Source organism: Misgurnus anguillicaudatus, chromosome 9 (assembly GCF_027580225.2).
Source record: "Misgurnus anguillicaudatus chromosome 9, ASM2758022v2, whole genome shotgun sequence".
Classification (NCBI taxonomy): Eukaryota; Metazoa; Chordata; class Actinopteri; order Cypriniformes; family Cobitidae; genus Misgurnus; species Misgurnus anguillicaudatus.
Window position 1 is genome coordinate 6,497,345 of NC_073345.2, and position 1,138,824 is coordinate 7,636,168.

At 38.4% G+C, this 1,138,824-nt stretch overlaps 21 protein-coding genes, 8 long non-coding RNA genes, 177 other non-coding genes and 1 pseudogene across 234 annotated transcripts; 16 read left to right on the plus strand and 191 right to left on the minus strand.

Moving 5' to 3' along the window:
- Positions 1-6,049: 6,049 nt before the first annotated feature.
- On the minus strand, positions 6,050-6,166 carry LOC129424562 (5S ribosomal RNA; annotated as a pseudogene).
- Positions 6,167-56,140: 49,974 nt separating this feature from the next.
- Positions 56,141-59,479, minus strand: gpr185a (G protein-coupled receptor 185 a). The gene is made up of 2 exons (XM_055181157.2): positions 59,028-59,479; positions 56,141-57,253 (listed from the first exon to the last, which is right to left on the minus strand). Exon 2 carries the CDS (start codon positions 57,228-57,230, stop codon positions 56,247-56,249), a length of 984 nt encoding a protein of 327 aa, XP_055037132.1. The 5' UTR covers positions 57,231-57,253; positions 59,028-59,479; the 3' UTR covers positions 56,141-56,246.
- An 8,844-nt stretch (positions 59,480-68,323) lies between these two features.
- On the plus strand, positions 68,324-74,387 carry LOC129424475 (NHS-like protein 2). Of its 2 annotated transcripts, none has more exons than XM_055181149.2 (4): positions 68,324-68,471; positions 71,180-73,125; positions 73,214-73,352; positions 73,641-74,387. In XM_055181149.2, the coding sequence occupies exons 2-4, from the start codon at positions 71,268-71,270 to the stop codon at positions 73,906-73,908; spliced, it is 2,265 nt and encodes a 754-aa protein (XP_055037124.2). In that variant the 5' UTR covers positions 68,324-68,471; positions 71,180-71,267; the 3' UTR covers positions 73,909-74,387. The 2 variants fall into 2 exon arrangements, with proteins under 2 accessions (XP_055037124.2, XP_055037125.2); XM_055181150.2 differs by having other exon boundaries at positions 68,460-68,563.
- A 2,678-nt stretch (positions 74,388-77,065) lies between these two features.
- Positions 77,066-77,136, minus strand: trnag-ccc (transfer RNA glycine (anticodon CCC)). Its single transcript has one exon. It is a non-coding gene; the product is annotated as a tRNA-Gly (tRNA).
- Positions 77,137-77,359: 223 nt separating this feature from the next.
- Positions 77,360-77,430, minus strand: trnag-ccc (transfer RNA glycine (anticodon CCC)). The gene has a single exon. It is a non-coding gene; the product is annotated as a tRNA-Gly (tRNA).
- A 510-nt stretch (positions 77,431-77,940) lies between these two features.
- trnag-gcc (transfer RNA glycine (anticodon GCC)) lies at positions 77,941-78,011 on the minus strand. Its single transcript has one exon. It is a non-coding gene; the product is annotated as a tRNA-Gly (tRNA).
- A 1,999-nt stretch (positions 78,012-80,010) lies between these two features.
- Positions 80,011-80,081, minus strand: trnag-ccc (transfer RNA glycine (anticodon CCC)). The gene has a single exon. It is a non-coding gene; the product is annotated as a tRNA-Gly (tRNA).
- Positions 80,082-80,595: 514 nt separating this feature from the next.
- trnag-gcc (transfer RNA glycine (anticodon GCC)) lies at positions 80,596-80,666 on the minus strand. The gene has a single exon. It is a non-coding gene; the product is annotated as a tRNA-Gly (tRNA).
- A 689-nt stretch (positions 80,667-81,355) lies between these two features.
- Positions 81,356-81,426, minus strand: trnag-ccc (transfer RNA glycine (anticodon CCC)). Its single transcript has one exon. It is a non-coding gene; the product is annotated as a tRNA-Gly (tRNA).
- Positions 81,427-82,225: 799 nt separating this feature from the next.
- trnag-ccc (transfer RNA glycine (anticodon CCC)) lies at positions 82,226-82,296 on the minus strand. The gene has a single exon. It is a non-coding gene; the product is annotated as a tRNA-Gly (tRNA).
- Positions 82,297-82,517: 221 nt separating this feature from the next.
- On the minus strand, positions 82,518-82,588 carry trnag-ccc (transfer RNA glycine (anticodon CCC)). The gene has a single exon. It is a non-coding gene; the product is annotated as a tRNA-Gly (tRNA).
- A 397-nt stretch (positions 82,589-82,985) lies between these two features.
- trnag-ccc (transfer RNA glycine (anticodon CCC)) lies at positions 82,986-83,056 on the minus strand. Its single transcript has one exon. It is a non-coding gene; the product is annotated as a tRNA-Gly (tRNA).
- A 514-nt stretch (positions 83,057-83,570) lies between these two features.
- Positions 83,571-83,641, minus strand: trnag-ccc (transfer RNA glycine (anticodon CCC)). Its single transcript has one exon. It is a non-coding gene; the product is annotated as a tRNA-Gly (tRNA).
- A 981-nt stretch (positions 83,642-84,622) lies between these two features.
- Positions 84,623-84,693, minus strand: trnag-ccc (transfer RNA glycine (anticodon CCC)). Its single transcript has one exon. It is a non-coding gene; the product is annotated as a tRNA-Gly (tRNA).
- Positions 84,694-85,203: 510 nt separating this feature from the next.
- trnag-ccc (transfer RNA glycine (anticodon CCC)) lies at positions 85,204-85,274 on the minus strand. The gene has a single exon. It is a non-coding gene; the product is annotated as a tRNA-Gly (tRNA).
- Positions 85,275-85,492: 218 nt separating this feature from the next.
- trnag-ccc (transfer RNA glycine (anticodon CCC)) lies at positions 85,493-85,563 on the minus strand. The gene has a single exon. It is a non-coding gene; the product is annotated as a tRNA-Gly (tRNA).
- A 221-nt stretch (positions 85,564-85,784) lies between these two features.
- On the minus strand, positions 85,785-85,855 carry trnag-ccc (transfer RNA glycine (anticodon CCC)). Its single transcript has one exon. It is a non-coding gene; the product is annotated as a tRNA-Gly (tRNA).
- A 396-nt stretch (positions 85,856-86,251) lies between these two features.
- trnag-ccc (transfer RNA glycine (anticodon CCC)) lies at positions 86,252-86,322 on the minus strand. The gene has a single exon. It is a non-coding gene; the product is annotated as a tRNA-Gly (tRNA).
- Positions 86,323-86,536: 214 nt separating this feature from the next.
- Positions 86,537-86,607, minus strand: trnag-ccc (transfer RNA glycine (anticodon CCC)). Its single transcript has one exon. It is a non-coding gene; the product is annotated as a tRNA-Gly (tRNA).
- A 511-nt stretch (positions 86,608-87,118) lies between these two features.
- Positions 87,119-87,189, minus strand: trnag-ccc (transfer RNA glycine (anticodon CCC)). Its single transcript has one exon. It is a non-coding gene; the product is annotated as a tRNA-Gly (tRNA).
- Positions 87,190-87,407: 218 nt separating this feature from the next.
- Positions 87,408-87,478, minus strand: trnag-ccc (transfer RNA glycine (anticodon CCC)). The gene has a single exon. It is a non-coding gene; the product is annotated as a tRNA-Gly (tRNA).
- Positions 87,479-87,992: 514 nt separating this feature from the next.
- trnag-ccc (transfer RNA glycine (anticodon CCC)) lies at positions 87,993-88,063 on the minus strand. The gene has a single exon. It is a non-coding gene; the product is annotated as a tRNA-Gly (tRNA).
- Positions 88,064-89,044: 981 nt separating this feature from the next.
- trnag-ccc (transfer RNA glycine (anticodon CCC)) lies at positions 89,045-89,115 on the minus strand. Its single transcript has one exon. It is a non-coding gene; the product is annotated as a tRNA-Gly (tRNA).
- A 799-nt stretch (positions 89,116-89,914) lies between these two features.
- trnag-ccc (transfer RNA glycine (anticodon CCC)) lies at positions 89,915-89,985 on the minus strand. The gene has a single exon. It is a non-coding gene; the product is annotated as a tRNA-Gly (tRNA).
- A 221-nt stretch (positions 89,986-90,206) lies between these two features.
- Positions 90,207-90,277, minus strand: trnag-ccc (transfer RNA glycine (anticodon CCC)). The gene has a single exon. It is a non-coding gene; the product is annotated as a tRNA-Gly (tRNA).
- Positions 90,278-90,674: 397 nt separating this feature from the next.
- Positions 90,675-90,745, minus strand: trnag-ccc (transfer RNA glycine (anticodon CCC)). The gene has a single exon. It is a non-coding gene; the product is annotated as a tRNA-Gly (tRNA).
- Positions 90,746-91,259: 514 nt separating this feature from the next.
- trnag-ccc (transfer RNA glycine (anticodon CCC)) lies at positions 91,260-91,330 on the minus strand. The gene has a single exon. It is a non-coding gene; the product is annotated as a tRNA-Gly (tRNA).
- Positions 91,331-92,019: 689 nt separating this feature from the next.
- On the minus strand, positions 92,020-92,090 carry trnag-ccc (transfer RNA glycine (anticodon CCC)). The gene has a single exon. It is a non-coding gene; the product is annotated as a tRNA-Gly (tRNA).
- Positions 92,091-92,600: 510 nt separating this feature from the next.
- On the minus strand, positions 92,601-92,671 carry trnag-ccc (transfer RNA glycine (anticodon CCC)). The gene has a single exon. It is a non-coding gene; the product is annotated as a tRNA-Gly (tRNA).
- Positions 92,672-92,889: 218 nt separating this feature from the next.
- Positions 92,890-92,960, minus strand: trnag-ccc (transfer RNA glycine (anticodon CCC)). The gene has a single exon. It is a non-coding gene; the product is annotated as a tRNA-Gly (tRNA).
- Positions 92,961-93,181: 221 nt separating this feature from the next.
- On the minus strand, positions 93,182-93,252 carry trnag-ccc (transfer RNA glycine (anticodon CCC)). Its single transcript has one exon. It is a non-coding gene; the product is annotated as a tRNA-Gly (tRNA).
- Positions 93,253-93,649: 397 nt separating this feature from the next.
- Positions 93,650-93,720, minus strand: trnag-ccc (transfer RNA glycine (anticodon CCC)). The gene has a single exon. It is a non-coding gene; the product is annotated as a tRNA-Gly (tRNA).
- Positions 93,721-94,701: 981 nt separating this feature from the next.
- On the minus strand, positions 94,702-94,772 carry trnag-ccc (transfer RNA glycine (anticodon CCC)). The gene has a single exon. It is a non-coding gene; the product is annotated as a tRNA-Gly (tRNA).
- A 510-nt stretch (positions 94,773-95,282) lies between these two features.
- Positions 95,283-95,353, minus strand: trnag-ccc (transfer RNA glycine (anticodon CCC)). Its single transcript has one exon. It is a non-coding gene; the product is annotated as a tRNA-Gly (tRNA).
- Positions 95,354-95,571: 218 nt separating this feature from the next.
- Positions 95,572-95,642, minus strand: trnag-ccc (transfer RNA glycine (anticodon CCC)). Its single transcript has one exon. It is a non-coding gene; the product is annotated as a tRNA-Gly (tRNA).
- Positions 95,643-95,863: 221 nt separating this feature from the next.
- On the minus strand, positions 95,864-95,934 carry trnag-ccc (transfer RNA glycine (anticodon CCC)). The gene has a single exon. It is a non-coding gene; the product is annotated as a tRNA-Gly (tRNA).
- A 397-nt stretch (positions 95,935-96,331) lies between these two features.
- trnag-ccc (transfer RNA glycine (anticodon CCC)) lies at positions 96,332-96,402 on the minus strand. The gene has a single exon. It is a non-coding gene; the product is annotated as a tRNA-Gly (tRNA).
- A 514-nt stretch (positions 96,403-96,916) lies between these two features.
- On the minus strand, positions 96,917-96,987 carry trnag-ccc (transfer RNA glycine (anticodon CCC)). The gene has a single exon. It is a non-coding gene; the product is annotated as a tRNA-Gly (tRNA).
- Positions 96,988-97,496: 509 nt separating this feature from the next.
- trnag-ccc (transfer RNA glycine (anticodon CCC)) lies at positions 97,497-97,567 on the minus strand. The gene has a single exon. It is a non-coding gene; the product is annotated as a tRNA-Gly (tRNA).
- Positions 97,568-97,785: 218 nt separating this feature from the next.
- Positions 97,786-97,856, minus strand: trnag-ccc (transfer RNA glycine (anticodon CCC)). Its single transcript has one exon. It is a non-coding gene; the product is annotated as a tRNA-Gly (tRNA).
- Positions 97,857-98,077: 221 nt separating this feature from the next.
- On the minus strand, positions 98,078-98,148 carry trnag-ccc (transfer RNA glycine (anticodon CCC)). Its single transcript has one exon. It is a non-coding gene; the product is annotated as a tRNA-Gly (tRNA).
- Positions 98,149-99,130: 982 nt separating this feature from the next.
- Positions 99,131-99,201, minus strand: trnag-ccc (transfer RNA glycine (anticodon CCC)). The gene has a single exon. It is a non-coding gene; the product is annotated as a tRNA-Gly (tRNA).
- Positions 99,202-100,182: 981 nt separating this feature from the next.
- trnag-ccc (transfer RNA glycine (anticodon CCC)) lies at positions 100,183-100,253 on the minus strand. The gene has a single exon. It is a non-coding gene; the product is annotated as a tRNA-Gly (tRNA).
- Positions 100,254-100,763: 510 nt separating this feature from the next.
- trnag-ccc (transfer RNA glycine (anticodon CCC)) lies at positions 100,764-100,834 on the minus strand. The gene has a single exon. It is a non-coding gene; the product is annotated as a tRNA-Gly (tRNA).
- Positions 100,835-101,052: 218 nt separating this feature from the next.
- trnag-ccc (transfer RNA glycine (anticodon CCC)) lies at positions 101,053-101,123 on the minus strand. The gene has a single exon. It is a non-coding gene; the product is annotated as a tRNA-Gly (tRNA).
- A 221-nt stretch (positions 101,124-101,344) lies between these two features.
- trnag-ccc (transfer RNA glycine (anticodon CCC)) lies at positions 101,345-101,415 on the minus strand. The gene has a single exon. It is a non-coding gene; the product is annotated as a tRNA-Gly (tRNA).
- A 397-nt stretch (positions 101,416-101,812) lies between these two features.
- On the minus strand, positions 101,813-101,883 carry trnag-ccc (transfer RNA glycine (anticodon CCC)). Its single transcript has one exon. It is a non-coding gene; the product is annotated as a tRNA-Gly (tRNA).
- A 514-nt stretch (positions 101,884-102,397) lies between these two features.
- Positions 102,398-102,468, minus strand: trnag-ccc (transfer RNA glycine (anticodon CCC)). Its single transcript has one exon. It is a non-coding gene; the product is annotated as a tRNA-Gly (tRNA).
- A 509-nt stretch (positions 102,469-102,977) lies between these two features.
- On the minus strand, positions 102,978-103,048 carry trnag-ccc (transfer RNA glycine (anticodon CCC)). Its single transcript has one exon. It is a non-coding gene; the product is annotated as a tRNA-Gly (tRNA).
- A 218-nt stretch (positions 103,049-103,266) lies between these two features.
- Positions 103,267-103,337, minus strand: trnag-ccc (transfer RNA glycine (anticodon CCC)). The gene has a single exon. It is a non-coding gene; the product is annotated as a tRNA-Gly (tRNA).
- A 1,274-nt stretch (positions 103,338-104,611) lies between these two features.
- trnag-ccc (transfer RNA glycine (anticodon CCC)) lies at positions 104,612-104,682 on the minus strand. The gene has a single exon. It is a non-coding gene; the product is annotated as a tRNA-Gly (tRNA).
- Positions 104,683-105,663: 981 nt separating this feature from the next.
- trnag-ccc (transfer RNA glycine (anticodon CCC)) lies at positions 105,664-105,734 on the minus strand. Its single transcript has one exon. It is a non-coding gene; the product is annotated as a tRNA-Gly (tRNA).
- Positions 105,735-106,244: 510 nt separating this feature from the next.
- On the minus strand, positions 106,245-106,315 carry trnag-ccc (transfer RNA glycine (anticodon CCC)). The gene has a single exon. It is a non-coding gene; the product is annotated as a tRNA-Gly (tRNA).
- Positions 106,316-106,533: 218 nt separating this feature from the next.
- Positions 106,534-106,604, minus strand: trnag-ccc (transfer RNA glycine (anticodon CCC)). Its single transcript has one exon. It is a non-coding gene; the product is annotated as a tRNA-Gly (tRNA).
- A 220-nt stretch (positions 106,605-106,824) lies between these two features.
- trnag-ccc (transfer RNA glycine (anticodon CCC)) lies at positions 106,825-106,895 on the minus strand. Its single transcript has one exon. It is a non-coding gene; the product is annotated as a tRNA-Gly (tRNA).
- Positions 106,896-107,291: 396 nt separating this feature from the next.
- On the minus strand, positions 107,292-107,362 carry trnag-ccc (transfer RNA glycine (anticodon CCC)). The gene has a single exon. It is a non-coding gene; the product is annotated as a tRNA-Gly (tRNA).
- A 214-nt stretch (positions 107,363-107,576) lies between these two features.
- On the minus strand, positions 107,577-107,647 carry trnag-ccc (transfer RNA glycine (anticodon CCC)). The gene has a single exon. It is a non-coding gene; the product is annotated as a tRNA-Gly (tRNA).
- A 397-nt stretch (positions 107,648-108,044) lies between these two features.
- Positions 108,045-108,115, minus strand: trnag-ccc (transfer RNA glycine (anticodon CCC)). Its single transcript has one exon. It is a non-coding gene; the product is annotated as a tRNA-Gly (tRNA).
- A 214-nt stretch (positions 108,116-108,329) lies between these two features.
- On the minus strand, positions 108,330-108,400 carry trnag-ccc (transfer RNA glycine (anticodon CCC)). The gene has a single exon. It is a non-coding gene; the product is annotated as a tRNA-Gly (tRNA).
- A 511-nt stretch (positions 108,401-108,911) lies between these two features.
- trnag-ccc (transfer RNA glycine (anticodon CCC)) lies at positions 108,912-108,982 on the minus strand. Its single transcript has one exon. It is a non-coding gene; the product is annotated as a tRNA-Gly (tRNA).
- A 223-nt stretch (positions 108,983-109,205) lies between these two features.
- On the minus strand, positions 109,206-109,276 carry trnag-ccc (transfer RNA glycine (anticodon CCC)). Its single transcript has one exon. It is a non-coding gene; the product is annotated as a tRNA-Gly (tRNA).
- Positions 109,277-109,790: 514 nt separating this feature from the next.
- trnag-ccc (transfer RNA glycine (anticodon CCC)) lies at positions 109,791-109,861 on the minus strand. Its single transcript has one exon. It is a non-coding gene; the product is annotated as a tRNA-Gly (tRNA).
- Positions 109,862-110,842: 981 nt separating this feature from the next.
- Positions 110,843-110,913, minus strand: trnag-ccc (transfer RNA glycine (anticodon CCC)). The gene has a single exon. It is a non-coding gene; the product is annotated as a tRNA-Gly (tRNA).
- A 1,659-nt stretch (positions 110,914-112,572) lies between these two features.
- Positions 112,573-112,643, minus strand: trnag-ccc (transfer RNA glycine (anticodon CCC)). Its single transcript has one exon. It is a non-coding gene; the product is annotated as a tRNA-Gly (tRNA).
- Positions 112,644-113,443: 800 nt separating this feature from the next.
- trnag-ccc (transfer RNA glycine (anticodon CCC)) lies at positions 113,444-113,515 on the minus strand. The gene has a single exon. It is a non-coding gene; the product is annotated as a tRNA-Gly (tRNA).
- A 1,385-nt stretch (positions 113,516-114,900) lies between these two features.
- trnag-ccc (transfer RNA glycine (anticodon CCC)) lies at positions 114,901-114,971 on the minus strand. The gene has a single exon. It is a non-coding gene; the product is annotated as a tRNA-Gly (tRNA).
- A 1,090-nt stretch (positions 114,972-116,061) lies between these two features.
- On the minus strand, positions 116,062-116,132 carry trnag-ccc (transfer RNA glycine (anticodon CCC)). Its single transcript has one exon. It is a non-coding gene; the product is annotated as a tRNA-Gly (tRNA).
- A 1,385-nt stretch (positions 116,133-117,517) lies between these two features.
- On the minus strand, positions 117,518-117,588 carry trnag-ccc (transfer RNA glycine (anticodon CCC)). Its single transcript has one exon. It is a non-coding gene; the product is annotated as a tRNA-Gly (tRNA).
- Positions 117,589-117,811: 223 nt separating this feature from the next.
- Positions 117,812-117,882, minus strand: trnag-ccc (transfer RNA glycine (anticodon CCC)). Its single transcript has one exon. It is a non-coding gene; the product is annotated as a tRNA-Gly (tRNA).
- A 214-nt stretch (positions 117,883-118,096) lies between these two features.
- Positions 118,097-118,167, minus strand: trnag-ccc (transfer RNA glycine (anticodon CCC)). Its single transcript has one exon. It is a non-coding gene; the product is annotated as a tRNA-Gly (tRNA).
- A 786-nt stretch (positions 118,168-118,953) lies between these two features.
- On the minus strand, positions 118,954-119,025 carry trnag-ccc (transfer RNA glycine (anticodon CCC)). The gene has a single exon. It is a non-coding gene; the product is annotated as a tRNA-Gly (tRNA).
- Positions 119,026-119,248: 223 nt separating this feature from the next.
- Positions 119,249-119,319, minus strand: trnag-ccc (transfer RNA glycine (anticodon CCC)). The gene has a single exon. It is a non-coding gene; the product is annotated as a tRNA-Gly (tRNA).
- A 507-nt stretch (positions 119,320-119,826) lies between these two features.
- trnag-ccc (transfer RNA glycine (anticodon CCC)) lies at positions 119,827-119,897 on the minus strand. The gene has a single exon. It is a non-coding gene; the product is annotated as a tRNA-Gly (tRNA).
- Positions 119,898-121,282: 1,385 nt separating this feature from the next.
- On the minus strand, positions 121,283-121,353 carry trnag-ccc (transfer RNA glycine (anticodon CCC)). The gene has a single exon. It is a non-coding gene; the product is annotated as a tRNA-Gly (tRNA).
- A 1,650-nt stretch (positions 121,354-123,003) lies between these two features.
- On the minus strand, positions 123,004-123,074 carry trnag-ccc (transfer RNA glycine (anticodon CCC)). The gene has a single exon. It is a non-coding gene; the product is annotated as a tRNA-Gly (tRNA).
- A 223-nt stretch (positions 123,075-123,297) lies between these two features.
- Positions 123,298-123,368, minus strand: trnag-gcc (transfer RNA glycine (anticodon GCC)). Its single transcript has one exon. It is a non-coding gene; the product is annotated as a tRNA-Gly (tRNA).
- Positions 123,369-124,170: 802 nt separating this feature from the next.
- Positions 124,171-124,241, minus strand: trnag-ccc (transfer RNA glycine (anticodon CCC)). Its single transcript has one exon. It is a non-coding gene; the product is annotated as a tRNA-Gly (tRNA).
- A 396-nt stretch (positions 124,242-124,637) lies between these two features.
- On the minus strand, positions 124,638-124,708 carry trnag-ccc (transfer RNA glycine (anticodon CCC)). The gene has a single exon. It is a non-coding gene; the product is annotated as a tRNA-Gly (tRNA).
- A 218-nt stretch (positions 124,709-124,926) lies between these two features.
- Positions 124,927-124,997, minus strand: trnag-gcc (transfer RNA glycine (anticodon GCC)). The gene has a single exon. It is a non-coding gene; the product is annotated as a tRNA-Gly (tRNA).
- A 223-nt stretch (positions 124,998-125,220) lies between these two features.
- On the minus strand, positions 125,221-125,291 carry trnag-ccc (transfer RNA glycine (anticodon CCC)). The gene has a single exon. It is a non-coding gene; the product is annotated as a tRNA-Gly (tRNA).
- A 512-nt stretch (positions 125,292-125,803) lies between these two features.
- Positions 125,804-125,874, minus strand: trnag-ccc (transfer RNA glycine (anticodon CCC)). The gene has a single exon. It is a non-coding gene; the product is annotated as a tRNA-Gly (tRNA).
- A 223-nt stretch (positions 125,875-126,097) lies between these two features.
- On the minus strand, positions 126,098-126,168 carry trnag-gcc (transfer RNA glycine (anticodon GCC)). Its single transcript has one exon. It is a non-coding gene; the product is annotated as a tRNA-Gly (tRNA).
- Positions 126,169-126,971: 803 nt separating this feature from the next.
- Positions 126,972-127,042, minus strand: trnag-gcc (transfer RNA glycine (anticodon GCC)). The gene has a single exon. It is a non-coding gene; the product is annotated as a tRNA-Gly (tRNA).
- Positions 127,043-127,438: 396 nt separating this feature from the next.
- On the minus strand, positions 127,439-127,509 carry trnag-ccc (transfer RNA glycine (anticodon CCC)). Its single transcript has one exon. It is a non-coding gene; the product is annotated as a tRNA-Gly (tRNA).
- A 218-nt stretch (positions 127,510-127,727) lies between these two features.
- On the minus strand, positions 127,728-127,798 carry trnag-ccc (transfer RNA glycine (anticodon CCC)). Its single transcript has one exon. It is a non-coding gene; the product is annotated as a tRNA-Gly (tRNA).
- Positions 127,799-128,021: 223 nt separating this feature from the next.
- On the minus strand, positions 128,022-128,092 carry trnag-ccc (transfer RNA glycine (anticodon CCC)). Its single transcript has one exon. It is a non-coding gene; the product is annotated as a tRNA-Gly (tRNA).
- A 223-nt stretch (positions 128,093-128,315) lies between these two features.
- Positions 128,316-128,386, minus strand: trnag-ccc (transfer RNA glycine (anticodon CCC)). Its single transcript has one exon. It is a non-coding gene; the product is annotated as a tRNA-Gly (tRNA).
- Positions 128,387-128,887: 501 nt separating this feature from the next.
- Positions 128,888-128,958, minus strand: trnag-ccc (transfer RNA glycine (anticodon CCC)). The gene has a single exon. It is a non-coding gene; the product is annotated as a tRNA-Gly (tRNA).
- A 799-nt stretch (positions 128,959-129,757) lies between these two features.
- Positions 129,758-129,828, minus strand: trnag-ccc (transfer RNA glycine (anticodon CCC)). The gene has a single exon. It is a non-coding gene; the product is annotated as a tRNA-Gly (tRNA).
- Positions 129,829-130,049: 221 nt separating this feature from the next.
- trnag-ccc (transfer RNA glycine (anticodon CCC)) lies at positions 130,050-130,120 on the minus strand. Its single transcript has one exon. It is a non-coding gene; the product is annotated as a tRNA-Gly (tRNA).
- A 1,849-nt stretch (positions 130,121-131,969) lies between these two features.
- On the minus strand, positions 131,970-132,041 carry trnag-ccc (transfer RNA glycine (anticodon CCC)). The gene has a single exon. It is a non-coding gene; the product is annotated as a tRNA-Gly (tRNA).
- Positions 132,042-132,555: 514 nt separating this feature from the next.
- On the minus strand, positions 132,556-132,626 carry trnag-ccc (transfer RNA glycine (anticodon CCC)). The gene has a single exon. It is a non-coding gene; the product is annotated as a tRNA-Gly (tRNA).
- Positions 132,627-133,022: 396 nt separating this feature from the next.
- Positions 133,023-133,093, minus strand: trnag-ccc (transfer RNA glycine (anticodon CCC)). Its single transcript has one exon. It is a non-coding gene; the product is annotated as a tRNA-Gly (tRNA).
- A 218-nt stretch (positions 133,094-133,311) lies between these two features.
- On the minus strand, positions 133,312-133,382 carry trnag-ccc (transfer RNA glycine (anticodon CCC)). The gene has a single exon. It is a non-coding gene; the product is annotated as a tRNA-Gly (tRNA).
- A 223-nt stretch (positions 133,383-133,605) lies between these two features.
- Positions 133,606-133,676, minus strand: trnag-ccc (transfer RNA glycine (anticodon CCC)). The gene has a single exon. It is a non-coding gene; the product is annotated as a tRNA-Gly (tRNA).
- Positions 133,677-134,480: 804 nt separating this feature from the next.
- trnag-ccc (transfer RNA glycine (anticodon CCC)) lies at positions 134,481-134,551 on the minus strand. Its single transcript has one exon. It is a non-coding gene; the product is annotated as a tRNA-Gly (tRNA).
- A 396-nt stretch (positions 134,552-134,947) lies between these two features.
- On the minus strand, positions 134,948-135,018 carry trnag-ccc (transfer RNA glycine (anticodon CCC)). Its single transcript has one exon. It is a non-coding gene; the product is annotated as a tRNA-Gly (tRNA).
- Positions 135,019-135,236: 218 nt separating this feature from the next.
- Positions 135,237-135,307, minus strand: trnag-ccc (transfer RNA glycine (anticodon CCC)). Its single transcript has one exon. It is a non-coding gene; the product is annotated as a tRNA-Gly (tRNA).
- Positions 135,308-136,106: 799 nt separating this feature from the next.
- On the minus strand, positions 136,107-136,177 carry trnag-ccc (transfer RNA glycine (anticodon CCC)). The gene has a single exon. It is a non-coding gene; the product is annotated as a tRNA-Gly (tRNA).
- Positions 136,178-136,573: 396 nt separating this feature from the next.
- On the minus strand, positions 136,574-136,644 carry trnag-ccc (transfer RNA glycine (anticodon CCC)). Its single transcript has one exon. It is a non-coding gene; the product is annotated as a tRNA-Gly (tRNA).
- Positions 136,645-136,862: 218 nt separating this feature from the next.
- Positions 136,863-136,933, minus strand: trnag-ccc (transfer RNA glycine (anticodon CCC)). The gene has a single exon. It is a non-coding gene; the product is annotated as a tRNA-Gly (tRNA).
- A 1,077-nt stretch (positions 136,934-138,010) lies between these two features.
- trnag-ccc (transfer RNA glycine (anticodon CCC)) lies at positions 138,011-138,081 on the minus strand. The gene has a single exon. It is a non-coding gene; the product is annotated as a tRNA-Gly (tRNA).
- A 221-nt stretch (positions 138,082-138,302) lies between these two features.
- On the minus strand, positions 138,303-138,373 carry trnag-ccc (transfer RNA glycine (anticodon CCC)). The gene has a single exon. It is a non-coding gene; the product is annotated as a tRNA-Gly (tRNA).
- A 1,849-nt stretch (positions 138,374-140,222) lies between these two features.
- On the minus strand, positions 140,223-140,294 carry trnag-ccc (transfer RNA glycine (anticodon CCC)). The gene has a single exon. It is a non-coding gene; the product is annotated as a tRNA-Gly (tRNA).
- Positions 140,295-141,839: 1,545 nt separating this feature from the next.
- LOC129424311 (uncharacterized) lies at positions 141,840-149,808 on the plus strand. Its single transcript, XM_073871683.1, has 10 exons — positions 141,840-142,533; positions 142,624-142,695; positions 142,793-142,846; positions 143,516-143,584; positions 143,674-143,778; positions 143,864-143,932; positions 144,070-144,404; positions 145,823-146,208; positions 146,338-147,491; positions 148,319-149,808. The coding sequence occupies exons 1-10, from the start codon at positions 141,840-141,842 to the stop codon at positions 149,365-149,367; spliced, it is 3,987 nt and encodes a 1,328-aa protein (XP_073727784.1). The 3' UTR covers positions 149,368-149,808.
- A 1,577-nt stretch (positions 149,809-151,385) lies between these two features.
- Positions 151,386-151,456, minus strand: trnag-ccc (transfer RNA glycine (anticodon CCC)). Its single transcript has one exon. It is a non-coding gene; the product is annotated as a tRNA-Gly (tRNA).
- Positions 151,457-151,679: 223 nt separating this feature from the next.
- Positions 151,680-151,750, minus strand: trnag-ccc (transfer RNA glycine (anticodon CCC)). Its single transcript has one exon. It is a non-coding gene; the product is annotated as a tRNA-Gly (tRNA).
- A 428-nt stretch (positions 151,751-152,178) lies between these two features.
- On the minus strand, positions 152,179-152,249 carry trnag-ccc (transfer RNA glycine (anticodon CCC)). The gene has a single exon. It is a non-coding gene; the product is annotated as a tRNA-Gly (tRNA).
- Positions 152,250-153,935: 1,686 nt separating this feature from the next.
- trnag-ccc (transfer RNA glycine (anticodon CCC)) lies at positions 153,936-154,006 on the minus strand. The gene has a single exon. It is a non-coding gene; the product is annotated as a tRNA-Gly (tRNA).
- A 1,041-nt stretch (positions 154,007-155,047) lies between these two features.
- Positions 155,048-155,118, minus strand: trnag-ccc (transfer RNA glycine (anticodon CCC)). Its single transcript has one exon. It is a non-coding gene; the product is annotated as a tRNA-Gly (tRNA).
- Positions 155,119-155,633: 515 nt separating this feature from the next.
- Positions 155,634-155,704, minus strand: trnag-ccc (transfer RNA glycine (anticodon CCC)). The gene has a single exon. It is a non-coding gene; the product is annotated as a tRNA-Gly (tRNA).
- A 511-nt stretch (positions 155,705-156,215) lies between these two features.
- On the minus strand, positions 156,216-156,286 carry trnag-ccc (transfer RNA glycine (anticodon CCC)). The gene has a single exon. It is a non-coding gene; the product is annotated as a tRNA-Gly (tRNA).
- A 456-nt stretch (positions 156,287-156,742) lies between these two features.
- Positions 156,743-156,813, minus strand: trnag-ccc (transfer RNA glycine (anticodon CCC)). Its single transcript has one exon. It is a non-coding gene; the product is annotated as a tRNA-Gly (tRNA).
- Positions 156,814-157,027: 214 nt separating this feature from the next.
- On the minus strand, positions 157,028-157,098 carry trnag-ccc (transfer RNA glycine (anticodon CCC)). Its single transcript has one exon. It is a non-coding gene; the product is annotated as a tRNA-Gly (tRNA).
- A 1,674-nt stretch (positions 157,099-158,772) lies between these two features.
- On the minus strand, positions 158,773-158,843 carry trnag-ccc (transfer RNA glycine (anticodon CCC)). The gene has a single exon. It is a non-coding gene; the product is annotated as a tRNA-Gly (tRNA).
- A 396-nt stretch (positions 158,844-159,239) lies between these two features.
- On the minus strand, positions 159,240-159,310 carry trnag-ccc (transfer RNA glycine (anticodon CCC)). The gene has a single exon. It is a non-coding gene; the product is annotated as a tRNA-Gly (tRNA).
- Positions 159,311-159,528: 218 nt separating this feature from the next.
- trnag-ccc (transfer RNA glycine (anticodon CCC)) lies at positions 159,529-159,599 on the minus strand. The gene has a single exon. It is a non-coding gene; the product is annotated as a tRNA-Gly (tRNA).
- A 223-nt stretch (positions 159,600-159,822) lies between these two features.
- On the minus strand, positions 159,823-159,893 carry trnag-ccc (transfer RNA glycine (anticodon CCC)). Its single transcript has one exon. It is a non-coding gene; the product is annotated as a tRNA-Gly (tRNA).
- A 515-nt stretch (positions 159,894-160,408) lies between these two features.
- Positions 160,409-160,479, minus strand: trnag-ccc (transfer RNA glycine (anticodon CCC)). Its single transcript has one exon. It is a non-coding gene; the product is annotated as a tRNA-Gly (tRNA).
- A 799-nt stretch (positions 160,480-161,278) lies between these two features.
- Positions 161,279-161,349, minus strand: trnag-ccc (transfer RNA glycine (anticodon CCC)). The gene has a single exon. It is a non-coding gene; the product is annotated as a tRNA-Gly (tRNA).
- A 221-nt stretch (positions 161,350-161,570) lies between these two features.
- trnag-ccc (transfer RNA glycine (anticodon CCC)) lies at positions 161,571-161,641 on the minus strand. Its single transcript has one exon. It is a non-coding gene; the product is annotated as a tRNA-Gly (tRNA).
- Positions 161,642-163,490: 1,849 nt separating this feature from the next.
- On the minus strand, positions 163,491-163,562 carry trnag-ccc (transfer RNA glycine (anticodon CCC)). Its single transcript has one exon. It is a non-coding gene; the product is annotated as a tRNA-Gly (tRNA).
- A 514-nt stretch (positions 163,563-164,076) lies between these two features.
- trnag-ccc (transfer RNA glycine (anticodon CCC)) lies at positions 164,077-164,147 on the minus strand. The gene has a single exon. It is a non-coding gene; the product is annotated as a tRNA-Gly (tRNA).
- A 396-nt stretch (positions 164,148-164,543) lies between these two features.
- On the minus strand, positions 164,544-164,614 carry trnag-ccc (transfer RNA glycine (anticodon CCC)). The gene has a single exon. It is a non-coding gene; the product is annotated as a tRNA-Gly (tRNA).
- A 218-nt stretch (positions 164,615-164,832) lies between these two features.
- Positions 164,833-164,903, minus strand: trnag-ccc (transfer RNA glycine (anticodon CCC)). Its single transcript has one exon. It is a non-coding gene; the product is annotated as a tRNA-Gly (tRNA).
- Positions 164,904-165,126: 223 nt separating this feature from the next.
- On the minus strand, positions 165,127-165,197 carry trnag-ccc (transfer RNA glycine (anticodon CCC)). The gene has a single exon. It is a non-coding gene; the product is annotated as a tRNA-Gly (tRNA).
- An 804-nt stretch (positions 165,198-166,001) lies between these two features.
- On the minus strand, positions 166,002-166,072 carry trnag-ccc (transfer RNA glycine (anticodon CCC)). Its single transcript has one exon. It is a non-coding gene; the product is annotated as a tRNA-Gly (tRNA).
- Positions 166,073-166,757: 685 nt separating this feature from the next.
- Positions 166,758-166,828, minus strand: trnag-ccc (transfer RNA glycine (anticodon CCC)). The gene has a single exon. It is a non-coding gene; the product is annotated as a tRNA-Gly (tRNA).
- Positions 166,829-167,632: 804 nt separating this feature from the next.
- Positions 167,633-167,703, minus strand: trnag-ccc (transfer RNA glycine (anticodon CCC)). Its single transcript has one exon. It is a non-coding gene; the product is annotated as a tRNA-Gly (tRNA).
- A 685-nt stretch (positions 167,704-168,388) lies between these two features.
- Positions 168,389-168,459, minus strand: trnag-ccc (transfer RNA glycine (anticodon CCC)). The gene has a single exon. It is a non-coding gene; the product is annotated as a tRNA-Gly (tRNA).
- Positions 168,460-168,682: 223 nt separating this feature from the next.
- On the minus strand, positions 168,683-168,753 carry trnag-ccc (transfer RNA glycine (anticodon CCC)). Its single transcript has one exon. It is a non-coding gene; the product is annotated as a tRNA-Gly (tRNA).
- Positions 168,754-169,254: 501 nt separating this feature from the next.
- trnag-ccc (transfer RNA glycine (anticodon CCC)) lies at positions 169,255-169,325 on the minus strand. Its single transcript has one exon. It is a non-coding gene; the product is annotated as a tRNA-Gly (tRNA).
- A 799-nt stretch (positions 169,326-170,124) lies between these two features.
- On the minus strand, positions 170,125-170,195 carry trnag-ccc (transfer RNA glycine (anticodon CCC)). The gene has a single exon. It is a non-coding gene; the product is annotated as a tRNA-Gly (tRNA).
- A 221-nt stretch (positions 170,196-170,416) lies between these two features.
- trnag-ccc (transfer RNA glycine (anticodon CCC)) lies at positions 170,417-170,487 on the minus strand. Its single transcript has one exon. It is a non-coding gene; the product is annotated as a tRNA-Gly (tRNA).
- Positions 170,488-172,336: 1,849 nt separating this feature from the next.
- Positions 172,337-172,408, minus strand: trnag-ccc (transfer RNA glycine (anticodon CCC)). Its single transcript has one exon. It is a non-coding gene; the product is annotated as a tRNA-Gly (tRNA).
- Positions 172,409-172,922: 514 nt separating this feature from the next.
- Positions 172,923-172,993, minus strand: trnag-ccc (transfer RNA glycine (anticodon CCC)). Its single transcript has one exon. It is a non-coding gene; the product is annotated as a tRNA-Gly (tRNA).
- A 396-nt stretch (positions 172,994-173,389) lies between these two features.
- trnag-ccc (transfer RNA glycine (anticodon CCC)) lies at positions 173,390-173,460 on the minus strand. The gene has a single exon. It is a non-coding gene; the product is annotated as a tRNA-Gly (tRNA).
- Positions 173,461-173,678: 218 nt separating this feature from the next.
- Positions 173,679-173,749, minus strand: trnag-ccc (transfer RNA glycine (anticodon CCC)). Its single transcript has one exon. It is a non-coding gene; the product is annotated as a tRNA-Gly (tRNA).
- Positions 173,750-173,972: 223 nt separating this feature from the next.
- trnag-ccc (transfer RNA glycine (anticodon CCC)) lies at positions 173,973-174,043 on the minus strand. The gene has a single exon. It is a non-coding gene; the product is annotated as a tRNA-Gly (tRNA).
- Positions 174,044-174,544: 501 nt separating this feature from the next.
- Positions 174,545-174,615, minus strand: trnag-ccc (transfer RNA glycine (anticodon CCC)). Its single transcript has one exon. It is a non-coding gene; the product is annotated as a tRNA-Gly (tRNA).
- Positions 174,616-175,414: 799 nt separating this feature from the next.
- Positions 175,415-175,485, minus strand: trnag-ccc (transfer RNA glycine (anticodon CCC)). The gene has a single exon. It is a non-coding gene; the product is annotated as a tRNA-Gly (tRNA).
- A 220-nt stretch (positions 175,486-175,705) lies between these two features.
- On the minus strand, positions 175,706-175,776 carry trnag-ccc (transfer RNA glycine (anticodon CCC)). Its single transcript has one exon. It is a non-coding gene; the product is annotated as a tRNA-Gly (tRNA).
- Positions 175,777-177,625: 1,849 nt separating this feature from the next.
- trnag-ccc (transfer RNA glycine (anticodon CCC)) lies at positions 177,626-177,697 on the minus strand. The gene has a single exon. It is a non-coding gene; the product is annotated as a tRNA-Gly (tRNA).
- A 514-nt stretch (positions 177,698-178,211) lies between these two features.
- Positions 178,212-178,282, minus strand: trnag-ccc (transfer RNA glycine (anticodon CCC)). Its single transcript has one exon. It is a non-coding gene; the product is annotated as a tRNA-Gly (tRNA).
- Positions 178,283-178,678: 396 nt separating this feature from the next.
- Positions 178,679-178,749, minus strand: trnag-ccc (transfer RNA glycine (anticodon CCC)). The gene has a single exon. It is a non-coding gene; the product is annotated as a tRNA-Gly (tRNA).
- Positions 178,750-178,967: 218 nt separating this feature from the next.
- trnag-ccc (transfer RNA glycine (anticodon CCC)) lies at positions 178,968-179,038 on the minus strand. Its single transcript has one exon. It is a non-coding gene; the product is annotated as a tRNA-Gly (tRNA).
- Positions 179,039-179,261: 223 nt separating this feature from the next.
- Positions 179,262-179,332, minus strand: trnag-ccc (transfer RNA glycine (anticodon CCC)). Its single transcript has one exon. It is a non-coding gene; the product is annotated as a tRNA-Gly (tRNA).
- Positions 179,333-180,136: 804 nt separating this feature from the next.
- trnag-ccc (transfer RNA glycine (anticodon CCC)) lies at positions 180,137-180,207 on the minus strand. Its single transcript has one exon. It is a non-coding gene; the product is annotated as a tRNA-Gly (tRNA).
- Positions 180,208-180,892: 685 nt separating this feature from the next.
- On the minus strand, positions 180,893-180,963 carry trnag-ccc (transfer RNA glycine (anticodon CCC)). The gene has a single exon. It is a non-coding gene; the product is annotated as a tRNA-Gly (tRNA).
- An 804-nt stretch (positions 180,964-181,767) lies between these two features.
- On the minus strand, positions 181,768-181,838 carry trnag-ccc (transfer RNA glycine (anticodon CCC)). Its single transcript has one exon. It is a non-coding gene; the product is annotated as a tRNA-Gly (tRNA).
- A 396-nt stretch (positions 181,839-182,234) lies between these two features.
- trnag-ccc (transfer RNA glycine (anticodon CCC)) lies at positions 182,235-182,305 on the minus strand. Its single transcript has one exon. It is a non-coding gene; the product is annotated as a tRNA-Gly (tRNA).
- A 218-nt stretch (positions 182,306-182,523) lies between these two features.
- trnag-ccc (transfer RNA glycine (anticodon CCC)) lies at positions 182,524-182,594 on the minus strand. Its single transcript has one exon. It is a non-coding gene; the product is annotated as a tRNA-Gly (tRNA).
- Positions 182,595-182,817: 223 nt separating this feature from the next.
- trnag-ccc (transfer RNA glycine (anticodon CCC)) lies at positions 182,818-182,888 on the minus strand. Its single transcript has one exon. It is a non-coding gene; the product is annotated as a tRNA-Gly (tRNA).
- A 501-nt stretch (positions 182,889-183,389) lies between these two features.
- Positions 183,390-183,460, minus strand: trnag-ccc (transfer RNA glycine (anticodon CCC)). Its single transcript has one exon. It is a non-coding gene; the product is annotated as a tRNA-Gly (tRNA).
- A 799-nt stretch (positions 183,461-184,259) lies between these two features.
- trnag-ccc (transfer RNA glycine (anticodon CCC)) lies at positions 184,260-184,330 on the minus strand. Its single transcript has one exon. It is a non-coding gene; the product is annotated as a tRNA-Gly (tRNA).
- Positions 184,331-184,551: 221 nt separating this feature from the next.
- On the minus strand, positions 184,552-184,622 carry trnag-ccc (transfer RNA glycine (anticodon CCC)). The gene has a single exon. It is a non-coding gene; the product is annotated as a tRNA-Gly (tRNA).
- A 1,849-nt stretch (positions 184,623-186,471) lies between these two features.
- trnag-ccc (transfer RNA glycine (anticodon CCC)) lies at positions 186,472-186,543 on the minus strand. The gene has a single exon. It is a non-coding gene; the product is annotated as a tRNA-Gly (tRNA).
- A 514-nt stretch (positions 186,544-187,057) lies between these two features.
- Positions 187,058-187,128, minus strand: trnag-ccc (transfer RNA glycine (anticodon CCC)). The gene has a single exon. It is a non-coding gene; the product is annotated as a tRNA-Gly (tRNA).
- Positions 187,129-187,524: 396 nt separating this feature from the next.
- On the minus strand, positions 187,525-187,595 carry trnag-ccc (transfer RNA glycine (anticodon CCC)). The gene has a single exon. It is a non-coding gene; the product is annotated as a tRNA-Gly (tRNA).
- Positions 187,596-187,813: 218 nt separating this feature from the next.
- Positions 187,814-187,884, minus strand: trnag-ccc (transfer RNA glycine (anticodon CCC)). Its single transcript has one exon. It is a non-coding gene; the product is annotated as a tRNA-Gly (tRNA).
- A 223-nt stretch (positions 187,885-188,107) lies between these two features.
- trnag-ccc (transfer RNA glycine (anticodon CCC)) lies at positions 188,108-188,178 on the minus strand. The gene has a single exon. It is a non-coding gene; the product is annotated as a tRNA-Gly (tRNA).
- Positions 188,179-188,679: 501 nt separating this feature from the next.
- On the minus strand, positions 188,680-188,750 carry trnag-ccc (transfer RNA glycine (anticodon CCC)). The gene has a single exon. It is a non-coding gene; the product is annotated as a tRNA-Gly (tRNA).
- Positions 188,751-189,549: 799 nt separating this feature from the next.
- trnag-ccc (transfer RNA glycine (anticodon CCC)) lies at positions 189,550-189,620 on the minus strand. Its single transcript has one exon. It is a non-coding gene; the product is annotated as a tRNA-Gly (tRNA).
- Positions 189,621-189,841: 221 nt separating this feature from the next.
- Positions 189,842-189,912, minus strand: trnag-ccc (transfer RNA glycine (anticodon CCC)). Its single transcript has one exon. It is a non-coding gene; the product is annotated as a tRNA-Gly (tRNA).
- A 1,849-nt stretch (positions 189,913-191,761) lies between these two features.
- On the minus strand, positions 191,762-191,833 carry trnag-ccc (transfer RNA glycine (anticodon CCC)). Its single transcript has one exon. It is a non-coding gene; the product is annotated as a tRNA-Gly (tRNA).
- Positions 191,834-192,145: 312 nt separating this feature from the next.
- Positions 192,146-200,469, plus strand: LOC129423263 (uncharacterized). The gene is made up of 11 exons (XM_055179517.2): positions 192,146-192,302; positions 193,373-194,071; positions 194,162-194,233; positions 194,331-194,384; positions 195,054-195,122; positions 195,212-195,316; positions 195,402-195,470; positions 195,608-195,942; positions 197,338-198,092; positions 198,221-199,374; positions 200,203-200,469. Exons 1-11 carry the CDS (start codon positions 192,146-192,148, stop codon positions 200,466-200,468), a joined length of 3,735 nt encoding a protein of 1,244 aa, XP_055035492.2. The 3' UTR covers position 200,469.
- A 2,489-nt stretch (positions 200,470-202,958) lies between these two features.
- trnag-gcc (transfer RNA glycine (anticodon GCC)) lies at positions 202,959-203,029 on the minus strand. The gene has a single exon. It is a non-coding gene; the product is annotated as a tRNA-Gly (tRNA).
- A 223-nt stretch (positions 203,030-203,252) lies between these two features.
- On the minus strand, positions 203,253-203,323 carry trnag-ccc (transfer RNA glycine (anticodon CCC)). Its single transcript has one exon. It is a non-coding gene; the product is annotated as a tRNA-Gly (tRNA).
- Positions 203,324-203,546: 223 nt separating this feature from the next.
- trnag-ccc (transfer RNA glycine (anticodon CCC)) lies at positions 203,547-203,617 on the minus strand. The gene has a single exon. It is a non-coding gene; the product is annotated as a tRNA-Gly (tRNA).
- A 428-nt stretch (positions 203,618-204,045) lies between these two features.
- Positions 204,046-204,116, minus strand: trnag-ccc (transfer RNA glycine (anticodon CCC)). Its single transcript has one exon. It is a non-coding gene; the product is annotated as a tRNA-Gly (tRNA).
- A 515-nt stretch (positions 204,117-204,631) lies between these two features.
- On the minus strand, positions 204,632-204,702 carry trnag-ccc (transfer RNA glycine (anticodon CCC)). The gene has a single exon. It is a non-coding gene; the product is annotated as a tRNA-Gly (tRNA).
- Positions 204,703-206,390: 1,688 nt separating this feature from the next.
- Positions 206,391-206,461, minus strand: trnag-ccc (transfer RNA glycine (anticodon CCC)). Its single transcript has one exon. It is a non-coding gene; the product is annotated as a tRNA-Gly (tRNA).
- A 223-nt stretch (positions 206,462-206,684) lies between these two features.
- trnag-ccc (transfer RNA glycine (anticodon CCC)) lies at positions 206,685-206,755 on the minus strand. The gene has a single exon. It is a non-coding gene; the product is annotated as a tRNA-Gly (tRNA).
- A 428-nt stretch (positions 206,756-207,183) lies between these two features.
- Positions 207,184-207,254, minus strand: trnag-ccc (transfer RNA glycine (anticodon CCC)). The gene has a single exon. It is a non-coding gene; the product is annotated as a tRNA-Gly (tRNA).
- A 2,783-nt stretch (positions 207,255-210,037) lies between these two features.
- On the minus strand, positions 210,038-210,108 carry trnag-ccc (transfer RNA glycine (anticodon CCC)). Its single transcript has one exon. It is a non-coding gene; the product is annotated as a tRNA-Gly (tRNA).
- A 1,109-nt stretch (positions 210,109-211,217) lies between these two features.
- Positions 211,218-211,288, minus strand: trnag-ccc (transfer RNA glycine (anticodon CCC)). Its single transcript has one exon. It is a non-coding gene; the product is annotated as a tRNA-Gly (tRNA).
- Positions 211,289-211,511: 223 nt separating this feature from the next.
- Positions 211,512-211,582, minus strand: trnag-ccc (transfer RNA glycine (anticodon CCC)). The gene has a single exon. It is a non-coding gene; the product is annotated as a tRNA-Gly (tRNA).
- A 512-nt stretch (positions 211,583-212,094) lies between these two features.
- trnag-ccc (transfer RNA glycine (anticodon CCC)) lies at positions 212,095-212,165 on the minus strand. Its single transcript has one exon. It is a non-coding gene; the product is annotated as a tRNA-Gly (tRNA).
- Positions 212,166-214,743: 2,578 nt separating this feature from the next.
- On the plus strand, positions 214,744-215,990 carry LOC141366214 (uncharacterized). The gene is made up of 3 exons (XR_012371313.1): positions 214,744-214,905; positions 215,003-215,794; positions 215,884-215,990. It is a non-coding gene; the product is annotated as an uncharacterized lncRNA (long non-coding RNA).
- A 570-nt stretch (positions 215,991-216,560) lies between these two features.
- On the plus strand, positions 216,561-223,199 carry LOC129423264 (uncharacterized). Its single transcript, XM_073871684.1, has 3 exons — positions 216,561-216,591; positions 217,057-217,391; positions 222,567-223,199. The coding sequence occupies exons 1-3, from the start codon at positions 216,561-216,563 to the stop codon at positions 223,197-223,199; spliced, it is 999 nt and encodes a 332-aa protein (XP_073727785.1).
- Positions 223,200-223,213: 14 nt separating this feature from the next.
- Positions 223,214-229,612, plus strand: LOC129423265 (uncharacterized). The gene is made up of 5 exons (XM_073871685.1): positions 223,214-223,320; positions 223,449-224,602; positions 225,432-225,684; positions 227,599-227,659; positions 228,854-229,612. The coding sequence occupies exons 1-5, from the start codon at positions 223,214-223,216 to the stop codon at positions 229,610-229,612; spliced, it is 2,334 nt and encodes a 777-aa protein (XP_073727786.1).
- Positions 229,613-250,922: 21,310 nt separating this feature from the next.
- Positions 250,923-262,973, plus strand: LOC129424483 (uncharacterized). The gene is made up of 6 exons (XR_008638077.2): positions 250,923-251,078; positions 251,408-251,566; positions 253,652-253,751; positions 255,927-256,081; positions 260,284-260,488; positions 262,688-262,973. It is a non-coding gene; the product is annotated as an uncharacterized lncRNA (long non-coding RNA).
- On the minus strand, positions 253,034-260,440 carry LOC129424476 (hydroperoxide isomerase ALOXE3). Its single transcript, XM_055181151.2, has 14 exons — positions 260,282-260,440; positions 259,822-260,032; positions 259,609-259,690; positions 259,437-259,523; positions 259,227-259,342; positions 258,964-259,136; positions 258,746-258,889; positions 255,918-256,121; positions 255,647-255,733; positions 255,397-255,566; positions 254,486-254,607; positions 254,175-254,275; positions 253,847-254,017; positions 253,034-253,729 (listed from the first exon to the last, which is right to left on the minus strand). The coding sequence occupies exons 1-14, from the start codon at positions 260,438-260,440 to the stop codon at positions 253,550-253,552; spliced, it is 2,007 nt and encodes a 668-aa protein (XP_055037126.2). The 3' UTR covers positions 253,034-253,549.
- On the minus strand, positions 261,647-261,718 carry trnae-cuc (transfer RNA glutamic acid (anticodon CUC)). The gene has a single exon. It is a non-coding gene; the product is annotated as a tRNA-Glu (tRNA).
- On the plus strand, positions 262,076-262,147 carry trnaw-cca (transfer RNA tryptophan (anticodon CCA)). Its single transcript has one exon. It is a non-coding gene; the product is annotated as a tRNA-Trp (tRNA).
- On the minus strand, positions 262,595-268,406 carry tpst1l (tyrosylprotein sulfotransferase 1, like). 2 transcript variants are annotated; one of them, XM_055181154.2, is made up of 3 exons: positions 268,139-268,406; positions 263,926-265,081; positions 262,595-263,403 (listed from the first exon to the last, which is right to left on the minus strand). In XM_055181154.2, exons 2-3 carry the CDS (start codon positions 264,759-264,761, stop codon positions 263,190-263,192), a joined length of 1,050 nt encoding a protein of 349 aa, XP_055037129.1. In that variant the 5' UTR covers positions 264,762-265,081; positions 268,139-268,406; the 3' UTR covers positions 262,595-263,189. The 2 variants fall into 2 exon arrangements, with proteins under 2 accessions (XP_055037129.1, XP_055037130.1); XM_055181155.2 differs by having other exon boundaries at positions 268,126-268,406.
- A 1,323-nt stretch (positions 268,407-269,729) lies between these two features.
- On the minus strand, positions 269,730-273,168 carry crcp (calcitonin gene-related peptide-receptor component protein). The gene is made up of 6 exons (XM_055181159.2): positions 273,050-273,168; positions 272,391-272,427; positions 272,117-272,215; positions 271,304-271,398; positions 270,970-271,027; positions 269,730-270,543 (listed from the first exon to the last, which is right to left on the minus strand). Exons 1-6 carry the CDS (start codon positions 273,055-273,057, stop codon positions 270,406-270,408), a joined length of 435 nt encoding a protein of 144 aa, XP_055037134.1. The 5' UTR covers positions 273,058-273,168; the 3' UTR covers positions 269,730-270,405.
- An 857-nt stretch (positions 273,169-274,025) lies between these two features.
- asl (argininosuccinate lyase) lies at positions 274,026-286,607 on the plus strand. Of its 2 annotated transcripts, XM_055181153.2 has the most exons (17): positions 274,040-274,110; positions 274,209-274,277; positions 274,379-274,573; positions 276,009-276,092; positions 276,973-277,029; positions 277,135-277,232; positions 277,335-277,412; positions 278,859-278,936; positions 279,046-279,098; positions 279,281-279,343; positions 279,435-279,549; positions 282,072-282,156; positions 285,215-285,274; positions 285,350-285,433; positions 285,922-286,002; positions 286,075-286,181; positions 286,276-286,607. In XM_055181153.2, the coding sequence occupies exons 2-17, from the start codon at positions 274,263-274,265 to the stop codon at positions 286,418-286,420; spliced, it is 1,398 nt and encodes a 465-aa protein (XP_055037128.1). In that variant the 5' UTR covers positions 274,040-274,110; positions 274,209-274,262; the 3' UTR covers positions 286,421-286,607. The 2 variants fall into 2 exon arrangements, with proteins under 2 accessions (XP_055037127.1, XP_055037128.1); XM_055181152.2 differs by having other exon boundaries at positions 274,026-274,277.
- A 1,283-nt stretch (positions 286,608-287,890) lies between these two features.
- ca4c (carbonic anhydrase IV c) lies at positions 287,891-294,845 on the minus strand. Its single transcript, XM_055181158.2, has 7 exons — positions 294,699-294,845; positions 294,372-294,536; positions 293,891-294,036; positions 293,690-293,782; positions 293,340-293,406; positions 289,430-289,587; positions 287,891-289,312 (listed from the first exon to the last, which is right to left on the minus strand). Exons 2-7 carry the CDS (start codon positions 294,505-294,507, stop codon positions 289,121-289,123), a joined length of 792 nt encoding a protein of 263 aa, XP_055037133.2. The 5' UTR covers positions 294,508-294,536; positions 294,699-294,845; the 3' UTR covers positions 287,891-289,120.
- Positions 294,846-297,809: 2,964 nt separating this feature from the next.
- LOC141366048 (uncharacterized) lies at positions 297,810-299,085 on the plus strand. The gene is made up of 3 exons (XR_012370998.1): positions 297,810-298,309; positions 298,602-298,711; positions 298,963-299,085. It is a non-coding gene; the product is annotated as an uncharacterized lncRNA (long non-coding RNA).
- A 4,050-nt stretch (positions 299,086-303,135) lies between these two features.
- Positions 303,136-306,890, plus strand: LOC141366047 (uncharacterized). Of its 2 annotated transcripts, XR_012370997.1 has the most exons (6): positions 303,136-303,161; positions 303,497-303,625; positions 303,703-304,464; positions 304,549-304,717; positions 304,798-304,880; positions 305,898-306,890. It is a non-coding gene; the product is annotated as an uncharacterized lncRNA (long non-coding RNA). The 2 variants fall into 2 exon arrangements; XR_012370996.1 differs by having other exon boundaries at positions 303,497-304,464; positions 305,898-306,889.
- Positions 306,891-406,704: 99,814 nt separating this feature from the next.
- On the plus strand, positions 406,705-775,437 carry tenm2b (teneurin transmembrane protein 2b). Of its 6 annotated transcripts, XM_055181247.2 has the most exons (29): positions 406,705-407,015; positions 482,521-482,800; positions 520,249-520,524; positions 675,260-675,485; positions 691,164-691,402; positions 708,454-708,576; positions 720,918-721,135; positions 724,288-724,483; positions 727,677-727,778; positions 735,899-736,093; positions 736,579-736,779; positions 737,079-737,264; positions 738,950-739,096; positions 745,439-745,649; positions 745,773-745,892; positions 745,973-746,234; positions 748,571-748,838; positions 749,132-749,275; positions 752,433-752,685; positions 752,874-752,894; positions 753,208-753,440; positions 757,375-757,529; positions 759,737-760,611; positions 764,792-764,967; positions 767,578-767,813; positions 767,888-768,184; positions 768,267-769,887; positions 769,964-770,094; positions 773,761-775,437. In XM_055181247.2, exons 2-29 carry the CDS (start codon positions 482,575-482,577, stop codon positions 774,496-774,498), a joined length of 8,076 nt encoding a protein of 2,691 aa, XP_055037222.2. In that variant the 5' UTR covers positions 406,705-407,015; positions 482,521-482,574; the 3' UTR covers positions 774,499-775,437. The 6 variants fall into 6 exon arrangements, with proteins under 6 accessions (XP_055037222.2, XP_055037223.2, XP_055037224.1 ...); XM_055181248.2 differs by lacking the exon at positions 727,677-727,778; XM_055181249.2 differs by lacking the exons at positions 406,705-407,015; positions 482,521-482,800; positions 520,249-520,524 and adding exons at positions 579,908-580,201; positions 658,830-659,039.
- LOC141366049 (uncharacterized) lies at positions 450,645-455,935 on the plus strand. 2 transcript variants are annotated; one of them, XR_012371000.1, is made up of 6 exons: positions 450,645-453,033; positions 453,848-453,910; positions 454,008-454,094; positions 454,193-454,283; positions 454,380-454,459; positions 454,643-455,935. It is a non-coding gene; the product is annotated as an uncharacterized lncRNA (long non-coding RNA). The 2 variants fall into 2 exon arrangements; XR_012370999.1 differs by having other exon boundaries at positions 451,476-453,033; positions 453,848-453,895; positions 454,006-454,094.
- A 6,040-nt stretch (positions 775,438-781,477) lies between the features above and the next one.
- On the minus strand, positions 781,478-787,994 carry LOC129424219 (cysteine-rich and transmembrane domain-containing protein 1). The gene is made up of 3 exons (XM_073871070.1): positions 787,786-787,994; positions 782,829-783,164; positions 781,478-781,984 (listed from the first exon to the last, which is right to left on the minus strand). Exons 2-3 carry the CDS (start codon positions 783,140-783,142, stop codon positions 781,885-781,887), a joined length of 414 nt encoding a protein of 137 aa, XP_073727171.1. The 5' UTR covers positions 783,143-783,164; positions 787,786-787,994; the 3' UTR covers positions 781,478-781,884.
- A 1,881-nt stretch (positions 787,995-789,875) lies between these two features.
- On the minus strand, positions 789,876-800,232 carry mat2b (methionine adenosyltransferase 2 non-catalytic beta subunit methionine). 3 transcript variants are annotated; one of them, XM_055179321.2, is made up of 7 exons: positions 800,078-800,232; positions 795,717-795,911; positions 795,484-795,598; positions 794,380-794,526; positions 793,949-794,142; positions 793,674-793,787; positions 789,876-790,483 (listed from the first exon to the last, which is right to left on the minus strand). In XM_055179321.2, the coding sequence occupies exons 1-7, from the start codon at positions 800,105-800,107 to the stop codon at positions 790,307-790,309; spliced, it is 972 nt and encodes a 323-aa protein (XP_055035296.1). In that variant the 5' UTR covers positions 800,108-800,232; the 3' UTR covers positions 789,876-790,306. The 3 variants fall into 3 exon arrangements, with proteins under 3 accessions (XP_055035296.1, XP_073727172.1, XP_055035295.2); XM_073871071.1 differs by having other exon boundaries at positions 800,063-800,122; XM_055179320.2 differs by lacking the exon at positions 800,078-800,232 and adding an exon at positions 799,282-799,603.
- Positions 800,233-800,392: 160 nt separating this feature from the next.
- trnav-aac (transfer RNA valine (anticodon AAC)) lies at positions 800,393-800,465 on the minus strand. Its single transcript has one exon. It is a non-coding gene; the product is annotated as a tRNA-Val (tRNA).
- Positions 800,466-800,945: 480 nt separating this feature from the next.
- On the minus strand, positions 800,946-801,018 carry trnav-cac (transfer RNA valine (anticodon CAC)). The gene has a single exon. It is a non-coding gene; the product is annotated as a tRNA-Val (tRNA).
- An 865-nt stretch (positions 801,019-801,883) lies between these two features.
- Positions 801,884-842,108, minus strand: col23a1b (collagen type XXIII alpha 1 chain b). Of its 5 annotated transcripts, none has more exons than XM_055179318.2 (26): positions 842,037-842,107; positions 837,414-837,440; positions 835,757-835,783; positions 831,574-831,600; positions 831,396-831,422; positions 827,557-827,616; positions 823,417-823,533; positions 814,977-815,003; positions 814,823-814,849; positions 814,665-814,718; positions 814,508-814,567; positions 814,253-814,288; positions 814,079-814,153; positions 813,945-813,980; positions 813,808-813,852; positions 812,725-812,814; positions 812,592-812,645; positions 812,452-812,508; positions 812,343-812,369; positions 812,171-812,239; positions 812,001-812,063; positions 811,870-811,896; positions 807,213-807,266; positions 807,021-807,107; positions 803,905-803,943; positions 801,884-802,798 (listed from the first exon to the last, which is right to left on the minus strand). In XM_055179318.2, the coding sequence occupies exons 2-26, from the start codon at positions 837,426-837,428 to the stop codon at positions 802,766-802,768; spliced, it is 1,233 nt and encodes a 410-aa protein (XP_055035293.2). In that variant the 5' UTR covers positions 837,429-837,440; positions 842,037-842,107; the 3' UTR covers positions 801,884-802,765. The 5 variants fall into 5 exon arrangements, with proteins under 5 accessions (XP_055035293.2, XP_055035292.1, XP_073727173.1 ...); XM_055179317.2 differs by having other exon boundaries at positions 801,884-803,212; XM_073871072.1 differs by lacking the exon at positions 827,557-827,616.
- Positions 842,109-851,042: 8,934 nt separating this feature from the next.
- On the minus strand, positions 851,043-957,569 carry LOC141366052 (uncharacterized). The gene is made up of 3 exons (XR_012371004.1): positions 957,059-957,569; positions 956,548-956,617; positions 851,043-851,099 (listed from the first exon to the last, which is right to left on the minus strand). It is a non-coding gene; the product is annotated as an uncharacterized lncRNA (long non-coding RNA).
- A 1,095-nt stretch (positions 957,570-958,664) lies between these two features.
- Positions 958,665-974,586, plus strand: clk4b (CDC-like kinase 4b). Of its 2 annotated transcripts, none has more exons than XM_055180428.2 (13): positions 958,665-958,821; positions 960,107-960,264; positions 968,098-968,296; positions 968,813-968,903; positions 969,169-969,235; positions 969,327-969,443; positions 969,533-969,699; positions 973,333-973,427; positions 973,505-973,634; positions 973,705-973,787; positions 973,877-973,956; positions 974,065-974,155; positions 974,261-974,586. In XM_055180428.2, the coding sequence occupies exons 2-13, from the start codon at positions 960,107-960,109 to the stop codon at positions 974,408-974,410; spliced, it is 1,428 nt and encodes a 475-aa protein (XP_055036403.2). In that variant the 5' UTR covers positions 958,665-958,821; the 3' UTR covers positions 974,411-974,586. The 2 variants fall into 2 exon arrangements, with proteins under 2 accessions (XP_055036403.2, XP_055036404.2); XM_055180429.2 differs by lacking the exon at positions 958,665-958,821 and adding an exon at positions 959,905-960,019.
- A 6,123-nt stretch (positions 974,587-980,709) lies between these two features.
- Positions 980,710-1,011,182, plus strand: LOC129423472 (rho GTPase-activating protein 24). Of its 3 annotated transcripts, none has more exons than XM_055179759.2 (8): positions 980,710-981,195; positions 998,938-999,054; positions 1,006,155-1,006,362; positions 1,007,368-1,007,500; positions 1,007,712-1,007,785; positions 1,007,899-1,008,020; positions 1,008,570-1,009,563; positions 1,009,672-1,011,182. In XM_055179759.2, the coding sequence occupies exons 1-8, from the start codon at positions 981,144-981,146 to the stop codon at positions 1,009,907-1,009,909; spliced, it is 1,938 nt and encodes a 645-aa protein (XP_055035734.2). In that variant the 5' UTR covers positions 980,710-981,143; the 3' UTR covers positions 1,009,910-1,011,182. The 3 variants fall into 3 exon arrangements, with proteins under 3 accessions (XP_055035734.2, XP_055035735.2, XP_055035736.2); XM_055179760.2 differs by having other exon boundaries at positions 1,007,371-1,007,500; XM_055179761.2 differs by lacking the exons at positions 980,710-981,195; positions 998,938-999,054 and adding an exon at positions 1,003,572-1,005,033.
- A 1,803-nt stretch (positions 1,011,183-1,012,985) lies between these two features.
- On the minus strand, positions 1,012,986-1,039,292 carry mapk9 (mitogen-activated protein kinase 9). Of its 2 annotated transcripts, none has more exons than XM_073871075.1 (12): positions 1,039,044-1,039,292; positions 1,031,128-1,031,279; positions 1,026,846-1,026,975; positions 1,026,669-1,026,727; positions 1,026,147-1,026,285; positions 1,025,634-1,025,799; positions 1,022,954-1,023,025; positions 1,021,592-1,021,777; positions 1,021,257-1,021,378; positions 1,021,060-1,021,111; positions 1,019,318-1,019,389; positions 1,012,986-1,015,155 (listed from the first exon to the last, which is right to left on the minus strand). In XM_073871075.1, the coding sequence occupies exons 2-12, from the start codon at positions 1,031,241-1,031,243 to the stop codon at positions 1,015,016-1,015,018; spliced, it is 1,254 nt and encodes a 417-aa protein (XP_073727176.1). In that variant the 5' UTR covers positions 1,031,244-1,031,279; positions 1,039,044-1,039,292; the 3' UTR covers positions 1,012,986-1,015,015. The 2 variants fall into 2 exon arrangements, with proteins under 2 accessions (XP_073727176.1, XP_073727175.1); XM_073871074.1 differs by having other exon boundaries at positions 1,021,060-1,021,123.
- Positions 1,039,293-1,045,840: 6,548 nt separating this feature from the next.
- gfpt2 (glutamine-fructose-6-phosphate transaminase 2) lies at positions 1,045,841-1,072,139 on the minus strand. Its single transcript, XM_073871076.1, has 19 exons — positions 1,071,983-1,072,139; positions 1,070,996-1,071,103; positions 1,070,343-1,070,438; positions 1,070,105-1,070,230; positions 1,067,094-1,067,152; positions 1,066,303-1,066,449; positions 1,064,266-1,064,327; positions 1,060,648-1,060,727; positions 1,058,650-1,058,770; positions 1,056,590-1,056,753; positions 1,056,404-1,056,499; positions 1,056,137-1,056,234; positions 1,053,942-1,054,062; positions 1,053,136-1,053,293; positions 1,050,223-1,050,337; positions 1,049,990-1,050,117; positions 1,049,722-1,049,889; positions 1,049,468-1,049,629; positions 1,045,841-1,046,915 (listed from the first exon to the last, which is right to left on the minus strand). Exons 1-19 carry the CDS (start codon positions 1,071,987-1,071,989, stop codon positions 1,046,871-1,046,873), a joined length of 2,061 nt encoding a protein of 686 aa, XP_073727177.1. The 5' UTR covers positions 1,071,990-1,072,139; the 3' UTR covers positions 1,045,841-1,046,870.
- A 7,670-nt stretch (positions 1,072,140-1,079,809) lies between these two features.
- LOC141366054 (uncharacterized) lies at positions 1,079,810-1,083,294 on the minus strand. 4 transcript variants are annotated; one of them, XR_012371008.1, is made up of 7 exons: positions 1,083,081-1,083,294; positions 1,082,275-1,082,343; positions 1,081,815-1,081,967; positions 1,081,255-1,081,334; positions 1,080,752-1,080,991; positions 1,080,539-1,080,654; positions 1,079,810-1,080,428 (listed from the first exon to the last, which is right to left on the minus strand). It is a non-coding gene; the product is annotated as an uncharacterized lncRNA (long non-coding RNA). The 4 variants fall into 4 exon arrangements; XR_012371009.1 differs by lacking the exon at positions 1,083,081-1,083,294 and adding an exon at positions 1,082,655-1,083,011; XR_012371006.1 differs by lacking the exon at positions 1,083,081-1,083,294 and having other exon boundaries at positions 1,082,275-1,083,011.
- Positions 1,083,295-1,086,667: 3,373 nt separating this feature from the next.
- LOC141366056 (uncharacterized) lies at positions 1,086,668-1,093,153 on the plus strand. Its single transcript, XR_012371010.1, has 3 exons — positions 1,086,668-1,087,381; positions 1,089,656-1,090,004; positions 1,090,110-1,093,153. It is a non-coding gene; the product is annotated as an uncharacterized lncRNA (long non-coding RNA).
- Positions 1,093,154-1,097,377: 4,224 nt separating this feature from the next.
- On the minus strand, positions 1,097,378-1,112,870 carry kiaa1191 (KIAA1191 ortholog). 5 transcript variants are annotated; one of them, XR_008637854.2, is made up of 10 exons: positions 1,112,667-1,112,870; positions 1,111,892-1,111,993; positions 1,108,409-1,108,509; positions 1,107,685-1,107,878; positions 1,107,366-1,107,474; positions 1,107,147-1,107,271; positions 1,104,146-1,104,249; positions 1,103,889-1,104,070; positions 1,097,594-1,098,710; positions 1,097,378-1,097,561 (listed from the first exon to the last, which is right to left on the minus strand). XR_008637854.2 is itself a non-coding variant. In XM_055180211.2 (9 exons), exons 3-9 carry the CDS (start codon positions 1,108,434-1,108,436, stop codon positions 1,098,499-1,098,501), a joined length of 933 nt encoding a protein of 310 aa, XP_055036186.1. In that variant the 5' UTR covers positions 1,108,437-1,108,509; positions 1,111,892-1,111,993; positions 1,112,667-1,112,870; the 3' UTR covers positions 1,097,378-1,098,498. The 5 variants fall into 5 exon arrangements, 4 of the variants coding, with proteins under 4 accessions (XP_055036186.1, XP_055036184.1, XP_055036185.1 ...); XM_055180211.2 differs by having other exon boundaries at positions 1,097,378-1,098,710; positions 1,103,910-1,104,070; XM_055180209.2 differs by having other exon boundaries at positions 1,097,378-1,098,710.
- An 821-nt stretch (positions 1,112,871-1,113,691) lies between these two features.
- LOC129424095 (uncharacterized) lies at positions 1,113,692-1,136,259 on the minus strand. 2 transcript variants are annotated; one of them, XM_055180673.2, is made up of 3 exons: positions 1,136,076-1,136,259; positions 1,132,867-1,132,942; positions 1,113,692-1,115,724 (listed from the first exon to the last, which is right to left on the minus strand). In XM_055180673.2, exon 3 carries the CDS (start codon positions 1,115,720-1,115,722, stop codon positions 1,114,919-1,114,921), a length of 804 nt encoding a protein of 267 aa, XP_055036648.2. In that variant the 5' UTR covers positions 1,115,723-1,115,724; positions 1,132,867-1,132,942; positions 1,136,076-1,136,259; the 3' UTR covers positions 1,113,692-1,114,918. The 2 variants fall into 2 exon arrangements, with proteins under 2 accessions (XP_055036648.2, XP_055036647.2); XM_055180672.2 differs by having other exon boundaries at positions 1,132,867-1,132,945.
- Positions 1,136,260-1,138,824: the final 2,565 nt, after the last annotated feature.

Sequence of the window (1,138,824 nt, forward strand, 5' to 3'; positions counted from 1 at the left end):
GAGCGAGTCCCATGGTCTGCGAGTTTGCAATGTTTCCAGCTCTGAGAATCTCGAGTCGCGTGGATCAGCCGGTTACAAGTGGGTCTGTACTGAGTTTCCTTGGCGATTTAGCAATACTGACTCAAGTGATTCAAGTGACTCACACAACCCGAATCACTTTAGTGAGTGACTCACAATAACCCGGATCCTTAAAAGGAGTCGAGTTTGCCAGGCCTAATTTCAACACAACTTTAGTAAATGACAGATGTTTTAAGGAAAAAATTTTAAGTTTTTTGGGAAGATTTCAGAACTACTAAGCAGTCTTTTAAAACAATTTAACAATGGTGGGATTTTGGAAAGGCACAAATAAAGCAGTTTTTTCAACATACTCGAAACGTCACTAGAGAGGTAACTTTGTTGTTAAATACCTTTGAAACTGATATTGTCTGCTGAAAATCAAAAAGAGAGTGGAGGCTCTCTTAAAAGTTAAAAAGACTCAATCAAACGACCTGATAAATACAAAAACACAGGGTGCTTTGGTCAGGTCACGATTTCAAAGAGTGAATGAGATGGATGTACCTTCAAAAAAATAAATTCAGTTTAGAGAGAAAAAATTGACAAAATAGAACCATCCATGCTTTACGTTCTGAATCTGGGGTTCTGAATCTGGCAAACCCTGTGGACATTTGCAAGAGAGCAGTTACTTTCTATGAATAGCTTTACAAAAATGAATTGGGCTTTGAATACGATGAAAACAGTGAGTTTTTCGAAAATTTCCCTCAGGTGTCAGTGGAAGCTAATAGGAAACTTTCAGGCACATTGACCTTGGGAGAGGTGTATAAAGCTCTCTAGGGCATGGAGCTTGAAAAATCACTGGGCATTGATGGGCTGCCACTTGACTTTTACAAAGCTTTTTGGTCAGTGATGGACTTGTTAGAGGTACTGAATAGCAGTTTAGCCGGAGAGTTACTGCTGTTGAGTTGCCGGAGAGCAGTCCAAATGCTCATACCTAAAAAGGGGGATCTGTCGGATATAAAGTGCTGGCGGCCCAACTCGCTGTTTTGCAACGACTATAAACTGTTCTCTAAAACCCTGGCAAATAGGTTAGTGAGAGTCATGGACCAGGTCATCCATCCTGATCAGAAATACTGTGTTCCTGACAGGCTATTTTTGATAATGTTTCCCTGATTAGAGACTTTTTAGATGTTTCTTAGGTATTAAATTTAGATTGTGTTTTAATTTCACTTGATCAGGGGAAAGCATTTGACTGCGTTGAACGTAAATATTTGTGGAGCGTTTTAGAAGCTTTTGGCTTCTGTGAAGAGTTTGTAGATCAGGTCAAAGTCCTTTATAGGGATGTTGAAAGTATTCTTAAGGTGGTGGTGGTGGTGGTAAGGCAGGGGTGTTCACTTTCTGGCATGCTCTATTCGTTGGCCATAGAACCTTTGCTACAGCAATTAAGAGCTAAACTTCAAGGTGTATTATTGCCAGGTTGTAATAAAAATTTGTTTTATCAGCATATGCTGATAATTTGGTGGTTACAATTAATAAGCAAAGTCATGTACATGTTTTATCAGATTTACTTTTAGAATTTTAAAGTTCTATCCTCTGCAAAAATTAATTGGAGTAAAAGCGAAGCTGGTTAGATGGAAAACCGAAACTTCCTGTTAGTTTACAATGGAAGAAAGAAGGTTTTAAATATTTGGGGGTACTTTTAGGAGATGAGTCAACTGTTTATAAAAATTGGGATGGACGTCTAGAAAAGTTTAAAGGATGTCTAGAAAAATGGAAGCATTTTGTCAGGATCCTGCCTAGGAGTCTTGTTTTGTATTTATATCTAGTCCTGATGGCAGGGTTCTGGCAGTCCCATGCTCTATGTTCATGGCCTTGATTGAAGCATAGATATGGAGCATAGATAGAAACAAAGATTACTGGATGGTTCTGTAACAGGCCTGATACAATGACAAAACGACCGTTGGCATCCTCAATTACTTGTACTTGTTACGACTGTCTAGGGGTCAATCGCAACAGAACGGGCAAATGAGAGTCTTGATACGAAGAGATACAATATACAAAATTTCTTTATTTACTAAAAGACAAGGATTTAGGCTTCAGGGGAGGACAAGGCTAAAATAATAAACAAACAATCTTTTCAAAATACCTCTTACTTACTTAAACCAAAATTAAAGAAAATAAAATACAAGCATTACTTACCTAACTCCCTCTCTCAAATAAACAATATAACAAAGATTCAAAATAAATGGCGTCGATCCCCCTATATACCTTGTCACAATATGTTTTGTATATTGGAGTATATTTGATAAGTGAAAAATGTATCTGGCTAACAAGTCAAAATCAGAATCCGTAATCGTAGTCAAATATCAGGCATGGGTCAAGCACAAACAAATCAATCCAATAATAAACAAAACAAAAATAAAACAAAATCACAGGCTCAACACACTCTGAATATAATCTTACAATACTTTCTCTCTGCTATGACTTTCAACAAATAACAAATTTAAACCAATACTTGGAGGATATAAGAAAGACTAATATACAAGCACAGCACAAGTCAAGTAGTCACAATGGCAGCAAAGGCTTCAATCAGTCATCCAGGAAGTCCTTTTATCTGGAACAGAGGGAGATAATGACCAATCACAGCCTCCATCACATTATCTCCAAGGACCGCCTTTCTGAAAACAAATGTCAAATATAGAGAGAAGACACAAGAGGGCAGCACAGAAATCAAACCAATGACTGAAGGTCATAACATACTGGTTCAAACGGTATATTCCTTTTAATAATAATGACGGCTCCTCTAGCCTTCGCAGAGTATTTGGAATGAAACACATGGCTCATCCAAGCTCTTTTCATACGTTGGACATCTGATGTTTTAAGATGCGTTTCTTGTAAAAATATAATATCCCCTTTCAAATATTGCAGTTGTGTCATTACCTTAACAATTTTAATGGCCTTGTTCATCCCTTTGGTGTTCCATGAAATCAGGCATATACCTTTGCCCATCTTTGAATTATCAGTAGCCATCTACAATGACATATCGATTTGAGAACAATTGAAAATGCATGGCCTTCTGCAATGATAAAAGAGTGTGAAAAAAAACAGATACAAGTAAAGAAAGAGAGATGAAAAAAAACACAAGAGCATGACAATAGTTGTGGCCCCAAAAACATCCCCCAAGATACAAAATTGTATCTGAGCAACACAGCTCAACACTCTAAAGACTTCCTACTTCTTACTCCCACAATTTACATTAAAGTCAGCCCCCTGCTTGAAATGTAAATAGTAATTAGACTAAAGTGTAGCAAAACATCAGCCCAAATAATAATAAATAAATGCACTTTGAAACATGTCTAAATAAACAGCCAAAATTAAATTATGTACATACATGCCTCTATGTGCATTCAGCTGGTATACCATTACGGGAATAAACCAAAAAGTGTCAGTTTAAAATACTACGGCAGCGCATGCCGTGGGCACCCCATCATAGTCCAAAACATTAGTGTGCATAAAGGGCGAGACAACTGGGGTGAACAAAGAAAAATAATAACAATTACCTACGATGCATGATGAACGCAGCATCTCTAACTTGAGGTGTGTATAACAGCCTAAAGGCTTTGAATGAACACACAAGGAAAAAGAATACATAATACACACAGCCCCTCTATAGTGCACATCAAAATGCATTATAAGGCCAAAGTAAACAAAACAGGCATGTTTACGTGTAACATATAAGTTGAGTGGTAACAGTTAAGTCCGCATAGGAATCAACAACGCTTAGTTAGCGTTACAACCTGAGTCACCAACCGGACCAATCTATAGGTAATGCGGCAATCGCTTCAACGGCACGTAGAGATGTAACGTAGTCTTTGGCTTCACCTACAGATGCAAATCTTCTCCTATTTCCCTCCTTCGTCATGATAGTGAGCTTGGCCGGGAACAACAGCGCTGGTTTAAGACCCAAATTGTACAGATCGGACAGCACCTCTCTGTACTTGGAGCGTTGTTCCACTACCTCCGGGGCGTAGTCTTCGTAAATCGCGATAGGAGTGCCGCGGTAGCTTACCTTCCCCCTCCTCGCTCTGGCCTCACGGATGATCTTTTCCTTCAGCTGATATTTGGGAAGTCGGATGATGACAGGCCTAGGCCTCTGCACCGGCCTCAGTTTTTCAGCCAGCGACCGATGCACTCTATCACATTCAGGCGGAGATTCCAGGACTCCATCGCCAAACATTTCTGCGAGTAGTTCAGAGAAAAAAAGAGATGGTCTAGGTCCTTCAATAGATTCAGGTAATCCAACAATTCTTATATTATTACGCCGACTGCGAGATTCCAGATCCACAACTTTGGCAAGCAGTTTAGCATTGCTCTCTGTTAACTTGGCACATGTCATTTCTAAGGTGTGTGTGCGCTCATCTTGTGAATTTGCGTGGGTCTCAAGTGAGACAATCTTTGAGGCGTGCTCTGTCACGGTTGCTTGAATTTGGTCCAACTTTACCTCGAGTGCCAAAATGCTAGTTTTAAGGTCCGCTGAGAGAGCAGCCCGGTGTTTTTCCAGAAGATTAGCAATAGCTGACATGCTAACTAGTGTTGGGCGATATGCCCTATTTTCAGATTGTCCTATCGTCAGCCTGTGAGATCGGCGATACACGATATTATCGGGGGGCGTGGCAGTAGTTTACTCTTTTTTTTATTTGTTAATTTTTACCCATTATAACAAGTCACTTGATGGGTGGACAAAAAAAAAACAAGACCGTAACACCGTCATGACCGTAACCTTCTTAAAACTGATGCCATTAAAGCAAGCGCGTCATTAAAACCCTATCATGATTACTTAATAACTGTAAAAACATGCATCTGCGCACGCACACACACGTGCGCGCACATACAAACAATTCAATGCATTTATTTAGTGCTGTTGCAGAAGACTACACGTGTCAAGCAGTGGTGCTCTCATGAGGTGCCTTTTTAAACGCATCGGTCCGGCGGAACGCCATCATATTTTAAACACAATATTAAACACGAGGGACGTGTTGCTACAACTCATTGAAATGCATATCATAAACAGGATTAATACCTAGTGATCTGACTTCGGACAGAGCGCAGCTCTCTGCATGTACGCGAGAGTGAGAGAGAGGCGCCAATATGCAGCGGGTCATATTTTAAACAAAAAGTAAAGTTTGCATCAGCTCGCATGAAACGCATTAAACTGAACAAATAAGGATTACTACTTTAGTTTATGTTTAGACTGCGGACGGAACCGAGAGAGCGCGTGCACGTGAGACAGAGAGAAGCGCAGCTGCTCATGACGCGGCGCGCTGGATTTAGTGGTAGAAGGAGACCAAGACGCGCGCATTAAGTGCAGGTACGTGCAAGAAGGAATTCTCTCTTTACAAGCTCTCCGCGTAAAGTGAAGCCCACAAACCCTCATGTGAGTAAAAGCATGCATTGTCGGTGTTAATATAAAATTATGATGATAATAATAACAACCATTCGCCAACTATCGTCTTGACTATCGCCATGAAAGCCTGCCATTGGCGATATGTCTGAAGATCGTCGATACACGATACTATTGTCTATCGGCACAACCCTAATGCTAACATCTTTAATAATAATAATAATAATACCTTACATTTATATAGCGCTTTTCTCAGTACTCAAAGCGCTTTACATATGAACGGGGGAATCTCCTCAACCACCACCAATGTGCAGCATCCACCTGGATGATGCGACGGCAGCCATATTGCGCCAGACCGCTCACAACACACCAGCTTATTAGTGGAGAGGAGACCGAGTGATATAGCCAATTAGTATGAGGGATGATTAGTAGGCCAATGGGCAAGTTTGGCCAGGATGCCGGGGCACACCCCTACTCTTTTCGAAGGACATCCTGGGATTTTTAATGACCACAGAGAGTCAGGACCTCGGTTTAACGTCTCATCCGAAGGACGGTGCTTTTTTTGACAGTATAGTGTCCCCATCACTATACTGGGGTGTTAGGACCCACACAGACCACAGGGTGAGCACCCCCTGCTGGTCTCACTAACACCACTACCAGCAGCAACCTGGTTTTCCCAGGTGGTCTCCCATCCAAGTACTGACCAGGCTCAGCCCTGCTTAGCTTCAGTGGGCAAGCTGTCTTGGGCTACAGGGTGATATGGCTGCTGGCTGCTTTACAGTCATCTCCACAGTACTCAACTTTCTGGTCTTTTTTGCTTTGTTTTGTTGACTTAGCTGCCATAATTCGATGCAAATGTATGTAACAATAACACTGTCTAATTAGTAGTGAAATAAAATTGAGTATTGGGGTATTAAGATGGTTATAAATTGGAAAAAAAAATGCGGGAGCAAGACTCAACACGTCTCTACGCCATTTCACCAAACCGGAAGCCTTCTGAACTTGTTACTTTTAAATGGTTGTGGTGTAACAATGAAGCCCTGGTCCTTTTTTGAAGGTGAATTAATTTTTTCTTTGTGAAATGAAATATAAGGTTGTTTTGTGGGTAGGTTTGTTTGTTCTTTGAAATAAAGTTTTGTTAAAATTAAAAAACTCTCCTGTTAATCATGGACCCAGTCACTGCATTCATGCACTTAAACTTTCCCACAAACCTGGCTCTCCCTTCTCTCCTTTAGGTTCAATGGCCCCATCTTTTCCATCTCTACCGTCTCTTCCAGGCAGACCATTTTGTCCAGGTGTGCCTGGTACTTCACCATAAGCTGGACAGTTCAGGTTTTGAGGTTCAGCTCCCTTTAACCCCCAGGGGTCCAAAAACGCGGGGACGCGTTTTGACATGTTTTCTCCTTATCATAGCAGAATCAACTTAAAATACTCCATCATTAATAATCAAACACTTACGTGTTTGACATCATTTGAAACCCTGAAGGGTCCTCTTAAATTAGTGTACATTCACAATAACAACAGATCTTTGTGTTTTTGTCAAATAAAGAAAATAAACAGGGTGCTCATTCAGACATTTCTGTCTCCGCCAGCTGTCTCTCAAATCACGTTACAAAAATTAGTTGAAACTCCGCGAATACTTGTCACACGAACATAATACACATATCCAAAGAAAGCCTGAAATGTCTACTTTTAAACAAGCTAATTGCTATCAAAAACAAATATTTCCTGTTTATATAATCTGCATTGAAGTAAAGAGAGTACCGTTTTTCCTGGCTGAGCTCATTATCTCTAATGCGGTCACGCCCACACGCTGTTGACATGGTAATGAAGAGACGAGCTGTTCAAACCAGCAAAGCGTAATGTTTGATAAGATTTAAAGACTTTACCGCATGTTTGGATTATAAACTTTATACACACACGTGAGGAATATCTTCATTTATGTCTGGACATTGAGGAAGAGAAGCGTTTATCTTTAACGTTACCTAAGAAGAAGAACAATGGAAGGCGCAATGGAGGCGGATATTCCTGAAGAAACTGTAAGTCATTTGTCTTCATTTATATTTGCTATCATGTAATATGTTATGGCTTGTGCAGTTCAGCCTACATAAGCAACCTCAACAGACTGCACGCCTCGGATTGAAAAACGTTCGCATTGTTTACAAACGAGTAACTTACGCGTGATCACGTAATGGCGGATTTCATTGTTTGCTGTAACTTACAGTGTTAGACACAGTTATTCACTTTCGTATCCTTCATGGCAACTTTGAGTAATGCTGCACTGGGGGGGTCTGCTGTGATATGATATTGTTTACATGCAACGCATTCCATACATTGCGTTTTACACGCGACACCGTTTTATTATGAGCTCCGCGTTGTTTACACGGAGACTCGCCTTTTTTTTAAATTATAAATTTACCTTGGCCAGTCTACGTAGGTGTGTGAAAGACACAAATCACGTGACCAAATGGTGGCGCAGCGGTAGTGCGTTAGGCCGCCATGTGGTAGACCCGGGTTCGAAACCCGCCTAGGCCAAGTTTTTTTTATACAGTATATTGAGTTTAGGCGACCACCGTTACAAGTGCTATCATTTACCCATCAGTTATGTATGTAAGGGTATTTTTGTGGACAATTTATGCTAACAGCTGTTCATAACTCTCTTACAGGTTTGCATCCCTCTCATCAGTAAACTATGAAGTGGAAAAACATATTCACACTCTTTGGACATAAAGTTGTATGGTAACATGAGCCACATGAAGTTTACAGCTCTGTTGTTTATCAGTTTCTTATACAAGTTAAGTTTTTGAATAGGGTCCTACTGACCTTTATTTCTATTTTGATTATATTGTTAACTTCTTAATAAACCTCAAACAAACATGTTCATTTGTCCTCACATTCTTTACTGTAGTTCCCTCCTCCCTCATTATGCAGCTCATTATGCGAGCCTTTGTTTGCTAGCTGTCAATCAATTCTTCTCGCATACGGCCCCTCTAAACAAAAAGTGTCTTACAATTTCTAAATCAATATACTGGTTTATTTGAATGAGTAGGCAGGATGATTTTCACATCATTTTAAAGAAAAAACTCTAGACTACTAGATTCTGTTTAGGAAAGTCTTGTTAAAACATGTTTAGTATGGGTTTTGTGGACTTATATCAGTGACTTAAAATTTTAGCTTTTTAAAAAACCACGCATAAACCTTTTTCTCTCAAAAATACAAACATGTACATACATGTAGCTCATATAATATTTTAGCCCAGTTTGTGCTGAACACAGTGGTATGAGACACTTGCCATTATTATGTTTTAAAGCAACTGAAAAAAGACCAAATGTAAGAGCATGTCAGAACCTCTGACAGTGTCCCAAAATGGTCGGACCCCAGAGGGTTAAGAGTCCAGAAAGAAGGAAAATTAAGTACACTGGCGCCATCTGCTGGTGTAAAGTAGGTTTGCAAAAGCATGCAAGCTTAAAGTTTTACCAGCATTTTTATTTACATGAGCTAACTTATAATGATTGATCATCAAAATTAATAAGTCAATGTTTTAATATAGCCATATGTTAAATATTATTGTCTTATGTTATTTGCCTTTTATTAGGTGTTATGAATATTAAAATGTAGGCTATTAGGTGAACACTCAAAAAATGGGTTTTGGCCCCCTGTTTGTTTTACCCAACAATTTTGTCTTAAAATCACACACAAATGTTTCTTCTTCCACCAACTTTAAACTAAAGTAATGGGTTTAATATGCAATTCAAAAACCGGATGTGACGATTAATCACGAGTCTCCAAAGGAAGGCGCAAATTTTCTGATGATGGCGCGAGGGACGTGGTGTATACTAGGTAAGAAATCTAAAGTTTTTCCTAATTAACTTTGTCTCCTTTAACTGGTGTTGGTGATGATATTAGTGTTTTATGTAGCAGCAATGAATTGCGTAATTTTCACATAATTGATGATTTCGTGCGGTGGAACGAGATTCGTTTTATTTGGCATTTTATCAGTTACTTTAATGATGAAGTAACTGAACTTGTTCGGTTTTTGGGGTGATAATGTGCAGGAGAGTGTTGTGTATGTCTTGTGATTCCATGCAGATGAAAATAGGACTCTTTTTTAGCAATTTTTCCATTCGTGTTTTCTCAATATCGAACATCTGTGTTTTGGGGGTGATTTTAATGTGTAACATTAATTTAGAAGCCACGTGTTGTGCATGTTATGTGTTTCACAGTTAACTTAATGGATGATTGCACTGCAAAAATGACTTTCTTACTTAGTATTTTTGTCTTGTTTTCAGTAGAAATATCTAAAAATTCTTAAATTAAGATGCTTTTTCTTGATGAGCAAAATGACCTAAGTAAATAAGTCTAGTTTTAAGACAAATAATATACAATTTAAGTGAAATTGTCCTTAAAACAAGCAAAATTAACTCCCAATGGGGTGAGAAAAAAAAATTGTGAAATAAGATTTCTTTTTTCATAAACACTTAATTCAAGTAAAATTTTCTCACCCCATTGGCAGATAATTTAGCTTGTTTTAAGCAGAAATTCACTTAAATTGTATATTTTTTGTCTAAAAACTAGTATTATTTTCTTAGGTCATTTTGCTCATTAAGAAAATACATCTGAAGAGCTCTTTTCCAAAACGCGATAAACGCCATTTTGAAAAAAAATGAGTTTGTCTTGTCATTTGGCTGTGTACTGAACCTATTCACTGCTGCATGAAAGTTTCATGCCAAATTACTACATTTCCTTGTTAAAATGTAGGTACAAGATGCCGTTCTTTTCCAAAACGCGATAAGTGCCGGAGCCTATTTTAGCCTAAACGCGATTTATCCTCTCGACCCATCAGAATTCGATGAGCGTTTGACGCAATCCAATGGCGGCGCTCTGAACAGATGTTTGTTAGTGTTCATTCATTACTCAAAATGAGGATTAATGTCATGTTTATACATCATCCGGAGAAGGTACCCGTTTGCAAGGTGATTTTCATCAAAGTGTTTGGTATGTACAACTTTCGTTTCAGAACTGGCTCGTTTAATACCGTTTTGTACGTTCGCGATAAAGTTTTTTTCCTGTGAAGAAGCCTGGTAACGTAACATGAAAAGTACTGAATAGTTCGATAGCCTGCTGATAGACAGACTGCCGTTTGATACATTGACCATGATAAGGTGCTATTGAAGATTGTGTGTAGTGCAAAAGTACAAAATGTGGCTAGTGAACGGATATCGTTAAAGTTGTGCTTTTTGGATTGGACATTATGAGTACGTTGTTACATGGTATGTCATTGAGAGCAGATCGAGGGGAGCTCGCTGTGTGTGCGTGTGAGGTTAATACAACTGTGTGTGTGTGTGTGTGAGAGAGAGAGAGATGTGAAATATATAAAGCAAAAGAGGTTCCTAACGCCCTGAGAAGGAGAAAACTGAAATGGTGGAGGGAGTAATAGCAAGTTAGTTATGTGTAATTCTGTTTATTTCATACTAGCTCCAATGTATATCACAATCTGAATAATTTACTCATTCATTTATAGTATGAAGAGTCCCTGAGTATATGTTGCATGTGTCTCTTATGTGTCTTTTGTTTTTTTAAAGAAAAAACATAAATTTATGGAAAAAATGTATGGATTTATAGCGTTTTGAAAAAAAATAAAATTAACTTTGAATTTATAATCAACAATATTGTTGTTTGATTTAATAATCATTATTCAACATGTTCAGACTGAGCAAAAAACAATTTTAACAGAATAAATTGAATATTCACAAAATGTGTGGGTCTAGGTAAAAAATTTACTTTTTCTGAAAACTATTGAAATGGATTTATAGCATTTTGGAAAAGAGCTCTTCATCTTGATTTAAGAATTTTTAGATATTTCTACTGAAAACAAGACAAAAATACTAAGTAAGAAAGTCATTTTTTGCAGTGTGCATGCAGGTAAAAAATAGCAATTTCCATCGTATTTTCTCAACATCGCACTTGTTGTCCCGTTCTAGGGAAACCCCTGAAACTCTTGAAGCACTCAGAGTAATGCTTTTGTCGGAAATTAAAAAGAAAAACAATGCAAAAAACATAAGAATGCTGATGGACAAGAGTTTTTCCATTAGAAGACATGAGGTAGTCAAGGAATCGCCTCTTATAGCAGACTTGATTGCCTGCTCTTAAAAGAGGTAGGTACATTTTAGTTTTTTGTATTTAATGTGTTTTTTATTAAACTATGGATTTCATGATAACTATTCGTGATGTATTGCAGATTTGTCCAGAATTTTAGTCACAACAGTCCCACTAGTGTCTACATTATTTGCCAAGATGGATGGATACTGTTCAAAACTGATGAAGATGTTTGGAAAGAAAGAAGTTGTCCATGGACAAAGAATTAAAAACCTATTGGTTCCCACAACACGGGTATGAACAGTTTAATTTCTGCAATAGCACCACAGCTTGGAATTTGAAAGGTTTCCTGAAATTTAATTGTTCTCGAAAGTCCACTTAATTTAAATACAATTTTGCACAAAATGCTATCATAATCTAGCCTGGTCCATACATTCATTTCATTTGTACAGAGAGTCTGGCCACACTCCATTGCAAAGCGTTACTTCCGTTAAGGAGGGTCCTCTGTTGAAGTTATAAACTATTGGATCTGCCCAGAGTCACTCTGAATCTGCCATAACCAATCGCTAAGGTTTGGTCGTGACGTATGTCATGCGCATAGGCTTAGCACCGCTAGCGTTAGCCATCTCCTTTACCATTAAAGGAGCGAGCTGGAAAATCAAACTTTTCCCGAACCCCGTGGGGAGGAGGGCAATAACGACATGGCCGCAAAACAAAACTTATCAAAGCTTGTTCTTGCTCCGGCTGTAAATTTTGGATATTCGGCAGTGTTGCCACAATGGACCTAATAGCATTGCTCGCATCTTTTCCCGCAGCCATTACTGAACTACAACTCAGTCTGGCGCACGGCCTCAACATCATCGTTCTTAGCCACCCCCCTCTGTTCGCTGATTTGACCTGCAGATTTTTGCCGGAGAAAACGAAACTCTACACAGCAGTCCCAGACGTTGTATTGAAGCGAAATGAAAATTAAGCGGAAGCACGTAGGAGGGCGGAGCCAGGCTAATCATAATCTAGAAGTAAATGTGTGCCATATACACTGAACTAAATTATAAATGCAACACTTTTATTTTTCCACCATTTTTTTGTCCAAAAACAAAACAATCAGTATCTGGTGTGACCACCATTTGCTTCACACAGTGCAACACATACCAGTTTCTTGAATGACCAGCATACTCGCGGGACATGTCACCCATTGAGCATGTTTGGGATGCTCTGGATCTGCGTATATGACAGCGTTCTTCAGTTCCTGCCAATATCCAACAACCTCACACAGCCATTGAAGAGAAGTCGACCAACATTCCACAGGCCACAATCAATAACCTGATCAACTCTATGTGAAGGAGATTTGTTGCACTACGTGAGGCAAATGGTGGTCACAACTAGGGATGTCCCGATCCGATCACGTGATCGGAAATTGGCCCCGATCACGTGGTTTCAGACTCGATCGGAATCGGACGTTACCTCCCAATCAGTACCCGGATACATATGCAGGGTTTAAAATCCATTAAGGTCTCGCTCTGCTCCGCGCCAGTGTACGCGCTGCGCTGGTGCGTGTAAACTGATGAGAAGAGAATAGACTTGTTCGACTTCATGCAGCGCCGCAACAACCGGCAGCCGGATGACATCTAAGTTCCACGAGAGCGATTTAAAAGCAAACTCCTCCGCAGAGATGGGCATAAATACATGGAAATGTATTTCAAATACAAATACAAAATACTGTGTCGAAAAATGTATTTAAATACAAATACAAAATACTGTGAGGAAAAATGTATTTAAATACAAATACAGTATTTTGTATTTTGAAAATACACAAAATACATCTGAAATTGGTGATTCAGTGCAAGTATCCCTATTAGGCTGAAATCTATCTGGGTCTATTTCTGAATGCTAAAAAGCATTTAGATTTGTGCAACTGCTTAAAAAACTTTTATTTTATTTTACGTACCTCTTGATTTCCCCTGCCCTGTAGGAAATAAAAAACTACAAAAAAACTTGGTAACACTTTACTTGAAGGGGTGTGCATAAGACTGACATGACACCTTCATAATCATGACATGAATGTGTCATGAAAATAAAGAAGATTTTATGCACATTTATGACAACTGCCATTAAGTGTCATTTACTCAATTATGTAATTTTTAATGCAAAGATGGCATTGTTTGAGATATCTTTGACAACTTGACACATAAACCAATACAACACAACTTGTTCTAAATCATAAACAATAATTATCAAACTTAAGAAACTACCTATAGCTTTGTAGGTTAACATTACATTAAACTGTGATTTAAATGTCATTAAGTGTTGATACTTTATCAAATATTATTAATACTCGGTCAAATAAACATTATGAACTGAAGAATATTCATGATGCTGTTATAAAACTATTTAACAGAGTATTAACACTTAATGACATTTTAATGACAAATTCAATTTGTATCACTTGTAAAAAGTGGTCAGTTATGTTGTCTTGGTTAATGTCAAGTTGTCTTGACAAGTTATAATGTATTTGTTAATGTCAAGTTGTCATTTCAAAGGCATTTCAAACAAGGTTCCACTTGCCGCTTCACGTGGAAAACACCACAGTTTTTCAATATTTTACTATGTTCTTACCTCAACTTATATGAATGAATACATGCCTATCTTTTTTCAATATGTGCACTTCATCTTTGCACAGTGTGTCATGAATGTGTTAGCATTTAGCCTAGTCCCATTTATTCCTTAGGATCTAAACAGGGAAGAATTTAGAAGCCACCAAACACTTCCATGTTTTCCCCATTCAAAGACTGTTTACATGAGTAAGTTACACGAGTAAGTATGGTGGCACAAAATAAAACATGATTTTTAAGTGAATAAAAAATGAGAACTATATTGTATGGCGGAAGAGCACTTAGTTTGCAGCACTTTGACATCTGGCGCAGTAACATCATTACTCCTGTGAAAATTTTACTGCGCACCGAGGTTGAAATGCTGCAAACTAATGCTGCTCTTCCTCCATGCACTGAAAAAAGATAGTTATGTATTACTTTGTCTAAGTTGAGGTAAGAACATAGTAAAATATTAAAAATGGTAGTTTTCCTTTAAGTCAAAAGTGTAGGTCTCAGTCGTGCAACGTGCAAGTGCAACTGCCTGCCAACGTGCAAGTGTGAATTTGAATTTCCTTTCGCGACAGTTATAACACAAATCACATCACACCCAATAATTCAATCGCCTTTGCTTTATTTCCCACTCCAACATTTCAATTATTGCCCACTAAAAGCTGCACAGATATATTTGCTTACCTGAACTCTGGTGTCTGGTCTGAACTAGTTGATGCATGAAAACAGCACCCTGACTGGTTGACTGGCTCAAAGTATTTTGAGTATTTTAAAAATACAAAAATACTCATCTTAAATGTATTTAAATACAAATTACATTTCATTTTTTTCAAAGGCTTTAAAATACAAAATACAAAATACTATTTTGTATTTGAAATACGTATTTTAAATACATGTATTTGAAATACTGCCCATCCCTGCTCCTCCGTATGATTTCGCGGATCACTCTCGCGTTTTTTTGACGTCACCCGGCTGTCGATTGTTGCGGCGCCGCATGAAGTCGAACAAGCCTATTGACGTGCTTTCAAATTCATTCATAGGCTTCACACTCGTGCGTGCAAGGAACCCACGACAAAACCGGGTTTTTACCGCTCATGGTGATCGTTTTTGTCACCATGTGCTCAGACGCAGATCAGCGTCTCACTCAGAACCTCAAGAACGCGCATTCGCGCAGGATACTGTAGAAATGAGAGATAGAGAGAGAGGTAAGAATGGTGCCCACGTCGAGAAAACTTAATATAAGTCTAGAAACAAAGTATTAAAAGTATGTCTAGCCATGTCACTCATCTCATTACAATATGTTAACAAGATAACTGGATACAACTGATTGTATAGTTTAATAAAATATTGTATTTTGATTATACAGATTAATTACGACCTAACTATAGGTATTTTATAACTAACTGCTGACCAGCTTAGGGAATCTCTATGGCTATTTTATAAGATATATTGCTGAATCAGTATGTTGTTTTTCTTGTTAATTGGGTCTTTTTGGGTAGCCTATCTTATGCCTAGATTTAGTCAAGGAGGTTGATTCTTATAACTTACTTCAAAGTTTGATCAATTGTGCATAATGACATGTGCAACAAATGCATATAGGGTGTCAGACTCATAGATTTGCATAATTTAAAGTTCAGGTTTTAAAGTTTGGGTCAACATGTGGCACAGCTTTAAAACTGAAACTTATAAAATCCTATCAGAGGTCCAAAATTTCATTGAAACACACCAGTGGCTTTGCTGTCATCAGGATTAAACATTTTACCCCTCGAACCCTCCATCCCAACAGAGCATCCCCACAAAACAAATCCTAATTTAACCCCTGTACATATACTATATATTCTCATTATTTTTTAACACATCTGTAGTTATGCGCTGGCACAGAGTTAGACTCTTTTGACTCCACACAGAAACAGCAATGCGTGCGGCATGACATAAGGAACATCCTGGTTCTGTTTTTTCGCTCTTATTTATTCTTTTTTTATGTTTTATAGAAGTATCGGATCGGGACTCGGTATCGGCAGATACTCAAAATCAAATGACTCGGACTCGAGGGCAAAAAAAAAACCTGATCGGGACATCCCTAGTCACAACATATAGTGACTGGTTTTTGGACCCCCCAATACAGTAAAACTGCACATTTTAGAGTGGCAAGTCTAGGCACACCTGTGAAATAATCATGCTGTCTAATCAGCATCTTGCTATGCCACACCTGGATAGATTATCTTGGCAAAGGAGAAGTGGTCACTAATACAGATTTAGACAGATTTGTGGACAATATTTGACCTTTTGTGTAAATTGGCTTTTTGTGTACATAGAAAAAGTCTTGGATTTCAGCTCGTAAAAATATGGGGGCAAAAACAAAAAATTGTTGGTTTATAATTTTGTTCAGTGTAGTTAATAAAAAATGCTATGGTTATAATTCTTTAATAATATTTGTTATTTGCATCTTTAGACCTACAGATGGTAAGAATGGTGATTCTGCCACTAGTCCCTTTCCGTGAATAAAAATAATGAAGCTCTCCCAAAATTTGTTTTAAAAACTCTCTCCTGGTCTACGACAGAGTTGATGTCTTAAATTGCTTTAATGAGGATTTTGTATCAGTTGGTTCTCTGTCCGAGATGACAGAAGTAGTTGCTGTTACTCCATGCACATACTCTCCTCTGTTTCTGGAGAGCAATTTAATTTTGTTCCTTTTACGGTACAGCAAGTGCATGGAGCTCTAAAAACGTTAGATCACAGAAAACCTCCTGGACCAGATTTAATAGAGCCTTAAAAAAAAAAAGGTGGCTGATTATGTTGCACAGCCCCTTACAATTCTTTTTAATTTGTCAATTCAAAATAATGAAATACCATCAGTTTGGAAGTCAGCTTTTGATACTGTCTTGTTTAAAGGAGGTAATCCAGCAGTTTTAACTAACTATCAGCCTATATCTAATTTGTGTGTTTTGTCAAAAAATTTAGAATTTCTAAACTGCAATCAGGCTTTAGAAAAAATCACAGTACCATCACTGCGCTTACAAAAGTAATTAATGACATATTTGTCACTCTTGATAAAAAAGAAATTTTGTGCACCACTTTTTCTTGATTTGTTGAAAGCCTTTGATACAGTGGATCATGCTGTTCTAAAACATAGGCTTCTTTGTTTGGGATTGTCTGATTTTGTAGTTTCATGGTTTATGAATAATCTGAGTGACAGGACACAGTGCATTAAATGTGACGGTCTATGTTCTGCATTAGTGAAGGTTCACAAGGGGTCCCACAAGGCTCAATATTAGGTCCTCTTTTGTTTATTATGTATTATTATAAATTAATTAGGCCAAAATGTGTCGGATGCTATGCATTTTTATGCGGATGACACGATTATTTATTGTTTTGGATCATCCCCAGCTAAAGCGGTTGAGTCTTTGCAGAAGGCTTTTCAACGCACACAATCGCAGCTTAAGCTGGTTCTCAATGCTGATAAACTTATGCTGTTTAGTAATACCAAGAAAGTTTTTTCAAGCCCCTCCTTCTGTGTTCACTTTGACTGGAAATGTTATAGAGGTGGTTCATTCTTATAAGTACCTTGGTATCTGGCTTGATGATGCTCTCACTTTTAAGCCTCATATAAACAACCTTGTGAAGAAACTCAAACTTAAACTGTCCTTTTTTTCTCGAAATAAATTTTGCAACATTTTTATCTGTCTTAGATTATGGAGACCTGGTGGAGAGGACCGCTCCAGTACAATGTTTGCATAAGATTGACACTGTTTATCATGGGTCTCTGAGATTTATTACGAATTGTAAAAACTTGACCCATCATTGTAAATTGTATTCCAGAGTGGGATGGCCATCGTTGTCTAACAGGGGATCAGGGCATTGGCATATTTTTATCTACAAGGCCATGCTGGGTCTGTTGCCATCCTACATCTGTAACTTAATCACATGGAGAAGTGCTGGTTCTTATTCATTGCAATCAAATGATCACTTGCTGCTATTGGTTCCATTTGTCCGTACAGAACTGGGAAAAAGGGCTTTTGTTTACTCCGCTCCTTCTGCATGGAACTCTTTGCAAAAATAATTGAAATTATCTAAACTTATTTTCTTAAATGTTTTTAAGGCCAGATTGAGAGAACATGAAAGGATCTTTATAAATTGTAAATGTTTTTAATGATTTGTATTGTAACAACTTTTATAAATGTAATTGACTGTGTTTTTGCTGCCTCTTGGCCAGGACTCCCTTGAAAAAGAGGTTTTTAACCTCAACAGGACTTTCATGGTTAAATAAAGGTTAAATAAATAAAATTAAATAAACAGCATTGATGTGAAGCGAGAGTGCATACTCAAATATCTGTGTCTACCTGAATAAAGACCCTGTTTGATTAGGGAGTACATGGTAAGTTCATTTATGTTTACATTTTGCTGTTGTCAAGGATGTGAAAAACTGCCAAAAATGTTAAACTTTTACTTACTGTTTCTCTTGCAGAATACATAAGGCATTTTAAAGATCATTGGTACTAAAAAGAAAACAAACTTTGGTCCCAACTACCTTTCCACTGAAGAATGAGTTATGTACAGGTTTTGAACAACATAAGGGGGTGACACCTTTTTGAGGTAACTGTATATTTTGTAATTCCCCTGTAAGATACGGATGAAGCCAGTAATCGGGAGACGATCCAGAAGATGGTGTTGGGAGTTTATGTCACAAAGATTGAAGGTTTGATCATCGAAGATAGCCCAGCAGAGGTTGGAGCGAGTGTCAAAGAGTTCTCAAACACCTCAACAATGTACCGTATGCCACCGGAATTCAGGTACACTTTTGAAGTAATACAGAAGTTGTTTCTGGAGCTAGATGGCAATAAGTTGTCTAACAAAGTACAAACGCTGAAGACCAAGCTGTTCTTAGATGTGTTCGAGTAAGGAGTACTGTTAGGACTGTTTTGTAACAGAAAATGGCAATAGTTACATTTTTACAGACACGTTTCTGTAGCTTTGAAATGATTACAATGTTCCATTTGTATTTATCCTGTTACAAACTTTGCTGGACAAACACAAATGATGTTAAATGCATTGCATTTCTTTTATGCTATATATATATATATAGTTTTATAAAAGGGGTTACAGAATTGCTTAACTGCCAAAATGGTTTTTGAAACCCCACACTTGTTGCAAGCTCCCTGAAGGGTGCTGAGGGCATTTTTATTTTTTTCAGTTTTGTAAAGTGGTTAGAGTTGTTTACTGTATCTGTGTTTGAGAAACTGCAATCTTGTAATGCAGTTTTTAAATATTGCTTGAGTGCTTTCGTTTTATCAGTAAGCATTTCAGTTTGGAAAAATGGTTTCCACATTTTTTCACTGACCTTGCGTTAAAAGTAATTTGATATGCACTTAAGGTGTCTTAAAAAGATCTGGTGTCTGACTACTGTTTAACAAATAGCATTTGATGATGATATTTATTGTATTTTGAAGTCATAATCCATTTAGCAAAGCAATTTTTTGTATATGATTTAACTTTGAATAGAGACTATTGTGTTAAAGTAACTAAAACTAATTGGAACAACTGTCCACAATTTTAATGTGTTGATCAAGTTAAATTTCCTTATGTGGGTTCAGTGAAAAATATTTAAGGAGTTTTGAAAACATTTTCGGGATAACTGCTGAAGTTAAGTTGCATGGAAGTAATTATACAGATTTGATTGGACACTACAAATTCACATTTACTTTTCATAATTCGATTGTGTTGTCACAACACAGGGATTTGGTATAGATTTAAAAAAGATCTTTATGTTGATAAAAACTATCTTGGTTGTGTGGAACCACTGTCCACAATTAAATTGAGTAAGTTTAAAGTATCAATTTTTGAGTGTATGTAGGATTGAGACTTTTGCAGCTAGATTTTTGTTTAATTAAACAATAATTTAATCTCTCTAAATTTTTGTGCAGATCTAATATTGTATTGTATAGAGTTAAATATGTAACGTATTTGGTACACTGTTATTGATGCATTTACCTAAAATGCTGTGAAAAACAATTTCTCTGTCCCAGGACACTATCTTGTATGTTCTTTAACATCACATAAAACTTCAAACATTCAAAGGCAAAAAAAAACATCCTTTTGTATTCAACTGATGGAAAACGACTTATTAAAATGTATGATTTTTTATTAGCAAGCATGTGCTTGCTATGTACAGTGAGGAAAAATATTTGATCCCTGCTGATTTTGTACATTTGCCCACTGACAAAGAAAAAATCAGTGTATAATTTTAATGGTAGGTTTATTTGAACAGTGAGGGACAGAACAACAACAACAACAACAACAACAACAATATCCAGAAAAACACATTTCAAAAAGTTTTAAATTGATATGCATCTTTACGAGTAAAAAAAGTATTTGATCCTTTTGAGTTTCAATGATCATGAGAACAGTCTTTGATCTTGTCAATGATCTTAAGGCATCTGGGACCACAGTCACCAAGAAAACAATTAGGAAAGCCAAGGTCACACTGGACTTCATTAGACTTTTTAGACTCATACGCAAGGGAATGTGTCACACTTGAAACGCAAGCTTGTGCGGTGATTAGCATGTCGCTATGTAGCAAGGTTCAAGTCTGGTGAACTCTGACCTGCGAATTCATATCACAGAGCGTTGTGGCCAGTACAAAACTAGTAAGTCACTGCATAAACTTTCTCTCTACTGAAAAGCACAAATATACAAAGCCAAAGATAATATTGATGAGCTGCTCCCTGCAGCAACGTTCGACAAATACTTGCATGTTCAAAATCTAATGTGATCCCGGCTTTACACACCGAGAAGGTCCGAAATCCTGCAGCACCCGCAAAGTCCCCCTTTACAGGGCATCTAAATTTTCCCAATGAACATCTGAATGATTTTGTAGAAGCCCAAGGCTGAGGGAGATTGATAGTTATTTTGTGTTTCTTTCATTTGCAGTTAATAAAAGGCACCTTTGCTGCCTCGAAAAATTTAGTTGATTGAACTAAAAACTAGTTGTCAGGGTGTGGTGGTGGATAGAACCCATTCGCAGACAGCTCGTAACTTAAAGACGTTTATTAAAACATAAATACCCTCGAGGGGGCAAACAATGACAGAACTAGAAAATAATCATGACAGGACGAACAAGACACACGCGACAGTATCTCACGATACACAATGAACCGGCACAAGACACAATGGCTTTAAATAGGGAAAACTAAACTAGGGAACAATAACAAACAGGTGAAGGGAATAAACCAATCATGAATAATTAACAAGGAAACGAGGGGGCAGGGTCAAGACTTAAGACAGGAGAGCACCATACCTGTCAAGTTTTGTATTTGAAAATAAGGGAAATTTTCCGGCGCCCACCGCGAACAGTCCCACCACCAACCCAAACAAGCTCCAGTATTCCTTACATTTTAAGACTGGCGAGGGCCGCATAATATTTTTTAAACCTTAGTGCTGATAATTGTGTTAAAATTAACTAAACAAACTAATTAATTAGCAAGAAAACTAGTGAAACACACAGCTCTGTGAAAACTACATTTCATAAGTCACACTCATACTGTACATACTATACACACAAATTTGCATCTGTACAAAACCCAATGGCCTTAGGTTGAAAAACCTTATTTTAACTTATTTTGCATTATACCTTAATGCCAAAATTATTTATAAACCATTCACTTTTCTTTGTAATGAGAACAGTCATTTAGAAAATTAAAATGCTAGATGGGGCAGTGGCCCAAACCAAAAAGGGCACTACGGGGGGTGATACTATTAGTATGGTTTTAATAAAGTATTATGAATAAATGATGTGTTACTATATTACTAGCATCAACTTAGACAAGTGATTACAAGTGATTATAATGGGAAAATATAATAACAAGAATTAAAGTGTGACCATAGATATGATTTACCTGCTGGCTTGATGGAGCTTTGAATCCATGTTTGCAATGTTGAACTGCCTTTACCAGCCTCCCTTTCCATTCTCTGTCTTTATTTTGTGAAGGCATTTGTGTTTTTTGTATTTTTTGTCTACAAAGTGTGCCAACAACAGCAAATTTAATGTTTATATTAACCTAACCGGGAACATTTAATTCATTAGAAAAGCATTGTAACGACAATAATGTGGATATTTTGTTGCTGTTTGCTTGCTAACTTGTTAGCACTTTTAGAACACCGACAGCAAATAATTAACCAAAGAAATACATAAACAAACTTCCAAATTAGTAATTCTGCGGTTTAACAACTGATATAATGTAATAAATCTACCTGTTGATGCAACAAACTTCAGACAGAAACTGTCGTCTTCGCTCTCCAGGCAGAGAGTGCACACAGAGATGCTGCGGAGCGGGTGAGAAAACACGAAGTGGATTAGCGGAATCAGTGGACCTTTAGCGATCTGGGATTGGGAATGTTTTTTATTACTCCGACCGGGCATTATTATTTTTGTAATAACGCAGGTTTAAATACGGGAGATTTACGGGAAAATACTAATACGGGAGGACGGCGGGAAAGAAGGGTAAAATACGGGACTATTACTATAACGGGATACTTGACAGGTATGGAGAGCACGTGGTACACAAAACATAAACACAGACCACATGACTCTCCACACAAAACAAGACAACAGTGAGGGCTGCCATGACCCTGTCACATGAAACACATACAGGGCTGACAGGACCATGACAAATTTAGGTAATTTTAACTATTTATTTTGACTGTAGATGAGTTGCTATAACTTATAAAAAAATTTTTTTGAGCAACTCGTACATGTAAACTCATTTCAAGATAAATAATAGTAAGTTAAAATGACTTGTAAATCTGAGTTTATTCAACTTAAAAATTTAAGGCAGCAAAGAATGTTTTGCAATGTTAATTTTTTTTTAAATTTTGGCACATATTTTGCCATTTTTATTTTATCAATAATTTTTAATTTGGGACATACTTTGCAGTTTATAATTTAGTTAATTTAAAATTGGCAGAAAAACTTCAACAGAGAATCAAAATGTATTTAACAAAATTTGTTTTAATGCTAATAGCAATGTTTTTACCAATCGTTGACATGCCCAAGACTGAAAAAGGTTTAAAAAAACTTTTTATATTGAAAATCTGTCATTTTGTATGTGTTTTTTCCCCAAATTTTTTCCTTGGCAATAAAAAGAGTTAAAATCATGGATTTTTTTGTGGAGATTTGGTAGTTTTGATCAGTACTGAGGTTGATTAACAGATTTATGCAAAAATTGGAAAAAATCTTCATCGGATAAATTTTTAGCCGTTTAATTTAGTGGATGTTTTCATCCACTAACAACACGAAAGGGTAGTAAATTTGAACAATGCACAAGGGTTAATGGTCTAGGTAGTGGCTAAACTGAACAAATACCTCGTCAAAACAAATGTTTTGGTTTCCTAAAGAGGAGGAGAGATGGCAAATATGGATCACCGCTATGTGAAAGGAGGTTTGGCAGCCGATCTGTAGTTAGCATACACATTAATTTTACACAGTAATGTTAGCTCAGTGTAGTTTTTATCTATTTTGTTTGTTATCAGAAATAAACTACTTTAAAGGGACTATGTTGTTATTGATTCTTTACGGGTTTAACAGAAGTTACGTTTGTTCCACCAAAGTCGTTTGTTTATGTTGTTACTGCTGTAACCATCTATAAATATACACTGTCACAATAATAACACTTTGAAAAATGAGTTTACTGTGGGGAGATTCAGCATATTAATTTGCACATATTATAAGTTACCTTCATTTCAACTTCAATCTCTCATTTGTTTTTACTGGAGTGAGGGACGGCTGAATTTAAATGCTATATTAAAGGATAATTCCGGTATTTAACACTTTGAGTCTCATTTCTGGTTTGTTTTGGATGAACTACAGTGATGGACACTGACATTTTTACAATGTGTCGTGTTTTGAATTTTTGACTCGTTTAGAAGCATCTCTTGACTGCTTCAGAATGGAAGTTAAGGGCCACGCACAAACATGTCATTAAAACAACACTTCATGTTCATTTTCAAAACTGTGCTACTCACTGAGTGGTTTGTGCTGTGCGTTGATAACAAATATATCGGCGCAATGTATGATTTCAATCCGTGTTATTTGCTATAGTGGAACTATTTTTTAAGGTACCTCACAACCGCATATATACTTCCGCTCTATATCTGAGTCTGAAGCGTTAGCACACTCCCGACCACTTGATGGCGACAGCTACTTTGCCGTACAAGGACGCTGAACGGAACAATCAAGCTCAACTTCAAACCTAAGGCTGGTCACTGAGCCATCAAATATGGGAAAAATCTCTTCTGAGAGAAACCGAATGGAAAAACTACAACCACATGTAAACGGACCCCTTTTCCGTTTCCGGCGACGGAGTGATATATCAGCGAGCAATGAGTCTTCCAAGAGAAGTCAATGGAATTTTACAAAATGCCAAATAAAACACGACAGAAACTGTATTTCGCTACACTACTTGTTTTTAATCATCAACAAACACCACAAACCACTTGGTGAGTACACCCTCATATTGTAGGGGAGAGTGGGGTAAAGTGAGACATTTTGGTAACACTTTATTTTACGACCCGCAAAGTACCGCGCAACCAAACCGAATCTACAGCGCACCCATCCGCAACAACAGAGCACCTCCACAGCACGCACCTGTAGGTACAAGGGAACAACACTTCAAGTTTGAGGTAATAAGGGGGTAAGAATATGGAAAATTATAAATAATTTAATCTCTAAGTATTTTACAATTACAGGGTATCTATTGTAATATTACGTGGGATGTATGACTTACGTCCATGGGTAATATGGTCTATTCATTTTTTTTGTTATATTTTTTTCATATATGCTACTTACCTGATGAAAGTGTATTGTATAGCCTACAGTTGATGTCTGATGTCTACAACCCACGTCGGCAAATAAAATATAACAGCACAATAAAAATAATAGCAACTTCTACCTCTTTGATCTGTATATGTATACAGTAGTTACCAGGTAACTCTTATATTTGCGGGCTGTAAATTAAAGTGGTGTTTATTCCCCGCTTGTTCTGTGTATGTACTAGGTAACTTCTACCTTTGCGGGCTGTAAATTAAAGTGGTACTTCTTACAGCCTTGTTCTGTATATTTACCAGGTAACTCTCATATTTGCGGGCTGTAAACTAAAGTGATGCTTTGTTCACCTCTTGTTATAAATGTTATAGGGTAAATACCATAAACATACAGAATATTGTTATTTTTTATTTTAAAATAGCTTATTTCAAAACATCTTTATTAAGCCAACACTTAATTTTTATTAACACAAAACTTTTATTTCAAATAAAAAGTCATGACAATTTTTCGTTGTTTTTGCGGCTTGGCTTCCTCTGTTGGTGTTCTTGTCCACTCGGATGTTGAGTTGATGTCGTCTCACAAATGCTGTTCTGCATTACATATATTTATTATATGTATTAAAAGCAAGTATAGGGTAGTAAAATAAAAGTGATGTGCTGTTATATTTATTTGCCGATGTGGCTTGTAGACATCGACTGTATACAACATTCAGTTGTCAATATGAAAAATTCACAATAAAATCACAAAAAATAAAACATAATTTCCCCATAGACTTGACTAAGTCATACATACCACTTAATATTACAATAGGTACCCTGTAGTTATAAAATACTTAGAGAATAAATAATTTATAATTCTTCATATTCTTACCCCCTTATTACCCCAAACTTAAAATATTGTTCCCTTATACCTAGAAGTACGTACTGTAGAGGTACCCTGTTGTTACAAATAGGTACGCTGTAAATTCGGTTTAATTACGCGGTACTTTGCGGGTCGTAAAATAAAGTGTTACCGACATTTTTTACATTTGCTCCCCTCTAAGCGAACTAAAATGATATATCAGTCAAATTTACACATTTCCCAATAATTCAGGATGTTTCCTAGCTTTGGAAATTACCAGAATGTATTCAGGACGAAGAGCAGTGAAAATATGATTGTTTTAAAAAAAGTGGTCTTGTGTCTCACTTTACCCCAGCTTAGGGGTAAACTGAGACAAACCAGAAAAATCAAGGGGGTAAAGTGAACCAGCTCGGGGTAAACTGATCCACTTACTTTTTCCACTCTGAAACTACAATAACAGCACATATTGTAACAGATAAAATCCTGACGGCTAGCTTGACAACCACACATTCCAGAACTAATGTTGGACTAGTAAAAGAATCAAGGGGATTGGTCAATTAAGAACATTATTTTTCTAAACACTTGAAAGTACAGTAACTCTGAACCAATATCAAATACAACGTAATATAATTCAAAAGTTATATTTTTTGGCCAGTTTTTGCCTTTATTTAACAGTGAGTTTTGGAGAGGACAGGAAAGGACAGGGAGGAGAGAAGGGTATTGGATCGGCAAATGACCACGAGCCGGGAATCGAACTCGGGTCCCAGAAAGTGTGAAAGCGCCACATGTCGGAGCGCTGCCCACTATACACCATTGGCTCCGACAATTCAATTTTTTTTAATTAACATTCAAATGACATATAGAACCAGTTAGATTAGAACGCAGTCTGGGGGTCAGAACAAAGGACCCTTAAAGCCAGCTAGTGTCTGTGGGTCAGCGCAAAAGACAATCAGAACCATCTATCAATATTTGTATCCCTTGCAGCTGCTCTTACTGTGGGTTCACACCAGATGTGAGTTCAACGATTTGTGCAAGCAGATCACATTCAAAGTCAATGCAAAGACACGATCAGAAGCATCCCCGCCCGGGGCGATGCGAACGACGCCACATGAGCGGAGCATTTGCCGCGAAAACACGCACTATTCACCTCAAACATGTCTTCGCCCAAGTTGAAAATATTTATCTTGAGCGAAAAGTTTGCATGACACAATGTTAAATCCCGTGAGTAATCTAGAGTGAGTAATGCTATGTACACACCAAATGCGGGGCATCGCGTTACTTGATCTAGATGACTCGCAGGATTTAACATTGTGTAATGCAAATTTTTCGCTCGAGTTGAATATTTTCAAATTGGGCGAAGACGTGTTTGCGGCGAATAGCGCGTGTTTTCATGGCAAACGCGCCACCCATATCACGTCATTCGCATCGCCACACGCGAGGACGCGTCCGATCGCATCTTTGCATTGACTTTGTATGTAATCTACTTGCGCAAATTGTTGAACTTGTGTCTGGTGTGAACCCACAGTTCCATGATGCCTTGCGTTTGGTGTGTACGTAGCATTAGAGACTTCTTTCCTTACTTGACCTAAGCAGCTGCACTCTCCATCTCCTCAAGGGGTGTTTTTCCCCAGGCTGCCTTCCTGGTGTATTGACTAGGCATAATGTTTTTTCTGCAATGTTTATAACATTAAAAATAAAACATATGTAATGTAATATTACATTAAAATATGTTTTAGACTAAACTAAACTTGTCTCACTTTACCCCACAGCATTTGTCTCACTTTACCCCACCGTCACATTTTGGAAAAAAACTCTCTCTCTTGGAAATTCAGGCTAATCTTCAGCTAGCATCAACACAAGGTTTTATATGTTGGTAGTTCATAAACATGTGTGATATAAGTTTTTCTACCTGAATCAATTTGCTTTGGCACAACAGTTGATTAAGTTGAAAGCAAGAAAATTTACTTTTACAAGCAAAAAATATATTTTTGTGAAAAAAACATGCTAAACACAGCAGCATGAGGTCCTGTCCTTCATGGCCAAGGGGAAATTTGAGGGGCTTAAAAACATAATAGTCATAGGACCACAAATGTGTTCTGTTGCCTAGATACAGGGGGTGTCTCACTTTACCCGATGTGTCACTTTACCCCACTCTCCCCCTGTGGTCAGTCAGATATCATTACAACATCCTCAGAAATTAGTTATTTTCCCAGAATTGGACAAAATTGTTTTTAAAACAATAAAAAAAATACAGTACAACATCTTAAAGCAACAGCTTGCAGCCTTGACACGCTCCCCACACTGTAAAAAAGAAAGAGTTAGTTCAACTCAAATTTTCAAGGCAACCGACTGCACAGAATTTTTGAGTTGAAGATTTCAACCTAATTTTTTAAGTTTTGAAGAACTAGAATTATTTAGTTGCGTAAGCTACGTTTTTCAAGTTCTGACAACTAAGTTTTTTTTTAATTCAAGTTACTGGAACTTTCAAGTCTGTAAAAGCTTACTATTTTGAGTCTTCCCCATGAAAAATGAATCACTGGTTTAACAGTTTGGTCTTGAAGCTCCGGACACGCTGTGAGCAATTGGTGGACATTTCCATTAAAATGTGCTGGATAGTTTCAAAGGTATACCTAATGTCTTTTGGGAACTCCATGTTGAGGGCATAAAGTAAGCCAAAAAGATACGCAAGCGCAGTCGGGGTGTCTGAGATGTCTTTCAGGACAATGGTTTCCTCCAACACAAGGGCAATATTAATGACTGCGTCGTCGTCATCATCAAGCACTGTGAGGACCGCCATCTTGATGCCTTTTATCTGTTTGTCATCAGCATCAGTTGCCTGACAAAACAAAAACACCACTGAAATAATATTCTGTAGAAAACTAGTAAATAAAGAGTGATGTCTATTTGTGTATGGCCTCTTTGCTATACTAAAAGCTGAAAGTCTTCCAAGCTGCACTCACCAGGCATCTACAGAAAAGCTTCGGTAACACTTTATTTTACGACCCGCAAAGTACCGCGTAATTAAACCGAATTTACAGCGTAACTATTTGTAACAACAGGGTACCTCTACAGTACGTAGGCCTACTTGTAGTTATAAGGGAACAATATTTTAAGTTTGGGGTAATAAGGGGGTAAGAATATATGGAAAATTATTCTGTAAGTATTTCATAACTACAGGGTACCTATTGTAATATTACGTGGTATGTATGACTTACGTCTATGGGTAATATGGTCTACCGGTAGTGTAATATGTTTTTTTTTTCCATATATGCTTACCTGATGAAGTGTATTGTATAGCCTACAGTTGATGTCTACAAGCCACGTCGGCAAATAAAATATAACAGCACAATAAAAATAATAGCAACTTGTACCTCTTTGATCTGTATATGTATACAGGAGTTACCAGGTAACTCTTATATTTGCGGGCTGTAAATTAAAATGGGGCTTATTCCCCGCTTGTTCTGTGTACGTACCAGGTAACTCTTACCTTTGCGGGCTGTAAATTAAAGTGGCGCTTTGTTCACCTCTTGTTATAAATGTTATTGGGCAAATACCATAAACATACAGAATATTGTTATTTTTATTTTAAAACAACTTATTTCAAAACATCTTTAAAACACTATAATTAAGCCAACACTTAATGTTTATTATCACATAACTTTTATTTCAAATAAAAAGTCATGACAATTTTTCGTTGTTTTTGCGGCTGGCTTCCTCTGTTGGTGTTCTTGTCCACTCGGATGTTGAGTTGATGTCGTCTCACAAATGCTGTTCTGCATTACATATTAAAAAACATAAATGAAAGCCTTCAGTAAATGTTTCTTCACTGTGCCTTGAAAGAAACAGAGTTTTCTGAGCCAGTTAATAACTTTAGGCTAATTTATGTGCTAGCTAACCTGCTGCTACCGTTAGCTGGCAACTTTCTTGAAAAAACATTGTTTAAAATGCGTGAGTCATGTATTAACAAAACCAGTCACCTTATCCAGCATTCGGATCCTGCTCACATCACTCGCAGCCGTACTCCACAGTGTAGAAAGTTTTTAAAACCTCTTAAATAAATTTCACTTCAGGATCGCGTTCCAGCAAACCTCCTGCAGACGGGTGCGCGCTCTACACCTGCGCAGTAGCCTACGCATGTAGTCGTTTTTTGCTTTAGCGGGAGCTGATATCTGCTGTTGTTTCATTCTGGTTTGCCATTGCATAAAATACTTGTGTTTACACATGTTGCAAAGTTTTATTCTACCAATGATAACACCTATTAAAAATAAACAAATAGCGTGCTGCTTTGTGGTCATTATTGTGTCATTTGAAATAAAAGTAAATAAATTGCAAAGCACCACTTCAAATAGGTCCGCAAATGTTAGAGTTTCCTGGTAAATAGGCAATAAGTTGCTATTTTTATTGTACTTACCTTAAAAAAAGATAACCACATTAAATCGGCTGGACTTTTGTTATTAAAAGCAAGTATAGGCTACTAAAATTAAAGTGATGTGCTGTTATATTTATTTGCCGACATGGCTTGTAGGCATCGACTGTATACAACATTCAGTAGTCAATATAAAAAATTCACAATAAAAAAAAATAATAATAAAACATATTTTCCCCATAGACTTGACTAAGTCATACATACCACGTAATATTACAATAGGTACCCTGTTGTTATAAAATACTTAGAGTATAAATAATTTATAATTCTTCATATTCTTACCCCCTTTATTACCCATATTATTCCCTTATACCTACAAGTATGTACTGTAGAGGTACCCTGTTGTTACAAATAGGTACGCTGTAAATTCGGTTTAATTACGCGGTACTTTGCGGGTCGTAAAATAAAGTGTTACCTCAGATGTCTGTTTTGGAAGAAAATAAAGACAACAAATACTTTTTTGTTTAGCTCTGTGAAATGTGCATGTGCACTTGTGCTTGTTTTACTTTTGTGCATGTAGTGTTGGACTTTAAGGCGTCCAAAGCATGTTCATAATTTGAGAAAGACACAAATATCTAAATTGAATATTTATTGATCAGATATGAAAAAGTTTACAGCATGCCGGGTCGTCTCACGTCCTAACAGCAGGATTCGACAGACTAACAGCTCAGGACAGAAAAACATGAGTATTTATCGTCGTTCTTTCTTCTTAGAATCTCCACCCACAAAGGCCGTTCCCCTCGTACATCTGACTCCATTACCACACCCAGTTTTAGCCTGCATGAGATAGACACACACAGACAAAGAAAAAACAAACTGTTCTCCACACAACCCTGAGATCCATGCAGCCCGTCACCTTCTCCCCAGTACTCCTCCACTTCACATATGATTGACTTCACATAGAATATAATAATGCTTTCTTAAAAACAAATCATTAATGAAACATTCATTTATTCATAAAAAACATAAGCTGTAAGATGAAAGTGATTATTATGTAAAACACATTTCAATATCATGACATCATTTCATTATTCGTAAAATTGGTTATATGAATAAGGCACACATTAACTTCTTTAGATAGATAAACACATATTACATCTTTTACTGCAATACTACTTCTAAGCAAAACACTTTAATCATTATTAAAAAACATCTGTCAGGGAAGAAAACACACATACAAAGAACAAGCGCAGGAGATTCTGTTCTTCAAGGTTGAGCTGCCATCCCCCCATTAGGTTATTCTGTATGCAACCTTCATTTCATTGGTTAATACACATTTATCAAAGACAACATCATATCTTTATTACATCAATTATTCAATGATTAATACCGATTAAGTAAGAAATATATTGCATATTTTATCCTGTGAATATTAAAGCATTAGTTAATACATGGTTATCTGTTTGCTTTTCCTCTTTAAGCCTCTTTCTTATCTTTGACAATTTCCAGACATACATTCCTAGCTAATCCTTCTTGCAGTTTTACACACACACCCAAGCTGGTAGCTTTCCACTCTCAAACTCAAACACCTAATTTTTACGTAATAGCTCAATGCATATATGAAACACACAGTGTTTGTAGAATAAAATGATTAATTAAAGAAATATAAAATGGAACAAAATCAATTTCCACAGTCCTTATTTGGACATCTTTGTAACTTTAACACTTTTAGCAATGATCATGAAATGTAGGCAGTAAATATGTAAAACATAATTATTCAACAACACAACAATACTCCATTGTTCATGAATTGGTTAAATGCATTCATTAGTTAAACATACTAATTTTCACTTTCTCTAAATATAACATAGTTATAAAGCAAACAACTTGTTTATTGAAACCATCTGTTCTGTGTGTTTTCCCTTCAGGGCTTTTTTCTATAGCCCCCCTGGCTCCCACACACACAGACAACTTTCTTGTGGTCATCACAGAAAACATTGTTGTAACAATACACATTAATTAAGATTATAAACAGCACGATTAATAAAACAAAATCAAATCCCACAGTAGCCAGATAAAATAATTGCAGGCACTGTTAGTTTGTTAGTGTTTTGTCTTTCAAGGATAAGTTCACTATTTTGCACTTTGAGCCCCCCTTTCTGGGTTATCTTGGAAGAAACAGAGTGTTTGACTAACACTCAATGAACAAACAATGAACAAACGTTTAGGGTTAATTTGAAGACATGTTTTTGAATGCATGTAGCTAGCCATTCTGATGCATGGCAGGGTCGATTCTAAATCAGCCAAAAGCTCAAGACTGGGCGAATAGTCAAAATTCTGGTGTCACACACTATTTCATCAACCCAGAAAGGGGGCTCAAAGTGCAAAACCGTAAACGTATCCTTTAAATATTACTGTATTATATTACTGTATTAAATAGTCAATCAAGATGGAACTCGATCACCAATGTAGCTGATGCAAAAAAAGTTATATTATATCAAAAGTGCAGTGTGCTAGCTTGTTAGTTCCTTCTTGATTAATGATTTAAATATTAGTGGACAAACTGAAGAAAAGGCCTTGTAGTCAATATAACAACCTGTTTGTCAAGCATTTCATCCATCTCTCGACTAACGGCGCCCTTCCTGGCACGATACAATTTCAGTAGACGAGGGGTGAACATCTCAAGGGCAGCTTTAAATGTTCCCATAAGGTCCTTGGTGGTCACACGAGTGAACTCTTGACAAATCTGAATGAAACAAATACAATACAAATACAACAAGCTGATAGTGTGATTTCAATATGTCATATGTCACCAGTCACGGAAAGTAGGAACACAAGTCGGATCTGGGACATTTTGAGTTATCCACAGAAAGTGCAGATTCTAAGCTTTCCAACGATGTGTAACACATGGAAATCTGATAAGATTTGGAGAAGTTGTGGGCATATGAAGAGCTTCTGGGTTATACGGGATGACGTTCAACCCAGAAGCTCTATGCACATAGACTACGTGAAAACACCAGCGAAAAACTCAAGAGCAATGCTGAAGTGAATGAATAGTGGAATAAAGTCATTATTTTGTTGATTTTGGCGCAGAAAAAGTATTCTCGTTGCTTGATAAATGTATGGTTCAGCCACCGGTCACTTGGACTATTTTAACAATGTCTTATTACGTTTTCTGATCGAGCAAGTTTCAGCCACCTAGAACCCATTGGAGGAGTGATTCAGCTATAAGATGTCATCATAAAAATCTTAAAGAATTTTACGACAAAGAAAGGAAGACTTGTGGGGTTAGAACACATGCGGGTGAGTAATAACTGACATCATTTTCATTTTTTGGTGAACTTACCCTTTAAGCAAAATTCACATACTGTTGAAGGTTTTTTGATAATATAACCAAACCATGTTATTTTCAATAGCTCAACACAACTGAAACAACAATTGGTTTCCCTAAATGTAACATAATATATCACCAAAATACTGCTGGAAGTGAATACTGCATGGTTGAAAGTATTGTCTTTTGCCGTGATAAAAGCACACTTTTCATTGATAAAATCTAGTGCTAAGGTTATGGGTAGTCAGGCACCAGCTGTGGTAGCACTCCTGAGAAATATCAGCCCATTTTGAATGGACAAAAATCTCCAGTTTATTAACTATACAGTACATCTCTGTTGGTTTATATGGACAGTATGAGGTTTTCCTCAAGTTTTTGATCCTTTAGAAAGGGACTTATACTTCTCAGGAATACTACCACAGCTGACGTCTGACTACCCATAACCTTAGGTGTGGATTTTAACAATGAAAAGTGTGCTTGCATCACTGCAAAAGACAGTTATTTTGAGTGCCAATAGTTTTGACCATGCAGTATTCACTTCCCACAGTATTTTGGTGATATATTCTGTAGAATTTGAGGAAACAAATTTTTGTTGTTTCAGTTCTGTTGAACTATTAAAAATATCTTTGTTTGGTTATTACATAAAAACACCTTCAAAAGTTTGTGAGTATTGCTCAAAAACCAACACATCCGGAGGGGTGCCAATACGTTTGGCCATGACTGTAACTTGTACACTTAAAATCAAGTCATTAACACATGACAAAATTATGCAAACATACAAACAGAAAAGTACTTACCATTTCAATGTACTGCAGTAGCCAAGCCCTTGGGGTCACCATCAAAGTCCTAGCAACTTGGTATGCAGACTATGGATGGTAATCGTTCAAAGTCTCTGGATCAAGGATCTCTAAATCTGAGTGACAGTTATCATTGAGTTGGTAAGACCGATAATGTTCAATGTACCAAGATGATAACCTTGTGGTGATAAAATACACTTTCCACCACTTGTCCACTAATATGTGTAGAATTCTAAAGAATTCTGGCAGTCCACTGCATTCACCCGCAGACACTATTATGTCCCTTACATACCGGGTCCCATACAAATGTACTTCTTTGGCAAGAGACACGTCATCTTCATTTGGGTACTTCTTTTCTAGTACTGTCCTGAGCTTTTCATCTAAAGATGATATTTTCACTCTATCTACACTAGCAACATGCAATTTTGGCTTGAACAATTGCTGTGTGTCAAGAAGATATGCCATGAGCTGTTGATGCTTAGTGGAAAGGGTGAGTAGTACATTCTTAAAACAGTGAGCATCATTAATTGCCTGATTGAAAAAACTATGCTTAGACTCAAATCTAATCGTCCACAGATCCACTAATGGCCCAAAGCACTGTGTGAGATGCACATAGTAATCAATGAGTGATGCTTTGGTTTTAACTTAAATTCAGGAAAGGTGTCAGTGAGTATCTGTCGATGGTCAGACAATTTATTCCCCAAGTAACATAATGTTCCCTCTGATAACGTAGTAGACACCGTAATCTCCACATTCTCTTTGAGGTCCATTAAAATTTCCCATGACGGCTCTTGTTCAGGTATATAACTCCCGATTAAGAGAGGTAGCAAACGTAAAAGTGCCCAGTTTTCATGTCCGTTACCATTTACCTTTCCAGATGCAAGGCTTGACTTTGTAATTGCCTGTGGCTTGTTGACCAAATCAGAGAATTTGTAAGGAAACTGTTTTATGCGATTATTTAGTCCATCGAATGTAATGAAACCTTTTGTAATCAATTCATTCAAACACAAACTTAACTCCACTGCGACAACACCTTCAAATAGATCATGCAAAAGATCAGGGGGAAATCCAGTAACTGGTTGGAAGAAAGACAACTTACTTAAAGCACAGGATGATTTAACACCATTCACAGGCTTATTACTCAACTTGAATTGTTCCACAAAAGAATCGTGTTGCGTCACAGTTCTCAGTGGAAAGTTACTTAGCTCACAATTTCCAATTTGTTCTCGACTGATGCATAAAAATCTGCAGAATTTTTCAACATTAAAAGCTTCCTGAAAACCTGCTAAGCTATGTGCACCAAGGTTATCAGCACAGCACAGTTATCAGCACAGACACAGAACACTGTTCCCTTTACAAACGTATCTACAGCCTCAATGTACACTCCTTTTTTTCAAGAAATCCCAGATCCTTCATCAAAGGATAAAGAAAGGCATCATACCCAAATTGTCTGACATCGACAGTTTTTCCAAGACAAGCCAGTTGAATTAGGGGGAGAGTAGAGCGAAACTTGCTTGGTATATTCAACAAAATCCAGTAGACAGCAGTAATTTTATGGATTTTTTTTGAGGACCCCAAAGGATTACATAGTTCCAGGTCATCTATGTAAAGTCCTATAGATATACTTGCATCATGCACACCCACATGTAATTCAGTTTGCATACGTAGAAAAAATCCAGCAGCCCTGTGTTCAAGAGTCTAAGCATCTACATATTTCTCCTTTTCTTGGACATCTGAATTTCCAGAACTACTTGGAAGTGTATATTCCTCACTACAAATACCTAATGGTTGGTCAGAAAAATCTGTCTCAATGGACACAGGTTCATTTTCTAAATTTGCTCTTAAACAGGTTCTGATATCACCATGCTTGTGTTTCCTACTTTTGTGTGAAGTAAAAGTCTTTAGATTGTTTGTTTTAAAACTACATCTCAAGAAGGGGCAACACATGTTTTTTTAAATGGCGTCCAAGGTATGTGAAGAAAGTCTGTTGCGTGCAGATTCCCCGGAATTCACAGAGATCACAAAAAAGGTGAATTTATCTTGTATTTTTGCTGTCCTACAATGTGATCTGGTAAAATGTGACTTTAAGGCTCCATATATACACAGTCACTGTAAACACACGGCCAGTAAGCTCCTCTTCCGTGCCTGAACCGATGGTGCCTAAGCAGACGCTCTTGACTGGCGCTGGCAAAGCTGCATAAGCGACACTTCATAGAAAACCTAGCACAAAAATAAGAGAAAATGAACACGTGACATACTTTGCAACCGTTCATGTTAATGATGTTGAGCTTCAGGGCTATTCATTCTTTGATGAATAAAAAATTCAAAAGAACAGCATTTATTTAAAAACGAAATATTTTGTAACATTACACATGTTTTAATGTCACCTTTGACAACTTTAATGCATCATTACTGAAAGATAACAAACATTCAGTAGGTTATTATTTATTGCAATTTAAACTGTCAGAGTAATCAACAAGGTATCACTTCATTTACCAGTCGAAGATGGAGAAACTTTCTTCTCTTATGTTTACTCGTGCACTGTCAAGATCTTCATCATATCTGTCGTATCGGTCTTTGCAGCAATTAGCTATTTTACACCAAATAATGTTACTCGGAAATACTGCATCGCGCGCTGTTGGCATCGAGCCTGGAGAAATGTACCGACACTTTTGATCGACTTGTCCACACCGGTTGCATAAAGCACCTTAAGTTTTTCCCTTAAGGATGACACTTGAGGGGTAAATTCCCCTTACCTACTGTAAGAGAATAATTTAAGGGTGTTGCATACAGTATAATCCCTTAAATGGTTCTCTTGGGTAAGGGTAATCGTTAAATGTTTCACGACAGCGACCCAGGTTTGTTGTTATAAAATACTATGGTTGCCATGGAGATGCAACAGAAAAAACATACGTTTTTTTTGCAACACCCTTAAGTTTAAGGGAAACATAAGGGTGAACTTGAGGGAAAATTACACTTACGGTGCTTTATGCAACCGGGCCCTGTTGCTTTATACCGTAGCATTCAGGTAGTGCCTCATGTTTTTGAAACGTAATTAGTAAAGTAACTAGTAAAGTAACTAATTACTTTTGAAAATAAGTAATCAGTGAAGTGACTGGATTACTTTCTTAGGGACGTAATCAGTAATCAGTAACTAATTACTATTTCCAAGTAACTTGACCAACACTGATGGTCACAAGCAGCAATGTGAACTTTAACGTTAACCACCGCCAGTGCTTCGGTTTCATGTCAATGAGCAAAGCAGACGTGCATAAAACAATGCCATCAATCATCGAGAATAAAAAAACATACAACAAAAATCTTTCAAATTATATGTGGACAATAATTAACTTATATTGAGCTTAGCTGTTCAAAATAAGCCAACTTTTAACGGATTAGCTAGCACTAGTGGGGGATTTTGTATTGGCATAAACGCTTCCCCTTGTTATGATTTATCGTTTTGTTTCCTGCAATGAAATGTAATACAAATACCAAATGCCTATACATATTCATACGATTAGTTTACCCTTTAAAGGGAATGTTTCTTGTCAGTCTTAGTTTCCCACTGGCATCGTGACAATGGCGGACGAAAACGTTGGTTCAAACTTTCGAAGGGAGCCCCTGGGAAAGACCTTTAAAACCCCGTTGCACCCGGTTGCCATGACAAATTTCAAATGAGCATGGGCCGATAAATTGACCTCACTGTAATTGCGAGTCAACTACAACTTCAAAATAAAATCAACTACAGTAAGATGAACTTTTCCTCAGAAACGTCTGAAAATGAGTTCAAGTGGCTTACAACAGAAAGTTTTAGTTCCAACTAGCAATCTTATTGTCAGTGAATCCAAAAATCTTAGTAAGGTGAAAAATTTTGAGTTGTCATTTTTACAGTGCACATCCTTTCTCTAAAAAGTACTCAACTGTTAAGAAACTGAACTCCTCTTAAAAATATTAAATACCTCTCTGATCACAGGCACTTTTCCAGAGTCCTTAAAATGGCAGTTGTTAAGCCTCTCCTAAAAAGGAGTAACCTAGACAAAACCATACTTAGCAACTACAGACCAATCTCAAATCTTCCGTTTATAGGCAAGATCATTGAAAAGGTTGTTTTCAATCAGCTGAACAAATTCTTAAACTCAAATGGCTATCTGGAAAATTTTCAATCTTGTTTCCATCAGCCCCACAGCACAGAGACAGTGCTCATAAAGATAATAAATGATATTCGCTTAAACTCTGATTCAGGTAAAATATCAGTGCTTGTGCTACTAGATCTTAGTGCTGCCTTAGTAGATCAGTAGAACAGTAGATCACACCATATTCTTACATTTCTGGGATGGTCCTCAAATGGTTGAAATCATACCTAAAAGGGAGAGGTTACTATGCAAACATGGAAATCCATGACATGTGGAGTCCCACAGGGTTCGATTCTTGCACCGCTTCTGTTTAATTTGTATATGCTCCCACTAGGTCAAATAATGAAAAAGAACCAAATTGCTTACCACAGCTATGCAGATGACACCCAGATATACTTAGCCCTGTCACCCAATGACTACAGCCCCATTGACACTTTATGTAAATGTATTGATGAAATTAACAGTTGGATGCGTTAAAATGTCCTCCAGTTAAACAAAGACAAAACTGAAGTCAGTGTATTTGGAAATAAAGATGAAACTCTCAAGGTTAACACATACCTTGACTCTAGGGGTCTAAATACACAAAATAAAGTCAGAAATCCTAGTGTAATCTGACCTAAATTTTAGTAGTCATGTGAAAGCGATCAAAACAGCTTACTACCATCTCAGAAATATTGCCAGAACTAGATATTTGTCTCAAGACAGGACTTAGAGAAACTTGTTCATGCTTTCATCACAAGCGGGGTGGATTACTGCAATGGACTCCTTACTGGGATCCCCAAAAAAACCATTAGACCGCTTCAACTCAAACAGAACACTGCTGCCAGAATTCTGACCAGAACCAAAAAATCTGAGCATATTACCCCAGTCCTCAGGTCCTTACACTGGCTTCCTGTTACATTTAGAATAGATTTTAAAGTATTGTTACTTGTTTATAAATAACTTCATGGCTTATGACCCAAATACTTGACAGATACCAAGGGTTCACTCAAAACAAGGTGTGCTCGGAGTCAGATTGAGGCCATTTGGCGTCTGGATCGTAAACAGCCCTAAAATTGTGACTTTAGATAACCCTGTGTCCTGATAACACAATCACCCAGATATCTACCACCTATCAAGGCTGTAAAGTGGGCGACAATTAAAACAAATGCAGTCTTCAAAGGAGCTTCAAAGGAAACCCACCAGAGAAACCTGAGAGCCGTTCGTTCGACGATCGCCAGAGACACAGCTGGGGTCACAGACTATACGTCTGTGATGAAACCACATTCAAAGATCACAATGAGCTGTTTAAATATATATATATGTTATATCCCTTTACTGCATGATCATGTATGTGTGATGTAACTGTGTGTTAACACTTTAGTTAGATTTTATTCACTGTAGCATGGTTCATATCTTAGGTATGAAATTATTATTCAACGTGATCTTAAACCCATGTCTTGTCTAGTATCAAATTAATCTACTCTTTATTTCCCAATCATTTCTATGTATCACATTACCATAAGCCGCATCAATGTCATTTAATATCGATTTGAAGAGTTATGGAAAAAACTTTTATCATTATGCAAATGTGATGTCTGAAAGAACAAAGGCTTGTTTCCCCGCGCACACATTGGTCATACACCCAAAATGGGCTGGGCGTGTGAAAGGTCAAAACGGCCTATCGCCCAAGCCATCATTGCTCATTTTGCTCAATTGGTCAGTTCGCTCAATCTCTCAATTCGAACGATTCGCTCAGTATCTCAGTCAGTGGCTTAGTTCACTCATGAGCGCCCAGTCGCCCGGTTACCCAGGTAACCCGTCAGCGCAGTTTGGAAACTCGCTGAGACTCACCCAGAGTCCCTCGGATTCATCATCTTTTCTCTGAGCCCTGTCTTTCTTCGGGACAGTCTTCCTGGCTTGCACTTTGCGCTAGAGTTCGGAAAACCACGCGGACCAATCCGCCCTACGAAACAACTTACGGACTTCCATCTTAAACGAACACACCTGGATTCTCTCTCTCTCTCCTTGCTCGCATCGCGAGCATAAGAAACTTCGCACCGCATCACAAAGAGCCAAAGCAAGTATAAACTCGTTTTACTCGCTCATGTTTAAGCTTTACCCCTTATGAAAATTAAGGCGATCCTTAGAGATTATCCGATGGTTTGTGCAGATGTTAAGCAATAGTGCTTTGCCAATCTTTTACTCTCTCTCTCTAGCTCTTTCAATCTTTTCTTTCTCATCTATGTTTTATGTTATTGTATGTGTGTATGTTTAGTTAGTCGTTATGTGTACTTCATTTTATAGTTAATAAACCGGTTTGCATTTTCACAATTGAATTGTTTCTGTGTTCAATGCTCATGAAAGTAAAGTCACTAATTCTGCCTTTTGATCCAGCTACACGCTGCGAGTAGCACTGTATATCAGTGAGAAGGTTAATTTTAAAGGCCATGAAATGAACATTTCTTAGACGTTAATATACGATTATGGATATATGTCTTCGGTGGACGAACATATTAATTAATTGTTATTATTAATTCTGCTACGCCAGGTAAAGCCTGATAAACTTGTATAATTAATTACAGTTAATTATACATAATATTCCCTTTGAGCTAAAATCTAAGATTCCCTTGGGAATCCCCGTAGTGCTTCGGTCGGAGGTTCATAGTGTTTCAAATAACGTTATTTCCCTCCTCCCGCAAATTCGCTACATATAATGGTGGAGAACGCGCGGGCAGATTTAAACATTATTTTCTGAGCAAACCAGTTACAAATCAAATGTGTTTTTGCATTGTGTGAATGAAAAAGAACTATCAGCTATAACTGATTTCGTTCTTTCTTTGTATGAATGAAAATGTATTTTCCTGTATCATTTTCAGGACGTAACAGACTCGCGCCCCTGTTATGTATAGTTAACTGCAGTCTTTAAGGTAACCGTATTAAAAACCCTTTGATACGCTGCATTACCGTCTGATTCCGCCTAATAAAGAGTAGAATTCCTTTATTTAGAGCGAAGCGGTGGTCGAGTGAGTACTCCCATCTGATAAGGCCTTTTTGTTAAATCTCCAGGAAATTATTTACAATTAAAGAAGCTGTCTATTGTATTTTTCCATTTTATTCACATACGTGGATTTTTAAAATTGTAAGCACCGAGGGTAAGACTTTTCAATTTTAAAGGAGATAAAAACTTGATCAAGTATTTATAGTCACAACGTATGATAAAGCACGTTGGATTCTTGTTTATTTCGTGTCCCGGTAATGTAAGCCAAAAGAGGCACCGGCTGAACACGAGCGAATTACATCCGTCGTCTTAGCAACGCAGCGGCCGCCGATGTAATTACTGTATAGAAGCGAATCTTTGTCAGTTTAAAGCGTACTACCTAGTTCTAACACTAGATGTCAGTCTTGAGTGTCTAACACTTCTTCTTCTCCATTACTCTACGTCTGACTTCCGCTTTCTTTGTTTTTTGGGCGAAATATCGCCATCTAGTGGGAAAAGCTTGTTTGGTCCTCTCATAAACTCTTTTGGGAGTGTATGACAGGAATCCAACTTGGATTTTTGACCTTACTTCAATAACTAGGTTATTCTACTACTTTGTAGTTTTATTTCCTACATATTGAATGTTATGGTCTTAAATTATAAATAATAATTAATATTGCTGTGGCTTTATTAATTTATTATTTCTTTATTTAATTTTTATTTTATTTTGATTTATTTTATTTTTATTTTATTTCATTTTTTTTGCTGGTCTCTCTCACTCCTTACTCTCCTGTTCTCTTTTCTATTGTAGAGATTGTATTTTTAATTAAGTTTAAATTTAAATTCAATGCAGTTTGATTTATTTTAAATTTTAATTGAGTCAATTCTTTACTGTGAATAGAATTCAGCCCCTAAGTCCCATTCTCAGTGAATTCATTTATGTTTTAACTGGTGCAATAGGATAAGCCCCTGTGCATCTCTTGAAAGCTAACACTTGATAGATGAATCAGAGGCTTCGCCAGCGGTGAGTTCTACAAGAGACCAGTCCCGCTGAACTGACTCGAGTGTGTACAGTCGGGGTGCTGCGGTAGCTCCCTCCTTTAGCACCTTAGGCAGCAAGACACAGTGCAACCTCTGCCACCGGGCACTCCAATCGCTAACCTTGCCAGCTGACACACAAAAGCCCTAGCGGCAGTGCCAGTTGGTGGGTGACACCTTTGAGTGCGGCCCGGCGGTGTGAAGGGTGTGACTGTTGAGCGGTCGAGGTGGGGAGGGCAGAAGGCCCGGCACTCTTGGCTGCGTGCTCAGGGAAGCGCCTTGTCTCTGTGTTCCACCCTGGGTTTCCTTAAATAGTCAACGAGTGTTGGTGTAAAAGAGATGCACTTTTCTCCCCTCTATAGCCACTAGAGGCACCAGATCCCTATCAGGTTGGGTCTAGCCCAGCCAATCTAGCTAAGCCACTCCCCTAACTCACATGACTCCATAGTGCCCTCTCCCTGTAAGGCCCTGTCATCAAATTTAGGGTAGAGAACCTGCTAAGCTGAAACAGGAAACCCCTTTTTCCACCTCCTTCCTCTTCATTTTCCCAGCCTTAGGACTTCGTCTGTTGGCTGTCTCAATTCCCATTTTCAGTTTATTTTATTATTATTTTTTTTTTCTATTATTATTTTTATTATTTATTTGTTTTTTCCTCTCTTTTCCCTTTCCTGTTTCATTTCATTTCCAGCAACCTTGCTTTATGTTTTATTTTATTTTTATCATTATAATTAATTAATTTTAATTATTTTGATTCACTTTATTTTGGGTTGAAAGAGCAAAACTGCACAAACCATTAGGAGAATTCATTAGTAATACGCTCGAATAACCAAATGTCCAAGGCGACCTATAGGTTTTAACAAAGCGACAAATTACTAAAATTTTTCCCTTATTTCCCCACACTGATTATCTGTGCCGCCGGAGAAAGGCCCTGATAATAAGCTTATAGCCCATATATATCATATATATATATATATATATATATATATATTTATTGCCATAGCTCGCTGAACTGTGCGGACTCGCATTGGCTCTTTGTGTTTTCTCTTCTATCAGTGCGCCAACATGTCCAGATTACCAAGCCCTGTCGACCACTGGGACCAGCTAGAGGCCTGGCTCAGCGCTGTGACATCTGAACTCCTGCCCAACCTCGCCAATGAACTGCAATACCTGGAAAGAGAGCAACTCGACGGCACCCTGGACAAGTTCATAGCCCACGACCCAACGAGGAGCTACAGTCACAAGGATATAGCCAAGATCACAGGTGCCATCGCTCACAACCTCATCATCCAGCTTAAACTGGGCGAAAGGAACATCGCCCAACTGGAACAGGATGCAGCAGCTCTACAGCTCCAAGCAGCAGAGGCACGGAGGAATCAGGAGGACGCGCAGAATCGTCTAGATCAGATGACACAGGGATTAAAGATTCAACATCCATCGACGGAGGAGGAGCACTGGAGGCTAAAGGACAAGATTGGACAACTCCAAGAGGCCTTGTCAAAACTCTGCACAGACACAGAGCACAAGGAGCAACAGGAAAAGACAGCCAGAGAAGAGCTGTCTGGAAAGCTCCAGCAGGCTGAACATCTTCTGGTGAGAGCAAAGGCAGAACTGAAGGAACGTGATGCCAAGCTGAAGGCCTGTGAGAATCACCTGCGAGCGTCTCGAGATGAAGGTCGAGCTCTGGCTCAGCAACGAGACCAGGCTAGGGACGACCTTGACTCCGCCCAAAGAGAACTCATTTATGCATATAAACTGCAAGCTGAACAAGTAAGGGAAAAAGCAACCTTTCCCTTTCATTCAACCACTGAGCCTGCACCCCCCCACCAAAGCTTTTCTGTTGAAAAGGGGGGTGGGAGCCCACTGTTAAAGACATCAGCCAGCATCCCCGAACCTTTCACTACCACATGGGGGTGGGGACAGACAAATTTCCCAAGGTCACCTGCAGACATGCCCGGCGTGGCACCCAAAGACCTCGACAAGCTGGCTAGAAATATCCCAACATTTACCCCAGAGCCTGCAGGTGGCCATGATGTCCACTCTTACCTGCAGGACATTGACTTTTATTTGCAAACACTGCCAAATGTAACCACAAGAGACAAACTGTATCTGCTACGGGTTACTTCCAGTCGTGAGGTGAGGAGTTTCCTTGACCGGCAGCCAGAAAACGTCAAGATGGATTACGAGCAGCTGCAAAAGGCCTTAATAGAAGAGTTTTCGGATCCAGAGTCAGAACAAGGACTTGTTACGGCGATGGACCTCAAACAGAGCCGAAACGAAACTCCACAGGCCTACTACAACAGACTCAGGCGAGCTTACTTTGGCTCACGGAATGAGCCAGGAATGGAGGAGGACTTCAACTTCAGGACCCTTTTCCTGCGAAATCTTCACTTCACAGTAAGCCAACACTTAGGGGTTATGGCCTGCCCTCACACGATGACAACCAGGCAGCTGCGGGACTTGGCCCAGAAAGCTTATGGTAAACAAAAAGCGGCCTCTGAAAAGACTGTTAAAAACCCTGTCATTCTCCCTGTCTCTGAACTGTACCCTGAACTACCACTGGAGGGCGCACGACAACGCCACAGTGAAAGACCTTTCTACAGAGGGCCAAGAGGGTCAAGAGACTTTACAGCCAGCCAGCAATGGTACGGCCATGAAGGGGCTCGTCCCAAGCACCAAATGGGATGCGCCGAGAGGTCATGGAGCCGGCCAAACTCATCAGACAACCAGAAGGGTGGCGGCTCGTGGGAACCTGGCCGACGACCTAGAGGTAACCGTCCTGCACCTGGCAGATCAAATACTGGTAACAGTCAACAGAGAGATCAGTCTCGATACACACAGAGCAAATCTAAGTCTGAGCTACCCCCGAAACAGTGTGACACAGACACGTCTGAGACAGCAGAGATTCTGAGAATATTGAAGGAGTTAATCCAAAAGAGGCCCCACAAGGAGGACCACGAAGACAAACCCGACTCCTTATTCAAAGACTTTGGCATACAAACAATATCTCAAACACCAACCAACCAATGCCTGCAAGTACCAGAGAGTGCTGTGTTAAGTGTCTCTTTCCCTACAGAGTCACAGGAAACCAGCCTTGACTGCCTTCCCATTAATACACCAGCAGCCCCAGTACCAAGCCTCCTGGGAAACCTGATCGAAAGAGGAGAAGCTAAAAAGCTATATCTATCCATCACCTTGGAAAATGAGGTTGAACTAGAAGCCCTCGTCGACACCGGAGCTGACCTAACGCTGATGTCATCCCAGCTTTTCACCAGACTCCAGAACAGAGCTAAGGCCCAAAATTTGACCCTTAAACCCCAAAGGTGTATGCTGAATGTGCAGTCTTACAGCCAGACTGAAGTTCAACTGCAACAGGTGATTTCCATCCACCTGACAGTCGGTCCTATGAGCATCATACACCCTGTGTACATCTCACCAATGGACTCATACCCTCTCCTCATTGGCAAAGACCTGCTAGACCGCTTTGAACCCTTAATGGACTTTAAACAGCTAAAAATTTGGGCTCAAGTGCGAGAACCTTTACCCTTTCAATCAGCCAGGGCATCTGAGGTAAACTGCCAGGTCACACAGGTCATGGACGACCCCCCAGCTCTGCACTCTGCATCCAGCCAAAGACTCAGAGCCATACCCAGGACTTGACACACAAGTTCAACAAAATTTAAAAGATGCAGATGCCATGCAGGATGATGCAGATCATCAGAAACTACAAGCCTTTAACATCGCTACCCAAGCTATGTTAAACCACCTCTCAGACCCCTCCACCTACCCTATCACAAACTCTGACCTGTCTGCTGCTCCAACCCACAAACGTCTCAACGATGTCAGGCACCTGCTGCGCATACAACACAACATCCTCGGGTATGTCCCTGATGACCGCACTACACCTGCGCTTGTGGTTCCTCAGGCCCATAGGGGGGTCATACTAATGTATGCGCATGACACAGCATGTGCCGCACACCACCGCACAAAAGCCACTTATGAAACACCGAAACAGGTGGCATACTGGCCTGGAATGCAGCACGATGTAGCAGAACACATCAAGAAATGTCTGGTTTGCTGCCAGTTCCAACCGGCTAAGCCAAACCATGGAGCACCACTTCAAAAAAGAGGTGTCAACTTTCCAGTGTCAGACCTCCAGATAGACTGGGTTGGACCATTACCCAGGCCAACGAGGGGCAACAAACACTTTCTCACGGTCATCTGCCAATTCACAAAGTTGGCAGAATGCTTTCCAGCACCCAATGACACCACTCACCAGTATCTGGATGAACTTCATCCGGGAACGACCTTCGCTTTTCGAACAACCAAGATCTGGTCCTACAGTTTCGCCCCGCCAATTCAGACAGCTCACCGTCAGCTGTCAAAGAAATTTCTGCCACACTGGACAGGACCTCATGAGATTGTGGACAAACTCTCCCCCATTGCATACCAGATCAAGATGGGCAGGAGTCAGAAGGAACCAATTTCCAGATGGGTCCACCAGAACCAAGTCAAGAGACACTCAACATTGTGGCATGATAGTAAAGGGGGGACAAGCACTAACCAGGCCAAACTTCCTCCACACTGCCTCATCACTAGAACTCTGCCACCTAGGGAACAGCCACCAATGAAAAGAAAGAGAACTGTCCTGACCAAACAAGGACCTGTAGTGCTCGCCTATTGTTCTTTCTCTCTCTCCCTCTCTGTCACCAGGATGCTGCTGTGGATCACTGTTCTGTACATCAGCCTACAGGGGGGGTGGCCACAACCTGAAATCGTGTCGCCGGGTCCCGTCTCAGGCATTGTCCTTAAAGAGCAACCTGGACTCCTGATCACGAACTGCAGAACACATAGCCAAAAAGTCTATGTCCGACTCAACCCCCGTGATGTCTACAGAGCACACTACACAGCATCAGCACCAGAAACCAGTTGGGCAGGAGAACGATGGGCGCAGAACGCTATGATTCACGCAGAGGCTGACATCAAACACATGCTGTACCAACTTCAGAAGGTGACTGTCACACAGGCAGGTCTTGGCGGACAAACCAAGCGTCCCAAGCGGTTCCTGGGAGCCCTACTCGGAGCTGCCGCAGCAGCCATTCCACCCTGCCTGGTACCCCTAAGCCTGGTACAGACCATTTTATCCTCTGCAGGCCCAACAGACACCCTGCAGGCACATCTGGCCTACTCCCTAGGTAGCGCAATCTCACTAAGCATAGCCCCTGAACAAGACAAACTTGCTTTTCTGATAAACCTGCCAATCATCGAGTCACACAACATCTACAGACTCAAAGACATTGTCAATGTTGGCTTCTGGCAGGGAAACACTCACATCAGAATACGCACCCCCACTGTTGTGGCTTACCATGACAGCAATGAACAGCTGTACCTTGCACCAAACCTTCGCATGTGCAGCCTCACTAAAGACATTCATTATCTCTGCCCCAGCAAACCTTTCCTTCGGGACAACACTGACGGCATCTGTGGGCTGCGGCCCATGAAGATTGACTCTCGTTGTCCTGCCTCAGCTAAACCACGAGCCGAGGTCACTAACACCCAAGCTGAAATCATAGGTGACCGATGGCTGGTCAACACCCCAGCCAGCACGGCCACTTTGACCTACGACCAACACGACACAGCCACCCGCATCAGTCTACCAAACCAGACGATGTGGATCCAAGTTCCCAAAGGTGTGATTCTTCACATCGATGAACTCGCACTCTATCACCTTCCCAGTGAGGAGTACCACACCGAACTGGGATGTTCAACTTTCTTCAGGGACCACAACTTCACTTTAGACCCTGAACTGGAGATGAGGATTGCAGAAGGGGGGACCCAACTAATTGATGTCACGCCCATCGACACTGCCCTCCAGGCACTTGCTCGCATGCCAGCTATGCACAGCCTCCCTGTTTTCCGAGCCTGGACCGCCACTGACACCGTACTGTGCCTCTCCACAGGAGTAGGATACGCCCTTACTCTTGGCCTCACTTTCATCCTGTACCGAAGAGTCAGCGGGATGCAGGAAACAGCGAACAAGTGCACAGCTGCCGTCCCTCAAGTCTTCAAGCGGAACCATGGGAAGCAAGACACACAAGCCGAGCAAGAGCCCAACCTCATTGAAATCACCCCTCTGTCTGCACGCCGAAGCGCTGCAGAAAATTAAGATACACCTGCCATCCAGACCAAATGACCTGTCCAACCATCGCCTATTGAACCATCGCCCACCAAAGTCTCTCAAGACCCTGGTGGCCATGAAGGGGGGATATGTAACAGATGGCTCGGAGTCAGATTGAGGCCATTTGGCGTCTGGATCGTAAACAGCCCTAAAATTGTGACTTTAGATAACCCTGTGTCCTGATAACACAATCACCCAGATATCTACCACCTATCAAGGCTGTAAAGTGGGCGACAATTAAAACAAATGCAGTCTTCAAAGGAGCTTCAAAGGAAACCCACCAGAGAAACCTGAGAGCCGTTCGTTCGACGATCGCCAGAGACACAGCTGGGGTCACAGACTATACGTCTGTGATGAAACCACATTCAAAGATCACAATGAGCTGTTTAAATGTATATATATGTTATATCCCTTTACTGCATGATCATGTATGTGTGATGTAACTGTGTGTTAACACTTTAGTTAGATTTTATTCACTGTAGCATGGTTCATATCTTAGGTATGAAATTATTATTCAACGTGATCTTAAACCCATGTCTTGTCTAGTATCAAATTAATCTACTCTTTATTTCCCAATCATTTCTATGTATCACATTACCATAAGCCGCATCAATGTCATTTAATATCGATTTGAAGAGTTATGGGAACAAACTTGTATCATTATGCAATTACGCAAATGTGATGTCTGAAAGAACAAAGGCTTGTTTCCCCGCGCAATCGAACACTTCACACATTGGTCGGACACCCAAAATGGGCTGGGCGTGTGAAAGGTCAAAACGGCCTATCGCCCAAGCCATCAATGCTCATTTAGCTCGATTGCTCAGTTCGCTCAATAGCTCAATTCGAACGATTCGCTCAGTATCTCAGTCAGTGGCTTAGTTCACTCATGAGCGCCCAGTCGCCCGGTTACCCAGGTAACCCGTCAGCGCAGTTTGGAAACTCGCTGAGACTCACCCAGAGTCCCTCGGATTCATCATCTTTTCTCTGAGCCCTGTCTTTCTTAGGGACAGTCTTCCTGGCTTGCACTTTGCGCTAGAGTTCGGAAAACCACGCGGACCAATCCGCCCTACGAAACAACTTACGGACTTCCATCTTAAACGAACACACCTGGATTCTCTCTCTCTCTCCTTGCTCGCATCGCGAGCATAAGAAACTTCGCACCGCATCACAAAGAGCCAAAGCAAGTATAAACTCGTTTTACTCGCTCATGTTTAAGCTTTACCCCTTATGAAAATTAAGGCGATCCTTAGAGATTATCCGATGGTTTGTGCAGATGTTAAGCAATAGTGCTTTGCCAATCTTTTACTCTCTCTCTCTAGCTCTTTCAATCTTTTCTTTCTCATCTATGTTTTATGTTATTGTATGTGTGTATGTTTAGTTAGTCGTTATGTGTACTTCATTTTATAGTTAATAAACCGGTTTGCATTTTCACAATTGAATTGTTTCTGTGTTCAATGCTCCTGAAAGTAAAGTCACTAATCTCTGCCTTTTGATCCAGCTACACGCTGCGAGTAGCACTGTATATCAGTGAGAAGGTTAATTTTAAAGGCCATGAAATTAACATTTCTTAGACGTTAATATACGATTATGGATATATGTCTTCGGTGGACGAACATATTAATTAATTGTTATTATTAATTCTGCTACGCCAGGTAAAACCTGATAAACTTGTATAATTAATTACAGTTAATTATACATAATATTCCCTTTTGAGCTAAAATCTAAGATTCCCTTGGGAATCCCCGTAGTGTTTCGGTCGGAGGTTCATAGTGTTTCAAATAACGTTATTTCCCTCCTCCCGCAAATTCGCTATCAGCATTTAACTATTATGCCACCAGTAGCTGGAATCAGCTTCCAGAAGAGATCAGATGTGCTGCAACAGTAGACACTTTTAAATCTAGATTAAAACACATCTGTTTAACTTTTGCTTTTAGTCAGAGGTTTTGGAGAAGGCATTGCTTTTAAAATGATCCCACTGTATTTTTTCAACAGCATGATAAATCTGTGTGTGGGGGGGGGTACAAGTGTGTGTGTGTGTGTGTGTAGGGTGTTGTTGTTTATATCTCCAGTTTCCCTCCTAGGTTGTGACGTTGGTATCCCCCTATACATCAGCGAGGCTCCATCTGTCTGTTAGACCTCCGCCAGCTCTCCGCTGACTCACTGTGGAGCAGAGTAAAGCAGAACAGATACTACCTGTTCATCCAGTACAGTGTGGATGAGTCACATAAGGTCATTTAAAAGGCCTTCTCTAGTGTGCCTTGTTTGCAGCAGTAATGTTTTTTTTAAGCGCATAGTGGAGTGGTGAGTGGATAATGTACACATTTTTCACCATACTGTAATAAATTACTTGTTGCACTTCAATTTTAAGTTTACACAACTAGATCAACTTTCTTGACTAGGGAGGAGTTGGTATAAATAAATAAAAATAAAGTTATGGGCTTAAGTTCTTGCAACTTAATTTTTATAATATATAACAACTTCTAACTAGTCAAAAAAGTTAAAATGACTTAATAATTTAAGTCATTCAAACTTGAACAGTTAAGTGCAACAAGGAATTTTTACAGTGCAGTTAGCCTCTACTTTCAAAGACGAACTGTTCAAAGACTAATCACTAGCTGTCACTGGGGCGGTATCCTTTGAAAAAGTACCTAAAAGTGCATCCTCTAAGGTGCATACTAGTACCTACAAATTAGTATTGGTACCAGGGTTCTAAATTAACACCCACCAACCCGCCAAATGCAGGTGTTAATTAAAACTTACAGTTTGGCCGGTGATGCATGAGGCATTGCATGAATGATACATAAAGCTCTGTTCTCGGACATTTATCCCTCTGGCAGTTCTTCCTACATTTCCCATGAACACTGTGCCGTAATGCTATGTGATAATGTTTCAAACACCCATTGGCTGCCCGCAGTTTAAGTGAAACCAGCGCGAGAAACCATGGAAACGAGTGGAGCGCGTCCACCAAAACACAAGGAAGGCGGAACGTGCCCCAGTGTAAATCTCAAGTTTAAATTTTAGCAGTTAACTAGTGTATTAATAGCGGCAAAACGGATCTATATTAAATGTAGTTACCCAACTTATGCTTGTAAAAGCGTTGCAGCAGTCGCACTAACGCATACACGCACAAATCCATGTCCGCGCGCGTCTTTGCGTTCATGCATGCACAAGCGCATTCAAAAGATGATGCCACGCGATTGAGTAACCAGCTTATGAAAACATGCCGAAACTAAAGTAAGTTTCTAAATAATAATGATAATCTTATTTTTACTCGATCACTATTGGCTCCTGTAGATGGACATCTGAAATGTTTTGTGCCAAGCAATAAAAGAGAAGCAGAAAGAAGATGAGTTTAAGGTAGGTAAGACAAAATACATCCTTACTCAGTCAGGTCTCAAACATTAGAGGAAATATCTCAGGGAAACCTCTTGTCAAGTCTATAGGATTGCATTGTTGCTGAGAAAATTAACACATTAACACGAGAGGAGGCAAGGATATAGACAGAGAAACAAAGCAAGCTTGTGTTTGATCACAAAAATGTCATCATGTTTTGTCAGGATTGTCGCATGTACGCAAAAGAAAAAAATGAAACAAACAATTTTGTGGTAGGAACTAATCATTTTAAATTTGAGGCAGTAAAGGACCATGAGAGTGCCCGAAGTCATCACAGAACCTAACGTTAATTAAAACTGCCAAGACAGGTCGTATTGAAGAGAGCCTTGTTGGGAGAAGCCTCACTTTATGTGTGTTTTCATGCCAACAATGTTAATAAAATCATCAATGCATTCAGTGGCACTCATAATTTCACTTATTTTCACCGGAAAAAAATTTGGCTAGTGGTAAGGCTGATTGGCTGGTAACTTTAGAAAGTTAAAATTCAAAAAAGTTAATTTAGAACCCTGATTGGTACCAAATATCTTTTCTTATATGGGTATCTGCTTCAGTGACAGATTGGGACCATTTCTTACAGTGAGTACGTTTACATGCACAGAATAAGCGAAAATCCTGCTTATTATAAAAAACATGCAAATCAATAAACCAGCTATGCAGACAACTGCGTTTACATGGGACTTGGAGATTTGTCAGGTTTCTCGCAGGTAGTGACGTCATCGCCTATAGTACATAATAGTTGATCAAAAAGCCAACAGCATATCTGTCTTAAGCTATATTGTTTTATCTCTTTTCGTATCTCCAGAACCTGTAAATATAACATCAGTTTTTATTTTTGCAGTTTCTCTGCCAACTGCTTAAATAGAGCAGAGACTTTTATGCGTTACTTTGCGCTTCCGCGTCTGACGTTTATCTTTCACACTACCTTTTCAGTAATAAACTGCAAGTAATATCAAACAAAGAATTTAGCAGTCTTTTACTTGTTATTTTATCGGATTGCCAAAACACATTTTAACACAAATGTAGATTAAAAGGAAACTTGGACATGACTTGGTAAATTAAACATGCCATATAATAAGGTAAAGTGACAACAATGTAGTACTCTGTTTATAATTGCATGAATTGTATTGTTTCAAATACTTGCTATACAGTATATACTACAGTAAGCAACAGGTTTGTACTTCATCCTGAACATACATATGACTACTGGTCAAATGTTTAGGGTCACTTACTTATGTATAATTTTTTTCACATTTTAGTAAAAAAGTAAACTCATCAAAAGTACACAAATGTTGATTATATACTTTGTAAATATTTCAAATTTTATTTATATCAATTTTAAAATAATAATAATAATAATACAGGTTTGTAATGGTAAAATGAACATGTTTTTTTTTTAAATATGTTAATTTCAGACATTGAAGTATATGTCTTCTGTTAAAAAGAATATTTCAACTAAGTGACACTAAACTTTTCACCAGTATTATAGCTGTGCCGAATGGTACACAGAGATTGTGGTTGCACTTTATTTTACAGTACGTGTACTTACCTTGTACATATATGGGAAATATGTTGTACTTACGGACAAATGTGTGTTACTTATTTTTGAGTATCTACATTGTAATTAAAGGGTATCATTATTGTATTTACCAGTGGTACATTACCATGTAGATACGCAAAAGTAAGTACCACACATTTGTCTGCAAGAACAACACACTTATCACACATGTACAAGATAAGTACACGCACTGCAAAACAAAGTGCTTTAGCTCTATGGCAATCAAAGATACAGTAAAAATCTATAAATACATCCCAAAAGTCTACTCTTTAAACACATTACTCACGCACAAAGTGTAAAACTTTCTAAGGCAGTACAAAAATAGAGGTCTATATTAACATCAAACAATTGTACTGTATAACCTTATTGTGTATGTGCAGACCAACATTCAATGTTAGTTTGGGTCACTGTTTAACAAAGTTGTTAAAGTCTGAGATGATCACAACTGCTTAAATTAAAATCTATACATTCAAATAAGTTGACATTTTATGCTCACTATAACAAATAATGCAGTATAGCAATAGTAATAGTGATTCATTTAACATTGTTAAAATTGTTTCTTTGGCTGCATCTGCAGTACCAACAATTACTAGCAGATTTTATCTGATACAAACTGATAACATCACACACAGACTTCTCACCAAACTCAAGACTATACAGTATTTTATCCCCGTAGTGGATAATGTAAAGATGTTTACTTAGACTGTACCATTTCCATTGCCACACAAAAGTAGTCTAACAGGCTTCTTAGAAGAGTAACGATAAAAACAAACATCTAATATCTGTTTAGTCCTGTATAATTTACAAAAGATTATGAAACACTGTTTGAAGCTTACATAAAACTGCATAAAAGCCGGTGGAAATAAGGCAAACTGCACCAAATATTCACACAACACCTTTTAGGTCCCTCTACAAGACCATCATTCAATTGCTGATTGCAAAACAAATGATACTGTTACACAGTAAATTACTATCAGTGCCTATACCTTTATGTGTACTGTATGTTAACGTGTGGAAAAACAACACACTTGTGAGATCACCGTCAAAACATTACTATCTCAGAGGTTTCAGTATATTATAAATAATGTACACCTTGAACTGAAACATGATGTATTATTGATTTTATAGTTTGACATGCACCACTGGCAATAGTACAATATACCCTTAAATGCGCCATTTTAGGAATATTTGTAAGGCAGTTGTTGGCTGAAAAAAATTGCTCATTTCGATTAAACATTAGATTTCTAATGTTTGAAAGATACATCATTCAGAAGGTCTGTCTGTGCTGTCCATTGTTTGAGATCTATGTTTAGACATTTATTTGGAAATGTGTATTTGAATATACAAATGTTTTGACTAATTGCCAAACCTAAATTCGTATTCATTTCCTTATGTGTCTCTCATATATGTAAAGGTTAGTGAGTGCAGGTATACCACAGTGCTTACGGGCAATACAATTATTTATATGCTACTGCTGCATTATTATATACTGTATATAGCTTTTGGATGATGATGATGACGATGATGATCGTATTACGTGTATTTGGAAATCTCTACGTTATTCCATTATTAGTTTAAATCCAAGACCCAAATACTGACCATGTGCATAGAGAACATCTATTTGCACTACATATATGCAACCACACAACAATATAGAAAACTTTGCAGTACAGCGCTCGTGTAAATGTTAATTTACATAAATAGTAATGTAAAACTAATGTTGTAAATATGTGAAGTGTAACTCTGTGTGATTTGCTTTGTGTTGGTATTCAAGCTTTTAGTACTGGATAATTGGGCCATTTCTGTAATACAGCATATAACAGCATATATGTTTCAATTTATGGGATATTAAAACAAAATCCAGGTTGGAAAGCAATAGCACAAACATACGTTTTTGATAATGTTTAGATTTTGTGCTTGTTACACTAAAATACCAAACACTGGTATAGTAATGTTAAAATATGGTTATTTATGTTAACAATAAATAACGTAAAGTTAAAAACACCCTTATGTCTTTCCACCATGTTAGGTATTTTGTTAACTTTTGTGCTATAAGTTATAAGGTAAAAGTGCTTGACCAGAGCATATTTCCAAACTTATTATTCACTTCAAAGCAATTTCTTTTTTGAAAGTTGAAAGGTACAGCATAACAGGAATTATCCAATTATCCAGCATTACTCCTAGCTAGAGGTCTTCTCGGGTCCAAAGAAATGTACCCGACCCAAAATGCATAAATCATTTTTTAAAAGAAAGACCTGACCCGAGACAAACCCGAGAAAATTAGACCCCGGTCCGACCCAAACTAGTGCCAATTTTATTTTAACCCGATTGGACCCGAATGTAAACGGCACTGACGTGTGTGCATTCTGCAGACCCACACGCAGTCAGACAGTAAGAAGTGAGTTCTGGTCTTCTTGGGTCCGTACAGCAAAAACACATTCATTTCAATTACCCGAGACCCGATTCCGCTATTATTGTACCCGACCCGTGTCTGAGGCACATGTGAAACTTTTAGACCCAACCTGATCGGGTCTCGGGTCGGACCTTGGGTTTTCGGATCTAAGTGGACCCGTGAAGACTACTCCTAGCAACCTGTGTCTAACATCAATCCTATATAAAAGTGTATACCAAACATACCACATAAAAATGTGTCCTCGCTTCAATGGATTACAATAGGTGGATTATACATGATATGTGCTTTTGGGAGTTACAGACAGGTGACTGCCTAAATTGTGCTGTAATGTAGACGTGCTACACATCGCTGGGTGTCCTGGGTCGCATGGTCAAACTGTAAGGCATGCACCCACAACAAGCAATCCTTAAAGATCTCAGAATATCAGGGTTCCTAAAGGCATATATCATTGGGTTTAATAACGAGTGACAGATAGCTGGAAGAGCTGTGGCGTAGGTGTAGATCGCAGGGGATTGAGCGTCCGCCACCAGCGAGTACATTGCAAGTGGGATCCAGCAGAAGGCGAAGGTGCCTAGTATGGTGGTGAGGGTTGAGACCCCTTTCGTGGTGGAAGACGAGTGTGAGGTAGTCATATACTGACGCTGAAACGCGATCTGCTGGGCGTGCCGGAAGGCGATCTTGCAGATCTGAAGGTACAGCTGCAGAATGAGAGCAAATATTAGTAGGAAGGACACAGCGAGTGCTGCTGCGTTGTTCTTGTTCACGGGTCGACAGATGCTGCAGGTGGTCTCGTCCTCCAAGCAATTCCATCCTAGGACCGGAAGTGAGCCGAGAGTGGCGCTGATGACCCACATAAGTATTAGGGTGATGTAGGTGAAAGCCGCCGTGCGCTCGGTGTGATATGTCAATGCATTGTATAGCGACAAGTATCGGTCCACAGTGATGCCAAGGATGTTGAGCACAGATGCAGAGAATGCCGTAATGAGGAGCCCCGCCGACAGCAAAGTGACAAAATCCGAATCGATTATGTAAGTGACTATAAAATTAAGTATCAGGCCCAGGCCGGCAAGGAGGTCAGCGAATGCCAGGCTCCCAATAAGGACAAACATGGGTGCTCTCAAGGTGGGCGTGTAGACAATCAGGGCGATCACCACTGCGTTTTCGCAGGACATAAGTGTGCCTGTCACGCACAGAAGCACGTTCCACGGGTTGATGCTGGTAACAGGCACCGGCTCTATCTCCCAGGACGGGACAGGCGACATGTTCTTTGCCTCCAGCACATCCAGGTTCAAAAAAGAGGCGTTCTGGAAGAGGTTACTCATTGTTGCGGCAGGAAAGTGAATCACTAGAAGAGAAAGAGAGACAGATGGATAAGGATTAGACCATAGACAGTCAGATACAGACAAAGTCTGTACTCACAATATTATCCAGCCACACTCGCGTACTTTCAGGGTGGGATATGTCCCAAGTTGATTGTGTCCTGGCCATTTTAATGGAAGAATTCTTGCATTAGGGCACATCAACATCTAAAACGCAGGACACGCCCTTTTCAATAGCACTTTATTTTAAAGGAAGTGTACTATGCCTTGTACATTTATGGTAAATATGTTGTACTTACAGACAAATATGTGGTACTTATTTTTAAGAATCTACATGATAATTAAATGGTACTGTATCATTACGGTACCTACCAGTGCTACATATTGGCAGTAATTATGTAACTTTAGATAAGTACTGGGTTATACCAGATATATACTTATAGTGTAGGTATACTGTAACTAACAAGAAACACTACTGTACTTACAAATGAAGGTACAACTTAAGTATTTAGTACTTACATGCAAATGTAATGTAATGACAGGTACTTATAGTGTATGTATACTGTAACTAACAAAAACACTACTGTACTTACAAATTGTATATACATGGTAAATGTGCAGTACTTACAGGCCAGTGTAAATTAATTTCAGGTACTTATAGTGTACGCATATAATAACTAATAACAAACACTACTGTACTTACAAATTTTATATACACAGTAAGCCTGTGGTACATACATGCAGGCAAGTGTAAGTTAATGAAAGGCACTTATAGTGTACATATATTATAACTAATATACAAACAAAGATTTTGTCTTCTTTGTTGTTATTATGGACGTATCAGTGAATTTACCCAGTAGTTAATGCGTCGGATATTCAATGGTTGAGGTTTCCTTACAGGCACAAGGTAGGCCTACCTTACGTTATTTGGCAATATACATGATCTAAGTATTAAAAGTTAAGATATAGATTTTTATTTTCCATCTGTTTACCTTGCATACTTGATAAATCTTGCTTGTGTATTGTTTATCAGGGGTTTACAAACTTTTGCAACCCAATGGGTAATCTCACTATTTTTTAAAAATAGAAATATAGGGAAAAACAAAAACATTTGTTCCTTGTTAGTAGTTTTTTAATAAGTTTAATTGAATAATATTAAAATACCTTATGGTAGGGCTCCACAATTACGGCAAAAATCACAATTATTTAGGCTACTGATCTTTCATTGAATTATTTGAAAAATACAATGAACTGCAAGGCTGCAGAGAACAGTGCACTACTGCAGACTTATATAGGCTACTTAGAATTTAATTATATTATTTTACAGACAGTCATGAACTAAAGTGGGCCGGTCTAAGTAATGAAACTTCAGGGCTGAAAATGAGTCCCACTCCGGCCCTGATCAATAGTTTAAATACACTTAACCTTCTGTTGTATAGTACAAGAACCTGTGCGTACCTAAAGAAAACTTTGTCCCATATGTTTAATTAATATTAGATAAAATATTAAAAATATTAAAAATATGCCAACTTTGAAATCTTCTAATACAAACGCTTTCTAGATATTTCAGTAGGTTCGATTATTTAATGTTAAATATATTTAGTATGCGTATTATAATGAAAAGCGATTGAATGAGCTATTTATAGACTGATTCCATTTTTAGTCCCCTGCTGCATGGAAAAAATGGGCTATACTTCACACATTTACTCTGGGATGATAACTAAGCTCATTATGGTGATAAATCTTACTGTAAGCAATACTCCAATAGAGAAATATTATAAAACAAAGACTGCCACAAACCACAGAATGGGCGAGTGTCTCCATCCCTCTTCCATCAAGTGAAGATGAAGAATACATGAAGCTCAGTAAACCACCCAATACAAGGTGCATTTTTGGTTCATAAATGGAGACGTCTCGAAGACACAAAATACCGGCTTGCTCCTGTTATTTCTTTGCTCTTCTTTATCTTCCTTCTTCCGTTTTTTGGCATCAAGGTTTCCTACCTGGGGAGCGTTCAGCCTTGGGCTGTCATTTCGCTCATAACGCACAACTGACGTCAAGCGCTTGGTCGGGCTGATTCAGAGCCTGAATCATATAAAACTGTCTTTGCTTGCAGAAATACACCCGCGAACGAGTGACGCGACGCAAATAAAAGTATACAAGCCCTTTCTTTATAAACATACATGCTTTCCACACTGTAAGACACGTCTTTCTCCGTTGCGGATGGAATGGTGACGTCGGCACCCGGTCGACCAATCAAAGACTGTGAACACGCGGCGGCAGAGGACGCGACGCGAAAAGGCAAGAACGCTGTCGTCGCGGGGTTGCACGTCAATCAGACGTCCGGAATTTGTTAGAGACGCAATGTCCAAAGATTTTAATTTGACAGCCTATACATAAACACTGTACTACAACGTTTGCTGTGGACAACATCGCTAGTTGTCATTTGTGACGCCCTTACGTAAATTAACCATGGCTTTAAAAATTAGTTTACCTATGGTATTTATAATGACAACAAATTTACTGCAATAACGTATTTTTTTTTAAACTACAGTAAAAACAAATGCCAGTCATTTCGAATAAGTTTTTTTTCTGTATATTTTTTGGGGTATTTTTGCAAAAATAATGTCTGTTTTGATTTATCTGATTATATTCAAAGGTGTGTACGCTGTAAGCGCGTGACGCGATGTTTGGTTAGTATTGGTTCTGGTTCAGTTTTAGGGACAGAGCTGACCATGGTGCTGATATACTGCAGTTATTTTAGCTAACGTCAGATGGCAGCACAATCAGCCACACTCACAACAAAAAACAGTTGATAAAAATCCCTTAGCGTGAATAAAGGAGTCGTCTGTTTAAAAGTACGATTCTTTTTGGTGGGGGCAGACAGTTGGAAGCAGATTCAATATAGTGCTGTATAGCACCATTTCAAAAGCTTTTATTTTAGGCCCATTATATACACATTAGAATACAGTTTAGATTTACATTAAACGTTTTAATACGTTTTAATCCAAAACGACTTATAGTACATTTAAACTATACCCTTTTTCATTGTGTGTGTGTTTTCCTGGGGTTCGTCAGGAACGCATTTACTCCATGCAAACTGTAGAGGGTAGCATAGACTCCACTGTATAGTGTATACTGTATTTTAGCAAGTACAACAGTAGTCGTTAGGAAAGTAGTAGCCAACATCTTGTTGTCACATGACGTCACTACAATGCATGTAAATATGTTGGAAATTCCTATGTGAAAAATAAGTACACTTCCATAGTGTACTTTAAGTGCTTTGTTTATGCCCAATAATTTTGTAATTAATACTACAAAATTATTATTTAGTACTTCTTAAGATAATCTAAAGAATATCTAAGTTTACATGCCATGAATATGAACTAAAAATTTATTTAAATGTGTTCCACTTGAAGTGAACCTGAACCCATCTTTGTATAAAAGTTGAGTTTAAAGGTACAGTATATGTAAGAAATGTATATCAATAAATCAGACATGACAATTGTTTGTCACTTCTCTTTTAAAACAGCTTTTTTTCTTTTGTACACAGACAACAGTGGTCCGGCCAGGATATTGTCATTTAAAAAGTGGAGTTGCAGCCCTCCACTTTGGCAGGTGATTTAAGATTATTCCTCCATACAGAATTTCTCCAGACCCTTCATGTTGCTGCTCTCTACTCTTCAGTCATTTTCTGTATATGGTTCAGGTCAGGAAACTGTGATGAATATGGCAGGACCTTGATTTTGTGTCAGAGGCCCATTTTTTATTTACTTTGATGTCTGTTTTGAACCAATGTCTTGATGAAAGATTTTACCATGACCCATTATAAGATTTCTAGCAGAGCAAGTCAGGTTTTGACGTTTTTATCTGTTGGTATTTGATAAAATCCACGAAGCCATGTGTCTGAATAAGATGTCAAGGACCTCTGGTATAAAGGTAGGTTCAAAACAATGAAGATCCAGCAGTATTTTTAACTGTAGACATGAAGCACTTTTTAATCCATGTGTGCACCAAAACCATATACTGCCAAAAAATACTCTTCTTCATTTTAAATGGCTGCAAAAACCAAGTCCTATTTAAAGTTCCAGTATGCAAATGAAATAGGACTTGGTTTTTGCAGCCATATAAAACGAAGAAGAGTATTTTTGGCAGTAGGAACACAATATGGTTTTGGTGCATAAATCGATTAAAAAGTGCTCCATGTCTACAGTTAAATTTTATTAAGAGGTTAAAGCTTAAAAGAAGAAACATTATAGATTATTTTTTATAGCTTTGTTTGCTCATACTTACCAAGGGTGCCCACACTTTCGAGCCCCACTGTATAGCTCACTCCAAAATAAATATTAAGGGCCCTATTTTAACGATCTAAGCACATTGTCTAAAGCGCACAGCGCAACGTCTAAATGGGCGTGTCCGAATCCACTTTTGCTAATTTAACAACGTGAAAAATGGTTTGTTCGCCGAGCGCATGGACGAAAAGGGTTGGTCCTATTGTAATGGGAGTATTTTGGGCATAACGTTCAATAAACCAATGAGATTCTCAGCTCTCATCCCCTTTAAAAGCCTGTTGCGCTGGCGCTATGTCTAATCCCTATTTAGATGACGGACTTTGTAAACTGAAAAACTAAGCAGAGGAAGAAGATCCCCAGTTTAAGATTAATGTTAAAATTTTTTTTGTTGTTTTTCACTTGTATTGAAATTGTACTTTTTTTATTAAAACCTTTAAAACCCGTTTTCTTTTAGTCATGGAAGTAAAAAAGCAGGCTTTTAATTGCTTTAAATGTATGGCTATCCAATATCATCAAAAAATAATGTAAGATAAGGTTTGTACTCTAACAATACTTTATTTGTAACAAACAGGAGATAAAGAATTTACAAACGGCTCTCCGCACGTTTCAGCACTTTGGACAGCGTTTTTTTTAGCAAAGAGTTTTTTTTAGCATTACTTAAAAATGTTTCTCACCTCATCATATTCACAGGTACAGAGTCATCATATACAATAAATCCGTGAGGTAGCATTAAAAAAAAACATTTAAAAACAGATGCATTTGTTTAAAGCAAAGCACTTATTTACTTACCAGGCTGCAGGTGAAGCAGCTCTTTGCGCCTTCTAACGTCTCATAATTAGTCCTCATTTATGTCCAAGAGACTCAATAATAATCTTTTACATTCAATCCTTTAATCTTCCATATTTAAAAGCATTTTTGTGCTGCGCATTCATGTACTTTGTGATAAGCAAACCCGCGTTGTCCTCCCGTTTATAGGCGCATTTTACTAATGCGCTCTTTAAATAACAAAAGAACATATTGCGCCATTGACTTTAGACTTTAGACCAGGTTTTTGTTGGTCAATGGCGTAGTCTATTTTAGTTGCCTCAAAATAGCAACGTGCCAACAATGTGCCTGAACACACCTCGTTTTTCAGACCAGAACGCCCATGGGCGCAAAGGGGGCGCAAATGCATTTGCTATTTAAACAACGCGGCCCTAAACGTAAAAATTAGGGTGGAAACTAGCGAAAGACACTTGCGACACGCATTGCGCTGCATTGCGCCGGGTGTAAGATAGAGCCCTTAATGTCATACACATTGAAGATTAGCAGATTGGCAGTTTTTCCCACTGATTTCCATTCAGTTAAGTCTCTTGTCTCTCAGGATCCCGCAACTTTTTTAACAACTCTTGGAGACTTTACCAGTTTTTAGCACCATATTAGAAAATGTTATATTTTGTATCCTCAGTGAAGCTGTTGTGCCAAGCAGAGCTAGACAGTAATGGAGTATATTTACTTGAGTACAGTACTTATGTCAGGATCCTGTCAATCATGTCTTGTATTATATCTAGTCTTTGTGGCAGGGTTCTGACAGTACCATGTTTTGTGTGGGAACACGTGGCCTTGGATGTTTCTATGCAGTCACGTGTTTTCCTTGTCTTGTCACTTTTTACCCGATCCCTTACCTGTTATGATTTTCACCTGTTCCCCTCATTAGTTCTCCTATTTAATGTCCATGTGTTTGGTGCTTGTTGCTTGTCCATTGTCTAAACTACCTGTGAGTACCTTGTCCTGTCTTTCAGTCCTAGTCAAGTTATTTGTAGTCTAGTTGGAGTCCTGCTTTGAGTCTAGTCCAGTCAGTGTATAGTGTATCTTGGTTGTTACATTTTGCCCCCTCGTGGGTATTGTTTTTTCTGTTTATTTAATAAAGTTCAGTGTTTTGTTCAACGATTGTCTGCGCCGGGGTTCATGTCCTGCATTTCCTGACAACTTAAGTCAAATTTTGAGGGATCTGTACTTTACTCGAGTATCATTTTTGGGGAGTACTCATGACTTTACTCAAGTACATTTGAGAGGCAAATATTGTACTCTATACTCCACTACATTTCTATCCATAACCGTAATTACTGTTACTTGTTCTAAAAAAAGAAAGGAAAAAGAAAAATTTCAGAAACCCTCAATTTGTTGTTTCCCTTTTCTCAAAAGTGATTGGATTGTGCAGGCGCCACTGATTGGGACAGCCTATCAGCAATCACCTTCAGCTTACCGCCAAAGTCACTATGGTCAGATTTAGATAAGAGATGAAACCATGGACGAAACAATGGATGAAGACGCAGCAGGTCCATCTTGGGAATGTGCCAATTCGTAGTCCCACCTCGCCAGACTATATTAATTATCTGAACAAGTTAATGATAGTTTTCGATTCAAGTGTTTGCTGTGTTTACCAAAACAAAACTTCATCACTGCCTACAAAAATTCAACCCCTTGAGCGGCAGGGATCACTGCTGATCCTGGATTATTGTTGTTCAAAATGAATTACTGGTCAAAACATCACACTCTTACTTGACAAACTCAGCATCACAAGAAAGGTTTAAGACTCCAGCTTTGATATTTGTCCACTGTTTATGATTAAACTGGTTTGCCTTGACATTAATTTCTTAATTTATGTCAGGAGTGCAAAATAATTCATCTGTAACGTTCATTATTTTGTGAATCGAAATCATCACTTATAAAACATTCATTCTCGTCTTCTCTGGTTTATTTGTGTTCAAATATATAAAATATACAGAATCCGCCAGGGCTATTAGTACAACAGTGCACATATTTGGAGAACTAATGATTAATTAATCACATGTTAGTAAAATATTTAGTCATACAGAATAACATTTCTATTCATTTTTCAACCCAGTCTCACGTAGATGCGTATAAATAGCACGAAGTGTAAAAATCGTGCAATACATACGCCAAATTCCACTTTGGCGTGCATATGATACACAAGTCCTTCCCATTCACTTAAACGGTGCATCTTTTTTGTCGTTTTATTTATTGGTTTCTCAATTTTTTCTGTTTTTTAAACCATTTTCGCTTGGGTTAGATTTCTGATTTGCTTAATGAGGTTACTTAATATACAGGTTTCTCCATGTTTTTGTCCATATTTAAGCCATGGTCGCTTGGAGTTGGGGTTAGAGTTGGGGTTTGGGTTAGGATGTCATTTTTATATAACAAAAAGTTGTTCAAAACCAAAGCGAAAATGGTAAAACCAATAAATAAAATGACAAAAAAAGATGCACCGTTTAAGTGAATGGGAAGGACTTGCGTATCAAATGCACGCCAAAGTGGAATTTGGCGTATGTATTGCACGATTTTTACACTTCGTGGTATTTATACGCAACTCCGTGAGACTGGGCTGCATTTTTCACTGAATTATGTGATCTGAAGAGCTCAAAGAGCGAATGGAGCGAGATGTGTGTCCTCGTCCTGATTTGCGTCAGATTTGACCTCAGAGCTCTATCATTTGCTGTACAGCTGTCAATCATCTCACCTGGTTCAATGTGCACTGTGGCAGTAGTAATGCAATATTTAGAAAATGTATTCTTGTACTCTTGATACTCAAGTACTTTTGAAAACAAGTACTTCAGTACTTTTACTTAAGTAGACATCTGACTGTAGTACTTGAGTGAATTTTAGCAAGGGGTATCTGTACTTTTACTCAAGTAACGAAGCTGTGTACTTGGTCCGCCTCTGGTGCCAAGTGTTATGAACCAGGATATTTGAATGAATTGTTAAGTTACTATGGCCAAGGTGATCTGTCAGTGTATCATATTAACATTTTTGTTAAAATGGCATCAGCAAACACAAAATAAAATATATTATTAATAATCTAAAGAATTAGATATGATGTTATCATGTAATCAATGACACACTGCAATAAATGACTTTCTTACTTTGTATTGTTGTCTTGTTTTTGGTAGAAATATCAAAAAATTCCCGAAATGAAGATGCGAAAAGATCTGGTGAGAAATATTACCTAAGAAAAATAAGTCTACTTTAAGTGAATTTGTGCTTAAAACAAGCAAAACAAATCTGCCAGCGGGGGAAATTGAATTAAGAAAAAAGTTCAAGATTTTTTTGCTTACCATATTGCCAGTTTTTTTTTGCTTCTTTTAAGCACAAATTCACTTAAATTTGAAATATATATTTTATTTTCTTAGGTCATTTTGCTCATCAAGAACATATGCAAACAATTACTTTCCTAGTATTTTTTTTTAGTACAAATATCTAAAAATTCTTAAATCATGATACATTTTTCACTGTAAAAAAATCTGTAGAAATTGCAGCTGGGTTGCCTGTAATTTACAGTGGATTTAAATTTATGTTATTTACCGGCAAGAGTTTGTTCAAAGTTAAATACATTTTAAATATTAACAAGTCTTTATCTTTACAGAGTAAAACTATACAAAAACAGCCTCATGCAAACCATTCTAGGAACCAGAAATCATCATCAACCTTTTTCTGTTTTTTGCTTCAGATTGTGTTTTCCAGAATGTTTTGCTTGATGCTGTTTTTTAAGTTTAACTCTGTAAAGACAAAGACTTGTAAATGTTTAATGTTTATTTAACTTTGAACAAAATGTTGCCAGTAAATAACATAAATTTAAATCTACGTTAAGTTACCGGCAACCCAGGTGCAATTTCTACAGATTTTTTACAGTGAAAATGTATCATAATTTAAGAATTTTAAGATATTTGTACTAAAAAAATACTATGAAAGTAATTTTTTGTATAGCTTATTTGCTTATGATTAAAGTAATAAACACGGTTTAATATTTAATAACACCTGTCCATTTAGACACACATGAATAATATCTTGTGTGGTTTACAGAGAAGAAAGATGCTATTACTCATACATACAATTTTCTCTGAGATTACATAACAGGTGAAAAACACATACATTTACATTGAAGAGGCAGCTAAAGTTATATCTACAGTATAAAGACCAGAATAGAGACATGGAGGTGGGCTCTTTGACCAGGTTAAAGTAAAGCACCTACATTTTTATCAGAAATCTAAAATCTGGTTTTGAATTTTTAAATTGTGAAACTTTTTTGTCATTTTTTTCTTTTTTAGGAATTTGATTTTTTTCAATACTGTTGTTGATTTAAATTTAGTAATACACACAGATGATCTAAGCTTAAGGTTTCAATAAAGATACGTCTTTTCCTGGGTGTTGTCTGCATTTCATGCTCTGTGTTTTCCCCACCTTCTAGTACTTCTGCCAACTTTTGCTGGCATTAGTTTAACCATTAAGCAAATAAGTCAAAGCATTGTGTTTCCCATCACTATCTGCTTGACCAAATCAGCTTCCTCTATTTGAAGGGAGTGTCTCACTACTTGTGGTTTGGGTTGTTTAAGAAATGAAAAGGGCGTGGGATGATTCTCACTGAGACACATTCATTTCAACAGCTAATCCTGATGATATATAGATACACTTGCTACTGGCATGTACTGGCTACTGACACCCACACTATCTTTGGCTTTTATCCTGATTTTCGTTGATAATAATGGCATAAAGAAGTGTTATGTTTCTGAGAGAAATTATGCGCAGGATTAGAGTGATTTCTTTTTTACACTACAGTACATTAATTGATTATTGTCTTTTTCAATGTTTAGTGCATTTGCACCGTGAACAATATTGAGCATATCATTGTAAAATAATAATGTGACTGTCAAATGAAATTCACATGTGTAGTGTTTATATTAAGCTTAGGTAAAGAGTAGAATGCATTGAGTAGATTCATAAAAAGCATCTAGCAGTGCCCTACAGTGTATTTAAGTTATAATTTCCTGAGCTTGAACCCATGACCTTGGCATTTGCCAGTTCCATTTTCTACCAGTTGAGCAGCAGAATCTTAATTGTATACATCCATGATTTTACCATTGTGTTTTAATGAATCCTTTTGCATGGTTTTACAATTCAGAATGAATCATCTCTGATCACAGTAGCCATTATTATACATCAGCCATACCACCTCCTTGTACAAGCTCAAACAGGCTGCTGGCCACTTTATAATGCGCTGAATATTCCCATGTTTCCAAGTTTCACTATCAGATGTGTTTGGGTTATGTAACTGAATTGTGTAATACAGAATAATTGTATATTTCACACCTCTTCAAATGTACTAACACCACCTCTGTTGTTAAAATGTGGAAATTGCAGAAGAACAGCAAACGTTTCTCATTGTTTATGAAACTGGGTGGACCTCCAGTAACTTCCATATATCATGCTTGATGAGAACAACATCTGCATGGATACGCATGAGAAGTTTAAATTTAATTGCGCTTTTTTGGTTGTTGTACATCGCTGTGCTCAAACAAAGACTTGTGTTTTAGTCTATTGTTTGTTGGTACATTGATCCTGTTGGTTTTGCTTCACTTTTGATATTATTAAAGAGTATACATTATGAAAATGCATTTCAATGTTGTGTTGATACAGTAATAAATAATCAGATTATCACAAGTGGAAATAATAATCCATATAAATTCATACAATTTACAATAAAGCTACAACAGTGCTCAATTTCGAATTCATCCTGCAGGTTACATCATCTTCTGTATGCATTTCATTGCAGATATCATTTTGTGTCACTTTTTGTGTCAAACTACGCAAGCATTGCAGATTCAGACTTATGAGATGATAGCTGTTTTTGACAAGTGCTACATTGAATTTTCCTGTGTCTCTGAGGATTCTGTGTTTATGTAATATGTCTCTCTCTCTCTCCGCATCCAACGAACTTGAACTCAGAGAGGAAGCAAGCAGCCCACTTCCTATCGTCATGGTAACAGTATGTGAATGCATTGAGCCTGAGTGCTGAGCTAGAGAGAGAGAGAGAAAGAGAGAGAGAGAGAGAGAGAGAGAGAGAGAGAAAGAAAACATCATCAGACTGCATAGCTTATTCTCCAGAGCCGAATGAAAGGTAAGACGTATGAGAGAATCTGGTTTGTTTTGACGTAATACAGATTTGATCATCCTCAGATCTTTGAGAAACGTCCTTTGTCGTATTTAAAGGTTTGTTGATTTCGTGCATCACTGTGTTTGATGTTTGTATTCTGCAGCAATACTGGCTATTTTGACAAAGTGACCTCTGACTTTGGTTGTGCAACTTGTCGCTTCTAATCGAATATTCTGCTTTGCTTACGTTATGATTTTTGTTTCTGCTAGAGTCACAAAATTGCTCAATTTGTTGCTCACTTTGTGTTGCACATTTATTCCAGCATGGCTATTTCTAATACGCAAATCTGTATGGTTACAAAACATCTATTTTATGGCTGAAACGCTGCAATCGAACAACGTCATAAATCTGTGAATGCACACGCAGGTGCACGTGACTGGCAAGATTTGTCCTCCTCTGTTGTTTTGTTGGTCTGAAGAAGACTTATTGGCAAGTTTACATGGCATTCAACTTTCACTCTGACCACTGTTCAGTGACACTGTTAAATATAAAGGTAGACCGACTGGTTGTCTGCAACGGCAAAAGAAAAGCGAGTTAGAACCTAATGTCGGCCTTTTTTTAGAGTTTATTTAGTCGATTGATGGCTGCATATTCAGCAAGAATCTCGGGACACTCAGTTTTATTGCAAAACCTTTATAAACATTGGGTGGAATATAAGGCTTTTTATCGGTTTTAGAATCAATCTTTTCTGCATTCTTTCAGCATCTTGTTTCCCTATTGAGATATTGAAGTTATTCTTCGTACAAAATCTGTGTATTACAGATGTTTGACATGAGATAACATGTGTAGTATAATTAACCACTGCCTGAATCTCAACAAATAATCCATCCATGGATTCATGTAGTTGAATAAAGCTCATTTTTACAGAGCTTGTTCATAAAACCGCAGGGAGAGTTTGAAGAGATCATTCTAGTAAGTGCAGATATTTTGTGCAACCGTTCTTTTTGTTATCTTTGCTGCAATGAGGTGTAACATGACTTCAATATGTTCATTTTACCCGAGGCTGTTGGTTGGATGTTAAACAACAGAGGGTAAAGTGAGGAGGAGAGATATTCAGGAGATAAATATTTTGTGGGAAAATATCTTCTATAGCCAAGACTGTCAGATGTACAGATTTATTAACAGTATACTCCAGAACATGCTTGGTTATTTTCAACCAAGCATTGGGTCAAAAGTGATGAACCCAACCTGTTGAGTTGTAATTTAACCTGTGCTGGGTTGTTTCCCCATATGGCAAAATATATTTTCAAATATAATTTTAAATATGTTTCAAAATTATACAAAAATGGCAAAAAATATATGTGCTGAAATATATTTTGAAATATGATTACAAAAAATTATTTTTCACCAATATATTTTTTTGTATATTTTTTAATCTTAAAAAAATATATATATATTTAAAGCATTAATATTCATGTCGCATTGGAAGATAAACTTTGTATGTTACAAACCTATATACATAACAGGCTAAAATTAAATATATTTTCAACTGCAAAAATATACTTATAATTTTATATTTTATACTTTATACATTTTATATGAACTTTAATATTTTGGCCAGGAAAATATATTTTTTCCTTATGGGTTGTAAAATTAGATATGTATTTGTTGCCCTTGACATACATTTTAAAATATATGTTCATATATGAAGGTTAAAACTAAATATATTTTAAAATTACAAAATATATTTAATTAGTCCCAGATTAAAATGCATGTTTAAGTTACTTCAATTTCAAGACACCTTGTACTGACATATTTTAACATATATCAGTGCCATTGATTTGTCTCAAGATGCACACCAGTATAGTTTTTGTAAGGTATGTTTGTAAAAACTTCTTAAATATCCTAAAATTACTAAGGCCTAGTCCTGGATTAATCTAAACCCTGTCCAGGAAACCGCCCTAAAATGTTTTTAGCAAATATTTAAAAACAATTTCTCTGGCCCAAAATATGTTTTATTTATTTTTTTATTTTTGCCATATTGGTCAGCACAAAATGCTGGGTTGTTTTAACACTGTTGGGTCAAATTGCCAGGGTTAATTTAATCCAACTGTTGGGGTTGTCCCTTTTTGATCCAATGGGGCGTTGAACATAACCCAAAATTTTTTAGAGTGTAGAAAACCATAAAAGCCACAATGTTTCTGATGACGTTAAATAAATGTTTTGTTGAGATAATCAGGATGAGGTTCTCAACTTTCCTTAACATACTACATATTGTTTAGATATTGTTATACAATATTGTTGAGCAAAACCCCATGAGGTAAACCATTATGTATTATACTGAGAACATACTTTAGATCTGGTAATTGTGTAACTTCATTATAGCCGTCATCCTTTCCATTTTGCAACAAATATATTCCTTGAATACATTTAAGAGCATAAATGCACGTGAGATTCCTCTTGAAGTCTGCTTTCTGCCTCTATATAGATGAACAGGTAACTGTTGCCATGACAAACACCCACTCATGTGCCAAACAAAGACCAAGATGGGCCGACTTTCCTTCCTCATGGTGTTTAGACTGCTACATCTAAAGCATTTGGGTAGTGATGTCACCCAGTGATATTCTGAACATTGATCAGTCACTTGAGTGACTCACAATTGATGAAATGTTTGGCTTAATTGTGTAACATCTCAGCACTAAAGTGATTGTTGTTGTCTTTTGTTTCTTCAGATTGTGTATCTACAAGAATAATCTGAAAAATGGAATATCTCCAGAATTTATTTATAAGTAATCCACCTAATTTGAACTAAAATCAAAGATGGAACGTACAACCTTGGTTTGTCCTGCCCAGGGCTGGTGTGGCCCTAGCGTTTCAACCTTTTCAATGGAGTGGGATGATAAGGTAAACTCTTTTCTGACGGAACCTGATGTGATCAAACCCCCTCCACAGTTCCAAGATCCAGAAGAACCGAGCCAGGCGTCACCCACTATCTCTGCTGTCGTAAGGCGGGATAAAGACTGCATGAGCTCCTTGAAGAAAGAGCGTAGGAGTAGACCAACCAGTAATATAGAGTTTCACAGACGCTCCTTGCCCCTTTCCACCAACATCAGTTCCAACCCAGGCGTGGCACGGCGACAGTGTGAAAGCTATGCGCTTTCATATCCCAGCAGCAGCTCAGAGGATAGTGGCAGTGATAGCACATCAGCAAGGAGGGGAGATCGGCTTCCGGATGCAGTTCCACGGTCTAGGTCCCGGAGCATCGTTCTCAGGAAAGCCAAAAGGAAACCAGCCCCACCTGTACGAACAGTGTCACTGCAAAGGCTCACAACTGGAAAGCATTGTGAAGATAAAAAACAGACACTTTTAAAAAAAGATTCCCAGAATACCTTCCTCCTACCAGATCTTATTCCAACAGCTAAGCCTGTTTCTACAGCTGAAGCACTTAATAAGGTGCTACAGAATCCTTCCATCTCTTGCCACAGAGCACTAAATGAACTTCGATCCAGCGAACCATGCAAGTCTACATTGGGTCCCTCTGTGGCTACTCCAACAAATCAAGGCACTCCTGGTAATTCTGATGTACACACTTCCCCATCCTCCTCTCACTCCTCTCCCTCCCAGCCTTCTATTTCTTCTCCATCCAAGCCTCTTGGGTCAAACTCTCCATCAAGTGGTTATGGAAGCCAATGCGAAACACCTACTCAATCAGTTCTGACCTTGACTAACATGGGACCTTTTCAACAACTGGGCTGTAGAATGCGCCACAAGCCTCTTCCTGGCCAGAGAGCAAGGAACCGAAATGCTAGACTATCTCTTCAGCTTCCTGAGATACAACAGTGCACCCCTGATCCAGAACCTACCCCGGTACAACCGAAACCAAATCGACGCTACTCAGACAGCACAGAAGCCACCAGACCTAAGCAAAGGATGAGCAACAGTATGTTCATAATGCCAGTGGTGACTCAGGAGGACCTGAATAAAGTGCACTTACGTTCTGTCAGCAGCTCTGATCTAGAGAATGCAAGAGAAACTACAGAGGTTATTGAGGAAGAGACTGAAAGACATAGAAACTCTTTAAGCCCTTCAAAAAGTCCAAAGGCTAAACCACCAGTGGCTCCAAAGCCTCAGAGAAACAAATGGCCACAAAATGTCATGGTACAGCCACATTTTGAAACACCACCTGATACAGAACCTCCAACAGTCAAAGCAATTAAAAGACAGGATGACATTTATGCAATGATTAACAAAGCAAAGTCCCCAGTGACTGAAGCATCCCCAAATATTGGCAGTATTGCAAAAGAACATCATCAGAAGCAGCAGCAATTTTTTGATGGACATGTCATAAAGCCAGTGCGGGAGCCCCGTCGGCCACAACCCCCATGCACTCTTGAGCCACAAAATCAGAATGTGCTTCCCTTCAACAAAACTAACAGACATGATCTTAAGAAGAAGCGAAGAGCCCCAACACCACCTTTGGCTAAGACTTCAGAGGCAGACAACCCATCTTATAATAATTCAGCTTGGACAATGTCAGGCTCAGATGATGTCCAGTCTCCAACTCAGCTCTGCAAGTCTCCAAAATCTCCAACATCTGCAAGTCAGTATCATGTCACTCTATATGGAGTAATTCCATCTTATCCTATGGACATTGAACAACAACACTCAAGTGGTGTAGGTAAGTGAACTTTAAAGGGCAACAATTTAATTGTATAATTAGCATGGCGTCTCCATGACTTCTAATAAATAATTAATCATTTCAACAGCTCATCCAACATACGAAGTAGATAAAAGGGACCAAATGCCCGACCTTGGAGCTCTTCAGTTAGTGGGAGAGAAAGATGATGTATTTCTTTACAGGTCCAAATCTCAGACAACAGAAGACCTATTCACTATCATCCACAGGTCGGTCAAGATTACACTGTCAAAAAAATGGTCCCTATATGTCACTGGGGTGGTACCCTTTAAAGATTTTATATTTGTACCTCAGAGGTGCATACTGGTACCAAAGAGTGCATATTAGTACCTCAAGGGAACACATTGGTACCAAATGTTTTTGCCTTTTAACGGGTACTGTTTCTGTGACAGCATACTATAAAATGATGCTAAAATGCATAACATTTATACAACTGCAGCTCTTAGCTTGTTTTGAAATTGGCTTCCTAGATTTTATAAAGTTGTTTTGTTTTACAGATCTAAAAGAAAGCTCCTGGGTCGTAAAGACTCATTTGAAAACAAGCAAGGTGACACTGGCACTCAGACTCTTGGTAGTGGATGTTCCAAAATCAGTTCTCAAAATGACAACTTCATGGCTTTTCTCAGAAGGACACGAAGTGCCAAGGCTGGATGCAGTGGACGAATTTCAGCCGCAGAGCTCCTCAAAAACTCCAAACCCACAGCTACCATTGCAGCAAACATGACCCCTTGCAAAAATAGCTACGGACAGTCACATGGTCCATGAAATGTCATTTTATGGATAACCTCTTCCAATCATGATTCAAATCTGAAATCTGTTGTCATGTAATGCAATGTTCAAGCTTTTGAAAGTGTTCAAAGCAATTGTTTAAAAAATTTGCTTGTAAAAACTTGCTTTTGTTTTGAATAGGACTTGAATAGAGCATTTAGGATTTGTTCAGAATGTATCTTCCTGAAACACATATCTTGTTTTGTGGTAAATAAGAACAAAATAATGTCAAATTAAGATTTCTTGGTAATTCAACTATAACTCTGTATGTAAGTATAAATGTTTTTAGAGTTATTAAATTGAATATTATTGAATGTTACATTGAATTTGTGTTTTGGCTATAGCTTTCTGCTATTCAAAATCAGTTCAGCCTTTATGAAGCAGCCTATAGCTGTTGTATATCAATGACTGTTTTAACAATGTACTGCTGTAGATTTGCACACGTTCAGTATATTAATTTTTTTTTATAAAAGCAACTCTTTTGTTTTGTGTTTTTATAATGATTCTACACTGACCATAAAAATAGTTTAATAGTTTAACAGAACTCTATGTGCATGTTTCTGTTGGTATTGTAAGCACAAACTGTAATTTATTTGAAACAATAAGTGCTCAAAATAAAGTACCATTGAATTGTAAATGTTGAATTATTATTCAGGTTGCACGGGCATACATCTGCAGTTCCTCTGCACACCTGCTATAGTTTGATTTTGAAGGGATTATACTGTGTGTTAACCTGTGAAACAATATTAACAACTTATTTAAGGTCTTTGATTTATTTTACTTGATTTACAATGTTAATATTTTATGAAAACCTCCTAAAAAGAAAACAACAAAACAAATTATGTTTTGATGCATTATTGGGAGGCACCACACTTTATTTATTTCTGTTATCTGACATGGTGCATCAAACATACAGTATGCATGTTTTGAAAATGCATCAAAAATAAAAATGTGTTATTCTTAACTTAAAACCTTTAAAAACCCTTGTGGGGAAGAAACAAGTTAAAAGGAAGCCATTTAAATTATTTTAAGTAGTCTTTTTTTAGTTTGTTGAACTCTTTTTGGTAATAGCTAGAGATTTAAAGATCCATTTTTCTTATAACAATAACTATAATGCTAACTGTAACAGTAACTATAATGCTAACTATAACGATAACTATACTAGTGTCCACACTACCGGACAATAATGATAACTTTATGCTACTTCGCTCACGAGGCGCAGTACTCGCGCAAATCATTTACCTTTAATGGTATTAATGAATATTAAATATTTTCTTTAATAAAAATGCTTGTAAATATTTACGTGTCATTAAATGTAAAAATATTCTGTTCTTGTTGCATTTACAGTGGCAATAACCAGCAGATGTCCTCAACATGCTGCGTTTTTTGTATCTTTAAACAGTGAATCTACACTGTAAAAAATACTTTGCTGTCTTTTTTTTGTTGAATCAACTCTGTTTACAAGTCATTTCAACTTACTATTACTTATCTTGACTAGAGCTAAGTTGTTATAACTACAGGTGAGTTGTTATAACTTATAAAATTAAGTTTACCTTCTCAACTATATTTTATAAGTTGTGACAACTCACCCTACTTTTAAAAACAAAGTTTTAACGCGTGTTTATTGGAACCTAAAGTGTTATCTCATATACAGTTTGTTACAACGTAAATAGTCTTCAGATTGTAGGCGATATTATTTTCTATAACAAGACGTTCATGCGAAATCTGATGTAAACAACAGACTATATTTGTGGACAAAAATGGTCATTGGATGTATTCTAGACGGTTTTCATGGATTATTCACACATCTGAAACAGACTGGATTCAATTTGGGATCATTATATCAACAAAAAAGGTAAGAAGTCACGTTTATATTTTGCATGTTGTCATCTTCTGTCACAAAATACTACATTTATAATGCTAGAGCATCTGTATCTCAAAACAGAGACCACATTGATGCTAATCCTGTAAATTATACCTTTTAAATTTATAGTAATGTTAATATCAAATGAAAAAATAAGAGCAAAGCAGCTGACCACACTGTATGCCATACTACTGCCTCATGGAGCATTTATTATGGAAACACATAATGGACCAGCCACACTTGCATTGGCCGGGAATCGGACCCGGGTCTCCCGCGTGGCAGGCGAGAATTCTACCACTGAACCACCAATGCTTGCATCTAAGTGCTCATCTAATAGCCCTAGCTGCCTAACTCACCATACTTGTTTTGTAGATGGATTAAGTACAAACCAAGTTTTGAAATGTTAAGTTTCATGAAATCACGTCCCACATATCAAAACGGAATTAATCAGAGCAGCTGACCACACTGGATCCCATATAACTGCCTCGTGGAGCATTCTTACAAGAAACACATAACGGACAAACAACACTTGGATTGGCCGGGAATTGGACCCGGGTCTCCAGCGTGGGAGGCGAGAATTCTACCACTGAACCATCAATGCTTGCTTTTAAGAATTCATCTAAAAGCGTTAGCTGCCTAACTTTCCATACATGCATTGTACATGGATTAAGGACAAATCAAGTTTTGAAATGTTAAGTTTCATGAAATTACGTCCCACATATCAAAACAAAAAAATCAGAGCAAAGCAGATGACCACACTGCATCCCATATAACTGTGTCATGGAGCATTTTTACAATAGTAGCATAACGGACAAGCCACACTTGCATTGGCCGGGAATCGGACCCGGGTCTCCCGCGTGGCAGGCGAGAATTCTACCACTGAACCACCAATGCTTGCTTCTAAGGGCTCATCTAGTAGCCCTAGCTTCCTAACTCACCATACTTGTTTTGTACATGGATTAAGTGCAAACCAAGTTTTGAAATGTTAAGTTTCATGAAATCACGTCCCACATATCAAAACGGAATAAATCAGAGCAGCTGACCACACTGCATCCCATATAACTGCCTCGTGGAGCATTCTTACAAGAAACACATAACGGACAAACAACACTTGCATTGGCCGGGAATTGGACCCGGGTCAAAATCAAGTTTTGAAATATTAAGTTTCATGAAATCACGTCCCACATATCAAAACGAAAAAATCAGAGCAAAGCAGCTGACCACACTGCATCCCATATAACTGCGTCATGGAGCATTTTTACAATAGTAGCATAACGGACATGCCACACTTGCATTGGCCGGGAATCGGACCCGGGTCTCCCGCGTGGGAGGCGAGAATTCTACCACTGAACCACCAATGCTTGCTTGTAAGAACTCATCTAATAGCCCTAGCTGCCTAACTCACCATACTTGTTTTGTACATGGATTAAGTGCAAACCAAGTTTTGAAATGTTAAGTTTCATGAAATCACGTCCCACATATCAAAACGGAAAAAATCAGAGCAAAGCAGATGACCACACTGCATCCCATATAACTGCGTCATGGAGCATTTTTACAACAGTAGCATAATGGACATGCCACACTTGCATTGGCCGGGAATCGGACCTGGGTCTCCCGCGTGGGAGGCGAGAATTCTACCACTGAACCACCAATGCTTGCATCTAAGTGCTCATCTAATAGCCCTAGCTGCCTAACTCACCATACTTGTTTTGAACATGGATTAAGTGCAAACCAAGTTTTGAAATGTTAAGTTTCATGAAATCACGTCCCACATATCAAATGAAAAAATAAGAGCAAAGCAGCTGACCACAATGTATGCCATACTACTGCCTCATGGAGCATTTATTATGGAAACACATAATGGACCAGCCACACTTGCATTGGCCGGGAATCGGACCCGGGTCTCCCGCGTGGCAGGCGAGAATTCTACCACTGAACCACCAATGCTTGCATCTAACTGCTCATCTAATAGCGCTAGCTGCCTAACTCACCATACTTGTTTTGTAGATGGATTAAGTACAAACCAAGTTTTGAAATGTTAAGTTTCATGAAATCACGTCCCACATATCAAAACGGAATAAATCAGAGCAGCTGACCACACTGCATCCCATACAACTGCCTCGTGGAGCATTCTTACAAGAAACACATAACGGAGAAACAACACCTACATTGGCCGGGAATTGGACCCGGGTCTCCCGCATGGGAGGCGAGAATTCTACCACTGAACCACCAATGCTTGCTTTTAAGAATTCATCTAAAAGCGTTAGCTGCCTAACTTTCCATACATGCATTGTACATGGATTAAGGACAAATCAAGTTTTGAAATGTTAAGTTTCATGAAATTACGTCCCACATATCAAAACGAAAAAACAGAGCAAAGCAGATGACCACACTGCATCCCATATAACTGCGTCATTGAGCATTTTTACAACAGAAGCATAATGGACATGCCACACTTGCATTGGCCGGGAATCGGACCCGGGTCTCGCGGCCGCCGTGAATTCTTTAGCTAAACGGCCCTAAACCGAATCCCATTCATTTTCAATGGTAGTGCTAAAACACTACGGATGCAATATATTTTCGGCCACTGGCGCTCTCGCGGCGCACTTCCGTGTTTTGCATAGCCGGGAAATTTGAGTCATTTTAACTTCCTCGTTGGAAAGACAACTCTGCAATCCTGCTTTACTTCTCAAAGGTAAGTTTATTTACAGTACACATCACATAAACGTTTAATTGCTGCAGCTGTTGAAATGCGTGGATTTTTGTGAACGTGCCAGTGTCGCGTTGTCAGAGATTGTAATCAAATGTCTCTCTAAAACGCATCATTAAGCTGTTTGCAAGGTGAAATATCAATGAACATGACTATAATTCACATTCATTGCAGTAATATTTCGTTTCTGTAAAACGCTGTTTATGTTTACATATATGTTTAGGACTTGAATATTATTTACAGGCTCTCTAAATTTACGTACGTCATGTAGCCTAATGTAGTTTTTATGTTTACTACTCGATACATGTATTGCGTTTTATTAGTAGGTTATGACACTTTAGGTTTCTGTAAACATGCACGTAATGTCCATAGACCGTAAAAACCCTTACGAAAATTAACCATGGTTTTATTGTGATAAAAAGTGTAGTAACTATGTTTTTTTGTGTATGTATTGATTACTATGAGCAAAACCATTGTTTAACTACACCAACCATGATTTAATAATGGGTTTTGAAAACCATGGTTGTCATAACCATGGTTTTACTACAGTAACCACGTTTTTTCTTTCAACTGTAGTAAAAGACATGACTGCTTTTAATGTGAAATGTTTCATTTGTATTGGAAAACAAAATATGCAGTTCAGTGTTGCAGCATAACATTATTTGTATTGCATATCCAAACATACCTGACACTTTACAATGCTTTAATCTAAAAGTCTTTATTTTAAAATCTGTGCTTTTCCTGTTTTACAGGTCATCATGCACAAAAAGGTAGTTTTCTCCCAGAAAGGGCTAAAGTTGCATTCCGTAAGGGACCACTGGGTTATCTTCTTCAGGAACCAACTGACCAGGCCAGGGTTATCAAAAACAACCCGTCTCTGAAGGACAAATCAGCACCAATAAAGGAGGAGCTTGTTAGACAAAATGCTTTGACTGTGGTACTTCAAGGAGGAGGTGATGCATCAGACAAAAAATAAGTATTTGGTGAATACATTCTGCAGTTTGGCAAACGCAACACAGAATTATAAGCTGCAGCAATACCTACTGAGACAGCAGCAACAGTCAGGTGACTGTTCATCTGTGGTTACCCGCGTGGGAGGCGAGAATTCTACCACTGAACCACCAATGCTTGCTTCTAAGGGCTCATCTAGTAGCCCTAGCTTCCTAACTCACCATACTTGTTTTGTACATGGATTAAGTGCAAACCAAGTTTTGAAATGTTAAGTTTCATGAAATCACGTCCCACATATCAAAACGGAATAAATCAGAGCAGCTGACCACACTGCATCCCATATAACTGCCTCGTGGAGCATTCTTACAAGAAACACATAACGGACAAACAAAACTTGCATTGGCCGGGAATTGGACCCGGGTCAAAATCAAGTTTTGAAATGTTAAGTTTCATGAAATCACGTCCCACATATCAAAACGGAAAAAATCAGAGCAAAGCAGATGACCACACTGCATCCCATATAACTGCGTCATGGAGCATTTTTACAACAGTAGCATAATGGACATGCCACACTTGCATTGGCCGGGAATCGGACCTGGGTCTCCCGCGTGGGAGGCGAGAATTCTACCACTGAACCACCAATGCTTGCATCTAAGTGCTCATCTAATAGCCCTAGCTGCCTAACTCACCATACTTGTTTTGAACATGGATTAAGTGCAAACCAAGTTTTGAAATGTTAAGTTTCATGAAATCACGTCCCACATATCAAATGAAAAAATAAGAGCAAAGCAGCTGACCACACTGTATGCCATACTACTGCCTCATGGAGCATTTATTATGGAAACACATAATGGACCAGCCACACTTGCATTGGCCGGGAATCGGACCCGGGTCTCCCGCGTGGCAGGCGAGAATTCTACCACTGAACCACCAATGCTTGCATCTAACTGCTCATCTAATAGCGCTAGCTGCCTAACTCACCATACTTGTTTTGTAGATGGATTAAGTACAAACCAAGTTTTGAAATGTTAAGTTTCATGAAATCACGTCCCACATATCAAAATGGAAAAAATCAGAGCAAAGCAGATGACCACACTGCATCCCATATAACTGCGTCATGGAGCATTTTTACAACAGTAGCATAATGGTCATGCACACTTGCATTGGCCGGGAATCGGACCCGGGTCTCCCGCGTGGGAGGCGAGAATTCTACCACTGAACCACCAATGCTTGCATCTAAGTGCTCATCTAATAGCCCTAGCTGCCTAACTCACCATACTTGTTTTGAACATGGATTAAGTGCAAACCAAGTTTTGAAATGTTAAGTTTCATGAAATCACGTCCCACATATCAAAACAAAAAAATCAGAGCAAAGCAGATGACCACACTGCATCCCATATAACTGTGTCATGGAGCATTTTTACAATAGTTGCATAACGGACAAGCCACACTTGCATTGGCCGGGAATCGGACCCGGGTCTCCCGCGTGGCAGGCGAGAATTCTACCACTGAACCACCAATGCTTGCTTCTAAGGGCTCATCTAGTAGCCCTAGCTGCCTAACTCACCATACTTGTTTTGTACATGGATTAAGTGCAAACCAAGTTTTGAAATGTTAAGTTTCATGAAATCACGTCCCACATATCAAAACGGAATAAATCAGAGCAGCTGACCACACTGCATCCCATATAACTGCCTCGTGGAGCATTCTTACAAGAAACACATAACGGACAAACAACACTTGCATTGGCCGGGAATTGGACCCGGGTCAAAATCAAGTTTTGAAATATTAAGTTTCATGAAATCACGTCCCACATATCAAAACGAAAAAATCAGAGCAAAGCAGCTGACCACACTGCATCCCATATAACTGCGTCATGGAGCATTTTTACAATAGTAGCATAACGGACATGCCACACTTGCATTGGCCGGGAATCGGACCCGGGTCTCCCGCGTGGGAGGCGAGAATTCTACCACTGAACCACCAATGCTTGCTTGTAAGAACTCATCTAATAGCCCTAGCTGCCTAACTCACCATACTTGTTTTGTACATGGATTAATTACAAACCAAGTTTTGAAATGTTAAGTTTCATGAAATCACGTCCCACATATCAAAACGGAATAAATCAGAGCAGCTGACCACACTGCATCCCATATAACTGCCTCGTGGAGCATTCTTACAAGAAACACATAACGGACAAATAACACTTGGATTGGCCGGGAATTGGACCCGGGTCTCCAGCGTGGGAGGCGAGAATTCTACCACTGAACCATCAATGCTTGCTTTTAAGAATTCATCTAAAAGCGTTAGCTGCCTAACTTTCCATACATGCATTGTACATGGATTAAGGACAAATCAAGTTTTGAAATGTTAAGTTTCATGAAATTACGTCCCACATATCAAAACGAAAAAACAGAGCAAAGCAGATGACCACACTGCATCCCATATAACTGCGTCATTGAGCATTTTTACAACAGAAGCATAATGGACCAGACACACTTGAATTGGCCGGGAATCGGAGCCGGGTCTCCCGCGTGGGAGGCGAGAATTCTACCACTGAACCACCAATGCTTGCTTCTAGGGGCTCATCTAGTAGCCCTAGCTTCCTAACTCACCATACTTGTTTTGTACATGGATTAAGTGCAAACCAAGTTTTGAAATGTTAAGTTTCATGAAATCACATCCCACATATCAAAACGGAATAAATCAGAGCAGCTGACCACACTGCATCCCATACAACTGCCTCGTGGAGCATTCTTACAAGAAACACATAACGGAGAAACAACACCTACATTGGCCGGGAATTGGACCCGGGTCTCCCGCATGGGAGGCGAGAATTCTACCACTGAACCACCAATGCTTGCTTTTAAGAATTCATCTAAAAGCGTTAGCTGCCTAACTTTCCATACATGCATTGTACATGGATTAAGGACAAATCAAGTTTTGAAATGTTAAGTTTCATGAAATTACGTCCCACATATCAAAACGAAAAAACAGAGCAAAGCAGATGACCACACTGCATCCCATATAACTGCGTCATTGAGCATTTTTACAACAGAAGCATAATGGACATGCCACACTTGCATTGGCCGGGAATCGGACCCGGGTCTCCCGCGTGGGAGGCGAGAATTCTACCACTGAACCACCAATGCTTGCTTCTAAGGGCTCATCTAGTAGCCCTAGCTTCCTAACTCACCATACTTGTTTTGTACATGGATTAAGTGCAAACCAAGTTTTGAAATGTTAAGTTTCATGAAATCACGTCCCACATATCAAAACGGAATAAATCAGAGCAGCTGACCACACTGCATCCCATATAACTGCCTCGTGGAGCATTCTTACAAGAAACACATAACGGACAAACAAAACTTGCATTGGCCGGGAATTGGACCCGGGTCAAAATCAAGTTTTGAAATGTTAAGTTTCATGAAATCACGTCCCACATATCAAAACGGAAAAAATCAGAGCAAAGCAGATGACCACACTGCATCCCATATAACTGCGTCATGGAGCATTTTTACAACAGTAGCATAATGGACATGCCACACTTGCATTGGCCGGGAATCGGACCTGGGTCTCCCGCGTGGGAGGCGAGAATTCTACCACTGAACCACCAATGCTTGCATCTAAGTGCTCATCTAATAGCCCTAGCTGCCTAACTCACCATACTTGTTTTGAACATGGATTAAGTGCAAACCAAGTTTTGAAATGTTAAGTTTCATGAAATCACGTCCCACATATCAAATGAAAAAATAAGAGCAAAGCAGCTGACCACACTGTATGCCATACTACTGCCTCATGGAGCATTTATTATGGAAACACATAATGGACAAGCCACACTTGCATTGGCCGGGAATCGGACCCGGGTCTCCCGCGTGGCAGGCGAGAATTCTACCACTGAACCACCAATGCTTGCATCTAACTGCTCATCTAATAGCGCTAGCTGCCTAACTCACCATACTTGTTTTGTAGATGGATTAAGTACAAACCAAGTTTTGAAATGTTAAGTTTCATGAAATCACGTCCCACATATCAAAATGGAAAAAATCAGAGCAAAGCAGATGACCACACTGCATCCCATATAACTGCGTCATGGAGCATTTTTACAACAGTAGCATAATGGTCATGCACACTTGCATTGGCCGGGAATCGGACCCGGGTCTCCCGCGTGGGAGGCGAGAATTCTACCACTGAACCACCAATGCTTGCATCTAAGTGCTCATCTAATAGCCCTAGCTGCCTAACTCACCATACTTGTTTTGAACATGGATTAAGTGCAAACCAAGTTTTGAAATGTTAAGTTTCATGAAATCACGTCCCACATATCAAATGAAAAAATAAGAGCAAAGCAGCTGACCACACTGTATGCCATACTACTGCCTCATGGAGCATTTATTATGGAAACACATAATGGACCAGCCACACTTGCATTGGCCGGGAATCGGACCCGGGTCTCCCGCGTGGCAGGCGAGAATTCTACCACTGAACCACCAATGCTTGCATCTAAGTGCTCATCTAATAGCCCTAGCTGCCTAACTCACCATACCTGTTTTGTAGATGGATTAAGTACAAACCAAGTTTTGAAATGTTAAGTTTCATGAAATCACGTCCCACATATCAAAACAAAAAAATCAGAGCAAAGCAGATGACCACACTGCATCCCATATAACTGTGTCATGGAGCATTTTTACAATAGTAGCATAACGGACAAGCCACACTTGCATTGGCCGGGAATCGGACCCGGGTCTCCCGCGTGGCAGGCGAGAATTCTACCACTGAACCACCAATGCTTGCTTGTAAGGGCTCATCTAGTAGCCCTAGCTGCCTAACTCACCATACTTGTTTTGTACATGGATTAAGTGCAAACCAAGTTTTGAAATGTTAAGTTTCATGAAATCACGTCCCACATATCAAAACGGAATAAATCAGAGCAGCTGACCACACTGCATCCCATATAACTGCCTCGTGGAGCATTCTTACAAGAAACACATAACGGACAAACAACACTTGCATTGGCCGGGAATTGGACCCGGGTCAAAATCAAGTTTTGAAATATTAAGTTTCATGAAATCACGTCCCACATATCAAAACGAAAAAATCAGAGCAAAGCAGCTGACCACACTGCATCCCATATAACTGCGTCATGGAGCATTTTTACAATAGTAGCATAACGGACATGCCACACTTGCATTGGCCGGGAATCGGACCCGGGTCTCCCGCGTGGGAGGCGAGAATTCTACCACTGAACCACCAATGCTTGCTTGTAAGAACTCATCTAATAGCCCTAGCTGCCTAACTCACCATACTTGTTTTGTACATGGATTAATTACAAACCAAGTTTTGAAATGTTAAGTTTCATGAAATCACGTCCCACATATCAAAACGGAATAAATCAGAGCAGCTGACCACACTGCATCCCATATAACTGCCTCGTGGAGCATTCTTACAAGAAACACATAACGGACAAATAACACTTGGATTGGCCGGGAATTGGACCCGGGTCACCAGCGTGGGAGGCGAGAATTCTACCACTGAACCATCAATGCTTGCTTTTAAGAATTCATCTAAAAGCGTTAGCTGCCTAACTTTCCATACATGCATTGTACATGGATTAAGGACAAATCAAGTTTTGAAATGTTAAGTTTCATGAAATTACGTCCCACATATCAAAACGAAAAAACAGAGCAAAGCAGATGACCACACTGCATCCCATATAACTGCGTCATTGAGCATTTTTACAACAGAAGCATAATGGACCAGACACACTTGCATTGGCCGGGAATCGGAGCCGGGTCTCCCGCGTGGGAGGCGAGAATTCTACCACTGAACCACCAATGCTTGCTTCTAGGGGCTCATCTAGTAGCCCTAGCTTCCTAACTCACCATACTTGTTTTGTACATGGATTAAGTGCAAACCAAGTTTTGAAATGTTAAGTTTCATGAAATCACATCCCACATATCAAAACGGAATAAATCAGAGCAGCTGACCACACTGCATCCCATACAACTGCCTCGTGGAGCATTCTTACAAGAAACACATAACGGAGAAACAACACCTACATTGGCCGGGAATTGGACCCGGGTCTCCCGCATGGGAGGCGAGAATTCTACCACTGAACCACCAATGCTTGCTTTTAAGAATTCATCTAAAAGCGTTAGCTGCCTAACTTTCCATACATGCATTGTACATGGATTAAGGACAAATCAAGTTTTGAAATGTTAAGTTTCATGAAATTACGTCCCACATATCAAAACGAAAAAACAGAGCAAAGCAGATGACCACACTGCATCCCATATAACTGCGTCATTGAGCATTTTTACAACAGAAGCATAATGGACATGCCACACTTGCATTGGCCGGGAATCGGACCCGGGTCTCCCGCGTGGGAGGCGAGAATTCTACCACTGAACCACCAATGCTTGCTTCTAAGGGCTCATCTAGTAGCCCTAGCTTCCTAACTCACCATACTTGTTTTGTACATGGATTAAGTGCAAACCAAGTTTTGAAATGTTAAGTTTCATGAAATCACGTCCCACATATCAAAACGGAATAAATCAGAGCAGCTGACCACACTGCATCCCATATAACTGCCTCGTGGAGCATTCTTACAAGAAACACATAACGGACAAACAACACTTGCATTGGCCGGGAATTGGACCCGGGTCAAAATCAAGTTTTGAAATATTAAGTTTCATGAAATCACGTCCCACATATCAAAACGAAAAAATCAGAGCAAAGCAGCTGACCACACTGCATCCCATATAACTGCGTCATGGAGCATTTTTACAATAGTAGCATAATGGACATGCCACACTTGCATTGGCCGGTAATCGGACCCGGGTCTCCCGCGTGGGAGGCGAGAATTCTACCACTGAACCACCAATGCTTGCTTGTAAGAACTCATCTAATAGCCCTAGCTGCCTAACTCACCATACTTGTTTTGAACATGGATTAAGTGCAAACCAAGTTTTGAAATGTTAAGTTTCATGAAATCACGTCCCACATATCAAAATCAGAGCAAAGCAGCTGACCACACTGCATCCCATACAACTGCCTCGTGGAGCATTCTTACAAGAAACACATAACGGAGAAACAACACCTACATTGGCCGGGAATTGGACCCGGGTCTCCCGCATGGGAGGCGAGAATTCTACCACTGAACCACCAATGCTTGCATCTAAGGGCTCATCTAGTAGCCCCTAGCTGCCTAACTCACCATACTTGTTTTGCACATGGATTAAGGACAAATCAAGTTTTGAAATGTTAAGTTTCATGAAATCACGTCCCACATATCAAATGAAAAAAGCAGAGCAAAGCAGCTGACCACACTGTATCCCATACAACTGCCTCATGGAGCATTTATTATGGAAACGCATAATGGACCAGCCACACTTGCATTGGCCGGGAATCGGACCCGGGTCTCCCGCGTGGCAGGCGAGAATTCTGCCACTGAACCACCAATGCTTGAATCTAAGTGCTCATCTAATAGCCCTAGCTGCCTAACTCACCATGCTTGTTTTGTACATGGATTAATTACAAACCAAGTTTTGAAATGTTAAGTTTCATGAAATCACGTCCCACATATCAAAACGGAATAAATCAGAGCAGCTGACCACACTGCATCCCATACAACTGCGTCATGGAGCATTTTTACAACAGAAGCATAATGGACATGCCACACTTGCATTGGCCGGGAATCGGACCCGGGTCTCCCGCATGGGAGGCGAGAATTCTAACACTGAACCACCAATGCTTGCATCTAAGGGCTCATCTAGTAGCCCTAGCTGCCTAACTCACCATACTTGTTTTGTACATGGATTAAGTGCAAACCAAGTTTTGAAATGTTAAGTTTCATGAAATCACGTCCCACATATCAAAACGGAAAAAATCAGAGCAGCTGACCACACTGCATCCCATACAACTGCGTCATGGAGCATTTTTACAACAGAAGCATAATGGACATGCCACACTTGCATTGGCCGGGAATCGGACCCGGGTCTCCCGCATGGGAGGCGAGAATTCTAACACTGAACCACCAATGCTTGCATCTAAGTGCTCATCTAATAGCCCTAGCTGCCTAACTCACCATACTTGTTTTGAACATGGATTAAGTGCAAACCAAGTTTTGAAATGTTAAGTTTCATGAAATCACGTCCCACATATCAAATGAAAAATAAGAGCAAAGCAGCTGACCACACTGTATGCCATACTACTGCCTCATGGAGCATTTATTATGGAAACACATAATGGACCAGCCACACTTGCATTGGCCGGGAATCGGACCCGGGTCTCCCGCGTGGCAGGCGAGAATTCTACCACTGAACCACCAATGCTTGCATCTAACTGCTCATCTAATAGCGCTAGCTGCCTAACTCACCATACTTGTTTTGTAGATGGATTAAGTACAAACCAAGTTTTGAAATGTTAAGTTTTATGAAATCACGTCCCACATATCAAAATGGAAAAAATCAGAGCAAAGCAGATGACCACACTGCATCCCATATAACTGCGTCATGGAGCATTTTTACAACAGTAGCATAATGGACATGCCACACTTGCATTGGCCGGGAATCGGACCCGGGTCTCCCGCGTGGGAGGCGAGAATTCTACCACTGAACCACCAATGCTTGCAACTAAGTGCTCATCTAATAGCCCTAGCTGCCTAACTCACCATACTTGTTTTGAACATGGATTAAGTGCAAACCAAGTTTTGAAATGTTAAGTTTCATGAAATCACGTCCCACATATCAAATGAAAAAATAAGAGCAAAGCAGCTGACCACACTGTATGCCATACTACTGCCTCATGGAGCATTTATTATGGAAACACATAATGGACCAGCCACACTTGCATTGGCCGGGAATCGGACCCGGGTCTCCCGCGTGGCAGGCGAGAATTCTACCACTGAACCACCAATGCTTGCATCTAAGTGCTCATCTAATAGCCCTTGCTGCCTAACTCACCATACCTGTTTTGTAGATGGATTAAGTACAAACCAAGTTTTGAAATGTTAAGTTTCATGAAATCACGTCCCACATATCAAAACAAAAAAATCAGAGCAAAGCAGATGACCACACTGCATCCCATATAACTGTGTCATGGAGCATTTTTACAATAGTAGCATAACGGACAAGCCACACTTGCATTGGCCGGGAATCGGACCCGGGTCTCCCGCGTGGCAGGCGAGAATTCTACCACTGAACCACCAATGCTTGCTTCTAAGGGCTCATCTAGTAGCCCTAGCTGCCTAACTCACCATACTTGTTTTGTACATGGATTAAGTGCAAACCAAGTTTTGAAATGTTAAGTTTCATGAAATCACGTCCCACATATCAAAACGGAATAAATCAGAGCAGCTGACCACACTGCATCCCATATAACTGCCTCGTGGAGCATTCTTACAAGAAACACATAACGGACAAACAACACTTGCATTGGCCGGGAATTGGACCCGGGTCAAAATCAAGTTTTGAAATATTAAGTTTCATGAAATCACGTCCCACATATCAAAACGAAAAAATCAGAGCAAAGCAGCTGACCACACTGCATCCCATATAACTGCGTCATGGAGCATTTTTACAATAGTAGCATAACGGACATGCCACACTTGCATTGGCCGGGAATCGGACCCGGGTCTCCCGCGTGGGAGGCGAGAATTCTACCACTGAACCACCAATGCTTGCTTGTAAGAACTCATCTAATAGCCCTAGCTGCCTAACTCACCATACTTGTTTTGTACATGGATTAATTACAAACCAAGTTTTGAAATGTTAAGTTTCATGAAATCACGTCCCACATATCAAAACGGAATAAATCAGAGCAGCTGACCACACTGCATCCCATATAACTGCCTCGTGGAGCATTCTTACAAGAAACACATAACGGACAAATAACACTTGGATTGGCCGGGAATTGGACCCGGGTCTCCAGCGTGGGAGGCGAGAATTCTACCACTGAACCATCAATGCTTGCTTTTAAGAATTCATCTAAAAGCGTTAGCTGCCTAACTTTCCATACATGCATTGTACATGGATTAAGGACAAATCAAGTTTTGAAATGTTAAGTTTCATGAAATTACGTCCCACATATCAAAACGAAAAAACAGAGCAAAGCAGATGACCACACTGCATCCCATATAACTGCGTCATTGAGCATTTTTACAACAGAAGCATAATGGACCAGACACACTTGAATTGGCCGGGAATCGGAGCCGGGTCTCCCGCGTGGGAGGCGAGAATTCTACCACTGAACCACCAATGCTTGCTTCTAGGGGCTCATCTAGTAGCCCTAGCTTCCTAACTCACCATACTTGTTTTGTACATGGATTAAGTGCAAACCAAGTTTTGAAATGTTAAGTTTCATGAAATCACATCCCACATATCAAAACGGAATAAATCAGAGCAGCTGACCACACTGCATCCCATACAACTGCCTCGTGGAGCATTCTTACAAGAAACACATAACGGAGAAACAACACCTACATTGGCCGGGAATTGGACCCGGGTCTCCCGCATGGGAGGCGAGAATTCTACCACTGAACCACCAATGCTTGCTTTTAAGAATTCATCTAAAAGCGTTAGCTGCCTAACTTTCCATACATGCATTGTACATGGATTAAGGACAAATCAAGTTTTGAAATGTTAAGTTTCATGAAATTACGTCCCACATATCAAAACGAAAAAACAGAGCAAAGCAGATGACCACACTGCATCCCATATAACTGCGTCATTGAGCATTTTTACAACAGAAGCATAATGGACATGCCACACTTGCATTGGCCGGGAATCGGACCCGGGTCTCCCGCGTGGGAGGCGAGAATTCTACCACTGAACCACCAATGCTTGCTTCTAAGGGCTCATCTAGTAGCCCTAGCTTCCTAACTCACCATACTTGTTTTGTACATGGATTAAGTGCAAACCAAGTTTTGAAATGTTAAGTTTCATGAAATCACGTCCCACATATCAAAACGGAATAAATCAGAGCAGCTGACCACACTGCATCCCATATAACTGCCTCGTGGAGCATTCTTACAAGAAACACATAACGGACAAACAAAACTTGCATTGGCCGGGAATTGGACCCGGGTCAAAATCAAGTTTTGAAATGTTAAGTTTCATGAAATCACGTCCCACATATCAAAACGGAAAAAATCAGAGCAAAGCAGATGACCACACTGCATCCCATATAACTGCGTCATGGAGCATTTTTACAACAGTAGCATAATGGACATGCCACACTTGCATTGGCCGGGAATCGGACCTGGGTCTCCCGCGTGGGAGGCGAGAATTCTACCACTGAACCACCAATGCTTGCATCTAAGTGCTCATCTAATAGCCCTAGCTGCCTAACTCACCATACTTGTTTTGAACATGGATTAAGTGCAAACCAAGTTTTGAAATGTTAAGTTTCATGAAATCACGTCCCACATATCAAATGAAAAAATAAGAGCAAAGCAGCTGACCACACTGTATGCCATACTACTGCCTCATTGAGCATTTATTATGGAAACACATAATGGACCAGCCACACTTGCATTGGCCGGGAATCGGACCCGGGTCTCCCGCGTGGCAGGCGAGAATTCTACCACTGAACCACCAATGCTTGCATCTAACTGCTCATCTAATAGCGCTAGCTGCCTAACTCACCATACTTGTTTTGTAGATGGATTAAGTACAAACCAAGTTTTGAAATGTTAAGTTTCATGAAATCACGTCCCACATATCAAAATGGAAAAAATCAGAGCAAAGCAGATGACCACACTGCATCCCATATAACTGCGTCATGGAGCATTTTTACAACAGTAGCATAATGGTCATGCACACTTGCATTGGCCGGGAATCGGACCCGGGTCTCCCGCGTGGGAGGCGAGAATTCTACCACTGAACCACCAATGCTTGCATCTAAGTGCTCATCTAATAGCCCTAGCTGCCTAACTCACCATACTTGTTTTGAACATGGATTAAGTGCAAACCAAGTTTTGAAATGTTAAGTTTCATGAAATCACGTCCCACATATCAAAACAAAAAAATCAGAGCAAAGCAGATGACCACACTGCATCCCATATAACTGTGTCATGGAGCATTTTTACAATAGTTGCATAACGGACAAGCCACACTTGCATTGGCCGGGAATCGGACCCGGGTCTCCCGCGTGGCAGGCGAGAATTCTACCACTGAACCACCAATGCTTGCTTCTAAGGGCTCATCTAGTAGCCCTAGCTGCCTAACTCACCATACTTGTTTTGTACATGGATTAAGTGCAAACCAAGTTTTGAAATGTTAAGTTTCATGAAATCACGTCCCACATATCAAAACGGAATAAATCAGAGCAGCTGACCACACTGCATCCCATATAACTGCCTCGTGGAGCATTCTTACAAGAAACACATAACGGACAAACAACACTTGCATTGGCCGGGAATTGGACCCGGGTCAAAATCAAGTTTTGAAATATTAAGTTTCATGAAATCACGTCCCACATATCAAAACGAAAAAATCAGAGCAAAGCAGCTGACCACACTGCATCCCATATAACTGCGTCATGGAGCATTTTTACAATAGTAGCATAACGGACATGCCACACTTGCATTGGCCGGGAATCGGACCCGGGTCTCCCGCGTGGGAGGCGAGAATTCTACCACTGAACCACCAATGCTTGCTTGTAAGAACTCATCTAATAGCCCTAGCTGCCTAACTCACCATACTTGTTTTGTACATGGATTAATTACAAACCAAGTTTTGAAATGTTAAGTTTCATGAAATCACGTCCCACATATCAAAACGGAATAAATCAGAGCAGCTGACCACACTGCATCCCATATAACTGCCTCGTGGAGCATTCTTACAAGAAACACATAACGGACAAATAACACTTGGATTGGCCGGGAATTGGACCCGGGTCTCCAGCGTGGGAGGCGAGAATTCTACCACTGAACCATCAATGCTTGCTTTTAAGAATTCATCTAAAAGCGTTAGCTGCCTAACTTTCCATACATGCATTGTACATGGATTAAGGACAAATCAAGTTTTGAAATGTTAAGTTTCATGAAATTACGTCCCACATATCAAAACGAAAAAACAGAGCAAAGCAGATGACCACACTGCATCCCATATAACTGCGTCATTGAGCATTTTTACAACAGAAGCATAATGGACCAGACACACTTGCATTGGCCGGGAATCGGAGCCGGGTCTCCCGCGTGGGAGGCGAGAATTCTACCACTGAACCACCAATGCTTGCTTCTAGGGGCTCATCTAGTAGCCCTAGCTTCCTAACTCACCATACTTGTTTTGTACATGGATTAAGTGCAAACCAAGTTTTGAAATGTTAAGTTTCATGAAATCACATCCCACATATCAAAACGGAATAAATCAGAGCAGCTGACCACACTGCATCCCATACAACTGCCTCGTGGAGCATTCTTACAAGAAACACATAACGGAGAAACAACACCTACATTGGCCGGGAATTGGACCCGGGTCTCCCGCATGGGAGGCGAGAATTCTACCACTGAACCACCAATGCTTGCTTTTAAGAATTCATCTAAAAGCGTTAGCTGCCTAACTTTCCATACATGCATTGTACATGGATTAAGGACAAATCAAGTTTTGAAATGTTAAGTTTCATGAAATTACGTCCCACATATCAAAACGAAAAAACAGAGCAAAGCAGATGACCACACTGCATCCCATATAACTGCGTCATTGAGCATTTTTACAACAGAAGCATAATGGACATGCCACACTTGCATTGGCCGGGAATCGGACCCGGGTCTCCCGCGTGGGAGGCGAGAATTCTACCACTGAACCACCAATGCTTGCTTCTAAGGGCTCATCTAGTAGCCCTAGCTTCCTAACTCACCATACTTGTTTTGTACATGGATTAAGTGCAAACCAAGTTTTGAAATGTTAAGTTTCATGAAATCACGTCCCACATATCAAAACGGAATAAATCAGAGCAGCTGACCACACTGCATCCCATATAACTGCCTCGTGGAGCATTCTTACAAGAAACACATAACGGACAAACAACACTTGCATTGGCCGGGAATTGGACCCGGGTCAAAATCAAGTTTTGAAATGTTAAGTTTCATGAAATCACGTCCCACATATCAAAACGGAAAAAATCAGAGCAAAGCAGATGACCACACTGCATCCCATATAACTGCGTCATGGAGCATTTTTACAACAGTAGCATAATGGACATGCCACACTTGCATTGGCCGGGAATCGGACCTGGGTCTCCCGCGTGGGAGGCGAGAATTCTACCACTGAACCACCAATGCTTGCATCTAAGTGCTCATCTAATAGCCCTAGCTGCCTAACTCACCATACTTGTTTTGAACATGGATTAAGTGCAAACCAAGTTTTGAAATGTTAAGTTTCATGAAATCACGTCCCACATATCAAATGAAAAAATAAGAGCAAAGCAGCTGACCACACTGTATGCCATACTACTGCCTCATGGAGCATTTATTATGGAAACACATAATGGACCAGCCACACTTGCATTGGCCGGGAATCGGACCCGGGTCTCCCGCGTGGCAGGCGAGAATTCTACCACTGAACCACCAATGCTTGCATCTAAGTGCTCATCTAATAGCCCTTGCTGCCTAACTCACCATACCTGTTTTGTAGATGGATTAAGTACAAACCAAGTTTTGAAATGTTAAGTTTCATGAAATCACGTCCCACATATCAAAACAAAAAAATCAGAGCAAAGCAGATGACCACACTGCATCCCATATAACTGTGTCATGGAGCATTTTTACAATAGTAGCATAACGGACAAGCCACACTTGCATTGGCCGGGAATCGGACCCGGGTCTCCCGCGTGGCAGGCGAGAATTCTACCACTGAACCACCAATGCTTGCTTCTAAGGGCTCATCTAGTAGCCCTAGCTGCCTAACTCACCATACTTGTTTTGTACATGGATTAAGTGCAAACCAAGTTTTGAAATGTTAAGTTTCATGAAATCACGTCCCACATATCAAAACGGAATAAATCAGAGCAGCTGACCACACTGCATCCCATATAACTGCCTCGTGGAGCATTCTTACAAGAAACACATAACGGACAAACAACACTTGCATTGGCCGGGAATTGGACCCGGGTCAAAATCAAGTTTTGAAATATTAAGTTTCATGAAATCACGTCCCACATATCAAAACGAAAAAATCAGAGCAAAGCAGCTGACCACACTGCATCCCATATAACTGCGTCATGGAGCATTTTTACAATAGTAGCATAACGGACATGCCACACTTGCATTGGCCGGGAATCGGACCCGGGTCTCCCGCGTGGGAGGCGAGAATTCTACCACTGAACCACCAATGCTTGCTTGTAAGAACTCATCTAATAGCCCTAGCTGCCTAACTCACCATACTTGTTTTGTACATGGATTAATTACAAACCAAGTTTTGAAATGTTAAGTTTCATGAAATCACGTCCCACATATCAAAACGGAATAAATCAGAGCAGCTGACCACACTGCATCCCATATAACTGCCTCGTGGAGCATTCTTACAAGAAACACATAACGGACAAATAACACTTGGATTGGCCGGGAATTGGACCCGGGTCTCCAGCGTGGGAGGCGAGAATTCTACCACTGAACCATCAATGCTTGCTTTTAAGAATTCATCTAAAAGCGTTAGCTGCCTAACTTTCCATACATGCATTGTACATGGATTAAGGACAAATCAAGTTTTGAAATGTTAAGTTTCATGAAATTACGTCCCACATATCAAAACGAAAAAACAGAGCAAAGCAGATGACCACACTGCATCCCATATAACTGCGTCATTGAGCATTTTTACAACAGAAGCATAATGGACCAGACACACTTGCATTGGCCGGGAATCGGAGCCGGGTCTCCCGCGTGGGAGGCGAGAATTCTACCACTGAACCACCAATGCTTGCTTCTAGGGGCTCATCTAGTAGCCCTAGCTTCCTAACTCACCATACTTGTTTTGTACATGGATTAAGTGCAAACCAAGTTTTGAAATGTTAAGTTTCATGAAATCACATCCCACATATCAAAACGGAATAAATCAGAGCAGCTGACCACACTGCATCCCATACAACTGCCTCGTGGAGCATTCTTACAAGAAACACATAACGGAGAAACAACACCTACATTGGCCGGGAATTGGACCCGGGTCTCCCGCATGGGAGGCGAGAATTCTACCACTGAACCACCAATGCTTGCTTTTAAGAATTCATCTAAAAGCGTTAGCTGCCTAACTTTCCATACATGCATTGTACATGGATTAAGGACAAATCAAGTTTTGAAATGTTAAGTTTCATGAAATTACGTCCCACATATCAAAACGAAAAAACAGAGCAAAGCAGATGACCACACTGCATCCCATATAACTGCGTCATTGAGCATTTTTACAACAGAAGCATAATGGACATGCCACACTTGCATTGGCCGGGAATCGGACCCGGGTCTCCCGCGTGGGAGGCGAGAATTCTACCACTGAACCACCAATGCTTGCTTCTAAGGGCTCATCTAGTAGCCCTAGCTTCCTAACTCACCATACTTGTTTTGTACATGGATTAAGTGCAAACCAAGTTTTGAAATGTTAAGTTTCATGAAATCACGTCCCACATATCAAAACGGAATAAATCAGAGCAGCTGACCACACTGCATCCCATATAACTGCCTCGTGGAGCATTCTTACAAGAAACACATAACGGACAAACAACACTTGCATTGGCCGGGAATTGGACCCGGGTCAAAATCAAGTTTTGAAATGTTAAGTTTCATGAAATCACGTCCCACATATCAAAACGGAAAAAATCAGAGCAAAGCAGATGACCACACTGCATCCCATATAACTGCGTCATGGAGCATTTTTACAACAGTAGCATAATGGACATGCCACACTTGCATTGGCCGGGAATCGGACCTGGGTCTCCCGCGTGGGAGGCGAGAATTCTACCACTGAACCACCAATGCTTGCATCTAAGTGCTCATCTAATAGCCCTAGCTGCCTAACTCACCATACTTGTTTTGAACATGGATTAAGTGCAAACCAAGTTTTGAAATGTTAAGTTTCATGAAATCACGTCCCACATATCAAATGAAAAAATAAGAGCAAAGCAGCTGACCACACTGTATGCCATACTACTGCCTCATGGAGCATTTATTATGGAAACACATAATGGACCAGCCACACTTGCATTGGCCGGGAATCGGACCCGGGTCTCCCGCGTGGCAGGCGAGAATTCTACCACTGAACCACCAATGCTTGCATCTAAGTGCTCATCTAATAGCCCTAGCTGCCTAACTCACCATACCTGTTTTGTAGATGGATTAAGTACAAACCAAGTTTTGAAATGTTAAGTTTCATGAAATCACGTCCCACATATCAAAACAAAAAAATCAGAGCAAAGCAGCTGACCACACTGCATCCCATATAACTGCGTCATGGAGCATTTTTACAATAGTAGCATAACGGACATGCCACACTTGCATTGGCCGGGAATCGGACCCGGGTCTCCCGCGTGGGAGGCGAGAATTCTACCACTGAACCACCAATGCTTGCTTGTAAGAACTCATCTAATAGCCCTAGCTGCCTAACTCACCATACTTGTTTTGTACATGGATTAATTACAAACCAAGTTTTGAAATGTTAAGTTTCATGAAATCACGTCCCACATATCAAAACGGAATAATCAGAGCAGCTGACCACACTGCATCCCATATAACTGCCTCGTGGAGCATTCTTACAACAAACACATAACGGACAAATAACACTTGGATTGGCCGGGAATTGGACCCGGGTCTCCAGCGTGGGAGGCGAGAATTCTACCACTGAACCATCAATGCTTGCTTTTAAGAATTCATCTAAAAGCGTTAGCTGCCTAACTTTCCATACATGCATTGTAGATGGATTAAGGACAAATCAAGTTTTGAAATGTTAAGTTTCATGAAATTACGTCCCACATATCAAAACGAAAAAACAGAGCAAAGCAGATGACCACACTGCATCCCATATAACTGCGTCATTGAGCATTTTTACAACAGAAGCATAATGGACCAGACACACTTGCATTGGCCGGGAATCGGAGCCGGGTCTCCCGCGTGGGAGGCGAGAATTCTACCACTGAACCACCAATGCTTGCTTCTAGGGGCTCATCTAGTAGCCCTAGCTTCCTAACTCACCATACTTGTTTTGTACATGGATTAAGTGCAAACCAAGTTTTGAAATGTTAAGTTTCATGAAATCACATCCCACATATCAAAACGGAATAAATCAGAGCAGCTGACCACACTGCATCCCATACAACTGCCTCGTGGAGCATTCTTACAAGAAACACATAACGGAGAAACAACACCTACATTGGCCGGGAATTGGACCCGGGTCTCCCGCATGGGAGGCGAGAATTCTACCACTGAACCACCAATGCTTGCTTTTAAGAATTCATCTAAAAGCGTTAGCTGCCTAACTTTCCATACATGCATTGTACATGGATTAAGGACAAATCAAGTTTTGAAATGTTAAGTTTCATGAAATTACGTCCCACATATCAAAACGAAAAAACAGAGCAAAGCAGATGACCACACTGCATCCCATATAACTGCGTCATTGAGCATTTTTACAACAGAAGCATAATGGACATGCCACACTTGCATTGGCCGGGAATCGGACCTGGGTCTCCCGCGTGGGAGGCGAGAATTCTACCACTGAACCACCAATGCTTGCTTCTAAGGGCTCATCTAGTAGCCCTAGCTTCCTAACTCACCATACTTGTTTTGTACATGGATTAAGTGCAAACCAAGTTTTGAAATGTTAAGTTTCATGAAATCACGTCCCACATATCAAAACGGAATAAATCAGAGCAGCTGACCACACTGCATCCCATATAACTGCCTCGTGGAGCATTCTTACAAGAAACACATAACGGACAAACAAAACTTGCATTGGCCGGGAATTGGACCCGGGTCAAAATCAAGTTTTGAAATGTTAAGTTTCATGAAATCACGTCCCACATATCAAAACGGAAAAAATCAGAGCAAAGCAGATGACCACACTGCATCCCATATAACTGCGTCATGGAGCATTTTTACAACAGTAGCATAATGGACATGCCACACTTGCATTGGCCGGGAATCGGAACTGGGTCTCCCGCGTGGGAGGCGAGAATTCTACCACTGAACCACCAATGCTTGCATCTAAGTGCTCATCTAATAGCCCTAGCTGCCTAACTCACCATACTTGTTTTGAACATGGATTAAGTGCAAACCAAGTTTTGAAATGTTAAGTTTCATGAAATCACGTCCCACATATCAAATGAAAAAATAAGAGCAAAGCAGCTGACCACACTGTATGCCATACTACTGCCTCATGGAGCATTTATTATGGAAACACATAATGGACCAGCCACACTTGCATTGGCCGGGTATCGGACCCGGGTCTCCCGCGTGGCAGGCGAGAATTCTACCACTGAACCACCAATGCTTGCATCTAACTGCTCATCTAATAGCGCTAGCTGCCTAACTCACCATACTTGTTTTGTAGATGGATTAAGTACAATCCAAGTTTTGAAATGTTAAGTTTCATGAAATCACGTCCCACATATCAAAATGGAAAAAATCAGAGCAAAGCAGATGACCACACTGCATCCCATATAACTGCGTCATGGAGCATTTTTACAACAGTAGCATAATGGTCATGCACACTTGCATTGGCCGGGAATCGGACCTGGGTCTCCCGCGTGGGAGGCGAGAATTCTACCACTGAACCACCAATGCTTGCATCTAAGTGCTCATCTAATAGCCCTAGCTGCCTAACTCACCATACTTGTTTTGAACATGGATTAAGTGCAAACCAAGTTTTGAAATGTTAAGTTTCATGAAATCACGTCCCACATATCAAATGAAAAAATAAGAGCAAAGCAGCTGACCACACTGTATGCCATACTACTGCCTCATGGAGCATTTATTATGGAAACACATAATGGACCAGCCACACTTGCATTGGCCGGGAATCGGACCCGGGTCTCCCGCGTGGCAGGCGAGAATTCTACCACTGAACCACCAATGCTTGCATCTAAGTGCTCATCTAATAGCCCTAGCTGCCTAACTCACCATACCTGTTTTGTAGATGGATTAAGTACAAACCAAGTTTTGAAATGTTAAGTTTCATGAAATCACGTCCCACATATCAAAACAAAAAAATCAGAGCAAAGCAGATGACCACACTGCATCCCATATAACTGTGTCATGGAGCATTTTTACAATAGTAGCATAACGGACAAGCCACACTTGCATTGGCCGGGAATCGGACCCGGGTCTCCCGCGTGGCAGGCGAGAATTCTACCACTGAACCACCAATGCTTGCTTCTAAGGGCTCATCTAGTAGCCCTAGCTGCCTAACTCACCATACTTGTTTTGTACATGGATTAAGTGCAAACCAAGTTTTGAAATGTTAAGTTTCATGAAATCACGTCCCACATATCAAAACGGAATAAATCAGAGCAGCTGACCACACTGCATCCCATATAACTGCCTCGTGGAGCATTCTTACAAGAAACACATAACGGACAAACAACACTTGCATTGGCCGGGAATTGGACCCGGGTCAAAATCAAGTTTTGAAATATTAAGTTTCATGAAATCACGTCCCACATATCAAAACGAAAAAATCAGAGCAAAGCAGCTGACCACACTGCATCCCATATAACTGCGTCATGGAGCATTTTTACAATAGTAGCATAACGGACATGCCACACTTGCATTGGCCGGGAATCGGACCCGGGTCTCCCGCGTGGGAGGCGAGAATTCTACCACTGAACCACCAATGCTTGCTTGTAAGAACTCATCTAATAGCCCTAGCTGCCTAACTCACCATACTTGTTTTGTACATGGATTAATTACAAACCAAGTTTTGAAATGTTAAGTTTCATGAAATCACGTCCCACATATCAAAACGGAATAAATCAGAGCAGCTGACCACACTGCATCCCATATAACTGCCTCGTGGAGCATTCTTACAAGAAACACATAACGGACAAATAACACTTGGATTGGCCGGGAATTGGACCCGGGTCTCCAGCGTGGGAGGCGAGAATTCTACCACTGAACCATCAATGCTTGCTTTTAAGAATTCATCTAAAAGCGTTAGCTGCCTAACTTTCCATACATGCATTGTACATGGATTAAGGACAAATCAAGTTTTGAAATGTTAAGTTTCATGAAATTACGTCCCACATATCAAAACGAAAAAACAGAGCAAAGCAGATGACCACACTGCATCCCATATAACTGCGTCATTGAGCATTTTTACAACAGAAGCATAATGGACCAGACACACTTGCATTGGCCGGGAATCGGAGCCGGGTCTCCCGCGTGGGAGGCGAGAATTCTACCACTGAACCACCAATGCTTGCTTCTAGGGGCTCATCTAGTAGCCCTAGCTTCCTAACTCACCATACTTGTTTTGTACATGGATTAAGTGCAAACCAAGTTTTGAAATGTTAAGTTTCATGAAATCACATCCCACATATCAAAACGGAATAAATCAGAGCAGCTGACCACACTGCATCCCATACAACTGCCTCGTGGAGCATTCTTACAAGAAACACATAACGGAGAAACAACACCTACATTGGCCGGGAATTGGACCCGGGTCTCCCGCATGGGAGGCGAGAATTCTACCACTGAACCACCAATGCTTGCTTTTAAGAATTCATCTAAAAGCGTTAGCTGCCTAACTTTCCATACATGCATTGTACATGGATTAAGGACAAATCAAGTTTTGAAATGTTAAGTTTCATGAAATTACGTCCCACATATCAAAACGAAAAAACAGAGCAAAGCAGATGACCACACTGCATCCCATATAACTGCGTCATTGAGCATTTTTACAACAGAAGCATAATGGACATGCCACACTTGCATTGGCCGGGAATCGGACCCGGGTCTCCCGCGTGGGAGGCGAGAATTCTACCACTGAACCACCAATGCTTGCTTCTAAGGGCTCATCTAGTAGCCCTAGCTTCCTAACTCACCATACTTGTTTTGTACATGGATTAAGTGCAAACCAAGTTTTGAAATGTTAAGTTTCATGAAATCACGTCCCACATATCAAAACGGAATAAATCAGAGCAGCTGACCACACTGCATCCCATATAACTGCCTCGTGGAGCATTCTTACAAGAAACACATAACGGACAAACAACACTTGCATTGGCCGGGAATTGGACCCGGGTCAAAATCAAGTTTTGAAATGTTAAGTTTCATGAAATCACGTCCCACATATCAAAACGGAAAAAATCAGAGCAAAGCAGATGACCACACTGCATCCCATATAACTGCGTCATGGAGCATTTTTACAACAGTAGCATAATGGACATGCCACACTTGCATTGGCCGGGAATCGGACCTGGGTCTCCCGCGTGGGAGGCGAGAATTCTACCACTGAACCACCAATGCTTGCATCTAAGTGCTCATCTAATAGCCCTAGCTGCCTAACTCACCATACTTGTTTTGAACATGGATTAAGTGCAAACCAAGTTTTGAAATGTTAAGTTTCATGAAATCACGTCCCACATATCAAATGAAAAAATAAGAGCAAAGCAGCTGACCACACTGTATGCCATACTACTGCCTCATGGAGCATTTATTATGGAAACACATAATGGACCAGCCACACTTGCATTGGCCGGGAATCGGACCCGGGTCTCCCGCGTGGCAGGCGAGAATTCTACCACTGAACCACCAATGCTTGCATCTAAGTGCTCATCTAATAGCCCTAGCTGCCTAACTCACCATACCTGTTTTGTAGATGGATTAAGTACAAACCAAGTTTTGAAATGTTAAGTTTCATGAAATCACGTCCCACATATCAAAACAAAAAAATCAGAGCAAAGCAGCTGACCACACTGCATCCCATATAACTGCGTCATGGAGCATTTTTACAATAGTAGCATAACGGACATGCCACACTTGCATTGGCCGGGAATCGGACCCGGGTCTCCCGCGTGGGAGGCGAGAATTCTACCACTGAACCACCAATGCTTGCTTGTAAGAACTCATCTAATAGCCCTAGCTGCCTAACTCACCATACTTGTTTTGTACATGGATTAATTACAAACCAAGTTTTGAAATGTTAAGTTTCATGAAATCACGTCCCACATATCAAAACGGAATAATCAGAGCAGCTGACCACACTGCATCCCATATAACTGCCTCGTGGAGCATTCTTACAACAAACACATAACGGACAAATAACACTTGGATTGGCCGGGAATTGGACCCGGGTCTCCAGCGTGGGAGGCGAGAATTCTACCACTGAACCATCAATGCTTGCTTTTAAGAATTCATCTAAAAGCGTTAGCTGCCTAACTTTCCATACATGCATTGTAGATGGATTAAGGACAAATCAAGTTTTGAAATGTTAAGTTTCATGAAATTACGTCCCACATATCAAAACGAAAAAACAGAGCAAAGCAGATGACCACACTGCATCCCATATAACTGCGTCATTGAGCATTTTTACAACAGAAGCATAATGGACCAGACACACTTGCATTGGCCGGGAATCGGAGCCGGGTCTCCCGCGTGGGAGGCGAGAATTCTACCACTGAACCACCAATGCTTGCTTCTAGGGGCTCATCTAGTAGCCCTAGCTTCCTAACTCACCATACTTGTTTTGTACATGGATTAAGTGCAAACCAAGTTTTGAAATGTTAAGTTTCATGAAATCACATCCCACATATCAAAACGGAATAAATCAGAGCAGCTGACCACACTGCATCCCATACAACTGCCTCGTGGAGCATTCTTACAAGAAACACATAACGGAGAAACAACACCTACATTGGCCGGGAATTGGACCCGGGTCTCCCGCATGGGAGGCGAGAATTCTACCACTGAACCACCAATGCTTGCTTTTAAGAATTCATCTAAAAGCGTTAGCTGCCTAACTTTCCATACATGCATTGTACATGGATTAAGGACAAATCAAGTTTTGAAATGTTAAGTTTCATGAAATTACGTCCCACATATCAAAACGAAAAAACAGAGCAAAGCAGATGACCACACTGCATCCCATATAACTGCGTCATTGAGCATTTTTACAACAGAAGCATAATGGACATGCCACACTTGCATTGGCCGGGAATCGGACCTGGGTCTCCCGCGTGGGAGGCGAGAATTCTACCACTGAACCAACAATGCTTGCTTCTAAGGGCTCATCTAGTAGCCCTAGCTTCCTAACTCACCATACTTGTTTTGTACATGGATTAAGTGCAAACCAAGTTTTGAAATGTTAAGTTTCATGAAATCACGTCCCACATATCAAAACGGAATAAATCAGAGCAGCTGACCACACTGCATCCCATATAACTGCCTCGTGGAGCATTCTTACAAGAAACACATAACGGACAAACAAAACTTGCATTGGCCGGGAATTGGACCCGGGTCAAAATCAAGTTTTGAAATGTTAAGTTTCATGAAATCACGTCCCACATATCAAAACGGAAAAAATCAGAGCAAAGCAGATGACCACACTGCATCCCATATAACTGCGTCATGGAGCATTTTTACAACAGTAGCATAATGGACATGCCACACTTGCATTGGCCGGGAATCGGAACTGGGTCTCCCGCGTGGGAGGCGAGAATTCTACCACTGAACCACCAATGCTTGCATCTAAGTGCTCATCTAATAGCCCTAGCTGCCTAACTCACCATACTTGTTTTGAACATGGATTAAGTGCAAACCAAGTTTTGAAATGTTAAGTTTCATGAAATCACGTCCCACATATCAAATGAAAAAATAAGAGCAAAGCAGCTGACCACACTGTATGCCATACTACTGCCTCATGGAGCATTTATTATGGAAACACATAATGGACCAGCCACACTTGCATTGGCCGGGTATCGGACCCGGGTCTCCCGCGTGGCAGGCGAGAATTCTACCACTGAACCACCAATGCTTGCATCTAACTGCTCATCTAATAGCGCTAGCTGCCTAACTCACCATACTTGTTTTGTAGATGGATTAAGTACAATCCAAGTTTTGAAATGTTAAGTTTCATGAAATCACGTCCCACATATCAAAATGGAAAAAATCAGAGCAAAGCAGATGACCACACTGCATCCCATATAACTGCGTCATGGAGCATTTTTACAACAGTAGCATAATGGTCATGCACACTTGCATTGGCCGGGAATCGGACCTGGGTCTCCCGCGTGGGAGGCGAGAATTCTACCACTGAACCACCAATGCTTGCATCTAAGTGCTCATCTAATAGCCCTAGCTGCCTAACTCACCATACTTGTTTTGAACATGGATTAAGTGCAAACCAAGTTTTGAAATGTTAAGTTTCATGAAATCACGTCCCACATATCAAATGAAAAAATAAGAGCAAAGCAGCTGACCACACTGTATGCCATACTACTGCCTCATGGAGCATTTATTATGGAAACACATAATGGACCAGCCACACTTGCATTGGCCGGGAATCGGACCCGGGTCTCCCGCGTGGCAGGCGAGAATTCTACCACTGAACCACCAATGCTTGCATCTAAGTGCTCATCTAATAGCCCTAGCTGTCTAACTCACCATACCTGTTTTGTAGATGGATTAAGTACAAACCAAGTTTTGAAATGTTAAGTTTCATGAAATCACGTCCCACATATCAAAACAAAAAAATCAGAGCAAAGCAGATGACCACACTGCATCCCATATAACTGTGTCATGGAGCATTTTTACAATAGTAGCATAACGGACAAGCCACACTTGCATTGGCCGGGAATCGGACCCGGGTCTCCCGCGTGGCAGGCGAGAATTCTACCACTGAACCACCAATGCTTGCTTCTAAGGGCTCATCTAGTAGCCCTAGCTGCCTAACTCACCATACTTGTTTTGTACATGGATTAAGTGCAAACCAAGTTTTGAAATGTTAAGTTTCATGAAATCACGTCCCACATATCAAAACGGAATAAATCAGAGCAGCTGACCACACTGCATCCCATATAACTGCCTCGTGGAGCATTCTTACAAGAAACACATAACGGACAAACAACACTTGCATTGGCCGGGAATTGGACCCGGGTCAAAATCAAGTTTTGAAATATTAAGTTTCATGAAATCACGTCCCACATATCAAAACGAAAAAATCAGAGCAAAGCAGCTGACCACACTGCATCCCATATAACTGCGTCATGGAGCATTTTTACAATAGTAGCATAACGGACATGCCACACTTGCATTGGCCGGGAATCGGACCCGGGTCTCCCGCGTGGGAGGCGAGAATTCTACCACTGAACCACCAATGCTTGCTTGTAAGAACTCATCTAATAGCCCTAGCTGCCTAACTCACCATACTTGTTTTGTACATGGATTAATTACAAACCAAGTTTTGAAATGTTAAGTTTCATGAAATCACGTCCCACATATCAAAACGGAATAAATCAGAGCAGCTGACCACACTGCATCCCATATAACTGCCTCGTGGAGCATTCTTACAAGAAACACATAACGGACAAATAACACTTGGATTGGCCGGGAATTGGACCCGGGTCTCCAGCGTGGGAGGCGAGAATTCTACCACTGAACCATCAATGCTTGCTTTTAAGAATTCATCTAAAAGCATTAGCTGCCTAACTTTCCATACATGCATTGTACATGGATTAAGGACAAATCAAGTTTTGAAATGTTAAGTTTCATGAAATTACGTCCCACATATCAAAACGAAAAAACAGAGCAAAGCAGATGACCACACTGCATCCCATATAACTGCGTCATTGAGCATTTTTACAACAGAAGCATAATGGACCAGACACACTTGCATTGGCCGGGAATCGGAGCCGGGTCTCCCGCGTGGGAGGCGAGAATTCTACCACTGAACCACCAATGCTTGCTTCTAGGGGCTCATCTAGTAGCCCTAGCTTCCTAACTCACCATACTTGTTTTGTACATGGATTAAGTGCAAACCAAGTTTTGAAATGTTAAGTTTCATGAAATCACATCCCACATATCAAAACGGAATAAATTAGAGCAGCTGACCACACTGCATCCCATACAACTGCCTCGTGGAGCATTCTTACAAGAAACACATAACGGAGAAACAACACCTACATTGGCCGGGAATTGGACCCGGGTCTCCCGCATGGGAGGCGAGAATTCTACCACTGAACCACCAATGCTTGCTTTTAAGAATTCATCTAAAAGCGTTAGCTGCCTAACTTTCCATACATGCATTGTACATGGATTAAGGACAAATCAAGTTTTGAAATGTTAAGTTTCATGAAATTACGTCCCACATATCAAAACGAAAAACAGAGCAAAGCAGATGACCACACTGCATCCCATATAACTGCGTCATTGAGCATTTTTACAACAGAAGCATAATGGACATGCCACACTTGCATTGGCCGGGAATCGGACCCGGGTCTCCCGCGTGGGAGGCGAGAATTCTACCACTGAACCACCAATGCTTGCTTCTAAGGGCTCATCTAGTAGCCCTAGCTTCCTAACTCACCATACTTGTTTTGTACATGGATTAAGTGCAAACCAAGTTTTGAAATGTTAAGTTTCATGAAATCACGTCCCACATATCAAAACGGAATAAATCAGAGCAGCTGACCACACTGCATCCCATATAACTGCCTCGTGGAGCATTCTTACAAGAAACACATAACGGACAAACAACACTTGCATTGGCCGGGAATTGGACCCGGGTCAAAATCAAGTTTTGAAATATTAAGTTTCATGAAATCACGTCCCACATATCAAAACGAAAAAATCAGAGCAAAGCAGCTGACCACACTGCATCCCATATAACTGCGTCATGGAGCATTTTTACAATAGTAGCATAATGGACATGCCACACTTGCATTGGCCGGTAATCGGACCCGGGTCTCCCGCGTGGGAGGCGAGAATTCTACCACTGAACCACCAATGCTTGCTTGTAAGAACTCATCTAATAGCCCTAGCTGCCTAACTCACCATACTTGTTTTGAACATGGATTAAGTGCAAACCAAGTTTTGAAATGTTAAGTTGCATGAAATCACGTCCCACATATCAAAATCAGAGCAAAGCAGCTGACCACACTGCATCCCATACAACTGCCTCGTGGAGCATTCTTACAAGAAACACATAACGGAGAAACAACACCTACATTGGCCGGGAATCGGACCCGGGTCTCCCGCATGGGAGGCGAGAATTCTACCACTGAACCACCAATGCTTGCATCTAAGGGCTCATCTAGTAGCCCCTAGCTGCCTAACTCACCATACTTGTTTTGCACATGGATTAAGGACAAATCAAGTTTTGAAATGTTAAGTTTCATGAAATCACGTCCCACATATCAAAACGGAATAAATCAGAGCAGCTGACCACACTTTATCCCATATAACTGCCTCGTGGAGCATTCTTACAAGAAACACATAACGGACAAACAACACTTGCATTGGCCGGGAATTGGACCCGGGTCAAAATCAAGTTTTGAAATATTAAGTTTCATGAAATCACGTCCCACATATCAAAACGAAAAAATCAGAGCAAAGCAGCTGACCACACTGCATCCCATATAACTGCGTCATGGAGCATTTTTACAATAGTAGCATAATGGACATGCCACACTTGCATTGGCCGGTAATCGGACCCGGGTCTCCCGCGTGGGAGGCGAGAATTCTACCACTGAACCACCAATGCTTGCTTGTAAGAACTCATCTAATAGCCCTAGCTGCCTAACTCACCATACTTGTTTTGAACATGGATTAAGTGCAAACCAAGTTTTGAAATGTTAAGTTGCATGAAATCACGTCCCACATATCAAAATCAGAGCAAAGCAGCTGACCACACTGCATCCCATACAACTGCCTCGTGGAGCATTCTTACAAGAAACACATAACGGAGAAACAACACCTACATTGGCCGGGAATTGGACCCGGGTCTCCCGCATGGGAGGCGAGAATTCTACCACTGAACCACCAATGCTTGCATCTAAGGGCTCATCTAGTAGCCCCTAGCTGCCTAACTCACCATACTTGTTTTGCACATGGATTAAGGACAAATCAAGTTTTGAAATGTTAAGTTTCATGAAATCACGTCCCACATATCAAATGAAAAAAGCAGAGCAAAGCAGCTGACCACACTTTATCCCATACAACTGCCTCATGGAGCATTTATTATGGAAACGCATAATGGACCAGCCACACTTGCATTGGCCGGGAATCGGACCCGGGTCTCCCGCGTGGCAGGCGAGAATTCTGCCACTGAACCACCAATGCTTGAATCTAAGTGCTCATCTAATAGCCCTAGCTTCCTAACTCACCATGCTTGTTTTGTACATGGATTAATTACAAACCAAGTTTTGAAATGTTAAGTTTCATGAAATCACGTCCCACATATCAAAACGGAATAAATCAGAGCAGCTGACCACACTGCATCCCATACAACTGCGTCATGGAGCATTTTTACAACAGAAGCATAATGGACATGCCACACTTGCATTGGCCGGGAATCGGACCCGGGTCTCCCGCATGGGAGGCGAGAATTCTAACACTGAACCACCAATGCTTGCATCTAAGGGCTCATCTAGTAGCCCTAGCTGCCTAACTCACCATACTTGTTTTGTACATGGATTAAGTGCAAACCAAGTTTTGAAATGTTAAGTTTCATGAAATCACGTCCCACATATCAAAACGGAAAAAATCAGAGCAAAGCAGATGACCACACTGCATCCCATATAACTGCGTCATGGAGCATTTTTACAACAGTAGCATAATGGACATGCCACACTTGCATTGGCCGGGAATCGGACCTGGGTCTCCCGCGTGGGAGGCGAGAATTCTACCACTGAACCACCAATGCTTGCATCTAAGTGCTCATCTAATAGCCCTAGCTGCCTAACTCACCATACTTGTTTTGAACATGGATTAAGTGCAAACCAAGTTTTGAAATGTTAAGTTTCATGAAATCACGTCCCACATATCAAATGAAAAATAAGAGCAAAGCATCTGACCACACTGTATGCCATACTACTGCCTCATGGAGCATTTATTATGGAAACACATAATGGACCAGCCACACTTGCATTGGCCGGGAATCGGACCCAGGTCTCCCGCGTGGCAGGCGAGAACTCTACAACTGAACCACCAATGCTTGCATCTAACTGCTCATCTAATAGCGCTAGCTGCCTAACTCACCATACTTGTTTTGTAGATGGATTAAGTACAAACCAAGTTTTGAAATGTTAAGTTTCATGAAATCACGTCCCACATATCAAAATGGAAAAAATCAGAGCAAAGCAGATGACCACACTGCATCCCATATAACTGCGTCATGGAGCATTTTTACAACAGTAGCATAATGGACATGCCACACTTGCATTGGCCAGGAATCGGACCCGGGTCTCCCGCGTGGGAGGCGAGAATTCTACCACTGAACCACCAATGCTTGCAACTAAGTGCTCATCTAATAGCCCTAGCTGCCTAACTCACCATACTTGTTTTGAACATGGATTAAGTGCAAACCAAGTTTTGAAATGTTAAGTTTCATGAAATCACGTCCCACATATCAAATGAAAAAATAAGAGCAAAGCAGCTGACCACACTGTATGCCATACTACTGCCTCATGGAGCATTTATTATGGAAACACATAATGGACCAGCCACACTTGCATTGGCCGGGAATCGGACCCGGGTCTCCCGCGTGGCAGGCGAGAATTCTACCACTGAACCACCAATGCTTGCATCTAAGTGCTCATCTAATAGCCCTAGCTGCCTAACTCACCATACCTGTTTTGTAGATGGATTAAGTACAAACCAAGTTTTGAAATGTTAAGTTTCATGAAATCACGTCCCACATATCAAAACAAAAAAATCAGAGCAAAGCAGATGACCACACTGCATCCCATATAACTGTGTCATGGAGCATTTTTACAATAGTAGCATAACGGACAAGCCACACTTGCATTGGCCGGGAATCGGACCCGGGTCTCCCGCGTGGCAGGCGAGAATTCTACCACTGAACCACCAATGCTTGCTTCTAAGGGCTCATCTAGTAGCCCTAGCTGCCTAACTCACCATACTTGTTTTGTACATGGATTAAGTGCAAACCAAGTTTTGAAATGTTAAGTTTCATGAAATCACGTCCCACATATCAAAACGGAATAAATCAGAGCAGCTGACCACACTGCATCCCATATAACTGCCTCGTGGAGCATTCTTACAAGAAACACATAACGGACAAACAACACTTGCATTGGCCGGGAATTGGACCCGGGTCAAAATCAAGTTTTGAAATATTAAGTTTCATGAAATCACGTCCCACATATCAAAACGAAAAAATCAGAGCAAAGCAGCTGACCACACTGCATCCCATATAACTGCGTCATGGAGCATTTTTACAATAGTAGCATAACGGACATGCCACACTTGCATTGGCCGGGAATCGGACCCGGGTCTCCCGCGTGGGAGGCGAGAATTCTACCACTGAACCACCAATGCTTGCTTGTAAGAACTCATCTAATAGCCCTAGCTGCCTAACTCACCATACTTGTTTTGTACATGGATTAATTACAAACCAAGTTTTGAAATGTTAAGTTTCATGAAATCACATCCCACATATCAAAACGGAATAAATCAGAGCAGCTGACCACACTGCATCCCATACAACTGCGTCATGGAGCATTTTTACAACAGAAGCATAATGGACATGCCACACTTGCATTGGCCGGGAATCGGACCCGGGTATCCCGCGTGGCAGGCGAGAATTCTACCACTGAACCACCAATGCTTGCATCTAAGGGCTCATCTAGTAGCCCTAGCTGCCTAACTCACCATACTTGTTTTGTACATGGATTAAGTGCAAACCAAGTTTTGAAATGTTTAGTTTCATGAAATCACGTCCCACATATCAAAATCGGAGCAAAGCAGCTGACCACACTGTATCCCATACAACTGCCTCATGGAGCATTTATTATGGAAACAAATAATGGACCAGCCACACTTGCATTGGCCGGGAATCGGACCCGGGTCTCCCGCATGGCAGGCGAGAATTCTACCACTGAACCACCAATGCTTGCATCTAAGTGCTCATCTAATAGCCCTAGCTGCCTAACTCACCATACCTGTTTTGTAGATGGATTAAGTACAAACCAAGTTTTGAAATGTTAAGTTTCATGAAATCACGTCACACATATCAACACAAAAAAATCAGAGCAAAGCAGATGACCACACTGCATCCCATATAACTGTGTCATGGAGCATTTTTACAATAGTAGCATAACTGACAAGCCACACTTGCATTGGCCGGGAATCGGACCCGGGTCTCCCGCGTGGCAGGCGAGAATTCTACCACTGAACCACCAATGCTTGCTTTTAAGAATTCATCTAAAAGCGTTAGCTGCCTAACTTTCCATACATGCATTGTACATGGATTAAGGACAAATCAAGTTTTGAAATGTTTAGTTTCATGAAATCACGTCCCACATATCAAAATCAGAGCAAAGCAGCTGACCACACTGTATCCCATATAACTGCCTCGTGGAGCATTCTTACAAGAAACAAATAACGGACAAACAACACTTGGATTGGCCGGGAATTGGACCCGGGTCTCCAGCGTGGGAGGAGAGAATTCTACCACTGAACCACCAATGCTTGCTTTTAAGAATTCATCTAAAAGCGTTAGCTGCCTAACTTTCCATACATGCATTGTACATGGATTAAGGACAAATCAAGTTTTGAAATGTTTAGTTTCATGAAATCACGTCCCACATATCAAAACGAAAAAAACAGAGCAAAGCAGATGACCACACTGCATCCCATATAACTGCGTCATGGAGCATTTTTACAACAGAAGCATAATGGACATGCCACACTTGCATTGGCCGGGAATCGGACACCGGTCTCCCGCGTGGGAGGCGAGAATTCTACCACTAAACCACCAATGCTTGCATCTAAGTGCTCATCTAATAGCCCTAGCTGCCTAACTCACCATAGTTGTTTTGTACATGGATTAAGTGCAAACCAAGTTTTGAAATGTTAAGTTTCATGAAATCACGTCCCACATATCAAAATCAGAGCAAAGCAGTTGACCACACTGCATCCCATACAACTGCCTCGTGGAGCATTCTTACAAGAAACACATAACGGAGAAACAACACCTACATTGGCCGGGAATTGGACCCGGGTCTCCCGCATGGGAGGCGAGAATTCTACCACTGAACCACCAATGCTTGCATCTAAGGGCTCATCTAGTAGCCCCTAGCTGCCTAACTCACCATACTTGTTTTGCACATGGATTAAGGACAAATCAAGTTTTGAAATGTTAAGTTTCATGAAATCACGTCCCACATATCAAATGAAAAAAGCAGAGCAAAGCAGCTGACCACACTGTATCCCATACAACTGCCTCATGGAGCATTTATTATGGAAACGCATAATGGACCAGCCACACTTGCATTGGCCGGGAATCGGACCCGGGTCTCCCGCGTGGCAGGCGAGAATTCTACCACTGAACCACCAATGCTTGCTTTTACGAGCTCATCTAAAAGCGTTAGCTGCCTAACTTTCCATACATGCATTGTACATGGATTAAGGACAAATCAAGTTTTGAAATGTTTAGTTTCATGAAATCAGGTCCCACATATCAAAATCAGAGCAAAGCAGCTGACCACACTGTATCCCATATAACTGCCTCGTGGAGCATTCTTACAAGAAACACATAACGGACAAACAACACTTGGATTGGCTGGGAATTGGACCCGGGTCTCCAGCGTGGGAGGAGAGAATTCTACCACTGAACCACCAATGCTTGCTTTTAAGAATTCATCTAAAAGCGTTAGCTGCCTAACTTTCCATACATGCATTGTACATGGATTAAGGACAAATCAAGTTTTGAAATGTTAAGTTTCATGAAATCACGTCCCACATATCAAAACGAAAAAAACAGAGCAAAGCAGATGACCACACTGCATCCCATATAACTGCGTCATGGAGCATTTTTACAACAGAAGCATAATGGACATGCCACACTTGCATTGGCCGGGAATCGGACCCGGGGTCTCCCGCGTGGGAGGCGAGAATTCTACCACTGAACCACCAATGCTTGCATCTAAGGGCTCATCTAGTAGCCCTAGCTGCCTAACTCACCATACTTGTTTTGTACATGGATTAAGTGCAAACCAAGTTTTGAAATGTTTAGTTTCATGAAATCACGTCCCACATATCAAAACGAAAAAATCAGAGCAAAGCAGCTGACCACACTGCATCCCATATAACTGCGTCATGGAGCATTTTTACAATAGTAGCATAATGGACCAGCCACACTTGCATTGGCCGGGAATCGGACCCGGGTCTCCCGCGTGGCAGGCGAGAATTCTACCACTGAACCACCAATGCTTGCATCTAAGTGCTCATCTAATAGCCCTAGCTGCCTAACTCACCATACTTGTTTTGAACATGGATTAAGTGCAAACCAAGTTTTGAAATGTTAAGTTTCATGAAATCACGTCCCACATATCAAATGAAAAAATAAGAGCAAAGCAGCTGACCACACTGTATGCCATACTACTGCCTCATGGAGCATTTATTATGGAAACACATAATGGACCAGCCACACTTGCATTGGCCGGGAATCGGACCCGGGTCTCCCGCGTGGCAGCCGAGAATTCTACCACTGAACCATCAATGCTTGCATCTAAGTGCTCATCTAATGGCCCTAGCTGCCTAACTCACCATACCTGTTTTGTAGATGGATTAAGTACAAACCAAGTTTTGAAATGTTAAGTTTCATGAAATCACGTCACACATATCAACACGAAAAAATCAGAGCAAAGCAGATGACCACACTGCATCCCATATAACTGTGTCATGGAGCATTTTTACAATAGTAGCATAACTGACAAGCCACACTTGCATTGGCCGGGAATCGGACCCGGGTCTCCCGCGTGGCAGGCGAGAATTCTACCACTGAACCACCAATGTTTGCTTTTAAGAACTCATCTAAAAGCGTTAGCTGCCTAACTTTCCATACATGCATTGTACATGGATTAAGGACAAATCAAGTTTTGAAATGTTTAGTTTCATGAAATCACGTCCCACATATCAAAATCAGAGCAAAGCAGCTGACCACACTGTATCCCATATAACTGCCTCGTGGAGCATTCTTACAAGAAACACATAACGGACAAACAACACTTGGATTGGCCGGGAATCGGACCCGGGTCTCCAGCGTGGGAGGAGAGAGTTCTACCACTGAACCACCAATGCTTGCTTTTAAGAATTCATCTAAAAGCGTTAGCTGCCTAACTTTCCATACATGCATTGTACATGTATTAAGGACAAATCAAGTTTTGAAATGTTTAGTTTCATGAAATCACGTCCCACATATCAAAACGAAAAAAACAGAGCAAAGCAGATGACCACACTGCATCCCATATAACTGCGTCATGGAGCATTTTTACAACAGAAGCATAATGGACATGCCACACTTGCATTGGCCGGGAATCGGACCCGGGTCTCCCGCGTGGGAGGCGAGAATTCTACCACTGAACCACCAATGCTTGCATCTAAGTGCTCATCTAATAGCCCTAGCTGCCTAACTCACCATACTTGTTTTGTACATGGATTAAGTGCAAACCAAGTTTTGAAATGTTAAGTTTCATGAAATCACGTCCCACATATCAAATGAAAAAAGCAGAGCAAAGCAGCTGACCACACTGTATCCCATACAACTGCCTCATGGAGCATTTATTATGGAAACGCATAATGGACCAGCCACACTTGCATTGGCCGGGAATCGGACCCGGGTCTCCCGCGTGGCAGGCGAGAATTCTACCACTGAACCACCAATGCTTGCTTTTAAGAACTCATCTAAAAGCGTTAGCTGCCTAACTTTCCATACATGCATTGTACATGGATTAAGGACAAATCAAGTTTTGAAATGTTTAGTTTCATGAAATCACGTCCCACATATCAAATGAAAAAAGCAGAGCAAAGCAGCTGACCACACTGTATCCCATACAACTGCCTCATGGAGCATTTATTATGGAAACGCATAATGGACCAGCCACACTTGCATTGGCCGGGAATCGGACCCGGGTCTCCCGCGTGGCAGGCGAGAATTCTACCACTGAACCACCAATGCTTGCTTTTAAGAACTCATCTAAAAGCGTTAGCTGCCTAACTTTCCATACATGCATTGTACATGGATTAAGGACAAATCAAGTTTTGAAATGTTAAGTTTCATGAAATCACGTCCCACATATCAAATGAAAAAATAAGAGCAAAGCAGCTGACCACACTGTATGCCATACTACTGCCTCATGGAGCATTTATTATGGAAACACATAATGGACCAGCCACACTTGCATTGGCCGGGAATCGGACCCGGGTCTCCCGCGTGGCAGGCGAGAATTCTACCACTGAACCACCAATGCTTGCATCTAAGTGCTCATCTAATAGCCCTAGCTGCCTAACTCACCATACTTGTTTTGAACATGGATTAAGTGCAAACCAAGTTTTGAAATGTTAAGTTTCATGAAATCACGTCCCACATATCAAAATCAGAGCAAAGCAGTTGACCACACTGCATCCCATACAACTGCCTCGTGGAGCATTCTTACAAGAAACACATAACGGAGAAACAACACCTACATTGGCCGGGAATTGGACCCGGGTCTCCCGCATGGGAGGCGAGAATTCTACCACTGAACCACCAATGCTTGCATCTAAGGGCTCATCTAGTAGCCCCTAGCTGCCTAACTCACCATACTTGTTTTGCACATGGATTAAGGACAAATCAAGTTTTGAAATGTTAAGTTTCATGAAATCACGTCCCACATATCAAATGAAAAAAGCAGAGCAAAGCAGCTGACCACACTGTATCCCATACAACTGCCTCATGGAGCATTTATTATGGAAACGCATAATGGACCAGCCACACTTGCATTGGCCGGGAATCGGACCCGGGTCTCCCGCGTGGCAGGCGAGAATTCTACCACTGAACCACCAATGCTTGCTTTTAAGAACTCATCTAAAAGCGTTAGCTGCCTAACTTTCCATACATGCATTGTACATGGATTAAGGACAAATCAAGTTTTGAAATGTTTAGTTTCATGAAATCACGTCCCACATATCAAATGAAAAAAGCAGAGCAAAGCAGCTGACCACACTGTATCCCATACAACTGCCTCATGGAGCATTTATTATGGAAACGCATAATGGACCAGCCACACTTGCATTGGCCGGGAATCGGACCCGGGTCTCCCGCGTGGCAGGCGAGAATTCTACCACTGAACCACCAATGCTTGCATCTAAGTGCTCATCTAATAGCCCTAGCTGCCTAACTCACCATACCTGTTTTGTAGATGGATTAAGTACAAACCAAGTTTTGAAATGTTAAGTTTCATGAAATCACGTCACACATATCAACACGAAAAAATCAGAGCAAAGCAGATGACCACACTGCATCCCATATAACTGTGTCATGGAGCATTTTTACAATAGTAGCATAACTGACAAGCCACACTTGCATTGGCCGGGAATCGGACCCGGGTCTCCCGCGTGGCAGGCGAGAATTCTACCATTGAACCACCAATGCTTGCTTTTAAGAACTCATCTAAAAGCGTTAGCTGCCTAACTTTCCATACATGCATTGTACATGGATTAAGGACAAATCAAGTTTTGAAATGTTTAGTTTCATGAAATCACGTCCCACATATCAAAATCAGAGCAAAGCAGCTGACCACACTGTATCCCATATAACTGCCTCGTGGAGCATTCTTACAAGAAACACATAACGGACAAACAACACTTGGATTGGCCGGGAATCGGACCCGGGTCTCCAGCGTGGGAGGAGAGAATTCTACCACTGAACCACCAATGCTTGCTTTTAAGAATTCATCTAAAAGCGTTAGCTGCCTAACTTTCCATACATGCATTGTACATGGATTAAGGACAAATCAAGTTTTGAAATGTTTAGTTTCATGAAATCACGTCCCACATATCAAAACAAAAAAAACAGAGCAAAGCAGATGACCACACTGCATCCCATATAACTGCGTCATGGAGCATTTTTACAACAGAAGCATAATGGACATGCCACACTTGCATTGGCCGGGAATCGGACACGGGTCTCCCGCGTGGGAGGCGAGAATTCTACCACTGAACCACCAATGCTTGCATCTAAGTGCTCATCTAATAGCCCTAGCTGCCTAACTCACCATAGTTGTTTTGTACATGGATTAAGTGCAAACCAAGTTTTGAAATGTTAAGTTTCATGAAATCACGTCCCACATATCAAAACGGAAAAAATCAGAGCAAAGCAGATGACCACACTGCATCCCATATAACTGCGTCATGGAGCATTTTTACAACAGTAGCATAATGGACATGCCACACTTGCATTGGCCGGGAATCGGACCCGGGTCTCCCGCGTGGGAGGCGAGAATTCTACCACTGAACCACCAATGCTTGCATCTAAGTGCTCATCTAATAGCCCTAGCTGCCTAACTCACCATACTTGTTTTGAACATGGATTAAGTGCAAACCAAGTTTTGAAATGTTAAGTTTCATGAAATCACGTCCCACATATCAAAATCAGAGCAAAGCAGTTGACCACACTGCATCCCATACATCTGCCTCGTGGAGCATTCTTACAAGAAACACATAACGGAGAAACAACACCTACATTGGCCGGGAATTGGACCCGGGTCTCCCGCATGGGAGGCGAGAATTCTACCACTGAACCACCAATGCTTGCATCTAAGGGCTCATCTAGTAGCCCCTAGCTGCCTAACTCACCATACTTGTTTTGCACATGGATTAAGGACAAATCAAGTTTTGAAATGTTAAGTTTCATGAAATCACGTCCCACATATCAAATGAAAAAAGCAGAGCAAAGCAGCTGACCACACTGTATCCCATACAACTGCCTCATGGAGCATTTATTATGGAAACGCATAATGGACCAGCCACACTTGCATTGGCCGGGAATCGGACCCGGGTCTCCCGCGTGGCAGGCGAGAATTCTACCACTGAACCACCAATGCTTGCTTTTAAGAACTCATCTAAAAGCGTTAGCTGCCTAACTTTCCATGGATTAAGGACAAATCAAGTTTTGAAATGTTTAGTTTCATGAAATCACGTCCCACATATCAAAATCAGAGCAAAGCAGCTGACCACACTGTATCCCATATAACTGCCTCGTGGAGCATTCTTACAAGAAACACATAACGGACAAACAAACCCTTGGATTGGCCGGGAATTGCACCCGGGTCTCCAGCGCGGGAGGAGAGAATTCTACCACTGAACCACCAATGCTTGCTTTTAAGAATTCATCTAAAAGCGTTAGCTGCCTAACTTTCCATACATGCATTGTACATGGATTAAGGACAAATCAAGTTTTGAAATGTTAAGTTTCATGAAATCACGTCCCACATATCAAAACGAAAAAAACAGAGCAAAGCAGATGACCACACTGCATCCCATATAACTGCGTCATGGAGCATTTTTACAACAGAAGCATAATGGACATGCCACACTTGCATTGGCCGGGAATCGGACCCGGGGTCTCCCGCGTGGGAGGCGAGAATTCTACCACTGAACCACCAATGCTTGCATCTAAGTGCTCATCTAATAGCCCTAGCTGCCTAACTCACCATACTTGTTTTGTAGATGGATTAAGTACAAACCAAGTTTTGAAATGTTAAGTTTCATGAAATCACGTCCCACATATCAAAATGGCAAAAATCAGAGCAAAGCAGATGACCACACTGCATCCCATATAACTGCGTCATGGAGCATTTTTACAACAGTAGCATAATGGACATGCCACACTTGCATTGGCCGGGAATCGGACCCGGGTCTCCCGCGTGGGAGGCGAGAATTCTACCACTGAACCACCAATGCTTGCATCTAAGTGCTCATCTAATAGCCCTAGCTGCTTAACTCACCATACTTGTTTTGAACATGGATTAAGTGCAAACCAAGTTTTGAAATGTTAAGTTTCATGAAATCACGTCCCACATATCAAAATCAGAGCAAAGCAGCTGACCACACTGTATCCCATATAACTGCCTCGTGGAGCATTCTTACAAGAAACACATAACGGACAAACAACACTTGGATTGGCCGGGAATTGGACCCGGGTCTCCAGCGTGGGAGGAGAGAATTCTACCACTGAACCACCAATGCTTGCTTTTAAGAATTCATCTAAAAGCGTTAGCTGCCTAACTTTCCATACATGCATTGTACATGGATTAAGGACAAATCAAGTTTTGAAATGTTTAGTTTCATGAAATCACGTCCCACATATCAAAACGAAAAAAACAGAGCAAAGCAGATGACCACACTGCATCCCATATAACTGCGTCATGGAGCATTTTTACAACAGAAGCATAATGGACATGCCACACTTGCATTGGCCGGGAATCGGACCCGGGTCTCCCGCGTGGGAGGCAAGAATTCTACCACTGAACAACCAATGCTTGCATCTAAGTGCTCATCTAATAGCCCTAGCTGCCTAACTCACCATACTTGATTTGTACATGGATTAAGTGCAAACCAAGTTTTGAAATGTTAAGTTTCATGAAATCACGTCCCACATATCAAATGAAAAAATAAGAGCAAAGCAGCTGACCACACTGTATGCCATACTACTGCCTCATGGAGCATTTATTATGGAAACACATAATGGACCAGCCACACTTGCATTGGCCAGGAATCGGACCCGGGTCTCCCGCGTGGCAGGCGAGAATTCTACCACTGAACCACCAATGCTTGCATCTAAGTGCTCATCTAATAGCCCTAGCTGCCTAACTCACCATACCTGTTTTGTAGATGGATTAAGTACAAACCAAGTTTTGAAATGTTAAGTTTCATGAAATCACGTCACACATATCAACACGAAAAAATCAGAGCAAAGAAGATGACCACACTGCATCCCATATAACTGTGTCATGGAGCATTTTTACAATAGTAGCATAACTGACAAGCCACACTTGCATTGGCCGGGAATCGGACCCGGGTCTCCCGCGTGGCAGGCGAGAATTCTACCACTGAACCACCAATGCTTGCTTTTAAGAACTCATCTAAAAGCGTTAGCTGCCTAACTTTCCATACATGCATTGTACATGGATTAAGGACAAATCAAGTTTTGAAATGTTTAGTTTCATGAAATCACGTCCCACATATCAAAATCAGAGCAAAGCAGCTGACCACACTGTATCCCATATAACTGCCTCGTGGAGCATTCTTACAAGAAACACATAACGGACAAACAACACTTGGATTGGCCGGGAATTGGACCCGGGTCTCCAGCGTGGGAGGAGAGAATTCTACCACTGAACCACCAATGCTTGCTTTTAAGAATTCATCTAAAAGCGTTAGCTGCCTAACTTTCCATACATGCATTGTACATGGATTAAGGACAAATCAAGTTTTGAAATGTTTAGTTTCATGAAATCACGTCCCACATATCAAAACGAAAAAAACAGAGCAAAGCAGATGACCACACTGCATCCCATATAACTGCGTCATGGAGCATTTTTACAACAGAAGCATAATGGACATGCCACACTTGCATTGGCCGAAATCGGACCCGGGTCTCCCGCGTGGGAGGCGAGAATTCTACCACTGAACCACCAATGCTTTCATCTAAGTGCTCATCTAATAGCCCTAGCTGCCTAACTCACCATAGTTGTTTTGTACATGGATTAAGTGCAAACCAAGTTTTGAAATGTTAAGTTTCATGAAATCACGTCCCACATATCAAAACGGAAAAAATCAGAGCAAAGCAGATGACCACACTGCATCCCATATAACTGCGTCATGGAGCATTTTTACAACAGTAGCATAATGGACATGCCACACTTGCATTGGCCGGGAATCGGACCCGGGTCTCCCGCGTGGGAGGCGAGAATTCTACCACTGAACCACCAATGCTTGCATCTAAGTGCTCATCTAATAGCCCTAGCTGCCTAACTCACCATACTTGTTTTGAACATGGATTAAGTGCAAACCAAGTTTTGAAATGTTAAGTTTCATGAAATCACGTCCCACATATCAAATGAAAAAATAAGAGCAAAGCAGCTGACCACACTACTGCCCCATGGAGCATTTATTATGGAAACACATAATGGACCAGCCACACTTGCATTGGCCGGGAATCGGACCCGGGTCTCCCGCGTGGCAGGCGAGAATTCTACCACTGAACCACCAATGCTTGCAACTAAGTGCTCAACTAATAGCCCTAGCTGCCTAACTCACGATACTTGTTTTGTACATGGATTAAGTGCAAACCAAGTTTTGAAATGTTAAGTTTCATGAAATCACGTCACACATATCAAAATCAGAGCAAAGCAGATGACCACACTGCATCCCATATAACTGTGTCGTGGAGCATTTTTACAATAGTAGCATAAATGACAAGCCATACTTGCATTGGCCGGGAATCGGACCCGGATCTCCAGCGTGGCAGGCGAGAATTCTACCACTGAACCACCAATGCTTGCTTTTAAGAACTCATCTAATAGCCCTAGCTGCCTAACTCACCATACCTGTTTTGTAGATGGATTAAGTACAAACCAAGTTTTGAAATGTTAAGTTTCATGAAATCACGTCCCACATATCAAAACGAAAAAATCAGAGCAAAGCAGATGACCACACTGCATCCCATATAACTGTGTCATGGAGCATTTTTACAATAGTAGCATAACTGACAAGCCACACTTGCATTGGCCGGGAATCGGACCCGGGTCTCCCGCGTGGCAGGCGAGAATTCTATCACTGAACCACCAATGCTTGCTTTTAAGAACTCATCTAAAAGCTTTAGCTGCCTAATTTTCCATACATGCATTGTACATGGATTAAGGACAAATCAAGTTTTGAAATGTTTAGTTTCATGAAATCACGTCCCACATATCAAAATCAGAGCAAAGCAGCTGACCACACTGTATCCCATACAACTGCCTCATGGAGCATTTATTATGGAAACGCATAATGGACCAGCCACACTTGCATTGGCCGGGAATCGGACCCGGGTCTCCCGCATGGCAGGCGAGAATTCTACCACTGAACCACCAATGCTTGCATCTAAGTGCTCATCTAATAGCCCTAGCTGCCTAACTCACCATACTTGTTTTGTAGATGAATTAAGTACAAACCAAGTTTTGAAATGTTAAGTTTCATGAAATCACGTCCCACATATCAAAACGGAATAAATCAGAGCAGCTGACCACACTGCATCCCAAATAACTGCCTCGTGGAGCATTCTTACAAGAAACACATAACGGACAAACAACACTTGGATTGGCCGGGAATTGGACCCGGGTCTCCAGCGTGGGAGGCGAGAATTCTACCACTGAACCATCAATGCTTGCTTTTAAGAATTCATCTAAAAGCGTTAGCTGCCTAACTTTCCATACATGCATTGTACATGGATTAAGGACAAATCAAGTTTTGAAATGTTAAGTTTCATGAAATCACGTCCCACATATCAAAACGGAATAAATCAGAGCAGCTGACCACACTGCATCCCATACAACTGCGTCATGGAGCATTTTTACAACAGAAGCATAATGGACATGCCACACTTGCATTAGCCGGGAATCGGACCCGGGTCTCCCGCGTGGGAGGCGAGAATTCTAACACTGAACCACCAATGCTTGCATCTAAGGGCTCATCTAGTAGCCCTAGCTGCCTAACTCACCATACTTGTTTTGTACATGGATTAAGTGCAAACCAAGTTTTGAAATGTTAAGTTTCATGAAATCACGTCCCACATATCAAAACGGAAAAAATCAGAGCAAAGCAGATGACCACACTGCATCCCATATAACTGCGTCATGGAGCATTTTTACAACAGTAGCATAATGGACATGCCACACTTGCATTGGCCGGGAATCGGACCCGGGTCTCCCGCGTGGAAGGCGAGAATTCTACCACTGAACCACCAATGCTTGCATCTAAGTGCTCATCTAATAGCCCTAGCTGCCTAACTCACCATACTTGTTTTGAACATGGATTAAGTGCAAACCAAGTTTTGAAACGTTACGTTTCATGAAATCACGTCCCACATATCAAATGAAAAAAGCAGAGCAAAGCAGCTGACCACACTGTATCCCATACAACTGCCTCATGGAGCATTTATTATGGAAACGCATAATGGACCAGCCACACTTGCATGGCCGGGAATCGGACCCGGGTCTCCCGCGTGGCAGGCGAGAATTCTACCACTGAACCACCAATGCTTGCATCTAAGTGCTCATCTAATAGCCCTAGCTGCCTAACTCACCATACTTGTTTTGTAGATGGATTAAGAACAAACCAAGTTTTGAAATGTTAAGTTTCATGAAATCATGTCCCACATATCAAAACGGAATAAATCAGAGCAGCTGACCACACTGCATCCCATATAACTGCCTCGTGGAGCATTCTTACAAGAAACACATAAAAGGACAAACAACACTTGGATTGGCCGGGAATTGGACCCGGGTCTCCAGCGTGGGAGGCGAGAATTCAACCACTGAACCATCAATGCTTGCTTTTAAGAGTTCATCTAAAAGCGTTAGCTGCCTAACTTTCCATACATGCATTGTACATGGATTAAGGACAAATCAAGTTTTGAAATGTTAAGTTTCATGAAATTACGTCCCACATATCAAAACGAAAAAACAGAGCAAAGCAGATGACCACACTGCATCCCATATAACTGCGTCATTGAGCATTTTTACAACAGAAGCATAATGGACATGCCACACTTGCATTGGCCGGGAATCGGACCCGGGTCTCCCGCGTGGGAGGCGAGAATTCTACCACTGAACCACCAATGCTTGCTTTTAAGGGCTCATCTAGTAGCCCTAGCTGCCTAACTCACCATACTTGTTTTGTACATGGATTAAGTGCAAACCAAGTTTTGAAATGTTAAGTTTCATGAAATCACGTCCCACATATCAAAACGGAATAAATCAGAGCAGCTGACCACACTGCATCCCATATAACTGCCTCGTGGAGCATTCTTACAAGAAACACATAACGGACAAACAACACTTGCATTGGCCGGGAATTGGACCCGGGTCAAAATCAAGTTTTGAAATATTAAGTTTCATGAAATCACGTCCCACATATCAAAACGAAAAAATCAGAGCAAAGCAGCTGACCACACTGCATCCCATATAACTGCGTCATGGAGCATTTTTACAATAGTAGCATAATGGACATGCCACACTTGCATTGGCCGGGAATCGGACCCGGGTCTCCCGCGTGGGAGGCTAGAATTCTACCACTGAACCACCAATGCTTGCTTGTAAGAACTCATCTAATAGCCCTAGCTGCCTAACTCACCATACTTGTTTTGTACATGGATTAATTACAAACCAAGTTTTGAAATGTTAAGTTTCATGAAATCACGTCCCACATATCAAAACGGAATAAATCAGAGCAGCTGACCACACTGCATCCCATACAACTGCGTCATGGAGCATTTTTACAACAGAAGCATAATGGACATGCCATACTTGCAATGGCCGGGAATCGGACCCGGGTCTCCCGCGTGGGAGGCGAGAATTCTAACACTGAACCACCAATGCTTGCATCTAAGGGCTCATCTAGTAGCCGTAGCTGCCTAACTCACCATACTTGTTTTGTACATGGATTAATTACAAACCAAGTTTTGAAATGTTAAGTTTCATGAAATCACGTCCCACATATCAAAACGGAAAAAATAAGAGCAAAACAGATGACCACACTGCATCCCATATAACTGCGTCATGGAGCATTTTTACAACAGTAGCATAATGGACATGCCACACTTGCATTGGCCGGGAATCGGACCCGGGTCTCCCGCGTGGGAGGCGAGAATTCTACCACTGAACCACCAATGCTTGCATCTAAGGGCTCATCTAGTAGCCGTAGCTGCCTAACTCACCATACTTGTTTTGTACATGGATTAAGTGCAAACCAAGTTTTGAAATGTTAAGTTTCATGAAATCACGTCCCACATATCAAAACGGAAAAAATAAGAGCAAAGCAGCTGACCACACTGCATCCCATATAACTGCGTCATGGAGCATTTTTACAACAGTAGCATAATGGACATGCCACACTTGCATTGGCCGGGAATCAGACCCGGGTCTCCAGCGTGGGAGGCGAGAATTCTACCACTGAACCATCAATGCTTGCTTTTAAGAATTCATCTAAAAGCGTTAGCTGCCTAACTTTCCATACATGCATTGTACATGGATTAAGGACAAATCAAGTTTTGAAATGTTAAGTTTCATGAAATCACGTCCCACGTATCAAAACGGAATAAATCAGAGCAGCTGACCACACTGCATCCCATACAACTGCGTCATGGAGCATTTTTACAACAGAAGCATAATGGACATGCCACACTTGCATTAGCCGGGAATCGGACCCGGGTCTCCCGCGTGGGAGGCGAGAATTCTAACACTGAACCACCAATGCTTGCATCTAAGGGCTCATCTAGTAGCCCTAGCTGCCTAACTCACCATACTTGTTTTGTACATGGATTAAGTGCAAACCAAGTTTTGAAATGTTAAGTTTCATGAAATCACGTCCCACATATCAAAACGGAAAAAATCAGAGCAAAGCAGATGACCACACTGCATCCCATATAACTGCGTCATGGAGCATTTTTACAACAGTAGCATAATGGACATGCCACACTTGCATTGGCCGGGAATCGGACCCGGGTCTCCCGCGTGGAAGGCGAGAATTCTACCACTGAACCACCAATGCTTGCATCTAAGTGCTCATCTAATAGCCCTAGCTGCCTAACTCACCATACTTGTTTTGAACATGGATTAAGTGCAAACCAAGTTTTGAAACGTTACGTTTCATGAAATCACGTCCCACATATCAAATGAAAAAAGCAGAGCAAAGCAGCTGACCACACTGTATCCCATACAACTGCCTCATGGAGCATTTATTATGGAAACGCATAATGGACCAGCCACACTTGCATTGGCCGGGAATCGGACCCGGGTCTCCCGCGTGGCAGGCGAGAATTCTACCACTGAACCACCAATGCTTGCATCTAAGTGCTCATCTAATAGCCCTAGCTGCCTAACTCACCATACTTGTTTTGTAGATGGATTAAGTACAAACCAAGTTTTGAAATGTTAAGTTTCATGAAATCACGTCCCACATATCAAAACGGAATAAATCAGAGCAGCTGACCACACTGCATCCCATATAACTGCCTCGTGGAGCATTCTTACAAGAAACACATAAAAGGACAAACAACACTTGGATTGGCCGGGAATTGGACCCGGGTCTCCAGCGTGGGAGGCGAGAATTCAACCACTGAACCATCAATGCTTGCTTTTAAGAGTTCATCTAAAAGCGTTAGCTGCCTAACTTTCCATACATGCATTGTACATGGATTAAGGACAAATCAAGTTTTGAAATGTTAAGTTTCATGAAATTACGTCCCACATATCAAAACGAAAAAACAGAGCAAAGCAGATGACCACACTGCATCCCATATAACTGCGTCATTGAGCATTTTTACAACAGAAGCATAATGGACATGCCACACTTGCATTGGCCGGGAATCGGACCCGGGTCTCCCGCGTGGGAGGCGAGAATTCTACCACTGAACCACCAATGCTTGCTTTTAAGGGCTCATCTAGTAGCCCTAGCTGCCTAACTCACCATACTTGTTTTGTACATGGATTAAGTGCAAACCAAGTTTTGAAATGTTAAGTTTCATGAAATCACGTCCCACATATCAAAACGGAATAAATCAGAGCAGCTGACCACACTGCATCCCATATAACTGCCTCGTGGAGCATTCTTACAAGAAACACATAACGGACAAACAACACTTGCATTGGCCGGGAATTGGACCCGGGTCAAAATCAAGTTTTGAAATATTAAGTTTCATGAAATCACGTCCCACATATCAAAACGAAAAAATCAGAGCAAAGCAGCTGACCACACTGCATCCCATATAACTGCGTCATGGAGCATTTTTACAATAGTAGCATAATGGACATGCCACACTTGCATTGGCCGGGAATCGGACCCGGGTCTCCCGCGTGGGAGGCTAGAATTCTACCACTGAACCACCAATGCTTGCTTGTAAGAACTCATCTAATAGCCCTAGCTGCCTAACTCACCATACTTGTTTTGTACATGGATTAATTACAAACCAAGTTTTGAAATGTTAAGTTTCATGAAATCACGTCCCACATATCAAAACGGAATAAATCAGAGCAGCTGACCACACTGCATCCCATACAACTGCGTCATGGAGCATTTTTACAACAGAAGCATAATGGACATGCCATACTTGCAATGGCCGGGAATCGGACCCGGGTCTCCCGCGTGGGAGGCGAGAATTCTAACACTGAACCACCAATGCTTGCATCTAAGGGCTCATCTAGTAGCCGTAGCTGCCTAACTCACCATACTTGTTTTGTACATGGATTAATTACAAACCAAGTTTTGAAATGTTAAGTTTCATGAAATCACGTCCCACATATCAAAACGGAAAAAATAAGAGCAAAACAGATGACCACACTGCATCCCATATAACTGCGTCATGGAGCATTTTTACAACAGTAGCATAATGGACATGCCACACTTGCATTGGCCGGGAATCGGACCCGGGTCTCCCGCGTGGGAGGCGAGAATTCTACCACTGAACCACCAATGCTTGCATCTAAGGGCTCATCTAGTAGCCGTAGCTGCCTAACTCACCATACTTGTTTTGTACATGGATTAAGTGCAAACCAAGTTTTGAAATGTTAAGTTTCATGAAATCACGTCCCACATATCAAAACGGAAAAAATAAGAGCAAAGCAGCTGACCACACTGCATCCCATATAACTGCGTCATGGAGCATTTTTACAACAGTAGCATAATGGACATGCCACACTTGCATTGGCCGGGAATCAGACCCGGGTCTCCCGCGTGGGAGGCGAGAATTCTACCACTGAACCACCAATGCTTGCATCTAAGTGCTCATCTAATAGCCCTAGCTGCCTAACTCACCATACTTGTTTTGAACATGGATTAAGTGCAAACCAAGTTTTGAAACGTTAAGTTTCATGAAATCACGTCCCACATATCAAATGAAAAAATAAGAGCAAAGCAGCTGACCACACTGTATGCCATACTACTGCCTCATGGAAACACATAATGGACCATCCACACTTGCATTGGCCGGGAATCGGACTCGGGTCTCCCGCGTGGCAGGCGAGAATTCTACCACTGAACCACCAATGCTTGCATCTAAGTGCTCATCTAATAGCCCTAGCTGCCTAACTCACCATACTTGTTTTGTAGATGGATTAAGTACAAACCAAGTTTTGAAATGTTAAGTTTCATGAAATCACGTCCCACATATCAAAATGGAAAAAATCAGAGCAAAGCAGATGACCACACTGCATCCCATATAACTGCGTCATGGAGCAGTTTTACAACAGTAGCATAATGGACATGCCACACTTGCATTGGCCGGGAATCGGACCCAGGTCTCCCGCGTGGGAGGCGAGAATTCTACCACTGAACCACCAATGCTTGCATCTAAGTGCTCATCTAATAGCCCTAGCTGCCTAACTCACCATACTTGTTTTGAACATGGATTAAGTGCAAACCAAGTTTTGAAATGTTAAGTTTCATGAAATCACGTCCCACATATCAAATGAAAAAATAAGAGCAAAGCAGCTGACCACACTGTATGCCATACTACTGCCTCATGGAGCATTTATTATGGAAACACATAATGGACCAGCCACACTTGCATTAGCCGGGAATCGGACCCGGGTCTCCCGCGTGGCAGGCGAGAATTCTACCACTGAACCACCAATGCTTGCATCTAAGTGCTCATCTAATAGCCCTAGCTGCCTAACTCACCATACCTGTTTTGTAGATGGATTAAGTACAAACCAAGTTTTGAAATGTTAAGTTTCATGAAATCACGTCCCACATATCAAAACGAAAAAATCAGAGCAAAGCAGATGACCACACTGCATCCCATATAACTGTGTCATGGAGCATTTTTACAATAGTAGCATAACTGACAAGCCACACTTGCATTGGCCGGGAATCGGACCCGGGTCTCCCGCGTGGCAGGCGAGAATTCTACCACTGAACCACCAATGCTTGCTTTTAAGAACTCATCTAAAAGCGTTAGCTGCCTAACTTTCCATACATGCATTGTACATGGATTAAGGACAAATCAAGTTTTGAAATGTTTAGTTTCATGAAATCACGTCCCACATATCAAAATCAGAGCAAAGCAGCTGACCACACTGTATCCCATACAACTGCCTCATGGAGCATTTATTATGGAAACAAATAATGGACCAGACACACTTGCATTGGCCGGGAATCGGACCCGGGTCTCCAGCGTGGGAGGCGAGAATTCTACCACTGAACCATCAATGCTTGCTTTTAAGAATTCATCTAAAAGCCCTAGCTGCCTAACTCACCATACTTGTTTTGAACATGGATTAAGTGCAAACCAAGTTTTGAAATGTTAAGTTTCATGAAATCACGTCCCACATATCAAATGAAAAAAGCAGAGCAAAGCAGCTGACCACACTGCATCCCATACAACTGCCTCGTGGAGCATTCTTACAAGAAACACATAACGGAGAAACAACACCTACATTGGCCGGGAATTGGACACGGGTCTCCCGCATGGGAGGCGAGAATTCTACCACTGAACCACCAATGCTTGCATCTAAGGGCTCATCTAGTAGCCCCTAGCTGCCTAACTCACTATACTTGTTTTGCACATGGATTAAGGACAAATCAAGTTTTGAAATGTTAAGTTTCGTGAAATCACGTCCCACATATCAAATGAAAAAAGCAGAGCAAAGCAGCTGACCACACTGTATCCCATACAACTGCCTCATGGAGCATTTATTTTGGAAACGCATAATGGACCAGCCACACTTGCATTGGCCGGGAATCGGACCCGGGTCTCCCGCGTGGCAGGCGAGAATTCTACCACTGAACCACCAATGCTTGCATCTAAGTGCTCATCTAATAGCCCTAGCTGCCTAACTCACCAGACTTGTTTTGTAGATGGATTAAGTACAAACCAAGTTTTGAAATGTTAAGTTTCATGAAATCACGTCCCACATATAAAAACGGAATAAATCAGAGCAGCTGACCACACTGCATCCCATATAACTGCCTCGTGGAGCATTCTTACAAGAAACACATAACGGACAAACAACACTTGCATTGGCCGGGAATTGGACCCGGGTCAAAATCAAGTTTTGAAATATTAAGTTTCATGAAATCACGTCCCACATATCAAAACGAAAAAATCAGAGCAAAGCAGCTGACCACACTGCATCCCATATAACTGCGTCATGGAGCATTTTTACAATAGTAGCATAATGGACATGCCACACTTGCATTGGCCGGGAATCGGACCCGGGTCTCCCGCGTGGCAGGCGAGAATTCTACCACTGAACCACCAATGCTTGCATCTAAGTGCTCATCTAATAGCCCTAGCTGCCTAACTCACCATACCTGTTTTGTAGATGGATTAAGTACAAACCAAGTTTTGAAATGTTAAGTTTCATGAAATCACGTCCCACATATCAAAACGAAAAAATCAGAGCAAAGCAGATGACCACACTGCATCCCATATAACTGTGTCATGGAGCATTTTTACAATAGTAGCATAACGGACAAGCCACACTTGCATTGGCCGGGAATCGGACCCGGGTCTCCTGCGTGGCAGGCGAGAATTCTACCACTGAACCACCAATGCTTGCTTTTAAGAACTCATCTAAAAGCGTTAGCTCCCTAACTTTCCATACATGCATTGTACATGGATTAAGGACAAATCAAGTTTTGAAATGTTAAGTTTCATGAAATCACGTCCCACATATCAAAATCAGAGCAAAGCAGCTGACCAGACTGTATCCCATACAACTGCCTCATGGAGCGTTTATTATTGAAACACATAATGGACAAACCACACTTGCATTGGCCAGGAATTGGACCCGGGTCTCCCGCGTGGGAGGTGAGAATTCTACCACTAAACCACCAATGCTTGCTTGTAAGAACTCATCTAAAAGCCCTAGCTGCCTAACTCACCATACTTGTTTTGTAGATGGATTAAGTACAAACCAAGTTTTGAAATGTTAAGTTTCATGAAATCACGTCCCACATATCAAAACGGAATAAATATGAGCAGCTGACCACACTGCATCCCATATAACTGCCTCGTGGAGCATTCTTACAAGAAACACATAACGGACAAACAACACTTGGATTGGCCGGGAATTGGACCCGGGTCTCCAGCGTGGGAGGAGAGAATTCTACCACTGAACCACCAATGCTTGCTTTTAAGAATTCATCTAAAAGCGTTAGCTGCCTAACTTTCCATACATGCATTGTACATGGATTAAGGACAAATCAAGTTTTGAAATGTTAAGTTTCATGAAATTACGTCCCACATATCAAAACGAAAAAAACAGAGCAAAGCAGATGACCACACTGCATCCCATATAACTGCGTCATGGAGCATTTTTACAACAGAAGCATAATGGACATGCCACACTTGCATTGGCCGGGAATCGGACCCGGGGTCTCCCGCGTGGGAGGCAAGAATTCTACCACTGAACCACCAATGCTTGCATCTAAGGGCTCATCTAGTAGCCCTAGCTGCCTAACTCACCATACTTGTTTTGTACACGGATAAAGTGCAAACCAAGTTTTGAAATGTTAAGTTTCATGAAATCACGTCCCACATATCAAATGAAAAAATCAGAGCAAAACAGATGACCACACTGCATCCCATATAACTGCGTCATGGAGCATTTTTACAATAGTAGCATAACTGACAAGCCACACTTGCATTGGCCGGGAATCGGACCCGGGTCTCACGCGTGGCAGGCGAGAATTCTACCACTGAACCACCAATGCTTGCTTTTAAGAACTCATCTAAAAGCGTTAGCTGCCTAACTTTCCATACATGCATTGTACATGGATCAAGGACAAATCAAGTTTTGAAATGTTAAGTTTCATGAAATCACGTCCCACATATCAAAACGAAAAAAACAGAGCAAAGCAGATGACCACACTGCATCCCATATAACTGCGTCATGGAGTATTTTTACAACAGAAGCATAATGGACATGCCACACTTGCATTGGCCGAGAATCGGACCCGGGTCTCCCGCGTGGGAGGCGAGAATTCTACCACTGAACCACCAATGCTTGCATTTAAGGGCTCATCTAGTAGCCCTAGCTGCCTAACTCACCATACTTGTTTTGTACATGGATTAAGTGCAAACCAAGTTTTGAAATGTTAAGTTTCATGAAATCACGTCCCACATATCAAAACGGAATAAATCAGAGCAGCTGACCACACTGCATCCCATATAACTGCTTCGTGGAGCATTCTTACAAGAAACACATAACGGACAAACAACACTTGCATTGGCCGGGAATTGGACCCGGGTCAAAATCAAGTTTTGAAATATTAAGTTTCATGAAATCACGTCCCACATATCAAAACGAAAAAATCAGAGCAAAGCAGCTGACCACACTGCATCCCATATAACTGCGTCATGGAGCATTTTTACAATAGTAGCACAACGGACATGCCACACTTGCATTGGCCGGGAATCGGACCCGGGTCTCCCGCGTGGGAGGCGAGAATTCTACCACTGAACCACCAATGCTTGCTTGTAAGAACTCATCTAATAGCCCTAGCTGCCTAACTCACCATACTTGTTTTGTACATGGATTAATTACAAACCAAGTTTTGAAATGTTAAGTTTCATGAAATCATGTCCCACATATCAAAACGGAATAAATCAGAGCAGCTGACCACACTGCATCCCATACAACTGCGTCATGGAGCATTTTTACAACAAAAGCATAATGGACATGCCACACTTGCATAAGCCGGGAATCGGACCCGGGTCTCCCGCGTGGGAGGCGAGAATTCTAACACTGAACCACCAATGCTTGCATCTAAGGGCTCATCTAGTAGCCCTAGCTGCCTAACTCACCATACTTGTTTTGTACATGGATTAAGTGCAAACCAAGTTTTGAAATGTTAAGTTTCATGAAATCACGTCCCACATATCAAAACGGAAAAAATCAGAGCAAAGCAGATGACCACACTGCATCCCATATAACTGCGTCATGGAGCATTTTTACAACAGTAGCATAATGGACAAGCCACACTTGCATTGGCCGGGAATCGGACCCGGGTCTCCCGCGTGGGAGGCGAGAATTCTACCACTGAACCACCAATGCTTGCATCTAAGGGCTCATCTAGTAGCCCCTAGCTGCCTAACTCACCATACTTGTTTTGCACATGGATTAAGGACAAATCAAGTTTTGAAATATTAAGTTTCATGAAATCACGTCCCACATATCAAATGAAAAAAGCAGAGCAAAGCAGCTGACCACACTGTATCCCATACAACTGCCTCATAGAGCATTTATTATGGAAACGCATAATGGACCAGCCACACTTGCATTGGCCGGGAATCGGACCCGGGTCTCCCGCGTGGCAGGTGAGAATTCTACCACTGAACCACCAATGCTTGCATCTAAGTGCTCATCTAATAGCCCTAGCTGCCTAACTCACCATACTTGTTTTGTAGATGGATTAAGTACAAACCAAGTTTTGAAATGTTAAGTTTCATGAAATCACGTCCCACATATCAAAACGGAATAAATCAGAGCAGCTGACCACACTGCATCCCATATAACTGCCTCGTGGAGCATTCTTACAAGAAACACATAAAAGGACAAACAACACTTGGATTGGCCGGGAATTGGACCCGGGTCTCCAGCGTGGGAGGCGAGAATTCTACCACTGAACCATCAATGCTTGCTTTTAAGAGTTCATCTAAAAGCGTTAGCTGCCTAACTTTCCATACATGCATTGTACATGGATTAAGGACAAATCAAGTTTTGAAATGTTAAGTTTCATGAAATTACGTCCCACATATCAAAACAAAAAAACAGAGCAAAGCAGATGACCACACTGCATCCCATATAACTGCGTCATTGAGCATTTTTACAACAGAAGCATAATGGACATGCCACACTTGCATTGGCCGGGAATCGGACCCGGGTCTCCCGCGTGGGAGGCGAGAATTCTACCACTGAACCAACAATGCTTGCTTTTAAGGGCTCATCTAGTAGCCCTAGCTGCCTAACTCACCATACTTGTTTTGTACATGGATTAAGTGCAAACCAAGTTTTGAAATGTTAAGTTTCATGAAATCACGTCCCACATATCAAAACGGAATAAATCAGAGCAGCTGACCACACTGCATCCCATATAACTGCCTCGTGGAGCATTCTTACAAGAAACACATAACGGACAAACAACACTTGCATTGGCCGGGAATTGGACCCGGGTCAAAATCAAGTTTTGAAATATTAAGTTTCATGAAATCACGTCCCACATATCAAAACGAAAAAATCAGAGCAAAGCAGCTGACCACACTGCATCCCATATAACTGCGTCATGGAGCATTTTTACAATAGTAGCATAATGGACATGCCACACTTGCATTGGCCGGGAATCGGACCCGGGTCTCCCGCGTGGGAGGCTAGAATTCTACCACTGAACCACCAATGCTTGCTTGTAAGAACTCATCTAATAGCCCTAGCTGCCTAACTCACCATACTTGTTTTGTACATGGATTAATTACAAACCAAGTTTTGAAATGTTAAGTTTCATGAAATCACGTCCCACATATCAAAACGGAATAAATCAGAGCAGCTGACCACACTGCATCCCATACAACTGCGTCATGGAGCATTTTTACAACAGAAGCATAATGGACATGCCATACTTGCAATGGCCGGGAATCGGACCCGGGTCTCCCGCGTGGGAGGCGAGAATTCTACCACTGAACCACCAATGCTTGCATCTAAGGGCTCATCTAGTAGCCCCTAGCTGCCTAACTCACCATACTTGTTTTGCACATGGATTAAGGACAAATCAAGTTTTGAAATTTTAAGTTTCATGAAATCACGTCCCACATATCAAATGAAAAAAGCAGAGCAAAGCAGCTGACCACACTGTATCCCATACAACTGCCTCATAGAGCATTTATTATGGAAACGCATAATGGACCAGCCACACTTGCATTGGCCGGGAATCGGACCCGGGTCTCCCGCGTGGCAGGTGAGAATTCTACCACTGAACCACCAATGCTTGCATCTAAGTGCTCATCTAATAGCCCTAGCTGCCTAACTCACCATACTTGTTTTGTAGATGGATTAAGTACAAACCAAGTTTTGAAATGTTAAGTTTCATGAAATCACGTCCCACATATCAAAACGGAATAAATCAGAGCAGCTGACCACACTGCATCCCATATAACTGCCTCGTGGAGCATTCTTACAAGAAACACATAAAAGGACAAACAACACTTGGATTGGCCGGGAATTGGACCCGGGTCTCCAGCGTGGGAGGCGAGAATTCTAACACTGAACCATCAATGCTTGCTTTTAAGAGTTCATCTAAAAGCGTTAGCTGCCTAACTTTCCATACATGCATTGTACATGGATTAAGGACAAATCAAGTTTTGAAATGTTAAGTTTCATGAAATTACGTCCCACATATCAAAACAAAAAAACAGAGCAGCTGACCACACTGCATCCCATATAACTGCGTCATTGAGCATTTTTACAACAGAAGCATGATGGACATGCCACACTTGCATTGGCCGGGAATCAGACCCGGGTCTCCCGCGTGGGAGGCGAGAATTCTACCACTGAACCAACAATGCTTGCTTTTAAGGGCTCATCTAGTAGCCCTAGCTGCCTAACTCACCATACTTGTTTTGTACATGGATTAAGTGCAAACCAAGTTTTGAAATGTTAAGTTTCATGAAATCACGTCCCACATATCAAAACGGAATAAATCAGAGCAGCTGACCACACTGCATCCCATATAACTGCCTCGTGGAGCATTCTTACAAGAAACACATAACGGACAAACAACACTTGCATTGGCCGGGAATTGGACCCGGGTCAAAATCAAGTTTTGAAATATTAAGTTTCATGAAATCACGTCCCACATATCAAAACGAAAAAATCAGAGCAAAGCAGCTGACCACACTGCATCCCATATAACTGCGTCATGGAGCATTTTTACAATAGTAGCATAATGGACATGCCACACTTGCATTGGCCGGGAATCGGACCCGGGTCTCCCGCGTGGGAGGCTAGAATTCTACCACTGAACCACCAATGCTTGCTTATAAGAACTCATCTAATAGCCCTAGCTGCCTAACTCACCATACTTGTTTTGTACATGGATTAATTACAAACCAAGTTTTGAAATGTTAAGTTTCATGAAATCACGTCCCACATATCAAAACGGAATAAATCAGAGCAGCTGACCACACTGCATCCCATACAACTGCGTCATGGAGCATTTTTACAACAGAAGCATAATGGACATGCCATACTTGCAATGGCCGGGAATCGGACCCGGGTCTCCCGCGTGGGAGGCGAGAATTCTAACACTGAACCACCAATGCTTGCATCTAAGGGCTCATCTAGTAGCCGTAGCTGCCTAACTCACCATACTTGTTTTGTACATGGATTAAGTGCAAACCAAGTTTTGAAATGTTAAGTTTCATGAAATCACGTCCCACATATCAAATGAAAAAATAATAGCAAAGCAACACCACACTGTATGCCATACTACTGCCTCATGGAAACACATAATGGACCATCCACACTTGCATTGGCCGGGAATCGGACCCGGGTCTCCCGCGTGGCAGGCGAGAATTCTACCACTGAACCACCAATGCTTGCATCTAAGTGCTCATCTAATAGCCCTAGCTGCCTAACTCACCATACTTGTTTTGTAGATGGATTAAGTACAAACCAAGTTTTGAAATGTTAAGTTTCATGAAATCACGTCCCACATATCAAAATGGAAAAAATCAGAGCAAAGCAGATGACCACACTGCATCCCATATAACTGCGTCATGGAGCAGTTTTACAACAGTAGCATAATGGACATGCCACACTTGCATTGGCCGGGAATCGGACCCGGGTCTCCCGCGTGGCAGGCGAGAATTCTACCACTGAACCACCAATGCTTGCATCTAAGTGCTCATCTAATAGCCCTAGCTGCCTAACTCACCATACCTGTTTTGTAGATGGATTAAGTACAAACCAAGTTTTGAAATGTTAAGTTTCATGAAATCACGTCCCACATATCAAAACGAAAAAATCAGAGCAAAGCAGATGACCACACTGCATCCCATATAACTGTGTCATGGAGCATTTTTACAATAGTAGCATAACTGACAAGCCACACTTGCATTGGCCGGGAATCGGACCCGGGTCTCCCGCGTGGCAGGCGAGAATTCTACCACTGAACCACCAATGCTTGCTTTTAAGAACTCATCTAAAAGCGTTAGCTGCCTAACTTTCCATACATGCATTGTACATGGATTAAGGACAAATCAAGTTTTGAAATGTTTAGTTTCATGAAATCACGTCCCACATATCAAAATCAGAGCAAAGCAGCTGACCACACTGTATCCCATACAACTGCCTCATGGAGCATTTATTATGGAAACAAATAATGGACCAGACACACTTGCATTGGCCGGGAATCGGACCCGGGTCTCCAGCGTGGGAGGCGAGAATTCTACCACTGAACCATCAATGCTTGCTTTTAAGAATTCATCTAAAAGCCCTAGCTGCCTAACTCACCATACTTGTTTTGAACATGGATTAAGGACAAATCAAGTTTTGAAATGTTAAGTTTCATGAAATCACGTCCCACATATCAAATGAAAAAATAAGAGCAAAGCAGCTGACCACACTGCATCCCATACAACTGCCTCGTGGAGCATTCTTACAAGAAACACATAACGGACAAACAACACCTACATTGGCCGGGAATTGGACCCGGGTCTCCCGCATGGGAGGCGAGAATTCTACCACTGAACCACCAATGCTTGCATCTAAGGGCTCATCTAGTAGCCCCTAGCTGCCTAACTCACCATACTTGTTTTGCACATGGATTAAGGACAAATCAAGTTTTGAAATGTTAAGTTTCATGAAATCACGTCCCACATATCAAATGAAAAAAGCAGAGCAAAGCAGCTGACCACACTGTATCCCATACAACTGCCTCATGGAGCATTTATTTTGGAAACGCATAATGGACCAGCCACACTTGCATTGGCTGGGAATCGGACCCGGGTCTCCCGCGTGGCAGGCGAGAATTCTACCACTGAACCACCAATGCTTGCATCTAAGTGCTCATCTAATAGCCCTAGCTGCCTAACTCACCAGACTTGTTTTGTAGATGGATTAAGTACAAACCAAGTTTTGAAATGTTAAGTTTCATGAAATCACGTCCCACATATAAAAACGGAATAAATCAGAGCAGCTGACCACACTGCATCCCATATAACTGCCTCGTGGAGCATTCTTACAAGAAACACATAACGGACAAACAACACTTGCATTGGCCGGGAATTGGACCCGGGTCAAAATCAAGTTTTGAAATATTAAGTTTCATGAAATCACGTCCCACATATCAAAACGAAAAAATCAGAGCAAAGCAGCTGACCACACTGCATCCCATATAACTGCGTCATGGAGCATTTTTACAATAGTAGCATAATGGACATGCCACACTTGCATTGGCCGGAAATCGGACCCGGGTCTCCCGCGTGGCAGGCGAGAATTCTACCACTGAACCACCAATGCTTGCATCTAAGTGCTCATTTAATAGCCCTAGCTGCCTAACTCACCATACCTGTTTTGTAGATGGATTAAGTACAAACCAAGTTTTGAAATGTTAAGTTTCATGAAATCACGTCCCACATATCAAAACGAAAAAATCAGAGCAAAGCAGATGACCACACTGCATCCCATATAACTGTGTCATGGAGCATTTTTACAATAGTAGCATAACGGACAAGCCACACTTGCATTGGCCGGGAATCGGACCCGGGTCTCCTGCGTGGCAGGCGAGAATTCTACCACTGAACCACCAATGCTTGCTTTTAAGAACTCATCTAAAAGCGTTAGCTCCCTAACTTTCCATACATGCATTGTACATGGATTAAGGACAAATCAAGTTTTGAAATGTTAAGTTTCATGAAATCACGTCCCACATATCAAAATCAGAGCAAAGCAGCTGACCAGACTGTATCCCATACAACTGCCTCATGGAGCGTTTATTATTGAAACACATAATGGACAAACCACACTTGCATTGGCCAGGAATTGGACCCGGGTCTCCCGCGTGGGAGGTGAGAATTCTACCACTAAACCACCAATGCTTGCTTGTAAGAACTCATCTAAAAGCCCTAGCTGCCTAACTCACCATACTTGTTTTGTAGATGGATTAAGTACAAACCAAGTTTTGAAATGTTAAGTTTCATGAAATCACGTCCCACATATCAAAACGGAATAAATATGAGCAGCTGACCACACTGCATCCCATATAACTGCCTCGTGGAGCATTCTTACAAGAAACACATAACGGACAAACAACACTTGGATTGGCCGGGAATTGGACCCGGGTCTCCAGCGTGGGAGGAGAGAATTCTACCACTGAACCACCAATGCTTGCTTTTAAGAATTCATCTAAAAGCGTTAGCTGCCTAACTTTCCATACATGCATTGTACATGGATTAAGGACAAATCAAGTTTTGAAATGTTAAGTTTCATGAAATTACGTCCCACATATCAAAACGAAAAAAACAGAGCAAAGCAGATGACCACACTGCATCCCATATAACTGCGTCATGGAGCATTTTTACAACAGAAGCATAATGGACATGCCACACTTGCATTGGCCGGGAATCGGACCCGGGGTCTCCCGCGTGGGAGGCAAGAATTCTACCACTGAACCACCAATGCTTGCATCTAAGGGCTCATCTAGTAGCCCTAGCTGCCTAACTCACCATACTTGTTTTGTACACGGATTAAGTGCAAACCAAGTTTTGAAATGTTAAGTTTCATGAAATCACGTCCCACATATCAAATGAAAAAATAAGAGCAAAGCAGCTGACCACACTGTATGCCATACTACTGCCTCATGGAGCATTTATTATGGAAACACATAATGGACCAGCCACACTTGCATTGGCCGGGAATCGGACCCGGGTCTCGCGGGCGGGCACCGAGAATAATTCAGCTAAACGGCCCTAAACGCTTCCCCATTCATTTCCAATGGTAGTGCTAAACCACTACGGATGCAATATACTTTTGGCCGCTACGCATTTTGGCGCTATTGCGCAGTTCTGTTTGGCGGAAATCTCCAAAAAGTTTTTTCTTGGTGAACTCCAGCAGAGACAGCAGATTGCCATCGATTCTTCATTCATTTCAGGTAAGATATTGTTTTATTTCTTTTACATTCCACAACTATTGGATAAAGATATAGCCATATCGCCAGTTGTTAGATTTTAAATGGTAATGTTATTTATCGCTGCTAATGCGTTTCATTGATGACAGTTCAGACCGGCTTTTAACTGTCAGACAAGTTTGGTCTTATAAAGTGCTAACTAATGAATGAGTATCGATATATTTTTTAATTATCTGTCTGATTTTTATGGTTGTAAGTGATAATACCTCGTCAGCGCCGTACTGACATTATTTTGTGATAGCGATTGGACATCAGTTGGCAAGTGATACGCACTAAATAATAAATCAACATCTTGATTTTATATGTTAATGAGTATAGATTTCACGTCATTACGTTAAATAAAGTTGTCAGTCTGTTTCTGTTAGAATATATTGATATTTTGTCAACGTTAGCATCGCTAGCCCTGTATCAATGGATAAATGCATATATGCCCCATTATCATGGCCTATAGGGTTGTAATAATTATTATTTACTTGTACGTAAATGGTGCCCTACTAGTAACATTATATAATCGATATTCAGCATATATTATACCCCTTCATTATGCCCTATAGTCCTTTAATGAATAAATATGAACGTTTTTTTACTTGTATGTGTATAGTGCCCTAGCTGTAACATTAAATAATTGATATTCAGTATATATCTAACATGTAATATGTGCTGATAACTAAAATAGTTGTTGGCAGGTTATTTATAGGCTTGGGGTACTGTCTATTCAAACAATGAAAAAACATTCAAAACAGTGTTATTTCTTTTCAAAATAGTATATTGTTTTCAAATCACACACTCAAACCATCATATGAATAGACATTTATAGACGTGTGTTTTAGAATTGCAATTAGGGTGTATGGTAGAAATTATGCTTATAGTTCAGCAGAATTGGTTCAGGGGGTTGGTGTATGAGTTACATGTTGTGGTCATTGTGTCTCAAGTACCAGTATTTATGTTTAAACAATTGAGAAAAACTGTAATATCTGAAATGAAAGTATTTTTAAGAATAAAGCTTACAATTCTTTTTCTCTTTTATGGTATAGTTCAAGATGCACAAGAACATTGTTTTCTTCCCTGGGAGAATCCGTGTTGTGTTCCGCAAGGGGCCACGTGGATTTCTCCTCCAGGAGCCGTCTGATGAAGCCAGTCGAATAAAAAATAACCCGACTCTTCAGGTGAAGTCTGCGCCCCTGAAAGAGGAGCTTGTGAGGCAGAACGCTCTTGCTGTGGTGCGGCAGAGAGGAGGAGATGCCTCAGACAGGACGGAGGTGCTGGGAGAGTACATTCTTCAATTTGGAAAGTACCAAGGGAAATCTTTTAGGTGGCTTTTGGAGAATGATATAGGGTACACAATGTATCTAATTCAGAACCTCCAGAAGGAGCAGGCCTCGGGTGTTTTTATGGCTGAGGGGCATAAGAAGGACAGCCTACTTTCACTCTACGATTATGCTCTGAGTTTTCAAGAGATCCAATCTCTCATCACCTATGAAGCCAGTGGAGTGGGTTTCGCAGCAGCCTTGTCCGAAGATGACCAGCTGGTTGGGTTTGGTTCTCGACCCAAGAGCACTTGGAGGGAGGTCTGGGATACCAGAGCCGATGGTTACGCGGCTTTCGTCATGGGGCAGAGTTGCTTCCCAGGAACGCGCATGCATAAGCTGCAGCAGTACCTGCAGAAGAGGCAGCAGTCTGACACTGCTTCCACATCAGCTGAGCATGCCTCAAGGGTCCCAGCAAAACCCCTGAGTAAGTTATTTCAGTCGCATTTATTTGATTGTGGCATAATGGTTTTAATTCACACTAAGCTGGGAAAACTAATTCTTGTCTGTACCACAGTGATGGACGAAGATGAGGACCTCGAGAAGGCAATGCTGAGCATCTCCCCTGCAAAGCTGCAAGTGCAGAGCTGTAAGCTTACTGTCAGTATCTGAATGAATGTTGAAACTGATGATATTTCGTATCTGATGTCTCCTCTGTTTATTTTTCTGTGTCTGTGTGTAACCAGTTGCTGTGCCGGTAGTGGCTGCCACACCAGTAGGATCACCAGGAGCAAAGACAGGTTTTTAAATTAAAACAAAAACTGTTTCAGGGATTTTTTTTACATGATGAATTGTCCTCCAAACCTGAACCTTGTCTTAAACTGTTCCTTTGTTTGACTTCTGGCCACGTTCAGGCCCTGTTCCTCTAAAAATATGGTTGTATGGTTGCGTTCTACTAACTAGTCCTAAGGACTATGAATTGATCCCACCCATGATGAATTGATTCCAACCACGATGATGGCAAGTATACATTTTTGGTTCTCCATGCATGCTGCACTAAAAAAATAGAGCAGCGTTTGGTACTAACACTTGAATGCATGCTTGTTCTTCTAGTCATATTGCTTCTCCTGCTTGAACTAGTGAATAGTGACTAGGTGGGCTTTTTGGTGTAGACATGGTGTAGACATTTTAAATGTATGAAAAGTGTGAGCATATTTTAGTATTAATGTATAATATTAATATTAAGAATTAAAATATATTTTGACATTTTTATTTCATTTAAATATAACAACTGTCATATATAACTGTTGAGGGTAAAATAAAATGTGTAAGCTTACTGACTGTATTGGAAAAATGGCATGTGCATAAGAACACAGTGTAGTATGGCTGTTTGCGTTCCTACTAACACCGACGCTTTCTGCTTGCCTATACATTGTGAACTCTGAAATGACTGAGGACTTTCTCTGTAGTTCCATCTGCGGCGCTGTCCACACCCCTTCCTGATGCGACTGCTGAACTGCAGTCATCACCAGTTGATGGTAAAAACACTGAAGTCATGTCAATCAAACATCATACCAATTTCAGGTAAACCAAAAAAGAGATCATTTGTATATGTGCTTCACTGCAGCACCGGTGAAGAGGAAGACGCCTGTTCCCCTTCCTTCAGAGCTGGCGTTTTTTGCAGAGAAGACATCAGGTCCCCCGGTAGGAGAGAGGCCTGAGTCATGTCCAGGTATGTCACATCAGCATCACCTGTTGTCATAATGCCATCATGCTTAATGCTTGTACAAATGCATAACAGAAAGACTCCTTTTTAGGACCCGCCACAAGCACTGCTCGCACCTCTGCGAGTAAAGCGCTCACTTTTGAGGACCAGGGTGAACGTGGTAAGCATAAACAGCATGTACCTTACCTGCCATGAAGATGTTTTAACTCTGCTTTAATTATTTAATTTATTCACAGCATTTTCACACCATAATTGTCAGTGCAGTAATTACTGTGCAGTGCAGTCTCATTTTCCTAGTTCCCTTAGGTCAGCCACCTATACCTGTTGTGCTCTCTGGGAAAGAGGACACAAGCAGCTGGAGCTGCTCTCATCAGCAGAGGCAGTGGATGAGGACAGAGCTCCAGGATCTCGGGCTGTGGCCTGGGTCTCGTCAAGTGCGTAACGTAGGGAACGCAATTTCTCTGTGGCGCCTTCCTCCACAGGCGGAGCTCATTGATGTGCTGACGGAGCTCCCATCCCCCAACTTCTTCCAGCTCCATCCATTTTTCATTTGGAAGCCCGAGAGTCACATCATGGTCAGGTTGAGGAGCAACTACATCCTGCCATGTCTTCATGGCTGTCCTCATCCACAGGTATGGGTTCCAGTGTTTCCCACACATAGACTAATCTGTGGCGCTGCGCCACATATTCAACACCGGCCGCCACATATTGCGTTTTGTTTTTTATTCATTTATTTTTAACGCTATTTAAAACACGTGGCGTACAGCGTATCCCTGTCTCTCTGTCACACACACACACACACAGCCCCTCCGAGCTCTTTCCCTCATGGTGTGGTATGCACACGCATGTTCTGTAATTGTAACTCTGTGTAACAGCAACAGTGTATCGCGACCTGCAATAAAACTATCACTCGCATTTAAAAAAACGCTTATAACACAACACATTGATGAGAAGAGCAACAGTAGAAAAGGCTCTGTGCTGCATGAGACAAACAAGTTATGTTCATATAGCCAAAATCACCTCATACAATGCTATTCAATTTAAATATACCATACTTTTAGGACTATAAACCACACCGGAGTATAAGCCGCATCATTCAAAAAGCGCCATTAAGACAAAATAACATATATAAGTCAGAGTGGCCTATACGTCGCATTTATTTAGAAAATTATTTCACAAAATCCAAGTGAAGAACAAACATTTAATCTGGAAAGGCAAGTTATTCAACTTAACAATAGCAGACAGAACAGCAGGCTGAATAGATGTCTGTACGTTAAAGTAATATTATCAGTTGTTTAAACGATAAACCATAGCATACAGAACTTACCTGGAAGGTTGAATTGGCTAAATTAACTGAACAAGCCAACTAGCGTTAAGTGCTCATACTCATCATTCCATTCCGCATTACAGAACCCATTGAATTACATAAATACAGAAGCAGCATATAGTGGACTCTCGCGGCTGTAGACGGTAATGTTGTCTCTTGCCTCATAAATGTCAAAATTTATTCATACTGACTTACAAGGCGAACCTGACTGTAAGACGCAGCTCCAGCCAAGTTATGAAAAAAACGTGGCTTATAGTCCGAAAAATACGGTAGGCCTATGCTGATTTTGTCAGACATAGCGTTTATAAATCAGGATTTTAGCAGCAGTAACAGCTGGTTTAAGTAAACATGAGGTGTTATTGTGTCATGTTTAGTTATATTTTATACTTGTTTTATGTATGACAACAGAACGGATATGTTAAAATTGCATTCAGTTGTGTTAAATTGCAATATAACGTGATGGTCAGATCAGAGAGTAGAAAAACTTCTCAAGTGCCAACACTAGACCAAATGCAAACATGATGTGATGACGTCACAAATATGCTAATTAGTGTGTGACATCATCAGCGCCACAGTCTCTCGAAATCCTGTAGGAAACACTGGGTACCTCTGAATGCTTATTTTAGATTATTTACTCTTAAGCACATTGAATTGCAACTTATCTATAGCTAAAAATGTTCCTTTGCCTCACCTTTGCCAGGTGGTCTCTGCTGGTGTGGGCAGGCCTCGGGTGATTGTTGGGACCAGTGGACAATATTACATCATGTCCTCCCGACTCTGCTGCAAGGCCTGCCGCAAGACCTGTGTTTTTATCTGACAGACTGTTTGCTTGAGGAGTTCCGGCGACAAGCGCCAGCCATCACCTCTCTACTCCAGGGCACCTTTGGGCAGGTCTTCAGATCAGACCACACCAGGAAGGTTGCGAGGAAGGTCACGTTGGCATCTGGGGTCATGTCCAGTTATGCCATCATGAATGAAAACTGGATGATTGTTTCCTGGGTGATGGTTCAGTCTGAGACTGAGAGGTCCTTGGAGCCGATGTACCAGGGAATGGCCAAGAGGTACATCGCTGCTGGAGTGGAGAAGGCTGGCTACCACTGGATGGACAGGTGAGAACAGCCATGTTCTCTTTTATCTGCCATTAACACTGCTGATACTTTTCCCTGAAAAACAAAAATGAAACAAAATCACTTTCTTTTTTTAATTGTTTTTTATTTTCTTTATCTTTGTGTCCTCAGGGATTGCTGTGCACCATTCAAGATCCCGGACTGCATCCCTGGTGAGGAATTGCACTGGGACGCCTGGAGGACTACCCCTTCCATCATCACTCAGGCCACCTCCGGACCGCTGGAGAACACCTGTGCCTCACGGTGCTTTTACAACAGCAACATCATTGTAAAGCTGGACTTGTTCCACTGCTTAAGGCGTTTTTCACGTGAGTGCACATCTGAGCATCACCCTCTGTACAGCACTTTCTGCCAGCTCCTCTCTGCTGCATTCTTTGTGGTTGATCAGGACGACTTCAAGAGGCTTGAGGCTGCATATGCTTTCTGTGGGATCCATCCAGCCAATCCCACAAAACAACACACCAGAGAGCATTGCAGGACCAAGATCCCTCAACCCACAGAGCTGCTGGTCAGAGTGGAAAAAGTGCTGAGTCATTTTCATCTCGCCACAGACCCTAACAACGTCCCACTCTTCAAATCCTCCATGCTGAAGACGTGGCGCATACAGAGGGTGCACATTCTCCGCGGCTGCCTCAGTGACCCTGAACTCTCTGCAGGCATTATGTACAGGTACGGCGGGACTCTGCAGCTGAACCATGTACCTGGTGAAGGCGCCAAAGTCCCCATATGGATCCCTGTCAGAGGTACCTCACAGCAGGAGGGGTATCATTTCCACCAGGCCCAGTGGATTACCGGGACCCACGTCTCATCCGAATTATTTCAGGCTCAGGGCATGACAGGGGTGGCACGCTGGAACTTCCAACGGCTAGTGGACCTGAAGCAGCCCGGTGTCCTCCTCCCTGCTGTGTTCGATCCAGCTTTAATGGTTGAGCTGAACTCTGTCTCCAGGAAAGTGACGGGTCAAGAAAAGTACCCTGCACTTCATCTCTCTGACAGAGACACTGGAGAGAGGTTTGGTCTGGAGTACACAGAGCCAGGCTGCCGTCCAGTTCCTCTTGACTGGGATAAGCACAGAACCCAGAAGAGAGAGGTATCACCTGCCTCTGTGCCTCCGACCCCTGTGCACACACCGGCTCCAGCCCCGTCTCCAGCTCCAGACACAGCACCCTCCATCAGCTGGGCTCCACCCTCTGGCATGGTATCCACTGGACCAGAACCCTCTGCTGGCCCGTCAGAGGACGACCAGGAGCCTACAGCATCGATGGGTAGGTTCAAATAATGTTTTGGACAGAGATTTTTTTACAATAATGTCATTGAGGCTGTTTACACTTGGCATTAACATGCGTTTTTATTGATCGGATCACAAGTGAACAACGATAATGCCAGATGTACATGGTGTTCAAAACGTTTTGAGCTTGTCCACTTTCGACCACTTTCAATCACATTCAAAGGTAGTCGAAAACACTTTCGATTGGATTGCTTTTCTAGTATAAACGCACATGTGGTTGAATGTGTTCGAACAGCCACAGGACCTTCTCTCTGCCCATTTATCTAATCTGAAGTATTGAACACAATGTTTTACATTTTTTTCTGACTTCTGGCACGAACACACGGTGAACACACTATTTTTAGCCTTTCATAGATAAAACTAAAGCGGCTGATCTCCGCAGTTTCATTTTGCAAGCGTGTGAAAGTTGTGCGGTCCTATTTCATCAATTGCGCTGAAAATTCAGAGAAAGCTCTAACATATACATGTACAAAACACTGTGCAGCATGTTTACTTACTACACAAGCTGCGGACTCTGACATAATATTAGTTTGCGTCCACATAAACTCATCATTACTCCCACTCGTTTTAAATGCAGCAGAGAGACTCGCCCACCGTCTAGACAGACCACCACCTCACAGTATTCAGGACAGAAGCAGTCGAAAGTGGACAAAAGAGACGGATTTAAATACCAGGTGTAAACGTGATGTGTCTCTCTTGTGCACTTGTGATCCGATTGATGAAAACACCTCTTACTACCAAGTGTAAACAGCCCCATTATGTAACAACATGCTCATGAACTGTTATTAATTTATTGTTTTTCAGATATCTCATATGCCCTGCCCCTGCCACTGAGATCGTCACCGAGAAGTGCCCGCACTGGGACCATTAAGACGGGTGGACGGGTATTTGTGTTGGACCACACACGCTGGACACCTCCCATGAAAGTTGCCATCGACAGCTTGCTACAGAAGCACCATGGTGAGAAGGATATGTTGAAGGTTGTGGACAAGGAATATGCAGACATGGTCCATCGGTCTGCTGCAGATCCTAACAGCCTGCTACACCCCACAACCAGGTTGCACATATCCCGCTATGTGAAGCACCTGGCAAAGCTTCTCAACACCAGTTCGGCTTTGAACACCAGCCAGGAAAGGCTTCTGGAGACACAGCAGCTGTGGCATTCTTTGACAGAGGGCGGTGACACGGCCAGCGTCCCTGTGGTCACCTTGGAGCCTGCCATCTTCAATCCTCCTGCACCTGCTCTGTCCACACCTCTGACACAGGACTCCATTGTGAAAATTGTGGAGGCCATTTTGGAGAAGCAGCAGCCACAGCAGCAGCCACAGCCACCACCAGAGCATAAAAGAAGGCAGACCAAGACCTGTCTTGGCTGTGGACAGCCTAAGTATCGTTATGAGACTGATGGCTCTTCAGTCCACTTTTTCTATCAACAAGGTCCTGTGCGCTATTTCTACTGCTTAAAGAAGGTGCATCAGTGTTATGCTTCTGAGGGACTCTCTAACCCCAAAATGCCCTTTGAAGAATTTGCAGGGACAGAATTCTTTCAGAGGGAGCTGGATGCCACCAAGAAACGGGTGTTGGAGAAGATGGAGAAGAAAAGGAAAAGGCCAGACACCCAGCCAGCACGCCGCCTCTGCCGATTCTGCCACCTGGAGCTTAAACAGGGACCAAACAGTCCACACATTCACACAGGCTTCCCTGGGGTGGCAGGTAAGTACATTTACTGCCCATCTAAAGTGTACTCTCTTTACCGTGATAAGGGCATGTCCAAGGAGAAGAACTGGATGGAGTTTAAGCAGTCTCCTTTCTATGAGGCAGAGAGACAAAGATGGGTGGCAGAGAAAAAGTGATGTGTGTATATATATATATATATGTATATATTTGCCTGTTATATAGTTACCTGACTGTATTGTACATATTTATCTATGTATATATTTGTTTGTGTGTTGTATATTTTACATATTATAATGATAACTGGCACTATGGAAGTAGACTATAATCTTCAATATGGAAATACAATTCTTCTTATTATTATTTGTATTATTACATATCCATTGCATACCTGTCCCTGCACTCTCCATAGCATTCCTGATACAGGTTTTTCTTCTCTTTTCATTTAATTGGTTTATTTAAACAGGTTTTAATTTAGTCATACAATGCTGTTCTTGTATTTTCTATAATATTTTGTTACACTTGTTTTTAATTTAGCAACTGTTTTTCTTAATTGTTGTTCATAACTGTTTATTATCTGCAATTTATAACTTGTTCAAAAATAAAATTGAACCTTTCTTCTGAAATACTACACTTTTCCTTCCTTTTTTCTTAAATTAAAATTCAAGCAGAACATGCTCAGCAGAAGACATTAATGATAATTAAATAATAATTAAGAGAATAATTGGAAAAGTGCTCTTCCTCTGCAATGTTGCACTGTATTATTAGTATAGCAGTATTTTACTGTGCTAAATGAGCAGCATTTCTAGCATCAAAAACAAAGTATATAAATATAAAATTATATTTTATGTTTACAGTTGCAAATTTCTTTATAAAATAATTATTTCCAATGCCTTCCACTCATTTTTTCGTATTTCATTATGTTCCTGGCGGGATTCGAACCCGTGCCTTTAAAGTAAATAATAAAATAATAAAATAGATAATGATATGCACAGGGAAGAACAAAGCTTCAATCTGATTGGCTGGTTTTCCGTTACAGCTATTCGCAACCGGCTCCCGCGTGGGAGGCGAGAATTCTACCACTGAACCACCAATGCTTGCATCTAAGGGCTCATCTAGTAGCCCCTAGCTGCCTAACTCACCATACTTGTTTTGCACATGGATTAAGTGCAAACCAAGTTTTGAAATGTTAAGTTTCATGAAATCACGTCCAACATATCAAATGAAAAAAGCAGAGCAAAGCAGCTGACCACACTGTATCCTATACAACTGCCTCATGGAGCATTTATTATGGAAACGCATAATGGACCAGCCACACTTGCATTGGCCGGGAATCGGACCCGGGTCTCCCGCGTGGCAGGCGAGAATTCTACCACTGAACCACCAATGCTTGCATATGGGCTCATCTAGTAGCCCCTAGCTGCCTAACTCACCATACTTGTTTTGCACATGGATTAAGTGCAAACCAAGTTTTGAAATGTTAAGTTTCATGAAATCACGTCCAACATACCAAATGAAAAAAGCAGAGCAAAGCAGCTGACCACACTGTATCCTATACAACTGCCTCATGGAGCATTTATTATGGAAACGCATAATGGACCAGCCACACTTGCATTGGCCGGGAATCGGACCCGGGTCTCCCGTGTGGCAGGCGAGAATTCTACCACTGAACCACCAATGCTTGCATCTAAGGGCTCATCTAGTAGCCCCTAGCTGCCTAACTCACCATACTTGTTTTGCACATGGATTAAGTGCAAACCAAGTTTTGAAATGTTAAGTTTCATGAAATCACGTCCCACATATCAAAAGATAAAAGCAGAGCAAAGCAGCTGACCACACTGTATCCTATACAACTGCCTCATGGAGCATTTATTATGGAAACGCACAATGGACCAGCCACACTTGCATTGGCCGGGAATCGGACCCGGGTCTCCCGCGTGGCAGGCGAGAATTCTACCACTGAACCACCAATGCTTGCATCTAAGTGCTCATCTAATAGCCCTAGCTGCCTAACTCACCATACTTGTTCTGTACATGGATTAAGGACAAATCAAGTTTTGAAATATTAAGTTTCATGAAATCACGTCCCACATATCAAAACGAAAAATATCAGAGCAAAGCAGCTGACCACACTGCATCCCATATAACTGCCTCGTGGAGCATTCTTACAAGAAACACATAACGGACAAACAACACTTGCATTGGCCGGGAATTGGACCCGGGTCTCCAGCGTGGGAGGCGAGAATTCTACCACTGAACCACCAATACTTGCTTTTAAGGACTCATCTAAAAGTGCTAGCTGCCTAACTTTCCATGCATGCATTGTACATGGATTAAGGACAAATCAAGTTTTGAAATGTTAAGTTTCATGAAATCACATCCCACATATCAAAACGGAAAAAATCAGAGCAAAGCAGCTGACCACACTGAATCCCATATAACTGCGTCATGGAGCATTTATACAATAGTAGCATAATAGACCAGCCACACTTGCATTGGCCGGGAATCGGAGCCGGGTCTCCCGCGTGGGAGGCGAGAATTCTACCACTGAACCACCAATGCTTGCATCTAAGTGCTCATCTAATAGCCCTAGCTGCCTAACTCACCATACTTGTTCTGTACATGGATTAAGTACAAACCAAGTTTTGAAATGTTAAGATTCATGAAATCACGTCCCACATATCAAAATGGAATAAATCAGAGCAGTTGACCACACTGCATCCCATATAACTGCCTCGTGGAACATTCTTACAAGAACCACCAATGCTTGCTTTTAAGAACTCATCTAAAAGCGCTAGCTGCCTAACTTTCCATACATGCATTGTACATGGATTAAGGACAAATCAAGTTTTGAAATATTAAGTTTCATGAAATCACGTTCCACATATCAAAACGGAAAAAATCAGAGCAAAGCAGCTGACCACACTGAATCCCATATAACTGCGTCATGGAGCATTTTTACAATAGTAGCATAATGGAGATGCCACACTTGCATTGGCCGGGAATCGGACCCGGGTCTCCCGCGTGGGAGGCGAGAATTCTACCACTGAACCACCAATGCCTGCATCTAAGGGCTCATCTAGTAGCCCCTAGCTGCCTAACTCACCATACTTGTTTTGCACATGGATTAAGTGCAAACCAAGTTTTGAAATGTTAAGTTTCATGAAATCACGTCCAACATATCAAATGAAAAAAGCAGAGCAAAGCAGCTGACCACACTGTATCCTATACAACTGCCTCATGGAGCATTTATTATGGAAACGCATAATGGACCAGCCACACTTGCATTGGCCGGGAATCGGACCCGGGTCTCCCGCGTGGCAGGCGAGAATTCTACCACTGAACCACCAATGCTTGCATCTAAGGGCTCATCTAGTAGCCCCTAGCTGCCTAACTCACCATACTTGTTTTGCACATGGATTAAGTGCAAACCAAGTTTTGAAATGTTAAGTTTCATGAAATCACGTCCAACATATCAAATGAAAAAAGTAGAACAAAGCATCTGACCACACTGTATCCTATACAACTGCCTCATAGAGCATTTATTATGGAAACGCATAACGGACCAGCCACACTTGCATTGGCCGGGAATCGGACCCGGGTCTCCCGCGTGGCAGGCGAGAATTCTACCACTGAACCACCAATGCTTGCATCTAAGGGCTCATCTAGTAGACCCTAGCTGCCTAACTCACCATACTTGTTTTGCACATGGATTAAGTGCAAACCAAGTTTTGAAATGTTAAGTTTCATGAAATCACGTCCAACATATCAAATGAAAAAAGCAGAGCAAAGCAGCTGACCACACTGTATCCTATACAACTGCCTCATGGAGCATTTATTATGGAAACGCATAATGGACCAGCCACACTTGCATTGGCCGGGAATCGGACCCGGGTCTCCCGCGTGGCAGGCGAGAATTCTACCACTGAACCACCAATGCTTGCATCTAAGGGCTCATCTAGTAGCCCCTAGCTGCCTAACTCACCATACTTGTTTTGCACATGGATTAAATGCAAACCAAGTTTTGAAATGTTAAGTTTCATGAAATCACGTCCAACATATCAAATGAAAAAAGCAGAGCAAAGCAGCTGACCACACTGTATCCTATACAACTGCCTCATGGAGCATTTATTATGGAAACGCATAATGGACCAGCCACACTTGCATTGGCCGGGAATCGGACCCGGGTCTCCCGCGTGGCAGGCGAGAATTCTACCACTGAACCACCAATGCTTGCATCTAAGGGCTCATCTAGTAGCCCCTAGCTGCCTAACTCACCATACTTGTTTTGCACATGGATTAAGTGCAAACCAAGTTTTGAAATGTTAAGTTTCATGAAATCACGTCCAACATATCAAATGAAAAAAGCAGAGCAAAGCAGCTGACCACACTGTATCCTATACAACTGCCTCATGGACCATTTATTATGGAAACACATAATGGACCAGCCACACTTGCATTGGCCGGGAATCGGACCCGGGTCTCCCGCGTGGCAGGCGAGAATTCTACCACTGAACCACCAATGCTTGCATCTAAGTGCTCATCTAATAGCCCTAGCTGCCTAACTCACCATACTTGTTCTGTACATGGATTAAGGACAAATCAAGTTTTGAAATATTAAGTTTCATGAAATCACGTCCCACATATCAAAACGAAAAATATCAGAGCAAAGCAGCTGACCACACTGCATCCCATATAACTGCCTCATGGAGCATTCTTACAAGAAACAAAACGGACAAACAACACTTGCATTGGCCGGGAATTGGACCCGGGTCTCCAGCGTGGGAGGCGAGAATTCTACCACTGAACCACCAATACTTGCTTTTAAGGACTCATCTAAAAGTGCTAGCTGCCTAACTTTCCATACATGCATTGTACATGGATTAAGGACAAATCAAGTTTTGAAATGTTAAGTTTCATGAAATCACGTCAAACATATCAAATGAAAAAAGTAGAGCAAAGCAGCTGACCACACTGTATCCTATACAACTGCCTCATGGAGCATTTATTATGGAAACGCATAACGGACCAGCCACACTTGCATTGGCCGGGAATCGGACCCGGGTCTCCCGCGTGGCAGGCGAGAATTCTACCACTGAACCACCAATGCTTGCATCTAAGGGCTCATCTAGTAGCCCCTAGCTGCCTAACTCACCATACTTGTTTTGCACATGGATTAAGTGCAAACCAAGTTTTGAAATGTTAAGTTTCATGAAATCACGTCCAACATATCAAATGAAAAAAGCAGAGCAAAGCAGCTGACCACACTGTATCCTATACAACTGCCTCATGGAGCATTTATTATGGAAACGCATAATGGACATGCCACACTTGCATTGGCCGGGAATCGGACTCGGGTCTCCCGCGTGGGAGGCGAGAATTCTACCACTGAAACACCAATGCTTGCTTCTAAGGGCTCATCTAGTAGCCCTAGCTGCCTAACTCACCATACTTGTTTTGTACATGGATTAAGTGCAAACCAAGTTTTGAAATGTTGGTTTGAGTTAGGCAGCTAGGGCTATGAGATGAGTTTTTACAAGCAAGCATTGGTGGTTCAGTGGTAGAATTCTCGCCTCCCACATATCAAAACGGAATAAATCAGAGCAGCTGACCACACTGCATCCCATATAACTGCCTCGTGGAGCATTCTTACAAGAAACAAATAACGGACAAACAACACTTGCATTGGCCGGGAATTGGACCCGGGTCAAAATCAAGTTTTGAAATATTAAGTTTCATGAAATCACGTCCCACATATCAAAATGAAAAAATCAGAGCAAAGCATCTGACCACACTGCATCCCATATAACTGCGTCATGGAGCATTTTTACAACAGTAGCATAATGGACCAGCCACACTTGCATTGGCCGGGAATCGGACCCGGGTCTCCCGCGTGGGAGGCGAGAATTCTACCACTGAACCACCAATGCTTGCATCTAAGGGCTCATCTAGTAGCCCCTAGCTGCCTAACTCACCATACTTGTTTTGCACATGGATTAAGGACAAATCAAGTTTTGAAATGTTAAGTTTCATGAAATCACGTCCCACATATCAAATGAAAAAAGCAGAGCAAAGCAGCTGACCACACTGTATCCCATACAACTGCCTCATGGAGCATTTATTATGGAAACACATAATGGACCAGCCACACTTGCATTGGCCGGGAATCAGACCCGGGTCTCCCGCGTGGCAGGCGAGAATTCTACCACTGAACCACCAATGCTTGCGTCTAAGTACTCATATAATAGCCCTAGCTGCCTAACTCACCATACCTGTTTTGTAGATGGATTAAGTACAAACCAAGTTTTGAAATGTTAAGTTTCATGAAATCACGTCCCACATATCAAAACGAAAAAATCAGAGCCAAGCAGATGACCACACTGCATCCCATATAACTGTGTCATGGAGCATTTTTACAATAGTAGCATAACTGACAAGCCACACTTGCATTGGCCGGGAATCGGACCCGGGTCTCCCGCGTGGGAGGCAAGAATTCTACCACTGAACCACCAATGCTTGCATCTAAGTGCTCATCTAATATCCCTAGCTGCCTAACTCACCATACTTGTTTTGTAGATGGATTAAGTACAAACCAAGTTTTGAAATGTTAAGTTTCATGAAATCACGTCCCACATATCAAAACGGAATAAATCAGAGCAGCTGACCACACTGCATCCCATATAACTGCCTCGTGGAGCATTCTTACAAGAAACACATAAAAGGACAAACAACACTTGGATTGGCCGGGAATTGGACCAGGATCTCCAGCGTGGGAGGCGAGAATTCTACCACTGAACCATCAATGCTTGCTTTTAAGAATTCATCTAAAAGCGTTAGCTGCCTAACTTTCCATACATGCATTGTACATGGATTAAGGACAAATCAAGTTTTGAAATGTTAAGTTTCATGAAATTACGTCCCACATATCAAAACGAAAAAACAGAGCAAAGCAGATGACCACACTGCATCCCATATAACTGCGTCATTGAGCATTTTTACAACAGAAGCATAATGGACATGCCACACTTGCATTGGCCGGGAATCGGACCCGGGTCTCCCGCGTGGGAGGCGAGAATTCTACCACTGAACCAGCAATGCTTGCTTCTAAGGGCTCATCTAGTAGCCCTAGCTGCCTAACTCACCATACTTGTTTTGTACATGGATTAAGTGCAAACCAAGTTTTGAAATGTTGGTTTGAGTTAGGCAGCTAGGGCTATTAGATGAGTTCTTACAAGCAAGCATTGGTGGTTCAGTGGTAGAATTCTCGCCTCCCACATATCAAAACGGAATAAATCAGAGCAGCTGACCACACTGCATCCCATATAACTGCCTCGTGGAGCATTCTTACAAGAAACACATAACGGACAAACAACACTTGCATTGGCCGGGAATTGGACCCGGGTCAAAATCAAGTTTTGAAATATTAAGTTTCATGAAATCACGTCCCACATATCAAAATGAAAAAATCAGAGCAAAGCAGCTGACCACACTGCATCCCATATAACTGCGTCATGGAGCATTTTTACAACAGTAGCATAATGGACCAGCCACACTTGCATTGGCCGGGAATCGGACCCGGGTCTCCCGCGTGGGAGGCGAGAATTCTACCACTGAACCACCAATGCTTGCATCTAAGTGCTCATCTAATAGCCCTAGCTGCCTAACTCACCATACTTGTTTTGTACATGGATTAAGTGCAAACCAAGTTTTGAAATGTTAAGTTTCATGAAATCACGTCCCACATATCAAAATCGGAGCAAAGCAGCTGACCACACTGCATCCCATACAACTGCCTCGTGGAGCATTCTTACAAGAAACACATAACGGAGAAACAACACCTACATTGGCCGGGAATTGGACCCGAGTCTCCCGCATGGGAGGCGAGAATTCTACCACTGAACCACCAATGCTTGCATCTAAGGGCTCATCTAGTAGCCCCTAGCTGCCTAACTCACCATACTTGTTTTGCACATGGATTAAGGACAAATCAAGTTTTGAAATGTTAAGTTTCATGAAATCACGTCCCACATATCAAATGAAAAAAGCAGAGCAAAGCAGCTGACCACACTGTATCCCATACAACTGCCTCATGGAGCATTTATTATGGAAACGCATAATGGACCAGCCACACTTGCATTGGCCGGGAATCGGACCCGGGTCTCCCGCGTGGCAGGCGAGAATTCTACCACTGAACCACCAATGCTTGCATCTAAGTGCTCATCTAATAGCCCTAGCTGCCTAACTCACCATACTTGTTTTGTAGATGGATTAAGTACAAACCAAGTTTTGAAATGTTAAGTTTCATGAAATCACGTCCCACATATCAAAACGGAATAAATCAGAGCAGCTGACCACACTGCATCCCATATAACTGCGTCATGGAGCATTTTTACAACAGTAGCATAATGGACATGCCACACTTGCATTGGCCGGGAATCGGACCCGGGTCTCCCGCGTGGCAGGCGAGAATTCTACCACTGAACCACCAATGCTTGCATCTAAGTGCTCATCTAATAGCCCTAGCTGCCTAACTCACCATACTTGTTTTGAACATGGATTAAGTGCAAACCAAGTTTTGAAATGTTAAGTTTCATGAAATCACGTCCCACATATCAAATGAAAAAATAAGAGCAAAGCAGCTGACCACACTGTATGCCATACTACTGCCACATGGAGCATTTATTATGGAAACACATAATGGACCAGCCACACTTGCATTGGCCGGGAATCGGACCCGGGTCTCCCGCGTGGCAGGCGAGAATTCTACCACTGAACCACCAATGCTTGCATCTAGGTGCTCATCTAATAGCCCTAGCTGCCTAACTCACCATACCTGTTTTGTAGATGGATTAAGTACAAACCAAGTTTTGAAATGTTAAGTTTCATGAAATCACGTCCCACATATCAAAACGAAAAAATCAGAGCAAAGCAGATGACCACACTGCATCCCATATAACTGTGTCATGGAGCATTTTTACAATAGTAGCATAACTGACAAGCCACACTTGCATTGGCCGGGAATCGGACCCGGGTCTCCCGCGTGGCAGGCGAGAATTCTACCACTGAACCACCAATGCTTGCTTTTAAGAACTCATCTAAAAGCGTTAGCTGCCTAACTTTCCATACATGCATTGTACATGGATTAAGGACAAATCAAGTTTTGAAATGTTTAGTTTCATGAAATCACGTCCCACATATCAAAATCAGAGCAAAGCAGCTGACCACACTGTATCCCATATAACTGCCTCATGGAGCATTCTTACAAGAAACACATAACGGACAAACAACACTTGGATTGGCCGGGAATTGGACCCGGGTCTCCAGCGTGGGAGGAGAGAATTCTACCACTTAACCACCAATGCTTGCTTTTAAGAATTCATCTAAAAGCGTTAGCTGCCTAACTTTCCATACATGCATTGTACATGGATTAAGGACAAATCAAGTTTTGAAATGTTAAGTTTCATGAAATCACGTCCCACATATCAAAACGAAAAAAACAGAGCAAAGCAGATGACCACACTGCATCCCATATAACTGCGTCATGGAGTATTTTTACAACAGAAGCATAATGGACATGCCACACTTGCATTGGCCGGGAATCGGACCCGGGTCTCCCGCGTGGGAGGAGAGAATTCTACCACTGAACCACCAATGCTTGCATTTAAGGGCTCATCTAGTAGCCCTAGCTGCCTAACTCACCATACTTGTTTTGTACATGGATTAAGTGCAAACCAAGTTTTGAAATGTTAAGTTTCATGAAATCACGTCCCACATATCAAAACGGAATAAATCAGAGCAGCTGACCACACTGCATCCCATATAACTGCTTCGTGGAGCATTCTTACAAGAAACACATAACGGACAAACAACACTTGCATTGGCCGGGAATTGGACCCGGGTCAAAATCAAGTTTTGAAATATTAAGTTTCATGAAATCACGTCCCACATATCAAAACGAAAAAATCAGAGCAAAGCAGCTGACCACACTGCATCCCATATAACTGCGTCATGGAGCATTTTTACAATAGTAGCACAATGGACATGCCACACTTGCATTGGCCGGGAATCGGACCCGGGTCTCCCGCGTGGGAGGCGAGAATTCTACCACTGAACCACCAATGCTTGCTTGTAAGAACTCATCTAATAGCCCTAGCTGCCTAACTCACCATACTTGTTTTGTACATGGATTAATTACAAACCAAGTTTTGAAATGTTAAGTTTCATGAAATCACGTCCCACATATCAAAACGGAATAAATCAGAGCAGCTGACCACACTGCATCCCATACAACTGCGTCATGGAGCATTTTTACAACAGAAGCATAATGGACATGCCACACTTGCATTAGCCGGGAATCGGACCCGGGTCTCCCGCGTGGGAGGCGAGAATTCTAACACTGAACCACCAATGCTTGCATCTAAGGGCTCATCTAGTAGCCCTAGCTGCCTAACTCACCATACTTGTTTTGTACATGGATTAAGTGCAAACCAAGTTTTGAAATGTTAAGTTTCATGAAATCACGTCCCACATATCAAAACGGAAAAAATCAGAGCAAAGCAGATGACCACACTGCATCCCATATAACTGCGTCATGGAGCATTTTTACAACAGTAGCATAATGGACATGCCACACTTGCATTGGCCGGGAATCGGACCCGGGTCTCCCGCGTGGAAGGCGAGAATTCTACCACTGAACCACCAATGCTTGCATCTAAGTGCTCATCTAATAGCCCTAGCTGCCTAACTCACCATACTTGTTTTGAACATGGATTAAGTGCAAACCAAGTTTTGAAACGTTACGTTTCATGAAATCACGTCCCACATATCAAATGAAAAAAGCAGAGCAAAGCAGCTGACCACACTGTATCCCATACAACTGCCTCATGGAGCATTTATTATGGAAACGCATAATGGACCAGCCACACTTGCATTGGCCGGGAATCGGACCCGGGTCTCCCGCGTGGCAGGCGAGAATTCTACCACTGAACCACCAATGCTTGCATCTAAGTGCTCATCTAATAGCCCTAGCTGCCTAACTCACCATACTTGTTTTGTAGATGGATTAAGTACAAACCAAGTTTTGAAATGTTAAGTTTCATGAAATCACGTCCCACATATCAAAATGGAAAAAATCAGAGCAAAGCAGATGACCACACTGCATCCCATATAACTGCGTCATGGAGCAGTTTTACAACAGTAGCATAATGGACATGCCACACTTGCATTGGCCGGGAATCGGACCCAGGTCTCCCGCGTGGGAGGCGAGAATTCTACCACTGAACCACCAATGCTTGCATCTAAGTGCTCATCTAATAGCCCTAGCTGCCTAACTCACCATACTTGTTTTGAACATGGATTAAGTGCAAACCAAGTTTTGAAATGTTAAGTTTCATGAAATCACGTCCCACATATCAAATGAAAAAATAAGAGCAAAGCAGCTGACCACACTGTATGCCATACTACTGCCTCATGGAGCATTTATTATGGAAACACATAATGGACCAGCCACACTTGCATTGGCCGGGAATCGGACCCTGGTCTCCCGCGTGGCAGGCGAGAATTCTACCACTGAACCACCAATGCTTGCATCTAAGTGCTCATCTAATAGCCCTAGCTGCCTAACTCACCATACCTGTTTTGTAGATGGATTAAGTACAAACCAAGTTTTGAAATGTTAAGTTTCATGAAATCACGTCCCACATATCAAAACGAAAAAATCAGAGCAAAGCAGATGACCACACTGCATCCCATATAACTGTGTCATGGAGCATTTTTACAATAGTAGCATAACTGACAAGCCACACTTGCATTGGCCGGGAATCGGACCCGGGTCTCCCGCGTGGCAGGCGAGAATTCTACCACTGAACCACCAATGCTTGCTTTTAAGAACTCATCTAAAAGCGTTAGCTGCCTAACTTTCCATACATGCATTGTACATGGATTAAGGACAAATCAAGTTTTGAAATGTTTAGTTTCATGAAATCACGTCCCACATATCAAAATCAGAGCAAAGCAGCTGACCACACTGTATCCCATACAACTGCCTCATGGAGCATTTATTATGGAAACAAATAATGGACCAGACACACTTGCATTGGCCGGGAATCGGACCCGGGTCTCCAGCGTGGGAGGCGAGAATTCTACCACTGAACCATCAATGCTTGCTTTTAAGAATTCATCTAAAAGCCCTAGCTGCCTAACTCACCATACTTGTTTTGAACATGGATTAAGTGCAAACCAAGTTTTGAAATGTTAAATTTCATGAAATCACGTCCCACATATCAAATGAAAAAAGCAGAGCAAAGCAGCTGACCACACTGCATCCCATACAACTGCCTCGTGGAGCATTCTTACAAGAAACACATAACGGAGAAACAACACCTACATTGGCCGGGAATTGGACCCGGGTCTCCCGCATGGGAGGCGAGAATTCTACCACTGAACCACCAATGCTTGCATCTAAGGGCTCATCTAGTAGCCCCTAGCTGCCTAACTCACCATACTTGTTTTGCACATGGATTAAGGACAAATCAAGTTTTGAAATGTTAAGTTTCATGAAATCACGTCCCACATATCAAATGAAAAAAGCAGAGCAAAGCAGCTGACCACACTGTATCCCATACAACTGCCTCATGGAGCATTTATTTTGGAAACGCATAATGGACCAGCCACACTTGCATTGGCCGGGAATCGGACCCGGGTCTCCCGCGTGGCAGGCGAGAATTCTACCACTGAACCACCAATGCTTGCATCTAAGTGCTCATCTAATAGCCCTAGCTGCCTAACTCACCAGACTTGTTTTGTAGATGGATTAAGTACAAACCAAGTTTTGAAATGTTAAGTTTCATGAAATCACGTCCCACATATAAAAACGGAATAAATCAGAGCAGCTGACCACACTGCATCCCATATAACTGCCTCGTGGAGCATTCTTACAAGAAACACATAACGGACAAACAACACTTGCATTGGCCGGGAATTGGACCCGGGTCAAAATCAAGTTTTGAAATATTAAGTTTCATGAAATCACGTCCCACATATCAAAACGAAAAAATCAGAGCAAAGCAGCTGACCACACTGCATCCCATATAACTGCGTCATGGAGCATTTTTACAATAGTAGCATAATGGACATGCCACACTTGCATTGGCCGGGAATCGGACCCGGGTCTCCCGCGTGGCAGGCGAGAATTCTACCACTGAACCACCAATGCTTGCATCTAAGTGCTCATCTAATAGCCCTAGCTGCCTAACTCACCATACCTGTTTTGTAGATGGATTAAGTACAAACCAAGTTTTGAAATGTTAAGTTTCATGAAATCACGTCCCACATATCAAAACGAAAAAATCAGAGCAAAGCAGATGACCACACTGCATCCCATATAACTGTGTCATGGAGCATTTTTACAATAGTAGCATAACGGACAAGCCACACTTGCATTGGCCGGGAATCGGACCCGGGTCTCCTGCGTGGCAGGCGAGAATTCTACCACTGAACCACCAATGCTTGCTTTTAAGAACTCATCTAAAAGCGTTAGCTCCCTAACTTTCCATACATGCATTGTACATGGATTAAGGACAAATCAAGTTTTGAAATGTTAAGTTTCATGAAATCACGTCCCACATATCAAAATCAGAGCAAAGCAGCTGACCAGACTGTATCCCATACAACTGCCTCATGGAGCGTTTATTATTGAAACACATAATGGACAAACCACACTTGCATTGGCCAGGAATTGGACCCGGGTCTCCCGCGTGGGAGGTGAGAATTCTACCACTAAACCACCAATGCTTGCTTGTAAGAACTCATCTAAAAGCCCTAGCTGCCTAACTCACCATACTTGTTTTGTAGATGGATTAAGTACAAACCAAGTTTTGAAATGTTAAGTTTCATGAAATCACGTCCCACATATCAAAACGGAATAAATATGAGCAGCTGACCACACTGCATCCCATATAACTGCCTCGTGGAGCATTCTTACAAGAAACACATAACGGACAAACAACACTTGGATTGGCCGGGAATTGGACCCGGGTCTCCAGCGTGGGAGGAGAGAATTCTACCACTGAACCACCAATGCTTGCTTTTAAGAATTCATCTAAAAGCGTTAGCTGCCTAACTTTCCATACATGCATTGTACATGGATTAAGGACAAATCAAGTTTTGAAATGTTAAGTTTCATGAAATTACGTCCCACATATCAAAACGAAAAAAACAGAGCAAAGCAGATGACCACACTGCATCCCATATAACTGCGTCATGGAGCATTTTTACAACAGAAGCATAATGGACATGCCACACTTGCATTGGCCGGGAATCGGACCCGGGGTCTCCCGCGTGGGAGGCAAGAATTCTACCACTGAACCACCAATGCTTGCATCTAAGGGCTCATCTAGTAGCCCTAGCTGCCTAACTCACCATACTTGTTTTGTACACGGATTAAGTGCAAACCAAGTTTTGAAATGTTAAGTTTCATGAAATCACGTCCCACATATCAAATGAAAAAATCAGAGCAAAACAGATGACCACACTGCATCCCATATAACTGCGTCATGGAGCATTTTTACAATAGTAGCATAACTGACAAGCCACACTTGTATTGGCCGGGAATCGGACCCGGGTCTCCCGCGTGGCAGGCGAGAATTCTACCACTGAACCACCAATGCTTGCTTTTAAGAACTCATCTAAAAGCGTTAGCTGCCTAACTTTCCATACATGCATTGTACATGGATTAAGGACAAATCAAGTTTTGAAATGTTAAGTTTCATGAAATCACGTCCCACATATCAAAACGAAAAAAACAGAGCAAAGCAGATGACCACACTGCATCCCATATAACTGCGTCATGGAGTATTTTTACAACAGAAGCATAATGGACATGCCACACTTGCATTGGCCGGGAATCGGACCCGGGTCTCCCGCGTGGGAGGCGAGAATTCTACCACTGAACCACCAATGCTTGCATTTAAGGGCTCATCTAGTAGCCCTAGCTGCCTAACTCACCATACTTGTTTTGTACATGGATTAAGTGCAAACCAAGTTTTGAAATGTTAAGTTTCATGAAATCACGTCCCACATATCAAAACGGAATAAATCAGAGCAGCTGACCACACTGCATCCCATATAACTGCTTCGTGGAGCATTCTTACAAGAAACACATAACGGACAAACAACACTTGCATTGGCCGGGAATTGGACCCGGGTCAAAATCAAGTTTTGAAATATTAAGTTTCATGAAATCACGTCCCACATATCAAAACGAAAAAATCAGAGCAAAGCAGCTGACCACACTGCATCCCATATAACTGCGTCATGGAGCATTTTTACAATAGTAGCACAATGGACATGCCACACTTGCATTGGCCGGGAATCGGCCCCGGGTCTCCCGCGTGGGAGGCGAGAATTCTACCACTGAACCACCAATGCTTGCTTGTAAGAACTCATCTAATAGCCCTAGCTGCCTATCTCACCATACTTGTTTTGTACATGGATTAATTACAAACCAAGTTTTGAAATGTTAAGTTTCATGAAATCATGTCCCACATATCAAAACGGAATAAATCAGAGCAGCTGACCACACTGCATCCCATACAACTGCGTCATGGAGCATTTTTACAACAGAAGCATAATGGACATGCCACACTTGCATAAGCCGGGAATCGGACCCGGGTCTCCCGCGTGGGAGGCGAGAATTCTAACACTGAACCACCAATGCTTGCATCTAAGGGCTCATCTAGTAGCCCTAGCTGCCTAACTCACCATACTTGTTTTGTACATGGATTAAGTGCAAACCAAGTTTTGAAATGTTAAGTTTCATGAAATCACGTCCCACATATCAAAACGGAAAAAATCAGAGCAAAGCAGATGACCACACTGCATCCCATATAACTGCGTCATGGAGCATTTTTACAACAGTAGCATAATGGACAAGCCACACTTGCATTGGCCGGGAATCGGACCCGGGTCTCCCGCGTGGGAGGCGAGAATTCTACCACTGAACCACCAATGCTTGCATCTAAGGGCTCATCTAGTAGCCCCTAGCTGCCTAACTCACCATACTTGTTTTGCACATGGATTAAGGACAAATCAAGTTTTGAAATATTAAGTTTCATGAAATCACGTCCCACATATCAAATGAAAAAAGCAGAGCAAAGCAGCTGACCACACTGTATCCCATACAACTGCCTCATAGAGCATTTATTATGGAAACGCATAATGGACCAGCCACACTTGCATTGGCCGGGAATCGGACCCGGGTCTCCCGCGTGGCAGGTGAGAATTCTACCACTGAACCACCAATGCTTGCATCTAAGTGCTCATCTAATAGCCCTAGCTGCCTAACTCACCATACTTGTTTTGTAGATGGATTAAGTACAAACCAAGTTTTGAAATGTTAAGTTTCATGAAATCACGTCCCACATATCAAAACGGAATAAATCAGAGCAGCTGACCACACTGCATCCCATATAACTGCCTCGTGGAGCATTCTTACAAGAAACACATAAAAGGACAAACAACACTTGGATTGGCCGGGAATTGGACCCGGGTCTCCAGCGTGGGAGGCGAGAATTCTACCACTGAACCATCAATGCTTGCTTTTAAGAGTTCATCTAAAAGCGTTAGCTGCCTAACTTTCCATACATGCATTGTACATGGATTAAGGACAAATCAAGTTTTGAAATGTTAAGTTTCATGAAATTACGTCCCACATATCAAAACAAAAAAACAGAGCAAAGCAGATGACCACACTGCATCCCATATAACTGCGTCATTGAGCATTTTTACAACAGAAGCATAATGGACATGCCACACTTGCATTGGCCGGGAATCGGACCCGGGTCTCCCGCGTGGGAGGCGAGAATTCTACCACTGAACCAACAATGCTTGCTTTTAAGGGCTCATCTAGTAGCCCTAGCTGCCTAACTCACCATACTTGTTTTGTACATGGATTAAGTGCAAACCAAGTTTTGAAATGTTAAGTTTCATGAAATCACGTCCCACATATCAAAACGGAATAAATCAGAGCAGCTGACCACACTGCATCCCATATAACTGCCTCGTGGAGCATTCTTACAAGAAACACATAACGGACAAACAACACTTGCATTGGCCGGGAATTGGACCCGGGTCAAAATCAAGTTTTGAAATATTAAGTTTCGTGAAATCACGTCCCACATATCAAAACGAAAAAATCAGAGCAAAGCAGCTGACCACACTGCATCCCATATAACTGCGTCATGGAGCATTTTTACAATAGTAGCATAATGGACATGCCACACTTGCACTGGCCGAGAATCGGACCCGGGTCTCCCGCGTGGGAGGCTAGAATTCTACCACTGAACCACCAATGCTTGCTTGTAAGAACTCATCTAATAGCCCTAGCTGCCTAACTCACCATACTTGTTTTGTACATGGATTAATTACAAACCAAGTTTTGAAATGTTAAGTTTCATGAAATCACGTCCCACATATCAAAACGGAATAAATCAGAGCAGCTGACCACACTGCATCCCATACAACTGCGTCATGGAGCATTTTTACAACAGAAGCATAATGGACATGCCATACTTGCAATGGCCGGGAATCGGACCCGGGTCTCCCGCGTGGGAGGCGAGAATTCTACCACTGAACCACCAATGCTTGCATCTAAGGGCTCATCTAGTAGCCCCTAGCTGCCTAACTCACCATACTTGTTTTGCACATGGATTAAGGACAAATCAAGTTTTGAAATTTTAAGTTTCATGAAATCACGTCCCACATATCAAATGAAAAAAGCAGAGCAAAGCAGCTGACCACACTGTATCCCATACAACTGCCTCATAGAGCATTTATTATGGAAACGCATAATGGACCAGCCACACTTGCATTGGCCGGGAATCGGACCCGGGTCTCCCGCGTGGCAGGTGAGAATTCTACCACTGAACCACCAATGCTTGCATCTAAGTGCTCATCTAATAGCCCTAGCTGCCTAACTCACCATACTTGTTTTGTAGATGGATTAAGTACAAACCAAGTTTTGAAATGTTAAGTTTCATGAAATCACGTCCCACATATCAAAACGGAATAAATCAGAGCAGCTGACCACACTGCATCCCATATAACTGCCTCGTGGAGCATTCTTACAAGAAACACATAAAAGGACAAACAACACTTGGATTGGCCGGGAATTGGACCCGGGTCTCCAGCGTGGGAGGCGAGAATTCTAACACTGAACCATCAATGCTTGCTTTTAAGAGTTCATCTAAAAGCGTTAGCTGCCTAACTTTCCATACATGCATTGTACATGGATTAAGGACAAATCAAGTTTTGAAATGTTAAGTTTCATGAAATTACGTCCCACATATCAAAACAAAAAAACAGAGCAAAGCAGATGACCACACTGCATCCCATATAACTGCGTCATTGAGCATTTTTACAACAGAAGCATAATGGACATGCCACACTTGCATTGGCCGGGAATCGGACCCGGGTCTCCCGCGTGGGAGGCGAGAATTCTACCACTGAACCAACAATGCTTGCTTTTAAGGGCTCATCTAGTAGCCCTAGCTGCCTAACTCACCATACTTGTTTTGTACATGGATTAAGTGCAAACCAAGTTTTGAAATGTTAAGTTTCATGAAATCACGTCCCACATATCAAAACGGAATAAATCAGAGCAGCTGACCACACTGCATCCCATATAACTGCCTCGTGGAGCATTCTTACAAGAAACACATAACGGACAAACAACACTTGCATTGGCCGGGAATTGGACCCGGGTCAAAATCAAGTTTTGAAATATTAAGTTTCATGAAATCACGTCCCACATATCAAAACGAAAAAATCAGAGCAAAGCAGCTGACCACACTGCATCCCATATAACTGCGTCATGGAGCATTTTTACAATAGTAGCATAATGGACATGCCACACTTGCATTGGCCGGGAATCGGACCAGGGTCTCCCGCGTGGGAGGCTAGAATTCTACCACTGAACCACCAATGCTTGCTTGTAAGAACTCATCTAATAGCCCTAGCTGCCTAACTCACCATACTTGTTTTGTACATGGATTAATTACAAACCAAGTTTTGAAATGTTAAGTTTCATGAAATCACGTCCCACATATCAAAACGGAATAAATCAGAGCAGCTGACCACACTGCATCCCATACAACTGCGTCATGGAGCATTTTTACAACAGAAGCATAATGTACATGCCATACTTGCAATGGCCGGGAATCGGACCCGGGTCTCCCGCGTGGGAGGCGAGAATTCTAACACTGAACCACCAATGCTTGCATCTAAGGGCTCATCTAGTAGCCGTAGCTGCCTAACTCACCATACTTGTTTTGTACATGGATTAAGTGCAAACCAAGTTTTGAAATGTTAAGTTTCATGAAATCACGTCCCACATATCAAAACGGAAAAAATCAGAGCAAAACAGATGACCACACTGCATCCCATATAACTGCGTCATGGAGCATTTTTACAACAGTAGCATAATGGACATGCCACACTTGCATTGGCCGGGAATCGGACCCGGGTCTCCCGCGTGGGAGGCGAGAATTCTACCACTGAACCACCAATGCTTGCATCTAAGTGCTCATCTAATAGCCCTAGCTGCCTAACTCACCATACTTGTTTTGAACATGGATTAAGTGCAAACCAAGTTTTGAAACGTTAAGTTTCATGAAATCACGTCCCACATATCAAATGAAAAAATAAGAGCAAAGCAGCTGACCACACTGTATGCCATACTACTGCCTCATGGAAACACATAATGGACCATCCACACTTGCATTGGCCGGGAATCGGACCCGGGTCTCCCGCGTGGCAGGCGAGAATTCTACCACTGAACCACCAATGCTTGCATCTAAGTGCTCATCTAATAGCCCTAACTGCCTAACTCACCATACTTGTTTTGTAGATGGATTAAGTACAAACCAAGTTTTGAAATGTTAAGTTTCATGAAATCACGTCCCACATATCAAAATGGAAAAAATCAGAGCAAAGCAGATGACCACACTGCATCCCATATAACTGCGTCATGGAGCAGTTTTACAACAGTAGCATAATGGACATGCCACACTTGCATTGGCCGGGAATCGGACCCAGGTCTCCCGCGTGGGAGGCGAGAATTCTACCACTGAACCACCAATGCTTGCATCTTAGTGCTCATCTAATAGCCCTAGCTGCCTAACTCACCATACTTGTTTTGAACATGGATTAAGTGCAAACCAAGTTTTGAAATGTTAAGTTTCATGAAATCACGTCCCACATATCAAATGAAAAAATAAGAGCAAAGCAGCTGACCACAATGTATGCCATACTACTGCCTCATGGAGCATTTATTATGGAAACACATAATGGACCAGCCACACTTGCATTGGCCGGGAATCGGACCCGGGTCTCCCGCGTGGCAGGCGAGAATTCTACCACTGAACCAACAATGCTTGCATCTAAGTGCTCATCTAATAGCCCTAGCTGCCTAACTCACCATACCTGTTTTGTAGATGGATTAAGTACAAACCAAGTTTTGAAATGTTAAGTTTCATGAAATCACGTCCCACATATCAAAACGAAAAAATCAGAGCAAAGCAGATGACCACACTGCATCCCATATAACTGTGTCATGGAGCATTTTTACAATAGTAGCATAACTGACAAGCCACACTTGCATTGGCCAGGAATCGGACCCGGGTCTCCCGCGTGGCAGGCGAGAATTCTACCACTGAACCACCAATGCTTGCTTTTAAGAACTCATCTAAAAGCGTTAGCTGCCTAACTTTCCATACATGCATTGTACATGGATTAAGGACAAATCAAGTTTTGAAATGTTTAGTTTCATGAAATTACGTCCCACATATCAAAATCAGAGCAAAGCAGCTGACCACACTGTATCCCATACAACTGCCTCATGGAGCATTTATTATGGAAACAAATAATGGACCAGACACACTTGCATTGGCCGGGAATCGGACCCGGGTCTCCAGCGTGGGAGGCGAGAATTCTACCACTGAACCATCAATGCTTGCTTTTAAGAATTCATCTAAAAGCCCTAGCTGCCTAACTCACCATACTTGTTTTGAACATGGATTAAGTGCAAACCAAGTTTTGAAATGTTAAGTTTCATGAAATCACGTCCCACATATCAAATGAAAAAATAAGAGCAAAGCAGCTGACCACACTGCATCCCATACAACTGCCTCGTGGAGCATTCTTACAAGAAACACATAACGGACAAACAACACCTACATTGGCCGGGAATTGGACCCGGGTCTCCCGCATGGGAGGCGAGAATTCTACCACTGAACCACCAATGCTTGCATCTAAGGGCTCATCTAGTAGCCCCTAGCTGCCTAACTCACCATACTTGTTTTGCACATGGATTAAGGACAAATCAAGTTTTGAAATGTTAAGTTTCATGAAATCACGTCCCACATATCAAATGAAAAAAGCAGAGCAAAGCAGCTGACCACACTGTATCCCATACAACTGCCTCATGGAGCATTTATTTTGGAAACGCATAATGGACCAGCCACACTTGCATTGGCTGGGAATCGGACCCGGGTCTCCCGCGTGGCAGGCGAGAATTCTACCACTGAACCACCAATGCTTGCATCTAAGTGCTCATCTAATAGCCCTAGCTGCCTAACTCACCAGACTTGTTTTGTAGATGGATTAAGTACAAACCAAGTTTTGAAATGTTAAGTTTCATGAAATCACGTCCCACATATAAAAACGGAATAAATCAGAGCAGCTGACCACACTGCATCCCATATAACTGCCTCGTGGAGCATTCTTACAAGAAACACATAACGGACAAACAACACTTGCATTGGCCGGGAATTGGACCCGGGTCAAAATCAAGTTTTGAAATATTAAGTTTCATGAAATCACGTCCCACATATCAAAACGAAAAAATCAGAGCAAAGCAGCTGACCACACTGCATCCCATATAACTGCGTCATGGAGCATTTTTACAATAGTAGCATAATGGACATGCCACACTTGCATTGGCCGGGAATCGGACCCGGGTCTCCCGCGTGGCAGGCGAGAATTCTACCACTGAACCACCAATGCTTGCATCTAAGTGCTCATCTAATAGCCCTAGCTGCCTAACTCACCATACCTGTTTTGTAGATGGATTAAGTACAAACCAAGTTTTGAAATGTTAAGTTTCATGAAATCACGTCCCACATATCAAAACGAAAAAATCAGAGCAAAGCAGATGACCACACTGCATCCCATATAACTGTGTCATGGAGCATTTTTACAATAGTAGCATAACGGACAAGCCACACTTGCATTGGCCGGGAATCGGACCCGGGTCTCCTGCGTGGCAGGCGAGAATTCTACCACTGAACCACCAATGCTTGCTTTTAAGAACTCATCTAAAAGCGTTAGCTCCCTAACTTTCCATACATGCATTGTACATGGATTAAGGACAAATCAAGTTTTGAAATGTTAAGTTTCATGAAATCACGTCCCACATATCAAAATCAGAGCAAAGCAGCTGACCAGACTGTATCCCATACAACTGCCTCATGGAGCGTTTATTATTGAAACACATAATGGACAAACCACACTTGCATTGGCCAGGAATTGGACCCGGGTCTCCCGCGTGGGAGGTGAGAATTCTACCACTAAACCACCAATGCTTGCTTGTAAGAACTCATCTAAAAGCCCTAGCTGCCTAACTCACCATACTTGTTTTGTAGATGGATTAAGTACAAACCAAGTTTTGAAATGTTAAGTTTCATGAAATCACGTCCCACATATCAAAACGGAATAAATATGAGCAGCTGACCACACTGCATCCCATATAACTGCCTCGTGGAGCATTCTTACAAGAAACACATAACGGACAAACAACACTTGGATTGGCCGGGAATTGGACCCGGGTCTCCAGCGTGGGAGGAGAGAATTCTACCACTGAACCACCAATGCTTGCTTTTAAGAATTCATCTAAAAGCGTTAGCTGCCTAACTTTCCATACATGCATTGTACATGGATTAAGGACAAATCAAGTTTTGAAATGTTAAGTTTCATGAAATTACGTCCCACATATCAAAACGAAAAAAACAGAGCAAAGCAGATGACCACACTGCATCCCATATAACTGCGTCATGGAGCATTTTTACAACAGAAGCATAATGGACATGCCACACTTGCATTGGCCGGGAATCGGACCCGGGGTCTCCCGCGTGGGAGGCAAGAATTCTACCACTGAACCACCAATGCTTGCATCTAAGGGCTCATCTAGTAGCCCTAGCTGCCTAACTCACCATACTTGTTTTGTACACGGATTAAGTGCAAACCAAGTTTTGAAATGTTAAGTTTCATGAAATCACGTCCCACATATCAAATGAAAAAATCAGAGCAAAACAGATGACCACACTGCATCCCATATAACTGCGTCATGGAGCATTTTTACAATAGTAGCATAACTGACAAGCCACACTTGTATTGGCCGGGAATCGGACCCGGGTCTCCCGCGTGGCAGGCGAGAATTCTACCACTGAACCACCAATGCTTGCTTTTAAGAACTCATCTAAAAGCGTTAGCTGCCTAACTTTCCATACATGCATTGTACATGGATTAAGGACAAATCAAGTTTTGAAATGTTAAGTTTCATGAAATCACGTCCCACATATCAAAACGAAAAAAACAGAGCAAAGCAGATGACCACACTGCATCCCATATAACTGCGTCATGGAGTATTTTTACAACAGAAGCATAATGGACATGCCACACTTGCATTGGCCGGGAATCGGACCCGGGTCTCCCGCGTGGGAGGCGAGAATTCTACCACTGAACCACCAATGCTTGCATTTAAGGGCTCATCTAGTAGCCCTAGCTGCCTAACTCACCATACTTGTTTTGTACATGGATTAAGTGCAAACCAAGTTTTGAAATGTTAAGTTTCATGAAATCACGTCCCACATATCAAAACGGAATAAATCACAGCAGCTGACCACACTGCATCCCATATAACTGCCTCGTGGAGCATTCTTACAAGAAACACATAACGGACAAACAACACTTGCATTGGCCGGGAATTGGACCCGGGTCAAAATCAAGTTTTGAAATATTAAGTTTCATGAAATCACGTCCCACATATCAAAACGAAAAAATCAGAGCAAAGCAGCTGACCACACTGCATCCCATATAACTGCGTCATGGAGCATTTTTACAATAGTAGCATAATGGACATGCCACACTTGCATTGGCCGGGAATCGGACCCGGGTCTCCCGCGTGGGAGGCTAGAATTCTACCACTGAACCACCAATGCTTGCTTGTAAGAACTCATCTAATAGCCCTAGCTGCCTAACTCACCATACTTGTTTTGTACATGGATTAATTACAAACCAAGTTTTGAAATGTTAAGTTTCATGAAATCACGTCCCACATATCAAAACGGAATAAATCAGAGCAGCTGACCACACTGCATCCCATACAACTGCGTCATGGAGCATTTTTACAACAGAAGCATAATGTACATGCCATACTTGCAATGGCCGGGAATCGGACCCGGGTCTCCCGCGTGGGAGGCGAGAATTCTAACACTGAACCACCAATGCTTGCATCTAAGGGCTCATCTAGTAGCCGTAGCTGCCTAACTCACCATACTTGTTTTGTACATGGATTAAGTGCAAACCAAGTTTTGAAATGTTAAGTTTCATGAAATCACGTCCCACATATCAAAACGGAAAAAATCAGAGCAAAACAGATGACCACACTGCATCCCATATAACTGCGTCATGGAGCATTTTTACAACAGTAGCATAATGGACATGCCACACTTGCATTGGCCGGGAATCGGACCCGGGTCTCCCGCGTGGGAGGCGAGAATTCTACCACTGAACCACCAATGCTTGCATCTAAGTGCTCATCTAATAGCCCTAGCTGCCTAACTCACCATACTTGTTTTGAACATGGATTAAGTGCAAACCAAGTTTTGAAACGTTAAGTTTCATGAAATCACGTCCCACATATCAAATGAAAAAATAAGAGCAAAGCAGCTGACCACACTGTATGCCATACTACTGCCTCATGGAAACACATAATGGACCATCCACACTTGCATTGGCCGGGAATCGGACCCGGGTCTCCCGCGTGGCAGGCGAGAATTCTACCACTGAACCACCAATGCTTGCATCTAAGTGCTCATCTAATAGCCCTAACTGCCTAACTCACCATACTTGTTTTGTAGATGGATTAAGTACAAACCAAGTTTTGAAATGTTAAGTTTCATGAAATCACGTCCCACATATCAAAATGGAAAAAATCAGAGCAAAGCAGATGACCACACTGCATCCCATATAACTGCGTCATGGAGCAGTTTTACAACAGTAGCATAATGGACATGCCACACTTGCATTGGCCGGGAATCGGACCCAGGTCTCCCGCGTGGGAGGCGAGAATTCTACCACTGAACCACCAATGCTTGCATCTAAGTGCTCATCTAATAGCCCTAGCTGCCTAACTCACCATACTTGTTTTGAACATGGATTAAGTGCAAACCAAGTTTTGAAATGTTAAGTTTCATGAAATCACGTCCCACATATCAAATGAAAAAATAAGAGCAAAGCAGCTGACCACACTGTATGCCATACTACTGCCTCATGGAGCATTTATTATGGAAACACATAATGGACCAGCCACACTTGCATTGGCCGGGAATCGGACCCGGGTCTCCCGCGTGGCAGGCGAGAATTCTACCACTGAACCAACAATGCTTGCATCTAAGTGCTCATCTAATAGCCCTAGCTGCCTAACTCACCATACCTGTTTTGTAGATGGATTAAGTACAAACCAAGTTTTGAAATGTTAAGTTTCATGAAATCACGTCCCACATATCAAAACGAAAAAATCAGAGCAAAGCAGATGACCACACTGCATCCCATATAACTGTGTCATGGAGCATTTTTACAATAGTAGCATAACTGACAAGCCACACTTGCATTGGCCAGGAATCGGACCCGGGTCTCCCGCGTGGCAGGCGAGAATTCTACCACTGAACCACCAATGCTTGCTTTTAAGAACTCATCTAAAAGCGTTAGCTGCCTAACTTTCCATACATGCATTGTACATGGATTAAGGACAAATCAAGTTTTGAAATGTTTAGTTTCATGAAATTACGTCCCACATATCAAAATCAGAGCAAAGCAGCTGACCACACTGTATCCCATACAACTGCCTCATGGAGCATTTATTATGGAAACAAATAATGGACCAGACACACTTGCATTGGCCGGGAATCGGACCCGGGTCTCCAGCGTGGGAGGCGAGAATTCTACCACTGAACCATCAATGCTTGCTTTTAAGAATTCATCTAAAAGCCCTAGCTGCCTAACTCACCATACTTGTTTTGAACATGGATTAAGTGCAAACCAAGTTTTGAAATGTTAAGTTTCATGAAATCACGTCCCACATACCAAAGGAAAAATAAGAGCAAAGCAGCTGACCACACTGCATCCCATACAACTGCCTCGTGGAGCATTCTTACAAGAAACACATAACGGACAAACAACACCTACATTGGCCGGGAATTGGACCCGGGTCTCCCGCATGGGAGGCGAGAATTCTACCACTGAACCACCAATGCTTGCATCTAAGGGCTCATCTAGTAGCCCCTAGCTGCCTAACTCACCATACTTGTTTTGCACATGGATTAAGGACAAATCAAGTTTTGAAATGTTAAGTTTCATGAAATCACGTCCCACATATCAAATGAAAAAAGCAGAGCAAAGCAGCTGACCACACTGTATCCCATACAACTGCCTCATGGAGCATTTATTTTGGAAACGCATAATGGACCAGCCACACTTGCATTGGCTGGGAATCGGACCCGGGTCTCCCGCGTGGCAGGCGAGAATTCTACCACTGAACCACCAATGCTTGCATCTAAGTGCTCATCTAATAGCCCTAGCTGCCTAACTCACCAGACTTGTTTTGTAGATGGATTAAGTACAAACCAAGTTTTGAAATGTTACGTTTCATGAAATCACGTCCCACATATAAAAACGGAATAAATCAGAGCAGCTGACCACACTGCATCCCATATAACTGCCTCGTGGAGCATTCTTACAAGAAACACATAACGGACAAACAACACTTGCATTGGCCGGGAATTGGACCCGGGTCAAAATCAAGTTTTGAAATATTAAGTTTCATGAAATCACGTCCCACATATCAAAACGAAAAAATCAGAGCAAAGCAGCTGACCACACTGCATCCCATATAACTGCGTCATGGAGCATTTTTACAATAGTAGCATAATGGACATGCCACACTTGCATTGGCCGGGAATCGGACCCGGGTCTCCCGCGTGGCAGGCGAGAATTCTACCACTGAACCACCAATGCTTGCATCTAAGTGCTCATCTAATAGCCCTAGCTGCCTAACTCACCATACCTGTTTTGTAGATGGATTAAGTACAAACCAAGTTTTGAAATGTTAAGTTTCATGAAATCACGTCCCACATATCAAAACGAAAAAATCAGAGCAAAGCAGATGACCACACTGCATCCCATATAACTGTGTCATGGAGCATTTTTACAATAGTAGCATAACGGACAAGCCACACTTGCATTGGCCGGGAATCGGACCCGGGTCTCCTGCGTGGCAGGCGAGAATTCTACCACTGAACCACCAATGCTTGCTTTTAAGAACTCATCTAAAAGCGTTAGCTCCCTAACTTTCCATACATGCATTGTACATGGATTAAGGACAAATCAAGTTTTGAAATGTTAAGTTTCATGAAATCACGTCCCACATATCAAAATCAGAGCAAAGCAGCTGACCAGACTGTATCCCATACAACTGCCTCATGGAGCGTTTATTATTGAAACACATAATGGACAAACCACACTTGCATTGGCCAGGAATTGGACCCGGGTCTCCCGCGTGGGAGGTGAGAATTCTACCACTAAACCACCAATGCTTGCTTGTAAGAACTCATCTAAAAGCCCTAGCTGCCTAACTCACCATACTTGTTTTGTAGATGGATTAAGTACAAACCAAGTTTTGAAATGTTAAGTTTCATGAAATCACGTCCCACATATCAAAACGGAATAAATATGAGCAGCTGACCACACTGCATCCCATATAACTGCCTCGTGGAGCATTCTTACAAGAAACACATAACGGACAAACAACACTTGGATTGGCCGGGAATTGGACCCGGGTCTCCAGCGTGGGAGGAGAGAATTCTACCACTGAACCACCAATGCTTGCTTTTAAGAATTCATCTAAAAGCGTTAGCTGCCTAACTTTCCATACATGCATTGTACATGGATTAAGGACAAATCAAGTTTTGAAATGTTAAGTTTCATGAAATTACGTCCCACATATCAAAACGAAAAAAACAGAGCAAAGCAGATGACCACACTGCATCCCATATAACTGCGTCATGGAGCATTTTTACAACAGAAGCATAATGGACATGCCACACTTGCATTGGCCGGGAATCGGACCCGGGGTCTCCCGCGTGGGAGGCAAGAATTCTACCACTGAACCACCAATGCTTGCATCTAAGGGCTCATCTAGTAGCCCTAGCTGCCTAACTCACCATACTTGTTTTGTACACGGATTAAGTGCAAACCAAGTTTTGAAATGTTAAGTTTCATGAAATCACGTCCCACATATCAAATGAAAAAATCAGAGCAAAACAGATGACCACACTGCATCCCATATAACTGCGTCATGGAGCATTTTTACAATAGTAGCATAACTGACAAGCCACACTTGTATTGGCCGGGAATCGGACCCGGGTCTCCCGCGTGGCAGGCGAGAATTCTACCACTGAACCACCAATGCTTGCTTTTAAGAACTCATCTAAAAGCGTTAGCTGCCTAACTTTCCATACATGCATTGTACATGGATTAAGGACAAATCAAGTTTTGAAATGTTAAGTTTCATGAAATCACGTCCCACATATCAAAACGAAAAAAACAGAGCAAAGCAGATGACCACACTGCATCCCATATAACTGCGTCATGGAGTATTTTTACAACAGAAGCATAATGGACATGCCACACTTGCATTGGCCGGGAATCGGACCCGGGTCTCCCGCGTGGGAGGCGAGAATTCTACCACTGAACCACCAATGCTTGCATTTAAGGGCTCATCTAGTAGCCCTAGCTGCCTAACTCACCATACTTGTTTTGTACATGGATTAAGTGCAAACCAAGTTTTGAAATGTTAAGTTTCATGAAATCACGTCCCACATATCAAAACGGAATAAATCAGAGCAGCTGACCACACTGCATCCCATATAACTGCTTCGTGGAGCATTCTTACAAGAAACACATAACGGACAAACAACACTTGCATTGGCCGGGAATTGGACCCGGGTCAAAATCAAGTTTTGAAATATTAAGTTTCATGAAATCACGTCCCACATATCAAAACGAAAAAATCAGAGCAAAGCAGCTGACCACACTGCATCCCATATAACTGCGTCATGGAGCATTTTTACAATAGTAGCACAATGGACATGCCACACTTGCATTGGCCGGGAATCGGCCCCGGGTCTCCCGCGTGGGAGGCGAGAATTCTACCACTGAACCACCAATGCTTGCTTGTAAGAACTCATCTAATAGCCCTAGCTGCCTATCTCACCATACTTGTTTTGTACATGGATTAATTACAAACCAAGTTTTGAAATGTTAAGTTTCATGAAATCATGTCCCACATATCAAAACGGAATAAATCAGAGCAGCTGACCACACTGCATCCCATACAACTGCGTCATGGAGCATTTTTACAACAGAAGCATAATGGACATGCCACACTTGCATAAGCCGGGAATCGGACCCGGGTCTCCCGCGTGGGAGGCGAGAATTCTAACACTGAACCACCAATGCTTGCATCTAAGGGCTCATCTAGTAGCCCTAGCTGCCTAACTCACCATACTTGTTTTGTACATGGATTAAGTGCAAACCAAGTTTTGAAATGTTAAGTTTCATGAAATCACGTCCCACATATCAAAACGGAAAAAATCAGAGCAAAGCAGATGACCACACTGCATCCCATATAACTGCGTCATGGAGCATTTTTACAACAGTAGCATAATGGACAAGCCACACTTGCATTGGCCGGGAATCGGACCCGGGTCTCCCGCGTGGGAGGCGAGAATTCTACCACTGAACCACCAATGCTTGCATCTAAGGGCTCATCTAGTAGCCCCTAGCTGCCTAACTCACCATACTTGTTTTGCACATGGATTAAGGACAAATCAAGTTTTGAAATATTAAGTTTCATGAAATCACGTCCCACATATCAAATGAAAAAAGCAGAGCAAAGCAGCTGACCACACTGTATCCCATACAACTGCCTCATAGAGCATTTATTATGGAAACGCATAATGGACCAGCCACACTTGCATTGGCCGGGAATCGGACCCGGGTCTCCCGCGTGGCAGGTGAGAATTCTACCACTGAACCACCAATGCTTGCATCTAAGTGCTCATCTAATAGCCCTAGCTGCCTAACTCACCATACTTGTTTTGTAGATGGATTAAGTACAAACCAAGTTTTGAAATGTTAAGTTTCATGAAATCACGTCCCACATATCAAAACGGAATAAATCAGAGCAGCTGACCACACTGCATCCCATATAACTGCCTCGTGGAGCATTCTTACAAGAAACACATAAAAGGACAAACAACACTTGGATTGGCCGGGAATTGGACCCGGGTCTCCAGCGTGGGAGGCGAGAATTCTACCACTGAACCATCAATGCTTGCTTTTAAGAGTTCATCTAAAAGCGTTAGCTGCCTAACTTTCCATACATGCATTGTACATGGATTAAGGACAAATCAAGTTTTGAAATGTTAAGTTTCATGAAATTACGTCCCACATATCAAAACAAAAAAACAGAGCAAAGCAGATGACCACACTGCATCCCATATAACTGCGTCATTGAGCATTTTTACAACAGAAGCATAATGGACATGCCACACTTGCATTGGCCGGGAATCGGACCCGGGTCTCCCGCGTGGGAGGCGAGAATTCTACCACTGAACCAACAATGCTTGCTTTTAAGGGCTCATCTAGTAGCCCTAGCTGCCTAACTCACCATACTTGTTTTGTACATGGATTAAGTGCAAACCAAGTTTTGAAATGTTAAGTTTCATGAAATCACGTCCCACATATCAAAACGGAATAAATCAGAGCAGCTGACCACACTGCATCCCATATAACTGCCTCGTGGAGCATTCTTACAAGAAACACATAACGGACAAACAACACTTGCATTGGCCGGGAATTGGACCCGGGTCAAAATCAAGTTTTGAAATATTAAGTTTCGTGAAATCACGTCCCACATATCAAAACGAAAAAATCAGAGCAAAGCAGCTGACCACACTGCATCCCATATAACTGCGTCATGGAGCATTTTTACAATAGTAGCATAATGGACATGCCACACTTGCATTGGCCGAGAATCGGACCCGGGTCTCCCGCGTGGGAGGCTAGAATTCTACCACTGAACCACCAATGCTTGCTTGTAAGAACTCATCTAATAGCCCTAGCTGCCTAACTCACCATACTTGTTTTGTACATGGATTAATTACAAACCAAGTTTTGAAATGTTAAGTTTCATGAAATCACGTCCCACATATCAAAACGGAATAAATCAGAGCAGCTGACCACACTGCATCCCATACAACTGCGTCATGGAGCATTTTTACAACAGAAGCATAATGGACATGCCATACTTGCAATGGCCGGGAATCGGACCCGGGTCTCCCGCGTGGGAGGCGAGAATTCTACCACTGAACCACCAATGCTTGCATCTAAGGGCTCATCTAGTAGCCCCTAGCTGCCTAACTCACCATACTTGTTTTGCACATGGATTAAGGACAAATCAAGTTTTGAAATTTTAAGTTTCATGAAATCACGTCCCACATATCAAATGAAAAAAGCAGAGCAAAGCAGCTGACCACACTGTATCCCATACAACTGCCTCATAGAGCATTTATTATGGAAACGCATAATGGACCAGCCACACTTGCATTGGCCGGGAATCGGACCCGGGTCTCCCGCGTGGCAGGTGAGAATTCTACCACTGAACCACTAATGCTTGCATCTAAGTGCTCATCTAATAGCCCTAGCTGCCTAACTCACCATACTTGTTTTGTAGATGGATTAAGTACAAACCAAGTTTTGAAATGTTAAGTTTCATGAAATCACGTCCCACATATCAAAACGGAATAAATCAGAGCAGCTGACCACACTGCATCCCATATAACTGCCTCGTGGAGCATTCTTACAAGAAACACATAAAAGGACAAACAACACTTGGATTGGCCGGGAATTGGACCCGGGTCTCCAGCGTGGGAGGCGAGAATTCTAACACTGAACCATCAATGCTTGCTTTTAAGAGTTCATCTAAAAGCGTTAGCTGCCTAACTTTCCATACATGCATTGTACATGGATTAAGGACAAATCAAGTTTTGAAATGTTAAGTTTCATGAAATTACGTCCCACATATCAAAACAAAAAAACAGAGCAAAGCAGATGACCACACTGCATCCCATATAACTGCGTCATTGAGCATTTTTACAACAGAAGCATAATGGACATGCCACACTTGCATTGGCCGGGAATCGGACCCGGGTCTCCCGCGTGGGAGGCGAGAATTCTACCACTGAACCAACAATGCTTGCTTTTAAGGGCTCATCTAGTAGCCCTAGCTGCCTAACTCACCATACTTGTTTTGTACATGGATTAAGTGCAAACCAAGTTTTGAAATGTTAAGTTTCATGAAATCACGTCCCACATATCAAAACGGAATAAATCAGAGCAGCTGACCACACTGCATCCCATATAACTGCCTCGTGGAGCATTCTTACAAGAAACACATAACGGACAAACAACACTTGCATTGGCCGGGAATTGGACCCGGGTCAAAATCAAGTTTTGAAATATTAAGTTTCATGAAATCACGTCCCACATATCAAAACGAAAAAATCAGAGCAAAGCAGCTGACCACACTGCATCCCATATAACTGCGTCATGGAGCATTTTTACAATAGTAGCATAATGGACATGCCACACTTGCATTGGCCGGGAATCGGACCCGGGTCTCCCGCGTGGGAGGCTAGAATTCTACCACTGAACCACCAATGCTTGCTTGTAAGAACTCATCTAATAGCCCTAGCTGCCTAACTCACCATACTTGTTTTGTACATGGATTAATTACAAACCAAGTTTTGAAATGTTAAGTTTCATGAAATCACGTCCCACATATCAAAACGGAATAAATCAGAGCAGCTGACCACACTGCATCCCATACAACTGCGTCATGGAGCATTTTTACAACAGAAGCATAATGTACATGCCATACTTGCAATGGCCGGGAATCGGACCCGGGTCTCCCGCGTGGGAGGCGAGAATTCTAACACTGAACCACCAATGCTTGCATCTAAGGGCTCATCTAGTAGCCGTAGCTGCCTAACTCACCATACTTGTTTTGTACATGGATTAAGTGCAAACCAAGTTTTGAAATGTTAAGTTTCATGAAATCACGTCCCACATATCAAAACGGAAAAAATCAGAGCAAAACAGATGACCACACTGCATCCCATATAACTGCGTCATGGAGCATTTTTACAACAGTAGCATAATGGACATGCCACACTTGCATTGGCCGGGAATCGGACCCGGGTCTCCCGCGTGGGAGGCGAGAATTCTACCACTGAACCACCAATGCTTGCATCTAAGTGCTCATCTAATAGCCCTAGCTGCCTAACTCACCATACTTGTTTTGAACATGGATTAAGTGCAAACCAAGTTTTGAAACGTTAAGTTTCATGAAATCACGTCCCACATATCAAATGAAAAAATAAGAGCAAAGCAGCTGACCACACTGTATGCCATACTACTGCCTCATGGAAACACATAATGGACCATCCACACTTGCATTGGCCGGGAATCGGACCCGGGTCTCCCGCGTGGCAGGCGAGAATTCTACCACTGAACCACCAATGCTTGCATCTAAGTGCTCATCTAATAGCCCTAACTGCCTAACTCACCATACTTGTTTTGTAGATGGATTAAGTACAAACCAAGTTTTGAAATGTTAAGTTTCATGAAATCACGTCCCACATATCAAAATGGAAAAAATCAGAGCAAAGCAGATGACCACACTGCATCCCATATAACTGCGTCATGGAGCAGTTTTACAACAGTAGCATAATGGACATGCCACACTTGCATTGGCCGGGAATCGGACCCAGGTCTCCCGCGTGGGAGGCGAGAATTCTACCACTGAACCACCAATGCTTGCATCTAAGTGCTCATCTAATAGCCCTAGCTGCCTAACTCACCATACTTGTTTTGAACATGGATTAAGTGCAAACCAAGTTTTGAAATGTTAAGTTTCATGAAATCACGTCCCACATATCAAATGAAAAAATAAGAGCAAAGCAGCTGACCACACTGTATGCCATACTACTGCCTCATGGAGCATTTATTATGGAAACACATAATGGACCAGCCACACTTGCATTGGCCGGGAATCGGACCCGGGTCTCCCGCGTGGCAGGCGAGAATTCTACCACTGAACCAACAATGCTTGCATCTAAGTGCTCATCTAATAGCCCTAGCTGCCTAACTCACCATACCTGTTTTGTAGATGGATTAAGTACAAACCAAGTTTTGAAATGTTAAGTTTCATGAAATCACGTCCCACATATCAAAACGAAAAAATCAGAGCAAAGCAGATGACCACACTGCATCCCATATAACTGTGTCATGGAGCATTTTTACAATAGTAGCATAACTGACAAGCCACACTTGCATTGGCCAGGAATCGGACCCGGGTCTCCCGCGTGGCAGGCGAGAATTCTACCACTGAACCACCAATGCTTGCTTTTAAGAACTCATCTAAAAGCGTTAGCTGCCTAACTTTCCATACATGCATTGTACATGGATTAAGGACAAATCAAGTTTTGAAATGTTTAGTTTCATGAAATTACGTCCCACATATCAAAATCAGAGCAAAGCAGCTGACCACACTGTATCCCATACAACTGCCTCATGGAGCATTTATTATGGAAACAAATAATGGACCAGACACACTTGCATTGGCCGGGAATCGGACCCGGGTCTCCAGCGTGGGAGGCGAGAATTCTACCACTGAACCATCAATGCTTGCTTTTAAGAATTCATCTAAAAGCCCTAGCTGCCTAACTCACCATACTTGTTTTGAACATGGATTAAGTGCAAACCAAGTTTTGAAATGTTAAGTTTCATGAAATCACGTCCCACATATCAAATGAAAAAATAAGAGCAAAGCAGCTGACCACACTGCATCCCATACAACTGCCTCGTGGAGCATTCTTACAAGAAACACATAACGGACAAACAACACCTACATTGGCCGGGAATTGGACCCGGGTCTCCCGCATGGGAGGCGAGAATTCTACCACTGAACCACCAATGCTTGCATCTAAGGGCTCATCTAGTAGCCCCTAGCTGCCTAACTCACCATACTTGTTTTGCACATGGATTAAGGACAAATCAAGTTTTGAAATGTTAAGTTTCATGAAATCACGTCCCACATATCAAATGAAAAAAGCAGAGCAAAGCAGCTGACCACACTGTATCCCATACAACTGCCTCATGGAGCATTTATTTTGGAAACGCATAATGGACCAGCCACACTTGCATTGGCTGGGAATCGGACCCGGGTCTCCCGCGTGGCAGGCGAGAATTCTACCACTGAACCACCAATGCTTGCATCAAAGTGCTCATCTAATAGCCCTAGCTGCCTAACTCACCAGACTTGTTTTGTAGATGGATTAAGTACAAACCAAGTTTTGAAATGTTAAGTTTCATGAAATCACGTCCCACATATAAAAACGGAATAAATCAGAGCAGCTGACCACACTGCATCCCATATAACTGCCTCGTGGAGCATTCTTACAAGAAACACATAACGGACAAACAACACTTGCATTGGCCGGGAATTGGACCCGGGTCAAAATCAAGTTTTGAAATATTAAGTTTCATGAAATCACGTCCCACATATCAAAACGAAAAAATCAGAGCAAAGCAGCTGACCACACTGCATCCCATATAACTGCGTCATGGAGCATTTTTACAATAGTAGCATAATGGACATGCCACACTTGCATTGGCCGGGAATCGGACCCGGGTCTCCCGCGTGGCAGGCGAGAATTCTACCACTGAACCACCAATGCTTGCATCTAAGTGCTCATCTAATAGCCCTAGCTGCCTAACTCACCATACCTGTTTTGTAGATGGATTAAGTACAAACCAAGTTTTGAAATGTTAAGTTTCATGAAATCACGTCCCACATATCAAAACGAAAAAATCAGAGCAAAGCAGATGACCACACTGCATCCCATATAACTGTGTCATGGAGCATTTTTACAATAGTAGCATAACGGACAAGCCACACTTGCATTGGCCGGGAATCGGACCCGGGTCTCCTGCGTGGCAGGCGAGAATTCTACCACTAAACCACCAATGCTTGCTTTTAAGAACTCATCTAAAAGCGTTAGCTCCCTAACTTTCCATACATGCATTGTACATGGATTAAGGACAAATCAAGTTTTGAAATGTTAAGTTTCATGAAATCACGTCCCACATATCAAAATCAGAGCAAAGCAGCTGACCAGACTGTATCCCATACAACTGCCTCATGGAGCGTTTATTATTGAAACACATAATGGACAAACCACACTTGCATTGGCCAGGAATTGGACCCGGGTCTCCCGCGTGGGAGGTGAGAATTCTACCACTAAACCACCAATGCTTGCTTGTAAGAACTCATCTAAAAGCCCTAGCTGCCTAACTCACCATACTTGTTTTGTAGATGGATTAAGTACAAACCAAGTTTTGAAATGTTAAGTTTCATGAAATCACGTCCCACATATCAAAACGGAATAAATATGAGCAGCTGACCACACTGCATCCCATATAACTGCCTCGTGGAGCATTCTTACAAGAAACACATAACGGACAAACAACACTTGGATTGGCCGGGAATTGGACCCGGGTCTCCAGCGTGGGAGGAGAGAATTCTACCACTGAACCACCAATGCTTGCTTTTAAGAATTCATCTAAAAGCGTTAGCTGCCTAACTTTCCATACATGCATTGTACATGGATTAAGGACAAATCAAGTTTTGAAATGTTAAGTTTCATGAAATTACGTCCCACATATCAAAACGAAAAAAACAGAGCAAAGCAGATGACCACACTGCATCCCATATAACTGCGTCATGGAGCATTTTTACAACAGAAGCATAATGGACATGCCACACTTGCATTGGCCGGGAATCGGACCCGGGGTCTCCCGCGTGGGAGGCAAGAATTCTACCACTGAACCACCAATGCTTGCATCTAAGGGCTCATCTAGTAGCCCTAGCTGCCTAACTCACCATACTTGTTTTGTACACGGATTAAGTGCAAACCAAGTTTTGAAATGTTAAGTTTCATGAAATCACGTCCCACATATCAAATGAAAAAATCAGAGCAAAACAGATGACCACACTGCATCCCATATAACTGCGTCATGGAGCATTTTTACAATAGTAGCATAACTGACAAGCCACACTTGTATTGGCCGGGAATCGGACCCGGGTCTCCCGCGTGGCAGGCGAGAATTCTACCACTGAACCACCAATGCTTGCTTTTAAGAACTCATCTAAAAGCGTTAGCTGCCTAACTTTCCATACATGCATTGTACATGGATTAAGGACAAATCAAGTTTTGAAATGTTAAGTTTCATGAAATCACGTCCCACATATCAAAACGAAAAAAACAGAGCAAAGCAGATGACCACACTGCATCCCATATAACTGCGTCATGGAGTATTTTTACAACAGAAGCATAATGGACATGCCACACTTGCATTGGCCGGGAATCGGACCCGGGTCTCCCGCGTGGGAGGCGAGAATTCTACCACTGAACCACCAATGCTTGCATTTAAGGGCTCATCTAGTAGCCCTAGCTGCCTAACTCACCATACTTGTTTTGTACATGGATTAAGTGCAAACCAAGTTTTGAAATGTTAAGTTTCATGAAATCACGTCCCACATATCAAAACGGAATAAATCACAGCAGCTGACCACACTGCATCCCATATAACTGCCTCGTGGAGCATTCTTACAAGAAACACATAACGGACAAACAACACTTGCATTGGCCGGGAATTGGACCCGGGTCAAAATCAAGTTTTGAAATATTAAGTTTCATGAAATCACGTCCCACATATCAAAACGAAAAAATCAGAGCAAAGCAGCTGACCACACTGCATCCCATATAACTGCGTCATGGAGCATTTTTACAATAGTAGCATAATGGACATGCCACACTTGCATTGGCCGGGAATCGGACCCGGGTCTCCCGCGTGGGAGGCTAGAATTCTACCACTGAACCACCAATGCTTGCTTGTAAGAACTCATCTAATAGCCCTAGCTGCCTAACTCACCATACTTGTTTTGTACATGGATTAATTACAAACCAAGTTTTGAAATGTTAAGTTTCATGAAATCACGTCCCACATATCAAAACGGAATAAATCAGAGCAGCTGACCACACTGCATCCCATACAACTGCGTCATGGAGCATTTTTACAACAGAAGCATAATGTACATGCCATACTTGCAATGGCCGGGAATCGGACCCGGGTCTCCCGCGTGGGAGGCGAGAATTCTAACACTGAACCACCAATGCTTGCATCTAAGGGCTCATCTAGTAGCCGTAGCTGCCTAACTCACCATACTTGTTTTGTACATGGATTAAGTGCAAACCAAGTTTTGAAATGTTAAGTTTCATGAAATCACGTCCCACATATCAAAACGGAAAAAATCAGAGCAAAACAGATGACCACACTGCATCCCATATAACTGCGTCATGGAGCATTTTTACAACAGTAGCATAATGGACATGCCACACTTGCATTGGCCGGGAATCGGACCCGGGTCTCCCGCGTGGGAGGCGAGAATTCTACCACTGAACCACCAATGCTTGCATCTAAATGCTCATCTAATAGCCCTAGCTGCCTAACTCACCATACTTGTTTTGAACATGGATTAAGTGCAAACCAAGTTTTGAAACGTTAAGTTTCATGAAATCACGTCCCACATATCAAATGAAAAAATAAGAGCAAAGCAGCTGACCACACTGTATGCCATACTACTGCCTCATGGAAACACATAATGGACCATCCACACTTGCATTGGCCGGGAATCGGACCCGGGTCTCCCGCGTGGCAGGCGAGAATTCTACCACTGAACCACCAATGCTTGCATCTAAGTGCTCATCTAATAGCCCTAACTGCCTAACTCACCATACTTGTTTTGTAGATGGATTAAGTACAAACCAAGTTTTGAAATGTTAAGTTTCATGAAATCACGTCCCACATATCAAAATGGAAAAAATCAGAGCAAAGCAGATGACCACACTGCATCCCATATAACTGCGTCATGGAGCAGTTTTACAACAGTAGCATAATGGACATGCCACACTTGCATTGGCCGGGAATCGGACCCAGGTCTCCCGCGTGGGAGGCGAGAATTCTACCACTGAACCACCAATGCTTGCATCTAAGTGCTCATCTAATAGCCCTAGCTGCCTAACTCACCATACTTGTTTTGAACATGGATTAAGTGCAAACCAAGTTTTGAAATGTTAAGTTTCATGAAATCACGTCCCACATATCAAATGAAAAAATAAGAGCAAAGCAGCTGACCACACTGTATGCCATACTACTGCCTCATGGAGCATTTATTATGGAAACACATAATGGACCAGCCACACTTGCATTGGCCGGGAATCGGACCCGGGTCTCCCGCGTGGCAGGCGAGAATTCTACCACTGAACCAACAATGCTTGCATCTAAGTGCTCATCTAATAGCCCTAGCTGCCTAACTCACCATACCTGTTTTGTAGATGGATTAAGTACAAACCAAGTTTTGAAATGTTAAGTTTCATGAAATCACGTCCCACATATCAAAACGAAAAAATCAGAGCAAAGCAGATGACCACACTGCATCCCATATAACTGTGTCATGGAGCATTTTTACAATAGTAGCATAACTGACAAGCCACACTTGCATTGGCCAGGAATCGGACCCGGGTCTCCCGCGTGGCAGGCGAGAATTCTACCACTGAACCACCAATGCTTGCTTTTAAGAACTCATCTAAAAGCGTTAGCTGCCTAACTTTCCATACATGCATTGTACATGGATTAAGGACAAATCAAGTTTTGAAATGTTTAGTTTCATGAAATTACGTCCCACATATCAAAATCAGAGCAAAGCAGCTGACCACACTGTATCCCATACAACTGCCTCATGGAGCATTTATTATGGAAACAAATAATGGACCAGACACACTTGCATTGGCCGGGAATCGGACCCGGGTCTCCAGCGTGGGAGGCGAGAATTCTACCACTGAACCATCAATGCTTGCTTTTAAGAATTCATCTAAAAGCCCTAGCTGCCTAACTCACCATACTTGTTTTGAACATGGATTAAGTGCAAACCAAGTTTTGAAATGTTAAGTTTCATGAAATCACGTCCCACATATCAAATGAAAAAATAAGAGCAAAGCAGCTGACCACACTGCATCCCATACAACTGCCTCGTGGAGCATTCTTACAAGAAACACATAACGGACAAACAACACCTACATTGGCCGGGAATTGGACCCGGGTCTCCCGCATGGGAGGCGAGAATTCTACCACTGAACCACCAATGCTTGCATCTAAGGGCTCATCTAGTAGCCCCTAGCTGCCTAACTCACCATACTTGTTTTGCACATGGATTAAGGACAAATCAAGTTTTGAAATGTTAAGTTTCATGAAATCACGTCCCACATATCAAATGAAAAAAGCAGAGCAAAGCAGCTGACCACACTGTATCCCATACAACTGCCTCATGGAGCATTTATTTTGGAAACGCATAATGGACCAGCCACACTTGCATTGGCTGGGAATCGGACCCGGGTCTCCCGCGTGGCAGGCGAGAATTCTACCACTGAACCACCAATGCTTGCATCTAAGTGCTCATCTAATAGCCCTAGCTGCCTAACTCACCAGACTTGTTTTGTAGATGGATTAAGTACAAACCAAGTTTTGAAATGTTACGTTTCATGAAATCACGTCCCACATATAAAAACGGAATAAATCAGAGCAGCTGACCACACTGCATCCCATATAACTGCCTCGTGGAGCATTCTTACAAGAAACACATAACGGACAAACAACACTTGCATTGGCCGGGAATTGGACCCGGGTCAAAATCAAGTTTTGAAATATTAAGTTTCATGAAATCACGTCCCACATATCAAAACGAAAAAATCAGAGCAAAGCAGCTGACCACACTGCATCCCATATAACTGCGTCATGGAGCATTTTTACAATAGTAGCATAATGGACATGCCACACTTGCATTGGCCGGGAATCGGACCCGGGTCTCCCGCGTGGCAGGCGAGAATTCTACCACTGAACCACCAATGCTTGCATCTAAGTGCTCATTTAATAGCCCTAGCTGCCTAACTCACCATACCTGTTTTGTAGATGGATTAAGTACAAACCAAGTTTTGAAATGTTAAGTTTCATGAAATCACGTCCCACATATCAAAACGAAAAAATCAGAGCAAAGCAGATGACCACACTGCATCCCATATAACTGTGTCATGGAGCATTTTTACAATAGTAGCATAACGGACAAGCCACACTTGCATTGGCCGGGAATCGGACCCGGGTCTCCTGCGTGGCAGGCGAGAATTCTACCACTGAACCACCAATGCTTGCTTTTAAGAACTCATCTAAAAGCGTTAGCTCCCTAACTTTCCATACATGCATTGTACATGGATTAAGGACAAATCAAGTTTTGAAATGTTAAGTTTCATGAAATCACGTCCCACATATCAAAATCAGAGCAAAGCAGCTGACCAGACTGTATCCCATACAACTGCCTCATGGAGCGTTTATTATTGAAACACATAATGGACAAACCACACTTGCATTGGCCAGGAATTGGACCCGGGTCTCCCGCGTGGGAGGTGAGAATTCTACCACTAAACCACCAATGCTTGCTTGTAAGAACTCATCTAAAAGCCCTAGCTGCCTAACTCACCATACTTGTTTTGTAGATGGATTAAGTACAAACCAAGTTTTGAAATGTTAAGTTTCATGAAATCACGTCCCACATATCAAAACGGAATAAATATGAGCAGCTGACCACACTGCATCCCATATAACTGCCTCGTGGAGCATTCTTACAAGAAACACATAACGGACAAACAACACTTGGATTGGCCGGGAATTGGACCCGGGTCTCCAGCGTGGGAGGAGAGAATTCTACCACTGAACCACCAATGCTTGCTTTTAAGAATTCATCTAAAAGCGTTAGCTGCCTAACTTTCCATACATGCATTGTACATGGATTAAGGACAAATCAAGTTTTGAAATGTTAAGTTTCATGAAATTACGTCCCACATATCAAAACGAAAAAAACAGAGCAAAGCAGATGACCACACTGCATCCCATATAACTGCGTCATGGAGCATTTTTACAACAGAAGCATAATGGACATGCCACACTTGCATTGGCCGGGAATCGGACCCGGGGTCTCCCGCGTGGGAGGCAAGAATTCTACCACTGAACCACCAATGCTTGCATCTAAGGGCTCATCTAGTAGCCCTAGCTGCCTAACTCACCATACTTGTTTTGTACACGGATTAAGTGCAAACCAAGTTTTGAAATGTTAAGTTTCATGAAATCACGTCCCACATATCAAATGAAAAAATAAGAGCAAAGCAGCTGACCACACTGTATGCCATACTACTGCCTCATGGAGCATTTATTATGGAAACACATAATGGACCAGCCACACTTGCATTGGCCGGGAATCGGACCCGGGTCTCGCGGGCGGGCACCGAGAATAATTCAGCTAAACGGCCCTAAACGCTTCCCCATTCATTTCCAATGGTAGTGCTAAACCACTACGGATGCAATATACTTTTGGCCGCTACGCATTTTGGCGCTATTGCGCAGTTCTGTTTGGCGGAAATCTCCAAAAAGTGTTTTCTTGGTGAACTCCAGCGGAGACAGAAGATTGCCATCGATTCTTCATTCATTTCAGGTAAGATATTGTTTTATTTCTTTTACATTCCACAACTATTGGATAAAGATATAGCCATATCGCCAGTTGTTAGATTTTAAATGGTAATGTTATTTATCGCTGCTAATGCGTTTCATTGATGACAGTTCAGACCGGCTTTTAACTGTCAGACAAGTTTGGTCTTATAAAGTGCTAACTAATGAATGAGTATCGATATATTTTTTAATTATCTGTCTGATTTTTATGGTTGTAAGTGATAATACCTCGTCAGCGCCGTACTGACATTATTTTGTGATAGCGATTGGACATCAGTTGGCAAGTGATACGCACTAAATAATAAATCAACATCTTGATTTTATATGTTAATGAGTATAGATTTCACGTCATTACGTTAAATAAAGTTGTCAGTCTGTTTCTGTTAGAATATATTGATATTTTGTCAACGTTAGCATCGCTAGCCCTGTATCAATGGATAAATGCATATATGCCCCATTATCATGGCCTATAGGGTTGTAATAATTATTATTTACTTGTACGTAAATGGTGCCCTACTAGTAACATTATATAATCGATATTCAGCATATATTATACCCCTTCATTATGCCCTATAGTCCTTTAATGAATAAATATGAATGTTTTTTTACTTGTATGTGTATAGTTCCCTAGCTGTAACATTAAATAATTGATATTCAGTATATATCTAACATGTAATATGTGCTGATAACTAAAATAGTTGTTGGCAGGTTATTTATAGGCTTGGGGTACTGTCTATTCAAACAATGAAAAAACATTCAAAACAGTGTTATTTCTTTTCAAAATAGTATATTGTTTTCAAATCACACACTCAAACCATCATATGAATAGACATTTATAGACGTGTGTTTTAGAATTGCAATTAGGGTGTATGGTAGAAATTATGCTTATAGTTCAGCAGAATTGGTTCAGGGGGTTGGTGTATGAGTTACATGTTGTGGTCATTGTGTCTCAAGTACCAGTATTTATGTTTAAACAATTGAGAAAAACTGTAATATCTGAAATGAAAGTATTTTTAAGAATAAAGCTTACAATTCTTTTTCTCTTTTATGGTATAGTTCAAGATGCACAAGAACATTGTTTTCTTCCCTGGGAGATCCGTGTTGTGTTCCGCAAGGGGCCACGTGGATTTCTCCTCCAGGAGCCGTCTGATGAAGCCAGTCGAATAAAAAATAACCCGACTCTTCAGGTGAAGTCTGCGCCCCTGAAAGAGGAGCTTGTGCGGCAGAACGCTCTTGCTGTGGTGCGGCAGAGAGGAGGAGATGCCTCAGACAGGACGGAGGTGCTGGGAGAGTACATTCTTCAATTTGGAAAGTACCAAGGGAAATCTTTTAGGTGGCTTTTGGAGAATGATATAGGGTACACAATGTATCTAATTCAGAACCTCCAGAAGGAGCAGGCCTCGGGTGTTTTTATGGCTGAGGGGCATAAGAAGGACAGCCTACTTTCACTCTACGATTATGCTCTGAGTTTTCAAGAGATCCAATCTCTCATCACCTATGAAGCCAGTGGAGTGGGTTTCGCAGCAGCCTTGTCCGAAGATGACCAGCTGGTTGGGTTTGGTTCTCGACCCAAGAGCACTTGGAGGGAGGTCTGGGATGCCAGAGCCGATGGTTACGCGGCTTTCGTCATGGGGCAGAGTTGCTTCCCAGGAACGCGCATGCATAAGCTGCAGCAGTACCTGCAGAAGAGGCAGCAGTCTGACACTGCTTCCACATCAGCTGAGCATGCCTCAAGGGTCCCAGCAAAACCCCTGAGTAAGTTATTTCAGTCGCATTTATTTGATTGTGGCATAATGGTTTTAATTCACACTAAGCTGGGAAAACTAATTCTTGTCTGTACCACAGTGATGGACGAAGATGAGGACCTCGAGAAGGCAATGCTGAGCATCTCCCCTGCAAAGCTGCAAGTGCAGAGCTGTAAGCTTACTGTCAGTATCTGAATGAATGTTGAAACTGATGATATTTCGTATCTGATGTCTCCTCTGTTTATTTTTCTGTGTCTGTGTGTAACCAGTTGCTGTGCCGGTAGTGGCTGCCACACCAGTAGGATCACCAGGAGCAAAGACAGGTTTTTAAATTAAAACAAAAACTGTTTCAGGGATTTTTTTTACATGATGAATTGTCCTCCAAACCTGAACCTTGTCTTAAACTGTTCCTTTGTTTGACTTCTGGCCACGTTCAGGCCATGTTCCTCTAAAAATATGGTTGTATGGTTGCGTTCTACTAACTAGTCCTAAGGACTATGAATTGATCCCACCCATGATGAATTGATTCCAACCACGATGATGGCAAGTATACATTTTTGGTTCTCCATGCATGCTGCACTAAAAAAATAGAGCAGCGTTTGGTACTAACACTTGAATGCATGCTTGTTCTTCTAGTCATATTGCTTCTCCTGCTTGAACTAGTGAATAGTGACTAGGTGGGCTTTTTGGTGTAGACATGGTGTAGACATTTTAAATGTATGAAAAGTGTGAGCATATTTTAGTATTAATGTATAATATTAATATTAAGAATTAAAATATATTTTGACATTTTTATTTCATTTAAATATAACAACTGTCATATATAACTGTTGAGGGTAAAATAAAATGTGTAAGCTTACTGACTGTATTGGAAAAATGGCATGTGCATAAGAACACAGTGTAGTATGGCTGTTTGCGTTCCTACTAACACCGACGCTTTCTGCTTGCCTATACATTGTGAACTCTGAAATGACTGAGGACTTTCTCTGTAGTTCCATCTGCGGCGCTGTCCACACCCCTTCCTGATGCGACTGCTGAACTGCAGTCATCACCAGTTGATGGTAAAAACACTGAAGTCATGTCAATCAAACATCATACCAATTTCAGGTAAACCAAAAAAGAGATCATTTGTATATGTGCTTCACTGCAGCACCGGTGAAGAGGAAGACGCCTGTTCCCCTTCCTTCAGAGCTGGCGTTTTTTGCAGAGAAGACATCAGGTCCCCCGGTAGGAGAGAGGCCTGAGTCATGTCCAGGTATGTCACATCAGCATCACCTGTTGTCATAATGCCATCATGCTTAATGCTTGTACAAATGCATAACAGAAAGACTCCTTTTTAGGACCCGCCACAAGCACTGCTCGCACCTCTGCGAGTAAAGCGCTCACTTTTGAGGACCAGGGTGAACGTGGTAAGCATAAACAGCATGTACCTTACCTGCCATGAAGATGTTTTAACTCTGCTTTAATTATTTAATTTATTCACAGCATTTTCACACCATAATTGTCAGTGCAGTAATTACTGTGCAGTGCAGTCTCATTTTCCTAGTTCCCTTAGGTCAGCCACCTATACCTGTTGTGCTCTCTGGGAAAGAGGACACAAGCAGCTGGAGCTGCTCTCATCAGCAGAGGCAGTGGATGAGGACAGAGCTCCAGGATCTCGGGCTGTGGCCTGGGTCTCGTCAAGTGCGTAACGTAGGGAACGCAATTTCTCTGTGGCGCCTTCCTCCACAGGCGGAGCTCATTGATGTGCTGACGGAGCTCCCATCCCCCAACTTCTTCCAGCTCCATCCATTTTTCATTTGGAAGCCCGAGAGTCACATCATGGTCAGGTTGAGGAGCAACTACATCCTGCCATGTCTTCATGGCTGTCCTCATCCACAGGTATGGGTTCCAGTGTTTCCCACACATAGACTAATCTGTGGCGCTGCGCCACATATTCAACACCGGCCGCCACATATTGCGTTTTGTTTTTTATTCATTTATTTTTAACGCTATTTAAAACACGTGGCGTACAGCGTATCCCTGTCTCTCTGTCACACACACACACACACAGCCCCTCCGAGCTCTTTCCCTCATGGTGTGGTATGCACACGCATGTTCTGTAATTGTAACTCTGTGTAACAGCAACAGTGTATCGCGACCTGCAATAAAACTATCACTCGCATTTAAAAAAACGCTTATAACACAACACATTGATGAGAAGAGCAACAGTAGAAAAGGCTCTGTGCTGCATGAGACAAACAAGTTATGTTCATATAGCCAAAATCACCTCATACAATGCTATTCAATTTAAATATACCATACTTTTAGGACTATAAACCACACCGGAGTATAAGCCGCATCATTCAAAAAGCGCCATTAAGACAAAATAACATATATAAGTCAGAGTGGCCTATACGTCGCATTTATTTAGAAAATTATTTCACAAAATCCAAGTGAAGAACAAACATTTAATCTGGAAAGGCAAGTTATTCAACTTAACAATAGCAGACAGAACAGCAGGCTGAATAGATGTCTGTACGTTAAAGTAATATTATCAGTTGTTTAAACGATAAACCATAGCATACAGAACTTACCTGGAAGGTTGAATTGGCTAAATTAACTGAACAAGCCAACTAGCGTTAAGTGCTCATACTCATCATTCCATTCCGCATTACAGAACCCATTGAATTACATAAATACAGAAGCAGCATATAGTGGACTCTCGCGGCTGTAGACGGTAATGTTGTCTCTTGCCTCATAAATGTCAAAATTTATTCATACTGACTTACAAGGCGAACCTGACTGTAAGACGCAGCTCCAGCCAAGTTATGAAAAAAACGTGGCTTATAGTCCGAAAAATACGGTAGGCCTATGCTGATTTTGTCAGACATAGCGTTTATAAATCAGGATTTTAGCAGCAGTAACAGCTGGTTTAAGTAAACATGAGGTGTTATTGTGTCATGTTTAGTTATATTTTATACTTGTTTTATGTATGACAACAGAACGGATATGTTAAAATTGCATTCAGTTGTGTTAAATTGCAATATAACGTGATGGTCAGATCAGAGAGTAGAAAAACTTCTCAAGTGCCAACACTAGACCAAATGCAAACATGATGTGATGACGTCACAAATATGCTAATTAGTGTGTGACATCATCAGCGCCACAGTCTCTCGAAATCCTGTAGGAAACACTGGGTACCTCTGAATGCTTATTTTAGATTATTTACTCTTAAGCACATTGAATTGCAACTTATCTATAGCTAAAAATGTTCCTTTGCCTCACCTTTGCCAGGTGGTCTCTGCTGGTGTGGGCAGGCCTCGGGTGATTGTTGGGACCAGTGGACAATATTACATCATGTCCTCCCGACTCTGCTGCAAGGCCTGCCGCAAGACCTGGTTTGCAGACAGTCCACGATGGCTCGAGAAGCTGCCCAGGCACTTTACCAACCTTCTGCCTGCATTCCTGACCTACAAGAAGGCCATCTGCAAATCTGTGATGGATGAGCTCAGGCGCACAGGCAAGTCACCAACCGACATGGCCAACCAGGTGAATGAGCTCATGCACCTCAAGTATGAGCGAGCTCACCTGGCATACCTGCAGGCCATTGAGAATGTCAGGGATGCTGAGGCTGGCGTCTATGGGCAGAAGACCATCGGGCAGTTCCTGAGGAAGGACAGCATGGCGCCTCATGCTTTTGGGGCCTACGATGATGCCAATGGCTGGTGTGGAGTCTCCTTGTCAGGTTTTTATCTGACAGACTGTTTGCTTGAAGAGTTCCGGCGACAAGCGCCAGCCATCACCTCTCTACTCCAGGGCACCTTTGGGCAGGTCTTCAGATCAGACCACACCAGGAAGGTTGCGAGGAAGGTCACGTTGGCATCTGGGGTCATGTCCAGTTATGCCATCATGAATGAAAACTGGATGATTGTTTCCTGGGTGATGGTTCAGTCTGAGACTGAGAGGTCCTTGGAGCCGATGTACCAGGGAATGGCCAAGAGGTACATCGCTGCTGGAGTGGAGAAGGCTGGCTACCACTGGATGGACCGGTGAGAACAGCCATGTTCTCTTTTATCTGCCATTAACACTGCTGATACTTTTCCCTGAAAAACAAAAATGAAACAAAATCACTTTCTTTTTTAATTGTTTTTTATTTTCTTTATCTTTGTGTCCTCAGGGATTGCTGTGCACCATTCAAGATCCCGGACTGCATCCCTGGTGAGGAATTGCACTGGGACGCCTGGAGGACTACCCCTTCCATCATCACTCAGGCCACCTCCGGACCGCTGGAGAACACCTGTGCCTCACGGTGCTTTTACAACAGCAACATCATTGTAAAGCTGGACTTGTTCCACTGCTTAAGGCGTTTTTCACGTGAGTGCACATCTGAGCATCACCCTCTGTACAGCACTTTCTGCCAGCTCCTCTCTGCTGCATTCTTTGTGGTTGATCAGGACGACTTCAAGAGGCTTGAGGCTGCATATGCTTTCTGTGGGATCCATCCAGCCAATCCCACAAAACAACACACCAGAGAGCATTGCAGGACCAAGATCCCTCAACCCACAGAGCTGCTGGTCAGAGTGGAAAAAGTGCTGAGTCATTTTCATCTCGCCACAGACCCTAACAACGTCCCACTCTTCAAATCCTCCATGCTGAAGACGTGGCGCATACAGAGGGTGCACATTCTCCGCGGCTGCCTCAGTGACCCTGAACTCTCTGCAGGCATTATGTACAGGTACGGCGGGACTCTGCAGCTGAACCATGTACCTGGTGAAGGCGCCAAAGTCCCCATATGGATCCCTGTCAGAGGTACCTCACAGCAGGAGGGGTATCATTTCCACCAGGCCCAGTGGATTACCGGGACCCACGTCTCATCCGAATTATTTCAGGCTCAGGGCATGACAGGGGTGGCACGCTGGAACTTCCAACGGCTAGTGGACCTGAAGCAGCCCGGTGTCCTCCTCCCTGCTGTGTTCGATCCAGCTTTAATGGTTGAGCTGAACTCTGTCTCCAGGAAAGTGACGGGTCAAGAAAAGTACCCTGCACTTCATCTCTCTGACAGAGACACTGGAGAGAGGTTTGGTCTGGAGTACACAGAGCCAGGCTGCCGTCCAGTTCCTCTTGACTGGGATAAGCACAGAACCCAGAAGAGAGAGGTATCACCTGCCTCTGTGCCTCCGACCCCTGTGCACACACCGGCTCCAGCCCCGTCTCCAGCTCCAGACACAGCACCCTCCATCAGCTGGGCTCCACCCTCTGGCATGGTATCCACTGGACCAGAACCATCTGCTGGCCCGTCAGAGGACGACCAGGAGCCTCCAGCATCGATGGGTAGGTTCAAATAATGTTTTGGACAGAGATTTTTTTTACAATAATGTCATTGAGGCTGTTTACACTTGGCATTAACATGCGTTTTTATTGATCGGATCACAAGTGAACAACGATAATGCCAGATGTACATGGTGTTCAAAACGTTTTGAGCTTGTCCACTTTCGACCACTTTCAATCACATTCAAAGGTAGTCGAAAACACTTTCGATTGGATTGCTTTTCTAGTATAAACGCACATGTGGTTGAATGTGTTCGAACAGCCACAGGACCTTCTCTCTGCCCATTTATCTAATCTGAAGTATTGAACACAATGTTTTACATTTTTTTCTGACTTCTGGCACGAACACACGGTGAACACACTATTTTTAGCCTTTCATAGATAAAACTAAAGCGGCTGATCTCCGCAGTTTCATTTTGCAAGCGTGTGAAAGTTGTGCGGTCCTATTTCATCAATTGCGCTGAAAATTCAGAGAAAGCTCTAACATATACATGTACAAAACACTGTGCAGCATGTTTACTTACTACACAAGCTGCGGACTCTGACATAATATTAGTTTGCGTCCACATAAACTCATCATTACTCCCACTCGTTTTAAATGCAGCAGAGAGACTCGCCCACCGTCTAGACAGACCACCACCTCACAGTATTCAGGACAGAAGCAGTCGAAAGTGGACAAAAGAGACGGATTTAAATACCAGGTGTAAACGTGATGTGTCTCTCTTGTGCACTTGTGATCCGATTGATGAAAACACCTCTTACTACCAAGTGTAAACAGCCCCATTATGTAACAACATGCTCATGAACTGTTATTACTTTATTGTTTTTCAGATATCTCATATGCCCTGCCCCTGCCACTGAGATCGTCACCGAGAAGTGCCCGCACTGGGACCTTTAAGACGGGTGGACGGGTATTTGTGTTGGACCACACACGCTGGACACCTCCCATGAAAGTTGCCATTGACAGCTTGCTACAGAAGCACCATGGTGAGAAGGATATGTTGAAGGTGGTGGACAAGGAATATGCAGACATGGTCCATCGGTCTGCTGCAGATCCTAACAGCCTGCTACACCCCACAACCAGGTTGCACATGTGAAGCACCTGGCAAAGCTTCTCAACACCAGTTCGGCTTTGAACACCAGCCAGGAAAGGCTTCTGGAGACACAGCAGCTGTGGCATTCTTTGACAGAGGGCGGTGACACGGCCAGCGTCCCTGTGGTCACCTTGGAGCCTGCCATCTTCAATCCTCCTGCACCTGCTCTGTCCACACCTCTGACACAGGACTCCATTGTGAAAATTGTGGAGGCCATTTTGGAGAAGCAGCAGCCACAGCAGCAGCCACAGCCACCACCAGAGCATAAAAGAAGGCAGACCAAGACCTGTCTTGGCTGTGGACAGCCTAAGTATCGTTATGAGACTGATGGCTCTTCAGTCCACTTTTTCTATCAACAAGGTCCTGTGCGCTATTTCTACTGCTTAAAGAAGGTGCATCAGTGTTATGCTTCTGAGGGACTCTCTAACCCCAAAATGCCCTTTGAAGAATTTGCAGGGACAGAATTCTTTCAGAGGGAGCTGGATGCCACCAAGAAACGGGTGTTGGAGAAGATGGAGAAGAAGAGGAAAAGGCCAGACACCCAGCCAGCACGCCGCCTCTGCCGATTCTGCCACCTGGAGCTTAAACAGGGACCAAACAGTCCACACATTCACACAGGCTTCCCTGGGGTGGCAGGTAAGTACATTTACTGCCCATCTAAAGTGTACTCTCTTTACCGTGATAAGGGCATGTCCAAGGAGATGAACTGGATGGAGTTTAAGCAGTCTCCTTTCTATGAGGCAGAGAGACAAAGATGGGTGGCAGAGAAAAAGTGATGTGTGTATATATATATGTATATATTTGTCTGTTATATAGTTACCTGACTGTATTGTACATATTTATCTATGTATATATTTGTTTGTGTGTTGTATATTTTACATATTATAATGATAACTGGCACTATGGAAGTAGACTATAATCTTCAATATGGAAATACAATTCTTCTTATTATTATTTGTATTATTACATATCCATTGCATACCTGTCCCTGCACTCTCCATAGCATTCCTGATACAGGTTTTTCTTCTCTTTTCATTTAATTGGTTTATTTAAACAGGTTTTAATTTAGTCATACAATGCTGTTCTTGTATTTTCTATAATATTTTGTTACACTTGTTTTTAATTTAGCAACTGTTTTTCTTAATTGTTGTTCATAACTGTTTATTATCTGCAATTTATAACTTGTTCAAAAATAAAATTGAACCTTTCTTCTGAAATACTACACTTTTCCTTCCTTTTTTCTTAAATTAAAATTCAAGCAGAACATGCTCAGCAGAAGACATTAATGATAATTAAATAATAATTAAGAGAATAATTGGAAAAGTGCTCTTCCTCTGCAATGTTGCACTGTATTATTAGTATAGCAGTATTTTACTGTGCTAAATGAGCAGCATTTCTAGCATCAAAAACAAAGTATATAAATATAAAATTATATTTTATGTTTACAGTTGCAAATTTCTTTATAAAATAATTATTTCCAATGCCTTCCACTCATTTTTTCGTATTTCATTATGTTCCTGGCGGGATTCGAACCCGTGCCTTTAAAGTAAATAATTAAATAATAAAATAGATAATGATATGCACAGGGAAGAACAAAGCTTCAATCTGATTGGCTGGTTTTCCGTTACAGCTATTCGCAACCGGCTCCCGCGTGGGAGGCGAGAATTCTACCACTGAACCACCAATGCTTGCATCTAAGGGCTCATCTAGTAGCCCCTAGCTGCCTAACTCACCATACTTGTTTTGCACATGGATTAAGTGCAAACCAAGTTTTGAAATGTTAAGTTTCATGAAATCACGTCCAACATATCAAATGAAAAAAGAAGAGCAAAGCAGCTGACCACACTGTATCCTATACAACTGCCTCATGGAGCATTTATTATGGAAACGCATAATGGACCAGCCACACTTGCATTGGCCGGGAATCGGACCCGGGCTCCCGCGTGGCAGGCGAGAATTCTACCACTGAACCACCAATGCTTGCATATGGGCTCATCTAGTAGCCCCTAGCTGCCTAACTCACCATACTTGTTTTGCACATGGATTAAGTGCAAACCAAGTTTTGAAATGTTAAGTTTCATGAAATCACGTCCAACATATCAAATGAAAAAAGCAGAGCAAAGCAGCTGACCACACTGTATCCTATACAACTGCCTCATGGAGCATTTATTATGGAAACGCATAATGGACCAGCCACACTTGCATTGGCCGGGAATCGGACCCGGGTCTCCCGTGTGGCAGGCGAGAATTCTACCACTGAACCACCAATGCTTGCATCTAAGAGCTCATCTAGTAGCCCCTAGCTGCCTAACTCACCATACTTGTTTTGCACATGGATTAAGTGCAAACCAAGTTTTGAAATGTTAAGTTTCATGAAATCACGTCCCACATATCAAAAGATAAAAGCAGAGCAAAGCAGCTGACCACACTGTATCCTATACAACTGCCTCATGGAGCATTTATTATGGAAACGCACAATGGACCAGCCACACTTGCATTGGCCGGGATTCGGACCCGGGTCTCCCGCGTGGCAGGCGAGAATTCTACCACTGAACCACCAATGCTTGCATCTAAGTGCTCATCTAATAGCCCTAGCTGCCTAACTCACCATACTTGTTCTGTACATGGATTAAGGACAAATCAAGTTTTGAAATATTAAGTTTCATGAAATCACGTCCCACATATCAAAACGAAAAATATCAGAGCAAAGCAGCTGACCACACTGCATCCCATATAACTGCCTCGTGGAGCATTCTTACAAGAAACACATAACGGACAAACAACACTTGCATTGGCCGGGAATTGGACCCGGGTCTCCAGCGTGGGAGGCGAGAATTCTACCACTGAACCACCAATACTTGCTTTTAAGGACTCATCTAAAAGTGCTAGCTGCCTAACTTTCCATGCATGCATTGTACATGGATTAAGGACAAATCAAGTTTTGAAATGTTAAGTTTCATGAAATCACGTCCCACATATCAAAACGGAATAAATCAGAGCAAAGCAGCTGACCACACTGAATCCCATATAACTGCGTCATGGAGCATTTATACAATAGTAGCATAATGGACCAGCCACACTTGCATTGGCCGGGAATCGGAGCCGGGTCTCCCGCGTGGGAGGCGAGAATTCTACCACTGAACCACCAATGCTTGCATCTAAGTGCTCATCTAATAGCCCTAGCTGCCTAACTCACCATACTTGTTCTGTACATGGATTAAGTACAAACCAAGTTTTGAAATGTTAAGATTCATGAAATCACGTCCCACATATCAAAATGGAATAAATCAGAGCAGTTGACCACACTGCATCCCATATAACTGCCTCGTGGAACATTCTTACAAGAACCACCAATGCTTGCTTTTAAGAACTCATCTAAAAGCGCTAGCTGCCTAACTTTCCATACATGCATTGTACATGGATTAAGGACAAATCAAGTTTTGAAATATTAAGTTTCATGAAATCACGTTCCACATATCAAAACGGAAAAAATCAGAGCAAAGCAGCTGACCACACTGAATCCCATATAACTGCGTCATGGAGCATTTTTACAATAGTAGCATAATGGAGATGCCACACTTGCATTGGCCGGGAATCGGACCCGGGTCTCCCGCGTGGGAGGCGAGAATTCTACCACTGAACCACCAATGCCTGCATCTAAGGGCTCATCTAGTAGCCCCTAGCTGCTTAACTCACCATACTTGTTTTGCACATGGATTAAGTGCAAACCAAGTTTTGAAATGTTAAGTTTCATGAAATCACGTCCAACATATCAAATGAAAAAAGCAGAGCAAAGCAGCTGACCACACTGTATCCTATACAACTGCCTCATGGAGCATTTATTATGGAAACGCATAATGGACCAGCCACACTTGCATTGGCCGGGAATCGGACCCGGGTCTCCCGCGTGGCAGGCGAGAATTCTACCACTGAACCACCAATGCTTGCATCTAAGGGCTCATCTAGTAGACCCTAGCTGCCTAACTCACCATACTTGTTCTGTACATGGATTAAGGACAAATCAAGTTTTGAAATATTAAGTTTCATGAAATCACGTCCCACATATCAAAACGAAAAATATCAGAGCAAAGCAGCTGACCACACTGCATCCCATATAACTGCCTCATGGAGCATTCTTACAAGAAACACAACGGACAAACAACACTTGCATTGGCCGGGAATTGGACCCGGGTCTCCAGCGTGGGAGGCGAGAATTCTACCACTGAACCACCAATACTTGCTTTCAAGGACTCATCTAAAAGTGCTAGCTGCCTAACTTTCCATACATGCATTGTACATGGATTAAGGACAAATCAAGTTTTGAAATGTTAAGTTTCATGAAATCACGTCAAACATATCAAATGAAATAAAGTAGAGCAAAGCAGCTGACCACATTGTATCCTATACAACTGCCTCATGGAGCATTTATTATGGAAACGCATAACGGACCAGCCACACTTGCATTGGCCGGGAATCGGACCCGGGTCTCCCGCGTGGCAGGCGAGAATTCTACCACTGAACCACCAATGCTTGCATCTAAGGGCTCATCTAGTAGCCCCTAGCTGCCTAACTCACCATACTTGTTTTGCACATGGATTAAGTGCAAACCAAGTTTTGAAATGTTAAGTTTCATGAAATCACGTCCAACATATCAAATGAAAAAAGCAGAGCAAAGCAGCTGACCACACTGTATCCTATACAACTGCCTCATGGAGCATTTATTATGGAAACGCATAATGGACCAGCCACACTTGCATTGGCCGGGAATCGGACCCGGGTCTCCCGCGTGGCAGGCGAGAATTCTACCACTGAACCACCAATGCTTGCATCTAAGGGCTCATCTAGTAGCCCCTAGCTGCCTAACTCACCATACTTGTTTTGCACATGGATTAAGTGCAAACCAAGTTTTGAAATGTTAAGTTTCATGAAATCACGTCCCACATATCAAATGATAAAAGCAGAACAAAGCAGGTGACCACACTGTATCCTATACAACTGCCTCATGGAGCATTTATTATGGAAACGCACAATGGACCAGCCACACTTGCATTGGCCGGGAATCGGACCCGGGTCTCCCGCGTGGCAGGCGAGAATTCTACCACTGAACCACCAATGCTTGCATCTAAGGGCTCATCTAGTAGCCCCTAGCTGCCTAACTCACCATACTTGTTTTGCACATGGATTAAGTGCAAACCAAGTTTTGAAATGTTAAGTTTCATGAAATCACGTCCCACATATCAAATGATAAAAGCAGAGCAAAGCAGGTGACCACACTGTATCCTATACAACTGCCTCATGGAGCATTTATTATGGAAACGCACAATGGACCAGCCACACTTGCATTGGCCGGGAATCGGACCCGGGTCTCCCGCGTGGCAGGCGAGAATTCTACCACTGAACCACCAATGCTTGCATCTAAGTGCTCATCTAATAGCCCTAGCTGCCTAACTCACCATACTTGTTCTGTACATGGATTAAGGACAAATCAAGTTTTGAAATATTAAGTTTCATTAAATCACGTCCCACATATCAAAACGAAAAATATCAGAGCAAAGCAGCTGACCACACTGCATCCCATATAACTGCCTCGTGGAGCATTCTTACAAGAAACACATAACGGACAAACAACACTTGCATTGGCCGGGAATTGGACCCGGGTCTCCAGCGCGGGAGGCGAGAATTATACCACTGAACCACCAATGCTTGCTTTTAAGGATTCATCTAAAAGTGCTAGCTGCCTAACTTTCCATACATGCATTGTACATGGATTAAGGACAAATCAAGTTTTGAAATGTTAAGTTTCATGAAATCACGTCCCACATATCAAAACGAAAAGATCAGAGCAAAGCAGCTGACCACACTGCATCCCATATAACTGCCTTGTGGAGCATTCTTACAAGAAACACATAACGGACAAACAACACTTGCATTGGCCGGGTATTGGACCCGGGTCCCCAGCGTGGGAGGCGAGAATTCTACCACTGAACCACCAATGCTTGCTTCTAAGTGCTCATCTAATAGCCCTAGCTGCCTAACTCACCATACTTGTTTTGTACATGGATTAAGTACAAACCAAGTTTTGAAATGTTAAGTTTCATGAAATCACGTCCCACATATCAAAACGGAATAAATCAGAGCAAAGCAGCTGACCACACTGAATCCCATATAACTGCGTCATGGAGCATTTATACAATAGTAGCATAATGAACCAGCCACACTTGCATTGGCCGGGAATCGGACCCGGGTCTCCCGCGTGGGAGGCGAGAATTCTACCACTGAACCACCAATGCTTGCATGTAAGTGCTCATCTAATAGCCCTAGCTGCCTAACTCACCATACTTGTTCTGTACATGGATTAAGTACAAACCAAGTTTTGAAATGTTAAGATTCATGAAATCACGTCCCACATATCAAAACGGAATAAATTAGAGCAGCTGACCACACTGCATCCCATATAACTGCCTCGTGGAGCATTCTTACAAGAACCACCAATGCTTGCTTTTAAGAACTCATCTAAAAGCGCTAGCTGCGTAACTTTCCATACATGCATTGTACATGGATTAAGGACAAATCAAGTTTTGAAATATTAAGTTTCATGAAATCACGTCCCACATATCAAAACGGAAAAAATCAGAGCAAAGCAGCTGACCTCACTGAATCCCATATAACTGCGTCATGGAGCATTTTTACAATAGTAGCATAATGGAGATGCCACACTTGCATTGGCCGGGAATCGGACCCGGGTCTCCCGCGTGGGAGGCGAGAACTCTACCACTGAACCACCAATGCTTGCATCTAAGGGCTCATCTAGTAGCCCCTAGCTGCCTAACTCACCATACTTGTTTTGCACATGGATTAAGTGCAAACCAAGTTTTGAAATGTTAAGTTTCATGAAATCACGTCCAACATATCAAATGAAAAAAGCAGAGCAAAGCAGCTGACCACACTGTATCCTATACAACTGCCTCATGGAGCATTTATTATGGAAACGCATAATGGACCAGCCACACTTGCATTGGCCGGGAATCGGACCCGGGTCTCCCGCGTGGCAGGCGAGAATTCTACAACTGAACCACCAATGCTTGCTTGAAAGAACTCATCTAAAAGCCCTAGCTGCCTAACTTACCATACTTGTTTTGTACATGGATTAAGTACAAACCAAGTTTTGAAATGTTAAGTTTCATGAAATCACGTCCCACATATCAAAACGGAATAAATCAGAGCAGCTGACCACACTGCATCCCATATAACTGCCTCGTGGAGCATTCTTACAAGAAACACATAACGGAAAAACAACACTTGCATTGGCCGGGAATTGGACCCGGGTCTCCAGCGTGGGAGGCGAGAATTCTACCACTGAACCACCAATTCTTGCTTTTAAGGACTCATCTAAAAGTGCTAGCTGCCTAACTTTCCATACATGCATTGTACATGGATTAAGGACAAATCAAGTTTTGAAATGTTAAGTTTCATGAAATCACGTCAAACATATCAAATGAAAAAAGCAGAGCAAAGCAGCTGACCACACTTTATCCTATACAACTGCCTCATGGAGCATTTATTATGGAAACGCACAATGGACCAGCCACACTTGCATTGGCCGGGAATCGGACCAGGGTCTCCCGCGTGGCAGGCGAGAATTCTACCACTGAACCACCAATGCTTGCATATAAGTGCTCATCTAATAGCCCTAGCTGCCTAACTTACCATACTTGTTTTGTACATGGATTAAGGACAAATCAAGTTTTTAAATATTAAGTTTCATGAAATCACGTCCCACATATCAAAACGGAATAAATCAGAGCAGCTGACCACACTGCATCCCATATAACTGCCTCATGGAGCATTCTTACAAGAAACGCATAACGGACAAACCACACTTGCATTGGCCGGGAATTGGACCCGGGTCTCGCGGGTTAGACCAGGGTCCAGTTCCCGGCCAATGCAAGTGTGGTTTTATGGAATGTTATATGTGGTCAGCTGCAGTGTGGTCAGCGGCTCTGATTTTTTCCGTTTTGATATGTGTGACGTGTTTCCATGAAACTTAACATTTCAAAACTTGATTTGTCCTTAATCCATGTACAATGCATGTATGGAAAGTCAGGCAGCTAGGGCTTTTAGATGAGTTCTCAAAAGCAAGCATTGGTGGTTCAGTGGTAGAATTCTCGCCTGAACCACCAATGCTTGCACCTGAGGGCTCATCTAGTAGCCCTAGCTGCTTAACTCACCATACTTGTTTTGTACATGGATTAAGTGCAAAACAAGCTTTGAAATGTTAAGTTTCATGAAATCACGTCCCACATATCAAATGAAAAGAGCAGAGCAAAGCAGCTGACCACACTGTATCCCATACAACTGCCTCATGGAGCATTTATTATGGAAACGCATAATGGACCAGCCACACTTGCATTGGCCGGGAATCGGACCAGGGTCTCCCGCGTGGCAGGCGAAAGTTCTACCACTGAACCACCAATGCTTGCACCTAAGAGCTCATCTAATAGCCCTAGCTGCCTAACTCACCATACTTGCTTTGTACATGGATTAAGTACAAACCAAGTTTTGAAATGTTAAGTTTCATGAAATCACGTCCCACATATCAAAACGGAATAAATCAGAGCAGCTGACCACACTGCATCCTATATATCTGCCTCGTGGAGCATTCTTACAAGAAACACATAACGGACAAACAACACTTGCATTGGCCAGGAATTGGACCCGGGTCTCCAGCGTGGGAGGCGAGAATTCTGAAACTGAACCACCAATGCTTGCTTTTAAGAACTCATCTAATAGCCCTAGCTCCCTAACTCACCATACTTGTTTTGCACATGGATTAAGTGCAAACCAAGTTTTGAAATGTTAAGTTTCATGAAATCACGTCCCACATATCAAATGAAAAAAGCAGAGCAAAGCAGCTGACCACACTGTATCCCATACAACTGCCTCATGAAGCATTTATTATGGAAACGCAAAATGGACCAGCCACACTTGCATTGGCCGGGAATCGGACACGGGTCTCCCGCGTGGCAGGCGAGAATTCTACCACTGAACCACCAATGCTTGCTTGTAAGAACTCATCTAAAAGCCCTAGCTGCCTAACTCACCATACTTGTTCTGTACATGGATTAAGTACAAACCAAGTTTTGAAATGTTAAGTTTCATGAAATCACGTCCCACATATCAAATGAAAAAAGCAGAGCAAAGCAGCTGACCACACTGTATCCTATACAACTGCCTCATGGAGCATTTATTATGGAAAAGCACAATGGACCAGCCACACTTGCATTGGCCGGGAATCGGACCCGGGTCTCCCGCGCGGCAGGCGAGAATTCTACCACTGAACCACCAATGCTTGCATCTAAGTGCTCATCTAATAGCCCTAGCTGCCTAACTCACCATACTTGTTCTGTACATGGATTAAGGACAAATCAAGTTTTGAAATATTAAGTTTCATGAAATCACGTCCCACATATCAAAACGAAAAATATCAGAGCAAAGCAGCTGACCACACTGCATCCCATATAACTGCCTCGTGGAGCATTCTTACAAGAAACACATAACGGACAAACAACACTTGCATTGGCCGGGAATTGGACCCGGGTCTCCAGCGTGGGAGGCGAGAATTCTACCACTGAACCACCAATGCTTGCTTTTAAGGATTCATCTAAAAGTGCTAGCTGCCTAAAGGCCCGGGTATACTTTTTTCCGCGTCCGCGTCCGGCTCGCGCGGGCACGCGTCCGCGCAGCTTTCCGAGTATAGTCCCCGCGGCTACACGCGGATGGCCGCGTTCCACACTATACGCAATACAAATGATTTCTTATTCAAATTATTAGTCTAACAGGCTGTCAGGGCAGCACGGATTTGGCAACATTTACAGTACATTAAAACATTAGGATAGGTGAAGAAAAGTAACTGATCCACCATTGCAAACACAGTTTAGAACAAACAACAAGACAACAAAGAACAGGAATCAAATAAACATGCTCCAGGGCTTTCTGTTCTTGGAAGAAGTAAAAGTTAAAGAAGAAAAACGATTGTGTGTGTGCAAATGCTGTCTATTTCCTTTGTATAATTGTTTATAGTGGAGTGCCCTGTCTAAATATTTTCACGCGCATGCGCTGTTGTACGCGGACTGTACGCGCACTGTCCGCGCGGTCTCAAATTTTGGGCTGTACGCGGACGGTCCGCGCGGCCGGCCGCGGACCCTCTTGATGACGAAAATGACGTCATGCGGACGGCGCGCATACGCGGACGTCCCTAGTATACTTTCGGCTTTACTTTCCATACATGCATTGTACATGGATTAAGGACAAATCAAGTTTTGAAATGTTAAGTTTCATGAAATCACGTCCCACATATCAAAACGAAAAAATCAGAGCAAAGCAGCTGACCACACTGAATCCCATATAACTGCCTCATGGAGCATTTATTATGGAAATGCATAATGGACCAGCAACACTTGCATTGGCCGGGAATCGGACCCTGGTCTCCCGCGTGGCAGGCGAGAATTCTACCACTGAACCACCAATGCTTGCATATAAGTGCTCATCTAATAGCCCTAGCTGCCTAACTCTCCATACTTGTTTTGCACATGGATTAAGTGCAAACCAAGTTTTGAAATGTTAAGTTTCATGAAATCACGTCCCACATATCAAAACGGAATAAATCAGAGCAAAGCAGCTGACCACACTGAATCCCATATAACTGCGTCATGGAGCATTTATACAATAGTAGCATAATGGACCAGCCACACTTGCATTGGCCGGGAATCGGACCCGGGTCTCCCGCGTGGGAGGCGAGAATTCTACCACTGAACCACCAATGCTTGCTTTTAAGAACTCATCTAAAAGCGCTAGCTGCCTAACTTTCCATACATGCATTGTACATGGATTAAGGACAAATCAAGTTTTGAAATATTAAGTTTCATGAAATCACGTCCCACATATCAAAACGGAAAAAATCAGAGCAAAGCAGCTGACCACACTGAATCCCATATAACTGCGTCATGGAGCATTTATACAATAGTAGCATAATGGACCAGCCACAATTGCATTGGCCGGGAATCGGACCCGGGTCTCCCGCGTGGGAGGCGAGAATTCTACCACTGAACCACCAATGCTTGCTTTTAAGAACTCATCTAAAAGCGCTAGCTGCCTAACTTTCCATACATGCATTGTACATGGATTAAGGACAAATCAAGTTTTGAAATATTAAGTTTCATGAAATCACGTCCCACATATCAAAACGGAAAAAATCAGAGCAAAGCAGCTGACCACACTGTATCCCATAGAACTGCCTCATGGAGCATTTATTATGGAAATGCATAATGGACCAGCAACACTTGCATTGGCCGGGAATCGGACCCGGGTCTCCCGCGTGGCAGGCGAGAATTCTACCACTGAACCACCAATGCTTGCATGTAAGTGCTCATCTAATAGCCCTAGCTGCCTAACTTACCATACTTGTTTTGTACATGGATTAAGGACAAATTAAGTTTTGAAATATTAAGTTGCATGAAATCACGTCCCACATATCAAAACGGAATACATCAGAGCAGCTGACCACACTGCATCCCATATAACTGCCTCGTGGAGCATTCTTACAAGAAACACATAACGGACAAACAACACTTGCATTGGCCGGGAATTGGACCCGGGTCTCCAGCGTGGGAGGCGAGAATTCTACCACTGAACCACCAATGCTTGCTTTTAAGGATTCATCTAAAAGTGCTAGCTGCCTAACTTTCCATACATGCATTGTACATGGATTAAGGACAAATCAAGTTTTGAAATGTTAAGTTTCATGAAATCACGTCCCACATATCAAAACGAAAAAATCAGAGCAAAGCAGCTGACCACACTGTATCCCATAGAACTGCCTCATGGAGCATTTATTATGGAAATGCATAATGGACCAGCAACACTTGCATTGGCCGGGAATCGGACCCAGGTCTCCCGCGCGGGCACCGAGAATAATTCAGCTAAACGGCCCTAAACGCTTTCCCATTCATTTCCAATGGTAGTGCTAAACCACTACGGATGCAATATACTTTTGGCCGCTACGCATTTTGGCGCTATTGCGCAGTTCTGTTTGGCGGAAATCTCCAAAAAGTTTTTTCTTGGTGAACTCCAGCAGAGACAGCAGATTGCCATCGATTCTTCATTCATTTCAGGTAAGATATTGTTTTATTTCTTTTACATTCCACAACTATTGGATAAAGATATAGCCATATCGCCAGTTGTTAGATTTTAAATGGTAATGTTATTTATCGCTGCTAATGCGTTTAATTGATGACAGTTCAGACCGGCTTTTAAAGGCGGAGTCCACGATGTTTGAAAAACGGTTTGGAGAAAGAGACGGGCCGACTACCAAAACACACTTATAGCCAATCAAATCAAATCAAATGCCGACTTGCGTATGTGTGGGGCGGGTCTATCAACAGAAGGTCCAGATTCTATTGGGGTAGGGGCGTGTTTGTTTAGGTGATTTCAAATTGCAACATTGGCTTTCAAACATCATGGACTCCGCCTTTAACTGTCAGACAAGTTTGGTCTTATAACGTGCTAACTAATGAATGAGTATCGATATTTTTTTTTTATTATCTGTCTGATTTTTATGGTTGTAAGTGATAATACCTCGTCAGCGCCGTACTGACATTATTTTGTGATAGCTATTGGACATCAGTTGGCAAGTGATTCGCACTAAATAATAAATCAACATCTTGATTTTATATGTTAATGAGTATAGATTTCACGTCATTACGTTAAATAAAGTTGTCAGTCTGTTTCTGTTAGAATATATTGATATTTTGTCAACGTTAGCATCGCTAGCCCTGTATCAATGGATAACTGCATATATGCCCCATTATCATGGCCTATAGGGTTGTAATAATTATTATTTACTTGTACGTAAATGGTGCCCTCCTAGTAACATTAAATAATCGATATTCAGCATATATTATACCCCTTCATTATGCCCTATAGTCCTTTAATGAATAAATATGAATGTTTTTTTACTTGTATGTGTATAGTGCCCTAGCTGTAACATTAAATAATCGATATTCAGCATATATTATACCCATTCATTATGCCCTATAGACCTATAATGAATAAATATGATCGTTTTTTTTTTACTTGTATGTGAATAGTGCCCTAGCTGTGACATTATATAATTGATATTCAGTGTATATCTAACATGTAATATGTGCTGATAACTAAAATAGTTGTTGGCAGGTTATTTATAGGCTTGGGGTACTGTCTATTCAAACAATGAAAAAACATTCAAAACAGTGTTATTTCTTTTCAAAATAGTATATTGTTTTCAAATCACACACTCAAACCATCATATGAATAGACATTTATAGACGTGTGTTTTAGAATTGCAATTAGGGTGTATAGTAGAAATTATGCTTATAGTTCAGCAGAATTGGTTCAGGGGGTTGGTGTATGAGTTACATGTTGTGGTCATTGTGTCTCAAGTACCAGTATTTATGTTTAAACAATTGAGAAAAACTGTAATATCTGAAATGAAAGTATTTTTAAGAATAAAGCTTACAATTCTTTTTCTCTTTTATGGTATAGTTCAAGATGCACAAAAACATTGTTTTCTTCCCTGGGAGAATCCGTGTTGTGTTCCGCAAGGGGCCGCGTGGATTTCTCCTCCAGGAGCCGTCTGATGAAGCCAGTCGAATAAAAAATAACCCGACTCTTCAGGTGAAGTCTGCGCCCCTGAAAGAGGAGCTTGTGCGGCAGAACGCTCTTGCTGTGGTGCGGCAGAGAGGAGGAGATGCCTCAGACAGGACGGAGGTGCTGGGGGAGTACATTCTTCAATTTGGAAAGTACCAGGGGAAATCTTTTAGGTGGCTTTTGGAGAATGATATAGGGTACACAATGTATCTAATTCAGAACCTCCAGAAGGAGCAGGCCTCGGGTGTTTTTATGGCTGAGGGGCATAAGAAGGACAGCCTACTTTCACTCTACGATTATGCTCTGAGTTTTCAAGAGATCCAATCTCTCCTCACCTATGAAGCCAGTGGAGTGGGTGTCGCAGCAGCCTTGTCCGAAGATGACCAGCTGGTTGGGTTTGGTTCTCGACCCAAGAGCACTTGGAGGGAGGTCTGGGATACCAGAGCCGATGGTTATGCGGCTTTCGTCATGGGGCAGAGTTGCTTCCCAGGAACGCGCATGCATAAGCTGCTGCAGTACCTGCAGAAGAGGCAGCAGTCTGACACTGCTTCCACATCAGCTGGGCATGCCTCAAGGGTCCCAGCAAAACCCCTGAGTAAGTTATTTCAGTCGCATTTATTTGATTGTGGCATAATGGTTTTAATTCACACTAAGCTGGGAAAACTAATTCTTGTCTGTACCACAGTGATGGACGAAGATGAGGACCTCGAGAAGGCAATGCTGAGCATCTCCCCTGCAAAGCTGCAAGTGCAGAGCTGTAAGCTTACTGTCAGTATCTGAATGAATGTTGAAACTGATGATATTTCGTATCTGATGTCTCCTCTGTTTATTTTTCTGTGTCTGTGTGTAACCAGTTGCTGTGCCGGTAGTGGCTGCCACACCAGTAGGATCACCAGGAGCAAAGACAGGTTTTTAAATTAAAACAAAAACCGTTTCAGGGATTTTTTTTACATGATGAATTGTCCTCCAAACCTGAACCTTGTCTTAAACTGTTCCTTTGTTTGACTTCTGGCCACGTTCAGGCCATGTTCCTCTAAAAATATGGTTGTATGGTTGCGTTCTACTAACTAGTCCTAAGGACTATGAATTGATCCCACCCATGATGAATTGATTCCAACCACGATGATGGCAAGTATACATTTTTGGTTCTCCATGCATGCTGCACTAAAAAAATAGAGCAGCGTTTGGTACTAACACTTGAATGCATGCTTGTTCTTCAAGTCATATTGCTCCTCCTGCTTGAACTAGTGAATAGTGACTAGGTGGGCTTTTTGGTGTAGACATGGTGTAGACATTTTAAATGTATGAAAAGTGTGAGCATATTTTAGTATTAATGTATAATATTAATATTAAGAATTAAAATATATTTTAACATTTTTATTTCATTTAAATATAACAACTGTCATATATAACTGTTGAGGGTAAAATAAAATGTGTAAGCTTACTGACTGTATTGGAAAAATGGCATGTGCATAAGAACACAGTGTAGTATGGCTGTTTGCGTTCCTACTAACACCGACGCTTTCTGCTTGCCTATACATTGTGAACTCTGAAATGACTGAGGACTTTCTCTGTAGTTCCATCTGCGGCGCTGTCCACACCCCTTCCTGATGCGACTGCTGAACTGCAGTCATCACCAGTTGATGGTAAAAACACTGAAGTCATGTCAATCAAACATCATACCAATTTCAGGTAAACCAAAAAAGAGATCATTTGTATATGTGCTTCACTGCAGCACCGGTGAAGAGGAAGACGCCTGTTCCCCTTCCTTCAGAGCTGGCGTTTTTTTGCAGAGAAGACATCAGGTCCCCCGGTAGGAGAGAGGCCTGAGTCATGTCCAGGTATGTCACATCAGCATCACCTGTTGTCATAATGCCATCATGCTTAATGCTTGTACAAATGCATAACAGAAAGACTCCTCAATGTTGAGAAAACAAAAGAACTGGTCTTCAACGCACCCAGTCTCAGTCAGATCTCCATTCATGGCAACATCATAGAACGGGTGGAGAAATTCAAATACCTTGGACTCACCCTGGACAATAAGCTCACCTTTGACCATCACATAACAGACATCCAAAAACGCTCACAACAACGTCTGCATGTTTTACGAAAACTCAGCTCCCTTTGCATTGCCCCTCGTCTTCTGTTACTTCTGTATATGAGCATCATCCAGCCCATTTTGTTATACTGCTCAACTAGTTTTTACACTATGCTGTCAGTCACTAACAAAAACAAACTCAGTAAAATCACACACATAGCTTCAAAAATAATACATTCCTCTACACCTAACATTTCAGAACTTAATGACAGAGCAATAGCCCGCCTTGCCCACTCCATAACAACAGACCCAGAGCACCCCCTCAACTTCAATTTCACTCTCTTGCCCTCAGGCCGCAGGTATAGGACCCTGACATGGAGAAGGGCTCGTTTCAAAAAGAGCTTTGTACCATCAGCAATCTCAATCCTCAATAAGTTACAAAGCTGAACTTTCACCATCTTGTGTTTTGTTGTTGTTGTTTTTATGTATATATGTTTGTACTAGCTGCGTGTACTGTATGACAGTTTGTGAAAACAAATCTCCTGTTCACAGGACAATAAACTATCTATCTATCTATCTATCTATCTATCTATCTATCTATCTATCTATCTATCTATCTATCTATCTATCTATCTATCTATCTATCTATCTATCTATCTTTTTAGGACCCGCCACAAGCACTGCTCGCACCTCTGCGAGTAAAGCGCTCACTTTTGAGGACCAGGGTGAACGTGGTAAGCATAAACAGCATGTACCTTACCTGCCATGAAGATATTTTAACTCTGCTTTAATTATTTAATTTATTCACAGCATTTTCACACCATAATTGTCAGTGCAGTAATTACTTTTTTGTTCTGTCTCTTTTTCTAGTTCCCTTAGGTCAGCCACCTATACCTGTTGTGCTATCTGGGAAAGAGGACACAAGCAGCTGGAGCTGCTCTCATCAGCAGAGGCAGTGGATGAGGACAGAGCTCCAGGATCTCGGGCTGTGGCCTGGGTCTCGTCCAGTGCGTAACGTAGGGAACGCAATTTCTCTGTGGCGCCTTCCTCCACAGGCGGAGCTCATTGATGTGCTGACGGAGCTCCCATCCCCCAACTTCTTCCAGCTCCATCCATTTTTCATTTGGAAGCCCGAGAGTCACATCATGGTCAGGTTGAGGAGCAACTACATCCTGCCATGTCTTCATGGCTGTCCTCATCCACAGGTATGGGTTCCAGTGTTTCCCACACATAGACTAATCTGTGGCGCTGCGCCACATATTCAACACCGGCCGCCACATATTGCGTTTAGTTTTTTATTCATTTATTTTTAACGCTATTTAAAACACGTGGCGTACAGCGTATCCCTGTCTCTCTGTCACACACACACACACACAGCCCCTCCGAGCTCTTTCCCTCATGGTGTGGTATGCACACGCATGTTCTGTAATTGTAACTCTGTGTAACAGCAACATTGTATCGCGACCTGCAATAAAACTATCACTCGCATTTAAAAAAACGCTTATAACACAACACATTGATGAGAAGAGCAACAGTAGGAAAGGCTCTGTGCTGCATGAGACAAACAAGTTATGTTCATATAGCCAAAATCACCTCATATACCATAATATACCATACTTTTAGGACTATAAACCACACCGGAGTATAAGCCGCATCTTTCAAAAAGCGTCATTAAGACAAAATAACATATATAAGTCAGAGTGGACTATACGTCGCATTTATTTAGAAAATTATTTCACAAAATCCAAGTGAAGAACAAACATTTAATCTGGAAAGGCAAGTTATTCAACTTAACAATAGCAGACAGAACAGCAGGCTGAATAGATGTCTGTACGTTAAAGTAATATTATCAGTTGTTTAAACGATAAACCATAGCATACAGAACTTACCTGGAAGGTTGAATTGGCTAAATTAACTGAACAAGCCAACTAGCGTTAAGTGCTCATACTCATCATTCCATTTCGCATTACAGAACCCATTGAATTACATAAATACAGAAGCAGCATATAGCGGACTCTCGCGGCTGTAGACAGTAATGTTGTCTCTTGCCTCATAAATGTCAAAATTTATTCATACTGACTTACAAGGTGAACCTGACTGTAAGACGCAGCTCCAGCCAAGTTATGAAAAAACGTGGCTTATAGTCCGAAAAATACGGTAGGCCTATGCTGATTTTGTCAGACGATGTTGCGTTTATAAATCAGGATTTTAGCAGCAGTAACAGCTGGTTTAAGTAAACATGAGGTGTTATTGTGTCATATTTAGTTATATTTTATACTTGTTTTATGTATGACAACAGAACGGATATGTTAAAATTGCATTCAGTTGTGTTAAAATGCAATATAACGTGATGGTCAGATCAGAGAGTAGAAAAACTTCTCAAGTGCCAACACTAGACCAAATGCAAACATGATGTGATGACGTCACAAATATGCTAATTAGTGTGTGACATCATCAGCGCCACAGTCTCTCGAAATCAGTGGCGGTTCTAGACAAATTTGACCAGGGGGGCCAAGGAGGGGCCAGTGTTTAACCAGAGGGGCACATAAAAAATTGCAACCAATGATATTTAAAGAATATATACTTTATTTTACTTTACAGTATATAAAGATTTATTTTGTACAAGAGTGCAGGTGCATAGAGGTAGGGCCATATATAAATAAAAAATACATCCAGGGTACAACAAAGGTAACAACAATGTGCCACTTCCTACTTAAGTATTTAAATTGGCATAACCATGCTGGATTTGAACAAAATATGAATACACTACAGCAACAGGATACGGCGGTTGTGCTGTCTTGAAAAACGGTCCACAAATACATCAAGATCCAGCGCCTTGGCCCTTCTAGACTCTATGCTAAGGACACCAAGATCACTGAGTCTCTCATCAGTAGTGGTGGACCGCAGGAAGGTTTTTATCAGTTTCAGTGTGGAGAAACTGCGTTCACAAGAGGCTGAGCTTACAGGAAGGGTTACAGCAATCTTGCACAGTCTAAAGAGCTCAAAGAAAACTTCCCTGTATGGCTCAATAAAACGAACCAGCTCAACTGTACTGCATGGCTTTTTAATTTCACCACCCTGTATTTTTCTGTCTAAAACTCTCTTAAATTGATGGGTCTCATGCCCTAAATCATCAATGTCTGCATTATACAAACGGCCAAATGAAAAAACACCGCTCTCCTTTAAAAAGGTATCACTCTGGGGACTGAGAGACTGTATGCTTCTCATCAGCTCACAGTTGGTATTGGAGAAACGTCTGTTCAACTCATTGAGCATGCTGTCAATTACACGATAGAAAAATGACGTGCGAAACATATCTTTGTCACGTTCTACCTCCCTCTGACCAACAGTGCTTAGTGTGCAGTAGCCACTGAGTCTAAAGCTCAGGATTTTCGGACGTTTTGCCACTGACGTTGTTGCAGAATCACACTGCTCACAAATATTCAATGCTTCATCCCAACATTTGTCAAAGAAAGACTCCTGTCTGTGGTCTTTCAATGTTTGCACTAAAGCATTTACCAAGTCAACAGCTCTTGACAGATCAACAGTTTGTGACTGCAACATGTCAGACAGTAGTTTTGTCTCCCCAAACAACTTACGCAGAGTAACAAGATGCACAACAAATTCTAGGTCAATTTGAGCGAGAAGACCTCAGGGCCTCAACAGTTTTTTCACCATGACGTTCTTGAGCAATCTCTTGCAGTAATCGTTTAATGGCAGGTAGAGTGTCCATAATATTACGTATGGCTAGAAATCGGCATGCCCAACGTGTGTCGCTTAAACGTTGCAGCTCTCTTGTTTTGCCATACATTTCTCTTTGGATAGATAGCCATTTTGGGTGTACATATGAGGCAGAGGTAAAAATATAAAGACTCTGTAACAAAGAAAAAAACTCTTCTGTTTCTGGGACACTTTTGACTACATCCACTAACACCAAGTTGAGACAATGTGCACTACAATGGATGTAGAAGGCAAATTTAGCCTGTTCTTTGATCCTTGCCTGAACCCCTGAATGCTTACCGCTCATAACGGCAGCGCCATCATATGCTTGGCTTACGAGGTTATTTCTGTAGTTCAGGCCATAACGTTCCAGTAAGTGCACTATTTTGCCAGTAAGCCCTGGTGCATCTAACCTCTCTGCAGATTCAAAATGAAGAAAACTCTCCTGAATGGCCCCATTGTAATAGTACCTGAGTGTGAAAGAAATCTGTTCCCTTTTTGAAATGTCCTTTGTCTCATCTGCCATGATGCTAAAAACCTCACTGTTCTTCACCTCATCTATGATTTCAGACCAAACCATTTCTGCCAAACAACCCAAAACCTCATTCTGGATGATCTTGCTTGTGTACTTTGCATTGTGAATTGAGGTTAATCTTCTGTTAACAAGTGGGTCATGGTTAGCAACTGTTTTAAGAATTTCCCTAAAGTTTCCTTTGTTAGTGGACTCTTCAGATTCATCATGTCCTCTTTGAGCTATATTTTGAGTAGCTGTAAGTAACAGCACTTCCCCAACTGTTTTAATGTATGCCCGATTTTCTTGTACTTGTTTAGTGTGTTCTTTGTCAAGAAGACCTGCTAGTGTTGCATCAGTTTTAACAGCTCTTTGATAATCCCTCCATGCTATCATTGCACACTTGTGTCGTTCAGACTTTGCATGTACTGAAAACCCTGCATCTTTCATAGTTGCTTTTTTCCAGTTTCTAAAACCAGGTGTTGAAACAAAAACAGTGTCTGGGGCATTTGGTGTGCTAAAATGTCTACATGCATAGCAATATGTAGAGTCCATCATGACAGAATACTCAAGCCATGGATGAAGATTATACCAGTTTGGCCTGAAGCTCCGTCTTCTGTCCCCCATCAAAGTGGTTGGGAATATATTCACATTGGGCTGTACTGGTACATCATTCTTGGATTTGCTGATATCTGTAGAAAGATGTACAGTAAACACACATTTATTTACTTAAGCATGTATATAGACATGTATTTCAAAATGTAGGCCAAATATTTACTTAAAAAAATTATTAGAGTCATATTGATACAAAAGGGAATTTACAGCAGAAAGCACCATTTTAAAAAGACACAGTAGGCCAACAATGAAATAACAATTGCACTGCTTTGCAAATACGAAGGAACTCTTCATCACAAACCTGATGGTGCAGTAGTTGATCCACATATAACCACTTTCTGTCCTCTGGCTGTTCCTCTCTCTGTCACTGTATGTTTTCTTCCTCCTCACCCTCTTCTTCGTGCTCCTCACCCTCTTCTTTGTGCTCCTCACCCTCTTCTTCATGCTCCTCACCCTCTGGAATTTCCCTCTCTGTGTCAGAGCCCTCTCTTTCATCACATGCCCTCTCTTCAACCTCCACTGACTCATCTTGCTCTCCCTCTTCCTGCTCCTCAACTCTCTCAATACCTTGATTTGTTTCTCTCCCTTTTTTGTTTACTGGGGTAAAAAAGGACGCTATGTCCCTTCCTCGTTTCATGATAACTATTAGAAGAAAAAAAACTTAGGGGCATGCATTACATTTCTTTGCCTATTATGGGAACATGAGTGCAATATGTACACAATAAAGGACACAATAATGTAATGTAATGCTATTTTGTCTTCATTTATAAATATTATATATGTTTTAATATATATATTGATGGTCAATGCTTATTTTGTAGTATATTGAAAAATATTTGCACTAGTTTCCCATACATCTAAATAGATTATGTAATAAATCACATTTTATTTTGAAGTATATTTGCATATATTTTTGTTCTGTAAGGGCATTGTGTAGACTTAGTTGCAAGGATACTGACATTTGGATATTTTCTTCAGCTTCGATAAGTTTTCTTAGAAATACGTTTCTAAACATATCAAAACCAGACATTTACAAACTTGATTTTATTACCAATGTGAGGAACAAAGTAACATGGTTATGTGCAAGAACAACAAGTCACTTATCAAATTATTTATACTTACCTTCAACTCTTGCAACAGGACAAACTGTAGCTCCGTTATCCAAGAGTAGTTTCTGAGCTCTAAATTCACTGGCGAGCGGCACCGCAGTGTTTGGGTGCGCCGCTCTAATGTGCCCGTGTAGAACGTTGTCGTTGCATTGTCGCATTAGTTCCGCTTTTGGCGCTCGCGTGTAAAATCATAATAAATGTATACTTTTTTTATTTGGTCAGCACGGGGTGGCCAAAGGGGTGGCCAGGGACATGTTTACAGAGGCACGGGCCACCCTTGGCCTCCGTGTAGAACCGCCACTGCTCGAAATCCTGTAGGAAACACTGGGTACCTCTGAATGCTTATTTTAGATTATTTACTCTAAAGCACATTGAATTGCAACTTATCTATAGCTAAAAATGTTCCTTTGCCTCACCTTTGCCAGGTGGTCTCTGCTGGTGTGGGCAGGCCTCGGGTGATTGTTGGGACCAGTGGACAATATTACATCATGTCCTCCCGACTCTGCTGCAAGGCCTGCCGCAAGACCTGGTTTGCAGACAGTCCACGATGGCTCGAGAAGCTGCCCAGGCGCTTTACCAACCTTCTGCCTGCATTCCTGACCTACAAGAAGGCCATCTGCAAATCTGTGATGGATGAGCTCAGGCGCACAGGCAAGTCACCAACCGACATGGCCAACCAGGTGAATGAGCTCATGCACCTTAAGTATGAGCGAGCTCACCTGGCATACCTGCAGGCCATTGAGAATGTCAGGGATGCTGAGGCTGGCGTCTATGGGCAGAAGACCATCGGGCAGTTCCTGAGGAAGGACAGCATGGCGCCTCATGCTTTTGGGGCCTACGATGACGCCAATGGCTGGTGTGGAGTCTCCGTGTCAGGTTTTTATCTGACAGACTGTTTGCTTGAGGAGTTCCGGCGACAAGCGCCAGCCATCACCTCTCTACTCCAGGGCACCTTTGGGCAGGTCTTCAGATCAGACCACACCAGGAAGGTTGCGAGGAAGGTCACGTTGGCATCTGGGGTCATGTCCAGTTATGCCATCATGAATGACACTGTATGATTGTTTCCTGGGTGATGGTTCAGTCTGAGACTGAGAGGTCCTTGGAGCCGATGTACCAGGGAATGGCCAAGAGGTACATCGCTGCTGGAGTGGAGAAGGCTGGCTACCACTGGATAGACAGGTGAGAACAGCCATGTTCTCTTTTATCTGCCATTAACACTGCTGATACTTTTCCTGAAAAACAAAAATGAAACAAAATCACTTTCTTTTTTTAATTGTTTTTTATTTTCTTTATCTTTGTGTTCTCAGGGATTGCTGTGCACCATTCAAGATCCTGGACTGCATCCCTGGTGAGGAATTGCACTGGGACGCCTGGAAGACTACCCCTTCCATCATCACTCAGGCCACCTCCGGACCGCTGGAGAACACCTGTGCCTCACGGTGCTTTTACAACAGCAACATCATTGTAAAGCTGGACTTGTTCCACTGCTTGAGGCGTTTTTCACGTGAGTGCACATCTGAGCATCACCCTCTGTATAGCACTTTCTGCCAGCTCCTCTCTGCTGCCTTCTTTGTGGTTGATCAGGACGACATCAAGAGGCTTGAGGCTGCATATGCTTTCTGTGGGATCCATCCAGCCAATCCCACAAAACAACACACCAGAGAGCATTGCAGGACCAAGATCCCTCAACCCACAGAGCTGCTGGTCAGAGTGGAAAAAGTGCTGAGTCATTTTCATCTCGCCACAGACCCTAACAACGTCCCACTCTTCAAATCCTCCATGCTGAAGACGTGGCGCATACAGAGGGTGCACATTCTCCGCGGCTGCCTCAGTGACCCTGAACTCTCTGCAGGCATTATGTACAGGTACGGCGGGACTCTGCAGCTGAACCATGTACCTGATGAAGGCGCCAAAGTCCCCATATGGATCCCTGTCAGAGGTACCTCACAGCAGGAGGGGTATCATTTCCACCAGGCCCAGTGGATTACCGGGACCCACGTCTCATCCGAATTATTTCAGGCTCAGGGCATGACAGGGGTGGCACGCTGGAACTTCCAACGGCTAGTGGACCTGAAGCAGCCCGGTGTCCTCCTCCCTGCTGTGTTCGATCCAGCTTTAATGGTTGAGCTGAACTCTGTCTCCAGGAAAGTGATGGGTCAAGAAAAGTACCCTGCACTTCATCTCTCTGACAGAGACACTGGAGAGAGGTTTGGTCTGGAGTACACAGAGCCAGGCTGCCGTCCAGTTCCTCTTGACTGGGATAAGCACAGAACCCAGAAGAGAGAGGTATCACCTGCCTCTGTGCCTCCGACCCCTGTGCACACACCGGCTCCAGCCCCGTCTCCAGCTCCAAACACAGCACACTCCATCAGCTGGGCTCCACCCTCTGGCATGGTATCCACTGGACCAGAACCATCTGCTGGGCCGTCAGAGGACGACCAGGAGCCTCCAGCATCGATGGGTAGGTTCAAATAATGTTTTGGACAGAGATTTTTTTACAATAATGTCATTGAGGCTGTTTACACTTGGCATTAACATGCGTTTTTATTGATCGGATCACAAGTGAACAACGATAATGCCAGGTGTACATGGTGTTCAAAACGTTTTGAGCTTGTCCACTTTCGACCACTTTCAATCACATTCAGAGGTAGTCGAAAACACTTTCGATTCCATTGCTTTTCTAGTATAAACGCACATGTGGTTGAATGTGTTCGAACAGCCACAGGACCTTCTCTCTGCCCATTTATCTAATCTGAAGTATTGAACACAATGTTTGACATTTTTTTCTGACTTCTGGCACGAACACACGGTGAACAGCGCTATTTTTAGCCTTTCATAGATAAAACTAAAGCGGCTGATCTCCGCAGTTTCATTTTGCAAGCGTGTGAAAGTTGTGCAGTCCTATTTCATCAACTGCGCTGAAAATTCTGAGAAAGCTCTAACATATACATGTACAAAACACTGTGCAGCATGTTTACTTACTACACAAGCTGCGGACTCTGACATAATATTAGTTTGCGTCCACATAAACTCATCATTACTCCCACTCGTGTTTAAATGCAGCAGAGAGACTCGCCCACCGTCTCGACAGACCACCACCTCACAGTATTCAGGACAGAAGCAGTCGAAAGTGGACAAAAGAGACGGATTTAAATACCAGGTGTAAACGTGATGTGTCTCTCTTGTCCACTTGTGATCCGATCGATGAAAACACCTCTTACTACCAAGTGTAAACAGCCCCATTATGTAACAACATGCTCATGAACTGTTATTACTTTATTGTTTTTCAGATATCTCATATGCCCTGCCCCTGCCACTGAGATCGTCACCGAGAAGTGCCCGCACTGGGACCATTAAGACGGGTGGACGGGTATTTGTGTTGGACCACACATGCTGGACACCTCCCATGAAAGTTGCCATCGACAGCTTGCTACAGAAGCACCATGGTGAGAAGGATATGTTGAAGGTTGTGGACAAGGAATATGCAGACATGGTCCATCGGTCTGCTGCAGATCCTATCAGCCTGCTACACCCCACAACCAGGTTGCACATATCCCGCTACAGTGGATATAAAAAGTCTACACACCCCTGTTTAAATTGCATGTTTTTGTGATTTATAAAATGAAACTGTAAGGGGCAAAAATGTGGCCCCATCCATCCGTTTGGCCCAACGACGGAATCCAAACGAAGGGTAATAGCGCGTTAAGTCTTTTCCGGCGCTTGCAAGTGACGTTTAGGCATTTATGCAATTTTGTATTATTATCTGACTCCAAGATAATGTTAATATTAATCGGATTGATGATTACTTTTAACAGTTACAGAATTTGGGTGGATGTTTGGTTATTCTTGTTTAGCCCTACTTGTTATTGCATCCGTTCATTCGGCTACTCATGTCGCTTTGGACTCACGCACCGGCCGTTTATTAATATTTAATAATCATGCGGGCCCACGATCACAACCGAATCAGGCTTGGTCGCTGCTAGAGGTTAGACCATATGTTCAGAAGGCCGCCTTTCATGCGTGCTCATCTCTGAACATACTTTATTTAGTCCCCATAGAGGTGCAACTTAATTATTACAATATTTGTTTCTAACCAGAGGCTCACGACCACTATCATAAAACAAACTGACCGTCTTCTCCAATGATAGCTTTGTATAATCGTGACATAATTTAATATGCAGCTTAGATAGATTAATATTGAAATAACCAGAGGTTGAGGCTCGTCTGATTTAGAGTGGTCAGACAACATTTACATGTTACTCTAAACAGGAAATTAGCCTCCACGCATCTAATTTAACTTAAACTAGCGCCAAGTGCTAGTCGGATCTCTAAAATCCTCCGCTGATGTACTACTATGCCATCTAATCTGGGATTTTAGTCCGTAAAAACTAGCCTGATTTTCAGACGTTGCGGAAACAAGGATACATCGTAATTTACTAATCATGTCAATAACTTTCGTAGCCGCAGAATAAATCCAAACATAACAATTTATTAACCAGGTAGGAAAAACATAATTCAAAGCCAATTAATATATCCAATTCAAATACAAAACAATACAACGAAAAACCATTGCATACCTGGTAAGGAGATGAAGATCTGGTTACAGATTCCTCAAAATAAAATAAAAAGAAACATGATGCTGTATCTAAGATACAGCGTCATGGGGGTGCATTTCTAGATATTGAAAGTCCCGCCTAAATCTTCTACACATCTCCTTAAATAACCAGAGAACAAAGCATATAGGAATTTGGTACTGATTGGTTGTTGTAGAACTAAGGGCTGTCCTTAATCTGTATACAGTGGGTGATTGGTTTATGCTTAGAGTGGGAGGTGTCTATTAACATTGAATGAAGTTTCACATATACTTTAACATTGTATTCTGTTGTTATATGGGTGAGACCATTGTAACCACTTGCAATGAGATATTTCAATGAAAAACAAATAAGATACAGATTTTAGGTTCTTTGTGCATGTAGCATTTCATATACAGTTTGCTTTGAGACAATAAGAATACAAATGTATGACACCCTAAAGATGTGTCTTTGAAACCCAAATGTTTCCCAGTGGGAAGTCCACTGTGAATCGTAGAGAGTTGCTTTCCCGAGCACTCACTTTGCCCCCATGCAGTATTCTTTGGGGAGGTGCTATATTTATTCAGGAAATTGTCTTACAAAACCAAGATGAATCATTTTGGAACCTGTTCCAACTTAATTCCCTACTTCAAACCTATATATTAAAGTAATTAACATTAAGAATAATTTTGTGGTGAAAAAATGGCAAGTAAATTTGTACAATAACCAGGTTGCATAAGTGTGCACACCCTTTTACAATAGTGATTGTGGCAGTGTTCAAAAGCAACCAATCACATTTAGACTTAAGTTAAATATGAAGTAGTACATACCTCTCATCAATTAAAATAAGTTTTTAACTATTAATGAAGTGTGCCTGGCCCTAAAGGATTTTTTCTGAGTATCATCCCACTGAAAAAGCCATTGGCTGTGTAGAGCTTACTCAGCAGGTACATGATCCCATTGTTGAAAAATATCAATCAACAGAGGGCTAAAAACATTTCCAAGACACTGAATATACCATGGAGTACTGTAAAAACAATAATCCACAAGTGGAGAAAATATGGCACAACATTGACATTACTAAGACCAGGCATCCACCTATAATTTATGAGAAAACCAGGAAAAAAAATGGTAAGGAAGGCTGCCGAGAGGCCTACAGCAACCTGAAAAGAATTGTAACAATATCTGGCAAGTACTTTTTGCTCCCTACATGTGACAAAAATCTCCTGAATTCTTCATGTTTGGGCTATTAGCATTATTTAACCAAAAATATCATCAAGTCCATCTAAAGTTTGTAAAAACAAATATTTCTATATCCCAAATCCATGTGGAATAATGTATTATAGTCCATTGAGACCAAAGTTGAACTTGGGCCGTTATACCAAAATATATATTTGGTGCAATAAAACCCACATCACATCACCAAATGAACACCATGCCCAGAGTAAACCATAAAGGTGACAGCATCATACTTTGTGGCTGCTTTTCTTCAGCTGGAACTGGGGTTTTAATCAGGGTGGATAGAATAATGAATAGCTCCAAATACCCGTTAATTTTGGCCCAAAACCTAAAGGCTTCTGCCAAAACACTTAAAATGAAGAGAAATTTCATATCACAGCATGACAATGACAGAAAGCACACATCTAATCAACAAAGGAATTACTTCACCAAAACAAGATCAAGGTTTTGGAATGGCCCAGCAAGAGTCCGGATCTAAATCCCATCCAAAATCTATGGGGTGATCTGAAGAGGGCTGTGCACAGGAGACACCCAACCAATTTGACAGATTTAAAATGCTCTTGCAAGGAGAAATGGCAAAATATTGCAAATTCAAAAAGTGTGAAATTGATTGACACATTCCCATTAAGATTGAATGCTGTGATAAAATCTAAAGGTGCTTAAACTAAGTTTTAGTTTAAGGGTGTGCACACCTATGCAACCTGGTTATTGTACAACTTTACTTGCCATTTTTTCACAACAAAAGTTTTCTTATTGTTATTAACTTTAATATATAGGCTGGAAGTACGGAATCAAGTTGGAATAGGTTCCAAAATGGTTCGTCTTGTTTTCATTTTTTAAATCACAGGAACCTGCAATTTTAGCAGGGGTGTGTAGACTTTTTATATCCACTGTATGTGAAGCACCTGGCAAAGCTTCTCAACACCAGTTCGGCTTTGAACACCAGCCAGGAAAGGCTTCTGGAGACACAGCAGCTGTGGCATTCTTTGACAGAGGGCGGTGACACGGCCAGCGTCCCTGTGGTCACCTTGGAGCCTGCCATCTTCAATCCTCCTGCACCTGCTCTGTCCACACCTCTGACACAGGACTCCATTGTGAAAATTGTGGAGGCCATTGTGGAGAAGCAGCAGCCACAGCCACCACCAGAGCATAAAAGAAGGCAGACCAAGACCTGTCTTGGCTGTGGACAGCCTAAGTCTCGTTATGAGACTGATGGCTCTTCAGTCCACTTTTTCTATCAACAAGGTCCTGTGCGCTATTTCTACTGCTTAAAGAAGGTGCATCAGTGTTATGCTTCTGAGGGACTCTCTAACCCCAAAATGCCCTTTGAAGAATTTGCAGGGACAGAATTCTTTCAGAGGGAGCTGGACGCCACCAAGAAACGGGTGTTGGAGAAGATGGAGAAGAAGAGGAAAAGGCCAGACACCCAGCCAGCACGCCGCCTCTGCCGATTCTGCCACCTGGAGCTTAAACAGGGACCAAACAGTCCACACATTCACACAGGCTTCCCTGGGGTGGCAGGTAAGTACATTTACTGCCCATCTAAAGTGTACTCTCTTTACCGTGATAAGGGCATGTCCAAGGAGAAGAACTGGATGGAGTTTAAGCAGTCTCCTTTCTATGAGGCAGAGAGACAAAGATGGGTGGCAGAGAAAAAGTGATGTGTGTATATATATATGTATATATTTGTCTGTTATATAGTTACCTGACTGTATTGTACATATTTATCTATGTATATATTTGTTTGTGTGTTGTATATTTTACATATTATAATGATAACTGGCACTATGGAAGTAGACTATAATCTTCAATATTGAAATACAATTCTTCTTCTTATTATTTTTATTATTACATATCCATTGCATACCTGTCCCTGCACTCTCCATAGCATTCCTGATACAGGTTTTTCTTCTCTTTTCATTTAATTGGTTTATTTGAACAGGTGTTAATTTAGTCATACAATGCTGTTCTTGTATTTTCTATAATATTTTGTTACACTTGTTTTTAATTTAGCAACTGTTTTTCTTAATTGTTGTTCATAACTTTTTATTATCTGCAATTTATAACTTGTTCAAAAATAAAATTGAACCTTTCTTCTGAAATACTACACTTTTCCTTCCTTTTTTCTTAAATTAAAATTCAAGCAGAACATGCTCAGCAGAAGACATTAATGATAATTAAATAATAATTAAGAGAATAATTGGAAAAGTGCTCTTCCTCTGCAATGTTGCACTGTATTATTATTATAGCAGTATTTTACTGTGCTAAATGAGCAGCATTTCTAGCATCAAAAACAAAGTATATAAATATAAAATTATATTTTATGTTTACAGTTGCAAATTTCTTTATAAAATAATTATTTCCAATGCCTTCCACTCATTTTTTCGTATTTCATTATGTTCCTGGCGGGATTCGAACCCGTGCCTTTAAAGTAAATAATTAAATAGATAATGATATGCACAGGGAAGAACAAAGCTTCAATCTGATTGGCTGGTTTTCCATTACAGCTATTCGCAACCGGCTTCTGCGTGGGAGGCGAGAATTCTACCACTGAACCACCAACGCTTGCTTGCTGGTGGGTTAATCTAGAAACCCTACCTGCCAAACTCACTATACATGCTTTGTACATCATTGATTAAGTGCAAAACAAGTTTTAAAATGTTGAGTTTGATGAAATCAAGTCACACATATCAAAACAAAGATTCTTTGACATGGAGCTGTGGTCATACGTCACTTCCTGTTGTGGCGAAGCGGAACGCCACGCTCTACGAGTGTTTGTGACGGGCTATTTAAGTGACGCTCTTTCATGATGGCGGTGTTGTGAAGGGCGGAAGCGAACTGTGGTGGTGGCAACGGAGCAATGGCGACGCACGAGTCGAGGTGGTACGGTGAAGTGAAAGTAAAGGCAACGGCGACCAGCAGCTATTAAAAGGTGGATTTGGATCATTCTTATTGCACGTAGATGTATCGACGGAGCACGAGTGAAGCAGAGAGTACCCAGAGCTCACGGGTTCAGCTGTTTATAGCGGTATGTGCGTCGGATGGTGTTTGACTGTTCAAATCCACGGAACTGTGAGTAACGTTTCTGTTTGATACTCGCCTGTCTTTGGATATTGCAAGATATTGACTCATTGACTCGGGGTGCGATACCCGTTTCCCGGAAGCTCATAAGCTAACCTGTTCGTCATTCAGATCCCTCACATTTTAATAAACATTATGAAAACAAGCGCAACACTCTGACTGAAGCACACACTGAAACGGAAGAGTGGTAAAGACTTGTGTACCTGGCCGCACCCACATACACAGTCACACCCACACACAATACTGTTTTTTTCCTTTTGAGATGGTGAATATTGCAAACATGGGTAAAATGCATATGCTTTAATAATGAAAGTGTGCCGTTCACTTGTGATGTCCTCTATATATATATATACTCTTTTGAGATGGTGCATATTGCAAACATGGGTAAAATGCATATGCTCTAATAATGAAAGTGTGCCTTTCACTTGTGATGTTCTCTATATATATTTTCTATTGTGATGGTGAATATTGCAAACATGGGTAAAATGCATATGCTCTAATAATGAAAGTGTGTCTTTCACTTGTGATTTCAAATGTTATGGCACAATGCATATGCTTAATGATGAAAATGTGCACCTCAATTGTGATGTTCATTATAAATATATTTGTTTTTCTTTTTCCTTTTGAGAAGCTGCATATTGCAAATGTGAGCATGTGAGATTTAAAATGCCATGAAAAGGGTGTTGATTAAATTTACTTTGTGTTCAAAGGTGATGTAATTTTTCATGATATTGAGAGTGTGTTCAAAGGGAAAACATTTATTGAGTCATTTTGACTCTTAACACTTTTACTTGTTGTCCCTATTAACCTTCAATCATCTTATGTAACTGGTGAGTGGTGCTACTTATTAAAGAACCCTTAATGACAAGACTTAACAAACTTGTCTGGCGCCCAACATTTATCTTGAGAAATATTTTAAGGGCCACCACCGTTACAGAGTGGCGCCCGAACAGGGACATGAACTTAAATGGACTGTGATGGAGTCTATAAGAACTGTTATGGGACATTATGAACTTGAAGGAATGAACTAAATCATGCTAGGCTGTGTATCATTTTTTTCCCCAGGAAACACTGTGAAAATTACCTATTTAATAGTGGGTTATGAGAATGAAATGTGAAAATGGGTTTTGAGCTTTAAGCTTTGGAAAAGATTGATCTGTGTGATGCCTGAGTAAATTGACAGTGAATATTTCCAATTGTATTTTTTTTTCTACATATTTTGCCATTTGTTTGTTGTTTCAACAAAAAAACATAACACTGCATTACACGTTGCATCTTCTACTTCATGAATATAATGACGACTCAATCGCCTTCCTCATTTACTAGTATTATGATGGAAGTACCTGAGGTGAATACTCCGATGTGGCATCCCACAATTCCTAGTATGTCCCAATCTCACCCACCTAGTAATGTTCAAACTGATCAATCTGGAACACACGTGCAGTTTGCCTCCTCTCACGTGTTAGGAAGTACACCAACACAACCTCACTTATGGAATTCCTCAACAGACCAAATGCAATTATGTACAGATTCTGAAATTTCATCATCTGCGGAACAACAGGATCTACCATATGAACTTCAAACCCCAGGCAAAGGATTTCAACATCTTACTCAACAAGTACAAGGGGACATTGATTCTATAAAGCGACATATCCAGCAACAGGAACAGGCAGTAAAAGATCTTGGCCATGAAGTAAAAGTGGAGTTACTTCAGCATTCAGCTAATATTTCAAAGATGGTAGGCAAGCTGGAGGAAAATCAGCAACAACTCTTAAGGTGTATTACGGAGAACAAACAAAGGGGCGAATTGGAGATGGATCAATTTTCCAAAGTCACCAAGTGTTTGATCACTGAGGAATTAATTAAAGTAGAGTCTCATGTTGTGTCTGAGGTACGTTTTTTGGTTCAACAACTTCAAGCAGAAGTTCAGCAAGATCTTAAAGCTACTTTTCAGAGTTTGAAAAATAGTCAAGATGAGTTCAACACCGAGTTTCAACAGCATACAAAGAAAGTGGATGACTTCTGTGCTAATTCTCTTAAGTGGCGGATGGATGTTGATGAACAAATTCAAACACAAACTAAAGAGATGAAAGAGTTGGTTGCTCATCAACAGGAAGTCACTCCAATCTTACCTTCTTTACCCATGGCATCAACTTCCAACTTGAAATTGCTTACTACTCCAGTTTCTTCTGTTCCTTTAGGTAAAGTTGATTACTTAAGACCAGGGGCGTCATGCACCATTTTTTTTAAGGGGGCACAGTGTCAACAGCTCACAGAAATTTGTGTATACACAGTCATCAAACGAAATATTATAGAGCTTTCAGTCTTTTCCATGGCACTTACATTTCTAACAATCTGAAAACCCCTGCTTTCATGCAAAAACCGCCAAAATAAGAGTGATGACTATATCAAATACTATTCAATCGGAATAATGACACATTTGCATCATATTTACATCTGAAACGGCATGTTTTATTTAAGTCTTAATGGCGTGTTTAGTTGTGTCATTAATGCATTTTGCACAACAACTACATTATCATATAAAATTAATGTAATTTTAAATCGATAAAGTATATAAACAACGAAAATGACATAAGCTATAGCCACGTGATTGATTTTAATGTTCAATAATGATTTTAAAAAATATGTTTAGATAAAATTATTAGAGGAACGGATTTTGCATTAAATTTTACCTCATGTGAGCATGTGAGATTCTACGCCCGCGTGAACTCTGGCAAACTTTGGCGTTGTGCCAAGAAGATGAATCTCTACTAATATAACGTTGAGACGGCCCCATTTAAAACCATACATTTTCTACACAGAGGAGGTTAACTGCACATTACCATACTGGGGTTTGGAAATGTTGTGAGCGTTTCTAACACGTTTTAATTCCTCAGATAGCCAAATGCAGCAGCAAGTCAGCAACAGCAGAGAGCTCGTGACGTGAGCGCGCCCAGACGCTGATGACGTCTGCGACTGCGCAGCTGCCGCCAGAATAAAAGTAATGTAACATGATCAAAACACTATCAAAACGGCGAAAATCTCCGAAAAGTGACAAGGATGCAGCACATAATGTATAATATTGTGCATATTAAACAGATTAAAAGTCAAATAACAGATTAATGGACGCTTATTTGATTTTGAGGTTGGATGCAAAATCCATTGGCTCAAAAAAACCAAGGGGGCAGTTGCCCCCTCAGTTTGAATGGGCATGACGCCTCTGCTTAAGACTTACATTTCCTACATTTGGAAAGCCAAATGATGATCCAGATCCGTTGAGCTATTTAACTCGATGTCAGGATTTTTTGGCATTACATCCCCTGACCGATGTGGATCTTTTAGCCACTTTCCGTACAGTTTTTCACGGAACGGCCCGTGATTGGTGGGAGGTCGCACGTACCTCCATACATACCTGGTCTGAATTTGAAGCTGCTTTTCTCTCTGCGTTCTTATCTGAGGATTATGAAGATGAATTGGCCGAGAGAGTCAGACTCTGAACACAAGGAGAGAAGGAATCTATTCGAGATTTTGCTTTCACATATCGAGCATTATGCAAGAGATGGAAGTCAGCTTTGACTGAGAGTGAAATTGTAAAAATGATTTTGAAAAATATTAAACCCCACCTTGCCAGTCAGCTCCGCAGTCGTGTATCTACAGTGGAAGAGTTGGTGAAATTAGGTCATCAATTTGAAAGGGATTATGAGCAACAACTCCAATATGATAAACACGTGCAACATAAACAATCATCTATGGCACCTCGTGCACCTGTAAATCCTCAAATGGACAAGGTCCAAGTTCAGTGCTGGCGGTGTAAAGGTCACCATCCTCCAGGAAATTGTCCAAGTTATTCTTCCACCCCATCCTCAAATCCCTCATCCAATCAGTACTCATTTCAGAATAAGAGAACTCATCCAAATACAAAACAAGGAGGCTTACCAACTAATAATTCGGTATCTGCTAATAAGACTTTACCAACTCCAAGAACCAAATCGAGTATGGGAAGTCCACAATATGTAGTGCCCCAACAATTAGTTGTTCCAATTAAAATCGGTACCTGGAAAGGAAAAGCCATTCTGGACACTGGAGCTAGTTACACCCTTGTACACGAAAGCCTGTTGAAAGAACTTGCACCCCAAGAGAGTTTGCAATCATGGACTTCAGGTCCCCTTTATCTAGCCAATGGTGAGGCAGAAGTTCCGCTGGGATGGATAAATGTACTGATTGAACTTCATAACCAGAAATTTCCTATGCATGCTGTGGCTCTCTCGTCGTCTTCATTGACATATGTGGTAGTCTTGGGGTTGGATTTCATTGCCTTAAGTGGTCTTCAACTCAATGTTGGTGATGGGAAATGCTGCTTTAAATATGCTTCTGAAGTGGACTATTTATTCCAACCAGGTCAAGCAAGTATACCTAACAGTAGATACTTAAGCTCACAGAGAATGAACCACGGTGAAAGTTTACAACAAAATCTTTCTTTGATAAGTGCTGTTCCTCCCCTCAACCTTTAATGATATCGCAAGAGATGGATTCTGCAACAACAGAGGATCAAGCCTTACTAGAGAAAGTAATCAAGCTAGCTTCCTTGTCACCTCTTGAAGAAGCCCCGCTACGTCAGATATTGGAGTCCTATCCAACCGTATGTACAAGTCGACCAGGACGAACCAATGTTCTTCAACACCGGTTGTACATAAGACAACAGATGCCAATAAAACAACGACCATACCGCCTTACCCCTGTCAAGCAAGCTGTTGTTAAGGAACAAATTGAAATCATGTTGGATGCTGGTATCATTGAACCCTCTCATTCTGCCTGGGCTTCACCAGTTGTTTTAGTCCCAAAAAAGGACGGAAGTCTGAGATTCTGTGTGGACTATAGGAAGGTCAATGCCCTCACGGAGAGCGACGCCTATCCTTTACCAAACATTACTGAGATCTTGGAATCGCTTGCTGGAGCAGCTATTTTTTCAACCTTGGATTTGAACTGTGGGTATTGGCAGGTACCAATGGACTTTGAGAGTAGGCTGATGACTGCCTTTGTTACTTCTGGTGGATTATATCATTTTACCTTTATGCCTTTTGGGTTGAAAAATGCACCAGCCACCTTTCAAAGACTCATGGAGCTTGTTCTCAGAGAGTTGATTGGAGTTATGTGTTTTGTCTACATCGACGATATTATTGTCTACTCCTCAACCATGAATCAACACCCTTTTCACCTCCAGATCATTCTGCAGAAGCTAGAGGCGGCTGGATTAACACTGAACTTAAAAAAGTGTAAGTTCGGATTGCGTGAGATCACCTTTCTTGGGCATGTGGTGAACAAAGACGGTATCACTGCAGATCCTGGTAAGGTAGAAGCTATTCAGGCTTACCCCGTTCCTGGTAACCTTAAAGAAGTCCAACGGTTCCTGGGACTCGCTGGTTGGTATCATCGGTTTGTGCCAAACTTTTCTAGAATTGCAGAACCCCTCAATGCCCTGAAGAAAAAAGGTTGTGTGTTTCGATGGTCCCCTCAGTGTCAGCAAGCTTTTGAGTACTTAAAGGAGTGTCTTACAACATCACCCATTTTGGGTCATCCGGATCTTCAACTACCTTTCACAGTGTACACTGATGCCAGTGACACGGGTTTGGGAGCAGTGTTGACTCAACGGAAAGAGCAAGGCATGGAAGAAGTGATTGCCTATGCGAGTCGAACCTTGACTAAGGCTGAAGTCCATTATTCTGCGACAGAGAAAGAGTGCTTGGCAGTTGTGTGGGCACTTGACAAATGGCAGCATTACTTGGAACATCGATTGTTCACAGTGGTGACAGATCATTCCTCCTTGCAGTGGGTAATGCACTCTTCCAAGACATCCAGTCGATTAATTCGATGGGCTCTCCGTCTGCAAAGGTTTGACTTTGTGGTTGAATATCGGAAGGGTAAATTGAATGTAGCTCCAGATGCTCTTTCAAGAGTGCACCATTTACCAGAGCACACACCTGAGTGTAATGTGTATACTAATCATAAAGAAGAACCAGAATTTCCCATCACTCCTGAAAGAATCTGGGTTGAACAACATGGTGATCCTGAAGTCTCAAAAGTTTTCCAAGCCTTGGCCAAGGAGGAACTTCCAGAGAAGGAACAATATGCAGTGGTAGAAGATAAATTGTATCGCATCACCCAGTTGGCGGATGAACAAGTTCAATACCGTGTTGTTGTTCCTCAAAATCTTATACCCACCATTCTTGAATACTACCATGCTAATCCTCTCAGTGGGCACTTGGGTATTTTTAAAACTTATAAAAGAGTGCAGGATGTTTCTTTTTGGCATGGGATGTGGAGGGATGTTAAGAAATGTGTGAAGAGTTGCCCAAAGTGTCAAGTACTGAAGAGTGATAATAGAAAACCAGCAGGAAAATTGCAACCAATTACTACTACTAGATCAAATGAGATGATCGGTGTGGATATAATGGGACCACTACCTAAAAGCCCTAAGCAACATGAATATTTACTTGTCTTTGTGGATTATTTCTCACGATGGGTGGAGCTATATCCCATGCTACTGCATCCACTGTTACAGAAATTCTGAAGAGAGAAGTACTTACTCGATGGGGTGTGCCTGATTATATAGTGTCAGACAGAGGATCACAGTTTGTCTCTGCCTTGTTCTCTGAGCTGTGTGAAAAGTGGAGTATGAGGCATAAGCTAACTACGGCTTACCACCCGCAAACTAATATGACGGAGAGGATAAATCGCACCTTAAAGTCCATGATATCTGCTTATGTGGGAGACAACCATAAGAGTTGGGATCTGTACTTACCAGAATTCCGTTTTGCGCTGAATACAGCAGTTCAGGAATCCATTGGAATGTCACCAGCTGAGCTTCATCTGGGCAGAAAACTTCACAGTCCAGTAGACAAACTGCTGCTTGGAGCTAATCTTTTGCCATCTGGGTCCTCATATAATGTTGTCAATCATTTGACACAGCTTCAAAGGAAGGCTAAAGAAAACTGTAAAAATGCTCAAATAAGACAAATGAGGAGTTATAACAAGAACAGACGAGATGAAAGATTTCAAGAGAAAGATCTCCGAAATTTTCCTCAGTCCAGTGCTCAACGCCATTTCAGTGCCAAGCTAGCACCGAAGTGGAAAGGGCCTTACCGTGTCATACAACAACTGGGACCTCTAAATTATAGAGTTGCACTAGAATCTACAGGAGAAGATGTACGCAGTGTAAATGTGTGCAATTTGAAACTCTGTTTCCCGACAGCAGACGAATTGGAGTTTCGTCAGCAACGAAGATTACAGGAGATCTTTCAGGAGACCTCTGATGAGGAAGATTTTCTGGGTTTTGATGGAATACAACTATGAGTTGTTTTTTTTCTGGGGGGGAAGTGTGGCGAAGCGGAACGCCACGCTCTACGAGTGTTTGTGACGGGCTATTTAAGTGACGCTCTTTCATGATGGCGGTGTTGTGAAGGGCGGAAGCAAACTGTGGTGGTGGCAACGGAGCAATGGCGACGCACGAGTCGAGGTGGTACGGTGAAGTGAAAGTAAAGGCAACGGCGACCAGCAGCTATTAAAAGGTGGATTTGGATCATTCTTATTGCACGTAGATGTATCGACGGAGCACGAGTGAAGCAGAGAGAGCCCAGAGCTCACGGGTTCAGCTGTTTATAGCGGTATGTGCGTCGGATGGTGTTTGACTGTTCAAATCCACGGAACTGTGAGTAACGTTTCTGTTTGATACTCGCCTGTCTTTGGATATTGCAAGATATTGACTCATTGACTCGGGGTGCGATACCCGTTTCCCGGAAGCTCATAAGCTAACCTGTTCGTCATTCAGATCCCTCACATTTTAATAAACATTATGAAAACAAGCGCAACACTCTGATTGAAGCACACACTGAAACGGAAGAGTGGTAAAGACTTGTGTACCTGGCCGCACCCACATACACAGTCACACCCACACACAATACTGTTTTTTTTTCTTTTGAGATGGTGAATATTGCAAACAGGGGTAAAATGCATATGCTTTAATAATGAAAGTGTGCCTTTCTCTTGTGTTGTTCTCTATATATATATTCTTTTGAGATGGTGAATATTGCAAACATGGGTAAAATGCATATGCTCTAATAATGAAAGTGTGCCTTTCACTTGTGATGTTCTCTATATATATTTTCTATTGTGATGGTGAATATTGCAAACATGGGTAAAATGCATATGCTCTAATAATGAAAGTGTGTCTTTCACTTGTGATTTCAAATGTTATGGCACAATGCATATGCTTAATGATGAAAATGTGCACCTCAATTGTGATGTTCATTATAAATATATTTGTTTTTCTTTTTCCTTTTGAGAAGCTGCATATTGCAAATGTGAGCATGTGAGATTTAAAATGCCATGAAAAGGGTGTTGATTAAATTTACTTTGTGTTCAAAGGTGATGTAATTTTTCATGATATTGAGAGTGTGTTCAAAGGGAAAACATTTATTGAGTCATTTTGACTCTTAACACTTTTTCTTGTTGTCCCTATTAACCTTCAATCATCTTATGTAACTGGTGAGTGGTGCTACTTATTAAAGAACCCTTAATGACAAGACTTAACAAACTTGTCTGGCGCCCAACATTTATCTTGAGAAATATTTTAAGGGCCACCACCGTTACACTGTCTCAATGCTGCTGTTTCATCTAAGCTCGGACCTCAGTCCAGTTCATTGTCTAAATCAGGGTTCCCCAAATCTTACTCTGGAGGTCCAGAGCACTGAGACAACAGAGTTTAGCTCCAACCCTGATCAAACACACCTGAGCAAGTTAACCCTCTGGGGTCTAAGGGGTTTTTAGGGCCCTGGGGAAGTTTTGACATGGTTGGCATTAGTATGACTTAGCGATTGAAATTGGGAGATTTTGACCAAGTGACTCGAGTGACTCGCACAACCCGGATCATATTAGTGAGTGACTCAGAATAACCAGAATCCTTAAAAAGATCCGGGTTGACCATCACTACCTTTGACTGCAGGAGGCACGAGTTATGCATATGAATGTCTCTGCTCATTCACTTCAATGGCAAGGGGGTGTGGCGATCTCATCTCATTACAGATAAACAGGTAACAGGAGAAAGACAATTTTTTTACTGTATTGTTCCTCTCTATATAATATAACTTATTAGTTTATCCTAGGAAAACTTTACCTTGACGATTATTGAATAATATTACTAAGCGAAACAATTTATTACTAGTAATACCCAGTGTTAGCGTATAGCCTGCTAGCATCACCAAACAGTGCCAGCTAAAGTTAGCCTTTGCTTACTGTCTGTTTACTGTACATCTGCCGTATGTCCGATGAATGAGATGTATGCTTTTCAGAGCTGTTCTCACCGGCTTACATAGATCCAACGTGCTGTACAGCGCCTAGTTCACCCTGGCTCCAGACGCCCACAGGCGACTGAGGCATGCAGCGAGCGAGTCCCCCATACGATGCAGCTTCACTGACTGTGTTCGGTTGAACAGAGACGCCATCGCCCAGCATGAAAGCGGTAAAACTCTGCTTGTTATTGTAACCTACATTTCATGCAACATGTATAGTTTAGCCTTCCCAGATTTCCTGTCTGAGCTAGTAGTCACTGTAGATAAAGCTCTCATCGTTGGGGACTTTAATATCCACGTTGATAACCCAAAAGATGCATAAGGAATAGCTTATATAGACATTCTAAATTCTCTCGGTATTAAAGAAAATGTGTCAGGGCCCACGCATACCCGTTAACACACATTAGACTTGATTCTGTCACTTGGGCTCAATATTAATGACATCAAAATATCACCGTAAATCGATGCCGTGAAGTTGGCCCCAAACCCAATGCAAAACGTTGGCAAAATATGCTCAATTGTTTGTGCTCCGTTTGTGCTGGTTTGTGCCGCAAAAAATTTCGTTTGTGCTGCTTTAGTTTTTTAGATATTAAAAGAACATTTATAGGTCATACTGAGGTCACGTAGCCCCCGAACATGCTCCAAATTTACCCAAAATAGTCTTAAACGTTTGTGCTTCGTTTGTGCTGGTTTGTGCAGGTAAAATTTTCGTTTGTGCTGCTTTGGTTTTTATAATATTTGACATTGAAATAAGGTGATGACGTCACTCAGCCCCCCACATGCTTCAAGTTCACCCAAAGTATTCTTGTTTGATTGTGCTTAGTTTGTGCTGGTTTGTGCACGTAAAAATTTTGTTTGTGCAGATTTCGTTTTTTAGATATTAAAAGAACATTTATAGGTCATACAGAGGTCACTCAGCCCCCCACATGTTCCAAATTAACCGAAAATAGTCATAAACGTTTGTGCTTCGTTTGTGCTGGTTTGTGCAGGTAAAATTTTCATTTGTGCTGCTTAGGTTTTTATAATATTTGACATTGAAATAAGGCGATGATGTCACTCAGCCCCCCCACATGCTTCAAGTTCAACCAAAAACTATATTTGTTCGATAGTGCTTCGTTTGTGCTGGTTTGTGCAGGTAAAAATTTTGTTTGTGCTGCTTCGGATTTTAAAATATTTGACGTTATATTATGGTGATGAGTCACTCAGCCTCCCGCATGCTTTAAGTTTACCCAAACTATTTTTGTTCGATTGTGCTAAGTTTGTGCTGGTTTGTGCAGGTAAAAAGTTTGTTTGTGCTGCTTCGGTTTTTATAATATTTGACGTTAAATTATGGTGATGAGTCACTCAGCCTCCCGCATGTTTCAAGTTCACCCAAAACTATATTTGTTCGATTGTGCTCCGTTTGTGCTGGTTTGAGCAGGTAAAAATTTCGTTTGTGCTGCACTTTACAATATTAAAATATTAGAAATTAAATTATAAGCGATAACCAGAAATCAGATGCATAGTATTAAGACCTCATAAAAGGTTAAAGTCTTACTCTGTCCATCTTTACACTTGTGTGAACATTGTTAAGCAAAAAAATGAAATTCATTTCTCCAATATGTTTTTGGAAAATACTCAAATTATTGAAATTGAAGCATGCGGGAGGCTGAGTGACGTCATCACCATAATTCAACGTCAAATATTATAAAAACCGAAGCAGCACAAACAAAACTTTTACCTGCACAAACCAGCACAAACGTTTTAGACTATTTTGGGTAAATTTGGAGCATGTTGGGGGGCTGCATTCTGCAGCCCTGAAAAAGGTAGCTAGAAAATGGAACGAAATTATAGAAGCACAAAGTTAGAGGTATGGCGTGCAGCATGGAAAGAGAGTGTTCAACACTACAGACAGGCTATAAAAACTTCCAGATCTACCTATCTCAGCAAGCTCATTAAAGAAAATCATTATAACCCGCATTTCCTCTTTAGAATAGCTTAGTAACATCATCCAAATCATCGTCCTGTATATTAGATCCCGTTCCCACAAAATTACTCAAAGAGGTATTCCCTGTAATGTCAGACCTAGTATTAAATATCTTCAACTTATCGCTTAAACCAGGGTACGTTCCAACAGCCTTCAAACTAGCAGTTATTAGACCGCTCATTAAAGGAATAGTCTACTTATTTTCAATATTAAAATATGTTATTACCTTAATTAAGAATTGTTGATACATCCCTCTATCATCTATGTGCGTGCACGTAAGCGCTGTAATTACCATCATCTGGACTCTGTGTTTGTTCCTGTTCCCTGTCCCTATATCCAGTGTTTTAAATAAACTTGTGTTTATATTCCTGCGACTGCTTCCTGTGAGATATTTACCTTTACAGAAGGATCTGGCCATCGATGGAAGCAGCAGGAAGTCACTCCCCATCTCCTCTCAAAGAGTTCCTCCAGCGGGCGGTGCAGAGAATGGATCTCCTCTCATAGAGGAGATGGGTCGAGACGTCCAAGTAATGGTGACAAAGGTGTCCGAGCTGACCCTGCACGCACAACATCACCAGCCTCTCACACCACCCGCAAAATCTACATCACCAGAGGGCGCTTTCCAGTCGGAACCACGTCTTCCCATCCCAGAGAAATATGCGGGTGAGCCTAGTTTCTGTCGTACATTCCTTTCTCACTGTTCACTCCATTTCGCCTTACAACCCAGGACCTTCACCAGCGAACAGACGAAGGTGACGTTCGTGCTCTCCCTCCTGACTGGAAAGGCTGCCCTCTGGGGGACGGCAGTGTGGGAGAACTATGACGACTGTTAGAGGGCGGACAAGATGGCGCCGTGAACAGACGTGCTGAGTTCTAACGTCAGTCAACAAAGTTGATATTAAGCATTTAAACGGACCTTTTGATATTAATTCCTGCCCTGTTGAGATATTAAGTACTTCTTATGCACTATAGTTTGCTTATTTTCAAGAAATATGTCAACAGATAAGAAAAGGAAGAATTCTGTGAAGAAGAAGAAAGAAACAGCCGCTGACATGGAGACGTCAGCTTGCTCTGCAGTTTGCAACGTCCTTGTCGACAGTTGTCACACTTACTCGAGGCCTGAAGAGAAAATTGAATTTTCTGTGATGACAGAAGATTTCCCCTCGCTTCCTAATACTCCTGTGAAACCTCCTTCAAAGAAAGGCCATGATGAGTCCGCTGAGGATATTGTCACGAAATTGTCTGAACTCATCAACATGAGATCTGATAAGCTGGAGTCGATGGTTGTCAATACTTCTCACATTGCCGGATTGAAAGAACAGTTGAATTCTGTGTGTGCTGAAGTAAATGAGGTAAAGACCAAAATGTCACAAGTCGAATCATCGTTGTTGGAGGCGAGTACTCGAATTACCACACTGCAATCACGCATCTCTGAGCTGGAACGCTACTCTAGGCACTGGAATTTGAAACTACACGGCATGCCAGAAAATGTGGATGAGAAAAAATGTGAGGAAAGAAGTGGTTCGCGTATGTCAGAGATTACTGCCAGAGCACGCTGATCGCCTTCCAGATGTGATTGACACTGTGCATCGTGTTGGTGTAAAAAGAACAAATTCTACTCGCAGGGTGATCATTCATTTCTTCTCGCGTATACACAGAGCTGCATTTTGGGCTGCAGACAAAAATTTGACTTATCTATGGGAAAACGGTTTGCGCTTCAGAGAGAATCTGTGTAAGACCGACAGAGAAAGCAGGATGAAGTTATGGCCACAAGTAGAGCAAGCACGAAAAGCCGGAAAAATTGCCTACTTTGTAGCTGGCCGTGCCTTTGTTGATAAAAAAGAGATCTTGCCAACAGGCTGAATTATCTGAACTATACGCAGATTCTGTTTACACTTTAGTTAAGTCCAATTTAAAAATGATGAACATTCATCCTGTTCTGGACCAGATATATTTTTTGATATTACGTCTGTATTTTGTCCGTTTATGATTATGCGTTCGGTGTTGATATGACGTTGTGCTCTCAGCTCATCGAGTAGCTGTTTCTGAGCTCTTTTTTCGTTCAAGTGACTTATTGTTCTTGATATTGACTTTTTTGTTGTTCTGATGTCTTTATCTATAACTTCACTTAATGCCAGGGTACTTTTTTAAACAGACAATTTAAAGCGGAAAGCAATTTTTTTATTTTCCAAACAGCAGAAGACAGATTTTTGTTTTCTTCAAGAGACTCACAGTATTTCTGAGGATGTGCCTTTTTGGAAATCCCAATGGGGAAATTAAATTTTTTGTTCTCATGCTTCTCAACAGTCTGCAGGTGTTTGTACACTTAAAAACTTATTTACTCGTAAACTTCCCCATACAGACTTCGATTGTAATGGACATTTTGTGTGTCATGTTGCTCAAATTCAGAACTATGATTTCATTGTCATAAATATTTACGGGTATAATACAAAGATACAAAATAATACTTTTTTAGACAAGATAGAAAAAAAAATCATTCACTGGTTATCCAAATTTCCTAATGCACATATACTTTTAGGTGGTGATTTTAATATCACATTAGATAACTTGGTTGATAGATGGCCTCCAGGTTACAATTCTAATTTAAATGTAAAGCTAAAGCTGCTAATGCAAAAATTTGATCTAATCAATGTCTGGAGAGTTAAACACCTTCATGAAACAATTTTTCCCTGTTGTAATAATTCAAGGTCGAAGCAATCAAGAATTGACTTTTGGTTGGTGTCTCAAACACTTAAAGATAATATAAGTACAGATATTTTAGCTACCCCATTAACTGATCACAAAGCAATCCAAATTAATATTGATTTACGTCCAATGTCCTCTGCTAAATTTTGTAACTTTTACTGGAAACTTAACAGTTCAGTACTGAAACATGATATTGTTGTTCTTGAGGTAAAGAAATTAGTTAGTTGTTATTGGACTATAGCCAAAACAGAACGGATTTATGGTAAACATTGGGAGTTACTTAAATTTGAACTGGGCAAGTTTTTCAGAAATTATTGCAGTAAAGTTCAGTGGCGGAGCCAGAGTGCCACCCTGCTGAAACCTTACACTGTTTGATTTGTACGAACATTTCTCAAATCTCCCAGCGGACGTGACTGCATCCTTACGCAGCACACACAAGCGTTCAGCGTGCTGTTGCTGGTACACTTTCATTAGGCTTGTTCGACTTCATGCGGCGCCGCGGGAACCAACAGTCGGATGACGTCAAAGTTCGGCAAGAGCGATTTAAAAGCAAACTCCTCCATATGATTTCGCGAATTGCTCTCGAAGTACTTTGACATAATCCGGCGCCGCATGAAGTCGAACAAGCCTATTGATTAAGCTGACACACAGCTCCTTCGTGCTTCTAACGCGGCAGCACACACAGGATCGACGAAGAGCTTTTTGCTGGTATGTACGCTTAAAATTAAATGAAGTACTTTTTAACGGGAAGTAAGGAGACGTTGCACTGTAGTGCTTTCAATGAGCATTACTAGTCTTGTGAAACTGACTAATACTGTCACGCTTGCGTGAAGATGCTTAAAACAATAAAAAACATGTCATTAGCAAATGTTCAGCAACAATCACAGACATTAGGTAGGCTTATTCATATTGGCACGTGTAATGCACCATATTGAACTTAATAAAACGACCGTGGATATAGAACAGGGATGTAAACAGCGCGCTTTTCGGCGCCTCACACTTTTTTCACGTCAGTTTGGGTGACTTGGGTCTGAGAGGGTTGGATTATAATTTCACAAAGTCATCTGAAGCCATTCCATAGCTTAATGTAAGGGACAGAAGTCTATTTACATCATTACATTAAAGTTTATGAAAACATGTTCCCTCCTCCCTAAACATAACATGTCTAGACATCTTTAAGCAATTTTCCTTGTGTTGTCAAATAGGCTAGACCTCAATATACTCAGATTTTGTCGTAATGTATTACTTTAGTATTTGTATTATTAGTAACAGTGTACTTATGGTAAATAATAACAAGCAAATTGTTTCAAATTTTGGTTTCTTCATGAGTTGTGTAACCAAGTTTTCCTTTGTATAGGGACAGCAGAATGAAGAGAAAAAGTGATATTACCAACTTCTTTCTAAAGAAGCAAAAGTCAGGTGCAGATCAGGGCCAAACAGATCCCAGTCCCAGTTGTTCTATTTTTGCTGTATAGTTAATACATATATAATTGTGTATATTTTGAAAAATAAACAACTTTAACCTATATACATTTTGTGGAAAATAATTTATTTTTAGTGTAATTAAACACTTTGTATCTTGACCCCCCCCCAAAACATACCTTGCCACCCCTTTGCCACCCCTGTTTTAAAAGTCTAGCTCTGCCACTGGTAAAGTTGCCAAATTAAAAAGAGCCCAAGAAGAGGATGTTATTTCTCCTATAACATACCTCTCTTCTAGATGCCCTGATAGCCTTTCTGTGGAAGGAAACAAAACTCTTTTTGAATGTCAGCAAAAATTGGATGAGCTTTATAAAATTAAAGCTGAATGTGCTTTTGTAAGATCCAGAAGACGTTGGCTTAAAAGAAAGGGGACCAAAACTCGGCTTACTTTTTTAGGTTGGAAAAAGCTATGACTACAAACAACATTCATAAGTTACAAATCAATAACTCTATCTCTGATGACCCAAAACAAATAGCCAAACACTGTTCAGAATCTTATAAAAATCTTTCTAGCAGCCATTTTTGTTATAACAGTGTTTCATCTTTTATGTGCTCGGTCAATAACACTAAATGCATTAGCATTCAGGATAAAGATTTTTGTGATCGTCCTTTTACATTAGCTGAGGTTCTTGAAGCAATCAAATATTTGAAGGTTAATAAATCTCCAGGTGTAGACGGCCTTACTTGTGAGTTTTACCAAACATTTACTAAAGATTTAGCCCAATTTTTATTAGAAGTTATTTATGAAAGTATTAATTTGGGTTCTCTTCCCTCTACTCTAACTCAAAGCTTAATAACACTTATCCCTAAGCCTAAAAAAGATTTACTATTCCTTGACAATTGGCGCCCAATTAGTCTTTTAAATTATGATTATAAAATTATTCCTACAATCTTTTCAAAACGTTTAAAAACTATTTTAGAGGACATTATCGATGAGACACAATCAGGCTCTTTAAAAAATAGGCATATCTCGAACAATATATGGTTGGTTTTTGATCTATTAGATTATTCAGAGTTAGTTAAGGATGATGGATATATGCCTTTTCTGGACATTTATACAAAGCCTTTGATCCTATCGAGCATGGCTTCATATTTAAAACTTTGGGAAATTTTTGGTACTCAAACATTGTACCTCCCCTAGATTTGAACTGCATCGAGGAATACGCCAGGGATGCCCCATTTCGCCATATTTGTTCATATTGACTACTCAATTATTAGCCACCTACATCAAAAATAGTGCTCTGCAAGGCATTAGTATCTTGGGAAAAGAGATCATCATTACTCAGTTAGCTGACGATACTACCCTTTTCCTTAAAAATTCAAATCAGATTCCCCTGGCTCTTAATATTATCAAAACATTCTCTAATGCTTCTGGGCTCCATCTTAATGTCCTCAAATGTGACTTAATGCCAATCAAGCAATGCCCTGTTTCCAGTATATGCAACATCCCAGTTAAAGAGACTACGGTGGCCGTCAGGGGTCACTGCCTTGCAATGAAAGAAAACACATGCAAATAGAAAAAACACCAGCAAATCAAGAAAACATCTTCATCAGTTTGACAACACATACGCTGCAGATATCGTTATCAGTACAACAATATTTTATGTCTTAACTACATTAAAACAGATTTTACCAATGATGACTGCTGTTTTTAAATAACGCAATTAGCCTGACAAACCGAAAAGGTAAGTGAAGGCTATACTTTAGCAATACTATCTTACTGTATTGCATATACATTATCATTAATATATTTTATAATTTATATTGCCTGTATATTATCAAGTAGTTGTATTGTTAAATGGTTTGTGACAGTAGGAAACAGTAAATCAAACTATTATAAAAAATACAGTAAACAAAACAAAGAGAGGAGTGACGTGTGCCCTCTTTGGCTCATTGAAGACCACTCTTGCTGTTGCTTTTTGAATCATCAGTAGGGGTTTTGTTGTGCAGGCTGGAAGTCCAGCCAGTAGCTGAATGGAAAGGTTGTGCTGAATCTTTGATTCAGATGATATGACAAGCAGTTCTGTCTTTTCAAGGTTAAGCTGGAGATTGTGATCCTTCATCCAGAGTGAGATGTCCCTCAGGCATGCTGAGACAGAAACCGTGGGATCATCAGGGTAGAACGACAAGTCATTGAAGTTGAGTGTCATCAGCATAGCAGTGGTAGTAAAAGCCATGTTTTCGAATGACAGAACCCAGGGATGTCATGTATATAAAAAAGCAGTGGTCCAAGCACGGTGCCTTGAGGCACCCCGGTTTTGAGACGTTGGTGTTCAAAGACTTCACCTCTCCAGGATACCCTGGATGACCTACCTGAGAGGTACGACTTGGACCATAGAAGCCCTGTGTCAGAGACACCCATAGCCATGAGGGTTGACAGGAGTATGTGGTTATTGACCGTGGCAGATAGTTACAGTAAGATCAGCACAGATGATTTGGAGGCTGCCCTTGCTTGCCTTAGGGGTTCAATGACTGAGAGTCGTGGTCGATCACCACGTGTTCAAGAGGCTTGGCAATAAAAGGAAGAAAAGAAACGGGTCTGTAGTTCTCTAGCATAGCAGGATTGAGTGTGGGTTTCTTCAGCAGCGAGGTTATCTGAGCCTCTTTGAAGGCCATTAATGTGGCTATAATTCTGGATGCTTTAACATGTTTCATGAAAATTATTCATAAGTATCCAGTGTCATAGGTACATATCTGACGTTTATAACAAACCATTTGAAAATCGGTAGAAATTTAAGCAAGTTATAGTCATTTAAAAGTACATGCACCATTAAAACAGAATGCTACAATTGAGCGAGCTGTCTGAGGTAAGATGGCCACCTGGTGCGGAAATCAACCTCCATTAGCCAGCAGCATAGGCGAGAAATCTAGCCTTTATTATATCTATGGTGGTGAGATTGCAAATTGCAGCCAACAGCTGACCCTTCAACTTCAAAACGCATATGGTAGCCGCCAGAGGACAAACATGTCATTATCTGAGACAAGAGCTGTGTCAGAAAACTTAGGCAGCTGACTTGTTGCCTTGCTGCCTTATGAGGCAATGACTTCAGAGGCATGAAGGCAGCTCAGGGAAATTCTTTCGGACACACTTCAAAGGCAGCGTGTTTGAAATATAAACAGAGAGCGCCTTTGTGATAACTAGTAACATATTTGAAAACTACAATACTAATTTCTCACTAGAAATGCAATTAAAAGGTGTACAAAGTGAAAATATACATTTATTTAAACTAAATTTGTGCTCCAGACACTTTCTTGGCTGCCATTTTATTTTTTCAAACTCGACCAGGCTCGGCCAATCACATTACCCATGCGCGCACACGCATAGAATTGTGGGACATTGGGAATTGTGTAAAACAAACATTGCAATTCGGACACTGATGCCTTCCTGCCTTTGAATGCTGCCACAGAATTTAGAGCAATTTAGAGTTTTCGGACACAGCCAACGCAGGGATAATATGCGCTCTGTAGAACAGCTTGTCTGTTTAGGGCTACTGTAGAAACATGACAACAATTTTCATGTAAGGGGACCCGCGGTGTATGAAGATAAAAAACACGTCTCTCAGAGCGATATTGCTTTTATACAACAGTTCGACCTCACAAGTTAAAAAAAAGAAAACTATAAAACAACAACAAGTGATTTAAAAAGCCTCTTTGTTGGGGAACTGCTTTCTTCCACCACAGATTTAAAGCCCAAAATATCTCAGCGACATGTAACCCTGTTAGCTGTTTTGTTTTGAATGTCATAATAACCAAATAGACAGAATAGCTGTTTTATCAACATTACCATTTCTTGGTCACAAAGTGTAGTTTTAGGATTAGTTTATGTGTGAGAATATATATGTGCAATAATCAAATCTGCAGTGGATAGCTAGCTCCTATTTGAACATTTGCTTAAAAAGATTCGGACGTGAAATCCAGACGCGGTCAGCGGGCATCAGTGTTCCCAGTGTTACCCCGTTGACCACAGCCTGATCTAGGACACTTATAATTTCCTGCTGACTCGGATATATCTGTTTTTGATGGTCAAATATGAGATTTTATTTGTTTTGGGTTGATCAAACCAGCAGTATTTGGTCTCATGAATCTATTACTTGTTTCTTTTATTCATATTTAGTCTTTTTGTTATTGTTTTGCACAAGTTAAAAGTTAATATTGATTTTCCACTTAATCTCAACGTGGTATGGGCACTCACTCTATTACTGGAATTTGTTTTTTTTTCAGTACTACATAAAACAGAATAATTAAGTGTTTTATATTGTAATTAGTTTTATTTTATTAAGTCAGAGAGATGTTTCTGCGGCTGCTTATAAATATCAGTGGTGATATCTCACAACGTGTTTTAATAGTCACGTCACATGAAAATCAAGTGTCCCAATGAGCCAGTGTTGTTCTGACTCCTATCAGTGTCAGTGCTTTGTTAATGTTGTGTAGCGACATCTGGTGGTATTTGGAGTCATTGCGCTTGTAATGAGTTCATCAACAGGTGTACATGCAGACTGAATGCTCCTCCACTAATGTTATTTGTCTATCCTTGGAATAGATCCATCAGTGAGTATGGTCTATCACAGTTGTTTAAGTAGTTAAAACATGTGTAGACGTTCTACTACTGTTGTTTAAAAGCATTTATTTTCAGTAAAAATCGAGTGAAAGCTAATTGTGATGCTAACCGCTAGCATGTATTTATCTGGGCTATATATTCAGAGTTAGCAGGCTGTTAAGCCTCATTTATGATTATTAATTTGCCTATATTTGATTTAGCCCATTTATTTATGTTATTTGAGTGAATTATATTGTAATATGGGCTGTGGTTATTATATTTATGTTGATGCTGCACATATTTGACTGTAACATTTTGTTTATTTTATACTGTATTACAGTTTTACAAAAAAGAAAACAACCAAGATTTCAGAAAAGAAAACACTCAACCTGGAGTCAAGCCTACTGAGTCTTATTGTTGATGTTCACTATCTGTCTAACAATACAGAGACGTATCTGCCAGGACAGAATAAGTGTCCTTACCTGCAGTTCCAAACAGTGTAAAGAGAAAATGATGGTTTTCATTGCTTTATTCACCAAGTGTATTTTAATCGTCTACTGACATTATTGCATAGGGATGAGCGAGGACGGCATTATCTGTATCTGTTAACCATATGAATTATCTGTATCTGTACTCGGAGTGGGTGTGGCCTAACCCGGAAGTAGGCGGGGTTTGTCTTGAAATGGGCAGGCTTTAACTGGTAGGCTGTTATTTAAAGCATGCAATTAATATATGGTTTGATCAGAAATTGTTATATTTATTGCGAAAAATATAGAAAAATATTTACAGGACAGCATCAGGATTGAGCTTCAGATCAATGATTTTGATCACAATAGCAAACAAACTATATTACAGAACAAGTTTTGCAACAATGAAATCAAAACAATGCAGTGCTGCAGTATGCAATTATGAAGTAAAATGTAATGAACAAAATAACTTTCTTTTTTAACTTTTAATTTTTTATGATCAGTGTTATTTATTTTTTTAATTCTTGTTTATTTCCACACCAGGTGAGTGTGTGTGTGTAGCTTAATAATTAATTTGTAATATTTATAACACTAGTTTAATACCTTTATTTTTTTATGAAATACAGCAAAAAACGTGTCAGACACTCGGGAGAGAAACAGAGAGCTGTTCTGTGTGTGAGTGAGCGAACAGAGCGGGACACAGCAACACAATACATCTGTATGTGTGTAGGGGAGGGGCGCTGTTACTACTAGCCTATCACGCTGACACAATCAGCTACCCAATGACGATTTTCATTTAATCCGAGCACAGATATTGACTCGTATTACTCGTATAATACTTGGCAGAAGTGCTTTATTCGTACCGGATACTCGTTTCAGCCGAGTATCCGGCTCATCTCTATTATTGCGCTACTTCCTCGAAAGTTTACATCCAAGAGCTCTGATCTTCGAAGGGAATAGGGCATAGGGATGTCATTTCCGATTGGGATTCACAGATTGATTCACGAGCTAGGAAACTTATGGAGACACACGGAAACTGTTTATAAACAGCGTTTTTTGCCCATGTATGTGTGTGTGTGTGTGTGTGTGTGACCATCCGCTCTGGTGGCAGCTTTTTCCAGTCAGAGATGAGCGTATGGCTCAAGTGTTTTAAGAACCCTCCCTCACTAATTGTAAAATGACCAGTAGATGGTGGAATGATACAAATGGTGAAGCATTTACTGTTATATTATCAGTAGAATATTGGAAGGGTGGGAAGAGCTCTCAGCCAATCAAATTCGAGAAACAGAAACTGGGGCACGTTAAAGAAACGGTGTGCACCGTTTTGCTATGGTTTCCAGGTTGAACGACATGTTTCCTGGAAATGATGTGCACCGGTGTATGCAACAGGGTTTGAGATACATTTTCTCTTGTTTGGTGGGTGTGTCAGAACTGCAGTCCAATCAGCAGCAACATGTAAATAAACCATGCCATACTAAAGAGACAGCTTTCACAATAGGTCCAAGTTGAAATATTTTATTTCATTCTGGATGGCAAGGTCGGTGACTTTAACATCGAGCGTATTTTACAGTATTAAACACATATTTATAACAGTTTTATTAGGCTTGAGAAACATTTCAAAAAGAACAAAGAATGGCCTTCTCAGCTACCGTAGTTGCAACTCTTGCGTCATCACTCATCAGAACAGGGTGTTCAACGCATCAATGTTTCTGTTTAACCTTTTTTGTTGCAGCGCTGTTGTATAGTTATGTATAATATATTGCATTTCTGTCAAGAGATCCTTTTGAAAGTTACACAATGCACCGTTAATGTACATAACTGTGAATGTAACAAATAAAAATCTTGAATTTACATGTTGTTTACAACCTACAAAAATCAACAAACCCACATTTTTCAAACATTTAAAAATAGCCTGAAACTGCAATATTAAGTGTGCATTGGTAAATAAACACCAGGCTTTAGTGATGTAACAAGTTACTTAGAAAACCCTTTTGGTACATCTTTAACTAATGAACTCAGATAGTCACACTGTTCTCAATGCGATCTGGTGACAGGTAAACGTAGGGTAACTCCAGCTGGCTGTTTCTTTTTTTAATGTCTTTTGCTATCTTCTTCAGCTCTCTCTGTACCTTCTCCACAAGCCTGAGGGTGGCACCACTGCTAAAGTACCACTCCTTATAGTGGCACAAAGGCACCTGAAGATAAACAAAACGTTTGGTGAGCTTCACATCTGCACCATCATTATACATGTTCCCAAAACATTCGACCCAATTTATAAAGAACACATCCAACAGCCTATACGGTGCACTTACATAGTCAATGGCAAGCTTTGACAGCATGGTCAAGACAGTAAGAATGCTGCAAGTGGTGTTAACCTCAGGAAGGAAAGATAGAAGCTCATCCTCAGATAATAAGCCTTTGGTCTGAGGAGGGGGGCGTAACATGACACCTGGACTGTTAGGTATCCAAAGGTTGTAATCCAGCTAAAAGAGAGGTGATTTTTAAAGGAAGGAAAGACAAAACGCAAAATTACTGAATGGAAATAGGATGCACAAATTGAAGTTGACTGAATAGGATTCCACTGATCACACATGACTGCTTGTTGTAATAAATAGATTAAGTCATTCATACTAAACATGCCTGAGAGAAGTTCACAGCTGAGTGAAGCGCTGAACTGGAGAAGATCATCATCGTGATAAACTTGCACAATTCAGCAGTAGTTTGAAATGACGGTGGGATTTCTGAAGAATAAATCATGAATCATTTTAAATGTACAGTTATGAGGACTAATGTGAGTTCAGTAAGTCTGACTGTCACTATTGGTATGGATAAAATTTTAGTTTACATGAAAGACTTTATCGCTTTAGCACATTTTGGAATATGTTGCTATACATTTTATGCATAGGACTTTTATGTTTTTAACGTGGATGATTTTGGTCGGAGTGTTAAACCTGTGTGAGTGAGGCCGAGGAATCCTTCCATGAAGATCTCTCTGATCCAGTTCTGTACCTCACAGTCCTGTTGGACTTTCTCATCATCACAGTAATACAAATTAATCCAGCCCTCAACAAACCTGTATATGGCGGGTCAGTGACAAAAACGGTTTGGCAAGATGAGAAATTCAAAAATAATTTTAAAAAATTGTTTTAAAAGCATGCATCAGGTTTATTTCAATGCACATAGTGTATTTATGTTCATTTTATGCCATAAAAAATTACATTTGCACCATTTTTATGAAAGTAAGACTGAATGGACCTGAAAACGTCAAATGGTGTAACCGCCAATTGTGCCAAAGAATGAAAAATATTAAATATTTTATCCACTTTGATGGCATCTAGGCGTAATCATCAAAAAAAATCATTTTAAAATATAATTTTATTAGTCATTTCTTTAATGCGTTTTTGTAATATTTGTCCTAACATATGCTGAATACGGCTCTGTTTTCTAAATAATCTTTGACAAATGATGTAAAAATGTATTTTAAAAAATCATATTACACTAAACTAGATGATTATATTTTATTCCACATTTTTATGAATATATTTATATTTTCATTTAAAAAAAATAGTAGTTACACTATTGACATTTTTGCAATTATCCCCCAAATATTATTTCAAAATGAAATAAAACCAGAAATTTAGAGTTGGTCCTCAAAAAAGAGAATGTATGCAAGTAATCTGCAAATTTATTTAGAAATTTTAACCATTTTACATTTAATTGAACCATACGGACACAAAATAATCAACCTCACGTCATTGACACATCTAGCAAATGCAAATCATGCGTTCATTGTAAACATCAAAGCGACATAACAGAATACACATAGGAATTGATTCAACCACACCGTATCTTCTTTACGTACCTATATAAAGCGTCCCAAACCCTGAGAGCATCTTGTGCATAATAGCAGGTTGGGAGAGTATCCAGTCCACGGGATCTCAGGTCATCTGGCACGCACATGGCACTGTAGCGCAGACGCTGCGTTGCTCTTGCAACCAGCAGGGCTACCGCATCCAAACCGCAGGCCATAGCCTATAGAGAAGTGAAACCAGAGTAAATATGTTTCATTTAACTAACAAGTATAAATAACCTGACTTTCTTCAAAGGTCAACCTTGTCAAAAACACCATTTTTGGCCAGAAGAGTTTCTCTAGCCTGAATGTTGATCTGAAGAGTGCTTTGCAAGTGTGGCATCAGAAGCTGAAACACATATAAGCAAAAGAAAAAATGGATTGTTGAGATGTTGAGGCCCATATAAGAAGATAACTCTGAGGCATTTTAATATAATATTATTTGTCTGTGTTCAGCTGAAGAAAGGAAGTCATATGCTTTTGGGAATGCATGACGGTGAGTAAATTATTTCATTTTATTTTTTGTTAAATACCTGGTGCAGTGGATGAATCTCTGGCAGCTGTCGGAGCGTGGCGGTACAGCACATCTCTCCTAAAAGATGAGTGCGCAAGAAGTGAGAAAGCAGCTGATGGACCAGGACATCGGAATTACGCACCCACATCTTTGCTAACAACCAATCTGGTGCAGGATCGGAAGGTAAGAAAACAGGATTTTGTGGACCAGGAGCCTGTTGAAGCTAGAAAATGAAATATTGTAATTTAAACATTGAATATAAGAATTAAAGGGCACATATTTTGCTATTTAAAAGATTAATGTTTGCTTTTGGGAGTCCCCAACAACAGGTTTACATGCATGCAAGGTCAAAAAAACACTTTTGTTTTTTTAATATGCATTTATTTTTTCACATGAATCATCTTGCCCTGCTTTGTATAATGCTACTCTGCCCTGATTGGTCGCAGTTGTGTTTACAGTGAAAAGGAACTACGGTGTTTTTTCTTATTTTTAATAATTAAACTGTTCCACACTGCTTTATAAATAAAACCTTTAAAAGGAAAATGTTGCTTCACACTTACGTTAGCGAACTCACAGCTTGGTAGTAAACACCCAAACAATAACGTTATAAGCGTTAGCCAAGAGGACACAGAGTCTTGCTAAATCACTGCAGTTTGTAAAGCAACGCATTGCTCATCTTTCAACATGACTCCAAGTAATAAGAACGCCAGATATTCTTCATGATTTCTGTTAAATTCACAGCGCAAAGAGTGTGAGAGCACAGCGTCTTGGTTTTATGCACAGGGTTCGTGTATTTACGGTCAGTGGCGTGTTTACCATTTTGGGGGCCCTAAGCAAAGTCCAAGAACCGGGCCCCCCATGCCCCAGCATTGCCCAAGATTTTTCAATTGAATTGCACAACAATAATATTCAGTATATAGAATTAAGTGAGATATATATAAACCAGGTTTATTTTGTTTTATACTGCTTAAAATAACACTAAATTGTTACAGTTTGGTATGACAAAAATTCTTGGTTTAAAAAAAATTTTTCACGCCCCTCTCAGATATATTTTTTGCTCGCAAATGTCTTACAGGATGTATTTCAAACAATGTAATTAATACTGCAACTTCAATGTCTGACATCTTACTAAAAAAACTAAATGAGGGAAAAGAGGAAGCATTAGATTAGGATTCATACTGATCTAATAAACTGAACTAACAAACACCAGCAAACAACATTGTAAGTTGGTTATTGCTTGAATTTATGGATGGGAATCACATAACTCTCATGTTCATATTGTAAAACCAAACTTACTGTGAGATACAACAAGCATATAGACTAGACAAACATTAAAGATGAGATTTGATGACAATAATGAGATACAGAATATGATTTATCTATTTTCGACATGATTAAAACCCCTGCGTGGTGTCTTTATCATGTTTATACCTGTACGAGCGTGGAACACAAAATGCGTGTCACCAATCACAGGTGTGAAGCTTAAAGTCTTTAAAGTAAACTTGACCATAGAGTGAATGTTGTGCAGTTACGAGAGCAGAGAGAGTCGAGGGAGCGCTCATTCCAGCACTTGTGTGGCTGCATTTGTGAGCGCTGAGCAGAGGTGCGTTTTCCCGTAGAGTTTCGCTCATGAAGTAGCCTATATGTGCCCTCACAAGGATGCGCGCAAATATTATTCTGCATACAGACTCGCACATATCTTGCTTGTGCATGCTTTATCCGTACCTTAGATTTGGGTCTGAATAAACGTAACATACTTTCGCACACCTTGTGGCCAGTAGGGGGCCCCCCAAGCCCGTGGGGCCCCATGCAATTGCGTGGTTTGCGTGGTGGGTAAACACGCCACTGTTTACGGTAGCAACTACGTAGAACGCATTTGCAAGGCGTGACGCAGCATTTTCACGTAAAAGGATCGAGTTGACTCTTTCTTTTGAAAGCCAATAGTTTGAGTTATGGTACGTACACAGCGACTTTGTTGTTAGAAAGCATTTCTAATTCTGGTTATCATAAACAAATAAGTGCCGTCCAATCCAGTAACTGACAAGAGATGGATGACATGATATCCGCTGCTTCGCTCTCATTTGCAGTTGCTCTTGAAAGTCAATCAACATTTGCATAACGTTCAATTTTTCGCATTCAGCAAAAAAAAATTCTCTGGCCAAAAATATGCTTAAAATAACTGCTAAATACACATTGTAGAAAGAAAAGCTTAATTAAATATATTTTTGAATTTGAGATATATATTTAGTTTTAACCTTCAAATATTAGCATTATCTTAACTCAATTTTTTTTAAGGTAAGTGGTTGCAATCAATTTATTTAAGCTATATTTAAACAAAAAAATTCGAAAGTTTTGTTTAAATGTACCTTAAATGAATTGATTGCAACCACTTACCTTAAAAAATTTAGTAAATTGAATGAATATTTTTTTCAGTGAGTTTTTTATCCAGTTAAAGGAGGTTTACCCAATATATTCAGATAATGACTGAATTTTTTAGCCTTTTACCTTTATTCAGAAAGGACAGTAAAGACTGCCTGAAAACTTTTTTGGAAGTGGAGATGTTTGCATGTATTGCAGTCAAATAACAATGAACTGTCAAAAATAACATTTGTGAAATAATAACTTTTAATGAAATAATACTTTTTAATTAACATTAAGGTTTTAGGTTACAATTAAGTTACAAATGAAACTTAAACTGTAATTCAGGAAAAAAACTGTGGCTATTGAGAAATTAGAGAAGCTTATTTCGCAATGCAGGAAATGTCATCTTTCAAAAAATGTTTCATATCTAATCTCAAATCTGCCTACATATTCTGATTACCACACGCAGAAACTATAAAATCATACCTGTATGGCAATTGGCTTAAGCTCTCCTTGTTGGTCATAATGTAGAAGACATAAAGGTGCAGTCATGTACGTCTGCTTGCCATTGACAGTATTAGCAGGCAAATGATCCAAAATCTCGAAATCCAGAAGATAAACATGTCCACTCTGTTTTAAACATAAAATGAGAGTTATGTTACAGTCTGACAAATCCAAATGCGTCCTAAATCACACAAACGTACCTCCATCTCGTGCTTCAGGGTCGACCCCTGTGGCAGAAAAGTCTTGACCATCTTTGAAGTGACAGCCAGGTTAGGTGGTAGGCTGTGGATCTGTTTGATATACAGAGGATTGGAACCATTGATGCATTGATATCCAAAGAATGCATCCTCTTTCCAATGGGCCTGAACATATCCTAAGAGAAATACAGGACATGGAATGATAAAACTAATAATACGAAAATAAGGCTTTTGTATTATTGTCATAATGTGTTTGTTTTTCATACTGGCAATTGGGTTATCTCCTCCATTAAACAGGAAGAATGTCTCAAGTTCCTGGAAACTTTTCCAAGATGTTCCATTTGCAGCAAAACCTTTTAGATAGTGCACATTGTTGACTGGTCGTTGACAAAAATGGCAGATATATTAATATTTTAAGTTGTCATATTCAAATGAGCACTTTAAAGAGAAGAACTAGAAAATACAAACAGCCCTACCGTTGACGGACATATCTCATGTTGGGATCTAGGGCAGAACTGGACATGTCCACACAATGAGGGCCCCCTTCAACAAATGTGGCCCACCTACACACAAACACCATCTTTATTATCCATTTACATTTTCAAAAAATAGTGTGATTGGTGAACAAAAATTGATATAATGGTGTACCTGATGTGTTGCTGTTTATTCTGAAGAGCCCTTTCCCTGTGAGCTGTCAGGATTGGCAATGTTTCCTCCTTTTTTAGACACACTAAAGACATTGTAAGAGAAATTGTGATTTTAAAGAAAGTACGAAAGGCTAACCAACTATATAAGGTGGTGATCTGTCTGGAATTATCTGAAAATATACATTTTTTCCCATTGAATAAAGAAATCGCTCACCTTTGTCATTCCGAAGCTCAATGTAACCATCTTCACTCCGAATCCATTTATTGCATGGGAATACTTCTATGTTGGAATCTTCAGAATGCCTGACCTGAATATCCTGGCAGTGCCAATTCAGGTCCGGAAAGCCAGGGTGAGCCTCAAGACGGAGTTTCAGTAAAACCACTTGGCCAACTTCGTCTGTAGGCTTGATGACAATGGTATAGGCCTGTTGTAAAGAAAAAACTCAAAATTTTAGACACATTTGCATGTTAGATTCTGTTCTTATTTTTGAAATACATTCAATGACACTTCCTTTTCATTTGTTTAAGTCACATAAACCCATGACCTCGGAATACCACTATCGTTTACCCGTTGAACCACAGGCAAATTTTCGTAACATTTCCTTTTTATAGTAACTGTATACATCTGTTTTAGGGACCATGTGAAATGTTTTTTATAAAGGTTAATGTTTTACAGAGCCGGGCAGGAGACGGTGTTGATCTGGATTCACGCTGACTGGAGGGGTCTCGCAATGAGTGCCAATCAGAGAGATCCAAACGATGCCATAAGTTCCTGAGAGAGGTGTTGCGGAGGTTCGAATTGTCACATGAAACCCATCCATTTGGCTCATCATAAGGTCTACAAGCATGTAAAACAGAAGCCTATGATTAAAAATCATATTGTGAGTCTAAAAACCAAGCCCAATAAGATAAGAAAACACGTTTTACATGTTAACATTTAGAGAAGTTCAAAAGAATGCTGTTGAAATGAACTGCTGAATTAAATGGATGAATACTGCCAAGCATACAAAGATTACGCAAACATCACAATGTTTAAGATTTTAATACTACTGTATCTAACTATGAATTATATGCATATAAGTATATGCATGCTTTAGTAAACATTTTCCATCCAGTGATATTTTTACCGTGTTAAAAACGTGTTTGAATATTTAAAGTGATGTGTTAGGACCCATGCAAGATTTGCAAAACCCCATGGCCTTAATTTGCAAATATTTGCATATGGAGCTGACAAAAACAGCCTAACATATTTGAATTGGAAATGTTACGCTATATACATCCTTAGGAAGTACATCTTTAAGGCACAATAAACCACAACAAAAATAAATAACTACAATCTCATTGTAAAATACAATTTTAGAAGTCCCCAAGTCAAACTTAGTACACTAATGTAATTTCAGAAAAACATATTTTTTTGATGCCATAAGTTGGTTTTAAAATGATTTTAAAGGCATATTTTGCAAGGCATTACTAGTTCATATAGCGTAGTGTACATGTATGTCTAAAATCAACAGATTTTCATCAGTACATTAAAGTTTAGGTATGAACCTGCTCATGGTCACATATCAGTAACAACAATTCGTCCACGTGACACTAATAGTGCCAGCAAACACAGATAATGAAATAACATCGACTTACCTTTCCTGTAACTCTGAAGATGTGAAGTCAGGTCCTCCGATGCTTTCTGGTTATCTGCATGCACGCGTGCGTGTGTAGCCTTTGCACGAGTTCTTCCTGATAGCTCTTCTCACATCTTTAGTGTGAAAACTGATATGTGACCATGAGCAGTGTGCGAAATTTTATTAACACAATTTTAAGTTACAATTAAACTCATTATATATTACAGCATTGTAGTCTACTTTAACATTTCTTTGTACCTATTATCAGTAATGCTACTGGTTACTATTTAATCTGTTTATTACTACTAAGTGCAATAATGCGCTATCTAAGTTCTAGAGAGAATTAACAATAATTAATAATAAAAGAATCAATAATAGTTTTTGTGTGCGCATTATTTGGATACATAATAACAAAGCTAGTTCCCTGACCGGGAATCGAACCCGGGCCGCGGCGGTGAGAGCGCCGAATCCTAACCACTAGACCACCAGGGATCTGTATGAATTGGCGAATAAATAAATAGTCATAAATCTACTATAACGAGAATAGCAGCGACATGATTAATAGATCATTGAAAGACTTCATAAAATTTGATTTTGTGAATCTCGCAATAACAACGTCTTATAAAATTCTATCAAATCATGGAAAAAAAACGCGTCCAGTTAACATCCAAGTTAACGTTATATTGTCAAGCATTAAATAGTAGTGTCAAGTCCAGCATCTACCTTTAAACAGAAATAGAAAATAAGAATAGTTAACAAAAACGGAAATAATACTAATCTGAAAAATATCACGAAAAACGTCTGTATTGTCACACCGACTTGTAAAGCACCCACCGCCAACGTATCGAAGACCTCGTGGCGCAACGGTAGCGCGTCTGACTCCAGATCAGAAGGTTGCGTGTTCAAATCACGTCGGGGTCAATTCGTATTTTCTTACCCTTTTACACCTCTATTAAACTTAAAGACTACACAGTGTGGACAATTTTTAGGCAAGTTGTATTTTGTTTACTTTTGTTATTGTACAACTACAGTGCTCTTGGTCAGTTCAAAATGTTAACAAACCCTCAAACCTGAACATTTAAGTAGTAAAAGTAAAGTTTTGGCTTTCTTAAGAGAATATTTATGTAACATTACACCGTTATTAGGCAACTATTAGTGTGCAGAATTATTATGCAACTACATAAAAAACAAAGCTTTTCCCATCTCACTTGTTTGTTTTTTTTGAGAATTATAAACAAACTATTTACAAAAAACATTGTGTCCACGCCATGGTGTATAATGTTTAAATAGGCTGTTTAACTTTTGTTGTATTTGATTACACACCAGTAACTATTATCTGGATAGTTGGCACATAACTGCAAACAAATGTTCTTAAAAATGACAAACATTTAATAAATATTTGTTGTCTGTGGAGCAAAAATGTATCTGTAACAACAAGTAACAATGTCATTATTTTGACAGGTTTGAAGCCTTCCCTGTGATGGAGTGGTGAGTAATGAATGAGAATTCATGTAAAGTCCATCACATTTAAAGTGTGCAATTCATAAGGTCAAAATAAAACACCCTACACGGCTTAAAGATTGTTACAACAAACAAACAAGTGGTCATTTTGTGCAACTGTTAACTTCCTCTTTCAACAAACACAATTTCCTGTATTGTAACCAGACATTAACACATACAAAAATAAAAGCCTTACAGTCACCAGTTTGCAAATAACATCACCATTAATGCACAATAAACATCTTGAGTTAAAATAAATTCGAAAATGAATTACAATATAGCACAAAACTAGATGTAAACAACTAGTACTCATATTTTCCATAATACATTTGTTTTTTTAATTGCCACATTGTTTTGTTAATTCAAGTAGAGTCTTTGTGTGTTCATAAAAATGCTAATTTTTATTGCTTCAATGTATTTTTATCCCCAAACAGGAACTAAAACTTGAAATTTGATTTCGATTTTAGTTTAACCTCACAATTCTTGTATTATTTAGAAATAAGAGACCAGGCTTGTTGTAGTTTGGGGGGTTGGCCAGAGGGTCATAACCCAGTCGACTTAGCATCGGAGCAAGACTGGCCATGTCAGCCACCACATCAGCAGGAATCTTGCCCACCCACTTAGACAAAGCGTCTGTATTCACTGGTTTGACTACTTGGTCCGTTGAAAGTTCAACCCTGGAGGAGAAACAAAAAAAAATAAGGAATGATTAAAAAAACAATCGCAGATTTATTTTAGTAAAAGCAAAAGCATCAGTCTAAGCTGTCATGAAAGTAAGCTGGTCTGCCCTCTAGTGAATAACTTGTGAAGTTTTAAGTTGCCACATATAGCCTTGCCCTTTAATTCCTTTTTATAGAGACAGAAAATGCTGATTCAAATGCATGCTTCATACACTGATACTCGAAAGCAGAAGAAACTGGAATAAACAGATGTAAAACATCCTTATTTGCATAGTCGAGAGTTGCTTATTCTGCAACCTTTCACCCTAAGCTGTTCTTTTGCAAAATGTTTAATGTGCAGAACAAAAACAGTTGAGATAAAAGCAAAGTTTGTCATTTATGCATATGCCTTTATCCAAAGTGACTTGCAGTCCATTCAAGCCATACATTTTACCAGCATGTTTCTCGAACCCATGATCTCTACCAACTAAGCAACAGAAGCATCAACTCTTAAAACTCAAAGCCTGGATATTCACTCACTTTGACAGTGAAACTCCACCAGCTTTCCCAATAAGCTGTTCGTGGTGTAGCACAGAGGAGTCCCAAGGCAGATCCAAAAACTGTAGGAGCTCGCCCATCACTTTATCCGGGTACAGGACCAGCTGCTCATAGTGGACAGGAAGACAGTTGCCATGCGCTGCAGCCAGGCACTGGTCATACATCACCTCCACTGCTCGGTTCCACTTCACCAGACAGTCCCTGTAACTTGTCAGGTCAAATCCAGTGATGGTCACCTTGCGGGAAATCATAGAGTGCACGGTGGCCCTGCCGTCCCGGAGCATAAGGATGAATTTAGCCCTTGGAAAGAGCTTGGAGAGGTAGGAGAGGGACTTCAGGGCAAATGGGTCCTTATTGCAGAGCCTTGGGGCGGGTTCCCCATGCCCCACTATGATCTCCAACAGGAAGGCACGAACAGCAGAGTCCAGGACCTCATCGGTGACACCAGCTTCATCGAGTCGGAGCCGCTCGCGTGCCGAGTGACTCCAGGTGGCCTGCATGGCTAACAGCCGGGGGATGACGCGGGTCTCCTCTCCGCAACGCACGAGAGGGTGGGCATCCAACATAGCCCGCATAAGAGTGGTGCCACTACGGGGGACGCCACCGACAAAAATGAGAGGGGTTTCCTCATTGTACTCTTCCGGGAGTTGTGAGGGGTCGCTAAGGTTTCTAACAGCATGTGGATTTGCAGCCCATGCATGCTGTGCGCTTCCAGAACGGGAATTCGGACATTCGATCGTGCTCATGCCGAGATAAAATACTGTGATGGAGCTGATGATCACACAGACGAGAAGAACGTTGCAGGTTTGTTTTCGCATGATTAACAGAGTAGGAGAAGTTTGGGTTTGAGCAGTATTAGTACACAGGGATTGCAAAAAGGCAAGATGACACAAGTGAAAATTTGAGAAAATACAGTTAGCAGTGAGAAGGAAAAATTCTCAGCAGGGATCTTGGAAAAAGCAGATGCTTTCCAGAAAGGGCCAGAGTAAAAGAATGCAAAAAAAGAAGTTTAGGTACGTTTTTGGGGGGAGGGATGGGCAAAAATTCCAGGCAGCAGTCCTTCAAAGTCTTGCTTGAGGCTTTAATAAATTCAGGCTTGGTAATTCAAGCCTTTTACTCTTTGTTTTCACCATTGTGTCTGTAAAAAGAGGAAAGTATAACATTTAGTTTGGATAAGTCTTTTTTTTTAGCTTTGACTATACATTTTATGTTACATAAAATGAAACAACTAAGATCATTATAGTCAGGGGTGCACATAACTTTGTCTGGTATGCTGGTGTGTGTGCGCGATTAAAAATGTGCACAAGACATTGCTCTAAGGCTGCATTTACATTGGCACAAAAAAAACGGATTTAGTGCTCACATCTGATACAGATCAGATATTGTTGCACAAAAAAAACCTTACAGAGATCAGATTTTTTCCTATCCAATCTGAGCCACTTCCAAATGTGAATTTTATTGGATACATATCCGATATCCAGAGATCCGAACTGTGTCTAAACATGCATATCCGATTCAGCTTGATTATGACGTCAGTGTTCCACAAAGGATTGCTCTGATCGTCATCATTTCGCCCCTGAAGTAAGGAGGAGTTACACTCCTATAGCACTAAAGCCAAAAATCAGGAAGTTAAGGATCACAACAACTGCAGTATTCAGGCAGGGCAAAAAAATCGTATATGGTCAAAAGATCGGATCTGTGCATTAAGATTTGAAGTGCAAATGGAGCCTAAAAGGCGCTTTTGCGTACCAACGTTGCTGGAATTTTGTTACATAGTAACCTAATTTACTGCTACCCAAGGGATTTCTCTGTGCATCATTGGTGAGATAATAATTACAAACGTGTTAAAATTAATGTGTTGTTAGCAGCGATGCATCAGTCAGCCCGATTAGCCAATTTAAATATTCAAGCAAAAAAAACAACAGATCTCAATACTTTACTCACGCATTGTTTGATTAATTTTGTTTGCACATACCTCTAATGCTGCGTTCACACCAGCCGCAGTCTAGTTTGCGCGAATGGTCCGAATTGGGCGTTGCCGCGGCAAGCGCACAAGTTGAACAATTTTAACTGGTTAACGTGCCGCGTTAACCAATCAAGAGCTTGTTCTAGTAGTGACGTAATTACAGGAAGCGAGCGGAGTCGCAGAAGCCTATGGAAGGGCCTGTCATGATGCGAATTTCCACATGAATGTCTCGATGACTAGAGTTTCACGCGCGAATGAAGCGAGTAAACTTAAAATGTTCAAGCGGCAAAGTAGACGCGGTAGACGCGATGTTGACGCCTCAAACGCGGCTGGTGTGATCCACATCTTAAGGCTTCGGACAAGCACGCCAGTACAAACAAATAGTAAAGAGAGCACGCAAATGCCAACTAAGTTTATGTTTTCTTGCACTTGAGTGGACATTTTAACACAAAATTTTCTTAGAATGATTCTAGAATTGATTATAGAAGTACACAGTCTTTAACACATTAAATGAATATAAGCAGTTGAGAAATAAAATGCACATGTAACAATATATTGGATCTGTGCACTTAAAGTGACAATACGCTCTAAAAAAAAAATGCTGGGTTGTTGTTACCTAACCGAGTGTTCTGTCCGATACTGACCCATTCATGGGTTAAAAACAACCCATCATCTTCAAGAGTATAAAGCTGATGGTGTTTTTTATGTTAACCAAACCACAGACAAAGAAAATCATAATTTCATTGTCTTGACTAAATAACTTTTGTAACTTTAATAAGGATTAATCTACACAGTAAAGACTATGCTGTATTACAGACCAACCTGAAACATAAACAGCACTATTTATTTCATTTGTATGTTTGTTCTTTTGTATTTATTTGTGCTATTGTTCATAATTTGATTGTTTTATTACTGACCCTTTACTTGTCCTTAACAATATTTTACATGTATATGAATAAGGCTAGTAGTTATTTACAAAGATTATATGTGTTAAAAACAACAACAAAGCATTTTTTATGTACATCAAACCAAAGAAATATGGCCAAAAATGTTATGTGCACCCCTGCTTATAGTACCAGATTACAATAATAGTATTAGGCAATTATAATGTGAGCCTCTAACTTCATTAGCGTTCATTTGGCAAGCCTGAAACGTAAACCTAAAATGTAACAAGAAAACCAACGAAGCACTTTATTGTTGTATGTGCCCTCTGTGTATCTTGAAGGTTAAACGATTTGACATAATTTCCCCTGCATAACCGAGCATGTTATGGTTACATTGCCTTTCTGCATGAAATTTGCAGAAAGTGTTAAGTTCCACTTCCTACCTCAGCTTTTAGTACTGCGTATCTGCAGCACTTTCACAGACTTGTACCTGAACCTCTGGCAAAACATGTACGACTTTACTAGGGAACACCTGTTAGCACCAAAACCTACATCCTGTTGTGGGCTTAAGCTGTGGTTTGCGATGCTTGTGTACGCGAAGATGACACACATTGAGCATATCACACCTCTGTATGTTTACTTCAACGAAGCAGACATGAGTGAAAACTAATTCATTATCGTTCAAATTAATTCACAAGCGCTAAATAAGAAGCAAATAACTATGGCTATATCCGTATTCAATGGGTTGTATGGTCCTTTACATTATGTGATATGTCATAACCTAGTAATATACCTAACCTAGTATGAGTATCACTGGTGCGTTTTAACGACAGGTCTTGATGCTATCTATGTAGGCAGCACGTAAGATTTTAAAACACAGCCTAAATGAATAACGCCTTAAAATAACATATTTACCCGCGTCTTTTCTTCTCAACGTGTAAATTAATGCGCAAACTTGATTGTTTCAGCGTAATTTGTAGCGCACAAAGCAGCAACGCAACAAGTCGACGTGCAGTACGTTAATAGATTCACGAGCTGATTCTGGAACGGATATTTTTCTGATATTGTAAATATGTGGTCGTATTCGATACATACAGAGGACAAATAAACTGAATAGGTCTGACGAAAATATTGAATTAGACGCATTGGCAGTGTAACAAAATGACACGTTTAACATGGTTGCACGAGAAAGGCTCTACCTGAGATCAAAGTTATTTGCCAACACGACTGGCAGCCTGTAATAAGGCAAAGCTAGGTTTACAGGACCCTGACAACATGTAAAATGACAACTGATTAAAGTTTGAACGGTTCAGAAAAATAATTGACACAAACAAGCGTGCTTTACCATGCTGAAAGTGCAACTTCTCCTCAGCTACATTCTCCAGAGGCACGACCGTGTGATGAAATGCAGACGTGAAGATCGTTTAAACAGCGAGCCACGAGAGTCTGACTTTCACAACGGGAAACCTATTCATCTTATCTCGCGAAGACATTTTTATCCAGAACTCAAGTTTAGGCGTAAATCACAGACAAGCGTTACCGACAAAACGCTGATATTACGAGACACATGAGATGCATACTAGTTAGCGCTAAAGAAAAGTGCGACAATCTGATTGGCTACAGCAAACGTCTGTTATATTTCTGAGAGTTTTCATTGGCTCATCGGGTTTCTCTTTATGACATGGCATGCTGTCACAAAAGAGTTACTAGATGACAGTCTCAAAGTAGAGAATTGGGTCGTGTGGTAGAAATTGATGTTATTTTATTGTGAGAGAGATCAATTGGAAAAATAACGAACAATATATTATACAGCTATTTATTGTATTACGAAAGTCACAAACAAAATGTTCACTTTGTTAACCTAATCATTTTATGAATGATTTCAATACAGTACCCCTTTGGAAAAAGTAAAAAACAAAAAGCTGAAAACAAGCAATATTTTAGAAGTACTCAATTTTGTGTCATTTTTTTCTCTTTCTTATTCTTCTCTGGTAACATATGTGACTAATACCTCTTGTTCATTTGGCACTGAGCAAATGTTTTTTATGTATTTTATGTCCTGTGAAAAATCCCTTCAAAATAATTTTAAAATGTATTATAAGGTATTAGAGGATCTTTAAAGACCAACTCTCCACAAAATTCGTAAATAAGTTGTGTTAACTAAAAACAAATAAAATATGATTAACTAACATTCAAAAGTTTATGGTCACTTTATTAAAATGCTTAAGTGAAAAGTTAATGAAAAGTTAATATTCTCATCTGAGGCTGTATGCTTAAATGTTTGAAATAATTGTAGACAAAAATATAACTTTACCAACATATTTCTTTCATTAAAGGGTACTTTTTTAAAGATGTCAAATAAATCTTTGCTGTTTTCAGAGTATATATATGTGAATTTCTAGCTCAAAATTACAAATAATTTATTATTACGTGTTAAAATTGCCAATTTGTAGGTGTGAGCAAAAATGTGCCATTTTAAAATTCAAATGAGCTGCACTATGCAAATGCAAATCTCTGCCCTAAATAGCAATGCCCTGGTTGGATAGTGCAGATCAAGGGGCGGTATTATCCAGTTCTGACATCACAAGGAGCCAAATTTCAATTACCTAATTTTTCCACATGCCTGCAGAGAATCAAAAGTTACAAAGTTACTAGGCTGTTCTTCTTTATGTTTTTTAGGTTAATAAAAGCACTGGGTACCCAATTATAGCACTTAAACATGGAAAAGTCACATTTTCATGATGTCCCCTTTAAAAAACACCAATTATTTAAAAAGCATTTATCTTATGGATGATGTGGACCAAATAATGAAGAAAAAGCCAATACGACCTCAGGATGAATGTGAAGTCACTCACAAAGGTTTAAAACACATCTCACGGTGAGATCTCAAGGAAAAGATTAATAAAATGCATAAGCTAAAATACAACTAAACACATAGTTTTAATTTATTTGGGATAATTCATAATTCCTATTCCTACATTTGTATTATTCTAGTTTTGATGAGTTTACTATTATTATTGATAAGGAAACAAATACTAAATGACCTTAAACGGTAGTGTATGCTTTCCTAATGTGGTGTTTAAATGGTATTGATTCATATTAAGTTACATGAAAAACATAAAAAAGCAACTTTATAGATAAAAGCCTTTCAAAAGCTCAATACAACTTTGCTGTTACACACGACCATGGCAGCATGACAAATTATAAACCGACAAAAAACAAACAAACAGGTTTACTTGATTAACCTCCCTTAATTCACCTATTATGGTCACTGAACTGATTATACAACATAATTGTTTGCAAATTAAAGAGCAACAGTATAGGCAACAGAGAGGATGTAGATACAGATTGAAATCCTTTCCTCAAAAGTTTAGTTTCAATTACAAACAAACAAATGCCATTGCATGACTGCATGTATTTATAATATATACATTAGGGTGAATAAATACAGGTTTTTGTTTAGGTTGGCATTACATTTATTATTTTTTTCTAAATGTATCTTTGGCTGAAGTTTATTCACATTAATATAATGGAAATAGCTGTAGGATTCTTCAACAGCCCAGTCAACAAGTTTTAAGTCCATTTCTTCTGTGTCTGAAAATTAAATAATTGTTACTGGTCTGCCTCCATCTCAGGATCAGCGGATGCACCGTCTTCTTTCTGGGGGTCACCAGGTAGTACATCTGTGACTTTCTGTATGAGTTCATCAATCTGTTCCTCCGTCAGTCTTTCCTCACTCTCTTCTACCATCTGTAAGAGGAAAATATTATAAATTCACAGCAGTGGCCATATTTATAAAACTGTCATGTCTTTCTTGCAGCAGCTTGGAGCAAGGAAACAATAGGGTTTGCCTGGGCTTTGGGGGTTGAGTGTTATTGTCTCTAGCAGTTAACTGATTCCTTTATTCCATTCACTTTTGTTTTCAGCTTACAGGTTTAGGATGGTATACTGATGGAGTTAATAATGAAAAAAAATATACATTTTTAAGTGAACTAATGCTTTAAGGAGAGACAACCAAGTCTACTTAAAGTAAGTTTTACATGAGTCCTGCTTTGTTAATAACATAAATGAGCATGTAAAACAATGTGAAATGATGCATAAAGTTGTGCAAATTGTAGATAAGGAAATAAATAAGGACTAAGAGCACAATAGAGTAGGGTACGCAAAGAGTCTCACCAGTTGTATCTCAACAGCAGTCTGAGGTCTGTGGTTAAGGAGTTGCAACTTCTCGGCTCTTTAAACAGGAACAGAAAGCAACAGCAGCTATTATGATCACTGGCTGAAAACTAGATAGCAAAACTAATCCAAAACTGACAAGAGTAAAACTGCTTTATAAAAGAAAATTTTCTCATACATCATTTCATACAAATCTTAAGTATGGTACATCTCAAAATTACACATTTGATCAAGTGGATGTTTGTCAATAAAAACTTCACAGGTCTTTAAACCTTCCTGTATCTTCAACATATCATTTCACAACTCTTCAGTGCAAATGTGTTTTGAAACTTACTTGGTGAGTTTGTGAGGCAGCATGGCGGTAAGGAAGTTATTCACCGTCTCTGGGTTCTGATGGACACATGGTGTCTTGGAGAGGTACTTCAGAGTCTATTGGGTAAGATACACAAGTACATAAGTGAATGAGTAATCCTGTCTTTAGATGAATAAACATGAGTAACTACAATCTTGCACAGGTAAAAACAGAAATGCTACCTTTAAACTGGTGATGATTAAATGTAATGAAACTGATATTGAATGTGTGGTTTTAGTGAGCACCACTCAACTAAGTTAAATCAAAATTGTAAAGGAAAACGTATTTACCAATGATCTAAAGTGAAGGTAACATAAAATAATCATTAGGGATGGAAATCAAATTCGATTCCGTTTCTGGAATGACAATCGTTTTCCTAGATAAGACACTTATGCCTCATTTGTAATCGTTTAGAGCCATTTGAAGCTGTGTTGAAACTTTAAACCTTAAACCGTTGAGTTCCAATAAAGTTTAAATTGAGAAAAATCCTGGAATGTTTTCCTCAAAAAACGTAAATTCTTCTCGATTGAACAAAGAAAGACATCAACATTTTGCATGACATGGAGGTGAGTAAATTATCGTGTTTTTTTTTTTTAAGAAAGTGGAATATTCCTTTAAGCTGCCTAACTAGCATTTAATCTGGAAGCTTAATTTTCAATTAACTATATTTTCAAATAGAAATGAAACATGAATTTACACAATACAAAAATCAGATGAAGATTGAAGATTTTCCTCCTCATTTTTTGTAGTATCTCTCACATGTCAAGAATTAAAAGTAATATTAAAGATACACACCTCATACATGATGGTGTTGAGATTCTGCTGCCCGGTGCTGTGCTTATTTTTGACAACTTCCTTTCTTTTCTCTTTCAAATCTGCCAGCAGCTGATAGACCTGATGGGGTAAACAACATGTGTACAGGCACACACACATAAACCAACTCATTCGACTCTACAAGATACACTTCTGAAACATATGCATGCATTTCTTACAAACCATTTTGAATGGTAAAACACAAAAAAGTTTGAGTAAAAAAGGTGACTTCTCAGAATTTAAAATGCATACTGACCTCAAAATTGCTTAGCATAGCAGCATTGGCATCCTTTCTACAAAACACATTTTTATATAAAAAGGATCAGGGTTAATAACCTAAAAATTGTTATTTGACAAAAACTATAATAAATTTATGAACTCTCTTTAGGTCTAAGTATAGACTGTAAAAATAAGTATCCAAACTATAGCACTTCAAGATATGAAAACAAACATACATCTAAATCATCATGTTTGCATGCAATAAGATTTTTTTTTGGAAGATAATTTGTCTACGGATTATCTACCGTGGCAGCATCATCTGTAGTAACGCAATTTAATTTAATAAACACAATTTAACACGGAGACTATAAACATGCATAAACACGTAAAATAAGCGTAAATTATAGCCTCATTACTTCAAATAATACTTTCACACATTTTGCATTTACATTTTGTTAGACCAGCTCGTGCTAATTTCTGAGATTTATGTCCGAAATTCCTTTATACACAGAGTTTATCATCGTCATAGGACAGATACAGGTGCAGTATACTACTGTCACATGGTTAACGTTACTGGCCACCAATCGTATTAAAGCAGAACAGTTTTCCCCACCACAGGAGTATTTTAAACAACGAGTTTAACTATACATTTCAGCCAATATTATGTATTTTTAAAAAGCAAATGAGATGGCTTACACTTCCATTCTGATCGCATCGATGGTTCACCACTAACAACGACCCGGTTAGAAAACGTAACCTGCTATAAAACGTTCCTACCAAGTTTCCCGTTATTTTTTCTGTGTTCGACCGAGATGATGTTGTCCAATAATATTGTTGTTTTCAATAACAATTTTTATTAACTCCGTAAAGGAGTTATTGAAATTGGGTTTTTTTTATTGTCAAACATCCCAATATTTCATCACTTTTCGGCTACCATTTACTTTATCAATGTAACTTTCCAGTTACTGAAAATTTAAGGAAATCACTGCTGAGTGCTGACTATCGATATGACATTTGCTGCATCCACTTCAACGCAATTTTCAATATAAGCCTTATATGTCATATTGGTCAGCACAACAATTGCAGCACGTCAATGCAAATTTATGTAAATCTTATCTGAGATTGTAAAACTGTAAACGGTCTCTTTAGTGAACCAAAACCAAGACTGTTTCAAACCGTGGGAAAACTCAAATTTAATGGAGAAAATAATTAGCAATGGTGTTGAATGATAAATTTGCACATGGTTTGTCTTTAAGCATATTAAACACAGACATATAAACAACAATAAAACAGTTTTTTTCACCACGGGGGACTTTAACATATTATACTTATATATGCATTATATTATATTTAAAAAAATTAAATAAAGAAAAAGACAAGAAAAACTAAACATCTAAATTGCACAAAAAATATACATAGTAGGAAATTAACTTGCAAAACAAAAGCAAAAACGCGGGGAGAAAACCAGCGCCTCATTAAAGAGTAACTAAACCCTAAACTTGTTTTACTATTGCCCGGACTAATATGGAGGCGCCGTTGACGTATCGCAGTCTTGGACCAAAGCCAAACAGAGGGCGGTCCTTTAGACCTCGGTACAGATGATGCGCTCCCTAAAATGAATGGCTGCTCCGGGGTAACGTCGCTAAAGCTTTTGGTTGGTTTGCTGGCACTTATTTGAATAATATGGGCAGAGCTTGTGCCTTCCCAAAATAATCGAGGAAGAAACGCTTTTCACATTTTCACCGATCGTTCAAAGCGTATGACATTCATTTTCCCCATTTAATGCTCTAACATTAGAGTTATTGTTTTGCGTAATTATACGTGTTTGTTAGTTTGCTGTTTATTTGCATTTCAGTGCTAGGGTTGCACTCATCGCACATAAAGACTGCACGAGACTTTGACGGTTGCTATGGCAAGTTCAGAGGTAAAAATCGTTCATCTATTTGAAGAAGACAGTCTGAAAATAATGTTCGTCAAACGTTTCAGTTATGTCAGCACCAACTTTTTGTATTCTGTGTCCAACAGGGAAATAAATTATGGGGTGGTCGATTTGTAGGAAACATCGACCCAATAATGGAAAAGTTCAATGCTTCTATAGCGTATGACCAGCGCATGTGGCAGGCTGATATTAAAGGAAGTAAAGCATATGTCAAAGCGTTACAAAAAGCAGGTTTGGTCACTGAAGACGAGATGAAACAGATCCTTACAGGCCTTGACAAGGTGATTATATTTTTATACATCACTCTGTCTAACTTCATTCATGAGCCCGTTTGACAGGCTTCAGTGTGTGCTGCAGTATAAATGATTTCACTGTTAATAGTGTCACATTCCTCAAGTTCACACTGAGCAAAGATGTGGGGTAAATATTTACCACTACACTGTACCATAGTTCATTCCCTCTTAAAAATCCAAAGCTTAGATCACATTCAAATATAATTGCATGACAGAGGGCACCGGTCTTGCAACTGCCTATTGTAAACTTCACTAAAGCAACTTCATGGGTGATTATATACATTTGGTATCCAAAATCATATTTTTTCCTCTTTTTAAAATGGTTATACTTTAAATTATTTATTTTCATAATTTGGTACACATTGTCATGGATCACAAGATGTTATGCCATAACAAAATAATATATTCTGTAAAAGTGTCTCATGTAGCTGAAAATCATGATTTCATGTTGTCCAAATTAGTCAGTGTCAACTCTGTTACAAAGTACACAAACACAAACAGACACAAACATAATGTCTTTGTGGACACCCACCCTCGGTTTCACAGACAAGGCTTAAAGGGATAGTTCACCCAACAAGTTCTGTCAACATATTTTCACTCATGTTGTTACAAACCTGTATAAATGTCTTTGTTCTGATGAACACGAAGGAAGATATTTTGAGAAATGTTTCTAACCAAACTGTTTGTGAGCTGCATTCACTTACATATTAGGAAAAAAGAATACCATGGAAGTGAATGGGGCCCACAATCTGTTTGGTTACAAACATTTCTCAAAATATCTTCCTTTGAGTTCATCAGAACAAATAAATTTATACAGGTATGTAACAATGTGAGAGTAAATGATGACTGAATTTTCATTTTTGGGTGAACTATCCCTTTAAGGCTAGTCCTAGACTAAAACACATGTTTGAGTTGTCTCAATTAAAAATAACTTGCACTAACAGATATTAAAATATATCGGTGCCACTGATTTGTCTTAAGATACACACCAGTAACATGTTTTTCTAAGGCATGTTCATAAAGGATGCTTAACCATCAAGTCCTAGTCCTGGCATTAGCTAAGCCTTGTCCGTGAAACCAGGCCCAAATGTACCTTTAATTATATAGGGGTGGTTTCCTGGACAGGAATTATCTTACGCCAGGACTAGGCCTTAGTTTAATTAGGAAATTTTTAACAAACATGCCTTACTAAAAACATTACCTGTGTGCATTTCGAGGCAAAACTAAGGGCACTGATGTATTTTAAGATATGTCAGTGCAAGTTGTTTTCAGTTTGGACAGCTCTTACATTAATTTTAGTCTAGGACTAGAAACTGCCCCATAATCATTGATATATTAAAAGAACCAAAAAGTTTTGTAATTACATTTTAAATACTTTCACTATATAAACAAATGAAATCTTACAATTGCTCTGATTCATCAGGTTTTCGATGAATGGTCCAAAGGTGATTTTAGAATCAAAGATGGAGATGAGGATATTCACACTGCCAATGAACGCAGACTGAAGGTTAGATGCAAACACTACTCAATGGCTTTGTTTACGTGCACAAAATTGTGTCAGTCTGACTGAATTTTATCTGATTGCAGGTTATGACAATACAATTTACATTGTACCCTAAACATTGCAATCTGATTAAAATGTTTGTTTACATGTACATTCTATATAATCCGATCCAAATGTCTGGGTTGTCAGATTTGCGTAACAAAAACAACCCAATAGACATTCAAAACTAGCCCAAAAGCATCGCCATGAATGACTATTCACAAGAAGTTTTCAGATATAGGTAATGAAAACCCATTTTTTGAAAGGCACAATGCTTTTTTATTGCTTTATGCAATGTTATGAAAGACATGAACCCTGTAGATTGTACAGCGTGTCACCCCATTACCTTAATAATGTGTGTTGCCATCACCTTGTTATTGCATGTTTCTGTGATGAGAAACGTGATACGTAAATAAGAGGTAAATATAAGATGGTAACTAAACACAATTTTTCTGCGCATGTGCGCAAGACATTTTGCATTTGATCGCTAAAATACTACGATTCACGCTTTACATGCATACTTTCTCCTGATGATCGGATCACAGATCGGACTACACCATCCCTTTCAATACGATCGAAATTTGCGGTGTTGAGCCATCAATATGATTACAAACGGATTATTTGGTGGCATGTAAACATACCTAATGATTGTAACATTAGCTTTCAATGCCAAATTCAGCATTGTAGTTAGGATAAAACAGACAAGAATATTTTGACATTATCTATAGGTTATTTCAAGAACACAGCACTGGATTATGAAGTCATTTGGTTACTATTATAAGTACCTTATAATTTTTTATGGAAATACTATAAACTGAAATTTCTAATCAGTTTTCTTTGACAGGAGATTATTGGTGATCCAGCTGGAAAGCTTCACACAGGCAGAAGCAGAAATGATCAGGTTTGACTTGGACTGAATGGCACTTGAATTTAGCAGTTATTATTTCTTAAACAGACTATACTAAACTGTGATTTTTGTTTCCATTTGTTCTCTTTGGTCAAACAGGTTGCAACGGATATGCGTCTATGGCTTCGGGATGCTATTATCACTCTGAAAGAACAAACTTTACAGCTTATCAACACTATGGTGGAAAGAGCTGCTGTGTAAGAATTTACAGAGGTTTAAGAGATCTCAGATACTAACTAGAAACTAATGTGCAGTTACCACACAACCATCCTAAATCATCTTTCATTGTTTTACACCAGAGAAATCGACATCCTGTTTCCTGGATACACTCACACACAGAGAGCCCAGCCGATCAGATGGAGTCACTGGATCCTCAGGTGCTATTTAATTAAAGATGCAAAATGTTATTTTCACCACTAGAGGTCACTAAACAACAACAATGGCGTTGCTTGATGTCGCTGTAAAGATTATGGAATGATGGGAGTTATCTGCGTCTGAAATTGCGTACTGTGACAGTAGGTACTGAATTAGATGGAGTACTTATCGACCATTAAAACAGTAGATAATATATATTATGAATATGGATAGTATGAATTTGGATGTACTACATTTGCGATGTTGATACATCACTTCACGTACAGTATGTCGTCATAACAACAAGTTGTAAACTCATTCCCTGCCAGCCTTTTTTTTTTTAAAGTTTGCCGCCAGCATTTTTTGTGATTTTCACAAAAGTTTTGCAAAATGCCTTTCAGGAAAATTTTCTTCTAAAAGATATAAATATATCATATCAAGAACAGACTCTCTGTTTTTAAACAAACAATAAACAAACAAACAAAACGGGAAAAAAGTTTCATCCTATTTATATTTTTTTCTCTGCTTATAAACTCTTAAATATTTCTTCAAAAATAATTTTTTGTAGCAAAAAGCTTAAATAATTGCATTTTTGTAAAGGAATTTAGTTAGAGATCAGATTCAGAATGATTATCAAAACATACACGGAGTGTAAAATTAATAAAAAAAATTTTGCTTCAGTTTTTTTTATAAATTGGGTAAGTGCGCCATTTAGTGGATAATCGCGGTATTACAGATAACCATTAAAACTCATCAAGAATTTTTTTTTTCATGCAAATGTTTTCTCTTAATTGACGAGATAACTCATCAATGGTGGGGACAGAGTTAAAGTCGCCATGAAGCGAAAGTAGCGATTTTCGTATTTTCCCTGTGGTGACTTGAATTAGTTTGAAGTTGGGTCATGTTGCAATTTGCTAATCACTGCAATCTTTTCCCGGACCCCGCCCACCTGCCATACCATATGACCGGAAATAAAAAAGAGAGATCGTTTCGAGGAGATCATTTCGTTTCTAATTAAAAATTATAATGCTGCGTTCAGACCACCAGCGGTAGAGGCATCCAGCGTGAGTGATTTCAATGTTAAGTCAATCTAAAGACGCGTTGACGCGCGTCTGGAGGTCTCGCGGATGTAGCGAGTAAACTAAAAATGTCCAAGCGGCAAACTAGACGCATAATAACGTGAATTTGACGCCTCAAACGTGGCTGGTGTGAACCCACGGTAAGTGCAATTTTTTTTTAATAATGAAGCTCGCAGATAAGTCATTTGTAAAAAAAATACAACAATATTCCAAAACAATTACAGTTTTTCATTTCAATTGCATTGCAACTTTAATTCTAATAATTATGAAATTATGACAAGGCAATAGGAAATATCTCAAAGATATTGTGATATAGGTGTTCTGACCTCATACATGTTTTGCTACATAACTCTGCTATTGCTTAATTTTTTTGTTTTATATTTGACACAGTCATGCAGTGGCGCTAAGCAGGGATGTGGAGCGTCTGGAGGATATCAGGAAGCGTACTAATGTGATGCCTCTAGGAAGGTTAGTTTTCTGTGTGTACACAACCACTTTAATTGCGTAGAGAAACTCATTAAGTTATATTTACATATGTGAACTAAAGGAAAGTATAAGGACTTGTTCTGCCTTGCAGCGGAGCCATTGCTGGGAATCCATTCAACATTGACAGAGAACTTCTCCGTAAAGGTTCATTACATTTTTGAAATTTGCTTCCCTATTGTTTAGGTTTCACATTAAACATTAATGTGTCCCGTGTTTTGAAACTTCCCAATATAATTAGTGACATATGAAGTCGTACATGTGCTATGTGTTTGTGTATACAAGTCAAAAAGGTCACCTTTTTACATCTGGTTTTTATTGCTTCACAGAACTAGACTTTGATGGGATCAGTATTAACAGCATGGATGCTACTGGACAGAGGGATTTTGTAGGTTTGTACATATAGTCATTTGAAAGTATTATAATTCTGTTTTCAAAAAAATCAGTTTCCCTTTAATGTCATTCAATCCAATAAATGGGCAGCGGAGTTTCTCTTCTGGGGATCAATGTGTCTCACACACCTTAGCAAGATGGCAGAGGATCTGATTTTGTACAATACCAAGGAGTTCTCCTTCATTACACTGTCTGATGCATACAGGTAAGGTTAACACGCTTATCTGTGAGATATAGAGGTGAGATTAACAGAATAAAAGTAAACCATTGTATATTTGTATTAAGTGTAAACCAGGACTATTTTTTATTTGGTATGTGCATGAGTTGGCCATCTTCAGGTTTGACATCACATCTTTAAGGCGGAGTCCACGATGTTTGAAAGCCAATGTTGATATTTGAAATCACCTAAACAAACACGCCCCTACCCCAATAGAATCTGGACCTTCTGTTGATAGACCCGCCCCACACATACGCAACCCGGCAAGGATGTCGGTTAGTAGACACGCTCCTTACTGCTGATTGGCTATAAGTGTGTTTTGGTAGTCGGCCCGTCTCCTTTTCCAAAGCGTTTTTCAAACATTGTGGACTCCGCCTTTAATTGCTTTCAAGTTTAATTGAGGATTTGGCTTTTAGACTGTTTACATAATGGTTCAGTAATTTCTCTTTAAAAAAGGTTATTACCCACTGCGCAAAGTGACGTCCAAATCTTTTTCCACGTCTTCTTTGCATGCTCAATTTTGGTCCCCTGAAGGTGCAGACTGTGACACCAGGCAATGTCTTTTTTCCAACGTCTACTGAATGTCCAATATTGACGTTCATTGGACCTCTGTATATCAACAAATTACAAATCACATCCAGGATTCCCATGCACTGCGGTGTGAATAAATTAACTTTTTACTATTTTCTTTGTCACTATTGTTGCGATTCATACTCTGATACTTGATGTTTGTGTGTCTAAATAGCACAATGTTTTTTTTTTGTGCAAATTGTCATAAAATCTGTCAGAATTGTAAAATGCTATGAAAGTGCTGGATCTCCTACTGTAGTATCACATCATTAACATAAAAAAAAATGCTTTTGGTTGATCAAACAGTGAATGAATAAGGCAACTCACTAATGATGATCTTAAGCATTATTAAAACTTTTTTAAGTTGAATGAACAAATTACGAAATTGCAAGTTGTGTCAACTTAAGAAAAATTAAGTTAAAACCGCAACAACACAAAATCTTTTTTGCAGTGTAGTCCGACATTCAAAACCTCCACTTCTAAAAAAAAAAAACTTTGTACGTATTTTATGAGTTGGCTAATTCATATTAATTTGTACGACCACATTCGTACATTTTTGTATGATTTGCCTTGACCCCTGTGACGTTGGGGTTAGGGTTGGGGTTTCGTTATTGTTTTAATAGTGATTGTATGTTTTAGCACGATTAATGTACGATTTTATATGAATTATCGTAAACGTACAAATTCTTGTGATATAGACGGTTTCAGCACTAACAACATAAACAAGGGGCTGTCGTGGTCCGCACGTAACTTCCGGTAAACTCCGCTAAGAATAAATAACAACAAAGTTCTTTAAACGTAGTTTATTTATATAACAAGCAAAAAAACAACACATAGATTACCTGGTAAACCAAAACATTTGTTATTTTCGACGAGGCATTTGTTCAAGAGATCAGTTTAGCAACTAGTCAGACTATTAAAAAAACGAAACGGGAAGTAAAGTTTGGATCCAGACATGTATCGCGTCAGCTCACGTGTGTCCGATGAAACCGTCTATAGGGTACGATCCGCGGGCATTTTGCATGCCGTCGTTCATCCAGTTTATCTTTCGTGCCCTTAGAGGACTTTGCTGAAAAATTTTAGGTTCAGCAAATTCTGCCAACAGAGCGATATTTATGCGATATTTTTGAATGTCTGAGGCTGGGATTAAGCAGATTTAATTCAAAAGTATTTGATGAACAACATATTATATGTGCTGGGAGAATTCAGTCAATATGTCATTTTTGACGGAGGTGGCGCTTAGGGGTCTTTGCATTGTAGCTCCTCATTTGCTGCCCAATGAACAAGAACAAATCCTGTGTGTACATTATTGTGTCTCTTTAATACTCTGTAACGTCACAGAATATACAGAACATTAGTTTGCAGCCTTTGTGTTGACTACATGCTCTTGGCACCCCGGTCACGTACGCACATTTCCAGCATCAAAGTGCAAGAACTGCTGCCGTTAAGCTTCAGGCATTGCGGCTAATGAACGAGTCCTGATTCAAGTGATTTTATGGTACACTTGGCTTCTCAGTTAAGCCTAACTCTTGGCTTGGATGATTGTAAGTGCATGTCAAAGCTCATGCCATCTGTTGTTAAAGCAAATGGGACTTTCCCCCCATACTCTTATTCTTTAGGACCTGTGAAAGGTTTGGTCTGTGAACGTTAACTGATTTATGTTGATTTTAACTACACCATGCACTGACATCAGTTATTTAGTGAATTAGTAATTACGAATAATTTTCGACTATTTATTAACAATATTATCGTGTTATGGGATGCCACACAGGGCAGGATTCATCACTTTGCCTTTGGCATACAATACTTGATGTAGAGGCCCTGCTCTTCACTTTTAACAGATTGTTATACACAGGCTGTATGTATTGTGCTAGGGGATTTTGTCTGCTCTTTGTATGCGTGTAGTCATTCAGTGCTGTTGTTTGTGTTTGTGCGAGCAGCACAGGAAGCAGTCTGATGCCTCAAAAGAAGAACGCAGACAGCCTGGAGCTCATCCGAAGCAAAGCAGGACGAGTATTTGGCAGAGTAAGACACAATATACGTTAATAAACCCAGGGGGGCCACTAGGAATTTTAGGCACTATGAAATAATATGAGGTTGGGCCCTCTACCACACCCAATAAAAATGAGCCCCAATAGTGAGTGGGCCATTAAAATCAAATATGAGGTGGTAAACAATGGACAAAACACCAAACTTTAAAGGGATTTATTGGACGAAATAATTAGGCAAAACAACAGTTTATTAGGAAATCTGGGTTTTATTTGAATATGCAAAAAATGCATAAAATTACAAAAAGCTCACATGTGTTAAGGCATACACTGACTACAGTTTGGCACATTGATGCTTTACTTTGATTGTTGCCATAATAGTTTTTATTACAGCTATACAGTATGTAAGGGATAATGTATAGGCAGCAGGTTGTTATCACAGAAATAAGCAACAGTGTTATCTTGTATCATACTTATTTTGCGATAACAACCGTCTGCCTGTACATTATCCAGGTTAGTACAAGGCTATTTATCTCATAAGGAAGGTAAGGAACATTAAATATTGATTTAAAATATTTTATTTTTAGTGAATACAGACCTTCTGCGAGGAAAACCTGTTTATTTTCGTTTTAAGATACAGGGTTCCCACGGGTCATTGAAATCCTTGAAAGTTTGTGAATCTGGGGAACTTTTTAAGACTTTTCAAGCACACGTTCTAAACTGTTCGCTTTAAATGCTTATATCTTCTGTATGCGAATGTTGATTCATACCAAAATGCTTTTTTGCATAGTTGTGTTTGACACATGAAAACGTCTCAGGTTACGGATGTAACTGTTGTTCCCTGAGAAGGGAACGAGATGCTGCGTCTCCCTTGCCATACTTCCTGCATCCCTGTAACGCCGTCTTTGGCAATATTTCAGATAGCGATATACTTACTGGCTCGCGTGTCACCCTGTTTTTGTCATGAAACCTCTCCATCTGTTGAATTTGATATACACATTCAGACACACTTTCCCCTGGAAGCGTCCCCAAAGTGTCACCGCAGTGATGCAGCGCGAGTTCCCTCGATAGGGAACTGTAACAATGTATCTTAAAAGTTAACACGATGCAACCTTGCTATCACTTGAAATGTATCCCCACGTTTAGTCCTTGAATTTGAGGATATTGGACCTGGAAAGTCCTTGAAAGGACTCATTTGATGTTAACTAAGGTGTGGAAACCCTGAAGATAAGACAAGACGTTCAAATGTCACAAGCACACTATTTGGTTAAATAATTTGTAAATGTTATATGTTATTAAAAGACATGTTTATATTACATTTTAGTATAATATTAAACTGTACCTGTCAAATTTGTCCATAGCCTTGTGTTGTTAGTTTCAGGCAGTTGTTATCTTGGAATTTTGGAATTTCGTGACTGGCCAATCAGAATCAAGCTTTTTAGAGTGCCGTGTAATAATATATCAAAAGCCCCGCGAAGCAGTAGGTTACCAGTGCATTTTATAACAGCTAAGGGGCTTCACGGAGTGCCTAAACCCCCTTGGCTGTTATGGAATGCACTGTAACCCCGCTGCTTCACGGGGGTTATTGCTTTTATAAAACGGTTACTTCATATGCATAATGTTAGCGGGATTTTATAAAATAAAACACAAATAAGTTGTAATTATATTAGTACAAATATTACTCTTCCGCCAAAAAAAGTAGTTCCTCAGAATCAAGTGTGGCTGCGACAGAGCGCAGTTCCCAACCAACACAGACGCAGCAAAGACACAATGAAAATATGATTTAAGACTGAAGTGTTTATTTTATAAATCAACATTCATCTAATTTATACATTTATATCGTGCAACTGTTGTTGTGATGATCAAATATGCTTGAAAGCATGCTTAACTCTCTCCCCTTCAGCGTTTTTTTTTTTTTTTTAGTTGCCACCCAGTTTTTGTTTAATGCCTTGCAGAAAAATTATCTTCTTTAAATAAACATAAAATATCAAATGAAAGAACAGACCATCTGCTTTCAAAAAAAAGGTTTCATCCTACCTTCATTTGTTCTCTTATCACCTCTTAAATTTTTTAGCTAAAAGAGGAGATCATTCCATTTATGTGAAGAACTTTTGTAAGATATCAGATTCAGAGCCTGATCAAAACACGCTGTTTTTAGTGTTGAGTGAATGCGTCAGTGTTTAAGTTGGGTAAGATCGCCACCCAGTGGATAGCGGAAATATGAATTTGTGGTAGAAACTCCTCAGGGAGAGTTTTTGATGAGATGACTCAACAACATTTATCGAAATTTATCTGGATATCCCCATAATTGTGCAATTGTAGACAAATTAAAAATATGATTAAAGAGTGTGGTGTTTATTTTCATAAATCAGTACGCAGCAACAGTGGCGAAGTGATAATTATGTAATGCTGAACCGTGGGTTTACCGGGGTATTTTATGACGGCTTAGAACGCGTTTCTGATTGGTCAATAGGTGTGCTTTATTCACAATAAAACACTGCTATGACCGCTTCACCCAACGGTGATATTTAATATCACTGCGCCCTTAGCAACACCCTTAGCAACACATAAACATATAATGAGAGACAAAGTCGGAGCACAGTTTGTTGTTTTCATTTGAGCTTTCATGTTGTTGTTCGCAGTCAGGGACTATTTTTTCTAGCGGAAGGAATGCTTTTATTGATTTAACTTCATGAAAGTTGCACTAATATTTTTTTTACTTTAATATTGTGTGGTAACCGTTTTATAAAAGCAATAAGGTACTCGAGGCAAGTGCTGTATCGTGAATAAGTAACGGCTGAAGGGTTGCAGGCACTCCGCTTCGCGTCGTGCCTAACAACGCCCTTCAGCCGTTACTTATTCACGATACAGCACAGCCTCTCGTACCTTATTGCTTACATAAACAATACTGTTATATAAGAAATACGGTCACAGTGTATGACATCTTATTGGTATTTTTTATTGAATATGACCTGGACATTTTCTTGATAGGTTTTGTGATATCCACCCCTTTTGTTTCAGTCAAAAATATAATTTGTATACTTTGTGTGTTATTTTTTATAATCCAATGTAAATCCTCCTTGGCTATACCGCAGTGTGCAGGCTTTCTGATGACTCTTAAAGGTTTACCCAGCTCATACAACAAAGACCTACAGGTATAACACATCACACCAATAGTTTTATTATGTTACTTAAAAACATTTTTTTCATAGTAAGTTTCTTTACTGTAGGAGGATAAAGAGGCCATGTTTGACTGCTTTGACACAGTACATGCTGTGCTGCAGGTGACGACAGGTGTCATTTCAACTCTAGAGGTAAGAGATGGGTTTATACCATTATAACATTCACCAAAGATAATGTTGTGAGTGTGACAAACAAGAACAAAACAGTTGCCACAGTTAAATAGTAAGCAGGTGAAATGTTGAAAAATGATCCAAAACGTGTTCGGGCACATAGTAGTCTATTGTCAGTCTGAAATTTGAGCAATATGAAGGAATTCTTTCTGTTTTATTTTTTTATTTTTATTAATTGCCAAAATGTGACTGGCGTACACTGTACAAAATCCTTGTAGCACTTAAATTTATAAGTTTAATCAACTTGAATTTACAATTCATTATAACTTTCTTGACTAGTGAGGAGTTGCTATAGATTATAATAATAAAGTTGAAAAAACTTAAGCTAATTCAACTTGTCAAGAAACATGAAATTAATTGTAAATTCTAGTTGATTAAACTTAAAAACTTAAGTGCAACAAGGAATTTATTACAGTGTGTTGAGTCTAACCGCAGTGCTATTATTTAAGGTAAACCAAAAGTCAATGGAAGGGGCTCTCAGCCCAGACATGCTGGCCACGGATCTGGCTTACCATCTGGTCAGAAAAGGAGTGAGTATAAATATAGCCACTGGATTTCTCAGCTTAAGTACTTTAGTTATAACTCTTCCATTCATCCATTAGATGCCATTCAGAGAGGCTCACAGCTGTGCTGGAAAAGCCGTCTATATCGCAGAGACTAAAAAGGTCCCCTTGAATCAACTCACTGTGGAGGACCTACAAACAGCCAGGTCAGCAAGCACATTCAAACCCAAAGCACATCTAAAGCCTCTGGGCTGTTTATTTACGTTTGTTTAACCTTCTCCCCTTTATCTCCCTGTTTAGCCCTTTATTTGATGCTGACATTTCTTCAGTGTGGGACTACAGCAGTAGCGTTGAACAGTACAGCGCCCCTGGTGGCACTGCGAAGAATAGCGTCATAGCTCAGATTGAACACTTCAGAGCCTGGATAAAAGCACAAAAACACTAACTACCAGTAGTTTCAAATCACATGTTGAATAGAGTATGTGCTGTTTTATCAAGTATTATTGAGATCATTTGAAACTTCTGTCTTGGACACCATCTTGCACTGACACTAGTCTTGCATTTGTGCACAGTTTGCATTACATGTATTTTTCAGGATTTATAATAAAATTACAGCCATATGAAACTCTCAATTTTCATCTTCATGACTTTAGTCTTTGAATTTAAGTCAAGCAGTATAAAGTTAAATAAATCCCTCTGTGCTATGCATATATGCATTCACTGTAAAAAAGTGCTTTAAATTTATAAAAGTAAGTTACCTGGTTTCCTTCGATTTAATTCAAATTAAAAAAATTAGATGACAATTTTTACACAGCTTTTTTGAGTTAAGTAATATTTTTAAGAGGAATTAACTTTTTTAAGTTAAACCAACAAAACTCAAACCTCATTCACACAGCACTTTGGTCCAAGAAAATACTCAGACAGGCTTCTGTGTGAACGCAAGCACGTCCTGTAAATGTTCTGGGATCGCTTCCGGAAAGAGGACCTAGTAACATTCCCATAACGTTCCCGGAAAGCCCTCTGTGTGAACAAGACGCAGACACAATGCCGTAAGGGGCATGCCGTAGTTAGAATGCGTGTGTCATTGCAACAATTAAGTTATATGGTTCAGCTCTTTAAAATGAGAGATTTACATGCATATCAAGATTCACGATGAGAAATGATGGCAAACTGGGCTGAAGCAGAGATCAGGGAGCTCCTCACTACCTCACTATCCACGCTGAAGCTGAGATCATTCACCAGCATAAAAGAAAAGCGTGTCATACACTTATATGAGCTTTTAATAAACAAAAATGCCTGCGCGTCATCGCAATAAGAAATATTGTTCAGCTCTTTAAAACAGGGTTTTTAAATTCACATTAACATTCACAATGAGAAATGTCTGCAAACTGGACTGAAGCAGAGATCAGGGAGCTCAAATGTCAAATATCCATTCTGAAGCTGCGATCATTCACCAGCATACTAAAACTTTTTAGCCATAACTCATTTGACAAATATAAATCATAATTCTGGGCATAAATACTGTATTACTAGTTAACACTTAAATCTGCAATCACATTCATGCATTTGTCACTTTAATCCAAAGCAATTTACAGTGCATTTCATCTATACATATTTTTCATCTGTATATGTTTTTTGGAAATCATACCCATGATCTTTGCAATGCTCTAGCAATTGAGCTACAAGAACAGAATGGTTTCATTGTCTATATTCTTTTAACCAGAATGCATTAATGCATTGCACTCCAAAAAATATATTTATTGGATACTTGCCATTTTAATCAAAAAAGTAGTGAAAATTCAAAGAAATGTCACAATATGCAAAGAAGCACCTGAAGGTATTAACATCTAAACATATTATTAAATGAAATTAACAATTTGAAGTATCATCTATCAATGACCAAATTAGAAAAAAACGTAAGGTGGAACTTTTACATGACCCGTTGAAAGTTTATTGTAATGAACAAACAAATAACATCTCATTAGAGAACAGAGACAGAACAGATTATATGTAAAATAATGCTTTTTGCAAATGATCAAAGATTACGAAAACAAAATTTTTGTGTTTTAAATTGCAATGTGCAAATTTTAGAAGGATCTCTTGACAGAAATGCAATATAATATAGATAACTATGTGTTTTCAGTTTTGTTTAAATACCTTAAATAATTAACTGTATTGTTTTTATTACCTTAGAATGAGCTGTTTTATCCACATACACCGTGGGTCCCCTTACATGAAAGTCGCAATTTTGCGCCCCCATGTTTGTACAGTAACCCTAAACAGACAAACTGCTCTACAGACCGTGTTTCATTCCTGTGTCCCAATTTGCATACTATCCATCCTAAATAGTATTTGAAATTAGAATTGGTATGTCCCAAATTAAAATAAGTAACTATAAAGTTCCCGAATGGTCTGCTGTTTTAAGTGAAAATTGGATAGATTATGTTGTCAGTGGTGGACTGATGCTAAAATCTACACAGTGCACCTTTAAATATAATGAACACTAATTAATTATTTACAAGACCCAGAACATACATTAAAGGTGCAATGTGGGAGTTTTAGAAGGATTTCTTGACAGAAATGCAATTTAATATACATAACTATATTATCAGTGGTATATAAAGACCTTACATAATGAACTGTACTGTTTTTATTTCCTTATAATGAGACGTTTTTATCTACATACACCACGGGTTCCCTTACATGGAAGTCACCGTCATGTTTCTACAGTAGCCCTAAAGGGACAAACTGCTCTATAGAGCGCATTTTGTCACTACGTTGTCTCAGAAGATGACATGTTTGTCCTGTGATGGACTGAGCCGTTGGTTGCAATTCACAATCTCACCACTAGATGCTGCTAAAAGTCCCACATTACACCTTTAAGAAAGTAAAAATAATTTAGAATTTATGTTGACCTCACTATTTGAGAAGATGAGAAAAATCTCAAATAACTCTAAATTGTGATTTCAAGGTTCATAACAAGTCACAGTTACATTAGACAAACAAAAGCTTCATATCCCCATTCCAACATACTGGTGAGCTGTTGTTTGTTCTTCAGTGTTCTTTCAATAAAATAGTGTTACACAGAACATGTTGTATTAGCACAAACAGATTAAATATACTCATTGTGTTTCTTTAACATTTACTAAAAACACCTTTGTTGTCCAAAAGCACAAAAGAAGCAGAGGAAAAGCGTGATTAGACCTGGCAGGACACACACGTCGTGATTTTTCACAGACGTATACACAATTCGTTTCTTCAGATTCTGCAAGGGACGGAATATTCCAGTCAAGGGTTTATCTGTTTCGTATAACACCTGTTGAGTCATTAATGCCACCTGAAATAGAAAAATAATATCAAATACGTATACATACAACTGTATCATACATTTCAAGTAAACGAATAAAGTAGTAAATACACTATACTTGGTGAATTACATATCAGTCTTGTGTACCTGTTTTTGGCTAATGGGCAGGGTTTGATTGAATACAGTCCACACGACGATCTGGTCACACCCAGGTGTGGTCAAAGAGCCCGAGTATCGATAGTAACGCAAGCTGGCTGCCGGGACGATGTCTGCCAGTCTAAATCCTACTATTGCACTGTGGTTCCCTGTTTATCAGATTGGAAAATAAAACACAGGGTTTCCGCGGGGTTGTAAAAGGTAGTAAAAGGTAGTAAATTAAATTATGCCAAATTAAGGCCAGTAAAAAGTAGTAAAAAGTAGTAAGCGTCATCTGACGAGGTAGTAAATTTTCGATTGCCTTTTGTAATGTTATGATGCCTGGAAATTAGTTCAAATCGCCTGCATATCTGGGCAAATAATCAAAGATCTTTCGTCTCTGGGATGTGATCAAAGCCTGGAGTGGAGCCAAATCACGTTCCTCTCTCCGCTGTAAGCGTACTGTAATCACTACGGACCGGATCCACTCCGTGTTTTCTGACTGTATCACGTTAAGCTGAGGTAAAACTTTTTCAGCTAGCATGGACAAACTTATAATGCAGGAAGGCTCCGATGTTTTGAAGATCGATAAAGGTGTAAAAGACGATTGACTTGGCTTAGCGAAATAATGAAGATTGGCAAGCCTTTCAGTTCGTGGGATAAGAAAACCAAACAGGTAATTGCGTGTCTTTGCACAGTATGACTAACGTAAGGGGTCCTGTATTTTGGGGGTAAATGATTTCTCACGTTACTGATCATCCGCGGCACGCTTTTTAATGCTATGCTGATTTAACCAGTGGCTGATACAACGGGTTTGTTAAACTCGTATGTAAACTTGTGGTGGCATCCAAATCCCGTGAGAGCGATTGACGAGGAATTATAAGAGGAGCCTGCTTCCGAAATGCTCTCGCGGGACTTTGATGTCATCCACCTGTCGGTTCTTGCAGTTGCATTTGCGTGTGGTCACAAAAACGTAACATTTGTAAATATATTTAAGCACAGCAGTTTAAAAACAGGTGATTTTAAGCCATTCAAACACAAACAACAGTGCGTCCGCTGTTTCTGTGTCAGAGGAGCACGCAAGCCGCGCATTCGATTCTCATTGAGCATGTGTTGTACGTATTTTTGCCGCTTAATTGGCCTTAAATAACACACATGCGTCAAAAATCCCGTCTTTGCAAATATCCTCATATAAACACGACCATTCAGGTCTTCAGGAGAACGTAAACAGCAGAAACATTGCGCATAAACTAGCACATCAGCGCTGCCTCTATTGTAACATAATATTTTGTTGATAAATGTAACTTACAGTCATTCAATTAACAACTGTCACTATGGTTACAGACATCCTGTGTGAATTCTACACGAGTTTGACTCGAGTTACTCGTTCAGGGTTTATATTCATACATAACGTTACTGTATTAGAGCTGTGACTTTAAGCTGTTGTGTGAACAGAACAGACCCTGGATTATTTGTTTATGTGTACTGAATAATATGATATGAAAAAGTTGTATTTGTTCACATTAGTAAATGCATTATATAACATAAACAAACAATGAAAAATATTGAGTATATAAGCATTAATTAATTCTTGTTTATGTCATTACAGTAATTGACGGTGGTTCATGGTGCATTCACTAATGTTAACAGTTTCAACTTTGATTAAAAAATTATTAGTAAATGCTAAAATAAATACATTTACAATTAATAAATAATTAATAAAAGATTCATTAAAGGCGGAGTCCACGATGTTTGAAAAACGCTTTGAAAAAGGAGACGGGCCGACTACCAAAACACACTTATAGCCAATCAAATCAAATTCCGGGTTGCGTATGTGTGAGGCGGGTCTTTCAACAGAAGGTCCAGATTCTATTGGGGTAGGGGCGTGTTTGTTTAGGTGATTTCAAATATCAACATTGGCTTTCAAACATCATGGACTCCGCCTTTAAAGGTGGTGATATTCATGTTTTCTTTTTATACAGTATAGTGAGTTATTTAGCTGTTTTGCCTTAATCTGAAATGCCCTGCAAACTACAGCTACCTATATGCCACATGAGACTCCAATATGGAATTTATGGCAAAAAAATCTCCCCTTAAAATGCTATTGGTCTCGCCTACATAAAGTGTAAGGTAAAGGAATATGACTTGGCCTGAAACATATTTCAGTCAGAAGAATTTTTTCACTTTAATTCTTTTTTGTATGTTATATATGTCAAAATCTGTGTAAATAATAGAAAGGTCGCTGATTAACACTTGCAATTCAGTGTCGTGATGGTTTTAAAAAATATTCTGAAGGTAGTAAAAAAGGTAGTAAAAAGTAGTAAATTTAACTTAAGGATTTCTGTATAAACCCTGAAACACAATCACACATGGTTTGTTAAAGAAATAAAGACTTGTCAGCCTAATCTCATGGGAATGTATACATATTTTATGAGTGGGCTAGTATAAAAATGTATGATTATCATAAAAAACAATAATGAAACCCTGCCCCTAACCCCAGCGTCACAGGAGCACTGACCCAGAATTGCTTGCTGGCTAGCCACCTCCTAAAATACGTACGAATTGCCATTGCATTGGACTTCAAAAAAATATATATCACTTAAATTATTTTAAAGGTTCAGTGTGTAAATTTTAGAAGGATCTTTTGACAGCAATGCAATATAATCTACATGGGTGATTCTCACGAAAGCATTGAAACACCACGGCACTAATGATTTTAGCTTTAAAATGTGTAATATAGTAACATTAAAAAGCATCAGAATTAACACAATACTGTGTTCTACTTTGCACAATGTGTGATTTCAACATAAGAATTTATAATTGTAAATTTTATCTCATTTTCTGCTGAAATTCTCATTACCGCAATGTGTCCGGCTGTGTTTGAACATGCGTTATGTTGTAATTTAATCAAATTAACACAAAAATATTAAGAAAAAAAATAAATAGATGTTTTGCTAGACTGCTTTAGATGACAGAAAAAATATTTACTGAATATTCATGTATAATAATAATGAAGAAAAATTAGGAAAATGATGTGTCCATGCCTGATGTTCTCATCCTCCGCAACACTTTTTGAGAACAGTTTAAGCACACATACAGAATTTTAATAAAGTTTGATTTTGAGTGACCAAGCACATGGACCAGTTACTTCAAGATGGCTACCAGGTAAGATCATTTTTTTTACAGTTAATTTGAAATATTGTCTTGTCAGAATGCTTACACGACATTTTGATTATCATTACCGCAACAGATGCTTATTAAATGTTAATTTAATTAATAGAAGCATAATACTTAATTTGATTTTAAATGCATGTGCAGAATCTCCAAATTATGTTCTTTCAGGTTTGTCATGTCATTTTGAAAATATGTCAGTGTTGATGTTTTCTGACTGTTGCGGTAATGAGATTTTTTAGGACTAATTTTTTAAATTATGTTACAAAAAGTGTTAAATGATAAGTAAAAGTTTTTAAATTAATGTTCCCATTTACTCCAGACTTTGTTTTTCAATGTCTGGTGGGAAAAAAAAGTAAATTTAAGCAAATACATTTTCATGCTTGACATTTTTAAAACCAGGTTTTCATGAGAATCACCCACATAACTATATTATCAGCGGTGTATAAAGACCTTACATAATGAACTGTTATTTGTTCATAACCTAAGAATGAGCCATTTTATACATACACCGCGGGTCCCCTTACATGGAAGCCACCATTTTGTGCCACCATGTTTCTACAGAAGCCATAAATGGACAAACTGCTCTACAGAGCACATTTGTCACTATGTTGTCTCAGACGATGAAATGTTTGTCCTGTGACCGCTACTGTAGCTTCTCTATGTGCTTCAAAAGTAAGGGGTGCAATTTGCAACCTCACCACTAGATGCCGCTAAAATCTACACACTGCACCTTTAAAGTAGTGCTCACCTTCATATCGAACTCTTCCTAAAGCCTCTATAATTTTGTCAAGGTTTTTGTTCGGCTCTGAAGACAACTGAAGACAAAATGTTGGTATTATATATGCACTTGTGGTATTTTAGCATCTTCAAAATGTCACCTATTGCCTAAAATTTGCAAAAATGTATTCTTGGCATTCATCAACCAACTTTTGAATACCAACAAGTGTTTGCATATCTTGAAAGCACTTAGCTGCTTTGAATAAAAACGTTTGCTTAAAGTGTCAATTATTATTTGCCTAGTCCATCAAGAGCTTACAAGTTCAACTTATTTCTTTAAAAGTATCACACACAAAAAAAGATGACAGGTGGCAGAGGTACCTCAAAAAAGAAGGCAAGGACTGCAACCCCGGTTGAGTCATTCTTCGCTTCCTTCATGGAGCTGTACTGCTCTTTAATGTGAACAATGTGGAGCTGGGTAAAAAGCACAAAAAAACCCATAATTACTTACATAATAAATATAAAAAACAATATGATTGATGTGTCCATCTCAAGATCTTGATCACAATATGGGCTTCAAACCTCAACAGGATAGCGCTTCCCATCCACGGCGTGCTCTGAACCCGGCTCCTTGTCGTCACCCCAGTGTAGATGAAATTGAACGGCTTTGTATGTGGCTGTAAGACCACCGCCAGTGACCCTCACAGATGAAGGAAGTGAGAAGTGAACTGTGAAGACGTAAACATTGTTATTGATCGACATTCTGTAAATGTGTAAATGTAAAAAATATAAAAAGCTACATTTTGACTTAAAAATTAATGAAAGTTGTCTTCATCTGTGAATATTATGTTGTAGGACAAAATGTGTGTCATAAACTTTTGTTAAACACAGAGGTTATTTTTTGCGATAATCCAAAAGTCTATGGGAAAAATCAATGGGCTTATTGTGTCCCGGGTTAGCTTACATAAATACATCATCCTACGGCACTCTATTTTACAATTAATTTAGAGTTGGATAAAGTAAATTAATTTGAATGGATTAAATTTTAAAAAATCACATCCACCTGAGTTTTCGTGATTTTCCACTGAGATATTGATGGCATCCTTATGACCTTCGAAAATGAAGCTGGTCAGTTTAGACTCATATTTTGCTATGTGTGTGACAATGTTGATGGGTGACTGACTCTGGCCTCCGCACATTGGATAAAGTTGGTACCAGTTAGCAGGCTCTGAACACATTAAACAATAATAGACCAAGTATGAAAAAAGGCAAGTTATTCCAAACCACTTTCTCATCAGATATTTACATTCAGTTAGGAGAAACTTTGCTTCAGTAACACACGTGGATGACTATGCAAATTCCATGTCAAAACCATTCATGGTGTTTTTACCTTTACATGTGTAATTGCTTGAGAACTGGCTCTGGTAGCACCACTCACCTGGAACAGAGAGAAAGAAGTCTGATGAAACTGGAAAGTATTCAGATCCGTGACTCGACTCTAAGGTTCAGAGGGGTCTTAAAGGGATAGTTCAGTTAAAAAAAAAGAAAATTCTGTCGTACTCACCCTCAAGCTGTAACAAACCTTTATACATTTCTTTGTTCTGATAAATACAAACGAAGATATTTTAAAGGATATTTATAACCAAGCAGATGTGGGGCATCAATGACTTCCATAAGAAAAATAAGGGGCTAAATGAATGCACTGAAAAAAAGAAATTATGCGGCTTTCACATAGGACGCGGTGCGCGCTGCGCTATGAAACCCATTCATTTCAATGGCTTGCGCCGCACAAATGCGGTTTGTTGTTGCGTCGAGCAAAGCGGGGGCGCAGCGAGCGCAGCTTGCACTCAAGCCGCGGTCAAAGTTCAAAATAGTTTAACTTTTGCGCTGCGCTCTGTGACGATTACCCGCACGGCCAATAGAAACAGGGCGTCCAAACAAAATGGACGAAGAGCTTATACACTCTTAAAATTAATGTGTTAAATTAACACATCTTGTGTCTAGTTAAGGACAACACATCTAGTGTGTTGTCCCTAACTTAACACATCTCTGTGTTATTTTTGGAATAACACACTTTGTGTTGTTTTAACACATCTTGTGTTGTCCATTTCAATTATTTAAGCTGACATTCTACACGAAATGACACACAATGTGTTAAAACAACACATAATGTGTTAAATAGTTTAACACAAAACAATGTGTTAAAATTAACACATCCTTTCTTAGAGTGTACTCGGGTCTGGCCAGCAGAGCACAAGCGGTGAGCGCAGCGCACACCGCTTCCTATGTGAAAGCCGCATTATGCAAATTCTTACAAGGATTTTGTTAAGTAAGATTTACTGCTTTAATTTCCATTACAACTTACCTACCAAAATCAAATAAAATCTACTTAACAATACACAAAACACTTGTTGAATAATTAAGTAAATGTCACTTAATTATTTTTATTTTAGACATTAGATTTATTTTAATCGTTTAGGTAAAGTCTATAACTTTTTTAAAATACAGAAGCATTGCTGTCCTAAAAAATATTACATAAATCTGATTTACTGTTGTAGGGTTGATTGTATTTACTGTTTGTTATTTTCTTTTACATAATTTTATGGACTTCTTGTATGGTTACTCTAAAGCAGTGTTTCTCAAACTTTTTCAGCCCAAGGACCACTTTATCTTCCAATTTTTTTCTGAGGACCACCTAACAGAATCCCACTCTAACACGCCCCCAAAAAACAACAAAATAGGAAGGATAAGCCAAATATAAGTTTAATATGCAACTGTTTCAAGTCAAAAACTCTTTTTTTAAAACACAAATGCAATGTTATGTTCAGAAATGATTATATGAATTTTATTTAATTTGAAAAAGTAAATGTGAAATAAGTTGCGGCATAATACGAACAACTAACTGCACATGTGAAAAAAAACTGCTATTAAACATACTATAACAGCCTAGGTCCCACTTAATGTCATTCCAAAGAGCCATTAGTTTAAAACTGAGGTGGTGGGTATATGAAGTCTATGGTTGTAACTATGGTAAAGTTTCCCCTTAATGTCCAAAAACACCGAAATTACAGGGATTTTACACATGAATCAAAAACTAGTACACTACAAAACTAATAGATCTGTAGATTTTAGCTGCTTTCAGTTGACGCTTGATCTTTTCTTTTACTCCTCTTTGGATTAGCCAACGATCAAATTTTACGTTACTAAAACAGAATGGCAAGAACTGATATCAGTTTCACAAGTGCATTAAAAATCTACTTAAATAAGTGATATTTTTGTATAAACACTTGCCTAGTTTAGGTCATTTTTTGGTGGACCACTTGGGGGGTTTGGCGGACCACTAGTGGTCCGCGGACCACACTTTAAGAATTACTGTTCTAAAGCAGTAATTCTTAAAGTGTGGTCCGCGGACCACCCCCCAAGTGGTCTGCCAAAAGATGACCTAAACTAGGCAAGTGTTTATACAAAATTATCACTCATTTAAGTAGATTTTTAATGCACTTGCGAAACTGTGATATCAGTTCTTGCCATTCTGTTTTAATAACGTAAAAATTGATCGGTTGGCTAAACCAAAGAGGAGTCAAAAGAAAAGATCAAGCGTCAACTGAAAGCAGCTAAAATCTACAGATCTATTAGTTTTGTAATGTACTAGTTTTTGATTCATGTGTAAAATCCCTGTAATTTCAGTGTTTTTGGACATTAAGGGGAAAATTTACCATAGTTACAACAATAGACTTCATATACCCACCACCTCAGTTTTAAACTAATGGCTCTTTGGAATGACATTAAGTGCTGTTATAGTATGTTCAATTGCAGTTTTTTTCACATGTGCAGTTTGTTGTTTATATTATGCCGCAATTCATTTCACATTTACTTTTTCTAATGAAATAAAATTCCTATAATTATTTCTGAACATAGCATTGCATTTGTGTTTAAAAAAAAAGAGTTTTTGACTTGAAATAGTTAGGCTACATATTAAACTTAAATTTAGCTTATCCTTCCTATTTTGTTGTTTTTTGGGGGCGTGTTAGAGTGGGATTCTGTTAGGTGGTCCTCAGAAAAAAAATGAAAGATAAAGTGGTCCTTGGGCTGAAAAAGTTTGAGAAACACTGCTCTAAAGCCCGAAGACATTGAACCTTTAGAGTTAAAAAAAGAACCCAGAAGTTCAAATATGAACTTGTAGTAATTATAAAGGTTCAAAGTTGAACTTACAGGTTCTATGAATAACCCTTGGTTATTTGGACAGTTCTTTTTAGAACCTTTGTTGTGGCCAAAGAGTTCATTTTAGAACTGACCTTTTGTGAAGGTTCCTTTATGAACCTTTTCGCAAATGGAGTCGGACTGTTAAGATTTTATAATTGTATAGACTAATAATTATAATAATAATAATAATATCCTTAATTAACATTAACAAACATTAACAAAGAGAGAGAGAGAGAGAGAGTGTGTGTGTTTGGGTGTTTGTGTGTGTGTGTGTGTGTGTGTGTGTGTGTGTGTGTGCGTGTGTGTGTGTGTGTGTGTGTGTGTGTGTGTGTGTGGTTGCGTGCGCGCGTGTGTGTGGTTGCGTGCGCGTGTGTGTGCAGTAGCCTACTGTATGTACAATGCATAGACATACTGTATAGCCTAAGCTTCATTTGGGTCTACTCAAATGAACTGATTAGATGGTTTGCGACAGGTACCTATAACACACATTAAAAGAATCTCCAAGTGTCATTCAGAAATTATTTAATGCATGCATAATAAAATAAATAAGATACAGTGCTGGCCAGAACATAATCTTTTAACAACGGCCACATCCAATGAAACAATATGTTTAGCTGGCAGCAAACGTTTGTAAGTGAATGAAACCGAGACCTATCAGCACCATGACGTAATTAATGTTCACGACATAATTCCAGCAGCCGCAGTCGCGCATACACGCGCAAGATTTCACGCGCAAAAACCGTTACAACCGTTGCAGCGCGAGCACAGGGACTGAGAGGAACAGCGCACCTATCTGAGGTAAAACCTAACAATTTTACTATTCACTTTATAAAAAAATTGAAGATAACATTAACGTTATGTAGCCTTATGTTAATATTAAAGCGTGGGCTGCATATTTTGAGTGTTTTTGAAGATCAAAGACCGGATGTCTAGAAATAATGGGAATCTTCAGTTCCGAATCACAAACGTGATGTAACCTATTTTTGAGTACTGTAAATACATTATTAATAGTATATAAATGCATATTTATTTTTGCAAATGAACTGTTATGTGATATCATTCTCCTCTAAACTGCAATTATTTTTTCTAGGGACTGAAACAAATATGAGCACAGAAGTTATTCAATGGACTATTCAAGATGTGACTGGTTGACTGGAAAAAGTTTCCACAAATTTATCCTAATTTCCTAATTATTTCAAGGTTGATCTCACAGAAATGCCTACTCTTTTTAACTGTGTTCAATGCAGCAAACAAACATTTTCTATAAACACACATATTGGCCTTTATCACCAAAATAGCCCAAAATTTGAATTCACACGTGGATTAAATAGTTGTGGCAAAGTAAACAAAATCTTCATTTCCTATAGATTAGGTTAAAATGTATGTTTGCTGCAATATATAATTCAGAATGCAATTTTGTTAAAATTATCGTCTTCTACTCCTTTTTTTAGAGAATGAAATTGATGGGGATACGTTAATTAACCTAACTGACAATATGAGCTAAATGTTTTCCTGAAATAAAGGATCAAGTTAAATTCATTATACTACACAGAAACAAATAAAGACTGAAATACACTGAAAAAAAAAATCCTTTCAATTTACGTAATTTTAATGTGTACATCGGTCCCACATAATCCGATTGTGTAAAACCAAAATAATTTTCCTCATATAATTTTTATGTGTCAGACCAAAACATTTTAATTGTTTTAAGTAGTCTAATATAAATATATTGACTCAAAGTGCTATTTCTCTTTACTATAACACATTTATTTTGTAATGTTTAAGTATTTTTATTATGTAAGGGGACTAGATCTTCATCTGTAATTCCAACATGCTTTTTTAATGCTTATATTATGGGATTATGTAACTCTAAAGCAATTTCATTATGTCTCTGGCACCAGAATAATCACTCATAATTATCCAAATGTTATTTATTTCTTTTTTAAATACAAAATACATTTGCATTGGCATAAAAAGCAAAGAGTTTTGAACAAATGTTTAGTGATATTTAGGCAAACCACTGCTTTCAGATCATCAATTCATTTAAATCACTACACATTAATTCATTAACAGTCAATAACTATTACAACAATCAGCACATGCAGTACATACATAAAGGGGCAATTTCCCAGACAGGTTGTAGATTAATCCATGACTAGGCCCTAGTAGTTATATTAGAATATTTTTTACAAAAAAAGTTTACGAACAAACCTACCTTACAAAAACAACACTGGAATACATCTTGAGACAAAACAATGGCACTGATATATGTCAAGATATGTCAGTGCAATATGTTTTCAAATTAAGGCATTGCAAAAGTCTGGGACTAGGAAAAGCCCCATCTGTAAAACTGACCCAAATGTTTAAAATAGTTACTATCACAGTAGATTTAGAAGTGCTAAAACACAAACACTGCATTCCAAAGAGACATGCAAAAGAGTAAGTACTATTATTTTTTAAATGGATTTACAAACTGGAAAATATCACTCCTTCAGAAAGTCAGAGCTACAGCATTTGTATAAACTGATAATCAAAGATTCAACAAAAACAAAATACAACAACCATTTCAACTCTGAGCAGCAAACTGTTAATGTTTTAATAAGAGAAAACACTTAAAACAGATAAATAAAAAGAACATAAATGAGCAGCACAGTCTTTCTGATCCTTTCACTGAAAGAAACTGTTCGTTAAAGTTACGCTCAATGCAGTTCCATTAAAATCTTTTGGATTTCCTCAAAAATAAAGCGGAGATCAGGATAGGTCAGGTTTAAAGGAATATATCAGCTCAAACAACATGGCACGATGTTGCAACACCTTCATGCCTTCCAGGACTATACAAAGATCCTCTTCTTCAAGAAGCATGTTGTTTGAGAGCACAAATCCCAACAGTGGTGTCTTCAAATGACCTCACTGATGCTGACTTCATCCATGCCCTGTACAAAACAAACAAATGTAGTTAAAGAAACAGAAAAAGTTACTGTTACAATAAAAGTGTCATTGGAAATTAGTACAATGCAAACAAATATAAATGTAAGTATACAGACCCATGTGCATTGCCACAGCATGTTACAATTGGTTACAAATACATGGGTTACAAAGCAAGGCAGCTGCACTGTCCACTGCTCCAGGTGTGTGTGTGTGTGTGTGTGTGTGTGTGTGTGTGTGTGTGTGTGTGTGTGTGTTAAATAAAGAGGCCACATTTCAAGTGTGTGCTACCATACCTGACAATCACAGCAAAAGTTAATTATCTCATTTTCTCACTCTCATGTTGTTACAGACCTGTATAAATGTCTTTGTTCTGATGAACACGAAGGAAGACATTTATTTTGAGGAATGTTTGCAACCAAACTGTTCATGAGCCCCATTCACTTCCATAGTATTATATTTCCCCACTATGGAAGTGAATGGGGCTTATGATTGGTTTGGGTACAAACATTCCTTAAAAAAAATCTTCCTAAGGGCTCAGTCACACCAAAAGCGTTTATGGCAGTTGCAGGCGCCTTTTTTGAATGATATTCTATGGGCAGGGCACGTTTGCGCGCTGTTTATGCGCGCCGAGCGCCTTGCGGTTTTCTGCCGCCTGCCGCGCACGCGTTTTTGAAGGAGCGCTGAGAGTGGAGAAGCGCCTGACGTCATTCGCGTCTTCCATTGTCCAATCGAATGAGGGGAGAGGCAGGCCTTACATTGTGGTGAGGGAAGTTTACAGTTGCTTTGAAGAACCGGACTCCACTCGCTCACTCTCTCCTGCGTGTTTGTGCACCTCTCACCCTCAAACAAGGTCAGAGCAAACGCCCTCTTTTTAAAGTTTCTGCTAATATGACAGTTAACAGCAAAAGAGCACTCACGCTTCAATATTTGATTGACAAGACAGCTGACTCCGTGGTTGCTTAGCAATATGAAAAGCTGCGCCGCACTGCTCTTTTTTAAAAAAAGGCAGTGCGTCGCGCCTTGCGTTTGCAAGCGTTTAAAGCGCTTTTGGTGTGACTGACCCCTTAGTGTTCATCAGAACAAAGACATTTATACAGGTTTGTAACAACATGATAGGGAGTAAGTGATGAGAATTTTTATTTTTGGGTGAACTACCCCTTTAAATCTTCCCAGGTGTTTTAATGACCCTTGTGCCAAAAGATGTAACTAAAACATACTAAATGTTCTGTACTTCCAACAAGGTTTACACATTTTTATGTCTATGAATCTATATTACTTACTTCTGCCATTTGATCATTGATTGTTCCAAGTCTTTTTGCTAGCTGTCCTCCTTTCTGATAGAAGAGTTTCGTCAGGTTTTTGGATTGGAGGTCCAGGTGACACGCAGGAACATTAGACAGTAGTGATTCTTTTAAATTCAGCATTTATCTGAAAACAAATTAACCAACCATTGTTTATTTGAGTACTGCGAGTCAAAAAATAATACATGTAAGTTATATTAGTTACAAAAATAAGATTTTTTTTGATGACTTACCAATGCTTTTGAATGTGTAGCGTACGAAAGGATGATGGACCTATAAGAGGAAATATTCAGATGGGAATCAACACACAATCTCAAATGATGAAGGTCACACATACACAGAGCAATAATGAAATAAGTATTATATCTGTCATAGGACGCAATTTTGGACAAAATTAGATCTTAAAACAACAAGGTTCTCTTCTGAAAATGTCAGCTTTAAGGTGTGGCACTATAAAGCAATTTTTTCAGTTAATATACCAGACGTCACGCGAGACATTTAAAAAAGCTTTTTCTAATAGAATCAAGTGTTGCTCGTGGCGTAGCGAAGTCATGAATAACTGACGCGGGTCTGATAATCTGATTAAGCAGACAGTTTTTTTAATACGCAATGTCATTATTAATGTAGTCAATTGATATCATCTGGTAAATTACTTACATGGATAACGTTACTCTGGACAGAATAACGTTTGGTTAGCGTTTTATTTGTCCTGACACGTTTCCATAGAACAGCTGAGTAAAAAGTGCCTCAAAAGTCAACTCAAAGCTGACAGTTTTCAACTCGGATAAAACTACCAAACAAGAAATAACGTTATACAGCTGACATTTATAAAACGCTGTTTTTCTTTATGAGCCTTACACTTACTGACTGACTGACTGACTGTAACGTTAACTTACTCCACCAACCTCCTCCAAACTAATTTTTACTACAAGTCATTGCAATGACTACATATTGTAAAAAAAAAACTATCTATCTAGTGAAGATGTATCACGTATAAAGTGAACATAAATAAATAATAGAACTTACTTTAATAACGTGGTGTCCGTCTGAGAGAGTTCTTCTGACTGACTGCTGCTGAGTCTTCATTTTGGCGCCCAAAACAAACGATGTTTATTCTTCTTTTATGGCAGTTGACGTCCTTTTCATTGAGCGTTACTGCCACCTTCTGCTCAGGAGGTGCCGTTTTGTTTGCTTACTCAATTTTATTGCTTTAACTATTCAATTCAATCATTTTTAATCAATGTGAGAATAATGTGTTCATTTTACATTCAAACAAAACATTTTCATCCTAATCAATTAAATTATGTTTACACAAGGAATATAAATATTTTGTTTTGCATATACATGTTTATTTTATTTAAATTCAAAGACCCACCAAGTCCATTTTTTTCAGTGTACCTACCAAGACACATCAGTCATGAGTAAGTGTTTTACATCTAATTACTTTATTACTACACTATAAAAAATATGCAGCATTATTGTCGAATTAACATATATATTTTTGTTACTTTAACTTAAAAAAATATAGTACACTTTAATATAAAATTGTATAAGTTATGTCAACTTTTCATCAAATGCTCCAGGCAAGTATTATATGTTCATCAAATACTTCTGCCTCGGGCTATTTAGAAACAACAGTTTGTTGACAGAATCCATTAAGAGTCTGATAAAAAACGCTAATTTACAAGAAAGCATGTACAAGGCACACTTAGAGGGTTTTGCATCTGAACTTATACTGTATATCTTCCATTTTCAGGTATCCAACAAGTTACCAATTAAACATGGTGTGATTATCCCTTGTCACCAAATACCAGTTCTTGAGAGACTGGTAAGAGAATGGAACCACAAGATTTCATCAAAAGTCTAACAGATAACCAGTGCAGAGGTAAAGCATGTCAGACAAAGTGACACCTTAATGGACAATTATAATTTTAAAATGCTTTGTGTTTTTTATTTTATAAGACTGAGGAAAACCAAGACATGTACAGTATAGAAAGAGGTAATTGTCACAAACAGACTGATCTTCAGGATTCAGTAAAAGCAGCAGTGGCGGCTCGTGACTGCTCATCCGAGGGACGCTAAATCCAAATAAGTGTTCGGAGTGTAATGTGTGTTGCTTGCGTTTTCAAAATATGTGTTGGTTGCGTCATGTGAACCATGTGCATCACATGTTTTGTCAAAGCAAGTGCCTGCTGCACACGCGTCAAACCATTTATGATAAAAGAGATGCTCACGTTCACAAAATACACACAAGACACTCCCTTAACAGTACATTCTGATTACGCATGAGATTATGTGAGTATCTGGCAAACGCGAGTGTCTCTTTTATCATAAACCCTTTAGACACGTTTGCAGCAGGCACTTATTTTGACAAGACACGTGATGCACACAGGATCTCTCATAGCGCAGAACACATATTTTGAAAAAAGGAACCACACACATCACGGGCTACATACCTGTACATATTGTGATGAACTTCGCATTGAGCGCTCTCAAAAAAAGAAGTCACCGGCCGCCACTGAAAATCAGTAAAGTTAATAATGCATACATTTGTGGAAAGTCTGAGCAGGGGAAGATGATTACAGCATTGGGGTGCACTTTGAAAAAGTGAAAACAAGAATGCTTGAAAAAAACACCAAATATTAAACTTTTTAGAGGACTGCATGGCATAGACAATGACTGAGAGGACTAAATCCCTATCCAGCCCTTAAAGTCCCTTCAGTTGTCAGTAGAATATTGATTAAATTTAAAAAGCAAAAAAATAAATATTGTATCTGTTAATATTTTCATTATATTGGATTCTGACAGCTTGCATTTGACGTCCAAAGCATACTTGACACAGAAAGAAACATGCTGAAGAATCTAGGCCTGGTGGCACAGAAAGTGATTAATGAGTGCCACAGAAGACATTTTGGAGTGCATATCTGTACCGAACTGGATGAAGCAAAACAAGCCTACATTGATTTGGCACACAGAGGTAATGTAGCATGTTAAACTAAGAATGACAATAAACAACGAAACAATATGTCAGATGCAATTTCATAATTTTTATTAAAGGTCTCTCAATGGCTGCTGCTGCTACCATGTTGCTTCCATTTCTTTTCAAGGAGAGCCCAAGATTCCCTTATGTCATTAATCAGGTAAGCGTATGTGGCTAAGTTTATCTTTTAAGAGTTTAAATCTATAATAATCCTTTTTCAACCCTATCTTTTAATATCAACTTTTTAAAGGGGGTATTGCATTGTGACCAGTGGCGGCTGGTGACTTCTCTTCTGAGGGGCGTTAAGTAATAATATGTGTTCGGAGTGTCATGTGTGTTGCTTGTTATGTCAAAATATGTGTTCAGCCCATCACGCAAACCATGTGCATTATGCGTCTTGTCAAAATAAGTGCCTGCTATCATCGAAATGAAATGATATGATAAAAAAGACACATACTCGCAAGACACTAACTTAAAGGTGCAGTGTGTAAATTTTAGCAGCATCTAGTGGTGATGTTGTGAAATACAACCAACAGCTCAGTCCACTGCTCACCCCTCGCTTTTGAAACACATAGAGAAGCTACGGTAGCCGTCACCAGACAAACATGTCATCGTCGGAGACAACTTAATAAAAAAAGTTTGTCCGTTAAGGGCTTCTGTAGAAACATGGTGGTACAAAATGGCGACTTCCATGTAAGGGGACCATCATGTATGTAGATGAAAATGTCTCATTCTAAGGTAATAAATACATAACTGTTCATTATGAAAGGTCTTTATACAGCCCTGATAATATAGTTTTGTATATTATTTTGCATTTCTGTCAAGAGATCCTTCTAAAAAGTACACACTGCACCTTTAACAGTAAACTCATTACACACTTTTATCATAAACCTCTTAGATGCATGGGCAGCATTAACTTATTTTGACAAGATGCATGATGCACATGGTTCACATGACGCGCCGAACACATATTTTGAAAGGACGAACCACACACATGGCGAGCTTCGCATCGTGCACCCTCAAAAGTCACCGGCCACCACTGATTGTGACAGGTAAAAATTCCTAATAAAGCATCTGAACTGGGAAGTTGGAATGTTTTTAAAGTTAAAAATAATATTTGTTTATAATATTAAATCCAAGTAGGAGCTTTGTATAACATTATCACTTTCTTGTTTAGGTACCAAATACACCCAACCCAGTTCTATATATAAAAGGAAGCCCTTTGGGTGCAGATTCAATCCTGGAGATAATGATGGAAGGTGAGAAAGTCTTTGAGGTAGAAGATGTCACTATAGCGCTTGTACCGTCTACTTCATCTTCAGCATTGAAAAATTAATTTTTAATTTAATGTATGTTTATGTAAATGCATAAAGTGGAAAGTAAATACATGATGTGGATGAATCAACATTATTTTAAAAGATATATTCTAAATATCTATATATATCAATATATTGAATATACTGTAAAAATATGTCTATGTATGTATGTAATGAAACAAAACAAAAATGCCACCTGCAGTTATTAAAATGGCCAATTTCTTGTTTAAATGAATGTATGTTTATGTAATGGCATAGTGTAGAGTGTAAATACATGATGTGGAGGAATCAACATTATTTTTAATTATATTTAAATTATACCACTGGGCTGTTGAATGCTTTATTCTGATTGATTGAGAAATATTCCATGGGTATGCATTATTTTAGATAACTACACACCTTACTTGTCAAATGTCTTAAAAATAGCCACCAGAGCAATGTTTGTGGTAATCGTGATATAAGCAGAATAAATTGACTCTCGAGGTGTAACGGTAACCCGCTTCGCGTCGTGCCACATTACCACCTTGGGTGTGCATTATTTTCTTATAATTCAATGGCCTGATGTCAATTATACCTTACAATGATATATTCAGTTACATTCTGTTAAATGTTGAATGAATTTGTTAATGTTTGTTTAAATTGCTGTCATGTTTGCAAAATAAACATTTAATAAAGTATCATGATGTTGTGTCTGTTATGAAAAAGTGTAATGATAGTAATGAATAATGATAGTCATAATAATAATAATTATTATTATTATTATAGTGTCCAGAAGAAGGTTCAAAAAGGAACTCTGCTGGTTCTTTAAAGCGCCTTTAAAAGAGAGTTCTAATTGGAACCTTTTTAAAAAGGTTCAAAAATGAACCTTAAAGGTTCCCCCACAGTTGCAATCTCCAGGAACTTCAAAAGGTTCATTTTAGAACCTTTTCTTTTTAGAGTGTAGTCGTGCGTAAGATCTACGCCGTAGGTTATCCGTAGCCTGTGCGTAGCTCTGCGTAGCCTGACATTCACAACATTTTTAACAGCGCGTCAGTTCTACACGGACCGCAAGCGCAGTGATTGGTCCACCAGAACCCCTCCTGTCAGGTAAAAAAACTGCGTCATAGGTATTTCTGTTCGCAACGGTGAAAATAAAGATGGGCCAAGATGAGGAGTGATTTAACTCAAACTGCAACAAAAGTTGCTGTTTATTCACTTCCATCATTGCTGGTCTTCTCAAATCATTCACAAGAAGTTGCTGTTTCTTCTTCGTTTGTGGGTTAACTTGCCAAGCTGCTTCTTCCTCATTGACGGTCGCGCTGCTACTGTGGTTACTCGCGTGGATACTGCCTACCAACGGTCTACGGTTGTGTTTGCACGTCGACGACGCAAAAGTATAAATAAAAACCGATGCAGAACCTACGCCTTCGCGCTACGTCGTAGGATCTACGCACAACTATAACAAGCCCTTTAGGGGTGGTTTCACAGACAGGGATTAGCTTAAACCAGGACTAGACCTTAGTTTAATTATTAAATATAGCTAGTTTGAACAAACATGCCTTACTAAAACATTACTTGTGTGCACTTTGAGTAAAAAAAGGCCACTGATGTATTTTAAGATATGTCAGCTCAAGTTGTTTTCAGTTTGGACAGCTCTTACATTTATTTTAGTCTAGGACTAGTCTAATCCCTGTCCGGGAAACCGCCCCTTTGTGTTATAATTAAATGGCATTTCATGATTCACAAAACACATGATTCTTCACATAAACACACACACAATTTTTTTTACATGAATTGTCAGCACTGGGGAGAGAAATACAATAAAATGTGCTGATCAGGCTTACATTTAAGTAAACACTGATCATCTGAATGAAGACTTCACAAAATTATAATTTATAACAAAACAACATCAATAATATAAGAGATTAAACCTATTTGACATTTTATTAACAAATATTTAAGTAGTTCTTATCAGTTCTTATTCTGTGAAAAAGCTTAAATAATCAAAATATTCAGGCACAAAGGATTATGGGTATTCCTCACAACATGTACTGAAAATGTTAAGTTAGTTTCACTTGAATGTTTTAGTTTAATGGATTTTACACTTAAAAGTAAAATTTTAAGCACACTTGAACGGGCTAAAGTTTTTGAGTAAAATTGACTTTTTAGGACTATCTTTTATCTAGACTTCATTTTGTACATAAATTAATTGTTTATTTATTTATAGGAAAATCTAGTTAATGTTAATATGTATAAATGATGAGGGTTAAATCTAATATATTTTATTAAACCAAAAAGTTATTTTTTACAGAATATCTTCATTTGTGTTCAGCAAAACAAAGAAACTTATACAGGACTGAAACAACATGAGAGGAAGTAAATGATGACAAAATTGAAATTCTTCAGTGAAATATCCCTTTAAGGTCCGTTAGTTATGATGTTGGTCATTGACTATCAAATTTGTTTATTTTGCAGTACTGTATGAAGCCACACTTTGATTTGTTAAGTATTTCTTGATAATCGGTAAGCCATCTAACCGGATTCTCCTCCTGATCACCTTCACTGGAAGAGCAGAACATGTGATTCAATGCAAAGCAAAGTCACAGTTTTTCATTTTCCCACTGTCCAAGACCTTTCACGCCATTCATCCTATAGGCTTAAAACTGTGTGATTTTTGATAGTTTTGTTCTGTGAATGTTTTTCCTAGCTAATTATTACTAAGAAAGTCTTCACTATGCAAACAGAGTTACAAAGAAAACTCAATTGTTACACGTGGTATCTGATGCTACCTGAGATGCGTGAGAATGTAAGAACACAATGTAATTAAAAAGCTTAAAAGTTAAAGTACTGTTACGAGCACCTGCAGCGTATGCACGTTTCGACAAACACAAAAATGCAAATTCAGAAGAAGATTGTGAACTTTGAAGTCGTTAGACAATAGAAGCAACGTCCACAAGGTGACCCTTTGTTAAAAAATAACTCCTGTGAATTCAATAACCCAAGATGCACTGCGCTACAGGCAAGATTAACCAGTGACAGAGTCTAAACTGTCAGAGCATATATCTTGCATTATGCACAGCAAAACAATCAAACTCAACCTAAAAATGCAAGCTTGGCAAAAAGTGCACAGCACAGATATTGCATACACTCTAAAAAATATTGCTTGGACTCAACCAAAAAAAGTTAAGACAACTTATAACAAACTACATTGAATTGGATGTACTTAGAACATTGAGTTAAAACTAGAAATTATTAAGAATAATTAAGTTGTTCACATTTTTAGAAATGCATAAAATAACACCTAAAAATAAAATAAATAAAATGAATAAAATTTAAAATAAATTATTTAAAATAAATAAAATAATTCTACATTTACTCTCACTATCAAGGCACGTAAATGCTGGGAACCTGAAACCTGAACTTTACAAAATTACACTGAATTACTACGACTATTAAAGGTGCATTGTGTAAATTTTAGAGAGATCTTTTGACAGCAATGCAATATAATATAGATAACAATGTTTGCAGTGGTGTATAAAGACCTTAAATAATGAACTGTTATGTTTTTATTACCTTAGAATGAGTCGTTTTTTATCTACATACAACGTGGGTCTACTTACATGGAAGTCGCCATTTTGTGCCATCATGTTTCTACAGTATAGCCCTAAATGGACAAACTGCTCTACAGAGCGCATTTGTCACTATGTTGTCTCAAATGATGACATGATTTTCCTGTGACGGCTACCGTAGCTTCTCTACACTGTAAAAATGTCTGTATAAATTACAGTATTACTGCACTGTAAAAAATGTCTGTAGAAATTACAGTATTAATGGGTATTGCTGGCAACTAGCTGTCAGTAACTTACTGTAGATTTTACATTTATGTTATTTACTGGCAACATTTTGTTCAAAGTTAAATGAACATGAAACATTTTTTGACTTTATCTTTTACAGTAAGTTACTGCCAACCAGCTGCAAAATTACAGCTAATTTTTTAGAGTGTGGCAGCTGTTTGCCAGTAACTTACTGTAGATTTTACATTTATGTTATTTACTGGCAATAGTTTGTTCAAAGTGAAATAAACATTAAACATTTTCAGTCTTTATCTTCTACAGTAAGTTACTGGCAACCAGCTACATAATTACAGCTATTTTTTACAGTGTATGTGCTTCAAAAAGGAGGGGTGCAATTCACAACCTCACCACTAGATGCCGCTAAAATCTACACACTGCACCTTTAAATACTATTAAATAATGTTTTTAATAAACAAACAAAGATATTTAATTTAAAAAATGTTTCATTAAATAAATAATTTAGAATATTTAACTTGCACCAATGCATTAAATTAAGTAGTGGCAACAGGTCCCCTGAATTATAATTTTTTTTAGAGTGTATCCCATCACTCGTTAAACACACCACACATTTTTTGGTATCTTATCTTTTTCACTTTTTAAGGATCTAATTTTTACATCATCTCCATTTTTCTCATCTTTGAAATTCCACCTTGTTTTGCATGATTCCACAATCCTGTAGTAGAAGTGTAAAGGTCACAGATTCGATTCCCAGGGAATGCACACAAAATCTCTCCAATGCACTGTAAGTCACTCAGTGAAAAAAGTGTCTGCATACTTACTGTAAGTGTTAATCCACAATGGTATGCAATTTTATAGCACATACGTACATGCTAAAAAGACAGTAACAATAATCTGATACCTGATGCATTCAAATTCAGAACAACCAGTGCGTACAGAAAAGATACAAAAGTAAATGTACTGTTTTCATCAAGTTTAAGAATGCAAAATGCAATTGCATTCCACTGAAAGTACAAGGAGCACATGAATGAAAGACTACGCTTGACTAAAATTATACTAGACAGGCTTTAAAGATGTTTATGCATCTGTACTGCTGATTATTGTGTTGCGCCATAAGCAAAAACATTTACAAACTTACTATGATAAGCTTGTAAATTGGATTTCACCAAACGTTGATGCCACCACAATTATGTGAAATATGATGTTTAAAATACTAGTGGATTTTTTGAAAAAAAAAAATTCAGCATTTTTGTCAAATCAACACATATTTTATCTTACTTTAACTTAAAAAAAATATTTAAACAATTTCAACTTGAATTTTTATGTTTCGTCATCTTTTTAAGCCAAAACTTAGTAGGTTGAATTGATTTGCAAAACCAACAATCATTCTGCATTTTTTTACAGTGTGCAGGTTTGTTTGTAAAATATGCTGCAAAAGTGTCAAAAGAGCTGAAATGACACAAGTGACATAAAACAAACAAAAAGTATAAGACTCAGCCCTATTATTAGACGCGAATGAAATGTAAGTAAATTTATGACCATGTTAACTCCTCGGTACCAGAGGTCAGATTTTCTTTGGATCCATTGAAGCACAAAAGAAAATCAAATCATGCAGGGATAACATTGATCATCAGGTTTTACACAAACTTGCTTGGTTATTAAAGCATACTGATAATATCATTGTGTATTAAATTTGGAAAAGGTCAAATGCATTTAACTGTATATGGACTACTGTATGAATACCTACTCCACGTCTATATACAAAATTATTATATTCTATGTAACATGGCAATTATATTATAAATGAAGTACTATATATAAAGATGTCGAACGATTAATTCGATGCATATATCCAGCTGCCATTTAATAAGATCATGGTCTCTTTCAGTTCTTCTAGATTTTGTTTAGGTTTCTAGGTTGTCTATGTTTCTGTGCTAGGTATGTGTTTAAGTAAAATTATATTTTTTATTCATTCTGCCAACTACCAAAAAATTAATCATTTTTTTGTCACTTCTTTCACGGGTCTTGTCATGCTCTACATTGCTTTACATTTGCTGTTGGGTGATCTATAATGACCTAAAATCCATGTAAGCACATTAATATTTTGTTGTTGAGAAATTAATTTGACCTTTTTTCTTTGCAGTTTTGAAGATCGTAAAATGTGTACATACATATATATTATTTTTTAATTGTAAATTTGCACATTTGGAATAATGCGTAGGGAGAGAGAGGGAGAGAGACAGATCTTACCTGAGCACAGTTTCAAGGTCAACAGAAGTGATGAGAGAAAGAGTACAGACGTCATGTTTACAACACCAACACAACTCTTACTGCCTTGTGTTACAGGAATGATTTTTATACAGTAGTGGAAAAGGAAGGAGGAGAGAGGGAGAGTAAAGGACAGAGAGGGACATTTACAGGTAAAAGGTGAAATTACATGTGTGTAACTAACTTAAGGCAGCAAACTAGGGCAGAGATGCCATGATGAGGTTGTTCCTTGTTTATAATACAACCTTAGGCAAGAGAGGCCAGTTCAAGTTAATGAGGTGTTCACTGTACTCTTGTTAAATGAGTTTGTATCATCATACTGCCTACAGAGGGCGCTACTCTACAAGAGTAAAATCACACAAGACTACAATTATGTGTTATTACAGTTTTTCTCAGTCGCTTTGGTGCATTTCTCACATCACTATTTACATCTGCACAACAGTTAATGCAGTTCTCAAAACAATTAGTACAAACTGCAAAACCTAGTTGATAACCTGCAAAAGTGTGTCACTTGCTCAAAATGAATAGGTCATTCCTCAAAAGCAAGTTTTCATGTCAATGAAAGTCATTACCCCATCGTTTATGAACAACATAGTCAAATGGCTTAGTCATGTTTTCATTATGACAGTTTACTTTATAAATGTTTTACAATGCAAAAAAGTCACATCTTGATGACACTACGTGAAAATGCTCAAGACAGCACTATACTATTTGCACAGCTATTTGAAAGATACAGTAAAGTTACACATTACTGTATTTAGTGAGGTAACTGAGTACAAGACACTGAATATGTATGTTTCAAATTTTTACTGAATATTCTTTTTTCAATTCTAATTTGTTAACAGAATAGTGCAAAAGAAAAAAAATACACCCTTATTTACAACAAACATAAAGTCCCTTTGGGTAGAGCTGTGCACAACTGTAAACAATATTGCAGTACATATTGGAACTGAACATACAACATACATAGTACTGTAATTATTCATGCACATCCAGACGTTCCTCTCTGTCTGGCCACATAATTTCAGAAATTTTTCTATTTAGGAGACATTTTCAGGGGAAAAAAGATTTTAAAAAAAATCTTTTGACAGCTAGTTCAACATTTTTTGTATGTAATGACTCAAGCAATGAAATGAGGACTATTAGTTTTATATGGAATGACTATTCAGCATTCACAAGTATAGTTAATATTGACTGACATGACATAAGCAAATGATAATGTTATAAAACAGCAGATAATTGTATGAAAGCAATTAATGCATGTCCAAAAGCATTTGCAATTTGGAATGAGAAACTGCTACTATGATGTGCGCAAATGACTAAATGTTGTGGAGGTTGAACTAACTGTTGTGCAAATGTAAATAGTGATGTGAGAAATGCACCAAAGCGACTGAGAAAAACTGTAAAGTATTTGGTTAAGGGCCAAACTTTGATAGTTAAATCATTTGACATTTTTACAGTCAAATTAGAAAAATAATATACACAAAAAAATACATTTCTAAGATGATGCTATTTCACGACTCCTCAAAAGAGTTTAAGATGTGTTTAGTACCAAAAGAGGTCGCAAAAAAGTCATTTTGTTCTGATAATTGTGTAATGTTTTTACATTTTGTGTACACACTGCAAAAAAAATATTTTCAAGAAAAAAATTCTTAGTTTTTTTGTCTTGTTTTCAGTAAAAATATCTGAAAATTCTTAAATGAAGATGCTTTTTCTTCATGAGCAAAACAACCCAAGAAATAAGTCTAATTTTTAGACCAAAAATGTCAAATTTAATTGTTGTTTTTTTTTTTTTTGCCTAAAACAAGCAAAAAAATCTGCCAATACAACATTTTTTTTTTGGCTTGTTTTATGCTCAAAATCACTTAAATTTGATATGTTTGGTCTAAAAACTAGACTTATTTCTTGGGTCGTTTTGCTCCTCAAGAAAAAGCATCTTCATTTAAGAATTTTAATATTTTTACTGAATGCAAGACAAAAAACTAAGAATTTTTTCTTGAAAATCATTTTTTGCAGTGCATATCTCTTGTATTTTCTGTTTGTATCTTAACACAAGACTTTTGCACAATATACTGTAGCTTCTATTATTATATGCATACATACATATGAAGCATGAGACTGTTGCAATGCTAATGACATCATTGTGACATCATCAAGGACATGACATCGACTAAATAGTCTGAAGCCGTGAGAAGTTGCTTTGAAAAGCATATTAAAATAGTAGCTCATTTATTTTAAGGCCCCAGCATAAAGTCATTGACCCAACACGGTTAACATGAGAAATGAAGGGTAGTTGTTCATTGAGCTCCATGAAAGAAAACATGTAATTCCCGCTATATAACTCTGAGACTAATTAAGCATGAGATCTCTCGGTATATATTTGTAGGTTTTGAGAGACTTGTACTCGGTCCTGGTCTCTAATGTGACTCTTTTGAGAATGAGGAATGATGTAGAACAAGGCCACCTGCCTTGTTAACCATGTCTTGCCGCTTTGTCACCCAAATCAGTTAATTCGACAAAAGCGTCTAATTAGAGATAAGGGACAACAACAATGCCGCTATCATAAATCACCCCAGCCTTCTGCCAACATAATGAACGCACGTCTCTTACCCTCATCCCTCTCTCGTTGCCTCTTGCGATCCTCTCTTAGGTGCTCTCGTCCTGTGCTGTAAATTAAAGGAATGTCAGCCTTTCTCAATCATTCATCATTCCAATACAATGATTCAAAGTGTTGTAGTACATCATTAATACTAAAAAGTCATTAAAGTCATCTCAGCATGAAGGTCTGCCCTGCTGGATTTTAGCCAGCAAAGATGTTTTATGGACATCATATAGTATGGACATGTAATTAAAGTGAATGAACTGGAAGGTAAACAGTAGGCAACAAAAGGACACTGGAGAATTAGAAACATGAATTAAATACGGAGTAGTGGCCTAGTTTGGTAATAGCACTTTACCCCTCATTACCCATATGATATGTTCAGGGAGTGTAAAGATCTGGACTGCGATGCCTCATAGAGAATCATTAATAAGGTCTACAGCCATCTGCAGTCAAAAAGCAGGAACTCACATTTGTACGTTTTGCAGACGCTTTCATCCAAGGCAACTTACAGAGCATTACGAGTTATACATGTTCACTTGGATTAAATTCACAACCTTTTGTGCCGCTAACACAATGTTTGATCAATGGGAACTTTCTACAGGAAGTGATTTTTTACATTTATGCATTTGGCATTGTTACACATTTTATCAGTATCATTGCATTTCTTGAGAAATTAAACTTACAAGCTTTGCACTGCTTACACAATGCTTTATCAATTGAGCTACATAAACACATTTTCTATATTTATGTGCATTAAAGGTGCATTGTGTAAGTTTTAGAAGGATCTCTTGACAGATACATATTATCAGTGGTTTATAAAGACTTTACATAATGAACTGTATTGTTTTTATTACATTACAATGAGCCGTTTTTATCTTCATACACCGCAGGTCCCCTTACATGGAAGTCGCCATCATGTTTCTACAGTAGCCCTAAAGGGACAAACTGCTCTACAGAGCACATCCCATCACTATGTTGGGTGCATCCCAATTTAGGGGCTGCTACCTTCCAAGGCCATATTTGAAGGCCAATGACATCAACGAGCCGCGACAAAGGCTATCCCAATATAAAGGCTTGTTCAAATACAAGCCTCCAAATGTGGCCTTTTCCCTCTGAAACCATAGATTCTTCACAGCCTTGGCTATCCCAAAATGCAATGGGCGCTCGTGACGTGTGGGTATTTTGATATAAACATTCAAAGCTGTAGTTAAATAAAAGTGTATATTTTGCAAATTACAGGGTCCTTGTGCCTGTTTTACTATTATAAATGATGTTTTTGTGAAGTGAATTAATATTATTGCTGCAATCTGATGTTGCATATTGCTTTTGTATATTTCTAAGGTTCGTGAATTTTACATACTGTTAGGTCAGTGGATCCAGACCCTGATTTGGGATGCACCCGTTGTCTGAGACGATGACATGTTTGTCCTGTGGCGGCTACCGTAGCTTCTCTATGCGTTTCAAAAGGGAGCCATTGGTTGCAATTCACAATCTCACCACTAGATGCCGCTAAAAGTCCCACATTGCACCTTTAAACAAGCAAATGTCTTCATACAGTCATTGTATGTATATCATGATACTACACAATACCATTCCTTTGCACTAATTTAAATAAAATGTTATGTAATTGAATCACTGGCCATACAACAGCAATATTCTCCGAGACCATGATAACCAAATGCTAACCATCTTATGAAATGCTTAATGAGATTTGTTTTTAATCTCAAACTTAACATCAGCTTAAATGCTAAACTGCCATTTCACAACCGGTGGCAGGTCAATTTTAATCAGCAAATGTTATTTTGCATGTACCTTGGCATTTTGCAGCATATCTGACAAACTTTGTGCATAGTTTTGATTTTGTAATTCCTGCCTGAAGGGTTCCTCTTGTTCACATTTATATTCATATTCACTCACTTTATATTGAGGGCTGTAAATTGTCTCTGACTGACTTTTATTTTCTATGAAGATACCGTTACCAACTTCAGAAAATGAAGGTAAAAAATTTAATCTTTTCTGAAATTGTGAAAATCTTGTCAGATGTTTTTTTTAATCGTTTAAAGGGATAGTTTACCCCAAAATATAAATTCTTTCATTACCTAACCTTCATGTTGTTTCAAGCTTGTATCAATTTCTTTTTTGTTCTGCTGAATATGATATTTTCAGCAATGTAACTGTTTTAGAGCACCATTGACTTCCATAGTATTTTTTCCTATAAATTCAGTGGTGTTCCAAAACTTCTTGATTTAAAACATTGCGCAAAATATATACAGGTTTGTATAAAGGTTTGTAACACTTTGATGGTGATCAATTGACAGAATTTCCATTTTTGAGTGAACTATCACATTAACAGTAGTCTTGATCGCAATTGAACAGCAGGGGGTGCTGTGGTCTCTCTTATTTATTACTAACCACAGACAAAAGTCCCTTGATGTTTGGCCCAATCCTTCTTAAAATAGAAATTAATAAAACGTATTATATAAATGCTTTATACATATGCAGCTTCAGTTTCATAGGATTGACATCATTCAGATGACATGACTCAATGCATTTCCTAATTGGAAAAAAGCTTAAGACCGGTACCAGGTTCATTATATGATTCCATCTTAAGTCCTTTAATAAACAATTAACTGTGCAGTAGAGTGGTTAATTTGATAAGAAGACGATAAACATTTTCATTTGTTTGGGTCGCCATTCGGCAGAATCCCAGTGGGGATGGCGGCAGAATGCAGAGCGAGTGATTTTCGAGGGTCCCGAGAGGTCAGACGTCAATCAAACCCAGAACCAAAGGTATACAATAAGATCACCTGAAAGTGCTGCTGGCAACTCATAGCCTTCGTTTTTGAAATAAAAGAGATTTGTATTAATTTCAAGCCCAACTGCACTTTGCAAATGGAATGGTTATTGGTTACACTTCGCCGGGAGTCGTCGGGCACATAGTCTTTCTATTTTGTGTTAGGAGGTCTGATTACCTCCTTAGATGTTTTAATCCACTTTGCGTGAGCCGTGAGATTGGAGTGAATGAGAACAGCCAGAGTCCTGACAAATCGTAATGTGTTGTAAAGAAGCCAGATCTTAATTGAAACTAAATCATATTGTATTATAATCTGTCTTCAATTTAAGTGAATAATCAACGGCTCCTTATAGTTAACTGGATCATTACCATAAATACGTACCTGGCAGATATTATTACAAACAATTAAGCAAAGTACGCTACAACTGAAGCATCTTCCTAAATACTTTATCTAAGGCCGTGTCTGCGCACGAAATAGCACCTGACCAGTTGCTTTGTTTTCCCAACCGCAGCCAGACACAGTCACATCCTATAATAGCTTCCTGGAACTACTCTCAACAAAATAAACAAGCCATCACATGGCCTCTGCCGGGGTCATAATATCATTTCCAATGGGTAAATGTTTTTCATTGCACTAGCGCTGCTGTGAGGTACTTAAATAAAACATTTCTTTCAAAATATAAATGTTTCATTGCTTCCCTTCCTTCCAACGACATCTCTGACCCATCTGAGGATGGAAAGCTTTTTTAGTGGAAGACACAGATACCATGTTTGACAAAGGACCATGCTTCTTTAATGGGTAGATGTTTATTTACATGAACATTTATGCATTTGGCAGATGCTTGTATCTAAAGTGACTTCAGTTGTGCATCACAAGGTGTACATATTTTTATCAGCATGTGTGTTGAACCCACGACTAGTGTTTCTGCATAGCTCAAAAAAGTAAAAACGATTTGTTGGTTCAACTTAAGCAAGTTGCCCGGTTGTCTTAAATTTTTGAGTTAAAGTAACAAAAAAATTACTAATATTTTTAAGTCGAACCAACTTTTTTGGTAGAGCATTCAGGGACGTAGCAAAGCGTTTTGTTTTTTTCAGGACGTTGCCAGGTAAGACCCAGTGATTTTATTGGGGTTGCAAAAAATCACTAGAGACATAATTTCTACACATCTACAGAATTTGTAAATTACAAACATAGCCCACAAACATATACATAAAGCCCCCCCCCCCCCTTTTGAGTGTGGAGGGGGGGAGGGGTGAAAAGGTGATCTGCACGTTCAAATTACTGTAACTCTGGCATTCTTTGGTCTAGAAGCAAAATCGTGGTCTCTTTTTAAAGAAGACAATTTATTGTTTTACACTTAAGTGTTTGAAATTGTGAATATTAAATGAAAAAAATAGTTATACCTGTTTACCACACTTTTAGTGGTTTTACCAACCAAGGCCTCTAGGTGTCAACGGTTAGTTGCATTATCTTGTCACAAGTTAATAGATTACTGTTTCTTCATTGTTTTGAATGCAAAAAAAGGTTTTGAAATATAAAAACTACATTCTTAGAGCTTTCCAACGATATATAGGTTGTCAAGATTTTTGAAGATTCATAGATTCGTTTTGAAGAATATTAGAATTATGAATATATACAAATTCATATGTACTCCTACGGGGTCAGTGACAATTAACAAAATGACTGTCGCTACAAAATTTCCATCATCAAATGGCCTATAAATATGAAAACTACATTCCTAGAGCTTTCCAACAATAGTTTGTCAAGATTATTTCAAGTTTATAGGATATTTACAAATAAATATGTAATAACACCTTGGGCCCACTTGTTGGCTGGCGACATTTTAGAAAATAACTCCTACTACATTATTTTTTTTTCAAAATGGTGAATGGTGTTGAAATATAAAAACTACATTCTTAGACCTTTCCAACGGTATATAGTTTGTCAAGACTGGTGTAGGTTTAGACTATGTAACTATTGTTTTAAATATGTAATGCCAAACATCCCACCTGTGGGACAGTGACAGTTATAGGGGAGTTAAACATTTAAGTGCTCTCTGAATAAAACTGTTGTTACACTATCTTTAACTTTTATGAAAGGTAACTAAGTAAATAAGTGTGTTTTCACACTGGCACTGTTTAGGTTAGTTAGTGTGAACACAACAGTCGCACTCTGGTTTGCTCTAAACAGGTGTCTCGGAGCGGATGTCGCCGAACTCTGGTGCGACCCATGGGTGGTGTGAACGCTGCTCTACCTCAGGCCGAATTAAATACAGGAAGTTCTCCACATGTTTGAGGCACTGGGCTTCCGCCGTCATGTGTACCTGGTGTTATATTGTGGGTAAACAACAAACAGGGCAATCTTGGTCCGTTGCAGAGATTCGCTGTCTCCTGGAGGTATGAGCTGATGATGCACAGGTGTCCCCCACACACAAAAATACGGTGACATTTACACTGTTAGAAATTACCAGCATTTTACAATCATTAACAGTGTTATTTTACCATAACTTGTTGTAATTAAGTTTCCCTGTAATATCCCAATGAATACCTGTGAAAACTATAGTATCCTTGGATTTTACAGCATTTAACTCTTAATTTACAGTAAAATCTTGCAATCTAAAACCTGCTGTTATATCACAAAAAGGTCTGTAATATCACAGCAACACAGTAAAAAAATTAAGGATTTCACAGCATTAAACTGTATTATTACAGTGAAATATTGTATTTAACCTCTTACACCCTGAAGCTATTTTGGGGATTTTAGCCAGGTTTTGGCCAACCCAATTTTAAAAGCTTCCCATACCCGCATGCAGAGGTTTACATACAAAAGTTTGGTATCATTTTACAGGAAACCCTTTAAAATGACATAAAACACTGTTGAAAGTGCTAAACATGGTTGTATGTGTTGTCAGTCTTCTAATAAACACAAAAATAAATAGGCGCTTTTTGAGGTTTTTATTTGAAAGTGTATAACTCTGGACCTGGGTGCTCCAGCTACCTGCAGACAGTTTTGTTTGATTCCAGCAATTGTCAGCTTACAGAGGAAAAAGGATTTTTTTTTCAAAAGTTATTTTACTCCAACTGATTTCTGCCTAAAAACATTTGAAGTGTCCCCATAACCACATACAGTGGAATAAATGCAATATCTTTATATCATTTTAAAGAAAACCCTTTGAAGTTACATAAAAAACTGCTGTTTGTGAAACATTTAGTTATGTTGTTTTTCATATGATGAAACACAAAATTGTCTTTTTTATGTTGTAAACACTGCCTTTGATAGTGTATAACTCTGGTTCTGGGTGCTCTAGCACATGGGTTTTCAAACTGGGGGGCCGCGAGATGGTGCCGGGGGGGCCCAGTTTTATGACATTTTATAAAATACATTAATTTATCATGAATTCTGTGTAATTAAACTTAAAAAAATAAGACTACTAAGCAAAAGCACTACTTTGTATAATTTAATATGTGTTTTAGTAAAATGTTGAATTTAGAACAGTTTTTTGTCACAAATTTTCTTTGGGGGGCCGCGAAGGAATGCACCATACACAAGGGGGGCTGCACGCTGAAAAAGTTTGGGAACCACTGCTCTAGCAGACTGCAGACAGTTCTGGTTGTTAGCAGCAGCAGACAGTAAACAGTGATGCATATCTGGAGAAAGTAGAGAGTCTAAGCTTTCAAACAGTATCTCATATGTGTTACTGGGGTCCATGACAGACCATTAAAAATTAAAAGAATATTTTATATTAAGTCAAAATAAGAAATTTTGGACCCGGGACAGGGTCCTGAAAGTCACATGACATAACCAAACTGTTTTGAACCATAGACTGTATAAAAACATGGACGTAGTCCGACTTATTACAATAAATATGGAATCAGAAAAATATAAAGTTATTTTAAAAAATATGTCACGTTAATGTAGATTAACCCAGCTAACAGAAAAAAGTTCTAAGAACGTTCCCTGAAAGTTCCCAAAAACGTTCTGCCAACGTAAAAAGTGTCCAGTTTTCTTGACGTTCTAAGAACGTTTTTGTGTTGTTTGAACGTTAGAAGAATGTTACATTTTACCATTTTTAAACGTTATGACAATGTCATGTTTTAATGTTGACACAATGTTTAAAACAACAATTGTTTATTATATTGACTTGTTTGATTGTTATGTAAATGATAGAGAAACATTGCATTTTATTATTTTATAAAACATTATTTCTGAGGCTATGTCCACACGAAGCCGGTGCATTCCCTGTCCGATCATTTTTTTCCTTGCTCTAAAAAAATAATCCGTAAACACGAAACCACTGAAACCGACTAAAAGCGGTGTAGTATATATGCCGGACCAGTATGGGGCGCTGTAATTCTGCCACAGATATAAACTATACACGGAGAAGAAGACTTTGAGCATGCGCTTAACCAACGTATGGTGTTGTCCATTATCGCTTGTTGCTCACCACAATTGCATAGAAGCAATAGATTTTGCTGTAATAAAGCTAGTAGGCTTTAGTAGCTTCTGTAGCACGAACACAATCACGTAGTCAGCCGTTATTGTTGTTGCTGTTACGTGTGACGCTTCCGACACGTGATGTGATGACGTTTTCGCTTCACAAAATATACGGATTGGCTGTACAGACGAAACCGCAAGGGTGTCGGTTTCAGATTTATCCACTTTAAGACCCGGTTTCAAAAAATAGCGGATTCAGTCTCCCAAAATGCCGGATCCGTGTGGATGAAACGCCAATACGATAACAAATTTATACGTATGCAGTGATACGCGTCTCCGTGTGGACAGCCCTTGAATGTTCAGTAAATATATTGCTGTAGAAAACACAATTCACTTTTAGGTTTAGATGTTTTGTTTCATTTTAAGTCACCCTTATTGTGATTATTGTTTGTTTTAGTTGGACTCTTGACCCTTGACTCTTTGCTTGCAATTTTTTCCCCTGGTTGTTTTAACTTTGTGTTAATACACCACATTTGTTATGAACATGTAAAGTTAATATTGTAATTCTGTGGTGGTTGGTACATAATGGTAAAAAAAATCATCACTTAATTAATTTACTAATCAAACGTTTCTTTTCACAGTAAATTATTGTCAACATGTACATTACTTTCACAGTACACACTGTAATAGTACATGGCCTTGTTGTAATGATGTACAGCAAAAGATTGTAATTCCCCAGTAATGTATTGTAATATCACAGTAATTGCTTTGTCATTGAAGCTGTGAAGTTACAGTATACAGTTGTGCTTTTACATCAATGCATTGTAATATTACAGATATAACATCACAGTAAATTGCTGTGAGTATTTTCACAGTATATTTCTGTAATCCTTGCTGTGAAAGTCATGCAAAATGTATCCATTTATTAACTGTGAATTCACAACGAAAAATTTTGCAGTGTACGGTATTTTCAGCAAACGGCTCCGTGAGAATAGATCAGTTGTGCAATTTCACGTTAAAGCAAAGAAAATTTGCAAAGACGTGCACTGTTATCTCTGTATCTTGCTAGCTTCGCTCTCCATGTCAGGCTGGTTGTCATGGAAACATGTGGGGGTGGTCATAGGGGTCAGAGCTGTCAGAGACCAATTACAGCGCTGACAGTTGTCACATGGTGTATGGTGCGGTGTTTCGTGTACGGTAAAAATAACCAGTGTTGGGCGTAACGCATCACAAGTAACGTGCATTACATAATAATATTACTTTTCTGAAGTAATGAGTAAAGTAATGCATTACTTTATAAATGTACACATTAATATTTGAGTTACTTTTTCAAAAAAGTAATGCAAGTTACTTTTCAGTTTAATTAATATGCTGTATTTTTCGGTCTATAAGCCGCGATTTTTTCATAACTTGGCTGGTGCTGGGTCTTACAGTCAGGTGCACCTTGTAAGTCAGTATGAATTAATTTTGACATTTATGAGGCAAGAGACAACATTACCGCCTACAGCCGTGAAAGTCCGCTATATGCTGCTTCTGTATTTATGTAATTCAATGGATTCAGTGATGTGGAATGACGAGTATGCGAACTTCACGCTAGTTAGCTTGTTCAGTTAATTTATACTATTCAACCTTCCAGGAAAGTTTTGCATGCTATGATTTATCGTTTAAATAACTGATAATATTACTTTAACGTACAGACATCTACTCAACCTGCTGTTCTGTCTGCTACTGTTTAGTTGAATAACTTGCCTTCCATATTAATTCTTCAGCTTGGATTTTGTGAAATAATTTTCTAAATAAACGCAACGTATAGTCCACTGCGACTTATATATGTTTTTTCGTCTTAATGACGCATTTTTGAACGATGGGGCTTATACTCCAGTGCAGCTTATAGTCCGGAAAATACGATGATTTAACAAAAAATTGTGTACTGAATTAAACTAAACGTAGTCACATTGTACTCTTTACGTACATGCCTGTGTGAGTCAGAAACTGAGATGGCAGGCTAGAGCTCGACATTTTTATAATGAACTATGGAATTTTTGAATGCAGAACTTTTCAGTCATAAAAACACCTGCAAGGTCTGAAAGAGATCAAGCCTCAGCCAAGAAAAAGTAACGTAAGCATTACTTTCCATGAAAAGTAACTAAGTAACGCAATTAGTTACTTTTTTGGGAGTAACTTAATACTGCAATGCATTACTTTTAAAAATAACTTTCCCCAACACTGAAAATAACATATGTGAACACAAACCACACTAACTGAAAAATAATACAACGCAACCACGGTGTGCACCAACATTGGTGAAAACAGACTTTTACTGACCTGATCACTTGATTTGCACTGAACATTCGCTGCTGAAGTAGTTTCAAATTTACTGCCATAGACTAGAAATGCACAGATCAGCTCTAACGTCACAAAACCTGTTATAATAAATTATCCACCTGACACCAAGGCACGCAAACTTCTGATTTACTTTAATTTATTTACATTTTAGTGAATATAGATTATATTCCATTGTCAGTGGTTTAACATATCTACTCGTGACCAATTTTCATGCTATTTTAAATATTTTGACAATTTTTTGACAATTCACACATCTTTAGCTCTTAGATTTCTACACACATGAACGTTTGTCCCATAAAGGCAGTCCGGAGCTGTTTGTCTCAAAGTGCGGCAAAAACTCAATTCAGCGCTGTGCTGCGACTAGTAAATGACATTAAATTAACCTGAGAATCACTCTCGGCAGCACGGTGTAAAACACATTTTACAAACTGCTTTGCCCAATAGGAGTGGCCCTAACATTAGCAATGCAAGAAATCATGGGTTAAACTCGTGTACCCAAGTACTTTCTTTGGTAAAAGTGTCTGCCAAATGCATAAATGTAATGTAAATATCAAAGACTTTTGGCTGTGCTATACAGAAACAAATGAAGAGCTCAAATGCAAAAGGCACTCGACATCACCTCCATCAAAAAAGAGATAATGATATTGACCAAATGCTCTTGGCACGTAATATATGTTCATCATATACTTTCACTTTAAATCTGAATAACCAGCACGCAGCGATCCATCAACCTACTGAAAACACCCATCCCATCATGCCTTACACCCTCTCAATCAGACCTGTTATAGTTTTCCTCATACCTATTCACCCCTGGCTTTATTAATAGAGTGTCGTGCGCAACAGTCAATATTCTTAATATCAATTTTACTGCTTGGCAGTCTGTGACAAAACATGTGCTGAAGGTTTGAGATGCTAATTTAAAAGCTGCCGGTGGATTGATTGTGTGATCACGCATGGTTATTCCGTACTTGTAAGCGCGGTGTGCGGAGACGTGTGGCGTGGAGCCGCGTCTCTTGCGATCGTACATTTCGGAGTGCTGATTAAATGTGCCGTCATCGAGTGGTACATCTCAGCTTCATCACCCTGTGTGGGGAGAGCCGGAGGAGAGTGTGCCGCAGGCTCAGATGATTCAGGATGGCCTGGATGTCTCAAAAAGTGTTCACAGGTTGATATAGAGCAGTGATTCCCAACCAGGGACAAATGGATTTCAGATGATACTTGAAAAAAAACTGTTTTAGTGAGTTAAATATTTAATAAATTAAATATTTAATAGCATATATGACATTATATTTACTAATGATTAAACCAAATAGGGTGTTCTCGTGAAATTAGACTTATGAGGCGTCATGATAATGCAAAATAAGAGTATCAAAATAAGAAGCATACAGTTACAAACATCTCTTCATATACTATTTTGCACATGATTTCAAATGACATCATACAAACCAATTTTGTTGTTTTTTCCACATTTAAAAAGCTAATTTTCATTACCGCAACGTGTCCATGACTGGATTTTGGTTCTTTGACATGGAAATATTTATAATTAAAAAATCTAAAAAATAAAAAGCTTCAGTGCATGTTATACTATAAACATTTACAGTAAAGAACCATGTGGTATTTGGTGATCATTTGTAAATGTAGAGACAATAATAGGGATTATAAAAGTGTCCAAGACTAATTTTCTCATCCTCCACAACAATTTTCAATCATTGTTTAAGCCCTCAAGGAACTAACATTTAAAAAAAAAATATTTGGAAGGGACATAATTGACGGTGACACTTAAGATGGCTACCAGGTAAGCAGTTCTTATTTTTTCTCTCCAGATAAAAGTTTAAATTTTGTTTGTCATAGTACCTAGACAACTTTTTAGTTCTCATTACCGAAACATGAGTTTGTAAATGCATATATTTAATGCAATATCATGTTGCGGTAATGATAATTTTTTATAATGATATTTTTTAATATTGTAAATAATTCTATAGGAAATATTGTTTAAATCCTCTAAAAAAATGGTTATAGTAAGTTCAGACCTTAATCTTATATGTGCAAAAAAAAAATTGGTTTCAATGGCTTTAAAAAAAAATCTGATGCTGGACACCTTTTAAGTCTGGATTTCGTGAGAATCACCCAATAGTGTTTTTATGACATTTGAACGTCTTGTCTCATCTTAAAACCGTAAGTAAAGGTTTTCCTTACGGAAGGTCTGCATTCATTAGAAATGAGCTAATAAAATATTTCAAATCAATATTTAATGTTCCTTACCTTACTTATTAGGTAAATAGTCGTGTAATAAGCAATATAATGTACAGGCAGCCAGCTGTTATCATGAAATAAGCCCCTTAAGTGTGATACACATTGATCACACGGTCTGGGCTTATTTCTGCGATAACAACCAGCTGCCTATACATTATCCATATCATAACACCGATTCCAACATCTATGGCTATATTAGAACTGGCTGATCTAAACAAAAGTTACTCCTATACAAACATTAATATACTAACAAGTTGGGGAAGAACAATTGGGCATTTCCACTTCACCTAACCTGCATGTCTTTGGACTGTAGGAGGAACCTGGAGCACTCAGAGTAAACCCACGCTGACACAAAGAGAACATGACAGAAAGGCTTCTTGATCCAGTTGAGGCTCACATCAGGGACCTTCTTGCTGTGAGGCAACAGTGCTACCCACAAAAGCCCGGGATACATTACACAATTTTTGTACTCCTATAAGATCTTTACCTTGTCACACTGTGCGACATGGACTCGTTTAAACTTGGGTACGACATAGCTGGATAGTAACGGATTACATGTAATCTGGATTACATAATCAGATTCCAAAAATCAAGTACTTTTAATTCAATTAAACTAAATTTTAAAATACTCGTAATCAGACTACCGTTACTCTTTTATGGATTACATGATTACATATTATTTACACTTTGGCAACAATGTTAACAATAGAGGGTTTTCATTGACTTCAATTTTCCACAGGACCACTCCGGAGCCAGAGTTGGACTTGATAGTGACCCTAGTAACTTGTCTACCCACCTGTGGACATTGGCATGGACGATCCATTTACTTCTCCTTTCGGTGTTGTAAAACGATAGCTCCGAATTCTTGTTAATCTGTTAGTACAGTCTATCGCACAACAGCTGTTTCTCATTTAGACACGTTTTCACCGTGTTTTCGCTCATATTCACCGATTTAAAATTGTACACTCATTCTGACGCTCTGTCTTTTGCCACTCATTGGGCGTAACCGCAGTCATTTTCGCAGAAACTGAGTATTACTGACTACAAATTTTGTCATGTAATTCATAATCAGTAAGTGATTACAATTCATATGTAATATACCCAGCTCTGCATGTAGACTGTACATTAATGAAACAGGGACCTTCAATGGCTGCGTCACACGTTAGCGCAACATCATCCTCATGTGCTAGTGGTAAACAAATACTGGTACGCAGGTCGTAGCAGCAAACACACTGTGCGTTGATCATGCTGAATTTTTTGACACTGTTAGAAAACTATCGTAGGCTATCTTTGTGTGTGTGCGTGCTTGCGTGTGTAGGTGAAAAAAGTAATGATAAGGCTAAATGATATCCAGAATAGAGGGTATGCACGTGACGTCACCTTTGACGAAAGTGACTGCGGTAACGCCCACTGAGTGTCAAAAGACAGAGCGGCAGAATTTGAGTACAGTGTGAAATCAGCGGAAACATGGTGAAAACGCGTCTAAATGAGAAACAGCTGTTGTGCGATAGACTGTACTAACAGATTAACAAGAAATCTGAGCTATCATTTTACAGACTGCCAAAAAACACCGAAGGAGAAGTAAATAGATTGTTCATGCCAACGTCCACAGACCACAGGTGGGTTGATAAGTTTCTAGGGTCACTATCAAGCAGAGGTTTTACTTAAAAGTACTTACAAGTATTTTTCAAGTATTTGTATTTTATCCATGTTTTTCTTTGGAAAACACATGCCAAAGCATATTATCATAATTTTTATTCTATTACATTTCATAAATACACGTGTTTGTTTTACATTTAATATTTAAGTACATTAACGTACTTTTACTCAAGCAAAAGTACACAATTTTAATGTAATTAGGTATTAAATACATTTTAATATGCAATATTGAAGAATACACAATATGATTAAATGCTTTAGAATGTAGTAAAGTAACATTTTTCCCAATACAAACATCCTAGTAAAGCACAGATGCTTGAAAAATGTAACTAATGTAACTAAATATTATCCACCTGCTATCAAGTCCAACTTAATTCAATTTAAGCTGATAATAGTCAGTTTTACTGGCATTCTCGCAGCAGCCGCTATGAAAACCAGCCATTTTGTTGAATGTTTGCCACTCAAACAGGGCGAGTTTGGGCATGGTCATGTGAAAAAGTGAAGTCAATGCATACCCTCTATAACATGACTGAATACATAGTGGGCCTGCATATAAAAAACAGACTATGGTAATATAATCTAATTATGAGATTTGGATCTCAATTCACTTTAATATTCACTGAGTAAGACTGAAACTAAAGATATCAAGGTTATATAAATCCTCCTAAAAGTTACACAATGCACCTTTGAGCTGGGTTTTCACAGATTCTGGTCAGGTGTTGATTAAGAGATTCTTATACTGATCTGATTAAAGACTTCATTATGTTTAACAATGAATAACAAAGTTTTGCAAGTGAAGGTGATTGTCGTAAAAGAGTAAATGTGATTAAACTTTAGCTCTGGTATGAACTACACTTCAAAAATGACGTTCTTAATGAGTATTTTTGTCTTGTTTTCAGTTCAAATATCTAAAAAAATTAAATATAAAATTTAAGTGAATATCTGCTTAAAACAAGCAAAACATTCTGCTAATGGGGTAAGAAAAAAATTATCAAATAAGTTGACTTTTTCTAAAACACTTAATTAAAAAAAAATCAAGAGAAATGTTCTTACCCCATCGTCAGATTTTTTTGTCTAAAAACAAGACTTATTTTCTTGTCATTTTGCTCATCATCTTGATTTAAAAAAAAATAGATATTTGTACTAAAAAGAAGACAAAAATACTAAGTAAGAAAGTAATTTTTGCAGTGTGTTATAAGGTGTTACATACTTAGTGTATGTCTTTTAAAGTTTTTGGAAAGGATGCTGATCTATATCTTATCTCAGACTTATCACATTTAAATTTACTTTAATTAAAGCCACACCAACACGTTTAAACAAAAGAATCAACTTACTATTCAGCTTGCGGTTTTTACTTCAGATCTTGTGCGCTACTTCAGGAACTCTTAACTTTCCCAATGATTAAGCACACTTTAATACCCTTAATAAGTCACACTCAAACATATAATTAACTTCAAGATGTAAATAGCGGTTTTAGTCTTGGAAGTAAAGATCAAAGATATTGTGAAACATTGCCTCTCCCGGTAAACCTAATTAGCCTCTAAATTCGCAACAGTTGATGTATTATTTTTTCAGAAGCACAGAATCAAGCACACCGTAGACCGGCACGTACGGCTATAACCATACGTGACAGCTACCCTTGTCTGTCATCTCAACAATATCCTGCTTGCCAAAAAATCTTACAGGAATCCATCACTCCAGCCTGTTTATATATCCGGCGCTGGAGATATCCCGTTGAAGGCTGATACCACCAAGGTCTTTTACCCAAATTGAATTCTGCCCCGGATCAAAGGCCAGCTTTTCGTCTTGCACCCGTCTCTCTGTGAGATTGCTCGCGTGCATTGGCGAGGCAGCCGGTGGCTCTGTACTGTAGCTGATGAGGGCAGAGAAGCAATGGAAGGTCATGGACACAGACTCGGAGTGGCAATCTTGTTTCTCCAGCCTAGTTTACTCGGCCTCCGGTTACCGCGAGGCATGCAGCCTATGCAACTCTCTGTTTGTTTGTCTAAGTGTGTGCGTACATTCAGTCTTTCTGAACGTGAAAATAGCAGTTCCATCAAGGCAATGCGATGTGCAATTCCCCGGGACAGATTAAAGTCAAAGACGTTATTCCCAGTTTGAATGCAGGGGTCTGATAGACAGCTCAGCCCTGAGTGAAAGAAGATTACAACAGTCTTGGAAAATGAAGGTGACCTCAGTTTCATAGATCCGTGGATGTTTACGGTTCAGAGTGACCGGAGAGTCGATACGTTCGTATGAGGGACAGTCGGTGTGGGTGTTCGGATGTAATTAACATCCACGAGGATACGGAGAGGTCAGACTCTAATAGACTCTGGGCAGGAGTCTCATTGCGAGGGATGCCGCCAGCTGGGTTTTAACTAAATACAAGACGGCTCTTAGAGCGGCGACTGATTGGAAATAAATGAGAGAGCTGCATTAAGACAAGGCAAAGGTGGATTAGCCTGAGCTTCTTAATGAACAGTGATAAAATGGATAAAACAACTACGCTTGATTAAAGTTTGAGGCAAGAATCGGAACAGCTGAACCGGGCCTTACCAACTTTACAAGCAGTAATTGGTGGTGTCAAACTGACAAGATCTTGTCAAAAAGTTGCAGACTGGATTTATTCGAGGGATGGATCTTGCCATTTTCACTTTTTTGAAATGCAGCCCACATTCTGGATAAGTGTTTGGTTTGGAGCTGGAGCATTTAGTTTATTTCTAAAGCCTTATTTTGGATACACTCACTATTTGACACCCAGTCATAAGATGCATCCAAATTTTGTACCTGTTTAATAAATATATATCTTTCCATTGTTAAAAAGTCCTTCATCCTGACACTCATATGTAACCAATTTTTTTCTTTACCTACTGTATGATTTGCTGACAACAATCACAAAAATGATTTGATCAGATGTTTTAAGGAAGTACACTGTACCATCTAAATGCACAATATTTAACTAATGCTGCATTCAGACCAGCCGCGGTAGAGGCGTCAAGCGAGAGTGATTTCAATGTTAAGTCAATGTAAAGACGCGTTGATGCGCATCTGGAGGTCTCGAGGCACGAATGAGGCATTTAGCGCGGTGTGGTAAACACGATTCCGCCTCATTCGCTTATCTAGTTCATGCGAATGGCGCGAATTAAGCGTTGCTGTGGGAAACTCGCAAGTAGAAAAATTTGAACTTTGGGGGAAAAAGCGCACCGCGTTAACCAATCAGGATCTTGCTCTAGTAGTGATGTGATTACAGGAAGCGAGCGGAGTCGCAGAAGCCTATGGAAGGCCCTCCCATGACGCGATTTTCCGTGGGAATGTCTCGATGACTAGAATTTTACGTGCAACTTTCACGCGAATGAAGCGAGCAAACTCAAAATGTTTAAGCGGCAAACTAGACGCAGTATATGCAAATTTGATGCCTCAAATGCGGCTGGTGTGAACCCACGGTAAGAGTCTCGCATTAAAATATTCAAACGTTGCAGCGTTTTATATTTTGTTCATTTATGTACTTATATTATGACAAATGTTTTCAACAATGTCAGTGTTTCACGTCATGTGGCACTGTGCAGCTCAAATGGCAGATGAAAGCAGTACAGCGATCCAAAAGCAGTACTGTCATATGCTGTGATCTCATATGCTGATCAAACTGTGTAGCACAGCATACACAATTAGTAGGCTACTTGTAGCTTCTAGCACACCACTCTATTGGTTTATGTTATAATGTAACTGTGCATTCACACCGCCATCGGTAAGAGCGTCAAAGTGGCCGGAAGTCCTTCATTTTCAATGAGAGTCAGCGGTGAGCTTTGGTGGCGCGTCATGTATGGTGTGAGAGTCAAGGAGAGTTGAAATCAGCTCAACTTTATGGTAATGAGCTATGACGCGGTTTGGCAGCAACCAATCAAAAGATGGAAATGTTCGCCGACAACCAATCGGAAGGCCAAAACGCTTGAGAGGATTGCAGAGAGTGCATTAGAGCGCCAGAGCATCCACTACACTTTTTCTATAGCGTCCATGGCAGGGCACCCAGAGCTTTTATTGACGCCCTCGCCGGTGGCGGTGTGAACGCACAGTAACAGATATAAAACTTTCATTCTCATTGATAGTGGTGGTAAGCCTACAACTTACATTCTTCCATAATGCTTCACAGCATCATCAAGCGACCTCTAGTGGCAAAATATACATAGTGTGCCTTAAAGATATACTTCAGCCAGATATCAAAATGACCCAATGATTTTCTCACCCTCAAGCAATCTGAGATACCATAATCTTTTAGACGAACACTTGAAGTTATTTTAGTAAATGTCCTTTCTTTTCCAAGCTTAGAAAACAGGGATCAGGGAACAACAAAGTCCATTTATCTTTTACAAAAGTAATCCACACGACTTCAATGGGTTAATAAAGTTCTTTTGTCGGTTATCAGTGTGATTTTGTAAAAATATCCATATTTTAAACTTAAAGCTGTAGTCTACAATGTTGAAAATTGGTCGAGAAAGCCCGAGACGGTTATTAAGTTTTAAAAAACTCCTCCCGCCCCTCTGTGCTACCTTATCCCTCCCACCGGGAAACGACCTGAACAACGTCACTCAGTCAAGCTGTGATCACCGGTAGTAAACATCGGAATAGAGATTTACCGAGCAGTAAACACACAAAGCCTTGAAGGAATGAACACTTACAATTATGACTGATTGACGTTATTTACTTTCACAACAACGTTTGGCATACAATTCCCCTCCTGAGCCTTGTTTACACTGGTCAAAAGTGCTACCTAGCGCACAATAATTGCACAATAATTATTAGTTAGTATTGCTAAGGTTTTGAGTAATTGTTATAGCAGCACACAGCGCATCTTGTTCAAATTCCGATCGTCTCAAACAGAAACCCGCTCGGCCTATTGAAATTCAAGCACTTTAAGAAATATAATAACTTTGACCCGTGATACGCCATGCTAAACGGCTAACATTCCAATGCCGACCGGCAGCATGAGCATATTGTCAGACTGATATAAAGATATTTATGTAACACCTCACACCATAAAATATAAATAAATGCGTACCTGCTCAACAAAAAGTCCGCCGTGTCAGCGTCGGTTTTCAGTCCCAAATCTCCCTGAGCGCAAGGTGGAGTTTCAAGTAAAGCGAGGATTGGATGAGAGCAGTCGACCAATGTAAGCTGTCCGGCCGGACAGCTTACATTGGTCAACTTCTCTGGCGCTGTACACCCAATAGAGTGAATGGATTTGTTTTCACTCTTTTTTCTCTTCATATTGTTAGGATTTTACTGTAGAACCATAACCAGCATCTAAATGAGGTTATTAATAATGAACAATCTTTGAAATCGTAGACCATAGCTTTAATAAACTGTAATAACTAGCTTACGCTAACGATGTCTTACGCTATCTTGAACTCGTCACTGCGCAACGTACTCATGGCAACCAACGCTCACTATGCTAAAACTGATGGCGTCATTGCTGGAAGCTACTTGTTACAGTTTATAAAGTTTTAAATATGGATATTACTCTTACAAAAATTGCATTTATTACACGCAGAAAACTTTTATTAACCCATTGTGGATTACCTCTGTGATGGATGAATGTACTTTTTTGGGGTCAGAAGTTGTTCCCTGATCCCTGTTTTCTACCGTTATAAAGCTTGGAAGAGCAAGGACATTTACTAAAACTTCAAATGTGTTAGTTTGAAAGGACATATGTATCTCGGATTGGTTGAGGTGAGGAAATCATGGGGTAATTTTGATATCTGGCTTTACCTACAATGTTTAACAATCTTGGTTCTTCAAATCCCACTGCTGCTTATCTTCAGAGGCAACAGGATATTTTTTCTTACTTTTTCATGAATACAAATTAGCATTTTCCATACAGCTTTTGGTATACTATATAGTGAGAAATTAAGCAAATTGGGGTGCGGGACGAAGTGCTTAACTCATCAGCTGATAAATGAATGTGTTAAATAAAGGAGACATTCAAAATGTGTAGTGCCATGGATGATGAAGCCGTCAGAATTGATTTGAAAGCCTGGTTTAGAGTATTCAACCAGCCTTGATTTTATAAACCAATGCTTTTATAAACCACTGCCGTGTTTCATTTTAAAAAAGTTATAGGGAATCAATATTAAGCCACTTATTGAGCAAAAGACCTTCTCTTGTACAATATTTGATTCAGAGAGGAACACTTATTTTCCCCACTTTTTTGGCCTTGGCACCGTCTGAAAATCTTCGGCAGGTAACACAAAACAAGGAACGAGCATAATGGCCTGTCATTATGTGTGAGGAGGAGCTTGAGCATTTTACTGTCTGTGCTATCAATGCTGTAGTGTTTGGACCTGTGCATCATTGCTTGTATATAATTGCCCTTAAGTGCTGTCATTAGGAGAGACAAAATCCTGAACAAAATCATATCATTTTTCATACTGCCGTCAATGCACAAGGACACTTGACTAGAATATTTTTTGGCAGCATATGCTGCAAAACATCTTGGTTTTCGATAAAATGAGAAATGGGCCACTTTAGTAAACATTTTAGAGTACCCTTGACTTGAAAAAGCAATGTTTGCCATATTACAGACCATAGCTCTATTGCTTAGATTGCATTTCTACGAAATTCTAGACACGTTCATATCAAATAGCTAACAATGAGCTAGCTAATAGTGGATGGCACTAATAATTGCAAGTTCATAGATTAACATACATAATGACAACATGGTATAACTGAATGCACTGTTCTTTACTTCTTTACTGAAAAATGACAGTCAGAGCTAATGGAAATTTGTATGTATTTTACGATTTGGCTAATTTGTATTAAGCTTTACGAAGTGAAAAAGCACAGGGGCTTAAGCAAATCTTACAAAGCGTACAAATGTGGTTATGAATTAATACGAATTAGAAACTTAGTAAAATACGTATGAATTGCCACAAGAAATGTGCATCAGTTAATTGTCAAACACACCAGTGAACACTCGCATTTGATGTCAAGATTATATTTTTTGTCTGTAATAGCAGGATACAGCATGTACAGTAAACCTGTCCGGCATGCAGTTTCGCAGCCCTGTCAAAACACAGTTTTCTCTGTTATCACAGCAGAGTCATAATCACATCACCAGCTGAACAGACACCATGGCACACATGTCAGACAGATTGCTAAACTCAGACCTCAATCTCTGCAAGTTAATGAAATTGGCTGGAGCAGTTTGTCTTTAAAGGGCACCTATTTCATTGCTAAAAAACAAGGTTATTTCGTGTATTTTGTATAATACAATGTGTTGACGTAGTTTATGGTTAAAAAACACATTATTTTCCACAAACTGTGACAGATTTGAAAAGCTCTGTATCCCTGATTGGCCAGCTAATTTGTACGTTGTGATTGGTCTGAATACCTCTGACGTCAGACAGAAATCTGACGCTCCTTACCGTGTTTGAAAGATTCGGTTGCTAACAGGAGTTAACTTACAGGCTGAGTCTGAAGTGGGAGGAATTATGATAATGTCGTTCTTGTCTACATCACCAATCCAAGGAAGTAAACTGTTGCTACAATCTGTGTGTTTGTAGTCCAAGGAAAGAGATTTACATTGGGGACGTTAACTTGTGTCATCGTTTACTTTGGGGTTTGTACCGTTTGCATATCATAACATGTACTAATACACACTTACCCACCAAAGAAAATGTAAAAACGTAAATCGGACCGTAGGTGCAGTGGCGCAAAAAGTGAGTATGCGCTATATACAGCACATAAGGGCGCAGCACCATGGGGGCGCCAAAGCGATGGTATAAAAAGGCATTTTTTTGTTTTCTACAAAAAATGTTCTACTGCTGCTGTTGTGCGTTTTTGAACCATTTCTGTATTTCCTCAAAATGATAACATTTTAGATTACAAACAGGCTAGAGTATGGCGGCCTCATAAGATTCCATAATAGAAGCTTGGATAATAATGGAATATCTCCAGCGGGCGCGCCGGCGCCATGAGTGAGCAGGTACGTACAGTTGTCACAGTACACATACTGTTGTCGTCGAATAAAAAAAAGGGGGAAAAGGAGATGGAAGCACGAAGTAAAGCGCTCTCTTGACACTGATACCCATTGTAATGTTAAGTCTGTGTTTTTATTCGGAATCGTTTGGTGCGCAATGAGCAGGGCAAAACGGAATCCGCGCCCGCAGAACTCTGCGGAATTCCGCGGATTTAATGCCCATCATTTACAAGCACACATACCCCTTGCCTAAGCGTGTTCGTGGCCAGTAACCGTCATTGACAACAAGCACTCATACATAGCCTATCTCTCGCGTTGTGAGCGGGATTGACAAACCCTGCATGTGCTGTTTGATGTGATTGTTTTTAATGATAGAGAACACGTTTGCTTAAATAAACAACAGTCCGATTTTCTGTGTGTATATAGTGTGTATTACATTAAAATGTGCATAGCACTGCACATGTGTTTAACTAAATAGGCTATGTTTTCACAGTTTGAGTTTGGATTAAGTGCTGTTTTTACACTGTTAATTGCACAGCAATTTAAAATTAAGAAAAAAATGATTTACATGCAACTGCAAAATATAGCCCTATGCACTGCCATTCTGTGTTTCAGAATTCAGATTCATTAAATTCAAGCAGATATACAGAGAAAAGTTAAACATTTTAAAGTTTTCAAAAGAAGCCATTTTCGGCTTCTGTTTCGTTTTTCAGCCAAGTGAATTCTAAATTTTCGGTTTCGGACCAGATTTTTTATATCGGCGCATCACTATTGTGGCCAAATGGGGGTTTAAATTAAGGCTAGCTAAATATGCAAAACCGAGGTTGCTGAGCTGAAAACTGGAAAATAAAAGGAAGCATGCCATGTACAATAAATGACAATAATTTGGATAACAACTAATGCAATTTCTTTGGTTTACCATGGAATCATGCATAGATTTGCTACCAAACTTGGAGGCTGGCAAATATTAATGTTAACAGACTGGTTAGTGTTTGCTAACTTTATTAATTAATGTTGTGTGTGTGTATTTATGTGTGTGTGCCATATTTGTACTTTTTAAAATCCAAAATGTGAATGTATTTTTTTTGTGGTGGGGGCGCCAAAATTGTCGCTGCATACCCCTCTGGCACTGGGTAGTTGTGCCCCTACATAGGTGCTCTTTAACCACAGCTGTAATGCTTCTTAAAGAAACTGGCAAGTGTAAAGCACCTATTGGCAAAAGACAAACCTGTACTGTTCATTTCTCATGTCTTCCAGATTAACACTTGCTTGTGTGAGCCCCTTGTTACACCTGGTATTAAGATGCAATTTTGTCAATAGGATCACAAGTGGACAACTCATGTAATACCTAACCCAACCAAATCATACCCCAGCGCGATTCTCCCCCCTTCCTACTTCCGCAGAAGCACGTACTCACCCTGTACTTTGAGCAATCCGAGCCCGGGCACGCTTTTGTCATTAGGATGCGATTGTTTTGAAGAATACAGGAAGTAAAGCGCTCTCTTAACACTGGAACCCATCGTGATGATAAGTCTCTGTTTTTTATTCTGAATTGGTTGGTGTGCGATGACACATTATTATTGCACTTAGTGTAGCCTAGACATTTATGTAACCAGTTTTACAAAGGCAGATGTAGGTAAGAAGTCACGCAATTGACTTGTCTCCTTTTTAACAGTGCTTTGCCGTGATTTGCGATCACATTGCGCATTCTGCATCTGCGCCCAAGTGACCACCTCTGTAAGCAGGCCATGGCTCGGTTTGGAAAGTGTAAGAGCACCCTAAATACAGGTGCAAATGGGGTGTAAAAAGTTTGTTTACAGACCACATTCAGAGGTACCGGATCTCATGAATTTCCGTGGTATAGTCACGGAATATTTTGCTCATTTATCCGTGTCATTGTCATGGATCTCCGCATTTTTTCATGTCAGTTTCACGTATTGGTTACACAGTTGTTTTTCCTATTTTTTTACCATTGTCGCATCGGTTTGGGGTTAAGACGACTTTCTGTTACATAAAATGACATCCTAACCTAAACCCAACTTTGACTCTAACGACCGACGACAATTGTTTAAAAATACAGATTTTTTTTGTAAACCAATAGTTAAAGTGACCTCCTAACCCAAACCCCAAATCTAACCCCAAACCCATGTGACAATGGTTTAAAAATAGAAAAAACTATTAACCAATGTGTGAAACTGACACTGAAAAGAAAGTCCGTGGTACAGACACGGAAAAATGCAGAGATCCAAGACAATGACACGGATAAATGAGCAAAATATTCCGTGACTATACCACGGAACTTTGTGAGATCATGTTGTCAAAAACTTATTCAGCTCATGCGGGTCAAATGGGTTCACAAAGCCACAAAAGACAGCCTACTCTCCATAGTGCAGCCGCCTAGATCGAATGCACAGCCTTGCACAGCATAGTTCATTTGACTCATAAAATTGCGCTGAAAATTTGCAATTCCTCTTATGGCCTACATACTCCTGTAGGCACATGCATGACCACAATGTACCCAGGGTATCAAAAATCTGCTGTTGTGCATACAGTATGCATATGGCCCACATATACAGTATGGAGCATACTTCCGCCTTTCTACTTTTTGGAGCCACTGTACTTTTTTACTTGGCCTCTCTCAATCCTCCAATCCCTTTTCCTCCAGGAATTGACCTGAAATGATGAAGCATTTAAAGAGAGTTTCTGTGGTGAACTAAACCATTAGAAGCCACACAATAATCTACATAGAGAGAGGAGCTCCCATAAGACACAGAGTTATAGCACAGAGAGAGAAAGAAAGAGAGAGATTAGCTTTATTAGCTTCAAACACACAAAGACTTGTCAAATGTCCTTGAGTTGCAACTTCACAGAGCGTCTGAAGTGCACAGAATAACAGATACAATGAAACAATAAGAAACAGAAAGAGCGCGCCGTTCTTTCCTTTAGCCTCCCATACTGAGGAGAGGGCGGGCTCCCTAATGGATCCCTGTCAGCATAAGACACTTCAACATCTTTAGCCAAGCACAGTGAGAGACAAGTCCCCTGACTCCACAAAGAGCCTTTCCGTGTCACTCGCCTGCATCGTTTCTAGCCAGATTGTGTTAGGTCAGTTTCGGACAATCTTGCGCTGCTACTTTTGCCGTGCAGTCAGAGATGACATACGCAGTTTGGTTTGTATCAGTTTGTTTTCGTGAACGTGACTGTTTGTCAAGTTAACAGCATTGTCAAAACATCATACCTTGTATACTAATGGTATTGATGGAGACCCACAACATCAATGATTTGAATCTGAACATGTCACTTTGGATAACTACAGTAGATCACTTTCTGACTAAATGTGGTGCACTGGTGATGATAAGAACTGGATGTCATCAAGTGGAAGTAATTACCCAGATTTAAAGCCCTTTATTTCTAAAGAATGCTTCCGAAATCAGCATGATGGAATTTTGCCCTTCCAGACCACTGACAGCCTAAACTTGATATAGAGAGTGTGGTGAATTAATTGGACCATTTTAGCAGGAGTGCCACTGAGCCTAAAGTACCAGCAGAGCAGACACTGACAAGAGGCCAGCGAAGGCTTTTGAAGCACTGATCAAAGCAGTCGTTCTTTGATGATGCTGCATGACTGAGCTGAGGAGGAGCTGCAGTGAAAAACTGGAACCCCCGATCGAATCTAAAGCGAGAGCCATCTTAACCTCGGCTCATCATCCCTTTATCAAATCAACAGGTGCTTTCCCTCAGCCTTCAAAGGAGCTGTGTGCAAAGCAGCTCATTTAAAAGTACTAGCAGTGCATAATTCGAAGGCGAGGTTAGGCGAAAGTCTTTGCGGAAGATCATTTGCTGTATGTCATGTGATTCTGCAGAAATAATATTTGAATTATGGCATGAAAGTTACTGTATACAAAGTCTAATAAATGAAATTTCATGAATAACGTATATTCATTCTGTAACTGTTCGTTTTTAGTGACATATCACTAATGCTCACTGTTGACCTTAAAAACTGACATGAACGTGTTTTTTATTATATAAATATGTTATATTTGCAGGAATATTCATTTATTAAATAAAATAAACTGTTAAAAAACATCCCCGGATGATAAAATGCCAAGAGAACATTTCTGGAAATTCTAGGCAAATAGTAATTACTTTGAAGATGCTAAATTATACACTGTCAGACAAAAATCAATTCAGTTTATATAGCGCTTTTCACAATTGTTAATTGTTTCAAAGCAGCTTTACATGAATAGATGTAGGGGAAAACACAGAATAATCCATAGATAATATAAGAAGTAGAATACAGCGGCTAAGAATAAACCGTACAAGCAAGCGTAGTAAAAATGTAACGTATACAGTAAAGTGCTAAGTTAAGCCAATGTTGGCTGACTCTCCTGGGATGAAAAAACCCTAGGAGAAAACCCCTAGGAGGAGAAAAACCCTTGAGATACATATGTATTTATTAAGGGTGTCACGATTTCGTCGAAATTAAGTCACAACCTCGAACTTCGAATTAAAAAATGGGATCGATGCTGCCACGCCACCATGTCACATCCGGTCAGCTTGCCAAGCGGGGGAAAATAAACCTCTCAGAGGTGCCTTTAAAAACATCGATCCAGTGGAACACGGTTTATATTTTAAACACGAGGGATGTTTTGCTACAATTACTTGAAATGCATCATATCATAAACAGGATTACTACCTAGTTATCTGACTTCGGACAGAGCGAAGCTCTCTACACGTGCGCGAGAGAGCCGCCAAGATGCAGCGGGTTATATTTTAAACAAAAGGGATAGTTTGCCTCAGCTCGCATGAAGCCGTAAAACTGAACAAATACATAAGGATTACTACTTTAGTTTATGTTTAGATTTGGGACAGATGCGAGAGCGCATGCATGTGAGACGGAGAAGCGCAGCTGCTTATGAAGCACCGGTTTTAATTCAGATGCTAGGAGTCCAAGCGCGCATTAAGTCCATGTGCGTGCAAGAAGGAATACTCTCTCTACAAGCTCTCTCGCGTAAAGCCCACAAACCCCCATGTGAGGAAAAGCACGCAATGTGCATGTTGATGTGAAACTATAATAATAATAATAATAAATGCATATCATTTTTTGTCTTTCAAAAAGTAAATCGTCAAAAAAACTGTAGGCTATACAATACACTTTCATCAGGTAAGTAGCAAATATGAAAAAAATTATACCAAAAAAATCTATAGACCATATTTCCCATAGACGTAAGTCATACATACCACGTAATATTACAATAGGTACCCTGTAGTTATGAAATACTTAAATAAGTATATAAATAATTATTTAAGAGAATAAATTATTTATAGTATGCCATATATTCTTACCCCCTTATTACCCCAAACTTAAAATATTATTCCTTTATACCTACAAGTACGTACTGTAGAGGTACTCTGTTGTTACATATAGGTACGCTATAAATTCGGTTTAATTACGCGGCACTTTGCGGGTCGTAAAATAAAGTGTTACCCATACTTTTTAGATAGAGTAAGCACTCTTGCAGCCGCGTTTTGAACTAGCTGAAGCTTGTTTACCTGATTTGCGTGACATCCCCCGAGTAACGAGTTACAATAGTCTATTTTAGATGTCATAAAAGCATGGATAAGCTTCTCTGCGTCAGATGTAGACAGCATATGGCCTATTTTTTAGATATTTCTAAGATGAAAGAATGCTGTGCGGCAGATGTTGGAGATATGACTATCAAAGGATAAATTGCTGTCGAGCACCACACCTAAGTTCTTAACCAAAAGCATGGTCCCAAACTGTCACCAGGCCAGTATTATCTAAAAAGATCCTAATATTTTGTGTATTTGGTATAATACAATGTGTTCACGTGGTGTTTGGTTAAAACACATTATTTTCCACATACCGTACATCTTTGTAGCTCCAGATTTCCCTCTCTTCCTGAAATACACGGATTTGAAAAGCTCTGTGTCCCTGATTGACCAGCTAATCTGTACGTTGTGATTGGCCTGAATACCTCTGACGTCAGACAGAAATGTGACGCTCCTTATCATGTTTGAAAGATTCATTCACAATGCAATGCTAACAGGAGTTAACTTACAGGCTGTTAGTCCGAAGCGGGAGGAATTATAATAATTTCCGTCTTTACTAAATCATAAATCCCAGGAAGTAAACTGTTGCCTACAATCCGTGTGTTTGTTGTAGTCCAAGAAAATAGATTTATGTTGGAGACGATAACTTGGGTCATCGTTTACTTTGGGGTTTGTACCTTTTGCATATCGTTTACATGTAATAATACACACAATAGGGCTTATTCGCAAACACCGGAAGTCGCTAGCCGTGGCCATCTTGTTGACATGACATCTGTCCTGCCCCTATCCGCACGTAGATTTGAGTCGAGGGGAACAGTAGCCTAATGGCTTAATCTCGTCTGTATTAAGAGAAGATGAGCTTGATTATTGTGGAACAATATCAAATAGACCCAATAGCCTTAAGTAAAGATCCGTCCTTATTGCCAGCCGTAACTTATCCGGATATTTATAACTATATTGTTCATACAGTATCCGCATTCATCATACAAGCACTGAAGCGCCGTTCACATTATAACTATAACTATAACGATAACTATATCATCGTCCACATCACCAAACAATACGTTTATGCTAATTCGCTCACGGCACTCGCGCAAATCACTTGCCTTTAATATTGCTTGTAATAAAAACTTTTGCAGATGTCCTCAACACGCTGCGTATCGAGTAACTCTGAACAGTGAATCTAATAGTTTGTGTAATCTCTTACCTTTTGGCATAACAGTTAGTTAATGTAATAGACTAAAAATCATTACGTCAATTTTCACAGCAACTGGAGGTAATCTAATGTTATAGACCTCAGCAATGAGCTTCACTGTCATTTTAAGTGGCCGTGCACTTGACGTTCAAATAGATTTTAATGCAATCAATGGTTTATCCTTCATCAGGTGGGAAAAATCGCTCAGAAAGTGATCCCAATGATGTCGTTCATTGTTTCTGTATCGTTATAGTTTTGGTGTCAGCTCCGCAAATTCTCTTTAATATAAAACGATTTTCAAAACTATGTGAATGTGTCACGGTAATCCGTGTCATGTTTTGTGTCTGTTCTATATTGTCATCACCTGGACACTTGTTAATTATCACATCATTCATTCCACCTGTGTGTCATTAGTCTTTGTGTATTTATACCCTTGTCTCTGCCATACTCCCTGCCGGATCATTGTCTTTGCTACCACGTTTGTACCCTGTTCATCTGTTCCTGTGGTTTACCTACCTGTTGTTATTTTGATTCCCGTGTTTTGTTTGCTATGTTATTTATATTAAATGTTATCCTTTTATGTGAACTCTGCACTTGCGTCCTCACTCCACAAATCCAGCAAACCAGTCGTGACAGAATGATCCGGCCAGACTGGACGTAGCGGGTTCACGGAGGGCGGCTCCCCCAGGAGTTTCGTAGAGGGGGAGTAGTGACATCGGGGTTCATTTTCCACCAGCCCCGATGTCTCTTGGGGACCACCGTGAGCGATCGCTCGCTCCTGCGGGCCTGCGGGAGGAGGATCGGCCCAGGCGGTCCCCCAACGGTTGAGTCGTCGTCGTCGACGGTCCGCTCGTAGGGGGATCCGGAACGGACCACGCCCGATCATTTCCCCGGGGTGGCTACCGAAGTGAGGGTCCCCATTTCCGCGAGGGGACGGGAGATGACTTCCGGGGGGCATCGGATCGTCGGCGATTCCCAGGAGGGGGGTAATTCGTCTGCCTCGGTTCTCGGAGCGATCGCTCCGGTTCTCCTGGCGCAGTCCGGCCCACCGTCCTGTTGGTTTCGTCCCGGCGGCTGCCGGCATCGCCAGGGTTCCCAAGCCCTCCACCCCTCCCTTGGACTCTCGCTACCAGACTTTGTTTTTGTTTTGTGGTTATGTGAGTGTCTGGTAGCCACTCGTAGAGGGAGGGGTTATGTCACGGTAATCCGTGTCATGTTTTGTGTCTGTTCTATATTGTCATCACCTGGACACTTGTTAATTATCACATCATTCATTCCACCTGTGTGTCATTAGTCTTTGTGTATTTATACCCTTGTCTCTGCCATACTCCCTGCCGGATCATTGTCTTTGCTACCACGTTTGTACCCTGTTCATCTGTTCCTGTGGTTTACCTACCTGTTGTTATTTTGATTCCCGTGTTTTGTTTGCTATGTTATTTATATTAAATGTTATCCTTTTATGTGAACTCTGCACTTGCGTCCTCACTCCACAAATCCAGCAAACCAGTCGTGACAGAATGGCCCTTAATTCCCTACCTACTATCAATGCCAGACCTATTATTATGTTCATATAGTTATTAATACTAATACATATTAATACAAATTTAATAAGCTGCCATAAATTGAGACAGTTATTTGAAAGAGCAGTTTCAGCCACTGCTTACAGCTAACCATATGTGATCAAATTATGGGGACAGACTTTGCTGTGAGCATATATCCCTAACGTTACCTGGGGTAAAATGATGGGGACAGACTTTGCTGTTGGGAGTCTCTCCTTCGCTGGTTCAACTCCTCTGTCTCCTTCCTTTCATGTTTTCTGACAGTCGGTATCGCATAAAAATTAATTCCGGGGTCTTTTTGCTGTTGTTAGAACATCCGTGTATTACACCACACACCATCGCGCGGTTTTAAAAAAAAATACACCGATAATACCATGCATAATTCCCACGCTGCCTCGCTTGTCAATTGACAGACTGACAGTTTTATGTCAACAATATGGCCGCCGCGAACATTGATGACGTAGATCGAATAAGCCCTATACCGTGATTGAGACAATAGGTGCTAAATGATGCAAATTTAAGAGTCTGACATCCTATATGCATTTGCTGCAACAGCTAGTAAATACATTTACTATAGTTAGGTTGTAATTGATTTGTTGCTGGTATACATTATTTTAATAAACTATATACAAGAAGTTATGTACAGTGTTATCCAGCTGGCATACTGTAAGGATATGAGTGACATGGCTATATACATACTTTAATCTTTTACACATTCCAAGTCTTCTATCCAGTTTTCCTGACCTGGGCACCTAATTTCTAAGACCTTAATTCTTTCCTAATTTTCTCTCTCTCTCTCTCTCTCTCTCTCTCATCTCTACATAACCCTGCGCCATCTCAAGGTTCTGAGTGAAATGTGCTAAATTGCGTTCAACTTAATTTGCAAGGCTGCATGTATCGGTATATGGATCAAGTACATGGTGACAAAAACAATTGAGCGTGTTTAGGTGCCTCGCACTCACAAGCGTGAAGCCTACCTTCCATAGGAATGAATGAAAGCAGGTTTTTCGCTTCGCGTCATTGCACCAGCACCAGCGGGCATACTGGCGCGGAGCAGAGCAACACCTTCAGCATATGTGCCAGGGCTCAACCCTGGACGTGATCTTACTTAATATCAAAGATATTAAGGTTATGTGTTTTCACAGAATACTCTTTAGATTATGTAGGATAAAGAAAACCCAAAAAATAGTCCAGCAAAGTTTTCCCAGACCCATTTGTGTTATTTTGTAGTTTTGATGAGCTGCTGCTTACTAATCTAAAATGTGAGAAAATGTAATAGGAAAGTGAGTAAGTTCCCCCAAACTTTTGATAGGTACTGCATCTTCAAAGTTGTTTGAAGGGTTTGCGAGTTATTAAAGACGCGTGGACATGTTGAACTGTCCGAGGGCTACAGAAAATATCTCAGTAACCCAGAAACTCCAGCAATCTAGTAAAAATATCTCGGACATGGATTATCAATGCTGTGATTACATTTGCGCAAGGCAAACACATTTTTTCCCTGAAGTCACCTCATCAGTGAGAGAGTGGTCACAGCACATTAACACAACTTGTGCTGTGATCTCATTGGTCACGGAGGGTTCTCCGCCGGTTCCTTGTGTTTAACATTCCCCTCGTGTTTTGTCCGTGTCCCCACCGAGGGCTCTCATCTCCACTCCTGCAGAGAGGAAGGTTAAAGCTAACCTATTCCCTCACAGCTCCTGACCCAGTTTCCTGCGGTACTGTTTGCCACTTCTATCTCTTTGTGCAGCCATGCGTCGACCTTCCCAATGGCAGGTCATTAGTTTTTCCTCAGCGTTCTGTTTCCATTTCAATTCCCTGTGAATGTCCTGGTGGTTTTTCTTCGGATTCCATATAGATAGTTGTTGGAAGCGGTTGAGAGGCCAGGCTTGACGATACATTTCTGCTTTTCTACACTTTACATATTAACAGGCCCGTGTGGGCTGCACGGCCCCGCTCGGTGCTCGCTAACCTGATCCCAATATGCACTCTTAAAAATAAAGGTGCTACAGAGCGATCTTCACATAGAAGAAACATTTTTGATTTATCAAAGAACCTTTCATTTTCTTTCTTACCTTTTTATAATCTAAAGATCCCTTTTCCACTACAAAGATGCTTTTTTAAAATAGTAAGGTTTTTTGGATGTTAAAGGTTATTTATGTAACCATACAGCCAAAAAATGCTCCTCTGTGGCATCATGAAGCACCTTTATTTTTAAAAATGTGTCTGGAGGGTAATTTGTGACCATCCCAGAGCAAGTTGAGACCAGCCAGGACTATCCAGACTAAAGTCTTATAATGTAATTATGAGCATCAAAGTTTGATTTCACGTTTATTTTAATCTTTGTCATGATCTAATAAAGATATCAAGGTTATATTTTCACAGAATATTCTTTACGCAAGATGATTTTATGTAGAATGGCTTAAGCTGGGTTTCTTTACTTTCCTTATATTCAACAAATACCCACATGTTTTCTCCATAAACAACTGATTTGCTTCACCAGTCCTCCAGTGTGCGCCTTTAATGTGGCAGTCTGTAAATTCAACTTCAAAGACATGAAAGAGATTAGCAAATGCTCCTTATTTGTTATAAAGTGAATGTGCATATGCTCTCTGTTTGTGCCGGCCTGTTAAATCTACACACCTGAGACCTATACAACCTTGTTCAACTAATAAAACCACAGCCTTCCAGCCTTTATCTCTTTGCTCCATATTGCATTTCATTGAATGCAGTTTTGTCATTCCCTTCAGAATACATTTCCGACGCACACCGTCCTCTGCATTCACTGTAAAGAATTATATCAAATCAACATATATTTTTATCTTACTTTAACTTAACAAATTAAGTTTAACTATTTCAATTTGTTTTTCTAATGTTGCGTTCACACCAGATGTGAATGAAGCGTTAAGCGCAAGTGATTTACATGTAAAGTCAATGCAAAGACACGACAGACATCCTGTTGCGCGATTCGCGCAAATGAGGCGTCACAAATGAGTCGGGGCGAATGACATGGCACGGCAAGAATTGAGCATTTCTGGGAGTTTGAGAGTTGAAAAATCTAAACTTTGGCGGATATTCAAGCCACGTTAACTCAACGCCTTCCAGGAAAATTTTCTTCTAAAAATATATAAACATACAAATATATCAAATGAAAGAACAGACCCTCTGCTTCCAAACAAACAAACAAACAAAACGGGAAAATTTTTTTAATCCTATCTTTAATTTTTCTCTGTTTATTAACTCTTAAATATCTTTTTTTTAGCAAATTTTGTGAAGGAATTTTGTTAGAGATCAGATTCAGAACGATTATCAAAACATACACGGAAGGTGTAAAATTAATAAATAATTTTTGTTTAATTTTTTTAAATAAATTGAGTAAGAATGCCATCTATTGGATAATCGGTATTGCAGATTACAATAAAAACTCATCAGGGACACGTCTTTTCATACAATTTTTTTCTCTTAATTGACGAGATAACTCGTCAATTGCAGAGAAAGAGTTAATCAATCAGCAGCTTGCTCTAGTAGTGACATGATTACAACATAGCAAGCAGATCCAAAAAATATGAAACAACAATGGAGGACAAAATCATTGTCGCTTTATGTGGACACACGGAGCTGGACGACACCTCTTTGTACTTTTATAGAAACAGGAATAAAAACGATCTTGCATGGAAGAAAGTGAGTGAGGAGGTCAGACTTTCTTGTAAGTTGTTAAAAATGCTCTTTGCACAATTTGAGCTATATTGAGACTACAAGCTAGCTTGTAAATTTCACGCGCGAATGAAGTGAGTTATCTCAAAAAGTTCAAGCATCCAACTACGCGTGAATAGCACAATATATTCGCTTAATTCGCGTCTCGTATGAACGCACAGTAAGTTATTTAAATTTTTAAATTAGGCATTACATTAGATTAGGAAACAATAAAGCGATTTGTCATAGGGAGGCAATAATACAAAAAGTGCTTATACTAAGTTACAAGATTTTTACTATTCCAAAGCAATACCTGTTGAGAGAGAGTTAGTGACGTTTTTATAAGTTACGACAATTTATCACAAACTTAAAGGTATAGTGGAAGATTTTCACGAATTTTAGAAAAGAACCGCCTTCCACTTTTAAAAAAATGCACATGCGCAACATTCTACCTGCTCCCGAGAGGGAATGCCTATTAAATGTGTGCACAAGAGAGAGCCTGCACGAGCCTAGTTATTCTCATGCACGCTCTGTTTACAAGTTGCTCTCATTTTATTAGGGATGCACCGATACCGATACTGGTATCGGCATCGATACCACCTTTTCTAAAGTACTCGTTAAAAGTCCCCCAATACCGGGGATCGATACCACGGTCTGAGAAATGTCTTTGAGCGGCGTGTAAGGGGTTAATGCCTCTTGTGTTGTCCAAGGAGGCAGAGTTTACAACAAACGGAAAAAAATACTTGAGTTGCACTGTCACTGTTTAAATTTTTTGTATAATTATTTATTCTTATTAATATGTTGCATACAACATGCTTTTCATTTTAAATAATTGTTCTTAATTCCAAACTAGTACCTTGTTTTTTTGTTAAATTATATGACTAAAGCTGTTACCTGTCAATTTAAATCATGTTTTTTATTAAGTACTCGGTATCGACAAGTACTGAAATGCAAGTACTCGTACTCGTATTCCAAAAAAGTGGTATCGGTGCATCCCTAATTATTTTACTGATCGATTAAGTGAGGACTCAAGACATGTTCTGCAATGGTGAAGTAGCTTGTTGCATTTGTGTAATAAATAATATGATGAACACACAAGGTTTTTAGAATATATCAGCGTGATACCTTTTACCATTTGGTCATAAGGCTACTTTAGACAAATTGTGCCAGGGCTAGCATCGCTAATTATAGCTTACATCAACGTTTATGAGCAGTGATTTAAAATGGATTTCTCCAAATAGCATGAAAAACTTTACCAGTAGGAAGCCCAACCTGTGCTTTTAGCGCACGCCAGCGTGTGAAATATTCTCCCAAAAACACTCTGGTCTTGTTTCTTTCTTCAGAGGCCTTTCTCTTCTTGTCATACATTGTAGACACATTTTCTTTTGCGACTCTCAGACATTTAGAAAAAAACACGGTGAGAACGGAAACCGTAGCTCACCACACACATACACCTGAAAGTGCGCATGCACAGTAAGGGACGAGCATGTACGACGGCCTACGTAAACATTACCAGAAAGCTTGACAACTAGGTTGGACCACTATTCCTGAGGATCCACCCGGAAAACGAAAATCCTCAGCAATACCTTTAAAATAATATGTTGAATCGAAATTAACAAGTTGTTTTTGCTTTATGCTGCATATTTTACAGTGTTATAAATTTTCAAACAGGAACAGGTATGTTGCAAAAAAAACTAAACTCTCAGGGGCAATTTAAATTTGTCTGTTGATGTCATTCCTGGTTATAGATCTCATGTCAACTTGCTAGAGAAGTGTCATTGTGTCTAATCGAAAGATCTTTCCATGCATGTGTCATGTGTTGGTGCACAGGCATTAACATTGAGGGCTTTGTATTTCAGTGCAGAGAAAATCCATAGCTAAAGGCGTTCCAGTCACTGTAGAGAGGTCTTCAAAGATTAGTTTGTTTGACTTGCTAATGCATTTGACACAGTGCCACGCATTCTCTGTAATTGCTTCGCTCCTATGGGTCCTACAGGTTGACCTTTGAAGTTCAGTTATTGGCATTACGCCTCAGGTGAACATATCTTCGGGTGATACGTCTTTTTGTGGGTTCAAAGGTCCTTGTGATGGCTGGTTTGTGATTTTCATCTTATTTTTTACAATGTATTACATTACATGAATGCATTTGTTAGACGCTTTGATCTAAAGCAACAGTGGATTCAAGATATACATGTTTATCAGCATGTGTGTACACTGGGAACACGACACGTGACCTTTACACAGCTAGTACAATGCGCTACCTATCGAGCTACAGAAACATTTATTAACCGAATGAAATTATACATTTTCACAGATATTAATTGAGTAATGAGGTTAGTTTCCAATTTTTAGACTGGGGATTCCATTTTGCATATGAGCAGCGCGCTACCGTCATCCATAAATTTCCACCATCAATGAATCTCAAAACAATCACACTTCTGCCACATCCAAACAAGTTACGACAGCCTGATGTTTTCCTTAATATTTCAGAGGGTAAACACACAGCCGTCAGTTTCCCAGTTTTTCCAGATTGATTCCACTCATGTTTGTTGATGGATCGGGCCTCGACCCAATTAGAGGTTATTGTGCAAGAAATCAACACCGGAGACAGAGCTGAGATTTAGCATAGCTGTCGCTTTGATCGGCGTAGAATGAAACGCTGTCAAGTTGTGGTCAGAAGGGAATCAGGCTGTGAAAGTACTTAACGTTAATTTCAACCACGCTGCCATTTTAAATACCATTGTCAAGTGCTGTGAAATGGGCTTGCTATTCCAATGAGATCGACTCTCACCGTAGGAGCGCAAGATTACAAATGGATATTTGAGGAAAAGCAATTGAGCTGATTATCTTAAAGTCGTGAGATATCAAATATGTCCTATTTAATAACTGTGGTGTTTTTTCTATCTAACATTCTTACTATAAAATGACTTGGGCAGTTGCTTTATATTAAATATAAATGAATGTATCATGAAAATCGGCGCAGCTCACAATTGTTCTTCATTGTGTTTAACTCTTAACAGTTATTTAGGTGATGTAATTCAACCGAGCACTGACTTCGGGTCGGTAGCGTAGGACTAGGAATGTCATCTAACCGCTTAAAGCCTTATTTTTCATCAGCTGAAACTTCAGGCATGTACGCAGTCGGTGTCAGCTCTGCTTGGCTCACCTATAATCCTACAAATAATGCTGATGTCTGCTTAGCTCCAGGGGAACAGAAGATTTAAAGACTCCATAAAATCTCAAACCGTTGAAAATATACTTTAAGGTGGAAGTTTTTTTAACGCAAATCTGTGGAAACTGTGACGTCATACATATTAAATGTTCAGATTACAGACATGCATGAGCATAATTGACAACAATAACAACAGTGGCGGCCTACAGGATTGTGTTTGTGCTACTCAAGATCCTTAGTTAATTTACACTTCTTCAACAAAGTTTTAAAGGTCACGTTCTTCCTGATCCCATTTTTAAACCCTAGTTAGCCTGCTGAAAAAAACAGCATCAAACCAGCATGGACCAGCATGGGAATTATGCTGGTCTATGTTGGTTTAGCTGGTGGTCACCAGCATACCAGCACCAAAACACAACGTATGCTGGTTTAGCTGGTGCTAATGCTGGTTTGGTGTTGGTTTAGCTGGTGCTAATGCCGGTGCTGATGCTGGTTTGATGCTGGTTTAGCTGGTGTTCACTAGCAAACCAGCACCAAAACCCAACATATGCTGGTCTTGTTGGTATGCTGTTTTTTCAGCAGGGTAGTGTCACGGTGAAATCCGTGTCATGTTTTGTGTCTGTTCCGATTGTCGTCACCTGGACTCTTGTTAATTAATTACCTGCCTCATCACACCTGTGTATCGTTAGTCTGTTTGTATATATACCCCTGCCTGTTGTATGTGCACTTGCCGGATGATTGTCGCTGATGTCATTGTCACAAGCCAAGGGCGGGCCGCTAATGTTTAAGCCACGCCCCTTCTAAACTTCCACCTCGAGGAGGTCCCCAAAACCAACCCAATGACCAGACAACAACGAGGAACAGGTAAGTATAAAAATATTCTTTATTTATTTAAATATTTAAAAAGTACTGGGGATTGGGAAAAAAGGGAAATTAAAACTAAAGTCCGGCTCTGCCTCCCAGGGGGCCACGAGCAAGTGAGTGACGGGGGGTGGGGATAACGTCGGGGAACGGGCTCCCGCCTCTGATTCCCTCTGCCCGTGGCGCGCTCCTCTTCCTTCCTGGAGGCAGAAATATATCAAAGTCAGGGTTGGTGTAGACTTGTTCGTATCCGTGTACCTGTAGCTAGCTCGAGGCGGTTCGCCGCCTGTCTCACACAGCTCCTCGCTGGTCGACTCACTCTCCTTCCCTGTTCTCTCTTTCTCCACAGATGACTGCTGGGACACAAAAGCACAATGAATCGGTCTCCAATGGTTCTCTCACCTCTGCGCTGACTACAGCGTTCGGTAGGTAAGGCTCTCTTCACAGTTCGGTATCTCAGTGCTCACGCTGGTTCTCTCTCTCTCTCCACAGATAACTGCTGGGACACAAAGGCACAATGAATCGGTCTCCAATGGTTCTCTCACCTCTGCGCTGACTACAGCGTTCGGTAGGTAATGCTCTCTTCACAGCTCGGTATCTCAGTGCTCACGCTGGTTCTCTCTCTCTCTCCACAGGTGACTGCTGTGCGCAGAATAGCGCGTTAGCGAGGTGATGCTCTCTTCACAGCTCGGTATCTCAGTGCTCACGCTGGTTCTCTCTCTTTCTCCACAGATGACTGCTGGGACACAAGGGCACAATGAATCGGTCTCCAATGGTTCTCTCACCTCTGCGCTGACTACAGCGTCCGGTAGGTAATGCTCTCTTCACACAGCGGTATCACAGTGCTCACGCTGGTTCTCTCTCTCTCCACAGATGACTGCTGGGACACAAAGGCACAATGAATCGGTCTCCAATGGTTCTCTCACCTCTGCGCTGACTACAGCGTTCGGTAGGTAATGCTCTCTTCACAGCTCGGTATCTCAGTGCTCACGCTGGTTCTCTCTCTCTCCACAGATGACTGCTGGGACACAAAGGCACAATGAATCGGTCTCCAATGGTTCTCTCACCTCTGCGCTGACTACAGCGTTCGGTAGGTAATGCTCTCTTCACAGCTCGGTATCTCAGTGCTCACGCTGTGTCTCTCTCTCTCTCTCCACAGATGACTGCTGGGACACAAGGGCACAATGAATCGGTCTCCAATGGTTCTCTCACCTCTGCGCTGACTACAGCGTTCGGTAGGTAATGCTCTCTTCCAGCTCGGTATCTCAGTGCTCACGCTGGTTCTCTCTCTCTCTCCACAGATGGCTGCTAGCTACCACTTCGAGGTAGGTATGGCTCTCTGCACAGCTCTCACGGCACACTCCTCTTCCCTGTTGAGTTGGCAGGTTCTAACAGGTTATGCTTAATGTAACAGGGTGGCGGACTTACGATGGCTGGCTACGCGATGCGTCAACTGGACAGTGGTTTTTCCTAGGTGGCGCCGGGGGCCGAAACCCTCTCGGCGAGCTCGTTGGTCCACAGAGGGGCGAGAACGTCACGCCGGCACACCGGGTCGAGCGCTGCCCTTTCCTCGAGACCCGTTGGTCGATCGAAAACTGGACCGGGGCGCCCTCTCGTTGAGACCTCGGGGCGGCGGATCTCCTTCGCCTCAAGCTCTGCGATGATGAAAAGAAGGCACAGGTAAGGTAGCAATAATACAGATAATACTCACGCACCGTCAATAGCACAGTTCTTCACCGCCACTCATAAACTCAAGTCCGCCGAGCGCCTAGCTGGGAAAATACTTCGAGATGCCACTTCGTGATTTTTAAGACTGAAACACACTCACAGCATAATCATGTACAGGTCTTACTCTAGGACCATAGTTCCTCTTTACCGTCTCTGAAGCGAGTGACTGGAGGCGGGGGCTACGTCGGACAAGACAACAGCAATCCCACTGCAAGACACAGCATTACACAGCACCACTTCAAGTGAAAATTTCTACATCCAAGACTCACCCACCACTCAGTGCACACAATAGACGCCCGTCTTCCTTTCCTTCGCTCTGGACGGAAATATGGAGATGTTAACTCGGCCTAGTGTTTGTATTTCGTCACTGGAGCTGTTTCACACAAAGGCCCTTCGGCTCACCCACCGCGCTGGCTCAGGGGTAGGGCCGTCCGCTCTCTTTTAGAAACACTCAGAGATATACAGGTCAAATACATACACAATACTTCTGTAAGAAGATTCCGTTACTCACAACTGTTGTATTTTCTTTGTCCTAGATTGTCTTCACGCTGTAATAGTTCCAAATGCACAGACAGGGCGTTTTCCAGCCGCCAACACTACTCTTCCATAAACGTATACTCACAACGGTGCGTCTTTTCTCCCTTCGTTGCTTTCCTCCAAGGTCAGTATTCGTTTACTTCGTTTACTTCGTTTACCTTTAAGGTCTTCGGTATTTTCCTTCACGTAAATCTATAAATCAGAACGAGAGAGAGAGCAATACAGCAGTCCAAAATAGTGTACCAGGTGAGCCCAACTCAGCGCTACGGTCCACACCAACAACAGGAATAATCGACCTCAAACTGTGTTTCCAACTGATCTAAAATACTCCCCTGAGTGTTGTTCTCGCCCAATCACCCGGCGCTCCTCTTGATAACTCTCAGCTGCATGTAATTCGGCTGATTACAGCGTTCGCGGCGCTACCGGATGTCCGGTGTTTTCTTTTACCGGTCCGGGCGGAAACATCCGGGCGGAACCAAACTTGCCCAATTTTTGGTTCCGCCTAAAAGATCGTCACTCCTGTGACATCCTCCCCCGCCAATGCATTCTAGTCCCTGGAATGCCTCGGCGTTGTCCACTCACCGTACCGGGCAGGGGGGCGTCCTCGGCTCTCCCGTTGGGAGCGTCTCACGGGTGAATCGGGTTCGACTGGTTCGGGTACTACCTCGGGTTGCATCTGAGCCGCCGGGGGTTCAACCGGCTCCGGTATCAACTCAGGCGGTATCTGGGCCACTGGGGGTTCAGCTGGCTCGGGTGCTATTTCTGGCTGCCTCTGGGCGGCCGGGGGTAGCGCCGCCACTGGTCGACCTGGTACCACAGCCCATCCTTCCATCCAGGGGGCCATCTGTACTGGCTCTGTGGGCCCTTCTCTCACAGCCTCAGGGTAATTCGGACAAGGGCGGAGCATGTTCCGATGTACTACACGTTCGGGGCCAGGTTTTCCCTCCGGCCGGATGGTGTACACCGGCTGTCCCGGTCTCTGCTGCTTGCAGACCACATACGGGATAGCCTCCCAGCGGTCACTTAACTTTCCCTTTCCTTGCCGCCGGTTATCTCTCGCCAGGACCCTCTCACCTGGTAACAGGGGGGCATCTCGAGCAGTCCGATCATACAGACGTTTGTTCCTTTCTCCTGCCGTCTGTATCTTTCTAGACACTTGCTCGTACGCAAAGTGTAGGCGCTGGTGATGGCGCCCCACCCACTCCGTCACACTCACTTCTTCCCGGCCTGCTGCTACTCCCAGGACCAGGTCAGTGGGCATCCGTACGTGCCTGCCGAACATCAGGTAAGTAGGGGCATACCCCGTCGTACTATGAACACTGTTGTTATATGCTTGCAAAAGGTTTGGTAGCGCACTCACCCAATCGCTCTGCTGTCGTTGATCTAAGGTCCCCAGTAGCCCCAGTAGGGTCTGATTGAACCTCTCACAGCTTCCATTCCCCTGGGGGTGGTACGACGTGGTGTGGGTTTTGGTACATCCATACAACTGGCATAACTCACGGATTACGGTCCTGAGGGCGGCCTAGCGTCAGGAAGTCCATTGCCATTATGTGGAGGGGGGCTTTCGCGTGGATGGGTACCATCGGTGCTCGGGCCTCTCGTCGAGATTTAAACAGCGTGCATCGGGGGCACGCTTGAATTAAGTCGTGCACAGACGCCTCCAATCCCGGCCAGTAGAAGAATCTACGCAGTAGGGATACGGTTCTCTCCTGTCCCTGGTGTCCCAACTGGTCATGATAGGCCGAGACCAATGCGTTTACCTGGTTGGCCGGCACCACGATCTGACACACTTCCTCGCCCACTTTCGGATCGCAGGTCTTCCTGCAGAGCACTCCCTCCTGTAGCTCCAGCTTCTCCCACTGTCCCAACAACTTCTTCTCCGTCTCTGTCTGGGCTAGCCTTTCCGCTGGCGCGGGCCGTCGGCCCCGTTCTACCCACGTCTTAACCTGACACACGTCCCGGTCCTGGGCCTGTCTCTCTATCCAACGGCGGGGGTCCCACCCCCAGTTCCCTGGTGCAGCATCCTGCTGGCCTCCTGGCGCCTCCACGGCCCCTATCATGTAGCCCTCCTCACGGCTATCCTCCCTTCGATACCCCTGGTGTCTGGGGCTCTTTCCCTCTGGCAGTCTTGAGAGGACGTCCGCGTTCGTATGTTCTCGTCCAGGCCGATACTGCAGCTTGTAATCGAAGTTGGCCAGCTGAGCCACCCATCGCTGTTCCACGGCCCCCAGCTGAGCCGTCTGTAAATGTACTAGAGGGTTGTTATCTGTAATGACTGTTACCTTAGCTCCCCAAAGGTAGTCTTTGAACTTTTCGCTCAAGGCCCACTTCAGGGCCAGCAGTTCCAGCTTGAAAGAGCTGTAGTTCGCGTCGTTCCTCTCTGCCGGATGGAGACTCCGGCTCGCATAAGCGATCACCCGCTCTGTACCTTCTTGCCGTTGGGCCAATACTGCCCCCAGTCCCAGGTTGCTCGCGTCTGTATATAAGACAAAAGGTTCAGAAAAATCAGCATACGCCAAGATGGGGGCCTGTAACAACTCCTGCTTCAACCTCTGAAAAGCCATCTCACAATCATTGTCCCAATTGATCGGGGGCGACCCACGGCCCCGGTTTCGTCCCGTGCCAACCAGCAACTGGTTAAGGGGCTTGGCAGTCTTCGAGAAGTCTTTAATGAACCTCCTATAATATCCCACGAACCCCAGAAAGGATCGTACTTGCCTCACAGTCTTAGGCGCGTCCCAATCTTTCACTGCCGAGACTTTCTCGGGGTCCACGGCCACCCCTGCTGCGCTAACCACATGGCCCAGGAACTTCACTTCTCGCCGCAGCAGGTGGCACTTGTCCGGCTGCAGCTTCAGCCCGTACCTTTCCATGGCTCGGAAGACTTCCTCTAGGTGCCGGAGGTGGGAATCGAAATCTGGGGAATACACAATCACATCATCCAAATATACCAATACTGACTCCATCAACTGACCTCCAAGGCAGCGTTGCATCAAGCGTTGAAAGGTGGCCGGAGCGTTGCAGAGCCCGAAAGGCATCCGGTCCCACTCAAACAGTCCAAACGGGGTCGTGAAGGCGGTCTTCTCCCGGTCCGCCTCGGCTACTTGCACCTGCCAGTATCCACTGGCCAGATCTAAGGTGGAATACCAGGCCGATTGCGTGAGGCTAGCAAGGGAGTCTTCAATTCGTGGTAAGGGGAAGGCGTCTTTCTTAGTTACCAGGTTCAGCTTGCGATAGTCCACACAGAACCTCCAGGCTCCCGTCTTCTTTTGTACGAGCACGATGGGGGCCGCCCAGGGACTACTACTCTCTCGGACAATGCCCCGGCCCAACATGCCCTGCAGGAGTGTACGTACTTCCGCATACAAGGTAGGTGGGATCGGTCGATATCTCTCCCGGCTTGGCCCGGCGTCCCCAGTGGGGATGTGATGTTCCACCACCCTGGTGCACCCGTAGTCCTCATCGTGCCTTGCAAACACATGTTGCCACTTCCGAAGGAGTGCCTGCAGTTTCTGTGTCTGTACCTGTCCCAGGTCGTCTCCTTGCAGTGACTCACCCGCTAGGTGTCTTGGCACACCTCTCCCCTGGTTACTCGCCGGGGCATCCATTTGGGTCAGGGCCACCTCGATCACAGTGGGGCACACCTGACGGAAACTGACGTCCCTCTCTTCCCTCACCTGGTGGGGTGTGACCGTCGTCAGCCGGGCCAGTCGTTGATGCCGGTGTAACTGTACTGCATAGGGGTGCTCGTTTCGTACCCTCACTGGAACTCTCCCCCGGCGGACCGCCGCTAGTCCCCGTGCTACCTCCACTTGCGGGCAATCTGTATGTGGTTCTACCAACACCCACTCCTCTGGGCTCGCTTCCCGAAGGGGCACTCTCGCCCATACGATAGCCTCACTCCTAGGGGGAATAGACAAGGCAAAACGACACATTACTCTTCCCACTTCCTCCCGATTTCTACGAACCTGGTTCATTTGGACCCGGCGGCAATCGGCCACTACACGCTCCCACTTGGGTCTCTCAGTAGGTGAGATCCTCGGACCAGGCCTAGCCTGGAATATCTCCTCCCAGCATTCGGAGAGGACATTCATGCCCAATAGGGCTCGGTGGGCGCCTAAACACCTATCTTCGACAATGATCACACCTTTTTGGGGGACGACTACCCCATGTACTTCAAGATCCGTCAGGCGATAGCCAATGTAGGGGATTTCTAGGCCGTTAGCGCCCTTCAACGTCAGCCAGGGGGCCTCCGTTCCTTGTGTTCCTCCCCGTCCGAATATCTCCTTAGAGAGGCTTTCTGCGAACATCGTTACCTGTGAGCCCGTGTCTACCAGGCACTGGATCCATTTACCACACACTCTTACTTCTGCCACCGGGCTATGCCCGACCATCTGTTGCCTAGAGCTGTCCCTTCTTCCCGGGTCTTCTCGAGGGGTCCCGGCCACACGACCCACTGTGGCCGGTCGTCCTAAAAACCCCCTTCCGATGCCCTGCGGGGCCCACACTGGCGGCTGTAATGTCCTGGCTCACCACACCGGTTGCAGATCGGCCGTCCCTGATCATCCCATTCGAAACGGGGCCGAATATATCGGTTTGGGCGTCCAGGTGGCTCTCGGCTCCTCTCCGAGTGTACTCGCTCTCGGGGTGCCGGCCTTGGTTCCTCCCGCGCCCTACCTTGGCGCAGCTCTCCCAACAGAGTTTTAGATAATTCTGACATCTGCTCCCGGACATCCTTCAAAAGTTCGGCTTTCAGAGCCTGCTTCCAATCCGTGCGTTCTGGTTGTGTCGGCACGTTCTCACTTACAGCCGCGCATACTGGGGTCTCACTTACTTCCACCTCATCGCCCTCCAGAGCTAGCGCCTCCTTCCTTAGGTCTTCAAATGTGAGGCCGGGGTCTCTCCGAAACTGGACCCTCAGACTCTGTCTCACGGGGCCCTCTTTCATTCCCAGAAGGAATTGGTCGCGCAGCAAAGTTTCTCCGTCGCCCAGCCCATGGTCGCGACGGGTCTGTAGCCGGGTGAACTGTTCACGCAGTCTCAGGGCAAACGCTCTAATAGGTTGTCGGGGGCCTTGTTTAATATTAAAAAATTGGGAACGGAGGACGGCTACGGGGGTGTGGTCACCATATTGCTCGGTGAGAAACTGGAATATAGTTTGGGCATTGGTTCGGACAGCTTCAGGGGCGGCCTGTACTTCTCGCCGCGCCTCTCCCTCTAAGGAGTTCAACACGAACTGTAGCCGCTGGGCTACACTAAGGCCCTGCAGGTCGGCTAGATACTCTAGCTGGGCCTTCCATTCCGTTAGCCGTACTCCCGACTCTGTCCCTCCATACTTTTGGACCCAAGGGCTGCCCATAAAAACAGGCACGGCACGGGGTTGGGCTGCGGGCCCCGCGTTGTCGGTCATTGGGCTAGTCTGGTTACTCAACTCGAGGTGGAACCCTGCCGACTACGCCAAAATCTGTCACAAGCCAAGGGCGGGCCGCTAATGTTTAAGCCACGCCCCTTCTAAACTTCCACCTCGAGGAGGTCCCCAAAACCAACCCAATGACCAGACAACAACGAGGAACAGGTAAGTATAAAAATATTCTTTATTTATTTAAATATTTAAAAAGTACTGGGGATTGGGAAAAAAGGGAAATTAAAACTAAAGTCCGGCTCTGCCTCCCAGGGGGCCACGAGCAAGTGAGTGACGGGGGGTGGGGATAACGTCGGGGAACGGGCTCCCGCCTCTGATTCCCTCTGCCCGTGGCGCGCTCCTCTTCCTTCCTGGAGGCAGAAATATATCAAAGTCAGGGTTGGTGTAGACTTGTTCGTATCCGTGTACCTGTAGCTAGCTCGAGGCGGTTCGCCGCCTGTCTCACACAGCTCCTCGCTGGTCGACTCACTCTCCTTCCCTGTTCTCTCTTTCTCCACAGATGACTGCTGGGACACAAAGGCACAATGAATCGGTCTCCAATGGTTCTCTCACCTCTGCGCTGACTACAGCGTTCGGTAGGTAAGGCTCTCTTCACAGTTCGGTATCTCAGTGCTCACGCTGGTTCTCTCTCTCTCTCCACAGATAACTGCTGGGACACAAAGGCACAATGAATCGGTCTCCAATGGTTCTCTCACCTCTGCGCTGACTACAGCGTTCGGTAGGTAATGCTCTCTTCACAGCTCGGTATCTCAGTGCTCACGCTGGTTCTCTCTCTCTCTCCACAGGTGACTGCTCTGCGCTGACTACCGCGTTCGGTAGGTAATGCTCTCTTCACAGCTCGGTATCTCAGTGCTCACGCTGGTTCTCTCTCTCTCTCTCCACAGATGACTGCTGGGACACAAGGGCACAATGAATCGGTCTCCAATGGTTCTCTCACCTCTGCGCTGACTACAGCGTTCGGTAGGTAATGCTCTCTTCACAGCTCGGTATCTCAGTGCTCACGCTGGTTCTCTCTCTCTCCACAGATGACTGCTGGGACACAAAGGCACAATGAATCGGTCTCCAATGGTTCTCTCACCTCTGCGCTGACTACAGCGTTCGGTAGGTAATGCTCTCTTCACAGCTCGGTATCTCAGTGCTCACGCTGGCTCTCTCTCTCTCTCCACAGATGACTGCTGGGACACAAGGGCACAATGAATCGGTCTCCAATGGTTCTCTCACCTCTGCGCTGACTACAGCGTTCGGTAGGTAATGCTCTCTTCACAGCTCGGTATCTCAGTGCTCACGCTGGTTCTCTCTCTCTCTCCACAGATGGCTGCTAGCTACCACTTCGAGGTAGGTATGGCTCTCTGCACAGCTCTCACGGCACACTCCTCTTCCCTGTTGAGTTGGCAGGTTCTAACAGGTTATGCTTAATGTAACAGGGTGGCGGGCTTACGACGGCTGGCTACGCGATGCGTCAACTGGACAGTGGTTTTCCTAGGTGGCGCCGGGGGCCGAAACCCTCTCGGCGAGCTCGTTGGTCCACAGAGGGGCGAGAACGTCACGCCGGCACACCGGGTCGAGCGCTGCCCTTTCCTCGAGACCCGTTGGTCGATCGAAAACTGGACCGGGGCGCCCTCTCGTTGAGACCTCGGGGCGGCGGATCTCCTTCGCCTCAAGCTCTGCGATGATGAAAAGAAGGCACAGGTAAGGTAGCAATAATACAGATAATACTCACGCACCGTCAATAGCACAGTTCTTCACCGCCACTCATAAACTCAAGTCCGCCGAGCGCCTAGCTGGGAAAATACTTCGAGATGCCACTTCGTGATTTTTAAGACTGAAACACACTCACAGCATAATCATGTACAGGTCTTACTCTAGGACCATAGTTCCTCTTTACCGTCTCTGAAGCGAGTGACTGGAGGCGGGGGCTACGTCGGACAAGACAACAGCAATCCCACTGCAAGACACAGCATTACACAGCACCACTTCAAGTGAAAATTTCTACATCCAAGACTCACCCACCACTCAGTGCACACAATAGACGCCCGTCTTCCTTTCCTTCGCTCTGGACGGAAATATGGAGATGTTAACTCGGCCTAGTGTTTGTATTTCGTCACTGGAGCTGTTTCACACAAAGGCCCTTCGGCTCACCCACCGCGCTGGCTCAGGGGTAGGGCCGTCCGCTCTCTTTTAGAAACACTCAGAGATATACAGGTCAAATACATACACAATACTTCTGTAAGAAGATTCCGTTACTCACAACTGTTGTATTTTCTTTGTCCTAGATTGTCTTCACGCTGTAATAGTTCCAAATGCACAGACAGGGCGTTTTCCAGCCGCCAACACTACTCTTCCATAAACGTATACTCACAACGGTGCGTCTTTTCTCCCTTCGTTGCTTTCCTCCAAGGTCAGTATTCGTTTACTTCGTTTACTTCGTTTACCTTTAAGGTCTTCGGTATTTTCCTTCACGTAAATCTATAAATCAGAACGAGAGAGAGAGCAATACAGCAGTCCAAAATAGTGTACCAGGTGAGCCCAACTCAGCGCTACGGTCCACACCAACAACAGGAATAATCGACCTCAAACTGTGTTTCCAACTGATCTAAAATACTCCCCTGAGTGTTGTTCTCGCCCAATCACCCGGCGCTCCTCTTGATAACTCTCAGCTGCATGTAATTCGGCTGATTACAGCGTTCGCGGCGCTACCGGATGTCCGGTGTTTTCTTTTACCGGTCCGGGCGGAAACATCCGGGCGGAACCAAACTTGCCCAATTTTTGGTTCCGCCTAAAAGATCGTCACTCCTGTGACATCATGTTTGTTTCCAGTGTTTCAGTCGTTGTTCTTACCTGCCCGTGTTGTTCCTCATGTTTCATTTCATGTTATTTATATTAAATGTTACCCTTTCGTGTGAACCCTGCGTTTGTGTCCTTACTCGTGTTCCCGATCGTGACAGAATCATCCGGCCAGTGAAGGACGCAGCGGGTTCAAGGAGGGAACACCCAGAACTCCAGAGCGGGCTCGAGTTAGCCATCACCACGCCCGATTCATTCCCCGGGGTGGTTGCTGCGAACCATGAGCCGGGTTCTGGGGATCGTATCGGTTCCGGTGATTCCCCTGCTGGTCGAGTCGTCTGGGTCGGTTCCTGGGAGGTCCACCACTATGCTCGATTTGGGGCTCGAGAACGGACGCCACGCTCGATTTTTCCCCGGGGTGGTCGCCACCGTGGAGGAGCCCCTTTCCCCGGGATGGTGGGAGTCGACTCCCAGGACGACCAGATCCCCGTCGGTTCCCAGGAGGGTGGAGTCTTCAGAGTCGGTACCTGGGATTGCCACTCCGGTTCTCCCGGCCATGCCCCGGCTTCCTGCCCTGCCGGTTTCGCCCTGGTTTCCGCCGGCTCCGTCGTGGCCTCCAAGCCCTCCATCCCTCCCCTGGATCCACCCTACCAGACTTCCAGTTTGTTTTGTTTTGAGTGTCTGGTAGCCACTCATTAAGCGGAGGGTAATGTCACGGTGAAATCCGTGTCATGTTTTGTGTCTGTTCCGATTGTCGTCACCTGGACTCTTGTTAATTAATTACCTGCCTCATCACACCTGTGTATCGTTAGTCTGTTTGTATATATACCCCTGCCTGTTGTATGTGCACTTGCCGGATGATTGTCGCTGATGTCATGTTTGTTTCCAGTGTTTCAGTCGTTGTTCTTACCTGCCCGTGTTGTTCCTCATGTTTCATTTCATGTTATTTATATTAAATGTTACCCTTTCGTGTGAACCCTGCGTTTGTGTCCTTACTCGTGTTCCCGATCGTGACAGGTAGTGTGTAATGTTGCTATAATAGTATAAATAATACCTGTAAAATGATAAAGCTCAAAGTTCACTGCCAGGCGATATATTTTCTTTAACAAAATTCAAAGCCTACAGCGAACAGCCGGTTTGGACTATAGCCCTCTACTTCCTGCTTTAATGACATCACTATTTTTTGACTAAACTCCGCCCCCAGGAATATGTCATTTGCCAGCTAAGCTAACGGCAAGCTAAGCTGCTATCGAATCACAACACACTAAACAAACTACACAATCAGATCTCGATACGTTTCTGTTTGAAAAGGGTTTGTTTTGTAATGCTTACGCAATTTTTTTCAAAATCGCCAACAAAACCTTTTCTGTTTTTAGTACAATTGTCATGTAAAGGTGATCTTAAAAGCGTAACTATAGGTCGTAAAAAGACAACCGTGGTCATTTATTTGTAGGATAGACTTGAACTAAAACTTGTCAAGCAATTTTTGGGGGATTTTTAGTAGAGGTCTTCATGGTCTTCACGGGTCCACTTAGATCTGAAATATAACCCCTTTTTGCAGCATTCAAAATGCTTTAAATATGAAAGGGGGATTCTTTTTAACCACCACCAATGTGCAGAATCCACCTGGATGATGCGACAGCAGACGTGTTGTGCCAGAACACCCACCACACACCAGCTTATTAGTGGAGAGGAGACAGAGTGATAAAGCCAATAAATATATATGGGGACGATCAGGGCCTGAAGTTAACTTTTTTGACCACCAGCCACTGTGGCAGGTGGATTTAGAAATCCACCTGCCACAGAGACTTTTTACCAGCCAGTTTTTTTTTTGCCTGAATAGTGAATGATAACGCTGTCTTTATTGTATGAATTAAATTTTTTTTTTTCAGATCTACAAAAGTGAATTTCTCTTTGTCTTAGGTTGTTTGATTAACATTAATGACACAGACTTAAGTAGGTTAATTGAGGTTACTGTCTCTTTAAGACCAGCACTGACTGGTTTTTGAATCTCTATACATACACTTAAGACATAAAGAAATGTTTTATTAGAAAATTAATACTGTTGAGATCATTTTGTTTATATGTGCCCTGTCAAGAGCAGAAACATTTTATGTACGCATGCTTTTAGGAACGCATCTCTCCGATGTGCCCTATTGAGTCCCCTTAAACCCGCGCACGCACACAGAGACAGAGGGGGCACAAACTGCGCACATAAACGCTGCACATACGTTGTTTTTCATTACTATATTCGCAAAATGTATGTTAATGTACAACAGTATAAGGCATAGTAGCGCAACTCTCTCTAAAGTTTACACATCAAGAGTTCTGATCCGTCACAGCAGCACTACACATCTGTGCAACTGCGATTGTACAGTAGCCTATGTCAGCATTGTATTATCATCCCATCTCACCAACAGTTTAATACTTACTCGAACATCCAAACGTAGTCAGAGAAGTGCCTCATCTTCTTTCCAATCGCAATGAACGTTGCGAAACAGAAGGCGCATCCTCTCAATGAATCACTCAATTTGCATCAGTGATATGCGCAGGTTGATAAGTATCCAAAAATATTTTAATGATATTCAGGCCGCGGTCAGTCGGTCGAGTTTAAAAACTATTTTGAACAATTGCGGGCGGGTTATAGTGATGGGTCGTTCGCGAACGAGCCGGCTCTAAGAGCTGATTCTTTGTAGCGAACGAGCAGAGCCGAATCTTCAGATGCAGGCAGGGGTGGGACCGTAGAGGCCAGAAGAGCCGAATCTATGAAAAGAGCCGGACTGCCATCACTAAAATGTAGAGCCGGAGCTGGAGCCGAAAGAGCCGAATCTATGAAAAGTTTAAAATGTCGGTCGGTAGTGGGTTGGTCATACAATGACCCGCGCATCACTGATTCGCATTGGCTACCCGCCAATGTGGCTAGTAGATTGACAGTGTTACCCGCCAATTGCAAAATCCACCCGCATTTGGCGCGTGGTCGGGTGTTAATTTCATGCCCTGGGGACGATTAGTAGGCCAATGGCCAAGTTTGGCCAGGATGCCGGGGCACACCCCTACTCTTTTTTCAAAAGACTTTGTGGGATTTTTAACACCCACAGAGAGTCAGGATCTCGGTTTAACGTCTCATCCAAAGGATGATACTTTTTGACAGCATAGTGTCCCCATCAGGGTGACCACAGGGTGAGCACCCGATGTTGGTCTCACTAACAACCAGGTTTTCTCAAAAGGGCCCTCATCCAACTACTGACCAGGCTCAACCAGCTTCAGTGGGCAACCAGTCTTAGGCTCAGGGTGATATGGCTGCTGGTAAAAATAAATGGAGCAGCGGGCCAAATGGGTTGCAAGGCCAACAGGGTTTCTTTCTGTCTGACTGGTGCGTGCAGAACTGCAGACTGCACACACAATACTGCCGTTTACATTCAGGTCCAGTTGGGTTGGAAAAATTGCCACTGGTTTGGGTCAGACTTGGGTCTAATTTAAAAAATAAAGGTTTATACACGGGTCTAATTTAAAAAATAAAGGTTTATACACGTCGGGTTCGGGTAAAAAGTGATTCAGGTCATTTCGGGTCGGGTACATTTCTTTGGACCTAAGAAGACCTCTACATGGTAGTATTATGTCATTTTCGCCAGCAACTACTTCCTTCTAACATTGTTGCATTTATTGTTTTTATGACTAAAATTTCTGTTATATCTATGTAAAAACCATGAGTTTGTCCATAAACAGAAGAGTTTTCACAAAAAATAAAATGTAATTCTAATACAGAATTTGAACACAACGACCGAAAAGACTGTATGAACCAGAATACATTTTGGTTGGAATACTATTGATGGCTATTGCATTTTGAGGTTCATGGTCTGCGAGTCTTGAAGAATCAGAAGATCCCCTTAATGTGTTTTACATTTCCAGCCTACTGCTTAGTTTAAATTGAAATTCAGGGACCTCAGATGGTTTAGCTGAACCATGAAGAATCCAAGAAAACCAAAGAAGGGTAAATTCTGCCTTCTGATCACCTAAGCACAGCTGCCCAAACTTTTAATCCAAAGGCATTAAATCAGATGAATCTGTGGGCCAACGGCAACGAATTCAATGGACATGAAAGTTTTGTCTACGCTACTGTGACCACGCTTAGGCACAAGGTACATTTACATCTCCAAGTGGTGCTCATAAAAATCAACCATGGATGACAGGGCACAAACAGAGTACATACAGTACATAATTTAGCAAATTCAGCTTTTTATACCATTGCTTTAGCATTTTAGAGCCACATAGTTGTAGTTATAACGTGAAATGGTTTATCAATAATGCAATATCAAAGATGTATGTGATATATCAAAACCAAAGATGAAGAAACAGCCTGTCTTTGGTTTCCAAAAGAGATTGAATCATTAATGGCTTGGAGGGGAACATATTTTCTCCAGAGCCAAACACCATGAGAGAGCCATCATTCCAGCGAGCTGGCAGATGAAGAGGATGGTTCATTTGTATGGCACATCATTTAGCAATTTGCCCTCTGACAACAAACCGAATCGTATTTCATATTTCTCGTCGGTCTCGAAGTTCCTCTGGCAATTTAATTATCTTTGTTGAATTTCTGTTGATGGTTCATTTGTTTCAGAAAAATTAGAGGTGTGAGTAATGAAGCAAAAGTTGCACGCTAAAAATATCCATGCCCGCAATGCTCACACCTGTACAGGTTGTCATCCGGACAGCACGCAGAAATGTTTAACTATGTCTGCGTAGCCAGTTGCAAATTGCTGTAAATTCGGCTTATGGTATCACTGCTTTGTCAGAAAATAAAATGGTGCTAATATATGTAGCATTTTGGTACGTATATGTACCTTTGAGGTACCAATATGCACATTTTAGGTACTAAGGTATACTTTTTGAAAAGGTACTGACAACTTTACCTTTATTTCTTTACTTTTATTTCTGAGAGTGTATGAATGTGAATTACAATACAAAAGGTCTGCCAGGCCATGTGTACCCACAAGTGGCAGGAATATCAGGAGAGCAAAGATAACCAGGGATTTCCAATGAAGCATTAATATAAATGTTCAGCTGGTCAGGTCTGTCTGAATGTGCTTTGCATTGCAAATAATATCTAACAGATCGATAATGCTTATCTGTAAACACACAGCTGGTGAGCTTGCACATATTAGCATTATTTAAACTGGCACATGTGACAAAGTTGTACATCTGTACATGTGTGTGCATATATTTGCCTCTATGTGCTTATATGAATTTAAGCATGTGTACGTTTGGATCTATGAGAGAAGAGTGTAAGAGGTATACAATATATTTTGTGTGTGTGTACCAATACTTTTTGACCTTGTTAGGACTTATAAAGAAATGCAGCAAATGTTTAAATGGTTAGATTAAGGAGATGTGGATAGAATATACAGTTTGTACAGTCATTACATACACGTGTGTGCGTGTGTGTGCGCGTGTGTGTGTGTGTGTGTGTTACCGTTTGCCAGGAACCACAGGGTTATGTCTGGACTGCAGTCACACCACAGAGCTCAGGTAGCACTTAATAACTGAAGGATACTGTGATACTGAGAGAGGAGGTGGCTTACTGTACATATGGAGAGACAGATTCCTGTCAGGTCCATTGCTGTGATGTAATCACAGTACAGGTGTGTGTGGTTTAGTATAACAGTTATTAGGTTTATGTTGGATATTTTTGATAAAATATATGGGTAGCACTTTATTTTACAGTATGTGTACTTACCTTGTACATATGAAGAGTTTCGTTGCAAAACGAGATAACCACCGTTTTCTTAATTGTTCAGAAATCTCGTTTTTTGGTTGTGCATTCTAATTAATTTCAATGCAACTGCAATTGGTTTGTTTTGATTTAAACCTTCATAACTTAAAAATACAGCCAAGTAGCACCATAAAACAAAATAATAACATGATAACATAATAATAAACGTGTTTTGACAAAAATGTTAAAAAATGGATTTATCTCGTTTTGCAACTAAACTCTTCATATATTGTAAATATTTTGTACTTACAGACAAATGTGTGGTACTTACTTTTGAGTATATACATGTAATTAAATGGTATCATTACTGTACTTAGCAGTGGTAAATACTTGGTAGTTATTATGTAACTCTAGATAAGTACTGGGTAATACCAGATACGTACATTGTGTAGGTACGTACATTGTGTAGGTATACTGTAACTTACAAGAAACATTACTGTAGTTGAATCAATGTAAGAATTTATTAAGATATAAGAAATATTAGTACTTACAGGAAAGTGTGGGTGTATGAAAGGCACATATATTGTACGTATTTGATAACTAATAACATACACTACTGTACTTACAAGTGAATGTACAATACAGTATTTAGTACTTACAGGCCAGTGTAATTACTGACTGGTACTTATAGTGTACGTATATGATAACTAATAACACATTTTTACTGATGTGCCATTTTTTACTCAGTATCTTTGTCATTCATTTGACGCTTTAAACCCAACAATGTTTCTTATTTTATGATCTTACTAGTTCATATAACGCACAGTTGCATATGTACTGTATGCTATATCTTAGGTGGTAGGTCCTATATAATAACTGTGTAAAATGCAACACTTTATTTTACAGTCCTGTTTCCATGCAGTTACTATGGATGTACTAGTGAATGTATCCAGTAGTTAATACGTATGCTTGGGTTTAAAGGGTACAATAAAAGACAAAGATACAGAGTACAAAAAGGCACATCAGTAATGTTTGTCATTAGTTATCATATACGTACATTATAAGTACCTGTCATTAACTTACACTGGCCTGTGAGTACAACACACTTACCATGTACAGTATATCCAGTTTATAAGTACAGAAGTGTTTTTCGTTAGTTACAGTATACATGCACTATATGTGCGATCATTAACTTTCACTGACCTGTATGTACTATCCACTTACCATGCACATACAATATGTAAGTACAGTAATGTTTGTTATTAGTTATCATATACTGTATGTGCACTATAAGTGCCTGTCATTAACCCAATAAAAAATCAAGAGAAATGTTTTAATGTTTAGCCAACTTAAATTTGTTTGTTCATGCAATGCTGATTGTTTTTCTTTGCCAAAAAAAACTTGACAAATACATCCTTCTGAAAAGATTAGTTTTTTTGGGTAACTTCATTATATTATATACACACTCTATTTAAGACAGAACAAATTAATGGTCAAGTAACTGCACACACAGTTTGTGTTAAATGCAATTTTACTAGGAGCAACACACAAATCTCAATCATGATGACAATCAACAAACATCATTTATTAAAACCAAACTCTTAATACAATAGATAATTAACAGAGACAACAACAACAGCATAAATAAAGCCTACATACACTAAAACACTCATCCTTTTAATTAAACACATCATTTAACATGCTGCAATGCATGCTGGGAACTTCAAAACCCATTTCAGTAAAAGTGAGGAGGAGTTCAGATGCGTCCAACATGGTTTCTTCTTGTAAATGAGCATTTTAGGCATATCAGGGCCATATGTTTAGGTTCAGTTATTTCACTTTAATATAAATTATAGTTTAAATTATAATAAGAGTCGCAGATTTTGAGAAGAATTTTCCCAGATTATCAAAAGAAAAGTTTGGCATATTATAATGCACATAAACATTAAATTTCTTTTTAGCATAAAAACATCTTGACAAATGTCAGTATTTTCTATCTATTATTTTACCATTTTATTTAGTATTTTGCTTAATTCTAATTGCATTATTCTGATATGCCTACAAATTTGTAAAGAAAAATTGCTGTTGCGTACTACATGAGCAGTGATTGATAACAAGCCCTGTCATTTTGTAGTAGTTTGGCATTTTGTCTGTGCTGAAATACTAAACAAAGACATATCTCGCATGTTTGTATCAGTTTTAAACCCTCTGATGACTTCTATACTATACAGAAAATAACATCTCTCAAAAGCAATTTAGTAGCAGAGCTGTGGGCTTGGTTGGGCCTGGCCCACCCAATTTGATATGTGGCCCACCCAACCAGAAAGCCATTTTCCAGACAAAATTAAGTCATTCAACAACAACAATAAATAATAACACTACGAATAAACATCATATAGGGGAGGTGAGTTCAAACATGTTATATTATAAGTTATTTTATTATTTTGAAGCGTAATTTGGCACACAGTTTATATTTGTGACCCCTGCTCCCAAATTATCAAAAATTAGTTTGTGTTATTTTGACATTCTCTATTTAAAAAAATTCAAAATGATGATGAGCTACACCTGTTTGAAGTTGATAGAGTCAACAAAAGTGAAAAAGTCACTTTTTGACATTTTTGAAGTTTCAAAAACAAAATCACTGCATCCATACCTTAAAATCACGGGAGATTTGCTACACACACAGTCAAAAACAATATCTATAGGAAAAAATATCTATCACGTTTCTTTCTTTCGCGCCTCTGTGTGTGTCCAAACTTCGGATCTGTCAGTGAGCGCGAGAGAGATCGTTTTCGAGTCTTGTTGCTCTTTAAACATCAAATCCCGATCTCTCTTTATAACCAAAATGCAGACAGGCAAGTGCAATTACCTCTCAGAAAACGTACAAACAAAGATCATTTTATATGTTTAATGACCATTAAGAGCATTGGGATTGCTGGATGAGGGGTTAATGTAGCTACTTATTAAAAAAAAAAATTCAATCAAAATCGACATATAGCCTACTTTCTTCTGCCTGTAGCTCAAAATTAGAATGTGCGCATTTGGACACATTTGGACAGCACAGATGACATATGTTGTATGCTTTGCCCACCGTGTTTTATAAAGGCCCACCCACTTGAACATTTCTGAGTGCGCCACTGGCTGTCACACACTTTTGATATCATGTTTGTGATATTACAGTGTTTTGTTGCATGCTGGTTACAGCAACATACAGTACAGCATGTACCCATCAGCACTATACAAAAAATCTCTATAGGTCCTCCACAAGACTCAATGTTTTCCTGAAGCATGCAGGTTTTGTAATTTTGTGTATCTGGTTCGACGCAACATGTGGCCACCCCATATCATCCCAGAGAAGTGAAAGCTGTTCACTGAAAATAATTATTCATTGAATTTGCTCAATTTTGAAGGTAAGTGGTTGCAAGCAATAAAATATCTAAATTTATCTCTTACCGAACTTACTGAACGTTTTAATTATTCTACTATTGTTAAGTATAATTGCTACTATTATCTAATCATATTAGTTCTTCTCAATTTTGAAATGTAAAGTTATTATACTACAGCAACAGCACACATTAGCAAGCTAACCATAAACACCCAATTGAAACAGAAGCTGATTATGGCATAAACATTTCCAATGTAAATGCTTCTGATCAAAACAACACGAAATAACTAAATACATGTCAATGAGACTGTTCTCATCCATCTCATCAAATCACTTAATCATTTTCATTAAAACTAAAAAGATATTGTAAAGAATTAAATAGGCAAATTTTAAATATGTTAAATTTAATTAGGGTCATTTTTTTCAGTGAAAAAACAACTCTGATTGCTAATGGTTTTGTAATTAAACATTTGAGTGTCTAAATATCATAATTTTAATTCAAATATTTTTTTTCTAACCTAATAAGTGAACCTTAACCCCAATTAAACTATTTATCTTCAGGTGACTACTGTAGGCTATGTATAAAGTGGGTGTTTTAATAAAAGAATAAAAAATTACATCTTGTTAATATCCATCTATAATATCTATGAATAGGCAAATGCACAAAAGTGCCTTTTTTCAATGACAGTGTGTGGTGATTTTATCACTTAATACCTTTTAATCCAACATTCATTTACACTTTAAATGTACTTTTATCCAAATCCATTACAGTGGATTTTAATTTATACATTTTTTTATGTGCCCCCGAGAATCAAACCACGGCCTTTACGTTTCTAAAACAATGCTCGGCCAAATGAGCTACAAGACTCTTTCTTTACTATGCACTTAACTTAAACTTTAAAGGTGCAATGAATGGATAATACAATTGTAATTTAACACTCAGTTATCCTGCAATTCATTGTTGTGGACTGTAGCCAATTTAATGAGGGTTGAGTGTGTGCCGTAACATCAATTTACTGTCGTTCTGCCGGGGAGCGAACCTGATAATCACACTTTTGTTTCAGGCCCCAGCTTTTAGTGAAATATTTTAATAAACGCAGTTTTGCATCGCACTGTTTCGCATTTCATTAGCAGTGCCACTGTACTCCCATCTGCCGTCCTTTGCTTCTCAATTTAGCTCTGTGTTGCTTTGAACATTCCTGCATTAGCATAATGGCAGAACTGTTGCGCTTTAAGAACGCCACAAATACCAGCGGGCATGACAAATAGATGGTACGAGCGCAGCGATGATGGGTTAGTAGGAGATTTGATGAACGAACACTGATGTCTTGTTTTTGCAGGGCAGTCATTAACAAGAAAAATGTTAGGCGGCAGAAATATCACGGTGATGGGTGATTTTGAGCAAGGCCCTACAGTATGTTTGTATAAGGTAGTGGATGAGTTGGGATGTGATGAGTTTGGCCTTTAAAGTCCCCATGAAATCAAAACTAACAATTCTTATGTTTTTATGGAATATTGCAGTGTTTATTATAAACAATTCATCCGTTAAAGTCTATATTTTTTAAGAAAATCGTATGCCCTCATAAACTTTAATCAAAATCTGAAGTCTTACTTGCGCCCTCTTGTGGCGATCATTCTCTGATGACGGCTTGGGCGGGCATCCATTAACCCCGCCCCCTGTCAGTCTGCTAAATTTTTTAATAAAATTCCAACTTTTCTAATCAATTCACATCGGAAAACCTCACACACTCACTTTTCTTGTGTGATATTTAATTTTACTCGGAAATGAATCATAATATGGAAGTAAAATCAATCGTGATGCTTCCATAGACATCATCTACCTATCAACTCCTGTAAATCTCTCTACTATTATTTAAATAAGACAAAAAACACCAGATGTCAATTTCACTGTCAGAAAAATATTGACATTAGGGATTTGAACTCAAGTCCCCTAACTTGCTGAATAAAAACGTTAACACTAGACTAAATCTGTCCAACCCCCGCCGACTGGTGTCCTCTCATCGCAGGGAATCACAACTGGTGGTCGACATTAATGACTGTATTCTTTACAATGCTTTTATAGCAAGCAAATATAAAAAAGGCTTTGTTTAGTAAATGTATGCGTCGGATTAAGTTTCCCTTGTGGAATTGCGATCATTTCTAGTAGGATAAGTCTCACAGTGCGATTTTCCCGTTCTTACAGAGCCACGCAGGATTTTAAATTGTTTTGCAGATTATGCGAGCGTAGCCCTAGGAGCACATTTGATTAATATTTATGTGCACATTAATCTGCGGGAGCAGCTGTTTGACCTCATCTCAATGAGTCATACATAATAGATGTTGGATTGGGAGATGCCACTATACGGAGGGAGTCTTGGCTATAGTTTGTTAGGTGAAGATCTGCATGGATGGTGTGAGGTTTTTTATAAAAAGCTGTTAACATAAGAAGAGGATTAAAGACATTTGACTTAAGTGACCAATTTACACCGATTAAATGAGACAATCAAACGCAATTGGACATTTTAAAGGTACAGTGGGGCTGAAAGGTCTGAGACCAAAACTAGAATTTAAAATATTATTTAAATTTAGAAATTAAAGAGTCTGTCCTCAAAAAATAACAATTTTATAGTTTGTTTGTGCAAGCAGCTTATTACGACGTTAAGATACACATTATGGATAAGCGCCCTCTAGCAGCCAGTAGCTTATTACAGTACAACCTGTGTTTAAGTTTTAAGGTTGTTTGCCTTACATTTCATTTTCTGCATTTGTAAAATTAGAAAGGGTTTCTTAAACATTTGTAGTTTTAACAATATTTAAATCTTACCCAACCATATACCCTGTAAAAAGTTAGTTTAACTTAATAAAGCAACACTGAAAAAAATAATTCATATAAATGTACTAATTTATTTAAGGTAGATGCAAACAATGTATTTAAGCTACATTTAAACAAAAGTTTTTTGTTTTGTTTTCTTTTTCTAAATGTTTTTGTTTAAATGTAGCTTAAATAAATTGATTGCAACTACTTACCTTAAAAATTGAGTAAATTGAATGAATAATTTTTTTCAGGTAACTCAGTGAAGTAACCTGGTTGCCTAAAAATTTAGAGTGAATTTAACTTAAAATTATTAGTTGACACATTTTTACAAAACTTTTTTGAGTTTACTAATATTTTTAGGTTGAATTAACTCAAAGGTTTTTTTTACAATGCATTCTTAACAATATAAAACACAATAGCAAGTAAAAGTACACTGAAAAAAATGATTCATTGAATTTAATCAATTTTTTAAGGTAAGTGGTTGCAATCAATTTATTTAAGCTATATTTAAACAAAAAAGATTAGTAAAGTAAAATAAAATATAAAACTTTTGTTTAAATGTAGCTTAAATAAATTGATTGCAACCACTTACCTTAAAAAAATTTCACTGTACATGTATGGGTATTTAACTCTTTCCTCACTAGCGATTTTTTTTAAAGTTGGCCGCCAGCATTTTTTTGTGATTTTTCACAGACCCTCTGCTTTTAAACAAACAAACAAAAAACAATTTCATCCTATCTTCATTTGTTTTCTTTTTATTACCTCTTAAAGGAACAGTATGTAGGATTGTGGCCAAAACTGTTATTGCAATAAAAAAACTAGTGGCTAAAACTGGTACTGCAGTCATACAACTGGTGGCCAATACACAACATGACAACATAAACATCAGTTGAGGGCTGCAACTCCCCTTTTTAAATGACAATATCTTGGCCAAACCACTGTTGTCAGTGATATAAGTATTTGAAATGAAAATTATTTCTTAATGTCTAGTGACATATCAGGGACATTTTATGATTAATTGATATACATTTCTTACATACCGTTCCTTTAAATATGGGTAGGTTTCTTGAAAAATACCAAAAATATAGCATTTTTATAAAGGACTTTTGTCAGAGATCAGATTCAGAAAGATGATCAAAACATACACAGACTTTTCTATGTTTTTAAATTATATGAGGCTGTATAAGTTTTTATAAGTTTGGTAGGAGAGTCATCAAGTGGATAATAGCGGGATTACCGTAAAAACCGAAAAGCGTCATTGGCAGGGAAATGTTTTCTCCTAATTGAAGCGATAACTCGTCAATGGCATAGAAAGAGTTAAAACCAACCAATAAACAACAGTATAAAAGTATTACAAACAACTTACTTGCAATCCTTGCAAACTAAAGCCATACAATCCTTTTATTATAAGAACTCCATGAACGCAACGCACACAGTCAGGTCTCATTCATACATAACATGACATGATCAGTCTCAACAGCCAATAGCGATTCACAATCCAAGCTGACATAATGTTGCAATGCTATTTCACAACCAAAGATGATGTATCACGTTTTTGAAGGAGCGTACACACCGGATCTGAGATGTACAGCAGCTAGTGATCGCGTTTGTGTCTTTAGTAAGTTGTGTCTTAAGTTTTAGTAACTCAAAATAAAAAACTGGGTAACCTATTTCTTATGTTGTTCAGTTGGTGAAGATGCCCACTGTCACAAGTAAACATCAATTAACAGATCTGCCAGATTGTTTCGCATTGCCTTGAAGGCACTTGCTACAGTTTAGCGGTTTCTTAATTACTATTTGTCCTCAGAGGGGAATTGTTTGAAAGGCTTCACATAGTGCGACAAGATCAGTTAATTGTAGTGCGCGGTTGTATTCCCCCGTGGTAAAAGCGAAACAGCAGGGTTTCACTGCAAACGCAAAGGTCACTCTATCAATGCAATTTCACATGACAGTTATTACAGTCTTAAGATGTTCGACAAATACATACAACTAGTATCGCATGAAAATGATGTCAAGTGCAGGTTGGTGCAAATTGACATCAATGCATAGCAGAGATGTTTGTAACATTTTGGGGCGGTTTCCCGGACTAAATTACATGTTTGAGCTATCATAATTTAAAAGACCTTGTACTGAAGTATCTTAACATATCAAGATGCACACCAGTCATGTTTTTCTAAGGTTTGTTTGTAAAAATGTCCTAATAAGGCCCAGACCTGCATTAATCTAAACCCCCCATGGGAAACTGCCCAATTGTAGCATTTATTGAGAAATAAGACACTTGCAATTTGTATTAAAAGTATTAAATATGAGATGGATAAGTGTGTTTTCTTTTTTTATTGTGTGGATGTTATACAGTATTGTACATTTATTTTTCTGTTTTGTACAGCATGTGGTGATGGACAATTGTGTCAAATTTAATCCAGTTCAACATAGTTATTCACATGAAATGTAGGTCTGGTCAGCTAAGTTTAGGTTTAATTTAAAGTTTAAAAAATTGTGTCTGCTTGAACAGCAAAGGCTACCCAGAAGTCAATTTCTTCTTGACATTAAACTTAACATTACATACTGTATATTAGACTTTATTAAAGCAAAACACATTTAGACATAAAAATGATTTGGTTAAAATCAACATCTTACCAATAGCAACATGTAAAAATATTACATCTGTTGCAACGATTTCATCAGCCAACCTTTTCACAGATAAGATGATTATTTATTGTATTTTGCTTTGAATGACGTCTCTCTAGATTAAAAGCATGCTTTTAACAGGAGTGGATTTTGTCGAAAGGAAAGCTTGAAGGAGATGAAAGACATCTGATTGATGATGGATTGTTTTTTCCTTGCAATGAAAGAGTAGAGAAATTGCATGCTTTAAATGCGAACCTCTCTTTTCCACTTCTTAACAAATTTGAGCGTGAATAGAAAATCGAGCATGACGCATCATATAATACACCGATGCATACGGCGCAGAAGATGTTAAGACGGATTATATTATTTATCATGATTGCTTTGGTTAGCATTAAAATACTAAAATGTGCAAAAACTGAAGGATTTCATCTTCATGTAGAGTTGAATTCAAATTTCTATTGTCAACCTTGACATCTGACGTGAGAAAAAGAGCTTTCACAACAGCCATTATAGTGTAAATCATATATAACTGATCTTTTATAAAAATCCCATTCTTTATAGTGACATAGAAATAAGCATAAACTGAGATACTGTGGAGTTTGTGATCTTCTACTTTGACTCTTGACTCAGAGCTGTTGTGTGGTGCTATCTCTCAGAGCAGATGGGGTGCATGAATATGAACTCTGACACATGGAGAACTCTCACAAATGTTCTCATCCAACCCCACACCGTTCCACTCCCAGAATGCTCTGTGTGATGAAGACGATTAAGACCAACTGTTCTCATTACGGAGTCACAGAAAAAAGGGAAAGTGATAATTACTTATAAAATTTTTCTGTGCTGCCTTGGGGGCTGCAAGGCTTACAGTCATTGAGGGACTGATGAAATCCAAGTCATATTACAAAATTCTGCGGCAGAATGTCAGGGCTTCTGTCTGATCCAAAACCCATAGGATTTATGACAATGATCCAAAAGATCTGATAAGAAAAATGAGAAATGACTCCAATGAATTCCACATTTTAATACGGCCAAGTCAAAGCTTTGACCTCAGTATTGTTGATTGATGACTTTATTTGAAAAGAGCTTAATTAACTTAAAAATAAAAAGTGTCGTGAACTAAAATACTTGCCAAGGTCTATTCAGCTTCCAAAAGTTCTTGGTTAAGGGTTTTGGCAAAACATTGAAATAGTTGGAAAGGTCTAAATTCAACATGTCATAACACCTTCATAATCATGAAATGACACGTGTCGATAACATGAAGGAGATTTTATGCACGTTTATGACAACTGTCATTAAGTGACATTTACTCAATTATGTCATTTTTACAACATTTGAGATGTCTTTGTTATGACAACTTGACATTACCAAGACAACATAACTGACCACTTTTTACCAATAATACTAAATTTGCTATTAAAATGTCATTAAGTGTTAATATTCTGTGAAATAGTTTTATAACAGTGTCATTAATATTTTTCTTGACCTCAACTACAGTGGTACAAATATAATTTGTCATTAAAATATCATTAAGTGTTAATACTCTGTTAAATTGTTTTATAACTGCGTCATTAATATTTTTCTTGACCTCAACTACAGTGGTACAAATATAATTTGTCATTAAAATATCATTAAGTGTTAATACTCTGTTAAATTGTTTTATAACTGCGTCATTAATATTTTTCTTGACCTCAACTACAGTGGTACAAATATAATTCGTCATTAAAATGTCATTAAGTGTTAATACTCTGTCTAATAGTTTTATAACAGCATCATGAATATTTTTCTCAACATGATCTTACTAAGTTCCGTGGGATAGTCACGGAATTTTGTGCTCATTTTTCCGTGGCATTCTCACGGATTGGTTACTCAACTGCTTTTTCCTATTTTCAAACCATTTTCGCTTAAGTTTAGGGTTAGATTTGGTGTTTGCGTTAGTATGTCACTTTAACTATTGGTTTATACTATTTTTTCTGATTTATTCGTTTATATTTTCTAAACTTTAATCAATTGTCGCCTGACGTTGGGGTTAGAGTTGGGTTTGGGTAGAGATGTCATTTCATGTAAATCTAACCCTAAACCGAAGCGAAAATGGTAAGAAAATAGGACAAAACAGTTGAGTAACCAATCCGTGAGAATGCCATGGAAAAAGACAGTCCGGAGCAGGGCCATGGAAAAATGCGGAGACCCGTGAGAATGCCACGGAAAAATGAGCACAAAATTCTGTGACTATGCCACGGAAATTCGTGAGATCAGGTTGATTTTTCTTGACCTCAAATACAGTGGTACAAATACAATTTGTCATTAAAATGTCATTTAGTGTTAATATTCTGTCATACAGTTTTATAACAGCATCCAATATTCTTCATAATTTTTTTTAAGTTTCCTCCAAGTTTTAGAGAAATAAAATCATTCATCCAATAATAGTAATAATTCTAATTAAAATTGATAAAATAATTTTTTTGCATTTGGAGACTGATTATTGGGTTAAGCCATGCAGCATTGGGTCCAGATCGCTGAAAAACAGTGCAAAAAAAACATCTCGCGCAAAAAATTAATTTAAATTAATTAACTAAATTAATTAAATGTTTTGTTCAGAAAATTTCAGAACCCTCTGTGTGAGGAAGAACAAGTTGTCAGTTTTTTATGTATAGTGCACGTACATAAAGTTAAGTATAATATTTTCACATATCTGTTGCATTTTCTTAAGGTATTTAAAATTATTTGACATAGTATTAACACTTAATGACATTTTAATGACAAGTTCAATTTGTACCACTGTAGTAGGTCAAGAAAAATATTCATGATGCTGTTATAAAACTATTTGACAGAGTATTAACACTTAATGATATTTTAATGACAGTTTAATGTAATGTTAACCCATAAAGCTAGGTAGTTTCTTAAGTTTGATAATTATTCTGCTATGTCATGTTTATGACAGATTGATTATGATGTTTCAGTTTATGTCAAGTTGTCATAACAAAGACATCTTAAACAATGTCATCTTTGCATTAAAAATTACATAATTGAACAAATGACACTTAATGACAGTTGTCGTAAACATGCATTAAATGTCCTTTGTGTTCAAGACACGTGTCATGTCATGATTATGAAGGTGTCATGTCAGTCTTATGAACACCCCTTCAAGTAAAGTTTTACCCATTATTTAAACAATATGCTTTAAACATACTGTTAACCCTGTGTAATCCAGGTGAAGCACACTTTAAAAAATATTTAGATGTTTCAATTTAATAAAGTAAGATATCTGGTTGCCTCAAAATTTTGAGTTAATTCAACTTAAAAATATAAGTTTACTACATTTTTACAGTGACATGGCTTAAAGGTGTGGTAACACATTTTGAAAAATGCTAACGGTAGCTGCCTAGCAATGAAATCCCGATCCCACCCTCAAGTCAAATCGCCATCCAAAGTCACGCCTCTTTCAAAACACATAAACATGCACAGATCAGACGGTCACATCTCATGTCTCATTCAGCAGTGAGAAAACTTTGCAGTACAAAGTCGAATAACACTTCCAAAATAACCAAACAACTGGTTTACATCAGAATTAGTTTAAGCACGCGTTCGGTTGTGTAGACGTAGTAACTATATCGTTATGCTAATCCGTAAACGAACACAAATTTCATAAGCAACACAATGTTTCATCAAAGTAGAATCTGAATCCATCAAACATATCGCGTACCTACCTTACCAAAATAAACTGTGCAACAACTCTTTCAGACCCTTTGCCTCCTGCAGCTGTTTCATCTCGTGGTAAAGCAGTAAAGTTACCGATGTTCATTTGGGTTTTTGCTCTTGCTGATCCAGGCAGTTTTTGCTGGTGTTGTTATAAAAGATGCCTTTAGTTTTGTGCCTCCTGTGTAGGTTGTCAATTCAGCAGAAAAGTTTGCCATTCTCCCTCTGTTTACAGACGGGAGGTGACGCACGTGAACGTGCCGATGATGTATGGTGTCTGCGTGGACTCGCTGTGCGGTGGGCATTCAAATTACGCTTATGTATGAGGGCAAAAATGGAAACGTCCGTTCGGACCGAAATCTATGATTTGTTGAACTTTTTTTTGGTCCTACGCCTTTCACAGATAACATAAATTTCTACAAATACATTTAAACAACTTAACACAGTGATTGCTATCAGGATGTAAGGAGACTTTTAACCAGCATAACAAAAAATGTTTCAGGATCAAATCTGTTACCCTATCTTTAAATTTGGCATTTTTTGTACATTGTGTAAAAAATTGTCAATTAATATTGTTTAGGTTGAATTAACTCAAAATTTGAAGTTTCCACGCTGGAATGATCTTCCTATTGCAATACGGTCAGCCACATCTATTGCATCATTCAAAAACAATTAAAGTTCCTGACATAGATATTGACAACATTTTTAACTCTTCTATCTTTTATAAAAAAAAATACACTAAAGGTCCCTTCACATTATAATGATAACTATAGTGTTAACTATATCAGCATCCACATCATAACGATAACTTGCTAATTCGTTTACTTGCGCAAAGCACTTGCCTTTAATGGCATTAATATTTCTTCTAATAATAACTAAAGGAGGAAAAATATAAGGTCAATCAGAACACAAGACAGACTGGATTAAAACCTCCTTCACAACCACCCTATAGCTAAATAAACTGTGTAAATACAACACATGAACAAACTATAGTCACAAAACATATAAATGTTTCTACCAAAAGGTACTGATCAGTAGGAAGTGGACTGCATATTAGTAGATTAAATGAAATTTCACATTATTGACTCAATTATGATGATGGCACGTGCTCCGCCAAAATCTATAAAATAATATACTTGTATCATATATTTGACTCTGCTCCCTTGTAAACAACAGCTACTTTGTACAAGCACTTCAGTTACGGTGTATTTCTGTTCAGTAGTTCAATAGTCATCCTCTAACCCTCTCACTTTAATATTCCAAATAGTATTTCTGGCTGTGTAATTTTGCTATGTAAGCACTGTGATTTGTCATCTCGATTGCATATTCATAGATCCGGATATGAGAGTACCCAGTTATCCTTAGTGCATACATCACAGACCACAATTTACTGAAGTAGTCAGATTTTATGCATTACACTCATGGAAATCAGAGCTCATTATCTGCAGCAATGATCCAGCTACTTAAATCTCCTCACACGCGCGGCATCAGAAGAGATATTGTTAGATTACAGATGTGGACACAGTAAAGTCTCTCATGCAGCCGTCTGTATCGCAGGCGGTAGAAGTAGAAACAGTTTTCTAAGCCTTGCACACACTTATGCATGCAAAGACAAGCATGCGCACAAAAACACACACACCTACCTGTACTAGTGCCCTGTCTTTATGGATGACTGGACGACTTGCTGGCATACAGTACTGTACTACAATAAAAAAAATGTGTTGGAGGTCAGAGGTACATACACCAAAGAGAGAGTTATAGATGGAAATATGTATGGACTTGGATAATAAGGAATGTGTGATGTCAGAAGGGGATCCAACTATCCAACCACGGCACTGCCATTTAGTGCTGAGATCAGCTCATTTGCATTTTATAGGACACACCAAAAAAACTTCTCACACCTACAAAGTGGCACTATTTTTAATTTTAACATGCTATAATAAATTATCTACTTTGAGCTAAAACTTCACATATGTACTCTGGGGACACCAAACATTTGTTTGACATCTTAAAAAAGTCTTGTAAATTTCCCCTTTAAATATTTAAATTCAATGTCTTGCGGTAAAAGCTTTGCTGTACTCTTGTATGTCAAACTGGTAACAAAGAAGGGTCCTAAATGGTTCAGCAAAGCCTAAATAAAGATAAAATCACGCCACATTCATCAGATTAAACCATGACAATGCTTTAATCTGATTACTACAAACCGGTGCCCATCACATCTGTTATAATGAATTCAGTCTGCACCAACCTTAAGTAACAGTTACCAAGGACTGATTTACCTATTCTCCCTAGACCTTCATTTCTCACACTTGTGTTTGTATTTATATTTTTCATTTTAGGAATTCAAAGCCCTTAAGCTATTCCAAACCTCAATCCTTGAGAAGCTTACTGTTGGGCCGACATATGAATACAGATACTAGTAAGGTGATTTTAGTCAAGCATGCACTTGAATAAAAGAGAAAACACATTAATATTCCTTTTGTTTAGTGGTTTTTATTTTTTAGCTTTGAAAGGTCCACTGTGTACATTTTTAGCGCCATCTAAGGTGAGATTGTACATTACAATTATTGAAATGCATAGAGAAGCTACGGTAGCGGTCAAATAGCTAAAAGAATAAGGAGAACCATTGGGAAATAAAAACAGAAATGTTAAACAGAAATGCCCTTTTAAATGCCTAATTTAAACCTGTATTTGTAGTTCAAACATTTTGAAATTACATTATTTAAGTAAGAATTTGTAAATGCAATTTAAAATGATGAACTTATTGAGTGTTTTATGTTGTTTTTGTAAATTGTTATATTCATTTGAACTATTTATTAATGGATTAATATTTCATTTCTACATTATTTTTAAAATTGCCTAATATATGTTACATAAATGTTACATAATGATTTTGTTTGTAACTTTGTCTATTTATTTATAGATTAATTAATGAATTTTTAAACAAATCTTTTAATTGCTATTTTTATTGTCAAGGTAGTTATTAAATATTGACGTTTTTTATTATATTTTGCATGACTCTTGTGGTCCTCCATACCTGTGGTGTATGTAGACACTGCTTTAAAAACGTCTCATTGTAATGTAATAAAAACAATAGAGTTCATTATGTGCAGTGCTTTAAAGCTACGCTGTGTACTTTTTTGAGTTAATTCTTAGCAAAAACCATGTTTTCTTTCAAAAGTATATGTGCCCATTCATGTGTAATTACTTCCACCCACTAATCAAAGTATTCTCATAAGTGTAGAATCTGCTATTTAAAATACATATGGTCGAGTCGCTCGACTGGCTGAATCCATGTTGTGCCTCCATCTTTGAAATACATTTGCCGACGAGGGACATTCCTGAAATTCAAGCTCCACCTTTTGCGCTTTCAGACTACACTCACGCTGGCCGCTAGCTGAAGCCTCTGATTTTTAAACAGATGTGCAAGAGCTATATTTGGAAGTGGCGGTACTGAGTACCAGCGCGTACCGGCCCACTTAAAGCACTGATTATGTAACGTCAATACATCACTGAAAATATAGTTGTGTATATTATACTGCATTTCTGTCAAGAGATCCTTCTTAAAGTTACACAATGCACCTTGAAGCGAGACTTAATACATTGTGTATGATTTAAAGATTTCTTGCATACTGCCCCATATTGCTTTGCAATTCACTTTTATGCTACAAACACACTGTAAACTTACCATAAGATACAGTAGAAAAAGCTTTGAAGCCTAAAAATCTTGCATGCGGATTGCTTCCGATCAAACCGAGTGCAAATCTTCAAATAGAAATAAATGAAAGAAACACAATCATTAAATAAGCAAGACATCCAACAGAATAAATGAGGATGAACAGTGTGGAAAGTTTCTTCTCCGTCCTTCTCTTTCCTCTGATATCATGATGAGATTTGAGTAGGGTTGTAACGGTATAAGATTTTCACAGTATGACAATTGTCTCTGAAAATATCACGGTTTCACAGACCACAGTATATGCTATTAAACAATCATTATTAATATAAACATAATGACCCTTAAATTCATGAAAACAGGTAGGGTTTTCGGGTTGGAAATATGGTTAATTACAGTATATCAAACTTTTTTTTATGAGAAAAAAAAACTTTATGGAAGTATGAGTCTACCATTTGAAAAAAAAGATGAAATAAAGCTGCGCATCTCCCATTTGAACAAAATAAGTAATTTCTCTTTAGATAAGACAAGAATAAACCAAACTCTTGAATACCATACCGTATTTTCCGGACTATATAAGTCACATTGGAGTATAAGTTGCACCAATCAAATATGCGTCAGTCAGACGAAATCACATATATATAAGTCGCAGTAGACTATACATGACATTTATTTATAAAATTATTTCACAAAATCCGCGCCGAAGAACACACATTTTATCTGGAGAGGCAAGTTATTTAACTAAACAATAGTACACAGAACAGCAGGCTGAATAGATGTTGTACGTAATCGTAACATTATCAGTTATTTACATGATAAACCATAGCATACAGAACTTACCTGGAAGGGTGAAGAGGATAAATTAACCGGACAAGCCACCGAGCATCAAGTTCGTAGACTCGACATTCCACATCACTGAATCCACTGAATTACATAAATACAGGAGCAGCATATAGTGGACTCTTGTGGCGGTAGATGGTAATGATGACTCTTGCCTCATAAATGTCAAAATTAATTCATACTGAAAAAAAACTGTGACTTATAGTCCGGAAAATACGGAAAATAGTAGAGCATAAAGTGCAGGGGTATTGTCGGATACTCAAGTTTCGGAAGTATTTCCAAAATTCAGATTTTAACTTTTTTTGGCGGGGATAGACATAAAACTTTGTAGCTTCTGGCTCTGACATTTTCTCAGCAGTATATATGTATGTATGAGAGTGTGCTTGCGTCATCTGAGGATGGTTTGTTGTTGGGTCGACCAAAGCGCGAGCGCAGAGTTCAATAGTTTAACTTTTGTGCTGCGCTATGCGACGATTACCCGCGCGGGCAAGAGAAATGTGCATCCAAACAGGACATACATCTTGGCCTCGCTGAACCCAGAGGTGAGCGCAGCAGTCACATGGAAAAAAATGCATATGTGCAGCAGCGCAGGTGAGATCTGCTTTCATTTTTGCCCAAGACCACAGATAAGCAAATGTTCACAGTATGATAACCGCACACAGGGGCGTCGTGCATCCTTTTTTTAAGGGGGCACAGTGTGCACAGCTCACAGAAATTTGTGCATACACAGACATCAAACAAAATATTATAGACAGAGCTTTCAGTCTTTTCCATGGCACTTACATTTCTAACAATCTGAACACTCCTGCTTTCATGCAAAAACCTCCAAAATAAAAGTACTGACTAACTTTTATATCAAATACTATTCTATCGGAATAATGACATATTGGTATCATATTTACATCTGAAACGGCATGTTTATTAATTTAAGTTTTAATAAATGACTTGTTTAATTGTGTCATTAATGCATTTTGCATAACAACTGCATTATCCTATGAAATTAATCTAATTTTAAATCCATAAAGTATATAAACAACGAAAAAGCTATAGCCAAGTAATTGATTTTAATGTTCAATAATGATAAAAAAAAAATTGTAGATAAAATTATTAGAGGAACGCATTATCGCTTCAATTTATGCCTCATATGTAAACGTGTGATTCCGTGCCCCCATGAACTCTGGCGAACTTTGGCATTGTACCAAGAAGATGAATCTAGAAATCTACTAATATAACGTCAAGACGGTCAAATTTTAAACCATACATTTTCTACACAGAGGAGGTTAACTGCACATTAGTGTACTGGGGTTTGGAAATGTTGTGTTTCTTACACGTTTAAAGCAAAATGCAGCAGCAACAGCAAAGAGCCTGTGAGCGCGCTCAGACGCTAATGATGTCTGCGACTGCGCTGTCTGCAGCATCTGCCGCTACAATAAAGTAATGCAACATGATCAAAAAGCCGAAAATCTCAGAAAAGTGACAAGAATGTAGCACAGAATTGATAATATTGTGCATATTAAACAGATTGAAAGTCAAATAACAGATTAATGGACGCTTCTTTGATTTTGTGGTTGCATGCTAAATCCATTTGGCTAAAAAGAAAACAAGGGGGCACGTGCCCCCTCATTTGAATGGGCATGATGCCCCTTAGCGCACATGCCAATATCGTGGTAAACCTTCATATTGTTACAACCCTAGTTTTGAGGTTTAAAGATACGCAAATTCTTGCACTTTCTTTATACCCTGCTTAATGATGTTGCTTGTGTTTTCATGCATCTCACAATACTTGTGTGAACGCAAGGTCTCAAGGTTCCTTTGAAAGCTCACCAAGGATAAAATGTCAGCCTGCAAGACATGTCTTTGTGATAAATAAGGCCTAGCTGCACTTTTTTGTATCACATTGCTTATAAAACATACATATGGCGGTTTAGGTGTAGTGTTTGTGGAAATGGGTCAGGCTAGAAACAGACAAGGATGCCCGTGCATTCGCAGTGGTCTCCTTACTGGTGCGTGTCATGATGTTAGAGCTGTGTCAGGTCATGAAAATTCCCTCTGGCCTGTGAACTTGCCGATCCAGAAACATACTCCCTTGATTTCATCTTCGCATGTTCTACTCGAAATCCAAATCCATTTTGATCTGCTTTAAACACGTATAACTATTGTGTATTTATGGATAATACTGTTTGCCTGAATGATTAGGACTGAATGAAGCGGTCTGTTTATTGAGTGAATTTATTTTTTTTTTTTTTCACAAATTCTGTTTCCTTTGAGCGGCTCACTTCAAAGTCTCTCTTCTAGCCATGCCATCTGGCAGTGCTGTTTATGTAACCCACTGGACACACACACAGTCTTAATGTAGGCCAGCTTTCCATGTCTACAGCGAGGGGATTAACATTTGTCCTGGGCTGTTATATCGCCTCCTTTCACTGGAACCACACTGAGGTGCCAACTGCAGGACTCCACTCTCAGCATAGCATCAGCAATGTCCATGTGATATGTTTTCATGCCTTCATAGCACTGTGAACGTGTAGAAGTTGAGCGCATTGCATTGTGGGATACATTATTCCATATAGTGTGCCCTAGTATACATCACATCTATACAAATGTAGTAATCCGAGTATTCATTGGATACAGAATCCAGGGCACGAAGCTCCCATTCCACCACATCCCAAAGATGCTCTATTGGGTTGAGATCTGGTGATTGTGGGGGCCATTTTAGTACAGTGAACTCATTGTCATTTTCAAGAAACCAATTTGAAATGATTCGAGCTTTGTGACATGATGCATTATCCTGCTGGAAGTAGCCATCAGAGGATGGATACATGGTGGTCATAAAGGGATGGACATGCTCAGAAACAATGCTCAGGTAGGCCGTGGCATTTAAATGATGCCCAATTGGCACTAAGGTGTGCCAAGAAAAGATCCCCCACACCATTGCATTAATTGAACAGGTGTTCCTAATAATCCTTTAGGTGATACTGTACAGGTGATACTGTATACTGTTACAACTGGTCTAGTAGTATAATGAAAGACTATTTAATTCTTATTACAGTCAATCTCCTGAGGGTTAGGAAAGAACTATAAATCAAGCACTTCCCTGTCCATGTAATATTTAACTAAACTAAGCTATGAGCTGTCTGTCACATATGGGAACATAATGTACGTGAAGGTCTGCACATTTGCCAGCAACCCACAGCGTCCTATGATGGTGAGAGTTTTGGAGGAGTTCATTGATAGCTGACTCATACATAGTGAAGTTCAGCCAAATCTTAAGATGCCAGATTCAAATATAGAAGCTGAGTGAAGGAATCAAATGTGTTTTTTATCACGTATCTTCAAACACCTCTGGACCTGCGTGCATTAATGACAGCAGAGGCACATTTGTGTTATGGATACACTTGTATACCTCTGCTATAAAACCATCTTGAAACGGTTTAGTCATATGGTAACTTTATGCACTGAAAAAATTATCACATAAATGTATAAACCTAAACATTGCACTCTTAAAGGGGACATATCATGAAAATCTGACTTTTTCCATGTTTTAGTGCTATAATTGGGTCCCCTGTGCTTGTATCAACGTAGAAAATGTGAAAAAGATCAACCCAGTAACTTAGTTTTGGTAAACCATTCTCTGCAAGCATGTGAAAAAACAGGTAATTGAAATTTGGCTCCTCTTGTGATGTCAGAAGGGGATAATACCGCCCCTTAATCTGCACTATCCAACCACGGCACTGCCAGAGATCAGCTCATTTGCATTTTAAAGGACACACTCAAAACGGCACATTTTCTCAAACCTACAAAGTGGCAATTTTTAACATGTTATAATAAATTATCTATATGATATTTTGAACTAGAACTTCACATATGTACTCTGGAGACACCAAATATTTATTGGACATCTTGTGAAATGTCAGCCTGGTCTCACTGTTAATACATAGTATTTACACATAACTTAAAAAAACATAAAACTTATTTTTTGTACTTTTAAATAGATGCTAAAACGTATAATGTAGACGTATTTACAACATTTAAACATAGCATTATTAAGTTTTTACAGCTAAAAAACGTAAAACATTTACGTATATTTCATTCCATAAAGATTGCTGTATAATTTCCCTTTTACCATTTTAGCGATATGTTACCACCTTAAACCTACCCCAAACCCCTTTTATACAAAATGTTTAAATATGTAATGTATTCTTTTTATATTATGCAACATAACAGACAGATATGTTTAGGAACATTTTAGTAACAATAGTAACAATATAGCATTCAAAAGATATTTTAAGCCACTACAGTTCTATGCAAAACAGTTTATTAAAATTAATAAATTAATTTCAACTGTATACCAACGGAAACGGAAATGAGGCAAATATGTCACCTGGCACACAAAGAGCCAATGAGCTTTTGATATCACTGCCGTAACGCAATGTGTCGTAAAGCTTCTTGAGGCGCGATATTTGAATTCAAATTTATATTAGCCTTTAACGAATGCGCGATCTGACTTTACGGTTGCTGATGAGAACTCTGATCAAGATCACTGGATAAAGGTCTGAATTTGGATCTGTTCCTCGCAATCGTATGCATTTTAAAGATGTGGATTAAAGCAAATGAATAAAAGTAACATCTTTTGTGAATTTATGTTGTTTTTTGGTGTAATTATTGCTTAATATTATTAATAATGTATTGCATAGAAGACAGTATAGGAGAAAACGTGCTTTTGTGTGTCATGGCAAACAAACTAAATATTTAAAAAATAGTTAAATATATACAGAAATGTTATTCATTTTAAAGTTTTTAAATGTTCAATATTGTGAAATTCTCTGAATATCATAATCATTTCATTAGGTAAATGGGTAAACTGTCTTAAATACATAAGTCAGAAAATGTGACTGAAAACATGTCATTAATATGAGTAAGAAACGCCAATGCCCGCGATTTTAATATTTATAAATAGGAATAACTTACGTACAAATTTGTACATTTGTAAAGCTGTAAGTACGTAAATAATTTACGTATTATTCCTGTCAAAACGTACATATTATACGTTATAAGTAAATGTATGTATGGTACAACCACACTGAAACATAAAAATACACACGTATTCTCATAAGATCACGTTGGAAATGTCCCCTTTAAAGCACCACTATGTAAGACGGCTCCCCCGTGTAAGGCGGCTCCCCCTGCTCCCCCGTGTGTTCAAAAAGCGCAATTGTCTGTTATAAGTGTTGTATAGCCTACGGCCTCGTGCCTCTGGCCTAATCACAGCCGTGATGATATAGAGCTATATCACACTCCTACTCGAGCGATATTGCTTAATTATTTGCATTTATTTAAAGTTTATGTTCATTTTTTAATGAGACAAGGTTTTACATGTATTTTAGGAAGAGTTCAAAAGTGAATATTTGATGAAATAACCCTGATTTTTAACCATGTGTCTGCACTCAAATTTTTAAGTATACTCAATCAGTTGCTGTAACTTAAAAAATAAAGCTGATATAAGTTCAACTTTATTTTACAAGTTATAGCAACTCATCACTAGTCAAGATAAAAAATAAAAGATGAAATGCCTTGTAAATCCAAGATTATACTTAAAAAATTAAGTATACATTTGATACAGTGTTGGCATGCTTTTTATGTTTTACATTGCTTTTGGATGACACTATGTCACTCTTGAGGTTGGATTTTGTTGGAATTCAACAGACACTGGACTGAAATGGACAAAATACATTTAAATATGATGATTTAAGGCTATGATAATTGTTTTCCGGTAATTTGTTTGTATATTCTGGGTCACTAAAGACTTAACTATATAATGATTCACAAAATTTCTAAATATTCATTCATTCATTCATTACCTTAACATCATATTATTTTACATTACATTCTAACTTAAAACTATCATACTTTCCTTTTTCATAATTTTTCATGACATTTTTATTAAATCTACTGAATTCATTAATCATATAGACATAAACCTGTATTAGGCTGCATTCAGACTAGCAGTAACAGAGCAATGCGATTTCATTGATTTCAATAAAAGCTTCCGGTGACAATGACCATTGGCGAATGAATGGGTCGTGTACAGTCAGGCGAGAGAGTTGAGAAAATGTAACTTTATGCAACTACCAATGAGATCAAAGCAGTGGAGTTCATGTCATCCGTCTGACCGTCTCTCATCAGTTACTGGAGTGGAGGGTACTCATTTCTTTATGACAACCCGATTTAGAAACAACCTCATTGAAAGAGACGAGCGACACACCACGACAAAATCGCTTATAATGTGAAATTACTTTTAGCCAGAAACCGCACCCTGCTTTTTACACGACTCGAGTGACAGAGAAACCAAATCGATACATAAGAGTCAGCATTAACAGCAGTGACGGTCAACTATAGCTCTCAACCCATACCCAACATCACTCTGTGAGTGTATCACTTTCTAAACTGAAAAATTAAGCCATAACGTCCCGTGCAACATTAATGAGCTTCTCTTCTTACAGCCGTCTCGGAGGAAACGTTGCGGTACTGCGCTCAAAATGTCACGCGCTGCACCTTTGCACAGAGGTCGCTATAAATAACAGTGTTAATGTTGCAGGATGCACTCTTGTGGTCGCAAAGCACTGAACAACCAAATTTCTTTAGGTAACCTTTACGGCAGAGGATTGTCAGGAAATAATCTGCTCTCTGTGCAAAACACGTGGAATAAATCAATTTATTTGTGGAGGATGCACGTGTGGACACGGCTACAGTGTGGTGTGACCTCGGCAAGTGAGATAGACAAGCATACACTGTATGAGAGAGAGAGAGAGAGAGAGAGAGAGAGAGAGAGAGAGAGAGAGAGAGAGAGAGAGAGAGAGAGAGAGAGAGAGAGAGAGAGAGAGATTACAACCAATTGTGTTCACTAAGCACACCTTGCCCCGAATAAAGCTTTTTTGTTGAAAGCATTTGATTAGATTAGTAGTGCAAAATACATACAATTTGAAATTTTATTACAGTTCAAATATGAAAAGTCTGCTTTTAGACATTTTGTAGATCATAAAATAATCTGAAGCATATTTTAATTTCAAAACCTCATTTTTAGACAAACTTTAATGACACAAATGATAATGGTGCATTACGTGTGCCGATGGGAAATTAAATTTGATGAAATTTGTCTAAATATGGTAAGTCTTTGTTCAGCCTCGGTGGATGTCTTTGTAATGATCTATCAGTATTTAATTTATGATCGTATCTGCCATCCTAACTGCTAATATAACGGTTATATTTCACACTGCGCATGAGTATAAACAATGAACGCACGTGGTGTTTTATGGATAACTGAACGTGGTTACACAAACACAGATTAATGTGAAATGCTAATGACTCCAAAGAATGGCTTTTGATGTGCTTGTGTCTGCTTGTCGATCACAGAAGCATTCTGTAAAACCAAATCACGTTCTCTCTAATCTATCATTATAGAGCTTTTAAAACGATGTTGTCATAACAACTGTGCCACTATCAGCTACGGCAAATACGAGGCTGATTGACTTTCTCTTTTTGATCTTTTGTAAAGCTTCATTTCAAAGCTCTTCTCCGGGCTGAGGGAACTGAATTTTACTAATGGAGTCTCTTATGTACATGAACAGTTCATGTTTAAGAAGAAATGCCGTTTTAAGTGTTTGCACTCTATCTTTTGTTGACTTTCCATTTAAAAAAATGAAATTTGCAACTGGTGATAGTTTAAAGAAATAAAAAGGAAACTACCACAGAGTTAAAAAGAGGAACTATATTTTATGGCGTAATAGCACTTTTGGGAGTACTTCGACTCGCCTGAAAAGTCCGCTCCCCTTCTCACTCTCATAATGGGAGAGGGAGGGTGTTACTGCGCCGATTCCAAGTACTCCCAAAAGTGCTATTACGCCATAAAATATAGTTCCTCTTTTAAATCCGCTAAGAAAAGCGCTACGTTTTATTTTGTACCACCAAACTTGCTCGTATAACTACTCGTCTTAAATAGGAAAAACGTTGATGTGTTTGGTCACTTCTAACTTTATCTCTAAATGGTACCATTGAACGAATGGGGCCAAGCCAAACGCCATCGAAGCGCCGCAGCGCGCTCCAGCGCCCACGCGCACGCACACAGACGATAGAGGGATGCATCAACAACTCCTAGCCAAGCCAACAACATATTTCAATATTGAAAATGAGTAGACTATTCCTTTAAGTTTTTCCCTTAAGTATTTGAAACCTATGGGTGCTTTCACACCTGCCTTATTTTGTTTGGGTAAATCGTACCAGAGTTCGATAGCTCACTAGGTGCGGTTCATTTGGGCAGGTGAGAATGCGCAAACTCGGGTGCGCACCAAAAGCGGACCCAGACCTCCCTAAAGAGGTGGTCTAAATACGCTTTCAAATGAACTCAGGAGCATTTTGTTTGTGTTGAGAACGTGATCTGACCTCGAACAGACCTAACTGCAAAAAACTGTGCATTTTTGGACTAACCCGGTTGTCGTAGTAAGATTAGGATGAGAAAGTGTTTGTTGAAAGTTTCTATTAGCAACATTAGCACAATGGCAGGTCGTGGACATACCTGGAGTTGCGAGGAGGTGCGGGCGGAGCCTCAGAAATTTGGTGTCTTCGCCATTTGTAGTGCATTAAAATGTTGTTTTCAAGCCGCATCGGCGATTCATTCTGGAAATGAAAAGTTTGTCTAGAGTGCTGTATACAAGCTATGTAGTATATAACACAACCACGAACATAATTACAGCGTGCAGTCGTATGTCCATGGTGTCTGCTGTATTTTCTCCTTTTTGTTTACTTCCAGGGTTCCGTTGGAATTTCCCGCTCGTTGATTCTTACCAAACGAGAAGCAGTTTAGGAAATACGTTCAAAGACATGTGGCCAATGAGTGATGTGGATGTTATCACATGACTGCATTTTGGTTCGTTTCAACTGGTGCGGATCAGAGCAGTCAGTGTGGTGTGAAAAGGAACCAAAACTGCTAAAAAGCTTCAATGCATCATTTTTTTGCTTTTGTTTCGAAGCAAATTAACTAGGGCTGGGACAAACGATTATTTTTTCCACGATTAATCTAGCGATTATTTTTTCGATGCATCGATTAATCTAACGATTCATTTTTTCAGTCCGATTCGACTTCGATTCGATTCTCGATTATCTCCTTATTAATTAACTTATAGCAATTTATACATGTTGATTTACATATCGGAATGTTAACATTTCAATATATGTTTATTGCTCTTAAAATTTCAAAATAAAAAAGAAGTGCAAAATAATGCATTCTTAGTCAGAGGTAGCATTCAATAAAGCGTTTGCAGCTCATACTGTGTATAAAAATCTCAAGTTCAAATTACTTTATTTTACATGCATTTATGAGCAAAACCTCTTCAATGTGCCTTTTGATGGTCAGTGTAATTTTTATAACTTGATTTGTTTAATCCACATTGTTTTTGTGCTATTCAATACTCCATTTCATGACAGATATAAACAGAATTATAGACTCAAGAAGCACATATATTATTAAACTCTTTCTCTTAAGTTTGTTAAGATAGATTAGGACTCATTTATTGCTGGACAGAGAGTGAATGAAAGTGCAGTCTTCTGGCAACAGTGACATATTTCAATGCTTTCTGTTAAATTGCTCAAATGACTGTTTAATACACACTTGGCATCACATTCATGATTTTATGGTAAAATGACACTTTTTCGCGTCAATCCACGTGCATTTAAACCATAACCAAAGCACTTTCACTTTAGTTGAGCGTGAGCAGCGCAGCAGAACCGACGCAAAAACGATTGCAGCACTGTTGCTACAGAGCCGCAAGCTCGCGCTGCTCATGCGGCGGGGTGCATGATTGTTAACATGGGCGCTGAAAAAAACACGCGCCACGAGGCCGCAGGCACTGCTCACCCTTGCTGTGTGAATTTGTGAAACCGGCGTGGACTGAAGCCACTCGCGTTGCTACTACACTACGGCGCCGCATTTTTGGGTCTGACGAATCGACGCGCATATTTTGCGTCTACGTATTTTTTGCGTCCACGTCATCGATTACGTCGATGCGTTGTCCCAGCCCTAAAATTAACCGAACTACAGATGTGAAAGCGTCCTCTTTTTAAAGTTGCTCCTAATATGACAGTTAACAGCAAAAGAGCGCTTACGGTTCAATATTTGACTGACAGGACAGCTGCGTCTGTAGTTGCCTAGCAATATAAAAAGCCGCGCCGCACTGCTCTTTTTTAAAAGTGTTTAACGTGCGTTTAAAACGCGTTTGGTGTGATTGGCCGCTAATTGGACAGAGGAGGAGAAATGCATTCTACTTGACGAAAATGTTAAAACTATTTCGAAAAGCAAACCACATCCCAATGTAACTGTGGCAAAAAAGCTGAAACAGTGGGGAGAAATAACGGGAAAAAATTAATGCAAGGAATTTTGGTGTGATAGGAAATAGATTTAGCAAGACTACACTTTTAAGATTTTATGCACCGCACCGTGGGAAGAGTTTTGTTGCTGTACAGTGTTAAGACCTAATACTGCGTTTACACCAGACACGGTAGAGGCGTCAAGCGCGAGTGATTTCAATGTTAAGTCAATGTGAAGACGCTTTGACGCGTGTCTGGAGGTCTCGCGGCGAATTGAGCGTCTGACGTGGTACGCGCGAATGGTGCTTTTTGTGTTTGACGTGAATTTGCGGCTTACGCCACAGTTGAAAATTTTGAACTTTGGCGGATTTTCGCGCCGTGTTAACCAATAAGGAGCCTGCTTGCTGCTGTGGCGGGAGCCCCGCCCAAAGTCACTCATTCAACACGAAGGAATGCTTGATATTGTCTGTAAGCACTAAGCAGTCACCCGGAGCTATACGTCACAAGTTCTTATTTCTATAGAGACAGGAATAAAAAGGACCTCGCTTGGAAGAGAGTCAACATGACGTTTATCGACCTGCGGCATTCCCGCCGTTTTTTTTACTATTTCCCCCCTATAGTAAGGTTACCAAATACAAACCGGTAACTCTCTCGATGAATGCAAGATCAGCCATCTTGCAAACAGACAACCGCATTGCACTTGCCCCTACCACAAGAGTGAATTTGGCCTCTGACATGCATCAAATGCTTGCTTTTTCCACGCGTTTACTTTGCTCTAGATGCGCGAATGCATTCAAAATGTTCAAGCGGCAAACTAGACGTGGTAGACACGATTTTGACGCCTCAAATGCGGCTGGTGTAAACACAGCATTAGAATTACAAAACTGACCAACAGCTGGAGAACCCCCACCGGCTGAGTTGTCGGACTGTACTAAAATGGAAAAAAAAATAATTGTATTTATTTAATTGTAATTTATTGCATGAATTTATTGCAAGTGATAAAAATGAAGATCTCATGAAAATATGCACATTAGTACATACATATTTGAAATACATATTTTAATAAACTTATAATTCAGTAAACTAGTGTCCATATTTCTGTAATGCTCACAATTTGATTAACATTTTCCATGCAAATCTTTTAGGCACCTTCATAGGGATATACATACGTATGAATTAATTAATTACATGTCTGTGCAGCATTATGGGGATTTATGAAGTCGTCATGAGCCATGGTTGGCAGGGGTAACCACTGTCCCCGAGCAGGAGACCAGTGTGCACTCCAGCTTCAAAATCTCTCCCTAGTTTGCTCTCTGCCAAAATATTGGAGTCATGTGTACTCCGGGGCCATGATGCAACAATATTTGGAGTTTTGCAGAGATGGTTACATACTAATTGTACATCTATTGAATGGTAGCCTTTTCTGTTTATGTACTGGACTTCATGTGTTTGGAGCGCCTGTTTTCTGATATGTGTGCCGTCAATAACACCACAAATGCGATAAAAACCTGGTTTCCGAAAAAACTTGGTTTGAATAACCTCCCGGTTATAATGGGATGAAAACTTGACCGTTGTGTTTAAATGACAGGAAAGAGCCCCCGCAACCCGGTGAACCACTCTGCTGACAGACGATTTATGGATGTGAAAAATATCTCCCACTATCGTCTGAAGTGCTATAAGCAGTCAGTCTAGTTTGTTAGTGACGTCAAATATTTTTTTACGTCAATCAAATCGGTATTCTTGCAACAATTTTTCATCGCTAGGATGGTCCAAAGGGTTCTCCCTATCGCTAAAAATTCTTCTTGGCACATAAAGATCTTCAGCTGGTTCCATAAATTCAGCCATGTTGTCTTATTTTTGTCCACGTTACTCTTAAAGTTACGATTTCCAAACCTTAAGTGAAGCTTATAGAAATGACCGTTAAGGGGGTTAATGCAACACTTAATGATTTTTAAAACACCATTTAAGGGAAATTATAAGGGTTTACGACGTTTCCCTTAACAGTAATACTTTTTTTCTGCAACACTCTTGAGTTTAAGTGAAACATAAGGGCGAACTTAAAGGCGGGGTACGTGATATCTGAAAAACACTTTGGATAAGTGAGTCAGGCCAAGTACCAAAACACACTTGTAGCAGTAAGGGGCGTGTCTACACTGTCAGAAAAAAAGGTACAAAACTGTACCTTTTATGTCACTGGGGTGGTACCCCAAGGTACTATTTTGTACCTTTACAGGTATATAAACATAATACAATGTTGTATCTTTTGAGGTACATTACTGTTCCTTAAGGATCTATTTTGTAACTTTAAAGGTACATTTAACTGTTTTGTACCCCTAAAATTTAACTGGTACAAAATTGTTCCTTAAGGTACACAATTGGTCCTTGGGGTATAATATTGTACCCCATAAGGTACAACATTTCAATGTGTTGTATACCCTTAAAGGTACATAAAGGTACCGTTTAGGGTACCACCCCAGCGACAGAAAAAAGAACAACTTTGTACCTTTTTTCTGACATTGTACTAACCAACATCGACATGCAAATGTGTGGGGCGGGTCTATCAAAAGAAGGTCCAAATTCTATTGGGGTAAGGGCGTGTTTGTTTAGGTGATTTTAAATATCAACACTGGCTTTCAGAGATCATGCACCCCGCCTTTAAGGGAAAATTACACTTAAAGTGTGTTTTATGCAACCGAGCACAGTATTTTAAGTGATGTGCTGTTGTGTGTTGCATCCAAGCTGGCCAGCTCTATGTTTCACCTTTAGGGTTAAAAACGGCCATTTATTAATTGCTCAGAGCAAGTAAACAAAGTTTTTGCTTTCAAGATAAGTGCAGCATGCGCAAGATGATTTAAGAGTCGATAAAGATGCTACCATAAGGAGAGTATTGATTGTGAAAATTAGCCTAAAACTCTCTTGGGAAAATTTCAAAACATAGTTAACATCTTAAACATAAATGCTTTTTTCTGTTGCTTTGACCCGTCATCGGGGTGGAATCCAAAGCTCTGAACCGATTTCAAAGAGAATGTACGTTTTAAAGAGATCATATCATGAGGAATGAAAATGTCTTTGATCTTTTGAGATAAATTACTGCAAAAATGACTTGATTTGAATGTCCACAGCTTTATACTAGTATCAGAAATGCTGCCGATACAAAAAAAATTCTGCCATCTGTATCAGCAAGTACTTGAACTCATGCACCGATAACATTTTCAGTTTTTTATTTTATATGCTTTTTTTTAAAGTTAACATAATATACAAATAAGATATACAAATATACTATACTCTCATTCTGGCATAATAATCAAGGACTTTGCTTGTAACATGGCTGTTGGAGGCGCAATGATATTACGCACTGCCCGAAAATAGTCCCGTAGCCATGTTAGAGCAGCAAAGTCCTTGATTATTACGCCAGAATGAGAGTATAGTTCCTAGCCATATCTGCCTAGAAAATCACAACTTTTAATTTTCCGTCGGTCTTAGTAAACGATGTAACTACAGAAGAGTCAAGTTTTAAATAGGAAAAATATCCCAACTCTTTAGTTATTTTTGAGCGTGATGCTAATGGTCTAATCAGATTCAATGGATTGTGCTAAGCTATACTAAAAGTGGTAGCGCCAGACCCAGAGATCAGCTGAATGGATTCCAAAACGGTAAAAATCGAGCTGGAAAATTAGCATATTTTCAAAAAAGTGGAATGTCTCTTCAATTTTTGGTGTGAACTAGCAAACGCTCCCCAAGAACAACTGAACGCCCCCCTTTGAAAAATTTAGCTTTCAGCGCCCCAGGCGCACTCAGAATACCCTTTGGGGGGCGGTACCGCCCCTGTTGAGAAATGCTAATTTAACTGCATGTGTAATTGTACCTCCAAAACTTTGTGATCAACAGGCTTCTGATATGAATGACTGCTAGATAACCCATTGTTACAAATGCACAACAATAGAATTAATGCTTTCAGTCTCTGCTTTATCTCACAGACAGAAAGACAGCCGAAGAAATTTTAATAAGCAATTTCAACGATGGCTCAGAGAAACCTGTCCAGTCAACAGATTTGGCCTCAGTACAGCACAAAAGGCTACGACCGAGGAGCGTGCAAGAGATAAAGGTTAGCGCAACATCAAAAACGGCTTTTACAGGCGAGCTGCATCTCAAGGGGAAATATTAATCCATTGGTGGCTGCTCTAATACGTCAACCTGTTAACCCTTTACGTTCTTACATGTTCTTTGCAGTCTTTCTTGCATTGCAATTTAGTGTGTCACTGTGGGTCAGAGCACTCTTAATCTGGCAGAAATGTAATTGCAAACAGATGCTGATTCTTGCTTTCCACCGCAAGCTTTCTCTGTTGTAGCCTTAATTGAAAATTTCAGTCTATCGATGCTCTCGTTGTCAGTATTTCAATTAGATGTGGAATGAGTGAAACTACTCAATATGGCCGGTTAGCCACAAGGCAAGGCAGTAAAATGTTGTCAATACCATTATGAAAACGATTAGGTCTCCTTAGTGTTGGGCCACACCATATGTTCATGTGCCCCACAGATCATATTGGTTTATAGCGAGGAGAAAAGTTGTGAATGTGAATATTATTTTTTTCCAAGTCTATTTATAGAGACATCATATTTCAAGTTCTGTTTTCTTCCACAAACCATGTTCTTGGATTTTTTTATCTCTATTGCAAGCCAACATAAAGCATGAATCTACTGGGTTATAATGACAGTCAATCAATAGCACATGCGAAAGCAAAGTTTTCCTTCTGCTTGTCGTACGGTTGCTTTGGAAACAGTGTTGTGGCATTGTGCCGTAGATCCATGTGCACATATCTCTGCTGGATGCAAAAAACACAGCGATTAGTGACACACTGTGCTTTACTCCCCACACCACCTAACCACACGCTGTTTTTAAATGCTACAAGCACCTCGCAACAGGAGCTAACCACCTCCTGAGGTCAACGCATCCCTCACCGTACTGGGAAGACATTTTTCCCAAAAAAAAAAAAACATTTGGATAGGGACACCTTTAAAAAAACATTAGGAGGTATTTACGGTTTACCGCCCAGTGCTTTGTGTCCTATTAAGATAAGGCTTTGAAGACAGTCATTTTAACCCCTTTATTATCTTGCAATAATATGTGACCCTGTCTGTGAAATTTAGGTTAATGACTCAATCTATTTATGAGATTTGCAGCATCAAAGCTTGATTTTAATCTTTGACATGATCTAACTGAGTTAATATTTATGGTTATATTTTCACAAAATGTGTTCTTTACATTAAAGTATGTATGATATTTTTTAGTAAATTAATAACTGTGTGTTTGTATTGTCTTTCAGATCTCTGGCCTTCATTTCTATTAACTGTATTTTATTGGAGGCTTCCCTGTACAGGACCACAACAGGTCATTATCTAGGATGGCACAGACATTTTTTTCCCGGCGTGTTTTGAAAAAAAAAACATGTTTGTAACATATTGCAGACAGACATTCTGAGTAGAAATGTGTGATTATTTCTCTCCTCCCTAAATCCAGCTTTACAGCACATTCGTGAGCAGTGATTCAGTCGGTTGATTTTCATTAGTTATGTAGACACAGGACAGACAGTTACATAACCAACAGAAAGAGAATTTTAATCATCTGCCCTGGAGGTGATTTCTGTGGATTTGTCACACGAATGCTAAACGCTATAGAAAAATACTTGGAAATAAAGAGAATGCACTTTGGGATAGTTCAACCAAAAATAAAAATTCTGTCATCATTTACTCACCCTTGTGTTGTTCTTAACCTGTATGGGTTGCTTTATTCTGTTAAACACAAAATAAGATATTTGATAAATGATTGGTAAGCACACAATTAAGGGGATCCATTTACTTCCATAGTATTTGTTTTTCCTACTATAGAAGTCAATGGGTATCATCAACGTTGTGCTTATCAAAATATATTCTTTCGTGTTTAACACAAGGGTGAGTAAATGATACATTTTCCTTTTTGGATGTAGCCTGGTAATACCATCCTCTGCTATTTTGCTTCGCTTCATAGACAGAGTCTGGCTGGGCATAATTGACAATCGTTTTCCTTCTCGTGGGTGGGGCTTGTCTGAAGTTTAAAATCATTGGTCTAAACGTAAGCCAATCACACATAACATTTGGATATGATGTGCTTTATGCGCCGGATCAGCCGCATCGAATCTCTGCTGTAAAATACACGTATAAACCCATCGAGCGAAATACCAGAGTTAACATGGCTATGAACGACTTATGTAAAGTAAATCGTGCCAGAGCTAGTTGAACACTATCCTTACGGTGGCTTTCCACTCACGTCTAACGGGAGGAACGCCCCTCTCTCCTCTCAAACTCTTCCACCAGACAACCATAACCATATGTAAATTAAATCTTCCTACCTTATTTTCTGGTTAATCAGGAATGTCACCAAAGAATGCTTGCCCACGCGTCCTCCACCATTAACTGTGAACAATATAATTCCATTCCATGATTTCTCGATCGTTGTGCACGTCAAGCTGTGCTGCACACAGTTTCTCGCTGACGATCGGTAAAGTTGATAAATTAAACTTTTCCAAAAACTTGTCGGGAGTAGGGCAACAACATAATCTCCATTCAAATGTTTAACAAACACTTTTCTTGTTCGGGTTTAAGTTGGCAAGTGCCGGTTCTCCACAACAGAGCAAATAGCTTTCTGTGTCTCCATGTCCACAACAAACTACAACCGTGATTCGGCGTTTAGCGTCTACGTCACGGCTTTCATCCCGCCCTCTGTTCGTTGATTGGACGGTCGTTTTGAGACCGGAGGAAAACGGTTTGAATGGGAGGTATCTCAGACTGAGTACAGAAGCGTAATGAAATTTAGCGGAAGTACGAAGTCTGACGTAGTCAGGCTATTTTGGATGAACTATACCTTTAAACCTAATGAAGAGCTTTGAAATGCGCACCTTTGTTCAAAGCAATAATGTAATTTCCACTAAAACAGGAAGATAAGGCGGGACATATTTTGTGTCCCCTCCCACTTTTTAAACAGCCAGTTGTGTTTCATTTACCTCGCTAGCCTGGTTTCATTAAAGGTTTGCACAAAAATTAGTGATATTTTCCAAATGTTGATACAAAATGTTACAAACTAACCGATGCTAACCGATTAACGTTATGTGACTAAAACGTAATTTGTTTTCTCGTGAAGTCATTCCAAAAACCTTGTCGACATGTGTGTTAGACTTCATACGGCACCACGCATAATTTGAAAGCAAACAGAGCAGTCGACTTTATGTCATGTGCTTGTTGGTTCTTGGATGTCACATGAAGTCGAACACACCTTTTCTGTCTTGTCCTCCAACCAAACATACCATGCCATATTTAATGAACCTGTAAATGCGCAAAAACTGTTCCCTTTGCAGTTTTGCGATATGCTCCTTTATCGAATTGCTTAAAAATCCTAAATCGAATTGCCTGTAAAAATGTGTTGAAAGTAGTAGAAATGCGTGTCTACAGTCAGAAAGTATTGATCTGAATTGATGGAAGTGATGTACAGTTGAATGCTTAAATCTTGAAAAATGCACTTTTCCCCCCAATATTTTGGAGCAAACCAAAAAGGTGTCAAAGAATGCATTGTAATAATCTGTTAAATTGTTCTCTGATATCTACACAGAAGGTTTGTGGCTTTATTAAGTGCACAATATCATATCCATTTACAACCCTAGGACTTTCCTTTAGAATTAAATGCTCTATTATTACCTTATTTGAAAGGGTCATGAATAATAATGTTGAGCTCTGCTCTAATTGGCTGTTTCACAGAGCAGTTCAGTTCAGTAGCTGTGTGTGTGTAAACAGATCTTGGGTCCTATTTTAACAATCTAAGCGTATTGTCTAAAGCTTGAAATACACTGCAGGATTTTTGCACTCCTATCCTATCATTACCTTATCACACTGTGCAACACGGATCGTTTAAAGCGTAACTAAACCCCTGTTCAGAGCCTGACTCCGCCCACTGTTAATATTTGAAAAATGCAAGAAAAGTAGGCAGATCCCAACAGAGATAGAGGGGATGAACTAAGCTCGTACCAAGTGTGTGGTGAGATCGTAACAAGGGCGTGGTGAGCTTGAACCTGCTTACGTCACAAGTTACTTTTTGGACCCAACATCCAATAGGAAAATTCAACTGCAGTAGCCACTGTTCAACCTGAAGAGGGCAGCACTCAGACGTTTTTACACCATATTTTGTAGTATTGAAACACTTTATACCGGTATCCAAATGTCAAAAAACTTACTAAAATCAATGAACAGCACTAATAAAGCATCATTCTTACAGATCAGTAACTAAAAAAAGTTGGTTTAGGGTTTAGTTACTCTTTAAACTTGGGGACGACAAGCATGTAGACTGTACGATGATAACACGGAGGCTTTTTAAAAAATCATGCTGAATTTCTGATACTGTCAGAAAACTATCGTAGGCTTTCTTTGGACGCAAAATCGGGAAAACGGCCGTCTTTGAACTTTTCTCACTGTACGACATAGGACCACCGATGAAGAGCCACGATCACAGAAATGGCGACGATTGTTTCACAATTGCAATCTTTTGTTTGGGACAGCCAAAAATCGTGCAGTGTTCCCGGGCTTTAAGCGCACGATGCACAGTCTTAAAGGGTGTGTCCAAATCCGTTTTTGCTAATTTAATGGGAAAAAATGGTTTGTGCGCCTAGCGCACAGCCTAAAACGGTTGTTCCTAATCTCGTAATGAGTAATGGTTGTATTTTGGGCGAGAGTCTTCTCTCCCATCCCCTTTAAAAGCCAGTTGCGCTCACGCCATGCCGATTCCCTATTAGATGGTGGAATTTATAAACTGAAAAACTAAATGGAGGATAAAAGACCCCCACTTTAAGATAAATGTTAAAAATTGTGTTGTTTTCATTTGTATTAAACTTCTTATTTTTTGTATTAAAACCTTTAAAAGTAATTTTCATTCAGTCATGGAAGTAAAAATAAAAGGTTTTTAATTATTATAAATGGATAGCCTACATGGTCAGTGTAATCTCAAAAAATAATTTACAAATATGCAAGAAAAGGTTTGTACTTTGAAAATACTTTACTTGTAACAAACAAGAAATAAAGAATTTACAAACTTGCGGAGAGCCATTTCAGCACTCGGACAGCGCCATTTTAAAAAAAAGCATTACTTAAAAAGGTTCTCATCTCAGCATATCCAGAGGTACAAAGTCATCATATACAATAAATCCGTGGGGTAGCATTTAAAAATATTTGCATTTGTTTAAAGCAAATCATTTAATGACTTACCAGGGTACAGGTGAAGCAACTTTTTACGCCTTCTAACATCTCATAATTAGTCCTCATTTATGTCCAAGAGACTAAAAAATAATCTTTTACATTTTAATCCTTTCATTTTTCAAATTTAAAAGCGTGCTGCTGCCCATCCATGTGTGTGATAAGCAAATGCACGTTATCATCCCGTTTATAGGCACATAAACAACAAAAACAATATTGCGCCATTGACTTTAGAGCAGGTTTTTGTTGGTCAATGGCGTAGTCTATTTTAGTTGCCTTAAAATAGCAACATGCCAACAATGCGCCTGAACACACCTCGTTTTCAGACCAGAACGCCCATGGGCGCAAAAATGGGCGCAAATGTTGCTATTTAAACAAGTGGCGATGAACATGAAAATGAAAACTGCACCGGGCTTAAATGAGCAAAAAACACTTGCATTGTGCATTGCGCTGGGTGTACAGTATGATAGGGCCCCTTATGTTTGAGTTTGTATCAGACTAAGATACGGAATTTTAATCAATTGTTTGGAGATTATTAATGGATGTTTCTGAGTGGTAAATTTGTGTTGTCAAAACGTAACTGTACCCTCAATAGTAGAACTTCGACGATAGCATTTAGCATTAACTAGCATATAGCGCTAACTCAGACTATAGACGGTTTCAGCAGTAACAACATAAACAAGCGGCTGTCGTGGTCCGCACGTAACTTTCAGTAAACTCTGCTAAGAATAAATAACAACAAAGTTCTTTAAACGTAGTTTATTTATATAACAAGCAAAAAACAACACATAGATTTCCTAGGAAACCAAAACATTTGTTATTTTCTACGAGGCATTTTTTCAAAAGATCAATGTAGCAACTAGTCAGACCATTAAAAAAATGAAACCGGAAGTAAAGTTTGGATACAGACGTGTATCCCATCAGGGCATGTGCGTCCGATGAAACCGTCTATAGCAGTCACTCACAACTTTGTTTTTAGCATCGTAACATTGTGATTAATTTAATGCATAATTTAATGTTGGGGGCGTACATCTTGATTGTGATGTCACAGTTGGTGTTATGTTGAGATTGGCCCTTTTTCCACTGGTCTTTTGCATGCTCAAGGTTTACATAAGAAGGAGAAAAGAAAAGCGTTTGAGGCTCATAATATTACCATGAACTCTTATTATTCATCTATGCCTAGATAAATACAGTTTAACATTGTACGGGACCTTTAAAGATATCTTTAAGGCAAACAAATTTATTACATTGAGTTTTGGCAGATGCTTCCATCCAAAGTGACACTTTCAAAGGAAACGTGTATTCCCTGGGAATCTAACCGACAAGCCTACTAAATTGACCTACAGGAACACTTATTTTTTGCTTTTTAGTATTTATGAGGTCCTCATATGAAATGTAAAAAAATATTTTATATGAATTTAAATAAATATAATTATTTAAAATGGTCTGTATCTTGTATTTATTGATATGGTATTGTCAATATAATTGATTGAGGTTTTTATTATGCAAGTCACAAAACCTCGCTTTTATTCATTCGTTACTTTTAACATACGTGCTAAAAATACCTAAAATGAGGTAAAACCTATTTTCTAGAGATTAACATTTACTTGCCTCCTTATCATCAATGAGCTCCGGTGAAACTGAGCGCGTGTGATTCAGAACGCAATCTCCTCAACCCCCCCGCGGATGTTTGAAGGTCCACGGATGACAACACTACACATGTGCTTCTCTACTATCACAAAAAACAATTGATCCACTGCGAGACGTCGCGGACATTAACAGTGGAAAGGTTCGTTTGGGTTAGTTGTGCACGTGCGTGTTTGATCCACAGCGTCGTAAGACAGAGTGATTTGAAACGGAGAAACCGCGCGGGAACAAACACTCCGAAATGCGCGAGGACTAAAACTTCACAGCAAAGAAAGAGACAGAGAAGATGTGTCTATAATAAAAGCCCTTATCCATCTTAACAGGTAAATATCTTCAGTATAAGTCATTTCTACATGAGTGTCATTTTAAATTCCTGTACACGATCAGCTGTCTCTGGTCTTGTGTTATCTCATCCGCATCGGTCTGTGGTCGCATACTAAAACACTGATGCTGCAGATGGGACACAAAACGCATCTTACAGGTCTTTTTTAAACAACACCAATGCTTATATTTTATTATTTTATGTATGTGCTTAACTGCTGTGTTTTAGAGAGTTTTAAAGAGACAATCAACCTGTAACCAAGTGTTTTCTAAATCTTTCTTTTGTGTTCTTTGGACAGTTCAAAGAACAAACATAATTTGGTGCATGATGCTAATAAATAGTAAGATACAGTTTTACACGTTTTAGATATGGTCATAATGTTCCTGTTGTCATGCGTCATGGTTCTAGTCCCAAACTGATATAAAATCAAATGCAGTGTTGGCTGAGTTATGTGTTTGGTCTGGGTAAAGTGCACTTTATAGATCCACTTCTTTATGGCATTAACAGTGAGGATCAGTGGAGATACACACAGCTGTAGGCTTGATTTTTTCCCATAGAGCTCTATTGGTCAGCTGCCTCAGTAAAAGGTTTAGTAATGGCTTTACAGTGTCTGACAGACTTGCTCATTTATCACCACCTTTGACACATCCATCATGTTAGAGCCTCTCCAGGGAAGGTGCTGTTTCTTTATGGGAAGTGAGAGAGTAACTCGCTGTTATCCTCTCAGCCTTTAAAACAACCCAGTGTCCAGGATCTAAATGGACCTTTGTACTTGCGTCTCTGTTTATGTGATTGTCTCACTCTTTGTTGACAGTTTACCCAATAATAAAAATATTTTGACTTCTTTATTGTTAAAAATTTACAGTAATGATTAAGGAACAGGATTTTCTTCCTCTTATAGAGTGATGTGTTTTAGTGCAAAGGTCATGGGTTCGGGGGAATACAGATAACACATACTGATAACGTACTGTATTCCTTAAATGCAGCGTAAAGCTTTGCTTAACGCAAATTTTGTGGGCTGCATAACAATTAATTGCAACTAACTGTTTGTAGAATCAAAGTTTTGGTTTAGATGATATATGTGTGTGTACTGTGTATAGCAATTATGTATATAGGGCTGTCAATAGATTAAAAAAATTAATCTAGATTAATCGCATGATTTCATGAGTTAACTGCGATTAATCGCAAATTAATCGCACATTTTTATCCATTCTAAATTTACCCTAATTTAACACTTTTCAGGTTTTTAATATTTTAATCATATATACATATATAGATGCTTTATGGAAATGTATGTTAACAACAGCCTGTTTACATTTTAACAGATTCACCAGCCATTGTTTTGTATATGAATTTTCCTTTCAGAAGATTTTTCCTGCAGTCTATTTTATAAGTCATGCATAAAAGCGAAACCAAAATGAATTGAGACGCATTTTTGTATTAGATTAAGCATTAGGAGGACGGTAACGTTACACCTCTCAGACGTATAAATAAAGATCATATCAGATGTCCAACGAGCATTTAGAGCATTGGATTTGGTAGACGATTTGCTTAATGTTCTTATTTCTATGAAAACCTTTTACTCATTTAGAGAGAGTCACATTTGTCTGCGTCTCTGTTCATTAAACTATGGGCTGGACCAAGGGTCAAACAGAAATTGCGCGTTGCGTTAATCTCCGTTAAAAAAATTAGTGGCGTTAAAATGAATTTGCGTTAACGCGTTATTAACGCGTTAATTTTGACAGCCCTAAAATAAATACACACACATGAATGTATAATTTTAAAGAGCACCTATTGTGCGATTCACATTTTAAAATTTCCATTGTTGTGTAAGTGTGTATTAGTAAATGTTAACAATATGCAAAAGGTACAAACCCCAAAGTAAACGATGACGCAAGTTATCTTTAGGGCTGTGCAAAAATAAAGACACAGCTAACTATCGTGATAAAATGTGTAACGATATTTCAATCTCTAGTATTGATATAACAAACCCATCAAATCCTTCTGTGTGCGTCAAATGACCTCCTCCGCCGCTGCTGTAGTTGTCGCTGTCCAGTTGTCTGTCAAATACGGCCATTTCGGCCAATGTCTCAGAAGTTAGCGGGAGTGAGAAAATGGCAGAAAACGTAAAAACGCCTGCAGCTTTCAAAGCCGACATGTGGAAACACATTGGCTTTGAAAAAAAAGGTTTTGAAAAGCTCTATTTTTTTATGTAAAATATATTGCAATATGCAGCATATTGTAGTGTTGGGTGATATGCCCCATTTTGAGATCGTCCTATCGTCAGCCTGTGAGATCGCTGATACACAATAGTGTTCGGGGGCGGGGCAGTAGTTTACTTATTTATTTTTTTATTTTTTACTTATTTATGACAAGTGTCTTGATTGGTGGACAATAAAGAAGCAAGGGCAATACTGTCATGACCGCAACCTTCTTAAAACTGATGGCATTAATCCATCTGTGTCATCAAGTCCAGGTGCTCTAAAATTTTCTGTGTGCCAGGGAGTGGGAGCAACAAACTTGCTGGTTTTAACCCTTTGCGTGTCTAACAACAAGTACCAGGAAATGTCAGAGTCACCCTTATTCCAAATTCAGGTGCTAGAAGGAGTTCATGCCGCTCGCGTTCAGGTCCGAGCAGGAGTCCAAGACGTGCACATTTAGTCCACCTGCGTGCGAGAAGGAATCCGTGCGCATTACAAGCTCTCTCACGCAAAGTAAAGCCCACAAACCCTCTCATGCGAGAAAAAGCATGCAAATGCGCATGTTAATGTGAAACTATGATGATGATAATAATAATAATAATAAATAATAAAATAATAATCGCCAACTATCGTCATGAAAGCCCACTATTAGCGATATGTCTGACGATCCACGATACTATCGTCTATTGGCACAACCCTACTGTATTGTACCGTGTCTCGTTACATTGCATCGCGACACATGCATCGTGATATGTATGTATCGTGAGGCCCTCAAAAATACCCAGCCCTAGTTATCGTCTCCAATGTAAATCTCTTTTTTTTGACCACAACAAACACACGGATTGTAGGCAACAGTTTACTTCCTGGGATTGGTAATGTAGACAAGACCGACATTATCATAATTCCTCCCACTTCGGACTCACAGTCTGTAAGTTCACTCCTGTTAGCATCGCATTGTGAGCAAATCTTTCAAAGTGGTAAGGAGCGTCACATTTTCGGCTGATGTTAGAGGTATTCCGGCCAATCAGAACATTCAGATTAGCTGGCCAATCAGGGACACAGAGCTTTTCAAATCTGTGCGTTTCAAGAGAGTGAAATCTGGAGCTACAAAAATGTACGGTATGTGTAAAATAATGTGTTTTTTAACCATAAACCACGGGAAGAATGTAGTATGTAGCCCAGGAGATGCATTCAATTTTTCGCAATGCACATGCGTTGAACGTCGGTCGGTGTATACCATAGACTGTAAAAAAAGATGGATGTAGTGTCCGTGAAGTCACCCATAGGTTTTTGAAGCCAATAGTAGGTGCTGCCTGCCGTGCCATCTTGGCCGCGCGTCACCCGCAGATATCCGAAAATGGGTAAAAAGGTGAGACGTGGGTGAAGCTGAGGTGACTGCTTGCTGACCACGCCCGCCTAGCTCGAATCTAGAGACAGCAGTGGCAGTTCAACCGTCACACAAGTGGCCACACCCTTAATTTCACAGAACTTAAAGGCTTAATATAAATTAAACGGATGAGTTACAAAAAAATTCACACCCCTCACTAGGGGTGTCACGATTCTCTAAATCCTCGATTCGATTACATTTTTGATCCTAAGGTCACGATTCGATTCTCGATTTTAAAATTTTTTGAAAGACAAAAAAATGCTATGCCATTTATTATTTATAATTATAGTTTCGCATTAACATGCACATTGCGTGCTTTTCCTCGCATGGGGTTTTAGAGCTTGTAGAGCGAGGATTCCTTCTTGCACGCACATGGACTTAATGCGCGCATCTTGGACTCCTAGCATCTGAAATAAATGCAGCGCATCATGCAGCTGCGCTTCTCTCTGTCTCACGTGCATGGGTTCTCGCATCTGTTCGAAGTCTAAACATAAACTAAAGTAGTAATCCTTGCGTATTTGGAGCCAGCCTCTAGTGGCCAGTCGATTTTATGAGTTTCATGCGAGCTGAGGCAAACTATCCCTTTTGTTTAAAATATAATCCGCTGCATCTTGGCGCCTCTCTCACTCTCGTGCAAGTGCAGAGAGCTGTGCTCTGTCCGAAGGCAGATCACTAGGTAGTAATCCTGTTTATGATACGCATTTCAAGGAGTTGTAGCAATACATCCCTCATGTTTAAAATATAAATTGCGTTCCGCTGAACCAATGTTTTTAAAGGTACCTCTGAGAGTTTTTTTCCTACTTGGCAAGCCGACCGGACGTGACATGGGGGCATGGCAGCATCGACGATCCTATTTTTTAATTCGAAGTTCGAGGTTGTGACTTAATTTCGATCAATTTCGATTTAAAATGGAAAACGTTACACCATTACCCCTCACAGTTTTCATGAAGGGTAAAATTAGCTATACAGACCAAAAACGATTTTTGTACCATTTTCTGCTGTGAAGTTGGGCATTTTAACATGGACGTCTATGGGAGTTGACTCCCTTTTGGAGCCAGCCTCTAGTGGCCAGTCGATGGATTGCAGTTTAGGCCACTTCCGTGTTGGCTTCATGATAGAGATCGGATGGTTGCCCCTCGTAATATAATGAATTATTAATTATCATAAGCCCCTCCTTTAAAATCGCTACATTTGATGTCACACAAACAAAGCCCCACCCAGGGCCACTGATTGACTGGTTAATTTTACCCCAAAGCTTTTCTAAATGTGTTTGTTAGCACATTGAAGCTAAAGATACTATTGTCTCAGACTGTAGGAATCAGATAAAAGCGCTCACTCTCTGTTGGTAAGGGAGTGAGGAACAGTATCATATTTGCATCTATAGGTACAGACATAAAAGCTGCGTTTTTGTTTGCTCCCAGCCTCCCACCTAAATAGGGACATTTTGGACATGTTATAATAAATGATCTGTGAGGTATTTTAAGATGAAACTTCACAGATACATTCTAGGCACACCTGAGACTTATATTACATTTTGTAAAAAATAAGCATAATAGGTGTCCTTTAAGAAATCTTGATGTACTCTAATAAATTGAACGAGTTTGTGTAGAAGACAAGCAGCTGCTCATCCACCGTACAGTTTATCCAAAACAGAATATAGATGTGACATCTGTTGCTGAAAATCTATGAAATTCACATGCAGGAGAAAGCGTCTCTATTTTCTCAAAGTCTCAGAGTTGTCACCTTAATGATAGTTCTTTGAAAAGCCTTTACACCTCATAAAAATGTAGGCTTCAAAATGGGACCCGCTATATCTGAATTCATCTCAATACAGCACAGGTGGACACATTATTCACACACACAGTCCTCAATCTACTTCCTGTTTGCACAATTGTGTCTTGACTAATAGCAACTCGGATGTAGTGTCCGATGCATCAGTTCAAATATTGAAGAACTGATAGAGTCGAGTACTTCATTTCCTGGTCTCTGCATGCCATCATCAGCAACTTTTAAAACTTACAACCATGTCTCACAGCAGCGTCCTATCAACAGGACAGCTTACATCAAATTACAATGCATGAGTGTGGGCGACTTGTGGTAACATATCTCTGCCCAAGGAACTGAATATGACATTTTTTATGTTAAGAGCATTGCCCCGGCATTCCAGGGTCTTACAGATGTAGCCAGCTATTCCCTGCGCTCTGCAGATTAGAGGATTAAGAGATATAGCCTAGAGTTTGTGCATTATCCATAATGCCTCAGCAGTACACCGACACTAGTGGGAAAAATATCCAGCTCTGTGTCTCCCAGAGAGATTCGAGACCGGCCGTTTGCCCATGAAGACTGACCTACCTGCCTCTGGCCTTTTTTTTGTTCACCGAATGATCCACATATTTGTCAATGGTAAATCTGCTGTTTGTAAATTTTACAGTGCAAACCCCTGCAGAGTTTTACTGTAAATCTAAACCGTGGTTTAGTTCATGTTTTTTTCAAAGCGACTTTGAGTAGAACAGATTTTTATCCAATGGGAATAAAACCCATGACCCTGATGTTGCAACCAAAATATTTTTTTAAGTTAGATTTATTTTTGAAAGTCATTTGCTATATTGGCCCATACCTGAATAATAGCGAACATTTCCACCATTATATCCTCAATCCTTTGTTGACTATGTTGTCACAATATGTGAATTGAATGGAATCTGCCTTTAAAGAATTGTATGCTTCTCAAAAACATTTACCAGGAAAACAACAATACATTTATTCATAAAACAGCAAAGTGACCCTGTCCCAGGGTGTTTTATTGTGTGCTGTCACAAAAATAATGTATAGCCCTTGTGACAACTTTCCCAGTGTGACGACTAACTCCGGCCAGCCCATAGATTAATTCCTTGCAGAATTTGATTTGATTCTGTTGTGTTGGCTTATAATTGGAGAAATCCATTTGGCTTAATTTGTTAAGCGCTCATTAGAGTTGGGAACAGGTTTTTGAATTAAGTCAGGCTTACTTATAGCCTTGAATGCCAGACTGTAAAGCCGGGTTTTCATTTTTAATGCTGCATTTCATTTGATTTCTCTCTCTTATTGAATCCTTTGAACTAAATGAACCTTTGAACTAAATGAAACGGCCAGTGAGCTTAAAAGTTGAGCCGATTCACTGATTGGTTTTCTCATTTTCGTTGTTTCTAAGGAGAAAGAGTATTAGAGCTCTTCGTACAAAGGACGACATCAAATGCAGCATGTTGCTCAAACAATAGAGAGTTTCACGATGTGCCGTCGGGTCCAGATTGTCATTTTTGGAAGGCGTTTGCATGGCAACAGGGCACCGCTTTCATGCATATTTTCTTAAAAGAGTAATTGAGATTATATCAACGCAGTCCAACTTAAATGATATGGTCCAAGTCATTTATTTGATACAACTATTTGGTGTTAGAATAAATTAACTATAAAAATCCAGTTAATGTGTTTTTACATCACATTTAGCAGTTGATTTTGTTCACAGTTACTAGCTTTACTCTTAGAAAATGGTACAAAAGGTGTTCCCATTTAAAGATCCCCTAATACGAGAAATTCACTTGTTTTATGAACATGATTATGTGTTGCCCCTGTGTGTACACAACCACCCTATAATGATAAAAATCGGTCTAATTATTATTTTTTTAAATCCCTGTAAACTTCAACAGTCTAATAGGACGAGCTGTTGGGGTTTTCTGATGTCACTTTTCACAGGCCCCGCCCACAACCATCCAAAGACCACAGTTTGGTCATAATTTCTATTTAAATCTTGTTTAGATAATCACTGCACGTTCATTATAAACAATGATGTAAGGTGATTGTCTTATTTAAAACGGTGTATGATAACAGTAAGTGGGGAGGGAAGCAAGAGCTCATTTGCATTTAAAGAGACACACACAAAAACAGCACTTTTTCCTGCACACCCAAAAATAATTTATTGGGTATTTAAACTAGGGCCCTATCAAATCCGTTTTATTTTTTCCCAAATTCCATTTTATTTTTTCCCAAATTCCATTTTCTCCGTTTTAAATTTTTGCAAATTTCGTTTTATTCGTTTTAATTCGTTTTAATTAACAGATGCGTGAGCGCGTGCACGTGAGAGAGGTACAGTGAGACAGACGCATGGATTAAAGTTCTCCGTCGTAGCGACGGATTTCCGTCGATTGCAGCGAGTCTACGACGGATTTCCGTCAGTTGCAAAATTATTAAAATATCTTTTCATAAAGACGCCGTGTAGTTACCTTGTTGTTAAGTGGAATGTGATCAAAGCCTGGAGTGGAGCGAAATCACGTTCCTCTCTCCACTGTAAGCGTTCTAATATACGCACCAGATCCACTCCGGGTTTTCTGGCTGTATCTCACGTTAAACTGAGGTAACTTTATTTCTGCAAGCATGGACATACTTGTAATGCAGAAAGGACCCGATGTTTTGGACATCGATAAAGGTGTATAAGACCAATGGAGATTAACTTGGCTTAGCGAAATGAGGAAGATTGGCAGCCTTTCAGTTCGTGGGCTAAGAAATTCAAACAGCCAGGTAATTTACGTGTCTTTGCACAGTTAGCCTAGGGTCCTGTATTTTTGGGGTAATTGATTTGTCTCGTACGTGATCGTTTTTACTGCTACGCTGATCTAACCAGTTGCTGATACAACGAGCTTGTTAAACTCATGGGTAAACTTCACGTGGCGCAAAGATGACATCAAAATCCCGTGAGAGCGAACCGAGAACTCTTGAGACGAGACTGCTTTCGAAATGCTCTCGCAGTACTTTGATGTCACCCACCGTTCAGTTCTTGCAGTTGCATGTGCGCGTGGTCAGGAAATCTTGACGTTTGTACATGTATCCGCATTTAAAAACAAGTGATTTTAAATTGAAACAATAACAACAGTCTTAAATGTGCGCGCTGTTTCTGTATGAGGGGAATAAGCAAGTCGCGCATTCGCTTCTCTTAGAGCTTGTGAGTATTTTTGCCGCTTTATTGGCCTTAAATACACATAAGGTTATGCGTCAAAAATCCCGTCTTTGCAAGTATCCTCAAACACGACCATTTAGGACTTAGGAGAAAGTAAACAGCAGAAAAAAGGGTAAGTTACCTTTTTTGCTTATATCTGTCACTAATGGTAATCAAACAATTAATCTTTCACTGACTAAATCAATTTATACATTTACTAAGATATATACATTATTGTTTATTATCCTTATTTCATCACTGACTGTTTATCCTTAGTGAGCTTGAATTTTGTTCTTGTGTAATATACGCACGTTGGGCACAATGCGTTGTTTTAAGTGCATAACATTGCGAAAATAGCACCTCAGCCCTGCCTCTATTGTAAAATAATAATTTGTTGATAAAGGGTACAGTCATTCAATGTACAACTATGATTACAGGCATCCTGTGCAAATTGTACACGAGTTTTATTTGAGTTGCTCGTTCAGGGTTTATATTCATACATACTGTATTAGAGCTGTGACTGTAAGCTGTTGTGTGAGCAGAACAGACCCTGGATTATTCGTTTATGTGTACTGAATAATATGATATAAACATTTCTGTACCACTTTTAAAAAAGTTGTATCTGTTCACATTATTAAATGCATTATATAACATGAACAAACTATGAAAAATAGAGTATATAAGCATTTATTAAATGAAGTTTGTTTAACTAAGTTCGGGAGGAGCATGGTCATGTGATCCAACCAATCAGTGCAAAGAGGTGCCTATAAATGGCAGTCCCTCACCTCTGTCCCGTGACAGATTTTTTGCAGCATCCCTCCTCCACCCCATCACCTCACTCTCATCTAGATTCATTCATCACAGTTAAAGAGGGGGGAGTACTCTGGGTTCGGGCTAAAATTCCGAGCTCTGAGCCCTCTCCTCGGACAGCACGCCAAATATGCTTTATCTCATTCCCTATCGATTACATGTTAATGCGAACTCGTGAATTCATGTTTATGTCATAAAAGTAATTAATGTTAGTTCATGGTGCATTAACTAATGTTAACAGTTCCAACCTTGATTTAAAAAAAATGTATAAGTAAATGCTAAAATTAATAAGATTTACAATTTATAAATAATTAAGATTCATTAAAGGTGGTGATATTCATATTTCTTTTTATATAGTGAGTTATTTAGCGGTTTCACCTTAATATTAAATGCCCTGCAAACTAAATCTTACAGAATACATTTTTTTAGTCTGTCACAAGTAGATTAACATGACGGGATAACGTTTTTAACTGTTAGTGCAGGAGTCACAAGTGTTTTGTTTTAGACAGATATTAAAGGTAATGGTTTAATTAAAGGACTGTGATAAAAGTAAAGCTTTAAATTAACAAACTATTAATAAACCTATCATATATTGTAATTAAGTGTTAACACTGTTTATTCACAAAAAAACATACTCGCACTGCTGCTGTATTTCATAGTGACAGTTGGCAACCCTATAAATGCCACAGTAGACTTCAATATGGCATTAATGGCAAAAACATCTCTTAGAATGCTACTGGTGTCGCCTATTTACAAGGAATATGACTTGGCCTGAAAAAAATTTCAGTCAGAAGAATTTTTTTCACTTTAATCCATGCAGACGTGGATGAGAGAGTGCATGTATCTTTGCGCTCACCGTGAACAGAGTGTTGACAAAACTTCCTAAATAACAGTTCTCCGGTCACATAAAAGTCATGTGAGACCTGCTCGGAACTAAGTGCTTAGCGTTGAATTTCTTAATTTTTTTGCTGACGAAAGCAGAGTCGTGGAGAGCTGCTTCGCCATGGTTTCAGTGTTTTGGAGGGGGTCTGAAACGACGGGAGGGGGCGTGTCGCCCAGATTTACTTCCCCCGGTCTGCATTTCCCCTAGACATACGTTCGTCTCCCACACAAAAACATCATTTTATTCAAAATATGTACAATTCCGCAAAATTCCGCGTTAATACTAGATTCCGTGTTAATAAGCCAATTCTGCGATTCCGTCCGCGATTCCGTGATCGCGGAAATTATAGGGCCCTATTAAACCTGAAACACATACTAATATTATATATTTTAAAAAATTGCCATATTAGGTGACCTTTGAAAAGGTCCTATAATATGTACCATTGTAGGTACAAATACTTAAACATTTGGTATCAATTTGTACTAATATTCACTTTTTAGGTACAAAAGTGTACTATTTAAAGGGTCCCACCCCAGTCATACCTGTTGTACAATTTTTCTGAGAATGCACACAATGACAAGCAAGTTCAATACTCAGGAAATCAACGATGATATGCCACCATTGAGATGTGATTTGCGGATTCTAGGTTGTCTTAACCAGTCTGTCCCTTACCCTAACTTTTCACTTTTAATTCCCAAACCTTAAGTATAATATATTTTTAACACGCTTTTAGCTAATCTAAAATGCTCCGTCACCTGCAATATATTGCCAGACTTGTTTTATCATTTGTACAATTAGTGCTTCCTTCTCAGGAGACTTCATAAAGATCCTATTAAATCAACTTATCCCAGTGAACAGACAAGGAGCTCTGCCTTAGAGGTAATGGAATATTGTCTAAGTTAATAAAAGCGCGCAATCAATTATTCGTGCCGGCTGCAAGTTGAAAATAACTCCTCAAAAGAACAGCGATTTTCTCTTTTTCTTGCTCTTGGTCATAAAGAAATCATTGAAACCCTATTTAAGATATATATAGTGGCTAAAAATTAGTCTTTGTAATATTTCACTAATGAAAAAGAGATTTAGGTGACAGTTCATAGTGCATCGCATTACTGCACTGCATAGTTTTTTTTTGGTTCATGTCTGTTTGATTGACTTTAGTTCTTAGTTCCTAGTCTCATATTTCTTTTCTGTCATTATCCATTTTTTCAACCTTTCTCCCTCATCTTTTTCAAGCACTGCACAGTTTTAAGTTGGCCAGTTACATTTCTTGGAATAGCACCAGCCATTTAAATGTGCAGTAAAGGTGACAGCATATGCCATGCTTTACCAGTTAAAGGGTTAGTTCACCCCAAAATGTGTATTTGATCATAAATCACTTACCCCTTTGTAGGGCTGGGCGATTATTCGAAATTGAACCGCAAACACGATGTGAAATATTGCGATTGGCAAATCGCGAAAGGATGCAATATGAGAAATATGCAGCAAGGCTTTGTGACAGCCTATCCAATTGAGTGAGCGTGAGTATGGCCGTGCTGTCTTCGTGAGAGGTACGTCAACAAAAACGGCCCTTCTCCTAAACTGATGAGGGGTTTCAACTTGAATGATTTGCTTTTTACAAACGCGTGGTTTCGCATTGCAAAACTTCTCACGCGTCTCCCACAACAGATGAGGTGTTTAAAGTTGGCGCAGCCTGTTTCTCTCAATGCTTGTTAAATACTTGCGCCTGTCTCTGGATCACGCAGCTTAACAATGCTTACAAGCCTGGCTCCTTATTTAAAACAAATTCCATTTAACTGGTTTGCTTATTTCACTTGAATGAAATGACATGACATTGAACGCATTTTCTACTCAATTTAAAAATCCCAGATGTATTTAATATTTTGATAATTATGAAGTTGAGTATTCCAGTTATTTGTTTACAAAAAACAAACATGCATACAAATATTTCCAGTAAAACTCTGTCAGCCATTTAAATTATTTAACTTTTTGTTGAATTCACAGCTATAATGAAATTCATTTATTTAAATACTGTTATTCCAAGCTAAAGACCATTTTACATTTCATAAAATAAAGCAGTGTTATTATATTCTTAATTTCTTTATTTTTGTTTCCTTATTTTAATAAAAAAAATATTAAAACCCAGATAAGAATACAGTTAAATCACAGACTGTCCTTCAAAAATGATGACCTAATAGTTCGTTTATGCATGCACCACAATATGACAGATACAGGGACCTAGTGAAGTCTAGCGGCCAAAGCTTATACGACCGGTGGTTACGTTTTAAGGTTATTTGCCTTATATGTCAGATTAGATGCATTTTATTTTCTACATTTGTAAATGCAGAAATTGTTTCATGGTGTTTGGCGCGACGCGAATGGTGGTTTTTGTGCATTTTGTGTTTTACGCAAATTGCCGGCTGACAACCTGAGTTGAAAATTTTTAACTTTGGCAGAATTTCGCGCCGCGTTAACCAATCAGGAGCCTGCTTGCTGCTGTGGTGGCAGCCCTGCCCGGAATAACTCATTCAACATGAAGGAACACTTGATATTGTCAGAAGCAGTCACCCGGAGCTATACGACCAAAGTCTACTTCGCTCTACACGCGCGAATGCATTCAAACTGTTCAAGCGGCAAACTAGGAGTGGTAGATTTTGACGCCTGAAACGCGGTTTGTGTAAACGCAGCATAATGTGTAATAAAATACAATGAATCCTGGTTTAAACTGAAAATCATATCCAAATGCATGTCATTACAGCAAAATTATACCCCAAAATATAATTTCATACCCTAAAATATAAAGTTTCACCTGTGGCCGGTAGAGGCGCTAATTTAGTAAACGCCTATTGGTCGAATGGGTTGGAGGATATGTTGTTAAATCACCAGACCCATAAGCAGAATCAGTAAGATCTAACCATCTAGGAAGGCAGATTGCACATTGCATCTGCTAAGAAAAGTTAATCCCAAAACGAATTGCAATTTCTGGTAGAAAAATCACAATTAGGTATTTTCCCTAAATCGCACACCCCTACCACTGTGTCGTTCTAAACCACCAAGTCTTTGATTGTCACCAAAACACATTTTTAGATATTTTTTAGTGATGCACCAATGTATCGGCCGCCGATATTTATCGGCCGATTTTTGATGAATTTGAAACCATCGGCATATCGGCAATAGCAAGAGAAAGGCCGATACCGATTTTTATTAATTAACTGCATAAAGAAATCCATTATATCTAAAAAATTAGTTAATGTTGTTAATAAAATAAATGCTGAATAGCAAAAACCACCTTTGAAGGTTGTCATGCTGTCTTATTATATTTGTTTTAGCTTAATTTGTGCCTCTCTTATTATGTTGGTCAGTTGAATGTTAAGTTCAGTAAAAATAATTTGATGCAGAAATAAACTAGCTAATAGACCAACTGTATAGTATTGTATACAAGTGTTTAATATCGGCATCGGTATCGGCCAGAAGTTGTCTGTTTAAATCGGCATCGGTATCGGCCCAAACAAACCCTATCGGTACATCCCTAATATTTTTGATGAACACCGGGAGGCTTGTGTCTATCCAAAACACTGCAGTATTATTTTTTACAATCAAGCCCAGAAAAGAATGAAAGGTCCATCAGTAGTTTAATAATAATATTACAAAGCAACGACAACACTTTTGTGCGCAAAGAAAACAAAACAAATGATTTTATTTAACAATTTCGTTAGTTTTAAACAAAATCATTCATTTTGTTTTCTTTGCGCACAAACGTGTTCTGGTCGCTTCATAATATTATTATTGAACTACTGATTGACCTTTTTGACAAAGTCTTTCATTCTTTTCTGGGCTTGATTGTGAAAATCAAACTGCAGTCTATAGGACAGTCACAAAATATCTAAAAATGTGGTTTAGAACGACACAATGGTAAGTGATTTAGGATCAAATTGTCATTTTGGGGTGAACTAACCCTTTAAGCTAAAGTAACATTATAAAGTGTCATTCAGAGCTTTTATACTGAAATGCCATCAAATGGTATTCACACTACATTGCATTGTATTGCATGTTCCCTTTATTTAATAATAAAAAGTGAAATCAAAGGATTTTCATCTCTGTCATATGCTTTGAAATGTCATTCTTCAAAATTCTGCTCTGCCTTTGATCTGAATGAGGACTGTAAAACTAAAAGAGAAGTTTATTTGTTATTATATATACAGTAAATGTTTTGCATATAGTGTAAAATACAAGGCAAAATGCTTGATATGAATTATTGGTAAATTATAATGGACTGAATTACTGGAGACTGGAGTACATTAGTGTTGAATTAAGAGCCATATGACAGGCATTCATTCCCTCTTATCTGTTCTGTCTTTAGACCTTTAGAAGCTGATTTCAATTGGTGTGCATGATGGATCAGGTCTTGCCCTGCATTCCAATTCACATACTATCAGTACTAAATAGTAGTCGAAATTAGATTTAATATCTCTTTCAATGCACTCAAATGTCTATACTTTCCCATAACAAAAACAGTACACACTTTAGGGCATAGTATAAGTAGGCGAATTGGGATGCAGGCCTGGTTTATGCTGCCGAGTTACCAGTAAGTCCATTACAGTAACCTGTGAAATGGATAATGCCCTTGTCATCTATGTGATCCAGATTGGTTTGTTTAAATAATTCTGAATTCTTATCGAATCAAAGGTGTTTTTGTGAAGGTGGAAATGGGTTAAGGTGCTGACAGGAAAGTCTAATGTGGCAGGTTGTCAGTCATCGTCTGTTGCCTCACGGTTTAACGGTGCGAAAATTACAGTCCGCCGTAAAAAAGGAACGAGGCATAAATCAGCATCAGTCAGTTCTCTGTTCATTATGCATTAATCTCACTGAATACGCCTTAATATTCCAGGCGTTCTCTCACTACTCAAATATTTTTCATTAAAGTCAAACTGTTGCATTTCAAATCAGTCTCGCTCATATTACAATCTTACTAGAAATATACATAAAGTCTGACAGCTTGATTTTGTTGGGCTAATGGATTTGTTTTGGAACAAGCTTGATAATGAACTCTTGAAGTGTTGGTGATTTACATTAATTTTTGTAGCTACACCGTGGCAGTAGGTAGTGATGGTGTATGTTTACAGTTAATATTATTTTGGGGAATTATTGCACTTTTGTGTGGCTGGTCGAGACTTCTAGTGACTAGGTCTGTTCACACTTGCTTCGGTTGCTTGGATCGAATCTAAATTCCAATCCACATCCTGCTTACATTATGGTTTACAGGATGTTGCATGGACACCACTTGTGACTACTTTGTGTGTCACATGTCTCTTTCAAAGAGTTGTTAGAAGGCATTTTAAATTCTAGTTGTCCTAGTTACAATTAAACTAACCAACAGTATATCAAATGAATGAACCTTAGATATACGCAACATACACAGAATAAAATTAATACAAAATATAACTTATAATACTAAAACAGTAACAAGAACTTTTTTCTGCTAAATACACACTTTTATATAACGAAAGTTTAAAAATTTTAATAAAAACAAAACAGCTGTTGCAACTTGCAATCGGTCTTACAGTACATTCACACGGTGCGTCAGCGCTAACGCTTCTCATTTACTTTTAATGGTTGGCATAATGTGTTGCCGAACTAAATTGTGGATCCATTAATGTCACTTCAATGACATTGCTTGTGGCAGAAGTTGAACATTTCTCAGCTTTTCAAGTGCCAACGTAGGCGTCAACCAATCAGATCGTCTTATGAAAATAACCTAGTGCAGATCCAGCCAATTACTTTTATGCAAGATGGAGAACAGAGGTGCATGTGTTGCGGCCATTGTGATTGACTGTTGTCACTATGACGATTGTGTCAGGGCCACGCTTAAGACACGCCCTCCGTCATGCATTACAGCTGATGCCCGTGTGAATTTACCGTTAGAATGCAGCCTTCGAATTGGGACAAAGCTATACTCCCATTGGTAGATGCTCCCAAAAGTCACTCATCATTTGCATTAAGTTGAACTTTTCTCAACTTTGTTACGTAGCCGGACACACCCACTTCCTGTCGCCTACGTCACTGTTGCTCGTGTTACCAAGTTTCCATTGAAATTAATGTGATCGCGTTGTTCTGCCATTGCTAGTTGCTGGCGATGTGCACGCAGCTTTCCTGCTTTTAACACATCAACTACACTTGTCCTCAAAGTTGATGTGTTAGGGCGCACTCACACTATCCAAACCAAACCACGCTCGGGCGCGTTTGACCCCCAAAGCCTGGTTTGTTTGACTAGTGTGATCGCTCTGTTCCGCGCCCGGGCGCGGATTGGTTAATCGCGCCATGGTTGCAGAGGTGGGCCGGAGCGCGGTTCACTTGGGCTCAATTCAAAAGGTGAAGACATCAGTTGCGCGACCACTCACCTTCATCTGCCTCCGTGAAAACCCTTTGATGCGCGCAGCGGGGTTACGTGAATGTCCGAGCTGCACACGTGACAGATCAACTAAGCAATATGATGACATGTGAGAGGGCTGTCTGTAATCGCGCACCAAACGACTCAGAATAAAAAACACAGACTTATCATTACGGTGGGTTCCAGTGTTAAGAGAGAGCTTTACTTCCTGCTTTTTTCAAAACAAACGCATCTTAATGACGAAAGCGCGCCCGGATTTGGATCGATAAAAAGTACAGTGTGAGTGCGTGCTCCATGGGGGAGAAGGGAGGGGTGACAATCGCGCTGGGGCATGGTTTGGTTTGGTTTGGATAATGTGAGTGCGCCCTTAGAAGCAGGAAAAATTAGGATCTAAGTGACTTTGACAAAGGCAAAATTGTGATGGCTAGATGAATGGGTCACAGCATCTCCAAAAATGCGGCTGTTGTGGGATGTTCCCAGTCTGCAGTGGGTCAGTAGTACCTATTAAAAGTTGTCCAATGAACAAAAAGCGGCAAACCGGTGACAGGGTCAAGGCTGGCCCGTGTGGTCCGTTCCAACAGACGAGCTACTGTAGTTGAAATTGCTAAAAAGGTGAATGCTGGTTTTGATAGAAAGGTCTCAGGGTTTCCCGCAGAAAATTTGTTAGTTAAGGTGGTAGGGTTGGGGGGTGTTCGTGGCCAGGGGCGTGGCAATCAAAGGGGCGGGCCGTACACATCATGATGTAAATGAAAGTATTTTTATTTAAAACACTCAAATAAAACTTAATTTTGAAGAAACTATGACAGAAAATGAACACATACTAGATTATTAATGAATTAAATGTTTTTAACTGATACCTCTAACGAAAAAAGCTGCTTGATGAAGTAAAACTAAAGGGTTAATAAACACAAACTGAAGCAGATTTGTAGAACGTCTGGCGAACGATAGACTAATACTATAACAGGCTTAAATAAACCCAAAACATAAGTCCACTTTCAGTTCTCATGAACACACGTTTTGTGATGTGAAGCACGTCCGCGCTATTCTCCGAGATGTTTTATCAACTGGCTAGTTATCCTCCAGACAGTGACGGACCACATCTTTCTCTCATTTGGCCGTGTGGCGCGCGTGCCCGCTCGCGGTGTGAAGCACGTCCGCACTATTCTCCGAGATGCACTTGACGGCCTTTTGTATAGCAAATTATTATTTTTTTGGACGACCTAGTTAAGGCGGTAGGGTTTCCCAGCTTAGGCGGGCCGCCCGAACTGCAAAGTGCTGCAGGAAACCCTGGGTATATTCTATGCCTCGACGAGGCAGGGCTGTTTTGGTGTCAAAGGTGGGACCCACATAATATTAGGCAGGTTGTCATAATGTTATGGCTAATCGGTGTATTTCAATGCAGGTTAAGAAATCTCAAACATGCATTTTAGTCTAGGACTAGATTTAAGGCCAGTCCGGGAAACCACCCCTATAGGTGTTTCGTGGGATCGAACCCATGACCTTTTGTGCTGCTAATGCAATGGCCTACCAGTTGAGCTGCATGAGCACAGGCGACATCATATGCCATCTTTAGGTAACAGCTCAAGGAGAAGATTCTGGCTTCTCTGTTTGGTGCACAAGTTTGTCTCATGCATCCTTGAGTTGAGGGCTCGTATCATCATCAGCATTACACTTTCTGCAAGTAAGTCCACTTTAATACACATGAGCTATAACCCTGACCACCAGCTGGTAAACTTTTTTTTTTTTTGCTTTTTTATCCACAACAAATTAAACTCTAACATCAAATTTAGTCTAGCTCTTTCTTCACCGCAGGAGCTGTAACTGAAAACAACTTGCACTGACATATTTAAAAAAAAACATCAGTGCCCTTTGTTTTGCTTCAAAATGCACAAAAGTAATGTTTTTATTAAGGCATGTTTGTTAAAGGAACGGTATGTAGGATTGTGGCCCAAACTGGTATTGCAATCACAAAACTTGCGGCTAAAACTGGTACTGCAATCACAAACTGGTGGCCAATACACAAAATGACAACATAAACATCAGTTGAGGGCTGCAACTCCACTTTTTAAATGACAATATCCTGACCAGACCACTGTTGTCAGTGATTTTTTTTAAATGAGTGAGTATTTGAAATGAAAATGATTTCTTAATGTCTAGTGACACATCAGGGCCATTTTATGATAAATTTCTTACATACTGTTCCTTTAATACTAGTAACATTTCATAATTAAACTAAGGCCTAGTCCTGGCTTAAGCCAGGGAACCACCCCATAATTGTCTAGATAACCAGGACTACATGACAGCTTGAGAGACATAACCCTGTTACAGCTGTCATATATTTAGACCCATCCTACAAACCTGGCCGGTGGTGTGGAGGTCCTACATGTCCTGTGCTGCATTGGCAATTCTATTAGACCATTACAGCACACATCTGCACGACCTGCAAACCTGATCCCAGAACAGTATTGAACTTCTGGTTTGTATAATGCCCTCCTATTTAATCCCCCACAATGCTCCACAGACTTTGGCAGAGGTCTTGTTTGGCCGCCCCAGTTGCTGTGCTCCAATCCTACGCAAAAAATGTACGACCGCAGTTTACTTGTACCTGCTGAGAGGCGTGCTGGTGTCCGCTACCCTGTTTACTTCTTCCAATGTTTTGTTTAAATAACCACTGTGATCCAACTGTGGGATGCCACCAACTTGTTAGTAGTTCGTCTGGCCTGGCAGGACCGCTGTGCTCCTCACCATAATGACCCTGTCCATTAAGTAGACCTCATCTACACAGTCATTTCCTTGCTTCAAGGCTATTGGGCACGGGTGCTCGTGTGTATTTAGAGTTTTGCTTGTTTTCGTTTTTATGCCACACGCTTTTGGACAGGCTGTTCAGCCGAGGCTCTGGCATGTTAGAGAGGCTTTATGGATTCCTAAGCAGGCAAGTGCTCCATCATCCGGCAAACTATCTAATGGAAAGTGGATGGGTTTACAAAAATAGGCCGGTAGACTTTTACACACACATACAGTTTGAAAGCAAATAGCAAGTGTTCAGCAAGCAATAAATAACAAAAAGCATGTGTGTGTGTGTGTGTGTTCATTTTGTGTTTTCATTTGTATTGGCCTTGACTTTTCTTAGAGTAACCTGGCATGGTTCGCTTCATCAGCCACTAATGGTGCATTATGGGTTTTTCATATTATCACATTATTTATTTACTTATAAGTCACTAAAGCTTACACACTTCACTTGATGTACCACATTTCGGGAACAATTTTAATTAGTATAATTTTACAGGAAAAAACCTTTTTAAAGCTTTTAATTGAAAACTCATTTCCACAACGTGAAACTGTAGGTCATGGGGCCAGCTGGTGGCAAGACCCGATCTCTTGGCATCGTGCTGCCACTAAAATGGTGATTTATTGCAAAACAGACGGGCTGAAGAGACGCATGCCAGAGGGCGCTTTGCTTTTTTCCAAACCGCAGAACCGTCCAAGCTAAAACCCTTTACAAGCAAGACATTAACTGGTCTGACAAACCTTTTACCATCCGCCGAGCGTTTCTTATGTAGCCTATGATAAACTTCAGACCACTGAACTGATTCAAAGAGCTGTTTGTTTTTTATTAGAGATATAGCTGTAGACTTGTAATGAGCCCTTTAGGCTTAACAATTAGACTACTAGCATTTACTTTAAATTGAGTTTTTAGATTACCTCAGTCATTAAAGAGTCCCAGTGTGGTTTTGAGGCTGTGAATGAAGACATGAAGATAAATGCTTGAGGAATCTGGATATGAGATGCTAACGAGGTTGATGAATCTAAAACATTCATTACGTCTCCCTGCAGGTCACGCCAGCATGCCGCGATTTCTCGTCCGATCCCATGGCAGGGTCATGGGGTTGTGCAGACATAGATGTCGAAAAATACTCTAATACGAAGCTTTTAATGTTGTTGTTTTTTTTTTTTGGTGTGACTTGCACGCTCCCTACCCCCACCATGAGACATTTCACATATACCCTGTGGTATTTTAAATGCCCAGCAAGTGTTTCTGCAAGTCTTTACGAGTGTAAAAGATCTTTCATTTAACAGCATGAGGTTAATGTTGCACAGTATAATAGGTTCATAACACAGATGTCTTTTTCTTAAATGAATCTACAATAGATCTTTGTGTGCATTACGGCGTGCTGTGCCAGCTCGCTCTATTGGAGTCTGGAAATCACTGTATTTCTATCTATAGACCGTAAAGAGGTCAGGGCAGATTGAGATATTTCAATATAAATCCTCCTGTAATCTTCTTGACTGGACCTCACATATTAATATTTTGATAAGAGATATTTTTTTATTTTTAGACACTTCAGAGAGGTAAGAGACCAGGGGCCCGTACCATGAAAATGGTTAAACAAACTCAGGGTTACAGGATTAGTTTCAGGTTGACAAAACCAAGCCAATGTGCAGGCCTTGTTGGTAAAAGCTATTTTCATGGTACCCAAAACCCAGGATTTGCACAAACTAATCCTAAACAAAGCTGCTAACCAACTAAACCAGCTTCATGGTATAGGCCCCAGGGCTTTGTTCAAACTGATGTATAATCCAAATTATACATCAAAACTGATCTTTGACCTCTTTGCTTTGTTGTTTTGTAAATGATATTAATCTGTTTGCTCTGACAGTGTTGTCGATATTCAGAATATCAGGCATCATCACCCTGTCAAGTGAGATACAGTAAGAGATACAGAAAATAAAAATCTGGCCTAAAAGATGCTACAAAATGTTCTTTATACAGATGCCATAGAAGAACCATTGCTGGTTCCTCAAAGAACCATTCAGGCAAACGTACTTGAAAGAAATGGTTCATTCAAGTACTTTTTTATAATCTAAAGAACCTTATTCGATACATAAACCCTTTTGTGAAACAGAAAGGTTCTTCAATGTTAAATGGTCTATATAAAACTCTATAGCCACACTGTAAACAAATGTTTAAGTACAATCAATTTGGCTTTATAAGTTATTGCAACTCACTATTTAAATGGTTTTTATGTTTTTAAATTACTTCAACAACTCATTAAAATATCTAAGTTACAGCAAAATAAAAAAATATATATGTTAAAATGACTTACGAAGCATTCCCCCTGTAGTCGATCGTTTTACTTTTGAATTCAATTTTATTTATATAGCACTTTTCCCAATTGTTTAATTGTTCCAAAGCAGCTTTACATTGATAAAAACAATATAAAACAGAAAAATCATAGGCCAACAAAGTAGCAAAGTACAGCTGCAAGATTAATCCATACTAGTTAGCGGAGTAACAATTGGGGTTGTGCCGATAGACGATAGTAACTAGGGCTGTCACGGTTATGAAATTTTGCTGATGGTTAATTGTCTAATAAATTGTGACGATTAAGATGATTAATTGCCTGTTTTAGTGCTTTGACACTTAATTCTCATAATTGTTTTGTTTGTTTATGAAATAATTTTCACACATTGTTGTGATTATTTAAATGAAATATTTTGCAAGGTTTACCTGGCAGCAACTATTAATACACATAACACATATTTAAAAGTAATCTGATTATGTCTCATTTATACCAGCGGTGCAGCTCCCCCTTGTGTTTTTTAGAGAGATGTGCAATCATTGGGGTGATCTGAAATCACAGCAAAGAGGTCAAACAATCGCGATGAGACGATTATTTGATCGTGACAGCCCTAATAGTAATGTGTATTGACAATCGTCAGACATATCCCTAATAGCGGGCTTTATGGCGATAGTTATTATTATTATCATCATAGTTTCACATGAACATGCACATTGCATGCTTTTCCTCGCTAGAGGGTTAGTGGGCTTCACTTTGCACGAGATAGCTTGTAATGTGCACGGATTCCTTCTCGCACTTGGACTTAATGTGCGCAGCATGGACTCCTTCTAGCACTTGAACTTGTAATACGCGCGGCTTTGACATTTCCTTGCAGGTTTTTAGGCGCGCAGAGGTTAAACCAGCGAGTTTGTTGTTCCCACTTTCTTGACAGTGTTGCCCTTGCTTCTTTTTTGTCCACCAATCAAGGGACTTGTCATAAATAAGTGAGCAAACTACTGCCCCATACCCTGATACTATGTTTTCACAAGCTGACGATAGGACAACACTAGTAACAATACAACGTAGGTGTAAAGTAATGTAATGTAACGTGGTTCTAAGTTAAGTTAATGTTAGCTTACTAATGTTAGGTCCACTCGTCTAACTGTGTTAATGTGATTGGTTGCATGCTTTTGCCGTAAAATATCGAGGTGATTTCAAACCAAGGTTTTGAAACCGTCTTTGGAAAATTGCAATTTTTAAACTCAGCAAAGGTGTTGAATGATGAATTTGCATATGATTTGTTTTAAAGGGGTCATATTATGAGATTTTTTAAAGATGTAAAATAAGGCCCAATCCCATTTCTCTGTCTTACTCCTTACCCCTTAGTTTTGCACGTTCATGTGAGAGTAAGGCCCAATTGGGATTACCCTCACGTGAATGTACAAAACTAAGGGGTAAGACAGAGAAATGGGATTGGGCCTTATTTTACATCTTTAAAAAATCTCATAATATGAAGTTTTTGGTGTCCCCAGAGTGCTTGTGTCAAGTTGTAGCTCAAAATACCCCACAGACAATTTATTATACTGTAGTATGTTAAAAATGCCACTTTGACCATGTGCCGTTTTTGGGTGTGTCCTTTGAAATGAAATGATTAAAATGCAAACACTGATTGCAATGATGGTGGTTTGTTGAAATTAGGGATGGGCATTCGATTAAATTTTTTTAGTCGATTGTCGGGAGAATTAACGATCGACTATCGATTAATCATTAATATTATTATAATAAAAAATAATTATTTAACTATTATAATTAAAAAATGTTGAATACAAAAATACAGCGTGGCAAACAGTTACACTACATTTAGTTAGACAAACGGAACATGAAACGGCGCTTGAATATGTGGTGCTGTAAAGCAGTGGAACCTGCAGCTGCGAGCCGCATTCTTAAAAAGAGACCTCATTTGTTCCGAAAAATCATGACCTCTTCATGATTCTTTTTTTGAAATCAAAACGGAAGGTCACAGATAACGGAGTATGGTGTCAAATATTGCACCCTGGTGGTAAAATGTTGAATTGCTGCCACACAGTGAAATTCATTTAATTGCTTCAAGACACACGCTACGCTAGGCAACACAACCTGCATTAGATAGAAAAAGTATTCGATTAATCAACAACAAATTAACGTAATCGACTAAATTCTTAACGATCAATTATCGATCATCGATTAATCATGCCCATCCCTAGTTGAAATTGAAAATCAATTGTGCTGTCAATTATTTTCTCTCCCTCTTCACTAAATGGCAGTACCGTGGTTGGATAGTGCAGATTAAGGGGCATTATTATTGTATTAAGACTCGCTACCTACATCACAAAACAGGCTGAAATCTGAAAGACCTTTTTTCACATGCTTACAGAGAACGGTTAATCACAACTAAGTTACTGGTTTGTTATTTTTCACATTTTCTAGGTTGATAGAAGCACTGGGGAACTAATTATAGCACTTAAACATTGAAAAAGTGAGATTTTTATGATATGTTCCCTTAAAATTATATTAAAAACACCACATAGACATATAAATTGCAATAAATACTTGCTTTTCACCACAGGGGGACTGCAAGGAAGGCAAAGCTGGTTGTTTTGTGGCATTGTGTAGCATCTTTAACGTCTAGCACGTTATACAGCAAGAGTGTACGAGTTGTCACAGCACCATTTACACAATTATACACATGCTGGTTTCAAACCACACACAGATATAATTTAAATCAGGTTTTTTGGCCATTCTGACTACAATGACTGTCGGTGAGATTCACTGTGAACATATTGTGATTGATAATAACACAGAGTCTGTACCTATTGCTTAATCTGAGAGCCAGTCTGGGTAATGGAGAGAGAAAGTAATTTTTCAGCACGGTCAAGTACTGCATTTAAATAGCCATTTTCTCTTCTGTAATTTCCAAGGCATTAAAATGGCTGACTGCTTCATTACTTGGGTAGAATCTGATCACTTCAGTTGGATTAGTAGATCTTACCGGTCTCCAGGGCAGACTTCAACATAATGGTGCTTCTTTTTTTGCTTTTATCTGGTTCTCACTCTCGCTCATTTTAGTAGTATCACTCCACACTTTACCTTTAAGACAAATGTAATCATGACTTTTAAATGAATGATGTTGGCCGGTGTAAGTATTACAGTAATTGCTTGTAAGTGGATAAATCTGAGATGGATTTCACCTCCACTGAGCCGGAGGACATTGGCCTACTTTCCAGATAATGTGAATGAGAAGATATGATGTATATTTGTCAGACTGCTGGAGGCTTTTTTAGTGCGTTCAATTAATAGTTTACTACACAATGAACATTTTCTCATTATTTATTCAACCATCTTTCCAAACACGTCGTTTTTGTTTTTTAGGGAAACATGAAACATTTTATGCCGCTCGATTATCAGTGGCGGCCAATGACTTATTTTTCGAGGGTGCACGATGTGAAGTTCGTCACAACATGTATGTAGCCCATCATGTGTGTGGCTCGTCATTTCAAAATACGTGTTTGGTGCATCATGTGAACCTATGTGCATCACGCGTCTTGTCAAAATACATACTGGCTGCAGGCGCTCAGAAGGGGTTTATCATAAAAGAGACGCTCGTGTTTGCCAGATACTCTCTTAATCTCATGTGTACCCTACTGAAAAATCCAGCTAAAACCAGCATAAGATGATAGCTGTTTTTTGCTGGTTTAAGCTAGTCCTCCCAGCCTGGCAAAGCTGGTAAAAACTAAAATAACTAGCTTCCGATAACGCCGCCATCTTAAACACTTGTTTTAGTGACTTATCACAAATGCGGAGGGCGGGGGCACAGAGGAGCAGCAGAGAAACCTTCGTAAGCTGCGTACACTTTCATCTTGAATGCATACGCGACTAAGATGGTAACGTTACCGGAAGCTAGTTATTTTCATTTATAAAGTTTTAAATGTGGATATTTCTACAACAAAACAGCGTGGATTACCCTCAGAAGGCCTTTGTTTAAAATCGTGGAGCCGTTTAGATTTACTTTGTGAAGGATGGATGCATTTTTTTTTTTGAAGGATGAGGACCCCGTAACTTTACATTTGATTTACTGAAAGATCTAAAACATTTTCTAAAATATCTGAAAATGTGTTCGTCTGAAAAATGATGGACATATGCATGTCGGACGGCTTCGGGGGGGGGGAAATCATGGGTTTAATATCATTTTTGGCAGAACTATCCCTTTAACATTTAATTAAATGGACTTTAATTGACTGGTAGTACACTCTTGACCATCCAATCAAAAGACATGAAAATGTTGCCGTTATGGTAAGCATTCTAGATGGCCTTGGTGTCGCCAACTTGGAAATCTGGTTAAAGCAACCATTTATTTTAGGTATAGGCACCAGCACTGTTGATTCTGAAGGCCTCAAGGCAGATTAACTTAACCCTGGCAACACATGAAGGCTGATATATGATTGGATTAAAGCTCCAACATAAAAATGCACTACTGGCAGCAGCGCAACCATGAGAAAGTGTATGAAATGAGGAGAATAGACTATTGGGAATAATTTAGTACACAATTATGGAAAAATATGTTAAAACACATGGGCCAGCAGAGAAAGCCTTGTGAGCCCACCACTGACTAAATTACAACCCAACAGGTTGGGTTCGTTCCTATTTGACCCAAGGCTGGATTGAAAATAACCCAGCTCCTGTCAGACATTTGTCAAAAAATGTTTCACCTGTGTTTCACAGAAAAACAACAATATTGGTTAGGAAGTGATCACAGATTTTTACATTTTGAGTGAACTGGGATAAGACAAAGATAAGACTTTTTTTTCACAAATTTTTTGGGTGTTGAAGAAACATGTTCATGTGTTTGATGTGTTTATGCATCACTTCTTGCTGTAGGTCTGATTGATTTATGTCTGTCCCAGCAAATGGCATTTACCACTCAAAAATATCCTCGCCTCCCACAACTGCCTTTTCGCAATACGCTTTCTTTTTTTTTTTAAGTCTGTAGCGATTACAATTACGGGCACAGGCTTGTTTTCTCCAGCGCTGAAGCCCAGCGCTCTCACACTCCGGCCATTAGCATGCTGAGAGGGTCTCCGGCCTGATTCAGAAACACTGATTTATAGACCGGGATGAACATTAATCCCTGATTGCTCTGTAAATTGAGTCTTATAAAATGAATTATGTCCCAGCTCTGCGCAGCCGATAATAAGAGTCCCCCTAGTTTGAGATGCAAATGTGAAATGTGCCCTAAGCATGCTCTGTTTATATATGCACTATATAAAAATTGTACATAGTGTACTTCTGAGATTGTTGATTGAGTCATGATGTTTGTATTATGAGTTTTGGTGTTGTTTAAGTCTTCTAGTATTTTCTTTTTCGTGTGTTTTCAGATAATTTTCTATAGATTATTTTCAGAGGATAAAAGCAGGGGCTTAAACGGTCTGTTTGGGCTTCTGTTGAGTTTCAAAGCACATATTGTTGTGTGGTTGAAGCTTGCAATGGCATATTTTAGGGCCAGTAATTTTTAAACGGTTTTAAGCTCAGTTTGAGTTGAAGCCAAATGAGCTTCAAGTACTTACAGCAATCTGTTTTACTCAAGCTGTTCGTTTCGGCCACTTTTGCATGACATTGGCATCCATTAAAGTTTAAGGTCCTTTGAAAAGACATTTTAAGGAGAAAATATGAGATGGTTCACTATTTATAATAGCTGAGGAATAACGCAGAATAAAGTCATTTTTTTGTGAAATATTGGTATACAGTACATATTTTATATTCCTTCTTAAATAAACTTTTTTTAACACTTCTTATTTGTTTTAATATCTTTTAAAGCTATATAGATCTTTTGAAAAATAATGAAATGTCAATCAACTTTGAAGAAAAATTATATTAGTAGTCGTTTTAGAAGTTAAATTTGTTGTATCATTGTTGGTTATCGTTTCTGTATTTTTAGAACAAAACATAATGAAAATGTTAATTAGTTAAGTATAGATGTCTTCATTTCACAAGTGTAAATTAAATCTATTGCAAATGATTAAGACTTGTCATTTAATTTACTCAACTCTGAGTAAGTGTGTCATTTTCTCAGAGCTCTACTGTCAAGGTCTCTGTCAGTGTAATATTTACACAAATACATATTTAGATTTAGGCACAATTTGATATATAAATACATTTTAAATAAGCAACATTAAAAAATAAATGCATCAATAAATACATTATAATTACCAATGCAGCTGAGGTGTACATCTAATGTTGATTGTAGAGATTAGGGCTCCATGATAAATGACACGCGATTGTCACGCGCATGTTTCAGTAAACTTCGGTTTTGTGTAGTAAATGTCGCTCCATCTGAAAGCAGGTGATGGGGATTTACTACTAATCAGTGCAGATGACAATCACGTGCAATTTATTGTGCAGCTCTAATCTCTATATTAGTCCTTTAATAAAGGTCAAAGTCTCAGTGTAGTCAATTTTATCAGTTAAAACTCATCTTTGAGCATCATAATAGCATATATAAGATGTTTACCTGTCACAGTAATTTCTTTAAAGTTGCTTTAAAACAGCTTGATTGTAACTATACACCCTTGCCATTAGTATACGCTAGGGATGGGACGATTACCGGTTTCGCGATTAACCACGATAAAATGTCCTGATGATTAGTATTATTGTTTAAAATTTAATTATCATTACAATTGCGTTTGATTACCGTGATTTTGAAAACTCGCTGTAAATCCTGTCCAGCCAGAATCCGTTTGACGCAGGCGTGCACATGCAGTTTTTTGCACAAAAAGGCATTTAAGGGATAATGTATTGTATTCATTCACAGTAAACTTATTAGACCGATTTATTTATTTTTTACAACAGAAATTATTTCAGGGACATAAAATATTAAATTGTGTTTTCAAAAATAAAACTTAAAAAAAATGTTTTCAGTGTTTGTATCAGTTCTTTTTGAAGATGAAAAGATGAAAACCATGATAATATTGATTACCGTGATAACTTTGGTCACTATAATCATGATATGAAATTTTCATATCATCCCATCCTTATATACGCGGATCTATTAATATGCAAATTAGTTCCCACCTTCACTCTTTTGCACCACCTCAGACAGTAGATGTATGTGACCCGTCCTAGCAAAAACTAGTCGTATGTGCTCTGTCTAATTTGAGCTAGAGGCAAAAGAAAGTATAAATGTTGATTTTGGTCGAAATTTAGGTTTTTATAAGAATAAGTACATTAAGCCCTCGTCTAGTGATCTCAATGCTCTAAATAGTCATTAAACATCTAAAATGATCTTTATTTGTATGTTGAGGTTAGGTGTAACATCTAAATGCTTAATCTAATACAAAGATGCATCTCCATCCACATGCGTGTGACATTTTGGCTTCGATTATAAAACATGCAGGAATTAGAAAATAAAGTGCAGGACTTCCTTGATGTTAAAAGAGTTAGTAACTCTTTTGCTGCCAGCATTTTTTTTAAAAGTTCCCAGCCAGACCTAGAATTTTTCATGATTTTCACAAAAGTTGAATGCCTTCCAGAAAATGTTCTTCTTTAAATATATAAACATACAATATATCAAATGACAGAACAGATTTTCTGCTTTCAAAAAAAAAAAACATTTTATTATACCTTCATTAGTTCTATTGTAATCACCTATCCAAATTTTGAGCAAAAAGCTGAGATAATTCCATTTTTTGATTCAGATCGATCCTCAAAACATACACTGAGTTCTTACTCTTATGGGAGGCGTTCCTTCCGGGTTTCAAAAGTTGAGGAAGAGCGCCACTTGGTGGATAATAGCGGTATTGTGTAAAGCCGGAATTACTCGTCATTGGCAGGGAAGCATTTTCTCATAATTGGCAAGTTAACTGGTCAATGGCAGCGAAAGAGTTAAGAGAGATAAAGCTTGGGACCTGACTGATGTTAAAAAATTATAAAGAACGTGACTAAGTGAGATTAGAAGCATTTTTATGAAAACATATGTATTAAAAGTGTTTATATGAGTTTATATCAGTTAAGGTTTATATCAGTGGTTAAGGCAATTACATCAACCCATTACAGTTGTATTAAGAAATGTTTTAATAAAGCTGAACTTAATTGGCTAAACTGGAGTTTGACTCAAATTTAAAGATTTACGAACTACATTTTTATCGTCCATGCAGATGCATTGATACAAATTGTAATTTTTGTACTTTTTAGGGATAGTAGTTATTATTAGGTCTGCATGAAATCTGCTAAAGCATATTTGCAAAAAAATGCAAATTTTAGCATCCATATAAAATATAAACATTTATCTGGGTTGATTTAACCCTTTTTCACCCAACGCCGAGTTGAAAATAACCCAGCATTTCTTAAGGTGGATGGTAAATTCATCATGAGAACATATAAACAAACTTTTTTCTATAATATTGCTAAAAAGAATAATTTTGTGGTCTTGACATGCACATTATCTTTTGGATTTATGTTAGTTCAGTGCTAAAACGAAATGCTAGGTTATTTTTTACTCAGTGTTGCTTCAAAAAGGATAAATCTGAAATGTTTATATTTGACCTCACAATGCTTTTTGGGTTGGAACAACCCTGCATAACAACCCAACAGGTTGGGGTCATCCTTTTTTGACCCAACGCTGGGTTGAAAATAACCCAGCATTTTTTAGTGTGTGGTTTGGTACTTGTGGTGATTAATACTATCAGATGATACAATAGCTTTGTACTTGTAGCGTTGTAGCTTTTAAATGCTTTTAGGGCAATGAATTTATTCATTATAGCTGCATCCTTATGTGCAAAATAACATTTCGAATATTGCAGTGTTTTACTTTTTAAATACAAACAAAAATATGAAGAAACAATGCATGGTTTGCCTGAAATAGTTGGCACGACTCATTATTGTGACTACACAACAAAAGTGTTTTGAAGAAAAGTAACTGTCAGTTTTTCTGCATGACTGCATGTCAAAGAGAGGCTTTTGTAGCTTTGGCTTTTTGAACTGGATCAGAGGAGTGTGTATAGACAGAGCGCTGTGGCAGCAAGACCTCATATTGGTTAAACACCTGTTGCTATGGTAATGGGATGTCTTCAAGCTGACACAAAACACCTACAAATAACCCGATAGAAAAGGGTACAAATGAGATTTGAATGCTGAGATCCTGTACGGGTGATCATCAGATATTTCAAACACACATTGTAGCTCAAGGACACACTTTTCTTTTGATTTTCTTTTCAGATTACTCAGTATATTGATGAGCTGTTGCATGAGACGGGTGCTCGCGTGTATTTGTGCTATGCGTCATTCTTATCCTTTGGCAAAAAGAGAGTAATGCCACAGACTGTAATGAGAAGACGGATGATGAAATGTGCTAACATGTAAAAGGCAACAGTTTGACAAACTTTGTCTGAAGGAAGTGACCCTGTTAAACCTACACAAATCTATGATTTGTTTCATATCTGAATACTTTATTAAAGTGGATATTAAAATTACGATTCATCTTTATCTAAACACTTCTACTAAACAGTTGTCAAACAGCATTAAAGAGAATGGCGTACAGAATCAAATTATTTAGTAATTTGTAAATGTGGAAAGTCTAATAGACTTAAAGGAACAGTATGTAGGATTGTGGCCAAAACTGGTATTGCAATCACAAAACGTGTGGCTAAAACTGGTACTGCAATCACACAACTGGTGGCCAATAGACAAAATGACAACATAAGCATCAGTTGAGGGCTGCAACTCCACTTTTTAAATGACAATATCCTGGCCGGACCACTGTTGTCAGTGATTTAAGTATTTGAAATGAAAATGATTTCTTAATATCTAGTGACATATCAGGGCCATTTTATGATTAATTGATATCAATTTCTTACATACTGTTCCTTTAAACTTAGGTGTGTGTGTGTGTGTGTGTAAGGGAACATGTGCTTGAAAGTATGCTTCTTAAAATTGTATTAAATAAACTCTTCCATTAATCTTTAACTAATCAAATTGATGGGTAAACTGTATAAACATAATTTACAATAGTATTTGACATTTTCAGCATTTATTTAGGAACAATTGATCAGACTGAAATTTTTATCTGGAAGGCTCTTTAATCTTAGCAGCATCCCTCTCATCTTTTCTTATATCTCACCTTATAAAAGTCTTTGATCTCTCTCTCTCTCTCTCTCTCTCTCTCTCTCTCTCTCTCTCTCTCACTCCAAGTTTGTGATTGTTACTGGTGGTTAAATATGACCCTGTCTGTAAAATACAAGTTAAAGTTTCATAATCTAAATGTGAAATCAGGAGCATCCGTTTGATTTCAGTCATTGATTTCACATTGATTTTAATCTTTGACATGACCTTACTCACCCAACCTTAAAGATATCAAGGTTTTCACAGAATTGTCTTTACATTATGTAGGAGGATTTATTTGTGGAAAACATTAAATCATAAAAAAAAAAGATGTAGCTGGGTTTTCACCGAATCGATCATAAGTGAATGCTTTAAGCAAGCAGGATTTTTAATGACTGTGTTCTTTAAAAGTTAATTGTTGTTAAACTACATTTATGGAGTATAAATGCAGACAAATTGTAAAATCCTCTTATGAAATGTCAGTTAAAAAAATTTTTTATTTTATTTTACAATCATTCAGGCAGTAAAATAATGACCGTAAACAGGGCCGGAGTGGGGCCACTTTTCGGCCCAGGAGTTTCAGGCCCAAGACCGGCCCACTTTTTCCATGGTGTAATTCCAAATTAGCACTTTTTCCAAATTGGATAAATTAAGCAACAGTTCAGCTCTTACTATTGTGTATAGTTTTTATTAAAACCATGGTTCAACCAATAATGTGAAAATGAAATAATAGTTCACTTATTCACTACAAAAAATAATTAGTAAAAAAATAAAGTAATTTTACTGCATATACAGATCAAGCTTGAGTTTTGTTATCAATATTAAATTACATAATATTTGCAAAGTCTATGAATTGCCATGTATTGGTTGATACAAAAAAGGTTTTTAATAAAATGTTATATTTTGCTTGTGAATAGGTTGAAAACGGTATTAGCTGAATAATTACGTTGCTAATGCTAATCATAGGCCTATCTCTCTTTACCTGTTGCCACTTATGTTTGTCCTCTTGAAAATAAATTGTTAAGCTTTGCACATTTGGCAGCATCCTCCTCCAATGCCTTTTTCAGCCCCTCCTGGGCTCTTCCTCCCACCCATCCTCCCTAATGCGTACGGTAATGGTAGGGCCGGCCCAGCTATTGGTAGGCGCCAGCAGTAGCCTACCTGAGAAAAGTTTTGGAAAAGATGGGCTATGGACCCAACCAACTTTATGGGAGGGGAGAACTCCCTTACATGGCACAAAAACGCTGGCGCTGGCTGGCAACTTTTTTTTTAAAACGCTGGCGGGGAAAGAGTTAAGAGAAGATAGACTCACTAAAGTGACAAATGTAAAAAAAAACGGCCCAAAGGTTTTTTTATTGTATTTTCTAAACAAATACAAACAAAATAGGTACAATACAACATCTTGTTACAAATCTAACATGTGTATCTTAAAAATACATACATAAAGAGTATAAGAACATGGGGCATAGATACAAGGCAATGAAGAGAAAAATAAAAAAAAATAATAAATAAAAAAATAAAAAAATAAAAATAAAATATATATTCAAAAGAAACAAAATCAGAAGAGCAATCATTCAATAAGAATGTTTATAAAAGACACCAGTTTCACAGCATTCTTATTATTACACAATATTAAAGACTTCCATTCCTCCAATGCGTTATGTTAGGATTTACTTTGAAGAAACGGCATTTATGTATGAAATATTTACTTATCAAAATGATGTTGTTAATGCCGAAGTCATTGTGATCATTGCGAAAAATTCCAAATTTTATATCACCGGCCCACCAGGAATTCTCCCGATTACCCACCCTGACCGTAAATCACCATTTGCTATCTTTTCTTCTAAAAAAATCCACTTCTTTGACCAAAACAGTAACAGTAAACAGTTGCAAAATCACTAAAGCAACTAGAAACATTGCAAGTGATGAAAGTAAAAATGAAAAAATGAAGAAACTGAAGCACACATTAGAGGGCATGTGCATGTGCATGTGGCTGCCACATTCAGGTTGTATTAAGGTCCAAGTACTCACAAGGTCCCAAAGTTTGAATGTGAAACAGGACTTTGCTGAAAATTTGATGTGGATTCTGCCTACGAAGCGGTATTTCTGAATGACCTGAGATTAGGTGGATTTGATCTTTCAATTTTCAAATACAGTTACAACCAGAATGGATGACCATGATTGTCTTAGGGGCGGAGCCATGCTCTGTGGCTCCAGTGCATCATCGAGCCACTGTATTAGCCCCGCCCAAATAATCCTGAAGACAGAAATTTAAAAAAATTGTTTAGCGGTATAACTCCACAATTCAGTACTACATAGTTCACAGTCTTCGTAACGTGTTTTAACAATACATTTATAATGTGTTTCGAAAAAAAAATTCTGAAATGTCACCACAGTGCAATCATATGGGCAACTTGTAATCTGACATATTTTGTTCAATAATAATAATCTTTGTCTTATTGGAGTTTTTCTCTCTCACGCGAGTCAGACCGATCGCGCAATGCATGCTTAAACTTTTATGTAGCCACGCAACAATAATTTCAGCATGCATTCACTGTATACAGCGGGACGTGATGTTGTGATTTTTCGAACAGATTCTTAACCTAAAATGCACCGCAATGCAAGTGATGCAAACCAAATGCAGCTTTCTATTGAAAATGAATGTATGTATTTCTGCAGGACCAAAATGCAATGAAGCAACTGAACGTCTGACTGGGGTGTCACTCTTCCTCACCCACACACACAAACACAAGTGCACGTGCGCGCATACATTGTTACCATAGCAAATAGGCTCACCCCAGAAATGATATATTATATGTTAGTAGCCTAATGGTAAATGCTGCAACTTAAGTGTAGAAATGTACATAAACCAGATATATACTTTGATGTCAGGGCTAGATTACAGCATGAAACCTGTTGTGCATATTAATAAATTAAAGTGCTTAATTGTTGGCACTGGCACTTATAAACACTAAATTGGTAAAAATAAATAGGCTTATTTTTTGGAGCCAAGTACCTCTGTTTTTTTAGAAATTAAAAGCCAAATGCTTGAACATTTTACAGCCACGTCATTTTCGTTATGCATTATTTGTTTTGGTTGTTTAAAAACACATACAAAATTTTTATCCGATTACTCGATTAATCGATCAATTTAGTGCTAGATTAATCGATTACAAAAATAATCGATAGCTGCAGCCCTAGTTCACACTTATATAGCAACATGAGTTGATTATTGACATGTCAACAAGATTATTAACATGTCAGTTACGCAGCGCCTGAAAATAGCCCCCTGCTATTGAAAGTAACCAAGGGGACTATTTTCAGGCACGTGTAATATCTCTACGCCTGCTGCAGCAATGTTACAGCAGCAAAGTCCTTGATTATTAATCCAGAATGAGAGTATAGTTCCTAGCCATATCGCCTAGAAAATCACAACTTTTAATTTTCTGTCGGTCTTAGTACACGATGTAACTACAGAAGAGTCAAGTTTTAAATAGGAAAAATAGCAAAACTCTTTGGTTATTTTAGTGTGATGCTAATGGTCTAATCAGATTCAATGGATTGTGCTAAGTTATGCTAAAAGTGCTGGTGTCAGAACCGGAGATCAGCTGAATGAATTACAAAACGGTAAAAATCAAATGTTTAACTCTAGAGGGGCTGGAAAATGAGCATATTTTCAAAAAAGTGGAGTGTCCCTTTAAGATACACGTTTAGTCTTGTTGGATGTGCTTGTCTTTATGTGCCATCGTTCCAAACAACTAGTTTTTTCAGTTAGCACTTTTAAATAACCACTTACTAGAGCTTTTCCTCAAGCAATTTAATTATCTTTGCTTACGAATTCTTTTTATTTGTACTTCGTCAATTCATTTTATTTTCTACTATCACCCTCCATTTTTATGCAGTGTAAAGCACTTTGTAAACAGTGTTTATATATAAGAATAAATATGATGTTTATTAATCTTCTTGTGTGACCAAGCTGTAACCTGGCTTTTCATCTTCAATTAAACGAGACGTTTTACTGGAATTTGTTTCTAGTGCGAATCTTCCCACACAAATGAATAATCCATCCGACTCCAGTAGGTGACAAAACCCGCTTTCATTTCCTAATGTCGTACAATATTCCTGACATCCTTGTGAACAATCTATAGTCCTCATTCGATTAAAGACCTAATTGGAGTGAAAAGTGCCGTGGCCCGGGCCGCAGATCGGCCAGGCTTTGTGTCAAGTGCCAGGGCTGGACCACGTCCAGTCAATCATCTGTTGCAGAGCGCGAGAAGAGCTGGACGCTCGCCAGTAGCTTTTACTGAGGGACTCTATCAATATCAGGCCTGGCAGATAGCACTTCTCCTGCAGCTCTAATTCACTTTCTCCCTCTGCCGCAGAACAAGTCTGACCTGTTTAATCAGAGAAGTTGGGCCGGTGTGAATATCTGCATCTGCTCATGGCCGTCTCCTGACGAAACTCTGTCTGGAGAGAGAGGCGTTGACCTTCTCTTATTCTTTATCATGTGTCTGGGGTCTAGAATATAGAATGGGTTCGGTTGGTCTCCTAAGAAAGAAAGATTACAAATGAGATCCTAGACAACAGTAAGAATAACTGCAGAGCAAACGGAGACCTTTTCTCTGCTTCTGAGATTGTACTGTGGAGAATTCAATAGTTTTTTTATGCATTTGGCAGATGCTTTTATCCAAAGCGAATTGCAGTGCGTTCAAGCTATACATTATATCAGTATTTGTGTTACCTTGGAATCAAACCCGTGACCTTTATTCTGCTAATGCAATTCTCTACCAGCTGAGCTACAGTAACGCTACACTACACACCTTTGGAGTTTCAGAAATGGTTCAATTTGATACTTTTATTTGTCTTATTTATCCCCCTAAAACAATTGGATGCTTTTAGGACCAATTTATACAAATATCAAAAAAACCTAAGGCTTTCTTGAACTATGAATGAACAATAATATTTAACCAATTAAATTTCCACCTAGGTTAGATGCTTATGAAATCATTGTGCTTGAATCCACCCGCCTACTGTAATGTTTCATACAGTACTCTCTAAAATTGCATGGACATCCTATGACAAAATTCTAGCAGCATCTCAGGCTGTGTTCAAACAACTTGTGTGGATTCACGTGTGACCACATCTCAATTGATTTCATACCTCCCACTAATCTCATTGATTTCTCTGTTAGCCGTAACTTGGACAGGTTGCACTGCCTGGTGTCAGACTATATACAGAAGCTTGAGCTTGAAAAAGTCTGCAGTTTGCACTATATCCAACATCACTGTCCACTCGCTCACAGCCCAAAACATTTATATTCATTCATTTAGCACACGCTTTTATCCAGAGCAACTTGCAACCAAGAGAGCATTCAACATGCCTAAAACATCTGATATTTTCTTTAACAAGCTTTTTTAAAGGTGTTTATAGTTGGCATATAGGTAAAGGGTTTGTTAATATCTTGAATTGGACTCGGTTACTTGCAAGTCAGTGTGTGTAGGTGGCTGTGCAAGTTTGAGGAAAACCCATACTGCTCATTATCTCCAGGACTTTGAAAGAAATAATAATAGAGTCACATATAGAATGACTGTAAGGACAAGTCTTTATAGCAAACGTATTGTATTAACAGCAGGAGTTGAGCTTTAGGTTTGGCCACATGCTGAGCGTCTCGACCGTTAGTCATACAGCTACTTGGATTACTTAGTAAAATAACTTGAGTACGAAGATTAATCTTAGAAGGTTAGTTCATTCCAGAATGAAAATTTGAGCATAAATCACTTACCCCAATGTCGTTTCAAACCCGCAAGTCATCTTCGGAATACATTCTTTGGTCACTATTCAAGCCCATCGCAAGACATCGCCAAAAAAGTCCATGAGCCATCAGTGGCTGAATCAGAATATTATAAAGCGATGAGAATACTTTTGTGCGCAAAGAAAACAAAACTAGCAACTTAATTCAACCATTTGTTTCCTCGTTGGTGCATTCAGGAGCAGACTACGGCTGCATCCAGAATCTCTAAAATTCAAGTTAATGCCCATTCGAAGGCATCAAGGCACGTCTGAATCCATTGTTTGCTTTACTTCCTGTTTCCTGAGATACCTTCATTGTCCTGTCCAAAAATATTATGCGTGGGCAATGTGATTGGTCCAGCGTGGTTGAGTTCGAAAAATTAAAATGGCGGCCAAGAAAGCGGCTGGATCACAAATTTAGTGTAAACAAATATATTATTATAAATATATTTTTACACCTTTTGATTGCATATCCAGCGAGAAATTAGTATTGTATTATTGTATTCGTATTTTCAAATCTAGGAATTAGTTATGACAAAGGCAATCTCTGTTTATATTTCAAACTGAACTGAATTGTTCCATGTTGGACATGGGGGTGCATGTTGCTCATGACCTGGTTGGGACCGCCCCATTTCATCTAAATCCTCTGCTACCCTGGCTTAATTTACAAGCTTAATTTTCTCTCACAAATACAAACACACTTCCTCTGTGACGTGGATTTCATGTCAGCTCTTTGTTGATGTGTGCATGTGCTATTCCGGTTTAAGTGCCCACTGTACTTCCTGCACTGAAATTGCCCATAAAAGAAATAAAGCAAGATTTGTTGCGTATGAATCTTTCATTTTCTAAAAACATGGAACTTGTACGAAACCCTGGCAAAGTGCATTCGGCAAAGAAATACTCTGTCACACGTCCAACTGCTTTTTGACACTGTGTTTTAAACTTTCGCTGCATCTGCAGGTGTCTACGATTATGAATAAGCTCATATCCACCTTATTTTTGACATAAATGTGGGCACCGCCATCTTTGAGCTCCTTTGTGTAAGACTTCCTTTGAGCCACTACAGCTAATGGTACACTCTAAGAAAAGATGTGTTCATTTTAACACACGTTTTTTGTAATCCTATTTCACACATTATGTGTCATTTCGTGTTGATTTTGAATTGTGGTGCACGTGCACCCATGATCTGTATAATAATAATTAATAATAATTTGTTATATTTATATAGCGCTTTTCTGCAGCACTCAAAGTGCTTTACATATTTACCACCACCAATGTGCAGCATCCACGATGATGCGACGGCCGCCATAATGCGCCAGAACACCTACCACACACCAGCTTATTAGTGGAGAGAAAATAGCCAATTAGGATATGAGGGGATGATTAGTAGGCCACTGCGCAAGTTTGGCCAGGATGCCGGGGCACACCCCTACTCTTTTTCGGGTTTAACGCCTCATCCAAAAGATGGTATCCACACATTCATCCAGTAAAACATGGGTGGACTGGCCATCTGGCATACCGGGCATTTTCCCGGTGGCCGCAGAGCTATTTGGGCCGACAGTCCTGAGTCGGACACTTTTTAAATCTATATATTATTGTTTCTGACCGGCCCATAAATCTAGACAGTTGATCAGCGGCCTGATTGACATTGGGCTGGCCCAATCACATTGTTAAGCACCAACCACTTACTCACTTAGGTCCTGCCAGGGTAATGCATTAAAAAAAAAATAAGTAGTGCAAGAGTAACCAACGGCCCTTGACACACGCTCTGCGGCCCATAAGCTATTTTCTATTTTCAGTGTCCAAATGTTGACAAATCAAAATGAAAGAAGGCGGGAGTTTCTGTTCACAGAACTTATAGTCAGGTGCAACTCATACGTCAAAATTATTTCATATGAACCAAGAGAAACCATTACCATCTACAGCCGCGAGAGTTCGCTCTATGCTGCTCCTGTATTAATGTGATTCAATGGATTCAGTGATGCTGAATGACTTCGGGACCTTTTTGAACTTGATTTGGCTTGTCGTGTTAATTTAGCATATTTTTCCTCTCAGGTATGTTCTGTATGCTATTGTGTATCGTGTAAATAACTGTTTATGTTACTTTAACATGTACGGACACTTATTCAGTAGGGATGCTCCGATCAATGCCGATCTCCACTAATAATACGTGGCCGATCACTATTCTGAATCGGACAGCCGATCTTATTACAGGTATTTCATGTACTACGGCTTTTGATCAGTAAGTCCTTATCGATCTAAAATCACTGTTAGTTTGAGTCGTTTATAACATGCATTTGAAAAAGCAACACTCAAAAGTCAAAAATAATCATTATACATATTCTTTATTATCATTAAAATACCTGAAAATGTTTGAAGAACAGCAATATAAATATATCCTTCAGCCATTTCATGGAGCTGCGTGTCATCACAGCTGCGTGTGTATTGTTCTTCGTCTACAGCGCATTTTGAGTTTCTGCACGAGAGCGCCCCCTGGCTTTTGGATGTAGCGGCATTTCACCGTAATTCATTAAGAAACATAGCAAGCGTTATCGGCCGATCGATCGGAGCATCCCTACTATTCAGCCTGCTGTTCTGTGTGCTATTGTATAGTTGAATAAATTGCTTTTCCAGATTAAATGTCTGTTCTTGGGCTTGGATTTTGTGAAATCATTTTCGCGACGTATAGTCCAGTGTAACTTACATATGTTATTTATAGCAACTTATAGTCCAGAAAATATGTTATGTCTCTGTGCTTTTATATTTTTGCATTGAAGATCCCTCTCACCCCCAAGCAGCAACACGAAATGATTGAATATATCTTCATATGATATATCAGGCCGCTTCTTAATTTCATCCTCACTGGTTCATAAATGGCAGGTTTAGTAAATATTTACCATTAACTGTTTAAATCATGCATGCTCCCACAATATTGTTTTCTGCCGGCTGGCTATTGAAACGGACGTCTCGCCCAAAGAAGGGAAATTGTCATATGACTTACTTCCGCATTCGAAAATAAGGTGGATAGGCCGTGTTGTCCTTGTAATGCCCTCTCATGTTTCCTGTCTCATCTAAAAAATGTACAGTTGCCTTTGTCAGACCTTCTGCCAAACTAAATGTGTGGTTACCGCGCTTTCCTGAGCACAGCTGCTCCCCGTTTCATTAGTGTATTCAGGCAAGTCTTTTTCCTCTCTGATTAAAACTAAAAGCATGCTAACTGCAGTGACTAGCATGCTTACCAAAACAAATCGCCGTCTGCAGAAACCAGCGGAGCGCAGAATTGGCCTCCCCTCGTTTCCGGGACCCGCAGAACTCCGCCCTGCCTCTCTTAAGGCTGCCTCAGTCTGGGGATTTGTTCGGGGTTATTTTTACCATTACAGTCTCCATTACAAACACGAAAAGGTCACAAAGCACATGTGCAGATGTAATTGGGCCCTGACCATTGTTAGCACGCCAGAGCGGAGAGGGCTGCCAGCCACCTCCCTGGTTTGTCCGGGGAGTCTGAGCTTTTAATTATTTAGCCTGAACCTATTTGATCGATGCCGAGGAACCGCACTTCTGTACCTCCTGTGGCACAATACCAGTGTCCCGGTTCCGCGCTTAAATATTTATGAGGAAGGAGTGTAAGGCTTTAGACGGAGAGTTGGGGAACGGTTGAAAAGATGGAAATTGAAAGAGGTTTTCTCACGAGGCCTTTTTTCCTCTTTGACTCTAATGAATTTTTGATTATCAGAAATATGTAGACATTTCCATGGAAATGAATCAAAATGGCAAAGGATTGTTTGAGGATCAGTGGGACAACAGGTATCAAATACTGAAATTCAAGAGATTAAGCAGTTGCCCAGAATAGCATTTATTAATCGTTTTTGTGCATGCAAGCTCTTAATCCACATTACAGTATAATCACTGATCACGGGTTTTCCCCACATCTCACTGTTTTGTTCTTTAGACAGATTGTATAGTAGTCACTGCAATTCCTCATATGAAGCTCTATCTAAATAATTCATCGCTATTCCATCCATCAGTGTCTTGTCTTTGGGTTGCGTCAATACTAAAGGTCTCTCTGCTTAAACTCCCACATCTTTCTGTCTTTCTACACGGCAACAATGAATTTCTTACTTAATATTTTTCGTCTATTTTTGTTTTCCAGTCTAAATAAATCTCAAAACAAGATACATTTCACAAGCAAAATAAAGATATTAAGTCTTGTTGTCTAACAAGGGAATTAAGGGAGTTTATGCATAAAACAAGAAAAACACTCCTGATGGAAAATAAACTTGAATTAATAAAGGAAAATAAACTCGACTATACACACAAAATGGAGAAAAACTTTCATCCTATCTATATTTTTTTTCTTTGCTTAGAAACTCTTAAATATGGGTATTTTTCCTTAAAAATATATTTTTAGCAAAAAGCTGAAATAATTGCATTTTTGTGAAGGAATTTTGTTAGAGATCAGATTCAGAATGATTATCAAAGCATGCACAGATTTTAAAATGAGTAAATAATGTTTTGGCTTCAGTTTTTTCATAAATTGTGTAAGTGGATAATAGTGGATATTGCAGATTAACACAAAAAATAATCAGGAACACGTTTTTAACCCTAATAAGACCCTTGGGGTCAATCATACCCCCAACCCACTTTTCTTTGTAAAAACAGAAATTTCAAAATGCATCAAAAACTACAAAAAATTCTACTATTTGAAATAACATTTATTTTTAATGTCCTTTCTAATGTTTATATAAACACAAATTCACAAAATGTATCACTAAAGTAGTGATGTTGAGCAGTTGGCCACATCCAGTGAAATGAATGGGTCTCTATGAGCATCTGCTGGTCGAAATTATTATTTCCTAAACTGTAATTATTTTATGTTTTTTTCTAAACACCTAATGGTCGAATTCAACACATAACATCTAGATCAATATCTAAAAACAATTTTAATTAAATTTAGATCATAATTTATGGGAATTTTTCATAAAAAAATTTATATTTTACAGGTAAACTAATGGTGTAGTTGAGGAATTGAGTGGTAAACAGGTACAAAAGTACTTCATATCTCCCAAAAACCCAGCATTAATTTATAGATGGGAAGGAAAAAAAAAGATATCTTATTTGTATCATTAAAAATTTATATATTTTTTGTAATCACTCTTTTAATTTCTGGGGTCATTTTTACCCCCAAGGAACTCTAATATTTACAAGAAAATAGGGGCTTATAAAGGTTAAACAATTGTTTTCTCTTAATTGACGAGATAACTCGTCAATGGCGGGGAAAGAGTTAATATAGAAGGGGAAGCGGCCCAAGATCATTTAAAAAATGTACATTATTGGTTGAGCTGGATGTAAATGCACAGCTATTCTAGCGGGACCGCTAGGGCCTGAAAATGGTGCAAAACGTACACATCTGCACCTAAAAAGTTCATATTAGTACCCCAGAGGTACATAGAGCATATTATTACTTTAAAGCAACACTATGTAGCTTCCATGTAAAAATGACTTACAGCTCGCCCTTGTGGTTGGAAAGCGCAACAGTGACTGGTATCAGACACTCTTCTGCAGGCAGGGGGAGGGGCGGGGCTGTGTGCTCTACCCTCCACCGCCACTTTCAGAGTGTGCTTGTAGCAGCTAGGAGGCTGCTCAGGTTGCAGCAACAGTACAATTTGTCCAGTTAAAAGTTGTTCTATCACTGAAATAATTTTAGAGACATTTTTTAAAGGTAAAATACTACAAAGTGTTGCTTTAAACGTACATATTGGTACCAAATGTGACAACCCCAGTGACAGCATGGGTCAATTTTTCTGACAGTGTTTGATAATCATGTGATCATTTGACTTTGTAAACCTCTTCAGAGGCATCTACTCTTCTGGGAAGCTTTCAGGTAGATGTTGTGACATGGCAACAGGGATTTGGTCCCCTTCAGATGGCAGCATCAAAAAGGTCAGGTGGAGTTGTTAGGTGATGAGGCTCGCAGTCAAAGCAAAGATGAAAAGACATTTTAAGTCTTTACACTGCATGAAAAGAGCTGTATACGGACAAATACGGGATGGGAAATCCCTGCTAAACTTTAGGTTTGCCAGATTTTTGAGGCAGAGTGCCTGGAAAGGTAATACACCAAAGTAAACTTGTGAAACATCCAGAAACTTTACGTTTGTGGATGTATATAGGAACTGGTGGAAGTTTCCAGGAATCCTTACAGCTGGTTGTGAGGAGAGTTGGGTGTGAGGTGTGAAGGGCTTTTTATATGTTAATGACCCACAGGTAGAGGTGTCTTCTTTGTTCTCAGAGCTGAGTGTGGTGGGGTGGGGGGTTAACCATGTCTCTTTAAGACAGCACATACAGTATTGTGGTACATAAAAACTGTTTTCTAAATACGTTTATTATTAATATAATTTAATTAGTCTATTTAAGAAACTTAGCATCATTCAAAATAACTAAAATTCAATGGACACAATTACAATTTTAATGTGTGAAAGTTATGTCTCTGACTCAAGAGAAATGCAACAAATGTTATTTCAGAATATTTATTTCCAACACTTTGAAAACATGTCTCCAACTGCCCTAGGTCAGAATATTGTGCACGTTTCCCTCAATGCTGCATACATCGTTTAAAAGAAGCCGTTCAAACGACATCATGTAACACATTTTTGCTAGCTAGGATGTTGATAAATTAGTCAGTGAAATGTAAAGCTGCTTGATTTTGCTGATGTCTCATGATTTGAAGTTCACTGTTTCTATTGTTATTATAATTCTACCCTAACATTTCATTAAATCTTTTAAAATAGAAACAAAAATATTAATAGACAGGCCCATAATCTAAAAGACAGTCTTTCACATGAATGCAAAACATGTTGGGTGATACCGACTGACAAACTCGGGTAAACATATCTGCAGATACCTGTCAGCTACTGTACTTCTAATCCAGAGGTGCCCAAAGTTGGCCCACAATAGATCTTTAATTTGGCCCATCATGCCACATGAGATAAGGAAAAAGAACAAAAGTCATTGACGCAGATGTTCATATTTTTAATTAAACATTTTCTAAAATGTATCATTTTTTTGTTGTATTTTTACATTACAAAAATGTAAATTAATATTAAATGCAAGGGATTAAAGTGAATTTTTTTATGTTTCATGCATACTTGAAGGTGTATAAAATGCATCACAAAACTTAATGAACTCGGGTACTACAGGCTAAAAATGAAGAGGTTTTGGCAGTGGCACACAGAGAAAAGGATATTTTAAATTGGTTGGCAAAATGATTTTTTTTACAAAAAGCCTTGGAAAATAAAACTGCATTAGTTATGCATAAACAGAGTAATGTTTGCTTATTTATTTTTAAAATATTAGAAAATTATAAATTAGGGTTTATCAGAGCAACTTTAATTTTATTATAACACAACAACATTTACTTTTGGGCCACGGCCCTCAGTCAGGTTTGGCCCTTGTAAGGAAAATGTTCGGGCACCAATCAATGTGTAGTTTATCTGAGGAGGTAACTGTTTAGCATATGATAATGCATGCTTGTACAAAGTCAGTCCACATATTATAATGTTTGTCTTCAATCAATCAATTTAAATAAATGAGATGGGGACTTTATAATATAATAAGGGTCCATATATCACAGTGATAAAAGACATACATGTATTTTTACTTTAACATGAACTAATGCTGAGTTAAGGCATATACTATCATAAACTAAGAGTCATCATTAAGATGACATGTTTTTCATTGTTAGTTAATGCATTCATTTACAATGAACTAATTTGAGTTCATGTTGTAATTAAGTAAGTTCAGTAAGTTACATGTCTTAACTCAGCATTAGTTTTGTATTTACTTATATTTAAGTAAGAATTCATTTAGGTATATGTTCAATGTTTCCAATGATGAGCAGTTAATCCACTAAACCCAAAGATAATTCCTGAGGCATGTTTAAAGAGTTTTGTATTTCATCAAAGATTTTATATTTAAGAAAATCTGAGCATCATTCAAAATAACTGTTAACATGTTTGTCAACTAAACATGTTTTGTCAACGTTATAAACTGTATAGAAATATTTTTTATTAATGACCAAGTATAAAGAACCATGCATAGCGTGAAAACGCGGATTATATAAAAGTATATAATAAAGTGCGAGCAGAGGATCAATCAAACTTGGGCTGGAATGATTGTAGTGCATCCAATGCACCTTGGAATTCGTAGTTTACATCTACAGCAGCATATGCTACAGCAGTGACAACGCCAAAGAAAAGGACTACATTTCCCAGAATGCACCTGCACCCACTCATCTGCCCCCACTCTTCAGGTGCGACTGCTTGACCTATGGGCGTGACGGGAAAATTCAAAATCGCGAACCGTTACAGCCTGGACTTCTCGGTGTATTTCTTTGTTTGCTTGCACATCAACAGTAAGGTAAGTTTGATTTAATTAGTTTGTCTGCATCGCGCTGATCGGTTGCCTATTTGTTCATATTATGTTATTTACTATGATTCGTTTTTGTCTTTATACTAGAACTGTTTGAATTTAAAGCACAAACAGTAAAACATTAAGGGTATACAGGTACACAGCGGTAAACATGAGGTTAAAAATACGCGAAGTAACATTCAAACCGGGCTGTTAAAAGAATCAATTCGATGTTTAAGTTTTTAAAACAAAACTTTAAAGAAGCCAAGATGAGAAGTTCTTTGCTTAAAACAAACAAAGCAACAGTAACTTGTGTGTTGGAAATGTTAGCAGCCAGCAAGTGTCTCTCTGCCATTTTAAATGATACACAGACGATCTTTTGTTGTTTAAAAGCTCATTGCTTTAGTGCTGGTAGATGCGGCTTATTTTTCAAGACGGTTTTAATAGCTTTATATTGATTTGTAACAAAGCCAGTGGCCGGTTGCATAAACATAGCCGTGACATTAAGACTGCGTCTTAAGAATGATTCTGACTAACTAGCAATTAGTTAGGGCTAATCAGTCTTATTATTTGGATTTAAATTAGACCAGTCTACCTTTCTATGTAACATACTTAAAACAGTTATGATCAGTCTTGAAGAAAAAAATTCATGACTAACTTCTAAGACTAGTCTAAAAGTTTTATGCAACCGGCCACAGCTTCACTTTGAGAGAACCTAGATGCTAATTGTAAAGAAGCTTGGAGTCATAATATATTTTAATGTTATATGTTTGCTGTTCTTCATCTTTTTAAACATGAAGTCTATCCATGTTTGTGTTTACAGAGGTCATGTACACTGTGGTCAACTTGTGGACGCTGAAGAGGTTTCTGGGTAAAGATGATTTAAGTTTATTCATTCAATTTTAAAAACCAAACAGGTTAAATAGTAAACAGATGTGTTATGATGTATGTGATTTTGATTTTTAATTCTGTGTTTGACAGAGAAATAATGAAGTAACAGTGGAAGCTAAAACATCAGACTGATCCAGACACTGAAGAAATTGATGTCACTGCAATCTGGCCAAAATTATGTAAGTTTAATAATGAAATTATTAAATCAAAGAGGTTAAATAGTAAATAGATGTGTTATGATGTATGTGATTTTGATTTTTAATTCTGTGTTTGACAGAGAAATATAATGAAGTAACAGTGGAAGCTAAAACATCAAACTGATCCAGACACTGAAGAAATGGATGTCACTGCAATCTGGCCAAAATGATGTAAGTTTAATAATGAAATTATTAAATCAAAGAGGTTAAATAGTAAATAGATGTGTTATGATGTATGTGATTCTATTTTTATTCTGTGTTTGATAGACAACTATATTGAAGTAGCCTACTGTAATGAAGCTGCAGAACGTCACAGAGACTCTGAGGACATCAACACAGAATATCAAGTATGAAGATGGACATTATGAAGTTCTTTGATCATATATTGTTGTATCTTTGTATAGTTTAATGTAAACTTTCTAAAATGTACAACTTTATCATTTTGATTTGTCATGTGTGTGTGTATCTGTATATGTATATGTGTAATAGTATTATGCCAAATACTTGTATGTACTTTTATATTTCCAAAGGGCTCCCAAGAGATGTCTGTCCAGATGAGGGTGCATCAACGTTACCTTTGCTGACAAGTATATGCTTTACAATGTAAAACCTAACAGTTAACTTAACTCAAACCATTTAAGGAAATTGGTTGCCTTAAATCATTAAGTTTTAAAAAAACATACATTTGAGTACTGTGAACTTAAGTCTTGTGCAGTTGTGCACTTCTATTTGGGTAGTGTGAACTTAGGTATAAGTGCTTAACTGCATGTGACTCAATTTGTTTAAGTTCACAGTACTCAAATCTATGTGTTTTAAAACTTGAATGGTTTAATGCAACCGGTTTTCTTAAATGTGAGAAATTACAGTGAGAAATGTTTGAGTAATTCCAAGACAGAGCTCTGTGATTAGTTCTACACTGCAAAAAATCACTTTCTAACACTTTTTGTCTTGTTTTCAGTAGAAAAACTAAAAATTCTTGGATCAAGATGTATTTTCTTGATGAGCAGGATTACCTTGGAAAATATTTCTAGTTTTTAGACAAAAATATACAATTTAAGATAATTTGTGCCTAAACAAGAAAAAATATCTAACAATGGGGTGAGAAAATTGTGTTTTGACTAAGTTTTTAAGATAAAAGAAAACTTAAGATTTTTTTCTCACACTATTGGAAGATATTTTTGCTTGTTTTAAGCACAAATTCACTTAATACACAGACACACACACATTATTTATTTGGTCTAAAACTAGACTTATTTTCTTGGGTCATTTTGTTCCTCAAGAAAAAGCATTTTAATTTAAATAATATTTCTACAGAAAACAAGACAAAAATACTATGTAAGAAAGTCATTTTTTGCAGTGTAGGACTAATTTCTTTAGATTATTTAGATATTTACTACATTACAGTGGCAGCTGGTGACTTCTTTTTTTTGTGAGCACTCAATGCGAAGTTTGTCACAACAAGTATATAGCCCGTCATTTGTGTGGTTCCCAATTTCAAAATATGTGTTCTGTGTGTCGAGTGCGTGTATGTGCATCACGTGTTTTGACTAAACACGTGATGCACGTGGTTTACATGAAGCAACAAACACATATTTTAAAAACACAAGCAACACGCATGACACTCTGAACACTTATTTTGAATTTGCAACCCTCGGATGAGCAGTCACGAGCAGCCACTGCTACATTACATTGTACTGCTTTGAATGTAGTTTTCATTGTTGCTTTTATTTTGTTTTATTTTACTCTAATATTGCTTTCTCTGTCTGTATATTTATGAGTTTAAATGGTATTGTTTATGTATGCAACTTTTAATATTTGTGTATTATATTTTTTGTGATTGTGACAATTGTGGATTGTTCAGTTTTTTATTAAATAAACATTTCAAACTCAAGTTTTTTTTTTTTAAGGGTTTTGGGGATGTATAGTAGTATATAGTGGGGGGGTGTAGTCTATCTGCATAGCAGGCAAATAACCAATCAAGTCACTAAGCTATGAGGGCTTGGGTTGGGCTTAAAACAAAGTGTAACCAATCAAATTATCTCAACTGGAAAGTTTCAAAGTTGTGTCCCAATAGTTGTCAGAGTTTTGGGAGGGGGTTTTAAAAGCAACCAATCAGTGTTGAGATTAAACACCAATGGGGACACTAGAATTGTGCAAAGGTGTGAAATTCCAGTACCTCTGTAGGTGTGAAAGTGGCCCCTGCCAAAATCTTCAATGGGATTACTTGCCATGGCAACAAATGGCTGCATATTCCACGGTGATATCCCCTCAGCAAGATACATCCGAATTGGTATCATTACGGGAGTTTCCTAACTTGGTGGAATTAGTAGTTTACCCTCAGTGGAACTAGTAGATACTTCCGAAAATCAGTAGTGTTTACAGGAGTTTCCTAGTACGGATACACCTCTTTTCATGCAGTGTTACTGGAAAACATATTAAAGCATGTCAATTCACAGCAGGTGCCCTCAACATTTTTATCATGAAGTGGATCTTTGTATTATTCTACAAAAGCACCGTTTTACTTTTAAGTTGTTATTTACCACCACATCTCAGCATGTAAATTAAAATAGATTTGAAATAATGTCGAAACGGCCGTCATTTGCATAACAAATTCTCAAGTGAAGAACTTGTCGTATGAAGCCCCCCATTTTCAGTCAATCAAAGCAAATTTAAAGCCGTCGTCGATGGCAAAACAATGTTTGAGCGTAGCGGTTATTAACATTTTAATGAAGTTTTTGCTCAGTGGGTTTTCATTAGACGACTCTGCTTGACTTCTATTGTCGGGGTTGCTGACAGACGATATTTAATGGAAGTGCTTTACCTGCTGTGTCCTCCTCCACTCCAACATCAAACGCACCTGCCTCTCAAAACGACAAAGTGCCTAAACACACAAGCGATCGGCACTTTATTTCCATCTGCGCGTTGAGGCCACTGCGATAACGATCAAGTGGACAGGTCTTGCTCTCTTTCCCTTTCCTGCTTTGTAATTGGTCAAAGTACGGGTAGACTCAGACGCTTTTATCCCCGAGCACTTTTACAGCACAGACAAATGTGATTACTGTCAGCTATGCTCTTCAGATGCCGGGAGACTCCATTAGAATGGACGGAGAGGAGGTATAAAACATATTAAGTGTCTTTGTCAGTGGTGATCGTGTCATTGATCACCTTTCTGACTACCTGATGGGCTGCGTAGTTTAAAGGTCACAGTAACAATATTTCCTAGGATGTTTGCGCTTGTCTGTTTGTTGTTAGTATGTGTTATTTTAGTGTACACAACTAGCAATTTATAACCTTTTAGACTTTAATTTAGTCAGTATTTTTGAGTTTCGGACTGCTATGAAATGTGCTTCCTATTTGATGACTGTGCCACCCGCATACATGTCTGGGCATTTGAGAAATCATGTGATTTTTTTTGTTTTTGTGATGTCATAGTTACACTGGCATTTATGTATTTTTGGGGGACCTACAAACACTAGGCTTTAGGTGTACCACTTTACGACTGTGATGAATTTCACATGCAGTCACTCTGGCATTTGATGTCTGTGTGAACTTGAATCCAATTCATGAATATCAGCTGACATCACTTTGTTTGTGTAGACATGGTTTACTAAAAAGAAAGTTTTGGACAACTGACTTTGGTTGTTTGGTGTCCACTCACCGCCTTCTTGCCAGTCAAGATGTATCGATCTCCGAACGCAACGTAAGGAGAGTAAAGATGGATAGCTCCTAAAGCATAGTTCCATATAACTGCACGGATAATTCGTTGTTTTGTCGCAAGTGAAAAAACATATAGTTGAAAAGTGTCATATGAGATTCATTCATTCGCATTTGGAGATCGATTCTTTATGTCTGGCAAAGATGATGAGCGGACACCATAACAGCCAAAGTCAGTTGTTCAAAACCTTTCTTTTTAGTCAACTCTGTGTACACAAATAATGTTCTCAATGCTCACGTTCATGTGTAGAGATCTAGGTGATACTTCAAGCAAAGTTTCATGTTGTGTCGTGCCTTCTTATGTTGTAAAATAGTGGTAGTTCGGTAGCAGCGGACAGCGGCTGGAAGAACGCATCAGGGATCGAGTAGGCATCAAACCCTAAACAAGATATTTTCTTTTAAAGTAGCGTTTCTTTTCATGACAGTCGAGGTGCGAAATGTTGTCTTTCGTAGCCATTTCCTGTATCCGTAACAATCATAGACAGTAAAAGATAAGAAATCCGTTAATCGTAGCAAGCTAGACAATGCTTGTCAGTAGCCTACTGGTACTCGGTAGGTACTCAAGATGACGGCATGACGTAAATTGATATTCATCAATAGACCCCTTAAAAGTTTGTAAACATTGCAACGTATCCAGGTGGGCGGGGCTTAGCTGGAGGCAAAAAGAGCCGTGGAGGCAGTGTTGACAAGTGTAAGTTAGCACATTTTAGGGGGGATTTATTAAACATGGATGCAGAAAAAGGTTCGTAACTGTCCGAATATGTACAGTCATTGTTTTTGCGGGACGGTGACAGCTATTTTTGTAAATGACTCTCGCGATTTTAACGAGGTTTTGGATATTTCCTAGGCAACGTGAATTACTTTCGGGTGGTTTGGGCAATTTTGTCAAGGCTTATTGTCTAATGTAACCTATTGCTGGGATAACTATGATTAGCAATGTGGATTATTTTAAGAGACCATTTTAAGGATGGCACACACACCTATCGCTGTATCTTTGTTTAACATTTAAGCTAAACAATAGCGCGGTTGGCGACTTTTCACCTATAAAACAGAAACTTGCTGATTTATAGTAGATAAAACCAACACACCAGTACATATGCATAGATTATTTTACATGATATGAAGTGTGCACTGCAAACACGAGCATTATTTATGATCGTATCTGTCCAGTCTGTACGCTGTATTGTATTCAACCACAATTGTCTTCTTGATTTCTGTAAAGGAATGTCTGCCGAGATCCGGAAAAACTTTAATTTTAAACCAAAAGTGCTGTTCCTTCTATTCAGGCAGCCAAAAACACAATATGATGACAATTTAAAGTCAAGACCTCAAACTTTTATCGTGGCTGCTATGGGTTCCTATTTATTTTTGGCCCCAGCTAGATCGGTGACACAGTGAGGTGCGATTAAGGGGTCTATTGACTTCCAATTAAAATCACATTGACACCATTTGTTTAAAAGTAAATGAGAAAATTGTTCAAAAGTGTAAGGAAGCTCTAAAATCTAGTATTTTTTGCATAGATGCCACACATACTTATTTAACCATTTCAGGTCCATATAATTTTTATATGTGACCCTGTGAAAACCAAGCTAAAGTAATTTTTTTGTGTTTTACTTTTTGCTACATAAAATCGCACACATGCAATTGTCTACTGTCTATCCTACATAATGTAAATAACATTCTGTAAAAGAATAATGTAAAAAATAATGTAGCATGAAGTTAAAACAACCTACTATTTTAAGTTTTGACTTGTGATAAATTGACATAACTTATTAAAATAGCTTGAAATTAATTTGTTAAGTTAAAGTAACATAATTTTTTTTTAATTTGATATAATTTTTTTACAGTGTAATCTTGATATCTTTAACATTGACTGAATAAGATCATGTCAAAGATTGAAAACATAGTGAAATTAGAGACTGAAATCAAACTTTGTTGCTCCAATTTTCATAATTACATGATGTGATTTTAGCCTGAATTTCACAGACAGGTTCACAAATATTTAGACTCAATTGACCAACCTGATGTAATCTTAATGTAAAGACACATCCTGCACATTTGAATATTTTCATGCTTATTGCATTTTGTATCAATACACTTACAGACACACGCTTGCTGTGTCTTAAGGGCATTAAAAGCAATATGACTGAATGTAATTGTGTGGCTTAGTTTATCTGCTCCTCAGCAAAGAGCTGTTTGCCCGATACGCACCGCCGAGCGCATCAACAGAGAACATCGGCCTTCCCGAACGAACTCTTGAGAGAGAATCCTCCTGTTCACTATAGCTGGTTAGTTGCTAAATTGTGCAAGTTAACCATGCACCTCCTGTTCACTTATGTGCTTTATTATAGCCACTCTGCTCAGACATCTGCTCACCTGTAAACACCATTTCAAAGACGGAGTCACACCCAGTTTTTGAGCTGTATTTTTGACCCGACCATCTGTTCGACGACACCGTATTGGTTTACCATCTCGCTGTGTGCAAAGAAAAGCAAATCGAGTCTGTGGGACGGATTACATGTTGGGATTTCTCTGCAGGACGTCTCATGGAGTGCTTACTGCTTATTGTATGGTGAAACGGCTCCATTTCAGTACAATGGAGTGATTCTCGGGAAAATAACCCACACGGTGGTATATAGCTGCCAGTGAAACTGTTAAAAGGCTGTTCTTGCCTCCTCTAGCCATCTGCTGAAAGACGCAGCACAAAGACGATGAATCAATCATATGAATATCAGTCGTCTTGAAATTGAATATTTGTTAAATCATCATCCAGTTAAAAGTCTCTGATCTATATGTTCTTATTGTATGTCTAGGCTTAAATTTATAGGGTGATTGTGAACAGAACTGCCACTCAACTGTGATTTAAAGTGCACCTGCTGCTGAATTAGTACACTGTAAAAAAAATGCATGAACTTAAACAACTTAATTATGCAAGTCAATTCAACCTACTTGACATAACTTAGAAAAAACGGTAACACTTTATTTTACTGTGTCTTTGTTACCCATGCTACATGTAATTATTTTTGTAATAACAGTTAATTATGCATAATTACATGCAACTAACACTTAACCAAACCTTAACCACAACTCTATAGTAAGTACATGTTGTTAATGATGATTACTTAGTACTTAAATGTATAATTATACTGTCTGTAACAGTGATGCCGTAAAATAAAGTGTGACCGAAAAACTTTGAAACTGTTTAACTTTATTTGTTGAGGTGAAGTAACAGAAATATTTGTTATTAGGATATAATGTTTTACAGTGTAGAGCATTGTGTTAGCAACGCAAGGGCAATGGGTTCAATCCACAGGGAACACACAGTCGCTTTGGATAAGCCTAATGCGTGAATCATAGGTGTAGCTTGACGTTTGGGGGGACAGACTGGTCTATCATAGTATCTACCGGAACAAGTGCTATGATATTTACTGCAAACTAGAACATTAAAATAAAAAAAATAAAAAAACATATAAACATGATAATGGATTAATTGAATTTTTTGTAACTGTAACACATAGTGTTAAAAGTAAAGAATAAGAAGCAATATTTAAATTTGTATTAATAATCTTAATACTACAATCAGTCAAATTACTTTCACTTTAACCGTTTTTTATGCAAATATAGTGATCAAATATTGAAGCATCCTAATTCCTAAGTCATAATGAAATACAGTTTGATAACAATTTTATTAAAGTTAATTCCATAAAAATTCATATGCAATGAACGGTACATTAGGTCATTCATTTATACAATATATGTGTATATATATCGTCGCTATACAAACATCCACGGAAATATTGTCTTATTAAGTCTCTGATTTAACAGATAATTTTTTAATCAATGCGTATTCATATTGTGGTAGCACGAAGTGTAAAAATCATGCAATACATACGCCAAATTTCACTTTGGCTTGCATGTGATATGCCAGTCCTTCCCATTCACTTAAACGGTGCATCTTTTTTTGTCTTTTTATTTATTGGTTTCTCAATTTTTTTGCTATTTTTTTACCATTTTCGCTTGGGTTTAGGGTTAGAACAACTTTTTGTTATATAAAAATGACATCCTAACTCAAACTCGACCAGGGCTTAAATATAGACAAAAACATGGAGAAACCTGTATATTAAATAACCTCCTTAAGCAAATCTGAAATCTAACCCTAAACCCAAGCGAAAATGATCTAACCCTAAACCCAAGCGAAAACGGTTTAAAAAAAACAGAAAAAAATTGAGAAACCAATAAATAAAATGACAAAAAAAGATGCACCGTTTAAGTGAATGGGAAGGACTGGCGTATCATATGCACGCCAAATTGGAATTTGGCGTATGTATTGCACGATTTTTGCACTTTGTGCTATTCATATGCATCTAGATGAGACTGGGAAGGATTTTCCGGTTGGTCGTTTGGTATTTGTCCCGCCTTTCTTCCATCGTGATTAGACAGATGTATAAAAGAGACTTTACAGAATGTCACGTTTTGATAAATACAGATAATATTAGCAGATAAACAATTATTTTACAAAGTATATTACAAAGTAACGTTTTAAAATGTATAAGAATTTAAATTAAAGTGGACATTTCTCAAGACTTTTTTAAGGTGCCAAATAAATCTTTGGTGTCCCCAGAGTACATTTGTATAAAGTTTTAGCTCAAAATACCCCACAGATAATTTATTATAACATGTTAAAATTGCCACTTTGTAGGTGTGAGCAAAAATGTGTTCTTTAAAATGCAAATAAGCCAATCTCTGCACTAAATGTCAGTGCACCGTGGTTGGAAAGTGCAGATTAAGAGGCGGTATTATTATAATAAGATCCCCTTCTGATATCACTAGGGGAGCCAAATTTCAATGACTTATTTTTTCACGTGTTTGCAAAGAATGGTTTACCAAAACTAATCTTTTTCACATTTTCTAGGTTGATAAAAAACACTGGGACCCAATTATAGCACTTAAACATGGACAAAGTTAGATTTTCATGATATGTCCCATTTAAATATCTCAGGTGTTCAAATATTTATTTGCAGCTGTATCATACAAATAAATAGTTAAAAAATCATACATTGTGATTTCTGGATTTTTCTGTCTCTCACAGTGGACATGCATCTACGATGACAATTTTAGACCCCTCCATGATTTCAAAGTGGGAGAACTTGCAAAATAGCAGGGTGTTCAAATACTTATTTTCCTCACTGTATGTATATTTGTTGTGGAATAGCATTTATTTTATAAAAACCCTTTTAGGCAATGGGGGGCCAGGCCCCTCGCAAGCTATGCCTATGGCGTGAATGTAATATAAATTACATAAAGATTTTTGTTTGGTCAAAAAAGGCAGAAGTAAAATCTCATGGGTTTGATACCCAGAGAGAAAATGTATCAATATATGGTACCATGTCTGTAAAATCCAGGCTTAAGTGCTATAATCTAATTATGAGGAGCATCAAAGTTTGATTTCACATTGATTTTAATCTTTAACATGATCTTACTCAGTCAATATTAAAGATATCAAGTTTATATTTTTACAGAATATTCTTCACATTATGTAGAAAACATTGAATCACAAAAATGACTTCACATTTAGGGTCACAAATGTTAAGGCTGTAAATGGCTTTGGATTTAAGTACCTTCCAGATGCAAATGTAAGTCCATAAACCTGAATTTTAGGTTCTCCGTTTAGCTTATTTGATTGCGGAAAGTCTGTTTGAGCATTTTTTATGTCTCTTTTTAGCATCCCTAAAATTGTGAAAAGAATTTAAATAGCTGTACATTTGTATAATTAGCTCTTTTGTCAATGCCTGACCTCCAGTTCCTCTCTCAGCCATACTGAATCTTACTGAAAACAAGAGGCCCAGCTTCCTTTCCATCTCACAGTGGGAACACGGCAGCAAATTGGCGCTAATTGTTTTGAGATAATTAGGACTCCTGGAAGAGGTAGAGAGAGACCTGACTAAAAGGAGAGGTCAGGAGTGAAGATGTGTGTTTCAGGAGAGAGGGACCATGCTCTTCATCTCACCTTAATGGCTCCCATGGTAAAAGGCCCTTTGATTAAATTTCTTCCTAAAACAGCTCTTTTCTTAAGCACCAGTTTACTGCAGTGCACCTTTAAAATGTCCTGATCCTTGAGGTTATTGTGCTTTGAATACATGTTGTCAGTGTCAGGTATGGTAAGGAATAATGTACAGCCAGCCAAATCTTGACAGGGTGATCAGAACCCAATGCGAAGCTACTTGCCACATGAGTACAATTATAAACACAAAATATTGATTTGATTTATTTTATTGGCTCATTTGTAAGACATTCACAATGTTTCCTATAGTGGCATCAAGACAAGTTCAAAGTTCAAACTCGACGAACATGCATTTGGTTTGAATATTTGTAAATTAATTATTATATATGAATTCTATTTTCTATATTAAGTATATGTAAGATGACTCATAGTACCAGAATTAAGCTATGTTATCAGTTTCAGGAAATAACAAATTTAGAAATGTCAGAATCAACTTTTCCAGAGCGCCATGTAATAATTTAATCCAACACAATTAACAGTTTACATTATTTGGCTATTACTTTAAATCCTAAATCTGTCCATTACTTATATTTGCACAATTATCCGGTTCTTATTTGATGTGCTGTCAAAATAGGCCGTCCCATTGGAGAAAACCATTAGATGAAGTTGTTTGGTCTGTCACCCGTCTTTTATTTTTAATGGCTAACTGTGACAGATCTTAAACAGGAGAGAGGGTGAGATTTCAGCAGTAGGTGAAATCCCCAACCAATATTGAGTTGTTTGGAGTCAGGTAGCTGGACGTCTCCTACAATTGCTTTCTATGAAAAGCATCTGCTAAATGGTAATTTAAACCAATTCCGCCAGATAAATCTTTTAAATCAGGGAAGATAACCGGTTGTTTTGTGTTTGGCTCTCTATTGCTTGGAGGCAGTAATTAGGTCTTATCCACACAAGCAAATCTCTGCGATGCTTTGTGTCTTCTGGTACTGTAGTTGAGAGTGGTTTGCTACAAAAGTATCTTTTATTTTAGCTTCTTTTAAGTAGCCACCTAAGATAGTTTCGTTTTTTAACTATAGTGCACCGGTTTAACCTAACTAGTGAACCCTAAAGAGGGTTCTTTGCAGGGATACCTTAGAAGAATCAGTTTTGGTTCCCCAAAAACATTTTAGTCAAAGGTTTAAAAGAAAAACTTAATCCGTACCTTTTTATATTCTGGAAACACTTTCAAAAAATGGTCTCAAGCTGTGAGGCAGTACCATTTTGAAAGGTCACATGTACCATTTTGTTACAGATTTGTATATATTTGGTTCCAATATGTATCTTTTGAAGTACTAATATGCACTCGTTGGTACCAATACGTTTGTACCTCTGAGGTGGTAATATAAACTGTTTAGGTATAAAGCTGTATTGTAACTTACTTTGACAGTGACAGCTAGGGACCACATTTTGACAATTTTTTCAGACATTGTAGCCTTTATTGATAGCCTGACGTTGTCATACTCAATTCTAGTCAGTATTTGAGTCTGATACCGCTCCATTGAGCTATGATTATGTCTCAACCGAAAAAATGCCCCTGCACTCAATTGGATAGACCTATGACCAATCAGAGCAAATGAAATGTTTGCTGAATCCCGTAGGAAGGACAGCAAAAACATATTTCCGATCAACAAATGCCTTGATCGCGTTTCTCTGTTCCTCTTTTAAAATCAATGCTCTGTCGATATCTTTTAGAACAGACTCAATGTCAGAATCCACACTTTTGAATTCTACAGTGGCAGCCATTTCGTTGTAAACAGATTCAACACACGCGCTCTTTGGTGAAGTGGTTGATTACGTTAATGTTGATCAGTTGTCCATCATCGTATAAAACCCGCCGTGACAATTTGATTGGTCGACCAGCTTTGGGTCTCGCATAGAAGCTCCTCAACAGAAAAACCCCAGACCGATCTTCCCGTTTTTAAAATGTCGTGGGCGGGGCTAAGATCGGCTGGCACCCAGGCTACTTTATTTGACACAGATGCAACAGAAAGGTTATGTGAATGTTAATAGCTCTTTATGAGAACAATACAGAACCTTTGTTTTAAGAAATGTTATGAGTTGCCATGTCTGCTGTGTGCTTGTTGGCTCTTTTTGCTTGACCAGGGTTGCCAGGTCTGCATAAAATCTCTACAAAACATTTCTTTAACCATAATCCATGCACACAAGAACTGCACTCATGATCTGTATTTACAAATCCGTTCAGTAAAACCTTTCATAGAAACTTCCAGTAGACAATAAATACAATAATTGTTTAAAAACAACGGTAACACTTTATTTCGATAGTCCACTTTAGACGTTTTACTAATTATAAGTAACTTTGCAACTACTTATCAACCACCAATCATTAGAGAATTAGTAGAATGTCTGCTTAATATCTACTAACAATTTATTTTGATGATATCTCAACAGACATTCAACTGTCTATAAGTATCTTTGCAGGTGCATGTCAACTTATTCCACTAACCCAAACCTCTTCCCTAACCCTAACCCTTACAGTCTACTAATACTCTAATGACAGTTAGTTGATGTATAGTTGCAAATTATTGAAAGTTAGTTGACATGTAGTTGCAAAGTTATTTATAGTTAGTAGAATGTCTAAAGTGGACTATCAAAATAAAGTGTAGCCAAAACGACTAATATTATGCTGAAAAAATATGCTGATTTAGCTGGTTTATTTATTCTGCTACTATATATTATTACAAAAATGATTACAGTATGGAATATATACGCCATAATTTGCTTAGTTATTTATTTATAATAGTTTGTAATGTGTTTGCATGTACTTTTGTTATGTTTAAAATCAAAAAGCAAATACTTTAAAAAGTAAGCCAATAATTTCATAAGCTCGTGCTCCACCTTATGCGTAAAGTGATGTAATAACATTTTCATTAAACGAAAACAATACTCAATACATGTAGTACTTTAATATGTTTATTATGGTTTGTTCAAATAACTTAAAATGTGTTGAATGAGAAAGAAACTGCTGACTGTGTGAAGCTTGATGTGTCGCCATAAACAAGTCCATTAAAAATTGCCGTTTAAAAAAACTTTACACCAGAGGGACAGTTGTGACATTTTAAACAATCCCCTGAAAAGTTAAAAACACGAAGTCTTGATAAATTCCATGTACAAACTCTCGACTGACTTTCCCATTGTAAAGATACTTGTATGTCTATGTGCTTTTATATTTGTGACCCGTCACCTCCGATCGACAACACGAAATGATTGTATATATCTTTATATATATTATATATATATATAAGCCACTTCTTAATTTCATCCTCACACTGGTTCATACATGGCAGGTGTAGTAAATATTAACTGTTTAAATCATGTTTTATGTGTGCTCCCACTACACTGTTTTCTACCGGCTGGCTATTGAACAGGAAGTCTCGTGCAGGAAGGGAAATACATCACATCACTTACTTCCGCGTTCGAGAAAAAGGTGGATAAGACACTGAAGCATCCACTGATCCAAAAACAGTAAAAACTGTGTATTTTTTGATCATCACTCTCTCTAAATACAATTATCTCAGCTTTTTGCTCAAATTTTTGTATTTTCAGAGGTGATAAAAAGAGAACAAAATAAAGATAGGATGAAACCTTTTTTTTTTTAAAGCGGGCCTGTTATTTCATTTGATATATTGCATGTTTATATATTTAAAGAAGAACATTTTCTGGAAGGCATTAAACTTTGTGAAAATCATAAAAAATGCTGTCGCTTGCTGGCAACTTAAAAAAAAAAAAAACACTGGTGGGGAAGGAGTTAATGCATTTACTAATGTTTACTAATACAACCTTATTGTAAAGTGTTACCAGTATATACATATTTAAAATATATATTTATCAACAAAACAGCTTGTAAACATACTGTAAGCTGACAGGTCAAAATGTTTGTAGGGTCTTGTGTGTCCAGACATTTGTCTGTTAGTGTATAATCTAATGAGAATAGAAATAAGATGTCCCTGGACTGTACTTTGTGTGTTTTGATAAAACAGAAAAAAAATCATTTTAATTTTGGAATGCAAAGCATTTATTGTCATAGAAAGCGAGTTATATCCATATAGAGTGATTTACTTATTTTCTCCTCATGTGAACGAGTGATGGAGTCAGCAGTTTGTTATATGCACATACAGTAATGCTTACAATGCCTGATGTTTATCTTCTCACATGCAGCACCACGGTGAACTGTCACTCGCAGAGCAAAACTTCAGTTTTCTGTCTTCTCTTGCCACACTGACAGCTTCTCTCAGGTGTCATCGTATGAGAAAGTCTCTTGGCACCGTGCTGACGCTTACAGTACATCATTACTATGACAACCTTTATAAATACACCAGACATTGTCTGAACATATGAATCTGGTCTCAACATGCAAAACTAGTCTGGATCGTCCATTTGTAAAATGTGTAACCCAGTCTGTGAACAGGTCATGTTTTGTGTGATTTACTGTTACATCATTCTACATGCGAAGCGGAGGGTCTTGTATCACACTGAAGGGGCTTATTTACCCGATAACTACCTGCTGCCTCTACATTATCCCGCTTATTACACGGCTACTTGTCACATAAAAAAAAAACGGACATGAATATGAATTTGAAACATTTTATAGCATATTTGTTTTAAATTAACATTTTTATCCTTCAGCGAAACTTTGCACTGATGCATAAAATGATCGTAATACCTTATTAAGATCCTCTGCTTCATACTTGTCTGTCTCCATTTTTTTCTCTTTTAGCCAGTCTTTGAGAAGTTTTAATGCCCATTCTGTTTTTTTGTGAGTGTTGGCTTCGTAGTTGTCATGCTCTATTTTGTCAAGTTCAGTCTCAGTAAGCTCTCCGTGTCTTGTCGTTGTTCGTTCTTCTATTCACTGTTTAAATGTTTTGTTTTTTCCGTACATGTTAAAATGAATGTCAAAATGTTCCATTCTTAATTGTGGTTGTCCAGTGTTTGTCACAAGATGGCGCCAAACAGTAATCTTTGTTGCCGCGGAGGGATTTAAAACATACTAGTAGTACCGGCTATGCGTTATTACTTTGGAGCAGTTATTATTTGAAAAGAACGAACCTGCAAATGTCTCAACTGACCAATCAGAATCAAGCATTCCAGAGAGCCGTGTAATAAAATGTAAAGAACATTGCAATGTAAAAAAGATTGAAATCAATTACAGTTTGATGCTCCTAATCTCATAAATACATTGAGACTTCAGCTTAGATTTTACATGCACACTGTAAAAAAATCATATCAACATAATTTTTTATTTTACTTTAAAGGTGCAGTGTGTAAATTTTAGCGGCATCTAGTGGTGAGGTTGCGAATTGGAACCAACGACTTTGTCCACTGCTCACCCCTCGCTTTTGAAACACATAGAGAAGCTACGGTAGCCGCCACCAGACAAACAGGTCATCGTCGGAGACAACTTACTAAAAAAAATTGTCTGTTAATGGCTTCTGTACAGAAATGTCGGCACAAAATGGCGAATTCCATGTAAGGGGACCCCCGGTATGTAGATTAATGCGTAGATAAAAACGTCTCGTCTATATCGGTAATAAACACATAACGGTTCATTATGAAATGTCTTTATAAACACCCCTGATAATATACTTTTGTATATTATTTTGCATTTCTGTCAAGAGATCCTTCTAAAAATTACACACTGCACCTTTAAATGAACAAATTAAGTTAAATAAGTCAAACTTGTTTATAAGTTATGTTAATTAAATACAAACTTAAAACAATAGGTTTAATTGACCAATTTGATTAAACTTGCACACAGCACCGCAGCATTTTTTTTACAGTGCAGGGTAACAATTGAAAACCAAAAATAGCCCTTGAGTCCTGTCTGAACACAGTTTCAGTGTGCCTCAGTCAAATAAGTACTCCAAAATATGTGCTTGTAGTAAAAAGTGAGAGGAACAGAAAAGTATGGGAGACAGATCTGTTGGAGTAATTTTGGATACGGCAGAATACATCATTTTCACGTATGGAGCGAGGCCAATAATGAGATGGTGTAAGAGCGAGAGATGCGTGTGTTGAGCGAAGTGTAGTGTCTGCATTCTAATTTAATGGCACTTGGCAGTGGAGAGTACAGGACTCTCTTGGCACTTGTGTTACCCGCCTGCCACGAAATATAATGTGTTTGGAGAGCGGTCCTATTATCCAGGCCTGGGGAGGCGAGCTGAAGTGGTCAGTGGAGCAACCCTTTAGACCGCCGTGCGAGTCTTTGTGTGTGCGTGCTTGCGAGCCACATCTCCACACTGCTTCTGTCTTTATTAACGGTACTCTGTGTAACAGCCTCTCACGCTGTGGTCGAGTGAGAGCAAACCAGTAAGCAAACACCTCCGAAGAGCTCTCTGCCTCGATCTCTCTCAATCTCTGACTAGATGTATTTAATCCTGTGTCTGCTGTAGAGTAACCATTACTGTGTGTAAGCAGCATACGTGAGCCTATTCCCGCCATACTATTAGGTTCGCTCTTCAGTCAATTATATTGGCATTGTTGAAACGGGACTGAGGTGTCATTGTTGTACATTGTAGAGCTGCAGTAAATAATGATGTGTTATACAGGATAAGCTCATGACTGAAAACCCACTTTGGTGTAATTTTTTGTTTAGTGTGCAAAGATAAATACATGTTATTTATGTTTCGCTTCGAGTTGTGTTTTAAGACCAATAGCGTTCAATTTTATAAATATATTTTTAAAGTCGATTACCTGAGCCATGAATGTCATGTGACCATTTCTGAGCCGCAGTAAAATTATTACATATTTGCATATATAGATGTAAAGTGTACATATACTGTATATGAAGAGTTTGGTTCCAAAACGCAATAAATCCATTTTGACTAATTTCCGTAAAATGAATGTAGCAAGATAAAAACCACTATTTTCTGTTACAATCTTTCACATAGCATCTTTTGGTTGTAATAACATTAAAAATTCAAATCCATAATTTGATTTTAAAAGATTTATTATAAAAACTGATATTTTGCAATGCAATAAATCCATGACAGTTTTCCCCCAAATGCTATAAATTTATTGAATCAATATATAAATGTGAATTCATCTTTGCCACGTTATATTCATTTAGTTGATTAGTGGTATACACAGTTAATCACCTAAAAACTGTGACGATTATGACAATTAATTGTCTGTTTTATTAATTCTCATAATTTTTTTGTTCAATAATTTCTACAAATTGGTGTAATTATTTAAATTAACTATGTTGCCAGGTTTACCTGACAGTAAATATAAATACACATAACACATATTTAAAAGTAATTATTTAATGAATATGTCTTTCAAAAACTGTCTGAAAAATAACTGAAAATAAAAATGCAATCAAAATAAACTGACTATACCAAAACAGGCCTTAAATATTAGCCAATCCTACTAAGGTCATATTAGTACTGGACCACATGTATGTAGTGGCTGCAATAAATCAATTCCTTACAGATCCTTAAGAATAGCATCCATCACTTCTAGCGGTGTGACGGACACAAAATTCAAGGTTTGGATCACATTACGGTTTTTGAGGCATTTTTCGGATCAGCAAGAAAAGTGATGGGAGATTCTAATAACAAATAAAGAAATTACAGACATTTATAAAAAAGAAGAAAGTTGGACATTAAGTAAGGTCTAAAATTAGCAAAAGGTACAGAAATTGAATCAAATGAGTAATAACACTGTCTTTATTGGATAAATGTAATATAATTATTTTTTTTAGAGCTACAGAAGTGATTTTCTCTTTGTCTTGGGTTGTATGATTAACATTAATGACACAGACTTGAGTAGGTTTATTGAGGTTACTGTCTCTTTAAGACCAAATAACCACAGACTGGTTTCTGACTGTAATCTATGCATACACTTAAGACATAAACAAAAGTTTTTATTGGAAAAAGAATACTGTGATCATTTTGTTTGTATTTGCCCTGTCAAGAACAGAAAGATGTTATGTTCGCTTGTTTTTTTTAAAAACGCGCACACACACAAACGGAGGGCGAATTCCAAACAGTCGCCCCACATAGCGTTGTTTTTCATCTTTGAAGGGCATGATATAGCAGCCCAGTCTCACGAAATTTTGTTATATAGTCACATAGTTTTTTTATTCTTTTTCGTGATATTATTAAATTTCTGCGTTTTTTCGTGACCGTATAACAAATTGCTGTTTTCATGTGATTGTCACGTATTGGTTACTCAACTGTTTTGTCCTATTTTCTTACCATTGTTGCTTCGGTTTAGGGTTAGATTTACATCAAATAACATCCCTACACAAAACCCAACTCTAACGCTAACGTCAGGTGACATAATATAACTTTTTAAACAAAAAATAAATTAGAAAAAATAGTATAAACCAATACATAAAGTGACATCCTAATGCAAACACCAAATCTAACCCTAAACCGAAGCAACAATGGTTTGAAAATAGGAAAAAGCAGTTGAGTAACCAATACGTGATAATCACACGAAAACAGGAATTCGTTATACGATCACAAAAACGCGGAAATTCGTAATAAAATCACGAAAAAAGAATCAAAAAATGACGTGACTATATCACAAAACCTTGATGACTGGAGCTGGACCGGACACATTCAACTGCATGTGCGTAAAGAAAAATGCTCACTTTAACCTTTTAGGGCTTAAATTGTTTAAAATCACTTGTGTCGCGTATTATACCGTGAATCACATGCGGGTGAATCGTGGGTCGTACAGATCACGGATCAACTGCGATCCGTCATAGCACTATTCACTTCCCTAAATTTGGAATTGCTGTTTTGGAAATGTATGTTTTAACTGGCACTTCATACTACTTATTAAAGTTTTGCAGCAGGTTTTTTTTCACTGTATTAAATGGCGCCATCAGATACTGTCTCATTTATACATGCATTGCAGATCCCCCTTGTGTGACCTGAAACCATCGCAATGATGGCAAACAATCGCGATGAGACGATTAATTCAATTTATATAGCGCTATTCACAATTGTTGTTTTATTACTTTAGAATGAGCCGTTTCGATACTAAATGGACAAACTGGACAGATGGAAATTAAAAAAAAAACTTTTTAGACACAATTACCATATTAAAGGTGCTGTGTGTAAATTTTAGCGGCATCTAGTGGTGAGTTTGTGAATTGCAACTAATGGCTCAGTCCATCGCTCACCCCTCCTTTTCGAAATGCATAGAGAAGCTACGGTAGCCGCAACAAACGCAGCTGCTAGGCTTTTTACATGTTTTACGGTCTCTACACGTGCGCTATCAATTTTTTTATTGTTCTTTTAGTGTTTAAATCATTAAACGGTCTGGCCCCTACCTACCTTTCTGATTATTGACTGCACATTGACATTGCCACAAGACAGACATGTCATCATCTGAGACAACGTAGGGATGAAGCGCACTCTATAGAGCAGTTTGTCCTTTTAGGGCTACTGTAGAAACATGATGGTGACTTCCATGTAAGGGGACACGCGGTGTATGTAGATAAAAACACTCATTCTAATGTCAAACAAAAACATGACAGTTCATTATGTAAGGTCTTTATACACCACTGGTGATATAGTTATGTATATTATAATGCATTTCTGTCAATAGATCATCCTAAAAGTTACCTTTAGACAAGCTTTTTGTGTTTTTCTTCTGTTTAAATTGCAAAAACAGGGCGATTAGGGACTGGCCAGGGTTTCCAAAATCCGTTCTTTTTCTAGTATGTTTCTTTCTTTTTAAAATAAAAAAAACATCCGCTAGAGATGCTAGTAAAAATAAACTAAGAAAAGCACACAGTCTCTCTTTGGCGCATGCCAGCCCAGGAGACAGACTACATTGCCGCCTCTGGGCTTTAGATAAAGCAAAACTGTTCTGCGCTTGCTTCAGGGGTGTACTTCTCTCTGGGTGCATGCTCTGTACTACGGTACTGTACCTTCAAAGATTTCAGAGCCCTGCGAAAGATCTCTACATTGCCTCTGGTGCCCGCGGAGTGGGAGGAAGTTTTGACATCGACTTTGCCGTGTCAAAAATAGACGCACTTCTTTTGCAAAGTTCTGGAGAGCATGGAGGTGCGAATCCAGCATGGGCAGAACGGTCCTCTCAACTCTGTCTTTAATATAATAACCTACACTTTTGACATTTTTTGCTGAAAGGACCATTTCTAGATCACTCATAGTAGAGCGCATCTCCTGCCGTACTTTGTCCGAGCTGGAGCTGTTGTCCTTCATGTATTATTGCTTTTCAGCACTTTAGAAATAGTTTTGTGTCAGGGTCATCAGTTGTCTTACAGTACAGTGGCCATTTATTATTTTCCATCTGCTCTTGCAATATTGAATGCTGCATGGTGCAAATACATTTCTCTTGAAGTATTTTGGTCTTGTTTTTCAGTATAAATATAAAAAAATTCTTCATTTAAGATTTAAAAAACAAAGAGTCCTGTAAGAAATCTCAAATTTTAATTTTATATTTTATTTTTATTTTTACTTGAAACAAGTTTATTGAATTTAACTGAAACTTGAATTAAATTTATTTTTCTTTCCCCACTGGCAGATGTTTTAATTTGTTTTAAGCTTAAACTTACTTTTATTTTCAGTTGAGAGTTTTTAGATATTTGTACTGGGGAAAACAAGACAGTACACAAGAAATAAATTTTTACAGTGTGGTTTTAAACATTTTATCCCACTTTAACAGGTCAGGGGACCCATTGGGGGTCTGTGGTGATATTACTGGGGGTTCTTCAAATATTGTTTGAATACAAAATGTTTTTTTTTTAAATTAGACACCAAACAAATGCATTAATAGGCCAATAATAAAAAACTAAAGAGCATAATAATAACATTTATTTAGTGAAATTAAACTCTTATATACAATAGTGTGCCAAGAATTATTATTTTAATATCTTAATAAAGTAACCATCTTAATATTGTACATTTTGAATTACTTTTTTATGTATACAGGGGGTCCCTGCTCCTCCTCTTTTCATTAAGGGGTCATTGGGCTGAAAAAGGTTGAAGACCTCAAACTTACTGTGCGTTGACACCAGACGCGGTAGAGGCGTCAAAAACACGCTTTTTGCACGTAGTTTGATGCTTGAACATTTTGAGTTTACTGGATTAATTTGTCCGTGAAAGCCATGCGTGAAATTCTAGTCATTCGAGACTTTCACGTGAAAAATTTGCGTCATGGGAGGGGCTTCTGCAACAACTCCGCTCGCTCCCCGAAATCACGTCACTACTAGAGCAAGCTCCTGATTGGTTAACGAGGCGCGAATAGTCACCAAAGTTCAGATTTTTTAACTTGCACGTTTCCCGCGCCTATTTGCGTCTTTGCATTGACTTAACATGTAAATCACTTGCGCTTGCCACCTGTTCCGCGTCTTGTGTAAACGCACAGTTAAAGCATCAATAAAACATATGTAAAATAAAGGTTGTTTTACTAAACTGTCTGAAAAAAAGGTTAAAATTTGGCCCCTAGCTCTCACTCGGGCTGTTCCCTTTAATGTGTACACATTTCCACCTAAATATTAGTAACAAAGTTTTTATTAGTACTTTGTTGGTACATAAAGTGCATATTAGTACAGGGGTAGGCAACGTCAATCCTGGAGTGCCGATGTCCTGCCAAGTTTAGCTCCAGCTCTAATCAAGCACACCTGAAATAGCCAATCACGGTCTAAAGCAGTGGTTCTCAAATTGGGGGCCCTGAGATGGTGCCAATGGGCCAATTTAATGACATTTTATAAAAAAAGAACATTACCGATAACGATCTGCGGCCGGTACTGTCCCAGTGACAACTTTGGGCCATTTTTGAAAATTGAAGAGATCAAATGCAAAACCCTCTTAATGGAATAGTCTACTCATTTTCAATATTAAAATATGTTATTACCTTAACTAAGAATTGTTGATACATCCCTCTATCATCTGTGTGCGTGCACGTAAGCGCTGAAGCGCGCTGCGACGCTTCGATAGCATTTAGCTTAGCCCCATTCATTCAATGCTGCCATTTAGAGATAAAGTTAGAAGTGACCAAACACATCAACGTTTTTCCTATTTAAGACGAGTCGTTATACGAGCAAGTTTGGTGGTACAAAATAAAACGTAGCGCTTTTCTAAGCGGATTTAAAAGAGGAACTATATTTTATGGCGTAATAGCACTTTTGGGAGTACTTCGACTTGCCTGAAAAGTCCGCTCCCCTTCTCCCTCTCATAATGGGAGAGGGAGGGTGTTACTGCGCCGAGTCGAAGTACAAATTAATATAATTTGATCTTTTTGTTTTTTAACACTCTACAGCAGTGGTTCCCAAACTTTTTCAGCGTGCGACCCCCCTTGTGTATGGTGCATTCCTTCGCGGCCCCCCAAAGAAAATTTGTGACAAAAAACTGTTCTAAACTCAACATTCTACTAAAACACATATTAAATTATACAAATAAAGTAGTGCTTTTGGTTAGTAGCCTTATTTTTTATGTTTAATTACACAGAATTCATGATAAATTAATGTATTTTATAAAATGTCATAAATCTGGGGCCCCCTTGCACCATCTCGCGGCCCCCCTGGGGGCCCCGCCCCCCAGTTTGAAAACCCCTGCTCTACAGTATGTTGAACAACAAATGCAAAAGTCGTTTTTTTACATAAAATCATCCTACATAATGCAAAGAACATTCTGTAAAAATATAACCTTGCAAACTTAAACCTGGATCTCACAGACATTGATATTGTGCACTGTGTTGCAAAGCATGCAAGCAGGCATACAACATAAGTTACCTCTCTAACATCTTATCATTTAACAGTTGCTTTCTTCATCCCTCTTCATTGAAATTTAACCCATAAAGCTCCTACTTCATCTCACACCAATATAAATCTGTCTTCCCTGTCTAGCAGTCTCTCCGTGCTCATTTTCAGCTATAATTATCATTCTCCTCCCTACCGCCTCCATCTAAGCAGTTTTAATTGAACAGTCACAGTTAACAGTTGGTCACTCTGTGCCAGGCGAGAGAGCCCATCAGTCTCAGCGTGGTGTTTTCTGTGGCCTTTTGTTCTAAACTGATTGAGACGCCACTCTGCCCGAGATGGATTTTGGCGGATTAACTTTAACAGAGATGCCCAGTATGATCCACCTCCATGTGCCAGCGCAATTCCTGGTTAGATAGGAAGGCTGTATCAATTGGGTAGCTGTAGATTGCTGTCAGTGTGGTTGCATTATTTACTGCAAACATGACCTGTCCTTGTCTAAGAGCTATACAGGTTATGGTGAGTCATACTTAGACTATACACTTTCAGAGAAAATATTCAACAAAATGGTCCCAAGCTGTACCCTTTAAAAATGTCCTAACATTAGGTACAAATAAATGTATACATTTAGTACCAATATGTACCTTTGATGTATTAAAATGAACTCTGTAGGTGCAAATGTGTACTTTTTGAAAATCATAAGATTGATTTTGTCAGCATTCTTTCGATTATGTAATATACAAAAGAGTTCAGTGGCATCATGGCCTCAGACACATTTATTTGAAAACTGTCTTTTTTCCACAAAATTATTAATTTGGATTGTTTGCATGTTTCGCCCTGTCAGGGTAGCATTTATTGACATAAATATCAGTTGCCTATCAATAAACATAACTAGATTGCCTCTCCATACGTAACCACATTTAGTTTCTCATTGAACGTATTGACTGCGCAGTGGCTGTTGCATGTACAACCAGAACAATATCAGAGTTGCGTCATACTGCCTTGGTCTGATATTGATTTCTCTTTGAAGATGTAAAATATGTTTGAATCAACATTGCTTAATAGTAAAATGAAACTCAGCTACTGACGTTACGTTTGATCTGTTTAGTAGTGCATTCAGGGTCTTGCACATGTGCAACCCTGGACCACAAAACCACTCATAAGAGTCAATTTATTCAGTCAATTGATGAATAAATTAGCTTTTCCATTGATGTATGGTTTTAGATTTTTTTGTACCCTCAGATTCCGGATTTTCAAATAGTTGTATCTCGACCAAATATTAGCCTAATTTGGTCGAGATACAACTATTTGAAAATCCGGAATCTGAGGGTACAAAAATCTAAATTTAGGAAATCGCCTGTAAAGTTGTCAATATGGGGTCCTTAGCACTGCATCCCCTCACAAAAATAAAAGTTGTGATATATTTACCCTAGGAAATCTACAAAATATCTTCATTGAGATCATCTTTTGACATAAAAAATCTTTAATTTTCACCCATGCAATGTATTTTTGGCTATTGCTACAAATACCTGCTACTTAAGACTTTGGTTTTTACTTAAGGTTTGTGGTCCAGGGTCACATTTGATCAATTCATGTGTTCCCTTGGATTCAAACCCATGACCTTCCTTAAAGTCTATTTTTATGTGGGTCAAAGGGCAGTCAAGATCAACTTCTGTATGAATATAGTCATAGATGCTAGAATGGTGTTAGGAATGCATAACAAACAAAGGCCAATAAAACCAAAATGGATGTCTGGCTTAAACACCACATTTTCGAAATTCATCAAATGTCTTTAGCAATACATTCATAATAGGTAGGACACTCTAAAAAATGCTGGGTTATTTTCAACCCAGCATTGGGTCAAAAAAGATGAGCCCAGCCTGCTGGGTTGTAATTTAACCCAATGTTGGGTCAAATACAGTATACATATTTTATGGGTTAATTTTAACCCAGCTGCTGGGCTTGTCCCTTTGTGACTCAACCCTGGGTTGAATATAACTCACAATTTTTTAGAGTGTAGTTAACATTTAGAGGTTTGGATCATAAATTGGTAATACTACCAGAGGAAACTATTGACCGAGGCAATTAACTAATTAGCCAATAGTGTTGTGGGGCTTTTCAATTATGAGTCAAATCATAATCCCGATTATTTTGATAAAAATCATAATCCCGATTATTTTGGTAAAAATCATAATCCCGATTATATTGATAACAATCATAATCCCGGATATTTTAATAAAAATCATTATCCCGGTTATTTTAATAAAAATCATAATCCCGATTATATTTTGATAAAAATCATAATCCTGAATATCGTGGTAAAAATCATTATCCCGATTATTTTGATAAAAATTGTAATCACCATTATTTAAATAAAAGCCATAATCCCGATTATTGTGGTAAAAATCATAATCTCAATTATTGTGGTAAAAATCATAATCCCGATTATTTTGATAAAAATCATAATCCCGAATATTGTGGTAAAAATCATAATCCCGATTATTTTGATAAAAATTATTATCCCGATTATTTTGATTAAAATCATAATACCTATTATTAAATCATAATACCGATTATTTTAATAAAAATCATAATCCCGATTATTGTGGTAAAAATCATAATCCCAATTATTGTGGTAAAAATCATAATCCCGATTATTTTGATAAAAATCATAATCCCGATTATTATGGTAAAAATCATAATCCCAATTATTGTGGTAAAAATCATAATCCCGATTATTTTGATAAAAATCATAATCCCTATTATTTTGGTAAAAATCATAATCCCGATTTTTTTTGGGGGGTAAAAATCATAATCCCAATTTTTTTGGGGTAAAAATCATAATCACGGTTATTTTGGTAAAAATCATAATCCCGATTATTTTGGTAAAAATCATAATCCCGATTATTTTGGTAAAAATCATAATCCCGATTATTGTGGTAAAAAATCATAATCCCAATTATTTTGGTAAAAATCTTAATCCCAATTATTGAACACATTTATACTTAATGACTATAAAACATGCATTCTCATATATATATACACTCACCGGCCACTTTATTAGGTACACCTTACTGGTACGGGGTTGGACCCCCTTTTGCCTTTAGAACTGCCTTTATCCTTCATGACATACATTCAACAAGGTACTGCAAACATTCCTCAGAGATTTAGGTCGATATTGACATGATAACATCTGCAGATTTGTCGGCTGCACGTCCAGGGCAGGCAGCTACCGTTCAACCACATCCCAAAGATGCTCCATTGGGTTGAGATCTGGTGACTGTGGAGGCCATTTTAGTACAGTGAACTCATCGTTATGTTCAAGAAACCAGTCTGAGATGATTTGCGCTTTATGACATTGCGCGTTCCTGCTGGAAGTAGCCATCAGAGGATGAGTACACTGTGGTCATAAAGGAATGAACATGGTCAGAAACAATGCACAATGCTCAATTGGTACTGATGGGCCCAAAGTGTGCCAAGAAAATATCCCCCACACCATTACACCACAACCACAAGCCTGAACCTTTGATTCAAGGCAGGATGGATCCATGCTTTCATGTTGTTGATGCCAAATTCTGACTCTACCATCTGAATTTCGCAGCAGACCAGGCAACGTTTTTCCAACTTCTATTGTCCAATTTTGGTGATCATGTTTAAATTGAATCCTTATTTTCCTGTTCTTAGCTGTCAGGAGTGGCACCTGGTATGGTCTTCTGATGCTGTAGCCCATCTGCCTCAAGGTTCGACGTGTTGTGCATTCAGAGATGCTCTTCTTTATATCTCGGATGTAATGAGTGGTTATTTGAGTTACTGTTGCCTTTCTATCAGCTCAAACCAGGTTGGCCTTTCTCCTCTGACCTTTGGCATCAACAACGCATTTGTGCCCACAGAACTGCCACTTACTGGATATTTTCTTTTATTTTGGCCTATTCTCTGTAAACCCTAGAGATGGTTGTGTGTGAAAATGCCAGTAGATCAGCAGTTTCTGAAATACTCAGACCAGCCCATCTGGCACCAACAACCATGCCACTTTCAAAGTCACTTAAATCACCTTTCTTACCCATTCTGACGCTCGGTTTGAACTGCAGCAGATCGTCTTGACCATATCTACATGCCTAAATGCATTGAGTTGCTGCCATGTGATTGGCTGATTAGTTAATTGCATTAACGCGCAGTTGGACTTTTGAAACCTAATAAAGTGTCCGGTGAGTTTTAACCCATATAATAATGGGTCATTTTAACCCAGAAATGTGTTCTGTCCAATAGGTACCCACCCCTGGGTTAAAAACAACCCAACATTTTTTTGGAGTGTATACATACATACATACAAATATTTTACTAAATTCAATGCATTTATTTAGTGTTGTTGCAGAAGGTTACACATGTCAAGAGACAATTCTGCCAGCAGAATGCGATTTATATTTTAAACACAAGGAATAGTTTTGCTTCAGCTCATTTGGAATACGTATAACTTTACAAACATAAACACTACCTAGTGATCTGACTTTGGACAGATATGAGAGTGCAGCTCTCTGGATGTGCAAAAGAGAGAGAGACAGAGAGAGGCGCCACGATGCAGCTGATTATATTTTAAACAAGATGGAAAGTTTGCCTTAGCTCGCTTGACACGCATAAAACTGAACAAATATATAAGGATTACTACTTTGTGTTCGAATTTCGGACAGATGTGAGAGTGCAGGCACATGCGAGAGAGAGAGAGGCGCAGCTGCTTATGATGCGCTGGGTTTATAACACAAAACCAAATGACAGAAACGGAATACGGCACACTTATAGAAGGACCTGGATTATCTTGTTTTTGCATTCGAAATTTGCAAAAATCTTGATTAAAAAACGATTAATTGCACAGCCCTAGTCTCTTGTGCATTGTAACAGCCACTGATAAGATTCATAAGTCATTCATGCATAAACCTAAATCTAACGCAGAATTTCCTTATGGCCATAGTTGTTTCTTCAAGTACATAATGTGAGGATGTAAGCGATTGGTTTGAGCTCTACTTTAACCATTTTAAGAGAAATCGAACTGCAATTTCCACCAAGTTTTAAAAGCCAACATCTCCCTGAACTTCTGTTTTATAGATTGAAGTAAAAAATAACAGCATGTCTGCACAATTTTTGTAGGGAAGGTAATGCGTTTCGTTATTTTACAGAAGCGCCGTTTCTTTTTTAGTGTTGATGTTTTTTCCACCATCTAACATTAAAGTGCTATTTTTTGTGACCACATGATGTAAATGTCCTAAACAACAGGCTTTCTGCCAAAGACTCTGTGTTTTGATTGGATCTTTGCTAACTTGGCGTTTGGCTAACTCGGCACGGTGACACAGATGTAGTGTGGGAGGGTGTTATCGAGAAGCTCTCGCTCTACCTGATAATAAGGCATTTTGGGGATGCGTCTGTCTTGAGCTCAGCATAGCAGGTTCTGTTTGGGAGCCTTGATACATTGTTGTGATATGTCATTTTTCCTGGAATATGACATTTGTTATTGATCTGTTTCAAAAACAGCTTTCAAGGGTTGTTATCATCTACTGTAGAGCTGAAAAAAATGTGTGGATTTGCTGTTTAGGAATTTGGAAAGTGGCAACTTTCCAAGTGTTGCTTTCAACAGGTACAAACATATTTACTAGTATTTATTTACAAACTGAATGATGCATTTCACACTTTTCTTATCTATACAGAGACAGATAAGCTTGTTAAATCATGACGTCAGGAGTGGGCTGTTAACTCGGCATCAAGTTATTGTAAATTGAATTCCACAACTGGATCAATGGATGTTAAAGTGATGGAAAGTAAATGATCTGGCATTTTACAATGACACCAAAAACTTAGATAAAATAGATAATGTTCAATTTTTTTAAACAACATTTACATCACATGCATGACTTCATATGAAGAGATCTTAATCTGAGCACATATTTACTCCATACTGCTCTCTGCAGGTAATTGATTATAATCGTCCGTTAGCTCCTGTGAGCTGATTGGCTCCCGCAGTGATGGATCTGAAGGACAGACGGCAGCGCTCTTTGACACAGGGACAGCGCAGAAAGGATCTGCAGTATGCTACATCCTCTTTGGACGGTGAAAACTGTCATGTAGTGTCACAGAGATCCTACAGCTCCAGCAAGACGCTAAAGGCCTATCAGCAGGATGGACGTCTGCACTATGGAGGATGTGTCGCAGAGATGGTACATCAGGAAACAGAGCAATACGTCAGACAAGGTGAGATTGACTTCAATTACTATAGTGGTGCAGACCAGGGGCCGGATTCACTAAACTTTCTTAAGAAGAAAATTATTCTTAACTGACACAGTTTTCTTAAATTCAAACTTGAGATAAAAGTTAAGGATATTTTGTATAGAGGGTATTCACGTGACGTCACCTTCGGCGAAAGTGACTGCGGTTACTTCGTCCACTGAGTGGCAAAAGACAGAGCAGCAGAATGAGTGTACAGTGTGAAATCAGCGTAAACACGGGAAAACGCATCTTAATGGGAAAAGCTGAAACAAGAATTCAGAGCTATTGTTTTACAGACTGCCAAAAAACACTGAAAGGAGAAGTAAATAGACCATCCATGTCCACTGACCACAGGTGGGTTGACAAGTTGCTAGGGTCACTATCAAGTGCAACTAAATTAAATTTTCCGCCGCTAAAACAGCCAGCCATTTTGTTGAATGTTTTGCCACTAAACAGGGCGAGCTCTGGCGTGGTCACATGGAAAAGTGACGTCAGTGCATACTTTCTATTCTCAAAAAACTTCATAACTGTGCGTTCATACCAGACACGAATTAAGCAAATAAATTGTACTATTCACGCATAGTTGGACGCGTGAACATTTTGAGTTATCTCGCATCATTCACACATTAAAATTAAGATGCAAATACACTCAATTTAATGGCTTTAGCTAGCTTGTATTCTCAGTGGCAGTTTCTCAATATGTGTTCTTCAGCGATCTTGCGTCCTTGTGTTCTCGCTCTACGTCATCATTGACCGCAAAAGACACTTGCGTTGCGCATTGCGCTGCATTGGGCCAGGTGTATGATAGGGTCCCATGTCTTTAAAAGACCTAAGGCGGAGAAAGTAGTGAAATACACATAATAGCCTTCATGTGTCAAAATAATTTCCTAAAATATTGATATAAATTGTGCAAAATATTTTTACTTAAAAAAAAAAATTCTCCCTCTCGCCAATAGGGGGTGATGCAGCACCCCCTCTTCCCGCGGCCATGCTCACAGTAGTCTTAAAGGGGGGGTTTAATGGTATTTCAAGCATTCTGACTTATTAACACAGTTATAGAGTTGTTTCCTCATGCTAAACGTAGGCAAAGTGTCAAAAAAGCAGTTGGACGTGTTACAGAGTATTTCTGTGCTGAACGCACTTCGCCAGGGTTCCTACAAGTTTTGGAAAGCTTTTATCGATTACAGGTCCAACTGACGTTTAGGGGGTTTTCGATACGTATTACTTCTTTATATGGGCTTCTACCGGAAAACTTCCCCCGGAAAACCCCGCCCAGCCGTCAGTCAGCGGGAGACGCTAGAGCTTGCTAACAGCTTATCACGCCACTCAGCTTTGTTTAATTTCAAAAGTCAACAATTGCACGAAAGAAGAAGTGTGTTTTTGGATGTAAGGAGAAGACATCCAGCCTTATGGAAACAATAGACATAGTTTATTATCCGGATTAGCAGCGGAGTTTTGCGTGTGTGTTTGATTCAGTGGATTTTCCCAGCCGGGTCATGACGAGTTGCACGCAGTAAGTAAGACTTCTGTCTTATGTTGGAAATAGTCGCGTGCATATTATATAAATGACACGAACATGTAGTGAATCATAAGTTAAAACAGTGTTGTATAGTGTTGCATGACTTGTACTTGCTCCTCCTGCGAAAGTAACTCCTCCTTCTTCATTTTTTCGTACGTTATCGGAAAGATTCGGTAAAGCTAATCTTTCTTTTATAAATCTGATTAAACTAAAGACTCTTCAGAGATATAAAGGATGTCATACTACTCTATAGGTACTCCAGATTAACATCAGAAATGCAGAAACAGCGTGTGTTACGTGAGCTTTAAATCTCAAAATGTAAGATGTTTTATAAGTTCATTTGATTTTTTTAAATGTTACATGTATTGTGATAAGAGCTTACATTTTACTTCCTCCATAATGAATTGGTCAGTCATGCGAATCAAGCGTTCTGGAAGCCCGGGTATACTTAACTTTCCATGTCCGTTTTCGTTGTGCGGATGCATGTGGACAGGAGACAGAGCTGGGCACGGAGAGTGAAGTGGGCCCGGAGTGCTCGACCTGCATGATGGAACGATTGTGAGATTAGGGAATGCTGTTTACTCACTGCACTGCCTTCATACACTAGCTGGCCTCTGATACAACAGCGAATAACTATACTCTTAAACATCACTTGTTTGTTTGTAGTATATATCACGTTCATGATCGAGAGGTGGTAAAAGATCAGTGGTCTGATAGATGCATTGTTACCTCATGAACAGGTTAGAATAATTACTTTCAAAGTATGTCATTTAATTCTTAAGAAAAATGTAAGATGTTCTTAAGGAATGTCAGGGGACTTTCTTACGAACTTTTTTATAATTTATTACAATTTATCTTTAGAACGTTCTTATTTTTTGTCTTAATAATGTCTTTATGAATCCGACCCCAGCTTGTTGTTATAATTATTATTATTATTATTTATCAACTTTATTGTAGCTCAACTGGTAGAGCCTTGCACTCGAGACACCAAGGTCATGGTCAAGGTCAAACCCAGAAATCAAACGTACTGAAAAAAAATGTATATACCTTGTGATGCATTATATGTTGGATTGGATGAAAGTATCTGCCAAATGCATGCAATTTAATGTAGTATTATGTGGTACTTGTTTTTGTTTTGTCTTAACTTTTCAGTGTTCGTCATTTTAAATAACACACAGTCTAAAAAATTTTTGAACAAAGAGTGCTGTATCATGCAAATGTACAAGTGACTTGTATATTTGATACGTCCAAAATTTTCTCATTAGCTACGGCTTTAACACAAATGTCATCATGGATGAGTTTTATCCATTTTAACCCCCATAATCCCCTGTAATAAAAACAGAGGATGATTTTCTGTGATAAGTTTCAGTTTGCAGCTATAGAAACAATTGCTACTGAGCTTTGCACATAGAGAGTGCTGCTGAAGTTTTATGACAAACATTTAAAGCTGTTGTTCCTATCAGACTTGGTCTGGTCTGGACTGGACTGCAATACAACAGTATATCAGTTTAGAGGAGATGAGAGATGAAGTTGTTCTTGTTTGAAACATCCAGACATTTGTTGAAGCATTAGAGATGCACCAATGTATTAGACGGCAATATTTATAGATTTTCTTATCATCTAAAATTGGCTATAGCATGAGAAAGGCCTATATAAGACCTATATGTCTGTTGCAACATGTTTCTTTGGGTAAAAATTAAATACTTGGCAAAACAAAATAAAATCTGTATTTTTGTGTCACATAGTCTCTTCATATTTAATGGGTTAGGGGAGAAAATATTTCACCATTGTAAAAATGACACGCATGAGATTTATGAGTGTAATTGTAGATATAATCTCCTTGTCGCAGTTGATTTTCTCCTATGATAATATTCTGCAGGATATTGTTCCTGTAAGAGAAACCTGCATGTTAATTGCGGCTTCTCAGTCTGATAACTTGTTTAATTACCACTTTCAAATTATTTGCAATCAAGGAAGAAATAAACCATTATCATCCATATTATCACTGCACACAGCGATCTGCCTGTTCTGTGTCTGTTTTACCAGAAGATATAAAGTGCTGAACAATGTATTTTGCTGGCAGGTTATGCTGTATTCTCTATTGATCTTGCTATGAAGTGTTAGAGTCTGTGATAATTGCCGTTCGACCAACTGGCCGTATTCAATTACAGCACAGAAAATAGACGACGCGAATAAAAGACTTTGAAAACGTTCCTTCCAAATTGCTTTCAATGTTTAGTCATACTATGCTATTTTTCTTGTTTTTTTATTTTATCTTGTTAAAATGTGTTGTGTATGCGTGCTAAAACAGTGAATATAGTGTAGCCTTGGTATATTTATACTGTCGATGGTTTTATGCATCTCAAGTAAAATGTCAAGCAGTGACAGCAATGTCCTGCAGTATGCCAGGCAATACTTCATCTGAAACAGTTTTATGATTCCTGCATAATTATCTAACATGCAGTGTCTATGGTCTCAAGATATAAATCAAGAGATCTGTATGGTTTCTTATATGGTGTGTTTTGGTGTCATGAGCCTTTTTAAAATGTAGAAATTACATTTGTTTTGCTATTTGAACTTGGATTAAAACCTTTATCTAAACCCAAACAAGTTGAATTAACACAACACAAGATGTGTTAAAACAACACAAAGTGTGTTCTTCCAATAATAACACAGAGATGTGTCTAGAAATTTGTTGTTTTAAAACATTAGTTTTAAGAGTGTAAAAAAATTTAATTTTCTAGCAATTACAATAGAATTTAGCAAGTTCATTAAACTTAATTTTAAGTTGATTTAACTTGAAATTATTTGTAATATCAATTAATCTGTCCATCATCTCCAAGTTAACTGAGTTCAACAATTTTCTATTTTTAATTGATTTATAATTATATATTACTTTAGATAAATACATTTAAGTCAGTCATTGGATTCTCCACAGAAACGCCCAAAACTGTCATGCATGCAGACTTCACAATCATTATCATTTACAACAAAACAACATTATAAATATAATGGCTTAAACCTCTATGACATTTTATTAACAAATATATAAGTAAAGTTCATATCTGTTCTTATTATGGAAATTCCTCACAACATGTACTGAGAATTGTAAGTTTATTTCACTTGAATGTTTTAGTTAAATTAATTTTATATGCTTAAAGGCGGAGTCCACGATGTTTGAAAGCCAATGTTGATATTTGAAATCACCCAAACAAACACACCCCTACCCCAATAGAATCTGGACCTTCTGTTGATAGACCCGCCCCACACATACGCAACCCGGCATTTGATTTGATTTGATTGGCTGTAAGTGTGTTTTGGTAGTCGGCCCGTCTCCTTTTCCAACGCGTTTTTCAAACATCGTGGACTCCGCCTTTAAAAGCTAATTGTACTAAGATTTTTTTAAGTATATGGCCGAAACTCAAAATATTAAGTGATCTTTACGTCATTGTTTAAGTTGTAAAAAAAAAAAGGATTTTGCTACCCAGTCTCTAGATGCGTATAAATAGCACGAAGTGTGAAAATCATGCAATACATACGCCAAATTCCACTTTGGGGTGCATATGACACGCCAGTTCTTTTACATTCACTTAAACGGTGCATCTTTTTTTGTTGTTCTATTTATTGATTTCTCAATTTTTTTCTGTTTTTAAAACCATTTTTGCTTAGGTTTAGGGTTAGATTTTTGATTTGCTTAAAGGTGACATAGAATGATGTGACATGTAGACAAAAATGTTTTTGTTTGGGTCTGTAATGCCTTAGAAGCTTCCTAAAAACCTCTCTCAGATAGCTCTATTAGGGTGGGGGATTTTAAACAAGTGGTTTTGCACCTATTTGGCTCCCCCTACTGGCTTAACTTGCAATCTCATTACTGATTGGCTGACTTTGCTGCCACTCAAAAAATGTATTCAATTATTTTAAAGTGGAGGGGCATTGAGATGCCTTTGATGTCATAAGCATCAGTTTTTCAGATTGGGCCGTTTTCTTGCTGACATTTCTAAAAGAGGAATTTCTGTGAGACTGAGATATTTAGCATGTCTAGCACTTTTTGTATGTTCGTGAATGTGGGTAGACTACCATTATTCAACAAAGACAAGGTAAAAATTGTTTTTTCATTCTCTGTCCCCTCTAAGTAGGTTATTTAATATACAGGTTTCTCCATGTTTTTGTCTATATTTAAGCCCCGGTCACTTGGAGTTGGGGTTAGAATTGGGGTTTGGGTTAGGATATCATTTTTATATAACAAGCGAAAATGGTAAAAAAAGCAAAAAAATTGAGAAAGCAATAAATAAAATGACAAAAAAGATGCGCCGTTTAAGTGAATGGGAAGGACTGGCGTATCATATGGCGTATGTATTGCACGATTTTCACACTTCGTGCTATTTATACGCAACTCCGTGAGACTGGGTTGGATTTTGAGAGCTATTTTAGAAACTGTCTCTTTTTTACTAAATTTATGCACTTGTAAAAATATTTTACTTTTGCTAATTTACTTTAACAGTGCATAAAATGAACTGAAATCAGATGTCCTGTAGCTCCGTTGGTTGCTTATGGTGTTATCAGTGCAAAAATTTGGGGGAACACACATACAGTACTGATAAATTGTATAGTTTGAATGCACTATATGTCGCTTTGGATGAAAGCATCTGCAAAATGCATAAATGTAAATAGAAACATTGCAATAATGCCATGTGTTTTTATATATTTCATAATATTCTGTTTTCCTAATGTCTCTACTGTTTGTATTTAATGTAAAGGTGCTTTGCAACAATGCAAGCTGGAAAAAGCGCCAAGAAATAGAATTGGGTTAATATGAACTATATCCAAAAATTAAAATCATACTGTATAACAGCAATATTACTTGACGAAATCTTTTGATATTTGATGATGAGTGATAGACACAAAATTGAGTAGTGTCAAAACTATTCCCTAGTTTAAACATAAAGACCTGGTTGATTGACATGAGAGCAATCAATCACAAAGTTTAGTTTCATATACACTGTAGGGCTGGTGTGAAAAGTTATTATTGATTAATAACTAAATAAAATGAACAACAAATGTGTTGGGATATGCTCGTATGGCCAGGGGAGAAGTTACAGGATGCTTCAAGCTGGTGGTCTATGGCTACGGTGTGGGCAGGTGACTCTGCCCTGGTGAAGACCATATGGCGGGGGAGAATCGGAGGTACGCGGACTCTCGTTACGGACGTTTTGCAGGAAGAAATGCTCCCGACTCCCGGGCAGCCGAGAACTTTATACGGTCCCTTTAGTGCACTTTCTCCCTGCACAACAGCTGGTACCACGCGCTTATAGTCCTTCATCCGCGCCCATTCAGCTGCTCCAAACATAGCAGAACATTGAGATTACAGTATGGTTAGTTTCAAGTCTAATTTATGCGGAAGAAGCTAAACGGCGTGCAAACTCAAGCGCTGCAGGCGAACAGAAGCTGACGTGATGACATGATGGTGACATGCATGATTGATTGTACATAAAGTGTCACAGATCCAAACCACACCTACCGACTGCTGGTGTTTGCAAACAGTAGTAAACATCATTGCATTTCACTATAATTTTCAAGGGAACAGGCCTGTGTTACCAGCGAGGATGAATTAACCTCGAGAGGGAGGGGTCGTGTGAGAGCGGTGAGCGAATCAAGAGGCAAATCAGTCATCCTGCATTCACGAGATTACTCATAGAAAGCTCTCTATTTCTGTGGATCCATTTACACCTGATATTACCATCCGTCTCATGTGATCTGATTTGAAGTGGTCAGTCAACACAGATTAACATTTGCGCCTGATATTGACATGCACATCGGATGCATCTCTGGTGACCACGGCTCATCAGGTTACGTTGAGTGGAGCGTCTCAGATTTCCAGACTGCACACATCACAAAGATTCGCAGTGCGTTAATGTTGGGAACATGATCCGTGCACGTGGTACACACTAGAGGTCTTCACGGGTCAACTTAGATCTGAAAACCCAAGGTCTGACCCGAGCGGTCGTAGGTCCTACGGCGTAGGTTCCGCATCGGTTTTCATTTATACTTTTGCGTTGTCGTCGACGTGCAAACACGCGCGCAAACCGCTGGTAGGCAGTATCCACGCGTACAATCACAGTAGCAGCGCGACCGTCAGAGAAGAAGAAGGTTGGCAAGTTAACCCACAAACGAAGAAGAAACAGCAACTTGTTGTGTATGATTTGAGAAGACCAGCAATGATGAAGTAAATAAACAACAACTTTTGTTGCAGTTTAAGATAAATCACTCCTCAACTTGGCCCATCTTGGTTTTCATTGTCGCAAACGGAAATACATATGATGCAGTTTTTTACATGATGGGAGGGGTTCTGGTGGACCAATCACAGCATTGCGGTCTGCGTAGAACTGACGCTCTGTTAAAAATTTTGTGAGGTGCACGTCAGACTACGGTCATACCTCCGGATTAATGTTAACTCTTGGATGCTTTGCATTAATGTGGTACTTTAGAGTTGACGAACTGATGTGTGAAATGCAAAATCGTTGCTGCAGACATTGCAGATTACTTTATTTTTTATCACTTTCATCAGGCCGTTGTTCAAAGGCCAATACGGAATGGATTAATCTGTGTTATTTTTTTTACGCGTTTTTCTCAGATTCATTCATTGAAATTACCATGTTTTTTTGACAGCCCTAGTACTTATACTTGTCCAGTTTTGTCTGAAATGCGTCCCACACCACCTACTGTAGTGGTTTGAGCGATCGATTTTAAATTTGTCTCAAAAACGTTTTGGAGGGCATTTACATCTGGTCTTTTTACAATCGGATAGCTATCCGATCAGAGAAAACCCTTGAAGTGACCAGGGGCCTCATTTATAAAATGCTGTGTAAAAACCATCCTACATTTGATCTTACGAGCATTTAACAAAAATGCGTACGTGTGATTCATTAACCGAACGTACACGCAGAAAACGCACATACCCCTTTCAAATCTATAAATCGCAAATGAACTTGAACTTGTCAATGTTTAAACCCAATTTCAAACAGCAAGAATGGCTTATATTTCCAAAAACCTCCAGCAATCAGACAAGCAAAAGTGCGTACGTCCGCTCAGACCCTGATGTGGCACTAAGCACTTTTTTCATCAAAGAATTTTTAGTTTTTATAAATATGGACTTTGCCGTGGATTTTTGCCTATGCACACTTTACGGTCAAATCTGTGTGTACGCACGCTTTAGAAATGAGGCCCTAGGTGTAACAAAAAACTAAAAATTTCATGTGTGCCTCGGGTATAATAATGGAGGCATCGAGTCTCAGGTTATTTAAAATAGGGATGCACCAATATATATAGGCTGCTTGCTATGCTTCTCAATAAATTACGGTCAAATGCCACCAGAGCCGGCGCCAGACCATAACTAACAGGGGGGCACTCGGCTTCCAATGGGGGGCACGCAATAGCAACAATAACTTGCAAAAACAAGACATTAAAACAACAAATACAGCAAGCACATACAATTTCCCGTATAAAGTGCAAAAGACCACAAACTATGCGCAAAACTATTGAACTTTGACCGCGGCGTGAGCGCAAGCTGAGCTCCGCTGCGCTCGCGGCTTGGCTCGACGCAACAACAAACCGCCCTCGTGCAAGCCATTGAAATTAATGTGTTTCATAGCGCAGCGCACACCGCGTCCTAGCTTTAAAAAAGCCGCTTTACCATAATCACGTCGTAATGCTGTTAAAGGTCTATAGCCACACTTCACATTTAAGCTTACGTAATTTAAAACAACGCTAACTTACCTTTAAAATAGCTGAAGACGGCGTGTAAGAACATTAAACTTCCTTAAAACAGTGTCCTGTAGATTTGTAAATTCCACCTCGACCTCTAATCTCTGAGTTTGAGCCAGTCTGTGTTTGCATGAAGATGAAGCAGGCGGTGCTGATTCGTTCTAAATGTTCTAATATCCATATTTTACACGATCCATAAAATGCCGCGAAAAAACACGTTGCTAGTATCAAGTCACAAATATGCTAAAGACGTAAGACGGGTGAGAAGCGGCAATACATCCAATTAGAGAAACTGGTCTTTATTAATTAAAGAAAACATATATCAACTATATTTTCCTCATTTGATTACATTACAAGTCATGAAACATTCAATGTTTAATTTATTTTAATTATTCTTGATATATATTAAAGTAATAAAAAACTTTGTAGGGGGGGCACAACAACCTGTTCGGGGGGGCACTGCCCGCGAATGCCCCCCCTTGACGCCGGCCCTGAATGCCACTACATCCAAAAGCCAGAGCCAACTTAATATGCGCTGCATACTAGTAACTATACACACACAGCTATGTATTATTAATGTACATCGGCATTTATCGGTGCATTTTTGCCGAACGGACCTGAGACAACCCAAACTATCTTGTGTGTGTGCATCAAATTCTTTTCCAACCCCTCCTCTGTTTGCCAAGAGTGCTTCCAACATTGTGTGGCTGGCGGTAGGTTAATTTTCATTGAGACAGACTTGTCAATCAATTTTAAATGCACATTTTAGCAGTTACCTTGGTGTGGTCGTCAGAAAACAAATGAAAATAAACGGAGCAGCGTGCCAAATTGGTTGCGAGGCCACCGGGGTTTCTATTTGTCTGCCTGGTGCATGCGAGGATGCAGACTGCACACATGTCAGTGTTGTTTACATTCAGGACCAGTCTGGTTAAAAAAAACTGCCACTGGTTCGGATTGGACTCGGATCTAATTATCAGGGTTTTTCTTTAACGTGAAATATGAATGCAATGGGTAAAAAGTGAAAAAAAAAGGGTCGGGTACATTTCTTTGTACCTGAGAAGACCTCTAGTATGAATGCCTTCTGTTTCATTTTGAATACACCCCGTTTAGACCTCTATTTATTGCTGATTTGTTCATGTAATGGAATTACAGATGTAAACAGACTTTAAGTGCATTAGTAGCAATGCTTGAAGCCTCATGCTGAAGTTGTCAATAATAAACCCGTACTACTCCCTTTCCTTTACAAATTTCCTCTTCACACGATGGCTAATTTTAGACTCGCATTTTATAGATTTGTCGCTCAAGATCGATATCATTGTGACTGCATCACTTTCAGCTTTCGATTTGTTTCAAGTAAGAGCAGGTAATTTAACAAGCCCTTGATGGGATTTTCACATATTACAGCCGGCGGCCATAAAAGCCGACAGAGCGAAGCTGGGATAGGGTAGCGGCGCTCATGGTCTTTAACTGACAATGAAAAGCAGATTATGTTTTAATGCTGTTCTTCCTCTCTCGTACACCCACCCATCGCCTGTTACTGGAACTGTGAAGTATTGCGGAGGTCCAGGTGAGTCTCCGTTGCAATTACAGATCATTTCCATGTCGAAGAGGGACATTAGGCCTCTGCTATACAGAGTGGTGCGTAATGGGCAATGCTTTGAGATGTAATATTGATGGGAGAGAGCTACGGTGCTCTCGCTGAAGTCTGCAGTGGAATAAGAATGAGCCCGAAGACGAGGAATGACAGGCCGTGAAACGGTGAAGATGAATTAGCAGGTAAAATGAGCTTTCTTGGTGAGATACAGTAGATCGGTGATTCTCCATTTGCGTAAACGCTGACCTTGTGTAGTAAGTGGTACTATGTCTGGGTGCACTGGCTTAAAAATTGAATATTTAATATATGAGCCAAATTTATCTACCTACCTGTGCCCTTGACTTCCTCATGTCATATATCTCCTCCCTAAATTATCTATTTATGTAAAAGGTACAAAGGCTGTCATTGGGGTGGTACTATTTCAAAAGGTACACCTTTGTACCTAAATATTAGTACATTAAAGTTACATATCGGCACCTAAATGGTACATCTTAGGATCTTTTTTAAGGGTACCGTCCCAGTGACAGCTTTTGTACCATATTTTTTTACAGTGTTGGTATCTGGCTCTCTGCATGTGAACACTAGTGAGTTTAAGACCTAATTTAGGACCTGGCTAAAGGCTTGGATATGACTGATGTACGACACCATCCATTGTGAAAGCACATCACTGTGTAGCCTATAGTGGCTAAAGCGGTGGATGGGGAAGGTTGTGCCTCGAACCACAAAAAAGACAATCCTTGAATTTTCAGCGTTGTGCATTTGAGTACATCACTTAACCCCAGGACACTTCAGAAGCACTGTCTTTGCGAGCTAATGTAGACAGTGTGTGTTTGTGTGTTATTTTACTAGCAGCAGTTGTGTGACAATGAAACGAGAGTTTGGTCTATCTTGTTTAGAGTGGACACATTTAATGCTTTTGGATGAAATTTAGTTTAAAACTGTAGCAGTTTGTTTCCTTTGTGATCGTCAGCTCTTCTTTTAAAAGGGGGACACATCATAAAAATCTGACTTTTTCCATTGTTTATGTGCTATAATTGGTTCCCCAGTGCTTCATTAACCTAGAAAATGTGAAAAAGAACAACCCAGTAACTTAGTTTTGGTAAACCATTCTCTGCAAGCATGTGAACAAATAGTTTGTTTGAAATTTGGCTCCCCCTGTGATGTCAGATGGGGATAATAACGCCTTTTTAATTTGCACTATCCAACCACGATACTGCCATTTAGTGCAGATCAGCTCATTTGCATTTGAAAGGACACACCCAAAAACGGCACATTTTTGCTCACACCTACAATTTAACATGCTATTATAAATTATCTGTGGGGTGTTTTGAGCTAAAACTTCACATATGTACTCTCTGGGGACACAAAAGATTTATTTTACATCTTAAAGGTGCAGTGTATAAATTTTAGCGGCATCTAGTGGTGAGGTCACGAATTGCAACCAATGGCTTAGTCCACTGCTCACCCCTCGCTTTTGAAACACATGGAGAAGCTACGGTAGCGACCACCAGACAAACATGTCATCGTTGGAGACAACTTAGTAAAAAAAATTGTCCGTTAAGGGCTTCTGTAGAAAAATGGCGGCACAAAATGGTGACTTCCATGTAAGGGGACCTTGGTGTATGTAGATAAAAAGGTCTCGTTCTAAGGTAATAAACACATAATGGTTCATTATGAAAGGTCTTTATACACCACTGATAATATAGTTTTGTACATCATTTTGCATTCCTTCTAAAAATTACACACTGCACCTTTAAAGTCTTGTGAAATGTCCCCTTTATAAATGATTACAAAGTATTAATCATGTGATTATGCTGATCGTAAATTAACCGCAAGAATTCACACATAGTACGGTACATATTAGTGGAAATTAATGTTTCAGAGTTTTGATTGTACTTTAAAGGGATAGTTCACCAAAAATTTAAAAATTGTCTCTTTATTCACTCACCCCCAAGTTATTTTAAACTTGTATAAATGTCTTTGTTCTGCTAAACACAAAGGAAGATATGAAAAAGTATATAAAAAACAGTATATGAAAAAAGTTTGTTTTACCACTGACTTTAATTATTGAAAGAAAATAATACAATGAAAGTCAATGGTGTCCCAGATCTGGATACAAACCCTTTTCAAAGTATCTTCATTAGGGGTGGGCAATATAGCCTCAAAATTATATCATGACATTTTAAGATTGATCTGTCTAATTAAATATTAAGTAAACGTGCGTCAGTGAACATTATTTGGATTTAAATTCAGTCAGTAAAGTAAGTTACTGTCATCACAGTGGTACGAGTTGGCAGTGCTTTCCCTATTTAACGCAACTCCTTAACACTTTAGTTTAACAGTGACTAAAGTAATTTGCACAGCGATGCTCGGTTGAGTCATTAGTTTACTTTTTGGCCGCACATCACCCGCTGCTGCCTGCTAGTATCTCCTCCTCCTCGTGTACCTTTACAGCTTGGTTGTACTCGCGTTGCTGACAAGCTGCTCTTGCTCTCAGCTGTTGTTGCTGTGCACGTTAGGGAACATAAATGCACCATACTTCAAGTCGCTATATTGTTGATATCACATGACATTTTTATCATGTAAAAAATTAAACCGGTATTATCGTGAACGGTATTATATGGCACACCCCTAATCTTCATTTGTGTTCAGCAGAACCAAGGAGATCTGGGGCACCATTGACTTTCATAGTAGAAGAAAATAATACTAAGGAAGCCAATGGTGCCCCAGATCTATTTGGTTACAAACATTATTCAAAATATCTTCCTTTGTGTTCAGCAGAACAAAGACATTAATACAAGTTTGTAGCAACATAAAGTTTTTTTTATTTTTGGGGTTAAGTATCCCTTTAAGCTTGAATTCCTCTGATTTAGGAACTTTAAGAAATTTAAATTCAGGTCAGATTGCAGGACTTTTATTATACTACTTTATAAAAGTTTTTAGTAATTAACTTTAAAAAAGGAATGGCACATATAAATCACATAAACATTTAATTTGCCCATAGTGGTAATTATATCACGTCTGGTTTCCTTGCTTGCATGTAGTTTTATACACAAGGCTGGAAATGCGGAGGGATGGAGTCCAGGGAGTAAATTTCGAGGGCAACAGAGTTTCAACTCAAACTGCTTTAAATTTTTGAAATGGTGGAATTGAAAAGGAATTATATTTAAACAAATTAATAGCATTTAAAAATGACTGCCCATTATGAGTTTATTGCAACTATTCTGCCCTACAAAGGCTAAGTGCAGTAACCAAACACTGAAATCGAGAAAAATGCCCTTTAAAGTTTTTTTACACCAGCCAGTCAAACATGTTACTGCAATTTTGGCACACAAAATTGGGACAAAATTGAACCAGGAGACTTTGTCACAAGACACAACCGATCTCACAAAGCCCATTTCAACCCTTAACTTAATTTTGATCAAATGCGTAGTTACTGCACTTTGGCTTTGTAGGGCAGTATTGTTTTATAATATACACTGAAAAAAATCATTTAATTTACTCAATAAAAAATAACATAAAAAACTTTTGTTTAAATGTAGCTTAAATAAATTGATTGCAACCACTTACCTTAAAAATTTAGTAAATGGAATTAATTTTTTTTTGTCACAGGACACATCACAGTCACAGTGGTACTGTATGACTAATGTATCGATTTAATTTCAGATTCTTCCTCTTATTTAAAATATACATTTACTAAATATCCAAAATCAGACTTTACAAAACCTTCTTTAACCTGAGAACAAATTTATCGGTAAATTGTTAAAAGTGTATGACTTAAAAAAAATCAGGAAACATAAATAACTGTCATATATGTTATTTTAATCCCATCTAAGAAGTCATCTAAAATTACCCCCCCCCCCCCCCTTTAAATAATAGTCTTCCCTCTGTGAATTTCTGCCATTTCCAGCCCTGGTTACACATAACAAAATTATATAACATCATTCACTTTGTGCATCTATTAGCTATGTTTCTTTTGTTTTTAACAAATCTGTGGTGTAAACACAGCTCTTTAATATTCATACACATTTTGACTATGACTAAAAGAGCTGACATTTATAATGGCACACTGTAAGAAATTAAAATATTATGCAGTCAGCCATATGCTCTCTAAATCTGAGAAAACTAAGATGTTGTTAGCAGCTGTGTCCTGAAGGTGCCCAATTCACAGCCAGGCGAAAACATTTTCCTTTATTATTAATATTGTTGTGGCAGAATGGTGTATGCATTCAACTAAACTATTATCTCAATCCACTAATACTCTTGAAGCTGTGTATATTAACCATCGCTGTTGTCATGACGATCGACTCGTGAAGAGGTGAGCACATTAAGTGGCTGTCACGACTCGCACTTCTGTTAGTACTTATATCACTGAAACATTTACTATCAGAACTTTATCTAGAATGCCAAAATTACTATATTCGCTGTTCTCCAAGTGGCTTCACGTATGTGTCTGTGATTACTCAGTACATCAATGTTTTTACAGTACAGTATATGAGATATTTTTACATAGAGACTGGCTACACTATGTACTGTCTGTCATACAGTACGGCATCTCTGTCTACTATTGAATGCTGATAATTTTTACATTTAAAGGGGATGAAGTGTCGCTTCCTGCAGACACTCCCTCTCTTCTCTACAGGGACAAGAGAAAGGCCGTCTTTTATCTTATTTCAAAGTTCTGCAGTTTATCTCTTCCTTCTCAGACTTTTTCTTTGATATAGTTATCTACTGAAGAAGGGAAGGCCTGGTACAAACTATGGCAGAGAGCATCTCATATCTTCTCAGAGAGATTTAGTGTTTAGTCAATAGTCCCTCCAAGTGCATAGTCTGAATCAGGGTCAGAAAATATGTGGAGCAAAGATCATAGCAAGTGAGCCCCAGTATAAAAAAATGCCATTGAATAATTTCTTATATTTTATGATATAATACTTGAAGTGGGGGGGAAGTTTCGGTATTCTCTTGTGCACCATTGACATAGATATTAGAGAAAATAAAACCCATTTAAATACAGATTGACCACCCAAATTAAGACTACATATGTGACCCGGTACTACAGATCATATCATATATCTACAGTGGGGCAAAAAAGTATTTAGTCAGCCACCAATTGTGCAAGTTTTCCTACGTAAAAAGATGAGAGAGGCCTGTAATTTTCATCATTGGTACACTTCAACTATGAGAGACAAAATTAGAAAAAAATACAGAAAATCAAATTGTCTGATTTTTAAAGAATTTATTTGCAAATTATGGTGGAAATAAGTATTTGGTCACCTACAAAAAAGCAAGATTTCTGGCTCTCACAGACCTATAACTTCTTCTTTAAGAGGCTCATCTGTCCTCCGCTTTGTATTAATGGCACCTCTTTGAACCTCGTTATCAGTATAAAAGACACCTGTCCACAACCTTAAACAGTCAGGCTGTGTCCAAAACCGCACACTGTTCAGTAGGTACTGAATGAGATGAAGCACTTACTTATTGACTGTTAAAGGTGCTCTAAGTGAATTCATGCGTTTCAGACCATAAAACATTTTTTGTTACATACAGCAAACATCTCCTCACTATCTGCCTGCTGCCTGTCCGCTGATCAAACTTAAAAAAAAACGCCATCTCTGTAAACAGCCCAGCCTCCACAAACTGCAATAAAAACAAAGTGGCCAAACCTACCACCAGAAACGATAACTAAGTGTTCCAGCCAATAAATGACAAGAAGGATTTGGGGGTGTGGGTTGGGCGCGTTCATGAAAGCACGGAAGGGAGGGGGAGGAGTTAGCTATGCTCAGGGGCGGATCTACCGGGGTGGCACGGGGTGGCAGTTGCCACCCTAAATAAAAGCATTGCCACCCCATATGCCACCCCAGCGCTGGTATCCTAATATATATAATATATACCCGAGTAGGCTCTTTTAAACAGAAAGGCAATGTAGTTTTTCTCTGCGTGTGTTTAGGGGTGGGAGCCACATATCTGACGATGATTGGTGTGTGTGTGTCTTAGAGGGGGTGGGACAACCACATAGCTGATTGTGATTGGCTTAATTTCCATCGTTAGCCAACCAAAGGCAGCAGAGTTCATATACAAGCACGAACAGTCAGTCAGAGCAGAAAGTCTTTTACAGTGTAAAAAAAGTCCGTGCAGTCTTGTCAACTTGGTCGCTATATTAAGAAACTTTTTAGACCCCTTTAGCGACTTTATTTAAAACGACTAGGACAAATCTAGCGATCTTTTCTGGCGTGGTTGGAAACTTTTGGAAACTGCCGTGAAAGCATGCATCACCCCATCCAAGGCACTCACATGCAGCCCGGTTCTCGCGCTGCAGTCCATCCGTGATCCGAGTCGCACAAACCCGCGACAACAGAGCGATGGAAAGTACAACGAGCTCAAAACAAAGGTAGCAGACGCAAGCACAAAGTATAAAAAGCACAAACGTTACTTTTCCATCGTTGAAGTGAAAGGCAAGAATGTTTATGAATGTGCAACTTATGCCCATGAAGAAAGAGTCTCTTCACGTCTGTAGCGAGTAATTCTGATCTAATAAAGCACCTCACATCATCACATGCTGCCAAAACATTAGTGGTTTCTCTTTAGTGTCTTTAAGTGATTAAGTTGAGCATCACATCAGCAAATCAGAGTACTGAATACGGTCATGTTTTACAGATAAATGTTGCATCAGGATAAAAATACAAAAGTTAAACTGTTGATTGTTTAATATTAATATATAAAAACAACTGAACTGCACGTTTGTGTAAGCAGTAAATATCTTTCAAGCAGTTCTTTCTAGTTAGCCCGTCATGTCTTGTTAGCTAGTGCAGCAATCAAAATATTCCATACGTGCATATATGAAATCACTCGTTATGATATAGTCTTCATTAAGGAGACAAAACTATTCAGTGTTGTGTATGTTTAGAAAGCTTGAAAGACAAAACTTAATGATACTATGAAAAGAAGGCTGATATCCATTTTTTAACCAAAAATAATAGAAAAATCAAATACTATGGGAGTGGAAGGTACAAATAAAACACAAAAGTATGTTGTGGGGAAAGGAGTAGATGAAGTCATGAAAGAATGAAACATATGGATGGCAAATAGCTAAAAGAAGTGAAAAGACAGAAATCCATCATGAAGTGAGTGAAAGGATTAAAGAAGAGGGTTATGAGAGAAAGAGATTTGTGCCTTTTAAATATGTTTTACATTAATATAAACTAGGCAAACCTATTTTATTCATATAACAGTCTTTATACCATTATGTTCAACCTTGCTCATCATGGTTACAGTCAGTGTTTTTAGATATTGGTAAGATGTGTGTATTAAGACAAAGGGTGCTACAGTAGAGATGCTAAAGGTAGCTGCTTGGGTATTATAGGAACATTTGTTGTTGCCTGTTTTTATGTTATAAAAATTTGAGGTCCAGTGTATACACCGCATATAGTATATACAGTATATAATTTTTTGTATCCACGACAACCATGCAAGGATGCTTACTTCATTGCCACCCCTCGTAGTTCTCATGCCACCCCCTTGCCACCCCATAAATAATTTTCTAGATCCGCCCCTGGCTATGCTTCATTTGTTTGAAAACAGTTCAAACATCAACAAAAAGTAACATTCGCTTAGAGCGCCTTTAAAACAATAGGTACTGTATAGTATGAATCCTGATAGTATAAATGCGATTCAAACATACTACATCCACTATGTTGATACATCACGTGACATACGTCGTCGTCATGTCACACCAGCGCAAAAACGGCCGCATCGCTGCTTTTGCCTTTCTTCTTCATTGCATAATTCCGCTCCTGGGGCATCATGGGATAGTGAAGTGTTCATTGTATGCACGCTTCGAAATCTAACTGGATGTAGTAGGTCATCCGGGTACTTTTCACATACTGTTTTTAAAATACTACGTATACAGACATACTTCTCACCTCGCCTACTGCTTTTCGCCTACTATATAGTATGAAAGTAGGCGGTTTCAGCATCAGACTCCAAACTCCAATATGCCAAGACCAAAGAGCTGTCAAAGAACACCAGAAACAAAATTGTAGACCTGCACCAGGCTGGGAAGACTGAATCTGCAATAGGTAAGCAGCTTGGTGTGAAGAAATCAAATGTGGGAGCAATTATTAGAAAATGAAAGACATACAAGACTACTGATATCTCCCTCGATCTGGGGTCCACGCGAGATCTCACCCGTGGGGTCAAAATGATCACAAGAATGGTGAGCAAAAATCCCAGAACCACACGGGGGACCTAGTGAATGATCTGCAGAGAGCTGGGACTAAAGTAACAAAGGCTACGCCGTCAGGGATTCAAATCCTGCAGTGTCAGACGTGTCCCCCTGCTTAAGCCAGTACATGTCCGGGCCCGTCTGAAGTTTGCTAGAGAGTATTTGGATGATCCAGAAGATGATTGGGAGAATGCCATATGGTCAGATGAAACCAAAATAGAAGTTTTTGGTAAAAACTTCCAAACAACACCATACCTACTGTGATGCATGGGGGTGAAAACATCATGCTTTGGGGCTGTGTTTCTGCAAAGGGACCAGGACGACTGATCTGTGTAAAGGAAAGAATGAATGGGGCCATGCATAGGGTGACCATACGTGCCATTCCTCCCAGACGCATCCTGGGCAGGATTTCGTGTGCATCTTCCAGAAGTTGTATTTGTCGACCACACACGTCATCAAGGTTCTCACATTTCAGTTTAAAACATTAGACATACAATCATAGTTTCATTCTTATCTTAAAATATAATGGTTGCTTTTATAGAACTTGAAATAATAAACCTTAATGATGTATGTGGTCGACAAATACGATTTCCGGAAGACGCACCAGCAATCCTGGCCAGGACACGTCCTGGAAGAATGGCATGTATGGTCATCCTAGCCATGTATCGTGAAATTTTTAGTGAAAACCACCTTCCATCAACAAGGGCATTGAAGATGAAACATGGCTGGGTCTTTCAGAATGACAATGATCCAAACAAAGAAGCATTTTAAGGTCCTGGAGTGGCCTAGCCAGTCTCCAGATTTCAACCCCATAGAAAATCTTTGGAGGGAGTTGAAAATCCATGTTGGCCAGCGACAGCCCCAAAACATCACTGCTCTAGAGATCTGCATGGAGGAATGGGCCAAACTACCAGCAACAGTGTGTAAAAACCTTGTGAAGACTTAAGGTTTATTCACATTATAAGCGACTTTGTCGTTGTGTGTCGCTCGTCTCTTTCAAAAGAGGAGTTTCTATATCTGTCAGTCATAAACAAATGAGTAACGTCCACTCCAGTAACTGACGAGAGACGGATGACGTGAACTCCCTTGCTTCGTTCTCATTGGTACAGTAGTCGCCCCCGAATGTCGCTCATAATTTGCATAAAGTTAAACTTTGTTGGCAACTGGACACGCTCCATCCAGCCGGCAACGGTTACTGTTGCTCGTGTAGGCGGAAGTTGCCAATCGTCAATTGTATTTGATAAGCTTGATCATGGTTTCTGTGATTTAAGATTACATTTAAGGTACTGAAAACTGTCAAGAGGGCATTATTGTTGCGCAAAAGTACAAAAGCGGATGATGAGCGTAAACCTCTCTCGCCTCAGTACATCGCCTATTCAGTTTAATTTGTCTTTGCACAAAACTGGACGCCCTGTACTGTACGCCCTGAGCTCTTTATATGCAAGTAGTGTTCATGGGAGTTGTAGTTTCGTAGTGTTGCAACACGTATTGTTTATTCATTCACATGGCTTTTAAGAAAACTACAATTACAAAATTATATGTCTTCACAATGGCCTTCTGACATCACAAGGGGAGCCAATTTTACATGCTTGCAGAGAACGGTTTACCAAAACTAAGTTAATGGGTTGATCTTTTTCCACATTTTCTAGGTTGATAGAAGCACTGGGCACCCAATTATAGCACTTAAATATGGAAAAAGTCAGATTTCCATGATATGTCCCCTTTAAATGTCCACATATATTTTAAAAACAATATGTGGGTAAAACTATGTATTTATGGCTAATTTGGAAAATATCCTACCAGATAAAAAATCCTTGTAGCTGGATCTGAACCACTGAACCATTAACCAACCCTAGACTAAACTACATTAAGCTACTCAGGATTTAATCTTGAACTTTAGTGCTCTGCCAAAGGAAAAAAATACTTTCTATTTAGTGAAACTGGCTTTTGCATTTTATATTCTGTTCTTTGTGCACTCATGGCAGCTTATTAGATTCTAAGTCACACCCAGCACCTGGAGTATCTGGGTTTTTAAGTAGTCGACTCATTTGCACAAGGCAAATGGTAAGCCAGTGGAGTGAACCCTAATTTCTCACCCCCTCCAGACTTTAATGGACTCTAATGCAAGTATCCAGAGGTTTATAAGCCTTGCAAATTAGCCTGCCAATGAAAATTGGCTCTTTTGTGAAAAAGGGTTGTGCCTTATAACTTGTCTAAAATAAGCCTCTGTCGATGGAATCATTATACTCATGCATGTGGGTTGAAAGGGTATTGTTTATTTGCCATTTTTTACATCTTAAATAGTGATGTGGTACTGGAGCTTTGACAGCATTAAGGTACTTTTAAAATAATGTGAAAGTTGGATTTAAGACTAAGGCGGAAACATTTTTAGTAAATGTGACCCTGCAACCCAGCTACAGATTTTATCAAAAATTACAAATAAATTCAACTTACTTAATTCTAGATGTTTTTCTTATATTTAAAAGACTTGGAATATATGGTATTAATTGCATTGATTACTTTAATGTTGTTTTTCTTCTTATTTTGGAACTTGACAGCTTCAGTCCCTATTCACTTTGTTTATGGAAAATGGCAAGGGTATACATAAAAATGTCACAGTTTATTTTACAAAGTGTCAAAAAAATAGTCAATAAATGGTCCCTAGCTGTCACTGGGAAGTTCACTTTTAAAAGTACACCTTTAAACCTAAGGAGTTAATATTAGAACCTCAGAAGTACATATGTACTTAATTATCTCTACCTGAATAGTAGGGGAGAGCGGGGCACAACATAACGCTTTTTGGTTTTGGCTCAATCATTCAAAAATGTTTGAGTTTGATTAATTATATTTCTACACAAGCTACACGCACATCTCTGCTACAAATAATAATAATAATACATTAAATTTAAAAAGAAAAGCGATTTTCTAAGTACTCAAAGACGCTTTACAGAGAAAAAGAAAAAAAAACCATTAAAACCCGTTTTAAAAAGATGCGTTTTTATCATGATTTTGAATTTTGGAAATTCTGTGCAGTCTTGTATTTTTGGGGTAAAGAGTTCCAGAGGGAAGGGGCAGCAACAGAGAAGGCTCTATCACCCCAAGTTCGGCGCTTGGTCCTGGGAGGTAGAGTCAAGAGGTTTGTATCTAAAGAGCGGAGGCAGTGTGATGGATCGAGGCGATGAACTAAGTCGGTAAGGTAGGAAGGGGCTTGGTTATGAAGAGCTTTATGTGTGAGGAGAAGGATTTTGAATTGAATTCGTTGTGGAACCAGGAGCCAATGGAGGTTCTTAAGGACTGGAGTGATGTCGTCAAGGGTGCGGGTGTTGGTGAGTAGACCAGCAGCAGAATTTTGAATGTATTGGAGTTTGTTTAAGCTTTTTGATGTTATGCCGTAGAGGATGCTGTTACAATAGTCGATTCTGGAGGTGATGAAGGCGTAGATGAGGGTTTCAGCAGCGGAGAAGGAAAGAAAAGGACGGAGTCAAGCAATATTTTTTAAGTGAATAAAGGCAGTTTTGGAGATTTGTTTTATGTGCGGCTCAAAGGAGAAGTTGTTGTCAAAGGTGACTCCAAGGTTGTGACTGAGAAGGGATGGAGACAGGGTGAAGTTATCAACAGTGAGGGAATTTTTGATGGATTTGGGAGTGATGATAATCATGTCTGTTTTTTCACAGTTCAGTTGAAGGAAATTGTTGTGCATCCAGGATTTAATGTCAGTGAGGCAGTTGGATATAGTGGAGTGGGTGGCAGAGGTGATGGATTTTGTAGACATGTAAAGCTGAACATCATCGGCATAACAGTGAAAGTTGAGACCATGATGGCGGATGACGTTGCCAAGAGGAAGCAGATATAATATGAAGAGGAGAGGACCAAGCACCGAACCCTGGGGGACACCTTGGGACAGTGGAACAGTAGAGGAGGTGCAATTGTTAATATGGATGAACTGTTGTCTAACTGTGAAATATGATTTTAGCCAGGAGAGGGCAGTGCCAGTGATATTGAGAGAAGTTTTAATGTGTGACAGAAGAATGGAGTGGTTAATAGTGTCAAAAGCTGCTGTGAGATTAAGGAGGATAAGAATGGTAAGATGACCAGCATCAGCAGAGAGGAGGATGTCGTTGGTAACTTTGAGGAGGTCTGTTTCAGTGCTGTGTTTGGAACGGAAGCCAATAAATAAACATTTAAAGTTTGTTTCTAGTACTTATCATTCTTGGACAATTACACCAAACGTGACAGAAGTGCAAACGTTACAACTTACCCCATAGGTGGGTTTAATAACAGGCAGGGGGTTAGTTGTAACACTTGCTAAAAATTAAGTTTGCAGGCAAATATTTCAATACTATTTTGTCTATATACTTGAAGTGGATATTGTTTATATATCTGTCTATAATAGACACACTGTATTCATTCATCCAGCCCTTTTCTAATAATAGTTCAATTATAAATGGTTACAAATCTCTTAATATGTGAGAAAAAGCAGCACAATTATGACAAAAAAAGAAACATTTTTATATGTGACCCAGTCTGTAATAACCATACTACAGTTTTAAAATTTAATTCTGAGATAATGAGCATCAAAGTCTGATTTTAGCCATCCATTTTATTATGATTTCAATCTTTGACGTGACCTTATTCAATCAATATTAAAGATATGAAAAAAATAAATTTTGACAAACAATTTTTGATAAGACAGGCACATGTATTTTGTTGGCAGCCAGCAATCTTTAGTGTGTAGCCTATTTAAAACAACGGCAAGAATTACGTTAACGTTAGCGGTTTTCATATGGTAAGTGCAGACATATTTCAAAATTATGCTATGTTTTAGTCGACAAGACACTGAACTCAGAAACTGACAAAAACATGATGAAAAAATGTACTTACATTCCACCAAAACACTCATTCATCAATAACTCTATGGAAAAACATTATACATTTCCATAAATTTGCGCGAGAGCGTCTTTTGGCAGCATGAAAACAATACCGCTCAACCCTGTCCAACAATGTAAACAGTCCGTGTTACAACTAACTAAAATTTTTTTCAGACAGTGAAGAAGTCAGTAAACCCTTTTCACACAGAGATCACAGAAAATACACTGAAAATACATCCGGGATTTGTCTGTGCGTACATTCACACACATACCTTAAAGATCCCGTAAAGACTTGTGTGACGTATTTAAAGTCCTGCACGGCACAGCGTCTGAAGTTTATTAATTATCTATCATTTCTCTCTAAAGAAACCATGCGCATACATTTTAGTTTATGACAAGATGATAAGGAGCGTAAGATGGGGTGTTTTGTCATGCTGGTGAATGATCTCAGCTTCAGTGCTCAGTGATGAGCTCCTGGATCTTTGCTTTAGTCCAGTTTGCCAACATTTCTTTAAACGTGAATGTTGATCTGCGTTTAAATCCCTGTGTCAAAGAGCTGAACTATAACTTCTGGTTGTGATGGCACGCCCCATACGGCATTGTTTCGGCATTGTTTTCTTGTTCACACTGAATGCTTTCTGTTTATGTTACAGTAGGTCCTCTTTAGGGGAGCGATCCCAGAACATTTACGAAGGTGTAGGTGTTCACACAGAAGCCTCTCTGACAATTTTCTGGGACTAAAGTGTTGTGTGAATGGGGTTTAAGGGATGAGTTTAGAATGCTATGTGAGTTACTAAATGACTATTTTCATTTTAGGGGGTGCTATCCCTTTACATTCTTATTTCAGGGTCTGTAAAACATTAACTTTTCAAGCAAAAATGTCCCACCTGACCTGTTGTCTCATATTAATACTATTGAACACAACAAAAAAGCAAACATTGGGATAAATAATAAAGGTGGTGACATAACAGTATGAGATGCTATGATGTTACCGCATGCGTTTAAAGAAGAGAGCCTTTAGAAGCTGTCATGACACAAATGAGGAACCAGCTGTAAAGCCAGTCAGATTAAACATCAAGCCGTATCACGGCATAATGACCCAAACGGCCTTGCTGGGGCTGCAGGAATCTTTTTTATTTTACAGCAGTTATTTTCTCCAACAGTTCAGTCAAGCGGGCCGACATTATTCAGGGCATGCTGACTGCGTCCTCCCTCTCTATCTGATGGTATTGATCTCTGTAGATGAAAAGCACGACTGCTTGGCCTCACAAAACTGGAAGAAGTGCAAGATAGTACTGCTTGAGAAACAACGCATGTGGTGTGGAATTCAGAAAGGTCGGTGGATTTATTAAAATGCAGGTGATTTGACATTTATGAAGTAATATAGGCTTCGTCGTCTTTTTAGAAGGAATAATTTACACCGCTGCTGTTGCGTTGAATCGCGTTGAATACTTGGTGAGAGAAACTTTGTTCTTCCAGCAGGAAATGAAAAAGTATTTTTAATGACATCTATTCACTAGCATTCAGTTTTTTATGTTGTGTTTTTTTTTCATTTTTCATTTAATGAAATAAATTGTTCACCAAAAAAATGAATATTCTTTCTTTTTGTCATACTACAGTAATTTTAACCCGTATGACATTCACACTTCTGTGGAGGACAAAAGGAAATGTTTTGAAGGCTGTCAAAGCTGTATGGCTTTTGAAGACTTGGAAAGTGACCCTAAGTCAATGAACTATTTTATGTGGCTTTCACAGCCTTTTCAGGCCTGAAAGCTTAAGTCCAAGTTCATTGTAAATGCATAAGAAAAAGTGACCGGCACCGGTTTCAGAACTGTGCATGAATGGGTATACATGAGCAAAGATATTACACTTTCTATATTAAACTTCAAAATTAAACACTTCTATTAATTCTATATGTATAGACCCTTTTACAACCCACGTGATCAAATAGCCTGGTTCTAATGTGTTAGCAAATCAAAAAGTTTATTAAAACGGTTTCCCAGCATCAAAAGGTCTGGTTGTTGCGTTTGGTTGCACTAATACAGTGCTTCTCAATTATTTTCTGTCACGCCCCCCCCTAGGAAGAGGTAAACATTTTGCGCCCCCCAACTCTCCGCCGCGACTGTAAATAGTATAATTTGTTTATAAAATGACACATCTGCAAAACATTGTACACTGTTAAAAATAAACCGTACATTTTACGGTAGAAAACCGGCAGCTGTGGTTGCCAGATCTTTACCGTCAAAAATACGGTAGCAATGTTATTGGTTTTACGGGATTGCACCCATTGTACTGTATATTTTACAAATTTATAAATGTTTTTTTACAGTTTATTACTGTCTATTTAACATGTTTATGTTGCTAAAACAGTTTATATCTGGCAAATTCAAGGGTTAACATTGTAGTATTTATGGTTCATTACCATTTTTACAGCTCAAAACTATTTATTGTAAAGGTTTATGTTGTACAAATGACATTTCGGTACCATCTATTTTACAGCTCAGAACTGTCTAATTTAAATGCTACACTGTAAAAAAATCTGTAAAATAGATTACCAGTACTATTTCCATTATGTTTATAGACATTTCCTTTAATTCCTTTAAAATACTGTAAATTTACAGTACATTCTCCGTAGTCTTTACAGACACTTTAATCCGCCTATGAAACGCAACAATGGTGACATTCAACAACAAAGCTTCATGCTGCAATGCATGCTGGGTACCAGGATTGTAGAAAACTCATTCATAACTCCCATCATGCATTGTGACATGACAAAATTGTGCAACTTTCTTACCATTTACTGTCACCATCGTTGAGATTTGTATCCAAAGTGTTGATGTCTCTCTGAAGCAAAAAAAAGAAACTAACTAAAGCATTACAGCAGTCTTGTTCAAAGCAGTGTCATTTTTTCAACTGAGCATTACTTTTTTGTGCTTTATATCTTTATTGTTCTTTTATCATTTTATGTTCATAAAATATTTATACAATTTTATGCATATAAAATTATATGCATGACATACAAGCAATCAATAGATCACATGATAGTTTTTCCTACTCCCTCTAGCAATAAACAAGTGGTCTTAATAAAGCACTGTTGCAATTGCTAAAAGAGGAGAGTTAGGTCAGTGAAGGTCACAAGGACAAATGCCTAACTAAAGAAAACACTAATTACAATAGTGGTGACTTCAAATGAATCTTAAACAACCACAAACTGGAGATTTAATGGGATAAATTTGGTGGAAAATATCCATTTGACTTGTGATTACATCACGTCAGAAAGAATATTTGTCTACTAAATCACGTGTGTGGATGCTGGAATAGTTGAGGACTTGTATCTTGTTTTGACAGCAGTTGTAAACTTATCGTCCATGTTTAGAAAATAATTGTAATTTTATGTTTAAAAGTAAATTTAGTGTGATAAAAGTAGAAACTTGATGACAAATGCCTGCATGATGACCACTATAGTGCAGACTGATATTATTCAAATTTTTAAACTCTATCAACAAGGATTTAGTAAAATATAAACAGATGGTTCAGTATATTGGTAACAAATATATTCTCTAAAAGTTTTAATGTTACACCAATAACGCATAATGCCATATCTATTACGCTGATATTGCTCAAGAATTTTTTTTTCATTTTTATGGTAATACAGTATCTTGTTAATTTTACTGCAATAAACCATATTTTTATATGTTTTTTACTGTTAAATGTAAGGTCTTAGTCTGTAAAACTAATTAAAGTTTTTCACAGTGAATCCTACGGTTATCACATGTTTTGTGAAATACGGTTTTATTCTGTATCACTTATACGGTATTTTACTGTTTAATTTACAGACATTTTTTACAGTGTATCCTTATTAACATTAAAGAAAACACAAAAAAAAAGAAATATCGATCAACTTACAACAAAGAATAACTTTATTAACATTGTTTTTTAGTCTGTAACAGAAAAGACTTAAAATGCATCAATTGCCTGAAATAAAAAATCAATTCTTATTTAAAGTATAATATTTTTTGACCATTTGATACTGAAAAATTACATTAAATATAATCAATAAATAAAAATAAAAAACACCAGTGGCTTATCAGCGTGATTGGGGTGTAATGTCTATAAGTGACGCTGCAAAAAAAAAAAAACACTTCCTGAAAAAGTATTTTCCCCAGGGTCTCGCGCCCCCCCCCCCCCCCTCCGGTGTTGCTTCGAGCCCCCCCTGGGGGTCCCGCCCCACTATTTGAGAAGCACTGCACTAATATAATATACGTATATACGCATATATGTATCTGGCCGCTTTATATTTGGTCATCTGCTAATGTCTTCTATCCACTCCACTATAGTACACGGATCTGGTAGTTGTGTTGATAAAGTCAACTTTTTAAAATAACTCTGTATTGCTTCACTGCTGATTCTTGCCATACTTCTGTTGCCAAACTGTGCACGCATATGCTGCCACGTCATCATTATGTACAAACAGTAAAAGGGTCTATAGGGACAATGCCACTCTCAATATGGCCGCTCTGGCGACGAAAGTTCCGCCTTCCAGTTAAAAGAACCAATCATTAATCGATAAAGACTGATGACTCTCTGGGGGAGGGGTTTTGTACCGAGTCAACCTGTGCACATGCGCAGTAAATAAAACAACCTTGAAAAAAGATGTTTTAAGTGCAATTTGAGATAACAAATCAAAAGTTATGATAAAGTTGATGTCAGGTTTAATTGTTCGTCAGAAAAATGTTGTTTAAATGTGATTATAAAACGGGCAGTTCTGGTTCTTCATTCTGATTGGTTGAAACGCATTCTAACCCGTGATAAAATACACCGGTAAACCCACGGTTCAGACCACACTACATAAGTATCACTGCGCCACTGTTGCTGCGTACTGATTTATGAAAATAAACACCACATTTTAATCATATTTTTAATTTGTCTACAGTTACACAATTAATGGCGATATCCAGATAAATGTCAATAAATATTGTATCTCGTCGATAAAGAGAAAACGTTGTCTGAGGAGTTTAATGCGTGACTATTTCACGTATTTTGTGAGATCAGGCTGTTTCTAACTCAAGTTCATACGTCCACTATTATCCACTGGGTGGCGATCTTACCAATTTAAACACTGAGACATTCACTCAACACTGAAAACAGCGTGTTTTCATCAGTCTCTGAATCTGATCTCTTAAATAAGTTCTTCACAAAAATGGAATTATCTCCGCTTTTAGCTTAAAAATTTGAGAGGTGATAAGAGAACAAATGAAGGTAGGATGAAACGTTTTTTTTTTTTTTTTGAAAGCCGATGGTCTGTTCTTTCATTTGATATTTTATGTTTATTTAAAGAAGATAAATTTTCTGTAAGGCATTAAACTAAAACTGGGTGGCAACATTTTTAAAAAACGCTGACGGGAAAAGAGTTCAGCATGCTTCCAAGCATATTTGATCATCACTTCAACAGTTGCACAATAGGCTATAAATGTTAATGTATAAATTAGATGAATGTTGATTTATAAAATAAACACCACAGTCTTAAATCATATTTTCATTGTGTCTTTGCTGCATCTCTGTTGGTTGGGAACTGCGCTCTGTTTCAGTCGCACTTGATTCTGAGGAACTACTTTGTTTTGTGGAAGAGTAATATTTGTACTAATATAATTACAACTTATTTGTGTTTTATTTGAAAAAATCCCGCTAATGTTATGCATATGAAGTAACCGTTTTATAAACGCAATAAACCCCTCGAAGCAGTGGGGTTACAGTGCATTTTATAACAGCTAAGGGGGTTTTAAGCACTCCGCTTCGCGTTGTGCCTAACAACGCCCCTTAGCTGTTATCAGGGTTCCCGCGGGGTCTTAAAAAGTCTTAAAAAGTCTGAAATTTAGAAAGTTAAATTTAAGGCCATAAAAAGTCTTAAAAATGGCCAGATTTTCACCCTAGGTCTTAAATTTAATTAACCCAAGTCTTACATTTCTTACCTCCATTTATTCCCAAAAAGGTTGTCTGAAAAAAAATAAAATGGTAAATTAAAATGCCTCAGTGACGGAGGAAGAATGTATTTGATGGGTGGGCCTCTAAAAAGAAAAGTTCTGCACTTTGGGTGTCTCTTCAATCCAGTTTTTAATCATTATTTTTTAAAGAGAATACAAATGTAGGCTATTATAATCCACGCAATTCATGCCATAAGCTATATTTCAGATGTTGTGATCCGACTGTATACTGTAGGTTTGGCGAGAAAAATCTTTTCTGTGTTAATTTAACCAACTAGCCCGTGGCTTACCAGAGCATTTGCAAGGTTCTGAAACAGAGGACCCAGAAACAAAAAAATCAACACTGCTTTATTGAAAATCAACTTAAACAGTCAGGCCGTCAAGTCCCGCGCCATCAACAATGAGTCAACTTTAATGTTCCACAGTTTTCATATGCAGCCTACAAATGCGACCTCTGGAGGCTACAGCCTTCGGATTTAGAAACGGCCTTGTTTGCAACACACCACAAACCACGAACAGCCTTTTAATAGTAAATTTCCTTTTCATTTCATTATTGTGTAATTAGAGAGGGGAATAAATTCGATGGCGGTATAGCGCATATTTATGCACATAACGTATGGGTGGAGAAAGTGTAAAACATGTTAACAAGCCACATATCAGCAGCAGACCATACTGATCTTCCCATATTAGTGGATTTTATTTGTCAAAAAAATAAAATAAACAAAGATATAATAAAAAATATAATGTTTTGAGAATTTCTGAGATCATTGTGCTGCTTTGGTCTTAAATTTCACTCATAATGGTCTTAAAAAGGTCTTAAAAAGTCTTAAATTTGACTTGGTGAAACCTGCAGGAACCCTGTGTTATAAAATGCACTGGTAACCCACTGCTTCTTGGGGTTTATTGCTTTATTTTAGCACTCGATTTTAGAGATATCTGTCTTTCCACATTCAAGTAGATAGAACTAAGACTACGTTCAGAGAGCAAGTATTAATGCTCAATTCGGATTCTTCGCTCAGATCCGTTTTTTTGACGGTTCACATTACGTGGCTAAAATCAGATGAACATCAGACGAGCACATTGTAATACGGAAATGAACGTGCAGACTACTGAGCGGGTGTGGTGGACTTCATACTGAGCTGCGCAGACCGGCAAGTTGTCGAGGTTTATCTCAAACTCCCGGTCGGATCTGGACAACTCCTACACACTTATTTGCGTGTTAGGGGCTTTCATGTATAAGGGGATGTTCAACAAAAGCTTAATATTTAATGTCTTGAATGTTTTTAAGTGGCTTTGCAAATATTTCCGCAATTGTGACGCATATCAATCTAGAGTGATGTAAAAGTCATATGAATTCTGATATGACTGTTCAGACTGATGCAAAACATCTGACCTGTATCTGATTTAGAGCCACATTTAGAAGTTGCTCAAATCAGAATCGAAAAGATCAGATTCAATGTGGTTTGTGCTGTTTATTCTGTCATACAAAGAGACATAGATCACATATGAGCAAAAAATCGGATCTAGGGCTGCACGATATGTTTTTCGTTATTGTGATAACAGTATGCAATATCCATATGGCAGAGAGTTACGATAACTAAATTTATTTCACATGTCTATCATTTGTGTGTTGTATGCTTAGATTGTCCAAATTAGAACAATCAGAAGGGGCCTTACTAAATACCCCACCAAGTAGGTTTTATACTGTTGTACTATTGGCTATACCACAGGCGCAAAGGCTCAAAGAAGAGAGCGGAAAATAAATATGGCAGGAGTCATCGAGTACATCTTTAACAGTACATCTTTTTTACCCTGAATTAGGTTTAATTACACTAGAAGAATATGTATTATCTGTTTATTTCAGTATGATAATTACATGTCTAAATGATAAAAAAATAGTTGATAAAAATAGCATTTGTCTGGGAAATTATATATTGGAAAAATATTGTTATCACAACGGTCAACATCAGAATTAGCCTGACGTTGTCATACTCAATTCTAGTCAGAATTTGAGTCTGATACCGCTCCATTGAGCTATAATTATGAGGCGTGTCTCAACCGAAAATGCCTCTCCACTCAATTGGATAGACCTACGACCAATCAGAGCAACGGAGTGTGTGACGTATGTTGAAATGTTGTCTTTTGCAGCCTGACCGAACTGCTAGCAATTTTGCTACAATGATACTAACATCATTGTGATTATACCAAGTCTGAGTTAGCGAACGTACATCAACACCTACTATGTTTACAACATTTCATTTATATCACAACATTAAGTATTTACTAAGTCATACAGTAAGACTATCTCTTACCATTTGTACGTTAGGTGAACTTCATCCACGACGATAGCTACCCATTATACGTTGGCTTGAAAAATATCGGAGCCTAGCATGTCCCTCCACTTATTCAGCAGTCAAGATTCCGGGCTTCCAAAAAGAAGCTGGCAACAACCGCTAATTATATCCATCTCGTCGTGCACGCCGAGTTGCATCGCCGTGATACCCATTTCAGTTGCTTTTTTAACTTTGTCCTCCATAGGTGCGACCAACTTTTGCCGAATCCCGTAGGAATGACGGCGAAAACATAAACAAATGCCTTGATCGCGTTTCTCTGTTCCTCTTTTTAAATCAATGCTCTGTCGATATCTTTTAGAACAGACTCAATGTCAGAATCCACACATCTGATTTCTACCACGGCAGCCATTTCGTTGTAAACAGATTCAACACTCGCGCTCTTTGGTGACGTGGTTGATACGTTACTGTTGATCATCTGTCCATCATCGGACAAAATGTGGTGGGCGGGGCTAAGATCGTCTGGCACCCAGGCTACATCAGAATAGCATATCGCATAGTTTCGCAATACTGTGCCCGGAAGAGTTTTCAACAGTCATGAAGGTTTGAAACAATATGAGGATAAGTAGCAGTAAATATATGACAAACTTTTATTACAGATTTTTCATATAAAAAACTAGGTAACAGGGTGGTCAGAGGAGAAAAAACACAATGTAACAGGATGGACATCACACCAGTGAACAGCAAAACATTTCTTTAAAGAAAGGCAACTCATTTACTCTCACTCCACCTGGAATAATAAACTGTACTGAAACCATGAAAATTGTTAAACTAATCTTCTTTGAGTAACAGTAACAGGGTGGATGGTAACAGGAGTGACATTTTATGCCAAACTCGGCCATTACTACTCATGTGGTAATCAACAAGCAAACACATATTGACCATAGATGAATATTTTTAACATTTAATATTTCTCAAAGTTACAAAAAATATTGTTTCCTCTATAAATAAGCATAACGGGGGGACGTGTTATGCTTTACCACATCAGTAAACTATTCTAAATTGTTAAAATAAAGAGCTGATAAAAGAGTGATACATACCTTGCTTCTTGTGTAGATGATCAGATTTTCCTCTAAAATTGTAAGCTTCTTCCTGAAGGGGGTCTAGGACAACTCAGGGGTATCATAAACCGGGAAGAGTAATTATTTAAAATTTCATTTAATTCTAGGTACATGTCATTGTGTTTTATGGTGGAGGGGAGTTTATCATATAAGACAAGCTTTAAAGAAGTTGTATAATTGCATTTTTTAATTAAAATATACACTATTATGTCGACACAAATGTAGGAATGACTCTTTTGGTAAATAATACTGTAAAAGCAAGTGTTTGTGATGCTTTCAAATTTGTAGTTAATTAAACTTTTAAAAAAATTATTTAAGTGAAAAAAGTTGAGTCAACTAATATTTTTAAGTTGAATTAACTCAAAATAATTTTAATGCAGCACAAACAATGACTTTTTTAAGTTGAAACAACAAATCTTTTTTACAGATAACAACGAATCTTTTTACAGATAATTAGGCTTTCCTTTGGCTAAACTAAAGCTATCCTTGATGTTCCTTTAAGCAGAAACTGACTCTGCTTTGCCAAATCTCCTGTGCAGTCATTTGAATATTAATGGCTAAATGAGTCCTGCAATAACACTTGATATTTGCTGATAGTTAGCGTCACAGACCTAAGACTTGAAAAGAGCATCATCTATGCTCTTTAAACCTCAGAGAGGCAAACATTTCAAATCTTCGGGGTTTTGCAACAGGGTGTAGCGTGTTTTTCATATTCTGAAATGTTTTGATGGGACTTCACAGTTTTAGCTTGCCAAGCGTGCGGCCGTGTTAACATTTGCATCTTAGTCGCAGCAGGGCTCTTTGTCAATCAGGGTGTGTCGGAGGCCTGAAAAGAGATGATTGAAGCGAAGAGAGATTTTCGTGCATTTTTCGAAACGCTTCGCTGTACCTGACAGCACGTGAAGATGCTACGTTGCCATGGTAACCTCTCCCTCAACAAACGACCTTGCCCGTCTCTCTGATTTTAGCATTGGGTGAAAAGGGATATTCACTTTAATGTCCAGGGTGTCTGAGCAAAGGTGGGGAAATTGTGTCTAAACAGACTAAGGCGCTGAAGGAGGTTTTTGGCCTTTTTAAGGGCTCTTCAGGGGGAGTTTTTTCTGGTTTTCAAAATGCCTTCTGGCGGTTTAGGTAGACACTATCTCAAATTTACACCTTGGAAAAATTTTCCCTTTGGAGTAGACACACAACAGTTGGGGGGCAAAAGATTCACGTGACTTTCCACAGATAAAAACAGCTAGAGAAATTCTGCTATATAGGTCTGTTATACGGCAAATGTTGCATTGTGTAGGAGTTTAGAAGAAAGCAATCAAGAAAAATAAAGAGTAATGTGATGAGATTATGGAGAAGAGTTTTGTTTTTATTCACACAGCTTACGTGGAGCTGGCCCCGGTTGCCATTGGTTACTATGTATCAGGTATGCATTAAATGAGTACGCTCTTAAAAATAAAGGCTGATAAAAGAGAACCTTTAACATCCACACAACCTTTCTGATACAGAAAAATGTCTTTGTAAAAATCCTTTTAGCACCTTAATTTTTAAGAGCGAATGTGCAGAATGAAACTCCACCCCCTCCTATTCCCATTAAAATTCCTGTGTGCCCAGTTCCCTATAACCATACAGTCCCTGATTAACTATTGTGTCGTGGAATCACATTACATTGATGCTTTTTCCCCTACATTTGTGAAAAATGCACAAATTCAATAGGCTGTTTGTGCAAAAATGCTTCTCTGGTGTGCTGAATAGGAGGATGCAAAGCCAATTCAGCACACTGTAATGTTTTAGCCGCATATGAAATCATTATTAAATATTGCTGGTTTCCTTCTTTGCATGGCTGTACAGTAATAGCGAGTCATTATATTTTTCAAGTCATTAATTGCTGTGGTTTTATGCCGTGCACAGATTTATGGATGTTCCTCATTTGGGATTAATCTTGTGCTTTTAATGTTTTTACTTCATTAATGTGCAGTCTTTCCTAATTAATTTAGTTTTATATCAACTGAATTCATATTCTTGGATGACTGTATGATATTCCATTAAGAACCGCTGTTAAATGAATATACACCAGCAGTGAAAAGTTTGGATACACTTAAGTGAATTTATGTTTCACGTGACCTTGAATCCATTTGATTTGAAAGCCAATACCAAAGTGATTAAAAAAAGGCAGACAGATAGATGTAAATTGTGTAAATCTGTAGACAGATGTAAATTGTGCTTACGTAGGATTTTTTTATACTTAAAATGTAATGTAATCGTTTTTGTAAAAGTAATCGTAGCAAAAAGTAGCCAACAATTTTAAAAAGCAGTGAGAGTGACACTTTATGAAGTTAGTTGAGATTGTGAGCCAGATTGTGCAAAGATGAAATCTATTTAAAGAGCTCAGATGTAATAGTTGTTGAAAATGAGATTTGTGTGATGTTTGTTTTTCCTTAAGACCCCTTAAGATCTTTGCACACTGTAGTCTGTATTTTTTCGTATTGGTTATTGTACAAATTCGTCACTCACACAAACCTTGCACACTGTATACAATGCGTATTAAGTCATCCGTTGAGAAAAAATTCACATAACAAAATAAAGTTTTCTTTAGCACTGCGAATAGATGCAACAAGCTATAGTTTGCTTGTACGATGGCCCTGATGTCAAAACATGCGAAAAACACAGATTTTTTTTTACCTGAACCGAATATTTTTAATGACGGATGAGAGTTTCGGAGGCAGTGTGTAAATGTGATTCACACAACATGAGCTTGTATTCATTTTTTAACATTTAACGAAAATTTTGGACGAGTATTTCAGAGTCAATGTGCAAAGATTTTTTCCCCGTATCGATGCTTTAAGTCAGTGGTTTTCAAACAGGGGGCCCCGAGATGGTGCCAGGGGGGCCCCAGTTTTATGACATTTTATAAAATACATTCATTTATCATGAATTCTATGTAATTAAACCTAAAAATAATAAGCCAACTAACCAACAGCACTACTAGGTATAATGTTATATGTTTTGTTTAATTAAAATATTACATTTTAAAACTGTTTTAGTCATACATTTTCTTTCGGGGGGCTGCGAAAAAATGCACTGTACACAAGGGGTCCACACGCTAAAAAAGTTTGGGAACCACTGCTTTAAGTGACCGGAAAGAGGTGCCGGTACTTTATTATTATTATTATTATGCTGACTCGACTCCTCCCCTGAGGTAACAACAACTATATTAAAGGGGTTTTATACAGCAGGCAACAGACAACCTTTTAAAAAAATAATAAATCATTTTATTACTGAGTAAAATTTTCAACATGTTTATGCTAAAACTAGCTTGAAAAAAGCTTTAAAATGACACCAAGACCATGTCTATGGGTTCAAGAATAACAAAATACTGGTCATTTGAAACTCGAAAGTCATCACTTTATTTTGTCTTATTGTTTTCCATTTTGCGGGTGGTCCCCGTCGTTCAAATTCATTGAAATTTTGTTCACTTGTAGTTTAGCAATTAAAACAAACTGACAGCCGCGACAGCGGAGATTGTCACGTACCTACAAAAGGGTATTGGAAAAAGCTTGCGTCTGACCGAGCAGCTATGGTTGTGCGTTTTACACACAAACACACACCTCCAGACCACGTGGGACGAATTAGGAAGCGTGCATTGTGAAGGGCGCACAGCCAAAGGATTAAAACCTCTGATTTAAACAGATGTGCAGATGAGCGCACCGGTATGCTAAAAGCACGTTCTGGGCACACGGAGAGGTGGTGGTACGCTCAAGAGCTATATTTGAAAGTGGCGGTACTGAGTACTGCCGCGTACCGGCCCACTTAAAGCATTGAACGTAATATTATTTACATTAAATCCAAAGCCTTAGGGAATGATGATAGATGTAAAAATTCAGATCTTACCTGTAAATGACATTTGTGAATCTATCATTTTGACCCATACAATGCCATTGCTATACATAAACCTGTGCTACTTATGACTGGTTTTGTTAAGGCTCACATTACTACAATACATGAACACTTTCTACAGTGATACAGAGAAGTGAAAGATTGTGTATTCATTATGCAATGGTTACAATGCCTGTGTTTGCATTTCAGGGACCTTCACATTGGCTGATCTGGGCATGTGTGAACCCACCTCGACATCCACCGCGTATCGCTCCGATATAAGCCTGCTCCAGGATCCATACGCTCTAAACGCCGGGTCGGATGAGGACTCTGACCCCGAGGGTGTCATGACCCCGGAGCGTGCCGTCCAGCTGTGGAGCGGACAGCCTTTGAAGTCCCGCCGCAGCTCGTGTCTCTCCAGTCCCGACCATTCGGTTCTCACCCTCACCGATTCTGAGAACGAGCACAAGACTGATGACGAATCAGGTAGGAAAGAGAAGTGAGAAGAAATAAATCAAACTAAGCTACAATTGATGTTTGAAGATTAATCAGAAGGGTAGTGCATCTAAATTAAGTGGAAAATGTGTAATTTGGTGAAACATTAGTTTCAACAAGGGACTCTAGTGTAATGAGACATCTCAATGAAACATTCGTATTTCCCAAAAGCCTTCAGTCTGTTTTAATGAAATTGAGCATATAATGAATAATTAAATAAGAACGGTTTTAGTAAATCCTAAAAGAGATCAACTGTATGCTTGCAATCTCAAGAGACATTTTTCCAATGTATATGATGTACCAATGTCAAGTACCACGTTATGCATTTTTCTAAGTATTAGCTCATATTTATAAAATGCTCTGAATCTATACAGCTTTAATTTTTTTCATACTGTATAAAAAGTGAGAGATCCACATCAGATGACATCCATACGCAGGAACTATTGTAATTAAGCTGCTTCAATCAGTCTCATCAGAAAGATAATTGAAAAGGCTAATCTCATTAAAAACTTATCTTAAAATATGTAAAGACGATTTTTTTCGTGAACATTTGCTTTGCAAATTTGTTGAGATTAGAAGCGACATCCATCTGAAAGGGTTTAGGGAGAAAATCCGAAACTCATGGGGGTGCTTACAGAAATAGAGCTGCAGTGGGTTTTCATGTTGATGTATAAGTAGATGGAGAGGTTTGGATCCAGGCAGTCATCGTTCAAAGGAAGCCCAGCTATGCTGCTCTTGGACATCAAGGCCACCACATGCACGAATGAAAGCAGATTCTGCAGCGGAGAGACACAATGCGGGATTTATGAACGGGTACCTGCGATGAGATGCAATAAGCAGCAGGTGCACCGCATCACACACTGACAGTAGTGCTGTGTTTTTATTTTTCTTCTTCAAGTGATACACTCCTATAGTGTGCTAGTGGCAGGAGGAAAGAATCGTAGGGTTAGAATTTCAAACTTGGATATAAAGTAGTCAAAAATCCACTTTTACAAGGTATTTGGACATAAACGTGTGTTGGCAGTGTGTGAACACAACAACCCTACAATGAAAAAAAAATCCAACCTCTCCTTCTTTTTAAATCCCTATTAAACCAAAGCAGTCTCATTAGACATGCTGTTTTGATTCTCCTGTTAATGTGATGTCACACTGATAAAGCTCCGCCCACAGGCACTGACTGACTGGTTTATTTTACCCAAAAGCTTTTCTAAATGTGTTTCTTAGCACATTGTAGTGCTATGTGACTAAAGATACTATAGACTGTATTCACAGAAATCAGATCTATTTTTAACCAAAAGCGCTGACTGTTTGTTGGTGAAGGAGTTTGCATTTTTAGGTACATACATTAAAACTGCGTGTTTTTGCTCCCACTCAAATAGGGGCATTTTGAACGTGATATAATAAAATATCTGTGCATTTTGAGCTAAACCTTCACAGACACATTCTAGGCACACCTGAGACTTACATTACATCATGTAAAAATGTAATAATATGTGCCTTTTAATAGATGCATCTGATATTTAAGATAATTCGATTTAATGCTCCTTAAAGTAACACACAGCAAGTTCAATTCCCTAGTCTTATTTTGTACATATTTTAAAAGATGTATTCATTCTACTGTATCCCAATTTATGGTCAGGGTTTTGCGAAGTAAAAATGCAAATGTTGTGTAACATAAATATAAAAAAACTACATAAGAAATTTGATTTATTGGAGCTTTTGATTACATTTTTTTTTGACTGTACTAAATCAAAACAAAATACTAAGTATCTGTTTTTCTGAAAAACAATGCTATACCCAGTTATTCTCCTTTTTAAAATGCGCATTCTGTGTCTGAACGTCTGTTTTTGTTTTGATCTGTGTGATCCTGCCCACTGCCAATTTACCCAACTGTGTATTTCGACAGCTCGGTTGCCAGTTATTAAACGCGACCTCCGGAGGACAGACGCAACCTCTGAAATGAGCCGCAGATTGAGTTATAAAAATCCACACGAGCGGGATTGCAATTTGCAAACAACAAAAACAATGCAAACATAAATATGTGCTAATAAACTTAGTGTAAGGCTCAATGCTTTCCATTATCACTTGGAAAGCAACCCACACTGCAAAAAATTACTTTCTTACATAGTAGTTTTGTCTTGTTTTCAGTAGAAATATATAAAAATTCTTAAATTAAGAGGCTTTTTCTTGATGAGCAAAACGACGGGGGAAAATAAGTCTAGTTTTTAGACCAAAAATGTCAAATCTAGGTGATTTTGTGTATAAAACAAGCAAATAATTCTCCCAATGGGGTAAGGAAATTTTTCTTGAATTTTTCTTGAATTTAGTGTTTAAGAAAAGTGTTGCAAATGTTTTTGCTTACCCCATTGGCAGATGTTTTGCTTGTTTTATGCACAAAATCACTCAAATTTGATATTTTTGGTCTAAAAACTAGACTTATTTTCTTGGGTCATTTTGCTTATCAAGGAAAAGCATCTTCATTTAAGATTTTTTTTGATATTTTTACTGAAAACAATACAAAAATACAAAGAAATTTTGCATGCACTGCAAAAAAATGACTTTCGTACTTAGTATTTTTGTCTTGTTTTTAGTGTAAATTTCTAAACATTCTTAAATTAAGATGCTTCTTCTTGGTGAGCAAAATGACCTAAGAAAATAAATCTAGATTATAGACAACAAACTTTTGCTTAAAACAAGCAAAACTATCTGCCAATGGGTTGAGAAAATAAATCTAAAAGATATTTTTAAGCACAAATTCACTTAAATTGTATATTTGTTGTCTTTAATCTAGATTTATTTTCTAAGGTCGTTTTGCTCATTAAGAAAAAGCATCTTAATTTTTTATATTTATACTAAAAACAAGACAAAAATACTAAGAAAGAAAGTCATTTTTGGAGTGTGTGAGCATTAAGTTTGAGGAGAAGGGAGGAAAAACATCTCCTATATTTTGACTGCAGTACCAAGTTCAATCTTTAGATTTCAATAACACATACTGCTCTTTTAACCTCCTGAGGTTGACACAAACATTTGTTGAAATATAAAAACTATTTTTAAGCCCTGTTTTGCAGCATTGTGCCATTGGCTTTTACGCCCCTGGGTCCTTTCATAGGGTCTTTGGAGTGTCTTTGAAGGAAAGGTCTTTGACTTTTCTGTTGGTTGTTGTTGATGGCCCTCTCAAGACTACACAGCTAGATATGTGCTCTGAAGAGATTAAAAACAGCAGACAATAGCCAAAACAGAAAGCGGTAACACAGAAAGCAGTATTTTGACAGTATGACAGTGATTTTTGCAGTTTTAAAAAGAGGAAAAATACAAAGTGAGAGCGAAATTGACACAAATCTGCTTCAAAGCTTTTCGAATCCTACACATTTACCCAAACACCATTGAAAAGTCAGTCTGGTTAAATAAGATGTCCTAAAAGAATGAATCACTGATTCCCACTCAATTGAATTTCTTTCACTCCAATAATTAAATCTTCACAGCCCACACCCACTCAGATAACTGTTTCTGTGAATATTCTCCATCCACATAAAAGCATCTGCTTTGTGTCCAGCTGTGTTTGTAGTTGGTTTTTTGCAAGAATGACGTGTTTTCTGTTGATTTGAGAAGACCAGCAGTAATGGAGGTAAATAGACAGCGACTTTTGTTGCAGTTAAATCACTTTGATCTCACCGCCACAAACGGAAATACCTATGACACAGTTTTTTTACCTGATGGGAGGGGTTCTAGTTGACCAATAACAGTGCTTGCGGTCCGCGTAGAACTGACGCGCTGTTAAAATTTTGGCGAAGTGCACGTCAGGCTACGCAGAGCCACCCACAGGTTACCGATAACCTACGGCGTAAACCTTACGCACAACTATAACTTGCACTTAAAGGGACCCTCCACTTTTTTATAATTATCTTTTTACTGATTTTTAACATTTTATTAACATAACAGACAGAAAAAAGAAAGAAATATAATGAAAAGAAATAAAAATTAATAAATAATAATAATAAAAAAAGAAAAACATACAGCAAATTAAATCAAGTCAGTCTATGGTCACAGATAAAGTTATATAAACATGCTAAACCCCGTTATGACATAGTAGCGTCAGAGGTCCATAAGCGGTTCCCATATCCTTCGGAAAGGCATTTCCCTTATTTTTTAGGGCGTATGTGCATTGTTCCATTCTTAAAGTTTCTTTTAGGATTCGTTTAAACAGTTTAAATGATGGGGGTCTTTGTTGGTTCCAATTGAGCAGAATGCATTTCTTTGCTATAGGACATTATGATAATCCTTTTCCTGCATGTGGTATCCAGTGTCTTGTCCAATTCCATACCAAATAGGTACCGTGTTGGTGTAATGTCCAGTGGGGTTTTCACAATCTTAACAGTTAAATCATGTACCGCCTTCCAGAAATGTTTCAATTTCCTGCATTCCCAAAAAACATGCATATTTGACCCTTTACACTTTTTACAATGATGGCATATTTTTTTTACATTTTACTTACGCGGGGTGGAGTAAGGTACATCCTGTGCATGAATTAATAATTTTGTTCAATTATTTTATTACAGGACAGTGAGGAAAAAACATTCTGACATATCGTGTCCCACTGATCTTCATCAAAAGTCCTTCTGCCATATGTCCTTAAAGCAACACTATGTAGTTTCCATGTAAAAATGACTTACAGCTCCCCCATGTGGTTGAAAAGCGCAACAGTGCCTGGTATCAGACACTCTTCTGCAGGCAGGGAGAGGGGCGGGGCTGTGTATCCTACCCTCCACCGCCACTTTCAGAGTGTGCTTGTAGCAGCTAGGAGGCTGCTCAGGTTGCAGCAACCGTACAATTTGTCCAGTTAAAAGTTGTCTCTAAATAATTTTAGAGACATTATTTAAATGTAAAAAACTACATAGTGTTGCTTTAAGTGAGGTCAAGGAAGAGCTGCAATGGTCCAACAAAGCACTATACATTTCAGAGATTTTTTCTTTTAATGATGTTGATTTTACCAGAATCTCCTCAAGATTTGTTAGCCCCAAAGACAGGCGGTTTTCCTCTTTTAGGGTGTTTATTAAATGACAAATTTAAGTGCCTTTCGGAATTTTGTATTCTAACATTAGAACGGCAAAGGACTTTAGTGTCACTCCACTTTTTTTGAAAATATGCTCATTTTCCAGCTCCCCTAGAGTTAAACATTTGATTTTTACCTTTTTGGAATCCATTCATCTGATCTCAGGGTCTGGCGCTAGCACTTTTAGCATAGCTTAGCATAATCCCTTGAATCTGATTAGACCATTAGCATCATGCTCAAAAATAACCAGAGTTTCGATATTTTTCCTATTTAAAACTTGACTCTTCTGTAGCTACATCGTGTACTAAGACTGACGGAAAATTAAAAGTTGTGATTTTCTAGGGAGATAATGGCTAGGAACTATACTCTCATTCTGGCGTAATAATCAAGGACTTTGCTGCCGTAACATGGCTGCAGGAGGGGCAAAGATATTACGCAATAGCCGAAAATAGTCCCCTTAGTAACTTTTAATGGCAGGGGATTAATTTTGGGCACTGCTTAATATCATTGCGCCTCCTGCAGCCATGTTACGGCAGCAAAGTCATTGATTACTACGGCAGAATGAGAGTAAGCAGGTTCTTACTCCAGTTCAGTTTTTACACCCATGGTTGCGTTAAAACTATATAGATAAACTTATACTGGGTTGTTGTTTTCCAACCACGGGTTGAAATAACCCAGCCTTTTTATTTATTTATAACCCAGCGATTGGGTTTGTCCATAAAACAACCCAATATATTTTAGTGTGTACTGTCAGTATGAGATTTTGGATGCAGGGGTTGCCTCCAGGCCCGGTACTAGGCTTGCTGGACTGGGGGGGCAGTCAGGATTTTTGGGTGGGCAGCCATTTCTCTACTAAAATGATTCATACACTAAAATTATGGATGTTTCTATCCAATATTATTTTGCATATGTCTTATAATAAAGGGCCATTTATATGTCCTTAGATGCGATTAGATTTATAATGATTTATAATGTATTAATGATTACACTTAATGTAGTTTTACACATTAAGACACAGTTAATGAAATCAGGCAAGCAGGTGATATGAATGCAAAGCTGTACATATAGCTATTTTTTTTTTATTAATGTGTACACTGCATTTAATATATTATTTCACTTTTAGATAAATTAAAGCCATTCTTATACCTACCCAACATATACCTTTATTCTAAATAAACACTTGTTAGGAACTTTATTTCCACTTCTCAAACATTTTCTTCATTTAAAATAATGCATTTTCAATGTGATATGTGATAAGAAATATTTTCATTAATTATTGACCCTATCATGCTGCTGCAGCAACCTCAAATATCACAACAAAGCACAACGCTTTAAATAAAACATCATGAAAGCAATTTGACATGCATGACAAATTCGTCAAAGGTTATCCTGTAGCACCAGACAAAAGCACAAGCCCTAAAATACTGTAAGTGTGATTTGTGACGAGACCAAAGATAAATCACATTGCTTTGTTCATAACACAGCAAATTAGACAACAACTACTAACACAACATTATAAAATACAACGTTTACCTTACGATGACCTTGTGGATTGAAAGGTCCTCCTGAACTTAAAAGTCTGTAGATTTTTGCGTGTGAAGATTTTTTTCAAACGCGAGCTGAATGAGCTGATGAATGACGATGACAAAACCGCTAAAATTTGATTTTAAAACTGCACACGATGCTCAGCTGTTACAATGCTGTATATTTACTGTATAACCATCTTATATAATTTATATATACTACATAGTATGCCACAACCAAACTGCATATTCCAATTTGAATAAACAGAACTACGTCTAAAACACATTAAATGCTGCTGGAGACTTGCCATTGGCTGTTGTATTTGCATGAATAAATAATGAGGTGAGTCTAAGAAAGGATAAGGGGCTATTTTGGGCATGTTTTACTATAAAAAAAAGTTTCATTTTAATATGGTTTGTGTTATTACGTTTATGTAATACTAAATTGCATTGTTTCTGATATATATTTTAAAGATGCGTTTTTTAGTTACCGTCATAGAGAACAGTAGTACTTTTGCTATGAGTTAAATACTGCTGGAAAGACCACTGAAGGTTGAATAAGCTAATCAGATAATAGTGGGTGGAAGCCGTAGACACTAGCGTTTGCCAACTAAAGACGCTTTTTGTTTAAATAGACTCCGTTATTTTATGGGTGGCTGGACATTTTTGGGGGGGCAGAAGGAAAATCTGGGGGGGCAATGCCCCCCCCAGCCCCCCCGTAGACCCGGCCCTGGTTGCCTCTCTCAGAAGAATCGTTTACATTGTTCTCACAACTGCCGAGTACCACGCAATCTTCAAACACCCTTGTGGGGTACATTGATCTTTATTTTTGCTCTGTCGCTCTTGTCTCTGAACTTTTCTTATAGTCCCACTGGCAGATTCTTCTCCGCACATGCACACTTAGTCTAAGGACTTAAATGTATATGGGATACGTTAATGAAGCACAGTTTCTTCATTTGTGTGTTTATGTACATTGAGTTACATGCAAACACAGCAAGACTCCGACCACTAATGGATTTCAATCGTGTGAGATAATAAATAGGGACAGCGAGAGCAGGATCAGAAGAATGCTGGGTGACGAACCATAAAAGTCTTGAGCGCACGGCACATGACAATATGGAGACGGCACCTTGCGGCAACACTTTGGCTCATTATCACTCACTTTCATTGACGGGCCAGCAGGCCTGTGTGCCACCTACTGAATGCAAGAAACATTTACTTGATACCTATCTGTATTCCAAGCCCCCCTCAAATCCTCTTTGCCGGTCTGTTGTTGTACTCTGAGCCTTGGTTTTATTTAAAGAGACTGAGTTCATGTCCCTGGCAGATTACAGTTAAGTGATTAGAGAGAGAACATTCATTAAAATGCCACAGTTTGCTCAGGGCAGCATTCGCACTCTTTTAAGTTCTTGTGCTGAACTGTCAGTTGTACTGCGGCTATATAATAGTCTAAGGTTGCAAACTTTATCTCTCTGGAGTCATTGCACATGTTATGAAGAGGAAAAATCAGCCGTGAAAGTGAAAACTACGGCCTGGGATCATTGCTTTGTGTAAGCATGCAAAGAGAGACTTTAAAAATGTATTAAAGGCATAATACGTAGGATATTGCATTGAAATAATCCAAAATCACTTAACATTTTTGACTTACAATGTGATGGCTATTAAACTTTCATTATGTCATCCATGAACTAGCCTGGGTTTCCCCATGCTGCCTTGCACCCAAATTTATTCATGCTGCAAGTCTAGCATAGAAACTATGGACCAATTTTGCCCCTGAAATAGGGAACCAATCACAGAAAGGATAAGGGCAGCAAGACGATGACGACGTCTACGCGACACACCGAAGCAGTTTTGTTTATCCAACACGGCAGCGGACGCAAAGTTACTTTTCAATGCAGCCTTAGACAGTGTTTTAAGTAGTTTTGAACGCAAGTTTATTTAAAAAAGAGCAACTTTTGGTGTTAAACAATTTCATATCCAAGAAGGATATTTGGATATGGTAAGACATGATAACCACGGACTCTTATAGGACCAACCTGTTAGGCATCATCGAAGTACATTTAACTTATAAATGGTAAGTGGTATTTATTAATATCATATTGTCATTATGACTGTACTGTGGTTGTCACAGTGCCACTAACTTGTGTTGCTTTTCAATATCAATATACAGCTACCGGTTTAGTTGCATAGCTTTCGGCTGTGTGCTCACGTACCAATAAAAGTTGTTTACATTTGAATTGATGTCGCTCTACATACGTAATCTGGTATAATTGAAACGATTGGCTATGAGCTACATACAGACACATTTGATAGACATTCGTAGTGCCCAATAAACGGCTCTGGGCATTCGTAAACCACGCCTCAAATACGAGAAAATGAGCATAGGGTTCCCAGACCACGTCTCATTCTCTATTAGACTGGTCTGGTGTTAGCCAGGCTATACATGAACATTATTTGTGAGTCCTGTCGGATCAATTCCTGGTTTTCTACAGTCATTTGCCATAAAATGTGATGTGATCCTCATCTAGGTCGCAACAATAGACAAACACAATGTGCATAAGCTGACAACACACAAATAATTGTATAATAGTTTCTTGTGGGTTTTTTTGAAAACACACATTAAACATTCATAGTGCTGGAGGAAAATGTAAGTGAACCCATGGACTAATTACTTTACTGAAATTATAGTTTGATAACAATCATGAAACGGGCAGTTCTGGTTCTTCATTCTGATTGGTTGAAATGACGTGATAAAATACCCCGGTAAACCCACGGTTCAGACCGCATTACATAAGTATCACTGTGCCACTGTTGCTGCGTACTGATTTATGAAAATAAACACCACACTCTTTAATCATATTTTTAATTTGTGTACAATTGCACAATCAATGACGATATCCAGATAAATGTCAATAAATATCGTTGAGTCATCTCGTCAATAAAGAGAAATCGTTCCCTGAGGAGTTTCGACTTCAAATTCGTATTTCCGCTGTTATCCACTAGATGGCGATCTTACCCAACTTAAACACTGACGCATTCACTCAACACTAAAAACACAGTGTGTAAGTTTTGATCAGGCTCTGAATTTGATCTCTTACAAAAGTTATTCACAAAAATGGAATGAGAGTGAAACTTTTTTTTCAAATGTTCTTTCATTTGATATTTTATGTTTATTTAAAGAAGATCATTTTTCTGAAAGGCATTAAACTAAAACTGGGGGGCAACTCAAAAAAAAAAAAAAAACAGTGACGGGGAAGGAGTTAAACATGCTTCCACACATATTTGATTATCACTTCAACAGTTGCACGATATAAATGTTAATGTATAAATTACATGAATGTTGATTTATTAAAATATACACTACAGTCTTTAATCATATTTTCATTGTGTCTTTGTCTGTGTTGGTTGGGAACTACGAACTGTTTCAGCCACACTTGATTCTGAGGAACTACTTTGTTTGGCGGAAGAGTAATATTTGTACTGATATAATTACAACTTATTTGTGTTTAATTTTATGAAACCCTACTATGCATATGAAGTAACTGTTTTATAAATGCAATAAGCCCCGCAAAGAAGTGGTGTTACAGTGCATTTTATAACAGCTTAGGGGCTTCGCGTCGTGCCTAACAATGCCCCAGCTGTTATAAAATGCACTGGTAACCCACTGCTTATTGGGGCTTATTGCTTTATTATACCACGGGTCTGTTAAATGCTGTATTCTGAGGGTTGAGAAATGTTCCGTGGGTATGCATTATTTTTTGATAACCGCACACCTACCTTGTCATATGTCATAGGTCCTTTGAATTATTCGCGTCGTGCCGCATTACCACCTTGGGTGTGCATTATTTTCTTATAATACAATGGCCCGTTGTCAATTATTCCTTACTTATATTCGTGTATAATTTATGAAGTGGCTAGTTTGTATGTTTGTACTTTGTATGATCAAATTTGTATGTTTTTGTAGATTGGGACGTTGGGATTATTTTTTTTAATAATTTTAAGTTTTTGTACAATTCATTTGCATAAATTTACATGAATTAGCCGCTTGGTAAAATATGTATGAATTCCGAGGTCATGTACATTGTCAGGCTGGTTATTCCGTTGAATTTGTGTTCATTTTCCTGTTGGAAGAAATAAAACACATTTGGTGTTGACGTCCAGCCTTGTTTCTGAAAGGTAGTGACTCTTTTTAATGAACTCGCTACTCCAAAGACCTCTTGTACAGGTAAAAGGTATGTTGACAACTAGAGGTTTTTGAGGCTTATGAGCTTTGGTTTCCATGGCAACAGGTGGAAGCTAATAAAAGGATGTTTCTATGGTTAGGTCAGTGGTGTGTATATGTATCTGTGATGTTTGTGAAGTGTCTTTGTGTTTTACAATAGAAGAGCTAATAAATAAGAAAAGCTTTTCTTTATTTTATTACTTTTGCTTTGATATGTAAAGGTTTAAGATTTTAAAGTATGATCTGGATAAGTAGACCATTTAGAGTAATGCTTCCAGATATAAAATAGTTGTGAACCATAAAGGTTCACAGCAACACCACCATGTATTGTGACATTGCTGTAGCTATTCAAGCAAATAGCCTACAGAAGAGAGTGTTGTCACTGAATGGGATGTGTAATAATATTTAATCTATCAAGAAAAGATAAATTATAGCTTAAGTGTGGGTCATATACACGAACTACATTCTCCACAAGTTAACACTGGTTAGTCAACTGCCTATAAAGATGTAGATTGGCACCAAACAAATTGCATCCAGCACTAATCGTATAGGCTCATTAGCACCGTTACCTTATTAGCATAATTTCTAGTGAATGGGGTACTAAAACAACACATACCATGCATGCAAATAAACTGAGCTATCAGTGGCCACAATTCAATCTTGAATTCCCTTTAGCATCTGTCCACCTGATGCTCAGCGAATGCAAAATGAATAGCTTTTAAAGGACTGATTCACCAAATTACTTTTAGGCATTAGCAGATGCCTTTATCAAAGGCAATTTACAAAAGTGAGAAAGTGATATGAGAAGTGCTGTCTTTTAGCCTGAAAAGTTACTTATAGTTTTTTATTTCCACCAAAACAATTCGGATACTAAAAGAGTACTTGGAGTTACAATGGATTCTGAAGTGAAGTGCAAGAGGGTGCAAAATGTGTCGATATAGGTAAAAAAAGCACTGGGGTGGAAATTGAGTGCCCTGATGTTTGCAGTTACTGTTGATGGCTAAAGAGATGTTATCCTGTATACTTATTATGTCCAATTGCCTTTTTTTGTGAACTTGTTCACGTCAGGGTTTTGTGGCACACCATGACAAACCGCGCCGTTACTTTTGCCCGACTGTGATAGGCTCCAATCAATTGAACAAATGCCACATGTTCCTCTCGATGCTTATCTGTCCCACTTCCACACCAATGACGTTATTTTACGATTGTTTACAATCCATTAGCATTCGCACAACGCCTGCGCAGCCGTTGCGCTGTCGCCTCACAAGAAGAAATAGCTGTGACAGCGCTGAACGTTTATTTAACGTGTCGATGGCGGCGGCAAAGAGGTAATTGAGAATTGATTTGACCATAATGGCTTTTCATATGTTCCCTACAGAATGCTGATGCCGCCTGATTAAGCCGTGAGACGGCAATTTGCCACTTAATGGGGTCTGCCCTTGTCCTTTATACAAGACGAACTAGCGGTGTGAGAAGTGTTAATAAAGGAACAGTGTTCAGAGGTGCCATCCGCATCAGACTCATTGTATGCCGAGCGTTACCGTGCTTTAATCTGCTCTCGGCTTTGTACCCTCAAAGCATCTGTTGTGTAGAGTTTCTTAGTTCCAGCTTGCTGCACTGTCTCAACTCCTGTGAAAGGAGCTGATGATATTAATACCTCTAGCTCAACTGGTAGAGCATAGTGTTAGCAGCGCAGAGGTCATGGGTTTGAATCCCAGGCAAACGCATACATTGCATTCAATGCACACATTGAGTGAAGTTTATGTTACTTTTCATACCTAAGTATCTTTGTGATTAAAATACAGTAGTGGCCAACATAGATAAACAGATAGATAGACGGATGGATGGATGGACGGATGGATGAAAAGATGGATAGAAAGATATATGGATAGATAGATGGATGGACGGACGTGAGAAAGATAAATAGATAGAGGGATGTCTGGGTGGTTAGAAAGAAAGACATATAGATGAATAGATATATGGATGGTTAGATAGATATATAGAAATAGATATAGATGGATGGATGGGTGGGTGGTTAGAAAGCTAGATAGAAAGATATATAGATAGATTGATGTCAGAAAGATAGAAAGAAAGATAGATGGATGGGTGCATGCATGGATGAATGGATGGATGCTTAGATAGATGGATGGGTGGTTAGAAAGATATATTGATGGATGGATGGATGGATGGATGGATGGATGTTAGAAAGATAAATAAATAGATGGATGGATGGGTGGATGGATGGTTAAAAAGATAGAAAAAAGATATATAGATGGATGGATGGTTAGATGGTTAGATGGATAGATAGAAAGATAGATAGAAAGATAGATGTATGCATAGATGGGTGGATGGATACTTAGATGGATGGATGGTTAGAAAGATAAATAGAAAGATAAATAGATAGATGGAGGATGGATGGATGAATGAATGTTAGAAAGATAGATAGATAGACGGATGGGTGGATGGATACTTAGATGGATGGATGGTTAGAAAGATAAATAGAAAGATAAATAGATAGATGGATGATGGATGGATGAATGAATGTTAGAAAGATAGATAGATAGACGGATGGATGGATGGATGGATTGATGCTTAGATGGATAGATAGAAAGATAGATAGATAGAAAGATAGATGTATGTATGCATAGATGGGTGGATGGATACTTAGATGGATGGATGGTTAGAAAGATAAATAGATAGATGAATGATGTATGGATGTAGGGATGGATGAATGTTAGAAAGACAAATAGACGGACGGATGGATGGATGGATGGATGGATGGATGCTTAGATAGAGAGATGAATGGTTAGATAAATAGATAGATGGATGATGAATGGATGGTTAGAAAGAAAGATGGATGGATGAATTGATGGAGGGATGTTAGATAGATAGATGGATGGATGGATGGATGGATGGATGGATGTTTAGAAAGACAGAAAGAAAGATATATAAATGGATGGATGGATGTTAGAAAGATAGATAGAAAGATAGATAGATGATGGATGGATGGTTAGAAAGATACATTAGATGGATAGATGGATGGATGCTTAGATAGATAGATAGAAAGATAGATAGATGGATGCATGCATAGATGGGTGGATGGATACTTAGATAGATGGATGGATGGTTAGAAAGATAAATAGAAAGATAAATAGATAGATGGATGGATGGTTAGAAAGATAGATAGATGGATGGATAGATGGATGGATGTTAGAAAGATAGATAGATGAATGGATGGTTGAATGGTTAGAAAGATATGTAGATAAATGGATGGATGGATGGTTAAAGAGATAGATAGAAAAATGGATGGATGGTTTGGTACAAAATGGACAAAACACAAAACTTTAAATGTTGGACAAAACAATTGTGAAAAAGACATAAAAACAATAAGCTCATTAATAATAAAGCATAGCCTACATTAACTGCAATGTTATTTGTTATTTTAATATTTGTTGATTCTCTTTTGCAGTAATATTTTCTAGTCTTTGTCTTGGGTTATGTCTTTATAATCTTTGCACATGTGTTGTCTGTAATTTTTTGCCAAGCCTTTTTAAATTCTTCCCAAAGCTGAGCTTTACTTTATGCTCCAAGCACACCAATGCAACATGGATACTACATTTTTAATGCTTTAATAAAATATTTGAATAAAGAACAAATATGTTAATTGTTAAATGTTAAACATAACTTTCAGCCACTGTATGTACCAATCATACTATCTGATGTTAATATATTTCAATTTAAATATGTTTAGAATTAATACAGCCACAGATCACATCAGTTCCACTAGAAGGAGCCTCTAAGGTTAGCAATACAAAGAATAACGCTGCCAAACTCTGGCAAAGAAACAGGCTGTTTATAAATGGATATCATTATTTAGTTTGATGAGTAAACTGCTCGATTTATCACTTCATAAATTTACAGACATTTAGATTCATCATGTTTTCCATTAAATATTTATTTTGATGTCAGACATTTTTGGAGTTTACAATGAAATAGATTGTATGTTTTGAAACTGGTGTAATGAGAGAAATCACAGACAACATTGCAGCAGATAGCTTATGGTCTTTTAATTTTGCATAAATTATATTTCTGGCACAGTTGACATGCTTTGTTTCACAGAAACACATTGTGTGAAATGAACTGAAATAAATCCAACCCGTATTGCCTCCTCTAATGTTAACAGTCTTTAAAATTAAACAAAAAATAATCAACTTTAATTTAAATATCAGCAATTTATTGTAAGTCGTGTTGACAGATTGTTTTTATAAGTTTTAATTGATAGCACAGCTTTAAGAATAGTGAAACAAAACTCTTGGAGTGTTTGGCCCTTTCAAGGTCTGGAGTCTTTCATGTTTCAGTTTGTGTGTTTGCTTTTTTTTGTTTTTATAATTTGCCATCATTTATTTTGATCATATTTTTCATTACAAGCATACTTTGATGATGTGGATGAAGATCTGTTTGGTGATCACTTTTACAGTAAGTTACATGAGTTTAATGTGTTCATTTGTCTTCTGTTTTTCTGTTGTTTGTTTATGTTGTGTTATGTTTATGCAAGTGTTTTCGTGTGTAATGGAGGAATCTCAGTCTGGTGAAATAAAAACATTGTTTGTTCGGCTTACAGAGCTGATAAGAGGCACTTTTTAATATAACAGCCACAGATTTCATATAATGAATTTACGGACTTTTAAGCTATTAGTCAGTGCGCTACAAATTGGAGGCTCACATCTTTTATGAAAGGTTTTGTTAAAAATAACGCTTTTGTGACAGGAGAATTCCCTTCCTCAAATCACCTCTAAACTGTTCATTTATTGTCCCTGTTGAAAACTCCAGGAACCGGTTGACAGATTGCTGCCTTCATCATAAAGCTCTCATTAGAAACTTCATTAATCACAATGCCTTAAACAAACCCAAGGCCAATTAGCTTCAGTTGGCATAAAGCCAGTCTCTTCAGTCTCTTTAGTCCATTTCTCTGACGTGCCACTCAATAATATCACTCTGTATGAAAAGCCATTTTATAGTTACACATTGTTTCATTCAAAACTGATTTTGCAAGTTTTGCAAGTAGAAAAGTCTATTTGACTTTTTGTGTCAAATGACAAACTTGACAAAAACTGTGCAATTTTATTTTTAAAATCACGACACTGTCATGTAAAATTTTGTTATATTGAAACCCAGTTTAAATAAGATTTCAGAGGGTACTTTTTTCCCTTTCTCTCTCAAAATATGTCAATTTACAAAAATAAATGCGTAGGCTAATACAAAGTATTAGAAGATTTTACGGCCAATTTTTTTAAAGACATTTTAAAAAGTTCATTTTAACTAAAATACATACATTTAATTATAGTGATTTGACTGACATTCAAATTTTAGTTACAAAAAAGGAAGCGATCATAATATTTAGTTTGCAAAATTATATCAAATATGTAATTTATTTACCATAATCGTAACCAAAGACATGGAATAACAGGATGTGGGACATTGCAACCCTCAATATGGCCGCTCTGGTGATGGAAGTCCCGCCTTCCAGGTAAAAGAACCAAAGAACCATTAGGTGTGTTCGACTTCATGCAGCGCTGCACAGACCGATCGGCGGCTGACTTGAAGCAGTGCATGCCGGTTAGATATTTTGTCCGACTTGAGCTGGTGCTGAAGGCACGTGACTGTGACGTATGGTTTTAAAGAGCGTTTCGAGAGTAGCCGGCTACCTCAGCCAGCACAGCCTCTCCGGAGCGGTTGCACGGAGTTGTGATGACGACACAGCTCTTCGTGATTGGTCACCTCACTGATGACAATGATCACGTGCGTTTCAAGTTTAATCCAACCTTCAGTTCCATTAATAAACATTATAAATTCATGTTTTTATGACAGGTAAAATATATTATATGGTGTTGTGTAATAAAATAAAAATGAAAATACAAAACTACTGGTATTTTAATAATATAGGCTTGTTTCCTGTTGTTTTCAGGCATACAGTATAAGCAGCAATTAAAATATTCGATATAAAATGTTTCTGGTTGCAACGTTTTATTAAAATGTTTGTTTTTAACAAATTCTCCATCAGTGTTCGGGTAAGTTACTTTTAAAAGTAATGCATTACAATATTAAGTTACTCCCAGTAAAAGGAACTAAATTTGTCCCTAAGTTACTTCGCATAGAAAGTAATGCTTACGTTACTTTTGCGTTACTTTTTCTTGGCTGAGGCTTGATCTCTTTCAGGCCTTGCAGGTGTTTTTATGACTGAAAAGTTCTGCATTCAGAAATTGCATATTTCCTCACAAAAATGTTGAGCTCTGGCCTGCCATCTCAGTTTCAAACTCTTCCCACACAGGCGTGTGTACGCATAGAGTGTGTAATGTGACTATGTTTACTTTAATTCAGTACATAATTTAAAAAAAATCTAATTAATCAAACTAAAAAGTAACTCGCATTACTTTTTTTAAAAAGTAACTCAAATATGAATGTGTACATTTAAAAAGTAATGCGCTACTTTACTCGTACTTCAGAGAAGTAATATTATTACGTAATGCACATAACTTGTAATGTGTTACCCCCAACAGTGTTCACCATCTAATTCACTTCATTTGTGATCAATTTCTTTAGTTTGTATTCATGGTGTCTCAAAATAGCACACTTAGATCATCTTAAGAACATCTTAAGAAGTACTAATGATGAATTTTTAGTATATTAAGTATAAAATTATCATGCGAATATAGAGCACTTTAAGTACACTATGGAAGTGTACTACTTTTTCACCTGGAAATATAGCCATAACATACACGGAAAGCATCAACATTAAGACTGATATTGGCCTTCTTGGGAAATGAAACGTGGTTTCTTCCATAATACTAAGGCAACATTCATAATTAAAGAAATATCAGCATACTGGACTGAAGCAGAGATGTGACGAGTGACAGTGAATTGTATTTCAAGAAAGGTTTCTATTTCTGCAATGTCGCAGCTGGCAGCTCCACCTACCAAGAGATCTCATTCACTGAAAGTTATTTGCATTATAAATATTACTCATCAAACTTGGATGAGGAAAGACTGATTAGACGTTTAAAAGCAGAAATACATAACAAGTCCCTCAAGTTGCACAAGGAAAGCCATAAAAAGCATCTCTGTATGTGTGTGCGCTCCTCAGCTACAGTATGAGAGAGCAAAACTGGGTTTTGTGATTGATTGCCTCGCCCCTTTTTAGGGTTCAGTATGGAAGAATTGCCCATTCCTGGAGTCATATTGTGTCTTAGGACAAACTGTGTGCGTGCGCAGTAGTTAAATAACCGGGAAAATGTATTTTAGCACAATTTGTGTTTGAGAAACAAACTTCAGAAATATGATGTTTAATTGTGATTTTACAGTTACACACGATTTTAGAGATATCTGTATTTCCCCATTCAAGTAGATCGGACTTTAGTCTTGCATGACTGAAATAACTGCCCAGATGTCTTGCAAACATGACCGTCTAGTAGTGTGACGTCCCTAAAGGGACTTTGTCATAACTCTACTTTTAAATACAGTCTGTTTTCCATAAAACTGTGGACCCTTAACCATTAATGATAATAACTGAAAAAATAAGAACTGAATAACACAATGATAGAAAGATGTTTTAAAGGTGACATAGAATGATTGAACGGAGTATTTATCCTTGTTCTGTGATGTGACATGTAAACAAAAATGTTTTTGTTTGGGTCTGTAATGCCTCAGAAGCTTCCTAAAAACCTCTCTCAGATAGCTCTATTAGGGTGGGGGAATTTAAACAAGTCGTTTTGCTCTATTTGGCTCCCCCTAATGGCTTAACTTGCAATCTCATTACTGATTGGCTGACTTTGCTGCCACTCTAAAAATGTAGCCAATTATTTTAAAGTGGAGGGACAGTTAGATGCCTGTGATGTCATAAGCATCAGTTTTTCAGATTGGGCTGTTTTCTGGCTGACATTTATAATAGAGGAATTTCTATGAGACTGAGATGTTTAGCATGTCTAGAACTTTTTGTATGTTTGTAAATGCGGGTAGACTACCATTATTCAACAAAGACAAGGTAAAAATGTTTTTTCATTCTCTGTCCCCTTTAAAGTAAAATATGCCTTTGAATATGGGTTTGATAGATCATAACATGTCCAATATCTAAATACTTAATTATTGAAATTACGTAAACGGCATGACAGTTTATCCAACAAATATATTAATGCGAGTCTAAACCCTAAACTCTCATTTGACCTTTATTATTGCTGTAACTCTTAGGACCAGATTTACTAACAGATTGGCGCCATCGCAAATAGTGACGCTGCATCGCCATAGTGATGCTTTGGGAATGCCTACAGACGTGAGTGCGTCTGAATGTGTATATCAAATTTAACCTATGGTGGGGCGTGACGTCACTGGCGGGGTGACGTGGGAGCCAGGAAGTATAAAAGGCGACCTGAAAATGCCCTTGCTATCTGAATGCACACTGACGGTTAAAGGAGAGGGCCGTATCCAATGACTCAAATGGTGCCCCTGATAAGCCCCTCAGCACCATGGACAGATCCCCACGCAGGGATCCTTGAATGCCTCCAAGTGCCACACAGGACACGCATTACTAGTTGGTCTCTACCTAATGAGGGACCAAACACTAAGGGGTGGAAAGCAGATATAGCTGCCACATAAACCTTAATGGTCAAAGGAGACAGCCCTGTTGCAAACCTTTCCTGTAAAAACTGTAAAAACTGAACCTACTGGGCAGTTTACTGGGTCATATGAGTGCATCTGGCTCCACGCAGTAAAAAGCTTTCTGGAATGCAAAATAGTCTCCACAACTTCACAGGCTTTTCTTCTCAGAGGCCAGACCCAAACTCATTTGTTCTAGGCAGGGGTGAAACACAATGCCCCTCGCCTGAGACCACAGATCCCTCCTGATCGGCACCTGAAATGGGGAGCCGTTTAGAAGGGAGACCATGTTCAAAAACCATGCTCAGGCTGGCCAACATGAGGCTACGAGCAACAGCCTGGCATTCTGCTGGCGGACCCTCTCCAGAACTCCTGGGAGCAGAGCGATTGGGGGAAAAACATACAGAAGGCCCTCAGGCCATTCCTGTGCCATGCCATTCAGCACGAGCTGAATGAGCAACCCTAAAAGGACAGTGTGAGTTTTCCTCAGTCGCAGCCTTTGCTTGGGCGAACCTGAGCAAGATTTGCTCCACTATGTCTGGGTGAAGTCTCTATTTCCCCAAGCTCAACTTCTGTAGATTTTGATCCTATGGTCTTCCATAGCCACTTCCCAGCCCTAAGGGGATGCATCTGTCGCAAGCCTGATGTAATGACCCTGAGCCTCCGATAATGATCTTATTGCAAAAGTAATTGTGGTTTCTTGCATAATACTAAGGCACAAAGCATTTGCGTGTGACCTTGATCATGAGAAACGGGTTGCCCCTCAGGGAACCCCATGGTTAAAAGATGGATTCTATACGAGCAGGAGACAACCATGCCTGCAGTCGTTAAAATTCATACCACGCCCACAAAAAAGGTCCTCTAGACTAGAGAAGCACACTTTCCATGGCGTTTAGCTGATGGGACATTTTTGTCCCTTTGGCCTTCCATAACAGATCCCCAGCCTGAAAGAGATGCGTCTAAAGTTAATGTCATGTGGTGGAGACATTTTACCTCCAGGATTGCTATGATATTAATGAAGAAGTTGCCACCACTAATATGGGGTTGCCGTTGACGATCAAGCAGCCAACACGGTCTAGTTATTTCTATAATGTCTATGCTCTTTGCCTCCACAGTGTGATTGTGCGGTTGCGATTTATTGTGCCGTGTTTTGTCGTTTTTCCCATCGTGTCCGATACCAAAATTAGCGCAACATACTTTGCAAAAAGCATAAGAATTTTCAATGTTGTTTTTTTGGCCATAGCACCACCTGAGCTATCTAATGCCATTTTTAATAGTGATGCTTGATTCAACTTTCCCCATTTACCTTTCAGATATCAACAGTGCAACCAAGTTGTAGGTTGCCAGGTTGAGTTTAAAGATTGTATGACATGTCTATTGTGTGAGTAGGATGTGTTCATACAAGATCTGGCAACTGGACAATCTTGGAATAATATATTTATGTGATTATTCATACAACGAGTTAGGGCTTTACAAATTATGGGAGTTTCCCGAAAGAAAAACCAAGAACAACCTGTGTTGTTTATTTTGCCGTTTAGTAAATATCCCACAGATATTACCACTCCCACCTGCGGTTTTTTTTTTTGGGAATTGCGCTCTCGCGCTAATTTGCTCCATTTAGTAAATTCTGGCCCTTAGTTGTTTTTATTTAAACTGTCAAGCTTTATTTCATTCTACTGTAACATTTACAAATAAATTTGTCTTTAATTTTCTCACATTTGGACAGACTTTGCATTTGAACTGCTCTATCAATAGAACTAACTTTCCCCAAATGAGTGTGAATGCGGTCGTGTGTAATAACACCGTCCCTGGTTAGCACTCATTTAAAAAGTGTTTTTACCTCCAATAATAAGAATGCACATGGACACAGAATTGAGATTTAAAGAGAGAACCGTGATGTTATGTACCATGAGCCATTAAATGAACCATAAAAAGGTGAATGTGGACGATATTGTCACAGTAAACTGATCTACCTGCTGTTTCCACACAGAAAAAGCAGCAATTTCCCTGAAACTATATTAAGTTTACTTACAAGATGCCCTTGTCGGTTGCCAACAGCCATCATCATTTACCTAAAGGAAAGATGCTGTCTAGAACAATGACACCTGCACTATGCAACATGACATGACAAATGGTTGTGCTACGAATTATGGGAATGAGGAGTTGTTGCATGAGCTCCAAGGACTTGAAAATTTGTATTTGAGCGAATAAAACATCACCAGCTAAAGGTTATTTTTAAAACTATTGTAAAACACTGTAAAAATACAAAAACTGATACAATTTAAAGCAGATATAAACAACTGAAGTCACCGACACCCTTGAGTTGGATTACGAAGAGCCGTAGAGATTTGTGTAAGATACCGATGGGAGACAGAAAGCACAACAATGCAGGGTTTGTGAAGACTTATAAAGCACCACGGCTGCCATACACTGGCTAATTTCGTTCACTTTTATATATTCACACACATCACTTCACATATGAAATATATTTCTCTCTGATCGAACCCCCATTCACATTCACTACTGCTCACATGTTCAATAAATTCAAGCCTGAAGGTCAAAAGAAATGATAAGATCCCGTGTGGTGCATTGAGTTCATCCAGCCCCAGTGTTATTGCCCTGGCAGCACATTATAGGCTAGTTTGGATGACTCTGTAGCTGCGCAAGAGCCACAGCTTCACCCATCTGACTCCAAGCCAGATCAAGCATTCATTTAGGGGATTAAACCTGCAGTCTGTTACGTATATCTTAATATCCTATTTTGGCACTTGCTCTATTTCACATTTTCAAAGGATGGGAACACTGAAACGCATCATGAGTGGATTATGACACCTATAGACGCGTCATGAATGAAATGCGAAAGCATTTCTTTCAGCTTACTTTCAGTGTGGTCAAAAGTGTAATGAAGTCAGCTGTCAAGAGAGCTGTTTGTAGCGTTAGCTTATTGGGTTTATTCTGAGAACTTGAGTTGCTGTCTTTTTATTTGCTTGAAGTGCAGCTTATAGAGGAAGACCCACAATAGCTGAAGTGCCGGGCATTTGTGAAAGAAGCTCAGATTTAAATATGATGTGAATAGAAAGCTTTATGAAGCATTGGAGCTGAGTGATTGATGAGAGCAACATTGACCTTAGAATCAATTAAAATATTCTGATTTGTATGTCCTATTTCTAGTAAAAAAAACTTAAAGGCATTTATAAGAGGGTGGATGACAAAAATAGCACACAGCTGAAGCTATATGTGTTAGTAACCTATTTTATCTTTCATTAAAGCAACTTTAGTCTAGCGAAAGGGAAAAAAATGCTTTGTGATGCAAAAAATTACTTATTTCTTACTTAGTATTTTTGTCTTGTTTTCAGTATAAATATCTAAAAAATTCTTAAATTAAGATGCTTTTTCTTGATGAGCAAAATTGGCAGATACTTTTGCTCGTTCTTAGCACAAATTCACTTCAATTGTATATTTTTTGTCTAAAAACTACACTTATCTTCTTAGGTCATTTTGCCATTCAAAAAAATGCATCTTGATTTAAGAATTTTTAGATATTTCTATTTAAACAAGACAAAAATACAAAGAAAGTCATTTTTTGAAGTGGGTAAGCAAAATTATCAAAAAGCAAGAAATATTAAATGTGAAGAAACACAAGAATTATTGATTTGAATTGAATAAAATGTGTTAATTTAAACATTTAAAAGATACACTGTCGAAATATGTGTTCGTTGCGTCATGTGAACCTATGTGCATCATGCATCGTGTCAAAATACGAGCCTGCTGGACACGCTTTTAAAGGGTTTATGATAAAAGAGATGCTCACATTCACAAAATACACATAAGACACTCCCTTAACACTAAACTCTGATTACACATGAGATTATGCGAGTATCTGGCAAACACGAGCGTCACTTTTATCATAAACCCTTTAGACGCGTCTGCACCAGACATGTATTTTGAAATGATACTTTATGCTCATAGGTTCACATGACGTGCCTAACACATATTTTGACACATACATGATGGGCTTAATACATGTTGTGACAAGCTTCGCATCATGCGGGCTCAGAACACTGCAAAAAATGTCTTTCTTAGGGGCCAGTCACACCAAAAGCGTTTATGGCAGTTGCAGGCGCCTTTTTTGAATGATATTCTATGGGCAGGGCGCGTTTGCGCGCTGTTTATGCGCGCCGAGCGCCTTGCGGTTTTCTGCCGCCTGCCGCGCACGCGTTTTTGAAGGAGCGCTGAGAGCGGAGAAGCGCCTGACGTCATTCGCGTCTTCCATTGTCCAATCTAATGAGGGGAGAGGCGGGCCTTACGTTGTGGTGAGGGAAGTTTACAGTTGCTTTGAAGAACCGGACTCCACTCGCTCACTCTCTCCTGCGTGTTTGTGCACCTCTCACCTTTAAACAAGGTCAGAGCAAGCGTCCTCTTTTTAAAGTTTCTGCTAATATGACAGTTAACAGCAAAAGAGCGCTCACGCTTCAATATTTGATTGACAAGACAGCTGACTCGGTGGTTGCTTGGCAATATGAAAAGCCGCGCCGCACTGCTCTTTTTTAAAAAAGGCAGTGCGTCGCGCCTTGCATTTGCAAGCGTTTAAAGCACTTTTGGTGTGACTGCGCCCTTACTTAGTATTTTTGTCTTGTTTTCAGTAAAAATATCTAAAAGTTCTTAAATTAAGATGTATTTTTTTGTTGAGCAAAATTACTTAAAAAAATAAGTCTAGTTTTTAGACAAAAATTGTGCTTAAAACAAGCTAAAAAAGTCTGCCAATGGAATAAGAAAAAACTTCTTCAATTAAGTGTTTATGAAAAAAGTTAACATATTTCAAGAAAACTTTTCTTATTTTATTGGCAGATTTTTGTTGCTTGTTTTAAGCACTAAATTACTTAGCGTTTATATTAGGGATGCACGATATATCGGCCGACATATCGTTATCGGCCGATAACTGCTTATTTTTAATATTATCGGTTATCGGTCTGATAGCCAAATTAGGCCGATAAATGAAAGCCGATAAATGATTGATTATTTTGGTTTGTTGAACCACTTCACTTGCTCATTGCTGGCCACGTAGAGTTTTGATTGGTGCTTTTCTGTGACATATCACGAAGATGATGCGTGTTGCAAGCTTAAGAAGAGTATGCTAGTCTAGCGCAAAGACAAGATGTCCGTGGTCTGGGAGTTTTTCATTGTGAAAATAATATGAATATTTATCGGCCTATATTTATCGGTTATCGCCCCCCAAATATAAAGAGTTATCGGTTATCGGTCTCGGCCAAATTATCTATATCGGTGCATCCCTAGTTTATATTATTTGACTATAAACTAGACTTATTTTCCTAGGTCATTTTGCTCATCAAGAAAATACATCTTAATTTAAGAATATTTAGATATTTTTACTGAAAGAGGAAATACTGAGCAGCAAAAGCAACACAAGTTTTCCAAGAAAGAAGAGTTTATTTTGGAATTAGGATCAAAAGTTGCAAAATAAATTGTATAAAGAAATAAGGATAAAGAAATTCAAATCTGTGCCAAACAAAATCAAACTAAACGGAAAAAAAATTGTGGTTAAGAGCTTATCTTTTCATTTGATGAGATTTGATTACTGTCATCATTATTGAGACGTGTGTGTTAAGTTGAGGTCTCTGTATGAAGTTGAAACCTTTGCTTTACTTGATGTTAACTTTGCTTTTCAGAATAAAGTTTCTCATATTGTTAACTGACCATATAGAAGAGGAAATGTTTAAAGAATCTAACAAGAATATTGCTGGAACGATTTCAGTGAACGAAAAAATTAAACTGCCTGTTACGTAGATTAAAAGTAAAGTTACTTGTTTGTTTAACAAGAAAAAAATATTTTAGGGCAACCTGTATGTTTTTTTAAGTTGAATCAACTTGGCTGGGCTTATGGTGCAATAAATAATAATATTTATTTATACATTTATTTATAACAATAAGATATTTTGATAAGTGATGGTAAGCACACAGTTGATTCTTTTTTGGGGTACCATCCCTTAATTTCAGACATACAAATCTATGCTGCATTCATCTTTTGTAGGTATGATGATCAAAAAATGTTTTTGGAAATAGTTAAAGTGGCATTGATCATTGCAAGCACTTCATGACACTTGTTTTCATTATCTTACATCAAATGCATTGTCTTTTATTTCATTTTAACTACACTATACTGTACCTTTGTTTTACTTGTCACCTCTTACTGGAACTAGAAATGGTCTAGAAATGTACAGTATGTTACATTAGCAGACCTAAAGAGTAAGACTCCATACTCAGTCTCCATCTGTATTTCTGAGCTTTGGGAATTGAATTAATGACTAACCTCTCCCCCACCACCACCATAAAAACAAGGACTACCTGTACGATGAGCATTGTTTTCTGTCTGGTGTCTGACACTGATAAATGGCCGGACACACCTGTAGAGCTGTGGATCGATCGGGTGGATGTCTAAATTGTTATGGTTTTACAGAAGGATCAGTATGACGGCTAATCTGAGTGAATAACTTTACCTCTTCTTTTACTGGTGTCTGCTGAGCTGATACACAAATATGGCAAGAGACCAACAGAACACTTAACCTTTTATATCAAGCTGTTTTAAAAGATACCAATTAGATTTTCTTCTTTAAAGGAAGGGCACAGAAGATGCACATCATCTGTATCACAAACTAACTCTAACATTGCTATATCTGATTTGAATTTAATTTTTTTTTAAATATAAAAATGTTGTTAAATATTGACAGTTGTAAATTAACGACATATTTAATGACTGTTTCCTGCATCATTACAAATATCTTCCTTTGTGTTTCATCAGAACAAAAACAGAGTAAACTCTGAAAATTTCATGACACATGAGCAATTCTGATTGTGAAAATCAAACATATCATTATATTTAGAGGGAATAAAACCTTTTTGACAAGTCTTTAATGTTAGCAGTACAGTATCACAACAATTATGATGACAGAGTACAGTAAGCTCAAGTATCTCCTCTCTGCAACACGTTTCATGTGGAGGTCAAAGTGAAACATTACATTTAATAATTCAGAAGAAACTTCTATCTGAAGTGACTTATAAATGAAGAAAACTGTGAAATTGTGTTTAATGATGCACTAAAACCTTGACAAGGGTCTTGTGAAATGATTAAAATTTCTAAACATATGTATTGGGGTCCAAAAGTCATTTAAAATCTGGGTTTACATAACTTATTTTGGAAAAAAAATAAAACAAAGAAACTTATTTTCTGATATTAATAATTTTAAACCTTGTACAAAGGTCAGATTTTTTGCATCCATTAAAGCACACAAGATGCTCTTTTAAACTTCTCAAATCATGGATTAACAGGCTTTACACATACTGCAGCTCATGTCATTCCCTATAGACGGTTTGATTGGGCACGCAATGCCTGTCAAGATTGGGATTTAAAGGTCCTATTTTTCCTGATCCCATTTTTTAAACTTTAGTTAGTGTGTAAATGTTGCTGTTAGAGCATAAATGATATCTGCAAAAGGATGAAGCTCAAAGTTCACTGCCAGGCAATATATTTTCTTTAATACAGCGAACGGCCAGTTTTGACTAAAGCCCTCTACTTCTCGGTTTTTGACTAAACTCCGCCCACAGGAATACGCACTTACCAATTCATGAAGCCAACTGAAGCCAAAACGTTATTTAATCATTTTAACTGTGTGTATGTTTTGATTACTAAATCTGATCTCTAACAAAATTACTTTACAAAAATGCAATTATTTCAGCTTTTTGCTAAAAAAATACAATATTTAATAGTTAATAAGAGAAAAAAATATAGATAGGATGAAACTCTTTTTTCCCATTTTGTTTGTTTGTTTATTGTGTGTTTGAAAGCAGAGGGTCTGTTCTTTTATTTGATATATTTGTATGTTTATATATTTTTTTAGAAGAAAATTTTCCTGGAAGGCATTTTGTGAAACTTTTGTAAAAATAACAAAAATGCTGGCGGGCAATTTTTTAAAAAATGTCTGTCGGGGAATGAGTTAATAGGACAAAACATTTACTTTAACTCAGTCAGCTTGTTCAGCTTGATTGATTTTACATGACAGTAAAGCTCAATACAGAGAATTCGCTGCACCCGCGCGCTCGTCCAAATGTGAGAGTTTTTGTGTACATGTCGGTGGGCACTGCATTTCGTTAAAATTTTTCTCGTGGCTCTTTTTCTTGAGTTTTTATGGTAGTTGGCAAAAAAAATGTTTAGGTGTTGCGCACAGTTCGGCATCCTCTCTGGTGTCTGAAACAAAAATAAAATGTGTTGGTTTGCTAAAGACGAGGGGAGACGGAGAACATGGATCACAATGTGTGGAGAGGTTTGGCAGCCAGGCAAGAATTTAAGGACCTGTAGTTAACATAATATACATAAATTTTACATAGTAACGTTAGCTCAGTGTAATAGTTGATACGTGTAGATATGATATATGAACAAAGGTTGTCATTTATTTTCCATGTTATCAGAACTACTGTAAAATTACTATTTTGAGTCTATGTTGAAGTCTACAGGAAGTTGCGTTTACGGTACATTTACGCAGGGCGTAAGCATTAACGCTTCTCATTAACTTTTAATGGGTGATATCATGCATTGCCAAACTGAATCGTGGATCCGTCAATGTCGCATCACTGCCTTTGCTTGCGGCAAAAGTTGAAGTGTTCGTCAGCTAATCAGATCGCCTTATGCAAATAACCTAGTGTGGGCCAGCCAATTATGTTTATGGAAGACCTAAGCATGTGTTGCGGCCACTGTCTGTGATTGGCTGTTGACCAAGCTTTAGACACGCCTTCCGTCAAGCAAATAAAAATTCAGCATGATCACCGCACAGTGTGTTTGCTGCTACAACATGTTTACTGGTATTTGTTTACCACTAGCGCATGCTGGTGACGTTGCGCTAACGTGTGACGCAGCTGCCGAAGCCTCAGTGTCATCAAGACATTCAAATTCAGCATCTGCCAAATTTTGTTCAACTCAGTCAGCTACACTAAACAGATAAAGAGTTGACCCCGGGCAGCAGAAGTAGTCTACACCCGGTGATGCCCTGTGGTCAGACGTGACACAGCTGCCAGCGTCCATAAAGATGATGAAGCTCCTATGAGCTCCGTGCTGACAGATTCTGATAATGTGGCCTCTTTATGGAGAAAGCAAAAACTAATGAGAAGTTGAAGGCACTGAATAAATTGGAAAATTAAAGCATAATGATTCTGTCCGCTGGTCTGTTTATGGGGCAGAGAGGGCATCAGAGGAGGTTTAACTGGCCTTCTCCGGGGAAGATATGGCAAGACAAACAAGCGTACGCTTACAAACCCCCTTAGAGAGACATCGTGAGCGACTCGGTCTCCGCCGGCATTGTGCGAGGCGATATAAAGCCTCCCGCAATTTGCCGGCAATTATTATGGAAATGGAGAAGCTTGTGAAAGATTAACTCTTTTTAGAAATGGACTTGGGCACCCAACAGAACAAGTTTGTGGTATAACACGGCTATCGCTTCATGCTAATCTGCACGTGCGTGTCTGCTGTATCATCACACGTGCGAGAATTCAGCGACACCTTCTTGACCTGAGTGATGACTCCATGCGCTGATGTGTACAGCGTTCAGGTTTCAGTTTCACGCAAGCGGTGTCTCAATTGAAATGCCCTGATAAGAGCCGACTAGGCCGGTCTCGTGCTATTTTGAGTGTTGGCAGAGAGATAAGTATTTGCACAGAGAGCATTATAGATATACAGACTGCTTGAACGGCTTTAATGTAAGGTAAAGAGATGTGATTTCACCAGGCGCAATGTTGTATATCAAGTATCTTCTGGTTGACTGCGATTGTGTTTTTAGATTTGTTTTGTATTATGGACAGACAAATGACTTGCTGTTTTTATTGTGCTTGGTTAGAATGATTAAGAAGACAGCAGGAATCATACAGAGTAATGTATACATATTTCAAATAAAATTGGAGCATTCTAGATATATTTACCCCAGCAGCAAGGACAACAAACAAAAATATACTCGGGATTAACCGTGATGCAGAAAAGCTGTAGTTACATAATCAACCTTATTTTCCTGTAAGCACATTTTAAGCGTAAAATCTGTGGGATCATATGTAGATCATTTAGACACTGTTTGCTTCTCTTAACATCTGTCATGAAATCTCTCACACACAAACGCTGAAATATGACACATTTCACATACCAAGAGTAGATTTTTCATTAAAATGGTAGAGTGCAACAGATTTCCAGAACATTTTTTTCAACTTAGTTTCCATTGCATGCAGTCTTAACATGTAAATTTGTATATTTAATCTTTGTTGGGTCTAAATAAATGTAGAATACAGACCAACAGACACACTGGAGGTTAATACAATGGAAATCTTTTTCTTTTATTACAGGTAATACATACACATGGCCGTAACCAGGGTTTAAACAGGGGCGTCATGCACCAATTTTTTTTTAAGGGGGCACAGTGTGCACAGCTCACAGAAATTTGTGCATACACAGACCTCAAACTAAATATTATAGAGCTGTGCACATTAAATAGCGCGAGCTTCGTCAGATAGCGTCTACTTCAAAATGTAAAATATACGTTAGCAGCCAATGTTAATCATTAATGATGTGGGACACATATGATGTTATTTAATGTTAAACTATGTGAGTGGCGCTCTGTGGCGCGACAGGGATTTGAACAACTTCCTGAGTCACAGCTGGGCGGCGCGGACTGGCGCCACCTGGCGGAGCCGGTGTGCGTATACTCATAGAAAACAATGCGTTTAATTTTTTTTTAACCGCGCGGCGCTGCGTGGCGCTGAGCTGCGCGGCCGGTGTGCGATCCCCTTCAGTCTTTTCCATAGCACCTACATTTCTAACAATCTGAACACTCCTGCTTTCATGCAAAAACCTTCAAAATAAAAGTGTTGGCTAACTTTCATATCAAATACTACTGTATTTATTCGGAATATATGCCTTTTCAGATGTAAATATGATACCAATGTTTTATTTATTTAAGTTTTAATAAATGACTTGTTTAATTGTGTCATTAATGCATTTTGCACAACAACTGCATTATCCTATAAACTTTATGATTTTAAATCCATAAAGTATATAAACAACGAAACTGACATAAGCTATAGCCACGTGATTGATTTTAATGTTCAATAATGATTTAAAAAATATGTAGATAAAATTATTAGAGGAACGCATTATTGCATTAAATTTTACCTCATATGTGAGCATCTGTGATTCCGCGCCCCCGTGAACTCTGGCGAACTTTGGCGTTGTACCAAGAAGATGAATCTCGAAATCTCTACTACTAATATAACGTCGAGACGGTCACATTTTAAACCATACATTTTCTACACAGAGGAAGTTACCTGCACGTTACTGTACATGGGTTTGGAAATGTTGTGAGCGTTTCTTACACGTTTTAATTCCTCAGATAGCAAAATGCAGCAGCAACAGCAAAGAGCCCGTGTCTGAAGCGCCTGCCCCCAGAATAAAGTAATGTAACAGGATCAAAACGGCGAAAATCTCTGAAAGGTAACAAGGATGCAGCACAGAATTGATAATATTGTGCATATTAAAAGACAAGTAACAGATTAATGGACGCTTCTTTGATTTTGAGATTGCATGCAAAATCCATTTGGCTCAAAAAAACAAAAAAAACAAGGGGGCACGTGCCCCCTCAGTTTGAATGGGCATGACGCCTCTGGTTTAAACATTGATGAGGTCCAGGGTGGGGCGTTAAGAAATGCAATCTGATGTGTTTAGTTTGAACCTTTTTGCCATTTTACACTTTGGTCTATCTATCACATTTGTGGAAATGGACATTAGACATTGTTTTGTAAAGATGTAAGATGCAAGTATCCTACTTGCACTGAATGATACGCCTTATGTGAGTACTTTTAGTTTAGGTGCTGATCACCCTGTGTTGCCAGATATTGGCACTAAAACAAACAAAAATAATAGTTTAAACTTTGTCTTTTTAAGAAATAATTCAGAGACATCGCTAACATAACCTGCACCTTTGCCTCACTTTGTAAATTTCCTAAAGTGTCACCTTAATTGCTTAAACACAGAAAGGTACGTCTAAAGAGGATTTTAATAACACTGCGAATGCTAACCCCCACCCCAAAATTCTTCGCCAGTGGCTTTATTGTTCTTTTGTAGTAAGGTACTAAATACAAGATGTTTTTATCATTTTGTTAATCAAAGAAGCAATAATTCCAGACATAATTTTGATGCATTTTTCAAAAAAATAATTTAGTATTTATTATTATTATTAATAACAATAATAATGATGCTGATGATAATAATTTGATTTAATAATGTGGCAAGTAAGATTTTACAGAAAATGTTTGTTTGACATCATTTCACTACAACCCAACTAAAGCTAAGTTTTTAGATTGCACCTTAACCTTCCAAAAAAAGTTGTCTTTGTTTTTTTAAGTATAATCAATGTAATATTTTAAAGTTAGTGTGATCAATCAACTCAAATAAAAGCACAGTGACTAAGGGCGCACTTATCCACACCAAACTGTGCCCGACCACGTTGGACCATCCAGGAGCTTGGTTCGTTTGACTACTGTAATCGCTCAATACCAGTGTTGGGCAAGTTACTGAAAATTAGTAATTAGTTACAGTTACTAGTTACTTCTTTTAAAAGTAATTGAATTTCTCTACCAGTTACTGTGTATCAAAAGTAAATAGGTACTAGGGATAGTAACCTTTAAGTTACTTTTACGTCTGCTTTTTAAATGTAAATATGAACAGTACTGAACAGTCAAACAATAAAATGATAGGCTGTAGGCCACAGTGGGCGTCACTCTTTTGTTAGTTCGGTTATGTACTGCATTATTTTAGTAAAGTTTGGGCTATTTTACACGTAAGACTCTAATATATCACATACTGTAGGAGGCTATTTTGCTTTAGATTCAGCCTTTGAATATTTTTGTTAGAAATTATTTTAATATGTAAGCTTAGTTTATTTATGTATATCATTTAGACCATTTATACAAATACTCTGTATGTTTACATTGAAAATATATAATGTGTTAAAATTGTGTACTGTCTCTTTAAGAATTTGGAGACTGTGAAGCTTGCGGTGGGTAGTGGAATATAGTGGAGTTTCACAGTTCTCTTTATCGCATCTGTGATATTTAAGATTTAAGATCATATATTGTTTGTATATTTTGTATGTTTGATTTAAATGATAAACAAGATTAAAGGAAGACGTTTAATCAGAAAATGGAGTACGTGGATTGTTTTGTCGGATACAGAGCGAGTAAACGGAAACTGAAACTAAATGCGCACTCGCGCATACTATAGAGTTTTAACACGTTTTAACAGTTGTACAGCGCAGTGTCAATATTTTACTGGAAACAACAATCGCGGATCGTTCTCTTCTATGAAGGCCGATGTAAACATCTAAGAATATATGAACATTTCTCAGATTTATTACTAAATGAAAGTTGATGTCATACTGGGATTGCTTGGCAAATATAATTTACAAACATGAGACCGGATGGGGACTCACGCACAATTATTAAACAAAGGTCTGTTGTCCCGTTTAGATTTTTCATGTTCATTCTAAATGCACTGTCGGCCATGATGAAGTTTATTGATTTATTGCCCCGCCCACCACGGTCCTGCGATGTTAGATCAGAAATGTCTTGTCTGTAAGTGTTATTTTTTTACAAAATAGAGTAACGTGAGTAACGAACTCATTTAAATTTTTAGTAATTGTAATTGAGTTACTTGATTTTAAAAAATACTTTGTTACATGCTTGTTACTGATAAGAGTAGTGGAATTACAGTAACGCGTTACAAAGTTTCTCCCATCGATGCTCAATACCATCAGACCCGGCGCCAGACACAAATTCACGGATGGACATTTCATTTTTTAGGGGGGGCACAAATGAGAGCAACGTCACTGCAATGCATAATATCATTAGTTATGCATTAAGTGGACAAAAAGCGAGGAAGAACTAACATACCTCTCCATTAACGCAATACGGAGAAGTCGTAAAGATTAGACCTAGCTTAAGCAATCTAAACGCAAATAAAATACGTCGCAGGGCTCGACATCAACGCTTGTCCGGTTAATATCAGAGACAAGTAGATTTTTTAAAAGGCCAAGTGAAAGAGAATTTTACTTGCTCGACCGAACAAGCTGCCTAGTCTGATTAAAAAAACGCCAATAACAATCACCAAAACAGGATGATGATTCTGCATCCTTTAATCAATGGCGACCGAAAGTGCATAATGTAAAAACGCAAAGTTAAACAAATAAGCACAGCAAACACAAAGTGTGTTAACAAGTGGGTTAAACATACTGCGGTAAAAATGTGGATTTTTTAATAACATGATACAGTTAAGCAGCATCACATCACGGTTGAAAATGTGACAGATTTAATGACAGTTCACTACAAGTAATTAATATTAAGCCACTTACATTTTAGACGCAATGTTGACTGTTTTTGTTGTTTCAGCAGAGAAAATAGTGAAAGATAACAGCAGAACCATAACGTGTCAGTCTCACTGCAGGCAGCACTCAATCGTGCCTTAACGTTAAGCGGTGGCGCGCTTAGCAAACAACCAAACATTTCCGCGCTCACTACTGACAAACCAATCAAATTCGTTTAAAATATATATTTTTTAAATCAGACCAAACACATTTTTATTTTTATTCATGAGTTATATATGTACAAAACAATAACTTTTAATTAATTACAGTGGTCTATTGATAAAAACATGGAGCTGGTGAACAGGTGAAGGGAGACCGCAGGTAGTCCAGGGCGGGCACTAGTGACTCACAGGGCGGGCCCGGCCCCCTAAAGCCCGCCCATGGCGCCGGGACTGAATACCATACTGGGCACAGTTCCATTGGGCTTAATATGCACGATTTGATTGCAAAGCGCAGATCGCAGTTTAAAAGGCAAGACATCTGTTGCGCAACAGTCATCAACTTAATCTGCCTTCGTCAAAACATTCTGATGCATGCAGCACTCTTACATGAACATCTGATCGACCAAGTAAAATAATACGCATAGTGAGAGGGCAGCGTGTCATCGCCTTTCAAATGGCTCAAAATAAAAGCCCCAAACTTAACATTATGTTTGGCTCCAGTGTTAAGAGAAAGAGCTGACTTCACATCCTAATGACGAAAGCTTTCTGATAGAAAAATGTACAGTATTAGTGCATGGGAGTGGGGCACGGTTCAGTCTGGATAGGTCTAATTTGAGTGCACACTAAGTTTGAGCTCTTTGTAGGAATTGCCCCGTCAGTAGTCAGTATTGAATCTAGTGTGCATACTGTATAAAAAGGCTTCAATTAATTAAATAAAACATTTTTGATAAACGGAACATTTTGAGCGCAAACAAATTTGTTCAAATCCTCTGTTCGCCTGTAAGACATCAGCAGGACTCTGATCTGTCAGTGAACTCTACCTCACACTCTCTGCATGAAGCACAGCATGCTACGGCCCTACAGTGGCCCAGATCTGCTGTTCAATCAGTCCAGAGAGGAGACACAGAGATCTTAATAAACATCCATAGTCCTATGAGTGCAGTCTCCACAAACCCTTTCTGGCCTGAGAAGCATCAAACCACATTTCCATGTGTATCATTGAAGATAGCCCTGGCACAGCTTCGGTGTTAAAGGGCAGCTACAGTATTTCAAAAGACTAAAGGCATCTGTGTCTTTATCTTTGTCTCCCCATTCATTTTCATTCTCTCTATCTCTATATGCTCTTGCTTTTTGTTTCTTTACCTATTTATGCATTTTTCTCACGCTGTTTGATTCGTCTTCCAAAATGCACAGCCGCATTCTGTCAGAAATCACAGGCATCGCAAGGTAAAAAGGCAGCGGGAGACAGAAAGGTGTGCTGCAAACAACTGCTTCAACAAGCGCAATTAAACTTCGCCAGCCACCTCAAAGTCTCGTCGAGCCCCAGAAAGCCTTTTCTGCTCGACTGATGTTTTTTTGTCTGTCTCAATCTAATTTTAGTCGGTCTTTGAGCAAAGGTTGTTTTCTTCTTCATCGCTCGCGCTGTTTTGCATTCAGATGTAAAACTTAACAGCTGTGACTTTGCCACAGTAAATGATTGTGCTCTTTTTCTTTCGAGTCTTGTGAATATGCATTGGCACGTTAGGCAGGAGACATTACACATTTAGTGATTATTATGCTTGAACATCTTATTGAGGCTTAACAAAAAACTGGCAGCTTTTATTGCTGAGAAAGAAATGGATAATTTCAGCAATTTTATTACAGTGCTTGCACGGCAAATTCCTCTTTCTTCTTTCATTGTTCTTTTTCTTTGCAATTTTCTGACATTCAAATTCTGGTTTTTAGATCGTTTCAGTCTTGGGAGTGTTAGCGGTTTTGTTGTTTTAAACTTTATATGGTATTTAGGATTAAATTTCAGGTGACTTTTTGGAATATATAGAGATGCAAAACCTTTTAAACGCGTCTGACCCTCTGAGCATTTTTATCAGGCTCTAAGGTTTAGGTTCAGTAATTTCACTTCAATTAAACAGTTATAAGTCAGTAACTAAAATGCCTTATTTTTTACAAAATGTCACTTAAGGTGTTATAGTGGTATTTAAATGGGGTGTGCATGCATTCTGACTTATTAACACAGTTAAAGAGTTAGATTTCTTATGCTAAACATGGACAAAAGTCATGAGCCGCAGGCGGTAAGTAAAACTGCATCAAATGTTTGTGTTTTATTGGTAATCGGTGCGTAAGTGCATTTAATGTAACACAAACATGTTGTGAATCATAAGTTATCCAAAGATAGTGGGACAATGTTTTGTGTGTGTTGCTTGCTTGTGACTCGCTCCGCCCATGGTACACCTTTTTTTTTTCAGAAAAATAGCGGTACAGCTGATCTGTCTTTTATAAATCTGATCAAACTAAAGACATTTCAGAGATATGAATAATGCAATACTAGTCTATAGAGATACTTAACATTAAAGCTGACATAACACACGACGTTTTTTTGCCAATCTAATGTTAATCTTGCTTATATATAGAGTAGTATTTCATTATTCATATGTCCAAAGAGTCTTTCGTTTAGTCAGGCTGTTTTTTCTTTTATAAATCTTTCCGATTTTTGGCGTAAAAGTTTGAACACTTGAAGGCGTGCGGTAGGCGGAGCTGAAGAGTTACGAGTACGCGCAGCTTCGGATACTAGTTTTGGATTTACAGTCGACATAGATGGAAATCAAACTTTTAAAAAACTTTTTTTTTAAATAACCAGCCTTATATTATAAATATGATCCAGAATCGGATACTTAGTCAGTAATGGACGAACAGGAACAATAGCAGCAACGATTACAACAGGACGTCTCTAACAGGTAATTCATCCTTGCTTGTTTATCTGCTATTTTAATAAAAAAGCAACATAATCCAGTTTTTAACTGCATTTGCCCGTTTTAAAAGGTGTAAATGTTGTAAATGCAGTACAAAGTTGTCGGTGTTGTTTACATTACATGCACGTATGCGCGATTGCAAACAAAACACGTGAGATTTTGAATTACTTATGCCTGTGGTTGTGACTCCTAAACGGGGTCTTTTTGACAGCTCCAATAGTTGTAAAAATCGGCGTCAAACTGAACCTTGTTTGTAAAGCAGTCCTCTCCGAAATGCAGCCAGGGAACAAACACTCATTCGCAATTACGTTGCTGTCCGGTAAATACGAACTGCATCCACTGTTGTCTTACGACAGGGAAAGTTAAATAAGGTTTTCTTCTCCTTACATCCAAAAACACACTTCTTTTGTCGAACTATCTTGCTAAAACAAAGTTGTCACGTGTTGTGCAATGATACCGGTGACTTCTACTCGACGAAGCAATGCTAATGCGCGTTCTCGCTCTCACTTGACGTGCAGGGCAGGCGTGCTTTTCTGGGGGTAAAGGCCCATATAAGGAATATGGGGTCAATCAGTCGTAACGGATACCTCCATTTGAAAAAAACTTTCCGAAACTTGTAGGAAAAAGGAGGCGTGAGTTTGGCTCAGAAATACTCTGTTACAAGCTCAACTGGTTTTTTGACACTTTGCTTATGTTAAGCATGAGGACTACAACTCTTAAACTGTGTTAATAAGTCAGAATTACTTAGCATTAAACCTCCCCTTTAACATGAGATAAGCAGAAACAGTGTGTGTTATGTGACCTTTAACAAATTTTTTTTGCTGCAAAACCCTCAAAGGACATGCACAAATGACACTTCTCCTGTCACTCTTCACTGTCCTTTCTGAATAATGTGAAAGGAAGTCAATATCCTAATGAAGTAAACTTCTTTTAATTGGGTAAAAAAACACTTGCACCTTTACATACTGTATGTGCGCCTTCATTCATCTGATTTTTCTTCCGTGCACGTAGAGGACTTTGCAAAAAAAATGTGGCGTTCAACAGATTCTGCCAACAAAACTGTATTTCTCTGAGGTGGGGATTAAGCGGATTTGAAGTGAAAATATTTGATGAACATAAAATGCGTGCCGAAAGCTCATTTAGCTGCTTTTGGATTTGAACTCTTCCAATTTTTCTGTTCAAAATTAATGATGTCATATTTGCAAGCTCAATTGTGGTTGGTCTTCTTTTTTGCATTTATTTGCATACTTAATTGTTAGTTTTGTTGCATCTCTTAAACAAAGGGCCGGCAACCTGGATTAATCATTGGCACGTAAGCACGATAAGAGCAAAGGAGATTAAAACCTTATTTGTTAAAATGATAAATATGTATTTATTTTAATTAGTTGTTTATCGTGAGAAGGCCCTGGCTTCTGCATACCAAACTACTTGCTGTAATCTTTCCACCTTGTCCCAAAAGGCTTATTTAGTTAGTATATGCAGTATGGATGCCAAAAACTTATATGTGACCCTGTCTGTGAAATCCAGGCTAAAGTCTTAAAGAGGTTTCCCGGACAGGGTTTCTACTAGTCCCAGACTAAAATGCATTTTAAGGTGTCTAAATTTAAAACAATTTGCATTGACGTGTCTTAACATATATTAGTGCCATTGTTTTGTCTCAAGATGCACAACCTGTAATGTTTTTGTAAGGTATGATTGTAAAAACTACTTAAATGTCCTATTATAACTAAGATTTAGTCCTAGATGAATCTAAACCCTGTCTGGGAAACTGCCCCATAATCTAATAATGAGATTCGGAGAATCAAAGTTTGATTTCTATCATTGACTTTACAATAAAGTCTTTGACATGATCTTACTCACAGTCAATCTTAAAGATATCAAGGTTATATTTTCACAGAATATTCTTTACATTATGTAGTAAATCACAAAAAAGACTTTAGCTGGGTTTTCACAGGCAACAAAATCAATCAGCGTTCATGGTCCATAATGTGCCACTAAGTAATAAAAAACTTCCAGTATAAAGTGCTGCAGGGATGGTGTATTTTTATAGGTTAACCCGGAAGTTTACAGGATACTGGTTTCCTTGCAAAAAGACCATTATAGACTTTATCACAAAAAAATAAGCTCTGGGTTTATTAGGGATGCTCCGATCAGGATTTTTGCAGGCCGATTCCGATCACCGATTTGTTGTCTTCGTGATCGGCCGATACCGATTTTTCAAGCTGATATTTGAGCTCTTTGATGACTGCAACTGTTAACATTTTTTTCTAGATAAAGTAATAGCACAGATGTTGCCTTTGTTATATTACTTGCAGTATTTAGGTATATTATTATTGTTTTAATAGAGAATCAAATATAGTAGCACAACAAATATTTATTCTGCAAAGAGAAATTTAATATGCCTTTAAAAAGTCTTATGTCTCCTAAAAGTACTGAAAATAAAACACTTCATAGTCTTTTCATGAATTACATATACACACATTCGTATGAAGTATAACAGTTATTTAGTGAAGAGCAGAGTATTATTTTATTGAAAGATGAATTAGGTTACTGTAGCTTTAAGACTTGACAGAGATCGCTCTGTTCACGTGCACTGATGACAGGCTTCTGTGTGTGCGCGCGCCGGATGTACACGGACGAGAGCAGCTGTGAGGAAAATGAAACTTTATACGCTCAAAACTTTAAAACGCATGCAAATAATAAACATTCGGCATGAGGATGCATTTGTCCGCGATATGTGTTGTATACACTGTTTGATGGGAATGTGAAGATGCGTCGCACTGTTAGGAACTAACCTCATAGAAAATAAACATATCTCTGTAAAGGCAAAGAGAGAAATACAAATCTGCACATCGCACATGATGCTCGCACTGCGTAAAAATTGTCTCTAACTGCAGCCGCATTCAGGAGCCTTATGATGACATAAGTAAACAGAAAGATCGGTTCATGCGATCGGCAAATTTAGCGAGGACCGATCGAGTCATTTAATGCCGTTATCGGCCGATACCGATCGATCGGAGCATCCCTAGTGTTTATCAAAAGTTTATGACACTTACGTTTTGTCCAACAAGTTAATCTTTACAGATGAACACAACTTTATGACTTTTGAAGTCAAAATTTGGCTCTTTATATTTTCAGTAAACGCCTTTACACTTCAAGTTTGTATTCATATTTGAAGATTATCTTGTTGGACAAAACGTGTAAGTGTCATTATTACATAAGTGTTAGTATCTAATCCAAAAGTCTATGGGAAAAATCTGTGCTTTTTTGCAAGAAAACCAGTGTCCCGCCAACTTCTGGGTTGGCCTTCAAAAATACGTCACTCCTGCGGCACTCTATTAAAATATTTATAGCCATTTTTGCATTACATAACACATAATACAACACTGCATTTGCATTCTCGTGTAAAGCCATATGATCTTACATAAAACTATTGCAAGGACTGGTATTACATTAAAAAAAATGCACATCTACTCTTTTGTTCTCTTTGCCCTCCGTCCTACTTTCTCCATAATGTTCCTGCCACCTCCATATCAGTACTTTGATTGCTGTCTGAGATGAGGAGATCCATTATTGTTGTAGTAGATGGGTTGGATGTTAACCGCTAAATGAAGAGTGATGTGTGGCTTACTGCGAGTAGGTTTGCTGTTTGAACAGGGCTGTGGAAAAGCGTGTCATTATGATTGATTGAAAGCCTGTCTCTTTGTTGTTCTCTGTTTAAAGTTCACTGCGCTGTGGAGGTGTAACAGCCTCTGCTTTGAAATGATTGATGACCGCCACAAGATCTTATACCTGAGCTCTCTGTCACCCGAGTGCCATAGGCCAAAAAAGCCGCCGTTTCCATGGATACCGTTATAAAATTCTGCTCGTTACACCTGATTGGTTGTGGCCCGCGGTGGGTGGGTTGTCCTTGCCACTCAGCCGTCTGGCTGTGGTCCACTGCTTGTGTTTGAAGAGCTGTGGATGCTAGAATGAGTTGAGTTCTCCTTAAAGTCTCCAAGGGGCTTTGTAGCCACCCATCACATTGAATCAAATCTCAGGATCCGATGCCATGCCAGTAGCATGTACGCCCGCTCTCTATCAATCACCGTGATGTGAAGTCAAATGGATACGCTTTAAGAGAAAGAGCCAGAGGTCTCAGTAATGGCCTGCTGGTTTGACTGAGTGGAGTTTTCCTAAAATATTCTGGCTTGGCAGGACTCTTGCTGGATCTCTGACTGTGAATGTTTTTGAAACTTCAGCCCGTGGAGCTCTTAGTGTCATAGCAGGAGCGATGTCCTGTCAGTCAGCTACACTAAGAGGACTCACACACACACACACACACACCATGCATGCAGGCATGCATGCACGCACAAGCACACACAGGCATGCACATCATTACGCAGGCAGGCGTCGATAGCAGGCATTTCCTTCTGTCAAGTCCGCTGTCATTTTCCGGGCCGCTGCCGAAAGCTGGCTCAGCCCGTTGCCTGGCGTGCTCTCACCTTGACGACGGGCAGAGAGGAAATCTGATCGTCACCTATGAATTATTGATTTTCTGCAAGGCTACTTCTCTACTTTATCCGAGATGTTTGCAATCGTCCACTACCAGGAGCAGAAAAGAAGTTACTTGCTCTCAGCAAGTGTCGTTTGAATTCATCGGCTCACTCGCGCGCACACACATACAGTAGTGGGTTCTCCGTGTAGACGCCTGGCAGATGATCTGCTTCACACACTAATAGGCCTTTTGGATATGCAGAGTTAGTTTTTAGATTGGCACATACAACCTGTACCTGAACAGCAGAATATCATCATGTTCGAAGAATAGAGCATGTGTTGAGTCTTACATGTCAGACGTTCTGTTCATTTCGAGGAACGTCATTGTCTGTAGGCAGTACAACATTAAAATCAGATTAGATACGTATTTAATTAGATTTTGCTTAAGTAAGTGCTTGCTTGGTTTAATGTCCAGCAGATATGAATAGTGTGGGTTGCCTGCAAAAGTGTAAAAGAAGTTAAAAGTTTACAGGAAGTCGCAATCGAATTCACTTCTGTATTGTGACGTGTTTCTGAGTGAAGTGAAATATTACTGCGATCATGTAATAACCGTAATTACCACTGCTTCGAGATGACAACACATGACCTTAAACGCAAAGCTGTTCACGTCCTCCGAGTGGGGATTATGAGTTTCTGTAGCAACAGTTGTCATGTGTGGGGAGGACAGAACCCAAATGCAGACAGCTCATGAAAAAATACTTTATTAAATAACAGAAACCCTTGAGGGGGCAAACAAGGACAATAAAATCAAACAATAATTATAGAGGACAAGACATAATACAAACGATGGCGTCATAAGACACACAACAATCCGGCAAAAGACACAATGGCATTAAATAGACCCTTTTACAGCCCACATGATAAAATAGTTGTGCGCACATTTTGGCAACGGAAGTGGTTCTAAAGTGTTAGCAACGCAGAAAGTTTATTAAAACGGTTTGCCAGAATCAAAATTTTTGGTTGTTGCGTTTACAGTTGCACTAATATTTGTATATTTTTATTATATATTTATATTACATATTTGGCCATCTGCTAATGTCTTCTATCCACTCCACTATAGTACACGGATCTGGTAGCCGGATATCATTTGATAAGTCAACTTTTTAAAACAACTTTCTCCGTCTGTGTTACTTAATCCGCTCACGTAGCTTGACACGCTGCTGATTCTCGCCATACTTCCGTTGCCAAGATGCGTGTGGATACGTTGCTACGTCATCTTTGTGTGCAAACAAAAAAAGGGTCTATAGGGGAGAACTAAACTAGGGAACGAGGATACACAGGTGAAGGGCGTAAACTAATAATAAATAATTAACAAGGAACAAGGGGGCAGGGTCAAGAGTTAAGACAGGAGAGCACCAGGTACACACAAACACAGGCCACGTGACTATCCACAAAAACAAGACAACAGTAAGGCTGCCATGATCCTGTCACATGAAACAAGGGAAAATGCATACAAGGCTGTAATAAGAGTAATGAATCAGCAAGAAAGAATATTGTTGGCAGCTGTAAAATACATAATTACAACATTAAATTACATTTGAACGCATCTGCTAAATATTGCAGAACACAGAAAGTGTGTCAAGTAACAGTAATAACATACTAGAATTGCTTCTGTGTGAGGTCGCAGCGGTCACGTGGTACAAGTCGTAGTTTTTAGAAAACTCCCAGTCCACAAGCTGTAATTACGAACTCTACAATGACATGAACGCTGAAAATCTTGAAATTACGATAATTATGTAATTGCAGGAACGAACCTTATCCATAGACTTAAAAAAAAAATGGACGGCCCGTTCGCTCTCTTCCATTGGTGAAAAGTGAAGCCACCAGTGTCCCGATACGGTGCTGACAGTCCTGCGCAGTAGTGAGCAGGAAGTAAAGCTGAGAAATCAAGGCCCCGCCCTCGCTCTCGCAGAATGCGCATATCACAGCTGTCAATCATGACGTGACATCACCATTTTTATAGCATTAAATAACTAACTAAAAACAAACTTATATTAAAAACAAACACTTGAATTTAGATCATTGTGATAAAAACTACAATAAATGACAGAAACCAGCTTTGGAAAAAGGATAATTGAAGTGTAAATAAATTGTATAGTTGGTCTCAAGTCCCATTGAATAACATGGGGAAGCGGGGTTTTTGACCTATACTGGGACCAGTCACTGGGGGGCGACCGAGAGATTTTTTGGCTTTTCAGGGCTTGTGCGGCACGCTTGACCTTATCGCACAAGATTGTGGGCGTGGCTTGTGTTTGATTGGATATAGAAGAGTGGGTTTTTCATTCAGAAATGGAACTCGCAGAGTGATAGTTGGAGGGGGGTGGAGTTAACAGATGCCTAAGCCGTCAAACTGGAAAACATGTGGGTGTTTGGTGGCTTCTGAATTCATCCCTGTTTGAATCCCAAGGAATTAATGGGGCTATGCTAAATGCTAACACATTAATGACATGCTGTACAAAAAGTACGTGCATGCATTGAATAAAGATAGGTATGTATTAATTCATCTAAGTTAAAGGAATAGTCTACTCATTTTCAATATTAAAATATGTTATTACCTTAACTAAGAATTGTTGATACATCCCTCTATCATCTGTGTGCGTGCACGTAAGCGCTGGAGCGCGCTGCGACGCTTTGATAGCATTTACCTTAGCCCCATTCATTCAATGGTACCATTTAGAGATAAAGTTAGAAGTGACCAAACACATCAACGTTTTTCCTATTTAAGACGAGTAGTTATACGAGCAAGTTTGGTGGTACAAAATAAAACGTAGCGCTTTTCTAAGCGGATTTAAAAGAGGAACTATATTTTATGGCGTAATAGCACTTTTGGGAGTACTTCGACTCAGCGCAGTAACACCCTCCCTCTCCCATTATGAGAGTGAGAAGGGGAGCGGACTTTTCAGGCGAGTCGAAGTACTCCCAAAAGTGCTATTACGCCATAAAATATAGTTCCTCTTTTAAATCCGCTTAGAAAAGCGCTACGTTTTATTTTGTACCACCAAACTTGCTCGTATAACTACTCGTCTTAAATAGGAAAAACGTTGATGTGTTTGGTCACTTCTAACTTTATCTCTAAAGCAGGGGTCTCCAACCTTTTTATGAGCAAGGGCTACCACAATGGATAAAACAATCTGGAGGGCTACTTTTTGATATAGTCTACTTAAACTTTTTTTGTTTTACTTGTTATTTTATTTTATTTGACTTGTTTATATGTTTTAGTATTGTTTAAAATTGTAACATACGTAAACCAAGCCAAGCTAATATAAAAAAATATGTCATGAATAAATATTACAGTTGAGACTATTAATAGAATGTGCTTTGGCGGGCACCTCACAGACTCTGTGCGGGCAACCACGTTGGTGACCCCTGCTCTAAATGGTACCATTGAATGAATGGGGCTAAGCTAAATGCTATCGAAGCGTCGCAGCGCGCTCCAGCGCTTACGTGCACGCACACAGATGATAAAGAGGGATGTATCAACAATTCTTAGTTAAGGTAATAACATATTTTAATATTGAAAATGAGTAGACTATTCCTTTAAGGTAAGAACATAATAAAATATTAAAAAACGGTGGTGTTTTCCTTTAACATTAGTTAAAATGCACAATGAACTATAAACAATTGTATTAAAGGCGCTCTAAGCGAATCCGTGAGACGTCACTTTTTGTTGATGTTTGAACTGTTTTCAAAAAAACGGAGCGTACCTAACCCCTTCCCCTTACTTCTGTGCTTTCATGAACGCGCCTAACCCCCACCCCCAAATCCTTCTTGTTGTTTATTGGCTGAAACACTTTGTTTTGTTTCGTGGTGCTATGTTCGGCCACTGTGCAGTTTGTGGAGCCTAGGCTGTCTACAGAGATCGCGTTTTTTTACAGTTTGATCAGCGGATAGGCAGCTAGCAGATAGTGAGATGTTTGCTGTATGTAACAAAAAATGTTTTATGGTCTAAAACGCGTGAATTCGCATAGAACACCTTTAATATTAATTAACAAAGATTAGTAAATGATAAACAACTATATTGCTCATTTTACTTCATAGCCAAAGTTTTTATTAATGTTAACAACTACTGCGTTTTTTAATGCAGTCAATAAGTACAGACGGTTTCATCGGATGCTTGTGCATTGCCATGGTTACGCATCTGGCCCAAAGTTAACTTCAGGTCTGTGTTTGTTTATCAGTCCGACCTCCGGAGCAAATTCCTTGTGAAAAAATAAATGTTTCAGTTTCCAAAAGGAGAGAAGACAGCGAGCATGAATCAACGCTGTGTGGATTTGGCAGCCAGGCAAGAATTTCAAGATCTGTAGCAAACCTGGTATACATTAATTTTACACAGTAATGTTAGCTCAGTGTAATTGTTGATATGCTTTAGCTATGATTTGAACTAAGTTTAATCTTATTGAGTCTATGCGGTAGTCTAACGGAAGTTAAGTTTGGGCCACAAAAGCTGTTTGTTTATGTTGTTGCCGCTGAAACCGTCTATACAACCAAAACATGCTTGCATCTCTTTTGATCTTTAATGTGTGTTTTTTTTTTAAATAACACTTGTGAATTTGATCTCACATGTACTCGAGCTGTAACGACAGTGTCTTCAGCCACTTGACCTTGATGTGTTTCAGAGTGATTGTGAAGAGAGGCAAGAGAAAGCCGGCTGATTATGTTCACAGTTTGAGCTGTAAGCAAAAAACAACGTGCCCTCTGAATAATCTTATTTGGTCAGCAGGAGCTCTTCCTGTTTACAAAACACACAGCAGTGACACATTATGGTATAGCTGGAGTCTGCAAAAGCACGTGCGATAGATGGACGGCCAGACAGACGGACATCCTTCATTGATCCCTGATGGGAAATTCAGATGCAAATTGTGCGTGTGCTGCACAAATAAAACGCACGCAGCACGCATATCGTACAGTACAGTACGCTTGGGGTAATCAAATGAGACAATGCAGGATGGATTATTGCCGTCTGGCCGTGCCACCTTATTGTACACCAAGGGCAGATTTACATTGTGTAGTTTACACTTGTAGTTCTTGTAAAAGCATCAGTTATTGTGACGTGACAACTATCTAATTCATCCAATAGATTTATTACAAATTTTGCATAAGATAAATAGTTTTGTACACAGTTAAATGATTTTGCACATTAGGTCCTAATGAATTTGACAAATCACAGTCAGAACTTCCTCATTTTTTTCTTTGTTTTTTTTTTGACAACAGCTTGTCATTTTCCGTATCTCCATAATGACGTAGAAGTGGGTGCAAATGACATGAAGTTAATGAGACATCTGTGAGCCTGTGAACTCGAATATTTCACAAACTCGCTGCATCCCGAATCCAGCTAACCGCCCCCTTGTGACAGGGGCTTTCTCCTCCTCCACTAGTTAGGGATTTAATTACGCTGCGAAATCTACAGACGCATTTCACGTGGATGGAAATTGTTAGCGGCACGTTGAGAGCCTCTCGAAAACCGCGAATGGCCTGAAGTCCTGTGACAAATAGCTTATCAGAATCTACCTCAATTTTGTAGGCTCACATCACGACATCAGTCACTTTTTTATCGGTTTATCTCACTGATGAGACTGAGATATTGGTATCACGACTTAAGGGATTTCGGATAAATGTCATTGTTTGTTTGATTTCCTTTCCGGTTTATTCAGCCCTGAGTTATTATTTGTTGCATATGCCATTGTAAAGGACAAAGAGAAGTAATTGCTCTTGACGTAACTGCTTTTCAAAAATCGGGCCAAGCCTATAGCGCTCCAAAAGTGATGATTTAGCACTGAAGAGAAGCCAGAGACACCAGATTGTGAGAGAGGCCTTTACCAACTGGATACACTTGTGTGTGTGTGTGTTTCATCGCTGAATATAGATGAAATTTACATCATTTCACTTGTGTTAGTGTTCCTGTTTTGTTAAGGTATGAATGATTCTTATAAGTTTTATCAGGCCAATGTAATATTCAGATCTATTACTGATTTACTGTAGAGAATCAACTGTTTCTCACTCGGCACAGCGTGTCGCAGGGTTAAAGCAATCATTCTTACTGCACTATATAATCTGCAAGTCTGATTATGGTTTGGCTTTATCATTTTCTCAATGTTATCCAGTGACTCACAGGTAGCATTCATCCACCTGCAATGGATCCTTTAACCCTCACGATGAAATGATAATAAGCTGCCATCATTAATTGATGAGTGCGTATGAAATGAGTTGGTTATGGACAGAAGGAGACTGTGTAGGCGAGGACAGAAGACCAAAATCATGCTGATTTTTCCCCACCAGGCTTCCACCTAAATTGGCAATATCCAAATTAATGTCCTTTCAGCTCCAGGTTTCCACCACGATGGTCATTAATATCTACACGGTGCTCATTTGAAAGGAAGGGGGTGTCATTTTTTGGAAATGAATCAAATCTGAGCCCCTGGTCTTTGACATTTTTTATACAGTATTTCTGACATCAGCACTACCTGGTACTCTTACTGTATATTGACGGCACTTTGGAGAGGTTGAGCCTTGCATTTGGCGACTGCAGCCATCCGTATCCTCATGCAAATGTTTTTCTTCCTCCCCTCGTATGTCAGATGCTAATTAGCAAATATCTAATTAGTGTTAGAAGATTAATCACTCTGGGGAGAGATGGCTGGAGGGTTGTGCCAATGAGACGGTGTGATTTTGACAGAGATACTTGGAGAGCTGCTTCTCGCCAAAACAAACCAAATAGATGGAACAAATCAACGCGTCTGCCGATGTTGATCGATCATGTTATTTGCAGGTTCAATTTACTTTCTGTGCATTTTCAATGAAGCTTCAAAGGGCTCTAAACCGAGACATAAGGGTCTTATCTAGTGAAACGACCATCACAATAAAAAAAAAATTTGTTCATCTTGCTCTAGCCGTGTGACACGCATGCGCGACCTTGCGTATTACGTAATCACGTCGAAAGGTTTTGTTTTATGTGAAATGCACATTTGCAGACCATTTAAAACAATAAACTGTCACAAAGACATTGACCGCGTTTACATGCACCCTAAGGGCTCAGTCACACCAAAAGCGTTTATGGCAGTTGCAGGCGCCTTTTTTGAATGGTATTCTATGGGCAGGGCGCGTTTGCGCGCTGTTTATGCGCGCCGAGCGCCTTGCGGTTTTCTGCCGCCTGCCGCGCACGCGTTTTTGAAGGAGCGCTGAGAGCGGAGGAGCGCCTGACGTCATTCGCGTCTTCCATTGTCCAATCGAATGAGGGGAGAGGCGGGCCTTACGTTGTGGCGAGGGAAGTTTACAGTTGCTTTGAAGAACCGGACTCCACTCGCTCACTCTCTCCTGCGTGTTTGTGCTCCTCTTATCCTCAAACAAGGTCAGAGCAAGCGCCCTCTTTTTAAAGTTTCTGCTAATATGACAGTTAACAGCAAAAGAGCGCTCACGCTTCAATATTTGATTGACAAGACAGCTGACTCGGTGGTTGCTTAGCAATATGAAAAGCCGCGCTGCACTGCTCTTTTTTAAAAAAGGCAGTGCGTCGCGCCTTGCGTTTGCAAGCGTTTAAAGCGCTTTTGGTGTGACTGAGCCCTAATAATGTCAAAACTGCGATTATACTTTACCTCATGTAAACGCAATAATTCGATAAAAATAATGCGATTAAGCTCATAATCGCAGTAAGTATAATCGAATTAAAAGAGGTGGCGTACGCCATTTATAATCGCAGTATGCGTCCATGTAAACGCTTTAATCGCATTTATACCACACTAACTGAAGTGCGCGTGTGTTTTAGTCACGCACCTTAACCACAAATTCGTTTTAAACTTGACATTAGGAAGTTTTACATGAACTCTTCCAACACGACTCGCTGTCAGCAGTCTGTCTTCATTCAGAAACAGCTCAAATAACACGACAGCAGTGTATTAAAGCTTTAAGGGACATTAGAACGATAATTATAACGATAAATATATTAGTGACCACATCATAATGATAACTTCATGCTAATTCGCTCAACGAGCGCGGCATTACCTAATATTGGATATTTCTTGTAATAAAAACTTTTTTGAAATTGTTTACATGTCACTGAATGTATGCTGTTCTTGTTGCATTTACACAGCGGGAAACCAGCAGATGTCCTCAACTCGCTGCGTTTCGCGTAACTAAACAATTAATGTAGTAGGTTAATATCTTACCTTTTGGCGTAGTCCGTGTGGTAGAAAAATTTCACGGCAACAACTGCATCAGCTCTCTGGATACCTGAGGTAATTTTATGTTATAACCTCAGCAATAAATGAGCTTTCTACTGCATTTTAAGTGCGCGTGCACTTCAAGTTCAAATAGATTTGATTGGCTGTCAATGGTTTATCGTTCATCATGTGCCAAAGTCACTATCGTTATAGTTGTTGTGTGAGCTCTGCTATTATAAAACGATTTTTAAAACTATATTTTTATATCATGTGAACGCCCTTTACAGGCACTGTCATATTTATATCTTCATCACGGCACCGGATAATGAAATACATCTATAACAACGTGTTTGTCATTTAACGTAAGTAAATTAAAACAGTGGACCATATATGTGAGTTCATCATTTGTGCTCTGCATTGGGCTATGTGTGAATAATCCGAAAATAAAAACTGCATGTAAACCGGAGTGAAGAGGTTAGCTCTAGTCATGTAAACATCTTACTGCGATTAAGACCTTATTCGCATTATTGGAAATAATCGCATTATTGGTGTGCATGTAAACGTGGTCATTGATTAGTGTTATTCCACATACAAAAAGATTGGAACGGTCCTATTTCTTCACACTTGTAAACATTAGATCACATAAAGTTTGGTTATGACGTGTTATGCGCCGGCTCAGCCGCATCAAACTTGCGCTGTAAACACATGTATGTAGGTATGATGACAAATTTTCAAAAACCCTAAATCTCAAAATTTATCAGATTACTAGACAGAGCAAATATTCCCATTTACAAAGATACCGTGATTGTAAGAATCCGTTTAGGATTGAGAAAGTTATGATATTTTTAATATTAGAAATCAGAGGAAAAGTTATATGATTGTCTATGGAAGATGTGTGACCGAAAATGCTGCTTATTTACATGTTTTGGTTATAACTTTCTCATTTTATTAGATATTTGCAGAAGGTAGAATTTTTTTAGTTCTTTCAAATTAAATCATGAACATTTACTGTTTTAGTTGGAATGGGCAGTTTAGTTGGAATGAGTTTGTCATATTCAGACTCAGATCCAGTTTTTAGAACATTGCTAATGTATGAGTCTAAAACAAATCCATCAAGGGAAATAAATGGCTGTGAACGACTATCGCAGATTATGTGAAGTAAATCTAGTAGGGCTACAACATCACCTAAATTCTAAATGTTTAACAAGCACTCTTCTTGTTTGGGCTTCTGTTGGCAAATGCCGGGAATATTCTCCCACACAGATAGCCTGGTTAGCCAGACCTACATCAAGATGTAAGGTCTGGCAACTCTTCACACAAACGGCTCAATGCAAGGGGCGGGATATAAGGTTGTCCCTCAAAATGTCTCTGCACGCAATAGGATAGCGCTATGACCAATCAGAGCAAACAACAATCACAAGCGGATTGTGGCTGAGTCCCATGCGTTTCCCCACCAGTGGAGCTAATTGGTATATCAAACTTTTACCGTAACCAGTCGGCAAAACTCCAAACACATCTTTCTTGCTTAAAAATGACTTCAGTAGGGTTATTTGCTCTTCTCTCAAAGAAAAACATAAGTCTAAGTCCTCCAGAGTCGCGGCCAAAGCCGCTTCAAAAGAAAGCTGTTCGCCAGCAGCAGCAGCCATTCTTTGTTTTCAAGTAGGAACCGTCGCAGGCAGCTCTGTCGTCATCATGTTAAGCCCGCCCCACAGACGCTACACACGATGTGATTGGCCTGACCAAATTTTGGTTTTTGGAGCTGTTAAGTGTATTGTGAGTGCCTAGACTAAACCCTGGCAGCAAATATATTTTGCGGCCGCTAGGGTGCGTCTAGATTTCTAGGCTTCCACACAGAGCGATTAGCATCTCATTTCTCCATGTCCGCTGTCGTTTTTGATTTCCATAACCTGAACTACAATCTTACATTCGGCGCTTAGCGTCTACGTCACGGCTCTCAGCTCGCCTTCTGTTCGTTGATTGGCCGGCTGTTGCGGAGCCGGAGGAAAACTGGGAGCTTGCTATAACAGACTTGCCCTGTGTCTTAATTCGTTCCCTAGCTCCCGAGGTTGTGAATCAGTACATCGTGTACACAGGTTCGGGCACTGGTAAGGACTCCAGCTCACTTGACATTGGGACACTGTCACGTGGCTGCTTAAGTGCGTTGTGATCACTCACAGCTGTTACTCATCAACAACCAGCAAAACCAACATCTCTCGGACTTATTTTTAAACAGTACATTGTAAAAACGTTGTCAATATTATCTTAAATTTCTGTGCATAAAATTGAAGGAATATAATTACATTTTAAATAAATATTATTATTTTAAATATTAAGTAGATTGTGGTCCCCACTGTGTAGCTATGTGTGTTTATATTTAAAACTAAAACAAATGATTGTCGTTATAAAAGTTCTGTCACATTTCGTAAAGTTTATTGAGTTGGATCGTGATTTCCGGTAAGGGAACATAGGGACCATCAATGCTCACTGGTTTCTGCGTTGCATTGTGGAAATTTTAGGGAAGGAACGTTCCAGTGCACTGGAAGAATTTTGCGATTGAGACAGCCCTTAAAATGGCCGACTCCCTGATCAGTGCCCTGACTACTGAACAAGGGAGCTGATTGGGACACACCCTGAGTACAGAAGCGAACTGAAATTGAGCGGAAGTACGAAGTCTGACGTAGTCAGTCTACATCAGGACTGACATAGACGAAAATCGTTCATTTTGTTTTCCAGTGTAGTCACATGGACTATTTTAACAATGTCATTACTGCTGTTTGGGGCCTGAAAGTGGTAGTTGTGTTGCAGTCAAAAAGCTCTTGTATTTTATCAAAAATATCTTAAATTGTGTTCCAATTATTAAACAACGGCCATGCGGGTGTGAAACAACATGAAGGTGAGAGCAGCATTTCCTTTCATAAAACTACTTTATACTGCCATATGATGTTTACAAGATATGCAATAATCATTACAGAGCTTTGTTTTGCTTGGCTGCAGTACCTGGATAAACATAAACATCTTGCATAAACATCAGTGAATGATCTTTAAACCATAATTATAATCTGCCTCATCAACACATGGCTTTTCTGCAAACCAGTTACGATTACTGGGCAAATGTTACGTCATCCAATTAATATTCTTCAGCTGCCCCCCTTCTCCAATTTTCAGAGTTTTCTATACAATGTTTAATAATCCCAAGCTAATTAGAAACCCGGGGCTTTATCGGATTTCCTTTATTTCTTCTGTTCTTTCAGCAGAATGCCCCATGTATGCAGGTGAATGACAGGTTATTCTAATCAAACTGATCTTGCTTTTATCTGCGTAAGAGAGCTGCTTCTCATGTAAAAGAGAATGCGGAAAACTGGACACGGTGCGAGAGAAAAGGGCATAAGTAATCCCCCCACCATTGATAGCCTTTGTTCTTCCTCTACTGAAAGGGAATATTTGATCAGGGCCACCTCTCTGCAGAGAACCACATCAGCCTTATGAAATAGCGACTTGAGTTAGTTTGTTAATGAGTAAAACCTCAATGTGATGTGAATATGAAGAGAGCAATGCATTGCAAGAAACATTGTAATCATTCTTTCAAATCACCATTGAGGTAGAAGTTAAATCAATGTTTTTAAAATTCAGTTTTTGTTTACACTGTTAGACTTAACTGTAGTTTCTACAGTTACTTACCACAAAATGCCCAGTAAAATACCATCATTTTCTTTTGCGGTAGACTGCTGTAAAACAACAGCAGTAGTGCTACTGTAGTTGAATAAAATAGTGTTATAAAAGCATGTAAAATGGAAAAATAAAATATATCTATGAAATGAAATACACTTTATTTGTTATGCTTTTAGCAGTAAAGCAAATTTCAAAATGTGAATTTTTTTTCAGCAGTGTAAATAATTATTGAGAATTGTAGATAGAAACAAGAAAGGATCATGGATAAATGCTTGACCGTCAGATTTAAATTTGACCTCAAGACTTCAAAACACTAGTGACGCCAAGATTTCGCTCCTCGGAGTGTCGGGAGAGTGACAGAAGAGGCTACTTGGGGAGTGTAACGAGTAACTTTTAGTGACTCTGCGGCACTGTGGTAGTGTTACAGACCTACGACACGGATGACCTGGGTTTGATTCCCCTTCAATGCAATATTTTTTTAAACTAGGTTACAGTAAGGGTATTATACTGTAAAATGGAACTGCGGTAAAGGCATCATACTGTAAAAAACATGTACTGTACAGTTATGGTACTGTAATGATGCAGTTACAGTAACTCACTGGCAACGTACCGCATATATACAATAAAAACTCTAACAGTGTAAATAAATGCATGTAATCTAACTATAAGAAAATATAATGCATAAAATAGTAATATTTTTCAGTGATAGAATGTAACACCAGTATTTTTAAGTCACTGATGAATATCCTCCAATTCACTAAAATGGCTTGGGCATGAATTCGACTAAGTATTTAGTTGGTGCCACTTTACTCTTACTGTTAGCATACTGGAAGTGATTTGCACTCTGCAAGGGCTGTCAAGTACATGGCTAGCGGCATTTCAGTGCGACATGGCAAAGAGGAGCTCACGTGTCAGCAGTTTCACAGCCTTCGGCTGCATGGAATGGCAGGGAAGGGGAATATCTGTCTGTTTTAGCTTAACTGGAGACCTACACAGTTCGGCATAGTGCTTGAGGAAATCTAGAAAGACACTCTGTGTATATTAATGGCTGTTGATAAGTATGCCTGTTTAGCTCTCATCTTCAGGTGCGATAGGAAGACTTCTGCAGTTGGCACAAGCCCATTCAAATGACATTGGACTGGATGATTCATCCAACTGTGGCATAACCCGGCCGATGGCATTTATGATCATTTGCATATTGTAGCAAGCTAGATGACTGACAGCCACAGGCAGACACCTGTGCAGTGATTAGACCAAACCCATGACAGCCTGCAATGGAACAACAGATGTGCACTGGGGAATAAACCACTGCATCCCAGGAGAAATCAGATTTTTCCATCGTAATAAAAAATATATTATAAAAATATCATAGATTACATTCCAGATCATTCTGATTTGTACAAATTACATTTATAATTTGTGATTGTTTATATACTCATTATTAAACATTTCCAGGGCCTCATCATTAAATGTATTTTTTACATTACTTATTTATTCTATTCTAAATATTAAATATTCATTATCCTGTAACATGTGCTTGCCCACAGTATAGTGCTTACATAATGCTACATTGTAACATAAAAAAAAATGTATGTGGTGCCTTTCAACCTTTTGTTTTTATACAAAAGTTTGTCTGTAACTCTCCTACTTCTGAAATGTATCCTAGCAAAAAGAAAAGATGAATTGCTGACCCATTTGTGTCTACCTGATCAAATTCTTGCATGCAAGATAAAAACATTCAAATGTGCTTTTGTGGACCTAGTAAATCAAAAAGAGATGCTGTTTACATCATGTACAGTGACTGCTTCATAATCTTGAGGGGTTTTGGGTGCAGTTCATGGTGTACTTAAAAATGTTCCTTTTGTTAGGCTATATTGTTCATAAAGAGCTTTAAAGTCCCCATGAAATTGGCAATTCTTATTTTTTAATGGAATGTTGCAGTGTTTATTATGAACAATTTTTCAGTTTGGGTCATTATTTTTTCTTAATTCATGTGCCCTAATCAACTTTAATCAAAATCTGAAAATGTGACAATCCTTCTCTGATAACGTCAGCCAGAAAACTTGGGTGGGAGCATCCTTTAACACCACCGCTTCAACTGTCAGTCTGCTGCGAGTTCCAATTCATTTCAATTCATGATGGAAAACATAAGCTACATTCGCTATTTTCCTTGTGTGATTTCCGTATTACTCGGAAATATACCGTATTTTCCGGACTATAAGTCGCACTTTTTTCATAGTTTGGCTGTTCATGCGACTTTTAGTGAGGTGCGACTTAAAGGTGTTCTATGCATTATCGGCGTTTTTGTCAAACAGTGACCCCTAGAGTCGCTGGAGAATACTTGCAACTGTCATAATTTCCCACTCCCCCTCTAATACACCTCCAAAGATGCTTTCTTAACTTTTTAAATTGTTTAGCCTCACGTCTCAAATTCGCGCGTGCAGTTGTTGTTATAGGCTTGATCGACTTCATGCAGCGCTGCAAGAACCGACAGCCGGATGACGTCAAAGTGCCATCTCGGATCATTCTCGTGGTACTTTGACGTCATCCGGCGGTCGGTCCTTGCAGCGCCACACAAAGTCGAACAAGCCTAACGTGTGTGACGTCGTTGCCATAAAGCAAGTCGTGATTCTCGCGAGATTTGTCAGGGGCGGTTCTCTCAAGCTTGCATTGCTGGTTTTGCTAGCGGCGTCCTCCCCAAACTTCAACAGGAGGATGATTCGCCCTACTATGACTTTGTTTACCACCGATATAACTGAAGCTATTATATTAAGTTAAAATATCTGCATAGTGTGTCTTTAAATGTCAAAATTAATTTATATGAACCAAGAGAAACCATTACCATCTACAGCCCTGAGAGTCCGCTCTATGCTGCTCCTGTATTAATGTAATTCAAGTGATTCATTGATGTGGAATGACTTCGAGACCTTTTTGAACTTGATTTGGCTTTTCGTGTTGATTTAGCCTATCAGCCTCCCAGGTATGTTCTGTATGCCATTGTGTATCGTGTAAATAACTGTTAATGTTACTTTAACATGTACGGACACCTAATAACATGTACGGACACCTATTTGACTGATGCGACTTATACTCTGGAGCGACTTATAGTCTGGAAAATACGGTAGATAGTAAAGTCGATCACAACTTTCTGTTCATGGGGACTTTAACATCAGCAGAAGCTTTCTGTTGCATAAAAGATTCTTCATGGTCAAAAAAGGTTGAAAATGGTTATTTCAGGAACTTTTGACTACAAGTTTCTTTGGAGAACCAAATATGGTTCTTCTATGGCATTGCTGCAAATATCACCCATATTTTAAAGACCATACTCTATAGGGAACCAACAAATTAGATCAGTTTCACTGTTTTAGTCCATCATTGCCTTACACTACCCGTCAAAAGTTTTGAAACACTCACTTGTTCTTTATTTATATATTTTTGCCTAGAAATTGCAAAACCATACTCGTGCCATTTTAGAAGCTTCTTGAAGTTTCACCTTAGAATGATTTTTAAAGAATATTGAAGGATTTTACATTAACTCTGGACTTCTGTTGGCTACTTTTCCTTCAATATTCAGTCTAAGTCATCTATTTCAAAAATAATATTTTAAAATAAAAATTCAGTTTTCTAATAACTGAAATGATTCTGTTTGGCACAGCTATATTTTTGTCTACGACAGTAATTTCGAACATTTAACTGTACACCTTCAGATGAAAAGATTTTTAGGATCATTGTTAACATTTTAGTGTCAATTTTTGACCAGTAGTGTACATCACATACAAATGCACCTACCCCTGTAACCATCACCACTTGGGTGCATTGAAAAACTACACTACTGAAGAGTAAGTGCTTTTTATTGCTTTGGAGTTTGGATAGCACTCACAGATCCCACGCAAGTTTTTATGAACAGACCCTGCAGTCTAGTTTTAGACCAGGGTAGATAACAACTGCCAGCATTACAATCTGTTGACTCGTATTGTCCAAACTTAAACTCCAGGTACAGGACCAATGCCTGGCTGCTCCTATGGATGTTCATTGGCACGGATCAGAGACCAGCTTCATCATAGTAGCTCAAAGTAAGAATAGGAATTAAGAGGGCAAAACTGCTCATAGGTCAGCATGAAATGTGTTTTGTTGTAGGAGGGGGCTTCATAAGTAGTAGGGTTTGCCCAGCAAGGACAGGAAGCTGACCCATATGGGAGAGGATGGCAACCAGCAGGCCGTGCTTGGCTATGTGAAACTTATTGGGCACGTGGGCAACAATGTAGCAGCTTGGAGCTTTGCAGGAGCACTGGCCATCATACCATAACTAACCATTTGACCACCGTCTGAAAAATAATATGATCCCATGGACCAAATTTAGTAGCTTTAAAAGCTTCACTTCATTTAATAAATGTGACCCGTGTTGACAAAATGAGTCGAAATGCGCTTAGTCTAATTTTGAGCTGGAGGCAAAAGAAAGTATAAATGTTGATTTTGGCCTTAAAAATAAGTACATTTAAGTCCTTGTCTCTTGATCTAAAATGATCTTTGTTTGTACGTTTTCTGACAGGTGTACCATCCTAAATGGTATCCTAAATCTGGTATACTAAATCTAATACAAAAGATGCGTTTCCATTTACATGCGTGTGACATTTTGGTTTTGGTTTTAAAACATGAAGGAATGGGGAAATAAAGTGCAGTGCAAAGAGTTATTAAGAGCGATAAGACATGAAAACTATCTTTCTCACGCTGACTGACAGATGCGAACCGAACGTGCGAGCGCATGACCTCGATATACAGTATACACAAATACACATAATTACAGTTTTAAAAAATATATCTGTTTTGACAAGAATTCATGCAGACATAATCTGTTATGTCTTAAGTAAATGTTTGGTTAACTATATCATTATATGAGATCCTTGCATTACAGTAGATCTTAAAACTGTCTGTTCAGAAAGAAAAAAGTGTAACATATATTGATGTTGTTGTTTTTTTGGTGGGGGCATTTATGCCTTTATTTGATATACAATAAGGAGACGAAAGAAAAGTACAGGGTGGAAAGAGGTGGTATGGGATCGGCAAAGGACCTCGAGCCGGAATTCGAACTCGGGTCACCAGAAGTGCATCGGAGCAATGTCCATGGCCACACCATCGGCTCCGACATTGAAAATGTTTTTGACTTTGCGTGTGCCAAATCTATTAGCTTTATCAGTTATTTTAAGGTATGCAAACATTGTTTTGAAGGTTTTTTTAATAATGTCAAAATATAAAAAAAACTCATTTTTGAAAATTTGTTCCGACTTATTTTGCCAGCACGAGTCACAAATGTTGTGTGGAGTGAAACGATGTCTGTAAGAGAAATCGTAATAGTTTGAGCTTATTTAGTTGCTTATACGCTGTGTAATATTGTAAGTAAATTCATATTTACTTAATCATATAACTTGACGTTCATAACGTCAAATCTCGCATGTCTTGTGACAAAACACGCATATGACAGTTAGTCTCGAGACAAGCAAACACCAGTGAGATTCAATGTTATTTTAACTTATTGTGCCGATCTCTTTTTTGCTATGGATGCACGACTTGATGATTAAATAATCTCAAAATATAAATCGTTTTAACTTACAATAATATTGTTTCTCTTAAGAAAACATATTAGCCCACTGGAGTCATTTGGTTTACTAATGTTGGATGTTTGGAGCTTCATGTTGAACTTGACCCCCATATAAGGAGATAACATGGCTTTTTAATATATTCATGAGGGTGAATAAATTATGCGAGAATTTTTATATTGACATATTCCTTTAAGAAAAGAAAGGGGTTAAAAGGGATATTCGCGGGGTTCTAATGCCATTATAAAAGAACAATTTTTGCTTTCCTAAAGAACCCTAGATTTAAATTCAGACGATTTTCTTACCTTTATAGTCTGAATAACGGTTCTTAATGGACCTAGTCCGACTTTTTATGAACCTTTATTTTTAACAGTGCATCACAGCACTCGTGTTGTCTGTGGATCAATGTGGGTAAAAAGACCTGACTACAAACCTAATTTATAAGCAGCTAGAATAGTAACTGATAATGGTGTGTCTCTATCTCATCCGTGCAGTCTAATATCTCTCATCGGTGTCAAGATATTTCTCACTCTCACTTGTTATTTCCTTCATAAACATTCCCGGCCACATCCCACCCCTCCCTTTCCATCGAAACCGCAAGCATCTGCTGTGTGTGGAGTAAAGAAGGCACAGAGCTCCTCTCTCTAACTCCTCTCTATACTGCCGTTTCATTCTTATAACTTTCCGTAACGAAACGTCAGAGGAAAATAGAGATGAACACTACTGGTGTTTAGAAGTAAACGCTGATTGCGAGATTAAAGATTTCGATTATAGATTACATTTGCGATATTTAGTATCCTACCTTACCAGTTCACAGGAGTTCTGACGGCGTCGGGAAAGCCGGGGAGAGATGCATCACCCGGGCATTCACAGCCATAGGACAAAAGCGATCCAGCACGATGCAGGTAGGAGTCGCTTCACTCACTGACATTGGCGCGTGAACTGACAGGCGCGCGAAAGTGCCTGAGGTAAAGCGCGCGTTTGGGTAAGACCAACGGTCACTTTTATCTGCCATGGATAAATCGATACAATGCTCAGGAAAACAACTGTTTTGTAGGTATGTGTGTGTGTTGAGGTATATTTTGTAACGGAGTAAACACGTACATCTGATTGATTGAGTTTGATATAAAACTGCGTTGGCCAAAACACGCACATTTGTAAACTTCGTAAAGATTTGAGCGCACTGCACATGCTTTACTCAAATATACAACAAGTAAGTTAATTCGTTACAAGGATTTCTTAATTTTGTGTTTATTCTTGATGTATTTTGAGTTATATTTAGGCATCAATCATTAATAAATGGATGGAATAGAAATATCGTAGTTTATTATTAGACAATGTCTTTGTGTTTCAAGCAACTTTAACGTTAAGGATTTGTGGAAAAAAAAGTGATTATACTACATTACCATGCTCTGCTGTACATATCGTCACACTGCAGGTGATTTATGCAAAACTGATGCAAACACTGTCCTGCCACTGATAAAATAGCTAACATTTGTTTATAATCTAATCTTTGATAAGAAGTGTTTTAATTTAGAAGGAGATAAGCGCATTGTAATTGTCTGTATTGTATCAAAGCATTAAAGGAACCGTTCACCCTAAAATTATATTTTTTCATTCTTTCCCCACACTCGCATACAAGACAATATTAGTGCCTGTCTTCCCTGAAATGCAAAATTAGATTTTTCCCTGCTGCTCTTTTCCATACACTGATTGTGATGCTGGAAAGTGGTTTGTGATTTATACTGCCAAGCTCCAAAAAGGACAGTAGCATTATAAAATTAATGCATGAGTTGTGTGTTATATTCCTAGTCTTGGCATAATAAATTGCCACCCACTTGCCTTGTATCCACTTTATTCGTATCGAAAACACAAGCTTGGACGTTCTGCCTAGCGTGTTGTTTTATGTTTCACAGAGGAAAGCCGGTAATAGAGAGTACATTTAAATTCGGGTAAACTGTTCCTTTAAGACAATAAAGTGAATGATTTGCGTAGTAGGCTGTACTTAAGCCTAATTACAATGACTAAGCAATGGAGACTCCAACTCGCTTGTTTTATCAGCATTAGTATGATTCATGCACATGACGTGAATATGACACAATATAGTAAGAGCCATTTTAAACTTTTATTTTGATTAATACAGAAGAGAAGGGCATAATAGCTTTACGTAATATTTTACATGTCATAATGCATCCTATACAAAACACAATTAAATCTCTAGTGCTCATTGATTAACTCATGTAGACCCAAACTCAATGGCTATGAGATGGATTCTCGTCTGTAGCAGTATGATGGAGAGGACACACACGGTGGATAAATTGCCCAGAGGTCCAAACTGAAATTAAATGCTGTCTGCCAAGACAAGTCCAGCAGATGCGATGGTCAGTGTATGTATGTGCGCGTCTGTCTGTGCATGTGTGCGGTAAAAGCATACTCTTTCCTGAAGAGAATGAGATCCTGAAGCTTCATCTCTACACAAGAGCATAGCTGTGCACTTCAGGGAGCCGGGGAGAGAACGTGAAAGAGCTCGGCGTATCTCTGCTTTTACGAGCCTCTTAAAATTAGACTGGCATGAGGCAATTTACCTCAGCCCAGGCCTCTTAGCCCACAGATGCAGGAGACGGGAAGAGAGGAGGGGGTGATCGAAAAGCCTCCTGTCCAGAATGTGTGATCAATGGCAAGCCGTATCAGCCCACCACTGCCTGTCCGTATCATTTCAAAACTCGATGGGCAGTCACCCCGACAGCTTCACCTCCGTCGAAAGACACTGTGGTGTTCAAAGGCCTCATTAAGTGCACACCCCCCGCAAGATAAGGCCGTGGCTTTAGCATCGGCTCTCCTGTTTTACAGAGCCGAACATGTATTCACAAAGCGACCCAAGCAGCTGTGCTTTTAGGCGTGCTTTGGGAGAAGATATATAAGAGTCGGTCGTATTTCACAGGAAAGCCTCAGAAGTGGATGTGGTTGTCTGTTTTACGCAGTCTCTCGAAGCTCTTTTGAGTTTTTGCTGTCTAATTAACGGTACTTCCGCATCGGTTCTTGAACTAGAAGATCCCAGTTTTTAAATTGAAAAATATGGAAACTATTAACCTTGCAGGCAGGGGCCACTTGCTGGCATCTCATTAGACGCAAGGGAAATTGAGCAACACAGGAAAATCTATTATTGTTTTAATAAGCCAACAGTTTGTTAATTTACAAGGCCTTAAGTGTAACAGTAATTTTTCATCAATATCAGCGTAATGGCTAATGGGTTAGGTTGGGTGAAGTGTTTTGTATAGCCTCAATAAACGCTACACTTATAGTTACACTGTGTATGCACAAACTGCACAAATCTCATGTTGCAAAAGCACATCCTTCCGTTTATAAACTGTTAAGTCACTTCAAAAAGTTGTTTTTCATTATCTTTTATTAAAGAGCCCCTATTACATTGCTAAAAACAACTTTATTCTGTGTATTCGGTGTAATACAATATGTTTGCGTGATTTATAGTTCAAAAAACAAATTTTGCACATACCATACATTATTGTTGCTCGCGTTGATTTTGTACAAAGCTCGTTGTTCTGACAAGCGCAGTGTCCTACGATTGGCCAGCTAACCAGAATGTTGTGATTGGCCTAAATACCTCTGACGTCACCCAGAAATGTGATGGTCCAACCGTATTTTGAAGAATAGCTCGCAGTGCAATGCTGACAGGAGTTAATATCATCTTTACTACCTTGATGATATTAATGCTGCATTCACACCAGCCGCGGTAGAGGCGTCAAGCGCAAGTGATTTCAATGTTAAGTCAATGTAAACTTTAAGACACGTTGATGCACGTCTGGAGGTCGAATGACGCGAATCGAGCATTGAAAAATTTGAACTTTGGCAGAAAAACGTGCCATGTTATGCAAGAATTGTAATATTGACATATTATTTGACATAGATTTTCATGGAGTTCCAATGCCATTATACAAGAAAAATTTTTGCTTTCCCAAAGAACCCTTGAGTCAAATACAGACAATTTTCTTAAAAACGCGCAAGTTGAACTTTGGCAGAAAAACGTGCCGTGTTAAACTCAGGAACTTGCTCTAGTGACGTGATTACAGAAAGCGAGTGGAGTCGCAGAAGCCCCTCCCATGACGCAAATTTCCACGTGAATGTCTCGATGACTAGAATTCACGTGCGGCTTTCACACGAAAATGAAGCATGTACACTCAAAATCGTCCAACTAAGCGCGGTGGACGCGAATTTGATGTCTCAAACACGTCTGGTGTGAACCCACAGTAAGAATACTAAAACATAAAAGCATGTCTGCATTTGTGATAATAGAAGCAACAAACAACAAGCGCTACTCTGCACTGCACAAAACTCGCGTTTGAGTCAGTTAATTTTTTAAATATGAAAACATCGACTACTTACAGGCTGTGAGTCAGAAGCGGCAGAATTATGATAATGGTCGTCGTGTCCAGGTCAACAGCCTGAGGAAGTAAACTGTTGCCTCCAATCCGAGTGTTTGTTGTAGACCAAAAAAAGAGATTTAAGTTGGAGACGATAACTCGCGTCATTGTTTACTTTTGGGTATGTACCTTTGCATATCCTCAACATGTACTAATACACACTTACACACCAGAGGATGTGTAAAACTGTAAATCAGAAAAATAAGGGCTCTTAATGCACCTGTGTTTGCATTTACAGTATGTTTGTATGCACGAATGTGCTCACCTGCTGTTTTCAATAGGACTCGAGTGCCAAGTTCATCAGTCTCACAGCACGCTTTTATTAACACTCAGATTAATTGATATTGATTTATGATTGATTATAAAGTCTTTTGGCACACCTTCTTGCTAATCTGAACAATGGAATATATGCAATAGATTATTCAGGGTTTATTGATGGATCTGTTGTCTTACCTCAGCCGTTTTGCCCATCAACATCTTTTGTTCAAATTTGTACTTCTTTTTCAAGTTATGTTGTGCATTTAGAAGTCATGATGTGATGCTTAAAACCTTGCTGAGGGTTTTAACGCAGACTGTAAGAAAAGAAAAAGTCAGATCTGAGGTGGTGCAGATGTTTTGGTGTACAGCTGAATGTGTGTCCAGGTGCTCTGAGCTCTTATGTGTTAAACTCTCCACATTACGGCCTCTGCTCCAGGGTCTCGCAGGAGTAGGTCAAAGATGGTAAGACGAAAAAATACAATTATAAACGTTGGAGAGCTACTTTGATGTGATGAATTGCTGCGACATGATTTGTGTGTACTGTATGTACATGTGTGTGAGCGCTCGCGTCCTCGTAGAGTCTCGGATGGAGATGTAGAAGAGCGGCTGCCATTCCTCTGGGATCTCTCTCCATGTTGAAGGTCACAGCTGCATTGTGACATGAAACATGGCTCATTCTGCCCTACACAATCAATCTCTGCCATCCTAGACGTTTTTCTGTGTAGTGTGAAGGGGCTGGGGAACTTCTGTCCTTGCTTTCTTCAGGTCCAAGGGCTTTCCTGGGAGGTAGATTCACAACAAACATGGTACTTCTGCATGTGGTATTTAAGTCCAAAAACCTGCATCTTATACACTAAGCACCTGCGGCCACCAGGTGCTAAATGCACTGAAATAGTATTTAAATGAAGTCATATAGTCATTTTGTTCGGCGCAAAAGTCTTTTTTATGTAAATTAGGTTCATTATGGATTGTGCCTTAATCGCAAAAGTCAGCGCCATACCGTAGGTAGCAGAAGGTGAACAGCCTTTTTGGTGTGTTTGTATGTTTAGGGTGTATAGTTGATGGAGAAGGGGATTATAACTGTGCAAACGTCAAAATTTGCATCCTCACATTTGCTTTTTATTTTATTTCGTTAATTGCTTGAGTTTTTTTCTTTCCCATTAGCACCTCTCTATCGAACAGGTGAGAGCAGAGGTGAGAATTATGCACGATCATGTCTGTGCTTGCTCTTTTCCTTTACACGATCATGTCCTCACTTGTTGAAACACTGCTCGGTACTGTATTCGCCTCAGGACACAGTTGTACGAGCGGAGGAAAAGTACTGTTTCGAGAGGATGTAAGAGATATTGGTGTATGAAGTGTAATTTCTGGATATCTGAAATAAAAATCACTGGGGCAGAAACATGGATCAAGCCGAAGCTCAATTTGAAGATTTTACAAACAGACAAAGTGGATTCGGTGGCACAACAATATTTTGTGTAGTTTTAGTGGTATTGTCTTGTTTTGGAGGACAGAGATAAAGTGGGGCTTGATCCCCGGGTGAGAGCGCTGGCCCAATGATGGCAATGACAAATAAGCAGTGGTAAACTTTGTTGGGGGAGTGAGGGTTCGGGGAGAGATGATAGCCCACTCATCCATCACTGACCTACACATACACACAGACACACATATGCAGACACACACAACAGCTCAGTTTTTTGAACAAAACAGCTTTGTCACTATTTGGAGGAGGGTTGTTTACCTCACTTTTGTCACTGTCTACTTCATATTTCACAATGATGGAGAGTGACAGTTGACCTTCGTTGCAGTCCTATGCTGGAGGAATTATGACAATAGTGTAGGATGTTTATATATACACTTGCATTATGATTGACTGGATTAGATTAACTAGCTTCTCCCTAATATGCAATTGGGAGGGGGGGTAAAGCTTTCATGCTTTCTGACTCATTAACGCTGTTTAAGAGATTGATTTCTCTTAAAGATCTCTTGAAGATTCATATGTAACAATCTTTAGTTTCAGTTTCAGTGCAGGAAGTACAGTGGAAGTCCTTATGGGCATTTTAACCGCAATAGCGCACGCACACACCCACCAAGAGCTGACGCGAAATCAACGTCACCTAAGAAGTGTGTTTTTGTTTGTGAGGGAAATTTAAGCTTGTTAAAAAAACAACAATATATTATATATAATTAAGTTTTTTTAAAACTTGTTTAGCTTCCCAAAGAATCCAGCATTATGAAAACAATGGATATAGTTTGTTTATCCGTAGTAGCAGGTGTGTTTGTTTAAAGGATTAGTCCAAAAAATCCATATAATTAAATTTACTCACCACCATGTCATCCAAAATGTTGATGTCTGTCTTTGTTCAGTCGAGAAGAAATTATGTTTTTTGAGGAAAACATTCCAGGATTTTTCTCTTTTTAATGGATTTTAATGGACCCCAACACTTAACAGTTTTGATGCGGTTTAAAATTGCAGTTTCAAAGGACTTTAAATGATCTCAAACGAGCCATACGGGTCTTATCTAGCGAGACGATTGTCATTTTTGACACGAAAAATAAAAAATGTACACTTTTAAACCGCAACTTCTCATCTTCCTCTGGCTGTGTGAAGAGCCAGTTCGACCTCATGTAGTTTGCGTAATGGTGTGGAAAGGTCACGTGTTACATATATGAAACGCACATTTGCGGACCATTTTAAACAATAAACTGACACAAAGACATTAATTTGTATCTTTCCACATACAACAACGTCGGAACGGTCCTCTTTCTCCACACTAGAAAGATTTTCGATACATCATCCGTGACCTCTTGACGTGATGACGTATTACGTGAGGTCGCGCTAGGGCGTCACAGGACCGGAGGAAGACAAGAAGTTGTGGTTTAAAAGTACAAACATGAAAATCGTTTCACTAGATAAGACCCTTATTCCTCGTTTAAGATCGTTTAGAGTCCTTTTAAACTGCACTTTTTTAAAACGGCATTAAAACTGTTACGTGTTGGGGTCCATTAAAGTCCATTAAAATGAAAAAAAAATCCTGGAATGTTTTCCTCAAAAAACATAATTTCTTCTCGACTGAACAAAGGTGAGTAAATTATCTGGATTTTTTTTAAGAAAATGGACTTATCCTTTACCGCTTGTGACTCGCTCCACCCGCGGTACACCTCCAGGAGCTCAGGCTAATTTTCAAAGAATCGGTACAGCTGATCTGTCTTTTATAAATCTGATAAAACCAAAGACTCTTTGGATATATGAAGGATGTAATACTACTCTATAGCAAGGTTATTATAGTTTTGCATTTTTCATTAGTTTTTATTTTTATTTCGTTTTGACTTTTTGTTTTCAAATTCAGTTTAGTTTTAATTAGTTTTTGAAGTGGGTTTGGTAGTTTAGTTTAGTTTTTATTTTTTGAAAATGCTTAGTTTTAGTTTAGTTTTTATTAGTTTTAGTGTTAGTTTTAGTCTTTTTTATAATTTGGGTTATTTGTCAGGGCAAGATTCAAAAAGGTCAGAAAAAGAATTGTGTAATATTAACTCAACAAAAACATCATACATTTTTAGAAAATATTAATTCAAAAATAAAACCAGTACATAAAATGTACATATGGGCACAAATATGTAAACAGTCTCAAGTTCAACACTCCACAGTAAGTGCAAAATGTGATATGTGCCAGTAAAAAAGTTAAAGAGCCAACAGACTAAAGAAGACATACATGAACCGCATGTATTCAACCCATTTTTGAGCCACAACAAGACATTTCTGTCAGATTGTCAGAGAGCGCAGTCTGAGACAAGACCATGACAAATAACCAGAGGTGAAAAGAAGTAATCTAAAGAAATAAATACTCAAGTAGCGAGTTAGTAGTTACTCTTGAGAAAAAAAATACACACATACATGCACACACAGTATACAGTGCACAATATAAGTATCAGGACAGTAAAGACAAAAGTTTGCTGTGGAGACCAGAAATTGGAAAAATGAATATCAGTGTGTCAGAAGTACAGAAGTCACATTTTATTAACCTTTGATTATGTTTCAACACATACATGCTTTAACAACAAAGAAAAACAGCCTTTAATGCTGACCCAAATGCAAAACTCAAAAGAAATGGATCAAACTGATACTACACGTGTGAACAATTAATGCATTAGGACACAGTTCACTTGAACACTTCTGAGTTAATGGTCTCAACGTGGCCACATCAGATAGTATTAAAATACAAACGTGTTGTGTTATTGAGTTGGAATAGTGTGCATGTTAAAACAGGTGACATTTCTGTACTTTTGTCTGTTTATCTTTTAATGTTTAGACACTTCTTGACTCCACAGCAAACTGAACTGAGGATTTTTGCCTGTTTGTCTGAAAACGTAATGTTGATGTATACAGCTTATAGCTGAAATATCAGACAAGTAAACCGACAGTGTTTTGCATTCAGTTATGCATATTAAAGTTCACTCAGAGAATATCCTGGTCATCGACAGTTTACACTTACATGAAATACAAACTAATTTTAGAATATAACTCATGTTTTCTTATGTTGTGAATCTCATGTCACGTGTGTGTGTTGTGAGAAGCACTTACAGTACAGTAGACAGCGAATCAGACGTCAATCATCGATGGACTTTCTTCATTCAGTCACGTGTTCACAGTGCTTCTGGAGGTTGTGCGCGTTTAAATGTTTCTGACGACGAACAGGTCGCGAGTATATAATGGCGGGTACACGTGTGAAGTTTAGCTTTTAGTTAAAAGATTAGTAAATTCATATTCAAATAATACAACACTCTTTATGTTCTGCGTGTTTCTAGACACAAGCAAAACCGCATCAAACGATTCAGTTGTTGCACCGATCTAAACAATTCATTTAAACTGATTCGCGAACCAATTCAAAACGTTTGGCCCGTTTGCTTTGTAAAGAATCGACTCAAAAGACTCATTTATTTGCAACACCTTGTAAGGAATCAACTTAAACGAGTCATTAATTCGCGAATGTGTGTATGTGACACTGCGTGAATGAGAGACGCATGGAAAGGAATTTGAAGCGTTATTTGCTCTATAAAAGACAAAGACGAAAACTAAGGACATTTAATCTATATTTTTATTTTATTTTAGTTAGTTTTGCCAGACACACATTACAGTTTTAGTTAGTTATCGTTTTTTTGTGATGACTCGTTTTTATTTTTATTTCAGTTAACGACAATGTTTTTTCCCATCTAGTTTTCGTTTTTTCGTTAGTTTTCGTTAACGATTATAACCTTGCTCTATAGGTACTCAGGATTGAGGTTTAAGTCTTATGTTTGATTCCAAACTAAGGGATTGAGGTTTATAGGTGCAGCATGTTTGTGTGCATGCATGTGTGTACGGTTTAGGAAGTGCTAAGGCTTGTGCAGAAGTCAGGCGGTTTGTTGATGAAAGGTACATGTGGTTTGGATTTCAAACAGATCGATAAGGAGAAAGGAAGAGAGAGGGAGAATCATGTGATTTTGTCCTTACATTTGGATGACAGCTCATGTCTGGGTTTCAGAATCTGTGCTCCGTTTTCTTTTCTTCCCACGTAAGCCCAGAGTGTCTGCTTTCACATCCAGATTTTTAGAGTATCAGTGCTAGAGTGTCATTTCGCAGAAACGTCTGTCTGTGTCTGAGAGTCAGAAGCGTAGACTCTTGGGTCTGTGGGACTGCAGAAGCGTTACTCTCTTTGTGTCACGCTGTGTTCTGTCTGCTCGTGACGCTCACTGGGCATCAAAAAATAGAAGGTTATGCCAGATGATGTGTGTGAGTCATTGCTCATAAATGTCAAAATGGCAAAGTCACTGATGTAATTGAATTGTTCGATTCCCGTTCGCTTTGTGATGTCATGATGGCGTACAGCTGCATGGAAAGGTTACGAAAAGGAATAATTCACCCAAATATAAAAAGTGTCTCTCATCATTTACTCACCCGGATGCCATCCTTGATGTTTATGCAATCAAACAAACTATTTTATGTTAAATGCTACAGATGTTCCAATCGATCTGCTGTAGATCGTATCGGTCGATCATCGCATTAAATGGGCACGCGTAATCGATTGCTCAAATGCTCGAACGTGGCATCGACGATCGATCACAAAAATTATGATCATCTATTTATTTATTTATTTTTTGTGGTTACGGCAGCATTTGGATGTCTGGTTAGCATTACAAGTGCCTGTGGTAGTAAAGACTGGGTGCGTGTTTGACGTTGACGTAAGCAGCCCAGACAGGCGTATGACATCAACCCCATGCATGATTCAAAAGCAAACAAGTGTCAAGAGATATCACAGGGGCCATACGAGCATTACATATTGACTGAGAGGTAAGAGAGGACAACACGGCTAGGCATGGGCCGATATAAGATTCTGGCGGTATGATATCCTCTAGCATAATTACCACGCTTTCACAGTGTTGCGGTATTGCCATTGCAACACTAAAATGTGTTATTTTCAAATGCCAGGTTAAAATAAAGCCATTAAATTATAATATGTTTTCAAAAAATATATAATATTTTCATAATGAACAGTATATTAAATGTAAACATCAAATCAATCACATGACTTAATGATTTAATACATTTTGTATAAACACAGCTCATACCTTGGAAACGATATAACTGTCTGTCCAGCACATAACTTAGTTTAAGTCTTGCATTTTGTGCATATATATGCATGTTGTTTAATACATTTATGTTATATAATGCTTAATCTTATCTAGAGTGTGTTATGTATAGAAAGCTCTGCAAATTGTGTTTAATAACCCTTTAGTTTCACTTCATCACACAGCTATTCCTGTAATAGGTTTCTGTTAAAAACATTGAATTTACTACTAATCTAGCATATGTTCATTGTTCTGTCATAGTTTCTTTAAAATTAAGTTTTGAGGTTTTTTAAATAAAATAATTTATTTATTTTTACCATGGCACGCCCCTTTGATTGCCCCGCCCCCCAGTTAATTGAGTACTAATTTTTCAGACCCATGGATTAATTGAAATGAAAAAATGACATACATGAACATCCCTAATCAGTACTCACGAAATTCGCAGGTCTCATGAACCAATCTTTTTATTCACTTTTGTCAATTTTGTTGTTTTATTTTCAGTATTTTTAACAGGCAAATTATATTAAATTGCTCTTTGTAGAATGAACATTTGTTGTGCTTATTAATTTGATTCTCTAATAAAACAAAAATAACATACCTGAATAAATAATATAACAAAGGCAACATCTGTTGTAATACTTTATCTAGAAAAAGAGTTAACAGTTACAGTCATCAAAGAGCAGGCATATCTGCTTGAAGAATCAGTATTGGCATTGATATCGGCCGATCATGACAACAAGAAATCGGTACTCGGTATCAGCTGCACAAATCCGGATCAGAGCATCCCTTTTAAATGCTGCAATGTCACATGGGCATTAAGGTTATCTTAATTACTCCAGTGGGTAATACAGTTAACCAGAGGTTTGACCTTATTGTATGCCTCAATATTGGGACATATTAAACTAAGGATGTACCGATACCACTTTTTTTCATTACCGATCTGATTTCGATACCGATCCCGGTCTTTACACTTATGTGCAATGGACACTTCACAGCATTAATAAACTCAAAGAGAATATATATTTTGTTTGCTTAGCACATATTGCATCCATCCAATGGTTTATGGAGGTGTTTAAAATACAGTTATTTTGTCTGTGTGAGTGACGCGTTTCATTCAGTCCGCTTTTCCAATCCTTTAACCCAGTAGCGTGTACCTCATCAGATTTTGCTATCAAGCATATTAAGAAGACTTAAGTGCATTAAAACGTCCTTTTATGTCCTTTTAATAGCTTGACAGTAACAACCATAGGTAATGCACAGTATCGGATTTAGATCTGTTCTGTTATTCAGATACCCGATCCCAATATTGAATGCACCTGATGCCACTTTAATATAAAATAATTAATTTGTGTTCAGCTGAAGAAAGAAAGTTATTTACTGGAATGTGGGATTTTATTTTTGGGTGAACTATTCCTTTAATAGGAACAGACTGAACAAATGTCAGTCAAAATGGGTTATAATTGATGAGCGGTGCATAGGCTGTCATTGATGTCGCTTGATAATTGTTCCTGTCATTAACTTAATGATTAGTAGTGACACGCTCCCACACTTTCAACAGGTGTGCTGTCAATACACAAACATGCACAGACACATCTACAGTACAGTATGTCTGTAAGCCCTGCATGATTTAATGAAGGATATTTTTCTTGTCCTCTTTTATCTCGTTTTAGCCTGTTGCTTAGATGATCCAACACGAATGATCGGAGATGCCAGTTCCCGTTGGAGGCTCTTGGTGGTTGAGGGGGGCATGGGCTGTCAGGTTACCATGCCAACATGGCACCAGATCTCATTAGCTGTAATGTAGGGGGTTTCTTTTAATTGTGATTGAACCCTTCCTCTCCGTGTGGTCCTTACAATGCGTCTCCTTTTATTACTCACTATACATTCACAGATAACGCCACGCTTTGTTGATTAAGCTCATGGCTTTGTCTCTGTAAATACCTAAACGTTCTTGATTGGCGTAGAAAAAGCTACCATCGTACACGACGAACAGTGGGCATGCAGTTCGTACCTCTTTGTCTGCGGGCACCCTGCAGCTACGAACACGCTGCCCACGTTGCCCCCTGCCCGGGTCTAGGAACAGGCACATGCAGGGGGCCCGGCCACCGCTTTCTTCTCGCTCTGCCTGTGAAGTGAGGTTAGAACCGCTTAGCCCAGGGGGTAGCGCATGACACAATTGCTGTAATCTGCATTTGACATCCAGGCACAGGTGGATTCTGCCACATGAACGTTAATTTTCCCAGAGTTCCCTTAGCGGAGAAGCCATGTCTGCGGTGGGATCGCTCTGCCTGCTTTAATGGTGGGGTGACTTTTTCGAATATTAAAAAGATAAGATCTGTTTCGTATTGTAAAGTGTCGGCAGTAGTGGGAAGCCAGCAATACGCAGTGTGTGGTTTAACTGGTGTTATTGATCCTGACTAACAGCATGAATGGAGTTTAATTACCTGAGCTGCTTTGTCTGCCCTGCTTTTCCTAACTGCCCTCACGGGGATGAAGGCGTATGTGCTCCTGCCTGTCTGTCTCTATGTATATAAGGGGTTTAACCAGGTCTGGGCACTGCAAATGCTCTTATGCAACAATTCTTACATTATACAGCATGTAATACTACACCAGTTAGTCTCAAGCCTCATGTATTGTACATATCACAGAGTGGACAGGAGGTTTGCAAAACAAAATTTTGGTTTTTAACCTCAGAATGCATGTACGTAATACAGTATGACTTCAGCCCTATTCAGATGGGATTATTTTTACATAGAGAGGTGGAGTAAAAAATTTTTTATCAGAGCTAGTCCCGTCTAAATGCTCCATGTCTATAATCATTACAGACAATGTCAGTAAAGGTTACAGCCACTTTTACCTTCTGTAAAAAGGTTCGGAAAAATTATGTCAGGTGGGTCCCATTCTTTATTTGTGGTGGCAAGTGGTGTCCCTCTACTTTACAACAGTTGAAATAATCTTTAAATACCAATAAATTATAAAATGTTTCCATGTTTGTATTCTGTAGGATAAACACAATTCATGCACTATTAACAATTAAATTTTTTGTTTTAAAATACATATTTAATTGAGTTTGCATTTGTAACAAAATATGCATGGATGAAGGTATCATGGATTGTAATTGCAACAATATAACATTTACACAAATTAAGTGGTTATATTCTGAATATAGATTTTATTTAACATGTACAATTTTTTTTTAAAGTAAGAAAAAAGTAGTGTCCCCAAAATTCATGTCTGTGGTGTTACAACAATGAATGTTGCCCCTTTAAGAAACGGGGAAATCTTTTGGACTACTTCCTGTGTGTTAAGGTCATTGCAGGTGCTGGTTGATCTGAAGGGTGCATGGTGGTTTAATTTTCTGATGCTGCGTTTACACCAACCACGTTTCAGGCGTCAAAATCGCGTCTATCACGCCTAGTTTGCCGCTTGAACAGTTTGAATGCATTTGCGCGTCTAAAGCGAAGTAGACGCTTGGAAAAAGCGAGCATTTGACGCGCGTCAGAGGCAAAATCCACTTCTCGAGAGAATTACTGGTTTGTATTTATTCACCTTACTATAGGGGGAAAATAAACGGCGCGGGTCGATAAACGTCACGTGACTCAAAAGTGAAATGTGTATTTACAACTTACCAGGTTGTCCGATGTCCTCACTGACACTCTTCCAAACGAGTTCCTTTTTATTCCTGTCTCTATAGAAATAAGAACTTGTGTCGTATAGCGACTGCTTACGGACAATATCAGCGTTCCTTCATGTTGAATGAGTGACTCCAGACGGGGCTGCCGCCACAGCAGCAAGCAGGCTCCTGATTGGTTAACGCGGCGCGTCAACTCGGGCGTCAGTCGGCAATTCGCGTCAAATGCAAAATGCACAAAAAGCACCATTCGCGCATACAGCGCCAGTCGCTTAATTAGCACCATTCGCCCGAATTAAACACGCGAATGATACGGAATCACGTCTTCCGCGCCAAACGCTTCATCCGTGCCGCGAGACCTTCAGACGCGCGTCTTCACATTGACTTAACATTGAAATCACTCGCGCTTCACCCTTCTACCGCGCCTGGTGTAAACGCAGCATTAAAGTTAGCTAAATTTTTGACAATTTCATGTGTCACACTTTATTAGTGTCTGTGGTGTTATTATAACTTGCACATTTTAAATATTTTAATCAAAAAATTAATAAATACACTAAAAAATTTGAGGTAATTATGCAGCTGGTTGCCATTAACATACTGCAAAAGATAAAGACTTAAAAAAAAATTATGCTAATTTTACTTTGAACAAACAAACTGTTGCTAGTAAATAACATAAATGTAAAATCTACCAGCTATAAGTAATAAAGTAAATTTTACAGATTTTTTTTACTATGTACATACTTATATTAATATTCCTAAATGTCCCCTGATCTTGAAATCATCATGATGGCAGCCTCCATTTTAGAAAAAACTGGATTTAGGCTAATTTGTCAGTGGTTACTCTCTGTGGTGTTACTGTCCTCGTAACACCACAGACATAAGTAAATGTTTCACCAGTGTTTTATTAAAATTATACCACGGGTCTGTTGAATGCTGTATTCTGATTGGCTGAGAAATGTTCCGTAGGTATGCATTAATTTCTGAGAACCGCACACCTAACTTGTTAAATGTCTTTAAAATAGTCACCAGAGCAATGTTTGTGGTAACTGTGGTATAAGAGGAATAATTCACTCATAATTGAATTATTTGAAACCGCGACCTTGGGTGTGCATTATTTTCTTATAATTCAATGGCCTGTCGTCAATTATTCCTTACTTATTTAAAAAAATAAAATGTTATTAAGCTTCAATTTTAATGGATATATAGCATATTAAACATTAATTTTAAATGCATATTTGCCACCCCAATTGAAGAATGACCCACGTAATACTATTCCTGTGCGAATTTCATTTTTCTAAATTAATTTCCTTTAATTTTGCGTGATTTTTTAAATATGGAAGCACTTGTAGAAGCATTTACTTGCATTCTAGGCTGCGGAACAAGTCAGTCGATTCTCTCTTTCAGTTTTACCCAGTCTCCAAAATCTTCAGCTACTTTTGGAAATTAACTTACAACTATTTGATAAATGTGTTCCCGTATTGAGTGGTTATGCACCATGCTCTCAAACTGTTTCTGAAACTGACGTTTTCCCCAAACCGAAATTAAACAGTGTTTCCAGCCTGTTCCAATTTCGATTTTTTTCTCATCAGAGCCATGTTGCGTGTAGCACATGTGATATCAGGAAGCAACGTAATGTTGACATGATGACGAGGGAGGTGACGGTGCTGTGTAATCGAGTTAGCCCTCCCACTTCTAAATGTTTTACGGAGATTTCTAATCCCGTGCCAATTGGCAATCAATATTACAGACGTCCTGTGGTAAAGTTGAGTTACTCCTTCTACCCCCATAAAACCAATCCTGTCCAAATTTGTGTTAAAGGATGCATGGCTTACATTTGTACTCAATCTCTCACTGAAATGCCTTGCGTTTGTGTCCAGTTTATTTAGTGTTGGAGAAGAAGAACCTCCTTTTTACTACTGAATTAACTACAGATTCAGACTTATAAATGTATGATATGGCATTACACAGCATTAACTTGGACTTGGATATACAGAGAAACAAAGTGGCTGTTATATGCGTGTGAAAAAATATAGTATATGATTTGAGGGCGAGTCACCTGACTCGAAGGCCCTGCTCTGATTAAAAATGCACACTTCTAATTGTAGCACAGAACCCATTTACTGCCTCGCTACAGCATGACTAAGAATGAGGCCTTGAAGGACCTCTTGATATTTGCTAAGCTGACCAGCTGATGCCTGACCAGGGTTAAACCAAATTTTGGCTTAAGGAACAGTATCAAATTATATTTTAGTAATCATCGCAAGTCTAAAAAATTAGGGTAAAATAATTTTACAGACTTTTGTGACTTGAATCATTTTAGTTGATAGAATTCTGACTTATTCACATTTTACCTTTGATGCAGTTTATATAACTACACTGGGAGGAGGCGGTAAGACTAGTCTGGACGTAAAATGCGCTTTACGTCCTATGAAGAAATTACAACTGTTGCACCATCTAGGCATAGCGTACATCCATGACTAAATCTTATCTTACGTCATAGTCAAAGGTAGGCATAGACGAGACAATGGCCCGTCTAATGCATACCCGAGCAGTAGGCTTTCATGCATGCAGAGTGAGAGACCACACCAATAAATATCATATAATACTTAGATACAAGACAGCATATAAACTTTTTAAAAGCTTTGTTTAATTTTGTGTTCATTTAGAATTGTTAGAATTCATCGCCAAATTATTAACTTTTTGTGTAAACGGGAAAGGCTTTTGTTAAGTTAATGTGCAGGTTTGATGGGTCTGCACATGACGCACCCATCTTGATGGACGACAGCACACTTGTATACGTGTGAGAGGAGGGAATGGAAAGCTCTCATTTGTCATCTATTAGCTGGTGGCAGTAAATTTGAGTTTGTAACCATAGCGACGGGAATGATGTATCAACTATCAATGTGGTTAACTGCATACGCAGGGACGTGCATCGTCTACGCTGAGTATTAGATGCGTAATTTTATTCACAAAGCCGGACATAGTTAAGCCCAATGTAGTGCTTACACCCAACATTTTTACATCTAGCTGGTGCAACCACTTCATTTTCCCGACCGACAACTGCAGCTTGTTAACTAAACATCAACCATTAACTAATAAGATTTTAATATTAAATTGTCATTGAGTAAAAATACAGTTGATGGTTGTCTGTAAGCCAGTAAAAACGAATTTTATAATTTTTTTTACGCAACATTACATTTTTTGAGCATGCAATCAGTCCAGAAGATTAATATGCAAAGAAATGCGGATTGTCTCGTTTTCATCTATCACAGTGGCCATTTCTAAAGCAGGATACAATAGTTGCTTTTGTGTCGTCTTTCTCTGTTTGTGCAAAAAGAAAGATGTTTATGGTCAGGGTCTAGGACACTAAGAGGTCTGTCCGGATGCACGTGATGGACTGCGTCATCTTGCGCACACACGCGTGTCTCCGTGCAGCTTTAAACTATACTTAAGCACGGACACATAATGATTTTTCATACAAATGATTACTTTACCAGACCATCTTTTAACAGGCCATTTACAAATTAAGGATAGAAAAGTGGCGAAATGACACAGCATGTCGACACACATATTAATCAGTCATACTATCAACATCCTGTGTACTGTAGGCTACTGTATGTTAGAAAAACTTGTCTGGTTTATAATGAACGACTGGGATAGTTCACCCAAAAAATGAAAATTCTGTCATCATTTACTCACACATACAGTATTTGTAACGAAGCAGAAAACAGGAGCGCCATTGACTTCCATAGTATGAAAATCAAATACTATGGAAGTCAATGGTGCTCAGAAATGGTTTGGTCACAAATATCTTTTGTTGAGCAGAACAAAGACTTTATACAGGTTTGTAACAACTTGAGGGTGAGTAAATGATGATCATTTTTGGGTGAACTATCACATTAAGTTAAAGATTGTTTTATTATGAAAACTACTGTAAATATATACGGCATATTAGACTTTATGCATGTATAGTATATGTGGGAGTGGGAACATTATGCTGCAGTCATAAACAAAACACTTGAAAGGCTCGACGGGTGCTTATCAGAGGAACACACATGAGAAAGACGACATGAGCTTTCTTGTAAATTACTGTTTTGTCTGAAACTTACTGTACAAATGACAAGATAATGGCAATGATAATTAAAGATATCAAAGTTATTAAACTACATTAAAAGTTTCCTAAAGAGGATTTGCTCCTACACTGAAAATCTGTAGAAATTACAGTGTTACTTGTAGCTGGTTGCCGGTGTCATGAGCAATTCGGTCCCCCCTGCCCCCTTAGGACCCCCGCGTGATTCCATTGGGTGAAAAAACTTCTCATGGGTAGTTCTTAGCATCTTATTACAATTCTTACAAAATCGCGTTATGATTTATGCAGTTAGAACGTTGTTAAAATTACAATTGATGTCTTTTAAATGATATGTTTCATATAGTAGTATATAAATGAAGTTATAGGTGGGAGATCTACACATTGCTTGTGCCATTTTATTATTTAGTTTAAGTTAATAAATTACTTATGCAAAACATGATTACTACATAGTTGAATCACACATTAAAATTATAATTTATAAGCCATGATTACTACACATTACTATTTAAAAAATAAATTCTGTAAGGTATGTTAATAATTTACAAAAATAAAAGTATTGTTTTTGTAAAGCAGATGATGACACAAAAGTACTGATGTGTCTGCAACATGAATATTAGTTTATAATATTATTTTTTGTTAACTTTTAATAAAAAAAATAATTAGCTTGCTAGACCGCTAACGCAGACGAGATATCGCAATGACAAATTTTTGACCAGGCATTGGTGCTAGGTACCAATCGGGGTCCTAGGGGAGCCCGAATTGCCAGGGGGACAGAATTGCTCACGACACCAGTAACTTACCGTAGATTTACATTTATGTTATTTACTGGCAACATTTTGCAAAGTTAAATGAACATTAAACGTTTACAAGTCTTTGTCATTATAGAGTAAAACTAAAATAACAGCATCAAGCAAGACATTCTGGGAAACAAAATCTGTAGCAAAAAAACTGAAAATGATGATTTCTGGTTCCCAGAATGGTTTGCATGAGGCTGTTATTGTATAGTTTTATTCTGTAAAGATAAAGACTTGTCAATATTTAAAATGTATTTAACTTTGAACAAACTCTTGCCAGTAAATGACATAAATTTAAATCTACGGTAAATTACCGGCAACCAGCTGCAAGTAACACTGTAATTTCTACAGTGTAAATGTATTTAAAATCAAAGTAATGCAACTAACTTTGTGATGGCTGTATTGTGGTAATCAAGTCGACCCACTTTGCTGTTTTGTGCTTGCTAAAAACTGTGTGAAATGTACACTGTTGCGCAGGATTGATACATGGGAGTTGTAGTGTTTTTTAACTTTGTATTATACACTGCAAAAAAATGAATGTCTACCTTAGTATTTTTGTCTTGTTTTCTAATATAAATATCTGAAAATTCCTAAATTGAGATACATTTAATTGGTAAACAAGCTTTTTATTGAAATAAATTATGAAAGTCAAGAGTTTTTTTTTTACTTAAAACAAGTCAAAATGTTTGCAAGTGCAGTAAAAAAATAAACTTAATTCCAGTTTCAACTTAATACAACAAGCTTAATTTTTCTTACTGCACTGGCAGATATTTTGACTTATAAAAAATATAAAATTCTTGATTTTCATCATTTATTTAAAAAAACAAGACTTATTCAGGGTTCCCACGGGTCCTTGAAAGTTTGTGAATCTGTGGAAAAAATTCAAGGCCCTGAGAAAAATGTTTATTTGAAAATATACATACATAGCTACAGGTCATTGAAAGTGCTTTGATCTATTTTGTGCAAGAAGTTTTCTGTGGAAAAAATCTATTATTCCCTGTGTAGTGTCGGATAACAAAGTAAAAATTCTAGACTTTTTAAGCACACGTGCTAAACTGTTCACTTTAAATGTTTATATCTTCTGTATGTGAATGTTGATTCATACCAAAATGCTATTTTGCATAGTTGTGTTTTGACACATAAAAACGTCTCGGGTTACGTATGTAACTCTTGTTCCCTCAGAAGGGAATGAGACGCTGCGTCTCCCTTGCCATACTTCCTGCGTCCCTGTAACGCCGTCTTTGGCAATATTTCAGATAGCGATATACTTCCTCCCACGTCACCCTGTCTTTGTCGTTAAGCCTCATCATTGATTGAATTTGATATACACATTCAGACGCACTTACCCTTGGAAGCGTCCCCAAAGTGTCACCACAGTGACGCTGTGTGAGTTCCCTCGAAAGGGAACTGTAAAAATGTATCTTAAAAGGTAACACAATGTAACCTTGCTCTCACTTGAAATGTGTCCCCACATTTAGTCCTTGAATTTAAGGGTATTGGATCTGGAAAGTCCTTGAAATGTCCTTGAATTATTTGAAGTTAACTAAGGTGTGGGAACCCTGCTTATTATCTTAAGCAACTTGCTTACCAAGTAAATGTATCTCAATTTAAGATTTTTTTAGATATTTATATTAGAAAACAAGACCAAATACTAAGTAAGACATTAATTTTTTGCAGTGTACAGTTGTGATTGGGTCACACACAGTGTCAGAAAACATTGACGTTTTTTAGTCATAAAGTGGTTTCAGTTGGACCACTTTTATGACTACTTTTATTGTGTTTTATTTTTTGCTTGAAAACCATGCTCTGAACTTATTCCCCTGGTTTTATACAGTGCTTAAGGTCTTAGACTAAGACGGATGTTTGAGCAGTCTCTCAACTAATAATAACTTGCACTGACAGATGTTAAAATATGCCAGTGCCATTGATTTGTCTCAAGATACACACCAGTGACGTCTTTTTCTAAGACATGTTTATAAAACATGCTTAAACATCTTAATTTTACCAAGGCTTTATGAGCAGATCAAAGCATTCAGCTTTTGTGTTTTAGAGATAAAAAAGCTTACCACTTGGAATGACGAATAAATAACAATATTTTCATTTCTGATTATAATTATAGTTTGTTTATCTCAAATAAAACATTTTGTCCACATTACATAGCAAAGAAATATCATAAACATAGTCGAAAAATAACCTTGTAATCAAAATGATAGCACATATGATATTGTAAACCTCCTGAGGCTCCTAAAATAAAGTGGTATGGCCTCCGTACCTCGTCCCGCTGTCCCTCGTTGGTATTTATTGTTTGTAGAAAAGATATGGGGTGAAGATTTAAGAGATTGTAATGTGTGGTTTTCTTCTCTCCTAGTTTGTGTGTCGCTGTGCACAAAGATGGTGTGATATTGATTTCTGTTGCTGAGTCTGTGGCAAATTTAGATAAGTTAGGCTTTGCTTCTGCATTGGATAGAGATAAGATCTGAGTTAGAGATGGTGGTTTGTTGCTGACTAGATTTTAGCACTTACTGGCTTTTACAGTATTGTGCTATTAAATTGTAACTAGTAGTTTTTATCGTACTCTGTGCGTATTTACAACGGCTTTCACTGTGCCCTCTCTTATTTATTGTCACACAGAGCTCTACAGACAAAAGGATTCGGTCCTAAAGTGTACAGGCAGATAGATCTGGAGTGGAACAATAGTACAGTACCATATGTATGAGTCACTCATAAAAGGAGGACATTTCACAAGACTTTTTAAGATGTCCAATAAATGTTTGGTGTCCCTAGAGTACGCATGAGAAGTTCTAGCTAAAATACCATATAGATAATTTATTATAACATGTTAAAATTGACACTTTGTAGGTTTAAGCAAAAATTTGCCGTTATTGGGTGTGTCCTTTAAAATGCAAATGAGTTGTTACTTATTTTTTTTGTCATTTTTGGTAATTTCATGACTTACCAGCTGAGAACAGAACTGTTACGTCCTAGAGAGGTAATTTCATTACCATTACAGTACCAAATCACTACGTTGCGTACGGTCTCCTAACGTCGCGAGGTAACCAAGTACGTTCCAGTTAGGTAATACATTCGTACTATTTTGGTAATTTTATAACTTACTGGCAACGTAACTGTTACATCCAATCGAGGTAATTTCATTACCATTACAATTATATAAGCATTTATTTTATTTATTTACTTTTTTCTTTTAGGTTAGCATGCTACAACTTTTCAGTCTCAAATTTCCCTTAAATAAGTCAAAATAGAATAGATATTTAACCACCATACGAGCTGCTCTTTACATAGGAAACAAAAAACAGCACGCGTCTCCCTCCTTCAGCTGAACTCAATCAGAATGCATCACCGCTCGTGCTTAGCACGGCATCTGACAGGACCGGTCGTTTCCCTGAACTGAGACCCAAACACAAAACTTACCAACACAAAACTTTTAATCCATTACGTTGTCACAACGTGCCCACGACAGGCAGATTACGTTGCGAAGTTACATCGAGGCAACGAATCCAGGAATTTCACTTTTCTGGACCGGTCACCACGACGTAAGTTTGGTCATCATATTACGTTGACGTTATGTAACAGTTATGTATTTGTGTTAGGTGGGATAGTGCAGATTAAGGGGTGGTATTATCCCCTTCTGACATCACAACTGACATCACAAGATGGGGGCCAAATTTCAATGACCTATTTTTTCACATGCTTGCAGAAATCGGTTTACCATAACTAAGCAGTGTTGGGGAAAGTTACTTTTAAAAGTAATGCATTACAATATTAAGTTACTCCCCAAAAAAGTAACTAATTGCGTTACTTAGTTGCTTTTCATGGAAAAAATGCTTACGTTACTTTTGCGTTACTTTTGCGTTACTTTTGCGTTACTTTTGCGTTACTTTTTCTTACTTTGCATTTTTCTTACCTTTTTTTATGACTGAGAGTAGCAGTGCTTCGTCTTCTGAGAATATAGTTCCCAGTATGTTTACTGTTAAAAGATGGCTGTGTCTCATATGACCTTGTTATTTGTACACAGTGTGACTATACAAATCACAACACATAAATAGGAAAATGTTTGCGTCATTTTGTCACTTATTGGGAGCAGTTTGCTAACTGGAGCCATTCACTTCCAGTCTTTGTGCTAAGCTAAGCTAGCGGGGGCTGTGTCAGACAGAGTTACAGCACGCACGGAGATGAGAAAGGTATGTATGGACTTATCTAACTCTGGGGGATACGGTGAATAAGCTAAAATCCCAAAATGTGGGCGTGTGTACATTTATAAAGTAATGCATTACTTTACTCGTTACAAAAAAGTAATATTATTACGTAATGCATGTTACTTGTAATGCGTTACCACGAACACTGAAACTAAGTTACTGTGTGGTTGTTTTTCACACTTTCTAAGTTGAGCACAATTATAGCACTTAAACATGGAAAAGTCAGATTTTCATGATATGTCTCCTTTAAAGGACAAGAGAAGACATGAATATGAGAATGATATGAGTGATTCATTTAAAGTAAATGGTTTGGAGATATTACATAGAGGTCAAAAGAGGACATATGTGAGTGTTTGGTTAAATCTCTCTTCATGTGCTAAACAAAATGTCAGCAAGAAAATGTCACCTCTCTGCAGTCTCTGTTTACCCTTTATCATTGCTGAAAACAAACTCCTAGTAATGTGAACAAATCGTTCTTTCTGTCATTTGATGAATTTCGGTGTTCCTCTGATCTCGAATAACATTAGGTTTTCACTCAACCTAAAACATTACTCCATCCAAACAGGAAAACCATGGTTATGATGACATCCCTCACTCACTATGTGCGATGTGAGCCTCCGACGCCAAAATCCTAACCCTATTTCTATTTTTGACAGTTATTGTCGCTTTGAGTAAAATCTCTCATTTCGGTGGCCTGTCAAGGCAAGATTTACAACGGAGCATCCCGCTGGATAATGCCGGTCGGTTGTCTGAGCTGACTGGATGCCGCGGAAGAGCAAAGTTTGCCATCTTGGCAAACTGGGCCGTTTGTATCTACTGAGCCGTGGGAAGCCATATTGTTTCAGCCACACCCAATTAGCTCTCAGTTTGAGTGAAGAAGGCTTGTTTTACAGTCTGCTGCCCCTGCCACACGCATTAAAGCCATAGCGCATTAAAACCAGGCAGTAGGAGGAGCCGCTCTATCAAATAATACTTATCTGCCGCTTAGCACAACCCACAGATAGATCCATGCGATTTAAATAGATGATACACGGCCACGGGGATTTCATGTGGTTTGAATTCAGGTGATGCAATGTAGGGTTAAAATGTGATGATTGATAGGTAAGGGTTCTAATGAGGTAGATGAGCATGATTGTGACCCAGTCTGCGAAAAACAGCAAGTTACTGTTTGCTACATAAAATCTTCCTACATAATGTAAAGAACAATCTGTGAAAATGATATCTTTAATATTGACTGAATAAGATCATGTCAAAGATTGAAATCAATGTGAAACTGATTGAAAACTTTGATGACCCTAATCTCATAATCTGAATATGAGTCCGGAGTATAGTTTGTTTTTTACGTTTATGCAAACATACGCGCACGGTTGAACGCACAACCTTGCTAAGCATAGCTAATTTGACTCGTACGTATACACAGACGTTCGGCGCATGAACATTGCGACAAAATGCAATGAATCTCCTGGGTTACATAATACATTCTCCTGCAAGCGCATGCCACAATTCTGATGAAGAAAATTGCGTCACACACACTGATCCCACGTTAGAACTGCTCGGTTATGGGCAAAATTATAATCACGGTTATTTTGGTAAAAATTTTCACGATTATTTAACGATTACTATTAATTTATATTTTAATCGCACAAACAATTGTTTTTCCTCGATTATCTTGTTTTTTTATAATTGTTTAAACCAAAAATTAAAATTGAAATCAAAATCAATTAATTGCACAGCCCTACCACGCGTCCGCATAAAAAATGGACCATACTTCGGCCTTTAGTCTGGATTTGACAAACAGGGTCATATTTTATTTTATTATCAGGTAATGTGTGACTATTACAGATCAAATCTTACACCTCCCGATTTGCTCGCAAGCTTCCCCGATCATGTGAAACATGTTTTTAAAGTGATTACATCAGTACTTTCTCAGTAGCCAATGAGAGATAGAGGTGCATGACAGACCTTTTAAAATAGGGACCGCAAAAGAAGCTGCTGCATGTGTCCGTTAGAAAGCAAAGGAGGAAAAATGGCTTGTGGAAGTGTAGGGAAAACATAAATTCCTGAAACATATCACGATCATTTTCTCAAAACAATAAATGAGGAGAATATCCTCTGTTTTAAACACATTTGATTGATGTAAGTGTAGAAAGCTGCTAGCATACTAGCTAACAAATGTTAACATTGAAAATAAAGCGTCACAATCTCCATTCGTTTACAATCTCTTCCCTTAAAGGGGACATATGATGAAAATCTCACTTTTTCCATGTTTAAGTGCTATAATTGGGACCCCAGTGCTTCTATCAACCTATAAAATGTGAAAAAGATCAACCCAGTAACTTAGCTTTGGTAAACCATTCTCTGCAAACACATGAAAAAATAGCTCATTGAAATTTGGCTCAACTTGTGATGTCAGAAGGGGATAATACCGGCCCTTAATCTGCACTATCCAACCACGGCATTGCCAGAGAAAGAGAAAATAATTGAAAGCACAATTGAGTTTCAATTTCAACAAACCACCATTATGGTGATCGGTGTTTGCATTTCATCAGCTCATTTGCATTTTAAAGGACACACCCCAAAACGACACATTTTTGCTCGCACCTACAAAGTGGCGATTTTAACATGCTATAATATATTATCTATATGATATTTTGAGCTAAAACATCACATATGTACTTTGGGGACACCAAAGGTTTATTTTAAAACCTTTTAAAATCTTGTGAAATGTCCCCTTTAATATAAGTTGTAGTATGTGATGCACCATGCTTTCTAAATCTTGTAGCGTGATGATGTTTCAGGTTTTGAAGAAATCTATCAAGATTCTTCTTATGTGTGCACTCCAACCAAATTTTATAATGTGCCTGTAGTGCGAGCCCGGCCTTAAGCGAAGTTCAGACTCGGACCACTGAACTGAGTGGATGTACTGTCCTGTGCCGGAATGACTTCGATGTTTTGTCATACATTCACTGCACCCATTCCATAAGAATCTCATGAAGGAAATCCATAGTTCCCTTGGGCCCTGTGGTCGCCATCGATTTCTTCAACCTGACCACTAGCTTCACCATTGACAAGCATGTTGCCGATGAGTTCAGCGGTCTGGCCTTCTGGCAATCGCTCTGCATCCTCCTCTTGATTAAAGCCTGCGCTTTTCTACCAGCGCAAACACTTTTCTTGCACAAACAGCAAGCCGCGAAGGCTACCAAAGAGACGGCAGGTGTAATTGGAATTCTCCTATGAGGCAGAAGCAGGAAATGAATGTGACAGGATCAGAAGCATGTGGTCTTCTGGAGCAATCTCAATTACAAAGCAGTCCCACGGGGAGAAGCTCCTAGATTGCGATATGACATGGTAAATAAAAGATTTATGAATGGGTGGATGAATAAATGCAATAAAACAAATATTGTATAGAAAAAAGATTCTTTTTGCACCAATCACTGCCATCTCGTCCCGGGCAAAGGTAAGACCTCATTTTCTCCGCCTGCAATTGTCCTCTTTTTGATTAAATGAAAAGGAAAGATTCAATCAGGCCCCATCTGTATTAGGTGAACAATTCTGTCGCATGCAAATTACAAACACAGAGTCACAGGTTGCTCTCGAATATGAAAATAAGAGAGGTCTTTTAGCACACATTAGTGAGCCTCTCATTTGGAAATGTTTGGTTTACCCCAGTTTCCCACCTGGCTGAACCCTGAAATGAAGCATGATGGCAGTATTCAAATGAGCCACCGTAAAGGTTGGGCCAGAGCATTCTTTTGTCGAGCGCTTTGTGTGCCAGTTGCCAAGAGGGAAAAAAGGAGGCGATTCTTTCCTTTGTTAAATAGCATAATAAACCTTTCCATCAGACTTATTGGTAAAAACACTGTTTTGTTCACAAAAGAACGATGAGGGAACTTAAACGCTGTTTTGCTCGTGTGGAAGCCAGCAGGGGTTTTTGGCTGGTGGAACGTGTCACGTCGAGAGCGGAGGGAGAAGGTTTGTTTTGAGTGTCGGCGATGCTAATGTGCGCGTTTGTCGCCCCATTGAACCGCTGAATTTGCATGCTAAACTTTGCATGCTAACCACAACCATCCTTTACATTCACGGGACTCTGTTGTAATGACTGACTCTCCTAATACTCTTAAATCATGTCACGTTAGTTTACACCCACCGTTCGGTTCAGCGAACGCTATAGTAACAATAGCGACAGCGTCTCTGAGCGCCTCATAGCAATCGTGAGCTTACTCGCTACAACAGTTTGTGAATAGCTCCATGTTAATGAAACTTAAGCCGTGTTGTATTGGGCTATTTCCTCTCATATTGGAGATGTCATTTGAATCCCAATGGAAGCACTGTCTTTCAGTCGTCTAGGGCTAGTCTGATGCTATGGTTGAAGGATGCTGGCTGTCAGGTAGTAAAGTCGCCATCACTTTTGACGCCCACTGGAATTCCCGCTTTGAGACTAAGAGTAAGGTGAAGGTCCCTGCAGGGAACGGTCCTGAAGTGCTGGACACACACAGACAGAGATGTAAAGAGAAAATAAAAGAGTGTAGGTGAAACATATCTTGCATATTCATTTAATACAGTGTGTCACAATGTCAGCTTCCTGGTTGGCTGTCGATCTTAGGGATTGATTTATTCAAAGGCCTTGTTGAACCCAAGTCACTGGATCCATCAAAAATCTGGCCACGTCGCAATCCTATCTGACCCAGAAATTTCAAGTCCAAACCTAAAATCTTTCTTTTCTATAAATGCCCCAGAGGGTCTCTTAAATTCGTCTTTGAGGACTTTTTGTCCTGCTGATTGATGCACACTAGCATTCAGCAGCTACTCTTTCACAGTCGTCCCCGCAGCATCCCTTACGTCTCACATGAAGAGTCTCTTCTGAGCTGAAAATCATGGGTTTGAGCAGTGGCCACTGAAGTTATTTATAGTGGATATTTTTCTGCTTTTGATGTGAGTCACAACAGTAAATCTGGTGAGACTGTGGCTTCCCAACCCCAGCTGCTCTATGTACTGTGAAGCATAGCCCTCTCTCCTTTTAAAGAAGCGAGTACTCTTCTTTTTAGTTGGTTTTCTCTTCCCCTGCTAGATTTTTGTGTTTACAGAGTATCATTCAAAGGATCAAGTGCTTTTTAAGAGTTTCCTATTTTTTGTATGACTTTTGTTTTTGATAAATAAGTGTGTTTAAGTGTTAATAAACTGTATTGTGTCAGATCCAGTGGTGTAGTTGGCACTGCTCTGATATTTGGAACAGACATGCTTGAGGTCCTTTGCCAGTCCAGTTCGTTCCCCTCTCTTTAAACGTCTTTCCTTTTCTGTCCTTATAAACTATTGTCTGTCAAATAAAGGCAAAAATCCGGTTTTCTTTAAAACAATCGCATGCTAATGAGTACAGTGTGAGTGCGTGCTTCTGGGGGAGTAGGGAGGGGGGCAATCGCACAGGGGCATGGTTTGGTTGGGTTAGGCCCAGTGTTGTGCAAGTTACTGAAAATTAGTAATTAGTTACAGTTACTAGTTACTTCTTTTAAAAGTAACTGAATTACTCTACCAGTTACTGTACATCAAAAGTAATTAGTTACTTAGAAAAGTAACTTTTAAGTTACTTTTATGTCTGCTTTTTAAATGTAAATATGAACAGTACTGAACAGTCAAACAGTAAAATGATATGGATGGGCTATTTTACACATAAGACTCTAATATATCACATACTGTAGGAGCCTATTTTGCTTTAGATTCAACCTTTGAATATTTTTGTTAGAAATTATCTTAATATGTAAACTTAGTTTATTTATGTATATCATTTAGACCATTTAGACAAATATTCTGCATGTTTACAAAAATATATAATGTGTTGAAATTGTGTAGTGTCTCTTTAAAAATTTGGAGACAATTGTGTCAACATGTCATATTTTCTAAAATAAATTATAATTTTTCTGATTTCATATTTATTTTAATAAGTTAGAAACGTCTCCGCTGTGTCCTGCTGACAGGCGGTGTGCGCGTGCAGCAGGTGACGCAAATTATGGGTCCTCCGAAGGTTAGACCGTCTCATTTCAGTTCTCTTCGCGAACTTCTGAGTGCCTTGAAAGACCGAGTGCTCACCTTTTATCGCATGCTTAGTAGGGTGCTGCCCTTGAATTGGAACACAGCTTGTGAAGCTTGCTGCAGGGACTGCACTCTCGTCATATATTGTTTGTTTTCTGTTGGATTTAAATGATACACAGGATTAAAGGAAGATATTTAATCAGAAAACGGAGTAGGCTATGTGGATTGTTTTGTCGGACGGACACAAAGCGAGTGGATTGTTTTGTCAGACGGACACAGAGCGAGTGGATTGTTTTTTTCGGATACGGAGAGACTGAAACTAAATCTAAAAGCGAGCTCACACATACTATGGAGTTTTAACACGGGTGTACAGCGCAGTGTATAGTGGAACAAACAATCGCGGATCGTTCTCTTCCATGAAGCCGATGTAAACATCTAAGAATATATGAACATTTCTCAGATTTATTACCTTTGTGGACTACAAATGCAAGTTGATGTCATAATGCAATTGCTTGGTGAAGATAATTTACAAACATGAGACCGGATGGATTATGACTTGCGCACAATTTTTAAACAAAGGTATGTTGTCCCATTTAGATTTTTCATGTTTCAAGTGTAATGATTCATTGCGCCGCCAACTACGGTCCTGCGACGTCAGATATGTCTTGTCTATTTTTTACAAAATAGAGTAACGCGAGTAACGAACTCGTTTAAATTTCAGTAATTGTAATTGTGTTACTTGATTTAAAAAAATACTTCGTTACATGCTCGTTACTGCTAAAAGTAGTGGATTTACACAACAGCACACAAACTTTTTTAAATATAAACATTAAAGGATTAAAATTATTGTTATTGAGTCTCTTGGACATAAATGAGAAAAGATTATAAGACGTTAGAAGGCATAAAAAGCTGCTTCACCTGTAGCCTTTAAATGGTCCCACGGGTCCTTGAAATCCTTGAAGGTTTGTGAATCTGGGGGAAAAATTCAAGGCCCTGAGAAGTTTTTTAAAATATACATACATAGATACAGGTCATTGAAAGTGCTTTAATCTATTTAATGCAAGTTTTAAAAATCTGTATAATTCCCTGTGTAGTGTAGGATAATATGATAAAAATTCTAGACTTTTTAACCACACATGCTAAACTGTTTGCTTTAAATGCTTATATCTTCTGTATGCGAATGTTGATTCATACCAAAATGCTTTTTTGCAAAGTTGTGTTTGACACATGAAAACGTCTCTAGCTAGGTATGTAACTGTTGTTCCCTGAGAAGGGAACGAGGTGCTGCGTCTCCCTTGCTATACTTCCTGCGACCCTGTAACGCCGTCTTCGGCAAAATTTCAGATAGCAATATACTTCCATTGGTTGAGTTTGATATACACATTCAGACGCACTTATGCCCACATCACACTCATTACTCATTACGAGAATAGGAACAACCCTTTTAGACTATGTGCTTAGATCTTATGCTTGGGTCAAATATGGATATTTTCTGGGTTCATTTAATCCAACTGTTGGGTTTGTCCCTTTCTAATATCAGAAAAAAAGTATAAAAGTACAAAACTGAACCGTTGTACCTTAAGGATCTATTGTGTACCTATAAAGGTTCAGTAAACTGTTTTGTACCCCTAAAATTTTACTGGTACAAAATTGTTCCTCAATGTACACAATAGGTCTTTGGGGTATAATATTGTACCCCAAATGGTATAACATTTCAATGTGTTCACACATAAAGGTACAAAAATGAATCTTTGAGGGTATCACTAGTTTTGTACCTTCTTGTCTGACAGTGTGGGTTGAAAATAAAAGTGGATTTAATAATAAAATGTATAAAGAGAAGTTAAACAAGGCATCTTCATGATGAAATATCATAAGGCAGGTTTTTTGTGTTAAAAATATCTATATTTAAACATTAAAAGTTGCTATCAGGTTTTCATTGTTCACTCTAATAAATGCTGGGTTATTTTTATTGTTAGGCCAGAAAAAGACAAACCCACCCATTGTGTTAAGTTACCCCATGTTCATATTTGACTTAACAGGGGTTAAAGTGCCCATCTTATGACTGCTTTTCCACAAGTTAAATAGGTGTATGAGTTCCATAAAGCATGTTTCTAAAGTTGTTTGCTCGAAATAGCTTGTAGGAAAAGATTGTTACCCATCTCTAGTAGCCTCTGTTTCAGTGCATTCCAGATTGTGCCGTTTTGAGCTAGTCATTACATATTTATGACCTGCTGCTCCTTTGATCACGCCCCACTACTAACGTCATGTGCGCGTGCATAGTGATATCGTGAGCAGTACAGACCATACTGTGTTATTTTATATATTATTATTTTTAGCGGTTTTAACAGACAAATCATGCAGAAAAGTATCACTAATAAGTACACTACAGGAGAAGAAACTCATGACACACAAAGATTCCAGAGTTAATTGTAGCAATCTCAACAATACACTCGTTTTCCCTGGACAATGCTAACATATTCCCGTTATAAAACATTTTCAAACGCATTATTTTTGCAAATTACAAAAATTAAGACCCGGCGGGGGGTGTATACTGCTTGTGGACCGCATGCTAATTGCTAGAAGCTAACGGGAGGTCCGGACCGGAAAGTTATAAGAGGCTCGGGGGTAAGCCTCGTCAGAAAAGCCGGGGCGGTAAGGCCCGGTCTCGGTTAGTTTGGCAAAACACTTTTAGTTTGGCAAAGCACTATTACTTAGTTCTTGTAGAATTGTAAAATAAAGCCGTTAAATATTTTTTTTAACTTTCGAAACCACGCTGTAAACTATCTAGCCTACAAAAATATCTATATAGCCTACTGTTTACAACCAATTTTAACATCACTATACATTTAAAAGGTATAATTTACGGGATTAGCATCAATGTATGATCTTTGTTTTGAGATACAGATGCTCTAGCATCATAAATGTAGTATTTTGTGACAGAAGATGACAACATGCAAAATATAACGTGACTTCTTACCTTTTGTGTTGATACAACGATCGCGAATCGAATCCAGTCTGTTTCAGATGTGTGAATGATCCATGAAAGTCCAATAAAATACATCCAATGAGCATTTTTGTCCACAAATGCGTATAATCAGTGAAATATAGATACATAGTCTGTTGTTTACATCAGATTTCGCATGAAGGTCTTATCGCCTACAATCTGATGACTATTTGCGTCGTAACACACTGTATATAAGATTACTCCGGGTTCCAATAACCACGCATTAAAACTTTGTTTTTAAAAGTAGGCGGGAGTATAATCCATAATATCCAAATAGCGCTGTTATTTCAGTGAGACATGATAACAGCATAGAGGGTATCAGCGAAGTGACTGACTGCTCTGTGCTCTCTCTAGCTCCTGGTGGGTGAAGACATGCGAGTGGGGTGGTGGGCGGGAAAATTCAAACTGAATGTGTTGAAACGGCTAGTGACGTAACAATGGAGCTGAGTTTGAACTCGTGCAATCTGAGACTCAAGGCAGAATACAATCAGAAACCTGTATCTCACTAAAAACAGCATGGATGGATTTTTTTCCAAGTTTGTATGCGTGTGGGAGCATCAGAGACACAAAATAACACCCCAAAACCCAGAAAAAGTGAGTTTTTCATAATATGGGTACTTTAAACATCCCAGCATTTTGGGTTGTAATCATTTTAGGAATCATTTAAATTGGGATTATCACATACAAATTAAAATTTTAGGCAGCTCATTGAATCATTTAAATAATCTAGAAATGTATATGCAATAAGGTCAGTTGCAAAAATAACTAGACCACACCTGTACAGCGCTAATGATCCACTGCTTATCTTTAGTAAATCCCGGCAGTCATTATTAAACGATAAAATGATGGTTTGCACCAGCGCAAGCTGTTAGTAAATCTGCCCTTAAACCTAATGAAAGAAGGAGAAAGATGAAGCAAATTTTTTAAAGCAGTGTCTTGTTAAGTATTCTGATTACTGTTTTTTATATACTAAATGATATGGCAAAATCAGAAATTTTAATCATGTTAATCAGGGTTTCATTTATATTACGTATTATTTGAACATTTTAAACCCACATTTTCTCAAACTATATTCATTATTAATAAGTGAATAAAAGAGAGAGCGGCTTGCGGTAAGAGAATAGGAGCGAGAGATAGCAAGAGAGAGAGAGAGAGAGAGAGAGAGAGAGAGAGAGAGGTGTAGGGCCTCTCTGTAAGACACTATTATTGTTCGGTGTGTGCCTGGTGAACAGCACTTGTCAGAGGTGAGGTGATTTTCCATTGCAGCTTTTCTCCTCAGTATGTAAGCCTGGTGTGAGCAGAAACGGATGCTGTGACTGAAACACTAATGAGGCAGCTCCGTCTATTCCTCTCCCTTCCGTTTGCGCTCCGTCTTTCTCCCTCGCGTGAGCTTTTCCCTCGCAGAGCAAATGAATTTCAGGAGTTAACATTATCTGGCTGTAGCTCGGCCTCTGTGAAGAGCCGCTCTACCGGGGTCCGCTGGGAGCGGCGTGTGGGGCTGGCGAGCTCCAGCCGATAACCTTGGCGAGGTGTTGAGGAGAGGGAGTGTGGCTCTGGAATCTCATTAGCCCCGGCGCCAGGCTGCCTTTAATTGCCGGGCACGTCTTCACAATGCCTGTCTGTGATGGGGGAGAGGGATAGAAGAGGGGAAAGAACAGCGGAGAGGAGGTCAATGAACTGAAAGGAATGATATGGCTTTCAGTGTGGGTGCAAGCGTCCGGGTGGGTAAGTGCGTGGTTGGGTGTCAGATATTACAGGATACAACCTTACTCTATACATAGCATTAGGACCCTCGATGAGTAATTGGGATGTGGGGTTAAGCACTTTGCACCTCAGGTGTCGGATAGAATCCAGCATTTTTTGCTACATTTTTATTTACGAGCCCAGATCCTTGACCATTGATCGGTTCTTAGTTTTACAAGCAAGCATATTTCTTTAAAAGATTTATTACACAAGCTATTCACAACTTTGTACTTAAAGCTTGAATTTGCAGTCATCGGTTTGTTCTTCAAAGGTGCAATCTGTAACTTTTGCTTGTAGCGCAATCGCAATGAAAGTTTACTGCCCCTGTTACAGCTAAGGACCATTATTTTACCATTTATTCTGACAGTGTAGAAGTTATTTTTACCAGAAATAATTACCGATTGAAGCTTTAAGCAATCAACGTAAGACATTTTAAATAATTAATAACTGTAAATAAATAAATAAATAAAATAATAGTAATGATGTACACAAATCACAACACAATAGTTTTCCTTAATGGGGTCCTAATGTCGCTGTTTGAGCATAAACAACATCTGCAAAGTTACAAAGCTCAAACGTTCAATGCAAAGGAGATTTTAACAGAAATGGCTTCTCATAAAAAATAACGACAAGTGAGCTTCGAACTGGGTTAGTGATATCACAAACCCCAAAATTTACAATACCCTGCACTTGGGAACACGCAAACAAAATGGGCCTTTTTCTGGGTTTTTATGTTGTAGCAAGGATGTAAACAAATTGCGTTGTTTTTGCTCCGCTAGCCAGTTAGCGACATGCTAATTCATACTTATCTCACAAATGCCTACAAACACCTGCAAACGTCTTTTTGATCCCACCAGCGTACTTTGAATGATTGATTTGTGTGATCAGTGTAAATTATTCTTTGTTTAAAGCTTTTATGTAGTGTTTACTCACATTCTCCTATCCACCTGTTTCTTGACGTAAATGTGGGCGCTGCCATTTTTTAGCTTTCCGGTTTATGACTTCCGGTGAGCCACTAAAGCTAATGGTAGTCTATTGCGAAGGTCACATGTGTGGCGTTTTGACTGGCTGTTGTTTATTTTGAAATGCTTAGTTAATGTTTATAATAGTTCGTAATGTGTTTGAGCGTACTTTTGATTACGCTTCTGCGTAAGAAACGATGTAATAATATTTTCATAAAATAAAATACTCAATACATGTAGTAGTTTAATATATTTACTTTGGTTTGTTCAAATAACTTACAGTGTGTTGAATGATACTGCTTTTTCGACTGTGTCGGACCGCGTGAAGCTCGAAGTGTCGCCATAAACAAGTCCATTAAAAATTGGCGTTTAAAAAAACTCACACCAGAGGGACAGTTGTGACATTTTAAACCAGCCCTTAAAAGGGTTAAAAACACTTAAGTCTCGACTCACTCGACTGACTTTCCCATGGTATAGAAACTGGTATGTCTCTGTTCTTTTATATTTGCTTCACTGTAGATCTGCAGTCTGTAATCAAATAATATCTATAAATAACAGTGTATCTAAAAAGTATAAGACAACTACAAACCAAAATAAACATACCATTCTGAAATGTCCTGTAAGATCTGTGCTTGCACAGGATTAGCTTATTTCTGTTCACCAATATACAATATGGGTCTGATTCAGCCTCAAATAAATAAGGCAATATTGACGCCACAGTTAGGGTGACCATAAGTGCCATTTTCCTGTGACACGTCCTGGCCAGGATTTCAGGTACGTCTTCCGGAAGTCGTATTTGTCGACCGCATACGTCATCAAGGTTTTCACATTTCAGTTAAAACATATTCAATCATTGTAGTTTCATTCTTACCTTGAAATGTATCAGTTGCTTTTCTAATATAGAACCTGAAATAATAAACCTCGATGACGTATGCGGTCGACAAATATGACTTCCGGAAGATGCACCCGAAATCCTGGCCGGAAAAATGTCATGTACGCTATGGTCACCGTAGCTACTGCTTACAATACACCGGTGCACATGCAACTACCAGTAATGGTAAGTGATGTGACGTTTCCAGACAACGTGCGGTAGTTGTTTAGGGGATCTCAACACACTGGACCAGTTTACCAATCCAAGCATATAGCATATTTCTGAGAGAGGGGCTTCAACTGCTCATGTTTAGGTGAATGGAAACGGCTGTGTAGAAATAATCTGAAAAATGTTTTTTAAACAAAAATCATGTTCATAATCAAACCTTCAAAAACAGCCGGTTTAAGAAATCAAGTCAGAAATTTTATTTTGCCATCACAATGTTGAAGATAACATTGTTCTTCATTTCAATAATGTAAAACAATAGGGTAATAATCTATAAAACAGTACATATACACTACATGCTAAAGTAGTTATTTTCTTTATTTTGTAAGAATCATGTGACAATACCCACATTGCTCTTTAAGGCATCCCATTCCTTTAAAATCTAGATCGGGCAGCACTGTCGCAGTAGCATCCCTATCAGCTAATCTCTTTCTCTTTGATCTCAGGCTTCAAGTAGTTCACAGGAAATCATAAGGAGAGCACTGAGCTGTACTGTATGCACCGCTATGGTAGTGAGCTAATGGCACACAGTTTAATCAAAGATGCTGAACAGATAAATGAAGGTGAACTAATGTTAAAGCTTTTCCTCATATTGCAAAAAAAGATCAAATGTTGTGTTTAAATGACACTGTACGCTGTACTGTATGATCAAATGTAATTTTAGCAAAAAACCTCTTAAAGCAAATTGCTCTAACTTCCATGGCTTATACGATATTAGGTTCAAAATATACAGTATGCAATGCATTCTCTGAATACAACATTATCTTTTGAGCAAATACTGTAAGTACATGTATACTGTGCAATAGGGCCTACATATAGTCCTTTGTAAGATGTTTGTCAGTAGAGTTCAGCTTTTTTTTACCTGTTATGAAAGTTAAATTCATAATTGATAAGTCCAAGCACACATACGATTCAATTCAGCAGGGAGCACACGGCACTGTCAGAGCGTTCAGCTTTAACCATGTCACTCATCTGCACTCACATAACCAGAAACGGGAAACACGAATGAGTCAGGAACACTGTATCTGTGATTCAGCCAGACTTAAACCTCGGCAAATACATTTACATTTAGTCATTTAGCAGACGCTTTTATCCAAAGCGACTTACAAATTAGGTACACAATAGAAGTAATTTGAACAACACATGAACAGCAATACATAAGTGCACTAGAACTAGTCTTATCCAGCCTAACACAATATACATAGCCAAGGGTTAGTTTTTTGTTTTTTTAAGGACAGAAAAGATAGAACAAGATATAAAAGTCTGTATTAGTAAGTAAGGTTTGGTCGGAAGAGATGTGTTTTAGCCGATTCTTAAAGATGGCAACAGCAGATCATTCCATAAATGTGGAACAGATCCAGAGAAGCTACGTGATAGCGATTTTTCCCTTTTTGGGATGGCACCACAAGCCATCACTCATTGGCAGAGCACAGGGATCTAGACGGTACATAAGTCTGTATAATTGAGTGAAGGTAAGGGGGTGCTGACCCTGGGGTGGTTTTAAAAGCCAGGAGCAGAGCTTTGAATTTGATGCAAGCTACTATAGGAAGCCAGAGTAACCTGACAAAGAGGAGTGACGTGCGCCCTCTTTGGTTCATCGTAGACCTCTCTTGCTGCTGCATTCTGGATCATCTGTTGGGGTTTGGTTGTGTAGGCTGGGAGTCCAGCCAGTAGTACATTGCAATAGTCCAGCCTGGACAGGACAAGAGCTTGGACTAGGACTTTTTTCATATTGCATATCAGCTGGGTGGGGGTGATATTTGAAGTTGTTGTCCAGTTGTCCTTGGTAGACAACTATAAGTCTTTGTAAAGTCATTTCAGAGAATAGCTTCTAAACACATTAGCTTTGTCCCAATTCGAAGGCTGCGGTCTTCTGAGGATATATTCTAAGGCTGATTGCGTCACAGTAGTGCAACGTAAGGCTAGTAAGGCCTCCCTATATGAAGGATGCTTAAAATGAAGCCTCACTGGGCGTTCACACCAGATGCTGTTGAGGCGGCAAGAGCGGGTGATATACATGTTAAGTTAATGCAAAAATGAACTTCGGCGGATTTCCACACCGTGTTAACCAATCAGGACCTTGCTGTAGTAGTGACATGAATACAGGAAGCGAGCGGAGTCTCAGCGGAGTCGCAGAAGCCCCTCCCTTGACGCAAATTTCTGTGTGAATGTCTAGAAAGACTAGAATTTCATGCATGGCTTTCACCCACGAATGACGTGTGCCCTCTTTGGCTCATCGTAGACCTATCTTTCTGCTGCATTCTGGATCATCTGTAAGGGTTTGGTTGTGCAGGCTAAGAGTCCGGCCAGTAATGCCTAAACTAGGACTTGTGTAGCATGCTCAGATAGGAAATGTCTAATTTCCTTGAAGCGAGTAAACTCAAAATGTTCAAGCGTCTAACTACGTGCCAACCGTCGGGTCGCAGTCCTGTAGTTCGAGTGAAAACTACAAAAATTTGCTTTATGGCAGACCTACAATCCAATCAGAGCCAGCTTTGCTGCAGTGTTTACTACAGTTGTAATGGACAATTACGCTTCTAGCCTGTAGGTGGAGCAAAGAGCAAAAACTCTAGTGTTGCTTTAAGGATAAAATGAATGGATCCGTCCCAGCCTAGGCTATCCCAAGATTCATTGCACACTGGTAATGGCTAAATACAGTATAACTGCTGGATATTTTAAAATAAACAATTAAAATCTTTTTTAAATAAAAGTTTGTATTTAGCAGAAAAAATGTTTCTTGTCACTGTTTTAGTATTATAAGTTATGTTTTGTGTTAATATTATTCTTTTTATGTTGCATATATTTTAAAGGTTAATTAATGTAATATACTGTTGGTTTGGTTTACATCAACGTGTCATATTTTCTATATGTTTTCATATTTATTTTAATAAGTCAGAAACGTCTCTGGGCGCGTGCAGCAGGTGACGCAAATTATGGGTCCTCCAAAGGCTAGACTGTCTCATTTCAATTCTCTTCGCGGACTTTAGAGGCTGCTACCTTCAAAGAGTAAGAGCTGGCCTTTTAAGGTTGCGTCCTTAGAAGGTTGCACCCTTGAATTGGGACACAGCTATTATAAATGTTAGAATGTATTGCTGAAACACGTTACAAAGACTGTAAGCTATGTAGTACTGAATTGTGGAGTGACAACGTTAAACAGTTTTTCCACAATTTTGTGTTCAGGATTATTTGGGCGGAGCTAAAATGGTGTCTCAATGAAATACTGGAGCCACGAGCATGGCCCCGCCCCTAAAACAATTGCAAGCATTCATTCAGGTTGCAGCTATTTTAACCATGAAAGAGGCAGCAGCTTTCCATCGAATGGGCGTGGTTTCAGCATTGACAGTGGACACGCCCCCAGCTATGGAGAGCAGAGAATCCTGCCTGTTTATCCAATATTTTGATAACTTATTGTATTTACTTGGTGGTTTTTTGAATCATTCAAATTTGTCTGGATTGTTAATATCACATTTTTCTATGGTTTCACAAACCAAGAAAACATTTAATATCGGACTTTAAAGTTTTACTTATATAGACATTTCAGCAGCAACAACATAAAAAACTTCCGGTAGACTTCCACATAGAATCAATTAACAACAGAGTCCATGTAGAGTAGTTTATTTCGGATAACAAGGGAAATAATTGACAATTTAATTATCTTTAGCTAATTATATTAGCTTCAGATCTTTAAATTCTGGCTGCCAAACCTCACTGCACAGTTGTGATGCTTGAAAGATATCAAGGGGATATTTGCCCTCTCTCTCTTTCTCTGATTGGTCAATAACTGCCATTTTTTTCAAAATTATAGATCTGTGTCTATGTAATGCTGGACTCGCTCCCAAAATAGACACTTCAGATGAGCTGTCAGTGTCCAAAGAAATTGATGCTGTCAGTTCATTAACAACTTGTTTATTACTTTTTTTTCTACAGACATTTGTAAATCCACCTGCCTTCTGTGCTCTGTAAAAGAAAGAAATCATGACATGATGAGGGTTGGTATTAAGGATTAAGCACTCATATTTGGCTACAGTGTGTACATGGCTAATGCGTTTTTCCCTGTCAAGCCTCTGTTTACCTGACTGACATGAAGCTGTATGATTCATAGTGCTGAAATACAAGGAAAGGTTAGCAATTAGTTTTGGATATATGTAAAACAAGCCTGGCCAGTGTTACAGAAAATGTGACTTTGGAATCTGCGGTAACACTTTATTTTACGACCCGCAAAGTACCGCGTAATTAAACCGAATTTACAGCGTACCTATTTGTAACAACAGGGTACCTCTACAGTACGTACTTGTAGTTATAAGGTAATAATATTTTAAGTTTGGGGTAATAAGGGGGTAAGAATGTGAAGAATTATAAATTATTTATACTCTAAGTATTTTATAACTACAGGGTACCTATTGTAATATCACGTGGTATGTATGACTTAGTCAAGTCTATAGGGAAATTATGTTTTATTTTTTTTATGATTTTATTGTGAATTTTTCATATTGACTACTGAATGTTGTATACAGTCGATGTCTACGAGCCACATCGGCAAATAAATATAACAGCACATCACTTTTATTTTAGTAGCCTATATTACTTGCTTTTAATAACAAAAGTCCAGCTGATTTAATGTGGTTATCTTTTTTTAAGGTAAGTACAATAAAAAATAGCAACTTGTTCCCTATTTACCGGGAAACTCTTACATTTGCGGACATATTTGAAGTGGTGCTTTGACTCTGAAACTCTTTTATTTCAAATGACACAATGACCACAAAGCAGCACGCTATTTGTTTATTTTTAATAGGTGTTAGCATTGGTAGAATATAACTTTGTAACATGTGTAAACACAAGTATTTTAGCCAAATATAATTTATACAATGTCAAACCAGAATGAAACAACAGAAGATATCAGCTCCCGCTATAAAGCAAAAGACGACTACATGCGTACTGCGCAGGTGTAGAGCGCGCACCCGTCTGCAGGAGGTTTGCTGGAACGCGATCCTGAGGTGAAATTTCTTTAAGAGGTTTTAAAAACTTTCTACACTGTGGAGTACGGCTGCGAGTATTGTGAGCAGGATCCGCATGCTGAATAAGGTGACTGGTTTTGTTAATACATGACGCACGCATTTCAAACAATGTTTTTTCAAGACAGTTGCCAGCTAACGGTAGCAGCAGGTTAGCTAGCACATAAATTAGCATAAAGTTAACTGGCTCAGAAAACTCAGTTTTTTGTCAAGGCACAGTGAAGAAACATTTACTGAAGGCTTTCATTTATGTTTTTTATATGTAATGCAGAACAGCATTTGTGAGACGACATCAACTCAACATCTGAGTGGACAAGAACACCAACAGGGGAAGCCAAGCCGCAAAAACAACGAAAAATTGTCATAACTTTTTATTTGAAATAAAAGTTTTGTGTTAATAAAAATTAAGTGTTGGCTTAATTATAGTGTTTTAAAGATGTTTTGAAATAAGTTGTTTTAAAATAAAAATAACAATATTCTGTATGTTTATGGTATTTACCCTATAACATTTATAACAAGAGGTGAACAAAGCACCACTTTAGTTTACAGCCCGCAAATATGAGAGTTACCTGGTACATACACAGAACAAGCAGGGAATAAGACCCACTTTAATTTACAGCCCGCAAATATAAGAGTTACCTGGTAACTCCTGTATACATATACAGATCAAAGAGGTACAAGTTGCTATTGTTTTTATTGTGCTGTTATATTTAATTTGCCGACGTGGCTTAAGTTGTAGACATCAACTGTAGGCTATACAATAAACCTCATCAGGTAAGTGGCAAATATGAAAAAAAAAACATATTACCCATCTACGTAAGTCATACATACCACGTAATATTACAATAGGTACTCTGTAGTTATGACATACTTAGAGAATATTATTCCATATATTCTTACCCCCTTATTACCCCAAACTTAAAATATTGTTCCCTTATAACTACAAGTACGTACTGTAGAGGTACTCTGTTGTTACAAATAGGTACGCTGTAAATTCGGTTTAATTACGCGGTACTTTGCGGGTCGTAAAATAAAGTGTTACCGAATCTGCTGTTTAATCCCTCTATCCTTTTAGCATTTATCCCACTGTAGCCGGTAATTAATGTGCACTAGCTGTCTTTCTCCTCTCTGTTGTATTTTTTTTTGTAAGAATTGCCTGTAAATGGTGACCGGGGGCACCGTGTGTAAGGGAGAAACGTTCCAGGCGGATGTTGTCAGATCATAAATCAGAAGCTCTCTCTTTGGGATTATTTCTGACTGCTCTCATTTGAACGGGATCAGGCTTTTGTTATGGTTTCACAGTCTCTTTCCTCTATCTGTCTCACAAAAGTGACTCTCATCTTCTTCCAGCTCTCTGTCATCCTCCTCACCTCCCTTTCAGACAATCAATAGGTCACCTCTCTCATTAAAGTGGGGTTTTATTTCAGGAGCTTTGCTTTTGAGTTTCACAAGTAAGCAATTGTGTGTGTTTCAGCCATCCTTTCTATCATCAGGTTCACTGTTCTGCCGGTTCTTTCATGCTTGTATTAAAATACAAGCATTCATAGTAGGGCTGCACGATTATGACAAAAAAAACATAATTGATCATTATTATTGTCGATTTATAAATTTTACATTGACGTTTGAAACTGTTTTATAAGTTTCGGTTAAGATGCTGCATGGTAAATTCTAAACATTCAAAACTAAATAATATAATGTAAATAACAAATAATTATGGAAAAAAAGTAAAAAAAAAAGTAATGGCTAAAGTGAAAATGATGGATGAAGACACGTCAGCTTATCAGTTTTAAAATCTCTGATTCACCTACTGCTAAATCGCACAGAAATTAGCACAAATGGAGAGCTGTAAGTTGGCTTTTGGTGATTATGTAATTGTTTCACCCGTAATTTTAACCACAATTAGTTTTTTTGAAAAATTGTGCAGCCCTAATTCAAAGTCACCCTATAGACGGTTTCAGCAGTATCAACATAAACAAGCGGCTTTTATGGAAACACGTAACTTCCGGTAAACTCTGCTAAGACGAAATAACAACAAAATCAGTTTAAAGTAGTTTATTTATATAATAAGCAAAATAAACATTACATGGGAAACCAAAACATTTGTTTTTTTCGACAAGATATTTGTTTACGAGTTCAGTTTCAGCAACTAGTTAGACCATTTAAAAAACAGAAACCGGAAGTAAAGTTTGGACCAGACATGTCTGACGTCACCAAACGTGCGTCCAATGAAACGGTCTATAAACACAGCAGGTTTTCAGTTTACAAATTCAGCCATATATATATTGGAATCGGCATGGTGTGAGCGAAACTGGCTTTTAAAGGGAATGAGACTCTCATTGGTTTATTGCACTCCCAGAACACACCCATTACTCATTATGAATATAGGAACAACCCTTTTAGACTGTGCACTATGCACAAAACCATTTTTCCTATTGTTAAATTAGCAAAAGTGGATTTGGACACGCTCTTTAAGATTGTGCGCCATGTGCTTTTGACTATGCACTAAAATAGGGCCCATAGTGTTTGCCATGTCTTATGTATATAGTAAAATGGCATATCAATTAGTTGATAAAATATAATATATATATCGGCGCTCAGTTTATTAAATAGCCTATACGTCTTAGTTAAATACGCTTACTTTATTTAATTTTAATTATAAATGTATTAAATGTCTCTTGCAAGCTATGAAGGGACAATGAATCAACACACTGACATGGTAATGCTAGACAGCAGGGGCGTCAGTTTGTGTTGAAAAGTGGTGGGGACAAAAGATCAGATAAAAAACATTACTGCAGGACGGGGAAAATATTGAATAACGGCGCATCAAAAATGGGCATATAGCGTTGGCCAGTCAACAACAAGAAAATACTCATCATAAAACCCTCAACAATGTCGACTGCACACATGCAACAGTCCCTGCAACACCAGCTCAATCAAACAATGCCAAAGCACCATACTGTAGAAAACAGCAGCGCGTTTAGTCAATGATTGCAATGAATTTCATTACATATGTACAAGAAAACACACCATAAGCATACAACGCAACATATGTGACCCTGGATTACAAAACCAGTCTTAAGCATCGCTTGATTTTTCAGAACATTTTAACCAAACGCCTTCAAAAAGTGGTGGGATGTCCCCAGCGTCCCCAGTGTAAATAACACCTATGCTAGACAGATACTTTGTTTGCACAGTCCTACCGTAATTTAGTCACTCCTAGACGTACGCCTGGCGTCAGGGGGAACGTTTACCTCGATGAAGGAAAGTCATTGTCTCACCAGGCTATGTTTATTCAGCTATATCCAGTGCTGAACTTCGATGAAACTTTACGAGACCGGTGAGACGCTTCACAGGCGGGAGATATGCGGCGTGATTGACAGCTTTGACAACAAATGGATATACGTGAAAATCAGATGACATGATTTCACAACTTTTCATTGGCCATTTAGGTATGTGACGCATACTGTATACGGAAATAAACCTGGACATTCAATCCGCCGAAAAATCTAAAAATCTGCAAAATGGACATACGTGGTTTTCATCGGACAGCGACGATATACTGTATATTAACATATTAACATTTTGATAAACAAAAACCTGACCCTAAAAACCATCTTAAAATATCATAATCTGATGATGAGGTTTGGAGCATCAAAGTTTGATTTCTCATTGATTTCAATCTTGGACATCTTATGCTGTGTATACTCAAAACACGAGCATCACATTTTCCGCTCTAGATTACTCACAGGATTTAACTTCATGTCATGCGAATTTTCCGCTTAAGTTCAATGTTTTCAACGGAGAAGACGCATTTGAAGTGAATAGCGTGTGTTTGCATCGGTCCGATCTATTTGCATCTTTGCATTGACTTGGTATGTAATCTATTCAATAATAGTTAAATAATAGTAAATAGTTAAATTCGTTTCTGCTGTGTATGCTCCATTACATAGTCAAAGATATCAATGTTATATTTTTGTAGGAAATTATATTATATTATGTAGGATGATTTAACAGTAAATCACACAAAATATGACTTTAGCTGGGTTTTCACAGACTGAATCACAAATATACATACATTTAATCTGTAACCAATTTAAACTTTAAACCATGCAAATTTTATAAACATTTTTTTTAAATGAGCTCCTGAATCAATCAATAATTTAGCTACTTTATATAACATACTGGGGTGGTTTCTCTAGTCCCAGACTAAAACGCATCTTTGAGCTGCTTTAATTTAAAAACATCTTTTCCTGTTTAATTTCAACATATTTCATTGACATTGTTTTGTCTTAAGATGCACACCTGTAGTGTTTTTGTAAGGTATGTTTGTAAAAACTTCTTAAATGACCTAATATAAATAAGGCCTAGTCCTGGATTAACCTAAACCCTGTCCGGAAACCGCCCCACTGTGTTATAAATACATTATGCTTTAGAAACTGCTATTCATTTTCCATGGTTCAGAGACTGTTTAATATTGCATTACTTGTAGTGTGTTACAGTAATACATTTATGGCATTCACAATATGAATTAGAATTCTGATAAGCACCATTTAGTTCAGATGTGAATTTGCTTTATTGTCTGTGCAAATATAACTTGTAATATAACAGTTATGTTATAGATGTGGCTGGTTAAGCTTGCATGAGCTAATTAACCTGTTAACAAAGTGCTTACATTTTCTGTGATTCGTTTCTTTGAATGAGCTCTTCTCTAAAACCATTACTTTATCTTCTGTTTCTGTCAATAGGGTGTTTTACTTGAAATCTTTTAATTATTGTCACAAAGTGTCTATTTTACCTCGTCTTCAAAAAGCAATTTCATTCACGAGACCGTTAAACTCAATAACCTTCTATTTTCCTTCAGATGTATTAGTTTTGTTTCCCGTTGTTTTGCAAATGCATTTCCCTTTTCCTCTTTAACACGCTCTCTCTTATTCTTCTGTACCCTCCTCCATGCTGAGAGGAGAAACACAGTAGGAAGGAGATATGTCGCAGAACTAGAGCGACACTGACGGCGACACAGGTAGATTTAGATTTGCTTTGTTTGTGTAAAAGGGCTCCTCATATTCCCTAGATTTACTCTGTATGACAGGATTGTGTGTGACAACAACAGGGACTTATCTGCAGGTAGGGGAGGTTTTTACTGTCCAAGGGACACTCCACTTTTTTTGAAAATATGCTCATTTTCCAGCTCCCATAGAGTTAAACATTTGATTTTGAAATCCATTAAGGAGCTGTCCGGGTTTGGTGCTACCACTTTTTGCATAGCTTAGCACAATCCATTGAATCTAATTAGACCATTAGCATTGCGCTAAAAAAAATAACCAAAGAGTTTCAATATTTTTCCTATTTAAAATTTGACTCTTCTGTAGTTACATTGTGTACTAAGACCGATGGAAAATTAAAAGTTGCGATTTTCTAGGCAGATATGTCTAGGAACTATACTCTCATTCTGGCGTAATAATGATCAAGGACTTTGCTGTTGTAACATGGCTGCAGTAGGCGCAATGATATTACGCACTGCCCGAAAATAATCCCCTTGGTTACTTTCAAAAGCAGGGGACTATTTTCAGGCGCTGCGTAATATCACTACGCCTGCTGCAAAAATCAACCACGGACATAAAGAAAATCGCAACTTTTAATTTTCTGTCAGTCTTACTACACAATATAACACAGTCTCCACAGACCATCCCCTCAAAGTAATCAGGAAAGAAGCGGTCGAAAGTGGACAAAAGAGACGGATTTAAAGTGGTGATATGCACCTGAGATGATGATAGACGTAATTCTATTAATATAATTATATTTAAATTTCGCAGTCGCGCCAGTGCGACCTTTAATGAAAACTAGTCGCATAGGCAGGAAAAATACTCGCAAAAGGCGACTATTTTCGCAGTCTGGGGCCCTTGATAAAGTTATCTTGTTTACAGATTAAGACAATTTATGTGTTAACTAGCAATAAAAAGCTAAGCTTAGGTTACTACATCATCAATTGGATTCAATGTCATCACCACCAAGCTTCTGACAACTTTCAGACTTTATTTAAAACATTTAAAAACATGTTCCCTGTTAAGAAAATAATCCATGTACAGTATGAATTGTTGTTGGGAATTGTGTCCATGTTGTGTTGTTCATCTTCATGCATGATGACATCCAAACAATGTCTGTAGTGCCACTTGTTAGCAACCTTGCATTTAAAGATATGTAAAAGTCACGATTGAGGGTATTGTTTTATGTTGTAGAATAATATGTGAAAATGTCTTGGGCTTGTGTTAACCCAAGATCTTATTTGTGGTGTTTAACCAAAAGCCTTTGAGACGATGGAACCAAAAGTGCTAAAATGCCAACTCGCTTTCGAATTTTGCGTACAAAAATATATCATCCCTGCAGCACTTTATTGTGTCACTATCCATTACTATTAAATTATAAAGAGGCAAAGGTCTCCCTTCCTACCTGTTACATCAGAATTGACACTGAATGTATCTTGAGACAGATTATCAAGACACCAAAAAAACGTTAAAATACTAATCTTAGTCAGCGCGATCCAACAGGAATTCGCACGTATTTTACAAGTTGGCTAATTCATATGAAGTGAATCGTACAAATGAGTATGATTATTATAAAAAGCAATAATTAAACCCCACCCCTAATCCCAAGGTCACGGGGGAAAGTAAATCATACAAACATGCACAAATGTGGTCATGCATATAAATACGAATTGGCCACCTCATATAACACGTATTGTATGAATTGCCATGAGATTGTGTTGATCTTTGTGTCTTAATGACTATAAGCACAGTATACATTTTTTTATTATAAAACTATAATTTAACTAGCAAATTTCACACCCGACTAGCAACTAGACTCAGCCATACAGAAAAATAAAGCAGCATATATCACGCTTGAATTCAAGTGCCTTTACGTGTCTCCCCTCTGTCTTATCTTATTTTAAAGAGTGACATTAGTGCCATGCTTCGTTACCCACTAACAGGACCTTTCACAACCTTCATTAACATCCTCCACTCATGTACCGGGAGCATTTTAAATGATCGTCCCTTCATCTGCAGCATCCATTATGCTGCCTTCCAGGTGCCAGGCCCGTTAAAGTTGTCCTCATATTAACGTGCTTGTTTTGGACAAGGAAACTTTCACGCCCCAACTTCATCCATTCCTCTCCTTCTCACACATACACATACCACCTACAGTGGTGTGTCTGCAGGTTTTATTTAATCTTACACAGCTGGCAAGGACACATCAGACTCTATCTCATCAAACCATCCACTCGACCCCCCGAAGGGCCGTATAGGACGCGTCGGCCTGCTGGATTCTCCACAGAGATGTCCGGAGCTTCACAGCCGTGATTTCATTCCTCACAGTCACATTCCGGCTTTGCGCCCACCAATCTGGGTGGATGGACGTACCGATAAAGAGCCTCAACCGCTCTCTCCCTTGATATAAAGCTTAATGTTTGATGGATGGCATTTGCTGTAAAGTGATGGATCTCTTATGTCTCTGAAGGTTTGTCTTAATTGCAGCAGAGAGAGGACACAGTTCAGTAATGGGATAATGGTGAAGCAGGACCAGGCTCTTGAGTGAGCCTAATCAGATTCCCTTCACCATGCATCTCAGAGCACTCCTGATTGTTTCGCAGATCTGGGCCGAGCCCCTATAGTTCTCAGGGTGTGTACCAACAGAATTAGGATCACTGTGACACCATGTAGCATTACCATCCATTACTAAAGCAGCTCTGTGATTTTCCATTTACCTGGGATGCTCAATCTTGGTCTCGAAGATCTAATTTCCAGCAGAGTTTAGTCAAACACACCTGGCATCAAGTTCAGGCCATGATCGAGATCCTTGGATGGGTTCTGGTAAATGACAGGCAGATGTGTTACTGTATATGTCCACTGGTGCTTTTTAAAATTGTTGCATGGACATCCATATCAACCGAGTTTGTCACATAGCATGAACCACATGACAAATGATATCATATTCAATAATGCATAACCTATACGACGAGGAGAAATGAATGTTGGTGTGCGACGTTGTGTTCCCCAGGTACCACTGTAATTAATTAGGGAGAAGTCAAAGGATCGCCATCAGCATTTCTTTGTTTGTTTGTTAGTCATTTTTCTTTTCAACTTGGAAAGGTGAGCTGACTCGCTGCCCAATTAATGGTCTAATTGAGAGTAAATCTCAATGGGAGGCATTAGATTACATCAGACTAATGACCTACAGCCTTTTTATGTTACACAGGGACTGGGTAACCCTCAGTTGCTGAGAATAAGAGATATTGCTGGTCTGTTTTGTAATTAGGTGCTCTTTAATTTAATAATGTTAATAAAGTTATGGAATTAACATTGAGCATATTTCTTTATACATATGCAAAAAGATCAGTCCGGACCAGTGTGTCCCAAGATTTTTCATTCCTGACCCACTTAGGTACCCACCAAATTTTTTTATAGAAATATGCAGAAAAATACATTTAGAAATACCAAAAGAAGTTAGTAACAGCACTCCAATATATGGTGCTTTTGCACTTTCGGCGACCCAAGTTCGATTCCCGGTTCGTGGACATTTGGTGATCCCATACCCCTGTACTTTTCTGGCCTCTAAACTCACTGTTAATTAAAGGCAAAAATGGCAATGGCAATCCAAAAATATCTAATATCAAAACCATTGTCATTAATTGCCATGCTTCTGTGTCATTCACTACAACAACCAAGTGACTTTAATGGCACTTTTCCCTTGCATAGTACCCCATGGGTCAGGTCAGGTCAGCTCATTTCACTTTGGCTTGGTTCGCTTTTCCATCGAGTTAAGTAACACTCTGGAGTGGGAGGGATTATATACGTGTCATTATATTTGTGCTGCCTACTGTTGTGACATCATACAAGTGAGAACGTTGTTGGAATGCTCATACATCCCCATACATTCATTTATTTCTCAGTCCGTCACAAAATTAAAATTGACCACCACAAATAGATGTTTGCACATCGGGTTTATCACAACCTCTGTCTCACGTGACAGTTTCTGTACAAACACCCGTGGCGTCAGTCGACGCGCTTCGCTGAGCCCCATTTAAGTTGCATTTAAGAATATATGCAGACTTGCGCGTAGCAAATGTGCCACAAACTGCAAGTCTGGAAAAAAACTGTAATGGTGTTACTGATTCTCAACCTGTGGATGTTTTTCATCGCTAAAAGGGAGTTAAGGACCTTACAGTAAAGCACAGATGACAACAGGTTTACTCGAGACAGCACAAGCTAGCATGAAGGTAAAGCTAATCTTTTACATTAGCGATGACGTGTCACGGCTAGTCCGTGTCATGTTTTGTATGTCTCCGCTTACGTCATCTGGACTATTCACAGACTGATTGCTCATCTCAACTGTTCCTTGTTTAGTCTTTGTGTATTTATACTGTTGTCTGTTTCACACTTGTCGCCGGTAGATTGTCATTGCAACCATGTCTGTTCCCTGTTTTGGATGTTCCTGTGTTTTGTTACCTGTACTCCTCGTGTTATGATTTCCAGTTTTATCATTAAATGTTATTTATTTTCCGAGCTCAGCATTTGTGTCCTCACTTCACCTCCGTGTCGTGACATGACGCTGGTAGTGACGTTTCTCTCAGACCTATCAGTGATCTACAGTGTTTTCGCGTCACGTTTTGGTATCAGCTCGGCTTACTTGGAGACCCAACCGAGGTGGTAAAAGTATCAGTTACTACGTACTGCACCCAGTGGAAAAGCCCCCAAAAGTAAAAGTGGGTTCACACCAAAATATTTTTTACATCGTATAAGATTTTCAAAATGTGACAGACCACAAACATGAGGATAAAGAATCCTAGATGTAACCATTTAGCTCCTATAGTGTGTGGTGTGCCATGATGTGTCAAAGACAGCACACCAGTCTCGACTGTGAACGCAGGAAATCTCACAGAGATCTTGCGATGTCTCTCGCGGCCAAACGTGACTTTACAGTAAACAAACATGGCGAACAACGGGTATAAAAATGACATAAAATGTGCTTTTGAACATCGCTGATGTCTATCTCACTTTGGACTGTGCCTGCTGTGCCATGACTGTAGTTGCTAAGGTTTCGTCTTCCATAATCTTGCTTTCTGATTGGATATTGTTTCGCTTCACGTGATAATCTCAAGAGCGTGCACGCGCTTGTCCTTGAGGTTCCCCCCACACATCAGGATTTCTGATTGTGAATATTAAACATGTTTAATATTTACGATTCGCAATCGGGGTGGCTCCGATGTTCTTCTGATCAGGTTTGAACACTCTCTATATCACACAAAGGGAAAATTTGATAAAATAATTTGTAGAACCATCAAGAGAATCGGGACATAGCTAGGATTGTCGGAAGGGTGGAAATCGGCCCAAAATCATCCTGATTATCTTTTGGTGTGTACCCAGCATAAGCTGACCCGACCCAAACTGTGGGGTACTATGCAATGGAAAAGCGCCATAAGTGACCCACCTGATCCCACAGTGCAACACCCTAGGGTCCTGATCCACATTTGGAAAACCCCATGGTCTAGACGACCCAATACTGGACACTTTTTAAAGTTATTTTGGGTGTACAGATTGGGCTAAAGTATAATCGGAAGCATAATTTATTCAAAATGTCATTTTGCTATACAAATACACAGTCCCTTAAAAAACTTTATAATCCTGTCCTCGAGAATTGCCTAGAAATATGGGCTCCGCGTTGCTCAAGACAGCAGAATCTATTTCCTCTTGTGTAAATAGACAACTGCAATTGTAGCGCAAATGGAAAGATACCTATATTTAAAAAGATGATTCAGGTGGATTTTGGTATATGTATACATGTATATTTCTGCTACCTCTCCTGCCATTTGCTAGGCTGGTAAAAATGGTATACAGTAAGTATTTAAGGTCCCCACTGTACCCCCTTCACATTACCTCTACAAAAACTACCCTCTGTTCTTTAATCTCCTCTACAGCCCAGAAGGCACTGCACACACACATCTACAGACTTAATTCTCAGCGGTTCGCTCACACACTTGCCCTTTTTATCTCTGGGGCTTTTTTGTTGGTTTGTTCTGTCCAGCATTTCTCCATCCAGTCTCATTGCCTCCATCGCTCTGTCTCTCTCACCTTTAATAAGCCAGGAGACCGAGCCGCAGAGGCAGCATGGCTCGGGGAAGCTTTTCCCGCTGGGGCCTTCACCCCCCCAACCCCCCCCCCTTCCCTTTTATTTTCAGGTGGGAGACATGACTTGGTGTCTCCGTCCAGGCCCAAGTGAAATTTAATGAGCGGGGACATCCGCTTTATGAGCAGAAATCTGGACTGAATCGAGGGCTCCAGGGGCAAACAACATAGGAGAAATAGAAAAGTGTCTCTTTGACTCAATGTTCTCTTTCCCCGAGGACGAGTGGACGAGGAATGAACGGCATCTTCAGTTATACTTTGCCACCGCTTTCAAACGCTTTCAAGTTGAATGGTTTCAAGCATGTGCACCTTAGGCTTGTAAATAAAGGTTTTGAAGATTTAAAGGTTTTCAAAGGATGTATGAGCATTGTTGAACAGACGAATTGAAAAGCTCAAAGAAGTATCATAAATGCTATTTTGCGGTCTACATTTAATTCAAGGTTTCCTTCACAATGCTCACCTTTGTTGCACGGAGTAACATATAAGCATTCGTCATAACCACAACGTGTCCCAAGTGCTATTTTTAAAAATTTGAGCTTTCATCGCTGCTCTGGAACCTTGCGGAACGCAGTTTAATTGTAAAAAAAAAACAGGAATGAGAGATCTATTTGCATTCAGCGAAAACAAAAGAGAAATGGGTGCGTAGAGAGTAACAACTGCGTTTTATTAGCTTGAATGGCACAAAGACTTGCACAAGTCTATAGCACCTGGCAGTTTGCAAATTCAGTGCAGGCGTGTGGTTTACTCAAACAACGCTGGCGTAATTGCTTTCCGCTCACTGTCATCACAAAAGAACTGTTACACGCGGCAAATCTTGCTGCTCTGAATGAAAAACTGTATGATGTTGCTCGAAAATGTCTCCTGTGGAACACAAGGTATTGGTCTATTGTGTTTTCCTCTATTTGTTTATATCATCAGTAGGCATATCAGCACTAGCGATCAGGCCAAACAGAAGAGCCTGGGTGTGCGTGTGTGTGGCACCGCATTCCTCCATATCTGCTTCTTTCTAAAACATTACTGATAATTGCATTTTGACTTCATTATGGGACGACTAGCAAGAGGCCAAATTGGATCTGTTTATCTGACGCCCAGCAGTGTGGAAAGATTCCATTTAGGAAAAAAATGAGGCTTTCTCGTGCCATTTTTTGATAGGGGAGTGGTTCCCAGCATGGGAGTTTTGACATGGCAGGGGAGGGCAAAAAGGAGAAATTACTTCATATATATTAGCCAAACAGAAACAAACAAATCTTGAAAATAAGTTGGCCTAAATAAAGTGCAGATTGGAATTTGAAAAGAGATTGATGCACCTTCGGGAAAGCCAGAGCCAGTGACACCACGGTGACTTTCTCTCTCCATCTCTTTATTTCTTCTCCGTCTCTTTCGATTATAGGAGGTAATAGAGGCTGAGGTGCTTTCAAAAGCCTTTCTCTGCAGTATTGATGCCATTTTGACAGTGACTGCTTCTGGAATGTGAATGTCTGAGATGAAGAGGAGAGGATGCTGCCACCATACAATAGCCCGACTGCCATGATCAGAAGAAGGAGAAAGCTTGGTGTCCCTGTGGAGCAATGACAGACAGAGACGTGAAGGACAGCCAGACTTAACTTTTATTAGTGTTGATTCTTTCTTCAAAGCCAATCTGATACAATATCAGATGTAGCTTCTTTGTCCAAATAAATGATGAACTTTGGCTGCTCTAGCCATACAGAGCACCAAGAGCATTACTTATGTATTAGTCTTGCATAGTCCAACATTTCACTATTGGCATTATACCACATAAACATAGCTTTGTTTCCAGGTCGACCGGTGCACCCCGACTCCCAGAAGTTGTGTAAAACCAGCCAATCGGATCTGTGCTGAAAATCTGGCATTTTTCATGCTACAGTAAATGCATTAAAAGGTCAGCGAATGGACTGCGAGCCGTCCGTGGACATCAGAGGCCGGGACTTTTTGTGAAAAGCTAATGCATTATTATAATGAAACACCTTATGTTCGTTGGTCTTTACCCAGACGCATGCCAGGAATTGAGGAGAGCTAATTGATGACCATTATCAGAGTTCTCATTTAAGAGGTCAAAGATGGGTTTCTTCCCCTCGGTTTCAGAGCTTCGGACAGACAGCAGGTTATTAGAAAGATGTGTCGTGGGCAGAATGAAGACGGATCTTCCTCAGCATTCTGGTCAGCTCTCTGAACACCTGAGCGGCTCATTAGAGTACTTAATGTTCTGGTTCCACTCTCTGCGTTTCAGCTCGGGAAGATTCTGCCCACGCCGCATTAGATCAGTCTGTGACTTTCGTGCTCGACTTGCGGGTCGCAAACCGAATGTTTGACTTTGAGAGCATCCTTTGTCATACCCGTCGTTGTCAAAACGAACAAATAACTGTAATAATAATGTTGATTTTGAAATGTTGTGGTTGCATTGGATTGTAGATGCATTTTGATTCAGTGGTTTAGCTTGATTCATCTGCCTCAGTGAAACATCTGCTGAACATTTTTGTTAGGGCTGCACGATATTGGAGAAAAATGTGATATGATAATTGTTGAAGTTTGTAAAATCTAATTAAATTATTCATATTTTTTACTTAAAATGATATAACCAACATACATTTTTCACGTTCTTTCCGGGAAAAAGAAAGCATCCCTCTCTTTGACTCGCCAGTCTCTCTTCTACCTGCATCAACCTAAAACTACTTTGACTATACATAACTTTCTGAAGTATTAAAATCATTCAGTTATTGCAAAATATTATGATATGAACATTTGCGGTATTTCGATCATTTTGATATCTCTTGCTGCCCTATTTTCTCTAATAGAGGTTGAGGTTTTGGTCTTGGCTGTAACTCAGTACAAAACTTTGACTATACGTAACTTTTTCAGTGTGTTAAAATCATTTGGTTATTGGAACCCATTGCGATATGAACTGTTGCGATATTCCAATCATTTTATATCTCTTGCTGCCCTATTTTCTGTAATAGAGGTTGAGGTTTTGGTCTTGGCTGTAGCTCAGTACAAAACTTTCACTATACATAACTTTCTGAAGCATTAAAATCATTCAGTTATTGCAAAAATTACTATATGAACATTTGCGATATTTCGATCATTTTGATATCTCTTGCTTTACTATTTTGTGTAATAGAGTTTGATGTTTTTGTCTTGGCTGTAGCTTAGTACAAAACTTTAACTTTATGTAACTTTTTGAAGTATCAAAATTATTCAGTTATTGCAAAACATTGCGGTATAAACAATTGCGGGGGGGTCAACCAGTTTCGATATCTCTTACTGTGTTTTTGGTTTTGGTCTTGGCTGTAGCTCAGAACAAAACTTTTTACTATATGTAACATTTTTATAGAATTAAAATAATTTGGTTATTGAAAACCATTGCGGTATGAACAATTGCGGTATTTCGATAATTTGCTATCTCTTGCTGTCCTATTTTGTGTAAAAGAGGTTGAGGTTTTGGTTTTGGCTGTAGTTCAGTACAAAACTTTTACTATACATAACTTTTTTAAGACTCAAAATCATTCAGTTATTGCAAAACATTTTGCGATATGAACAATTGCGGTATTTCGTTTGTTTCGATATCTCTAATAATGGTTAAGGTTTGGCTCTTGGCTGTAGCTCAGAACAAAACTTTTTCTATACGTAAAACTTCGTCTATACTTTTTGAAGTATCAAAATCATTCAGTTATTGCAAAACATTGTGATATGAACAATTGCAGTATTTCTGTTGTTTCAATATCTCTTGCTACCCTATTTTCTGTAATAAAAGTTGAGGTTTTGGTATTGGCTGCAGCTCAGTACATAACAACATTGTTGAAATGCAACAGGAATGCACTTCTGGTCTACAGCGGTTGTTAAACTGAGACAAGCAATGCATCCAGACATCAATAATATATGAGGGTGATGGACAGTTGTTCATCTATTCATTCGTCTGTAGACAGTGATGTCATTTTAAACTGATGTTGACTGTTTCTACATGGTGTGTGTATTTGTGTGAGGGTGTATTCACTTAACATTGGTGCTCAGACAGCTTATTTGTTTCATTTATTGGGTCGTATATAATAGCACAGTGTGAAACTATGTTATTTGTTTTTGAGTATACATATTTTAGTGATTATTTGAAGATTTTTTTGTGTTTGGCTCTGAACTAAGTTGAGGCTGACTTTCTCACCCCTAATGGAGACTCAGGAGCTTTGAATGTCGATGCACACAGTATCTCAGCGAAACAAGACCACCAAGGGAACTAAGTATTTTCAAGCACTATTTCTTAAAGTGCGTGTCTATCATCAGTACCGTTTTCCTTGTTAGCAAAACTAGGAAATCTCATTTAGTCATAAACTGAACAACACCATCGAACAAAGTTGTCGTGTATAGGACAATTGATGCTGTATTGCTGCTCGGTATTCATCTGCCGCTCTCGATTTCCCTTGTGTTAAATGCTGAATGTTTCTTTGAGGAAGTGTAATGCCTCCAAAACATTACATAGAAATGTACCATTCACAGCTTTAGAGTTTATCCTGCTGTTTAACCGTTTCTGAGGAAAACAGTAGGGCTGCAAGCCATTGCAATGTCTGTCTGTTTCCCATCATATTTTTAAGCGGGTTTATTGTCAAAGAGTTGAGCTTGGCCTCTTTTCTTGCTCTTTTAAATATGTGCACATATTGTACAGTTTTTCTTTATACTTTTTCATAGTCTCTCTCTATTTCTATTGTTCTTCTCTTCCTCCATCTCTCGCTCCTGTTTGTCAAAGTGCTAAAGCAGCAGTAGTTGCGCTGTCTCTGGGCGCTTGGCTTCTTTGTGAGTGCTGGCAGCGGGGCCCGTGCTGGGGTAATGAGGACGGATGCCCACGCGTGGGAAGAGCCGGCTGCTTTGTAGTGTCTCGCCGCACAATGCGAAGGTTCTTGGAAACAGTCGAGGCAAGGCATCGCTACAGAGCAAATAGATCCCCACGCCAAAAGAACGTCAGTTTTAGGCGAGACAGTTTGTCTCTGAATTAAGCTCTAATGAGATCACTACTTGTGTTCACAGCCAGTGTCTCTAAAAGGGAGGGTGTGCCATCGCATTTGTCTTGGAGGCAAGTGACACCACCTGGCAGTGCTAGAGGTGTTGCAAGGGTAACGTTTTGTGCTCCTTAATAATTCCGAACACGCACATAAAATCATATTTTCATAATGTAACCCAGTCTGAAAACCCAGCTAAAGTGTGTTTTACTGTTTTCTACATAAAATCATGTTAGGTTGTGTGAAAATATAACCTTCGTATCTTCAATATTGACTGAGTAAGGTCATGTCAAAGATTTAAATCAATAAGTGAAATCAAACTCTTGATTTCAGAGACAGGATCACGTATGTTTATGTAGCTCATGTGGTAGAAAAAAGGTACAGATTAAATGGGCTGCAAGTCGCTTTAGATAAAACTATCTGCCAAACACACATATAGGCTAAATGTGACCCGTGCGGGCAAAATGAGTGTGAATGTGCATGGTGTAATTTTGAGCTAGAGGCAAAAGAAAGTAATGACAGTTTTGGTCAAAATGTAGGTTTTCATGAAAATAAAGTACATTAAGCTCTAAATAGTCATTAAAGGTGCAGTGTGTAAATTTCAGCAGCATCTAGCAGTGAGATTGTGAATTGCTCAGTCCACTGTTCACCGAAACGCATGGAGAAGCTACAGTAGCTGCCACAGGACAAACATGTCATTGTCAAAGACAACTTTGTCCGTTAAGGGCTTCTGTAGAAACATGGCAGAACAAAATGGCAACTTCTATGTAAGGGGTCCCTCGATGTATGTAGATAAAAAGGTCTCATTCTAATGTAATAAAAACATAACGGTTCATTATGTAAGGTTTTTATACACCACTAATAATATAGTTTTGTATATTATATTGCATTTCTGTCAAGAGATCCTTCCAAAAGTTACACACTGCACCTTTAAACATCTAAAATTATCTTTATTTGTAAGTTTTCTGACAGGTGTACCATAAATGTATTCCTAAATGTTTAAGGGTTTATCATAGTTGTGAGTATGCTCTACGGCGTAGCCGCGACAGCGCAGGATACACGTCGGTTTTCATATATACTTCTGCGTCGTTGTCCGCATCAATGTGCAAACACACGCGCAGACCGCTGGTAGCAGTATCCACGTGTGCAACCACAGTAGCAGCGCGACCGTCAATGAGGAAGAAGCTTGGCAAGTTAACCCACAAACGAAGAAGAAACAGCAACTTGTTTTCTATGTTTTGAGAAGACCAGCAATGATGGAAGTAAATAAACAGCGACTTTTGTTGCAGTTTGAGTTAAATCACTCCTCAACTTGGCTCATATTTGTTTTCATCGTCGCAAACGGAAATACCTATGATGCAGTTTTTTACCTGACTATGGATAACCTATGGTGTAGCTACGGCGTAGAGCTTACGCACTACTATAAATCGGGCTGTAGACCTTACGCATGACTATAAATTGGACTTTAATCTAATACAAAGACCTGTTTTCATTCACATGCACGTGACATTTTGGTTTCGTTTTAAAACATGCAGGAATGAGAAAATAAAGTACAGGCTTGCTTGATGTAAAATAGTTATTAAGAGAGATAAAGTTCGGGACCCGACTAATGTAAAAAAGTTATTAAGAGCAAAAAGACAAGCGCTAACTGACAGATCCAAAGCTTCCACACAGACACGCAAGCGCTCGACCCTTATTTATACTAACATACATGGAATTACAGTTTTAAAAATATCTGTTTTGACAAGAATTCATGCAGATTTAATCTGTAATGTCTTCAGTGAATGTTTGGTTAACTGGAAAAATATCTGATGTGTAACATTATACTAGATCCTTGCATTACAGTAGATTCTAAAACTGTCTGTGTCGATCAGACCATAAAAGAAAGAAAAAAGTGTAACATATGAAGAGTTTGGTTAAAAAATATGAAGATTTTCTAAACATTATTTGGAAACTCTTTATATATTTTCCTTATAGTATTGTTTTTGAGTTTGTGTGTAGCTTTGTCGTTTTTTTTTTTTTGTCATATTCCAACAAGTTTTGAAGTTTTTTACCAGAGAATGTGGCAATGTGCTCATTCCGACTCATTTTACAAGCACGAGTCACAAATTGAATGCAGTGATGATGTCACGGTATCTGTTAAAAGTGCAAACCTCACAATCACAGAACCCGTTACATCTCAGAAATCAAAGGGAATTTTTAATATTTTTATAGTGTGACAACAGAAGTTATGGTCAGTTCCGATTTATTCATTTAATGAGGATTAATCTGCTATTTAATATTTTAAGTAAAGACAGAAAAAAACATTTGCTCTACCAGTAAAAGCACATTAGTTAATACGATTATTATACAGATTTAAATCAAGGACACTCAAAACAGAAAATTATTCAAATGTATCAATAGATAAAAGAAACCATTTCAGCAGGGCATGAACATCCTCAAAATCTTGAAGTGATTTTAACGCAGCAACTGTATTAAATATGAACCTTTCAGCATCTGATTAATGAATATCGATCTTTGGAAACGGTGTTAGTGGAAAAAAACATCGATAAAACAACACCGCGTATCCGATACAATTACTTTTGGTTTCCTGAGGCTCGGATGGTCACAGAGACCACGAGAGCCGCGACACTAGGGCGCGTATATATTTTCAGGAGGAGAAAGACGAATTGGCATGAGGGGCGAGCAGGAGGAGCCCTGATTCAAATCAGCTCAGTGACTGTTACACACTATGAGCTCACCTCACCAACCTATCGCTCAGTCACTCACTCACTCGCTTCTCACGCCTCTCGGTGAACCGCACGCTGCCGCGCGCCTCTCCGTAGACCTCCGTGTTGTCCTCGCGCATCCGACTGACACCTGACACGCAACCGGACTGACGAATACAACGGACGCAAAGATTTAAAATTCGCGCCGTTGAACACTTGTAACGTTAATCGTAACGGCAGTGATGCTGGAAGTATGACTGAGTGAGAGTGTGAGAGGACGCTGTGCTTCCAGTATGGAGAAAAGGAAAGGTAAGAGTCTTATTTGAGAGAATACTCTCTTTTGGTCGGTTTCTTAAATTGAACATTATCAAAGATTTTTTTAAGGGTTATTTTGTTATTTCTGAGGTGAGACTTACTGTAAGTCCAGTCAGAAATAGAGGAGCGCCCGCCGATGCGCTGTCCGCACGCGCCGTCTGGTGATCTGTTTTGGATTGTTGTTGGGGACACTGACAGTTTAAATGAATTTACTTCAACATATATTTATATACGGTCACGTAATGTGAAGACAAACATTGGAGAACAAGTTTCTTAATAAGGTTCATTATTATACCAACACGTCTGAGAGTCAAGCAGTGACAAATTTTGTTAGTGAGTGAAGCAGTAATACGTTTTATAAATCACTTATGTTAAATTGCGCGTGGGCGTTTGTACACGTATGAATCTTTTAGCTTCACAAACATGATTTATGTTAAATATTATAATCAAGGTATAGTTTATGTTCATTAGGAATGAATAATGATCACTGCTTCTGCAATATCAGTGTATTTCTATTCATGCACAGTTGATCTGTTACATGTAATGATTGCTGCCTGATAAGTCTGGGAAACACGCCATGGATAATTTATAGCCTACTCCAGTTTTGATTATGTCAGGAGACACACCCTTATGTAAAGTTTTGGTTGGTGACATCCTGATTGCAATCAAAATTTGCATTTGCATGTTTTTACATTTTTGTATCTGAATATATATGTTGAACCGTACCATAGCCAACAATTTCTTAGGAATTGTGCTACTGCGTTATGTTGTCTGTAATAGCTGAACATATTTCATGATTTATGAGGAGTCGAAGAGCAGTTACCTTTGCGCCCCCTTGTCATCCTATTCCTCTCCTCCCTGGCCTACATTTCAACGCACATATATGACAAGCTTAGAGACAGGGAAACACTCCCTCTCCCATCACACCAGACTCCGTCTTCCAGGGATAATTTTCCTCGCATCCTCCACTCATCCCTGCCTCCCTCACTCCTGCCTCTACTTTGAGTATCATCGCTGGTTTTGTCGAAGAGGAAGTGCATGAGAAATGGTGCACACTCCTTCAGCTTAATGGCCTGTGTCTCAAAGGGCCACTCCATCATCACTAATAGACAGGAGTTTAGTCTGGACTAAGTTTAGTCAGTCTGCCAGTCTTCTCTTGTGCTTTGTTGTGCACGTTTTTATTCGGCTGAAAAATGTTAATGAATAGCATGATTGGAAAGCAAATAGTGTCAGCTGTGTTTGTACTTGCTGCTTGATTTAGTAGTTTGATGGGTCCAGTTATATAAAGCTATATCCAGTGAATGTCAAAAAATCGTGCTTTTTGAATAAGTAGGTCATATGGAATTAGCTTTTTCTGTTAAATCCTCAGTCTGCTCTTTATGTTAATTACAGCAATGTGCTTTCTTTCTCTCTCACTCTCTCTCTCTCTCTCTCTCTCTCTCTCTCTCTCTCTGAATGTATAAAGCTTTATATAGAGAATAAAGAGTACTGGTTTTGTAGCAGTTATCATTGTCATGCTAATGTACAGGATTCCAACAATCATTTTAATTAAACGTCTTGCATAACAAGATTTTCTTCATCCAGAAAAGAAAACATTCCTCCAAATATTAATATTTATAAAGCCCTTTTCATTTACGTTTCAAAGCACACAGTTTCTTTCTAGAGTTTTTTGGCAGGTTTTTCTTAGCAATTGCATATATTGTGCCGTATTTACGGTCTTAATTGTGCACTGGATGTCCTACTGTATCACCATGCTGTTGATCATCATACAATAACCTGTAATAAATGCACGAGCTTCTCAAAAGTACACAGTCAGGATTTTAACATCTATCGGCCATTTGACTTTGTTATTTTGTGTGTGTTTTTCCGCTTTATGTATAAGCAAGTGTGCATGCGTGTGTTTGTGATAGCTCCCTTGCTGTACAGAAGTTGCATCACTCTCAGCTCTGATACTCTATAGGGGGAGCTGTGCTGAACAACAGCCGGCATCTCTTCTCCTCGGGGTGTGATGATGCAAAGCATTGCTGAGTTTGCCTCAGTGTAGCGCTCCTCGCTACTGGACTCGATGGTTAGCCTGGGCCTCGTGTCAAACGTCACGGCCTCACTCTGTCCAGCCTAATTCAGATTCAGACACCTCTACCCCTCTCCTCACTAATGACCGAAGACAGCTGTTCCCCTGGGCCGCTCTCATTGCCTCTGGACACTGACATACACGGCTGTCACATATTTCAGCTCTGACTGACATCTGCCTCCCAGCTCTAGCGCTTGAACAATCGTGAACTCCATTAGATTAGGCACAGCTTATTTCAATAATTCATCACTAGTTATGACAGCACAGAAACTTACATGAAGCCGGTATCTCTCTGTGTTTCTGCTGTTTGTGTGATTTATACAATATGTTTTGAATAACCATTTTGTAGAGAGTATAAAAATAAACGAAGATGCGGGGTCACCGATAATCTCATCATGCGAGGGTGCCGATACGATACATATAAACTCATTACCGCTGAGACCTGCCGTGGGAGAAGTCTGAGCAATATGGTGTGTCTGTGACCAACTTCAAAGGCTTCTGTTAAATTTAGCAATCCCTGCTTATGGATTAGAAGTGCCTTAGCGTGTGCGATGGGAAATAACAACACGTCCATGTTAATATTTGAGACAACGATAGGAGAGACTATTAAATTGTGTCTTGTTATGCAAGTAATTCAGACAGGCGTAGGACAAGGCTGTGAGCTGATTGGATGAGCCAGGCGTCGTCGTGTAGAGAGGCACACTTTCATTGGTTGAAACTCGTCCATCTTTGATCCTTTGCGATGCTGACGAGTTCTTAAGATTCGAGACATGGTGGGAGGATGTTTTTTGGAGATGGGAAGAAGCTTTAGAGAAAGACAGTAAAAATGGAGGAGAGGGTGAAAAAGTAGGCCACTTTTGTTCTGCTTGCGACATCAGTAGAGAATATCATCTCTGTAGCTGCAGTCGACTGGTTGTGGCAGTAATTCATGCCTTCATAGAAGAGCCTTAAGCTGATAATAGAAGATAAGTTTTACTGTAAGTGCTGCTTTATGTTATATGATAGCAGACTCAGCAGTTCACAAGCAGATTCTCTTTTATGATTAACCAGTCCAGATTGACTGATAAGTAGTGATATTACCATACGACTTAATAGCTTGTACCATTTCATCTGAGACATTTTTATTTGCTTGACTAGTGCACACTACTTAGTATGATTACTTAGCTTTTCTCACCTTTTATGTTTTTAGGCTGATATAAAGACAGAAAACAAGCCCATGACTTTGTGCATATGCTTGCCAGATATATTCTCAGTAGTCGAAGACTTGTTTACGATATGATTGACCAGTCTTCAGGTGTTCTCAAACAAACAAGAAAGCAGTAATGAGCAACAGCCAATGAAATTGCAAGCTTAAAAGAGCGTGAGAGGAGGACAAAGCAGTGGCAAATGGAGCCCAAAAAACATCAAAGTGTGTCTCTCCCCGGCAATTTCTCATTCGTAGTTTTATTGTATTCTCATCCGAAATGTTATTCCTTTATCTGTTCTATGCATGTTCGGTTCTAAAACAACCACAAAATTGTCCAAAAAAAAATTATGACGATAATATCTATGATATATTATTTCATTTTATTTCATTATTTTGCAGATTACGATAACAAACTGTATTTTGCATCCTTTAAAAATGTGTCCCCAGAGTACATTTGTGAAGTTTTAGCTTAAATTCCCATGAAGATAATTTATTACAGTGTGTTAAAATTGCCACTTTGTAGGTGTGATCAAAAATGTTTCCTTTTAAATGCAAATTAGATGATGAAATGCAAACACTGATCTGTCTCTCTCTCGCTCTTTCTCTCTCTCTCTCTCTTTTTGCACTAAATGGCAATGCCGTGGTTGGATAGTGCCAATTAAGCAGCAGTATTATTATAATAAGGTCCCCTTCTGACATCACAAGGGGAGCCAAATTTCAATGACATATTTGTTCACATGCCTACAGAGAATGGTTTACCAAAACTAAGTTACTGTGTTTTTTCTTTTTCTCACATTTTCTAGGTTGATAGAAGCACTGGGGACCCAATTATAGCACATAAATATGGAAAATGTCAGATTTTCATGATATGTCCACTTTAAAACTGAAGCACTGAGTTAAAAGATGACGAAACACTGCTTTACTAACCATGCAGCATACAAAACATGTCACTGTAATACAGATCTGCAAATGCAAACTTTTGTAAAACACAGTAGAGCAATAATTAATGACTTATTGCTTTAATATAGTGAGTTCCTCTATCAGCCATTTCAAGTTGTCATGTTTATACTAGTTTATTGTTCATAGTTGGTGATCCAATAGTCCATTTGAAATTATTCTTAAGAACGAGCTGTATTCGTCAGAAAACACTAAATAACTTCTCGCTGTCCTCTGTGTGCGTTTGTGCGTCTGCGAGTGTGCCCCACCTGCGACACAAAGATGACAAAGTATTTGAAATAAATATGACATTGATTTTTTTCAAGTCGTACACACACTGCAATTAAATGTGCTGCTACATCACGCTCTGAATGCACATGCACACGCTGAATTTGTGGGCACTGAATGTAGTAACGTATTTGAAAAGACATACCCATACATTTAAATGTTGTCTCAAAAATGATTATGGTTAAGGTTGCCATTTGTATTAATTCAGTAGATTGTGACACCTAAACTAAGCCGACCGGAATAGACCTGCAACCAACATACAAGAACCCACAAAGTGTTTAACGCCTCTAGACGTGAAGACAGTTGGCGTGTAAGCAGATGACTTGCCCCCAAACTGTTCTACTTTCCCCAAAAATAGAAAGACTCTCCCCTGTAATAAACTGCCCTTTGGGGGTTTAAAGAGAAAGGGTCACATTTTTGACACTCGTGTCATATCACATTATGGCCAATGATAATGTCTTGTAGGGTCAAATTATTTCATTTACTGTAAGAAGCAAACAAATGTGGAGAGACATGGGCTGGTGTGCTGTTTACGTTCAGTAACATAGCTTTGTGGTATATCCACTGAACTACTAAAATCATGATTTATAGCTGTAACATCATCTAACAGAATCACCATATACAGTACGGCACTGCAATGAGCAGCTATGCTGAGATTTTGACTTTCTTACTTCCTTATGTTTTGTATCATGCAGCCTCCATCTGGGTAACAAACTATTTGCATATTTACAGGCAAAACTTTATGTTCATAACTCCAAACAGTCAAATTAAATTGCTTAAATTTTAAAACAGATGAGCAAATAATATACAAATAAGTGACTGGTTCTTGGAAACAGTTTTGTGCTCATTCTTTCACGAGTCAGCTGCTATGGAGTCAGTTGAGTGCTGCTGCTCTCTGCCGCTCCGCTTATTGAACTGAGCAGACACAGAGAGAGGCATTTTTGTCTCGGGAAAGCAACCTTGTGCTTTCGCTAGATTTGTCACTAGGTGTTTTTTGGTAGAAAAGCTTTGCTAAAGGGGCCTTAAAAGTCACTAAGTTGGCAACACTGGTTTGTGCGTAGCCGAAAATGTGATGGCGCAAGTATAGGGTCTGACTGACTGTGAGTTAGGGGTGTGACGGATCACAAGACTCACGGTTCGGATCACATTACGGTTTTTGAGGCACAGATCCGATCATTTTTCTGAAAAAAATGGGTGGGAAAAATCTAATAAGAACAAATAAAGAAATTACAAACATTTATAAAAAAGTACAAATTGTATAAATTAAATATAATTATTATTTTTTTAGAGCTACAGAAGTGATTTTCTCTTTGTCTTGGGTTGTTTGATTAACATTAATGACACAGACTTAATTAAGGTTAATTGAGGTTACTGTCTCTTTAAGAAGCACAGACTGGCCTCTTATCTATACATATACACTTAAGACATAAACAAATGTTTTTATTAGTGGTATATTTCAAGATCATTTTGTTTGTATGTGTCTCTGTGTATGCACTACTGAGTGCACTTAAACCCACGCGCTCACACACAGATGGAGGGCGAATTCCAAATTGCACTTTGGTAAGGAAATGCAGCATAAACACATAAAGTGAAAATTACATTGTTTTTATTGCTCTATTCGCCAAATGTATTTTAATGAACCACAGTATGAGAGACAGTAGCGAACTCTTTCTAAAGTTTACACATCAAGGGCCCTATTTTAACGATCTAAACGCATTGTCTAAAGCGCACAGCGCAACGTCTAAATGGGCGTGTCCGAATCAACTTTTGCTAATTTAACGACGGGAAAAATGGTTTGTGCGCCGAGCGCATGGTCGAAAAGGGTTGGTCCTATTGTAATGGGAGTATTTTGGGCGTAACGTGCAGTAAACCAATGAGAGTCACAGCTCTCATCCCCTTTAAAAGCAAGTTGCGCTGGCGCTATGTCTACGAACTTTGTAAAATGAAAAACTAAGCGGAGGAAGAAGATCCCCAGTTTAAGATTAATGTTAAATAATTGTATTGTTTTTCACTTGTATTGAAATTGTAATTTTTTTATTAAAACCTTTAAAACCCGTTTTCTTTTAGTCATGGAAGTAAAAAAGCAGTCTTTTAATTGCTTTAAATGTATGGCTATCCAATATCATCAAAAAATAATTTACAAGTATGTAAGATAAGGTTTGAGGTCTAAAAATACTTTATTTGTAACAAACAGGAGATAAAGAATTTACAAGCGTCTTTCCGCACGTTCGTTTCAGCACTTGGACAGCGTTTTTTTTAAGCAAAGAGTTTTTTTAAGCATTACTTAAAAATGTTTCTCATCTCACCATATCCACAGGTACAGAGTCATCAAATACAATAAATCCGTGAGGTAGCATTTAAAAAAAACATTTAAAAACAGATGCATTTGTTTAAAGCAAAGCATTTATTTTCTTACCAGGCTACAGGTGAAGCAGCTCTTTGTGCCTTCTAACGTCTTATAATTAGTCCTCATTTATGTCTAAGAGACTCAATAATAATCTTTTACATTCAATCCTTTAATCTTTCATATTTAAAAGCGTTTTTGTGCTGCTGCGCATTCATGTACTTTGTAATAAGAAAACCTGCGTTGTCCTCCCGTTTATAGGCGCATATAACTAATGCGCTCTTTAAATAACAAAAAATATATTGCGCCATTGACTTTAGACTTTAGAGCAGGTTTTTGTTGGTCAATGGCGTAGTCTATTTTAGTTGCCTCAAAATAGCAACGCGCCAACAATGCGCCTGAACACACCTCATTTTCAGACCAGAACTCCCATGGGCGCAAAAGGGGGCGCAAATGCATTTGCTATTTAAACAACACGGCGCTAAACGTGAAAATTAGGGTGGAAACTAGCGAAAGACACTTGCGTCGCGCATTGCGCTGCATTGCGCCAGGTGTAAGATAGAGCCCCAAGAGTTTTTGTCTTTGAAAGGCATAGATGATCACGTCTGACTGGAGCACCGTGGTTGTGATTGTGGTTAAATTGTTTAAAATTACTTGAATGTTAACATTTGCAAGCCTTTGAAACACGTGCAAATGATAAACTTTCCCTATTTAAGTTTGCGTATAACACGCAAATCGCATGCAAGCCGAACTGTGGGTCGTGACACGATCCGCACGGATGAACTGTGATCTGTTACACCACTACTGTGAGTAAACAAAATCTTAGCAATCTTTGTGTAAAAATATTTTTGGTTTTGAAACTATGGCGGATCAAATTATACTGTGGTGGGCCACTGTCGTTTAAGTAAACTATGGATGGCTGTGTGTGTATGTATAAAATATAAAGAGGAGTGTAGTACGAAGCCAGGTCATTTATGGCCATGAATCATGATATCCCATTTCCTTCTTATTGTCAGTCTCACTTCCTCTATTGATAAAATAACAAAAAGCTCAATAAAGCATTTCTGTGTGGGCACTGAGGGTGGTTTTCTTTAAAAGCGACTGTGTGTGGAACATGTGCCTAAATCAATACTCCTAAATCAAAGTACTTTCTGTGGCTTCATTTTATGTCATTCAATTACTGATGTTTCACATTTTAAAACATTCAATGACTTTCAAGATCTGATGAGAATGCAGCTCAATTATTGATAATTCGCTTTTTGTGTACATGCGTTGTGCAACAGTGTCAAGGTTTTCACCCAAACAAGCCAGCCAGCCACACCACTTACTCTGATGTTGTCCAAGGTCGACATATATAGCAGAGAGAGCAGACAATGGGCAGTCGAGAGCAGTAACACATCCCACAACGCTGAAATGAAGATGCTTTTGGGAGACTCAACGTAAGCGAACCGAGTGAGAGACAGAAAGAAAAGAAAACACAGATGGGCTGAGGCAGACGGCGAGATGAAAAGGTAGCTCCCACACCTGTTTTCTGCCAACCTGAAGAAGAAAAGAGAAATCTTTGCGTACACCTGCACAGCTCAAGATATTTTCCTGTAGCCCATGTGATTCGCATAAGGACTTCATTTTTCCCTAGATATTTTTCATGTTAACGACTCCATAATTACACCCACAAAAACTTCACAAAACCATCCAGGAGGCTGAACCAGCATGCTTCTTTGAACTTATCACTTACAGGTGTTATCAAGGAAACGTACCGCGGCCCACTCCATTTTTCTCTGATTTATCTGGAAACCACAGGTGCTCGGTCACCATGGGAACTACTTCGCTTGTGAAGAGGTTACCCAAATATGATTCGGTCCAGCCAAAACCCAGTCAGCTGTGATGCTCCATTTGGCAGTCAACTGTGACTGTCAATGGTATTACTGAAATTCTGACAGTCAATCACACAGATTTTTTTGCTTTTCCTCTTGTTGTAATGCCTATAGTTTTGGACACCTGGTCATTTTTGAATGAAAATTAGCATTTTGTTAATACGTGTATTATTAATCTCTAACTTGATTTGCATAGACAGCAGTGAGATGACATGGAAAGCAAATGGAAACCTGCTTCACATATTTTTGGTTAAAGTGCACCTATTTCATTGCTAAAAAAACTTTATTTTGTGTATTTGGTATAATACAATGTGTTTGTGTGGTTTATGGTTAAAAAACACATTATTTTTCACATACCGTACTAAGGGTGTCACGATTTTGATTTTAAATCGAAATCGATCGAAATTAAGTCACAACCTCGAACTTCGAATAAAAAAATGGGATCGCCGATGCTGCCACGCCCCCATGTCACGTCCAGTCGGCTTGCCAGGCGGGGAAAAAACCTCTCAGATATTTATATTTTAAACACGAGGGATGTATTGCTACAACTCCTTGAAATGCATATCATAAACAGGATAACTACCTACTGATCTGACTTCAAACAGGACGCAGCTCTCTGCACGTGCGCGAGAGTGAGGCGCCAAGATGGGATAGTTTGCCTCAGCTCGCATGAAACGCATAAAACTGAACAAATACGTAATGATTACTACTTTAGTTTATGTTTAGGCTTCGGATAGATGCAAAAGCGCATGCATGTAAGACAGATAGAAGCGCAGCTGTTAATGACGCGCTGGATTTTTTTCAGATGCTAGTCCAAGACGCGTGCATTACGTCCATGTGCGTGCAATAAGGAATCCTCTCTACAAGCTCTCTCACGTAAAGTGAAGCCCGCAAACCCCCATGCAAGGAAAAGCATGCAATGTGCATGCTAATGTGAAACTATAATAATAATAATAAATATTAATGGCATAGCATTTTTTGGTTTTTCAAAAAAAAGTAAAAATCGAGAATTGAATCGAATCGTGACCTTAGAATCGAAAATGTAATCGAATCGACACCCCCTGATTGGACAGTCCCTGATTGGCCAGCTAATCTGTACGTTGTGATTGGCCTGAATACCTCTGACATCAGACGGAAATGTGACACCCCTTACCATGTTTGAAAGATTCAGTCACAATGCAATGTTAACAGGAGTTAACTTACAGGCTGTGAGTCCGAAGCGGGAGGAGTTATAGGGCTCTATCTTACACCCGGCGCAATGCGCGACGCAAGTGTCTTTCGCTAGTTTCCACCCTAATTTTCACGTTTAGCGCCGCGTTGTTTAAATAGCAAATGCATTTGCGCCCCTTTTGCGCCCATGGGCGTTCTGGTCTGAAAAACGAGGTGTGTTCAGGCGCATTGTTGGCGCGTTGCTATTTTGAGGCAACTAAAATAGACTACGCCATTGACCAACCAAAACCTGGTCTAAAGTCTAAAGTCAATGGCGCAATGTGTTTTATGTTATTTAAAGAGCTCATTAGTAATATGCGCCTATAAACGGGAGGACAACGCGGGTTTGCTTATCACAAAGTACATGAATGCGCAGCAGCACAAAAATGCTTTTAAATATGAAAGATTAAAGGATTGAATTTAAGAGATTATTATTGAGTCTCTTGGACATAATTATAAATGAGGACTGATTATGAGACGTTAGAAGGGGCAAAGAGCTGCTTTACCTGCAGCCTGGTAAGTAAATAATGCTTTGCTTTAAACAAATGCGTCTGTTTTTAAATGTTTTTTTTTTAATGCTACCTCACGGATTTATTGTATATGATGTACCTGTGGATATGGCGAGATGAGAAACATTTGTAAGTAATGCTTAAAAAAACTCTTTGCTAAAAAAAACGCTGTCCAAAGTGCTGAAACGTGAGGAGAGCCGTTTGTAATTTCTTTATCTCTTGTTTGTTACAAATAAAGTATTTTTAGAGTACAAACCTTATCTTACATACTTGTAAATTATGGTTTGATGATATTGGATAGCCATACATTTAAAGCAATTACAAGCCTGCTTTTTACTTCCATGACTAAAAGAAAACGGGTTTTAAAGGTTTTAATAAAAAAATAACAATTTAAATATAAGGGAAAAACAATACAATTATTTAACATTAATCTTAAACTGGGGATCTTATACCTCCGCTTAGTTTTTCAGTTTACAAAGTCCGTCATCTAAATAGGGATAAGACATAGCGCCAGCGCAACTTGCTTTTAAAGGGAATGAGAGCTGTGACTCTCATTGGTTTACTGCACGTTACGCCCAAAATACTCCCATTACAATAGGACCTACCCTTTTCGACCATGCGCTCGTCGCAAAAACTATTTTTCCCGTCGTTAAACTAGCAAAAGTGGATTCGGGCACGCCCATTTAGACGTTGCGCGCTTTAGACAATGCGCTTAGATCGTTAAAAGAGGGCCCATAATAATGTTGGTGTTCTTAACATCACCTATCCCAAGAAGTAAACTGTTGTCTACAATCCGTGTGTTTGTTGTAGTCCAAGAAAAGAGATTTACGTTGGAGACGATAACTCATGTCATCGTTTACTTTTGGATTTGTACCTTTTGCATATCATTAACATTTACTAATACACACCTACACACCAAGAGAAATTTGAAAACGTGATTCTGACAATAGGTGCTCTTTAAGATTCTAGCTTAAAATGCTTAATTTTTTTTTTTTTAATATCTCTATGTGATCACTAATTGACAAAGTAGGGGAGAGCGGGGTATGTTGTCACACTTTTCACACTGTCTAACATTTACTGAGCACCATACATCAAAATGGTATAAATCTCATACCAAATGAAAGAAGGAAGTCTTGGGCACATATGTTGTATTCATAACATCTTTATATCTTATCTCATTACAGAGTTGTAGACTGTTGAATAGTGACTGTGCACTTGTGACAATTTGCCCCATCGGAGGGTAAGTTGTCACACTAGGGCGGGTAAGTTGTCACACTAGATTATCTAAAAATAAGAACACAACTACTTAATTTTGAATATTGATTTTAATTTTTAAACTCAAACCAAACTGGAAATATAAACATCCGTGCCTGGAGAATCTGGAAAAACAATTATTTCAATCCAAATAATGCACATTTCAATTAAGTGGCAAGACCACTTTACTTTGAACTTTGGTTCAAATGTTCTATGGCTTTCACATAAAACCAGATAACTGAATGGAACGCTGCAGATAACTTGCTTAACTTAACATGTTTAACCTCTGAACAAAACAGATGCCCTGTATGACTAATAGGACTCATCTCCAGAATCACAATTCTGACACACATAAATTGCCTGGCCTGAGGTGCAAGCATCATGGGCCCAATTGTTGCATTTTACACATTTTACCCAGGTCTCCTTTGGACGACTCTTTGAAAATGGCTCTACACAGACGAGGCAGAAGCACTCTTCATCATCTGATGATGACTCTTGCATGATTTTTCTTCTTTTAGCTGCCTTGTTTTTCATAGGTCCAGATTTCTGCTTCCCTTTCTTTTGAAACAGCTTTTTGCTAGATTGAGGCTTATTCTTTTCTATATCATGTTTTCTGAGCATGTTCGATGTGTTTGTTTGTACAGGGGCAAGTTGTCAGATGTGACGACTTGCCCCAAAGTCATTGAGACAACTTGCCCCATACTTACTTGTGTGCTAATGTTGTCTAAATCTCAAGTTTAGCTCATCATATCACTTTAGCTAAAGTATCAAAAGACACTTTACGGTCTCCTCTATTTTGTGCAAAATAATCATTTTAAACATTCACACCTAACAAAGTTGTATTGCATAAAATGTAAAGTGATTTTTTTTTACTTTTTAAGCAGAAAAATAAGAAAATTGTGCTAACCTCAGATTACAGTGATCTTGACCACATGTGAACAGGAAGTTCACTATAGAAGAAGAAGTCACATAAAGTGGCTATTTGATTTTTGAGATAGAGCCTCTAGTGTTGGAGTTATTAACAGTGTGACAACTTACCCGTGTGACAACTTACCCCGCTCTCCCCTACTTGATAAATTCGTAAGCTGTCAGCATCATTGTTATACAGTATAATGGGTTATTCTGTGTTCCTTTTTCCGAATTTAGTGGCATAATTCAGTTTATTGCTTCTAGTGGGGAAAAAGCAGAACGCATAAATTTGTTTCAGATTGTTTTTGAACTTTCAATTGATATGCATCATACATTTTAATTAACTTTTATATTTTGAAGGCTTTGATTGTGATAATCTTAGCAAAAATGTTTTGTTTCCTGTCCTTATGTACCGCTCGGATGACGCACAACTTTTGAATCCCCCCATTTTGTGTGCTTGACACTGCCACACAATTGCTGTTTTTCCCCCCTCTGCGACCCTCTTTGTCTTTGTTTGTTTTGTTGGCGGACACTGATATGATAAATCTTCGCAAATGTCACTGACCAAGCCATCGTGAACACAGACACGGCAGGACACCAACCGAAAGGATCAAGAGGGAGGAAGACACAGAGAGACTTTAGAAGACCCAATGGATGAGAAGAAAGAGATGCAGAATGAGTGAAAGGGATTGAATGAGGGATTGTGCTGTGTTTGCCTGAGAGGATCAGTCCTGAAGCAAGACCTAACCACTATGCTCCAACTAGAAGCCATGCCAACAAACACACATCCATAGAGGACATTGAGAAGCAACAAAATCGCAGCTCTTTTTCGCGTCTGCTGATCTTTCTTGGCATGCTACAGGTGTCTGCTCTGTATACATGGCAGATAAAAGAGAGGGTGAGTGTGGCGAGTGATAAATTGCACTTGTTACGGTGTGATTTGTCACTCTCTTTCCCACAGTCTGACCGCGTCCCCTCCCGTCCCTCCATCTTTGATGGTGGACACTAAAGTGCTCCTGTAGATTTTCTCTTTTCTCCTTCACTCATCTAAAAAGGACATGAAATCACAATTGCATTACATCTGGATTGTGTGTGCGTGTGAATCTGGTCCACAGCAGAACTGGAAGGTGTTGTAGACACAGGGAGAAATTGATTGAATCAGCCATCGTGTTCGGTGGGGTGGGAATCCTTCAGGTACCTTGTGGTTGGTTTTGATTTTACTACAAGGAATTGCAATGCATTTCTTAAACGATTTTAGGTGCATCTGAATTTTTGTCTTGTATTAGAGGCTCTGATGCTTTCAGTTTGTACAAATGCAAAAACGGATTCGCATGAAAGTTTGTCATGCTCAATGAGGGAGCACACTGTTTTCTGAAAATCAGTTTTGGAGAACGTGCAGTTCTTTATAAATTCTCTATAAAAATAGCGTTTGTGATGGTTGTATAGTATTTGTTTGATGTTTTCTAAAATTATCAGCATGCGCTCGTGTTCGTTTGCACAGCATAAACATACCTTTTCGCTGTACGCTGCTCCAAATACGGCCTCATGCTGTGGTTGCATGCCATATGGCACTTATCTGTATCTGAAATATTATTTCTCGCATATGCTTGTATTAAAGTGAAAAAGTGAAAGTGACATGACTGTCAAGTATTTTCATACTCGAAATGTGACACCTGCATTTAACCCATCCCAGTGAGTAGCGAACACACGCGCACCCAGAGCATTGGGCAGCTATCACTGCAGCGCCTGGGGACCAATTGGGGAAAATGTGACTTGCTCAAGGGCACCTCAGTCGCAACCTGCCGGTTGTGAGATTCAAACAAGGATGTTCAGATTATATCCCTGACTTTCTAATCATAAGGCCATGACAGCCCGATACTTTGCGTATAAAGTTAGCATTAAAGTTGTATACTTTATATAAAAAAATGTAACATTTGGAATAGGAAATTTTGTTGATCAATCTAGAATTGTTTAAGAAAGAATTGCTATGCTTTGGTGTATCAGTTTTCACATTGAGTGAAAACTCTCAGAACACACAATGCTGAAAGCTCAGATGACACAGTCCAACTACACATGAATGCGCTACCCAGTCTCACAAGGTTTTGTGATATAGCCACGTCATTTTTTGATTTTTTTTCGTGATCATATAACGATTTCCTGTTTTCGTGTGATTATCGCGTATTGGTTGCTCAACTGCTTTTTCCTATTTTTAAACCATTGTCGCTTCGGTTTAAGGTTAGATTCGGTGCTTGCATTAGAATGTCACTTTATACATTGGTTTATACAATTTTTTCTGATTTATTTTTTTATATGTCGCCTGGCGTTAGGGTTAGAGTTGGGTTTAGGTATGGATGTCATATTATGTAAATCTATCCCTAAACCGAAGTGACAATGGTAAGAAAATAGGACAAAACAGTTGAGTAACCAATACAGGTAATCACAGGAAAACAGGAATTTGTTATACGATCACGAAAAAACACGGAAATTTGTGATAATATCACGAAAAAAGAATTTAAAAATTATGGACTGGACTAGCTTTTAAATAAAACCCAGTATGCGCTTGATACTCTAGGTTGACCTCGTATATAAATCTCATTGTAACTTGTTGTGTAGGGCCCTATGAAATGCGTTTTATTTTTTCATAAATTCAGTTTTTTTTTTCAAATTCTGTGTTTTCCATTTAAATTTTTCTAGATTCTGCTTTTAATGATTAAATAAAATTTTAGCAATCAAAAAGCAATTCAAAACATTAAATAAATACATTTTAACAACAATTTATTGAACAATTTATTGAACTGTAACCGCAATGTAGGAGAAAACCGGGGCAAAACTAATGTGGGATGAAAGTAACAAAGTGATTTTCTCCGAGCCCTGATAACATTTGCATCCCAAACTACGACAGCATCTTAGGCACACAACCCCTGACAGAGCTGACAAATATTGCGTTATTTTCTCACCGTTTTCCGCGTTAAAGGTGTTTTTAACCATGATAAGTAAATTCCTAAAGGGGTCATTTTTTTCGCGTTGTGTTTCTGGTATAATGTGTTACAGTACTGATCAATCTACAGGTTATTTAGTGATCTAACACATCCTGAAGTTTGACCTAAATGTGAGGAGATCCTGTCGGGTCGAAAGTAACACTTCATGCTCATGGTGTTCAAACTGTTGAAAAGTTTGTACTGTTGGTTGCTTTTATAACATTTGATAAAATGGAAATTTAAAATTAAAATCTAATTTCATTATTTTTTACAAAGATAAATTACAAAATATGTTTGCAGTTACATATTAACGAGGTCATAGTCATGTATATTTAATAAAAACACTTGTAACACAAAAAATCTATTTTGTTTTGTTGTGTTACTTTTGTCCCTGCAGGTGGGGTTGAAAGTAACAATTCACTACTTATGTTTAAAGTGACATTATACTGAAGTCTTTTAACATTTTAACAAAATTCCACCTGGTATTGATAGACCACACTTGTGAGTTATTCACCACAGCAAATATATGAAGAGTTTGGTTCCAAAACGCGATAAACGCCATTTTTGAAAAAAATGAGTTACTGCCAAAATCAGTATTATATCAGGTCAGTAGTTAAAAGTAAATAATTAATTTTACGCAAAATCCAATACCCGCCGTGATATTCTGTCATCTTTTCTCCCTTTTTTCCCAAAATGCGACAAACGCCACAGCTCCTTTTTTACAGACCGCAATAAATCCATTTCTGATATTACAGCGCACCAGTCACGCAATGTAAACAAACATGGCGGCGCGCTGAGTACACGGAGTCCTAGTTTTCCTCATCTACTTTGTACTTCGTGATCAACAAACAAAACAAAATAAAACTTTAATAGCATTGCCAAACCTGTGATGGTTTTCTGTGACGGGAAAGAAACGTAACCCATCAACAGCTAATATTTCCGCGAGAGGCACACGGTTGCTTGTTCTCCCGACAGCATCAAGCTTCTCATGCTAAAACATTGTGTTCTTAATATAACAAAGTAAGTGTTTTGGTTAATGCCATTAATGTTTATTTTTTAATAATTGTATACCACTAGTCAACTAAATAAATATAAAATGGTAAAGATGAATGCACATTTATACATTGATTTAATAGATTTATAGCATTTTGAAATAAAAAACTGTCATGGATTTATTGCATTTTGTGGAAAAAATAATTAGTTTTTATAATAAATCTTTGAAAATCAAGTTATGGATTAGAATTTTTTATGTTTTTATAACCTAAAGACTGTATGTGAAAGTTTGTAACAGAAAATAGTGGTTTTCATCTTGTCACTTTCTTGGTATAGAAAACACGTTTTTACCGAAATTTGTCAAAATGGATTTATTGCGTTTTGGAACCAAACTCTTCATATCTATCTATAACATTATCTTTTAAAAATATATTTTTCTGAAAAATGGTACTTTCGCCCTCGCTCTCCCCTACTACAACAATGCATTGACAACTAAATGTTTATTTATTTATTTTTTTAATCATAAGACTATACTCATCTTGTTTTACCTTTCCAGTATCTGTATTAAATGTAAATCTATTAGTTATGAATTTGTCTGTCAACAATCTGATTTAACATTAGCAATGAATACAAATAAAACACAGCACAGTCCTCACTGCATAAATGTAAATGTACAGCTGCATAAGTTAAGTGAGTGATTTTCATTTTTGGTGTCTAATGAACATTTCTGACACAGAAAGCAGCAGGCTACTGTCACTTTAAGCCCCAAGACAGCATTGCTTCAATATACTGATAAACATCCAGCTGTTAAACAAAAAAGAAAACTTCAGTTCAGTGATCACGCGTGTGTTGATTGCCGGTGCCGATGTTCCCGTGTGCTTTGGATATGAGACCTCATGTTGTCTGAGGAACATACTGTGAACGGGCTATACACACTTTTAAATAGATGTGAACAGCGTCACGTTCCTGTTTTCTTGTTGTTTGTTCTAAACTTTGTTTACAGTTGTAGATCTGCTACTTTTCTTTATCTATCCTGAATTTGTAAATGATCATTTACTTTGTGTGGAGTGCACACAAGGCGGACTCGAGAAGAAAGTATACTGTAGGGCACCTTTTTTGTCTGCTGTGTCCCGGTCTTTGACGAAACCAGCTTGCGCTCTGATGAGGCATCGCTTGTCATTGTTTGTACCTTTCTTTACGTCCAACATTAAACGAATGGAAAATGTTTCCATGCATTTCTGTCATTTTATTTTCCAATTAATGAAACGTCAAAAAAATTTGTCAAATAATTGGGCTTAATGGGTTTTAAAAATAACTGAATCCAAAGTTTACCAAATTCTGTGCTATTCCATTTTTATGCCTGGATTTCATGATTCCGTCCACGTTTTCCGCATCACGAAAATCATAGGTCCCTGCCTCCCACCAATATAACAATATGAAGAGAAAAACTGCACTGCTGCATGAAGACTAAATTCTAGTCTATATGTAGCCTTTTCATTAATTTATAAGAATCATCAAAGCTGTCCTCTTTTCAGTCTGTGGCTTGTAGAATTGTTGTGCGTTTGATGTACTGTATATCCACCTGTCTGTTTGGTGTTTCTGAGGTTTCATTTCTGTTCTCTTTTGTGTGCATATCTTGTTTTTGTTAAGATAATGTCAACGTTAACTGGCAGAAATTCAGTACTAGCAGAAAGAAGAAAGAGTCTTTGGTGACAAGCGTAACTTAGAAAGTGAGGCTCTTAATGTCTGATAATATCTGTTTTGTTGAGTTCAAATTAAATATGAAAGAACGACCGCTGTGATTCACTTAATATTCATGGAATTTCACAAACAACAATTTCACTCCATGAAGTAACACACTTTTCCCACTTGTGTGTTTGTGTGTGTGTATGTCTGTGTGCTTGTCCTTCAGGTCGCCCCCTCCCTCCCACGCCTTCATCCAGCCTGCTTCCCCCAGCCCCTCCTCCCCCCTCCGCCCCCTTGCACCAGGCCGCCACCTCCATCAGGGAGTGTCAGATGCCCCTTTTGGACAGCGGCTCTTCCCATGCCATACTGGACCCCCCTCCCGACGACGAGTTTTTTCCCAACTCCTACCTGCTCCGTGCACATCCCCCCACCACCGGTAAGAGTGTATAGCTGCACCTCCTGCCCTACCATTATCTCTCAGCCCCTCCCACCACCTAAACTCCACAATACTTAAACCATAATGATGGCAGCTAACTCATGGCTGTAAACTAGATATTAGATGGAGGACTAGGTCAGAGTGATTATTAGCTTAATATCAGTTAAACATTAAACAGGATGACATTGAATTCACAAGCATTTTCTGTTCTTCGTAATGTGATTCATTTTGGTATCGGGAAATAAGATATTATAGCAGAAAATAAGATATTATAAACTTTATTTAGAAAAATTCATGTTTAAACAATTTAAAATATATAAGCAACTTAAATGGATTTTCATTGACTTTTTATCAATATATTATAACTGGAAAGCTAGTGATATGCTCATAATGACAAATTAAATAATAATAAATGAATAAATTTTTCAAAATAATTTTTGGGAAATCACAACTAATCATTTACAGAATAAAAGTTTTGTTTACATCATATATGTGTACTGTGTATAATAATTATGTATATATAAATACACACACATGCATGTATAATTTTAGTAAAAAAATGTATGTATTAAGTATATAATATAAATTATATATAAATATAAAATGTATATACACATGTAAATATTTATTTAATATACACATGCATGTGTGTATATTTATATATATAATTATTATACACAATACAGACACATATATGATGTAAACAAAAGCTTTTTTTCTGCAAATGATTGATTAGTTGCGATTAATTGTTATGCAGCTATACTTATTTGTTGTATAATGTAATAGATGTATTTCTAAGATATTTACTGGGCTCAGATTTTACATTGGTTATCATGTGGCAACATTTTTTGATAAATATATATTGTAAAAAAATCAACAAAAATGTATTTAAAATGAATAATTAAAAATTAAAGATGGGTGATTTTGTGCAGATTTATCAATCAATTCAACATTACTTTTTGATGTAATTTTCATTTTATTTAAAATGAATAATTGAGGTTTTGAAAAAAAGTCAAAACAGTGCAGGCGTTGTTGATTAGTACTGATTATTACCTGCGCTGACAATATAACGATATCCGCCCATGCTAAATTACAGACCATCGAAACAAAGTTTTATTATTTTATTCTTACTTTTTTGTAAATACTAAGCAATGGAGAGACGCCCCCACCCCCCCCACACACTGGCTGTCTTCCCCCGTGCTTGCTCTTCTTCACATCTTTTCTTCAATAGCAACAGACACAAGTTCAGATGACTAAAAACATGACCTAAACCTTACGTAGCACTTTGAAGAAAGTGTACCTGAATTATAAGAGTGCAAAACATGGCTGCATCTATTTCAGTGCAAATTCTGTGCCGTGTCTGTATAGATAGTACTGTGATCATGTGAATGAAATGTGACAAAACGCAGTTTGTGATGTTTTTGCTGACAAGGTGAACACACAACTTTACCAGTAATGTACGATTAGCAAAATAATGACTCTATTGAACAGATTTGTTAATAAGTTAAAACAATTTAATTATAGCCTGCATTATCAAAATGAATGTCTCGTTGATAAAGAAAAATCTAATCACATTCAAAACAGAGCATAAGACAAAGCTATAAATAGTTTAAAGTTGAGGGGAACTAATAAAATTAAAACTTTTGTTTAAAAGTGCCACATCGGTTGTGGCTTTTCTCCCAACAGTTTAGTTTGAAATCATCTAATAAAACCTTGTTTGGTCAAGAACAACTGTGCACAACTGTCAGCGTTTGCCACAAAAGTAGAAACAACAAAAATACAGACCATGGAAATAACCCAACACCAAATATCATGGACATTATTAAATTTACCTCGATATTTCTATATAATGTCTATAATTTCTGCACATATATATAAAAAACTGAATTTATTTTACTTTTATAATATGTTGATCATTTTCTTTGTGGTGCACTTGAATAGAACTTTGATTTCATAAAAAAAGGAAAGAAATTGTTGTTATTTTAATAATATTACCACCACAACAATATTAATATGCCAAATGTATTTATATACTGCATTTAACCAGACATTCACGTCTTAAACCATGTTTTTCCATGTTGCACATGTGAATCTATGTTTACTGTTGTTTTGTCAGGTCTGCAGACCTGTGACCTATTTTAGGAACTGTGACCCACCAGTTAAATACTTTCATCACTTCAATATTTTAGCATTTGCGTCATACCCTATTTTACAAGCACAGTGTTTGTAAAATTTTGAATAGGTCTGGCATTTACTGTATTTTATTGGCAGAGACTGTTTTATGAAAAGCATCACCACTGGCATAGGTGTCTGGCTGGGTGATTGTTTTTGAGAAAGATTTTTTTGGGAAAGAAATCTGAGACGATTGCACTGCTCCCACCCTGACACCATCAGTCAGGCTTTGTGTTCTCTCGCTCTATCTCTCTCTCTCTCTCTGTTGTTTTTGCAATGTTATAGTGATCATATATAATTTTTTCACTCTCTTTATTAGAATACAACCAAAAAATACAGGAAATGTGTATAGTCTTAAAAACTGTATAAAAATGTCAACTGATGTGTCAAGGTTTTTGGTAAACTCCCCTTCCACTTGAACAATAGCAGGAAACTGCAGGAATAGTCTTTTAACTTCATTCTGCTCAAAAACGCTCAAGATGTGTTAGTGCCAAGAGAGGTCACATTAAACACATAAAGAAGAAATGTCTAAAGAAGACATTTAGTCCTGAAAAGTATTTTTTTTAATGCATATTTCCTGTATTTTCTTTTTATATCTTAATATAATATATTGAAACATAAATATGGATTGGACATTAAAACTCTGGTGGTGGTGACCTAAGACTTTTGCACAGTATTGTACTTTTAAACAATAATTAAAAAAAAAATATTTTGAATTTAAACAGGTGTAGTTTTTCTATTTGTCAAACAATTATCCTATTATTTGGTATTCTATAAAATCACTTGATACACTACATTATATTAAAAAGTTGAATTTGACTTGGTTTTGATTTATCAGGAGTATACCCTTCAAAAACAAACAAACACAGTGTTTTGGGACAATACACTAAATGTATCGTCACATTTCTGTGTTATTATTGGAAACATTTTCGCATTTTGTGCTACTTTTTTGTGCAACTTGTGTTGTCACTTTTATTTATTTTAACACAAAATCAACACTAAATGACACATAATGTGTTAAAATAGCATAACACAAAAAAAATGTGTAAAAAATTAACACATCCTTGTCTTAAGAAACAACTAATTTGATCATCTTGTACTTATTGTACAGGATGTTTCATGTATAAAGCTATTATTCATTTAAAACTATGTGACCTTCACTGTTTGGAACAAAGCAACAAATTAATAACCATAACTTTAAATTACATTTTAAAAAAAATATTAAAAGTAAAAGCTTTTGCATCGCACCACTGAAAATTAATCTTAGAACTTAAAATTTAGATTGATTGCTATTTATTATAATGTAAAACCACATGTTTGTTATTAAATATAGCCTCAATTTAATTTGATGGTTGATTAATGAGACAAATTTGTTGTGTATCGACTGTAAACGTCTATTTTAATTAATTTCAAAGTGCCATAGTTTTATTTTTTTCATGAGTTTTGTGTGCATTCAAATTAATTTTAAATTTAATTTAACAATACCTAACTCTAATAATAATAATAATAATAAGTATAGAAATGATAATGTATATATAATTTGCATGCAAAAGGTCACCATTGCTTTATAATTAATGCACAGCAAACACACTAAATACCAAGTACAGTCTCAGAAGTTTGTGTGTTTGTCTGCATCTATTTTATTTAATTTGGAGATATAGTATTAATCTATACTTACCTGTACAATGAAAATCAACACATATGGACTTGCAGTGTTTAGCATGAACAAATTCCAGCATTTTGGGTTAAATTATTTTTTTTCTGTAATTTTTATACATTCCAAAATCAAACCTTTTTTATTTTTTATGTAATACTTAACCTTTGTATGATTATCTATTCTAAAGCTCTAAATATATGGTTTATTGTCCCCCAGAGCAGTCATAAAAAATCTGCAAGCTTTAAAATTATTTTTAAATTACTGGACAGTTAATCAAAAAGAGACGATAACAATTAATCACCACATAAATATGATTTGCTGTTTGTTTTATTTCTACCAAGAAAATCAAATAGATTTATTATTAGAAAATTTAGTTCAAACCTAATGCACAATAATCAAGGAGATCTTTTGGCAGACAAGCACATGATTGTTGAGGGTTTGGTGTCTCCAGTTCTGGTATTTTAACATCAAGCACCTTTCCAAGTTAAAAGTGTTAATTAACTGGAAGGCTTTCCACACTCTTTAAAAATGTGCCGAATGAAAAATCCTTTGATGCTTCAATCATATTTTTTATCAATCGACAGAAGAAAAAAGAAAAACAGATCATATTGTATGCACTTTGTGAAATGGGTCATGATTCTATAAAAGTGTAATTAGAGGCCTATTTTTATGGTTAAAAAGCTGCGATTATATTTCACAGATTATATTTGCCTTTTATGTTCAGTAATCTTTCATAATGAAGGTTCATTACATGGCACCAGGCAGTCATCTTATTCCTCTGCAAATGTAAAAACCTGCAGACATTTAATACACAGATGATCATGCAGAATGTTTTATTACACATTTGAAATATAAATCAAAGTCAGCTCTAAGCATGCATGAATTATTACAGTTTATTTGTCATCAGTAAAAGAAACAGCATCATTAATTTGATTTATCTTTGTTTTTAATATGTAGATCTACGCATTATTTACATTTTTTACTGTATAGTAAAATGTTGTTTGTGCTGAAACCTGGTGTGGTGGTGAATAGCATTTATAAAATTTGACAAAATGCAAAAAAACTAAAGCATTCACACTACGGTGCCAGTCTCATGCCTGAATTCAAGTGAAATCAGGCATTAAACATTAAAATGTACAGATGAATACCTTTTAAGTCAGGCAATGAAAAGAAACAAAAACATTTACTTCATTATCAGCTTTCTAAAGTGTTATAATTAGAAAAGTAAAACACACAATGTTGATCAATATTTATATGGCCACTATTTTTACAAATTTGGTCTAAAACTATACAGGAAATATCAGCAAACCTATGATAGGCAAGCTGTTGAACACAGAGAATTGACATCAATGCCGACTGCAGCCCTGTCCTTACAACCCCTGAAGAAAGAGTTATTGGTATGCAATGATGTTGATGTGCATGTATGCGAGTACGCTCTCATGCCTCGCGGTCTCAGAGGTGTCATCCACACGGGCGAGGTGTTCACTGAAACCAGAGCTGAACGCGCGTCTTGTCACCTCGCTTGCTTCTTTACATTCGCTCTCCCTCCTCCTCATGGGTTTCTTTGGAGCTTACGTACTTTCTGTCCTTCCTCTGTCATCCTCTGCCTGTCGAGTCATCCTGTTTTCACCCAGTTCTCTGTGCGGCTCGCGGCTCCTGGAAAGAGCTTCCCTCTTAGCTTGCTAATGCCGCTAATAAATTATTCATATGTAGTTTCTGTGTCGATTCTGTTCGCTATTTCTGGAGCGTCTTGACTGTGGGAAAAAAAGAAGAAAATCTGTGGAATGTTTGATGTTCTTTTCATAAGAGTTGTCAGTGTTTTATGAGCCGGTTTCATTCGTGTCACTCAAGCATCTGAATAAATAATATATATTAAAGGACATAAACATTAGCTGTGTAATGAACGTAATTGTGATGCATTTGAAAATGTGTGGAGGATGCGTTTGGGTCGAATTTGTAATCAGAGTGGGATGTTATTACTGCCTAATTAGTAGAGGCAAGTGTCTGAGACTGACCAAACAATGTGTTTAGACATTGACAGTCTCTCTCTTTCTTTCTCTCTCTCTCTACCCTCCTATAGCATGGCACACGTTTCCTAATAAAGCATTACATTTGGCCTAGTATTTACAGGTGAAATGTGAACTGTATCAGCATCACTTGCCTTATAAAACAGAATTGCAAAAAATGTGACCAATGCTGGTAAAAATGAGTGGTGTAATTTTGAGCTAGAAGCAAAAGTATAAATGTTGATTTTGGTCGAAATTGCGGTTTTCAAAAAAATGTGTACATTAAAGCCCTTTTCTAGCCATCCCAATGCTCCAAATATTCATTAAACATTTAAAATGATCTTTATTTGTACGTTTTCTGATAGTTATACCTTCCTAAATGCTTAACTTATACAAAGATGCGTCTCCATCCACATGCACGTCTGACATTTTGGTTTCGGTTTTAAAACATACAGGAATTAGAAAATAAAGTCCAGGGGCCTCATTTATAAAAGTGTGCGTAGGATCCTTACTAAAAGTCTACATATGCACAAAAGCCAAAAATGACATACGCCAAAATATATTAAGACTTATAAAATAAAGCAATGTTCCCTTTATAAATCACAGATCATCTGGAAGTGTGTGTACATGAATCATCCTCAGATCCCACCCTGCAAGCACATACTCCCGTTAAGTTTGCTTTTATATATCACAACCTTTGCGTGCATGCTTTATAAATGAGACGACTTGATTGATGTTGCGCTGACTGACAGATTCGAAACGTGCACAATGCATGAGCGCCTGACCCCGATATATAGACATCTAGACAGAATTACAGTTTTACAAATATCTATTTTAACAAGAATTCACGCAGATATAATCTGGAAAAATGCTGGAAAAAAATATCTGATGTGTAACATTATATTAAATCATTGCATTGCAGTAGATCTTAAAGCTGCCTGTCAAAATGTCAATCAAACAATAAAAGAAAGAAGTATATATTTTTTCTATAGTATTGTTTTGGGCTTGTGTGTGCCAAATTGTTTACACTGAAAAAATTATTAATTCAATTTACTCAATTTTTTAAGATAAGTGGTTGCAATTTATTTTAGCTACATTTAAACAAAAGTTTTTTGTTTTGTTTTGTTTTGCTTTTCTAGTTTTGTTTGATTAAATGTAGCTTAAATTAATTGATTGCAACACCTTACCTTATAAAAATTGAATAAATTGAATGAATATTTTTTTCAGTGTCGTTTTAGCAGTGATTTCAAGGTCTGGATGCTGTTATTTTGCTTTTGAACCAAAATCTTTAACTCGATTTTTCTCAAAACTGACTTTGATGACTGTTGTAGCTCACCTGTAGTAATTTTTTGTCAGATTCCAACAAAGCATACACAATAAAAAAAAATTTAATAGACAAAGTCAAATATAAATAAAGATTTTTTTAAAATTTGCTCATTTTGACTCATTTTGCCAGCACGGGTCACAAATGATGCTTTTTAGAAATGCACTGATGTTAAATTATTCCACCGATTCCGATAGCCGATTATTCAGGCTGATATCTGCCGATATGGGTAGTTTGGTGATTACATTAACTTGCAATAATTCTGAAGATTTTTTTAAATGTTATTCATTTATATAAAGATTATTAATATTGAAAATTAAACACGTGTATGTTTTCTTATAAACAGCCGAAGTCAGTTGTTCAAAACCTTTCTTTTTTGTAAACTCTGTGTACACAAACAATGTTCTCAATGCTCGCGTCATGTGTAGAGATCCAGGTGATACTTCGAGCAAATTTCATGTTGTGTCACGCCTTCTTAGTGTTGTAAAAATAGTGGTAGTTTGGTAGCAGCGGACAGCGGCTGGAAGAACGCATCAGGGATCGAGTAGGGATCACACCCTAACGATGATTTTTTTTTGAAAGTAGCGTTTCTTTTAATGACAGTCAAGGTGCGAAATGCTGTTTTTCGTAGCCATTTACTGTATCTGTACGAATCATACATTAAAAGAAAAGAAATCTGTAAATCATAGCAAGCTAGCTAATGCTTGACAGTAGCGTACTGGTACTCGGTAGCAGTGTTGGGGAAAGTTACTTTAAAAAATAATGCATTACAATATTAAGTTACTCCCCCAAAAAGTAACTACTTGCGTTACTTAGTTACTTTTCATGGAAAGTAATACTTACGTTACTTTTAAGTTACTTTTGCGTTAGTTTTTCTTACTTGGCTGAGGCTTGATCTCTTTCAGGCATTGCAGGTGTTTTTTATGACTGCATTCAGAAATTGCATATTTCCATCGCAAAAATGTTAAGCTCTCGCGCGCATGCATAGAGTGCGTGATTCAAAGTGACTATGTTTAGTTTAATTCAGTACATCATTTTTTTTTAAATCAAATTAAGTAAACTAAAAAGTAACTTGCATTACTTTTTTATAAAAGTAACTCAGATATAAATGTCTACATTTAAAAAAGTAATGCATTACTTTACTTGTTACTTCAGAAAAGTAATATTATTACGTAATGCACGTTAATTGTAATGCGTTACCCCCAACACTGCTCGGTAGGTACTCAAGATGGCGGCAGTAGGCTGGAAAAAGAGTGGATGACGTAAAAGGTCACATGACTGATATTCATGAAAAGGGGTAGGGGCGTGTTTGTTTAGGTGATTTCAAATGTCAACATTGGCTTTCAGAGATCATGCACCCCGCCTTTAAGTCTGACGTCATGCAACACTTCCGGATCCAACCGATCTCAAACGCCATAGGAAAAAAACAAAAAATCACGCTAATATATACTCGTATCATAATGCAAAACTACCAAAAATACCAGATCCTAATTTTCATCTGCATTATAAAATGACCTCACATTAATATATTGCTGTTCATAATTCTGTGACTCTGGAGACGGCTGTGAACACTGTGAGATTATACAATTTTCGCTTAAATGTGTAATATGAATGTAGTAGTGATCATAAACGGCTGTTTAAATATAATATCCTCTGTTGAAAAGAGTGGAGGCTTGGACCCGGAAACAGTATTCCTTACATCATGACTTAACAAACGGATAGGGCCACTGTGTTATAAATGAGTAAATGGCTTACAGTAGCCATTGCATTTTAAACTAGGGTACCTTTCAAATCTGAGAAAATTTTTATGCTATAGCTTTAAATCCTAGAGCAAAAAAGAAAGAAAGATCAATAAGGACAGACAGATCAACCCAATTCTTAATATTGTTGGAGAGATGTTTCAGTGGGATTACACTACGCAAAATGTAATGTGTTTAAGTATTAATTGCCAATCAATGTCACAACTTTGTAATATTGATATAAGTGGATGTAAATTGTCCATTATAATGCTCTGAATGTGGCTCATCTAATTAGAATTTAGAGAAAGATCTCAGTTCTATGAACTTTAATTAAGTTAAACGATTTCAACTTGTTTTATAAGTTTTGCAAACTCATCACAAGTCAAAATTGAAAATAGTAGGTTAAATTGAACTGCATAACCAACTGCATTCATGTTGTTTTAACTCATTGTGGGGTCAAATATAAACATTGTCTGGGTTAATGTAACCCTACAGCAGGGTTTGTCCGTTTATGACCCTTTGTTGGGATAAAAATAACTCTTTTTGTGTGGGTGTCTCACTTATGAATAATTAAGTACATTTCATTTTTTAAAGAAATAAAAAAATTGTTATTTAATATGAAAACATAGTTGTGACCTACAGCAAAAATGTGCTTGGTTAAACTCTAAAGTCAGTATAAGTCTGTAGTGGCAATGATGCATGAAAAGCACTGTAAAGGCATTTACATGTTCTGTAATTACTTCATTAGATATTTTTGTATTCACATGTGCTCCGCTCATACCTTCGAATGACACTGCGAACATGTCGTTGACAAGGTTCACATACACCCACTCAGCGAAGCACTGAAATATTGCTGGTTGTCACATGCCGTCTAGCCAGATCTGTCGGGCGAGGAAAAAAGCCCGGTTGGTGCGTGGAGAATTAGACCGTGAATGGATGAAAGACAGAAGGTGGTTGCCCACCAATCATGACACCTCATATCTCTCTCTCTCTCTCTCTCTCTCTCTCTCTGTAAACACTCGACTCTGTAGCACGGAGCTCAATTACAGCCGCTCTGTCTCCAGGCTCCTCCTGCCACATTTAGATTGTGTCTTTTATCATTCCAAATTGACATTTATGCTTTTACTCCTATTGTTTTTCCACCATTCCCACCGCTCATGTTGGGCAATTTATTTTAATCCCTGTCACGGCATGGCCTATAGCCTAGCAAAGCTTGGCTGCAGTAATTTCACCATTGCCATGCGCTGGAAACATGAAGAGCCGTTGTCCCGCCTCTCTTTCTTCGTTCCTCCGCCCGCCTCCACCTCACCAGCACCAACACTAACATACTTCTCCCGCGCAAATATTTTTCATTGAGACGTTGATTGGTGGCGACCTGAGAAATGTAATTCAGATGTTGATCATAAATGTTCTGGTACTGTAAAACTGACTGGAACTAGCTAGATGTCATTTGTCTGCGTGTGGTGGGGGGAAGAGGCGGAGCAAGATGTGCAACTTTTATATTACTTGTTTTTCGCCTCATTTCCATATTCCATTAATTGTGCAGCCAGACAGGAAGATGATTTTTTTCTCCACGATATATATTTTCTGCTTCTCGCTGATGTGTTTTAAATGTTAATCTGTGCCTTTGTTTGAAGAAAAGGATAAAGACCGGCAGGCAGAGCGAGGAAGTGTTTAAGGCAGGCGAATAGGCCTTTTTCGGAGCCCGCATAGTGTGTTGCTTTTCCTCTGTCGACTATTTTGTGTGCCTCTGCCACTTGCTCACTGAATCAAAACTCAATTATTCACAAACACTGCTAAATGGTGAAGAACGGAAAGCTCTGAGAAAAAGAAACACAGCCTTGTGAAAAGAGAGAGCGATGGAGGCTGGTGGGAAATAAATGAACGTCGGAGGCAGAGGACAGAATGGCTTCGCAGCTGTTTCGTTTCCCAATAAATCGACTATTATGAAGCTCGTGTTGTAAACGGAAATTTTCAAGAGGGAACGGAGACTGCGAGTCTGTGTGACCTTACAAATGCTGGTGTCGTGAAAGAGTTGATTTCTTTGCACAGAATGAAGGTTTTTAGTTCGAGATACAGTAATAAAGTATGCGTCTGACTGGATTGTTTTACAGATGCATAAACTAGACAAAAGTGAAACCTTTTTATTGTTTTCATTGCAAGGGGGATAACCATCCTTAGCTACTTTTATCTCAGTGTCTTGGGGAGGAATATTGCATTTTTTCATATTCTTTTGTTGATTTTGCCAGTTTTAAAGATGGGCCATTACGTATGAACTATAAATGTTTACCTAATTTAAAGGGCAAGGCTTTATTGCATTCGTCTTTTTCTCTCATCATCACATGTGTTATTTAAAACCTTTAGTTTATACCTCTTACCGAGACCCTCCAACGTCTTGCTTTCTCTTATTTATTTATTTTTTAAATTATAAAAAAAGTTTTTTCAACAAAAAAATTCATGTTAGTTTCACTTTAGGTAAAATTTACAACATCTTATTGTAAATTGATTCACTGTAAAAAGTAAATTAAATTAAAAAATTACTTCAATTGGTAACACTTAAAATATGTCGTTTTTCAACTAAAATGTTCAGACTGATCTCACGGAAAGTCGTGTTATACACTGTAAAAAAAAATCGGTAGAAATTACAGTGTTACTTGCAGCTGGTTGCCGGTAACTTACTGTAAATTTAAATTTATGTTATTTACTGCTCAAAGTTAAATAAATATTACACATTACAAGTCTTTATCTTTACAGAATAAAACTATACAATAACAGCCTCATGCAAAGCATTCTGGGAACCAGAAATCATCATCAACCTTTTACTGTTTTTTGCTTCAATTTTGGTTCCCAGAATGCTTTGCTTGATGCTGTTATTTTAGTTTTACTCTGTAAAGACAAAGACTTGTAAATGTTTAATGTTCATTTAACTTTGAACAAAATGTTGCCAGTAAAAAAACATAAATTTAAATCTACGGTAAGTTACCGGCAACCCAGCTGCAATAACACTGTAATTTCTATGGAATTTTTTTACAGTGTAAAATTTGATTAATCTATTTGTGAAATTCAGTTTTTTTCATGTCTTGAGTACAAATGTCTTTGTCGTCACTCGCACGAATTTCTATAAATAGTTTTTCTTGTCCGTGGCACAACTTTCTTTTTTGTGTCATTTTATGTATTGTTTTCTCATTTTTTTTTTTTTTTTTAAATCGTTGTTTGGGGTTAGATTTGGGGTTTGGGTTAGAATGTACTTTTATGCATTGGTTTCTACATGTTTTTTTTAAAACTAGTCTCGCCTGGAGTTGGGGTTTGGGTTAGGATGTCTAAAAATGTAATAGAAAGTGATTCTTACCCCAACCCCAAGCGACGACAGTAAGAAAATAGGAAAAAACAATTAGAAAACAATACATACAATGAAACAAAAAGAAAGTTGTGCAAAGCACAAAAAAAATGTGCGAGTTTCACAAAAAAGACATTTGTGCTCAAGGCATGAAAAAAGCTGAATTTCGTGCCATGGACACAAATTAATCAAATTTTTCGTGACTATAACACTACATATTTTAAGTGTTACCAATTGAAGTATTTTTTAATGATTCACTTTTTACAGTGCATTGTTTTTGAACTAAAATACTTTTTTCCCTTCATATACCGAATATCCAATAGTGCAAAATGTCAGATGAGCCAGACGTTGTTTCTTTTTTTGTTTGATTAAATTGCCATAGCATTTGTCGGAGAAAGATCCAGACAGCGAATTCCCAGACAGACATTGCTACACACCCTGTACAACAATCAATATCTCTTTGCACAGGCTTCTTAAATGACCCCCTGTCCTCTGCCTTCTGCCCGGGCAAGACCTACACATTACAGTGAAAGATTTTTATTTAAGCTCTCCTGTGTAACTCGCCACTAATAACTGTAGTCTCCTGTAATCTCTGCATTACTGTACTGACTTTAGGCCTCTTCCCTGGCTGTGCACCGCAAGCTCCACATTTTGTATACTGAAGGCACAGGAGCGGCCCATTGTCCCTCTTTGATTCAGCCACTTCACACTGCGGCCCCCGGTGCGCTGTTTTCACATGTGAGAAAAGATTTCGTCCATTGAAAGCCACTGTCACACCAGCCCATTCAGAGCTGCCTTCTTATGCGCCTGTCGCATCAATTTTCGGCCGCCTTGAAAAAAACAAAGGCCGTGGCAGCACATTTAAGGCACAAGTTCCTCCTCGGTTTTTGTTTGAGAATGTGGAGATTGGCCGGGATGGGCACGTCATCGTGTGATAATCCAGCGTTCTGAGCACCATTGTTGGAGCAGACGAGTTCCTCCAGAGTTCCTCTGGCACCGTAAGCTGAGAGAGCAGGGCTTTGTGCCCGGCCGAGGTTTGTTGCGCTCCGTTTTTAGAGCGCTGTAACACACTGCATGTAGAGAGATTACACAGCCCTGGCCCTTAGACCGTAGCCGATCTCCCGTTGGTCTAAAAATCCTCTTTCATCTCAAACCCTCTTCTTAGGGACACAAAGGCACTTTGAATCCTGTGCTTTCCTCTTCTTTTCACAGAACCCTGGAAAAATTAGCTTCCGTTTGACCTTCGGGAGGAGAGGTGGATGGCGTGAAAGGTGTATTATCATATTTGCCGCGTTAGCTTTGCAAGGCCGACTATTTTTCTGAAGTAAACAAATAGAGGTGGAAGATATGACAGCAATAATGCATTTGATGCAGTCGGATAGTGTGGATAATTGAATTTTTACAGTAGCATTTAGCACTATAGGCACATATGTTAAACTTCCAAACAAACTGCTTGGGTGTTATAGGGCAAATATTTCATTTTTTTGTTGTATGAAGAGCTGATTTCTATGTATGTGTCTTTTACTAATAGAATGAAAAAATGTGATAAAAATCATCTTGTTGTGATCAAATTAAATTAACACTTTTATGTACTTAACTAAATTCATAAGAATTGACTAAAATAAACAAATAATTTCTCCTCTTATTGAATTTTTCTAAATGAGATGATGAATTTGTCTTATTGCTAAGACAACTGGTTAACTAAACAATGCATTAGTATTATTATTTTGGACTGTTAGAGATATTGTTTTATTTATTGTGTTGAATATTTAATTGTTTTATTTCTTAGTGCAAGTAACAAAATTATCTTTGACTGTATTGTCAAAGCCTTTTATGTATTATAAATATTAAATTGATGTTTTAGTTTGCACACGTCATTAGCTAGAAGGACATATAAAGAGTTTGGTTCCAAAACACAATAAATCCATTTTGAGTAATTTGGGTAAAAACGTGTTTTCTATACCTAGAAAGTGACAAGATGAAAACCATTATTTTCTGTTACAAACTTTCAGCATCTTTAGGTTATAGAAACATAAAAAATTAAACCCCATAATTTTCAAAGATTTATTATAAAAACTGATATTTTTTCTACAAAATGCAATAAATCCATCACAAGTTTTGTTTTCAAAATGCTATAAATCTATTGAATCAATATATAAATGTGCATTCATCTTTGCCATGATATATTCATTTAGTTGACTAGTGGTATACATGGATTAAAAAATAAACATTAATGAAATTAATGAAAACACTTACTTGGTCATATTAGGAACACTGTCATTGCTGCTGTCATACTTGGGATGTCGTCGCTGAACTTTTTTGACAGCGATCAGTTGTAAAATGTTTTGGTCCTGCTCGATTTCTGTTGACTTCGTGTAAAATAATGTAAAGTTTTTAATAAGATCCTCTGGGGTCAATATGTTAGCATGATGCTGTCGTGTAAGAACAAACAACAGCCAACATTTTTCCTTCGCCCGAGTTCCTCTTGTGTAAAGTATTTGATTTTGATGGCTTATGTTTCTTCCCCACCACAGGTTTATCAATGCCATTAAAGTATTATTTTGTTTTTGTTTGTTTGTTGATCACGAAGTACAAAGTAGATGAGGAAAACTAGGATTCTGTTACTCAACATGCCGCCATTATTGTTTACAATGCGTGGAATGGTGTGCTGTGATTGGTTGAGCGGATTAATTGCATTCTGCAGAGAAGGAGGAGTGGCGTTTTTTGCGTTTCGGGAAAAAAGGGAGAAAAGATGACAGAATAACATGGCGGATATTGGATTTTGCGTAAAATTAGGAATTAACTTTTTAATACTGACCTCATACAATACTGATTTTGGCGGTAACTCTTTTTTTTAATGCCGTTTATCGCATTTTGGAATGAAACTCTTCAAACTCTGTAATATTTATTTTTACTTTGTTCCTTTTCCTTAAACCAAATTTCTTTCCAGATTGTCATACTTACAGATGATTTAGTCTCAGCCTCAGACGTCACGCCCACAAACGGTTGGCTGAATGTCTGATGTTTTTCGTACACTTTTCTGGAAACCCTGTGAGAATGTTAAAGTCGTCTTTGATTGGTTGAAAAAAAAAAACGGATTTCCAGGAGATGCGAGTGTCGCGATTAGTTTCAGTCCCTGGAAAACAAAGCTCTGACGTTCCATTGAGGAAGAGAATCAGTCGTGTTCACGTGGATAATGATGAGCAGTTATCATGATCAGCTAAACATTGGATTCTCAAAAATATGCAAAGTTCGCGGCATCGACTCTCTAAAAGACGTCCAAGAGTTTTGCTTGAGGCAGTTAGTGGAGTCAAAAAGTTTGGTTCTCCTGAATTGCTTGTATGTGTTAAAAAGTGGAGAGATATGCTTCAAACAGACGTTTAACGGGAGCGTCTCATTGATGTGTCTGTTGATGAAGTGCTCAACGTTGTCCTATGGTGAGTAATGTTGTTTATTTAGATGCTATTCGGTTGCGGCTGGTTATTTCAATAACTGACTTGTTGCCAGCCGGCTCGTTATTGTGGGGAGTCCGAAACGTGACGCTAGATGAAACAAACTGTGATTGGTTGTTTGACATGTCGGTCAAACAGCTCGTGGGCAGGCTTTGTCCAGAAAAAGCAGCAAAAAACACCAGACCTTCAGTATTGAAGGTCTGGCTACGCGAGACTACAGATGATTCAACCTAATACAAATCCAAACATGTATTACTTCTCCTCTTAGCAGTAGATTTTATCATCATCTTTCTTTTGTGTTTGCTTAGATCTCATTATCCATAATCAATCTGGTTTCAAATGTGTAGCATTTCAGCTTTTGGTGCTTTCAACTGCAAACGTTTCATGTGTAAACAGATTTACTGCTTGAATCAAAGTAACCTGAACATAGGACTAGACGTTTTGATGGTTCGGTCTGAAAGACATTTTTCAAACAGCGTCCTACAGTATGATTTGACACAAAAGGGTGACATTCGTCTTTCTCCCTCTTTCAGGTGCATCCAGTCATCACAGTCAGTCCTCGCTTCGACCTCCCTTGCCTCCCCCACACAACCACCACCAGTCATCGGCTAATTCTCTCAACCGAAGCACCCAGGCCAGCCGCAGGAACCCCCAGTGCCACGCACCCGCCGCAGCCCCGGTGGATGGACCCTCCACACCCGAATCTGTCCAGCTTCAGGACAGTTGGGCTCTCAACAGCAGTGTTCCACTTGAAACACGGTTCGTTTTTTTTTTAAATTACAGTAGCATTTTTTATTATACAGTTGTTTGCAATACATTTGCATTCCAAACTATGACAGCATCTTTTGCATGCAACTAGGGATGGGACGGTGTGAAAATTTCTAATTTCAAATTGATAATATCAATATTATCATGGTTTTGTTAAAATGAGATGGAAATGTTCAAAAAGAACTGATACACACACTGAAAACATTTGAACTGAAGTTTTATTTTTTTAAATCACAATTTAATATTTCATGTGCCTGAAATTATTATACTGTGGTAAAAAAAAATCTATATAATAAGTTTACCGTGAATGAATACAATACATTATCCCTTATGTTGACTGAACAGGATTTACCGCTAGTTTTCAAAATCAAGGTAACCAAACACGGATGTAATGATAATTAAATGTTAAATGATAATACTAACAGTCAGGACATTTTATCGTGGTTAATCGTGAAACCGGTAATCGTCCCATCCCTACACGCAACCCTTGACAGAGTTTACAAATATCAAAATTTCGACCAAGTAAATTCCTAAAGTGGTCATTTTTTTTCTTATGACGCGTTATGTTTCGGGTTTCATGTGTTACAGTACTGATCAATTTACATTATTTAGTGCTCTAACACATCCTGAAGTTTGACTTCTTAGAGTTTTTCAAAATAAAAGTACATCTGGTTTAAATATCAGGAGTTCCTTTTGAGATGAAAGTAACACTTTACTTTTGCTAAAATTGTTGCATTATGTTGAACATTTGTATTATTATAATTCGATTTAATTTAATTTTCATAGTGTTCATACTGTTACATTTTTTTTATTCTCAAAAATTGAAGTTTGTACTGTCAGATTGCTTTGAAACATTTGAAACATGAAATTTTAAAGTAATTTAATTATTAAAGAATCACTCAGGTGACCCACCTGAGTGATTCTCACGAAATCCAGACTTAAGCATCACATTTTTTAAAAGCCCTTTTAGCCATTTTTTTGCACATATAAGATTAAGGTTTGAACTTAATATAAATATATTTTTAAAGCGTTTAAAAACATATTTCCTATAGAATTATTTACATTTTTTTGATTACCATTATAAAAAAGTATCATTACCGCAACATGATATTACATTAAATATATTCATTTACAAACTCATTTTTCGGTAATGAGAACTAAAAAGTTGTCTAGGTACTATGACAAACAAAAATTCAACTTTTATCTGGAGAGAAAAAATAAGAACTGGTAGCCATCTTGAGTGTCACAGTCAATTATGTCCTTTCCAACTAATTTTTTAAAAATGTTAGTTTCTTGAGGGCTTAAACAATGATTGAAAATTGTTGCTTGAGGATGAGAAAATTTTTCTTGGACACATTTATATTCCTTATTATTGTCTCTACATTTACCAATGATCACCAAATACCACATGTTTCATTACTGTAAATGTTTATAGTATAACATGTACTGAAGCTTTTTATTTTTTAGATTTTTTAATTATAAATATTTCCATGTCAAAGAACCCAAATCCAGTCATGGACACAATGCGGTAATGAAAATTTTCCCCTTAAATGTGGAAAAAACAACAAAATTGTTTTGTAGGATGTCATTTGAAATCATGCGCAAAAGAGTACATGAAGAGATGTTTGTAAATCTTATTTTGATACTTTGCATTTACTTTTTATCAAAATGTTTCATGACACCTCATAAGTCAAATTTCGCGAGAATCACCCACCTGTGTGTTACTTTCATCGCAGCTGTCAGGATCAAAAGTAACAATGCGCTACTTATGTTGAAATTATACTGAAGTCGTTCAAAATTCCACCTGGTATTGATAGACCACACTTGTGCCACATCAAAAATATATCTCTGTCTGAAACATTATCTTTTAAAATAAATTTTCTGAAAAAATTGTACTTTCGCCCCTGTTCTCCCCTAAATAAAATAAAACACATTACAATATAATTGTATTATCAAAAAGCACCTTATCTTTTAAAATCCCTTTTTACAAAAATTATAAAAACATACAAGTATGCAAAGGTAAAACCTTGCAAGTAAACACTTACTTTAAAAATAAATAAATAAATATTGTCAACTGTTTTGTTTAAAGGAAAAAGTTAACATATTAACAATTGACATATACAATAAATACTCACATTTTTACATTCTTTAATGGCCCTTAATAAACTATTTTTTGTTTTGGGTTTGAGCTAAATGTGTGATTACACCCAAGTCTTAAATACACAAAAGATACAACCCCTATCACATATCCACCTAGAGACTCTGCCCACAGAGACCCACACTGAAGACTTTATACACATCCCATCACACATGCACAGTGAATTGTGTCACACTGAGCCATGTCTTTGGGTTGTATTTTGTAGTTGTCTGTTGTGTTAGTGTAGTGTATTTCTTTTGGAGGACTGGATGGTTGCTCCTCTTGACTCAGCTACACTCCTCTCTAATGCCATATGCACTATTTATGAGACACACAGACACATTCTATTCGTTACTATTTCTTGTTCTCTTTCTTCGTTTCCCGTCCTTCCTTCGTTCAGATGTTTTATTCACCCACACCATAACCCAGTTCCTTTAGTATCCCACCCAACACCACACTGTGTGTCCAGTGTCATGTTGACACACACGTGCACACAGCAGAATCCAAGAGCGGCACGCTGCATTGCAAAGCCACACGCATGTAAACATACGCTTGCATGTCCATCACAAACTGTCACCATTTGACTCTACACACAGACTTTCCTAAAATAAAAAAATAAAAAATGACTAGCGCTTTCAAATGAAGCAAGCGCCGGCTGAAAAATAGGTCATGCCATGGCACGCATGCAAAGCAGGGCTGCAACAGCGTGTACGGGATACGAGGAGTTCTGCTTTGAATTCTAGAGCGCTAGCAGAGAACAAGGCCATATGGTGACAGATTGGTTGAGAGTCACAGAAAGTGAGGAATGCGCAGCTGTCACATGAGATGAAGTATCTCGGCAGTTGGGAGTCTGGGACCGAGGGGACCCAGGTGGGGCGGCAGGCAGGAGTTTGGACGAGTACCGGGTAGAATTTTTACCCCAGCGTGCAGCTGCATCTTTGTTCATTACACAGTCCAGTTTTAGGAGACCGCAGGTTTCCCTTTTAAATATTCTACATGCACACAAACACACACACACACACACACAAATAGATCCTTCAAACATCAGGCTGCCTCCAGACATTGGATGGACTACCCACAATCCCCTGATGCTTCAAAGCTCCGCCCTTGGCTGGCAGATTCGAATGACTTCTGTCGGGGCATATGGACGTGACCTCAAACACCCTCTACCTCATATTGCTTTGTCTGTTAGACAGTCCCTTCTGCCGTAAAGTGCAAACCCAGCACTTCTCACATCGTTTTCGTCCATTACTGTCGGGTATTTACAGAGGCAATTTAGAGGTGCTCTCAGCACTGCCATATTTTTATAGTATTTTATAGTGAAGAGTTGGTTGGTGGGATGATTTGACCTACTGTTTGATGTGTGCGCCTTTCAAGCAGCAAGCCCATAACTTAAAGTAGTAAAGATATCCCTTTTTGAAAATAGCTAACTTATACCTGTTGATGCCTATAATTTGTTATTAACAAAAAGATGCTAACTGCATTTTGAGCGAGCAAATGCAATTTTGTATTTTTAATTTGTTTTTTAGAAAAAATCACACACTGTAAAAAGTGAAAAGTCAAGTCAAGCTTGAGAATTGGTACAACTTTAACATTTCACAAGACATTTTTAAGATGTCCAATAAATCTTTGGTGTCTCCAGAGTACGTATGTGAAGTTTTAGCTCAAAATACCAAATAGATAATTTATTATAACATGTTAATTTTGTAAATTTGTAGGTGTGAGCAAAAAATGTGCCGTTTTTGGGCGTGTCCTTTAAAATGCAAATGAGCTGATTTCTGAACTAAATGGCAGTGCCGTGGTTGGATAGTGCAGATTCAGGGGTGGTATTATCCCCTTCTGACATCACACGAGGAGCCAAATTTCTATGATCTTTTTTACATGCACTGTAAAAAATACTTTGCTGCCTTAAACATTTTTGTTGAATCAACTCGGATTTACAAGTCATTTTTAACTTACTATTATTTATCTTGACTAGAGATGAGTTGTTATAACTACAGGTGAGTTGTTATAACTTATAAAATTAAGTTGACTTTTCTCAACTATATTTTATAAGTTGTGAAAACTCTCTGTTAACATGACTTGTAAATCTGAGTTGATTTAACAAAAAAATTAAGGCAGCAAAGTATTTTTTACAGTGTGCAGAGAATGGTTTACAAAAACTACTGGGTTGATCTTTTGATCTTTATAACATTTTGTAGGTTAAGCACTGGGGACCCAATTATAGCACTTAAACATGATATGATATTTTCATGATATGTCCCCTTTAAGTTTTTTCAACTTAACATTTTTCACTTAAAGTATTTTTCACTTAAAAATATGTTTAAAAAAAAACGTACCAATTGTAGGAATTATTTTTAGTTGAGACAACTTTTTACAGTGCATTCAGATTTAGTACACTGTTCATGTTGAAATCAGCTTGAAATGGCATTTAATTTAAAATTTCTTGACTATAAAGCAAATGCAGGATTAAGTCAAATCAACATTACAAATACACAAATCAAGTTAAACAATTTCAACAAAATAAGTTTAACAGGGTTCCCGCGGGGTCTTAAAAAGTCTTAAAAAGTCTGAAATTTAGAAAGTTAAATTTAAGGCCATAAAAAGTCTTAAAAATGGCCAGATTTTCACCCTAGGTCTTAAATTTAATTAACCCAAGTCTTAAATTTCTTACCTCCATTTATTCCCGAAAAGGTTGTCCGAAAAAAATAAAATGGTAAATTAAAATGCTGTAGAACTAATCAGTGACGGAGGAAGAATGTATTTGATGGGTGGGCCTCTAAAAAGAAAAGTTCTGCACTTTGCGTGTCACTGAATGTCTCTTCAATCCAGTTTTTAATCATTATTTTTTAAAGAGAATACAAATGTAGGCTATTATAATCCACGCAATTCATGCCATAAGCTATATTTCAGGTGTTGTGATCCGACTGTATACTGTAGGTTTGGCGAGAAAAATCGTTTCTGTGTTAATTTAACCAACTAGCCCGTGGCTTACCAGAGCATTTGCAAGGTTCTGAAACATAGAGGACCCAGAAGCGAAAAAATCAACACTGCTATATTGAAAATCAACTTAAACAGTCAGGCCGTCAAGTCCCTGAGTTGTATTGAGCAGCTCCACTTTGTGTTATGGACTTATTAAATCCTAATTAAATGGGGTGGAGTTTATAAAATGGCATTATTCAAAAGTTTTGTCATCATTAATTAAATTTTAAATGTTAAATTAAGTTTGTTGAGTTTACTTAAACATCTTTTGTAAAATGAACTAAATTATTGTTTGTTGGAATTACTTAAACAAATTGCATGGAACCTGATGACATAATATTTTTAATTAAACCCAATTAAACCCATTTTTTTGAGTGTTGGGTTAAAAAAGTCCAGGATTGATTAAATTTTAACCCAGCGGTGTGTTCTGTCCAATATTAACCCAAAATGGTTTAAAAATAACCCAGCCATTTTAAGAGTGTGGTTATGGGTTTTGCATGGTTATGGGTTACCACTGTTTTTATTTTATTATTTATTATTAGTTAGACCCTATATATTATTAATATAAAGTCACTTAAAATGGATGAATTATATAAAAAAAGAAAAATAATAGTTAAATAGAACAACGCTGCTACGCTGCTATTTTGGAAAAATTTACTTGGCACAGATAAAGCAACATTATTGAATTATTTGAAACAGCTACTGCAGAAATAATTTGTGAATTGGTCACTACTTTTAAATGATCTTTGTCAGTCTATACAATTCGCTCATTTCACTTCACTCGTCTTTCCAGCATGAGTGGCTAAAATATTTTCCCGTTAATTGAATGACAGATTTTTAAATATACATTTCTTGGATGTACAGTAGATTAAACTTTTATGTGACACTTTTATAAAGCTCATACAGTAGATGGTTCAGTTCATATCAGAATTATCTTGCGAAATGTAATCTTTATTTTATCTCTTGAAAAAGCTGTAAAAAATACTCAACGAAAACTTTTTTTGGCCTATTTTCCACTGGAACATCACCATCGAAATCTCAGAGTAAGGCGACTAAGCCTCCATGGGCACGTGCATGTGTGAATGTGTTAATATCAAAGTATCAGAGTACACAGAACACTTGAGCTCGGAGAACTTTCCTCTGCTCCAGTCTTAAGAATTTTAGCTTGGCGCTCAAAAGAAACGAGTGTTTATCCAGAAAAACCGTTGCCTGACACAAATACGGAGTCCAATTAGAGGCGGTTTGCTTGGGCTAAGACTCCTGCAGTGCCCCCCTGAGCTGGAGCTAATGACGATGTGCTCCATCTTACTGGACGGAAATGGGAGAAAATGCTCTATTAAGCGTCGGGGATAAGGTTGTGTATCTGCCTGCTGTCTTTTTCTTTTCTTTTTCCGTTCTGTCGCACTCCCCTTGGGCTTGTTTGAAACATCAATGTCATTTCTCTCCCTTGTTCTGCACATGACTTGTCATTCCCTTAACAGGCCTCCAAGTTCTGTAGAAAATTAGGTAGAAGATAACTCTCCTCTCCTGCACGGATCCTCGGCTGTGTGTTTTTGTTCTCACGCTCCGTAATGCACAAACCAGGCTTTAATATCTCTGAGCATGTATTAATAGCGTCTTTCTTGGAAGCAGTCTTTTACATTAGGTCGCTGAGCCGGTGGTGTGGTTGGGTTATGTATTCTAAATGAATTTTCGATAAGACTCACTTAAAGCCCTGCTTTTTTCGCTCTCAATGGCCGAAGTGTGGACACTTCAATTCCCAGAAGGAATAAAATGGAGACATGTTGTGCGACATTATTTCCTTAAGTGGTCGGAATGGCTCTTATCTAGACACACTTCACTAGATGGAGACGGATGAGAGTACGGTGGACGAAATGTAACAGCCTCTCGGTTGGAAGTTTTTGACTGGCGACGCATCTGGGGTCTTATATTGTGGAGACAGTGTGCTTTTGTGTCTGTGTTCAATAGTCCCTTTCAATGGAGCTCAACATTAAACTGTATCTGGTTGGCTAGGGTTCCTGAAGTTATTTATCTTTTCATTGTGTGGTAGTAAACAATGCGCTCACATCTACGACGATACATTGTGTTTTTGTCATTTCATGCGAACGGCAAAGGACATTAGCCTTGTAAATGATGTTCAACACCAAAAACAAAAGCATGGTGACCAATTCGGAATTCCAATTAAGCGAAACCTTTTGGACTTTTCTGACTGTTTTTAGTGCAGAATACTAATACACCTTGTCAGGTGCTTGTGTTTGTTTGCATCCTGTTTAATCTTGTTTGTTTGTTAATTGCTCTGGCCCTGTCTGCTTTTCCCACAGGTGAAGAGAAAAGGTGTTTACTGTGAAAGTGAGATTTTTACGGCTTTGTCTTGTTTTTGCTTATTGCCGTGTTTATCGGTCGTGCTCTGTTTGTGCTGGTTGGTGTGGATTGTTGGCTGGTGAGATGTCCCAGTAGGGTGTGCATCCTACGGTTGGCACAGTGCCGTTTATTTGCTAACACGAGTTGCCAAATTTGTTTCTTCCCAGTAACACTGTGCAAATACTTCACCAAACATTGGGAAAAGTTTTAGGGCTGCTTTTTCACAGTGTGCGTCCACACTTGTCTGCATGGACTTTTAAATTATTAAAATGCTCTGTGATCAACAAGATCTTAAAATTCATATTCTTGTTGTACAGTATATGCATCTGAGGAATAAATGTGATATTTATTCATAACTTATATAATGTTAGCTACAGGTCCTTAAATTCTTGTCTGGCTGCCAAACCTCTCCTTACATTTGTGATCCATGCTCTTCATCTCTCCTCGTCTTTAGCAAGCCAAAAAAAAATATTTGACAAGATATTTGTTTCAGAGACAGTAGCGGCTCGTGACTGCTCTTCCGAGGGGATGCAAGTTCAAAATACGTGTTCGGAGTGTCGTGTGTTGCTCTTGTTTTCAAAATATGTGGTTGTTGCGTCATGTGAACCATGTGCGTCATGTGTTTTGTCAAAATAAGTACCTGCTGCACACGTGTCAAACGTTTATGATAAAAGAGACGCTCAAGTTCCCAAAATACACGCAAGACACTCCCTTAACAGTAAACTCTGATTACGCATGAGATTATGCGAGTATCTGGCAAATGCGAGCGTCTTTTTTATTATAAACCCTTTTGACGCGTCTGCAGCAGGCACTTATTTTGACAAGACACGTGATGCACACAGGATCACTCGACGTGCGAACACATATTTTGAAATGATGAACCAAACCCATGACGGCTACATACTGTACATGTTGTGACGAACTTCGCATCGTGCGACCTCAAAAAAGAAGTCACCCGTCGCCACTGTTCAGAGATCAGTTTGATTAAAGGAATAGTCTACCCTTTTGCCATATTAAACTATGTTATTACCTCAACCCAGACGAATCAACACATACCCATCCTTCTTCAATGCGTGCACTGTACAGCGCGCCGTCAATGTGTTAGCATCTAGCCCAGCCCCATTCATTCCTATGGTACCAAAAAAAAAGTTTTATTTAGTGGCACCACACTTACTGGTATAACTCCTCATGTAACATTCTTTAAATAGGGAAAACACGGAAGTGTTTGGTGGCTTCCCTGTTTGGTACCATAGGAATGAATGGGGCTAGGCTAAATGCTAACACATTCACGACGCGCTGTACAGTGCACGCATTGAAAAAAGATAGATATGTATTAATTCGTCTAAGTTGAGGTAATAACATAGTTTAATATGGCAAAAGGGTAGACTATTCCTTTAATTTAGCCACTAGCAAGAACAATAAATAGATACAGAGTGGAAGTTTACTAGTCTGGATGTAAAATGCACTTTACGTCCTACGTAGAATTTACACCTGTTGCACCTTCTAGGCGTAGCGTACATCCAAGACTAAATCTTACGTCTGGTCAAAAGTATGCATAAATTTAAAGTGTTGACTTGTTTCTATGGCAAAATAGAAATAATTAAATTGACGAGACATTGGCGCGTCTAATGCATACGTGAGGACTAGGCTTTCATGCATGCAGAGTGAGAGACCAGACCAATAATTTCTTTATATCATATAATACTTAGATATTTACAAGACAGTGTATAAAACTTATTAAAAGCTTTTGTTTAATTTTGTTTTGATTCAGCATAAACATTTATTTTAGTCTGGGACTAGGATAAGCCCTGTCCAGGAAACCACCCCTATGACAACTGTTTGTATGTACCATCAGCAGGGTTGGGGGTAACGCATTATGTAACGTGCATTACGTAATAATATTACTTTTCTGAAGTAACGAGTAAAGTAACGCATTACTTTATAAATGTACACATTAATATTTGAGTTACACTTTACAAAAATGTAACGCAAGTTACTTTTTTAGTTTAATTTTTTTTATTTAAAAAAAAAAGAATGTACGGAATTAAACTAAACGTAGTGATGTAGAATTACACACTGTATGTGCGCGCGCCAGTTTGTGTCAGAAACGGAGATGGCAGGCCAGAGCTTGACATTTTTGTGATGGAAATATGCAATTTCTGAATGCAGAACTTCTCAGTCATAAAAACACCTGCAATGCCTCAAAGAGATCAAGCCTCAGCCAAGTAAAAAAAATTAATGCAAAAGTAACTAAAAAGTAACGTAAGTATTACTTTCCATGAAAAGTAACTAAGTAATGCAATTAGTTACTTTTTTGGGGAGTAACTTAATATTGTAATGCATTACTTTTAAAAGTAACTTTCCCCAATACTGCCCATCAGCTCTTATTCTTTGACTTAAATAAAAAATTTCAATAATCCCAAAATTTTTAATGCACTTACTAGGGCTGGGCCGGTTGGATTTTTTCTTACCGCGGTCGGTTAACATCAAATTCCCGCGTTTTTCTTAAAAGGATAGTTTACCCAAAAATTCTGTCATCATTTACTGACCTTCAAGTTGTTTCAAACCTGTATGAATTTCTTTGTTCTGTTTGTAACCAAAACGTTTTGGAGCACCATTGACTTCCACAGTATTTTTCTTATTATGGATGCCAATGGTGTTTCAGAACTGCTTGGTTACAAACATTCCTCAAAATATCTTCCGTTGTGTTCAGAAAAAAAAAATGTATAGAGGTTTGTAACAACATGAGAGTGAGTAAATGATGACAACATTTTTGGGTGAACTACCCCTTTAAGTCTGTATCTGTTGTACAGTATTTAGAGGTTCAACGATTGGTGTTTTCTCTATTAAGCAGTTTTAACGTTATTGATTTTGTTAAAGGAATAGTCTACTCATTTTCAATATTAAAATATGTTATTACCTTAACTAAGAATTGTTGATACATCCCTCTATCATCTGTGTGCGTGCACGTAAGCGCTGGAGTGCGCTGCGACGCTTCGATAGCATTTAGCTTAGCCCCATTCATTCAATGGTACCATTTAGAGATAAAGTTAGAAGTGACCAAACACATCAACGTTTTTCCTATTTAAGACGAGTAGTTATACGAGCAAGTTTGGTGGTACAAAATAAAACGTAGCGCTTTTCTAAGCGGATTCAAAAGAGGAACCATATTCCACGGCGCAATAGCACCTTTGGGAGAACTTCGACTCGGCGCAGTAACACCCTCCCTCTCCCATTATGAGAGTGAGAAGGGGAGCGGACTTTTCAGGCGAGTCGAAGTACTCCCAAAAGTGCCACTACGCCACAAAATATAGTTCCTCTTTTAAATCCTCCAGCGCTTACGTGCACGCACACAGACGATAGAGGGATGCACCAAAAATTCTTAGTTAAGGTAATAACATATTTTAATATTGAAAATGAGTAGACTATTCCTTTAACTTAAATTGTTTTGATTTAATAGAAATAAAAAATCAAATGTATCAAGATGTGTTAAAGTTTACTTTACAGTAATGTTTACCTGCAAGGCAGACCTGCACATTACTTTTCAAACAGATTGTACCATTATAGATAACTTTTCTGAATGTCACCTTTGGACCAGCATAGATGTGCTGCTTAAATAATACTTTTCTCACTACAGCTTAGCTGTCTAGTGCTCTCAAGTATGCCAAAACCATTACTGCCAATGTAATGGTCTCACAACTGAAAAAGGAAATCCACGGAGACAACATTAGTAATAGATTATTTTAATTGTTCTTTTTTCTAAGATGAAATCGTGCTATTTCCTAACTACAAAATATACTTTCCGAGTAATTTCAGACACATTGATAAAATCTGCTTCAGAGTGGATCTTAATCGAGCATATTTAATTGCACCTGAATAAAAGCCAAACTCCATTGACCATGAACTCTACGAGCACTTTGTGATGCTCCAACTGTCTTAAGTAGTGCAGTCAATTCCAACATATGCCCAAAGATCCACACAGTTAAAAAATGATCTGTCTCGATACATGTATTTGCTTTACACACACCCTTAAAGCCTGAACATGAACAACACAGAGTATCAATTCATTTAGCTTCTGCTTGCCATTTTGTAATTAGAGTACGTCAGACTCTGAGGGATGAGTCAGACGCAAGATAGCCACAGGGTCTTGCCTATTTCTTTCTCTTTTTTTCTTTCTTTGTACGTGTGCTCATTAATCAGTTTGTGTGTGTGTGTATGTGTGGTAGAGCTAAACCTAAGTGTTGTTTTTATTACCTTGTAGCTGTAGCGCAGGGGTTAATGACTCTGGGTCACTGTATGAATATGTTACTACTCTAATGCTTTTATTGGCCGCTTGCTTCTGCCTCCTTCTCGATCTTTCACCATTTATACATACTCGCCCTTTTACACATCTCTCCTCTTCTCTTCTTCAGCAGCAGTCTAATGTAATTTAGCCCGGAGGGTCGATTATTCACATGGCCCCCAATGTCTGGCTTTAACGCTTCCCTTAAGTTGATTTATCTAACACGTCCGTCAAAGCTTATGATTAAATAATGGCTCGACTTCAGAGGCATTCTGGGATATTTTCTGGCCTTTAAATATATATTTATATTGTACTGCATTATTTATTTGGAGGGGTCTTGTATGTTATTGTTACTTTTGAAGTGTCTGCTATGCAAAGGGGATGTGTCATCATGCTAAAGTAGAATACAGATTATCTACACGCCATAGGCTACGCATCGGTGTTCATTTATACTTCTGCGTCGACGTGCAATTACACATGCAGACCGCTAGTAGGCAGTATATAAGCATGTAACCCAAAGTAGCAGTGCAACAGCCAAAGAAGGAGTTTGGCCAGTAGACCCATAAATAAAGAAGAAAAAGCAGCTTATTGTGTGTGATTTCAGAAGACCAGCAGTGATGGAGGTAAATAGATGGCGACTATTGTTGTAGTTTGAGCGAAATCACTCCTCAACTTAGCCCGACCTTGTTGGTAAACGTGATTTCACCAAGTAAGATGTGATCCTGGATCAACACCATTGTTGGTCCTGTATCTACATTTTTATTAACCAATCAGATTGCAGGATTAAGATTAGTGTGCATGTTAGATTTAGTTTTAGGATTGGGTTAGGGGCTTTTAAGAAATACTCCTTAAACTATTATTTCACACTAATTTGAGGGTTTAAAATGGTTAAGGTTTGAGTTAAAGGTAGGTTGGGGTATCTTTGATTAAAGCGTTGATCCAGGATAAACCAAAAATGTTGATCCAGGATCACATCTTACTTGGTGAAATCATGGCGACCATCTTTGTTTTTACCGTCGCAAGCGGAAATGCCTATAAAGAAATGGGTTGCAGATTTTTTTGACCTAGGGTTCAAGCGGACCAATCACAGCACTATTGTTGAAGTGTGCGAAGTGCTAGCCTACGACATAGCTAGGGCGTACAACCTACGCACGACTATAAATTACACTTAAGAGCACACATACATACACACACACAGACTAAGCTGGGGAAACACCTGAGGATTTTCTAAAATGTTCAATGCTGCATTCACACCAGCCGCAGTAGAGGCGTCAAGTGCGAGTGATTTCAATAAGTCAATGTGAAGACGCGCTTCTGGAGGTCTCGCAACGCGAATGAGGCATTTAGCGTGGCACGTCAAATGCTTGCTTTTCCGAATGCATTCAAAATGTTCAAGCGGCAAACTAGACACGGTAGACGCGGTTTTGACGCCTCAAACGCGGCTGGTGTGAACACACGGTAAGACTAGACACAACACATTTAGGGCCCTATTTTAATGATCTAAGCGCATTGTCTAAAGCACACTGTCTAAACGGGCGTGTCCGATTCCACTTTTGCTAATTTGACGACGGGAAAAATGGTTTGTGTGCCAAGCGCACGGCCTAAAGGGGTTGTTTGTATTCTCATAAAGATAATGGGTGTGTTTTGGGCGTAACGTGCAATAAGCTTATGAAAGTCTCAGCTCTCATCCCCTTTAAAAGCCAGTTGTGCCTGACGCCATGCCTAATCCCTATTTAGAAAGCGGAATTTGTAAACTGAAAAACTAAGTGGAGGAAGAAGAGCACCAGTTTAAAATTAATGTTAAAAAATTGTGTTGTTTTCATTTTTATTAAAATTTTTATTTTTTTAATTAAAACTTTTAAAAGACGTTTTCTTTTAGTCATGGAAGTAAAAATAGCAGGCTTTTAATTGCTGTAAATGTATTGATATCCTACATAATCATTGTAATCTCATTAAATAATTAGCAAATATGCAAGAAAAGGTTTGCACTCTAAAAATATTTTATTTGTAATAAACAGGTGATAAAGAATTTACAAACGTGCAGAGAGCCGAAGCGTTTCAGCACTGGGACAGCACCATGTTTTTTTTAAAAAGCTTTACTTAAAAATGTTTCACTATATCCACAGGTACAGAGTCATCATATACAATAAATCTGTGGGGTTGCGTTAAAAAACATTTAAAATTAGATTAATTTGTTTAAAGCAAAGCATTTATTTACTTACCAGGTTACAGGTGAAGCAGCTCTTTACACCTTCTAACGTCTCATAATTAGTCCTACTTTATGTCCAAAAGACTCAATAATAATCATCAACATTTTAATCCTTTAATTTTTATATTTAAAAGCATTTTTGATGCTGCACGTCCATTTATGTGATAAGCAAACCCGCGTTGTCGTCCCGTTTATACAAAAACTCTTTAAATTACAAAAACATATTGCACCATTGACTTTAGACTTTAGACTAGGTTTTAGTTGGTCAATGGCGTAGTCTACTTTAGTTGCCTCAAAATAGCAACGCGCCAACAATGCGCCGAAACACACGTCGTTTTCAGACCAGAACGCCCATGGGCGCAAAAGAGGGCGCAAATGCATTGGCTATTTAAACAACGTGGCCCTTAACGTGAAAATGATCATTGCGTCGGGTTGAAACTAGCAAAAGACACTTGCGTCGCGCATTGCGCCGCATTGCGCCGGGTGTATCGAGCCCTTAAGGATTGTATAAAATCTACACATTGATCCTTTAAGTGTTATAATTTCTACAAGCTAGTTGGAGGAACTGTAGATCTTTAACCGGGTGTAGTAGTGTTGGCATGCTGGCCTGTGCTCATGGGAGATTCTGGCTGTGGGCAACAGGGAGCTGTTGGATGCTTAGCAGGGGGGTGTCAGAGAGGTCTGTTGGAGTCAAGCTGGACCTCCTGTCCTGAATAAGACACATGGACATAGATCTAAAACTGGTTTAGCATCAGACCTCAGTCTGAGCCAGATCTAGTGCTCATCAAAGCTGCCTGGTCAACTGTTGTCTGCTTTCATCCCCTTCCCATCTGCCGTCTTTCCCAAACACACACACAGCCCCCTCATTCCCACCTTTACAACCAGATCTCGCATCACGGGCAATATCAGAGCGCTTTAAAACACATGCATACAGTACGCACATAAAGAACATCTTTTCTCATCTTATGTCCATGTTACTGTATGTGGTCGGATGCGGATAATCTAAAGCTTTTTAATTGTGCCTGGTTAATGTGGCCCGGGCTGTGTTATTCATAATACTGCTGAGTATTACCAAGCGCAGGGCTTTAATAGCAACAAAACAATCAATTTCGTCCGCTGACCACTCGATTGCAATTGTCTTTATGATGCATTCAGTCGTCACTGGTGGTACACAAGGCAATAGTCTAATGTCTAGTGCTTTTTAAATGACCAGCTTCGTGTTAAATGAGGCTCATTTAAAGCCATTATTGTGCAAATTGAACTCCTGTTAGTTAGGAACACTTCGGCACGGTCAGAACGAAATGAACGACATGAGGTACTGGTGTGTAGTAAATAAGAAAATGTGAATGAAACAAATAGCTTACTACCTGGAGCTAGCCATTGAACAGGGTTTTTAGTCATTCAGATCACTGAAGCAAAGATTTTATGAGATTTATCAAAGCCCAGAACATATGCATCAGCCACCACTACAGTTTAACAGCTGAGTTAAAGAGATGGTTTGCACACAAAAAAAATCAACCTTGGGTTCGCATTCAGTCTCTGTTTTATACAGAATTTCTTTAGGTTTGAATAACTAGTGACTAAATAATAACACGGTACAGAATAATAGGAACATTAGATATTTCAAGGTAACCTCACGCTGCAGAGTATTGAATTATTTTGGTGGATAACTTACCTTTTTCTTTCCTTCTCTTTTAGGCATTTTCTTTTTAAGACCCCATCTGGGAGCACTCCTCTGTTCAGCAGCTCTTCACCTGGTTATCCCCTGACTGGTGGTACCGTCTACTCCCCCCCACCCCGGCTCCTGCCCAGAAACACCTTCTCAAGAAGCTCCTTCAAGCTAAAGAAGCCCTCCAAGTACTGCAGCTGGAAATGTGCTGCCGTGTCTGCTATCGCTGCCGCTGTGCTGCTGGCCGTCCTGCTGTCTTATGTCATAGGTGAGTTCTTCAAGTCATTTTCCATCACTTTATTATATTGTGCATTACAGATAGCTTCTTATTGTAATGATGAGATCTGCCATTGAAATTTTTAAGCTTTTTTTGCAGCTGGTTTAAGTGAAAGATAGCAACAGTTGTCTACCACACACAGCTTTTCTGCACCTTGCAATTATACTTTTTCACACTTAACACATTTTTTTATAAAAACAGTAAAATATCAAAAGTCTCTTTAGGGAAGTCGCACCTCTAGGAGGCCAAGTTTGCAACGCCCACAGGGAGTTATTTCAGTCATGCAAGACTAAGGTCTACTTGAATGTGTAAAGACAGATACTGCATCTTTAAAATCGTGCTAAAATCACATTTAAACAACATATGCTGGCAAACTGAGTCGGAATGAACAAATTCTCAAACATGATATATTTACATTTTGGCATTCTCTATTAAAAACATGCCAAAACAATATACGATTTGTTGAAATCTGACAAAAAAATGACACAACTACACCTGTTGATAAAGTCAACAAAGTCAGTTTTGAGAAAAATCGAGTTAAAGATTTTTGAGGGTTCAAAAGCAAAGTCACCACATCCATTAGGGGTGGGAATCACAGGGTACCTCACGATACGATTAGATACATGGCTCACGGTTACGATAGTATCACGTTGCTATGATTTAGGGATGCACCGAAATTAAAATTCTTGGCCGAAATCGAAAACCGAAAAAGAGGAAACCGAAACACCGAAATAAATTATTATGCCAATTATTAGTAGAAATGCATTTATGGCTATCACTGTGTACAAACTTTACTAGGGGTGTGTGACGGATCACAAAACTCACGGTTCGGATCACATTACAGTTTTTGAGGCACGGATCGGATTATTTTTCAGATCAGTAAAAAGGGGGTGGGGGAAATCTAATAACAAATAAATAAATTTTTTATAAAAAAAAAACATTTATAAAAAAGGAACAAAGTTGCACATTAATAAGGGCTAACATTATCATTATGTACAGAAATCGAATTATATGAGTCATAACACTGTCTTTATATAAATTAAATATATTATTATTTTTAGAGCTACAGAAGTGATTTTCTCTTTGTCTTGGGTTGTTTGATTAACATTAATGACACAGACTTAAGTAGTTTAATTAAGGTAACTGTCTCTTTAAGAGCGAATAAGCAGAGACTGGTTTCTGACTGTAGTCTATACATACACTTAAGACATAAACAAATGTTTTTATTAGAAAAAAGAATACTGTGGAGATAATTTTGTTTATATGTGTCCTGTCAATAACAGAAAGATTTTATGTTCGCTTGTTTGCGTCTCACTCGTGTGTGCACTATTGAGGGCACTTAAACGCGCGCACACACAGAGGCCGATGGCGAATCCCAAACAGCGCAGCATAAAAACGTTACGTTGTTTTTCATTGCTTTATTTGCCAAATGTATGTTAATGGATTACAGTATGAGACACAGTAGCGCAACTCTCTCTAAAGTTTACACATCAAGAGTTCTGATCTTTGAAGGGCGTACTCACTGTGATGATCACGTCTGGACCGGACACATTCAACCGCATGTATGCCTCTTTGCGTACAGAAAACTGCTCACTTAAGCGCCTTTTTGATGTTAACTACATCCACACCGCATACATGTTGCTTCAGACAAGCATGTGCAGGTCGCAGTTTCTGTTTGCATCATCACAACATTTCAGCTGTATTGTTTCAGTGATAAAAGTCTTTTTCGGTGGCCGAATATTCGGTGCATCCCTACTACGATTTTCCAATAATCTGTGTATTTCTTGCTAATCCTATGATGATCCATCACGATATGCGCCATAATGTGTCCAGGAAAAGGTTAAGTGCAACTTTTGTCACTTTATTTAAGTCAACAAAAACTTTTTTACAAGGAGTACTGTATTCCCTGACTGAAAATTGTAAAAGTTTTTAAAATTTAATCCGACGGGGGCGGGTAAAGAAATTGTCACTTTATTGTAGGGCGGGTTGGGGTAGGTCATTAAAAACAAAATAAAAAAACAATTCCCTATAGCCTATATTAAGTATTTGTGAATATATATTTTCATATTTTAATAGGTTCTTTGATTAAGATTAAATCGCGTAGCAATGTAACTTAATATCCTCAAACCTTTGGCATCACGGCACGAAAACCCCAAGCAGCTCGCATTGCCAGCCACAACAGCAAAACAAACGGAGAAATAAAAGATGAAAGTTGAGGTGCTGGAGAAATTAAGGTCGGGGATTTGTGAATAGATGTTACAATGGTGATTTGTACATGTTAAAAAGTCTGCAATGCGGTTATGAGACTCTGAAAAGGATCCAAATACATGAGGTCAAAGACATAAAAACAATATTGATTTGCTTACAACATAAGTGGGAGGGTTTGGGGCGCACAGTTCTGCACCCCAGGGTGGATCCGAAACCAACCAATTAGAGCTCAGCCTCAGGTCACAGGTTTTTACCCTTTTTACTGACCTGCGTAGACACTCATTAGGGGTGCGCCCCAGACACTGTAACATGACACACACACACAACGAACTCAGTTTTGATTTTTTTAAATAAATGATAACATGACTAACAGGGAAATAGTACAACTAAACAATTTTATTTCGTATTAATTTGCATTATATATTTAACTTTATTGTAACATGTTAAAGTTGCTTTCTTCTCTGGCCAACTTTAGGGGGCGGTGCCCCCTATTGACCAGCCGCCACTGCTAGTACAGTTGTCAGGGTTAATTGTTGTAAATTGATTTTTGGAATATTGCTCTTCCACTATTTATGTAGATAGGATTTAGTCTTGGATTTAGCCCAGAAGCATTGTAAACATGAGCGTTGAGTGCGGAAACTTCCCTAAAGTGACTTTGGTAAAAGTTACTTTGTAAGTTACAGCAAGTTATGATGATTTATCAGGATGCAAACTGTGTTATTTAATTCACATTTTGAAATTCAGTCATACATAATTAGGTCCTGAACTCCAAATTCATGCAGCCTTGATAAATCATTTATCGCCGCCTAAACAATAACTCCGCAACCATGAAGCTATGAATCAATTAATTTAATTAGACATTCTTTAAATGTCATCGACACAAGTTAGCGCAGTTAGCATAGGGTTTGCTGGCCAGGGCTCTGTGTCCTGTAGCACACCCTGGCCTTTCAAAGCTCAAAGAATGACGCTGAGATGACTGGCTCTGAAGAATGACATTTATCACAGAGAACCAAGCGCTTCAAAGAGACTTTGGTAAACCATTGATGTGTGTTATTGTTGTGGTACAATTGCAGCAAAGCGTATACCTACGCAGAGGGGCGGAAGGAGCTTCTGCGGACGTTTACTTCAGACGTCAGTATGTGCTTCATCTGCCGTTTGATATGGATGTATTTGGGAAAGGAAGAAGGTCTTATCAAGGCACCTCTCCTTAGGGAGCGTTTCAAGTCTAACATTCCCTTTAATATAGCTTTCAAAAAAATGAGTTAGGTTAAGTTCTTAGCAACAGAGCATGGAAGCTAAAAGTTGTAGAGCTTTCCGTTGTGTCCTCATGCGAATTTGAAAAAAGGCTTTCATCAGATATCCGCCTCCCATGTCTTGGTGTATTTTTGTACTTTTGGAATCGTTCATTGCTGTGTAGATTTGCACTCAAACGGTAAGGAAACTGCGAGAGAGAGCCTGCGTGTGGAGTCCGATAAGCTTCGGATCGTTTCCAACAACACCGTCGACAGTAAATGTCACCAAGCACCTTGAGTCTGTGCCAGTCTGTGAGAGAGAGTTGCACCTTTACAAAGCAGTGAAAAAACCTGTCTGTCTTTTCAGCTCGAATAATCCCTACATTTACAAGTTTAACATTTTCTTCTTTTTTTTGTTTATTTTGTGGTTGTGTTTGGCTTTATTTCTGGATTTTGATTACTACTCTGAGCCCATTTTGCCCATAATACATTTTTGCACCGAAATGCATTTGTTTTTTTGTCTAGGGTTGCAAAATTCTGAGCATTTTTAAGGCTGGAAACTTTCCATGGAAATTAATTGGAATATATTGGAATTAACAGGAATAAATGGGAATGAACTGGGAATTTGAAAAAAAAATCTTTCAGCATAATTTTGTTTAAAACAACAAGATGAAATGCATTTTTAGTTGAATTTCTATCCTGCATATTCCTTATGCACACTGCTTACTGAAGAGACATTGAGGCCACACCCCCTTCCTGTACTTGCATTCTTCCATAACATGCACAGATCATTTCTTGAATCCTGCACACATAATAATGTCAAATTCTAAATATTTGCATGTATTCACATAGATGTAATTTACATACATTTGTTTAAAACTTCCTTGTGCTGTGTGTAAGCTAGTGTGCAACAACATTATACCATTGTAAAGACAAATACACTAACTGTGAAAACATTTACATGAAATAATTAAAAAAGTACTAAAAATTCATTCATATTAGATACATTTTTGAATAAGTTTAATTAAATAAATCCAGGCTTGATGGGCGTAAATACCAGGATTCTTTGTATAACCTTGCATGCATGTCTGCTTATTACCAAACAAAATGTTTATTTATGTTTGTATATGATATTAAATACATTTCCCTAAAATTCCTGTAAATTCCCATAAATACCTGTTAAGTTTCCAGTTTGGAATATTTCCAAAATTCCCCAGATTACAGGCGGGGTGCACGATTTTTGAGAAATGCTTTGGAAAAGGGTGTCGGGCCGAGTACCAAAACACACTTGTAGCCAATTAACAGTAAGGGGCGTGTCTAAGCGGCATCGTTCCCTGGGTTGCGTAGAGGGCCGGCGTCAAGGGGGGGGGCATTCGCGGGCAGTGCCCCCCCGACCAGGTTGTTGTGCCCGCCCTACAAAGTTTTTTATTACTTTAATATATATCAAGAATAATTAAAATAAATTAAACATTGAATGTTTCCTGACTTGTAATGTAATCAAATGAGGAAAATATAGTTGATATATGTTTTCTTTAATTAAAATAGACCAGTTTCTCTGATTGGATGTATTGCCGTGTCTCACCCGTCTCACGTCTTTAGCATATTTGTGACTTGATACTAGCAACGTGTTTTTTCGCGGCATTTTATGGATCGTGTAAAATATGGATATTAGAACATTTAGAACGAACCAGCACCGCCTGCTTCATCTTCATGCAAACACAGACTGGCTCAAACTCAGAGATTAGAGGTTGAGGTGGAATTTACAAATCTACAGGACACTGTTTTAAGGAAGTTTAATGTTCTTACATGCCGTCTTCAGCTATTTTAAAGGTAAGTTAGCGTTGTTTACGTAATTACGTAAGCTTAAATGTGAAGTGTGGCTATAGTTTTGCGCATAGTTTGTGGTCTTTGCACTTTATACGGGAAATGAGCTGACAGTCTGTACTAGTTGTATGAGTGTGTGCTTGCTGTATTTGTTGTTTTAATGTCTTGTTTTTGCAAGTTATTGTTGCTATTGCGTGCCCCCCTGTTGGAAGCTGAGTGCCCCCCTGTTAGTTATGGTCTGGCGCCGGCTCTGGTTGCGTATGTGTTGGGCGGGTCTTTCAAAAGAAGGTCCAGATTAGAGCTGCAACAACTAATCGATAAAATTGCTAAAAAATCAATTATGGCATCCGTTGTCCACAAATTTCATTATCGATTAGTTGGTCTGTGATGTCACATTCTCCGGCATCACCGTTGGCCAACATACACACGCGTCAGGTGCTGTTTCTTCATACAGTGCAAGCTCACTTTTACTTCATACGCGAGCTGCACGTTTATTAAGGTGATCTTTTGACCAGCTGACCAGCTTGGTTAAAAGCACGGAAGCAAAAACACAAACGAACGCTGGCTAATAAAGGTTTAATTTCCTTTAATATAAGTGACTTTATAGTTGTTTAATTGTTGTTGGGTTTTCATAAAATTAGTAATGAAACACAAGCATCTGTTTTAAAGTAAGGGGGAAATCCAGGTTTTTATTACTGTAACTGTGACAATGCATGTATATCACCACTTTCATATCATAATGGCTTATTTATTTCGTTAATAACAAATAATCTCTGAAGATTATTTGAAAAGTTCTGAAGATTAAAAATAGTCAATCTGTGACAAAATTCTCAGCACATCCCTAAAGACTTAATTCATTTTGTTAATTGATATTTTGACATTTAAAGATGTTTTACTATTTAAAAGCTGTACAAACTTTTTTATTTAAGGCTTAAAATATATAAATAAAAAATATTATATTAGTAAAACTCTGTAGTAGTGTGTGGCTTTTGCACTTTTAAAAGTACACTTCTACACGTTAATACTCTAAATTAGTGCCTTATTTAGTTATAATTCGTGAAAACATCTAATTAAGTAAATATTTCTATAAAAAGATTATTTGTATCGAAAAATATAATCGATTATGAAAATAATCGTTAGTTGCAGCCCGAGTCCAGATTCTATTGAGGTAGGGCATGTTTGTTTAGGTGATTTCAAATGTCAACATTGGCCTTCAGAGATCACGCACCCCGCCTTTAAGTTCCCATGAAAAGTTTCCGGGAATTTACCGGACATTTTCCACCCCTTTGCAACCCTATTGTTGTGCCAGGCTCCATTTCTGTTGACTTAAGAACCAAACATTGATAACTAACTAGACTACGTAACCTAAACAAACATCTGGCATTTTATGCAATTACTAAATGTATTGCAACAGTAAGGACATTTATAAATAAATAAATTGATACCAAGATATATAGGAACACAGAATGTTCTTCTTTGTGTAGACTGCTTTGTGTAATGTGAGCAATTTAATTTTGTCCGATATAATCTTGTTTTGCATCGGTCATACTGAGTTGTTTTTAATTCTTAGGCATGTGAAGAATGAATCCATGCTGTTAGTGAAAAGCGGCTCCAGAGATTCTCTCATACGCGTGCTGTTTTCACAGGGTACTTGTTGTGCGAGTGCGTTGTTGCATCAGAGTGCATTTGTGTGCGTATTTGTGTGTATCTTGTGCGCAGTGGCCTGTAAAATGTTCTATGAACTATTCTAAAACCTCAGGGATTTTATTTACGGAGACTTTGGGCTTGTAAATGTGTGTATGTGTGTCCGGTCCACTGAGATGTAACCACCCAGTGAGCTGTTCATTGCCTGAATCACACAGGTACTTAAAATGTTTACACCACACTTCACACAATGTCCTGCGCCTCAACACACACACAGAGACACACACAGAGAGACTAAAAGCCTCAGGTCTTCTGGTTCATAATGTGCAGTACCACAAGTGTGCAGTGCACTGAATGCCGCCAGCCGGGGTTTGTTCCTCTCATATTCTTCTGTCTGTATTTTATGTTAAATATTTGATAGCTGTCATATAAAAACAGCTTCCCATTTGCATCGTAAACACGTCACGCTTTTACTTTTTGTTGGAATTCTTGGAATTTTAAGCAAATTTCACATCTTTTCCCGTTTAACACACAGAAATGTTGTCCTCGGCATCATTAAAGCCTTAAGCTTAACTTCATGTATTTTTCATTTTGGATAGGTGCTCCACAAAACACATTTCTCGTTTCATTTTTGAAGCAGCATCCTTTGCCTGAGATCTGAATGTAGGTTGCTAGGAGACAGGTGTTGTGGTCCTGATGCTGGAGGGATGGGGGTTCTGCATGGAGAGCAGTGAGTCTGTCTACCATAAGGCCACTGTGACTAATCTGGACTAATTGGTAAAAAAGGATAAAAGAGGCAGATGAAAGAAGGGGAGATAAATGATGGATGTCTAAGGGCTAAGTGAAGTATTCCATCTCCAGCCGCTTCAAGAGTGGACACAGCAGTGAGTTGAGTGCGTTGCATTCTGGGCATAAAACGTAACAGTCGTAATGAAGAGTTAAACTGGAGCCAGACTTCAGTGCTGTCTGTGTGATCCAGATTCCCTGAGGAGACAGAGATTTGTTTCTTTTATTAGAAATGGTGTGCAGAAACAACATGAATTGGCATCTATAACATTATTGTTCCATAATGTGCCGCGCATTTCAGAACGAAACTGAATATTTAGAGGAACTCAATTTGATCTATTTGGATTTAATTTGATTAGATTATGAAAGTTGGCAATCATTATGTTAGTGTTTAAAGCTTTAGTTAAGTCCTTTTAGAGGCAGTTAATATAGTGCTCGCATTAAATTCAAATCTCTGCTCCCGGCCTTTAAAACAGCCCCCCTTACCTTCACTCGCTTATACAGACTTAGGTACCGTCTAGATCCCTGCGCTCTGCCAACGAGCGACAGCTTGTGGTGCCATCCCAAAAAGGGAAAATCACTATCACATACCTTTTCTGGATCTGTTTCACATCTGTGAAATGATCTGCTGTAGCCATTCTTAAAAACACATCTAATACAGATCTTTTTTATATATATCTTGGCTACGTATATTGTGTTAGACTTGATGAGACTAGTTCTAGTGCACTTACTGTATGTATTTTCTGTTCTTGTGTTGTTTTAATTGCTTCTATTGTTTACCTCATTTGTCAGCTAAATGACTAAATGAAGTAAATGCAGATTACTTTTCTATGAAAAATGCAAAAATACAATTGTTTTCTTTGAAAGATCATGCTTAAATAAATGGGGTGGGAAGTTAAATGATTTAGTGATGCATCATTATTTTTTCTCAAACGATTCTGGATCAATCCACAAAAATTCGTAACTGATAAAAATAATACTTCTGTTTATAAAACCGTGCAAAATATTTTCTATACACTCTTAAAAATGAAATGCCATGGCATTTAGCATATATGTAATGGATAATCTATCCAGTCTCACGAAATTATGTACCTATATTCACGTATTTTTTTTTATTCTTTTTTGTGATACTGTCACGAATTTCCGTGTTTTTTTCATGATCGTATCACAAATTTCTGTTTATGTGTCACATATTGGTTACTCAACTGCTTTTTCCTATTTTCAAACCATTGTCGCTTCGGTTTAGGATTAGATTTGGTGTTTGCGTTAAGATGTCACTTTAATGCTGCGTTTACACCAGCCGCGTTTGAGGAGTCAAAATCGCGTCTAGTTTGCCGCTTGGACATTTGGAATGCATTCACGCATCTAGAGCGAAGTAGATGCGTGGAAAAAGCAAGCATTTGACGCGCGTCAAAGGCAAAATCAGCTTCTTGTGGGAGGGGCAAGTGCTTTGCAAGATGGCTGATGTTGATTGTGCATTTATTGAGAGAGTTACCGGTTTGTATTTGGTAACCTTACTATAGGTGAAAAAAGTCAAAAAAATGGCAGGATTGCCGTGGGTCGATAAACGTCACGTGACTCAAAAGTGAAATGTGTATTTACAACTTACCAGTTTGCCCAATGTCCTCACTGACACTTCCAAGCGAGGTCCTTTTTATTCCTGTTTCTATAGAAATAAGAACTTGTGTCGTATAGCTCCGGGTGACTGCTTACAGACAATATCAAGCGTTCCTTCATGTTGAATGAGTGACTCCAGGTGGGGCTGGTGCCACACCAGCAAGCAGGCTCCTGATTGATTAACCCGGCACGAAAATCCGGCAAAGTTCAAATTTTTCAACTCGAGCGTCAACCGCAAATTCGCGTCAAACGCGAAATGCACAAAAAACACAATTCGCGTGTACTGCGCCAGATGCTCAATTCGCGGCATTCGCGCGATCTAGATGCGCGAATGAGGCGGAATCATGTCAACCGCTCCACGCTAAACGCCTCATTTGCGCCGCGAGACCTCCAGACGCGCCTCAACGCGTCTTCACATTGACATTGAAATCACTCACGCTTGACGCCTATACCGCGGCTGGTGTAAATGCAGCATAAGTATTGGTTTATAAAAAAAATTCAGATTTTTTTTATAGACCATACTGTTGGGGGTTATATTGCGATTCTGCCTATACATTATCCCGCTTATTATACACTGTAATAAAAATCAGTAGAAATTACAATGTTATTGCAGCTGGGTTGCCGGTAATTTACCGTAGATTTAAATGTATGTTATTTACTGGCAAGAGTTTGTTCAAAGTTAAATAAACTTTCAATATTAACAAGTCTTTATCTTTACAGAATAAAACGATACAATAACAGCCTCATGCAAAGCATTCTGGGAGCCAGAAATCATCATCAACCTTTTTCTTTTTCTTTTTGCTTCAAATTTTGTTTCCCAGCATGTTTTGCTTGATGCTGTTTTTTTAGTTTTACTCTGTAAAGACGAAGACTTGTAAATGTTTAATGTTCACTTAACTTTGAACAAACTCTTGCCAGTAAATAACATAAATTTAAATCTACAGTAAGTTAACGACAACCCAGCTGCAATTTCTACAGAATTTTTTTACAGTGTAAGACAAGACATTCAAATGTCAGAAACACAATATTTGGTTTAATCATTTGTAAATATAATGTCATATATGTACCGAGCCCCTAAGGTGACATTGGAGTAAAAAAACCTAAAGTTTAGTTTCATGTGCTCACGTGAAACGAAACTTTACTTTTTTTTACTCCAATGTCACCTTAGGAGCTCGGTACATATATGACATTATATTTACATTATATTTCACTTTCACGTGTGTGCACAATAATTTCACATGCGCACACGAAACTAAACTATATTTCATTTTTTTCTCCATGTCCTCTTAGGGGCTCCGTATATATGCTAATAAAAGACATTAATATTTATTTTTTTGTGCAAAATGATTTTCAGCCGCGTGTTATTCATTTTAAGCAATAGTTATGTGAAAAGAACGAAACTTGGAATGTTGTGACTGGCCAATCAGAAGCAAGCATTTTAGAGTGCCGTGTAATAAATAATGAGAACATAAATAAATAAAAAAATGTTTGAACATCTTTATGAAACAACAACCTAATATTCTCATAAACTCTATATATAGGGAAAATTTTCATGCACACCAGACCCCAGAATGTACTACACGCGCAAAAATTGATAACACACAGAAAGCGCTGATTGACAATAACAAACTATAAGGTCGCGCTGATGCTGCATTTCATTTACACAAAATGTGTGTCGCAGGGCAAGCTCTAATTCTCTATTATTACTCCTGCTTATTCTGTTTTTGTCGTTGGCTTGGAGCAGATATATTTTAATAAGGATTTAATGCAGAAACTTGTCAATGAGCAACTATAACTGACCAAAGATTTCTCTCTTACTGTAAATTACGATGCATCAAGAATCAGGTTTGTGACTTTTTTACTTAAAGTGAATCAAATCGTAAGGCACCTATGAACATGTAAGATCAGAAAAATGTTTGTTTTCATGCTTACATCACTCAGAACCTGTAATGACTCAACACCCCAGCATCCTGTCAATCATACAGACTCATTTATGGTCCAGACTCTCTCAAGTCTATGGTTGCACACTGTATGCCAGTCAAATGACTCATTATATATCCACTTATTGCCAGCATGCACTTTAACTGTCACCTGTCTATTTTATATACGTACACACACTCAAGCCTCATCACACGCAACCCGTGTGGGTACGCAAACAAACACAACAATCAGTCACACACCTACACCCTCTGAGATGGTGCAGATTCTGTCTCGCTGAGATAATATGTTCACCACCCAATCTCTAACACGCAGCCGTCTGCCTGAACTCAAATCGACACACTCCAGCATACATGCCCGAAGCTGATTAAAATGACACGTTTCATTTTTACTCTCACTTTTATATTTACTTTCCCCCTTTTTCTGACATCTGCTTAATATTAAGCCCACTGAGTGACGGGGAACCAAATAAGGGTTTGATTATATCTGCGGTTTGACGCGTGCACGCGTTTACACGTGGATCGCGGGACAAAGATCATGTGATCCCTCTTGTCACTCTAAATCTGTGATAGAAAATGCTGTCAATCAAAGCGTCGCCCTTGCGTTTGTGTGATTCAGAGCGGGCAAAGAGGCGAGTTTGTGTAGCGCGTGTGCGCGTGGTTATACCGTGGGGAGTGATTGTTGTGCTCAGTGCATTTGACAAGCCAAGTGGAATAGATTGGATCCATCTCGTCATGCCATTCAACACACCCTTGCAGGACGTTCAGGGAGGCGTGTGTGTTTTTAAACTCACAGACCTTGCATGCCTCAAGCAACGTCCTTGATTTTGTGTTTGGGATGACTTTTTTCTAGGAGATTAGAAGTTGGGAGTGAGCTGATGTAATCAGATATAGTCATCAAATTAAAACACATCAAAGTTGTCAATAGGGCAGTATCCTTTACTGGGTACTAAGATGCACTCTTTGGTACCAATATGTACCTCTGAGCTACCAATACTGTTATGCAAAGGTGCTTTTTGAAAAGGTACCGCCCCAGGGACAGATAGGGACCGTTTGTGGCCAATCATAGATTTCTTAGTAGTTCTGTTAGTCAGAGTTAAACAAGCCTTCTGTAACATCAGGTGAATATTGCTGCGAAGTGAGGATGGGTTGCGTCAGGTTGACTGAAGTGCAACGGCGCGTGTGTGTACGTACATGTGAGCTCCACGGGGACATGCTCGCAGGGCTGTTTTCATTCACACAGAAACTGAGAGGAAAAGACGAAGCCTCAGGAAGAGGGCTGACACCCTCCGGTTCGTTCCCTGGTGGGCTTCTCCCTCACTGGGATCACCGGTCATCTCACTGCCTTCTGGCCCTCCCACACTTTGTAGCCGGACTTCAAAGCAGCTTCGGATTGAGCAATTTGTTTGCTTTTTGCTGAAATGGTGCCCATAGGGAACAGCCTGTTTTATCCATACATATCCCTCCTGTGTATAAAGCAACACCAGGCCTAATAAATGATTAAATGGTGAGCGAATACCAGCCGTATGTGATTTTGAGGTTCCAATTTTGAGCTAGACCATCCCATCAACATTTCTGCAGTACGTATTGTATCAGCAATGGTTACCCGTGTATCTGTTTAGGCCCAATCTTAATTTCACAGCATCCCTATCGCTGTCAGAGATGAGTCAGCTCTCTTAAGCAGTCAGTCCACAACCGTGAGCTCATGAAGGAGATCAGCTGACTTGCCCGTAACCTCCACCTCCCCACCCGCACACACACTCCAATGTTCACAGCCGTGCCTGAGGTCAGCGCTTCTCCTACATTAGCACAGCCCTTTTATATGCACACGGCAGAATACTTAAGGACTCCCCGTGCACCGCCAGTGGCTCAAAACTTTGCACGTGCCTTTTAAAGCCGCAGTTCATTCTGAGTATTAGGTACAGAGTCATAGTCCCTATTGGGTGATGAAAGACGGTTGGAAGGATCAGCGCTAAACCGAACCCAGGGAAAGAAACATTACAAGGAAGGCGCATTGCGGTTGTGTTATTAAAATAGATTGACAAAAAGAGTTCACGCCCACTTTTACACTGCTGCTGATACAGCTCAGTGTTAGCAAGCTCGGTACATCAAGTAAAGACACGGACTTCATTTTCTCGGTGAGCTTTTAAAGCCGAGCAGAAAGTGTTTAATCACTCAAGACAAGGGAAATCCTTTGTTGTGTGTTTTTTGTGTAGATAAAGTTTTCCCCTTTAAGAGGTGAATTATACATTGAGATTACATAAGTAGGATATGTCTTCTCATGAATTTCGCATCTAACACATTTCATCTTAATAATTAATGCTTATTGCGCAGACTGAGTTGGTTGAAGGTTTCTCTCTCATTTGATCAGCAAGAAAAGTGCAAAGCAGGACTAATGTTAATGGGGCCAGACATACACCAGTATGTGCCCTTTTAGACATTTAAGGTGACCAGACATCCCTGTTTTTTGGTGTTCTGTCCCCGACTGTTGCTGTCCCCGGAAATGTCCAAATTTTACAACACGTCCAAAAAAAAAAAACCCAGCAAATACACTGAAAAACCCGATCAACATGTAGGCTTTGTAGTACCAGTCTGGAGCAATCATGTAATGATTATTTTCACCTGCAGAGGGGAACGCGAGCTACACTGATTACTTAGTTGCGCGCTACTGATTTAGCAATGAAAAATTTACTATGAGACACATGAGAAAGCGTCATCAAGTTATCATCAAGCAAGTTATCATAAGATATGAAAACAGTCAAAGTTATCGAGGTACTAACTACTCATGTTATATTAAAGGCGGAGTGCACAATGTTTGAAAGCCAATGTTGATATTTGAAATCACCTAAACAAACAAGCCCCTACCCCAATAGAATCTGGACCTTCTTTTAAAAGACCCGCCCCACACATACGCAACCCGGCAAGGATGTCGGTTAGTAGACACGCTCCTTACTGCTGATTGGCTATAAGTGTGTTTTGGTAGTCGGCAAGTCTCCTTTTCCAAAGCGTTTTTCAAACATTGTGCACTCCGCCTTTAAAGTAATAAACCAATGAAGTGAACTGATCACAGCATGGTACTGATCATTTGTTTTTGTGTTACTTCACATTTAAAATGCTATGAAATCAGCTAAAGTAGTATCTTAGAAGTAATTTTTTATGAGGTATGTCATATCTGTGCATTGTATAAAAAAGAAAAAAAAATAGATTTAGGCTACAGAAATTGTTCAATTAACTGAATTATAAACACTACAAAAAATTATTTTTTTACTCCTTTTCCTTTGTTTTCAGTACAAATATCATTATCTTGATGAGCAAAATAAGAAATGAAGTCTAGTTTTTAGACCAAAAATATCAAATTCGTGCTTAAAACAAGCAGAAAAATCTGCTAACACTTAATTTAAGAAACAATTCTTACCCCATTGGCAGATTTTTTGCTTGTTTTAAACAAAAATTCACTTTAATTTAATATTTTTGTGTTAAATTTGAAAATAATTTTTAGATATTTCTACTGAAAACAAGACAAAAATACTACACTGTAAAAAATTTGCTGTAATTATGCAGCTGGTTGCCAGTAACTTACTGTAAAAGATAAAGACTAAAAATGTTTCATGTTCATTTAACTTTAAACAAACTGTTGCAAGTAAATGACATAAATGTAAAATCTACATTAAGTTACTGGCAGCTAGTTGCCAGTAATACCCATTAATACTGTAATTTCTACAGACATTTTTTACAGTGTAAGTAAGCCATTTTTGCAGTGAACCCACAAACAATAAAAAGAAGAAAAGTTTTAAAAAATATTCCCCATTTTTTCATTCATAGATAATAACAAATGAGATTTTAATTATATTTTGACCATTGAACTCAGAAATGTCCCCGGTTTTCATTTAAAAAATCTTGTCACCTTACATTTCAAGAGATGCTGGAATGTCCCTTTAACCCCCTTTATACTATTTTTCTTCTACTTTTGAATGCATTTTATCTTTTTTTAAACCCATTCAAATAGCATTTAATTATTGTAAATGTGTATATTTATAATGCCGTTACTGTTGTTACTGTTAATTGAATATTCTGTGCTCACACATGTATGCCTTGTTAACACATTCGCTGCAAATGAAAAGCTGTAAACATGCTATTGCAATTACTTAGCCTGTTTAAATTCTTTAGATAGTGACGCACTTTGTGTGGATGTATTTAGAAATATCTACTAAGGTACAGTAACCATGTTAAAATATTTAAAAGCGTTTTTGACGCAACTGCTACGTGCATACTTGCACAGCTGTGAAGGACATTGTTCTGAAATCAGACATTAATTTCATTATGTTGACCAATAACACAGTGATGCTAAAATGTTATTCTGTGATATTTAAAGGTTGAGTTATTAATTTATTTATTTTTAAATGCGATTGAATCAACCTCAGCTCACCTACGTCTTCACTGTATACTGCCCCCTACAGTCTCCTAATGAAAACACACCCAAAAACATCACACAGATTGTCTTTCCATCCCGGTCTTTTGCCCAATTGAGTTTGCTGATCTTGCTGATCTGACCTCACAGGCAAAGCTAATCCAAGAATAGCATCACGTTTGTAGTATCAGATTTAAGTTCGGCATGCAGGGGGTGCTTGTGTTTGTCTTGATTCTTCGTGGCACTGTTCAGTGGAACAAGATGTCTCGGGTCATAACAAGGCCATATCTGTCATGATGAGATGGTGGAAGGAAAAGCATAGGAGATGGAGGACACGAGAAAGGACGAGGAAAAGATAAGGCTTGATTAGAGGATGGAGCGATAAGATCCATTGATGAGAAATAGCGCAGGACAATGAAGTTAATGCTTCAGAGCAGCTTGTAGCCTGTGGCAGTCAGCTCTTTCTTTTGACCCCTATACACAAGTAAGACAATGAGGCGCAAATTTTGAGGAGAAAGCAGGAGGTTGAGAAGGACTGAGTTGGCATTGATTTTATGCGGATGAGATTTGAAGTACTAGTAGGGGTGGAGGTGAAGGGAGATTTTTGCAAACGTCTCCGTTTTCCCGCAAGATTTTGTGTGTGTGTGACTGCAAACATTTTTACTCTGGGGATATGCTGGACGCCTCTAACCCTAACACTTACTTTTACCATTATCATATTTTTAAATGCAACTTGACGTATTTGAATATTGCATATCGAGTGATCTCTAATGAAGCTAAGCAGTTTCTACAAAGTGTTGGAAGCAGCGATTATGGTACATATGGGGTGCGGAGAGACACGCAGGCGCTTAGCCAAAATCCCCTGTAGTGAGCGCACACACAAAAACGATGACAAGAAGGTGGTGAGAATTTTTGGCATCTGTCACCGACTTTTAACTGGCTTCAGTATATTATATTTTTTCCCCGAGACAATTTTCCTGTACCTTCGCACCTTGCTTTGCGGTATCAAGATAACTGTCACTTCCTTCGCGACTCTCATTGTGTGGCGTTTGACATTTCATCTTCCGCCTTTTCCACCCGCTCGACGTGACATATTCATATCTACGCCGAGTTTAGCATTCCTAGCGGTTTGGATTAAACCCGGTCCAACTAAACCTGTCTGGGCACGGAGCCCAAACAAAGCACAGACTGTAGTCAAAGTGTCGTTGGCTATAATGAGTGTATTTGTATGCTAAAGTTTCTTCTGTCAGCAAGAGTTATGGTTATATGGGTGTCGCATGCTCTCGGCTGTCGGAATGTGTCATCCGTGTATATATAAAGTGGTCGGAAGGTGTAATATAGTGTCATGTCCTATTTTATAATTCTCCCTTTTTCTCTCTTTCTCAGCTCTTAATCTGCTCGGCTTGAATTGGCGTCTGAAACCCGCTGAAGGGCATCTAGTGAGCACTGGCCTCAGCATGAGTATTCCTGGCATCGGTGACGTGGCAACGGCGCCCTCCGGAGGCAGAGGTAAAAAGTTAAATGGGTGCATTTGATATGTATGTAAATCACCTGATCCAAATCAATCCTATTTACCAGAATGAATATCCACGATTACCACTCACAAGTTTGGTATCATCAAAAGTTCATGTTCCCTAATAATTAAAATCTACCAGATTATTTTGGTAGTATGGATGAGAGCATGGTAGTAAAGGTTTAATAAATGATGGCTACTGGTTTAGGGTCACTGAAGGTTGTCTTGACCTTGCAAACCTTTTGATCTAATGGCATATGCTTTAATTAATCAAATTAGTCAGAGCTGATGGTTTAGTGGACAGTGCTTCAACATATAATGCAGATGCACTTTCGGTAACCCAAGTTTGAAGCCTGGCTCGAGGTCCTTTGCCGATCCCATACACCTCTTTCCACCCTACACTTTCCTCTCCTCTCTTACATTATTTAGGCAAACGTGGCCAAAAAATACTAAAAAAAAGTTTTGTTTAAAGGTGCAGTGTGTAAATTTTAGTGGCATCTAGTGGTGAGGTTGCGAATTGCAACCAACGGCTAAGTCCACTGCTCACCTCTTGCTTTTGAAACACATAGAGAAGCTACGGTAGCCGCCACCAGACAAACATGTCATCGCTGGAGACAACTTAGTAAAAAAAGTTTGTCCATTAGAGGGCTTTTGTAGAAACATGGCGGCAAAAAATGGCGACTTCCATTTAAGGGGACCCTCTGTGTATGTAGATAAAAACATCTCATTCTAAGGTAATAAACACATAATGGTTTATAATGAAAGGTCTTTATACACCCCTGATAATATAGTTTTACATATTATTTTGCATTTTGGTCAAGAGATCCTTCTAAAAATTACACACTGCACCTTTAACCACACAATTTCGCCAACATAATGGTAATCAAGTTGGTTTTAAGTGTAACTGTTGAAATTTATGGTAACACTTTACTTGAAGGGGTGTTCATAAGACTGAGATGACACATTCATAATCATGACATGACACGTGCTATGACTACCCAGTCTCATGTAGATGCGTATAAATAGCACGAAGTGTAAAAATCGTGCAATACATACGGCAAATTCCACTTTGGTGTTCATATGATACGAAAGTCCTTCCCATTCACTTAAACGGCGCATCTTTTTTTGTCGTTTTCTTTATTGGTTTCTCCATTTTTTTCTGTTTTTTAAACCATTTTCGCTTGGGTTTAGGGTTAGATTTCAGATTTGCTTAAGAAGGTTATTTAATATACACGTTTCTCCATGTTTTTGTCCATATTTGAGCCCCGGTCGCTTGGAGTTGGGGTTAGAATTGGGGTTTGGGTTAGGATGTCATTTTTATATAACAAAAAGTTGTTCTAACCCTAAACCCAAGCGAAAATTGTAAAAAAAAATAGCAAAAAAATTGAGAAACCAATAAATAAAACAACAACAAAAAAAGATGCGCCGTTTAAGTACACTACAAAAAATGACTTTCTTACTTAGTATTTTTGTCTTGTTTTCAGTAGAAATATCTAAAAATTCTTAAATCAAGATGTATTTTCTTAATGAGCAAGATGACCTAAGAAAATAATACTAGTTTTTAGACAAAAAATATACAATTTAAGTGAATTCGTGCTTAAAACAAGCTAAATTATCTGCCAATGGGGTGAGAAAATGTTACTTGAATTAAGTGTTTAAGAAAAAAGAAATCTTATTTCACAATTTTTTTCTCACCCCATTGGCAGTTAATTTAGCTTGTTTTAAGGACAATTTCACTTAAATTGTATATTTTTTGTCTTAAAACTAGACTTATTTACTTAGGGCATTTTGCTCATCAAGAAAAAACATCTTAAATTAAGAATTTTTAGATATTTCTACTGAAAACAAGACAAAAAAAATAAGTAAGAAAGTCATTTTTTGCAGTGTAAATGGGAAGGACTGGCGTATCATATTCACACCAAAGTGGAATTTGTCGTATGTATTGCACGATTTTTACACTTTATGCTATAATACGCAACTCTGTGAGACTGCGTTTGCTATGAACATGAAGGAGATTTTATGCACATTTATGAGAACTGTCATTAAGTGTCATTCACTCAATGATGTCATTTTTAATGCAAAGATAACAATGTTTTAGATGTTTTTTTTATAACAACTTAACATAAACCAATACATCATAACTTGTCATGACAATTTGACATTACCAAGACAACATAGGTTGTCATAAATATGTCATAAACATGACAGATATTAATATTAATTATCAAACTTAAGAAACTACCTAGCTTTAGCTTTAATACTTACCACTGTAGTTAAAGTCAAGAAAAATATTCATGACGTTGTTATAAAACAACTTGACAGAAAATTAACACTGACATTTGGCAATGACATTTAAATGACAACTTCAATTTGTATCACTGGTAAAAAGTGGTCAGAAAAATATTCATGACACAATTATAATGGCCTCATGACAGCTAATGTCAAACCAATCACATGACAGTTTAATGTAATGTTAACCCATAAAGCTAAGTCGTTTCTTAAAGGAACCTTAGGTAGGTACCCAAAAACGGTACTGCAATCACTTTCAAATTACTGTAGAGCGGTGTATCCCATTTCCCTCCCCCCTGACTTGAGGTTGCCAGATAGTATTGGCTGCAGGATCCTACTGGTTGCTACAAGAAGCTTCCAATGGCAAGTGACGAGTCCTACACATTAAGTTTTTTTAAGCCGACGAGTCTTTGTTTACAAACTATAAAGTTTACAATGTATCATATTGATGAAGAAGGGTATTTAACTTGTCATGCCATATATCACTACAAACGGTTTAGATGTCATTTCGAAGTGCTGTTTCATGAAATAAATGCTCTAGCAAAATTAATAACACATGTAATGCAACGAGGTCATATCAGAAAGTGTCCATTCATAAAATGATATCATACCTTTATTATGAAACAGCACGTCCATAGTAACTCCAGACTCACGCTGCATGCCAAACGTTCACAATATAACATCCAATATTGTTATTCCATTCCATCTTAATCCATATTGTTTTTTAATAATTCTGCACGCAGCGAGATTCTACTATGGAGAAGGCATAACGTTACGCGATCATGGCAGATTCAAATTCCTCTACCTTTTCAGCCGTCTCCATCTTTCAAAGGCTTCTCCTAATCCCTGTTTTATTTCAGACTTTGTCACAACATATTTCGGATTCATGACATTTTTTATCTAACACGTTCGTAGCTGCAGCTGTAGTAACTAGAACAGAGTTGGCCACCTGTACACCGAAACACTACTGACTTTGTGATTGGTAGATAGAAGGAAGGTGGCGAACACAACATGTCAACATAAACATCAGTTGAGGGCTGCAACTCCACTTTTTAAATGACAATATTCTGGCCATACCACTGTTGTCAGTGATATAAGTATTTGAAATGAAAATGTTTTGTTAATGTCTAGTGACATATCAGGGCCATTTTATGATTAATTGATATACATTTCTTACATACTGTTCCTTTAAGTTTGATCATGAATGTGCTATGTCATTGTTATGACAGATTTATGATTAGTTATAATGTACTGGTTTATGTCAAGTTGTCATAACAAAGTCATCTCAAACAGTGTCATCTTTGCATTGGAAATGACATCACTGAGTGAATGATACTTAATGACAGTTCTCATAACCGTGCATAAAATCTCCTTCATGTTCATGTCATGTCATGATTATGAAGGTCTTATGAACACCCCTTCAAGTAAAGTGTTACCATTTATTCATATCATATTTTAAAGCATTAAACTCTTTCAATAGAGAAAAACATGTGCGAATGTATTATCACTTTGCATGAAATAAGACTTTGTTTAAAAGTAAATAATAATAATAATGGAACTGTCTTTGCACTTTATTTCTGACAAAAGTTATCATACTTTCTCTTCGGCTGGCTTTTTGGTGGATTAGGTCCACTGTCTGTCTTGGTTTTCTCTGCTCGTGCCGAATCCCCAGTTTTCTTTTCATTCTGTGTCACAAACTTATCCATTGTTAACCTTTATAACTGCTACCACCTCTCCACATTAAAGTTTTTGTTCCGCTTCAGTTAACATTCCGACGTTAATTCATTCTTGTAGGTTATAGTTCAGCGTGACATTTTCTTTCCAGTCTGATGTTGTTTTAAGTTAGGCTTATATTTAAATGTGTCGTTTTGAGTGTATGGTCAATAAATAAAGGAATGAATAGAGATGGGCACAAAAATAGTTTGTCATGCCCCACTTGTAATGTTCCTATTCCCCACCAGTGGAGAAACGCCCCACACTTTGAGAAATGCTGAAGTACATCAATGTAATTGGTTAACACCACTTTCAAATGTGTTTGAAAGCAGATAATCTTATGCAGGGTTCACACCAGATGCGGTAGAGGCGACAAGCGCAAGTGATTTACATGTTAAGTCAATGCAAAGACACGATTAGGCATCCATGCGGCATGGTGCAGATGGCGCGTTTCGCGTGAATTGAACGTTGCCGCGTGAAACGCACGAGTTGAAAAATCTGAACTTCGGTGGATTTCTGTGCGTGTTAACCAATCAGGACCTTGCTGTAGTAGTGACATGATTACAGGAAGCGAGCGGAGTCTCAGCGGAGTCGTAGAAGCCCCTCCCATGAATGAGTAGAATTTCACACGCGAATGAAGCGAGTGAACTAAAATGTAAAAAGCGTCCAACTATGCGCGAATAGCACATTTTTGCCACCTCTTCCGTGGCTGGTGGGAATGCACCATTATACAGATTTGGGCTCTGTTTACAATGTTTTACAAATGTTTCAACATTTTCCACTTGTCATTGGATCAGCCAAACTGCATTTCAATTCTCAAAACAATCAGTAAACGGGTGATTCTCACGAAATCTTGGTTTTAAAAATGCCAAGCATGAAAATGTAAAAATTGCTTAAATTTCCTTTTTTTACCACCAGACATTGAAAAACAAAGTCTGGAGTAAATGGGAACATTAATTTAAAAACTTTTACTTATCATTTAACACTTTTTGTAACATAATTTAAAAAATTAGTCCTAAAAAATCTCATTACCGCAATAGTCAGAAAACATCAACACTGACATATTTTCAAAATGACATGACAAACCTGAAAGAACATAATTTGGAGATTTTGCACATGCATTTAAAATCAAAGTATTATGCTTCTATTAATTAAATTAACATTTAATAAGCATCTGTTGCGGTAATGATAATCAAAATGTCGTGTAAGCATTCTGACAAGACAATATTTCAAATTAACTGTAAAAAAATGATCTTACCTGGTAGCCATCTTGAAGTAACTGGTCCATGTGCTTGGTCACTCAAAATCAAACTTTATTAAAATTCTGTATTCTGTGTGCGTAAACTGTTCTCAAAAAGTGTTGTGGAGGATGAGAACATCAGTCATGGACACATCATTTTCCTAATTTTTCTTCATTTTTATTATACATGAATATTCAGTAAATATTTTTTCTGTCATCTAAAGTAGTCTAGCAAAACATCCATTTATTTTTTTTCCTAATATGTTTGTGTTAATTTGATTAAATTACAACATAACGCATGTTCAAACACAGCCGGACACATTGCTGTAATGAGAATTTCAGCAGAAAATGAGATAAAATTTACAATTATAAATTCTTATGTTGAAATCACACATTGTGCTAGGTGGAACACAGTATTGTGTTAATTCTGATGCTTTTTAATGTTACTATATTACACATTTTAAAGCTAAAATCATTAGTGCCGTGGTGTTTCAATGGTTTCGTGAGAATCACCCAAATTGCCTAATCAGTAAATTAAGAGAGGACATTGGTGTTAAATCACAGTCCCGGTTTCTTTATCCAGCAGTGACCTCTGATAAACGGGGGTATTAGGATTAGCTAGATCTCAGTTAGTTAATGGTTCAAAGCACTGGCTAACTCTCAGCGGCTCAGATGCAAAGAATCTCCTCGACTGTTCTCCGTTCACCTCAAATGATTTATCATTATCAGAGTCAACACGTTCAGATGATAACGATTGCCTCTGACCTTTAGAGAGCGCTGGTATTGACACGCAGCACTTCTTCTCCCTTTAGACTTCTCTGAAAGAGTGCTTCTTCACACCGGTGCTAGTCAGGGTTTAACTAGGGAGCGAGTGTGTGTGTGAGTGCATGTTAATTGTTTATGTGCAAAATTGAAAATTGTGGATGAACTGTGTGGGAAATAGAAAGACGTGCAAGTGTGACGATCTCTCTTACTACTTGTGTTTTTCCTGAAGGGTCTTTCGAATTTATTGTGAAGGACTGGCAGTTTTACATAGTTGCGTACATACATACTTGCTCTAAAAATTATGTAATGCTGGACTCACATAATTGTGGAGCATATTTTGTTATGCAAGTCTACAACGGACCTTTTACCTAATCCACATTTCAATCCAAAATCCAAAATGCGCCTCTTTGTGGCAGGAAACAGGAACCCAGATGCAGGTTGGATGGACACAAAGGACTTTTATTTCAACAAACAGAGAAAAAAAACACTGATAAAAACACAACAATGATCAGACTTGGCAAAACAGTAAACTTGACTAAGACAAGTAACAAGAACACTTGACTGGAAGACTTGACTCATTACATAAACCATAGCACAAATATGTAATCACTACTAACTGGCACAAGACAGCAAGCACATGGATATTAAATGAGGGAGCAAATCAAGAGGACAATAGGTGATGATCATGAAATAAAAATAGGATAATAAACGAGGAGAACGAGGGGGCGGGGTCAGGAGACAAGACAGGGAAAGCACATGACCTGAATAAAAACATACCCAAGGCAACATGCTTTCAGACAAAACATGTGGGCCTGTAATGATCCTGTCACAAAGAGCTAAAAAACTGTGACATGAAGACAGGATCATGACACTTTGACTTTCACATAAAAGTAGTGAAGATAACATCACAGATGCCCTGTTTACACCTGGGGCCTCATTTATAAAGCGTGCGTACAGTTTTGATTGTAAAGTGTGCTTAGGCAAAAATCCACGGCAAAGTCTATATTTATAAAAACTGTCTTTGACGTGGATAAGTTCTTAGCGCCACGTCAGGGTCTGAGCAGACGTACGCACTTTTGCTTGTCAGACTGCTGCAGATTTTTGACAATATAAGCCATTCTTGCTGCTCGAAATTGTGTTTAAACATTGACAAGCGCTCTTTTATATGTCTATGACATTAATTAGGCATCGTTTAAAGGCGGAGGTCTGAAACTGCTCAGCTGCGCACAAGTTCAAGATCATTTGCGATTCATAAATTTCACATCTGAAAGAAAGGGGGATACGTGCATTTTCTGCGCGTATGTTCGGTTTATGAATCACACGTATGCATTTTTTGATAAATGATCGTCAGATCAAATGTAGGATGGTTTCTATGAAGCATTTTATAAATGAGGCCCCTGGTGTAAAGATGCGCTTTGGTCGATCGTATCACACTGCTTAATACAGATGTAAACAGGGTGTAAACCGATTTGAGCTTTTCCACTTTCGACCACATTCAGAGGTAGTCAAAAACACATTCGACCGGAATGATTTTTGTGGTGTAGATGCTCGTGTGGTCAAATTTGTTCAAACAGCCACAAAAGAGCGCCTATTCTCCTAAGTTTCTCCATCAGTCTTCTGGTGCCAAGCCGCAGTGTTTGGAATGGTTTTTAGACTATCAATGCCAAAATTAAAGCAGCTGCTCTTCGCCCCTTTCATTTTTTGTTTCATCTTGAAAGGGTGTAAAGTTGTGTGAGTTTATTTTGTCCAGTGGTCTGAAATAGCCCTTACATATAGAAAACAGTGTGCAGCATTTTTACTAACAACACAAGTAGCTGTACTCTGACATACTGTAATATTAGTGCCCATTAACTTTCCCCATCATTTCTTCTGCTCATGTTTTTACAATCTCCTCAAAGTAATCAGAACAGAAGCGGTCAAAAGTCGACAAAAGAGACAGATTAAAACATCATGTGTAAACAGGAATATGTCTCTTTCATCCACTTGTGATTAGATTAAACACATCTTAATATCAGGTGTAAACAGGGCCAGACATCCCACCATGCAAAATCAAATTTCAAGGAGGTAGCTCACTGACCCCCCCTCCCAAAAAACAACTATAATTATTTATATGTAAGGAATAATTGACGACAACTCATTGTATTATTCGAAAAATATTATTTCCAAATTATTGGAATTGTTTTCAAATAATTCAAAGGACCGGAGTCAATTATTCCTCTTCAATTATACCATAGTTACCCAGACATTGCTCTGGTGCCTATTTTAAGACTTTTGACAGGTTAGTAAAAAACAGGGCCGGGTTTCCAGATAACGATTGAACTTAGCACTTAAGAGCGCTTTCTACGAGCTACTTAACGAACATTCGTTGTTCATTTACGTGCGTTTCCCAAATATGCACGTGAAACGATCGCTCGCAGCTGGGTTTTAAGTGCTACTTACGAGTCGCTATCCATTTGTCAAGTGCTGAAATGTCACCAATAGAATGACTCGAATTTGTAGCAGAAGCTTGTTTAGGCTAATGATCTTCAGCCGATGTACACTAATATTTTTTATAATATATTTTCATTATTGTTCAATGACTTTTTAAATGTTTTAAAAATGTATTAAATATTCTGCGAAATGCCTTCTGCGTTTCTATTATAGTTTAGATTACTATTATTATTTGTTGTTTATTATCTATGTTTATTTATTATTATGGATTATTGCATTGTACCGTAAATATTTATTTGGTTTCTTTAATTAGATGCCATTTCCCTTCAAAACAATGTTTAGATGAATTATAGCAGCAATCGGTATGAACCATTTATCAATTTGCTATACCAACTTTTACCAAAATAAAAAAAACTTTTACCAACTTTTACAAAATATGTTTTCCTTCTTTATTAATTTATGTTTAGTCATTTAAATTTGATTTCTCATTTCAATTTTAAATATATTATATTATATATTTAATATAAAATAAACAAAGAAGAACCAAATAAATAAATAAATAAACATTTAAAACATTACATTATCGTCATTGCAGGAGTCCAATTTGCTGGTTGTCCTGCAGGTGACCTTGTAACTTTATTGTCCTACGATGCACTTATGAATGAACGATTACTCCAGAGCACTCGTAGATCTACGATGATTTTCAAGTGCAACTTAAGTTACGAAGCTTTTGGGAAACAGCCCGTAATTCTAAGATGATTCGTACGATCGTTTTTACAATCTACTTAGCCTTACGATGCTTTTGGGAAACCCGGCCCAGGTTAGTTTTACAGAAAAATAATCAACACCTGTGGAACATTTCTCAACCAATCAGAATAAAGCATTTAACAGGCCTGTGGTATAAACTAATATTTATTTATACTATATTGTTTTATGTTATCTAATGGCATAATTAGGGTAGCACTTTTAACGAATAAAACCTACTGTAATTAATGGATGAAACTGTTTGTTTCCTGTTTTTGGTCATTTACACTACAATGTACAGTAATTAAGCTACACTGGTATACTGAACTGAACAGAAAGAGAGAGAGAGAGAAAGAGGTCGATTTTAAGCCCGCCCACAGCAATTGGTCTAGTTGTCAGAAAGAGAGACCCAGTCAGGATACGCTGTCTGTCACTTTCTTACTTTGTCTTGTCGCTTGCTATGTCAGTCTCTTCAAATAATTTGAACCTGACCTCTCTAACTTTTACATTCTCAAATAATTGATTTCTGGGATATTTTATGTCAATTGTGGGCATTAGGGAGTTGCTGTCAATATGCGTGATACTCCTGGAATGTCTGGGAAATGTGGGATATCGGCATCATACATGGGTGATTTTACTTGGAAGCATAAAAGCTAAGTTAATTTATTCAATTTTAATTTTATAACGCTTTTCACAATTGTTTAATTGTTCCTAAGCAGCTTTATATTAATAAAAATCAGAAAAATCATAGGACAACAAAGTAGCAAAGTACAGCAGCTAAGATTAAACCATACTAGTGAGCGGAGCAATAATGTAATGATGTGTAACGTAATGTAATGTAACGTAGTTCTGAGTTAAGCTCATAAACTGTAAAAAAGATGGACGACGCCTGTTCGCTCTCTTCCATTGGTGAAAAGTAAAGCCGCCAGTGTCCCGATATGGCGCTGACATCGTGGGTCTTGAGTCTGCGCAATAGCAATTTCGGGACCAGTCATGCGCAGTAGTGAGCAGGAAGGGAAGACGCGAAGTCAAAACCCCGCCCTCGCTCTAGTAGAATGCGCATATCACACGATATCACAGCTGTCAATCATGACGTGACACCACCGTTTTTATATCATTAAATAACTAACTAAACACAAACCTATTTTAAAAACAAACATTTGAATTTACATCAGCGTGATAAAAACTACAGAAAATGACAGAAACCAGCTTCGGAAAAAAGATAATTGAAGTGTAATCAATTTTTTTAGTTGGTCTCAAGTCCCATTGAATAACATGGGGAGGCGGGCTTCATGACCTATACTGGGACCAGTCACTGGGGGGCGATCGAGACGTTTTGGCTTCACTTTTCAGGGCTTGTGCGGCACGCTTGGTTAAGCTAATGTCAGCTGACTCCCAAGGGGTTGAAAAAACTCCTAGGATAAAAACCCTTATAGGGAAAAAAAGTCCTTGGGAAAAAAAACCTTGAAAGAGAGCCAGACTTAGCTGATATATGCTATATATTGAATACTAATTATAAATATTTTATTGGAATCAACTGTTTTAAAGTAACACCAAAGAGGTTTTTTTTACCTTAAAATAACGTTTCCAAAAAAGTTTCAGTCGTTCATCCACTCGAAATAGGGTGAACGGCACTATTACATTCGCTTTGCAGCCCTCTATTGGCCAAAACCGCACTAAAGAAGTTTCCAACCGTCGGGTCGCGTTCCTGTAGTTCGAGTGAAAACTACAAAAACTTGCTTTACGGCAAGTTACAATCCAATCAGAGCCAGCTTTGCTGCAGTATTTACGACAGTGGTAATGAACAATTCCGCTTCCAACCTTGTGGGGGGAGCAAAGAGCAAAAACTCTTTAGTGTTGCTTTAATAATTAGTAAGATTTTTGAAAATTAAAAAAAAATTGAAACAAAGAGAAGCGGTCGGTGGTCGCTGGTCAGACCTCGACTGGGCATCAGGATGATGGGAGGTCAGTAGCTCAGTGGTATGATGAGCTTCACGGCTGCAGGAACTGTTAGTGTCAGTGTCCTGGGGTTCGAGGATGAGACGGGGAAGCGTAGGGGCCGTTTACATGTAATACGAGTGTCATACAGTATAATGGATGAATGTCTGCTCGGTTCCGGACAAGCTAACTATAAGTCTATGTTCAGTAAACATTGAAAATAGTAAAGAAAGAGATAATAAAAATTCAGTTTAGAGCAGACAAAATGTGTATTTTTGAGGTTAAGACCCTGCTTCATGCGAACAGTTTGGGTTGGCTGAGCTCTTGCAGAGAGCTTTTGGAGAGTGAAGTTCACTTCCAGAGAATGAGACTCTTCCCATGCACACTCCCCAGGGGTCCTTCACTTCCCATTTTTAATATGTTTCTTCATTTTCTCTCTTTCACCGTCTCTCACTCCCTGTCTTTCTCAGTGTGGCGCTCTCCTTCAGAGCAGATCTGTCCATCCATGTTCTGTGTTAATGAGGGAGGTCGGTGCGAGAGCTCCCACTGCTTACCAGACTGTGTTGCTTTAACCGGCCTATCACTCAGACCTGACACTATGTGTGTGTGTGTTCTCCTGCAAACAGACGCCTTGATCCATTAGGTTCTCTCTCTTTTTGTCTCCATCCCTCCCTATTACTTGTTTAAATGTTGCCAGAAGTTTTAGCAGGCAGGATAACAGATTGTCCTGGCTTATCAGGACTCATCAAACATAGAGAACGCAGACTAGACTGACAGTTAACACCAAGCACATTCATGTTGCGCTGGACCTTTAGACACAACGGGGTGTGTTGCCTCTGATACCATCAAGGCCATTGTGCTGTGTAAATCTCGAATTGAAGCTTGCTGCCATCTATCTATGCTGTCAAAATGTATTCTCCCTAGAGATTGAACCAGACTTAGCAGATTTTGGGATGTGTATGTACTGGTTTGTGCATGTATTTATTTGCATGTGTGTGCCCAGTTCTGTCATGCAATGGTAGTATTCCTTCAATGGATATGGTGGGGTTTAATTGACTCATCATTACAACTCAGTTAAATTATATAAGTTGATTTTTCATCTTACACACCGCAAATATTTTCACAAAGAGCTGAGAATATTTCCTGAATAAAGTCTTCTGTCTTTTATCTTCAAACAAATCCCATCTCTTGTTTCTCCTCGCACCTATTCGCTCTCAGGCTCCGTCTCAGGGCCGTGGGTGTTGAAGAACAGCAGTATAAACAGCGGGGAGCTGGTGCTGGGTCAGCGTATCAGTCAGGATGTTCCTCCGGGCGTCTTCTGGAGGTCTTTACTTCATCTGCGCCAGCCACACTTTCTCAAGTTCAACATCTCCCTGGGCAAGGACGCGCTGTTTGGGGTCTACATGCGGAAAGGCTTGCCTCCTTCACATGCTCAGGTAAGCGGATCACCTCATGGCCTGTATCTGCTTTTAAAGGGGCTATAACTAATATAAGATCATGTATAATGTTAGCTTCCACCAAACATTTATATATTAGGTTTTCACATTTTATATGTATTATATTAACTCATTCACCGCCAGCCTTTTTGAGAAAAGTTGCCCCCCTGCATTTTTGTGATTTTAACAAAATTTTCACAAAATTCCTTGCAGGAAAAATTATTTTCTATAAATATATAAACATACAAATTATATCAAATTAAAGAACACACCCTCTGCTTTCAAACAAGCAATAAACAAACAAACAAACAAACAAAATGGGGAAAAAACGTTTCATTATATATTTACTTTTTCTACTTAATTTAACCACTGAAATATGGATATTTCTCTTCAAAAATACAACATTTTGAGCAAAAAGCTTAAAAAATTGCGTTTTTGTAAAGAAATTTATGTTAGAGATCAGACTCAGAATGACTATCCAACATAAAGAGAGTTAAAATAAAACGTTATATTTTTTAAACTTCCGTTTTTGATAAATTTGTTGTGGTGGATAAAAGCGGTATTACACTTTCACTTTGAAATTCGTCCAGAAAGGCATACTTATTAGTTAAATATGAACTCATAAATGACGAGATAACTCGTCAATGGCGGTGAATGAGTTAAAATAAACAAACAAACAAACAAACAAAACAGGAAAACAATTTCATCCCATCTTCATTTTTTCTGTTTATAAACTTTTAAATATGGGTAGGTTGCTTAAAAAATGAAACATTTTGAGCAAAAAGCTAAAAAGATTGAACGATCATCAAAACATACACGGAGTGTAAAATTAATAAATAATTTTTTGCTTCAGTTTTTTATAAATTGTGTAAGAGCGCCATCTAGTGGAAAATCGCAGATTACCATAAAAAATCATCAGGAACACATTTTTTCATGCAAGGGTTTTTTTCTTACTTGACGCGATAACTCGTCAATGACGGGAATGAGTTAAAGCTCGCATAACACACGCTGTTTCTGCATTTCTGATGTTAATCTGGAGTACCTATAGAGTAGTATGGCATTCTTCATATCTCCTGAAGAGTCTTCAGTTTAATCAGATTTATAAAAGAAAGATTAGTTTTACCGATTCTTTCCAGTAACGCATGAAAAAAATAAAAGGAGGAGTTACTACCGCGGGAGGAGCGAGTACGAGTCAGGCAACACTATACAACACTTATGATTAACTACATGTTCATGTAATTTGTATAATATGCACGCGCCTATTTCCAACAGAAGACTGTCTTACCGCATCCAACTCATGACCCGGTTGGGACTTTTCAATGAAATCCAGTGCATCAAACACACACACAAAACTCCTCCGCTACCCCGTATAATAAACTATATTCATTATTTCCATAAGGATGGATTTCTTCTCGTTGCATCCAAAAATACACTTCTTCTTTCGTGCCATTGTTGACTTTTGAAATTAAACAAAGCTGTCGCGTGATGTGAAGTTTGTAAGTTGTAGCGTCTCCCGCTGATTGACGGGTGGGTGGTGTTTTCCGGGGGAAATGCCCATTAAAAGCGTAAAAGAAACGTCAGCTGGACCCGTAATCGAAAACAACTTTCCGAAACTTATACGAACCCTGACGAAGTGCATTCGGCACAGAAATACTCTGTAACACGCCTAACTGCTTTATTGACACTTTGCCTACGTTTAGCATGAAGAAACAACTCTATAACTGTGTTAATAAGTCAGAATGCTTGAAATACCATTGAACCCCCCCTTTAATATCTGAATATGGGAGTCATACTTAATGTGACATCATAGTTTCAAGATGTCAGAGACCGGAGAATAAACTTTACCTTATTAAAGAGTATAGTAGGGTTGTGCCGATAGATTATACTATCGACGATAGTAAGACTATAGGGCCTTCATGACGATAGTTGGCGTGTTTGGCATTATAGTTTTATATTTTATTATTATTATCATCATAATTTACATTAACATTCGCATTGCTTGCTTATCCTCACATGAGAGGATTTGTGGGCTTCACTTTGCGCTACTGAACTTGTAATGCACACGTTTTCGTCCCTTGCTTGGATCTGAACGCGCGTGGCACAGACTCTTCCTCGCACCTAAGCTTATAATATATGTGCAACTTTGACATTTCCTCGTAGTAGAGAGGTTGTTAGACGCGCAGGGGTTTAAACCAGAGAGTGTGTTGATCCCGCTCCCTGGCATGTAGGAAATTTCAGAGCGCCTGGGCTTTGATAATGCGCTCGGATTAATGGCATCAGTTTTAAGAAGGTTGTGGTCATGACAATGTTGCTCTTAGAGTAAGTCAGCTTCTTTTTTGTCCACCAATCAAGTGGCTTGTCATAAATTAGTAAAAAATTAACAAATAAAAAAATGAGTGAGCTATTGCCCCGCCCCCCGATACTATCGTGTATCGGCAAACTCACAGACTGGCGATAGGACGATCTCACAATGGGACATGTAGCTCAACACTAGAATGTAGCTGTGTCTGAAATAGCCCCTTAAATGGTGCACTATTTCAGAGAACATCCATTTTTAGTGGTGTCCGTAAACATTATTTAGTGCACTCATTCAACCCCACAATGCACCGCAATAATGAGTGTACAGCTGATGTGCACTCACAGCTAGCCACCACCCGTCCACTCATACCGAATTTATTCTCGCATCACGATGGAAGATGGCGTCCGCACTGCAGCACTTCTGGCGAGCTCAAGTGTCCGATTTCACTCGCTCGTTTTCATTAACTCATTCAAGTGAACTATTTAAGTGGACTAATGTAGGGAATAGTGAATGAGGGGGCTATTTCCGACACGGCCTAAGTCTATCACAAAACAAGCTTGTAATGTGTGTTTTTCACAATATGCATTAATTACTATGAAACGACCATCTGTCTTGACAGGCTTTTGTGTTTTACTTTTTTAAATTGTTAATTATTTCCAAATTATCACTGCATATATTTCTGCAGTGTTCTTACACTTTTCTTATCACACTCTGAAGCTGTTATAATACACAGATTTTAATTTAGTTTAAGTTATGAGTGTCTTTGCAGTATTTATTGCAGATGATGTGTGTCATCCACTTGTCGTTTTGACTGTTTTCTGCCTCTGTCCACACCTCTTGTCTCTCTCCTCAGTATGACTACATGGAGAGGCTGGATGGAAAGGAGAAGTGGAGCGTGATCGAGTCTCCTCGAGAGCGCCGTAGTATTCAGACAGTCGTGCAGAATGAGGCCATCTTTGTGCAGTATTTGGACCCCGGCACCTGGCATCTGGCTTTCTACAACGATGGCAAAGAGAAGGAGCCCGTCTCATTCAGCACTGTGGCACTAAGTACATACCTCCCGCTTTTATTTACACACTTAAGTTTCAAAGAAACGCGGTAAAATAGAAACTCGGTTATTTGATGACCTGACATTTAGAAATGCTTCTTTTCATTCAGAGCATTTTGCGGTACACCTGCTCACCCTTCACCTAACATTATAGTTTGTAAACAGGTGAACTGAAAGAGGTGCTTTCATTTCTTTCACTGTACCCTGATCTTCAGGGCACACTAAATTGGCTTTTGAAGAATCAAAGCAAACACAGAATCCCAAAAATATGTGCTTTTTAGTGCAAAACATAAAGGATCTCGTCTGATCGGGATGAAATTTAATAAAAGAAATACATTTCATTTTTAACCCTATTTGGGTTGTAGATATTAATCCACTATTTTCTAAGGATCACACAAAAAATGTAAAAGAATGTGCTGCTGGTTGCCCCTTTCATGCAGTTGGCCTCAATTACAGTCAATTGAGACGAGGAGTTGTATGTGAAGCTTCAAAAAAGATCAGTAAATTAAAAACATTATAACTTTGTGTAACATAAAAGAAATTCATACAAGTTTAAGATCACATAAAAGTAAACAAATAGTAATGTACACTGTTACAAAAAATTGTCAAAATATGTACCACTGCTTTATAGGGTCAGTACTTTTATATACAGTATATAGCATTAGGTACGTATATGCATACATTTGGTACCAACATGTATCTTTGAGGTACTAATAAGCTCTCTTTGGTACCAATGTGTATCTCTGAGAACTACTTACAGTATGTGCATAGCTGTGCGTTTAAAAGGGTATAGCCCCAGTCTAATAGGATGAACTTTTAGTTTCAGTGCATTGCTACACATTGAATGCCACGAGGCAGAACAGAGATTTTGAGCTATTTACTTTTACAAGCTTTTTTGATGGTTGTGCTTTTACTAAAAGGAGGACATCAGGCATACATTTTTTTTATTAGCAAGGATACAGTAGCTGCGTTTCCATTACAGATTTTAGCAAAACGTTAGCATTATTTTCTAAATGTCGACCAATGATTATTGCGGAATGGCTTTGTGGCTAATCAATACATAGTTTTCCTCTCACGATAAGTCATTGACTGATGTTGGTAGGTTTACTAATATCACATCCACCGCAATAGGCAATATTTTTTTACTGAAGGAGACATAAGAGTATTATCCAATCATTAATGCCAAGAAAAGCCCTTTATACTGAGGAGAAGCAACGCATAGGTGTTTCTTGGAGGTAATAGTAGATTATTTTAAATCAAAAGAGATGTAGGAGTGTTATCCAAACATTAATGGCATGGAAAGCCTTTTATACTTGGAAGCAGACACGTACTTAGGTGTTTCTGTGAGGTTGTAGTACATAGCGCGCTATCTTTAACTCTTTCCCTGCCAGCATTTTTTTTTAAGTTGCCAGCCAGCGCCAACATTTTTCATGATTTTCACAATGCCTTCCAGAAAAAGTTCTTTAAATATGTAAACATACAATATATCAAATGAAAGAACAGACATTCTACTTTCAAACAAATAAAAACAGTTTCATCCTACCTTATTAGTTCTCTTATTCATCACCTCTCAAATATTTGTAGGTTTCTTCAAAAACACTAAATTTTGAGCAAAAAGTTGAGATAATTACATTTTTGTGAAGGGCTTTTAATAGAGCTCAGATGCAGAGCGATCCCTAAAACTTACACGGACATACAGCTGTTTGCCCTAGGGCGATACTTCCAGGTTTTATAAGTTGCAGAAGTCACATGCTGGATAATAGCGGTATTGCGGAAAGTCAGAAATACTCGTCATTGGCAGGGAATCGCTTTCCCTTAATTAACCTTAGTTAACTTGTCGATTATCAAAACATACACAGAGTTGAAAATTATATAAAATTAGTTTTTGTTTCAGTTTTTTTATAAATTGGGTATCTAGTAGTGGATAATAGCGGATTTACAGATTTCTGTAAAAACTTGTCAGGAAAGCGTCATTGGCAGGGAAATGTTTTTTCTCTCTTAATTGACGAGATAACTCGTCAATGGGGGGGGGATGTTAACATGGTTAGAGTTCACCAAACTTAGAAACACAGCAAAATGCTAAATATTTTAGCACAAGCTTGCATTTTCAATCTGCCAAATTCGCATGCGTATGAATAAAAGTCAATGCAATGAATAGTCACCTGGTGGATAATAGCAGTATTGCGGAAAGCTGGAAATACTCAACATTGGCAGTGAAGCGTTTTCCCTTAATTAACGAGTTAACTCGTCAATGGCGGGGAAAGAGTTAAATTATATTTATGTGACTTACTTACCTGAAGTAACCTGAAAATGTAAATAACTGTTTCCATTGCAGTTTTGCAAAATACACCTTTTCCCAAATTGCCTGAAAAACCACCTCAACCGAGCGCATTTTTTTGCGAAATTGACGTGTTTCCATTGGCCCTATTTTTAATTCGCATTGCCAATTTGCGCAATTTAAAGGGTAATGGAAATACAGAACTGATACAATTTGATGGTATAAAGAATGAAAGGTAATTTGAGTGAGTGACACCCATCATTACGTCTCTCACTTTGGATGTAACAGAGAGAGCAAGTGTTGAACTTTTAAAGTGAGTTGCTTATAGTGGCCCTGAAATGTATTTGGGCTGAATGTCATTGCATTTATAACAAAATATCAATCTAAGACTGCACACAACTTCTTTAAGCAAAACATTTTAGAAAATAGAAATCTGTTGTTTGCAGATGCCATTTGGTTTGATATTTTGGTTTCTAGCACAGTGGCATTCATACATTATTAAGTATGGCTAAAGTGTTCAAACACTTTTTGGGACCATTGAATTCTTTACTTTCTTTAATTCTGTAACTCTGTTTAACTATTCAGTTTGAAGAGAAAAACACACATTATGCTCTGGAGGTATGCTACCATTTCTGTTTATTTGAATAGCATACATAATTTATTGTAGCTTTTATCACTATTGTAATGCTGTATTTCCCATAAGACATTGCTGAAACATGTCAGAAATTCAGACAAAAGTTCAGGCAGTTCCATGCTGTGTAAAGAATGATCTATAAAAACTGGTGACAGTTCACATTATGCTTTGGCTCCTGTTAGCTGACAGTGTTTCAAATGTCTTTGTGAATGTTATGTTCCTCATTAAAAAAAATGAGGGCTGTAAATGTGTGCATCTTTCTTTCGTCATGTCTCATCTTAGACTCGGTTGAAGAGTGTCCTCAGAATTGCCATGGCAACGGAGAGTGCATGTCAGGAGCGTGTCATTGCTTCCCAGGGTTCCACGGCACGGACTGCTCCAAAGGTACATTAATGAAGAAAAGTTGCATATGTTTCCCATGGGGGCTTTTGTAAGTTTTGTACTAACACAGAAAAGCATGAGCAATGATCTAGCACTCACTGCCGTGCTAAATGTATTTTGCAAATAGTCAGAAACATTCAAAAGATTGCGACTAATATGATAAGAGTAATCACACAATATAATTTCACATGTAATGTGTAAATTCATTTGTTATATCAGTAATTTATATTGAAAAACATTGCATTACTGTATCAATTCTGTGTTGCCAGGTTTTACATATGATTTTATTTTAAATGACTTTAAAGTATAATATTAGTTTTTCAGTACATTAAATTTGGTATTAGAGCTTTTAAATCTCAGGCCATTATTGAACTGATGTGAAAACATTTGTCAGAATCTTTCCTCAAGCTAAATATCAGTCATGAAATCATCACAGTTCATCATCACTGTTACTATATGTACTAGGGGTGTAATAATACATCAATATGGATCGATTATATTTCTAACAATTCGATGCCACACATAAAATATTGATTTTATTGTGTCCTCATTCCTTGACGTAACGTACATCTCATCTATCATTTCCACCAAAGCACGCATTTTTGTTTATTTTCATGGGCTAGTGTCAGCAAGCGAACGCAATATTGCAGCAGCAAAGTGGTTGTAGCAGCAAAAGAGGCAGAAGACATTGTGATTGCTATCGGACCCAAATCGTGGGTTTGGAATTATTTTGTATTTGGAAAATGAATTGGACAAAACCAGCACAAGCTGAAATCCTAAAGACTTTGACTGTTGCCATCATAAGCTTGGTTTTATGTGACATTTTTCCTCATTATTTATTTAATAAAAAAAAAAAATTCTATAGTTTGTTGTTATACATGTCTCAAGTTTTAAAGGATTAGTCAATTTCCTAAAAAAAATATACAGATAATTTACTTTGTCATCCAAAATGTTGAAGAAGAAGAAATTATGTTTTTTGAGGAAAACATTCCAGGATTTTTCTCATTTTAGTGGACTTTAATGGACCCCAACACTTAACAGTTTAATGCAGTTTAAAATTGCAGTATCAAAGGACTCTGAACGATCTCAAACGAGGCATAAGGGTCTTATCTAGCAAAACGATTGTCATTTTTGGCAAGAAAAATAAAAAATATGCACTTTTAAAACCACAACTTCTCTTCTTCCTCCAGTCCTGTGACGCGTCAGCGCGACCTCACATAATTGCGTAATGCCGTGGAAAGGTCACGTGTTACAAATATGAAACACACATTTGTGGACCATTTTAAACAATAAACTGACACAAAGACATTAATTAGTATCATTCCACATACAACAACGTTGGAACGGTCCTCTTTCTCCACACTTGTAAAGACTGGGGCATAGTTTCGCGTTCGTCCTCTGTGACCTCTTGACGTGATGACGTATTACGTGAGATCGTGCTGGCACGTCACATGACTGGAGATAGATGAGAAGTTGTGGTTTTAAAAGTGCATATTTTTTTTATTTTTCTTGCCAAAAATTACAATCGTTTCGCTAGATAAGACCCTTATGCCTCGTTTGAGATCGTTTAGAGATCTCTGAAACTGCAATTTTAAACTGCATTAAACTGTTAAGTGTTGGGGTCCATTAAAGTCCACCGAAACGGGAAAAATCCTGGAATGTTTTCCCCAAAACACAATTTCTTCTCAACTGAACAAAGAAAGACACCAACATCCCGGATGCCATGGTGGTGAGCAAACCATCTGGACTTTTTTTAAGAAAATGGACTAATCCTTTAAGAGTATTTAAACGTTCATGTTATATATTTGGTTGCATTCGTAAGTTATTGAAAATGTAACTTTATAATATTATAATAATATATCATGTAATATTATATAAGTATTGATAAATTAATCGAATCGAATCAAATCATAATTGCATTCAAGGGCGTAGGTTTGCTCCTGGCATTGGTGGGGACATAAATAAAATGGTCGCATTGCAAAAACAAGACAAAGACAACTCAGTATGCTCTTTACTCAGTGACATCTGACTCGCCACCCCCGGTGCCATCCCAAATATAATGTACTATAATAAACAATTCGTTATGTCCTAGAGCCTAATAAACAGTAACTGTTTAAGTCTTTGTCAAAAAAGAAAAGAAAATCACTTTGTAACATATATGAATCCATATTTACTTTATAACATTGAAGAATATGCAATTAATATTTAATTCTTAATTTAATTTTGCCAAAAAATCCCAGTGTTAAAGTAGGTATGTATATCATGCTGTTTCCTGAACGACGTTTATTAATGTTTCTGTAGTTCACATTAAATCTTCTTTTCATTAACAGACAGTAAATCAGTGTGAAAAAAATAGTTTAAGTTTAAAATGCAACCTTACATTATGTCTACATCTGTGCAAGTAATGACCACAGTGCAGTAATGTAAAGTATTCAGCAATCATGACATGAATTTATGTTTTTACCATGTTGGGGTTATTTTCTTTCATGGATTAGGGACCCCCTAAATAACCTTGCTACCCCATTTATAAAAGGTTGACACGCGTTTGCAACTCCTTAGGTTAACATGGGATTGTCGTGTATTGGTGAAACGAACACTGTCCTTGAATCATTATGTGACACAACTTGTTCCGCATTTTGTGCATGAAACAGTTACAGTGGGTATAATAATACTTTCTTCCTCACTTACCTGTAGCCCGAATAATCACGCGCGTCTTGTTGAGTGAACTTTGGCGCGTTGTACAAAGTGAAACCATCCTATCACAAGTAGCGAGTCATAAGACAAGAGTTAGAGAGGCGGGACTCAAGAAATGCTAATCCAATCATATTAGCAATGTGAGTTAGAGAGGCGGGACTCAAGAAATGGTAATCCAATCATACAGTATTAGCATTGTGAGTTAGAGAGGCGGGACTAAAGAAATGCAAAGCCAATCATATTAGCGATGTGAGTTACTGAGGCGGGTATTGCAGAGAACGAAAGCTGTTAACCGTTTGTGTACCACAAAGAGCGCTATTTTTACAGAACGGGATTGCAAAAGATTTTTAATCTCATTTAAATGATTCCTGAAAAAAATATAATAAGTAAAAAATAGAAAACACAAGAATAAGACGGACATCAGTGGTTATATATTAATACAGATTAATTTTGTAGAAATTATTGCTAGGGACAATTCAGTCTTCCCTGAATATTGGTAAGGACATGTCCCTAGCGTCCCACCCTAAATCTACGCCCATGATTGCATTGAAGAAACGTTTGATGTACCGGCAAATACCGCATTGGTGGCGCAGATAACCGACAATGTTGTATCGCAATGAACTATGCGAATAATACCCCTAATTTGTACACTGTAAATAAATTAGTTGACTTAACTAAAAAGTAATGGAAACCCAATTAAGCAAGCAAACTCCATACCAATTTAAAAATGTTTGGTTACGTACACTTGAAATGTTTGAGTTTGACAAATAAAAGTTATTAAAACAAAAGGAAATGTATGGTAACTACAAAACTCAAAACAATTGTAAACTCCTTTGAATCTCCAACATAGATGAACATAAAACACTAACAAATCTTTCTCTTTACTGAAAAATACATAACATAATAATTTATTTAAAAACTGTGTAGTCCCATGAAGGGAACTGAAGAAGGCTCTGCCCAGTTTTATTAGTGGTGGTTGAACACAACAAGAATCATTCATGTAGTCCCAACACAAATGATTCAAGTTAGTTGATTTAATTACATTTTTATAAAAGGGGTTAAATTAACTTATGTAACTTAAGTAATTTGAACAAGAAATGCAATACGTTTTTAAGTGCTCAAAACAAAAATAATGTTTGCAACAAATTTTAGTCATGCGAATAATTGCAGGAGCTCCAAATATTTAAGTTAGTAGAATTTTCTTCATTAAATTAAGTTTACACTACTTGATTTGAATCTGAGTTTACAGTGTATGTTCTGACCCTTCGTTGGTTCTGTGACGCACTTTGAGATGAATTACAGCATCACTGATTAATTCCATCACAGTTATGCCAAAATATCTGATGGATTTTTTTTTTTTTTTTTTGCTTTGCCGTGCCAGACGAATCTTTTGAGTGATGGTGTGCTCTCAGCGGAGACTTCATATAGAGATGTGTGAGCCCACCTCAGGCTCTAGACAGCTAGTTTATTACTGTAGAATAACACCTCTGAGAAACAGAGAGCCTCTCAATCTCTTTAGCTTAATTACACATGACATAGATGTCTTAGAACCGTAAGCAGAAGAAATTGCATAACGTTTGTGAAAAGCTTTCTCACTTTGCAACATTCAGTGCTGGCAATGTTTTATCTTAATCTCTGCTTAGCTTCAATGTATGCTGGTATCAAGCAAGATCCTTTCCCTCTGCAAAGCGTTATCACTCCACAAAATTGGATCACAAAGTAATTCCATTGGCTGAAACAACTTGTTGGGTACTCTATTCAGTGCCTATTTAGAAATGATTAATGCTGTGGCCACACCTGGGCAGCAAACGGGTATGATACATTAGGTGCTACATTAAGTGTTGTCTGTTTATTCACACCTCGTAGTTTTCTACGTGCTTGTACCATTTTTGCTGGTTTTGTACACAATGTGATTTTCAGTGTCGATTATCTTTTGGTCACACATCTTAACTCATTCCCTGCCAGACTTTTTTTTAGTTGCCAACAGTGATTTTCACAAAAGTTTCACAAAATGCCTTCCAGGAAAAATGTCTTCTATAAAAATATAAACATACAAATATATCAAATATAAACAAACAAACAAAACAGGAAAAAATCATCCTATCTTCATTTGTTCTCTTTTTATAATCTCTTAAATATGGATATGTGCCTTCAAAAATACAAAAGTTTGAGCAAAAGCTGAAATAATTGCATTTTTGTAAAGAAATTTTGTTAGAGATCCAATTCAGATTAATTATCAAAACATTCACAGAGTTTAAAATGATATAAAATTAGTTTTTGCTTCAGTTTTTTTATAAATTGGGTAACTAGTGGATAATAGCGGATTTACAGATTATCGTAAAAATTTGTCAGGAAAGCGTCATTGGCAGGGAAATGTTTTCTCTTAATTGACGAGATAACTCGTCAATGGCGAGGAAAGTGTTAACATGGTCAGAGTTCACCAAACTTAGAAACACAGCAAAATGCTAAATATTGTATCACAAGCTTGCATTTTCAATCTGCCACATTCACATGCGTATGAATAAAAGTCAATGAAATGAATAGTCCTGTGTCACCATGACTTTATTGGGTTTCAAATTACATATCACATTATAAGACCAAAGCTTAAAATGGTTGAGCATTTCATTGTTAAACATTTCCCTTTCTTTGTGTTTTAACCTTCAGTTAGCAATCAAACTGCTTAGCATTCAAGCTTATACCATGCCAATTTATCCAGCAATCCCAGCATTCCCCACAGACTAACTACTAAGATGATAATGCACTACGTTTTTAATCAGGCATTTCAAACAACTACCTCTTCAGGTCTAAGGCGATAAGTTTAACATAGCTAAACCATTGATTGTGCCCAAAGGTCTGATGCTTTTAATACAGTAGCTGATACTTACCAGAAGCAACCCACTTAGGCATATCTTACGATGATGTGAAGCGATAAGCTGCGTTTCCATTACCACTTCAAATTGCGCGAATTGACATTGCGAAATAAATAATATGGCCAATAGAATCCCGTCAATTTCGCAAAAACTCCCAAAACGTTTTTACGCTTGCATGAGGTGGTTTTCAGGCTATTTGGAAAATGTGTATTTCGCAAAACAGCAATAGAAACAGTTTATTCACATTTTTAGGTCACCTGATGCTAGTAAATCACATAATTATTGTTTGAAGATGATGATGTTTCTACTAAAACCTCCTAGAAACACCTCAATACGTGTCTGCTTCCAAGAGGCTTTCCTTGCCAATAATGTTTGGATAACATTCCTACATCTCTTTGGATTTAAAATAATACTTCCAAGAAACACATATCGCTACTCCTAAGTATAAGGGGCTTTCCTTGGCATTAATGTTTAGATAATACTCTTACGTCTCCTTTAGTAAAAAACATTGTCGAGTGGTGGATGTGCTATTGCCTGGTGGATGTGATATTAGCAGCTAGGGTTGCCAACTTTCTCACTCTAATATACGAGACAAAGGATGGCCTGCCGCAGCAGTGCAGATATGGCTTTGTGTATACAGTGTATTTAAGCCATTAGTCAAAATGATAGCTTATCTCCTAATTAAATATTCATTTATAACTCTTATGCCTTGGCAACAGGTTTATTAATGGTTTGTTAATTTACAGCAGGTACTTTTTTATTTATATAGTTTTTTTTAGCAAAACAACAAAAGCAAAACATACAACAAAAACAAAACAACAATTGTGACGATGGTTTTGTTCTGCGCAATAATAATTAGCGAACTAATAATAAAACTAATCATAAATTAAACTAAATAAAATAAATTAATAATACAGATGATGACATTGTTATGAAGCAATGATAGTAAGCAAAATAATAATAATAAGACAAAATAATAATAATATTAATTGTATATGTAAATATGTCTAAGGTGGTGCATTAAAAGAAAGATGCGGTGCATTAAAATCAGCATGTGGTGCATTAAAATCAAGGGTGGTATGTGTTGGGTAATAGATTTAGTTATATTTATGTATTTTAATTATGCAAATTTAATTTAGTGTTATAATATTCATTTGAATCGTTACTTAAAGGTATTGCGGAGGATTTTCTTTTTACGGGGTGGATCATCACGACTATTGGTCCTCCTAGTTGTCAATCAGGAGTGTTGCGCAATTGCATTTTTTTTAAAAAGTGGATAAGGCGGTTCTTTTCTAAAATTCGAGAAAATCCTCCGCTACACCTTTAAACAAAATAAAATATCATCTCAGCACTATTCTATACCTCTATGTTATCTACAATAGTATCACTATTACTATTAATAATAATAATAAAAATAATATAACAGTAATAATAATAATAATCATAATAATATCAATCATAAGTGAATACATTATAAACTAGGATGGGTGTACAGCAGGTACTTTTAATACAGTCCTTTACCTTTAATATCTGTCTAAAACAAAACGTTATTATAGATTCTTTGAGCTGTAGTTTTTGGGGTTTTTTGAGTCAACATTAAATACTTTAATTAACACAGACTTACAGTCTGTAAATCAGAAGCACAAAAATTTCCTAGCAAAGTTGGAAATGCGTTGGGGCATTTCAGATTTAGGCATTTTAGGTAGGTCTCTGGATCAGCGATCTCTTCAGAATTGAGAACGAACTTTGTAACTATGCAGATCTTATTCATGCACAAACAACTAAATAATGCACTAAATAAAAAATAAAACATGAAATTGTATTATTTTACTATCTTAAACATATACTGATTGTGATTGGATGAAAGGTGTCGGAGATCATTATCAAGTGTCGTGATCAGCATTGCTGCTGTTGCTGCAAGAACTGACAGGTGGATGACATCAAAGTACCGTGAGAGCGTTTCGAAAACAGTCTTCTCTGTATAATTTCTCGAATTCCTCACGATGGATTTTGATGTTATCTGCCGCTCGGTTCTTGTGACGCCGCATGAAGTCGAACAAGCCTGTTGTATCAGTCACTGGTTAGATCAGCATAGCAGTCAAAAAACAGGACGCGAGACGTCCCGTACGGGACAAAAAATTTAGGCTCAAAGTACGAGACATTCCGGCTAATACGGGACAGTTGGCAACCATATTAGCAACCCTACCAACATCATTCGACGTTGTGATGTTTGGAAAGACTACGTTTCATTCGCATATCATCTGTTAATATAAAACGCCGTCATTTCGTAATAGTTTTTAGTTGACATTTAGAAAATAACGCTAAAGTTTTGTGCAAATCTGTAATGGAAACGCAGCTACTGTTACTGTATGTTTTGTTTAACACTGGATTTGTTTTTGTTTTATATAACTGTATCTCATTTTCTCTTAACTAATCTTACATTTCATACCTGAACTTCTCTTAATGAAGCTGATTTTCACTAATTCCTCTCGAACGTCCTCCTTTTCTGTCCTTCCCTCCCTCAACTGTTTTCCCACCTGCATCCTCCGGTCTCTGCAGTGGCTTGTCCCGTGCTGTGCAGCGGGAACGGGCAGTACAGCAAGGGGGTGTGCATGTGCTACAGCGGTTGGAAAGGGCTGGAGTGTGACGTGGCGCAGGGGCAGTGCATCGACCCCAGCTGCGGCGGTCACGGGACCTGCACCCAGGGCAGCTGTGCTTGTGAAGCAGGTTACCGCGGTGAATCCTGCGAGGAAGGTACGGCTCAAAAGAGGTCGACTCACAGTTTCACAAATACATGAAGTCAAAGGAAATTGTAGATTAACAATGGCAGATAACCAAACATAATTGGCTGAGTAAACAACAGTATGTTGTCCTAAAATTTTATTTTCCTAGTGTTTTGTTGAACGCCCTGTTGGTCAATCACCACTACATCATGAGGTCTTTTCAACACAAACACACCCCCACATACTCAAAGATGTTGCACTTTCACAAATGTTTCTTTCTCTGAGAATCTCAGTTTTCAAATCTTTGTGCTGGCCGCTATAAAAGCGTGTCGGTACATGCATAATAAACCTTATTAAAGTACTAAAATCCAGTTTATTGATCAGGCTTTTAAAAATTGTGCAGAAACAAAGTCTTTGAGAACATGTTCATGAAAGCGGAGAGATCCTAGAGGTGATATTACTGTAGGAAAGAGGAGAAGATGCTGCTGAAGTATTTGTCTCTTTCTCTTTCGGCAGTGGATTGCATAGACCCTAGATGCTCTGGACACGGCAGCTGTGTGTCGGGTCAGTGTCACTGTAAGCCGGGCTGGTCGGGGCCTCTGTGTGATGTGTCCAGAGCCCAGTGCCCAGATCAGTGCAATGGCCACGGAGCCTACAGTCCTGACACAGGCCTCTGCAACTGTGAACCCAACTGGATGGGTCCTGACTGCTCCACGGGTGTGTTGTGGTGATCTCATCTGAAACTGTGCTGTGATGTCTTGGAATATATCATTTCCATCCATCTGCTCAACCAGCCATCACATTTTTCATGCTGTGCAACATTACTATACATAATGCAATTTTTATTGGCAAGGAAAAACGTGCAATATGTGTGTTGGCAAAGCATTACAGTTGTTGCGTGTATCAGTGGTAAAGTGAACAATTTTAAGCTAAATTAAGCAAGTTAAAAACAATAATACATGTAGCAGAATGATTGAGAATAATGAATCTCTTTCTCTCTCTCTCTTTCTTTGCAGAGGTATGTTCATCAGATTGTGGAAGTCATGGTTTGTGTGTTGGAGGTGTTTGCCACTGTGAGGAGGGCTGGACAGGCCCAAGCTGTGACCAAAGACTGTGTAGCCCACAGTGTGTAAAACACGGGACCTGCAGAGACGGCAAGTGCCAGTGTGAGCAGGGTTGGAACGGAGAACACTGCACCATCGGTAAATACACACACCTACAGTAAAAAGCTTTTTGTCTAAACTATTATAACAGTGTTTCTTAAATCAATAATTGACTTCATGCACAGCCATGCAGAGCAATCATCATGTGACATCACTTTTTATTCAGTGTTTTATAAGGAGAGACATATAAAACATTCTAGGAGGGGGCGTGAGGACTGCAATTGAGAAACACTGCTTTTTAAAGGGCACATATTATGCAAAATCCACTTAATCGAAATCCACGTTTGGACAAAAATATGTGTTGGCAGTGTGTGAACAATTAAAAAATCCGACCACTCCTCTCATTAAACCAAAGCAGTCTCGTTAGACATGCTGTTTTGATTCGTTTGTTAATGTGATGTCACAATAACAAAGCCCCACCCACAGCCACTGACTGACTGGTTAATTTGACCCAAAAGGGTGATTCTCACGAAATCCAGTGTCCATTCTCACGAAATCTCAGTGTCCAGCATCAGAAAAAAAAATTCACATATAAGATTAAGTTCTGAACTTACTAAAAAAAATGTTAGATATAATTTTTTTAGATTATAAAAATTATCATTACCGCAACACGATATTACATTAAATATATGCATTTACAAACTCATGTTTCGGTAATGAGAACTAAAAAGTTGTCTATGTGCTATGACAAACAAAATTAAATTTTTATCTGGAGATAAAAAATAAGAACTGCTTACCTGGTAGCCATCTTGAGTGTCACGGTCAAATATGTCACTTCCAACATTTTTGAAAATGTTAGTTCCTTGGGGGCCTAAAGGTATTGTGGAGGATTTTCTTTTTCCGGGTGGATCATCAAGACTATTGGTCCTCCTAGTTGTCAATCAGGAGTGTTGCGCAATTGAATTTTTTTTAAAAGTGGAGAAGGCGGTTCTTTTCTAAAATTCAAGAAAATCCTCCGCTACACCTTTAAACTATGATTGAAAATTGTTGCGGAGGATGAGAGAATTTTTCTTGGACACATTTATATTCCTAATTATTGTCTCTACATTTACCAATGATCACCAAATACCACATGATTCCTTACTGTAAATGTTTATGGTATAACATTCACTGAAGCTTGTTATTTTTTAGATTTTTTAATTATAAATATTTTTCATGTCAAAGAACCCAACTCCAGTCATGGACATGTTACTGTAATGAAAATGTTCCCCTTAAATGTGGAAAAAACAACAAAATTGGTTTGTATGATGTCATTTGAAATCATGTGCAAAATAGTACATGAAGAGATGTTTGTAACTGCATGCTTCTTCTTTTGATACTCTTACTTTGCATTTACTTTTTTATCAAAATGTTTCATGACACCTCATAAGTCTAATTTCGCGAGAATCACCCAAAAGCTTTTCTAAATGTGTTTGTTAGCACATTGTAACATTAATGTGACTAAAGATACTATTATCTAAGACTGTATTCACAGGAATCAGATCTATTTTGAACTAAAAGCGCTCATTGTCTGTGATCCGCAGCCATACAAATATTAAATGACTTTGTAGCTCTAGAGTCCAGCTGTAAGAAGAATACTAATGGATTCTGCTCTTGTTGTGTATGTGTTAGTATGCTTGTGTTAATGTTAATGAGTAGGGTTCCTTTCTGCCAATGTGAGTTGATTTCTTCTTGCTGAAACCCTATAATTTTACACAATTGATCTCTCCCTGCCCTTCTACCAGATGGCTGTCCAGGCCTGTGCAATGGGAATGGGCAATGCATCATGGGTCAGAACAGCTGGCACTGTGAGTGTCACACTGGTTGGAGAGGTCCGGGTTGCAATGTTGCCATGGAGACCTCCTGCAATGACAATAAAGACAATGAAGGAGGTAAGGAGGATACACATGCATGCACGTAGAAGGCAGTAATCTTATCGTCTGTCCTCTTTAGACTTATATGCATTATGCCTGTCAAGATTTCAAAAAATAAGCTGATGAGATGCAAATCTTTAAGAAAATTCTCATCCTATTTTTTTCCGTTCTGTTAGTCTAAGCCAACTGCTCTTCGTAAAGGGGCAGATTTAAAAATTGTAAATATGTTGTGGGCCAAACTTTTACCCCTATTTTTACCTTTTATATATTTTTTACTTTTACCTATATTATATATGTTGTAGAGATGTAAGATTAAATCGCGTGTCCCATTAAAAATGTCTGAAGGCTGCGATTCTTTGTTTCATGCACAGCTTGTGCGTGTACTACGGCATTTGGTCAGTAGGAAGTCCTTACCGATTTAAAATCATTATGAGTCAGAGTCGTTTATAACATGCATTTAAAAAAGCAACACTCGTTAAACAAAATCATTCAAAATATTCTTTATAATCATGAAAATACCTGAAACAGTTTGAAGAACAGCGATATAAATATTCCTGTAGATATTTCCTGGAGTAGTGTTTGTAAAGCTACTTCTACTGTGGCACAAAGGGAGTTTCTGCACGAGAGCGCCCCCTGGCATTCGGATGTGCCGGGATTTCATCGTAATTCATTAAAATTCATTCATTGAGAAAACGCGCATTTGCACGATTAATCGTTACAGCCCTAATATGTTGTTTTTGTTACTTTTTGTTTTAGGATATATATTTAAAAATATATTAAATGCATTTTCAAAAAATATACTCTATTTTTTCTTCCTCTATCCAGTATTTTGCCTTTTTATTACTAAATACTCATATTTGCTTTTTTTAATATTGTAAAACAATTGCAGTTTAACATTGCAAGAGTAAAATGCTAATAGTTCAACTATGAACATTGCACAAAAAAGTGCAAGCGTAAATAATCAACACATATATTTTTGTATAGCACTAACTAATGCAGAGCTCTTAAAGTTATTTTGTTTATAACTGTTTAACTTTCATCAATTTTCAAGTATTGAAAACATATAGTCAGTCTTCCCCTAATGACTAAAATTGCAATTAATGTTTTCTTTTTTAATATTTTAAAGGTATATAAGCTAAACCACCTTTCCATTGTACACTACATTCGGATGCGACTGTCAGAATTCGCCCCCTAGTGGCAGTCGTTATAAAATTTCAGTTTAATAGTAAATCTGTATCAACATGGAAGAGAAGGTCATTCTAGCGCCAGAGCCTTTAATCTACGAATATATTTATACTTAATTATTTACTCATCAGTAATCAATAATTTTTAAAGGATTCAAGTGTTACTGATAAAGTTGAATAATTTTCACCTTGCACACAGTGTTTTGATTGTAACGCACTGAAATACATCACTTCTCGTCGGGCGTGTCACATGCGGTGTAGTCGCACAAGTTTTTTTTTTTTAATGAATTCAAATATCAAATTGGATACAAAAATTACGCAGATGGTTGTCACCCCACGCAGCCCCTTTCTAACTCTCCTTCTGCTTTATTGGCCGTCATTTGTCATGTACTGTGGAAAGGTAAAAGTAACCGATGATTCTAAATCAGACAAAGATGACCAGCGGGCCGGATAAAGATGATTGGAGGGCCGCATTTGGCCCGCAGGCTGCCAATTGACTAGCCCTGGTCTAAGCCATGAGTTTTAAAGTGCCTATATATCAGTAGCACTTTATATTTTTTTCTCTGATGTCTGTCTATATAGCGTGCACTCATAATTTAGTGTTACATAAGTTGCTAGCATTACTGTTGCTTGATCAAGCATTACAAACAAATCCTTTAGGACTGAATTGGTCATTTTTCAGTAAACTGTGCCTATGAAGTGGTAGAAATAGATAACTTTTAGATGATCTGAAATACACTGTGCTAAGCATTAAAAAAAAACTAACCACACGGAAATACGTGGCTTACATTATAAAAATCATAGCACAGTAAACATAAAAAGTAGCAGACTTATATTAGAGTTTAAGTGAACAGAACAGTAATTAATGTTTCTACAATAAATTCACTATAGTATTGTACATTTCTTTATTACTACCCTTGGCTCAAATTAATGCGTGAATCAACATTACATGAAATTAGGAATTTGGGTTGTGTGTGTTTATTTGGGAATAAGAGCCAACACACCATTTAATTCATAGCTAAACTTCTCAAGGTTTATTTTAATGGGAAAATATATTTTCCTCATACAATCCCCTGGTTACAAAGTGCCCCAGAATTTTTTTTTATAGTTTAAACTATTCTTCACTTGCAAATAAATGGCAAAGCCTGTTGTGAAAGTATTGCAAATAGTAACAGTTCTCCGTGTTTTCTTCCCTACTTCTCTATCACCACTTTACTTATGATGTTTATCATACTTGGAAACACATTTAATTATAGGCAACCCTATTTTTATAGTTGTTACCATCATAATCTTAATGACCTGGTTTTGCAGGTTTGTTTTTCATATGAACATATGAATCAGATTTATCAGTCATCCTTCTTTAGTAGCAGCCATTATTCGTCTCTCACCGGTTCACTGTCTTCCACTAAATGAATTTATCAGTGCCTTCCTGTTCTCGCCTTACTCATGAAAGAAGATCTTACTATATGAGATTTGTTGATATATGGATATGAAAAAGAGTTACTGTGAGGGTTTATGAGAAGGACACTGTGAACAGATGGATTGAGCTGCTGAAATCATCTGTATAGAAAGGTGATGCTTCTGAAGAGTTGAGGGATGTAAAGCTGTCCCGGGACAGATTGATTATATAAGAGCATCCACCTCCTCGGCTGTTCAGTCTTATGTTGAGCAGCATCTACCCAAAACCAATACAGAATAATTTAGATGTTTTCATACTCATCTTTCATTTTCTTTTCCCTCTCTAATTCATTAGAGCACATCATTCACACTTAAAAAAACTATAATATGCACTCCTTAGCTCCAATGATTTCCAAATGTTTTTTTTTCTTTTTCCTCTCCAATTTGTTTGCGCTTTATTTAGGTGTTACTTTACAAAAACCACAAAGATCAGAGAGCAAAAGTCTAAACAACATGGAGCAAAAGTCTCTTGCAGCGGGCGCTTGTGTGTTTGTTTCCGGATCAGGAAAGACCCATTTAGGGAAAATGGTTGAAAGGTTGTGTATGTACAGGGCACTGTGAGAAATGTAGTGAATGTGAGACAAGGAGAAACAGGGAGAGAGAGAGAGATGAAACAGGATGGGAAGCTCTCAGGGGCGTGTGCAATGCCCTCCGTGACTTTGATGTAAGTTCTTTAAAAGTGAAACCAGGGAAATGAGAGATAAACTGGAGCATCATACGATCTCTCCGTCACTTCTATGAGATGAGCTCATTAGCACAAAAGAGATAAATAATAATAATAATAATAGGCTTGTTCATTTTCATTGCTGTAATGATAAGGACTTATGATGTGTTTTTATTTGACTCTCTGTTTTGACATCAAAGCAGCTCAGGGGTTTAAAGTGAGAAGGGTTCATCAGAAGTACACGCTTTGAGAATAAGATGGCAGTCAAACTGAGAGACTTCAGAAGTTTCCTTAAACCATCTGGTATTTCAAAACCGCTTAGAGAAACTCTGTGTGCTAGTAAGGTGACCAGATTTTTTAATGGGAACATATCATGACTTTTTCCATGTTTAAGTGCTATAATTGGGTCCCCGGTGCTTCTATTAACCTAGAAAATGTGAAAGGAATCAACCCAGTAACTTAGTTTTGGTAAATCATTATCTGCAAGCATGTGAAAAAATAGGTCATTGAAATTTGGCTCCCCTTGTGATGTCAGAAGGGGATAATACTGCCCCTTAATCTGCACTATCCACCCACGGCACTGCCAGAGATCAGCTCATTTGCATGTAAAAGGACACACCGAAAAACACATTTTTGCTCACACCTACAAAGTGTCAATTTTAACATGTTAAAATAAATTATCTATATGGTATTTTGATCTAGAACTTCACATACTTACTCTGGGGACACCAAAGGCTTGTTTAACATCTTAAAAAAGTCTGGTGAAATCTCCCTTTTAAGCCACAAAACAGGACCTTGCATATACAGTATATTGCAGTGTGATGAATCAAGTTTAACATACAAATTCTAGATATTAAATGTACAAGAATGCTGAAACTTTGTAAGCTGTGAGTATCTTTGTATAGCACTTCTCATATTATTGCTTTCCTGTGATGAATCGCTTTGCTGTCACTGTTGTAAGACGAAAAAAGCATTTGCTATATACCTAAATGTAAATATAAATATTTAGACATTCGATTAGGTTTAGATTTTATATAAATGACATTCATGCATGTACATTAATGATACATGGCTGTCGTTGGAAATTTTATGTCAGCTATTGACAAGTATACTGTAAACTGTACACTCACCTAAAGGATTATTAGGAACACCTGTTCAATTTCTCATTAATGCAATTATCTAATCAACCAATCACATGGCAATTGCTTTAATGCATTTAGGGGTGTGGTCCTGGTCAAGACAATCTCCTGAACTCCAAACTGAATGTCAGAATGGGAAAGAAAGGTGATTTAAGCAATTTTTAGCATGGCATGGTTGTTGGTGCTGGTCTGAGAATTTCACAATCTGCTGAGTTACTGGGATTTTAACGCACAACCATTTCTAGGGTTTACAAAGAATGGTGTGAAAAGAGAAGAACATCCAGTATGTGGCAGCCCTGTGGGTGAAAATGCCTTGTTGATGCTAGAGGTCAGAGGAGAATGGGCCGACTGATTCAAGATGATAGAAGAGCAACTTTGACTGAAATAAATACTCGTTACAACCGAGGTATGCAGCAAAGCATTTGTGAATCCACAACACGCACAACCTTGAGGCGGATGGGCTACAACAGCAGAAGACCCCACCGGGTACCACTCATCTCTAATACAAATATGAAAAAGAGGCTACAATTGGAGAGTTGAAGACTGGTCTGATGAGTCTCGATTTCTGTTGAGACATTCAGATGATAGAGTCAGAATTTGGTGTAAACAGAATGAGAACTTGGATCCATCATGCCTTGTTACCACTGTGCCGGCTGGTGGTGGTGGTGTAATGGTTTGGGGGATGTTTTCTTGGCACACTTTAGGCCCCTTAGTGCCAATTGGGCATCGTTCAAATGCCACGGCCTACCTGAGCATTGTTTCTGACCATGTCCATCCCTTTATGACCACCATGTACATATCCTTCTGATGGCTACTTCCAGCAGGATAATGCACCATGTCACAAAGCTTGAATCATTTCAAATTGGTTTCTTGAACATGACAATGAGTTCACTGTACTAAAATGGCTCCCACAGTCACCAGATCTCAACCCAAGAGAGCATCTTTGGGATGTGGTGGAACGGGAGCTTCGTGCCATGGATGTGCATCCCAATATCGGCCAACATTTCTAAAGAATGCTTTTAGCACCTTGTTGAATCAATGCCACGTAGAATTAAGGCAGTTCTGAAGATGAAAGGGGGTCAAACACAGTATTGGTATGGTGTTCCTAATAATTCTTTAGGTTAGTGTACGTGTGACATTGTCGTTACAGCAAGACAGTAGCACGAGGGGCATTGCAGATATATAATCCAGTTATGTGACATTACAAATCAAATATTTTCGCTTCAAATCTTTTTAATCCCATCCTCAGGCCTTTCAAGCAAATACCACTTTGTTGACAGAATCCGTTGGATAAACATGTTGGACGAACAATGGCACTTCAAGGAGGTTTTTTTACCCAGTTAAAGGAAGGTTCACCAAATATATTGGCATATTGATCACATTTTTGAGCCTTTTACCTTTATTCAGAAAGGACAGTAAAGAGTGACTGCATGTACTTAGAGGGTTTTGCTAAAAAAATTTGTCAAAAAACGTTTACATTGTCGGAGTCGATGGTGTAGTGGGTAGCACTCCGACATGTGGTGCTTTTGCACTTTCGGCAACCCGAGTTCGATTCCCAACTCATGGTCATTTGCCGATCCCATACCCCTCTCCCTCCCTGTACTTTCCTGTCCTCTCCTCATTCACTGTTAATATAAGAGTCTGATAAAAATGCTCATTTTCAAGAAAACATATCAGACACCTTAAGGGCTTTTCACAGTGCGTTTAACCCCGGTTTATCTTCATTCTAAACCTCGCTTTTAACCCTAGGTTAAGGAGTTACTGCGTCACTGACGCAGAAGCGCGAGACAAGCGGTTATTTAAAGCAACAGCTATTTTAATTCAGTCGGTTTGACATCACTTTTTATCTAATCATGACTGTTGACACTGCAAATATGCAAATTAAAATGTTAACCCAGGGTGTTTCTCCACTCAGATGGTCTGGTTGACTGCATGGATCCGGACTGCTGCACGCAGAGCTCCTGTCTGACCAATCCTCTGTGCCGTGGATCACGTGACCCAATCCAGGTCATTCAACAGAGCCAATCTGAGGTCCAAAAAGTCCCTTCCTTCTATGACAGAATTAAGATGCTTGTGGGTAAAGACAGCACTCACATCATTCCAGGAATCAACCCTTTCAATGCCAGGTATATCTCATCTTTTTTGTGCTGAGATGTACAAGTACACCACAATTTGTATGTGTAAATTGTTTCTTATGGTTGTGTTTATGTGCTCTTATTTTGCATGTGTCCTTATTTGTGTGTGTAAAGCCTGGCATCACTGATTCGAGGTCAGGTTTTGACATCCGATGGGACTCCTTTGGTAGGCGTCAACATTACGTTTGTGAAGTTCCCTCATTATGGTTACACCATGACCCGGCAAGATGGCACGTGAGTATCACAACTTGAAATTATTCAATTTTTTACAAAGATGTTGCTTTAGTGTTTACAGACATGCTGGTTCTTCCCAGATTTGATCTGGTAGCCAATGGTGGAGGCTCTCTGACTCTGAGGTTCGAGCGTGCTCCGTTTCGGAGTCAGGACCGCACTGTGTGGCTTCCTTGGAATCGCTTTTATGCCATGGACACTGTGGTGCTCCAAACGGAAGAGAAGATAATGGGCAGCTGTGATCTGAGTGGTTTCGTCAGGCCGGATCCAGTCGTACTACCCTCCCCACTGTCGTCCTTTTTCAGCTCCAACCCTTCAGAAAGACATATTCTGCCAGAGAGTCAGGTGTGCCACATACTTGCTCCAAAGTAGCTCTTCTTTTTTTATTGTGCATTCACACCAGGTGAAAATGAAGCATTTAATGGCACACTCATATTATTGTCCCCCCTTCCTACTTCCCCAGATGCACGCACTAACACTGTACTTTTATCGATCCGAGCCCGGGCGCGCTTTCGTCATTAGGATGCGATTGTTTTGAAAAAAGCAGGAAGTAAAGCGCTCTCTGGAACCCATCGCAATGTTAAGTCTGTGTTTTTTATTTGGAGTCGTTTGTTGCGCGATGACATACAGCCCTTTTACATGCCATAATATTGGTTAGTTGATCTGTCACATGTGCAGCTCGGACATTCACGTAAACCTTGCTGCGCGCATCAAAAGGTTTTTACAGAGGCAGATGAAGGTGAGTGATCGCGCAATTGACGTCTCTTCTTTTGAATTGCGCTCAGGCGCGATTGCGATCACACCATAGCCTTCCTTGCCAGAGCCCAAGTGAACCGCACCCGAGCGCGTTTTGGTTTGGATAATGTGAGTACGCCCTAAATCGCACTATTCAAGGATAGTTGGACGCTTGAACATTTTTGCACGTGAAATTCAGACATGAATATGCTCAATTTGCCGGTTAAGCTAGCTTGTAGTCTCAATATGTATATGTATAGCTCAAATTAAAAGTAAACAGCGTTTTTTTACAACTTACCAAATTGTCTGGTTGTACAGCTCTGGGTACAGCAAAGATGACTTTGTCCTTCATTGTTGTTTCGAATTTTTGCCTCAGCTCACTACGTCGTAATCACGTCACAACTAGAGCAAGCTCCTGGTTGGTTAAGGCAGCGCGAATATCCGCCAAAGTTCAGATTTTTCAACTCGTGTGAATGATGCGTTATGCACGTCACACGACCCAAACGTGTTTTTTGCATTTGTGCAAATTGCGTAATTCGCACGAATCGCGCTGCAGGATGTCTAATCTCGTCTTTGTATTGACTTGACGTGTAAATCACTTGCACTTAACGCTTCATCCGCTTTTGGTGTGAACGCACCATTAGTGGACTTAAAGGACAAATTCGGTATTTTACACTTAAAGCCCTGTTTTCATGATTGTTTATGATGAAATAGAACGGTTTTGACTGAAATTTGGACATATGATGCTGGCCTGAGAATTTTCGGGTGTTTGTTATTTCACCTCCCACCTCTACAATGGGTGTATAGGTGCACTGGAACAATCCTTCCTAAAATGCATTAAACTTTCGTTTACAAAGACGTGAAACTCAGCGAGTGGTCAGGGGTGTTCACTGATATGCTCACACAAAAATCGCTGCAAAAGATGCTTTCCAAAAGGTGTTTTAGCATTCGTTGTAAACTTGTGGACCTATTTTTCCAAACGCCTCACACCCGTATATTCTTCCGCTGAGAGCTTGAATAATAGACACTCCAGCCCAGTTGGTGGCGATAATCTGACTTTGCCAATTGCAGGAATAGAAACAACGTTCCCGGCGCGGAGTAATAACGTACCTCACAGCACATCTAATACAAGTCAATGGAGTTGGACAAAAACTACGTTAAAACTTGTTGGAAAGCATCTTTTGCAGCGATTTTTGTGTGAGCATATCAGTGAACACTCCTGACCACTCGGTGAGTTTCACGTCTTTGTAAACGAAAGTTTAATGCATTTTAAGAAGAATTTGTCCTGTGTACCTATACACCCATTGTAGAGGTGGGAGGTGAAACAAGAAACATCCGGAAATTCTCAGGCTAGTATCATATGTCCAAATTTCAGTCAAAACTATTCGAATTTATCATAAACAATCTGAAAACAGGGCTTTAAGTGTAAAATACCGAACTTGTCCTTTAATGGATATTTTCTTATATTTTCTGCAAATGACAACAAGATTGTGAGAGATAGATGTGCTGTCTGTTCGATGGGTTGTATTGTTTTTAATATTATTGTTGATGCATAATGAAAATACATCTTAAAAACAATCCTGATTACAAAAAAATGTGACTTGGGACCTTAATACACTCAAATCCATGTAATGTACATCTATCCTTCACAGAGTCAATATTTATTCACAAACAATCATTATTTGCTGTGTGCACTGACTAAGGTCTATTACTTTGTCTTCTCTCCCAGTTGGTTTCTTGTTTTTAATCTCCATTTTCTCGTTTTCATTCATTTGTGTTCTCATACCGTTTCTCAATCACCGTTTCTCTTCACTGCTCACTTTGCATCTCTCTTATCTTCTCTTCAAGGCCATAACAGCAGCTGCGGAAAGCATTTAGCAAGCGCTTGAATAATAGAGACAAGCCATTAACCCACATTTTTTCTTCTCATTCCTTTTACTGTCCAGGCCCTTCACGAGCAGATTGAGATTCCCGGCACCAGTCTCAAACTTTGCTATCTGAGCTCCAGGACCTCAGGCTACCTCTCGATCCTCAGAGTCATCATGACCCCAGCAGTAGTACCTCTCAACCTGGCCAAAGTGCATCTGATGGTGGCCGTGGAGGGACATCTTCTCCAGAAGTGGTTCCACGCGTCCCCTAACCTCGCATACACCTACATCTGGGATAAGACTGATGCCTACAGACAGAGGGTCTATGGCCTAACCGAGGCTTTAGGTAACTATGACATGGTTAGGTACAATATGTACATTATTGTAGTTTCTCCCGTGCTTTCTGATCATTTGAGCCACAACAAACAGATAGTTTTAGAGTTTAATGAGACTGTCTGTCTCTCATCCATTATGGTCCACGCCAGCGGCATAAAGTTCCTCCTGTGAGCTAATGAATTGTTATGTCCCCGCTCCGTGATGGAGTGTTTAATTAAGATAGCAAAGCTTTGCTTTCCTCCAAGTGTCTCTTTCTCTCTCTGTCATTTGCTCTTTCATTTCACGTTTGTTCTCCTTTTACAGTTTCTGTGGGATACGAGTACGAAACCTGTCCTAGTCAGGTCCTGTGGGAAAAGAGAACGGCTGTGTTGCAGGGGTACGAGCTTAACCCATCAAACTTGGGCGGTTGGTCTCTAGACAAACACCACATGCTGAATGTTCGCAGCGGTAGGTTTATAAAACACACCACAAGGATTCGAAAGTGACACCAATAATCAACCATAAAAACATCAACTTCTAAACTATAGCAACAAAAACTACACAAATAAGCTGAAATAGTTGGCTTTTTTGGATCCATGTTGGGTGTTAATGGCAATCCAAATAGTGGATTACAGTCCGTGCGTTCACACCAGATGCGAATGAAGCGAATAATAGTTAGAAGCAGGGCCGGAGTGGGGCCACTTTTCAGCCCGGGAGTTTCAGGCCCAAGACCGGCCCACTTTTTCCATAGTGTTATTCCAAATTAGCACTTTTTTCAAATTGGATAAATAAAGCAACAGTTCAGCTCTTACTATAGTTTTTATTAATATCATGGTTCAACAAATAAGTTAAAAGTTAAATAATATTTCACTTAAGATAAGAAGTTAACAAAAATATTCCTCTACACTCTGGGTTATTTTTGACCCATAATGGGTAAATATTGGACAGAACAAATGCTGGGTTAAAAATAACCCAATGTTGGGTTGTTGTTATGCAACCATGGATTATAATAACCCAACAGTTGGGTTAAAACAACCCAGCATTGGGTCAATTTTAACCCAACCCGTGTTCTGTCCAATATTTACCCATTATGGGTCAAAAATAATCCAGCCCTGTTTAGAGTCTATTCCACAAGGAAAGGTTGATAAATTATTAGCATTGCTAATGCTATGACGCCTATGATTAATCAGGTGCAAATAGAAATATAAAACCCAGTCCTAATTTAAAAAAGAAAACAATTTGACAAAAATATTGAATCCAATATTGGGTAAATATATAGTATAAAAAGTGATTTATAAGCTTTTTTTAGGCTGCTCATTTTTGACTGGGAACACAAAAGGTGTTATATGGTTCTGAACACAACCTGAGGGTTAAATAACTTTAATTCATATTGTTTACTCATGGCATCCTCGTTTTCAGCGGGGAACTGGCTTATCTGCTGCTCAGAAACTGCTTGCATAATATTTGCAAAGTCTATGAATCGCATGTATACACAAAATGTTAATATTTTAACAAAAAAAAATGTTGGCTTGTAAATAGTTTGAAAACGGTATTAGCCGAATAATTAAGTTGCTAATGCTAATCATTACTAGGCGTATTTCTCTTTAAGTTACCTGTTGTCACTTTTGTTTGTCCTCTTGAAAATAAATCTGTAAGTTTGGCACATTTGGCAGCATCCTCCTACAATGGCTTTTTTCTTCAACCTGTTTTTTTACGCCCTCCTCCTCTCAGACGCGTATTGTTATGGTAGCGCCGGCCCAGCCTACTGGAGAAAAGTTTTGGAATAGACGTGCTATGGACCGAACCAACTCTATAGGAGGGGAGGGGAAAACTCCTTCACATGGTACAACCCATGCAGAGGCTGCGCGCTGCAGTGTCAATGCGAAACGTGTGAAGTGTCATTTAAGAGAAGACAGACTCACTAACGTGACAAATGTAAAAAAAAAAAAACTCGACCGGCCCAAAAGTGAAGCTGCCCACCGGGAATCCTCCCGGTTCTCCCGATTACCCACTCCGGGCCTGGTTAGAAGCATGAACTTTTTGAGTTAACTCGCTTCATTTGTGTGTGAAATTTGCGTCATTTGCATGTGAAATTTAGAAGTGAATATGCTCAATTTGCCGGCTTAAGCTAGCTTGTATTCTCAATATGTATATACACTCACCTAAAGGATTATACTGCCTTAATTCTATGTGGCATTGATTGAACAAGGTGCTGAAAGCATTCTTTAGAAATGTTGGCCCATTTTGATAGGATAGCATTTTGCAGTTGATGGAGATTTGTGGGACATCCAGGGCGTAAAGCTCCCGTTCCATCACATCCCAAAGATGCTGTATTGGGTTGAGATCTGGTAACTGTGGGGGCCATTTTAGTACAGTGAACACATTGTCATGTTCAAGAAACCAATTTGAACTGATTTGAGCTTAATTGTGACATGATGCATTATTCTGCTGGAAGTAGCCATCAGAGGATGGGTACATGGTAGTCATAAAGGGATTGACATGGTCAGAAACAATGTTCAGTTAGGCCATGGCATTTAAACAATGCCCAATTGGCACTAAGGGGTCTATAGTGTGCCACAAAAACATCCCCATTACACCATTGCATTAATGAGAAATTGAACAGGTGTTCCTAATAATCCTTTAGGTGAGTGTGTGTAAGTTCAGATTTTTCAACTTGCGCGAATCACGAGTTATCCGTGTCAATCGCCCGAAATGCTTAATTCACGTGGCATCATTCACGTCGGCTTATTCTCGCGAAATCGCACCGCAGGATGTCTATCGCGACTTTGCATTGACTTAACATGTAAATCACTCATGCTTAACGCTTCATTCGCGTCTGGTGTGAACGCACCATGAGGCTGAACATATTAAAATTGCATTGAAGGAATCTAAAAACATACACATAGGACACATGTTTGTCTTTAAAAATAATCTAACTTGGAACAGAACGCTGTGGGGTTCATGCGCATTGAAAAAAGCTCAACTATTATTAAAGTCTTAATGTGACATCCTAAAATTCAACGTTTATGCTGTGAGCTTCTGAAAAACAGTGAGATATGATGCAACGGCCAAAAGCACGACTGATGCAAGTATATGTACTGTACATTATATAAAATAGCACAAATGAAAGAATGAGCTATCGCTATGCTGTCTTAGAAGCTTGTTCCAGAAAAACATCCATTATTTAATCCTGTTTATCCTTTGGCTTTTACCACAACAAAGTTACTTCCTCCAAAGACTTATTTCCCGTCATTAGGAGATAGGAAGGTAGAGGTCCACGTTAAAAGAAATACTATTTATTGAGCCCGAGAGACTTGTTCAATGAGGGCACGCCAGCAGACAATAAAATAACATCCGCACGTTCACTAATACGGCAGTTATTACTTGTAATTTCATCATTACATTCGGGGGGGGAAAATTCCATGCGTTTAAGAAACCAAAGATTTTTTCTGGTCGTTATTGATGATTATGAGGTCTTTAATGACTGCTGGTTTCAGGCAGTTGATCATGAAATGCAATTAACATGTCAGAGTCTAGAAATTGATGCCGTACATTTGCAAATGCGTATAGAGCATCAGAAACATGCCATATATGAAATTGCAATGTTTTGATTTATTTCCTGCAGGCATCCTACACAAGGGCAGTGGGGAAAACGTCTTCCTGTCCCAGCAGCAGCCCCCCATCATCAATAGCATTATGGGTAACGGACGAAGACGCAGCATCTCTTGCCCAAGCTGCAGCGGGATGGCAGAAGGCAACAAACTGTTGGCACCAGTGGCACTAGCTTGTGACGGAGAGGGCAACCTGTACGTGGGTGACCTTAACTTTGTGAGGAGGGTCTATCCGTCCCTCAATACGACAGCTGTACTGGAGCTCAGGTAGACTGATTGCTTGCATATACTTAAAACAGAATGTTATCTAGCAATATTGGACTTGGATTGTAAAAGTAGGCGATAATATTTTTGTACATAAATGAAATATTTTCTACATGCACTTAATGGTTGTTTGTTTGTTTACATTTAGTAACGCATTCTTTGTTTTGTTCTCTGTCCTGTGCTCCATTAAGGAATAAAGATCTGAGACACAGGTAATGAAAATAAATGCATATGAATGTGAAACTATTCATCCTTTCTTTATATCATGATTGCTTATTTCTTTCCCTTCATGCAATACTTTAAGATCACTGACAGCTAATTTACTTTATTTGTGTCCTGCTTTTCTTTCTACGTGCAAATTCGTTAACTATGTATTTTTGTTTATATCAACATGCCTACTTTTTTGAGTTCCAATTATCTTACCATCAATGAGCTATTCACATTTCATCATGTTCACCACGGTAACCGTGCTGTTTGCCAGAGGATTTTATTAAGAGACAATTTCCCATTTGCTTATTCCCATAGCAACAGTCCAAGCCATAAGTACTACCTGGCGGTGGATCCAGTGTCAGGTACTTTGTTCCTGTCAGACACGAACTCTCGGCAGATCTACCGGGTGCATGCTCTGAACGGGGCACGGCCACTGCTGGATAACGCTGAGGTGGTTGTAGGCACGGGCGAGCAGTGTGTCCCATTTGATGAGGCTCGCTGTGGTGATGGGGGCAAGGCTTTGGAGGCCACACTAATGAGCCCAAGAGGTAAAGAAATAAAGACCAGTTTTTTTCTTGTTGTTTTTGTGTGTAAAATACTTAGACCTACCACTGCCCTACAAAGGCAAAGTGCAGTAACTACACCAACACTAAAACTGAGAAAAATGCCTTAAATTTGTTTACACCAGCCGGGCAAATTCAACACTCTCTAAAATGGTATAAAATTGAACCAGGAGACTTTGTCACAAAGCCCATTTCAAGCCTTAAAGCGATGCTCCAGCCAAATAGCGAAATGACCCCATGGTTTACTCACCCTCAAGCAATCCAAGATACAGATGTCCATCATCTTTCAGAGAAACACATTGAGAGTTATTTTAAGCCCTTTTCACACAGACATTCCGGAAAATACACGGAAAATGCATCCTGGAATTTTCCGAGATCGTTAGATTTTTTTGTTCATTCACACTGCAATGATTTGCCGGCATCTGCAAGGTCCCAGAAAGACGCATGACCTATTGAAAGTCCTGCCCTTTCATCTACGCAGCGTCTGAAGTTTGCATATTATTTATTATTTCTCTCTCCAGAAACCACTTGCGTGCATTTTTGTTTATGATAAGATTATAAAGGAGCGCGTGAACGCAAAGTTCTATGCTGGTGAATGATCTCAGCTTCAAAGTGGATATTTGAGCTCCCTGATCTCTGCTTTAATACAGTTTGCAGACATTTCTTATTGTGATTGTTAATATGCATTTAAAACCCCCCTTTTGAGGAGCTGAACAATATATCTTGTTGGGATGACACGCAGGCATTTTTGTTTATTATAAGCTTAAATGAGCATGTGATGCGATATTCTTTTATGCTGCTGAATGATCTCCGTTTCAACGCAGTAAGTGACGAGCTAACTTACCTGATATCTGCTTCAGTCCAGTGTGCTGACATTTCTTGTCGTGAATGTGTTAATCCCTCATTTTAAAGAGTTGAACTGACTTCATGTTGCCATGACACACGCGTCCTCACTACGGAACGTGCGTTGTATATGTGTCTTATTTATCATTTCCAGATAACTGCTTCAATCTAGTTTGTGACATTTCTCATCGTGAATGTTGATCTCTCGTTTTAAAGAGCTGAACCATAATATAATTTTTGTTGGGATGACACGTGCGTCCTCACTACGATACGCCCATTACGGCATTGTTTCGGCTTCTTGTTCACACAGAGGGTTTTACGTGTATCTTACTAGGTCCTCTTTCCGACAACGATCTCAGAAGATTTACGGGACATGTTTGTGTTCACACAGACGCTTATCTGGCAATTTTACGTGTTTTTTCTGGGACCAAAGGTCTGTGTGAATGGGGTATTAGTAAATGTCTTTGCTCTTCCAAGCTTATGGTTGACAACAGGGATCAGGGAACAACTTCTGACTTTAAACCCAAAAAAAGTACATTTGGTCTTCTGTGGGTAATTTATGTGATTTCGTAAGAAAAATATCCATATTTCAAACTTTATTAACTGTTATAATTAGCTTCCGGTAACAACTCCATCTTGGACATCTTGGACTTCATGAGAGAGTTTTAGCTTAGTGGGCATTCATTGATGTCGAATCCAAGATAGCATCTTTACCAGATGCTAGTTATTATAGTTTCTTAAGTTCAAAAGACCTTTATTAACCCATTGGAGCCATGTGGATCACTTATGTGAAGGATTGATGCACGTTTTTGGGGGTTTAAAGTCAGTTGTTGTTCCCTGATCCCTGTTTTCTATAATTACAAAGCTTGGAAGAGCAAGGACATTTACTAAAACTCCAATGTGTCTGAACATTTATTTTCACATTGCTTTAGGGTGTGAAAACCACGGGGTGATTTTGATATTTGGCTGGAGTATCACTCCACACTTTACAAAGGGGACATATCATGAAAATCTGTCTTTTTCCATGTTTAAGTGCTATAATTGGGTCCCCAGTGCTTTTATCAACCTAAAAAAATGAAAAAGTAACGTCGTTTTGGTGAATCATTCTCTGCATGCATGTGAAAAATAGGTCATTGAAATTTGTCTACCCTTGTGATGTCAGAGGGGGATCTTGTTATAATAATACTGCCCCTTAACCTGCACTATCCAACCACATCACTGCCCTTTAGTGCAGAGAGAGAGGGAAAATAATTGACAGCATAGTTGAGTTCAAATTTCAACAAACCACCATCATGGCGATCAGTGTTTGCATTATCAGCTCATTTGCATTTTAAAGGACACACCCCAAAACAGCACATTTTTGCTCACACATACAAAGTGGCAATTTTAACATTATTTATGAGGTATTTTGAGCTAAAACTTCACATATGTACACAGGAGACACCAAAGATATATTTGACATCTTAAAAAAGTTTTGTGAAATGTCCCCTTTAACTCAGTTTTGACCAAATGTGTATTTACTGCGCTTTGCCTTTAGGGGGCATAACAGTACACCAGCTAAAGTGCAGAGGCAGCTGTAGGATCAGTTTCAATTGGACGTGTTGTTTTTTGGCATCATGAACCAAGTGATATTGGTTAGTTAGGGTTAGGAGAAAGCATTGCAATTAGCTCTGCCTAATAATGCGGAAATAATACTGCACCTTTAAAAATACTAAATACTGAATTTTAACTGAGCTAGCACACACACGAGACAAAACTCAACATCCACACTTCATGATCACATCTAAATCACCTTTTTATTTCCCCTGAACTATCACAGCTTAATCCCACAGGCAATTTTCTGTCATTGCCACTTTCTACGATGTCACAAATTGCAGCTCTGCACTAACCTGTAATTCTCTAAACATCATTCCTGAACCATAGCATGTCCTGATGATGTGAGGAAAATAAATGACACGGAAGTTAAACGGAGATCGTAAGGTTACCATACTGCACTCACAGACCACTCGGCCTTATCTCAGAATCTAAAAAAAACACTCTGACATGATCATCGTGACAGCGTGAATCTTGACTGCTGCAGTCGAGCATCACAGCGTCTGTCTCTTTTCCAGGTCATTGCTCCTACGCCCACCGACTACTAATTATTTGCCTTTTCAAAAAACATCTTTCCACCTGGAACAGCATAGGAGAAAGGCAAAGCAGATCTATGGGGAGCCGTAATCTTCTTTGGGAGAGTCAGGAGTGATATCTGTGACATTGACGAGTTTTACTGTAGTTGAAAAACTCATCTGAACTGCTCTTATGAGAATATCTTTGAGATTTCAGATGAAAGCATTCTGCTATAAAGCGTTTGATAATTCTCATGAATGTTCTAGCAATTCTTGTCGCACTTTACATGAACAGTAAGTTCTTAAGGGCCATCTAAGGCCGCATTTACACTGCATGTTTGAAGTGATTCAATTCTGATTTTTTTTCAAGTGGCACAGAAGTGGCAGAAAAAAATGCATAAAATCCGATATTCTCCAATTGGTTTCAGGCCTCATTCATTTGTGGAAATAAATTGGATATGAATCTGATAAATGGATAAATGTCTGAAATGCGAACAGACCGACTACATATTCCCATGTCAAGACGTGTCGTGTGTCATCAAAAATGCGATGCTGGTAAATGACATCAACTCAGGTGGACACCACCCGCGATCACATGACTCTTTTTAGCAGCGCAATAGAGGACGGCTCCGCTTAGTGGAGTAATGTTGAAGTTTTATGCGTTGGTACAGAAATAAAGCTTTATAATTTTGTATAATTATTTTGTCTGTGTCCATTGCATTTCGCAACATTTTACTTCCTCTGTGATTTAAGCTGTTCCGGGTCAGTATGTCTACCTTGAATTGTTTTGCCAAGTGTTTAGTATAAATGCTAATATCGGATACAAGTCGCTTTTAAGAGATGATGTAAAAAAATTGGATACAGGCAATAAATTGGAATTGGGCTTTAAGATTTGCAGTGTTAATCAAGCCTAAGAAGTTTCTCATGCAAAAGTAATGAGTTTCTTCATTCTTGATTCTCTCATGTAGGTATCGCAGTAGATAAGAACGGCTTAATGTATTTCGTGGATGCCACCATGATTCGAAAAGTGGATCAGAATGGCATTATTTCCACTTTGATAAAGACCAATGACCTGACTGCAGTCAGACCCCTCAGCTGTGACTCCAGCATGGACGTCAGCCAGGTAAAAAACATTTTCCTTACTCTGTGACGTCAGTGGTGGTTCTCAAAAATGTATTCATAATAAAATCTTTATTAAAATGCATTATTTAGATATATGTTATAACCTATAAATATACTCTAGTCTTATAGAAAATGTTTTATAAATACCAGAGACCGACAGTATTTTTATATGAAGTCTCCTATATGTACTCATATACAACTGACCAATCATTAAAGTTTTCAAACTTTATAGCTACAACACAAATGGATCTTTTCATGTGACCTGCGGTCTTTTGGACTCACAATGGCGGCCACGTGCGTATGTCCATTAGCGCGCAAATACGTTATTTTGAATGTAGGCGCACATTGGAAAGAGAGGAAGCAGCACTGTCATGTTTTCTGCACGTTTTTAGATGCGAATTGTGAACCACCCCTATGTCCACAAGAGCATAGGGTGTCCCATTTGCAGGGTTCCCACGGGTCCTTGAAATCCTTGAAAGTTTGTGAATCTGGGGGAAATAAATCAAGGCCCTGGGAAGTTTTTGAACATATACATACATAGATACAGGTCATTGAAAGTGCTTGAATTTATTTTATGCAAGAGTGTAGGATAATTTAATAAAAATTCTAGACTTTTTAAGCACACGTTCTAAACTGTTCGCTTTAAATGCTTACATCTTCTGTTTGCGAATGTTGATTCATACCAAAATGTTTTTTTGCATAGTTGTGTTTGACACATGAAAACGTTTTGGGTTACATATGTAACTCTTGTTCCCTGAGAAGGGAATGAGACGCTGGGTCTCCCATGCCATACTTCCTGCATCCCTGTAACGCCGTCTTTGGCAATATTTCAGATAGAGATATACTTTCTGCCTCCCGCGTCATCCTATCTTTGTCGTTAAGCCTCACCATTGGTTGAATTTGATATACCGTATTTTTCGGACTATAAGTCACTTTTTTCATAGTTTGGCTGGTCCTGCGACTTATAGTCAGATGCGACTTATATGTCAAAATTAATTCATACTGACTAACATGAACCAAAATAAAACATTACCGTCTACAGCCACGAGGGGGCGCTATATGTTGCTCCTGTAGCCTACCCCTGAAAAAAACTGTTACTACTGAAACATTAACTTAAAGACAACGGAGAAAGACTTAACAAACAAAATGCCCCAAAAAAGAATAATAATTTTCTAAATAAATGCGACTTATAGTTCAGTGTGACTTATATATGTTTTTTCCTCTTCATGACGCATTTTTTGACTGATGCGACTTATACTCCGGAGCGACTTTTAGTCCAGAAAATACGGTACACATTCAGACGCACTTACCCCTGGAAAGTCCTCAAAATGTCAACGCAATGGCGTAGCGTAAGTTCCCTCGAAAGGGAACTGTAACAATGTATCTTAAAACAATGTATCGTAACACAATGTAACCTTGCTCTTACTTGAAATGTGTCCCCACATTTAGTCCTTGAATTTGAGAGTTTTGGATCTGGAAAGTCCTTGAAAGGTCCTTGAATTTGAAGTTAACTGCGATGTGGGAACCCTGCATTTGCCATTTTAGGTTTAAAAGGGGTGCTCATGGGCGCCCACTTTTTGGTGGATATACGCCCTTGATGCTCACTTTTCCTGAGCCCGCATCTGCGGGCTTTGCAGCAGACCTCTTCCCGACAGCCAAAGCGGTGTTACGTCACGAAAGTGCAGACTTGTATGAAGATAGGAGTCTTTAGGGTGCCATTGTGGACCGGACCTTTGATGGCTGGGACCCCTACATATGATGAACCTTTAGTGAGGGACCCCTTTCTTAAAATGTATATCCATCTATCCATATTATGTATAAAGAAACATTTTAAATGTGTTAAATAAATATTATAAAGATTTATAAAGAAGAATTTTCTAAACAGTAGACTATTACAGTTTTTGCATTGTTTTTTTTCTTTTGAATTTTTTTAGGGACCCCTTAGTATCCCCAGTTTGAAAACCCCTACTTTAGACAATAATGCTTACTTATGTTAGTGCTATATGAAGTTATCAAGGAAAGATCATCTGAATGCAAAAGCATTACTTATATTCCATTGCATAACTATAAATCATAAAAGTAAAAAAAAGATCAATATTAATTTACTGCCAGAAAAATGACCTCATGGACCTCGACATTTCCATCTGTTGTCCTATGGGTTGTGTCCCATCTTTACATTTAGCATTTATCTAACGCTTGATATTTCAGGTTCGTCTGGAGTGGCCTACAGACCTGGCCATCAATCCTCTGGACAACTCTCTTTACGTACTGGAGAACAACGTCATCCTGCGTATCTCTGAGAACCACCAAGTCAGCATAATCGCAGGGCGGCCCATGCACTGCCAGGTCCCTGGCATTGATTACTCGCTTAGCAAGCTCGCCATCCATTCTGCTTTAGAGAGCGCAACAGCCATAGCCATCTCCCACACAGGTGTGCTCTACATCGCCGAAACTGACGAGAAACGCATCAACCGCATTCGCCAAGTTAGCACCAACGGCGAAATCTCCCTGCTAGCCGGCGCAGCCTCTGAATGCGACTGCAAGAACGACGTCAACTGCAACTGTTTCTCAGGAGACGAGGGCTATGCCGCGGACGCTGGCCTTAACTGTCCCGCTTCGTTGGCGGTGTCGCCGGACGGCACCCTGTACATCGCCGACCTGAACAACATCCGCGTACGTTCGGTTCGTGACAACCGCCCTAACGCCACGGCGAGCGGACAGAACGAAGTGGGCTCGTCTTTGGAGCAGGAGCTGTACGTGTTCAGTCCAGAAGGTCTTCACAAGCAGACGATCAGTCTCATTACAGGCTTGCCCCTGTATAATTTCACTTACGGGCTGGATGGAGAGTTGGCCTCGGTTACGGATGCCTCGAATAATACACTTCGGGTGAGAAGGGAAGCCTCTGGGTCTATCAGGCTTGTGCTGTTGCCAGAGAACCAGGTGGTTACACTTGGAATGGATCCAGCTGGAAGTCTGCGCTCGGTGTCCGCCCTCAGCCAGGAAGTGGCACAGCTCGGTTATGCCGCTAACACAGAACTTTTGGTTTCTAAGTCGGATGAAACTGGATGGACAAACTTTTACGAGTGAGTATGAGACATAAACAAAAGTTTGTGATGAATCTCTAAAATCTGAAATCCAATCGTTCCCCTATGCACATAAAATATATCTTAAAAATATATTATATATTTACATATATAACATTTGTTAATTTAACATGAACTAACAATGAACAATACTTCTACAGTATTTATTTATTCATGTTAATTTCAACATTCACCAATACATTTTTTAAATCTAAATTTACTAATGCACAATGAACTAACATGAACAATTGTATTGGCAATAACTAACATTAACAAAGTTCAAATAAATGCAGAAAACAGTATTGTTTATTCTTTGTTCATGTTAGCTAATGCATTTATTAATCGCTAAGTATTACCGGGATTTCTTTATTAAATGCTTCAAAATACACCACAGGCATATGGTTGCATTTTATGATTGTATTTTTAATGCAGATATTTCTACCAGCAATCAAGCAAATAAATGTTTCGGTCATCATTAAACTGCAAATAGCTACTTCACAGAGCGTGCACATGCAGGTCAATGAAATGAATTGCAAACTGCATAAATTGTCGAATGTCAAATTTAGGATTAAAATAGACCATTATTCATTGAAACCATTTGTAATCCAAACAATTACATTTTATATGAACACTTTAATGAGATTATTAACTAAATAAATAATAGTCCGCTAATTAACCACTTAAATCAGGTTGCAGTAATCTGATTATAGTCATTTGTTATTTTGATGAGAAATGTTACATTTTACCTCTTATCAACTCTTAACATTTATTAGCCTTTAGTTTGTGATTTTAATCCTTAGCCTTGAACCCTGAGCCATGCATATTAAAAAATAATTCCCACAATGTACACTTCAAAAAGCCTTGTTTTCAGTATACATGTCTAAACATTCTTAAATCAAGATGTATTTTCTCGATGAATAAATTATCTAAGAATATACAGCAAAAAATGATTTTCAAGAAAAAAAATTCTTAGTTTATTTTTGTCTTGTTTTCAGTAAAAATATAAAAAATTCTTAAATTAAGATGCTTTTTCTTGATGAGCAAAATGACCAAAGAAAATAAGTATCAAATTTAGGTGATTTTTTTTTTGTTGCATAAAACAAGCAAAAAAGTCTGCCAATGGGGTAAGGAAATTTTTCTTAAATTTAGTGTTTAAGAAAATTGTTCAAGATTTTTTGCTTACCCCATTGGCAGATTGTTTTTGCTTGTTTTATGAACAAAATAACTTAAATTTGATATTTTTGGTCTAAAAACTAGACTTATTTTCTTGGGTCGTTTTGCTCATCAAGAAAAAGCATCTTAATTTAAGAATTTTTTTGTTGATATTTTTACTGAAAACAAGACAAAAATAGTAAGATTTTTTTCTTGAAAATAATTTTTTGCATTGTATAAGTTTAGTTTTCAGAGAAAAATATATAAAATTTAAATGAATTTGTGCTTAAAACAAGCAAAATGTCTGCCAATGGGAATTTTTTGCTTGTTTTAAGCACAAATTCACTTACATGACTTATTTTTTTAGGTCATTTTGCTCATCAAGTTAATCCATCTCAATATAATTATTTATAGATATTTGTACTGAAAACAAGACTAAAATACTAGGTAAGAAAGTCATTTTTGCAGTGTATAGCATACATTAAACATATTGTTTAAAGTAGGGCAGTGGGCAAGATCTAAACGAATAAATTAGTTTGAGCCTCAACAAGTCATTATAAGAAGAAACTTTAGATGCATTTTTGGGATGGTGCTCGTCTTGTCATGGTTTTTCTTAAAGCAGTTGATGTTTTGGCAGCATAGCATAGGTTTGGTCTTGGCGCCATCTAGTGTCGTGTGTTAGAACTGCTTTTATGGATGCGTTCACCTTGTCATACACTGCAAAAAATGACTTTCTTACTTAGTATTTTTGTCTTGTTTTAAGTAGAAATATCTAAAAAAAAAAAACTTCTATCAAGATGTATTTTCTTGATGAGCAAAATGACCTAAGAAAATAAATCTAGTTTTTAGACAAAAAATATAAAATGTAAGTGAAGTTTAAACAAGCAAAATTATCTGTAAATGGGGTGAGAAAAATTTGCTTGAATTAAATGTTTAAGAAAAAAGAAAACTTATTTTTTGGCAGATAGTTTTGCTTGTTTTAAGTTTAAATTCACGTAAAGTTTATATTTTTGTCTATAGGTCATTTTGCTCATCAAAAAAAGCTTCTTAATTTAAGAATTTTTAGATATTTCTACTGAAAACAAGACAAAAATAGTAAGTAAGAAAGTCATTTTTTTGCAGTGTAGATAAAGTATTAGTAAACTTATGTTCAAACTATTCAAACATTAGAAATGAAGAAGATAAAAATCATTCTCATAGAGCAGCGTTTTTCAAACCCCTGGTTTTTCGCGAGGGAATTGCAGGGGGTTTGTGTGCTGATAAAAACAATTTATTACAATTAAATTATAAGACATAAATAAATAATTGTAAAATCAAAAATCAAATTTTTTTAACTTACTGAATAAAATATATATTTTATTTGTTTAATCTGCATTGCATGAGACCATTACACAACACTATATCAGAAAGTGAGTACTACTGCAAAATACACATTTTATTTACCAATAAAATTATTAGATGAAGGTCCAACAAGTAATAATAACAACAACTACAAAAAAATGACTTTCTTACTCAGCATTTTGTCTTGTTTTCAGTACTATCTAAAAATCAGTGGCGGCCGGTGAGGGCACTCGATGCGAAGTTCGTCACAACATGTATGTAGCCCTTCATGTGTGTGGTTCGTAATTTCAAAATATGTGTTCTGCGCATCGAGTGATCCTGTGTGCATCACGTGTCTTGTCATAATAAGTGCCTGCTGCAGATGTGTCTAAAGGGTTTATGATAAAAGAGACACTCGTGTTTGCCACAAGAGACACTTGTATAAGTTCATGCGTAATCAGAGTTTACTGTTAAGGGAGTGTCTTGCGTGTATATTGTGAACGTGAGTGTCCCTTTTATTATAAATGACACTCCGAATGCTTATTTTAAATTAGCGCCCCTCGGATGAGCAGTCATCAGACGCCACTGATAAAAATTCTTTAATCAAGATGCACAAAATGACCTTAGAAAAGAAGTGAAAATATATATACAATTAAATTTAAGTGGTTTTGTGCATAAAACAAGCAAAAAAATGCCAATGGGGTAAGCTAATTTTTCTTAATTTTTTCTTGAATTAAGTGTTTAAGAAAAATTTTCAAGATTTTTTTGCTTACCCCATTGGACGATTTTTTTATGCTTGTTTTATGCACAAAATCACTTAAATTTGATATTTTTGACCTAAAAACTAGACTTTTTTTCTTGGGTCGTTTTGCTAATCAAGAAAAAGCATCTTAATTTAAGAATTTTTTGATATTTTTACTGAAAATGAGACAAAAATACTAAGTTATTATTTGCAGTGAATCTACATCTACACTGCAAAAAATGATTTTCAAGAAAAAAAGTCATATTTTTGTCTTGTTTTCAGTAAAAATATCTAAAAATTCTTAAATGTAGATGCTTTTTCTTGATGAGCAAAACGACCCAAGAAAATAAGTTTAGTTTTAAACCAAAAATATAAAATAAGTGATTTTGTGCATAAAACAAGCAAAAAAATCTGCCAATGGGGTAAGGAAATTTTTCTTGAATTTTCTTTGAATTTAGTGTTTAAGAAAAATGTTCAAGATTTTTTTCTTACCCCATTGGCAGATTTATTTGGCTTGTTTTATGCACAAAATCACTTAAATTTGATATTTTTTGTCAAAAAACGTATTTTCTTGGGTCGTTTTACTCATAAAGAAAACGCATCTTAATTTAAGACTTTTTAGATATTTTTACTGAAAACAAGACAAAAATAATTTGGTTCATTTTTTCTTGAAAATCATTTTTTGCCGTGTACTGCTTAAATCTTTAAAAGTAAAGAAAGGTTAAACGTGCAAATGTGCTATTAAATTATTGAAATATTTACTTAAAATCTCAGGGGGTACTTCATTTAAAGAATTAAAATAGGGGGTAAATAATTTAGGTCAAGGTGTTCGGCTGACAAGTAAAAGTAAAAAAATCCTGTTATAGAGTAAAAAAATATAATTCCTGGTTTTGTCTCAATTCTTGACACTGTTATGTATGATGCAGTTTGTGTATGAAATTCATATGAGTGACTTTTTCTTCTCAGCTATGATGGCGAAGGTCGTCTAACCAACGTGACGTACCCCACTGGTGTAGTAACCAGTTTGCATCGTGAGATGGAGGAGTCCATTAACATTGACATGGAGAGCTCAAACCGAGATGATGAGGTCACTGTCATCACAAATCTTTCTTCTGTAGAGGCCTCATACACCGTGGTTCAAGGTACACACACACACAATTCACATCAACACATGTGCAAGCATAGAGAATACATTTTAAAACAGATCTCATGCTGTTAACCCCCCGTTTCGCCTGTAAATCACTTCCATTAAGAACAAAACACACGTAAGGCAAGTGGACTAATGTTTCTCTTTACTACACACAGTCGGACCGCATTGTTTGAGTGTCTGGAGTCCAACAGAGCAGAGAAATCACTGTTTTACAGTTTACCATTGGCTGCCCTTAGGGGTTTCTAAAGGAAGCTTCAAGGCTTAAACTCTCTCTTTACATCCAGTTTCAATGGGTTGAGTGTTGATAATGGACTCTCTCACTAAGCTTGCTTGTTTCTTCATGTACTGTATGATAGTTCTGTTTACTTAAGACAAATGACATTAAGGAAGCCCTTGGGTGCCGTCTGCTTTTTAGCAACATGCCAAAATCTACTACAAAATGTTTTTACAACTTCATAACTGTACGTGATCGTGTTTCGCAGGTATATATCAGTGGAAAGTAGCATATGATCCAATTACAGCTTGCAAATGGAAGCAAAGACATTTGTGTCTTTATATCTAAAGCCTCACAACTGTATCCCACAGTACTGCATCATTATTACACCCCTGCATTATGTTTATATACAGCTAACTACACGCAGCTGTTTGGGACCATAAAAAAGGACTTGGCAAGATGGGAAATATTGCCTCTATCGATGTTTGGTCGGATAGAAACAGTGAAAATGAATATATTACCACGACTTCTCTTCTTATTTCAGTCCCTTCCTATTTGGGTTCCGGTCTCAGAATTTAATAAACTAGAAAAAATGATTTCAAAATTTATCTGGCAAAATTATAACAATTAATTGCGATTGTAGAGTAATTTATATATACACTTACCTAAAGGATTATTAGGAACACCATACTAATACTGTGTTTGACCCCCTTTTGCCTTCAGAACTGCCTTAATTCTACGTGGCATTGATTCAACAAGGTGCTGAAGCATTCTTTAGAAATGTTGGCTCATATTGATAGGATAGCATTTTGCAGTTGATGGAGATTTGTGGGATGCACATCCAGGGCATGAAAGCTCCCGTTCCACCACATCCCAAAGATGCTCTATTGGGTTGAAATCTGGTGACTGTGGGGGCCATTTTAGTACAGTGAACTCATTGTCATGTTCAAGAAACCAATTTGTAATGATTCAAGCTTTGTGACATGGTGCATTATCCTGCTGGAAGTAGCCATCAGAGGATGAGTACATGGTGGTCATAAAGGGATGGACATGGTTAGAAACAATGCTCAGGTAGGCCATGGCATTTAAACGATGCCCAGTTGGCACTAAGGGGCCTAAAGTGTGCCAAGAAACATCCCCCACACCATTACACCACCACCATCATCCTAGCCAGTGCTAGCAAGGCATGATGGATCCATGTTCTCATTCGGTTTACACCAAATTCTGACTCTGAATATCTCAACAGAAATCGAGACTCATCAGACCAGGCAACATTTTTCCAGTCTTCAACTGTCCAATTTTGGGGAGCTTGTGCAATTGTAGCCTCTTTTTCCTATTTGTAGTGAAGATGAGTGGTACCCGGTGGGGTCTTCTGCCGTTGAAGCCCATCCGCCTCAAGGTTGTGCGTGTTGTGGCTTCACAAATGCTTTGCTGCATACCTCAGTTGTAAGTTATTTTAGTTGCTTTTCTATCAGCTTGAATCAGTCGGCTCATTCTCTTCTGACCTCTAGCATCAACAAGGCATTTTCACCCACAGGACTGCCGCATACTGGATGTTTTTCCCTTTTCACACCATTCTTTGTAAACCCTAGAAATGGTTGTGTGTGAAAATCCCAGTAACTGACCAGATTGTGGAAACTGCCATGTGAATGGTTGATTAGATAATTGCATAAATGAGAAATTGAACAGGTGTTCCTAATAATCCTTTAGGTGAATGTATATGATATATGATAGGCTGCTCTGCTTATTACTGGATGAGGAGGCAGTCTTACCATTCATGGATTTGCATGCACAGAAAAGAGTGGAAAAAAAACAAATATATGGATACAGCATAGACTAGGAGTAATAGCTTTATCACGTGCAATACCAATTAAAAGTATCCCAGATTTCCCCATTTCTATATGGGACAATGCCTTAAGTACATGGGAAAAGCAAGGGGTTAAAGATAATTGATAAACGTTTTCATGGGGAGACCATAAGATCTTTTTCTCAATTAAGTGATGTTTAAATTGAAATCAAATTATTTCTTTAGATACTTACAATTACCACACTATATCACATATAATAAACATTGCAACATTATAAAACAAACTTGATAATATTTTATCAATATAACTGAACAAAGTCTGCCTACTTAAAATCATATAGCACATATTTATATGATGTTAATGCAGGACCATCTGATGACACATTTCATATCAAGAGGTCCGTGTCTGGTCCTGATCACACTGCCGGGGTTTATTTGTGCGATAACAACCAACTGCCTATACATTATCCCTTACATAAAATACTCCTATCTACTCATGTCAAGCTTTGTATCATTTAGTAATGCACTTTATTTAAAGTGTGTTTTATAATCCTTGCTCACCCTCATCTTGCCTTTTCAAGACCAAGTGCGAAATAGCTATCAGCTGTACCACAATGGCACACTGCGAGTATCCTATGCCAATGGAATGGGCATGAGCTTTCACACAGAGCCACATATCCTCGCGGGGTCAGTGAGCCCTACCATCGGGAGACGTAACATCACGCTACCCACCGACAGCGGCCTCAATTCAATCGAGTGGCGTATGAGAAAAGAGCTGACGAAGGGGAAGGTCACAGTGTTTGGCAGGAAGTTGCGCGTAAGTTAATTGCGTTAAAAAAGTTTGCATTGCAATTATGAACTTTTCCTTAAAAAATCCTTTTCATTCCCCAGGCCCACGGCAGGAATCTGCTATCTATCGACTATGACCGGAACACCAGAACAGAGAAGATCTATGATGACCACCGAAAGTTTACTTTACGCATCATCTACGACGCCCAGGGCCGGCCAGCCACTTGGCTTCCCAGCAGTAGCTTGGCCCTGGTCAATGTGTCTTATTCGTCCACAGGCCGGCTGGTGGGGCTGCAGAGAGGCAGCATGAGTGAGAAAAGCGAGTTTGACACCTTTGGACGGATCTTGTCTCGTACATTCGTCGATGGAAAAGTTTGGAGCTTCAGCTACCTAGATAAGGTGAGTTGCAACCCTTGGGTTTAGACAAGATTTTAAAACTTTAATCATATTTTACTGTTTTTTTTTCTGTTTTCGTCCACAGTCTATGGTGTTGCTCCTGCAACAGAGTCAGAAACAGTACGTTTTCGATTATGACACAGCAGGCCGGCTCACAGCGGTCACTATGCCGAGCATGGCCAGACACACTATGTCCACCCACGTGTCTGTCGGTTACATTCGCAACACCTACAACCCTCCTGAAAGCAACGCCACAGTGATCCACGACTTCAGCGAAGATGGGCGTCCACGCGCTACGTTCTACCTCGGAACCGGCCGTCGTGTGCTCTACAAGTACGGGAAGCTGGGAAAGCTCTCGGAGGTCCTGTACGATGCCACCGCGGTCACCTTCGGCTACGATGAGACTACCGGTGTGCTCAAGATGGTCAACCTGCAGAGCGGTGGCTTCTCCTGCACCATTCGCTATCGCAAGCTGGGCCCCCTAGTGGACAAACAGATGTATCGCTTCTCAGAAGAGGGTATGGTCAATGCTCGATTCGACTATACCTATCATGACAACAGCTTTAGGGTGGCCAGCATAAAGCCTGTGATTGGAGAGACCCCACTTCCTGTGGACCTCTACCGTTACGATGAGATATCCGGTAAGGTCGAACACTTTGGCAAGTTTGGCATCATATACTACGACATCAACCAAATCATCACTACAGCCGTGATGACGCTCAGTAAGCATTTCGATGCGCACGGTCGCATCAAAGAGGTGCAGTATGAGATCTTCCGCTCTTTGATGTATTGGATGACAGTGCAGTACGACAGCATGGGTCGCGTTATCAAGCGCGAACTGAAGATCGGCCCCTACGCTAATACCACGCAGTATCGTTACGAATACGATGGTGACGGCCAGCTAGTTGGCGTCAAAGTTGACGACTGGTCTACCTGGCGCTATAGCTATGACCTGAATGGCAATCTACACCTGCTAAACCCGGGTAACAGTGCCCGACTGCTTCCGCTACGCTACGATCTTCGAGACCGACTCACGCGACTCGGCGACATGCAGTATCAGCTCGACGAAGACGGCATGCTTGCGCAAAGGGGCTCGGATATATTCGAGTACAACTCAAAGGGGCTTTTGGAAAGAGCCTACAGTCGCACGTCAGGGGGCTGGAGCGTCCGTTACCGCTACGACGGCCTGGGCCGCCGCGTGTCCCGAAGATCCGGCGATGGAGAGCATCAGCAGTACTTCTACGCTGATCTGAACTACCCCACTCGGGTCACCCACGTCTACAACCACTCCAAGGCCGAAATAACCTCTTTCTATTACGACCTACAGGGCCATCTGTTTGCTATGGAAGTGACTGGTGGAGAGGAATACTACATCGCCTCGGACAACGTAGGCACTCCGCTGGCCATCTTCAGCAGTAACGGACAGATGGTCAAGCAGCTGCAGTACACGGCGTACGGCGAGATCTACCATGACTCCAACCCGGATTTCCAGCTCATATTGGGCTTTCACGGAGGTCTTTATGATCCTCTCACCAAACTGGTCCACTTTGCCCAGAGAGACTACGACGTGCTGGCAGGAAGATGGACTGCACCCGATCATACGTTGTGGACGAAGATAGGCAAAGAGCCGGCACCATTCAACTTATACATGTTCAAGAACAATAATCCACTCAGTGATATGATTGATGTCAAGAATTATGTGACAGGTAACAGTGGTCTACTTTGCATTTGTGGTTTATAAGATATGTAGAGTATCTTATTTCTCTCTGTTTATGGTTTCAGATGTGAAGAGTTGGCTGGTCATGTTTGGCTTTCAGCTCAACAACATCATACCTGGGTTTCCTAGGCACTCGCTTTATTTCGTTGACCCTCCTTATGAGATACTCGCCAGCCAGGACTCAGATAATGCTCAGGTTTGTTTGATTTGGTGCTCCTTTTTTAATTAAAATGATTTGTCAATATTAGCGGACCTGCTAGGCCACTTATGAACCGAATGAACCACAATACGCCTTATTCAGTCTGCCGCCATGCTGATTCCAAATTGAAGCTGTGATGGATGGACGTCCAGAGCAGGCGCTTTAAACATATTGTTTTGTATCAGGATGCTGGTCATACACCCATTAAAACACAGAAAATACATTGTTTTACTAATTTCCACGGGACAAAGAACCTCAGAAAACGTAGATTGTTAAAATTAGAGCAGACATATGACTAGGGTTGGGCATCGTTTCAAATTTATCGATTCCATTTCCAAATTCGATTCTGTTTATTGATTCCGATTTCTAACGATTCTTGGTTTCGATTCAAAAGGTGTGAACAGTCAAGCCTTTATAGTTCACTATAAATGTTGCGATCGATCAGTTTTTTCCTGTGTGAGCCTTCCTTTCGAAGCGAGAGAAAAGTGGTTCTCAAGTGTAGCATGTGCCGGCGCTACAGCCGCAGTACTGTCTGTGGCCGCTAATGAAGTGCCCTCAGCAGAGTCGGCCATCAGGATGCGCAACGCATCAAACAGGGTGCATTCTTTTAATTCGATAAGATGAACCAACCGCAGATGCTTTTTGCTGGTGACACCCATCTTGCAACATAATAGTTTTGGTCACAATAATTCCATTTAGCTTTGTTTATTCTGACACTTCAGAGCAGTCATTCCCAACTGGGGGTACATGAAGTGTTTCAAGGGGGTCCGCGAATAGATTTAGATTTAGCTTTAATCTCATTTACTTTTAATAAAAACGTCTTTTGTTTGTCCAGTCTTTGACTGAAAAGATAGATTTTTGTGAGAAAATGCGCTGCATACTCTAAAATTGTCCAATCTGACTATTTTTAATGCACATGAATTGTTTCTAAAACCAAAAATGTTTTAACTATAAATATTGTTAAAATTATGATATGCATTCCCGCTGCCATAGCAGTTTCAAATTACACAAACAAACATTTGCAGTGTTTTTAAAGTGGCTAACATATTTTGTCCCGTGTGATGTCTTTTGTATTTATAGTGAATGTCTTAACACATTTTGTTTTTCTTTATATTTTGAATAGAATCATTTCAATTCTTTGCACATTTGAATCTTATTATCAGTAACTTCAATTGAGATTTTAGTATATTTAGGGCCAGATTTACTAAACCAGCGGAATTCCAAACAATTGCCGATTGGAGTGGAAAATCTGTGAGTGATTTACTACAAAAGCGCGAATAAAATAACACAGACACAATAATGACACAGAAACATTTCCATAATGACCAACGCAATAAGAGCAGCGCAAATTAGTATTAGTAGCAGAGCTGATGAGGTGCAGGTGATTTACTAACATCTGATGCACTTGAGTTCAGCACCACAGACATCGCAATGAATATACGGAGTGTAAATTCCCAGCTAACAAAGTACACTAAGGAGAACCGGAGGATGAAAGATGAAGGGTTACAAGAAGATTTCAAACACCAGATGTAACTCCTTGTGACTTCTCCTCCTTTTTTCTCCAGGAAATTAAACAGAGCATGGCTTGGCAAATGCTTTCTTTGAAAAATATGTTCCTCTGGTAAACTTAATTTAAATACTCTTTCCATTAATGTTGCTTTTGAAAGGAAAACTTCTACAGGTCAGTCGCAAAAATAACACCTTTTCAGAGCTAATTATCTACTGCATGTTTTTATTAAGTTCAGTCGTTATTTAATGACAAAATGATGGTTTTGGTCATAAAAGGTTTGCTTATTAACAGATCAATGTGTATTAAATGTCTGCATCCACTAATCTTTCCGAATGACTGCATGACAATTCATAATAATGTCAGACTGAGCTCTAACCTAAGCTCGTTTTAAACCTCAAGACAAAGAAACATGCTTTATCAGTCAGTGCTTTTAACTTTAATGTTTACAATTAATTAATATTACCAATTATTTGTCTTTAAAACACACTGTGCACTGATGGTTATAGGTCAGGTGACTCAGGTCTTGGCAGATGACGTGACAATGATGTAACCGTGCAGTCGGGAATCGTTAAGTGGAATCGAAATTGTAATATCATATTTATAACAAGGATCCAATTCCTTTCTTATGGATCCGATTCCAGAACTGGTATTGAAATTCAATTCTTAACCTACATATGACCTAGTTTGAGATAAGAATAGCGCATTGTATACATCAGTGGTTCTCCAACTGGGGGCCGCGAGATGGTGCCAGGGGGGCCCCAGTTTTATGACATTTTATAAAATAAATTAATTTATCATGAATTCTGTGCAATTAAACCTAAAAAAATAAGTATACTAACCAACAGCACTACTTTGTATAATTCAATATGTTTTGTTTAATTAAAATTGTTTTAGAACAGTTTTTTGCCATACATTTTCTTTGGAGGGGCCGCGAAGGAATGTGCCGTACACAAGGGGGGCCGCACGCTGAAAAAGTTTGAGAACCACTGGTCTACATAATATCTGTTTTGGATTTTAGGCTGTTAGCTAATTGCTAATTTCTGTTGATGAAAGCATGTTTACTTTTCTTTGAAACACCAATAAAGTGCAATAAAACAATGTTTAATGACAACTAACAACTACATCTCCAGTTTGTATAGATCATAAGAGTATTGTAGATGTGTTTTCTCTATTATGTTTTTTCAAGACATGAACGCTGACTTAATAACGTGTGATTGACTATTTACATGATAGTTGGTTGTGCAAGTATTGTTAGAGGTCAAATAAATGTTATTGTGTACAAATGTTATTTAGTTCGAAATAAATCCTGCGTCTGTTGATTCCGGATTAATGTGTTTAAAAAAACTTTAAACCGGATAATTTTTTAACGTATTCATTAGGGCTGTGAAAAAATATCGATACAGCTAACTATCGTGATAATTTTTCATGATAGTATGTCAATATTTCAATCTCTACTGTCGATTTATTTATTTATTTAAATCCCTCTGTGTGTCAAACGACCTCCTCCGCCGCTGCTGTAGTTGTCGCTGTCCAGTTGTCTGTCATATACGGCCAATGTCTCAGAAGTTGTGGAAGCACTTTGGCTTTACAAAAAAAGTAAAAAAAAATCTGCTCTATTTTTTTACATTTTTTATTTAAAAAAAGAAAAAGTATTGCAATGTATCGCTATGCAACGTATTGTATCGTATCATGATACATTGTATCATGACCCATGTATCATGATACGAATAGTATTGTGAGGCCCTTGCCAATACCCAGACCTAACATTTACTTAGTTACAGCACTATATCAGTGTTTAAAAGAAAAGTAAGCATGCGCACATTAGAAAGTAGCGATTAGCCAACAGACTAATAACAAAACAGATTTTATGTACACATTGCGTGCTCTTATACCAAAATGAGGTCACATGTCGCTTCTCATTTCAACAATTCATGATTTCTGAGGTTGTCCTGTGGAAATTTGTAAAATTATGTATTTTTTGTGTTTTTTGATGGCTGAATGACCAGCATCTCGGTACAAAACAATAGGTTTAAAGCACACGCTCTGGATGTCCGTCCCTCACAGCCTCGGTTTGTAAGCAATATGGCGGCGGGCTAAATAAGGCATATATGTAATATTTCAACTACTAACTACTGAATCCTTTAATTTCATAGCTTTTCACAGGAGTCCAGCATTCAGTGGAAAGACACAACCAGGCATTCATGGTCCTCGAGGGCAGGCTGCTCAATAAACAGCGACGCACCAAGCGCGACAAGCCCGGATTCTGGTTTGGTACCAGCACACCCATCGTGGGAAAGGGCATGATGTTTGCCATCAGGGACGGGCACGTGTTAACAGACTTATCTAGCGTAGCTAGCGAAGACAGCCGCAAAATTTCGCAGATTCTCAGCAACGCCATATACCTGGAGGGATCGCACTACACCATCGATGGACGTGACTGCCATTTCTTTGTGAAGCTCGGATTAGCCGATGGCGATCTGTTGGCCCTCGGTCTCAGCGCCGGCCACAAAACCCTAGAGAACGGAATCAACGTGACCGTCAGCGGGCGCTCACGACGCGGTCTCACGCTAGAAATTCACTCCTTCAAACTAACATACAGCGTTCGATACGGCCTGTCGGCGGAGGTTCTGGAAAAGGAGAGAAGCCGTGTGCTGGAGCAGGCCCACCAGAGGGCGCTGTCCGGAGCCTGGGCCAGGGAGCAGCAGCAAGCACGTGAAGGCAGAGAAGGAGGTCGCGTATGGGCTGAAAATGAGAAGCAACAGTTGTTAGCCGTGGGGAAGGTGCCAGGCTACGAAGGCTATTACGTTCTGCCGGTGGAGCAATATCCTGAACTGGCTGACAGCAGCACTAACATCCAGTTTCTCAAACAGAATGAGATGGGCAAGAGGTAACAGAGTCGAACCGTTGCCGATGCCACACCATCTCCTACGGAGAGAACCAATGTATAGAGCGCTGGAGAGACGTTTCCATCCAAATGGAGAAATTACAGCCAGCAGCAAAACATTATACCCAAATAAAAAAGCACTTGTAAGTCCTTGTGACACAAGGCAAACGTTTTTGTAGTGACGTTTTGACTTTATAGAAATGGGTACATCTTTTTTAGTCATTTCAAACTGAATCTAACGATAATGTGACGGCTCACTGCTTTTCACTGGGGGTTTTTCTGCGTATGAAAATTGACATCACAAATAGCAGACCGCTCAGGCTACTGAAGAAAAAACCAACAGTAAAATATCCAGCCATCACCGACTCGTCTGTTTGTGAAACTTCACTTCAAGGACATATTCAGAAGGAACGTTCACGTGAATTTATTCAGATGAACCTTTGGATGGATGTCAGCGTCGAGATGCAGATGAAAGAAATTCACTCTTCATTTCACAATATATGACAATCACGGGAGCAGAAACTGATGAATAAACTGTACATGAGCTGACTGTTTTGTATAATATGTAAGAGAGAGAGATTATCAATCGTCTCATTTTAATTTATTTGATTTCAACTTGACGTGATAACTGATAAAATGGGGAATAATATATAACATTTTTGACATATTGTTTAAAACTGTGAAACATACCACACATGTAAAATATTCCTGTTGTTTCCACAGTTTACTGTATTTAAATCAAACCTGTACATTTCAAGGAAGTGGCTTTGTTGTTACATCAAGTAAAATCCATTGCATCACACAGTCATTTTCTTTGACTAAAGTTAAAACTAAAGCAGCCGCAGACTTTTTTATTTGGTTGTAGAATGTCATCAGTAAGGATTTCACACTTGAGAAGAAAGCTCTTTTGTGTAATTGTATAAAAATAAAACGTTTGCATTCGTAAGTTTTGAATGTAAAATCATTTTTTACATTACAGCTTGTGTTTCATTAGTGCCATATGATGCTCTGAAATGAAATGCACTTTCTGGAGAATGTTATTAGATTCATGAATATTAATGAAATATGAGGTGATCATCTATAGACCAGCTGCCAGTTATTCACTAAGATTATCTCAACTAAGGATGCATAACGATAAACCGCAATTAATCTATAGCAGAATAAAAGTGTGCGTGTGCGTGCGTGCGTGAACTGTGTATGATAACTTTGTATAGATAAATGCACACACATGCATGTACATATTTAAGAAATGTTAATATGTGTATATACATTTGTATTTTTTTGTATAATTTAAATTATATATACGTAATATATAAAAAGTTTGGACACACTTGACTAAAATGTTAACTATGATCTTAAAAATCATTTAAGCTGAAGGTGTATGGTTAAATGCTTAAAATTACTAGACAAAATTATACCCGTGCCAAAATGATTAATTTTGTTGTTAGAAAACTAAAATTTTATTTTAAAATATTATTTTTGAAATAGATGACTTACACTGAATATTAAAGAAAAAAACAGTCAGTAAGAGCAAAGATTAAATATGAACTCTGTCTATACTCTTTAAAATTCATCCTAAATTGAAAATTGAAGAAGCTTCTTAAAAAATGACATGCATACGGTTCAACAATTTCTAGGCAAAGGGTGACTGCACTTAATAACTGCACTCAAATAATAAAATATAACAGAGTTTTGGTTTATTTTGGATGCTTTTAGTCACCAACATAATTTCATAAGTTGCATTTGTGTTAGGCCATAGTTTGGATGAGTTTATTATTATTATGTTATATGGAATGTTATATGTATAAATAAAGAACGAGTGAGTGTGTCCAAACTTTTGGCCTGTACTGTATATTTTATTATACAATAATTATAATTGTACATGCATCTGTGCATATTTATATATACATAATTATTATACACAGTTCACACACACATATAATGTAAGCAAAAACTTTTATTCTGCTATATATCAATCGTGATTAATCGTTATGCATCCCTAATCTCAACACTAACACATCTCTGTGCGCAAAATCATTTTGTGGCTTTTCAAAATGTGTGTAAGCATTTTATTTTCTGATCAAAATTGAACCTGATGTAGCAGACCGTTGTATTTTGGTGTAGAATAATGATTTAAAGATGACATCTTTTTTGAAGAAATCTTTATCTCTGAATTTCCAGCCTGATCTTACGAGAATTCGTAAAAAATTTTATGAGTTGGCTAATTCGTATGAATTCATATGAAGTTAATCGTGCAAAAATGTACGATTCTCATGGGGATAAAAACAATGAAACCCAACCCCAACAGGGGTCAAGGCAAATCATACAAAAACTTACCAATGTGGTCGTATGAATAATACGAATTAGCCAACTCGTAAAATATGTACGAATTCTCGTGAAACAGCGTTTCAATTTCCAAGGTCTTTTCCAGACAGCAGATGACTCCAGGCCAGGGGTCTCATTTATAAAACTGTGCGTATGATCCTTAGTAAAAGTCTATGTACGCACAAAAGAATATTAATATTTATAAAACAAAGCAATGTTCCCTTTATAAATCAAAGATTACCTGCTGCAAGTGTGCGTACATAAATCATCCTCAGATCCCACCCTGCAATCCATTTTCATTTTTTATAGATCGCAACCTTTGCGTGGAAACTGGTGTACGCACGTTTCCAGCCACGTTTTGTGCGTAAGCATGCTTTATAAATGAGACTCCAGATCTGCACCAATGTCAGCATCTACTAGGGTTGTGAAATGATTAATCATGAAAAGTTCCATACAAAATAAAAGTTTGTGTTTGCATATGCGTGTGTACTGTGTGTAATTATTATGTATATATAAATACATAAAAATATATAGTTTTCTGAAATTTATACATGCATGTATACACACACACATACATATACATATACATACATGGGTCAAAGACGAGACGTCACCATTTTGGTGTCCGCATCAAATATAATTTACAAAAGTGATTTTACATACAAAAAAAACATATAAAATGCAAGTAAAATGTCTACTTTTATGTTTCAAATAACTTTTGTGAAAAAACAATGACCAAATATGAGTTTAATAATGCTCCAAAGTGTAAAATCGTCATTCAGCGTAATGGTCCGGACTATGATTTTACTAATACATTTTTAAATAAACGTATAAAATACCATGTTAAAAAATTGCTTCCTTGGCATGTTCACATAAGTGTTGGCTGTTTTATATTAATAGGACTATGTGTTATTTTTTTCGTTAAATATTGAAACAACTAGGGGACTTTTGTCCCGAATATGCAGTTTGTCAGAGGTCATTCAGTGCAACGGGATCAGGAAGCCATTTTGAAATTAAATAAACAAACAATAGTCATCAAGCAGTCTGTGACATCATCAAAAGGCCCCCTGAAGACCATCTGGTGATTCAGCAAGGTAAGTTTATTGCCCTTAATTATTTGATAATTTCACCTTTTCATAGTGTGGTATCTCGAGTTACAAAAACGACTGTCATTCAGTGAAATGCAAAAAAACACTTTTATTGTTAGATTTTTTGAAAAAAAAGTAGATGTTGTGAATAATGATGATAAACCTTTCTGGTCAAGTTCACTGTTTGATATAGGTATCTAGTTGTTAACTACTAATATTAGCTTAAGTAAAAGTTTCGTCATTCAGGGTAATGTTTTGTCATTCGGTGTAATGCAAATTGTATGTTACACCACAGTGTCATCCATTACACTGAATGATAGTGTCACTGTTTAGATAACATTTTTTGCATTTTATTTCTATTTCAGATAAATGAGGGATGTTTAGCACAAAAAAAATATATCAAACTTTATCAATATTAATGTTTTAATGCATTTTTGTCGTTTTGGTACTGATTTCTTTTAGATGCCCACAAACAAAAAGTTTCTAGGCACTGGCAGAAAGTTAATGCAGACCCAGTAGCTAGAGCAGCACATTTAGCAAGGAGACGAGAAAGGTATTGAGGAGTGCAATGTAAAAATAATAGGGCTGGGTTTAAAAAGATAGATTTCTCGATTTTAATCAATTCTAATTTTGAAGAAACAATAGTGATTTGTAAATCACAATAATCGATCTTTCAGTCTATGCTGTTTTCAGATGATGTTAATCAATATCAAATTGATTTGAAATTGAATCAAATCGTGAAATTTGTGTCCAAGCCTAGCCCTAAAGAATAATAGTTTACTGCTGTTTTTAGATAGAGACTCCACCCTACCTATACCACAAGTTAAAGGGATAGTTCACCCAAAATGAAAATTTGGTCATTATTCACTCACTCTCATGTTTGTAAAAACCTGTATGAATTTTTTTGTTCTGATAAACACAAAGGAAGATATTTTGAGTAATGTTTGTAACCAAACCGTTCGTGGACCCCATTTACTTCCATATTATTATTTTTAGTATCATAGTATGGGGCCCACAAAAGGTTTGGTTACAAACATTTCTCAAAATATCCTCCTTCCATTCATGCGGGTTTGAAACAACACGAGAGTGAGTAAATGATGACAGAACCTTCATTTTTGGGTGAACTATCCCTTTAAGAGAGGCCACTGAGGGGATTCTCCGCCCATAATACAAATCCTGATAACATGTCATTTATGTTGCCAAACAGAAAGTATTTTTAATTAATAACACGTTTTATATAGATCTATGTCAATAATTTTATGTCAATAATTACATGGAATCTGTATTTCAGCAACCAGAGAAGAAAGCAAGCTGCCTTGGCTGCAAATCCTGATCACCCGTCAATCAGGAATTTATCAGATGCTGCAGCTGAGAAGAGGCAAAAGCAATGGCGGGAAAATCAAAGTAAACAAAGGGCAGAAGATAAACGTATAAGGGCAGTTCTGGATCTTATTATACAGTATTACCACCTGTTCAGTTCATTTTTACGAATATGATATGTATTGTGGAATAAAATGATTATTAATTTCAGCATCTACTTCTGTGATTTGTTTAGGAATAAAATGATACAGAATAATATTCAAAACATTGCAATAATGGAAACAATGACACTATTTTTGTCAAAATGTCATTCAGTGTAACAAACCATGGTCATTCGGTGTAACAGATATATTTATGTAGAAATGAAACAATATACTTATTCTGAGCTGTACTTATTAAAATATGTAAAATAATGTGTGATCCTACAAAAATTTTATTTGATTTGAATTGATTTTCACTTCCTTACAAAAACTTCTTGCTGACAAATGGGTAAAACCTAATGGTTTAAAGGATATTGGCGAAGTAAAATGCTTTAATATGACAAATAGTTAGTATTTGGTGTCTGCACTGTGATCTATAAATAGAGTCTTGTAATGTGTCATCAAATAATAGTTTTTCTAAAAATGTCTGATAATATTTTTTTGCATAAAAATATTGTTACACTGAATGACATTTTAGTTGGTGTCTTCTGTAAAATCCCAGTAAAAATGTATGGTAGTAATTATTTTTTGCTCAGAAAAACATAAAGTTAAACAGGACATATTCTAATGTATGTGAAAAAGACTAAATTTAAAGCTCTTTTACACTTTTATTTTTTTTATGCTTTAAACCCCCTTTTCGTCTTTGACCCACATACATACATATACGTAGACGATTTCATCGGCGCACGTGCAGTCACGCTATTGCACGTCTGGTCAACTTTACTTCCGGTTTCTGTTTGTTTATTGGTTACTTGCTAAACTGAACTTTTAACCGAATACCTCGTCAAAAATAGCAAATATTTTGGTTTCCTACACTGTAAAAAATACTTTGCTGCCTTAAATTTTTTTGTTGAATCAACTCGGATTTACAAGTCTTTCAACTTACTATTATTTATCTTAACTAGAGATGAGTTGTTATAACCACAGGTGAGTTGTTATAACTTATAAAATGAAGTTGACTTTTCTCAACTATATTTTATAAGTTGTGACAACTCTACTTTGTTGACACGACGTGTAAATCTGAGTTAATTTAACAAAAAATTTTAAGCAAAGTATTTTTTACAGTGTAGGTAATCTAAGTGTTGTTTATTTTACTTGTTACATAAATAAACTACTTTAAAAGGACTCTGTTGTTATTTATTCTTAGCGGAGTTTACCGGAAGTTACGTGATGACCACGAAAGCCGCTTGTTTATGTTGTTACTGCTGAAACCGTCTACACACACACACACACATAATAACAGTACACACGCATATATTAATCACGATTAGTCATTTGACAACCCTAGTAGATGCAGACCTTGGCATGAATGCGGCCCAGTTTAATAATTAAAAACAAGTTTCTGCTGTTGAATCTGAACATAAAACAATAATGATTCTTTACTGTCTAAAATAAATGTTCAAAGGGCAAAATTGCTGTGGCTGCTGATACTGACAGTGAGAAAACGGTTGATGCAGCTTTACTTTAAATAGCCTGTTGCAATGCGTGGTGTTACATTTACACTCATGGGAAACCATTTACAGGGAACTGCCGTGAACAGAGGCGCTGGGGGAAGGGAAAACCCAAGAGCGTTGCACTTTTCACATGAGATTTTGTTACGCATACGATGAAAAGACTGAAAACAAGAAACCTATTGACCGATTGCACTTACCATGTTGGTCAACTTGAATTTTAACTACCTTTTTAATTGTCGTGCTGATTGAACATAAACCAACAGCATTTTGCTTGATAACTTTATGGGCGCATTACACATTTGCATACAACAAAGCAGGGTAGAGGATTTCTATACATTACAGTGAAGAGCCAATGTGGTGTGATGACTGAAAACAGGTCTCCTCGTTTGATACTTCCTAATTTAAAATTTCATTATCTTTCAAAAGGGAAAAGGCAGAACAATTTACCCAATAATCAGTTCATTAAACTCAGTTATGTTGCCATATATTGCATTTATAATGTTACACTTGTGTGTCTTCACACTGGAAATGTCATTTCTTTATAGGAAGTGTGATGTGTAATGTGTAAAAATCCCTTTTTAAATAACAAATAAAAGGAATAACTTTGCACATTTCTATTATTTTAATGAATAAGAACAAAACATTTTCCTTTACTCAAATTAAAACAGATCAAACATTCAAAGACTCTGCAAGGCCATATTTGATTCTCAAATCTGGTCCATGTCCAAGCAAAAACTGCATTCATTAATAAAGAGGTGGATTTTGTATTTCATCAATATACATATCATAAAAACATTGAGACTAATGTGCATCTACAAATAATAAGGCGGCAAGTAATCCGACGTAAATGTCTCTCAGTGCGTTACAGGAATATAAAGAGGTGCCCCAAGCTTGAGGTTAAACCAAACATTTCAATTATTTTTCAGTAGTCGTACACAAATAATAATTCAGATGGAGTTAAAGATCTTTACAAACGAAATTGGGGCTCACAGTGGTTTCTTAATCTTTAGGTCAACATGTCCCACAGACAACAGCAACAAAGTGCTGTCCAACATGCAGTTAAACATGCCTGGCCAGAGTCATCTCTTCTTCCCTGCTCCACAACATACACTGCAGAAAAATAAAAACTGTTTACAATCTCAATAGACATCAGTATTTTCAACTTTGGACAAAATGCACACAGTACATAAATAAACGATAAAACAAAATAAAAATTCTGTAAATTATATCATTTAAAGGTGTAATGTGGGACTTTTAGCAGCATCTAGTGGTGAGATTGTGAATTGCAACCAACGGCTCAGTCCACGGCTCACCCCTCCTTTAAGAAGCGCATAGTGAAGCTACTACGGTGGCCGCCACAGGACAAAAATGTCATCATCTGAGATAACGTAAGCTGGGTCCTAATTTCCCCATGTACTATCATTTATTTAATGAGTTTATTTTATGCAAATTGTGTCTGTAGAGCAGTTTGTCGGTTTAGGGCTTATGTACAAACATGGCAGCACAAAATGGCTACTCCCATGTAAGGGGACCCTCGGTTTATTTATATAAAAACGACTCATTCTAAGGTAATAAAAACAAAGTTCATTATGAAAGGTCTTTATACACCCCTGATAATATAGTTATGTAGATTATATTGCATTTCTGTCAAGAGATCCTCCTAAAAGTCCCACATTGCACATTTAAGTGCTAAAACATACTGAAATAATCTGCCCACGCTCTTATTTAACTACTACTCATTTTATCCACATTCAATATACACAACAAATTCAGCAAAATCTGTGACCCCTGACATCAAAAACTAAACACACCCAGTATTTTCATGTTTTTTTTTTTATGTGGTTATTTCCTCTCTCACAGTGTCAACTTGAGGTGTTTTGTTTATGAGGAAGTTAGATTCACACAGCCAATATCTGTGTTAAGAGAATATTATATACGTTTCAAGGATCTTACACAGTGTTTTTAGGAGGTTCTCCATACGCTGGATCTCCATATTGTGGTTGAGGGTAACCCTGGTATGGAGGCTGGACTGGGTAGGGTCCTTGGGGTCCGGGCGGGTAGTTCGGGAAACCAACGTTGGGCTGGTCCGTGTGGACCGGATAACCTTGGTATCCCTGTGCAGGGTATCCCTGGGGTGGGAATCCCTGAGGTGGGTATCCCTGCTGAGGGTATGCTTGAGCAGGATATCCAGCAGCTGATGGAGGAGGGTATCCTGGAGCTGTGGGCCCAGGCCCCGTGTAGGGTGGAGGCTGATCGCAATTCATCTACACACGGGAGGCGAGGACACTGCGTGGGAAGAAGGAATATTGCTCAAATTATCCAAAACAATCTGTTGTGGTTTTGAGGCTTATACTAAGATAATACAAATGTTAAAAGTCAGGGTGCTTTTCTCAGTTCTCTCGATTACCAAAATCCAATGTTTTTTTACTCTGAGAGTTATTACAGAGATCATTTCAGTTATTCTACTTCTCATGTTTTTTAAAACATCACTTTTTAATAAAGAATAAATTATTCCATACTACATATAACAGCGTGTTTTTACAATAAAATCTAGAATATTGAAATTCTACAAGACTTCATTTTACTTGGGTAGGTAACATTGTATTGCATAGGCCTACAGTAAATCTTGCCTTTAACTTTTAATTTTAATCATATGTGACCCTGTCTGTGAAAACCCAGCAAAAGTATTTTTATTACTGTTTTCTACATAAAATCATCTGACATATTGTAAAGAACATTGTGTGAAAATATAAGCTCGATATCTTTAATATTGGTTGAGTAAGATCATGTCAAAGATTAAAATCAATGTGAACTCAAACTGATGCTCCTAATATTATAATTAGATTATGAGATTTTAGTCTGTATTACAATATTTAATATGAATCAAGCACTTTATGATTTTATGAAATAAATGCCTTTTCCTTCACTGGTGATATAATAGATGGCAGCCACACTAATGTGATGAAATAATAACATAAAATCTACCATAAAACACTGTAATGTATATAACTGGTAACAAATATAGGGGAGAGCAGGGCATAACCTAACGCTTTTGACTTTGGCTTTATCATTCAAAGAATATTTAAGTTAAATAGACATCTCTACTACAAATGAACATTTAAAGTTTATTTGTGGGACCTACGGTTATCATACAATTACACCAAAAGTGACAGGAGTGCAAACGTTACAAATTACCCCATGGGGGCGGGGTTCATTTGGGGGGGAAACACGCAAATATTTCGATAAAATTCTGTCTATATACTAAAGGTGGATATTGTTTATATAATAGATAGATATCCACACATTCATCCATTCATGATCCTTCATCTAGTCATTCTTATATTATGCAGCAATGCATATAGATTTGTTTTTAACGGGCTGCACAATAAAGACAAAAAAAATTATAATTGTGAGTTATTTTCTCTGATATTGTATTAACAGTTATCATTTTGATGAATAGTATTTACATTGTTTTCATGTCATTATCATTGTATACATGAGGCTTAATTGTAACACTGTGTGACAACTAACCCCGCTGCGTAAAAATGTTTTCAATTCCAGCTATGATTTTCTTGGAGTTGCTGACATGTTTCAAAATGCTGTTATGTTTTAGGTAACAAGACAGTGATTAAAATTATATAAGGTTGGATTTGGTGACTTACACGCCCAACTCAGAAATAAAAAAACATAAGATGAAGAAATTTACTTTCATGACTCCAAAACACTGAATACACATCCAAACTTTTCACATTCACAGGAGATCATCTGACAGTAAGAGAAAAAGACCGAAAGCACAGATTGCTCGGCCCTGTAGAAATATGTGAAGTAGCTGCGTTACAATTAACCCCACGTTAGTTTGTGCCCCACTCACCCCTACATATATTAATAAATGAAGAGTTTTGTTGCAAAACGAGATAAATCCATTTTTTTTACATTTTTGTCAAAACATGTTTATTATTATGTTATCATGTTATTATTTTGTTTTATTTTGCTGTATTTTTTAAGTTATAAAGGTTTAAATCAAACCAAACCAACTGCAGTTGAATTGATATTAATTGGAATGCACAACCAAAAAAACGAGATTTCTGAACAATAAAAAAAAAACGGTGGTTATCTCGTTTTGCAACGAAACTCTTCAAATATTGAATATCAAATGTGAAGAGTCACATCTTATTTGCGACTTGTATTTTTAACTCACAAATAACAATTTTACTGTTAAAGTACACTTATTATCGTGTTGAATGATCTACAGCTTTTCCCTGTAAAATAATCATTAACCTTTTTTTATTTCAAAATTCTAATATTTTTCATTATTTTTGCAGTAATAAAAAATCTATTACAGTATTTCCCTGTACTACACTGTGCATGATCTCTGAAAGCCAGTGTTGATATTTGAAATCACCCAAACAAACACGCCCCTACCCCAATAGATTCTGGACTCTCTTTTGATAGACCCGCCCCACACATTCGCAACTAGGGCTGGGCCGATACCCCTTTTTCATGTCTGATACCGATGTCGATACCACAACTTTGAGGATCTGTCGATCTCTATCGCCCTTTAAATCAATTAAGCTGCAAATAACACATTTGTTAGCCATACAAATGTAAAGTAAATGTGTAAAGTAAACCATAACTAAAGTATGATAAACATAAAAAGTACCTCCTTTATAAAATGTACACTCACAAATTAGATTTTAAGCATTACATCTAATATCACAGTAAATGCACTAAAACATATATGGTAGACACTGCAGTGTAGTTTCTTCACAGTGTAACATTTGGGGTTGAACTGTAAAACACATGTATAAAACGAACCATTTTAAGTAGATTTAACTCACAGTCTGAATGTTTAACTCTTGAATGAAAAGGTACTCAGAATGTAAACTAAAATATTTGGTTCAAGTGACCCATAAAGAGATTGCAGTGGGTGCCTGACCTTGCCACCACTGACACCTCTCAAAACGTTTACGTTACAAATGTTGCACTCAACTACTATAACACCAAACAGCGGACATGAAAAGGACGGAGAGGTCTCATTTATTGCTTATTCTTTATCTCCGGTTTCCAGTCACTGCGCTTTACGCCAAGTTGCGACAATTAAGATCTGTGTTGGTATCGGATCAAAATGTACTCCCCCACTTCTACAATATTCAATCCGGCCATTTTTGCCAATATCGGACTAATATCGACACAGAATAACGGATCGGCCCACCCCTATACACAACCCAGGCAATGATGTTGTTTAGTAGACACGCACTTTACTGCTGATTGGCTACAAGTGTGTTTTGGTAGCCGGCCCGACTCCCGTTTCCAAAGCGTTTTTCACAAATCATGCACCCCGCCTTTAAAATAGTAGGTTGAATTGACTTGAATAACCAACTTCAGGTTGCATTATTTATTTAGAGTGGTAAAGTATATCTACAGTTAATTTACAGGTTTATAATGTAGCATATTTACATTTCTTTATTTAAATGACTAATATTTATACAGTGCACAATCATTTATGTATTTCAATCCTTACCATGGATCTGTTGAATGCTTTATTCTGATTGGTTGAGAAATGTTCCATGGATGTGGATTATTTTTCTGTAAAACTCACACCTAACCTGTCAAATGTCTTAAAATAACCACCAGAACAATATCTGTGGAAACTGTGGTATAAGAGGAATATTTCACTCACCTCCTTTGAATTATTCGAAAATAATGCACACCTCCGCTTCACATCGTGCCGCATTACCACCTTGGATGTGCATTATTTTCCAATAATTCAACGGTCTTGAGTCAATTATTCCTTACGTATGAACAGAAATATTTGATCAGGAAGGAGGTTACGTCAGGCTTTCATAGGCGATGTGTAAACTAGAGCATGTGCTTTAGAGATCAAATCAAACAGTACTTTCCTCACTCAGTGATGGTTAATTATTAACCTACTGTAATGGCTTTTAACTGAGCTCTTCAAACAACACAGAAACTATATTGACTGGAATGGCTGACATACACATACATTTTAAACAAACCATGCTCTGGTCCTCAGCAACATTGCCAGACAGACATAATTGTATTATATTGTTAAAATACTTCTCTAAAACCTCTTGAAATGTTATCTTTTTATTTGGGAAGTTTATATAAACGGTGTTTTAGTGGTCTGCATAAATAACAGAAGTTACAGTATGCAGCAGTGGGCCAGGGACCAAATACAAAGCAGTATGTTTTTATACAAAAGAAATGTTTGTTTGTTTTATATACATATATCTATTAATCTATTAGGTTTTCACAGTCTTTTCATAGTCACTGGAAACACTTCACCCCCTCTAATAGATGTATAATGACTAATCACTTTATCTGATGCATAATACACCCTCATAAAGAAATGAAAATGAGACGCACCAAACAAAGGCTGCCGAATAAAGCTTTAACAATTTGATGTCTGCTGATGCGAAAGAACTGAAATGAATGCAGCAGTGTTAGAGAAACTGAGTAAGTTAAGTTAAGTAATAATGAGAATCAGGCGATCCGGTCAGGATTCATTCAATACAAGAAGCTGATTGTCCACCTGCTGTCTGTCATACAGAGGCCAGTATCTTATTCACACACACAATAAAGCTGATAAACATATAAGAAACAAAAACGTATTGCTTTGTCTACACCCATGGAGTCATTTTATATTATAGCAAAATAAATGCATGCAATTATATGTGCGCCACAGTTTCTGTTTTGACTCAATAACGGATGGGCGATAGGACCATGAGGACCACTGATCTACCGTTCACAAGTAAATGTTTGACAGCGGAACTGTAATTTATAAAGAAATATATTCGCCACCAAAAAGACATAGTGTGCATGCTAATACTTGATTGATTGAATAAATGAAAATTAAGACAAAAAGCACATAATCGTTTTCTTTTACCTTCTGATGAAGAAACAGGTTCTCACAGCGTTGCGCGAGTTTCAGATATATAATCCTGTTATCTTACAGTTGTGTTTTTCTTATTTCACCGCGACAACCTCTCACCATACAAGCCCGAGCAAAATAACGTTTAGGTCACACAATGGACGTGGTGATGTCACGCAGACTCCCGTTGGAAAGTTACGTGCGCTAATATCAGCTGACTGCTTCAGTGCTGCGCGTGCACACTAACCCCCTCCCCGTTCGGTCATACGTCACCACCGCTGTACTGTACACGCTGTTATTATTTTAGTGTTTTATGACATTAATGCTGACGTTTTATTTGGGCGGTAATCATTTATATCTGAAACTTGACACTCATAACAAAAATATGAAATGCTTCCTATCACGGCAATATATATAAATATTTTCACCAATTGTTTTATATTTTGTATGTATATTGTAAAAATAAATTTATTTTAAAGCAAGGAAATATATTTGGAAGAAACACTTTTTCGGTCACTGTAAACAGGTGTGAAAAGATTAAAAATAAATATATTTTCAACTTCAAAAATATACTTAGATTAGTTATTAGTTATAATTACCCCAAATGAGAAAAAGTTGGGGCACTCCAGAAATTGTGAGTAAAAAAGTAATGGAATAATTTACAAATCTCATAAACTTTTATGTTATTCACAATATGGGTGAAAGATCTGGACTGCAGGCTGGCCATTTCAGTACTCAGATCCTTCTTCTACGCAGTCTTGATGTTGTAATTGATGCAGTATGTGGTCTGGCATTGTCATGTTGGAAAATGCAAGGTCTTGCCTGAAAGAGACAACGTCTGAATGGGATCATATGTATCTAGAACTTGGGTAAACCTTTCAGCATTGATGGTGCCTTTCCAGATGTGTAAGCTGCCCATGCCACACGTACTCATGCAACCCCAAACCATCAGACATGCAGGCTTCTGAACTGAGCACTACTAACAACTTGGGTTGTCATTGTCCTCTTTAGTCCGGATGAAATGGCGTCCCAGTTTTCCAAAAAGAACTTCACATTTTGATTCGTTGGACCACAGAACAGTTTTCCACTTTGCCACAGTCCATTTTAAATTAGCCTTGCCCAGGTAAAACACCTTTGCTTCTGGATCATGTTTAGATATGGCTTCTTTTTTGACCTACAGAGTTTTAGCTGGCAATGACGAATGACATGGTGGATTGTGTTCACTGACAATGTTTTCTGGAAGTATTCCTGGGCCCATGTTATGATTTCCATTACAGTAGCATTCTTGTATGTGATACAGTGCTGTCTTAGGGCCTGAAGATCACGGGCATCAAGTATGGTTTTCCAGTCTTGACCCTTACGCACAGAGATTGCTCCAGATTCTCTAAATCTTTGAATGATATTATGCACTGTAAATGATAATAACTTCAAACTCTTTGCAATTTTTCTCTAAGAAACTCAAAAAACTATTTTTCGCTGCAGCATTGGTGATTCTCTGCCCATCTTGACCTCTGAGAGACACTGCCACTCTGACAGGCTTTTTTATACCCAATCATGTTGCCAATTGATCTAATAAGTTGCAAATCAGTCCTTAAGCTGTTCCTTATATGTATATTTAAATTTTCTGGCCTCTTATTGCTACCTGTCCCAACTTTTTTTGGAATGTGTAGCTCTCATGAAATCGAAAATGAGCCAATTTTTGGCATAACATTTCAAAATATCTCACTTTCAACATTTGATTTGTTATCTATATTCTACTGTGAGTAAAATATAAGTTTATGAGATTAGTAAATTATTCCATTACTTTTTTACTCACAATTTTTAAAGTGTCCCAACTTTTTCTGATTTGGGGTTGTATATATAAAATATATGTCTTGCAATATGAATTGTAAAATTAGAAATGTATTTGCTTGCCCTTAAAATATATGAATATTTATGCTCTTGAAATACATTTTTGAAATACATTTAATCTCAACATATATTTTTACATATATTTAGCATATATTTAAAACATATTTTTTGGCCTTATGGCATATAAAGTATTTTATCTATAAAATAAAGTGTGATTGATCAAATAAACTAGTGCACAAAACCAAGAGAGCCAGTTTGATCTTCCTGATAGTTTATTTTATAGTGCATTCTGTTTTCAGATTCTGAAGTAAACGTTTAACATAAACAGGAACAGAACACATAGAACAGAAATGTTGACTTTGTCATACATTCATACATCACTTTTCAAGTAAATTGTTGTTTACTTGATCAATAAAATAAAAAAGGAATGTACCTTAGAACAGACTAAATACTTTTTACTTAATGGTAAAACACTTTTTGGCTATAATAAATGTATACATCAAACAAAGCTGCTGAACATGTAAAGAGTGTCGCTTGATTTATTTCAGGAGTGCAAAATATGATCATAACCTTTGTGAAAGATGCTAAGCATGATTTATTTCAGAAGTGTGTAATATGATGGTTGGCTAAGCTAAACATAAAAAATGTGGTCTCATGTTTTTTAAGTGTAGGTATACTGGTGGCCTTAGTGAAAGACGGTCTGTCTCCATCGTTTGTCATGCTGGAAGGGCCACAGACTGTCCCTTATGGCGGATTTGAAAGGGGTGGACTCCACACTCAGGCCAAGAAGCTCCAAACGCGAGCACTCTAATTGGGCATTTTGTGGCCTCTGAGCCCCTGCGCCTGCTGGCTGCTCGGTCATCTGCACAAACAAACAGATTCGTGAGCAAAACAGATCATCACAGACCGAAAACAATACATAAAAATATAAAACGTCAGAGAAAGAAGGCATGTTGAGATGTGTCATTTTTTCACCTTTGGCAAAACCAAACAGAGAACTTGTTTTCAAACATTTTCCGTCTGTGACTGGTTGACTACAACATATAGTCCCACCCTAAAAATCACACTAGTGATCAAGGCAGTTTTGCTGAATGGAGCTAGTCAAATTTCCCAAAACAAACAAAGCAGTGTTTTGACAGCACAGTGTTTTCACATTTCATGGAAAAGCATTCAACTCTAGATAAACGTTTTAACGTTCAAAAAATACACTCCAGCTTACATGGAATTTGGTTCTCCGTTTCCAAAACAATTTCTCATAAATTTGTTTACCTTTATTGAAAAACAAAGATTCTAGAAACAGGAAGTGCACGAAAGTCATCTAATGAATGAATTAGTGATGTGCACATCGATGCTGCAGTATCGATAAATTAATTAGAAGCTAATGATTTAATTTCAAATGTTATTATAAAGTATCTATATCTTAATTATATGAATGATTTCATCATAAGTAAGTGTTCATGTGTGTGTCTGTGTGTGTGACAATACACGTCGATCGGTCTGCGACTGCGCAGCGCGAGTCATGGCCATTAAAACACGCACGTGCATACAAACACTTCCAGCAGCATGGTTGAAAGGAAGCACAACATGGTGTTGTGTTACTTCTTGGTCACGGAAAAAAATGATTTAAACATTTACAAATGACACACCCTAAAAGCATAAAGAGGCTGAACAAAAACAAGCCACTAGGTCTCCCTCTGTCCATTACCGGAGAGTTTTCAGGGATGGAAACCCTATCCAGATACAAAGAGCAAATAGTTAACTTAATAACTGTACTCCCTCTCTTGTTACCATTAGATGAATAAGAATAAACATAAAAGGTATTTTTACATTAGGGGCCAAACATCTCCACAAAATAAATGTAGAAATACCAACAAATTATGACCTTCTGTGGACATTTTTTTTATGGCTTTGTGAGGAAAGCTGCATTTAAATCATACACAATGACGCTTTATGAAAATGTAAGTTTTCTGTGATGTGTATGTTATGTATACATAATAAGCAATATTGGTATTGTTAAAGGTGTATTAAAAAAAAGTATCCGTATCACTTGCAAAAAAAAAATTGTTATCGCCCATCCCTACCACAAATCACATTCAAACTTGTGTCTTCTGTGAGTACTTGGACCTGAATACAACCCATATGTGGCAGTAAAATGAATCACAGCGCCCCCTCGTGTGTGCTTCAGTTTTTTTCATTTTTACATTTTAAAGGGATAGTTCGGCCAAAAACGATATTAAACCCATGATTTACTCACCCCCAAGCTGTCCGAGTTGCATATGTCCATCGTTTTTCAGACAAACACATTTTCGGATATTTTTGAATATTTCAGTTAATTAAATGTGAAGTCATGGGGTCCACGACCTTCAAGTCCAAAAATCCAAACGGCTCCAGGATGATAAATAAAGGTCTTCTGAGGGTAATCCGCGCGGTGTTGTTGTAGAAACATCCACATTCAAAACTCCATTAACAAAAACAACCCCCTTCCGGTAGCGCCGCCATCTTGGACTCCTCTGTATTCAGGAGAGAGTATTAGCGTAGTGCAGGGGTTTTCAAACTGGGGGCCGGGGCCCCCAGGGGGGCCGCGAGATGGTGCCAGGGGGGCCCCACTTTTATGACATTTTATGAAGTACATTCATTTATCATGAATTCTGTGTAATTAAACCTAAAAAAAATAAGGCTACTAACCAAAAGCACTACTTTTTTGTATAATTTAATGGTTTTTTATTAAAATGTTGAGTTTTAGAACAGTTTTTTGTCACAAATTTTCTTTGGGGGGCCGCGAAGGAATGCACCGTACACAAGGGGGGCCGGACGCTGAAAAAGTTTGGGAACCACTGGCGCAGTGTACGCACTTTTCTTAGTGACGTATGACAAATTCGGAGGGCGGGGGCACCGAGCAGCAGCAGAGAAACCTCCGTACGCTGCGTAAAGCTATGATCTGAAATGCGGATGCGACTAAGATGGCAGCGTTACCGGAAGGTAGTTATTTTCGCTAATAAAGTTCTAAATATGGACATTTCTACAACAACACCGTGCGGACTACCCTCAGCAGACCTTTGTTTATCATCTTGCAGCCGTTTGGAATTATTTTGTGAAGGATGGACGCACTTTTTTTGGACTTGAAGGTCCTTAGCAGGAACTATACTCTCATTCTGGCGTAATAATCAAGAACTTTGCTGTCGTAAGATGGCTGCAGCAGGCGTAGTGATATTACGCACTGCCCATAAATAGTCCCCTTAGTAATTTTCAATGGCAGGGGACTATTTTCGGGCAGTGCGTAATATTATTGCGCCTGCTGCAGTCATGTTACAGCAGCAAAGTCCTTGATTATTACGCCAGAATGAGATTATAGTTCCTAGCCATATCTGCTTAGAAAATCACAACTTTTAATTTTCTGTCGGTCTTAGTACACGATGTAACTACAGAAGAGTCAAGTTTGAAACAGAAAAATATTGAAACTCTTTGGTTATTTTTGAGTGCGATGCTAATGGTCTAATCAGATTCAATGGATTGTGCTAAAAGTGGTACTGCCAGACCTGGAGATCAGCTGAATGGATTCCAAAACTGTAAAAATTAAATGTTTAACTGGAACATTAGGGGAACTGGAAAATGAGCATATTTTCAAAAAAGTGGAGTGTCCCTTTAACTTTCATCACTTGCAATGTCTAGTTGCATCTATAGTGATTTTGCAACTGTTTACTACGTCTTACGGATTTTTTTAAAAGTGGAAGTTTTTGCCAAATGACAAAAGTGACATTTTTTAATCTAAGGCATTTAAATTACTGACAAATACCCTTTTTATTGCCATCAAAGTGAAATGACTTAACCTAAACACAGGAGACTGATAATAATGCTTGTAAAAAAAAACGTGTCAGATGCATCTAGAAGGTGCTTCATATACTGTTTATATAGACCACATTTCATAAATGGCTACAATCTGTATATGGTTACATTCAGGGGTAAGATAATGTAGAAACTGAACTGAATGTAGCAAGGACAGAAGATTTGATAATGCTTTTAAACCTTTTAACTCAACAGATGTGTTTACTCACTGGTATTAGATGACTGCTAGGCAGGTTAAAAGCATCTGCTATAGCACAGGCCATTTCATATTTGGTCATCTGCTCTTTGCCCGAGTAATGGAAGATTCCACGCAATGATGGGTCCTGAGGGCAACATAAACACTGTCACATACTGAAATCAGTTTAGGCTTATCTGTGCCGGTGGGATTTAGGTGAAGACTCATTTAATACAGCATCATCCCTTAAAAACATCCATTTATACACAGTATAAGTGTATTATGCAGTAAACATCAAAAGAGACTCACCTGAAGAGCTCTCTCGGCCATGTTACGACAAACACGGGCAACATCATTGGTGTAGGTGGGAAAGCGTTGTTGACAGTGCTCTATGGTGCAGCTCTCAACTCCCTCCTGAACACGGTCCCACAGCACCGTTACGGCGCTCTCTTCAACCTTCTCCACCTCTCCAAACAAAATGGGCACTCGGAGTACAGCTGCACCTGTGTTATTTACATTTATGTACATTTATGAATGTCGCAGAGGTTTTTAACCAAAGCAACTTACAGTGCATGGAAATCAAACCCACAATCTTTTGCACATGCAATGCAACATACAGCAACACCCTGAGCTAGATTATCTCAACTGAAGAACAAGGCCATGACCCAAATTTATACGAGGTTAAGTTCTGTCCTGATTTTACATACTGAGATAAAATCAAAACAAAAGATGAAACATACTTGGGCAGTGTCTGAGTATCTCTCGTTCCCCTTCTAGCTTGGACTTCCCATACAGATTCAATGGATTGGGGGCATCATTTTCTCCATACGGAGGATTGCGCCCATCAAAAACATAATCAGTGCTGATGTAGATAAGAAAGATGCCAGCTGTAGAACAAAAGATAAATGGAGAACTTTATCTTTTTTAACTCATTCGTTGCCAGCATTTTTTTTTTTCGAAAGTTGCCCACAAACATTTTTCACAAAAGTTTCCAAAAAAAAAAAACTTCCAGGAAAAATTTCTTCTAAAAATATATAAACATACAAATATATCAAATGAAAGAAAAGAAACTCTGCTTTCAAACAAACAATAAACATACAAACAAACTTATAAACTCTTAAAGCGTAACTAAACCCCTGGTCAGAGCCTGACTCCGCCCACTGTTAATATTTGAAAAATGCAAGAAAAGTGGGCAGATCCAAACGGAGATAGAGGGGACAAACTAAGCTCGTACCAAGCATGTGGTGAGATCGTAACAAGGGCGTGGTGAGCTTGAACCTGCTTACGTCACGAGTTACTTTTTGGACCCACCATCCAATAGGAAAATTCAACTGCAGTAGCCATCGTTCAACCTGAAGAGGGCAGCACTCAGACGTTTTTACACCATATATTGTAGTATTGAAACACTTTATATTCAAATGTCAAAAAACTTACTAAAATCAATGAACAGCACCAATAAAGCATCATTCTTACAGATCAGTAACTAAAAAAAGTTGGTTTAGGGTTTAGTTACTCTTTAAATATTGGTATTTTTCTTCAAAAATATATTTTTTTAGCAAAAAACTGAAATAATTGCATTTTTGTAAAGGAATTTTGTTAGAGATCAGATTCAGAATTATTATCAAAACATAAACGCAGTGTAAAATTAATAAATAATCTTTTGCTTCCGCTTTTTTATAAATTAGGGAAGTGCGCTTATAGTGGATAATTACGGTATTACACATAACCCTAAAACCTCATCAGTAACACGTTTTTATGCAAATGTTTTCTCTTAAATGACGAGATATCTTGTCAATGGCGGGGAAAGAGTTAATAATTTCAACCATATCTAGCACTGACCCTACCTGCTTCTTTGGCCAGGGTAGCACACGCATGTACATTTAAGTTCATGGCTGCTTCGGTGTGACGCTCCACCACGTCTGGCCTTCTCTCAGCAGCGCAGTGCACAATAACGTGAGGCTTGAAAAAAATTGAGAAAAACATTTTTCTATTTTTAATAGATCAGGCTTAAAAATGTGTTCCCAGACAGCTCAGTTTAGTAGCAGGTGATCTTATGGTTGAAAAATGTTATCATTACCTTAAACCCTTGAATGACACTTCGCACTGCATCTTCATCCAGAAGATTGCACTTTAGAAAACAAGGCCGGGCTCGGTTATAACCACAGCCCAAAGCGTCCCAATCATTGTTCTTGAACTCTTTGTAAACAGCACGGCCGAGAAGCCCCGTTGCTCCTGTCACAAGCACACGCCGGTAAGGCGTGTAGATGTCATCCTAAAGGATAGAGCAGTAATTACCAAACATGTTTATAATGGTTAATTCCAGTCTTTGATTCTGATTGGTCAACAGCTGTGTTTTATTTATGATAAAACACAGCTATGACCGTTGCACCCAATGATCCTGTTTATAACTGTAAACACATTCAGTTACTGTTTACAGTCAGTCCGTCCAGCTAGACCAGCTTAAAAGTGCCCAAAACACAACTAGACCAGTTTGCTACACCAGCTAAAACCAGCTCACCGGTTTTTTTTTCAGTAGAGAGGGACTATTTTTCTTTATGAACGTTGTTCATAGATTTTGGCTTTAATATTTGTATTGTATACAGTTTTATAAAAGCATTAAGGTACAAGACGCTGTGCTGTATTCATGAAAGCTGAACTGGTTACACTGACTTGTGCGCCTAACAATGCCCTTCAACCATGACTTATTTAGCACAGCCTCTCGTAGGGGTGGGCAATATATAGGGTGGGATTATAAAGCCGGTTCCTTGATAAGTAGTAAATCGCCATCACCTGCCCCGACTGTCAGTGAACTACGGCATTGCCCGTCCCAAATGGCACACTCCGGAATGGACTTCCTCAGAGTCCACACTTTGATGACATCATGTAGTACAGACCTTAGGGACCCTTGACGCCAGTCTACGAGGAAGCACCGGAGTCGTATTTTGGGACAGGGAAATAGGAAGAGAAGTTGCCCATCAGTGCAAGCTCTTCACTTCCGTCGTCGTCTGATTGCTCTTTCGCAAGGACTTCTGGGTTGGTAAATTACGCAAAGCCTGCTGCAGTGCGGGCTTTGCTGAAGACCGCATCAAGGGCGCAAAGGAGGCGCTGATGAGCACACTTCGAAGCGTAAAAATGACAGTTGGGACACCCTACGGACTCGTAGACTATGTGAGCACGTGCAATTTAAGGCCACGAGACCGAAAGTCCACATGAAGTGCGCCATTTGGGACAGAGCCTTTGGCTGCGTCCAAATACCACTTGTGGTCTGAGCCACTCGAGAGCGCGTGCATGTGACAGGAAGTAAGTAAGTGCGCAAGATTTTCCCATGTCTTAACTGGCAAAGTGCAGTGCCCTTAACGCACACTAAACCCACACTATCTCGAATACCACTTCGAAACGGTATTTAAGGCTAAGCGTATCCCACCATGCATCATGTTCTGGATGTAAATCACGAGGGTTTTGCCCAAACCTCGCGATTTAAAATTTTAAATAGTTAATAAATGGAGATGACATATTTTGGTAGTGAAACAAAAAGTGTTGCACATTTCATTGGGGCAAAAAAATTTACCGTATTTTCCGGACTATAAGCTGCACCAGAGTATAAGCCGCATCATTCAGAAATGCGTCATTAAGACGAAAAAACATATATAATTCACAGTGGACTATACGTTGCGTTTATTTAGAAAATGATTTCACAAAATCCAAGCCGAAGAACAGACATTAAATCTGGAAAGGCAAGTTATTCAACTAAACAATAGCAGACAGAACAGCAGGCTGAATAGATGTCTGTACGTTAAAGTAATATTATCAGTTATTTAAACGATAAACCATAGCATACAGAACTTACATGGAAGTTTGAATAGGCTAAATTAACCCAACAAGCCAACTAGCGTGAAGTTCGCATACTCGTCATTCCACATTACAGAATCCATTGAATTACATAAATACAGAAGAAGCATATAGCTGAATCTCACGGCTGTAGACGGTAATGATGTCTCTTGCCTCATAAATGTCAAAGTTAATTCATACTGACTTACAAGGCGCACCGGACTATAAGACGCAGCCCCAGCCAAGTTATGAAAAAAAACGTGGCTTATAGACCACAAATACGTTATGTATTTTGTGAAACATCTGCAACTACTTTTATCACATAATTAGAAACAACATTAATTGTGTTGTTTATTCAGGGACTGCTGAATTATGCAGAACTTTAAAACTGATGAATTACAGAAAACTACACTCCCTCACAGTTGTCATGAAGAGCAAGATTGGCAATACAGACCAAAAACACTTTTTGTACCAGGCTGTAAACATGGGCATTGTAACATGAGGGTCTATGGGAATTGACTCACTTTTGGAGTCAGCCTCTAGCGGCCGGTCGATGAATTGCAGTCTAAGTCACTTCCGTGTTGGCTCCCGATAGAGATCGGAAGGTTGCCCCATGACTACAATCATTGACAGTATCCAACCCTCCATATCCAGAATATCACTAGGAAGATCGGAAGAAACCGGTTTATCGGCTTATGAGCAAATGCATGTGTGCTGATGTAGGGCATCTCTCCAGGCCAGGGTCAGTGCAAGTTTTGCTTAAAGGTGCAATTTTTTCCTGTTGCCATTTTTTAAACTATGCTTAGTGTTTAATGTTGCTGTTAGAGCATAAATAATAACTTACCTGCAAAATTACAAAGCTCAAAGTTTAATGCCAAGCGATATATTTCGCATACGTCATCAAGCCTGGTTTATTTCAGTTAACCGAGCATTAAGTTACATTCGCAAGTCATAAGCATATCCCAACTAACTTATTTACGATTAGCTTATAGTCAACTTTATAATTGTTAATATTCTGAAATAAGTATTGATGACGTATGCATGAAATTTACCTCAGACTCTGCCACATCGTACCTAAGGAATGTGACGTCATGTGTTGCTTTATTTTTATAGCCAACGTTGAGTTCATGCATCGTTTAAAACATTGCATTAAATGTGTATTAATGCAGTTAAGTTTATAGTAATACAATTTAGTTTTGCATTGTTTTACATCTCTCAAAGACACCATTTTACAGTTACTATTGTGCATGATGTTATAGGGGTCTGTCACTTACTTAATTTGCATACGTTCAACCCAAATGAACTGGCTAAAAGCAGCTAGAGACTAATACTTAAACTGGATTAAACTGCAATGCCATTGAATTCAGATCTCAGCCAGCAGTTTCAAAATATCAGATGAAGTACAGCCTGGATCTCACTTCTTAAGCAATATTTATCATTTTAAGTCTGTCACGAGCACAAGATGTCAGTAGTAATGCTTGATGTGAGGCGTAGCCCTTCTACAGCAATACAATAAATTGTAAACGTAAAAACAAAGTAAGATCAAACTAATGGTTAAAACAAACTGTACATCGCATGTAAGGTATATAGTGCAGTTGCTTATTGTAAAAGGTGGAAATTGTGAATGAAAGTATTCCTTATATTGCCCATTTTATGCATGACTGCGACAGCTAAAAGTAAACTGTTCTAATGTAAACTGATTTGAGAAACAACGGTGTGTCATTGTAACACCAAAGACATCCTTCATTTTCATAAAGTTGCTCTAGCTTGTAAACCATGAAGCTGCTTCCCCATAAATAATCCAACAACCTTACCTGAACAAGCTCAACGTGCCCGGGTTTGAACTGTATTTTAAACTCTTTATCTCTGATACTCATTTCAATACAGCTATAGCTGTTATCATATCAAACAGGAGCAGATAACAGTTATCTATATTTATAATGCGCCACTCAACTCTTAAACCCTATTGAAAATGTCTGGAAGCCTACGTGCTGTCAGTATAGGCCCTTGTTTCATATGAGCTATAAAACATAGGAGTGTAACGCTGTCGATTTAAAGAATCATGCAGGCGTTGTGCAGATCATTGAAGTTGTGCACGGAAGCAAAACAAAAGCAAGTGTTCTTGCGCATCATCATTGCGTGTATTTGCGCAGTCCTTATGCAGCTGTATTTATCTCATGACGTTCGACTGGCGTAGCATTCTTCTGGTATTAAAAGTACTTTGTTGTGTCTTCGCAAGTAGATCGTATTAAATAAAAATTAAAATACTATTATATGCACGTCAAAATAGCGACAGAACGACACTGAGTTTCACAAAATGGATCGAAAGCAGGCAGCAATCAGCAAGCTAACCAAAAAATCTTTCCAAACCTGTAACTAAGAGAGCCAAAAATCACAATTTTACTCGCGAGAGACACTTAATAATTACGTTTATACTTTATTGTATATAGGCTATTTATAAAAAATTGTATGTCTGTAAAATTACACCGATCGGACTTTTAACAGACATGCTAACGTTACTGAACCCTAAGTTTAAAAAAATAAGTACATCATATAAATCGAGGTTATATTCAATCAGATAAACGTAATTTTTACCAATCTTAACTGTACCTGATCATCCCCGTAGTTAAAACCAGGCATATTTGGATTAAATACAGTTTTGGTGTGAAGCCTTCGACATGTAGGCTATGCGAAAATCATCCGCTGTTCTGCCACCACTACAGTTGTGATTTCAATATAAAAGTCCTGCAGCTGGCACGTATAGTAGTCCTACACTGACTTCTTGTTCAACACACGGGGTCAAATAAACAGATTAAAGTTATATCAGTTGTTGTTAATATACTTAACTTGTTGCTTTGGCCATGTGTTTGGTTTGATTTGAATTTAAATAGTTAATATATACATAACCATGAATGAGGAAAAAGTTGTTTCCGCCCGGTTTCGAACCGGGGACCTTTCGCGTGTTAGGCGAACGTGATAACCACTACACTACGGAAACGATATACATCGACGATAATATCGTCGATATATCGTTTCGCAATATGGTTAACAGTATATAGTTTTGATGATTAAATGTTTCTAACTCAACAGGATGTTGATGTTTTTACAAAAAACGTAATTTATAACTTAAAATGTGAATAAATTACAAACAGAAATGATCACACAAAGTTTGTTTGTTTTTGAATAGTTTTTGTTTTGTAAGATTCACCATATTTTGGGTTTCAGTCATCATATACTATTTAGTGAAAAAGACGTGTTATTTTAAATATATTTTTAGAAGAGTATTTAAGATTTAAGTTTCTACATACCCAACCAATCAGATTAAGACGTATCTTACAGGCGAAACGATACGTTTAGTGCTTATGTAAAACATTTTTATATTCTATTATTCATTTGACGTAAGTATAAATTCAACACACAGGAGGGTTAAACCAGACAAATGTATTTAATGTAGTAATATCATGAAAAAATAAACATTTGTTTCCGCCCGGTTTCGAACAGGGGACCTTTCGCGTGTGAGGCGAACGTGATAACCACTACACTACGGAAACGTTGTGTGTGGATGATATAATATTAGACTATAAAAGGGATAGTTCACCCATAGTATGTTTACTCGCATGTTGTTACAAACCTGCACACACTTATCTGTTCTGATGAACATGCAGGAAGACATTTTGAGAAATGTTTGTAACCAAACCGTTTGTAGGCCCTGCTCACTTCCATAGTAGGAAAAAAAATACTATGGAGGTAAATGGGGTCCATGAACGGTTCCTCAAAATATCTTCCTTAGTGTTCATCAAAACAAAGAAATGTATACAGGTTTGCAACAACGTAAGAGTGAGTAAATAATGACAGAATTTTCATTTTTGGGTGAACTATCCCTTTAACCAACATCAGTACATTGTATAATTTAATATGTTTGTTTACTTCAAATTCTATGTTTTATGTAAATTTTTTATGTAAAAAGTTTGAAAACCACTGATTACATAATCGTAATCAATTTAATGTATAACTTACGTATATTTTAGATGATACAGGTAGGCAACATACATAATGAAAATTGTACTTGTATGCAACCAATTTCTACCAACTTTCAAACATTTGAGGAAGACGTTAAAAGGCGTGTTGTTAAGTAGAAATAAAATAGAAACAAAGCCGTTTATCATTTTTCCACATTAATGAAAGATCTTTTCTCATAGGCATTTGTCACACTATACCAAGAAACCATATTTACACTAGCATGCCTGACAACTGACCTCAGTACTGATATGGAGCAGCAAAGATGCATTTAAAGCGGACATTTCACAAGACTTTTTAAAGAAAAAAATAAGTACAATAAATCTTTGGTGTCCCCAAAATACATATTTGAAGTTTTAGCTCAACATATCATATAGATTAAAATTGCCACTTTGTGTCCTTTAAAATGCAAATGAGCTGATATCTGCACTAAATGGCAGCACCGTGGTTGGATAGTTTAGATAAAGGGGCGGTATTATCCCCTTTTGATGTCACAATTTTTACATGCTTGCATAGAATGGTTTACCAAAACTAAGTTAGTGGGTTTCTTTTTCATATTTTCTATGTTGATTGAGGACCCAACTATAGCACTTAAACATGGAAAAAGTCAGATTTTCATGATATGTCCCCTTTAAATCTCAAACCAAACCAGGCTGTTAAAGTAAAAACTTGCATTTCAGTGTGACCTGAAACATGAAAATTAGCTTGCATAGCATTTGATTTGATTGTTTTGGACTGGTATGTATATATAATACTTTTCTTACACGTGCACTGTATTACTGCATAACAAAAGGAAATGCAGGGAAAACAAGAATTGAACATAATACACAATGCATGTTATTCACTCAAAAATTCTTACTAGCTTTTAAAAAAAGTAAATAATTATCATGTTAAAATTATACATTTCATTTACACAAACTTGATATAATGCTCAATAAGAATGCAGACAACCCCTCACAAAAACAATGAATAAAATCAGTTATATTCAATGTGAGGGTTGACAACAAAACACGATTACATGATATCAGTTATTATACAATGTATCACTTCTCCACTATTTGTATTTGTTGAGAAATGGAACCAAAGATAGCATCCTTCCTATTGACCTTGTCCCAAGAGTTTCCTGAGTACAGATTTGTCCATATGTACGCCAGTACAAATCCAGTGCAACGTCCACATTGGTTTCCTCCCTGTAGTTCAGGTGAGCCCCAGCAGACCCTTTGGCAAACTATATTCCCTTCATGTACCCCATTCAGTGTCTTTCAAGGCTGAAATCGGTTCTCATCTCTGCCGCCCCTGCCCGGAAGCCTCTTCCTTTAAAAGCAAGAGTGGATCGGGTTGGTGGTTTGAAATTGTACCCAGAAAAGATAAGACAGCCATTGAAGAATTCATCAGTTCAGTTGTAGACACATCGGTCAGTCTCTGTTAGAAGGTTCAGGGTTATTTTGGTTTATGAGCCATTCATTCCTTAAGGAAAGCAGCAGCAGCATCATTCTCTGTGCATCCGCAAGCATTGAGTTCACATCTCCTGCGACACTCTCTTGATTGCTTTTGAGCTTTCTATACATGTTATTGAGTCAGTGAAGAGCCCTTCTTTTGTTAATGCAGCGATACATACAAATTATTTTGCAAGTTCTCTTTATTAAATAAGAGACGGGAGGATGAAAAGCAGTTACTTGCAAAATATATATCAATATGTACAAACTCCATGCTCCGGGTTAGTCATTACTGCAAGAGAGCAACAGAAGAAGACTGTTAGGAGACACACAGAAAGCCCTCACAGAGCAAATGCAGTATACTTAGTATTACGAAAAAGATGATATGGACACATACAGGACAATTCCCCACAGAATACATTTATGTCAGGGATGCAGCGATACAAATTGTCTACGCTGTTATCGATATTCGGTTATTTAGAATGACATATGCCGCTACAAATTCAAAAATTATTATACAACATGAGTTATGATGCATTTTTATGATATAACGTATTGTCACTGATTATAAGACAAGCCAGTTTGGTTCCCCACATCCTTTAATACTTTTCATATGCCATACAATACCTACAGTCTTTATGGAATTAATAAGCTGTCCAAACATATAGCCTATTCATATTTTATTAACAGTAGATGTCTGCCTTACTGTAAACGGCTGTAGTTTATCAGGTTGCTTCAGTCCATGTTAACTTGTTTATGTGTATTTGGCGCCACCTACAGCATTTTTGCGGGTGTACGGTATGATGTAATAAGACAGCATCATTTACTGAGAGGCATTTCCGTGCCGTCTTATATTCAGGACAATACGGTAATCTTTTAAGACCAATCATGGGAAAATGTGCTTTTATCTGCTGATACCGATTATACTGTAGGCCTTTGCATTGCTGCATGCGTAAATGTATAAATATGTTATGGTTATATTACCTTATGCCAGCATCCAGGTATCGGCAGTCCATCTCGCCCCTGTGAAGAGAGAAGTAGAAGAACTCAATAGTTAGTTAAATAGCTCTTACTGATGAGGTAAGAATTCAGGAGAAGAACTGCACATCAGATCTGCCATCAATGATGTGAGACACACCAACCCACAGAAAAACACTTTTGGCATCACCACAACACAAATCATGCTCAAAATCACAAAACCCAGACGGCTAAAGTTCTTGTTTTATCTCCCATGTGGGATAAAATTAGGGGAAAAAAAGCTAAATATGTAACTACACTGTAAAAAGTCCTTGTTGCACTTACATTTTTAAGTTTAAACAACTTGAATTTGAAGTAATTTAAACTTTTCTGACTATAATAAATTATGAAAATAAAGTTTAAGGGTCAGATTTACTAACAGCTTCCGCCAGCGCAAACCATAATTTTGGCATTAAATAGCGACTGTCGAGATTTACTTAAAATGCGCAGTGGATAATTTGCGCTAAAAAGGTGTGGTTTAGTTTTTTGCGACTGACCTTATTGCATATGCATTTTTAGAAGTTTTCCTTTTAGACAAAAACTTTATGGGAGGAGAGTATTTAAATGATTCACGCAATGCAATTTATTAAAGCAACACTAAAGAGTTTTTGCTCTTTGCTCCCCCTACAGGTTGGAAGCGGAATTGTCCATTAGCACTGTCGTAAATAATTTAGCCTACTGCAGCAAAGCTGGCTCTGATTGGATTGTAGGTCCACCGTAAAGCAAGTTTTTGTAGTTTTCACTCGAACTACAGGACCGCGACCCGCCGGTTGAAAACTTCTTTAGTGCGGTTTTGGCCGATAGAGTGCTGCAAAGCGAATGTGAAAGTGCCATTCACCCTGTTTCGAGTGGATGAACGACTGAAACTTTTTTGGAAACGTTAATTTAAGGTAAAAAAAACTCTTTAGTGTTGCTTTAATGTCTGCGTGTGTGATATTACTGGTATATGTGCCATTATTTAACACCGGAAAAAATATTTTTTAACACATAACAGTTTATTTGGAATGTCGGAGAAACATAGCCTATTATTCAAAAATATTGTTTGCCAAGCCCTGTTATTTTTTTTTGCTGGAGGAAATATAAAAAGGAGTCACTAGAAGTCACACAATAGCAGGTGTTTCTAAACTTAATCTAAACCTTAATTTTTTGTCCTCCAGTTCTTTTCAGTGTCCTATGACTTCATTAGCTGGGGTTTCACACCCCAGATTTTCAGCAGAGATGTCTGTGGTGCTGAATTCAAGAGCATCAGGCATTAGTAGATCACAGCACATGAGGACGGTGTTCAAATTATGTCAAAGATTTTGGGGCTGGTTGAGGGGCGGCCAATCCTAAATCTAACAATTTGTCAATTCCTCCAAAAACAGTGTGAGGCGTACTTGAGAGGTTACATTTATTTCAGACAGAAATCTTTTGAATTAGTTTATTGCGAAATTAGGACAAAAAATAGACAGTATCGCTTTGTTGCAGTGCAGCAAATACATTTTAAATTCATGTAGTATTTTAATTTTAATAAAAACCAGGGGACCCTAATTCATATTTTTGTGCTTTATGTGGGTCCCCCAATTCTTATAGGAGGTCCGGGACTACCCCAGGCACCCCTCAATTCAAACACTGCCCTGAGGATCATCAGCTCTGCTTATTTGCGACCCTGAACTAATTTGCACTGCTCTTAGTAAATTGTGTTGGAGATCAGCTGTTGCGCCTGTATTATTTATTTAATTTATTTGAGTAAATAACCCACAAATATTACCACTCCCTTCTCCAACTTTTGGAATTGTGCTCTCACGCTAATTTGCCCCATTTAGTAAATATGGCCCTTAATAACTTAAGCCAATTCAACTTATTTTTTTTATTTATAGCAATTCGAGTTGTTTAAACATAAACATTTACACTCTTAAAAATAACGTTTCAGAAATGGTCCTTATGCAGGGCTACACTGTAAAAGATAAAAGTTGAATCAACTTAAAAAAAAATAAAAAAATTAAGTTGTTTCAACTTACATGTTTATGTAAAAAACACTTTAACTCACTCCCCGCTAGCCTTTTTTTTTAAAGTTGTTTTTTAAAAGTCATATCTTAATTTTTTCTCTGTTTATAGACTTTCTTTTAAAAATACAAAATTTTGAGCAAAAAGCTGAAAAATTGCATTTCGTTGAAAGAATTTTGTTAGAGATCAGATTCAGAACGATTATCAAAACATACACAGAGTGTAAAATTAACAAATAATTTTTTGCTTCAGTTTTTTTTATAAATTGGCCATCTAGTGGATAATCGTGGTATTACAGATTACCATAAAACTCATCAGGAAGACGTATGTTCAGGCAAATGTTTTCTCTTAATTGATGAGATAACTTGTCAGTGACGGGGAAAGAGTTAAAAATGTAAGTTGAAAAAAATACAAAAAAAATTGATCCAACGTTTCACCTTTTAAAAATAAGGACGATCCGGAGGCATCACTTTAATGGCATCACTGTGAAGAACCCATTTAGCATCTTTATTGTTAAGAGTCTGTATCACCATATCTGCCAAACATGACTCTAAATCCAGCAAATTATACACAGATTAGTCCTTCAGACAATCCACAGAGTAGTCTGTCTTAAAAATGTGTAGTTTTACACATTGCTAGCTAAGATTTATTGTATCCTGTATGTAACCTGTGATTATTGAGATATGGGAAATAGGTGTAACCGTTGCTCAAAAGCACTGATTTATACCAAGCCGTCTGAGTCAGTTTTCAGAGTAGTTGTGTAAAGGAAAACCCACAGCACCAGGATGGAAACATCAAACAGCGTAAGCACACACACACATATACTGTACTAGATAAAAGATACTATACCAAAGGGCAGGGGACTTCTGGGGCCCTTGCCTACCCAACAAGATCTCTACACCCATTGATGCCCTGTTTGTGAAACCCTTCCATATTAAATCCTAGTTGCAGCAAATTCTTTGGATACACACACACACACTTTGGATTTACAAAGCAAATATTTATGCAGTGGTCCACAGATTGCTCATACTGTACAGTATGAGTTTTTTTTCTGAACATTAGATAATACATGAAAAGTGTATGGTTGCATGACGTACCACAGGACAAGGCTGATCAAGCCCTGGAGGTCCCTGTTCTCCCTTCTGTCCTTTCAGACCTTTCTTTCCTATTAAGCCTCTCTCACCCTGTAGAGAAAAAAAGAGAGATAAAGAAAGGATACTACAAACAAGCTAACTTTTAATGTTCCCTGAAAATACACTAAAAATTATTTGAAATGTTTATTTTATAACCTTTTCCCCTTGGTGTCCTCTGTCACCCTTTTCTCCTTGAAGTCCTGGAAAACCCTAAGAAACGAGAGACATGTTTAATATGAGCCAACCTACAGTATAATACTTAAAGGTTCAGTTCACCCAAAAATTAATGTGATAAAATTGACTCACTTTGTTGTAAAGTTTTTGAGTATAGTCGAGTTTAAAATATGACTTTTTTCAATAGAACACACAATGAGATGCTAGGCAGAATGTTGGGGTCTGACTTTCATTGACTTTCATCAAATATCTGCTTTTGTGTTTCACCGAAGAAATAAAATCACATGAGTGTAAATAATAACTGCTTTCACACATACAGTCTTTTACTGGTAAATTACAGTTAAGAGATCATTTTCATTGAAGCCTTATGGTTAGACAGTACTGTCGAATATTTTAGACACAGGTTGTCCCTCTTCTCCCTACAGTTCAATTTGAAGTAATCTAATTAGGGCTGTATATCGGCAAGAATCTTGCGATATGATATGGGTTGCGATACATTGCATTACTGTAACCCGGGACGATATATATTGGGATATTTCATATTATGATGCAACAAACGCATATTTTGACATGACACATAATGCACATAGGTTCACATGACGCAACGAGCGCATATTTTGACATGACACATGATGTGCATAGGTACACGACGCAACGAACACATATTTTGACATGACACATGATGCACATAGGTTCACATGACGCAACGAACACATATTTTGACATGACACATGATGCACATAGGTTCACATGACGCAACGAACACATATTTTGACATGACACATGATGCACATAGGTTCACATGACGCAACAAACACATATTTTGACATGACACATAATGCACATAGGTACACATGACGCAACGAACACATATTTTGACATGACACATGATGTGCATAGGTACACGACGCAACGAACACATATTTTGACATGACACATGATGCACATAGGTTCACATGACGCAACGAACACATATTTTGACATGACACATGATGCACATAGGTTCACATGACGCAACGAACACATATTTTGACATGACACATGATGCACATAGGTACACATGACGCAACGAACACATATTTTGACATGACACATGATGCACATAGGTACACATGACGCAACGAACACATATTTTGACATGACACATGATGTGCATAGGTACACGACGCAACGAACACATATTTTGACATGACACATGATGCACATAGGTACACATGACGCAACGAACACATATTTTGACATGACACATGATGCACATAGGTACACGACGCAACGAACACATATTTTGACATGACACATAATGCACATAGGTACACATGACGCAACGAACACATATTTTGACATGACACATGATGTGCATAGGTACACGACGCAACGAACACATATTTTGACATGACACATGATGCACATAGGTTCACATGACGCAACGAACACATATTTTGACATGACACATGATGCACATAGGTTCACATGACGCAACGAACACATATTTTGACATGACACATAATGCACATAGGTTCACATGACGCAACGAACACATATTTTGACATGACACATAATGCACATAGGTTCACATGACGCAACGAACACATATTTTGACATGACACATGATGCACATAGGTTCACATGACGCAACGAACACATATTTTGACATGACACATAATGCACATGGGTTCACATGACGCAACGAACACATATTTTGACATGACACATGATGCACATAGGTTCACATGACGCAACGAACACATATTTTGACATGACACATGATGCACATAGGTACACATGACGCAACGAGCGCATATTTTGACATGACACATGATGCACATAGGTACACATGACGCAACGAACACATATTTTGACATGACACATAATGCATATAGGTACACATGACGCAACGAACACATATTTTGACATGACACATGATGCACATAGGTTCACATGACGCAACGAACACATATTTTGACATGACACATGATGCACATAGGTACACATGACGCAACGAACACATATTTTGACATGACACATGATGCACATAGGTACACATGACGCAACGAACACATATTTTGACATGACACATGATGTGCATAGGTACACGACGCAACGAACACATATTTTGACATGACACATGATGCACATAGGTTCACATGACGCAACGAACACATATTTTGACATGACACATGATGCACATAGGTTCACATGACGCAACGAACACATATTTTGACATGACACATGATGCACATAGGTTCACATGACGCAACGAACACATATTTTGACATGACACATGATGTGCATAGGTACACGACGCAACGAACACATATTTTGACATGACACATAATGCACATAGGTACACATGACGCAACGAACACATATTTTGACATGACACATGATGTGCATAGGTACACGACGCAACGAACACATATTTTGACATGACACATGATGCACATAGGTTCACATGACGCAACGAACACATATTTTGACATGACACATGATGCACATAGGTTCACATGACGCAACGAACACATATTTTGACATGACACATAATGCACATAGGTTCACATGACGCAACGAACACATATTTTGACATGACACATAATGCACACAGGTTGACATGACGCAACGAACACATATTTTGACATGACACATGATGCACATAGGTTTACATGACGCAACGAACACATATTTTGACATGACACATGATGCACATAGGTTTACATGACGCAACGAGCGCATATTTTGACATGACACATGATGCACATAGGTACACATGACGCAACGAACACATATTTTGACATGACACATGATGCACATAGGTACACATGACGCAACGAACACATATTTTGACATGACACATAATGCATATAGGTTCACATGACGCAACGAACACATATTTTGACATGACACATAATGCACATAGGTACACATGACGCAACGAACACATATTTTGACATGACACATGATGTGCATAGGTACACGACGCAACGAACACATATTTTGACATGACACATGATGCACATAGGTTCACATGACGCAACGAACACATATTTTGACATGACACATGATGCACATAGGTTCACATGACGCAACGAACACATATTTTGACATGACACATGATGCACATAGGTACACATGACGCAACGAACACATATTTTGACATGACACATGATGCACATAGGTTCACATGACGCAACGAACACATATTTTGACATGACACATGATGCACATAGGTACACATGACGCAACGAACACATATTTTGACATGACACATGATGCACATAGGTTCACATGACGCAACGAACACATATTTTGACATGACACATGATGCACATAGGTACACATGACGCAACGAACACATATTTTGACATGACACATGATGTGCATAGGTACACGACGCAACGAACACATATTTTGACATGACACATAATGCACATAGGTACACATGACGCAACGAACACATATTTTGACATGACACATGATGTGCATAGGTACACGACGCAACGAACACATATTTTGACATGACACATAATGCACATAGGTACACATGACGCAACGAACACATATTTTGACATGACACATGATGTGCATAGGTACACGACGCAACGAACACATATTTTGACATGACACATGATGCACATAGGTTCACATGACGCAACGAACACATATTTTGACATGACACATGATGCACATAGGTTCACATGACGCAACGAACACATATTTTGACATGACACATGATGCACATAGGTTCACATGACGCAACGAACACATATTTTGACATGACACATAATGCACATAGGTTCACATGACGCAACGAACACATATTTTGACATGACACATGATGCACACAGGTTGACATGACGCAACGAACACATATTTTGACATGACACATAATGCACATAGGTTCACATGACGCAACGAACACATATTTTGACATGACACATGATGCACATAGGTTCACATGACGCAACGAACACATATTTTGACATGACACATAATGCACATGGGTTCACATGACGCAACGAACACATATTTTGACATGACACATGATGCACATAGGTTTACATGACGCAACGAACACATATTTTGACATGACACATGATGCACATAGGTTTACATGACGCAACGAACACATATTTTGACATGACACATGATGCACATAGGTTTACATGACGCAACGAACACATATTTTGACATGACACATGATGCACATAGGTTCACATGACGCAACGAACACATATTTTGACATGACACATGATGCACATAGGTACACATGACGCAACGAACACATATTTTGACATGACACATGATGCACATAGGTACACATGACGCAACGAACACATATTTTGACATGACACATAATGCATATAGGTTCACATGACGCAACGAACACATATTTTGACATGACACATAATGCACATAGGTTCACATGACGCAACGAACACATATTTTGACATGACACATAATGCACACAGGTTCACACGACGCAACGAACACATATTTTGAATTGCCGCCTCTTGGAAGAGAAGTCACTGAATAGGATATAATTTTAGAAAAGCTTTAATTTACCGTAATTACTGTATAAAAGACAGAATTGCATTTTTTGGGTGAACTCTCTAAGAATTTAATCACAAGCATATTGACTTACATCTAATCCTGGTTCACCTTGTTTTCCCTGTAAATATACAGACCCAGAGTAAAGAAACAATAGTCTTACTGGTTGAATTACAGTAACGGTGAAATAATTTGCACTCTTTTTAATACATATAAAACACTGACCTTTTCACCTTTTGCACCAGGCAAGCCTACTAATCCATTAGATCCTGGAAAACCCTGAAGACCCTAAACCCAACAAGCAGTATAATATCAGCTCAGGCATCTGTTGTAAAACACAGCTCTTTTATGATCAGGGTCTTGATGTCATGCTTTTGCTGCAGTATGAAACTTACCCGCTGCCCAGGTGGACCTTTCTCTCCAATATCCCCCTTTTCACCTTTAACTGCTTCACCGGGCTCTCCCTGCGTTACATTTTTCCCATTTAAAATTTAATTTCTCATCAAATGCATCAGAAGCATCATTTGCCATTAAAGCAGCTGCATTCCAGTGCTTTCACAAACTCACCTTGAGTCCAGGCAATCCATGATATCCCTTCAGGAAATAAATTGGGAAATGTTTTTTAACAAAAGTTGAGAATAATATTAATAAATCAATATTAAACTTGATTTCTTACGGCAGGCCCAGGTGGTCCAGGAGGCCCTGGTGGGCCAGGCAAAGAGATCATCTGGGCCTACAATAGAGAGTTACATCCTAGGATGACTGCATTGTCACATGAATGCAAATTTTCTTTATATGTGGACATTTTTGACTCACCAGATTGTCCTCAAGCCTAGAGTCTCCTTTATTTCCCTTTTGCCCATCTGCTCCCTAAAATGATGGGACCAATCAAAATAATTGATAATACTGCAATAAACACACTTGTATGATGTATGTCTTTAATACTCACCGGAGGACCCATCAGCCCAATATCTCCTTTATCCCCTTTTGCTCCTGGTGCTCCAGGTTCACCTGAATAACCCCTCTCTCCCTTCTCGCCCTGGGTAAGAAAGATCACACAATATAAAGTATGGACATCTGTAGATGTCTTTGTTACTTAGAGTATAAGGACATAATAACTATATATGGCATAAATCACTTTAAAAAATGTGCTTTAGTTATGCAAGCTATTTGCCAGTAACTTACTGTAGATTTACATTATGTTTTTTACAGGTTGTTCAAAGTTAAATGAACATTAACTAGCAAGTCTTTATCTTTACAGAATAAAACTATAAAATAATGGCCTCGTGCAAAGCATTCTGGGAACCAAAAATCCACATCAAAAAGTTTTTTTCCTTCATAATTTGGTACCCAGAATGTTTTGCATGAGACTGTTACTTTATAGATTTACAAAAACTTTCACAAAATGCCTTCCAGAAAAATGTTCCTCTTAAAATATATAAACATACAAATATATCAAATGAAAGAACAGACCCTCTGATTAAAAAAAAACAATAAACAAACAAACAAATGGGAAAAAACTTTCATGCTATCTTTATTTTTTTTCTCTGCTTATAAACTCTTAAACATGGGTATTTTTCTTTAAAAATACATTTTTTTAGCAAAATCTGAAATAATTAAATTTTTGTGAAGGAATTTTGTTAGAGATCAGATTCAGAACGACTATCAAACATACACAGAGTTAATTAGTTAATGACATTTGCTGCAGTTTTTTATAAATTGGGTAAGTGCGCCATCTAGTGGATAATTGCAGATTAAGATACATCAGGAACACGTTTTTTATGCAAATGTTTTATCTTAATTAGCAAGAGAACTTTTCAGTGGTGGGGAAAGAGTTAACAGCTTGTTTCCTTAATTTTATTGAGTAGATATTGCATGATATTTCATGGTGTAGGTTTAACTAACTTAACAATAAGTAATTTAACATAATTAAATCAGAATAATTCCATTAAAAAATATTTTTAAAATATTATGTGTATTATTGTTAGCACTGTTTTTAAGTAGATATAATTTTCACAGTGTATAAACCAACCTGCTTTCCTTCAGGGCCTGGTGCTCCATGTAAGCCCATCTCTCCCTGTTATAAAGACATTTTTTATGTAAGATATATGTACCTTATAGCATTTCCACAATCTTTTAAATGTTTAATAATTATAATATATTACTTACTTTTGGCCCTTGCTGTCCAGGAGGTCCTGGAGGCCCCTATGGGTATGAACAGATCAACACAAACCATTTGATAAGTTCTAGAGATGATAGATGGGTCTCACTTTAATTGTATTGTCTCGAACATATATGTTTACCTGCATAGCTTTAAGTCTTATATCCAGATCTGCATATTCAATGATGCCAGGTGCCCCTTGGTCTCCAGGCAAACCCTGAGAGAGAGACCAATAAACATGGACAGAAATACGCAGTTTAACTATAAGATGTCAACAGATGTTATTTTTCCACGAAAGACTGTGAAAAACACTTACCTGGGGTCCTGGCTCTCCAACATCTCCTTTTTCACCCTAGTGAAAAGGATTGTCATCTTATGATTATTCTATTATATTGTTAAGTATTTATACATGCCATTCCAGCATCTGTGGCTACATATTAACGGGAAGGACCGCTTAATCTATATAAACTGATTCCTACATACATTTAGTCATTGAGTGTTCATAAAAATGACCGTAATACATTTAAACCTCCTGCACATTTTAATGCAAATAGCATTTCAGTAGACTCACCTTGCCAGGATATCCATCAATTCCTCTCTTTCCCTCTGGACCTGGCATGCCTTGATCCCCCTATACGTCAAATAACAAAAAATGTGTGTGAATGAGAAAAAGACGTAGATGTTGAATATCTAAAACAATACTAGTTATAGTCAAGTAATAATCAAACCTTTTGCCCTGGAGGGCCCTGTGGTCCTGGCATGCCATCAGCTCCCTTCAAACCCTTAACAAGTACATTGAGAATGTAATTTCCACACCAATAAAACCTTTTAGATTTTGTAAATATATGTGCTTAGTGTATGTAGATGTAATAAACAGCTCTGCTACCTGAATACCAGGTGGTCCTCTTGGTCCCTGTGGTAAAAACATTATATAAGACGTTGTGTACTTAGGATATTCCCATAAAACTTTCAATTCTGACAAGTGGCAGATTCAGGATTATATAAAAGCTCAATATAAAAACTAAAAAATATAATTTTACCTCATTTCCATCTTTTCCAGGAGAACCCTATTATTAATAAAATAAACATAAGAAATTAATTCATTCTTAAAGAAATAGGCATACAATATATCTGCTCTGTTGACTGTCCACTAGATGTCAGACCTCCATTATAAGTCTATGATGTACTGTAAAAAAATGCAGCACATTATGTTTTTTGAGCTACGGATCGGATAATTTTTCGGATCAGCAAAAAAGGGGGTGGGAAAAATCTAATAAGAAGTAATAAATAAATTAAACATTTATTGAAAAACAACAAAGTTGCACATTAAGTAAGGTCTAAAATTAGCATAACATACAGAAATTGAATCAAATAAATAATAATACTGTCTTTATTGTAAAAATGAAATATAACTATTATTTTTAGAGCTACAGAAGTGATTTTCTCTTTGTCTTGAGTTGTTTAATTAATATTAATGACTTAAGAAGGTTAATTGAGGTTACTGTCTCTTTAAGAGAAGCACATACCTGGTTTCTGACTGTAATCTCTACATACACTTAAAGACATAAACAAATGTTTTTACTTGTAGCATTTCGAGATCATTTTGTTTGTATGTGTCCTGTCAAAAATAGAAAGATTTTATGTTCGCTTGCTTTTTGAAACGCGTCTCTCCGTGTTTGCACTTTTGAGTGCACTTAAACGCGTGCACACACTCAGACGGAGGGGGAATTTCAAAAGGCGCTTCAGGAAGAAGATGCAGCATAAACAGTCACTCCACATAACGTAAAAATTAAGATGTTTTTCATTGCTCTATTTGCCAAATGTATTTTAAAGGGGACATATCACGAAAATCTGACTTTCTCCATGTTTAAGTGCTATAATTTGGTCCCCAGTGCTTCTATCAACCTAGAAAATGTGAAAAAGATCAACCCAGTAATTTCGTTTTGGTAAACCATTCTCTGCAAGCATGTAAAAAAAGGTAATTGAAATTTGGCTCCCCTTGTGATGTCAGAAGGGGATAATACAGCCCCTTAATCTGCACTATCCAACCACGGCACTTACATTTAGTGTAGAGCTTTGCATTTTAAAGGACACACCCAAAATGGCACACTTTTTGCTCACACCTACAAAGTGACAATTCTTACATGCTATAACAAATTATCTGTGGGGTATTTTGAGCTAAAACTTCACATACGTACTATGGCAGGGGTGGGCAATTTTGGTCCTGGAGGGCCACAGTCCTGCAGAGTTTAGCTCCAGCCCTAATCAAGCACAACTGAAAAATCTAATCAAAGTTTTCAGTATCACTTGCAAATGAAGTTCAGGTGTGCTTGATTAGGTTGGAGCTAAACTCTGCAGGACTGTGGCCCTCCAGGACCAGATTTGCCCACCCCTGTACTATGGGGACACCAAAGATTTATTTGACATCTTAAAAACGTTTTGTGAAATGTCCCCTTTAATCAACTACAGTATGAGGCACAGTAGCGAAACTCTCTCTATAGTCTACATATCAAGAGTTTTGATCTTTGAAGGGCATAGTGATGATCATGTCTGACTGGAGCTGGACCGGACACATTCAACCGCATGTGCGTCTGTGCGTACAGAAAGCTGCTCACTTTAGCATCTTTTTGCGGTTAAATTGTTTAAAATCACTTGAATGTTAACATTTGCAAGCCTTTGAAACGTGCAAATTATAAACTTTCCCTATTTAAGTTTGTGTATTAATCCGCAAATCGCATACAAGCCGAACCGTGGGTCGTGATCCGTACGGCGATCTAGCATTAAAACAACTTGGTTAAATTGCCAAAAGTCAATTCAACCTACTATTTTAAGTTTTGTCCTGCGATAAGTTGGCATAACACAACAGAACATGTTGAAAGTGTTTAACTTAATCTTTTAAGTTAAAGTGACACAAAAATATATTTTTAAATTTGATTTGACAAAAATGCTGCATTTAGCTCGAACTAATAATTGCAGAACAAGTGAAAGTGATCCAAGTCTACGCAAATACAGATGGCAGCTCTAAATTCATTTAACAACAAATGTCTAATTGAAAAAGGTTGTTTATAAAACGGGCAGTTCTGGTTCTTGATTCTGATTGGTTGAAACGCGTTCTAAGCCGTGATAAAATACACCGGTAACCTCACGGTTCAGACCACATTACATAAGTACCACTGAGCCACTGTTGCTGCGTACTGATTTATGAAAATAAACACAACAGTCTTTAATCATATTTTTAATTTGTCTACAATTGCACAATTAATGGCGATATCCAGATAAATGTCAATAAATATTGTTGAGTCATCTCGTCGATAAAGAGAAAACGTTGTCTGAGGATTTTATAACTCAAGTTCATACGTCTGCTTTTATCCACTGGGTAGCGATCTTACCCAACTTAAACACTGACGCATTCACTGAAAACACCGTGTACTAGTACTGTTCATGTCTCTGAATTTGATCTCTTACTAAAGTTCTTCACAAAAATGGAATTATCTCCGCTTTTAATACAAAAATTTGAGAGGTGATAAGAGAACAAATAAAGGTAGGATGAAATTTTTTTTTTGTTTGTATTTGTTTTAAAGCGGATGGTCTGTTCTTTCATTTGATATTTTATGTTTTTCTGCAAGGCATTAAACTAAAACTGGGTGGCAACTTAAAAAAAAAAACACTGACGGGGAAAGAGTTCAGCATGTTTCCAGGCATATTTGATCATCACTTCAACACTTGCATCTAATTTGTACATTAATATAAATGTTAATGTATAAATTAGATGAATGTTGATTTATAAAAATAAACACCACAGTCTTAAATCATATTTTCATTGTGTCTTTGCTGCGTTTGTCTTGGTTGGTTGGGAACTGCGCTCTGTTTCAGTCACACTTGATTCTGAGGAACTACTGTGTTTGGCGGAAGAGCAATATTTGTACTAAAATAATTACAACTTATTTGGGTTTTATTTGATAAAATCCCGCTAACGTTATGCATATGAAGTAACCGTTTTATAAACGCAATAAACCACTCGAAGCGTTGGGTTACCAGTGCATTTTATAACAGCTAAGGGGGTTTTAGGCACTCCGCTTCGCGTCGTGCCTAACAACGCCCCTAAGCTGTTATAAAATGCACTGGTAACCCACTGCTTCTCGGGGTTTATTGCTTTAATCTAAACATAGACTGAGATATTTAGCTAATGATCTCAACCTTGGAACACATAAAAACAACATTAAACACAGTTTTTATTCAAAATCTATTTCAGACTCTTTTGGCAGACATCCTGCATGCTTCTGAGCTAACTGTGGATTTGGCATTGAACATTATAGTGCACAAACAAGCTTAAAAAAACAATGAATTTGTAAGACACCATGTGATACTTACATATTTACTGTTTTAACCAAACCCAATTTAAATGTCAAGTATTTAAACACATCTAACACCATGTGTGACTAATAGGGTCGGTATAAAACCCACGACTACTGTCTACTCTCAGTGCCATGTATGTTTGTCTGACAAGGACAAAGGAATGGCACGGCATCAAACCTTTAGAAGCTAATGAGGTGGTTTCACTTAAGCAAATATAAACACAATTTGAGATACAACAACAGGAAATGGCCTTTGAGCTTACTGACCCCAGAACATCTGCTCACAATATGAGGCACGGAGTGGGGTGAAAAGCTCTGTCTGTTTTGCCCTTTATCATTGTACCATGATTCCTTGTTTGGTTTATATGATGGGCTGAAAGTAATCGGTTAAATTGCGGAAACATGCAATATGTCGGGATGAAATGGCTGTATGCATTTCAAGTATATGCTTAGGATATTGTACTCTGTAGTTGTTCAGTCAAGTACTTCACCTCGGACTGTTATATAATTCCTACCGAGAACAGCATGTCAGGGCTGTGGTTTATAAAGACCTGATGAAAGGTCAAAGTAATATAACTCCATCCGTAATGACTGTTATTTCCAAGGCAAGCATCACTGTTATTATTGCTCGGGGATTTTAACCACACTCTGAACATGAATGATACCTCAAATTCAGTGGCATTTTAATCAGTCTCAATGGATGATGGGATGCCAGAATGTTCTGTGAATGTACAGACCAATTATTGGTAAAGAGGAAATGTGATCTGAACACCAATTCAAAAATGGAGATTTTAAAGACGCCACATTTGGAAATAATTTTTATGTTACATTCCTACAGTAAATTGGTGGTGGATCATCATCATGTCTTCTAGTTTTCTGAGGCCTAAAGGAGTCATATTATGAGAAGTTTTTAGGATGTCAAATAAATCTTTGGTGTCCCCAGAGTACATATGTGACGTTTAAGCTCAAAATACCCCACAGATCATTTATTATAGCATGTTATTATAGCATGCAAAAATGCAAATGAGTTGATGATATGCAAACTTAGCACTTAAACATGAAAAAAGTCAGATTTTCACGCTTTGACCCCTTTAACATTTACACTTAACACAGATAGTTTACTCCAAAATGAAAATTGTGTCTTCATTTACTCACTGTCAAGTTGTTACAAAGCATTTACAGTTTCGAAGATATTTTGAACAATGTTTGTTACCAAACCGTTTTTGAGCCCTTTGACTCCCATAGTATTATTCTATCCTACTATGGAGTTCAATGGTGCTCCTGTTTCTTGCTTAATTACAAATATCTTAATTTAGTTTTTTTTTTATAACAAACAAATTCATACAGGTTTGTAACAATTTCAGGGTGAGTAAATGATGACAGAATTTTCATTTTTGGGTTTTATGACATTTTATAAAATACATTAATTTATCGTGAGGCTACTAACCAAAAACACAACATTTTTACTGTAAAATGTATGTTCTTTAATTCATATGCTTTTTAATTAAAATTTTCAGTTTTTTTGTCATAAATTTTCATTGGGGGGCCGCGATGGAATGCCCCATACACAAGGGGGCCGCATGCTGAAAAAGTTTAAGAACCACTGCGCCCAGGTATTATATTTAAGTATCAATATTTTTCTTACAAAAATCGCATGGATTACCCTCAGAAGGCCTGTATTTACCCCCTGGAGCCGCGATGATTACTTTAGTAAAGGATGGATGCACCTTCTTTGGACTTGAAGAAAGTGGACCCCATATCTAATTGTAATAAAGCTTGGAAGAGCAAGAACCTTTTCTAAAATAACTGAAAATGTGTATCTCCAATGGCCTGAGGGTAAGTAAATCATGTGGTAATTTTCATTTTTGGACAAACTATCGCTTTAAAGGCACAATATGTAAGATTTTTTCATAATAATATCCAATAGCTACTAACACCAAGTTCATTTTTACACGTTTTCAACAATGTTTGAATTCAGAGAATTCACAGTTTTAAAAAGCATTCTGCCCATGGTCATTTGTTAATGGTGTCATGTCCGCATTATCCTCAGTTTCGGCATTTACTGCGGTAGAAATCCTAGATGTGTTCGATAGGGCTCTCACAATGATTAACTAATCGTCTCATCGCGATTGTTTGACCTCATCGCAATGATTTCAGATCACCAAAATGATTGCACATCTCTCTAAAAACACAAGGGGGAGCTGCAGCGCCTGTATAAACAAGACCGTATCAGATTTCTTATAAATATGTGTTATGTGTGTTAATATTTACTGCCAGGTAAACTTTGCAAAAGATTTAATTTATATAATCACAACAATGTGTGAAAATTATTTCATGAACAAACAAAAAATATGTATGAGAACCAAATGTCAAAGAAACAAAACAGACAATTAATCGTCATAACCGTCAAAGCCCTAAAACAGGCAATTAACTAGTGCTGCCGCGAATAGTCGACGTAGTCGACGTAATCGACGATGAAAATTTGTCGACGGCAATTTTTTTAGTCGAGGAGTCGCATATTTATTTTTTTCCGTCTCAAACTGCCCACTGTAATTCTGTCTCATGTCTCAAATGGCTCAATGTAATTCACCTCCACACCAGTCTGTGCGCGCCCTGCTGGTTAATCTGCTACGCTATCATCTTTCTTCCCTCTCCCCCTGCCTTCACTGCTTTAATTTTGAAAAATTGGCGGTGGCAGGTGAGTCTATGGAATTATGAGTCGGAAAGCTTCCGAAGTATGAAAGTATTTTAAGCCAAGTTGTGATAAAAGAGTGGTCTGTTACACCGTGCCAAACGTCGCTGGCTTATCACGGGAGCACAACGACAATGCACGAGCATCTCAAACGAAAACACTCGGGAGTTATTGACGATACACCCACAGAGAATAGGACAACGTAAGTAACTGTTATATGATTATTAATGAAACGGCGAGCTAGTCAGTACTGTTTTATTAACTCTTTTGAGAAGTACAATGACTCTGTCTTTGGATGTTAAAGGCTATCAGTGTTTGCTCGTGATTCCGCCACGGAATCAACACTGGACGCAACAAATCGATTTTTCATGATTCCCATTTACATTTTTATTTTACTATTTTAAACGGCTCAATTCATTGTTGCGAGTGTTCAGCGCGTCTCTCTCTCTCTCTCTCTCTCTCTATCACATGTTGCTTGCAGCGCCTCGACCGCGCGCGCCTCTCTCTTACGTGACAGTGAAAAGGTGGCAGTGTTTTAATGTACTTTCTTGTTTGCGTAAACGTCAACATTCACAGATGTCTCTGACAAAGACGACTGATCGAGTTAACATGACTTGAAGAAAGATTAGCAGTAGTGTGAGTCTGTGTGCGAGTTTCTCCCTCCCTATAATGCTGTATGCCGTGTTCTGTAGTCTATGTAACAACTACAGTGTATTCTCTTATATTTCTGAATTTGCACCGAATTGTCTGCGCTATATCACTCGCATTTAAAATCAAGAAATGGCTCAAAACACAACAACAATTATGAGAAGAGCAACAGCAGTAAAGCTACAATGTAAATGTATGGTGATTTTTGCATATCTAAATCAGGATTTTAGCAGCAGTTAAAGGAACAGCTGGTTGGATAAAAACGAGGTGATGGGTCATGTTTAGTCACTATTTTATAGGCTACAACAGAACAGATAATATGTAAAATAGCATTCAGTTGTGTTAAAATGCAATATAAGATCAAAGAGTAGAAGTGAAACATTTCATATTTCTGTTAAGCATCTACTTTGCACTGGAAGTTTTTATTATTATTTATATTGTTTACATTGTAATTTTTTATTTGGTAACATTTAAGTTATTCATATTGTTTATGACACCGGTGGGTTCAAAATAAAATGGACACAATGAAATAACAAACACTTGAGTTTTTTTTAATTAGTCGTTTAGAATAGTCGACTATTCGAAAAATTAGTCGAAAGATTAGTCGTTAGAAAATTAGTCGTTAGTGGCAGCACTACAATTAACCACCATAATCGTCACAATTTATCAGAAAATTAACCGTCAGCCAAATCTCATAATCGTGACATCATAGTATGACATCATAGTATTGCGAGAGTGATCTAAAAGCGCTACTATTAAGTTGCTCTTACAAGATGTCTTATGCAAATCGATCTGCACAGGTCTACATGCATAAGTAGACACTATTGTCTAGCATGCCTATAGGGTTGCAAAATTCCTGTAATTTTCATGGCTGGCAACTTTTAATGCAATTTCAGTCGAATTTCTACCCTGCACATTCCTCAGTCACATGCACACAGCTTACTGAAGGGCCATTGAGGCCACACCACCTGCATGTACTTGCATTTTCCATAACATGCACAGATAATTTCTTGAATCTTGCACACAAAATAACGGCAATAAGGGGCGGCAGTGGCTCATGTAGGTTGTCTACAAATTGGAAGGTTGGTGGTTCAATCCTTGGTTCCACCTGACCAAGTGTCGAGGTGTCCTTGAGCAAGACACCTAACCCCAGCTGCTCCCGACGAGCTGGATGGCGCCTTGCATGGCTGACACTGCGGTCGGTGTATGAATGTGTGAGTGAATGGGTGAATGTGAGTCAAAAATTGTAAAACACTTTGGATGGCCATAGGTCTGTTAAAAGCGCTATATAAATGCAGTCCATTTACCATTTACACAAAATAATGTTAAAATGTAAATTTTTTAAATCAAATAAATCACTTTTGCGATTTCCAATCGGTAGTGGAGGTAAAGACTACAACAAAAAATTACATATTGTGCCTTTAACCCCACTCATGGGGTAAATGATTGAGCCAAAAACAAAACACTTTAGGTTGTGCCCCTCTCTCCCCTATTTCATGTTTACATACTACTTAAAATTTATTATATGTTGATATTATATAAAAGCTGAGGGGGACCAATACATTAGTGTCTGTCACTTTCAAATGCATCGTATGAACCCAACACTGAGCTCAGGGTTCAGCTCTCTTGTGTCACAGTGAGATACAGCACCTGGTCTTCTAAGAAGATGTCCTCAACACAGTGTGACTCATTTATGACTCACAACAGCTGTACAATGAGCTCAGTACAGGCACAGCAGATGGAAAGGCAGAGGACATCATGTGACATAGCAAGCAAGTGTCTTACCGGCTCTCCTGGGTGGCCCTGGGGTCCATCTCTGCCTGTGTTTCCTGGAGGCCCTCTGGGACCAGGTGTTCCTGGAGGTCCTGGGGGACCTGGGGGCCCAGCTTGACCTTGATCACCCTAAAAGAGAAACACAGAAAAGATATAACACGAGGAATAGGATTGGAAGGTAAAACATTTCCTCTCAGAAGTTTTAATAGCTATGATTCCTTCCACCTATGCCATCATTATATTTTAAGATAAAAAATGTGCACTATGCACTCAATTGAGTCTTCTTTAACTCATTTCCCGCCATTGATGAGTTATCTTAATTAAGAGAAAACATTTGCATGAAAAAAACGTGTTCCTGATACGTTTTTATGGTTATATGTAATATGGATTATCCACTAGATGGCAAACTTATCCAATTTATAAAAAAACGAAGCAAAATAAATATTTCTTAATTTTACTCTCTGTGTATGTTTTGATAATCGTTTTGAATCTGATCTCTAACACAATTCCTACACAAAAATTCAATTATTTCAGCTTTTTGCAGAAAAATACCCATATTTAAGAGTTTATAAACAGAGAAAAAGTATAATTAAGATGAAACGTTTTTTTCACGTTTTGTTTATTTGAAAGCAGAGGGTCTGTTCTTACATTTAATATATTTGTATGTTTAAATACTTTTAGAAGAAAATTTTCCTGGAAGGCATTTTGTGAAACTTTTGTGAAAATCACAAAAAATGCTGGCGGGCAACATAAAAAAAAAAAAGGCTGACAGGGAATGAGATGCCTGGGGCGCCGCCCCAAAAAGTTGGCCAAAGAAGAAAGCTACTTTAACTTTAAAAAGAAAGCTACTTTAAGCTACTTTTTTACAAAAAAGTTAAATATATAATGTAAATCGTTTAGTTGTAATATTTTACTGTTAGTCATGTTGTCACTTATTTAAAAAATTTAAAAATCAAAACTGAGATCATTGTGTGTGTGCATAACTGGATTAACCAGTGGACCAATCTCAATGCACGGCATCTGAAATATACTGTTTTGTCCGTTCTGAAATGAACAGGGAATGTCTGTCGTATAAGTGGAAAGCATGAAGTGCAAATACTTAAAATATTATGCACTAAACGGTTTCTATAGATTGGCTTCACCTGCTTTTCTTACAGATATTTAGCACCAGTGTTGTAGGAAGTGATGATTTTGTTCTCTTTAACTCACTTGATGAAAACTGCTTTATATGCATACTGTATGTTTTACAGTATTTGAATGGAAACAGCTATTGTTCCTTCAGATCTCTATTTGTTTTAGTTTCTAGTCTAAATGCCCTATGCGGCAGTTTTTTTTTTTTTGCTAGTTTCAGCCCGAACAGTTATTATTTGATGACGTTGTTTAAAATTGCAAATGCACTTACGCATATCTGTTAGCCCATGGGCATGCTGGTCTAAAAACGCAGGGGCTGATCACACCAAACACGTTTATGGCAGTTGCAAGCGCCTTTTTTTGAATGATTTTCTTTGGGCAGGGAGCGTTATGTGCGCTGTTTATCGCCAGCTGCAGCACATGCTTTTGAAGGAGCGCTGAGAGGGGAAAAGCATCCGACGTCATTTGCATCTTTCCATTCTCCAATCATGAGGGGAGAGGCGGGCCTTACGTTGTGGTGAGGGAAGTTTACAGTTGCTTTGAAGAACTGGACTCCACTCACTCACTCTCTCCTGCGTGTTTGTGCACCTCTCACCCTCAAACAAGGTCAGAGCAGTCATCAAAAGAGTCAGAGTTATCTCATCAATTAAGAGAAAACGCTTCCCTGCCAATGATGAGTTTTTACGGCAGTCCATATTTCCGATATTATCAACTAGGTGGTGCTCTTATCCAACTTATAAGACAGTGAAGCATCCACTGATTCAAAAACAGTAAAAACTTTGTGTATGTTTTCATTATCGCTCTGAATCTGATCTCTAACAAAAGTCCTTTACAAAAATGCAATTATCTCAGCTTTATGCTCAATTTCTTTATTTTTGAGGAAACCTACCCATATCAGAGGGTTTGTTCTTTAGTTTAAAATACTGATTATGGTGAAATGCCACTAAATCCAAAAGCCAGAGGGCGATCTCGGGCAGAAACTCAATATGTGCCGCACCATTTAGATTAACACACTCATATTCTTCAAACCTTTTCAGGTATAAAGAATATGTATAATGATTATGTTTGACGAGTGTTGCTTTTTTAAATGCATGCAATACACGACTCAAACTAACAGTGATTTTAGATTGATAAGGACGTCCTTTCAAAGAGCCATAATACATGAAAGAGCTGTGCATAATTTATTCTAAAACGATATCGGACAGGTATACTAACTAGTCTGTGTTGCGATTTATCGTTACACCCCTTATTTATATATATTTGTTTTTTTATGAATTCATGTTTATATATTTTAAAAAGAACATTTTCAGGAAGGTATTACACTTTTGTGAAAATCTGGCAACTAGAGCTGGGCATAGATTAATCTAGATTAATCTCATACAAAATAAAAGTAATTTTTTGCATAACATATGAGTTTGTGCTCTGTGTAATTATTATGTATATATAAATACACACACATTCATGTATGTATTTAAGAAACATTAACATGTATATATACATATATAACGATATTTAAATAAAACATTTCTTACATATATATGTATGTATGTATGTATGTGTGTTTAAATATACATAATATTTACACACAGCAAAAACTCATATATTATGAATACTTTTATTTTGTATGAGATTAATCTATGCCCAGCCCTACTGGCAATTTAAAAAAAAAAGCCGGCAGGGAAAGAGTTAAAAATAAAACAATTACAATGTAAAAGATGATTATTGTGTACATAAATACAAAAATGCCCATTTCATAAGGGATAGTCACATGCATGTATCAGAATGACCTTACTGACGAATTAAATTGTTTCCTCTCTGGAGAAGCTTTCAGTCTTTCCTCTTGCAAATTCTGCCTAGGTGAAAGTGCAACTGGCTTTTATAGAGAATAGGAGATGAGACTCTGATCTGTTTATTGCATGTTACGCCCTAATTGATACAATCCTCCCTACTGAAAAATCCAGCAAAGACCAGCATAAGCTGGTTGCTGGTTTTAGCTGGTTTAAGGTGGAAGTAGCTGGTCTAAGCTGGTCCTTCCAGCCTGGCAAAGCTGGTAGGTCAGCTGGTCTTTCAGCATGACCAGCTTAAAAAGTGACCAAAACACAGCTAGACCAGCTTGCTACACCAGCAATACCAGCTAAAACCAAGCTGGAAGACCAGCTAAAAAGCTTTTCAGTAGTGCTTTTGGAACATGTGCCTGGCGCACCGACCATGTTTCCGTTGTTAAACTAGCAAAAGTGGATTCGGACACACCCTAAGTGCACCTGCACCATGTGCTTCAGACCAGATCCGTAAAATAGGGCCCTCTGTGTTAGTGAAATAGGTACTTGTCTTTGCCTGCATACTACTTGTGTTGCATTTATATTTACGGCTCATTAGGTTTGGCTTTAGCAACAAGATGCAAAGAATCAGCTGGTGTTGAAAGCTTCAGGACTCAAAGCCCCAGGGAGGACAAAGAAATGGCAATAAAAATACTCTCTATTATCATATTAAGATAATGCAGGACACTTTACGACTAAAAAAGGCCATTTTGGCTCAAAGAATTGCACCAGTTTGAGCAGTGTGTTTTTCATCTTAAATGTCAGTAAACACAGCAATTATCCCTCTTTTTGAAATTCAAAACAGGCATGCAACATAACACGGAAAACTGCCAGGGGAGCTAATTGAGAAGTTTAGAGGCTGAGGACACACACAAGGGAACGATAAAGAGATCTGGAGTGAATTTGAAAGAGAAAATGAGAAAAGCAGTGAGGCATGCACCAATACCACCAGTGAGAAGTGTGGTGGTCACCTGTAGCAGAGAAAAGGCCGTGCTTATGATGTGAGAAGACCATCTGACAGCCGAGCATAGTCGATAATAAAAATAGACAAGTGTGTTTAATAAGAAAGGTACACGGAGGAAGTGATAGCAGTTATTCAAACTACAGCAAAGAGTTTTAACCTGTGCTATCATCTTCGGCATAAAGATTTGTGGAACAGGAAATGAAGACAATGAGATGTTTAGCAATGCAGGAATGGACAAACCTTCACTGTGAGAATCTGGTTACTGAGCAGGCCTGCAGATGAAGCATGGGCTGGTGGTCCCTAAGAAGTCATATAGAAATAAACAGAGACAGGAATTGACAAAGGTGACAGGAGATGAATAGGAAATGACACTGCATATACACTGTAAAAGGTAAAAAGTTTAAGTGTGAACCAACTTTTCACTTTTTACAGTGTAAGAAGGAGTGATAAAGGATGACATCTCAAAAGGTGCAACTTTAAATCGAGCCGTTCTGGATATTCTTCTGTTTTGAGATCCGAAGACACACCTTCTGGATATGATTAACTTTCGATGGGTGCAGATGGCGATGAGGTTTATGTTTAGGGTTGCGGTTAAATGGGCCTGCAAAGGATTCATGAGGAAAAGTACTTTTTCCCACAGATCAGATCAGTGTGTGGTTAAAGGTACATTGAAATATATTCAAATGCTGTATAAGAGTAATATGTGACTTGTGGTATTTCAATTTTTACATTTTTTATAGAAAATGGGTGCTTGACCATGTGAAACTTGCTGTCACAATGCTAAGATTATGGTTACCACAGTACTACATCATAATGGTGTTATGAGTGGTTCTCAGGGCATATGTGCTTTGTTTAGTCCAGATCAAAACAGCCCACCCAAACGTTTATATGGCATTCTGGTCTCTGTATATGGTTCAAAACCTTTAATCATAGCATGATATACTCATGTCACATAAATGAGGTAGAAATCATGTATGCAGCACGAATGTATGCATGTGTGATGAGTTACATGCCAAAGTTGAATACTAAAAGTTAGCTCAAATCCTACTTGGATGAGCCTATAAGATATGATATGACCGTGATATCTTTTATATTGACTGAGTAAGGTCATACTGTATCAAAGATTGAAATAAAAGTACAATCAGTGATTGAAATCAAACTTTGATCGTACTTAGATTATGAGACTTTAGCCAGGATTTTACAGACAGGATCACATTAAGATTTGTTGGTTCAACTTAAAAATCTTGGTTGCCTTAAAATTCAACTTAAAAATATTAGTGGACAATTACTTTTTTTAGTTTTTTAGAGTTAACTAATATTTTTCATTTAAATTAACTCAAAATCTTTAGGCAACTTACTTTTTTAAGTTGAACCAACTTTTATTTTTGGATAGCTTTTATCAAGGAGGATTAGGGCCAAGCTAAAATAAAAACATCTCAAGATTTGTGCCATTATAATGTGAGATTTAACTAGTAGTTTTTAAGAAGAGTCAAAATAAGTAAAATTACAGGAATAATGTCATAATATAAGGAGAATAAAGTCTTTAATATAACAAGAAAAAAGTCATAACATAATGAGAATAAAGTTGTAATATAATGAGAAAAAAGTTGTAATGGAAATAAAGTCATACTATAATGAAAATAAATTCAGAATATTTTGAGAATTAAGTCGTTATATAATGATAATAAAGTCTTAATATAACAAGAATAAAGTCATAATATAATGAGAATTAAGTTATAATATAACGAAAATAAAGTCGTACTATAACAAAAATAAATTCAGAATATTTTAAGAATAAAGTAGTAATACAACGAGAATAAAGTCTTAATATAACAAGAAAAAAGTCATAATATAATAAGAATTAAGTTTTTAATATAACGAAAATAAAGTCGTACTATAACAAAAATAAATTCAGAATATTTTAAAAATAAAGTAGTAATATAACAGGAATAAAGTCTTAATATAACAAGATAAAGTCAGAATATAACGAGAATTACGTTTTTAATATAACGAAAATATAGTCGTACTATAACAAAAATAAATTCTGAATATTTTAAAAATAAAGTAGTAATATAACAGGAATAAAGTCTAAATATAACAAGAAAAGTCATAATATAACGAGAATAAAGTTGTAATATAATGAAAATAAAGTCATAATATTATAATATATTGACAATTAAATTGTAATATAACGAAAATAAAGTCGTACTATAACAAAAATTAATTCTGAATATTTTAAGAATAAAGTCTTTATATAACAAGAAAAAGTCATAAAATAACGAGAATAAAGTTTTATAAAGTTGTAATATAACGAAAATAAAGTTGTACTATAACAAAAATAAATTCATAATATTTTGAGAATAAAGTCGTAATATTTTGAGAATAAAGTCGTAATATTTTAAGAATAAAGTCGTAATATAACAAGAATAAATGCATAATATAACAAGAATAAAGTTGTAATATAAAAAGAATGAAGGCATAATATAATGAGAATAAAAACATAATATAATGAGAAAAACCACGAAAATAAAGTGGTAATATTTTGATAATGTCATATTTTCACATTAACGTATTTGGAGTGATCAAGCAGATCTGCAAGCAGATATCAAATGACATACTTGCCTTATTAATAAAACTGAGGAAGAGCAAAATCGGTACACCTTAATAAAACAGGCATGCAACGAGCAGAATAAAGTTAACTTTTAGGTATGTTCTCATGAAAGCAAGAATATGAAAGCAAGTTTTACATTAAGGACTTTCCCTTATAAAACCATGAAAGAAAACATTGAATGTGGCTTAATGCATTTACACAGCAAAACGCTAAAGGGTGCGTTCATTTCCTTCAGTAAAAACTAGCACATTCTGGGCTTTTCTGCTTGACCGTACATGCTTATTAATAATATATTATTAGTTAATGTAGTGTATTAATATCACTGCTTTGATGCAATAAACAACGTCGAAAATATGCCTAAAGTAAAACTTTATTCTGAAAATATTTATTCTGAAACAGATTCCGAGCGCATCTCCCACGTTTGCCTATTTTATTAATAAGGCAGGTATGTCATGTGGTATCTGCTTTGCAGATCTGCCTGTTCACATCACTCCAAATACTTTAATGTAAAAATATGACATTATTATATGAAATTTTACTAATTTATTCTCGTTATATATTGACTTTATTCTTGAAATATTACGACTCTATTCCCGTAATTTTATTTATTTTGCCTTTTTCTTTGAAAAACTACGTGTTAAATCTAGGATTTGAATGGCATTAATCTTGAGATGGTTTTACTTTTATTTTAGCTTGGCCCTAATCCTACTTGGTAGTCTGAACATGATTTAGCATAAATGTTTATAATTTAGCATAACTAAATACTTTATTATTTAGCATAACGTTGGCTGCTATCTAATGGCTTTGTGAGTCTGACCTGACTAAAGGGCAATGGATTCTGTGTCTGGGCAAAGTGCAAAAGTCAAGACTAAACACAAGGTCAACAATCCACCTGCACTACAAACCAAGTCCTACCATCTGGAAGGAAACTGAGCTTTAATCGACTTCCAGGTCAAAGGGTTAAGGTCCCATGAGATTGTTAATGGATACTAAAGGGCAATTCTTCCCTGTTAAACTGGAGTTTACCAAACATTCATTTGACTCCACACAAACCCATGAGAGAAGCTGTTTTCCTTTTCCTGACTAGTGATGTCACCAATATAAATGAATTGTTTTATGGTCAGACTATGATGGTGCAAAGCAAAAACTGTCTGGTGCCTATAACGCACGTTCTTATCATTTAAAAGAGAAAAACAGGCAAGCATGTGTTTTTAATTGAGTTGAATGGTCATAAGATATGGTGGAAAAGGCCAAATGGTTTAAATGATAGCTGGGGTAGATATAGATAGAGAATAGTATGATCTTTACTAAAGGATTCCTGATTTGTCAAGGATCATGGTTCTTCCATTTGAATGAGGAAAAACCTCTTTCATGACAGGATAGATGGAGCAGTGATGGATCAAAATGTTAAAAACTTTAAATCAGGACTAAACGTCTACAGATCTACAAATTAAAGTGTGACACTCACCCTGGGTCCCATGTCTCCCTGATCACCCTGTAAAAAAGAAATGTATAGCTTTAGGCAGTGAAGACTCTTGTGTGTTGTTCCCTATGAGTCATTTCAATGGGCAAAACTATCACTGCTATGCCTCAATAGACGGGTAAATGATCATGCTGGAATGTGTTCTGATGTTGGGTGAATATACCTTATCTCCTTTTGGTCCCGGCATTCCCTGGCAAAAGAAGAGAAAGATTTAAAATGGTCGATTAAACATTGTTTTCGTCAGTGTGGGCTTTTCCATTGCTACGGCCACAAAAATGACTGGCAGATGTTGCACTGGTTCAATCTGAATGTTTTACAGAATGATCAGATTTAAATAAAAAGGAATATGTTTCAAAATATAAGCAATATAAAATAATATGACAAGTTACGCTATTTGACGGAACAGCCATTTGTAGTGGTGTCCCAAATCCTACCCAGTCTCACAAAATTATATACCTATAGTCACGTAATTTTTTATTTTTTTTCGTGATACTGTCACAAATTTCCTCTGTTTTTCGTGATCGTATCACGAATTTCTATTTATGTGTCATTATCGCGTATTGGTTACTCAACTGCTTTTTCCTATTTTCAAACTATTTTCGCTTCGGTTTAGGGTTAGATTTGGTGTTTGCGTTAGGATGTCACTTTAAGTATTAGTTTATACTATTTTTTCAGATTTATTTTTATATTTTCTAAATTTAAAAAAATTGGTGCCTGGCATTAGGGTTAGAGTTGGGTTTGGGTAAGGATATCATTTTATGTAAATCTAACCCTAAACCGAAGTGAAATACGTAAGAAACAGTGGTGGTAAGTAACGAAGTAAAAATACTTTGTTACTTAAGTATTTTTTCAGGGATCTGTACTTTACTTGAGTATGTTTTATTTGCATCTACTTTTACTCTTACTCCACTACAATATTAAAGAAAAAGTTTACTTTTTACTCCGATACATTTCCCCATGCCCGTTCCAAGTATTTATTACACTTGCTTTACAAACCAATGAAAAACAGTTCGACGTGCATTGCGGAGTTGAAGATGACCGCAGAAACAGGTGAAGGTTCAGCTCTCGCTGCTGTTCCCCTAACCTTTATATTGTGATATGCCTCAATGCAAATAATGAGACTAAAAATCATGTGTTAAACAGTGTTTATTGTTCAGAGAACATGAACTGGAGCTTATTTTTAAAAATAAAAAAACTCAGCATCACATATTGTTTTTAGATTACATTGTATTTTATAAAATATATAAATAATGAGTTCATCACGATATAGAGGACTTAAACGGATATTTATTGACAGATAAATAAACACTTTACAGATCTTACCACTGCAGCTAGTCGCCAATCCGTTTTTAGATAAAATATTCAAAGCTTCTCCTTTACATCATATTCTCTTTATATGACGTGTCAAATTAATTGGCAATTATTAATATATATTTTTCTCCACACATATTTAAGTTAACGTTACTAAATGAAGAAAAAAAATATGAAATAATTAGCTAAAATAATGTATTCTCTGAGATAAAAAGATTTCATACACTTTAACAAATCTTACCACAGTTTATCCGCCTACCGTTAGCTATCTCCGTTTCACATCAATCAAAAGCTTCTTTTAAAAAGTAACTAAACCGTAAACCAACTTTTTTTAGTTAATGATCTGTAAGAATGATGCTTTATTAGTGTAAGTTTTTTGACATTTGGATATAAAGTGTTTCAATACTATAATATATGGTGTAAAAACGTCTGAGTGCTGCCCTCTTCAGGTTGAACGGTGGCTACTGCAGTTGAATTTTCCTATTGGATGTTGGGTCCAAAAAATGACTCGTGACGTAAGCAGGTTCAAGCTCACCACGCCCTTGTTACGATCTCACCACACACTTGGTACGAGCTTGGTTCGTCCCCTCTATCTCCGTTGGGATCTGTCCACTTTTCTTGCATTTTTCAAATATTGCCAGTGGGTGGAGTCAGGCTCTGACCAGGGGTTTAGTTACGCTTTAACATCATATTCTCCTCATATGGACGTTAAAAACAATCGAAAACCACTAAAATATATATTTGTTAATCCATATTTAAATTACAAAATGATGAAAGAAAGAAAAGAAATCAGTAAAATAAAGTTTGTTTCTGAGGTAAAATTAAACTAAGTTCGCAAGCGCGTGCCGGAGGAACAGAGTAGAGAAGCGCGTGCTGGAGTAGTGGAGCAGTTGAGAAACCTATACGTGACAATGACACATAAACACAAATTCGTGATACGATCACGAAAAAAACACGGAAATTCGTGACAGTATCACGAAAAAGAATAAAAAAAATTACGTGACTATAGGTACGGATTTTTGTGTGACTGAGCTGCCCAAATCATGATGGACATTATCAAATGCACTCACTCAATCCCATAATGCACCACAATAATGAGTTTATAATCAATGTACACTTAACGGCTAGCTGCTACCTTTTTAGCTTTTCAGGCGTTCCAAGTTAACTCTCGTATCTCGGCACAAGATGGTTCCCTCAGCGCTTCTCAGTGTCCGAATTAACATACAAGTAATCATTCATTTATTCAAGTGGACTATATTAGTGAACTAATGAAGGGATTAGTGAATGAGGGTATAGACGGTTTCATTGGATGCTTGTGCGTTATCGATTACGCTTCTGGGCGGAGCTTAATTTAAAGTCTCTGTTTGTTAAATGGTCTGGCTAGTGGCTAAACTGAACTCTGGAACAAATAACTCGTAGAAAACAACAATGTTTTGGTTTCCTAAAGACGAGGGGAGATGACGATCATCATCGTTTGGCAGCCGATCTGTAGTTAACATTGTATACATTATATAGTACACATTTTATGTTTTATACGTTAGCACTGGCTGAATCGGAAACCGCCCACTTTCATACTATATAGTTGGCGAAAAGCAGTATACGAGGCGAGTAGTATGTCCAAATTCGTAATTTTCCAAAAACAGTAGGCGAAAAGTACCTAGATAACCCACTACTTCTGGCAAGATCCCAAAGTGTTCATTCGATGGACCCTTTACCATCCCGTGAGCCTCCGGGAGAAGAGTTATCAAAGGAAGAGGGAACAAATGGTATTTTTGGGGTTGGTTTTATTTTCCTCAGCATTCTGCACCGAAGGAACGCTTACCAAACCTTACTTGAGGTTGTAAAACCAATAAAACAAATTCTTATGCTTTCTGGTTTCTTAAGCACTATAATTTTGTGTGTTGGTTCATGCAAACATCACAGTGGTGTAGTGGTATCATTCAAAAAATGTCAAACATGAGACTCTGATCCCAAGGGCACTTAATGTGGAGTTGGAGTCAAACCATTGATTTGCTGTCAGTGCCTGAGGACAACTAAAAAATAACAGCGACTTGGTGTCACCTTTAATTTTTTAGTTTTTGTAGACTGCCAGGATACCGCTGTAAAATATGAGCTGGATTGTATTTGCTGGAGCTATCCCAGATTGATCACTTTCATATTCTGATCGCTTTGATCATGATGCATAGGTCGTATTAGATATTACTGACTTTATACGTGATAATTACAATTGACAGCCTCTCACACGTAGTGCGCAGATGGAGAACATTTACATTAGGTTGAGAAGTTACACATGTCCTTTACGCGGTTCCTTTTGTTTGTGCGTGCCGAACACACCCCTCTTGTGCCTCCTTTACCCTTCGATGGTCCTTCAAGTAAACAGTCTTGACTAAAGAGCCTTTCCACTTTCAGCCAGAGAACACCCAGTTATATCTGACGTAATTGCAGAAAGCTGTTGGACCGGGTTATGTGCAGTTCTGAGCAATTAATGGATCTGATGTTTACCACTGGACGTCTGGGCTTTTTGAAGAGGCTCCTTCTCTTTCGGTCACTTCATTTTCCCACGCCGTGACAGAACCCATCACGGCCTCCATCGTGTAATGGGCACACGAAAAGGACCAGAGAGATCAGGGGTCTCATTTATGTGCGTAGGATCCTTACTAAAAGTCTACGTATGTACAAAAGCCAAAAACGGCAATGTTCCCTTTATAAATCACAGATCACCTGCAAGTGTGCGTACATGAATCATCCTCAGATCCCACCCTGCAAGCCCATACTCCCTTTAAGTTTGTTTTTTATAGATCACAACATTTGTGTGGGAAGTGGCGTATGCACGTTTCCAGCCCTGATTTTTCTCGCCATATTTTATGGATGAAGGGAGTTTACCTGTGTCTCTTTCAAGATGTTGGACTGGTCTGAACCAGATGTCGCTGTTATGGCTTAGTTTTGATATATTGCATGGCTTAAGGGAGCATGACTGCACAATGCTACACCACATTAAACAGACACTTTCAGATTAAAATGATGTAAAATCCTACCTGACTGCCTTTCTGACCTGGTAGTCCCTGTAATGAGAATGAAATCAATTTCCTGTGGCCTTTAAAATATATGCACCTTAATGTGCAAATGTGACCCGTGCTGGCAAAATGAGTCGAAATGAGCACATTTTCAAAAATAAGTTTTTTATTATAAAACGATGTATGATTTGTTGGAATCTGACAAAAATGACAGAGCTACACCTGTTTGAAGTTGACAGAGTCAGCAAAGTCAGTTTTGAGAAAAATCGAGTTAAAGATTTTTGAGGGTTCAAAAGCAAAATCACCACATCCGTATCTTAACTCATTCCTGACAGCCTTTTTTGAAAAGTTGCCCGCCAGCATTTTTTGTGATTTTACAAAAGTTTGACAAAAATGCTTTCCAGAAAAATTTTCTTCTTTAAATATATAAACATACAAACATATCAAATGAAAGAACAGACCCTCTGCTTTAAAAAACAAAACAAAAACGTTTCATACTATCTATATTTTTTTCTCTGCTTATAAACTCTTGAATATGGGTATTTTTCCTTAAAAAAAAGCTGAAATAATTGCACTTTTGTAAAGTCATTTTGTTGAAAAATTCAGAACGATTATCAAAACATACACAGTTTAAAATTAGTAAATAATTTTTTGCTTCAGTTGTCTTATAAATTGGGTAAAAGCGCCCAGTGGATAATCACGGTATTACAGATTAACATAAAAACTCATCAGAAACACGTTTTTTATGCAATTTTTTTCTCTTTATTGACGAGATAACTCGTCAATGGCGGGGGGAAAGAGTTAAAGGTGCAGTGTGTAACTTTTTGAATGATCTCTTGACAGAAATACAATATAATATGCATGACTATATTATCAGTGGTGTATAAAGACCATTCATAATGAAAATTATGTTTTTATTATCTTAAAATGAGACATTTTTATCTACATACACAGAGGGTCCCCTTACATGGAAATCAACATTTTGTGCCCCCATGCTTCTACAGAAGCCCTAAACTTTTTTACTAAGTTGTCTCCGACAATGACATGTTTGTCCTGTGGCGGCTACCGTAGCTTCTCTATGCGTTTCAAAAGCGAGGGGTGAGCAGTGGACTGAGCTGTTGGCTGCAATTTGCAACATCACCTCTAGATGGCGCTAAAATTGACACACTGCACCTTTAAAATCACTGGTAAGTCTAACAGATTTAGCACACACAAAGTCTAAAACAATACTAAAGGAAAAATATATGTTTAACTTTTTTCTTTCTTTTATTGTTTGATTGACATTGAGACGGACAGCTTTAAGATCTACTGTATAGACATATCTTTGTGTTAGATTAAGCATTCAGGATGGTACACGTGTCAGAAAACATACAAATAAAAATCATTTTAGATGTTTAATGACTATTTAGACCATTGGGATCGAGGACTTAATGTACTTATTCTTATGAAAACCTCGACTTTTGACCAAAATCGACATTTAAACTTTCTTTTGCCTCTAGCTTAAAATTAGGCCGAGCACATTACGCCTCACTTTGCCAGCACGGTTCACAAATGTTTATTCTCTCCACGTTAAACAGCTATGTTAACATATATGTTAGCATTCCTACAGCTAAGTGAGGTTAAACTTTGTGTCCTCTATAGAGCATTTGATGAAACATAATCTGACAGAAGTACTTACAGGCTTACCGTCCATACCCAACGGACCCTAAGAGAGATAAAAAAAAGAAATTATTATTATATTAAAACAAGAATGAATTTTAAATGACACTAAAGACAGATTCAGGACAGTACATAAAACTTCTCTGTTATTGTGTGGTAGTGAGAAACAGGCTTTATGCACTGTCCATTTAAACTACAGGCATGGAGATCACTGTCCACAGCATTAAAGGTGCTGAATGCACATGAAAACCCAAAATCATTACATTTTTTCTACATAATGCAAAGATCATTCATTGAAAGTATAACCTTAATATATTTAACATTGTCTGAGTAAGGTCATGTCAAAGATTGAAATCAAACTTTGATGCTTATAATGCGATTATGAGACTTTAGCCTGGATTTCACAGACTGCTTTGGCCTTTGACACGAGGCACTGAATGGCGTACCTACATAACATGTAATTGGGCTTATCATCTTTTTGACTAGAGCATATCTGTTTGTATACCAAAAATCAGAGACAGGTTACAAAAGAGCATGCACATGCTTGCACGTGTGTCAGACTGGTCAAGGGGGGATAAAGTAATGGATGACTTGTGTTGTGATGGTTTTGAGTGCAGCGGGAAATCCAGTAAGGGCCACATGTGGTGGAGTGCTGCACATGGCTCGGTTTGGATCTGTTCTGTTGTTATGCTTGGAGAGGCTTCACACAGGGCTTTACTTCCCAGTTGATCTTTATGCGGCACACAGGCTGCCAACGCATGCAACCGATCGCATCTGGTGTGTGCAGACCTGTCAGTGAGGCGTCAAATACTGATGCCTCTTTAAAACCCAAAGCTATCAGATGGTGGAAAGATCAATAATTTTCTGTTTCGTAAGATTGAAGTAATAACTACACTGTATTTAGAAGATTGGATGTGCTTAGCTGAATTGATACTTCTGCATTTAAAATTCATCTAAATAAATCGACTTACATTTACATTTTAAATGAATGATTTAGGACTCTATAGTACACACAAAAATAAAGTACACACTGAAACAACTTGGTTATGCAAGTCAATTCAACATACTATTTTAAGTTTTTGACCTGTGATAAGTTGAAATTGTTTAACTTGATTTTAAAAAGTAATATAAAAAGATACTGTATGTTGATTTGATATCATGTTTAACAGTCTACTTGAATGTAGGGCTGTAATGATTAACCGTGCAAATGCGTGTTTTCTCAATGAATGAATTTGAATGAATAACGGTGAAGTCCCGGCACATCCGAACGCCAGGGGGCGCTCTCGTGCAGAAACTCCCATTGTGCCACAGAAAAAGAAGCATTTAAAACCCTATAGAGGGTATGCACATGACGTCACCGTTGGCGAAAGGGACTGCGGTTACGCACAATGAGTGGCAAAAAGACAGAGTGGCAGCATTTGTGTACAGCGTGACATCGGCGAAAACACGGGGAAACGCGTCGAAATGGGAAACAGCTGTTGTGTGATAGACTGTACTAACAGATTAACAAGAATTCAGAGCTATCGTTTTACAGACTGCCAAAAAACACAGACAGAAGTAGTAAATTGATCGTCCATGCAAACGTCCACAGATCACAGGTGGGTTGATAAGTTGCTAGGTTTACATCAAGCAAAGGTTTTACTTTCTACTTAAAAGTATTTGTATTTTATCTGTTTTTCTTTGGAAACATACATTCAAAGCACATTATCATAATTTTTACTCTATTACATTTCATAAATCCACGTGTTTGTTTTACATTTAATATTTAAGTACATTAACATACTTTTACCCAAGTAAAAGTACACAATTTTAATGTAATTAGGTATTAAATACATTTTAATATGCAATATTAAAGAATACACAGTATGATTAAATGCTTTACAATGTAGTGAAGTAAAATTTTTCCCAATACAAACATCCTAGTAAAGCACAGATGCTTGAAAAATGTAACTTATGTAACTAAGTATTGTCCATCTCTGCTATCAAGTCCAACTAAATTTAATTTAATCTGATAATAGTCAGTTTTACTGGCATTTTCGGGGCAGCCGCTATGAAAACCAGCCATTTTGTTGCATGTTTTGCCACTCAACCGGGCGTGGTCACGTGGAAAAGTGACGTCAATGCATACCCCCTATTCCAGGAAATGTCTATATGAATATTTATATCACTGTTCTTCAAATTGTTTCAGGTATTTTCATTATAATAAAGAATATTTTTAATGATTTTTATTTAACGAGTGTTGCTTTTATAAATGCACGTTATAAACGACTCCGGCTTATAATGATTTTAGATTGATAAGGACTTCCTACTGACCAAATGCCGTAGTACACGCACAAGCTGTGCATGAAACAAAGAATCATATAGCCTTGCGATTCAGAATAGATTTCAGACAGGCATTTTTAATGGGACACACGATTTAATCGTTACATCTCTACTTGAATGTACTGAAATATACTTTAACGTCAGGCTGTAATAAATAACTTTTCTGGTAAATAAAAGTGTGAAAGTTATACACTACAAATATACTAACTAAAAGTTTAGTTTTAATTCAGTAGTACTTCAGTGCACTCGATAAACTTAATATCAGTAACACAATGGAAAAAGTGAAAAGCTAGATCAAGTTTAAAAATTGCTTCAACTGGTAATCCATAAATTAAAAAAAATAAATAAAATCAACTTGATTTTTCACGGAAAGTAATTTTCACTTAAACATATAAGCTGAAAAAAACTTATTTTTTAGATTTTACCAATTAAAGTAATTTTTAGGTTGATCCAACTTTTCACTTGTTACAGTGTACTTAAATTAATTTTTATTGTATTGTAATTAATAGTGTCTCAAAATAGCACAGTTGTGTACACTTACGTGTTTTTAAATGTAAAGTAGTACAAAAGACTCATTTTTGTATATTAAGTACAACCTGAATGGATTGAAGTACATTTTAAATAAAACGTATTTTAGTGCACTTTATTTTTACCTGGAAGAAATATGAACAAATTGAGGGATAAAGTTAATTTAATAAAAAAAAAATGCTGGGTTATTTTCCAGCCAGCGCTAGGTCAAAAAGGGACGAACCCAACCCACCGGGTTAAATGAACCCAGAAAGTGTTTACATTTGAGACAACAATGGGTTGAAACAACCCAGAATTTTAGTTTAAACAACCCAACATAATTTAAATTACAACCCAATCGGCTGGGTTCATCCCTTTTTGACCCAATGTTGGCCAACTTTCAAAAAAAAAGATACAAGAAGTTGTCACTGGGGTGATACCTTTTCAAAAAGTACAATTTTGTACCTAAAAGGTGATATCTTTATCATACACCTTTTCGAAAGTTAGGGAATAACAGGGGCAAAAGTTACATCGGACGAAAGTAACAAAGTGATTTTATCAGAGCCCAGACTTGCATTCCAGACAGCATCTTTAGCACACAATACTTGACAGAGCTGACAAATATCATGTTATATCATCATCATTTCTCACGTCCAGAAAGATGTTTTCAACCGTGATAAGTCAATTCCAAAAGTGATCAATCTACAGGTTATTTAGTGACCTAACACATCCTGAAGTTTCACTTCTCAGTGTTTTTCAAAATAAAAGTAAATCGGGTCACTTGTTACTTTTGTCCTGCTGCTAATACTGTTGCAATATGTTGAAAATGTATATTATTCTAATTTGATTTAATTTCATTTTCATGCAATTCATATAGTTCAAAAGTTTGTACTGTTTGCAAAGATAAATGACAAAATATGTTTGCAGTGAGAGGTCATAGTCAAGTATATTTAATAAAAACAAGTGTAACACAAATTGTGTTATTTTAAAAAAAATGTTTTTTGCTGCCTTACATTTTTTCAACTTTCTATTATTTATTTTAACTAGAGATCAGTTATTTTAACTTATGCAAAAATAGTTGAAATATGTCAACTTCATTTTAATAAGCAATTGTCAATATAAATAATATCAAGTTGAAATTACTTTTAAATCTGAGTTTATTAAAGAAAAAAATTAAGACAGCAAATTTTTTTACAGTGTGTGTGTTATTTTCGTCCCAGCTGACAGGGTCAAAAGGATCAATTCACTACTTATGTTTAAAGGAAATTAAACTGAAGTAATTTTACATTTGTTCAAAATTTAACCTGGTATTGATATACCACAATTGTGAGTTATTGACCACAGTAAAAATATATCTCTGTCTAAAACATTATCTTTTAAAATTACATTTTACTGAAAAAAATGTACTTTTGCTCCTATTCTCCCCTACAGTACTGCCCCAGTGACAACTTTTATTTCTGAGAGTGTATATAATTATACCACAAGCATCATTTTATGAAAGCATGCTTTAGTATAGCAGTACTGAGACACTTTGTATAAATTCAAACAGGTTGATGTTGCTATTTCTTTTAGTTAAAGGCCTAGACATTTAAATCTGAGTTACTCAATATTGACCTCTTTATAAAACTGGCAACCATTCTGTTTAATGATTCAAGTCCAGCACATATAGCTATGCTTCTCCTAAAGTCTTTGCTTTTCTGTAGTGATCATTTCTAATTTATCCAGTAGGTGGTGCACTATGACACCAGTTGCCTATTAACTAAGGTGTACATGCAACTCCATCAGTATGTATAATTAATAAAGGTGCAATTACCGGGTAACCATCTCGCCCAGGAGTGCCCTGTAATAAAAAACATGTTACAATTCAAAATACAAAAAATAAGCCATTTGAATGAATCATCTAAATTGATAATAATAATAATAGACTGACCCCTGCCAAAATACATGCATAGGACATACAGTAAACAAAATACTCCCGGCTGCAGGGAAAGGTAACACTTTACAATAAGGTTGTATTTGCTCACAAATAGTTAATGCATTAGCTTACATGAACTAACAATAAACAATACTTCTAAAGTATTGCGAGCACATCAGCTATAAACGTCTTGTCCATTTTTTGAGACGCGTGTGCGATCAGCGGAGGCTAAGCACGAGTATAGACGGTTCATCGAATGCACATGCGTTGTCGCGGTTACACCTCTGGATGGAACGTAACTTCTGGTCTTTGTTTGTTTAATGGTGTGACTAGTTGCTAAACTGACCTCTGGAACAAATACCTCGTTGAAATTAACAAATGTTTTGGTTTCTTAAAGACGAGGGGAGATGGCGAACATGGATCGCTTCTATGTGAAGGGACGTTTGGCAGCCGATCTGTAGTTAATATTGTATCAGTGGCGGCTCGTGACTGCTCATCCGAGGGGCGCTAATTCAAAATAAGTGTTCGGAGTGTCATGTGTGTTGCTTGAGTTTTCAAAATATGTGTTTGTTGCATCATGTGAACCATGTGCATCATGTGTCCTGTCACAACAAGTGCCCGCTGCACACGCGTCAAAACCGTTCACGATCTAAGAGACGCTCACGTTCACAAAATACACGCAAAACACTCCCTTAACACTAAACTCTAATTACACATTAGATTATGTGAGTATCTGGCAAACGCAGCAGGCACTTATTTTGACAAGACACCACATGATGCACATAGGATCACTCGACGCGCAGAACACATATTTTGAAATTACGAAGCACATACATGACAGGCTACATACATGTTGTGACAAGCGCCCTCGAAGCGCCCTCGAAAAAAGCAGTCACCGGCCGCCACTGCATTGTATACATTAAGTAACGTTAGCTCGGTGTAGTTTTTGATACTGTTTAGCTATGATATGAACTAAGGTAATCTACTTTTTGTTTATTTTGCTTGTTATAAGAAATAAACGACTCTTAAATGACTCTGTTGTTATTGATTTTTTGCAGAAGTTTACCGGAAGTTACGTTTGTTCCACATAATTTTTTTATGTTGTTACTGCTAAAACAGTCTATAAACAAGCCTTAAAGCATCTTTGTTCATTAAAAAATCAGGCGTTGTAACTGTTAACATTAATTAATAATGCATTAGAACTAACATGAATAGCTGTATTGACACTAACTAATATGAACAAGAATTATACATGCTGTTTATGCATTTACTAATGTTTACTAATACAACCTTATTGTTACCCATGTTAACATATTTACTAGAGAGTTTGCAATACATAAACACTTATTTGTGTGACTAATTGGGGCAACCACATGTTTGTACACACTTTTTCTGCATTCCTGTGACTTTCTGGTCACAACACGAGATATGATGCAACCACAGCAACAAAGTTTGTTGTAGTGTAGTGTTGTTAGTGTGACAGAGTTACAAACATACACATTAGGACAGTGTTTAACTTGCACAATAGGATCTGTGTGTGGCAAAATCCAGAAATTTGTCTCATATGTCATGGCTGCACGAAACACGGCAGGTTATTAGGACTCGATCGCCGGACACCATCGAGTGAAAAGTGGAACGTGATGGATTCAGATTTTTTTCCTGGAGCATTTATACAGTCCACATGACAATTTCCTCTTATCTCACCTCATTTGCTGTCAATATCACGACTGTAAAGCCAGCTCTGATCATGCTGTGTTTTATCTGACCACCTTCAGACCAACTCACATTTGTTCTTTATTAAAGCTTCAGCAATAATAGAGGTACTTACTGGAATGCCTGAAACACAAAAAAACAACAAACAATTAAAGTCATATTATCATAATAATTATTTGTTTCACTAAAGAGTAATTAACATGAAATAGTTTGAGCAGGACATAATGACACAATAATAAATGATACAACGCATCATTAGAAAGAGTGTTTGTACTGATTGTATGAGGCTAAATTTTGTGTTACGTTTAAACACAACACATGCTGTATATGCACGTGTACATCAAATAGCCGTGCATGCACAAAACCTGGTTCTGGTTCATAGCATTTATTAATCATAAAAACTGGCACAGATTTAAACAAAACTACATTTTTTCACTCATTTTTAACAACAACAAATTGGTCAATATGATTAAATGAAGCAGATAGGTTGAAATCATCAAAACATTGCCCATAGGAAAGATATTATCTAATAAATCAATTGTTTCTCATAGACAGCAGTGAAATTACACAGAGGGAAAATAAAGACTTTTGCTTATGTGGATAGTTCATCCAAAAATGTTGTCATCATTTATGGCACTTTTCCATTGCATAGTACCCCATGGGTTGGGTCGGGTCAGCTCACTTTTGGGGGCTTTTCCACCGGGTACAGTGTGTAGTACCCGATACTTTTTAGTACCACCTCGGTTGAGGTTCTAAACGAGCTGAGCTGATACTAAAACGTGACATGAAAACACCGTCGATCACTGAATTCTGAGAAATTTGTCACTACCAGCGTCAATGCGAGCTAACCTGTTGTCATCTGTGCTTTGTGGTACGTTTCCAAACTCCCTTTAAGTGGTGAAAAACATCCATAGGCTGAGAATCAGGAACACCATACCAGTGTTTTTCAGACTTGCAGTATGTGGTGGCACATTCGCAATGTGCACGCACGTACAGTATGTATACACAGCATTTTTGCAACTTAAATGTGCCTCAGTGGAGCGTTTGACTGACGCCACAGGTGTTTGAACAGAAACTGTCATGTGAGACAGAGGTAGTTATAAATGCGATGTGCAAACATCTATTTGTGGTGGTCGATTTTGGACTGACAAATATATGAATGTATGGGAAACACTGCATTCCAACGATGCTCGGTCCCACTTTTTGTATGATGTTACAGTATATAATGACACGCCTATAATCCCTCCCACTCGGAAGTGTTACTAAACTCAATGGAAAAGCTAACCAAGCCAAAGTAAGCTTGACACGACCTGACCCGAGGGGTACGATGTAATGGAAAACTGTTCACCCAAATGCAATGGGAATGCATTTCTGGGGCACAATTGACTTCACAAAATAATACTATGGAAGTAAATGGTGCCCCGATCTGTTGGGTTATTAACATTTTCCTGTTTAGCAGAATAAAGCCGTTCTGCTTTATACAGGTTTGGATCAACTTTTAGGTTGAGTAAATGATGACAGATTTTAATTTTTTTAGGAACTATCCCTTTAAGTTATGTGCATCTCAAATTTTTCTCGTGAGAAAAAGGCCTAGAAATCCTTTTTTTTTTTACTTTCAATAAGGTCTCAAACTATGCGTAGGTTTGCCAATATACCAATATACACTTGCCTAAAGGATTATTAGGAACACCATACTAATACTGTGTTTGACTCCCTTTCACCTTCAGAACTGCCTTAATTCTATCTGGAATTGTTGGCCCATTTTGATAGGATAGCATCTTGCAGTTGATGGAGATTTGTGGGATGCACATCCAGGGCACGAAGCTCCCGTTCCACCACATCCCAAAGATGCTGTATTGGGTTGAGATCTGGTGACTGTTGGGGCCATTTTAGTACAGTGAACTCATTGTCATGTTCAAGAAAACAATTTGAAATGATTATCCTTCTGGAAGTAGCCATCAGAGGATGGGTACATGGTGGTCATTAAGGGATGGACATGGTCAGAAACAATGCTCAGGTAGGCCGTGGCATTGAGATGATGCCCAATTGGCACTAAGGGGCCTAAAGTGTGCCAAGAAAACACCCCACACCATAACACCACCACCAGGCAGACCAGGCAACATTTTTCCAGTCTTCAACTGTCTAATTTTGGTGAGCTTGTGCAAATTGTAGCCTCTTTTTCCTATTTGTAGTGGAGATGAGTGGTACACGGTGGGGTCTTCTGCTGTTGTCCCCATCCGCCTCAAGGTTGTGCGTGTTGTGGCTTCACAAATGCTTTGCTGCATACCTCGGTTGTAAGCTTTAACTACACAGAGCCGTAGTTCACTGACAATCGGGGCAATTTCGCATTAATTATCGCAGACGTATCGCCTGCTATATGTATGCGAAATGGCCCAGCTTGTCAGGGAACTATGGCTCTGTGTAGTTAAAGCTGCTCCATCTAAAAACAGCTGATCGCGATTTACTACTAATCAAGGAACCGGCATTACTGACATGATGCGCGTTACAATCACATGCGATTTATCGTGCAGCCCTACTCAAAATTGCTTAAATGACATTTTTTCCAATTCTGACATTCAGTTTGGAGTTCAGGAGATTGTCTTGACCAGGACCACACCCCTAAATGCATTAAAGCAACTGCCATGTGATTGGTTGATTAAAGAAATTGAACAGGTGTTCCTTATAATCCTTTAGGTGAGTGTAGATTTGAATATAAATTTATATAACATTCTGACAATTTGACCAAATCACTCGTATATCTTTGTACTTTTGTGTATCACTACGGGTGTTTTTAGACCCATTATTTTGAAAAAGGAATTAAAACTGTTGCAATTTTTCTTGGTTCAGTTCGTCCTTCACATGGCAAAGCATTAAAATGGAGCAAAACTTGTAAAAAAAAAAAAAACTCATATGAGAAGTGTCCTCTCATTGATAAGAATGTAATAACGTATGTTTTGAGATACAATACATAAAGGTTTATTGTGGGTTTCTCAGCATAAGTGAACCGCTCCAGAGTTCATTTACCATCGGACTGAGATCACCTTGTTCAGACCGAATGTTCATGACCGAGTGTGAATCCAAGCGCGATTGCCATCTTCATATTTGCCGAACCGAACCAAGAGAAAAATGCACCAGGTTCCGAAACAAACACTCAGGTTTGAAACCACCCTAAAATTTACATTGTGCCCACAATAATAACCTCAAGACCACTGATCTGTTGAAAATTAATGCACACCTGAGGTGTATAAAATCTGTCTTTCTGATGAAACAGAAATAAGTATTCAGAAGCAGTTTTGATCTGATAGATTGCGACAACAAACTGCAAATTTGGAGAATCCTAATAATTTAAATTCAGCCTAAAATGACATCCAAAGCATTCCAGCAGTGTGGGAACGATCTCGGTGTCCAAAAAAGCATTCTTGTGAAACAAGCGCTCCATATTAATGCAGTGGTCTGCAGTTTGCAAAGACCAATTTTGATTTAATGGCAAGTCATTTCAGCCTTACAAAATCATGCGGTCTTAAAAGAGCAAAGCTAAATTATCCCTTGCACTTGAAAATATGCAAAAGTTCAGGGAGAAGTCGGGCAGTTGGAGTGTCAAAAGCATCATAAGAAGACATCTGGATTAACATTTCCTTTGCTGAACATGAGTGTAATGCATAAGACAGTCATCGGCACGTTCTTGCGCTCTAATGCTTGAGAGATGTGACAGCAAAAGTGAAATGTGACACCGAATGGATCTGGAGACACACAAGGGGGGCTTGGAGGAATCAGATCTGCCCCCAGATGAGATCAGAGGAGGAAAATAAACAAGTGATAACTCCTGCAAATGGTCCAGATGATAAGAGCTTTGCAAGCTTACAAGGCCACGCAGGAGATCTGATTCATCACTGTCATGGTGAATAGGAAGAAAATAAAAACGATAGATAGATAGAAAGAGAGAGAATGAGAGAAAGATGATTCCCATTGTGTCAGTACCTGGGTTGCAGGAGATTTATAGAAAGACCAAGCTGTGTGTTTTGAAGGTTTCATTGATCTCATGTCATCAAACACAGAACATAGACAAAGTTCTGCTTCTGTCTTGGATATGTATCTAAGTGTTACATATATTGGATATTAATAATAACTCTTTCCCCGCCATTGACGAGTTATCTCATCAATTAAAGAACAAGTTCGGTATTTTACACTTAAAGCCATGTTTTCAGATTGTTTATGATGAAATAGAACGGTTTTGACTGAAATTTGGACATATGATGCTGCCCCGAGAATTTCCGGGTGTTTGTTGTATCACCTCCCACCTCTACAATGGGTGTATAGGTGCACGGGAACAATCCTTCCTAGAATGCATTAAACTTTCATTTACAAAGACATGAAACTCACCGAGTGGTCAGGGGTGTTCACTGATATGCTCACACAAAAATCGCTGCAAAAGATGCTTTCCAACAGGTTTTATCGTAGTTTTTGTCCAACTCCATTGACTTGTATTAGATGTGCAGTGAGGTACGGTATTACTCCACGCCGGGAACCTTGTTTGTGTTCCTGCAATTGTCAAAGGCGGATTATCGCCACCAACTGGGCTGGAGTGTCTATTATTCAAGCTCTCAGCAGAAGAATGTACGCGTGTGAGGCGTTTAGAAAAATAGGTCCACAAGTGGAAAGCTGTCACGACCGGTTAAACACCGGGAAGTGAAAACAAAAGAAGAACCCAAACGCAGACCAGATGTAAGAAAATATAACTATGTATTTTAATTAAACAGAACAAAACAAACCCACGTGGGGGTAAAACAGAACATGAAATAATAACACTGTGATGGAACACAAAGCAGAACAAGAGAATGACTGAAACATGTAACTGAGCACATCAACACTAATTTACAACAACGCACGCACACCACACAGAGAACACGAGGGCATTATATAGACACGACATCAATGGGGAACAGGTGAACATAATTAATCACTTAAGACACGAGTACATAAGGGAGAAGGGTAAAAGTGACAAGACACTGGGAACACGTGTTACACATACATGATGTGAAACAACACGTATTCCCACATAAACACCATGCTGCCATAATCTTGCCAACATCCGACCTGGACTATAACCAAAGTCAGGCAAGACCATGACAGCCACAAAACACTGGGAACATGTGGAAGCCACACAACTATATGCCTCCACATGCTCCCACACAGAACATAGTACTGTCATGGTCTTGCCAGATACACTCAGACCTGAGTCTAGTACAAAAGATCTGGCAAGCACATGACAGAAAGCATCTTTTGCAGCGATTTTTGTGTGAGTATATCAGTGAACACCCCTGACCATTCGGTGAGTTTCACGTCTTTGTAAACAAAAGTTTAATGCATTTTAGGAAGGATTGTTCCAGTGCACCTATACAGCCATTGTAGAGGTGGGAGGTGAAACAACAAACACCTGAAAATTCTCGGGGCAGGTGCATATGTCCAAATTTCAGTCAAAACCATTCTATTTCATCATAAACAATCTGAAAACAGGGCTTTAAGTGTAAAATACCGAACTTGTCCTTTAAAAGAAAACATTTACATAAAAAAACGTATTCCTGATAAATTTTTGTGTTAAGCTGCAATACCACTTACCCAATTTATGAAAAAAACTGAAGCCAAAACATTATTTACTAATTTTTAACTATGTGTATGTTTTGATAATTGTTCTGAATATGATCTCTAACAAAATTCCTTCACAAAAATGCAATTATTTCAGCTTTTTGCTAAAAAAAAATAATTTTTTAAGAAAAATACCCAGATTTAAGAGTTTATAAGCAGAGAAAAAATATAGATAGGATAAAACGTTTTTTTTTTTTCAAATTTTGTTTGTTTGTTTTTTGTTTGTTTGAAAGCAGATGGTCTGTTCTTTCATTTGAAATATTTGTATGTTTATATAGAAGAAAAGTTTCCTGGAAGGCATTTTGTGAAAATAACAAAAAATGTTGGCGACTTTTCAAAAAATGGCTGGCGGGGAATGAGTTAAATACATGAACATATATTTAGCAATCCACAGCTGTGCTGAATGTGTGTATTTATGTTGTCTTATATAATTAAAACTTCTTAACATATTTTAAGTCCAGTTTAAAGTGCAATGGGTATCACATACAAGGCGTATTTTAGTGCGAAACCTAAGGTCTGACTCTTGGCATTGGGTCATAATAGCTTAGTATAGAAGAATGACCTACTAATACGTAAATGGGCTTTAAAGTCGCCATAAAACGGAAGTAGCGATTGTCTTATTTCCCCTTCGCGGTGACGTATTTGAGTTTAACGCTTCTGAAATGAAAAGAGGTAGAGCTGGACTTGAATTCGTCCATTGATTTGGAATTGATTGGATCGTTTAAAGTTGGGTCATGTTGCTATTTGCTAATCGCTGCAATCTTTTCCCACCTGCCATACCCCATGACCGGAAGTAAAGAGAGATTGTTTTATGGAGATGAGGAGATTTTTGATGAAAGATTATGAGGGGACATGAATTTTTTTTAAATAATAAAGTTCACAAAAAAGTAAATTTCATTGCAACTTTAAAATGCACAGTAAGATTCAATTTGTGTACACAATTTATCTACAGGCTCATTGATGCAAGTGGACAAAGTAAAGAAATGTTCTGCAAAATGACTGACAGGCAGATGTGCGCTTAGGGTTAAGAACTCTATAATGAGCGCACATAGACGGCTGTATCAAAATTACAGTCATTTTTACCTGCTGGCGACGTGTGGATATTTAGCATGGTGTTAAAACTTAGAAGCGCTCTCGGGTTTCTGAGGTCAGAAGAGATCACCGCTAAAACAAACAGCATGCTGGGAAAATGAGTGAAAGACAAGAAGAGCTTTTCTCTTTGACCCCCACTCATGAATGGGATGGCAGTGTCACCATGACAACAAGAGAAAAGTTTTCCATCTGTCCATTGATTCATCAAAAACTACAAATCAAAGGTGAAGAGGAAAACGAATGATCTGGGACACATGAGAGGACGATCAAAGTGTTTCTCTTACACAGGAACACAGCTGAATTTGCTCAACTTACATTTTGGTGTAATTTTGGGGTTTAGGTGCAGGCCCCTTTCAAACAGTGTGATGTATACTTTCTCTCTTAAAAATGTGTGTGTGTTTGGTTCAGCAAGAGAAACAGATCTATTATTAAAATGAAATTCACAGCTGTGCTGCCCCAGCATGATCAGAAACTTACCAGGGTTGCCTTTTCTTCCACGTTTTCCTGGAGGACCTGTGAACAGAGAAGCAAATGCAGATCACTGCCATAAACAATATTATTACAAATATTAATAACATTCATTTGAACCGTAAACAATGAGAGGATCAAACACTAAATGCACCTTTCATTTCGACTGACAAACTACATGACCTGGACAAGAAATGTTTGGCTTCCAGTTGGTACTCATTTCTTATTTCATATTCTTACACTGTATTATTCTTGAATGTAATAACCACAACTGTATAACACTATAATAACATAATAGTTTTGCAGTGTTATGCCAAACAACCGAAGCGATGAAAGCACTGTTCATGAGACAAACTGTCATAAGTTACGCGATTTAAAGTGAATGGAAGGATCAAACATAATCACTGGCTTTGGATCATCTTTGAAGCTCGGATAAAACTGGTAACGGCCCTTGACTGGCTAGGCAGATATCACTGAACCCTTCCTCAATGTCAGAAAACAGCACATCCTTTCCTCTGGCTAAGCTGATAGTTCTGAGTGGAAGACTCTCCAAAAGTGTCCACCCTCCAGATAAGAGATGTGGGAAAAGACGACTTGTGACAAACACAAACATATCCACATTAAAACAAATCTTTGCAGCCTGCTCCATCTGTAGCAGAATGGTGGCCAAGAATGACATCACATGAGTCCAGCCAAACAACCATAACACATTTTTTACAACAAGTGCACTGACAGTAACAAGAGCACAAAGTAGAAACAGAGCTCACTAGGACTAAATATGGCAGATGTACCCCGCAAATCCAGGAAGAAGCTATGGGAGAAATTTGTGAAGGTTAAAGTAAATTTAATTTGTTTAATTGAAATGTTCATGTTAACAAGCTGCTGACCTCCTAAGGGGCAGTTCACATTTCACGCCTAAACCCATGAGGAAAACGCAACCACGACATTTTCCTCCTTTTGCGACTTTCGTTGCAACTCGCTGCAGCGCTACCGCACCTGGATAAAATTCGAGCACACTTGTCGCGTGTCTACTTTCAAAATAACGTATTTGCTTACGCAAAAGATGTGAAATGTGAACCGTCTCACTAATGCTCATTTTTTTAAAGGCGGAGTGCACAATTTTTGAGAAACGCTTTGGAAAAGGGAGTCGGGCCGACTACCAAAACACACTTGTAGCCAATCAGCAGTAAGGGGCGTGTCTAATAACCGACATACTTGCCGGGTTGCGTATGTGTGGGGCGGGTCTTTTAAAAGAAGGTCCAGATTCTATTGGGGTAGGGGCGTGTTTAGGTGATTTCAAATATTAACATTGGCTTTCAAACATTGTACACTCCACCTTTAAGATATAGCATTATAATATAAATATAAATTAGAGTCGATATCAAGTAACAAGACAGACTAAAGCCCCGATCTCTCCACTTTCAATTCCAAAATCTATTTTGTAAAAGGTCCACAGCATACACTGTTACTGGGACATTTTCCTTCAAAAGGGTACCCAGATAAAGTACCCAGCATGCCACAGTCCATAACTTGATTATCATGGCATTCGCAACTGTACACTTCAGCCCAAGTGCACACTTGTTATGCACACAGTTATGCATGTGGCCTGTGTGTCATATGTTTATTTTTCATGCTGTGATAGTCCTTGTTTTGGCCTTTTTAACTCTTTCCCCGCCACGAGATATCTCGTCAATCAAGAGAAAACGCTTCCCCGCCAATGACGAGTATTTCCGTCTTTCCGCAATACCGCTATTATCCACTACCGCAACTTTTTAAAACCGGAAGTATTGCCCTATGGCAAGCTGCTGCATGTCCGTGTCTGTTTTAAAGATCGCTCTGAATGGGAAAAGTCTGTCACAAAAATGGAATTATCTCAGCTTTTTGCTCAAAATGTGGTGTTTTTGCAGAAACCTACCCATATTCAAAAGCTGATTACAAAAGAACTACTCACGTTTTTTTTTTTTTTTTGAAAGCAGAGGGTCTGTTCTTTCATTTGGTATATTGTATGTTTATATATTTGAAGAAGAACATTTTCTGGAAGGCATTAAACTTTTGTGAAAATCATGAAAAACGCTGGCGCTGGGTGGCAACTTTTTTTAAAAAACGCTGGCGGTGAAAGAGTTAAAGATCCTCTGCATCAGAGTCCTTTAGTATGAGAGTCCCGTCATCTCCAAGAGTTTTTTCAAGAGTTCCTGGAAGTTACCGTCAGCTCCATAAAGCTGCAGCAGAAAAGACTAAACGTGATAAACTTGATCAAAATTTTAAGAATTAAGATGTTTAAAAAATAAAGTGGTATATTAGCACTACATGTGAATCAAATCACTTTGTGCATCAATGCGTCTGTAGTGGATTATTTCTCACTAAATTTGTACATTTAGGGGATGTTGGTAGAAAAGGGTCAGGCTAGGACAGGCTGGGGATAACATTAGCAACACATTCAAACCACGAACAACCTTTTTAATAGTAAATTCCGTTTTCTTAATGCAGATTTATCCATTATTGTGTTATTATAGAGGCTGTCAAATGCGATGGCGGTACATAGTGTATATTTATGCATAAAACGTATAGGTGGGGTGTGGCACAGTGATTCTGCTGGTTAATTAAATGAAATGCAATAAATTAATTTATTAATAACTTGCATATATTAATACATTCAGAGATTAATAATTTTTGAAAGTGATGAAGATGGCATCTCCATCAGATGTTTATATTAACAACAAAAAGAAAACAATACTGGGGTATTATTATAATTTACAATAAATTAAATGTGCCTTTGGAATCTTTTTCAAACCTTGTTCTTTGTATATTTATAAATCAAACAGGCACAAGATATATACACAGCACACAGTCAATTGTACATTGTAAACATGCAAAAGCATTATAAACTTACATACTACAAGTGTGATGCATTTTAAAGCTTTAAAGTTGTTGGAGGCAGCATAAAACATATTAACAAGCCACAGCAGCTGACCACACTAATCTTCTCATATTATTGGATTTTATTTGTCAAAAAACATAGAATTACATAAAATACTACCTGCATATACTGGTAGGATATATAAATGAAGAGTTTCATTGCAAAACGAGATAAATCAATTTTTTAACATTTTTGTCAAAACATGTTTATTATTATGTTATTATTTTGTTTTATGGTGCTACTTAGCTGTATTTTTTAAGTTATGAAGGTTAAATCAAAACAAACCAACTGCAGTTGCATTGAAATTAATTGGAATGCACAACGAGATTTGTGAACAATTAAAAAAACGGTGGTTATCTCGTTTTGTAACGAAACTCTTCAAATATTCAACCATACCTCAAGGCATTTCGTGGTATAGTCACAAAATATTTGATTTATTTATTTGTGTCATGGACACATTTTTCCACTTTTTTTCGTGTCATTCAAACACAAGTGTCTTTTTCACTAATTTCTATAAATAGTTTTTCGTGTCCCTAGCACGACTTTCTTTTTCGTGTTATTTTACGCCTTTTTTTATCATTGTCGCTTGGGGTTAGACTTAGGATGTAATTGATGTTTTGGTTTCTACATGTTTTTCTTCCGATTTTTTTACTATTTTCGCTTGGGGTTGGAATTAGAGTTTGGGTTAGGATGTCTGAAATGTAACAAAAAGTCGTTCTAACCCCATCCCGAAGCGACAATGGTAAAAAAAAGAGAAAACAATACATAAAATGACACGAAAAAGAAAGTCATGCTACGGACACGAAAAACTACTTATAGAAACTAGTGTTGAGTGACACAAAAAAGACATTTGTGCTCAATGACACGCAAAAAGCAGAAAATTGTGCCCATGGATACAAAGAAATAAATCAAATATTTTGTGACTATCGCATGACTTGCTTGAGATTGGGTTGAAATTTTTTAAATCAATGGATTTCTTGAAGATTATTTAAGAAAAATCACAGCTCTTTGTATTTTTATGGCTCACTTTGAGCTTCCATGAACTAACTGAAGTCTCCATGAATGTCGTGACAGCCGAGTTTTTTGGACTTTCATTGCCTAAAGGGCTCTGCTGTGCATCTCATCCACAAGGGCAGGACTCATCTGAAATTTTATGATGTGACTTTCAACACTGGGGTGTAATGCATTAAACTGATCAAGTTAGTGCGGTAAGTGAAGTATGGCATTTTTCGGATTTGCCAAACTGTGTGCCATAAACGTATTGCCCCCTGACAATTCTGAACAGACTGTTCCTTTACTTAAATTCAATTATTTTTATGCTTCTCAAGTTGTCATTTAAAAAAGATGATCTGCCATCTCAAAATATTTTGCTCCTTTTGAAGCATCTGAGATTCATCATGATATTTCGTACTTGCTTGAAACTTGATTGTAAGGCTCAGTTTTTATGAAAGCAATCGTGTTGAAGGAAGAAATGGGTTAAGAGTTAATTTGGTGTTAGTTAGTTATCATACAAAAATGGAAATGGCAAAAATGTTGAGAAGGAAAATGATCGACAGCCATATTGTTTGCTTTTGAAGGTATCATATGGAAAACATTTTGCACACTCCCTTGTACGATCAGAGGTATACCAACACCCATATAATGTCTTGCATACATGCCCCGTTCCACAGGGCATGAGTTGGGAAGATTTATCACAAAGAAAACTGGGATAGGCATTTGCATCATATGCTTCTTTAAACAGTTACATGACCAAATACACTTGGAGGAAACGTTCACTTCCTCTTCTCCTAATTGAAAGCACTACAATGCTTATCGCAAGTTTACATTAAAACGTAAAAAGCGCATTAATCCAAAACAGACAAAGCAAATCGTAAACATCCCATCTAAACAATTAAGAATGATTAACAGGGCCCACACAGAATCCACGCCTGAAGAACTTCACATAAATCGCAAAAGTTTTCTTCAGAGATTTTCACAGAATTGTAATGGTTGTCATTCATACATGAATCATCATACGAATATTATTTTCAGTAATTTATTTGTGCTTTCAGCTACAGTGTGGTGTGGCACATTTAACTCAATCCATACAAACCTGCAAATGGTCCACAGATTGTGTGTGAATCTGACGATCACTCAACATGGTCAGTGGGGAATTATGACACTTGCACTCCAATTTAGTACAGCTGTGCTAAACCAGGAATCAATATTAACTCAATTAAATGAGGGTTGAATTGTAAGTTATGGACGTATAAACCTAAGGGAATATATGTAAAACCCCTTTGATATTATGGATAGATCTTGTCAAGAGATGGACAACAAACCTGGTTATCCTAAGTTCTCCAGCCTCAAAAAGCAATGAGACTTCCGAAGTCTCAAGGGCTGTTTACACCAGAGGTTTTCAAACTGTGGGTCAGGACCTACTAGTGGGTCGCACAGTGGGATTGAGTGGGTCACGCAAAGTCACTTGGTTGATCTAGTGAATGACACTGACACTACAGGCATCAATTTAAACCGAGGGGCAACCTTCCGATCTGTCTGATGATGCCAATACGGAAGTGACTTAAATTGGCTGGCTCCAAAAGGCAGTCAATTCACATAGACCCCCATGTTAAAATGCACAACTTCAGAGCAGAAAATAATATATTTACAGCCTGGTACAAAAATAGTTTTTGGTCTGTATAGCTAATTTTGCCCTTTATGACAATTGTGAGGGGGGTGATTTTTTGAACTCATCTGTTTAAATTATATTAAGCCTTAAAGTCAGGGTATCTCATTTGATCCACAAACATTTTTAGTTATGCTGGTTAAAAGTCTCCTCACATCCTGATAGCAATCACTATGTTAAGTTGTTAAATGTATTTGTAGAAATGTATGTCATCTACAAAAAAATGTTCAACCAATCACCAATCATAGATCTCGGTCCGAATTGCCTTTTTTGTCCCTCATCTGTAAGCGTAATTTGAATGCCCACTGCGCAGCCTCTTCACGCAGACACCATACGTCATCGGCGCGTTTACGTGCGCTCACCTCCCGTCTGTAAACAGAGGGAGAATGACAAACTTTTCTGCTGAATTGACAACCTGCACAGGATCCACAAAACGAAAGACATCTTTCAAAGCAAAAACTGCCTGGATCAGCAAATAGCAAAACCCCAACATCAGTAACTTTACTGCTTTACCACGAGATGCAAACAGCTGCAGGAGGCAAAGGATCTGAAAGGGTCGTGCACTGTTTATTTTGGTAAGGTAGGTACGCGATATGTTTCTATTGAGATGGATTTAGGTATTATACTTTGATGAAACATTGTGTTGCTTATGAAATTTGTGTTCGTTTACGGATTAGCGTAACAATATAGTTACTACGTCTACACAACCGAAAGTGTGCCTAAACTAATTCTGATGTAAACCAGTTGTTTATGTTGGTTATTTTGGTAATGTTATTTACTTTGTACTGCAAAGTTTTCTCACAGCTGAATGAGACATGAGATGTGACCGTCTGATCTGTGCGTGTTCATGTGCTTTGAAAGAGACGTGCCTTTGGATGGCGATTTGAATGGAGGAAGGGATCGTGATTTCATTGCTAGTCGGCTACCCTACCTAGGGATACCCTACCTTTAAAGTTCTGCATAATTAAGGCCGTGGCCACTTGAGTGATGGGTGAACTGCCACTGATGTCACTACTGTCGAGCTAGGCAGGCGTGGTTTTAGCAACCAGCCACCTCAGCTTCACCCACATCTTGCTGGCAAGGACAGGCACCGCCTACTATTGGCTTCAAAAAAACTCTTGGGTGAAATCTATTAGTGACGTCACAGACACAACATCCATATTTTTTTATTTAAACGAACAATGTGTTTGGGGGGCCTGAAAACACAAACTTTTAAAACCTGGTTTCAAAGAGCAAGTCTTTGAAAAATAAATTATTTCCGGTATCATCTCCAACAAAATGACATAAATGGTGTTGTCGTGCATGTGTATTAAGTGTTCTGAATTTGTGTGACATTGCCAACTACTGGCCTGGCATGCATAATGCAGCGTTTTAGTTGTTTTCGTGGATATATGTGTAAAGAAAGCAAAGGAGATATGAAGATATATAACAACCCTGGAATGCACTGTACATTAAAGCTAAAAGTCATATAATACTTAGTAACTATTGCAACTGAATGCCACATTCTTTATGTAGACTACACATCCCAACCTAGCGGAGAGCAATGGTTTTAAATCAATTGCATGCAGAAACCAAACAAACATGACAATACTAAAATGCTGACAATAATATCATTAAACATGAAAGTGTCAATGCAAGTATACACAATTTCAATTTCTGATTGACCAGAGCTACATCTATTGAACCTCAAGTAATTTCAAATTGCCTACTGTCCTTTAAACATTAACTAATAACAATAAACCTGTATCAGATCCTTAGTGTTGGAGGAGATTCAATATTACATTGCTTTAATTGCATGTTAAAAAAGTGCTGAAGTTAGTATGCAGGCCTGAATCTGAAATACACAGACGCACGTAAATGAGGTTTTTCACATCCCAGGCCGACAACCAGTCATTTTAAATGCGGCAAGTTAATGAAATCCGGCATGTTCATGGAAGATATTTCCTTTGTGAACGCCTTTAGACCAACATGAGTGTACATGAAAAGGTGCAGGCGCTTGATAACATTTACACCTAGCTTTCAAAAAGACTTAGTGTTAATGAATTCCTTAACACTTTGATTGTCAGATCTTTGGATAAGGGCTTCGGCCCTCCATCAGTCTTGTATTAGGTCTGTGTCTTTTATTTTAAATTGCATGGGCATTGATTCAACAGGTGTTATATGTTAAGACGTTAATTTTTAACACCAGACAACAGGCTCATTTGGCTGTAAGGGTGTGAAAAGAGGGAGGAAAAATGAGTTAATTGCCCCCTTGTTACCCTCCCACCCGGCATCAAATTCAGACCAGACTGCATGAAGACAACATCTTAAGACATCAAGGCTCCGCAGTAGAGTCTGTCGCCAAAACACTGACCAATAGCTTAAATTGCTAAAACAGGGTGCGCTTGTTCTTTTTTGGGCATAGATGTGCTTTTTACACCTAAATATTGAACTAATTATCTTGTTGTACTTCTCAAATAATGAAAATAGTAAGTCTGTCTTAACAGTCATCAGATGTGGAAATAATTTCTATATACAGTAGGGTCAGTTTCCTGGACAGGGTTTAGATTCATCCAGGACTAAGCCTTAGTTATATTGGGACATTTAAGCAGTTTTTACAAACACATCGTACAAAAAACATTTGACAAAACAGTGGCACTGATATATGTTAAAATATGTCAGTACAAAATGTTTTTAAATTAAGGCAGCTCAAACATCTAGTCTGGGACTAGGATAAGCCCTGTCCGGGGAAACCACCCCATAATGTTTTATGCATTAAGCTCACTTTTTCACATGTTGTATATAACCTGCGCATTTTACTTGTACAGAATATGTGACTATTTTGTCGAATATACATATTTTGAACTAAATATGCTGGTGGGCATTAGAGGGCGCTTATCCATATGTTTCTGTGTGTCGAAAGGAGCTGATTGCACAAACGACCATTGGAGTTCTTATTTTTGAATAAAAAAGTGTTGGTTATGCAAATAGGAAACACTAATGGTGCGTTCACAACAGATGCAAACAAATCGTTTAACGCGAGTGATTTACATGTCAAGTCAATGCAAAGACACGATAGACATCCAGTGGCGCGATTTGCGTGAATGAGGTGGTGCTATTTGCACGAATGAGGCGGCACAGATGAAGTGGCGGGGATTGACCTATGGCTAAGCCACGCCCCCAAACACGATGAGCTAGTCACAGTGCGCATAGCAATCCAATACATTCTTTCCCTCCACGTCCATTGAAATGCATTGCAGTTAGTCAGTTTTCATTAATTAACATAAGTTATTTCTTGTCATTTTAAGTTTAAAATGGTCAAACGGTGTGCATGGGGTACATGTAACTCCAACACTAGGTATCCCGAAAGGCTGGGCGACGTTGTGTATTTTTATCCTTTCCCAAGCCACATCTCAACCGAGATAAGTGTCTGCTTAATCCAGATTAAGTTATGCGGTAGACCACAACACCAACTAAACGTGAATAAATTAAACAAAGATGTCTACATCTGTTCTAAGATAAGGCAACAACGTATCTGAACGTTATCTTTACATTAGCCTAACATTAGAAAACTTTTAGCCAAACTTAGCTTCTAGCTGCGTTGTACATCATGTCACTTAGCTTCATTAACGTATCTGTAAATAACCAAGATAACAAATGTTATTTGTAATAGCATGTTGTGCTGAATGATTCATGTAAATACTGTAGCACCAAACTAACGGAGAGGTAACTTACTCTTGGTAAAGATGGTAAATAAAAAGGCTTGTCCTAGAAACGTGTGCTGAAGCTTTTCATCAAACTTCTCAATAATAAAATTATTAATATAACCCTCTAATAGTTAAGGCCCTTTTGGTGACTTCGAGATGATATATAGTCTTTCTGTCTCCAAAAATCATCAATTGCCTCCTGTGAAATGTCTCCTACTGTGACAGCTTTCATAGCGCCTATCACCCAATGTTGATTGTTTGTCCGAGTGAGTGGAGGGGGCGTGGCTTAGCCATAGGTCAATTAAGTGATTCCGGTGTTTGACACGCATGATTCGCACAAATCGCACAAGTTAAAAAATGTGAACTTTTGCAGATATTCACGCCATGTAGTGCTTGATAATTTGATAACAATAATTTTCTCAATGTAATTTTCCTCGATAAAGTGATAATGACGTTGAAGTTCAATAAGTGATCAATAATGTTTGCGCACTGGGCGTAACGTTGCCCAAGCACTCCCAGTTCCCGTCTTGGTTTCCAATCACAGGGGCTGTTTACACTTGGTATTAAGATGTGTTTTCATCGATTGGATCACAAGTGGACGAGAGAGACACATTACGTTTACACCTGGTATTTAAATCCGTCCCTTTTGTCCACTTTCGACCACTTCTATGTTGAATACTATGAGGAGGTGGTCTGTGAGACGGTGGGCGAGTCTCTCTGCTGTCATTCAAACGCGAGCGGGAGTAATGATGAGTTTATATGGACGCAAACTAATATTATGTCGGAATCCACTGCTTGTTTAGCAAGTAAACATGCTGCACAGTGTTTTTACGTGTATATGTAAGAACTTTCTCTTAATTTTCAGCGCAATTGATGAAATAGGATCGCGCAACTTTCACACGCTTTCAAAACGAAACTACGGATATCAGCCGCTTTAGTGTTATCAATGAAACTCTAAAAATAGCTCTGTTCACTGTATATTCACGCCAGAAGTCAAAAAAGACATAAAACATTGTGTTTAATACCTCATATTAGATAAATGGGCGGAGAGAAGGCGGTCGCGTGCGGCTGTTCGAACGCATTCAACCACATGTGCGTTCCGCAACTCCAAAGCGATCCGATCGAAAGTGGTTTCGATTACCTCTGGATGTGGTTGAAAGTGGTCGAAAGTCGACGAGCTCAAAACGTTTTGAACACCGTTTACACCTGGCATTAACGTCGTCCACTTGTGATTCGATCGACGAAAACACATGTTAATGCCAAGTGTAAACAGCCTCACAGTGTCAGTTAGACTTGAAAGAGTGGAGTAAGATGAGGCAAGTTATTCATTTATAGGGACATATGACTTACGCGATGCAGATAATGCGGACGGAATCACAGAATCCAAATGTGCAGAAACATTTTCCTTTTGTGTAATGTTGGACGCACAAACATTGGGTCTTAAAGCGACAGTAGCCTGCCGCTTTCTGTGTCAGAAATGTTCATTTCATAACAAATATATTTACATTTAATACAGATGCCTGAAAATTAAAACAAGATTTTAGTATTTGTCATGTTCTGAATAAAAAAGTAGTTTAAAACCATTATTAACTGTCTGGTTTTTGCAACTTTCATTCAGGAACAAAAATCTGCTTTTAAATTTGACAGGAATAAAGATTTGTTATTTTTCATGATAATTATTGATATCGACTGATATGGAAAACATTTTCGTAATAATGGTTTTGGTCATATCGCCAAGCCCTAATGCCGTGTTAACCAATCAGGAGCTTGCTCTAGTAGTGACGTGATTAGGACGTAGTGAACTAAGGCAGAAATTCAAAACAACAATGGAGGACAAAATCATCATCCTTGCATGTGGACACCCGGAGCTGTATGACACATCTTCGTATTTTTATAGAAACAGGAATAAAAAGGATCTTGCTTGGAAGAAAGTAAGTGAGGAGGTCAGACAATCTGGTAAGTTGTAAAAAACGCTCTTTACTCAATTTGAGCTATATTATATATATATATATATATATATATATCGAATGACGTGAATTTCACACCAAATGAAGTGAGTTAACTCAAAATGTTTAAATTTCCAACTATATGCAATTTACTTGCTTCATTCGCGTCTGGTGTGAACGCACAGGAGGACATCAATCAACAAGATAAAAACATGTGTGTGTCGTGTGTCCCTATCACTGATGTAACTAAATACTAATTTATTCAGTTAGTTAACATTAATGCAGTTATGTGTCTCTCTGTGGCCTTTTTCTGTAACTGTCTACAGATACAGTTCACAATGGCCACAACAGACAAAAAACATTAACTCAAGTCTCTGCATGGACTGTTATTTATGGCAGTTATAAATAGATATCAAGAGCTTGGATTTTTGCTTTTTCCCGAAGGATGTAATTCATGCAATGTAAAAAACAGCCATGGACTTGCATTTGATTTAATGTGATCCATATAAGCTGTTCAGCTATAGTTACATATGCTGCATATTTAAAACCCAACGATTGAACGTAATCAAGCCCAGTTAGGTTCAAAATACAATTAAAAAATGTTTAATACTGATGTTTGGGTCTAATGACAGCCAGTAAAGACAACAAAAGCTACTGTAGCACAACTACAATCCTCACAAACATATCTGAACAAGACTTTATCATTATCAATCTGTACTCTAAAAAAAAATCACTTGATTCCTTCTGAGGCAACGAATCTTGGAAACATTGGATGAGGATCAACTGAAACGGCAATATCATCCTCACAGCTGGCTCACAACAGCTGTCAAAGTTAAACCCAAAAACAAGAGCGATTGCTGGGCAGAGTATCCAACTACTAAAAAACAAGGTCTGGTCTCTCCCTTCACTGGCTTTGAATAATGGCACACTGTACTCGACTCCTTCTTTTAAATAACTGGCGTGGCTGGAAAGAGCTGCTATAATCTTATCATAATCATTAGCGTATGGCCACATGAGGTAAGCTGGACGAGGTTTACAACCTGATCTACAGAGTCACGCTTTCCTAGCAAATTCTTATGACAGACTTAAATACACAGCCATCATATGTCTAAGTTTTGAGATTTGGAGCATCAAAGTTTGATTTCATTTATTAATTTCACATTGAATTCAATCTTTTCACATAACACAAGCTGTTTTTGCTTATCTCATGTTTGAGTGCCTATAGAGTAGTATTGCATCCTTCATATCTTCAAAGAGTCTTTAGTTTTATCAGATTTATAAAAGACAGATCAGCTGTACTCAGGGTTCCCACACCTTAGTTAACTTCAAGACCTTTCAAGGACTTTCCAGGTGCAATACCCTCAAATTCAAGGACTAAATGTGGGGACACATTTCAAGTGAGAGCAATGTTACATCGTGTTACCTTTTAAGATACATTGTTACAGTTCACTTTCGATGGAAGTTTATCGCTATCTAAAATATTGCCAAAAATGACGTTACAGGGACGCAGGAAGTATGGCAAGGGAGACGCAGCGTCGCGTTCCCTTCTCAGGGAACAACCGTTACATACGTAACCCGAGACGTTTTCATGTGTCAAACACAACTATGCAAAAAAGCATTTTGGTATGAATCAATATTCTCATACAGAAAATATAAACATTTAAAGCGAACAGTTTAGCAGCACGTGTGCTTAAAAAGTCTAGAATTTCTATAATATTATCCTACACTACACAGGGAATAACATGGATTTTTTTTCCAGAAAACTTTCAGCACTTTCAATGACCTGTATCTATCTATGTATGTTTAAAAGTCACAAGCATGCAACACACACAAAACTATCTCTGAATAACTTATGATTCACTATGTTTGTGTCGTTTACATTATGTGCACTTATGCGGCGATTGCCAAAACATTTGATGCAGTTTTACTTACCACCTGCAACTCATGACCCGGTTGTTTTATCACTAGGAACGCCTAGGGCTGCACGATTAATCGAAAAAGAATCACGATCTTGATTCATATATATATGCGATCTTCATTTTAAATGATGGCGATTCACTTGCATATACAGTATTTCCCTGTATTCAGATGCTGCGTTCACGTGTTCAGTATTTACATGACAATCCAAGATGCTATAATATCAGTCAAACTTGGTTTCTCTCTGATGCCTCAAAATGTTGACTGTTTAGTCTTTTAAAGGTTTAGTGTTTTTAAAGTTTTAAGGTTGGCCAGATCGATAGTACAAAAAGCACAGGTGCTATTTAACAGGTAATATATTTTAAATTATTTTAAATTTTAAGGGGCCTAAAATAAGGAAAAGAGACTTTTAAAAGAGACATTATTATAACTGAAAGTCCTGTAGCATGTTAAGTGCATAATAAATGTTTTTGTAAAAAAAAAAGAGAATCGGGATCTCAATTACCATGGAAAAAAATAGTGATTCACATTTTTAGCATGAATCGTGCAGCCCTAGGACCGCCCCATTTCAACAAAACCCAATGTTAAACAAACCACTCTGCTTCCACCCCAAATAAACAAACAAAAAAACATTGTTTCCGCCTTCCTTGGGAAGCTGAACAAGCATGAATTTCCCTTACAAACAACAACACACTTCTTTGGTGACATTGATTTAGTGTCAGCTCTTGACTTTAGGTAAAGTGCCCATATAAGGACTTCCACTGTACTTCCTGCACTACTTACACAACAGATTCAGTAGTTCAGAAAAACTTTTTGAAACTTGAACAAACCCCGAAAAAGTGCATTCAGTACAGAAATACTCCTTCATACATCCGAATGGTTCTTTGAATCTTTGCCCATGTTTAGCACAAGAAATCCAACTCTTTAACAGTGTTAATAAGTCAGAATGCATAAAAGATGCCTTAACTCTTTCCTCGCCATTGACAAGTGAACTTGTCAATTAAGAGAAAACGCTTCCCTGCCAATGACGAGTTTTTCCGGCAATCCATATTTCTGCTATTATCCACCTTATAAAACCCGGAAGTATTCCCTTAGGGCAAACGTTTCAAATTCCGTGTATGTTTTGAGGATCGCTCTGAATCTCTATCAAAAGTCCTTCACAAAAACGCAATTATCCCAGCCTTTTGCTCAAAATTTGGTATTTTTTAGAAACCTAATCATATTTGAGAGATGATAAAAAGAAAACAAATGAAGGTGGAAAGCAGAGGGTCTGTTCTTCCCTTTGATATATTGTATGTTTATATATTTAAAGGAATTAAACAATGGTGAAAATTAGAAAAAAATGCTGGCTCTGGCTGGCAATTTTTTAAAAAAAAACGCTGGCAGGGAAAGAGTTAAAGTTATCAAGGTTGTATTTTCACAAAATGTTCTTCATGTAACGTATGATGATTTTATGTAGAAAACAGAAAACCACAAAAAATGTAGTTGGGTTTTCACAGGCAAGATTAAAAGTCAAGATTTTTCAACAAAACTATCTGCTATCCACTATCTGCACTAGGGATCGACCGATATGGATTTTTTTGTGCCGATGCCGATACCGATTTTTTTTCCATCAGCTTTAGCCGATGACCGATACAGGCTGCCGATTTTCTTTAGCCGATATTTGGAGCCGATACTGCTTTTTTTCATTCAGTTTATATCATAAAAATGACACAATGATAAAACCAAATGTTACAGCTCTTAATTTAAAAAAGGAACACTTTTTGAACTACATTTAACAAATAGTAAGGTGAGGTAGAACAAGTAAGAATATTCAGTGCTGCTTAAAATACATAAATAAAATAATAATTACACCATTGCACACAGTAGCAACAACCAAGCAGCATAACAAGGGGAACACATTACTTTATCCATGAAAGTAACCAACTATTTACAACCTATTTAAAGGCGGAGTCCACGATGTTTGAAAAACGCGTTGGAAAAGGAGACGGGCCGACTACCAAAACACACTTATAGCCAATCAAATCAAATAAAATGACGGGTTGCGTATGTGTGGGGCGGGTCTATCAACAGAAGGTCCAGATTCTATTGGGTGTAGGGGCGTGTTTGTTTAGGTGATTTCAAATATCAACATTGGCTTTCAAACATCATGGACTCCGCCTTTAATGCTTGGGTCTAAGTTTTAGTGCACTTAACTTAATCTCTTGTAGAGCAAATTTCTTTAATAAGAAGACAAGGAAAATGTAAACAGCAATACTGATCAAAAAACAACTTAAAAAGAATTCTGAATAACATGCCAATTGCCCCACTCCTGTACCTCACACACCCTCTTGCCCTATAATAAATGCGAGGGATAGTTAGTTTGCCTCAGCTCGCTTAAAACGCATAAAACTGAACAAATACATGAGGATTTGTGTACGGACTTCGGTCAGATAGTAGAGCGCGTGCACGTGGGAGAGGTGCAGTGAGACATGGATGAGAGAGTGCATGTATCTTTGTGCTCCCAGTGAACAGAAATGTTGACAAAACTTACAAAAAAACACTTCTCCGGTCACATAAAAGTCATGTGGGAACTGTTTGGAACTAAGTGCTTTGGGTCATATTTCTTATTTTTTTCGCTGACGAAAATTCCGCGAAACTCCGTGTTAACAACCATAAACGTATGCAACCATGAACTGCGCTCTCCACAATGACGAGAAACTAGTATCAGCAATGGATATTAATTTTTAGCCTTTTACTACTACATATATTTATGGAGATGAAAATTAAAAACCCAGCATGTCCAGCTATGATCAGCTGTTCGGCTGATGACCTGCGTTCGCTTGCGGCATTATGAGCACGCGTCGTGTCCAAACGTCAGACTGGTGGTCGCTGAATAAAACTCCTATAAATACCACAAAATCACGGAACAACGTCAGCATTATTTAATCCTATGATGTTCGTAACAGCTGCCGTATGCATACGGTTAGCCTAAAGGCTATTTGAAGCTCCCTAAATACAATGGCAAGCAGTTTTATAGGCATTCGCGTTTTCCATTATGACCACCAAACTTTCTTAGCTATGATTGCACGCACATATAGAGCAACGTGCTTACACTTTCAAAGTATATGGCAATATTTCAGATTCAGTCAAACAGTTAAAAGATGCTTTGAAGTTTAAAAACTTACCAGAGCAGGCTTGGAGCGCTCCACTCTGCTAGTGGGGGGAGGGGCAATGCACGGGCTGCAGGCAGCCTCAAAGAACACAGAGCTGCCTGTGGGCGCCTGTCTGTAATTAATGCCGGGTAAAAGCTATCGGCGAACGCAAGCCGCGAATCGGCCGATGCCGATACACCTAAAACCTGCTAAAATCGGCCCGATGTATCGGCCGGCCGATATATCGGTCGATCACTAATCTGCACTATCAATTTACTAATAGTGTCACGTTATAGTCTGAATGTTGTAATGCACACACTACCCAAATTGAATTAAATCTGTTTTCTGGCACAAAATCTATTGACTATAAGTTGCCAACATGCAATTTGTATTACGGAATAGGTTTTGTTTAGCCATAATAACGGATTTGGACCTGGGTTCAATTCAAATAAAACTCTGGCATCGGATTCGATTTTAACACCCCAGTGTTTCACTTCAAAGGGCACCAGCTGAGATTGAGGAGGAAGGTATGAGTGACTCTGAGCTTACAGTAAATGGTCTCAATTTAGTGATCATTAAATCGTGATGGGGTGAAAACATCAGTCTGAAATTCAAAGACAGCACAAACAAGCAGCTGAACTGATACGGTATTTGGATTCGAGTCAATCAGGCACACTTGGGCTGCTAAGACTGAAGTATTAAGTTATTATGCCTTTGAACATGCAATGCATATTGAATTTTATTTTTAATCAAAAGGAGGTAATAATTATACTTCTGCAGAAAACTGGCTCTTTGAAAAGTGATTTTCAATATTTTTTATTGAAAAAAATCCATGGCAACATTGTAATACTAGATCTTTTGAATCAAAAGCATATTTCTTGGGGCTTTTAAGGAATGTGCAGGCAGGTTAACAGACATGTACTGGTAAAACTTTACCATTGTATGCTTACGGCAGCTGTTGGGTTTACAATCAGGGATGAAGCCAATCAGCATGTTTATCATGGTCCCGTTTCAGCAAAAGTTACCTTCTGTTTATGCTGGAAGGTTTACGTTCGCAGATCAAAGAAAACATCAAAGGCTTTGTCATAATGCAATACATCATATTTCATAAATTCATTAATGAACTTCAGGTCCAAAGTCATTTGCGTGAAGAAACCAAAGAACTGTTTGGATTTTTGGGTCTTAGTGATTGTACTCAAAACCAGCTGTCAATGAAATGAGAGAGATTTATATAGTGCAGAACACAATTATATCTCTCTTAAAAATCATCTTTTAGTCAGACAGGGGATTACAGATTTCGAAATTATGAATGACAGTTCTTGGGAAAAGGAAAACACAAACCTTTGTTTCATACTTCACGCTTCATATCATGAAAACCGCACTTACACTGAATGATAAGCCAAGCGTGGTCAAATGTTCTCATACAGTACACACACATACGGGAGGCAAATCTATTGAGTTTATATATGAAATGATAATATTTACTTTTAGCCTCTGCCATCACTAATGAGTTCATTATTGTGGGAATAAATGGATGTTGATGTAACAGCGATTAGTCAGCTTACTTTGGTTTGTTTGAATGCGGCAGTATAGAACAATGTAAGAAAACTCAAACTTTATAGTGTCGACCAAACGTTATGGACTAAATATCATGGCACTGCTAATGTAATAAAAACAAACCAATTTACACAAGAACAAATTATGGCTGAAATCTGTAATTTAGCTTATGTTCAGATTACAGTATGTACATTTGAAAGCTGAACATCATTTGGCCTCATTTATAAAACACGAGCAGAATGATTTTGTGTGTAAATCATTCGTAAAGTCGTTCAGTATTCTTTTAGACAAACTGAATACACTGCATTTTGATAAACTATGCATCATAATGATATTTCACAAGTTCCTTTGTCCTGTCTTTATTTTTTTTACTCTTTAACTTTGGAAAAAACGCAGAGCTAATCACTTTCTTTTTTACACAGCGTCCAATTACAGTAGAGAAGGGGCAGGACAAACACTACATTGACCATACTTGTACAACTCAACAATAGAGAAGTTAATATTAATGGGTACTGCATTATTTTATTTTTCAAAATAAGATATGTAACTGTCGTGCATATTCCAAATCACAGCAACGAATGCGTCTCTGAAATAACCATAGACTATAGTCTATATGAACGTAGTGTCTGTGACGTCACCCATAGGTTTCTGAAGATTGTTTTTGAAGCCAATATTAGGCGGTGCCTGTGCATCACTCGCGAATATCTGAACATAGGTAAAGAGGCAGGACGTGGGTTGCTGAAACCTCGCCCGCCTAGCTCGACTCTAGTGACAGCAGTGGCTGTTTAACCTTCACTCAAGTGGTCACGTCCTTAACTCTTTCCCCGCCATTGAAGAGTTATCTCGTCAATTAAGAGAAAACATTTGCATAAAGAAAGTGTGTTACTGATGAATGTTTATGTTAATCTGCAATACCGTACTTACCCAATTTATGAAAAAACTGAACCCAAAACAATACTTACTAATTTTAAACTGTGTATGTTTTGATAATCGTTCTGAATCTGATCTCTAACAATTTTTTTTCACAAAATGCAATTATTTCAGCTTTTTGCTAAAAAATATTTTTAAAGAAAAATACCCATATTTAAGATTTTATAAGCAGAAAAAAAATATAGATAGGATGAAACTTTTTCCCATTTTGTTTGTTTGTTTATTGTTTGTTTGAAAGCAGAGGGTCTGTTATTTCATTTGATATATTTTTAGAAGAAAATTTTCCTGGAAGGCATTTTGTGAAACTTTTGTGAAAATCACAAAAAAATGCTAGCACGCAACTTTTGGAATGAGTTACTTATGCAGAACTTTAAGGGTTAATATAATATAAACGGATGAGTTACAAATTTTTTTTAAAAAATTGTAATGAAGGGAAAAATTAGCTATACAGACCAAAAACAATTTTTGTATCAGGCTGTAATTCAAAAACACAGAAATACTTAGAATTTGCTCAAATATTTACAAAGGTTTCATGAATGAGGCCATGTATGTCAAAAGAGATTTGATTTATTTTTAAAGATATGCTTTGGGGGCTTTTGTGCCTTTATTCAGTCCGTCCAGAAAAGCGCTGAGTTTTTTTTTTTTTTATTGTTGCGAGCAAAAATCCTTGATCTTGCGACCATTTTCTTTAAAAAATGCGGTGGAATATACGGGATATTTATTAAATTTTATGTGATGAAATTGCGGGAATTTAGGGAACTTGCAAATACTGTTTGCAGCTTTTCAATGATGTTTACGTCACATAATCATGTCACTTCGTAATGTTCAGGGGACATGGCTGCGCTTGTGTGAAGTAAATGCAACATTTTTCAACTTTCAGCTAAGATATATGTGATTTTTGCTACGAAAACGCGGAGATTAAGAAATCATGCAAGCCCTGCATATTTTGCGCACGGAAATCTGCAATTTATGCTGTGAAAGTGCGGCACATTTGAAAAAAATGTGGCCCCTGCTTAAATATGCGAACTTTGGCTGATTAAGCGTTAAATCATGCAATCGCATAATCACGTTTTTCTGGAGGGACTGTTTATTTATACAGAATAGTGTTGAGTAGACAGGAAGATCGACAAAGGGATGGGGAAAAAAGATGGGAATCGAACTCAGGTAGCACAATGGTGACCACGGGGCTATCAGCGCCAACACTGTGTACATATTTTGCTAAGCATCTGTTTTGTATTCAAAACAAGTGATAAAAAATATTTGGAACGACGAGAGACAGAAGTTTTTCGTGAACTGTTCCTTTAAGAACAAGCTGCTATTCATCACGGGGCTATCAACCATTTATACATAAAGATGGTTTGTCTATGATACCAGTGGCAACTACATACTGATACCCTAGACTCCCACCTGATTTATCTGTTCATTATCATAAAAAACCCTTTCGGTAACCCTGTAAATCCCCCACAGTTCTCTGCTTTTCCTTTTACCGATACAGATCCCTCAGTCAGCATGAGGCACATGATATTATAGCTTTTATCTTCTTACAGATCTAGTTTTGTAACTCTACGTTTCTGTCTAAAACAAACTTTAAGAGCCAAAGGAAATGCATTTGTGTTTACTAAAGTGCTTCATGAATTTTATAGAGATGGCTTGTTATTCTGAAAATAATGCTTGGCTATTGTATATGAGAAGTCATCTAGTGGGGGTAAAATGAACACCAGTTGTGAAAACATTTCCTCTGTTCATTATGCTGGCCACCAGCCGAAAGCTTCTCTCCTGCGGCCCTGCGGTGGGTACATAGAGAAAGACGGGACAACATCAGGCCTCGATTTTAAGACCTGCTTTCTGACCTCTAGAGAAGACAGACACTGCGCGCATCTACGTGCGGGGGAGATCTGGAGGTTGCGCATGGCTCCAGATGTGGCGACCCGGTGTTTTCACAGGGTGCAAACAGCGCTCCCATTGGACGGCCCTCAGAGTCTGGGAGATTTCTGTCACCCAGCTGAACAGACACGGCTAACTCAGATATGAAAGGTGCCTGGAGGAGATCTCAGCGGGAGGGTGTCATTGTTTAGAGGAGCGGAGATGGTGGAGAATGAGCCGGCGAAGACAGATTTCTGGCCCACAGAGGAAAAGAAAGCTGGATATTTTTGTGGTCTTCTTTGTTACCACTCCACAGAGTTAAACACCGGATGATCCATCTAATGTAAAGCCTCTTTCTTTTGTGGACTGTTTCAAGTGGAGACGTGTAGATGTGTATGTAGATGGCTTGTTGTGCATTTGATGCATGCAGGGCAATGATTGTGCATGTATAAATAATTGCTATGATGTGTACATATGTTTTGTGTTTTGAAAGACAGTCCTTAAGAGGTCAGAAAAGCAAATCTTTTTGAAGTTCTCGTAACTATGAGAATAATTATAATTGACAGCATAATAAGTCTTCCCTTTGCATTTGGACTGAAGCATTGTTAGTGTTATGCCACTATAAAGAGGGTTTACATCGTTATAAATCCTAAAATATCCCTTAATAGGACATTTACATATATGGCAGATGCTTTACCTAAAGTGACTTACAGTGCATTCAAGCTATACATTCAGTGCCGTCCTGTTGCATTGGCGAAATAGTTGCCTGGTGCGCAAAATGACTGACAGGCGCCTCAAAGGGTTTTTTGTCGGAAGTGCACCCTTTCATGAACAATGAACTGTATATATTCTAAATTATTGCCATTGAACCCTGATTTAATGCGTTTGGCTCATGCTGTGTTGCGCAGATCGATTGCCTTATGACATCAAAGTATGCATTTCGAAGGCATTCAGAGCGGTCTGAACTTGAATTGCTCTTGTGTTACTTTGATGTCATACTCAGATCAGTCTGAGCAGTGCTGCACGAGTCAGACACATCAAAACAAATCGGATTTTAATGTGTTTGACTTCCATGGGGCATCTTAAAAAAGTCTTGTGAAATGTTCATTATTAACACACTTACTTTTATAATTATTATCATTATGAGTTAAAGCACCTACAGTATGAACCCCTTCTATTTTCTTTATATAACGCTGGCACAGTACAGAAGCTCTGAAGCACCAAAAAACATTAATATCACAATTAAACTCACATTGCAAGACTGTAAAAATGACTTTTTCATCCAAAATCCAAGTAACCTCAATCCTCTGGCCAAACAACAGGTATTATAACTTTTTTCTGTAGTAGTATTATGAAACCTTAAACCAATGCACATCATTTACACTGTTGGATCTTTAAAGGAAAACACCACCTTTTTTTATATTTAACTATGTTCTTACCTCAACTTAGACAACTAGGCTTTATGCCTAGAACTTCCTGAACTTCAGCCAGCTCCTTGTTTCCTGTCTGCCATTATTGGACAAACTGATGAATCCAGATGTGTCTGATTATTGTTGTTGTCAGGCACACCTGGATTAAACAGGTTGTTTGTGACTACTGAGGTCAGACACACCTGAATTATTCAGTTTGTCCAATAATGGCAGACAGGAAACAAGGAGCTGGCTGAAGTTCAGGAAGTAGTGCAGCTTGGCATAAAGCCTATTAATACATACCTATTTTTATTCAATGCATGCACTTAATCTTTGTACAGCGCCTCGTGAATGTGTTAGCATTTAGCCTAGCCCCATTCATTCCTTAGGATCCAAACAAGGATGAATTTAGAAGCCACCAAACGCGTCTATGTTTTCTCTATTTAAAGACTGTTACACGAGTAGTTACACGAGTAAGTCTGGTGGCACAAAATAAAACGTGGCGATTTTTAAATGGTTAAAAAATTAGATCTATATTGTATAGGGGAAGAGCACTTAGTTTGCAGCACTTCGACCTCTGGGATAGTAACATCAGGGTTTCCTGCAGCCCATTTCAGTTCAGGGGGCCTGCCTAAGCTTGGAAACCCTACCGCCTTAACTAGGTCGCCAAAAAAAAAAAAAATTGCTGCACAAAAGGCCGTCAAGTGCATCTCGGAGAATAGTGCGTACACGCTTCACACCGCGAGCGGGGACGCGTCACACGCCCGAAATGAGAAAGACGTAGTCCGAACCATCACTGTCTGGAGGATAACTAGCCAGTTGATAAAACATCTCGAAGAATAGCGCGGACGCGCTTCACACCGCGAAAGTGCATGCGCGACACACGTCCGAAATGAGATAAAGAAGTGGTCCGTCATGTCTGGAGGATAGCCAGTTGAGAATCGTGTCCGTGAGAATCGTAAGTGGACTTATGTTTTGGGTTTATTTAAGCCTAACTTATTTAAAGTAAGTTAGCTAGTGATTTTTGTTGTTTGAGCTGCTAGCTAGGTTTCACGTGCATGTTGATTAGGTATAATTGTTGAGCGCTCTTGCTCACGTTATTTATGTGCATTATTTACATGCAACAGTAGTTACACTCATTTAAGACAATGTAATTAATAGTGGGAAATAATCAGTTTTTACAATTTTTGCGAAAAATCTATCATCTTTCGCCTGACATTCTACAACATCTGCTTTAGTTTGTGTTTATTAACCCTTTAGTTTAACTTCATCACACAGCTATTCCCATTACAGTTATCTGTTAAAACATTTAATTCATTAATAATCTAGCATGTGTTCATTTTCTGTCATAGTTTCTTCAAAATTAAGTTTTATTTGAGTGTTTTAAATAAAAATATTTTAATTTTCATCATGACGCATACGCCCCGTCCCTTTGATTGACACACCCTCTGCCCCGCCCACTCGCCCAACCCAACCACCTTAACTAACACATTTTCTGCGGGAAACCCTGAACATCATCACTCCATCCCCCTCTCGCTTAAACTTCCGTCAATATTACTGTGCCCGAAGTCAAAGTGCTAAGTGCTCTTCCGCCATACAATATAGTTCTCATTTTTATCCGCCTTAAAAATCGCCATGTTTTATTTTGTGCCATCATACTTACTCGTGTAACTACTCATGTAACAGTCTTTAAATAGGAAAAACATGAATGTGTTTGGTGGTTTTTAAATTCATCCCTGTTTGGATCCAAAGGAATGAATGGGGCTAGGCTAAATGCTAACACATTCACAACGCGCTGCACAATAATTGAGTCCACGCATTGATAAAAGATGTGCATGTATTAATTCGTGTAAGTTGAGGTAAGAACATAGTGAAATATTAAAAAACGGTGGTGTTTTCTTTAATAAGACACTGTTAGTGATTCATTTGTTTAAGTGGCTCTTATAAGAACATTTTGTTCGAGCTCTTCAGCCATCAGAGAGTCACGGCAAACCCTAAGTAAGAGCAGCCATCTATTAGTCAGCCACTTTCAATGGAAATGCTTTAATTCTCTCCTCCTGTGCTTGGTCACATACCACAGTATGTTTCCTTTGGCCGCCCTGAGCACAGTTCACATTTGAAGCTCATCATTATAGTATTACTGAAAAATTTGATCTGTTTGAGTTACTGGGTTAAACAAGGCATGAAGTGTTGGCATCATTCCTGGGGTTGCAGATCTATACTTAAAATAATTCTGGGACTGATGTTTAAGATTGAACTCCACAATTGATCTGGACTGAGGAAGACTTTTAAAGAGAACTGCTGATTGCTAATAAGATGTTTCAAAAAATAACTACACTTTTTATTCATATTAATCACAATAAACTATTCTTTTGTTAAATATTAGTGCATAGTTCATGGTGAGTTTATTGAGGACATCTCTCCATTACATTCATGCATACATTTAAACACAGTGCATGAAGACATCACAACAGATTTACATCAATAATGTCGAACACTATTTACAATAATTTTTAATTCAGTTTAGTGGGGCTGCTGGTGCCAGAGCGATTCAAGATGGCGTCATTACTGGGAGCTAGTCATTATAGTTAATAATGTTTAAAATATGGATATTTTTCTTGCAAAATCACCTTGATTACCCGCAGAAGACCTTTTTAACATATTGGAGCCATGTGGATTCCTTTTGTGAAGAATGGATGCACTTTTTGGGGGTTTAAAGTAGTTGTTGGGTCATCCTACAAAAAAGGTGGAAATGCTTGTCCCTTGCTTTTGCAGACCCCTTAATCATTTAATTTGACCCAATAATCCCATACTGATATATATTTAATTAATATAGACTGTCCTTAAAATGATGAGGTAGTTTATTTATTTAATTTTCTTTTTTTTTTACCTTTTTTAAACTTTTTTTTAAATGTCTGGTCCTGAAAATTGTCCTGTCCCTTTGATCATACATGAAAGTTGAACTGTGTCCTTATTATTAAAAACCATGTTTTTTATAAAACAAATCTAATTTACATTTACCTTTAACCCTGTATGAATTTACTACAACACTGAAAAGGTACAAAATACACTATTAATATGAATAATATCAAATAAATATTTGTCCCCCAAATTTATGTCATTGGTGTTACCCTACACAAAGAACTTTTATTTTGAAACAATGCATCAGCTCTTTGAAGTTTTTAATGGGGGAAGAGGTCAGTGGAAGAAGTGCAGTGGAGGAAGGCAAAAGATTTGTGAGATGTCTTACCTTATTTGTCTAAAATATCATGATATATCTAAGAATTTTGAGATATATTTTTTGGATGTCATTAGTGTTACTCTTATTTTATAGCTGGGAGTGTTCAGATCTTTACATAAAAATACATTATACTGAATAAGTATGTGATTGTTACATATCTGATGAAATAGCACATGGCTAATGGCAGCCATTTTGTTAAAATGTTTGTTTTTTCTGTAAATTGTCATTAGTGTTACCATCATTGGTGTTACCGTCATTGGTGTTACTTCTTTAATGAGTACTTCTTAAGCACTATTCCTTTAACTGACCAACATAAAAGCATAAAAAGAAAGCAAAATGGAAAAATGTTTAAGTTTTTAAGTTTTATCATATTCATTATCTATTATTATATTCTCATTTTGTCAGGTATTGAAGATACAACGTCATGGATTCTTTATTAAAATGTATTAAAAAGTTAAACATAGATTAAGCTCCCCGTTTTGCGAATTCATAGATTTGACAAGTTAATTAATGCTAGAAGTTTTGGGTATGTTGAAAGAAGTTCATTTAAGCAGATTTCCATCACCCGAATTCCACCTTTTCTGTAGAATGACCCTGTTCCCTGTTTTCCACCATTATAAGGCTTGAAATAGCAAGGACATTCACCAAAACAACTCCAAATGTGTTCGTCTGAAAGACGATGGACATGTGTATCTTGGATTGCCTGAGGGTGAGTAAATAATGGGGTAAATTTTATCCCTTAAGTAATAGGACACATCAGACATGCTTCTGTCAACAGGATACATTAGAATGCACTGTCATGTCTTGTGGAGAATATGTTGACATTAATAGTGTGATGCTTTCAGTAAAGTGGATATACATAGGAAATTTGCTCTAGACCACAACAATGTTTTCTCTGGAATAACTATGCGCACACAAATACATCCCCAGTACTGGAAAATATGTCTGACCATATGCAAACTAGATCTGGGATGTGTTCCCTCCAGAATCTAACCAAGCCATCTGATCTTCCCGTCTCATTCAGACACCCCCGCTGTTAAACGACAAGCCTTATAATTCAACAAATAATAATAAATGCACCATAAAACGACAAGCGTGATTCTCTTCATCCTGATTTATTTGCGTCTGTGACATTCAGCAAAACATGAATGAAGCCACATAAAGTAGTTTGGAAAAAAAACATCCAAATGCTGACTGTAATTTTAACGTATGTTTTCGTATGTGCACACATAACCGATTTCAGTCCTCGGTTGTCCCAGATGGAGTCGGGTTGGGATCTATCATAGGGCTGTTGATCTCTAGAGAGATGCTGAGCCGTAAACCGACTCCCTCAACCTTCTTGGATGGATGGTGGAAATGTTTGCACACATAAAGTATACACATCAAAAGAAGACCGACCGATGACAGCAGATTTGGGAAAGGAAAGGTGGGTCCAGTGTGATCTCTTACTGTATAAAAAATACTTTTTACCACATAACAGGCTTTGCTCTGACTTTAGATAGCTTTGACATATTTTTGCAACAGTGCTGCTGTGAAGAGGCTCGAATAAAAGGGAAGTAATTCTGGACTTCAGATGGAGCCAACAAAATCTGTATTCATATTCTCTTCCTTCATCTTTTTCTAATACACACACACACACACACACACACACACATAACTTAGTAATGTCAACACAATCTTTTCGCTACAGTACGCTTTTTAAATCTTATGATCTGGTTTATTTGTAATTGCATAATCGCAGAATCTAAAATAAATAATTATGTGCGGTAGCTGTGTTTGTGTATGTGCGCATGCAAAATGATCTGTACACCTGTTTGGTATGCAAGCATCTGCGGTAGGTATGACAGCTACATAAAGATCCATACAAAGCAAACAAACACACAAACCGTTCAGAGGATCACGGCGCTCAGTACTGCGGATATTCGATCTGTTCTTTCTAAGCAGGGCAAGAAAAAATGTTTTTCTTTTGATTCAAGTAGAAGCGAAAGGAATTTCATTGGTGTTGTGATGGCTGCAAGACCAAATTCTCATGAGGTAGAGATGTTCAAGAAAGCAAAAATTGCCTTTATGTAAGCTTTTTAAGTCTGACATGATTATATCTGTGTTGTAGGCTAAGTGTAAGATTCACACCCGAGATTAAAGTCATATTGAAACCCGCTGATTTAAATACAAACCTGTTGAAAAATTCACTTGCCATTTCGTTTCTGACTATTTTGAAGCTGGATTTTTAAAAACTGCGAAGAAGTTGCAAAAAAAAAAAAATAAACCAGTTCATCTTTTTTAAGTAAATTTGTGCTGTTTGTTACTTATTTATAGTCGTTCAGAGTGTCATGATCTTATTCTTTTAAATGGAAGCTTGCCAACTTCCAGCGACACGAGCGGCAGCAAGCGTGCCGCACAAGCCCTGAAAAGTGAAGCCAAAACTCGGTCTCGATCCCCCCCAATGACTGGTCCTAGTATAGGTCATAAACCCCGCCTTCCCATGTTATTCAATGGGACTTGAGACCAACTAAACAATTTAATTAACCTACAAATATCTTTTTTCCAAAGCTGGTGTCTGTCATTTACTGTAGTTTTTATCACGCTGATGTACATTCAAGTGTTTGTTTTTTAAAATAATTTTGTTTTTAGTTAGTTATTTAATGCTATAAAATCAGTCACTACTGTGCAGGACTGGTCCCGAAATCGCTACTGCGCAAACTCAAGACCCAAGATGTCAGCACCGTATCGGGACACTGGCGGCTTCACTTTTCACCAATGGAAGAGGGCGAACGGGCGTCGTCTATGAGAAACAGTGACCATTGGAGACAGGGAGTGGTTGTGTCCAGCGATGCAATAAACGTTTATCTTTATACAAATAATAAGCCCCTCTCATTAGTGACTACCAATGAGAGCGAAGCAGTGATGTTCACATCATCCGTCTCTCGTCAGTTACTGGAGTGGATACTCATTTCTTTATGACAAACAGATTCAGAAACGCCTCCTAACCAACTCATTAAAAGAGACGGGTGACACACACCATGAAAGTCGCTGGTGGTCTGAACAGAGTGTTACGCTGTCCTTGCGGTTTCATTTAAAAAAAACACAGCCAAGTAAATCACAAATGTATTTTGGCCATTCATTAAGTGCATATTATAGTACTGCGTTGTCCTACCGCGTAGCCTCGACGTGTTGGTTTTCAATTCTGCATCATTGTGCACATCAACGTGCATATACACATGCAAACTGCAGTATCCACACGTGTAACCCACAATAGCAGTGCAACAGCCGAAGAAGAAGCAGTTTGGCATGTAACCCACAAAAGAAGAAGAAGCAGCAGCTTGTTGAATATGATTTGACAAGGCCAGCAGTGATGGAGGTAAATAGACAATTTTTTCCACAAATAAACTTTTATTGCAGTTTGAGTTAAATAAATAAGCAGAAATGCCTACTGTATGAAGAAATACAATTTTTTTTTACCTGACGGGAGGGGTTCTAGCAGACCAATCACAACGCTTGTGGTCCAGACAGAATGGCCTTCAGAGGCAGCATTTCAAGGTATGAAGGCATCATGGCACGTCCAAATCCAATGTTTGGTTTACTTGGTTTACACATCTTATATTAAACTCTTATATCGCATGATTCTCGTCACAAAAAACATCCAATAGCAAGGCAGTGGCATCAGGCATTATTAAGGTAAGGTTACTGGGGTCACGTGATGTACATTCTACCACGTTTATGTGTACTTTTAAAACATTAGGCTACTTAAAGCAATAAAATAGCGTTGTGCATTTTGAAATAGTGTTGTCAAACGTATCGATATTTCGATACATATCGATACTGAAAAATGAAAACGATTCCAATACTCCGAGACGAGCTGCGCGTTGTTTTTTATGTAACTCTGCAAACACCAGCTGCACGTTCTCGTTCTGGCTCTCTCTCTTTTTCTTTTAAACGGCGCCACACACACAGTGCAGGTGAATGCAGTGCTCCGCCTCCTTTCCTCGTCTCTGGTTTAACGGTACAAGAAAGCCAAGCAGTATTGCTGTGTGGAATTTTTTTCGGATGTGAGTCAAATAAACATGCGAACCCGAAGGACACAAGTGAAGTAAGCCAAATATGCGTTGCTACAGAGCTGCGTGCTAACGCCGCTAGCAAAGCACTGAAGGACCGACACGCCGACGAGAGATTGATGATCATCACTAAGTATTAATTCTAGACTTACCAAATTGTTGTTGATAATATGCGTGTTGTCACGTTTTTTTTTTTGGCCTGTAATGATCCAAGTTAATACAATCGCCTCACAGTTGTCAGACTTAGGAAATTTACACTATAATCTGTTTATCATATAAATGTTGATGTATTAACTAACAATAACAAACAAAAAGCAATATATTTGTTTAAGTACTTGTGTCACGATCGGTTAAACACCGGAAAGTAAAAACGAAAGAGAACCCAAACGCAGACGATAAATATAAATAATTGGGAGTTTATTAAAGTAACAAACACAAAAACCCACGAGGGGGTAAAACAGAATATAAATAAACACAGTGACGGGAACGAAACACAGTAACAAAACACTGGAATCAAAGTATAAGTCAGAAACACGAAATACATGAACTCACTGACTTACAACAACTGTAGACAATGAACGCGCACACGACAGACAACGAAAGGGCATTATAAAGACACAACATCAATGGGGAACAGGTGAACATAATTAATCACTTAAGACATGATTACATAAAGGAGTAGGGTAAAAGTGACAAGACACTGGGAACACGTGTTACACATACATGATGTGAAACAACACGTATTCCCACATAAACACAATGCTGCCCTGGTCTTGCCCTCTGGATAATAACCAAGGTCAGGCAAGACCATGACAGCCACAAGACACTGGGAACATGTGGAAGCCACACATATAATATCACTCCACATGTCCCTCACACAGAACATAGTACTGTCATGGTCTTGCCAGATACACTCAGACCTGAGTAAAATACAAAAGATCTGGCAAGCCCATGACAGTACCCCCTTCTTTAATGACGGATACAAGACGTCACAAAACAAAACATTAAACACGAGGAACGAGAGACTGCACAACAGAAGACAACCATGACAACATCACAATAAACAACAACGGTAAACAAACATACGTGACAAACGGGTTGGGGTGATTTAACAAAAACAGAACATCATGAAGGGGTGGTGGGGCAATAACAGGGGGAAACAAATGTCCAGAATGTGGAAAATGAGTCTTAAACCTCTGCTGAAAAGCAGAGGAGTGGAATGTCCTGGATTGCGCGGTTGACTGCGCAGACGGCTGCGCCGGCGGGTGACGTGTCTCCGGCTGCGCCGGCGGGTGACGTGTCTCCGGCTGAGCCGGCGGGTGACGTGTCTCCGGCTGCGCCGGCTCCGAAGCTCTCTTCGTCCTCTTCTTCCTCCGTTTAGAGGCAGGGAGGTCAGGACGGAGACTGGCCGCGGAGTTAATCTCCTGCACCGGGGGAACGAGAGCAGGCTTCCCCAGCTTGATCGCCCCCGTAAGGATACCCCCTAGCTTAGGTGCGGGTGAAAGGGGTCGGGCAGTCTCAGCTGGGCTCTGTCGTTGAGCGAGGCAGTCTACCAAATCCCAGTAGGACAGCTGGAGTAAACTACCTCGCTCCTGAATCGGTGGAGGGTCATCCATTCCCGCCACCAGATAAGCGCTGGCTAAGAACTCCGGGTAGCATCCCTTCCTCTTCTCAACCGCCCGGGCGTAGTCATTAAGGGGAAGCCCCTTCTGCGGTGGGAAGGGACTACTGCCGGAGAGAGTCTGGCTGGCGATCGAGGACCACCATTCCGGGTCCGACACACACTGCATGCTATGTCCGCTGGGTTCAATGTGGCGCGTTCATTCTGTCACGATCGGTTAAACACCGGAAAGTAAAAACGAAAGAGAACCCAAACGCAGACGATAAATATAAATAATTGGGAGTTTATTAAAGTAACAAACACAAAAACCCACGAGGGGGTAAAACAGAATATAAATAAACACAGTGACGGGAACGAAACACAGTAACAAAACACTGGAATCAAAGTATAAGTCAGAAACACGAAATACATGAACTCACTGACTTACAACAACTGTAGACAATGAACGCGCACACGACAGACAACGAAAGGGCATTATAAAGACACAACATCAATGGGGAACAGGTGAACATAATTAATCACTTAAGACATGATTACATAAGGGAGTACGGTAAAAGTGACAAGACACTGGGAACACGTGTTACACATACATGATGTGAAACAACACGTATTCCCACATAAACACAATGCTGCCCTGGTCTTGCCCTCTGGATAATAACCAAGGTCAGGCAAGACCATGACAGCCACAAGACACTGGGAACATGTGGAAGCCACACATATAATATCACTCCACATGTCCCTCACACAGAACATAGTACTGTCATGGTCTTGCCAGATACACTCAGACCTGAGTAAAATACAAAAGATCTGGCAAGCCCATGACAACTTGTTTATCTTTTATTACTATGCTAATGCTCACTAGAGAAAAACTGAGATATTGCTGCTAAAATTATTATTTTTTTACCTTGAATGCCATTGCTCTAATTTATTTTTTATATTTTGATATATTTTATATTTTGCTTAAATGTTTAATATATCTGCTCTTCATATGTTCATTTATTAGTGTGTTATATGATTAGAATGTTGTCCCGTTGTTAATATAAAGCACAGCAATGAGATTTGAGAGTGTTTCTCCCTTTCCAGGAAAAGTATCGAAAAAGTATCGGAATCGAAATCATTGACGTATCGGTATCGAACCAATAATTTTGGTATCGTGACAACACTATTTTGAAAAATGTGTTTTTATTACCTATATCTGAAAACTTCTTAAGAACAACTTTCTCCAACTCCGCTTTGACTCTAATCGAGATGAACTCGACGAGAGATGCTGTCGGCAGCGAGGCGTTGCCAAGTCCTCTGCTTTTTTTCGAGTTTAGATTTGAGCTACTGTTTAAACTGTTTCCACCAGTTGTTTTTTTCTGTGGGTTAAAGATGAAAGGATTTAGTTCATTAGTTATTGATATTTGGGCTGTGAATAGTCATTGGGATGCTTTTGGGCTAGTTTTGAATGTCCATTTGGGATGGTTCCGATGCGCAAATCTGGCAACCTTGGCTGTGCTCTTGCGCAGACGTCCGGTTCGGATTCTAAAGAATGTACATGTAAACGAACATTTTAATCAGATTGCAATGTTTAGGGTGCATGTAAACTGTATCATCGTAACCTTCAATCAGATTAAATTCAATTGGATTGACAAATTTTGTGCATGTAAACATAGCCATTGTGAAGTTGTCCTATCGTCAGCCTGTGAGATCAATGATACACAATAGTATCGGGTGGCGGGGCAGTAATTTACTCATTTATTTATTTGTTAATATTTTACTCATTTTCACTTGATTGGTGGACAAAAAAGAAGCAAGGGCAACACTGTCATGACTGCAACCTACTTAAAACTGATGCCATTAATCCGAGTGCCTCATAAAAACCCAGACGCTCTAAAATTTCCTGCGTGCCAGGGAGCGGGAACAACGCGTTTGCTGGTTTAAACTCGTGCGCACATAACAACCTCTTTAGTGCAAGGAAATGTCAGTGCCGCGCGTATTACAAGCTCATGTTCAATGAAGAGTCCAAATCATGCGCATTACCAGTTCTGGTGCTAGAAGGAGTCCCTGCTGCGCGCATTCAGGTCCGAGAGTCCAAGACGTGCGTATAAGTCCAAGTGCGTGGGGAAAAGGAATCCGCGCAGGTTAAAAGCTCTCCCATGCAAAGTGAAGCCCAAAAAACCTCTAATGCGAGGAAAAGCACGCAATGCGCATAATAATAATAACCATCACCAAAAATTGTCATGAAAGTCTGCTATTGGCGATATCTCTGACGAGCGTCGATACACGATACTATCGTCTATCGGCACAACCCTTCTTAACTGTCCCATTTGTAAGTCGACACTATGTTTGTGTGAACAACATGTCCCTGACATACCTCGGCCAAACATGATCAATCCTGACAGTAACAACATCAGACGTTAATTCGCCACAGTCACACAAGCATAAACTGCAAAAATACTTCAATTTTGTATTGTAACCTTTAATGAACTCGCATTAAAATGGAGAAAAAAACAAGCACCTTCAGTGTGTCAGGTTTATGCAGAAATGTAGGCACATAATTCCAATGAGCCTGTGTAACAACAACATCTGGAATCTAATAACAGATATTCTGACAATCATAACATGCACTGAAGTCAACTTTTAACAACAATACTTCAAGAGAATAATGGACTCGATTCGAAACCTTTGAGATCTGAGACAATAACAACAGATGCAAAGCAAAAAACATCAAGAACAAAAACAAAACACATTTCGTTTCATTGAGTACAAACACTGATGGGTAACAGCTATTAAGCCACATGAAGGCTAACGTTATTGCCCTCCATCAAGATCATTTTTTTAAGCTGATACATTCAGGAAGCTATTAGAAACATAAAGCCTTGTTAATGAATAAGACAAATGACTCCTTATACAAATTAACCTGACAAAGAAACCCTACCTAACGTGAGGAGTAAGAGATTATGGCCAAAACAACAAAGTAAGTGTTTACATTAACATGGATACATGTGAAAAAATCAACATCTTGCCACTGGCAAGTATAGTAGTTCTGCCCTCATCATTAGTGAGCATTTTAAAATGGTCCCTAAGGAGAGAAAATGTGTCAGCAGAAAAACCCAAGACCATCAAGTAGCCTAGCATTCCCATAAGTCAACATATAATCAAATTGTGAGGTAACTCAATAAGCATAGCACAGTCCAAAGTACAAACACACACTGGTTAGGGCTGTCAGTCAATTAAAATGTTTATTCTAGATTAATCGCATGATTGTCATGAGTTAACTCGTGATTAATTCCCAGAATTAGTTCCCTCCCAAAACATTTTAGATGTCTCCATATATAAAACACCTGATTCAGTTCTTCAGCTTGTTAGTGTGTTAATTAAGGAGCCTGATGAGTGAAATCAGGTGTTTCATATAAGGAGTAATCTAAAACATTCTGGGAGGGGGGGCCGAGGACTGTAATTGAGAACCACTGTGCTAAACGAACATTTTAATCAGATTGCAATGTTAAGGGTGCATGTAAACTGTATTGTCGTAATCTTCAATCATATTAAATTCAGTCGGATTGACAAAATTTTGTGCATGTAAACATAGCCAATGAGACAAAGACAGTTTTAAAGATCTACTGTAATGCAAGGAACTAATATAATGTTACAAATCAAATATTATACAAACACTTACTTAAGACATAACAGATTATATCTGCGTGAAATCTTGTCAAAACACATATTTTTATGTGTGCATATATTGGATATGTGGATGCTTCAGATGTGTCAGTCAGCGCGAGGAAGATCGTTTTCAAGTATTGGCGCTCTTAATAACTCTTTAAACAATAATCAGATCCCGAACTTTCTCTCTCTCAATAACTATTTTAACATCAAACAAGTCCTGCATTTTATTTTCTAACTCCTGCATGTTTAAAAACCGAAACCAAAATTTAGATGCACAAGTGGATGGACACGCAATATTTGTATTAGTTAAGCATTTAACCTGATAAGGAACACTGTGCCGTACACGGTACACCCCCTCCCTTGCACGTGAGGCTGCATTACGTCATTGTAACTTTGAAGCATTAAATCGTTAAAATATACGGTCATGCGGCACATCGTTGGAAAGCTTAGACTTTCGGGATTCCATTAAGCACACACAAAAAGCATAATATGATTTTTAGCAGTCATAAAACTGTAATCTAGTTGTTAGTTACCTGAACCGGGCGGCGCCGATTTAGGATATTTACTTACCTTCAAAATCTTCCCTTTATCCGCTTCGGTGAAATTGTCCAAAACAAATTGTTCATAAATCCCCAAAAGTCCAAGGAAATGGAATATTCAATTCAATTCAATTTTATTTATATAGCGCTTTTCACAATAGTTAATTGTTTCAAAGCAGCTTTACATTAATAGAAGCAGTAAAAGCACAGAAAAACGACAGATACCACAACATAATACACGATAGCATAAGCAGTAAAATTTGCTGCGGCTATGACTCGACATTATAAGCGAGCGTATTACTAATGTAACGTCTAGAAGAGGAAGCTAAGTTAAGCCCTAGAAGGCTGCCTCCCCGGGGTAAAAAACCCCCTAGGAGAAAAAAAACCCGGGCTGTTAAATAAAAAAAAGTCATAGGAGGGAAAAACCCTTGGGAGATATATATGTATATACACACATATAAACGGATAAGGAGATTAAGCGGAGATTAAGCGGGTTCTGCCGGTAATCGTTGGTCAGGCATCAGCTGGGCATCACGTTGAAGGACGACCAGTAGATCAGAGATGTGCTGACTTTCACATCTATCGGAACTAGGTCTGTTTGTCCCATTGTCCTCGGGGTCGAATATCCAAGCCTTTTAATCCAAAACGATTTGTTCATCTCACAATCTTGACGTTTCTGACCGAATTACGATACAAATAGTGTATACAATTAGTTCACAAACGAACATTCGTTCGAATCTCACTTTTCATTCACGATTTATAATGAATATATTTGGATGTCATGTTTACTGATCAACGTCTGAGGAACAAATACGCCCCCTTGTGGAATTTCATCCGTTCCATAAGAGGATACGATGGAACACCTCTCAAAAAAAGTACAAATAAAGATAATTTTAGGCGTTTTATGACTATTTACTGCGTCTCAATTTATCAAAGTACGTGCTAGGTCTAGTGTCAGAAATAGTTTAGTGGCGTTAAAATTAATTTACGTTAACACATTATTAACGCATTCATTTTGACGCCCTAATTAATAAGGGTAGATAACACTACCGTTCCACCACATCCCAAAGATGCTCTATTGTGTTGAGATCTGTTGACTGTGGGGGCCATTTTAGTACAGTGAACCAGCCAATCACATGGCAGCAACTCAATGCATTTAGGCAAGTAGACATGGTCAAGATGATCTGCTGCAGTTCAAACGAGCGTCAGAATGGGGATGAAAGGTGATTTAAGTGACTTTGAAAGTGGCATGGATGTGGGTGCCAGACGGGCCAGTCTGAGTATTTCAGAAACTGCTGATCTACTGGGATTTTAACACACAACCATCTCAAGGGTTTACAGAGAATGGTCAGAAAAAGAGAAAATATCCAGTGAGTGGCAGTTCTGTGGGCGCAAATGCCTTGTTGATGCCAAAGGTCAGAGGAGAATGGCCAGACTGGTTCAAGCTGATAGAAATATATATATGAAGAGTTTCGTTGCAAAACGAGATAACCACCGTTTTTTTAATCGTTCAGAAATCTTGTTTTTCTGGTTGTGCATTACAATTAATTTCAATGCAACTGCAGTTTGTTTGTTTTTATTTAAACCTTAATAACTTAAAAAATACAGCTAAGTAGCACCATAAAACAAAATAATAACATGATAACATAATAATAAACATGTTTTGACAAAAATGTTAAGAAATGGATTTATCTCGTTTTGCAACGAAACTCTTCATATACACTCACCGGCCACTTTGTTAGGTACACCTTACTTGGGCCCCCTATATATATAATATAAATGTCCACCACTGTTTATAACAAAACCTATTAACGGACTTTCTAAACACATTTTCTGATCATCACAAACTTCATTACTACAACCCTCACAACAAAATCGCAGGTTGATCTTCTCGGTGACGTTTCTCTTTTCACCTGGCTAACAGACCTTCATTGACTAACAGACCACTCATCACCCCAGTCCACTGAGCCTAGCAATACTTAAGAAGAAACATAGCACAAAGGAAGCCCTCCGTGATTTAACTCTGTAAGGGGTGTGAGCCGTGAGTCCCAGCCGGGCTAACCAGGAACAGCTTTCCAAGCTGACCGTAATGATAACAACATGCTCAGTTAGGTAGTTCACCAGCTCGCATAGGGACGTGTGCAGATTAAGACAATTTAACCATTCACATCAGGTCGAAATAGGTTGGGTAATAATTACCCGTGACAGCTTTCCTGGACTCCCCAAAAACAACAGCTAAATATAAAAGAAAACATTGATGATTCATTTAATGGGCCACATCTGAGATGCTCTTTAATATGGAAATTTCAAAATCGAAACAACGTGCCTACATCTCTCCGCTCACAAAATATCTGTGAAATGCCAAGCAGGTCCCGCCACGGAGGTCATGTGGGAATTTTTTCTGTGATAAAGCTCTCCAGAGCCTCCGCTGCTCAATCCCTGCGAGCGGTGCTCTATGAATACCTCTTTATTCCGCCTCTGATCCATGTAAAATTATATCTGCGCCTCATTATGATAAACTGTTTCAGTGGACGCAGAAGAGAGCAAAGACATGATGCTTGAAGATACTCTCTCTGATAAAGAACAAGAGGAAGGTCAGGGGGTGCAGTCCTTTAGTGAGACCTTCAGTGATCACTTACAAATAAGAGAAACCACATTGATAAAAAATATTCAGTTTAGCATCTAACTAAGAATAAAAGAGTTGTATATCAATGAACAATTATAAATGTACAATTAGTTAATTGTATTTAAAGCTAGTTATTGTAGTTATTCACAACTGTAATCTTTTATATAATGAGTAAGTTGAGCTGTTGGGTCGTGCTTTGTAGGAAATGTCAGTCGTTTCTCAACTAACGTAGTAAGTAACTAGCAATTTTATGACCCTGTACACACTAGACAAAACTTACTCCAAAAATAAGATGAGTTAACCGTTCTGCCATCTCATGTGGTTACCATTCAAATAATATTACAGCATTATATGAGCCAGTTGAGTTTTTGGTGTTATTGAAGTGTGAAGGTGCCGGTCCAAATATTTTGTTCTTTGAGGTAAAGCATTTGGATTTATGTCGATTTATCATAGGACTTTTCTTGTTCATTGTTTTTTATGTGCAAGATCTGACAACACATGTATGGAAACACTTCTACTTGTACCTCTGTCATTTTCTGCACCTCGCATAGCCTACAGAAGACTTTTTTCCTTCTTCTAGGCATTTTTTCAAAAGGGAGACCTGTCATGGTCATAATAAAGCAATAAGCCCCAGGAAGCAGTGTGTTACCAGTGCATTTTATAACAGCTAAGGGGCGTTGTTAGGCACGACGTGAAGCAGAGTTATAAAATGCACTGTAACACCACTGTTTCGCGGGGCTTATTGCTTTTATAAAACGGTTACTTCATATGCATAGCAAGATTTCATAAAATAAAACACAAATAAGTTGTAATTATATTAGTACAAATATTACTCTTCCGCCAAACAAAGTAGTTCCTCAGAATCAAGTGTGGCTGCAACAGAGCATAGTTCCCTGTCTGCGTTTTTTTTTAAAAATTGCCACCCAGTTTTAGTTTAATGCTTTACAGAAAAAATCTTCTTTAAATAAACATTAAATATATCAAATGAAAGAACAGCCTCCACTGTCTCTTTATTGACGAGATGCCTCAACAATATTTATTGACATTTACCTGAATATCGCCATTAATTGTGTAACTGTAGAAAAATTAAAAATATGATTAAAGACTGTGGTGTTTATTTTTTTATAAATCAGTACGCAGCAACAGTGGCGTAGGGATACTTATGTAATGCAGTCTGAACCGTGGGGTTACTGGGGTATTTTATCACGCGTTTCAACCAATGAAAATGAAGAACTTTTAGCAAGAGCACTAAATGAAAGATGTCAGTTAAGAGTAAGTTTATTTTTCCCTGGTCAGGTAGTATTACTCCAAGGCAAACATAATTACTACTTTACTGCTCATGGGGTTATACAATTCAACAAACCTCAGCCAACGGTGTGGTCTCTTTAATAAGCGATCAGACTTACAAATTTCAACAAACTTATATTTTCCTTAGAAGATATAAAAATTTAGTTTGGTTTATTTTTTCGGGAAACGTTTGTGTGAAAGTGTAAAATGATATTTATCTTGTATTCCACTCACAGTGGGAAGACATTAAGACACAGGACTTCATCACAGATGTGTGTAGCACCCAGTGAACTGTATACATTCCAACCTACAGTAATCCAACACTGCTAACTGCAGTGCAACTGAGTAACCAGCACCAGCTTGCACAAATAAATCACTCGAAAACAGCTCTTATGTCCCTTTAATCCACAAAGACTTTACAATTGGGTCAACCACAGGAACACTGCCCGCAGCCTTTACCATCCGACTGCATGTCAACGGCGTCCGCGTTCGGCCCGTTGCAGTCTGATTACGTAACTGGGTGTGTGTAATGCAAAACAATTTTGTTGCTCAAAATGGCCTCTACTGTCATCAAAGCTGTCTGCAACATGTCTGCTCCAGGGGATGTGTCACAAGAAGTCTGGAAATGGGAAAAGTGCTTTCTTAAAATGTGTAATAAAGGGATTAGGTAAGTGGAGGGAGTGCGATGGGTTTTACGAGACTGTCACTCTTTAAGAACAGAGGCGTAAGTGAATGATGAAATAACAAGTGAATTTTGTCAGCTGATGTACATCCCGAAACATCCTGTCCTGGACTATTTTGTCATAACAGCTGGTTTCAGAGTTGTAGAGGTGGTTTCCTGGATAGGGCTTGTCCTTGTCCTAGACTGAAATGCATGTTTGAGCTGCCATAATTTAAAAAACATCTTGCACTGATATATCTTAACATATATCAGTGCCATTGTTTTGTCTCAAGATGCACACCAGTATTTTACCATTGATTTTAAATGTAACTAATCTAAACCCTGTCCTGGGAACTGCCCCATTATTTTAGGCATCTATCAAGACCTACAAAATCAATGGTACAATACAAATGGATGCCCCTCAAAGCCGGTTCTTGCCTGCTATAGAAGGGTGCCCTACTGAAAAATCCAGCTAAGACCAGCATAAGCTGCTGCAAAAACTCTTGCTCAAAGTCTAGTGTGACCACGGCATAATGCGTAATAAGTCATTTGATGCAACGTGAACAGATCTAAAAGTAATGCTGTCATCTACACTTGTCTTCATTCTTTTTCACTTTTCATTTTGATCGTGACAGTCAAAATACATTTTTTGTTTAAAAGGGTCATGTTTGCCCCTTGTCTTGAATTTGGGGGGCATTTTTTCAGTAATTTCCGACCATGAGACACGAACGGACCATCCGACATGAAATGACTGCTAAATAGACTCAAATGACTGGGACTTTGAATTTAAATTTAAGTCAAATCCTGTAATGTGATTTTGGGGAATTGAGGTGAAGACAGATGGATTTATTTCTGAAGCGAAAGCTGTGGAAAGTGGATATTTTTACGGATCATCGGAAACAACAGGCTTACAGCTACATATTACACACAAATATTCTTGTGTCGTGTCAGTCAGATGCTCCGCTTATGAGTCGTGAGTGTAGAGTGACGTTGCTTTTAGCCAATAAAAACAAAAAATCTGACATTTTCTGGTGTCGAATGGTTAGGACCCACCTCAAATTGCTTTTAACCAGTGTATAAATTAGTAAAATAAAATATGAATGATGTCTCTGACTAAATTCTGATCCTGATGCATGTGAATAGTATTAGATAGAAACATTGACATTGCTGGTGGAAATTGGGACAAAAATATTAGATTAATTATCTTTCAGGCACCTAACATGCCTACCTAATATACAGTAACACTAAATAAAAATAGAAATATTATAATTATTATTGGCATATCAAAACTGAGGCAAAATCAATTGCTCACAAACATTCTTGTGCAAATAAGTGGAAATGAGGTTGCATGTGTTATTGAGGATGTAAATGTTTAATTCATTGTTCTTTATAATCATAATCTCATTTTTTTTAAACAATTACAGTTTTCTGTCTCAGTAATGAACATTTCTACACAGACTCGATCAGTATGTACTTAAGATATCATTTTGGATGCAAGTTTACAATATTAATCAATAAAAAATCAAGCTATCTCTGTCAGGTCCCACACGTCCTGCAACAATAGATAAATGATGCAAAACCAGGTCAAAGAGAAACGGAGAAAGAGAGGAAGAGAGAGAGAGATCATGCAGAGAATCTGCCACGAGGAAACATTTAAAAACGTGTTATACATTCCACTGTCTGAACATTAGGGGTCCGAACATCTAAACTGAACCACCTCCATCACACCTGGAGAGACAAGAGACACTTTTGACCCAGAAAGACGAACAGATAAATAAGACAAGCACATTGAAAACAGCAACTGAAAAGTCTGTTTACAACTCTGTCTATAAAAACATTCAGAACTGTAAATTTATTATAAATAAAAAATAATAATAAAATGAGCATATACATATGAAGAGTTTGGTTCCAAAACGCAATAAATCCATTTTGACAAATTTCGGTAAAAAACGTGTTTTCTATACCAAGAAAGTGACAAGATGAAAACCACTATTTTCTGTTACAAACTTTCACACAGCATCTTTAGGTTATAAAAACATAAAAAATTCAAATCCATAACTTGATTTTAAAGATTTATTACAAAAACGGATTATTTTTTCCACAAAATGCAATAAATCCATGACAAATTTTTATTCAAAATGCTATAAATCTATTGAATCAATAGCCTATATATATGTGCATTCATCTTTGTCATGTTATATTCATTTAGTTGACTAGTTGTACACACTGATAAAAAAATAAACATTAATGGCATTAATCAAAACACTTACTTTGTCATATTAAGAACACTGTTATTGCTGCGGTTATACTTGACGTCGTCGCTTAACGTTTTTCACAGCGATCAGCTGTAAAATGTTTTGGTCCAGCTCGATTTTCGTTGACTTTGAGTAAAATTATGGAAAGTTTTTCATTGCGTGAAAAACTTGTTTACATTGCGTGAAATGGTGCGCTGTATTCTGAGGAGCGGATTTATGGCATTCTGTAGAAAAGGAGGAGTGGTGTTTATTGCATTTTGGGAAAAAAGGAAGAAAAGATGACAGAATAACACGGCGGATATTGGATTTTGCGTAAAATTAAGAATTTACTTTTTAATACTGACCCAATATAATACTGATTCTGGCAGTAACTCATTTTTTAAAAAAATTGCGTTCAGGAACTAAACTCTTCATGTACATAGCAATATTTTTATTAGTGGTATTTAAAACACACTTTCAACATACCCGATACGTATACAGTTGTGACATCACTAAAAGAAAAAAGTTTTATAGTTTTATAGAGTGGGATTTTGAACCAATGTGATCTGTGCGGCTATCCAGCACAGGACAACAGAAATGAAAACTTATACGGCAGACAAAATGTAATCTTATCTGAAGCTGAACTGAACAAAAATAGGACAAAAATATTCAATGAAATTGCTTTTAACAGATTTTTGTACTAAGACACTATCAGACAATAAAGATGCAATATTAAATAATATTTACTTTTATGAATTAAATCCAAGGAACACAGTCTTCATCGGTTTGCCCCTTTTTTCTGAAACCAAGATGTTACGGTAGATGTTAACAAGCTGACAGGGGAGAATTTTTGAAGTGTCTATTAAACCCTGGGCAGAGCAATTGAGAGCAGATGGTGTCAAAAGCATGTCTCTATAAAACTGAAATGAACCGATTTCCTCTCAGCATTGACCCACATAGACTAAATTATTCACACTAAGATTGAGATTTTTCTCCTTAAAAACTTTGGAGCACAGATGCTAATATTTCAGTCACAGCTCAAAGTGTGTTGTGTCAATTGAAATTCTCATTCCTCTTAAAAGTAGGAAATCATTTGTGTAAATAAACATCAGGCCACTTGCTTCCTGTTTGTGTTTGTATGTGTCAGAGCTGTTGGAGTCATGGGTAAGTCTATCAATCATCGTCTCTGATACCCTCTCACCTCTGCTGTTACAAAGATCCTTTCCTAACATCCATTCCTGGCAGAGTCATGACCTCTGACCCTCCTGACCAAAGATCTTAGGTTAAATTACAGATTAGAGTTCAGTGATGCTCTGTTAACCAATCACAGCTATCATAGAGCAGCTCAGGTGTGTTAAAAAAAATAGCAGTGCAACATCATTACCCTGTTAAACCACCACTATTAGTAGTAGTAATATTTTTGCATAGCAAATCCAGATGAAGTAGTGTGATAGAAAAACAACAGAGCCATTGGTTATGATATCCACACCACTTGTTTTGAGTTATTGACTCATTAATTGAAAGTGGCGTGATCAAAATAATAGCAGTATGAAGTTTAATTAGAAAATCTGTTTATTTAATGAAAAAAAAACAGCTTCTTTTTGTCATTTATTAAGAGGGGAAGCAAATGTTTGTTATTAAATATATCTGCTGCTGAATTTCTAAGTAAAATGGACAGTTTCATCATTGCTCAGAGGAACAACGCAATTTGATTAAAAAGTTGATTTAAGAGGGGAAAACGTATAAAGAAATGCAGTAAAGTTTTAGGATGCTCAGCTATAATGATCTCAAATACTTTAAAAGGGCAACAAAAACCCAAAGCACATGGAAAAAAACAAGCAATACTATTATTGAAGAATAGTCAGGATGGTAAAGATTCAGCCTTTCATCACCTCTAGAAAGATCAAAGATGATTTAAAATGATGTGTAAGTACTGTGACTGTCTGAAGACGTCTGACTGAAGGAAAGCTGTTTGTAAAAAGCCCCCTTAAAGCACAAATATTGGTGAAGTAAAGATGTGCAGAATCACATCAACTCATCAACTGGCCCAAAGAAACGTGGCATAACATTTTGTGGCTTGGGTCAAGTAGTTATTGACAGAACCTCAGGCGACCCTCAGGTACTGAATTCAAGCCACGGTACTCTGTAAAGACAGTTAAACGTGGTGCAAAAATCATGGTATTAGGATGTTTTTCATACTATCGTGTTGGGCCTATTTATCATATACAAGGGAACATAGATCAGTTTAAATACATCAGAATACTTGAAGAGATTATGTTGCCCTTTGCAAAAGAGGCAATGCTCCTAAAATTGGTGTTTCAACGCGACAACAACCCCAAACACAGAATAAAGATGGGCAAAATCTTGATTCCAGACAGAGAGGATTGAGGTAATGGAGTGGCCAGCTCAATCCCATGAACCATTGAAAACATGTGAGGTGAAATTAAAAATGCAGTTTCTGAAGCAAAACCTAAACATTGACAGGAACTGTGGATCCTGGGCTGAAATATCTGTAATCCAGAAGTTGGTTGACTTGATTTATCAACAAGAATGCGTGAAGTTAAATCTGAAGGCTTTTCTTCAGCATATAAGTGTCTATTGTTTATTGGCAAATTTAGAAATTTGGAAATTCCTAACTAGTAGCCAAGCACACCAACTTAGTAAGGATGTAAAGATAGACCAATGTAAAAAATATAACCTTGACATCTTTAATATTTTTGAGTATGATCATGACAAAGATTGAAATTAAAGTAAATCAAACTTTGATGCTCCTAATTTTATGAAATTGTAGTTTGGATTTCACATTCATTGTCACAAATATACCAATAAACACAGTTAAGGTGGATAAATACTGAAGATAGATAGGCAGGCACCCACCTGTATATCATAGACAGATGTTTTTAGGTCCTCTATAGAGGCACAAATATTAAAGAGCACCTATTTTATTGATAAAAAACAAGGTTGTTTTGTGTATTTGGTGTAATACAATGTATTTGCATGGTTTATAAAAAACACATTATTTTCCACATACAATGTAAAAAATAATATGCCCCATCTACTCAATAAAATTGTGGCAACAGATTACAAGCAATATCATTAATTACATTCAACAAATCAAAATTGATTTAGATTTACTTTATAAAGTCCTTTAATATTAACATATTCAAAAAGCCAATCTGCAATTTGCAATTAAAATTTTTATTAAAATTTAAACAAAAATATTGGGTATACTAGAAAAAGATCTAGCACTATACAATAAAAAATATTATGCCATATCTACTCAATAAAAGTGTGGCAACAGATTACAAGCAATATCATTAATTAAATTCAACAAATAAAAATTGTGTTAGAATCACTCCATAAACTCTTTAATAGTAACCCATTCAAAAAGGTAATCTGCAATTTGCAATTAGAAATTAATTTAAATTTAAACAAAATATTGGGTATACAGGACAAAGACCTAGTACTATACAATAAATACTATTCAATTATACTATTTTAATTTAACATCATCCATTAATATTTTTATTAGTAATGAGTATTATATCTGATTTCAGAATGACAGACAAAGATGAATCAATTCTTATTTTATTGCAGTCAAAAGAACAGAAAAGCATCTCATTTTTATGATGTATTTGTAACAGTGTAAACTTCAAAAAGTATTTTACAGCCTTTAAAGAAAACCGTCCACATTTCCCGACGAAAGGTTCCATGTGTTCTGTTACATTGATTCATACCCAGAAAATCAGACAGCAGTTTAGACTTACTGTACTATAATCAGTTCATAAACTTTGAAGAATCCAGCTCCAAGAAAAGTTTCTGAAACACCTGAAAAGATGCCTGGGATACTGGAGAGTCAATGCATAGATCCAATCCAAGGAGGATAAAGCATGCCCTGGGAACACCTTTAAGGCATCGATAACAATTCCAGCATCCCTTGGGCTGCCACTCCTAGAAGATCCATTCTTTACAATTTCAGCCATCACAAGCTGCTCAAGTCCCGCCTCTTCATCTTTATGTAGCCATACTGTTCGAAGGACCGTGGCGGTGACGCCAATAAACGGAAACGACGAGATGATTTATGGACATTCTTTCAGTATAATACATCAGACAGAAAAACGGACTGCATATTGGGAGACGACGGTTAATGTGGCCACAAACTAGGTGGGAAGAATACCACCAACCTCAAGCTGAAGGCTCATATTTTTTTAAAGGTAACTAACAAGTTACGCTGTTAACATATCATATACATTCAATTTTCCCCGACATTCGGCTTGTGACACATTTCATGGTAAGCTTAAGGTTTTACATGTATCTACTTGTCAAACCTAAGCCCATTTCCAATACTTTTTTGTGGTGTATTTAAATAACAAGGCAAGGCACTTTTTAACCTAAATTAATTTGTTAAAGAATACTTTTTTTTACTAAAATTGACTTAAACTTGGCTAAAACCTTTTTGCATTTTCGTTGACTAAAACTTGACAAAAACCTTTTTGTGTTTTCGTTGACTAAAACTTGACTAAAGCTATCAAGTGACTAAAATGTGACTAAAACTAAAAAGCATTTTCGTCCAAAAGACTAAGACTAAAACTAAAAGGGCTGCCAAAAACAACACTGATTAACATGTACTAATACACACTTACATGTAAAATCGTGATTCGGACAATCGGTGCTCTTTAAGGCAAAATGAAATGTATCATGAATGAAATGTATCAACCTTCCACCAGCTGACCCTCTGCCCCGCCTCTGTGGAGACTGAAAGCAATAGACCTCATGGGTCCTGACACAACCTCAGAAATTCAGCTTAAACTCGCAATCAGTCAAAGTCAGTTTCTTTTCTTAATACTTTTCTAAACCAGCTCGGTCTCTCCATCACAGCACTCCCCTGAGATCGTGTCAGAGGTGAGACCCAGGCCTGTCACTTTAGTAATACTTTCTAGCAAGCCCAGGTGATTTATACAGCCAGTATCTCAGCTGTGCTGGTTATTGTCAGGTCCCTTTATGCCTGACCTCTGCTCTTACCTGCTCTTACCTCCCACCTCCCATCCACACCTCACCACTGGTTTCCTTCACCATCCTGCCAGCAGGCCACACATGAGGCAATGCAGGCGCAACAATCACACGATATGCCATTAACAGAAACTGCAACTTCACACACATTCCCCAGCCATACAGTCTCTGCTGGATCTCAAATATGAGAATGAAAACTCAGCACATTCTGAAATGGTGAATTCAAGAATAAAAATAGATTTGTTTGGTTTCACAAAGCCCATTGAATTGAAGATCGCCATTTAAATGGTTTGTTACCCATATTGCTTATCATAACAGAAAGCAGGGCCCATTTTTCTTTCACAGTGTATCATTATTTCATAAACCCACCGTCAGACTATAAGAGAGAAGATGTTGTGGTGCTTTTGGTCCGTGAAGAATTCTGACATGGTGGTTTGATGGTAAAAAATAACAAAATAATAAGCCTTTGCGACTAAAAGCATGTATTTGTCTTGAAACATGCATCTCTTGGGGATGAATGCATTTGGAAGGAAGGACTTTAAGCAGTTTACCCAATTGAACTCTTTACTGCGTTTTTATGTTGCATTTTAAAAAGGTGAAAGTCTCTGAAAAGCCCACCATGTATGTCACTCTCGGAGGAAGAAAGAGACCATGCAAATACTCCAAATAATAAACAGACAGTGCGGTGTTGTGGTTAAAGCTCGGGGATCAGAGATGCACCCAAGTGCATGATACAAAACAAAAACTTTGCACACATAAAGAGTCACAGTTTTGTAATGTTGATGCGCGTTTAAAGGTGCAGTGTGTAGATTACCGACATCTAGTGGTGAGTTTGTGAATTGCAACCAATGTGGCAATCCCCTCTCTTTCGAAACTCATGAAAAAGCTACGGTACCCACCACAGGGCAAATATGTCATGTCGTCTGAGACAATATAGTGATGTAACATGCTCTGTAAAGCAGTTTGTCCGTTTAGGGCTACCATAGAAACATGGCGGTGCAAAATGGCCACTTCCATGTAAGGGGACCCGCGGTGTACATAGATAAAAAAGGCTCATTCTAAGGTTATAAAAAGATAATGGTTCATTTTGTAAGGTCTTTATATACAACTGGAAACATAGTTATGTAATATTAGATTGCATTTCTGTCAACAAAAATTTACACACTACACCCTTAATGCAACTTACAATAAACTATGCATCAGTTAATGTTCCTCCAGTACTGTAGCTTCCGAAAATAGTGCCCTTGGTTACTTTCAATAGCAGGGGGCACTGCGTAATATCACTACGCCTGCTGCAGCCATGTTACGGCTTTGATTATAACGCCAGAATGAGTATAGTTCCTAACCATATCTACCTAGAAAATCACAACTTTTAATTTTCTGTCGGTCTTAGTACACGATTTAACTACAGAAGAGTCAAGTTTTAAATAGGAAAAATATTGAAACTCTTTGGTTATTTTTTAGCGCAATGCTAATGATCAGATTCAATGGATTGTGCTAAGCTATGCTAAAAGTGCTAGTGCCAGACCCGGAGACCAGCTGAACTTAAACTAGTGATTTTAGATTGATAAGGACTTCCTACTGATCACAGTACAGTAGTACCAGTGTTGGGAACGTTACTTAAAAAAGTAATTAGTTATAATTACTCACTACTTGTTCCAAAAAGTAACTAAGTTAGTAACTGAATTACTCTATAATAAATGTAACTCATTACCAGGGAAAGTAACTATTTGCGTTACCGTTAAAAAAAGTTGCTATATGTCAAAGAATTTGTATTTTTTTGAGTAGTTTTCACAAGTCAGTATAAATGAGTAGAACAGACAGGTGTTCATACATAACTTTCCATTATTGCAAGTCAACAGACAGCAAGAGTTTTATCCTACACTTCAAGTATTTTCTTTGTAAGAAAAGTTAACAGTTACACCGTATAAAGTGCATTTAACTTCAGCAAATTAAATTAAATCAAACTCTCTCAACCTGAGACAACTGGTCAAGTAAACAACCTGAACTTCCAAGTGTTTTGTTCACAACAAAAGTAAACTTTTAAACAACAAAAAGTGTGTTTGCTCAGTAGTCGTATTCTTAATTAAATAAATCAAACTCCCAATGTCAGACAACTGGTCTGGAGATATCTGTATTTTTGGCCGCTAGCTTTGTAGATGCGTGTGTCATTGTGAGATGCTTCATTAAATTAGAGTTGCTTACAACGGATGTCGACAAAGTCTTCGCTCCCGGACATAATGTACATATTACATGCACGTTCTTGCCTTTGACCACAATGAATTTGAAGTAGTGCTTATATCTCCACCTTGAAGATGCCAACTTTTCATCGGATTGCTCCTCCTGAGTCTGACTCGCCATCTCTTCTGCTGCCGCGAATCTCTGTTTAGCTGTTGTGTGTGTGGGGGGGGGTAAATTCCAAATGCAGTTTGTGCGCTCTTGAAGGGCACTTCGCGAAGGTGATGTAAAATCCAAATAAACAGAAAAAGAGGCTGTATTTTATCACCAAGTGTATTTTTAATTAGCCACACTATGAGACTACATTGCACAACTTTCTCTAGAGTTCATACATCAAGAGATTTGATCTTCGAAGGGAATAGGGCATATAGGGATCATCAGTTTCGATTGGAATTCGCCCTGTGTGTGTGGTGCTGCTGGCGCGTGCGCTGCTATGTGTGTAACAACATTGGTTCTGATTGGCTACCATGAAACACATTACTCTGCCTTAGCCAATCATAATCGCTTATCTCGTTATTAACCCACCTCCTCACTAGCTGTGTGAGCCAGGGTTGCGTTTGGATTACACAGTTTATTATTATAAGTCAATGCATAGTAACGCACCGTATTTAACGTCAGGTAACGTTAACGGCGTTGTAATGATGAGAAAAGTCATTTTTACCCAGATTACCCCGTTACTGAAAAATTAACCCCGTTACGTAACAACTTTACAAGCCCGACAGTCTTGTCAAACTGGCCACGGGTTTTAAAAGCATGCACACTAGAATGACTTCTACAACCATCAGATTCTTTGATTTGGATTTTTCATTTCCATAATTATTTTGCCAATTTTCTCACCATTGCACAAGCTACATTTTCAGAATGTCCTTTTTACTATATTTATTTCACATTATTTAACAATTAACTTTTTTAACATTCCAGCAGTCATTATAGGGCCTTTTAACACCTGGTCACATCTCTGATCTGGTAGATATCTAACATGTTAAAACTGTTCCATTTACATTTGACCACATTAAAAGTCTTGGCTAAACGGATATTAATCCGATCTTCTATTCCTGCACTTCTATTCCAACTTACACTGACATATCTTAAAATACGTTTTCGCGTCTTTCTCTGACATTTTAAAATGCTTACCAACATGTTTGCTACATTTGCGCTGCTCTTACTCTGCGCTGGGGACTATTTGATTGAGTCATCAAAAACCTCATATTTTGGTAACATTTATTCAGTCTTTTCACTTGTTTGGCCCAACACAGAAAATGTGAAGAGTTTCGTTGCAAAACGAGATAAATCCGTTTTTTTAATTGTTCAGAAATCTCGTTTTTTGGTTGTGCATTCCAATTAATATCAATTCAACTGCAGTTGGTTTGTTTTGATTTAAACCTATATAACATAATAATAAACATGTTTTGACAAAAATGTAAAAAAAAATGAATTTATCTCGTTTGCAACGAAACTCTTCATTTGTTTTTGCTATTTTCGGTTGAATTATTTTGGTTGCCGAACAATCGGTTTATCCCTAATATTAAATAACATGATGGCTCTTCCCTGCTTTACAATAGCATTGACCAGGGAACAATGTTTCGAAGCTCCAAAAGTGCATCTATCCATCATTAAAGTCTTCTGAAGCAAAAAGTTAGTTTTGTGAGGAAAAAACTTCATATTTTGAGCTTTAAGCAGTAGTTACGACACATGTGAAATGTAAAAAGACAATAACAACTCTAGATTCCAATATGGCGGCAGGTGAAATCGCATTGGTTCTTGCGTACTGTGACGAAACACAGTCATGAGTAGGGCTGTGCAAATAATTGTTTTTCAATTTAGATTTTTGCACATTTCGATGCAAATTCTATTTTTGTCATTTCGTTTTGTGTTATGAATCCACCACGTCATAAGCATCTGCACTGCTGCGCCCCTCTCTCTCTCTCTCTCTCTCTTTCTCTCCCTCCCATGTGCACTCGCATCTGTCCGTAGTCCAAAAACAAAGTAGTAATCCTTATCCATTTGTTACGTCTTTTTGCCTTTTAATCGAGCTGAGGCAAACTATCCCTCTTGTTTAAAATATAATCAGCTGCATCATGGTGCCTCGTTCTCACATCTGTCCAAAGTCAGATCACTAGGTAGTAATCCTTTTTATGTTTGCAAAGTTATGTGCATTTCAAGCGAGCTGAAGGAAAACTATCCCTCGTGTTTAAAATATGAATCACGTTCTGCTGGACCAATGTGTTTATAAGGCACTTCTGAAGGCACCACTGCTTTGACACGTATGTATGTACACGCATGTTAACCTCCTAAGACCAAAGCTTTGTTTTATCTTTTTTTCACATTTCTTGTTAATTAGGGGTTAGGAAGAACCAATAAATATAATAACCAAATATTTTTCATTGAACATGAAGCAGTGTAATTGTCCACGTTTGTGTACAACAGGTTCCAGTTACACAGAATTATGTATTATGGTGCAAATAGGGCTGTCACAAGGATTAAATAATGGTCTTATCGCGATTAATTGACTTCATCGCGATGATTTCAGATCACCACAGTGATTGCACATCTCTCTAAAAAACACAAGGGGGAGCTGGAGAGCCTGTATTAATGAACGTATCAGATGGCGCTCCTTAACTGACAGTGTAACAAGATACACTGCAAAGCCATTCAATACAGTGGAAAACACAGCATTTAAAAAATGCTGCAAAACTTTGATAAGTAGTAGAAAATGCCAGGTAAAACATACATTTCCATAACAGCAATTCCAAATTTAGGGAAGTGAAAGGATGCTATTCTTAAAGATCTGTAAGGAATTGATTTTTGCAGCCACTACAGACATGTTTGGCTACTATTTAAGGCCTCTTCTGGTATAGTCAGTTTTATTTGATTGCATTTTTATTTTTAGTTATTTTTAGACACTTTATTGTGTTTATTTCTTATGAAGAATTTTGAAAGATACATTCATTAAATAATTACTTTAAAATATGTGTTATGTGTATTAATATTTACTGTCAGGTCAACCTTGCAAAAGATTTCATTTAAATAATCACAACAATGTGTGAAAATTATTTAATGGACAAACATTTATGAGAATTAAATGTCAAAGCAATGAAAACCAGACAATTAATCGTCATAACCGTCACAGTTTATTAGGCAATTAACCGTCAGCCAAATTTCATAACCGTGAAAGCCCTTTGTGCAAATAATGTGATGTCCACGTATGTGGGTGTTAAATAATCGTGATTAAGATTTTTACCAGAATATTCATGATTATAATTTTCCTATAATCAAGCTGCCCTAGTCATGAGACAATCGAGAAAAGCAATGTGATTTCACAAAGAATACAGATATTTTATTAGGACATAGAGCTGCAAGATTCTGTATAAAATGAGAATCACGATTCTTTTGCATGAAATTAAGATCACGATTCTCAAGAACTTTGTTAATTTTAAAGATGTACAACCCCTGAACATTTGTTTAACATTAGTTTTTACAGGTGCAAAGAATTATGCTTCTGAAAGTTTCAGATAAGTGTACATAATCTTTAAATTCAGTTAATGTTAATTGTAGAGTTATTGTGTATTCATTTTATTTAAAGAAAAAAATTAAAATAAAATACAAGTAGACATGGATTAACATTATTTTATGGTAATGAGCTATGACGTGGTTCGGCGCCAACCAATTGCAAGGCGGAAACGTTCGGCGCCAACCAATCGGAAGGTGGAAACCTCCGCTTGAGAGATTTCCAGAGAATGCATTCGTGCGTTTTTTTTATGCTCTCGCTGGCGGCGTGAACGTCCATCGGGTGAATAAATCTACATGCACACTTAATCTTCACGCCCACTACACTTGAGCCAAATACAAGTAAACGTAATTTAGGCAGTCAAGTGCAAGAAAGCAAGTGTGGTTATTTGGACGCAGCCAATGTTTCCCCCTGTGCTAAAAACCCTTTCGGAAGGGATAAGATCCGGATTTTTTGGTACTAAAACAACGTCAAGGTTCTTGTCGGACGTACCTGCGCATTGCTCTGCCTCACTCATTCTCTTTAGTTTCTGTTTCTTTCTGTCTAACTTCTCGACGAAAGCATCCGCTGTACCATCTGGCTTGCACAATAATAAACGCGACCGCTGTGATTGCGTGTTGTCGAGAGAACTGACAAAACAGCGTCTTTCCTCCTTAAAAATATAATTACCTGAATCGTCGAAATGCTAAATTAAGATCATTTGGGGGGTCGAATCGAGATCACGATCTTTTACAAATTAATCGTGCAGCTCTATTAGGACAGAAATTCCTGTTTTTCCCAGTATTCTATTCGGAAATACCAACCCTAGTCAAGAACTACATTTACACATGCATTCACTTTGCCAAATATATATCAGTCCATGTATTCCCTGGGAATCAAATCCATGACATTGGCATTGTTAACACTATGCTTTTCCAAATGAGCTACAGGTACACAGCTGATCCAAATGCTCTCTTGAGAAAAGTACTAAACATATGGTTGCTCAGGAGAAATTGTCCCTGTCGTCACTCAGGATGTATTGTCTGGTAAACAACTTTTTTCCTAAATGATCTAGGAGCCTTCAAATAGTTGTGCAGGTTAAGAATTCATGCTCGGGCTATAACCCTTGTATCTCAGTTTCAGTTGGGTTAAGAGACCACAGGGGTTCTGTGTTTGCTCCCCACTGCTTGAGTCACTAAAGAAGACAAGGAGTCAGAAGTCAGCAAAACGGCATTCCCTCCTCTCGACGAGTGGCTTCAGACCAACAACTGTCAACATCATCTCATCCAAGGGCGCACCATGGGCGTCCGTTCTTCTTAAAATGATTCTGCACTATTTTAAAGCAATAACATATGAGCTGCTTTAAGTAATGCCCTCTTGTATCTCCCCTCACTGGAATGAGATCTAAGAGAAAATAAAGACTAAGTAACCCTTTCACTCATCCTCAACAGGCTGCACATAATGAAGAGCCTCGCTCGCTGTGTTGGACATGTAATAAAGGATTGTCATTTTTTATTCTAGATTTGTTGATTTCCTGCTGGACGGAGTGAATGTTGACAGAGACAACAGCCAGGCCAGATGCCACGGGGTCCACAGAGGAAATTGCAGTGAATCCCTGGGAGATTAACTCATAATCGAGCCCCGGGAGTCCTGGAGAGGGACCGTACTGTATCACAACCAACCAATGCAAACCATTAGACAAACAAGAGATATGAAAAATGATCATGACAGTATATAAATGAAGCTTTGCACATCAGTCAGCATAGCTGACACAGGCTCCCTAGGTCACCTGCTTTCTTGTGTGATCTTTGATCAATGGTGCGCTGAGGTCGTGTTACCGTGTAAGCAATGGCGATTGGTGCCGTTTAATCATGTTTGTGCTGCCCTTATTCCCAAAAAAACACATTTTGACACCAAATACAACAGGAAAGGGCCATGAATCCAAAGGATTACTTATTGCTTGGCCCTGCTTTGTGACCTCTGACATATTTTATTGTGCTTTATCTGTTAAGTCTCCCTCGTTTATTCGCTCACACGTTCTCTCCTGTCTCCGTTTAGATCCCAGTAGAAAACACTTCTCTCTTTTGCAATGGGAACCTCAGAGCATGTGGAAAGATGAAGTACAGGACGTTCTCAGTTTCACAAGACCTCCTTATAAAACACATCCACTGCTGAAGAAGTCAGAAAGCTTTTTACACAAAAAGCACAACATCACGCTAATCTAAACCAAGTTTATCCAAACTGTGGTGCACCATTTAAAAGCTTTAGGGTCACGGCGCCTTGTAAAGATTTTAGAGTTATCAAACAATCCTTGGCAATCTCCGAAGGCATGTGTATAAACTCATATCAATCTGCGCTTTAATACGTAAAGTTGAATCTCCTCCATACTGTCACACTAAATTCATTATTGCCCTCTGTTCAGTGTATAATTTCTCATATTTAATGAGCTGTAAGATAAACTGAGCACTAGTTAGATATAAATGATCAACAAATATCATTATGTGTAATGTAGTGTCAAACAGTGTGTTAATGCAGGCACTCTATAGAGATTTCATCACCATAGGAGCCAAGTTTATGATTTGTGATGTTTTTAGAAAGTACTTTGATTCATTATGAATATAACTTGACAATAAGGCTGCACAATTAACCCTTGAATATTGTTGCCCAGGGTATAACAAAGTGTTAATCTGACCCTGGGTGTTCACTAATATGCTCACACAAAAATCCCTGCAAAAGACGCCTTCCAACAGGTGTTTTAGCATTCGTTGTAAACTTGTGGACCTATTTTTCCAAACGCCTCACACCCGTACATTCTTCCGTTGAGAGCTTGAATAATAGACACTCCAGCCCAGGTGGTGGCGATAATCCGCCTTTGCCAATTGCAAGAATACAAACAACGTTCCCCGGGGCGGAGTACATCACAGCACATCTAATACAAGTCAATGGAGTTGGAAAAACCTACGATAAAACCTGTTGGAAAACATCTTTTGCAGCGATTTTTGTGTGAGCATATCAGTGAACACCCCTGACCACTCGGTGAGTTTCACGTCTTTGTAAACGAAAGTTTAATGCATTTTAGGAAGGATTGTTCCAGTGCACCTATGCAGACATTGTGTAGGTGGGGGCTGATACAACAAACACCCAAAAATTCTCAGGCCAGCATCATATGTCCAAATTTCTGTCAAAACCGTTCTATTTCATCATAAACAATCTGAAAACAGAGCTTTAAGTGTAAAATACCAAACTTGTCCTTTAAGGTTAACCCTGCCTTAACTGTCCAGCTCAGCTCGACACAGCAATACTGGCTACATTTATATAGACACCTTTTGCCTCAATCGTTAAGAAAATATTCTGATAGAAAAATCCTATCATAGCGTTTACAGGACTAATAATGTGATCGGATTGATGTGCGTGTTTATATGGCACAAGCTTCAAATCAGATTTGATCATTTGACATGCGCACATTGCCCAAATTTAGTTTTGTGCTGTTTCAAGATATGCATACAAGCCATCCTCTCATTTCTGTGCAGTTATCAATCCGATCAATTGTTTACATGCCCTTTTGAGTGTATTACAAAAGGTATAAACCACCCCTCTCAAACAAATTAGATTTTTTATTAGTTTTGATCTTTTTCATTCCGATTAAGGAGCATTTTCATTCAGATTGAACATTTAAACCGATTACAATTGTCCATGTAAGGGCAGCTTTTGATTGGTTTAAGCTTGGAAAAGGTTGATGTGACTTTACAACTGTTAAGAACAGTTATGGAGAAAGCTAAAGTCCCTGTCGAGGCAAATGACACAACTGAGGACAATAATGAGCGAAGGTTTCCATTTTTACAGTAATAAACATATTTAAGCCAAAAACAAAAGTCCAAAGTCAACAACCTGTAAAGATTATATCATCTGCTGTCATATAGTGCTAATAGTAGTTGTATGGTTCAGTAGAGACTGCTTGAAAAGCTGTCAGTGCATTATAATGTTAGACCTCTCCAAAGTGGACAATTTCCCACAGTGTGCGCTGCCATCGGTTCAAGAGGAACATTAACAGCTGGAGAGCTGCTCTTATTTGGGTATGCCCTTGTTTAGCAGACCGAGCCAAGAAGCCATCTCTTAAATAAAAGCACTGAATGAGTCACAGACGCTGTATGACAGGATTTGTGATTAATTACCGTAACATCAAGGCTGTGTTGTAACATCCCTGCCAAAACTGTTTCTCTAACAGCAAATGAAATATGTTCAGAACGATATGTTTATGCTGACTGTGACAACACTTTCTATTGGATGTGTTTTTAGCATGTTGTGAACTTAGAGACACATGTATGTACAGACTGACTTTCAGATAATTCACATCCTATTAAGGTAAGCTTTGTCACGGAGGCAACAACATGGGAAGCTATTTATATCTGCCCATGAAATAATTTTTATCCGAAGTGAGTTACAAAGACAAGGAAACAATCAAGCGATTTTGTCATAAGAAGGCAATAATACAAGAGGTGCTTATACCAAGTTACAAGTTTTCACAATTCCGAAATTAAAAAGTAGTGGACCAAGCACTGATCCCTGAGGAACCCCAGTGACAATCTGGTGGGCCGTGGACAACGTGCCCCTCCATGACACCTTGAATGATCTATCGGTGAGATAGGATCTAAACCATTGAAGAGAAGTACCAGTGATCCCTAGCGGCAATAGGGTGGCTAGTAGGATCTCATGGTTGACTCTTTCAAAGGCTGCCGACAGGTCTAGCAGAATCAGAACCGAGAATTTGGATTCCGGATTTGCTAGCACTAATGTTTCCGACAGCAATGCTGTTTCGGTGGAGTGGTAAAATTATTTTATTATTAGGGCTGTCAAAATTAATAACACGTTAACGTAAGTTCATTTTAACAACACAATTTCTGACCCTATAGGCCTAGCCAGTTGTTGGATAAATTGAGACGTAGCCTTAGACAGTAAATAGTCATGGGCTAATTTTTTTTTAAAATATGCTTTAAATTAAATCTTTGAATAATTCACATATAAGTTGATTTGAGCTCTCTTAAATCACTAGTACATGATACTGCTTGGTTTTTTATCATGTGCTGATCTGTACCACGTGTCTTTGAGTAAAGAGACAGTGGTAAAGAAATAGGATTAGCATTCATAGGACCTCTTGCCCCACAGTTTTGAACATCTCTATTCACCACGTCAGCCCCATATAAAAGTCTGATCCCCTGCAGGGTTTATTCCTGCAACAGACATTTTAAAAACAAAATGTAAGTCTTATTGGAATATTTTTGCATGCAGATTCGACCTCTGCATTATAGGCTTAACCTCAGAGCTAATTAAAACCTGGCATGGGTCTAAAAAAATGACAAAAAATGAAAAGCAGAATGAATGGTGCCATCATTTTTTAGATTCCTCAAAACACCTCTGTTTACCCTTTTCTCTTATGTAACCTGTCAAGGTCAAAAATTTCGACAAGGATCTAACCACCTCCATCTGGACTAACACTGCCATATCCAGCAATATCTGAATGAGGACTGTAAACTCCACCTGAAGACTACAGTATGGGCAATTCAGTGCAGGAGGCAGGCAAAGCGAGGGGCATGGCATCCGTCTGTCTGCATCTCTGTCCTTTTATTTGTTCTTGTGTGTCTTGTCATCCATCATATCTCTCCTACTGTAGTTCAATGCTTTTCTTCAAAAGTGTGAATGATATTATGATTCAAAGACACAAACCCAGGAAAACACCTTAGCTCATGAGGTTGCTCTTCCATTTGTCAGTAGACTTTGTTAAGGTCTCAGTAATGTTTCATTTAAATATAAGCTTTGTCCCAAACGTTTTCCTTAAAGTAACAGTATGTAGGATTGTGGCCAAAACTGGTATTGCAATCACAAAACTTGTGGCTAAAACTGGTACTGCAATCACACAACTAGTGGCCAATACACAACATGAAAACATAAACATCAGTTGAGGGCTGAAACTCCACTTTTTAAATGACAATATCCTGGCAATACCACTGTTGTCAGTGATATAAGTATTTGAAATGAAAATGATTTCTTAATCTCTAGTGACATATCAGGGCCATTTTATGATTAATTTATATAAATTTCTTACATACTATTCCTTTAAAGTTGCTTTCCTTAAACATTTCTTGAAGACTTTGATGTGTGAAAGAATCTAAGCACAGTTTGGGACAATTTTTGAGATCTCTGATCATATTACTATGATCAATTTCTCAGGAGTCAAATGTAAAAAGCATAGTCTTTCTCTATCCGTGTGTCTCAATCAACTCCCTTGTTCAGTAGTCAGGGCACTGATCAGGGAGTCGGCCATTTTAAGGGCTGTCTCAATCGCAAAATCCGTTCAGTGCACTGGAACGTTCGTTCCCTAAAAATTCCCACAATGCAACGCAAAAACCAGTGAGCATCGATGGTCCCTATGTTCCCTAACCGGATATCACGTGACCTTTTCTGAAGCTCGCCAACCGAACATCACGTGATCCAACTTAATAAACTTTATGAAATGTTACAGAACTTTTATAAAGACAAACATTTGTTTTAGTTGTAAATATAAACACACATTGCTACACAGTAAGGGACCACAATCTACTCAATATTTAAAATAATAATATTTATTTAAAATTGTAAATATATTTATTACATTTAAAATGTAATTATATGCCTCCAATTTTATGCACAGATATGTAAGAGAATAATGACAGCATTTTTCACAATGTACTGTTTTTAAAATTAAGTCAAAGAGATGTTGGTTTTGCCGGATGTTGATGAGTAACAGCTGTGAGTGATTACACGCGCTTAAGCAGCCACGTGACATAAAAATAAGTGAACATTGTCCCAATGTGAAGTGAACTAGAGTCCTTACCAGTGCCCGAACCTGTGTACACGATATACTGATTCACGACCTCGGGAGCTAGGGAACGAATTGAGACACACGGTATGTCTATTATCATTGGCTTTACTTTCCTTCACTGTAAAAAAGTTGGTTCAACTTAAAAAAAGTAACTTACATGGTTGTTAAAATGTTGAGTTAATTCAACTTAAAAATATTAGTTGACAACAATTTTCACAACTTTGTTAACTAATATTTTTAAGTTGAATTAACAGGAAATTAAATATTTTAACCTGAACCAACAAATATTTATTTACAGTGTATCGCCCTTTTTCAACGGTAATTGTTTCTGTGGAAATAAGGTATTTTCATCATTTACAAGGGTAGTCAGTGATTTTATTGCCATCCGAATCTAGAATGTCTGCGTAAAAATTCCCCGCCGAGTTACCTACAGTTTTTTGACAAACACCAAGGTTGTGTGTTAATTTAATTGCCGTCCAAATCCAGATCTCTTAGTTTATTAAAGGGGATCAATGCAAAAGTCATTCTGCACTTCCTTTTAGACCACTGAAAAGCATCACATGGTCACGTGATTCATGTGTTTACTCTGCATAAGTGAAACAGCTTTCTTTACGAGCATTTTCAACATCTTCATAACTGAAATGATAAGAAATATGGACACAATCTTTCATCGCTTTCCTACAGAGAGTGGGAGCTGATATAAAGAGAAGAAAATTATGAAAACCTTTAAAATGTCTATAGCAGCAGCAACAAGTGCTAAATACAATTTCTGATAAGTGTGTGTTAGTACATGTTAACGAAATGCAAAAGATACATAACCCAAAGTAAATGATGACCCGAGTTATTGTCTCCAAAGTAAATCTCTTTTCTTGGACTACAACAAACACACAGATTGTAGGCAACAGTTTACTTCTTGGAATTGGTGATGTAGACAAGATCAAAATTATCATAAATCATCCCGCTTGGACTCACAGCCTGTAAGTTAACTCCTGTTAGTATTGCATTGTGTGCGAATCTTTTAAACACGGTAAGGAGCGTCACATTTCCGGCAGATATTTAGGTATTTAGGCCAATCACAACGTACAGATTAGCTGGCCAATCAGGGACACAGAGCTTTTTAAATCTGTGCGTTATGTACGTTATCTGTTTTTTGAACCATAAACCACGCAAACACATTGTATTATAATAAATACACAAACTAATGTTGTTTTTAGCAATGAAATTGGTGCTCCTTAAAATTTATTAAATTACAAAACAGTAGGCTATTCCATATACATATAATCAAGTATCCAGGTCATGTAAATGATCATGTAGCCTAATTAACCACACCGTGCAGGGCATTTCCAGGTGTAATGAATTATAAACACAGACATTCACCGCAAATTTATCTTCATCCCAATGCATGAGTTTTATCGCGGAGGAGGCATGCAAATATATTTTTACAGACATCCTCATGAGAAACAATTACCGTCCGAATTAGGTTCATGAGATGTATGAAATGCCAATTGAGACAGCACAGCATCGTGAGAACACCACTAAAGATCTCCAATCATGCACACACATACATACAAATACATTCAAATCAAACCTGATAGCCCTGAGGAGAGAGAGATACACTCCTGACCTGTATAATATTCAACTAGAAACACATGCTCCACTGCATCCATAGTCAAGACTCATGACACAAGTCAAATCTAATCTATAACATAATATAAAAATCTGTCCCGCCATCAACACACCATTTTTAGTAGTGAAAGACTGAAAAAAGCATTGTCTTTATTCACAAATTGAAAGGAATGTAGCATAATTAAAAAAAATACAATTTCCTGCTTGCTCATTTGATAAATGATACATGCTTCGGTTTTAATTTGAAGTTATTCACATGACCTATCCTGTTTATATTCATCATCAATATCTTTAGGGTAGATTGACTTTCATTACTCAGTTAAACATTTAACCTCCATGGTTAGGGAACCTTTATGGTGGATATGTGTGGGAAGGGCACATATGGAGATGGTTATTTGTTTGCTCTTTTGCTTCTCTGATGGGCAGAAAGCCAGCGTGTTAGTGTTTACTACTCTGCCTGATTTCTCTTAACAACAAACAAACATTTTGGATATGGCCGCTGTGGGTGTGGACATCCATAATAAAGCGCAAACATATGTGCTATAGCTTTCTCCTTCAACAACACACACACACACACACACACACACACACACACACACACACACACACACACACACACACACACACACACACTCGCATTAACTCCTGGCAACGTCTTGTGTCTGTTGTTTCCTGAAGTGTCATGAACAACTGCTGAAAAACAATTACAGCAAGTAGTCCCGACACATGCATTCCATTAAAAATACAACAACATCCATGTCTATTATTCAGCTCTTTCAATATGAACCGGCGGCCTCCACAGCTTAAAGGGAAAATAAGTAGGATTTTCCCCCATTGTGTGGTGAAAATGTATTTTGCATTTAAACGAATAGTGCTCTCTAGCGCCTCGCTTTTCCAAATATGTGTTGCAACTACGGTAGCCCTTTTGTACTCACTAGAGGTCTACACGGAAGACCTTATTTTAAATGATCAGCCGGGTCCGGGTCGGGTCTCAATCTATTACTTCGGGTCCCGGGTCTGTTTAACATTGTGGGTAATACCCGAGGGCGATCGGACTTGGAGAACACACACTCACATTTAAATAAAATATTTCAAAAACAGCAACAAAAACTTAGATGAACTGTCGCATACATTTTTTCTATGACGCTAAAATTGCATTAAAAAGTTGGTTAAAATTTTTGGTTGGTCCAACCAGGCAGCTAACGCGCATGCGCTCTTTTAATGTTTCTCTGGCTACCAGTCAGGAGCTTCTGCAGTGAGACGCACGTAAGCGCACGTAAGCGCTGGAGCGCGCTGCAACGCTTCGATAGCATTTAGCTTAGCCCCATTTATTCAATGGTACCATTTAGAGATAAATTTAGAAGTGACCAAACACATCAACGTTTTTCCTATTTAAGACGAGTAGTTATACGAGCAAGTTTGGTGGTACAAAATAAAACGTAGCGCTTTTCTAAGCGGATTTAAAAGAGGAACTATATTTTATGGCGTAATAGCACTTTTGGGAGTACTTCGACTCGCCTGAAAAGTCCGCTCCCCTTCTCACTCTCATAATAGGGGAGAGGGAGGGTGTTACTGCGCCGAGTCGAAGTACTCCCAAAAGTGCTATTACGCCATAAAATATAGTTCCTCTTTTAAATCCGCTTAGAAAAGCGCTACGTTTTATTTTGTACCACCAAACTTGCTCCTATAACCACTGTAACATAGCTTTTTAAATACTTGTGTATATTCAGAGTTGATTCTTAACGAGTACATTTTCTAATGATTTCTCAAACGTTTTTATTTTTGAGATGCAAGTTAAGTGATTTTCAGTCCTATTCAGCTATTCGAGGCAGTTCTTTATAGACAAAAGTATTTATTGATTGACACATTATTGAAATAGCTATTAGACAGTTACCTTGTGTTTCATGTGATGCTCAACTATTAACGTTTTCATGATTAAAGATATCACACCTCTTATAATGTGTAAGTATGTTTACATCGCCATAGAACTATAATTACAAACTTAACGTTACATATTTAGACACACGTGCATACCTGTATTTTAAAATACGATAATTTTACATAAATGTAAAACTAGGACTCGTTATATTCTTTAAAATATTGTGTATAATGGCACATTAGGTAAATGAACGTTTTATTTGTAATTATCCTACTTCATAAAGTTTACTATTGCTTATTGATCTGATATTGTCTCGTCGTGAGATCGCTAGTGTGCAGCCAACATAAACTTCAAGAGTAACATCGCGGATGGAGCAAATATCTCTATCTTCTCATCTTGGCTTTCACCGTGCAAACAGCCGCCTCAGTTATGTTCTTTATGTTTTTTGTATGATGATGCGATCTCACTCCCGTCTCCTGTCAGATTGAAGGGACTTCCTCATGGTAAAACAGGTGGAGTTGTGTGACGTTACATCCAGGTAGGCGTATGAAGGGCGGGGTTTTCTGAAGCGCTGCAGCGCTATTGGCTTGACAATGCAAACCCGTCATGATTTTGGCTACACAGCTGGAGGTCTGAGGCTATTGGCTCTGTGAGGCCCGTTTGAAGCCCTGGCTCGCACAGGCCCGATAGTGCAAAAGCGGCTACAATGTGGTGAGTTCGGCAGCTAGGGCTTCTAAACTAGCCCTAACAGACAAGCATTGGTGGTTCAGTGGTAGAATTCTCGCCTGCCACGCGGGAGACCCGGGTCCGATTCCTGGCCAATGCAATCGAGGCTGCTCCTTCGTGAAAATCTTGTAAGAATGCTCCACGAGGTTGTCATTTTGGATGCAGTGTGGTCAACTGCTTTTTATCTGCTTTTTAGTTTTGATACGTGTGACTTGATTTAATCAAACTCAACATTTCAAAACTTGTTTTGTACGGATTCCATGTACGAAACACATATGGTGAGCTTGGCAGGAAGGGCTTCAAGACAACCCCTTGCAGGCAAGCATTGATGTTCAATGGTAGAAATCACTCCTGCCTCACGGAAGACCCGGGTTTGATTCCTGGCAAATGCAATAGAGCCTGCTTTCCTGTTTTGATGTGTTTGACTTGATTTCATGAAACTCAACATTTCAAAACTTGTGTTCTGGCTACGCTTAAAAACATTGTGTGGTGAGTTCGGCAGGTAGGGCTTCTAAATTAGTTCAAACAGACAAGCATTGGTGGTTCAGTGGTAAAATTCTCGCCTGCCATGCGGGAGACCCGGGTCTGATTCCCGGCCAATGCAAGTGAAGCTGCTCCTTCATGGAAACCTTGTAAGAATGCTCCACGAGGTAGTCTTTTTGGATGCAGTGTGGTCAGCTGCTTTTTATCTGCTTTCCTGTTTTGATGTGTTTGACTTGATTTCATGAAACTCAACACTTGTGTTCTGGCTACGCTTAAAAACATTGTGTGGTGAGTTCGGCAGGTAGAGCTTCTAAATTAGTTCTAACAGACAAGCATTGGTGGTTCAGTGGTAGAATTCTCGCCTGCCATGCGGGAGACCCGGGTCCGATTCCCGGCCAATGCAAGTGACGCTGCTCCTTCATGAAAATCTTGTAAGAATGCTCCACGAGGTAGTCATTTTGGATGCAGTGTGGTCAGCTGCTTTTTATCTGCTTTCCTGTTTTGATGTGTTTGACTTGATTTCATGAAACTCAACATTTCAAAACTTGTGTTCTGGCTACGCTTAAAAACATTGTGTGGTGAGTTCGGTAGGTAGGGCTTCTAAATTAGTCCTAACAGACAAGCATTGGTGGTTCAGTGGTAGAATTCTCGCCTGCCACGCGGGAGACCCGGGTCCGATTCCCGGCCAATGCAATTGAGGCTGCTCCTTCATGAAAACCTTGTAAGAATGCTCCACAAGGTAGTCTTTTTGGATGCAGTGTGGTCAGCTGCTTTTTATCTGCTTTCCTGTTTTGACATTTCAAAACTTGTGTTCTGGCTACGCCTAAAAACGTTGTGTGGTGAGGTCGGCAGGTAGGGCTTTTAAACTAGCCGTAGCCGACAAGCATTGGTGGTTCAGTGGTAGAATTCTCGCCTGCCACGCGGGAGACCCTGGTCCGATTCCCGGCCAATGCAAGTGAGGCTGCTCCTTCATGAAAATCTTGTAAGAATGCTCCACGAGGTAGTCTTTTTGGATGCAGTGTGGTCAGCTGCTTTTTATCTGCTTTCCTGTTTTGATGTGTTTGACTTGATTTCATGAAACTCAACATTTCAAAACTTGTGTTCTGGCTACGCTTAAAAACATTGTGTTGTGAGTTCGGCAGGTAGGGCTTCTAAATCAGTTTTAACAGTCAAGCATTGGTGGTTCAGTGGTAGAATTCTCGCCTGCCACGCGGGGGACCCGGGTCCGATTCCTGGCCAATGCAAGTGAGGCTGCTCCTTCATGCAAATCTTGTAAGAATGCTCCACGAGGTAGTCTTTTTGGATGCAGTGTGGTCAGCTGCTTTTTATCTGCTTTCCTGTTTTGATGTGTTTGACTTGATTTCATGAAACTCAACATTTCAAAACTTGTGTTCTGGCTAAGCTTAAAAACATTGTGTGGTGAGTTCGGGAGGTAGGGCTTCTAAATTAGTTTTAACAGACAAGCATTGGTGGTTCAGTGGTAGAATTCTCGCCTGCCACGCGGGAGACCCGGGTCCGATTCCCGGCCAATGCAAGTGAGGCTGCTCCTTCATGAAAACCTTGTAAGAATGCTCCACGAGGTAGTCATTTTGGATGCAGTGTGGTCAGCTGCTTTTTATCTGCTTTCCTGTTTTGACATTTCAAAACTTATGTTCTGGCTACGCCTAAAAACGTTGTGTGGTGAGGTCGGCAGGTAGGGCTTCTAAACTAGCCGTAGCCGACAAGCATTGGTGGATCAGTGGTAGAATTCTCGCCTGCCACGCGGGAGACCCCGGTCCGATTCCCGGCCAATGCAAGTGAAGCTGCTCCTTCATGAAAACCTTGAAAGAATGCTCCACGAGGTAGTCTTTTTGGATGCAGTGTGGTCAGCTGCTTTTTATCTGCTTTCCTGTTTTGATGTGTTTGACTTGATTTCATGAAACTCAACATTTCAAAACTTGTGTTCTGGCTACGCTTAAAAACATTGTGTGGTGAGTTCGGCAGGTAGGGCTTCTAAATTAGTTTTAACAGACAAGCATTGGTGGTTCAGTGGTAGAATTCTCGCCTGCCATGCGGGAGACCCGGGTCCGATTCCCGGCCAATGCAAGTGAGGCTGCTCCTTCATGAAAATCTTGTAAGAATGCTCCACGAGGTAGTCTTTTTGGATGCAGTGTGGTCAGCTGCTTTTTATCTGCTTTCCTGTTTTGATGTGTTTGACTTGATTTCATGAAACTCAACATTTCAAAACTTGTGTTCTGGCTACGCTTAAAAACATTGTGTGGTGAGTTCGGCAGGTAGGGCTTCTAAATTAGTTCTAACAGACAAGCATTGGTGGTTCAGTGGTAGAATTCTCGCCTGCCATGCGGGAGACCCGGGTCCGATTCCCGGCCAATGCAAGTGAAGCTGCTTCTTCATGAAAACCTTGTAAGAATGCTCCACGAGGTAGTCATTTTGGATGCAGTGTGGTCAGCTGCTTTTTATCTGCTTTCCTGTTTTGACATTTCAAAACTTGTGTTCTGGCTACGCCTAAAAACGTTGTGTGGTGAGGTCGGCAGGTAGGGCTTCTAAACTAGCTGTAGCTGACAAGCATTGGTGGTTCAGTGGTAGAATTCTCGCCTGCCACGCGGGAGACCCGGGTCCGATTCCCGGCCAATGCAGTTGAGACTGCTCCTTCATGAAATTCTTGTAAGAATGCTCCACGAGGTAGTCTTTTTGGATGCTTTCCTGTTTTGACATTTCAAAACTTGTGTTCTGGCTACGCCTAAAAACGTTGTGTGGTGAGGTCAGCAGGTAGGGCTTCTAAACTAGCCGTAGCCGACAAGCATTGGTGGTTCAGTGGTAGAATTCTCGCCTGCCACGCGGGAGACCCGGGTCCGATTCCCGGCCAATGCAAGTGAAGCTGCTCCTTCATGAAAACCTTGTAAGAATGCTCCACAAGGTAGTCTTTTTGGATGCAGTGTGGTCAGCTGCTTTTTATCTGCTTTCCTGTTTTGATGTGTTTGACTTGATTTCATGAAACTCAACATTTCAAAACTTGTGTTCCGGCTACGCTTAAAAACGTTGTGTGGTGAGGTCGGCAGGTAGGGCTTCTAAATTAGTTCTAACAGACAAGCATTGGTGGTTCAGTGGTAGAATTCTCGCCTGCCATGCGGGAGACCCGGGTCCGATTCCCGGCCAATGCAAGTGACGCCGCTCCTTCATGAAAATCTTGTAAGAATGCTCCACGAGGTAGTCTTTTTGGATGCAGTGTGGTCAGCTGCTTTTTATCTGCTTTCCTGTTTTGATGTGTTTGACTTGATTTCATGAAACTCAACATTTCAAAACTTGTGTTCTGGCTACGCTTAAAAACATTGTGTGGTGAGTTCGGCAGGTAGGGCTTCTAAATTAGTTTTAACAGACAAGCATTGGTGGTTCAGTGGTAGAATTCTCGCCTGCCACGCGGGAGACCCGGGTCCGATTCCCGGCCAATGCAATTGAGACTGCTCCTGCATGAAAATCTTGTAAGAATGCTCCACGAGGTAGTCTTTTTGGATGCAGTGTGGTCAGCTGCTTTTTATCTGCTTTCCTGTTTTGATGTGTTTGACTTGATTTCATGAAACTCAACATTTCAAAACTTGTGTTCTGGCTACGCTTAAAAACATTGTGTGGTGAGTTCGGTAGGTAGGGCTTGGTTGCCCAATGTCCTCACTGACACTCTTTCAAGCGAGGTCCTTTTAAGCCTTCTGCTGAATGAGTGACTCCAGGCAGGGCTGCCACCACAGCAGCAAGCAGGCTCCTGATTGGTTAATGCTGCGCGAAAATCCGCCAAAGTTCAAATTTGTCAACTTGGGCGTCATCCGCAAATTTGCGTAAAATGCAAAATGCACAAAATGCACCATTCGCGGGTACCGCGCCATATGCTCAATTGAGGCGGAATTGCATCTACCGCGCTGCCCCAAATGCCTCATCCGCGCCGCGAGACCTCCAGACGCGCGTCAACGCGTCTTCACATTGAGTTGAACATTGAAATCACTCGCGCTTGACGCCTCTGCCGCGGCTGGTGTAAACGCAGCATTACATTTTTAGTGGTTTTACCAACAACGGCCACTAGGTGTCAACAGTTTGCTGCATACTCTTGTCACAAATTAATAAATTACTGTCACTGCATTATTATTACTGCTAAAATGTTTTGAAATATAAAAACTACATTCTTAAACCTTTCCAACGATATATAGTTTTTTCGTGATAGATTCAAATTTACATGCAAAATATTGAACTCTGGTGTCCTGCTCACGGGACAGCACCAGTTAAAGGGTTAAAATATTTAATGTTTCTATAAATGGATTTTAGTATACCCAAAAAAATGCTGGGTTATTTTCAACCGAGCATTGGGTCAAAAATGGACGAGCCCAGCCGTTGGGTTAAATTAACTAAAAACATGAAGATATTTGACCCAACAATGGGTTAAAACAACCCAGCATTTTGGGTTAAAACAACCCAGCAGAAGTTAAATTACAATCCAAAGGCTGTTGCCCCAAGTGTAAAGGGCGGCAAATATAAGTATTAAAGTATACTTTCTTATACTAAAGCATTTGGTTTTTCAGAGGAACCAAAAATGGTTCTTCCTTAGCTGTGAGGAACCTTTTATAGCACCTTTATTTTAAAGAGTCTATGTCAAATTCAATGCCTTGTTGTGCACTGCAATCCTAAGCCATCCCTTTCCTGAAACATCATGCAAAAAGCAAGCCCCTCCCACCACCTCAAGGATGACCAATCAGAAATTGCAGACCATTAGGTAACCTCTCGACCGTCTCTTAGTATCGAAATGAGCCCGAAGGCCCATTCAGACATTCCCTTCGAAGGCTATGTTAGAAAACCACTGCAGTTTTAGCAATTCCAAGCTTACGGTAATCCACAGCTATTAAAGACCCATTAGACACGGAGGAAATGCTTCCCATAATTGTACTCCAGTTCCCAACCCGACTCCACCAACCTCATTCCCCTCTGTAATCACGATGAATGAGTGCTAATTAATGAACACTGGTGAGCGTGTGCAGCTGTTAAAAACCCGGCACAGTAATGAAAGTGTGTTTATCCTCCATCCAAACTGTCTTATGTTGATCTTTTGCAACCAAGGACGGAAACTCGACACGTGCTGTGTATAAACACCGGTAAACTTGATGGTCGTAGACCTTAAAGTCTATATGGAGCAATCTGCAGTGGTAATGACTTCAAGTGAGAGTTGCTAAATGGTTTCTCCAATTGGGCATGATGTCCTTCGTCCTCAGGCTACAAGAAAACTGGGGTTATAGGGTTTAGTGCCCTGATCTGAGGCGAGCAAGACAAAAAACTGAACTATGAAGTGGCTTTGATGCATGTAATGACAATGCAGCTCAACCCACCTCACTCAGTCCCAAGGTTTCCTAGAGAGTTTGACTAAACCTCCAGTGGCATCCAATAAGAGAGAAAAATCACAGATGAAATCTCTGTAATATCTCAATTATTTCTGGTAGACATTAATGAGTTTTAAATGAAAACAAATGAGGAGTTTTTCTCCTGCATCAATTTAATATATTTCACCTGAGAAAAGACACAGAAATCTCCATGTCTAAATGTGTCCAATTAGAGTTTCAGCAGAGATCTTATAACAATGTCATAAACTGAGCTGAAATGTGCCAAATCTGCAATCAAAAGTACTTAAGATATATATATATATATATATATATATATATATATATATATATATATATATATATATATATATATATATATATATATATATATATATATATATATATATATATATATATATATATATATATATATTTACTCAAAATTTCTCATCAAAAATACACAAATCAGATGATTTTATCTACACTGAAAAAAGTCCAAAAATGGTCTCAAGCTGCCACCGGGGCACTACCCTTCAAAAAGGTCCTAATATGTAGCATTAAGTACAGATGCAAGTCTTTGGTACCACTGTAAAAAAGTTGGTTCAACTTAAAAAAGTAAGCTACCTTGTTTCCTTAAAATTTTGAGTTAATTAATATTTTTAATTTGAAATAACTCAAAAAGGCAACCGGGTAACTTACTTAAAATTCCCTTAAGGGTATGTGTTACCTTAAAATCCTGAGGTTTTACACAACTTATTTTAGTTACAAGTAGTTTTAGTTATTAGTTTTTTTTATTAAGTTGAATTAACTTTGAGGTACTAATATGAATTCTTTGGTACCAATATGTTCCTCTGAGGTACTAGTATGAACTCTTTTGGGTGAAGTTTTTGAAAGGGTACCACCCCAAGTGATAGTTGAACCATTGTTTGTCCATTTTTTTCTGAAAGTATATAGATGAAAATCAGTCATGTGACCTTTTACGTCATGCTGCCATCTTGAGTACCTTGAGGCTACTGACAAGCATTGGCTAGCTTGCTACGATTTACAGATTTCTAATCTTTTACTGTCTATGATTCTTACAGATACAGGAAGGTGCTACGAAAGACAACATTTCGCACCTCGACTGTCATAAAAAGAAACACTACTTTAAAAAAATATATCTTGGTTAGGGTGTGATGCCGACTTGATCCCTGATGCGTTCTTCCAGCTGCTGTCCGCTGCTACCGAACTACCACTATTTTTACAACACCAAGGCGGCACGACACAACATGAAACTTTGCTCAAAGTATCACCTGGATCTCTACACATGAACACGAGCATTGAGAACATTGTTTGTATACACTGCGTTTACTAAAAAGAAAGGTTTTGAATAACTGACTTTGGCTGTTATGGTGTCCCCTCTGTGTACACAAACAATGTTCCCAATGCTCGAGTTCACATGTAGAGACACAGGTGATACTTCGAGCAAAGTATCATGTTGTGCCTGCTGCACACGCATCGAAAGAGTTTATGATAAAAAAGACGCTCAAATTCACAAAATACTCGCTAGACATGTTGTGACGAGCTTCGCACCGTGCGTCCTCAAAAAAGAAGTAACTGCATTTTCTGATTTGTTTCTATATTTATTTCTCCCAAGCAATTTTAGGAGAAACATCTGAAACTGAGATCTCCATTATATCTCCTGAGCTATTAAAAAGTAAAATCTGAGTAATACATTCACAATCCTCTGGGATGTCAACAGATATGATACAACAAACATAAGCCATTTTCACACAGACATCATGGAAAATACACGGAAAATGCATACGGGATTTTTCCGGAACCATTTGATTTTTGGTTAATTCACACTGCTAGTGATTTTTCTTTGACACTCCTTTCTCATTGACGCGAGGAAAAATATCCCAGGGGCTGTTACACTTGGTATTAAGATGTATTTTCATCGATCGGATCACAAGTGGACGAGAGAGACACATCACGTTTACACTTGGTGTTTAAATCCATCTCTTTGTGTCCATTTTCGACCGCTTCTCTCCAGATTACTGAGGAGATGGTCTGTGGACGAGTCCCTATCCTGTCATTTAAACATGCGCGGGAGTAATGATGGGTTTAAATGGACGCGAACTAATATTATGTCAGAGTCCAATGCTTATGTTTTAAGTAAACGTTACATGTCCGTGTATATGTAAGAACTTTAATCTCTGATATTGGTGAAATAAGATCGCGCAACTTTCACATGCTTGTAAAATGAAACGAAAGACGCGCAGATCAGCCGCTTTAGTTTTATCAATGAAAGGCTAAAAATAGGGCTGTCATCATGTAATTGTGCTAGAGGTCAGAAAAGATGAAAAACATTTATCTCAGTACCTCAGATTACATAAATGGGCGGAGAGACGACGTGTGGCTGTTCGAACACATTAAACCACATGCGTGTTTACACAAACTAGAGTTATGCATAACCATGCTATAGTTAGCCAAGCAACTATAAAACTTCAAGTTTACAACATAGACTGTATAGATGTAAACGAATATGCTGAATTACCTGTGGAGAAGATAGAAAGTAGGCAACTTCTGTGTCCCTTGAGCCTCATGATCTTGGAAAACATTACCCCATTTTTGACTTTGGTCTTGTTGTTTTTCCTGTCGCATTGTTGTTTTAAATCCCCTTTTCGCTTCCTTGGCGACTTGTTTTAATGTCCTTGGGAATAGGTCTTCAACAGGCTTTTAAATCTGCCTCAAATCAAAGCATTAGATCGCGGGATCATCACGGTATGCAGCTGTTGTAAAATCCGAAGGATTCAGTCTGCACAGGTCGCATATGCGGGCTGCATACATCATCAAGCCTGGCTTATTTAAATTAACTGAGCATTACATTCGCAAGTCATAAGCATATAACATCAATTTACAATTACCTAAGAATAATTGTCAGCTTTATAATTGTTAATATTCTGAAATAAGACTGTCTTGATGACGTATACCGCCTACACATGCAACCTCGGGAGGCTTCAGCTAGCGGCCAGCGTGAGTGTAGTCTGAAAGTGCGAAAGGCGGAGCTTGAATTTCAGGAATGTCCCTTGTCGGCGAATGTATTTCAAAGATAGAGGCACAACATGGATGCGCCAGTCGAGCGACTCGACCGTATGTATTTTAAATAGCAGATTCTACACTTACGAGAATACTTTGATTAGTGGGGTGGAAGTAATTACACATGAATGAGCACATACTTTTGAAAGAACACATGAATTTTTGCTAAGAATTAACTCAAAAAAGTACACAGTGGAGCTTTAACTGAAGCTGAATAATGAATCAAACAAAAGACTAACAAACCTGTTGGTTTGAATGAATGTAATGACTTTAAAACATTAAAATGTGTCTACAATTATATATATTTACATACATATATTGGGGATTGTGGGGTAGGCGAGGGGCTTTCCCACTCCAAAAACAGCAATGTGTTTCCAACTGTCTTGTAATTTATGGACCAGAAGAGACCAAAAGCATAAGTCCACATCTCAGCTGTGTGAAGCAGTATTACTTGTGTGTCTGTATTCAGAGGAAACACTGTGTATAATACAAACCAGCCCACAAAGATTGAAAGGCTTAAAGACAAAAGACCCGCAAAACCTCAAAGGCACAAAGAGAAGGAACATTGCGAAAGATGCATATTAAATGCATCACTAAGATGTTATGCAAACTGACATTCTAGATAGGCTGCATCTTCCAATACTGGCAGAGGAATTAAATATAGCAGCTGCGCAACATATCTCGTCTGTTTCATAAACTCCAATTATCACTAGACTGAATAAACCAAAACAGCATTACACTCATAGTCAACGCTACCGAAAATCATGCAAAGAAATTCACTGATTCTGCCTAATGGATAACAGGTGTTTCTCATCTAAAACATGTGCACATTGGAAGAAAAATTAGATTTATTATCAGGAAATGGAAAACAAATAGTTTCTTAAAATGACTTAATAGCATAGTCATGTTTGAAGCTGTTTGGGGACAATTAAAGCAATTAAAACTCTACAATCATTTTTTATTTGTGAAGTTAAGGTCATTTGTTTTGCTCAAAGAAAGACAAAGTCAGTGAGATAATGTGCTGCCTCTAGCAATGCAGTTAGGCTACAGCAGGTGTTACGTTGATCTGCTGCCCATCATACCTGGGATGCCCAGTTGCAGCTGTTCAAAGTAACAAACAATCATCCCAACATTCCAGACATACTGTGCTTGGTTGGTCTATCGCTCTGGCTTTCGTCATGCACATTCTTTCCCAAAACCCAGTTCTTCTTCAGAGGTCATAGACATTCACTCTCTTCTGACACTCACGCAGCATGTACATGACCTCATGGCACGAAGTGATTTACACGCGCATGCACACGCTCCCAAATCAACATCCTTTGTTAGTCCTGAAACATCATTCAGTCATAGCCTAGTGGTTGGAGAATCGGGCTTGTCGAAAGGCTTGTTGTGTGTGTTCACTACTTACTGGCATGGGTTAAATGCAGAGGTCACATTTCAATTAGGTTACCATATTTGACACCATACTCACATACTGTTAGCAAATACAACCTAACTGTAAAGTGTTAACAATGTAATTGACATTAATCCAGCAACTTGAGCCTCCATTGTCCAACAAGTGTCTCACCAGCTCTAAATAACAGCTTTATAAAGTGAGAGTCTGCTTACAAGACAGCTCAACAGCGGTGGTTGTGACTCTGAGCTTTGCATTTGTCACATTAATCGAAATACTGTGTGAAATCGTGTAGCGGTTGCCAGCTTGCTGAGTTGTGTGATATTGTGTTCAATGCAATGCACTTGGAGCTAATTTGAGCATGCTGCCTGTATCCACATTTTCAATGTCAGTGTGGTTACCGGTTCGACCACAAACACAGTCTTTTCTCACCCCCAGTTTGACGCACTCCTGCATCGGGGGTGTCGACACCAGGCCTCCCTCAATCGGCAGGGTGCCGTAACCAGAGCATTCATCTGAGCAATCACACTCAGGGTGACGATTCCCCTCATTCACACCCCATCTCACAACCAAATCAAGCATTTCTGGACTTTACTTACAGCTGTTTGTGCACTATAAATTGGGTTAAATTCTTTACCATGAAACATAAAACCACTGATTTTTTTTTTTTAAAGGGGACATATCATGACTTTTTCCATGTTTAAGTGCTATAATTGGGTCCCCAGTGCTTCTATCAACCTAGAAAATGTGATAAAGAACAAACTTAGTTTCGGTAAACTATTCTCTGCAAGCATGTGGAAAAATAGGTCATTGAAATTTGTCTCCCCTTGTGATGTCGGAAGAGGATACTATAGCCCCTTAATCTGCACTATCCAACCACTTCACTGCCATTTAGTGCAGAAAAAGAGAAAAAAAGTTGACAGCACAACTGAGTTTCAATTTCAACAAACCAACATTATGGCGATCAGTGTTTGCATTTTATCAGCTAATTTGAATTTAAAACGACATTTCTGCTCACACCTACAAAGTGGCAATGCTGTACATGCTGTAATACATTATATGTGAGGTATTTTGAGTTAAAATGTCACATACATACTCTGGGGACACCACAGATTTATTTTATATCTTAAAAAAGTTTTGTGAAATGTCCCCTTTAAATGTTTGAATAACTATGAAACAAAACGTCCTGTTATGAAGAACAGAACTGACTGAAAAGGTGTCTGTGTGGGATTAAAGCTGTGCTCAAAGTTTTCCAAAATGTTGCTATTTTGAACTGCTTTCAATTAGAAACGAAACGATTACCAGTTTCAAGAAACATTTAAACCATGATCTTTTAAAATGTAATTATTATTTAATTGATTTGATCGTGTTTGATTTTCATAATTATAAAAACTCGCAGTAAATCCTGTCCAGCGGGGATCATTCTGACGCAGGTGCAGCATGCAACATGTTATTTTTTGCACAAGAAAACATTGCAAAAGAGATTTTTTAGCCATCTAAGAGGGCCAAATCTGAGGTCTGGACCTATTTTGGCCTTTACAAGAGTCCTGAAAACAATTTATTGGAGGATCTGTCGAGACATCTTCTTGACCACCACCCACTGTTATATAGCGAATGCAGGTAAATAACTTGTTTATTTAATGTTTATGCTTAAAAAAGTGTCTATAGCTGCTAATTGTATTTCTTGTATGTTGATTTTCAAATATAAAACTTGTTTTCAGTCTGTTTCAGTTCCTTTAAAACATTTTCATCTCATTATAACAAAACTGTTAAAATATTGATGATCGTAATAACGTTGGTCACTATAAACATGATATGAAATTTTCATACCTTTCCATCCCTACTATGGAACAAGGAACCTCATACAAGAAACCTTTGAAGAATCTTTATTAGGTATTTTAGGTCCTACAACAATCCAGTCTTTGAACAGAATAAGATATAAGGGGGTTGTTTCCCGGACAGGGATTAGCTTAAGATAGGACTAGGCCTTAGTTTAATTAGGAAATATAACTAGTTTAACAAACATACCTTACTAAAAACATTACTTGTGTGCATTTTGAAGCCAAACAAAGGGCACTGATGTATTTTAAGATATGTCAGTGAAAGTTGTTTTCAGTTTGGACAGTATGTAGGGTTCACACCAGACGCGGCAGAGGTGGCAAGCGTGAGTGATTTACATGTTAAGTCAATGCAAAGACGCGATTAGGCATCCTGCGGCGGGGTGCGCGTGATTTAGCATTGCCGCGGGAAACACACGAGTTGAAAAATCTGAACTTCTGCGGATTTTCCGTGCCGCGTTAACCAATCAGGACCTTGCTGTAGTAGTGACGTGATTGCAGGAAGAGAGCAGAGTCTTCAGAAGCCCCTCCCATGATGCAAAATTACCATTGAATGTCTTGAATGACTAGAATTTCCCACGCGGCTTTCACGCGCGAATTAAGCGATTAAACTCAAATGTTCAAGCATCCAACTACGCACGAATAACGCCTTTTTGCGCCTCTACCGTGACTGGTGTGAATGCACCATTATACTACGTACACACCAAACGTGGGGCACCGCTTTACTCTAGACTACTCGTGGGATTTAACTTTGTGTCATGTGAATTTTTTGCTCGGGTTGAATATTTTCAAATTAGGCGAAGACGCATTTGAGGCAAATAGCGCATGTTTTCACGGCAAACACGCTGCCCATATCGCATCATTCGCATTGCCCCATGCGAGGACGTGTCTGATCGCGTCTTTGCATTGACTTTGTACGTAATCTACTCGCGCAAATCGTGGAACTCACATCTGGTGTGAACCCACAGTTACTTTTAATTTAGTCTAGAGGCGCACTCACACTATCCAAACCAAACCGCGCTCAGGCGTGATTGACTCGGAAGCGGAAGGCTGTAGTGTGAGCGCAATTGCGCTTGAGCGTGATTCAAAAGGAGAGACAACTAAGCAATAGGATGGCATTTGAGAGGGCTGTGTGTCATCGCGCACCAAACGACTTTGAATTAAAAACACAGATTTAACATTACGATGGGTTCCAGTGTTAAGAGGGCACTTTACTTCCTGCTTTATTCAAAACTCAAATCGCATCGTAATGACGAAAGTCACCCGGGCTCGGATCGATAAGGGCGCACTCACACTATCAAAACCAAACCGCGCTTGGGCACATTTGACCCCCAAAGCCTGGTTTGTTTGACAAGTGTGATCGCTCTGTTCCGCCCCCGGGCGCGGATTGGTTAATCGCGCCACGGCCGGGTTGCAGAGGTGGGCCGGAGCACGGTTCACTTGGGCTCAGGCGCGGAAGGCTGCCGCTGTAAAAACCTTTTGATGCGCGCAGCGGGGTTACGTGAATGTCCGAGCTGCGCACGTGACAGATCAACTAAGCAATATGATGACATGAGAGAGGGCTGTCTGTAATCGCGCACCAAACGACTCCGAATAAAAAACACAGACTTATCATTACGGTGGGTTCCAGTGTTAAGAGAGAGCTTTACTTCCTGCTTTTTTTCAAAACAATCGCATCTTAATGACGAAAGCGCGCCCAGACTCGGATCGATAAAAAGTACAGTGTGAGTGCCTGCATCTGGGGGAGTAGGGAGGGGGGACAATCGCGCTGGGGCATGGTTTGGTTTGGTTTGAATAATGTGAGTGCGCCCTAAAAGTACAGTGAGTGTGTGCTTCTGGGAGTAGGGAGGGGGGACAATCACACCGAGGCATGGTTTGGTTTGGATAATGTGAGTGCGCCCTAGGACTAGTCTAACCCCTGTCCGGGAAACCGCCCCAAGGTGTGAGGAGTCAGAAGCGGAATAAGTTATAAAAGGTGTAAAGAGGCCTCTTCCTGTGTGGGACTCACTGTGAAGAGAAACAATAAAACAGTGAGCATCAATGTCCCTGACCTGACCTTCAAAGGTGGCCAGAGGTACTAATGTAGTGTGTCCAGCTGCATCTGATGTCAATGATCCTGCATTAAACACACAGGAAGGATATTGTTCTAGTGGGTTTACTTTTACTACCTGTATTCCCAGTCTGTCCTGTTAACGACCAGAGTAATGACATTAACACGTGTGGGCCCGACGCCCTGTCGGTCTCTTGTGTTTCCTTCAGTATCTCTGCTGTGCCCGGCTCTCACACTCTTTCCATAAGAGTCAAGGGAGAGAAAATACCAATCCAGACTCCTTAAATCAGAACTTGTGATAATGAGAAACACAGATCTGGAGTCTGGACCATATTTCATCAGTGCTGCTGTGCTACTGGTGTACACCTGCATATACTGCTCATGGGCTCTGGGAAAGCTGGGTGCCAGGTATTTGTTTAGATTATTGGTAAATGCAACCACTTAAACAACTTACATACGTCAGTCGTCTTAACAAGAATGAGCAATAAAAATCTCAATGCTGTATTTCTGTAAGCTGAAGTCAGGATTATTCAATAAACTCTGATTATTTTATTTTATCATCACTTTGTCTCCTGCCCACTGTTCTTCTTCTTAATCTCTGTATCTGCTTTGTGTTGAGTGGAAGAGTATTTGAGAAAGTATTTTTCCTGACAAAGACAGATCTGGTGAGATCTACCTTAGGATCTAACATTTTTGGCATAGTCATAGTTGGACTGTTAACCTTAGAGTTTCATGATATACTTTATGCAGATCAGATACGGGTAAATGAATTTTAGAGTCCTCAGAAGTGACGTAAACGGAGTCTCAGTGACCGAGATGAAGATTCACTGGAATTACAATAATCACATCTGCAGATGGCTAAATGAAATGACCCCGATCTTGGATGAGAGTTAATACTAAGCTAAGCCAAACCGGGACAGATGTACTATCTTACTAAATGAGGGAGAGTCATCAAATGTCACGGAACTAAGGTAATGAAGACGATGAGTCGTAAATACAAATAACATATTAAAGCTTTACTTAGTTTTAAACACGAAGACAGCATAAACATGGAGGTAACACATACAATAACTGACAAAGGGATGAACTAAACAGGGAGTATAAATACACAGAGTGATGATGGAGTTAATCAAAGACAGGTGTGAGCAAACTAATCATGACAAATGAGGACAGGTGCAGTCAATACAGGTTAATGTGTGACATCAAATGTATATGTATATATAGTCCCGGGATGTAGAACAAAAAGATATAAAAGTAGCTTGGTGCTGTTAATTTGTTAAACAATTTGTGGAGGTGTTTCAGTATTTTGGTACACTTTAAAGCAGCGTAAAAATAAAACTACTTGGTTTTGCAAGTAAAGTTTTAGTGCTGGGCAAAGAATAATCGCAAATAATTGCATACAAAATAAAAGTGCATTTTTGCCCAATATATGTGTGTGTAGTGTGTGTAATTATTAAACACACACAGATACATATACCATATTTTCCGGACTATAAGTCGCTCCGGAGTATAAGCCGCATCATTCAAAAATGCGTCATTAACACGAAATGACATATATAAGTCGCAGTGGACTATACGTCACGTTTTTTAGAAAATGATTTCACAAAATCCAAGCTGAAGAACAGACATTTAATCTGGAAAGGCGAGTTATTCAACAAAACAATAGCAGACAGAACTGCAGGCTGAATAGATGTCTGTACATTAAAGTAATATTATCAGTTTTTTAAACGAAAACCATAGCATAAAGAACTTACCTGGAAGGTTGAATAGTATAAATTAACCAAAGAAGCCAACTAGCGTGAAGTTTGCATACTCCTCATTCCACATTACTGAATCCATTGAATTACATAAATACAGAAGCAGCATATAGCGGAATCTCACGGCTGTGGGCGTTAAATTAATGTTATCTCTTGCCTCATAAATGTCAAAATTAATTCATACTGACTTACAAGGCGCACCGGACTATAAGACACAGCACCAACTACTTTTTATAAAAAAACGCGGCTTATAGTCCAAAAACTACGGTATACATTTTAGAACATTATCCATTTTTATTGTTAATATATAATATAGAATATATAAAAATATAAACATATATATATATATATATATATATATATACACATATGTAAATGTTTCTTAAATACATACATGAATGTGTGTATTTATATATACATAATAATTACACACATCGCCCTCACATATATTATGCAAAAAAATAACTTTTATTTTGTATGCGATTAATCTTTGCCCAGCACTTGTTTTTGCCTGTGATAAGTTGAAAATATAACTTATACAACAAGTTTAATTTTTTAAACTTAATTTTTAACATATAAATATATATTTTTTTTACAAAAAAGATTATAGTTTTATTGATTTTAAAGTCTTTGCTGCCTTAAATTCTTTTGTTCAATAAACTCAGATTTACAAGTCATTTTAACTTACTATTATTTATATTGACTAGAGATCAACTAAAGATCAATCTGTCAACTTCATTTTTTAAGTTGTAGCAACTCATTTTTTTGTCAAGATAAATAATAGAAAGTCAAATGAAAAAAAAAATGCAGCAAAGACTTTTTACAGTGTTTTATAGAATATTTTTTTATGTAGTGGATTAACAATAAACCTGTATCTGGTGTGTAATGAGACATTATTTGTTTGACATTATTATATTGTTTGTATGTGCTGAGAGCAATACATGCTACTGAGTGCTTTGCCTAGCAATGCAAAGCAGAAATTCATTTCAAGTGAATGAAGACAGAAACAACACTGCTTATCTGTATCTGCTATCTAAGTGTCAAGAGCTGTTGAGTAAATGGCAGCAGATGTGAGCGATGTGACCATAGTGCTTATGTATGCTATTTGTAACACTTAATCATGCACTGATAAAAAGTCCAGACTTAAATTGACATTGAAGTCATATTTCAAACATGCCTGGTCTCACTGTTAAAACGTAGTATTAATACGCAACTTTCAAAAACACAAAATGTATTACATTTAATCATAGCATTATTACGTTTTACAGCTACAAAGCGTAAAACATTAACAAATCTTTCATGTCATAAACATTGCTGTATAATTTCCCTTTGACCATTTAAGCGATAATGTAACCACTCTAACCCTACCCCAAACGTTACCCTAAACCCCTTTTATACCAAAAAAAATTATTATATTTTTATATTATTCAACGTAGTGGAAAGAAATGAGTAGGACATTGTTTTGTAACAATAATAACAATATAGCATTTAAAAGATATTTTAAGTCGCTAATACAGAGCTACCCAAAAGAGTTTATTAAAATGATGTACTGTTAGAAATAAAAGGCATAACAGATGGAGACGTGTAGCACAATAATTATTTACAGTGAAATTACAAAAGCAGTACCAAAAGTAGTTAAAATGATAAGGTGCTGGAGCCGTGGTCCTCTCTGGCGGCGAATATGATGTACAGAGAAGTATTAAAGTTATTAAACCACGAGAACCAGGGCCGGAGTGGGACTCATTTTCAGCCCTGGAGTTTCATGCCTTAGACCGGCCCACTTTAGTTCAAGACTGACTATTAAAATAATATCTTTAAACCCTCAGTAGTATAAGTCTGCAGTAGTGCACTGTTCTCCGCAGCCTTGCAATTCACTGTTTGTATTAAGACGCGGTCAAGTTTATTTAAAATATAATAGACGCGCGGCCGGCGAGCGCACTCAAAAGAGGCGCTCAAGTTTATTTAAAATATAATAGACGTGGGGCCGGCAAGCGCACTCAAAAGACGCGCACAAGTTTATTTAAAATATAATAGACGCGCGGCCGGCAAGCGCACTCAATATAGACGCGTCTGAAACAAAACTCGTGTTCAAGTAAGCGCTTTGAAAACCAGAAGACAGCGGCACGTCCTGGTTTCCCATGCGTTTTAGATGTCAATGAACCCAAATGCAAGAATTCTTCCAATAAGTGGTCGGGACTCGGGACACAATCAACTTGTGCATAAAGCGGCGGAGACATCTCTCACCCGCAAATACGCGTCATCCCGGTGGCATGACAACACCGGCCCTCGTGGCCAAAAAAACAGACCGGCCCACCGGGAATCCTCCCGGTTCTCCCTATGGCCAATCCGGGCCTGACGAGAACGTCAATACAGCGTCTCTCTGTCAAGGTGCGCATTTCAAATTTTAAAAATAGATTGACTTAAAGACAGAAATGCCGCAAATCTGTGACATAGCCCGCAAGACATCAGTGCCGTAAAGCAATGTATCGTAAAGCTTCTTGCGGCGCAATAGTTGAATTCAAATTCGTAGCAAATGCGAGATTTGACATTTACAGTCGACTCGCTGCTGAACACTGGCATTAAGATTGCTGGATAAAGAGCTGAATTTGGATCTGTTCCTCGCAATCGTATGAATTTTAAAAATGTGGACTACAGCGAATGAATAAAATTAACATCAATGTGAATTTATGTTGTTTTTTGGTGTAATTATTGTTGCATAGGAGAAAACATGCTTTTTGTGTGTCATGGCAAACAAACTAAATATTACAAAATGGTAAAATGATTACAAAAATGTTATTCATTTTAAGGTTTTAAAGTGTAATATTGTTTAATATGTGACCCTTGACCACAAAACCAGTCATAAGGGTATATTTGAGGCAATAGCCAAAAATACACTGTATGGGTCACAATTATCGATTTTATTTTTATGCCAAAAATCATTAGGATATTTAGTAAAGATCATGCTCCATAAAGATGTTTTGTAAATTTAATATCGTAAATATATAATAAATGTATTACATTAGTAATATGTGTGCTAAGGACTTCATTTGGACAACTTTAATTGGGATTTCATCAATATTTAGAGTTTTTTGCACCTTCAGATTCCAGATTTTGAAATAGTTGTTTATTGGCCAAATGTTGTTCTATCATCACAAAAAAATCAGCTTTCAGATTATGTATCCAGGGTCACATAAAAAGTAAGTTTAGTTAAAACTTAAGTTATGTCTATAGCATAAACCTTTATTGAGATTTAAAAGTGTTGCTTTTTATACTACAGAAACATTTCATTACTTAAGTAGATTTTCCTGTCCCTATTTCCTAACTATTGACCCAAATATTTACAATTAAACTCTATTTTATATTAAAAACAATTTTCATTATTTTTAGTGAATTTATCAATAAAATGGCAATATTTATCATGCCTACATTCATTTTTTTTAAAACATCTGTTACTTTGACAATTACTTTAAAAGTGTGAAATCTCACCATGCACTGTTGTTGTATGCTTTTTAGTCAACATTTGACCCTTAGTTGACTTTGTGTGGACTGTGTCCAAATTGACAGGGGAGTCGTCAGTCTAGATAAGGCTCGACAGCCTCACTGACATGAGCTTGTCCTGGTTTGTAAAGTTGTATAGGCTACTTTCATCACATTGCATCTTTTGATTTCTATTACTCACTTTAAATGCCCATTCCAGCCCATAAACCAAAACCAGATTCACATTGTTTAGGCAAACCTCTAATCCTGCCTAACGCCTCAGTGACTTTTCAAGCGCAGGATGTTCCTCTTCAAACCAGACTTAACATTTATGCTATTCGACAAAAGCAAAGTGGGAAAAAAATTAGAGTAATTCATTCTGCCTCATTACTCTATTTATCTTAATCGGACTTCTTCTACAACTTCAGAATGATATAAACTAACAGAGGAATACAAAGACCAGGCCTAAGCTTCTTAAGAAGGTGGAGGAAACAGGCCCACTACTGTTTCCTAATACACACACACTCTCAGCAAAACAACATGAACACTAGAGGGACATCCTGAGTGGAAGTTTATTTATCTCAGTGGAGATGAGAATGATGGAGTCAGTCTGTGCTTTGAGTCATTCATGTGTCTGTATAGACACAGCGTCGTCGTTGGGTGGGAGGGTAACGGGAATGTTATCCCAGTGCCTGTGATATCCCAGTTCCCTATACAGCCCAAAAATGAAACTTCAGTGTGAAATGTTGAATATTAGATCTAAAGTGAAACATTTAAGTAAAAAGCTATTGGATAATGTTTAGTTGACATTGGTTAAGCTCACCAGCAGAAGACTGCTTGAATAAATCTGACTTAGGCCCTGTTTACACCTGATATTACAACCCATTCTCACTCCCCAAGGCGTGAAAATCTGAAGCATGTTCAAACGTCTTCAGCGTCAGTATGAAGACGCGAAGGGTGCCCCTATGCGTCACTATATCGACGAAATGGTGATGCCGTCACGTTATGCGACGATAAGCAGGATCATGCCGCTTCTGGACGGTAACTACTCAATTTTTGTTCCAAATTTTTTACTATTGTCGCTTGGGGAATTGGAAAAAAATTTAGCAGTTACCGTCCAGAAGCGGCATGATCCTGCCGATCCTCGCATAATGTGACGGCATCACCTTCCGGGATTCCCTTTCGTCTATATCCGACCCTGAGGGATTAGCATTAAAGCAACGGAGTTCCTATTTCGTCGTTATAGTGACGCATAGTGGCACCCTTTGCGTCTTCATACTGACTAGGGTTGCCGCGGTGACGTAATTTTCCCACCGGTTAATCAGCGCGTCACAAACCCGGTGATACCGGTGTCACCGTGTGGGAGGGGCTTATAAATGCGCATGCAGACGTGCACATTTTACTTTCACTTTTGAAATACGCAACTGTATAAATGCAGTGCTTGCGTACGCTGCGTTAAATTGCGTATGAATTTGCATGCACTGCGAGTGCAACAGCTGGTTTACTTAAGTGCTTGAGTCAATGTGCGCAGGTAATTCTCAAAGAACCAGCCAGTCCCAAGCAGAGCAACCGGCTACTTCTCCATAAAGCGCTGCTTGAATGATGGGTTTATTATTTTTCTTGATGATAAACACAACAACAAAACGATCTCGCTTATATTAAACATCATATATGTATATTATAACAAAAACAAGAAAGCACGCGGCTTCTGCCTTCGTCTGGTCAGTCAGCTCTTCTCGCAAACTCTGACAGGAATAAAAGAAATCTGACACCTGCGGCTCTGTGACGTGACGCGCGTTCAGCTCCGCTGAATTCAGGCACCAGACACATTCAGTTTGCTCTCTCTAACGAAACTAAATGATTAAATTACACGAAAATATCAAAACGACGGTGAAAGTGATCCAGGGTATCTAAATGCACAAGCACGGAGAACTAGAGACTTCATAAATGAGAAGAGTAACAACAAAGAGCGTCAGCAGTATGTAATAAAAACTTCCTAGAACCAGTAAAGTCTTACAATGACAAACAAGCCTAAACAAGAAATAAAACGTTTACTAACAAAAGTTTTTTGTTAGACCCAAGAGCTTTTTCCTCTGTCATTAATATGTCACTAAATATCTGTTTAGCCAAGACTTATTTATCATGTCAGATAGCTGTCTGATCAAGAGAAGTGACCAGGTCTTGAAGGCCCTATAATGACTGCTGGAATGAAAAAAAATCACACAATACGTCACACAATAATTAGCATATATGTGACCTCATCACACAATTGCGTTAGCAGCAGATGGATTTAACACGAGGTGTTACTGGGTCATGTTTAGTAACTTTTTTATAGTCTACTTATTTTATGTCTGACAACAGAACTGATAATATGTAAAAATAGCATTCAGTTGTGTTAAAATGCAATATATTGTGACAGATCAAAGAGTAGAAGTGAAAAGTGTTTAATTCAACTGCTGCTAAAATCCGAGTGTTGGCACCTTAAATATGCTTTACTTCTACTCTTTGATCTGTCACAATATATTGCATTTTAACACAACTGAATGCTATTTTTACATATTATCACTTCTGTTGTCAGACATAAAATGAGTAGACTATAAAAAAGTTACTAAACACAACCCAGTAACACCTCGTGTTTAATCCAACTGCTGCTAAAATCCTGATTTATAAATGCGGCATCGTCTGACAAAATCACCATACATTTACATTGAAGCCTTACTGCTGTTGCTCTTCTCATCAACAGTGTTTCCGCTATGTGGGTCAAAGACGAAAAGGGGGTTTAAAGCATAAAAAAAAATAAAAGTGTAAAAGAGCTTTAAATTTAGTCTTTTTCACATACATTAGAATAAGTCCTGTTTAACTATATGTTTTTCTGAGCAAAAAATAATTACTACCATACATTTTTACTGGAATTGTACAGAAGACACCAACTAAAATGTCATTCAGTGTAACAATATTTTTATGCAAAAAAATATTATCAGACATTTTTAGAAAAACTATTATTTGATGACACATTACAAGACTCTATTTATAGATCACAGTGCAGACACAAAATACTAACTATTTGTCATTTTAAAGCATTTTACTTCGCCAATATCCTTTAAACCATTAGGTTTTACCCATTTGTCAGCAAGAAGTTTTTGTAAGGAAGTGAAAATCAATTCAAATAAAATTAAATTTTTGAAGGATCACACATTATTATACATATTTTAATAAGTACAGCTCAGAATAAGTATATTGTTTCATTTCTACATAAATATATCTGTTACACCGAATGACCATGGTTTGTTACACTGAATGACATTTTTGACAAAAATAGTGTCATTGTTTCCATTATTGCAATGTTTTGAATATTATTCTGTATCATTTTATTCCTAAACAAATCACAGAAGTAGATGCTGAAATTAATAATAATTTTATTCCACAATGCATATCATATTCGTAAAAATTAACTGAACAGGTGGTAATACTGTATAATAAGATCCAGAACTGCCCTTATACGTTTAGCTTCTGCCCTGTGTTTTCTTTGATTTTCTCACCATTGCTTTCGCTTCTTCTCAGCTGCAGCATCTGATAAATTCCTGATTGACGGGTGATCAGGATTTGCAGCCAAGGCAGCTTGCTTTCTTCTCTGGTTGCTGAAATACAGATTCCATGTAATTATTGACATAAAATTATTGACACAGATCTATATAAAACGTGTTATTAATTAAAAAATACTTTCTGTTTGGCAACATAAATGACATGTTATCAGGATTTGTATTATTGGCGGAGAATCCCCTCAGTGGCCTCTCTTAAAGGGATAGTTCACCCAAAAATGAAAATTCTGTCATCATTTACTCACTCTCGTGTTGTTTCAAACCCGCATAAATGGAAGGAGGATATTTTGAGAAATGTTTGTGGCCAAACCTTTTGTGGACCCCATACTATGATACTAAATATAATACTATGGAAGTAAATGGGGTCCATGAACGGTTTGGTTGCAAACATTGCTCAAAGTATCTTCCTTTGTGTTTATCAGAACAAAAAAAATCATACAGGTTTTTACCAACATGAGAGTTAGTGAATAATGACCAAATTTTCATTTTTGGGTGAACTATCCCTTTAACTTGTGGTATAGGTAGGGTGGAGTCTCTATCTAAAAACAGCAGTAAACTATTATTCTGTAGGGCTAGGCTTGGACACAAATTTCATGATTTGATTCAATGTTAAATCAATTTGATATTGATTAACATCATCTGAAAACAGCATAGACTGAAAGATTGATTATTGGGATTTACAAATCACTATTGTTTCTTCAAAATTAGAATTGATTAAAATCGAGAAATCTATCTTTTTAAACCCAGCCCTATTATTTTTACATTGCACTCCTCAATACCTTTCTCGTATCCTTGCTAAATGCATTGCCCAGGCTACTGGGTCTGCATTAACTTTCTGCCAGTGCCTAGAAACTTTTTCTTTGTTTGTGGGCATCTAAAAGAAATCAGTACGACAAAAATACATTAAAACATTAATATTGATAAAGTTTGATATATTTTTTTGTGCTAAACATCCCTCATTTATCTGAAATAGAAATAAAATGCTAAAAATGTTATCTAAACAGTGACACTATCATTCAGTGTAATGGATGACACTGTGGTGTAACATACAGTTTGCATTACACCAAATGACAAAACATTACCCTGAATGACGAAACTTTTACTTAAGCTAATATTAGTAGTTAACAACTAGATACCTATATCAAACAGTGAACTTGACCAGAAAGGTTTATCATCATTACTCACAACATCTACTTATTTTTCAAAAAATATAACAATAAAAGTGTTTTTTTGCATTTCACTGAATGACAGTCGTTTTTGTAACTCAAGATACCACACTATGAAAAGGTGAAATTATCAAATATTTAAGAGCAATAAACTTACCTTGCTGAATCACCACATGGTCTTCAGGGGGCCTTTTGATGATGTCACAGACTGCTTGATGACTATTGTTTGTTTATTTAATTTCAAAATGGTTTCCTGATCCCGTTACACTGAATGACCTCTGACAAATTGCATATTCGGGACAAAAGTCCCCTAGTTGTTTCAATATTTAAAGAAAAAAATAACACATAGTCCTATTAATATAAAACAGCCAACACTTATGTGAACATGCCAAGGAAGAAAATATTTTTTTAACATGGTATTTTATACGTTTATTTAAAAATCTATTAGTAAAATCATAGTCCGGACCATTACGCTGAATGACGATTTTACACTTTGGATCATTATTAAACTCATATTTGGTCATTGTATTTTCACAAAAGTTATTTGAAACATAAAAGTAGACATTTTACTTTCATTTTATATGTGTTTTTTGTATGTAAAATCACTTTTGTAAATTATATTTGATGCGGACACCAAAATGGTGACGTCTCGTCTTTGACCCATATACATTCAACCGTGGCGGGCCACCACGCCTAAAACATCCCCGCCACGCCCGCGGTTGTGGATAGAAGGGATACAGCAAACAAAATCTCGCCGGATGAGCACTGTTTTATCCTAATCCTTCACCCAAACCCAACTCTAAACACAAAATTCCACAGGATTGTAGGATGTATTTGTCTCTCATTTAGCCAGAGCCGCTGTTTTCATCCTAAAAATCCTACCTCCAAATCTAATCCTAAACTTTTCGGCATTTTCTGTATCCCTTCTAGACAAAACCCACGACAAAATAAATAAAGCTACCGAAATGTCCGCCCTGCCAGACTGGCTGTTTTAAAGAAATAAATGCCTTTCTGGATTCGCGTTGTTCACTCATTTATAATAAATAAATCTCCTAAAATATCATCATTTCCCCCATGGGTTTAGTTTCATGCACAAATAGATTTAAATCAACAGATGATGATTAGGCTACGTCTCTGTTTTGAGAAATAATAATAAAATAAATAAGCCTACACGAAATATGTTATAATTATCAGATTAACAAAACGAATAAAAAATAATTTGAGTTGCTGTTCTTTTTTTGTGAGGCGCTGTTAAACCAAAGCAGTGGAAAGCACGTCATGTTTTTAATGATTTTAAATAAGCACAAGGTTTCTCCTTATTGTGAGTTTACACAAATAAAAAAAAAACAATTTTCAGTTTCGAATGTTATTTTACTTTTATCTGTATGGCAATAAATTTAGGGTCATTTAAGTTGCAAGGTCATCACGCGTACGCTTTTCACATGCGCATATACACGGACGCAGCGCTGGACTGCGAGAAAAGACATGATTAAACTTTCGATTTAACATATTACAAGTTTTTTGGACATTCATTTGGAATCACTGTACTCATATTATCAACTTATCTGGCCATTAGTTATTCAGAATATAGACTATAAGCGCAGAGCGCTGCTGACCGCTCAGCTGTCAGTCAATCTTCTGTGCTTTAGATCGACCCTCACAAAGTTTCACATTAAATGATAAGATGTTTGTCCAAAAACAAAAGGCTAAACACTGAATACTACTTATATGGGACTGCAAGACATTAATAGTCAAATCTGTTTGGAAGGAAACTTACATTATTCCCGTGGAAGAGACGGACGTTGGTAATAAAAACTTGAGGCAGACGGTGAGACGGTTTCATATATGTTTTCAGACAGCTGGATCAGGGTACCCGCGGGTGAACCGCATAATATTTGATGTAACGGGTGTAATAATATTAACGTGTCATTTGCGTTGTACATGCAGGTCGGGACTCAATAAGCAAGAGTAGGCTAAACTGCAGGTCATAACATCCAAGATCAAAATTCGACTCGATTCCGATAGGTAGCAGTTTTTAAATGGCTTATTTGTGTTTAAGCTCTGTCTGAAGAACGTTAAAGGTTTATATTTAGCTGCGCGATTTGCGGTGTGACCGGGTCGGGCTCTTTATGTCAAACAGGCCGGGTGTGGAATGCTGGAATAAATTGCTGCTGATGTCGGATAACTGGTCAGGTGTTCTGTCAAATCACAGCGGTGCGGATTATCAAACAGGACTGTGCGTGACTTTGCAACAGCTCTGTAACGCTAAACATGAGCACGAACTTGCACACTACATTAAAACTACAATGAAAGATCCGTATGAAGCTATAAAACTTACGTATTTTTTAAGAAAATACAGTTTAGATTAAACATAGAAAAGCAATATGCTATAAATATAAGGAAATGTAAATGACAGCATGAAAATGATAAAAAAAATACATGTTAGTTTACTGTAGCCTATATTCTACATTAAAAAAATAATGTACATTTATAATCATCATGGGCGCCCCCTGCCGCCAAAGCTGGAAAAAATCCTAGAGGAAACACTGCATCAATGTCTTGTTATGAGCCCTTTTTTATTTTAAATGTGAGGGGTTTTTTTGCGCAGACAATTTTCTGCAAATTCCGAAATATGAGAGAATACACAGTAAGTTAACTGTTACACAAAGTTACTACAAAACACGTGCACAGGCATACCACATTAAAGAAAGGGAGAGAACGGGTGTGTGTGTGAGAAACACTAATGCTAACCTTTCGTCAAGTCATGATAAACTCGATTGGCCATCTTCTCTGTCAGAAAAATCTGTGACTGTTGACGTTTACGCGAAAAAGAAAGTATACAGAGAAACGGACATTGAAAACACCGCCACTGTTATGTGAGAGAGAGGCGCTTGCAACAATGAATTAAAACGTTTTTAAACAGCAAAATATAAATGTAAATGGGAATAATGAAAAATCTATTTGTGCCGGCCAGTGTTGATTTCATGGCGGTGTGCCACGAGTAAATCAATGGGAAACACAATCGTTAAATAATGCAAAATAAATATAGTAAATAGGACAATCTGAAAATGTAACTTGTGCAATGGTGAAAAAATTGGCAAAATAATTTTGGTAAATGAAAAATACATTTGGCTGAGTGTTTCATTTTGTTCAGCTTCTGCCAAAAATTTTATTTTCGGTGCATCCATAGTAAGATGTGTTTTGGTCGATCGGATCACAAGTGAACAACGGTACAGGTATAAACGGGTTATGAAACATTTACAGCTTATCTAGTAGAGCTTATCTACTTTAAACCACATTCAGAGATAGTCAAAAATGCATTCGTCTGGATTGCTTTTGTGGTGTAGTCGCTCATATTTTCTGACTTACTGTATTGTAAAGTTATTTTAGCTTCAAGTACCCTACTGTTTACTACTGTTTACTTGAATGCTGCCGTTTTAAATCATAAAGACCTTTCTGTTTGGTTAATAACACCAACATTAACCTTAATCATATTAATATGTTGTAGGAGGGAGCTAGAACAATATAAGACTTTCCCAAACACATTTTTGAAGGATCCAAAATATCGTATGTTATCGTTATCTGCAAAATCATAGATATGATATGAATTTTTTGCCAATATCGCACACCCCTAATCTTAATACCAGGTGTAAGCAAGCTGTTAGACTATGTGAGGGTTGCCAGACATTCGGTACACAACCCCCAACAACGTGCTGGAGGCCAACACATTCTCTCGGATTTCCAAAATACAAACACACAAAGTCTGCCAAGAGCCAAAACAAACATAAGCAAGCTACATATGCCTAATAAAAAATACAGGATAAACATATAACCAGGAAATTTCTCATCAGCATTCTGTCTAGTGGAGGAATTTTGCCTTAATTTTAACAGGTTAGAACTTGAACTTCCACTGAAAGAAATAAAAATACAATAAAATCTGTTGATTTATTTCTTCATCTGTTGGTGTACAAGACCTCTTCAATGGAGTCTGGTTGACTGAGGAAGGCATCTTATCTCCCAGCCAATCAGAGCTGGTTACAATAGCACATGTAATTACCAGATTGCCATCATCCTGAATCCGACAGATGCACGCAACTCTGACTTAGTCTGAAAAACAGTCTCATTTTTACATGGATCACACTTTTGTGGCTGTTCTGTAAAAGACAACGTTCTCCAGCTGATCCCAGACCAGTTCTTGGTGATGCTTCTTCAATTTGAATAGGACAACATAATACTGTTCCGAATTAATCGAAGTAGCAAATGAGCAATTCCATGCAAATGTCAATCTTAACATAAAAAATTAAGTTTATAAAACGGCTCATTCTGGTTCTTCATTCTGATTGGTTGAAACACGTTCTAAGCCATGATAAAATACCCCGGTAAACCCACGGTTCAGACCGCATCACAAGTATCACTGCGCCACTCTTGCTGCGTACTGATTTATGAAAATAAACACCACAGTCTTTAATCATTTTTTAATTTTTCTACATTTGCACAATTATGTCGATATCCAGATAAATGTCAATAAATATTGTTGAGTCATTTCGTCAATAAAGAGAAAACGTTCTCTGGGTTGTTTATGTCTTAAATTGATATTTCCGCTATTATCCACTAGATGGCAATCTTACCCAATTTAAACACTGACGCATTCACTCGACACAACAGCGTTGTGGTGGATTTAGCGTGACATGTAAGTTTTGATCAGGCTCTGAATCTGATCTTTTACAAAAGTTCTTCACAAAAATGGAATTATCTCCGCTTTTAGCTGAAAATTTGAGAGGTGATAACTGATAAGAGAACAAATGAAGGTAAGATGAATTTTTTTTTTTTGTTGTTGTTGTTGTTGGAAAGCGGAAGGTCTGTTCTTTCATTTGATATTTTATGTTTATTTAAAGAAGATCGTTTTTCTGTAAGGCATTAAACTAAAACTGGGTGGCAACTTTAAAAAAAACGCTGACGGGAAAGAGTTAAGCATGCTTCCAAGCATATTTGATCACTTCAACAGTTGCACGATATAAATGTTAATGCATATTTAAGATGAATGTTGATTTATAAAAATAAACACCACAGTCTTTAATCATATTTTCATTGTGTCTTTGCTGCGTCTGTGTTGCTTGAGAATTGCGCTCTGTTGCAGTCACACTTGATTCTGAGGAACTACTTTGTTTGGCGGAAGAGTAATATTTATACTAATATAATTACAACTTATTTGTGTTTCATTTTGTGAAACCCTGCTATGCATATGAAGTAACCGTTTTATAAACGCAATACACCCTGCGAAGCAGTGGGGTAACAGTGCATTTTATAACAGCTAAGGGGGTTTTAGGCAACAACGCCCCTTAGCTGTTATAAAATGCACTGGTAACCCACTGCTTCTTGGGGCTTATTGCTTTATTTTACCAAATTATTTTAACCATACTGATATCTCAGATGTTAATATTTAGTGGCTTAAATACCAGCCTGATTTCACAAGAATTCATACATATTTTATAAGCTGGCTAATATGAATTCGAAATAAATCATACAAAAACATACGATTGTCATAAAACAAAAACAATAACGAAACCCCACCTCTCACCCCAACGTCACGAGGAGGAAAGCAAATTGCACAAAAATTAATGAATGTTGTCATACAAATTAATACAAACTAGCCACCTCATAATATACGTAAGAATTGCCATGAGATTGCATTGTACATACCAATGCAAGATCTCTGTTTTTTTTTTATTATTCAAATTATTTGCAATACTAGGTAAGTGCACTTTTCAGAATTGTCAAAATTAAATAAAATAAATATTATTGTTCTTTGAAGAGCTATTTCTTCTCCATTTTTGTGCTTTTAAATTCACAAGATTCCTACAAAGTTTGTTGTCTCCCAAAAACTTTTTGTCCTTTTTGTACCTCGATAACACATATTTTCTTTATCTAAAACAGAAAAGATGAGTACAGACTGACATTTTTCTGATGTCTGGAATCAGGGGGTTGGGAAAATATAAACAGATGGTTCAATTTATTGGTAAAAATACATTCTTTGAAAAATTATAGTTTAATTTTCAACTAAAGATGTAACATCCATAAACACTGGAATTGTTAAATATGTAGCGTTAACTATATAATTACTAGTGGTATTTCTTAAGCTACCACTAAAAACCACTGATCACATGTAGGGTTAGAAGTTTTTCCAAAGCCCTAAATGCAAAGTTTCAAACTAAATATTAAACTTAAATTCTGCGGCTTGCTAAGAACAATATAAGACAAATAATTGGATCCAAAATATCGGCTGTTATCGTTATCTGCAAAATCATAGGTATGATAAATTTTTTTGCCAATATAGCACACCCCTAATCTTAATACCAGGTGTAAGCAGGCTGTTAGACTATGAGAGGGTTGCCAGACATTCGGTACACAACCCCCAATAACATGCTGAAGGCCAACACATTTTCTCAGATTTCCAAAATACAAACACACAGAGTCTGCCAAGAGCCAAAACAAACATGCAAGCTACATATTCTTGGAAAAATTATAGTTTAATTTTTGACTAAAGATGTAACATCCATAAACACTGGAATTGTTTAAATATGTAGCGTTAACTATATAATTACTAGTGGTATTTCTTAAGCTACCACTAAAAACCACTGATCACATGTAGGGTTAGAGGTTTTTCCAAAGCCCTAAATGCAAAGTTTCAAACTAAATATTAAACTTAAATTCTGCGGCTTGCTAAGAACAATATAAGACTTTCACAAATAATTGGATCCAAAATATCTTATGTTATCGTTATCTGCAAAATCATAGGTATGATAAATTTTTTTGCCAATATAGCACACCCCTAATCTTAATACCAGGTGTAAGCAGGCTGTTAGACTATGAGAGGGTTGCCAGACATTCGGTACACAACCCCCAATAACATGATGGAGGCCAACACATTTTCTCAGATTTCCAAAATACAAACACACAGAGTCTGCCAAGAGCCAAAACAAACATGCAAGCTACATATTCTTTGACAAATTATAGTTTAATTTTTGACTAAAGATGTAACATCCATAAACACTGGAATTGTTTAAATATGTAGCATTAACTATATAATTACTAGTGGTATTTCTTAAGCTACCACTAAAAACCACTGATCACATGTAGGGTTAGAGGTTTTTCCAAAGCCCTAAATGCAAAGTTTCAAACTAAATATTAAACTTAAATTCTGCGGCTTGCTAAGGGGAAGTGTTTAATACCTAAGATTTTCATTTGGCAGACAATTAAACGGGAAATTTACATTGCAGAGGAAGCCGAGCCATGTCTAGGGGACATTAAAAGATTGATTCATACTGATCTGGAAATGATGAGGAACAGTTACTGTCTTTACATGGTTGGATAGTAAGCACCATATATGTTAAATAGTGCAATACGAAAGTGGTTAAGAAGTCTTATTTTTAAGTTTCCAGAAAACCCCCAGGTGTAAATGATTATTGATTAAATAAACTGTATATAATTAACCTATTGACGGTAAAAGTTAATGGGAAAATAATTGCGGGAAAACAAATGGCAAGATCTCCCAATGTAACTAAGTGTACAATCTCCTTCAACTCCCCAGGAAACGAAAGACTCGACAGCTCCAAAGTTCTGCCATAGACCATGCAACCCAAAAGTAGAGTCAAGGGAGACACAGGCATGAAGTTTAAATGTGAAAAGACTCGGCATGCTGCCTCACAGATGCTGGGATACAACAGAGGGAGAAAATAAATTCTCTGGCTCGCTGAAGGCATTTGGGAGATTTGCAATTAAGATTAGGCCTGACGACGATAGGACAGGGATCAGGCTTCTTCAGTACACACTATGAGACAGCATGATGTCCGCCATGTGATGCTACACCAGCGACCCCACTGTAAGGAATGTAAGGAATGATGGGGAAATGAGGATATGAGTCATCAGTACGCGATTCAATTTGTCTAACGCTTTATCCAAAGTGACTTACAATGCATTCAAGCTACAGTATATATTTTTTCATTATTGGGATCGAACATATGACTCTTGTTCTGCTAATGCAATTCTCTATCAATGCAGCTAAAGGAACAAGATAATAAACAAACATTCAATGGAGAGACTAAAGGTGGATTCCCTACATCTGTAGATTAAAAGACATGGTATAAAAATAAATGAAATCTGTTTCATGTGGAATGTGAGAAGATAATACGTTTGCAAAATATGTTATTGTGTTCCACGGAAAACAGAAAGTCAAAGTTTACAGTAAATGACATGAGGGTGAATAAGTAATTTAAAAAAAAAATGTAAGCACTGTTACAGTATATTTCACAGATGCTGAGAATTGCTCTGCTTTACCAACACCATGTGCTTAACAAGCATTTAACACTTGCTTAACAAATTGGAAAACAAATGAAAACAACAACCCTGCCAACTCTTCAGTGCACGCAAACCAAAAAAAACCAACTGTGCCAAGTCTGTCCGAGCAAGAACAACTCTTAACCAATACAACAAAGATCTTTACGGGTATGAAAACAACACGTTGCCTTCACATGCACAGTGAGAATTGACATCATCATTCAAATTAAATAAAGAAAAAATATTGTAATTGACTGTTTTGGACATCTTTCTTTAATAACGTTGCTTGTATCCTTTGTATTTACGCTCAGAGATGACAAATGTAACATGTAGTTTCATAGTAGCCTATTTGTCAAAGTAGCAGTAAAGCATGGTTTTATTTTACTGTAATCCATTGCTTCTCAAATAGTGGGGCGGGACCCCCAGGGGGGGCTCGAAGCGACACCAGGGGGGGCGCGTGAGACCCCGGGGGAAAATACTTTTTCAGGAAGTGATTTTTTGCACCGTCACTTAAAGACATTACACCCCAAACATGCTGATAAGCCGCTTGAGTTTTTTATTATTATTTATTGATTATATATAATTTATTTTTTCAGTATCAAATGGTCAAAAAATGTACTGTAAATAAGGATTGATTTTTTTATTTCAGGCAAATTGATGCATTTTAAGTCTTTTCTGTTACAGACTAAAAAACAATGTTAATAAAGTTATTCTTTGTTGTAAGTTGATTGATATTTCTTTTTTTGTGTTTTCTTTAATGTTAATAAGGATACAATGCTTTGCAGATGTGTCATTTTTTAGACAAATTATACTATTTACAGTCGCGGCGGAGAGTTGGGGGGGGGCGCGAAATGTTTACTTCTTCCTAGGGGGGGCGTGACAGAAAATAATTGAGAAGCACTGCTGTAATCCAACATCAAAATCACCAAGGATTGAGCAAATGTTCCCCAAATGTAGGTGTGAGAGAACAACCCAATATCACGAAATTATGTACCTATAGGCACGTATGGACCAACGTGAAAATGTCACGTTTTGCCGCGTTTGAACGTGGTCATGTCACGCTTTTCTGTTTGTGTCACTGTCACGTATTGGTTACTTAACTTTTTTGTCCTAATTTCTTACCATTGTCGCTTCGGTTTAGGGTTAGATTTACATAAAATGACATCCCTACCTAAACCCAACTCTAACCCCAACGTCAGGCGACATTTGGTTAAAGTTTTTGAAAATATAAAATAATAAGTCTTGTATCTTTTTTTATAAACCAATACTTAAAGTGACTAACGCAAGCACCAAATCTGGCCCTAAACCGAAGCGACAATGGTTTGAAAATAGGACAAAAAAGTTGAGTAACCAATACGTGACAGTGACACAAACAGAAAAGCACTACATGCTCACGTTCAAACGCGGCGAAACGTGACATTTTGGTTCATACGTGCCTATAGGTACATAATTTCGTGATATACACTGAAAAAAATTATTCATTGAATTTAATCAATTTTTTTAAGGTAAGTGGTTGCAATCAATGTATTTAAGCTACATTTAAACAAAAGTTTTATATTTCATTTTACGTTATAGTCTTTTTGTTTGAATGTAGCTTTAATAAATTGATTGCAACCACTTACCTTTAAAAAATTTATTAAATTCAATGAATCATTTTTTTCAGTGTAGGGTTGGAGAGAAAAAGTCGTGATAAACGATTTTTAAGAAGTCACCTATTTTTTCTGATGATTAAACCTAACATACCATAATGGTTTCCATATCTCCTCTCTATTTTCAGCGGGTACACAGCCTCGCATTTAATTCAAATGAAATTTGGAAATGTTGCAGCCAAACAGGGAGGGAGCTTGTACTGTGATGTTGAGAGTTTGCCAAAATGCCCTCCCAAAAACTACAGACAGATGCTTTTAATAAGCAGAGAGTACAGCACCCTTACCACTATCGCTTTTATTTTTTTATTTAATTTAGCTAGATCCTGATGGAGATACATTTTGACGGTCTATTTCACAAAGCCGCAGCTACAAACACATATCAATTGCAAGTAATAAGAAAAGTTTGTGCATCTAAAATACATGAGCATCTACATTGCTTTTAGCTTATTTTTGAGCTATGGCATGCGAAAGCAACGAAATATGCACGCAGGAGATTCAATTGCTGAAGTAAGACGGTCGGTACTAGAGAAAATATTTATTCAATTTTGCAGAACAGCAACCCCGAGTCCTGTAGGTTATGTGAGAAAGCCATTTAAAAAAACCTTCAAATGCGGCATGGAGAGACACATAAGCACCGCGGTGCTCTGAGTCCGCTTGAATTTCACATTACTCCTGTCCATGTCTGAGTCTGTTAAATCAAAGTGACGGTATAGCATATGACTACACTCACGCAAAGAGACGAACGCTTAACATGGGTCGCATGTGAAAAGTTCACATTCAACACCGAGGTCGAACCCACAGCGAGACCCTTGCGGCCCTACACGGCTTCTGGAGGAAGTATTAAAGCTTACGGTCGTCTCAATGGAAAGTTAATAAAACAGAGGTGGATCACATTTTTATAAAGCACGTTTATTCACTGCTGTTTTCAGAACAACCTTTCAACTTGGGTGAGGAGTCTGGGTGTCCAAATCTAACCCCGAGTCTGGGTTAGATCTGCAGCCGCCCTGAGGCTCGGGGTATTGGGTCACGCACTTATTTGAAACATTCACATCTTTTTTACTGTAGCTCTCTTCACAGTCACGCTCGGCTCTTGCTTTCAGTGTAATGTATTTGTCCGTGCCGACGATAGCTGCAGGCTCCAAAAAGGAAACAAACAACTGACCTCTACTGTGAATGTGGTATCTATCAATAGACATTTGATACGAATGCAAACATCTGTGTTGTGGTGACGGCTATGTCGCAATAGTAGGACATTTATTTGCTAATAACGTACGTACTTTGTGAGAAAACAGGACATATAAACAGTAATAGTAATAATGATGAGGTCAAAAGCTTTTATTGGTAAACCAAACAAGATGAACGTCAACCATTTCCAGCTGTGACAGATCTCTTTGTTGACACGCTACTCAGATATTTCAGTCTCAAACCTTGAAACGTAAGCTAAATAGAGGTAGACAACTTGCATTTTGGTATATAATAAGTGATTAGATCGCCAATACCAAACCATTAAACCAGAAGGGTCTTGTAATGACATGTTTTGAAAATGTTTACATAATTATTAAGAGTTTACTGCTTTCAGTCTTTACCACAAACAGTAGCAAAGCCACGTAAACTTAATGGCATCCATTTAACATTTTTCAGGCTTTAGATATTCAAATCAAAGCACATCTTTCCCTTTGGAATCAGCAACGGAGACATTATTGGAATTGAAAGACCAGCAGCACTTATTTTAACAATTATTTTGGTTTGTGGATCGCATTAGAAGTCATTTTAATCCATTTCTGCTGAAATAACTGGAGTAAATTAAAACGCTGAATGAAAATGCCTGAACAGTTAATTGTTTAAACATCTCAGTCATCTTGTGGTTTGAAAGCACATCTCAGGTTCGGAGGAAGCCAACATCTTAGTGGATTCAGCTTGAGGAGGCCTGAATCAATTAACTGCTTTGTTGAGCTCATTAGTTCACGGGCCACAGATTTCAGCTCTTTTGTGTCTGGGGGTCAAGTGTGTTTTCTGATGTTTGTCTTCAAAAGAAGCCCATTGAAGGCAAAGGAAGGAACAGCAAATAGTACAGACGGATGACAGAGGTTCTCAAGAGAACAAACTCGGTTGACCAAAAGCACCCGAGTCCTTAATTGGAGCCAGGAAGTGCAACATGAATGATGTTGATGAAATGCCTTGTGTTGTCAATAGTCCTAGATGATGTATTCATTTCATTCCAATGACTTTAAAGAAATAGTTTATAAATGAATGATAATAATAAACTACAGTCACTTATAAGCTAAGTATTTAGAGGCTATAAACATTATGTAAGGAATAATTGACTACGGGCCGACGGAAAATAATGCAAACCCAATATGGCTATGCGGCACAAAGTGAAGCGGCAGAGGCGTCATGCCCATTCAAACTGAGGGGGCACGTGCCCCCTTGATTTTTTGAGCCAAATGGATTTTGCATGCAACCTCAAAATCAAACAAGCATCCATCAATCTGTTACTTGTCTGTTAATCTGTTTAATATGCACAATATTATGAATTCTGTACTGCATCCTTGTCACTTATTAGAGATTTTTGCCGTTTTGTTAGTGTTTTGATCGTGTTACATTACTTTCTGGCAGCAGGCACTGCAGTCAGCGCAGCCGCAGACGTCATCAGCTGCTGCATTTGGCTATCTGAGGAATTAAAACGTGCAAGAAATTCTCACAACATTTCCAAACCCCAGTACTGTAATGTGGAGTTAACCTCCTCTGTGTAGAAAATTTATGATTTAAAATCTCTCGACGTTATATTAGTAGAGATTTCTAGATTCATCTTCTTGGTACAATGCCAAAGTTCGCAATAGTTCACGGGGGGGCGGAATCACACATGTTGACATATGAGGTAAAATGTCATTTTCGTTGTTTATATACTTTATGGATTTCAAATTACATTAATTTCATACTTGCAGTTGTTGTGCAAAATGCATTAATAACACAATTAAACAAGTCATTGAACAAAACGTAAATAAACAAAGCATGCCGTTTCAGATGTAAATATGATGCCAATATGTAATTATTTTGATTAAATAGTATTTGATATGAAAGTTAGTCAACACTTTTATTTTTGAGTGCACAAATTTCTGGGAACTGTGCACACTGTCCCCCTTAAAAAAAATTGGTAAATAATATGTTTAAATATGAAGAGTTAAAATGCAAAACCCTGTAAGTGTGTCAGACATGTTTTCTTGTAAATGAGCATTTTTTAGCTGACTCTTAATAGATTACACCAACAAACTGGTATTTCTGAATGACTTGAGGCCACGATTAAGCGTATTTGAAGTGAAAGTATTTCATAAACATATCTGCCGAGAGCATTCGGTTAATATCATTATCTCATTTTTGACAAAGGTGACGTTTAGCCGCTTTTGCATGTGAGCTCCTCATATGTACTGTATGTCCCTGGTAAAACAGCATAGAGCATGAAAAATTACAGACATCCCTTACACAACAGCAAATGCCATTAACTAAAGTTTGTAATATTGCAAATACAAAAAGATTTTGGGGCAGGAATTAAGTTCAGTAAGGGATCATGTCCACTTTGTTTTTTCCGTGAACTGGTTCAAAAATGGATTTAGCAGATTTTGTTTTGTCATTTGAGTCAGGTTTTCATGTACAAGCATTTAAAGAGCACCTATTTCATTGCTAAAAAACAACGTTATTTTGTGTATTTTGTATAATACAATGTGTTTGGGTGGTTTATGGTTAAAACACATGATTTTTAACATACCGTACATTTTTGTTGTTCCCGATATCCATGCCTTCCTCAAACACTCTGGTTTGTTACAAAGCTCATTGATCTGAAAAGCGCTGTGTCCCTGATTGGCCAGCTAATCTGTACGTTGTGATTGGCCTGAATAACTCTGACGTCAGCCAGAAATGTGACGCTCCTTACCATGTTTTGAAGATCAGCTCGCAATTCAATACTGACAGGCGTTAATATCATCTTTACTACCTTTATCAATATGAGCCGAATCTGATCCAGAAAATGCAGATGACCAAATTGATCAATCAACTTTACCATCGTGGCTTGAGCAGAACGTAAGAGACTTGTAAGGTAAGCATACTAAAACCTACACACCAAAGGAAATATAAAATCGTGAATCAGATAATTGGTGCCCTTTAAATAGAGCCATATGAGCATGCATATTGATGATGACCCTGCATGATGAATTTAATAATATGACTGTAAATCAGTGTTTCCGCTATATACATTCTACCGTGGCGGCCCGCCATGCCTAAAACATCCCCGCCACGCCTGCGGTTGTGGATAGAAGGGATACAGCAAACGAAATCTCGCTGGATGAGCACTGTTTTATCCTAATCGTTCAACCAAACCCCACTCTAAACACATAATTTCACACGATTGTAGGATGTATTTGTATCTCATTTAGCCAGAGCCGCTGTTTTCATCCTAATAATCCTACCTCCAAATCTAATCATTAACTTTTCGGCATTTGCTGTATCCCTTCTAGACAAAACCCACGGCGGCAGCTCGCAAAAAAGCTACAGAAATGTCCGCTCTGCCAGACCTTTCTTAGAAATAAATTCCTTTCTGGATTCGCGTTGTTAACTCGTTTATAAATAAATCTCCTAAAGTATCATAATTTCTTCCATGGGTTTAGTTTAATGAACAAATAGATTTAAATCAACAGAGGATGATTTGGCTACGTCTCTGTTTTGAGAAATAATAATAAAATAAATAAGCCTATACGAAATATGTTACACTGAAATAATAATTAAATTGACAAAACGAATAAAAAGTATTTGAGTTTCAGTTTTTTTTTTTTTGTGACGCGCTGACCAAAGCAGCAGAAAGCACGTAATGTTTTTAATGATTTTAAATAAGCACAAAGTTTTCTCCTTATTGTGAGTTTACACAAAAATAAAAATACATAATTTGAAGTTTCGAATATTGTTTTACTTTTATCTTTATGACTATAAATTTAGGGTAATTTAAGGTGCAAGGTCATCACGCATTTGATGTTCACCGGCGCATATACACGGACGCAGCGCAGGGCTGCGAGAAAAGACATTATTAAACTTTCGATTTAACATATTACGAGTTTTTTGGACATTCATTTGGAATCACTGTACTCATATTATCAATTTTCTGGTCATTAGTTATTCAGAATATAGGCTATAAGCGCAGTAGCGCGCTGCTGCAGCTGACCGCTCAGCTGTCAATCAATCTTCTGTGCTTTAGATCGACACTTACAAAGTTTCACATTAAATGATATGATATTTGTCCAAAAACAAAAGGCTAAATACTGAAAACTACTTATATGCGACTGCAAGACATTAATAGTCGAATCTGTTGTAAGGAAACTTACATTATTCCCGTGGAAAAGAAGAACGTTGGTAATAGAAACTTGAGGCAGACGGATAATATTTGATCTAACGGGTGTAATAATAGACTATTCGCGTGTCATTTGTGTTGTAGATGCAGGTCGGGACTCAATAGACAAGAGTAAAATGCGGGTCTAACATCCAAGACCAAAATTCGACTCGTTTTTTAAATGGTCCCGTGCTTTGTGTTTAAGATCTGTCTGAAGACCGTTAAAGGTTTCTATTCAACTGCGCGATTTGCGGTGTGACCGGCTCGGGGTCTTTATGTCAAATGGTCTGGGTGTGAAATAAAATTGCTGCTGATGGATGTTCGGTCAATCAAAGCGGTGCGGATTTTCAAACAGGACTGTGCGTGAGTTTGCAACAGCTCTGTAACGCTAAACACGAGCACAACTTGCAATGCACACTACATTAAAACTACAATGAAATATCCGAACTACGTACGTAGCTATGTAACGTTTTTTAAGAAAATACATTTTAGATCAAATATAGAAAAGCAATATTCTATAAATATAAGGAAAAGTAAATGACAGCATGAAAATGATAAAAAAAAATACATGTTAGTTTACTGTAGCCTATATTCTACTTTTTAAAAAATAATGTACATTTATAATCATCATGGGTGCCCCCTGCCGCCACAGCTGAAAAAAATCCTAGAGGAAACACTGTAAATGTTTAATTAGATCTTGGATAAGTATTCTACATTAACTCGCTGTGTCTCATATGACCTTGTTATTTGAACAGTGTGTGACTATACAAATCACAACACATAAATAGGAAAATGTTCGCGTTATTTTGTCACTTATTGGAGGCAGTTTGCTAGCTGGAGCCATTCACTTCCAGACTTTGTGCTAAGCTAAGCTAGCGGAGGCTGCGTCAGACCGAGTTACAGCACGCACGGAGATGAGAAAGGTATGTATGGACTTATCTAACTCTGGGGGATACGGTGAATGAGCTAAATTCCCCAAATCTGGGCGTGTTCCTTTAAAAGTAGACAGTGGAGATGCTGTTTTTTTGGATATAAAACAAAACAACACATTGGATTTCAGTGGTTAACAATCTATGTGGAGTACAAAAAATGTTCTGTCTCCAATTCTGTCTTAAACTTAAAATAACTTATGTCATGAGGAATTGTGAAAACTCAATGTGTGTCTAGCATAGATTTGGGAATTACTATGCTGTGGTCACAAGAAACCACAAGAAGTCACGATAGCCCACCATCAAACCTCTTTGATTTTCTTTTTCCTATATTCTGCTCTGGTACTGCTCATTGATCTTACAAATTACTTTTGTTTTTGTGATTTCTTTCTGACTCTGAAGCATTTTGTGCTTATTGACGTTGATATGATGGATAAAATACATTTCATTTATGGCCAAAAACACCTAGGAAGGAATTGCGAGGATAAAGAAAACCGAACTTAAACAGTGAGTTGATCTGAATTGAAACTGTAGTGTCCTGTGGGATATGACTGAAGTAAAATTTAACCCACATTTTAGCAACAACATCAGAGGGTATATGGGAGGCCTGCTTCTGGTAAGTGCTGTAACCATGAAATCTTCATAGGATGGTAAATTTCTCCCCACACACAAAACCACAGGGCACTTCGAGGGCACATGCTGGTGTAAACCTGTCATTTACTCGCAGGCAACCGGCAAATTTCCAAAGAGCAACAATGTGTACAAATTCATGCAAGGTTAAGTATCCTTTGCCTATTCCAAACTTTTCTGATAACTATCAAAATGAATTTTAATGTCTCTTTGCTGAGCTTACGCAATAAATATGCGCTAGTCTCTGTGGACAGAAAGGCACTATTTTCATCTTTATAACTTCCACATGTGAGTTATTTAATTCAGCATGGAGACACAAGTTGTGGTTCTACACATGGTCATGCAGATGACATGTCAAAACACATCACTAATTCAGACGAATGAGTGCTGCGTTAAGTCAATCTTTCCAAAAGATCCCTGATCTTAAACCAACCTAAGGTGTGAAACTTGATGAAGTTTGACAGCAGACTGTTTCACAGAAGTCCCTGTTTCACTAAACATTCATATCAACATCACATGCAGTCCACCTGATTCAACTGACTTAATGTACACAGTGCATTATAGTTCAGATGAAAATGCGTAATGTATCAGTTTTGGAGAGAAAGCTATAGTAAAAAATGAACATACCTGGAGGACACGAACAGTCTTGCGTTACCTCTCGCGCAGTGCGAATTTTCGACACTCCTTCCTTGAGTCTCTGTGAAAATGTATTCGCTTTTGGTTACATTTACGCATTTGGAAATGTGCATTTAATTTAATCTATACTACATTTTTATTAGTAACCTTTATGTCTTCCCAGGGCAAACACATCACCTTTATGTTGCTTACACAACTAAGCAACATAAATGTTTACCACTGCCTCCGTACATCAGTCAGTCTTTCCCTTCACGTGTTTACCAAATTATTAGACTAAACATTCTTTAGTTAATATTATATATGATTTTAGATTTTATTTGCTTCATTGTTTGTTTGGTAATTTACCAGGAGCGCGTGTTGGTGACAGTTTATTCTGGAAATGTAAAAAAGATGGATACACCTCAAAACGAAATAAACATGAATTGAAAAGACAAATAAACTGAGACATTTTATATATGGCAATAGCAAAAAAGTTTAAGTTAAAGACTTAGGTGTAACTTACCACTTGTACAAGTTTCTCTATCGCATCCCAAAGCGTCGCGTTCTCATGTAGTGTCGCGCGCACAGGTTGAAGTACAGACATTCTCTCCATCTCCAAAAGATCAATTTTGCGCTCGAGGTGAGACGTTTTGGCATTAATAAAGAGACAAATTGCCACTGAAAACGCTGACAGCATGAAACATAATAAAGTTGTCAGGCAATGAAATGTCTGTGACTTGTGATGTCCGCCGCTATGTGATGTCTTTGACGCGTCTTTTATGTCCCGGTTTGAAACCATTTTTGAAATCATGAATAAAACTATCCTTGCTCTTGAAACTTCTTTTGAGACTAAGGTAGACCTTTATTTCAGCAACGTTGAGTTTGTGAGTGCAGTGTAGTCTGACAAGAGACGCAACGGATGACGCGCAACGGAAGAGCGCGCGTGCTGCTGTGGTGCGCGAGACAAGCTGACGGTCGCGCGCCTCTCTAGTCAAGCATGATGTTTCCCTCTGAAGCGCATCACATACTGTGGAGAGAAAGTACAGTAAACACTTTTCCCGCCAATAGAGCGGAGTAATACACCGTAGTATCAATACACCACCAAGTTATCTTGTACACTACTTTTTGCATGACAGAATTAATTTCCATTTATTGTTTTTTATAGTTAAACATTACTTTTTTAGTTTGTTTTTAATAAAGAGCACAGGACAGTTTAACTATTTAATTTTACATTTCCTCCCACATTATTACTATTTTTTTTTCTTTTGAAAGTAGTAGGCTACTGTGAATCCATGTGCGTTTCTCAATCCGAAGGCTGCAGCCTCCGAGGGTCGCATTTGTAGTCTGCATACGTCATCAAGTCTTATTTCAGAATATTAATTAATTTATACAGTTGACTATTATTCTTAGTTAATCGTAAATTGTTGTAATATGCTTATGTTTGCAAATGTAATGCTCAGTTAACTGAAATAAACCAGGCTTGATGACGTATAGCCTCGGGAGGCTGATTGGGAAACGGCCTGTAAAACCAAGACCGACTACCTCTTTTACTAAAAAGTGAATCTGTATTAACAGGCAATATGGTGCCATCTGCAGGATAAATTGGCACACACGTTTATAGTCGTACTGGGAAATATGAGTGCATTTGCTTTGTTTCTCAACCAGGGGGCATCCACAAACTTCCCAAGGGGCTTCAAGATGACTTTATTTTTTAATTCAATAAGGCAAAACAAGTATTAAAATAAGATCAAACAAATCAAAATATTTTTTTTTGTAAAGCCCGGGATAAACTGCACGATTTTTTCACTCCTGTGCGAGATCGTTTATGACCTGCAGTCCATAACCTTTTTGGTCAAAATAAACAAAAATCAATCATATTTGTTCAAAATCGTCTCCTTACCTAATTTCACAGCGGTAAGCTTAAAATTACGATTTATAAATTGAGCTGTCCCGTCGGACGTCGCAAGATACTTGCTCAACAAATGTCATTACAGTTAAAAAGCTGGCATCTGAATGTATAATTGTTCTGTGTAAATCTAATAATACATAACATCTTTAATATAGATTAAACACCATGTATTCTTCAGTTCAATAAAAAGGAAAACGCAATTAAAAATAAGAGGGGTTATTAGGAGATTTCCAGACTTGTGTTTTGTCGGGTGTCCACCCAGAAATCTTTTTCACCGGAAACGATCTTTGTGAGCAAAGCGGAAGTCAGTAACGTTAACTGTGCTGTGGAGTTCAGTTGTCGTTTAAGGATCCTATTTCACGACCTGAGGGTGAAAGGTGAGGATATTTTAAGTTTAAATATGTAACATAAGACTGTCTTTAACACGTTTATCACACCGAGGCTAATATGTGGTGCGACATTTAAACTTACAGACTTTAGTTAGCCGGTGTTGTGTCGAAGTCTGTTCCCCCTATGTTCCCCCTATTTTTCCCTTCAGTGTAGTGTTTTTATGGCGTTTTTATCACGTTATAGGTTTTATTATTTATATATTTAAAGTTTTAATGGCTACTGAGATGTATATGTGTGCATTTCTGTAATGTTTCTGTATTGTTCTTAATGGTAAGTAAATTATTTTTACAGTATGAATCATATTATATGTATAATATTTATTTAATTATGTATGCAAACATTACATTTTTAAAACATCCAGTAAAGGGAAAAAAAGAAAAAGACAGGCTATATTTTAAAAGAAATACCCTAATAGAAAACTGTCAAATGTATGAAATGTTTAATAAATTGTATTATAAAATACATGATATTATGCCTTTTTAGTATAACCAATTCAAATCTTTAATCTTTCTAAATGTAACGTGATGAAAACGCTATAAAAGCACTACACTAAAGGGAAACATAGGGGGAACTGAGTTCGACACAACACCTGAAAGCTAATTGACTAGCCTGAGCAAAATATAGAATAAAGTGAATATTTCAGCCGTTTCGTTACTTGTCTATGTCTTGGCCACCTTAACTGAAACATTCAGATATCTCATCCAAAAATTCAGTTATTTTTAGGCAAATGAGACAAGTCTGTTTGTTTATACTTAACATAGAAGGGCGGTGGTTAACACGCTAGTCAGATTATCGCAGTGTTACAGGCAACCAGTTCTTACAGAAATGCGCGGCAACTGTAAACCTTTGTTTATCCGCGTGTGACTTTAAAAACATTACATGCGTCTATTAGTACAACAACTGTACGTTTATTTATTGGGGGGGCAATATGTCCAAACTATTGGCGTTCTGAGCCAAGCCTTAAGATAGGTTAATAAATGGAGCTGTTTCATTGCCTCGTAAATAAGAGATTCAATATCCGTTAATGCAAATGCACTACGTGCTAAATTTTCCAACTGTACTCTAGCAAATCAAAACAACAGCAACTACCCGGCAACACCGTTAGAGGGAAATTTAATCTCAATCTGGATTCGACCTGGAGCAGGGTGTTGGCATCCTCAAGACCGTTATAGATTTAACAACTCAGTGGGTGTATGTCATGTACTTGTATACTGTTTCCATGTCCTCAGTTTTTTTGGCACGCACATTTTTCTTCTATTCTGGTGTGATCAGATGCGGCGATCTAAGCGGATGCGCTCGCCGGATGGCTGGATTACGGAGTACAGCTGGGAGGAGAGAGTTGAGGTGCATAAGAGACCGAGACGCAGCTCCCACAGCGCAGAGAGAGACAAGAAGCCTAGCCGACATCATCACTATAAAACCTACGAGAGGTAAATATAACAACAGCTTAATTTCACTTTCAACCTGCATGAAATGAAAATATGCAGTTTGTTTACGATTTGAATGCTGCTTGCTTTTAGATGTTATTAATGGAATAGATGACCGTGTCAACATGTTGTTTGGCTTGTTTGCAATGTTGCGTGACAAACTATTAGGGTGACAGATACTGTAATTGAGCCTTTCAGAGTGACCTGGTGCCAACTGCATAAACATTACCACCAAGTTTTAAGAATTATTTAAACTACCAGCTAATAATTAGAGCTACTCTCTGGAATCAGATTAAACAAATCTACATTTTGTGTAACAGACTTAAAGGGTATCAGCGGTCTTAAAGATTACAATTAGGTAACTGACTTGTGAAACTTGCCAACGCAGTTTATTCAACTAACCAGCAATTAATGAGTGGTGTTGTTCATTCAGAAAGTCTTACTCATTTAAAATTCATCTGACATTAAAAATACTAGCATCACATGTTCCAAAAAGTGTTTTGCTGGATTATAAAACATTACATTTTCAGATTAAGCAGAGGTTCATCTATATTACATTGACAATGTGTTGCAGTACCAGCAACAATACATTTTCTTTTGACCCTGTAGGCATTCTGAAATGAAGATTTAGACCTTGTATATGTCAGTCTATGATTACTGCTGGAAGTTTTATTTCCCATAGGACAAACTACAGTATGTAGAGCAGGGGTGTCAAACATACGGCCCGCAAAGGTGTCCAATCCGGCCCGCATGATGATTTATTAATTATGAAATACATATTTTAAAAACCCTTTCAGGCGGGTGTCTAGTTCGTTTTTAATATGAGAGACTTGCGGAAAGCAGCAAAACGCGGAACATAGACTTAACACGGTGCCCAAAAATCTTGCTGTTGTATTGTTACTGCTCCGCTAAAGATCCACTTATTCCGCTGGTCCACTTCGTGTTTTCCCGACCGCTCCGCAGCATCTCTGTGTCCACTCTCTGCCTGGAGAGCGAAGACGACAGTTTCCGAAGTTCGTTGCATTAACAGGTAGATTAATTACATTAAATCAGTTGTTAAACAACAGAATTAGTAATTTGGAAGTTTGTTTATGTACTTCTTCCGGTAATGAATTGCTGTCAGTGTTTTAAAAGTGCTAACAAGTGCTAGCAAGCAAACAACAACAAAATAGCCACATTCTTATTAACGTTACAAACAGTGTTGGGGAAAGTTACTTTTAAAAGTAATGCATTACAATATTAAGTTACTCCCAAAAAAAGTAACTAATTGCATTACTTAGTTACTTTTCATGGAAAGTAATGCTTACGTTACTTTTAGTTACTTTTGCGTTACTTTTTCTTGGCTAAAGCTTGATCTCTTTCAGGCCTTGCAGGTGTTTTTATGACTGAAAAGTTCTGCATTCAGAAATTGCATATTTCATCACAAAAATGTTTAGCTCTGGCCTGCCATCTCAGTTTCTGACTCAAACTGTTTCCACACAGGCACAGAGAGTGCATACGTTTAGTTTAATTCAGTACATATTTTTTAATCAAATTAATTACCCTAAAAAAGTAAGTAATGCGTTACTTTACTCGTTACTCCAGAAAAGTAATATTATTACGTAACTCAAGTTACTTGTAATGCGTTACCCCCAACACTGGTTACAATACATGTCTAATCGATTTAATGTTCCCGATCAGATCTAAGTTAATATAAACACAAAATTTGCTGTTGTTGGCACACTTTGTAGACAAAAAATGCAAAAAACACCAATGCCTTCACAAAATAACGACAGAGAACGGAAAGAGAGGCTGCTAAAGGCAGTTCAACATTGCAAACATGGATTCAAAGCTCCATCAAGCCAGCAGGTAAATCATATTGAATATTTAGCAGATTGTCACACTTTAATTCTTGTATTATATTTCCCATTATAATCACATGCTAGTAATATAACACATCATAATATTTTATTAAAACCATAATAATAGTACCAACCCCCTTAGTGCCCTTTTTGGATTGGGCCACTGCCCCATCTAGCATTTTCAGAAAAGTGAATGATTTATAAAATAATTTTGGCATTAAGGAATAATGCAAAAGAAGTTAAATTAAGGCTTTTCAACCTAAGGCCAGTGGATTTTGTACAGATGTAAATTTGTGTGTATAACATGTACAGTATGAGTGTGACCTTATGAAATGTAGTTTTCACAGAGCTGTGTGTTTCTCTAGTTTTCTTGCTGAACAAACAAATTTATTGGTTTGTTTAGTTAATATTAACACAATTATCAGCACACTAAAGTTTAAAAAAAATATCCGGCCCTCACATCATGGCGTTATTTACCATCCGGCCCTCAGCCTAAAATGAGTTTGACACCCCTGATGTAGAGTCTATTTAAATCAGGGGTCTCCAACCTTTTTGTGAGCAAGAGCTACCACAATGGATAAAACAATCTGGAGGGCTACTTTTTGATATAGTCTACTCAATTTTTTTGTTTTACTAGTTGATTTTATGTTATTTTACTTGTTGATATATTTTAGTATTGTTTAAAATGTTAACATACATAAACCAAGCAAAGCTAGTATAAAAAATATGTAATACATAAAATATTACAATTGAGACAATTAGTAGAATGTGCTTTGGCGGGCACCTCACAGACTCTGCGGGCACCACGTTGGAGACCCCTGATTTAAATGAGAATTCCACTCTCATAAAACTCGATAATTTACCCACTCCATGTCATCCAGGATGTTTGTGTCTTTCTTTGTTCAGTCGAGATGATCTTAAAGGATTAGTCCATTTTCTAAAAAAAATTCTGATAATTTACTCACCACCATGTCATCCAAAATTGTGATGTCTTTCTTTGTTCAGTCGAGAAGAAATTATGTTTTTTGAGGAAAACATTTCAGGATTTTTCTCATTTTAATGGACTTAAATGGACACCAACACTTAACAGTTTAAAATTGCAATTTCAAAGGACTCTAAACGATCTCAAACGAGGCATAAGGGTCTTATGTAGCAAAACAATTGTCATTTTTGGCAAGAAAAATAAAAAATATGCACTTTTAAACCACAACTTTTCGTCTATCTCCGGTCCTGTGACACGCCAGCGCGACCTCATTTAATACGTCATCACGTCAAGAGGTCACAGATGATCCCGTATGCAAAACTTTCCCCTGTGTTTACAAGTGTGGAGAAAGAGTCGAATAATACTAATTAATGTTTTTGTGTCAGTTTATTGTTTAACTCTTTTCCCGCCAGCGTTTTTTAAAAAGTTGCCCACCAGCATTTTTCATGATTTTCAGAAAAGTTTAATGCCTTCCAGAAAATGTTTTTCTTTAAATATATAAACAAATACTATATCAAATGAAAGAACAGACCTACTGCTTTCAAACAAAAAAAAGTTTCCTCCTACCTTCATCAGTTCTCTTTTTTCACCTCTCAAATATGGGTAGGTTTCTGCAAAAACACAAATTTTTAAGCAAAAAGCTGAGATAATTAGATTTTTGTGAAGGACTTTTGATAGAGATCAGATGCAGAGCGATCTTTAAAACATACACCGAGTTCTTTCTCTTTCACGTGAGGTGCTACTTCCGGGTTTTATACGTTGGGAAAGTGCGCCACCTGGTGGATAATAGCGGTATTGTGGAAAGCGGAAATTCTCGTCATTGGGCCGCAAATGTGCGTTTCGTGTATGTAACACGTGACCTTTCAGCGTCATTGCGCGGTTGCGTGGGGTCGCGCTGGCGCTTCACAGGACCGGAGATAGATGAGAAGTTGTTGTTTAGAAGAACGTGTTTTTTGTTTTTCTTGCCAAGGGTGACGGTTGTTTCGCTGGATGGGACACTTGTGCCTTGTTTGAGATCGTTTGGAGTCCTTTGTGACTGCAGTTTTGAGCTGCATTGGAGCTGTTACGTGTTGGGGTCCTTTAAAGTCCATTAAAGTGAGAAATCCTGGACTGTTTTCCTGAAAAAACATAATTTATTTTCGACTGAACAAAAAAATAAATCAACATTTTGGATGACATGGTGGTGAGTAAATTAGGCATAAAAAAAAATAAGTTTGGTTCTGGTTGGTTGTCAGTTTAGGTGATGGGTCGGTAGGGATTTTTTTTTTTTTTTTTTTTTTTTCAGTTGCAGCAAGGGATAGGTAGGAAATTGTTACATTTTTAAATTGAATAGCGGATATATGAGGTGACTTTGGCTATATTGCGTGTTTGTCTCACGCAGCGCAGCACGTCTCCACGGATTATCTCTTTTGTCATAATCAGGATTTGACTAACTTTTTTGCTCACCAGCCAAAGTGGCTAGTTTTTCAAAGTTACTAGCCGCTCAGCATTTTCACTGGCCAAATTTTTGTTGCTGGTAAAATCAATTTTATATGATTAAACTTGACTTTGGCATCCTAAAATGACTTTAATTCGAGCAAATTTACTTGCTAAATTAGATGCAGACTGAATTTCAAATGCAGTCTGACTACCCAAATTAAGACAACATTTATTAGCTGGTATATAGCTGGTATATCAGTATAGATCATATCATATATTTAGGTGCATGAAAAACATGCTAGTAAGTAAGGCACAAATAGATTAACTTTGAATGAATATATTAAAAGTAGAGCAGGGGTATAGAAGAAACACTAATTCTAAACTGAAAAGATAAACACAAAAACCATCGACAACCACTTTAAATATTTATTAACAACAGCAGTAAATACTGTCAAGAAATGTACATTAATTTTACTGTCAGCTAGTTTATGCATTTGTAGTTTATAAGCTTGATCATGGTTACTGATAAAAGTGATTTAAGACTTTTTAATGACAAATGTTGAAAGGGCATTATTGTAACATTAAAATGATGCGCAAACCTCTCAGCTGGCGGGTTTTCTTTGATTTCGTGTGCATTCAGGTATGCGCTGAATTTCTCTTCGCTCTTGCACTGAGAGTTTGCACGCAATTTATATCTAATCAATCACTTCCATGCAATTGTTTTATCTTTCCCGAAGTGTGTATGCGCTCAGACTGCGTCCTCTTGTGCATTCGCAAATCCATCAGCTCTCGCGCGCTCTCTGGAAGGTGACGCTTTGGTCCGCAGCGCCCCGCTGATCGCGTGCGCGTCTCTCAACAAACGGTCTCTTTGCGTTGCGCTGGGTGCAGAGTGCTCAAGGAAGTTGTCGCATTGCGTATTGTTTATCATTTCGCATAACTTTTAAGAAAACTACAATTAAAAAATTATATTCAACCTGGCAAAGTGGCTAGTGGGATTGGCTGTCTTACCCGCCACGGCCAAAATCTACCCGCATTTGTCGGGTGTTAATGTCAAGCCCTGGTCATAATACCATCAATTCAAATATTATAATTCACTTTCTGACCGCAAAAATGAGCCTTGGTTTGTCCTCTCTGGAAGAGAAAAGCCCACTTGCATATAGTTGTTCAGCTCGTCTTTTTTGGTCTGTAAGTTACAACTTTCGGCGGGCGCAAAAGATTACGTTGCTGTGCACGAAAAAGCATCTCGAATGCACACCAAAAGTTACCAGTGCTTTTGTAAGTGACGACAACGATGTGTGAATGATTGTGTTAACGACCGTATAGCTGCCTTGTTTTTAGCATTGGTAGACGACGTTGCATCGCGTGCTTTACAAAAACGGTGCTGTACTAAAAGGTAAATTATAGTTCGCCTCAAAGTTTTTGTGTATTTATTTAATGTGTATTATTTCTTCCCCAAGCTCATAAAATAAATTTGGGTCGCACATAAATTGGCAGGGTCGGTCGGAAACCGGAACCAAACTAATTTTTTTCTTATGCCTTATCTGGATTTTTTTAAGAAAATGGAGTAATCATTTAAGTTTTTTTTGTTTTTTTGTTTGTTTTTTGAGGAAAACATTCCAGTATTTTTCTCCATATAGTGGACCTCAACAGTTATTATGTTTAAGCTCAGTGAATAAGTCATGAGTGTTGTGTTTGAATTCAGTAAATGGTCAAAAACTTGGTTAATTTATCGGTTATCGGCAGTTAGTGCCAACTTTAGTTATCATTATCGGTAAAATACAATATCGGTCGACCTCTATTTAACGCTTTAACTGCCTCGGTTTCATAGCTGTAAATGATTAGAAATGTATGTTTCTCAGCAAATAATACATTCACACTACAAAAATGTATGATTTGAAAACATTAGCTTAGGTTTTGTACTTTTACCATAAAGTGACAAATCAACCGTTTGGTAAAGCATGTTTTTGAAATATTATTAAAAACATACTAAAGTTTTTTCGTGGCACCAAGTAACATAATTTTGTAAAGATAGGGCTCCTGCAGTGTAATATGTCAAAAATGCTTTCTTGCAAGATTTCTTTGTCTCTGACATTCATCTAAGAAAATTGCTGTTGATTGACATTTTTTGCATAACATACCTGAAGCAAATGGTAGAGAGAGCTCAATCAGCTTAGGTACTCTTCTCAGTAAAATATTTTGACTAAAATGTGCTTAACCATTTGGTTGAGAGGTAGTTAAAGGGTTAAAATGTCTGCAGGGGTGCATTTCACATGTAACGCATGACCTTTCAACATGATTACGTAATATGTAAGGTCATGCTGGCGTGTCACCCAGCTACTGCAAAATGGGACGTTGTGGTTTACAATTCCCTTTTTTGGGTCAGGGTTCCCACGGCTCCTTCAAATCCTTGAAAGTTTGTGAATCTGGGGGAAAAACATTCAAGGACCTGGGACGTTTTTGAGAATATACATGCATAGATACAGGTCATTGAAAGTGCTTGAATCTATTTTATGCAACAAGTTTTCTGGAAAAAAATCCATATTATTCCCTGTGTAGTGTAGGAGAATATCATAAAATTTAAGCACACGTGCTAAACTGTTCACTTTAAATGCTTATATCTTCTGTATGCGAATGTTGATTCATACCAAAATGCTTTTTTGCATAGTTGTGTTTGACACATGAAAACGTCTCGGGTTACGTATGTAACTGTTGTTCCCTGAGAAGGGAACGAGACGCTGCGTCTCCCTTGTCATACTTCCTGCGTCCCTGTAACGCCGTCTTTGGCAATATTTCAGATAGCGATATACTTCCTGGCTCCCGCGTCACCCTGTCTTTGTCGTTAAGCCTCACCATTGGTTGAATTTGATATACACATTTAGATACACTTACCCCTGGAGGCGTCTCCAAAGTGTCACCGCAGTGACGCAGCGCGAGTTCCCTCGAAATAAAACTGTAACAATGTATCTTAAAAGGTAACATGATGTAACTTGCTCTCACTTGAAATGTGTCCCCACATTTAGTCCTTGAATTTGAGGGTATTGGACCTGAAAAGTCCTTGAAAGGTCCTTGAATTTGAAGTTAACTAAGGTGTGGGAACCCTGTATAAGGAGTAAAATCCTGGAATGTTTTCCTCAAAAAATTAATTTCTTCTCGGCTGAACAAAGAGAGACATAGACATCTTGGATGAGATGGGGGTGAGTAAATTATCTGGGTGTTTCTTTGCCTGCTAGGGTTTGGTTTGTCATAATATAAATCACGATGGCTTCCAGTTGCTCTTACACAGTTGTCAACTTATGACATAGCGGCAATCCGTTCTGCAATTGGGAATGCAAGATCTCTCAAACAGATTTACTGACTAACCGCATTGACAGGTTAAAGAATTGCCACTCATCATCTCTCTCTGAACGTGTTTTGTAGCTCTTACTAAGTATAACCTTGCTTTATAGTATAAAGTGTCCTTTGAGAAGACAGCACCGAGTGGATCACCTTACAGCATTCTTCATCTCCCAATGGAGGCGTTAATAAGTTGCACTGAAGTGAAAGGAAAGTTTTAATAAATTTAGTTGTCAGACACCTATTTTGTGTATTTGACAGGTGTCACATTAGTGCCAAGAGGCTGGAGTGCAGAGATCGCAGGGCCAGAGAGGCCAGTCCGGGGCGTGATGACTATGGAAGTCGGGTGGACTCGATCAGAGAGACTGAGAATAACGAGCGCCACTACAGCAAGTCGTCTGCACGCAGTCGGCGCAGCAGCAGAGAGCATCGGCGATCACGCCACCACACTTCAAATTCGGTAAACAATTTCTCCTGCTATATATAACCTTGTTTTGGCATTCCTGCTTTGCCATTTTGACTACATGCTCCTTTCTCTGTCATGACTGTAGAGTCAGTGATGTTTTTGAAATCAGGCTGCAGTAAGGGTGGACAGGGAAGCAATTGTGTTTCTTTCATTTGAACTTCAGTAATAGTTATTTTTATAGGATAAGGGTCATGAACAGAATTAGCTGTAAGCACCATAAGAAAGTTGTTTCTTGTCTGAAAATGTGCTGCCATGTCTTTCTTCTGTAACACACATTATGGTGGCCCTGTGCCGTTGCGTGGCGATGAATTTGAATTTGCTGCTGCCGTGGCCTGGTGCTGGGTTCTGAATGGGTCCGAATCTCTCCCTTCCCTTCATCAACACCCCCCTCGCTGAATGAATGAATGACGCGTACGACCCTGATACTGACTGGTGTTTGATGATGATGATGATGGTGGTGATGATGATGATGATGATGGTGCCCGTGAACGTCACTTCCCCCTCCTCCAGAAAAGTCATCGGAGGAAAAGAACCAAGAGTATTGAGGATGATGAGGAGGGTCACCTGGTCTATCACAATGGAGACATGCTAAGAGCAAGATGTATTGAACACAAATCTTTCTCTATATAACAGTCTGTACTTTCTCTATATAACTGTCTGTTAGTGGGAAAATCAAGCTACACTTGGGGGTTTAAATGGGACATTTGAAAATTTTAACAATCATGTGTGAATATTTCTTTCTTAATGAATAATCTATAAATTAAATGAATTGTACTTGTGCAAGTCCACAAAAGTACCATAAAATCTATTTTGATATGTAGCTGTCACAAAGTTTACATATGACCGTCTCTTTATTCTGTGCATAGATGAGATTTTAGGCACTCTGGGTGAAGGAGCCTTTGGAAAAGTGGTGGAGTGTCTTGACCATTCAAAGTAAGCGTTCCCGAGTCCGTGAATGATAAAGGCTGAAATGTGACGTAATGTATCTGTAACTCATACGGTAATCTTCCTGTGCTGTTTTCAGAGGTCGCACCAGAGTCGCATTGAAGATCATCAAAAATATTGAGCGTTATCGCGAGGCAGCCTTATCAGAAGTCAACACGCTTGAGCGGATAAACTCGCTTGACTGTGAAAATAAATTGTGAGTGCTTATGTTCATGGTGGAAGATTTGTTTGTGAATTGAATCATGTACATTTTTCTTTTTGGCCTAATAATTTGTTCTTTCTCAGCGCCTGTGTTCATATGCTGGATTGGTTTGATCACCATGGACACATCTGCATAGCCTTTGAGCTGCTGGGACTGAGCACATATGACTTCATTAAAGAAAACGGATTTATGCCTTTCTCAGTGGACCAGATCAGACCCATGGCACATCAGATCTTCAGAGCTGTGCACTGTGAGTATAGGCCAGTGTACATTTTTAGAAAAAAATATTACGGATGCACCAAATGTTTAAAAACGAAATGATTCTGCCGAAAATAGCAAAAAACTCATTTTCTGTGTTTGGCCGAACAAGTGAAAAGACCAAATACATTTTACCGAACAATGAGGCCCGAGAATTTTGCGACTGCAGTATATGCGATGGATTGTATTCTAATAGTAATTCTTGAAGCACGGATGTAGCTTTATAGGTGATTAGCAAAATTTCAAATCTATGTGATATTTAACTAGTAGCCAGTGTGAAGATGCCAAAATTTGGCTTATGTGATCATACTTCTTAGTTCAAGTAAGCACTCTAGCAGTGGCGTTTTGCTTGTTTACCTGATTTGCGTGACACCCCCGAGTAATGAGTTACAATAATCTATTCTTGAGGTCATAAAAGTGTGGATAAGCTTCTCTGCATCTGATGTAGACAGCATATGGCATATTTTTGAGTTTTCTAAGATGAAAGTATGCTGTGCGACAGACGTTAGAGATTTGACTATCAAAAGATAGATAGCTGTCAAACATCACACTTAGGTTCTATGGGCATTAGTGTTGGGCGATATGCCTCATTTTGAGATCGTCAGCCTGTGAGATCGGCGATACACGATAGTATCGGGGGGCGGGGCAGTAGTTTACTAATTATTTTATTTCTTAATTTTTTTACTCATTATAACAAGTCACTTGATTGGTGGACAAAAAAAGAACAAGAGCAACACCGTCATGACCGCAACCTTCTTAAAACTGATGCCATTAATGCTAGCGCGTCATTAAAACCCTAATAATGATTAATTGATAACTGTAAAAACGTGGCGCACATACAAACAATTCAATGCATTTGTTTGGTGCTGTTTGGTGCACATTTTAAACAGAATCCTATATTAAACACGAGTGATGGTGTTGCTACAACTACTTGAAATGCATATCATAAACAGGATTAATACCTAGTGATCTGACTTCGGACAGAGCGCAACTTTCTGCACGTACGCGAGTGTGAGAGAAGCGCCAATATGCAGCGGGTCATATTTAAAAAAAAAAAAAAGTATAGTTTGCCTCAGCTCGCATGAAACGTATTAAACTGAACAAATACATAAGGATTACTACTTTAGTTTATGTTTAGACTTCGGACAGAGGTGAGAGCGCGTGCACGTGAGACAGAGAGAAGCGCAGCTGCTCATGACATGATGGATTTAGTGCTAGAAGGAGTCCAAGACGCGCGCATTAAGTGCAGGTAATGAATCCTCTCTCTACAAGCTCTCCGCGTAAAGTGAAGCCCACCAACTCTCATGCGAGGAAAAGCATGCAATGTGGATGTTAATATAAAACTATGATGATGATGATAATAATAACAACCATTCGCCAACTATCGTCATGACTATCGCCATGAAAGCCTACCATTTGCGATATGTCTGGAGATCGTCGATACACGATACTATCGTCTATCGGCACAACCCTAATGGGCATTGGGCAACTTGTAATCTGACATATTTTGTTTGGAGCGAATCGGTTCAATAATAAGTATCTCTGTCTTATCGAAGTTTAGCATAAGGAAGTTATTTGCCATGCAGTCAGTAATACCGTTAATACAGTTACAAAAAAGTGACCCGGTGTAAAAAGGCTTTTAATGTCTGTTGAAATGCTAAAAAAAAGTTAATTGACGTTCTGAAAATGTAACTTATGCAATAGTAATAAAGTTGGCAAAATAATTAGGAAAATTAAAGTAAAACATTTGGGTGATTCTCACGAAATCCTGGGGCCTCATGTATAAAACTGTGCGTAGGATTCTTACTAAAAGTCTACGTACGCACAAAAGCCAAAAATGGCATACACCAAAAATTATGAAGACTTATAACAAAGCAATGTTCCCTTTATAAATAACAGATCACCTGCAAGTGTGAGTATATGAATCATCCTAATATCCCACCTTGCAAGCCCATTCTCCTGTCAAGTTTGTTTTTCTATAAATCACAACCTTTGCGTGGGAACTGGCGTACGCACGTTTCCAGTCCTGTTTTGTGCGTACGCATGCTTTATACATGAGGCCCCTGGTGTCCAGCATCAGATTTTTTTTTTTTAAAGCCCTTGAAGCCAATATTATTATTTTTTTGCACATATGAGATTAAGGTCTGATCTTACTATAACCAATATTTTTAGAGGATTTAAAAAATATTTCATATAGAATTATTTAAATTTTTTTAGATTATTATTATTATAAAAAATTATTATTATATATATTTTATATATATGATATTACATTAAATATATGCAGTTACAAACTCATGTTTTGGTAATGAAAACTAAAAAGTATTGTAGGTACTATGACAAACAAAATTTCAATTTTTATCTTGAGAGAAAAAATAAGAAATGCTAACCTGGTAGCCATCTTGAGTGTCACAGTCAATTATGTCCCTTACAACAATTTTTATTTTAAATGTTAGTTCATTGAGGGCTTAAAGGGGCCATGGCATGAAAATCTGACCTTTTCTATGTTTAAGTGCTATGATTGGGTCCCCAGTGCTTCTATCAACCTAGAAAATGTGAAAAAGATCAACCCAGTAACTTAGTTTTGGTAAACCATTCTCTACAAGCACATGAAAAATAGTTCGATGAAATTTGGCTCTCCTTATGATGTCATAAGGAGCTCTTATTATAATAATACCACCCCTTAATCTGCACTATCCAACCGCAGCACTGCCATTTAGTGCAGAGAGAGAGAGAGAGAGAGAGAGAGAGAGAGAGAAAATAATTGACAGCACAATTGAGTTTTAATTGCAACAAACCACCATAATTGTGATCAGTGTTTGCACTTCATTCGCTCATTTGCATTTTAAAGGACACACCCAAAACGGCACATTTTTGCACACACCTACAAAGTGTCAATTTTAACATGTGATAATAAATTATTTATATGGAATTTTGTGCTAAAACTTCACATTTGTGCTCTGTGGACACTAAAGATTTATTTGACATCTTAAAAAAGTCTTGTGCCATGGCCCCTTTAAACAATGATTGAAAATGTTGCGGAGGATGAGAACATTTTTCTTGGACACATTTATATTCCTTATTATTGTCTCTACATTTACCAATGATCACCAAATACCACATGTTTCTTTACTGTAAATGGGTTTTTTTGTATAACATGCACTGAAGCTTTTTATTTTTTAGATTTTTTAATTATAAATATTTCCATGTCAAATCCAGTCATGGACGCGTTGCGGTAATGAACATTTTCCCCTTAAATGTGGAAAAAACAACAGAACTGGTTTATATGATGTCATTTTGAAATCATGTGCAAAATAGTACATGAAGAGATGTTTGTAACTGTATGCTTCTGTATTGCATTTGTAACTGTATTGCATTTACTTTTTTAATCAAAATGTTTCATGACACCTCATAAGTCTAATTTCGCGAGAATCATTCATGTTTGTTATTCGGCCTTTGGCTGAGTGTTTCATTTTATTCCGCTTTAGTGAAGAATTTTCCTTTTGTTGCATCCCTAAAAAATATAACTAATATAAAGTGAATCTTACACCATAAGTATATAATCAGGAATTACAATCTTGAAATACTCATTACTAATACATAAATCACTGTTTTTTGCTATTAGTTCTGCATCTAAATAAGCTGACACACACTGACCTTAAGCCTGAAAACATTCTTTTCGTGGACTCCACCTATGACATCGAATATAACTCCAAGATGGTGAGTAACAGCATGGACGTCTGAAAGAGACCTATAGCTAAGAATGATGTCTTATTGTAACTACTGTTATGTTATAGAAGCGAGATGAGAGGAACTTGAGAAAGTTGGATGTGAAAGTAGTGGACTTTGGCAATGCTACATATGACCATGAGCATCACACTTCTGTGGTGTCAACTCGCCATTACAGAGCTCCAGAAGTTATATTAGGTAAAATCCTCTTTAAATAGGAGTATGATGTGTGTTATTTCTGTTACTAAACGATGCCATCTGTTGGTAGAGCTGGGCTGGAACCAGTCGTGCGACGTGTGGAGTTTAGGCTGTATCTTGATCGAGTACTATTTGGGATTAACGTTGTTTCAGGTACAACATTATTCTATAAAGCAAACCCTGCTGTGGTGTTAACTAAAATGCCGCATATTTGATGAATCTCTGCTTTTCTTCTTTATCAGACTCATGACAGTAAGGAGCATCTGGCCATGATGGAGAGGGTTCTAGGACCAATACCCAAACATCTTCTCCAGAAAACAAAGTGCGTCTTAAGATGAGATTTGGTTTTGCTTATTCTACATGCATCTTCTGTATATAATTGATGAGTTGAAATAAATGAAGTGAATGATTAACTCTAGTTTGTTGTCAGGAAGCGGCGTTATGTGCATCATGACAAACTGGACTGGGATGAGCACAGCTCGGCTGGGAGATACGTGAGGAAACACTGTAAACCGCTAAGGGTAAGGGTCCATGTTCACTATGATATTGTAACATATGCCTTTTATACACTGAAATGCATATTCCCAGATTAAGTCTTAAAATAAAATGTACTGCTCCTCACACAGCAATACATGTCCTGTAAAACTGCGGATCATGAGCTGCTGTTTGACCTGCTCCAGAAGATGATGGAATATGACGCATCCAAACGGATCACGCTGGAGCAAGCCATTGGACATCCTTTCTTTAACCCACTAGGAAAAAAGTTGAGAAATTAATATTAAGAGGACACCTACTGAACATTACAACTCCCAGGGAGACTGCCGCTGACTGTATCAGTCTGCTTTATGACTGCCTGCTTCATTACCTCTGTCCATATTTATTCTCCGTTTAAAAATACGGGCCAAATTCCTCTATACTTATTTTAAAATAAACTTGAATGATTTGAAAAACACTCTTAGGGTTTTGTTTTTTTTATGCTATGCTTTTAATTAGGGTGAAATTCACATCAGCATCAAGACCAGTACATAACAATACAGTTGATTATTTTCATGCCATATTTGGGGGGGCTTTTATTTATTTGATCACCAATAGCAGATAAGTGGTGTGATAATATAACATTTGTTTCAGGGTTTCTAACTCACAATTTAAACCCAATAAAATATTATAAATATTCTCAATTGGCAGTGTTGGTGGTAATGCATTACAAGTAATGTGCATTACGTAATAATTAAACTTTTCTGAAGTAACGAGTAAAGTAATGCAGTAATGCGAGTTACTTTAGTTTAATTATTTCAATTTAAAAATAAAATAATGCACTGAATTAAACTGAACATATTCGCGTAGAATTACGCGCCTGAGTGGGAACAGTTTGAGTCAGAAATGGAGATGGCAGGCCAGAGCTTGACATTTTTGCGATCATAAAAAACACCTGCAAGGCCTGAAGGAGATCAAGCCTAAGTAACGCAAAAGTAACTTAAAAATAACGCAAGTATTACTTTCCATGAAAAGTAAGTAACGCAATTAGTTACTTTTTGGGGAGTAACTTAATATTGTAATCCATTACTTTTAAAAGTAAGTTTCCCCAACACTGTCAATTGGTATGGCTAAAAATATTTGTTATACTTAAAACAACTTAAAGCCCTGGATTCACTGCACGATTTTGGCTCTGTCGGTCGAAAGATTATCTTGAAACAATCGTGGTGATTTCTGTGGCTCTTAATCAGTGGTCGTACCGTATGAAAGGTTCAAAGACTGTCGTTTTCCCGGTCTTGATTCCAGAGATGGCCTACGATAGTTTTCTGACAGTGTCAGAAATTCAGCATGATCAACGCACAGTGTGTTTCAGTGGCGAGGCTACATAAGGGCCAAGGTGGCACTGGCCCACCCAGTCAAAAGAGACACAAAATAAAAGCAAAAGAAATCATGCATAAATCACTCAAATACGCATTATTTAGAAATAACTATTTATATAGAAAGTTTGTCATTTGAATGTGTTTCTTAACCTTCAAATGTTAAGATTAAAGCAATTTTTTAAACAGTCAGTTATGTCTTAAAGGGAAAGTTCACTACCCGTTAATTGGCGCTGTCCCGTGAGCGGGACACCTACGTTTATTTCAATATTTTCTATGTAAATGTTAATCTATCACGACAAACTATATATTGTTGGAAAGGTCTAAGAATGTAGTTTTCATATTTCAAAACCTTTTAGCAGTAATAATAATGCAGTAACTGTAATATATTCATTTGTGACACAAGTATGCAGCAAACCTCAAAGCAAACCAGCACCAACCTGGCAATTTTATGTATTAAAAATTATACTATATTGCATTTTTATTTATTACAAATAAATGTAAACTGCTTAAAAAAAATAATATTTTCACCTCCAGACACTTCCCTGAAAAACGTTGAAGTGTCTAATTAATTAGGCTTCTAGACCAAAAAAAAAAAATGCCAGAGTTATATTAATTTAAAGGTGTATATCACCTTTTCACCAACCCCCCACTCAAAAAGGGCTGCGCCAGTTAAAGGGTTAAAATGAAAATTCTGTCATCATTAACTCATCTTTGTGTTGTTTTAAACCTGTATGAATTTCTTTTTTCTGACGAACACAAAAGAAGATATTTTATTAAATGATGGTAAGCACACAGCCGATTGTAACCATTGACTTCCATAGTAGGAATAGCAAATTGGGTACAATCAGCTGTGTGCTTACCATCATTTATCAAAATATCTTCTTTGTGTTAATAAAAACACAACATGAGGATGAACAAAATAATGACAGGTGAACTATCACTTTAACCATGTATAAAATGATGGCTTTCCTTGATTTATTGACTTAAGAGATTGCCCCAGCCACTGACCTAAACATCTAGTTATCTGATTATAGGCTACTAAACATCTATAGGGGCGGTTTTCTGGACAGGGTTTAGGTTAGTCAGGATAGGCCTTATTTATATTAGGTCATTTAAGAAGTTTTTACAAACATACCTTACAAAAAAACACTACAGGTGTGCATTTTAAGACAAAACAATATCAATGAAATGTGTTAAAATTAAACAGGGTAAGGTTTTTTTAAATTAAAGCAGATTAAACAAAGAAATCGCCCCATAAAGCGTGGTGATAAAATCTCAAAACCATTCAACCTTGATCACCTTACTTGGTTATAACATTGTGATTTCAGTAAAGCATAAAATAATTAGTTTTTTTAATGTAAAATTTAGGGCTGTGTCAAAAGATTAATCACATCCAAAATAAAAGTTTGTTTACACATGTGTGTGTAAATATTATGTATATATAAATACACACACATTCATGTATATATTTAAGAAATATTTTCATTTAAATACTGTATGAATACTTTCTGAAATAATTTCAAGAACATTAACATTGTTGCGTTAGCCATTTTACATCTGACACATAGCAATCCTGAAAAGCCTAAAAATGACACAAATTGTACCTGTTGTGTTGATTGTATCTTAAAACAGTTTACATCATTAAAATCACAAAATTTACAGCTTTCCAAAGCTATGTGACATGTTTAGGTTTTTGCTTTTGAGTTGTTGTATTTGATGAAGTTTTCTGTCAAATAATGCAGTGTCCCTCACATCTGTTGAGTGTTATTTTGTGCTTCATACTGTAGAGGGCAGAAACTGTTTGCAATGAACAGAAATACATCATGTACAGGGCCATGTATAGAGATACAAAACACAAATAAGAATACAAAAGATGACAATAATTTGGTATAAACAAATACAGCACAATTTTAAGTCGCTGTTTGGTCTCTTCCCGACAAAGTCAGATGAAGCAACTGTCAGATTTATAATAATGAAGCAAGCAAGAGCTTCTATGTAAATTAAAATGAGGGCCATGTCAATCACAATTTAAGTTTCTTACTGCACTCCATTTCATTTTCGGTTAAAAGACAGGCCTGTCGTTTGATGAATTGTGTGGGCGCATGTCAAGATGGAGACGCCGTGGTGTGTAAGTTGTGTGTGTTTGACAAGTTTCATTTTCTGAAGAGCCTTCGGTCAGCACAAAAATGTGTAACGTGTGTATTGACACGAGAGGAGAGGAAAGCTCTTAGTGATAATTGGACTGTGGTCACGAGTGGACAGAAATCTGCCCAGTTACTGTGCTATAGGGGTCACAAAAGTCCACAGCACATCCTAACTTCTTTACAGCAGACAGAAAGTCATTTCTAACAAGATGAGATCTGCAAAAGTGATTTGACACTAGTGCAGATTTGATTTAAACTGGTTCATCATTAGCTAGATAAGACTATAAGTCATAAAGTTCACATAAAAATGAAAACTTTGACATTATTTACTCACCCTCAGTGTCTTTCTATGTTCTTCAGAATCCATATACAGATTTTAAAAGTGTTACTATGGGAGTGGATGATGACTGAGGCGGTCACCATCCACAGCTATGGTAACCAAAAAAAAACTTCAAGCTTCAAAAGGACCCAGAAGCGTTAAAGGTGTTGTTGTAGAACGTTAAACTGTATTTATCTAGGCATAGATGAATAATATGAGTTCTATACATGGTAATGACATATTGTGAGCCCAACATAATCTTACAGCAAAATTGTATTAATTTTTTCGTGTCCATGGCACAAAATTCAGTTTTTTTCGTGCCTTGAGCACGAATGGCTTTTTCGTGTCACTTAAGACAAATTTCTATAAATAGTTTTTTTTTGTGTCTGTGCCACGATTTTCTTTTCATGTCATTTTATGTATTATTTTATCATTTTTTTCCTATTTTTAAATCATTGTCATTTTAAATCATTGGAGTTGGGGTTTGGGTTAGGGTGTCTAAAAATGTAACAGAAAGTGATTCTAACCCCAAGCGACAATGGTAAGATAATAGGAAAAAAACGATGAGAAAACCATACATAAAATGAAATCAAAAAGAAAGTCATGCCACAGACACAGAAAACTATTTATAGAAATTTGTGCGAGTGACATGAAAAAGTGAATTTCGTGCCATGGACACGACTAAATTGATCACATTTTTTGTGACTATAACACGACTTTCCGTAAGATTAGTCTGCGTGAGCCTCAAACGTGATTGTTTCCTCCTCCTTCTCATGCATGCAAAAAACTGCTGTAAAATCGGCCAATCTCAACATAACACCAACTGTGACGTTACAGTCGAGATGTACGCCCCAACATTGAATTACACCTTAAACTAATTACAATGTTGCTGCAATGCTAAAAACTAAGTTGTGACTGCTGAGTTAGCACTATATGCTAGTTAATGCTATATGCTAACGTTTAGGCTGAAGTTTTACTATTGACGTTACAGTTTTGTTAGTTATGTAGAATTATATAAAAATAATAATAATTTCTCAAAATCTTCATCTGATAAAGACTCAAACATAAGATCTGTCTACACACACATAGAGCTACGGAAATGAGCTGCTCTGAGAAACAGCCAATCAGAGTAGAGCTCAACATTATTATTCATGATCCTTTCAAATAAGGTAATAATTTCTGCACTTCTTAAAGGATTAGTAAATTTTCTTTGAAAAAATCCAGATAATTTACTCACCACCATGTCATCCAAAATGTTGATGTCTTTCTTTGTTCAGTCGAGAAGAAATTATGGCTGTTTCTCAATTCCAAAAACGCAAAGAACGGACTTGTGTTCTCGTGGAGACTGGTCTTGCCAGGCGACCTCGGAAGAACGAACTCAGAAGGTCGCGACAACATAGAACGCACTTGTGAGAATTGAGATGTGTGCGATCTTCCTGCTGGTCACGTGACCTTCCCAGATTTCAGCACGCAAGTCTGCACTCGATGCATCCTCGATATCAAGAACTCATCCGGGTATTTTCATGCGTCCTCTGTACTTGTGTTCTTAAGAATTGGAATTGAACTTCGACTGTTAATGATGACGTAGAGCAAGAACACAAGATCGCTGAAGAACGCATATTGAGAAACAGCCTTTGTTTTTTTGAGGAAAACATTCCAGGGTTTTTCTCATTTTAATGGACTTAAATGGACACCAACACATAACAGTCTTAATGCAGTTTAAAATTGCAGTTTCAAAGGACTCCCAAATGAGGCATAAGGGTCTTATCTAGCGAAACGATTGTCATTTTTGGCAAGACAAATAAAAAATATGCACTTTTAAACCACAACCTCTTTTAAACTGCATTAAAACCCTTTAATATACTGTAACACCCCTTGACTTGTATCATATATTTCCAGAAGACATTTACTCCTCTACTTTCTTGTTGTGAATATCGCTGTTGTTCCAATTGTTAGCACATTATTTAAAAGTGAACAAATAATAGATTATATTTTAGTTCAGGACACTTATGCGGAGTCGCCTTGACGATGCGGTCACCATCCACTTCCATAGTAAAATGAAAACCTAAAACAACACTTTTTTTGAAAATCTGCATTTGTGTTCTAACGGACAAAAAAGTAAACAAGTGGTGAGTAAACAATGACAACGTTTTTGGGTGAACTATCCCTTTAAGAGATTTAGAAACATGGATAAGTATTTCTGCTAAATAACATCAGTCGATAAACATTTATTAGAAAAACCAACTAAAGGAATTCAACTTTTCCTCCAACTCTTATGATATCATTTAGTTTTAAAGCTTACATTTGTAAGACGACGCATCTATTGGGTTTGTATTGTGTATTCGGTGTCTGGGAATTCATGACAAGTCAGTGGTCACATCATAAAAGCTACGGCTACTAAACTTGATGGAATGTGTAAAGCCTACTGAAAAAATTCATTCCTCTTGCCAAATGAAGTGAGGCTCTTTCATCAGGATCAATATATGCTTGAGATCCTGCCAGACCGGGAATCATAAATCTGGCTCGCAGAGCAAAAGAAAGAGAGAGAAAAGGAGAGAGAGAGAGAGGGCAGATGGAAGAGAAGAAGAATAAGACAGAAGAGAGAGAGAGAGAGAGAGCGGCTCCTCTTAGCTTAATGGAGGACGGTTCAAAAGTTTAACTTGCCGGCCACACACTTACGTCTTCATAACCTCTTTGAGTCATTGTGTGCGGGCGAGGGCCAATCACATCGATGGCCATTAAACCAAATGCAGGTCTGGTCTGTGGGAAGGAGGGGGGGGGGGTATGTGGGGTAGATGCATTAGGGAAATTGGCCCTGGCTGCCTAAGATGGTATACTGTACTGAAGTAATTACAGTTGCCGGAGGGATGCTGAGGTGTGTGCGTGTATGCATGTGTGTCCACAACACAGTCTGCCGCAGAAGGTCCACGCCCCGCCCATCTCCCCCAGCAAAGCGACTGCCAACGGGATAGGGCTGGGACTTTATTGATGAGATGGATCAGGAGGGAGATATGGGTAGAGAGACAGATGGGGATTTGGTTGGGGCCATGGCAGTGGTCGGGAGCGTGTGCTCAGGGATGCCGCCGGCGTGGCCAGCCCTCACTGATTAGCGGCTGCCTGAGCCCTGGACCCAGCGCTGATGATGCGTGTCAATAGAGGACCTGAGGCATCTTAAGAGAGATCCACCTGCAGGATGGGACTCACCTGCTTCAAGTCTTGGACGTACAACAGTTCTGCACAGAAAGGTGAGCGAGTGCTTTCTTTTACTTCTGGCTCTTCATAGAGCAAATATGGATGATTCTGTATATGGAATCTAAACTTTTTGAAAACTTTGGTGGTGTTGCAGAGATATAAAATGCTGTATAGATGACAAAAGAGAAAAACAATACAATTTTAGATTTGAATAGCTGAAATCTGAAGAGATACCACGAAAAAGATGAAATTTCCTTTCTGTAAATAGCATGTGTCTCAAGATGGGTAACACATGGACCTATTGATCTAGATTTCACATAACCTTATATTGCTTCTGCATAGCTCAGTGGTAGAACATTGCATTAGTAGTGCAAAAGGTCATGGGTTTGAACACAAGTGCGGATAAAAATGTATGTCTTGTGATGCACGTTTTGGATAAAGGTGTTTGCCAAATACATAAATATAAATGATAGAGAGAGTTGGGTATATCAGGCATTCATGGCCGTAGCCAGGGTTTGAAAATTACCGAGGTCCAGGGTGGGGTGTTAAGAGTTAACAAATGCTATCCCAGGTGAAAAAAGTGCACTTAAATAAAATACACTTTTTAAGTACACTTAAATGTACTATTTTCGTGCACTCATTTTGTGGCTTATATATCACATTTGTTTATGATACTTCTTAAAATTAAGTTAAGAACATCTAAGTGTTATTTTGAGACATTTTATTTCAATAAAAATCTAGTTGGTACTGGTTTTCTTACTTTTTCAGGTAAACTGAAGTACTGCTCAAGTAGAACTTTACTTTTAATAAGTATATTTGTAGCATAACTTTACATATCTTACAAATGTACTTGCTAGTATTTAAGTGGTTTAAGTACATTGAAGCATACTTTATTTTTACCCGGGATCTAAAATATTCTGTCTTATCCTTTTTACACTTTGGGTATACACTCTGTTTTGGGGGATGGACTGGGACTGCTAGATTATTTATTACTTTTTCATGCAGCAATGTTTATTTTTGTAATCATTTTAATAACCAATATTATATATAACAAAAACGTTACAAGATTTTAAACAAGAACTTGTTTAGTGCTCTTATTGTTTTCAGCATGACTTTGTTAAATGTTAACTTCTAAATTAAATGACATAACAGAATTCTTAATGCTTATGTTTTGATGAGATTAGCTTTAGCGTTTTACGCTACGTGTTTTAACATATTTGGCATATTTTATTTAAACCCAATTGTTCTACATCTTTGTACCAGAGTTATTTTCTGTTTTCGATAGTGTTGTTGATACTGTTGATACTCTTACAGACACAATTATGATGATTACTGCTTTTATCTTACCGAATGTAGTATCAGCAATAACCTGCTCGCGCTGAATGATGCGTCTTATTTGATAACTATCAGTTTCCATGTTGCCAGATATTAGTACCAAAAACAAGCAAAAATAATTGGCCTTAAAAAAATAAGTTTGTCCAAACATTGTATTTCAGAAATAAATCAGAGAAATCGCTAATACTAACCTACACCTAACAATAACTTTATAAATAATGTCAAAGTGTCACATAAATTGCTAAAACACTACGTCTAAAGAGGATTCTTAACAATAGGATCTGGCAACACAGCAAATTCTGTACCCGCGCTGTCGCAGCTTAAGCCAATCTTTGTCATTTTACACTAAACTATACAGTAAACAGTCCGACTCCAAACTTAATTATATATGCGGATTCGTTTTGAAAAACTAATTAGTCATTCAGAGAACTTCAAATTTTATTTTTTTATATGAAAAAATTACCGAGGTCCGGACCTCTGTGACCTCATAGCTGGCTACAACCATGCAGGCATTCAAATAAACACACAAGAAAAGTATCAGGGAAGATTATCTTTGCTAAACAATGATTTGAAGTGCTTTTTAGTGAGAAAGTTGATAGATTACACTAAAAATTGAATGTTGGATTAAGTGAATATTCCACTTTCATAAAAAATCCTGATAATTTAATCAGCCCCATGTCCTCCAAGATGTTGTTGTCCTTCTTTGTTCAGTCAAGAAGAAATTAAGTTTTTTCAGGAAAACATTCCAGGATTTTTCTCAGTTAAATAGACTTTATTAAACCTTAACAATTTACAGTTGTAATGCAGAGTTTAAAGTTGAAGTTTTAATGCAGCTTCAAAGGGCTCCAAACGATCACAACCAAGGCATTAGGGTCTTATCTAGCAAAACTATCGTCATTTTCACCCATAATATGCACTTTTAAACCACAATGTCTCGTCTTGTAAACTATCGCTCCAGTGTTTACAAGTGTTGAGAAAGAGGAGCGTTCAGACGTTGTTGTATGATATTAATTGTATGGCTGAATCCGAAATCGCATACTTAAGCTGTGTCTGAAACCGCTCCCTATCCACTATATAGTGCACTATATCGGGTGTCGGCCATTTTGTAGTGGTGTCCGAAACCTGAGTGAACTATGAGGGGCCGTGCGGCTAAAAAAACATACTTCACTTATGAATACATATGTAAAAGCATGCATACACATATATAAACACTCGCATATACATGCATACTGTTGGATGTTTAAGCAAATACCTATGAAATACATGTGCATACTAATGTGAAATTCATACCAATACATCTTAAGTTAGTAATGCATACATATACACTTGTGAATAACTTGCATATACATGTAAACTTAATGCACGCATACACCTATAAAAACTGAAATATACATATAAACTTAATACACGCATACACATATAAACACTCGCATACAAATACAAACTTGATGCACGCAAACACATACAAACACTCGCACATACATACAAACTCTGTCCATGCATACACACCCACAAAACACCTGAACATACATGCAAACCCGAAGCACGCATACACACAAAAACACTCGCACATACATACAAAAAAACCCGCACACACACACAAACTTGATGCATGCATACACACAAAAACACTCGCACACACATACAAACCCGATGCACGCATACACACAAAAACACTCGCACATACATACAAACTCGATGCACACATACACCTATTAAACACTCGCATATACATACAAACTTTCAGTATAAAAGGAAGTCATTTCAGTATAAAAGGAAGTCATTTCAGTGTAAAAGGAAGTCATTTCAGTGTAAAAGGAAGTAATTTCAGTGTAAAAGGAAGTCATTTCAGTGTAAAAGGAAGTCATTTCAGAATAAAAGTCTCGATGGAGGGGAGGAGCCAAGGTGACCACAGCTACCATGAAGCAAGCGGGTGCACCGCTATATTTGATGTAACTTGCAGTAATTAACAAAAAACCCGAGCCTTATTTGACAGCAGCACTAATTGAACTATTTGATCGGATGCATTTGATATACAGACCGTGACCGGAATGCACTCACAAATCGCGCTGTTATTAGAAATCTTTAACTGTTTCCAGACTGAGCATGGACACAAACAAGCAGAAGACGTTTATAAAAGCAGCTGCCTATCAGCGTGTACGGAATCGAATCAAAACTTGACTTTTAGACCCGCAGTCTGCCTGTGCCATTCCACCCTAACCCGGACTGCAAATTAAATGTTAATATTATTCTACCCGTTACAATAAATATTAACAGCTCACTCGCTGGATACCCGTATCCGCCCGCCAGCCCGCGTGCGGGACTCTGGCATGGAGTGTGCCTAAGTAAAAAAATCCCTGCCACCCATCTAGCCGACTCTTGTAACTCTTGTAATAGATTTTTGTGAATCTAGAAGGACTTCGATCATAGTCTATCACATTGCGTCCTGTGGGTTCGTTTGGAATGTGTCTGCCGCACAGCCCCAGCCAGGACAGATCAGCCACCAGCGAGATTAAAAGGTGGGCTTTGTTTAATAAAAAAAAAAATGTAATGCATTTCTTTATATTACAATAAATATGATGAACAAGTCACCCATTTATCAAGTATCGATTAATTATTTTTACTTAATCCCTTTTGCCTTTTACAAAAAGTAGATTAGGCACGCATATTCTAAATTTAACCAAAATAATGGCTGTGGCGTTGAAGGAACTTTCCTGTTTTAGTGAAAAAGAAATAAGTTATATTGCTGTTATTATAGCATATATTGGTGATTTTTTTGATAACAAATATGACAGTTTTAAACAAACTAAGTAGCCTATTTATTTATTTATTTATTTATTGGCAAATACAGAACAACGAGGAACAAGTAGAAAAAAAGGTAGGCGACACGTCTTTCTACCTTGCGACAAAAAAGATTAATCATAGCCAACTTAGGCTAAATGTAATTTTAAAATTTCTTTAATTGAACATTTTTTCAAACCGAAAGCCCATTGTTTATGCTTGTCAAATTTATGCTGACTCGGTCACAAAATTTCGTCACGCAGTATTTGATATACAGTATTTGTTATATATTATTATTTTACAGTATACTAGCCTAAACAATTATTTTTGCCATAATCGTGCAGCCCTAGGTATTTTAATATTATTTAAGTAAACTTATTCAAAAATACTAAAAGGGAACAAATTAGTTTTCCCCTATATTTCTATAAAAAATGGTAGGTCTTGTAAAAACATATTTGCAATAGTTTGGAACCCCCTGATATACAAAACACAAGTAAGATTTATCAAGTATGCAGGAGAAACAGATGGAAAAAAAAATCCTTATATTATTTGTTTTACTTATATATATTGCCAAATAACGTAATGTATGCATACCTTGTGTCAAAAAAAGAACAAATATATAATGGACTTTCACATTTTTGTTTTACTTGAGAAAACATCACCTTCATTCATATAAAACGTACTTTTTTCAATAAACTGATGAGTTTTGGATCAAATAGATTTTTGTTCATCTTGCAATAAAATATGAATAATGACTATTTATAGACGATAAAATACGGTTTGTAGATCATTTTCCTTTTAGAGGCCGCTCGTATCGCGCTTAAGTTCATTTTAAATCTAGACGCGCAGCCAGCGCACTCAAATATAGACGCGTCTGAGCGCACTGAAAACCAGAAGAAAGCGACGCGTCCTGCGTTTTCCATTTGTTTTAGATGTTAATGGACCCTAATGCAAGAATTCTTCCAATAAGTGATCGGGACTCGGGACACAATCAACTTGGGCATAAAGCGGTGGGGACATCACCCGCAAATTGGGGGGCTGCTGTGAGTGCTGGCAGCCTAGGGACAGCAACCTTCAACCCGGTGGCATGACAACACCAGCCCTCGAGGCCAGGAATTCTCCCGGCCCTCCCTATGGCCACTCCGGGCCTGCTACAACGAGAGCAAATCGAGAAGAATGCTCCTTTTCTATGCGGACAACGCGCCCAACGCAGTAGCCTATTGCCCGAGCACGAGGGGGAAAAGCCCGCAGGAGAATCTCTATAGCTTTAATGTAAAAACCTTATAGATGAGTCACGACAAACGGTCTAGCGGAAGCCTTTAGTTGAGCAGGATAAAAAGGGGATTAGAAACGTGCCAAGGATACAATGTATAGTATACATAGCAAAATCACCAGTGTTAAATTAACACTGCTGGTGTTTATATAAGTAACACCAGACCTGGTGGTCCCCATATAAACACCAGCAGTGTTGATTTAACACTGGTGATTTTGCTGTGTACATATGCAACATATGCAGTTATGTCATTCATAACTATTGGAAACTTTAAGAAACACTTTTAAGTTATTGATTTTGTTCACTTTCAAAGTTTGATACATTGTGCATAATGACATATGTATTTGGAAAAAGGGATAATTCAACAAAAAAAAAATCATAATTTTATATCTTTCATTAATTTTATGAAATACATTAAACTATATTTCAATGGACATTTACAGGCCCTGAACAAGAACAACTCGCGAGGGGAGGACTAGAAATTAATGCTGCAAATTCAGGGTTTAGTGTGGTTTAGACTTTAGTGTTTTGTGAAACACCAGGAAAAAACAATAAAAAATAAGAATTCTGTGTGCTTTTTGTTTAAAGTGCTTGTTTTTATTTTATATGTATTTATTTATTTACTGGTGGTGGGGTTGGTGGGCACTGAAGGGGGGCAGTTAACATGTCACCTGCAGTCCAGGTTAGGGTGGATTGCAGACTGCGGGTCTAAAAGTCAAGACCGTTTTGACTCGATTTGAGTGTAGCTGGGTGTGCGGTTTTACCGACTTCATTTTTCTTATTTTACACTGTAAAAATGATTTTGTGGCTTAGTAAATTTAACTAAAAAAAGTAAATTCTATAAAAACATTCTTGTTTTTTAACCAAATTTGAGTAAAAAATAACACAGAAATGGTGAGTTATTCTAACTGAACACATTATTTAGTAAATTCAACTAAATATTTATCATGTAATATTTTTAAAAAGGAAATTAAATTAATTTATTTGAATAATTTTAGTTAATATAACTAACTAGGCAGTGGACTTGTATACTGTTAGAAATAATTAGCTGGATAAGATTTACTTAAAGTGCATCATTTAAAGTAAGTTTTACATGTAACTTTAAGCAATTGCTTTAAAAAAAATGTAAGCTTAAATTGCTTAAAAATCATGTAAAACTTACTTACATGGAAAGTAAATGAAAAAAAAATGCACTAGGCCTATATTTAATTTTTTTATTAAACCCAGTGTATAATTTTTTTTCAAAGTACACTGAAAAAATAAAGGTTGGATTTACTTAAAAATATAGTGCATCATTTTTGCATCCATTTTTTAAAGTAAATATTACATGGAATTTTAAGTATGAAATTGGTTAAAATTTCAAGTAAAAATAAAAAAAATAGTGGCTGCAAAAATGATGAAATATTTTTTTAAGTAAATCCAGCGTATTATTTTTTTTACAGTGTAGTAAAAAAAAAAACAAGCTATTTTTATGAAGCATACATTGTTTTTTAAAACAAATGTAACAGTTTTAAACAAACTAAGTATTGATTTATTCATTAGCAAATGCAGAACAATGAAGAGAAAGTAAAGGTAGGCTACACGCCTTTCTCCCTTATATGATTAAAGGATTAAATGTCATTTTTAAAACGAGAGCGCATTGTTTATGATTGTCAAATTTATGCTGGCTAGATGAATGCAGAACCAACAATATCTTAAGGCATTTTGTCATGAAATATTAGATTTATTTATTCGTATTTATTGACAATATTTTCCTCTTTTATTCTCTCGTGTAAATTATCACGATTGTCTTTTTCGTGTCACTCAGCACGAATTTCTATAGCCTATATTGTTTTCCATTAACACAAATAAATACTGTATATCAAATACTGCGTGATGAAATTTTGTGACCAAGTCAGCATAAATTTGACAAGCATAAACAATGGGCTTTCGGTTTACTTTTTTTTTTAATTAACGAAATTTTAAAATTACATTTAGCCTAAGTTGGCTATGATTAATCTTTTTGTCGCAAGGTAGAAAGGCGTGTCGCCTACCTTTTTTTCTACTTGTTCCTCGTTGTTCTGTATTTGCCAATAAATAAATAAATAAATAGGCTACTTAGTATGTTTAAAACTGTCATATTTGTTATCAAAAAATCACCAATATACATAATAACAGCAATAGAACTTATTTCTTTTTCAATAAAACAGGAAAGTTCCTTCAACGCCACAGCCATTATTTTGGTTAAATTTAGAATATGCGTGCCTATTCTACTTTCTGTAAAAAGCAAAAAGGATTAAGTAAAAAAAATGAATCGATACTTGATAAATGGGTGACTTGTTCATCATATTTATTGTAATATAAAGAAATGCATTACATTTTTTTTTATTATTAAACAAAGCCCACCTTTTAATCTCGCTGGTGGCTGATCTGTCCTGACTGGAGCTGTGCGGCAGACATATTCCAAACGAACCTACAGGACGTAATGTGATAGACTATGATCGAAGTCCTTCTAGATTCACAAAAATCTATTACAAGAGTTACAAGAGTCGGCTAGATCAGTGATTCCCAACCGGGGGTACGCGTACCCCAGGGGGTACGTGAAGAGTTTCCAGGCGGTACGCGAAAACATTTACATTTTGCTTTGATCTCATTTACTTTTAATAAAAATGTCTTTCGTTTGTCCAGTCATTGACCTACGATTGATTTTTGTGAGGAAGGCATTGTAAAAAGACAACTTTGTAATTTTAATCTTATCATTAATATAATTAGCCGTCAAGAGTAAATGCGCCGCATGATCCAAAACGCAATAGCGATATCCAACTCAAGAACGATCTGACTATTTTTAATGAACCTGAATAGTTTCTAAAGACACAAAGTTTATTAACTATAATTAATGTTTAAATAATGTTATAATATTCATTCCCGCTGCCATTGCATTTTCAAATTATGCAAAAAAAAACGTTTGCATTGTTTTTGGCTAACATATTTTGTCCCGTATGATGTCTTTTGTATTTATAGAGAAAGCCTTAACACATTTTGTTTTTCTTTATATTTGAACAGAATAATTTAACTTATTTGCACACTTTAATTATCAGTAACTTAAATTGAGATTTTAGTAAATTTAGGGCATTTACTAAAAAGGACGTGAGAGCTCAATTCCAAATAAGCGCCGGAGTTGAACATTTGCGTGTGATTTACTACAAAGGCGCAAATAAAATACACAGGCACAATAATGACATAAGCACATTTCTATAATGACCACTGCAATCTACTAAGAGCAGCGCAACTTAGTACAGGGTCGCAAATAAGAGACCTCGGCAGGACATCGCAATGAAAATGCGGACTGCGGAGTGTGAAATTCCAGCTAAGTAAAAGTACATATATGAACCGGAGGACGAAAGATGAAGGGTAAAATAAGTTTTGAAATACCTGATTTTACTTCTCCTCGTGACTTCTCCTCCTCTTTTCTCCAGCAAATTAAACATAGCATGGCTTGGCAAAGTATATATTTATTTTAAAGTATGTTCCTCTGGCAAAATGTAATAGGCCTACTCTCCTCGCATTAATGTTAACGTAGGAAAACTTCCACAAATGCATATGCAATAAGGTCGCAAAAATAACACCTTTTCAGAGCTAAATATCTATTGCGTGTCTTTACTAAGTCCAGTTGTTATTTAACGCCAAAATGATGGTTTGCGCAAGCTGTTAGTAAATCTGGTCCTTAAAGGGGTCATATGATGATTTTTTTTAATTTGTAAAATAAGTCTTTGGCGTTCCCAGAGTCCATATGTGAAGTTTTATCTCAAAACACCCTACAGATAATTAATTATAGCATGTCAAAATTGCCATTTTGTAGGCCTGAGCAAAATGTGTTGTTTTTGGGTGTCTTTTAAAATGCAAATGAGCTGATAAAATGCAAAAACTAATCGCAATGGTAGTGGTTTGTTGAAATAAACATGCTTCATCAGTCAGTGCTTTTTACTTTAATATTTAAAATTAATTAATTAATTAAAATGACTAATTATTTGTCTTTAAAACACAACTTTGGTTTAGTTTCGATGAAGGGGTACTTGAGCCTTACTGATAGGGCTCTGGGGGTACTTAGGGCTAAAAAGGTTGGGAACCACTGGGCTAGATGGGTGGCAGGGATTTTTTATTTAGGCACACTCCATGTCAGAGTCCTGCACGCGGGCTGGCGGGCGGATACGGGTATCCAGCGAGGGAGCTGTTAATATTTATTGTAACGGGTAGAATAATATTAACATTTAATTTGCAGTCCGGGTTAGGGTGGAATGGCACAGGCAGACTGCGGGTCTAAAAGTCAAGTTTTGATTCGATTCCGTACACGCTGATAGGCAGCTGCTTTTATAAACGTCTTCTGCTTGTTTGTGTCCATGCTCAGTCTGGAAACAGTTAAAGATTTCTAATAACAGCGCGATTTGTGAGTGCATTCCGGTCACGGTCTGTATATCAAATGCATCCGATCAAATAGTTCAATTAGTGCTGCTGTCAAATAAGGCTCGGGTTTTTTGTTAATTACTGCAAGTTACATCAAATATAGCGGTGCACCCGCTTGCTTCATGGTAGCTGCGGTCACCTTCGCTCCTCCCCTCCATCGAGACTTTTATTCTGAAATGACTTCCTTTTATACTGAAATGACTTCCTTTTACACTGAAATGACTTCCTTTTATACTGAAATGACTTCCTTTTATACTGAAAGTTTGTATGTATATGCGAGTGTTAAATAGGTGTATGTGTGCATCAAGTTTATATGTATGTGCGAGTGTTTTTATATGTATGCGTGCATCAAGTTTATATGTATGTGCGAGTGTTTTTATGTGTATGCATGCATCAAGTTTATATGTATGTGCAAGTTTTTTTATATGTATGTGCGAGTATTTTTATGTGTATGCGTGCATCAAGTTTACATATATATGCAAGTGTTTAATGGGTGTATATGCATGGACAGAGTTTATATGTATGTGCGAATGTTTATATATGTTTGCTTGCATCAAGTTTATATTTATATGCGAGTGTTTATGTGTGTATGCGTGTATTAAGTTTATATGTATATTTCAGTTTTTATAGGTGTATGCGTGCATTAAGTTTACATGTATATGCAAGTTATTCACAAGTGTATATGTATGTAATACTAACTTAAGATGTATTGGTATGAATTTCACATTAGTATGCACATGTATTTCATAGGTATTTGCTTAAACATCCAACAGTATGCATGTATATGCGAGTGTTTATATATGTGTATGCATGCTTTTACATATGTATTCATAAGTGAAGTATGTTTTTTTAGCCGCACGGCCCCTCATAATGGACAGCATCCGCCATGTTGACGTTATCATGCGACCTATGACGTAGTCAGGGTGCGATTTGCCGGGGGGGATGCGTGGGATTTCCCCCTTTCTGGTCAATGTATCCCTGCCTCTGCTTAATTATTTTTATCCCCGGTGGGGATAAATTTATCCCTCTCTCAAAGTGATCAGTGCTACTACACTAGTGGCGAGACGGATCACAAAACTTATCACGGATCCGTGTGTGATTAAAGTCAATTTTGTTTTAAAATGCGCTACTTTGGCTGGCTCTGATACAGCTGCCGCGCAGCATCTCTGTATTCACCACTCTGAAGACTTGATCAATGTCCCGCCCACGGCGCTATATGATTGGTTACAGACCACGTTACATCTCACGAGTAATAGCCTATCAACACTTGCGAGATGGTTATGGAGCTGTGTGTCGAAAAGATGAAATGCAGCATATTCAGCCGCATATTAATAAAGCGGGAATAAAGATCACAATCTGATTATCTGTTTATGATGACAAGCAGAGTTAGTGTCCCAGTCACACCATTGAGAATGGCAGAAGTTACACACATGATAAATGCCGATGAGGCGTTTAGCGAGGCGCGGGCGCGTCCAGTTTGCGCAAATGAGGCTAAGTGACTAACACATAATGCATCTGACTTTTCTATAATTTCACTGTAAATCACTGTAAAGCATCGCGGTGTAAAGTTAATGTTATTACTTTAAAAGCAGCATTAAAACGGTTTCTACTGTAATGGTTTAACTTTGCAATCAATACATTGTTCATATTTATGTTTAAGTTGACACTACATTGTGCCATATAGTTTTGCCATTCAAGATTTAATTATTGCGTGTTTTTTCGTTGTGCATGATCACAGTTCATATATGTGGGGGAAAAAAGCTATTACAGTAAAAATATTGCGTTAGGCTGCTTCATGAGTTAATAAGAAAAAAGATTTTACAATTCCTGCAAATGCAGTGATGAGTTCATGTTCTCATGATTTATTTTATGAATTAAAATGTTTTGAAATGTGCTGTGGACAGAGACGCATTATGTCAAGAATTATAAAAAATCGTCAATAAGCTCATAATTTGTGCTAAAATAGTATAAATCTTTAGTTTTAAAACTATTTTGAAAAGCTGGTTATATTTTTTTGTGTTTCTGCGCAAGTTCAGCAGACAGTGAGGTTCGGGTTTGTTCCGATCAGAGCTCGTGAGCGGAGAGCGCATTTCTGAATATTAGAAATATTTAAATTAGAAAAATATTTAAAAAAATAATAATATTATAATGGATTTTTGTTTAGGTCGGACAATAATTACCAAATTTCTCTCTCATATTGCTCTTCATAACCACTGAAAACAATCAAAAAAGTTAAAACTAGTGGTGGGTACAAAATGACGCATGACGAAATATGGTGGGTACCCACCGTCGCCGAAATCGACGCCTATGAAAACATCCCCCCCTCTGTTTTTTTCACAAATCGCACCCTGGACGTAGTAGACTTCCAGTTCATGCGGAACCACAAGAACCGACAGGAGATTGACATCACAATACCGCGAGAGCGACTCGAAATCAGACTTCTCCATATGATTTCGGGAATCGCTCTCACGGTACTTTGATGTCATCCACCTACAGCGGTGCATGAACTCGAACAAACCTATTAAGAGACATGAAAACGTATGCGTGTGTATGAGGGACAGGTGCACTAACACCTGGTTGCATCAGTAACTTGACAACTCTACTACTGTCTGTGCGTGAAGTCAGGGTGCTGAGGAACAGCCCTTTGTAACGAATCGAAATCACCCGATTGGTTGGTCTCCGGTCGATTGCTTTGCTTTCCCGTGGCATCATGGGAAAGCTGGGATAGGAGTGTCCATCTGATGCACGCTTCAGAATGTGGGCGGACTCAGTATGGCATCCGGGGATTTCTCGCCTACTGATTTTATTGATACTGAGGATTCGGACATACTATTCTGTTCAGGTACTGTTTATTGGAGTTTATTGTTTAAAATGGTCCCCAAATGTACTGTTTACATATGCAGCACGTTACCTTTCGACATCATTATGTAATACGCAAGGTTGCCCTGGCGCGTCACACAGATAGTGCGAGACGAGAAGTTGTGGTTAAAATGTAATCTGTGTACACAAACACAGATTAAAGGCAGAGTAGGCAGGTTTAAGTCTAAAAAAGTCTAAAACACTTTTTTTTCCAAATTTGTTTGAACTGTCTTTATATACCAATACATAAGTAAAATGTAAGTACTCTGAAAAAGAGAGTATAAAAATCGAGGGTCTCTCACGACTCAGCTCATTTTTCCATTCACTCCACCCCCTCCCTTCTGGGTTTCTTCTAAAGCCACGCCCCCAAAACACATGAACCACTCTGCTGGGAGAAGCATTTTACCTGAGACGAGCGGAGAGGAAGGGGCGCGGTGCATGTAGTAACATCATGTCAAAATCACATGTAATAATACACCTAACTTTATCACTATTTATATAAACAAATAGGATGGCTTTTAGTACTCACTATAAAGCTAGCATATCGATACTGGTAAAGTTTAAAAAAAAATTTGTTTGATTCGGTAAATGAGCTAGTTATATTTAAAAGACAAAGCTAAAAACAGACTGCATTGATACAAGTTTTTTTATTACCATCAGTTACACTGTGATGAAGGTGAATTTCGTGGAAGATTCATAAAATATACAGTGTTTTGCATGTAAGAGTTTCCGTGATGAAAGCATTGTTGACTCTGATGAGGACGTGAGACAATACCGCTACCGCATCATCGACTCGAGGAAAAGCCACGTGATATTTACTCTCGTTTGATTGCTTCGTTTATTCCTTTTTTGCCTCGTTTGCCTTCGCTGACTGGATATGTACTTTCTGTGAGTTCTGAATGCACTTTCTCTGCCGTACTTTTGCTCTTCCTAGAGTGCCTTGTGCACGTTCAAATCAATCAGGTGTGCGCATGTGTGGGTAGATCCCGTAGCAACAGGGGTGGTAGCCATGGTCGCGAGAGAGAGTGATAGTCGCGCAAGCCAATGATTTGTTTCGTCCGGAATGAAAATAATGAGCTGTGTTTAAAACAGTGGTGAGAGGTCTACAGACACTAGAGTTTTATACTCTCTTTTTCAGAGTACTTACATTTTAATTATGTATTGGTATATAAAGACAGTTTAAACAAATTTGGAAAAAAGTTTTTTGGTTAATTCCTGCCTTTAACGCTTTATAGTCACCTCAGTGCTCGTTTTTTATCGGTTTTCTTCTTTGCAACTATATTAGAATTGCTACTGCTTGTGCCACTGCTGATGCTGTTATTTGAGCCGTTAATACCACCACCCATTATTCCCAAACCTATTTTTTAAGGTTTTGCTATAATACCCTTGTGACTTGGTTGGGATCATTTAGAGCCCTTTGAAGCTGCATTGAAACTGCAATTTTAAACTCCATTAAAGGTGCAGTGTGTAATGTTTAGAAGGATCTCTTGACAGAAATGCAAAATGATATACAAAACTATATTATCAGGGGTGTATAAAGACCTTTTTATAATGAGCAGTTGTGTGTTTATTACCTTAGAATGAGACATTTTTATCTACATACGCAGAGGGTCCCCTTACGTGGAACTCGCCATTTTGTGACGCCATGTTTCTATAGAAGCCCTTAACGGACAAACTTTTTTTTATTAAGTTGTCTCAATGACATGTTTGTCCGGTAGCTTCTCTATGTGATTAAAAAATGAGGGGTGAGCAGTGGACTGAGTCATTGGTTGCAATTCACCAGCACCTCACAACTAGATGGCGCTAAAATTTACACACTGCACCTTTAAAACTGTAAACTGTTGAGGTCCAATAAAGTCTAAAATATTGCGGAAAATCCTGCAATGTTTTCCTTTAAAAAACATATTTTTTCTTGACTAAACAAAGAAAGACATCAAAATCTTGTATGACATTGGGATGAGTAAATTATCACAATTTTTGATGAAAGTGGAAATAATAAAAAAAACTTTAATTGGTAACACCTAAAAAAATATTTTTTCAAAGTTAATTTTCTCACTTTAAGTTTACACAACTTATTTTTTTAAGTTTCACCAATTAAAGTCGTTTGTGTAAATAGATTTAACTTTCATTTTTTACAGTGTAGGACACATTCTGGGTTCTATCTTACACCCGGCGCAATGCAGCGCAATGCGCGACGCAAGTGTCTTTCGCTAGTTTTCACCCTAATTTTAATGTTTAGCGCCGCGTTGTTTAAATAGCAAATGCATTTGCGCCCCCTTTTGCGCCCATGGGCGTTCTGGTCTGAAAACGAGGTGTGTTCAGGCGCATTGTTGGCGCGTTGCTATTTTGAGGCAACTCAAATAGACTACGCCATTGACCAACAAAAACCTGGTCTGAAGTCTAAAGTCAATGGCGCAATGTGTTTTATGTTATTTAAAGAGCGCATTAGTAATATGCGCCTATAAACGGGAGGACAACGCGGGTTTGCTTATCACAAAGTACATGAATGCGCAGCAGCACAAAAATGCTTTTAAATATGAAAGATTAAAGGATTGAATGTAAAAGATTATTATTTAGGACCGATTATGAGACGTTAGAAGGCGCAAAGAGCTGCTTCACCTGCAGCCTGGTAAGTAAATAAATGCTTTGCTTTAAACAAATGCATCTGTTTTTAAATGTTTTTTTTTTAATGCTACCTCACGGATTTATTGTATTGACTCTGTACCTGCGGATATGGTGAGATGAAAAACTCTTTGCTAAAAAAACGCTGTCCAAAGTGCTGAAACGTGAGGAGAGCCGTTTGTAATTTCTTTATCTCCTGTTTGTTACAAATAAAGTATTTTTAGAGTACAAACCTTATCTTACATACGTGTAAATAATTTTTTGATGATATTGGATAGCCATACATTTAAAGCAACTATAAGCCTGCTTTTTTACTTCCATGACTAAAAGAAAACGGGTTTTAAAGGTTTTAATAAAAAAAATAATTTCAATACAAGTGAAAAACGACACAATTATTTAACATTAATCTTAAACTGGGGATCTTCTTCCTCCGCTTAGTTTTTCAGTTTATAAAGTCCGTCATCTAAATAGGGATTAGACATAGCGCCAGCGCAACTTGCTTTTAAAGGGGATGAGAGCTGGTTTACTGCACGTTATGCCCAAAATACTCCCATTACAATAGGACCTACCCTTTTCGACCATGCGCTCTGTGCACAAACCATTTTTTCCGTCGTTAAACTAGCAAAAGTGGATTCGGACACGCCCATTTAGATGGTGCGCTGTGCGCTTTAGACGATGCGCTTAGATCGTTAAAATAGGGCCCTCTCTCTAGCTGAGAAATAAATATAGCAGTTCTGATGTAATGTGATGGTGGGCGACAAAAAAACAAAACAAAAAAAATTGTTCAGACAATCACAAAATCTAAAGATGAAGAGACATGAAATGTACCAGCCAAAGGATAAAATTAAAAGGGAAAACTCTAGTCCAGGTGAGGAACATTAGATGGTACATAGTTAATGCTTCTCAGGGTAGTAGACTAACAACCAACACATTTTGAATACTTTTAGTATTAAAACTACAAGTTGTTAAAGCATTCTAATGCACTGTAAAACATACTTTGCTGCCTTAAATTTTTTTGTTGAATCAACTTGGATTTACAAGTCATTTCAACTTACTGTTATTTATCTTGACTAGAGATGAGTTGTAACTACAGGTGAGTTGTTATAACTTATAAATTTAAGTTGACTTTCCTCAACTGTTGTGACAACTAATTTCTGTTGACATGACTTATAAATCTGAGTTGATTTAACAAAAAATGTTAAGGCAGTAAAGTTTTTTTTAACGGGGGGGCTGCACAGAAAGGGTCTAAAAAATGTGGCTGTTTAATTTGTCTTTAACTTTGCATGAGGCAAGACTACAGTGTTGTTTTTCTGTGTATCACCTTTTATTATTAGTAAAAAAAAGACTTGACTTAAACAATAATGTTCATTTAATTTTCAACAAACCGTTACCAGTAAATACATTTAAATCTACAGCAAACAGTAATACTGTCATTTCTACAGACATTTTAACATTGTATTATACCCTTTTTCTACAAAGCATTCATTTCTATTACACAGATATTGCCTGTGCTTCAACTACGTCTATTTACTATTATTACTATTACTTTTAAGTCCACTGAAACCATGACTTTGTGTAAAGATCATACATGTATTTGAATAATGTCCAAATATCACTGACAATAATTACTTGCTCCCCAAATCTGCTGGAGAGAGTCACATTGTGCTGGGAAATCCGTTAACCATTATGGGATACTCATGTACATGTAAATGCAAGATCAGCATTGGTGCCCATTGTGGCGCTCTGAATCTGTCAAACAGCCCTTCGTGGCATCTCAATGCTCTCCTTTTAATAACATTATTGGAAAGGCCAGCCTTGGCGAGGGCTCGGTATTGATAAACCACTTAGCTGGATTTTACAGCTCTCTTCTTGTTACCGAAAGTGTCCTCTTTAGAATTAATTACAGCACTCCGCCGCTCGCAAATGTGAGTGGAATCTGGGACATACTTTAATTGTGACCAAGACCCATATTGTGATTAATATCGTCTCAGAGAAAAGTATGAAGGAGAAAAACGGCAAGTTTTTAATTAAATTATGAAAATCGATTCTCTCCTTTTGTCTTGCTGAACTCTTGTGGTTGTTAGAGATAAGAAATGGGCATCCAATTCATCTCGGGCTGTCTTCCAGTCTGCTCACTGATGGACTTGAAGGACGCAGGCACCATTAAGGGCCGACAGAGATTTTTCACAAACTAAATAGGAGTATAGTACACTCTTATTAGTATGACTGCCCTCGACAGATACAATTTTGTGTAACGTAAAAACTCAAATTTGATATTCATTTTGTGGGAACAAACAAGAAACCTTGACTGCATGTATGTATTTATGCCTTAAATAAATACAGTATATACATATAGTAAATAAATAAAGTAGATATAAAATAACAGCCTGAAGCAAACAGCTGCCAGTAATACTGTAATTTCTATAGACATGTTTTACAGTGTAACTTTTTTATCTCCATTTATTTTTCCTCATCTCTCCATCAGGAGGAAACAGGGATGTGCTGGTTAGTCCTGGTTCATATTTCTTCTTGTCAAACAGCTGCGGTCAGGGGGAGGAGTGGCTGAAGAGCCTAAACAAAGGCATCTGGATACCTTTCACAGGTACACACACATACTATGACACCATACTTTACGACACCATTATCCAACTGATCTTCGTTCTGTGGTCTCTGGAAAATCCAGCCTTGTGCAAGTTCCCATGATAACACACACTAATAAAATTCAGTGACTGTCTAAGTATGTTGAACCTTGAAGAAGAAGATCTGATTGGTCCTCAGCCAAAGTCAAAACACACACATTCCATTCATTTCCAAATCATGGGCCATGCATTACACACTTAAATGACTAAACTTCTCACAGACCTGGCTTTGTTAGCACAGATCTCTCAAAAAATCCCCAAAACACATGTTGCTAAAACTGATGTCATTTAAAACAGGGCAGTTTTTGCTGGAAAAACACGGTACGCATTTTCCAGCATTACAGCTACGCTCCAAAACATTCTGAGTTGTTTCAGCTCACGATTGAGTAAAATACAGACAAACCCAAAGGTTGGGTTGAATTAACTTTGAAAATGTCTATATTTAAAAACAACCGAGTATAGTTTATTAAGAGTGTACTGTGTCATAGTTGGTATGAATGTTGGATAATAGCCAGAATATCCAGAATATGGATCTTTATCCTAAACCCTCAGTGGTTCATTGCACCCCTCTCTGTCTTACCTGCAGTGAAGGGTTGTGATGAGCAAATGATGTTACACTTTATTATTTTCTGGGGAGCTTTTTACCCCTATAGCTGATACTGTACAGAGACACCATCACAATCTTCTAAATTTGTACATTTATCCATTACAAATAATCAATATTTTTTTTCAGCGCTAATTATCCACTGCGCATCTTTAGTAAATCTTAACAGTCGTTATTTAACAACAAAATGTTGGTTTGCACTGGCACAAGCTAAAACAAGTTAAAACAAGTCGGTAGAGCATTTATAATCTGTGGTAATAGTTGGTGGCACTAAGTGCACTGTTTTGAACAAAACCTCAGTTTCAAACCTCTTTTCACTTTGAAAATATCCCACTGTCATGTTAAAGCCGGCTCTCATGTTATATTTTCTCATTAGTGGCGAAAATGTTTATGGTAGTACTTATTCACTCGTTGTGGGTGTTTGTGTCATGAATAAACATATTCGGTGTAGTTTCCCAGACAGGGTTTAGATTAATCCAGGACTAGGCCTTTTAGTAGTTTTCACAAACAAACCTTACAAATACTGGTGGGCATCAATGGCACTGTCATATGTTAGGATATGTCATTACTAAGTGTTTTTAGATTAAGAGAACTCAAACATGCATTCTAGTCTGGGAATAGTATAAGCCCTGTCTGGGAAACCACCCCGTAATCAGTCCTTCCAGAAAAACACAGTTTTTTTGTGATCGTTGCGGGCAAAAACCCTACATCTTGCGGCACGTTTTCTTAAAAAATGCGTTGAATATGTAGGATATTTATGCAATTTTATGCGATGAAATTGCGGGAACTTGCAAAAACTGTTTGCAGCTTTTCATTGATGTTCACGTCACGTAATTACGTCACTTCTTAACATTCCCATGACAACAGGGGACATGGCTGTGCATGTGTGAAGTAAATCAACTTTCTGCTAAGATATATATGACTTTTTGCTACGAAAATGCGGGGATTATGAAATCATGCAAACCCCGCATATTTTGCAAGCAGAAATCAGCCATTTATTTGGCGGAAGTGCGGTATATTTAAAAAATGCGTCCCCACATAAATATGCAGACTTTGGCTGATTATGCATTGAATCATGTGATCGCATAATCGTGTTTTTCTGAAGGGACTGCATAATGTGCTTAAAAAGAACATTTAAGCAGCTGAAACTCTGCAAACCCTGCAGCTCCATCTTCATGTTATTGTTTACAAGGTTGTTGCTGGTCATTGTCATCTTTCAGTAGTGTAATGGTCATATGATGGGGCTTGACGAATCAGGGAAGGTTACGTAATGATCCAGAACACCCAATAAAGGTACATGCACATTCTAAGCGATTTTGTCGCTGTGTGACGCTCGTCTCTTTTAATGAGATCGTTAGGGGCGTTTCTAAATCTGGCAGTCATAAACAAATGAGTAATGTCCACTCCAGCAACCGGCAAAAGATGGATGATGTGAACTCCACTGCTTTGCTCTCATGGTAGTTGCTCCAAAAAGTCGTTCATAATTTGCATAAAGTTAAACTTTTCTCAACTTTGTCTTGCGACTGGACACGCCCCATCCGGCCGCCAATGGTCACTGTCGCTCCTGTCACCGGAAGTCACCAAGCTTCCATTGAAATCAATGAGATTGTGTTGCTCTGCTACTGCTAGTCTGAATGCAGCTTAAGGGAGCGAATGTGGGCATTCGCACCTTCGTTTCAGACTCCGGTTAGATCCGTCTAGAATACTGCATTTTTACACTAAAACAGGATCTGCAGCATTTACAAATGTCTTTTATCAAAGGTCAAAAACTCAGAAGTAGTCTGGATGACAGGTGTAACCGCAGCAAAAGTAATGCATTTTAAAACGAAAACACATTCATGTAAACGTAGCCTAAGCTAACCTTGAGCTGCAAAGTTCATGTTGAGCTTTATTCTCCAGGAGGGATTAACATTCCCAATGAATTCCCTACGTTACCTCACAGACAGCCCCAGGCTCCAAAAAGGTGAGAGATGGCCCTTGAGATAACTCACAGCCACATTTACATTCACTGCACACTCAAAGCGCTCGGCTCGGTGTCTCAGGAACCGTTTTAGACTGGGATTCTCATCAGGGTTATGTCATGTTACCGGGCACTCATGTATAAAAAGAGTTACAGGGGGTGTGTTCAGTTGTATCCAATGGAACATTTTTGGATGCGTGCCATGTGAAGTGCAAGAAGACCGAGAGAAAGAGACAGACAAAGAAGGCATGAGAGAGAGAGAGAGAGAGAGAAAAAGAGAGTAAAAAGAACAGAAAGACAGACAGATAAATAGATATATAACAGACAGACAGATAGAAAGAAAGAAAGAAAGAAAGAAAGAAAGAAAGAAAGGCGGGCGGACAAAGAAAGACAGATAGAGAAATAGAGAAAGTGACAGAGAGTGCAGACAGACAGACAGAAATGAAGACAAACATATAGAAAGAAAGAAAGACAGATAGAGAGAGTGAGAGAGAGAGAGTACAGACAGACAGAGAGAAAGACAGAAAGATAAACAGATATATAAGGCAGACAGACAGACAGACAGACAGATAGAAAGAAAGAAAGGCGAGCAGACAAAGAAAGACAGATAGAGAAATAGAGAGAGTGAGAGAGAGTACAGACAGAAAGGCAGGCAGGCAGACAGACAGAAAGACAAATAGATATATAAGGCAGGCAGGCAGGCAGGCAGGCAGACAGAAAGACAGACAGACAGACAGACAGGCAGACAGATAGACAGACAGGCAGGCAGACATATAGAAAGACAGACAAATAAATAGATATATAAGGCAGGCAGACAGACAGACAGACAGGCAGACAGACAGTCAGACAGACAAAAAGACAGACAGATAAATAGATATATAAGGCAGACAGACTGATAGATAGAAAGACAGGCAGACAGACAATCAGGCAGGCAGGCAGACAGATAGACAGATAGAAAGACAGGCAGACAGACAGACAGACAGACAGATAGAAAGGCAGACAGACAGACAGGCAGATAAAAAGACAGACAGAAAGACAGACAGATAGAAAGGCAGACAGACAGACAGACAGACAGACAGAAAGGCAGACAGACACACAGGCAGGCAGACAGACACACAGGCAGGCAGGCAGACAGACAGTCAGACAGACAGACAGACAGACAGACAGACAGACAGACAGACACTAAATAGATATATAAGGCAGACAGACAGATAGATAGAAAGACAGGCAGACAGACAAGCAGGCAGGCAGGCAGGCAGACAGACAGACAGACAAACAGATAAAAAGGCAGGCAGACAGACAGACAGATAGAAAGACAGGCAGACAGACAGAAAGACAGACAGATAGAGAAATAGATATATAAGGCAGACAGACAGACAGACAGACAGATAGATAGAAAGACAGGCAGACAGACAAGCAGGCAGGCAGGCAGACAGACAGACAGAAAAAAAGTCAGGCAGACAGACAGACAGACAGATAGATAGATAGAAAGACAGACAGATAAATAGATACATAAGGCAGACAGACAGACAGGCAGGCAGACAAGCAGGCAGGCAGACAGACAGACAGACAGATAGATAGAAAGACAGGCAGACAGACAGACAGATAGATAGAAAACAGACAGATAAATAGACATATAAGGCAGACAGACAGACAGACAGACAGACAGACAAGCAGGCAGGCAGACAGACAGAAAGACAGACAGACAGACAGATAGAAAGACAGGCAGACAGATAGATAGATAGAAAGACAAACAGATAAATAGATACATAAGGCAGACAGACAGAAAGACAGACAGACAGACAGACAGACAGATAGAAAGACAGGCAGACAGACAGACAGACAAGCAGGCAGGCAGACAGACAGACAGATAGAAAGACAGACAGATAAATAGATACATAAGGCAGACAGACAAGCAGGCAGGCAGGCAGACAGACAGACAGACAGACAGATAGAAAGACAGGCAGACAGGCAGGCAGGTAGACAGACAAAAAGAAAGAAAGAAAGAAAAATAGAGAAATAGAGAGAGGTAGAGAGAAAGTACACAGACAGACAGATAAATGGATAGATAGATTGAAAGAAAGAAACAAAGGCAAGCAGACAAACAGAAAAAAAGAAAGAAAGAGATAGGCACAAAACAGAAAAATAGACAGATAGAGAAATAGAGAGAGAGAGTACAGACAGACAGAAAGAAAGAAAGAAAGAAAGAAAGAAAGAAAGAAAAGAGGCAGAAGTTTCCAGCTCATTTGTTTTTAGTCAATCTGTGTTTTGTGGTGTTAATGATTTCTAGCGAGGGTACAAAGATAGGGGTATATAGAGGGTGTTGATGCCATATTGGCCATGCTCCAGTGAACCTTCAGTCAAGTACTCTGATACAGAAGAGGGCTGGGAAAGAAGAGACACGGCAAAATAGGCAAAGACAAAAACAGGAGAGGAAGAGTGTACAAAAGACATTCAAGAGCGAATGAAAGACAGAAGGAAACAAAGTCACATACAGTTAGGGAGGCGAACTTAATTTGACTTTAAACTAAGGAGGTGCTGAGTCATGTCACTGGAAACTTTGGACAATTAAGTCCAGACAAACATAACCTCCTCTTGCAAGCGACGCACTCGTATCCCTTTCGATGTCTCGGTCAACAATGGCAAAAGCCTGAGACACTTCAAAAAGGAGCACCACGTGGAGCATCTACTTTCCGTATAACTTTCTTCTTGCCGGCATTAAGACACATGTCAAACACTGGATGAAAAGCAGCGTGGAGGAAGTGCTTTCATAACCCTGGCATCAAGGACGTCTACTGAACTGGGACAAACTTAATCAGCTGACTTTTATAAATAGGGAAACATTTTGCGAATTCTCCGAATTTCGTTTACGGAATTGCGGTAATTCCGTCAAATTTGTAGAGGTACGCACTTGAACAATGACTCTTGTTTCTGGATGAGGACTGTCATATCAATTGGAATGCTGATATAGCCGATAAGCAGGCATATCTGAGCTGAAGGGCCAGTGTTGCACATCAGCGGGAGAGAGAGAGAGAAAGAGAGCGAGAGAGAGTGCGCTTCTCTTCGGTGCACTAAGCCTTATCATCTTACCTGCAGACAGGAGAGAGGGAGGCAGAAAAGAAAGAAAAATCCAAACAGGAGTTTGATAAACACGAGTAAAGAGGATTTAGGTTCAATGAGGACATCTGTTTAGTGCAAGCAACGAGACAAAAACGGGACACAGAACGGTAGATGTGTGCATGTCTTTAAAAAAGACTGAGGATTAACGAGACAGACAGGAAAAGATGCCAGAAAACAAGCAGACTCTCCAGCGGACTGGAAGCTATCTCTCCCATTCTGCTTACAGGAAGATAAAAAGAGTCCTGAGCTTTAAAAGACGTGAGTACTTAAAGGGACAGTGCTTTCAGAAGTGAAATTTGTGCAATGCAACGGTTGTGGGTTTAGTTTCCAGGGAACACGATATTTATAAATGAAAAATGTATAGCTTGAATGCACTGTCAGTTTGGATAAAAGCATCTGCCAAATGCATAATATAATTTTTTATGTTGTTTCAAACCCGTTGTTAAACACAAAAGATATTAGGCTGGGTTATAGTTACTGACAGCTTCAGTCACCATTTACTTCATCACTGTATTGACAACGATGCACTGAAAGTGAAGAGTGACCGAAGCTCTCAGCACCTAACATTCGGTCTTTTGTGTTGCACAGATGAAAGTCATAGGCGCTTGGAATAACATGAGGGTAATGAAAGATTTTGGGAAAGTGTAATTTATAGTCGTGTGTAAGGTATATGCCATAGTCTTTGCATAGCTCTGTGTAGCCTGGCATGCACCTCACCAAAAATGTAACAACGTGTCCATTCTATGCGGACCATAATGCACTGTGATCTGGTTCACTAGAACCCGTATTGTCAGGTAAAAAACATCGCATTTCTTCATCCTCTTCATAAGCATTTCCGCTTGCGACGGTAAGGCAAAGATGGTCCAAGTTGAGGAGTGATTTAACTCAAACTGCAACAAAAGTTGCTGTCTATTTACCTTCATCACTTCTGGTCTTCTCAAATCATACACAACAAGCTGCTGCTGCTGCTTCTTCGTTTGTGAGTTTACCGCCCAAGCTGCTTCTTCTTTGGCTGCTGTACTGCTACTGGGTTACACGCGTGGATACTGCCTACTAGTGGTCTGCATGTGTAATTGCACGTCGACGCAGAAGTATGGATGCGTAGCCTATGGCATCGTCGTAGGACCTTCACACAACTATAATGAGCACTTATTCCTTTAAAGACAAAATTAGGCTAAGAAAGCACACAGAGGTAAATTTTGGTGCAGTGCAGTAACAGCAGCAGGGTGCATTTATATTATAGGCACTTGGCAATATGTAAATTTTTAGCTTGTGCTTGTGAGTTCAGTTGCTTTGATCTCTGTTGAATTTACATTTTCAGCAAGGCTTCAAACAGGGTTCATCTCTGACAGCTCTGTGCTTTTTGGTTTCTATCACAGGTGTATTTGGTCAAAGGTTGGAGGAGACAGTCCTGTATGAGAGGAGGTACGGGGATCACATGGCCCCTCTGGTGGTGGAGCAGTGTGTAGGTTTCATCCGAGAGCACGGCCTTACAGAGGTGGGACTCTTTAGGCAGCCTGGCCAGGCCACACTGGTTAAAGAACTGCAGGAAGCTTTTGATGCTGGAGAGAAACCATCCTTTGATAGGTGAGAGAGTTACATTAGGTACCGCAAAACATAAAGAGGTTCAAGACCTCCAATAGGCTATACACTCTTATTAATCAGAAAATTAAGCAGTATTCTCTGTGGGCGTGTCCGCTGTCAGAGCTGAAACCATGGCCATTCACGAGAAAGCTGCCATCTCTCTCAACTTTCAGATACTGCTACAAACTAAACAGATGCTTGCAATCATGTTAGGGGCGGGGCCATGATCGGTGGCTCCAGTGCATCATCGAGCCACCGTTTTAGCCCCGCCCAAATAATCCTGATTACAGCAATGTGGAAAGCTGTTTAAAGGTGAAAGTCCACAATTTAGTACCACATACACTATATTGCTAAAGTTTTGGGACATCCCTCCAAATCATTGAATTCAGGTGTTTCAATCACTTCCAAATCTTGTGTCTGTTATTAATTATTCACATTTATATGAAAGTATAAACCGTACCTTCCATGATGACTCGTAGTACCCCGAAGAGGTTTTGTAATTATCTGGGAATAACAAACCTGGGAATATCACCACTGGCCAATAAGAATCAAGCATTTGAGCGCTGTGTAATGAGATTTACTGTAGATAGATCGTAGTGTCTCTGCAGAGTTTGGCTCCAACCCTAATGAAACACCCCTGAAGCACCTTAATTAGCTGCTTCAGGTGTGTTTGATTAGGGTTGGAGCTAAACTCTGCAGAGACACCAGTCCTCCAGGAGCAGGACTGGTGACCCCTGATGTAAGGGGACCTGCGGTGTATGTAGATAAAAACGGCTCATTCTAATGTAACAAAAACAATACAGTTCATTATGTAAGGTCTTTACACACCATTGATATATGGTCATATATATTATATTGCATTTCTGTCAAGAGATCCTTCTAAAAGTTGCACAATGCATCTTTAAAGATTACATTTATCTGTTTAGCAGACACTACATTACTGTACATTCTCTCAGTGCATGTATAGTGACTGTGTCACACAGTGAATCTATGTGTTTTCTCTCTTAGTAGCACAGATGTGCACACAGTGGCGTCTCTGCTGAAGCTATACCTCAGGGAACTGCCTGAACCCCTGGTGCCATATTCCCGCTATGAAGAGTTTCTTGTTTGCGGCAAAAAGATCCCCTTATACAGAGAACAGGTAGAGTTCAATTTGACCTCAAAGAACTTCAAAGAGGTCATGATACATTTTAAAGGGGACATTTCACAAGAATTTAAGATGTAAAATAAGTCTTTGGTGTCGCCAGAGTGCATATGGGAAGTTTTAGTTTTTGACATCACAAGGGGAGCCAAATTCATAGGTCATAGTGTATTTTTTTGTCACTTGTAATCTCATCCTGGTCTGACTTTAGGGTTTGCAAGAGTTGAGGAGTCTCCTTTATGAGCTTCCTGTGGCAAACTTTAACCTGCTGAAATACATCTGCCAGTAAGACTGAAGTTTTTTCATCCAAAGACCTAGAGCTTTGTTTTCTATACCCATGTACCTTTTGACAAAAGTCTCTATTTCTAGTTTTAAAATAACACATTTCTTTCTTCCAGATTTTTAAATGATGTCCAGTCATACTCCAACATTAACAAGATGAGCATCCAGAATCTGGCAACTGTTTTTGGGCCAAATATCCTCCGGCCTAAAGCTGAAAATCCAGAAAGTATCATTGGAGGTGAGCAATATTATGTTCATGTAAAAGGGATTTGAGAAAACCCTTGGTTTTATGTACAGTTGTTATCGCATAATAAATCATGACAGGGTGATCAGTACCCCAATGCGATAACAACCGGCTGGCTGAACATTATCTTGCTTATTACTTCGCTACTTGCTACGAGTACACAAAAATATTGATTTAAATTGTTGTTAGCTTAATAAATGCAATCCGCCTCCCAGTGGCTTTAAGCCAAGACACGTTTAAAAACAAACATGCATTGAAAGACAAACATGCATTGAATCTAATCATTCCTAAGTAAATCTTGTGTCTGTTATTAATTATTCACATTTATATGAAAGTATAAACCGTACCTTCCATGATGACTCGTAGTACCCCGAAGAGGTTTTGTAATTATCTGGGAATAACAAACCTGGGAATATCACCACTGGCCAATAAGAATCAAGCATTTGAGCGCTGTGTAATGAGATTTACTGTAGATAGATCGTAGTTGATGGTGAATATGCACCAAATGACTGTGTACCATGCAATATCAACCTCTCTCACTAGGTGCAGCAGTTGTGCAACATTTGATGTCAGAACTAATTCGAGAGCACACCTTGCTCTTCTCTAGAGACAACTGCAACCTTCCAGAGGCTACTTTACCATCAATCCATCCAATTCACGGACAAAGCAACCTTGTGGAATGGGTTCATGGTGAACTACCTACTCAGAGTGAAAATCACACCCTGCTTTCAGACCAGACTTCAGCTTGTCCACGCAAACTTTCTCTGCCACATATGAAGGAGAAGAGACAGTCTGTTCAAAGCCCTTGTAACAAAAACAATATATCAGAGACAGAGCAACAGCTTACAGAGGGCTCTTCATCTGCCAGCTCTGCCCTGATTTATGACAACTACAATCAACAAAGCTCAGCAAGTGAATTTCTCCATACAAGACATGAACTTTCACCCTCCACTCCACCACCTGCACGCCTGAATAAGGTGCTGGAGGATGGGGTTGAAAGTCGTGTGCAGTCAAGGAGCTGGCCTGATATGGAGGAGCCCATTTGGGGACCAGAGAGAACCCTAGGGGAGAGTGGAGCCCTGGAGAGTACCCTGTCCGTCTATGACAATATGGGTGTTGAAGAGCATCAAGGCGAAGGATATACAGAAGAAGAGAAGCTGAGCATTAGTATTGTGGAGACAAAAGGTGGTACTGCTAGTCCTGCTGAAAGCAGCAACTCTTGGTCCTCCTGTGAGATCACCCCTTTGGATGGGAACAGTGAGAGCAGCGGAGAAGCAACTCCTTGCCAGGATTCCCTTGGACACTTCTCCTCTTTCAGAATGGACTCTTGTGAGGAAGGCCCCCATCCTTACTCCCCTGCCTCTTCTTCTGCTCCCACAGATGCCCCTTTAAGTACGGGTAGCAGCGAGGTATTCTTGCCAAATGCTCCCCATGAACCCCTAGGCTTTCCAGCCTCCCATGCCATGCAATGCCTTGTTGCAGGGCTTCGGCAACAGATGGCCAGGCAAAAGGCTGAATATGAAGCAAAAATCAACAGGTAAGAAAACGTACTACCATAAAGACGCTGCAGCTATCATTACATTACAAATGCAGCAAGTCCTCTATTCATGTCTTTTCACGCCCTAATGCTCTTTTCTGTCTTAAGGTTGGAACAAAGAAACAAGGTACTACAGGGGGAAGTCACAGGGTTGCGTTCCACTCTGGAGCAGCAGCGCCGCTGGGTCAGCGTGGCTGAAATCAAGATGCGAAATGTGGAGCGAGCCCGTGCTGACGCCGACAGGCGGAACGCCACTCTACAACGGGAGATGGAACAATTCTTTGAAACATTTGGCGAGCTGAACGCCGAGGCCCGAAAAACCAGTCGGATTGTTCAAAGTTTTTAAACATTCACATTTTGTGCTACAAACCCGACTTGAGCAAAAAAGGTTTTCATGTTTCCGACAACATTCAAAAACATTATGAATCCGAGTGTCGTCTCAGGCCTATAGAAACAAGGACGCATTCCTGAGAAAACATTGCCCTATTTTGAAGTACAGTTCACTTGCCTGAAGAACTTTCTGGACTAGCATGTGCAAAGGCAATTTCTGCCACGTAAGCAATGAAAGATAATGGAATGACCTAAAAGTAGGATAAAATATAGTGATGACTAGTAAGCATGGATACCATGAGAAAAGAGATACTGATGATCAGCAGACACTATGCTCTTAAAAATAAAGGCTTCTAAAAGGATCTTTTGGGTCCATGATGAACCTTTAACATCCACAGAACCTTTCTGTTGCACAAAGAATTCTTTGTAGTGGAAAAAGGTTCTACAGACAATGAAAAAGTAAGAAACCTTTCTACTTCTATCTTATGGCATCACTGAGAACCTCTTTGAGCAGCTTTATTTTAGGGCATGGTACGGAGTGCTCAAACTAGTCAAACGAACCAGTCTTTTGGAGTGAGACGAGCTTGGGCGTGGTTCGGTTTGAAAAGTGAGTTCCCCCTAAAGAGTTTACCCAGATAGCAATAGACGTCGGCACATTGTCAGAAAAAAGGTGCAAAACTTGACCTTTTCTGTAACTGGGGTGTTATACCCAAAAGGGTATACCTTTGGGGGCACAATACCCTAAGGACCTATTGTGTACCTTTAACGACCACCCCAGTGACAGAAAAAGTAGTTTTGTTCCCTTAAAGGCGGAGTCCATGATGTTTGAAAGCCAATGTTGATATTTGAAATCACCCAAACAAACACGCCCCTACCCCAATAGAATCTGGACCTTCTGTTGATAGACCCGCCCCACACATACGCAACCTGGCATTTGATTTGATTGGCTATAAGTGTGTTTTGGTAGTCGGCCCGTCTTCTTTTCCAAAGCGTTTTTCAAACATCGTGGACTCCGCCTTTAATGTCTGACAGTGCCGCTCCGCAGACCCCAGAGTCTATTGTTATCTGGGTAGGGATGTTTTAAACAGATGTTTCAGATCAGTTTAATGAGAAGACAGAGTTAGAAAGACTTGGTCTCGGTTGTGGAACACTACGTTCCGATTTCTTTTATTCAGTCATGTGTAAATAACGGGACATATTCACACCTTGTACAAAACGCATCAAGTTCGTACACTGAATGTATTTGTACCATATGAAGTGAAATAATAAACAAGAAGCAGTGCTTTAATTTGAGTATTTTATTTGGCCAGTTGTAACAGAGGTTTAACTCTTTCACACAGAAAAAAGAATCTCTATTACTCTAGAGGATCTCATTGAAGTTTTTGCATATGTTTCAGACACATTTGTGAAATGGTGGCTCCCATCATAGCCCACTGACAGGGTACCATATGTAGCACAATACAAAACACAAGAAAGCTAAACAGACGATACTAGCACACTGCAGTTAGATAACTATTCCTATAACAGGATTTCATTGAAGATGACCATGAGAACTTCAGGAAGATAGTCTGCGAATGTTGGAAGTCTATAAAGTAATTACTTTTCAAGTCATTACTGATTCACCTCTGATGAAGGATTGTCAGTGACAAACACGCATTGTTTTTCAGACACACTCTCTCTCTCACCCCCAAGGGAAACAGACATTGAAGGAAGAGAAAGTTAGCCCTTGAGAAAGTGCGAGTCAGGTCCATTGTTAGTGACAATCACTAGTGTTCATAATGAGAATCAATCATGATAGAGACTTAAATACAAAAGATGCGTTACTAAAATACATATCACTGTAAGATGAAGCACCAAATAAGTCAAGGTGATTGAGAAATGTAACTCATCTTTATCTCCATTCATAGAAAACCTTAGCAAAAAATCCGGCCTGTCAAGGCAAAACCCAAACATGATTGTGGTCCATTACCATCATTTGTTTGATCATCTTGCCAAGCTGCAGTGGTGTTAGTGAAGAGATTAAGGCATGAATGTGATGGAAAGTTTATCCGGCTGTCCTGTCCATCAACAAAGGACCAGTCGGACATTTTTTCTTATTCAATCCAAGGCCAGAGCTTGGAGGTATACAAACTCGAAAATACACATCATCCTCCATGTATCTTCTTAAGCCAGAAAGTGGCACAGTTTTCCGAGATGTCATGGGATGAAGGGATTGTGTTTCCAGACATAACAATGAATCCAGACATAACAATGAATAGAAAGACTTATGGGAAACATTTCGAATGACACTAGACAGAATGAAAACTTGATGACAATGTAATTTGTGACTACCTCTCAGTGTTAAAGACTGTAAAATTCATTAACATTGAAAGGCACTCACGTCACATGCTATTGTCTTGTGATAATGAACAAGCCCAGATGGAACCTGCTATTTTTATTTTTTTGTTAAACGGGAGTGTGTTAAAAAACTTTGTTTACAACTACATAATTATTTGAAGCTGAAAGGATAATCGAATAAGTCGTGATAGGCCGATATATATCAGTCCCTTGTATATCGGCCGATATTGGCTTGTTTATTATTATTCATAATGTTTATTTTACTTAATTAATTTTCTGTTTTGTCACTCATTTACTGTAATTACATATGCGTAACAATCGGCTGCATTGCTTCTCAACATTGGCATCGGCCATTAAAAAAGCCTTTTTTACCCTGGACCACAAAACCAGTTATAAGCAGTGTTGGGGAAAGTTACTTTTAAAAGTAATGCATTACAATATTAAGTTACTCCCAAAAAAGGTAAGTAATCGCATTACTTAGTTACTTTTCATGGAAAGTAATGCTTACGTTACTTTTAAGTTACTTTTCCTTACTTTTTCTGATGCTTGATCTCTTTCAGGCCTTGTAGGTGTTTTTATGATCGCAAAAATGTCAAGCTCTGGCCTGCAATCTCCATTTCTGACTCGAACCGTTCCCGCTCAGGTGCATAGAGAGAGCGTAATTCTACGTTAACATGTTCAGTTTAATTCAGTACATTATTTAATTTTTAAATCAAATTAATTAAACTGAAAAGTAACTTGCATTACTTTTAAAAAAAAGTAAACTCAAATATTAATGTGTACATTTATAAAGTAATGCGTTACTTTACTCGTTACTTCAGAAAAGTAATATTATTACGTAGTGCGCGTTACTTGTAATGCGTTACCCCCAACACTGGTTATAAGTATATTTTAAGAGTTTGGTTCCAAAACTGTTTTTAACATTTTTCTCAAAACATGTTTATTATCATGTTAACATGTAATTATTTTGTTTTATGGTGCTACTTAGCCATATTTATTAGTTATGAAGGCTTAAATCCAAAAAAACCAACTGCAGTTTGATTGATATTAATTCGAATGCGCAATCAAAAATGTTTTGAACAATTTTAAAAACGGAGGTTATCTCATTTTGGAACCAAACTCTTCATTTGTAATAATAGTCAATAATACGTTGTATTGGTCAAAATTAAAAAATTATGCCAAAAATCATTAGGATATTAAGTAAAGATCGTGTTACATGAAGATATTTTGTAAATTTCCTATCGTAAAATCTATAAAAAATTATTGTATTATTAGTAATGTGTTTTCATTTGGACAACTTTAAAGGCGATTTTCTCAATATTGAGATTTTTTGCACCCTCATATTCCAAATTTTCAAATAGTTGGATCTCGGCCAAATATTAGCCGGTCCTAACAATCACACAATAATAAAAAGCCTATAATATTTATAATAAGATTTCAGATTATGTATACATCTCAATTTCAATTTCAGTTTTGTGGACGAAGGGTCAACTAATCGGATGACCACTACAAATTAGCCAAATATTTAATAAATGACCGCATGATGTGTACAACATAATGAATGACTAGCTTTTCTGCAGGCACAGGTTCAATGTGGACCTGACGCACATGGTTTGGCTATGGCATGTTGTTGACCAAAAAGTCAAGCACAAGCACGTCACCAAAGGCAAAAACAGATAAAAAAATATGTCCTTGATAATCCACATTAACATTAAAATGAGTCTGAGAGGACATTCATATTTCAAAACAATAAATTCGCTTCGTACAACATTCTTGCGGGCTTTTCAAGTTTGAGGAGGTTATAAAGGCAATGGTTTGCATTAGCTCATGCAATTAAACGTACAATCTTAGGTGATGCGTCGTGAACGTGCCAGCGGCGGTGATTCATTACTTTTGGAATGGTAAGGAGCAGGAATAACATCACATCCGCTGCTCACTCTTACAGATTTGGATTCGTTTTGATATCCGCTCATGTGCAATTTTCCTTAAATCAACATCCATATTCGTACGTGTTACAGTGCATACGCAAAAGCATATTTGTAAAAGACAATAAGAACATTTACACTAAAACTATATACGTATATGTACATATGACTACACACCCTAACCATTTGAAATGCACAGTTGAGTTGTTTAAAGCATTGGATGGCAGACGCTACTGTTGTGTCTAGGTCTAGCGTGGCATACGTCGGTGATCTGTAGTTACACTAGTAAGTGTTCAGCATTAGCATGCAGCAATACTTGTGTGACAAGAACTTGTTCCAGAGGGACTGCCTAGCTATAAATGTCTGTGAATTTATATCTGTGCTTCTTTTGGGTGATGAAATGAAAGGCAATAAAAGCTACATCAAAGAGAGCGAGAGAGTGAAGGAGAAAGAGGACATAAATGACTAAAGGATAAATCTAGATCTGTTGCATGCTCTTGAAATAGGTTACACGACTAAAGACGGCACTGAAATGTGATTGCACTTCCTGTCCATTCAGAAAGGGAGTTATATTTAAAAAAAGATCTAAAAGAATACTGGAGTTAAACGGACAACTAACGAATAGTCTATGATGAACAGATTACCGGTGGTTTGTAACGAAACCTTTCGCTGGGTTTTTGTCAGGTGAGATAAAATGCAATCCCATTAAAAGCAGGAGTAAAGGGTAAAGAGTGTAAACTTGAAGCCACTTGTACATGCACCCCCAGATTATCTTCAGTCAAGACCACGGCATGGCCCACACACATGATCAAGAGGGTTGTGGTGTATGCAAGGAGATGAGTGGAGGAGGACCCTCGCCGTCACTCCTCTAACGCTCCAGTGAGAGTGTCGATGCAGGAGCTGTCTGTGTCCGAGGCCAACGTCTGCTCCGTTGACATGGATGAGAAGTCATTGATGGAGGAGGACTGGGAGGCTGTGGAGCTGCTGTTCATTGTACCGTCTACCATAAAACACAGAGGAATGTGTCAAAACTACAGCTGATGCGCTAGTTTATAAGATTAAATATATGTTTAATCACAACACATTTACATTTATGAATACATTACCTTATTTTGATAGCTATTTTATATCAAATAATTAATTGTATATGACCATGGACCACAAAACTAGTCATTAGTGTAAATAAAGAAATTGAAATTTATGAATAAATAAGCTTGCCAATGATATATGGTTTGTTATGATAGGACAATATTTGCTTGATATACAACTATTTGAAGAGTTTGGTTCCAAAACGCGATAAACGCCATTTTACGCAAAATCCAATATCCGCCGCGTTATTCTGTCATCTTTTCTCCCTTTTTTCTCAAAATGCGATAAACGCCAGTCGCCCTCTGCAGAATGCAATAAATCAGCTTAACCAATCACAGCGCACCATTCCACGCATTGCAATGGCGGCGCACTAAATACACACAGAATCCTAGTTTCGTCATATACTTTGTACTGCGTGATCAACAAACAAACAAAAACAAAATAATACTTTGATGGCATTGATAAACCTGTGGTGGTTTTCTGTGACGGGAAAGAAACGTAAGCCATAAAAATCTAATAATTTATGGGAGAGGCACTCGGGCCAGGGCTTGACATTAAAGGAATCGTCTACTCATTTTCAATATTAAAATATGTTATTACCTTAACTAAGAATTGTTGATACATCCCTCTATCATCTGTGTGCGTGCACGTAAGCGCTGGAGCGCGCTGCGACGCTTCGATAGCATTTAGCTTAGCCCCATTCATTCAATGGTACCAATCAGAGATAAAGTTAGAAGTGACCAAACACATCAACGTTTTTCCTATTTAAGACGAGTAGTTATACGAGCAAGTTTGGTGGTACAAAATAAAACGTAGCGCTTTTTTAAAAGAGGAACTATATTTTATGGTGTAATAGCACTTTTGGGAGTACTTCGACTCGGCGCAGTAACACCCTCCCTCTCCCATTATGAGAGTGAGAAGGGGAACGGACTTTTCAGGCGAGTCGAAGTACTCCCAAAAGTGCTATTACGCCATAAAATATAGTTCCTCTTTTAAATCTGCTTAGAAAAGCGCTGTTTTATTTTGTACCACCAAACTTGCTCATATAACTACTCGTCTTAAATAGGAAAATAATTATGTAGTTGTAAACAAAGTCTTTTAACACACTCCCCGTTTAACAAAAACATAAAAATAGAGGGATGTATCAACAATTCTTAGTTAAGGTAATAACATATTTTAATATTGAAAATGAGTAGACTATTCCTTTAACGTTTTGAGGAACTTGTCCTTTGGACAAGTAAATTTATGTTTCACTTGTCCATGCACAAGAGTCACTTGTCCGGGGAAATATAATATAATTTATTTTTTGTGTTTTGCTAATGCAGAATTCGAACAAACCATTGAAAGCATCCAAACACAAATATTAATACAATTCACTTGAAACAGTAGAAAGGAACATAGAAGTAGAAAGGAACAGTAGAAAGATCTCCGACTCATAGTATAAACAAATTATTATAATGCTTGTTTTCAATACACGGCTGCTGACATCAATTAGCTAACATCACTTTACTTGTCAGCCAGGTTGGGTTGCCGTCTACAGACAACACAGAACATTTCTCCGTCTTTATAAATAACCCAGTCGAATTTATCTTTCCATTTGGTTAAAAATTTTCGTTCCCGTTTTATCTCATATTGTGTTTTTGGTGTAAGGTGATATATTTTTGGAGCTTTTCTTGGCGCTTGGCCGGGCTGCGGAGCCTAAAGAAACATCACTCTCCACTGCTGTCTTTTTTGCCTCGTTTTAATGACTTCCAGTTGCAGCAGCCGAAAAGGCAGAAAATATGCCGTCCCGCCCCTCCGTGTTCGGCGATCAGGTTTCATGCGCGCAGCTTGTTTAGTAACAATAACAGTAAGGTGTAAACGTGTGTGTGTCTGTGTGTTGGCGCGCTGCGCTCTCTGTTCAATATTCCGCTCTGTGTTTGCACTGCGGGTTCTGCTCTGTCGTTAACGGCACATAACGTTAAGTAACATGCCATTTTATTTTGTTTGAAATTTAACTTGTCCAGTCGGACAACTAATTTTCTCTTACACTAGTCCTACAAAAAATCCACTTGTCCCGGACAAGCCTTAATGTCGAGCCCTGCGGGCGATGAAAAAATGTCGTCTGTTGCTTGTTCTCACACAACAGCATCAAGCTCTTTCATTATTTTACTCGAAGACATCGAAAATCAAGCAGGACCAAAACATTTTACAGCTGATCGCTGTCAATAAAATTCAGCGACGAAGTCCCAAGGATGACAGCAGCAATGACAGTGTTCTTAATATGACAAAGTAAGTGTTTGGATTAATGCCATTAATGTTTATTTTTTTTATCAGTGTATACCACTAGTCAACTAAACGAATATAACATGGCAAAGATGAATGCACATTTATATATTCATTCAATAGATTTATAGCATTTTGAAAAAAAAAAACATTGTCATGGATTTATTGCATTTTGCGGAAAAAATAATCGTATTTTATAATACATTTTAGAAAATCACCTTTAAAGTTATCCAAATTAGGTCCTTAGCAACACTAAAGATAAATACATTTTCTATATATTTACTTCTTATATCTTCATTTCACAAAACTTTTTTAAGTTGTAAAATAAAGCAATAAGCCCCAAGAAGCAGTGGGTTACAGTGCATTTTATAACAGCTAAGAGGCACTGTAACACCACTGCTTTGCGGGGCTTATTGCTTTTATAAAATGATTACTTCATATGCATAGCAGGATTTCATAAAATAAAACACAAAAACATTTATATCGTGCAACTGTTGAAGTGATGATTAAATATGCTTGGAAGCATTCCCCGTCAGCGTTTTTTTTTTTTTTTAAGTTGCCACCCAGTTTTAGTTTAATGGCTTCCAAAAAATTATCTTCTTTAAATCAACATAAAATATCAAATGAAAGATATTTTATCTGGGGTCTGCTCCACTTTCAAACAAACAAAAAAACCTGTTTCATCCTACCTTCATTTGTTCTCTTATTACCTCTCAAATTTTCAGCTAAATGCGGAGATAGTTCCATTTTTGTGAATAACTTTCGTAAAAGATCAGATTCAGAGCCTGATCAAAACGTACACAGTGTTTTTAGTGTTGAGTGAATGCGTCAGTGTTTAAGTTGGGAAAGATCGCCATCTAGTGGATAGCGGAAATATGAATTTGAGGTAGAAACTCCACAGGGAACATTTTTTCATTATTGACGAGATGACTCAACAATATTTATAGACATTTATCTGGATATCGCCATTAATTGTGCAATTGTAAACAAATAAAAAATATGATTAAAGAATGTGGTGTTAATTTTCATAAATCAGTACACAGCAACAGTGGCGCAGTGATACTTATGTAATGCGGTCTGAACCGTGGGTTTACCGGAGTATTTTATCACGGCTTAGAACATGTTTCAACCAATCAGAACGAAGAACCATAACTGCCCGTTTTATAATAAATATTTTGTCCCCAGAGTACTTATGTTACTTAGTACCTAAGTAGTACTTAATAGTACTTAAGTTTTAGCTCAAAATACCCCACAGATAATTTATTATAACATGTTAAAATTGCCACTTTGTAGGTGTGAGCCAAAATGTGCCTTTTTTTGGATGTGTCCTTTAATGCAAATGAGTTGATAAAATGCAAACACTGATCACCATAAAGGTGGTTTGTTGAAATTAAAACTCAATTGTGCAGTCAATTATTTTCTCTCTGCACTAAATGGCAGTGTCGTGGTTGTATAGTGCAGATTAAGGGGTGATATTATTATAACAAGATCCCCTTTTGACATCACAAGGGGAGCCAAATTTTATTCACGCACTGTGTGTTAACAAATATTTTTTCTTTTAACTTATAATATTAATCAGCCATAAATTCTTACCTTTGATTCATGGGTCAATATAAGCATCCCTAATAAATACTATACATTTAGACTTGAGACTTTTTAATTTATGAGTCATTCATAAAGAAGGTTTTTTATAATGAAATTAAAATTTAGGCTAACTACACACAACTCACAAACTATTTATAGTCCATTTCCCTACAAGAAAATGTAAATAGATGTTAGTATGATTCGAAATAAGGATTGTAACTTACCTAAACATTCGTCTTTCAACACTCCATTCTTGTTCCTCTCCTCCCAGTCCATCACCTCTTTATAAATCAGCTCTGCAGGGAGGGAGAAGATCGTGTGATTTGACTTACAATATAACAATTCTGACATATTTTTAAGAACCCGTGAAGTCAAAAGTTTTGTGTTTATAGACTTGTGTACACAATTTTGGTTCACTCAGTGCTCTCTAGAATGAAAACATCTGTTCTCCCAATCTGTTCACATGTCACCAACTTGCTAAAGTAAATAGCTCATTTGTCTATGCATCTATGGTTGAGCTGACACTCTTACTTTAACAGCAGGCGGTGCAGGAAATGTATTCAATTTGAAAGTGCCGTCATTGCTTTAGCAACTGTGGGAACTGAAGTGTGGTTAAAAAAATGGTTTGACAAGCGCAGTTCGTCGTGTTGACTTCCGTAAAGACCTTTTTGTTTTTGTTACTTTTTGTTATAGGTCATATATTAAAAAGCATGCATTTTCTTGTATCCAGTAATTTGCCTTTTAATAACTGAATGTTCATTTTTTTATATTTTAAAAACAATTGCATTTTTACATTGCAGAAGCCAAATGTTAATAGTTCAACTATAGTGCAAATTGTAAATAAAGTGTAAAAAATCAACACATGTATTTTTGTAAAGCATTATGTAGAGATCCTAAACTTTTTTTGTTTGTTTATAACTTTCATAAATTGTTACATTTCAAGTATTCACCACATATAGTCAGTCTTCCCTTAATCACTAAAATTGCACTTCATGTTTTCTTTTCAATATTTTTAAGATATATAGGCTAAACTGCCTTTCCACTGTACCCAACATTTGGACACGACTGTCGGAGTTCGCCCCCTAGTGGCAGACGTAATAAAATTTCAGTTTAATCGTAAAATATGTTTTTAAAGGATTCAAGTGTTACTGACAAAGTTAAACAAAAAATGATGAATAATTTTCACCTTGCACACAGTGTTTTGATTGGAACGTACTGAAATGGTCGCCGTGTTTCACCAAGTAAGTTGTGATCCTGGATCAACATTTTTTGTTGATCCTGGATCAACGTTTTAATCAAAGATACCCAAACCTACCCTTAACTCAAACCCTAGCCATTTTTGAACCCTCAAATTAGTGTGAAATAATAGTTTGAGGAGTATTTCTTAAAAGCCCCTAACCCAATTCTAAACCTAAATCTAACATACACACTAATCCTAATCCTGCAATCTGATTGGTTAATGAAAGTGTTGATCCGGGACCAACAATGGTGTTGATCCGGGATCACATCTTGCTTGGCGAAATCACGTTCACCGTACTGAAATACATCACTTCCAGTTGTGGTGTCACATGCGGTGTAGTCGCACAAGTTTTTTTTATGCATCCAAAGCTCAAATTGGATCAGATAATTACACACACAAAGATGGTTGGCTGGCACCCCACGCAGCCCCTTTCCGACTCTCTTTTACGGTTTATCGGACATCATTTGCCATGTACAGTGAAAAGGTGGCTTTAAAGTAACCATGCTGATTTTAAATCAGACACAGATGACCGGCGGGCCGGATAAAGATGACTGGAGGGCCGCCAGTTGACTAGCCCTGAACTAAAGTATTCCTTCCCCCTTTTTTATTTTATTGCCAAAAGTATGTGGTATTAGGGGGAGGAGCATTCTTTAACATACAAATTTAGGCATTAACACTCAAGAATGAAGCATATTTTTAAAGCTTTTAATAGTAGTGGTGAAGTACCTTTCCATTGGTCGATGCTGTGTTCTCTCTCTTCCAACTGCTTATCTGATATCTGTGGAGGAGGCTGAACGCATAAATCAATCATTACAAACTCAAGCCTCGAGAGAGACTATCTCCCCAGCATTAGAAACATGTGTCCTGTAAAACCGTTTTAACTGGAGATTTAAGACAAGGTGACGGGAAAAGGATGCACTAACCGCATCAGCCTCGGCTGGGTCGTACCAAACGTGGATGTAGGGGTGATCGAGGGCCTCCTGCACAGAGATACGACTCTCAGGGTCGATAACTAGCATCTTGGACAACAGGTCCCGTGCTTGACTAGCTACGTGTGAAAAAACGAAAGAAAATCAAAAACTGTTGGTTTTGACCAAATTCTCAAGACAATCCTAAAGTGCATTGCGACAACCTCAGTAAAAAAAAATATTTATATATGCAAGATAATATTATTATGAATACATTTTACTATGCAATACTTGAAATTCTTCATGCAATACCAAAAGTAGCTTGAATCGAGACAAAACCGAAGATGTCTTAGTCTTGATCTTATCGTGCTCTGTCTCTGAAGGAAACGCCCAATCGGGAAACAGCTCATTAAAACAGACTCCGGGAAACTGGGGTTTGTTCATCACATAGTTCCTGACGGTTTCCATCAAACGATTCATAAACTCTGGAGGAGGAGTTCCTAGTATCTCAATGACCTTATTCCACTGGTCAATGTCTGAGATGAGGTCAGTTAAAGGAGGTCACGTTGACAGAGATTGGCTTTGAGAATGATGCATGATATTCGACATTAAATTTCACCTCACATTAAAAACTTCTAATTGTAATGACTTGGGGAGGGAAAAAATACAAGCTGAGAAACAAGCTTAATATTCAAAAATCAATAAAATAACATGGTAAGCTCTGTCGGAACAAGACACAAAGCCAAACAGGAAAACAACAGGTTTCAAAATTTCCATACCAGCAAGAATGTGACCTAATCAAATCAGATGTTTGCTTTCAGTGCATTTTGTGTTCTCACTAGACGTGGCAGAGTGTGTGTGATTTACATGTTAAGTCAATGCAAAGACGCAACTAGGCATCCTGTGGCGCGTTGAAAAATAAAAAAAAAAGTTGAAAAATCTGAACTTTGGCGAATTTTTGCGTCGCGTTAACCAATCAGGTGCTTGCTCTAGCAGTGATGAGATTACAGGAAGCGAGCGGAGGCAGAAAAACAAAACAACAATGGAGGACGACCATCATCGCCAAACGAGACATCTTCGTACTTTTACAAGAATTAAAAGGATCTTGTTCAGAAGAAAGTGAGTGAGGAGGTCAAACAATCTGGTTTTCAATTTGAGCTAAAAGCCCCTCCCATGGTGCGAATGTCCATGTGAATGTCTCACATGACTAGAATTTCACGCGAGTAAACTCAAAATGTTCAAGCGTCCAACTACGCACGAATAGCGCGTTTATGCCGCCTCGTTCACATCTGACCCGTTTCTCAATACCAAGTAGGCCAAACTCGGACTTGTGTCCTTCATAGTTCGAACTTGCAAGTTAAGACTCGGAAGAACGAACTCCTGAAGCGAAATGCATTCTGGGAAACTTCGCTGTCATAAGTCCACACAAGTCTCCTCTGATGCATCCTCGATAAAATGGGCGGATCAAGAACACATCCGGGAATTTTATGTGAACTTGGGCTTGATGCGAACTTTGAATTGGAACAGTACTTGGGCCGCGATTGATGACGTTTCACAAGTCCACATGAACGCAAGTACAGACAAGAACGCATATTGAGAAACGGCTCTGGTGTGAACACACAGTTACTAAGGGGTTGGTGAACCCCTAGTGGTTGCGTGATGGAACTGCAGGCAGCTTGCATTTTATCTTTTGAACTGAATTGGAAGGATACGATCAGTGCCCTGAAATATGACGCTCCCTTTGACCATCTCACCCATTATGCAGCCCACCGACCAGATATCAACTACAAAAAAACAAGTGTTAAAATATACTCAGTATCATATCTTTAAAAGAGATGCACCGATATTCCCAATAATCGGTTTCTCACAATAAAAACAATGTTTCACATTATTATTGGCTATCGCCCGATTGTTTAAAAGAATAGTCTACTCTTTTGCCATATTAAACTATGTTATTACCTCAACCTAGACGAATTATTACATTCCTATCTTTTTTCAATGCGTGCACTGTACAGCACGTTGTGAATGTGTTAGCATTTAGCCTAGCCCCATTCGTTCCTATGGTACCAAAAAAGTTTTATTTTGTGGCACCATACTTACTGGTGTAACTCCTCATGTAACAGTCTTTAAATAGGGAAAACATGGAAGTGTTTGGTGGCTTCCCTGTTTGGTACCATAGGAATGAATGGGGCTAGGCTAAATGCTAACACATTCACGACGCACTGTACAGTGCACGCATTGAAAAAATATAGATATGTATTAATTCGTCTAAGTTGAGGTAGTAACATAGTTTAATATGGCAAACAGGTAGACTATTCCTTTAATAACAGCCGATAGTCATGGCCGATGAATTTAAAAAGAACAGGAAAATGCAATGAATTTAAGCTCTGTATATAGAAAATGTAATGAAACATCACTAGTTTAATGTTCAATATTCATGATCATTATATGAATGAATACCATTCAGAGCATGTAGTCCTCAGAATTTAGTTAGTAATGCAAGTTAATATAACCACTGAACTATCGTATCGGTTGATATCAGTTTCACTGAAAAATGTTAATATCGGTGCATCTCTAATCTTTAGTCATATTTCTATTAGAGCTGTTAATTTACTTAAAGCAACACTAAAGAGTTTTTGCTCTTTGCTCCCCCTACAGGTTGGAAGTTGAATTGTCCATTACCACTGTCGTTAATAATTTAGCCTACTGCAGCAAAGCTGGCTCTGATTGGATTGTAGGTCTGCCGTAAAGCAAGTTTTTGTAGTTTTCACTTGAACTTCAGGACCGCGACCCGACAGCTGGAAACTTCTTTAGTGCGGTTTTGGCCGATAGAGGGCTGCAAAGAGAATGTGAACGTGCTGTTCACCCTGTTTCGAGTGAATGAACGATTTTGGAATCATTATTTTAAGATAAAAAAAACCTCTTTAGTGTTGCTTTAAACCAAATAATTTACATTATGCAAAAACTTGAGATGAAATTGCTCCAATGTTGAGGGATAGTTCACCCAAAAATTAAAATGATGTCATCATTTTCTCATCCTCATGTTCTGCTAAATCTGTATGAATTTTTTTCTAAAGAACATAAATGATGGTAAGCACAAAGCTGGTTGTAACCATTGACTTCCATAGTAGGAAAACAAACACGATGGAATTCAATGGGTACTGTCAACTGTGTGCTCACCATCATTTATCACAATACTTCCATAATATTTGTTTTCCATTTTTTAGACTTTTGCAGAGAGTTATTTTAGAAAATGTCCTAGATATTTCAGCTTCCCAAATACAAGGATACTGTGTCCGCCTCCTCCAAATCCAAAAATGTGCATCCATCCTCCACAAAAGCAACCCAAATGGCTCCAGGGGACAAACAAAAGCCTTCTGAGAGGAATCGGTGCGGTTTTGTCGTAGAAATATCCATATTTAAAGAACACCTATTGTCCGATTCACGTTTTTACATTTCCTTTGGTGTGTAAGTGTTTACAAGTACATGTTAACGATATACAAAAGGTCCAAACCCAAAGTAAACGTTATCATCTCCAACGTAAATCTCTTTTCTTGGACTACAACAAACACACAAATTGTAGGTAACAGTTCACTTCCTGGGATTGGTGATGTAGTAAAGACCGACATTATCATAATTCCTCCCGCTTCAGACTCACAGCCTGTAAATTAGCCCATCAGCATCGCATTGTGACTGAATCTTTCAAACATGGTAAGGAGCGTCACATTTCCGGCTGACGTCGGAGGTATTCAGGCCAATCACAACGTACAGATTAGCTGGCCAATCAGGGACACAGCCCTTTAAAAATCTGTGCGTTTCAGGAAGAGAGTCAAATCTGAAGCTAGAAAAATGTACGGTATGTGGAAAATAATGTTTTTTTTAACTATAAACCATGCGAACACATTGTATTATAACAAATACACAAAAATAACGTTGTTTTTAACAATGAAATAGGTGCTCTTTAAAACTTTATAAATTAAAATAACTAGCTTCCGGTAACGCCGTCATCTAATACGCCTCTGCATTCAGTGAGTCAAGGAGCCGTTTGTATTACCTTTGTGAAGGATGGATGCACATTTTTGGATTTGAAGGAGGTGGACCCCATATCCTTATATTTAAAAAACTGAAATATCTAGGACATTTTCTAAAATAACTAAAAATGTGTTTGTCTGAAAATGATGGACATATGCATCTTAGATTGCTTGAGAGTAAGGAAATCATGGGTTTAATATCATTTTTTGGCCAAGTATCCCTTTAAGCAAATATACAAACATACAGGTCAAATGCATAATTACATTTATGAAAATACATAAAAAATATAATGCATAATATTTGTTTCCAATAAAAAGACATACTTTTATCTACAGAAAGCATTTATCTAAAAAGGATTACCATTCTCCATGTACTTCATGCCCAGGATGACCTCCGGTGCTCTGTAGTATCTGGTCACTACATAGGGAGTCATCATGAAGTTAGTGCAGGCGGTTCTGGCCAAACCAAAGTCTAAGATCTTTAAAGTGCAATCGGACTTCACTACTATGTTACTGGGTTTCAGGTCCTGAGGGGAGAGAGAAGACAGACTCATGCGGTCACTGCTGTAAGCCAATCTCAAGTGTTTGAAGTGTCCTTTGTAGTACACCTCACAGTGGTATACATGGGTCAAAAATGCAGTGGTTAAATGTCAGTGACACTAAGGTCAAATGACTCATGCTGAATGTTGCTCATTAGCTCTTTAAAAAAAGGCAAAAAATTGTGTTCGAACCCCTCAGGAGACAAATTAAACTGTCAGCTCACTACTTTTAAATGCATGAGCAAAATGAATCATTTTCTCCAGACGGTGATCATTTCTAGTCTCCATGGTGATTATTACAATTTCACCAACATCCACGTCTCAGATTAACTCACCCGGTGAATGATACCAGCGGAGTGTAGATGTCTGATGCCGCATAAGATCTGGTAGAGCAGGTAGGACATCCTCTCGTGGTCCAGGTCCATATGGATCACCTGACAAAGACTGGCGTCCATCAGCTCCATCACCAAGTACCTGAGCGAACAACACATTTCCAGCTCATTTCCAGTTTAAATGAATTACTACCTTGCATCCATAATACTGGCTTGCTTATACCAATAATATATGAGTTACATACTGTACCTCTGATCAAACAAATTTTATAAAGCACAGCAGTACAAGAAGCGCTGTTGTCAGGAGCCATAATTAATCTTGATTTAATAACATCATTTTCGATCCGAAAGCTATAATTAGCATACGCAGCAATGGGACAGCATAATTAATCAACTGCATGGCGGTCTCAGCAAAAACTATGGACATTAATAACCACAAAAAGGGTCAAATGTACAGGCAAAGCCTAAAGCCATAAAAAATGCAAGGTAGGCAAAAACGCATTAATGCATTTAATCGAAACGTACAAATCCTCGAACTCTTCCAGTGACTTCTGAGGTGTAAAGACATTGAGCAAACGGATGATCTAAAAGAGAGAGAAAGAGAGAGAGAGAGAGAAAGAGAGATAAAGCTAATCCTGACATAAACTGAAAACAATTAAAGTGTAATTTTGAGCATACGAACAAAAGACAAAGTGGACGTACGTTCTTGTGATTAACACATTTCAGCAAAACCAGCTCTCTGTAGGCCCGTTTGGCATGGGTCTGGTTCTGAAACGGCCGGCTTAGTTTCTTCACGGCAACTGGGATGCCAAAGGCTGTGTCCAGAGCGGAGCTTGACATATAAATGAAATATTTATTATTACAGTCACAGGAGATATTATCAACATTTACATTTTAGCAGGGTTGCCAAATGTTCAGGTAAAATTAAACCTATACATAAATAAAGTCCTATTTGGTAAAATAGGTGGGTAAAAACAGCTAATATTTTACTCCAGGAACAAAAATATAACACACACACCAAATTCACCACCCTCAAGTAAGCAATAGATTAGCAAATTATTTAACAATAAACTCAAATTATAAAAAATAATTAACATTTTAATTAATTAAAAAAATACTGTATTATAGTTGAAAACACCACAAACAAAAAATCAACAAAAGACTTGTCTAAGACTGTCTGCCATTGGTTGACCAAACATAAACTCTTCTTAAACTCAAGCAATTGGTTAAGGCAGGGTTTCGCAAACTGGAGTTCACAAAACCATGGTGGTTTGCGAAGGAAATGCAGGGGGTTTGTGTATTTATAAAAACAATTAATTAAAGGATTGGTCCATTTTCTTTAAAAAAATCCAGATAATTTACTCACCACCATGTCATCCAAAATTTAGATGGCTTTCTTTGTTAAGTCGAGAAGAAATTATGTTTATTCAAGAAAACACTTCCAGGATTTTTCTCATTTTAATGGACTTAAAGGTGCAGTGTGTACATTTTTGTGGCATCTAGTGGTGAGGTTGCAAATTGCAACCAACAACTCAGTTTACAGCTGACCCTTTGTTTTTGAAATGCATAGAGCAGCTACAATAGCCGCCACAGGACAAACATAACACAGTTGAAGATAACTTAGTAAAAAAGTTTGTCCGTTAAGAGCTTCTGTAAAAAAAATGGCGGCATAAAATGGTGACTTCCATGTAAGGGGACCCTCCGTGTATGAGTATAAAAACGTCTCATTCTAAGGTAATAAAAACATAATGGTTCATTATGAAAGGGCTTTATACACCCCTGATAATATAGTTTTGTATATTATTTGGCATTTCTGTCACGAGATCCTTCTAAAAATTACACACTGCACCTTTAATCTCAAACGAGGCATAAGGGTGTTATCTAGTGAAACGATTGTCATTTTTGACAAGAAAATAAAAATATGCACTTTTAAACCACAACTTCTTGTCTTCCTCCGGTCCTGTGACACGCCAGCGCGACCTCACACAATACGTCATCACGTCAAGAGGTCACAGATGACGTATCGCAACTACGCCCCAGTGTTTACAAGTGGAGAAAGAGGACCGTTCCTACGTTGTTGTATGTCGAATGATACTAATTAATGTCTTTGTGTCAGTTTATTGTTTAAAATGGTCCGCAAATGTGCGTTTTAACATGTAATGTGACTTTTCCACGACATTACGCAATTACGTGAGGTCGCGCTGGCGCGTCACACAGCCGGAAATAGATGAGAAGTTGTGGTTTAAAAGTGCATTTTTTTTTCTTGTCAAAAATGACAATCGTTTCGCTAGATAAGACCTTTATGCCTCGTTTGAGATCGTTTATAGTCCTTTGAAACTGCAATTTTAAACTGCATTAAAACTGTTAAGTGTTGTGTTCCATTAAAGTCCATTAAAATGAGAAAAATCCTGGTATTTTTTCCTGAAAAAACAATTTCTTCCTCGACTGAACAAAGAAAGACATCAACATTTTGGATGACATGGTGGTGAGTAAATTATCTGGATTTCTTTTTAAGAAAATTGACTAATTCTTTAAAGGTCCACTGTGTAGATGTTTAGCAACATCTAGTGGTGAGATTGTGAATTGCTCAGTACACAGCTCACCCCTCCATAACAGGGGGTCGCACACCAGACGAAAAGCGTTTAGGACAACTCGAAGGTATCGTACACCGGAAGTGCACATTAAATAGCGAAAGCTTAGGCAGAAAACGTCTACTTCAAAATGCAAAATATACACTAGCAGGCAATGTTAATCGCTAACGATTTGGGACAAATATGATGTTATTTAATGTTAAACTATGTGAGTGGTGCTCTGTGGCGTGACAGGGATTTGAGCAGTGTCCAGAGTCACAGCGGACAGCCGCCGCCGGTGTGCGTACATTCATAGAAAATAATTCTGTTTTTAGATTCATGGCGCTTCTCATCCGGTGTGCGACCCCCTTTACACTACAATATATCATATGTACCAATAAAGGAAAATTACCAGATGAAGGTCAGTACCAATAACAGGTAATAATAATAATATTACTACTACTACTACTACTACTAATAATAATAATAATAATAATAATAATAATACAAAATGACATGCAATACTACAGATAAAAAAATTTTTTTTAGGTTAAACATGCAAGTGTATTATTAAATTATAAAATATAACTTCAAATCTCAGGGGGTACTTCAAGCAAATAATTTAGGCCCAGGGGGTTCGGCTGACAAAAAGTTTGAAAACCCAAGGGTTAAACAAATCTTGCTGGTCTTGAAATGCCTAAAGGTGCAGTGTGTAATTTTTAAAAGGATCTCTTGATATAAATGCAAAATAATATACAAAACTATATTATCAGGGAGGTATAAAGACCTTTCATGTGTTTATTACCTTAGAATGAGTTGTTTTTATCTACATACAACGAGGGTCCCCTTACGTGGAAGTCGCCATTTTGGGCCGCCATGTTTCTACAGAAGCCCTTAAAGGAATAGTCTACTCATTTTCAATATTAAAATATGTTATTACCTTAACTAAGAATTGTTGATACATCCCTCTATCATCTGTGTGCGTGCACGTAAGCGCTGGAGCGCGCTACGACGCTTCGATAGCATTTAGCTTAGCCCCATTCATTCAATGGTACCATTTAGAGATAAAGTTAGAAGTGACCAAACACATCAACGTTTTTCCTATTTAAGACGAGTAGTTATACGAGCAAGTTTGGTGGTACAAAATAAAACGTAGTGCTTTTCTAAGCGGATTTAAAAGAGGAACTATATTTTACGGCTTAATAGCACTTTTGTGAGTACTTCGACTCGCCTGAAAAGTCTGCTCCCCTTCTCACTCTCATCATGGGAGAGGGAGGGTGTTACTGCGCCGAGTCCAAGTACTCCCAAAAGTGCTATTACGCCATAAAATATAGTTCCTCTTTTAAATCCGCTTAGAAAAGCGCTACGTTTTATTTTGTACCACCAAACTTGCTCGTATAACTACTCGTCTTAAATAGGAAAAACGTTGATGTGTTTGGTCACTTCTAACTTTATCTCTAAATGGTACCATTGAATGAATGGGGCTAAGCTTAATGCTATCGAAGCGTCGCAGCGCGCTCCAGCGCTTACGTGCACGCACACAGATGATAGAGGGATGTATCAATCATTCTTAGTTAAGGTAATAACATATTTTAATATTGAAAATGAGTAGACTATTCCTTTAACGGACAAACTTTTATTACTAAGTTGTCTCCGACAATGACCTGTTTGTCCGGTGGTGGCTACAGTAGCTTCTCTATGTGTTTCAAAAGCGAGGGGTGAGCAGTGGACTAAGCCGTTGCTTGCAATTTGCAACCTCACCATTAGATGCCGCTAAAATTTACACACTGCACCTTTAAACAGAGCAAATATTTTTTTTGTGTCACAGCACACCATTGATAACATTCTTCTAGAGAAATTAGCCTAAATACCATTTAGATTTAGTTGTCTCTTCACAATAAGCTGTTATATGAGTATTTTTACATTAAAAATATTTTTTAAAAGTTGCAAGCCAACGCCACCTAGTGAATAATATGGATTGACGTAAAAACTCATAATTTTTTTCTTAATTGACGAGACAACCTGTCAATGGTGTGGAAAGAGTTAATGGTCCTAAAAACAGGCTTTATTTTATTTAAACAAAGCATAGCTCATTTTAAAGGATGAAATATGATCTAAACATGTTTTCATGACATTTACTCTATTGTGTTTATTCACTCAACTGCAAATCGTTTCCCGATGTCATTAAGGTACCAAAGCATTATAGCAAACAGTGTTTAGTGTCTATCTGGGTAAACAATTTAGACATGCAGCAAGCTGCAGATGCTCCTCATTACCACAGCTGTAAACCAGAGATCCAACTCTGTAATGATGTTGGTCAGCAACATCTGCTACACTCAAGACAAATGCAGACATGCAAACAATAATGAGCTATTTTACGACAGCATCATTATAGCTTCCAACTGTCCACTTACCAGACGATACCCTGGGCACCAGATCCGATAGCCCGGAGCTGCTGGTACCTCCTGAGAACCGTAAAGGTGGAGTCGCCCACCTGCACGCTGTAGAACTGGCCCTCCCCCTCAGTCATGGCTCCTCCCACAGAGTGCCTCTAGACGAATCAAACCTAAGAGAAAAAAAGTGCACGATAAACATGAGATACTGAGCAGATGATTGCATGCTGAGTTTACTTGCCTGTGTTTACTGTACGGTGTGTGTGGGGTGACATTGCCGATGACTCACCCAAAGAGAATCAGATATAACACATAAGTCATACTGAGTGACACAGGACACCTGCAGCATAGAATGCCAATAGAGGTTTAGGATCCTCTGACTAAAACAAGCCATTCTTAACTTGGTTTAAAGGAATAGTTCACCCGAAAAAAAAATTATCCACTAATTTTCTTACTTCAAGCCCAAAGTATACTTCATCCATAATTTTCCTCATCAGGTTACACATACAACAACGCATGCACACAAAAAATTGAGATAGAAGAGTCCTATAAGTGGTAATACGCCGCAGTCACACACCATCCTAGGTGTTAATGATTTCATTTCTTCAGCCAAACACAGTTATATTAAATTACTGCGTTTCGTCCAACGGGTCATAAGTAACACGGGTATATTTGTAACAATAGCCAATACACTGTAGAGATGAAATTGTATGAAAACTTTACATCACAGTGATAGTGACCAAAATCACCTTGATTGTCAATATTATCATGGTTTTGTGAACAATTTCTAGAAATTTAAAAAATAAAGTAGGTATGCAAACCAAATTTAAAGTTGATTTTACATGTAAGTGCACTTTTGTTCGCATAAACATCAAATAGATAACAAGTGAGTTAATCAGATTTTCATATTAAGGACAAATCGGAAGTCATCTGTCTGCATATGTTGTAAGAAATAGCGGTGTACTTTAGGACCCAGGAGAGATCTGCATGACACCTGCGCTCACAGCAATTGCAGAAGAAACAAACAGAGCCTTAAACTCATCAGATGACATAATTTTACAGAAAATAAATAGAAAACATGGATCTGTCTAAAGAAATATTAAGTAAACATACGTCAGTGCTGTCACGATTAATCGTGCAAATGTGCGTTTTCTCAATGAATAAATTTTAATGAATTACGGTGAAATCCCGGCACATCCAAAAGCTAGAGGGCGCTCTCGTGCAGAAACTCCATTTGTGCCACAGAAGAGCCGTTTCTCAATGTCAAGGAAGGATCCTCGGAAACCAGAGCCGTTTCTCAATATGCGTTCTTGTCTGTACTTGCGTTCTTGTGAAACGTCATCAGTCGCGGCCCAAGTACTGTTCCAATTCAAAGTTCGCATCAAGCCCAAGTTCACATAAAATCCCCAGATGTGTTCTTGATCCGCCCATTTTATCGAGGATGCATCAGAGGAGACTTCTGTGGACTTATGACAGGGAAGTTTCCCATAATGCATTTCGCGTCCGGAGTTCGTTCTTCCGAGTCTGATCTTGCAAGTTTGAACTACGAAGGACACAAGTCCGAGTTTGGCGTACTTGGTATTGAGAAACGGCTCAGAATTTCGAGGATGCTACATCATCGACGTCCGTCAAAGGACTGTTCCAATGTCGAGGATCCTCGGAGCACCGAAAGCACACCTTTCATTGACGCAATGACGTGCACTTGCTAGCCTGTTCCATTTAACGTGTTCTCCTTGACTTGAGAAACGGCAATAAAGTAGCATTACAAACGCTATTCCAGGAAATGTCTATAGGAATATTTATATCGCTGTTCTTCAAATAGTTTCAGGTATTTTCATGAAGAATATTAAGAATATTTTGAATGATTTCGTTTAACGAGTGTTGCTTTTTTAAATGCACATTATAAACGACTCCGACTCATAATGATCCAAATTGATTCTGAATTAATTTCAGAGGCATTTATAATGGGACACGCGATTAATCGTTGCAGCCACATCCATAAATGTGAAATATTTTTGGCACTGTCATCCCAAACACATGGGAGCAGACGTGAATGAATGTGTTTGTCTCACGTTATTGCTTAAATTGGTTAATGCTGGACAGGAGTTTTTGAGCTGTGACACTGGCATTGTTAAACGGTAATTAAAAAATGCCGGGGTAATACTAACTGTTGGACATTTTTATTACGGTTAACCATTAAACCAGTAATCGTTACATCTCTAATACATTGTATGGTTCAAAAATATAGATTTTCCTTTTATGCCAAAAATCATTAGGATATTAACACTTTCCCCGCCAGCATTTTTTATGATTTTCACAAAAGTTGAATGCCTCCCAGAAAATGTTCCTCTTTAAATATATAAACGTACGATATATCAAATGAAAGAACAGACCCTCTGCTTTCTAAAAAAAAACAAAATGTTTCATCCTACCTTCATCTGTTTTTATCACCTCTCAAATATGGGTAGGTTTCTTCAAAAAACACAAAATTTTGAGCCAAAAGCTGAAATAATTGCATTTTTGTAAAGGACTTTTGATAGAGATCAAATTCAAAGCGATCCTCAAAACTTAGACGGACATACAGATGTTTGCCCTAGGGCGAAACTAGGTTTTATAAGTTGCGGAATAGCGGTATTGCGGATTGACGAGATAACTCGTCAATGGTGGTGAAAGAGTTAAGTAAAGATCATCTTCTTTTGGGATATTTTGTACCGTAAATATCAAAACTTTATTTTTGTGAGTGGATGCAGTTGCTGAGGACTTCATTTGAAAAACTTTAAAGACGTTTTTCTCAATATTTAAATTTTTGGAACCCTCAGATACCAGATTTTCAAATAGTTACATCATGGTCAAATATTGTCCTATCCTTATCCTTAACCTTTCAATATAAATCTTATTTAAAAAATCAACAATCAGATGAGACCATTTTGTTATGGTCTGGACTTAACGTCATGAAACACAGATTCAGGAAACGGTAAGAATGAAAAGTTAAAAAAAGTACATTCCTTTATTGAAAATAATGAAGATAATGGGTTTAATATGCATGCGCACACACACGTTTTTAAATGGCAAGATTTTAAATTGTTGTCACAATACAAAAATAAAAAACTAAATATTTAGAAATGTAATAATAATTAAGTGATTCTAAAAATGCTAATTTTAACATTTTTTACTTTATTTATGTTATAATAAACTGATTAAAAACATAAAAATAAATGAATTAAATCAATAACAACTAGGAAATAACAATCATTATCATCTGATGGTACTAACCATAAATTTATCCTTATGAGTGGTTTTGTGGTCCAGGATCACATATGATGACTAGACTCACTAGATCCAATTCGATTGTCTCACTTACCGACTAAACGTCACTTTGCATGTTTTACAAGTTTACGCTCAAATGCAACGTATCGATCTCTAAATAAATAAGCTCAAAATATAAATCAATTTCTCTCACAAATGTATCGTTTCACTTCAGAAGAAATATAGCAATCCATTGGAGTCATAAGAATGACTTTTTGAAGATGGATGGGCTTCAGAAACCATTCAATGCATTACAAAGCTATAAGTCAGGTTATTATTATTGAATGTAAGTCTGATTGTGTTCGGCTAAAGAAAAGAAGTCATGTATGTGGCATTAAGGTGAGTAAATTATTAAGCAATAAAGCAATAAGCCCCAAGAAGCAGTGGGGGACTAACAACGCCCCTTAGCTGTTATAAAATGCACTGTAACCCCACTGCTTCGCGGGGGTTATTGCTTTTATAAAACGGTTACTTCATATGTTTTTTTATAAACCAACATTTATCTAATTTATACATTAACATTTATATCGTGCAACTGTTGAAGTGATGATCAAATATGCTTGGAAGCATGCTGAACTCTTTCCCCGTCAGCGGTTTTTATTTTTAAGTTGCCACCCAGTTTTAGTTTAATGCCTTTCAGAAAAATGATCTTCTTTAAATAAACATAAAATAAAAGATAAAAGAGGAGATCATTCCATTTTTGTGAAGAACTTTTGTAAGAGATCAGATTCAGAGCCTGATCAAAACACGCTGTTTTTTAGTGTTGAGTGAATGCGTCAGTGTCTAAGTTGGGTAAGATCGCCACCCAGTGGATAATAGCGGAAATATGAATTTGAGTTAGAAACTCCTCAGGGTACGTTTTCTCTTTATTGATTAGATGACATTTATCTGGATATCGCCATTAATTGTGCAATTGTATACAAATTAAAAATATGATTAAAGACTGTGGTGTTTATTTTCATAAAATCAGTACGCAGCAACAGTGGCGCAGTGATACTTATGTAAAGCGATCTAAACTGTGGGGTTACCGGTGTATTTTATCACGGCATAGAACGCGTTTCAACCAATCAGAATCAAGGACCAGAACTGCCCGTTTTATAATTTCCTTTTGGGATGAACTAGTCCTTTATATGCATGAACATACAAAGTACATGCATTTTATCTCCTGTTTAACATCGAAAGACCTTTATGTTAGGGAGACACACTTAAATATAATTTAAGTATATATTATTAAAAAATATATAATATATTTGTAACAGTCTATATATGATCAACAGGTTCTCCCGAAGGATAATCTGTGTTTGTGATGGAACCTCCAGAGGTTTGCAACTTCCATTACATAACATTTAGGAAGGCAAAGCAACATCCTTTGGTGACTCATCAGTAAACCAAACCAAACTAAGGTAAAGCTCTGCAGTCACACCACTTTCGTTTCAGACTAAAACAAAGCAGCATGCACTGATATATAAAGAAAAGATCCAATTTCATGCTGCTGACTAAACATTATCTCTTTAAAGAAAGCCCAATAATCCCACATTGTAATGGAGAAGGCATGTGTTAGGCATAAAAATCAGACTATAGGGATTGACTGTCTATCAAACCTACAACATTGGTTGCACTATGTAAATATACTTTTCCACCACTGTTTGCACTATGTAAATAGACAAATTCTTACGTGCCGAAAATGTCTGTATACTTTTATATACACTTGTATATTATTTATTTTATAATTCTTGAAACTGTTTGTTGCTGTTGTACACTGTAAGAATTGAGGGAACGATATTTCGATACTCTGTATGTCTGGCACATTCAGTAGAATTGACAATAAAGTCGACTTTGACACAGAAATCAGACACATGACTATAATGTTACACGTGTTCAATAACATTTAGCATATTTCTGCATGCGCAACAGGCTTTAAGCCTGGATTTCTTTGAATGTTAAGTCTCTGCCATTACACAGAACGAAGTCGTCCTTGATAACAAATCCACAAGCAGACACAATCTCGGCTGATACATTGTGGCCGTTCTTCTTTCCTCTTTGATGCTGCATGAGGAGAAAAGCTACAACACTTTTTCATCTCTCACCAAACACACCAGAGCCGTGCTGCTCTTACCAGCACATGAGTCAGCTTGTGCCCAGCCCAAATTACAGTCATGCTGCTAGGCCATGCTGTGCTAAACAACAGCCAAAACGGCCTGGCGTGCTGCACCCAATAGGACATTTCACCTGAATTTTGTCTTGGACTGAGAGCCATGTCGGGGCCAGATTTCTCTATACGACTAAACGATATCATGATCAGTGCGGTAAATGAGATTTAGAGAGACAAAATGGTTCGGACGTTGGCACAGTCTTTGTTTCACAAATCTTTAGGAAACAGCACATGGACCTCAAGTGCTGCTTTATGAGATGGTGACTCTGGTTTGTTGTCATCTATGATCAGTAGGGTTGCAAATTACGGGAATTTTCCAGCCTGGAAACTTTCCATGGGAATTAACAGGAATATATTGGAATTAACGGGAATGTGTAGGAATTAATGGGAATAAACTGGGAAAAGATAAAAAGCAGAGTTGCCTTTAACAGGAAACTTAAATGTAGCTAAAAAAATTTAACTTTGTCGTCCTCTAGAATGCATGATGTTAAACGGCAGACCATTTTCTTAAAAATAAATCCAGATAATTTACTCACCACCACCATGTCATCCAAAATGTTGATGTCTTTCTTTGTTTAGTCGAGAAGAAATTATGTTTTTTGAGGAAAACATTCCAGGATTTTTCTCATTTTAATGGACTTTAATGGACACCAACACTGAACAGTTTTAATGCAGTTTAAAATTGGAGTTTTAAAGGACTCCCAAACGAGGCATGGGGGTCTTGTCTGGCGAAACGATTGTCATTTTTGGCTAGAAAAATAAAAAATATGCACTTTTAAACTACAACTTCTCTTCTTCCTCCGGTCGTGTGACGAGCCATTAATTGCGTAATGACGTGAAAAGGTCACGTGTTACATATGTGAAATGCACATTTGTGGACCATTTTAAACAATAAACTGACACAAAGACATTAATTAGTATCATTCAACATACAACAACGTCGAAATGGTCCTCTTTCTCCACACTTGTAAACACTGATGCGTAGTTTCTTATTCGTCATCCGTGACCTCTTGACGTGATGACGTATTACGTGAGGTTGCGCTGGCGCGTCACAGGACCAGAGGAAGACGAGAAGTTGTGGTTTAAAAGTGCACATTTTTTATTTTTCTTGTCAAAAATGACAATTTTGCTAGATAAGACCCTTATGCCTCGTTTGGGATCATTTAGAGTCTTTTGGAACTCTGTTGAAACTGCATCAAAACTGCCAAGTGTTGGGGTCCATTAAAATGAGAAAAATACTGTAATGACCTCCTTTAAAAACATAATTTCTTCTCGACTGAACAAAGAAAGACATCAACATTTTGGATGACATGGTGGTGAGTAAATTATCTGTATTTTTTTTAAGAAAATGGACTAATCCTTTAAACGTTTTAAAATCTCTGTGCTCAGCGCTGAGCGTGGAAAAAACGTTGAGGGACAAAACCTGCAAGCTGCTGGCGTTTTTGAAAAGCACGGCGCCTCCATTGGAAATAACTGAAAGCATACGTTGGCCGCCGGCATAAACAGTAAGATTTGGTAGGAAATTAAATATAGAGTAACTGTCTATATTAAACTATTACACATATTACTAAAAATGACCCTAATGAAGACTCTAATGACAAGCAGTTTATCTACATTAACGCTTTTGAAAGAGAGTGCATTCCAGGTATACATTTTTATCAGTATGTGTGTTTCCTGGGACTCGAACCCACAACCTTTGCATTGCCAATACAATGCTCGATTAGTTAAGCTTTATTCATAAAGGTCTTCCTTACATAAGAGAAAGCCAGCCACTTGTAAGGGTTAAATGAATGATGTTCTGTTGACCTAAAATAAGGAGTTAACAATAGCAATTTTAGCTCAGTTGGTAGAGCATTGTGCAATAGTCATGGGTTCAATCCCAGGACCACACATACTGATAAAATGTATACTTTAAATGCACTGTAAGATGCATTAAATGAACATTTGCCTAACTGTTCAAGCACATCAACACAGATCTCATAGACACATGTGCATCCTTACAGACATCAGACACAGTGCTGTATGACAGACTGTCAACACTAAATACACATCAAGAGCATCTCATTATGTTATAATATGGCAGTTAAATTAGCTGCCAGGTTGTATGAACTCCATCACTTACTGGTTAGTTCTTCTAAGGAGAGCTAGCTACAGCTGAGCAAGATACAAACATATAATTATTTTGCTTGGAAACACCATGTATTTGTGTTAGGTTTAATTATTATTTTACGTTGGTCACACTGTGTCCTAATAGTTTCGGCCTGATCCAGCTCAAGGCCGGAACTCCGTTGCAGATGTGTCGCGCGCTAACTCTCCACGTCAAACTCCCGGCAAACTGCCGCGCCACAACAAACACGCGCTTCCGGTCGCTTGTTTATAAAACACGACAGCACTCGTGCGTGTAGGTCATACGGTAATGTAAACACGCGTTAGCGCTGTTTAAAGTGGATGAAGTTTGGCTAGCATGCCTCGCGCTTACCTCCTCTTTCACTCCTTGCGCTCCCTGCTTCACTCCCATACATACACCAGCAAACAGATCCTGTGAAGCGCGGAAGTGCTGTCGTTTATCGCAACCACATTTACAAACCCCGATGCTCGGATGATATTTCGGCCAGGTATCCTCTGTTTTAAGAGGTTTGGCAGTGAAAGGCACAGTCTGACAGTGGCATGTCTGAGGGGCGGAGGTTGATGGGACAGTATGCTTCGATGGCGCGCTCTCGCTAGCTCGCGCGTTCTGGACATGGGATGACGTAATGGCTCACCAGTCAGGTCAAATTGTAATACTGAATACATATAGTTAATGTAGTAAATTATATAGTTAATACTAGGTATACATTTATATAAAACATTTATAAAGAAGTCATTATAGAATTATGTGTCTGTTAAAGAATGAAGCCGCGTATTAGGAATATTAAACATGTTGGTCTATAATGACTTTTGTGATTTAAATTTATTTATGCCTATTAATTTACTAACAGAACATTTCCAGTCACAATATATCTGTTAATTGTGTAGGTCTGTTAAATGACGTAAGGTCATATGATTATTTGAGTAAAAATTATTGTAAAGGAAGATACTAACAGGGTTAAGATGGAGTCAGGTGAACCCACTGCAGTATTTCAGTATAGATGCACTATAAGGTCATGTACACAGGACCATTTATCCAGCACTCCACCCTTATGACCTCATCAGAGCAAAAACTAAATTCAAAACCAGTGGAGACTGAACAGGTGGCTTGAAAATATAAACATATATCAAAATCAAGTTGCATATTACTGGTACTAAACATTACATATGATAATTTATTGCAGAGCATTTCTGTTTAGTTTCATCCTGTTATGCATATTTTGCCATTGTATACACTGTAAAAAGGGAAAGTTGGACACTTTAAACATTTGTTTTTCAATGTACGTTTTCTCACTTTAAAGGAAAGCTTAATTTTAATTAATTTTATAGGTTTTTTTTTTATGTTTATTCGCCTTAAATCTTTCACTATGGGGTGGCTGGACAGGGTCTTCAACGTGGTGCCCACACAGAGTCTGTGAGGTGCCCCCCAAACGTCTCAATTGTAATATTTATTTATTACATATTTTTTATAATGGCTTGGTTAAGGTTTACGTATGTTAACATTTTAAACAATACTAAAACATATCAACAAGTAAAACAAAAAGTTTTGAGTAGACTATATCAAAAAGTAACCCTCCAGATTGTTTTATCCATTGTGGTAGCCCTTGCTTACAAAAGGTTGGAACCCCCTGGTTTAGATTAATCCAGGACTAGGCTTTAGTTATTTTAGGACATTAAAAGGTGCAGTGTGTACATTTTTGCGGCATTTAGTGGTGAGGTTGCGAATTGCAGCCAATGGCTTAGTCCACTGCTCAAACCCTCGCTTTTGAAATGCATAGAGAAGCTACAGTAGTCACCGCCTTGGTAAAAAAAGTTTGTCCGTTAAGGGCTTTTGAAGAAACATGGCGGCACAAAATGGTGACTTGCACGTAAGGGGACCCGCAGTGTATGTAGATAAAAACGTCTCATTCTAAGGTAATAAACACATAACGGTTCATTATAAAAAGGTCTTTACACACCCCTGATAATATAGTTTTGTATATAATTTTGCATTTCTGTCAAGAGATCCTTCTAAGAATTACACACTGCACCTTTAAATAGTTTTAACAAACAAACCATACAAAACAAACTATACTGGTGTGCATCTGGAGAACAAAACAATGGTTATGTTAAAATATGTTTTAAAATGCAAGGTGTTTTGAAATTAAAGCAGCTCAAACATACATTTTAGTCTGGGACTTGGATAAACCCTGTCTGGAAAACGCCTCTTAAAGTAAGAAAATTTAAGTTTAAAAAGTTTAATTTTTTAAGTAGATCCTACTTTCACTTTTTACAGTGTAATAATTATTGATGTTTAGTTGCTTTAGTCTGGTAAACTCTTTAATAACATGTCTTCATATTTTGTCAACATTTGCATATAAACAAACACAAACAAATAATACGTACTCTGAAAAAAATGATTCATTGAATTTAATAAATTTTTTAAGGTAAGTGGTTGCAATCAATTTATTTAAGCTACATTTAAACAAAAAAGATTAGTATAGTAAAAAGAAATATAACACTTTTGTTTAAATGTAGCTTAAATAAATTGATTGCAACCACCTACCTTAAAAAAATTGATTAAATTCAATGAATCATTTTTTTTCAGTGTATTCAAATAATTTTATATATTTTGCTCTAAAAATAAATATAGTATTTATCTTAGGTGATGATACACTGATCAACAAAACAGCCCTGACCCGTCGAGGCATGAACTCCAATAGACATTTCTATCAAAACCAGCATTCACTTGTTCAGCAATTTCAACTAGCTCGTCTGTTGGATCGGAGCACACAGGTCAGCCTTCACTCTCCACGTGCATCAATGAGCCTGTTTTGGTGGTAAAAGGGAGACCTATACAATATTAGGCAGGTGTTCATAATGTTATGGCTGATAGGTGTATGTATATTAGATTTTTGCAAGCAAAACTGTGTTTTTATGTATAGAGATCTGGAATGTATACACATCACATTAAAAAGTGTAATCCATTGCAGTCGATCCTACTGTACATTCTCCAGCATGCACTGATAGAAATCTGGTAAAAAAAACTGTCACTGGTACCGTACATGGTACCCTTTATAAAGGTCCTATATGTAGCATTTTGGTATCGCTATGCAGGCCAGTCTCAAGAATTTTGTGATATAGTCACGTAACTTTTTATTTTTTTTATTGTCACAAATTGACGCCTTTTTTGTGATCGTATCACAAATTTTTGTTTACTTGTCACTGTCACGTATCGGTTACTTAACTGTTTTGTCCTATTTTCATACCATTGTCAATTCGGTTTAGGGTTAGATTTACATAAAATGACATCCCTACCCAAACCCAACTCTAACCCTAACGCCAAGCGACAGTAGTTTAAAAATCAGGGAAAAAAAACCAGAAAAAATACTATAAACCAATACTTAAAGTGACATTCTAACGCAAACACCAAATCTAAACCTAAACCGAAGTGACAATGGTTTAAAAAATAGGAAAAAGTAGTTGAGTAACCAATACGTGACAGTGACATGTAAACAGAAATTCGTGAGACAATCACGAAAAAACACGGAAATTAGTGACAATATAACGAAAAAAAGAATCAAAAAGTTACGTGACTATATCACGAAATTTCATGAGACTCGGTATGCACTATGCACATGTGATGTACTAAGCACTTTTATTTACAAAGATGTATACTTTTTAAAAGGTTACTGCAGTGACAGCTTTTGTACCTTTTTCTGAGTGTGCAAGTAAGGATTTCAGTCAAATGATCATCTGGGTTTAGTTTTGTTTCCTAACATAATTTTTGTTGTGATGCAGATGTTGACTTTAACAAGCAGTGACCTCAACTGAAAAGCATCACAGTTGTAAATGAATGATCCCTCAGCCCTCACCCTACCCCTGATTTGTTTTACTTCCAAATGATCTTTCAATAGTCAATGTTCTTTTAATAGATGATCATACTGTGGAATTCGATTTTAAAATGGCTATATATGGAGTGGTATGGGAGATAAAAGTAGCCAAAACATGTAATAATATAACCACCATTAATGTGGTTTATCTCTGATGTCATTTGAATAGCTCCAGTCTACCTACAGTCCTTTGAATAGATTGGGCCGTCTCGTGTCAGTCTCATGTCTTTCAAGGCTAAGTAAGTTTTTTTAACAGTCCATGTTTTAAATCTGGACAATTGATTTAAAATATTCAAGCACAATTAAGCAAAAACAGTTTTAACCTGTTCTATAATTTAGTCTGAGTCAGTTTCCAACTCTTCATATGGAGCTATAGCCCAGCAAGCAATAACCAAGAGTAAAATGATGGCTAAACCCATTATAACATATGAGTAACCCACCTCTACCCTAAATATCCTTGAATTTGGTTAAATATCCTTGAATTTGGTTACATGCTTTGGTTAGACGTCTATTAGACTTTTACCAACAGCCCAAATTTGGCTTGTTTTAGCCAGAATTGCTTGCTGGGAGCAACTGATTTGTTCAATAAGTCGTTTAAATATATTAAGATGATTGACAGGACAAAATGATCAGGGTCCCGAACTTATCATAGAATTTAATTATTTATTTAATTGATAATGCTTACGACCAACACTCTTAACCCAGAAATTGTCTATACTTAAACAAGAAGTAAACATCACTTAATATTTTGAGTTATGGACCAATGCTTAAAATGTTTAGTTCATTTAACTATAAGTGTACAAAATCCATTAAAATAAAACATTCAAGTAAACTGAACTTAAAATTATTAGTTCATGTTGTGAGGAATACCCATAATCCTTTGTGCCTGAATATTTTGATTATTTTCTGCCTTTTCACAGAATAAAAACTGATTAAAACTTTCACTACTCAGATATTTGTTAATAAAATGTCATATAGGTTTAAGTTCTTATATTATTGATGTTGTTTTGTTGTAAATTATATAATTTTGTGAAGTCATCGTTCAGGTGATCAGTGTTTCCTTACATGAACCCCGTTTAGCTCATTTTAGTGTATTTCTCTCCACAGTACTGACAATGCATGTCAAAAACACAGTTTTGTGTGTGTTTCTGTGAAGAATCACGTTTATTCAATGACTGACTTAAAGTCAGTCATGAATTTTCTGTTATAATACCATTTATAGCTCCAAAAGTAATATAAAGGAACGTTATTTAGTGCAACGGGTTTCCTTGCAATTTTTTAATAATGTCAACTAATCCAGGTTAAGAATTTGAAATCTATTCAACTTAAAATTGTTGTTAGGATAGCTTATACGTTTAAGTACTTCACTCAAGTTGTTAAGCAATCATTACTTAATTTTTTTTTAGGGCAACAAGTGTTTTTTTAAGTAAACTCAACTTATCTGGGCTTACAGTGAAATACAGAAATAAAAAATGCATACAGTACATAAAGAATATACTAAGAAATAGAAGTAAACCTAAAGTAAAATATGGCAAGAAAATTTAAACGGCTAAATAAATGTATTAGGAAGGTACAAAAAAGTAATAAATGTTTAGGCAATTCTAAGATAGAAATTATACAGTGAATTTATAAAAAAATAATCTGTTTCTATGTATTGCTAAATATTACACAGATGAATGATGCCACTGTAAAAAAAATGCTAAAGTTACAGTAATTTACTGTAGATTAACATTTATGTTATTTACTTGCAACAGTTTGTTTAATGAACAAGTGTTTGTCTTTACAGAATAAAACTATAAAATAACAGCTTCATGCAAAGCATTCTGGGAACCAGAAATCCTCATCAACCATTTTCTGATGTTTCCTTCAGAATTTTGGTTCCCAGAATGCTTTGCATGAGGCTGTTATTTTTGTTTTATTCTGTAAAGATAAAGACTTGTTAATGTTTAATGTTCATTTATCTGTTGCCAGTAAATAACATACATTTAAATCTACAGTAAGTTACTGGCAAACAGCTGCCAGTAATACTGTCATTTCTACAACAAAAAAATAACAGTGTTGGTTTCAAATTTCACACAAAAACAGCTGTACCTATTTTAACAACTAGATGGCAGTATGACATTAACCTGTTCCAGTAGGTGTGCACTATATGGTGTACACTAGGGATGACTATACAGTATACTTTATAAAGTTTTAGCCTTGCCCTATTAATTCCTTAGGATCCAAACAGGGATGAATAGAAGCCACCAAACACTTCCATGTGTTTCCTATTTAAAGACTGTTACATGAGTATTTACACGAGTAAGTATGGTGGCACAAAATAAAATGTGGCGATTTTTGGATAAAAGTGGATAAAGAATTAAAACTATATATATCTTTGGTGTCCCCAGAGCACATATGTGAAGTTTTAGCTCAAAACACCATACAAATAATTTATTTTAGCATGTTAAAATTGCCACTTTGTATAGGTGTGTGCAAAAATGTACCGTTTTGGGTGTGTCCTTTAAAATGCAAATGAGCTGATGAAATTCAAACACTGATCACAATGATGGTGGTTTGTTGCAATTAAAACTCAATTGTGCTTTTCTCTGCACTAAATGGCAGTGCTGTGGTTGGATAGTACAGATTAAGGGGTGGTATTATTATAATAAGAGCTCCTTATGACATCACAAGGGGAGCCACATTTCAACGACCTATTTTTTCACATGCTTGCAGAGAATGGTTTACCAAGACTAAGTTACTGGGTGGATCTTTTTCACATTTTCTAGGTTGATTGAAGCACTGGGGACCCAATCATAGCACTTAAACATGGAAAAAGTCAGATTTTCATGCCATGGCCCCTTTAAATGTTAGTGTTGTCTTGATCCAAAACAACAGTGTTGTGTCTCAAGATGCACACCAGCAGTGTTTATTTATAAATTATGCTTTTAAAAGTGACTTAAATGTCCTAATTTAACTAAGGCCTAGTCCATGTTTAGACTAATCCCTGCCTGGGAAATGAGGAAAAGTGCTACGTTACAGCACAACACAAACTAGTGGAATTTACCCCGCAAACAAATAATGTGTCTGTCCTCAGTTTGTAGCTGCATTGGGTAAGATTAGATCCACGTTCTTTCATACTTGTTTCACTGAATCTCAGTTTTATTTCATGTGGTTTTCTAAGCCTTCCAGCTTTTCCACATGGTCATAACATTTCTGTTATAGTTTTAGGGCAAAGGAATGAACACACAAATATACGACAGACAAGAAATGATTTAAGTAACTGACACGTAAGCCGTTTTTTACAGCATTGCTTTATTTTTATTAATCAACAATGAAGAATATAAAGTATTTCATACCTTCTTTTTTTAGACATGCCCATAAAACCCTTTACCCATTTCCCATTACTTTAAAAATACAAAACCAATTTAAAATGGATATATAAGGAAAATAATGGTTTTAAACTATACAGAGACAATCAAAAGACGTCTATCCCAGCGAAACCGTAAAAAAATAAGTTATGGTTAAGAGTCTGAAATCTCATTCGGCACATCATACATAGATGAAAAATCACTAAAATCATTTTTTAAAAATTAAAATGCATGTCTAATAACACGATAGTTACCACAACGAGTTCTTCACAGTCGACATAAACTCAAACAGTACAGTGAATCTTCCAGTGAAACCCAATAATTTTATGATTTATGTTTTTTTTCTCTGAAGTGTTTGAATGCTATTTGTGAGTTAATGTAATTAACACTTGCTTACTTCAGCTGAACATTAAACATGATGATTCTTAGTACAAAATAAATGCAATGCATGTTATCCTTCAAAAGAACTTTAAAAATTCTGCTTTAATCAGCACTCTTTACTACATATAAAACATTCTCTCATCTCACACTTTTCTACACACACACTTCATAAAAACGTTTTTGGTTGCTGTGATTTAAGACACTTTTCTTAGATACACAAAAAAATTCATTGTGCAGATTTAAGTATTGCACTCTAGTTTGTAAGAGGTAAACATTTGACTTATTTTACGATGCTTCAGGCTCAGTTCAGAGCTCATAGTGTACAAGGCACAGTTTGGGATTCCCTTCATTTGCAATTGGCACATAGGGATGAAAAGGCTACAATGGAATACAACATCCCCTACCGGTTCTCTTTCGGTCTGGACACCTTTAGTGTTTTGGTCACAATTCATAAATACCCACATTCCCACATTCACACGGACGCAGACACTCGTAAACATGCACACTTGGAATTGCACTTTAGTGATTAGTGTTCTCATCTTCTGCATTCATTATTTCACATTTCACGTGAGGAGATTACTCCACTGTCACAGATTTGGCCAGGTTCCTTGGACAGTCCACCTGATGGAAACACAACAATTATAGTGATTATAAGCACAAAAATACACAATAATTAATAATAATACATTGATTCTTAAAAAAGCTGTTTTATAATACACCACAATTGAATAACACATTATGATTTTTAACCCTATAATTTCCACTGTTTTACATTATTTTATTATTAATGTAATAATATTATTTTATCATTAAATAATACTAATAAATGCACAAAATTATTATTATTATTATTATTATTATTAAGCAATTGTTATTGCAAACTATTGTTTTTGCAGTTAGTATTGCGAATGTGCATAGTACATACAATAATACTGTTTTTATTTATTTCATAAGCCTCTTTTTATATATATATCTATACTGTCTGTACAAAAAATATTATTTAAGAAATACTCCAGCCAAATATCAAAATTACCCCATGACTTACCCTCCCCAAAGCAATTCGAGATACACATGTCATTTGGAGTTATTTTAGTAAATGTCCTTGGTTTTCCAAGCTTTATAATGGGAGAAAACAAGGATCAGGGAACAACTGCATTCACCTTTCACAGATGTAATCCACACAGCTCCAAGGGGTTAAAAAAAGGACTTGGTGCGATTTTGTAAGAAAAATATCAAACTTTATCAACTGTAATAACTAACCGGTAACAATGCCATCTTGGACTGACTTTAGCGTTAACCAATCAGGACCTTGCTGTAGTAGTGACGTGATTACAGGAAGCGAGTGGAGTGACGGAGCCTCAGCGGAGTCGCAGAAGCCCCTCCCATGACGTCAATTTCCGCGTGAATTTCTCGAATGACTAGAATTTCACGCGCTTATGAAGTGAGTGAACTCTAATGTTCAAGCGTCCAACTACGCGCGAGTAGCGCGTTTTGCCGCCTCTACGGCGGTTGGTGAAAACGCAACATTATAGTTTCTAAAGTTTAAAATATGGATTTTTTTTATTACATCAATTACCCACAAATGACCTTTATTAACCCTTTGGAGCTGTGTGGATTACTTTTGTGAGGATGGATGCACTTTTTTAAGCTTTAAAGTCAGACGTTCTGATCGGTGTTTTCTCCCATTATAAGCTTGGAAAAGCAAGGACATTTACTAAAAGAACTCATAATGTGTTTGTCTAAAAGATGATGCACATGTGTATCTCGGCCCGCTTGAGGGTGAGAAAATCATGGGATAATTTTGATATTTGACTGGAGCGTCGCTTTAACAAAATAGATAAAATGTGCCTGCAAAATAAGTAAATGTAATCTAGACAGTTTCAGGCGGTTACGTGGTTACACGTCTATGCAGAACGTCTCTGTTGGTTTAATTTCCTATTGAGGTTTAAATATTAAAAGGAGAGTTCACCCAAAAATGAAAATTTTGTCATCATTTACTCACCCTCATGTCGCCACAAACCCGCATAAACTTCTCCGTTTTAATGAACACCAAGGAAGATATTTTGTGTATTGTTTGTAACCAAACCGATCGTGGACCCCATTGACTTTCATAGTAGGAAAAAAGAATAGTATGGAAGTAAATGGGGTCCACGAACGGACATTTCTCATTATCTTCCTTTGTGTTCATCGGAACAAATAAATATATACAGGTTTGTAACAACATGAGGGTGAGTAAATGATGACAGAACTATAATCTTTGGGTGAACTACCCCTTTAAATATCAAAGATCAGTGCCCACAGCTGATTGGTCAGTGGCTAATATTATGTCTTTCATTTAGAGATTTCGCAGACTGATCTCACGGAAAATCATGTTATAGTCACGAAAAATTAATATATTCGTGTCCATGGCACAAAATGCAGCTTCTTTACGTGCCTTGAGCACGAATGTCTTTTTCGTGTCCGTGGCACGACTTTCTCTTTGGTGTCATTGTATGTATTGCTTTCTCGTTGTCTTTTACCATTTTCTTACCATTGTCGCTTGGGTTTGGGGTTAGAATCACTTTCTGTTACATTTTTAGACATCCTAACCCAAACCACAACTCTAACCCCAACTCCAGGCGAGTATAGTTTTAAAAGTGAAAGAAAAACATGTAGAAACCAATACATAAAAATACATCCTAACCAAAACCCCAAATCTAACCCTAAGCGACAATGATTTAAAAATAGGGAAACACAACGAGAAAACAATACATAAAATGACACGAAAAAGAAAGTCGTGCCACGGACACAAAAAAGACATTTGTGCTCAAGGCACGCAAAAAAGCTGAACTTCGTGCCATGGACACAAATTAATCCAATTCTTTGTGACTATATCACCACTTTCCATGAGATCGTGTTGGATTTGGAGGCCTTGGTACTGACCACTAAGTTTATTCTTCTCGGATCTGATCCAAAAGTGCATACCACGGGCATTATCCATGGTGACTACATAACCTAAGATTTTCCATGGTTTCTCCTACACTATAGCAGTGCATGCTCATACAAATTATGGCAAGCCACGAATGGATAAACACTGTAACATTTGAAATCCCAAACTGACTGTTTTGAGTCAGCTAGTGGGAAGCCACCTCAAACCACAGTTTATTTGTTCATGTAAAGAGATGCAAACATACATCATATCCTCTGAGAACAGCCAGGTGGAAGGAGATGAGCTGTAGGGGAATGACACTGAGGATGCCTTGCAGACAGTCCACCGTATGAGGCAGTTCAATGGTCTTATATGCCATCTTACTGATCTCTGGGTCATTCTGGCAACAGATGATTATCGGCCGGCCCTACGACATATATACAAGATGTTAGTTATTACAGAAAGATGAATGACACACAAACTGTAACTTTTTTGTATTCTCTTTTTAATGTTTGTTACCTGTCTGGCCGTGACCTGTTGCAAAGCATTTTGGCACTTTTGGTAACAGGCATCTTTCATGATGATCATAATGACCGGCATGTGCTTGTCAATCAGCGCCAAGGGGCCGTGCTTCAACTCGCCGGCCATAATCCCCTCCGAGTGCATGTATGTGATCTCTTTGATTTTCTGCACAACACACACACACCAGATATGAGCTACAGGATACTTTGCATTATTTATTTGCGTCTGATCATTTCAATTCTAAATTTGTCTTTATTTGACTCACCAGCGCCCCCTCTAGGCACGTGGCATAATTGTAGCCTCGACCCATCACCAGTAGAGACTTCTGATGGTCGAGCTCATCTGCTAAGCTCTTGATCTTATCATCAAGAGACAGCACTTCTTTGATCAGCTCTACACGGAAAACAATGTCAACGTTAATACGATCTCAAATTCTTGCAAATATGGATAGTGTAAATTATAGTATAGTGGACGTGGCACGCATGCACAAATACACACCTGGCAGTTTTTTGAGGCCGTTGATGATCTCCAGTCTCCTTTGCTGCAGTGAAAGCCTGTCTTCGCTCATCATCAGGCCAAACATGATGAGAGACACAAACTGACTGGTGTAGGCCTGCATACAACCATAAAATAGTCAATAAATCAAACAAATGAGTGAAGGTCATAACAGGGGACTTCAAATGACTTTTTTAAAATGTAAGTATTGGTGTCCCCAGAGTACGTATGTAAAGTTTTAGCTCAAAATCCCCCAAAGATGATTTATTATAACATGTTAAAATGGCCACTTTGTAGGGAAGGTGTGAGCAAAAATGTGCCGTTTTTGGTTGTGTACCTTAAAATGCAAATGAGCTGATGAAATGCAAACACTGATCACCATAATGGTGTTTTTTTTTTAATTAAAACTCTATTGTGCTGTCAATTATTTTCTCTCTGCACTACATGGCAGTGCCGTGGTTGGATAGTGCAGATTAAGGGGCGGTATTATAATAATAAGATCCCCTTCTGACATCACAAGGGGAGCCAAATTTAAATGACCTATTTTTTACATGCTTGCAGAGAATGGTTTACCAAAACTAAGTTACTAGGTTGATCTTATTCACATTTTCTAGGTTGATTGAAGCACTGAGGACCCAATTATAGCACTTAAACATAGAAAAAGTCAGATTTTCACGCTATGACCCCTTTAACTCATTCCCCGCCAGCCATTTTTTGAAAAGTTGCCCGCCAGCATTCTTTTGTGAATTTTCACAAAAGTTTCACAAAATTAATTTTCTTCTAAAAATATATAAATATACAAATATATCAAATTAAAGAACAGACCCTCTGCTTTCAAACAAACAAACAAACAAAGAAAACGTGAAAATATTTTTTTCTCTGCTTATAAACTCTTTAATATGGGTATTTTATTTAAAAATGTATATTTTTTTAGCAAAAAGCTGAATAATTGCATTTTTGTAAAGTAATTTTGTTAGAGATCAGATTCAGAACGATTAGCAAAACATAAAGAGAGTTTAAAATGAGTAAATAACATTTTGGCTTTAGTTTTTTCATAAATTGGAACATAAAAATTCATGAGGACTTTTTTTATGCAAATGTTTTCTCTTAATTGAAGAGATAACTCGTCAATGGCGGGGAAAGAGTTAATAAATATACTAATAAAACAATGGCCAAAGGTAGTGAGCCATTTTCAGATATAATCATTATCAGACCCACATTGACTGTGCACCATCTAATGATTTCCACTTTCATTCTTCAAAAAATCCTGTTGTCTTATGCATGATTGTCTTGTTTAGAATACATTTGGTCAATTGGGATACTTATAAGAGTATAAATTAAAGACCTTCCCCTAAAATCAACACTGAAAATTCCATAAATGTTCTTTAAGAATTCCATAAAAGATTACACAAATCACAAAGTAATTAAGGGGCGGTTTCCCAGACAGGGATTAGACTAGTCCCAGACTAAACTAAATGTAAGAGCTCAACGTGCACTGCCATATCTTAAAATACATCAGTGCCCTTTGTTTTGCCTCAAAATGCACACAATTAATGTTTTTAGTAAGGCATGTTTGATAAAACTAGTTATATTTCCTAATTATACTAAGGTCTAGTCTTGGTTTAAGATAATCCCTGTCCAGGAAACCACCTCTAAGTGTTTTACTTAACCGGCAAGATCAGGGGATTAAACTTGGTTAGGCAGTTTTACAAGTTTTGTTAAATATGTTAACCAACTAAAAAATGCAACTGGAAAAACAAGCAAGTTATGCTGTTTAAGGCTGATCTATTCTGCATGATACTCTGCATTCCATTTTTATACAACTACCCCATAAAATAAATGTATCCATTGCCAGTGTTGGGGGTAACGCATTACAAATAACGTGCATTACGTAATAATATTACTTTTCTGAAGTAACGAGTAAAGTAACGCATTCTTTTTAAATGTACACATTCATATTTGAGTTACTTTAAAAAAAAAGTAATTTGATAAAAAAATTAACTGAAAATGTACTGAGTTAAACTAAACGTAGCCACATTATGTACTCTATGCGTACACGCCTGTGTGGGAACAATTTGAGTCAGAAACTGAGATGGCAGGCCAGAGCTCGACATTTTTTTGATGAAATATGCACTTTCTGAATGCAGAACTTTTCAGTCATAAAAACACCTGCAAAACCTGAAAGAGATCAAGAATCAGCCAAGAAAAAGTAACGCAAAAGTAACTAAAAAGTAACGTAAGCATTACTTCCCATGAAAAGTAACACAATTAGTAACTTAACTCATTCACCGCCAGCCTTTTTGAGAAAAGTTGCCCACCTGCATTTGTGTGATTTTAACAATATTTTCACAAAATTCCTTGCAGGAAAAATTATTTTCTATAAATATATAATTTGATATAACATACAAATTATATCAAATTAAAGAACACACCCTCTGCTTTCAAACAAACAATAAACAAACAAACAAACAAACAAAATGGGGAAAAAACGTTTCATTATATATTTACTTTTTCTACTTAATTTAACCACTGAAATATGGATATTTCTTTTCAAAAATACAACATTTTGAGCAAAAAGCTTAAAAAATTGCGTTTTTGTAAAGGAATTTATGTTAGAGATCATACTCAGAATGACTATCAAACATAAAGGCAGTTAAAATAAATCATTAACTCTTTTTAACTTCCATTTTTGATAAATTCGATTTGGCGCCATCTAAAAGCGGTATTACACTTTCACTTTGAAATTCGTCCAAAAAGGCATATTTATTAGTTAAATATGAACTCATAAATGACGAGATAACTCGTCAATGGCGGTGAATGAGTTAATATTGTAATGCATTACTTTTAAAAGTAACTTTCCCCAACACTGTTCATTGCATCCCTAGAGTCCAACATGTATTTGGCACTGTATAGTACCTTTGTACTGGCCACTCCGACCTCAGGCCCAGCATTGATATGAACTCCACAGTCTGTCTCTCTGCAGATGGAGCTGCCCACAGTGTTTGTGATACCAACAGTCAATGCCCCACGCTGCTTACAGTAACGCAATGCCATCAGAGTGTCTGCAGTCTCACCTGATAATACACACAAACAATCAGTTATCATGAGGAAATCATAACCAACAGCATTACATGTGTCACACCTAGACGAATATTGCAAAGTATCGCCTTTTTCCATGTTTAGGAGACTTCCTTGATTGCATCTGACTTAATAACTCATGTTTCATATAAGTATACATTTTCTAATAAAAATAGTTGATATGCAGTTAAACAGCTAATTAAATGTTAACTTCTATAATGGTAACACTTTACAATAAGGTTGTATTAGTAAACATTTGCAAATGCATTAACTAACATGAACAAACAATAGCATGTATTAATTCTTCTTAATGTACTGTAAAAGTAACATTAACTAATTGTTAACAAATACAACCTTTGTCTTTATAAAAAGCACATTATAAAATCTCTTCTAAAATACATGATGAGACACATAAGCCTTAAGCACTCGAGTTGCTCTCTATTTAATCTCACTGGTAACTAGGAGGAACAGTTGAGATATTAAAGATATCTCTTTTCTGTCCTACGGGCATGTACGTGAAATGATATGATCTCACGCACGTACTGTTGTGTAATGCGGTATCATAGGGAATACAAAGGTCATTGTAATTAAGGCCATCCGGAAAAAATGAAACATAAGAATGACGGTAAGGAGCTGTACTTTACCCGACTGACTGATGAAGAAACAGACATCGTCCCTGAAAACAGGCGTGATGCGATCCAGGAAATCACTGGCCAGCTCAACCATAACGGGAAGTTCGGTCAACTCCTCAAGAATCTGACGTGTCTACAGAGAGAGAAAGAGATAATACTGACGGCGTGTGCTATTCATACATACTGATAAAAACTTCTAGAATGCACTGTCAGTCGCTTAACTCTCACCCGTCCCGTAAATGAAAAGAGTGTGCCTCAAAACATTGATAACCCTGCTAGATGTCACTGTCCTGCCAACGGGGTGCCAACGTTTACTTCAGTGTTTTGCATGTAACTTCTTAACTTATTATGATAAACTATATATCGTTTGAAAGCTCTAAGAGTGTCGTTTTAATTTTTTATCCTCATTTTGGAAAAAGATCGACGTAGTAAGATTCATTTACTAAAATGTTATGGGCCCACGGGCGGGCCCACAATGTTTTGACTTATTTATAACATTCTATTCTAACATAAAAAATCTGGACAAACTGTACATCATTGGAAAGTAGTTGTCATACGTATTTCAGCACCATTTTGGGGGAAAAAATATGCAGTGAGAGTCAGTTTCTAAAAGGTCACGGGCCAACAGGTGGGCCCAATTTGTTTTGACGGTAACACTAATACCCTGTTCTAAACCTAGAAAAATTATGACAAACTATATATTGTTGGAAAGCTCTAAGAGTGTAGCCTTTATATATCATCACCAATTTAGGAAAAAAATGATGTGGTGAGAGTCAGTTTTAAAAATGTCACGGGCCCGCCCATTGTTTTTACATATTTATTACACTAAAACCCTATTCTAAACGTAAACAAACCTACATGACAAACTGTATATCACTGAAAAGCTATCAGAATGTAGTTTTCATATTTCAATACTTCTGATGATAGAAATTATATCGTTTTTTTGTTACCTGACCCCCCCCCATAGGAATGCATATTCATTATTATATATTCATAACACTATATGCTGTTATAAATCTTCAAAAATGTTGACAAATAGGACTGGGCAAAAAAAATCGATTTTTCGATTAATAGTTTTTTTTTTAAATGTGGTAGATTCAAAATCGATTCTCAAAGAGCAGAATCGATTTTTTCTTTCATAATTATTTCCGCAAACATTGAACGTAAGATTAACGTTAATCTAATTACTAGTCTTATTCACTGTTCTTTTTTTATTAATATAGTATTTGTATTAAATCCATATTCATTGAGTTGAATTGAGAATCGAGTATAAAAACCGACCCGAGAACCGAAATCAAATCGATTTGATAGCTTGTGAATCGAAATCGAATCGATCTGGAACATCTAAATCGATACCCAGCCCTATTGACAAACTATGTATAATTGGAAAGGTTTAAGAATTTATTTTTTTATATTTCAAAAACATTTAGCAGTAATAATAATGCAGTGACAGTCATTTTTTAAGTTGTGACAAGAGTATGGAGCAAACCTAGTGACACCTAGTGGCTTTTGTTGGTAAAAATACAAAAAAGTGACACACACCTAATTTTTTGTGATTTTAACTCTTTTACTATTTTACAGCATTTCTGTCATGAAACGTTTACATTTTTATTATAAAATTTATTATTTTTATGGTAACACTTTACAATAAGGTTCATTAGTTAACTACATTAGTTAACATGAACTAATAATGAACTGAACTTATACAGCATTCATTAATCTTTGTTAATGTTAATTTCAACAATTACTAATACTTTATTCAAATCTTGTTAACGTTAGTTAATGCACTGTGAACTAACATGAACAAACAATTAAAATCTTTATTCTATTAACCAACATTAACAAATAATAATAAACAAATGTATTGCCCATGGTTTGTTCATGTTAGTTAATACTTTAATAATGTTAACTAATGTACCTTATTGTAAAGTGTTCATATTTTTATTTATTAAAATAAATGTAAACTGCTATAACATATTTTCTGTTTAATTTTTTCACTACCTGACAAACTTTAAAGTGTCTTCATTAAAACAAGACCAAGATTAGGCTTGGATATTAATTTGAAGGTGCACATCAACTTTTCACCCCGACACTGAAGGGGGCGAGAGTGACAGTTAAGGGGCTTATGCATTCATGTAAATGCTAATATACATATAAGATGACTGCATCGGTATAAAAGAAATTGAATTTTTGTTATAAAAACTTACTGCCACTCCTGCATGGAAACTGGTACCACAGCCAATAATGATCAGTCGCCTGCATCTCTTGATCTCCTTCAGATGGTCTTTCAGACCACCAAGTGTAACTGTGCAAACAACATATATGCTCAGAAAACATATTGATGGATAAAAACATCTCTTTGCCAGAAATTGATCACATAACACCTACAGAAATGCAATAAAAACTATACACAGATTCCTAAATTAGGACCCTACAGGCATCCTGTTAGTTATAATGGAAGTGGGTTATGTTACCTTCATTGGTGTCAAAACAGATTCTGCCTCTCATGGTATTGAAGACCGATTCAGGTTGCTCAAAGATCTCCTTCTGCATAAAAGCCTTAAAGTTACCTAAATAAAAAAAGGCAGGTGTTAGTATGGCTGGAATACATTAAACCAGGTTCTTGTACAGTGGAAGGTTGTTTGGATGTGATCTGGGACCTTTCATGATCTGCTGGAGCTCCATCTGTAGGGTTTGAATGACACGGACTGGATCATCCCCTGCTGCACTCTTAACGCGGTGCACATACAACTTTCCCTCATTCACCACAGCCACATCATCATCCTCCAGGTAGATCACCTTGTTGGTGTGCTCGATAATGGCACTGGGAAAGAAAGCCAGAGGTAATCACAAAAATGCACTTCCTTGTCTGTGAAATGCATATCTAGTTTTGAGATGAGGAGCATCAAAGTTTGATTTCAATCTCTGACATCATCTTACTCAATATTAAAACTATCAAGGTTATATTTTCACATAATGTTCTTTACATTGTAGGATGATTTTATGTAAAAAACACAGTAAATAACTTTAGCTTGATTTTTACAGACTGGGTCAGAAAACCAGTCATTTTATTAAATTGAGATTTATACTTAAGGGCGATTTATAGTCGTGCGTAACTTCTACGGCGTAGGCTATCCGTAGCCTGTGCGTAGCTCTGTGTAGCCTGACGTGCACCTCGCAAAAATTTTAACAGCGCGTCAGATCTACGCAGACCGCAAGCGCTGTGATTGGTCCACCAGAACCCCTCCCGTCAGGTAAAAAAACTGCGTCATAGGTATTTCCGTTTGCGACGGTGAAAACAAAGATAAGCCAAGTTGAGGAGTGATTTAACTCAAACTGCAACAAAAGTCGCTGTTTATTTACTTCCATCATTGCTGGTCATCTCAAAACATACACAACAAGTTGCTGTTTCTTCTTCGTTTGTGGGTTAACTTGCCAAGCTTCTTCTTCATTGACGGTCGCGCTGCTACTGTAGTTACACGCATGGTTACTGCCTACCAGATTTTAAAACCAACAAACATTTGTATCGGTATCGGCCTTTAAAATCCTTTATTGGTCGGGCTCTAGTTAAAATAACATAATAATTTGAATAATTTGAGTAATTCTAAATGAACATATAATTGAGTAAATTCATCTTCATTTTATCATGTATAATCCACTTAAATTTGTAAGAAGGAAATTAACTTAATAATTTTGTGTTGAAACTACGTGATTTTATTATTAAACATAACTAACTTGGCAGTGGACTCGTAGTTCCCAGCATGCTTTGCACGGGACTGCATTTGGAGAGTATAATTTGAATTAAAACTTTATTTTATGTGTTTTTAACTAAAAAGAAAGACTTGTTTGTTTTTAATGTTCATTTATCTTCGAGATTTGGAAGAGTTTCTGTTTCTTCTTTTAAGTTTTGTAGTTACCATTGTTCAGAAGACTGGTGCTTGTGCATAGACTACATACTGAAGTATGTCGTGCTTTACAGCAGTGGTTCTCAAACTGGGGTCCAAACTTAATTTTGTTGCATTTGTATTAAGTAATATTACAGTGTTTTTTATACTTAAAAAAGGTTGCAAGTTGACTCAACTTAAAACTTCCCATGCAATCACTTGCCTCACTTTTTATAAGTTAGATTTAGCATAAAAATAAATATTTATGACCAATACAATGTATTGTTTGCTATTGCTAATATACCCATGTGACCCATGCGGTTTGTGGTCCAGGGTCACAAATGCTATGTATGAACAATGGTCAACATCTCAATCAAAATGACTGAAAAGTTAAAAGGTGTAATAAGGTTTTGTGGCCTGCAGAGGACACTTCGCTTCATATTTGAAGAATTTTCTGGAAGTTTGTGTTCACAATAGCCAAGCGTAATCTGAGTTCTCCGACGTGTAAACACTGTGGCGCTTTGAAAACATTTCTCTGTTTGTTTAAGCTTGACATACCGTAGTGACTACAGGGTTATTTTGGGGCGGGACTATGGATTTTGCGCACCAATGGGAGAGAAGGGAATGTGTTGGGGAAACCTATCATGAACAAGGCATGTAAGTGAGACAAAAATGACGCAACTGAGCTTTAAAACTGGTGTTACTAGATGAACCTGAATATATTAATCTAAAATTAGATCAGATATCTATAGATAGGCTTTTGAGGGTGAAACAATGATGTCATTTTTCTTTAGACCCCACAGTGTTATAAATACTGTATGGTATGTTTGAGTTACCTGGCATCAGAGGCGAAGTAAAACTCCACAGCCATGCCATCATGAACCGAGTGTAAAGCATTGATGCTGCCTTGTCGGTTCCGGAAGTTTTTCTCCTCTTCTACCTCTATCGTGGAATCACCTACAGAAATAACATACAATCACATTTATTAACATGAAATATTAACATTAACAAAAGCAAGAAACAAAGGTAAATGTCCTATTACTGTAGCTGTCGTTGCTTCATTTGTCATTGTCTTTAAAGGGATAGTTCCTTCAAAAATTTAAATTCTGTCATCATTTACTCACGCTTATGTTATTGCAAACCTGTATAACTTTCTTTGTTTTAATGAACACAAGGGAAGGTATTTTGAGGACTGTTTGTAAAAAAAGAAATTATAAAAGGCCCCATTGACTTCTATAGTATTCTTTTATCCTATTGTGAAAGTCATTGGGGCCTCTGATCGGTTTGGTTACAAACATTTCTTAAAATATATTCCTCATGTTGTTACAAACCTGTATAAAACAATTTGTTTTGATGTACACAAGGCAAGATATTTTGAGGATTGTTTGTAGCTAAACCAATCAGAGGCCCCATTGACTTCCATAGTATTCTTTTTCCTACTATGGAAGACAATGGGGCCTCTGATCAGTATGGTTACAAACATCTCTTAAAATATTTTCCTACATCAGAACAAAGAAATGTATCCAGGTTTGTAACAACATGAGAGTGAGTAAATGATGACTGAATTTTTATTTTTGGGTGAACTATCCCTTTAAAATGTAAATCAGTATTAATAGGTAAAGCAACCATTATAATAAACAAAACTTCAATAAAATAGAGATGAACCAATCTTAAATTCCACCGATAACTAGGGATGCACCGATATGGAAATTTTGGCCGATACCGATAACTCTTTATATTTGGGGGACGATAACCGATATATAGGCCGATAAATATGCATATATTTATTTTCTAAGCATGATTGCAAAGACAAAAAAAATACAGTGGATAACTGGTTTTATTTTAAACCCTTTAGAATTTTAATTTCCATAACTTTGCATGTGATCGTTTTTGCTTAAGACCGGTAACGATAATATTAAAAATAAGTAGTTATATATCGTGCATCCCTACCGATAACCGATTATTCAGGCTGATATCTGCCGATGCCAATAGTTTAGTGGTTATAATAACTTGCATTAAAGGGATACTCTACTTTTTTGTGGAGTCCATTCAGCCGATCTCCCGGTCTGGCTACCACTTTTAGCATAGTTTAGCATAATCCATTGAATCCAATTAGACCATTAGCATCATGCTCAAAAATAACCAAAGAGTTTCTATAATTTACCTTATGTATTTCAAATTTGACTCTTCTGTAGTTACATTGTGTACTAAGACTGACCGAAAATTAAAAGTAGCGATATTCTAGGCAGATACGTCTCAACCGAAACCAATTATTGACCGATATATCGGTGCATCTCTATTTAAAATACTAAAATTCATTCTCACATATTTAGAAAAAAATCATGATGTTTATAAAGATAAATAAATTGTCAAAAGTATAAATTTTTTTAAGAATGATGCCCTTATAGCAAAGACAACTGGGTATTAGGTCACATTATACAAGTAATTTATTAGGGTTAAAAAGGTTAATACTCCTATTACACAACTACATCAATCTTTTTATAACATGTTGCTCCATTTGTATAAACAGATCATCAGGGAATTACGAATCAGTGACTAACATCCCACTAAATTGGGTTATCGGGAGATGCTATTGAACCATAAATCTTTACAATTTATAACTAAAGACAACTACGCCTCGCATTCAACTTTCCTCCACATGTTCATGCCTTTACGTATCCTCAGGCTTAAAAGGTGTCAGAGTTCATCACTGTATGATTTGCATATGCTCAGATATTTGTATATTTATCTTTTTTAACAATATGACCTCAGGCACATCCTTTCCATACATTCACTTTCAGTGAAGTCGTTTGGGCAGATAAACAGGAACTTACCGCGATTGTATTGGACAGGAATCTGCTCTGTGGACAGCTCGTATTGACTACGCACACCGATGAGCAGCGGACTGCCCCTCCTGTTTCAAAGAGGGAGAGATAGAGGATACATTTGCTTAAGCTATGTATGTACAAATCCAATTGTTGTAAGTGTTTATAAACAGAAGAAAAGATTGAAATACAGGAGAGGACACATGACTTTTTCCTACAGATTGTTCTCACAACACACCTGCAGGACTTTGTCTTGGTGTAGCCCTACTGTAAACAAGACACGTGTGCAGAGGTGACACCTCTCTCTCTCTCTCTCTCTCTTTTATATCCTTGTTTAGATCCGCCCTCCTCTTATCTGGTAATATTTCAGGCCTGTCCTTTGCATACGCTACTTATCTTGCCTGGAACAGTCCACGCTAACCATCCCCTTATGTGTCAAACATAGATCATATGGGCTCTGCTTCTCAGTGCTTGCTTTGTTTGAACTGGTTGGCTCGTTTGATTTCAGTGTGCACAGCAAGCTATGTGTGCACCACCCCGTGAAGTATATATTGAAATCAGCTTTGACGATGAGAAGTACTGACTATAACAAACACTGGTTTTCAGAAAGGAACAGAGCGCTATTGAAATAGCTTAGATTTAGTGTCACTCACAGTTAAATGATAATTAAATGAAGGTCAGATTTGCAGAAATATGAGACGCATGAGAGGGGTGGGATGCAAAATCCAAATTAATAAAAAAAATAAAAATATAAAAACACTGGGACGGATTCTTCAAAGGGCGCATGAAAAGCTTAAGGCTAGAAGGTATACAGCTATGGCCAAAATCTTACCGGGTGAGTGCTGTTTTCATCCACACTTCCGCCGACGAGAGTGTCAACGTTAGCGCGTCTCATTTACTTTGAATGGGTGAAGTCATGCCCTGTCTCGTGGCAAAAGTTGAACATTTCTGCGTCAGCCAATAAGTTCGCCTTATGCAAATAACCTAGTGCAGAGCCAGCCAATTACGTTTATGCAAGACCGGAGAACAAAGAAGCATGTTTTGCGGCCACTGTGGTTGGCTGTTGGCGTCGGAAATCGCATACTGTGACAGTACGTACTAAAATAGATAAGAGGAACCTACTCATCGACCGTTAAAACAGCACGTTCTATATAGTATACATTTGGGTGGTGTGAATGACATTCAAAAAACTTGATCATCATTAACTAGATTGATGTTTAGCAAGCATACTTTAACCACAAGTAACAAATGTTTACCTTATGAATGTCACGTTACCACTTTCAGACATTTTTGAATGTGACAACACCTCTCCATCATCTTCGTTGGGTGACTCCTCTAGCCCCGGGAGAGTTTGTGTCTATTGAATGCACATGTATAGTTTCCCCTACTTTTTTGTTTATATACTATGAACATACAGTCATACTACTCGCCTCGCTTACTGATTTTTGCCTTCTATGTAGTATGGATGTAGGTGATTTCGGACGCAGAGTATGTTTATTTTGGAAGGTTGCAATTGTGTTGCTAATCAGTTGCTATGGTGTTCATTGTGGTTGTTAGGTTGCTACTGCACAAAAACAAACACCTGATATCAAAGATATTGCAGGATTAATATATAACAAGATTAAGTACTCCTATTACTATGAATAGGAGACAGTGCAGTTTAAGTCACTTCCTTGTTGGCTTTATCAGAGAGGTCGGAAGGTTGCTCCTTGTTAATAAACACATCATTTAAATGGGACATTTTTAAGATGAAAAATTAATCTTTGGTGTCCCCAGAGTACATATGTGAAGTTTTAGCTCAAAATACCATATAGATAATTTATTATAACATGTTAAAATTGCCACTACCTGTATATAGGTGTGTGCAAAAATGTGCAAATGCAAATGAGCTGATTTAAATGGCAGTGCCGTGGTTGGATAGTGCAGATTAAGGGGCGGTATTATTGTAATAAGATCCCCTTCTGACATCACAAGGGGAGCCAAATTTCAATGAGCTATTTTTCCACATGCTTGCAGAGAATGGTTTACCAAAACTAAGTTACTCAGTTGATTTTCACATTTTCTAGGTTGATAGAAGCACTGGGGACCCAATTATAGCACTTGGAAAAAGTAATATTTACATTATATGTCCCCTTTAAAGTGCCATTAATGTCTGTAGCACAGTGCAGAATGCTTAGGAATTACTATCAGAATACAATCCATCACGTACACTGCGAGCACAAAATTCTGGCCAATTAATTATCCATAGAGTATCAAAAGTGTCTAAAGGTGGTAGATCCTTTTCATATCTAGCCCCTAAGCTCTGGAATGATTTACCAAATAATGTTCGAGAATCAGACACAGTCGATCACTTTAAGTCTAAACTAAAGCATTCACATAAAATGTCAAGTAAATGTACTTATCCCGTTAGTTTGTCCAGAACAAAGCATTCACATAACTCATCTGGGTAATATACTTATGCCGCAATAGTTAGCCTGTCTGGAACCGAGCAGATTTTAAACCACAATACTGTATGACGCATTAAATGCGAACGGCCCCTACGCTAATAGGATTCTGTTTCTCTCTCCCTGTCTCAAAAACAGACCCAGTTCCTGATGCTGTGAAGGTCATCACACCACTGATCTACTGACCGTCCTTCAACAAGATGCCCAGCCAATGCCTGACCAACGACCACCGGCTGAACCCGTTTCATATCCCTATAGTGTTTATATATATGTATCTCTCTCTCAAGGGTTTTTCTCCTCCTAGGAGTTTTCCCACAGGGTTTTTCTCCTAGGTGGGGTTTCATCCCCTGTAGAGTCAGCCAACATTGGCTTAACTTAGCACTTTACTGTATACGTTACATTATTACTACGCTCACTTGTACAGTTTATTCTTAGCCGCTTTATTCTGCTTCATATATTATCCATCGATTATTCTGTGTTTTCCCCTACATTTATTTAGGTGAATCTGCTTTGAAATAATTAACAATTGTGAAAAGCGATATATAAATAAAATTGAATTAGGGTTTGGTTCCTAACTATAAAATAGTGAGATGGTTGCCTAGCTAAAAAAAAAACCTTCACGAACAACCATCCACAAAGTCTCTCAGATGGTACTAAAACAACAAAGGCGAATCTGTGTGCAGTAACTTACGATGAAATGTTTTGCAACATGACCTGACTTTTGAAGTTTTCTCCACAGCAGGACAGAATCGACCAAAGCCAACAGCACATTCGTTCACAATCAGAGACGGACAGATGGGAACAATTAACATCGGGCCTTGGCTTCAGTCGACTTCAAATTGAATATTCAGGGACGGGGTATCGATTATAGCTATATCCTTTCATATACACCTTTGTTGTTATCTTAATCCCTGGTCATGAACAGGTACAGTATAAAGGTCAGTGCCTAGTTCCTTATGTTTACATGAGGAAAATCGTAACGAAAGCCGTAAATCTTATCTGGCGACTGATCACAGACAGGGGACGGTAACCTTTTGGCTCTTGTTCATTGCCAAGGAAAGAAATAATGCAGCGAACCAGGAAGTTTATGTCAGAAGAATATGAGTGCATTGGAAGGTGAGAACATTAAGTTGAAAAGGAATTTGGAAACTTACGATTTTTACAGTTCAGAGTTTTTACTGACCTTGTGGCCACGGCCTCCCCAGGGAAATGAATGCTTTTGAAAACCAGAGCAAAAGCCCCTTCCTGGTGAAAGATTAAGAAAGAGTAATTAAGAATTATGTTTTTAACATTTTAAAAGATCTACATTTACACTAAAAACCATCCAAGTCAGATATCAGGAGATGATCTCATCATAAACAGAGGGCGTGATATGTCTCTGCAGCATTGTTTCAGCTTCATAAACAGCTGTCTAGTTTGTTTTACGGGATCGCAATGTTGGTACAGCGGCTCAGGCGTGCTCTTGCGCTCCGTTACTGATTATTAAAATCTCTACGGTACAATGGCATCTTTGTGCGTGGGCGTGGTTTGGGAAAAGGGGGCGTGTGTGTAAATCGATGGCTGAAAATCTGGCTACGGTTTCATCGCTGCAGCATCTTAAGGTCTCGTGTTTTTCCTACACCCCCCCTCCGGTACAGCTCAGGATCAGGCCTGGAGCAGAGGCCCAAAGAGGTGGAGGGGCACCAGGGAGAGAAACAGAGACCCACAGTGAGGGTTGAGCTGAGGGGAATAGGGGCCCTTTCTGTGTGCTAAGGGAACTTTTTTGCCCCCCTTCCTCTTCGTTGAGCCTCTCTGGACTTACTGCCCAGAAGACACACACACATGTATACCGTAGACACTTTGCTGGACATATACATTTTATGTCTACGTGCTAAACCGCATACAAATCTGTCCTCAAAAAGCATGTATACTTTAAAAGAAAGGTTGTTTAATGAGAGTTAGGTTAGTAACATGCAATGAAAAAAACTATTTTGCATTATATTACTGCATTATTTGTGCCGATGGTGCATCCAATCTGGGACTTTTTAGTGAAAGGCTTCTTAAGGCATAAAACTTTTGGGGGTACTAAGTGGGACCTTTTTGCCAAGTTAAGCGCACAAGCCTCAGTCTGTTTTCAATTAACTTCAGCTCTAAGACTTCCTTCTCTCCTGGACTCTTCTCTCGCGTCCCTTTAAACGTAGGGCGGTTTTCCCGTTATCATCCTTTTATCTCCTAACCCTCCGATGAAAAGATGGTGGGGGTTGCCGAAGAAGTTTAGATAGCGTAATCAATTTAAAAATGAAGCCATAAAGCCGGCAAAAAGTCTTAAAACGAAAGTCGCTGATAGGAAGGTTGGGCGTTATATAAACTCATGATAAAGATTTTTGTGAGTAATGTGTGACCCCGTCTGTGTAAACCAGGCTTAAGTCTCATAATCTAATTTTGAGATAACCAGTCTTAAAGTTTGATTTGAAGCATTTATTTCGGTCTTTGACGTGGTCTTCCTCAGTTTATATTGAAGATATCAATGTAATATTTTCACAGAATGTCCTTTATATGTTGTTTTGACACAGACATGGTCACATATCATAAAGGCACAGCCCTTGTTCATACAACACCGCTGATGAACCTTGTTTGGTTTCCCAGCAGAGAATCTTATGGCCGTGCGAGCCGTCCAAAGGTGCTACAGTGACTCATAAAACAAGGTCCACCTGTCTTCATTTGAAAATCTAGTTATTATTAATTACCTGGAGACGAGCATGTTTGCCTGTCAGTGATGATAAATGTTTTATAACTCCAAAACGAGAAAGATCTTGGAGATAAGACGTAAACTACTTACCTTAAACATCAACTCTTAAAACTGACAAACTGACTATTTTTAGGTTACCTTACAACATTAATACACTAGTTTCCTTCATAGCTGTGCTAATTTTATCTTTTGCATCACTCCTAGTAGTATCTATTGTATCTACTCACTTCTCTCAAACCCTGTGAACCCATTTTAATTTGGTTTCACACTGATACCGGCGTACCGTACATGAATCCTTTTTTAAATCATCATCAGCGAGAACATTGAGACACATATAACCCGACTGAACAATAGAGAATGTCTTTAAGAAGCCAGAAAATGAGCAACACTTGGTTTTTAACTTTCACAATATGAGGGGTTCCCAGAGGCATGTGAGTAAGACCACCATCACCCCCCCTCCCGAAAAACACAGACACACATGCACGTACACACATCTGATGCTTCCAGCTGCTTAATGACGCGCTCCACCAGGGTGGAGAAGGACACAGAATCGCTCTCGCGGTTGTCATAGAGATACTTGATCAACTTGGGGATGACCTCCGTGTCTGTTTCCGACTCGAATTCGTATCCTTTGGAACCCTATCAATGGGTCGGGATGGAAAAGCCATGGTTACAGACGAGCGCAAAACAAAACATGTTTTTCCATATTGGAAAATGGGCAGAATGATAAAGAGTGAAATAAGGTGGGAGGGAAATTAACAAAAATTGGTTCTGAAGGCTTCTGGAATGCTTGAGACATTGTGTAATGAACTACTGTAATGCTACTTCCAAGAAACTTAAAGCATACAATTCGAACAATTCTGCCACCCTTGTCCTCTCGCTTACACAGTGTCTATTATTATCTTAATTAACTTCTGTGGCCTGAAGTTATTAAACCACATCAGCAATGAGGAAATGCCATTTAGGTCTTCATTCTTAAAAAAAGGTCTCCATATAAAATTAAATATAAGAATAAAAGGTTCTTTGTGGAACCAAAAATGGTTCTTCTACTGCAAGAACCCTTTATACACAAACTATTTTATTCCACAACCACAACTGCCATTGAAACTAGAGTTTAGGGCACAATCTGTGCTGAGTCCACACCCTAATGATTATCATGTATATTATGACATCAGAAGACAAAGCTTGCGACATTCAGTCTCTATGTCCTTAAAGCCCTTTGTAAACTGTATCAATCCCACCTACAATGCATTATAAAGAAGACTGTTTAAAGTATTGCTCACCAAGTACTTTTTCAGCTCCTTGTAATTTGTGATGATCCCGTTGTGGATGACAACAAACTCTAGAAATGAAAGTGAATGAAGAAAGAAATGAATGAAATTTCTTGGAAGTAGGGTTATGACATCTCATTCACTCATTTCATTCTCATTAAAGGGATAGTTCACCCAAAAATTCTGTCATCATTTTCATAAATTTTCACTTTCTTGTTGTTACAAACCTGTAAAAAAGTATCTTTCTGATATACAAGAAGAGAGATAACCGAACTGTTTGTGAGCCCCATTCACTTTCACTGTTGGGATGCATAACGATTAATCGCGATTAATCTATAGCAGAATAAAACTTTTTGTTTACATCAATATCTTTGTATAGATAAATGCACACACATGCATGTGTATATATTTAAGAAATGTTTACATGTGTATACATTTGTATATTTCTGTATAATTTATATTATATATAAATACTTAATATATAAATATATATTTTTTCTTAAAATTATACATGCATGTGTGCATATTTCTACCCATTCTCACCAAAAAACATACAAATGACACGCAGTGTGAATATCGTGCAATTGATACGCCAAATTCCGATTTTGCGTGCATATGATACGCCAGTCCTTCCCATTCACTTATATGGCGAATCGTTTCGTGTCGTTTTATTTATTGTTTTCTCATTTGTTTTCTGTTTTTTAAACCATTTTTGCTTGGGTTTAGGGTTAGATTTCACATTTGTTTAAGCAGGTGGTTTAATATACAGGTTTCTCCATGTTTTTGTCTATATTTAAGCCATGGTAACTTGGAGTTGGGGTTAGAGTTGGGGTTTGGGTTAGGATGTCATTTTTATATAACAAAAAGTTGTTCTAACCCTAAACCAAAGCGACAATGGTAAAAAAACAGAAAACAAATGAGAAAACAATAAATAAAACAACACGAAACGATTCGCCATTAGGGGTGTAATGATTAACCGTGCAAATGCGCGTTTTCTCAATGAATGAATTTGAATTAATAACGGTGAAATCCCGGCACATCCGAACGCCAGGGGGCGCTCTCTTGCAGAAACTTCCTTTGTGCCATAGAAGAAGTAGCATTGCAAACGCTATTCCAGGAAATGTCTACAGGAATATTTATACGCTGTTCTTCAAATTATTTCAGTTATTTTAATGATAATAAGTAATATTTTTAATGATTTTGTTTAACGTGTGTTTCTTTTTTAAATGCACGTTATAAACGACTCCGACTCATAATGATTTTAGATTGATAAAAGCTGTGCATAAAACAAAGAATCGCAGCCTTGCGATTCAGAATCGATTTCAGACAGGCATTTTTAATGAGGACCGCGATTGAATCGTGATTGAATCGTTACATCCCTATTCGCCATATAAGAGAATGGGAAGGACTGGCATATCATATGCACGCAAAATCGGAATTTGGTGTATCTATTGCATGATAATCACTGCGTGTCATTTGTATGCTTTTTGGTGAGAATGGGTCGGCATATTAAATATACACATAATTATTATACACAGTTCACGCGCATTTATGATGTAAACAAAAACTTTAATTCTGCTATAGATTAATCGCGATTAATCGTTATGCATCCCTACATGGAAGTGAATAGGGCTCATGAACGATTTGGTTATTTATACGGTACGGTTTGGAAATTCATACAGGTTTGTAACAACATGAGGGTGAGTAAATGATGAGAGAATTTTCATCTTTGGGTGAACTATCCCTTTGACACATTCTTATGAGCATCCAAAAAACTGTTTGGCAGCAGGTCGGGTGAGATTTCGCCTACTAACTAGTAAAACTTGCTGCATGTCACAGGCGTTAGCCAATCGTTGAACGTCACGCATTCTATGAAACGGGGCATGGTTGTCCTTAGTCTTTGTTTGGTGTTGATATTTCATACCGTCCAGACTTCTCATTAAAAACAACGGCTTTAGGCACACCTATGCATTTCTAAAGATCACAGCTGTCATGAAAATAAATAGTATATTATCACTAGTATTACTATTTAACAGCCTAATGATGTAGTCTTGTACACATGTGGTTAAAGTTTGATTGAATGCCAAAACACCAAGATGTAATCTAGGCCAGGGGTCTCCAACCTTTTGTGACCAAGGGCTACCACAACGGATAAAACAATCTTTTGATATAGTCTACTCAAAACTTTTTTGTTTTACTTGTCAATATGTTTTATCATTGTTTAAAATGTTAACATACATAAAAGAAGCCAAGCTAATATAAACAATATGTAATAAATAAATATTACAATTGAGGCTATGTGCTTTAGCGGCAACTCACAGACTCTGTGCGGGCAAACTGTTGGAAATGTTGGAGACCACTGATCTAGGCAAATGTAAAACATAAGATTGTTTGGATTTGTTTAACATTTTGTGTCATGGCATAATTCCCATACTTCCATAATGGTTCATTCACAATAAGGTATTCTTTGAAAAATTAAAAAGAAGCGCTAGGTGTGTCTAAACTTTTTACTTTCAAAGTAAAAAAAGTCCTAAAGTAAAGACCATGATGAAAACCAGGGGATCTTTTTTTCTGGGAACCCTAACCCATTTTTTTTGCAATTTTAAACAAAGTTATTATGTAAAATGTAGAAAGTGGAAAATCCATGCCAGGTCAAATGCATGGCATTATTAAAGCAATCCCAATACACTCTTTTCAATTAGTTCAGTTTTCCAGAAACTTAATCCGAACAGCTTCTGTTTTACTGCTGCTGTGGGGTGAAAGAAACCAACTTTTTGTTTTCGACCCCTGCTAAGGTGTTTATTTTCAGAGGTGAACTTTCACATCTAAGTAGTCATTCACAGCAATGACACCTTTGAAATGTTTTCACTACCAATCAAAGCCTAATAGTTTTAAAGCCCCCATTAACTTCCCAACCCTGTATTTTCCGGACTCACAAACTGACCACAGCTGGTCTTCTAATGGCCGGATAGAAACCAGATGACCGCAGTAGCGTTTGTGTTTGAAATCGCGTTGTCCTTTACCGTTGTTCTTGTCGGATCGCTGAGGATGACTGTTGACAGCGCTGGGCTCTCCATGTGTGGCCCAACGGGTGTGTGCGATGCCAAAGTGCGTGTCCAGTTGAGCATCCAGATCCACGGATTCATTCTCTAATAAATTAACAGGGAAAAAGCAAAATCTGTATAGACTTGCCATGGACCAAATAAAGAGAGAAGAGAAATAAAGAGGAAAGACAAGAACAGAAGAACTGATTTAACATACTGTAGATCTCTTCGTCGAGTGCCTTCACCTTCCCTTTCTTCTTGAAAAGGGCGATGCTTGTGCCATTATCTTTCCCTGGGCCATCTACTGCGACACCTGCCCAAAAACATCATCAAAACACATGAGAAATAATGAACAGATACATTTTTTTGCATCTATTTATCTTTTCCTGCTACAACACCTTTATAATTCTGTAATATAGCAGGGTATATGCTGTCAGTCAGTATTCCCAACTCATTCCCAAATGTGTTTAATGGGATTCCTGTCTTTTGCTTTTAGAAAGCGTTGACCTAAACAGACTTTGATTTGTGAGCAGGGATATTCAGTCATGGTTTAACTAAGACGACCTTACCCAAAACCTGACAAATTTGCAGCCAAAATTGGTCTTCAGTGGAATTACTGAATTATTATTTGTATTATCTGAATAATACGAAGACATGCACAGGAGGCAGAATGGAGAAAAGTGAAAAGAAAATCAACGGCACAGTAATCCCTTTCACACAAGTATCGACTGACTGCTACGGCACTGGACCGGCTGACACTCCGGGCCCACCGTGCTGCCAAAATACGAGAAACGAGGTCTCGCGAGTCGTATCCGTTACCTGCAGAATACATTGACATTAACCAGACAGAAGTGGGAGTGTCGGTCTTACCTGCAGAGTCGTAACCCCTGTACTCCAGCCTTTGAAGTCCCTTTACGAGTGTCTGTAAGATATCCCTCCTCGACCGTGGGACTCTGTAATTCAGGTACGCAAATATTCCTGCCGGACACAAGGTTTAATGAGATGTCAGATGCTAAGTTATTACATTATAACAAGAAATACGTTTGTATTGTTAATGCGAATACATGTTTTATTTCTAATACAAATCAGGATGTATTACGTAGGCTATTATTACAAATTATGTATTATGAATCTGACTAGTTAACATGCTTGTACATCATTATATAACTATGAATTAGACAGACAGATGGATAAATAGACAATATCATTTTTTCTTTTTTTTTTAAATAGACAATATCCTGACTGAAGATATAGAAAAGACAAAAAGGTAGGCTATATACAACACCTAAAGTATACAAAGACATCAGTGATCAAATTGTATTCGAGCAGGTGAAAAGTCACATTTGGGATCAGCCACGTCGCCTAAAAGTGGTAAAGCAAGTATGTACCTCGGACGTGTCTCGAAACCTAGCGTGCTATCTAACTTATCTAGACACAATTGTAATGCATTATAGATGTGCTATAATCATCACGAAACTACTGCGCTGTCTATCTAGAAAGCATATATGGGCTTTAAAGTGGCGTTATGACATTCGCCAGCGTCACAGCGTCCAAACATGTTGGCTAGGTAGGGAGCTAAGTAGGTTTTGAGACTCTCTCGCTCCAAACCGGATCTGTCACCTGAGCTGTCACTTGAACTCCAGAAAGAGATGACAGAAATCAAATCTTTCTGTTAAATGTTGTCTTATAATCATGTTAATACACACACGTTAATCGTTTAATAGGCAGCAGTGCATTAGAAACGTAACGTTAAGTTAAGCGCACGTACAGTGCGCGCGGATATTACAGTGACGATAAATATGTGTCGTATTTAGATACACTGACTGTATAAAGTCCTAACAAATAGTCTGAACTTACCGCACATCGTTCAAGTATCTTCTCTCGAGCAGAGGGTAAGTTAGTTTGTATGGGCTGGAGGTTGATGCGAAGCAGCGCAATATGATCCAAAGTCTTGGAGGAGGAATTACAAACAGCCGCCTTATAAACCGCTCCACCTCTGGATACCATGGCAACATCCGCCCCGCCTTCTGCCGGACTGTTTGACAAACGAGTGTGGGTCATACAGGTTGATAGGTTAATAATAACTCCTTTTTGATGTTTTTGAACCTGTTTAACGACTTTAATAATTACGGACTTATGACTGGGTCACACGGGAGACACAAATAACGTTTATGTAATTTTTGTAATTTCTTGTTTGAAGCTTTAGTGAAACATTAAGTCACTTTGAGGCATGTATATATTAAAGGATTAAAAAAAAAAAGATGACACATAGCATGCATACTTCAGATCAGTTTATTTTCTTATTTCCTGCTTTGAACAAGCTGCACACGTGAGCATGAGTACACTCCTCACACACCCATGCAAATGAGGACAAGCCCCATATTTTAAATGTTTGTGAATAAGCGTTATAATTATTTTTATTGCAAACAATTCTTTTTTTTTAGAAAATCGTTTTTTGCGTTTTTAGAAATATTTTTGTAGTATTATTCGCCATGTTTCAGATACAAAATAATGCCTTTGATTATTTCCACATTTATTGCTCATTACATAAGATAGCCCAAAGTTTACTGATGTTGTTACATGTTGTCATTGTATGGGTTAACCTATTATTAAGTTTTACATCAAACTTTAAAGAGTTAAACAAAATATTTACGATAAAATAACAGTAAACAACATTTTATAACACTCCTTGAGTTAAATTGCTTCTTAGCAGCCTACTCTTTGCTACTTTACTAAAGGAAAAAATATAAATAAATCTTAGTTTAATGTTATAATTAACAAAGTATAATTTATTATAATATTAAATATACTACTTAAAATAGTGGTAGTTTTGAACTACAGATGCTCTGTCATTTTGGATAAAAGCATCTGCCTAATGAATAAATGTGACGTAAATGAACCAGCACCCAAATCCAATCTGTGTTACTATCAAAGAAATATATAGCTAGAAATATTTTAACTCTGTCAACTTCCCTGTGTCACATTTATTTTATGATGGGGATTCCGTCCAACGTTTGAGCAAAACAGGTATAGGAGGAAGTTGTACTGTTTCCTTCAGATGAACTCTACATCTGATAAACCTTTGTCTAAACAAATCTGCTTTCCATTACATAGTTTTTGAGAATTTATTTTTTCTAAAATATTTTACATATTAATTGCAGAGTAATTTATTACTTTAAAAATAGTGTTCCTGTAGCTCAATTGGTAGCACCGCGTTAGCATTGGAAAAGGTCATGGGTTTGGGAACACCCAGGGAACACATATACACATAGCTTGTAATTAACGCTAAATCTCTTTATATAAAAGCATCTGAAAAAAGTGTAAATGTAAATATAATACATGCATAATTTAGGACCCTACACTGTAAAAGTTGGAGCAACTTCAATTGGTAACACATAAAAAAACTTATTATATATATATATATATATATATATATATATATATATATATATATATATATATATATATATATATATATATATATATATATATATATATATATATATATATATATATATTTTTTTTTTTTTTTTTTTTTTTCAGGTGTTACCAATTGAAGTAATTTTTAAGTTGATCCAACTTAAAAAAACGTTTTTATGTATCGTTTGAATTTACAAAATAATTTTAATAATTTTAATAATTTTTAGTATTAAAGCAATAGTTTACATCAAAATGAAAATTCGGTCATCATTTACTCATCCTCATGTTGTTACAAACCTGTAAAAATGTCCTTGTTCAGATGAACACAAGGAAGATATTTTGAAAAATGTTTGAACCAAACCAATCATGAGACCCATTCACTTTCCTAGTATTGTTTTCCTATCATGGAAGTTAATGGGGATTTCGGTTTGGTTACAAACAAATTTATAGAGGTTTGTAACCAGATAAGAGTGAGCAAAAGATGACAGAATTTTCATTTTTGGGTGAACTATCCCTTTAAGGTACAGTTTTTTTACCCAAATCCTTTTGCAGCTACAACAGTGTGAACTATCTTTTGTGTATACATCTGGGTCATGTTAATCTGAACAAGACATGGACCCTGTGTGGTCCCCCTATGGGGGCTATTGTGAGGATTTGTGAAACCAATCTATCACCCCACTATATATATATATGAAGCGTGCAAAAAAAATTTTGCGTCTGAAATGATTTTTGTTAATTAGCATTTTTCAGCAGACTCTAAATGGATGATAAAACAGGTATTTCTCAGAGGCCTGAGGGTGGGATTAAGTGCATTATTTTTGACATAAAAATATTTGATGCATGTAGTGTGTGTCGAGAGCATTCGGTTACAATCATTATCTCATTTTTGACGTGGCATGTGCATTGTGAAAAAATGAAGAGAGCAACTCCAATTTTGACTTTAATCATCTTTTCAAGATGTATTGTGACCATTTCAGTCCATTAAGTGTCTGTTAAATTCAACAAAAGCAAACCTCGGGAGTGACATGTCACCCAACACCAAATTTAAAAGACTGAGAGCATGACAACACACACTAAAAATCTGGGTTTTCCCAAAACTATTTTTGAATTTTCCTAAAATACATGTAAAAACATTATTGTTGAAGAGAAATAAATTTGAACGTATTAAAGATCAAAAACACTGCGGGCCGGTTTCCCGGACAGGGATTAGACTAGTCCTAGACTTAAACACTTTTAAGAGCTCTCCAAACTGAAAACAACTTTCACTTACAGATCTTAAAATACATCAGGGCCCTTTGTTTTACATCAAGATGCACACAGGTAATGTTTTTAGTAAGGCATGTTGTTTAAAACTAGTTATATTTCCTAATTAAACTAAGGCCTAGTCCTGGATTAAGCTAATCCTGGTCCGGGAAACCGCCCCTGCATCTTTTTTTGTTATTTTGATCATGTTTTCCCCATTTCATTTTCAGTTATGCAAATCAAAACATAATATTTATTAAGAATTTAGCAGAAATGTTATCGGTTTGTTGACAGAATGAAACAAAAATTAATCATTTTACTTAAACACACCTATTAATAGTAGGGGAGAGTCGGGTAAGTTGTCACACTTTTCGTCTAACATATATTGAGCATGATAAAAATCTCATACCAAACGAAAGAAGGAAGTGTTGGGCACATATGTTTTATTCATTACATTTTCATATCTTATCTCTAATCTAATGTTCACTTGTGACAATTTGCCCCATCGGCGGGTACGTTGTCACACTAGATAATCTTAAAGAAGAACACAACTTAATTGTGATTATTGGTTTTAATTTTTTAATTCAAACCAGAACTGGAAATATTAACTCTAGGGCTTTTCACACTGCGCTTAACCCTGGATTATCTTCATTCTAAACACTGCTTTTAACCCTATAGGTTAAGGATCCTTTCACACTTGTAATTTAGAAGTGGGGTTATCCCTGAAATTAACCCAGGGTTATGAAAACCTCCTAGCCCTGCTTTTGTGGGGTTAACCTCGCATTGTGGTGCCAAATGCACTCCATTGTTGTTATCTAGTTTTCTTTTTCAAACTTGTGCCATTGAACTGTTGTATAAAAGCAATAACGCTCTCTGAGTCGTGTGATATATTAATGTCATAATAACTCAATAGACGGAATAGCCGTTTCTCAATATTACCGTTTCTTGGTTACAAAGTCAGTGGTGGTTGGTGACTGCTCATCCGAGGGGCGCGAATTCAAAATAAGTGTTCGTAGGGTCATGTGTGTTGCTTGCGTTTTCAAAATATGTTTGTTGCGTCATGTGAACCATGTGCATCACGTGTTTTGTCAAAATAAGTGCCTGCTGCAGACGCGTCAAAACCATTTATGATAAAAGAGACGCTTACGCTCACAAAATACACGCAAGACACTCCCTTAACAGTAAACTCTGATTACACATGAGATTATGAGAGTATCTGGCAAACGCGAGCGTCTCTTTTATCATAAACCCTTCAATGCGCAGAACTAATATTTTGAAATTACGAACCACACACACGACGGCCTACATACATCGAAGTCACCGGCAGCTACTGCACAAAGTGTAGTTTTGGGATTAGTTTAGCCGAGAATATATATTTATAATATTAAAATCTGCAGTCATTTAGTAAAGATAACGCCTATTTTAACATTTGCTTAAAAAGATTCGTAAGTGAGATCCAGACATGGCCAGCGGGCGTCAGTGTTCGCTCACCCCGCTGACCACAGCCTGATCTAGGACACTTATAATTTCCAGCTGATGTATGTGTGTTTGATGGTCAAAATTTTGATTTTATTTCTTTTGGGTTGATCAAACCAGCAGTATTTGGTCTCATGAATCGTAAACTTGTCACTTTTATTCATATTTAGTGTCTTTTGTGTTGTTATTGTTTTGGCGCAAAGTAAAAGTTAATAAAACTATATTTATATTTATATATACTATTTTCATTTAATCTTAACGAGGTACGAGCGTTTTTGTTTTCTTGTCAGTACTACATAAAACAGAATAATTAAGTGTTTATATTATAACCAGTTTTTTTTATAAGTCAGAAAGGTGTTTCTGTGCTCCTTATAAATATCATTGGTGATGTCGCTCAATGTGTTTTAATAGTCACGTCACACGTAATAAGTTATCAAGTGTCCCAATGTACACTAATAAGAATTATTAGGAACAGCTGTTCAATTTCTCATTAATGCAATTATCTAATCAACCAATCACATGGCAGTAGCTTCAATGCATTTAGGGTTGTGGTCCTGGTCAAGACAATCTCCTGAACTCCAAACTGAATGTCAAAATGGAAATGAAAGGTGATTTAAGCAATTTTGAGCGTGGCATGGTTATTGGTGCCAGGCGGGTTGGTCTGAGTATTTCACAATCTGCTCAGTTACTGGGATTTTCACACACAACCATTTCTAGGGTTTACGAAGAAAGGGAAAAACATCCAGTGTGCGGCAGTCCTGTGGGCGAAAATGCCTTGTTGATGCTAGAGGTCAGAGGTGAATGGACCGACTGATTTAAGCTGATGGAAGAGCAACTTTGACTGAAAATAACCACTCGTTACAACCAAGGTATGCAGCAAAGCATTTGTGAAGCCACAACACGCACAACCTTAAGGCGGATGGTCTACAACAGCAGAAGACCCCACCGGGTACCACTCATCTCCACTACAAATAGGAAAAAGAGGCTACAATTTGAACGAGTTCACCAAAATTGGACAGTTGAAGACTGGAAAAATGTTGCCTGGTCTGACGAGTCTCGATTTCTGTTGAGACATTCAGATGGTAGAGTCAGAATTTGGCGTAAACAGAATGAGAACATGGATCCATCATGCCTTGTTACCACTGTGGAGGCTGATGGTGGTGATATAATGGTGTGGGGGATGTTTTCTTGGCACACTTTAGGCCCACTTATAGTGCCAACTGGGCATCGTTTAAATGCCACGGCTTACCTGAGCATTGTTTCTGACCATGTCCATCCCTTTATGACCACCATGTACCCATCCTCTGATGGCTACTTCCAGCAGGATATTGCACCATGTCATAAAGCTTGAATCATTTCAAATTGGTTTCTTGAACAATAAGTTCACTGTACTAAAATAGTACCCCACAGTCACCAGATCTCAACCCAATAGAGCATCTTTGGGATGTGGTGGAACGGGAGCTTCGTGCCCTGGATGTGCATCCCACAAATCTACATCAAGCACCTTGTTGAATCAATGCAACTTAGAATTAAGGCAGTTCTGAAGGCGAAAGGGGGTCAAACACAGTATTAGTATTGTTTTTCTAATAATCCTTTAGGTGAGTGTATAGTGAGCCTTACCAGTGCCTGTACACAATATATTGGGTGAGTTCCAAACGGTGTTTTTGAGACCTTTTAAGGGCACTTTGGAAGGGTAAACAGACGCTTCAGATAAAGAGAAAATTATTGTTAATTATTGCTTTATTCACCAAATGTATTTTAATCGTGCACATGATGTGAAATTATTGCGCTACCCCCTTTTAAAGTTTACATTCAAGAGCTCTGATCTTCGAAGGGAATAGGGCATAGGGATAATCACTTCTGATTGGGATTAACAGACTGATTCACGAGCTAGGGAACCTATCGAGTGTTTAAAAACAGCTTTTATGCCTGTAGATGTGTGTGTGACCATCCGCTAATCCTTTAAATTCAAGGTTAAAATGGGTCACTTAATTACAATGAAAATAAATCATAATGTAGGAAATGACATGGGATGCCGTATACACAAGGAAATTCTAAGTAATTGTGTGCCATTGTTTGGGGAAGGGCTTTTTTGTATTTTTGTATTTGTGTATAACGCAGGTCTATAAAGAACAATTATACAAAACGTGGTGTGGAAAAACTTGATTGGCCTACACAAAGCCTTTGGAAAGAATTGGAATGAGCCCAAACCATCAGTCCATACCTCACTGATCCGGTCTATGAATGGCATTAAATCACTGCAGCAGTGTTATAAAATACAGAGAAAAGCCATTATAAAAGAGTGGAACCTGTTAGGACCAACTCCCTGTTTAGGTCAATGCATTTGAAACCAAAAGCTCAACAAGCAGCAGATACGACTTTGGTATTTGACTGTAGACATTTAACATCAACTGCTGTATGATTTTAAAAGAAATGTTTTAAAATGATGCCAGCTTTCTAAATTGTCAATGAAAAACAGATGTAAATAACAATAGAGCATTTCTCTCACACATAAGACCATATGGTCCACTATTGCATAATCGTAGCTTTGGCTACAGTATGTCAGATCCCTGCACTCTTAAAAAAAATGGTTCTATATCGAACCAGAAATGGTTCTATCACCCGCTTCATATATGGAACCCCTAAATGGTTCAATATAGAACCACTTTAATGGGTTCATTAAAAAGAACCCCAAATGGTTCTTTGAATCAAAGTTAGATGGTTCTATTTAGAACCATTAAAGGTTCTTTATTATTATGAGTAATTTATTATTGATAAGAAATTATAACCGATCTAGAAAATTATAAAAGTTTACTATTTATTAATTGTATTATACAGAAATATAAATCTATAAAAATTACTTAAAATCACATCTCTTTATTCTGTATTAGACAGCAAAACTTTAGTTTACATTTAAAATGTCTCATTACATTCAACCATTTAGTTATTTAATTATTTCCATTAAGCATTTTCACTTTTTAATAAACATACATACGTTTATATATAAATAATATATATAAATAAATTGCATCTCTGTATTAAACAGCTAAACTCTTAATTACACTATACATTAAAAATTTTGTTTAAGTTATTTCCCTTACGCATAGATACTGTACAGTATATGCAGTATTAATTTTTAGTAACTTTTACATGTGTCTGAAATGATGAAAAGAAATCACGGTAACACTTTACAATAAGGTTCATTAGTTAACATTAGTTAGCTACACTAGTCAACATGAACTAATAATGAACTGCACTTATACAGCCTTTATTAATCTTTGTTAATGTTAATTTCAACAATTACTTTATTAAAATCTTGTTAACATTAGTTAATGCACTCTGAACTAACATGAACAAGCAATTAAAGCTTAAATTTTTATTAACTAACATTAACAAAGATGAATAAATACTGTAAAAAATGTATTGCTTATGGTTTGTTCAAGTTAGTTAATACATTAACTAATGTTAACTAATGAACTTTATTGTAAAGTGTTACCGAAATCACAATGCATTTAAAGACAATTCATGAACAATCTATTAAATAGAATGACAATTTACACAAGTTGATTGTACATTTGTTTTGTACAGGTATTAAAACTTAAGCATATATTTTATAAATTAAAGTCACTGTGTGCTTAATGGCAAAAGGGTATTGAACATTGAGGAGAAAAAAAAACGCAAACAGTTGTCACGGAGTGACTATGCGGGGCGGAACCAAAAGGAGAGTGAAGAGGTTCCGCCCGGACCGGTTTGTACAGACACCGGCACTTCAGGGTTCCCCGGGAATCCCCGCACTCGCTGAAACAAGGCACAGCTGTGTGAGTGACGTGGCGAACGATGGTTGGGCGAGCCACGCCTGGGAGGAGGATATAAAGAGAGAAGGTAGAAGTTACTGGAAGGGACGATTTTCGGGCGAGTCAACTTCCGCCTTGGGCAGCACAACGAAGACCAGCCTCCGAAGAGTCCGCAGGCTCTGCTGATCCGGCGACCGCTAGGTAGCGGGCGGAAAGAGTGCGGGGCTGGTCCGGGCGAAAGGACGGCGTGGTTGTGTATAGGAAGTTACTTGTCAGAGTGAAGTTTGATCGCGTTGGATATACGCTGCAGATGCCGGCTGGGTTGTTAGTCCTTCGGGTGCTGAAATACGTAGTTCTGTTACGGCTAGGAGCTGTGGAGAGAGAAGAAACACTGTTCAACAGTCAAGTAAGAACCTCTTGAAACGGAAATACACAAAGCTTTCTTGAAGTGTTGTGCTGTGTCCTTGTCGTCCGTACTCACCTTAGGAGGGTCTTGGACCCTTGTGTGCCCAACCCACCCAGATACGCTCTGTAGCGGTGTTCCAGCTGGAGTCACGTGGAAACCCCTCCAACGTCCCTGGCCCCGTAATACTCCCCCTGAGGGCGAGAAGCGAGATTTTTAGATTCCCTTTCCCATTCCCCACTTCAGTTTTAAATAATTTAAATAAAGTTTCTATTTCTATATTTTACTTACCTCTGGTTTGTCTGGTCATTGGGGTGCTTTGGGACCTCCTTGAGGTGGAACTAGGAGGAGCGTGATCCGCGACAGGGGCGGTCCGCTTCTCCGACCTGTGACACAGTCATTCCACAGCCTGTGATGTCAATGTCTTCCACATATTAAGTTCACATTGTCCATTATAAAGTTGATACATTCAGATTTGAAAAGATCAGGAGAGCCGTTGAACACTATGGTTGGTGTGGGACCTTTGGGTTCCTGTAAAACAAACATTTCACCTTTTAAGTGCTTTTTACCAATTAACAGAAGCCATCAAATAGACTTAAAATTATCCCATAATAACACAAATAAAGTATGACAACTAGGCAAGCGACACTCACGAACCAACAAGACTCATAATAATTGATGTAGAGCTGTATGCTATTTAAGGGTAAACAGAGTAATAGTTTTATATTTGCATTGAATGTTACTTTAAATAAAGTGCCTCAAATGCTAACTAAATTACAGAAGACTATACTTACACTATTTACACAGTAAAGGAAGCTGGGATTTTCTTGAAATAATGCTTGCAATAACATAAGTGCAGCATTCCTCACCAGACCTACAAAGATACAAATTATTGTACATTAGGTACAGATATCAATTACAGGGACATTTTACTCAAAAAAGAAAACTCATTCACTCACTCGTTATTTCAAACATTCACAGCTTTCTTTCTTCAGCAGAACACTAACACAAAAAGATTTTGAAGAATGTCTGTAACCGAACAACTCTGCTAGCAATTTAATGGACACAAAACCAATGCAGGTCAATGGGCACCATTGTTGTTCGATTCCCATACTTTTTCAAAATTTCTTCTGTTGTGTTCTGCTGAAGAAAGTGACGGCAATTTTAATTTGTGGGTAAACTTTAACTCTTTCTCAGCCAGCATCTCTTAATTAACAAGTTTACTCTTCAATGGCAAGGAAAAAGTTTATACTAACATTATTTTCATATTTTCACTTATACAATTTATAGGTGCTAGAACCTTTACATTGACTATGCAAATAAGGCTACTTTACACTGGACAAAGAACAAGCACTTTCTGTGGTTTCCTCTCCAATGAGATTGGCGTAGAGATGTTTTTACTTCCTTCTTTTGCACTCCTGATGATGTTTGGGGCCATTTTATTAAGAGATGTTTCCATGTTCTTCACCAAGTCTGTTCCAAACCACATTGTCATTCCATGCAGCATCTTAAAACAAAAAATCTTTATATATATCCACTTTCAGACAAACAAGTTCCTTAAAGTCTACATTAACTTGAGGTTGCAATTGACTAGTGATGTATTTTTCAAAACACAATGTTCAATAAAAAAATAGTGTGAAATATACAGAATTTAAATTAAATCCTCAAACACTTTACAGTCTTTAATGCTAAATTCTAAATGAAATACATACAGTAAGAATTATCATTAAAGCTACAAAACACAGATTTATTTTTATTTTCTCTTTAATGAACATTAGTGACAAAGTCTTACAAGGTCCTTTTAAGCACCTTACCTTTTTGCATCAATGGGGTTTATATTTTAAAGCCAGTGACGTGTCTGACCATTTATTAACCATGGTTATCTGTGAGGGAGAGGAAAAAAAATTACACTTCACAAACCAAATACACATAAAAACCTGAACACGTTTGGTTTTTAAAACATTTGAATGTTAAATGTAAGTGTCTTAACAGCTACCATCACATTAATTAATTGTGTGCATCACAGAAAACATGCATGTATAGACTTATTGCGGATACGAAGTCTGCACTGCAATCGTGCATTTATAATACAGACCAGCAGAAAGTTCTTAACTGTGGCCAGCAGTTTCCACTTTCCTTCAAGGTTTAGCTCCAACCCTGATAAAACACTCGTGAACAAGCGAAAAATACTCACGGAATATGTGTAAAACTGCGACAAACATTTACATATAATTTCCCTTCCACCGTCTTCCACCCGGTTCCTTTGACCACGCGCTTCATTGAAATAACACCCCTGTCTCGAATTTCGTCTCCTTACAACACAGCTGTCTTATTGTGCTTGGCAATTTAATTGAAAATGACAAAGAAATAAAGCAGGACTGTAACGTAATTCATTAAAACCAGGAACAAAATGTATTTAACAGAGCTTTTATAACTGACGGTTGACGAAGCCCGTCAGTGCTTTAACGTTACCAGCAGTATTTTTTAACTGAGGTAAATATTATAAATGTAGCTTCTAGTATCACTATTTAGCACAACCCTACTCTAACAAAATAAATATTAACTAATTATACTAAATATTTCAGTAATATCGTTTCAAAAATGTAGAAAGTTTACTTACCTCAGGGTACAAACAAGCAGAAATGACGGTCCGGAGTCCGAACTCCAATTTGAAAAAATAACTGTCAAGCCTCGAGGCTCATCTTCGCGTATGGTGGTGGTCTCTGCCTCTCCACATCATCACCGCTCTGGTTTAATAAACAGAGGAATATAAACACACACACATACATAAATAACATGTTTAATATAATAAAGCTTGACGGTGAAAGATTTTATATCCTAAAATTGCCAAGTTTCCCTCAGACATCACACGTAATTGAATTAAACACTATTGGGCGGTTTTCTCGGACAGGACTTATCACTGACTAAAATACTGACATCTGTTAACATATGAGTGCTATATTGTTTTGTCTCAAAATGCACACTAGTATTGTATTTTATAAGGTTTGTTTGTAAAAATGTCCCAATTATAATTAAGACGGAGTCCTAAACCCTGTCCGGTATTATCTTAACTAAAATAGCTCCACTTTAACTCGGACACATAACGTAACACACACTTTAAGTCTGTCACATAACATAACACACCTTTATATACCTTATATGTTTACAAAAACGTCGAGTATTTGCGTCTTTGCCAATTAATATAGTCTAAAATTAACATTTATTTACAACCACTTACCTGACGTGACCTTGAGGAAACGGCTGATGATGTCGTTGTGGGAAACAGTGAGTGATTCCGGCTGTTACATGCGGAATGATCTCAGATGAAATGACCTGTGATTCAGATCCTTCCGAGTTAAGTTAAGACATTTTAAGTTAAAAACTCACGCACATACTGTACATACACACGCGCGCGTGAGCGGGTCGCGCGCAAGCGCGCGCGCACACGGGTACACACACGGGCATATTTAGAAGTTTTATTTAAGATTGTTATGATATTGGGACTATTTCTCCACCCGCTTCTTCAGCTCTGAAGTTCAAATTCGCATGCAGTCCGGTTATAACAAATGTAAAAGATATGAAACATCACTCAACAGCAATATCAATTAAGTGCAATCCTAAAAGATTATTTAAAACATAACCCTTTCATTGTTAAGTATGAGAAATCAAAATGAATTAAATCACATGTTTAAACTCCACAGAAATATCAGAGCCAGCAGTCTGATCATGGGCTTGCCGAGGAGAGGCTGCGCTGGGCGGGGTGTGAGCGCTTAAGTGTCTGTGATTTTCTGGAGCTCATATGGAGCTCATCTACGTCCGAAAGTGTCCGAGCACATTTTTAAATAGACGCCATCTTTATTAACCGACCTCATATTTAAACTTTAAGCACATACATTCACGCCTGAACAACTCTTACAATTACATTTTGTGACCAAATAACAGTAATATTATGAGCATTTTGTTGTCAGGAAACATAGCTGTCATAAGTCCACATACTTACCTGATTGGTCTTAATTAGTTCAGTCAACACTAGCCATTCTGAATTTTGACTGGATTTGAAAATAACCATTCATTTAATATTTTAAACACAGCTCTTCTCAACTAGCTCAAACAAAAAAATTGGTTTAACTTATATATTTTTGCCCATCCAACATTTCATTAGTTGGATTTTTTACAGTGTACACTAAATATTAGTAGCCTATTTGTTGACTCTCTCTTTATTTGACCACAACCTATTGACACAAAAAGGTTTGTGAATGAGTTGTGTAGGTTTGTAAATGAGTTGTGTAGGTCTGCAATTATTGTGTAATCTTTAGTTTACACTTCAGTCACAAAACGTGAATTATAGAACCATTTTAATAAAAATGGTTCTTTGCCTTCCAAGGGTTCTATATGGAACCCGTTTTTTGGTAAAAGGTTCTACTGGCCAAGTATAGAACCCCACGGTTCTATATAGAACCTCAAGGAACCTTTTTTTTTTAGAGTGTGTAATTAGTTAAAAAAAATAATAATATTGTGTTGACGGTGTGGCATGTGAATCACTGAAAGTTACGGAAAATCTTAACCCAGCCCATTACATAGAAAAAATAAATGACTTAATAATATGGCAACATAATAACGGCAAAAACTGGATTTTCATCTCTGTCTAAAGAGATGATTGCGTACCATGTGGAGTGAATTGCAGTAAATACAGTAAATTTGTCAGGGCTGTGCGGTTTCATGAGTAGGTAGTCGGTGACCATTGAAAGGGTGGTATGAAAGATGAACAGTCACACCCTCAATAATGCTTTTACAGAGTCAAAGTGCAGCTTTGTGTTGCAATGTCTTGTGATTCAGTACCCAGCTCACTGCTATCTGTATTTATCTGTTTAGTGTCTTGCACATTGGCATCAATTCAGTAAAGGCTAATTCACACAAATGCTAATATTCATCAGATCAGCATCAATTTAGCCTTTAGATACAAGGATTTGAACAGTTTATAACAGCCCTGATAAACTTTATATTAATTTTAACATATCAGTAGTTTATAAGACGTTCATAACAACATAAATCAATGATTTGTTTAGCTCTCTATCATCACACCAGTATTTGCTAGATAATAAAGATAGTCATAAAATACACTCTAAACAATGCAGGGTTATTTTCAGACCAGTATCGGGTCAAAAAGGGACAAACCCAGCCCGATAATGTTAATTTGACCCAATGATGGGTTATAACAACCCAGCATAGGTTAAATTACAACCCAACAGCTTGGGTTTGTCCCTTTTTGACCCAACGCTGGGTTGAAAATAATCCAGCATTTTTAGTATGTAATTGACTTCTATTGAAATGTCTCACTTATTATAAAAATACAGTAAATAATAATGACAGTTGTGTTGTCCCTTGAATACAAAATCAACACAAAATGACACACAATGTGTTAAATGGCACAACACAAAATATATGTTAAAACGACCACATCCTTTTTTAAAGTGTATATATAAAGAGAGCAGATGCAGTTGTGTAGTAGCCTACTATAGCTGTAATATTTATAAGCCTGTAATAAAACATTGACCTTCATCACATGTTGGCAATTACTGACTATTTTAGACGTCAGAGGTCATTCCTAAAAGTAACAATTACAGTTCAAGTGCAAATTTTGATATTCAATCCCTATTGAAACTATTACAGTTCTGCATGTTTTGGATCTGAGCCCATAGTTAACAATGTCCTTTATCATGGGAGATTAAATCTTGCAACATCTGCATTTGTCATTTACTTTTTATTACAGGCCTGAGTAAAATATTTAATGTCAGATGCTTTATGATACTACATTTGTTGGATATTATTATGTGAAGAATACAGATTTACCTTGCCTGAAATGCATACTCTGTGAAAAGTAAAAGTTGGATTAATGTACTTCAGTTCGTAACACCTACAAAATTTAAAGGGGGCATTTCACAAGACTTTTTAAGATGTCAAATAAATCTTTCGTGTTCCCAGAGTGTGAAGTTTTAGCTCAAAATACCATACAGATAATTTATTTTAGCATATTAAAATTGACCCTTTGTAGGTGTGAGCAAAATGTGCCGTTTTTGGATGTGTCCCTTTAAATGCAAATGAGCTGATGAAATGCTAACACTGATTGCCATGATGGTGGTTTGTTGAAATTAAAACTCAATTTTTTTCTCTTGCTCTGCACTAAATGGCAGTGCCAGGGATGGATAGTGCAGATTAAGGGGTGGTATTATTAAAATAAAATCCCCTTCTGACATCACAAGGGGAGACAAATTATAATGATCTTCTTTTCACATGCTTGAAGAGAATGGTTTACCAAAACTAAGTTACTGGGTTGATCTTTTTCACATTTTCTAGGTTGATCGAAGCACTGGGAACCCAATTATAGCACTTAAACATGGAAAAAGTCAGATTTTCATGATATGTCCCCTTTAAGTAAGACATTAGATTGAAAAAGCTCACATTTTTAAGTCTTACCCATTTTTAGATCCAACTTTCACTTTTTAGAGTGTAGTCCAGAATTCTCGAACGACTTCACAAATGTGAAAATTAAGATGCAAATAACAATTGATCTATGATCATCAATAACATTTAATTGCAAAAAGTGCAAAGAAGTTCTGGACAAAAAAGCATCAAAACAATACATGCACAAGTTAAACCAAATTCCCTCTTAGATTATTGCATGACTGTAATTTATAATAAATTCCAAAGTGAGCAATATTTCAATTGCTATAAATCTTACACAACCAACATGCTTGCCAAACACCGAATCATGGATTTAATAGTTCACTGGTCAAAAGTGTATTATGTGACTGCTGCGGTGCAAATAATTTAATAAAGATCAGTGGAAGCGGACCATTGGGCTCAAGACTGACTGTTCTTCCTTACAAAGCATCTGCCATGTGACACTGGAATGCATCTCATGTGAGTCGAGTTAACTTCATATACAAGATCCTCTCATTAATTCATATTAATATCTTGATAAGTCCCCTAATTATAACACATCAATCAGCAGATGTGACTGTCAGATGTGACTAGCTTTTTTTAGATTTTTACTTTTACTTTTATTTCGACTTTTATTATCTATGTTGTGTTTTTTATTGCTTGATATTTTACTTTAGTTCTTAAATGTTTTGTGATGTTTATTCTGTATGTACAGCACTTTGGTAAATACTTGTTGTTTTAAAAAAAAGTGCTCTATAAATAAAATTAGATTTGCTTCATCAGTGCTATTTACCATTATAACATAAAAATTATTTTTGCACTTTAATTTTTAAGTTTAGTCAACTTGGATTTACAAGTCATTTCAACTGTATTGACTAGTGATGAGTTGTAACTTTTCAAATAAAGTTGACTAAAGCAAATTCAAATGGACTTAATAAGTTACATCACTTAATTCTTTTAACAGTGTAGGTTGATCAGGTTCACCATCAAAGTGTTTTATTAATGCAGAAATATGAATACATACAGCCAAAAGGTTATAAATATGTAACTAGCCAGACTTATAAAACATGGCAAGTTAAATCAAGCTTAAGAAAAGGAAAGGCCCTTCTGTGGAAAAACCAAATCTACTTCCTTGTATGAAACACTCAAAAAAATCTTATCAGTTGAATGCATTTTAATTACGTGACAAATTCCCACGTAAAAATATTACATTAATATACGCTGTAAAAATGCAGCATGTAGAGGAAACAATTTGGTTATAAAAGTCAATTCGACCTACTATTTTAAGTTTTGACTTGACATATATAAAAACAAGTTGAAATTGTTTAACATAAACATAAAAATATAAAAGGAGTTTGGTTCCAAAACGCAATAAATCCATTTTGACAAATTTGGGTAAAAACGTGTTTTCTATACCAAGAAAGTGACAAGATGAAAACCACTATTTTCTGTTACAAACTTTCACATAGCATCTTTAGGTTATAATAACATAAAAAATTCAAATCCATAATTTCAAAGATTTATTATAAAAACAGATTTTTTTTCATACAAAATGCAATAAATTGACGTGACAAGTTTCATTATTGTTTACAATGCATGGAATGGTGCACTGAGATTGGTTGAGCGGCTTGATTGCATTCTGCAGAGAAGAAGGAGTGCCGTTTGTCGTGGTTTGTGAAAAAAATGGAGAAAAGATGAGAGAATAACACGGCAGATATTGGATTTTGCGTAAAATTAAGAATTAACTTTTTAATACTGACCTGGGCTGCGTTTCCTGATAACGTTGTCTCTTAGCGCACTACGAAGACTCTTAAGTTAAACCTTAATTACAGGTATACCTTTTTTAGGCGTGTTTCCCGAACTGTACCTTAGCGGGATTCTTAAGGTATACTTTCTTACGTATGACGTTACCAGATGCTGTCCATGGCGATGGTGCTGAATAGGTTGATATCGATTGCTCGACAATCAATTATTCACTTTATGTAATAGGTTTTGCTGCTTTATAAGATAGCGGTGTTCTTTATTAAAGAAACATTTCAGAAATAGTTCAAGTTACATTTATGAGGAATATCTTGTAAAAATATTTCAAATTGCAAACAACTAAATTCAACCTTGTATATTTTATTTTATATCAAACCCGTAACTTCATTTCCAAACGTATCCTGCATAAACTGCTCCAATACATCCGCTATGCCTTCACTTTAAAGGATAATTTAGGGGTTCCCAATAAGTGCTGCACAGGGGAAAAAGGTGGGTCGTGAAAGTCACCTGGCTTGGCATTACACTTAAAATATATAAAAACAGATAGTTGTTCATTAGTTCACGCGTTTATTGTGCTTGGACACTGTATGCACAAGCAGCGTTTTTACAATGCGGATAAAGCTTAATGGACTCATTTATGGAGCCTGCCTGTCTACCTCAAATATAACATATAAAATATATATTATGATTGCTTTAGATTTTAGCTTTGATTCGTTTTTCTGTGAAAAATTTGTTGACCTTACGACTATACAAGCAGTAATCAAGTGGAGCAGTTTATTTTGAATGCAGTTGCCTCAAAGTTGACGCAAAGTCGAATTTAATCATAATTAAAAAAATCAACAATTATGATTATGTGATGAATGTGCTCTTGTTGTCACGGTAGGAAATCCACTGTTTCCTCCGTGTCATGTTTTGTGTTTGTGTTTGTACTCACGTAGTCTCCATGTGCTCGTTTGATTAAGTGTTGTCACCTGTTTGTTGATTGTCTCGGAGGTCGGAGGTTCAGCGTCTGCAGTCAGAGGTTGCGGTCAGCCCACCTGGAGATCTTGAACCCATGCAGGTGGGGCGAGCTCGGCTCTCCCGGGAGGAGAGGATCAGGCGGAGATCCCTGGGATTGTGTTTATACTGTGGCAGCCAAGAACATCACATCCAGCGCTGTCCAGTAAAAGTTCAAGCCCGATAGTAAATCTGAGGCTACTATCGGGTGGGATCTCTGCCAGGAAGACCTCATCTACATCGACACTCCTTCCGGTGAGACTACGGTGGTCCACCCACGCACTGGATCAGCACACTTTGGTGGACTCTGGGGCCGAGGGTAGTTTCATGGACGTCAACTTTGCGAGTAAGCTCAACATCCCTCTCACACCTCTCAAACACCCCATTGCACCTTTTGCAGATGGACACAGGTTGCCAGTCATCCCTCAGACCACTATTCCTGTTTCCCTAGTCACATCTGGTAACCATACGGAGGAGATTTCATTTTTCATCACGGACTCACCTCAGACTCCCATTGTTCTCGGTCACACTTGGCTCCATAAACACAACCCCAGGATCGATTGGCGTCTCGGATCTGTGGTTAGCTGGAGCGAGGAGTGTCATTTGTCTTGTCTTTTGTCTGCTGGTGTTAATGTTTCTGAGTCTGTGTTTCAGGGGGAAGCAGTGGATTTGGCTAACGTGCCCGCGGAGTACCACGACCTGAAGGAGGTGTTCAGTAAGTCTCGGTTGATTCTCTTTCTCCTCATCGTCCCTATGACTGTGCGATAGAGTTATTACCAGGTACCTCTCCGCCTAAGGGCAAGTTATATTCCTTGTCTATTCCAGAGACGGCGGCCATGGAGAAATATATATCCAGTTCTCTAGCAACGGGGTTCATCCGCCCTTCCTCTTCTCCAGCGGGGTTCTTTTTTGTGGGAAAGAACGACGGATCCTTGCGACCTTGTATTGACTACCGAGGGTTGAGCAACATAACGGTAAAGAATACCTATCCTTTGCCGCTTATGTCTTCAGCTTTTGAGAGGTTGCAGGGAGCGTCCTTTTTCACCAAATTGTACTTACGTAATGCATATCATTTGGTCCGTATTAGGGAGGGGGACGAATGGAAGACTGCATTTAAAACCCCTAGAGGCCATTTTGAGTACTGCGTGATGCCTTTCGGTCTATCCAACTCGCCGGCAGTCTTCCAAGCACTCGTTAATGACTTGTCGATCAGTTCATATATGTTTACCTGGATGACATATTGATTTTTTCTTCGTCTCTCCAGGAACACGTGCAACACGTACGACGAGTGCTTCTGCGGTTGCTAGAGAATGGATTGTTTGTTAAGGCGGAGAAATGCGTTTTTCATGCACAGTCTGTTTCTTTTCTAGGACACATCATTTCGACTGAGGGTGTTCGCATGGATCCTGAGAAGGTTAAGGCTGTGGTAGATTGGCCATCCCCAGAGTCTCGCAAGGCCCTGCAGAGATTTCTGGGGTTCGCCAATTTTTATCGGCGTTTCATTCGCAATTTCAGCCAACTAGCCGCGCCTCTGACCGCTTTGACCTCCCCTAGTTTGACGTTCAGGTGGTCAGACGCAGCTGAGGCTGCGTTTGCCAAACTGACAATCTGCTTTGTTTCAGCTCCCATTCTTGTCACCCCTGATCGCTCACGTCAATTCGTAGTGGAGGTCGACGCGTCAGAGGTGGGGGTAGGAGCAGTGTTATCCCAGCGTGCATCCTCAGACGGAAAGGTGCATCCTTGCGCGTATTATTCTCACCGTTTATCTCCTGCGGAAGTTAATTATGACATTGGCAATCGAGAGTTGTTGGCCGTCAAACTGGCACTGGAAGAATGGCGTCACTGGCTTGAAGGGTCGGGTGTACCTTTCATTGTATGGACGGACCATAAGAATCTCGAATACATTAGAACCGCCAAAAGACTTAACTCCAGGCAGGCTCGGTGGGCATTGTTTTTCGGTCGTTTCGATTTTACACTGTCTTACGGCCGGGTTCCAAAAACATCAAACCCGATGCTTTATCCCGTCTTTTTGAGCGTTCCGATCGTACTGCTACTCCCGAGCCATTTTACCGGAGACCATCATTATCTCCGCGCTCAGATGGGAGGTCGAATCTAAGGTTTTGACTGCCTTAGAAGGGGTAATCGAAGGCGACTCATTTCATTCCCTTGCCCAAATTGCCATCAGCCAAGGAAACACGTCTTCCGTATACATGGCCTTCCGACAGACGTGGTTTCTGACAGGGGTCCCCAATTTGTGTCCAAATTTTGGCGAGAGTTTTGTAAATTGTTAGGAGCGACTGTTAGTCTTTCGTCCGGGTTCCATCCCCAGAGCAATGGTCAAACCGAGCGAGCCAATCAGGATGTCGAAAGGGTGTTGCGATGCTTGGCTTCCAACAATCCTTCGTCTTGGTGTCAACATCTCTCAATTGTGGAGTACGCACACAATTCCCTGCCAGTGTCATCTACGGGCATGTCTCCATTTAAGTGTAGCTTAGGGTACCAACCACCTAATTTTGTCAGTACTGAATCCGAGGTGTCGGTTCCCTCCGCACACGCACTAGTCCAGAGGTGTCACCGCACCTGGACCAGAGCTCGCAGAGTGTGGCTTTCAACCCAGAATATTCCGATGCGTTCCGTTTCGAATAAGCTTGCTCCCAAATTTATTGGCCTGTTTTCTGTTACCAAAATCATTAATCCGGTAACAGTGCGTCTTAGCCTTCCACCAGCGTACAGGAGGGTTCATCCCGTGTTCCATGTGTCCAAAATTAAACCAGTGATTTTTTCCCGTCTTAATCCGCCTGCTCCGGTTCCCCCCCGCCTTGTATCGTTAATGGGGAGACCACGTATTCGGTTAACCGTATTCTGGACTCTAGACGGAGGGGACGCGGATTTCAGTACTTGGTGGATTGGGAAGGTTGCGGTCCGGAGGAGAGAAGGTGGGTTCCTGCTCGGAACATACTGGATCACCGCCTTATTGATGATTACAATCTACAGGTAAAGCCGGCTGGGAACGTCAGGTGACGTCCTAGGGGAGGGGGTACTGTCAAGGTAGGAAATCCACTGTTTCCTCCGTGTCATGTTTTGTGTTTGTACTCACGTAGTCTCCATGTGCTCGTTTGATTAAGTGTTGTCACCTGTTTGTTGATTGACTCACTCCAGCTGATCCTCATCTTCACTCTGCTACAAATACTCACTCATCTCTCTCCCTGTTGTCAGATCCTCATTCATGTTACTGCCACTCAGTTTGGATTACCGTCTCCCGTGTTCGTGTGTTTGGATTAGTGTTTCGTGTTGTCGTCTTCGTGTGAGTGTTCCGGTCCGTTCCTGGTTTCATCCATTGGCCATCATCACACTCACCACCGACTTCACCATCCAGCACTTCTCACGCCACCGTAGACTTTCGATCACCATTGCCAACATTCTGGACTCAGTCATTATTTCAGTTTATCATTGTATTTACCATCATCTTCAATAAACCTTTTCTGATTGCCTGCACTTGCTTCCTCCTCTCTATCGAGTCGTTACACTTGTGGCATGCGATTTTTACCTGATTTATTTATTTGCAGCTAAAATACTAGCCGGGTAGACTAAAGATTTAACGGATATGAAATGCACATATGAAATAGTGAAATTCGCGGTATAACTGCCATATTTTTACCAACTGCTCCACCCAAAATATTTTTTTAAATAGTTTCTTAAGTCTGTAGCATTAAATAGTTCGAAGCTGATGTTCCTTTGGGAAACAATGAAAAATCTAACAACCATCAGTGTAATGATGTCTAATTATGTGAATGTTTTATTCTTTAAATACAAAAAAAATATTTGCCTAATTGTGTATTGCGACTTTTTTTTTACCAATATTTAGTTTTATAGACTGCAATGTAAGCTTTTATCACAGTGATGGCCCCTAGTGGAGTCATGTGGGATAAGGTATAGCTAAGAGTGCTCCAGACCAACCTTCCGAACGAATGACTTACAGAAGGTATACGTAACTAAGAACGTTTCGGGAAACACGTATTAACGATAAGGTACAGCTTAAGGTACGACTTAAGAACGACGTAGAGCTAAGAAGGTTTCGGGGAACGCAGCCCTGATACAATAATGCAGTGGTTCTCAAACTGGGGCCGCGAGATGGTGCCAGGGGGGCCCCAGTTTTATGACATTTTATAAAATAATTAATTTATCATGAATTCTGTCCAATAAACCTAAAAAAAAAAGTATACTAACCAACAGCACTACTTTGTATAATTCAATACGTTTTGTTTAATTAAAATTGAGTTTTAGAACAGTTTTTTGCCATAAATTTTTTTTGGAGGGGCCACGAAGGAATGTGCCGTACACAAAGGGGGCCGCACGCTGAAAAAGTTTGAGAACCACTGCAATAATGATTTAGGCGGTAACAATTTTTTTAAAATGGCGTTTATCGCGTTTTGAAACCAAAGTCTTCATATGTTAATCTATCAAATATTTGTATCAAATCATGTTTGTTGGATGCAACTAAACACTTTTTTATGTTGAGCAAATGTAATAATTTTATGTGGAAATATACCACATTATACCATATATATATATATATACATTTAACTGATGAGCCTCCTTTTGAGTGAAGGCTACACTGTAAAAATTCCTTGTTGCACTTAAATTTTTAAGTTTAATCAACTTGATATTACAATTAAACTTTCTTGATTAGTGCGGAGTTGCTATAAATTATAAAAATAAAGCAAAAAAACTGAAGCTAATTCAACTTTATTTTTTATAATTCAACTATATTTTATAAGTTATAATAACCCATCTCTAGTCAAGATAAATAATAGTAAGCTAAAACGACTTCTGAAATGATTCACCTGAAAATTTTAAGGCAGCTAAATTTTTTTACAGTGCAGGAATATAAAATAATGCTAAATAAATAGCAAAAAAACATTGCTAATAAAGTGATTTTAACCATCATTTGAAGCAGCACACGAGACGAGTTGTTTTATTATGAGTAACATCAGCAGTACACTCCCCACTGACAAACTTAACACAAACACAACAAACCAATGTGTGAGCCTCCCCGAACCCACGTCTGTATACTGTGGTCAGACTGTGATCTCATAACTATCACAGTGACTCATATACAACAACAGATCCCCTCACGCTCACAGAGCTGGGTGGACCGCCGGGCTACATATTAAATCCAGACATCGCAGTGGGTCCGCCAAACGTAGGAAATGACCTAAAGTGTGTCAGCGTGTTAAAGTACAACGTCATGGAGGGACTTTGGATGAAGGTGTGTGTGTTAGACAGACCAGACACAGAGAGAGAAAGAGGGAGAGAGCTGTTGGGTGGAGGAGGTTGGACTTCCAGGAAAGCATGTTTGCTATGGCAGCATCAGATGTGATGAGACTGCCAAGGAAGGCTGAGGCAAATGCCGTTGCGTAATGTTTCTGTAATGTGCTATGGTGTATGTACGGATGTGTAAGAATTTGTTTTGTTTCTCATGTAGGATGACAAAATATTTAGTACACGGGTAGTCTTGATCATACTGCACCCAAGTTACCCACCAACATTTTAGATCCATGATCATATATTGTATGTGTGGGATGAGTGGTTAAACCTGAAAAACAACTTGGGAAGCCACTGCCTCCATGTGGAAGATTATTATACTACAAGAGGAGGAGAAAGTATCATATGAGCAACTAGAAGGAAAAAGTGTTCTGGGGTCAGAGGAAAAGAAATATAAAACCAAGTAAGAGCTTTATATGGGAACAGATTAAGACTCTTATAAGAAGCATTCTCTCTATCCTTCCTTTTTGTGTTTTCTGTGGAAGAACTACAGCTTCCCGTTACAGAACAGATTTAAGCAGATATGCACCTTAGTTTACATCAACCCTGTTACTTAAGACTTTCCAGAAGAGTTCACATTAAACCTTGATCAAACACACCTGGACCTGTTAATCAAGCTTGTCATGGCTACCTAAGAAGTAGAGGCAGGTGTGCCGAAGCAGGGTTGGGTCTTAAACATGGTGCCCGCGGGCACCAGGTTGCCCATACTAAGTCACCCGCCAAAGCATATTATATTAATAGCCTTAAAGGATTAGTCCATTTTCTTAAAAAAAATGCAGATAATTTACTCACCACCATGTCATTCAAAATGTTGATGTCTTTCTTTGTTCAGTCAAGAAGAAATTATGTTTATTGAGGAAAACATTGCAGAATTTTTCTAATTTTAATGCACTTTAATAGACACCAACAATTAATACTTAACTCAACACTTAACAGTTTTTTTCAACGGAGTTTCAAAGGACTATAAACGATCCCAAACGAGGCATAAGTGTCTTATCTAGCGAAACGATTGTCATTTTTTACAAGAAAAATAAAAATATGCTCTTTTAAACCACAACGTTTCGTCTAGATCCGGTCCAGCGCGACCTAACGTAAATGTGTTGTGACGTAGGGGGGTCACGTGTTACATATATAAAACGCACATTTGCGGACCATTGTAAACAATAAACTGACACAAAGACATTAATTAGTATCACTTGACATACAACAACGTAGGAACGGTCCTCTTTCAAAACACTTGTAAACACTGAGGCGGAGTTTCGCGTTCGTCTTCTGTGACCTCTTGACGTCATGACATATTGAGGTCACGCTGGCGCATCACGACCGGATCTAGACGAGAAGTTGTGCTTTAAAAGAGTATATTTGTTATTTTTATTGTCAAAAATGACAATCGTTTTGCTAGATAAGACCCTTATGCCTCGTTTGGGATCGTTTATAGTCCTTTTAAACTCCGTTGAAAAAACTGTTAAGTGTTGAGTTAAGTATTAATTTTTGGTGTCTATTAAAGTGCATTCAAATGAGAAAAATCCTGCAATGTTTTCCTCAAAAAACATAATTTCTTCTCGACTGAACAAAGAAAGACATCAACATTTTGGATGACACGGTGGTGAGTAAATTATCTGGATTTTTTTTAAGAAAATTGACTAATTCTTTAATTTTAATATTATTACAAAGCTTGGCTTCTTTAATGCATCTTAACATGTTAAAGGTGCAGTGTGTAATTTTCAGAAGGATCTCTTGACACAAATGCAAAATATTATACAAAACCACATGATCAGGGGTGTATAAAGACCTTTCATAATGAACCGTTATGTTTTTATTACCTTATAATGAGATGTTTTTATCTACATATACCGAGGGTCCCCTTACATGGAAGTCACCATTTTGTGCCACCATGTTTCTACAGAAGCCCTTAATGGACACATTTTTTTACTAAGTTGTCTCCGACGATTACATGTTTGTCCGGTGGCGCCTAACGTAGCTTCTCTATGCGTTTCAAAAGCGAGGGGTGACTGAGCCATTGGTTGCAATGCGTAACCTCACCACTAGATGCCGCAAAAATGTACACACTGCACCTTTAAACAATGTTCATTAAATAAATGATGGATAAATGATGAACATTAAATAACATCAACAAAAACAAAAAGGTTTTGAGTAAACTTAAAAAGTAGCCCTTCAGATTATTTTATCCATTGTGCTCGTTGCTCACAAAAATGTTGGAGACCCCTGAGGGTAGATCTTCAGGAATAGGGTTGGTGACCACTGATTTACAGTATGTGTTCCTATATTAATTTTATCAAATTTAAAAATGTATTGTTATATGCCAAAACAAAGGAAAAAGGAAATGCACCACAGGGAATGTATGGGAAAGCAAACCTCAAGAGCAACATGACATTTGTTTATATTTCTTTATTAATGTATTAACAGTTTACAAGACCAAAATGACTACATTCGATCTTCTGAGAAATTGAAACAAAACATTGAACTTGTAACAAAAATATAACATCCTCTCTGGAGAGCTGCTGCATTAAATAAAATCTCAGCCAAAACATGTTTTAGCCTTCAGTCATTTTAGCGCCTCATCATTTGTTAGACCGTCCTTGTCACAACCGCATCAAAATGATGCCTAAAATGTCACAGATCACGATACGTAACAGTAAAGACTTAAAGAATTAAGTTACCACCGAAGCCGCTGTGTACTGATGTTATACAGAAAAATTACAATATCATTTGACAATTGTCCTAGGAAGACAAAAACAAAGTCTCAAGTTTAACCTGTGGCTATATTTGAAATCCTGCACATTAAAACTTTATGCATTTGTTCGGTCAGTGTTAACGTTAAAGCTAATGAATATTTACATCACAGTTACGCACAAACACACACACTCACGTAAAGAGATACTTCACAACAGGAAATTCTGTAATCTTATTTCAAACCCATTGTCTTATCTCTGTGGAAATCAAAAGATTATCTGAAGAATGAGGAAGGTTCAGGTTACTTCTTTATCCAGAAAAATGAAACTTAACACTAAGATTTTGCTTGATAGTATTCCACGAAACACATCAAGTCATATGGGTTTGAAACAATAGGTGTGTTTGATCTCATGTGGCACCGCCTAGACTGACAGGTGTCATTACATCAAAGTACAGTGACAGAAGACCGCTACATATGCTTTTAAAAAGCTCACGCAATACTTTGATGTTTTATTTCTGTCGGTGCTGCATTAAGATGCGCAACTGATCAGAGAATTTACTTTATTGTTGAAATATCTTTAAAGTAACCATTTAATGGATGAATTAAAATGCAAAGCAAAGACTGGCACCGAAAAAGGTGATCATTCACACGAGACATCTTTTGAAAGCTAACACTATCGACATTAGACACCAACACAGCGATGCTGTAAGACATGTGAGCATTAACCGAACAGCAAGACAGCACAGGGGAACACATGGGTAGACCAGCTACAGGTTGGTTCACAATGTGTGCGATCCAAGGAGGTAACAGGAAGTGGTTCTTAGAATCCTGATGGCGTAAGCACGTTCATGTCTCTATGTTTGAGTTTGTGCGGTCGGCTCATCTGTTTCTTTCCCTCCATGGTAGGGATCTCCATCTTGGGGGGAGGTATGAAGCTGGCGGGGTCGTCGGCCATGCGGGTGGCCTGGGCCTTCATCACTTCCATTGGGGTTGGTTTCTGAGCTCCCTTATAAGACTGCAGAGCAAAACCTCCTGTGGAACGCAGAGGGACGACATTCAGGCATGTGATTGGCCAAGGACAAAAAAAGAAGGAAGGAACCCAACATGCAGTAATCTGTACATCAGTGGCGAGACCAGACATTTTAATCTAAGTGGACTTTGGAATAGGGTGGACCTTAATGTATACATGTTATCTAAATTACATAATTTTTCAATATAGTACTGGTTAAATTAATTACATTATGGTTAAGTCACGGGTTAAAAAAAGTAATGGGGAAAAAATTAGAACAAATCAAGCATATAAAAAATAGAAAAGAACAAAGTTACAAATAAAGTAAAATCTTACAGTAGTAATTAGATACAGAAATAAAATAAAATGATACTAACACTGTTTGATTCCATAAATTAAGTATAATTAAAGGCAGGGTGCATGATCTCTGAAAGCCAATGTTGACATTTGAAATCTCCTAAACAAACACGCCCCTACCCCAATAGAATCTGGACCTTCTTTTGACAGACCCGCCCCACACATACGCAACCCAGACAACGATGTTGGTTAGTAGACACGCCCCTTACTGCTGATTGGCTACAAGTGTGTTTTGGTAGTCAGCCTGACTCTCTTTTCCAAAGCGTTTTTCAGATATCGTGCACTCCGCCTTTAATCTTTTTAAAGCTATAGAAGTGATTTTCCTTTTGTCTTCTGTAGTTTGATTAACAGTGACCTAAACATAAGCATTTATTATAAGGGGTACTGTCCCTTTGAGACCGGATAAGCACGGTTCCATACACTGCCACATCTGATTTTTTTCTGAACTGTTCACTTATAATAACCGTTTTTTTATGAGAATACTTGCCAAGACTGGTATTATGAGATAATTTGTGTGTATATGTCAAGCGCAGAGAAATTATGAGTTTGCGTGCTTTTTGAAACATCTCTCTGAGCGTGCTTTGTGAGTTTGTGTCCACTTGAGTGTACTGTATGTGCGCATATTTGGCAGCCATCTTACCACAGGACGCTCGCTCACTCGTAGTTTTAATGGTGCAGGCACTTCCAAATGACCACAACTTGATTCACCTTCCACCGATTTTCAAACGGTTTGGTTTGTTACAAACGTCAAAGATGTATCTATGACACTGCATACTTAAAATAATTTTTTTTCATGAAACATGTTAAAGCATTCAGAATTATAGCCACATTAATAATGTTTGTAAGAAACCAAACTGTTTGAAAATTGGTAAAAATTTGAGCAAGCCACGGTCACTCAAAAGCACCTGCACCATTAAACTCAATGCTATGAGTGAGCGAGCTGCCTGTGGTAAGATGGTCTTAGGTCACCACCACCAGACTTGTTGTTTTAGAAATTTTAATGCCCATCCATATTTATTTTTCAATCTATTTTATTAAGATACAAACAGAAAATATACAGGAAATATGTACAAAAAAAATAATTTTCAGGACTAAATGTCTTCTTTAGGCATCGTCAGTGTTTAGTATGACCTCTCTTGGCACTATACACATCTTGAGCGTTTTTGAGCAGAATGAAGTAAAAAGACTAATTTCTTTAAAATTTGAAATTAGGATTTAACCCGTTTAATCCCACCGGTCACATTTGTGACCGTGTTTTTTTCTTCTTTCTGAAAGCTCTAAAAGTGTTGATGTTGGCTCTGGGCAAGAAATTAAAATGTATTAGGTGTGTTCGACATCGACTGTGGCTGGATGTAACCGATCGGTGAGATTAGTCGCGTGCAGGTGGGGAGGAGCTGAAAACGGAGACGTGAAGTCGGACGCGCTGTGGTTCCCGTAGCTTGCTGCATTTACGTCAGGCATGGCTGATCACGTGCCGTTTGCTTGCTTAATCACATTAAACATGATTTGTAAGATGTAAACTACATAAAAAGTGAATTATACTGTTTTGAATGTCCGTGTATGAGCATGAGTGGAACTGAAGAGGCTTACAGCATCTGTTTTTACAAGAATAAAGTTTAACATAAGCATATATCATTTAAATACCAATGTAGTGGGGTCTACGTTTTTTATCCATTTTATTTTGATGAAGATGATACAATATAACATCGCGACTACATGAAAGAGCTTTAACTGTTATAAAAATACAGATTTGTGAGCATTTGTGGAACTAAGGGCGTAAAAATACACACGAAACACACGTGAGTGTTGTCATGTGGTGAATCCGACCAATCGTGAAACAGCTGTGTCGTCATTACAGCCCGTGCAGCTCCTCTTCGGGAACTGCGCTGGCTAAGTCAGGCGGCTGATCTCGAATCGCTCTCGCGGTACTTAAAAACCATATGACACAGTCACGTGCCTGCAGCGCCAGCTTAAGTCGGACAAAAGTACTAACCAAAATGCACTGCTTCAAGTCAGCCGCCGATCGGTCTGCGCAGCGCCGCATGAAGTCGAACACACCTATTGATTAAAATGTATCAATGTCATGTGACTAGGGTGAAAGGTCACATGATAGGGATGGGCATGATTAATCGACGATCGATAATTGATTGTTAAGAATTTAGTCGATTACGTTAATTTGTTATTGATTAATCGAATACTTTTTTTATCTAATGCATGTTGCGTTGCCTAGCGTAGCGTGTGTCTTGAAGCAATTAAATGAATTTCACTGTGTGGCAGCAATTCAACATTTTACCACCAGGGTGCAATATTTGACACCATACTCCGTTATCTGTGACCTTCTGTTTTGATTTCAAAAAAAGAATCATGAAGAGGTCATGATTTTTTGGAACAAATGAGGTCTCTTTTTAAGAATGCGGCTCGCAGCTGCAGGTTCCACTGCTTAAGAGCACCGCATATTCAAGCGCCGTTTCATGTTCCGTTTGTCTAACTAAATGTAGTTTAACTGTTTGCCACAAGTTGATCTTGTAATAAACGTCTCATGGAGGAAAACACGCTGTATTTTTGTATTCAACATTTTTGAATTATAAAAGTTAAATAATTATTTTTTATTAAAAAATATTAATGATTAATCGATAGTCGATCGTTAATTCTCCCGACAATCGACTAAAAAAATTTAATCGAATGCCCATCCCTATCACATGACCAGATCAGTTTACTTCCTGCTTGCACATCTAGAAGAAGATGTCCACCTCAGACTACTACAAAAAGAAGTAAAACATCTTAATTAACAAATAGAACTATCAATTTTGTAGGTGGGGTCACCTACAGATATATTTTGAGAATTTTTTTAACGGTCACAATTGTGACCGGTAGTATAACACACTTTTTCTAATGTAAATATGTCTAATTGAATTTTAATGAAGTCCGGCTATGATGTTTCCCACTGGTCACTTTTGTAACCGAGTATAAAACCTAATTTTTCACTAACTTAACCAACATAAAATCAAAGAAGGCATAAAGTTTGTGTGTTAGGGAGGTCTAAGGAGTAAATTGCATGTATTCAAATTCCAAGAAAAAATTTGGGATTAAACTTAATAGTGATGCACCGATGTATCGGCCGCCGATATTTATCGGCCGATTTTTGATGAATTTGAACCCATCGGCATATCAGCAATAGCACGAGAAAGGCCGATAACGATTGTTTATTAATTACCCGCATAAAGGCAATGAATTGCATGTTTGTTGTTCAATTAAAATGATTTAATGTTCTGGTGTGCACTATACTTAAACACCGACAGAAAACCTTTGTTGAGCTGGCTCCAATGTCTTGAACAATAAAAGAAACAGACTGGACTTTAGTGGGTGAAAAGAAGTCCAACTTTTTTTGAATTAGCAATCGGTATTGACCAGAAGTTATCTGTTTAAATCGGTATCGGCCCAAAAAATCCTATTGGTGCATCCCTAGGATTTAATTTGATTTAGGTTTAAGAGATCCTGCAGTTTCTCGCTATTGCTCAAGTGGAAGGGGAGTTTACACTGAAAACTTGACGCATCAGTTTACATTTTTATACAGTTTTTAATACTAAATACAAATTTCCAGTATTTTCTGGATGTATTCTAGTAAAGAGACTGAGAAACAATTATATATGATCACTGTAACATTGCAAACACAAATCTAATTCTGGCATGGTGGCTCTAAGACTTTTGCACAGTACTGTATATTTTCATATTTTATTAGGTTCTTTGATAAGGTTAAAATACATAGGCCTTTGTAGCAACGTAACTTGCGTGATGTCCCCAAACTTTTGGCCTCACGTTACGAAAGCGCCAAGCAGCTCCCGCTGCCAGCCACAACAACAAAACAAACAGAGAAATAAAAGACGATAAGGTAAGGAGAAATTAAAGTTGGGAATTTATGAAGTGATAAAGTTTTACTGCGTTTTGTATCTTATACTCGACTGATGACTTTACGTCCCCAATGTAGTCGCTCTGCGCATTCTCAACAAGCATATGCATGACAAAAAACTCAGGCTGATTGACATCAAAGTAGTGTGAGATTCTCGAATCACTCTCTTGGTACTTTGATGTCACCTGCCTGTCGATTTTTGCAGCACTGCATGAAGTCAAAGAAACCTCATGCTACACGCTAGATGACGGAGAAGCGTGTGTCTACAAACAAATCTTATAGCCCCCCATCCTCACAAAAATAAAACTGATTTACGTGATTTAGACAAGTCATCCCACCAAGGTCAGAAAATATGGAAATCCATATACAGAAAAATTACATCCCTGTCAGCTGGAGTGTGTTAGCACTATGATGTTTGGAGAAGGGGGCGGCGCAACATCTGTTGTACTTTCGAAACAACGTTTGAAGAGCTTTATATTGTTACACTGGACCTTGTTTCTGTCAACAGAACAGATCTGGTCTCAGCAATGGTTAGTAAATATAGATAAAAGTCCTAAGATAAACATGAGGAGCTGGCGGGTCCAAATAATGATGTAAAGTGTGAGCTGGTATCTTAAGCGCTTTACTTCTCCAAGGCAAGAGACTGTTTAGCATGGTTTACAAAACAAAACTTAGTTTAAATAGTTGATTAAATTAGTCAACAACACAGGTTTCCTTTCCAAAATGTAGCATTTGTAGGTGGTTTAATGCAATGGTGAGAGGAATGTGTAAAACCATCCATATTAAATACCAAAACTCACTCTCACATACTCATAACAAGAACATGGGCATTATTTGAACAAATCATGCTGCTTACTTTTGCTTCAGTGCTGATAAAATTGATTAAATCAACATTTTTGGGTGATTTAGTTCATTTTGTGGGAAGATGCAGGTTTACCTGTTGGGGCTGGATCTGTACCTGGGTCAGTGGTAGATTTGCCGACTTGAGGTCGAGGTCCAAAAACGCTCCAGCGCTCCACGACTCCCTCACCTGTAGGCAGATCTATACTGGAGCTAGAGCTGGTACTCATCTCAGAGCTTGTGAGGGATGCAGTAGAGCCCTGACTGCTGAACCAGCCTCTGCCAAACACACAAAAATTCATTTTAGATCACACAAATGACACATGGATAACAAATGTCACTGTCACCTCGTACTTGCGTTTCTGTTTGGGTGATGACTGTGGGGTCCCGGCGGGTGTTGACTGACTGGAAGATGGCTGTTTATCCTCCCTGGCATCCACGCTTTGCATCTGAAGTTTCTATAGTATCAGCAAACACGTAATTTATAAGTATGAAAGGGCTATGGTCTTTACAGAGACTATAAACAGCTTGCAAAGAATTGTATTTATTTAAAATTAAATGCATGTAAATATTTAAGACTAACATGAAAACTGTTGACCACAGTAAGTGAATTTTTTTCTACGAGAGCAAGAAAGCTGTCAGTGTGGAGAGAGATGACAGAATACTGAAAACTGATCTATACGGAGTTAAGCAGCTAAACCTATGTTGAAAAAAAGCCATAAATGGTTGCCAACCCGTAGGACGTGTCAAATCCTTTATGATAAAACTGAATTCAGAAGGGATGGTTCTGTATGAAACACATTGCCTAATAGTAGTGATTCACTGATGAAACATTTCTGTGATGATACTAATATTTGATTACTTGAAATTCAGTTTTGCTTTTTACTTGTTTCAAAGTATTATGTCATGAAATCCTATCTATGATGCATTTTTTTGCTCCTTTTTGATTGCCAGGATATACAGTGAGGAAAATAAGTATTTGAACATCTTGCTATTTTGCAAGTTCTCCCACTCAGAAATAATGGAGGGGTCTGAAATTGTCATCGTAGGTGCATGTCCACTGTGAGAGACATAATCTAGAAAGAAACATCCAGAAATCACAATGTATGATTTTTTTATTATTTATTTGTATGATACAGCTGCAAATAAGTATTTGAACACCTGAGAAAATCAATGTTAATATTTGGTACAGTAGCCTTTGTTTGCATTACAGAGGTAAAACCTTTCCTGTAGTTTTTCACCAGGTTTTCACACACTGCAGGAGGGATTTTGGCTCAGTCCTCCACACAGATCTTCTCTAGATCAGTCAGGTTTCTGGCCTGTCGCTGAGAAACACAGAGTTTGAGCTCCCTCCAAAGATTCTCTATTGGGTTTAGGCCTGGAGACTGGCTAGCCCACAACAGAACCTTGATACAGAGCCACTCCTTTGTTATCCTGGCTGTGTGCTTCAGGTCATTGTCATGTTGGAAGACGCAGCCTCAACCCATCTTCAATGCTCTAACTGTGGGAAGGAGGTTGTTACCCAAAATCTCACAAAACATGGCCCCGGTCATCCTCTCTTTAATTCAGTGCAGTCGCACTGTCCCATGTGCTGAAAAACAGTAGGGATGGTGTTCTTGGGATGGTACTCATCATTCTTCTTCCTCCAAAAACGTTTAGTGGAATTATGACCAAAAAGTTCTATTTTGGTCTCATCTGACCACATGACTTTCTCCCATGGATCACCCAAATGGTCATTGGCAAACTTAAGACGGGCCTGGACATGTGCTGGTTTAAGCAGGGGAACCGTCCGTGCCTTGCATGATTTCAAACCATGACGTCTTAGTGTATTACCAACAGTAAACTTGGAAACGGTGGTCCCAGCAAATTTCAGGTCATTGACCAGCTCCTCACGTGTAGTTCTGGGCTGATTTCTCACCTTTCTTAAGATCATTGAGACCCTACGAGGTGAGATCTTGCAAGGAGCCCCAGTCCGAGGGAGATTGACAGTCATGTTTAGCTTCTTCCATTTTCTAATAATTGCTCCAGAAGTGGATCTTTTTTCACCAATCTGCTTGGCAATTTCCCCGTAGCCCTTTCCAGCTGCGTGGAGGTGTACAATTTTGTCTCTAGTGTCTTTGGACAGCTCTTTGGTCTTGGCCATGTTAGTAGTTGGATTCTTACTGATTGTATGGGGTGGACAGGTGTCTTTATGCAGCTAACGACCTCAAACAGGTGCACCTAATTTAGGATAATAAATGGAGTGGAGGTGGACATTTTAAAGGCAAACTAACAGGTCTTTGAAGGTCAGAATTCTAGCTGATAGACAGTAGTGAGTGATGCAAAGTCTGATTCATTTCCGCGAACCGGCTCTTTTCGGACAGTTCGGCTCATTGAACCCGTTCAAAAAGCCAATTCACCGGTTCCTGACGTCATCAAGAAATGACATCACTGCGCATTTACTGTATCAATCAAACATTCAAATAAAGTCGGTTGTGTCAACACATTAAAACATTTTTTTTTTTAAGTTGTTTTTGGGAAGGCATAGCTGATTTATTGCCTTTCATTCACAAGAAGTTAGTAATGTTTGTGGTCACAGTTTCAATCGCGGATCATAAATAATAAATCGTCGGCAATCCTTGCCTCGGCAATCATCGACAAACTTCGTTCGGTTCTTTTTGAGTCCGACGTGCTATTTTGGCTGTGCATACTACCCGTAACCTATGCCCAAAACTAAAGTTTGATTCAGTTCGATTTGTGCACCGGATCAACCAGTTACTTCCTGAGAACCGGCTCAAAAGAACGATTCGTTCAAGAACCTAACAAAGAATCACTAATAGACAGGTGTTCAAATACTTATTTGCAGCTGGATCATACAAATAAATAGTTTTAAAAAATCATATATTGTGATTTCTGATTTTTTTTTAATTATGTCTCTCACAGTGGACATGCACCTATGATGACAATTTCAGACCCCTCCATGACTTCTAAGTGGGAATAGCAGGGTGTTCAAATACTTATTTTCCTCACTGTAATCTGCCCTGATTATCGTCTGTCCGATAATGGATAAAATGTGTATCCCTACTTAAAACTGAACAAATAATTAGGGTTTGGATCAGATCTGTGAAAATTCTGGTTCTATGTGGGCTTTTTGTTGCTGTTCAGAAAATTTCAGACAGTTCAGATTTCTTTTCATAAGATGTATTGCCCCTTCTGCCCGTGTGACATTCTTTTCAAAAACTCTCTCTATTGTAGAACTTGAATTTGATTATGTTTGTGCAATAAATAAAGCTTCAATGTATCAGATGTGAAAAACTTCTTGCTGGAAGAGTTTATAAAGTTTAGGATTTAACATGTACTGAGGGTGTCTGCCTACATGCATGGACTCTGCCAGACGATGATAGCGGGTCTCCTCAGCAGTCAGGCCTTTGTGTGGGGTGTAGCCGGTATCAGTCAGTCCTGCCTGCTTCTCGAACCTGTGCATGTTCTCCTGGGTCTGTTCTGCAACACAAAGCAAAACGTCAAATTACGATAACCATTTCACACAATTTCACAGCAGATTAAGACCGTTAAATACAGTCCGTGAAGCTCTTACTGATGATGAGGGAATTCATGACAGACGAGGCTTTTGCTTTCAGCACAGGATGAGGGGGTTTGGGTTCTAAGGTTGCACTTTGTTTTGCTCCTGCATCAGACTCATCTTCCTAAACATATACAGAAGGAGATAACAGAAGATCCATTAATATTTTCCTACAAAATCAATTTAAAGCATTCTTCACAATTACTAACTACCAATATTACAAAGACATCTACTAAGATGCCTTTATGTGGTCTGGTATAGATGTATTCTTTGCTGTAATCACACTGTTTAAGGTTTGACTGTTTAAAGCAAAAACACGCAATGAAAAACGCACCTCAGCGAGTCGTGCAAACTTCCTCTCAGGAATAACAGGTCGCTTCCAAAGGTTGCTAATATTAATGTCGGATGGAGGCGGAGATATGGGTCGCTCAAGGTTATCATCATAGCTGAGAGCTCGGCGGGTCATCCCGACGGGGATGGACATTCCTCCGAGGAGACCATCAGAGACACCTGAAGCTGCTTCCAGAGCTGAGGAACAAGAGCACAGTGATGCGTCACTTTATCCAAAACAAATCACAAATGAGGGAGCATTTAACATTTTGTCTAAGGGGGGGACAACAATAAGCATAGTCTCCAAAGCTAGATTTAAATGTAGGAAGGGAGTTGAAGCTAAGCAAAGATGAAAAACATAACATTTGCATAAAAGGGGCTTCAAAAACTACTAAAAGTGGCAAGTTGTGATTAAGTTATTCAAAATATAGGTAGGTATGCATGTTTTATGCAATATGTGATGACTTGCTAAATGATGTGATCTATGGTGTGTGATACAGTAAAAATCAATTTGAATAATAATAAAATATATTTTAAAACAGAAAATTATATATGTTTCACATTCTTTCTAACATACCTTTGTCTCACAAGTATTAAAATAAGCTATTGCAAAGCATTGCTATATGTGTATCGCGATATGCACGTTTGCAATATTACGTTGCTTTCAATATACCATGCAGCTCTATTTTATGCATTGCAAAGTGTCAAAATAGGTCTCTTTTCTTTACCTGGAAGCTCTCCAGGTCTGGACACCATGTCTACAGAATGTCTGTTACACCAAAATGTGAAACGCTGGATAAACCCAGTACGACGAGAGACTGGAGCAAATCTATTGGGGGAAACAAAGTGAAATATTAACTAAGCATTATTTGAGGGTAAGGCCAAAGAAATCATCCAACAGTATGAGATTAATCATTAAATAGTTTTGCAATCTCCTGGCACAGTGTGACCATCTGTTCCTGCATTGAGAAAATGATCCCAATATTATCAACGAATGGGTGGACTAGATTTACAGATCCCCTTCATTTTTATCCAAGCAGATTTTCTAAACCATTCCCACATGGTATACATAAGGAATATTTAATGATGGGCCGTTAAACTATTCAAAATAATGCACACCCAAGGTGGTAATGCCGCCACACCGCAGGTGTGCATTTTTATCTTAAGGACCAGTGTCAATTATTTTGCTTATACCACAAACATTGCTCTGGTGGTTATTTTAAGACAGCCTGTTGACGTGGACATGACGGTCATTATCATAATTTCGCCACCTTCTGGCTCACAGCCTGTAAGCAGTTTATGTTTTCATATTTAAAGAATTTGCTACTGACTAAACCATGATTCAAACACAAGTTTTGTGCAGTGCAGAGTAGCGCTTGCTGTTTGTCGTTTCTATTATCACAAATGCAGACATGGTTTTAATGTTGATACATAAAATTAGGTGTTTTTTTACCATAAACCACACAAACCTAGCCTGGATGCCAGCCGATCGTAGCCCCGCCCACAACATTTTGAGAACGGGAAGATCGGTCTGGGGTTTCTGCGTTGAGGAGCTACTATGCTAGACCAAAAGCTGGTCGAACCAATCAAATTGTCAGGGCGGGCTTTATACGATGATGGACAGATGATCAACAGTAACGTAATGAACCATGTCACCAAAGAGCGCGTGTGTTGAATCTGTTTACAACGAAATGGCTGCCGCTGTAGAATTCAGGGGCCTCATTTATCAAGCGTGCGTACGCACAGAAGTGTGCGTAAAGTGTGCGTAGGAACAGTTTTACGCAAAGTGTGGAATTTATCAAATTGCACTTATACTTAGAAATGTGTGTAAATATACGCACACCTCGGAGTATGCGTACGCAGAGCATCTAGTGGTAGAATAGCGATACTACACAGGACCCTGTTCCAGTGAGTATAAAGAAGTGTCTATTTATTATCCACAAGCAGGTGTTAAAAATGATTAATGTCAGTATGGTAACAGCAAATAAGTATAATGATTTATTTGTGATATGTATCTGTATCTGTGAAAGCACATGTGATTTGTATTAATGAAGTCTCCGTCAAATGCTTGACACAGTGCAATGGCTTATCTTGCGTTATTGGAAGACTTGGCAAATAATCCATTCTGCCGGTAGCGCGTTTTCAAAGATCGCGCCAATGATGCTGGTTATATGCTGTTGTCCAAGGTGGAAAGTTGTCTGTCCTCCTCCAGTTGCACTCGTTTCACGTCGGTGTGCTGTGACGCGTTTTTTTTTGCTGATAATTTAATGTCAAACGACTTTTTAATTTCTAAAAGTGTTCTCATACCCAACGGAATTAAACTCACTGTAACATGTTCCCATGCAGATTTGTTTTCTTTTGTTAGTCATTCCTCCCATACTAAGTGAACCAAACAGGATGTGTTATTAGGATTTAACCTCATCCACCAGTAACTCAATTTCTGCGTCTGTAAAGTTTCTCTTTTATGCTCTCTTTGCCATTATTGCGACGAGGGAAAAAGCACAACCACGTGACTTATAACGGGAGGTGTTGTCACCATATATGGTTCATTGGAGGCGTTTCGAAATGCAAATGAACATGAACGTGCACGAGCATGGTGCTTAAGAACAAGTGGGATTTATCATCAAGGATTACTTACTGATGTGCGTACGAACCACGTGCGCACGTTTGATAAATCCCGATTTTTTTGTACTTAGGCACATTCTAAATTTCATTCGTAGGTACAAATATAGAACATTTTCTACGCAATGTTGATAAATGAGGCCCCAGATGTGTGGATTCTGACATTGAGTCTGTTCTAAAAGATATCGACAGAGCATTGATTTTAAAAGAGGGCGAGCAAGGCATTTGTTGATGTTTTTGCCATCCTTCCTACGGGATTCGGCAAAAGTTGGTTGCAACTGAAACTGGTATCAAGGCGATGCAACTCGGCGTGCATGACGAGATGGATATAATTAGCGGTCATTGCCAACTTCTTTTCGGAAGCCCGGAATCGTGGTTGCTGAATAAGTGGAGGGACATGCTAGGCTCCAATATTTTCAAGCCAACGTAATGGGTATCGTCGTGGATGAAGTTCACCTAACGTACAAATGGTAAGAGATAGTCTTACTGTATGACTTAGTAAATACTTAATGTTGTGATATAAACAAAATGTTGTAAACATAGTAGGTGTTGATGTACGTTCTCTAAGACTTAGTATAATCACAATCTTAGTGTCATTGTAGCAAAATAACTAACGGTCGGTCAGGCTGCAAAAGACGTAACGTACGTCACACACTCCGTTGCTCTGATTGGTCGTAGGTCTATCCAATTGAGTGCAGAGGCATTTTTCGGTTGAGACACGCCTCATAATTATAGCTCAATATAGCGGTATCAGACTCAAATTCTGACTAGAATTGAGTATGACAACGTCAGGCTAACACAAACCCATTGTATTACACCAAATAACATAGTTTTTAGCAACGTAATAGGTGCTCTTTAAAAAAAAATTTATCCACTCATGTTGTTTAGAAAGCTGTATGACTTTAACCTTTTTGCAAAATACAAAAGTAGAAACTTTAATGAATATCTACTTATAGAAAAACATAATGGCTTCGAATGACTCAAAGGTGTGTAAACAATGACGGTGCTTTATATATTTTTGGTTAAACTAATCCTTTAATGAGGTTAAAACACCTAATATTTAAAATTTAAATAACTGCACATTTCCAGGTAGGCTGTGCAGACAAATAACAATACGTTTAATTAAGTAAGTACTGCTTGATCGCCCAAGCTGCAATTTATTGTTGCGGCAGCCTCCGGAGGTCACATATGCAGGCTGCATTCATCATCATGTCTGGCTTATTTTAGTTAACTGAGCATTACATTCGCAAGACATATGCATATTGACACAATTTACGATTAGCTAAGATTAATAGACAACTTTATAATTGTTAATATTCTGAAATAAGACTTGATGATGTATGTAGCCTAGAAATGCGACCTCCGGAGGCTGCAGCCTTCGGATTGAGAAATGGCATCCGGGTATCTTGTGGATGCTTACATCATTGCTATAGCAACAGATGTACAACAACACATACTGCCTAAATAAACAAACAGATCAGATTTCACATGAACAATCACGGCTAAAAGTCAGATCTGAGATCAAATGCAGTAATTAAAAGACATGAATTTGGGGCAATGCCCCTATGAAACAAATGAACATCACTTACTGGGAGCTGATGCACCAATGCTAGTGCACAGGGTGATACTTGCAATGCAAGGGCATTGTTTTAAAGCACACGAGAGAGCACAGCCGGGATGGAAATGGAGAACTGGAGAAGAACCAAAAAAGCCATCAAGCCCAAGTAATATTATCAGCTTACAAAGGAGATAAATGTCAGACTTCTATGCACTTTCAACATAACACAACACAGGTCATTAAATGTTGTATTTACATTAAGTTAGGTAAAATAAAGGCTAACCTTTACAATTCAATGCAAAATGACAATGCAATGACTAATAGTGGTATTACTCAACACTGAAACTACTGAGTAACGTTATTGTTGATGGAGCATGTATGTTTCTCAATACCACATATTGGATATAATAATACAAAAAAACTACTAAAACAACAAATCTCAATAGTGTCTAGGAAAACAGCCCACACAGGGATCGCAGCAGCTGTCGAAATGATGTTATTATGTAACGTTAAGTTAATGTTTTTCACTTTCCCAGTAACGTTAGTGCTGTGTGAAATGCTACCACATTAGCGTCTAATATTACCACTCAACATGTTTTGTCTATCATTACAACGCTCGTGATTGAAAACAGAAGAGGAACAATAACCATCTGACTGAATATCATCTCAAATTTGACAAGAAATTGGTTTAAAATGATATGTAAATGAGCAGCATAGCCGTTCAATCCAGTTTTGGCGACCTGAAACCGGTTTGAGGGATGCGCTCGCGAGCTCCTTTGAGGAGCCCACAAATCAGTTGTTTTTACCTGCTGACGTGTTTCTCGCCTTCTCTACAGCACCTAACAGTCCAGCAGAGATATAGAGGGCAGTTGTAACAAAATGGTTAAATAACACATCACAGCCGCTTGAGAAGCGTTAAGCTTTGCATTTGCCATAACTTCCCCACCCAACCACTGATATTAGCAGCCAGCACCGCGCACATACACAGCTGGGGCTTCACTTCCCGCTCATTCTCGCGAGACTTCACTTTGTTATTAGTAACAGCTGTTGTAGTACCTGAATCTGAACACACAGGGCAGTAAAAGACCATCATAGGCCTGCTCGACTGCACAGACGATCGCCGTTTCTCAATCCGAATGCTTATTTCAGAATATTAACAGTTATAAAGTTGACTATTATTCTTAGTTAATCGTAAATTGTTGTGACTTGCGAATGCAATGCTCAACTTAAATAAACCAGGCTTGATGACGTCTGCAGGCTGCAGCTTTTGAATTGAGATTAAGTCCCGCGAGAGCGATATGGAAGTAAAGCCTTTCGAATGGCTCTCGCGGTGCTTTGATGTCATACACTGTCCGGTCTGCGCAGCGTCAGAAGTCGAGCAAATCTAATAGCTTATATTGGCTATTTATTAGCTCTAGTGTATTGATTAGGAGTTGGTTTTACTATTACCGAGACAAAAAGATGAGAAAAATATTAATAAAAGACAAATCCAAAACTGTATCTAAATTCGAAGCAAATCGTGCTTTTAGTTAGGTTACGACCCATTTATGAGGTCTTAATTAATTAACAATACGAGCGAACAGCAGTGTCCATTGAATCATCTTTACTGGAATAAATTGTATGTTGGCATTTATTTTAATGCAACTATTCGAAGTGCATTATATTATATAAATAAATACCATATTATTTAAATATAATACTCATATCAAAATATTATATAACAGTAATGTTATACTATACAATATTACGTAAATATAATGCTTACATAAAAATATGTTTAGTCTCAATTATAAAAGTCTTTAAATGGATGAAGAAAGAAAAAAGTGCAACATCAAAGCACACAGACATTTTATTTATTTAGAAAAGTGTGGGGAAAGTACAAGGCTGTTGAAAATTGTACAAACAACAGATTACCTTTACTCATAGTGTATACAGTTTTCTCTCAGATTATTACATCCATAATAATATTCATTTAAAGATGTTTTATGCATGAATACAAAATAATTTAGAAAGTCACATGCATTATTAATCTTTTTAACAGTAGGTTATCTAAAAAGACCGAAAACAAATTAATGCAGAGAAAGACTTTCAGGTGTGTACAAACAGTCAATTATGGATAACAGTGTAGCTCCACATTGCCTTTTGTCATAAATCTCAATTTCAAAATGAGATATTTTCATTTTTTAAAGTGATCCCTATTTATCCTCCAAATGGACTTCTGTTATTTTTAAAGCGGTTATTTGTGATTAAATTGTTACACCAAGTTTGCAAATCTGGTCAAAAACGGTCTCAGCATAATGGACATTTTCAACATTATCTCTATTATATTGCCATGGCAGTCAGTAGATGGCAGTGAATTTTCATAGCAAAGATTTAAGGCCAGTCCTTCTATATCTATAAGCTCATAATTGTTCCCTTAACCATTCTGTTTGTTTTTTTTTAACTAAAAGGGATTTACTGTTGAAGTATTATATAGACATATAAAATGTAGACATATCTCTGATCTGTATTATGATCTAAACATGTCTGGGTGAGGGAAGGGACTCATCCATCCTAGTCCATAAGTCTCATTGTATAGGCAATGTTTCACAAATTAGAGATTTTAGGAAGCATGGTGAGTTAATTCTTACAGTAGCTGCCCTAATTTGCTAGTAGTGCAATTTACTAACACCTTCGTCTTTAAAGAGTAAGAGCGATACCATTGGACAATCAACCTTTAAACTCTATTTTATTGAGCATCCCATTTAAGAACTGCAATTGTGATGAGACATCTTCTTTACTTTTTAAAATCTCAACTAAACAGAGTTAAATGTATCCAACAATCAATGCATTTATGGATCACGACTGGACATTATTGGTCTGACTCAGTCTTATCATTGACATTCATTGTAACTCTACACTGTGGTGTTATCAACAGGGTCACTGGTTTAGAAATACATCAAAAATGTATATGCATATAAACCTGGAGTGCAAAGTCATAATTCCACAATAATCCACATTACTCTACATGACGTCTGCCTGTTCGGCATCACTGGAAAGGGATTTTTGCGGGCGTACGTTACTTCTCGGCGATGGCGGGCAGCATGCATGCACGAATGCGGGCCTCTTTCCATGCACTGCGACACTCGGCGATCCAGTGCGACACTATGGTCTGTTTGTCCATGCAGCGACTGCTCTTTCCCCGCCAACCAGCAGGGGCACCATCGAGCTTACTGGGAACACTGCTGCGTGTGGCCAAGCTGCAATCATCCAGCTTCTTCCTGTTAAGCGGTGACCGCTGCAGGACTGTGGCTGCAGTGCCCGTCTCCGCTAGACAGAGCTCCGGGCAGCTGCTCTTGCGTTGTGTGTCTGGTGCGGATGAGAGGCATGGGAAGGTGTCGCACCGTGGCCTGTGTAGGGGAATGCTGCCCCTTCTAGGGGTGGATGCTACTGGTGAACCCCTGTGGCTGTAAAGGTATTCCAGTGGATCAGTGGATCCACTGCATGCATTAGTTTCTTCAGGTGCTTGGCACTGCAGCGGTTCTGATGGAGCACATCTTGTGATTTCTTTCTCCTTCTGGGGTTGCTGAGTTGCGCAGTCACTACTTGTGGAGGTGCGCGGTTGTGGAGGTTGCACATGCTGGCGTAGGCGGTGCAGTCGTAGGCAGGGCTTTGGGGAGTTCAAAGGGCCGATGGAGAGAATGTCGTAGTCGGGCTCATGTAAGGGGAAAGTGGGCCGGGCCAGATGGCAGATGGAGAGGAAGTAATCCTGTGTAGTAGTGTGCTGACTGTTGGTTTGGTTCAGATCTTGCACCAGTTCCTCATAGCCCTCCCTGATGGTGGGGAGGCCTCGTTTCGCCAGTAAGCTGGACCTGGGACGCATGACTGTAAAAGAGGGGGTAGTGGGTCATTATATAGGCATGACACATAGAGAAAAATCACAAATAATATGGGACCCAGTCTGTGAAATTTGGGATTAAGTCTTAAAATGAAATTGAGATTATGAACATTAAAGGGGAGGTTCAATGGTATTTCATGCATTCTGACTTATTAACACAGTTATAGAGTTGTTTCCTCATGCTAAATGTAGGCAAAGTGTCAAAAAGCAGTTGGGCATGTAACAGAGTATTTCTGTGCCGTATGCACTTCACCAGTGTTCGTACAAGTTTCGGCAAGTTTTTTTTTCGATTACAGTTCCAGCTGACGTTTCAGGGATTTCTATACATATCACTTTTTTATATGGCACTTCCTTTTATATGGAAAACCCCGCCCACGCGTCAATCAGCGGGAGACGCTAGAACTTACAAACATCATATCACGTAACAGCTTTGTTTAATTTCAAAACTCAACAATGGCACGAAAGAAGAAGTGTGTTTTTGGATGTAAGGAGAAGACATCCAGCCTTATGAAAACAATGGATATAGTTTATTATCCGGGGTAGCAGCGGAGTTTTGCGCGTGTGTTTGATCCGCTGGATTTCATTGAAAAGTCCCAACCGGGTCATGAGTTGCATGCGGTAACTAAGACTTCTGTCTTATGTTGGAAATAGTCGCGTGCATATTATATAAATGACACCAACATGTAGTGAATCATAAGTTATAAGTGTTGTATAGTGTTGCATGACTCGTACTCGCTCCACCCGCGGTAGTACTTTCGTACGTTATCGGAAAGATTCGGTAAAGCAAATTTTTCTTTTTTAAATTTGATAAAACGAAAGACTCTTCAGAGATATAAAGGATTTGATACTACTCTATACTGTAGGTACTCCAGATTAACATCAAAAATGCAGAAACAGCGTGTGTTACGTGAGCTTTAAAGTAAAAACTAATAATTACTTTAGGCTCAGTTTTTAAAGATGGGTCCACAAATGTCTTTTGTTTAAAGACTATTAAACAGAGAGCTTATCTAGACTTCTTTAAAATAGACCCAAGTAATCTCACAGAAATAAATCAGTGTCACAAAATATCTTCAGATTTACCAGAAAGTTTCCAATGAACAATCACAAATTGAAAATGAAATTTAAAATTACTATGAATAAATGGCATATATAATTGTCATGTTACCAGAAAAACAAACAAATACACTGACTTCTGTATTCATTTTTTTGGTCATTCGGCATGAGGGAAAATGTTGCACCCGTAAAAATAAAAAAATTGGATCAACTTAACAAATTACTTCAATTAGTAAAACCTTAAAAATGTAAGAATGCATTACATTTGCACTTCTCCAGGGTTCCTACAAGTTTTGGAAATTCTTTTCAAACATAAAAGACTCATACGTAACAATCTTGCTTTACTGCTTTTATGGGCAATTTCATTACAGGAAGTACAGTGGAAGTCCTTATATGGGCACTTTAACTGGATAAGCGCACGTGCAGACCAATCAAGAGCTGACACGAAATCAACGTCACCAAAGAAGTGTGTTGTTGTTTGTGAGGGAAATTTAAAGGACAAGTTCGGTATTTTACACTTAAAGCCCTGTTTTCAGATTGTTTATGATGAAATAGAACGGTTTTGACTGAAATTTCAACATATGATGCTGGCCCGAGAATTTTGGGGTGTTTCTTGTATCAGTCCCCACCTGGCTGTATAGGTGCACAGGAACAATCCTTCCTAAAATGCATTAAACTTTCATTTACAAAGATGTGAAACTCACCGAGTGGTCAGGGGTGTTCACTGATATGCTCACACAAAAATCGCTGCAAAAGATGCTTCACGTCTTTGTAAACGAAAGTTTAATGCATTTTAGGAAGCATTGTTCCAGTGCACCTATACACCCATTGTTGAGGTGGGAGCTGATACAACAGAAACCGAAAATTCTCGGGCTAGCATCATATGTCGAAATTTCAGTCAAAACCGTTCTATTTCATCATAAACAATCTGAAAACAGGGCTTTAAGTGTAAAATACCGAACTTGTCCTTTAAGCTTGTACAGTTTACCAATGAACCCAGCATTATGGAAACAATGGATATAGTTTGTTTACCCAGGGTAGTAGCAGCAGAGTTGTGCGTGTGTTTGTTTAATGGTGGATTTCGTTGAATTTGGGCGGTCCCAATTAGATCATGAGTCGCAGGTGGGAAGTAAAACTGCAGAGAAATGTCTGTGTTTTGTTGGCAATCATTTTGTAAGTGCATATAATGTAAAAGACATGAACATGTAGTGAATCATAAGTTATGCAATGTTTTGTGCATGTTGCTCGCGACTCGCTCTACCTGTGGTACGCCTCTAGGAACTCAGGTTTATTCAGAAAGAATCAATACAGCTTATCTGTCTTTTATAAATCTGACAAAACTAAAGACTGGTTGGATATATGAAGGATGTAATACTACTCCATAGGTACTCAAGATTAACATGAGATAAGCTAAAACAGCGTACACTCTAAAAAACAATTTGTTGGCTGAACAACCATAACTTATGAAAGTAATTGGATTAAACACAAAAAACTTAGTATTTATAACTTTTCAACCTCTACTTACCATATTTAGTATGTGTAACACAAAAATTTAAGTTACCAGGTGAACTTAAATGTATCCAAAAATAAAATGAAAAAACATAAGTAATGCTAACTACTATAACAATTGCATCAAAATTAAGTAAATCTAGCATAAAATTTTAAGTAACTATAGAGCCACGTGATTTCCCATGATGCCTTTCCAGCCAAAAATTATGACATCTGTCGTAGCCATTTTGTGAAGCACAAGCCCTGTAAAAAATCCAACTTCAAAATGTTCTTTTAACAAAAAACAAAGTTTTTCTTGTTGAAGGGCATCAGTTCATTAATTTGTGTTCACTGAATGAAATAAGCATAATCATCCTGCTAACAAATATCATTTGTTGATTGGAGTTTTAAGTTTTTGTCCAATTTGTTTACCCAACTTGCCAAATTGAGTAATCTGAACAAGCAATTTAAAAAAAAACAATGGTCTGAATAGTTCCCAGCATGCATTGCGACATGTTCACTTCTTTGGTTAATATTTACTAAAAAAGATGACTGTTTTAATGTTTGCTGGGTTTATTTATGTTGATATGTTGTTAATGTTAGTTATATGTTGTATTTAGAGTTATTTTGAAAAAATTATGTTTGTTCATTGTTACCATGATTGAGAAGTGTGTGCTCAGTGTAGAGGGCAACACAGTGGGTTAGCGCGTGTAACCCACAGTTCAAATAGAACCATAAATAATATTAGTGAAATAAATAATATATATAATAATATATAATATAATTAATAAATAGCAATAAATAGATAAATACGTTATTTAGAAACCACACAATATATTAAAATATTGATTTTGTAAAAGTTTTAATTCTTTTAATGATGTTGAACCATCCCTTTAGTTTAATGTCACTCTGCCCCTTTAAACACTTTCACAGTTATGCACGAGCTGTTTTGTTTTGTTTTGTTTTGTTTTTTTAACATTAACGGCAGACGCTAACGGAAAATTGATAAGATACACACGGAATCCAGACACCTTAAACTAAACTCCAAAATTAGGCTTATTTAACACTTCTAATATTTTGTTCATCGAGAATCATCCCTATAACATCTAGCGGTGGTTTTGAGGAGTGTTTTGAAGACGGTTTTGGTGAGTTTCACTGTGTTTTAATGTGTATTGAGTTCAATATATTACAGTGTAACAAATTATTGGTGTGTACAATCAGCTTATGAATGTTTTATGTTAAAAAAGGGAAATGTATTTAATATTAAGATTATTCCCTTATACTTTGACATTGTATATTGATGTATTTGTATTTTGGGAAACGGCAAAGCAAGTTGTTTGATGTTACCATGGTGACAGTCAGTAACGAGAGGAATCGCAGTCCTCCGTTATCAGCGTTAAACATGAGAATAGGCAGTTGTTACTGTTGAGATAATTTATTTTATTTATTTATTTGACATTTTCTTTATGGCCTGCTGTGCAGGCCAGGTTTTTTTTCCCCTACACGGAAAGTTTGTGGACAGCTCGACACCAGATCGGACCTTTGGATAATCAGCGTATTGCGAGACAGCATACGAATGAACAGATATTTCAACTGGATACTAGATGGCGAGCCAACCCAAGGATCTTTAACCTGCAAGAACTGAAACACCGCATTCTGATCGCTTACACGGTTTGACATGAACAAAGTGAACCACTGATTTATATTCTTTTAATCACATTGGACATTGACCTTTGAACACATCGAATTGGACGGATCCTCTGAACTGAAATTCTGAAATTGCAACACAATAATTTAGATTTATTGAATAGAGAAATTGGTGAATAGGTGAATGTATGAATGAAAATTTGTTGATGTATTGTATTTTTTTTTTTCTTTTATGTTTTCTGTTAAAGTGAGACTCCAAAGTGTAGCAATTGCACAAACAAAAGAAACATTTAAATCCTTACATTTTACCTGCAAAGAAAGAGTTAGACCCTATAAAGTGAAACAATCACACTAACATAAGCACACTAAAATACGTACCTGTTCCCTTAAAGAAGAGTTAACTTAAAAGAAAACTAGAAACAAATAGCTTAAAAATAGTTAAAGCAACTGTTCTAAAAGAGCTGATTAAAATTTAATAGACCGGTCTAAGAACAAAACTAACCAGAATAAACCCATACTTAAACCAGTTAAATCCATTTAAACTTATTTAAATAAGAAAAGATTAAATATAAAGGATTTAAAATTATTTATTATACATATCGTACTGTAAATATTTATTGATTATTTATTGACAGACATCTTTTACTGTAAATATTTATTGATTATTTATTGATCTACATTTTGTGGGGTACATATTTATCAATACATTTATTGAATAACTTATATTGATATATTTATTTAATTATTCTATTTATCTTACTAACTTACCTATTCCATTCTTATTCCTGTTCAGTAAACTGCTAATTAATTTATATAAGTTTTCATGTCTCATGTGTCTTTTCTAATATAACATACACCACTCAACGAACCTAGAACTGGTCCAGTAGCATAGTTATTACGATTGCAGTGACATAAGTGCTACATAAAATTTGGCGAGCCAGCAGCCAGGAGTGGTATTAATTCAAATAAAATAGAGTTAAAACTAGAGTCTAACCTTAACGAGACATGGAAGCAGTCCAGCATAACAATGTTAAAGTCCCTAATGCTGTTATCGTTAGTGGCATTACCGATACAGAAACAGATGAAGAACTTTTTGACTTTCTTAAGCAATATGGTTCCATCGAAAGAATAATCCCAATAGTCTACACACACACAGCACACTCAGACAAGCAAGTCATTATAGAATATAGATATGGCACAGCTGTACAGGCACTTGCATCTTTATTGCCCTACACACTTGACACTAGTTCCCCAGCTAAATACAGTTACTGCATTAGAACCCTAGCTAGTGTCTACACACCTGTAGTTAGCAAAACAGCTACACAGACCTACCTCTCTGAGCTGAAGGAGATAGCAAAGCAGACTGGCAAGGACCTTGCAACTCTCCTTAAAGAAGAACTCTCCATCATCAGCAATGCTGTTGACCTCGAGAATCCCGAGACTCAAAGTGACAGCATGGAATTGAAATCACCTGAGCAACATCTTCCACAAAGAGCCACACAGGTTGGCCCTCAGAACACATTTCCAGAGCAGCATGTCCAGCCAGGCGGCGACTGGACGCCACCTCCAGCACCAGCCAAAGAGACACCATCTGTTCTGAAACTCTGTGACATGAATCCACCAGAAATTCAGAAAGTAATCATTGAACACATTGTGCGAAATGAAGACTCTGCTATGCATGTAAACACACCCCTAAGAATCCGACCCTTTTCTGGGCATCTCCCTAGACCCAACAATGAGGCAGATTATGAGACCTGGCGCTCTAATGTGGGACTTCTTCTCAAAGACACTAGGCAATCAGACCTGCACAAATCACGGAAGCTCCTTGAAAGCCTCTTGTCACCTGCCATTGACATTGTGAAGCACCTGACACCCGAAACACCTCCAAGTGTATATCTGGATATCCTGGACTCTGCATTTAGCACCGTTGAAGATGGCGACGACCTATTTGCAAAGTATCTCAATACAATGCAAGACAGTGGTGAGAAACCCTCAACTTACCTCCAACGGCTGCAGGTGATGTTGAATGCCACCCTCAGGAGGGGGGGTGTCTCTGTAAGTGAGTTTGACAGGCAGCTTCTGAGACAATTTGTCAGAGGTTGTTGGGACAACACCTTGATATCTGAGCTGCAACTGGAGCAGAAAAAGCAAAATCCACCTACCTTTGCAGAACTGCTGCTGTTACTCCGCACAGCAGAAGACAGGCGAGCTTCCAAAGCATCTCGGATGAAGCACCATCTCAGTTCCTCAAAACCCAAGGTGTCATCCCATTACCAAGGCATTTGTGTGCAGTATGATGAAGAATGCAGTACATCGCATTTACCTTCTCCTTCACCAGAGATTCAAGATCTGAAAAGGCAAATAGCAGATTTACAAACCCAGCTCGCACGTGTCACGCAGAAAAGTCAAAGAAAGAACCAAGCTAAGCCAGCTCCCAAACTGAAGGTGCCCACACCTGGTTTTATGGGAGTTCAGACTCCCACACCTCACAGCCAAGATGAAAAGACCAACAGCAGCAGGAGACCAAAACCTTGGTACTGCTTCAGGTGCGGAGAGGATGGACACATCAAGCCACAGTGTGATGGTGAACCAAATCCCTCTCTGGTAGCCTCAAAAGGAAAGCTGTTGAAGGAAAAGCAGCAAGCATGGGATGTTGTAAACAGCACTTCAGAGCCTAAGAATTTTTAGAGCCAGTTCCTGCAGAGGGACAAACAGGGACTGGGAGACAGACAAAGTGTCCCAAACAGAAACGACGTGTTTCCAACATGTTCTCTAACTCTACCACCAAGAGACAGTCAGCAACCCTGCCCAAGGGACTGATTGGAGCACGCTGCACTGCACAAGTGACCATATGTGGCAAAGTATGCAGCTGCCTATTAGACACAGGCTCTCAAGTCACAACAATCCCAAACTCCTTCTATCAAGAAACCCTGTCTCATCTTCCCATCCACTCATTAAGTGACTTGCTTGAGGTGGAGGGAGCAAATGGTCAGGAAGTGCCTTACCTTGGCTACATCGAAGTCACCATCAGCTTCCCTAGGAGCACCTTTGGAGTGGACATTGACGTTCCTACACTAGCGTTAATTGTACCTGATATGCGCTCAACTCTGTCATCAGTACTAGTAGGAACCAATGCTTTAGATGTTCTCTATGAGCAGTATGCAGATGTCACTCCTCAGAACTACCAATCCCTTCCATATGGCTACAGAGCAGTCTTAAAAACTCTAGGAGCCAGACAAAGACATACTTTTGATTCAAGCATGGGGAAAGTGAGACTACACAGCAGAGACGCTGAGACCATTGCTGCCGGTCAGACAAGAGTCTTTGAAGGATCAGTGAGCTGCAGAACAACTAACTGCAGTCAGTGGGTGATAGTAGAGTCACCAACAGCAGTTTCGTTACCAGGTGGCATACTGGTAACTGACGGGCTAGCAAACCTGCCATCTAAGCAGCCCCACTGCTTACCAGTCATTCTGAAGAATGAGTCAGACCATGACATAACTCTACCCCCTAAGGCTGTGATAGCAGAGATCCATGCCATCAAGAGTGCCCAGTCTCTTCAAACTCTTGGTTCCAAACACTCAACAGACCTGACCCCCAAGAAAAAAATTGAATTTAACTTCAGTAACTCTCCAATATGTAACAAGTGGAAAGACAGAATATCCGAAAAGTTGAACTCCATGCCTGAGGTGTTCGCGCAGCACGACCTTGACTTTGGCCGTACTGACAAGATCAAACATCACATAAAGCTTAGTGACGAGACACCTTTTAAGCACAGAGCGAGGCCTATACACCCACAGGACATCGAGGCTGTACGAAACCACATCCAGCAACTCCTTCATGCAGAAGTCATCCGCGAATCTGAATCACCCTTCTCCTCGCCGATTGTTGTCGTCAAGAAGAAGAATGGCGATGTCAGACTCTGCGTGGACTATAGAAAGCTGAACTTGCAGACGATCAAAGATTCATACGCCTTACCCAATCTGGAGGAGTCCTTTTCAGCATTGACGGGATCAAAGTGGTTCTCAGTGCTCGATCTCAAATCTGGATTTTACCAGATCGAAATGGAGGAACAAGACAAGCAGAAAACTGCATTTGTCTGTCCACTTGGATTCTATGAATTCAACCGGATGCCTCAGGGGATAACAAATGCCCCAAGCACATTCCAGAGGCTCATGGAACGCTGCATAGGAGGATTGAACATGAAGCAGGCTCTCGTCTTCCTGGATGACTTGATTATCTTCTCCTCAACACTACAAGAGCATGAGGAAAGATTGATGCGGGTGCTCAACCAGTTGAAAGAGTTCGGCCTGAAGTTATCACCCGAGAAATGCAAATTCTTCCAGACCTCCGTGAAGTACTTAGGACACATTGTGTCTGAGAAGGGAGTTGAAACAGACCCAGAGAAAATAACAGCTTTAAAAACCTGGCCAAGACCAACTAAACTGAAAGAACTGAGAGCATTCTTGGGATTCTGCGGTTACTACCGTAGGTTCGTTAAGGACTATTCAAAGATTGTGAAGCCTCTCAATGCCCTCACTGCTGGATATCCCCCATTGAGAAAAGGCTTTAAGACCACAGTGAATAGTGAGAAGTACTACAATCCAAAAGACCTCTTCGGTGACAGATGGACCACCACTTGCCAAACAGCTTTTGACACTCTCATCGAGAAGCTAACCACTGCCCCTGTCCTCGGGTTTGCAGACTCCAAGTTGCCCTACATCCTGCATACAGATGCCAGCACTTCAGGTCTTGGTGCAGCACTCTACCAGGAGCAACAAGGACAGAAGAGAGTCATCGCCTATGCAAGCTGTGGTCTATCAAGATGTGAAAGCAGGTACCCTGCCCACAAGTTGGAATTTCTTGCCCTTAAGTGGGCAATTACAGAAAAATTTCAAGACTACCTTTACGGACGCCCATTTCTTGCTGTCACTGATAGTAACCCATTGACCTACATACTTACCTCTGCCAAGCTTGATGCCACAAGCTACAGGTGGTTAGCTGATCTGTCAACCTTCGATTTCCAGCTGCAGTACAGGGCTGGGAAGCAGAATCAGGATGCAGACGGGCTGTCCAGACGTCCACATGATAGGCTACCTGATGACTCATCGTCCCGGAAAGAGATGGAGAGGATACAGCAGTTCACAAAAAGACACCTGTCAACAGAAATGGATGAAAGCACCATCAAGGCCATCTGTGAGAAGCACATGGTTCATGATGAAGGAACATTGCCTGGAACTACTTTGGTTATGTCGCTTGCCCACCATTCAAGTGCTATTCCAGAGGGCTTTGAAGAGGAATGCCAGCTAGACGGTGTGAACATCATCCCGATGATAACACCCACTGAAATGCGGGAGAAGCAGAGGGCAGATTCTTGCATCAGTGCAGTACTCAGACAGCTGGAGCTGGGAGAAAAACCTCCACCATCTCTCAGAAAAGAACTCCCTGAGCTCTCCCTCCTCTTCAGAGAGTGGAACAGGCTGGAGATCTTAGATGGCGTCTTGTTCCGTAAGCGACAAGAGGGTGCACAGACTCACTACCAGCTTGTGTTACCTGAAGATCTGAGACCTATAGTTCTGAAGAGTCTCCATGATGACATGGGCCACATGGGTGTAGACCGGACGCTTGACCTTGTCCGCAAACGTTTCTATTGGCCAAAAATGTCAGCTGAGGTAGAGGCCAAGATCAAGACCTGTGACCGCTGCACGAGGCGTAAAGTCCCACCAGAGAAAGCTGCACCTCTTGTGAACATCACAGCCACACGACCTCTTGAGCTGGTATGCATGGACTTTCTCACCCTAGAGCCGGACTCCAGTGGCACCAAAGACATCCTGGTCATCACGGACCACTTTACGAAATATGCAGTGGCCATTCCCACCTCAAACCAGAAGGCTCAGACTGTTGCTAAATGCCTTTGGGACCACTTCATCGTCCATTATGGCATCCCAGAAAGACTCCATAGTGATCAAGGTCCAGACTTCGAGTCCTGGACTATCAAGGAGCTGTGTGACCTAGCAGGCATCCGTAAGATACGAACTACTCCATACCATCCAAGAGGTAACCCTGTTGAACGTTTCAACCGGACCCTTTTGAGCATGCTAGGCACCCTAGAGAACCAGAAGAAGAGTCACTGGCGAGAATATGTCAAGCCTTTAGTACATGCCTACAACTGTACTAGAAGTGAAGTCACTGGTTTCACCCCTTATGAACTCATGTTTGGAAGACAACCAAGGTTACCAGTAGACTTAGCATTTGGCTTACCTGTCAACTACAAGCAAGGCTCTCACTCACAGTATGTCCGCAACCTGAAGTCCCGACTGGAAACAAGCTACAAGGTAGCAACAGAAAATGCAAAAAAGACTGCTGATCGCAATAAGGCAAGATTTGACAAGCATGTTGTTGATTCCACCCTGACTGAAGGCGACAGAGTCCTGGTGAGAAATGTTCGCCTCAGAGGCAAGCAGAAGTTGGCAGACAAGTGGGAATCTGATGTGTATGTTGTCATCAAACAGTCTGGAGACATCCCAGTCTATGTTGTGAAGCCTGAAACCAAAGATGGTCCGATACGAACACTTCATCGAGACCTGCTACTGCCTTGTGGGTTTCTTCCTCTTACCCCAGTTGAACCTGAAGTGGCCATCAAGGAGAGACCTAGACGTCCAAGGACTCGTCAGTGCCCAAGAAGTGAACAGTCAAATGAATCTGAATGTCAAGACTCTGATTCCGAAGACCATGACATCACCTACTTTTATGGGCATGAAGCCACGGTTGTAGATACCGTTGGTGTTCACCACAGCCCTGCAACCATAGAGTCCTTCATGAGAAACACAGAGCCGAGGAAGCCAAGACGTTTCACAGTGTCCACCATTGAGAAAGACCTTCCAGATGTAACTAAAGCTTTTCCTGAGGCTGCTTCTGTGATAACTGTTCCAAGTCTACCAGATGAAACCTACCTACCTGTAAATCCGCAGAATAACTTACCTGAGATAAATCCGGGAGAGAATAACTTACCTGAAATGAATCCGGGAGAGAATAACTTACCTGAGATGAATCCAGGAGAGAATAACTTACCTGAGATGAATCCGGGAGAGAACACCTCGCCTGAGATGAATCTGGGAGAGAATAACTTACCTGAGATGAATCTGGGAGAGAATAACTTACCTGAGATGAATCCGGGAGAGAATAACTTACCTGAGATGAATCCGGGAGAGAATAACTTATCTGACATGAACCTGGGAGAGAATAAGTTACCTGATGCACATCTACAAGAAGATGCCACAGAGAATGGAAGCCACCTAAGAAAGTCTAGTAGACACAGACAACCCACAAAGAGACTTACTTACCCCCACTTAGGAAATCCCTTAGTCACAGTAGTGCAGTCATTGTTTCAGAGTTTGAGTGCAGTCATCTCAGACTCTTTAAATGAGCCAAACTCCTGGCAGTCACATAGAGTGATGGCCGTGTAGTTGCTAATAGGATGCACAGGGACGTGCATCAGGAAAGGAGGGGAGGATGTAACCCACAGTTCAAATAGAACCATAAATAATATTAGTGAAATAAATAATATATATAATAATATATAATATAATTAATAAATAGCAATAAATAGATAAATACGTTATTTAGAAACCACACAATATATTAAAATATTGATTTTGTAAAAGTTTTAATTCTTTTAATGATGTTGAACCATCCCTTTAGTTTAATGTCACTCTGCCCCTTTAAACACTTTCACAGTTATGCACGAGCTGTTTTGTTTTGTTTTGTTTTGTTTTTTTAACATTAACGGCAGACGCTAACGGAAAATTGATAAGATACACACGGAATCCAGACACCTTAAACTAAACTCCAAAATTAGGCTTATTTAACACTTCTAATATTTTGTTCATCGAGAATCATCCCTATAACATCTAGCGGTGGTTTTGAGGAGTGTTTTGAAGACGGTTTTGGTGAGTTTCACTGTGTTTTAATGTGTATTGAGTTCAATATATTACAGTGTAACAAATTATTGGTGTGTACAATCAGCTTATGAATGTTTTATGTTAAAAAAGGGAAATGTATTTAATATTAAGATTATTCCCTTATACTTTGACATTGTATATTGATGTATTTGTATTTTGGGAAACGGCAAAGCAAGTTGTTTGATGTTACCATGGTGACAGTCAGTAACGAGAGGAATCGCAGTCCTCCGTTATCAGCGTTAAACATGAGAATAGGCAGTTGTTACTTTTGAGATAATTTATTTTATTTATTTATTTGACATTTTCTTTATGGCCTGCTGTGCAGGCCAGGTTTTTTTTCCCCTACACGGAAAGTTTGTGGACAGCTCGACACCAGATCGGACCTTTGGATAATCAGCGTATTGCGAGACAGCATACGAATGAACAGATATTTCAACTGGATACTAGATGGCGAGCCAACCCAAGGATCTTTAACCTGCAAGAACTGAAACACCGCATTCTGATCGCTTACACGGTTTGACATGAACAAAGTGAACCACTGAGCTATATTCTTTTAATCACATTGGACATTGACCTTTGAACACATCGAATTGGACGGATCCTCTGAACTGAAATTCTGAAATTGCAACACAATAATTTAGATTTATTGAATAGAGAAATTGGTGAATAGGTGAATGTATGAATGAAAATTTGTTGATGTATTGTATTTTTTTTTTCTTTTATGTTTTCTGTTAAAGTGAGACTCCAAAGTGTAGCAATTGCACAAACAAAAGAAACATTTAAATCCTTACATTTTACCTGCAAAGAAAGAGTTAGACCCTATAAAGTGAAACAATCACACTAACATAAGCACACTAAAATACGTACCTGTTCCCTTAAAGAAGAGTTAACTTAAAAGAAAACTAGAAACAAATAGCTTAAAAATAGTTAAAGCAACTGTTCTAAAAGAGCTGATTAAAATTTAATAGACCGGTCTAAGAACAAAACTAACCAGAATAAACCCATACTTAAACCAGTTAAATCCATTTAAACTTATTTAAATAAGAAAAGATTAAATATAAAGGATTTAAAATTATTTATTATACATATCGTACTGTAAATATTTATTGATTATTTATTGACAGACATCTTTTACTGTAAATATTTATTGATTATTTATTGATCTACATTTTGTGGGGTACATATTTATCAATACATTTATTGAATAACTTATATTGATATATTTATTTAATTATTCTATTTATCTTACTAACTTACCTATTCCATTCTTATTCCTGTTCAGTAAACTGCTAATTAATTTATATAAGTTTTCATGTCTCATGTGTCTTTTCTAATATAACATACACCACTCAACGAACCTAGAACTGGTCCAGTAGCATAGTTATTACGATTGCAGTGACATAAGTGCTACACGCGCATCATAGTTTCCTCACAGCAAAAAGGTCTCCGATTCAAGCAAGAGCTAAGTCAGACAAAGACTTTGTTCAGGAGACCTTTCTGTGTACACTAAATTATGTATACCTTTCTGTGTATACTAAATTGCTCCAACTTCACTCTAAAATATGTGTTGGATTTACTTAAAAAGTGTGATGCAAAAATGATGCATATATATTTTAAGTAATCCCAACTTGGAATAATTTTACTTAAAATAAACAAGAAAATATGTGTTATATGAACTTAAATATTTGAGTTCATCATCATTCTTTACTTAAAAATTTAAGTAAATAAAACACAGGTTTTCTTGTAAATTTTAAGTAAAACTATCACAGTTGGGAATACTTAAAAAGTGTGATGCAAAAATGGTGCATATATATTTTAAGTAAATCCAACACATCATTTTTTAGAGTGTATGTTACTGTATGTGAGCTTTAAATTTTCTTACTTTAAGTGTTACGATAAAGTTAAAGTAACATAAAGATATATGTTGATTTGACAAAAATGCTGCATTTTTTACAGTGTGCTTTTATGTCTGATCAGCCCATAACACTCGTACAATGCAGCCCAAAAAACGTCTTTTTTCTTTTGCTTAATTCATTGATGGTGCTGGCGTCTTTGTGGCCACGTAATGCATTTGTCGAAAAGTTAGCGTAAGATTATTTCCAGACAAACCCTCCCATGAGACATTAGCTGTCCGTTGGCTCTTTTTTTGGACATTTGTCTGGCCCAATCACATCTTAAAAAAAATTATCCCATTTTGGGCTCTCTATGAGCGCGTGCAGCGTCAGTGTGCATCTGACAAAATGTCAGAAAGATGAGAGAGAAGCAAATGGAACTGCTTTTTAAAACATCTAGTGTGGATAGATACCCCCTTGATAAAACTCAAAAACACAAGTGCTAGACAAACTAGCTGTTTGGTGATAACACTACAATAAAATAATTGCACTCCTGGCTCTGCGAGACTGCGACTATGTCAGTTTGGCATGCTACATTTATGAGCGTGGGAAGCGACCAAAGTTACCATAAGGTGGTCGAAATGATTAATTTACACATTGAGCACCCAGTCTAAGACAATAAGCAGATCTTGTAAACAGTGGCTGCCGCCCGGCGACTTCTTTTTTCGAGGGCGCACTATGCGAAGTTTCACAACATGTATGTAGCCCGTCATGTGTTTGGTTCGTAATTTCAAAATATGTGTTCGGCGCGTCGAGTGAACCTATGTGCATCACGGGTTTTGTCAAAATAAGTGCCTGCTGCAGATGCGTCTAAATGGTTTATGATAAAAGAGACGCTCGCGTTTGCCAGATATGAGTGTCTCTTTTATCATAAACGGTTTGGTTGCATGTGCAGCAGGCACTTATTTTGACAAAACACGTGATACACATGGTTCACATGATGCAACAAAACACATATTTTGAAAACACGAGCAACACACATGTCACTCCCAACACTTATTTTGAATTTGTGCCCCTTGGAAGAGCAGTCACGAGCCGCCACTGATTTAAAACCTTGAAAACCTTTTACAGTGCTTGCATTAAACTTATATAAAGTCTGAGGCGTGTTATGTTTGTTTGTTAATCAGTAACGCGTGTGGCGTCTTAGCAGTTTAAACCCTCACTCTGAGTTTCCATCATGATTTCATGTCTTCAACTTCTTGCTCAAGAATTACAGTGGCTGATCATTTTTATTGTACAAATATTAAAGGTCCCGTACACACTGCATATTAAAGCAACACTAAAGAGTTTTTGCTCTTTGCTCCCCCTACAGGTTGGAAGTGGAATTGTTCCATTACCACTGTCGTAAATAATTTAGCCTACTGCAGCAAAGCTGGCTCTGATTTGATTGTAGGTCTGCCGTAAAGCAAGTTTTTGTAGTCTTCACTCGAACTACAGGACTGCGACCTGACGGTTGGACTTCTTTAGTGCGGTTTTGACCGATAGAGGGCTGCAAAGAGAATGTGAAAGTGCCGTTCACCCTGTTTCGAGTGGATGAACGAATGAATTTTTTTTTGGAAATGTTATTTTGAGGTAAAAAAACTCTTTGGTGTTGCTTTAACACCAAAATCTTGATCGCTTCATGAGCCAAAAGCCTTAACGGTTATGCGCCAAAAAAGGTATGTATGAACAAAAAAGACGAGGACCTGGCAACACTGCAAGACAGCCAGCTGTGGAGCAGTCTCAAAAATGTGTAGAATACACAACGCCAAGACGGAGGTTTATTGCAAAACATAATGCTGTTAAATGATTTTGGTCAAAGCTGTGAGTGATAAAGCATGCGAGAAGGCAGAACGTTGCTATGGTTATCTTAATCATCATATTTTCTGGAGTGAGTCTTGTTCTGTATAGACTAGTAACGAACATTTAAGGGATACACTCCCGCATTTAAATGCAGTTGTCACTCACGAACGTTTGCAGTGTGTACGAGACCAAAGATTAAGTGGTTCTGTGATCTTAATGTAAAATGAAAGTAGAATAATAATACCAGGAATTTTATATAATACACAATGTTATATTACATTATACCACGGGGCTGTTGAATGATTAATTCTGATTGGCTGAAAATTGTTCCATGGGTATTGATTATTTTTCAATAACTGCACACCCAACCTTTAAAATGTCTTAAAAATAGGCACCAGAGCAATATTTTTGGTAACCGTGGTATAAGCGGAATAATTGACTCCGGTCCTTTGAATTCTTTTAAAATAATGCACTACCATCTTGGGTGTGCATTATTTTCTTATAATTCAATGGCACGTCGTCAATTATTCCTTTCTTATATTCTAATGTTGTTCAATAAAACCAGGTGTTTATTTGGTTTTGTCCCATGGGGTGTCTAGTCACACCCCTGTTATTCATCAACATTGAGTCAGTATTTTTTCATTACCGGTATTTATTATAAATTGTAGTAACCTTAGTATTTAAGTATTTAATGTGTCAAATCTTACTCTTTCCTCCTTACTTTTTATATGGCTTTTGCTTTAATTTAAATGGTATACATAGTTGCACAATGATGGGTGGTATTTGTGATAGTAGGTAGTGGACCAGTCAAGGCCAAAATTCCAGGGCCGGTTTTTTGTCCCAGTCCAGCCCTGCTTGTAAAGGGAGGGATTGGTTACGGGAATATGTGCAAACGCAGTCTCCATGGCAACGCCTCTTCCCATCACATCCCAGACTGTGCTCAGATTTCATAGCAATAACACAACACACACACACACCGTGAGGCAACTCCTCCCCACACCCCCGCCTCCCCAAATCATTTGTACACCCCTCTTTATTGTGGCGGACCAATGTAAATAACCCAACACCCATTTTACCAATTTATTTATTTGATGCACCTATACAGTTATTTTTAAAGAAAATAATGTCTGAAGAGAAATTTAAAGATGCTCTGCCCCAAATCTTCATTATAACACGTATGGCAGTCCAAAAATTAATATTAATATAGCCTATATATAGGACATAGTAATCATAAAAAAGGTACATATGTTGTATACATAAAGACCTCAGTATTATATTACAATGATACAGTATTTATTTCTCTTACCTGAGTCTCCGGCTGCCTGGTATTACTGAGGGTCTCTTCTTCCTCCTCTCCTCCTGCCTCCGTTCAGAACCTCCAACTGCTTCAACACACAAAAATAATGATTCTCTCTCTCTCTCTCTCTCTCTCTCTCTCTCTCTCTCTCTCTCTCTCTCCACGCACACTCCTGTTTGCTCGCCCTCTCTCTCCCCTCCCTTGGTCAGTGCTAAAAATAGCGCCTTCATTCCCGTCTCTGTGACTGTTGAGAATCATTTGCGAAATGGATTTCACCGATGTGGTAGAAAGAAGAGAGGGAGTAAAATAAACGTGACAGTGGTAGGAAAGATAAAAAGATAGACAGGGAAACAATCACCTTTCAGAAGGCTGTAAATATGTATTTGATTGACTGTTTAAACCGCGCCCATTCTCACCCTGACATGCCCGTGTTTACAGGTGTTTAAACTGCATATTGACATTGATTGTGGGAAACACAGCTATGATTTTATTTTTTGGCTATTATCCTGACATTACAGCTGACTTGTTTTTGTTTGTTTGTTTGTTTGTTTGTTTGTTTGCTTGTTTAGTTTTAAATCAAAATAATCTTACCGTTAAAAACACGTTTTATATTTGAACTTTCTATGAAGAGGGAATTGTTGTGTCAGATGTTTGTTTTGTAAGTAATTTTAGAGACTGAACTCTATTTTAATCTGAATGATGCTCTTATCTGGAGTGAAGAGATTTTATAGCTCTGTTTATACTGCTATAAATGGCTCTGTCTGCAGGTGTAGCTAAAGAAATCATTCGGATAGAAATGTAAACTCTGACATCTTGTATTTACGTCATTGCACTCCTATGACCTGAAAAGCGATAAATAGTGGAAAATTTACCTTTGGCTGTCAAGTTGCCATAACCAAAAACAAAAGAAGATGCAAAATAGGTAACCCTCCCTGTAAAACTTAATTAAAGGCTTTTGGTAATTTACTGTCTTCTACTTAAAATTATAAATAATGTAACTATTCTAAATATAATGTAAATATTTTAAATATAATGTAAATATAAAAAAATCTGTGGTATCCTATAATGAGGAGTTATAAATTACAAGAATAAATTTAAAATAACTTAAGTCTATTCAACTTCATTTTTATTTATTTATTCCAACTCCTCACTAGTCAAAAAACTTTAAATGACTTGTTAATTCAGGTTGTTTAAACATAAAAATTTAAGTGCAACAAGAATTTTTTTAAAGAGCACCTATTATCCGATTCACAATTTTACGTTTTCTTTGGTGTGTAAGTGTGTATAGACGGTTTCATGGGACGTACGTGCGCTGACGCGATACACGTCTGGATCCGAACTTTACTTCCGGTTTCGTTTTTTTAATGGTCTGACTAGTTGCGATCTCTTGAACAAATGCCTTGTCGAAAATAACAAATCCTAGGTAATCTATGTGTTGTTTTCTTGTTATATAAATAAACTACGTTTAAATAACTTAGTTGTTATTTATTCTTAGCGGAGTTTACCGGAAGTTACGTGCGGACCACGCAGCCGCTTGTTTATGTTGTTACTGCTGAAACCATCTAAAGTACCCTACATGTTAACAATATGCAAAAGCTACAAATCCCATAGTAACCGATGACACGCATTATAATTTCCAAAGTAAATCTTTTCTTGAATTGTAGGCACTTCCTGGGATTGGTGATGTAAAGAAGACGACATTATCATAATTCCTCTCCTTTCAGACTCACAGCCTGTAAGTAGTCTATGTTTTCATATTTAAAGAATTTACTACTGACTAAACCATTCAAACGCGACCCTACTGGAAAATCCAGCTAAGACCAGCATAAGCTGGTAGCTGGTTTTAGCTGGTTTAAGGTGGCAGTAGCTGGTTTAAGCTGTTCCTCCCAGCCTTGCAAAGCTGGTCAAGCTGGTGGGTCAGCTGGTCTTCCAGCCTGACCTGCCAAGTCCATCTAGACCAGCTTAAAAAGTGACCTAAACACAGTTAGACCAGCTACACCAGCAATACCAGCTTGAACCAAGCATAAGAAGGCGAGCTGGTAGGGGAGTTTTTGCGCAGTGAGGAGTAGCGCTTGTTGTTTGTTGTTTCTACGATCACAAATGGAGACATGGTTTTATGTTTTTGGTATTTTAGTACCAATTTGTTACGTTCTGCTCAAGACGCACTGGTAAAGTTGATCATCAAGCTTGGTCATCTGCATTTTCTGGATCAGATTCGGCTCGTATTGATAAGGTAGTAAATACAATATTAATTCCTGTCAGTATTGCATTGTGAGCTAATCATCAAAATAAGGTAAGGAGCATCACATTTCCACAAAGTACAGGTTAGCTTGCCAATGGAGGACACAACGCTTTTCAGATCGATAAGCTTTGTACAAAATCAACGCATTTCAGGGAGGCAGGGCATAAAACAACAATAATGTACGCTATGTGTTTAAACCACGCAAACACATTGTATTACACTAAATACACATAGCAATGTAATAGGTGCTCTTTAAGTTTTATGTTAAATCTCCACTAAAAAAAAGAAAAAAGTCATAAGGGTTTGAATTTTCATTTCTGGGTGAACTATTCCTTTAAAACCTCACTGACCTTTCATATTGTTTATGTTATTGTGTCACGTTGTGAAGTGACAGTGAACTTGGTGTCTGTATAATAAACAACACCACTGTGCAAGTTGATTGTGGTGCCTCAGATGTTTAAATGTGTATTGCATATATGATTTGGCGATGAAAGACTCAAACAACACACTGCGTCATTTCTACTGGAGCTCTTTCCCAAACCAAGCTGACTTCATCATTACAAACATGAATATAAAACACTGTGCAAAAGTCTGAGGCCACCGTAAGATTTGATGTTTTTACAATTACCATATAAAATTACAGGAAATTTGTATGCAGTATTAAAACGAATTAAAATTAAAAGCTAAAGTGTCAAGTTTTTATATACTTATACTTGAGCAATGGCAGGAACCTGCAGGAACTCTTAAACCTAAATGAAGTGCAATTCATCTAATGATTCCAGCCTCCTTGAAAGTGGGTCACACAAAAACCTTAAATTTATAAACATATTTTTTGTTTGTATCTTAATAAAGAGAGTGCAAAATAATAAATATGGATGGTCATTAAAACTTTACTAAAACAACAAAGCTGGTGGTGGACTAAGACTTTGTATGTGTACTCAATATACAAGAAATTCAAAAATGCAAAATCTCTTACCTGTTATTGTTGATGTTTTTCAGAACAAACCGCGATTGTTAGGTGAACTGTTGCTCTGTGCCGCCAACAGGCGTTATCATTAACATAAACTTTATGAAAGTAGACTCTCCTCTTTACAACACCATCATCATGTTCACTCGTAAAAAGTGTTGTCTGATAGAGAACGGTGAGAGAAAGGAGAGAGTGAAAGGGAGCGGTTGGGAGAAAGGGAGGGGGTTGTTTTGATGAAGGGAAGGTGGAGCAGTTTGGAGATCCGCACGTTTCCAGACTGGCCCTGACAAACTCAATACAATCTCATTTCATTTATCTCTCTGCTGGTCAGAGATCATTTTAGTTGGCTTTTGTACATGTACACAGATGTGGATGAAGATAAAATAAACAACATAAAGGTAGAAAATATCAATTGGACCTTATTTTCGAATGACACAGGGTTGCGCTGTCTCCACTCTTTAAATTTAAAATGTATAGCAGGTCACTTTTTTAAAGCAGCCCCCTATGCTCTGTAGTAGATGTTTTCAAAGCGGTTTGTTTGCAACGAAAAACACACAGTATAAGATCGAGGAGAAACTGAAAGAAGTGAAGAGTTTTGAAAAGACAAATGAGAGAATTAAGAAGAAGATTACAATTTAGTCTACGGTTATAAGTAGGGCAAAATGGATTAAATGGAAAAAAAGCCTAAACTCATTATAGATAAAGAAATACAGAGCTTTAAATGAAGACGGTGACAGTCCAGGCATGAATGCTCAAAGGCAGAAAACCATGGCAACACAAGTGCAAATCATGGTACAGACTGAACTGAGTTGCCCCGATGAACTACAGTCACACTGAGCTGATATAATCTCATGTAGCCATCTTGAGCTGAAAGCAACTCTCAGCAATGAATTTGATTTACACGTCGCTTCCTTTCATTCGCAGAACAGAACACATCTCTGAATCACACATCAAGATTTACATCCCATCTGCTTCGGTTTCAGTCAGAAGAATCAAGTTCATTCATTTCAAATCTGTCTTATTTAGGCAAGATACTGTACAAAGAGCTCAGATGCATCCGAGACATGTTTTCTAGTACATTTTTTATCATGCTCTTATGTTTAGGTTCAGTCATTTCATTTTGCTGAAAAAATTATGAGTCAGTAATTGAAATGCCTTTTTTCTCAAATGTCACATTTCAACAAATTTGACTGTCTTTCGCTGCAAAACCCTTTAAGTACATGAAAAATCTCCACTTCTAAAAAAGTCTCCAGTTACTCTTCAATGTCTTTTTTGAATAAAGGTAAAAGGTAAAAAAAAATTGGTCAACATCCTAATATATTCAATAAGCCTCCTTTAACCGAGTAAAAAATCTTCGACTTTGACACACACGCCTTTATTCATCAAGTTATTTTTCTGTGCACTAAGGGGGCGTGCACACCAAAGCTTTTATGCCCACGGCCTGCACATGTTTTCAATTGTTTCCAATGGAAGCGCACGTTTTTTAAAAAAGCCAGCAGCTAGCGTTTTTCATCCGTACTGAAAACCAGCGCTCAGCGGTTTTTCCGTGCTCCGCGCTAAGCGCCGAGAGTTTTAAAATATTCAACTTTGGGTGAAAAGCTCTGCTCGTCATATCAGTTCTCACACGGCCATCCAATCACAGTGGAGGAGGGGCGGGACATTACCACAGCAACCAACCAGCTCACAGCTGAAGTATCACAGCCATAGATGGGTGATTCTCACGAAAACTTGGTTTTAAAAATGTCAAGCATGAAAATGTAAAAATTGCTTAAATTTACTTTTTTTCCCACCAGACATTGAAAAACAAAGTCTGGAGTAAATGGGAACTATATTTAAAAACTTTTACTTATCATTTAACACTTTTTGTAACATAATTAAAAAAATGAGTCCTAAAAAATCATATTACCGCAACAGTCAGAAAACATCAACACTGACATATTTTCAAAATGACATGACAAACCTGAAAGAACATAATTTGGAGATTCTGCACATGCATTTAAAATCAAAGTATTATGCTTCTATTAATTAAATTAATATTTAATAAGCATCTGTTGCGGTAATGATAATCAAAATGTCGTGTAAGCATTCTGACAAGACAATATTTCAAATTAACTGTAAAAAAAATGATCTTACCTGGTAGCCATCTTGAAGTAACTGGTCCATGTGCTTGGTCACTCAAAATCAAACTTTATTAAAATTCTGTATGTGTGCTTGAACTGTTCTCAAAAAGTGTTGCGGAGGATGAGAACATCAAGCATGGACACATAATTTTCCTAATTTTTCTTCATTATTATTATACATGAATATTCAGTAAATATTTTTTCTGTCATCTAAAGTAGTCTAGCAAAACATCCATTTATTTTTTTTTTCTTAATATTTTTGTGTTAATTAGATTAAATTACAACATAACGCATGTTCAAACACTGCCGGACACATTGCGGTAATGAGAATTTCAGCAGAAAATGAGATAAGAATTTATAATTGTAAATTTTATGTTGAAATCACACATTGTGCAAGGTAGAACACAGTATTGTGTTAATTCTGATGCTTTTTAATGTTACTATATTACACATTTTAAAGCTAAAATCATTAGTGCCGTGGTGTTCAAACGGTTTGGTTTGTTATAAACATCAAAGATGTACCTATGTCACTGCATACTTGTACAAAAAAAAATTATGAAACATGTTAAAGCATCCAGAATTATAGCCACGTTAATTTTGTTTGTAAGAAACCAAAGCACAAAAACAGCTGGCATTTG

Bases quoted from the DNA above. Each gene is read 5' to 3' on its own strand.
- gpr185a (XM_055181157.2), bottom strand. From the start codon at position 57,230: ATGAGTAACCTCTTCCAGAACGCCTCTTTTTTGAACCTGGATGTGCTG.
- LOC129424475 (XM_055181149.2), top strand. From the start codon at position 71,268: ATGGAACGTACAACCTTGGTTTGTCCTGCCCAGGGCTGGTGTGGCCCT. The intron at 73,126-73,213 runs GTAAGTGAACTT...TCATTTCAACAG, and splicing joins ACAACACTCAAGTGGTGTAG to CTCATCCAACATACGAAGTA. The intron at 73,353-73,640 runs GTCGGTCAAGAT...TTTGTTTTACAG, and splicing joins CTATTCACTATCATCCACAG to ATCTAAAAGAAAGCTCCTGG.
- LOC129424311 (XM_073871683.1), top strand. From the start codon at position 141,840: ATGCACAAGAACATTGTTTTCTTCCCTGGGAGAATCCGTGTTGTGTTC. The intron at 143,585-143,673 runs GTAAAAACACTG...GCTTCACTGCAG, and splicing joins GCAGTCATCACCAGTTGATG to CACCGGTGAAGAGGAAGACG. The intron at 147,492-148,318 runs GTAGGTTCAAAT...ATTGTTTTTCAG, and splicing joins GGAGCCTACAGCATCGATGG to ATATCTCATATGCCCTGCCC.
- LOC129423263 (XM_055179517.2), top strand. From the start codon at position 192,146: ATGGTAGTGCTAAACCACTACGGATGCAATATACTTTTGGCCGCTACG. The intron at 195,317-195,401 runs GTATGTCACATC...ACTCCTTTTTAG, and splicing joins GAGGCCTGAGTCATGTCCAG to GACCCGCCACAAGCACTGCT. The intron at 198,093-198,220 runs GTGAGAACAGCC...TTGTGTCCTCAG, and splicing joins GGCTACCACTGGATGGACCG to GGATTGCTGTGCACCATTCA.
- LOC129423264 (XM_073871684.1), top strand. From the start codon at position 216,561: ATGGAGAAGGGCTCGTTTCAAAAAGAGCTTT. The intron at 216,592-217,056 runs GTACCATCAGCA...CTCTTTTTCTAG, and splicing joins CTCGTTTCAAAAAGAGCTTT to TTCCCTTAGGTCAGCCACCT. The intron at 217,392-222,566 runs GTATGGGTTCCA...CACCTTTGCCAG, and splicing joins ATGGCTGTCCTCATCCACAG to GTGGTCTCTGCTGGTGTGGG.
- LOC129423265 (XM_073871685.1), top strand. From the start codon at position 223,214: ATGGTTCAGTCTGAGACTGAGAGGTCCTTGGAGCCGATGTACCAGGGA. The intron at 224,603-225,431 runs GTAGGTTCAAAT...ATTGTTTTTCAG, and splicing joins GGAGCCTCCAGCATCGATGG to ATATCTCATATGCCCTGCCC. The intron at 227,660-228,853 runs GTACATGATCCC...CTGTATGTGAAG, and splicing joins GTGTAGAGCTTACTCAGCAG to CACCTGGCAAAGCTTCTCAA.
- LOC129424476 (XM_055181151.2), bottom strand. From the start codon at position 260,440: ATGATGAGCCAAATGGATGGGTTTCATGTGACAATTCGAACCTCCGCA. The intron at 255,567-255,646 runs GTTGACCTTTGA...ACTTCTCTATAG, and splicing joins AAAATGGTGTTTTTGACAAG to GCTATGGCCTGCGGTTTGGA. The intron at 254,018-254,174 runs GCATGTTTAGTA...CCTCTCTTTTAG, and splicing joins CAGCTGTGAACTTCTCTCAG to CTGGATTACAACCTTTGGAT.
- tpst1l (XM_055181154.2), bottom strand. From the start codon at position 264,761: ATGCGAAAACAAACCTGCAACGTTCTTCTCGTCTGTGTGATCATCAGC. The intron at 263,404-263,925 runs GTGAGTGAATAT...TTTCTCCTCCAG, and splicing joins GGTGGAGTTTCACTGTCAAA to GGTTGAACTTTCAACGGACC.
- crcp (XM_055181159.2), bottom strand. The intron at 272,216-272,390 runs GTCAGTATGCAT...TTACCCCATCAG, and splicing joins CTATGCTAAGCAATTTTGAG to GTCTATCAGCTGCTGGCAGA. The intron at 270,544-270,969 runs GTGAGACTCTTT...TTCCTCTTACAG, and splicing joins CTGCTGTTGAGATACAACTG to ATGGTAGAAGAGAGTGAGGA.
- asl (XM_055181152.2), top strand. The intron at 279,550-282,071 runs GTAAGGTTAACA...TTGTGCGAGCAG, and splicing joins ACACTGTCTGATGCATACAG to CACAGGAAGCAGTCTGATGC. The intron at 285,434-285,921 runs GTAAGAGATGGG...CTATTATTTAAG, and splicing joins GTGTCATTTCAACTCTAGAG to GTAAACCAAAAGTCAATGGA.
- ca4c (XM_055181158.2), bottom strand. From the start codon at position 294,507: ATGTGCGGAGGCCAGAGTCAGTCACCCATCAACATTGTCACACACATA. The intron at 293,407-293,689 runs GTACCTCTGCCA...TTTTGTCTTCAG, and splicing joins TCCTTGCCTTCTTTTTTGAG to TTGTCTTCAGAGCCGAACAA. The intron at 289,313-289,429 runs GTACACAAGACT...TTTCTATTTCAG, and splicing joins TGCCCATTAGCCAAAAACAG to GTGGCATTAATGACTCAACA.
- tenm2b (XM_055181247.2), top strand. From the start codon at position 482,575: ATGGATCTGAAGGACAGACGGCAGCGCTCTTTGACACAGGGACAGCGC. The intron at 745,650-745,772 runs GTATATCTCATC...GTGTGTGTAAAG, and splicing joins ATCAACCCTTTCAATGCCAG to CCTGGCATCACTGATTCGAG. The intron at 767,814-767,887 runs GTAAGTTAATTG...TTCATTCCCCAG, and splicing joins TGTTTGGCAGGAAGTTGCGC to GCCCACGGCAGGAATCTGCT.
- LOC129424219 (XM_073871070.1), bottom strand. From the start codon at position 783,142: ATGAATTGCGATCAGCCTCCACCCTACACGGGGCCTGGGCCCACAGCT. The intron at 781,985-782,828 runs AGATCCTTGAAA...TTCTGCAGTGTA, and splicing joins CCTCCTAAAAACACTGTGTA to TGTTGTGGAGCAGGGAAGAA.
- mat2b (XM_055179320.2), bottom strand. From the start codon at position 799,344: ATGAGTATCAGAGATAAAGAGTTTAAAATACAGTTCAAACCCGGGCAC. The intron at 794,527-795,483 runs GTAGGGTCAGTG...TTTGTTCTACAG, and splicing joins TACCCTGGCCAAAGAAGCAG to CTGGCATCTTTCTTATCTAC. The intron at 794,143-794,379 runs GTATGTTTCATC...TAAATAACACAG, and splicing joins GATACTCAGACACTGCCCAA to GTGCAGCTGTACTCCGAGTG.
- col23a1b (XM_055179318.2), bottom strand. The intron at 827,617-831,395 runs GTGAGTGTCACA...ATGACTTCTTAG, and splicing joins AGGGAGACATGGGACCCAGG to GGACCACCAGCCCATGCTTC. The intron at 814,719-814,822 runs GTAGCAGAGCTG...GTACTTGTTAAG, and splicing joins GAGGACCACCTGGTATTCAG to GGTTTGAAGGGAGCTGATGG.
- clk4b (XM_055180428.2), top strand. From the start codon at position 960,107: ATGCGGCGATCTAAGCGGATGCGCTCGCCGGATGGCTGGATTACGGAG. The intron at 960,265-968,097 runs GTAAATATAACA...TGTATTTGACAG, and splicing joins CACTATAAAACCTACGAGAG to GTGTCACATTAGTGCCAAGA. The intron at 968,297-968,812 runs GTAAACAATTTC...CCCCTCCTCCAG, and splicing joins GCCACCACACTTCAAATTCG to AAAAGTCATCGGAGGAAAAG.
- LOC129423472 (XM_055179759.2), top strand. From the start codon at position 981,144: ATGGGACTCACCTGCTTCAAGTCTTGGACGTACAACAGTTCTGCACAG. The intron at 1,007,786-1,007,898 runs GTAAGACTGAAG...TCTTTCTTCCAG, and splicing joins CTGCTGAAATACATCTGCCA to ATTTTTAAATGATGTCCAGT. The intron at 1,009,564-1,009,671 runs GTAAGAAAACGT...TTCTGTCTTAAG, and splicing joins TATGAAGCAAAAATCAACAG to GTTGGAACAAAGAAACAAGG.
- mapk9 (XM_073871074.1), bottom strand. From the start codon at position 1,031,243: ATGACTGAGGGGGAGGGCCAGTTCTACAGCGTGCAGGTGGGCGACTCC. The intron at 1,026,728-1,026,845 runs GTACGTCCACTT...TCTCTCTTTTAG, and splicing joins AATGTGTTAATCACAAGAAC to ATCATCCGTTTGCTCAATGT. The intron at 1,019,390-1,021,059 runs GTACTTCACCAC...CCCTCCCTGCAG, and splicing joins CAGCATCGACCAATGGAAAG to AGCTGATTTATAAAGAGGTG.
- gfpt2 (XM_073871076.1), bottom strand. The intron at 1,056,500-1,056,589 runs GTCCCAGATCAC...TTTTTTATTTAG, and splicing joins GCTCCAGCAGATCATGAAAG to GTAACTTTAAGGCTTTTATG. The intron at 1,054,063-1,056,136 runs GTAAGTTTTTAT...CTCTCTCTGTAG, and splicing joins GTTTCCATGCAGGAGTGGCA to ACACGTCAGATTCTTGAGGA.
- kiaa1191 (XM_055180210.2), bottom strand. From the start codon at position 1,108,436: ATGGTGTCCAGACCTGGAGAGCTTCCAG. The intron at 1,104,250-1,107,146 runs GTAGGCAGACAC...CTGATACTATAG, and splicing joins GTCTGGCAGAGTCCATGCAT to AAACTTCAGATGCAAAGCGT. The intron at 1,098,711-1,103,888 runs GTAAACCTGCAT...TGCGTTCCACAG, and splicing joins TACAGATCCAGCCCCAACAG to GAGGTTTTGCTCTGCAGTCT.
- LOC129424095 (XM_055180673.2), bottom strand. From the start codon at position 1,115,722: ATGCGTCCCAGGTCCAGCTTACTGGCGAAACGAGGCCTCCCCACCATC.